Raw genomic sequence first — 1,153,433 nt, forward strand, 5'->3', positions numbered from 1 at the left:
GTTGTAGTTCCATGTTTTGCATTTTTACGGAGCGTGCTGCTAGTTCCAGAAGGGATGGCGGTTGCAAAGTGATGTCTCTCACAAACTGCACTACAAGAGGGTTATCCCTCAGGCTTAGCTATAAACATAAACAAAAAATGATAATAAATCAAAGGTTGTTATAATAAAATTTAGTCATTTTATAGGTTCGTTCACCCAGTCAATCGAATTGTACATTATCAAGCAGAATATTTTGCGCACATTATCTCTGTTTCAACTCAGTGGAATATTTCATTTACATATATTTCAAACTTTAAGATTCATCATTAAATGAGTCATTACCGGATATGTCGTTAATACAAAGTATAGATTTTTTTCTTTAACTTCTAATTGTACCGAATCATTGTATTGTTAATATTTGCGTTCTCTTGTTGATATGGGCTACTTTCATTTAAACAGTGTATTTCTTTTAAGTAAAGTGTTATTTAACCGCTGTAAAGATAACATCACTATATGTTCTGTATTAGAATAGTATAAAGAGAAATAAGCTCAATGTTGACATTTTAAAGCCTTTTTTATAACGCATGTGCCTCGTGTACTATAAACTATGTATTTTATTTAAATATGTTTATTAATCACATTAGTTTCCACGAGGAATTCACATCATCATTTTAACATAAATGACTTAGATGAGTTAAGTCCCTATAGCTTCATTTATACGTAAGACAAACAATCTAATAAAATTTTGAATGCTACATTATTGAAAAGCTCCAGTGCAACTACTCAGCGAACACAAACTTGATCTGATGAAACTTTGATGCTTCAAATACATTATCATCACGTTACGTGCTGTCACAGTGAGAAATGTGTAGTCGTTTTTCTTGGTAGGTATTTACAATGTTACCAGACTGATGCTACCATCCCGTAGCACATTTTGAACCTTTAAACAAACATTGTCAGTTAGCAAAATCTGCCGAAATCGCCAGAACAACAATGAAGTCACCTCATGCGTATCGCGCAACATCATGAACCGCACTAGTCAGTGAATGTTTATTTCTATTTTCTGCAGGCCTATACATTTTCGAATCATGTCAAAATTGTGTGTCCCTTGTTTTTAGTGGTTTCCTCTGGATTTTCTATTAAATTATTATCTATGTCTGGTGTTTACGTCTATAATATATGGTCTGCTGGTTGGGTTCAAACTGTTAAGATTATTTTAAATTAGCATAAATATTAATTCAAAATACTAATACATTAGAGTTGGCACTCTTCATCATTGAATTTATAGAGATAGTGATCATTCAAAATATATTGCGGAATCACGAAACCATAGTCTAAATTTGTCGCCGTGCCAGCATGTGACGTGATCATAATGTAATTGCAGCATAAGAGTTCATGTTATATTATGGAGTCAGGTCATATCTAAGTACGAATTGAAGACATTCTTACCTCTGTTAGGCATTTCAATGTGATAATTTCTGTAGGCAGTGTTCGGAGTCTGTTTTTATGGAGGCGTAACGATTTCAAATGATTCAACTTTCCAATACTGGCCGGCAGCTGTTCGATTAAATTCTCACTCAAGACCAGCATCTGAAGACTCTTTAACAGGCCGACCGAGTCGGGTATGTCCACAATTTTGTTTCCGCCCAGTACCAATATCTGTAGGCTGAAATAAAAAAGGAAAATCTTAATGGTTATACCGCAAAAAAAATTGTCCTTTCCCATGTGACAGTGGAGAATACATTCTTCAAGTATGTATATGTTACGCCGAATGTGCGAAATTGACTATTACATGAAATGGGCAAAATTTTGCCTAAATCATGAAAAATGCAAGCCCGTTGTCTTATCCATGAATTAGGCAAAATATCTGCCGAGGGCGTGAATTCGGCAGTAATTTTTCTGCCTAGTTCATGCATTGGGCAAATTAGATAGTAGCACTACGGTGGTGTTTTTTGCAACTAAACCAATGTGTCAAATGCTCATGCATTGGTCAAAATAGATGGTCGCGCTCCGGTGGTGTTTTTTGTAACTAATCAAACTAACCAAATGTGTCAAACGTCATTGATTATATAAAAATATACCAATCAATAACTACAATGACGTTCATATCCATTTACTATGCCCAAAAAAAATCTAGAACTATAATATGATAACGGAAGAATTTTATTAAAAGGTATTTTCGTGATTTGATTCGTGCTTGGGTATCAATCGTGCAATGGTCGAATGTATGTTTGTGATAGTTTGTTGACACTTGTTAGCTAACCTAAAAATGGACATTCAGTTGAATTCAGAATTACAAAACCTAACCTAACCTAATAATAATAATATTATATTATGTCCAATTATAACTAATAAAACCATCCGTATTAAATTTACTTTATACCCTGGCGAATTCACGCACTCAGCAGATAATATACCTAATTCATGAATAAGGCAACGGGCTTGACTATTACATGAATTGGCCAAAATTTTGCCCATTTCATGTAATAGAATTTCGCACATTCGGCGTAACATATATAAGAAAATAAAGCCCGAAAGTATTTATTACTATGGCAATAATAACTATTATTCTTTATAATAAATAATAGCGGAAAGCATTAAATGCAAGTTTTTTTTCTCTATTATATAGGCAGAGTGGTTAGTGTTTATCTGAGAGCAAATGTCAGGCATTATCAGTATGTAATTAATACATCAGGCATTAATGGGTACTTTATTGAACAAAGAGAAATTTGGATAGACGACTGCAATCCAATGTCCAAACTGATAATATACAATAAGCCCAGACATCTCTTATAGATATAAAACAAGAACAGACTGTATACCATTCGTTTCATAAAGACTTATTCTGCCTGAATATTGGCAAAAATTGAAACATCATATCCAACTCAAGATAGAGCATAGAACTTGCATACTGCGCAGTGGGGAGGTAGCTCCGCTGACTGAAGAAACGAGGATTAGTTATTGATAGGTGTAGTAAAATCAATATTATTTACTTATAAATACAGAAGTGTTCTGTGGCAATATTTGCATAATATCTAGTCAATACTGATATACGTCATAATACGATCGTTTGAAACTCGACACAAGTCCACACCTGGAAACATTTCTATCAAATCAAATGTTTGTGTGCTTTAATCAAAACAGCATTCGACAAATATTACTTCCGACGAAACAGTAAAATGTTCCCACCAAATATGGCTACACTCGTTTGTTTGTCAGAATATTTGCCGATGTTTCCCTTCGCGGCGAAATACAAAAATATGTGGTCATTTGTATATTTTTTTACTTGCTTTTGTGGCTTGTAATAAGTACAATGAGTAAATAAATATAATGTGATTCTAAATTAATAAAAATAATCATCTGGACAAAAAAAATATTTTGTAAAATACAAAAATATAAGTAGTATCGATTCATTCACACGCCGCTTATAATAAACGTTTCTGTTACAAAATTGGCAATCTAGTTATAGCTGATTAGCTCAACCTGTTGGGTCCATACCCAGCGGCGGCTCCTCTAATACCATGCAAGTGCTACGCACTGCCTGCATTTTTGAAGACATCACTCAATTTTTCATTGTTATTCATACGTGTATCACTCACTTCGCGAAGTAGAACATGTAGCAATATTATGAACAATATTCCGTTCATGAGCGCAAAACGCTTGCGATCCAAATAGATTTTCAGTTTGCACAGGATTACAATGAGGTCATTGTATACTACTTAAATGGTAGTCGAATGTTCCTGTAATGGCGTTTTGTCTAGAATTTTTTACACACTTTTAGATCGGCGCACGAAACGGACTCTAGAAACAAAAACGCCAGTTTCTGTTTTATAACAATGTAGGGGAGTTGATTTTTATAAATTTTTCAGTTAACATACTTAATGAAACGCCAACATTTTACGAAAATACAAACTGCCGCGTTTATTTCTAAACCACTCAAATACATTCAAAATAATAAAAAAACAAATCAGCGGTTATTTATTTGGCTAATGCATTGTTCGCTCAGAGCATAAAGCCATAAACTGTGACATTTATATTTCTTTATTGATATTAAATCATTCTAGCTGTTCAAAAACTTTTTTGAGAAATAGTATAAATAAACAAAGACATTTAATTTACCTTCTGAGAAATCGGTAAGAGAACACGGCAGCCTTTGGTGATTGAGGTAATCATGAAAAGACGCTTTACAACCTTACGTGGCTAGGACACGTGCTCCGGATGCCGCCAAAGAGTGTGACACGCCGTAGCCTTATGGCACAGCCTCAAGGGTTCCGTCGCCATGGCCGGCCCTCCCTCACCCTGCAGCGGTGCCACAAAAGCGACCTACGTGCTGCAGGTCTGACATGGCGGGAGGCGCAAGAGTTGGCGATGGACCAAGAAAAGTGGCGCGAACTTGTGCTTGCCCTATGCCCCAATGCTGGGTCGTGACAGGGTGAAAGAAGAAGATCTTCTCTTTATAGAAGGTAAACCATTGCGCACTACCAGAAAATGCTAGGCTGATACCACCGGCCGCCACTGTCCATACCCTGCATCCACATTATACGTCAAATTATTGATGGAAGATACTAGATGAATTTTACCAGGATGAGATGCGATCTAGTTAACTAGGGCCTGATTGTGATCCCTACTCTATTATGGTAGGTGTGAAATAACTTAATAAATGAAATAATACTATAAGATGGTTTAAAAAGAATTTAGTGGTTATGGATGTGAACCATAATATTATGTAGTCTCAGCAGTGGCGAAGTGTGAAGGTAGGCTGTTAAGATTCACCATAAATAGTGCACATTAAACTTTGTTAGTCATACGCATTTGTTTTTATTGAACTAAGACTACAATTTACAGATGGTATTGGTTAGTTTTTAAAAATCAAATTAACCCTGCCCAAACCAAACCGTAATATTTTTGGTATATTTTGGGCGATACGATGAAATTGTGCACACTTTTTCATTCATACTTATTTGTTTTCATTGGATTAAGAATACATATTAAAATCATTAAGCCCTGCCTAACCAAACTCTAATAGATAAAAAATACCATTCTATCTATAAAATATTCAAAGTTATGTATGATTAAATTGCATAATTTTAGATATTTTATAGATAGATGAGTATTTTATTACAATTATCTATTATGGCTTGGTTTTCGCAGGGTTTAATTGAATTTTAAAAACTAACCAAAACCATCTGTAGATTGTAGTCTTATTTCAATGAAAACATATACATATGTCTGACAAAGTTTAGTGTGCACTATTTATGGCAGATCTTAACAGCCTACCTCCACCCTTCACCACTGAGTCTCAGGTTTAGGTATAGGTCTCTATTCAAAGGATGCGTCATTCTACTACAGCATTCACCAGTTCAAGTCCAATAATAAAAGTAGCAGAAGAAAACATTACATTTTGTGATTTAAAAACCACCATGATCAGTATAAGTGCTGCTCCACTGAATTAGTTCCAAATACCAGATGACAAAATGGTGGCCAAACTCTGGTAGAGGATGGCACAAGAAGAAGAGGGTTATTTCGATAAATTGACATTTGTTTTTTATTTATTCCAAACATAATAGAGATCATATTTATGGAAAATGTTATCAACACGAAATGTATTTATTTTTATTAGGTATCTTTATAATATAAAAACATAAAAATCTTAGAAATACGATTTAACTTGATGTACATTGTAAATAAATGAGTTCACTTATCGCGATAATGGAAAAAAATACCTAGAATATCCCTATTGAGTAAACAGGTCAAAACAATAAAGTGACTCGTTGATTCTACAAAACAGAACCATTAAATTTGTGTTGCACAATTTATATTAATGTCAATAGCATGGACATAAACAAGGATGATTCGATCAGTTGACGTTGGTACAAATTTAATAGCTATTTACTGAAAATTATTCTTATGATGTCTACACTGTAATCGAAACAGATGACTGATGAGTGCATGGTATGTTGGAAATATCGCAACATCTTTGTTTACAAGGGTGATGTAAGTAAATACAACTGGTAATGACATTCTGAAATATTAAATATCATCCATTTTTTTTCTTTGTATGACTGCAGCCATTGAGTTACCATATAATAGTATATACATATAGGCTTTAGCTGAATTCGCATAGGTTTGACGCGCATATAATTTCAGACACTTCATAAAGGTAATTCACTACTTAATACTTCATCTGAGACGTTCATGGGTCGACGTATTGGTATTAGGTGTTGTGCAGCCAATATAGGTGAGCCGGAACTGAATGTGGACTCTACGATATTTCTGTTTGTGAGTGTGTCTATATGAGCGCAGTAAAAAGTTTCAAACCTCATTGACTACAGCAACGTAAATTGATGGTTTCACATAATGCTTTGGAAGTATTCAAGTTTATATTTCCTATGAAATTATAATATAAATTATATTGATTTCCACTTTACAATCAAATTAATTTACATTTCCTGATGACTGATAAGAGTCCTGGGCTCTTTCAACTGATTGCTTAAAGCACTATTTCATTATGAAACTCTTTGTTTACAGAATATACGCAAAGAGCCTTGATATTGTTACTTGTACTCATTGCTCGAGTAACAGGTCACTACTCTGTGTCAAACACAAGAGAATATTAAAGATATACTTGTGATTGAGCAAAGTGTCTTTCAATATACGTTTAAATCAGGGTAACAAAGGGTTCTGTTAAACTGAATCGTGAGGGCATTTCTTGCCTGTTAAGTCAGGCATTTTAATTAATAATCCATACTAATTTCAAACACAAATAGTACCAGGTAGATAGATAGCTCCAGAAAGTGTAATTTTTGATTTAACGTTGTGAACGTTTTTATAATCAAAAATTTTTAATAATAAGAAATATGTAATAAATGTATACTTCATGTTAAGTATTTATTATGAGGTGAAAGGCCAACATTTGCAAAATGTTGGAATAAATTATCTAGGTTCGTGTAGGTCCGTCTGTGAGAATGACTTGCATTATCTCGGTTTGGTGATCAGAATAATTCTCTGTAATTTATTTCTTATTGACATAACATTCTGACCTTGATAAGATGAAATTGCTTTTTTTTTCATTTTAAATGCAATAAAACGTTTTTTTTTTGTTTATACACTTTTATGACACGTGATATTTTTATTTTAACTGAAGTGGCATGCGCTCGATTCATATTTTATAGATAAAGAGTAAACTCTAAGGTCATGGATTCGTTCTTGATGTATTTACATACACCTTCGAACTGAGGACACTATATAGATTACAATTTCGGCATCATTTACAGTACCATGCCCAAATTTTTCTATCGCTTCCTTATGAGTACTTATATCAATGCCTCTGTGACGAATATAACTATTCAACACGGATTTCAAAAGCGGTTTTCCCAGTAAAGCCCATACCAGTGGTCGTCAATACCGCCCGGATAAATCCGCCTAGACAAAACCGCCCGCAAAAAATACAAAAATATATAAAACAAGTGTTTTTTTTGCGAATTGCGTATCGATAGAAATTTACATACACACGATAATCGGTATAATTTGAGATTTAATCCGTTGCAGCTGTTAGTAGAGTAATAACTTAAAATCATCAGCTTTTAACACTTAGTTAATGCCTTTGTACTGTAGTATTTCTAATTTAGAATATTTAAGAAGGTTAGCACCATTGATATACTACTAGATGAGGAGTTCCCATACAAGTGTCATTTTAAAAATGTACCACAAAAGATATTATGAATATCGTCTTATAATATTTCCTTGTAGGTATAATGCGTTAAGACCGTTAATATGGATTCCCGAATTTCACCCGTATTGCCCTGGCTGTAAAACTAAATTTGCGTTCTTGGAATAGTGAACCTAAGGGTACTGCAACTCAAAGCAGACAGAGCAAGTCGTCATGCGCCGACTATTAGTTAGAGTAAGATGCAAGCTAGATCGGGCTTACTCAGTAAGTTTTAACATTGGCCGAGTCGCTGAAAATCGGGCGTCATTTTAAGAAGCATATGATTCATCCAGTAGTATATCAATGGTTAGCACACAATATTAAAATTGAATTTAAAAAAAAAAATTTATATCTTTACTCGTATGTTTTTTTTATTTGTGTATGCAAAAAAATATAATATTATGTAAAAATAAAAATTGTCTCTTTCTAAATACAAATTCTAAATTGTATTGGCAGCAATCAGTGACGTCCCGTGGGGGTAGGCAGATTGAGCGTCGCTTGGGGACGGCAGTTACCCGAAGGGCGGCAAATCGAGGAGAATCATTATTTATACATAGAAATAGCTACCTAAACTTAGTAATAACGGAAATATATTTCCATTAAGGTGATGTCTCTAGGTAAAGTTGTTATCGAAAAATAGCTAGAAAAGTTTATTAATCGGTAAATATATATTCAAAAGTAATGAGAAAAATAAAATAAAAAATTAAGATGTATCGTGGAGTTCTATATACCAAAAATACGTGTCAAATTCGGTACATTTCTATCGGGTGGTAAGAATGAATGACATAAGATTTATTATCAAAATTACGATAAAAATGTACGTAAATCTATTACCTAGGGAAACGCTAAACGTTAATTGGAATTTATTATATCCTTATATCTTTTTTTTCAAATTTAAAAAACATCGATTTAGAGGTTAGAAAGCATGCAATTAAAATCGAAACATCTCGGTTCAGACTTAATTTATCGCAAAAAACGATTAGCGTTTCTATTAAAAATATTATTTAACAATTTTTAGGCTAGTTATTTAAATTTAATCTTGTATTTTTGTATATTAACGAATCGATTGTAAATAAAATGAATATTTGACAAGACTTTATCGACATATGCTGCTAACGCGGAAATAAATCGAACTATTTTTGAAACAGTACTTGCATAGATTAAAAAATACATACACACACACATACATTGAAAATAAAGGTTCGCCAGGTACGAAGACAAAAACTGTGTTAATTCTGCTGTCAATAATTTTTGTTTGCGATATTGGAGCATATGTCAATGGACTACATATATCAACCTCCACTTTCTGAAATAGTGTTGTGTAATTATTTCAGATATTTATTACTGTTTTGACGTACCTACCTTTTATAAAGCGATTTTAAAATAAATATAGTTTCATAATAATATAAAGAAAGCATACGAGCGAAAATGCCTAAGATACTTCTGACACACATCAAATTTAATCTTTGTCTAGTAACTGTACAATTTATCCATATTTATGTTAAGTGTTTAAAATGTTATAAGTAAAAAAAAATCGTCTATTCACGTGGTAGTCGCGAAAATTATGAACAATATACAATGTTAAAAATAATAAGAATTGTTAAAATTTCTAGTCACAATATTATTCAAAGACAAATTAACCCGATCAAAACAGCCTCGACAAACTTCCACTTCACTAACTTTTGTTCTATATGTTTATCCTGGATACAGCGGCAAACACATTTTGAAAATAGCCGATATACTGGATTATTTGTTAGTTTGGGTTAGTTTAAGTTAGATTAGGTAATCCTAACAAATAATCCAGTATATAGGCTATTTTCAAAATGTCTTTGCCGCTGTATCCAGGATAACCGACTTGTACCCTAATTTTAATTACATACATACTATTGTACTATATTTGGGCCATCAAACGTTCATTCCTGTCTACGGCCTTAAAATTATTATCTACGTGCCTATATAACTGTGTGCCGTCCTGTCAAAAAGTGGAGGTTGATAATTTAGTATGTAGAAAATAGAAGTTATTATTAGTCTCCATAAAATATAGGGTAAACAATTCAGTGAATGAACACATAAGAGGTGAATTTGAAAATAAATTAAATTAAAAACGATTAAATGAACTAAGAAAATTATTACAATAGGTAGGTACAATAAATTGTGTATAACCGTGGTATTACTAATTTTATGCCGTGATGCTTTGATAGTTGAACTTTTCATAATATTTGGATCACTATTTAGTTGCTCATTTATCTGCTACATCATAAAGTCGTAAATATTGTTTTTTTATGAAGCAATCATAAATACAAAAAATTAGGATCTACTTTTCAATCATAGTAGATACCTAGGAATATGGTATAGGTGTTGATAATTTTTAATTATTTATTCGAGATCTTCAGGGAATTACAAAAGTCCACACCTAGAAACCACTGGGCCAATAAGGTTTCTTTTTATATCTCCAAATCCATTTCACTTACACATTTATAGGTAAAATAAATAAAACTATCTTTTATTTTATCTTGCACTGTTCTTTAAAATCGACATTAGATTTTTTCAAAGAAATAACGTTCTGTCTTTTTCTTAGAATATTATGTAATCAGTGGTGCACTTACTTCAAATTCTAAATTTTTTTCTTACGTTTTACAATTTTTTTTTTAATTTGTCACTTATTTTGTCCTTGGGTTTGCTTATCAAGATTTGTTCGCATGTTTATTTACGTTTTTTCTTACCTCCAACTTCTTTTTTATTCAATTCGTTGCGTGTCTTACTTTATTCTTATCTCAGATATAGTTAGTTAGTTAATACAAACCGTCCACTCTGTGGAGGCCCATATGAACCCATTAGGATCGGACATGGTTGAAACGAAATGAATTGGGATGTCTATATAATATCGACATTGTCATAATTATAACTACAGTCGAACTCGGTTATTACAATCTCGGACATAGCGAGATCTCGGATGTAATGAGGAAACAGTCGTTGACATTTGGTATATGATTTTCTCCGTACATTTTTATTCACTGTTATAACGAGATACTTATCGGATATACCGAGCTAAAATACTGGTAATGTGTTGATCGTTTAAAGACATTTCGACCCTAAGCAATAAAATCCGATCGGACAGGATGCCGCCGGGGACAGATTACGTTTATGACACTAGTTAAGTGTCTAATTGTTGTTTTCGCCGACAATAAAAATACCTATTCTCTGATATAACGAGTACCGCTTATAACGAGCACATTCAGCCGGTCCAACCTTCCTAGTAATAACCAAGTACAACTGTATATTCCTTATTTTGTTTAATAATAATTCGAATGGCATTTGTTTTGCTATTCATTTCATATCATTCTTTTATTCCACCTCTAGTAGAAATTCGATGTAATTGTCAATTGTACAAGATTAAACTCAATCTTATAAACATTTGTACTTAAATGTTCATTTACTACTATAAATGAATTTTACTGTAGAAAAATATTTATATTAATTCGTATTGACAACGTAAAAAAATCTGGTTCATTGACTGGACAGGATACCCTTGTATTGCCACTGTAAAAAAAACTACGGTAAACAAAATGTAAAAATCATAAACACTTTAAATCAAATCAAATAGATATGTTAGAATTGTAAATATTTTATGGGGAAAATATTAATTGTAAATATTTTTACATAGGTAAGTAAATATATAATAAATTTAAATGCATTTTTATCAAGCTTATGATTTTTAATATGTGGCGACACACAATATTTTATTTTATATTTTATTGCCATCTGGTTGCGATCGACGAAAGTTTTTAGTAACACATTTTTAGAAATTCATGGTAGATGCCTGTAGATGCCTTTAGATGGCGTTGAAGTCACATGTGATCGTAAATTGAGGCAAAGAATTCGCCTTAAAAAATTCAGCTCACTGGTTGGAAACAAAATGTACTAATTATTACCATAAAAGATTTAAAAGGACTTTATTTTTTTTGTCGAGTTCGCTATGTTCTTGTTTACTTCCTTTGTCCTTGGACGTCACGTCCTTAGTGAACAGCAATGACACGTGTAGATTTGCAAATAATATTTGAATTGTAGGTAGGTACATACTTACATTAATTTAAAATTTATCCAAATATGTTTGCTGGTTACTCCTTTTGGAAGTTGTCAGGCGTATTTTTAAATGTACCTATCTGAAATCGTAGATACGCAATGTTGTCTATTGAAGCAGAAATGGCATTTAAATTAGATTTAGTGGTATTGTTAGTAATGTATCCATACAACACATTTCTTAGATATTGAAGTCATGAAAGGATGATAAAAAGTACTGTAAGTATAAAAAAATGTGGCAGCATTTTGGTAATGCCTAGGGGCGGCATTTTGTCTAGGGACGTCACTGGCAGCAATGTCTGGGTGGCAATGCCTGGGTGGTAATGTCCGGGCGGTTTTGGTTCGTGCTGTTTTGTCGGGACCCCATTAGAAACGGACTTCTGTATTCGAATAAGATATATCAAGAAATGAGGACTTCATTTATACGTAAGTTGTTGGTTAAAATGTGAGACATTATAAGGAGACTGAAATCAAATTAAAGTTTTCTAGTTGAGTTATGGGAAATGGTGGAAGGGGGGTCGAGCGAGACAAGCCCATATAACGATATGTACCAATATAAAAAAAATTGTTAAGTGACGAACGAATTTATTTATAATGTACTCTCACAGAGTTTTCCCGTAAGTAGAGACTACATATACTAGATTTACAATGTCTGTGGAAACTTTTACTTACAAAGATGAAATAACAATATAATATGGTCCATGAAATAGATACCTACAGTTTCTTTGAGCTAAAACAAATTTCATTGTGAAACACCCATGAAAACTTGAAAATACAATGGATAATATTAGGTTACGTTACATTGTACGTCAGTTTTGGTTTCCTTAACAACACAATGTATTGTCTGTTTTATAAATAAGCCCTCTTGTGTAAATATAAGTGGTTTCAAAAATTCAATACAAAACATGTTTCATTACTGACAGTCTCGTGTGGATCTTGCGATTTTTTAATGAGAAATGAATGTTAGCCGTCATGTTGTTAGCATTCAGCATATTAGATTGGTTACTATCTGTCTAAATACAAAGAAGAAAACAACATGTGAATTTACCAGAGGCGGGATTCAAACCCATCACCCATAACTTCAAAAGAGAAGATTCAGTGACTATTTCAAAGCTGTGTTTGTGTTCAATACAAACTAAACTAAAAACCACAAAACCATTTCTTTTATTCAACAAATAATTCACAAGATTTGAGAATGTAACATTCCACAGTGGCGAAGGGTGGAGGTAGGCTGTTAAGATCCGCCATAAACAGTGCACATTAAACTTTTTCAGACATACATATTTGTTTTCATTGCAATAAGACTACAATTTACAGATAGTGTTAGTTAGTTTTTAAAATTCAATTAAACCCTGAGAAACCAAGCCATAATAGATAATAGTCAAAAAATACATGTCTATCTATAAAATATCTAAAATTATGCAATTAAATCATACATAACTTTGAATATTTTATAAATAGAATAATATTTTTTATTTATTATAGTTTGGTTTAGGCAGGGCTTAATGAATTAAAAAAAATAACCAACAATATGTGTAATATGTATTTTTAATCCAATGAAAACAAATAACTATGAATGAAAAAGTGTGCACAATTTTGTCGTATTGCCCAAATTAGACCAAAACTATTATGGTTTCGTTTAGGCTGGCTTTAATTGATTTTTAAAAACTAACTAACACCATCTGTAAATTGTAGTCTTAGTTCAATAAAATCAAATAAATATGACTAAAAAAGTTTAGTGTGCACTATTTATAGCGAATCTTAACAGCCTACCTCCACCCTTCGCCACTGACATTCCATATAGTGAACATACATAACTTGTGAACACCCTTAATATATATCGACTAGAAAAATGACATTTGAAAAAAATACAATGTTCGACAGGATTTGAACCCGTATATCCACTGGTATAGCGCCAATATGCTTTAACCAATTAAGCTATGTATCTAGCTATTATATAAGCTATATAGAAATACAATAAATGCATACAATGAGCTTGTATGACTACAGACTTATTTTAATTTCAATGTCGAAATGGATTCATAAAAAGTTAGATAATGCAAATAAATTAATAGATTATAAATGGACCAAGTTTTGTTCATACTTTCACGACGTGTTCAGGACATGATAGATATCGTATGTTTTGTCAGTATCTTAATCATTGACAAGATAAGATACTAAATATTCACTTGCTGTATGGCCTGGAGTTCAGTTTGCCACAATCATTCAAATTAAATCCTACTTAATTACGACAATTTTAACTAGTAGTTCTTACATGAAATGTTCATCAAATTACGTTATAAATTTTTTTTTCTCATGGGTATATGCATGAGATGTTTTCAAATTATGTCTTATATGTTGAATAAAAGAAACAGTTAATTAAACACGTATTATATATACCTACTTAAAAAAGAGCTCGCCCTATACAGTAAGACCTCGAGTTTAATTCGAATTGATTTAAAAAAAAGTATTTTGTGTCATTCTACGATTAGAACAATTTTATAATTATTGATAAAGGTCGAATCATGGACCATGTAAAAAAATCAGTACCAATGCAATCTATGATAATTACCAAGAAAAGAAGAATATTACCTAATAGAAGAAATGGAAAAATATTTGTTATATAGATAGAAGATAATAAAATGCAGCAACAACAAATTGCAATAAGCCTTATGTTCATACAGGAGAAAGCCATAAATCTTTTTGAACAAGTCTATAAATGATGATAGTGTTGATACTCAGACATTCATTGTAAGCTGATTCGAAAATTAAAAGGCCGTAATAAACTACACAACATCGTAACAGGTGAGGCTGCCAGTGCAGATAGAGAGGGAGCTACGAATTTCATTAAGTCTAGCAAAAACCATAAAAAACGGGGATTAGAGGATTATTTTCTTAAATGTATGTGGGTACTATTTTATTTTCACCTATCCTTCGAAACTAATAAATATTATTTAAACAAAAAAAAAATCCGTAATGTAATCACGAAATTCGAGGACCTACTGTATTGCAATAAGGGTGATTGTTACAAATTATTGTCAGATGTCTTTTCTGGAAAAACTAAAAAATTTTCTGTTCTCTTCTGTTGGTGTACCCTGTAGATATGTCAAAGAGTTACTTTGGCAGTTTTGACAAAATAAAAATGAAACATTGGCATTGGACCATTCCAGAAAAATTAAATTATTCCGAATGAAAAAAATATTGTAAATACTTATAACTTATGAATAACTGTTTTTAAAAATGTGCTACAAATTTATACAGAAAGATCAGTTCATATCTTCATAAGAGTCCTAAACATTGAAATGCAGATTTTTAAATATAACTGTCATCGTATAACGTTAGAAGGATTCAATTAACTCACCCTATCAGTTTCCATATATCTTTGGGGACATTTGTAATTTTGTTAGATCCTAAGTACAAATATTTTATAGAAGTCATATCGAGTAACTGTTCCGGGAAAGATGTCAGTCTGTTGCCGCTCAAATTTAATTCTTTCAGCGTTCCCAAGTTGTCATAGAACGACTTGGGAAGGGATTCATTTGTCAGGTAATTGTGCTTCGCCGTGAGGGAGGCCAGCGGGCATGTATTGAAAATATCCGGCAGAGTCTTCAATCCATTACTGCTCACGTCCAAAACTTTTAAATTAGAAAATCGCAATATATTGTCAGGAATCGTTGTCATTCTATTGCCAGTCAGCAGGATTATTTCATATTGGTCGGAAGTTTTCTTTTCTCCATCCGCCCATTCGGCCAATGAATTGTTAATTGCGGATAAACCCAGCATCCGTCCGGATAAATTTAATGTTTTCTGCTCCCTGGAATCACTGTCGCAACTGTCCGAAGTATAGCACTCCATGTTTGATTGAATCTGTATCACTTGTCACTTTTAAATTTAAAGATATACTCGAAACAGAGTTTCAGCGGTTTCCAGTAGAATATTGCTAACTGAACAGACGGCTACACATCCTCGCGATACGCTTTAAAAAGAATCAGCTTGTCTAAAAGTCTAAAAACTGATAAGAGACGGCCGTCGAGTCGTAGGCCAAGCGACAAATGCGATAAGTGGCACAGCCGCACTGGGTGTATACAAAGAGATTTGCAGTCTGCGAGTCTGGCTTGAAGCGACAACGAACGGATGAGCGTCCACACCAGTCAACGACTCAATTGCCCACTTGATTTATATCGACTACTATTACTACTGCCACTACAGATACGCGCAATAAGATATTCTATATTTCCAACATACATAATCTCTTTCCAAATAATTGTATTCAATGTCAGAAGTCAGAACACCAGATGTGAGTGACAGTTCTGTTCAGTGTTGCCATATTTTGAAAGTGGAATTATAGTACAGAGACTCCAAAATTATAGTGTTTGGGGATAAAATATAGTACGCGTTGTCATCTGTTGAAAATGAAAATTTTCCCAATTTTTCATAGTCGGCTCGTTATTTTTTAGGAGAAATATTTCGCCGCGGGCCGCATGTTCCCTATTTTTCATGGTCGGCGTGTTTTTTTTAGGAAAAATATTTCGTCGCGGGCCGCAGGTTCCCAATTTTTCATAGTCGGCTTGTTTTTTTAGGAAAAATATTTCGCCGCGGGCCGCAGATTTCCAAATTTTCGAAGACCACTCGATTGCGAAATGGCAAATGCAAAATTATGGTACTTTTATATTAAATAATAGTATGATTTTCAAAATTATAGTATTTAGGGCGTCCTATACCTATTTTATATCGTACATAGTACGCGGACCAAAATTATAGTACAAATACTATAATTATAGTACGGTTGGCAACACTGGTTCTGTTCATAGTCATAGATAATATTCTGTTCAGTGTTGCTATCTTTTCAAAGTGGAATTATAGTACAGAGCCTCCAAAATTATAGTATTTGGGGAAAAAGTATAGTACGCGTTGACATCCTGTTAAAAATGTGTAGGTTTTTTGTTTCTCTTGAAAAAATAACGGAGAATTTGAGACACACCGAGACCCCTTTTTATTTACGTACCTCTTCCGACCAAAAATTCTTAGTGAAGAATTCAAGAAATTTCATTTCAAACCAAAGTCAAGGGATTTTTTTACGTTTTTCGAGCATTTGTTCCCCAAATCTTCTCATATTGCGAGATTATAGTACTTTGGACCAATTTATCGAACGGAAATATATCGAAATTTTAGTATTTTTTACATATTTTTTCCGATATTCAAAATTATAGTATTTTGGGCGTACTATACCTGTTTTATATCGTACATAGTACGCGGACCAAAACTATAGTACAAATACTATAAGTATAGTACGGTTGGCAACACTGATTCTGTTCTGCGCGTGCCGGTATTGCCAACCTTCATTTGTATATAGTACAAAATTATAGAAAAATAATAAAATATTTTATTCGATACTGAATCATGAAGTTCTGGTTTCAACAGAATTTAAGGTCTTTCTGCTTATGAATTTCTTTTCATCTACTTGAAAAAGTAATCTTTCGTTTTTTTCTATTATTTACATTACAGAATAGTAAATCTCAAAACTATAGTACAAATTAAAATTAATTATTTTGCAATGTTGGCGTCACTGACAGCGGTCCATGACATGTGAATAATGTGAATAAGAAAATAGCAATAAAGGCGGCGATTTTCAGAATTATTATCTCTATCTGTCATTACTTACTACTAAGTATATTATAAAAAAAACAATTATTTGATGGTCACATAACGAACGAAATCATCACGAAAATTATTATGGTTCACTAGTTCTTCTGTCATCTGAAGAATATTATTATCTTTCCTTTTATCATTTATTGGAAAAGAAAATAATGAGACCAAGGTCTAATTAATATTATTGTACAAAAAACATAAATAGGCTTGCTAAGCCTCTGAATTTCTTATCTTGTATGTTGATGATTTTAGTAAGATTAGAATAATAAATAAAGAAATGGCCTAGACTGAAGATTAAAAAAGCCTATTTCAATTATTCATTTATAACATGAACTAGATAAAGTTTAATAATCTCTTCTGCAAATAATTTTGTTTATCTAATATTTATATAAGTAGGTATGTAACAACAGCTACCCTAGAGAGCAAAGACCAATAAACTATTGTTATGTCCACAAAGATCTTCTAAAGAATCCAAAGCTACTGACACTGTTTATCAATGATCTTAACACATTAACAACCTACAATGAAAATTATGTAATAGGTATTAAGTATGCCAAATACCAATAATGTTTGATGAAAATCGGTAAATTTCGATCTCCAAATAAATTCAATTTTTAATCTACTACTTAACTACTGATTAATCTCTCAAACACAATTATTGTTGAAATATATTATATAAGTAATAAAATAAAAAACACCATTTCACTACTATAGAATGTCATTCAATTTTTTGATCTCTTGAAGTCTGACGGATGAAAATATGTATGAATGAGTGAACAACTCGTAAGTAAATAATAAAACTAATTTTTAAAACGATTGGAAAAAATATCGTGGATTTGTATTTTTAAACCACCTGTTTATAAATCTTTAAAGTGAAAATCGCATACCGATCAAATTTTTTGTATGACAGGGTTGCACGTGTCTAGAGTTGGGTTTCGAAAATTTACCGACGGGAATTCTCGAGAAATTTTCGAGATTTTAAATCCCGAATCTCGAGAATTGATATTTTTAACATTTCGGGAAATCCCGGATCCCGAGAATCTTTTCTCAAGATTCGGGATTTCTTTATTATCAAATATTAATTGAAAAAAAACGATTTTATTATATGAAAAAAGTACCTACACAGAAAACATAAAACGTTCAAAGACTGATCGGGGCATTTTACACAATTAAGCCAACTTCAACTCAAAATGAGCACAATTTTTCAACATCAGGGAATTTTGTGTCTCAAAAACGTAGGCGATTGACAATCTGTTTGAATTATCTTTGTTTTCCTACTTCTATTATTTGGTCTTCTTACATAAATAATTTTTTTTTTTTTTTTTGGAATTTGTCTGTTTTTACACTGATTTTGGGATTTTTTTAAATTTCCCGAAATCTCAAGAATTCTTTTCTGGAAATCCCGAATCTCGAGAATTCAAAATTTCATCATTTTGGGAAATCCCGAATCTCGAGAAATACCCAACTCTACACGTCGTGTCTAAGCACGACAATGTGGTATGTAACATTGTAATGCTTATCTACTATAGTAGCACAACACATTGTCGTAGTATATAATATAGCGTTAATTTTGTTCAAATTCAAAACTGTATATTATAGGTATAAATAAACTATAATGCTTTACATTCCACAAATATTTTTTTGGTTGATAGCTATTTCGGTTTTTATACCATCAAGATTTAATTGTGGAATATAATCAATTCGTGAAATGAAAATTTACCAATAAAATGTTAATTCAATTTACTTTTTTTCCATAAAAATAATATATTACTTACATAAAATAGGGCTGATACGAGTAATTCTTCATCAGGATCTCAAGATGACTCTTGGTATTTAATTACCAAGATAATGAAGACAAGAACATCAATTTATTTCCATGGGTTACAACACGTATTGCAAAACCTTAATAATCATTTTTGTTGAAATCCAGGAGTTATAATAATTTTTAATTTAAATAATCAACTTCATTGATTATCAAGAGTGTAATCCTTTTCAAATTTAATCAATGCCAGAAAGGTCACCAATTTTCGTCTGCTCGCTACAAATAACTACTGTTAGTAGCACCAAGCAAGCAGTTTACCATATTTTCTTTTTTTTAGAATTACCAATAACCATATCCTTTCTTTTTCGTACAAGGTGGTTGTTAGTAATTTTGGACATCACAAACACCCAGGCTTTGAGAAAAAACATATAAATATTGTGTCCTCACCGGATCGAACCCAGAACTCTCGGGTGAAAGCTCATAACTGTTTGCCGCATTATATTCATAATACACATTATCTTCCTGCATATTCACTGTGATGCATATCTTTGACCGACAGAATAAAATACTTTACTCTAAAATTAATTGTGTGGTCGCGATCGCTGACATAGTTTAGTTTAGATTGTGCCTGTTGATCCGCTTCGTCTGGCATGGCGTCTCGTCCAATTTTTCATGTTTCCTGTCCAAACTATAGAGCCTCACTTACAATGTGGTACATCTATAACACGTACTGACCAGCGGCGAACGGTGTAGGTAGGCTGAATAGATCTGACATGGATAGTGCACACGAAACTATGTCAGTCATACTTATTTGTTTTCAATGAACTAAAATTATTACAAATTGTAGACGGTATTGGTTAGTTTTTAAAATTCAATTAAGCCCCGTCTATACCGAATCATAATAGTATAGGTAGGCTGTGGAGATCCGACAAAAACAATGCACACTTTGTTAGTCATACATATTTGTTTTAATTCAACTAAGAATACAGATTGGAATGGTTTTTTAAAATTCGATTTAACCTTGCCTAACCAAAATAGAAAAAAAATATTCTTATATCCATAAAATATTTAAAATTATGTATAATTAAACTCCATAATTTTACATATTTTATAGATAGGAGAATATTTATCTAATATCTATTATGGTTTGCTATAGGCAGGGTTTAATTGAATATTAAAAAGCACTTAATTAATACCATCGGCAGTTTGTATTCTTTGTTAAATGAAAACAAATAAGTGTGCACTATTTATGTCCGATCTCAACAGCCTACCTACACACTTCATCACTGGCACCTGCTACCTACTTGATAAGTACAGAATTTTAATGAAAGAGTTATTCCAACATTTAATGGCGAATTTCAATGTCAAATGAAAAATAAACTTCTATATTGATTTCTAAAGTAACATGCCGATTGTCAATTTACATTTTAAATGAATGGTGAAGTGAATATTTGCATAGGATTTATATTGTTTGTTAATATACTGCCATTTATCATATTAATATTTAGCAAGTTTATCTAGTAAAACACTTTTTAAGAGAAATAGTTAGCCATTCATCCAATTTGGCTGGAATCTTGGAAATAGAGTACTAAAAAGGTGTACTGTGATCTCAGAGCAATACTGAGATAGGGTATTGTTCGGGTATATGAAACCGTTTTCTTTGCGTATGATGCACAACAGAACCTCAATAGCATTATTAATAACTTACCTATGAAACATTATACCATCATCTTGCTTCTCAAAGTGGATACCAAATTGAATACAACACAGTTAAGTCATTGGACGCTGAAGACGGACCTAGCGCGTAACGATCAAGGTAATTAGCATGTTATTTAAATGTGATAATTAAAAAGTAATTATTTACTCAGCAGTCAATGTGTTAAACATCTTTTCCACTAGCCAATTAACTAAAAATATTAACCAGTAATTTTATCTTTTGCATAAAAAAAACTATATATTTCAGCAACACATTACTTTCGCGGAAGGCAGTGACATTGAGCTACTTTACAAGCTGCTAGTCGGCGAGTCATCTAGTGTGATTGTGATGTTGACACATAAAACTTTCCACTCGCTCAGAAGCCAACAAGCTAGCGAGTTGAAATCATATGTTGTTTCTTTACTTTACGGTGAATGTAAATAAGTTCATTGGGATTTATGCCAGACCCCAATATTGAAAGGGTACATAGGATATTATACTTCATGTATCTTAAAACGGCATTTTTGGTACTATTTGACAGGACGTATTGAGTAGTTCATTTTTTTACCGGTAGGTTCGCCACTATCGCTATACGGCGCAGACGCAGATTGGCCCACGCCAGCGAGTAGCGAGTAAAGTAGTCTGGCTTTCAACTTTTCTCGGTAGATTATTTACAATCTGCTTCGTTACCTAGTTCGATGACACTGGGCGAATTTACAAGCAGACTGTAAATTCACCGGCGTGTAGTTTGTAAAGTAGCTCAATGTCATTGATGCTTTAGAAAAAGTATGCAATTTGCAGTTGTAGCAGTTTTGCATTGGATTGAGCAGCTTTTTCTGATTAATTGCCAGTGGTAGTTAATTCACAATGAGGGTCGTAAAAAGTTCTTCGTACTCTCCTGGAAACACTTTGAAGTGCTTTTCTTGTTACGGATACAGGTTCAGGTGTGTCCAGTTTGTAAAGGTGACTTAGACATTTTGGATGCACATGACGAGTGGTGGGGCAACATAAGTAAAGATATAATATAATATGCTTCCTATTGTTAATTTATAATTTATTTCTCATAAAAAAACTTCAAAGATAAATTATAATACATTTGCATAAAATTGTTGCTAAGTAAGTGATACAAAATAAAACCAAATGTGGGTATAATTTATTTTTTATTTGACACAAGTCTTGTAATTATCCCATCGCATAATAATCAATAAAACATATTATCATTTACTTACAAACTATCTAAGTCCTACAGTTATAATTTTCATTTCAATTTTTAATTTCAAGTCGCTATGATAGAATATTGATAAATCAGGCGGTATTTTTTTATTTCACTTACATTAAATCACCCAACCACAATGGAGACTCACTTTCACATCGACAGAAATTAAAGTAAATTAAACGACATTCAATTAACATTACAATATAATATTATGTATATCAATTACTGTCGTGATACAAAATGTCTATTCATTTATCAATACATCACACAAATGTATTGCACATTGAGAAAATTATCTTCGATACATCAGAGAATATTGAATATTATTTTATAGATTAAACCGCGGTTAGTTAGTGCAGTAGTATGGTGACTTCAAGCCGGTAAATTAAACCACTTTACAACGTTTCAGTGAGTCAATTTAGTAGAAGTGCACACGCACACGGTTGCACGCTATAAAGATTTGGATACAATCTAAAGAAAGAATTTAACGTTGTATACTGTAATTCAGTCAATAAAAACATTCCATGCAGGTACACATCTAAAAAAAATGTTAATTTCTACTCCACAAGTATTTAATTTATTATAGATAGCTAATATTTTCCCCAAATCTTAGTATATATATTTCGGAGACTATTATAATATACATTTTCAACAAACATTGCGACTATCTGATTTATGTCATTACATTATTAGGATGAAAATTAACATTAACTGGCTGGAGTCCTTAAAATTGCAATTAGGTAAATTTAATTGAAAACTTCTAAATTATTACTCTTTTTAGAAGCGGAGCGGTTATATTTCAAAGAAACCTTCCAACATAAAAAAGATGCCATTAAAAAGGTATACCGATAATACGAATGACATTTATAGTTCAATTATTGTACTACTACAATATTCAAATATAGGTACATATTTCAATAAGGAATCGTTTCTCACCGTTCTACTATCCAAATTATGCCATATTCTATCGAGAAATACAAATCTTGGTTCATTTTTCAATTGCTAGATAGAGAGAATAGATAACGATAATTTATATTTATTAATTATTTTTGAATATATATACATCGGCTAGTAAACACTGAATGTGCGCTGGAGTGTATATTTTTTGTGAATGTAAATCTTAAAAACTCTAGCATAGATTAATCCTTTAATTGTATTATAAACTCTTTGATAATACAAAAATCAAATAAAAGTTTCAAATTACTATCGAGAATTATTGACGCTAAAATGAAAGTGTCATGTACGATGCTTCCGATATTGAGATCAAATTTTTCAAGCCATACAATCTAAGGTAAACAAATCAAAGTGATTAAATGTCAACATAAAAATCATACATTTACTATATTCAAAGTACGACACTTTATCACGGGAACCCACAGATTTAAAATGAAAACTGACGAATGAGAATGTTAGGTTAGGTTGGGTTGACATCTTACAAAATGCATTTTTAAATATAGAAAGCGCTGAAGCCGTATTTACGCAATCGATTTTGACATTAGGCTTACCGACCAAATAATCATAAGCCAAATCAGGTCCCTTACATTGAATATACATACATAGTGGGTATCGCCGCATCACCGTGCCTTTATACATAAATTACTTGAAAATCAATAACGCTAATAGCAATCCTCACATCAATGTGTATTTTATTTCTGAATGTCTATCTTTATTTTTAGTAGTATGATTAGAGTACAACATATTTAAAATTGTAGAGATTTTTCTCTATTAGAGAGCTCGCACACACAGGCTCAATGCAACCGTCGACACAATTATATCCATGTAAAATGTTTGCCATCAAAGTGTCACTATAATTTGGCTTCTATGAAAAAAATTGCACTCCACCAGAAACATGAAGGACTGCGCAGTGGCGCGTGTGTTTTTCTTCTTATACCACCATTGCTGAAATTCTTTCAACTGTCATACATACTTTTACTATGCATTACATACACTCTTTGATATCTGAAAATTAGTTGGTATGTTTCATCTGTCATAACTTGATGGATAAAAGATATAACAAGTACCCATATACAAGAGAATATACGCCTGTGCAAATGTGGATTTGTAACGTAAAAAGTAATTCATGCTGTTATTCTTAATGACAGAAGAAAAGGAAATATTATTTTCAGTTTTATAGAAATTGTCAAGCAATGAATGGTTGGACTATTATACTTCTGTTTATTATGATTAATGTGAATGCAGATGGTACTAATTTCTCATCTGAGGACAATTCGTTAATAGCGTTTGATAAATGATATGTTGCAATTGTTTTGGAATATTGCATGTAGGATCACCATCAATTGATTGTAGGGGATTTTATTGGAATCCTGACCGAGCATTGCATTGATCCTCCGTGTGCAAATCATCTTAGAATTAATGTGTTCAATCAACGCCCAAGGTAATAAGCGGAAATGTTTCTAGTGATATTCATTTTTAAAATGCCACATTAAAAATAGCTACATTACGTGTGGTGCTTAACTTTGCTCATTTCAATTGTTTTAATTCGAAATTCTTGTAAAATTATCAAGTGGATTTATTATAAGGATTATGTGCTTTAATCTGGACTCGCTAGGATGTCACAAGCAAATTTAACATTATATTTTTCATTAGATATTAATGAATAGGAGAGGATTTATTTATTACTGGATGAAGTAGTCACGTATGTGTTAATGGTAAATTTGGCAAAACATGAATACAAATACGTTTAAGAAAAAGATAGACCCACAGATATATGACGTACTGCGCTCGCAACGATGAATAATTTATTTTAACAATATCGCCTACATGTTTATTACGTTTAGCAATATTTTCAACTGATTGGATAAGGCAATAAAAGGCGATTATAAAGAATTTTTGATTTTTTTTAATAAAAATTCAAGGGAGGGATCAATGACTGTGCATTCATTCGGCTTTCAAGAAAGAAAAAAACATTTATCAGGATGGATACAAGTCAATAGCTACCTGACGAGATTAAATCTAAAGTAATCTTCGAAATCATTTAATTTACAGATCCACACACAAATTTAATGGAACGATTTCAATAGTCATTCAATATATTAAGCGAATATATATATTAATTTTTTTATCAATAAGAATATTAAAATTTTAACACGTAACAGAATAATATTCATTCAAATATGAAATGGTTTTCAAACATGTGGAAGTCAACGGCGATGAAGGAATCGGGTTTAATTAATTAAGCATTCACTACAGATGCGGTACAGTGTGTTTTATTGATATAATTTGATATCTCTTTCAATGACATTGACAAATAAATAATCCACAGATAATTTCATCAGACATATTTTTATGATAGGCTATAGAAAAAAATCTAACTACCAATAATTAATAGTGAAACTAAAATTATGCTGAAGGAGAAAATACCACATTATTTTTATACCATTAGCGGTAGATCAGTATTATTATTATATATATAGATAATTATATTAAACACAAAATTTCATTTACAATATTTATACAGTATTTTATTTTTCATTTCAGAAATGATACTGTCCTTTCTAGTATGTACATTCTAGCTAATCGATTTGTAACACAAAAAAAAACATAGTTTTCAGTTACACACCCATTAGCCTAAAAACTAACTGATATTATATAGTATTTAATTAAAGTGATTACGATGTAAATTATATTAAACAAAACTGTACAGTTTGCGATTACTAATAAGACAATATGTTTTTGGCAATCGATTTATTCATTCAATGTTTTTTCCAACAGAATAATGCCGTTTAAGCCCGATCCGTAGGCGGGTCGGTTCCTTCATTCGATTTACGTCATTTTAACGTTGAATAAAAACAACAGAAAAAGAACATCCGTACACAAATAAAATAACCTAGAAACCGCAAAATCTATTTCATATATTGACGATACGGAATAGAATAGAAAAACATATTTTGAGAAGAGTTCAATCAATATTTTTCCATAAGTTTTATTATTAGGTGATTCTCCTTTACCCGAATAAAGTTATGATTTATTCTTAATTTAATATTTTTCCCACTATTATTTCCAAACTAAAATGCACATCGAAATGAGTCTTTTAAAAGAGAATTAATTGGTGTTTTTTTTTTCTATCTCCTTCACTGCCTACTTAAGAATTGTCAAAAGTTTTACGAATACGATATATAAATAGCTTAGTGCGATAAAAATTAACGAATCCATGTGGAACATTTAGACTAAGTACTTACAGTCAAAATAAACATCACCTTGATTGTTTGTATGTATATTTTTTTTTTTTTTGTATGACATAAATGATGTGTGAAGCAATAACTATTTCAATAATTGATGATCATTTTTTTTATCACACGCACGCACACTTCTATAGGTATGAAAATAAGAAGGCCAAATTTAATTATAGTTCTATCATTAAGAATATTAGTGTGCATACTAAAGATTTCTTTGAATTTCGATTCAAACTAGAGTAAGATGCCAGACTCCCGTCGACAATAAATACACGCGCATTGAAATAGAATTAGAAGTGAATTCCAATGATTGTGGTATTACGATGAAACAAATTGCAGTCGTCGACTAAGTTTATTTTCATCCGGTGTTCTAGAAATATGTCTGTCGTCCAATTAACGATAACTATAAACATTTAATTTTCTTTATGTGATAATTATATTTATTTACAAAACACACAAGAGGATGGCATCGAAGCTGGGATGTCATATTACACTATAATAACATTATGTTAACCGAATATAAAACACTATGTAAAAAGCTATCAATTTATCACTGATGTGATAAAAATTAATCACAAAACTTGCTCTCACCCGGCCGGTGAGAAATATAAATTTTGCAAAAATCAAAATTATGTAATATTTAATGTATTGCCAGGCGTTTGTCATAATAAAAAGAGGGAAATTTTAGAACATGTTATATTGTATTGTATTAAACAATATTATAATAATATCTACAGAAGGTAAACAATGATTTATGTTATAATTTGTTGTCTTACATTCATAAGAATATATGAAAGAAATCAGTCATGTAAATAAAAGAAATTGTATTTTTCACTGAGAAATGGTTAAGTTAATTGATAATTTATAGCGTTGAATGTCTCACTGCCTTCGCCTTGTATCTGAAGTTTTGTCGCGTGGAGTAATCGTTAATAATTCAATTGTACAAACTGTACACGTTTAAATTTTACAATGCAGCGCTAAAAGACTAAGTGTATATATGTACAATTAGTATCCTCCACATTGAGGATACGGATTTTGAGGCGATCAATTTATCGGAAGCGTCGGAAGTCAGCAAAGAAAATCAAACGGTCCGATCCGCAGGGGTAAGTGTGCTGAAAATTTAAATGTATTTTAACTGTCCGATATTATAATAAATCAATTATTCGAAACAGTATGCGAGTAGAAAAATTAGGAATCGGGCTAACGGCTAATGGTCACTTGAAAAGTATACGTCAGCCAATAAAAAAACCGTTATTTTTATTTTATAATCATTTTATTATAATATTATGTATTTACACTTACAAGCCGGCACACTTATTCCTGCTACCGTTTTCAATACATTACTTCCGACGACAACTATTGAAAATTACAAATACTAACAACAATTAATATTTATCTAAGTGCTCTCAATGCGTTTTATAATATTATATTAATAATAAAAACGGTCGACTTTCATAATAGATATTAATTCATATTTAAACTTAAATAATTTACAATAAAAACACAAGGGGGCCCTGAAAGAAAACCAAATCTGTCTCTTCACATTCCAGCGTTCGACTGACACAACCAAAGTACAATTTAAATAAACATTATATAAACAATAGTGGTCGATTGCAAACAGCTCCGTTCTGTCTCGACGAATGAACAGTTACATGGATAAACACTATCAATCACACGGTAGAGTATCGAGTATCACGGATATTTTTCCCAACGGCGGTGGCATAAAAAGCAGAAGTCTGCGAGATAATCTGTCGCGTACCTAATACTAACATATCCCGGTTACCTGTCACACCAAAGTATCTTAGAACCGCATGATATTCATTTAAGAGTTGTCTCACATGAAAAGGATAGAATAAGCCAATTGAGTACTCATGCAATTTTATATTAAATTTATGTAATAGTGAATCAAGGACTTTTCTGTAATAATTAATGCAGGTCAGGTATAGAGATTATAGATTCAAACCGAAATCTTAGAAGTTAGAGGATATCATATTATAGTTTTTTTTTTATCATAAGCATTACAAGCCGAGATGGTAACGTTGCAGCCGATCACCGACGAGCTGTTTCAAAGTTTAAAAAAAAATATTACATCTAAACGTAGAAAAGTTCTATTCATATTATAATATGGGCTAGCGGACAAAGCACTTCCACAGTGGGAATTTAGGGAAACTTTTCTGAATATCTGAAGGATCGTGTCGATTAAACATTCATAATTTTTTCTTTATGTAGTCTTCCAATACGCGGCGTCGGTCCCGAACGTTGCGTCTGAGCTCATCCGAGGTCCAATTATCGAACAATCGCCATTACCCTTTCTCCCATGTTCTAACCTACTTACATAAATACACTATTTGTCGGAGTAGAAACGAATTAAGACACGGAAAGTGTTTAAATGAACGTTAGGTTGCAATTGAGGCATTTTATTACGATAGCGTACCACGAGGCGATGTGAATAACAAAGTTTCAACTAGTCGAGGACATATTTCATTTTTATAATACTATTGAATTTTTCTTACGATTATAAAATCAATTTATATTTTAACATATTTTAGGATGAGTCCTTTTGAAGACTATTTATTATTTTCAAATTTCAATAAGAGGAGAATAGGTTTGAATGTTTTCTAATACTTTTATTATGTAAGAGAAATTTTGGGAAAAATTATCAATACAATATAGATACAAAGGATATTTTAAACCGGCACTACCGATTCGGTATTCGGTGTCTTGTCAAAGATACAAACTGTAAAACTTGTCTTTAACAGGATAATAAGAAAAGGTTACATTACATTATCATTCGCAATACATTAAACTGCAAGTCAATTTGCTTCCCGTATCAAATGAAGAAAGTCAGATAGATTTAAATATAAATACTAGTTTCACAGTTACCGCATACTGCTTGATAATATATTATTTATAATGTAATACAACAAAATCGTAACGTTCTCGATGGTCGATTGAGCTTCGACCTTCACATATTGAAAATGAGAACTTGTCCGATAAATATTAAAATATTTGCGGTTATATTGCCTTAAAATTTAGTGCGCAGAATATGTACATTAGGTAAATTAACAAGCGTACAGTATGTCGTGAAAACAAAAGGCCAACAAATAAACGACAATAAAGATGACACAAAACTCGCTTATTTTTACAATATTACAGTATTATATGATATGAAAGCGACATCAGATCAATGACTTTTCGGTATATGATGCGGAATCCATCAAATAAATTCTAGTACACTTTTGTAATACATCAATTCTCTGCACATAAACTGTTTAACGTACATTCTATATTTTGATATTTTTTTTACTAGCACACCCAACTATGAGAAAGCTTGTAGAATATAAAACGATACGTCCTCGAGACGCGCGCGCGGTTTGAAAAACAGAAAGAAAAACCCGGGCGGGTCCGACTCGCACGCGGGATGTGGGTTTTTTTTCTACCGCGCAATATCAAACTTGCAAAATTCAACGAGAGCTATTTATAGTGAGTCATTAAAAACTTCATTTACGAAACACAGTATTTATCGACTCTTGAATATATTATGAAACAAAAGAAAATATATAATCAATTTTCCTATTCGTCACGGATGACTGATCACCGATTCCTCCGCAAAAGCGAGGACGCTCACTTAAATGTTTGCGGTTCAAATATCCGATTCCTCCTCTGGCCGCATTTCATACGCCTGCGATCCCTTCCCATCCATTGTCTGCTATTTGTCTCCGCCTCTTCCTTCTCGGACCGATCGGCCACATTTCTTGTAATAAGTCCCATGAAGAATTTAATCCCACGTGCATCATGCAATATTGCTTGTCAATCGAATTCTGTTATTCGGCATCACAAAAATTGTCCATCAGTGCACTTAATTGCACTCCCCAAGGCACCCTATGTATTAGTGAGCGTTAGCTGTGGCCGTTGACAATCGAATTGTAGTTCATATTGGATAATTCACTGTCAACGTCATGTCAAAATAAACAATAACGCACGTTATTTACAGCCACTTTGAGAAAACAACGTCGGCCAGATCGAGTGCTTTTTACATCATTGGTAGGTGCTCATCTTTTATACTTCGGTAAGTGTTTAAACATTGACAGTCGTTCATAAGCCTGGTGACTATTTAAATCTTCAATCGGCCGGCGTAAGAATTTAAATTAACTTCATTCGCAGAATGTTCACTTTATTGGCATGTACATGCGATTTACCGATAACCGTTTGAACAATATGTAATTGTTTCGGGAATTGGAATTGTCAACTGACCAAATGCAATTTAATTTCTTTCTGCGGCTGAATATCAACCGGCGTAAATCACTCACGGAGTCTTCTCACTCGTCAGATTGAGCCATACCGGTGATCGGAGACACGCTGATCGTGTTGTAATTCATCATGAGACAAATACAGAGCGGCACCTGCCCTTCACCCCGTCGAAGGCTGTCATAGAGCTGGCGGGGTGGGGAGCGACTCAGTGGACGAGAGGCGGGGAGCAGGATGGTGCGGGCGTGTCAGGGGGAAGCGTTTATGTGGCGGGGTGGGCGTGAGGGGGAGTGATGGGTCGGGTGTCAGCCTGGGAAGCGGACGCGGGGGGCGCCGGGTTGGCGGGGGCGGCAGGCGTCGCTGAATCTGCAGCGGGAGCGGCGGTCGGCGTGGCACTGGCCGCACTCCCCGCATCGGAAGCCCCCGCTCCGGTCGCCGCTGCGCCCGTTCCCGTTCCTCCGGTTCCCGCACTGCCTCCGCTCACCCAAGTGGGGATCAGCACCGACTTCAAAGTCTTGTCCGCTGACAGCTCTGCAAAAGGGAAATAAAACAACATATTAGAATAGAGTGACAAAAGTTTACAGTTAGTCCAGTCAATGAGTGCTCAAAGGATGGGTGTAGAGTGCATGGAATATGCAAGAATTTTTGACTTTAGGACTTTGTTAGGAGTAGTTAGTAAGTCATCATCAGCCTGAATCTATCCACTGCTGGATGAAGGCCTCTTCAAGTAGCTTCCGCTTGTCTCGGTCCTGTGCGTTGGGTTGCCACGTACTTCTGCTGAACTTTATCATTTCATCGATCCAGCGGGCTCTAAGTCTACCTTGCGGACGTTTTGTACCTTTTGGATACCACTGGATGACTAAATTTGTCCAACGATTGTCTCTTCTTCGAGCTATGTGTCCAGCCCATCTCCATTTGAGGCTTTTGATGAACCCTATCACATCGCAAACCCTTGTCTGCTTCCTTATCCACTCATTCCTCTTTTGTCCTTTTGTATTGAACATTTCTTGATGGAATCGAACGCCTTCTCATAGTCTATAAAACCCATGCATAGTGGCAGTTTGTATTCCTGACACCGCTCTATGAATTCTTTGACGACTTGGATATGGTCTATAGTGCTGTATCCTCTAAATCCGGCTTGTTCTCGTCTAGTACATTTTGCAGAGAGAATTTTTGTGAACGTCTTGTAGAGAATAGGGAGTAGACTTATTGGACGATAATTTGCTAGGTCTTCTCAGTCACCTTTTTTGTAAAGAATGACAATGCTGGCATTTTTCCATGCTTCTGGGACATCCTCTTGGCATATGCATGCTGTGAACAATTGTGCAAGCACTTCGTTTGCATCCTTTCCCGCTTTTTTGAGGATATCTATCGTTAGACCGTCTTCCCTCGGGGCTTTGCCACTTTGCATGTAATTTAAAGCATGAGTTACTTCCCAGAATGTGATTTCGGGACTATGGTCTTCCGCATTTCCATTTCTCTGAAGATCTAAGTTTATAGTCGTATTGTCAGTGTCATCACTGCAGAGATCGCTGTAGAACTCTTCAACTCGGCTTAACAAATGTTCCCAATTTCTGATGATAGAGCCATCTTTTGCTTTTAGTGCTGTGATTTGCCGTTTTCATATCGACAAGCATTGCTTGTTCTTGTTCAAACTTCTCCCTGCTTTCACAATTGCTTGTACGAGGTTTACATTGAATTTACGAAGGTATTCTCTGATCTTTCTTCGGAGGGTTTTGCAAAGTGATGAAAACTCCATATCGTTTTGCGCCTGTCTATCGCTCTTGGTTTTCCTTCTCTGCTCCATAAGATTCAATGTTGCCTTCGAAAGCTTGGTGGGAGGTGTGACTTCCGAGCTTTTTACGCCTGTTTTTTCTGCACATTGTAGAATGATATTCGTTATATCCTCTGGGTTGAGTAGGGAAACAGTTTCGTTCTCATCTAAGAAAGCCGATAGTGCATTCTTGAGTTCATCTTGGAAGTCATATAAGTATTGTTCTTCGAGTATATGCGAGCATTTGACTTCTTCTGTAGTTTGGATCTTTCTGATTTGACGTTCAATCTTATCTTACATCTCACCGTCCGGTGATCACTGCCGGTGTTAAACCTATTGATCAACTTATAGTTTAAAAATGTATATTTTCTGTCAGTGAGGATATAGTCAATAAGAATGACAATGAACCGGCAAAGAGAGGGATGTCCAGCAATCCAATAGGGTAGTAGAAGAAGAGGCAGGCCAAAGATTCGCTGGTTGGATGGAGCTGCCAGTGACTGCCGTATTCTGGGGGTACCGAATTGGAAAGTGGCCACACCGGACACGGGACAGGTGTGGGGAGTTGTTGGAGGAGGCCCACACAGGGTTGTCGCGCGTCCTAATGATGATGAGGATGTAGTCGATTTCACTGGTCCTTCCTGACGGGCTTCTCCACGTCCATTTATGTGTAGGTTTTTGCTTAGAAAATGAATTCATGATGTGAAGATTGTTGGTTTAAGCAAACACCACAAGCATGTCCCCTGTACCATCCCTTGAGCCATGTCCGAAATGTCCGATCGCTACGTCATCTCTTTGGTATGATCCAATACGTGCATTGAAATCTCCCATTGTGATGTTGAAGTGGCATTAACTTTTATTTTTCAAAGTTTTTATTTCCTCGTATAACTCTTCCACTTCTTCATCAGGATAGCTCTGTGTCGGAGCATATACTTGCAAAATCTGAATCCGGTACCTAGCATTGATTTTAATTATCACACTTGCGACCCTGTCAAAAATACAGTTGAATTCGACTATTCAGTCTTTCCAGGTTTTGTTAACAATAAATCCTACACCGCTCGTGCGTCCTTTAGCCGTTCCTTTGTAACACAGCACATGTCCGCTCTGTAAAGTGATGATACCCTCACCTATACGTCTTACTTCACTGAGTCCGACAACATCCCAGTGGATATTCGTGAGCTCGTCTTGTGTCTCTACAAGTTTGGAATCGCTGGACAATATTCTCGCATTATACGTAGCAACGTCATCTCTTGGCAGCCTTTTCCGGGTCTCCGGGGATTGTTAGCACCCTTTGCCTTCTTTCGCTGATCGCTGCCGTGAGAATGAAGGCCCGGTTTTTGAAGTTTTCATTTCATGAAGGTTTCGGACATAACTCACCACGCTTTTCAATAATGTATATCTCGGAAACCGTTGGGAATTCGACAAATATGTATATAGCAACAATTTTATAGGAAATTTAATTAGCTTTCATTTTTATTTGAAACATTTTTTTTCCACATGCACCGTTTCCGAGATATAAGCGAAAAACCAAAAAATGGAACTTAAGCTCACCTCCCAGGGGCGTTGGACTTTTAGTATGTTTACCTACTAACTACTCTTGAAGTCAAAAATTCTCGCATATTCCATGCACTCTACAATATATTCATTGACTGGACTAAATGCAGAAAGCAAGAATTCAAAATTGCTTGTAGATGTCATTTAGCAGATTATATGCTATACACAATACTATTTTCAAAAGTATCGGCCTACTTCTTTCAGTCTTAGGAGTTTTATCGAGAGGAGTTATTGAATCCAAGTATATGCAGTAAAACTGATAATTACACCTGATTCTCTAGACTCCACCTACTCGCACAGGGGGTCCACATATGCACTGCAGAATCTTTCTTATTCACAGTACATGCTCATACCGCGATTCTGTCTGATGGATACAACTATATACAATAATATAAATGTGCAGTAGTTCACCTTGCTCGGTGAAATTGAATAGCGGTGGCATGGTGGCCCCATTGGGCAGGCGTACGCCTTGCACGCGCAAGTCTCCGAAGAACTGGTGAGCGCAGGCGGTGAGGGGGGAGGCGCGCGCCTTCGGAGTATACTCCAGCAGCTGCGTTATGAGGCCCAACGCATCCGTTGGCGTGCTTGTCCTGAACACCTGCAACACATACAAGCACGACAACACATTAAGTGATGAGAAATCAGGACACGGCTAAATTAAGTGGATATCATTGTATACATTGAATCGGACTATGTTCAACGCCAGAACATGATCGTGTCACTCCAGATTCCAGACTCAAATCCCAGTGTAACCCGATCCTTCATTCACAATGCATAAATTTCACGATCTCTTGATTTTGAGGCAATTTTGCATTGGCAATACTGAAGACAATCAGGATGAAACTCAACAGAAGTTTGATAATATCTTATATGAACTACATCGACAGCACCACACGTTTAAAGATGGAGAAACATTTATACTATATTCAAATAATGAATGTGATACCATGTTTACACGTACATGGATTTACTGCTGACAGTAGGTATTATTGTGACCATAACAAAAAAATGCATGTGTAAACACATAATTATTATCATGAAAATTTCTAGATTGCATGCATGGATTTAAAAAAATGACAACTTCGCGTCTCGCTTACTCACGAAGAATGGGATTGGCGAGATAGTCAGCACTTTTACATGTAAACAGTTATCGCGATAGTTTAAAACACACTTGTTTTAAGTTGTTAAATTTTGTAGAAGAAAAGTTTTGTTTCACAAAATGGCAAAGAAATTAGTAAGTATATTATAGAAATTTGTACACATTTACAAGGTGAATTAACGTCATGTGGAAAACTGCATTAAAAAATAGACGGAGCTCGTACAAAATCATTGGAAAGATGCACAGGATATAAAAACTACATAAACTGAGGCATACAGTAAAACCTTGTTAATACGAATTCCATGGGACCGAAAATCGAAAAAAAAATCGAATTCCGAAATGTATGGGGGAAAAATATTAAAATTATGATTTTTTTTTTTTTTGATTTTCATTAATTTCGTTTCTGATCACCGAAAAAATGTCAGGATTATTTTTATTACCATCATAAAATAAGTAATTTTTGATGTTTTAAGAAAAGTCTGTCACAGTTTTCAATGACTGGCTCATCAAATAGTTTACTTTATTACGATTTATTGAATATTTTTATATGCCAGGGACTCTAAAACCATTTCGAATTACGAAATTCGAATAAAAGGTATGGTTTTATATGAAAATAATGTTCAAGGGACGTTTTTATCGGGAAAATTTCGGATTGCGGCGAATTTCGAATTATCAGTGTTCTTACTAACGAGGTTTTACTGTATAAGAATAAATCTTGGGAAATATTATATTATAAAAGAAATAAAAAACATTTTCCATTCATTTTCATATGCATAGTTATTGCGGAGTATGATTGTTTAAATCTCTGTGAACAATCATTATTTTTCTGTAGTGTATTTAAATATTTGATAAGATTAGAGTTGAAACTTCAAAGCTCAGTCAATATTTCGGTCGGCATCTTATTGATGGAAGAAGTTTTCAATCGACAGATGAGTGTACAATGTTGTATTGGAAATAGATGGCCATATAGCGTTGAGATCAAATTTATCTCTACATAAAACATTTAAAAAATAAGACAAAACGAGAAAATAGGCAGGTAAAGCGTCAATTACATTGAGCTTCTTTACGAGCTGTTGGCGAAATTAAAAGCGGGCGATTCAGCTACTGCGATTTGATGATTACACACAAAACTTTCCATTCGCTGAGAAGCCACAAGCCAGCGACTATTTTGACAGAGCGTAGTTCGTTTTTTTACCAGGAGGTTGCTACTGCGCTCTACTATGCAGACGCAGTAGGCCCACACGCCGGCGTGTAGCGTGTAAAGTTGACCGGCTTTCAAGTTTTCTCGGTAGAGTGTTTACAACCTGCTTATTAGCTTGTGGGTTTGATTACACTGGGCGACTTTACAGGCAGATTGTAAATTCGCCAATAAACAGCTAGTAAAGAAGCTCAATGTAATTGACGCTTAAGTAAATTAAAAATACAATCATATCGTATATATTTATATAAAATTCTTAATGATTCAAAAGTAAGTAAACAAGCAGGTGCTCATAAGTATCAACTCATACATATCACAATTCAGATAATAATGACAGCATTGTTATCAGATATTTGATACACATCAATATCAAATTAATGTTCTTACTGAATCTGCTTCATGAACAATGTATAATTTTTTATGTCAATGCTATATGGCCATTTCTTCCCGGTATGACAGCGCACGGTGAGCTGCGATATGTACAATTTTCATGTAATGTACACAATACAAAAGAATATGTATTCAAATTGTATAACCTCCAGATAGCTAATATACCTCTCCAAACATTGATTTTTAAATAGAAATCGATCTTATTAATCATATGATTTTCGAAAAATATAAGGTGCCCTGTATTAGAAGCATAGCTACGTCTTCCATTGAGTAATCAGTAATTCAGTGTATACCTAATTCAATATATTGCGATTGAGCTCTTGAAATTTTCATCAAATAAATGTCTGATAAAATTTAAATTTTATAGGAGATAAAAATTTGCTTTATAAGCACAAAAATTAAGGTAAACGTTTAATTTCTCTTTGACGTTTAATTTAATTAACTTGATTATCCTAAATACAGTTATAGTACAATTTAATCCTAAAGATGTGTAGATGCAATTTCTTTTAGTACATGTGAATTACACAGGACAAATTTAATTATTGTTATGGTTTATATTTCTGATGTCTTTTAAATCAAGTCTACTGTATCGATTTATCTCGTTCGGCGCTGCTCTGACCATACGAATTATTTTCTGTCAAAACTATCAAACTTCGCACTAAGGCAATATGTTTTTAGCGAGTGTCTCGACATCATTCACTGTTTGTAATAGCTGACATTATGATGAAGTAGAATGGAGTTATTATGATCTTATTTAAATGAGAAATGTTACATGAGAAGTTTCTATAATTAATTCATTACCTATATTTTAATTTTGGTAGTAGTTCTGTATACCCCCAAACAATGCCGTCTAATATAAAGGAATATCATAAAAAAGAAGCACAAAATTGTCACATTAGAGTTTTCAACAGATACAGAGAAACCTCGATTTTACTTTTTTGAAGGTACTAAGAAAAAAAAAACATACACAAAAGGAAAATTGTAAATTGGGAGTATTGAAAAAAAACTTGGTATTGAGCAATGCATACATACATGCCTCTGGAATTAATAATTGATTGACATGCATTGAATTGGACGTGTTCAAATAAATCGGATTATTAATTTTGACACCTTCATAATTTTGAATGAACTTTGAATATTTCAAAAATAAATTGCAAGAAATAAAGACGTAAAACCGGGAATTAAATGTACTCAAATAAAACAGCAAATAAAATTGCGAGAAGACATGAATTTCAGGCATGTAATGTGAATTTAAGGCAGCTTCACTAGCAGATGTCACCAATGAGTTGAATAGAGAGAGAGAGATTTTGAGTACACCTCCAATAGTGCTTAATTCAAAACTCTCACCATTTAATTTTTATCAAAGTAAGTTGAAAATTTATCAAACAGATAGTATTCAGATATATCGCTAGATTTGTTAAAAGTCTTAGATGAAAAATATTCATTAACTTTCGCACTATAAACAACATATCAATGTTACATTTCATATAACAGAGACGAAAAGTATAGTTGGTCAGTTTGATTATGTCAATATATAGGGCAACAAGTACAATTCAGGCCGTAATATACAAATAGAAATTGAATACTGGATGAAATTTGAATTTAGATTGCAACTGATAAAACTTTTGTACTACTCTATATGCAGAACCAAGGGTTTAAATAAATAAACGATTTATATGGAGTACAATTATTATTAGAACACGACTAGAAATTTATCAACCTGTAGATTGAAATAATTGATTGAATAAACTCATTGAAAGCAGAGCTTATCAAGTGGATGCTATTTACATATTAGGAGACTTTTAGTAATGATAATTAGAGCAATGACACCATGACACTGTGACACTCGTGAAAATCAACACATCCGCATTCAATAAGACACACTACGAAGCATTAATCTAATGAATATTAAGTCAAGCGCGTGATATATGACATTACAACCGCAACAAAATACCTTACGTAATCGACAGATATACAATTGAGTCTCTATTTTGATAATATCACTGCAGTCATCTTAAAAATTGCAAAACACTTTTATCCATATGCGTAGAATATAAACGTTTTGTTAAATCAATATATTGACAAAAGCCATGCATATACCGAAATAGAATGACAGCTGAGAAAATTTATATTAACAAAATCATTCCTGTTCAAAATTACTGCTATTTTTAAACTGATTACCTGATTATTAAAATATTTTTTAATTGACATAAATTATAAAAGTAAGAAAATTGTACATACAATATAAATAATTATAAATGAACGAATAAACTTTAAATAATCCAATAGTTGCTTTATTAATGGTTATTTGAATAATTGAAGCATTGATACAGTAAACCTAGTGTGTTCTCATTTTTATTCACATGGCAATGAATTACGAAATATACTAATAAGACAGTGTTTGTTTACATAAAATAATATGTCAAACATGCGGACAGTGTAAATAATATAATACTATGTACTACTAATAATGGATACTTAAAATAATAAGCAGCACTCATTTTCCATTAAACACTGAAATCTATATAGTACCCAAACATTAGCTATATAACGTTTAGTGATATTCTATCCATCTCGACCGTGTATATTAATTGGAAAGGAGTAAAGATTAAAGAAAACATTTAAATTCACCTTGATTGTAGAGGTTATAAGTATTCAATGAAATGGTATTAATTTGTTTTGAAAATTAAATAAGCGAACAAATTGCAGCTTTGGAGAATGCATCAACAACTTTTTTACACTTGACATCTTGAATTGATTACATGTTTTGATAATTGCGTCGTAATTGGATGGGCTGGGCTTTCTATCAACTTTAAAATTACAACCATGCAAATAGTCGAAGGACAGTATCGCTTGAAGACCATGATTACACTGGATTCGCCATATTGTTTGTGTTATATTACACAAAAGATATTGGGGTAATATTTTACCATCCAAAAAAAGCCACGCCTACAGCAGTAAGTACGAGGATAATGAATTCTTCCCGGAGACGGGAAATATTCATTCGGCGCAGTCACAATAAAACAGCAGGCCACAAATATCAAAATCTCATCCACACCACGTTATGTACAGTGTACAAACCAAATAGCAAAATAACTGTATTGTTACGCGACACGATGTGGGTGTATTATTATATTATGGAATCGAAGCGATGAGATGGCATGAGTGAAGACTGCTCGGGTTGGTTAGGCGGTTGTTGAAAGGCTTCGAGAATCCTTTGGGAGGACTTACTCGGATGGCCGGACGCTCGGTGGGACCGAATGGCTGACTCATTCTCTGCAGCGACAACTGTGAAGCACACACACACGCTTACATATTGTCCACTCGCTCACAAGTACATTTCACAGCATACCGTAAGCACGCCGGTGACTTATGAACAATTCCTGTACTGACAACTTTTTTAAATTGTCAAAAATTACCGACTTAATTCAATATCGTGATCGAAAACTCAAGATAAGCCAAGATTTTTACCAATAGCACATTTGACGCGTCAAACGTTCTATGACCTGATGAGCTGAGAAAATACCGGCTCCTGGTAATTCATTGCGTACTGTACAACCAAACAAGTTTATTCAATGTCATTAATCTCAGTTCCATTAATCCAGAACCGTTAGATATGTTGCAATGTCAAATTATCTGTGAATTTACGCAATGAAGTAAATGCTCAGTGTGGACTTTATCAAAATCAGATCGGTCTCAATCACAGTCCGCGGCTGTCATCCAGTTCGACTTGTTTGACCAAAATCTCAATTCCCATTGAGACACTCTTTGTCGGGTGTGGTTTTGTGAAACTATTCGACAGTACCGAGTGTGATGCTTGTCACTTTACTATATGAATAAATGTATGCTTTATTGTATTAATGGCTATTGGCTTCATAAGGCTCAAAGAAAATGCACATGTAGCCATTCTTCACAGAAGTTTTTAATGGTAAGACATAACACTCATAAATGAATTAAAAATTTACACACTACACATAAATTAATATTAACAATTATTACACTAGGAACATATCAAAGCATTACAAATTACACCTTTCACTGTCAAAGGTAGAATTATGCATTAAAACTGTTAAGGTATTAATAATGTAAAGAATATAAATTTATTTTTGCATCATTATGTTTACAATTAATACCCTGACGAACCAAAACAAGTACCTGCATACTTGCTAGTTTCAGTGATACACCTTTGGTTGTTTGGTTGTCGATTCCTGATGATGCGAACTGTTAAAACCTCGATCATAATATTGGTTAAAGTCCGGAAAAGAATATAGGTAAATTATTAGAATGTGACTGCCTTTGTTCAAGTAAGGTAAAAATATTCATTGTGCACCAAAGGTTAGCCAGTAAGTAAAAGTGTCTCAAAAGAAAAATATGCATAAAGTTAAATACAGTTGATGTTGACAATAATTATTGCATTCCATGTAAAAAATATTTCACTGGACTAATGCAAAATTTGACTTGTCACAGTATAAGGCTATTCAATTTGTTCAGATGCTGATAAGTTGAAAACACATAGATTTGTTAGTCAAAGCTGACCATGCAATATTTATTTCTACCAAAAGCAATCAAGATTGCATAAGACAGCAAAAACCAGATATGATATTATAACACTATAAAACAATGGTTATTTTGAAATTGTTAATTAATCAATAATAAGATGTATAAGTATTTATTGAAGTTATACTTCTTTTGGGACGTAGTGAAATTGAGAAACCATTATGGAAGTGGAAATGACGTCGCCGCATATGGTTCACCTCGTCATTAATAACTTCATTCCGTTTTTCTATTGAAAATAATACCATATTTAAAATTTCTCTTTCCCATTGTTTATGTAAATTATTTTGTAATTGTTAAACGATAACAAAAATATGAAAACTATAAAAAATAAATTCAATAACTATAAAAACACAATTAATATAATTTAATGTCTCTGCAATTAGCGAATAAGTGATTTTTAGAACCCGATATGGTAACACTGGGGTCCAGTCCGCCATTAATTTTTTTTTACTAAACGTCGTAAACGTCAGATGATCTTTACAATTTTCAGAGATGCCATCATCATAGGAAATAGATTAGAAATAATATTACATAATATATAGAATAATTAAAACTAATATTACCATTTTCAAATAATTTATAATAATTTTATTTAACAATACAACAATAACTGTGTATACATTAAGGCCATGCATTAGTTGAGGCACGGTCTAAAAAGATCGTTGCTAGGCGATGTGCGGATTGCGGGTCGCGGGTGAAAATGACGCCTGTCAAACGAAATATTATTTCTCATATAAATCCAACATACGTCCATTTTATGTTCTGTTTATTATTCTATTAGTATCAATAATAATATATTCATTGACATGTTTGCTTTTTAAAGTAAATGGGTAAAGTTTTTAGTCATCTTTACACGATTTTAGAATTAATTGGCCCGTCGCCATCACGCAGCAAAGTGAAGTGCGTCCGACTCCACGTTCTCTCAATGAATGCGAAGCAAGTACAAATTTTCGTCGCGCGTACAGTTGAACATTATTTGGCGTTTCACTGATGCGTCACCTTAAATACACATCATTCTAATTTGATTATGCTTTTCAATCAAAACTTTATTGATTGTATTAAATATCTTTTATCATATTTTCTACTCACGTTTCTTTGTTTTGTTACACCAAAGAAGTAAGTTCACACACCAATTTTTTTTTTTTTTTATAGTTTATCTTATCATTGTTCTGAAATGACAAAATGTATGGAAGTTAATAAAATTCTATGATTAGGTGGCATTCATGCCTGCAAGCGACTGGTGGGGTCGAAAATTCTAGGCCGAAGAAGTAAACTTCTAATTTATAAAACGATTATAAGGCCAGTGGTCACTTATGGCTGTGAGACTTGGTGCCTAACTCAAAACGAGGAAAACAAATTAGCTGTCTTCGAGCGCAAAATACTCCGCAAAATCTTTGGACCCACGTTGGAAAATGGGAAATACAGAATTAAAATGAACCACGAGTTGGAAGAGCTGATTGAACAGCAAACAATCATAAGATACTGTAAGTCCCAAAGACTACGATGGGCGGGACATGTGGAGAGAATGCCTGAAGTTAGAGCGCCAAGGATCATGACGAAGTGGCTACTCCAACGGAAGAGACCCAGAGGCCGTCCAAGAAGGAGATGGGCTGACGCCGTAGAAGTGAACTGGCTTCATATAGGAAGACCCGGTAACTGGAGAAGTGTGGCGAGAGGACCGGAGTGAGTGGAGAGCGGTTGTGGAGGAGGCCAAATCCCACCCTGGGATGTAGCGCCGTGGAAGAAGAAGAAGATTAGGTGGCATTCAGTCATATTATGATATGATTGATGCATAATATTTAAATGGAAACCTCAGGAATGGTAAAAATCATAGGGTTTCGAGACCTTCAGAAAGATATATACATATTATAATCTTGAATGGTTACTAAATATTCATTCAAATACAAACTAATTTCAGTTATCAAAAGTTTTTTAAAAGCCGTATGATACAAAAAATCTAAATCTCGAAAATACATAAGTAATTATTAAACTTTTGATTCGATTGACTTAAGAAATGAAATCAAAATCACAAGATACATTACTAATAATAATTGTAATCTTTACTAATTTCTCTGCCGAGAATTATTGCGTAGTCACAAAATGGGAGGATGCTAGCCAAAGAATCAACACGATGTTATTGTGCTAATTTTTTGTTCGTTTGATATATAAAATATTATTAAAAAACTATGCTCGTTCTTGAAAAAGAAATAATTAAGATCAATGTTTTATCTAAAACATAATGATTTCCTAAACGCTGGCGTTCTACAGATGATTTCGTAACTAGTGGACAGCCTTAATAAAACAGTAAAACCTCGAAGCCACTGACTAATCCGCCATGAGGGGATGGCTGTTAAAGCTAAAAGTTCATTATGTAACAAAATACGTTTCTCAAGTAAGCATGTTAAAAAATTGACAAATTAGTTATTTCATAACCAGCACATTATTATCATGAATGTAATTTCATTGTGCTGTATGAAGTGTAATGAATGAAACCGTGGGTCAGGGGGAAAGATTTGTATGTGAAAGAATGAGAGTGGTTGTAGTCCTGCCGATCATCGCTAAAGGCGCTTTTAAACCATCAGCTTTGCTGTCCAATCAGTCTCCGTTTCAGTCGAGCTGTCAGTTAAACTGACATGTAAATGCAAAACTGAAGCAGCCGACTGAAACCAAAACGGAGACGAGATAGGATGGATTTTCCGTCAGTTATCGTAAACGTTTTTAGAGTTCAGTTAAATAGACGTGTAAATTACTATGTTGCCATATTTTTCATACTACTTCTAATTTGGAATGAATTATTATTATTTCTTCAAATATAGGGTGCTGCATTCCAACCAACATGTTTAGAAAGTTACTATAAAAATAATATTAATTTTTAGTGGTTAAAAAATATGTAAATATATTTATCGCCATTTCCCAATTGAACGGTCAACTGAGACTGATCGGATAACTAAACTGATTGTCTAAATACACCGCTGTTTCAAAACTGAACGGACCAAAACGGAAACCTCGAACAGACAACAGAACTGACGTTAAGACATATAAAGGTAAGGCTATACATAGTTGACCTGTTTTTAATTAGATGTATTTATCTAAACAAAAAAATCCTATTTACGCATCCGAACATTAGCCAGCCGGCAAGCATTAAAACTGCTGCAGAAAGTCACGCCACACGACAACAGAACCAATTACCGCAAGCAATGGTGTTTCATCACATACTAATCATGCACCGAAGATTGTTTACGAGCGGAATACAGACAGGAAATTTAATCCGATAAATCGATGTCCGTAAAATCAATCAACAATAAATTGACTAAAGAATGGTATTATAGTAATTTGTCTTATGTATATAGTAATATGTAATTCACAATGGTTCCGATGTAATCTATTGTGAAAATCTTTTTGGTAAAAATTGCAATGATAATATAAAAAAAAGAAGCCCTGCCCAATTGTTAATTGTAAGTCAACGTACTAGCAACTAAAAGGGGTTAAACACTTCATTCATGTGAAGGCTTAAGTATCCCACACACCCATAGGTGAGGCGGGTAGCGTACTGACCTTGTACCACGGATGACTTTTGATCTGAGGAAAGGTGTACTCCGTGTAGTTAGGATTCATCTGGCGGATCTGCTCCCGCGTGGGCGTGCCCAGCACTTTGATGATCTCCACAAGCTGGTCCACCCCCGAGTCGCCGGGGAAGATGGGCTGACCTAACAGTAGCTCCGCCATTACACAGCCCGCACTCCACACATCTGGAATTGTAACAAAAAAATCCACATTCACTAACTGTTATCATTCGGTTAGGAATTATAATTTTTTACCACATATGGTAAAGATCATAATCTGGAAATATCCTGCGATGAGCATTTATAAAAGTAGTCAGTTCAACTCTCAAGCCATGCTGACTCTCATCTGGGGGCCAAACTGATTAAAGTTTTGCTATTGCGTGATATTCGGTAATGAAGTGTATGCAAAACGGTACGGGTAGCGATTTGAAATGAAAATGAAACTATGGTAAGTATTGTTCCTGAAGTCTAAAGCAAGATAAATTTCAATGTGTCAGTACTGACTCCGTGTCATATTCTGGTACCTGTACATCTATTATGGTTTGGTAAGGCAGGGCTTAATTGAATATTAAAAACTAACTAACACCATTTGCGATATGTACCTATTTTCTTAGTTCAATTGAAAACAAACGAGTGTGACTGGACGATGTGTAGTGGGCATCATTAATGTCCAATATTCACAGCCTACCTAAACTCTTTGCCACTGGTTTGGAAACATTCTATTCTACTGTCAGGCTACAAAAACCAACATGTGTTGGGTAATCGCTCCGTGTCAGGTGACTAACACTCTCATAGCACTATTATGCTATAGAATTCACTGTATAAGTGTGTAAATCGGTAGCAAGTGACGGAAGGCATAACCTTAGGATCCATCAGCAATTCCGACTAAACAATAAGCACTCCATTATGAAAATTAGTCCTACACCATCGGTCCACAATCTGTACAAAAATTCATTTGAAATCTCACCGATCTTGGTTGTGTAATCAATAGCTCCGAAGATGAGTTCGGGCGCTCGGTAATATCGTGAACAAATGTATGATACGTTGGGCTCTCCCCGCACCAGGTGCTTGGCCGAGCCAAAGTCACACAGCTTCAACACGCCCGTCCCCATGTTCAGTAGGAGGTTCTGTGGTTTGATATCCCGGTGGCAGATTCCCAACGAGTGGATATAAGCCAAACTGCGGAAGAGCTGGTACATGTACACCTGGAATTGAACACAGACACATGTTGCAATTATTACAAAAATTCATCTATAGCTCAAAATTGATTAATTTTTCAAAAAAATTGTAAAGTTGCCGTTCTGCAGAATCAATATTATCTGCATAATTTACAGATGCATAAAAGCTTTCAAAGCTATTTCAGTATTTACACTATTGTCAAAACTAATGTGATGTACGATTTGTCATCGTATAAGTATCAATTTGACGGAGGTAAATTATTTTATAAAAATCTAAATGTGAACTCTCAACAGATTTTTTTTTATGAAAAATGGATATCAGTTACTTGCTGAACCTATTGGGTCCAACACACACATTGTAAAACAACATGTGAATTTCGATTCATGCGGGATTCAAACCCAGGACCTACGACATTATAAGCCTGACGCGTAGCTTGCTCGACCATTGTGGGTGTTGTCTGTTAATAAACCTCCTCGTAAGGCTGCAGACACAGTCACGGCATTGCAGTTGATGTGCGTCGACGCAGATCTTATTTGATTCCAATTACATCCGATTAGAATCACCAATTAGATAAAACAAATTCAACTGGTGATTCTAATCGGATGCAATTGGAATCAAATAAGACCTGCGTCGACACACGTCTACTGCAATGCCGTGTGTCTTTATGTAGCCTAAGGCGGCCCAGATCCACATAGGATTGTAGAGCCAACTATAATTTTTTTTAAATGTGTAGGTACTCAAAAATAGCATAACAATAGATTGTTCTATTTAAAAATAGACAATACATTAAATATTTTTACTTTTCTTGGTAACATTTAACTCTAGCAGTCGCATTAACTATTGCAGCATAATTTAATAAATGTAATAAAGGATTTGTGACACAATTTTTTCAGATGAGGATCGAGAAATCCTCATTGTTATGTCGACTGATTTAAAGGTAACTTTTATGCAGGGGTGGAAAATGGCAGGAAATAGCTACCTGAGACACCGACATTCTCAATTCAAATGCACAGAATTGTAATTAGAAAAATTAGCATACAAAATAAGTTTTATTGCCAAAGACCTCCATGTGTTAGGTTGATATTCTACCTATTAGACAGTAACATAACTGGCAAATTTAATAATAAATGCTATGGCTTGTAATGGGAGCTTTAATTATTGTCACCTACAGGCAATATGTCACAGCTGCGATTTCACATAGAATAAAGGACGAAGCATTTTGAATAAATAAATATTATATTATTACATACCTTAATGAACATGATTGGTATATTAAGTTCTTTCTTAGCATAATATCTGGCCATTCTGTAGACTGTTTCAGGCATATATTCGAGCACCAAATTGAGATACACTTCATCTTTCTGAAATATTTAAACATTTGCATAGGTTGAGTCAACACGGAAGAGAGACATCAGGATAATTCACAGCACATCCATTACTACAGGCAAGGCAGTTCAAACAAACATTAGGCCATTTATTTACATTTCAATCAATATTTAGTTCAAACAGACAATTAAATTAGATAGAATATAAATTAATATTGAAAGAGTTTAAATTTAAACATGAAACAACTATTTTGAATTCAAATTAAACACTTATAAAAAAAGTAAAATCAGTTACTCACTACTTTACGACATTTCGCTGGCTATCGTACCAACAAAAACTATTATTTTATTTTTATTTTAATACAACAACAAATAACCTATTCTGCCTGATTAAAATCTTACGTAAGTAGTCAATTCTGACATATATAATAATATAATAAATAACAAAAACATATGAATATACTTGTAATTGTTGAATATTTCATTAATTATTGTGAACTTATGGTCTTATGATGACATGCTGTAACTGGAATAAATGATCCTACATGATCATGACATTAAATTAATTTCATTAAACAAATCAGTCTTTTAAAATTCCAAACAAAATTAATTAGCAAGGATTAAAAAAAATCATGAGTGCATGCTGGGCACGCACAGTAGAAATGAAACTTCTTTAAAATAGTTAGTAAATAGATGAACAATTGGTTTCCCTCATTTTGATATAAAATAAAACAAAAGACACCTATATTTACATTTATTGACTTATTTCCATGTCATCTCATAAAAAAGTATAATATTATATAGGTACTTAACACATTTACCTATCTGTAATATTAATACAATCGATCGAGGGCACTTGATGGAATTTGAATTTAAATTCAAATAGATTTAAGTTTTGTACTCAAATGGAATAGTACAAAACTTAAATACATGTATCTGGGTATTATTATTGTTAAGGTTCATATCCGGGATGACTTCTAGGTATTTATAATTTTTAACGTAATTGGTATTTTTATTCATTATAAAATACTCAATAACTAACTACCCGACAGCGTGTACGCTATGTGAATGAAAAGGTGTTAGATTAGTTTTCAAGTCAATCGCGATGCTTTTTCGTCACACCGTTGGCAGTATTCACTATACTGGCAATTTTCGTGTACCGCATAAAAATTTTTTCACTTAAAAAGAATATTGAATTGACGTATCAGTTATCAGTTGTCACGTAAGACCATAAATAAGTTTTGTGTTCCCAAAAACAAAATGAATGAATGTTTATACATGAAATATAGCTGCAATCTGATCGGTGCAGCGATGCCTAATTTTAAAGTGGATTGACACAACTGCAGGAGTAAGTTTATCGGAGTCTAAAGACTGGTATACAGATCACATGATTGCCATGCAGCTATGTGAGGAAATGCTCTGTAAAAACTTCGGTAAGTCGAGTGTATCGGGTGTAACCATCACCTTATAAGGCTACAGACACACGGCATTGCAGTAGACGTGCGTCGAGGCAGGGTCTTACTTTATTCCAATTGCATCCGATTAGAATCACCAGTTAGATTTGTTTTATCACCAATAGGATTTGTTTTATTCATTTGGTGTATCTAATCGGATGCAATTGGAATCAAACAAGATTGTCGATTGCAATGCTATATATAAGATATTGTCATTTATTTGGCAAAATCATCTGTCATTGTTTTGTTGATATACATGTAGAAGAGTAGAACCTGTGAAGATAACTCACGATTGAACTTCACTGTCAATATTTGTCAATTTCAGTAGAAAAAAAACATCAAGAATGATACCCATTTTAATCTTGGTGGACATAAAAATAATAGAAACAGCTGATATTGGGAGACTAATAACCCAAGAAATCATACCACCAAAGTTATTGCATGGTGTGGCATTTTTGCAAAAAGGGTGTACGGCCAATATTTAATTGAGAACTGACAGTGTTCAATGTTTGGAAACACAAGATTAAAAACTTTTTCGTACCCGAAATGGCACTGTACTACACGCAACTAGGGCAACCAATGGTTGAAAGATTGAAAATTTGAATTTGAAAATGGAAGGTATTGAAAGAATTTTAATTTGATGATTTGGCAAGCCCGATACTGAAGACTTTATAAGCTGACACGTTCACTTGACCATCGCAGCCGTGGGATGTCCACATGGCTGATAATATTTTTTTTGGAAATTGTGTTTTTTGTTATTCTCATAATTAATTGTGCACCCAAGGCCCACTTATAGTCAGGCCGTGATGCGAAAATTTGAACTTTGATGTTATTGCTCATACTTCGAATGCAATATGCTAAACTGTTTGTAGAAAATGATGATTATTGCATGTTGAAAATCTGCATCTATTGCAAACAGGTTACAGCAATTAATTCAAAGTAAATCAATAACTAGCAATAGCATCGTAATTCGCAATTTAGTGGCACGGCCTGAATATAGTTGGCATTGAGGTGCACCGAATCAGATGATGACATCTGTACTTACAAATAAATTTATCTGCATGCAAATTGTATACCAGCAGTATGAATTCCGACAAGCTACAACCATGTAAATGCTATAAAAATTCACGATGAATTAAGTGTTGGGGAGTGTTATATTAAAGTCAATTTGTAAATTGGAAAAAATCAGGTAAAAAAGTTGAATACAGGAAAAAGCATTGGATTTAACAATTTATATCGTGGGGGTGATCATGCCTAAAGCCTTAAAATATTATATTATCACACGGGAATATTATATGTTATCTACGGGTATCCAATCATTCTTATTTATTTTACACGGGAGCCATGTAGCGCATCATCGTAATGAGTGACCCAATGATAGAAATCCAGATATTATACCAATATTGCCATAACTAAATAGTTACAAGAGATATCAATAACGATAGCATCACATCATTCAGGTATACAGAAATAATACTCATCAACGAAATGAAAATGATTATCAAATTGTTAAAGTCAAATTGCTTAAATACTTTACAATATGGAATAACTCGCCACAAAAATGTTTACAACAAAATTTATTTTACAATCAATACTAGATGAACATTTTGTGCATAGGGATGAAACATGATGATGTTTTGAATTTATCTTGGAGTGAGTCTCAACTCAAAGAAATCAATAACTACATGCATTGCACTGAATATGGGAGGTCTTTATGAGCTGCAAACATCTTCAATTACGCAAAAGAGTGAATAAATATTGAGACAGTAGAAAGATATTTGCCGCAATAAAGAATGCCTCTTAACCAAATCAAAGCAAACAGTAAGTATAAAATCCGTCCCGATTGAGTTGAAACCACCCGATGACCTTTCATGAAAAATATATGTCAAAATAAGGGTCAATTCAATTCATTTTGAGGTCTACTCGTAATGTACGATTTGCGGCAATGGGTCAACTCATATTGAGGTCTCCAGACTACCTGCATGGCTCCCATGAACACAGTCATATCCATCGGCACGTCTCTCTTTAATCCAAAATACGTCCAAACAAAAACATATTAACATACCCATGGACACTTTACTTATTTCTATAGAAAATTGAATAAAACACAATGTGCAATATCTGCGACTAATTCTGTGGCCTCAAGGAGACAGGTCAAAAACGACAAATCAAGATGTATCATTATGACATTTTAAAAAAGTATTAGGGAGATAAGTCACCGAAGAAAAGTTTTTACTAAGATGTAGAAAAATACTGATTCTGACACATCCCTGTTCCTGATAAACATGACACAGAAGTTAGCATAATACAACTCGATTTCACGTTTTGTCGACTTTTCCTCGAATCGACAGAATTATCTTCTATTATATCACTATAAGAAATTATAATATAACATGGAAATATTATTTACGAATCTTTAAAAAAATAGCTTTAAAATTAAAACCAACAAACTGGTTTACAACAATATGAAAAGGGGTTTTAATTAGAATACACAATTAATGTCAAATGTTCCATATAATTGAATATTCTTTCCAAATCCATGGAATACAGTGACAATTGTAAAATTATTAATGGTGCAGTTGGAAAACATACTTAATTACTTTGTTAAAAATGAAAAAAAAAACACCTGTAATATATTATGATGGGGTAAATATTTCCAACATTATTAATAAAAATTCTAAAGGATTGTATTCCAATTGGTATCTATAGGGGGGTGGGGGGGTTAACATTAACCGAACATAAATTTATTTTTATTTTTCTAGGTATCATCATATTAAGGCTATACTTCAGCTGAGGCATGGTCTAAAAAGATCGTGACTACGTGATGCGCAGATTGTGCAAAGGACGCGTGACGAACAAAACATAATTTGTCATAAAAATTCAACATGCGTCCATTTCATGTTATGTTTATTGTTTTATTAGTAATAATAATAATATTATATTCATTGACATGTTTTCTTTTTTGAGGAAATGTGTAAAGTTTTTTAGTCATCTTTACACAATGTAAGAATATATTCCTCCGACGCCATCACAAAACAAATTGACGTGCTCACAGCTCGACTATCGCTCTCCAATTGGCAACGAGTGCAAAATTTAGTCCCACCTATTGTTGAAAATTATTTGCCGTTTCACTGCTGTATGCTCTTAAGTTAAGTAATATTATACTTGCAGATTCTTTTGAAGTTATATTAAATGTACACAAGTGAAACGATATAAAAATAAACCTATCATGCTTTTGAATTGCAAATTTTTGACAGCAATGAATGAATCGATGAAAATGAATTTAGTGTAAACTTAATTATAAGAAAAAGAAGTGTTGTAAACGTACCGTTTCACCACTACAGTAGTAGAAATATTTCAATTTGACAATATTACAATGTTCCAGCCGACGCATTATTTGAAGTTCCCGATTCTGAAAGTAAACATCAAATCATTCATTTTAACATTTGAACTCGTATTCGATACCTTAATTAGTAAAAACTATGAGATGCAGTTAAATCAGTATTTTATTCTAGTATAATCACAAAGAAATCCACAGCGAACGCTTCACAAAAGAAAATATAGGACAGCATTCTAAAATTTCATACAAATAAGTTGTAGTGGATTCATTTTTTCATTCTAATTCCATGGTGTACTACTGGGTCATTTTAATGCCACACAAAGTGATGGTGGTAATTGAAATGAGAGGATACTGGTTCCAGATCACAACACTGTGTTATCACCACTTTTTCCCACTTTCAGTGGGTTTTTTTATGTTTTATAAAATTTACGTAGGTACTTAACTATGAATTAAGTCAAAAATCTTTTCTAACTAAATTTTATTTAAACATACCACAAAATAATATGGGATCCTTTAACATTCACATTTTGCCGTTTTTTAAATTGTCAGTTTATCTTTGACTCTCAATATGGCTGCAGAACGTGAACATAAATGACAGATGATTGTTGAAGCATCGGCTCAATTACAATTTGGTCATGACCCACGGCAATGGGAGGAGCAAGAAACTCCCATAAAAAAAAATGAGATTACCTTAAATCGCTTGTCCTGTAGGACCCTTTTGATGGCGATGAGCTCGCCCGTGTCGCAGAGGTTGGCCTGGTAGACCACGCCGAAGCTGCCATTGCCGATGAGGTTCTCTGCCGTGTAGCTAATCTCCTGTGGACGGTCGGCTCCTTGGCCGGGGGTCGCCACCACTGTCACCACTTCCGTCTCCCCGCCATCCTTGCCTGCAACGCCAATAAAGGAAATATTTTTAATGACGATGACCACAATCACTGTAATTTATTTATTTCAAGTACAATTTCGAAATGGGAAAACAAAAAACGTCGACATTAACATTAGTGCTACCTCTCTGGATGTATCCGTTTGAATTTCGGGGTTTTAAGATTCAGTCTGTGAGCTCCACAGCTCTGGATGGATTAATTGTTTGACCAGGTTTGCCGTTTTTTCGTTTTCGTATTCTAATATATACACCCTTTTTTCCGTATTCTATAAAACCTTTTATGAAAAAAAAACCTGGTAAAATGTGACAACAAAAATACGCGATTTACGAAAAAAAGCATGATTTTAGAAAAGCTTAACTCATATAACTCATATAGGTCGAAAGCTGTTTTTTAGGGGGTCGGCAACTAGTAGGCAAAAACTGAAAAACAATCGATATCCATCAATGTTTTTTAATCATTCTCGATGTTTGAAATATAATAAGACTGCCGAATGATATGGGCCTTCCTTGGACAGAATTTCATTACGAAAATGTAATGTTTGATAATTTAAAAGTAAAAGTAAATTCAATGAAAAAAAAGTGTGATAATTGATAATCCACTGCATTAAAAATGCCCTGTTCTGTAAATTTGTCGCAGGTTAATAATTGGCAATTATAAAAGGAAGCCGCGACTCCAAAAGGGTTGGGTTTTCACCGAATATATGCGCATCTAACTAACTGGACAATATCTTTTAAATGTTTGCGATAATAGCAAAATTATTGTATTGCAATAAATAATAAAAGCGTATACAAATTTGCTTGCTCCAGTTCACAAGCTGATGAAAAATAAATAAATCCAGTATGAAAGAGCAAATCGGTTTATCGACATGTTTCAGTTGATTTGTATTGCGACAATAATGATAAAATAATACAGCGATCGAATCGGGAGGAAGCCAAACGGGTGCATGGCTTCGGGGCTCGCATAATGAATAAATCGCATTAGATCTGCACGCGGGCCGACGGAGCTGATAGTCAAGGTCGAGAGCGATATGCCTACCTACCGCGAAAACAATAATTAATTAGCAATTCCAATTTACATCGATCGGTGGGTAATTGACAATAAACACTCGCAGAGTTTGCACCGCCCGTAATCATGCTCTCAAGATATTTGCAATAACTTGGCAAAGCAGCTGGATTTTTCCGGATTCGTGTTTACACGACCACAGAGCGCAAACTAGATAATTTTGGATGAAAAACTATGTAACAGTATCCATAATTAGCACTTGACCGTCACGCTTGGAGTCTTTTATTTAAAGAGGCAGGGACCGTCCCTAGGTTCGTGGAGCCAATCACTGCATTAACCTATCATCAAAATAAGGGCATCACGAGAAAGGGGACACCGCAGAAATTGAGTAATTTTTCATTTGCTTTGCTAAAACCAAATTATGGTTGAGAGCCAGTACATTTGTGACTTTATGACGCATTCTTATCATATCAGGTAGAAAGTGGTGTACAAAAGAAAAATTAATGGGAACTTCCAAAATCTTTGTCGTGTATACAACAATGTAAAGATAGCAATGTATATATTATCATATTATATGAGTATATGACCGACTATGAACTATTATTTGTAATACGCGGACATGGTTCTGAGAAAACATTGTTAAAGAAATGGTGTTGTCGGTTTCATCGAATTGGAGTAAGTACTAAGTACTAAAACTAAATGTATGTAAATGTTTCCATATAAGGCTATACTTCAAGTTGAGGCATGGTCTAAAAAGATCGTGGCTGGGCGATGCGCGGATTGTGCAAATGACGCGTGCCGAACGAAATATAACTTGTCATAAAAATCCAACATGCGTCTATTTAATGTTATATTACTAATAATAATAGTATATTCATTGACTTGTTTTCTTTTTTAAGTACATACGTAAAGTTTTTTATTCATCTTTACACGATTTAAGAATATTTTCATCCGACGCCATGACAAAACAAATCGACGTGCGGACACCTCAACTATCTGTCTCCGATTGGCGACTAGTGAGAAATTTCGTCGCACTTACAGTTGAAAATTATTTGCCGTTTCACTGAAGTACGCTCAATAAACAAATAAATATTGAATACAGAAAAACCTTTTTTTTTACCCTATGTAAGTTTTGTTTCATTTCGAAAAAATACATTTTACGATTTTTTTTATTAGATAGAGGCACCAAAATTTCAAATGCTTAGGGCTCCTTAGCTAACATGAAGGAGCATTCCATTAATTAAATCAACACCCAGCTTTCTTTTTTGGCATGCGCTTAGGTAAGTCGTACTGTTCATAATTCAATTCTGCTGTTTAATGAGAGCATTCTTTGTCGCTAAGTTATGTTTTTCGTCTCAATACTTATTTAAAATTGATTATGAAACGACCATAGTTTCAAATGTAATTAATACCTACTTATTAAAAATGTAAAATTTAAAATTACTGCTTATACAAATTTCATAAAATCTCATATGATATCGTGAATGTACTGGGTTAATGCAATAATCATCAGATCTATAGCTTCTAAGCAGTTTCAAGTCATTTGGCCACAAAAATACTACGTTGTTGTTTATAATAAATTTCCAGTTGTCAGTAAGCAGTAGCACACTCAGATACGAAATCAAGGCGGGTGATATTCCAGAGTAATAAATAAAAGAACCACCGAATGTTCTCTTACAAACAAACCGGAGCGAAACTGTTTGTAGGCAAGTGAACTATAATATTCTGTGCGAGTGAAGTATGGCGACATTTAAATATTTTAGCATGAAATTTGATTATTCATGAGCGCGAGTTGTCGGCATTGTCGGAGCGGGCGCTCCGCGACTGTTCCGGGCCACATTACCGCACAAAACGTATACACTTTTCGCTCCGAAAGAAAAGCTTACAACTTGTCATTTGAATAAATTGTATAAATAGCGAGAAGCAAGTGAAACAAATTATTTTCTTAGTGAATATATTTTAATAGATTATTAATTATGATATCACGAAAAGCATTCCCAGGAGAGCCCCTATTATTTTATTATCGCAAATAATGAATTCAATGGATGGCACTGCTGACTGACAAAGGACAACAGCACGTTGACTGGATGATTTTTTATTACTTAAAATGATGTATCTTAGACTTAGAAACCGAGATATTAGCAATAAGGCTATGTTTCGAGATGGACGCCGGAAGAGGTGGTTCATACCAAAAAGTTAAACGTGGAAGATATTGGTGATTTTGTCTAGTATTCACATTTTCATGTTAAGCTGCCTAACTATTCGGATATGATAAATAAGAATGATTCGAAATATCAAAGAAAGTTAGTAGTAATAATTTCATTATTTGGTACCAATGTACCTAAATAATACACCCGAATAAATCAAATGTACACATCTGACTGAAATGTGGTGATTCTAGTAAAGAATAGTGATCCATATTGGAATGCAACAAATAAGAGGGAATACACAATTAATGTGGGCTGGCTTACCATTCAGTGTGTGGTATTATATCAGGCTACGGATGTACTACAGCCCCCAAATTGTGCATTCCCTCTTATTTGTTGCATTCAAATATGGATCACCACTACTAGATTTTCATTTCCTAAAATCACCACATTTTAGTCAGAGCTGTACATTTGATTTATTCGGGTGTATTATTTAGGTACATTGGTACGATTTAGAGATTTAGACTGTGCAGAGTGTGGAAAAATATGAGATAAACTTTAACACGTTACAGAATAGGTAAGTGTATGTTATTTTAATAGTCACGTAAATGCAACGTGTGTTCAATATTGAGGGCAGTTGGGACGCTTTGCTATAGGTACTTGGGTGTCACGGAATGAATGTCATACAGTACCCTGTTTCTAAACCTTGGTCAATGACGATAGCTTTTACATTTATATTTTATTAATCTGTTCTGTGACAAACAGGAATGTTATATGACTGTATTTTTTCTTGATACATGTAGAAAACGATCCAATATGACAGTGAAAGAAAACAAGAATAATATTATGAAAATATTTGTCATAAAATCGTCGCGACGCGCCGGTAACTGACGACAAAAGTGCCAATGAAAGCTTTCGAGCGGAATTTAAGCTTTCGCGTTCTGCCAGCAGTATACGACCGGGCGATAAAGCTCTCTAATCTGGCCGTACAGCACGAAATCACTTTCTAACGCGGCTAAGTTATTCCGATCGGAGTGCGCGAAAGAACCGGTGCAAGCGAACGGGAATGAGTCAGAGAGCGGGCCGGCGAAACGACCTTGGTCGCGTGCCACGACCATGCGGGTGGGTGGATTCGCGCTATCTCACTGGGCGAATGACCTTTCTGCCCCAGCCCCAAGGGGGTGATATCGCGGCCCTACATTCATTATTACAGGGCTTCGGATTAATTTTGGTCGGTAGGTACGCAAAACGCAAACACACATAAAACGGCGCTATAAATTTTAATATTCCTGTGGGAGATGTCATTTTCACGTGTTCGTGTCATAAAGGATTCAATACAATCGTAACTTTTTTAAAATTTATTGACCAAGATTTGACAGTATTTACAGCGATGTGGTTGTTGGAATACGATGTCAATTCAAACTTACATTGAGTTATAATGATTTAGCTATTTATGTTGACAACTGTTTCGGGATATGAACCCATCTTCAGAGCGACACTGATTTCCTAAACTTAAAAGTAAATTATTGTAGCGAACAAGACATGACAGGAAGAGAGCGTGCATTTTTTAAATATACGTTTTCGCTCACCGGTGGCGTAGTTGCATATTTTTTATTGGTTGCAAAATATTGATTAATTCAATAGGTAGCTCAAAATAATGAATACGGAACACCAACGTAATAGTGTAGATATATTAGCAGCGATGTTGTCAATCGTAATAATTGCATTAGGTATCTGAAGTGCCGTCACCTGAGTGGCAATAATGGCAATTTATAATATAAAATATGTTCGCAAAATGCGAGAAGGCGTGAAAATTGCATCTGCCTTGCTTTTTGATAAGTATGGTTTGGCAAGACGGCCGGGACTCCGGGACTCATCGTCAAATCGGAACGTATGGTAAGCCTACTTTGAACGATCACAGAGCCCCGCACTAAAACCACATCGACTTATACGATCAAGATTAGCGGAATTACGTGGCAGGGATTATCTAGGGAACGAGTAGAGTGGAAAGAGCTTGGGGAGGCTTTCATCCAGCAGGTATTGACTCGGACCGATGATGATAGCGATACTAAATAATAAACCATAATTGCGAATGATTGAAGCAAAGCAAAAATTGACAGCAATAATGACGAACGACCAATTCGGCCCGCTAGTAGTTTATATTATATTTAGCAGCTGGCCAGCAAAATTCATAAAGCTGGGCCGCAAAATACGGTAATACACGGTAAACGAAGGGTAAAAACAATAAGTGCCGCCCGATTCGGTACTGCTCGGGTGGAAAAATCGACCCCGCGCTATTATGTCGCGTTATTTTATTACGGGGGCAGAGGGAGTTTTCCAAAGCGCGCGACAACGGCAGGCCAATCGCTGCTTGTCGTCAGGGTAATTTCACGCTTCTGTTCATACATTTTGCTCGCGGCGAGCCAGAAGAAAATGCCCCGCGATAGATATTATGTCAAATCACAGCATAATCGATATTACAGCGTAGCGAGAAAATAATAAATACTTGAGGAGCTGAATACCGAACGAATATAAGTAAGTACACCGGTGACCAAGATGAGTAAATTTGAAAGCTAAAATTGCGATTGTAAATTTTACATACATAAACTGACTGTTTTCAAGATCATGAGGTTGAACTTGTTCTGTTTCGTTTTTACTATTACAAGAAATAATTTGATATTTCTTTATGTTTATTAATGCTTTTAGTAATTGATTTGAGTTAGCAGTTTCTTAATTTACATTAATTTTGCAAAATATTTTTAGTGTTTGGAATAGAATAACATTTTATACTGAGCGGAGTAGCCCATGAAATGTTATCCAACGTTAGGAATAATATCTTTATAGGTAACGTCTTTAACTAATCAGTAACAGTACCTACTTAAAAATAGATTTGCATTGATGACATGGTTTCTGATTTTCAGTGTTATTTAACGTGATTACTGATTGATTACTAACCGAAGCTGTAGGAAAAATTAATTGAGTTTGTAAGGTATAATACTATGAATAGTAATATGTAGGTATATTCAATTGGCCAATACAGAATACTTGTAATCTCCTCCACTATTTGGACATTGATGTTACATTCGTAACTACCGAATCGATTTTATTTCGATAAACTAGAAGACAACATATTGTCACCCTATCACTAATTTGTTGTAAGAGAAAAAAGATTGCTTTGAATAGCCATCGCCATCGACCATCAGTTACCAGTGCAGTCACAATTATTAATTGTGTACCTAGTAGGTATTATTCTCTCTTCAAAAGACATCGGTCATATTTTATCAGCATTTATTCTACTCTGCCGCATATCAAATCAATTAATTTCACATCCTAAATTAACGAACCAAAAAGTGAAATACTATTCTTCATGCCTATTCTCAAAATCATTGATAACTACAAAGTGTCAGCTGGCTTAATAAAGCCTAATGCACACTAATATGTAAGTATGCAACGTCTTATTGACAAGTGATCAGGTGATCATAACATAACTAGGGGAGACAACAAAGTAGTTACGTTGGCGTTCCATAACTTACTAATGCGAGAAATTATGAGCATTAGCAAGTTATTTTTAACCGAGGCAGTTATTTCACCGTTCCGCCCGATACTGGTATGATACATGCCCGGGTGTTAACTCCTTGCGTGCACATTACGGCGACAAAAACTTTATAAAACTGACGATGAGAACAACGAACATTGCAATTATTACTTCGATAAACTTGGACTAGATTTCGTGTAATAGGTAATAGTTTCGGATAAAACATGTGTTTGGGGGCAGTGACCTCATGAATATATTATTTCAAAGTATGCGGTGAACACTAAAACTGCATACGATAGGTATAATTAATAATAACACATATTAGCTAATACGCATAATATGATTAACAATGTGTATGTGAAAACAAAAAATCGATTAGTTGTGAAGACCTTAATCGGAATTCAGTGGGCCAATTCGATGCATGAATAATATAATACACCAGCGATACATAATAGTTACCTACGTTTAGGTACTGTGATGAGAAATGATAGAAACGTGGAATATATTTACATTGTGAGTTATTGGAGAATGGCAGTATGTACCTAGTTCTAGTTAGTCTAGTAGAATCAATAATGTTAAATCTGATCATACAAATCCAAAGAGATTCTATTTTAACATAGGGAGTTCTTTTTCGTAGTGCAGTACTGACACTGACGATTCCAGAATTAACATGCTGTGGTTGAAATGGTAGCTGTACCAAAATATTAGGTAAGTAGTATAATTGCGTCTAGTTATAGTGCTGACATTTTGTCTAACTAAAAGATACATAGGTACGCACTGTTTGTTTAAATTGTCTTTCTAAATAATGAGTGTGTTGTATAAAAAATCTTTAATTTACTTGGAACACGCATATAACGCAAGTCAGCCGTGGAAAATACATTTCAGAACATCCAGTGTGAATATGAATCAGCAATTTCGAATAGACTTGAATATTATGATTGAACCTTAGTTTAGTAGATATATTTTTCAGCTTCGTTTTAAAATTATGATCAATTTGGTAAAAATGAAAATGCCTATTTGACACTTAAACTAAATAAATGAAATTAAATTCAAATTTAAAATAAAGGTGAATTTATAACGGATGTCAAGTCAACACTTGTCACCTCGCAGTCCGAAAACGTACATAGCCGATCAAATGGTGCGATCGCATGCAATATTGATTTAGTACGAGTTAAAAGAAAAAAGGCGGAAAAATCTAAAATAACCCACACCGCTTGATTGGTAATAATTAGAAAAATAGTCTCTCCATTATTTGTGCTTGTACTTTTCAACATGTGACTTGACAACCTACGTCAATGTCAAATATTGGATTTGCAATTATTACTGCCTTGTATAGCAAGCGCAACACTGTAATATTTACTGTTATCTTTTACACATGTAATATTATATACACACAGAATTGATTAAGAGCGTACTTCAGTAAAACGGCAAACAATTTTCAACAGTAGGTGCGACGAAATTTCTCACTAGTCGCCAATCGGAGACCGACAGCGAGGTGTCCCGCACGTCGATTTGTTTTGTCATGGCGTCGGATGAAAATATTGTTAAATCGTGTAAAGATGACTAAAAAACTTTACGTATGTACGTGTACGTACAAAAGAAAACATGTCAATGAATATACTATTCTTATTAGTAATATAACAATAAACATAACATTAAATGGACGCATGTTGGATTCTTATGAGAAATTATATTTCGTTCGGCACGCGTCATTCGCACAATCCGCGCATCGCCTAGCCACGATCTTTTTAGAGTTTTAGACCATGACTCAACTGAAGTATAGCCTTAACGTTATTCACAGATCAAAGCTGGACTTAAGTGCATTTGACCGCCTGAACTGAATAATGTCTTCAAAAGTCATCTCCCATTGTGAACTTAAGTTCAATGTTCAACGAACTTCCCATAATCACATACACATACAAAACAAGGTCTCTCATTAAAAAATCGGTTGAAAAAATTAAGAGTAGCATGATTGCATGCTGGGAATAACGCTTGAGAAAAAAAAACATCTGAAGAAAGGAACGGTTATTCGACGTAATTGTTCTTTAGGATCGACGAGATAGTTTTGTTTTTGAGAATTACGTCGCAACGAAACAAACAAGAGCGAGAGTAATTGAATCAGCTTGGGGAGGTTTTCGTCCAGCAGTCACACCAGGAATTTAATACACACGTATAAAACATAAATACGTTATTAATCACAAAATATATAAGTACTACATAATAATTATTATGCAACAGTGAAATTCAGTGTTTGGCGTTCTAAAAATGAACTATGTATTTATTTTCTTCATTGAAAGTAAGATAACTCGACCGTTGATTATATTATTAACTCACATATGGCACGTTTGATTCTGCGACACAGCCGCGCCAGGGCAGGGCCATGCCTCGGTCGCTGCCCCGTAGCGCAGCTGCCCTTAGCGGCCGCCAGGACCATCCCACGTCCCCACTAACTTTAATTGGCAATTCTCGCAGTGCAAGAACAATGTTACACTAACTGCACTTCGTTTAAATCTAAAAACTTACACTGAGACTAGTTAATAGTCGATATGCGAAACACTAATCTAACTTATAACATTCACTTCCTAGTCGGGGAGACAGCATCCAACTTTAGTACAAGATTTGATCGTAATATGATGACCGTGATAGATGATTAATATACCATAATATATTTTAATATCTAGATATTATTATGATTACATTTGGGACGATAAATACAATCAAAGTCACCGCGAAATATCATAATTTAATCGTTCTGGTGTACAAAGTTTTTTTTGCGTTTACACTGATTAACACTGTTTTCTTGCTCTAACTCTAGACTTCGTAGTTTTTATGCAATATACAAGGTGTACATGCTACTTATTATTGCAAACAAACAAAAACGTTGTAATATGAGAAAACACCACACTAAGTAAAATGAAAAATGAGGTGTCTTTAACGTATCTAGTACAAAGACTACGTGCAGATAAGCAATACATTTTAGAGGTCAAATAAACAGAAAGAATACTTTGTTATATCACAAAGAAGAATATTAAAATAACACTGCATAGAACTGACACAAGCTATCGGCAAGGGTACGCCAAATGTACTACAGACTTATGGCCGACTGATATTATCCTGCTGAGGAAGTTTCAATACTGTCATACGTTCGACGAATTTAAACGTACTAAACGACAATAAATACTCAGAATGTGAGAAGATAATATAAAATTACGGTTGTGGTTATACACAAAAGGACTGACAAACGTTTAGTGGCCAACGTGCGTCCGGTAAAATACCTATAAACCCGACAGACATATTACGCTTTAATAATTCCGACAACTACTGAGGAAATTTACTCAGTAATAATAGCCATAACGATTTAACGATATAAGAGCTATTAGGAATTTTAGAAAATTCTGACCGATCGGAACGTTATTAATAGCCCAAGTGACAATAACTGTTACATTGCAATTACACGTAAAATAAAATGAATACTTGCTACAAAATAAGTACTGCCCACATCTATATAACTACTACCTACCTGCACTTTAATTGTCTTTTGTATTTATAATGATTATAATATATACCTGAGTAGATTTTGCACTTAAATAATGAGATAACATTGAAATAATATAAACGAACATATTATAATGTATTACAAGGAATTGTAATGCGAACCATAAATGTACATAAATGCATGAGAAGGCCATGACATAAGTCGCTCAAAGTTAATGAATTATTGAGAACAGTGCTGGTAAAGCTAGCATCTAATATATGTATTACTTCCACGTGTTACGTTTCTCGAAAAATGTGATAAATATAATTAACTATTAATAACAGGGACCATATTAAATTTTAGGAGTATGGAGTACTACAATAATCTTAGCGAGTCTCCTACAGTTAACATCATTAATCGAGCGTAAATATCTAGGCCTGCAGTGGTGACAGTGACGTCCCGTCGGGGTAGGCAGTTCGTGCGTTGCTTAGGGGCGGCACGACTCGGTGTTATTATGTTATTTTAGTGTAATGTTACTATTTTCTGCAAAAAGAACATGGCACGTTCTGCGATCTGTGACATCGCCTTCACAAATCCATTGTAGAACATGTTTTATTAAGAGTGTGTGATTTATGCAGGGCATAGAAAAAACATTAAAACACGATAACCAATTATTTCCCGGATCATTACATTTAATTTACGTCGAATTGGGCAATAACTACTGTAAAATTATTGTAATGTACGTACTGTAAAATTATTACCGTTTTAATCTGAAAAAAGTGAATCATATTTTTATCGTTGTCCAATACGCAAAAAGCGCTATTCATCAGTAATCTTTTAACACATTGCCCCGGCATTAATTTTACTGAACAGCGAATAAATGCAAAGCTACATTTTTGAAATGTGGTTTTATAAATATTTAATATATTTACGCGTACATTTTGATTATGTATAATATTTTATTAATAGAGTCGCGTCAGTGTCAAAAAGGAAAAAAATAAACACGAATGATGATCGTCATCACCTTAATTAATATTCCTATCGTATCTCATAGCGAAGATGGTGACGCTATACCTTTTCCGTTTAAAAACATTTTTTAATACCTAACAAGCCACACAACAATCTTCAATACCGGTTTTCGTTTGTGAATGAACATCAGAACATCATACCGTCGATTTGAAATAACAAAAAATAAACACCAAATAAATAGAGTATGAAGTGAACTAACTACTCGCACTTTTAGATTCATTCAATGCATAATAATATTATGTAGGCATTGAGTACCAAGTTTGAATTTTGATTTGATTCTCAGTGGATGTAGAAACATTACACAAAGTATCGCCTCGATAAATAATAATATATATTTTAAGAATGTGTTTACAAATAACTCAAAGTTCAGAAAAAAGTTTGCTCTATTTTGAGATGTCTGTATTTGAATCACAAGTGGCATGCCAAAATACAGGTACACATTTCATATGCAGCTAAAAATAAATACTTAAACACCGAGAATAAAATTAGTTCTACTGATTATAACTTGCACGAAATTACACTAAATGCATATTAATTTGTATTAATTATTGCTTGTTATTTACAGTAGACGAGTAAACTATTAGAGTTTAAGATAAATTGCTGAAAGTAGGAAACCCTAAAAAATCATCATTGAAAACAGAATAAAGCACGACTTATTAAAATTAATTATAATTGACGTATCGACGAATGCCATAGTAACACGAAAACACCAAAAATAATATCGTACAATTATTATTACCACTTATAAAAACACCTATAATGTAATTAATTAGAATTATTTATTTTAACACAATCATTGCACCACTAAATAACAAAAAGACAGTGTCAAACACTAGCGAAACAATAAATAATTGACAAGTCAAATAACGATTTTTTTTTTAATATTTTTAATTCGCACTTTGTTATATTGAATCAACAGCCGATATTCTGTGTTTCGCGTCACGTCGACGAGATGCGTTCTCGCATCGTGTAGTCCGGTTTTCCACTGAATTGCGAAATACTAATACGAGCGCCGGTGCCCGCTGGTGAGTGGCTTATCATCCGTCATGTTTCGGGTTCCGAACCGGGGGCGTCGAATCGCAGCGCCGCGGCGCCGAACCCGCACCGCGCACACACAAAACAGCTGATTGACGCTAATTCGCAATGTGACTGCTTAAATGGTACGCCCAATATGTACTAACAGTGCACGAAGAGACGGTATGACTTGAGCAGGAGTTTAAGATGATTTAATTGTCCGCTCGAAATGTATTAAAGATGGATATTATATTTGACACGCGAAACACAAAATAATAAAATATGATGCAAAAAACTTCATTTTGGTTAAAGTAAAAATACACTAGTAGCATCTTCATTTCAATATACTTACATAATATCGCAGTAAGTATGCAATTACTTGCATTCCACATTCCAGAAAAGCAATGTGATATTTGTTCATTTTATTTGATTTGATATATTTATTTATTTATTTATTTATAAAAAAGAGTATTACGGCATTACAGCTTTTGGCCAATGCGCCATAATACATAATACATACAAATATATAAAAATATCTTAATTACAAATAACAACTAATATGACAAGAAAGAGGAAAAGACAGCATGTGTAAATATTAAAGAAATATGATAATATATACAATTATAAATGTATCCTATTTAAAACGTCTACAAACATTATATAATTAATAAAAAACAAATCAACCTTTATGGTGCCATCAAATAAGCTAATTGCACGATACACAGCATCATGAAACATAACATCTGTCCTGCGACGAGGTATCTTGAAGACCGTGGAGCTGCGAGTGATATTGGTGGGAACATGAAAATTAATATTTGCCAGTATATGCGGATTGTAAATGAACCCACGAAGAAGTAAAAAGAAATGCTTTAAAATATTCAAGTGACAATAAAATGATTTAATATTATAACCAAATAAAATTAGTCAACGGTAGGGTATTGTGAACTACATTACAATTTTTTCCATAACCACAATTAATACACATAGGCAAGTATTAAAAAAAATGTGGAAATGTTTTACTTTCTTTATATTCTAAACAATCATAATTACAGATTTGTCCACACAATAAATTGTCGGCATAATAGTCTAACAAAATATTTTGTTAGAGCACCAGAAAAAAAATCATCGCGAGTTGGAAGCATGGGGAAAATATATTTATCTGCGGGATTTTAATTTGATGAGTTGGGCACGAATAAAAGGTGAGCATTCAAATTTATGAGCCCAGTATTTCTTTTACGAAATATTGAACTGTCACTTAGCATGCGGCGAAGAAGACACGATGCCATGATATACCTACACAATTCTGTTTAGATATTTTAACCGAAGGGTAAATTTCAATACCATCTCGTTTTAATCTGTGTCAAAATATTGTATGACCGGGAGGCCCACGGTTTTCATGAACGCACAAACGACAGATTATTTGTGACTGAGAAAATATAGGATTTAGCTTCTTACCTTGATGTACATTGTACATGATATAAAATTAATAATACAAGACAGCGTATGTAACACAAATCGATTACATACCTAACTTCACAACGCAATTTTGCTACCCTCGCTTTATAATGTATGAAAGACAGAAAAATCACAATTCTTTTTTGAAATGCACCGACTTGATTTCGGGTTTATGATAAGTTTACTCAAAAGATCTAAGCTTACAAAATACACACCTGACGTGTGTTGTTACTAACTTCACAACGCAATTTTGCTACCCTCGCTTTATAATGTATGAAAGACAGAAAAATCACAATTCTTTTTTGAAATGCACCGACGACTTGATTTCGGGTTTATGATAAGTTTACTCAAAAGATCTAAGCTTACAAAATACACACCTGGCGTATGTTGTTAAATCTAGCACTTTCCAAAACCGCAAGCAGCTTCAAATTTTTTATAAAAAGCTGGAATATTAGACTGGATTTACTTGAAATTCAACATTTTGGCCCTTTGTACCATCTTAACAATAACATAAATATAAATCTGTTACCTAAGTGATGTGAATGATTTTTTAATTAATTGCAATTAAGTCTTCTTTATCTCTGTTCGCATGAAAACAATTATACAATTTTGATTTTTTTAAAATGCAGGTTTCTATATTTTATTAACACCCACGGTGGCCGCGCGGCTTAAGCGTTGGACGTGGGTCCCAGGTTTGAATCCTGGGTCTGGCAAGTACACATATTTTTTTTCATGTTGTGTGTCAGGGTATGGACCTAATAGGTTGAGCAAGTAGCTGACATCCATTTCAGGTAAAAAAAACAAGATCTGTTAATACAGAACTCCAGCGATTTCCAAACTGGGAGGCGCGGAGTGTTGCAAAGGGAGGCGCGTAAAGTTTAACACAATTGAATACGTGTATTAATTAAGGCGCTAAGTACCAAAAAAATTAAAACTGACATTTTTATAGAAAAATGTTCTACATACCAACGCCAATAACTTCAACTATAGTCTAAGTGCCTCAAGCAAGTCAAAAAAATACAGCAAAATAATTAAACCTGTCGACGTTGTAAGTCCGTTGGCGTGTTTTATTTATAATGGTGTAAGTAGCACTGCAGTGGTCAACGGCATTCAATATAAAATAGCTGACGATGGTGTGTTGACACTTGCGAGTTCTTAATACCTAAAATTATAGAAGCTGCCGTGATTGCTTCACACTGTAAAACTTCATTTTTCAAAGGGTCTGTTTCATGAAATTTTACTGCAATGACTCGGTATTTTGTAACTACAGGCAATACTACTTTTTGGTACTTAGAGCCTTATTTAATACACGTATTCAATTAATGTAGCCACAGGTTTGCAGTTTGAAAATGCATAGTTTATAAAACGGGCGCTAGTTATAAACTACTTATATAAAAAAACAATCCTATAAAAGGTTGTTTGCAAACCTGTCTGAAGATATGGAGACTAATTTTATAATATAATTTTATATTAGTAAAAAAAATCGCTACTTTGTTTCAGGACTATTAGATAGTTTAAATATGTGGTTGTGCGTTGCAATTTGATGTGTTACCTATATGATGATTGCTATACTTAAATTATAACTCCCGTGTATAATTTAGGAAACACTACTTTAGAGCACCACTGTCCTTAACCACAGCGATAAGTAGGTGGGCCCGCCAAAGATCCTGGTCTGGGGGCCGCTTCAGGCCGCCCATGATAGAATCCATTTGTCAATGAACGATGATGAATTTGGATTGACTACTATTGAAAAGGAAAAATTGGTAGAATTATCATGCGATAATTCATTGAAACAAAAAACCGTAGTTAATTTTGGTTGAATCAAAGTGAAGAAGAATATAATACTTTGTCAAGAAAAGCAATGCAAGTTGTAAGAAAGTACCTTTTTATATATTTTTTTCATTTTTGTATTAGTACATTTTTAACTATATAAAAAAGATGTCTATTATTTAATGAAATAAAGGGTGGGGCGCCAAGATTAGATTTTTTTTTAAAGGGAGGCGTAGTAACATAACGTTTGGAAACCACTGCTCTACTCTGTGGAGGCTCATATGATCCTATTAGGATCGGACATGGTCGAAAAGAATATTTTATTTTCTCATCATCTTTTTTTCCTACACAACAGTTTATTTTCTTACCCATCTGTTATATTTTTTCCGTAGCTGCTAACAAGTAATGATTGTAATGTGTGTATCATGATTAGCAATGTCATTTTAAATTACTGTTACTGAATATTCGCAAGCATAATAATTTATTGTCAAGTGCGTACTGTCCTTATCGGTTAAGATTAGTTTTACTTTAACATGAAGACTACAGCACTGCTACCTCAACAACAGATTATATTTTGTACATAGTGTGCAACATTTTCTAAATATATAAATTTAGTATTACTGGAAAGTATACGCATATGGTAAGGTTACATGTACAACGTCTAATGACTTGAAGATAATATGCAACTGATCCGTTAACCATGAGCGAGTCGAACCTTATTTTTAATCTCAATGGTACGCGCCAAGGCGAACTGGTCAATATCCCATAATAATATTTGCCAGTGTACATGTAAGTAAAATAAAAACACATCAATCATTACGTATTAACTAATTACTGATGTGCAAGGAGAGACATACATCATCATTATCAGTAATATAAAATCATCTCCAGAGAGATACGACGCGATACTTTAGTTTAGACCAGGGGGAAGGTAAACTTTTTGGATGGAGGGCCAAATTCAAGAATTCAAAATGAGCGGCGAGCCGCAAGTAAAATACCATTTTTAGATATACACTATTTATTATCACGAAAAATAAACATTACAATTTTTTTTTTTTAAATTCAGATGTTAATAAATTTAGTAGTTGATATTCTCAAAACTGCTTGTAAATGGGCATCGGAGATATTTGATCGTAAAGAATTTTTTATTGAGGTTCATGATCGAAAATGTTTGTTCACATATTATATAGGTTGATCAAAAAATAACGAACATTTTTCTTGCATAATCTTTAAGTTGGTCGAATTTGTCTGAATTAAGGGCATTGTAAAATTTGGAGATTTCTTCACGACGACGCAATTCTCTTAAATCAGTGTCACAATGCAAATCAATAATCTCAAGTTGTAGCTCTGTAGTTAAAAGTATTTAAATGTGTCACGATGTTCAACGTAGAAAATAGTGGTTACATAGTGTGAGACGAGACGCAAGGAAGACGTACTGAGATAATACATTTACGAAACAACAAATTCTTCAAATTTTAATCTATTGCAATATTTAAAAAAAATATATAAAAAAGTTATTCGTAATCAGAAGTGCAATTAACGCTTTCGCTGCTGAAGAGATAATGAGATTTTAATTGCCCCCTTTAAAATGCACGTTAATTACATCGATCGGCCGCCTGGTCATTACGCGCCGTGTGCGTCTTCCGCGTCCAAAGTATTAATGATGGCGAGCCGCAAAAAAATACCCGGTGGGTCGGGCCGCAGTTTGCCCCCCCCCTGGTTTAGAGAATTAGTATTAATTTTAAGTACATACGTATCTATGTTGGTATTATTTTGTAACACGAAATAGAGGAAGATCTATTGCTTCCTATGAATATGTTTACTATGAGTAAGATAATACATGTTTGTAAGCGTTTATACCTACGACCATGAGGTATAAAGAGAGTCTTTAATGATTTCAGATAACGACACAATGTTTAATTAATTCGTAATATACCTTATGTAACAATTACAGACATGGTGCGACAGCCGACATAACGATCGACTAAAAACTATTATTTTTTTGTCTGAACGTTATATTATTATTTATTGATTATTATATTGACCCCACGATGGCCGCGCGGCTTAAGCGTTGGACTATAGCGTCGTGGGTCCCAGGTTCGAATCCTGGGTCTGACAAGTACACATATTGTTTTTCAATTTGTGTATGAGTCCGAGTATGGACCTAATAGGTTGAGCAAATGGCTGACATCCATTTCTCGTAAAAACAAAAATCTGTTAATACAAACCCCCACTCTGTGGAGGCCCATATGATCATACTAGGATCGGACAGGGTCGCATTATTATATTAGAAAAAATACCAAATGGCAGTGCCATCTGTCAACATTCTTGTCGATGCGTTCAATGTGGATGTGTGTGTGCTGTGCTGTGTGTTTTATGGTGGCGTTAAATTGTACTTAATTGATTTAAATTATGCACTTTGCCAATTGGCACATAGTAATATAGTTAGTTGCTCGCTGTTTATACAGGTATCAAATCTACAAATGGAATAGTACAATACATAAATCAATCATTATAATTTAAATTCCACCAATTCCCCAGTCGAGAGTATTCATTTTATTATGGCTTTGTTAAAACGACCTAAATAATGCAATAATCGAATCATTAATAAGGTTGCGATACTTATCCAGTACCTAACTACCTAAAATGCTGAGGATCTACTAACTACTTATTCATATACCAAAATAGTATAATGCGATAGAACTACCATAAACAATAAAGTTTACAAGATTGCCCAGCATGTGGGCATACTACATAATACCTTAATTAACATCTTGATTACTTACATATTGTAAACAGATTGAAGTAATGAGTGCATTATGCATAGAAATTATTGACAAGCAACGATTAAAATACACAATAAAACCGTCGTCAACAATATTTAAATAGTACCGTTTATGGGAAATTACATCGTTATTAATGACCATTCATTTTACTTTGCATAATATCAATAATATAAAATTAACATTAAATAAACTTGGATAGTCATCTGTGTCTGATGGAAATTGAATGTATTCTTTTGCATTTATAAATATAGTATTAGACCCTTTATATCGCATGCTAATAATGATTAATCCTATTATGAATTTATATAACGTATATCGCTTAGTATTCACCACAGGTATTAATAAGTACGAGTAACACTGTGAAGTCGAAAAAAACTACCTACGTAATAATATGCGAAAGGGATGCCTGATAAAATTACCAAGTTACAAGTGAGAGAATTTATAATGGAAAATTATAATGAGTGAGAAGCTATTTGCTATTATTTATATTTTCATTTATTTCAAACAAATTTGACATGAAATTGCAAACAATACGAAAGATTGAACGTCCAAGCGGGCCAAGCCAAGTAGGTACCTACATCGTGTAATAATCAGATATTATTACATCCTATTTTGGATTTCTTATACATCCGCCAAATAGGTACTATTTTTGTTAAGAGCGTATTTCAGTGAAACGGCAAATAATTTTCAACAGTAGGTGCGACGAAATTTCTCACTCGTCGCTTGGACTCGCCAATCGGAGACTGATAGTCGAAGTGTGCGCACGTCGATTTGTTTTGTCATGGCGTCGGATGAAAATATTCTTAAATCGTGTAAAGATGACTAAAAAACTTTACGTATGTACTTAAAAAAGAAAACATGTCAATGAATATACTATTATTATTAGTAATATAACAATAAACATAACATTAAATGAACGCATGTTGGATTTTTATGAGAAATTATATTTCGTTCGGCACGCGTCATTTGCACAATCCGCGCATCGCCTAGCCACGATCTTTTTAGAACATGCCTCAACTGAAATATAGCCTTAACGCCAGCGATGTGCGGTCGGAAAATGAAACGCCAATGAAACGCCATGGTAAGTGAGTGTACATTTCGACAGAAACCCATGTGATTAGTAAAAAGAGAGGCCCGTTGCTTGTAAAGGTAGGTACGATACTAGATTGGCGCTAAAGCAAACATAAATAGCGTGCAATAGCGCCGGAAAATTAATGGTTTAGTTACGGGTTCGGCGAATCCGACATGGGCATCAACAAACACATAATTAAGTACCTATTCAACGACGTTGAAGAAAACCTCTGCCAAGCGGAGCCTAAATATACGACAGTGAAGCTTAAAAAATACTCAGGTTTGAATAACCTACACGATTCCGCATTGAGGATTCATAATATTAAGTACGAAACTTTGCAACTATTAAAGGCTGCATTTGTCAAAAACCGACAGTATTTAAACACGGTCTAAGATTCATTCAAATAGGTAACAATAGTTGACGAATCCGTTTAGTTTTAATTTTAAATTGCATAATATGCAATGCAGCGATGATGAATACAAATGCGAAACGGGCTATCTTAAAATGATTGTTTAAGAGATTAAACGTCAAATGTAATTAAATTATATTTAGATGAACAATCACAATTATGTCAAACGCGAACGTAAACCAAATCGACTACAATAAAAACATTCCAGCAACACAATCGCGTGTTTCAATATTTAAAAATTATAATCCTACATCATCTTATAGTGAACCGTTTGACACCAGCTATTCTTACTTTCGTTTAGAGATACATTATAAAATTATTTCCGAACACATAGAATGTTATAAAATTATTAATGCTATTAAAAGTTATTTTATATATTATATTCAATTTTATGGCTGGAAAGGACCATACTTTCGACAATGATTATTTAATGCGGCTTAGTAATCCGTTGTAAAGGGAAACGGCCAGGCGGTTTATCTCCGCGATGAATCTAATATAAACGAATAAAAATTAACATTCACCAGTCATTCCGTGATGGTCAGCGATAAAGGACGAGGAAAGCATGAAAAAATGCTACTCGACCGCGAGAATTTTTTCAAATAAATTTCCAGCGATAAATATTCCTCGGAGAATGCTTGAAAATTCGTCTCGCCAATATTTTATTCCTCCGTGACAACTGATTAATGGAGCTGAGATTAATAATAAAAAAGACCCACGTGGATATGTACCAAGTTGAGTTTCAAAGTTAAATATGCAATAATTGCCAATATTCTACATTATTCTTTTCAACATTCTATAAATTAGGAGTTATAATGATCCAGTATTACCAGGGAACACAAAATTAATGGGAACTGGCTTAGAAAGCATAGTATGGTATAACAGGGTAGGAATCTAGAGTTAAAAGAAAAAAGAAGAACTTAAACACGTGTTAAAGAATATGTTATTTTCCAAGACCCACTATATTTAGACCGTTCCACGAAACTGAATTTCGATCGTAGTACAAGTTATTAGTTATACTTCGAATGTAATATGGAAAACCTCGTATATACCTATGGGATATGGTATGCCTCCACCAAGGGCATGCACACATATGTTTGTTCTTTCCTAATTTTTAATGGCGATTTCAGATAACCGGTTTGGCACCTGACCGCTACACCAGTTGAGTTTTGAAATAGTGGATTCGCTGTAAAACTCTATGAGCATGGACTTGTTACCAGACTTACATATTGTCCATGTGGCGGAAAACTACAGCATCCATACCACATCTTCTGGGAATGTCCGAAAAGGTGCTCCGAAAGGGAAGATAAGTCGGTCCAACCAGCTGTTGGGCCCATCAAGCCGTCCGTCCTAGTAGTCACACATGCCAATTTTGTTTAAAACGTTTGCGGCGTCTTATTGGGAAGATCACTTTACATGTACGGGCCCAAAGGGTTCAACGAATGTCTACAAATTCAACGGAATGTCCCCTGTCCCGGAATTTTGAGGACACGGCCATCGTGATGCTTGCAAAAATGTAAGGTTAGTGAACGAAATGTACGACCTGGAAAATTATAAAAAGAAAGATAAATTATTATACGGACGGGAAAAGGATGACAGGAACAGGTCAAAAAAAAAAAAAAAAACTCTACATACCTGGATTGTGATACATAAAAGTTATTATCTATTTAAGACGGCTGGCATGTTTATTGTTACACGCATATAAGAAAGCCATATAATAAGGTATTTTATTTTATTCATTACTTTGGAGTGACGAAAACACAATTTGTTCAAACAATGTGTTATTGTAGGGATTCAATGTGAGTAAGTAGACGTGGAACACCGACATGATTAAAATAAACCACACAAAATCACCGGTTTCGAGTGTGGCTTTTGTATATTATTTTTTCTCGGCATCTTCTAAGCCGCGCCGCGTATAAAAAGCTTTCTTATACAAAAGAAGAAAAAGCTCGAAAGCTTTGGCGAAACGAAAATAGAAAAGGAAATGTTTTGCCATAAAGTATGTTTAATGATTCGGATTTTTTTCTATTTATTTATCTTGGATGGCGGAGAGAGGAGCACAAGCCACGAGCAAAGTTACTTCTTATCATTTTGCAAAACGTGGGGTTAGAATGGCGCTTATGAGAAAAAGCATAACACCGAAAAAACAAACCTGAAAATACAAGTATCGCTGTAAGCATTCAATTTCACCATAATATATTATTATATAGCCGGCAGTCTTTGTGGTTGTTCTATGAATTCGCGGTTTATAATCTAACAAACTGAACGATCATATAGAATATTTAATAATATTACTGTATTGATTAATAAATACCTACATAGTTAAGTTGTCTACAATAATTTTAAACACAGCATTGTTATAATAATTTGAACACAGTAATGCGTTTATTTTTAGGGACACTGATACAATCTGAAACACATTTTCCAACGTATTGTTGAGAATAATATGTACAATTTTATCAATATTAGCACAACATGCAGATGTATATTTCCCATTCTTATCGTATGGCGGCAGCGTTTAAAATACAACGCAGAAACAATACCACATACACGAATATACAAACAAAATGTCTAATGACTGTCAATTTTAATTTTGTTTCTATAATAAGTTTTATGTAAATATATAGTCCTGCCAATACTGACAGATTTGAGTCTCTTCGGATCCATTATTGATGGCATTAATTTAATGATTACAACTGGAAAGTAACATAGTTAACTATTACATATAATTAAACAAAAAATAATTAAAATGGCATATTCCTATATTATAATAAATTAATAATACTTAATATAATATTCTGAAAGGATATTAATTTAATCATTCATTTGAATATTTCATGTCATCGTCAACAATAATCCTTGTTTTAATTAAATTGGTTTAATTTGAGTCGATAGCCATTTCGGTTATTACAGCATTTCAACAAGCTTATTCATCCGTGATCATGTACATTCACAGTGGAGCAGGGCTCGAAATGGAACGGAACGCACCGGAGCGCCGTTCCGGCTCGTGAAATTTGTAAAATTATCGCTCCGTCTCGTGGAAAAAATATGTTGACCATCTGAGCTAGATAGGCCATAGAATAGAAAATCTGACACACTTATTTTTATAAAATACACATACGATTTGATGACTATGTAAATATCTTCAGAAAATTTGTCGAGCGCTCCGGTTCGTAAACTTTTCCATTTCGAGCGCTGCAGTGGAGGTAGTGGCAAACCGTATGCCAAGAAAACCGTTGGTTTTATCAATGTGGTGTGTCATCCAGAACGAGGTCTGAACGGCTTGGAGGAGTCGCTAACAAACACTTCCGACAAACAGAATAATAAGCAATTGACGTTATGAACATTTATATGTACATATATTATGTGGATATATCAGGGTACAATTTTTAAATATTTCAGTTACAATAATTGTGAGGTGGCTTACTTACTTGCAAAGTCGATAAAATAATCCAGAAAAAGAGCTTACTAGCAGTTAGTTAGTCAAGTGGGCCAAAAAACATTAGTAATGAATAGTAGGTATATTGTACGAGAATAATCGATGATGATACCTTAATACTCTTTTAATGTCGCTTGCGTGCTGCAATATTATTATCGAAATATTATTCAAAGTAAATTATGCCACTTGAACTTAGTAAGTAGATATAACGTAGGTCAATGAGTAGGACAATAATAGTAGAAAGAAACTGCACTGTGCATGCTGAGAATTAATTAATGGCATAATTACATTGAGCAGACACTAAGAGCATCTAATAGCAGGGATATTAATAAATGGTTTATATTGTTGCGCTATTGAATACTTAAGGGTGACGAAATTTTAGTGGGTAACAGATTCTCGCTGTATAAGGACGGAGCCATCCGTATCACACAGATAAAAATGGTTAAAACGGTAGATATAATATTACGTACAATGAAAATTTTAGATAGTATATTAATTATATTATCAGAATATATTATGTACATATAACAATATTATCAGTTAGCACATGCGGCTATTACATTATAATGTTTATCTATGCTTGTAGCATAATATTTGTTTGTTCAGATAAGGTGACTTCGTGACAACTGAAAAACTTTGTTACAATTACCCGGTTAGATTGAAAGTAAAAAAAACTATTGTACATTTCCAGGAACTATAAGAAGATTATACAATACTTATTATCTACCTTAATTTTATTAATGTTCGGATAAGTAAAGGTGTATTTTCGATAGCATAAAATACAAAATTGTTATAATATATTGTAATCTAAAGCTCAGTACTTGACCGGAGTCTACGCTGTCAAAAGATTCTCGACGAGGAAGATATCTTTAATTGATTGTCACATTAGTACGGCCAACAGGTGTTGATAAGAAACATCTGTGCCAAATTTGCGCGTTAATACCTACTTATTGCAGCAATATGTGCGAAAGAATATTTTAAAATATATTATTGGATTTAGTTATTTCATAACTACAACACTGACTTATTTTAGCAGTGGCTTTTACTATTTACAGCGGAAAGCTTTTTAACAACAATAAAGTAAACGCTTAGCTTTGCAGTCGTATACACGTTGTTTTTTTTTGGTAGATAATCGTGTAACCGATGATGAGATCGACATAACAGATAACACGTCCGCAAGAATAGGCAGACAGACGTTCGAAGAGATGGTTAAATATATCCGTGCAGTTCACGAACCACATGGCCCGACGCACCAATGAAAAACATCAACATACCAGTCCTCGCGGCCAAGAATCGAATCCTCGCGAACCTCAGCGACCGCTTATAGCGAGGCACCGTGACCAGAAAGAGGTGGATGATGTACTCCGACATAAGCAATCCGCAAAGAGACGGAACTTGCCTCAACATGGCACAAGCGCTGCGGTTAAAACAGCGGATATCACAACACTTCGAGTGTACGACACAACTTGAAACATGCATCGCAAATCAAGTCAAATTGCCGACATCTTGGAATAATAACATTAACATCCGGAATTCTATCGGTTATCTGCATACAATGAGTAGAATTCGACACATTCTTACTAACTATTGTAGCACAAATAAAATCTATTGACAATAGATAATAATTTATAACTGAATGAATTGGTTACATATTTCTTGTGATCATAGAGCAATGCATTTAAATTTGATATTAAAGCAATCAATAAGCTACCGAGATCAAAGATTAAAACTTAGAGGTACATTAATACATAGTGCCAACTATAAATACAAAAATACACTGGTGTTTTGTCTACAATAATGCGAAAGTTGTAATGGCCACAAAGAATAATCAGCTGATCAAACCGACAGCGAAATCCGCCAGTGATCTTTTATGTTATGTGCAACCGAACAACATTGCTCTATTTGATTCCAACCACTACACTATAACTCGTTTTTTGGCTCTAACCAAAAAAAATACCGGTCCGGAATAATTAAATTACATCACTCGCACCGCACGTATGTAAATTGTAAACACGTTGAATTTACGTACATTATTCGTCCGAGAATAGAACAAGGTATAGTGGGATCGCGGCATCAACACAAAATGGAGCCGGATTGATACGACTTATACGAGTCTCCATCGAACCACGGTGCAACCGATTGATAAGTGTAATATTGGTGATGATCAGACAATGAAAGAAATCGGGTCTGGCTTCGGTAAGCGGTGCGCGCGGTAAACTGGCGGCGATTTGTAAGCCGCTGTCGTGAATGCCTGATTCCCCGCTCGATGCCTGGCTTGCCTTACAATTTTATTTATCAGCGGTTTGGCGGAAACTGTTTCTTCTTATCGCATACAATAAATATGAAATGGTGAGTAATCGCCCGACATCGCGGACTGTGGATCGAAAACAATTAATTTGTAACTGTTTTTTATGTCTGTTATATTATTTATTATTCTGAAATAGTTTGACTACCTACAGCAAGAGAGAGAATTAATTAAATGTGTGCATTTCTGAAACGTTTTTAGTAAGGCTGATTTAATAGTAAGCCAGAGTAAAATATTTTGTTTGTAAATTGGCGGACTGTGATTAAAATATCCGCAATCTTTGTTGTCAGTGTTGTCACTAATGATATGCGCGCTTGATATGTTTGCCGTTGTTAATCTAAATATCTTGTGTGAATACGTGATTAATTTCGATTCATATTTTGCCATTTAAAGTTAAAACTACACGGATTCGACAACATCACAAATTGGATACAATGTTAACAATTGATTGAAATTACTGTCGAAAATGTCAAAGTTTGCGACATTAAATCCGCAAGTTAAACAGTAGCCATGAAATGAAGCCTACTTTTGCAGATTCATTTTAAGATATATTTAGACTATGTATAATTTTATAAGACGCTGCCCAATAACAATAACCGGTTTTGCTTCTTAGTTGCCGAATGAAGTCTGCACCACTAGTCTAGAATAGGTACGACACTCCCGCTGTGTGACATTGTACAATAATGTCTTATGACATTGAGCGTGTTTTATTTTTAATTCTGTGTTTGTTTGTGCAAAAGATATCACAACTTATTTTACAAATATATTTGATTTCATTGTATTTTGGTTTTGGACTATAATTATTTACATTACGAAATGCCTGAAAGGTTATCGCTACGATACTCGTCTACTTTGGTGATGGAGACTGATGGTACTCGTAAATCTGCTCACAAAGAGTAGGAGTAGCCCAACGTGGCATGGAACGATGCAATATATCGCTCGCAACGCGGAAGTACCACAGGATAATATTGTATAAGAAATGAACGAGAGTAGGTACGCTATTTGATAGGTGTCACTAAACTGCTGAAATGGCAACGTGCTGGAATGTCCACAAGGCCAGTCTAAAAGAGGCTGACTGTAAGAATTGCGGGCACAATATGTAACAGCGAAAATCCAATGACAAAGATAAGTGGAAGAAAGTGAGGGATGTTGTATCCACAATTAGTGTAACTTTGTAAATACAAATCTATAATAGCTGTCTATATTTTGTTATCTGTCATATAAAATAACACACCAAACTGATTATCTAATTCATCTTTTGACAGAATTATTAGATAGATTTAAAATTGTTTGATAATGAAGTGCAACCCTAGGACGAAAATGTGGACATATTTATTAACATAAAACACGGCGCAGAGCGAACGAAGCCGGACCGGACCGTAGAAAATTAATTATATGGAATAAGTATTATACCTATATTGTAATTAAAATTTAATCGTTGACAATCTGACAAAAAATGCTCTGAAATTCGAATCCAGAAAAATCCAGACATCATATTTTACGGTCGACTCGATAAAATAACTTAATTTATTATATTAATTGAACAATGGAACTGGATGGCAGAACTAAATTAGAATGGTTTTGAAACAGTGTTTTTTTGTTAATTCTGCGATATGTGAGTTATTGACATGCATACAGGTGTTTCGTGTTATCGTCGGAACGGTATACTATCCCAAAGACAACCAAAGTCCATGCCTAAGTAGTTATGATATAATGTGAATGTGTAACACTATAACGTGTTAATATTTGGCGTTCCTTCTCATCACAACAGTGGCGTAGTCTACAAATATTTAATTAATTTCTAAAATCATCTATTATATTACGATATGGTTTTAAAAGCTGCCGAAGAATAAAATACAAAACATGCCAATGGCAGGAGCCATTTAATTTGTAATAGTTTCAGAAACAATGTGTTGACGACACACTGGAGACAAATGCGACGCAGGTATTATGGTAATAAATTGGAGATAACATAATCAAATGATAATTCGTTATCAGCGGCGGAACGCGACAAGAATAAAGTCTGGACTGAACGATTGACCAATAATGAGGCGGCAATGTCCTCGATGGTAAATTACAATACTCCAGAGCGAGCGTTATAATTTCATGGAATCAATTTGCCTGCACATGGACCGGCGGATAGTTAGGTACTTCAAAGTCAATCAAAAATACGATGCGGGATTTTATTAAGTATATTACCGTAATAATTTCGTAGAAATGTTAATAGAAATTATTACGTACCAGCTATGTACTATCAACTTCTTCTCTCTCCGATCAATGCATGTTGTAGCCCGTAACCTATTTTTGAGCGATTGGTAAACAACCTACTCTCGCAAAGACCGCTAAAATACTAGTGGCGTTCGGTACATAGGTATACACGCTTTACATAAGTAGCATCCTCAGAAATATTTGATAAATTACAACTAATATTGTGTATTTATTGCGCAATCGTGTGGTAAAATTTACCTAATTACCTAACATATCTACCACTTCGCAATACTACTACATAGTGAGGGCCTCCGACTTCCTGACTAGCTCAGGCACTTGGAAGTGGAGGTTCATTAATGTGGAAGAACAGGCAGGAACCTCATGGACGTGGAGTAACCAAGAAGTCACGGGGCACAAAGTCAATTAAACACCAGATGAAATCTTCAGAACTCGTATTTTATTGTTATTAGAATAAGTTTGGCCTTATGGCATTCCTTCATCAAGGATTATAGTCCAAAGGTATCATTCACATTGGTATCGAAAGTCCCAAAGTTTATAATAATTAAAAGAAACTCGATTTATTGTTATTATCCATACACCACAATTAGTAAAAAAAAAAAAGTCAAATCAATTAATATTCGAAGTTCACAGTTCGAAGTCTCAATAAACAAGAGTCAACTAATATCCGAAGTCACAAAAATAACCACATTTATAACTGATTAATTAAAAATTAATTCGAATATTATTATTTAATTATTTTAAAATTAACTTGATTATTATTAACTAATTATTTAACATTAACTCGTCCCGGGACAACAAGCCGTTGCAGAAGCGACTCCCGGAACCCACAAGTGACAAAACAGACTGCCTTTGGATTTAATAATCTTGCCTTTTTATCCGTTAGGGGTGGTTGTATTTCTTACAAATTCACACCGATCACCGATACCGCCATATGCTACACATTTATATAAGGTTGACGGATGTCAGACTATCAACCAAACATATAGCGATATCGATGTACATAATATGATTAATATTAATATTACTTTAATTACATTAATTCCTTAATTATCTTAATTATTTTAACTACTACATATTACTAACGCCAGTCCATACGTCCTACTTTATTATTTCTCTAACCCATTGCATATTACATTAAATTTACCTATTATATTACAATTTACATTACATATTATCTTACATCCAAATCATATTTTATATCTAATTTAATTTAATTACCCTTTACCTAAGCATATTATATTTGATCAAAATTTTAACCCTATTACCTTATTACCTATATGTACATGGTCTGCGACCGACTTATCTCCTCCACAGTTCACCTTGCGGAGTGCTAACACTCGACAAGGCAAACCGTGGGACTTCTACATATGTTAATTTTTGTTCAGCTTTGTCGAGGGTCGTGATTATTCCACCGGTGGCACATTGACTACCAGGGTCAGACCGAGCGGCTGGGAGGCACTACTCCTTATGGGTGCGCCCCCCACAGGGGCAGAAAATTCAGTGTGCGACAATAGCATAGTACTTGTTCGACATTGTCGTCATGATTCAATTAGTTACAATAACCTTAAGGTTATACCTCAGTTGAGGCACGGTCAAAAAAGATCGTGGCTAGGCGATGCGCGGATTACGGGTCGCGGGTGCAAATGACGCTTGTCAAATGAAATATAATTTGTCATATAAATCCAACATGTGTCCATTTAATGTTCTGTTTATTGTTCTATCAGTAACAATAATAATATATTCCTTGACATGTTTTCTTTTTAAAGTAAATGGGTAACGCTTTTAGTCATCTTTACACGATTTAAGAATTAATACGCCCGTCGCCATCACGAAACAAATTGACGTGTTCCCAGCTCCACGTTCTCTCTCCGAATGGCAGCGAATCCAAATTTCGTCGCGCCTATAGTTGAAATTTATTTTCCGTTTCACTGATGTATCACCTTAAGTCATGACACCTGGAGACCGTGGAGACTCAAAGCAGCAACGGTATACTGAGCATCGAGAACATAATATGCTTGCGGCGGATGCTGGTGTGCGGTGCTGTAACTTTATAATAACAAAGAGATTATAATACCGACCAAGCAGCATCTCATTACGCTGATAGTGAAAAGGCGATGTTGGACCTGGCTAGGTCACGTGCTGCGGATGCCTCGAGAGAATTTAAACCTGGCTTGCCTGCTCTTCAAGTTAACGGATTTTGGCGTCCTGGAAGGCCGCTAAATACCACCCACAGTAGTGTATGCTGCAGAGCTACGAGATACTAGTATGATCTGGGAGGATACAAGACTGGCGAACGACAGGAATTCTTGGAAGCGCCGTGTCGGTTTGGTGTACATGGCGGACAAGGTCGAAGAAGTAGATAGCAGTGGCGTGACTTTTGGAAAGAGGTAAGCTGTGGAGATCAGAGAAAAAGAGCACACTTGTCAGGTAACTTACGGGAAATAAGAAGATAATACTTACGATATTACTACTGATGAATAGGTGCACACTAATGACAACGACACACTGGTCATAGGTTTCACCGCTGAATTTGTCAAATTATTTAAATCACTTATGGCAGTAGAATTCCACGCATACTTTCTTTACCAAACAATACGCATCGCCAACAAAAAAGTTTGTTTAATGTATAACTGCCAGTTAAAAACAAATATTTATCATTTATAAATTGTTGTGAAAATGTCTAATATAAGTTTTTTTGCTGTATTCAAATCTAAATGAACCCTTGGAAGGTCAAGCTTTGATAATTTTTAAATGCAATCGTTCGCACATTTTCTACCGGGACACTACACAATTTAATAAATACTTATATATTTAAAGCACTGGCGAATGATTTCGGTACAATATGAGATAATTTATCCACATTCACAGTAACACAATGAATTTTGTATTATAAAATAAACCTTTACCACCGCTTTGAAATGTCAAAATGACATAAACTGTGAATAGCATGTTATGTTTGTCTATGACTGAAGTAACCTAAATAATAATCGCGAATTAATACAATATTTATTTTTAATAACAATTTATAATTTATATGTGATCGAACACAATAGTTATTATTTTTTTTAATCATCCTTATTATTTATTATTTGCTTTTAAAGATAAGCAGAGACAATAAACAAATCAACATTTCGAATAAGCTTGTCTGTTAACGCTTCCGAGTCTAGAACAAAAACGCAGAGACATGCATGAAGTTGGCAACCGAATTGCGGTAGAAAATTCGGCTTGGATTATCGTTGAAATAATTCTAAAAATAGCACTCACGTTGGACGTTCCGTCATTTATTTTTGATTCGAAACATGACTAAATTAAAAGCTCTACTTATAAATAACGACGATAGATGGCAATCAATATTTTTATTATAACCTACAATGTCCTACAATATAGATATTTATTTATATAAATTAAATACTTGAAAATAGAAGGTAAGCTTTAAATAATCGCTTAGTATGGAGCCTTCGCCACTGGTAGATAGTATGGAGAAAATTGTAGGTAAGAATATACTAATTATATACATAGTTTTAAAACAGAATTTCTACAAGCAGAAGTCACCGCACGTTATTGTAATATAATCTCCACTTCATCGTAAAATTTATGATTGATACATCGCAAATCACGTAATTAGGTAGGATATTATCCATGTTTAGTAATTATGTGAAAGCTATAATTTTGTTACCACGCTGGTCTATTTGCAGTAAGTTTTGTAATGACCGTAAGATCTTAAATTCATATTATTATAAGCGATGTGCTTGTGGATAAGTATTGTCTCGAAAAGTCTATAAAATGGAAATTAACAATATGTACCTTTAAAGTTTGAAATGAAGACGTAGGTATTATGAAATATTAGAATTAGATACATACAAAATAGTGACATAGTACGTAGAAATACAAACATAAGCGTCGAGAGACACCCCTATGTTATGAAAACTAAAAGTTTATACGCGAAGTGTGTCAATCAGTGATAATTAGACAAATTTACAAACGCTTGTATTGACAGTCAAGTGGGTAAATCAACATGTTGCCGTCTATAAACAACTTATCGAAAATAAATATTCTAGCCCCTTTGCCGCAAAGTGTACTTCAGTCAAATTATTAATAAGTAGGAAAGCTTCGATAAAAGCTCTCTGTGATTTTCGTAAGATTGCTTTTGACTAAAAGGGAGGAAACAATTTCAAGAATATGCCATATTAATTACACAGTAAAAAGCTTGAAATTTTGACATATAAGTCGAATCATTATTTTTTTATCGAATTTTCAATATTTAAAAGGACTAGTAGAGGTACCTGAATACCAATGTTGTTGGTTAGTATCGTGATATAATATTATTGTCTTCTTCTTTATGTGCTGTCTTATATCTAAGGTTGGCGGCAACCAAATTTAAGTACACAGCACTATTGCAGTACCAATATTAGCCATTATTCGGGTATCTAGCGTTGAGTGTATAGTGTGCAATGACATTCACAAGTGACGGTTAACCTGTAAATCTGACAGCTATTAAAGTTTAACCAGACATTAAAAACATACACATATCACCATGTTCGATCCTAAAATGATAATATGGGCCTCCACGGTATGAATGTTGTATTAACAGATTTCTGTTTTCCGAGAGATGATCGAACGTTTTTCTAAGCCCAGTTTTCCATCGTCAGATAGTGAAAGGGGAGAAAGGATGGTTGTCCTGGCTGAAAAATGACGCCATGTCATTCGCCCTATGTTAAATTACTATGCGCAGGTGAGTAAATAGAGAAATGTCACTATTAAGAAAGGACATATTCTTAGGTTTTAGTAAATTGTACCTAGGTACATAGGTGCACAAAATAGCATCATCATTGATGGATGACATGGCATTTTGTGAACAACTAAGTCATCTGGCGCAACCTTCGCTGACCTCTAAAATATACCCATACAAATTTACACACCAAGATTGTAAATCTAAGTATTTTAAAAGCCACGATATCGCAATATAATTATTTATATTTCAAGATGGCCGCTATAACATTCAAGACGGCTGCCGAAGGGGATGTTAAATATAAATAAATGAAACAATGAGTGTAACCATAAGTAGATAGTATGTGGAAACAATTTGGTGCTTTTGTCCAGTGTGTCCACATTTTCATGCCAAGCCTCGTCTGTTATAAGTTTATAACAATACGTAGGTACCTACGCTAAAAAATCAAATCGCTACTCTTGTATGCCTCCTTATCCGCTGGTCTATTTTGTGGTCTTTCCGCGCCATGCCCAACATTCACCTTTACACGTCACACTGTGTTACTCGTAATAGTTGGATTTCTCTTACAGAGTTATACGTCTCACATACACACATGTGAATAGGTAGCACATACTGGTTTTATTATTTATTAGATACACTTTGCGCTTTTACTTTTGAAAATACTATTCAGGCCCAAATGTGCTCCATGCCAGTTTAGTTCTGAGAGCAATCGCGACATAGATAATATCTTCATCATAATCTATTATTACACACATATTATGTAATGAATACCTGGCTAAAATGGGATAGGTACTTACACAATGGAATGTACATCTATCTACTTGGCTAGATCTTCATCAAAATGTGACATAAACGTAGCGGGCGGATTTGCAGTTGGGGCGGCACGTCAGTGTATGGTGCACGCACGTGCTGGGTTGGGCGCGGGCGGGGGCCGAACGGAGGGCGCAGGATCGATAGCCCGCCCCGCCCCGCGCCGACGTCACCACTCGGCCGGCCGGCAAACGCCGCTCGACGTCAAGCCATCTCGACAGTTTCGTTCCGTTTCTGACGTTCAGACTGCTGCTGTCTGTCATTGACTGCACCGCACAAGAAAGCATTCAAAATGATGAAGATTCATTTTAAACCCTTATCTTAAAATTATCACTGTGAAATAAGATGGTTTTTCACGTACTTCCTGAAGTCTGTGAAATTAAGTCAATCTGTTTTTTTTAATCAAACTAATCATCATTCATTTTGGTGCGGTTCGCGTCTTATCGCGACCACGGTTATGCAAAACCACAATAATAATTATCTATATTTCCGTATTTATTCAGGTTTAATACTTACATGATAAAGGGAATTAATAAATTTAATTTAGCAAGGGACAATATATATATATAAATAAGTAGGTAAGTATCTAGTTTGTCGAATGGCTTCATTTTCCTAGAATACCCAAGTGTTTTTTTTCCGACCACGTCCGATCCTAATAGGATCATATGGGCCTCCACAGAGTAGAGGTTTGTATTAACAGATTTGTTTTTTACGACAAATGTATGTCAGCCACTTGCTCAACCTATTAGGTCCATACCCTGACTCACACACAAATTGAATAACAATATGTGCACTTTTCCAGACCCAGGATTCGAACCTGAGACCCACGGCGTGATAATCCAACGCTTAAGCCGCGCGGCCACCGTGGGTGTTTTTATTTAGGCCGACTAATAACCTAGTAAGTTTCTTGGTAAGTTGAGCTTTATGCAGCGATGTGTGTACCTACTTACCGATAAATTCAATTAAAATACTCGGTAGGTACCTACCTGTCCACAGAAAAGATAATTTAATATTTATATTTCTATTAATATTTCTGAGTTCCTGTCAGTGGTGTTCTGTCAACAGATGGGAAGGTTAGGGAGAAGATTTGTAATGGATACGTAACAATTAATAAAATTCTACAAATTGACAGAAACGAAATTTGTAAAAAAAGGAATATAGGTAACAATTTATTAATAAACTTTTATAAAATGATATCCTACATCACAGAACAGATTAATAAGATAGAAATGTGAAAGCACGTCGCCAGAGCACGATTTTGAAGCCAGCTTTAGTTTATGACTTATAACATGCTTATAACAATGTAAAATAACAGGTCTTGGTATAACACATTAACTAATAGGTGAGCGTTTTGTTTACGTGACTGCAGACGTAACTATTGAAAATAACATATTATTCTTTAACACTATAACACGTGTTTTAAGTATATCCCATATTTCTCCAAATTCGAGAAATGTACCGTTTTACATCCACACCCAGAAGGTGACCACCCAATTCTTTTATTAGTGTAATACCCGGGTAACTGTTATTTTTATAATCATACTGTGATTAATACGAGGGTGGGTCAATAATTCCTTAGAAAAAAGCATTAAAACAGTTTTTATTTTTGTATTTTTTTTTTATTTCTCAACATAATCTCCTTGGAGCTCAATACACTTGGTTAGACGTTTCTCAATTTTTTTTAAACCGACAGAAAAATAAGTTTTCGGAAGGTCCTCAAAATAAGCATTTGTCCGATCGATGACTTCTTCATTTGAAAAAAAAACGTTGTCCACTTAGCCATTTTTTTAAGTTTGGGAAAAGGGAAAAGTCACTGGGGGCTAAATCTGGCGAATACGGTGGGTGGTCGACCAATTCGAACTTCAATTCTTCAATTTTAGCCATTGATCGTAAACATGTGTGAACACGGGCATTGTCCTGATGAAAGAGGATTTTTTTCCTGTTTAAATGAGGCCGTTTTTCTTCAATTTTGTTTTTTAGCTGGTCCAATAAAGATGCATAATAATCCACTGTTATTGTTTTTCCTTTTTCCAAATAGTCAACGAAAATAATTCCACGTGCATCCCAAAATACAGTAGCCATAACCTTACCAGCTGATTTTACGGTTTTCGCCTTCTTTGGGCATGGTTCGCCTTTCGCAATCCACTGCTTTGACTGTTCTTTCGTCTCGGGAGTATAGTGGTGTATCCATGTTTCATCTATAGTCACAAAGCGACGAAAAAATTCATCCGGATTGCGTTGCATGAGCGACAACAGGGCTTTAGAGGCCACCACCCTATTGCGTTTATTGTCGACTGTGAGCAAACGCGGCACCCATCTTGCAGAAATTTTTTTCATGCCCAATTTGTCATGTAAAATAGAAATGACGCTACCTTTTGAGATCCCTGTAACCTCAATTATCTCACTCAACTTTAATCTCCGGTCACTTAACACCATATCGTGGATTTTATTGATCATTTCTGGTGTAGTCACCTCTACAAGACATCCTGAGCGTGGTTCATCCTTTGTTGATGTACGACCACGTTTAAATTCATTTAACCAGTTATAAATAGTTGCAAGTGAAGGAGCAGATATGCCGTGAACTAAATCCAACTCATTTTTTATTTCCTTTGCTGTTAACCCTTTTATATTAAAATGTTTAATAACAGCTCTAAACTCAATTTTCTCCATTTTCCATTTTTCGATTTTCCACAAGCAAATTTTTTTTTTAAATGTACGAGAAACACACAACAACCCGACCAATCTGATTGAAACTTCGCAGCATACCGAATCGGTAGTGCCGCTGCATGAAAACAAACCGCTTACAGTACTAGTCGCGCCACCTGTCGGCTTTTCTAAGGACTTATTGACCCACCCTCGTATAAAATGCAATAATCTAAAAAAATAATACCTATTGTAACATAGAAAAAGTAATTTACTAAACTAAGAAAAACAGGTAGCTCAAAATTTATGGTGTAAAGGTAGACTTGAAAGTAAAAAAAATCATAAACACGTCATAAATATTGATATTGTTGGTAGATTAGTAAAGTCCGTACGGGGTTTGATACGAATATAAAGGGAAAACTTTCATTTCCTATATGACTTCTCTACAATTAAAATAACATTTGTCAGGAAGAAAAATAACCGATTGCTTTTTTAATACAATAATTATTTTACTGCTTACTGTTGGCGAGTGTGGTGACCGTGTCAATTATTTTAACGTCAGCTGTTTTAGATGTTGAAGAATTATTTCACAGATGTCTCTGCAATACTATGTAATATAAAATACTCATTTTATTCTGGGTTCAAGAACAATAATTGACTGGAATACAATTATATTATTTTAGTTACAGGTACATTTTATTGTTTACTTTGCTGCATTATTCAGGAAAGAATTAAAATAAACATCCAGTGATGTACCTAACTCATTTAATCGGCTATAAACTCAAACTATTGTAGTGCAATGAATGATTATTATTATTTTGTCTTCAATATCAGTCATGAGATTTTAGTTAGCCTGTGAAACTATCATACACAGTAAATAAATGGTCCCATTACGATAAGGGAAGCCATGACTCACTATTGAAACCACAAAGATGTGAGACAACATAAAAAAAAAATCATATTATTGTTGTTTATCAATGGATTATTAGCAGTTTAATAAAATCAACTCAATTACGCCACCCAAAAATAATATATGGATATTTTTGATCTCCAACTAGGCGATACAGGCTTGTTGCTAAGCAAACCACACCGTCGCCTCCTGGCCCAAAAACGTCCATTTAAATTTATATATGGAAATTAATTTAAAAATTAAATTAGAGAGCAATAATCATTAGCCGTAGGTACCGACAGTTCTTTGTGCTGAGAATAAAAACGTTTAAAAAATAATTATTACTACACTACTTACCATTATTAATAATTCTTTGCTCATCATTATGCATGATGTAATTGAGAAGGGAGCTGGGCCAGCACCTGTCCTCGGTCTGACATTCGCACTGGGTCATCGGAAGAAAATCCTTCTTTACCGAGACAGTAAAGTGTTAATTATTAATATTCACAATGATAAATTGAGATTCGCACACTATGTTTAGTCCGATCGATTTGACGCACTGCTCGATTCAACTGTCATTAGAGGACTGCAGTAGTGGCGGCATCTGGCGACAACTCCGGGAAACAAAATTATTATATCGCTGAATGCGAGATCTACTAAAATAGTTGCAGTATATTATTTTATAATTGAATTCCGAGAATGTTATATTATTTATTATTCTGTGCAACGTATGCATTTCAATAATATTTTAGATTTTCACGTAAAACAAAACGTGACGATTGTGGGAATATCATGCATCTATTTTAAAATACTCATAAATCCATAATTTTATATTTTGTTGTAAGTGTTAAAGTAAACGATGTTTTTGTGTTCAAAGTTCCAAGCGTGTTCATTTATTTTTTCCATCATATTATATTTTTAAATCAGAGCAATTTATCTATTTTTATTACCAATAAATCCTTAATTTCAATACATAATATATAATCAAAATAAGATACATATTATGTATTACATATTGGCATTTACTTGTATAATCTTAATTATTAATCGGCTTCTCCTAGTCATTGATTTATTAAAATTGTGTATGTTTATGGTATATTTTGGAAGTTATATGAAATTACACAGAATAAGTGTGCTTTTATGTGGAATCGGTTTATTTATCAACTCTTGTCAACAGTAATTCATCGAAGGGTAAATGAAAATATAAGTGATTTTATGGCATGTGTATATTATCGATTAAAGTTTGTTCTTAAATCGATTGAATTCCTATTATCAATCCAGCAACATACGACTCTTAGATAACTATCAGATTCAAAGAGTTTTTAATACGTCACACTGCAATGGCATAATAGGTAGGTATGCATTTGGAAACTGGACTATTACCAATTATTGTAGATAACCGCCTTGTACCTTATACGGAATTTCCCCGAGTGATATTTGTGTTATTTTGAATCAAGAGAAATAACGGAAATGTGTTACCTTGATAACTAATTAGAATAGCCCTGCAGTAGCAGATTGATCCATGGTGATAATGATGTAACAAACTATAATAGAATTAGGCTTCAAGTAACGAATCAGTACGGTTGTTATTGATATAGGCTGGACGAAAAGACCTTGTTTTAATACGTCTATAACCTACTAGTGGGGCAATCTATCCCGCATAAGCGAAGCAAGCACCTGGCAGCCTCGCCAGCGATGTACCGGCTAATGCGATTTCAAAGGGAACAAATTGATTAATTCACTTACGGGGCCGTTTGGATTCAAACGGAATGATTTAACGTATTTAGGATTCGAGCAGTCATGTTACTAAATAATTCTAACGAGACGTGGCACGTCGTGAATGACGTCAAGCCCCACGCAGGGTTCACGGGGACCTTAGAAGCTTCAATAGTAGGCATATCTTCACACATCGTTAACTAGTTTGTTATCTCTCTTTAAATGAGTATTCAGTCATTTATCGGTGACCGGTGTATAAGCACCCAACCACATAATTATGGTCGAAAATATAAATAATCTAAATCTAAATGAAGGTATCTTCGAGAATCAGTACTCTCGGTCATATCGATCCTACGCCTGAAAAATGCCTCTTCAGACGAAAGCGTTTAAACAGTATAATTCAGTCAGTGGCAAATGGTACACGGAAAATTAAGCGTAGAAGAAAAACTAATTTTTTTTAATTCCAGACATTTTTCCATTTCTTTGTTTAGTGTAGGCATGGTTAATGTATTATTCACTATGGACAAAAACTCACCGGTACCTATAACTCATTCAGTTGACTGTATTAAAGGACGGAATACGGCGGTGCAAACGTAGGTAGGGACTCAGTGATGCCAACCGTACTATAATTATAGTACAATACTGTAATTTTAATTCCGCGAAAAATGTAAAATACTATAATCAGCATAGAAATAGATGGCAACACTGCAGGGACTATAAAAATACAAAATATTATGTGATTTCTTAACCTAGATCATTTATAATATAAAGAATCATGTATTGGTTTATTCATACGATTTTTGTTATAAAAACAATTGTCTCGAAATCTTGCACCTGTTTGCGTTTCACTCGTACCTACACTTCTCTAATATGTATTTTTGGTTAATTTTGTATTTATATCAGTAGTCAAAACTAAGAACACAATAGTGTTTTGTAATGTCACTTTCACATAATATCTGGAATATATTCCTTCAGCAGCTAATACGTTAACCGTGAGACAGAGATTGATGCTTGCAGTTCACATTACTAAATGCTTGTTCCTGTTACGAATCCGAAATGTCCAAGAAGAATATCTTAAAATAATTATTGTTGATTCAATGAGATTTTAAGGGAGCATGTGATTTAAGATTCATGCACCACGTAGGACGTAGGTAATGACTAAAAACGTTGTTGTCGAAAAAAGGAAGAAGAAATAACTAACATGAGATATTCGCGATGAAAGTTATTGGATAAGCCGCCAGAAGAAAAAATATCACTATGTTAAATAAAAAACTTCCATGCACAACAAAAGTAAACGGAAAATATCGATAATTTCCTTGTCGAATTGTTAAGATAGTACAGTGGTGCCCAACATTTAGTCTATCTCGAGCAAATTAAAAAAATAAAAATTTTGGGCGAACCACACATACGCGATGACCTTTTTTTGAAAAAATCAGCACAATAGGTAAAAGAAAACACAATAATATTACACCACCACTGCTTATTATCTACGGGTTTTTATGCATAGCGAGTATATGTGCAATCTTAAATGAAGCAATAATTGTAGAAGCTCTTGATTTAGTTACGGACTTAGTAAATATAGATTGTTGGGCAATTAATGTGGCTTTCAATTCTTTCACTTTAGATTTTCTTAAACTGCTGTTAATAGGATATTCAGTACCATGCCCGGACGGCCAATTTTTTTTATTAACCGTTGTAAAATGTCGTTCTACGCTGCACTATTTTCCAATAGCAACTGTTGAAGCGCAAATCAAACTAATGCATTTGTTCTTAAAATAGGTATATAAAAAAATATTTCTCTTCTCAATTTTCTTAAAAATTGTAAGTGTATGTCCGCTTTCTCTCTTTCTCTGGCTCATATTCAGACATAATTATGGGGTTAACTATATGATACATATAATTGTCAAACTGACACTTGTGCCAGAACGCGCTTCGTCTGGCCCATATACTAATATATCTACTATTACGAGGTGTTTCCACAATGAGTAGCAATCTTGCCGATTTTTGACATACTCGTACACTGTGCGCTTAATACATAATCTGAATACGCGAGCCACATTAAAACGGTACGCGAGAAACACGTTGCCCGCGAGCTACGAGTTTGGCACCGCTGCCATAGTACATAACTACTAGAATATATTTACTTATCTATTAAGAATAGGTACTGTGAAGTAATAAACATACAACTGATCATGGCAGATTGACAGATTGACACATGAAGCAAAAATGCGAAACAGTGGATAGAAAGAATCCCGGGGCAATTAGATTTCGGCTTTACTGATCACGGAATAATAATATATTCGCAGAAATAAGGGCGGACAGCGTGAAGAAGGACGCAGAGTGTGGAAATATACAAAAAAGTTTACCAACAAAAGTATGAATATGTAACGCGAAATTACTTGCAGTTAATTTAAACGGAAGTCCTAGTAGTTTCCTTTCCGGCTACACTTTCATATACTTCCAGAGAAACCTAAGTTAGAATAGTTAAAACAAATTTATTTGAATGAATAAAAATACCAAGATTATTTTTAACTAAAAATTAATCTGGAATGCGAAATTACTGTGAGCGAAATGAATCAACAACAATATTAACAAACCATTATTTTTTGTTCAACGAATAAACCATTATTTTTTGTTCAACGAATAATTCACAAGATTTGAGAATTATTGAACGTACCTACGTGCTCATCTCACCCACGGGCACCTTAATTTAATGCAATGTAAATTCAGTCAAAGCACATTAGAGTGCATGGCGACCTTAGTCTTGGGTAACTGCTCCCGAGACATTCCCAGTCATAAAAATAAAAAATGATGCTTCACACCAGACGTATGATTCCGTGATACGCCCGATTAAGACCGGGTATGGTGCGGGCTTCAATGAACATATTACATACTTTGGTAACTAAGTACCTACTAGAAAAAATGTTATTAAGACAATTTGTGAAACGCTTCAAAAGAGTAAAAACTTCTAGTTAAATTCATCATTATTAGATACGACGTACATGGCGCAGTTGGTAGAGCACATTGACGCAAATCCAGTGGACGCGGATTCGAGTCCCGCTGGGCGTCGTATATTTTTCAATTTTCTTTTATAGTAGTTGTATATTACTCTGAGGTGTTTTCAAATTATGTATGTTCAATAACAATAGTAACATTATTTCAGCCTAAACTAACAGGGTTCCAGAGGAGAACGTTCCCTTCAACATTTTTGGTTGTGTTATTATTTAGTGCGGAGGTGTGTGCAGGAGTGCATCTTCGAAAGGCTCGCTATAATGAAATCGTGACTGCCGCATTACAGTGCCGGGGTACGAGCACAAACACATCCATCATTATTTGCATGAGCGGCTATCGGAAGCGACTGACAGCGAGCGGCAAGCGATGCACGGAATGGCAATACGCTAACAAAATGGCGATAATTAATGTCAACCTTCGACCGAAAATGGACAAACATGCGATAGTCCGCGCGACAACAATGACAGTTGAATCTATTTTGAGGCATCTTCGCGGGACGAAGGCGATCGATCAAGGATAAGACGTTTCTACGCAATATCCGGTAAGCGATTATCGAAAACTATTAGCTACGATAAGGTGCGAAATGTAGGTGAACATTCAGTATTTATTTACATTAACTGGAATCGTGAAAACGTCGATACTCCTTTAAAAGGATGGGGAGTAAAAATAAATAAAATTTTTGACCATGTCTAATCCTAATAATATCATATGGATCTCGCCTCTACGGAGTGGAGGTTTGTATTAACAGATTGTCGTTTTTACAAGAAATGAATGTTAGCAACTTGCTCAACGTTTTAGGTTCATACTCTGACCCATGGGCCCCACATCGTGAATTGGGCCTATATTATCTGGTCGACTCGCCTCGCCGGGCCCTGAGTCCGGGTCCACAGGCTAGAGCCCTGTCAGCCCCCCCCCCTTTGCGGTGGCCATGCTCTGACCCAAGACACAGATTAAAAAAACAATGTGTATTTTCCAGATCCAGGATTCGAACTTGGGAACCTCGACATTATAAACCGTCGCGTAAGCCGCTCGACAATCGTGGTACAAAACTTAAATCTATAAGAATCTACATAAATGCGTAACGATTAGGTGGGTACTTAGGAGTACAATCATTTAAATGATTAAACACGAAGTTACGGAAAACAGTGTAGTGTGAGCCCCGAAAATGAGAAAATTATCAATGTAATTATTATGCACTTTAGGCGCATTGAAAGTGATCGTGTTTGAAAGTTTTAAAAGCAAAGTACCTATATTTAGGTACGTGTGTTAAAGCAGATTAAGCCAGATAAGGCTGCGATGATATGTTTATAATCTTGCATGATAGTGTTATATACATGAACATATAGTGCAAAACTGCAAATAAAATAATTGTGCTTATACCGCAGGCGGCGACGTGTAGTCTAAGGAAATCTCCGGCGCATGCGCTGAAATTAGGATCAAGCGCTGTCTGCAGCCGAGTCGGAAAATTACCACAGTTTTCACCGAGCAGTCGAAACGTAGGTAAGACTAGCCAACAAACCGACTCGCTGTGTCACAGTGCCCGAGTCCGCTCGGCACAGCACGTCGATCGCAAATCCAAAATATGACGCAGAGTGCGGCCCGCTCGGAAAATGGATTATTTCTCATCTCCGCTTGCCTGGCTGGCAGCTGGCTGCTGCGAGCGCGTTTTCAATTATACCGCATTGGATAATAAGGCGATCAATATTCTATTTCGGTCACAACAAAAGGGTGGAAGTCCGAGAATGTACTCTCAGCGACAGATTAAAACGCCGGTTTTTTTTAGTGTCGATCGAAAGATTTTAAACAATCAACTACCTGTACATGTGTTTTGTTAGTTTACATGTGATAACGCTTGAATTAAACCTGTCCATCAAAGTAGGTCAAATCTTCTACTGTAATAATATCACCAATTGCATTTTTATGAGGTATGCATTCAGTCGTCTTGGTCAGATTTTCTGTGCACTACGATGGATGAAAAATACATTTACCTTACAATAGAGCAGTGGCGAAGGGTGGAGGTAGGCTGTTAAGATCCGCCATAAACAGTGCACATTAAACTTTTTCAGACATAGATATTTGTTTTCGTTGAAATAAGACTACAATTTACAGATAATGTTGGTTAGTTTTTAAAATTCAATTAAACCCTGAGAAACCAAGCCATAATAGATAATAGTCAAAAAATACATGTATATCTATAAAATATCTAAAATTATGCAATTAAATCATACATAACTTTGAATATTTTATAAATAGAATAATATTTTATATATATTATAGTTTGGTGTAGGCAGGGCTTAATGAATTTAAAAAAAATAACCAAGAATATGTGCAATATGTATTTTTAATCCGACAAAAACAAATAACTATGAATGAAAAAGTGTGCACAATTTTGTCGTATTGCCCAAATTAGACTAAAACTATTATGGTTTCGTTTAGGCAGGGTTTAGTTGATTTTTAAAAACTAACTAACACCATCTGTAAATTGTAGTCTTAGTTCAATAAAAACGAATACATATGACTAAAAAAGTTTAGTGAGCACTATTTATAGCGAATCTTAACAGCCTACCTCCACCCTTCGCCACTGCAATAGAGCTTAATTTGTACTGATAACACTGAAGTTTTTTTTTAATAATTTATTGGGACAGGCATTGGCTTAATAAATTAAACGCGACAGGCGATCATTTCGGGAAACTGACCCACCGTCGTCTGGCTTGTTGTAATTTGTAATGCCCACAATCACCATAACAGTATACACGTACTATTATATATTTTTCTTTTTCTGTTTCCTATAGCGATGTATTAATTATTGCATGTTATTTATTACTATCTCTATTAGCTCTCGGATCTGTGTGGAAATCATCGACTATATTATTATTATGTAAGATGTTCGACGGTGGATTACTAGTAGAGGGCCTGTCTGAAACCGTGGATGCAGCTACGGATTTCGCGTTTACCAAAAAATACACGCTGTTCTTTCAATGTCTGTTTGATTCAGGGCGAGTGAATGATCAACCACTATCATTCGTAAATAGTCTGTTAATATAACTTCCGTTAAATTTAGGAGCGAACACGTAAAGGTAATTTACTCTATCTAATAATCAAATCAAAATGCCCTCTATCCGGACAGGTATCGTTCGCTTCACATGATATTATCAACTGAGTTGAGAAGAATGACTGTTTTATTTTCTCTATTACACTGTTCTGCTAACAATAATTCAAAGACAACTCCATTAAAGTTATCACTATCAGTCACCATAATGTAATTCGTTTCATAAGTACATAGCTTAAATTTGACAAGTCTACAAATTATGTCGTAAAAATATTGAATGGATACCTACATGGTATTTTTATAACAGCTGTGTTCGGGAAAATCCAACGCGTGAGCTAAAAACTGTACATAATAATTAAACGTCGGTCAACTAAGCTACTTTAGAAACGAATTACATTATGGTGATCACTGATCACAGTATAATATATGGAGATAGGTAATTGTGGATTGAAATAAAATAAACCCTTGTACAGGGGCTATTCATTATTGTAAAAATCGTCTAGAGCGACCGGTAACACGTGTAATTTAGTATTTAATTAATTCTGTATAATTTTCACTCTCGTTCAGTAACGATCGCGAAGTCCTCGGGTCAGCTGACGGTGGATAAAAATACAAGATATTCGAGCGGTGGCGAAAAACTCGCGTGAGCCGTTCGCTCCGAAAGTAGCATAAATCGTTATTCGCCCTCCCACCCGCTGTGCCGCGCCGTGCCTTCTGTCCCACGATGCTTTTCCAAATAAATTGTGCTGTTTTTCGCGTCACTTACCTTTCCAGATTGCTATCTTCCAGCGATTTGTCAGCATTTACATTTATTTTTTTACAACACAAACGATACATGATAAAATATACGTTGCTTTTAATTTTCTTAGGGTTAGATATATATACCGGAAAAACCATACGCCTAATAAATAACTATGTCACTTTAATTAAATGATGTAAGCTGTTTATAATTAATTAAAATATAATTCAATATGTAGCACCTATTCTATAGTATATAGTTCAACAGTCTGCTATTACAGTTGCATTGTCAAAATATACATACGGACAAATTTTAAAGTCAAAGCTATCGATGAGGCCGTGACCGAGTGAAGGAATTTACTAAAAAAACCAATAGCATCCACCGCAAGGCTTACAGAGTATCGATCCTCAGTGACGACGAGAAAAACAAGACATAATAATTAAATGCAAAATTCAAAAATAATAAATCAATTCAATTAACATAGCTTTCAAAACAAACATTGGTGTCAACGTGGTTAAGTACCTATTTAAATTTGTATAAACTATGACGATTTATTAGAAATCTATTATTAGTGGAAAATACAAAATATATCTACAATAATTCTTCGATCACAAAATTCTTCGCCGCATAATATATTCAAAAAATATATAATTTCACAATTTTATTAATTATTATTAAGGCGGATTGTTCTACATTTCGTCAAAGCTGTTTCGACTAAAAATCAACAAAATTCATAACACATTTTGAAAATCCTCAGTTTTACTTCAGGTTTAGAATTAGGATCGAGTGGTAAACGATAATTCATTACCAGAAATTGATTAGCTGTTTGTTTGAGAAAATGATAATTATGAGAAGCCGCAAATTGACTTCGCCTTGAACCAAAATCGCAGACACGTGTTAGTTGTTTCTCTGTTCCTTCCCTGGGATTTATATTCGCAAACACCATTACTGTTTTTCGGGTAACTTCTACACTGGCTCACAATACCAACTATATATTCCGTAATAATAATGTTAAGAAGAAGAGAAGGTCACACAGGGCACGAGGAAAGGAAGATTAAATAGTCACTTATCACCTGAGAATAATTATTGCAGATAACGCTAGCCGAGTGAGCTCTCCCCTCGCGGCGCATCGTTTGAATTCTCTGATTAAATAGAAAAAAATATTGTATACTGTACGTTGTCTGCCTTGATCTTTACGCTCGAATAAGACCTAGTGTGGTGCGGGGGGTTGGTTTGTAGGGGTCTATGTTTGTCTTGTCTTGATTTTTAAAATATAATTATATCGTCCTTAAGCCAAGTTGTTGTTTATTAGACGCCACCCCTAGCATTACTCTTGAATATCAAAAGACAAGCTAAAATCTGCTACTTTTCTGTTGCTCAATTTTCGCTGACTTCCCCGATAAAAAGTGATTGGTGACAATACATTCTATTAAAATTTAAGGACGGTCCGATACTCCAAACATGGTTCGTCACAAAACTTTTTTTTTTTTTAATATTAGGTATCTATCAAACATCTCGAAAAAAGTGATGTCATCAATCTACTTTTTGAGGTAGTGTAACTTAAAGTACTTAATAATATTACATAACATCTTAATGTCCTTATACGTTGGTGTTTTTAGAAGCGCCACAAATGCGGTTTCGAAAAGCGGCGCCACTGTTCGTTAAGTATGCATGCGCCACATCAAAATATATGTAAATATTAAATGGCGCTTCTAAATACGCCAATGTGCAAGGGACGTAATCATAGAGATATTTAATAAAAAGAGGGGCAAAGAATCGGCTTTCTCATACAACTGAATGAAGCAGGCCAACAATAGCCGAAAACTTACGAGAAATAGCGTCGCGATAAAAAAAAATGCAGGGCATCACAGATGATTTACTTTGGTCATTATAACGTACCCATATTATAATATTATGTTAACGTGGAAATTTTGCCGCAACTTGATTATCAGCCCGCCTCACCATACTTTTTCACCATACTAGTCTGCTTCACCATACTTTCATATAATATGCCGCCCCTAGGATGTAATGTTCTGTAGGTAGTCAGTCGACGTCAAAATCTCGAAACAATCTATCATTCGAATAGCGAGTCGAGTATCCACCGTACTCCATTGGGTCACAGGTCAAGCACACGATTAGATAATACAAGATTGTACGGAAGTTATTTCACAGACCGAGGAACCTAATCGATCGATACCTCGCTGACTTAACGTGAATAAGGAAGAGAAATGTGATGCGCTTTTAGCAGCTACAATATAAGAGATACATTGAATAAAACTAAATCGTAATAATAATAAGTCTCGAAGAAAATATTTTTTGCAAGTGTGACAGAAAGGGTTTCACGAAAGAAACGAAGATACCGCCATGTCGACGTAATAAGAATATCTTAGATAATTATTGTTATATAATATAGATCAATTTCATACATGCTAGAATGTTACATTTATATAATATACTAGTGGGGTTAATGTTTAAGTTCCATCATCTCAAAAAATACATCGATGACTAATGGTTTTTTTTATTATTTATCTAGAAAACGCCCCCGTGGAATCTATAAGTGAAGGTTTCAGATCGATAGGATGATATGATAGGATTAATAATAAAGTTATTTTATTTTTAATGAAATGTATTGTCAAAGAATTAGCAGCTAAGTAACGTCTCTGTGTGTACGGGAAGTAGACGAAAATTGATCATGACAGAAACTTGAGAGAACAACGTTAGATATTTTAGGTTATCTTTTTTATAATATAGAGTAGATCCTGTATTGTAGTAGCAATAACTAATTCTACATTAAATTCAATACATAATAGCATAGCTAAATATGTCGTTTACAACTTATTGATCATTATGTTACCGCAAATTCACAATATTTATATAAGGTAATGTACTACAGATGTATTTGCGAGTAATCTGTGATACACACCATCAAAGGTGTCATAAATCTCGATAGTGCATTAGCAATCTGCCGATTGGAAAACATCGATAACCAAGAGTGACACCATGCAAATGACGACGAACACCATGTACAACACTTTTATGACATATAACAGTGGTTGGCAACCATACTAACAGAACATGCGGCCCCCTATTTAGAATTTTGTAAACGAATAAAATGATTGAAGAAAATCTGTATGATTTTATATGCAGCTAATTTCTGCTACATTTGGATGGCAAATGATATTATTATATAGTACGTTTTAAAACCCTTTCAATTCAGACATGGAATACTTACGAACCAACTACATTGTATAAGATAATAATTTGCGAATAAGTCAAAGATGTTGAAAAAACTCTACTTATATAGAGCTATAAATAAGCACACTGGACAACAGTAAAGTTGACACTATATTCTCGTATAAAGTATGTAAATATTCCCGTTTGCTTATTACACTATTGGTGAGTGGATGTGTCTGCTCCACGTGGAGCGGAAATTTATACCTGATATTATACAAGTATTAACTTATTTATACTAGACTAGAGGTATATCATTCTATATTCTATCTAAATCACCATAGGCGATTCGTATGTGTATTGGAATTGTTATCTGCGATACCACTACAACTGTACGCCGATCTCGCCGTACCCATGGTGCCACTATAGAATGCTTTACCTATGTTAGGTTTATAATTTATAAAACCAAAAGATTTCGGTTTCATATCGTCGATTCGGAGCACAAGAGTGATGTCAATTTCCACGCCTAAGGCATAATGATATAAACATGACCAATCGGGGACGCATATCATAGAATATAAATGTTGTCTGTAATCGTTATAGTATGCACCGCTTATTATACTTCTTTTAGCCATCAATAATGATGGTAATAATTAGTAAGTGAATTCACACTAAAAACGAACGCATGACACTAAATTGGGCACAATCAGTTTTGTGGTAAAAAAATTACGATATTAGTATTTTAAATGGTGATTAAATAATGCAGTTTGATAGTAAAAAGAGCTTATCAGCTGACCGGTGCTAAAACAACTCTTATCGTGAATTGCAATCGAGGCAGATTTGCCAAGCTCGCAATGTGGAGCATATTATAAGTATTATGACACGTATGTGAAGTAACAATGCACATAGTAACAGAAAATTACAATTAGATATTTCGTGACAACATGCAAAAAATAGAGTGGAAATAATATTTTTTTTAACTTTTATTAAACATAATATAATGCGAAAAAACACACATACATAAACTGAAAAGATCCTCGTCCATTTTAATTACAGGTGCATGCATGTTTTACACAGTGAAAATTAATACATATTTACACTAAAACTTAATATAGGGCATAGGTACTGTTGTATAACACCATCTACTTTATTACACACTGTGTTCTGTTGTCTCAAAATCTCAAAAACTTGGGATTGAAAATGTTAGAATTCCAAGATTCCAGGATTACCTTAATATATTATTGATTTAGAAAAAATACAAATTTTCATCAAATAAAGCGTCTTAAATAATGAAGTTTAAAGAAAATGGTTAGTTTATAAATTAAAAAAAAAAACATTTAAATCACCGAAACTGGCCGTTCAGTTAATCTTTCTTCTACCTTGCAACAATAAGTATTGTAAAATCGTAATTAAAAATAGCCTTGAATGAACCTTTGATAGTAAAACGTTGGGACTTCTATGGTGTACCTATAATTAATTCACAACCAACCATATGTCATTGGTTTTGTTTTATTTACTCGAAGTGATTGAAAGGGTCATTGAGGGATCTCACGCATGGGAGGATCAGACTCATGAATAAATGTTATTATGCGGGCATGCGAGAGGGCCCGACCTACCCCAACGTCCGATGGAATACCACCCTACCAACTTATACACATATAATATTTCTCATGGAGGAAAAAAATAATTGATTATTGGAAGGGCGGGGTCGCGCTGTGTGGAGTCGATTTTCAGCACGTGACTACGTTTTACAGCGCAGTGTCGAATGTCAGGTGAACTTCACTATTGCGCGAACTCTATTTTTATCACACTAAATTATGGAGTTATCTTCAGTGAATGTATGTCTTTTGTATAATCTTAATTGAGGTCTCGGACACGATTTCCTATTGTTCTGATTTGAAAGATAGAAACGACCTTTACCTGTGTACGTATTCTAAAAATTTTCGGGTATAATGCTTGTCGTGGAGTGGAGAGCATGAGAAATTGGTGGTTTTAGGTAGCTATCATATAAGGCGAAGTAGAAGAGCGTCTGCTGGAGCGACTAAATTGATAGAGCAAGAGAGAGAAGAGAAAAACGGTTTTGTGAAATTCGCAATTCTTACCGGATTTCAGGAAGCTCAGAAAGGTTATTATTCAACTGCAATTAAAATTAACGATAGAACCAAAAAAAGTCTGAATAATAGGACCATTATAAGGGACACCGGCTAAAAGCCATCTCATTTAAGTAAAGTAAGGGATAATTTTCAAATAAATATAGATATATATGTACGTACACTCGGTTAGATATAAAATAACGACATTAAGAATGTTCTGCTCCAATGAAAAAGGAATTAAGAAAGTCCATTAGTGAAGGCCGTTAAACAAATAAAAAGAAAATCCCATATTAGCCTAATTTGTTCAGAAAACTCGACTTCAACCGTCGTTGGGGGAAAATTCTGACAAAAGTTATAAACCCTTATAAAGTCCTTTTTAATATGCAGAATTACTGGACTTTTTATACCTGCGTAGGTAGTTATAGTTATATGGTCGTATCCAGACGGAACATCGTGACACTTTCAGAGCACAAACTGACACAACAGCGCTTTCGAGAGGATCAATAATTTTGTAAGTATCCTTCATTATCAGCGATCGAAAAATAAATAAAAAGAATTATTGTCATAGGCAATAAATGTCGTACCGGTTCAACCCAGGTGCTACGTTATAAAATCTAAACTGAAGCATTAAACCGAGACTTCAAATGTATCTTGTGCAAAACACTAATAGAACCAGTTGTTGTGTATGGCTCGGAAAACTGGTGCATAACCCAAAACAAGGAAATAGTGCTGGGCTCATTTGAGCGGAGCGTTCTGCGCGCTATCTTCGAATCCATCGATAACACAAGCAATCGTGTGGAAACGGAGATACAGCAAGCTGTACGGTTCGACGAAATTGACATTGACGCCGGGAGGCGATCGAAAACCTGATCGACACCGTACAAGATGGAACGATAGTGCGGGTTGGGAACTCTAACACCTAAACAGCCGCAGAATGAGAAGTTGCATTAAAACAAAGAATCTACGACCGTTGTGTTTGAGCGTTCCCTCTAGCATCCCTTCCATTATCATGTCCGTATTTACGATTTCCTTTCCTTTCCGCAAACTCATAACATCCAATTTTGCTGTATCATATTATCAACTTCATTCTTGTTACTAAACGTTAGCTGTAGGTAACCAACATAAAAGGTGAGTTATCTTATATGTTACCAGGGTTACCTATAAATATACTAAAGAGTATTCATTAAAATTCTCTGTACAGTGATATAAATGGGTTTATTTATGTAGGAGGGTGTGTTTCGACTTTAATTTAAACCATGTTATATTTTCCTTTTTACACGAGATTTAGGAGATAGATGTTGATGGAAGTAACAAAATCATTCAAGTTAATGTAATAATAATTGACAATAGGCCATAGGCACTTTTGTCATTATAAGATATAAAACACATGAGATTTAGGCATTTATTATGTTAATTGGAATCAATAGGTTAGGTACCTACGTATAAAATGTTCCCATTCCTTCGCAAATGATATCGATTCTAAATTCAATCATATTATATAATATCCTCATAAAACTTTAAATCCTATCAAAACTTAGAGGGATGCGGTGTTGGACAGAACAGGATGGAGGAGTTGTAGCACCAGGAAAAAAAAAGAAAAGAAGGTGCATGGCTATTTATGAAATTAATCCTGTAATACAATATAGTAATACCATAGTGGAACTAAAATAAATGATGTGATATTATTTCGATCTGTACGTTTGGAGATCTCAGCCATCATAAATTATGTGTAGAGAACTATTAAGAAAATCTGATAGGGAAATTTAGTCTCCAATTTTGTGATTCGTTTTGAGATTTGGAATTACAATTTATGTGCATATCGCGTGTGCTTGTGTGGACTAAAAAATGTTCATTCTAGGTTTCACGTGTCTTTGAACAGAATTGACGATTGCTTGCAGGACCTTTGATAGCATGATCAGTCTTACTTGGCATACTCCTCTGTATATTTAAATAATCGATGGAAATAATTATTTATTTAACTTAAACGTAGTTAGATAGAATGATTATTCAATGTATTGTTTTAATTCAAGCTTTTCCAATAACATTGGTTTACCATTATGGGACGGTCGTGGGGTTGGGATAAATTCAAAACTAGTCAAGTTGGACGTCAATAGGGTCTAATCGGGCCAGTCTTTTTGTGCGCTATCCGATTACAGCGTTTTGGAAGGCCGTCAAACAAATACCATCCACGGAAGACGTAAGAAGGCTGGCAGGGATTCTTGGAAGCGCCGCATGCCATCCATTTGCTCCACGTAAGTGGCGATATTGACATAGAATAAGCAATTAAAAGCAGATGATTGCATTACTTTAAACGCGCCTTGACGAAATATAGTCAGTAGAATAAGGATATTCGGACTGGCGAAGGGTTTAGTTGCAACAAATTTCCTATTGATGTACATATTTGCTAGACTAAGAAACAAAGTATCAGTAGGCGTGTCCAAACCACAATATCATCAATGTTATTAATTTATCATACAGACGTGACAAAGTAAAATTAAACTGACCTCTGCGAATGGTTCAGAAATACTCTGCATGTAACAAATTGTATGGAGTATGGGCGATAATAATTTCATAGCACGTGACACTATCTCCTGTACTCAGGTCGGGTACGTTCGCCCCGACGAGTCTTATCTCGACTGCGAACCATTATTGATTACGAAGCGAACTAGAATAGCTTCTAGCTGCTCTCGTACGAGTGACGAGAAACGTCAGAACAGTCACTGAGAGTCCACCCTGAATTTCACGAGACAATAGACTTCGCAAACGTCACTTTGCCATGGTTATGATTAGACTGAGTACCTAGTTGATAAGAACAGCATTGCACCAGCAAAAGTGAGTATAACCATTTTTCTTAAAGACGGTGAAGATTTTTTGTCCACCGGATATGAAAGTGAAGCAGAAAAAAATACACTCTGGTATCAGTCAATTCAATAGATTTTATTGTTAAAATCATAGACACTGGCTAATCCGTATGGTCAGTAGTGTGCAGGTACTTTGTTTAAATTTTGCATGATATAACGTGTCGTGCTGTGCGTTGATGAGTGAAAATGTGACACGGGTCATCAGATTCAGCAGAATGTGTGAAGATATTGCCAAGATATTTTGAGAATATTTAGATGAGCATCACTATCCTAAATAATATGTCAAGCCCGTATATCGTTTGTATAGAAAGTGAAAACTACAATAAAACGGATATTTATAAACAAGTGCATTTCAATCTGCTAACTTACAAAATAACAATACGCAATACGGTGAAAAGATCTTTAAAAATTAATCCCATACACCAATGAGACTTAAGGTCAAGCTTTGGTCTCCTTTAAGACTTTCTAGAGATCCGATCCGATATCTACACCCCTTCTTCTTCCAATCGCTCATATTATTATACATCATAACATATTTAATTCTTGGAAATCGTATTGATTTTTGTGGAATTATTTCAGGGAGAAATAAGTAACAATGATCTACCTATTACTATCTTATCACATCACGTATGTTGATAACGACTGTGCTCCTTCGTTAACGATAACGATATAAAATTTTATATATATACAAACAACGCCAATTTCTTTACAATTAAACAGAAGTAATACAATAATTACCGTTAAATAAAATCTATACCAGTAATGCTACTTATCTAACAACGCGTCACACATATATTGACAGGTTATACTACTCTATAGATAAATATAATTAATCACAGATAAGAGATCGTGTAGAATGGAGATAGGACAACAAAGATCGCATTGAAGGGACAAGGTGACAATGGTAAATTCAAACATCCAGGGAAGTTAGTATTTATATGGTTTTATATATTTTATTGATGTACCTACATCATGTTTGACGAACGAATTCGCAACAGAAAAAGTACTCAAGTCATTTGTTTAGATCTTTTATATACCTAATCGAAGAAAAACAATAACGTGTAACTTCGTTGTGATTGCACGAGGTGTGGATCACGTACACACAATGGTAATGTAATAAACCAATAAATCAGAAAAACGCTAATGACTGACCCGCCATCACAAGGAATCCACGCGACGTCACGTACGTCACAAATAACATGGCGCCTTTTATTTGCCAAATTAGAACTCGACTAATGAGCGAAAAGGGTCGCGGCCGTGTTGCGAAGAGAGAAAAGGAAAATGCACGAAAGAAAAGAAAAGCTGACCGGCCGCAAACCAAGAGGCGAATTTTTCACATTTCAACTTTATGTACTTATTACAAAGCACTCCGAAAAACTTTTAATTGGCTACAAAGGTTTATACAATGTATGCAAATTATAGTAGGTATAGTCTTGCGAAAGGTATTCATCAAGAATGCGGTAATTACATCACGCATAATGCAGACTCCCATCACCGAAATTGAAAATACGACGTTGGTTCCCCGCTTGGTCATCCACTTTGAATGGCTCAAGAGTAACCAATAATCCATTGGTACATACACATAAAAGTGCCAAGAAGACGTATAAACGTTTACGTTTACAGCATCAAGAATTACTAATAAGAATAAGTTTCTTGTCACCAGTATTTCGCTCGTATTATTATGTTGTTTCATCTATAGTCTATACCAGGGATGGCGAACCTATGACACACGAGATGATTTTGCATGGCACGCGAATATTTCAGTTTGAAAAGAAAAGAAATTACTATTTTATATATTACTTATACCTATTTTAAAAAATATATATATTAAAAAGTTTTACAAATAAATATATACGTACTGAAGTATGTACCTACTTACTTATATGATATTAAAAAATAATAACGACATAGCCATGCGTATTTTCTTCGGTTTTTCATATTAGGTTTACGAATCGATGTGCAAACGGAAACGATGAAATTCATGCATAAATGACAAATCACATTGTATAAAAAATAACAGGCAAATCCTATTCAAGATAATCATTACGTTTAATGTAAATATATATAGGTCGGTCCCTAGGATCAGGGAATTAAAAATAAAAATATTCAATCAACAAACCCTATGGAATTAATTATCGGCAGTCATTCAAATATAATAAAATAACTGCTTGTTATTTTGACTCAAACATAATCTCTAAAAATGGAAATCCGTTCAGTAATGGAGAATATAATATGAAAGAAGAGTGGTTCAAATGTTTCCACGATCTCTTTGAGGATCTTGAAAACAAGACAAAAATAACTTTTTTAATGGAATTCTTAAAAACTATTTTTTCGCCATGAAAAACTGCTTGGCACATCAGACAGTCGAAAAATATTATTTGGGAGATTTTGGCACGCGTTCGTAAAAAGGTTCACCATCCCTGGTCTATACTCTATAGTCTATCTATATAACCTGCAGCAGTACTAATCCATACATAGGTGACAGGCATACAGAAAAAATACTGTAAAAATCAACGTCAACAATAAATTGATACGTTGGAAAAATAGTTCAGTTTCACACAAGCATGTATCGTAATACTGTCGATCAGCAACCATTTTTGGTGATATTAATGAAAAAGTGAAGAATGTTTTTTATATTGGAATATTTAGTATATATACTGTATATATAGTACTATTTTAATAAGCGGATGAGTAGGTAGGTAACGCAGAAAATGCCTTTATGTCAGAGAATAGAGAATGCCTTAGGGAAAATAGTCTGAAAATCGATTGGAATTTTCTGATGAGGCAGGATAAAGTTTGCGGATGTTTCGCACGTAAGTGCGTGAGATGAAGCAAAAGAAAAATTGTAGATTTAGACAGTAGTGTCGGAAACATAACGACCACAATCTAACGCGATGCTTCGAAATGAATCTGTTTGGCATTCCTTATTCGCTATTTAGAGTAAAATCAACAGATAGGTAAAAGGGGTTGCAATCCCATTTGTACTGAGATGGAGTGATTTATATAGCTCTTCAACTGAACCTGGTCGCTATCCTGAGAAGAGAAGAGATCCGGATGGCGATGACGTGCACTTTTCAAATGGGGCGACATCGTCAAGAAAGCGAAAGCATCACTCCAGATGGGAAAAGGTGGTTGGCAACGCATGTAATAGCCGTTATCACCATTCTCATTGAACGAAGAAATCTTTACAGTCTTTAGCGAGACCACAAGGGAAGCTACATGGCTGCAGGTCTCAGAGGCACGGGAAATTGCACAATATAAAGGGGAAATGGCGTGACTGTGCGTGCCCTATGTTCCCCGAGGAGTGTGATACGGCGGAGAAGTAATAGTAGACCTTTACATGGAACTAATTTTGCTATTGTGTGTGTTAAGCCTTTAATGACCATTCTAGAATGTTTTTGGCGTGATTGAATTGGTAGTGCGGCCCTCGTAGTCCAGTCCATAAGGCACTGGGTTCTGATCCGGGGACTCTACGTTTGATTACCGGCGAGGTCACAATACAGTTATAAGAATTGTACATATAGAAAATTTAATGCGTTTTTATTTCAGTATGGCCATAGCAAATATGTAAAAAAATTGTAGACAGTGTAACTTCGTTAACAAATGAATTAGCAATGCGAAATGATTCGCACCTGATCCAAAGTAATGTTGGTTTCAGATATTTAAAATTGATTTCATAAAAGTCTATCTTCAGCGTCTGACAGGTAGCTAGGTAATACACGTACAAAAAAGTGAATAACTGAAAGGCCAAGATTATAATCAAAACATTGATCGAGTTTTCGAAGAGTTTCATTTCAAAGAATAACCATTTTATGGCCTCTATAATTCGCTTTCCAGTTCGACTCGATCCATTCGAAACGTTTGTTGTATCGGTCGATTACAATAATAATCCCATTTAAGTCATTCGATATCATCCCCACGGCGAAACGGTTCGGTTACTGGCTGGCATCACGCTACGCCGACGCTCTGGCGGTCGGTTTTAAACCGGTCGCAGATAATGACGGCTGAAAAGAAAATCGTCGACGGCGAAACCCGCTTTAATATTTCACAGTTGGGCCGAAGTCAGACTGACGTCATGAAAATTTAACCGGGGTATTTTCGGGCAGCGTGTACACTTTCAGCAAATATTGACTAATTTCAAGAGCGCGTAATTATTATTGTATGACGTACATTTTTTGATGATACGACGTTAGGTGACCCTATGCACGCATGGGTTGTTTTATATAAAAAAAAACTAACTTTAGCCGGGGTAGAAGATTTACGTCAAAGTAACCATGTCAGTGCTGTATCTTCTACGCAGTCCAACCACTGAAGTTTATTTTTAGTCTATGGAACAAGAAACTCTCGAGTGGTTGTTTATATTTTCTCCTTGAGACATGGCCTGCCCAATGGAGTCGCCCCTAGATTCACGTCCGTATGACCACTTACTTATTAAAAATACATCATTTTGAAAAGCCTAAGAAACATATTATAAAATATGTTAAATAGAGTGGGATTCGAACACACACTTTACTTGGCAGGCAGGTGCCCTTAACCAATGAAGTTAGACTCAAATGTCCTCTATAACTACGCTGTCCGAAGTTTCAAAATCCGAAGAAGTTGATGTCATCTCCGCAATTCAAATTAAAATATTACTGTGTTTTGAAATAGCGTACTATTTTTTTAATGTCACAGTCGACCGGGGTAAATTTATTGTTAAATGAATGTCTCCCGTAGCTCCTTTAACTCACAACGGTCTACATTTGTGTAACTAAATAAGGCAACATGATGTTTACATATTTTGATTTTAATGTTTTCTATTAAATATAGTATGTACCTAAAGTCCTGCATAATTGCCATAATGTAACGTCGAAATAGGTAGGTACATGGTAAATTCATCGAATGCAATTATTACTACAGGCTATACACGAGTATCGTATAGTACTGTGTAATATTACTAATATAGCATACGTTAGTTATCGGAAGCCTTTGTTCTAATAGAGAACGTAACTACAGATATGAACATGTGTGGTTAATTTTATTTACAAAAAGCACACGCCACTCATGTTTAATTAGATACTCTGTGGGCGATTTTTTGCAACCATCCAAACTAAAATACCGAGACTACCCGATGATAGTGGTTGAAAAACTGATTAATACAAAGGGCAAACACCAATGATGTTACTGACCAAAGCTTAAAATAAAAACTTAATGTTTGCCCTGAAACACATTTCACGGGTCGTGCACCCTGGGATTGGATTAGAGCGCCGGGCGGACAAACGTCGGAAGCTCTCCGCTGCATGTTTAAAGGCACGGGGCGCAAGTGAAGTCAAATTGCTGTTGCTATGCAAGTTGCCGGCGGGAGCTTTCGCCCGACAAAGCTCGCCGAACGGCGGATATTGACGCAGAAGCTACTTGGCTGCGAACAGACAAAGCGATCGTATTCGCTGATGCCACAGTTATTAACTGTTTGGCATCAAATTTAAACGAAATGTATTTGGTACAAAATTATAGTATGTAGATGTTTGCACAACGTCGTTCTTTAAAAGGTCCCCATTTTCAAAGCAAAGTCGACATACCTACTACCAGATTTATTTAGATAATAATGAGTTCTTATCGTCGATATACTATAGAGCTTTATACGAGTGTAAATAGCTACTACGCATGGAAAATTAATAGTCAAGTAAATCCTGTATAACGTAAATGTACTGTACTTTAACGGTCTAATCTTTTATTCTAAATAACGGCTTGTCCTACATCTACAATTACTTTTGTAGACAGGCAAAAGTATGTTATATTATATAGATTAAATAGTTTAAATATAAATAACCTACAAAGAAAATATTGATCAGAAGGACAGGAAAGCTAGATATAAATTATAAAAACCATTTTCATCACAAAGATTACTATATCACTTACTTACATAAATGAATAAAGAAACCAAAACGTAGACTAAATTACAACATATCTACTGTATACCACAACACATGAGGTAAAATAAAACGATAGGTGAATTGATTTATGGAATGAAAACTGATCAACATAAATCAGGCAATGATATAAAATATATTGTAAATACAAGACCCAATGAACAGCGAGGCAGGTAGAATCGCTCCATAGATCCGCAGTGGGCCAATGCAATGCGCAAACACCTTTTCAATTACCGCAAAACAGACGTGCCTGGTGGACAACAAATTCAGTTGTCTCCAAGGGGTGCTCTTCTCGCCGCAGTCGGGGCATGAATATTTGAGGAAGTATTGTTCCCCGGCCTCCGGTCACGTGCCCTCTCATACGTCACACGAGGCGAGTGGGGGCCAGGGGGTCGCAGCGCTAAAATACTAACAAGGGCGCACTTCGGTTGGTTACCCCGTCGAATTAATTCAACGGGCAATGTCGAAATGTCAAGTGAGCATCGATCGATTCGTGCCGAGAGTTACTGGGTCCGTTTAACGTTTTGCACAGGGTTATTGGGTAGATGTAATGGATAAAGTTTGTACCATGAAAATTTACTTACTCTGTCGTAGTATTAATTACTGGCGCATTATATCTTAATCATTACAAAGTTATCACGAAACCTATTACTTCGACAATGTACTTATAAGTTAGAGAATTTAAATCGGCTTAGAAGTTGTTTTTTGTCATAGTAATATTTTTTTTGGAACTAGGGCATGGATGTTGATATGGTTAACATGTTTATAAAGTTAAGATTCATCTACTTTCTACTCCTACTGTAGATATTCGAGCACATATTTAGAATTACCGGAGTTCGGCACTCCGGTATTTCTTCAAACAGTTCTAATCAATATTACGTTCATACAATAATGTTGAATCACGCGAATATGGACAATTGTGTGGTTGTTATTAACATGGGACACAAATTGAGAACTACAACACGTGGGCGTGAAAATGTGAAAAAAAGCAGTCCAATACTGAAGTGATTATGGGAAAAATTATAGTATGAAACACTGACCACATGGCTAACTTCTGACTGACTTCGTTTTAAAATTCTTTTAAATATTATAATCAATCAACGACCCGGGACTTTTTTGGTTAACACTCACTACACATACGCCTGTAGCTATCTAAATGCAACAAAAATATTTTGAATGTGAAATGAAATCGCTATAGTGATCAAAAATATGTTCATAAATAGTCTGTTTAGAGTTTAGAGTTATAAAACACGCGCACATGCGCATGTGACGAAGACAAATTGCGACACGGTACGCCAAAATTTCGGTATCGATATTATAAAGTGATGCAATATGTTAATAATAGTAAGTTTTTTTGGGACCGCAGCCAGCGCATCTATGATGAGCTTTCCGCCATTATTGGACGCGAGAAATTAAATGTACCCTGTCGCGAGCGGGCGCTGTATAACGGTGTGGTGTACCGGGTTATGGATCTATACATAAAAGTCAAAATATGTTTGTTTGATATGTATCATTTTCCTACTTGGCCTCAACTAATACTACATAAGATAAACAATACACAGTTATACTTAGGTACCTACTCGCAGGTGTTATATTATTATGGAGGTGACTGTAGATGTATCACACTATCGTCCAATTTAGTTAGTTTATAAATAAAAAAATATATCTAAGACTTATTTTTGAAGTGATCGAACGATTGAAAATATATATTTAATAATCGAGCAAGACGCGCTACTTTATCTGACATTTAGTATGTCTAAATTCAATATAATATCGTAACAGAAACACAAGACAGTAATAAAAAAAATATTGTCGAATTGTAAAAAATCTAATTGAGAAATTGAAAATTCTGTCAATGATATTATAATATAACTAATGTTATAAAGGTTAGTCTACCTACGCAAAACATTACATAACTACTATGTAGCCAATTGCTATGGTCATTTTATCTTCCAGTGATATTTCGCACGAGTGAAATCAATGACTATCCGGAGATAGATCGCTGTCAATATAGTAAACGGTGAACAGATAGCTATATATTTAATTACCGCAGAAAGCGTCACGGCAGGGGTGTATTAAGACGTATAAGGTCACATCGGCAGGCGGCGTCGAACGAGAGCGGGCAGTTAGTTTTGCGCGGTCTGAGGGCGTGAGACGGTCAGGCGGCGCCGCACCAACCCCTTTCGACCCCGTTGTACTGACCCACATTGCGAGCAATGCGTCTCTGTGCCACCCTACACCCCACTGTCCCGCTTTTTAAAACATCCACTGTGAATGGGATGAGAGACTGATTACAACATGGGGAATGTGTATGTAAGTGAGATTATGGAAATTACAATTCTGAGACAGGAATTAAATTTTATACGACACGATACTGAATTAACATATAAAATGAAATGCAAATAGTAAGAAATAATTTACTGTTCGTCGAGTCTCCATCGTTCTGACTGCATGATTTTTTATGAGCAGAACAAATTTGTAAGTTAAATTGTGTACTACCTATTTAATAAACGTATACATAAGACGTTACTTATTATCATCTAGTTATATTAAGTTTTATTTGAAGAACTATACAAAAAAAGACCATTCATTATATCACAGTGAAAATTACACGTGAAAACTCCCATGTAATTAGACTATCTAAATCCGGTCAAAATGAAGTGTTAAACTTGGCTACCTTTTACGGTATATTTTATATTATACATTGAAAAACGACAATGTACAGCAGCCTGGCGGATAATAATACTATGACACTTGCAAAACCTGTGCTCACATACGCCTCGGACACCTGAACATTAACATCTGCAAAATGAAGGGTCCCTAAACATTTTTGAAAAAAAGACCTTTGTCGCATTTATGGGCCAACCAGTGACGGCAACTGTAACTTCTGAGGAAGATGAAATGTCAACGGTATGTATGTTGTATGAAGATTGCAGCGCAGTTCAATCGACTTTGAATGAAAGACTGCTCTGGCTGGGGCCATGTGAACGACAATGAACCGGAAAATAGAGTATCGTCATAGCAAGGATGTAGAAAACGAAGCTTACCAAAAAATCCCTGGCTAGATGGACTGTTGACTGCTAGATGGACTTAACTGGAAAACGACACTATGAGTATGGATATGTGAAGAGTTGTTGGAAAAAGCCAAAGTCCACCCAGGATTATCGCAGTATTGATTATGATAATAATAATTCTAAAATATACCCTAATGCATTACGTTACATTACATATTACTACACCTGAAACACATTTAGAATAAACGATAAATTATTGTACAAGATAACACATAATACATTGTAATAATTGGAAAAACATGGCGGATGTTATATTGCAATATGTAGTGATAGTAATTAACCCGGCATATGGAAGATAATGCAATCGCAGCGGCATTATGGCTGGTGTTCTGAATTACACACGTGCAATTAACCGCAGGTTGGCTCAGAGCGACTGTTGGTTTATGGGAGATGCGGTTAGATGCGGTAATAATTATGCACAAGTTGCAACCCCCATCGCGTTGGGAGTGTTGAGAGGTAGATAATAATATTATAGCATACCTTATATGGCAAGTGAACACATTATTACATACTACATAATATTATTTTTTACACACTTCGAGACGCATTTAGTCAAAGCTGTAATGTCACAATATTGTCACAAGTTTCAATTATTAAATCGTTATTTTATGACAATACTTACTCCTCTGGATAATCTAAATTCCAGACTTGCAGCTTTTTACAACTGAATCCCAACATGCAGTGGGCAGCACTGATTTCTCAAGCGTCAGCTAGGTCCCGAGTTAAGAAATCAGTAGCTATGGTGGTAACTGGTAAATAAAAGGTGTTAAAAAAACCTTTATCTATCCATAGGATTGGATGGATAGTGCATAATTTTATTCGACTTCAATTTGACATTACACCCATCTCTTATATACCGTATCAAAGTAGACATTTGAATATAAAACTAAGCTATACCTGTATAAAGATACTTCCCTGTCAATTTTATGTAGGCAGCTGAAATCAATATATTGCCCGTTGTTTAATATAAATGAATAATTACATAAATGTCGTGAACAAAGCAACATACTTTAAACCAGAACACGAGCCGCCATTTTATTTTCAGCGCTACCAATTTTATTCAAGAAGAAAATAGTGAACTTGTTACTAATGCAAAAATTCGATTCGAAAATCGAACTGTCGTCAGAACTAAAAATACGCAATGCGTATGTGTACAAGGACAAGTCTACTTCTATCTTGGAGTATATTTTTTGTGGTAATCACCTCTAAACAGATGTAGCCCTACGTTGCAGAATGCAATGTGTATTCCCTAGAAAATCTTAATGCAATGACTGTTTATTTATTAATCTAGAATTATCATGATGGTCAGGCATTATGGTGACGAAGAGGAAGACGTCTACAAATACATACAGTTAACATAACAATAAAAATAAAGTAAATTTACACTTGATTCTGATCTAACGTTAATGGTATTCCTAATGGGTCTTGTGAAGGTACCTCTTTTACCAGGCCCTAATAAAAGCGGTCTCAATTATAATTTTCATTCCGGTATAAAAACATTAAGCTAGCTGCTAGAAAATGTTTTCCATTGTGTGGGAAGGAAAATGTTTTAGTCATTATTGTTTTAACGCCAGCTCGTTTCCTCCAGAGACTCGAACAAGGTTGTATTTACAAGTAGGTAATGAGAATATAGTACGCAGGTAAAATGAAAAGGTATCTGATGTGTTTAGATACACAATTATGAGTAGCGACGATGTACAATATGACGAGTTTTTCTCTATATTACGATTAAAACCATATATTCAAAAAGTCATTCAAAGTAAGACTGTATCCTTCATTCTATTCCCGTAGTTTACTTTGTAAATGCTTATCTATCAGCAAAAATTACGACATAATATTCGCAGACACGATGTACCTAGTTGGGTAGTTTATTGAAAATCGATACGTAATATAGGGTTAACAAATTAGTACTATAGATTTTTAAAACGTCATAGCAGCAATTATTTCTGATTCCCACAAAAATTGAGATTTGTGTTCAGTATTGTTTGGCACACTGGACACACTGTTCTACAGCGTAAGTAGACAAAATTGTTAAAAAATATTATAACAATAATGACTATTCGAGCTACGTTTCGGGCATTGCGTGAAATTTATCGTCAATATAATCGACTTACCGAGCTTACTATTCGTAATTTAATAGGAAAATTCGAGTCAAATGTAAGTAATAATTGTGATGTTAAGAATCAAACCAGCCAAAATCGTAAACGTACTGCTGAAAATATGGATGTTGTGAATGAAAGTGTGGATGAAAATCGAGAACCATCAATTACCTACACGTCGTTGTCAAGAACTTGCTTATGGCACTACATGGAATATTCTTCATAAAGAATTGCATTTGAAGGCGTATAAAAGACAGTTGACACAAGAACTTAAATCGAATAACCATTTGGTGCGTGGAAAATTAGTGGGCTTTAGGGACACTCATTTCATGAAAAAATCATCTTCAGCGATGAAGTTCATTTTTGGTTAAATGGCTCCGTAAATAAGCACAATTGTCGCATTTGGAGTAATGAAACACCTTAACATCCATTAAAATTAACAGTTTGGCGTGGTTTATGTTCTGGAGGTGTAATTGGACGGCACCTTTTTGAAAACGAAATTGGCAATGCAGTTACTGTCGATGAAGATCGCTACAGAAATACGACTACTTATTTTTTCTGGCAGGAATTAGATGATTTTGATAATATGGACAATATATTGTGGTTCCAAAACAAGACGGTGCAACATGCCACACAGCTCGTGACATAATCAACTTATTGAGATAAAAGATAAAAATAATTATCTCTTATTTGATAACTCTTTATTTGGATTCAATTATTGGAAACATTATGTAAATATTCACAATCAACTTTAAGGCCAACATAGTTAAAAGCGATACGAAGGAATATATATAGAGATTATCAGATTAAATTATATAGATTTTTCGATTTAATTAATATAAAAATATTATGCTGCCTGGTTTGTAAGAATATACATAGGTACGTCTTCAAGGTATTTAAACTGACGAAAAGAACAAACTAATATTGATTTATTAATAAATATAAATATTTATTACATAGTTGCTCACGTACTTATTTCTTTATCTCTGACTGCAACAACGGTGCACGATATTCAATTGTGAGTATTGCACTGTGCTATTTTTTTTTTAAATTTATTATTAAATGAGAGTATTTTTCGATAACAGTCGCCGACGCGAGACCAATACATGATACATAATAATCGCAATAATTAATGTAATTAATGCTGCGATATGTAGAACATTGGTTGTTACAAAGTATATTATTAACATTTTATTTAGAAAAGACCCCCCCCCTTACCATATTTTACAAAAAAATAACTAGGTACTCAAAGTCATTCATACAACAACAAAATATTGTGGCATTATATTGTAGATGTAGATATATATATATATATATATATATATATATATATATATATATATAAGTATGTCTAAGGGCAGTTGGTGAATCAAACCGTCCACAAATTACCGGAGTTACCTGATCATTTCGACTTATTGGCTCATTTGTCACTTACTTGATCATTGTCAGGTATAGATTTATATGCAGTTGTGACCAGCTCGACGAGCTGGTACCGTAGGTACCTATAACTCAATTTGATAAGGTAAGTGATAATTTCGAAGGCAGTAAATAGGCTCCCATATACTTTTTTATCCCTGAATATAGAACGTGACTTCGTTGATTATTTCCGTTCATTATTAATCGCCTTTAGCTGATCAGAGAGTGCGACGTTGCCACTGCAAAGGAAGAGGTGATAGGAAGGTGAGACGAGGGAGGTGAGGGAACGGTGCGTGAAATTTTATAATTTCAATGATATGCGAAAATATCCTTTGCGTAAACTGCATAAGAAATATTTTTTACTGTAGGTACAGGTGCTGGAGACGGGTCCATTGTTTACACCTGAATAAAGTGACACCATTATCAAGACTATTCAGATAGGCCGTTTGCCTTTGCTTAAATACTATACGTATAGGTAGATGAAGACAGAATACATTTTCTTATTCGTTGAAACAATATTATGACTTTGTATACTTATTATTAATTGTAATATTATAAATACTTTGAAAACCCTAAGTGGGTTTTTAATGGATATCAAAATACTTTTAGTATTTTGATACTTTTTTGTTTAGTATTTGGACTAGAAGTCATTTCAAGCAACGTTTCGATTCTGAATTGTTGTCTTTCACGATATTGAGAGTATCCACCGCTCCGGAACTTGCCGCAAGTATACTATACTATAATATTTTATAGTAATTAAACGTAAAATAACACATATGAATCAAATAAAATTGACTTAGCACGCCGCGTTCGAACACGCGATCTCCGGATTCGTAGACGAGAATCTTAACCGTTCGTCCACGGAGGTCGTCAAATGATTTGAATAGCAAAAAAAGTGCGTAATAATTGTATAGACTACATTTTAGTAGATATGTGCTTAACTATAAGCATACTATTAAAGTTGAAATAAATGGCACGACCTACCAGATGTTTTATTTTTTGCTTGCTTGTATTGATCCAATATGAATACATAAATAAACTCAATGAATAAACATCTTTGAATTATTTCTTTTATTCAATGAATAATTCACAAGATTTTGAGAATGTAACATTCCATATATTGAACATACATAACTTGAAAACACCTCAGATATATACCCACCAGAAAAAATCATATTTGAAAACAAATACGAAACTCGACGAGATTTGAACCCGTATAACCATTGGTTAATGGATTTAATGCAACTTGGCGCGACATGGAAATTTCGAAAATTATTTCCGACGAAAATAATTACATATATGTAATCAAAATAATACCAATCACTTTACTTACACACACGCATCACCAAAAAGGTATTTTGTTTTTCACTTGAAAAAACAAAAATTTTACAGTTCGTCCACTATTGAAAAATTATGTGAAAAATGTTTTGTTTTGGTACCTGTAAATTTGACTGTATTTAGGGTTTTTAAGAAATTTTGGCTCTCATGTTTTTTCAAATATTGCATATTGGTTAAAATAACAAAAAATATAACTATTGATAAATAATATTATAATTTCTTGTTTTTTAATGATTTGGGTTCTGTAGGTAGATACATAAGCTAGATAACATTAAGATCTTCGTTGTTTTTTAGGTTTGCATTTATCAACAAAATAATAGTACAAAACAGGCATAATCTTCACTGTCTGGAAAGCCCACGAAAATACTCTTGGTATTCCTCTGGTATGTATTTAGCGTTGTCACTAAATCACGATATTTTAATTTAGAAATATGATTTCTTTGGATTCTTAATTATTATAGGTATATCTGGAACAATAACAGGAATTCTTTCTATATTTCGTCGTTAACCAACTACCATAAAATCATTTTCTTCAAATGATGTTTATATAAAAAGAGTCTCTCAAAATCATCTCTTCAAACGTGAAACCACGCCATATTGTATATGGGAACTATTTTACCACACAATGTTTTTTTGTAATATAAATTAAATGGTGCGTTGGGTTATCATATTTAGATGCGAATGATTTAAAAACCTGAAACGTCATTGATACAATGAATTTCCGCATTCTTTGACAAAATTACACCAGTCATTGAATGTGAAAATTCTCATCGTAGACAGTTTTTTTTTTTTTGCTTTATTATGCTTTGGCCATGGTCCCCACATCCCGAACCGGGGCCCCATGCCAGGATGTTTGGCGTGCCCCTTTACCTATCACTGAGGTTAAGGGCAGTATGATGTTCTACAGTAGTATTCCCCATATTATCCCCAAATAATATTCCGTAGAATCCCTGGGTTTGGCGAGGTAAAATGAATGGTATTCTGTGTATTTTTTGTAATTTTCAAATAAATCCACTTGAATTATTGAGTTGTTGGCTTATTATGAACCATTGATCGCGACCCCCTTTCATGGTAACATAGTAACATGCGACCCTTCTACGTATTGGATAAATAGCCATTTATATTAGTCAGGAAACACACTACAGATAACTATAAAATAAAATTCCAAATGTGAATTATCATCAAATTTAGATAATTTATTATATCACATAAAATTGCATCACATACATACAAATATTATAAAATCTTGGGTCAAGTTGACGCTAAGGTACAGATTTGGATTTCGCGTTATACACATTTTTATTTATCTAAAAAATCAAAAAAATGAATTATTCAAAATCATTTGAATTTGTGCTGCACAAGAGAAAAACCAATAATCATAGGGTGAAAAACATAACCATAAAATAAAAATTAATAATAAGATGGTATCATTTCACAAATTCAAATTGTATGGTTATTTTATTAATATGTACCTTTTAGGTGGAGAATTTATATTAATAAGTTATAAAATAGTTGGGGTGCATCGAAAAGATTAACAGTAGGCATAATAACAGAATGATTTAAAAAACGCCAAATATAAAATTTAATACAGTTCTAAAATCTAAAAAGTTTTTATGAATAAACACGGCATAAAATGAGAATCTCGTAAAATGAGTAATTTTTCAATTATTAGTAAACAAAAAAAGGTAGCCATTGTTTAGTGGAAAAAAAATAAGCCCAAGCAGTACAGTGGTCATAATGCTATGTTTGTTTTTACATGCACTTCACAAGATAATTTTATTCATACAAAATATTATTTAGTAGTATGGGTGCCACTGGCACTGGAGACAAATTTATAATTGCCGAAAAACTAATTAGATTTATTACAGTTCACACCTTCATCTGTCTTCTCCAATAGTATGTACATATCCCTGGTGTGGACGAATTATTTTTTTGCATGTACCTACTTACCTTAATAATTAAGGTACACCACACCGTACACCACACATGTAAATCATTCATTTAGGTACAATACCTATCGTCTTAATCATTTCTAAATACTTTTATTCATGATTTTATCAAGATACCGACTAAACAGATATTTTTCTTATCGATAGTCAAATTTCATTTTTCAAAGCAACAAACTCATTCCAAAATAATATATCAACTTGATTTTTTTTGTAATTGTCAAAATACAATATAATGTTAGTACACAAAATTTTATTTTATTTATTTTTCTAATATTATTATCTTGTAATTTACATTCAAATATAAAATGGTCTTAAAAACTCTCATCATAACAATACAACAGCTGTAAACATTAGTTGAACTAAGCTAGCTCTCAGTTCTGTGTGTTCTGAATTCAAGATAATTTGGCAACGTTGCATGAACGAACAAGTGTGTTGATCAAAATGATCAATGTAGAGACATTAAAAATAGATGATATTTTTTTGGGTATAAACATAATATTTATAGTTAAGTGATAGCTGACCATGTTTTAAATATAACGAAAAAGACAGCAAGTTGCTACCTCATCCATGTCATTATATATGACATGTGAAATAGTGATCGACGAAGGTCGTCTATTCACACATGAGCCGCTAAATGTGGTCGGATATAAATATATATATATATACTATATAGGGTATCAGGGGTGATATTAATTTACAGTTAAATTATTAAAGAAATCATATCGATAACCTTCCACCACATCTAACAATTGAAATTACATCACTACAGCCATATTATAGGCGCAGTATTAATTTATTGTAGCTTATTCACATATATCAATAAAACCTAATTTTATGAATAAAATCATTTTATTTAAGTGACGGAAATAGGCTAATAACATATTATGGAAATAGATATTTGCTATACCTATGTAGGTACATATTTACATATTCTCCATACGTTGTTGTGATCGCTACATTCCTCATATAGAAGTAAAATATACATATTTTAAAAATATCTACTTTCCACATAAGTCCCGCATTAGTTATAAATGTACTTATGTAGCAAGTTTAAGAAATATATTATTTCAAATAACTGATTCTGAAGAGCATCCTCCATCTCAAAAGTCACCGCATGCAACCGGCAGATATTTCAAGATATTTTCATATTTATTTTAAAAGAATGGCATTTTTCAGAAGCTGCAAAATACTGCTGAAATAATAATACTATTAATCTTTGCGGCCATATTGAAGAAAGCTTCATGAGCGTGTTATTACAAAAAGGAAAATTATTATATTAGTTGGTTATATTATGAATGACTTCATTAGTTATTTTATGAGGTGGCGACGACGAAATGAAAAAAATAGATCGTAAATATTATTTTCTAATATTAGGTTCAGAATAAAACTATTTCGATTAGAATTCAAATGAAACACCGGCAAGAACTCATTCGAAATAGTGTACATATTTAAAATGATGAATGTCTTATATTTCGCATTTTCAATAAAACGAGATTGATAGCTGTTGGAAACGCAAAGTCGCAATAAAATCGGTTAACTATTTTGTACAAAGTTAGGGAACATTTTTATGGAATTAACAAAAAAAATGCCTGTCCTAATATTTCAAGCAGCAATCGTGCGTACACAATTAACAATGATTATCGGTTTAAATTGATATTTAAATTATTATTTTTAGAAACTAGATTTAAATATAAAATTCTTTAAAATACATAGCCATGTCGATAGATGTGTATTCAAGTCTCATGCCAAGATTTTTCTAATAGGAATACTTTTTAGGTTTTTGCAGGTAACGGGTAATATTAAAACAAGATTTCTGGATTCTTACCAGATACAAGTAGAGAAAAAAACCCTCCAGAAATTATAAGCATTGTTATTTGAGTATTTTTACATTGGAAGATGACATGAATATTGTGTTAAAACGACAATCGACGTATAGTTTTAGTTATCAGGTAGCACCGAGACCCGAAATTGCGAGTTCCAATGGTAGTCCTAGTGATTGCCCAACTTCGAATGCACCTTGCCGACCAATTCGCGGTAAATGAAGATTTTTGATTGCATATTTCGTCCATATTAATTAACGTAAAAATCCAAATCAAATCCAAACAATCAAATACAAAAAGTTTGACAATGTTGCATTCGAAGTAGTTATATGCAATAACTAGCACTACAATCGAAATTCAGTTACTATACATGGCAACAGGCAGCAATATTGACGTGTTAAAATCAGTGATCATATTTAATATATGACAATATAGGTAAATCAATTCATTCTCGGATAAACGACATTAAATATTATACAACCATTTACAGTTTTCAGGGCAGGTTTCGGTAGGTGTATTTAATTTGATCATGGTTGCAGATAAAATACCACCAGAACTACGAATTTGAGAACGAAACACACCCGTATAATTTAATAACGGAGGTTTGATCTTGCACAGGAAACATCAATAGACCGATTACACCAACATGGACATGCTTTGAAAGATATGTATGATACAATAATATTACGAAAATATAACACATATGGGGTGACAACCAATACAATGATAATGCTATGATTTGTTTCACAGTAAACAGATATAAACGAAAGGTCCATACTGTACGCCATAAGATGAATTGTGTACACGTGAATGGGACAGATTGCAGAAACTTACTAATGGACGGATTTAGTACGTACAAATACGACTATCATCGATTATTACACTTTGACAAATTTTATATTGTAACGTAATATTTTAGTTATATATGTGTCTGTTAATTTAATTTTAAACTATTTAGTTAAATTTGATACATCATTATAATTAAATGAAAGTAAACGTCTAAAATACAATAAACCCGCCACCAAAATGAAAAAAGCTTTCGAATACCAATTAACAAGTAAAACCACTTTATGAACAAGTCACAAAGGCATATGCCTTGTCAATTTTAATTGGAAACAAGTTTATTAATTTCAGTTAGTAGATAAAGATTAATAAGTGTTATATACCGAGAAAGATATTACTAATTCTTGATGACAACAAGTAAACAATAATAAAACTCGTATAGATAGTTAAAACAAATAGGCCTTTTTACATTAGTTCGTCATGAAGTTAGATGATATGGGGTGGAGTGTAGAGGCACTTGACTGAAACGCCCGTAACCCACCCCACAGAAAACTTTAAGATACGCCATAACAAAGAAGCTTAGATGGTTTATCTATAGCAATATTTCAACATCCTTTATTACTTATTTGAACTAAAATTGTCTACTAAATATAATATTCTAGTAGAGGTTAAAATTATACGCGAATCTACAAGACTTCAAAGTACATCTTCTGATTTCACAACATACAGATAAAGATTTACTTTGAATTAAGTAGGTAGGTAGACGAATCTCGGTATATGTACATTAGTATATTATTAACTACATCAAGAAAGTTTACCTATATGAAATAGTGATGAGATAGAGACAATACATGGAGTCGACAGACAGATACAGAGAAAATATGATGATGAGAGTAATGGTGATGAGCTGATTGATAATAGTGGCAAGTGGTAGTAGGAGAATAGCGAATACAAAAAGTGGCGTACGAACCAAACGACTGTCGCAGGGAGCGCCCGCCAGAGGGTCGCGAGCCGGACACGGCACCACCAGAAATAAAAAACAGACTAGTCAGTAAATCTCCCCTGGTACATGATACATACAATATTTTGGAAAAAAATAATATAATAATTAAGTACATACATTTGTGTTAACAATATGATAAAATACAATAATTATGAGATAGGTACACATAATGGAAGACATAATTCACATACGTCTGGATCTCACCATAAAAAATCAGGGATGAGTATCTAACATGATAATATATTATTCTTTTCTTAACAATGCGTAGTTAATTATTACAAGTAATTAATAAGTAAGTAATACAAAATAAACAACTGAATTTAAATGTATTATAATAATTCGTAGGCAGTATTGGTCAAAATTGGACAGACTGTATTACTTAGGTAGAGCCTACTAGGAGCTAAGTAACACACACGGCGCTGCAAGTTACCGCGTTTAGGTCAGTTTGATTGTGGTATCTGGCATACCAAATCGACCTAGTATCTGCGTCAGCTTGCAGAGCGGTGTATCTTAGCCCTTAGAGATCATCTATAAAATATAAACAAACATACGTTAGCCCAATCGTAACTCGATATAGGAACAATCGATTTTCAATGAATCATGTTCCACGTATTAGGTTTTAAGGTTATCACCATATGTTTTTCTTTCTTCTTTTCTCGATGTTTTCATTTTCAATAGATATGAGAGATCCCGAAACATCGAGAAATGAAGGAGAATAATTAACACACGGTGTTAAGCACAAAAACCCAAATCGATAACAACCGTGATACTCTCAACAATATTATATTGTAATCATGCTTAACATCGATTCCAAATATATGCCGATCTTGTAGCAAAAACCTAGTGAAGAGTATACCAAACCTACATACAATTATTGATACTGATGACAAAATATAAATGGGGTGAAAATATATATGTACTATAGTTAGTTCCCTGTCTGTTAATAAGTAAACAGACAACATTTAAATAACCTTAAGAAACTATAGTTTTAACTCACAGGTAAATGTCGTCGACTGAAACATAATTTACAAAAGCCAACCACATGTTTATGTGCCTACTCAGTCAGGCACATCAATAATCGTAGATGATTTATTTTTGTATTATTTAGAGCTGTCTAATTTACTACAATTATGGAGTCAATCAAATAATAAACAACTTCATTTTAATAATGGTATATCATTACGTAAACAATGACGATTATCCATTAATTACAGGTGTGGGTTGGTTGAATTCAAAAGTTCGTTGTACACACATAGTTCGGTGTTTAGATACTGCTTATTCAAATACGGGATAACATAAAAAATACTACAGGTAGATTTACTTATGAGTGGTCTTCAATATTTATGTAATTTATTAAGGTGATGCATCAGTGAAACGCCAAATAATTTCCAACTGTAGGCGCGACGAAATTTTGGACTCGCTGCCATTCACTGAGAGAATCTCGAGTCAGAAGCACGTCACTTTACTGCGTGATGGCGACGGGTCAATTAATTCTAAAATCGTGTAAAGATGACTAAAAACGTTACCCATTTACTTTAAAAAGAAAACATGTCAATGAATATATTATTATTGTTACTAATAGAACAATAAACAGAACATAAAATGAACGTATGTTGGAATTATATGAAAAATAATATTTCGTTTGACAGGTGTCATTTGCACCCGCGACCCGCAGTCCGCGCATCGCCTAGCAACGATCTTTTTAGACCGTGCCTCAACTAATGCATGGCCTTAATACAGAGATGGCTGTACTGAACAAAGCTTGAGAGTGCCCTCTTAATCCATTGCACGGATGCAAAGAAATAATCAAACGGTATGGAGAGTCCCAAAAGCGAAGAGGAAATAATTTTGTGTGTTACATTATTCATGCATCTTAAATAATTGAAGAAACAATCTTCGCGCCATGGCCTTAGGCAATTTCTCTTCATAAGCAACTGTATAAAATTCATAATATTACGTTGTTTTTGGGTCACCTGTACGAAAAAAAATAATACAGAATATTAAAATAATGTAATCGGCAACCTTTTGTAATATAAGAAATGTAATGAGAAGACTAGATGCAAACGTGTATACATTACGTAGTTATTTATACTGCAGTTATGGTTTCCAATCACTGCCGCATTGAATTTGTTCGACGTACCTACATATTAACATAAACTACTACGATTATAATGTAATATGAACGTTGACATCGTCGCATAACGTTTCACTTAAACCAGTCAAATTTTAGGGTTAGTTTATTAAACAGTTTAAAATTACATTGCGTGCGTCGAGATTCGCGTGAGAACTTGGGTGATAAATCATCACACACTACACGCTGCGATTCGCAACTAACGAAATGGTAACATCACAAAAAGTCACATGCGATGACATCTTAGGTGTTCGGGTAAATAGTATAACTATGTCTCAACTTAAGACGAGAGCAATTTTTAATGTTAAAACAAGCAACATTTGAGTGTCCCTGTTGAGTACAATTTGTAAATCCATAATAAAATAACATCCATCCATAGCTGATATATTATTATCTACATAAAACACTATTCCCAACTTATTTAGTAAATTGCTATTATTTGAACCGGTCCGTGTCTCTCTGCCATTCAATAAGCTCACGAAAACGCGCTGGTATGAGAGGCATTACACCGGTGCATTCCTCTAGTGATAAATATATTTTGGTAATGCGATTTTGTGTTGATTGCTGTGGTTTGGTTTCTGTGGATATTTATTATAATATTTTGTCTACGTCCTGCCGCCCAAAGGAGTTAAGGCTATGCCTCAGTTGAGGCACGGTCTAAAAAGATCGTGGCTAGGCGATGCGCGGATTGCGGGTCGCGGGTGCAAATGACGCATGCCAAACGAAATATAATTTGTCTGTGTGTTTTTAGTCATCTTTACACGATTTAAGAATTAATACCCCCGTCGCCATCACGAAACAAATTGACGTGTTCCCAGCTCGACGTTCTCTCTCCGAATGGCAGCGAGTCCAAAATTTCGTCGCGCCTATAGTTAAAAATTATTTGCGTTTCACTGATGTTTAATGAATAAATTCGAATAGGTAAAGAATCTAAGTCTAAATTGCCATGCCTAAAAACATGTAATTAGCTATATTTTCTTTATGCGGTGTTTCAAATTAACCTTAATTTACGTACTTTTGTCCAGAGTGTTAGCATAAAATCATCACGGTTGTTAAAGTTCACTTTCGACAAAAATCGACGTATGCAGTTTTACCATAGAAACTTACCCAAAACATTATTTATATCTACTTCATATAAAAGAAAATGTAATGTTGAATGTAAATAGATATAGGAAAAGTGGATAGCGAGGAACGAGTTGTTTTTTTAACGGAAGTAAGAAAAGCGCTGCAAGGTATTTCATTGGCTGCACTATGATAATAAAAAACGGGAGATTCAATTTGGGTGCGAGGCTACGACGATTACTAGTCTATTTTACAGAAAACAAACCCCTACCTACAAAAAATTAAATACACTTACTTCTAAACTTTCGACGGTACGATGCTTTGGAATAATGTTAATAATTTTACGTATTTTCATTATTTTTATGTCGCGTTGTGGACGTGTTAGATTTGTAATGTTCCCTATTTGGAATAGCAGGGAACCTGGGCTAACTGATGCAAATACAAAAAAAAGTCCGTTTTGCAGTAGATTTTGGTAAATGACTTATGGCGGGTGAGACAATAAAACGCAGTTAACACAAATACTCCGGAATGTCCACAAACATTACCAATATTGGATGCACGTTCCGTTTATGTGCCTAATTTAATACTTACATATATAAATATTGTAAATAATTCTTTAACGCGTGTTTAAGTTTATCCTGTTTATCCGCACTCATAAAATCGTAGCTTCTTACAGCCACGCCCAGAAGGTAACCCACTTTCCTTATTTTTGTGTACCCTACATTTAACGAAAGACAGCAATAATCACTGTTATCCAGTGGCGAAGGTTTCATAGTAGGCGATTATTTAAAGCCTACCTTCTAAGAAAAATAGATCTTCAAGTAAATAATTTAATTTAAAAAAAATACACAGAAAAATCCATCCAATTGAGAGTCATCTATCGTCAGAATTTAGAAGTTTTATTTTATTTGGTAAGGTTTATAACCATATAACCATAACTAGCGCCGCCTGGATTCAACTACATATATTATTAATTAATTAGATCCATTTCACGATTCGTTTTGTATGACTTCAGTCTCGTTGCGCCGATCACTATCTGGCTTTTTATTCCGAAATCATAAGTTGTTTAGTTAGCGCTTACATCCGCTAGGGCACAATTTAAAATAATTATTAATAAGATAATTTAAAAAATAATTTCTATGGGATTCAATCACATATATTGATTGTTGTTAAAAATATAAAATAATTTATCTCGCGATTTTTATTTATCAGTTAAGTATTTATACCAAAGTGTGTGTTTTAAATATAGAAGTATTTTAAAATGTTTAGTTTTACGGGATAAATTATAAATTGTTATGGTACATATTATACACAACAACGGATATTTCAAAGATGATAGGTAATATATTTTGAGCGTACGTTACGTTTATAAATGCTTAGGAAAATACATAATTCAAACTAATTGCTTATTTATAAACTAACTATATCAAACTAATTGAGTTTTTGAACTTTCATCGATTTAGTGTAACTATTCATCAGTAGTAATATTGGGTTATCTTCTTATTTCCCGTAAATATATCTGACAAGTGTGGTTACTCCACAGCCTACCTTTTTCCAAAAGTCACCCTTCGCCACTGCTGTTACCGCATGAAGCAATGCCCATCATTACAATAGGTGATTTGTTAACTATTTAAAAACCATGGTAAACCCAGATATTATCTATATCGGCAGGGTCAACCCTATGTTCACCAAATGTGTCAATTAATGAACTCAGTTAGTCAACTTTTGGCAATCAAACGGCTATCGGATTCGGTGCACTGTTTTGTTTTGATTGAGACTTGAGAGCAATTCAGAATAGTCGTATCTTCAATTAAAGTATATTTCATGCCAAATAATATAGAATATTATTTCCTTTGAATGAATCGTTTCCAAGAATCATATTTTTCAATAAATCACAATTCCGCATGTCAATTAATTATGACATTTGTTTCAGATTTTTAAATGATAATATGCCACATGGATGTTATGCGACATTATGATTAATGAACGGACGGTAGCAGATTTTCAGACCAGTTGTTTAATTTTCTGCTCGTAGCGTCGTCTCCGGATGCAAAATGGCGAAAGAATAAAATTGCTCTGCAAAATAATGCGAGAAGCGAGCCTGGCAACAAGCGGTCGATGCAGCCGGGACGCGTGCCGACGGAATAGTCACAATGCAATACACGTGCGACTATCCTATCCGCGAAGCACCGAATTAAACATGCCGTGTTCCACACTAATTAAATTACAGTAGTATTTAACGAATCAACCTCAGTTTTCTCGTAGGTAGTACTTTTGTGAAGATTGCATATTATTATATTATAATTTGCTAACTAGGAGTTCTCCCGCTGTGTTACCATTAAAACTGTTGTTAGGTAGGTAGTGTCACACTAGAGCTTATCGTACCTTATGGTAAACGGCAAAAAAAATCGACATGATTTCGATTCGAGATGGTTGAGTGATTACGTTTATTTCAATATCTACTAAATTAATTTACTCATTTGACAAAACACATATTTTATATGACAATTATACATGGTTATGGAATTGATTTTTAACTTATTGAAAGAGGCTCGACATTTATTAGAAGACGCTTTCTTGTTCCGAAAAAACAAGCCATGGGAAGTTATATTTTGAATCGGGCGCTCGCTAGCTAGCTCGTTTGAAGGAGAATTGATCCCTTCTGACGTATTAGAATACGAGAGCGTCTTGCTAAAAGGCACGAATTTCAAGCAAACATCAAACTGGCGATCCTTTGATCAAATTAATCACAATTAAAATAATACATCGGTTCACTCGTCATACCGATGTATTATTACGATGGTAACAGTAGGTACTACCTACTACCACCTGTCACTAAATGACTGAAAAGTACAATATTATATGGTTGCTCATGTCATACAAGTTTATTTATGTAATTTTACTTGTATACTTAAAAAACAATCGCGTTAAAAATGTGCGGATATAATGCTTTGCCTCTGATATTTTAAGAGTAAAAGTCCCGATAAGTAGAAACAATATAGCTACCGTTCAAAAATAAATTAAAAAACGGAACAGTTATATAAAATATAACGATAATATATTACGATAAATACTTGTACCTAAGATATAAAAACTAAATTCCTGCTTTTCTTTCACCGATATTTCATATTTCAACGGAGAATTTATATATTAACATCTCTGTAGCTAAAAGAAAGATTACCATAAAATTGTTACACACTAAGTAGGTAGTTAATTTTTCAACAATCATAAATTCTGTTTTATTTATTAATACGTTTATTACAAAGTTTTCTCTTAACGAATCAATCTCGCGTTTATCGCAGTAATTTTATCACGTTTAAATACTATGAGATAGACGTTCTCGCGCTGTCTTGCCATCAAAACTTCTAACGGAGGAACTAATTTATTTTACGAGTTACCTAACTTGCATCCTTTCGAGATGAGATTTTACTCAAATTAAGTAGACAGCAAGTATAATGATTTGGAAACTCCTTCGTCAACAATGGCGCACGAGTTAACCGGGATACGTTCGGGTTTCGCGGCGGCGAACGCCAGGGGCGACCAATTAGCAATTTTCATTCCCGAGTGAAAAATTTAAAAGAAAAACAAGAAAAGCGGGCGACGGAGTTCCCCGCCGCATGGCACGTGTCGAGTGGAGGACTCCGTCAACTCCGTTTCGCTCGCGCTGCCAGATACACACTCCGGCTAAATAATAATAATAATAATAATGACTCAGATTATTCATTATACACCAAACGTGTATATCTTTCTGAGATATTAAGTGAATTAAATATAAATAGAGAAAGGGGAGTGTTGATAATAATTTACATACCATCAATAATGATGAATCGCAGTATCGGATGAAAATACTTTTTATTTCGACGGACGCTTCTACTTCTTATGGTGCCATCCTCTAACGGAGATCGGACACCATTAGGGTAATCTTTGCTCTTATCATCTGCTACCCGGATCAGTTCGATAGAACTGCACACGTACTGATTACGGAGGTTCACTGCGACGTCATCCTCTGCTACGTTTACACTTATTGAACTATCCTTGGTTAATAAGTAAGGGAATGCTGTACTTTTGCAGTGTTGCCAATTGCCATTCACAAAAACATGCCAGATGGGGTAAAAATAAGCTATATGGCAGAATGAAACGCCAGATTTTCAAGAAAATTCAAAAAAAGCATGTTGACATCATTTTATAAAAAAAAATCCAATAAAAAGAATTTATTGATTCACAAATAATAAATAAGTCATAAAGCTCCTAAAATAATCAAGGTACGAAATTTGGTAGTGGACATAAACCAGAATATGTGTAATACGAGGGTGGGTCAATAAGTCCTTAGAAAAGCCGACAGGTGGCGCGACTAGTACTGTAAGCGGTTTGTTTTCATGCAGCGGCACTACCAATTTAGTATGCTGCGAAGTTTCAATCAGATTGGTCGGGTTGTTGTGTGTTTCTCGTACATTTAAAAAAAAAATGTGGAAAATGGAAAAATGGAAAATTGAGTTTAGAGCTGTTATTAAACATTTTAATATAAAAGGGTTAACAGCAAAGGAAATAAAAAATGAGTTGGATTTAGTTCACGGCATATCTGCTCCTTCACTTGCAACTATTTATAACTGGTTAAATGAATTTAAACGTGGTCGTACATCAACAAAGGATGAACCACGCTCAGGACGTCCTGTAGAGGTGACTACACCAGAAATGATCAATAAAATCCACGATATGGTGTTAAGTGACCGAAGATTAAAGTTGAGTGAGATAATTGAGGTTAAAGGGATCTCAAAAGGTAGCGTCATTTCTATTTTACATGACAAATTGGGCATGAAAAATATTTCTGCAAGATGGGTGCCGCGTTTGCTCACAGTCGACAATAAACGCAATAGGGTGGTGGCCTCTAAAGCCCTGTTGTCGCTCATGCAACGCAATCCGGATGAATTTTTTCGTCGCTTTCTGACTGTAGATGAAACATGGATACACCACTATACTCCCGAGACGAAAGAACAGTCAAAGCAGTGAATTGCGAAGGCAAACCATGTCCAAAGAAGGCGAAAATCAGCTGGTAAGGTTATGGCTACTGTATTTTGGGATGCACGTGAAATTATTTTCGTTGACTATTTGGAAAAAGGAAAAACAATAACAGGGGATTATTATGCATCTTTATTGGACCAGCTAAAAAACAAAATTGAAGAAAAACGGCCTCATTTAAACAGGAAAAAAATCCTCTTTCATCAGGACAATGCCCGTGTTCACACATGTTTACGATCAATGGCTAAAATTGAAGAATTGAAGTTCGAATTGGTCGACCACCCACCGTATTCGCCAGATTTAGCCCCCAGTGACTTTTTCCTTTTCCCAAACTTAAAAAAATGGCTAAGTGGACAACGTTTTTTTTCAAATGAAGAAGTCATCGATCGGACAAATGCTTATTTTGAGGACCTTCCGAAAACTTATTTTTCTGACGGTTTAAAAAAAATTGAGAAACGTCTAACCAAGTGTATTGAGCTCCAAGGAGATTATGTTGAGAAATAAAAAAAAATACAAAAATAAAAACTGTTTTAATGCTTTTTTCTAAGGAATTATTGACCCACCCTCGTATTAACACTAAACACACATATTCTACGCATGATATTTGTGAAAACTTTACAGATATAAGAGTATTTTTTTTATATATTTTAAATAAAAAAATATCACGACTAACTAGATATTTCAATAAGTAGTTAAATCTGATTTAGAGATAGTTTTTTTTACTATTTATATGAAACTAACAAACCTGATTATTTTTTATTTATAATAAACCATCATAATACATACAACAGTCATAACCATACAAACTAATGTGATAGATATTACATAAACAATATAACAGCGAAATTATCAGTACGTTTAATAAAACATAGAACGAGTTATAATCGAATATAAGAAGAATTCAAAACGAGATTATTTTACTGACTGTCAACATTTCCAATTTCCGCGATACGACTTCGGAAGACCTCGAGAAAATTAACTGAAATGATTTTTCTCCCGGAAAAATATACTTCTTTCTAGGTGGAAATGTAAATAGGTACTGATTTCGGTAATTAATTTACTTATAAATGCCGTGTTTCCGGGAAATCTAATTGTGTTTGTTTAGTTACGACGTGAAATTGATTTAAAGTTAAAAATCTAGAAGCCCTCCTGTAAAACTTATAATACGAATAACATCGCGAAAAAGCATATTTTAATTATACGAAAACTGAGAAATACATGGAATTGATCCGTGCAATGTGGTAATAATACAATTCTGTAATATTTAAAAAAATGTGTAACTATGGCTTGCCTATTCAACAACGGACTATGCAATATTTTACTTGGTGTTTTTCTTAAGATTTTGTAAATAAATTATTTAACTTGAGCGATTAAAAATTTGTCACCGCCAAAGAAGTAATAATACATTAAAGAAAATTTGTGAAAATGTTTAGGGCTAAATTTGAATTTTTGTTGAGCAATGTGAGATTTAACAGGCTTTACCCAAAAATAATATATTAAGTAAGTAATATGAATGCCATTAATAATTTATTTCTAACACCACCCTTCCTTCGGTCGAAAATTTTTCGATAATAAATCATTTTCGATGTGTTTCGTAATAATAATTGTAATTAAAAAGGTGAATAATTATATTTAAAAAACTTGGACCCAAAATAACCAAAAACATTCATAATATTAAAGGCTTCATTAATTTAAGCTTATTTTTTTATGGCGCGTATTGAGAAATAAAATTGAAAAGTACAAAAATATTGCTATTTTGAAATTCAACCAATGGTTGTTTGGTTTGTTCAAATTATTAATTGAATTGGTGTGTATATGCGATAAAGCTTGATAATGAAGTTATTTAAAACAACGTTTTTGTGGATTCTACAATTTAAGAATTATCGTGTTCGATATTTAGGGCAATAAACACATAGTCCGAAGATAACAATTACATGAAAAGTATTTCATTTAAATTTGAGACATTTTTCCAGAAATTCAAAGATTTTTTATTTGATGTTTGTACACCTAGTTGTTAACCATTTGAGAAGAATGTCCTCAAAGCAGGATTTAATGCCATTAACCAAAGACGATTATTCTCACTCAAAAGTAAAAAGACAAATCTAATTTAGAATTATTCGGACATTGACCAAATTTTTTAAAAGTCCCATTTGAGAGTGGTAAAATAAATCTGCGTCACTAAAAATAACATATTTTCTCTTGGATTGAAAGTATACTCGAATGCGACGACTGCATCGTTTGTATTTGGTGCCAAAATTTAAATAAAAAAGGAAACGTCAATAAATATCTAGAATCTAGAAGAAGACTATATATTTATTATTCAAAAGAATGTTTCAATATTAATTTCTGTTTGAATGACTAATATACGAGAACAACCGTAGGAAGATTGGATTTTAAATTTGGGTTTTTGACCCGATCACTGTACTTTTGTTCATCTCAAAAATGCTTGTATACAACAAAGTTTTGCATGGCGGTTTCACATATGATAGGTTATCTGTATGAGGCGTCCCCTACTCCTGGTAATCCGCTACGGGTCTCGGCGCAGGCAACGCGCATATTAATTATAAGTCATACTAAGTTGTCTTTAATTATATTAAGGGTAAGATGAGGCATGGTCTAAAAAGATCGTGGCTAGGCGATGCGCGGATTGTGCAAATGACGCGTGCCGAACGAAATATAATTTGTCATATAAATCCAACATGCGTCCATTTAATGTTCTATTAGTAACAATAATAATATATTCATTGACATGTTTTCTTTTTCAAGTAAATGGGTAACGTATTTTAGTCATCTTTACAAGATTTAAGAATTAATACCCCCCTCGCCATCACGAAACAAATTGACGTGTTCACAACTCGACTTTCTAATTCGATAATTAAATAGTAATTAACTGGTCAGCAGTGAATGAGAATTTTATATATATAATCAACCCAAATAATAAGAAGACAGACATCTGCACGTATTTCACTGGTGATCTATCAAATAAATCACACCTGTATTATAAACGATCTAACAATACACATTGATCATATTTTCCGAGCACACTAATGATAATCGACGGCAGTGTGGAAAAAAGCCAGCGAGACTTCCAGTCCGGAGACCAGAGACTGATGAAACCAAATAAAGAACAACAAATAAGTCACATAAATATTCACACTAACATGATGCATACAAAACTTAATGGCGTATGCCGTATGTATGGTGATCAGGACTCTAGAACATCAATGGGTTTCCAATCATACAAGCATAAGTACTTCTAGCAAGAGATTCACAAGTCAATATACGAGCATTGAAAAGCCCACGTTCACCGGCTAATAAAGCCAAGTCATTAAACGCAAATTTGAGTCACAGATAGCGATGACTTCGCTTATTAAAGTCCTAAGAAAATCGTCACTGAGATCATTGAATAGTCACAGTATTGGATTTATGCCAGAGATACCAATTGGCCAGTGTCATGAATCCTTTTGAGTTTTGGTGGTTTGAAAGACCAAAGAACATTATAATTTATAACATGAGTAGGTACCATAATAATATATTATATTTGGGAAATGAATCAATAATAATTGAAATAACGTTTGCAATACTGAGTACATGTAACCGATTAAAAGTGAAATACCATGTTGGCGCACGCTCATAATGCTTAGTCTATAATGTAGAATTGGTAAGCAACTCAGGACAAGTACATATTCAGATGACAGGAGTAAAATGAATATCAAATTTTCATTAAGTAAACAGAACTGGTATAAGTACATTTCATACATTAGGTATCATGACTTACCACTAGGTAAACGTTGAACACCTTGAAAAGAGTTTAACTTTATTCAAGTAATAGGTATCTAACGAATTTGGTAGGTACCTATCTTAAATCAAACTACCTAAAAGAAATGTACTATTATACCAGTGACAGTAGTATCTGAAATTTACCATCTTCAATCCCTTACAATTGGATAGGTTTCAACACGGTACTTATGTCGATTTAAATACTAAGCATAACTAAGTACATATATGTTACCCATATTACAAAAAAACAAACAAATAAACCGTGAAATATAATATTTTCATTCAAATAATAGAAGTAGAAATATTTTGCTCACCGATTCACACCCACCGCATTTTCATTCATAAAACCTCGCGATCAATTTCTTTTATAAAATGAATTTCGCTAAATACTCCGGTACGTACTTATATACAGATAGTAAAATGCGAAGAGACCACCACAATGAAAAATGCCTTCGTCATTATCTCTTTGTTTTCGTATTACGTATAGTCGTATAATTCCGGGAATCAATATTGGTCGTAAGGTCAAATATTAGCAAAATACTACGCAAGATAAACCATAATAGGTCAATACTAAAGCATACATTGAACCTAGATAAATTAATTAGAATTAGTGTCAACAAAAACATTCTGAAATAATATGCTGATCTATATAACTTGTGTTTTTATTAATAATTACTGCTTAAACTTCCCATAGTAACTTGAAAGTATTTAAAGAAAAAATGTGTAGTCAATCTGGTCCAATAAACGTGACGGAATTATATTGATAATAAGATTAATAAGTAATGACTGCTGATATTATTTGGCAACACTGGACGCTTGTATAATAGATATACAAATCGGGTAATTAGTAAGACGACAATTAGGTACATCTATTAAGTTTAGTATAACATTGTCTAACACACTTCAAGGATAAATACTTAGATAGTTCAGCGTGAACTTGTTGCGAATTACTGCATAGAAGTTGAAATTATAGCCATTAATTGTTAAATTAATAAAGCATTTAGCTATTAACTGTGAGACTGGCTGACCATTTTGTATTGTTTCAATCTAAACAAATATTTTTCAATTAATACTCTACGACCTACGTCTACGTCTTGTACTCTACATCGGGTCTTGGGATTCAAACTCTGTTAATAATATTCATGATATTTTTTGTTCATTGTTGTCAAAACCGCATGACCGAGTATTGCGTGACAGATGATTTGGCCATGACCTAGCTTCCTTTTTGCACGGGTCGCGTCTCCATCCCTCTCTGATTTCAGAGACATGCAAGAGTAATCGCCGTGGAACTCTTGATTACTTTGGTCCATTAATCGGGTGGAAGTTTTCTCATCCTTTTTAACCTTAGACCTGATAAAATACCACATCTTTTTCTACGTATGAGAAGTTATAGTTAATCTTGGATATATAGTAAAGATTTCCAACGTCTCTATTCGATTACAAGTTGGAAATTGTCTCAGTTGTCGTTTTCTTACATTACATTTTTTCCTACACGACCATATCTACAGTATTAACATTTTTTATTAGTTAAGCTTAAATTATGGCACTTGATAAAATCCAAGTGTACGAAACGTGTGTAGTAGACTATTTTTTATATCTGGCAAATTACCAATTTGCGATAAATACATTGTATAAAGAATACGGGCACAACAATGTACATACAGTATCTAAAGATATGCAATTGACGGTGGTAGGAGTATGAGAAAACATTTCAAAGAGTATCATGAATTTGTTATGTCTGTAATCGAATGCGGAAGTTATCCGGAAACAGTTTATTTTCTTCACCTCTACTAAGACCGTGCGGCTCCGGAAAATGAGTGAAATAGAAATACAATGATTGAACGAAATCGTGATTAAATGTTATAAGAAAGGCGTCGTCGGCTAATCAATAAAGATGTGCGAGGCATCAAACCAATGGCACTCACGTATCATCTTTGTCTTGGTCGGCTGCGGAAAGACGACGCGCGCGATGAGGTCGCAGGTCCTGCGCGCGGACACCAGGCAGGACGCGTAGTGCGGCCACTCGCGCTGCGACGTCACCAGGCTCGCCCGCGGCCACATCACATGCATGAAGAGCTCCAGCGAGATCTCGGCGAGGGGCAGCGCGATGGGGCACATGGTGCGGCGAGCTTTCGCACGCCCCGTCTTGCCAGTAAGTAGTTCCCGTGCCAAAACGATCCAATATTATAAAGTTGTCATTATTTTTTAAAAGCTATTTGGCAATCTTGTTTGAACAAAAAAAATGTTTACGTGTGTAAGTACGTGGGTAGCGTAGCCGGCAAAGTGTCCCAACCTTGTTCGCACCACGGCACACTATTCATATCATAAAACCTTCGCGACAGACTGAAGAATATTTATGTAGGGAGTGGGGGGGGGAGGGTGTTGTAACGATACGTTTCGTTACTTCATATCTTTCCAATAAATATAATAATTTAATGTGATTTTTTGTAAAACACTTAAGATTATTTTGCGGTACAACAGTATGCCACGGCACACCAGTTGGGAAGCTCTGACGTAGCTGGTACAACTGCAGAAACTCGCGGAAGATTCAACAAAAATACTTCTATGCCAAGTGTGTATATACCTACTATATGTTACAAATGTTACACTATTAGGTATTATAGTTCGTAACGTTTATACTCGGTCATTTTGGGATGAGAAAGTACACTAGTTACGTAAGTAATAATTATGATAGAATCAAACAAAAATATGTTTTATCTAAAATAGATACGAACATCACTGTATTATTCAAATACGGCCGGAAACAAGACACTGAGATTTCACAGCTGTCAACATAGATCTTTATAGAACACTATCTACAAATCAATTTGATTCCACTGAAAACACTTGCACAAACTAATAAATAACACTGTTGACGCACATAAATTCCGAATGATTAGATAGGTACACACGTCAGTGGTCTATGATGTAAGATTTGCGCAAGTACCGCAGAGTTTGGTTAAGTATTAGGTCGTTCAACGGCGCATCGGTGGCATGGTTGAAGAGCTTGTCTGATGCTGCAGACCGCAGGAGGGAATATTATGCACGCGGCGTCGTCGGTCTGGCAAAACGACTGGCCGGCTGACAAGAGCGCGGCGGAGACGAACGGTCGACCTCGCCACAGATAAATTCGCTCGTCGCTGATAGCAAACGCGATTCACGGTCGCAGCTGTGGTGGAGAAAAAATAAACGGAGAACAACCGACTGTCAAATCGCTTGGCTAATGAATTCGTGAATGCATTTGTGGGAGTGAGCGCTCAAAACAAAGTCCGAAATGATCAAAGCATTGCTTAGATACATGCCGAAGTATAATGACGGCCAGGGACGGATTAATTGGCCCGGAACACCGGGAGAAATAATTACCGTATTGCATCGATTATAAGATACAATGTTTTTTACTTTCGCATTTTGGTGTCTCTGAATTCGGTTTTTGCGCCTTATAATAAATTGGTGGCGTCTTGCAAATGTTGTCGAATTGCATTGCGAAATGCATTGACTTATTGATGATTTATTTAGAACATACTGGGGAAGTATGTTACGTTCGAAATGACTGAGAGGATTGGAATCAACTTGGAGAGACCTTCATCGTCGCGAAGAACGCATGTACAATGCACATACATATCTTTATTTTAATTTTAAATTCGATGAATCTAAAGTGATTGAAATAAACAAAAATATTACAAAGGATGTAATCAAATAATTAAACAACTACATCAAGAAGAATTTGGTGAACTAAACTTTGATGATAAATTAATGAATTTGGGATGATTGTCTAAAAAGTCACGGGTCGATTTCAGATCAATCCGCCCCTGCCGACGATAGTATATTTTGATTCAATCATTATACCGAAAATAACAATAATGATACAGGTGCATTTAAAGACGTGGCTGATTAATTCATTTTGTCTGTATTGGTGTATTTAAAACCAAACTACTCACACACACACCGAGTGAAATATAATAATTATTGAATGATGACGTATTAATTATTATCAATGATTCCATCATAATTACCTGATTGCATAGAAGTCATCAACAAATAAACGGTAGACAATTAAGTAAGTACTCTGAGATGCCCCAAACATTCGAAGATCGGAAATAATTTCTCTTTTTGAATAAGTTAGTATGTGCCCAATAAGAAAATTATATAATATTCCTATACGATTAATATTTTCGTTGGTGCGGTATGGATGCACCGAAGGAGAAATCTCCTATCGCATACAACGGGTCATCAAACTGCTATAAATTATCTTAGGTATAGTATTAAAAAAACATTCTACCGAAACAAATTGGCGACATCTGTATTTCGTTACGAGAGGCAAAGATAATAAAATTAGACATGCGCCGCGAAGCGTAATAATATATAGTAATATTAATATCATATCGCTTTCAAACCAAGAGTTGCAAAGGTATGAAATGAAATATCGACATCTTTCGACAATTAGTGCGGTTTACCAATCATTATTGGTTATTAACTTATTATACATTAATTCTAGACACACCTCATCCCATTGAACTATCGTTGAGTGAGCAAGTGAACGGTAACAGTTACATAATATAAGATATGTTTATAATTTAGAACAGCCTCGAAATACAGCTACATCAATTCAAAAAAATATTTTAAAAAACTTGCGACCTAATAGGATTTTAACCCACATCCATCGCAATCCGGGCGAAATACTCTCACACGGAATGCAATGATTGTGGGTCCAAATTTTTTTCTAGAATATATTATTATATCTTAAGTAAATGTTTCTGACATCGTTCAAATTAGTTTTTATTATTATTGAACGAAGAAAGTTAAGTTCTTAAATCTAGAGTACTGATAAGTATCATATATCATAATTATTCGGCGCTTCGCATTAGAAAAAAGAAAGTGCCTGTCCCGCTTGGTTGGATGAATTCAATTATAAGTAGGTAAGAGCTCGCGTCCATTACGACGGCCAGTCGCAGCAACACGTCGCAATAGTGTGTATATTGTATAGTTATGAAGAAAAAAGAGGCGGGATAAAGCAGGGATAAGCCGGCTCTCACATCAAAACTCGCCTCGCCTGCAACCGCAGATTGGTCGAATTCGACTTTTTAGTTTGAAATAAACATCTACTGTTGCAATCGACAAGTGACGCAAACACCTACGAATTAGCCATTCCTATACCGGCTCGCCGATCACTGCATCCAAATATTTATACGTTTCGAAGGTAACGTGCGACTGTCGGTAGGTAGATGTGCGCGGTCTTCATATGCAACACCGGATCGACGTTCTTGGAAGATTTGATTTATGGCGCCCTGAGCCGGTGAAGAGGCGATCACTGTGCATCGAAAACGTCGGGTAGTTAGCCGATCCATCAGCTGTTGCAACGTGTTGGAGTGGCTTGCCGTCGTAGTGGGCGCAAGCTTTAAAACGAATCTGTTGTAACTCTACTGTCGATTGTAGTTTGAATCAGTTTTAAAGTATTTTATGAAAGTCTTGAAATGGAAAAAGCTCGTGCCATCTGAAGTGTACATATGAACAATAATAATGAGAAACAACACAAAGATCCATCTATTAATTAAATGACACTATCGTGAGACAGTTAAGTAATAGGTATTCCCTGTCTTAAGTAAGTATTTATCAGTAGGTAATGTTTCTTAGTTCTGATTAGTCGATAGATAATTAAATTAAATAAAACAAACAGAAAAAAAAACTTGATAAGTTTAAAAACATACATTTCTTTAAAAACCAGTATTTGCCGGTTTTACAGTTGGCGAAAAACATATTATTTAGACACACGCACTTGATAATGAGAAAATTTTACGCAACAAAATAAGAGTTTAATGTTTATGTAACCAAAATAAATGAATGAAACATTTCCCGAGTTATCAATGAATGACCAAATCAGATTGATCTCAATAAACTCCTAATCCGTAATGCAGCAATGGGACATCTCATTAGTTACTCAGCTTGGTTATTAATATCTGTGCCAGTCATTGATATACTACTAGATGAGCAGTTCCCATACAAGTGTCATTTTAAAAATGTACCACAAAAGATATTACGAATATCGTCTTATAATATTTCCTTGTAGGTATAATGCGTTAAGACCGTTAACATGGATTCCCGAATTTCACCCGTATTGCCCTGGCTGTAAAACTAAATTTGCGTTCTTGGAATAGTGAAACTAAGTGAAGCAAGTCGTCATGCGCTGACTATTAGTTAGAGTAAGATGCAAGCTAGATCGGGCTTACTCAGTAAGTTTTAAAAAAGACCGAGTCGGTGAAAATCGGGCGTCATTTTAAGAAGCATATGATTCATCCAGTAGTATATCAATGGTGCCAGTAGAAACGGCGGACCAGAGATGAATCTCCACAAAGAAGAGCATGTTTCAGTAATCAATCTTTTCACAAGTTCACGTCATGCTCTACGCAAGTCTGGTAGGTATAAGTCACCATTCGTGCGAACGAAGTGAACTGCTTGATTTATTAAAAAAAAAACCCTTATAAAATTATACAGGTACGCAGTTTGTTCTGTTCTAATTATAATCCATAATTACAAAACATGCGAATAATGAAAACATATAATATTGACATACATTCAATTACTTGGCAGTATGGTTCAGTGGCATCGTGGTATGTATTGTGTGCTTTGCAACATAGTGTTGCACAAATAAGACGTATCAATACGTATTCTGTATGCCTTGTTTGCAATAATATGTAAACAAGTACAACCGCCCATATGATTGATTAGGCAAGTAGATATTCCGTCAAAGCGAATCAATGAGAGATTCCATTGCAAACTAACAAATAGAATTCGGTGCACAAACGCAGTGATAGTTTCATAGTCAGCAAGTACCTACCTAGATTGTTAATTTTAATATACTTAATTGATTATCAATAATTTATCAATGCCTTACATTATTACAAACCATAAATTTACCGAACGTTTGCTAGATAACCATGTTTAATTTAATGTAAAACTACTAGTAGGTGCTCTTTTAACACTACACCAGGCCACGAGACCCAATGACATTTTTGTAAATGTTTCAGTGAAATACTCAGGGCGATTATACAATATTATTGTGACAAAGTCGGAACCCCGGTATGAGAAACTAGTGTATTGCGCAATCATCTACGAGGGTCGTTCAGGCTGACTATACGATATACTTACCCTTACCTATAACAAATCTGTTGATGGTGATATGACATTGTTTTACTGATAAAATATGGAATAAACGCATAGTAGATAATCAATATTTTAATTGAATTGATTACATAAACGTGCTAAACAATACGTACCTACATTTATTTCGGATTCAACAAAATTTAATGTACATTTCGTTATTTCATTTTTGACCATCCCTTCACAACTATATAATTCATTACATGCTATTCTTTATTAAATAAATATTAATAGTATTTATATTCCCTGTTGAATTTATTCATATTATTAACCTAAATATTTTTCCAATTCGTAAATTTTATTATGCGTAAGTACTGAAATTTTAAGCCGATGTAATAAAATTAATTTTATTGCACAAAACTAATTCGCTTTTAAAACACATACAGTATGCTTATTAAGAGGAAACTCGAATGAAACACAGCACATCGCAGCCCGCAGGGTTTTGATGCACTATTTTTCTTAACAAATACCTTATGAATAAAACAAAGATATAATATGTGCTTATTGTATTAGTTTCTATACTTAACCTGTGTCCTATATCATAATAAAAGGTAGCTTTCGTGCTTCGATTCACTTAAAAATTAGAAAGTATTATTGCAATTCACAAGACTATTCATCAGTTGGCTGTCAATCCGCATCAAAAACGAAAATGTATTTGAGAAACTATGTTGCTATATCGGACCATACGTTTTGGTGGTACCTGGATTGCAGATCCTTTCGCAACCAGCCTTAAAAGACGACTCGTGAGATATAGTGATACCTATCTTCAAACTGCACTGATATAAATATGAATGATCACATGTCATCATAACTCATATAACGTTTAAATCATGATTTAAGATTGAAAACGAACGTTGAAAATGTTTAAAATAATCGCTCTGGCACGGCGGACCGCGCGAGCAATCAATGAACTAATTTGCATGGGAAATCTTCTTTGAGTGCGCGGTGGGCGATAATATAGGCGTCGTCACGAGCCATGCGTCGGATGTCACACAAGGAAGCGGAGCGCCAGGCGCCGGCGCCATTTTCCGAATAAGTAACGAGGGGCGGATTAAGGAATTTAAATATCGAACAGAGAAAACGCCGAGATTAAGCATATTGCTTGCTTGCTAAGCATAATTGGCCGATGTTTCAAAGACGTGGGGGTAGGTATATAATAAGTACTCAGAATTGAAGAACATCATTAATAATTATACTAGCTAGTTTCCACGTCACAATTACAGTATAAACACGCTATTGTTCGACAAGAATAACATACCTATATCTAGATATTAACTGCTTAAGGGTTAATTTTAATTAAAAATTAAAAACTTAAGCTAGTAAATGAGATACGTATGTAGACAGTAAATTCAAATATTCACTTCAGATCTACTTATAGAAACTAATACAATTACGGCAAACGTGGCACGAGTCTACGGACGTACCGTGTGTCGGACGATATTGAAATAGGTACATATTATGTGGCAATATTTCATTACCGTAAAGAATTATTAATGTCTGTAGGGCACACGGGTACACACTAACAGTCTTAGATGATACGAAAAATCGTAGATATATTACTTCTTTATCGTGGATAAATATGGTACTTAATAAATAATAATTAATACTTAATTAAAAATAGTCATATTTACGTAAAAAAAAAAATGCGACAGATTTGACGACAATAATGTTCGGCCAAAAGAGTCGAAGCTGCGGTTAGGACTCTCCGGGATGGAGGAAGATCTGGAGGACACCCACGAAAGGGCGTATAGTCAAGAATGATGAATAATGACTAGCACATGCCACAAAGTAATACAGTATACCTTGACCGATTAACGTATTTGCTTCCTTTGATAGATAGTGATAGTAGTTACTAATTACCAACAGGTATATTAAACATTTATTTATAAGCACTTTATAGCTTTTAACTGATTCGCATAAGGAATGAAAAATTACCAGAAATACAACGGTGCAAGTATTGTTTATACTTTATATCGTCGTTGGGGTATTGTTCATTCACGAGAAGTTGCCGCGGACAATTGGCAATAATTGAAAGACCGTGACATTGAATAATGACAAGACAGACCGAGAGAGGTTGGCTGGGCGCTCACGTCATTGTCAAGTACAGCGTCGGGTACGGAGGTCGGAAGGGTGGGTAAAGTGAGTGCCCACCTAACGAAACTCGCACGAAATTTTTATTACGTAACCAGTCGTGACATTGAAATGTCACCACTGCGGACCAGACTTACCTGTAGTGAGAATATGCATTGTAATAAATACCTGTTAAATTAGACAATAGGCAGGGCCGTGAGTCGCCGATTGCCATGGGGCGGTTTAGCATTTATAGGCGGGCTTAATATAATTAAATTGAATATATAAATACTTCAGACATAACAAAGCGATTGAAAAATTTCTCCCCGCTTCTAGGGGGATACAATATTGACAATGTTGCCGAAGTGTACAATAATATTATCGTTTTCCATTACTAGGTCCAGCCTAGAACAATATTTTGCAACGAAGACTTAGGTCCGGGCACTCGATGGAGGGCGATCAGGGGCTACGTTATAGTTCTACGTAGTCGAAGCCTGGACGTTGAAGGAACGGACAATAAGACTGGAGGCTTTCAAGATGTGGCTGTATCGGCATACCATAAAGATATTCTGGGTTGAACACATTACTTGAATATTATTATATTATACACATTGCAATACCTGGGTTGAACTTATAGCTATCAAGCGGACGAAAGCTGCATACTTCGACCATATTTTCCGCAATGATTTACTCAAACTAATAACGCAGGAAAATGTAGATAGATGGCAGCAGTAAGTAGGTAGAAAGAGATTCTTTTTTACTACGCAATCTCTGTAAGTGGTTCAATGTCGAGTCATTCGGGGATCTGCTACGTCTGGCGCAGGATAGGGATGTGTACTGCAAATTGGTCGCCAACCGTTCATAGAAGACGGTACCAAAAGAAGAAGAAAAACCATCTATCATACCGGGTAGGTACGTTAAAAATCACGATCAATAATATTAATAATTGTTTTTAAGCAAAATGACATGGAGTAATATATTTTATTTGTATTATGACAGGTAATTTATGAATCCTACCACCGGTGATACCGGTCTCGATTCAAAGTTGTTTATATTTTATAGTTATTTATACCATCAAAGAAATTTAGACACAGATATTCTGGGCTAATCAAGGACAACATTAACTATATGAAAAGAGCCAATGTTGAGCTCTACGGATTATACCAAGATCCTAGTGCAGTTAACTTATGCGAGATTGGGAGACTGCGCTGACTAGGCTATGTGAGTTTAGAGACTTAAGAGGACTGAGAGACTGAATTTGACGCCCCATAATAATATTAGCAGTTTATATTTTGTGTACAAATAGATTCGTCTATGTTTGGGTGGTTATGTAATAAGCCTATTTTGATGTTAGTTGCAGGGATTTTGTTATTCCTTGGTCAATATTTTAAACCTACTCAATTTGTGAGAAATACTACGCATTTTTTTTTCAAAGTTTGGTAGAATTTAAATTTAATAATTATTGTATGACCGGTTTGAACTGTTTTGAGTCCCTCTTTTAAATCTTCGATTGCGTAATTTGCGTCAAAGAAAACCAACGCTAATGCACCGTATGAGAGTTGAGCAATTCAAAAAGGTGCAAGAGAAGAGTCACGACACAAATTAACGGAACTGCCTGTCGATTGTCAAGTATACAATTATTTCAAATACCAATAACTTACTAGAGAATAATGATTTTAGGTCTGCAAGGTAGTATGTATATTATGTATTTGATTTACACAATTTAAGTGTCTACATAGTACGTCAATACTCGTAAATATTTAATAGGTGTAAATTATGTTATCGATTAATTAATTGACACCGTTCTAACTAACTCTGATTTACCCACCTGCGGAATTTTCTAGTTACCCATCAAAGGGTTTTAAACAAACTTTACCAGTGACAATATGTGTAGGTATGCTAATCAATTATTAACCTGGGTGCATACATCATACTCCTACATACAGCGCCCGTAAACTCCAGTATGTTTAATATATTATTACGTACATATTATTACTACTACCTGCGGTGTGGGTAGGAATTTAGGTGAGATGAAGATAATAAGGTCACCAGCTCACGTAAAGTAAACACGATTTTCCGGAACAATGTATATTTTAGTTACTATGCAAGTTGTTAGTATAGATAACAAACGCGGTTAATGACAACCTGGCAACAGAATTCATTACATAGTTACATTGAGTTGATGTCTTGGCACAAAACAGGTCGAGTGGTGCGTGATTATTTCGGATTGCGTATCGAATGCAACTTATTTAATATTATATTTTGTAATTGATTTTACAAATTATGAACCCATTTTTAATACGAATGCGACACTTAAGGCTATACTTCAGCTAGGGCACGGTCTAAAACGATCGTGACTACGCGACGCGAAGATTGTGCAAACGACGCGTGCAGAACCAAACATAATATGTCAAAAAAATTCAAAATGCGTCCATTTAATGTTCTATTAGTAAAAATAATAATATATTCATTGACATGTTTTCTTTTTCAAGTAAATATGTAACGTTTTTAGTCATCTTTACACAATTTAAGATTTAATACCCACCCCCGTCGCCATCATGAAACAAATTGACGTGTTCACAGCTCGACTTTCGCTCTCCGATTGCCAGCGAGTCCAAAATTTCATCGCGCCTATAGTTGAAAATTATTTACCGTTTCACTGAAGTATGCTTTAATGGTTAATTGAACGCTTCGTGACTGCTGTACCTATAGTAAAGTTAATTAGTACATAGTTGTGGTTGTATCGCCACCCCATTGCTAACTCATCATAAGTGAAAAATTACTTGAATTACAAACATTTTATATATTATAAATGTGTGTAGTTTAGTTGTGTTTAGTAAAAATTTCTATGTTTACATTTCAATCAAAAATCTATTAAGTTGCATCTTATGATAAACTAGAGCTGAACTGACAGTAATTGATAAATGGGTTGGGAAATATACACGTATTATTTTTTATTTAAATGATAGGACTTAGTTGACGACGTTGAGTTATTACTTAAACCATTTAAGCATAAATGTCGAAAATATAATCAAATATTATTGATTATGTATGATGTTGCAAGCTGTAACAAAAGTATTCGCCTGCGGTACTAATCCCTGTCAAAAAAAAATTAAACTGTCCCCCTATAATTTACCTACTTACCTATATAACGATTCATGATAAAATTGTCACGATATGACCGTTTCTGTAATCAGTAAAATAGTTATAAAAAGAGGCATATATTTTCATATACATAATATAGCACTAAAAGAAAGTGGTGCATTTGTACTTATATCATTAATTAATATAAATAGCGAAATCAATATTACGGCGCACTGCAAGTGTTTATAGATAGACGGCATATATTTTCATATACATAATATAGCACTAAAAGGAAGTGGTGCATATGTACTTATATCATTAATTAATATAAATAGCGAAATCAATATTACGGCGCACAGTAAGTGTTTATAGATAGACCACTGAAGCAATTGGTCATATCGAGTACTTGAGGTAAACGAACTAATTTAATAGATCGTTAACGAATTTTGTAATTAACCTTTGCCGATCTAAATTCCAGGAAGTGATTCGAAACAACAACAGCTGTCTGAGTCCGGAAGACGTCGTGATAGTATTCCATTATTTAGGCTGAAGGTGGATGGATATAACTAGCGATCCAATGTCACGATGGCCGGCGAAATGGAGCCATGGCATCGCATGAACTGGGATGGCGCCTGCGAGACAGTTCGACGGCCCGCGGCACTTGCACGTTCGGAAATCAGCAACCGGTTTTCAATAACACAGCGCCAGATTAATGATGTTAGAGTGGACGGCTAGGCCAGATATAGCTGGTCGCACTCGCAGACAAGCGTGAATCGACGTCTCCTTTTTATTTGTCATCATTTGCTACATTGAAATTTTACAAATAAGTACATACGAACTAAAATAAAAATGAGAAATAATATTTTGCAATCAATAATTCTTTTTCTTCTCTTTCGACCATGTCCGATCCTAATAGGATCATATTATGGGCCTCCACAGAGTGGAGGTTTGTATTGACAGATTTTTTTACGAGTAATGGATGTCAGCCACTTCCTCAAACTATTAGGTCCATACTCTGACTCATACAGAAATTGAAAAACAATATGTGTTCTTGTCAGACCCAGGTTTCGAACCTGAGACCTACGATGCAATAGGCCGACGCTTAAGCCGCGCGGCCATCAATAATACCTAATCAATGTCAATTCAGTGAGTATTTAACATGACTGTGTTCGCTGTAAACAACACCATGGTCGACGAGATCCACTCATATACCAAGTATTACTGCTTACATTACAATGATTTAGATTTTAGAAGAAATCCCACCCCATTCATAAAAAAATAGGGATACAGCGACACAGAAAAAAGCTGCGACTTACAGATGTATTTATTTGAGTGAAGTAAAGATTTCCGTCGCATTCGACCATTACTCATCCCGCAGCGGGGCTACAATCACGATCTACGCTTTGCGGGGTTGGCTGGGTAAGATAAACGGGACGCGGCGATGGACCGAGTGAACCTTGAGAACCACTACCACTACTAATGGACTGAAAACGTTTAGTTTTATAATATTAATCATTCTTAGGTGTGAAGTAATAAATTAATATGAGAAAACATTCTACAACTATGCCATTCCTCCACACACTGCATGATTTTATTAGGTGACCTTTCGTGGATACGATACTCCATAAAATAAAATATAAAAATCCGTGAGAAATCCCTGTGATATACAGCCTATTCCGTCATTTTTATGCGGTGAGTAACTTAATATTCACCGAAGTAGATTGAACGCATGCGGGCGTTTGCGCGGAACCAATCATCGCATTCGAGAGAATCATTTCAGGTGACAGCAAACATTTTTTTTCATTTAGACACCATCGGCAGGTAGGTACCCTCTTGCATGGCAGCGACACCGAAACGTGCACGAAAAAAAACATAGATCGCGGTATAAAAAAAAACTGGCGTATAAAGTCAAAATGTTTCTCAAAATTAATGCTAAAACGACCAATAGAATTAATGTGATTTTCGTAAGTTGCGTGAATGTAGTCGGCCAAAACTCAAAAATTAAGGAAACGTGTTAGTTTTATCAGATGCTGAAAAGTTAAATGTACACATGCACTCAAATAGATACCTACTATGTATATTTTTTCGCTATTGAGATAGCACATGCACAACCTAATGCGATTCCCAATAGTAAAAGAATAGAAGAAATTTTACAAAACACTTAATTTCCAAGATACACCGAGATGCAAACACATATATAAGCATTAACTTGTATCTGTGTTAGATATTGTCACATTTGGTTATAATCGGATAGTATAATATTTCCATTTGTGATAAGACTCTCATCGTTTTGCCTTCAACGGATTCTTCAATTTTTTGGTCTTATAGCCAACAGAATAGACGACAACCTGGAAAAACTGGTGATATTGTACCAGGTGATTAATGCCGAGAGTGGTGGAGCCAAAGCGTGGATAAGGCTGTCAGACGGCCAAATTATCCAGGTCACGATCCTCAGTCATGAGGTGTCGACGAAGAAGACAACAATATTTTCATTATTATTGCAGATATCGAGAAACAGATAACGAATTGATAAGATAGAAAGGCGAAAGCCAGTTACTATAGATCAAGACTTTGGCGGCAGTTTTGGTTAATGACTTAATGAGAGCCAAGCCATTAAACGCAAAAAATACAAAACTCCCTGAATCTCCTCAAACTTTACCAATATTGAATGCGCGTTGTTTACGTGACAAACTTTGATGCATAATATGATGTGGATGTAAATATTGAAGAAAATAACATTATTTAGCATAATATAATATTCAAGTTTATCTGATATTTCTCCACATTCCTACAACTATTTCTAGAAGATAAATCATTTCCCATTAGTTTTGTGTTTCTTGCCGGTAAAGCTTCTGTGTTTTTCTGAGCGACCGATCTGTCGGCCGCCATCAAATCAGAAAAAGCGTCGGTATAATTATTTACAATACACCCTACGAAGTTAGCGATCATTGATTGTACAATCAATCCATGAATGCGACGGCGAAACGAGACCTCTGAGTCCAGATGAATGGTGAAGAACAATGAATTCATAACAAGAGGATAATACGAAGTATGTAGTTATTTCCCTGACAATATTTGCTAAGAAAAGTGAACTCGTCTATTGATTCACTCAATAACGTCTAAAAAGAGACCGTTATTTCAAAACAACGTCGGTTTTCAGAGTTCAGTTACGTTCACGTAGAGTTCGGTTACAGTAAACAGATTTCTTTTGCAAATGCACTAAGTATCCAAAAATATATTTACTTACCTAATTGCAATATTTTGTATCACAAACATTATTCAGTTGAACGATGAAGCACGTTTTTGATTTTCATTGATGATTAACGACTATGTAGACATGTAATTATGCTGATTATTGGGAGAAATCAATGCCAAATCTCAGATAAGCACGTAGTATAGGGGTGTGACATCACTGCGAGTAGATAAGTACGATGCAATGCAGCACTTTCAAATAAAAGTAAAACAAAAAATTATTAGGTTACACCGTGAGAAATTAAACGCAAATATTAGTAAAAAGGTTTCTAATTTTCACAAATACGTATGCAACTATAACTACGTCATCTTCCATGTACCTACCTACTACGAAAAACACATTCATTATTTGCACATTAATCAAAATTATTAATATTCATTGGCCTTATAAGGTTAATGAGGTAATGCAATTTGCACCTGCAAAACAAAATTATAGAATAACACGCATATTTTCCACATGGGACGAATGCAATCAATTTTAAAAACGGTGAAAATAGTTTTAGGGAAACAGAATCAATCTATTTTACTAAGGCCTTCCACTAGATATTTTTCCAACAAATAGCATTACATACTATTATTCAATATTAGTAATACTGTAGTACCCAAGTGTAAAAGCGATCAGAAACTGCAATAATTATTCGAAGTACTGTGGCATCAGAAAATATCGAAGGAATATCATCAGTTCGTATTTACCGAATTTGAGTTAGAGGTTTAGGTATGATAATCGATAATACTGGTCCTACTTGGAACAGTTTGGTGGACCTGAACTCTTTCTCTTCTACGTATACTCCTGAACTTTTTGGATAATACAGCTATTTATAGAATGCTGTAGTTTTGTCCTACAATGTTGCCAAAATACTGTAGTTTTCAAGTTTTTATACTACGCAGGATGTATCGGTCCATTCATTCGAGAATACGTCTATACGGCTACATATCTATGTAATATTAATATTTCAGCATATATAATAGATATTGCTGTGTGGATTCGTGGAATAAACACGAGACTACTTAGTTAGTGGTACCGCATTGATAACGACCACAACCAACAATCACAAATCCATCTCTTTGTTATCTTATAGTTGCATCTAATGTGTGTAAGTATCCATTGTTTTCAAATAGGCCAACAACTAATTAGTAAAGAAAATAAGTAAAACTCGAGGGCTTTTGCGCAATTATACTAGATTACGTAGATAACATAGAAAATCTACCTACAGGCAGAAGCTAAGTACTCGTCTGTGAAACTAACAGTAACTAAGTACGGGTGCCGTTCTCATATGTGAATCAACCTACCGACAAGACCGGTTTGGTTTATTTATAATAGACACTTCACTCTTGTATGGATGTCAGTTATTCGAGCGCCTTATTAAAAGCTATCATCATCATCAGCCTGAATCTATCCACTGCTGGATGAAGGCCTCTTCAAGTTGCTTCCACTTCTCTCGGTCCTGTGCATTGCGTTGCCACGTACTTCCGCAGAACTTTATCATTTCATCGATCCAGCGGCCTCTAGGTCTACCTTGTGGACGTTTTGTACTTCTTGGATACCACTGGATGACTAGATTTGTCCAACGATTGTCTCTTCTTCGAGCTATGTGTCCAGCCCATCTCCATTTAAGGCTTTTAATAAACTCTATTACATCGCAAACCCTTGTCTGCTTCCTTATCCACTCATTCCTCTTTTTGTCCTTTCGCGTTATGCCCAGCATGCACCTCTCCATACCACGTTGTGCTACTCTAAGTTTCTGGATCTCTCTTTTACTTAGGGTCCATGTTTCACACGCATATGTCATCACGGGAAGCACACACTGGTTGAACACTTTGCGCTTTAGGCACAGTGGAAGGTCACTTTTGAAGACATTATTCAGGCGGCCAAAAGCACTCCAGCCTAGCTTTACTCTGCGAACAATTTCATCAAATATACATCCATCTATAGATACTTGTTGTCCCAGATAGATGTAGCTTTTCACCTGTTCGAGCTGAGTGCCATTGATGAGGATCTCTTTTTGGCCTGCAAAGCAGTTGAACATGACTTTCGTCTTTGTTACATTTATTTTCAAACCTACTTTGTTGCTTACTTCAGCGAGTTCCTGCATTCTGCTTTGGAGGTCTTCTGAGTCTTGCGAGAAAATTACTATGTCATCGGCAAAGCGCAGATGACTCAGGTATTCTCCATTTATGGGGATCCCTTTGTCATTCCAGTCAAGTTGCCTGAATAAGTCTTCAAGGGTAGCTGTAAATAGTTTAGGTGAGATTGTATCACCTTGTCGGACTCCTTTGCTGATAGGAAATCTGCGCGATGGTTTATGGAGATTTACAGATGCTGTTGCGCTACTGTATATATTATTGAAAATATTTATATAGCGTCCAGGGATTCCTTGTTTTCTGAGTGCGTCGAGTATTGAACATTTCTTTATCGAATCAAACGCCTTCTCATAGTCTATAAAACCCATGCATAGTGGCAGTTTGTATTCCTGGTACCGCTCTATGATTTCTCTGACGACTTGGATATGGTCCATAGTGCTGTATCCTCCTCTAAATCCGGCTTGTTCTCTCGGTTGGTTCTCGTCTAGTACATTTTGCAGACGGTTTGAGAGAATTTTTGTGAACGTCTTGTAGAGAATAGGGAGTAGACTTATTGGACGATAATTTGCTAGGTCTTCTCTGTCACCTTTTTTGTGAAGAATGACAATGCTGGCATTTTTCCATACCTCTGGGACATCCTCTTTGCATATGCAGGCTGTGAACAATTGTGCAAGTACTTCATTTGCATCCTTTCCTGCTTTTTTGAGGATATCTATCGTTAAACCGTCTTCCCCGGGGGCTTTCCCACTTTTCATGTAATTTAAATATCTACTTTAAAATTTAATTTGAATACTTTAGCACCTACTTCATTATCGTGAACCCAACTAGCTATATTTAAATTATTAACTCAGTATAATGGCTACTCTGTCGCGTCGCGTGCTACTATGAAGTGGTTGTATGAAATTAAGTATTTGCATTGATTAGTCATTCTCTGAAACTGTTACCATGGTACTACGGTAATAGTAAAAGTAAACAGTTTTCTCTATTTACCTGAGACAGTGAATCATTGCATTGTTTGATATGTATGCACTACTCATAAGTGCATACAAAGTATTAGTAATGCTACTTACTGCACCATTGTTCAGTCGGGTCTACTTTGTCGCTTTGTCAATCGCCAGGTGAGAACGCACCTGTGACAGGACAAGTGCTCAGCTGCAAATGTGACTCTCTGTCTAGTAAAAAGCGAAATTTCGCACGCCGAGATAGGTACCTTTGTTCTACTTCTAATAACAATCCAATCTCGGTGACGACTCTCATACACATTTTCCTATATTTCATTTAGCTGGTTAGCGATGCCACAGTATATAATTAATTTTAATTTAGTGATAAAATGCTTTCACATATTATATATTTTGTATAATTAATGCTTCATTCAGACTATCATAAGTCAAGCAGTATAAATAAGATTAAATATGTAGTCAGTAAATATACTTGTGTTACACGAAATAGTTATCGACTAGACAGCGAATCAATTTATGTGTTGGCCTCTCGATAATATGCTTTAAAAGCATACTGCAGTTTTTTGGACATATTCGGTGCGGACCAGATAATCTGGAAAGACTCGTGGTTTTATGTATCCTCCAGGGAAATCGAGGCAGAGGAAGAACGTCGGTTGGCTCAATTGAAGAAGCCTACCGGGGGTGGTCTTCACCCTGCCCTGAGAAGCAGAGAACCACGAGGGGCGGAGAGTCTTGGTCGCGCAGAAAATGACTGTATTTCAGATTAGTCACGATCAAGTACAATACAAGTATTGCACAATGGAATTTTATCAGGCAAATTGAATGCTGACGTAGTTTATAAAACTCAGCTGCTCAACAATTTCTTATTAAACTAAGAATTTTACCTTATTAATAAAAAAAATAATCAATTAACGACAAATGAAAAATGCTATAAACTTATACTAAAGTATTGCCTGCTTACATACATAATTGCACCCAACAGTGATGCGGTGGGCATATTTATACTATCCTCATCTGTAAATTTAACACATAGGTAGAAATGATGCGTGTGCTGTATGGAATGTATCTATGTCTAAAAGCTTGTAAGCAGGTAATTATAGATTAAATGAGTAAACATGTTTATTGAGATTTTTTTAGCAATTTTAAATTCTTCTTGGAAACCATTTTGTCATTAACGATACATAATAATATAATGACCAAATTTGGTGAATAAGCATTATTGATCATATAAAATAAGTAATCATTTATTATTATTAAACTAAGTACCTATATTGTACTATTTGTGCTGAGGATTACACGAAACAAAGTGAGTTAGTAGTTTTAACTACGTACCTAAATAAATATCAGCACATATTTATTTACGCGTGAAACAGGATTCAGCCATGTATTTAACTGCTTTTTATGAAAAGTTAATAGCATTTTCAATCTCACGGAAATGGTCTACGTATAGTGTCATCATTATTATTATATCAATACATATGTTGGTCTGACTAATTTTATTATTGTCCTTCAAAAAATAATAATCATTAATACATATATTTTTTTTCTTCGAATAGTAATGCATCATTTTAGAACTCTTGATCTCAATTTAAAAAAAAACTAACCAACACGATCTGCAATTTATATTTTTATTTCAATGAAAACAAATAAGCCTGTGTGACAAAGCTTAGTTCTGTGTGCACTATTTATGTCGACACTGGAATTTGCTTTACTATATTATTGAAGTACCTATTCGATTTATACAACATGGTCATCGATGCAAGTCGGCACCTCAATCGTATTGTTGTTTGTTGTTTACTTGGTGTCAATCCTTGGAGGAAGGCCACTTCAAAACTAGAACAAATCGATTGCGGAGAAATTAAATTTATACGTAAGTATACAAGAATACTAGAAAATTACTATCTACTTCGATTAGGCATTGTGAATACATACTACAATGCCTAATCGGCGAAATCTTTACGCGTGTAGCCTTGTAAACCGGCTGATCTACTACCACTGACTTTGCAGTAAGTAGGTATTACACATAATTCACGAGAAATTGTATCGATCGCGGCAATACAAAACGAACAGTAGGTAGGTAGGTAGGTACGTAGGCAGGTATATAATGTTATACGAGCAGAAAAAATCCAGATGAACTTGGCCAAATCCCACCGATTTGAATACACAATAACAAGGCTGAATTAAAACACCGCCTTATTATAAACAATATTGTGTCCTTACATACATAATAATATGCATGCGGTATTTATGACAATTAAAAATGGCTAAAACATTCTTGTATCTTTTTAAAAATTGAAAATACATTCAATAGAGCGTGGGATGACAAATACAAATATTCTACCTATCGTCGAAATCGATCAATCATCATTTACAATAGAAATGACAAGTTCTCGATTAAATACGACGCGGCAACGTTGCATAATCAACGATGTCAATGATAATTGATAAATTAATACAAATAGTAGGGGGTGTTGTTAATTTATACATCTTTGTCGTGACGTGGAAAAGCTAAACTCTCGGACTATGCACTTCTTGGTAGTGTTTATCAGATTTTAGGTTCCACATCTCAACCAGTCATGTATGTACAGCTGTGGTGGTAGTCTTGATATGTGTGTCCCTTGATAACTATGTGGACAGTTGGGAGGAGCAGCATGTTGATGGGTAATGGTGATTATTTATGTGCCGTTGGTAACGCCAATTAGGGGGAGGCGTGTTCAACCAAATTGATTCCGATTATTTTTAATGACACTTTTTTACATTAATTGTCTTAACATATTTTTTACATTATACTGTGTTCAAGTACCTTTCAGTTTAAATGAAATGGTTTGCATATTTTTTTATATAACCGAGTCGCCAAGCAAGAATAAGAGCCTATTTTTTTAATCCACACTGCAGTTGCAATGTTTTACGTTGGACTTGGCATCCGAGATAGGATTAAAAGCATTTCCAGCGTTTTCTTGGCACACCAGTTAATCGGGTGGCCACGGTCGACCCGGAAACGGAAAATCCGCAGACTCGGATCCTCGCTAGTCGTGATATTGCTCTAATTTCAGCAATGTAAGATAGTCGGCATTCGAGTCGGTCTAATATTTTGGTAAGCCGCACAGAGAAACCTAATGTAGAATCAATACTATTCTTCAATTAATTATGTAGGCACCTACAAATTAGTTATTACATTTCCAAATAACAAATTGGTATATTTCTCAGAAAAGATAAAAGGAGCGACGATTTGTATTTTTAGATTTAATTGATCAGTGGCGTGCGGTCCATATATTATGCTGTGTATGCGGAGCGAACCAATCGATCGAGTGCCTTGTAACACCCGTAAGACTTTCACAAAGAGCCCCGCTCGTAGACTTCTATCTGGATATGCTCAGTCAATTTTTATTTGTTTATATGCGTTATCTTCTTTGACCTGTTCTGCTAACGTGTCCACGTATTTTGCATGTCGTCTTGTCGTAATTCTAAAGCCGGGTACTCATGTATTTTGCTTGTCGTCTTGTCGTAATTCTAAAGCCGGGTACTCATAAGCGAGCCGTAATTGTGACCGTTGCATATACAATAACTAGTGTGAACGCCAAATCATTAGTTCAAAAGCCTAATAAATAATTAGTTCGCAACTAGAGTTGGTTACAGTATAGATTAGACAACGTATGCAGTTACGACTCACTGATGAGTACCCGGCTTAAGACTTCAATGGCAGTTCTAGGGGATTCAGAAATAATGGGAACTGAAATATCTAACGGGTGTGGAGAAACAGGCAACCGATCTCGACTGTAGAAGATGGTATAAACTTAAAACACGACGTGTCAAGAATGCGCTTGTATTTCGTTCTGACAACTGCTCTCAGTTTATGCACTGACGCTCATTCAATATTGGTGTATTTGAAGTTTGCAACATACACTATTGCACGTCTATTTATAATGTGTGGCTCATTTTCGTAGGACACTTAGGCATTCAAAACTCTGCGTCAACATGTAGTTGTAGTGTATTGGGGTATAGCCTATCGGAATTTTATTTATTAATCTGTTCTGTGGGCAGTTCTAAGGATTACTAACTAATTTATGTATATTACGTCGCTTAATCTGTTAATCAAATATACCTACTCAATTCCTTCCAAAGTTACGTGCATACGTATCTTCAAAAGTACGTACGCATGCGAAATGTGGCACGACATACTTACAGAAAAATCAAGAGCAATACCTACATCGATAACAGTTTGGCAGCGAACGAAGGAATATAATATTATGTATTTCAAAATTTCCCGAAGAAAATTGTGTTTTCCTTTTTGCAATTTCATTCCCATTTTCATGCTAGACGACGCAAATTATTAGATTTACTTTTTTTACATTTTCATATGGTTACGTACTACTTCTTCACGCGTCTTTTAAAATAGAGGGGGGGGGGGGCAGGAAATTGAATGAATATGAATCGATTACTCGCTTAATAGCGAGGAAGACATATTTGCAGAACGGGGAATAATATACATACTCTCCCAACAGTCTCGAGTTAGAAAGCTTTATAAGCGCGTTACTTAGGTATACATGTTACTTTGAAGACAAACACAGTTAAGGTAACATAATATCTATTAGAAATCATAATCAACAAGAAATTATGATTACCCTATTTTAAATGTTGCTTGATCTTAAAGAATCATCTTAGAAATGCTCTCTTTATTATTTATAATCTAGAAAATTTTCCGCATCTGGAAATTCTATACTTAATATCAAACCAAATTCTGGAGTTTACTTAAATATTTATTTCATTAATGAGTCTCGTTTCTACATGCTTACATACTTAATTCAAATTAATATTGATGACAGGCATCCATCCATCCACTCATCACCTGCGGAGTTATAGCCCTGAGCACTATAAGTATTACCTGAGCACGGTAATAAATGTTCATTCCCACTAGTATTAAATTATTGTCCAACGCAGCGTTTCCCATTTTATGGTTCAAAGAAATATTTCAGTGAGCCATGAAAATACGATGTTAATTAATAGGTACTTACTTACGTTTGCGTAACTTAACTTTAGTACGCCATAATAATTAATAATATATTGTTTTGGATAGTTATCTAGTCCTGGAATTATCAGCGAGTATTTTGTTCTTTCTGAATGGAGGGAAGGGAAGTGACACTCGGAAACACTTTCGCAGCCTAGGTCTGTCAGCTTCATACGATTTCGATCAAATTCTCTGGGAGTGTCCCTGTGTGCCGCATGAAAGAGAAAAGCTACTCACGCCTGTCCGAACGTCAGTATTAGTAAATTGTGGCATCACATTCCAAAAAATAAAATCACCAGCCTAACTAAATCGGCTATTTACGATCAGGATCTTGGTAAGTTCTTCATGAGACGACCCAGCAAAACTTTGAAAGGCGCTTCTCCTTCGACCTAACGAGTGGTGTAAAGCCTTGTAGAGATCAAGAATACCTATCTGTATAATAATATGAACAATGTTTCCCATCCACGGCGGAAAACAAGAATACACGGTCATTTGTATAAGAACATGTTCAATGTTCACCGAACCGATGTATCTTGATCTGGACCTAGGCAAAGGAGTATAACCCGCAATAGCTGACAACAACACAAAAAATAAGCTATTTATTGGAAACCTGACGTCGCGTAATCCAGTATCCATACTTACTTTACTTAACAGAATAATCACAAAACAAACGGTTTCTACGATAAAATTTACTTATCAACTAAACATTCCAGGCTGTAACCATGTGCAGTTTGAGAGCCGCTGGTCTAAAATCACAAGGTACTGTTGTAAAAATGTAGGTTATTTTAATGTTTGCAATCCATGTGTAAATTCAATACATATTACGTTCATATTAATTAAAGATTAATCTATTCTGTGTATACCCATTAAAAATGACATTTGAATATTTGAGAAAACCTGTAATGCTTAATCAGTACATAACTAAAGATAATTAATTGTTTTTATCTGCGGTTTTATCAGTATGACAATCTTGACAGTTCTGTGATATTCGTTACGTTACATAATTCCAAACTACCTATCTATCTATGCACGTACGTCAAAAACATATGAGCTGTTTCATACTCCAGTACTTACAAAAACGTAACAATTCTATACGTTCTATAGTCCAAAAAATCAACGTTCTTACGTAGCAAAACGTACTCAATAGAAACAACGAGAATATTATTTATATCTATTTAAATAACTCACTAATTAAATTACAAGACGACAATTAAATTTGTTTTATTTCACTTCCTGATTAGCGTTTTCGACGAAAAGTATTGTGCAAATCAAGGAAAACAAAAAAATAAAATTATGGAATAATCAAGGTATTGCCAATGTGTGATTATCAATGCATTTTTCGTAATAAAGAGATTAATGTATAAAAAAATGTATAAATAGATACCTATTGTATATTATTATGGATGGCTTGATTACGAAATCGATGATCAAGTTTAATTAAATTTGACGTTTGGTTGACACACGTATTACCAACGTAAGAATTCTAATAATTACATAGCCGTTTCTCGATTTTTATAATAAGTACTAATAGGATTCGTAAATTGTACGATTTATAATGCACGATACATATAAAATAATAATAAAAATATTATAGACAAATTAATCAGTAATGTAAAATATATTGTAATTTCTATTTTACACTAGAATTATTACTAAAACGGAAGAGCTGGTCGCAACGATGTAAAAACTGACATTCATCAGATTGTGTTCGATAAATCTGATACTGTCAACTAAATTTTAAGTAGATATTATTTAAATGTATATTAATTTCTCTGGAAGTGACAATTATTGTGTAATTTGTCACTGATAATGAAAATTAGAGTTTTCAATCGTGGAAAAGTCATGATGTACTAACTAGGGAGAGGCAATCTATACCAGTGGGTTTAACGATGGCGGCTTGCGATCGAAGCTCGTATTATCTCGTTATGATCGTCAAAGGGCTACATATTTATTGAAATTAACAATCAGACAGAATAATGTGTGTGTCGATTTCAAATTGACAATTCTTTGAGGCAGTTTTCAAAGGCGCAAATGTTCGACTGGAAGTAATCGCGAAAGAATTTTGGGAAGATAAGACTTTTTTGTGATTTTACCATTTTATTAGTTCCTATTATATCAACTATTGCGTCAAATATGAAGGCAGTTTCGCTGATTTACGAAAGGACAAGACGAAAAGACTTCTTTGTCAAGTTGTGGCACCCCGCGGCCATGTTTAAAATATATGAGCTCCGATACGTCACAGCCGTAGAAATCACGATGGCCGACAAAAGGTAGGCTAAGTAAGATACTTACTGCTGATTTTCAGCCCTCCTACGGGCGGATTCGGGGGCTGTTTGCTGCCTTCAGCAAACGACGTGGTCCTAGGTCGTCCACTCATTCTTGTCGGCGTGAAAATAAAACCCAAACGTTCACGAACCTCATAGATCTTTCACATTTCTTGTTACCACCCTTGCACTTGCACTGAACTTCCGCACTATAGTGAGTTAAAAATCGTTATTTTCGCGGTGAAATATCAAGAGAAAATACGCCTACGACTAAGTATACAAACAACACTATACGCGCAAACGTGCCAAAGGTTTTAAAAAACCATTTATTCAACTTGATAAACGTTTTACATCATATTTTAGGGAACGACAGAATCCTCACGAACAATTTTTTAGATGCTTCAGACATTGACCCATTCGGACGTGTTCGGCTCTGGCTCTATCGCACGACAGAAGCCGAAGTTGACGTCACGTGTTCAATTTCAAGGAATCTCTTCTGCTAGCGACATCTAGTACCTAAATTTATATTAAATTTTCGAAAAGAAGTTTCCTACTTATCTGAATTTTGTGCAATAGGCAGTAGGATGAGGTAAATAAAAATATAATAAATAATTATGGTATGTGCATAATATTACGTCTTGTTAAAAAAAATACATAATCAGCAAACACTGTCACAGTGTTCACCCATATCTTACTGTGTATTCAAGGCTCGAAATGAACCGGAGCGCCGTTCCAGTTCGTGAAATCAGAAAAATAATTGCTCCTTCTCGTGGAAAAAATAATTTGACCGTCTAAACTAGATAGGTCATATATAGCAAAAATATCTAACACACTTATATTTATTGAATACACATAAAATTTGATAACGATATTAATATCTTTCGAATTTCGAGCGCTCCGGTTCGTAAACTTTTCCATTTCAAGCGCTGTGTTGGAATGGAACTAAATTCACTATTATTTGTGGTCACTTTTTAGTTTCAATATTGGTAATATGTATCGGTACATAGAATGATAATAATATTCTTCCTCTTCTAAATTTGTCTCACATTAGGTACTGAGAGATATAGAGAGCATATTATTTTCTTGGTTAAGGTAATACCTATGCTATTTGTCATTCTTTTTCTCTTCAACGAATTATCGGTAATTTTATTTAATGTTCTGAGAAGTCAATTATGAAAAGTAAAACTAATGTCTGAGTTTCTTTTTAGGGTTTTCATTATTTCATTTTTTTTTCTTTTCAGAATGAGATAGGTGTTTCTTTTATGTCACCATGTAAATCAGTGTCTGCCAAATTGTGTGTCGCGAAAGAAGTCTATGAATTCTTCCCAGGCGCTGACGCTTCTTGTGTCGTGTTGCGAGTGCAGAAGACAGTATAAAACCTCTCTGCATATTTTTATAAATATTCTCCATTGCTTGGTTATCAAATGTGGGTCATCAGTTCTTTTGCTAGATACAACAGTCCACATCTGACAAATGGACTTAAAAAACGGTCCTATGGATTTATCCTTATTTTCTGAGTTAGAATTGTCAGCATTTTGGATTCCGGATTGGAGTCAATATCCTCGATTAGCTACCATAGCCATTAAATCACTGTTACCATTTGGATTGTCGTATTTTTTCTCAGTGCTCGTTAATAAAAATAAAATAAATAAACCGAGATGGTCAACTAGGAGTAGTGTGTTTGTTTTTTGACATAAATTCTTTCTCAAAATCAATTGCATCCATCCCACTAATAAAATTATTATCTATATTGCGTTAGAATGTATTGTATGTTGATAAGCGGCTCTCGTGGTGCAGTGCGTAAGGCACTAGCCTTTCATACAAGAGCTCCGGGTTCAATTCCCAGTGAGGTCACAATATATTTATGTGATTTTTCTCAAAGCCTAGGTGTTTGCGATTGTTTCACTTCTATTACTAATTACACTACTGTTTCACTACATTGCTGTCATTGGGGCTCTTGGCCTATTGTAGTGTTATAAAAAAAAAAAAATATTGCAATGAAACAAATTCCCTTTCCCCAGTGCGCCGTTAGGTAAAAAAGTATGGCAGACACTAAATTGTAAATTATGATTATTTTGTATCAATCAACAACACATATTTTCTACATTGTTCATTCACTGTAGACAGTCAGGTAGTGAGGTGTGTATCAGAAAGAAATAACAAATTTGAAATAATACAATCTGTACATGGGAGTTAGTCCAAAACGAATATTTACGAATAATTTAAGATTTTTTAGGGGGTTGTGGTTTAGGTTTATGGTTTTAGGAGCAACAGGTTGTCAGTAACAGTATTAGCTTAAAAAATAAGACTTCCTTCCTTGACCTGTCATACGTAAAAATACAGCTTGAACTCAGTGATATGGAAAATTCTTTTCTTTGGATTGTTATTCAAAAGTGTCGTGTGTGTTATGGTAAATAAAAAATAGTTTTCTTAGCTCACATTTATTTGTAGAAGACAGATAAACCATGGGTTATGTATTTTAGATAGAGCGCACACACATTTCTAATGACAATGGGGTGACAGACAGCAAGGCACCTAACGACAAGGCTTAGTAATTTGTCAAGCCAAAATATATACAAAAAAGCAGAATTTTCAAGATGGCTGACCACACAACAGCTGTGATTCTTCATAAAACACTAAAATTTATAAAACAGAATCCGTGTGGTGTGCAGAGAGTCACAAGAATACATTTCTACAATCTATTACATGTTAAAATACTTGAAAGAGAAAAATTTATGATTTTATAACCATTTTTAACTGTCAGTTGATTTAATTTTGATTGAGTTTTGTTAATATAGTCAATTTTAATTGATTACTCTGTAAGGAAGGTAGATAATAACAAGAGAGTAAATTTTATTGATTCGTAGAACAACTCATTCCCAATTCAAGGCAGGCTGTCATTAATTTGTTTTTAATGAATCAGTATTCACAGCACGTAAATATTTATTTTGGCAGGCTGTGTGATCATTAATAAACATCACCGATCATATTATGAGATGTTATGTGTAGAATATGTGTTGAAAACTTCCATATAATGGTATCGGATAGAATCACGACTGCTGTATAGTCATAGTCAATCTGAGACAGCAAAATGATAATGTTAATTCATTTACATTAATGCGTAATACCCCACCCAAATGGATTTCATCGGGTTATTTTTACTCAATTTATATTTATAAGATATTTTTCATAATCAAACACTTCATAATATTGTCTAATAGATATTTTGTACTCTGGTTCAGCAATGAATCTCGTCATACATGTTTATTTAAAAATTAAATTAAGCCTGCAGTGTCGGTATACACGCCATAAGGAATCAACGTTTACCATAATACGATTTATCGTACCCTATTCCAGGTAATCTTTACAAATGTAATGTCAATGTTGACAATATTTATTTGGGTTGCCAAGCCAAATATGGCAGAGATTTGTGCCGTACATTTGGAGGGATGCTGAGACGTCCAAATATTATTATGTTGTCTAATCATAAAAAAAATACTTTTCTATGAGGATTTTATCTCTATGTAGCGACATCTAGTAACAGAATTATTAACATGCAATTGAATACAATTTACTGAAGAAATCTGTTGTCCTACAATACCTTTAGCTAATAATAAAATAAATGAAGATATTCTTTGCAAAAAAAGTGAAACGGTGGAAACTTTACTCCTATTGTGGATCCACTTATTACACATTATAAAATATAGATAAGCACGATTTCAAGTTACACAAATATCAATGTATTTTGTATATAATAAAAAAAATCATTGAAACTAATTTATTCAAAATAATCCCCTACACCTTTGAGAGAACTATAATTATTATCACTACATAATAATAACCGATATATTCAGCGAATACTGATTTTATAATGGTTATTAAAATTATTGTAACTTCATCTTTGATTTTTAAAAATGTGTTTTTGTCCTTATTGTTTTTAGATAAGCATTGATCAAAAACACCTTTCAACAAATTTTCAGCACTTTACTTGTTTCATAATTCTGTCGTAAGATGTCCCTGGTAGCATAACACTCCACATTAAGTTGGTATATTAGCAGGAAGTCACTAATGTTTATTTTAATCCATTGGGTTATTAAACAAAATTAAACAATTTATTACTGAAACTGTTCTAATTAATTAATTACGACCTCACTACATATCAATGTTTTAAATTTGATACTGCGGTTTCAATGTTATAGGTATTTCCAAAAAAACTTTTCGTTTAGTCTTTTTAATTTCCTAATTTCCTCATTTCTAAACTGTCTCATTTAACTTCCACGAGTGATTTTATTATTTTCCTATATTATGTATCATATGATTCATTGCTGAAAAAATTATTTTCATTTTAACAACATTCAATGTTAAGATATTTGTCAACGAAGAGCAGCGTTTCCCAAATTATGGTATGCAGCCCAGAGCCGATGATCCTGATAAATAAATAACAATCTTCAAATATTTTGATAATCCTGCAGAGAAATGATTTTATATTAGATAATAAACTTTGTAAGAAGAAATATTGTAAGAAATTGGCAGGTTAAGTATCATTTTTAATTTATTATAGCGGTGTCCGCAGCCTTGTAAAGTTTGGGAAACGCCGAGTAGAGGTGAAAGTAAAATAAAACGAATATAAAATTTTAAATAAAAACACATATATTATTTATGGATATTAAATTAAGGCAACATAACTACAAGAAAATATAACATAAATAAATAAAATTAAAACATTTTTTATGACTTGGATGAAAAGTACTGACTATTTTATATTTATATGTCGAAGCGTTGGACTAATGTTGAAAACAATAAATGTATGTAATATAAAAAGATACAGTAAATCGTAGGGATAAAAGAAACATGCCTATAAGCGAGGGTAGCATACTTAACCTTATTTTCATCGTAATTTATATAAAGAGAGTACACCGCAAGTCAAATCGCGGTGTGTTTTTTTTTTGTCATTTTTACCGTTCACATTTTAGTGAAATGCAATAATTACACAATATAATATTAGATATTACTTATATATGACAGTAGAAACTGGCCAGTTAGGTATTTTTAAATTAATAATCTCTGTTAACATAATTTTAACATGACGTCATTATGTTAACAAAGAATATGATAATTATAATTTTTCATACATGATAATTTGTAAAAACCTCATTTGGTCATAGGCTTTGTACAATATTAATTTGTCAATTAGGGCCAGTGGCACAATAGGGAAGATTGTGTTAACGTAACCACAAAGTATTAATAAAAAAATAAACATAACATTAGTGGTAATGAGGTACCTAAATGAACCTTAATAAATTGATATGTTTTAACGCTGCTATGAAGACAGAAATAGGCCTCAATTAATAAACAAAATTAATATCAATTAACTTTTAATAAATCGATAGGTTAGAACACAGATATTGTATTGCACAGTTTTTATAATGAAATTAATTGTAATCCGGTATTATTTGCACGAGCAATACTTGTCCATATGGCAAAAATAAGCTGCGCTCGCGCCATTTCAACTTAAACCATGTATTTCGAATATTATACACCCGTCTACGTTATATACATTTTACTGTATAAATAGGTATTATTCATTCAAATGATATCATATAATATAATGACATCGTCTTATTCGTTACCTAATATTTTCAATCGATTCGAATTTTTTAAATTTGATTTTTTTTAAACATACAACATCTGTAAATTAACCATCGAAATATTATTTTTATTGTTAATAAAATTTAGGTGATTGATATAAAATATAATATTGGGGAAATGCTGCCTGTGTTGCAATGGAATCACAATGTATAAAAATATTGAACAGTCATTAAATGCCGATGCCTGATTTTTGTAGTAACTAAAATAAATTTGATTTATTCAAAAGATAATTCTTATAATTCAACATTATATTGGAGAGAATAATATGATTTTATCTGAATGGTTATTAATTTTTTTCTGGAGAAATGTGAAAAAAAAATTAAGTTCACTGAATGCATAGGAAGTGTATTTAATTTTTTTTTACATACTGTTCATGTCTCAATAGCAATTTTAAAACAATTTAAAAAATAACATCAAAAACATAATGTTTTTAATGCTGTATACAAAATTCAAGCCATACAATTATTAATTATACGGTTACTATACATTTAATACTTGACATCACCGCAAGAAAGTAATATATTTTGAATAAATAGAATTACATCCGATACCTACCAAAAATAATCAATCAAAGAAAAATTTGTAATATCATTGTGAGAATAGGTTGACAGATTACACACCTACAAAATTTGAAAATGGAATAAATTATATTGAGTTGGTACCACTGCTATAGTCACAACCACCATTTTAAATCACCTGTCAACAACTCGCGAGCCTAATACTATAAGGTTCTAAGTGTTCGTCTTTGAGAAAACAAACTCAACAATGAAGTAGTATTAATTTTAAGCTGCCTCATTGTTACTTTTGTTTCGTCAAGGACAAACACTTAGAACCTTTTAGTTCTCCACTCGCGAACTGTATACAGGCTGAAATGTTTTATTAATAGATGTAAAAAACCACCAATAGGTATTGTATCTGTGATCACACCACTTCCAGATAATTCTTTGACTTTGAAAGTAATATTCAAACATAAATTCATTTCAATGCTTGTTTTCTTAATATTATGATATACATATATTTTTTTATTTGTATGCAAGGATTATAAAATTATTTATTCAAAATATAACTAACAGCAGTAATGCAAAGGTCATATGTTGGGTACGATTTGACCACTTAACGCATAGATCGATCAAGCAATACTTTACAATTACGAATTTTGAGAGAATGAGAGAAGTAAATTTTAAAATTAAATAAGGAAAATTATTATTCAATGCTTATTGCAGATGGTTAAAAATTTCAGTAACGCACCGGTTGATTATGTATTTTATAAAATACGCAACTTTAAAGCTAAATTATTTCAATAATCGAGATAATTTACTTGATAGAATTTCAGTTTACAGTGGAGTAGTTTTAGAATTAACTACCAATATAAAATTATTGTACAATTTAAGTTTAAAGTAGATAGTTATTTTGGTTGTCACAACATCATCAAGATTATCTTCTTAAGAGTGGCGTGAAAACCGAAATAACTATCGAAGAAAAAAATCGTAATTTATTAAATCAACTGGTGTTTATTTTGTAAAAATTCACTATGATGATTTTTAAACAAAGTTTTTGTAATGTAAATACCATAAAATTAACAGAAACGTTGATTCAAAAGTATTATAGTTGTTAAAAGACTAATTATGGGTCATCCATATATGACGTCACACCGCAAGGAGAAGGTGTCTAACATAATATTATAATAATTCATGACAATGGCTATGGGGGGGTGGGTGTTGTCAAAAATGTGACATTGCAAAATTTACAAAATTTTACCATTGAAACTTGAGAATATTTATTATTATGTGATAATCATTAATGGACGACCCCTTATCTTAGTTTCGCGAAAGTAATGCCTGATCCATAAACGCATAATGCAGTAAAATTCACAATAAGAGAATTGACAAAAAAACTATGTCCGTAAAAGCACCTGTTTCTGTGCTCTCTCACAAAGAACGCCTCGAAGAGTGCCATTAATTACACTCGGTAATACAGTATTATGTTGCTAATATTTGTTGCTCCCTCATAACTGATAAATTCTCTCACAGATGTCAGTAACAGTAAAGAATATCCGCTCCTAATGCGGCATAAGCTAATTGAGAGTCAAATCTTAATTTTTTTTTGCTTATTCATATGAGGATGTACTAACTAGTCACACATTTCCCTAAACATTTTTTTATCAATAAGATAAGTAAATATCATGGTATAATATGTATACTTCTTCAAATATATAATATGATAGCATACAATTTAATAGTAATAATATATCTCTGTTCTAACTCTAAGTTTCAATAAAATAATATGTTACAGATGATCCCTCATGTTTAGTATTCTCTTACAAATCGTTTAAATAAAAATATTCATTCTTCACATCGATTTCAATGTGAGAAAAATTGGTAAACCGTGAATTGTTATTTCTTCTCTAATAGTTTTTATATTTCAATTCCACAATCGAATAACAGATGACGTAACATTTTTTGTGCTAGATATTCTCATGGTGCAACACAAAACCAGGCAGCTGAAAACACCACACATATAGCCTCGGAATAGTAAATCATTTCATCTATAAAACACTGAAAAAAATAGGCATTACAAAAATGTACTGAAAAGTAGCTTTATTTAATGTATCGTTTTCTACTGTAATCGATATGTTACAAAATTGTTTGTGGTCATTATTAACATGATTAAAATAATAATAATAATAAAAAAACAACATGCATTTCTTTGAAGAATAATATTTGTACCTGAGCATGTTCAATTTCGCCAACTCACTGACTCAAGATTTGAGGAGATGAGGAATTGTACTGATATTTTTTTATCTGGAGTAGTCTCATATGAATGTAATGTAAGGAAAAAACAATAATTTCAGATTTTATTGATGCATTTAGACAATTCACTTTATTTGTAGTAATTAAATTAAATTCATAAAAAAATAAAACAGAATACCTAATCAGTTATCTGTGACAAAATAAATAATATGTGAAGCTCTTTGGTCTCCGACTTTTAAAGTATTCACGATGTTCAATAGTACCGCCACAAGTAATCGGCTGGGTGTATAATTTGGACATTAGATAAAAAAAAAAACACTCATAAGAATGTCTTTTATTCAGAATGATATTAATATTTCAAATCAATTAACATTGAAGTACAAGATATTATGTGTTTAGACATATAATGCAATACTTTGCAAGTTGAGAAATTAAAATTATTAAAATCATTATGTAATCGTAAAAATTATCAGTCTCAATATATAGTATATTGTGTAAATTCAAATATCAAAATAATAGGGTAACTGAAATAAAATATTTAAATAAAAGATTTCTATGAAAACGTGAGTGGACATACTATATTATGTATGTACCCTCTAATATATGCAATATCATTATAAATAAATATTACCATTATAATTGGGTGTTTAAAAAGAGAAAAGAGAATTTGTATCAAAATATCAAAAAAGTTAATAAACAGCCAATAGGTATGGATACGATTTTTACTGGATGGGATGACATTGTATGAATTGCATAAATGGATAAAGCGAAAAATAAAATATTTTTTTGTTTTCTGTAAAATGATAGTTATCAATACACTCAGGTAAAAAATTATTTTTCAAAAAGATATTCTTTATAATATTGTTATAATCAATGAAATAAAAAAAAATGTCAGTCTATTACTGCAACAAATATACAGTTAATAATTTCAAACAGTTTTTTTTCAGCAGATAAAGAAATAAATACTTTCAATTAACCGAACCATGATTCAACGATAAAGATTTGTACAATTTTACCAAAAATGGCTCATAAAAAGTGTAGAACGGAAAATCAATAGTATTGGCAGGCACTTGTGTTCCGAATTCATTTTCATCAGCAAAAATTAGTTTCTTTTACATCGGCGTAAAATAGTTTTATTTCACGACGTGTGAAATCATTATTGTCCTGCTAAAACATATTAATTCGATATATACAAATAAATTAAATGACGCAAGTTTCGTGATACCTGTTTTGCGATCGAAGATACGTTACCGATAACGGGAAAAGTGCAAAAGTAAACAACCGAAAATTCAATTTACAAATAAAAATCTTTAAAAACATCAACAAAGTGATAAATACTTGACAGTTCATTTCATACACGCGTCGGTGTAATAATAATTTCGAGACTTAGTCAACAAACCGGTGGCAATAAATTTTGACCGCTAATTATTTCCATATAATATAGAACATTCAGAGTTTACCAATAAAACATCAATAACTACAAAACTAAAATCACATATTATAATATATAAATACATAAGCAATATTGTTATGATAAACGAAACATAAATGATAGACGTTTCATATGTATAAAATGTAAAAACCGCAAACTGTGTCAACTTTGCACCAATTGCGCCAACTTCGCCCCAAATTATTATATTGGTTACCGAGAAACAAATTTGAATTCTGGAATATTGACAAGCATGACAACTTGTTAGTGTCGGTTGTGTAATTTATAATTTAGAATTCTGGTTATTTTATGTGATAGTGCCCCATGTTGTGATTCTTCTTGGTATTTATGAGATTTGCAGTTTTTTTTAATTGCATCAATACAGTTTATTAAGCTTTTTTAGAATTGATTTTTAAAGTGATGCATTATTTCCAATTTGGCAGTGAGGGCCGATGACAGTTGTAGCAGTCATGGAACAGTCTGTGATTCAAATAAATGTATTGACCCCATCGGAAATCAAAACCGAAACCCCGGGATAAGAAGCCAATGCCTTCCATATTGGTTAAGAAAGGTTTATGATAATCAATAAAAATCTAGATTTATGATTTTTACAAGATGGAAGGATAATATTTCAGTTTTTTGTAGGTGCAAAGTTGACACTGTAGATGCAAAGTTGAGCCTGCTGGTGCAAAGTTCACTCACTTTGCGGTAATGCGGTTGTATATAATATAGAAGGAACAAAATATAACTTATCATTATTTTAAAAATACTCTTCGATGAGTGATCAGGTAGGAAAAAACGACGCTGGCAAAGAATTTTAACCTTAATAATAACTAATAATAAAAACATTTACATTAAACAGTGCAATGGTTGTCTTATAATGAGAGTTGTGCATTAAATAAACAATCTAGTTTAGTTCCCTCACCCGGTTTACGACATTCAAACGATAAATACCATTTTCCGTCTTAAAAAAACGCCTGCCACATTTGTACAAAATAAACAACAATTATCCACGTCGACAGTCCGTTTCGGCCGGCGACAAATTAATGAAAACGGAGGCCGCGTCGAGCGCCATTATCTTTCCTCAAACCCACGATTATAAACCCACATTGCCGAGAGATATATTCAGATATACCTCAACTAAATACTACAGACAAAAACACCCGATGGAACTATTCCATCGGAATTATATTATATGTTTGCAAACTTACAAATTAATGTCATATCTCAATATTACACATAACAATATATCAGAATTGTGAAAAAAATTCACAGACATCTTTGAAAGTCATCATAGTAATCATAATATATGATATTCTTCTTCCTCATCTTCGTGAGAGATTTATAAATAGTATACGCAATACTCAATTCTGCCAGCTTAAATTAGGACAAACACTGTATTGTTTATTTGTGAGTTGTTTAAAGAGGCGGCGCCTTCATTATCTTCTTTCTGTAGTCGTAGACCCGGCGACAGAAGAGAATCGAGTCGGGCGAGGTGTGCGGAGGAATCTTGCCGTCCATGGTGATGGTGGCCGAGGTCATCTCGCTGGGCGGCATGCTCGGGACCACGCTCGGGGGGCATTTGATCTTCTCTTCGGCCATTTTCAATTCTTTCCGGTATCTATAAACAACAAAAAACAATACATACAACTTACTTCTCTGACCATCTCTATTATGCATTCACCTACCGCTCCCGCTATCATAGCAGCCGAGTTTTCAGACATGTGCCACTTTGGCATAATATACAACAAATCCAACATGTGATTTTTGCTTTAAATAATATAAATCCACGATCGAAAGTTCTGACCGAGCTCATACAAGTTGGGGGGAAACTGTTAACTTGGATTTAAAGACCTTGGGGATCCTAAACTGGAGGGAAGCAGCTTTGGACAGACTTATGTTGGATCAGTCGACCATTACGACTTGGTATCTATCTACAAGGGAAAATTTGTCAAGCTTTCAACAAGTTTACAGCTTTTTACAGCGAGCGAGGCCTTTTCGCACCGAGGATTGACCGTAATATATTAAATCAAAACACACTCTAGCGCAGTGTTTTTCAACTGGTGGTCCGTGGACTGGCGCCGGTCTGCGAAAACTTTCACGATGCTTTCAAGCGACTATACCGCTACACGATTCGGGAAATTCCTACTAGATAAAATGCTGGCCGCTGGATTAGCGCTGCCATGTCTACTTCTACATATTTATCCAATGTTTGCCGGGCCACGGGTATTAAAAGGTTGAAGAACACAACTCTAGTGCACACCAAGCAAGGTTTCAAGGCATAACGGGTGTGGAGACTTGGCGGGTGGAGGGAAAAGCAAGACCTACATAGTTGTAGCGCCAGGAAAAAGAAGAATCGAGAGAGTTGACAAAAACAACAGAATTTTGTTTTTTGTCATCCTCGTGAGAAATGATATTGAATAATATGATATTGTCAGTTAAATGTGATAATCTTTTCTTATCCCAGGCTTTGACATCGTAATAATATTTAATTGTACATACCGACAGTATTCATTGAAGGTGAGAACGTAGCACTTGTCTTCGATGCACGCTACGCTGTTGGCATCTCGGTGTCTCGAAGCAAACACTTCGTCTTTGGAATCGCCGGCCTGTCGACCAATCTCCGTGTGCTCCGGCCGATAGTACCATAGTAACGATACCATCATTTCACCTGAAATTACATAAAGTATTTACATTTTAAATGCGATAAAAATGCGCTGGCAATGGGTGGCTCTCTAGTGATAACTATTTCTTGACTTAGTGATGTTGTGTTGACGACTGTGGTTTTGTTTCTGTGGATATTTCTTAATTGTCATCTATGTACACCCGCTGCCATATAAGTGAAAGCATGAATGATAAGTTTGTCAAAAAATAACAAATATAATTGATTTTATGGTGTCATTAGATACACGTAAATATTATCAGGTGGCAGTACCACCTATGAACAGTCTTATGGCTGTATTAGTATTATCCCTTATTTGTCTGTAAGCTGCTGCATCAGCCTGGTGGAGTCTTTGTAGAGTCTCCTGAGCACGCCACCGTTGAACTCATTCATTGGTCAAGAGGTGCTTAGCTGATTTTCTTCCTCATCCATAATCTAATTGTGTATTTTGCCTAAGGTTACAGAAGGTTAAAAGCACCCCATCTCTATTAAGATTAAATCTCTTGGATAACACACAAATTTCACGTCACTCTAATTATTCGATATGTTATTACTGCACTGTAAGCATCTGTCAAACTATTATGAGAGGGTCATTTGTTTTCTTTCATAACTCGATTAAAATAAACGATTTCTCGGATTTTTTCAATTTAGATGTTGTGTATGTTTAATACGTTTTTTCGCTGTCTTGTTCACTCTTACACATTTTTTCTCTCAAGCGTTACAGATAATTGAATACAATAGTACAACAAAGAATAGTAGAATAATAAATGAGAAAATAATAATGACAATATTTGAACATGTTCAGTAAATCAATACCAATAATCATTATTAAATTAGGTTGCTATTAATATAATACCAACATTTTAAACATGTCCATGGAATGTAATCAAATCGCACCGTGAGTGTAAAACCAAGGCATCTGCAAATTTTTCGATTTCGAGATTAAATGCAAAACAACTGCAAAAGTCGTGAACTTGATAATGTAAAAGTGAAGTAACTGAAAGAACATGCAATATAATGTAGATATTAACCAAATATTATGGTTTTTTTTAGAAACTCTATTTCTCCTAACAAAACGAAGACTTCAAACCCTAATATATCCAAATTATGACTTTTGCAGATGCCTTGGTTTTACACTCACGGTGCGAAATGTTAGGACTAAAATGCATATAACTTTTCATTTGAATCCCTTTTCAGTCGAAAATAGATATATCCGTGTATGGCGTGAATAATAGTCTGAAAACATCAATTGTCAGGGCAACTGTTTGTACGTTTGGCTTTCTGTGGTAAATCAGGAATGTTATTAAATTTTAGTTTGAAGAGACATTTTACTAAAATTTAAAAACATCCAAAAACATATAATCTGATTCACCACCACAGAAAGCGTGAAAGTGTACAAATAATTGCCCTGAGAATTTATGTTTTTAGACTTATCAACATATTCACGCTATACACGGATATTACGATGATGTGAAAACTGTGACTAATGCATTTTAAATTATGTATACGTCACTTATATTGATTTAATCCTTGGCTGTTGAATTAGCACTTATCATGTAAGTAAATGTTTACTCGATTAATAAAAAGAATAATTAATCCATATAATTAAAAAAACTTCTTTTATTTTTACTGACAATCGTATTTAATTCATGGCTCTCTCAAGAACAAGTAACTATATATTTTAAATGTGAAGCTATCATTCATAAACAATTTTGGTAGTCTTGCCAATTGAAGTACAAAATTTACAACATCGAAGAATTGATGATACTGTTTGGTTATACGGAATACTGCGGAAAACACATTTTGAAGATAGCCGATAAACTGGATTATTTGTTAGGTTAACCTAACCTAACCCAACCTAACCTAAACTAACCCAAACTATCAAATAATCCAGTATATCGGGCATTTTCAAAATGTGTTTTCCGCTGTATTCCGTATAACCGAACAGTACCGAATTGATTTTAAGAGGTGATGGTAAGTATTGTCTACAACGTGACGTGCGCAAATACCATTTAAACTTTTTTTTAGAAAATCAGTAGCCTGTATCTCTGTTCAAACATTTGTGCTCAACATTTTTTACTCGCAAGCCCCCCATTTCTTCCTATACAGTAGTATGCGGTTTTAATTTTTATATTGTCTACGGTCACTATCGTCAACATGGTTCTCTTCACTTGGTCTCATAAGGAATTATTGAGTAATGTTCACAATGTGCTACGTCTATAACCTTCTTATTGATTAATAAGTTATGTTTATTAATAATTACGAATGTAATTTAATCACCATCGTTGGGATTCTCCCAAAGTTGTGCAACCCTCGCTACATAAGGCGCTTCATTTCTGCGCGTTCCTGCCCTTAGGAGAACGCAATCTCCTCGTCTCACCGCGTCACCGGCTGAGTCGTGTCGCATTCCAGGATAGCACCGCCCGTAGAACCCAGAATCTTCATTCTATAATAAGGAAAAATAATCATGTTAATTTTAAAGGTTTTTCCTACTAAATTATTTCTTTATTACTATTATTTTAACGAGTGTTTGAATTCATTTGAAATAGGAACAGACTCCCTACTTGGCGATTATTTGGATTTAATCCAGTGTTTCCCAACCGCCAGTCAGCAGAAAATTTTGGCGGTCTGCAAATAATAATTGTCTCGCATTTTAAAATACATAATATGCCAAAAATTACAAGTAAATCCTCATCCAAAAAATAATCTCTTCATGGAAGACGTCAGGCTATGCGGAATTGATAGTCAAGAATAAGGAAAACTAATCGTGTTGTCTTTTGATGCCATTATAGTATCCTGACATAAAATACAAACATTTTTATTTACAAATACATTTAATTATTATCGTCCATATTTTTGATTATATCACTTTTTAGACTATATCAATAAAATAAATGAAAGAGAAAAACCAAATGGATGTCAATGCATCGTTTCGTCTCTCCGAAACAACACTGAAGCCATGGTTATCAACTATTCTGATTATTTCAATTATTTCATGATAAATTTTTTGTCTTCTCAATCAGACTATTATGTATGTAGGTATATCTGTTATAATATAAGATTCAAAAACTAATACTAAATAAAATACTATATTAATAATAGTTTTTCTGCGTTAAATGTCCACGAAATATTTCTCCAATTTTTACTGGTCCACTGGGGTAAAAATGTTGGGGAACACTGATTTAGAGCCTACCTAAGTAATTGTAAATTAAAATTATATTATATTCAGTAACCAACTAACAAAAACATCAATACGTAAATATGTAATATAATGAAGAGTTCGCTCAATATTCTTCAGGTAAATATTGTTCCAGAGATATTTCTGGACTGAAAACTCTGGTGGCCTCCCGTTACTTTTGTGTTACGGGGTACGTCCAATTAGGACTGAGATTCGGTATGAAATAGAATGGATTGTGATTTAATGAATTAATATCTCGCGCCAAAGAGTTGAAGCGGGATAATGATGTGAAAATAAAATTTATACTTACGTTGATGACAACTTTCCCCTGTTGAGGTTCACCTTCCCACGACCACCCATTACTCCATCTTGGACTGCTGAGCGATCTTCTGGTGGAGAGAGCTACACATGTATCAATGAGGGGCAGCGGTTCGATGGTCTCTGTTGATTTTGATTTTCTCTTAGCGGCCCCCCCTTTGGTGTTGACTCCCGTCTGGCTCTTCCCCGTCTTCTTCAGTTTGAGGTTTTCAGATTTAATCAGCTTAGCGCGAGAGTCTTTGGTATCGGGGACCGGTTGATTCTTTCCTTTGCACGGTCCGTCTTTTATCTGCGCCTTTTCTAATTTCTTCCCAGCCGCCGGCGATTTGGATTTGGTGCGGGTCTGTTTATCGGTGGACAGCTTTCGTTTGGTCGGGGCACTCGTATTGTTTGTCTCGATTACTTTTTTCACGACATTATTATTTATGTTCAAGACGGTTCTACTTTTCACTGCACTCGTTTCACTGCTGGTCCCGCCGGCACTGCACTTCTTAGCTGTTTTTGGTGAGCATAAGCTTGGCTTGGTCGTCGGCCTGGCGGTTGACGAAATATCCGAAACTCCATCTGCATTGTTTTTCACGACACTTTCGATTACGCGATCAATATTGTTCTTCAGCATCAACTTATCTAGAAGTATAGCACTTTTGTTTTTGGGTAGTGGTGACAGGACATTTTTCTTGCAGGTGTCTTGAATCTTTTCCACGATAACGTCATCCTCGCACAGCCTGGAAAGCTGTTTTTTATCAGCAGACTTGAGAAGGGTGTTGTTAAACTTCTTTCTTTTATTAACAGGCGCTTCAGGGAGGGTGGGGCTGGAACTTTTTCTTTTGTTACCAGCCTTCTTCAGTTGTGATTTATCGCTCTCTATTAAAGTCATCCCTTTGGTAGGTTTATTTTTTATGGTATTCAATTGTCTTTTACCATTATTCAGTTTAAAAACTTTATCATTTTTCTTTATAAGATCTTTATAACTTCCGGTGACAGGACTTTTCTTCTGATGTTGATTATTGAGGGTCACCTTTTGTCTCTTTTGGAGTTTGACATGTTCGCCGATTCCGTTGGCAGCTAAATTATCATCGATATCTAAATCCAGGTCAATCTCTAACTTTGGCTGGGAACACCTTCTCTTGGTGCCGGTTTTGCATTTGATATCGCTAGATTTCTTCAAGCTATCGGTACTCGGTAGATTCCTTTCCACATTTTGTTCTTTCAGAGCCGGCGAGTCGACTGGGAGTGAAGAATGCTTTCTACTTAAAATGCTACTCGGTGACACTACATTTTCCTTCTTGGGTTGAACAATGAGGTCAACCGTTACAGGAGTTTCATGGTTCCGGGTGATGGGGCAGTCTTTTTCGCTTTTACTATCCGCACAGTTCTCTTCTGATGATGATAGATCGATGGGAGCCAGCTTTGAGTCGGGAGAATCTATGAGAATAACGTCATCGCCGCTGTCTGCTTCGCTCTTCACCTCGTCGGAGAGGACTTTATCGGAGGCGCTTTCGGTGTCGATCCGGAGGGGGGCCATAGAATCGGGAGAGCTGACTTCCGCGGGGAGGGTTCTCGGTTGGCACATGAGCAAGGTGGTGTGTCCCGCCGAGTCTTCGGCGCCGATGGATTTTCTCGCCATCGCTTTACCAAGGCGGGCTCTTCGCTGCGGCGGTTGACAGGTCGCCTGCGGAGGGTCGGGAGGCTGGGGAACACTGGCGCCAGCGGAACCTCTCGCGGGAGACGGTGGTCCGACGGGTTCAGGCAGGCGGGGCATGACGCTGAGGGAGGGGTTGACGGCGACAGCACAGCATCCACTCCTACCCTCTGCCGCCTCCTGTCTTCCTCTACCGCTGGCTTCAGGGAAGTACTCCCGCTTGGGCGATCGTCCGCCGTCTGTGGTCTGGCATGCCCCGCTCCTCAGTTCGGGGCCATTATTCTTGGCGTTGCACTCGTTCTTGAGCACCCTGTTGAGCAGGGGCGGATCCTTGTGGGTGACGTGGGGGATCTTCGCTTTCCGCTTGTCGTCGGCGAACGCCGGGACGGCAGGAAGAGAGGCTCGGCCGCCCCCCGGAGGGCTACAGTTGGAAGGACCGCCACCGGCCGGGGGGTTACCAGTAGCGGGCCCAGTAAGGACGTTTTTTGGAAACGCTTGCGGGCAAGGGCATCCTTGTTGGTAGGCTGGATCTGGAATTGAACACAGTACATCAACAACCAAATAAATAAAATTAATTGGTTATCTTTATGATATTATTAAAATTGCATTTTGTTTTTGTTTAAATTAAATATGTATTGACAAGGGTAAGGGTGTACAGACCTATATAGCCAATGGGTGGTCTCGGAGGTGCCGGTAGATGGGGGTGCTGATAGCAAGGTGCGCAATACTGCGAGGCGTATGCGTCAGCACCTGCCGGAGAGACCTAATCACAACAAAAAGATCAACCATTAAATAAATTGAACTAAAATTATATTAAAAAACAATTTTATTTTGCGAATGTTGTGCCTAGATGTTGTAACAGTAACATGAGAACTGAGTATCGTGAAGGCAAAATATTGAGGAGGCTGAGTGATATCAACAGGAGAAAAGCAATGGCATTTTATTCGATGTCGAAACTACAATCAATTTGGAAAAGCAAAAATACATAGGTATGTCTCTGAGAAGATAACATGGTAATCTCGTTATGTTGAGCCAGGTCTTCAAGGATTTTTGGGTCTCCATATCCAAGTAAGAAGCAGACATGGTTGTAGAAGAAAAATGTCTAAAACTAGAATAAGAATGTATTGTTGAGAGTGAGAAGTTTGAGGAGTGGTAACTTGCCTGGTTGTCAGGCGGTGGCGGAGGTCTGTAGGAATTGGGCGGCCTGTGCGCGGGCGGCGGCCTATAACAGGGCTGCTGAGGCGAGGGGCGCGAGCCACTGCCGGCGTAGCAAGACTCTCCGACGCCAGCTCCAGTGACGACACCACCTACGTACTGCCCGGCGGTGCCAACCCCGTACTGCAGGTGAGCGGGGTGTGGGTGCGCGTGGGCATGCGGCGCTCCGAAGCCTGACGTGTAGTGCATCACCTGGGGAAAAAATACATAGTACATTTATATGAGGATATTGTCAGGAAAATCTGGTCCTGGTAATATATAATTTAAACAGTAATGTATAATGAATCAATATCTCTATCTCAACGTTTCTATACCTATCGCAGCGTGACGTGATGGTAATGTGTTCAGGCCATGAGGGTTAGATGTAGATGCAAAGACTTACTTATTTGCATAAAGTATTTTTAGGCCTTACGTGACCTACACCGTGTTAGTGTGAGGCCTCAGTGCCAGCGTTCGGCGCAGCGTTGAGCGTTTTGCACAACTCAAACGTATAACCGTGTGTGAAAATGTTCGTAGACAATGTCTTTTTTTGGTTATACATTTATACGGTTATACGTTTGAGTTGCGCAAAACGTTCAACGCTGCGCCGAACGCTGCCACTCAGGACGTACACTTAGGCATAAAGCCCCACAAGAAAGCGCTCGGTGCGCTCACTACTGAGTAGGCCCCCTCCCACCCGCGAATTACCCTTCACCTATGTAATAAGAGGCTCAAGCAGCACAAAATAATTATTATTATCAGCGTCTCTCATAACAAAGCAATAAAAATATTATTAAATTTCTCGGGGCTTGTAATTAAAATCGGACACGCAATAACTAAACAAAGAGTTCGCTGTTCTTAAATAATGGCTTCTCGCCCGTCGCATCGACGACGCTTCGAGGAGCGTGATTTTGCTCGCCGTTTTCAATGAATGGACTACGTTGTATTTTCGTTAATTCGTATCGCCGAGAAGCCAAAAAACGATGACTCATGGGGCAGGCGGGCATAATGCGGCGTCAAATCCAGTGTGCGCTGGCGTATTTGATTACGTTGTATTTTCGTTGATTTACGCGCCACTTGTGAAATTTTGCGCGAGAGCCCCGCCCCACTCGCTCCGTTAAGTGGGTTTTACGCCTTAGACTCTCCGCACATTACGACGCGACGGCTGGATAGCACATACAGAGCTTTGGAGCAGACCCTTTTTTGAGTTGCTCCGCTCCAGGTCCGCTCCGGGACCTAATACTTGCTCCAGCTCCGTTCCAGGTTCTGCTCCGCCCCGGGTAAAAAGTTTTAATAAATATTATATGTATAAAAATGTTAAAAAAATAAAAAACAAGTAGTTTTAAAATAATCGTCATCTTCATTATTAATTATATTAAACAAAACCGACAGCAAGTCGTCTCTCATTATTTGCCTCTTCTGTCAAAAAAGTGAGGTTATTTATCACTCGGCAGTGTTGCCATATTTCAAATAAGTCCAATGTTGCAAATTGTCAAAACTATTTGCATTGGATTTTAGGACGAAAAAGAAATAAAAAAAAAAACATCCGGAGCAGTGGAGCACTATAATTTTTCGGTGCACCGGCTCCGGGTAAAATCCCATTGCCCCATTGCTCCGTGCTCCTGTTCCAAGTTCCGCTCCAACTCTCTGTTAACAGAGACAACAGGAAGACGCAGGTTACAACTAAATTCCATGATTTTTACACTAATCTCTAAAATACTATATTGTTTCAAAATAGGTCACGTGAAACATTTTTCACTCTTTCAAGCTCTTTTGCGAATTCTCGAGGAGCCTTAGGGTTTCGCGGAATCCGTTTGGGAATCACTGTCTTAAATACTTCACGAAATAGATTAATACTATCGCAGTTAGTCAGGCCAGGCTAAAATGAGTACATAGACTGTATTGATAAAAAAAATAGAAACGAAATATTAAAATAACATTTCCCATTGTGAATAATAAGCATCTACTTACCGACAAGGAAAACCAAAACATGAGAAAAGAATAATATAACGAGCCTTCAGATTTTTCTGAAAATGCTATAAGCTGTGAAGTTGGCGCTTATTCCATTTTCCCTGTGGGGGAGATAATATCATACAACTATTTCTCCCGAGTCGCTGGAATCCAATTTCACGTTTCGCATACAGTATTAACAACATTAAAATTAGCCCGAGGGACTTATTATTTTGGAAAAAAAACATGCCGAAATTTGTGTATATAGGAATAAAAAACAAACATTTTATTTTAAGAAATAATAGAGATTTTCTTTCTTTTATTTCAGATGGGTTTTTAAGGGATTATTTGTTTTTATTACGCCAATGACGGAAACGGTGTTTTTGAGATTATTGTCAAGTACCCTTATATGTAGATACATAATTTAAAATGGATATTGTATGACAGCTGTCAATTATTATTATTGTGATTCAGAAAACGTCAAATCTTTTAAATTTAAAGGATGCTTAAGAAACAGAAAATCACAGCAGGTAGGTACTAACTTACCTGGGACTTAACTGGGAGGATGTATTACACCTCCCATATTCTGCAGATATCTGTACTTTGGATTATTATTCATGTAGGTCTATCTATAAAATACAAATTTAAAAGTAATCAATTGAACAATATGGCAGATTAAAAATCATGGCTCCCATATCCTGAAGCGGGTCCCCAGACTAGGATAGTTGGCGGACCCCCTACCTATCACTAAGGTTAAATGCAGTGTAGTATATCTATAGTAGCGTTTTCCAAATGTTGTTTGAGGTTACGGGTATTCAGTTTATTTTAGCGATGTTTTGTGTCTATGAATACATCCACTTGAATTATGGTGTTGTCGAGTATAGACATGATAATAAAAAAAATCGGTGCGTGTACTTATTTTGACTATGTGACCAAGCCGCACGTTTAGGCCTACAAAACTTTATTCCGGCTCCCCCCATTGAAGACGGGAAGTCCAGGAGTATGTCAGAAGTTATAATTCTATGGCGTAACAAAACAAAAACAAAAATTGTGATAACCTAGATTCTTCGACTAGCTCTTAATTATCTTGTTAAATTACACATTCAAGAAAAGGGCCGCTTATTGGAGCGTTGTTGGTTTATTTCTATACACTTTAACTTATATTACTAAATTATATAATTATTTCTCGTTGTTTTTATTTATCAAGTAACTGTCACTCTGGCGTTTAATCGTTTGTTTACGTAAGGAATTGCAAATGACCGACAATAATAAATTCGTTGCCTAGGCAGTGGAACAATTCTACTATCAAACTTGCGTTTGTATAGGTACAGCTGACTGATTCGCAGCTAACTTCATAATGTCGCGAACTTTCGTAACGGTGTGCACGCGCAGCTCTCAATTTCACTCTTTACCAAACGCCCCAAAGAAGTATATCTTCAAAAATTGCATCGCACAACCATTACTCTCGAAGTAAAATAGCAGCGCAGGCGACTTATTAGAGTAAATTTGTGATGTTTATCTCACTTATCTGGTCGACCCGTCACGCCGCCCCCTAATTTAGTATTTTAATTAGAAACTAGTCATATTTTATAAAAAGGGAATCGCAACGCTGCAAGAGAGATTATAAAATAGTTGTCAATAATGATAGAAAACATATTTTTGATAAATAAATTTGTATTCCGATATAGTATAAAATAACGCATTTGTTTACATAAACATAAACTATAAACACATGTTATTAACTTTATGCGACGCTTTACAAATTAACAGGGTTTTAACAAAGTGGACTATAATAATAGTCCACTTTGTTAGTTTTGCAGCAGAAGTAAATCTTAGATACAAGACGGATGGTGATTCATTTTATTAGAATTTCTTCGGTCAGAAACTCAGAGGTACGTAGAAATTAGGCAAGTTAGTAGACAGATTTAGTCTTTAATGTCAAGGCAGGCTAATTCGGTTCGAGCATGTGGGGCTTCTAAGACGAAAATTATTATGCAAAGATGTGCCAAGTGGCCCCTATCATTTGACTTTATTACGATGTAAAATATGTTTGCCACAACATAATCATATCCACATCATAATAATGATTCATTTTAGGTCCAAAATACTGTAAATACGGTATTCCAATGATGAATTTGGATCATCCGTAATGCGCGACCAGTTCACAATTCACGAAACGAGATTTAGTGCATTAAATCTAAACTAAACGTACTTTATTTTACACGTTATTTTACGTCACTTTCATGGTTATATGTAAATTGTACGTAAAACATTTCACCGTAGCATCTTTCTACCGGAAAGAGATGAGTGTATACCTCACGGTCGGTCTACAATTTTATTAAATTCAATATGATCATTAATTCAATTTTCGTAGGCGATTTTGGCAAATTCATGAATTTTACAGTAATGTTTTTGAACTTTAATATAAAGTTGTCGTTCAAACCAGGGAACACAAAAAAAGTGGTAAGCGCGTTGCCTTCTGGGTGTAATGGTAAAAATGTGCAATTCTCGAGTATGAATAAATATATTATAAATCTGGAAACACAAAATGAATAGGAATTGGCTTACCCTACGTAGCGTGGCATCAGTTTTGAAGCAGGGTCCGCTTTATTATTTTGACCCTAAAACCAAGGTACACAAAGCGAGCCGACTGTCCGAAAATATTGAATGCGTGTTAAACTTTAATGCATATTATGAGAGACAGACGTACATAACTATAAAAACTAAAATAACATAATATACATACTATACGTGTTTAAGTAAGTCTATCCCATATTTTCTCATTAATGTTGTTATTAATTTAATTTATTTATTTTAACCATGTCCGATCCTAAGAAAGATCATAATATCGGCCTCCACAAAGTGGAGGTTGTATTAACGGTTTTTTTTTTACTAGAGATGGATGTTAGCTACTTGTTCAACCTATCAGGTCCATGCTCTGGGTTCAAACACATATTGAAAAACAATATGTGGACATGAAAACGGGACCCATGGCGATATAGACCTGACGCGTAACCCTCTGTCATCGTGGGCGTAATCATGTGACCTGGGATAAACTATTTGCGTTAAAATCACAATATGCGTTAAAAGTTTGTCATGTAAACGTAGCGCTCATTTTATATTGGTAGGTATCTAATATTTGAAGATATTCGGGAATTATTTCTTGGACTAGCTTTTATAATACGACATGTTATCGTTCGGCTGGCTATCGTCCAGGTTAGGTAGAGTCAAATAAATCGATACGTATATCATTGATTATTAGTTAACTAATAACTAATGGTTATAAGTTAGATGAGACAATTAAATTAGAGTTGATTAATGTAATGTAATGATAGATAGAAACAGTATATTGTTCGAGGTAAAATAAAATGTATGTAGGTATATTGTCATAAATTATGTTACCTGTTGTGGTTGCGGGGGGTACTGGTATCGTCCGAAGTGCGGCGATTGTTCCTGCGGCGCTGGCGCTGGCGCCGCCCCCGACTCTTTGAAGCCCCCGTGGAGGGGCCCCGCCGAGATCAGCGGGCCCGCTGGCTGGTAGTAACCTGCGAAGAAAGAGAAGATATATTTAGAAACAGAGTATTATAACAGATGCGTATGTAATCGTCGGCTTAACTAGAAAACTGCTTATCTACAGTTTAGCAAAATGTTCAGGAGAGCATAAAAACTGAATAAAATCAGTTGTAACCAATATCATGTTGTGAATTTTACATATGTTACGTAAATAATAATTTTTGTTGATTTGGCATTCAAATATTAAGAAAAATTTTAACCTGTCTCCCAAAAAACACAAAAAATGCAGATACGTATTATTCTCTTTTCCTTACCAACATAAAATTTGGAGATACGCAGTTTGCGTAACTTATTTTAAGTATGCAAATTTAGTGTGAGGATACTAATACTAATATCACACCCACGGTGGCCGCGCGGCATAAGCTTTGGACTATCATGCCGTGGGTCCCAGGTTCGAATCCTGGGTCTGGCAAGTACACATATTGTTTTTCAATATGTGTGTGAGTCAGGGTATGGACCTAATAGGTTGAGCAAGTGGCTGACATCCATTTCTCGTAAAAACAAAATCTGTTAATTCAAACCTCTACTCTGTGGAGGCCCATATGATCCTATTAGGATCGGACATGGTCGGAAAAAAAAAAAAAAAATACTAATATTACCCAATTATCAACACACAATGAATGTAACAGCATGATATAACAAGCTGAAAGAAGTACCTACATAGCAAGCTTTTCTCCTACCAAGTATAATCATAGGAAAATAAGTTTGAACTATTAACTTATGGAAGAATAATATTTTATTAAAATGTTAACATATAAAATTTTTACAAAAATAGTTTCTTGCACACTCTGACATATCTATTTCTGCATTTTAAGGATAGCACAGTGGAAGTTGATCTTCTTGATGCTTTTTTCGTACTGGTTTTTCTATTTGTTGCATTAACTGTTACAATCGTATTAACCAACACTTTCTTTTCTGCCCAAGATAACTTCCAAAAAATCATTAAACATAACTCTCCTCTCTTCTGATATCGACTGATATTTTATAACAGAGCGATCTTTCTTTGAGGAACTGCAATTAAACCTTTCTTTCAGTGTTCTTTTCTCTTTGCCGATGCCATACTTCCATTTTCCATTTATTTTCTTTTTTCCTTTGTAAGATTCACCCTTTTCTCTCTTTTTTGCGATTGCCCATTGGTTTTTATCCATCTGACCCGTTTGAGATCTTCGTTTATCAACTGTGTTATCTTCAGTTGACAGACTAGCATTAATCTGTACCTCCTTTTTTGTATGTATTCCTTCCACCTGCTCTGCAAAGACTAACACATCGTCTAGCGAATTGTTATTCGAATCCATTTGGATGTAGTTTTGAGTCTCCACTTGCTCAATCAAACAATGAGTTGTCTCTAAAATGTTATTTGACTCCATTTGGATATAGTTTTGAGTCTCCGCTTGCGCAAACAATGAGTTGTCTTTTCTTCATAACCATTTTCCACCTGTGCTACCGAAATGCAAATTTCACCTAATTCAAGATTGTTTGAATCAATAATTGTATTTACAGTCCTTGTCTCCACTGGCTCAATTTTCTTTGTGAGACTACCATCATCATTGACGACGTAATTTTTAAGGGCATTCATAATTTTATGGGCTCTTAACGACGACATGGTTGATTTCTGTAACATAAAAATTCAATGTGTCACTAACCCCTTCCGTGAATTTTAATAAAACAAGTAAATAACCATAATAATATTTATTATCAAACTGTAAATTATTTTCTATACTTTTGTAGTGTCAGTAATTAAGTTTTAGTACAAGAAATGGGATCAACAAAAATAATAATATCATATTAATCGTATTACAAACGCCCGCAAACTGCGTATCTACTGACACACTCTTATGAGAAAAGTAGGTATCTACCACAGTGAATTTAAAGTTCATTTTAAACATGTAAACAGCACTTTTTCATATAAACTTAATATTTAATGATATTATAATGACATAACATACCTCGAATAATGTGAAGATTCGTTTAAAAACACCAAATTTGAGCAATTGAACTAGTCTGAACAGGAACGTTGCTCGCTGCTCGCCAAACTTAGAGCGAATGAAAGCAGATACGCACTTTTCTTGTCACTAATATGATGTTAGAAGTTACGCATTTTTCTAAAGCGAAGATTGTGCAAATGCCATATTTTTTTTAATTATACGTAGTTTGCAGTTCGATGACGTATAAAATTCTCTACAAAATGGCGTTCTCAACTTTTTTTCGACCAAATACGTAGATAAGCAGTTTTCTAGTTAAGCCGACGTAATGTTATGTCTACATACACACGCACAAATAGGTGAAGCTAGAGAAATCGATAATGGATATAGGTCATTGGAACGATTAAAAGGATAGTGACGTCAATTAAGTAGAGTCAAGGGCTTTTTTTACTTCTGAGGCAGAAATGCTACATAATGAATCTACAATGAGAAGTGTAATTCAGTCTAGCTCATAATTCAGAGAAAGATAGAAGGCAGCAGAGGCGTAAGCAGGAGATTATTTTGGCTACACAACTCAGTAAGTGATTCGAGGTCGAAGGCGTTGGTGGATCTGATATTGTCCACGAATAGGGGGGAAAAATAGACTGACGCTCATTGGTATAGTGTACACTCAATTTTTTCTTTTATATTATGTAAATTTTAATTAAAAATTACAATGCTCACGAAAACATCTCACAATTGTTTTACAATTTATCCATTCAAGTCCTTGCTTGAATGAATTAGCAATAAAATGTAAAATAAAAAAATCATGGAACGGTGTAAAATAACAATTAATAGCGTGTCTTAAGTTGACCACGTGTCACGGCTTGACTACACCTGACGTCGCGTGTCGGACTGCGAACGTGCGTGCTTGGACGCCTCGCTCGTCACCTTTTTCTGCGCCAATCAACTCCCATTGTAATTGATTCGAAATCATTTTTTTATACATATCTTATTAATGTCGACACACCAAGACGCGTCTTTCAATTATTTTGACTTGGCGAAAGATATGTTGTTTTGTTATGATGATATCATGATGTCAATTGCGTAACCATCATCATCGTAGTGGATTCTTGCCTTCTCAAATCGTCTCCCCCGGTATATCTTCCTCCAATCCGTGATTCCAATCGCTCGTACATTCTGGACTAATCAACCAGCGCAATGTGGGTCTCCCAACACTCACTACTCCTCCCAGATGGATTCGCATAAAAATCAGATCCATTCATTGAATATAACCAGCCTATTTATACCCTATAACACCCACGATAGCCGCGAGCTTTAAGCGTCGGCCTATAGCGTCGTGAGACCCAGGTTCGAATCCGGGGTCTGGCGAATACACACTATTATTTTTCAATTTGCGCTTGAGTCAGGGTATGGACCTAATAGGTTGAGCAAATGGCTGACATCCATTTCTCGTAAAAACAAAATCTGTTTATACAAACCTCCACTCTGTAGAGGCCCATATTATGATCTTATTAGGATCGAACATGGTCGGAAAAAAAAATTATCGAGAAAATTTCATGATTTTGATTACGCTGGGTGCCCCAAATTTGTTAGACTTCGCTTTCGCGGTTGTGACGTATGCACCGCACTCTATTCATTCATTATTAGCTCAAAATATTCACTCAGAAATAATGATATACTCGTTCAAATATATATTACATATATATTCTTTTTAGCATTACAACAAGTCATGAGAGCAAATGGCAGTAGCGTAGTGAAACGGTAGTATGGTTTGAGAAAATCATATAAATTGTGACCACATTGGGAATCAAATCCGAAGCCCTAAACTCTTCCCGCACACGCGTTGCGCAAACACAATATTGAAGGTAAGGTGCATTGGGGTAATTCCGACAGAAATTTCTATGAGATGACTAGAGGTTATATATTTCGGTAAATTATTCAAAGTGTTTTATATAAACTGCCATTATTGTTTTACCTCTGTGTACTTAAAGAAAAGATGTATGATAAATATATATTAGATTCTTGAATATTCAAAGTGTTTTATATAAACTGCCATTATTGTTTTACCTCTGTGTACTTAAAGAAAAGATGTATGATAAATATATATTAGATTCTTGAATATATAGTCGGTTTCTTTAAATTGAGAATTTGAAATATTGAGTCATTTTTTTTTGGCATTGGGGAAATTACGAACTATCTTGGGGTAATTCCGAAATTATTCAAAAGTTGATTTTATTGCACTTTGACCGAAGGTTTACCTTTCTTTTTCGACCGTAATTACTCCTAACACAAAATATCATCAATTTTGTTAATAGTATCCATAATCCTTAACTTTTGATACTATTAGTTCGGAATTACCCCAAAAAAAGATAGTGGTTCTCAACATTTCAGTTAAGAACTTAGGATTTAAGGGATTGTGGAACGGGATGGAGTAGAGCAGGTTTATTCCCGGTTGTTACTACCAGTTTTGTTCCCACCGGTGACAAATAATGAGAAAAAATATCCCAATATGACACAAGTACCTACCACCTTAAATCAATAAAATAAAGACGAGGAAAATCAAAGAAAGTGATAATTTTTATAATGATAATTTGACTACCTTGATAGAACAATATTTTTTAAAAAGATATCTTTTGTTTACTTACTGCTTTTTGCATAGCAAAATAAACTTTCTTCATACCCATACAATTAAATTAGTCAACATTAAAAATATTAAATCAAAGTCGGAACTTGTCTTTTTAATCATTTTCATCTACTTTTATGTCATAAACTTATAATTTATTCCTTCTAGCAAACTTAAAACTAAAATGGGGGCTACACTGTTCAAAAATATAACAGAATTGCTTAAGACATGGTCTGAAAGCCTCACATATACATAATAATGATCTATTAGTTTGGTACGCAATCAGTCAAAATAAATTCTATCTTTATCATTACATAAGTAATATTCTTTTTCATCAGCACTTTTTTTGTATATCTATCCTCTTCACTATTAATGACTCTGGAACGTTGTCACTATCTTTTCTTTTGATCGTAATAAAGGTTAGCTGCTGCTGTGGTCTCAATAGTTTTTTAAGAAGCTGATAGAGAAGTATGTTTCCTCATGTTTTATTATTTCTTCTTTGAACCCAATATAGTACCTCCATTTTTTCTGATTGAATATCTGACAAGCACTGAGTCATTTAATTTGTAATTTTCCTTCTTGGCAGGGTCCTTTTCTTGAGTTTTGTATACTATATCTTTATTTTTCAGTTTTAGTAGCAGTTGTTCATCTTTGTCTTTTTCTTTTGAGTCTTCTCTAGTTGTCATATTTTTTCCTTTTATAAAAACATCAACGTTGTCTTTGTCATCTCTTTCAATGTGTCTTTTCTCTTCGTTTCTTTGTCTGTTTTATTCGTTTGATTTTCTTTACCTTTACTTTTTTTGCGAACACCTTTACTCTTAGTACAGAGAGAATTTGAATCGTTGTTGGTGAGTATCTTTTCGTCAGTTAAACTTTCACCGTTTTTCACATCTTTTGTTTTTTTTTTGTGACCTTGGTTCTTCCTTGTATATTTTTCTATCATCTTCAGAGTATTCATCCATCAATTCTTCAAAATCAAGATTATCTATAATATCAGCATTGCTATATTCGCTCATGATGTCGGATACACTAGTTATGCTGTTAAGTGGAGGCTGGAGTTACCGCACTTACCCAAGATTATAATAGGGCGTGCGATAGCTTCTTATTAGGACGACGCTAAATTTACTTACTTTAATATTAATTTAATTAAGTATATTATGTACATCTAAATAAGATATAATTTTAGTTTCTTTACAGATTGAGAATCACTGCCAATTACTATGAAAAAGTAAAGTGGGCTATTGCGGAATGAATATATATCGGAATAACCCCAAAGGGGTATTTCCGAAAAAAAATTAAAAACACAGCTAGGACGTTGTGTTCTCTAACTAATTCGTAAAAAACGATAATCTATCGTAAAAGCAATCATTTATTCAAATAACTTACCAGAATCCCGAGATATGTAAGTTGGGGTAATTACGAATCAGCAAAAATGGCGCGAAAAACACTTCTCCGAAAAAACTTGATGGTATGCACGCATTGTTGACACTAGCGACTAGCGACGACTTACGAGGCGATCACAATGAACATGGCTTCTAGACTAAATGTTGCCAACAGGAAAATATCGCTTCGATTGGTAGAATTTTTGAACTTTCGGAATATACCCATATTCGGAATTACCCCAATGCACCTTATACCATTTTTGTAGTTTCTACTGTGGCGATAAATTATTCACCAAAACAATGTTCATCCTGAATCAACCCCCCCCCCCCCCCCAAACAGATTCCACACCTCTTGCGATTCCTCCCCGTATTCGTCCGGAGCCAAAGAGTGGTTTGTTAGTAGGTATGTACACTATGTTTTTCATCAAAGATATCAGAAAAATACCAACAACTACCAAAGTACCGGGAAAATACGACGTCAACCTGATTATGCAAATGGAAAAATAAAATTCTAATTATAAAATCAAATATCAAAAAATTCTCATTGCTGGTTATAGCGGTAATTTCAAATTCATACACATTTATTTATAAAAAACATTTATAGCGTCTATTTTTAAACAGCGTTCCATAATAACTACAGCGGAGGTTGGCTATAATTAGCAGCATCCCGATGCCCGAATGCTGTGTTCACAAAAGGTATTTAAATTTTCCGAGACACATTTGAATAACAACCATTTTAAACAAACAATATTTTAATTAAAAGTTCTTTTTATATACGACTGCGATTTTTTAAAAAGTTAAAAGTTTTTGATATAGACAAATAAAAAAAATACCGAGTGCGAAATTCATGAAAAAAAAAAAGATAATGGTATATTTAGATCCGATGCTTTTTCTAAAATTGGACTTATATCAGGGTTCACAAACCTTTTTACGTACGCGTGCCAAAATTTACCAAATAATATTTTTCGGCTGTCTGACGTGCCAAGCAGTTTTTCATGACGAAAAAAAGTTTAAAAATTGCAATTGAATACCTACTTGATATTCTATCTTTCGTCGTATTTCTAGCTGAATCCATATCTTTTATTCTTTGAATATTTTTTTTTACTTGTTTTCAAGTTTCTCAAAGAGATCGTGGAAGCATTTAAACCACTCTTCTTTCATATTATATTCTCCATCGCTGAACGGTTTTCCATTTTTAGAGAGTATGTTTGAGGCAAAATAACAAACAGTGAATATATTTGAATGACTGCCGATAATCAATTTATGTAACTAATGGTTATTCTTGAAAATGTGACAAATACAATGCGATTTGTCGTTTATGCATGAATTTCGTCGTTTCCGTTTGGACATCGATTGGTAAATACAATATGAAAAACCGAAGAAAATACGTATGGCTATGTCGTCATTATTTTTTTGAATATTATATTATTTGTAAAATATGCTTATAAAAAAAACACTTTAAATATATATAAAATAGTAATTTCTTTTCTCTTCAAAATGGAACCAAAGATGATTATATTTCGAAATCTTGAATGTATTATGTATTGAATTTATTCTACTGTAGTAAACATGACGGTGTTTAAATTACGAGGTTCGGCTTGTTTAGGTGGTTTGATACTTGAATTAAAAAAAAAAACAGTATTTATTTTTTGTAGAATGTTATAACTTGTGACATGAAGTCACCCGACGACATGACGTATTGTGAGGTAAGCTCAATACGCGCACCGAGGCGAGCCGCCCAAGCACACGGCTCACTGTAGATATTATTATGCTGAAACACCTATTTGTGTATGGGGACAATTAATAACGCCGGTATTTGAGTAGCGATAATTTCTCGAATGCTATTATCACTCCGGTAGCACGTCACAATGATGTCATATGACGTCATGTCGACTGGGCGACTTTAACTCGCAAGTTATAACATAATACCGGGTCCACACTGGCAATATGTCGCCGGCAACCTCGTTAAATTTTACGATAATTATCATACTTATCGTAAAATTTAACGAGGTTGCCGGCGACATGTTGCCAGTGTGGACCCGGCATAAGGCCCCAGTTCCGTCTGTCACTTGCTTCGTCCAAGATATTCGTAATTGCATACATCCATCGATAATAATAAAAATATAGCTAGGTAATTGAAGTAAATTCGCGGCAAATATTAGGTAATAAAATAATTGCTTTTTATTCACTTCTAAATTATTGTACTCATAATTAATTCGTTTCCCAAGGACAATTCTCCAGGCATGGCAACGGAATGACAGGCGTCTGCAGATAAATCTCCGAGTTTTCCCGCCAATTTCTTTTTCCCGCGCGCGTCTAAGAGATTTTTTGCTGTAGCAATATTTATGGTTTCTTTCGCACACTGTTCGCCGACAATTCGCCTCGTAATATTATGATAAGAGTTTATTTTCGTCAACGAAACAAATAAAAGCAAGATGAGAGGCTAAGATTGACAGAGAAAAAATTTCGGTGAATATCACGTATCACAATAACAAAGAAGGTTATATCATGTTTTAACACAATTTGCAAGGAATAGTTTAAACTTACAGAATGAGGTTCTTAATAAAATCTATCATTTTATATACTTATATTTATATCGCACTAAAAAATTAATGCCACGATGGCGGAGCGGTAACATATCAGTTCACAATATTGTGTGTCCCGGTTCAAAAGTCCAGGGTCTTCCAAAATCCACAAGTTGTTTGTTTATGTGTTTGAAAGCAACTTCTATGTTGAGCAAATGGCAAACATCGTTTATCGTAAAACAAAAATCTGTTAATACAACATCCACTCCGATCAGGTCCATGTGTATATTGTAATAATATGAACATGGTGTAATGTAAAACAATGCAAAACTACGTTTTTAAATTTATTTTAAAATAAAGTAATGGACTGAAAAAATATAATAAGAATGTTAATCTGTTAAAAAAAAGTCTTCGTGATGCGGCCCAGATGATGGTTTGGTTTACGCAGGGGTTAATTGAATTTTAAAAACCAGCGAACACTATCTGCAATTTGTAGTCTTACTTCAATGAAAACAAATATGTTTGACTGGCAAAGTTTAGTGTGCACTATTTATGTTGAATCTTAACAGTCTACCTCCACCCTTCGCCACTGGAATGTAGTGTTGTCTACATAGATATCAATAATAGTCAGTAATGCCAAGATCGTTCAAATACGTATTTTTATGAACGTACTTAGTTGAAAATCAAACTAATACTTACCTATATTGAAATAAGGGCGATTATTAAAAACAACGGTGCCTTTGACGTATTCTGATAACGTGTCCACTTTAATATTGAGATTTTATACAGGAGCGTAATAAAATGTCCCGGTGCAAATCAATGGTCAATGTACATTCGACCGCACCTCATGCTGCTGATTAGAGAAAATGTTAGTGCTTCTAATAACGACGGCTTATTCAAATGCATACCTATCCTACGAGCTACGTAGTTTTTTTACAATCAATACCAACTATATTGTGCGTTGACTAACAACGACCGTTCATAGTAAAACTTTGACTTCATATAAGAAAGGAAATGACATTTTGTCGTACCTAAACATTTTCTTCAGCTAGAACTAGATATAACTTAGGTCCTCTTTTATCAGGAAATTTTAGCTGTGACGTATGGTTGAAACTGGTTTTCACTACATTATCGTTGTCGATTAAAAGTAAAAAAAAATACATATCTACTTATTGACGGAGAATTGTACGAGTGAATATAAATGGCGAGTCCGCCAAGTGGAAGCTTGTAAAGCAGAGAAGAAAGTGACACCCATTTGTTCAGTGTAAACGAAAATGGTTTTCCTATAAAGGAGTAGCGGCAGAGAATACGATCCTAGTATCGAGCTCACAGGAAATGGGAAACCTTTATTTACCCAGGCATAGCGTATATTAAATAAAACAGCTCCATTATTCGACGAAAAAACTATCATAGAAAAATTGACATGTCGCCGCAAAGGTGACATCTTCCTTTTTTAAATGCAAATAACATTCCGTCAGTAGAGTTTGCGATGACAGTGATCTCGTTCTTTCTTCGAAATACGAATATTTAAGGCGCTTGAATTCTATTTATAAGTAGGTAGGTATACCTATATCATATTAAATTTGATAATATTATAAGATTCGAATAAAAATAAAAACCTCCAACGAACAAACATACAATTTTATTATTACATCACCATGTCCAATACTAAGAGGATCATCCCACACCACAGAGTACATTTTTTACGAGAAATTGATGTTAGCCACTTGCTCAATCTATTAGGTCTACACTCTGACACCAAAGACACATTCTAAAGTTGCCAGGCCCTGGATTTGAACCCCGAACCAACGACATTACAAACCGACAAGTAACCACTCGGCCATCGTGGGCCAATATTACTATTATTATCTCAACAATTAATAATACTGCATTGACAGCATTTATTGATATGCCATGTACCTAACTGACTACATGTAGTTGTAGAGTAAGTGCCTAAATAGTATGCCAAGTATGCAAACGGTAGATAAATAATGCTCACAATGAAAACGTCCGGTTTTGATTGCAATTGATTATCAAAAACAGATCTGAGAATGTAACATTCTTTATATTGATAATTTTGAAAACATCTCAGATGTTATTAATGCAATTTAATAAGCATTTCTTGTAATATCTGATAGTTATTTTCGTCGTAATTAAATAGGATGCCCGGTAAATGATAAGCACATTAGCGCGAATCCAGTGGTTATAAGTTCAAGTCTCGTCGGTCGCATTTAAACAAAATTCTAGCAAGTAAATGTTTTCAAATTATCAATATAAAGAATGTTACATTCTCAAATCCTTGAATAAAAGAAATTGTTTATAAATTCACATGTTGTTTTTCAATGTATGTTTGGATCTATAGCATGAACCTAAGAAGTGGATCATTTATTTATCGTAAAAAACACTGGAAACCTCTTTCGGGAGAAGAGCCAGCTAAACAAAGAAAATCTAAATAATTTGACGATTTAAAATGAAACTACTGATCGGTTTTATAAAGAGCAATAATCATTTGCCACAAAAGATAAATGTACTTACATTATTATTATTACGTTAACAAATTGTTATTGTAATATAACTACATAATATACAATAATAAAATTATTAACAGCAGTAAGTACCTATATCTCAACATTCGAATTCAAATGTCGTTTATTTGTAACGTAAGTATAATAGCAAAAATAAAAAGTCTTCTGATGGAGGTATTTTTTGTTGGTCGTTGCCTCTATGGTCGATTTCCCGCGGAAAGCGCATCGCGTCGCAGCGCCGCCCGCGGGAAAAAAGTGCACTCGTGTCGCGCGCCAAACGGAAGTGGCGGAAGTTGGCGGGAAGTATTTACTCGGCGGGCCTTCACGATTTTTTTTCTCTTTGCTCACACAGTCTGTTCGTTTTTAATCAAATTGTCAACGCAAAGTTCATTCCGCTGAATTTTGCGTATATATTTACATACAAATATTTACGTACGTAAGTACTTACCATAATAAGCAGCCCGTTTGCCTTATTTAATAATGAACGTATCTACTTACTACTTATTCATTAAATCCATTCATTGAACACTGTTTATGACTACTCTACATGATAATACGAAAAACATAGATATACATCGAATATTCATGACCTCCAGAGATTCTGACATGGTTAACCAAATATATACCTACGTAGTTATATTTTAGCCGTATTGATTCATATTGCATCACACACCGCATTAGTGAGAGAAAGGGCAGATGCGGATCTCCGTGCTTAAACGAGGGTCCGTAGGGCTTCTGCGGGGGGCCACGAAATGTTTTAGTAGAAGCACAAACATATTTATTTATGGTTTTACAATTTATATAGGTATATATTTAAAGTTGTGTGTTTATACCTACATCACGTCGTTGGTGTTTTGTAAAAAGGGCGAATTAACCAAAATGCCATTTTACAGGAGGATTTTTAGCTTTTTACATTTATTTATTAATTACCTGTGGATGTCTAACAAGTTAATAATAAAGCTTAGAAAGAATACTGTTTTTATAATATAATATTTTAAAAGGCCTAATACGAGTATGTCACATTCGCTTTTTAATCGTAAAACTAAGTGGATATTCGCCCTTACGATTATCGTTTTTAGGTACTTTCCTGTGGAGATACCAATTCACCATTTTAAGTACCTAGTGAGGTACATATTGTTTTTTCATTAAAACCTCGATTTCGCCAAAATGGTACAAAACACCGACGACATTATACAACAATTTTATAAAAATATTTATATTGACTGAAAAAATTAGCCACTATGCATGCGGATTAAGTATGCGTTATCATTTCGACTTGGACGATTGTAGAATGCAGAAGGAATTCAGCGGATTATTAGATATTTTCAGATTTCGGGGGTCGTCGTAAAAAAAAGTGTTGGAAGCACTGCGTTTAAACTGAGACGTAGTTTCCCCTTACCATCACGCAGTAGGCTCTTTATACAGTGGGATAACAGTCTAACGATGAGTGCAATGAATGACGAAAAGAAGACCAAACGACGAGTGGGAAATTGAGTACCTAATTGAAGAAATTGATTATGCAAGACAAGGGTTTGTTCAAATTAATGACATTGAGAGAGTGTGGTAGATCACTGCCAGATTTGATACTGTATAATGAATATATTATCATAGTTTAGTTGAAGTTGGATACGCCAGGCCTGAAGCAATAAATGCACGGATTATTACAAAAAGTAACATCACAGTTTAAAATTTAAAAACCGAACACAGCATAATAAAGTCAATGAGTTATCACGACGATATTTTTATAATCATACCAACATAATAATAATATAAAAAACATGCTCATAAAAACGCAGTATAACGGTATGTAAAACCGCCGATACCGTTCGGTTGGAGCGGGAAGTGATCGAGCACAGTTGGGAGTGCATTTGCGAACTCGCGATAAAATTCTGCAACTTCCTGTTCATTAAATTGCACACCGGTGTATGTAGTACATACCTACTCCGTGAGAAGAATCAATTTAAAAAATAGAATGGATTTTATTAAACTGTAAGACTATACATAAATAATTACAAGATAAAAAGAACTTTTTATAAGATACGCTTTTAAATTTTCTGTTGAATCATAATATAAACTTGACTCGACAAGCTTAAACGATCAAAAAAATTTGTACTTGATAGAAATACTGAATTAATATAGAATACTGAAATGTCATTTTGACATTTCATATTGATTTCCATAGTAACGCACGCAGATATTCATAATTTAGTTGCTAGGACCCCAGACCCTAGCAACTAATAATAGTGTTACTTTTTACGGATTTCTTCCGAAATAACTTTTCATACAAAACAGAATTAACTGAAAATGAATTCAATTCTACTTAAAGATGGCTAAAAGTATTAAAAGAATGCATCGGCATTGTGTTCTGATATATTCTAAAAGTTTCAAATGTCTAGCTAGTCGTGAAGTTAGTTAAAAATCGATTGCAAGATTGGTACTGGATAAACAACCACCGGTCAAACAAGAATACGACCTAGTAAAAACGATGTAAAATACACCAACCAACGAGACAACATTATTAACTAACTACATACATAAATGTGCCTTTCTCAGCAGGGGCCTTATGTTAGAACTTGCGACTCCCAGTCGCCCGGTCGACATGACGTCATATGACATCATTGTGACGTACTACCGGAGTGATAATAGCATTCGAGAAATTAACGCTGCTCAAACACTGGCGTTATCCATTGTCCCCATACACAAATAGGTAGGTGTTTCAGCATGTTTGAGCCGTGTGCGTTGGGCGGCTTGCCTCGACCGTGTATTGGCTTACGTCACAATTACGTCATGTCGTCGGGTGACTTAATGTCACAAGTTAGAACATAAGGCCCCAGGTAGGAGATAATAAAATTATTTCATTTTATCTTTACTTTATCCACTTGCAAAGGTGTGGGTCACGGGTTCGAATATCTCTTCTGGATCAAATCCATTTATTATTTGAGGAAATGTCAAATTCTTCTGGCATTACCGGGCACGACGAAATCACGAGTGAATGAACGGTGTCATTTGAAAGTAATGATACCAACACCTAACTGAGTCGCCTGCCTACCCATCTGAATCGGGTGCATGGAGTTAGGTCCTGGGAGTTGAGGGAATAGATAACCACCGTTCTTGTAAAATATAAATATTATGTAGGTAGGTACCTATAACTATATTGTTTTCCTTAAAAAAAATAGTCTGCCAACGACAAATTTAAGTTCATTGATAGATTCTTAAGAGTTAGAATGTGGGCAGTTGAAAATAAAATAACCATTTGGTGAGACGAGTATTTAAATAATATGATAAGTAATAGAGGAATTAGGTGTGTTTGATTACAACGGCATTTTAGGTTTACCAGAAAAATCTAACAGAAAACCGTTAATTTATAATAAAATAGGAGAGTCTATCATAGACCTTCTTTAGCTAATTTCACATAGATTTGATGCATACACATTTTATGACAGCTTTAAAAGTATTCGGAGTCGTTCATTAGTCAGCTATTAATCGGTATGCAGCAAATGAGGTATCGACTGATTAGTATGGAGTGGTTTTCAGCCAATGAAATTATATATCGGGTTTGCCCAAACTAATGGTGGGTAATATACGATTCACGTTGATAAGAACGTCTCCATTGCGAAAAAATAAAACCTCATTGCAGAAGACACTTCTACAGCCACGAATTAAGTAAAACACATTTTTATACATCTACTATATTTAATACAATAGAATAGATCATCGTTTACTATAAAGAACTGACCTGGCCGTCAGAACAATAATCACTCGCATGTTCAATAAAAAAGTTGTACTACTTAACGGCCCACATGCTCGTCGTAGGTCAAAATTGAGTTTTTATTGTATTTTCAAATCATGATCCTGGACACTCCTTAAACGTTGTAGATAATCTATTTATATAATTTTGAAGCCTTATTAACCTTTATTTTTATTTTAAACATTTGATGACTGCATAAAGTATTTTTGTTACATAAAATAGTATTCTTTTCAACCTCTCGCTCTAATGTTTTAGAATATAGTCATATTTCGGTACATGAATGTGCAGTGGTGTTAAGATTTTTTACATTTATTAATTTTTAATCGCATTTATAAAACCATTAGTATAATTTATGACGAGATAATTTTAGTAAAATATTTACGATAAAAAATTATATTGATAATCTCTGTGATCCCAAAATTGACAAGAATTAGGCATTTTATTATTCAAAAAATCGGCAAGATTAACACATTTGACGATGATTCTAAAGATACTTATTGTGAGCGATGTCTTTGACCATTCAAGTGTGATAAACATCTTATGAATAATGATTGTTTTATAATAATTATTGACCTAAGAATAAGGTAGTGTTTTTTTGAAATAGGCTATTTCTTTTGTCATTCCCCAGTGGTTAAGCTACAACATACGGCCGTAGCCATAAATTGACAAACTATAATTGAAGTAGGGAGTAAAATGATATTGACGCGCGTGTTTGAACATGTCCCGTTTAAAAAAAAATCGGTTAGTTATGCAGTCATTAAATGTTTCAAATAAATATAAAGGATAATAAGGCTTCAAAATTATAAAAATAGATTATCTACAACGTTTAAGGAGTGTCCAGGATCATGGTTTGAAAATACAATAAAAACTCAATTTTGACCTACGACGAACATGTCCCCCCTTAATATGTGTGTAAAAAATACATTTAAATATGGAATAAAGAAACAATGAAACCGTTTTAATGTTTTTCAAACATTCAAATTAAGAACAAATTCTGCCATAGACAATAATAATAAAATAATAGAAGGTAGGAATAACGATCCCGATTCACGGACACCTGTTGGACAAAGGGATGAACCGAACAGTAATGGCAGTCCGCTAACTGAGTGTTCATATCCAATAATGCGAACACAAGCTCGCCTGCTTCCGTATGGTAATTCAGAACATAAAGGAAGATATACAACCTCGTTAAGAAGCGAAAACAAGGTGGCTGCCATGTTGGGGTTTAATATTTATCTAGTTTGTTCGGTTCGTTCGGAAAGGTTTCAGATCAAATTTCATAATTCTTGAAACACAATTGTACCACAGTAGAACTTCGATTATGATTATACAGATCGAACCAGTCGTCATACAAAAATATATAAAAAGATCTTAATAATATGGGTATTTCGAACAAATTGAGTATAAAATAGGTATTATTCAAAAGCATATAACAACATCCATGCAACAAACATCAAAGGGGTTCATAACATAATCACCCAAATAGATAAAACACTAATATAATTATATGTTATTAGTTATCATTATCATATTTAGCAATAATTGGGTAGGGAAGAGGTACCTACAATGTTATTTTTAGGTAGATACCTACGTTGGTAGATCGAATTTATGGTTTTTCTTTTATTGTTTATCATGCGGGGTGTCACAATCAGTCAGTGCCTCGGGTCCCAAAACCCGTTGATGTTTTCGAGCGATAGGTCTTGTTTAGACGGGCGTAGTGCTAATCATTAGTAGTTAGGTACGAACTACTCGCACTAATACATATCGCCATGTGTAATAAGTATCTAATGAAAGAGGATATTTAAAATAAAAATGTTGTATCAACTTTTAAAATAGCCGTAAGGTTAGGTAATGATTGTTTTGCATTTTGTTTTATTGAATAAAATCTTTTAATTGCACAAAGGAAAATAATACCAACATATTTTTTAATTAGAACATAACGAGCGTTCGAAGTATAAATTCAGTAGATAAATATTACGGTAAGTAGGTATATAATTTTTTTCCATTATAACTAAACTAAAATAATGTTATTGTTGGCTATGATATCGCAAACAAGCGAGATAGCCATACAATGTAATACAAGGCCGGCTGGGTTGAAGCGAGACGGCATCGAAAGCGCGGGTTAACTTGGACGAGGTCGCCGCGACTGAATTTCGAAAACTGTTCCACTTTTAAAATTTAATTTCCTTACCAAAAAGGCTATTTGAGTCAAATAAAAACGTATGTCAGTATATTTGATTCGGTAGGTTTTCCAATCCGTCAAAAGATGGCTAAGTTTTGTCTGTTTGCCTAAAATAAAAACGAATACATGGACTTTACTACTACATACCTATTACCTACCTATCTTACAATAAAGCTTGGATGCTTAACGAAAGGGACCCAAAGGAATGAATAATTTATTGACGGATCCGATAATAATAAAATTGTTCAAATAACCGAATGAATAAACATTAAACCAGGTCAATCATCCCCAAAGAAAGTGGAATGGCATGAATAATCGATACATAACCTTATTATCCGTATAAATTATCAAACAAAAGATTCAGGGACCTCATTTTTAATGAAATTAGCACACTTTTTGGTGGCATTTAATGTTTTTTTTGTGAATTTAGAAACAATGCCATATTGAAGTTACATTATGACCGCACACAAGGAGTTTCGAGTCACGACTATTTAGGTGAATGGAATATAAGTTCTTCATCATCTCTTGACTGAGGATCGTGACCCTGTTGATTTGGCTGTCTCAACGGGTTGTCCCCACCCCTCTCTGCATTCTACGACGCAAGGCCTGTGGCCACTGGAATAACCGTGAAATTCATAAATCGGTGCAACTATCTGGAGTAGCCAATGTTTGCTACAATATTCCGATGGGGCATACCTACATAAAAGACAAGACATCGCGGACGACACAAACAGACACTAACGGAAAAATATGTGAATTTAGCTAACAGCCTATCTGATATGGTAAATCAATGGTAGGTAGGTACCTACTGTTTTCAGTCAGTTGTCAAGGTGTCCCAAAAATTGCAGTAATATTTTAGACTAGATTAAAATCTCATCCAAGTAATGAATGAAAAATATCTAAATCATTGTTATTATTATGAACTTTATGACTATAATTTAAGAAAATGCGTGATGTAAAATGAATGGAAAAAAAATGCCTAAAGTTCCCATATAAAGTTGATACCTAATCCCATCCATCATCATTATTAGCACTCTGTACCTAGGTGACTGCACTAATTGCACTAATTAACTGCAAATAATTAATAATTAGATAATTTAGAAAAATGTTTTATGGCGTTTAATCGCATATTTATTAATAAATACCTATACCTAGATTTTTTTTAAAAATACAAATGAATTTTATCTAATAATTTTTGATGTGTATAAATGTTTTGAAAAATACGTAATTTAAACTCATCGCTCAAGTTTATGTCGTCAGTGAGTTTTTGAAGTTTCATTGTATATCAGACTATATCAGTGTGCTCTTTTTCTCGGATCTCCACAGCCTAACTCTTTCCAAAAGTCACCTTTCGCCATTGGTAGGTAGGTACATACCTTGTACGGAACCTAGATACGTATTGTTAATTCACACACATTTTTTATAATTTAGTTAGGTAATTCGAATGCAATTTTTTCAGTTGATGTGTTGAGTTTTATCATTTATTGACAACAATAATAGTATGTTTTGTTTTCGGGAAGGTGTGTCGGCTGCATTAGGGTTTACAAGTATCATATACATAGGTAAATTATCGAACAAGTAGGTGATACATGATCTAGGTATGCACCAAACTAATCGACCCATTGTGTGGAAAATAAAAGAACTCAGTATTTAAATGGAGTCTCAAGAGAGCAGTTTAAATATGGCGATTGTAAGACGTATAATATCTACTTTATTGTTACTCGTATTATAAAATCGTGATACGCAGCAGGATCGAGATATTAGACAGTGCGTATGGCGGCGGATGATATCTTTGAGGAGTGGAACCGGTACCGATCAGCTGTCACGATCTCGGCGGACGACCAGCGAAATATGAACGCTTTACGAGTTTATGATTTTCGTATCGACATAAGGAGTGAGAAACTGTTCATGGATTGTGATAGGTATCTATATTTATCCAAACTAGTTTCAGCACATGTTTCGGAAGTAGGAATGAGAATTAAGCAACCTCTCTCTTCCTGTTTTGTTATTAATTAGATAGGTACTCAGGTAATTTAAAAATCTCACGTATTGACTAAAACTAAGCTAAACACGTCAGTTGTTACGAAATACGTTGAATAAAATCCAGCGGCTATTTTGTTTGACGCAAATAATGCAATCGATTCATCAATATATTTAAAAGGGGGCTCGAAACAGTTCAAACGAGTCATTGCGTTGGTACTCTACGACAGTGCTTCTTAATCTTTTTCGTACCACGCCCCCCCGATATAAAAAAAATCCAAGGCTTCCCGCCCCAAAATGCCTGTTATTGGGACTATCACTAAGTATTATTCTTTCATTTATATCGCATATTGTACCAACTTATTCTTCTGTCCTCATCCTGTTGGTTGAAATAAATAAAAAAGAATGTCTTCTAAAACCTTACAATATCTTTATTTAGGTACTTTGCAAAATGATTCAATTATTTTAATAAACTAGGAAAACGCATATTATGCAATATAACAAGCAACTCTATTTTTATTTGTTTTGTTTATCCATCATGCCAACGTTTAACTTAAACATGTTTTTTTTATTTATTGTAACTACGCAGAAGAAACCCGTGCACATTCCAGGCTTAAAATTTTGACAATGTAAAATTATAAAAGTAATATTATAATACATTTCAAGTTACAGTCGTGATAGTCATTGAACAGAGAAAAATGTAGGTAGGTATATGATAATAATATTCTCCATATGTGTATGGCATTAACATAATGTTACGATAATGCAACATCAATAGGCAGTGTTATTGTGTCGAAATGACGAATATAACCAAACAAAGATAGAAAAAAGTGTGTGTAACGTAACTACTTACTACGCCAAGATGGTAAAAAAAATCATCTGATTGATATTAATGTTTAACGTCTCATAAATACAGCTTTTAGAGTTGCCATACAATTACTATCAGACACGACTATGTGGCGAAAGAATGGTTATCCACCTGCCTTGTAAATTTTTACATCACCTTATCTGATATAAATACAAATAATTTTATTGCTTGAATCGTTGCGGTGAGAAAAAATATGATTTTAACAGGCGCTACACGATCTTGCCTATTGAAATATGAACGGGTTCAAAATAATTAAAACTCTTGTCATAAACAGAAGGATTTAAGAAATCGGCGTTGTTGTTTTTATAATTAATAAGCTGCTACGTTTAAATTTAAGTGTTTATGCAAGATTAATTAATATAATCTTTAAAAAATTAAATCATAAATAAATTAGAAATACATTTTACACTTATTCGATAGGCCCATTTAATCTATCAAACAGTGGCGAGTGGTAGAGGTAGGCTGTTAATATTCGATATTCTCGTAAATAGTGCACACTAAACTTTGTAAGTCATACTTTTTGTTTTCATTTAACTAAGAATACAATTTGTAGACGGTGCTAGTGAGTTTTTATTCAATTAAACCCTGCCTAATCAAACTATAATGGTTTAAGTTTGCTATTAGCGATCCGACAAAAATTGTGCACATTGCTTCAGTTTTGCGTAATTGTTTTAGTTGAATTAAGAATACATGTTACAGAATGGTGTTGAACTTAATAACCTAACCTAACCAAACTATAGTCGATAAAAATATTCTTCTATCCAAAAAATATCAAGTATGCTTTAATTCAGGGGTTCACAAAGTGTGTCCCGCGAAATTTATGTGAAATCTGTATTATTTTTGATTCTTCATATCGAATATTAAAAATTACATTTAACATATTAAATAATATCCTCTGGCGAGAATGAGGGCTTTCACATGAGGTAGGTACAAATATAGTAGAGCATGTTTGTCAAATAGCTTGTTTATTTGGAAGTACATACATATACTTATTTGAAAAAAACATTTTCAACAATGAATATTAATAAATCAAACTTAAGATCAAAATTAACAGGGAACCATATCGGATCTGTTTTGCGTATTCACACCACAAAATTTGAGCCTAGATTGCAGGATTTAGTTTACAAACAAACAATAAAATTGCATAAATCACGTGGTGATAAAATTTAAATATCTATTATTTTTATTATTATTATTAAGAGTATCTACTTAATAATAATGTGTAGGTATTAAGTTAAAAATATAATTTTACACAATGAAATATTTTAACATTTTTTGCCCTGTTTTTCAAAAACAGAAAATATGTACAAAAAGGCGGCCCGACAAATATTTTTGATTTCAAAATTGTCCCTTTGACGAAAAAGTTTACACCCCTGATTTAATGCATCGGCCATCACCGATAAAAAATATTCGTTTATCTTGTTTGTCTTATTATGGCTTGGATAAGGCACGGTTTAATTGAATTTTATAAACTAACAAACACTTTTTTAAATACCTACCTATTATTGTAGCTTAGTTCAATGAAAACGAATAGGTAGATACTAATGGATTTTAGGTTTGTACTACTTATTCCATTTGAGTCGATAGTACAAAATATAGTAGAAAATTTAAATCCATTACAATTTAAATTCAAATTCCATTAAGTACCTTCGGTCGATAGTATTAATATGAAAACAAATACGTTTGACTGACAAAGTTTATTGTTCACTATTTATGTCAGATCTTAACAGCCCACCTCTATCCTTCGCCAGTAATAGCAAGGTACAATACAACAGACAAAATGAATTATAAAGTAGTTTGGTTACCTAATTAATATTCTGTAGGTACAGATTAGATATTTTTAATCTCAAATACAATTTTGAACAAATGGGAAAAAAACGCGCAGGAAACGAAAATTTAAAAACACAGCTTGTGAAGACTTTGAAGTAATATATAAGCAGCCAAGATCTCTCGAAGAACGCATCATCGTTGAAAAATATCGTCATCAAATATAGGATATTTTAACCAAAAGACCCGTTGCGTCGATGAAATTACAGAATAGATAAATAAATATACTTAAATCTTATTCCATGCCAGTCGCCATAGATAGACCAAAAATTGCTTTATGACTTAATGGCGGGTAGGCCATTAAACCATATAAATACAAAGCCTCCGGAATGTCCTCAAATGTTAACAATATTGAATGTGAGCTTCGTTACGTGACAAACTTTAATGTATAATATGCATACGGGTGTAGGTAGGTATCTATTTAAAGTAACATATTCTTTGTCTAAGTTTATCCCATATTTCTCCACACTCGATAATTAAGCCTTGTTTCAGCTTCACGAAGAAGCAACTAATTTCCCATTATGTTGTGTTCCCTGGATGAGATAATCAATCAAATTTAGTCGAGTAAGTTGCCACGAAAGAGGCCTCCATCAAGTACAACGTATTGCCAGTGGCTGAGATTATGATGATTATATTAAACACATTATGGTAGCGAAAATTTAACCAACGAAAGGAAGATATAGATAAGAAAGATATATAGATAAAGGAACTGAAATACCTAACGGGTGTGGAGTAACAGGCAACCGATATTGAGTGTGGAAGAATATGGGATAATTTTAAACACGTGTAAATAATACGCTTGCTCTTCATTCTGACAACTGCTCTCGGTTTATGCACTGACGCCAATTCAATATTGATGTATTTGAAGGTTGCGACACACACTATTGCACGTATATAATGTGTGGTTCATTTTTCGTAGGACGCTCACACATTCAAAACCCTGCGTCAAAACGTAGTATATTGGGGTACAGCGTATCGGAATTCTATTTATTGATCTGTTCTGTGGGAGTAAGGGATAGAACCTAGCTGAAATAGATTAATTAAATAGAGGACAAATGCATTTTGTAAACGATTTACTCAGTACCTACGGTCTGAATAACTTCAATAACTTTTTTCTATTTAGATTCAAATCGAACAAAACTATCTACCATAAATCCCACGCTTTTGAGCTTGAATACTTCATTCTATTCTGTCTAAATTATTGAAGTCTCTCGTATTAGCAATGAAATATGGCCTTTGTTTGTTTGAAACTCGATGCTAGGTATTCGGGCGGGCGTGCTGTGCCGCAGATAGCGGCCGTAACACAATCGTCCGCTGCGAATGGCAGGTAGGAAAAGTCGTGACATTACAATATTAGGTTAAACTATCGCGGATGTACCAATGCATGATGTTACTGAGCTTGCAATAAATTATAACTACAGAAGAAATGCACATCTTCTCCACAAAATATATGACGGCTAATGAGCGTGTGAACATAACATGACTTTTCTAATTATGAAGCATTAATAATAGAGATTCTAGATTACAATAACGGTAAATATAGTGGTCAGCCCTCACTCTGAAACGATGTTTTGAATGCGATTAACCGTAGCAGGACGGACAATTGACTCTTATAGTAATATAGTAACTTCACTTTTGGTAGTATGAATCGAGTTTAATGCCCGTTTGAACAACTTTTAAAGCTCTACAACCTTTATTAGTCATTTTCTACATTATTAACTTCGCCTCAAAGTTTTAAACACATTTGTTAACTGCATTCTGACTAATTACTACAACGACAAGAAATTATGTCCATTTGACACGTGACCCAAGTGTCCTCAGTACCAACACTTCTTGTGTGACATTTTCAGTTGCAAGTCACCCTATCTCTATCAGAATGTTTTCCAATATTTTTAATGAGTTAATTAAATTTAATTATCTAACTACCTATCAGGTAGGTACATTAATTAATATTAAATTATTCTTTTTAGGTATGTTAATTATATAGCAGCCACAGCGGTTTTCACGTAACTATGAAAATGTGAGTTAACTTCTTTTGGAACTAAGTACTGTCACCAGACAAAAAAAAGAAAAGACCCCGGCGCGACAGTTTCAAATTCTAGATCAGCAATTTAACAAAAAAATATATCCGACTTCCCTGTAGAATGTTTAGAACCTCTGACTTACACGAAAATATTACAAATAACATTTCGTAAACGGTCATTCACAAAGATGCATTTTTATTACCCGGCTCGAGGGTAGAAGCGGCCCGTAGCGGCCCGTCCGAAATGTTTGTCCCGTTAGTCGGTGACCTGCCCTTTCTCTTCCCCTCCGTAGGATGGACCCCGCCAAAAATTAAAAGATGATTTTTGAAATAAGGACAGTCCGGACCAACCTACCAAAGCGATAACATGAAATAAGTTTCACGCCGGAGGGGCGTGCTCCCGCGCAATTAATGACGCTCCCGGCCCATTTTTAAATCGATCGTTAATAACCCGTAATCGTTGTAATACCAATCGGTGACTCGCGCAAAAACCCAACGAAAGTTAATCAATTCCCTAGTGAGCGAAGAAGTGAATCAGTGCTTAGTGCGCGGGATAATAATGATAAACCGACCCCTAATATAAAGACAGTGCGGTAACTAATTTAAGACCTCTTTAGATGTAAAAATGATGTAATATTATCAATGATTGCCTATGCCCTAGCTTAAATAAATGTAGTTCCACGTGGGACTGTCAAATTAAAGACGTGTTTTATCTTGAATTATGGATCCTGATGTCCACACATGACCTGCAACCCGAAGTGATACCGGATCAGGACATCTACCCAGAAGACATGTGAGTTCTTCTTCTTTTCCCCCCGGTATCAGTACATATATGACACAATTGATACACAAAGATTTTAAAAGAAGCGCATTTAGCCGAGCATACATATGACGTGTCACGTAAGGATTTTGTTGGTGTTTCCATGTGATCCACGGAGAAGTTCACTTTTCACCTCCACGACTTAATCGATGCTCGTGCAGGTTTTGATGCAATCATGGCGAATTCAGATTTTCGTAGATATGGGGTGAGCTCATCAAAAATCTCAGTTATACCATCCGTCAAATTTAATGACATCCTGTAACAAATGAAAATAATTTTCCATTGCGTTCATTGCGATTGAGTTGAAAGATTCGTATCCGGCGCGCAGAAAAGCGAATGGGTGTCACAACAAACAAAGTGCCCTCAATTTCGCTTCGATTTATCGCGCGCTCGACACATCAAAGCGGGCGAACGCGTTTATTCCGCGAACTTAGCGCGCGCTAATAATAGCATTCCGATGATCCAAATTGAGTTTTCTCGATTTGAACGTATGGTAGACGACCGTTCGGTTTGAGCGGATCGATACTTCCACCCCCTCGCTTGATATTATGCTCCCCGGATACAAAGGCTGCGAGTGAAATGTGTGTCATATTATTTTCTACGGTCGATTCACCAGTACAAGTTCTGTGTGCCTGATACATTCTATTTGTAGAAGCGTGCGGCAAGGTGAAAATGAACGCAATAAAGCAAACATACATCCCGATAATTTGCATTCGTAATCAGGTTGTACCTACTTAAATATTCAATGACATTGTCGAATAAAAAAAATCGTCGAATAAAAATTATAAAATATCAGGGACTACCCTTCATCCAAAGTTGGATAGTACACATCAATCAATTTATGCAATTGAGTGAGTCGATTGTTTGGGCCGTGCATCAGTTGAAATACGACCTTACGGTGGAGCGAGTTCAAAAGATTTTTTGAGACTTTACTTGAGGTTGTATGGATACCTACTATCCGTGGCGCTATCAAACAGGCTTCCTCTTAGGTATGTTTACATACCAAAATTTAAAATCACTAGAAGATATTTATATTTGGCCACGTATATTTTTCGACTTATACGCGGTGTAAATGAGAACTCTGCCATTCTTGGTAGTATCGAGTTGTGTATCCCTGATAACAATACCTATTATAAATCGGGAGCATCCTATCATCTATTTCTTTGTTTTTTATACTGGTTTGATAGTAGGTATTTCCTTGTTTTTAAATGTCATGTTGTGAACGTCTGAAATTTATAATTGGTAAAGTTCACTAAATGCAAAATAAATAAATTAGAATACCCATCAGCCAACATTTTTTTTAAAATTGGTGGTATGTACAACGAGAATTTTCGTAGAACCAAACTGGAAAGGAAAGAAGGAATTTGGGCGAATAAATAGTATCTTCAGAAGTGACCTTCCATTACATCTTAAGCGTAGTGTTGACCAATATGTGCTGCCTGTGCTCATATATGAATTTGCGAAATTTGAATATGCATTTGAAACATGGACTGCTAATCATGCATGTTGGGTATAACGCGAAAATACCACAAATAATAAACACATGACAAGAACACGCGATGTGATAGAGGTCGCCGAGTTGTCGGCATTTGCCGGCGAGTGAACTATCGCTGGACAAATGCAAACGTACAGTGGTATTCAAAGGCACTAAACGACCATAGGAACTCATTAAAATCCGCTGGATAAATGAACGAATAGATAACTGGTAGAAAAGAAGAATATCTAAGGATTGAGAAGTGTGGAAGGACCAGTTGATCAGCGCCGGGTTATGATAATGCTGACATCATGGCCCCCACAAGGGGGGGGGGGGTGATAGGACTCTAGCCTGGGGGCCAGGGCTTAGAAAGGGCCCGGCGTGGCAAGTTGACCAGTTAATTGAGAAAAACGCATACCACAAATTTGCTTTTATAGTAAAAGAGTCGCCTGCGGCGCTATTTTCTAGAATGTTTATTAACATTTAAAAATATAATACTGCGATATGATATGGTGATTGATATAATTAAATGCTAATTCACGCGTAAAATTTTATTTTATAATTATTTTAAGTGTGTTTGTTTCCTGATTTCGACTTACAAAATGGCTTTTTATCCAATATGGCGAAGGGTTCCATGCTACGTGGGTACCACAAAAGGAAGTCACGATCAGTGCTTCATAATATGCCGAGTGCTGACAACCCAATAAATGAACTGGATTTATTTAAAAATCGCTAAAAATACACGGAATACCCATAACCCTGGGGTTCCATGGAAACCACTTGGGGAATACTAATGTAGAAAATCACACTGCCCGATAGGTAGGGGCCGCCATAGATCCTGGCCTGGGGGCCCGCTTCAGGATGTGGGGGCCATGGCTGACATAAATAACCTTTTAAAGTAGGTAGATTTATAAATGGGGAGAAGTACCTACTATGCAAGTCGCATATAATAAATAAATTCATATTGTTTACAATATTCAATTATTTTTACTTTATACTGTCTCACGTCTTATTGCCCTAATCGTCTACAATGATAGCCAACTTCGAGCTTTTGAAATGGCGATAGCTTTAAGCTTCTTCCGTGACTGAAAATGAAAACAAAGCTCGTAAAAACTGTGTTGCACGTATTCAACCTTCAACTACTTTACTATTTACGTTTGCGTGTTGGTCCGTTCGTTGTTTGTAACGGCCATTATATCAATTTTTCATGCGTTTTTTTATATTATGATTATTCAATTAGTGCTAGTGGCCTACATATTGTTATTTCAATTTTTGATTTTTTGGAATCATTACTCACTCGTGGTTTTACGCAGTAAGTATATTCGTTATGACATAAGTTTTATATACGTTCCACTTTCTAATTAATAAATTAATTTTAACCTATCCTTATATGGTAACGAGTATCCCAAGGCCGATTATATTCAGGACGTACTGCTGAATTGAGAATTACAGTTAGGCCCGTTTCAGACGGAACACCGGTGTCGCGCTCGATATAATATAGGAGGCCTTTGTATTCGAATAAAGGGGCCTTTGTATTATGTTTATGAACGCCTCAGACCAAATGAGTCAACGCGTGTACGGTACACTTTTTCGTCGGCCGCTACATTCTCAAGCCGCCGATACACTTGTATTTATTAGCGCAGCCAGTTTTATGTTCTAATTTATAACGCGAAATTGAGCGTTGACTCATTAGCTCTGGGGCGTTCATAAACATAATACAAAGACCTCATATATTATATCGAGCGCGACACGGTGCCCCGTCTGAAACGGGCCTTATTGATTATCTTTGAATGCAACGCGGTAACGGCAAACGAGCCCGGAAGAAATAAGCTTTTTAATTTCTGTATTGATGTAACAAAAAGAATCAAAATAATAATCGTTGACATATAAAATGATTCATGCGTCACACATCCATTGATTGCAGTAATTTAAGTTAGGATAATTATAATAAAATCTTAATTCTGTAGCATCATATGCTCATACAGTTCGATGCGATATTTCTTCCACGAGAAAACTACAAACGTTGCGGCATAGTCGATATTTATAGAAATCGCAGTTTGGAGAAAAAGTCACCAATCACACAAACCACCATCGCCCTTGCACAACAAGAATCGTCTAGGGTTTTTGCAAGACGGCTTCATAAATAGGCCCTCACTGAATCCAAATCAGCAATACTCGCTGCAGGTAGACGAATTGTTTTCAATATAGCATTTTTCTCAGCCGTCACAATTTTCTATTGACTTGGCATCGGGAAGAGTAGTTTGCCGAAGTTATTACAGAAACCTTGATAGTAAACGCGAAGTATCCATCAAGTCATCTATAAAAAAAGCCTGTTCACAATAAATAAAGATCTTCGAATACATATTTCGTTCAAATTATTACAATTTATTTCAATATGCAACATTATGCATAATTTTCTACAAACAATAATTTACCACATTGTATTTGAAGTATGAGCAACAATTAGCACTACCATCTAAGTTTACAGTTTTGTGTCATGGCCTGACTTACTGGATTATATCACTATCATTATTATGCTGAATATACGTTAAAATGAAATTTTATTATTTGCATTCGCCTCAATCCTGAAAAACAAAAAAAGGTCAACTTCATATTATACAAGGATAATGGATTACGTGGACTTAACAATGGGGTACGTATTGGAAACGACTTAAATGAAGATGAATGCGATGTTAAGGGAGGCAATGATCCACGTAGGGTTGTAGAGGCCATAGGAAGACGAAAATACTAAAAAATATCATGTGAATGTTTATGACATTTTGGCAACAAGAGAGATATTAAAATATGCGGCTTATCATTCAAGGGACGATTTCCAGGTAGTGAAACCCTGGCAGAAGATACCCGGAATCTGGTTTTAGCTAAGTACTCCAGCCCTGTTAAAAATAGCAACATACTCGTACATACAGGATAATGGCCACTTCAATCATACGGCACGGTGAGAAGGTGAAAAACCCGGTTCCCAGTCCCAAAAACAATTTTTCCTATCACAACATTAAATAAAATTGGCGGCAACATTACGTATTGATAGCTGCCTTATTGTGTTGGTGTTTTTTTTTAAACCATAATAAAACACTAACCAAATTATATGGATAAAAAAAACTAAAAGCTCCATATAAAATAAGTTTTTTTTGTTCTCCCGAACAGTTACAATTTTTCAAATAGGACATATTATGAGAATGCCCACGATATAGTTCTATAATGTACTGTATCCATCAGCAGCGAAGACTACATACCATGCAATTATTTAATAAAAATATTTTTTCATCACCGAGAAGTCCAAACATAAATACAATTATGTTTGCTAACAGGTGTAGCCGTATGATGCTGAAATTAAGCACTCTTTTATCAAGTTGTCTGAGATATGAGGTGTCATCTACCGGTATATTTTCAAAGTAGATCGTCAAATTGTATAAAACGCAAGTTATGAATTCCAGTCATTAAAATTCAAAGACTTTATAATTTAATGAAAAAAAATATCTAACGCCATCGGCTATATGTTTAATAATATCTAAGGTAATCTATAATATCACATATAGATAAGACGTGATAAGATAAGTAGACGTAAGTAGATAGTTCATATTCATTCAAACATAAACTAAACATCTTCAGCGACTTATCTTCGACCCTGACCTGGCGCAAGTTTCCTCTCGACGAGATGAAAGCACTTCAACTTGTTGGCTACAAACACTCCACAACGAAAACACAAAGAGTAGGTAAGTAGGCACGAGTCCAGTGGCAAGTACAATGGACATGAACGAAGGGGCATAGTGATGACGTCATTCGAAGAATTATTCTTAATTCATATACTTAATGTTATTTTAATTCTTAATACAGCGTCAATAAAGATATCTGCTTGAAATATTTTCCTGTTTCACTAATCTGTTTATATCGAAGGCAGAATATATTCAGGCTTTGGCACTGAATTGCGAATTACAATGGTAGTGCCTAGCTATTGATTATCTTCGAATTCATTGCGGTAGTCTGTTCGCAATAAATAAAGATTTTCGATTGGATATTTCGTTATCATAATCTAAAAGCAGTTTACCATATTGCATTCAAAGTATGAGTAAATAACTAGCCCTACCATCGAAGTTTACAGTGTCGTATCACGGCCATAGAGCTTGGTTTATATCGAAGTAGGGAATGTTTATTTTATCCTTCTAATTTTAACATTAATAACGGGCATAAGGCCAATGAGAGTAGTGTAGTAGTGCAGTGAATCCATCACATAAACAACAAGGCTATGAGGATATTATATAAAAATGTACTGTGACCTCACTAGCAATCGAACCCCAGTTAACAACGCACTGACGTACCTACTCACTAGTCACTGGGCTACGGGGGCCGACTATTATTAGGTGTAATAATATTGTCATATAAACAAAAGCTTTAATCTTTCATGAAATGTTAAAAATCAGTGAATATATCCAACTCCGCAAGCAGCTTGATTGCGACATTTTATATTAAAAAAAAAGGCTGGTGTTACAAGCAACAAATTTCACCCGAAATGCGGCACAGGTATTATAATACCAATATGTCGCACTTCGTCATTCATTTTGGCTAGCCGCGTGACGTCACCATCCCGGCGTAGCATCGCCTATGCCTATATTACCTATGCCTACTTTCAATGTGCGACTAGGCTTAGTGGTGCGGTGCACACATAACCCATTTAAGTATTTGGTTTTTTGGGTTGTCACCATGAATTCCTTCTTCGTCCTCCAAGTAGATGTCATTGTAGTGATTATGGTAAAATACATTAGATTGTATGCTTTTAACTTTTTGAAGATGTAGTTGTTTTTTTTTTTAAATTTATTTATAGTTTCATTAACTCTTATTATAGATAATGGATGCACATAACTTATTAATGATCGGCTCCAGTCTCATTTGATTAAAGTTACATAAATAACTACGTGTCCGGAAAATTTTACGTATGCAGTTCGCCGTATCACACTCCACCGTGAAATGTTGTATAGGAAATATATGGCCGTATATTAAATACCGTCCAACTTCTTTGGGTCGTATAGTACTGATATAAAATAATTCATGTCTAAATCAAACACGGTTCTTGTCGATTTACACTTTATAGGAAGCCAGCAGCAAATAAATTTTGAAAATAGCCGATATACTGGATTATCTGTTAGGTTAGGTTTCCATTTTTGAATTTTGCCAAAATCAGATATGAAAAGAATTAATGTTCATATTGAATCTAATAAAATTGGATACCGTATAGTATACGATCATCTCTTTCCGATAAAAAAGTTCACGGCGAGTGCTACGGTGAAATGTTTTACGTATCTACAATTTACATGTAACCAGTTAACACCTTTCCAAAATCATAAAGTGATTTACTCAATCATAATATTATGTTAAACACTTCTAGTGCATACAAATATTATGTTGTAAATGTTGGAAGCAGGTAATTTCACTATATAAATATTTTTGTGTAATTCAGTAGCATCCTTTTGGACAAAATTTATTTCGCTTTCAATGTCGTAGTTTAAGCGACATTCCGTATCGTTATTGAGCGCATTTTAACAACATGCTAATGAGGCTATTTTAAAAATTGTAATAAAACAGAAGATAGTTGATAACACGATTCTCCATTTGCGATCCCATTAAATCTGAATATTAATGTTCAATCTGACTTCTGTAATCATTCTGCATTTCTCAATAATGTATAGTAGGTAGAAACCAGTATAATTAATTACTCCTTGTGGAGTCACTAATTCCCCAGATATAACTAAATTTCAATTCAAGCTAATAGTTATATCTTATAATAGGGGTGGGATGAGAACCGATTGAGAAAACAAAACAGATGTTCGATTCGGAAGACGGTCGATTCAGTGGTGCATGAGGCAGCACATCACTGTCGAATGCACTCGTAATTTGTACAAATAATGAATAGGTGTCTATCTACAGTGCAACGGGTAAACCGAGCTATATTGCAGTAAGTAAGCAGATAAATATTTTAGTCGATAAAAGTCGCCACGAATATCTATTTACATTGAGAACTAATTAAATTAATTAAGTCGTATGAAATATTTGAAGAATTTCTTGATTCTGTTGAATATTATTGGTAGAAAACCAGAGTTTAAAAAAATCGATAATATTCAGAAATTCACTATTTGCAGCGATAATACAATATGTCTTGATAATTTCATGGAGACAGAATTAATACGAATAATGAAAATTGTATGTATGCAGTTCCCGTATAGCATTGATATATTAAATTCATGTCTAAATAAAACACTTAAAAATACGTAGGCAATAAGACAGAAGAAAACACGAAGGTAAATAATAAATTAGATATACATACAATCATATTGTAAGTATATATTTATACAAATGATAATAATGGCAGCAAAATTATCAGATATTTGATATAAATCAATATCAAATTGAGGTCCTTATTGAATCTAATAAAATAATAAATAAAACAACACGACATTTTTTGATCTGCGTCTTCAATCTCTTTCCGGTACGACAGCTTAAGGTGAACTGTGATACGGTGAAATGTACTTCGTACAGTTTACATGTAACCGGGTCGCAGAAACGAATTAAATGGATTAATACGTTTCTGCGACCCGAGTTACGCTTTTAGTTACCTTTACCGATTCAGGTGTTATGTAGATATTTTTACCTACAATATACATGAAACCTGAAAATGTTGGAAAGTTAAACTCAGGTCTCGAGAATCGATAAATGTGGAAGTGTGTAAGATTAAACTAAATGGCATATATGGTAGAGCGGGCGCCTTTATATAAATAAAATGCAGCGGGTTGCGGGTTCGAACTGCCAGGTCAAAAATGATCAAGTGCAAGAAACTAATGGGTTGGGCGAATGGTTAACAACTATTGTAATTGTGATACACGTCTGTTGGTATAAGTTCCACTATGAGGAGACCTACATGCACTGCTCAATAGGGAGTATCTGAATCAAAATATTAATGTCAAATCGAGCTTCAATATTGGGACCATACCTAATTAAGATTCGATATAAAAAAAAATCTCAAGTTATATCCATTTACATTTTTTTTTATAAAAATCGATGATTTTTAATATAAATATAAAAAAATATTAAAACTATGAATTGGTCAAAAATCCCTTCATTACAATATAAAAAACATAATAGGTATACCTACTAAATTTTAATAATAAATATGACCGTAAAATAATAGATAATATGTAAATAATACGATGGGACCCTTCAACAAATTCACATTTTGTAACATTTTTTTAAAATTGTAAGTTTATATTTCACTTAAAATAAAAAATATTTATCTTTTTAATGTTTTCAGATACATATATACAGTTGAAATTGTAATATATAAAAAAAAATCTGACGCTAGATGCCTCTGGTAGGTAAAGACTTCGCCAGGTGAAATCGTTTGCCAAAAACTTACATACAATAATTATTTAAAAAAACGACAAAAAGGTATGTTCATCATCATCACTAGGCCGGATCGATCCACTGGTGGATGAGTTTCCTTCACTCTCACCACGTACCTACTTACATTCATCGAACTTTACGAGTTCGTCTATCCAGCGGGTTTTAGGACATACCCGTAGGCGTTTAATGCCCTTGTGTACCATTATATGACAACATTAATTTTGTCCAACAGGTGACCACTCGCCGAGCGATATATACAGTCCATTGCTATTTTAGCTGCTTAACAACCTCTATCACATCGTATATCTACTATTAAGATTGAAACTATTTTTTTTACACATCTATGGGTACACTTGTGCATTATTTGTAATTGTAGTATTATGTAAGTACATACATTGAATCGCATTAAAATAAGGTTCTAATAGTTCGAATGTTAATGCAAATCAAAAGATTTTATATTAAAACAACTTATATCCAAAAAGATTAAAGATATCGTTGATAACTGACCCAAGGAATTATAGAGGTGAAATTGTTAAGTATCTTACTAAATCAAACTGTGAAAGTTGGTCGGCAGGTTTCGCAAAAAAAAGAACTCTGAACTGGGTAGATAGGTAGGTATATACTTATTACTTGCGAGTATGCCGGGACGGTCAATGATTAAAAAACTTCAACCGAGGAATGGGGAGAGAAGTACAAACAAGTGAGCACGGTTACGAACGATTAATTTAACTTAACCATTGGAGAACCAATGGTTTATTTATTATTTTATATAAATGTAATATGGTATACATTTGATGCTGACATCCGCGATGAACGATTTGTAAAGTAACTGTTTATGAAGTCATGGGTGTGTGGGAAATTTATTCAAATGTTGTTTTTCAATGTGTATTGTTAATATAGCACATGGACGTCATCAGTTGGACTAACACCCGTTTAACATGAATGAAAATCTGCTGAGAAACCTCTTCGGGAGGCGGCCAAGATCCTGTTTTGTAATATAACTGTGTAGGTAATTGTTATTTTCTTCTAATATTTCAGTGAATAAGTTATAGTTTAGGCATAAAATGTTGCGTTAAATCGAAATAATGTCAATATTACTAAACTAAAAGACAATGACAGTTGAACTTTTAATTAGTCATGTGGTTATTTTACAATTATGGAAGAAATGAAAATATAAATATTTTTTATTATACATTATTTATATTTTCATTTCTTGTAAAATGGAATTCTACCAAGTAAATGCTAACTCAATTAATTTACAATTATGACTTATTGATAATTTTTAACAAAACCGCACAATATTAGTTGAATAATTATAAATGAGCAGTTCATATAAACTTTGGTTACCTACTTTATGAGTAATTAACAGGATTAACTGAATAAATTGACGCATTGCAGATACAGTACCAATTACTTGTCTTAATCATTTAAAAAAAAATATAGCAATAAAATTATTAATAGAAAATTAAAAATGCCGGCGCTTTGTATATCTATATTTTAGATATCACAAAGAAAAAATTATAATAAAATACATATCTAATACTGGTAATCCTTCGTATCTGTGATGTTCTAAATATTTCAAATGCTTGCAAGCTTAGATTATAGAAAAATCTTGTAAGACTTTTTTGTTAGAAGAATCTTAAGTTACGAACGACGCGCTCAACGCGCAGTTTTTTCCACACACCACGTGTGTTGACATTTTGTCGCCATTATCTAAATAGTTAATAGAATATAATAGAATAATAGGGTCGTATGCATGAGATTCCCAAATACTTTATAGGCTAAATACTGCTCATTTGTATACATGAATGCAAATGTAATCCATTGGTTAGCGACGTCACGATGTGACGTCATACTGTGTCATGGCGTCCATATAATGGCAAACTTATAAAATTTCATTCCCCGATCATTAATTTTAAATTTTGAAATTGTAAATGTGTCTGAAAGTGTGCGAACGGTACCATATAAATTTAATAATTATAAATGAATAATTATTATGAACTTTAAATAATTTATCAGTTATTTAATCATATTTATTTTATAATTCTACCGTACGAAAGGATAAAGTATTCCCAGTAAACATTTCCATTTGGTGGCAATACATACAGTTATATTATGACTAACTTCACTTCAATCACTTCTATTATGAGATGTCAAAACGGAATAAGAATAAATGAATAAACAGCACGACTAGGAACAGTTCGCAAATGTTTTACAGAGTCTACAAAATGAACGACTACAATCAAACGTGTTCTAATGAATGTATTATTAAAATGACATTTGAAAGTGACATAATATATAAAGCAGCCATTTTGAATGACGTGTGACGTCAGATTGCTTACGTCACAAACAGTGATATACGCTAAATGGTGGAAAAAATGTTAAATAGCTTATAAAGAATTTCGGAATCTCATACATACGGCCCATAGAATGTTAACTAAATTTAGTAAATGTCCGGGAACCTACGATGACTGAGAAAACAATAGGCGAATTTCAAATAGCCGAGAGACTCTTGTCACAGGAACACAATATGAAACTACATGCAGTCGTAACAACTTATACTCCACGTGATGTTTAATTTAATTTGTTTCCAGAAACAAAGTAGATAAGATTACTTGAACCAGATGAAAGCAACGAAGGGTTAAAAGTTTTAAGTAGATGTCTCCTGCAGCAAACTCACCGTTTGAAATATTGCCTTACGAGTTTTTAGCACCGGGATTTAGTTAAACTCTTGCGTTAGGACTATTCCACAATGTAATTCAGTTATTTTAATAATAATTTGAAACCTCCCAGTACTGTTTATGAAAAAAATACAGACATAAAAGCCTTATTATTATATTATTAAGTAGCACATTAATTGGCTGCTATACCTATTTAATATTACCAATGTATACGTCAAGCACTGATAAAAACTCTTGGCTCAAATGAATTTAAAAAAACTAACCAACACCATCTGTAAATTGTAGACTTAGTTCAATAAAAATAAATACGTATGACTGACAAAGTTTGTTTTGCAATATTTATGTCGGATCTTAACATCCTACCTCCACTCTTCGTCACTGATAAAGAACATCGCAATGCAATAAATTCTAAGTTATATTAACAATCAAAGCATTTACAATGTTCTACTGTCCTAAATAATTAATATGAAGACAGTGGGCCACAACAAATAATGTGACAAGATATGTATCACTGCCCCAACGGATTCATCAACTGTATAGCCGCCATACTCCATAAAACTTATAATAAAATAATTATATGTATCCACATGGTGTGTCGATTTTACAAAACTGTGTTTTTTTACTTAGGAATTATGTAATATCACTATATTGTGAAAGGCTCTCGTGGTGCAGTGCGTAAGGCGCTGGCCTTTCATCCGCGAATACAATATAATATGTGATTTTCTTAAAGCCTGGGTGTTTGTGATTTATCAATTATATTACTAAATACACTACTGCCATTGAGCCTCTAGGACTGTTGCAGTGAGTAGTGAAATATGTTTTTATATATATTTTAAATTATTGTCAAAAAAGAGAACATTTCAAACCATACTGATAGTGGATATGCGTCGATTCTTGCAATATGGCGGAGAAACATCCTTATACTTATAACAGTATAATATGACGAAATGCAACGGTTGTATTACCTGAAACAAAGGGAAATAAATAAATTAGACAGATAAATAAAAACAAAACAAATTAATTGTAGGTACAAGTTGGTAGTTTATTTATATAATAATAGATTTAATAAAAAGTAGAAATTGATATTAGTTTCCAAATTGTTTACTTTTATCTCGGCATTATCCGACTTAATTAGTTTGTCTTAAAAAGCTAATTACATTTCCCTCCGGAGAGAGAGAGAGATTAGCAAAGTAAACATGCAGCTACAAAATGAAAATTATGTATGCATAGCGGAACATAGACGCTTCATACAAAGAGAAAGCTGACTGGGTAGCAGTTTTAAGTAGACACCTATGTTTTACTGAAACAATACTTACTATAATCATTATAGTAAGTGAAGTCATGATACTTGCAAATTAGATCAAGGCAAAAGGCAATGATCTCGCATCAGTGGCGAAGGGTGCATGTAGGCTGTTAAGATCCTACATAAATAGTGCACATTAAACTTTGTCAGTCAAACATATTTGTTTTAATTGAACTAAGACTACAATGTGTAGATAGTGTTTGTTAGTTTTAAAATTTCTATTAAATCCTGCCTTATCCCAGCCATAGTAGATAATAGTAAAAAAATAATCGCTTATCTATAAAATGTCTAAAATTATGCCATTAAGCCATACATAATTTTATAAAAATATTTTTTATCGATTATAGTTTTGTTTAGGCAGGGTTTAGTGAATTAAAAAAAAAAACTAACCAACACCATCTTTAACATGCATACTTAATTCAACGAAAACCAATAAAAAACTGATTTTGTGTGCACTATTTTTGTCGGATTGCTCATAGTATACCAAAACTATTATGGTTTGGTGAGGCAGGGTTTAATTGAATTTAAAAAAAAAACTCACCAGCACCACTACCACCTGCATATTGTATTATTAGTTCAATGAAAACATACTTATACGTATGTCTGACAAAGTTTAATTTGCACTATTTATGTCGAATCTTAACAGCCTACCTCCACCCCTCGTCGCGTCTCATATCTTCAATCTATAAAAAAAAACCCACAAAAATAACTGATCTATATATTACTAAAATTTCGTATGGTGCGGATATAATTCGAAACAATCTTTATAAAATTTCTAATGTTAAACAGGGCTGGCCGTGTCCAGTGCATGCCAGAAACACGGGTTATAAAAATCGTCCTCATCATTAGGTACTTCAGGTAACCATCGGAAGCCACGGGGGTAAATAACGACGCAAGAGTTTTTCTCGGCGTCGCATGTGGTAGAAGAGAGCAGGGCTTGAGTTGAGCTGTATCGAAATTGGAAGAAAAATACTGGCTGGCGGTTAATATGCTAAAGCTAAACGCTAAAGTAAGAATTTATTTTTAGACGAAAAATGTAAACACTCTTCGAATCAGGTTATAAAGAGATAATAATTGACGAATATCAACAAAAACGTTTATTCTTCGTTACAAATGACTGTTAAAATAATTTATTTGACTATTTAACCGATGAACTTAAAAGCGAGCAAGATATAAAAATACTTAATTGTTTTATTACTGCTGACGGCTCTAACCGCACGTTCAGTCAAAAAGCGTTAGAATAAAGAAGCAAAAAGTATTTTAAAAAAATAACAAAAACGTTCACGGGAAGAATGCGTAACAGGTAGATACCCCGCGGGAGATATTCATTGTCGAGACGAGGGTTCCCCGAATCCCCAGACGGCGGCGGTCCACAAATAGACGTCGCGATCTGCGGAAATAGAGGCGAGCGTCGCGGCGCTCTGACAGCTGACGGCTGACAGTCGTCGACGCGCGGATGGCGACGCCGACGCTAAGAGAAACGTCTTAATGTGTGTAGATACCCACCACCTACTCTACTACTCACCACTACCTTTTTATAATTCTGTTTTAAACATCATAAACCACGATCTCGCTACATATCCAAATTACGATCCCTTCTGTCTCATCCACAATAAAAAAAACATTTTCCATGATTACGTTACACGTTCGTATACAAAAGAAACTAGTGTCGCAGGCGAATTTTTATCAACATACGTTCCTAATGCAATCAATATTTCATAATATTTTATCCAGATATCCGCCACATTCCCAGGGACCTAATTGCTCGGTGACTCTGTCCCTAGCTTATCGTGGCGTGGCGGGTCGGCCAGTTAAGTGAGAAAAAGACCACTAATATACTTAAGTGGTAAAAAAAAGTCGCCTGCGGCTCTATTTTCCTTCTTGATTTTTGACATTTAAAAATATATGACTGCGATATAATTTGATGTGATGTGATGTTTGATATAGTTAAATTATAATTCGCGTGTAAATTATTTCAAGCGTGCTTCCTTGTAAAATGGCTTTTTATCCAATATGGCAAAGGGTTAATAGGTTTGGGGGTCCGCTTCGGGATGTAGGGGCCATGGGTACGCCTGTCGTCTTATTAAACCTACTTTGCGAGACATTCTGAGTCCACGTCTTGACCACGCTTATGGTCTCGTGATTTTGTTTGAACATGTCGACGTACGCACTAAAAGAACAGACAATCACCCATTCCGTGGTGGCGTCTCCTGTGTTTCATTCTAGTGTGCGGAGTCATCGGTGTACCCCAGGGGCCTTATGTTAGAACTTGCGAGTTGTAGTCGCCCGGTCGACATGACGTCATATGACATCATTGTGACGTACTACCGGAGTGATAATAGCATTCGAGAAAATAACGCTACTAAAATAGTGGCGTTATCATTGTCCCCATACACAAATAGGTTTTTCAGCATAATAATATATATGGTGAGCAGTGTATGCTGGGCGGCTTGCCTCGAGCGTGTATTGGCTTACGTCACAATTACGTCATGTCGTCGGGTGACTTTATATCACCAGTTAGAACATAGGGCTGCAGTTCCTCATAATTATAGTTTGTTCTGATAGCTTAGGTTGTTTTGGTTTACCATGTAGCCCTGCAGAGGCAAAAAGCATAAAGATAAAAGTATGTTAGAATTTTCCAGAAATTAAACTTTATGTTTAGTATAACCAAGTTAGCTCATTTTACCCTACACATAAAATTAATATACATAGTCGGTATATTAGTACTTACTAAATAAAATAGTCTAATAACTGACTCCCCGCCGTAATCAGCAGCGACATTATTTAATATTTCGAAAAATACATAATTACAGAAAATTTCGTAACAGCAATAGACAAAAAGGCGAAGCGATAGAATGCTAAATATTCCATAATCACTTAGGGATTGAACTGACTAATCGTTTCTCTCGCATTTTTACATCCAATATACTGGTTTTCGATTGTTGCTAAGTTAAAAACAATAGCGACATAATTTTCTTTATTCACGTGAAGGAGAAGGCTGGAGTGCGCTTCAGCCCCACCAGAACATTCACTATAGATAATTGGTGGCTATGCAGTTAAATGTGATGAAGCGACGATGTCATGCAACGGTACTTGCAGAAGATTGCCGTCATAAAACTCGATCGGCAATATTGTTAATAAAAATAACGAGCGAGTAAAGTGAAATATTATCGTCAAGTGTGTAAACGCATGCGTTTATTTTGCAGTGTCGCACAAATCATAGCCACTGACAAAGTCTGCGGGGCTTGGATAATTCAACGATGCTACACATGACAGTGAGTGGGTGAGCAAGCCGTGTTAATCTTTCCTTTAGCACGTTTTGTTTGACAGACGAGACCGAGTGCGATATAAAAAAAACATCGCAACTTGCGAGTGTAATCGTCCTGACAACGAGCCTGACAATTATTATTATTATCCTTGCGTTGGAGTTCACTCTTTCAATTAGCATTATTTGAACAGTTGTTAGCAACAGTTAATTCTTGAAATAAAAAAAAAAAAAACTTACGAGAAAAATAAAATACTATGCTGTATAATGAATGGTATAGTGTATATTGATGACTGATGCTCCATAACATTTATATTTGCTTTTCCGAAGGTAGTATGTGTGTGGTTTTTTTTTTTTAAAGAAAACGATTTAGTTTTGTTGGTAAACTTTTTATTTAGATGTTTGCGGAAAAGTTTAATTTATAAATTTGGATTCGTAGATGAAATTAAAATTAAAAAAAAATATACTGTGTTAGATCGCGAGGTAAAAGATAGATCATTTTGAAAGACGTCAGTGGTAAGCAAAGAGGTATCGACGGGCAGTGTTACGGCGACTTGAACAGGTGACTGACGTATTTTCTACAATACTTTGACGAACAATGAAATATTTTTTCATTACACAAAATATTGTAAAGTTAAACAATAATATTCATTACTAACATGCTGAAATTTACTATACTTACGTTAAACATTTCAGGAACTTATATATTCTAACGTATGTACTCAATATTTCAGTAATTTTGGTTAGAAAATATACCAAACGGTCCAAAGTTGTCTAAGAGGGAATAAAAACAAACTAGCTATATTTTATAGATAACATCCAGATAATTTAATAAATATTAGAACCGGTTTCAGCTGATTAAAAGGACACTGTCAATTGACGCCTTACGATCATCACTGTAAGGCAATTGTATTGGTTATGGACTGATATTATTTTTTTTAATTAATTGTGGTGCCTTTCACGTAGTAGAATAACCATTAAAATGGCGTTTACATTTATGAATCAATTAACAACGAAAAATCGTCTCAAAACCCCATCATGAAATATTTAATTTTGTGCTATTTACTCGAATGGGATTACACCAAAAAAATTTAGTAAGTAATATTTCAGTGAGTGAATGATTGTGTTTTGTTTAAAAACTTCAAATCATTGTAAATGTCCGTAAGGATACATTATTCAGATTCGTATTAAGGGGGACATGCTCAGCGTAGGTCAAAATGGAGCTTTTGTTATATTTTCAAAGCATGATCCTGGACATACTTTAAACGTTATAGATAATCTATTTATGTAATTTTGAAGCCTTACTATCCTTTATATTTATTTTAAACATTTGATGACTGCATAAAGTATTTTTATTACATAACATAGTATTCTTTTAAACCTCTCGCTCTAATGTTTTAGAATATAATCATAATTCAGTACATAAATGTGCAGTGGTGTTAAGATTTTTTACATTTATTAATTTTTAAACGCATTTATAAAACCATCAGTATAATTTATATCGACATGATTATAGTGAAATATTTACGATAAAAAATTATATTGATAAGCTCTGTGATCCCAAATTTGACAAGAATTGGGTATTTTATTATTCAAAAAATGGGAAAGATTAACACATTTGAAGATAATTCTAAAGATACTCATTATAAGCTATGTCTTTGACCATTCAAGTGTGATAAACATCCTACGAATAATGATTGCTTTATAATAATTATTGACCTAAGAATAATGTAGTGTTTTTTTGGTATTCCCCAGTGGTTAAGCTACAACATACGACCGTAGCCATAAATTGTCAAACTATTATTGAAGTAGGGAGTAAAATGATGTTAACGCGCGTGTTTGAACATGTACCGTTTTAAAAAAAAATCGGTTGGGTAAATAGTATATTAAAAATTATAAAATATAGTAATATCTAAATGGTTGCTATCGACTGATTAAATTACGTACATATTATTATACTGCTCGATTAATCGGCCAGTTTGCGGCGACGTTGGCGGGAAATAAAAAAATGGAAAATGGCGCGTCGATTCGCTCGCCGGCGCGTGCGCAGAATAATCTCCCGCGCATTTTACGAGCATGTCGTCGAAATCAGAAAGCCAATCGGCCAGTGGATAACATAACCATAACCATGCATGAACAGTGGTCTGATAATAATATTATTACAATCACCTGCACACTTTGACATTTATAGCAGCTTAGAAATTCTAATATACTTAGAGATAAAGAAATACGAACCACGTAGAATTGCATACCAAACCTGATTGACACAAGCCTTTCATTCGAAAACTATATACTAAATAATAGAAAAGTAGAAGTCAAGTTTGATTTGAGACATTGTTATTTTAATGCGAATAGGTAGGTACTTATATCCTGCGTCCTTATTCCACAAGCGACCACGTAGTCCAATACATAAGGCACTGGCGGCTTTTCATCCTATGGGGTTAAAAAGAAAAAAGTAACATTCATGCAGGTAGGTAATTAATAAAAATTGAAGTGTTACATTCTGGTTTTTCAGTATCACAATGCGCATATCCTGTCTATACCGATGTACATACATATAGGTAGTTACGATTACGATAAATGACAATGTAAGTTCAGATCATATTAAGGCTATACTTCAGCTGAGGCATGGTCTAAAAAGATCGTGACTAGGCGATGCGCGGATTGTGCAAATGACGCGAGCCGAACGAAATATAATTTGTCATAAAGATTCAACATGCGTCCTTTCAGTGTTATGTTTATTATTATATTCGTAATAATAATAGTATATTCATTGACATGTTTTCTTTTTCAAGTACATGCGGAACGTTATTTAGTCATCTTTACACGATTTAAGAATATATTCCTCCGACGCCACCACAAAACAAATTGACGTGCGAACAAGTCGACTATCGCTCTCCGACTGGCAACGCGGCCGAAATTACGAGCCACATACTGTTGAAAATTATTTGCCGTTTCACTTATGTACGCTCTTAAGCTTTTATACAAATTGCACATTGTGTTTTGTATTCAGCCGTGGATGGAAAACATGTGCAAATGCACTAACAAACAGGCATTTCAACAGCGATCAGACGTCATTATGGATATCTATATACTTTTTATATATCTGCGTTAGCGGTCCGCACATAGAGGTATGAGAACGTTTCTCCTATTCTGAGTGGTCCGCAGGTGTAAAAAGGTTGAGAAACACTAAACTACATTTAATTTATTTAATCGTAGAAAGTTTACAAGCAACTGTATACTTTTGATAGCGGGCAGGTGAATATTGGTCTGTACTATTGGATACAGTTTATTCGCCTGAGGCACTTCAAACGTTTTTAGAGGGCTTATACGTAAACCATTTTTTTGCGTGCAATGAAGTTTTACATTGTCTTGTAATAAACAAATAATAACAATGACTAATTACATAATGAAACTCCACAATAAAATTATATTATTATCACACCCCTCAAACGTGCAAAAATATTCAGGTAATTAATCACTTGTATGACAGACTTACTACAATGCACGATTTATTTGAATTTAGAATAAAAGAGATAACACAATGTTTACTATCCGGCAATATCAGAATTAGCACGTATCAGTGTAGCAGACATGTGGATTGCTTTATTTATTCAGCGTTATGTTGTTATGAATGAATTTTCACTGGCCGGATGTGGCGGAAAACACGGCTGGCGACAATTGCCGCAAGTTGAGTGCGGCGAGCATACATTTATAATAAAACCGCGTTTCGCTAAAAAATATACAGGACAGTACCTTTTTAATAATATACTCCTCCCCTTTAATAAATTAGATACGACGAACTACAAGAGTTGCATGCATTATTGCAGGCAGTCGCAGTGTGAAGGTAGGTCACCTTACCGTAAGAGTACGTAGAGCCCGGTCAGACAAGGGCCCCAAAAGGTAGGTCCAATAGTAAATAAAATTTCTGATTTATAATATTTCACTGTTCATTAAAGAAAAATCACACGGAATTAGAAAGACTGTGGGGGGGCTTGCATGCTTATTGCATACATGCCTAATATTTCTAGTTGGGCCACTGGCTAGCTGATTCCAGTGATGATGGGTTGCCAAAGGTTAGTAACGAATCCAAGCAATATACGACACACTCACGGGTTGAGTCAGTTGAGTGGTTGAAACCGTACATGTGGGTCTATTCTATACACAAGGCGGCTATCGAGGGTAGTTAATCATGTATTGAGGCGGTTAATTGTTAAAATAAGTTACCCGTCTGAACTGTCAAAAACCACAACAGCACCTCTCTTGGCTGTGTTAACTTTCAGAGCGAGATAGACAGTTTTGACAGTTTAGACCAGGGGGGGGCAAACTTTTTGTATGAAGGGCCAAATTCAAGAATTCAAAATGAGCGGCGGGCCGCAAGTAAAATACCATTTTTAGATATACACTATTTATTATCACGAAAAATAAACATTACAAAAAAAATAACGAGAAGAATGAAACTGTTGTACATTTTTTTAAATTCAGGTGTTAATTTTGCAGTTGATATTCTCAAAACTGCTTGTAAGTGGGCATCGGAGATATTTGATCGTTAAGATTTTTTATTGAGGTTCATGATCGAAAATGTTTGTTCACATGTATAGGTTGATCCAAAAATAACGAACATTTTTCTTGCATAATCTTTAAGTTGGTCGAATTTGTCTGAATTAAGGGCATTGTAAAATTTGGAGATTTCTTCACGACGATGCAATTCTCTTAAATCAGTGTCACACTGCAGATAAATAATTTCAAGTTGTAGCTCTGTCGGTACACTATCAATATCTATTGAAAATGGATCGCGTACTATTGCTAAATAAATTTTAATCTGTGTCAATATTTTTTTTTAATTATAAAAAAGTTATTCGTAATCAGAAGTAGGTACAATTAATGATGGCGGGCCGCAAAAAAATACCCGGCGGGCCACATGCGGCCCGCGGGCCGCAGTTTGCCCCCCTCTGGTTTAGACGGATAACTTATTGTAATAGTTATAATATGTAAATTAATACATAAATATGATAAACTACCGTCGATAGCCGCTTTGTGTATAGAATATACCCACTGAAATGAATACTTAGAGTGCTATCTGTGGTAACGTCTAGCCGTCGTAATGCGCAAAGAGCCTTAAGCGTGGCTGATGAATATCTTATGCTCGACTGTCCAGGTGACATTCCTTCAACTACTCACCACGCCATCTATACTGACGTGATATTAACGATAGCGTCTTTCAATCTTGCTCTGGCAAAGGTCTTGTCAACGCCTTGGTTATGAATAGCATGCAATAGTGAGAAATATGTATTTCTAGTTTAGAGCTAGGTATTTGTGGAAGGTGGATCACGGAGATTTATATTTTAGTGGGAAACATGGATTATTAGAATAACATCACAGCTGGTGCCAATCACGTTGAAGCGTTATTTACAAACCAAATGGTTATTTTATGTATTCCGTATAGTTCCATATTGTACCGACTTAAAATTATGCAAAACCACTGAATCTATAGCGGTTTCTGATGACTTAACTAAAAGATGAGTGAACAAATACAATTTAATAAAAGACACTACCGGCTAAACGAGTGAGCTAGGCCAAGATACTAAATACCTCTGCATACAATATAGGAGTATATTATAAACCTAGATAAGTCATCTAAATTGTGGCTATTATACTAGCAAGTTGGCTAGTATTTTATATTGGTAATACATAAACGTAGGTAGGGTTTTCATCCAACAGTGGATCAACCCCGGTTAATGATGATATAAATATATTATACATAGACATTGTAGAAACTAGGTGTTTTAAATCAAAAGTTTTCGGAGTCAAAGTCCGATAGTTTGGGGCGTAGATCCATAAGCAAAAAAAATACAAACACAACAGGTTGTTTTGTCAAATTTTCTTACTGTTGTAAATAAAGTTTTTTTTATCTACTCACCTCTTTCCGAATGATAGATCTGATAGGCGAAAGTCGTTAAAAACCGCGCCGATGGAAATAGTTTGCGGTGGCAGAAAAAATAATATTATTGCAGCGCGTGGCTCAGGCTAATTTCGTACGGATGACCTCTGCGACTGTCCAAAACTGTGATTAATTACGGCATAAATCAATCAGATGTTTACAAAATTAGTTAGAAAATCAACAATAACTATGTAATTGTTTTTTAAGAAATTAGTCGAGCAAAGACTGACGAGTGAGTGTTATAAATCTATCCTAGCCAGGCAGATATGAGTGAAGGTATGAGAAAATAGACATCTTACTTAAAAACTGGCATGTATCTATAATATTGCCCTCGTAAAAGAAGACAGCAGCCTTCGGTGATTGATGTAATCACGAAGAGACGCTTTACGTGGCTGGGACATGTGTTCCGGATGCCGCCAAAGAGTGCGACACTTCGTACCCTTGTGGCACAGCATCAACGGTTCCGTCGCCGTGGCCTGTCCTCTCTCGCCCTGCAGCGGTGCTACAAGAGCTAACTACGTGCTGCAGGTTTGACATGGCGGGAGGCGCAAGAGTTGGCGATGGACCGAGGGAAGTGGCGCGAACTTGTGTTTGCCGTATAACCCAATGCTGGGTCGTGACAGGGATTATTATAATTTGCATCGCACGTGTACTGAATTCGAAACAGACGTCTTGAGGAGTAATATTTATTTTGTAAATAGTCCCGTGATGTGTAATAATGTAGTTATGTTCAGCTACGAATTTCAAAGTAAATAAAAAAACAAATAGCTTAACAATAATTAAATATGACTCTAATATAGAAGGTATAAAAAACAAGACGATTACCGCTTTTATTTTTTCAATATTTCGACGCAAACTTTTGGTTTTATTTTTGCATTGGGTTATAAAAATAAATAACGCATGTTAATTGGAAAAATGATCAACTATACATATAGGTATAAACATAATTTATTTTTAGAAATAATCTTACTCAACCTATTGGTCTGTTCATATATTAATGTTTGTTATCTCTCGTGGACCCTCTTATAAATATTAAATGGTCATATTTTAGATGAATCTTGAAATATTTATTAGGTGGAGCAAAAAACGCGAATAAGTTTAGTCTACTGCGCAGCGTTCCAATTTTGAAAATAATCTTTATGGTTAAACAATCGGCGACAGATTTAAAAAACAAATGCGAATTCTTTTACTGTCATTCGTTACACACTGAAAAATGTGTGGTGATAAAGTTATCAATTTAAGTGTTAATTCAATTATTGATGTATTTTAAAAAATCTGATTGATGTTGCACTTCTTTCTAGCTATAATATTAATTATTAATGTCTGATTTTATCAATAATGAATACATTTATGTATTCGTATTCCTGTATAATCTAAAAACTAGTGTCGCCTAATTGCATATTATTATTTTTAGAAAGATGTCCTAAATACTGCCCTGAAGAATAAACAGACGGCCACAATAAAACAACATACTCTCCGTTTTACTGTCATTCCAAGAGTATGTATAAATGAAGTCCACAGCGACGACTCGTCCCAATCAAAGGGCTGGCAATTGAATGCTGTCGGCGGCTTAAAAAATGTTAAATGCCGCATCTTGTGTGGCCCTCCTAATGTCCCCTTCGTTCATTCGTCTTGGTGGATGAGTCCTGCCTGAGACCCGCGTAATCTACTTGAAGTTTCTTTATTTTTAGGGACGAACAGTTGTATGTGACACGAAGCAATGCAACGAATGTGTGAAAGGTATTTAATGCTTAGATAATAATATAATTGTGAGAATTGTATCGTGGCTGAGAATCAAAATTTCTGTAAAAATCGGCGTTATTCAAATACACCAGTGACAAAGATAAGAAGTAAACGACTGCACCCGCGGTGGACTCAATCATGTGGCTGGCGAAAATTGTGTCTATGTGAAAATTTCAATGTGTGTTTGATTCAGTGCGATTACCCAATTCTTAACTCGAAGGCTAACAACTTCAAGACGTTCAATATATGATATTTAAGATTCATTCAGCCCCTTTAAACTTTAAAAATAATCAAAGTTCATTGCGCATATTGTTTTCTCAAGGTACAGAATTGACCTGCCATTGGTGGTGCCAATTTGGGAGGGCAATAACTCTGTTCTACCAAATGGCTGCGGATGTTGATATATTCCACCTACGTGAGGATGAGTATAAGGGGGCGTTGTTTTATAAATTCTTAAAATATGGTCTACTTAGCTCATTCGGTGTACTTCCATGTATTTACTTAATAATTGTTGTATTTACTCTTTATACTATTTTTTGCTTTTTACACAGTTTTAATACTATTTCTTTGTTTTTAAATGTCATTTAAACGTCTTAAATAAATTTGGTTCTTGTCCGTTTACAGGAAGTAAGCGGCAAACAAATTTTGAAAATAGCCGATATACTAGATTAGTTCTTAAGTTAGGTTTTCATTATTGAATTCATGAATTTTGCCAAAATCGGCTATGAAGGTTAGCGCGGTTCCCGCCTGGCTTCCTGTAAACCGACTTGTACCGTAAATTTATAATTTGTAAAGTTCACTATACTTATGTAAATAAATAAGTTTGAATTTGAATATTATTGTGTAAGTAGGAGGTAAGTACATTTTGAGGTATAATTTAATTTTTATTTTGACTAAGTGCTGCCATTTTATCTATGCAAAGTATTTTTCGCGTATTTTGTGTAAGATTATAGAATGTATAACTTACTATTTCACATGTTTCACTGAATCAAAATTATAGTATTGTACCATAGTTTAACTTTAACAGAATGCATTGTAACGTCATTCACAACTGTGTATGTATGTATAGTAAACCGGTAAAGTCCGGGTACACAGGAAATGGGTGAAAAATTAGTTGACAGTTTAAACACAGATATTTACATAATATAGGTGTATTAGTCCATAAAATACCACTTATAGCTCAACGTAAAGAATATATTATTATCTAAATAAGCTACAGTCTGTCGATCATAGAAAGTGAGATATATTAGGCACCACGTGGACGTGTCTTTTATGACGTCATAAAAAGGTGTTCATGCAGAGCGCACGCTCCCGATCGGAATTTAAATTGACGACAAACATAATAAATCAAAGAATTTGTCAAAAGTAAGATGGTCCGCGATATTTCGGACCATAGAATCTTGTAGTCGTAAAAACAGTCGATATGGCTGCAATAAAATAATACTTCAAGCGAGAGAATGTCAAATCATGCGTAGGTATCAGGAGCGGATCTGACTGGTGGGCCACTAAGAGAAATCCCGTTTAAAATAAGCATGTAAGTACCTACGCTAATGTTACAGTTAGGAACAGCAAAATAATAAAAAAAACTAGCATATCTATCTATTTGAAGTGTAGGAAATATATATATGTAAGTATTTGTTTTGCAAAAGAATAAGTTAATTATAATTTCTTGATCAGATACGTAGATCATTGAGTCATGTACTGTTCGATCCTTATGGCCCTCCACAGAGTGGAGGTTGTATTACAAGATTTTGTTTTTACGAGAAATGGATGTTGGCTACTTGCTCAACCTACTAGAACTAGGTCCATACTCTGACTCAAACACAAATTGAAAAACATTATGTGTATTCGCCAGAACAAGGATTCGAACCTGCGACCCACGACGGTTATATAGAGGCAGCATATTATGGAAAATCTTCTACCTGCAAACGCGATTGTTACTTGAATATTAATTCAATAAATAGGTAGGTACATCAGAATATTAAAGACAATAGCCATGCAGAAATAATAAAGTAGGTACAGATGGTTTTGAAAACTTATACAATTTGATGCTACCCACATATACCTAGGTAGAAAGGGGGCGGCAATTTGAGTCTGTTTACGGACGGCACTTTGTTTAGATATGTCACTGCTAACTAATTAAAATGTATTATATGTAATTTACCCTTCTGGATCTTTAAAATGTGATCTCTCCAGATTTCCCCGAAATTTATAAATTATTTCAAGAGTTCCCTACCTACTAAACAAGAGATTTAGTAAAATATTTCAATGGTTCCTCAAACAAACACTGAGATCCAAAATTTTTAATTTTACTATTTGAATATGCGACGAACGTGACTAAATGAATAAATTCAGGACATTTACTACTAATTTAAACTTAGGAATATATGTGACGCTAAAAAACAAACGTAGCCATCTCCATCACAAGTGAAACTGAGTAAATCAACTTTTTTGTTTTTGTGGTTAATTTGAACCCGTAAGTTAATAATTTCCTAATTTATGATTATATTTTATTTAAAAGATACGATTTAAACAATGCTCAATAATCGCGAATCTTTAACAAACAAGATATTTACGATTTTATGTTGGAGATGGCTATGTTTGTTTTGTATCATCTGGATTTGACCAGGAGATGGACAGTTTTGTTTTGTATTCGATTGGTTTGTTTTGTATTCTAACCAACAGGGTTGTGTTAAAATGGGTGCCGGACGAAATCCCGAATGCTGAAATCCCGAATGCCGACATCCCGAAAGCCGAAATCCCGAAAGCCAAAATCCCGAATGGCCGGAATCCCGAAGGCCGAAATCCCGAAAAATAAAAAAATATAAACAGTATTAATTTTCAACCAGCGGTTCCCCAATAGGCGGCGCTTTTTCTTGGGTGTGTAATTTAACAAGATAATTAAAATAGTTATACAAAAACTGTTATTAATTATGGAATGAAGCAACAAAATAATTTTCAACCAGCGGCACCCCAAAAGGCGGCGCTTTTTCTCGATTGTATATTTTATCTAGATAATTAAAATAGTAGTATTGAAACTATTATTAATTATGGAATGAAGCAAAAAAATAATTTTCAACCAGCGGTACCCCAATAGGCGGCGCTTTTTCTTGAATGTGTAATTTAACAAGATAATTAAAATAGTTATATTAAAATCTATTCATAATTATGGAATCAAGCAACAAAATAATTTTCAACCAGCGGCACCCCAAAAGGCGGCGCTTTTTCTCGATTGTATAATTTATCTTGATAATTAAAATAGTAGTATTAAAAACTATTATTAATTATGGAATGAAGCAAAAAAATAATTTTCAACCAGCGGTACCCCAAAAGGGGACGCTTTTTCTCGATTGTATAATTTAACAAGATAATCAAAATAGTTATATAAAAACTATTATTAATTATGAAATAATGCAAAAAAATAATTTTCAACCAGCGATACCCCAATAGGCGGTTCTTTTTCTAGAGCGTGTAATTAAACAAGATAATTATTTTCTTACTTCATTCCATAATTAATAATTGTTCTTATATAACTATTTTAATTATCTTGTTTAATTATACAATCGAGGAAAAGCGCCGCCTATTGGGGTGCAGCTGGTTGAAAATTATTTTGTTGCTTCATTTCATAATTAATAACAGTTTTTATATAAGTATTTTAATTATCTTGTTAAATTACTTACTCAAGAAAAAGCGCCGCCTATTGGGGTACCGGTTGAAAATTATTTTCTTGCTTCATTTCATAATTAATAATAGTTTTTAATACTACTATTTTAATTATCTAGTTAAAATATACAATCGAGAAAAAGCGCCGCCTTTTGGGGTGCCGCTGGTTGAAAATTATTTTGTTACTTTATTCCATAATTAATAATAGTTTTAAATACTACTTACTATTTTAATTATCTAGTTAAAATATACAATCGAGAAAAAGCGCCGCCTTTTGGGGTGCCGCTGGTTGAAAATTATTTTGTTGCATCATTCCATAATTAATAATAGTTTTTATATAACTATTCTAATTATCTTGTTAAATTACACACTCTAGAAAACGCGCCGCCTATTGGGGTGCCGCTGGTTGAAAATTATTTTCTTGCTTCATTTTATAATTAATAATAGTTTTTATATAACTATTTTAATTATCTTGTTAAATTATACAATCGAGGAAAAGCGCCGCCTATTGGGGTGCCGCTGGTTGAAAATTATTACTGTTTATATTTTTTTTATTTTTCGGGATTTCGGCCTTCGGGATTTCTTCCGGCACCCGAAAAAAACAACAATATAAATGTATAACTTATTTCATATTTTTTACAACTACCACTTAATAATTTGAAAATTATAATTGGGTTTATGAATTTATTTTGAGTTTTATGATATTAGAATTAAATAGGTAACTAAGCAAACATAACAATATTTTTGAATAAAAATATATAAAAAAATATAGATGACTGAACCAGTTTACACGATATTATGCAGCTTTAAAACTGAACTTAAAATATGAACAGCCAAGGCACAGCCCTGAGGTTCTATGATGCTAACTGTCGTAAAACGTTTGAAAATCAAAATTTACTTACCATTTTTCAGTCTTCTTTGAACGTTTAATGGTATAATTTGATCTGGTAAACTTTCGTGCATTCTATGGAGACACTATTTCAAACTTTATTTGGATTATTTTCCATTCTTTGACAATTATTTCGCTTAAAAACTTGAAGAGCACATCTTAATACAGAGAAAACTTTTTGCTGATGGGAACCATATTGATAAAATGCCACGACATGATTGGCCATTCTGAAAAAGTGCTACGTCGTGATTGGCTAAGACGAATGTGACCACGTTTGATATAAAAAGTCAATGGAGATGACTAAGTTTGAAAAAAATCACAACTTTTATTTTGATTTTTTAAGCAGAAAATAAGGAGATAGACATGTCTGAAGTGAATATTATTATATAAAACAACACAAGCAGTCATACCAACCAAAAATCTCAAAAAAGTCAGTGACTGGAGATGGCCACGTTTGTTTTTTAACGTCACATATATATGTAGGTATATATATATATGTATATATTATATATACCTACTTACTAAACACTGAGATCCAAAATTTTTAATTTTACTATTTGAATATGCGACGAACGTGACTAAATGAATAAATTCAGGACATTTACTACTAATTTAAACTTAGGAATATATATATGTAGGTATATATATATATGTATATATTATATATACCTACTTACTAAGAGAGTAAACAGATCGAATGGTCGATTTTAATAGACAATCAAAACGGAAATATTTATGTTTACTACTGTATATTATAGGTATACAGTGAGTTAGTGAAGACATTAAAACTACAGCGGAATGCGTGTAAGTAAATGAATATAATTATCTAAGGTCGCAGTGAAAACATTAAATTGTTTTTAAATTTTAAAAAAGTAGAAAAATTATGATATATTTAACCTATTAAATAATATAACATTCTAAATTATAATGCAAAGCGATTTGGAACGATCGATATTTATTGTATCGATGCAGTAGGTGCAGAAGTCCAAATTAATCTATAAAATAATCTTTAATGGTAAAACAATTGCGCTGCAGTCGAATTTTTCAATATCCGCGAAACAAGTTCATGAGACAAATTGATTTTTCATGAAAATATATTGTACTTTATGACTCAGTTCATTTTTTGAAGACTGGACTTTTGCCGCCCCGTAAATCATGCCGCCCTGTGTTACATGCATTTCTTGCATCATGCTATTCAATGAATGACATAGAGTGGTGGTTTACAAACATTTTCTTTTCACGACGCCCTTAAAGAATAAAGATACTTTTATAGGGCTTAAAAATCTGTCATTCAATAAAATTAGACAGTTTAGCACTTTCAGCGCTGTTTCTACCGTAAATTAATAAAATTTAATAGTTGTGTACCCACCAATATAGCCAGATTTTGATTTGTGTCACTGTACACGATATAACACCATGGTTACATACACAAACAAGGCATAGGTATCAATTTTGTACAGTGTACACGACAGCCACCGTACGCCACTGGTCTGTAATTACACATTAACTACACTCAATATTTTTAATATTTGTCTTCATTCCCGCAGTTCACATCTCAATGCTAACGATATTAGTAATTAACATTTAGATTTCATCAATGATCCATTTCCCTCCTCGTGATATAGCCCGCCCATTGCCATTTCAAATACCGACATATTTCACAAAGCTTAATCATAAAACGTAGATATACGTATCTACTACTTACTTAATCCGTGGAGAAAAATGCCGAATTTTAAATTAGAACACACAAATGACATGTAATTAAGAATAATATATTAAAATATTTTACTTTTTTTACACCTAAGTACTTATAAATAAGCATATAAAAAACTTTGCGGATGGTTTGAAGTAGGTTTTCAAAATCTTCTAATTAATAATCCGGGAGAATTTTTATATAATAATCTATTATCATCCAGAGAGTTTTGAATGAATAAATTGAATGGATTAAGATATTTTTTGTTTGTTTATTGTTAAGTATAAAATTGTGGTAGAGCACTTGTGAAAAACGTTATGATTGATTTGTCTTATAAATGTCTGGAGCGGCCGTCATCTTGGATTCAAGATGTCACATAGGCAATCTGCCACGATGCCAAGCAAACCACCCGTTAAGTCCAATGCTGACTATATTCAGGTCGTGGCACTGAATTACAAGTAACGGTGGTAGTAGCTAGCGGTAACCTGTTCAAATATGTGCATTGTTTCCTACAAACAGTCAACAGCATAGTGAATTCGAAATATGAGCAATAACTGACACCACCATTGAAATATACAGTTTTGTGTCACGGCCTGACTATAGTCAATAGTGGATCTTGTCCACATCTCACCACGCGGCCTCATTCACTTATAATACATACTACATTATCTGTTGAGAATGGCTTCTGCCACGAGCCTGAATCGTCGAAGGAAATTGAATTCGAATAATAAATAATGTAAACTTTACTGCAGCAAAAATTCAAATTCCAAATTGGGTAGAAAAAGTAATTTGAACAAAGAAACTTTGTATAGGTAAGTGGTTTTTTTTATGTAGATTTCAGTTGGGCCTAAGTAGGAAAAGGAAATCAAACACACATATTATTATGACTTATATTATAAATAAATCTACGAAAGCAAAAGTGAAATAAGTTTTAATAATTGATAAAATGTGTTGAATATGCCAACTTAACCATAGTGCATAAAATGCGTGATGGAGAAAGAGTAGGTACATTTTAGAAATACAAAAAAAAATTTGATTCAATTCGAATACATACACAAAACGGACTGACATACCTATAACATTCAGTTCAATAGGTATCGTTCTTATCAATGCAATGCCGTTATCAATAAGCTATCTGTAAATTTGAACGCATACTTTCATATTGTTATCTGTTTATTCCCGATAAAACTAAGAAATCCCATATCTTAAGCTGACGACAAAAACTACGAAACATCACTCTTTTTGTACTCAACTTCTTAAAAATAGTGTATTATGGCAATTTTATCGTGGCTGGAAAGATGCGCAATCTTCGGTAGTTATTGTTCATGTTCATGACTGAGGATTGTGACCCAGACAATTTGGCCATCAGACAGTATCTACGGCTATACTCTACCTCTCTCGGCATTCAATGTGAAACCTGTGGCTCTTTTGATTTGGCGTACTTCTTTATCGCCCCCCATCTTCCAAACCAACATTTTTTGGCGACTGTCGTGGTGCAGTGCGAAAGGCGCTGGCCTTCCGCCCGGGAGCTCCTGGTTCGATCAAGATGAAGACACAATACACTTATGTGATTATCTCAAAGCCTGGATGATTGTGATTGTTCAAATTACTAATAACAGCCTTGCCCGAAAAAGCGTTTTCCGTGTTATAATTTTCTCTGCGGGTTGTATGACCAAAAGTCTAAAGGATCCGTTGAAGGCAAATCGGATCATATGGGCCTCCACAGAGTAAAGGTTTGCATTAACAAATTTTATTTTTACGAGAAATGGATGTCAGCCACTTGCTCAACCTATTAGGTACATACCCTGACTCACACATTAATTGCATTGAATAACAATATGTGTACTTGCCAGACCCAGGATTTGAACCTGGGACCCACGGCGTAATAGTCCAACGCTTAAGCCGCGCGGCCACCGTGGGTGTTCCTTGATTATGAATTAATAATCCGTACGTTTGGTTATCCACGAGATTCTCAACATTCGCCTCTCGGCACTACATTTTAAAAGCGTCTAACAAATCGGAAGGCAAGATCTATTAGGTATATCTTGTGTGTATATCTATCAGTATAGGTACCTATATTATTTTAAGACGATACCTATCTGCCGGTTTAATAATATCTAATAGTACATTACTTCGCTTATAGAATTTGTGGAATCGAATCATAATAATTTAAATAAACAGCCGGGAAATATTAAAATAAACACTTCACATAAATTAAACCAAATAATAATATCCGCCACTGAAAATATGCATCAGAGTCAGACAATACGTGAACGTACATAGTGTCTGAAGATGTGACAAAAAAACCAGTGATGAAGGGTAGAAGTAGGCTGTTAAGATCAGACATAAATAGTGCACACTAAACATAGTCAGTCATACTTATTTGTTTTCATTGGACTAATAATACAAATTGCAGATAGTGCTGGTTAGTTTTTAAAAATCAGTGAAACCCTGCATAAACCAAACCATAATAGTTTTGGTGTGCTATGGGCCATCCGACAAAAATAGAGTAGGTACACTTTTTTAGCCATATTTATTTGTTTTCGTTAAATTAAAAGACATATTACAGATGGTGATGGTCAGTGTTTTTAAAATCTATAAAATGGCCTACGCCGACATAACCGACAAAAAATATTCTTCCACCTACAAAATTTGTATGGTTTAAAGGCATAAATTTAGATATTTAATAGATAAACAAATATGTACTTTTTAACAATTATCTGTACATAACAATGACATATTAAATGGACAACTCATTTCATACCCGGCGCGCACGAGAAATTGTGCATGAAAGTCATTCACAGATGTATAGGTAGATGTCACGTGACCATATGACGTTCCGTTTCCATTATGCGATACAAGCTTCGAGAATTTATAGTAATATCACCTTTATTGTAATGGCGTATTAGTGTCATGACTCATTGCGTTAGAAACAGATTCTCGGTTACTTACGACTTCTCGGAGATTAGACGCAAGTGAGCCCAGCGCATCACAGGCGACTGTCCAATGGTTTCTGTCATTCAATTGCATTGAATAAACATTATCTTAAAATGGCATTTTATAAATAATAAATAATACTAACACATGAAAAGTGATATCCCATCTTTCTTGGAGTGTTTAGTAGATTTTTTTTACAATTTTTAACTAGGCACATTGGCATTTTGTAACACAATAATAACGGTGGAGTCGAAACCCGGCAGTCAGAAATTTTGTATGGGCAGACCCAGCGGTGTCGCCAGACCGCTTGCAAGCAGAATGTTCATTTGAGCGTAGGACACCGATATTAAAATATGAATTTCGCCATCCGGCAGACCCGACACAAAGTGAGTGTCATTTTATTTTCTAGATATTAGTACATAATGGCTTGGTTACGCAGGGTTTAACTGAATTATAAAAAACTAACCAACACTATCTGCAATTTGTAGTCTTAGTTCAATGAAAACAAATACGCATGACTGGCAAAGTTTATTGTGCACTATTTATGTCGGATCTTAACAGCCTACTTCCACCCTTCGCTACTGATACCTACTGCTACTGATAGAATAATAGTATTGATACCACAAATGTTGAAAAAAATCTTCTATAGAGAATTTAAATTGAAGCAAAAAAGGCTTTATTTAAAAAGGATTAATTTAGGCTACAAGTGACTTTGAATTACAGATTCATTTGCATTGGCGTATAAAAAGATAATCCACCACGATGAGTAGATAAGCAGCCAATAATACTACACTTCGACATTATTATTTAGTTGAAAAATCCTCTAAAATTTGTGAAAAACGTATATAACTGAATATAAATAATTACAAGACTTTTTATATACCACGTTTTTAAATTGTCTGTTGAATCATATAAATTTGACAATTCTAGGTATTAATAAACACTTTTTTTTGTACTTCACACAAATACTGAATAAATATAGAATACTGAAATGTCATTTTGACATTTCATATTGATTTCCATAGTAACGCACGTATATATTAATAATTTAGTTGCTAGGACTGGACACACAAGAAAAAATGTGTACTGGACAAACGAGAATACGAGCTAATAAAAACGTGGTAAAAATGACAGTCATTACGTGAGTAAGACAATCGTAATGGCGATTGAGTGATATTAATATGTGTGAAGTTTACCGACTTAACTTATGCATCATGCGTTTGCCACATAATTTTAAATGTCCTATGAGAAAAAATAACGAAAGTGCTCCGTATACTCATAGTCCAAATTCTTTCATTGAGACTATAGGTTTCCCATGTATTAAAATGCCACAGAATCGATTTGTTTCTTAACGAGAAAAAATATAACACGGTTGCACAATGCTACAATATTAATAAAAATATGAGTTATTCCTCGTGATCTTGTTATTAAATTGTGCCTAATGCGCCGTATATTCGAAGGCTCGGGGCGTCGCAACAAGTTAGGCAGTCCCATTCGCCGCTGAACGACATTTATCATTTTATCAATATCATAATATCAGCAGCGCAAAACGTGATCCTTGGATATGTAAATAGTAATGAATCGATTGGTCGATTGCCCAACGCGCCGAACACATTCGTTTCAAAATGCTCCGCAAGTCGCGAGGGACACGTCTGTAAGTTTTCAGACGGGAATTTATGAACGAGCTTTATATTTTATCTACAGCTAAGGCACAGCATAGACATTCTATTCATTTATACGTTTGTGTAGGTAAGACTATCTACTGAATAAGTCAATGTTTTCATTATTAATATTATACTCTCTGGATATTTCGCGGTCTTAGAATTCTGAAACACTCGAATAGATTGCGACAGTTTTTTGGGTTAGTAAAAAATGTCGCAATACAGCTTAAGTCAATAAAATATTTGATACAGTAAAATAATAAGCAAAAAATAAGAATTTATTTATTGAATAAAAAAAAATGAAATTGGAAACAATTATAAATAGTCTAATGAGATATTAGTCATTTGATTTTGTGCATTCATTAAAATGAAGCTTACACTATGTCAGACAAAACATATTTTCTCGACTACCTCGTTTTAGCACTGACATAACAATAACAAGAAAAAATATAACACGTTAATAATTATTATAAAAGGTAATAATCTTCGCTAAATATGTACACTATGGCCATCCTCCCACGGCGCAACTGAAATCTGATGGAACTGGTTTACGAAGGAACTCATAAACTGACCAATGTGATGCTTCGCACACGGCGCTACTGAAACCCAGTTGAAATAATAATCACATAACCTCAAACTGTCAAACTCAACTATCAACCGTGTTGTACAAAAACTGACAACACGCGCGCTGCAGTGTTTATATAAGGTTATTTTGATTTTCCAATTAACATTTAACCAATTTTGGTAAGAAAATATGATTTTTCACCGAAATCTAATGATGTTGGTACCACTGTTTTACGGTGACTGGAAACTTCAAAGACCGAGCGACTAGCATGTCGCATCTCTTCGCGACCGTTTTGAAGCTGAGAGATTCCAGTCTCGCCGTCAGCGAGCCGCCATTGAAATACATTAGCTAGATACTGGCTGGAATTTTAGTTTCAGTTCCGACGGACATACGTTGCGCCGTGGGAGGATGGCCTATATATTACTTCGGAATCTTTAGCTGAACCGAGACAATCCCGTTCAAATCGGGACGTTTATGGTAGGTACCTAATCCAAAATATACCGATTTTTAGAGATATCTAGTAATACTCTGAAAATGTCAAAATAAGCAAACGTAAATAGTGCTCTAAGCCGGCTTGCACATCTAAATTAGTCTCGTCTGCAACATGTCGAATACGTCGATGTGACATCATCGTTATTCACAAAACACACGTTGCTAAATGGAGCCCCGCACATTGGTGGAATGTGACATTTTAGTTTGAAAAACGCATCTAGTGTTGCATGCGATTCACGCTGCGAGTCAAAATCGCTAGTGTTGCGGTCACGCGTGTGCACAGGCTACGAGTCGGTCATTAGTCAGAGTATATTTTGACGTTTCGAGAGGTTACACACTACTGTCGCTAGGCCATAAGGAACGTGATTGCCATTGCTGAAAATTCTCGCCGTAAATACGTCCTAGGAGTTTTCCTGGACATTGCAGGTGCGTTTGATAGTGCGTCTTGGCCTCTTATACTTCGAAAGCTCCGGCTGAAGAGACTACCAGGAAATTTGTTCGCGTCAATTCAAAGTTATTTCACCAATAGATCGATCGAGTTTCGAGTTGGTTCAACCACAATAAAGAGGAACACCAGCATGGGATGTCCCCAGGGCTCAGTCCTCGGGCCCCTTCTCTGGAACGTACTCTTCGACGATCTCCTTAGAATTCCGCTTCCAACCGACTGTACTGTCATTGCCTACGCAGACGATGCGCTGCTGCTGGTCGAGGCCGACAGCAGGGCGAAGATTGAGAGCACCGTTGGCGAAGCTTTAGCATCAATTGAGGCTTGGGGTAGATTAACTAGACTATCATTCGCACCTTCCAAGACAGAAGCCATTGTCCTTAAAGGACCGAGACGACTTAGCTGTTCGAGACTACCCACAGTCCGATTCGGTGACACGAGAGTGAAAGTGTCGAAGATCGTCACCTATCTAGGCGTCAAAATGGACACAATGTTAAATTTCCTACACCATGCCGAAACCCAAGTCCACAAGGCTGGGGTGGCCTTCCAGAGGATCGGCCGCATGGCTGGTGAAGGATGGGGCTTAAAAGTAAGGGCGCTCAAGATCGCCTACGGCGCCATTTTTATGGGAATCGCGGCTTATGCCGCCAGTGCTTGGTGCCCGCGCATTCCCAAAAGTGTCAAACTTAGAATCTCTCTTTTAAGAGGACAGCGCATCGCGCTTCTGTCCATTACCAAAGCCTACCGTACTACCTCAACTGACGCGCTCCCGGTCCTGGCCGGCATTCTCCCACTTGACCTGCATATTCAGGTCAGCGGCGCTTCAATATTGCTCCTCAAGGGCGAGGAGGCCGACGTTGGTGATTTTCACCTCGTCCCTCCCCCTCGGCTAGCTGGCGAAGGAGTAGCATTATTGAGGCGCAGAATTAGACTCATGTCGCTCAACGCGGCCATTACGACCTGGCAGCGAAAGTGGGACGAATCGACCAAGGGCCGGCACACATATACGTTTTTTCCAAACATACAGTGGCGAATGGAGATAACCAAATATCTGACTCCAGACCATTACACCAGTCAATTTGTGACTGGTCATGGTGGATTCGCTGGCAAGCTCTTCGAGCTTGGACTTGTAAGCCGTCCGACATGTCCATGCGGAGGGGAAATACAGGATGCCAACCACATCCTATGGGAGTGTCTGAGTATGTGCTCCGAACGGGAGGAAATGCTCAGGTCGGTCCAACCAGCTGTTGGACCCATCAGCCCGTCCGACCTGGTTGCTACTAAGGCCAATTATCTTGCTTTCAAAAAATTTGCGGCGTCTTACTACGGGCGTGAAGATCTCTTCACATAAATTTTGCTGCCTGTATGATTAGCTTCGTTCTTTAATTTAATAAACAAGTAGGTTCATTTTCTTTTTAGTAATTTCCATGTGCTTTTTCTCTCCCTGGCACTTTGCATTAGAGTAAACTCAGTAAACTCAGTCAGAGCTCACTTTGAGCGTAGCAATCTAAGTCTTGGGCATCTTCTCCCAGGACACTCCCAGGCCAATTCTTAGATGCTTCACATCACCAATTGATGGGTCCCGTGATACTCTCGATTAAGACCGAGGGTGGTACGGGGCGGGTTTGGTGGAGGGACTTTAACTTCAATGTCGCTAGGCGCATATGTGCGCGATTCAATGTGAGACATCGGAACGACGTTCCTAGAAGGTTTGATTTATGGCTGTGCCGCAGACGATATCGAGTTTAGATATGCGAGTCGGCTAGATAACGTATATTAAAATCTCATTTCTCTTATACTACAAATATGCATTTTATTAGTGTTTTAGTATCACACGCAGAATGAAAACCAAAGTAAATTTTAGTACTTATATATAATATATATATTTATATTGAATGTGACAATGTACAAGTTTGTGGATTGGTGACAATTTTGTACTCAATCACATTTATCGACCCGGGTCGCTTTCGGTTTAGACACTCTTGTATTTAACTATGGTAAATATACGAAAACCGGATCGCTAAAAACCGATTCCTATGAACTGTACAAAACTTTCATGGATGAGAATTTATATTCCACCGAGTAGGTATACACTATACAGATACACGGTCGATAGTAGTGTTTCGATAAAAGTTTTGAATGAAATATATTTTCCATAACAGGTCATTCATAACACAATATTGACAATAAAACACAAATTTTCATTTGCCATTTCTCTGAAGATGTTGCTCAGACACAAACAAAAACAGTTCGTAGAAAATTTAAAAGAACACACGAAAAAATGATTTTCGATGCTTGCAAACAAAAAAAATATTATTAATATTTCTGTTGACTGTCAGGTCGCGCCTCTCCTTTAAAGGCATTGCCAGCGTGGGAATCGAACCGCTCGCCTCTCAATAGAAAGTGTTATTTAACTTTTACGCCGCGGAGCAGATATCCCTCCACTCGCTCACTTACTTTTGCGCTAACGAGAAAGTTTAACAGTCGAGAGGTCTACTTATGAGCCAACCAGAAAGGCAAAGTGGAGGATTTTCATTACGATTCATGGAAGCTGGTTTTAATACCAGTAGTGAATATGAGATAGCTTACAAATGAAATGATTGGTTGAAATGAGCAATGCTACATTTTATTACGCTCAACTAAGAGAAACAATTTCAAAAACTGGTAGCAAGAATATAAACACTGAAACGATGTCAATATGGCATTGTTTTTTTATTAATTACCACGGTGGCCGCGCGGCATAAGCGTTGGACTACAAAGCCGTGGGTCCCAGGTTCGAATCCTGGGTCTGGCAAGTACAAAAATTGTTTTTCAATTTGTGTGTGTCAGGGTATGGACCTAATAGGTTGAGCAAGTGGCTGACATCCATTTCTCGTAAAAAACAAAATCTGTCAATACAAACCTCCACTCTGTGGAGGCCCATATGATCCTATCAGGATCGGACATGGTCGGAAAAAAAAAAAAAAAAAAAATATAAGTACCAACATTCGAAATGAACTCACTTAGTTTTAGTAAATCACCAAATAAAAGTATCAAGTACCTACCAACTAAATAAAATACTGTCGGATAAGGCGGCTCTCGTGGTGCAGTGGGTAAAGCGGTGGCCTTCCACCCGAGAGCTCTGGGTTCGATTCCCCGTCATGACAAAAACATTTATGTGTTTTTCTCAAAGCCTGGGTGTTTTTGATTGTTCAAAATTACTAACAACCACCTTGTACGAAAAAGCAAGGACATGGTTATTAATAATTCTAAAAAAAAAATCTGTCGGGTTGATGGTTTTTTAAAAGTCATGATAATAATCCTATACGGTGTTTAAATATATGAATAAAAAACTTCAAGTAAAAAACGCAATTTGTTATCATTTCCGAAAAGGACTGACTAATCATTTCTTTCACATTTTTACGCGTTATGCCCTAATTATGTTCTCAACTTTATCCCATATCAAAAATAATGGATCTTGTCTGTTTAGCGGAAGCCAGCGGCAAACAAATTTTGAAAATATCTGGATTATTTGTTAGGTTAGGTTGTTAGGTTATTCTTGAGTTTTGCCGAAATCGGTTATGAAAATAAAATTGCCGTTGTTCCCGTTCTTCCAGTAAACAGACTTGTACCAAAATAATAAATGTATATTCAAGTGATTCAAAATTATTATTGTGTAGGTATAACTGAAGAAATATTAGAGCGTGCCACGGCTTGGAAAAAAATCCCGGGTCAACGACCCGGGAGCTGTCCGGCAAAACTACACCACTAAAAATATCGCAGCAATATTCTGGACATATTCTAGATTTGGGGCTAAATTTGTGGAAGTTAATGTTATAGTGTTGTTAAACGAAATTCTTACAAGTAATATTGATCTTAATTATAATAATAACTAATTTTTTCTTCTTCTTTTCTTTGGCGGAAAAACATAAAAAACAATATTGCGTTTTAGTAGGTACCTACTTCACACTTTTTATAACATTTTCAAAATTGAACGTGTCCTTAAAAACTTACTTTTATGAATGTATTACGTATTAGGTAAACAGCGAATTTCTTGAAAAAAGTAAATTATAGTAACCCATGTTGGCATAGGATTCGACTATGCGCTGAGCGTGTTTTATGACACAATGCGTCAAGCAGGATAATTCGCAACAGCCCAACTCTACTCCATGAGCCACAATGATACAGCAATCAATCATACAGGTGTATCAACGCAGATTTTAGGCTGTGTCGCCTGTGACGTGCTACCAGTCAGAAGCGGGTGTGACGTAGGCGATGCGAAAAGCCGCACGGAAAATGTGATTAGAACAGTGTTTCACAAAACAATAGCAGTTAGATATATTTTTTTTAAATATTTCTTACGCAAAACAGCAGGGGTTAAGTTTGATATACGTAACTCCTTTATAGGTACACATCCAGACACACCGGAAGACCCGACGTATTATTGAAAATTGTTTTAAATTTATATTTAGTATAATTAATCACGATCACTCATTCAAAGGATTAATGATTCATCGAAACAAAAACGTAGAGAGGTATGTAAGTAGGTACATCATGGCCCCCACAAGGGTGGGGGGGGGGGGGCGCTGACAGGGCTCTAGCCTAGGAGCCCGGCGTGGCAGGTTGACCAGATAAGTGAGATAAACACACATCATAAATTAGCTTTAATCGTAAAAAAAGCTACTATATTTATCATAGTTACATTTCAAATTATATGATTGTGCGAAATAATTTTTGATTATTGTGTATCAACACACAATTCGACAACTCCATAATTAAATTAGATGTATTAAAAATCGTTAATAATTCACGGTATACCTAAGTACCCTTAATTTAAACTAAAGCACACTTTGAAACACGTTAATGTAGTGTTTCGCACTGCCTTTATTATCCTTAGTGGTAGGGAGGGGGTCCGCCAAAGATCCTAGCCTGAGGGCCCGCTTCAGGATGTGGGGGCCATGAAGTACATAAGTACTTTATAAAATACTAATTTAGATAAAGAGAATGAGTATTTCGGTCCGGCGATTAAAAATTACCCACCTTTGAGTGAATTATCATTTAAATATGGTAATGTCATATAATATTAAAAATAAACAAAAATAAGATCATGTTCATGACATCTATGATAACGTCCCGTCCTCTTGGAAATCCTGAAGACTTTAGTAGATCTGATCTTAACAGAATGCTATAGTGATGGTATAAAGAATAAGTATATACTACTTTAACTACGGCCGAAAAAAGTTTGCGAAATGCTGAATCAGAACGACACCCGCGTCGCGACGGCGTACGCGCGGCGCCGAGTCCGGGACGCCGGCGCCGACACGTGGCGACGCGTGTAATTCGGAGTACGGTGACGAATAATTCGCACCTCGAGATGACAGGCACACAGATAGACGCGCGTTAAATTGACACTGCAAAATCCACTCGGCGGCGACGGTTGCTCTTGTCCGACGGTGAAATTTAATGAAGGCACCCACCCAAAAGCCGACAGGCATACTAAACGGGCAATTAATGAACTGAAATAATATGCATAGTAAATGCATTTCAAATTATAATATGAGGGTGCATGTTTGAAAATAGATCGTTCTATTTTTCACTAGACCATACTTAATAATATGATATAGGAAAGTATATAGAAAAAAGTCAAATATACAAGTGACTGACTAATATGTTGTATATAAACCTTAGACTATAGATACATCATATAAACAGTAATACGCTAAAACGAATAGAATGTCGAGATACAAAGTAAAGTCAAAAAGCATGAATAAATAAAAAAATAATGACAGCTGCTAAAATCTTAATTGGCGAAGTAACCGTTATGTAAATTGTTTGATAAATTCAAAGTATTGAGACACACCGCCTGTTTATTGATTTCAAGGCTGCTGATGACTAAAAAAACATAAGTAAGCTATACCCATGGAGCCATGGAAGAGTTGGGGGTTCCTCTAACTAAAACAATAATAGGTAGGTACAACTCACCATGAAAAATATAGAATTTCGAGTGAAAGTACAGTCTGACCTGTTCGAGCCACTACAAGCTGTAAATGGTCTACGACAGGATGATGCCCTGGCATGTATATTAATTAATATCGCCCGGGAGAAGGCTGTACGCGATTCAAAATTGGAGACAAATGGAAATATATTTTGTAAACTAGTATAAATTATTGCCTATGCGGATGGCATACACATAATTGCAAGCTCCAGATATGCGCCAGTAGAAGCTGTCACTGCTCTGGAGGAATCCGCAAAAAAACATGGGTTTGAAGATCAATGAGACAAAAACCGAGTAGGTATATGCCCACATTGATCAACCAAATACATTATCTCTCAGTATGTCGATAGTTTTGTTTACCTCTTGTTCCCTGGAAACCAACAAGAATGTCCAGAGTGAGGAAATAAAACGGAATTATATTATTATCAACACGAAAGGGTGCCACTTTCGTATATAAAACCACGTATCTCTGACTTTTAAAACTACAAGATTTTTGGGCGTAAGAGAAGGATTGGCCAAAACAGAAAACAGCTGTGATTGTTTTCTGTGTAAAGTTAAACGTTCAAGATTTTTTTAAGTCTGATTGATAGCTTCATAGTATGTAAAACAATGTGATTATTTATTGATGTGCGATTGATTTTCCACAATATAAAACTATTTTTAGTTATGAGATTTGGATCGAATTGCACGTGCAGTCAATTGTAACTATTTGTTTAATAATTATACGGTGAAGGCCAATCCAACCGCAGGTATAACAGTGTCATATATATTGCATGCACCACGATGCAGTCAAGGCGGCGTGAATTTCAAAGAAGCAATGAATAATTAAATGCATTCTTAATGCATCGGCGCTAAGAGGCGGCGCTTCGCTGCAGTATAATACCTGTGCAACTCCATACATAAGTTTAATGCAACTCGGGTATTGGGTCAAGTCACTTGGTCGTTGGATATAATACGATTCGCAACGGCGAGTTTCCTTAAAAAATGCATGACATGTTAGAAAGTGTTCTTCAAGAATGCCCTTAATCATATTTTTATAATCATACAGTTTGCAAGTATTATTAGACAAAATTTAAAAGCGACATGTAACTAAAATTCAATACATAATGCAGTTGAGTATTCAGTGGCGTGGGGTGGAGGTGGGCTGTTAATATTGGATATAAATAGGGCACACTAAACTTTTGTCAGTCATACTTATTTGTTTTCATTGAACTAAGAATACTATTTGCAGATGATGCTAATTTGTTTTTAAAATTCAATTAAACCCTGCCACAATAGTTTAGGTATGCTATGGGCGATCTGATAAAAACATTGCACAGTTTTTCTAACATATCAAATTTAGGTAAGTATTTGTTTTCGTTGAATTAAGAATTACATATTAAAGATGGTGTTGATAAGTTATTTTTAACTTCATTAAGCCCTATCTTAACCCAATCATAATCGATAAAAAATATTCTTCCATTTATACCTATGTCTATTATCTACTATGGCTAGGTAGGTTTAGAAAGGGTTTAGTTGAATTTTAAAAACTAATAAAAACTATCTACACATTGTCTTAGATCAACGAAAAAAACAGGTACGTTTGACTGACAAAGTTTAGTGTGCACTATTTATGTCGGATATTAACACCCTAACACCACCCTTTGCCACTGGGGTATATTCTAGTGTAATACACCCTCGTGCATGAGAAAAAAACGAATAAACCAGTTTGTCAAGTTAATAATACTTCAAATCGAATTCGAATCAATTGCATCATCTGCGTCAAAGAAAATCGCTGCTGTATATGTCGGTACCTACAATTTATTATTCATATTATTTCACATGGAGATCAAAAAGAACACCAAACAGAAACATATATGGACGAAATATAATCAGGCTACGAACGGGTAAAGGTCATCTAGCAGGATCAAGTTTTGCAAGACTTTTACGAAACAAAATTAGCAGCTAAAACAACTTCGTAATTTATTATTTAAATCCGATTTTCGTCAATCTTTGTCTTCCCTTTCGAGCGAAAGTAATTCAGAAACTTTTGCAATTCTCTAATGTTCTTTCGATCGCCAGATAGACAAAATCTTTTCAGGTGAGTTAGTTGATGCTTTCTACACCACAAATTAGTAGATATACGCGATAAATTAGGTTAAAAGAAAATATTTGATACCTGCTGATTATTGATAATAAACTCGCCACGACGACGGATTTAAATTTTAAGAAAATGACAGAAGGTATAAATAATAGTATGTTTGTTACCAAAAGAGACATGCGCGGAAATAGCATTATACCTACCAAGGCCCAAAAAACATGTTTATAATACTCGAATATAGGTAGGTACATAACAAACATATTTGTATTAAATATATATAATTTTGAAAAACACTTTCTGAGAGAATATATTATAACCAATAGAAAAAATCTTTTTTGAAAAAAAGTAAGCCAACCCGACGGGGAATCGAACTCCGTATCTCCCAGGTCTACGCCCTGATCCGTGCATTACCACTATGCTACGATATGACAAACTAATTGCGACAAATTTTAACTATTGGTCAATTTTAATACCTACTCATCAGTGCTCTTCCAAATCAAGCTACTTTGGCAATCGAAAAATCGATAAACCTGGGAGATACGGAGTTCGATTCCCCGTCGGGTTGGCTTACTTTTTTTCAAGAGATTTTTTCTATTGGTTATAATATATTCTCTCATAAAGTGTTTTTCAAAATTATATATGTTCAATAATCAGAATGATATATTCTTAAATCTTGTGAATTATTCGTTGAATAAAAGAAATAGTTCATTATATTTGTATTAATTTAAATATTAATGGACATCATTATTATGTCTTATATTTATAAGAGGTTCAACGGTTAATTCATGATAAATGATATTATACCTATCGCAATCGCCACAAATATGTTTTAAAATATGTATCTTTATATCTAATATATTTTTTTATATATTTTATATTTAATAGAAATTAAATGCATGGTCATCTTGCGGATTCGAGAATTTATTCGAGACAGTCTGTAACTGTAGCTTACCCGAATATCGCAAACGCCACAAAACTAGTTTTCTGACATCTCGACGAAAGAACGAAAGATATAGAAACGCACGACAATGCATATTATAAAAGTAGATTTTTAACACGATTCGAGTAGATATATCTATCTCTGAAAATGTCAGTTTGTTTAAAAATATGCTCACTTTCAGGTACTCAGAAATAATGGGAACTGAAATGCCTAACGGGTGAGAAGCAGGCAACCGATCTCGAGCACCTAAGGAAGAATACGGGATAAATTTAAACATGTGTCAAGAATACGTTATACGTCTAATACTGACAACTGCTCTCGGTTTATGCATTGACGCTCATTTAATATTGGTGTATTACACACACTATTGCACGTATATAATGCGTGGTTCATTTTCGTAGGACACTCACACATTCAAACAACTGCGTCAAAATTTACTGTATTGGAATTCAATTTATTATCTGTTCTGGTGCTCACTTCAAACGGAAGATCTTTCCTACGCGAATAGGTACAAACTATATAATTTAAATTATTAAAACATTATGGTTATTGCGCGAGGGATGGTTTCCAATCCTGGGTGTCGTAATAAATTTGAATTTACATGCGCCTGCCAATCACCTACGTGGTCGCAGCCATGATTTATTCTGGATCGGAACCGTTTCCTCGTGTCAAGCCTATCAGGCACCATTAGCGAGGGGTGCAAGATTAGTAAATGCGCTCCCTAAAGACATAGACATTTTCAGTTGTACTTTGCATTTTGTTTTTAAAACTTTATTTTTCTGTGTAAAATTGTATGTTTTTTGTTTACAAAATTCTATAATTCTGTATTATATTGTACTTAAGTATGTTTTGATTTAATTTGTTTTTCTGTTATTATTATTATGTTCTATATTGTAATATATGTTATAATGTAAATCTCATGTTGTGTACCTACGTCTTGAATTTAGATTTGTTATGTCCACAATGTTTTATATTGTTAAATATATAAATAATAAATATTAGATAGTAGGTAGGTAGGTACTGTGTATATTTGAAAATTTCTCACGTACCTACTTACTTAAATTGAAATTGTTCGCGTTGCATTTTAAGAAAAGGCAAACAATACCCAATGGCAGAAGAAAAAGAAAGTAAACTCAATCGAATTGAAATCGGATTATTAACCAATTCAAAAAGTCTTCACAAATTCCATACAATAACGGAGCTAAGTTGGCATTCTTTAGCCGTTTAACGAATAACGAATCGATTACCGCGGGCAAACATTGAATAGGTACGAACTGCGGACGCCGCCACGCGAATCAAATGGAAACTTTGCCAAGAATTTGACCTAAACGGAGCGGGGGAGGGGCGAACCCGTAATCTCGGCAGGGGTTATGGAATTATCCAGACTTACAGCAATAGGGGATTTTATAATAATTGATGTATTAACCTAACTATATTATTTATATTATATAGTAGGTACTAGAAGGAATGTGCAGTTATGGTTCCAGCCACAGAACAGATAATAAATAGAATACCGATAGGCTATATTCAATACGCCGCATTATGATGCAGGGTTTGGAATGTGTGAGTGTCTTACGAAAATGAAACACGCATTATGCACGTGCAATAGTGTGTAATACATCAACATTAAAGGAGCGTAAATGCATAAACCGAAAGCAGTTTTCAGTATTCGACGCAAAACGTATTCTTGACACGTGTGTAGGTTTAACCCGGATTCTTCCTTACTCGAGTCGGTTACCTGCTATCGCCTTACCCGTTATGTATTTTAGTTCCCATTATTTCTGAGTTCTCCCTGACTGACCCATTTGACGTAATAAAAGATAAACAAAATATTGAGCTGAATGTCCGAACCAAGAAGTATAAAATGGGAGAAAATCAAATATACAGCATTGTCATCAGACAGGGTTCGATCCACCTATAACGATATTCATATACCTACTTAATCTGTCTAGCGTTCGTTGACAGAACAAAAAAGTAATTCGCGTGATAATGCTGTTGTAGCTTGTGTATAAATTTTGCAACTAAACAATTCGTCATAGTCATTAGGTTGATACTGAACAAATAGGTATAACTTACAAAACAATTTCAAAAGGCTATTCTTTCCTATTCTATTTCTATTCGATCCTCGTTATCAAAAGCTCGCTTGCATCCAATGAATATTAAAGAACACTCGAGGGGTATAGGCTGAAGGAGCTTACAATGTCAAAACTTTTAGCTTTCACGAAAAGTTCCGCAAAGGTAGAATGCGCTTCGCTTGTCGCTTTGGTGGATACGAAGGAAGTTGATATATGTACAACTACGAGGTGTTTCGCATTGATTTTTTACTCGAAGCTTTACTGCATAACTTAGTAACATAACGTAGTTAGAAGTTCCTCCTAAAAATATTCCTGCACGGAGTGACAATTTATTTTTCTAAATATTGATGCAATTACATGAATACCATACATTCTTAAGTAGTAGGTAAGCAAGAATTATTCTAACCTTATTTACAAGATGAAATGATCAAAAAAAGGAAATTATCATCGCTTATGATGCACTGCTGGACGGCCTCCCTCGCTCCTTAAACTATTCTCGGTCCCTCCTTTTTTCACGTATATTCCGTATATTAAAAAATATCCGACGCGGACCGGACAACCTGGAGAGACTGGTGGTTTTGGGTGGCCTCCAGGGAAGCAGAGGAAGAGAGTCTGCGCGCTGGAGCGACCAAGTGAAAGAGTTGACGTGGGGTACCATTCATTCTGCCATGCGAGAAGCGGAAGATCAAGAAGGATGGCAAAATTAAAAAGTGGTCACGATCCTCAGCCATGAGTATACGACGAAGAAGAAGAGATATTCACAGAAATTTATGAGTTCGTCGATCCAACGATTCTGTGGAAGTTTATGATGTGTCTGCATTTATTCGGCGGGTGAAGGGTAACCTAGAGGGCGCTGTATCGATGATATAGTAAAATTCTGCGGAAGTACGTGGCAACACAAAGTACGATACACAGAAGAATGATTATTGTTATAATATCACTAGTAGGTATCTTTAGAAAAATCATGTAAATGTCATATATCAATACTGAAATTTCAATAAATATGTCAACAGGCCTGTTTTGAAAGCTCGTTTCAAAGTAAAAGACGGCAAAAAATTAACCAAAAGAAAATATTGATTGTAGGATATGAAAAATATCGAATAGGTAGGTACTATAAAATTACTTGCCACTCAAATTACAAAAATAGAAATAAATGCCATAAAACATATTTCGATAAGACATTTTTTCAAAGATCGTTCATAGTTTAAAACCGGAAAAATGTATGCGCATGCGTTAAGGAGGCAGGAATTCTGACGGGGTTTATATTTTAGTTAGTGACTGTAGTGGGACCGGCCCCCAATTAATGCATTATTTACGGAAATCAATAATAAAAAAACAAGCTTGCGCTATGGTTCAAGGCTGGAAGGATCGAAATATTATATAGCAAAGTAAATTCGAGAAGCAGTAAGCCATTAAAAAAATATTAGTTCTTATAACATTATAAAAACGTATTTCATATAATATATCTAAATGATATATGTATTTATTATTATATAATATAATTGATTTTATTAGATAGTGTTAAAAAATTTGGTGTTGAAAAAAATAACAATCTGACGTATTATTTTATTATAGGTACAGAAGAAAATATCTATCGCAGGCAAGTATTACGACCAATTGAGACGAGGGTTACCATTTTAAATTGACGGTAAATCGTGCGTGAAAACAAAACAGATTCTCTCAGCTTCACAATTCATAGAAAAAAGGAAAACTCCCACTGATGTAGCCGAAGAAAAAAATATTTACTTATTCAAGAATTTATATTCTAAAGTTTATTATTATTACACGATATGAAAAGCGAATTTGTTTCTGTAAATAAAGTGATCTTCCAGGAACTTAAAGATATTCAAAAACAGTATAGAACTATTCATACAGGACACACGGAAAAAGACGAATGGATCGTAGTGTCAACCATAAGCAACTGGCGTTGTTTTATGGTGGTAAATTCCTGAATTGAATCGGCGAAATACTGACAGCAATGTTTTATAACCTCGTTATTAAATCAGACAATTTGAGCCTCTGCCAAACTCGTATGATACAACAAACATTGACATAATAGTAATTAGACATGAATAAACAACAGCGACGTGAGGTAACTTCTGCTGTAGGGACGCTGATGAAAAATACACATAATAGGTACCTATACTTTGCTACATTATTAGCTAGGTACTTAAGGTTTTGAAACTAATTGAATCTTGGCGGGCAACCGATGAAAATATTATCCTTCATCAGAATGGGTAAAAAAATTGAAGAATAAAAAAAACTACAGTAGAATCTCGCTTATTAAGACCTCGATTATCCGGATTTTAAGTATAAGAAACATATACAATTTAAAATATATAATTAATAAAATAACGTTATTCTGGAAGTAAATAGGCCAGTGTTTTTCTCTCTCGATTAGTCCGGTATTCATGTACATGTATTCCGGATGCCGCCAAAGAGTGCGGCACTTCGTACCCTTGTGACACAGCCTCAAGGGTTCCGTCGCCGTGGCCGCCCTCCCTCACCCTGCAGCGATGCTACAAAAGCGACCTACGTGCTGCAGGTCTGACATGGCGGGAGGCGCAGGAGTTGGCGATGGACCGAGGGAAGTGGCGCCAACTTGTGCTTGCCCTATGCCCCAATGTTGGGACGTGACAGGGTGAAAGAAAGAAGAAGAAAAGTCCGGTTAATTTTTTACTGAATTACTATTTTACAACCTGATCTATTTCCGTTTTTCATTTTTCATTTTTTGTAAAGTTTCCTCCTAGCCAGTCAACGGTATCAACCTTCCGCGTACCTAAAACCGCAATTATTCAATTGCACACGATAATAAACACATACATTAGCGGTGGTACAGTTTACGTATACAACCAAGTATCATGCATGCGTAAAAGCTTTCTACAATCAAAGCGCTTAAATTATAATAAGCGAAGCCGTGCATTTGGCTGAATAACTTTCATAGTTACTTAAAAGGTAAGAATTTATTACACCAAAGGAGAGAGGGATCAAAAGTCACGCAATTCAATTTGCTGCGTACAGTAAGCGGTGCCATTAAAGGCGGTTGCAGTGGTTTAAATCAGTGTTTCTCAACCGCCAGTCAATAGTTGTCGCCCATTTAAAAAATCCAAGCAAATCATCATTCAAAATAATTAAATATACAATTATTATTTTTTGTCTAAATACTAAAAAAATTGTTGCATTTAAAAAGAATCTGGGGTACAGTTCGGTTATGAGGAATACAGCGGCAAACATATTTTGGAAATACCCGATATACTGGATTATTTGTTAGGTTAACCCAGTGGTCGGCAAACCGCGGCTCGCGAGCCACACGTGGCTCTTTGGCCCCTTGAGTGTGGCTCTACCACAAATGACCACGTATGGACTAAAACAGTGAAAGATAAATCAGTCAAAATGTCATCGATTATAACCAATCAGCATATCGTAGATAAAATTGTGTCAATTTCAACAGATAGGGCGAAAAGTATGACCGGTGTAGGAAAAGGGTTTATTACTATTTGAAAGAAAAAAATAAGCATATTGCATCATTCGTCAAAAAGCGCTTTGTGCGCAGACATTTCCAAAAGAAATTTGCAAAGTTAGCTCTTAATTATCGCACAATTTTTTTTAGTTAGTTTAGTACGCAGATCTTCTGGTGCATAACAGGGTACGTTGGTTATCAAGAGAAAAATGTTTTAAAACGTTTCGCTTCCTTATTAACAGAAATTAAAGCATTTCTCCTTGAGAAGGGTGTTTGTTCACTATCCAGAAATATGGTAACGGACAATCAGTTGATCCAAAAATTCGATGTCATGGGAGACGTTACGTCTTATCTAAATTAGCTTAATCGTAAACTGCAGGGGGAAAGAAACACACTTTTTCGATGTCAGAAGAAGTTATTTCATTAGAAAACAAAATATTCCTGTTTGCTTAAGATTTAGAAAGATAATCTTTGATTCATTCAAAGCCTGCTGAAACATCGCTACGAAAATAATTCTGATTTTGACATTTGCTATTTCAAAACAACAATTTTAAATATGAGGGAAGCTTTCCTCAACAGGTTCCAGGAATTCAGAAACAGCAAAGCGACGTTAGTCTTTGTTAAAAAAAACCTCTTAATGCTACGGTAACAGAATTAATTTTTTCTCCCTTTAATGTTGATATTGGCAACTTTGAAATTTTGAAATGCAACTGCTGAATTTAAAAAATGAAGAATTATGGAGCTCTACATTTCAACGTCTCTGTGCTGATATAGACATATTGGAGAAAAACAAATATGAATATGGTTCATAGCACAAGTAGTCTTCTTTGAAAGACCTGGAGAAGGAAGACGTGATGATTTTTAACACCTGGAATAGTATTCTTGACTCATAATATGTTATATTGAAAAAACTAGCGTTTGCTGTTCTTTCCCTTTCCGGTTCTACATATCCGTGCGAACAATCTTTTGCAAGCATGAACCTTATCAAGAGTAAGGTCGTCTTATTGATTAAACCTGGAATCGTGCCTAAAATTAAAAACAACAACATACAATCCTGACTTACCCAAACTTTTCAAGGAGATGGAAGGCAATTGTTAATTTAAAGAGAATTTATGACTTATATTTTTATCAATAAATAAGATCATTATTAAGTAAGACATCAATTTTTTTTCAGTGTACCTACCTATAGTTTAATTAAGACTTAAAACTTTAATTAAAGTTTATTAAGTTAATAATCAGTGTACCTTCATCTATAGTTTCAGTTGAAGAAATTTGGCTCTTCAAAGAAATCGCAATCGTTGTAGGTACTGTTGATATTTGGCTCTCTTGACTAATGAGTTTGCCGACCACTGGGTTAACCTAACCAAACTTAACCTAACCCAATCTAACCCAAACTAACAAATAATCCAGTATATCTCGAATTTTCAAAATGAATTTTCCGCTGTATTCCTCATAACCGAACTGTACCGAATCTGGCTCTTTGGGGTAGTCGGGTACAAGAGGAAGAAACTACAGAATCATTAAACAATTTTGAATTCCCGCTGACATCACTGGGAAGTTACTACGTGTTAGTTCAAAATCTTTAATCGCTATTATCCTGGAAAGAGAAACTTCGTAAAGGTAAACTGTGGATTAATAATTCTTTCATGGAAGACGTCGTTACACGTGAACTTAGGTAAAACTCAAAGAAACAATCGGTTTTTTTATTATTATCAGACCAAGTTTGTGATGTGTGTTTATTTCACTTATTTGGTCGGTGACTGTGAGGCCGGGTTCCCTTATGAAGGATATAGCCTTATTGTAGCACCCCCTTGTGAGGGCCATGACTTATATAATATTATTACTTTTTTATCCAACATAAATAAAGTTACCACGTACATAGTTACTGTAAATGCCAACTTATATATCTGATAATTAAATCATCGATAACATGGAAAATCGGTGAATAGGTAAAAACTACATTAAATATGTATGTAGGCATATAATTGTCTAATAAAATACCAATGCGAAACGTAAATTAAAATTGACTTCAATATGTACAATGTATTCAAGCAGGTGGGTAGGTATATATTATCACGTTTTTCATAGCTCGTATTCTTGTTTGTCCGGTGGTTGTTTATGCAGTATAAATCTTGCAATCGATTTTTAACTAACTTCCCGACTAGCTAGACATTTGAAACTTTTATAATATATCAGAACACGATGCCAATGCATTCTTTTAATACTTTTAGCTATCTTTAAGTAGAATTGAATTAGTTTTCAGTTAATTCTGTTTTGTATGAAAAGTTGTTTCGGAAGAAATCCGTAATCCAATCCACTATTATCGGTTGCTAAGGGGGTGGTCCTAGCAACTAAATTATTAATATATACGTGCGTTACTATAGAAATCAAAATGACATTTCAGTATTCTATATTTTTTTGTTGCAAAATAGCAAAAAAACGATTTGTTGACAATTGCCTCATTTGTCTTAAATTATTAATACTTACAAAGAATTGTCAAGTTTATATGATTCAACAGAAAATTTAAAAACGTGGTATATAAAAAGTTCTTTTTATCTTGTAATTATTTTGATTTAAAAATAAGCCATAGTAAAAAAACATTATTATGATCCACGGAGCTAATGTTATGTTCGTAAAGTGAAGCAACTATTAGTAGGTACAGTGCCTGGTTCATATAATATATTGTTATACCTACCTACGACCGCTTTCTCAATTGAATTAAAATCGCATTTGTAAGTGAGCTCATACAGAATAATATAATCCAATCAAGTAATAAATATTACGTAAAACGAGAGATAGGTACACAAAAAAAACAGACAGGGTTTTGACATCTTTTCCCAAAATAAATAAGTATCTATCTAAGTATATTATATTCTTGTGAATAGTATAAATAGGTACCTATGTATTTTTACAACGTTTTCCTTAGCTCGTATTTTATTTGTCCGGTACAAATCTTGCAATCGATTTTAACTAACTTCCCGACTAGCTAGACATTTGAAACTTTTAGAATATATCAGAACACGACGCCTATGCATTCTTTTAATACGTTTAGCCATCTTTAAATAGAATTGAACTCATTTCGAGTTAATTCTGGTTTGTATGAAAAGTTATTTCGACACCATTATTGGTTGCTAGGTTCTGGGGTCTTAACAACTAAATTATTAATATATACGTGCGTTACTATGGAAATCAATATGACATGTCAAGTACAATTTATTTGATTGCTTAAGCTAGTCAAGTTTATATGGTTCAACAGAATTTATAAATGTTGTATATAAAAAGTTCTTTTTATCTTGTAATTATTTCTTTTGAGTTTTTAAGCCTCGTGACAGACGAAAGATGGTATAAATATAAACAATCATCGTAAGTTTTATTATATTGAAAGTAATAATGTTAAAGACACACGTATTTAATTATTTTGTTTTACTCAGTCGCTGAGATATTATCAATTGCAGTATCACCGTAGGTACTTTCTTCTCCACCGCGGAATGAATGCGTAATCACGCAGTCAAAACAAGTCTGCCGAAGAACCAGCAAGCCGCACTGTACAATTTTTATCATTTGTAAGAAGGATCAATACCTTTAAAAGTAGTAAAATAATATTAAAATAAACTCTATGCTTGTATGTACTTGGAAAAGAAATCATTTAACAAAATAATAGTAGTTACAAGACAAAAAGAACTTTTTATAATATTAATACTTTCGACCGAAGGTACTTGATGGAATTTGAATTTAAATTCTAATGGATTCAAGCTCTGTACTATTCCATTTAAGTCGTTTTTTGCGACTCGGGTTTCGCCTTTCGGCATCTTCAGGCGTCGTGTACACTCACCAAAGGCAAACACACACTGACAACGAACACCCTTAACTCTACCTTATATAGTAAAACAATACAATAAAGTAGGTAAAAACTCCATTACCTACCTATTTAGTCAGAAATTACAACAAAAAGTACAATAAACAAATTATGAATAGCTGAAGTGTCAGTAAAAAACCCAATTAGTAAAAACCCTATCTTATTAATAACAATACACTGGACAGCATATTATTATAATAAATCGTCAAACCTAATAATAGGTCAAAATTCTTTATAACAATAAAAAATACTACACTCAAGAGGTGTAAATCGTTTATTGTACTTTTTGTTGTAATTTCTGACTAAATAGGTAGGTAATGGAGTTTTTACCTACTTTATTGTATTGTTTTACTATATAAGGTAGAGTTAAGGGTGTTCGTTGTCAGTGTGTGTTTGCCTTTGGTGAGTGTACACGACGCCTGAAGATGCCGAAAGGCGAAACCCGGGTCGCAAAAAACGACTTAAATGGAATAGTACAGAGCTTGAATCCATTAGAATTTAGAACTTTTTATATACAACGTTTTTAAATTTTCTGTTGAATTATTATGCTCAATATGCTCAAACTTGTACTTGATAAGAAGTAAATAAAAAACAAACAAAAATATAGAATACTGAAATGTCATTTTCACATTTCATTTTGATTTCCATAGTAACGCACGTATATATTAATAATTTAGTTACTGGGACCACCGCCTTAGCAACCAATAATAGTCTTTTATTACTTTTTACGGATTTTTTTGAAATAACTTTCCATACAAAACAGAATTAACTGAAAATGAATTCAATTCTGCTTAAATATGGCTAAAAGTATTAAAAGAATGCATTGGCATCGTGTTCTGATATATTCTAAAAGTTTCAAATGTCTAGCTAGTCGGAAAGTTAATTAAAAATCGATTGCAAGATTTGTACCGGACAAATAAGAATACGAGCTAATAAAAACGTTGTAAAAAAAACATTAGTTTAAATTTAGTATGTCTATGTACCTACATACGTAGTAACAAACCGCCTTTTGCCTCTGGACGAATATGGGGAGTAATCGCAGGCGGGGTGGAATATTTTTGTTGCTTTACGATGAACACTGTGTAAATATAACACAGTATAAATTATAAAGATGAGTGTAATATACCTATTATGTTAGATTACACAGCGCGTGTGTTAGGAAAGGTAAGAAAAGAAGACAGAGCTGAATTCAGAACACCATTGAAAGTTCAAATGAAATTAACGTTAGCCAGATGGGTGTCGTCATAAAAAGAGAGTGTTAGTATGTACCTACAACGAAAATAATTAATTGAAACATCGTCATAGTATTACGGATTATTTCGCGATGAATGGACAACCTTAACAAGAAATTATCACCAATACATTTTGCTATTGCAATTGAATTGGTAAAGTGCATTCACTCACTTGAAACTGTTGTCGGTTGTTCCCAGTGGCAATAATAAACTCCCCCTAGAAAGACAAGACATCCCCTGGCGCTCTGTGGGGCGGTTAATTTTCTATAACGCGGCATTTATCGCCGGCGGAGCGGTCCGATCCCAGTGGACCTCGCCCCCGCTAAAACTCGGTCGCAAGCTATTTTTATTTCTCACAACACTTTTCTCAATCCAGGAAATGGTCAGAGGGAGAGATCTCACTTACACAACTACTATGCGTCCAATGACGTGTTATCTCAAATTTACTTAACATAGGCAATAACCGTGTATGATGATGAATCAAACTATTTTATCTTGATGAGAGGCAGATTCGAGTCCCGTTCAGTATCTACCTATACCTACCTAAGTATAATATTATGATTTGTCAATTAATTTTAAACATGAGATAGGTAGCAGATTAAATTAGTACTTAAAGAATTATATAACTTGAAAACACCAAGGCGGCTCTCGTGGTGCAGTGGATAAGGCACTGGCCTTCCTACCGAGAGTTCTGGGTTCGATCCCGGTGAGGACATAATATTTATGTGCTTTTCTCAAAGCCTGGGTGTTTGTGATTGTCCAAAATTGCTAACAACCACCTTGTACGAAAAAGCAAGGACATGGTTATTAATAATTCTAAAAAAAAAACAACTTGAAAACACATCAAAACACCCACTAGAAAAAATCATATTTGAAAAAAATACGATGCTCGACGGGGTATGGACCCGTCAATGACATTATTAATGGACGAAGAAACTCAATACAGTAGCTAGCAAGTAAATTCGCGTATTCGCATGTACAGGTAGACGTCACGCAATTTCCATTATGCGATATCACGCATCGGGAATTTATAGCAATATGACCTTTATTGTAATGGCGTTATAGCAGTGTTTCTATTGTCAATGTTCATTTGAGCGAACCCGTTTGAACCGAACCATTCGGCAGACCCAACGAAAAGCATCAGAAATTTATAGCAATATCACCTTTATTGTAATGGCGTTAGAACAGATTATGCCATTCGGCAGACCCGACAATAGAGTGAAGCATCAGAAATTTATAGCAATATCACCTTTATTGTAATGGCGTTAGAACAGATTATGCCATTCGGCAGACCCGACAATAGAGTGAGTGTCATTTTTTTCCAGATGATTCGTCCATATTAATGTCATTGGGACCCGTATATCCACTGGTATCGCGACAATTTGCTTTAACCAATTAAACTACGAGCCTCATACCTAATTGCGATAATTTAAACTAGCAGGTCCTAGATGAAATGCTTATCAAATTGCGTTATTATTGAGCATCAGTCATCACGTTATATAGGTATGTTCAATATATGGAATGTTACATTCTCAAATCTTATAAATTATTCGTTGAATAAAAGAATAGTTTATTAAAAAAATACTTATAGGTTTGTCATTATTAGTAAAATAGTAGGTATAGAAGAGTTGTAGGTTCCTATGTAGTAGTGTTGTTACATAAGTACCTACTCTTTATAATTAGTATGAAATATCTAATTAATAATTACGATAAATCAATTAGCGTTCATAATTATTGGTAGACTGATAACTAAGTATAGTTTATACCCGATAAAATTCACATAGAAATATCAACGACATCCCTAACCTACTTAGGTATATGGGTAGGTTCATTATGTATCACCTAATAAGCTAAATCAATACAAAAATAATCGATTTTATTTCACTTCCTGGAACAGACCATAAAAAAGCTCTGTGACGGAAGAGATCGGAGGCGGGGTTAAGTTGGCAGACTGCCGTCAAATCGAACGGCGGGGTTAATTCGCACGGCGTTCTCGATTCGCTTTCCGCCGGCTGGGTTACGCTGTACAAAAGTGTACAACGAAGATGGGAAAATGTAAAGCACTAAGAGCGGGTTATGCTGGATACCAGCTTAACCCCGCGGAATGAAGTATTTCAGTTGGGTGCTTATTATTCATTAATAATTTTCTACATATTTTTGGGATTCTGTATTTTTTACGCCGTGACCGACAGATGTGACAACCTTAATTTAATGTCAAGAATGTCACAATAGCATATTGTAATCGCAACTTAATACAACAACTTCAAATAGTTTTATTTAAGTTGGTAAAGGCTTGATTACATTGAGCTACTTTACAAACTGCTTGTCGGCGAGTTTAAAAGCGGGCGAGTCATCTAGTGCGATTGTGATGATGACACACAAAACTTTACACTCGCTCAGAAGTCAACAAGCTAGCAAGTTGAACTGTCATTTTAGGTACTATTTTGACAGGACGTAATGAGTAGTTCGTTTTTTTACCGGGAGATCGCCACTATCGCTCTACTGCGCAGATGTATATCGGCCCACACGCCTGCGTGTAGCGTAGCGTGTAAAGTAGCCCGGCTTTCAACTTTTCTCAGTAGATTGTTTACAATCTTCTTGTTAGCTAGTTCGATCATGACACTGAGCGAGTTTACAAGCAGATTGTAAATTCGCTGGCAAGTAGCTTGAAAAGTAGCTCAATGTCATCGACACATAAGGCAATCAATGTCTTCGAAATGTGGTATTGATGCCCGTGTCCGGAAACTTGTACGTATGCAGTTCGCCGTATCACACTTCACCGTGAAATATATGGCCGTATATAAAAGACCGTCCAACCTCTTTTGAGTCGTATAGTACTGACATAAAATGCATGTCTAAATAAAACACGGTTCTTGTCGGTTTACTTTACAGGCAGCCAGCAGCAAACAAATTTTGAAAATAGCCGATATACCTACCTACCGGATTAGGTATTTGGTAGTTTAGTTTAGGTTAGGTTAGGTTAGGTTTGCCAAAAACAGCTAAGAAAATTGAATCCTAATGTTCATATTGAATCTAATAAAATTGGAGACCTTATAGTGTATGAGCATCTCTTTCCGATAAGAAAGCTTACGGCGAACTGTGCCACGGTGAAATGTTTTACGTACAATTTACATGTACCTAACCATTTACGCCGAATGCTTCGTATTTCTTGCATAGTGCACGTGACGAACTGGTCAATTATCACGAAACCTACTAGGCATACAGGAACGGCTGTCGACAATGTGTCTTGAGACGCATTCTTCAGTTTTTCGGACATACTGTTTACCAGAGACAGAATCATGAGTGACTGGTGGATTTAAGTCGCTTCAGAGGTATATCATCGGCGCAGTAGATCGACCAACTCAAGGACCTTATTGGGAGCAGTCTTCGCTCTGCCATGAGAAGTAGGTGACCGTGAGGAGTGAAGAGTCTTGATCACCATTCAAGGTAGTCACGTTCCTCAGTCATAAGAGAATTACCAAGCACAACAAGAAGTTGGTGGAGTCTGTATTCTATAAGCTGGCGTTCACGTCGTTTGCGGGCGGAAAGCATTGTGCCATCGCGTTCGACTGTTGCGAGTTTTCAATGGGAAAGAACGAGAGGGAATGCTGAAGCGGAGGGGGGGGGGGGAACCGCACGCCAGCTTATAGAAGACAGATTCTAGTATTGTCCAATTGAATAATTAGTAAGTACCTACTACAAGCCAGTTAACAGGAAGCCAGGCGCGAACCGCGGTAATTTTCAAAGTAGATTTTGAAAAAATTTATGAATTTAAGAATGAACAACCTAACATAATCATAAGCTAACAAATAATCCAGTATATCGGCTATTTTCAAAATTTGTTTACCGCTGACTACCTATAAATATAGCGACAAGAACCGAATAATACTTACCTATAATGGAGATGACGGATGACTAGGTAAGCTGTATTAGTGAATCGATGGGTATGGGTAGGTTTTGCGTACTGCAGTAATTTTGGGGATCTCGTATGTATATAGTTGTGATGATTCGATGGCCTCTGTCCAGGGAACTCAGAAATAATGGGAACTGAAATACACAACGGGTAAGGCGATAGCAGGTAACCGACCCGAGTAAGGAAGAATCCGGGTTAAACTTACACTCGTGTCTAGAATACGTTTTACGTCGAATACTGAAAACTGCTCTCGGTTTATGCATGTACGCTCATTTAATGTTGGTGTATTACACACACTATTGCACGTGCATAATGCGTGCTTCATTTTCGTAGGACACTCATACATTCAAAAGTCTGCTTCACCATGCGGCGTATTGAATATAGCCTATTGGTATTCTATTTTTGATCTGTGCTGTGCTTCTGTCATTGACTAGGTACCTGCTGCTATACAAGCGAATGAGTTTTTTTGTATCCCATGCGTAGTATTCTTGGATCAAAGCAATGCATTACATGTAATAATAATTTAACTGAGTAATAAATTCAATACTTACCCATTTTGACAGAAAAAGCGAACGGATAAAAATGAATATCATAATACCTATGCAAACATTGTTTAGCAAGTTCATGTAGTTAGATCTGAGTTTTGTCCTTACCTGAAACAAAGAGAGAAAATAACATTAGATATATTGTATTACATAGGTGTCTACCATGATATTGGTAGATAATAAATCAATTTGGTTCCTCCTAAGACGATAGTAATGTGGCGTGGTGGCCAGTGGCGAGGGGTGGAGGTAGGCTGTTAAGATTCGAAATAAATAGCGTAGCTAGGTACACTAAGCTTTGTCAGTCATACTTAGGTATGTATTTGTTTTCATTCAAATAAGAATACATAAGAATACTACATAAGAATATAGGATGGAAAGTCTTGGCCGCTCAAAGGATAGCGAAATTCAAATGTGGTCACGATACTCAGACATGAGTGCACGACCAAGAAGAAGAATACAATTTGCATTTGGTGTTGGTGAGTTTTTAAAATTCAATTGATCCCTGCTTAAACCAAACTGTAATTGTTTAGGTATGCTATGGGCGATCCGACAAAAAAGTGCACACTTTTTCAGTCATACCAATTTGTTTCCGTTGAATTAAACATACCTACATATTATTATTTAAGGTTAGGAAGCAGACAGGAGTACGCGATGTAATAGACATTGCCAAACAGCTGAAATGGAGATGGGCGGGGCACATTGCTCGCCGAAAGGACGGTCGCTGGACAAATGCCGTCATCGAGTGGTACCCAAGGGGCATGAAACGACCACAGGGTCGCCCTAAAAGCCGCTGGATTGACGAACTGGTAAAGGTCGACACAGGACCGAGAGAGTTGGAAGAAGCTTGGGGAGGCCTTCATCCAGCAGTGGATTGACAACGGCTGATGATGATGACATATTAGATATTATAAATAGACGGTGTTAGTTAATTTTTTTAAATTCATTTAACCCGAACCAAACCATAATCGATAAAAATATAAATATTCTTGTCTATAAATTTTCTAAAATTATATATGGTTTAATGGCATAATTTTAGATATTTTATAGATAAACGATTATTTTTTTTACTATTATCTACTATGGCTTGGATAAAGCAGGTTTAATTGAATTTTAAAACCAAATAAACACATAAAATATTAACTGAAACATAACAATATTATATTTAATCATCTGTGTAACTATAACATTATGTGACATCACATAACGGGAAAATCTAAACTAAAAATATTTAATATCCATTGATAATGTTTTAAATAACCACAAACATCCCTGATGTAAGATAAACAGTTGAATTCAAAACAAGTAAATATTTATGCGAAAATACCAAACCGATAACAAAACCTTATCTAAGGAGAAAAAAATTCAAGCGAAATGTGTTGATAGCTTTATTCTAGTGATAACATTCTTCGCGTTTCTAAATTCAATGGAATTCTCAGAGTTCAATTTTGCTCGTTTTTATTCGATGTCGTTGGTATCTCCGTACTGATCTACAATATGTCTGTGTTCGCTAAACGCCTATCTGGAGAATTAGATGTGCTGATCGAACATAGTCAAATTTTGACCAGATCAAAGCTGATGCATCATCGACTAAAGCAGTGCTCCGCAACCGGTGTGCCGCGGTGCAATAGCCAAATTTGCGTACATGGCTGGTAATATCTTTGAGCACCTGCATGAACTTAATAAAACAATGCAAGGTCAGGATGTAAATATATCGACGAGCTCTGATAAATTAGAATAATTCAAAAATAAACTCGAACTTTGGTAGGAGTTAAGACAAGGATCTCTACAAATGTTCCAAAGGAACTACCAGACCACCATTGAAGACAACCAAACAATTTTGGATCCGTCTCAAAAACATTTCACTTTGCAGCAAAAGAAATTTTATCAGTTTTCATACAATCAATGCTACTGGATACGAAACCATTGTGCAACCAATACCGAAAATTCTATAGAAGCGCTTTTCCTATAAATTCGAGAGGAATTTGTTGAATTGATAAATGATGGAACGCTAAAACTGAACTTCGCCGATGTTCCATTGGCTATTTTCTGGATTTCGGTTAATAAAAAATATCCTCGGATTTCCGACAAGGCTATTACAGTTCAGCTCCCATTTTCGACTCAAAAAAAGTCGCCTGCGGCGCTATTTTCCAACGCTAGTATAAATTTTTTAAAACATCTAATTGTAGGATACAATTTATTATTATTGTGTCAATACTCGACAAATAATTATTCCTAACCCGACAACTACCTATAATTATATGAATATAATATACGAAAAATCGCTAATCATAAAATCAATACCATTAATTTTACCTGGAACACAGTTTTAAAAATGCTATTTTAAAGTATCACGCTGTATTTAACCTTAGCGATAGGTAGAGGGCCCCGCCAAAGTTCTTGGCCTAGGGTCCCCTTTCAGGAAGTGGGGTCCATGTTTTGGGGTATACATTGTTTTACGTGTGGTGTGCCGCGGAATTCTGGGAAGACCTTTGGTGTGCCGTAGGAGGGAAAAGGTTGCGGAGCACTGGACTAAAGAACGAGTTCAATTAGTTAAAATCGCTTGGGGTAATTAAGTAAGTAGAATTGCATTAAGGTTGCATGGTTTTCAAATTTGATTATTAGGTAACATACTTATTACATTAGTCTTGCCACTGATATATTATGTAGGTAAGTAGGTATGCGAATATATTTATTTTACATTTAGCGGAAAATGATAAATTCAAGACGTTCACAAGAAAGACATGGAAAAACACAAAGAAAAAAAGCATTTGGGCTTTAAAAAAAATGACATTTCGTATACTTAAATCGATAGCTTTAATCCCCATCAGTAATATCAGAGCACGTATTAATAAGATATCACAGTCAGTCATCGTCGTCAATAAAGACTTTGACGGTAGTTTTGGTTTATAAGTGGCAAGCAATTAAACGCAAGAAATACAGAACTGCCTGAATGTCATCAAATATTACCAACATTGAATCCGCGTTGCATGGCTAACTACCTATGTGGCATTATGAATTATGATGCTTAAGTAAATATTAAAAACATATTCTTTAATAAGTGTTTAAGTTTATCCAATAATTTTCCACACTCGAGAATCGTGCCTTCTTACATCATCGTCAGAAGGTAACGCATTTGATGGGTTGCCTTCTGGGTGAGTCTTCAAGGTTTAAAACTCGAGTGTGGAGAAATATGGAATAAACTTAAACGTGTGATAAAGAATATGTTATTTTCAATAGTTAAGTCTGTGTACTAATGTAGATACTAATGGGAGTTTGTGACTTGTGACATGACGCGTATTAAATATTGGTAATGTTTGAGAATATCCAGGCAGGTTGTATGTACCTACCTACTGACCGTAAACCAAAAATGGCTTCTTCAAAGTCTACGTTGCAAAAAGACTAGCCTTTACACTAATGTTATATTATTAATAGGTACTATCGACCGAAGATACTTGATGGAATTTGAATTTAAATTCTAATGGATTTAAGTTTTGTACTATTCTATTTGAGAAGTTTTTTGCGACCTGGGTTTAAATAATTACAAGATAAAAAGAACTTTTTATATACTTTCCACGTTTTTAAATTTTCTGTTGAATCATATAAACTTGACAAGTATTAATAAAAACTTTTTATTGTACTTGATAGAAATACTGAATAAATATTATAGAATACAGAAATGTCATTTTGACAATTCATATTGATTTCCATAGTAACGCACGTATATATTAATAATTTAATTGCTAGGACCCCCATAGCAACCAATAATAGTGAGTAGTAAATATTACTTTTAACGAATTTTTTCCGAAACATACAAAACAGAATTAACTTTAAGAAAATGAATTCAATTCTACTTAAAGATGGCCAAAAGTATTAAAAATGCATTCCCGTCGTGTTCTGATATATTCTAAAAGTTTCAAATGTCTAGCTAGTCGGGAAGTTAGTTAAAAATCATGGACAAACAAAAATAGGAGCTAATAAAAACATGGTAAAATAGTTGAATAGTGGAAAAAAATGAAATAATACAAAACTTAAATCCATTAGAATTTTATATTATATATTATTACTAGCTGACCCGGCAAACGTTGTTCTGCCCTAGTGAATATTTTGGTTGTTAAATAAAAAATAACGAATGTATCGTAAGTGTGTGGGGATGGGATCTATGACAGAAAGAGGAATAGAGCGCTGTAGACGATGACCGCCGATAAAAACAAAAAAACATCAACCATTCATTTTCTCAATTCAAAATGAGTAATGATGTTCATAATGAATGAATTACCTGTGACAGGATCTCGTTATTTAATGTTTATGCAATATCCGTCTTGTCCCTTCCAGAAAATTAGCGGATATTGGAGAGCGTCGTATGAACGGTGTGTGTCAGCGATGAATTCCAGATTATTGTTTCTTCTTCGAATCACGATTTCTCGCGTCGATGTGCGGTCGCCAACCATGATTCCAGCAATGTCGTCAACAACAGGCACATTGAATCGACGCACGTGCTCTCCAGCTAGTGTTTTATCAGGATTGATGACAATAGCGTGATTGTCACTTTGCAATTCGTGCACGTGTGCTTTGAAGAATTTCAATAATTCATTGTGCTCATTCAACAGGGCGTCCAGTTCGCCGACGATGCGCCTGGCATTAGGCCTCAATAATTGAGGCTATTGTAGCCGCAATGTGCATCCACATGATTGATGTCCTTACCGCCCATGAAGTAGATTTGTAAAAATTTATGTGGTTCGTTTGGCATTGGCAGCAATGAGCCTACTTTGTGGTATACTAGGCCTTTGATTTTGAACGTAGAATGGAATTGTTGACCATTTGCCGCAGTATTGTGAACTATTTCTGTTGCTAAAAACGAAGTGATTTGGAAGCATGAATTGAATGTGCGAATGGACTTCAGGAACAGGTTTGAATCTGAAACCGTGCCGATGAGCAAGCCGTTCAATGGTTCTGGTGGTATCTCAATTTCTGGTTTGCACTTCACATCCCGGCTGACTCTTGTTTGAATTTGAGCGCATAACAATGGGGACATTCTTTGTCCATAGCACCAATCAGCACTTTCGGATGAGCGGAATATTCAATATCTGGCTCGTACTCGAATGCGAGACGAAGGAACGAAGCGGATATAAATGTTCGATGTACTTGTTGGCGTTGTCGGTCATTTGCTCTGCGTGTGTTAACTACGAACTGGCGCGCTTGGCTCCGTTCCAATTGTCGTTGTTGATTTCGTTCAGCTCGTGCCTCTTGTGATTTCGTTCAGCATGTGCCTCTTGTGATTGAGATGCACGCAATTGCGACATGCTTACACGCACATTTTTGTTATCTTGTTGGATTTGTTCGTCTGTTCTTTCTGCTCTACTATTTCGCATGTTTGTTGCTTTATTCGTTCGACGGCCCAAATGGCCTCCCTTGCGTCTTGCTGGCATTGTGACTTTGATACACGCACATAAAAATAGATAAATTAAAATAAATCGTACAAAATTTTGCACGCACTGCGTTGTGATATGCCGAATGAAATGTCAAAATGACGCGACGCTTCTCTTGAATTCTTCTCGGACGTAGCGCCATCTGTCATTCAACAACATAAATAATTTCGTTCTGTTTGAAATACGAACGACGGTTAAATTTGTTCATACAAAAATAATATAATCGCGATTAAAAAATGGGAGGGTGGGGGGAGGAGGGTGAAAATTTGGAGTTATAGGTATTTTTTATGCCAAATAATAAAAAAATTGTCAAAAATAAAAGAATTTTTTTCTGGATAGAGATACCCTAATCACCTAGCGGTATGAAATATACTTGTTGACCTATTCTCATACCTAACAGATATACATAAAAAAAATCATAAAAATCGGTCGAGCCATTTCGGAGGAGTTTGACCACAAACATCGTGACACGAGATTTTTATATAAGATAGAGATTATCTCTCCTGTGGGTAAGATTATAGTTTTATAGCAGGAACTGGATACCTAAGTAGGTATCTATTATAAGTATAAGTAAAAAACAAAACAAAAAGAAACTTTGTATTAAAACAAATAAGACAAACACGTTATATTATGAGCCTGTTGATAGACAAGTAGGTACTTCATATAAGAAAAAAACTCTGCAGAAGAATCAAATATACGGGTACCAAAGTCCGTTGCGAACTTGTTTTCGTCCGTTGTGAAAACTTCGCAGAATACCTACGTCGGGAGCGAGCTTGAATAATAATTAGCATAAAATGGTTTGGTTATCTAATAATGCCTTCTTGTTTACCTGATATTTTGTGCATGCTGTCCGCGAATTAATGCAAATCGCCATTTCGATAACAATTTGCATTCCGCACATCGCGGCAACAAATAATTAATCCTTGGCCTTTGATCACAACTATACGGCTTGATTTACAAAACCGTTTTCACTCATTAATAAAATTTGGCACTTTCTTTTATACACATTGTCTTATTATAATAATTATTTTGTTTCATTTTAATTACATAACTTTGTTTGTAGACCGTAAAGCACTTTCATTTATGAACAATATACCTAATATACTTATAATAAAATAATTACAAGATAAAAATAACTTTTTATATACCACGTTTTTAAATTTTCTGTTGAATCATATAAACTTGACAATTCTATGTATAAATAATTTAAGACAATTAATAAGGCAATTGTCAACAAATCATTTTTTTGGTATTTTGCAACAAATATGGACTACTGAAATGTCATTTTGATTTCCATAGTAACGCACGTATATATTAATAATTTAGTTGCTAGGACCACCCACTTAGCAACCAATAATAGTGGATTGGATGACGGATTTCTTCCGAAATAACTTTTCATACAAAACAGAATTAACTGAAAATTAATTCAATTCCACTTAAAGATGGCTAAAAGTATTAAAATAATGCATTGGCATCGTGTTCTGATATATTCTAAAAGTTTCAAATGTCTAGTTAGTCGGGAAGTTAGTTAAAAATCGATTGCAAGATTTGTACTGGATAAACAACCACCAGACAAAGAAGAATACGAGCTAAGAAAAACGTAGTAATGAACACTATTGTAAGCAGGTAAGATACTTCGGGAGAGTAACAAGAGATAGCGGAAAAGAGACCGAGCGAGACAAACCGGTACGACGGATGCTATGTAAACATTGTCGGCGATAGCGACCTATACCTACAATACGTCTCTATATTCACTTAGAATTTTCGTTAATGAACGATATCTGAAATTATCAGTTTGTAAATAGATTAGAATTCGGTGTTTCTCAACTGGTGGTCCGTGAATTCAGCGTCCAAATGCCTATGCTGAAAACTCCAATAAAATCTTCAAAACCCATGAACCTGCAACTGTTTGTGAATTGTGTTTTTGTTCTTTAAATAGATTCATGGTTTTACGTGATGAAATCAACCGCGATCAGACAACATTAAATGTCACGATACCTATCTATAAATATTATTTTTTATTTCTGTTAGCGGTCCTCAAAACGTTTCTCCGATTTTCAGTGGCCCGCAGGTGTAAAAAGGTTGAGAACTGTTAAGATAATTCGTGAGGGCACAAGAAAAAATGAATGAGTCAATCCAGTACGACAGAATCTACGTAAACACTATCGGCGATAGTGAACATAATATAAATACTATCTGACTAGGCAACTTTCATTAAATGCATTGTAAGTAAAGTTCGATAGTTCGGACAGGAAACGAAAAATATCGGTAGGGGGCCGATAACAACCCGATATGAATGAAGATATGTAAACACTGCCGGCAATAGCGTCCACGTGTAATATATCTACAAATATTGAACATTAATTTATGTAAACAGATACCTACCTAGTAGGTAGGTCCCTACTTTTGTGATAGGTATTTAAACAATACATTTCTATCTATAGGTATCTATAGACCTATAGGGCACAAAATATTCTTTAACAGATTAAAAAGAAAATGAAAAATTAAGATTAATGATCTCGACATTCATTCTCTCTATAAAAAACTAATTAGAAAACCAGTCTACTATATAGATTCTGGCAAGAATTAGGTATGTTCCTACTAATTTAAGTTATATTTTTCTTATATTATTTGGGTCAAGGAAAATTGACAATTAGTTACACCAGATTTTTACACAGTTCCTTTAAGTATACTTCACGGTTATTGAATTAAGGAAAACAATAATATAATGAAAAACTCCACTCGTGTAACCGGGAATACAAAAAAAAAAATGGAAATGGGTTGCCTACTGGGCATTCAACATTGGTGATATTTGAGGACACTATGCACGTTTTGTGTTTCTTGTGTTTCACTGACACTCAAATATTTTTTTTTAATTACTAATTATGAAGTACCTAATGTTTTTTAATAAGCCTTTGAATATATTAGCGCGTCCAAATATCCTTGTAGTTAATTGTCCGGCATCGTTTACGGGTATTTTGGTATTGAAATTATTCCTGCGCATCTATTCTATACACAAGACTGCTATCTGCCGCTATCGAGTGTAGTTTTTCTATTTTTGTATTGAAGTATTATAATTTTTACAATAAGTTGGTTGTAATTTTTAGAATAAGTGCTGTTTTAACAGCGTCTCTCTTGGTTGTGCTAACTTTTAGAGCGAGATAAGTCAGTTTAGACGGCTAACTTATTGTAACAATTATAATACCTCAATACAAACATATGATAAACTACCCTCGATAACCGCCGATAGCAGTCTTGAGTATATAATAGATGCGCTTGTCTTATTTCAGACTGTTTTATTTGAATTAAAAACTACAGAGAAGTAAGCATTTAGACTGGGATATGGTCATAAATCAAATCTGGGCTCAATGTTTCAACTCACTTCCGAGCGCACATACTAGAGCTAGACCGTAACGGACAGTGACGTCACGCAACTATACGAAACGAATGAAAATGCAGATCTGCACTCGCCGATGCGACATTTGCGTCTTTTTTGCAACAAGCAATGTTTTATTCAACCAAAAATGTGCGGAAATACATTAACCTGATAACTCGTCAAAGCATGTACATATGTCGCGTCAGGCCATGGACGAGTTAACTCGGTAAAGTGACTAAAATACTGAAGTTGTGACGATCCTGTTTGTGTATATATTCTAAACAATATTCATCATTTTAGTGTGAAAATATTCACGATAAACTCGAGAAACATGTTGATATTTCTATGCATATTTCATAATTTTTAAGGGATTTATTTTATTCCAAAAATAGCTGGCCTACAAGTTTAGTAGTGTCCACCTAGTAAAAATTGGCTGGCAGTGATAAGGTTTACATGTGTGTTGTGAATGACAACAAAATCACATCGATAAATTCGACGTGTTGCAGTCGGGACGAGTTTATATGTGGGACCAGGCCAAAGTATGGATAACGACAATTTAATAGGTAGGTAACACCCAGCAATTAAAATTCAGTTGATAAGACAAACCTACTGATACACATACCGTATGTTTCTATGGAGATACGATAACCGATAAGCCTTATCACAGTAACACTGTGATACTTTATTTAAAATTTGTTTCGCGGTTATTTTCTAAAAAAATTAATTCTTTTTCATAGCGCCGTACCGGATACCAACAAGGTCCTTTCAATAATGCACTTTCGTTGCTTTTTTTTAACTTTAGATACAAATAGAATCCAAACAACAACGGGCTTTGGTATTGCCAATTTATTAATATACTTAGAGAAAAATAACAGAACAATAAAACGGATCCCAATAAGGATAAAACTAGGTAACATTTATAAAAGAAAAAAGACAACTGTTATGAATCAAAGGGAGAGAGATACTAGGCGCAAACTGTATTGTCGTCGGTTTGCAGCGATTAAAACAGATTTGAATGTCCAAGTGGAACATATTTGCCAGTACAGAGACGCCAGGACAACTGGACATTTGGGCGCCGCACATATCTAGAGAAAAATACGCATGATTTGAACCAGCAAGTACCTATAATATATATTATCTACCTGTAATAAAGCGAGGTTTAGGGGCAGGGAACTCAGAAATAATGGGAACTGAAATAACTAACGGGTAAGGCGATAGCAGGTAACCGACTCGAGTAAGGAAGAATCCGGGTTAAACGTACACACGTGTCAAGAATACATTATACGTCGAATACTGAAAACTGCTCTCGTTTATGCATTTACGCTCATTTAATGTTGGTGTATTACACACACTATTGCACGTGCATAATGTGTGCTTCATTTTCGTAGAACACTCACACATTCAAAACCCTGCATCAAGATGCGGCGTATTGAATAATTATAGCCTATCCGTATTATATTTATTATCTGTTCTGTGTTTAGGGGGGTTGCAGAAATTTATGGTGTGCTTTCAAATGCAGTTTCTGAGTGAGACTGTAGTAAGGTTTAATTCTTGACTAGATAAATTTGAACACGTGTTAAAAATACGACTGTACCACAATAGGTAGGTAACAAAATTTGTCACTTAAACGAAACGCAAATACAATAATCGTAATATTTGGACGGGTTTTATATTTCTCGTGCCCTGACCGTCATTTCAGTAGTAAACCGAAAAAAACTTTTAAACTATTAGTAATTTTTCACGCATTTGGTTATCTGTAGTGACGCCTAGGTGTCCGTCGCCTAGTCGGCGGCACCGTATCGTCTCATTCTCAATTTGTTTGTTGTGCACGATTCATAAGAATCGTTGCAGGGATCTACTAAGCTTTTGGTAGCAGAAGATACCAAAAGACTATTCACCAATCAACCAGCACTGATCCTACTAATCAGAAAACAATATGTTATAATACACGGAATACAATAACATACAATGCTGCGTGTTAATCATTGATTGTTTAACGTAGTTATTGATTTAGTTGTTTTAAGTAAACAATTAATTATGTTATTATTTGAAAGAAAACATTGAAAAGTATACAATGATGCTTAGATACTAAACACCGAATATGCGTAGTAAGGAACTAACGTATCGGATGTAATAATAATTAATGCAAGTCGCATAACACTATGAATCCGGCATTCGCGGATAAACACTTCACAAAATGCGCAGTTTAAAATAAAGAAGAAAACAAACTTCACAATGACCATAGACACCGAGATAAAAATTGCGCGCGAAATCGCCGCAGTGCTACCACGTGCAACGCGTTCCGAATTCAAAATGGAACTAACGAATGAATAAATAGCACGAACGGCTTCGCGTCCCGGTCGTGGAATAATCGGAAAAATATATAAAAAATGCCGGCCACATCGATAAGTAGAAGAGTGTATCGCTCGGTTGGGGCGGGTGATGGTGTAAGATTCCAGATATTCTTATTATTATTATCATGGCCGAGACAGGGAAATCTGAGGGACTTGCGACGCACGTAGGCGATAGTCGGCCTTTTATTATTATCTACGGCAGAGATTGCCAAAATGTGCCAAGTCGTAAACGTACTATACCGCTATGAGACTGGTGATTTTTTCGACGTGATGTTCCTCGCAACTATGCACAATTTGACTATTATCATGGCATTACAACCCTTAGCAAGTCTGGCCTACTACAAAAACTTTACTACTCTTCGGTGATCCAGCGTTTTACCGAGCATTTTTAAATCTCATGTGGCGCAGCAGTCACATTTCTCTTGCCCTAATGGGATGCGTACATAGCTCGTTAACTCTCAAGGTATTTGCCGCACATTAAGCTAAACTGCTAAATAAACAGATGGATTGTTTCTATACAAAAATGTTACAAAATAGATTCTGAGAATATGTACTTAATAGATGCATGTATAACACGTCATAACACATCATCGTGACATTTTTTCATAACGGTTATTCGCCGCACTACTATAGGCAATAAAAATGATAATAAGTATACATATTATTATGTATACGAGAACTTGCCTCGTTTTAATAATCGATCTATGCTCCGCACCTACCTATAATTCTTGTATTTAGCTAACCTCGCATAGGTTTGACGCGTATATGCGTCATTTTTGACATCTAACTTAAACAATCGATAGTTGAAATTATTTAAAATCACAACGATGGGTCCTCACCTCAATCGAGTAGTCGATACTAATACCCTATTTACGCGTGCATGGATTTACTGCTGACAGTGATTAATTCAGAAACTTCGGAACTTTATTGATTCATGCATGCAATTTTGCCAACTGCAGGACAATACACTTTCTTGTTATGGCCGGGATATATTTACGCACTATTGCTGGCAGTAAATCCATGCACGTGTACGGGCGCTATAATGGCGATTTGACCCTGACTTTCGAGTTTATCAGTTATATATGTCGATTTAATAATCCCCTAGTCTGTCCACCAAAGTCAGTAGCTAAACTGTAGGCACATTATTGAACACACTGCGATGGGTTGTCACATTATAGGTTTTATCCAGTCCTGCGTGCTGGGCATAATACATTCATATTCTTCAAACCTCACAAATCTAAAGCACGTCTATTCACTCTTTTCACCTTACCGATGTAACGATTGACGAAGCAATATGGTCGAATGTGTGTTGCGCGGTGTATAGAGCGATGAAAGATGCTACGACGTGTGGTTCGCCATGGGCGTACAGCGTAGGCGCGTTCGGCGGAGCGTTGACCGGCGCGCGCAACTCAAACGTATAACCCTGTGTGAAAATGTTCGTAGACAATGTCTTTTTTTTTGATACGTTAACATGGTTATACGTTTGCGCCTACGCTGGATGGGGCATTAGTTTCACATATGAACCGCTGTGTGAGAAAAGTGGATTTTTAGAGAAGTTGCAGTAATGCCACTGTTTTCGACAAATGTATTGGCTATGAAGCAAGAGCGGAATATCATCGCTTGTAGATACATTATTAAATAATTGTGATGACCTCCCCTACCTTGTAGCTTTTCCTACTGGATAGGTACATTGCTGTGTAAATTATCAGACTGACAAACAGACATGTTGTAAGATGCATTCACATTATGTGATAGCGATAGATAGATATACTATTCATCAATCGTTCTCTCAATAGATGTGGTTAGTGGTTGTTGGTAATCCGCACAAGGATACATCATGCCGATCTAAATGGGCTCGCGGAAACGGAAAGCTTTGCAAGCGCAGGTTAGCACGAGACACATCGCGTAACCCTGAACTCGCGCGGCGGCCATTTTTGTTTATTGAAATGAGAACGCCGACGCCGCGCGGGAAATCGGTGACATTGACACTACTCCAACTGCGTTAAAAAATACATTTCATTACTTTATTCCGCATCGAAGGACTTTGCTGCACTCAAAATATACAGGAATACGATTAATGAAAGAAATATGCATTTCGCTTTGTGAAGACAATGTCAGTAAGACTTCCGCAAATAATATAACGATAGGATACTCGTTCATGTATAATGTTAATATCAGTAAGCACATCACTATTTTTATTAGGAGGTTATCCTTATAAATATGATATATTTTATATAAGTTTTCAAGAAAATCTCCCTGGTTAACAAAATTTCAATTCAATTCAATTTAAATTTATTTATTTTACATATTGTGGTCATCACAAATTTTAAGTTTAAGACGTTCACAACGTGACATTTAGAAACAAAGAAATATTATTAAAACAGTATTAGGTACATAAAAAAAGAGATAGATCAGTATTAACTTATTCTACAGAAGAAATGTGTAAATACAAATAAAAATATATAAATAAAGTATATACCTATGTACAAGGAAGTACACCGGATGAGTTAAGCAGACCCTATTTTAAGAATTTATAAAACAACATCCACCGACACTCACCCTCACGTAGATGGAATATATCAACATCCGAAGCGATTTGGTTGAACAGAGTTATTGCCCTCCCAATTGGCATCACCAATGGCAGGTTAGTTCTGCTCCTCGGGAGAACAAACAAATGATGCTCCCGATTTCTAAGATAGTTAAATGTAAAATCATAGTAAAAAATAATGGCTATACCTACTTAAACGTGTGTAATTTTATTACATACATATTTACATTTAATATTTACATTACAATAATCTACTTATAAAAAAGTGACAATTAAGATTTAAAAATGCATTACACTCTATATGTAGGTACTTACCTACTAGGCATGTCCAACACGTCGATCGAAGGATGGATTTTCTTCTAGAATTATGTATCTATTAATAACCATGTCCTTGCTTTTACGTACAAGGCGGTTTTTAGTAATTTTGAACAATCACAAACACCCAGGCTTCGAGAAAAACACATAAAAATTGTGTCCTTACCGGGAATCGAACCCAGAACTCTCGGGTGGAAGGCCAGCACCTTACGCATTGCACACCACGAGAGACGCCTAAGGATGTATATTGGTCGTGAAAATAGTGAAAAACTGTGCATATTCAGTTAATACCTATAATATGATTTGATGAGATTTTGAAGGGAAAGCTTGATTAATTCCCATTTTTATTTCCATAACCAACATACACGGAAGTCGTTTTCGATTTAACCATGAAAAAATTCGCGTGACATTGTCGTAGATTTTACTTAATTTGTGTTGCATCAATCACTGCATGATAACCACTTGAGTGAGAGAAAGAGAAGATGTGAATCCCCGCGCTTTCTCCTTATATATTTGGTATTTGCACAGTAGGCGAATAGTTTGACGATGAGTGCCCAAAAGAAGACAAAAACTCACGACAAATGGGATACTGAGGATTTTTTTGTGGCGGTGAAGTGTTATAGGTAATGAAACCTCAGTGACTTCAGCCAGATATAATACATTTTGTCCAAGGCCCAAGCTGAAGTATGAGAATGGGAGAGTGTGATTGGATCACTGCCAGTTTTCATACTCAATAGTTGGACATGCCGGCTCTGTACCTACCCGCCAAGAGTAAATTACTCCACATGGGGTGGGTAAACATAAAAAATTGGAGGGCAATGAAAGCCTAAAAAAATAATTATACAGATATAGTATAAACTAATAAACAGGAGGCACTGAGGCTTCCCTCAAGGCCTATGTCACCTGTGATGATACTGTGTGGAGGATTCATCTAGGGAGAGGAAGCAGGGAACCTGAATCTTGAAGATACTCATATTGTAGGGAGGAGGGAAACCGATGGCTCTTGCAAACGATGTTCCTGTGGGTTTTCTTATAGATAACATGCTTTTATGTATATTCAGGAAGCCTTTCAACGAGTATCTGCCTTCAATGCCTGATTTAAAAGGAGTTGGATAATTATTTTTAACACCAACTTGATAAGACAAACGTCGGAGATCCATTTTTGTCAGGCCATAGAATTTCTTTTCTATTATAAGGATGTAGTCTACCAGTTGTTTTTCGTATTATTCACTAAAAACTGGTTTCCGTCCTATTTTCTTTAAGTTAAATTAAAGTAAAAGGTTCCACATCTTTTTCAGATACGAGTCGAAACAACGTAGTGCGTGCGACTTTGTAGTATTTGGCTGCCTTTAAATATCGCATCTTTACAGCTTAACAGCAGTAATAGCTTCAGCCCTGTTTTCCGAATCCCACTTCTTCCTTTTCTTCTACAAATTTTCTGATGACATCTCTGTTAAATGAAATGCGACTAAGTAATTAAAAAAAAGGAATATAATTTGGAATAGTATTCCAAATTTGCATCATCCTCTGTATTCCGAAATAGCAACATTTATCCCATTAGATCATGTTCACACATCACATGTCAACGTGATACTAAATGCAAAAATAGAAGCAAACTATAAAAATATAACACTTTTTAATGTGCTTTCATATTATGTAGAATGAAAAACATTGTAGGTAATATAAGGCGATAACATCGGATTACAAACTTACCGAAAAAGTTTCGACTGGAGCGACTTCTCAAAACACGTCAGCATTCATCCAAAAACACAGGAAATCTGCTATGTCGACCGAATTCAGGGCTTACAGTAATGGCGTACGATACTTATAAATATTGCCAGTAAATCTCGCTGTCATAGCAAGAAATACGGTGGTAATCCGAATTGCCAACAGTATTCCGAATATGCTTCCTTTCCTCTACCTACCTATGACTGAAAAGGTGGAAACTACTTAGGTATGTCGGATCGCCTATAAGCATACCTGAACTATTATAGTTTGGTTTACACAGGGTTTAATTGAATTAGTTCAATGAAAACAAATAAGTATGACTGACAAAGTTTAGTGTGCACTATTTATGTCCCATATTAACAGCCTACTTCCACCCCTCGCCAGTGCTATATATGTAGGTAAAATAGAGTCAGACTCTTCTGACAGTGCAAGCGACTCATTTAAGTGTTGGTATCGCTACTTTCAAATGACACTAACACCGTTGCAAAATGATTTCGTCGTGGCCACAATGCCACAAGCGTCCTTCCTCTACCCATTTATGACGTATCCATAAATTACTAATATTATCAATCAGATCCAACTGCATAATTTTCAGAGAAATACGATCAGTCGTAAACATTATTAAATTTCAAGGAAGACAGAGTCGTAAAACGCGATATCTAAAGGTCAAGCCTGCTCCCAAATAATTAAAATGCACGCGAATGCAAAACGCGATTTTATGGCGGACACACAATATAATATAATAAATTATTAATGTTACCAACATAACAAATTAAAAATACCTACCAACTCATTATCAATATTAATAATGCGGATATCGCAGTTAAGTCGAAAAAACTAGGTAGGTGTGTAGGTATGAGCAATTTTCGACAAATGATAATAATTTAACATGCTGAAAATCTGCTGTGTCTTTGTATCAATAAGGGGCTTTCCCACGAAATTTAGACCAGTTCTCACTTGACTCTTCTTGTTTTTTTTGGGTCTGATGTTGTAGGTAGGTACCTAATGCCGTGTCCACACTGGTACCAAGTTGCTGGCAACCTAGTTAGATTTTACGATAATTATCGTAAAATTTAAGAGGTTGCCAGCAACTTGTTGCCAGTGTGGACACGGCATAATATATGCTTAAGTGGCTGTATGAACCAGCTTCTGTTTGCCAAGAAGACACATAACCCAACGTTGTAAGCTAGCGTAGATAATGCGGAAAATTCATAAATTCAATGTAGGGTCAAAAGGCAGGTTCTTTCTATATCTATATGATCTTCAAGCATCTATTCCACCTTTTACACCGTATGGCGTAGATATATAGGTAAGTACATAATATTCTAAACGTATGTATCCATGAAAATGTGGTTTTTGGACTCCACAAAAATTTAATAAAATCTTGTAAACGCGTCGATTGAAAGGATTTCATCCCATTCATACAAACGGTTTACACCCAAAAAAAAATTGAGCTTTTCAAAGAAAAGCCTCAAATTATGGATTGTTTTCACACATACCTAAGTAGGTAAGTATATAGGTAAATGGCCTGTCAATATGATTTAACGTATATATATATAGAGTGTAGGTATGTATCAATAATAATAGCCGAAAAAATGTCTATTATTGAGGTTAACCATTTCTACAATAGAAACTACGATAGCCGACGTGACTATGAAATCGTGAGTGCATCCCGCGGTTGCATAAAAAAAATGCACATTGCCTAGTACCTAAGTAGGTACAAGAGTCGATAGGTTTTTACAATAAAACCTTTTAAAAAGGCAAATATAAATAAGATTTGATAGGGTAGATACACAAGTACATGTACATACGAGTGATTGCTTACTTGTGAACATCTAAGCTCCGTACCTGAGAGCCAGTGTCCTGTATGACCAAAGAGAACACTTTTGGAAAAACGCAATTTAACATTTTCAAGCAGTCTCCAGACTTTTTGGTTATAGTATTTAGTGTGTTATGAAATAAATACGCAATATGAATTGGCTCTGAAATATATGATAAGGGTAGGTACATAATAATTAATTGTACTAAATTCATTTTCTGCAAAATTGTAAATTTATTGGCTCTGATATATCAATGGGTTCAAAGTTGAATGATGCGAATCCGTAGAATATAATCTGCACGTTTGCATTTTTCATTACGACATTTCAATGTAAATAATACTTATAAGTAAATAAGTATAAACAAGATATAAATAATTAATCGCAATTAATATTTTATTATACTTACCTATCCATTTAAAAACCTGTTTTTACAACCACTCTGTAGTATTAACGGCATGTTAATTTTCCTGCAATAAAAGCATCTAAGTAGCAAGTAATTAATACGCGTTATATTTCATTAATTAAAACATTAAGATTTTAATTGGCCGGTTAAGATTTCATCAATAAAATTGAGAATCAAACAAACACATCACGCAATTCTTTCTTATGGTGGTAAATGCAAAAAAAACCTCTTAAAATACGAACCGAACACACACCGGCAAAAAAGTAAGCTGTCCATCCGCCTTAAAATGCAAAAAAAGAATAAAATCGCGAAGTTCACTACGATCACTTCGGTGCGATTCGTCAATGTCAAAGTGAGGTGATTTTCCAGGAGTGTCATGTTATATTATGCTGAATTATTGAAATACTTGTTATTGTAAAGACGTGGTGTCGTTTTATTATGCCAATTTGGCAAATAATATTTTATCTATTTGAACCTAAGTGTGTTTGTATGATGAAATAAACTAAAAGTCAAATATAACGAAATTGAACGCATTTGAAGTATGATGCTCAGAATATTATATTGAGAATACAAACGTTTTATATTTATCTAGACATAACATAAATTTAGCATTCTTTATTCGTCGAGTACCTAGTAACAGAAAGCTTTGACTTAGCTACCTTAGGTAGTGTATTATTGACATTTCAACGTCACTGTTATCACTATCAGGAATACGAATATTTAATCTAATTATGTTTAGAAATTTCGCGGTAGGTTTCTCTGTTTCAAATAAAATCATAAAAAATGTCTGATATCGGTTTGCGTTGGTATATTAGACAAGTACCTATTTTATGTATCTAAGTAATAGTACACAGAGGTCTATGCAAGGTATTTAATTAAAAATCAAGAAAGTAAAATGGTATCTCATTAGATGTGTTCGGAATTGCGTGATAGTAGGACGCGCGGTAAACAACCTGACGGACAAAAAAGGCGGGCCAATTTTGGCGCGCACGACCGCCATTGGATCGGTATTATGATTATTGCGTCACCACCGCCGCCGAAGCGACCTTTCTGGTATCATCGACCCCGAGGCGCGTTCAACTCGACAAATAATATAATGTAATAATGGATAACATAAAGAAATCTAGCTGACCAACAGAGCAATAAAATTTTGTCTATGTATGGCTACGGGGTTGCTGTATTGGCGAAATAAAAATCAGCAATTTTCAAAAATGGAACGATTCGAAATTGCTAGAGTTTTTGTTTTCTATTCTGTTTTGCGTAGTAGATGACTACCTAATTAAATGAAGTACTGCGAAATAATTTTCATACACGGAAATAATTGTATGGGTTACAAGAAGTGGGGTAGTGGGCTGCAGCGTGTCAGGTCGGCGACCCGAGACTTTCCCGAAAAATGCTCATTAACATTATTATTATTATATTATATAAAAAAACATGTCGTTGTTACTTATTTAAAACCTATTTACCTATAACTTATTTATAAAAATGAAAAACAACCGATTAGTAAGTTCAATTGAAATTCAAGTGAAAATGTATTAGATAGGTACCAGTTTTTATTAATGTAGTAAAATTAGATATTTAGAATCCTTTCAGTCAACGTTGTTTGTCTACTTGATAATCGTGTCATTGACGTTACCATTTTTTCGGTAGATACCTTATTTGCCAAAAAAAATGCTTTAGAAAAAGTGGTGGAGGGGAATTACTGAGTTTTTAAAAACAACGACACATGCGGTTATTTTATTTAGCACGACACAGCTGTTTATAAGAGTTATCCTAAGTATGAAGGGTGTCAAGTGCTAATATGTAGGTATTTGGAATCATTCAGTGAGTTATTAAAAATACAATAATGGGTAAGGGAACAAACTAGGTATTGACCATTATACAAAATGTAAGGATCGTAAAGTGGAGATGTGCAGGACAACAAATCATTACTGGAAATATCTCATCCTCAAGAGTAGGGAATCCAATCCCGAGCCAAAATTCTGATCCCGGGATTGGCATTTTTTTCCACTGTTAATATAATTTTTTTATATTTACAAATAACATTGATAAAATTGGTCAAAAATAAATCTAGTATAATTTATACTATTTAATACATATATAGGTATGTGAATTTAATATGAGATTGCTGTTTCTAGAGTAAAGCAAATCATGGTGTACTTATGGCCTTTCCGCTTCATAAATCTAATTAGTCAGCCAAATATGAAACTGCCGTAAAACGTATGAGATCATGGTGGAATTACTTTGTTAATCGTGCGAAGCATTGTTTTTTTCCAATGTGAAAAAATAAAATGAATCAGCAACTTACACTTAGACAAAAAAATCAATCCCGAAAGTTTCGGGATTATGTTTATCAATCCCGGGATTCATAGGTATCGAAAATAGCTCGGGATCCCGGGATTGGAATCCCTACTCAAGAGATATTAAATATCAAAAGGGCGACGAAGAAAGCGAGCGGCGCAGTGGATGAAGAATGGAAATTAACAATGAGAGCCTATTTAAAACCCCTGTAAGCACTCGGTCCCTGAGTCGCCCCAGGTGTGCGGATAACGTGAAAAGTCTGAGTGTGACAGACTGAAGATAGCAATGCGTGGATGACGGTCTGGAGTCGGCCGTGGACCTGAATGTTCGGTAGCGCCAGCTTAAGTAAGTCAATAAATAAGGCCTATATTAAACGTAGACTACACTGCTGACATTGTGATGGTAGCGTCTCTCGTAGTATCTACTACTGAATTGCGAGTGAAGGGCCATCAAAGGCCAGTAGGTCGAAATAGATCATTAAAAACCACACGAAAACAATGAACTATACAGTTCCAGAAACTATACAAAATTCTCAAAAAATATACCTACGAAGTAATGGAAAACGTGTAAAACACATTCATTACTAACGACAATGTGAACAATTCAGCACGTAAAAACGTATTGTAGGAAATACGCAATGTGACATTAACATTAATCATATCTTCCTGTAAGCTATAAATAGGTACCAAATCATAATATTCAGCCTGGATGGCCTATTTCATATTGGAAGAAGGCTTCTATAAGCCGATTCTAATCCTTTCTGTAACATCTTTGCAAAATGCAGCTATCTATGCTGCAGAACAACTATCTCGTCGATCTAGCGGCCTCAATGTGTATGTATGCACTTTTCGGATGATGTTGGGTCCCTCATATTTTTTTTAAACTCATTTAGAATGAATTTATAGCGAGATAGGTATAAACAAAGAGTTTTTAACAAGGTCTAAACCTAAACAAAACTGGCATAATATATGAGTGCGATAAATAAAGTGGTCAGAAGCTCTTGTAAGAAAAATATAGGTGTGCGTTTATAGCAAGATGGGATAAACTATAACGTAAGCGTAGAACACTTTATCGGTATTTGGCTTATATTTCCTCTATAAATACCCACAGAAATACCAATCATCTTAAATTGTGCCAGCATCCAATATCAAATGTAGAAAAATATAATTGGTGATATTAGAATTGAGCAGATATGTAGAAATGTTAGGACAATTTATGAATTCTAGAAACTTTCACAGAAACGTTTTGGAAATATGGTAGTTTTGTTTTTAAAAAAATCAATATTTCTGGAAAAACAGCGAAATGACCACACGTGGCTCGCGATCCGCTTTTTGCCTATGCATGGCTATCCTACGTCGCTTTATATATCTATATGTGTCGCTAGATTTCAAAATCAGCCAAGTTCATAATATATGAAAAGGAGAAAAATAGCTTTTTGTTTTCTCAAATACACAGTCACAAGGGTGAAAGTTTATATTATTTCGAGTATAGCAGGGCTCGAAATGGACCGGAACACATCGGAGCGCCGTTCCGTTTCGTGAAATCGGTAAAATTATCGCCGTCTCGTGGAAAAAATTTGTTGAACGTCTGAACTAGATAAGCCATTTAACACACTTATTTTTATAAAATACGCATAAAGTTTGATAACTTCCTTCCGGTTCGTAATCTTTTCCATTTCGAGCGCTGGAGTATAGAATATTTAAAATGAATAAATTCCACATATTGATAATGCAAATATGTTAGAAAACAGTAGTAAAAAAATACCTAAAGGTGGACTTGGCTGATTTTGAAATGTAGCGACACATAGGTATATATTACGTATAGATTAACAACGCATCAGTGTATACTATACTAAGTTAATAACGCATAAAAAACCTAATTGGGTATTCCCACTGCATACAACTATTAAAAAAGCTAACAGGCACTATATTTGTTATTTACCGACTTAGATAGATATCTGTCTATATTTAAAGTAATGTCAAAAGTGACGGCAAGTTGCATTCCAAAGATATCGAAATGGCTGTAAAATAAAACTAATGGGTGGGTTTTCCAAACATGTTTATAAAAAAATGTTGTAAATTCTATTACCATAATAGATATGACATATCAATTACTTGTGTTCATATCTTTTTACGACAGTAGCTATATAGTAACGTAGATCTCTACCTAACTAGTAGCGAAAACTTAAACACTTGCCGATTATTTAATGTCACACTTGATTTAAAAAATATATAGGTAGGTATATGAGTTTTTGTAAGACTCCCTATAGTTTATTTGGTTACGTATTCTTTACGACTTACACGGAGTGTAAATAACAACCTGACACTGTTTTGCTACTAATGACTTGTATATTAGGTACTGGTCTTAGCCGGCTTTAACATCTATACTCGCCTCGTCTGCCGCACAACCATAAATCAAACCTTCCAAGAACGTCGATCCGGTGTCGCATATGATATCTATCTAACTAGCGCACATCTATCTAACTAGCGACAGTCGCACGTAACCTTCGAAACGTATATATATATATTTGGATGCGGCGATCGGCGAGCCAGTATAGGAATGACCAATTCGAAGGTGTTTGTATGCATCCTGGTGTCTTCGACTCGCCGCCCGAGAAGCGTGCAACTTGTCGATTGCAACAATATATGTTTTTTTTTCAAACTAAAAATTTCACCGGACAGGCGTACCGGACCGAAAAAGTGTACCGGACACGCGTTGACTCATTAGCTCTGGGGCATTCATAAACATAATACAAAGGCCCCTTTATTCGAATACAAAGGCCTCCTATACTATATCGAGCGCGACACCGGTGTCCCGTCTGAAACGGGCCTTAGGTACTGACTACCTACCAACCAAAGATAAAGTCTACTCAAAATCTGATAGAAACTCGATAAACCTGATGCTAAGGAGACTGTGGTTAATAGGTACTGTTACCCACTTAATCGGATTATGCTGATAATAACATAATCCCTACTATCCGGTAAACCGGGTAAACTGATAATATTGTTTTCAACAAAATATGACGCACAAAATAACTTGTTCACGCACCCTTGAAAACAAAGCGAGTGAGGTCTATCTACTTTTAATTATGTTAATTATACATATTCCTAAGTTATAGGTAGGTCTTACTTCAAAAATTCAAAATATAGAGTTAATCGCTGTCATTAGAAAAAACTTCTTAATCCTTGGATGCAAAGATTTTTCTGCATTAAAAAAATCAAATAAAAACCCGGTAGGTATACCAAGGTACCTACCTATTAAAGTCGGAAAATGATTAGATGGAATACCTACGCAGCGAAGAGCGGCGAACAAAGAAATATCTCGGCCGTGGAAAGGGCGAAAATCCAAACAATGACTGGCTAAAAATAGTTTACTTCTGATGAGCAGGTAAAGTGGAGTGATGGTACTGTGTGGGAAGTAGGTACATACAGATTGCGGCAGGGTATCTTTTTCAAATTATCATTGAAATATTCAGGACTTTTTTTCACAATATACCTACTTACGTATCTATCTACCTTTATATTATTATTCTTGGCTAAGAACCTACATCGTATCAGGAGATGACAGTGCCTACCTACTTACCAGTCACGATGGGTGGAGGTAGGCTTTTTATCCGCCATAAATAGTGCACATTAAACTTTTTTAGTCATACGTATTTGTTTTTATTGAATTAGGACTACAATTTACAGATGGTATTGGTTAGAAAAAAACAATTAAACCTTGCCTAAACCGAACCATTTGGTATATTTTTGGCGATATGACAAAATTGTGCACACTTTTTCCTTCATACTTAAGTATTTGTTTTCGTTGGATTGAGAATATATACCTATTACACATATTGTTGCTTCATTTTTTTAAATTCATTAAGCCCTCCCTGCCTAACCAAACTATAATAGATGAAAAATATTATTTTATCTATAACATATCCAAAGTTATGTATGATTTAATTGCATAATTTTAGATATTTTATAGACAGACGAGTATTTTTTGACTATTCTATATTATGGTATGGTTTTCGCAGGGTTTCATTGATTTTTAAAAACTTAACACCATTTGTAAATTGTAGTCTTAGTCCAATGAAAACAAATACGGACGACTCACAAAGTTTAGCGTGCACTGTTTATGGCTGATCTTAACAGCCTACCTCCACCCTTCGCCACTGCTACTTACACCATGCATTACATTACTTACTGCTTACACTACTTACACCATGCGATGCATTATTTCGGTTAGAATAATCATTTGAATCAAAGAATCCAAGTTTAATTTGAAGTATTGTACAAAATATAACGCCAAAATATGGAGCGAAATATTAAAAAAAAATCAATATAAATGCATGGGTTTTCAGTTTCGACTGTAAACCAATAATATTAATAGTATATGATAGAGACTTTAGAAAAGTTCCGTACTTTACCATATACCTAATCGCACAGTAAATTACCTATAAAATATAAATGCATAGCACTTTATTGATTGTAATCCGGGGATGCTCGGCCAGGGGGACTGCAGTATAAAAATTATTGCAGTAGGTGCAGAGGTAATAGGGAACCACTTCCAATGGTTAAATCCGTTTTTTTCCGACATTTTTGTGGGTTAGGCCACTTCTGCTCTGACCGCCTTAATTAAAAAATAGGTAGGAACCTAGTGGGGGGGAAAGTTGAATCAATTATATTTTTAATAAAATCATTAAAACATGTTTTCGAACATAATATGCCGCTCGGATGTCTTGCACACCTAATACCCCCCCGGCGTGTCCCTAAATGCTCTCATCTACAGCATCTATTGGCCACATGCCTCTGTTACATGACAGGCGCGCACACAAAAACAAAGTATTGGGGGAGGTTAATTTTCATAATAATTTATTGATTCTATAAAGTGGTGTGAAGGGGCGGGATTAACAAAATGTAGCAGGTGCCACTGACTTCCGAATTTACCCAACGGATTTCCGCACTTTTCAGGGTAAACACCTCATATCCAGACACTTCGAACTTTCAGCCTAGCGTTGGACACTGGCCAGCAACTGTAACTACGGGTGCATCCACAAAAGATTATGGAATGCGCGTGACCTAACGGATATCATAATTAGAATTGTTAATGACCATTTGTAACCCCCAATACATACTTGAACACCCTTAGTTATAGCTGTAGGCCATGTGTTTATTGCTAGACTCAAAGTACGGAGAATGTAAAATCTAGAAAAGTCAGGTACATATTCTGACGTTAAAACGACGAGAAACTATAATTATAATTTGTAGGTAGAGTAAATGTGAATATCAGGGGCACTGGCTACATTTTCTTAAGGCTTATACTTCAGCTGAGGCATGGTCTAAAAAGATCGTGACTAGGCAATGCGCGGATTATGCAAATGACGCGAGCCGAACGAAATATAATTTGTCATAAAAATTCAACATGCGTCCTTTTAATGTTATGTTTATTATTATATTCGTAATAATACTAGTATATTCATTGACATGTTTTCTTTTTCAAGTACATACGGAACGTTTTTCAGTCATCTTTACACGATTTTAGAATATATTCCTCCGACGCCATCACAAAACAAATTGACGAGCGAACAGGTCGACTAACGCTCTCCGACTGGCAAGGCGGCCGAAATTACGTCCCACATACTGTTGAAAATTATTTGCAGTTTCACTTATGTACGCTCTTAAGTTCGCCCCATCCTTAAAAAAAAATCAATGACAAATATTATGGATATTTTTTACAATAAGTTTTGACCACCCCAAACATTATTTTTACGTATAGATGTATTTTCGCCTGGATTGGGCACCTATTAGCAAATACGGTACCTATGTGACTATCTAAATAATAAACTATGAGGTAGGTTGTAACACTCTCTATTTATGACGTCACCCACCTAGGCGCTACCTGTCTGCGTGTGGTCATAAAAAATAGTTCACCACGCATTTGATTGCCGTTATCCTGATGGATTCACAGTGTTTTAGTATGTAGTATCCCCCTTTCAGCCCATATACAATATCAGTGTCAGTAAATCGGTTTGCCAAAACAGTGTTCATCCTGAACAAACCCCCCAACCAAAAATATTCCATCCCTCTCACCTGCGATTCCTATCCGTATCCCTCCGGAGCCGAAAGAGCGGTTTGTTAGTAGGCAGGTGTAAGCAATTTTTTTTGAATTCGCATTTCGCACGTTTGTTTAAGTATTAATTAGGTATACAACATAATACACAACTATTATGTTAATTTCTGCAAGATCATTGCGCAAAGTGTGTGAAACGAAAATATCAACGCATTCTTGAATACGATTATGCAAATCACAGGGGTGGCGGCAGGCGGCCCCGAAACAGACGAATTAATTACGAAAGTTTGTCGCAACCGAGGGATGATGAATAAATAAATTTCAAAGCCTACTCTTACATTAGTTGCGCATATGGCAGAAAACACGCAGGAGAAAGTTGATGAATAATAATATGTAGGCATAAAAGACAGCTTTAATTGAAGTAATTATGATATTATGATGACGACTCCTCCAACTGGCCAATTCACATATTGTTTTATCAATATGTTCTTGGATCCAGAGCATGGATCGAATAGGTTGAGAGAATTATTAACAAATCACAGGAAGGCAGTCGCGATGCACATTCTAGACTAGATACATAAGTCTGTTATTAAAATTTAATTTTTGTATTAGTATTTATGACAAATCTTTCTATTAAGCAGAAGGTTGGAGCGGACCCTTTTTTGAGTTGCTCCGCTCCAGCTCCGCTTCGGGACCTAATAGGTGCTCCAGCTACGCCCAGAAATGTCTACATCAAAGTAGGTCAGTATTAAGTAATGTACAGAGACTAGATATATGATAAACATGAGGTACTAAGTATACCTACCTACATGAAAATAGCCAGAAGATGTCGAAAGGCGAAACCACTGATCAGTATGGAATGATAGATAGTTCATAAAAAAATCATAGTTCTGACATCTGAAGATAACCTGCAAGATCACCCTTATTGCAAGGCATGTCAAGTTCTTTAAAACTATAAGTATAGGTGGGTACCTACCATTTGTATTTTTACAATTTTTTTTTTTACAATCAGCTGTATGCAGCGTTAGAATAGGACAATAATGCTACATGTACCCATGCGCATCGCACGGTCACTCGCAGTGTGCTTTGTCGCTTAGAAGCTACTCATTTTATCTACACGGAATATATATCGTTGCTATCCGAGCAGGATATCAAGTACACATCTATGCGTTAAAACCTAGGGGCGGCAGGTTATATGAAAGTATGGTGAAGCAGGCAAGTATGGTGAAAAAGTATGGTGAGGCAGGCTGGTAATCAATTTGCGGCAAAATTTCCACGTTAACATTATATCATATGGGTACGTTATAATGACCAAAGTAAATCCTCCATGATGCCCTGCATTTTTTTATTGCGTCGCTATTTCGTCGGAAAGTGGTCGGCTATTGTTGGCCTGCTTCATTCAGTTGTATGAGAAAGCCGATTTCTTGCCCCTCTTTTTATTTAATACCTCTATGGTTAAAACCATGCAAGGCACTGGGTGCGAACTATATTAACAATATCATTTTACATGGGTCCTCGCTGAGCAGTGATTACTACTGCTAAAGAACAGTGATCCTTCAGATCAATCGTGATATGCGCGATTAAGACCGGGTGTATTGCGTGGCGACTGTGGTTTGGTGGGGCTACCTATTAACTTCAATGTACATGTGCTGTAACTGTCCATTTACATATGTACTTATAAGTATAATATTTTTGTTGTAATAGTTAAACGTTTGAACGAAAACATTCTATGAGAAAATAGTTACAGAAGTAAGTTGGCAACAAGAGCCGAGAGCTTATTCACGTGCCCGTGACCCGGAACACCGCTTCGCGAGCGCTGTCTGTCTGCTTTACTGTTATTCGGACATTCGAATCACTTCTTTTGCGGAGGCATCTCGTCGAATTATTACATGCCAAACAATGCGTAAATTGTGTGGTATATTAAGAGCCAGTGACGGAGTTGATGTGAACCCACTTCCGGTTTATTTGTACTTTCTAACTACTCTACTTGATGCTAAGTCAAAAAAAATTGTGCCGGCTGAGAAAAATGGCTTATAGAAAACAATTCGTCTACCCGTATCGGGTATTGCTAATTTGAATTCGGCCCATGAAACTACCTTGCAAAAAACTCTGGAAAATTCTTTGTAGCACAATGCAGTGGTGATTCTGATGAATATTTCGTCGTATCCATTGGGAACAGAGAACTTAGATTATTATAGTCGCGTTTTTTTTCCGTTGAAAAGGAAATGTCGCATAGGAATGATATTCTGAGCATACCTACTTATCCTAACTTAATATGACTGCAATCGCTGGATATGAAAACCGTAAATCATTGTTGTTACATAATATTATTATATTGATTTCTTTATTACATCAATACTGAAATTAAAAAGCGGATCTCTTCCGGCCTCGCATGCCATGATCACCAAGAAGTCACGATAGTAAATGCGAGGTATCCATAAAGGCGTTTAGAAAAACAACCCACTTCCGGTAATACTGTGGCCTTAACAAATCAATAAATTATGCTGGTAATCAACAAGCTGGTCTATATAATAAGGATACGCACCCATAACTAATCAATTGCTACACGCATAATATGAGTATTTTTTATTATTATCTACTATTTAACTTATACCTTGGTCACACAACATTAGTTGCCTTCTGGTCGAGATTGGAATAAGGTTTAAATCTCGACACGTCTTGAAGAATATGTTATTAAATAGTTACGAAGTTTGTCACGTAAACAAAACGCGCATTTAATATTGGTAATATTTGAGGACACTCCATGCACTCTTTCTTTTGTTTAAACTTTAAACACCAGCCCATGTAGCTCAATGACAGTAGTGTAATTAGTAATAGAAGTGAACCTCACCATGACCTTTTACCATTTCTTTTGTAAATGTTCAATTCGGTGAAATTGAACGTCGCCGAAATTTCCATCCATTTAATGTTTGAGGGAATCTTCCACAGATCTAAATAAATTAATGGTGGATGTAGTCATACTCCCCAGTCAAGTTGCTTTATTTTAATATTTTAATGCATAGGTCTCACATTATCATGCGGAAGTAGGTACCTATGATGACACAATTTCTGCTGACTTGAATTATATCTTTCCAATTGCACGAAGATGTCTATCGACAAAGTGGCACTACATATTTTAAACTAAAACGAATTTACTTATAAAGAAAGTATTACAACATATTGAGTAGGTACCCACCCTTAATTACCTAATCTAATACATAGATACTATCGAAATGGGGATGTTCTTACTCATGTCAACGGTATTTATATCTCAAAAATAAAATAATAGTATTAACTAATAGCATATATTTAATTAATCACTGAGGCTTTGTGCCTTCCTATCGGATAGGGAAAATACATACAATAAATGAATAAAAGATAAGATAAATGTCAATTTCAACGACAAAATTATAATATTTACTATTTTAATCGGTGTTAAATATTGATAACTATATACACAAACAAGTTAGTTTTGGATGAAGTGTGAATTAAACATTCTAACATCTACGCCACTGCTCCTAACGCAGTGATCCGAATATAGATTTCAAATAAATTGCTCGTTTTTAGCTCATAATATACAAAATAGAGATTTTAGATTACTTTACTATGTAGGTACATACAAAAAATAACAGTTCTTTATTTTTGCCCAGAATTAGCAATTTGAATGAAATTACCTGTATGATGACACCAAGAGGAGCCTCTCATAAGTATGTGGGTATCATGAGATGTTTAAAAAAGCCTATCTACTATTATTTATCAGTTAATTTCAGTTTTGAAAATATCTGTACCTCAATGCCTAAGTGTCTTCAAGCTCAATTTTGGACTATCATCTTTTTTTTTGGATTTTCAACTTCGGATGTTGTACCTTAAGTATTAAAGGTATCTGGTATCTGTCAGGCCCAATTTGAGTATATTCTAAACATTCATTCGAAATTTAAAAAATAATAAAGCCGTCCTAAGTACATTGACAATTATTGTGAATCACAAATGCTACGTTCGACCCCCGCTCGCCTGTCGACCCTTCCTCAGAAGCCTGTCAGCGTGGAATGCCTGCGCGGGCTATAGAGGTGAATACATAGGGCGCAAATCTTTACACATCTTAAAGTGCAGCTTTCTCGAAAATTTTCTTTTGAACTTAAAATCGTCTAGCTTTCAGTACAGGTAGTTAGGTGCAATTATAAGATTTTTACAAAATTGCATCAGTCGTATTTTAGGGGGGTGTATATTATATAATATATTTTCCAATTACGCAATTGAAGTATAAATAATAATATTATTAAAATTAAATAATATTTGAGCCTAACCTACGATGTCAAAATGGGCGACCAAGTTTGAACAAGAAAAACGTTGGTAGATAGGTACATATAGGTAATATTTTTTTTATTATAACACCTTAATTGAAATGCGAAAGAACATGTCACGTGTATTTACAACTTATAGGTATCTACCTATACTTATATTTTCTACAATATTAGATAAGTATATATTTGATGTTTTTTTTAAGAAAAATTTTCTTTACACTACGACAACACTTTTACAGCGTCGTGTCTTGTAAACTTATAAAGAACAGGATTAGAGATGAATTTAATATTTAAAACGGTCAATAAATAACACCAACATAATATTTGTTATCCGATAGAATTTGCTTTATATGTATATGTTACACCGAATGTGCGAAATTGGCTATTACATGAAATGGGCAAAATTTTGGCTAATTCATGTAATAGTCAAGCCTGTTGCCTTATTCATGAATAAGGTAAATTTTCTGCTGAGTACATGAATTCGCCAGGGTATGGAATTCTTGAACTGTCAACATGACAAAAGAAAAAGTAAATTTAATACGGATGGTTTTATTAGTTATAATTGGACATAATATAATATTATTATTATTAGGTTAGATTAGGTTTTGTAATTCTGAATTAAATTATTCAACTGAATGTCCATTTTGAGGTTAGCTATCAAGTGTCAACAAACTATCACAAACATTCAATCGACCATTGCACGATTGATACCCACGAATCAAATCGCGAAAATACTTTTCAATAAAATTCTTCCGTTATCATATTATAGTTCTAAATTTTTTTTGCGCATAGTAAATGGATATGAACGTCATTGTAGTTATTGATTGGTATATTTTTATATTATAATCAATGACATTTGACACATTTGTTTAGTTTGATTAGTTGCAAAAAACACCACCGGAGCGCGATCATCTATTTTGACCACAGATAATAATTATAATATGTACATTTTGACCAATGCATGAGCATTTGATACATTTAGTTTAGTTGCAAAAAACACCACCGTAGTGCTACTATCTAATTTGTCCAATACATGAACTGGCAGAAAAATTACTGCCGAATTAACGCACTCTCCAGATATTTTGTCTAATTCATGAATAAGGCAACGGGCTTGCATTTTTCATGATTTAGGCAAAATTTTGCCCATTTCATGTAATATTCAATTTCGCACATTCGGCGTAACATATCGACCCTTAATCGGCAGAACAACGTAAGCGACAATTTATAAATTTTACAGGAGAAGGTTTTTTTAAAATTATTTCCGTAATTAGTTCCAAAAATGAATTCTGTTAATGTGGTTAATAATAGTTGGTTACTGTCTATACGGAAATTATAAAACAATTGCATTAGTGCTTTTAGTTTTCGAGATAGTGGCGGTAACGCTGTTTTGCTTATGTCTATGACACGATATTTTTCCAGGCATGTCGCTTACGCTAATTGGCGTAGTTGTTTTTATTTAAATAAATTTCATGCTAATTATCATGACAGGCCATTAATAATTAAGTATTAAAATAGATAACATAAGTACCCATTTATTTTACGAAAGGGGGGGGGTTGTTAAATAAATTAAAAATATTTTGACTTTTTAAATTAATATTTTTGCTTGTAGATACTTCAAAATGAAATAGGTACGTATCTACTCGTACATAATTCAATATGGGGACCTACTAATTATGATAAAATAAAATTGTAAGTACTCAGTTTAACAAAAAAAATATTGTCCCACATTTTTAAGCAGTAATCGCTGTATTATCCTCATTCAAATCTTTCTGATCGGATTCCGGTAAAGTATCTTCCACTGATAATCCATGTGGCAGTTTCATAAACTCATCCGTCATCTCTGAGGGATATTACATTTAACACAGAGACTTTTAAGATCGTTATACTCGATCTCCGATATTGGTGATTTAGCACTATACAGGAAGGGTGGCTGCGCTTAAAGCATCACAGCACTTGATCGGGATCTGATGACATTTTCTAGGTCTAACAGTTTAGTCCTACTGTCACCAGAGTAGGAACAATATTTGCTTTTAGTATAGTTTTTTTAAATTATGCCTTCCGTAATTCACCAAATTTAATTTTGAACTTTGAAGGAATGCAAGTAGCAGCGAAAGATTTCCAGTCATGGAATTCTGCATATGACATGATGACCTAGCGTTGGAAATGATGGTGGGTCATTGTGATAGTGCCCAAACTACTCTGAATATAAATGACTCAATTGTCGCATAAATGGAATCGACCGGCATCGTAGTACAACCAGTGGGTCTATTCTATACTTACCGACCGCTAAAGTGATAGATATTATCAAACTTGGGGTAGATTTGTATAAAAGTATTAGTACTTATTGCAACAATTACAACAACGTATTGTAATTGTTGCAATAAGTGCTGTATTTTAACAGCAGCAAGAGAGGTACCGTTAAAATGTAGCGCTTATTGCAACAATTACAATCAACGTATTGTAATTGTTACAATAAGTGCTAATTCTATGATACAAACCTACCCTATGCTTGATAATATTTATCACTTTATCACTTTAGCGGTCGATACATACAGAATAGACCCACTGGTAATATAATATGTATTGCTATAACGGTAAGGGGACATTTCTAAGTATCCGTTTCAATTAGCCGAAGTCTCTCGTCACCAGACATATTTGTTACTTTCTCGCAAAAAGAACACTATTATCTTTTTTGGTAGATGAAAACCCAAGTTGAACTTACTGTCTATTAAATACGTTTCTGAAAACATTCCGAATTACGACATTAGTGGATTCATTCAAAGAATCCAAATTTTAAATATAAATTTTATATACATTTTTAACATTTCAAAAATCTACAGGAATATAGGTACTATTCTTCGTAGATTATTCCGACAGTAGTGAGATGGAACGGCGGGTAATTATTGTTTAATAAACTCTATTGCCAGGTTTATTTTATCTCAGCCAGTTTTACTGGACGGCGCGAGCTTTCCTCCCAAATCGGTTTTCGCACAACTCACTACCAGACGGACCACCGAATAAACCGTACCGTAGCTTACACTATCAAATAACGTCGGTTACGTTGTTTTGCTCTACTTTATAATGCGATACAAGTTAAAACGCTAAAAGGCACAGACCCTAAAAAAATGTCACGCGAATGAGATCGGGCTGTAATATTTTTGTCACTTACGTGCTAGGTGATATTGAACAGTTCTCCGTTTAAAACGCAATTTACCAAAAAGTGTCGCTTACGTTGTTCTGCCGATTAAGGGTCGATATATATGCAGTCTGGCTACCCATTGGCCGATATAAATAGTCAGTATCTATTATCAGTTATTTTAATTAAATTTTATCGTATTTAATCTTTTAGTAAACTATTATTTTTGAGCCGTTCTACACAAAGCCGTCTTATAAATTTGTACTGTGTCTACCTAAGTAAGTTGTCAAACCGACATTTGCAAAAATAATGATTGTAGGTACAAACTCGACAATTATTTTACAATTCAAAATTATTTACAGCGTTCTAATTGTGCACCACATTAAATATATTGTCTTCACTCGAATCAGCTCCCGTTTTATATGACCAGACATTTTAAAGTTTTTACAAGTCATAAAATAATAAAAAAAATCAATTGTGCGTATAATCAATAAATAAAACGGCTATCGTTTGTCGAACAGGCCAATAAAACGAAACGACTGCAACGCAGAGTTATGGCCATCATCATCCATATTCATGAGAAGATTATCGCGGCTCGCGGCCCACCGGTTGTCATTATTTGTTATATTATAGCTCTAGGTAGATAGTGTTGAATGAATAGATAATATTATAAGTAAATTTGATGTTGTTGACGGAATCTTTTATGGAGGCGGGCGCCACTCCAGCATTCCATCCCATATCCAGGTGGAGCATATCTCTGCACCCTATGTATGTAAGAGATGCTCAAAAGAACATAATATGTAAGTACATAAGTATTTAAGTATATTATTTTTTGACGATTGATTGGTATATAGTGGGTGGGAATTGTGCTGTTCTCCGAAGGTTTAGAAGTAACCAGCCATTAGTAATGCCAGAATTGGGATGGCAGTAAGAACTGTGTTCAATCAAATCGCTTCGGATATTGATATAATATTCCACTTGCGTGAGCTGGGTTTAAGTGGACATTGTTTTATATATTTTTTAAATAGGGTCTAGTTATGTACTTTGCTCATCCGGTGAAATTTCATACATGTAGTAATTATTTGAACCGAGACTCTCCAAATCAAAAAATCACTACTACACCAAATAGACCAAGGTGTACCTACCTACGTTGATTTATTATAAATATTTTAATTATTCGTTTAAATATAATATACGTTGACAAATTTATATGAAAAGCTGGTGAAACTCTAGTAACATAGCTATAATACTGGAGAGAAGTGAAGTACCTACCTATTCCTGTTTTATGTATGACATTTAATCAAAACAAATAAAATTGGCATAAATAAAAATAACATCTGTACTAACCTATAGCAAATTATTCCATGTAAAGAAAAAAAAGAAAAAAATGGTTACGATGTTTTGCTGGGATAATCTGCGCATATTGTTTTTGTTCGCAATAATAATAATATCATCATCACGAGCCGTGAAAACGTGACACGGCCGGGTTACGCTGTACGGAACGGCGGAGGCAGGGTTGCGCTGCATGCGGCGACCGAGGCGGGGCTACGCTGGTTTATAAATAGCCGAGGCCGGATTGCGCTGGAGAAAATGTTCCGTGTGGTCGGAAAACGCGCAGTTTCACCGGGCGCCCATCGCATGCCTATGCAGATTGTTGGTAGGTAATCAATTACGGTGTTATTTGCGCATAAGTTTAAAATCAGCGTTGGTATTGGCGGAAGGATGTATGTAGCGATTAATCGTAAAATTAACCTTGAATATTGTGTTCGAATGTTAACAGATATAACCCTATAAAATATCATTTTAATTTTCAAATTGTGCCTAATTTTATTTCCTCCAACCACTCGCCGTGTTTTTGATACATTATATTCTTTTCAAACAATGACATTATTAATGGACGACGCACTCAATACAGTAGCTAGCAAGCAAAATCGCGCATTCGCATGTATAGGTAGACGTCACGCAATTTCATTATGCGATATCACGCATCGGGAGTTTATAGCAATATGACCTTTATTGTAATGGCGTTCGAGCAGTGTTTCTAATGTCAATATTCATTTGAGCGAACCCGTTCGAGCCGAACCATTCGGCAGACCCAACAAAAAGCATCAGGAATTTATAGCAATATCACCTTTATTGTAATGGCGTTACAACAGATTATGCCATTCGGCAGACCCGACAATAAAGTGAGTGTCATTTTCTTTTCCGGATGATTCGTCCATATTAATGTCATTGTTTTCAAACAACACAAAAGGCCATGCGGCCTAATGAAATTAGTATAGTGAAGCAAAAGTGCATTTTGTACCTAGTAGAAGAGAAACAATAATAATTACAAGATAAAAAGAACTTTTTATATACAACGTTTTTAAATTTTCTGTTGAATTATTATGCTCAAACTTGTACTTGATATGAAGTAAATAAAAAACAAACAAATATAAAATACTGAAATGTCATTTTGACATTTCATTTTGATTTCCATAGTAACGCATTTATATATTAATAATTTAGTTGCTAGGACCACCTCCTTAGCAACCAATAATAGTCTTACGTTTTACGGATTTTTCTGAAATATCTTTCCATACAAAACAGCATTAACTGAAAATGAATTCAACTCTGCTTAAAGATGGCTAAAAGTTTCAAATGTCTAGCTAGTCGGTCGTTAAAAATCGATTGCAAGATTTGTACTGGACAATCAACCAAGGGACAAATAAGAATACGAGCTGATAAAAACGTTGTAAAAAACGCCCAGGCTTTGAGAAAGTCACATAAATATATTGTGAGATCACCGAGAATTGAACTAGCCCCTCGTCCCGGCGCCGGGTGAAAGGCCCAGCGCCTTACGCACTGGACGACGCGGACAACCTTCCACACCCTTTATGCCAGCGTACATCGTGGCAAAAATAACGTTAATACAATTAAAAATGAATAATCTAGACGAGTGAAAATCTATGTAGGCAAAAAAAAATACTTTTTTTTTTATTATAATCAGGAAATAAAATTCTACATGACAATTAGGTATCATTAACGTAGATACCAGTATAAATTATTATTTTACACCAAATTGTATAGCACCACATATTTAAAAAATGTTAATGTATGTGAAGTAAAATAGCACCACAGGCGACTTTTTAAAGCAAATTTATGATGTGTTAATGTCACTAAGCTAGTCGACGCACCACGTCGGACCTCGCTTTCAGCCATGCCCAGGGCCCCGATTTCCTAACTATCGACTCGTGTGGCACCAGACGACATGACGTAATTGTGACGTCAGCTAATACATGCTCGAGGCATGCCGGCCGCGCGCAGTGCTCACCGTAGATAATTATTACGATGAAACACCTATATGTGTATGGTGACAATGAATAGCGCCGCTGTCTGAGTAGCGTGATTTTCTCGAGTGCTATTATCACTCCGGTAGTACGTCACAATGATGTCATATGACGTCATGTCGACCGGGAAACTTGCACTCGCAAGTTCTAACATAGGGCCCCAGGACGTACACTAAGTTGTGCTTCTGATGATGACGATGATATATACCTACCTAATATGATTGGCACAAAAAGGTAACTAACTACATATCTGTATGTAAATATATATTAATTATTAATCCGTTTAAAACGTTTATTTAAAACTTCCAACCGCGGAAGACGACAGAGCTTTTTATTATATTAAAGTTTAAAACAATAACAATCAGCAGGCACGCTTTGTCGTTCTGTTTTAAATTAAATTTAAAATGAATAATATTGAGTTAGCGACGCCGAGCGGCTGTTATAATTACTACAATCGGGCGACGGATTTCATAATAATTAATTTAATAAACAGTCATACGCCTCCTCGTGTGCGGCCGCCGTATTAAACGGTCTACCACCGTTCTACGCTGGAATCAGCCATATTAGTTGGCCGCCCGTGTATTTACATATTTTAACACTATGCCGGAGGAAAGCTAGACATAACTTTTCGACAAAGAAATGGAATGATACGGGTTCGAGTCTCGCTTAGTAAGTTAGTATTTGGGCATTTTCGCCAAAGTTTGTACATTGCGTTTTTGGCATGTCCCATGACTTTGATTGATTTTTTCATAGTTATTATATTATAAAATGTTGGAAAGTTATGTACTTTTAACATGCAAATTTATTAATTTACTCTATTCAATCAGTTAAATACAACTATCTGACCTGTATATATTTTTAATTGATTATTTAGATCGAAAGGTAGTGCGTTTTTACCATGTCCCACCCATAAATTCAAATAAACAAAGTCTAATTTCGTCATTAATTTTGAGTGTGTAAAATTAAATTCGTAGTGTTTTCAACAGCTTACATTATATATTTTTGGAAAATATATAGTTTTTTCGTAAATTTGTACCAATATTGAAAAAAAATCACGTTTAAAGTGTGTCCCAGGATATTTGAAAAAGTGGAACTCCACATTCCGTTACCACGATTTTAGCATGAAGGCGAAAAATTTTCACTATAAATATGTTTTTTTTTAATGTAGCAACATTTTTGTATAACACTGATCGCCATGTACACTTTAAATTGTTGGTGTGTGTCGGTATCGCTATCGGAACAGGTTGCTTTCTGGGTTGGTCATTTAAGAAGTTCCACTACTGTTACCACGATTTATAAGGTAAGAAAACACATATTTCTATTTCACATACTACACATATTGAGCTTATCTTTCATACTACAGATATAATAAAACATATCGCAGGTTTAACAATAAAACTAAGCTAAATTTTGGCTTCAAACACTTCTGAAACAGAATCCGTTACTTCCATTCCGAAACTATATTGGTGGTAACGTATATGTGGAATGTAAAAGTAACGAAATGGCATGCATAAAGTTGGGTTTACAGTGTGTGTTTAGTTCTTCATAGATTATAAAAATTTTATTTTGTCTGTTCGTATGAAAAACAAAAATATTTTCATTAAAAAATATAGAAAATAACCTGACTATAATATAATAATATAATAAAGATTAAAAAAGTATGTGATATATCTGAATACGCAAAAATAGCGCACATAAAAGTATGGAGATAAAAAAAAACAACAGAAGGAAAAGAAAAAACACCAGACTGAAATAATTGCGAGACAGGCACTGGCTCTGTCATACTCTTTCTGTTATACGCCACCAAAATTTTAAAACTTCTCCATACATTTTAGGCATAGAAATTTATAAAAATGTATGAAAAAGTATTTTTTTGTCACGTTTAACAGAAATGTGTACTCGATTAGATTTAATACCTAGAACTGTAGGTATTCACGAAATGTCAGAAAAGTACGTCTTGATTACAATCAACCTGTATAGCTACATTTTATGTTGATGAATACAATTAAATTTCAAGACAACATACAGTCGAACTTGGTTATTACGAGGAAGATGGGACCGACTGAATTTGCTTGTTATAAGCGTTACTCGTTATATCAGAGAATAGGTATTTTTAAATGAGCATGTCACATTACACAAAAAGTCGAAAATAAAAAATTTGGAAACCATCGTAAAAATCCCCGAAACGAGCATGGCATTCATAAACTACAAAAGAAGTTGTTTATTGTAATTAACGCTGGTAGGTACCTACGGACTTCACAAACCTTGGATTTTTCAACCATATGCGTGGATACTTTTTTATTATTGTCGGTGAAACACCAATAAGGTAGGTACTTAGACACTTTACTAGTGTCATAAACGTAATCCGACCCCGGCGGCATCCTGTCCAATCGGATTTTATTGCTTAGGGTCGAAATGTTTTAAAACGGTCGACACATTAACAGTATTTTAGCTCGGTATATCCGATAAGTTGCTCGTTATAACAGTGAAAAAATTAAATGTATGGCGAAAATCATAAACCAATTGTCAACAAATGTTTCGTTATTACATCCGAGATCTCGCTATGTCCGAGATCGTAATAACCGAGTTTGACTATAATTATTTTCGTAAAAGTTATATACTCCGTGCCGCGCTAGGAACTCGCGTCTGAATCCCTTGCTGATTTTTTTTTCATATATTGTTAATTTGCTTAAAAATATTTTTTATCTGAGTTACAAATAATATAAATGCCAAATAAAGTTATGGTAATGTATAGTGTGTCAAAATTATTACCTACCTTATTTTACAAGTATTGTGAAATTTATTATAAAATATATCTATTTTAGTGATTAAGTTTGATTTGTTTTGTTATTTTGACGCACGTTGAATATTTATCTGTCTATCAAAAAATTCAAATAAATTTCATAAAACAAAAATTTGTTTTTATGGTAACATGTAACTTAAGCTTTACAAATTACACTCCGTTACCATTTCGTTCCATTCCGAAAATGTCCCCAAAAAAGTTGAACGTTAACTATTTTTCATTTGATTATTAAATAACGAAACTTATTTATTTTTCCAATAAAATTTAGTAAAAGTGATTATTGTCTTTAAAAAAATAGCAGAACGAACATTGATTGGTTTTTTCAAATACTAAAGGAAAAATGCTCTGCCATTATAGACATAGGGTAACGGAGGGGAACGAAATGTGCCCAAGAATTAAAATTCAATAATATTTTTTGACTATTTGTAGTTTTATTTTGAAGTGTATGGTTTTTTTAATCTAATAGAGCTCTTTTAAGTGATAAAAAGTGTTTCATTCATGTTTTAAAAGCTAAGTTTCGTAGTCACGGAACGGAAACTTATTATGCCCAATTTCATAATAAAAATGATATAAATATTGTATTAATCAATATTTTGCTGAAAAATTGCTATCACCAATTCAGTAATAGAACAAGGAATCTGCTAGCTATATAAAAATGGTTAATTTGAGTGAAAAAATAATATTACCCAAATTTCAAACATGTACAAACTTTGGCGAAAATGCCCATTTATCAATTTCGAAAATATAATTTTAATAAGCAAGTATATCTCTGAGGTATTCCAAATTATGTAACATTTGTTTCACGATAACAAAAATGAATTATACAATTTGGTCATCAATTAATAAAGATTTATTAATACTCAAGTAGCATTTAATGTATTCGTAAGATTGGTGGCGACCAGTGGATGTATCGGTATCCGATCCGATATACGCAAATAGTGCACACTAAACTTTGTTAGTCAAGCGTATTTGTTTTCATTGAACTAAAACTACAACGACGCCTGAAGATGCCGAAAGGCGAAACCCGGGTCGCGAGAAACGACTTAAATGGAATAGTACAGAGCTTGAATCCATTAGAATTTAAAACTACAACGTGTAGATACCGTTTGTTAAGTTTATAAATTCAATTAAACCCTGCATTATTCAAGTCATAGACAGTATATAATAGTAAAAAATATTCGTTTATCTATAAAATATCTAAAATTACGTCATTAAAACATACTTCCATAATTTTAGATAGTTTATAGATAGAAGAGTATCTTTATCGATTATGGTCTGATATACGCAGGGCTAAATGATTTTTTTTAAAACTAACCAACATAATCTGTATTCTTAATTCAACGACAAAATAAGAAGGTACCTAGGCCTGAAAAAGTGTGCATTATTTTTGTCGGATCGCCCGTTGCATACTTATGGTAAAATAACAGGGACATTTTCATATTTTAAGATTTGCAAGATGGCTGTTCTAATTACATAATTATTTTCTAGGAATTACGGGATCGGAAACTTTTTAAAACTTTATTTTATCATCTACATTCACTTAGTCATAATAAAAAACTGTATTGAAACATGATTTACAAATTAAATTGTGGAAAAATACTAAAAGGGCCCAAGGATCGCAGAACGAGCGTAGGATCCCTAAATTCCAGGATTGCAACACCCACAGTAGGAAGGTATGGTCAGAAATATATAATTAACTAATCAAAATTGAAACAGTTACCTAAAATACAGTTAATTTACCCATTTACGCCGAGAGAACCGAATAAGAGAAGTGTTGTTGTCTATTATGGTAGGCCGTGGGATAAAGGTGGCGGAGACGTTTAGATAAGGCAGGATGGCGGTGCGACGGACTCACGTCTCCCTATTAGTCCCATTAAAAGGGCATTAATCAACTGGGCCGCCACGGTCCGCCACTGTGTTAATGTTACCCCGTTTACGCTGGGTGAATTATAAACAAAATGAAAACTAAAAATATTTTTTAAAAATGTATTAAATACAAATAATAACAAACGGAACGAGTAGATTAATGACAGTTACGACACGGCATTGTAATATACAATTTTAATAAAAAAGTGTTTTAATGTTGATGATTAATTTCTATTAGGTACAACAACATTATGTTCTCTATAAGTACCTATTGTGTTTTTTTACAAATAACTAGGGACAAGATACGAAGGGAAAATTATCCCAACTAAGATCATCAGGCTTATTAAATAGTGTCAGAATTAAGAAACTCACGTGGCATCCGTTAAAATAGTCAAGTACCTATACCGCACACAGATTTCAAGCAAATAATATTTGCTATTCATGTACCACGTATTATAATAGTGTTCTTCATTTACTCATAGGCAAGATAAAATGTTCCTGAATTTCGATTGAAATACAATACAATTCAGCCACGATGTAGTGGCATCGCTAGTCACTAAACGGCCGCCTAACGTTAAGCGGTAGTTAATGCTACTTATGTACTTAAGTGTAATTAAGCATTTGGCTCAAGACCCAAAGGAAAGACAATCATCACTACGTCATGTATGATTATTGATTAGACAACACGGAAAAAGCATCCAAAGCATAGTAGGTACCTTATGCCGAGTCCACATTGGCAACATGTCACGCGACAACCTCGTTAAATTTTACGATAATTATCATAATTGCTTAAGAAATTTTACGATAATTATCATACTTATCGTAAAATTTAACGACGTTGCCGCGCGACATATTGCCAATGTGGACCCGGCATTAGATAGACCATAGGGAATATCAACAAGGTTTCTATTTACTTTGTGGTTTAGTCGTTAGAGCCTTCAGTCTGGAAAACCCAAAGACATATTGTGATCGAATTTCACTTTGAGTTCTTCTTTAGAATTAATTTAAGTGTTGTTGTTATGATATATGGATTTTAAAAATACACAAACTAATATATATGTAGGTACCATTGATGTCGATGTTGTAAACGTCATTAAGTACCTAGGTAACGTTATACATAGGTACACATGACAGGTGAGTAATAAAAATTATTAAATTTATTACTATGTTGTAAAATGAGGTTTTAGTTGCATACATCCCTTTTGATTGGCACGTTCAACAGTTAAATATTCAAATAGCTCAAATCTTGTTGACAAAGCTATATATAGAAAGGCCTGGCAATCATGACTCGGCATTTTTCCACCAATCAGTTTAGTAGAAGACGAAAACACTTACGCGACGATTATAATACGATTCAACAATAATTATTTTACATTACATAAACAGTTTACCATTGTGGGTTTAAAATATATATAAGTAATATAGTTCAATGTACATTAACGGCGGTGGTCCAATAATATATGTACCTACTTATGACAATAAGACAAGTATCTCCCCTGCACAACATTAATTATAACAATCATATTTTTACACTCAATAATGATTCTTAAGACGATACTTCAGTGAAACGGCAAATAATTTTCAACTATAGGCGCGACGAAATTTTGGACTCGCTGGCATTCGAAGAGCGAACGTCGAGGTCGAGGTGTGAATACGTCAATTTGTTTCGTGATGGCGACGGGGGTATTAATTCTTAAATCGTGTAAAGATGAGTAAAAACGTTACCCATTTACTTGAAAAAGAAAACATGTGAATGAATATATTATTATTGTTACTAATAGAACAATAAACATAACATTAAATGTACGCATGTTGGATTTATATGACAAATTATATTTCGTTCGGCATTTGCACCCGCGACCCGCGCATCGCCTAGCCACGATCTTTTTAGACCATGCCTCAACTGAGGTACAGCCTTAATAGAACAATAATTATTCATTTACCTTATTATTTTAATATTGGCCTCAAGTGCCATACGTCGAATACTGACAACAGCTCTTCGGTTTATGCAACATGACGCTCGTTTAATATTGGTGTATTGAAGATTGCAACACACACGATTGCAACACACACTATTGCACGTCTATAATGCGTGGTTTAGTTTCGTAGGACACCCACACGATTTAGCCTGTGGGAATTCTATTTATTAAGGCTATTTCTCAGTTGAGGCATGGTCTAAAAAGATCGTGGCTAGGCGATGCGCGGATTATGCAAATGACGCGTGCCGAACGAAATATAATTTGTCATATAAATCCAACATGCGTCCATTTAATGTTCTGTTTATTGTTCAATTAGTAACAATAATAATATATTCATTGACATGTTTTCTTTTTCAAGTTAAGGGGGGACATGCTCGTCGAAGGTCAAAATTGAGTTTTTATTGTATTTTCAAACCATGATCCTGGACACGGTTTAAACGTTGTAGATAATCTATTTATATAATTTTGAAGCCTTATTATCCTTTATAGTTATTTTAAACATTTGATGACTGCATGAAGTATTTTTGTTACATAAAATAGTATTCTTTTAAACCTCTCGCTCTAATGTTTTAGAATATAGTCATATTTCGGTACATAACTGTGCAGTGGTGTTAAGATTTTTTACATTTATTAATTTTTAAACGCATTTATAAAACCATTAGCATAATTTATTACGAAATAATTTTTGTAAAATATTCACGATAAAAAATTATATTGATAATCTCTGTGATCCCAAATTTGACAAGAATTAGACATTTTATTATTCAAAAAATCAGCAATATTAACACATTTGAAGATGATTCTAAAGATACTTATTATAAGCTATGTCTTTGACGATTCAAGTGTGATGAACATCTTATGAATAATGATTGCTTTATAATAATTATTGACCTAAGAATGAGGTAGTGTTTTTTTGAAATACGCCATTTCTTTTGTCATTCCCTAGTAGTTAAGCTACAACATACGGCCGTAGCCATAAATTGACAAACTTTAATTAAAGTAGGGAGTAAAATTATGTTAACGCGCGTGTTTGAACATGTACCTAACTGAATTTTTTTAAATTTTTTTTTTAAACGGTACATGTTCAAACAAGCGCGTTAATATCATTTTACTCCCTACTTCAATTATAGTTTGTCAATTTATGGCTACGGCCGTATGTTGTAGCTTAACCACTGGGGAATGACAAAAGAAATGGCGTATTTCAAAAAAACACTACCTTATTCTTAGGTCAATAATCATTATAAAGCAATCATTATTCATAAGATGTTTATCACACTTGAATGGTCAAAGACATAGCTTATAAAAAATATCTTTAGAATCATCTTCAAATGTGTTAATCTTGCCGATTTTTTGAATAATAAAATGCCTAATTCTTGTCAAATTTGGGATCACAGAGATTATCAATATAATTTTTTATCGTGAATATTTTACAAAAATTATCTCGTAATAAATTATGCTAATGGTTTTATAAATGCGTTTAAAAATTAATAAATGTAAAAAATCTTAACACCACTGCACAGTTATGTACCGAAATATGACTATATTCTAAAACATTAGAGCGAGAGGTTTAAAAGAATACTATTTTATGTAACAAAAATACTTCATGCAGTCATCAAATGTTTAAAATAACTATAAAGGATAATAAAGCTTCAAAATTATATAAATAGATTATCTACAACGTTTAAGGAGTGTCCAGGATCATGGTTTGAAAATACAATAAAAACTCAATTTTGACCTTCGACGAGCATGTCCCCCCTTAATGGGTATCGTTTTTTAGTCATATTTACACGATTCAAGAATTCATACTCCCGTCGCCATCACGAAACAAATTGACGTATTCACAGCTCGACGTTTGCTCTCCGATTGCCAGCGAGTCCTAAATTTCGTCGCACCGATAGTTGAAAATTATTTGCCGTTTCACTGAAGCACCGTCTTAATCTGAATTAATCGTTACAGAACTGATGACTACAGCAATCTTGTAGGTAGCATCCCTAGCTCGCTTAGGTAAACACATGATCCTAAAATGTCAATGCAGAAGCCACAATGAAGATATAAATTTAGAGATAAATAAACCTGAGCTGAGACTGGATTATGTAAGATTTTTTATTAGTTTGCTCGGAAAGCTGAACATATTTTATATGAGGTATATAAACCTACGGGTTAATAAACGGATAACTAGACATCACTCAAAACATGTGGAAGATTATTTACTATTTCATAAGCTATGGCGATTTTATTTTCTACTATCATCAGATGAATAAATAATTTTCAAACCATGTTGAAGGTAGTGGTTTCAGTATCTTCGTCCATTATAATAGCACCTTTCTACTTAATTGACGATTTTATTACCTGAAACAAAGAGAAATAAATACGTTAGACAGATGAAAACAACATTAGAAAGTAATATATACCCACAATAAGTCGTTTACCAATTATAGATTTAATTAAAAGTGGAGTTGCTATTGGTTTGTTTATTTTTATCTCAGCATTATTCAAGTTGATTAGTTTGTCTACAAGATAATTACATTTTCACATTACAACCAATTGCCGCCAAAAAATCTTAATTTTAGTAGGTGCCTTCACACGGAGGTCTGTGATAATAATTTATGCTCCCTAATAGCGGAAACGACAATTTATATAGCTGTACTCCTTTCACAAAACAATTAACCTTAATTTCACATTAGGTGACAAGGAGAAAAATGGCGGTAAAGTTTTACACATAAACATACTTTTACAGATACAATAATGATGGGAGACAGCGAAATTTTATGTGGGAAAGGAAAGTGGACATAGTCTAAAATCACGATATTTCTTCATTGAGCTTCGGACGACATAGATTTATATGATTCTGTGAGAAATGTATTAAGAGGCCATTCATTTCTATATTATCTATATTTCATATACTTACTAGATAATTTTGTTATATGGGTATTTAAATTAAATATGATTTAACGGCGTGGCAAAAAACTTTTATAAAATAAACTATTTTCTCATTATTTACTTGAAGGTTGATAATCAAGAGCCTTCAACTGCAATTTTCCGATCTGTTACGATAATTTGCCGGTAGATGATATAATTTTACGTACGTACGAATTATTACAGCCTTTGAACGCATGCGTATTGGTGGTAAATATACGGCGCAGCGCATATATATGTAGATATAGGTATTGCGACGAATATTACATATAGGAAAAGGTGGTATCTTGGCCCCCTGCTACTAAATTGGCCCCCCTAAGATTTTCGTATTTCTGATAATGCCAGCTAGCGGCGTATCATGACAAATCGTTCTCCTATGTACCACGAGTCTAGGGAATCACGATTACTCCGCGTGTAGCATACGCGTCGTCAGTGTCGGGCATTATTGTCACAAAGTGTGAAGTGAAAGTTTATCGTCCTGCACAAAAAAATATTTTCTCAGAACTTTTTAGGATTCAGAGACTTTTGAAGTGATTTGTTTACATCGAAGGAATGTGAAATCAATATTTTCAAGTAAGTTCGCTCAGTGTTCAATATTTTAAATTATAATTCAAAAAATACCGTGATAGTGTTTGTTGATATATTGGACCCCCATGGTGGTATGTAATTTGGCACCGGGGGCCATATTACAACCATTTTACCTCGAGTAAAAACTATTATTTTTATAGTTTTACAGGCATGCCGCGAATGAATCTTTCTCCGAGAAACAAGCATAAACTAAAATTATGGAGCGAGGAGAATATGATGGGCTACAAAAAAGCGGTGAAGGAGTTTGGAGTACCAAGAACGATATTGCCGAGCTATTTGGTAAAGCATATATTCAATGTCAAACAGCAAGCATAGCTGTTAATGGATTCAAGGTATCTGGTATATATCCATTCGACAGAGATATATTTAATAATGCTGATTTGATCGCAGCAGAGCATGAAGCTACTGAACCTACAGTATCTGAATCCATCTCAACTCCGAATGTTCTTGATCAGCCAAATTCCGTCAATGACTGCAAAACCCCTTCGCTCTCTACAGTTATCTGAGAGCCCTCTTGTACTGCTTGAAAATATTGTGCCAGTTCTACAGCCTAAAAAGCAGAGTTCAAACACGTGACGTAAGACATCGTCGGCTGCTCTCGTGACCGGAATCGCCGTACAAAGCTGGCTTAGAAGATTCTATGAAGAAAGCTGAACTTAAGCAATCAGTAATGGAAGAAGCTGGGCCTAGTCATGGGAGGGTTAACCGAGGCCGTGGTGGTGGTCGTGGTTATGCTAGAGGCAGGGGAGCTAACAATATAGCAAAACGGCGTCGCATGCGTTCTGACTCAGAAACAACTGAAGAATCTGAGCCTCCGAGCTCTGCCTCGGATATATCCGATATGGAAACTCCTGGTGCGCCTCTTGAAGATGCAGATGCGATATGCATGTTTTGCAGGGAACCTTATTCCATGGACCAACATGGTGAAATTTGGATTCAATGTTTTATTTGTCACGTATAGGCATACAGAGAATGCACATCGTGCGAAAAAAATGAATATGTGTGATTTTTGATTAAATACCTAATTAAAAATGCGAAGATTGCAAATTGTTTGAGCGATTCTGTAATATTTAATGCTTAGTTACTAGTCTATGTCATCGACAAAAATATCTTGTAAATTTCGATGGGGGCCATATTACCCTCACATTTTTCAAAAATAGGAAAACTTGGTTTTTTAGAAATACGTGTTTAATATAATTCAATTGTTTTATTTTTGGTTCCACGTTTTAGCAGACACAAACCTAATAGTCTATCTTCACTTTAAGCAAAAATTTAGAGCAGTTAGAATAAAAACTCATATTTTATGAAGAAAAAACAAAGTGGGGGGCCACAATAAAACCTCTTCATCTAATATTACTGTTACCGTTCTAAATTTTATTTAGGTAGGCTACTAAAAATACATGGTTTTTTAATCGGAGTTTAGCAGTATTGTAAAATTATAGAAAACAAATCATTTCCCAACGCCAAACTCTATTTTGACAAAGGTATGTATGAGTTATTTGTATTAATTTTGTAAGGGCCATTATACTCGTTTGTATCCATAGTTATATACCCATATTTACATTCATATTATTAATGAAAAAATTCGCCGAATTCACGTGACTTGACAAAACGTACAGTAAGTAAACATACGCGAAATGTCAGAGTTGAATGTAGTAGTTTTGAATACGCGGCAGTGATGCCAACCGTACTATAGTTATAGTACAATACTATAATTTTGATTTCGCGAAAAATGTAAAATACTATAATTTTACGACAATTATACCAAAATACTATAATTTTAAAGGATTCAAGACGAAAAATGTTCCTGTACTATATATTTTTTAGAAATACTATAATCTTTACGCCATTGTACTATAATCAGCATAGAAAAATATGGCAACACTGATACGCGGTGAAAGTCCAATTCGCACTAAACGTGTGACGTAACAACGTGTCTGCCCAAAACGACAATGATGTACCTACATGCCTACATTTGCACGACGGGTGAGGTGCTTTCATTTATTCAATACTGAGTGAAAGAAGGCTGTTCCTGCGAGTGCCTCGTCTAGACTGCGAACCGGCGAGCAATGGTTACGCAAGACTTGGAACCTTTCACCGTACCACGAATGCAGCGGCAATCTATTAAAAATGCGGAGACAAGGCTCGCTATCATTTGTCACAACGGAATAACTGCAGGTAAACGCTTTCGACCATAAAGCACCTTGTTGGTTATCTCATGTTGCAATTAATTTCGATATTTAAATACTTCTGTACGGTAAATAAGTTAAAACATGGAAACTAAAGTTATGAACAATGCAAGCAGGGGATAGCTACAGGCAGAGTTGGGTATTTCCCGAGAAAATCTCAATCTCAAGATTCGGGATTTCCCGAAAAGAATTCTCGAGATATCGGGAAATTAAAAAAAACCTCCAAAAATCCGAAAATCAGTGTAAAAACAGACAACTTTTTTATTTAAGTAAGAAGACAAACAAAAAAGAAGTAGGAAAACAAAAATAGTTCAAACCATTACTTATTAATATAGAATTTAAAAAAAACACAGACTGTCAATCGTTGCGTCTAACACTCGCGTACGCTTTTGAGACACAAAATTCCCTGATGTTGCAAAATTTTCGCTCATTTTGAGTCGACGTTTTCTTAATTGTGTTAAATGCCCCGATCAGTCTTTGAACGTTTTGTGTTTCTGACCACTTTTTTCATATAGAAAATCGTTTTTTCAATTAATATTTGATAATCCCGTATCCCGAGAAAAGATTCTCGAGATTCAGAATGGAAAATCTCGAAAATTTCTCGAGAATTCCCGAAAACCAACTCTAGCTACAGGTATATGGTTGGGATCTTAAACGACTGGTGTACTGCAAGGGGATAGAAGACGACACCACAAGAAGATAACAATTGACTATAGAATTGAGGTAACAGATAAATTCAATATATAGCATCTTACGGTAAAGTGTGATACGACCGACTGCATACGTACGATTTTCTGGACTGAGGATTGATCAATTGAATATCGCGAGGAGTATTGAGTAGGTATATATTGTAATGAATACCTACAGAATGAAAGATCAGAAAGTGGGTGCATAATTTTATACATACGGTAGTTTTTGCCAGCGGTGACACACCTGTGAGAACATAGATCACCACCAAGTGATGCTAGAATGAGACTGGTTACAAATATCAAGAGTTATAGCTGAGAACGGTAAAGACCAATGGTGTATACATCGTAGGCAGACTTGTTCAGAATGAAGCCATGAAGCCGAACAGGTATCGGCTCAATGACGATACAATTTCGAGTGTTGAGTAGATATTAAATTGACACGTAAACAGGACAGGTCCGAGTTGTCTTTGATTTAATATACCAGTGCGATAGGCTGCTTGCTACCTACAGCTGTTGCTGTCCCATGATTTCGAATTAGCTGACCCGGTGTACGACGGCAGATAGGTCTGCTTTCCCGGAATTGGAAAGCCACGGTCTGAAAATATTGATATGAGTAGGTCATCATCATCAGCCGGGGTCGATAATAATGATGCCGAACGCTTTGGCAGTTCTATGGAAACGTCTGGTAGCCGCACCAAATTTTACTTTGTTGTGATTGAAAAAAATAAAGCTAAATTTTATTTACTAAAAAAATGTAAGTATCAATTTATTTATAGACAAGTCCATTTAATAAAAGATATTTGAACATTTTAGTACATATCTATCTATTTATTTAAAAATAATGAAAATGGAGATTCCTGAATACTCCTTTTGACCAATGCGAGCCGCATGGCTGCTTCTAAGTTTACATCTGTCAACTGGTTTCGATATTTGTTTTTTTATGAAGTACATTACACTGAATGATCTTTCACAGTATACAGTAGTAGGAAAAATCGACTATATTAATAAAGCAATTGTTGCCAATTCTTTGAATTGACTGTATAACTTCGACCAAAATTTTTCAACCGTTGTATTATTAAAATAACGCATATTTAACGTTAGCCCAGTTAATGGGTAAATACTGAAAATGATGTTGGTGGCCGCAGCAAAATCATCTGATGGCCGCACATGAGAACCACCGATGTACATACATCTAAAGAATTTTTTGAGATCGTCGATTCAGCGGGTTTTATGCCTGCCTGTGTATAAGGCATATGTATATTAGCCTATAACTAAGTCGGTAGTTATTTAACATATTAATTAACCGATACAATAAAATAAAAGAGACAAACCCAAATAATAAACAAGGCAATAAATAAGCTTTGCAATTATTTAACTTGTTGACATCTCAGAGACACACAATCAAGATAATTCAGTCAACAAAATATCACGCGACATTTCCAATTGACACATTTTGCGGCAAAATGGCGAACGCAATAATGAAATAATGTCTTGAAACACTTGTCACTTTCATTCTAGTAAGACAACACGGTCTAACGTCTAACTTATCTAACCACTTTAATCTCTCCATCTCTCTCTAAAGCTAAGTCGGATTAGAAATTGTTACCAAATTGTATCTGAGTAAAATTGCATGTGACAGATTTAGGTTGACAGTAGGTATTACGCAATAATTACACACACATAAGGGCGTATTCAAATTAGCGGGTTACACTTGCTTACAAATTATAGGTAATATTTTTTCTATTAGGTATTTACGTAAGTAGATAATAATATGCAAACCTATTGACATAGGTTTAGACTAGGGCAGGGAGAGGCAAACTGCGGCATGTGGCCCGCCATCATTAATTGTACTTCTGATTACGAATAACTTTTTTATAATTTTTTAAAAAATATTGACAATATATTAAAATTTGTTTAGCAATAGTACGCGATCCATTTTAAATAGATATCGATAGTGTACCGACAGAGCTACAACTTGAGATTATTGATCTGCAAAGTGACACTAATTTAAGAGAATTGCATCGTCGTGAAGAAATCTCCAAATTTTACAATGCCCTAAATTCAGACAAATTCGACCAACTTAAAGATTTTGCAAGAAAAATGTTCGTTATTTTTGGATTAACCCATATATGTGAAAAAACATTTTCGATCATGAACCTCAATAAAAATTCTTTACGATCAAATATCTTCGATGCCCATTTATAGGCAGTTTTGAGAATATCAACTACAAAATTAACACCTGAATTTAAAAAAATGTACAACAGTTTCATTCTTCTCATTAATTTTTTTGTAATGTTTATTTTTCGCATTGATATACTACTAGATGAGGAGTTACCATACAAGTGTCATTTTAAAAATGTACCACAAAAGATATTACGAATATCGTCTTATAATATTTCCTTGTAGGTATAATGCGTTAAGACCGTTGACATGGATTACCGAATTTCACCCGTATTGCCCTGGCTGTAAAACTGAATTTGCGTTCTTGGAATAGTGAACCTAAGGGTCTGCAACCCAAAGCAGACAGAGCAAGTCGTCATGCGCTGACTATTAGTTAGAGTAAGATGCAAGCTAGATCGGGCATACTCATAATAAACAGTAAGTTTTAACATTGGCCGGTCGCTGAAAATCGGGCGTCATTTTAAGAAGCATATGATTCATCCAGTAGTATATCAATGATTTTTCGTGATAATAAATAGTGTATATCTAAAAATGGTATTTTACTTGCGGCCCCCCGCTCATTTTGAATTCTTGAATTTGGCCCTCCATCCAAAAAGTTTGCCCCCCCTGGACTAGAGAATATAAAAATAATTGGGAGTGGGTTGCCTCTAGGTGAGAAATGAGAATGTAGTTTTTATCACGTTTTATCGAGTGTAGAAACCTAATACGGGGTAAACTTAAACTGTTATTTTCAATAGTTACGTCTGAATCATAATATGGATTGATTAACGTGCTTTCAATATTGGAAAATATTTGAGGAAACTCATTCAGCTTTGCTTCTTGAGATTTATGGCCTGACCATCATGAAGTAATACATTAAATACGGCTTCAAAACCTTGGTCCGTTGCGGCTGGTTTTCACGTTTTTATCTTCTGTCCTGTGGTTTATAGGGATTGCAATACCGAATGAAATAACCAATACCGGTATTCGTAAAATAATTTAAAAACAAAACAGCGGCATTGCTGGTCACAAAGAACGATGAAGAGCCACGGAAGTAAACCAGACATCACGTAAACTGACAAAAAATTACAGTCCTGTTAAGCTTTTTATGTTAATTAATACATTTTGTTTCCACTGTCAGTACCAAATATATCGGTATTGTTTGATTATTAAAACCGGTATTTCGGTATCAAAAATAATTTAGACACATTTTAACTCTATTTATTAGTATGTAGGTATAGATTATCAGCTATTAAATTGCAGGAAAACTGTATAATTACCTAGGTACTTCAGAAATGTTAAGGCTATACCTCAGTTGAGGCATGGTCTAAAAAGATCGTGGCTAGGCGATGCGCGGATTCTTGGTGCAAATGATGCATGCGGAACGAAATATGATTTGTCATATAAATCCAACATGCGTCCATTTAATGTTCAGTTTATTGTTCTATTAGTAACAATAATAATATATTCATTGATATGTTTTCTTTTTCAAGTAAATGAGTAACGTTTTTAGTCATCTTTATACGATTTAAGAATTAATACCCCCGTCGCCATCACGAATCAAATTGACGTATTCACACCTCGACGTACGCTCTCCGAATGCCAGCGAGTCCAAAATTTCGTCGCGCCTATAGTTGAAAATTATTTGCCGTTTCACTGATGAATCGTCTTAAGTAGGTTACTATAGGACTATAGGTTAATATTAATAGGTATAGATGTCATTGCCTTTAAAAAAATTAAGAACTTGCAGTGTGGTGTGGTACATGGCGCCACGAAAATATTATCGAATAGCTCGGTATTAAATAATAACGCAATACATAATAGTGAAGTAATTACGGTACTTTAATCCTCAGGTTCAACATTTTATAGTTACGAGAGACTGACAGACGATACAAAGTAATGAACTCGTATACAATGTACACGTCTACACAAATAAAGCAGACAATCATACAAAATGAAAATACTAACACAATAATGAACAGCGTGGAATCAGATATTAGAAGATCCATCTAATATATAAAAAATAATATTTGTTTGTGGGTTTGTTTGTTTGTTTGTTCGTTTTGAATGCACTGCCATACCGTTCATCCGATTGCGATAAAACTTTGTCAACTTATTGCTTGCACTTTCGCGAAGAGTATAGGCTATACTAATATATAAAAATGAATGTCTGTCTGTCTGTATGTCTGTCTGTCCCGTATGCGTTCCTATACCATTCATCCGATTGCGATGAAATTTTGGTAAGTGGTTGTATGCATACCCATGAAGGTTTCTGAATTAGAAATATCATCATCTTCTTCTTCTTCTTCATTCTATTTTCTTTTATTCGTATGGTTCCTATACCATTCATCCGATTGCGATGAAACTTTCGTCAGTGGTTGTGCCAACACCCGCAAAGGTTTCTGAATTAGTACGACCATCTTCTTCTTCTATTCTATATTCTTCTATTTGTATGAGTTCCTATTCCATTCATCCGATTGCGATGAAACCTTTATCAGTTTTTGTGGTAACACCCGTAAAGGTTTCTGAATTAGTACAACCATCTTCTTCTTCTTCTTCTTCTTCATTATTTCTTCTTTTATTCGTATGGTCCATATATCATTCATCCGATTGCGATGAAACTTTCGTCAGTAATTGTGACAACACCCGCGAAGGTTTCTGAATTAGTACAACCATCTTCTTCTTATATTCTATCTTCTTCTATTCGTATGCGTTCCTATACCATTCATCTGATTGCAATGAAATTTTGATCAAGTGTTGTGCTCACGCCCGCAAAGGTTAATGAATTGATAAAACTATTTTCTTCATCTTTTTCTTCAATTCTATCTTCTTCTATTCGTGTGCGTTCTTATACTATTCATCCGATTGCGATGACATTTTGACCAGTTGTTGTGCGCACGCCCGCAAAGGTTTTTGAATTAGTACAACCATCTTCTTCTTCTTCTATTCGTATGCGTTCCTATACCATTCATCCGATTGCAATGAAATTTTGATCAAGTATTGTGCTCACGCCCGCCAAGGTTTCTGAATTGAGGCAATCATTTCTTCTTCTTTTTCATCTATTTTATCTTCTTCTATTCGTATGCGTTCTTATACCATTCATCTGATTGCGATGAAATTTTTGTAAGTTGTTGTGCGCACACCTGCAAAGGTTTCTAAATTAGTATTATATAAAATACAAAGTTCGTTTAATCCAATTTTGGTTTGTTAGTGCATATTAATAACATTAATAACGTTTGCGTATTTTGGATTCGATTTTAATTTAGTGTTCTTTTGTTTGACCTTTACTCCTATTAGAATTATTTTCATATTGATATATTGTATTACACAGATATTTTAATATTAAAAAAATAATTACCTCTTATTATTTTTTAAATATCTAAGATAAATATAACCACGAAGCGACCCTGTGCGAAGCCGGGTACTTCAGCTAGTTATGAATAAAATAAAATAGTTCGGGTGTTGACGATTGAAGGAACTATGCAATCTTAGAAAATCGATTTCAAAGTTTTATTTTTAACATTCGGTAAATGAGATCTTGTTATCAAATTACTAAGTATTACATGAAATTAAATTAATAGTGGTTTCAGGAGGAAAAGTCAGGCTAAAACATTTAAATTAAATAAGACGTTGCTATGGAATTAATAAATGGTCGTGGGAAATACCCACATAACCAGTGACGTCCCGTGGGGGTAGGCAGATTGAGCGACGCTTGGGGGGCGGCAGTTATTCGAAGGGCTTCGAAGGAGATTCGTTAGGTATATGTAAAAATAGCTACCTAAGCTTAGTATAACGAAAATATCTTTCCATTAAACTAACCAGCTCACTGGTTGGAAACAAAATGTATTAATTAACATAAAAGATTTAACAAGACTGTAACTTTTTTGTCGGGTCCGCGATGTCTAGTTTACTTCCGTTGTCATTGGACGTCACATCTTTGATGACCAGCAATGACACGTGCAGATTTGCGAATTATAGGTAGGTACATAGGTACTTACCTGAAGTTATCAGAATATGAAATCGTGGATTCACAATATTGTCATTGTCTATTGAAGCAGAGATGGATACAATTAGATTTAGTGGTAATTATATTTTGTTAGTAATGTATCCATACAACACATTTCTTAGATATTGGAGTCATGAAAAGATAATAAGAGATACTGGGGTAAAATTTTGGCCCTGCCTAGGGGCGGCATTTTATCTAGGAACGTCACTGCACCTAACATATTGATAAGATATAAATGTAAAAAACATCACCATGGATCAAGGTTTTGAAGCAGGGTACTTTATGATGGCCAGGTTTATAAAACCTGAATATAACAAAGCGCACTGACTGCCCTCAAAAATTGAACGCATGTTACATTTAGGTACGTGACAAACTTAAATGCATGTCATGATACAGAAGTAACTATTGAAATAACAAATTCTTTAAGACGTGTTTAAGTTAATCCTATATTTTTCCACACTCGAAATCCGAAGCCTTTTATACTAATACACCCAATAGGGTAAGCCAGTTTGTATTAATTTCGTGTTCCCTGGAAATACCTATAAAAATCGACAAAAGCCGATTGCCAAAAATAAACGAAATTTGTTGACCCGGTTAAAGATGTAGATACCTACTATTAATAAAATTCATCGTAATAAGATAGGACGCACATGGCTCAGTTGGTAAACCAAATTAGCGCGAATACATAAGTTGCGGGTACGGGAGAGTCCCACTGTGCATCGTATTTTTTTCAAATGATGTAGGTATGTTGAATATCGAATTTATATATCGCTAATAAAGTTTTGTTCTCTTTCCGGCCATCGGCGCTCTCACGATGTTTGAATCTATGCTCTTCCAATCATGGCGACTCGCTCGCACACACGCGTTGAGTGGTAATTTTTGGAAGCGTGTAATTTAGTGCGAGCGAGTGCGCAGACGCGTCATAATAATATCGTGACGGGAAATGGTATCAAAAAATGTAATTCGGCAATTATTACGAAACGCTCGGTGAGATTTTTTTTGTTATTTACAAATGTATTTGTACCGGACGGGCGGAACGAATCCATCAAAGCATTTTTTTGAATATGTACATTCTATATAGTGAGTTAATTGTTGGGCCTACACTGAAAGAAGCCAGGACGATACCACCAGTGTGTAAAAGTAAATCATTGGCACCATATCAATATCTTAGTTTTATAGGGAAACAACTCAAAATACCTTGTTTTAAGATACTGGCGTTTCAAAAAATTGTACAAATTCTCATTTCAATGTTAAAGACATGGTTTTTGAAGTAGTAAATGTGTTTATTTTATATGTAGTTCAAATGAACTTAGCAATGCACAATGAAATTTTACAGATTGACGACATTCCCGTTTATATTTGAATTATTGAAATCCCAAACCAATAATATTTTTGATTGAATTATAAATAAAAGAATTTTAACGTTGGGAATGGCAATGTTAACTCAAAACCTTCAAATTTTGAGATGTTTTCCTATATAATTAGGGTATCTTAGGGTACCTATAATGTTTAACCCGAAGGCTGCCATAGTCAACTTCGAATGCAATGCGGTAATGTTTTCGTAATATTTCCAATTGCATATTTCCTTAATATTAATTAATAAATTAACGTACCAATTGCCATTTTTTTTAAATATAAAATAATCACCACTATCTACAAACAGCTTACCACATTGCATTCGAAGTATAAGCACTAGCACTATGATCATAATTCAGAGCTTCGCCCCGTGGCCTAAACAGAGTATGCCTTGGTTTTACCCATATTTACCTACTTCAGAAGACAGTATTAGAATAGTCCCACATTTCGACGGCTAGGCGCACCTGTGTAATATCTCCATGTCCGATCCGACCCTGAAATGTACCTACTCTACGTACTATACGTCTAGTTTTCAATAAACATAATCCAACATTCTTAAATTTTCAGTAAGTACTTAGTACCTAGATACCTAAATAAAAAAAAAATATAATATGGATGTCGTGACTCAAACTTCCTGAAGTCAACTACATATTAATAATATATAATTAACTATTTATTTTATTCAACGAATAATTCACAAGATTTAAGAATGTACCATTCTGATTATTGAACATACATAATTTTGAAAAACACTTTCTGAGAAAATATATTATAACCAATAGAAAAAATCTTTTTTGAAAAAAGTAAGCCACCCCGGCAGGAAATCGGACACTGCATCTCCTGGGTTTACGCCCCTTCCGTTGCATTTACCTTTATTCTACAAGGCGACGTACTAATTGCGACAATTTTTAACTATTGGCCTTTTTAATACCTACTCATCAGCGTTCTTCTAAATCAAGCTACTTTGGCAATCGGTTTTTGTTTTATTAAATCAAAGTAGATACCTATTACTTATATTACTAAGGTATTAAAAAGGCCAATAGTTAAAATTTGTCGCAATTTTCTATTGGTTATATTATATTTTCTCAGAAAGTGTTTTTAAAAATTATGTATATTAATATGTTTGTAGGCATACGTAATTTTCACAATTTAGAGATTTTGAAGTGTAGTTAGGTATTAGAAATTTCACCCATAAATGACACATGGATCGATAGCTAAATAGATACGAGCACTCACTCGGTCAGCGAAAGATGTGACTTCGTATCCCACTATGTATGTTTCTTTGTTTGACAAAAACATAAATTTTCAATAAAAATAAATAATTAATAAAAGAAAACTCTGATGTATGTATGACTAGGAATAATATATACTGGTTGGTACAAATCTGTTTCGTCAGTCAATGAATGTTAGATGGGAAATGAGAATAAAAGAAACGGGAAAGTTCCTACGCACTGAAATTAGGTGGACATTGAGGACAAAAAACAGATGGAGCAGGCGCAACTAAATCTACTTAGAAGTATTGGAAGTTATTCGTTTAAATAAACCCGCGTGGGATGATCTCGGTATCGATGTCATGAATTATTTGGATAAATTTCAAGTTTTACTTGCCATACTATCGCGTGATTAAGCTTAGTGCCTATACATAGAAAAGCATTCTTCTAGCAACATGACATTTTTAATTACCTACCAGTGAAATTAGTAAACACATGTGTCACAATATTATGTTTTATGACTAGACTTCTTCACGGGAGTTATGTACGCCTGACGAGACATTATTAAAACACCCATAAATGAGTCATCACATCTTTGAACGCGTTAACTCTCTTCCTATAGGATTCTCAACACGGTATAGGAACATAATCAGCGTTCCATAGACCGATTCCAATCCGATCAGCCTGGAGAGAAGAGTGATTTCTGACTATATCAAAGGGAGTAGATTGCGAGGGTGTGCGCCTTCTAGATGGAGTGACATCATCGACTTAATTAACAATAGATACCTAACTGTAGCAGTAAGGACACCGCCGACTAACTGTCAGCACAACAGGACGACGGACATCTGGGCGCCGCAAAAACGGTAAGTTTAACAAACAGGTAAATATAATGAGTAGATATAGAATAAATGTATTGAAACGAGTTTTACGGTTGTCAATTAGAAAGATTCATGTCTATGGTGCGTTTTCACATTCTAATTTTATACTGAAATGAAGCTATGCTTGTCAATAACGGTGGTAGAGTAAATGTGAATATCAGGGGCACTGGCTACATTTTCTTAAGGCTTATACTTCAGTTGAGGTATGGTCCAAAAAGTCGTGACTAGACGATGGGCGGATTGTGCAAATGACGTGAGCCGAACGAAATATAATTTGTCACAAAAATTCAACACGAGTCCATTTAATGTTATGTTTATTGGTATATTACTAATATTAATAGTATGTTCATTGACATGTTATATTTTTCAAGTACATACGTAAAGTTTTTTAGTCATCTTTACACGATTTAAGATTATATTCATCCGACGACATGACAAAACAAATCGACGTGCGCACACCTCTACCGTCGGACTCCGATTGGCGACGAGCGCAAAGTTCGTCGCACCTACTGTTGAAAATTATTTGCCGTTTCACTGAAGTACGCTCTTAAGATTATATACACAATGAGGTCACCAAATGACAACTACAGTATCTCCCCATACAGAAAGTTCGTCCAAGAAAGGCTGATCGATTCATAAAGTAAAGCAATCATAAATGACAATATTTTAAGGAAATGACGAATTAAGTATGTAGAATTGTTGATAAAATTGCTACTAGTCCCCGAAATGAAAATTCTCCGGGCATCATTATTGTGAAATATAATAATCATTAAGATTAAAGCATTGTCGAAAATAAAAAACTTTCAAAAATGTGAAGTTTTAGTTAAGGCTATACCTCAGTTGAGGGATGGTCTAAAAAGATCGTGGCTAGGCAATGCGCGGATTGCGGGTCGCGGGTGCAAATGACGCATGCCGAACGAAATATAGTTTATCATATACCTAAATCCAACATGCGTCCTTTTAATGTTATGTTTGTTGTTCTATTAATAACAATAATAATATATTCATTGGCATGTTTTCTTTTTCAAGAAAATGGGTAAGTTTTTAGTCATCTTTACACGATTTAAGAATTAATTCCCCCGTCACCATCACGAAACAAATTGACGTGTTCCCAGCTCGACGTTCTCTCTCCGAATGCCAGCGAGTCCAAAATTTCGTCGCGCATATTGTTGAAAATTATTTGCAGTTTCACTGATGTATCGTCTTATTACCGCGTACAGCGAAATAAGGAAACAAAAATAGAGGGAGCATTGGTCGTTACATAATTTGGTTTCATATGAACGTTTTCGTCTAATACCTTCGCCCATGATACTTTGTTCTACCTTTGATGGATACAAAAATAATAAAAAAAAAAAAACTAGAAAGAATACAGTGATCCACGGGCGATAGTATCTCGTTACGATAATATCGTAATACGCAAATAGTGGCGCGGCGCTATCCCGCGTACGTATTTTAGCGTTTTTTTTCGACACGTAAACTCGCGAGAGGCGGTGCCTCGGTTATGCACGCTATATTACCGCGCCGGCTCTCCCCAAAAAACCGACAACACAACACTACCACTGACGTGCACAGACCCATCAATAATTAGACTGCCAATATTGCAATAATTATCAATTTGAGGCACGTTAGAACATACACTTAGCTAAAATCAATAAAAATGTGATATAAATATGCCATGCCGTATTCCGAGAGTAAATTAAACTATAAACTGTCAGGAGTGATGTTATTCAACACAGGTCCTGACAACCGCGCTAATAAGTCAGCAAGATAAAAGCCAATAATTACAACTTGAGATGCAGCGATTTAGAAAACTAATACTAACACTGCGACACTAACGTCACTGCGCCACGCGGCAAGTCAGAGTTGTCATATTACACGCCCGCTACCTCTTAAATGTCATTGATTACGTAAAACATTTTTAACAAGTTGCAAAGGCAATATACGATTGTACAATGTAAAATATAATATACTTATTATAAACGCCATATATAACGAAATATATCGCACACATAATTCCAGTTCTTTTTTGAGTTAAACAATTTATGTTAAAAGTAAAAGTGGTATCCGTGTTATTTCAGATCAAGAAACTAGCTGGAATAGCGCCGCCCTGCCGATGGGGTAAATGTGAAAATTTTCGGGTAGCTAAGGCATAAATAAAATACGGAATAATCGTACGACATTAAAAATATTGAGGGTGTTAAGAGCGTATTTCAGTGAAACGGCAAATAATTTTCAACAGTAGGTGCGACGAAATTTCTCACTAGTCGCCAATCGGAGACTGACAGTCGAGGTGTCCGCACATCGATTTGTTTTGTCATGGCGTCGGATGAAAATATTCTTAAATCGTGTAAAGATGACTAAAAAACTTTGCATATGTACTTAAAAAAGAAAACATGTCAATGAATATACTAGTATTATTAGTAATATAACAATAAACATAAAATTAAATGGACGCATGTTGGATTTTTATGATAAATTATATTTCGTTCGGCACACGTCATTTGCACAATCCGCGCATCGCCTAGCCACGATCTTTTTATTAGACCATCCCTCAACTGAAGTATAGCTTTAAAACGACAAAGATGCTGTAGCTTTTTGCAACAACCTACGTTTGTGAAGACTGATTTTCAACCTAATTAGTAGTGTACAGAAATCTCTTGGAACAAAAAGACAGCGTACATGTTGCTCCGAATCTTGATATCAATGTTCATAAATAATGAAACTAAGTACATTATTTTTTTTATCTGTTTTTTAAATTCTTTTAATTAATATGGTGTGTGCGCTTTTTTATTACAAGATGTTAAGTTTTTAAAGATTTTTTATTAAAGCTTGAACTTAGAAAACTTTATAATTCATTATAAGACTAGTTAGTTGTCTTGTTTTTGTTTACTTTGAAGTTAAGGTAGGAGGGGTTTAAAAGTTTAATACATAGAAACATTCACCGACCCCTGATCTAGACATATCGACAAAGTTCACGAAGAAACCTCAGTAGAGATTCGGCCTCCGGAGGAAACGGGTGGTTTACGTCAATAGAGATGCAGGGTGAGTACATGAGGTAAGTACTTGTATGTATAATAAACAACTCGGCAGTATTGTTACTTGCAAAACGTTGGATAATTGAGTGTGCAGTCCTTGTAGAAAATACGTAGCTAGGTTGCGCTTTTGATTTAGGGGTCCAAGCTTCTAGTAACTTGGGTAAAAAACAAATATTGTTTTAAAAAAAAGTATACATGTGAATCTGTAGCTATAAGAATGTATTTAATTGATACGATTGTAGTTCAATTTAACTGTTCCGGGTAACAGACGATAAACTGAAAATGGTCTCAATAGCAAAATACCTCCGATATGAGATGGTACACGAAAGAAAATGATTGTATAATTAAGCCCCCTGATCTTGAATATAATATAGTCATTTTTATGATGACTTAACCTTAAACCGATCGACGTGAAGGTAGGCAGCTAATCACAGGTAGGTACTTGTCAGTCAGTAACGTCCCTAGCCAAAATGCCGGCCCTGGGCAGCGCCAAAATGTCGCCCCATTTTTGTATACAGTATTTTGTATCATATGCACGGTGTCATTTCTCATCACCATGGACGTGGAAGGGGAATGGAAGTAAAATAGACATCGCGAACTCGACAAAAAAATACAGTCCTGTTAAACCTTTTATGTTAATTAATACATTTTTTTTCCAACCAGTGAGATGAATTTTGTAATGTAAAGATATTGTCGTTATTATATATATATAATATTATAGCCTTTGAACGCATATACAAAATACGATACAGAGCATCTGTAGTTAGATATATTGCGGGTTATTTATTACCTATCAATGCCTCTGATAGCCTGTTACTGATAATATAAAAATATTTTTTAATAAAGTAGGCTTTAATTTTAGGCATTTTGTGCTAAAAACGCAACTGGCGCGTTTGAAGTAGTTGGCCATTAGATATAATTAACATGATATTTAAATGTTGTAATTAAAAAGTAATTAACTAGTCATCAGTGAATGTATTAATCGCCTATTAAGGAGTCTTCGCCACTGTTGTTAATCACTTCCTCTGCAAGGTGTTCATGTCAAACAGATAAATGTAAAAAAATGTAGTCAATGTCATATATACATCCGGGCTTACTTCATTCGCGTTCGCAATATGAATCCAAAAATATCTACCTGATACAATAAATAAAGATATTACACGAACGTAGCGATTTATTTTCAATCTCCTCTCAGTCAAATCACCTGCCCACTCCACTGCACGCAACCACGGCTGTTTATTTTACACTCGAGAGGTTCCCCTTCGCTCGGTCGGTTTCGTGAAGCGAACTCGTATATTAAAAAGAAGATGTTCCCGAAATACACATCTCCAGCATGCCATTTCGACTTATTAACGAGGGGCAGGCAGCACCACTACTTACTTCATACCAGCTATTCTGCCGCCTTGTCAGTTTGATCGCTGATAACACACGGTCTCACGTTGAAATAAACCAAATTGTATTTATTCTTCAAAACAAATAAATGTCTACATTTTTTTCGTCTGCCAATATTATCCTAGTGAAACCTTGTAAAACCGGGTATTTTCCCTTCAGTTTCATGGCTAAAATATGCTTTTGGCGGACACTAGAAGTACGATAAGACACGAAACGTCACCAGTGACGTCCCTAGGTAAAATGCCTGTAGTGCACTGTACTGTACAGTGTTTGTACAACCTCAGGTGCAGTATAAACAACACCTCGGTACACTGGTATCATGCACTTACGTTACGTTTGGTTACGGTTACAGGGTTACCGCGGTAAGCTCGGTCGCAGTAGCGTAAGCGTAAACAATTATTCAAACACCACCGACGTTCAAGCGTGGTTATTGTTTGACACACACCGGCGGTAACATATTTTAAATATAAGCTACTCGATTCTCAAAAAGGGAGTGTTCGATAAAGCATAATAGTATACTTATACAGTTAAAGAAAGTACGTAGGCACATAATTGAACACTAAAATACTTAAATATCACTTTCGATTAAATAATAACTACGTAGACTGAAATATACATTTAAAATTAGCGAAATAGAGAGATATTTAATATGCTACATATAAATCGAGCTTCAACATTAAACCATACTGAAATTAGATTCAGTATAAATAAAAAGGATTTCAAGTGACCACTACTTCTTCTTATTGTGCCATCACCTAGCGGAGGTCGGCCACCATCAAGGCGATCTTATCTTTGTCGTCTGCTACCCGGAACAGTTCAGTGGAGCTGCACTCGTACCAATCACGGAGGTTCTTAAGCCACGAAATGCGGCGCCGTCCTCTGCTACGCTTCCCATTGATCTTTCCTTGAATGACAAGTTGAGGAATGCTGTATTTAATACTATATACAACTACACATTTAAAATTTTAGAAAAAAATCGATGTTTTTCTAACTAACTATGAATTAGGTAGGTACATGTTCAAAAATATTTTTCCTGTAAGTATCTAGGTATAATACAAAACTTAACAAACCAATTTTTAATGGTAAACATCATAAAATAATATTATGTAATAATAAGTTGGGATCCACGAAGAAAATAACGAAATTTTGAAAAAACGTCAGAAACATACATATTGGAAAAACTCAAAAAAAAAAGGTTTGACCGAATGTTCGAACTCATTTCTTTCACTTTCTGGATCCTTCAACGAATTCATATTTTATAAAGCTTTTATTTGTACATTTATATTTAAATGTACATAGATTAAAACATTTAAATTATGATTGTTGTTTCAAATTGCAAGCTTTGTAATTTTGCCTAGGCTGACCATTTGCCGTAAACAGGGTTCATATTGCAGCGTTACGTAAGAAAAACCAAAATGGTTTTAACGTATAAAAAAAATTATTCATGAATTTCCAAATAATCTATTTTTCATCATTGGATTCAATAAGATACATGTGTTAAATGCTAAAAAACACACCTACAAAAAATGACAAAATCTCTAAGGGCGGCGTTCGAATCTAATGGACCCCACGAAACATCAAAAGATGACAACAAATTCTGCTATTTGAAAACTTTTTATCTAGCAAATTTACCCAACATCTTACGAAATGGACTCTTTTTATTCGCTTTTGTGTGTTATGGGAGCATCCCGTGTCATATCTGACCAGGTTGACTTAATTTCAAGGTTGCCCATTGAGATTGCATCCATTATTTTCAGGATGTTGGATGACCGGACTCTCTACTCTATTTCCAAAGTGAATAGTATATGGAGTAATGTGATAAAGGGAGACAAAGTTCTCAGAACCAGACTTCGCAAGCACGTCAAGATTGCGAGGAACGATCCGCTGATAGCTCGGATTGTAAAGAAATCTGATGATACAGCAAATAAACGTCAATTTAAGAAGACACTTGGTGTGAAAACTTTTGATGCTACCAAAGGTTTCCATGTACAGGAATCCACCGCTCGGAGAACAGCTAAGCGAACGAGAACGGATGACCATGTATTTGCTCCGAAAAGAAAATTAATTAGGTTTTAGTTATATGTATATTGTTACTAAATTTTGTTTTGTTGCATGTAATTGTTTTTTATTGTTCTTAAATAAAAAAATTGTCTCGTATACTTTTGGTTTTTACTTTACTCGTTACTGCATATATATATTTTTTCGTAAATTGCCGTTGCATATGTATGGATTTTCTTGAATTTATTAAAAGTTAAAAAAATCAATACTTTAAAAGCATAGTACTGATTTGTATAGGTAAATCATTCTACAGTGGCACCATAGGCGATTCGCGCGTGTGTTGAATTGTTTGCGACAATGCCTGTTTCAATGCTAGCAAACAATACCACTACAACTGCAAGCCGCATTTGCCGTACCCATGGTGCCACTGTAAAACGATTTCCCTATAATAGAGGAAAATACAAGAAAAAGTGTAGATGAGAATGAGTGATAAATACATTCAGTCGGAATTCAGAACAGTTTCGAAAATGGGGGTTTAAATTGATGTCTGAATTTGGTGGATGATGCAACTATCAACGCTTGATCTCCAACGTACGGTACATAATTTTTGTCAATTGTAATTAATATAATTTCTCGTAAATTAATTAAAATATTACCCAAAGGTATGCAATTAGTAATCCTACCCTGAAGTAAATACATGCTCACGTATTTAGAGAACAACATACGCACACATGCTCGTTCAATCACAAACATGTACCACAGTACGTGTGTAAAGTTTAATCATCTCCGGAATAAACACCTATTGTATTCCGTAAAGGAAGTTTACCAAAAGAAAAATGAACACAAAAAAATAATCCAAGCTGAATGAATAGAATGGTGCGCGTCTTTTCATATGGAAATTAGAAAGTGAATGGGTAACAGGAGCACAGAGGGGTAAACTGGGTACATTCACAAATATTACGAATCATTCAATAACGGATCACTAAACTTAACGCTGAGTCATGTAGTGGGATTCTGTATGAATGTGCACCGAACGTTGCTTCCCTGACATTATTATGTTGCCCTGATACTTTTCTGAGATTATACAAGAAATGGCGTCCTCTAAAAACATAATATTTCCAATTAAGTACTAATTCATTCCACCACAGATTGATAAGGCACAGGTGTAGTAGTAAATAAAATAGTGTTAGTTCGGAGTTTTTAAACATTCTAATCCACATTATGTTTTAATATTTTGACGGAGGCGGCTCTCGTAAGGCACTGGCCTTCCACCCGAGAGTTCTGGATTCGATCCCGGTGAGGACACAATATTTATGTGTTTTTCTCAAAGCCTGGATGTTTATGATTGTTCAAAATTACTAACAACCACCTTGTACGAAAAAGCAAAGACATGGTTATTGATATATTTTGACGGATACGTACCGAAACAGCAATGAAAACGATCGAAGCAACGGGATACTACCAATATATTTCCCCAAAATCATTTAGAAATTGAGCTGACTAATCACTTTATTCGCATTTTTTCGCCCAGTTTATTGGATCATGATTGTTTTCAAGTTAAATACAGTACCTATAACAGCGAAATAATATTCTTTATTCAACGTTGAAAAACAGACCACGAGGTTACAAATTACAAAACTGACACAATTACAGAAACACACAGGTTTAAAAAAAATACATATATACGAATACAATCTATATACATGAATCAATGTTGGAACCCCTGGGGATATTATAACATATCACTTAATTCGTAAAACCGTGATCTGTCGTTGATTATCACAGATAACATGTCTTACTTCATTCCAATCTAACTATGGTATGCTAACAATTATTGTAGTTATCGGTGTTATTTTACAGCAATAAAAAACGGAAATGTGTTACCGTGTTAACTATTAAAATTGTAGAATAAGCCCGCTAGTGTGAGAAGTGATAGTGAATCTCACTTCGAAGATCCCAAGACTCTAGACTAGTGAATGGCGTGCACTAGCATGTGTAATGGTATGTGGTTTCGATGTTCGAATATCGAACCCTCACCAAGGTCGACTATAATCAGGCCGTGACACAACACTTTAAACTTCGGTAGTAGTGATAGTTATTGCTCATACTTCGAATGCAATATGGTAAACTCTTTGTATACTACGATGAAAACAAGTAAGTACGACTGACATAGTATCCATTATTTTTGTCGGTTATCCACTGCCTACCTTCGCCATTACGGTTTGATTTAAGCAGGCTTCAATTAAAATTTAAAAAATAACCAAAACAAACAAGTATATTTGACAAATTTTAGTGTGCACTATTTATGTCAGATCTCTACAGTGTACATTCACCCTTCGCCACGGTGTAATGTAATATAATTTGTGTGCGGGGTATATAGAATATTGTACATATTATTGGTTTCAACTAAGCTTTAATTTTAGAACACTAGGAGGCCATTCATGGACTGAAACCGTATGCGGTTTAGATCCGTGTGCCATGACTTATGATTTTTGTTCATGAAAATATATTTTCACTAAATTTGTAAGTGTACGTGTATGGTATAAACGGATACGATCATATGCTTATAATATAGTTTTTGAAAATATATGTGCAAGAACAGAAAAGATAAACTTAGTATGGCACACGGCTCTAAGCCGCATACGTTTTCAGTCCATGGATGGCCTATAGATTTGAGCTAGGGGCGGCAGGTTATATGAAAGTATGGTGAAGCAGGCTAGTATTGCGAAAAAGTATGGTGGGGCGCGCTGGTAATCAATTTGTGGCAAAATTTGAACGTTAACATTATATTATATGGGTACGTTATAATGACCAAAGTAAATCCTCTGTGATGCCCTGATTTTTTTTATCGCGTCCCTATTTCTCGTAAGTTATCGGCTATTGTTGGCCTGCTTCATTCAGTTGTATGAGAAAGCCGATTCCTTGCCCCTCTTTTAATTTAATACCTCTATGGGTTTGAGTTATCGGCAGTTCGTATTGGGCATAGGCTATCACAACATTCAGTCAATCTCATTTTTATCTTTCAATGCTACTTAGCGATAATAACAATATGATAAATATTTAATACACATAATAAACATATCTTCAATGTATCAAGGTTGAAGGTCAACACTCTTGTTGAAACTTGGTGAATGAGCAATCTTCAAAAATGTTTATCGATGACTCAAGATACGAATGCATAATAAATTATTATTCTCTGATTCACTCTAATTCAAGGAAATGCAAATGTCTGCAAAAATTTTGTTACCAAGTACCTATATTATTATTTTAAAATTAAAACAGCGATTTCATAATTTTATTTTTTACGTGTCCTTGATACGAATTATACTCCAGGGGGGGTGCAAACTTTTTGGCTGGAGGGCCAAATTCAAGAATTCAAAATGAGCGGGCGGGCCGCAAGTAAAATACCATTTTTAGATATACACTATTTATTATCACGAAAAATAAACATTACAAAAAAAAATAACGAGCAGAATGAAACTGTTGTACATTTTTTAACATTTTTTTTTAATTCTGGTGTTAATTTTGTAGTTGATATTCTCAAAACTGCTTGTAAATAGGCATCGGAGATATTTGATCGTACGGAACAGCATTCCCAATTCGTTATCCAAGGAAATATTAACGGATAACGTAGTAGAATACGACACCACATTTCGTAGCTTAAAAACCTCCGCGATTGGTAAGGGTGCAGCTCTTGTCAAAGCATGTCTGGACACAGTCGCCAAAAGTATATATATGTAAAGAGTTATCAAATAATATATACATATATAATTTTAATTTAACTCTCAATAAGTTGATTGCGTTACGAGCTGTATGGCATGTTGCACCATCTTGTTGGAACCACATAGCATCCAGATCAAAATCATCTAATTCAAGCCAGAAAAGAATTGTGGATGTAAAGGTGTTTCAAAAATAGCATGTGGGTTTTCGCTAAATGCGACAATAATTGTGATTATTTACGAACACATTAGCCAAAAAATGAGCTTAATCGCTGAAAATATTTTTTTCGTGAAATAATGCGTTTATTTCAAGTTGCTCTAATAAAACTCAATCAGCAAAATTTCAACGCACCAAATGATCATTGGGTTTAAGTTTTGCGTTAACTGTATTTTATAAGTTTTCAAATGCAAATCTTTATGAAGAATATTCCATGTAGTGCCATAAAAAAGTCCGAGTTCTTAAGAGCGACGTGTAATTTAAATTTAATTGATTGTTCTGGATTTTTATCCACACTTTGATTCACAACATCGATATTTTCAGCAGTAGGTACGCTTAAGTTTTTGACTGGTTGGATTCTTAACATTACAAGTATTACCATTTACCAATTAAATTACGAATAATAAATTCTGTAGGTCGATTATTTTGACCATAAATTTCATGTAATGCCCGAAACGTATCTCAAATATATTCATTATTGTTGAACTACGTTTCAACAATTTGTATACGCTGTACAACTGTACCTTTTCCATGATGATTTTCCAAACAATACTGAACATAAATTTATCAATTTCGGTGGACATCAGAAACACTCACTTTATAACCCTTTCTATATACCTATTGTGTATTGCAATGTGCATGCGTATAATTAATTTCAATTTTCGATCAAAACCAACTGTCAATAACCTAACCCTACATTAACATAACACAGTCCATCCAATAAAAAGCGACAGGCAATAAAGTGCCTAATTTACGTCCTCAAAATCTATTAATGAAGTTTCCTCAAGTTAATGCGGAATAGATGCTGCGTACATAAATCAATTTTACTGCCTTCAAGAGAAAACACATAGCCGTGAAAAGTATGCACGGATCAATGTTCGAAGCCGGCCATTATTCTTGGACGATAGAATAACACCTTAATCCAGGCAATAAAGGAAGAAAAAGAGAGAATTTATTACGGGCTTAGCACAGTTTTTACAGAAGTTGTTTAGCTAACTTTTTGATATAAAAAAGGAAGTGTGAAAAAAACTCGTTTGGCAGAATGATTGGTTGACTGCAAATTGGCTCGACTTTTTTGATCCAAACACTTGTTTACTCGTGATTCGAATTGAGAACAGATTCAACTGAAAAGTCCATACGTATCTAAATATGTAATAAATATCATAATGAGGGTTACAATCATCTCGTAATCGAGCTTAGCCACTTGGTCCTTAAATTCCCGGTATAATCCAGAGATTAGTTGTTGACTTTATGTAGGTATAAAATATAAACTTTCGTGAACCTAAAAAATATGACTTGGAGAATGTGCGCTTCTAAATAAAATATTAACGTTAATTTTTTGTACTTGAAAATTTCACGGGATGCTTGTACTAATTAAAGAGGTTAAATTAGTTTCATATATTTTGATCATTTAAGGATTGTTTTATGACTTTTCAGAAGCTCCAATCAAGCATAGTAACCAAGTAGGAGCGTATTAGTTATTATCCAGGGATTACACGATTTGCAACTCTAATGCCGGGTCCACACTGGCAACATGTCACCGGCAACCTCGTTAAATTTTACGATAAGTATGATAATTATCGTAAAATTTAACGAAGTTGCCGGCGACATGTTGCCAGTGTGGACCCGGCATTATATATCTTCCTCCATCAGAATAAAAAAATGTATATTTGATCTATTGCAAGGACGCAGTGCGATTGGCGAATAGCTAAAAACTATTCCTCATACAAAAGTAATGCCTATCTACTGTGCTAATGATCGAACATGATGATTTACTTTTTTGGTAAGTTGGTACAATTTATTATGTAAAAAATATGGAATATGCTCTTATTTAATAATTCAGGAATCCGGGACCAGGACCGGGATTGTGAATAATAACATTTAAATCCTGAAGTTGTAAATTCTGTCCCGGAATTTATTTATACAAGAACATATTTATAATGTTTTCGCGAGGTATGAAGGACTTAGGACGATGGAGTAGATATGTGAGTTTGATGAATATCTACGTAAGACCTATAATTGGCCTATTGGAAACAACACGTCACCATCCTCTGTGGGATTACGTAAATTAAAAAAAAAAAGTTAATTAATCATAAGCTAGATAATATTAGTGTGTTAAAATGGTCGCCAAAAAAATTACATTAATTTTAATGAAAAGATAATAATATTTTTTACTGCAATATATCAACTAAGTATATTATTTTATTTAATATTTGTGTATAGATTCGCTACCAAACGCAGATTGCGTGCGTTTAATTCACCCCTCCAGTAAGGGAGAATAAATTGACGAGCAATCACAATAGTCATTGAAATGGAATAATGCAGTCATTACAAGCAAAACCCACCCCAATGCAGATAGCATTTAGGGATGTATTTGTGACCTTGGAACGGTGACTACTGTTGCATAGAATAGGGTGGCGATAAGTTGCATGCAACACAGCACAAAAAACATGTTAATTATTTTTTAGTTGCACGACCCATCCAATATTTATAGAAATATCTTGGACCCGTAGTAGCTGCAATAAATTGCGTATATTTGAATCTATTGAAAACACACAGGACGTTGAGAGCATGATTATCAACAAATAATCTATTAACATCAAATTTTTCACATTTTGGATGTTTATGTGACCCACCTGAAAGTAGAATTTGTATGTCAGAAAGTTCTATACAGAGGTTTTTTTACACCATTCGAATTAGACGGTCTATAAATTAGTAGATAGATATTTATGGAAATAAAGGACACTTGGGTACATTAGTAAAATTTAAAGGAATTGCGTAATTACATAAATAACATACTATTGTATTTTTTAGAACAAATTTGGAATCTATAAGTTGAATATTTTTGTATTCTTTCGTAATTATTAAGAGATAAACACAGATGAAAGCAACGGAAAAATGAACTCTAACTGCACTGTAATGAGGGTCAATTTGCAAACTGCGTTAATTTGTATACAATATAATTGTTTTTTTTATCTCCCCAACGCGTCTATATCCCAACTCCTGGCGTTTATAAATACATATTATTGTATGTACCTATTTATTTGAAGGTGAACTACATTGCAATAATGGTGATGATTCTTACAGATTTTGGTCATGTGCCTATAATTTGAACGGTTCATTCTATAGATAGAGTGTAGATATCAATGTCATTGGTAGATATATAAATTTACCAGGCTATACGTATATACACGTAGGTAATTCATTAGCTTTACCGGCGCCAAGAAGGCAGTCATTCAGTTAATATATAAGAAACAAACACTAGGCGGGCAACAGTTAAATCCGTAACTTCCTACTGTAAATGTTTCATAAACGAGAATTGTGTGTTTATCGGTTTAATCGTTTTTATTAGGTACTTATTCACAGCCAATGCAGGTAAATAATTGTTCGCATTGTTCGGAGTTAGTACTAGAGCTGCGGTCAACGTAATCTGATTTAAAAGATAAGAAATTAATTCCAGCCCAACGATTATATGCGACTGTCAATAGGACAACTTTATATTAACAATTAACTAACTTTCTATGCATTCTCTGATAAATAGATTTATCTTTACTCGGTATTGAAATGATAATTGGAGTGGTAATTTTATAAAATTTATCTATCCAAACAATTTGCAGAAGATAGGGAAAACTGAGGACGGTTGATCCAGATTGTCACAGTACCAATTACGGAGTGATCACGATCATGTCATGATGATTACGACGAGAAAAAAGAGAATTATGGATAGGTATAAAAAAATTGTTTCAACATTCACAAAATTTATTACTTAATTATTTATTGATATATAATTTTACTCATAAATAATACTTACAAAAATATAGCTTCAAATCTTCATACACAATCTTTACAATGAAAAATAAATACACACTCCAATATAAAGTTTAATTAATATAAACTAACAATGTAGAATGTTAGTCTCCAGAAATCTGTTTATAAACATATATATTTATTATGACACAATATTGGTTATGTTTACAACACGGGCTCTTTACCTGGTTGCATTGAACGACTAAAAATACACTGTGACCAGTTTTCCCAAACGCGCCAAAAGCAGTATAACTTCATTCAAAAAATCATTCCAATCGGCAGATACCCCTAGCATGAAAGTGATGATAAAAAAGTACGTTTAGTGATTTATTATACGAAAAATGATCAGGAGAAACGATCATTACGATTGCTTTAATTATTACATTCTACATTCGTGTGTTTGTCTAAGTGACGGTTTATCATTTCGTTATAGTGGGACAACTTTAATTGTATTTTAAAAATCAATATCACGTAGTTCAATGTTCTATTAACAATGTGATATGATATAGGTATACCTACCTACCAGGCATGTCCAATTTCAAGTAGGCCGTGATCCACCGCACTTTGTCATTCTCCAACTTGAACAAACGGGTTATCGATACCTATTTGGCTGACACTCATTTTTTGGGCACTCATTACACTCATCGTAAAATTTTTCACCCAATGTGAAAAGAGCCTACTGCGCGACGGTAAGAAGAAACCCACAGTTTAAAGCGCGGGGATACACACCATCTCTTTCTTTCACTCCTGCGGCAGTCTGTGAGCGATGAAATTCGAATCAAGTGATACGACGAGGTCACGCGGGCTTCTGCATGATTAATATGAAATTAAATTTTCACGACTCAATTTATATGGTACGTTCATCCAAAATTCATCCCGCGATCGGCTCGTTTATCTTTTAACAAGTTTTCAAGCAATACAGGTAGTATACAATAGCATGTATCTCTTACTCAATTTGACGAAAAACGTATTAATTTCAACAGGCGGTAGACGTGTACCAGTAACATCGAATTAAAAGACCATTAAGTGTAACATTGTCCGCAATTAATGTAGGTACACAAGATTGGGACGGATATACAGCAGGACCTGTGCGGAGTCAATACCCTACAAGGCTGACCACTATTAAAATCTCCACGGGCCAATCACACCCGATTACACCTCGAGACGTGTCAGAACGCTAAAATCAATTTGAGATAGGCGTACGTAAGTACGCGGTACAAAGTGTAATTATTGATACCGCCAATATTGTATGCTTCTTATGTCAAACAAGACTATTGTAATTGAGAACGTATTGTGTTAAATAATGAGATTTAGTAACTACAATATAGGCGGCTCTCGTGGTGCAGTGGGTAAGGAGCTCGCCTTCCACCCGAGAGTTCCTGGGTTCGATTCCCGGTCATGACAAAAACATTTATGTGTTTTTTTCAAAGCCTGGGTGTTTGTGATTGTTCAAAATTACTAACAACCACCTTGTACGAAAAAGCAAGGACATGGTTATTAATAATTCAAAAAAAAAAAAAAAAAATATTAATTCTATACACTATACAGGCACCTCTGTGAAAGAATGATTACTGTGGGGTAGTAGCCAAGACCCACTGTCATGGCCCCCACATCCTAACGCGGGCCCCTGGGCTAGGATGTTTGGCGGCCCCCCTACCTATCACTAAGCAGTGTGACGCGCTACATTAACGTTCTCCATGGTGTACACGGTAAAATTAAGGTGTATTTTTAGCGATTTTTTGTATTTTTAATATGTACATCCATTTGAATTATGGAGTTGTCACGTATCGGCACACAGTTAAAAATTGCATCGTACAATCAAATATTTGAATTATTAATAATTATTATTGAAGTAAAATAGCGGCGCAGGTGACTTTTTTTACTATTAGAGCAAATTTGTGGTCTGTGTTTATCTCACTCATCAGGTCGACTCACGTCGGGCCCTTCCTGAGCCCGGGCCCCTAGGCTAGAGCCCTGTTAGCCCCCCCTCCCCTTGTGGGGGCCATGCCCACTGTAGTCGAGCCGTGACACTAAAATGTAAACTTCGATCGTAGGTATTGCTAGTCATTGGTCATACCTATTTTGAATGCAATAATGGTGAATAGTTTGTAGAAAGTGATAATTGTTGAATATTTAAAATAAATAATAATAATTTTAACGATGTCTAGCACTATCATCGTAATTCGCAATTCAGTACCACGGACTGTATATTGTCGGCCTCGGTAGTATAATCGATATCAAAATAGTATGTTAACTTGTACGTCTGTATCATATTATGAATTAAAGTTCGTCATGTAAGCGAAACGCGCATTCAATATTAGTAGTATTTGAAGACACTCAGGGGGCTTCGTATTTGTGTTTTATGGTCTGACTGCCGGTAACTGGCTACACAGCCTTGGCTTATGTGCGACTGACTTGAGACACACTCACATCCACCCCGCCTCATACCATACCCAGTCTTAATCGAGCATATCACGGACCATCAGTATTTTCTTATGACTGGGAATGTTGAGCACAAACCTAAGACATAGGTCGTAATGCAGTGAAGTCTTATTATACATAAACATAGCATACGTTCGATAGTTTTGACAGAATATAAATCATAGTTGAAGTGTAACCGAGAGATAGAAAGCAATGCGATAAATATACTTGATGTAATCAACCGCAACAATTATCAAATTCGACCTGTGTGCGTACTAAAATAAATCGCATCTGCGCATGTTCAAGCTTAAATTGTACCAGTATAATAATTCTGCCCACATACGGAAAAAGGCGGCTATTCGACAAAAATCACAAATTGAGTTAGTGTACAGATAATGCTCTACGTGCAATTCTGAACCATTCGACATAAAGTCAAAAGCGGTGTAAAATTTATTTCAGTATAATAATCGACACATTGTTTTTCGTTTTTTTTTCACAAAAACGGTAGTTATTTAAACAAAAAGACACTAGAGTTTCATAAGTAAAAACACAGCATCGATTGAAAACGTACTAGTTTTTGCTTATACCATATATCAAATGATTCATCCACATTATTTAAAAAAATATATAATTATGTCATTATCTCAAAATGTGACTTTGGCAAAAAGCTGCCTTTTTGCTTATGGGGGCAGAATTTATGTCAAACGTTTTAAAAATATCATAGGCAATAATAGCAGAGCCTCTTTAATAAATGAATATTACATTCTCAGTTAAAAACATAATATAAGACAGCATACATATATTATAACAGCAGAACAAAAAAACACAACAGGTACGTACAGGTAGGTATAAGAAACAGAAATAAAACAAAAAAATTAAAACACTATCTACAGATAGAGAACGTTAGCGATTTCTTATTAGATAAGGCAACGAATTTATTTTAATAACAAAGCAACAAGCCACTTTTGACAGGTGAAAAATTACGACGTGAGATAGAATTAAATTAGTGCATTAATGCTGTGTACAAACATAGCGTTAATTTATTTTTCAATACGTTATGAATATATTTTAATTCATTACGTACATAGATGGGGCGTTACCGGCCTATCGAGACGTTGAATCTAGGCATCGGCGGTTAGTGGTAATTCTAGGACTTATTTAAATATTGTTGTCATAATTCGATAAACTCGTTTGAGGATTAAAAATAAGTCTTACGAATTCAATAATGATGCTGAGGTTATCAAATGAGACGTGTCAGACTATTTTTAATGTCGAAAGAAATCGGAGAATTTAATTAGTTGATATAATACAGACTCTTAAGAGTGGGTATAACAGGACCCAGTGTGATTCATATTTCATTCGAAGAGAGTCCACAGAGCGAGTAGCACGTCATTTTAAATGAAATTTACAACAAAATCCCTGGTCATCGAAGATTTTATTTTAAAAACTTAATAATAATAATTGTCGCTAGAGCAATTCTTTGCAATGATTTATTAGGTGCCGTGAACGCTCTTGCCAGCCGGCGTAATGTAAAACAATGTGAAAAATAATAACAGTATATGGGGTGCCTATACGATAATATTTATTTTTAGGCGTTATAAATTATTTCGTGCATTGGCTTTACTCAACCAACAAAATACAATAATGGTACCTACCTATTGTTTCACTAGTACATATTATATTATAAAAGTAATTGCGTTACTAGTTTGTAAAAGTGTCTCTAAACTCGGGTACATCACTAGATATATTGTACGTTTTTTTTAAATATGCATTAGAATTAAACAATACTTAGCTATTTTTTTTTAAATAATTATGTAGGTCTTACACATTAAAAATAAAAACTATTCATTAATTATGTTTTTTGGATAGCACATGAAATAAAAATGTAGGTAGATAATGTGTTTCAAAATCCTTTGTATGTTTAGTTCTCGTACAATTTCAGGTTAAAAAGTTATTAATCTATTTCTAAGTTTCTAAACTACTAAACTAAACTCTAAGTTTAAAAACGTCACAATATCCACCATATTGGTTGTAATACTTCCCACCAAAAAGCTGATTAACATATTGAATTTAATAACATTTAAGTATATTAAAAGAAATTATTTTTTGGTCACCCCATACTCACTAAGCTGAAGTGAGTTTGTTTGTTTTAAATTTAATTTATTGACCATTACTTTTGACCCACGTATCGGCGGCGACTTTTTAATATTACTAGTAGACCAGCTATATCGGACCACATATAAAAATATCATATTTTCAATGCTCAAGGGCATTTCTGTAGAGCGTCCCCTTAAACTCAGAAATTGTCCTTAATGGTATTATAATTTACGTAGATACTCGTACTTTATTGAAATATAGTAAAACAGATAACTCTTAATATTCCAAATCTTTTTTCGTGTCATATTTGTTTTCGGACGTGGGTGATGAGTACAGCCAAGGAATGGAGTGCTGAGCTCAAACCTGTCTTTGAGGTTCTTGATCCAGGACCTCGCTGAACGGGAATCTTCCTTTCAATGATAATATGCAGAAATTGATTTCTTTCAGGATGCCGCACGGTGTCGCCAAAGAGTGCCAACTTTCTCATCCTCGACATTTCTAACTTTGTCTTTATAATAAATAATATGTACATCCACACTTCAACTTTTCTGAGTGTGATTTTCACTATCCTAAATATTATGTAATTAAATACGGTTATTTTCATTTTAACGGTGTTTATAACTAATAGACGAAGACTGCGTTCGATAGCCTAGGTAGAGTATAATGTTTTATAAATTGAGTCGTATAGTATCAAAAGTAGAACTGTCGCAAATTTTAACTAAGAATGCCAAATTATTCTTCTGACCATAATGTACGACTAGCAATATAATATTCGAATCAAAATCATATCTGTGTGGTATAAAATTGTGATGGAAAATAGGGCTGGGTATCAGAATTAGAACTGTTCAATACTTTGGAAACAAAAGTAGAACTGTTGAATTTGAATTGAATTTCTAATTTCTAAATGTAGAAACATATGTCATGCTATTATGACACTAAAAAAACCCAACAAAACGTTTTTCGTCATTTTCTCGAAATGATGAATAACGCACAGATCTACTTTTGATACAATACGACTCAATTAAAACTTTGCACTTGTTTTGCACTTTTTATTACACTGATACGCCTCTTTGCCTAATTTTATTACCTCGTATAAAATTAGATCAAATGATATTCATTTATGTACATAGTAATAAATAAATAAATAGATAATAAGTACATCTTAGAGCCGGGGTGCAAAGTTATGAGGCGTATAACAGTGACGTTTTTATCAGAGCGTTCGAGCGGACCCTTTTTTGAGTTGCTCCGCTCCGGGACCTAATACTTGCTCCGGCTCCGCTCCAGGGTCTGCTCTGCTCCGAGTAAAAAGTTTTAATAAGTATTATATGTATACAAATGTTTAAAAAAAAAAGTAGTTTTAAAATAATCGTTATCTTCATTATTAATCCTATTACACAAAATTACCATCAGCAAATCGTCTCTAGAAGAAAAATAATTAATCGAGTTAACTAATGAGATATAAGTCTTTAATAATACTCTTACAAGGTACCTGTGTTTGCCTTTGGTGAGTGTATACGACGCCTGAAGATGCCGAAAGGCGAAACCCGGGTCGCAAAAAACGACTTAAATGGAATAGTACGGAGCTTGAATCCATTAGAATTTAAATTTAAATTCCATCAAGTACCTTCGGTCGAAAGTATTAATACAATTTACATTATTGAATGACTTGTTGGAGTGGTGGATAAACGTTATAAAAACGGGTAGACCAAAATTTGTTGGGAAGCTCTACTAAACGAATTATATTAAATTGTAATACATGCCATGACCACTGTTGGGAATTCAATCGAAAAGGTTCAGTCGCGTTATGTGGGGTGTACGCCCAAAGCGGAAGGAAGTTTAAATACCTATTATGATTATCAAATAAATAAATACCGCACGACATGGGCAGAGAATGAGTGATGTGTTTATATATCCTACAATAAAATAATCTGGGACAATCAAAATAATGAAATTGGAGACGAAGCCGGGTGTATTAAAGGCCTGTTTCTTCTCATTGTAGTGAATGGTGGACAAAACGAGGGCACTGTTAGATAAAGCAAAGCCTGGGTTAATCTCAGAATCGTGCCAATCGCCGTGAAAGCCTTACATTACAAGCAACTCTTAGAATCTCTTTGATGGAAAACATTAAGCTAATCTGAATTCGCTGTTTCTGAGTTAACGGTGAATTCCTTTATTGGAGCGTGCGGTTAAGAGAGAAAGGTGTCTCTTGAAAGATAGCTTCAAGATGTGGCTCGTGATTGTTTCGTCAAAAGTTTCTTCACAGATTATGGCATTGTTTAGTAATTATTTTAGTCTAACTGTTTATAATCTTAATCGTTTTCAATTTTTATTTGAAGCATTTGTCGATTTTATTAACGGTGAAATATGACCAAAAAACTAAAAATTGTCCTCCATGTTTCAAGATGGCGGCCGTAGCATAACATAATATTATACATAGTTTCCCCTTTAGAGAAACTATTTTCAGGAAAAACCCTAATATGACTGACTATTTACTGGTAGGATATCTGGGTGAGTTGGGGATTTTTCAACCACTGAGATATAATTAAAGAGATATCCTTCTGGACACAAAATAGCAAATAACTAGGAGATTTATGGCGCATTATTTGGCAGCAGCGAGTAACTACTACCTACTTATCGCGAGAAACGACAAAATTTTTCAGGAAATAAAGAGATGAGCAGCGACCATTTTCTTTAACACAGGTAAGGCAATCAATTCGTCAAACGATTTCAAAAGGGGCCCCGAAACAGTTCAGGCAAGTCATGAAAATATACCAGAATAATTGTAACTATACTTAGGTACTACCCACCTAATTTATTTTTAAGGTTCATTCCAGAACCTATTTAAGAAATATTTTTTAAAACTTTTCGAGTAGGTAGTTTGACATTTATGAAAAAGAAATGCAACAAGATAAAATTTGATACAAATAAAAAATGCTTTGAATGGTTTTTATTTTATTTCCATAATGGGGGAGGGCAAAATCTGTCAATACGTCGGGTAACAGCGTTCCTGAACCCATTAATCTTATATATTATATATAAGTAATTATATTAAGCTTTGTGATTCTAAGCAGTTCCGTGTAGAATATTACTCACTCATGTATACTTTGGCGCAGTGGGAAAATAGGTTGATATCCACTGCGAGAATACGCTCGATAACTGGTTCTGCACATCGTAACGACGTAACGTAAGTCAGTCGGTCGCCATACGCGAATTTAGCGATACCCACCAGACCGAACAGATTCTCACAAAGAAAATATCATTTCGCAAGCTGTTACATACTGGCCCTGTAACGTAACTCACTTATATAACAGGAGGTGGATTTTCAGATCTCGCATCCGAAATAAGTCGACTAGACGGGAAAAGGCAACCAGTAGGTACTGCTTTCAGTAAACGCACGGAGAAAAAAATTAGCTTCCACCTGATGAATATCTTATCTTTATAAACAGAGCATAAATATATGACAGATAAACTATGTAAAATGGTTACTAAAACGAATGATAAAATTAGTTGCTTAGTCATTATAAGTACTTATTAACTATTATCACCTGTGTACCGTCAAATTAATATGTTAATAAATGAGCATACATTTGGAGATAACGTCAGAAAAGGAATTTGTTATAAATTGATGAATTCGACAGTATTTAGATGCACAATCACGTAAAATCTTGGCTTACTGAAAAAAAACTCATCAATTAATAGCTCTATTTAGGCTACAGAAAATATCTACCATTGTTTGTGGAGTGAAATATGTATAACTCCAGATAATTAAAAGGCGCGTAAATTAGCGCATGGTGGCAAAATGACATGACATTGATCGTAGTGCTAATTATTTATTGTTTATACTTAAAATCCAATACAGCGAACTGGTTGGTTGTAAGAAATGATAATTATTTCATATTGAAATATAATAACACAAAAACATAAATTAATCTGAACAAATCATTCAATTGAAAATCTAGATATGGTATAAGATAAGCAATAATTAGCACAACGATCGAAATTCAAAACTTTGTGCCTAGGTCAGACTATAGATTACAATGCTGTGGGTCGCAGGTTAGAATCCCGCGCCTGGCACATGTTTTCATATGAATGTTGGATCCAAACCATCGACGTCATAGGTAAAGCAATGGTCAATAAATATTTACCGTGAAAAAAGTATGCTACGAACTGCCTTCCTAGTATGCTATATTATACAAGTAGCTAGTATTCTAGTGCAATTATTAACTGTTATATTCTGAAATTGTGGTAATTAGACACATGACTAAATTTAATGCTAACTCAAAATTCATATTTTCTTCTTTTGGTGTCGGTAATTGATCCATAACGGTCATTTATGTGAACTGTCACCATTTTACAAGGTGTAATATGGTCATTAGGTGAAGTGTGAAAATTTTGCCCCAGCAACGGCAAAGGATTATCTTAAACGAGTCTGTTAAATAAAAAGATCGACCTAAGCACATAATAAAAAAAGCATCAAGTCGCCGAGAGTTAAAAGTCGCAATTTTTTGCAATCCTGCCGGACCGGTTCGGTTGAGCTTGATTTTAGCCACTGTGATACGTATTTTTTATTTATGACATTGTGGAGAATACGGATTTTTTTATTGACGACCAATTCAATAGAGCGTGGAAGATACATTATTCAGGTCTCTTCACGTCAAATTGTGTGCGAAATTTTCAATTCAAACGACTGACTGCACACTGCACTCTAAATTGTGACGTTCCCACGGTATTATATTAGTGTAATTGTAAATCTGTCGATTTTTTCGAAATTATAATATAAGATGACGCCTGCAGGATTGATAGAAGTGTTAACCCGGGTTATCTCCTACAGTGCGACTTTTATATCAAGTCCTAACTAAAACCCTCTCCATTGTTTACTTTCCCGCTGCTACATTCCCAGCGCCCATACAAATTGTGTGTTCGATATCGCGTGGAATTTTATTAACTTATTATTACTTATTGATGAAGGGCATTATTTCGAATGACTAGCTATTATGAGGAGGAGAAACAAAAAAGAAAGCTTTAAATTTCTCTCAATACCGCTTAGGGCCCACATCCGCCACTTAGATCAAAATGTAGGTTTAATGGTATTTTCAAAGCATAAGCCTGGACATTCCTTCAACGTCCTGTAGATAATCTATTTATATAATTGTGAAGCCTTATTTTTTATTATATATACTATATTTTAAACATTTAATGACTGCATAAAGTATTTTTATTACGTAAAATAGTATTCTTTTAAACCTCTCGATCTAATGTTTTAGAATATTTTCATATTTCAGTACATCCATGTGCAGTGGTGATAAGATTTTTTTGATTTATTAATTTTTAAACGCATTTATAAAACCATTAGTGAAATTGTTGTTAACCTCATATAGTGAAATATTTACGATAAAAAAATATGTTTATAATCTCTGTGATCCCAAATTTGGCAAGAATTAGGCATTTTATTATTTAAAAAATGGGCACGATTAACACATTTGAAGATAATTCTAAAGATACTGATTATAACCTATGTCTTTGACCATTCATATGTGATAAAACATCCTACGAATAATGATTGTTTTATAATAATTATTGACCTAAGAATAAGGTAGTATTTTTTGAAATCCTACGCCATTTCTATTGGCATTTCCCAGTGGTTACGCTACAAGCTACAACATACGGCCGTAGCCATAAATTGACAAACGTTAACTGAAGTAGGGAGTAAGACCACGTTAAGGCGCGTGTTTAAACATGTACCGAACCGAAAAAAACGTTTTTTTACTGATGAAGGGCCACAATTCAGTAATTGAAAATGAGCGGCGGGCCGCAAATACCATTTTTGTGTGTACCTACACTATTTATTATCATGGATTAAAATATTACAAAAAAAAAACAATCTAATGAGAGGAATGGAACTAACTGTTTCACGTCTTTTAACATTTTTTTTAAATTCAGGTGTTAATTAGAGCAACATGTCACTCATTCGAGTATCCAACGTGTGCGCGTAGCCTTATACTATTCTCTGGCCGAGTCTTAATCGAGCTTTAATCTTAAATTTATTGTTGCTTCGAATATTTATTTGTTATCATAGACTGTAGCTATTCCGCCGAAAAGATAATATATATTTAATGTGATATTATATATTACGTAGATACTTAAACTCACGCTCAACATGTTTTGATATCTAGCTATGTTGAGATGGTTTTTGATAATAATCATTTACATGACTTAGCATTAATTAACATTTTGTTTTATTTACGTATATTTTCATATGAATTTAACTGTATTATTACGGCACGTATTTTGTAACGAAACAAAATTAATATGCGTTGTATAAACAATTATTTAAAAGGTTATAATCATGAATTACGAGGAAATTCATTGAAAAGCGATGTTTCTTTTTTCGAATTCCAAACGTTTGTATATAAATAGACACCTACTCTTTTTAAAGAGATTACAATATTGTGCATTTACCAAAAGCCTAGTCCAGACCTAAAACATTTTTATATATATATTATTCCAACGTTTTCCAGCCGCATCTAAAAGAAATCTAAGTTCACTTAAAACGTACAGACGCGCACACAGAAATATATTATGGGGGTTGGGTCCATGACAGGTAACTCAGAAATAATGGGAACTGAAATACCTAACGGGTAAGGAATAGCAGGTATCCGATCTCTAGTAAGGAATAAGCCGTGATAAACTTAAACATGTCTCAAGAATACGCCATACGTCGAATACTGACGACTGCTCTCGGTTTATACATTGACGATCATTTAAAATTTGTGTAAAACACACACTATTGCACGTGGATAATGCGTGTTTCATTTTCATAGGACACTCACACATTGAAAACCTTGCATCAAAATGTAGTGTATTGAATATTGCCTATCGGAATTATATTTATTTTCTGTTCTGTGGTCCATGACGAAGAAATATCCATGCGGCGGGATTAATAAAATCTACCAGGTGCCACGAAATTCTGCATTTGCCCCACCTACTACTGTTTCCGTATACATTCTCCATACCCATACATTCCGCACGTTGAGTATGGCTACGATCACCTGGTCTGCACCTATAACTACATGTGCTCATTTATGAGTTACTGTGTCCTGTCGCATACACAAGTGGTTATCGAATATGTGCGCTTAACGGTCAAAATTATTTGGATCGTCAATGTCCGTTTGTGTCGTCCGCGCTGTCTTGTCTTTTAGAGCTACCGCGTCAGAGTATTAAAGCAAAAATTGCATGATTCAGATGGCTGCACCAATACATGAGTTCCGATGGTTTTCCACTAACACGAAAACTACTCAAATGGCATAGTAGTATCTACAAATCATTTTATAATTTAAGATCAATTATGTTAAGGAACCAATGTAATTATAAGGAATTCAGATTATGTCGTGGAAGTTATCCCCCCCCCCGCACTGCGGGGTCTTGCGCAGTTTAGCTCCGCATCTGGCTCCATTGTGTTGGATAAAAAATATAACAGAAAAAAAGAGAGACATTACTGATATTGAAAGTAAAATCAGAGTCAATATTTATTATATCATTCTGTCATGGAAAAGTAAAATTCAACAAGACAAAGCCATTATTTAGGAAGTTTTTTTCCACAATATGGGATGTAATGTGGATCGTTGCTTTGTTTCATGGAATGGAGAAAAATTTCGGCTCCACAGCACAATACAACACACAGAACGATATAAGATTTGGGGCTCGAAAGACGATATCACGTTGTTGTTTCAATAAGAGGAGAGTCATACTTTAAGTTTATATACTAGTATAAACTAATGACACGAGACTAAAATGGACGTATGATATTATGCCATTTTTATATTATGTGTTCTATTGTTTGAATGTTACTTTCTATTGATTTGTTACATGACTTAATAGAAAGGAAATCTATACATTTCATAATAATAATTTCACCAACACAACTATACATATTTAAGAACATGGGTCGTTGAAAAATAGGCCCAGTCTCATGAAATAAAAACTAGAATTGATATCGCAAGAGGGCTTTTCTCAAAATGAGACGCATCATTAGCAATCGAGACCTTATAACCTAGGTCTCAGACTACATATTATATTACTATGTTGTTATTATGTTATTACTATCGTATGGGAGGTATGTACGCTAAAACAGGATATATCACGAAAAGTTGAGGCTTTCGAGGTGTGGCCAAGTGACAAATAATAATGTTGACGTCCTAAATTTAATGGGAAACTAGGAGTAGTATTAAAACCATAAAACTATAGTAATCCTGTTTTTGGCAATTTACATACTGTTTGGATCAAAGTTGAGCGATTAGATACACAAAAATATTAGGAAGTGCGTTACTTTCTTAGTGTGGTAGTAACAAGGTTTTCGGAATGTGAAGAAATATTATGGGATAAACTTAAAACACGTGTAAAGGAATATAGTATTTGAAGAGATGCGTCTGTCTGCATTAAAGTTTGTAATATAACCGAAACGCGCTTTGAATATTCTTAATATTTAATGATATTCCGAAGGTTTTGCTATTCAAAAATGTTATTAATTAATTTATTTAAGAATACAAAACATTTTGGACATAACAAATCTACATTCAAGACGTACACAACATGAGATTTACATTATAACAAATATTACAATACTAACAGAAAAAAATTAAATAAAAACATAGATACTTATTAAGGACAATAATTTAATACAGAAAAATAAAATTTTGAAACCAAAAACATACAATTTTGTACAGTTAATACTTTGGACGCGGAAGACGCACACGGCGCGTAATGACCAGGCGGCCGATCGATGTAATTAACGTGCATTTTAAAGGGGGCAATTAAAATCTCATTATCTCTTCAGCAGCGAACGCGTTAAATAAAGTTTCAAAAACAAAATGCAAAGTACATCATTGAAAATGTCAATGTCTTTAGGGAGCGCATTTACTATTCTAGCACCTCTCGCTAATGGTGCCTGATGGGCTTGACACGAGGAAACGGTTCCGATCCAGAATAAATCATGGCTGCGACCACGTAGGTAATTGACAGGCGCATGTAAATTCAAATTCATTAAGACACCATGATTGGAAACAATCCCTCGCGCTAACAAGCAAAAGTGTTTCAAGAGCAGAAGAGGCCGACGAGATTCAAGAGAATGAATAGTAAGCATGCCTTGTAGAAAGGCAGTCGGAAAATAATCATTATGACCTGACCTGATGAATCATGTTAACTCTACGGAATTGGTTCTTTCTTATAGGGTGATATCGTACACGTAAAAAGTGTACGGTTACAGCTTCCGTTGACTTTATCTAAATGTCTTACATCAACAGTTTTTTTGTCATTTATTTGATTGTACAATCAAAATAGTTTGAATTAATAAACAAGTATTGTAAAAACACAGCTCTACATTAGTAATGCTCATCTCTTGTCAAAATAACCGCAGACACCCATCGCAACACGTGCGTGTCTAGACACAGCGGTGACGTCATCAGAATTTTCCTCCCAAGGCCACCGTCGAGGAAATAATTTCCGGGTGTGGAAGGGGTGGAATTTATTGCTCTGCCGGATAAAAGATTGAATCACTTTTGGGGTGACTGGCTGGCTGGCTACTAATTAAATATTCCGCGCACATTGCCTCTCTCTCCGAAAACGTTTGGAGATCACTGTTTAGGAAATATTTTTTCTATTCAATAAAGGGTTTATTTAATATTGGATTTCTAAATAATGGATAGGGTCATGATTGAATCACTGTACGAAAGAATATTTTATTATTGTCTGAGAAGAAAATCATAAGAAAATTGATCATTTTGTAATCTTGGTACTCCAGCTTGAGACTACAATAAACTTAGCAAGTTATAGCCCGACCTAAAGGGTTAATAGTTTTCAGAGTCATAATAAATCATTGACTTACTAATGCACACGGACTGTGAAGAATAAAATGACCCTGGAAAAAGATAGATATATACTATTGATACAAATTTCACTCTTACGAAAACCGATTGAGACATTATGGACAGTGAAATAACAGATGGATATGACAGAAAAACTAACTATACAATAGTTTCCCCCCACCAAATTCTATCGGGCGTATACCGTGACGTAACGAACGATACGCGCGCATTAAAATTGTGCTGTGAGTTTCTCAGGAAGAATAGTGTATAGGATTTCCATTCTGAATATTACTAACATAATATATGATAAGTGGGTAATCTACCCTCTCGCTGTATGATGCTCCTATATGAGGTAAGAAAAGAGCTTTCGTGTAACCCTAAAAAAATTACGGGTTTATTAGTTGGCCCTTTTATGCAGAGGTTGAACTAAGACAACCGTGCGTAAAATAACATAGCCATTTTACAGTATATGCGCAAAGTTAGTTGGTGTTGTCGTTGGAAGCATTACTCATTTCATATGATATAATGAAGCAGACAGTTCTGAGATCTCAAGGACAAATAGCATTAAACTACATGCAAGAAAAAACTTTGGATTACCTAGCTTTTCTTTGCACGTGTTAATAGAAAGTTCTATAGACTTGGATACAATATATATGAATCGTTAACTCAATACTGCTCTATTTATCCTTTCAAATGTCTTTAGGTTATTTTTTTTTTCTTAAGAAGGTATGCTTTATAAGCCTAATATAGAGTCTTAGCTACTGATTGGGAGATGTAGGTACCTATTGCGATATCATCGGTAACATTTGATATAAGACGGCATCAAAAGAAGAAAATTAGTATGTATAGTTATATAAAATTCATCATACGGTTGCGCAATGCATACATAACATGATTGCATAGTAATTTATCGAATATTTCTGGGGATACTCATTTATACCATCTACGCCTCACACTTTTAGAATGACGCGGTGACAAATGTTAATATTCTCAAAAAATGGGGAATTAGCGAGAAGATCTATGGCTTATGGAGTATCAAAACAAGAAAACTACAGTACGGCATTCCCTAATTTGTAATCTAAGGAAATCAGTGGAAAACGTAGCAAAGGATGACTGAAATAGCATTTAGTGGCTTAGGAACCAAGTTAACATCATCGAAATGCTGTGGGTAGCAGATCGCTCTGATGTGGCCGACCTTTGTTAGGCGATGGCACGATAAGAAAAAGTTTGGTAGCATGTGAAATACTATTAGGTAAGTATAGGTAGGTAAAGTAGCGAATAATAATATTTATTCAAATAGAGATGTAAAAGTTTACTTGTAACTTTCCGACATGAAATATATTTAATACAATTTTGCATGTTTTACACATAACAAATATGTTTAACGTAAGTAAGTTGCGAAGAATGCAAAGTTACTTCCACCAAAGTAGCGAGCAATCTTTCAAAGTTGTTGAAAAGCACTGACTGACTTGAAAAGTTAAATAAAGTGGAGTACCTACCTAAATAGTATACTCTCACATACAGATACAATGCAATAAAGACCGTCAAGGGAGTGCAATACCGGTATTAGTAATTATTTAATCCTGTATTTATTTTATTCATAGGTGTAAAAAACAATCGATAATATAACATTAGTATAAGTTGTCCCCTGTTATTAATTATATTCAATTACTTATACGTCATAATATATGCTTTTATTAGCAAAAATAATTCAAGATTACATACATTAGATCATAGTTTCTTAACCGGTGGTCCGCGAATATTTTTGGGTGGGCCGCAAAAATTTTCTGCAGTTCAAAAATAGTTACCTAGAAACCCAACATTTGATGTGGGGTTGTATTATATTTTGACAACTGTTTCAAAAATAGTGTAAATATAAATATTTATTATTTTATTCCAATGTTGATGGTCTGCAAAACATTTTTTGATTTTTTTGTGGTCCGCGGATGTAAAAAGGTTAATGAACATTGCATTAGATTACACACGGCATCAAAACAGGTGTCACATCTGTTGCCAACCGTACTAAGTGTCATAATTAAGAACAATGTAATATTTTCCCCAACAATTTACATAATTCGGATGATAAGTGGGACCATACGACTAAACTAAAATTCCATGTCAAAATCTGAGAGTTAGTTTTAGACGACTGAAAAATAATATAATGTAGTTACGACCTAAATCCAGGACTCAGAATGAAAATGGCAAGATGCTGGCTTCTCGGTCCTACTTATACGGAGTGGACATACAGAAAACTAGAAGTTTTTGAAATGCTGGAGTACACCCGCATGCCCCATATCAGTTGTAAAGACTATGAAATGAATGTCTTGGATGAAAAAGACCAAAGAAATGATCAGATAAGTAAAAACTAGAACGTTTGCATACTTTGGCTACATGTGGCATCCGTATCCTGAGGGACAAAGACCACCAAACGCGGCGGATCGAGGCGCTCACTAGGCAGTAGGCCTGTGAAGCGTGAATACAACTGAAATGACACTCCTTCCACCCGCGCATTACCCTTCACCTATGTAATAAGGAGCGCAAGAAGCACAAAATAATTATTAATATCAGCGCCTCTCATCGCATATCCAGCAACTAAACAATGACTTTGTTGTTATTAAAAGAATGCCAAGGCAATCTATCGACAACGCTTCCAGAAGCGGATAAATAAAAAAGCACGCGCCCTTGTCGCCGCTTTGACATATTTGAATATGTAGTATTTTCGTTAATTCGTCCCGCTGAGACGCCAAACAACGCGTCCGCATATCCACATATATGCTTTGAATGATGGGACAGGAGGGCGCAGCGCTTCGTCAAAACCAGTGTACTTTGCCGTATTTGATTACGTTGTATTTTCGATGATTCATCGCGCCATTTGTGAAATTTTGCGCGAGCACCCCACTCGCTGCGTTATGTGGGTTTCACGCCTGAGAGTTCCACTGCTGAATCACATTGTCCTGGCTTAAAAATCTTGGAGACTCATTAAAGCTCAGTAGTTCATTCTTGTTTAGAGAATCAACATAAATAGAGAAAAGACAACCAAAATCATTGCCAACGTCCGATGACGGATATGGCACGGAAAGAAGAACTTACATTACAGATTTAGAATTAGCGATGAATTAGCAATAACTTTGCATTGCGAACTGTATGGTGGTAGTTCCGAATTTGATAGCGGCTATCAATGTCATTAAGTGAACTCAAAATTAATCTTCCGGTATAGGCAGTACAACAGTGACAAATGGATCAAAATGGAGTCATTTGAGATTTGGGTATCTTAAAATATCTTAAATGTATCTTGAAATATCGCGGCTACACTTAGGTATTACACACTGTAAAGAGCGAAAAGCTTGAGTATTATGAACACGTGGTGCACGAAGCATCCGTGACCAGAGTTGCACATGATTGCACACGTTGCACATGCGAAGAATCAGTTAAAACGAGGAAGTCACAATTCGACCTACATTTACAAAAAATCAAGAATAATTATGAAAAAATACGGTACTATTACCGGTTTTCCGTAATATAAATACCGGCATTGGAGTCCCTAATAGCTACTTAGCTTCTGTATACTGTGTGAACTGACGCTTAACAAGTAACTACTTGTCTTGTGTTGAAGGGGGACCAGCCGACAAACGTTTTAACGATAAGGTTCAGTACATCTCTAGTTATTCCGACTCTTTTATAAATTTAATTGATATTTTTTTAGATAGTGGATACGTATCTTCTTATACTAAGGACTCTGAACTGAAACGGTAGCATCTTTGAGGTAGTGTTTTTTTTATTACTTAATTGTATTCTATGAGTAACTTGGAAACTTCGACGTCGTGGTGTAGAAGGCACTATAAAATAGAGGAATTAGCGTCAAATTGTTTATCAAGAAATGCTTACGTTGTGATTACTTTGCATTTAACATATAAAATGAACTTAATTTATAGTATTTATACGATAGTTGATTCGTCGTCTATGACTACAACAGACATGGCCAGGTAAGCATATCAACAATACATAGGTAGTTAGTTATAGATAAAGAATTTTCATTGAACAGTTTGCGAAGTGATATTTAATCGAGTAGGTATTCAACAAAAGGTTATATTATGCCCAATTATAGTATTATACAGTAGTCATTTTTGGTGACTTAGTAAAAATGGTTAATATTAATTTTATGAATTTTATGTAGGTAATAGATTATTTAAATTTATCAATATTTTTTCATTATTGTCGTGCAGGGATAATTTTTCATTGCTTTTTTCTACTATGTAGTACTATTATATACGCCAGTATGTAACTTTACATTTTTTGCCGGTGGTTCACGTTGACGCCTATGCTCCGACGGGTGTCGCAGCCAGAAGGAGCTTGTACGATTCCATATCCAATTAAAAATAATGCAACAATTGATGTATTATAATATATAATTAAGTACTGAATTTCACTACCCATAACATTTTTTACGACTCAAGATATTCCAATTTTTATGTAAGTACATTATTTCTACTGAAAACTGGATAGCCTAATAATTAACGTTGACAACACTGTTTTGAAATAATAGGAAAATATTGCAAAGTATGAAAAATTAAGATACAAAATTAGTAACAAGATTCACGCCGCAACACATACTTGGCAGCTAGTACGTCATTAAATTTATTTATTAGTTGTATGTATAGGTAAAGTATATGTAGGTACATACCTATGTATGCTATCATTGTAAATATCTTGAAATGAATTAGCAATAGGAATGCGTCGCATCTTCTACAGTCATGGACCGCACGCCACAGGTACTGCCCAGCTACAGTGTTTTTGGTTTTAGTGAAATGATAACCCTAGTTTTAAACTATATTTTCTCTTATAGTACGTAAACTTATTGGATTGTTTTGACATAATCTCTAAATAAACAGTGTCTATTTTGAGATTATGTCAAAAGAATTCAATAAGAGAAAGGTTAAGTAGTTTAAAACTTGAGTTCTCATTTCACTAAAACCAAAAACACCATCTTTTTAGTTAGCAGGGCAGTAGGTTCATTATATAAAAAAAAAAAATATTCACAGAAACATTTTTTTTCCCGACCATGTCCGATCCTAATAAGATCATATGAGCCTCCACAGCATGGAGGTTTGTATTAATAGATTTTTGTTTTTACGAGAAATGGATTTTGAAATGCAATTTCTCAACCTATTAGGTCCATTCTCTGACTCACACACAAATTGAAAAACAATATGTGTACTTGCCAGAAACAGGATTCGAACCTGGGACCCACGACGCTATAGTCCGACGGTTAAGCCGCGCGGCCGTCGTGGAAACATAGAATATTATATTACGTAATAATAATAATAATATTCTGTTATATTCATAAAAGCTTTATAATAATTTTAAAATTTAATCATTTAGATTTTTGATGTAATTTATAAGTTTATTTTTATTTATAAAATACCTGTGTCCAACAAGAAACTCGTTTTCCTGTAAGTATGCATAATACTACAGATAATATTTGCAAAAAATGCACGTGGGTGATTGAATATTGCTAGATCAATGCATTTATTCATACTAAATAAGCAAATAAAAATGCAACGCTATGTCCGTTATTGACATTGTATGGCGTACAGGCAGGTTGTAAAACATTACGAGAATATTACAGGTATATTATAATCGTGTAGGTGTATTTATTTGCTTATCTTAATCGTGCAGCTGTAAAACACATTTAATGGATCGATTCTTTGTTGCAATCAATTTTATTATTATGGAATAATATAAAATTTTATATGCCAAAGATATTGTTGTGCGATTAGTTGTTTTAATTTATTCGATCGCATATATTAATAATATCTACATATGAAATGATTCAGTTTTATAACCTCATTCGCATAATATTGATATTACGCTCGAAGATGCGGACGAAATTCACACAATATTGTTGATATAACATCGTTTTGAAATACATACATTAGAAAAAGGTTTAGATGTTTAGATAATAATTAGGCCAAATGGAAATCAAACTTTAATCACTTTTGTTGATTGTCTAACACTTTCTCTTCGATTTATACATACCTGTGATATATTTAGATTGATTAACACTTTGCGGCGTCATACTTTCAACCTGAAGATCTCTTTACATAGATTGTTCAGCAGTTTTATAATAGCTTTTGTATTTACCATTTTTTTTAAGTTTGCCTCGATGTATTTCTATCTCCCATGGGCAATGACATTATTAATGGACAACGCACTCAATACAGTAGCTAGCAAGTAAATTCGCGCATGGCGATATTCGCACATGTATAGGTAGACGTCACGCAATTTCCATTATGCGATATCACGCATCGGGAATTTATAGCAATATCACCTTTATTGTAATGGCGTTAGAACAGTGTTTCTAGTTGCTGTTTTGCTCAAAAAAGGATTTTCCGTATACCCGGTGATCTGGTACCTACATATAAACGATACTACCTACACAACGTTTTCTTCTTCTTCTAACAATGATCATATCGATCTGAAATGTTCACTAATAGACTCCTCTTGGACAGTTATATAGGTATACAAAAGCATTGATAAATATTATGTAGGGAAAAAATAAACATAAAGAATTCATGGAACTTAAAACATTGCATTAGTGCGGTGCGCGTCGTCGTTTTGCGTGTGTAATGAAATATTAAAAAATACAAATTAATTACTTAATATTTTTTATTTACTTAATTACTAATTTCATACATCTATACCCCACCCCGTCACTGTCAAAGTTAAGTACAAAATAATAAGTACTTAATTATTTTTTATTCAAAGATTTAAAAATGAAAACCTCTTGTGTTGATTTGAATGGCATAATATAAAATCTACGAAAAAAAACAATATAACAGACATTCTTATTTTTTTGGCTCTTTAAAAAAATGTACAAAATATATTATGATAATTTGTTAATACAAAAGATTTAAATATTGACAACGCAATGCTAATTCGACATTTTAACGTATGTGCGTGGATTAGAGGTCATGCTGTAAAATGTAATGTGAACAACTTTTTATAGGCAGGTAGGTACACTGCGTGTCTTGTGATATGCCCATACAATTTATCAACGGTTGCCTATAAGATAGGTAGATCGCGTAATGATTTTGACTCGATGGTCGGTGAATTTTTGAAAGAGATTATATTTGAATGAACAACTTATGTACTTACTGTCGTTTTGTAACACTAATAAAAATTGGATAGAATGGTTTTAAAGGGGGGATTTGCTTTTGCAAACTGCTTTACTGAGACACTATAGAAATTATAAAATTGTTTATATTTTATAATAATATGTTTAAAGAACGCATATGCGGAAAATGGTTTCCGAGTATTTAGAACGTGTCTTATAGAATCGACCGGAAGGTCGGTACCAGTGTTGCCATGTCTACTGAAATTTCAGTAGATCTACTGATATTTTTTGCCAATATACTAAATTTTTGATTTTTTTTCGAAATTCAAGAAATCTACTGATATTTGTGTTTCTCCATAATTGAAAGTTTACTGATGATTATTTTAATAATAAACTTGAAATGATTTACGCACGATCTTTTTTAATGTGTTACACTTCTAAATTGACGAAGAAAGCTTTGTAACTCTACCCAAGAGCGCCATTTTACCCATTAATATCATCATTGTTTACAATAAATTAATATTATTAGTTATTTTTATCTTTTTCCCTAGATTTTCCAAAATCTACTGATATTTTATGAAATCTACTGAATTTTTTGTCAAAATCTACTGAAATTTAAAATTTTGACTTGGCAACACTGGTCGGTACTGATTTTAAACCATTTGTTCCTATGGGGGAATGAACTCTGTGCATCCGGGGTCGTAACCCAAATGCGTCATGAATTGACTTTACGAGCGAGAGCGGCTGGATGCGTACATACGGTTGCTTGTCATAAAAATGGATGTCAGTAGGTATATAACATAATATGTATTCAAATTTACATTACTAAGTCATGAAAAGACAATCTAATATACATACCCCATAATACAATCTATCCTGTGTACCACTCCTGGTCATATTCTGATGAATCACAAGTTTTTTAGGCCTGAGGTTGTTTCGAGAGCAGTCATCTAAGACTGAGGTCACCACGCAATCAAGTCAATGGGCCAGGGTGTATGAAATATGATGCTGTGTGGTGAATGCTGTGATAGAGCTTACCTGGAAAGAAAAGAAAACAATATTTTAGTATATTTAGTAGGTACTTAAAGTCCGGTGCAAATGTCGATTTTAAAACGAGGTATTTTTTACTATGCCATTTGCACGGATTGGCACAGTCATAGGACGAACTGTCCATTATGAAAAATAATATAATAGTAGCACCATGTAGGGCCGTCCCAAATGTGGTTGCCGGTTGTCGGTCGGATGGGTGCCAACCTAAAATTGACATATCCCTCCCTTCTCCAAACATAAAAATATATTTTTAATAGATTGAAGAAATAAAAATAGTAGAAATCATTATTTTATTCTGGTCGAAATATTTATAATATGATAAATTTTGTTATCATGTTTGATTACGGTGTTAAATAATAAAATTAATGAAAATGCCATTTTTGTTATCTATAAACCAATTCATTATAATAATGCCCCTCACGTGTTGTAGCGTAATGACATTGACTCGGTTAATGTCCTGGATATGTACAATTAGGTACATTATGCCGAATGTTTTATGTTTATTATGGGAAGACACTAAACCCTTCTATGAAAACTGCGAGAGAATACTTCTCAGTATAATTTTATATAAGTATATTATGTGATGCATGCTATAGTCATAGATCGAGGGAGATCTTGAAATCATACATAAGATTATTGTGTGCATAATATGTTGATATATATCATGCGCTAATTCTTTCATTTTCCGCCCTTTGATAAATGTCACCCTACGGTAGGACATACCACACGTAACTACTTCATACATTTCAACATTAGATTTAGTTTACGTAATTGAATTGAACATATTACCTATATTTTAATACCGAATATTAGGTACCTATGTATTGTAAAGTGTATTTTCTGTGAATATTGCCGCTCGAGTGCGTTGCATCCTCAACACCCACGTTTGGCGCGTCTCTGGGACCATGTATTGATTCTCACAATTTGATTAAACTCTTTGGTATTTCGGAAGTAAGTAGAAGAATTACACTATAATCCCAATAAGCTGTTATTTATGTAGGCCCAGTTTTAGGGCAATTGATTCGATTGGGCCTCGAACTTGCCAAGATAAAAACAAAACAAAAGATTGTCTTTTTTAAATGACGTTAATTAATTATTATAATTAAAAAATTGGCCCCATTATTCAAGAATATCTTCGACGTATTTCTAATGAAAATATAGTGGTCTACTACTTCGGAAAATAGATTCAAAATGAGTTCATCGGTATCTTGGGAGATGTTGCACAAAACAATATAGTTAGGCGATTAAAGCAGCTTAGAAATTTTGCTTCTATTCATGAATGTAGGTACCTGCCTACACCTGGAATCAACCACTAAGTATGAGAACCCCCCCGCAATTATGTAGCCGTATATAGGTTTTTGAAGGAAACATCCGTAATGCGTCATTCGGTATGAATCATGGTAAAAATATAAATAATAATATGTTCGCATACGCCAGTATTATATTATTATGAGCCCTCACAGGATTTTATATCTAAATATATAACTTTGATTTGTCTACTCAAGGACATACGGATTATTTCCATATGATAATGATAATCAGAAGAATTTTCCGAGTTGTTTTCTTCTGGGTATGCTATCAGGTATCACTGTAGAGTGTAGATTCATAATCAGGACATTTGGGTGACACGGGAAGAACTAAATCAAAATTGGAAAAATTATAAAAAAACGCCCGCGATGGACGAGTGGTTGATAAAGTCTAAAGATCTCGATTTCGAATTCCGGGTCAGGAAAATACACAATTTGTTTTTCGATGTCTACCTACCCGAAAGCATAGATACCAAAAGTGGCCAACACCAATTTCTTGTTAAAAAAATCTGTGCGTAGAAATGGTTCTAGTTTCGGCACACAGACATTTTGTAGAACGTATGTGAAATCGACTAAAAATGACCATATTTTTATTACACCTTTCCCTCGTTAGGTTAAGTTAGGGTTAGATAATCTACGTAAATAAATACTTCAAGGCTCAAACAATATTGCGATCCGTACAACCAATAGAAAACTTAGAAGGATCATTGGTATTTAGTTAAATTTGGGATGTAAATAAAGAAAATTATGGAATTCGATTTGCATCTTATTTGTTATTTGGCAGACACGTACCTACTGATCAAATAATAAAATATTCCTATTGTGAAATAAATTCATATCTAATATACATATATACATAAACTGATTTATTATAATATTATTATTAAGTAGGTAGGTTTAAATAAATATCTATGTCCAAAATCAGTTGGGCAAACAACCAACATAAAGAAAGTGTGACACGATTCTCAGAGTATGCCAAAATCTCTACATGGGATTCGTCTATTTCAACAAATAATGGTAATATTTATCTTAATTTAATTCCATTGTCGAAATTTACCTAGCAATAACAAAACAACGCCATGATTCCAATGTCAAAGAGCCGTCATCGCAGTATTTTAATAATAATAATGAAATGGGGCCACCAGAATTCTCTGTGAGAGAATTAGTTAACCTTTAAAAGGCGAAGGATTTTTAATAAGGCTGTTAAAAATAAACTGGCCCGGCCAAAGGACACCGTTCATATTTGAAATGCTAAGTCCACCGTATTAATTTTGACCTTGTCAAATACGCTATTTTTGATAATGTCATACGGTATTACACAACAATACTATAGAATGATACGGAATTATAGATTTATCTGCGTAAGTCGACATTAAATCCCGAAATCAGCGACAGGCAGTAGCCGTAAATAATGAAAATTCATCGTTTTAACCAGTGTTTATTCAGTAGTAACCAAAAGTTTGCCGAACCATTTGGATTAACTTAATAATACACACCATCCAGAGTTGCTATTTTAGCTCGACTTGTCTTCTTGATTTATTTTAAATGGTTTCATTCAGGAGTACCCTGCCTTTTTCCGTATATTTTTTTTCGACCATGTCCGATCCTAATAAGATCATATTATGGAGCGCCACTGAGTGGAGGTTTGAATTAACAAATTTTTGTTTTTACGAGAAATTGATGTCACCCACTTGCTCAACCTATTAGGTCCATAGGCTGACTCATACACAAATTGAAACACAATATGTGTACTTGCCAGGCTCAGGGATCGAACCTGGGACCGATGACGCTATTATAGCTATAATAGGTCGTAATTAGTAATAGGTAGTTAAGTCGCGCGTCCATCGTTGGCGTATATTTACTACCTGATATATTATGTACGAGTACTGAAGGCGACACGATTTAAGTTGCCTATATTGGCCTCCTAAAGATAGGCATGTATTTCATGGACTTAGCCCGTTTCAGACGGGACACCGGTGTCGCGCTCGTATATAATAAGGAGGCCTTTGTATTCGAATAAATAGGCCTTTGTATTATGTTTATGAACGCCCCAGAGCTAATGAGTCAACACGCGTCCGGTACACTTTTCCGTCGGCCGCTACAAGCGGAAAGCTAGAACCTATTCCAATTGTCAGAATGCGTTTCGCATATTATGTATACGAAAAGTCTATGGGATCCTGCACTATATATTATATCAAGCACGACACCGGTGACCCGTCTGAAACGGGCATTACGCTACTAAGTATGGTTTGCATCGCGCTCTTAATTTATAGTTACAATATACGGCCGCTCGTTATTCTGTGTTATTGCTATGTGTAAAGGATTTACCACCGTCATTCGTAGCAGAACGGTTGGGGGTGGGCCTTGACCTCCCCAAGTAGTCTTCTATATCCTCCGATCCGGGATTCCAATCGCTCATGCATCCAGGGCCACGTCTCCCAACTACCGCAATTTGAGTGTCCCAATACTCCTCCCACCTCAGATGATTTTACAACAAAAACTTTCCACTTGGTGGGAATTCCAAATATTATTCCGACCATGTCCGATCCTGATAGGATAATATGGGCCTCCACAGAGTGGAGGTTTGTATTGACAGATTTTGTTTTTTACGAGAAATGGATGTCAGCCACTTGCTCAACCTATTAGGTCCATACCCTGACACACACAAATTGAAAAACAATTTTTGTACTTGCCAGACCCAGGATTCGAACCTGGACGAAATACTTATCAATCTCAGGATATTTCGTTCAAAAATCAAATGCCATTTTTCTTGATGATTCAACATTAAGATCTATATTATGTTAGGACAGGCTTCAATAGTGTTTAATATATCTGGATGTTTGCTTCCGAGGTAGCACTTTGGATTTAAGACATTTCCAGATTCAAAAGTAACACTCATTAGTTGTCTGTTTTCGGCTTCCGATTTCCGTTTCCTATCCCATATCGTTGATATTTGTGAAAATGGAATTCAGACAACGGCTACTTAGGGTGAAAAAAACATAGATATTTATTTTTAGCGATTTTGAGTTACGTAATATTAGACATAGACTACCTAGCATAATATAACGTTAAGTGTTAAGAGAGATATATCAAAAAAAACTAGCAGATAGAAGTTAGTGATGTTGTTGAATTGTGCGAATATATATATTCCCCCTTTACAAATTAAATATATGTCCACAAATAATATGCTATTAAGTAATAGATAGATGGAAGCAATGATGAAGTGTCTGCGTAAATAGGTCATGGTCTGCAGCAAAAATGGGTCGGCGCGACATTACGACTCGCGGTGCAGCGCTTCGACTACTGACGGCCGTGATAGATACATACCGCATTATGAAATTAAACTTGTTGGGTACATACCTACCTACCTGTGTAGTATTAACTTGTTTGATTCCATTTCCCCCTGTGTATTTACCTGTGTTTTGTTACACTTTGTTAAAAGGTAACATGAGTGAAACACAAGAAAGAATCGCAAGGATTCGTTACAATATTTTTCATAACAAATATGTCATGAATAAATCAAAATAATATTATGGATCCTTTTGAAAGATACAACAGCTGTTCTTTCGAATGAAATTGCGTATAACGAATCTTATTTCTATTTTTTTTAATTAGTCGAAATTTCATTTTATTGATTTCAAAATCAAATTTATAAATAATGCATTTATTTTTGTAATAGAAATGTGATTTTGAAATAAATAAAATTTCATGGATTAATCATGCGTTTACGTGGTAGAAGTTTTTTTGTTTTATGAGTTATTTATGATCGACTGCTGTTTTGAGCTACGATCCCATCTTTGGAAGGTCGATTATGATACAAATGTAGGTAATTAGGTATATGAAAAATAAAGAACTCAGGACTAGAACATTATTATTGTAATACATAAGAAGCACAATATAATATATAATATAGTCCAAATTTAACAAAAAACATTTCTATGTGTAACTTCATACAATATGTAATTGAAACACAACTTTCAAAACCCACCAAAAGCATAATGAGGTAAATTTTGACTAATTTTAGAATCCAATTGGGATTAAAATAATACAAATAAATTTCGATATGTTAAATTTTATTTTGCTAATACCTAATAAGGGATTACGCGCTACTAAACACTTAGATAATATACACGTTAAAACCAATCATTTTTGAAAAATGTTGTTTCCCACATAATATTGAATTGTGGACATATCGGTTATTGAAAATAGACACGCCAAATACAGGCAGACAAATAAATACACAGAATAATGATACCAGAAAATCGGTTCATAATATGTTACTTATATCAAACGTCGAAACAGGCACGTAAATAATTATATTATTATAATTGAATGACTACTACAAAAGCTAAATAAATAATTACCGATTTAAATACCGCGAAAACAAATTAATTAGCGAGGCTATTCTACCTATCAAGGATTATCGTTGAAATTATTACATACGCATATGTATATGAAAATTTTGATACATAGCCAGCTTCCGGAGATAATCCGGAAAAAAATAATCCGAGATAATCGCACGCAACATAATATTCAAAATATTATACGTTGGTTCATGGTTGGCGTAGTTACCTATTCAGTGTAATAGTTAATAGTAATGAATGATATTCCTGAGTAGTACCTACTAGGATGATTGGCGAGTGATGGTGACAACGTGATCGTCCATAAAGTATGCCCTTGGTTCTCGATTTGTCATCTCGCGATCTGCCGGAAGTCGACCACCAACCTTCGCGTTCCGTTCGTAGAATCAGTCGCGGACTAATGAATTATTTACGGAGATTGCAATCTCTCCATTTCCTATCATGGCTTAAATTTAATTAGTAAGCAATGAGCATCTCTATACATACGGCATGCTAACTAATAAACGCGCCAGGATAAATATGATAGATTGTATGAATACAAAGCCAAAGGTGTGAATCGTATACGAAAGGTTGAAGGGACTAAATGTGGTTATTTATAATTAATGCATTTTGGAAAACCCAAGTGATGCTTCTAGAGAAGACAGAGATAAGACCCATTTGAAATGTCGTATTGGAGACGGGTTCGGACGTCTCGTAGATGATCAAACGAATCGATGATTCCATTATCAGTAAACTCCAGGTTTAAAACTGTTCGGCGGACTCTCTATTTTTGGTCAGTTGCAATAAATAGGTCTCCAGATAGACGAACCGAACCAATAATGCTACGGTTTTTCCATTGATAAGACCCTGCGTGCCGTCTATAAAGTCGAGAAAGGTGGAGACAAACTGTGGATAAGGCTAACAGATGGCAAACACATCACGATCAGAGGACGATCGAACGAATAAAAAGTTATGCAAATGCAAAGAGTGCACTGGGTCGGCCATAGGTGAATCATTCAAACCATAGGTACGGCAAAAAAGCGATGTTCATTTATAGTGGTATTGTTTGCTAGCATTGAAAAAAATACTGTAGCAAAGAATTCCAATTCGTTGAGAATCGCCGATGGTGCCACTGTAGAATGATTTACCTCTAAATATAATATTGAATGAAGTATCAGAAAGGTGAACTATGTACCAACGCATCACCTGAGGGAAAAGGAATACTTGGACAGCCGAGGCGGAGATTATTGGGCTACTGCGCTACATGTGCTTTGAAAATGGCATTTCTAAAGAGAGGCATCTGTGACAGCTTCGAGAGACTGGTCATGAGTGTAACAATAGTGGGGCTGGATCGATTAAATCATCAATTCGACAGAATCTTCATTAGTGTTCACAATACGTCCAGTTTCATTCAGAGATAAGTGGAGGATAACCATTTGCATAATAGGAACTGCTGACGAAGATCATGATACTCAGCAAAGATGCATTGACTGCAAAAACGGTAGAAGAATATTCAGAGAATGTTATGTAACTAGGGTATTTTATTAATTCTAAATTGTATACATTATACCTACAGTTACAGCTAGGGAATCCAATCCCGAGTCAAAATTCTGATCCCGGGATTTCGGGATTACAATTTGACAATCTGGTCCCGGGATTGGCATTTTTTTCCATTGTTAATATAAAATTTTTATATTTACAAATAACATTGATAAATTCGGTCAAAAATAAATCTAGTATAATTTATACTATTTAAGACATTTATTGTTAATCTTGTATACGTTCAATCTTGGAAATACACAGTTTAATGGAGTAAATAATATTGTAATATCAATAATAATGTGAATTTAATATGAAATTGCTGTTTCTGATAGTAAAGACACAATGAATGGATTAGCGAGATTTAAAATAGTAAAGCAAATAATCATGGCGTACTTATGGCCTTTACGCTTCATAAATCTAATTAGCCAGCCAAATATGAAACTGCCGTAAAACGTATGATATCATGGCGGAATTACTTTGTTAAAAGTGCGAAGCATTGTTTTTTTCCAATCTTTCTCATTTTTAATAATTTATGTGAAAAAATAAAATGAATCGGCAACCTACACATGGGTATAAATCAAACTTCATTCAAACTCAGTATATTTCTAATGTAGTTATTTTTTATTAAAAGTATTTTTTCTGTTATATTTTCGCTTTTATTTTATTTTCCATAAAAATTGATAAAAAAATCAATCCCGAAATCCCGGGATTATGTTTATTAATCCCGGGATTCATAGGTATCGAAAATAGCTCGGGATCCCGGGATTGGTATCCCTAGTTACAGCTATACTTAAACAATAGGAATGCATTAATTTTGACGACTTCTGAGAATTTTCGAAATAGACTGGAGCGTGTCAATAATTTGTCACATCTCACTGGCAAAACAATATTCGTTTAGAAGCAACCAATATTATGAGTTATGCAAAATAAACAGCGATTGCGTTAACTAATGGACCAAGAATACTTAGAAACAACACTATTGAAAGATTTTCTGTTATTGATTTGAGGAAGTCTAGAGAGCGATGGACTTACTTAATAATATAGTTCGAAACTATTAATTGGGAAACCACATGATAAAAATCAGGGTTACCTATTTTGTTGATCAGTACGAATAGTAGGTATGTTGTTGCGAAAGGGTAAATATTGGTTGCTAGGATTTCCCTGTAACCTGTAAACATTTGTCCGCAAAAATATTTCTAACCTCCGCACATAGAAATATTGTAGAATGTGGTATTCATGCATCCTCAAAATTCCTTAGATTGACAGGATGACAAAATGTTGACGCTCTTAAGAGCATATTTCAGTGAAACGGCAATAATTTTCAACTATAGGTGCGACGAAGTTTCGGACTCGCTGCAAACGGAGAGCGTAGCGAGTTGTAAACACGTCAATTTGTTTTGTGATGGCGTCGGGGGAATTAATTCTTAAATCGTGTAAAGATGACTAAAAAACGTTACCCATTTACTTGATAAAGAAAACATGTCAAGGAATATATTATTATTATTACTAAACGAACAATAATCATACCATTAAATGGACGCATGTTGAATTTTTATGACAAATTATGTTTTGTTCTGCACGCGTCGTCTGCACAATCTTCGTCGCGTAGTCACGATAGTTTTAGACCGTGCCCCAGCTGGAGTATAGCCTTAAACGAATAGGAAAACATCGATCAATCGATGCATAGAACTAATAGAAACAAGAACTACACTACTTTGCACTATACTTACTACATTAACAGAAACTACAGTACTTCGGCCACATTATGAGAGGACAAAAGACAAAAATACAACCTTCCCCAAATCGTTATCCAAGGTAATGGTAAACTCACATTGTAGAATTTAATACAAAGATTGTCTGTTTGAAATATCTTATGTGATAGTAGATAGTCCACCTTTAAAGCTCTATTAAGATTCATAAACTGTACTGCCTGAGTGCCAGAATAGAGGTATTAAACATGTCAATAGTCACATGAAAATGTGTAAGGTCCATCTAAGTTAGTCCGTGATGGGCTTGGGAAAGAGCACATAAATATTACACAGTTACGCACCATAATCAAACCAAATAAATCTAATATCAAAAGCGCCTTCACGTGTTTCCCTGGTCACCCACCTACAAGAAATCCCATAAATGCATGGAAACGTTTGATTATACTCGTATAGTCAGGATAAAAGACAGTATCATTATCTACAGAAGTAGTTTGAATTATTAATGTTAAGATTAACTAAATCGAGTTATTCTAATAATAATCAAGAGGTAACTATTCTCTTTATTTCTCGAGGCGAGAATAATTGTCAACCACAACCTTTTAACATAACTAAAATACATTGAAGTCGTGATTAAGTATAGACAAATCAGTAAGTACACAAATGCTTCAGGTGTAATACGAAAGTTGAAGTAGATAGACATTTATGTTATCAATGTGAATACTGGTAGATGATTAAATTTATATCGAAGGAATATTTTCTACGGTATGTATAAGCGCTCAGTGCGCAAATCCAGTTATCTGATGCAAAAAAAAACTTCATCCGCGTGGATATAGTTATCAAATGTCAGTGGGTGCTTTGGTTGAAAAATATCAAAAGAGAAAATTCAATAGACGTTTGGTTATTTATTTCGAGAAAGCAAGAATGGATAGATCGCACGGCCGAAGTCAATACGTCAATACGATGGCCAAGTTGAGAAAATTGACTTCAAAGTTAAAAATGCGATTATAAATTCTAGAGAACTGTATTCAACCCTCTGTAGATCCTCAAATTAATGATCATTGTATTACTATTATTATTCAACAAAAAATATTGACACTATGTTTATTGATGTTTTGGTTTTTCGATGTTTTCATACAAAGCAATTACATGTTTGAATACCGATTCATTGATATTAAATAAAAAAAAATAGGTAGTACCTATAAAACATATATGTTACTAATTATTATACCTACTCATTGAGTCATTAACACCTCGACTGAATTGAATATAGGTTCAGCATTTTAATAAATGTATAAAAATATGACGTCGATCTACTTTCCGAGATAACGATAGGTAAATATTTCCCTGCGTCGCTTTTACGTATGTGTCGAGTAATAAATGCTTCGTAAACTTGTCACGAAATCTACACCCAATTCCGGCTATATTCAGACCGTGGCACTAATTGCGATTTAAGATGGTAGTGCTAGTTATTGATTATGAAGATATTATGAAGTTTATTTTTTTTAACCATGTCCCTTCCTAATAAGATAATATGGGCATCCACAGGGTGGAGGTTTGTATTAACAGGTTTTAACGAGATATGGATGTTATTACTCACTTGTTCAACCTATTGGTCTATAACTCTATAATCTGGGTTCAAACATAAATTGAAAAACAATATGTGTGTATTTGCCAGACGCAGGATTTGATTCTGGGACCCACGACATTATAAGCTGCTCGGCCATCGTGGTCGTACACATTTTCATATTGCATTTGAAATATGAGCAATAACTAGCACTGCCAGTTAGTCCACACCTCATCGGTTACATGTAAATTGTACGTAAAACATTTCACCGTGGCGCAGTTCGCCGTGAGCTATCTTATCGGAAAGAGATGACCGTATACTATACGGTCTCCAATTTTATTGGGTTAAATATGTATTGTTGTTTTTATTTAATAAAACGCATTTTTTTGTAGTACTTATCCCACTTTTAATCAATAGATTAGGACCGGTTTCGTCCGCAATCTATTGATTAAAAGTGGAATAAGTACTACAAAAAAATGCGTTTTATTAAATAAAAACAACAATACAATGCAGTTCCACCATGAATTGACAGTTAACAAAATAAAAGAAAGGGTTAAATATGAACATTAATTCAATTTTCATAGCTGATTTGGCAAAATTCATGAATTCAAGAATGAAAACCTAACATAACCTAACAAATAATCAAGTAGTATATCGGGTATTTTCAAAATTTGTTTGCTGCTGGTTTCCTGTAAAGTGTAAATTGACAAGAACCGTGTTTTATTTAGACATGAATTTTATGTCAGTACAAAACGACCCAAAGAGGTTGGACGGTCTTTAATATACGGCCATATACTTCCGATACAACATTTCACGGTGAAGTGTGATACGGCGTACTGCATACATACACGTTTCCGGAGACGCACCTCACCACGCAGCCTCATGTGGGCATTCTCACTTACAGTAGACACATAATCATTTAAGAATGACTTCTGCAACGATCCTAAAACTTCGAGGAAAGAAGGACGAAGAACACACAGTGATAACCCAAAAACGATAAAGTTTCAAGGAATAAATACGAATGTAATCAGGTATGTACTGAATATAGAAACAAGTACACGGAAGACAAAGAGACGTTTACCACTACGGAAAACCACAATCCGCAGAGAAGAGAGCGCGCGTATAATACCCATTGTCAAATATAAAATTACCGAAAAGCGAGCGTTTAAATTGAGCATCGCCGCGAAAAGGTACGCCGGCTGAATAAATAAACGTATCAGGTGCTTTCAAAGAATTGATTTATATTTATTATCTCTGGTAAACGTCTGCGCCCCTGCTTTGAATTCGTAAGGCGCGGAGCTTTTTGCTCGCACTGTATTATAATAAGTGTACCACGTTTGATCTTAGAGATAGACTCTAGTTTAGATAAATAGCTACATCAATAATTTTGTGAGCAAATTTCTGTTTTGTATGCAAGGTGTTCGGTGCGTTATTTCATTTTGGCGAAAGTGAACGAATGTAGTCAAATTAATCGGTTCTATAAGCAGGTAACAAATTCGAGACAAATATTCTTGAAAAAGCTCTACCGTCCTAGACAGGGCAAACACTATTCATAATATAATTCATACGTTGTTACGACATAAAGTTTTTTTACTAGTGTACATTATCAACGTTCCCTACAACGTGTGCGCGCGCATAATATCATTATCCGTGTCCAGAAAAATGTATCACAGTTCACCACGAGATGTTGTATCGGAAACCGATGGCCTTAAAGCATTGATATCAAAATATTAATGTCTAATTCAAATACCACGTAATAAAAACGACCGAAATAGAAAGTCGCATGAAAATATGGGTAAATTATAAATACAATCATATCGTATAATATCTATACAAAATTCTGAATGAATTAAAAGTAGGGTAGCAAGTAGGTGGTCGTAAGTATCAAATTCATGTTCACAACGAATCTAATAAAATTGGAAAATAACTGTATGAAATGCTCCACGAACGCGTCATTTTTAAAACTTAATGCTACACGGCCATCTTTCCGGTACGCTGGTTCACCGTGAACTGTGATACGCCGAAATGTAATGCGTTCAATTTATATGTAACCATCATGATCTACTGGTAAATTTGGCAACATTGGGTTCCATGTTGTTTTGATAGCTCATTATACAATATAAAATAGAAGACGACAAGTAATTAAACAACAACATGATTAATTTCTTTTATGGTATTAACTGTCAATTCATGGTAAAAATACATTATATTGCAATTTAATAAAAGTTTAAAATTGCGTTCTATTTAAATTAATAAAACAAAATCATTTGTTGTAAAACACGAAAAATAGAAATAAAAGACTGAAAACATAAACGTACAATCCAAAACACAACTATTTCCTATTTTAAGTAAACTTACGCAGTAAAAAGTCTCATGTGTTTTACACAAGAATGATCTTGTGTAAAAGAAATGTCATAAGATATTTTATAGTAATAATACCGGCCTAAGTCAAAAATCTCCATTGATAAACGTGTGTGAAAATATGTAGCTTATTTCTTGCATAGACATCATATTTCACCGAAAAATATACGAATGAAATAAAATGATATCAATGAACACACGAACGTAGTATATCGTAAAACAATTTGAATAAAGCCAGACGAATAAATCTCCATAGGAAAGCGCCACTATGACAGCGTTTCTATTATTCATGCGTAGACGAATGTTCCCTCGATCGTTGTGTATCAAAACAAACATCGAATACGAAAATTCTTACAAGTTTTCGCTGGAAAACATTTCATCAAACTTGAGTTATGAATACATACATATGCAGATAGAACAATTGCTCTTAAAACGACGTATACTATTGCCAGACGAAGTTTAAAAGCGACTTTCAACCGGTGGAGGGTTAAAGAAGGTGGAAGCCCGAAGCAATGTCTGATTGTGAACCCCCAACATAAACAAAATAAAATCCATAAATCACATCTATTAATTAAATAACATTATCTGTTCTGACCAGTGGTATCAACTGCAATTCATAAAAATATGCCAGATAGGGTAAGAACATAGAGCTCGTGGGCAGAAAATAATGCTAGATTTGTTTAAAAATTAAAAAAAGTGTCTATAAAACTATAAACAAACATTTTAGTAAAATTGTCAAAACTATTAACTTTAAAATTAATTTCTTTTATTCAACGAATGAGACACAAGATTTGAGAATGTAACATTATTATATTGAACATACATATTTCGAAAACACTTCATGTAGGTATACCCACTAGAAAAAAAAAACTTAAAAAAAATACGATACCCGACGGGTCTTGAATCTGTAAGCACTGGATTCGCGCCAATATGTTTTCCAATTAAGCTACGGGCATACTACTTAATTACAACTATTTTAAGTAGTACCTAGTTATTACCTACATGACATGCTTGTAACACAATTTGATAATAAACAAAAACAAATTTTCATCAATGCGATGACGCATTTATTATTGATTTATTTTAATAAAGCGCAAATTTTTAGTTGAAAATGTCCCTCTGAGGCGGACGAAACCGGTCCAGATTTATTTATTAAAAGTGGAATAGGTACTAAAAAAAATTGCGTTTTATTAATTAAATCAATAATACAATGCATTTCCACCATGAACCACCCAGAAAACAAATGACGCATTTATTATTGTTTTCCTTCCATGTAAAATGTATCTTAATCTTCTCTCTTCTTGGTCGTGCACTCATGGCTGAGGATCGTGACCACATTTAAATTTCGCCATCCTTTGAGCGACCAAGACTTTCCATCCTTCTCGATCTTCCGCTTCTCTCAGGGCAGAATGGATGGTGCCCCCAGTTAGCTCTTTCACTTGGTCGCTCCATCGCGCAGACGCTCTTCCTCTGCTTCGCCTTCCCTGGAGGCTACCCAAAACTACCAGTCTCTACAGGTTGTCCGGTTCGCGCATGACAATATGTCCAAAAAACTGCAGAATTCTTCTCAGACATATCGTCGAGAGCCGTTCCTTTATCTTCAGTCTCTGGATGATTGACTGGTTCGTCCTGTGCTCCGTCCAAGAAATGCGAAGCATTCGGCGCCAACACCACATCTCAAAGGCATCAATTGCCTTTCGTTCTCTTGTCTGCAGGGTCCACGACTCGACTAAGTATAGAAATATCGAGAACACTAATGTTTGCACAAGCATCATTTTTGTGGCAATCGAAATTCCCCGATCCTCCCATATAGTGGTAAGGCGTGTCATCGCATTTTTTGCTTAATCTTCATTTAACATTATTAATTTATTCTAAGATAACAATAGTTTTATTTTTCTTTTGGAAGGACATTGTACGATGAACCTGTTTGGAAATCTGGGCCGCCCCCAGAATATAACGAACTTCGACGCATCCTATGGTGTTGGAACACCGATCTCACAATTAAAATTGCTCAACACAACTAAACATAAAGAAGGCATGCAATATTATCATCACATTCATCTGATTAATAAGCAAAATAACGAGGTTAAAAAAAATGTACCCACTGCCGAGCGATCATCAGTGCCGATACCTGTCCGACGAACCGCGATTCTGTCAGTTGATAAGCAATCAAATTTTATAGTTTGCTTGTATTACTTATATTCATTTATAACTAGGGATCACGGTTCAAAATTCGGTTACATAAAAGACCGAATAACCGTTAAAATTGATATTTTAAAAATCCTGTGACGAATAGAGACATCACTGACGATAGGGAGACATCAGATTATTCGAAGACGTATCCGTAGTATATTATTGGTATAATTAACGATGTCAGAGTGAGGAAACAATGCATAAGTACCTTATATTGCCTAGATTTAATTAAAAAATGACAGTTTAACATTTTGACAAATTGACATTGATGTAATAACCGAAGAAACAATCATTATTTATGACATAATAAGTATACTGATTTTCAACCGTTTTATAGGCAGGTTATATAGGATTAAATAACAGATTAACAAAGCAATAGGATTAATACATAATCGCAAATCTAGTAGCGCCTGTACCTATAATATGTGCATACTGCATGGATTTACTGTTTAGTGCTGATTGTCACGCTAATCTCATTTGCAAGTGTCAGTGAGACGCGATGGTTGTTGTTGCGTGGATGTTTTGTGCGCTATGCGGTGTAATTCATATTTTTTCCGACATGTTCGCCAATATCGTTCTACAATCTGCATATTGTACACGCGCACATGTCGCGCAAGTTGCAAATACCGCGTGAAAATTCTGAAGTCGATAAACCTTTTTGAACCATGCGTCAGTGTTGCAACTTTCACGACAATACGTACCTACTGCCACCAGTAAAACTACGCAAGTGTAAATCGGTTATTATAATATATATGAATAGGCTGTTAAACACGTTTCTACGTACCTAGATAATAAGTAATATACCATATTGTGTAGGAATTTCACACATTATATTATTTTATACATATTTCTTGACTGAATAATAATCTATTCATGATATTTTAATGTATTAATTTGGTATATAAACGCAAAGTTCACTTATTCGCTTCATAATTGGCCACGATTGAGATTATGCTCCCCCTAAGCAACGCACGACTTTACCACTTGCAAGATACGTCACTGGCAATATGAATTAGTAGCTAAATAGGTAATAATTAATAAATATTTTTGAAAACATAACAATTAAAACTCAAGCAAATAACTATCAATATTCATTATTATTAATAATTGTACCTTTTTCGTAGACTTCCAAAGACTTCTCACGGAATCCTTGGCTCACGGAAACCGGTTGGGAATCACAGGACCAAATTCACAATAATTTAATATTTATATTAGCATTAAAATATTTTATATTATAATATTTTTCTTGCGATAGTTTTGTTCGGGTGTGGAGAAAATTAGAGATGTAGTCTAACAATTCATTCCGACCATGTCTGATCCTAATAGGATCATAATATAGGCCTCCACAGAATAGAGGTTTGTATTAGGTAACAGATTTTGTTTTTACGAGCAATGGATGTCAGCCACTTTAGCACACACAAAATGAAAAACAATATGTGTACTTGCCAGACCCAGGATTCGAACCTGGGACGCACGGCGTGATAGTCCAACGCTTAAGCCGCGCGGCCACAATGGGTGTCAGTCTAACAAAATGACTAATAAATTTACATATCAATGTATTGGACTGGTACACGATGTTTCCCATTTGAATCTCATAACATAACAAATTGGGATACATAAACCGCACGCAAGTATTTGGGTATGTACTCAAAAACCGGTACTGTAATCCCTGTTTATAGCAAATGGGAATTATACTGTGCGAATGTAGTCTGTAAGATAAGTTAAAAAAAATCGCTCACTGACACAAAGGGGACAGAGAGATAGCTGTCAAGACTTCAGAGTTAATTTTAATTATCTCTTATGAGGTCAATTTAAATCGAAATATAAAATAGCGCGGTCGAAATTCTCACGGCCTCGTATATATATGATATTACTACACTTTGTGTACAGGCAACGGTTGTGATTTTAACAGTTACTCCGGTGTCAATGCACTGGGTAGGTGTTTGCACCATTAACGCAAAAATGTTATCATTTTATGGCTATGTATAGTGGCTACTAATGGTAGAATAATTGTATATTATGCATATTCTTTACAATTTACTATAAATAGTTGTGCTACATTAGGTCGAAATATAACTTACATCACTAGACTTCTTCAAAAAAAAAAAAAAAATACCCCCCTGTCTAAATTAAGTTATCATAATCGATCATAAGTTAAGCATAATATGGGCCTCGATGGAGGTTGTACATATCAATAGATTTTTTTGCGAGAAATTGATGTCAGCCATTTTTCTTAACCTAAAATGTCTGGTCCAAACACATGAATTTGCCAGATCACGAGACCCACGAAACGTTACTGCTTGTGCATTCACACCACATTTCAGATGGAGCATATAGATATCATGCGGCGCTCTTCAACAATCACTGTCGCTTGCCAGTATTGCGTATTGGACGCTGAGTTTCGGTTGACCTGAACAACATGCAGGCCGGGTTAAAACTCTTTTGAGGTACCTATGCATAGCATGTAGTCGACGGGCTTCGTAGTCCAGGGGCCCTATGTTAGAACTTGCGAGTGCCAGCTGCCCGGTCGACATGACGTCATATGACATCATTGTGACGTACTACCGGAGTGATAATAGCATTCGAGAAAATAACGCTACTCAGACAGCGGCGCTATTCATTGTCACCATACACATATAGGTGTTTCATCATAATAATATATACGGTGAGCACTGTGCGCTGGGCGGCATGCCTCGAGCGTGTATTGGCTGACGTCACAATTACGTCATGTCGTCTGGTGTCACACGAGTCGATAGTGAGGAAATCGCGGTGCAGTGCGTAAGACGTCGGTCTTTCATCCGGGGGCCTCGAGTTCGATTCGGTGATGTCACAATATCTTTATGTGATTTACTCAACGCTGCGGGGTTTGTAAGTATTTCTCTTATATTACTAAATAGACTACTGTTTCACTACAATAATTAATACTGGCATTGGGCCACATGGCCTATTGTAGTATTATAAATAATATATTATAAAAATATATTATTCTATTATAAAAACGTTGTTTATTCACTACCAATGATAAGAGACTGCACCATGCATGGTTAATCAGTTAGAGAAAGCACACTTGTTAGATGTATTTACGGGAAATAAGAAGATAATCCGACATAACTACTGATGAATAGGTAGGTACACAAAAACCGATGAAATTTCAAAAGCTTACTGATGGTATAAAATTAAGTAATTAATTTGAATTATGTATTTTCTTAAATATAAACGCTAAATATTGAAAATATCCGTTGTTGTGAATGTGTTCCATAACAATATATAATTTAACCCGTAAACCAGACATTTTAAAATACTTATATATTTAAAACACAGACTTAAATACAATATCAGATTTACTACATAATTACTTACATAAATAAATACTTACATAATTGGCTGAATAAATTGTCTTAGTCTAATAAACTGACAAATAAAAATCACGAGATAAATTATTTATTATTTTTAACAACAATTAATATTTATATGTCATTGAATCCCATAGATTTTTTTTTTTTTAATTATCTTATAAATTATTTTGAATAAATGTGCACTTACGTAATTATGTATGCGTAAGCGCTCCTTAAATAGCTTACCAATTTATATGGGCCGCCGCAGACGTCTTGAAATTATGAGAAACAAACTTCATATAAAAAAAGTTTTCGATTCACGCGAACGTAATCCATACAATATGTGAAGCGAAACGAGATGACGCTTATTTTTTTAAACCTTCGAGACATGCCATAAATGGTGCTTATTGAAATAGTGTATAAAAATTATACGACAAATTTCGTTGGGCATATTGAATACATTATTATGTGATTATATTATTTAATATGTCAATATAAAATTAAAAAATATTTTTCTTAAGAAGGTAGGCTTTAAATAATCGCCTAGTATGGAGTCTTCGCCACTGCTGCATACCCAGTATAATATGTCCTGCATATACGATTGTTCTGAAGCTTCGCAAGGTGCCTGATTCGCTATCTTAAAGCAGCACCGTCAAAATGCAATCATCGTGTCGGGCAGTGGAGGGAATAGAAAATTTCATGTAAAAAGAGAGCAACGTATATCAATATAGGTACCCTTGAACAGTAAACGGCAACAAAGAATCTGAATTTTAACAAGGCTTGCTTCCATACTGCAAGTTTATACTGTAAATAATTTAATATAATAAATGTGGCTAAAATACAATAGCGATCATGCAATTTTTAATTAGTCGAACTTACAAGAGACGGAAATATCAAAAGTGCCATAGTGTAATAAAAGCAGTCCACGCTGCAAGTGTCAGCAATTCGAAGGAGGTGAACTGAGAGCACTGCGCGGTCATAACAAAGATCTTATTGGTGTGTTTGTTTGTCTATAAACAAAGTGGGTTAAACGGCTACAAGACGCGGAGAAGTGATAGGTAGCAGTGGCGTAACGCGCGATTAACTGGGCTAAAGGTAAATATTATCATTCTGGTGATTTGGACACGGCAAATTAAATAAATATATACAGGAAGAGTATTATATGATTTAGATCAGTGATGCACAAACCACGGCCCAATATGGCATGTGTTCCGGTCCAAAATAATAAGTATTTACTCACCAAATTTTTCATTGAATACGACAAAATAATTGTAATTTCCTATACACTAAGTTCTATCTTGCAAATACATACGTACGTAATGCAGAGTGGACAATAATTGGAGTAGCTGATATGTAACTATTAAATTGAAAATAAAATAACGTATGTTTTACCCACGTGCGGCCGATGCAAAATTATAAAATGGATAAATTGGCCTTCCATTAAAATATATTGTGCTCCACTGTTTTAGATACTCTATATTTTAGATTGTAATGTAGACAGTACGGTGGCGGGTTAAAGTACGTGGAGGTCTGAGGTACTTGAGCCCCCCTCACGATAAAATAAAATAAAAACCATAAATTCTAACCAATGTAATGTAATGTATGTACAATCTCTTTCTTTCTAAATCATTCTGTACCTAAAAATAATTATTATTGAAATCATTGAGTCATGGACACATAATAAATAATGTAAGTGTTTTAATAGTGATCAAATTGTTGTCAGTGTGTATTTTTCATCGACGAGTGCACATAGTGCCTGAAGATGCCTAAAGGCGAAACCCGGGTCGTCTTACATCAAGTACCTACCCTCGGTCGATAGTATTAATTTTCAAACAGTAATACCGTGCAGTTACGGGAATCCGAAAGAATTCGAAAAAATGTGTGCTTTTATTATGCGTGGCATATTTTTGCTTTCTTCAAATATACTGATGACATGATTTCGGGGTTATGTCACGTAAGTATATCAAAATATCCTATATTATATCAGTGAGCTGTAAAAATAGGATTGATTACGTATATCCTCTGAAAATATTAACATTTGTATTGGGGTGACAATGAAAAACAATATTTTTATGTAGGTATGCAAAATCCATATAAGTATCTAATGATATTATGTGGTGTTTAGTATTTTCAGTATCGATGTACAAAGTTCGTATACAAAAATGTGCTAATGGAATCGCGACCGTATTGAAGTAAAAAGAGGGAATATTATGTACAAGAATATTATTACTTCTCTTTTTCACCGCAGTGAAAAATATAATCTTATTATAATATACAAAAGCACGCCACTGGGAGATAAGTCGGCGTACGTAACTCGGAGAAAGAAGAAATAAGCGGGTCACAGTCACTCACAAAAGAGTAAAAGAGACTCGCCACTCGGAACGCGTGTTAACTTTCTACGACACGATTGTGGATTGTTGTAGGTGTGCGACGTACTTTACTTCCTATTTGTAATATGCCGCGACCTCACCTGTTTCCGAAAATCACATTCAAATCTACACATATATTCGAGGACATTAGATTGAAATTCAAAGCGCCTCGATATTAATCACGTATAAATACCAATAGTTATGTTAATGATAATTTAATTTATTATCATATGAAGAAGCATGGACCGAATGGAAGCAATGCATTGTATGGACAGCATAGCTTGAATCGTGTGGTAGTATCAATGAAAAATAAACATATTTTATCTAAAACGCGAGGAGAAAACAAAAGTCGAGAAAGTTAAGATGAGCAGACATCGCTTAAAAATGCTGGGCACATCTTACACAAGTGCTTTAGTTATTTAAATACCTTAGGGGCGTCCAAGTGAATCGATGAGATAATCAAGTTTAGCGTAGCTGCATGGCATCGAAAGACCAAACAACCGAGAATTGTTGATACAGCAAGGAGACGCTTACATCAACCGGCAATAGTATTAAGAGAGAGAAAAAATATGTGAATCCTGGCGCTTTAAACAGAGACGTAGTTTTTCCTTACCGTCACGTAGTATGCTCCTTAGAAAGTATGATAATAGTTTGACAATGAGTGTACAAAACGAGACATTATTTATTACACATTCATTTTCAGAACGAATGGGAAATTGAGTATATCTTTGTAATGGTGAAAGATGGTTAGTGTTGTTGTTTAACTATCTTCTGCCAAATAAAATGAATTTGTTCAAGTTGGAGAATGGCAATAGAATAGAGTCGTAAAACACTGAGAGATTTGATAATGGATAATAAATAGATCACAGCCCACTCTAAGCTAGATTTGTCAGATATATAACAATACTTTCTCCGATATAATACAAATACCCTACCTACCTGTCGTTACCTAATTTCAGTCAATGCGTTATCGATATCTTTTCGATATTATATCCTACTGAAACTGATATCTATAGCTTTTTAGTATGTCACCTTTATAAGACATACCCACCTGATAACCGAGTAGCGCAGTAACACGCTAGGAGCTTTTATAAGCCCCCCGTGCGACGATGCAACATTTTTACGACGCCTTTATCGTTTTATTTGTAATGGGGGCTGTAAAAATGTAACCTGTTGTTTCAAATAAAAATTCAGTGGTTGCGGCCGAAATATCGACGGATTGATTACCGATAATGATTCCATCCGGGGGTGAGACATGTTTAATATAGATCATGGGTGGCCAACCTTTTCAGCAGCCGGGCCAAATTCTAAAAATGAGATTTCCTACCGGGCCGCACAACTGATTTTTTTTATTACACTAAACAAAAAAGAAATATAATATATTATATATTAATAAAATAAAATAAAACAAAAATGAGAATCAAATATATTTATTAGATTAGACTTTTTTAAATAATAAAAATTAAACAAAATAAGTAATATAAAAATAATAAATTTTAGTGATAAGTTTGATTTTGTGTGGCAGAACTAAGTGCATCAATATCGATACCGGGTGAGGTTGTTCCTCCACGCAAACAGTTTTCCAAATGCACATCAGTGATTCGTGTTCTCACTCGGGATCTGATATGCTTCATCAGGCTAAAAAGCTTTTCACACGTGTAAGTGTTTCCAAATAGCGAAGTCATTATTAGAGCATGTTTGTAAAATGCAGGATATTTCTCCTTGTCCAAATATGTTTTGTAAAACTCTTCCAAACCAACCTGATGGAATTTCTCCTTTAACTGTTCATCGCAACATTTTTCACAATGTTCCATTTGTAAATTTCCCGGTAATAAATTCATTTCTAGGGAGAATGGCGTTGCAAATGCAGCAAAAACCACACCGTGCTTTTTAAAATCTTGATCCAATATCGAATCTCAATTTACGAAATTAGCACATCTAGCGGGAGCATTTAATATTATTTTTATTTTCTCACTGCTCCACGGGCCACAAGTTGACACCCAGCGTGCCGCATCTGGCCCGCGGGCCGCGGGTTGGCCACCCATGATATAGATGAATGAAAATAAGTGACTGGTTTATGTGTGGATTATGTAGTTACTTAATAATATCAAAATATTATTAATATAATTATTGTTACTAGCGATAAGTAGGTACACCTAGGCAAATTTAATATTCACAATGAAGAATTATACGATTTCATTTGAATGACATATAAATAACCCATATGTACTTATACTATTTATATCTATAGACATTGGATCCAGACGAGTGCCATTGATGAGACGGCCTTTGGTTTAGTAAAACAGTTTATCATTACTTTTGTATTCGAGCAGGCGCGCACAAAAGCAAACAGATAGATAGGTACTAATTATTTAGATGAAATGAATATCACTGAAGATAGTTACCTGGATAATTTGGCTGTCAAGTATCTAGACGGGTTGGCCAAACCCATATCGGCATTCTACGACACGCAAGGCATAAATTGGTGCAACGTTTGCTTGACAAAAAAGCGCGGACGGTGCAGATGGACACTAACCACTTGTGAATGCGACAGCTTGTAATATATGTCTGGATATGGGAAATGTACCCGAAAAGTGAAGGGGTTCTCGGTTGATGTGAAGATTAGCCATAATTAGTAGGCGGGGAAATGTGGTAGCCAGTGGTATATGCTAGATTTTGTTAATCCCGCCACCTCCCGCCGCCAAACTAATACATAATAAAATAAATTATGGATATTGTTCCAAATGGACCCCCTTCCAAACAATTTGTCTGTGTATTCGAGACATTTATCTTTAAACCTACTTTGCGTCTTTCATTTACAATTACTTACATGCTCCCGCATCCTGTTATGAATTTATACATATTATAATAATTAGGGCCCGGATTTATATGCCAGTGCATGCTTTGTTAGGGTGTATGCACAGCTATGAGAGTTGCACAGGAATCTGTTTTGAAAGACACAGAATCCAAAAATAAAATTTACTGTACATATAAATGCATATTTTAGAGCTTTTGAATTTATAATTTTAGTTTTTTTAAATTATTTTTTCGAAATATAACTAAGTTAGAAAAGTGTATAGTTTAGATGCACTTGAATTTTAATGCCATCTCCAAGCTGTGGACATTGAGGGGTCGTTTTCCGCATATAAACAAAATACTGTTGGATACCTATGCGGAAAAATTTAACGCCAGAGCATAATATTGAAAAAAAAATATTTTTTTTCGGGCAAAAAACAGAAAATAGTATTTAGGAATAGTTAATTGTGTCGTTTGGTTTACATTGCATTTATTATTAAATTATTTGTACTTGTGAAAAAACTATTTTGAAAACTATAATTGATTAACTTTATATTCATTGTGTTTTTTTGTTCTGCTATCGTATTATGTTGAAAAATTAGATTCTATTAACTAGTTATTCGATTTTTTTGTCATTATTTTTGGGTAAAGTAGGTAGGTACGAGTACCTTTACAATTTTTTTCCCACGAAAAATGTCAATTTTTTAAAGCATATAATCATGTTTTTTGTTGCATATCCGCTCCCTGATAATAATATACACTGCAAAGAAAGTTCATGGGACACCGCAATATGAAAATCAATAGCTTCTTCCGAAAACATACTCCTCATCAAAAATAGGAATGCAGGTTGATTTCAGTTTTGCTAACACTGTCGTCTGATGAATAGTATAACGTAATCACAAAAATCTATTTTAATAAAGGTAAGTATGTACGGTAAGTATTCTGCCATACCTACTTATTTTAGAATTTTAGATGACGCATGTATTTTCGAAACTGCATAATTAGCATTTAAATCTTAAAACTCGTGGCTCGACCGAAGACGAGCTGAATGGCTACATTTTTCGTTTGACATATGATAGTAAGGTGTCAAATTTTATAGAATAAATAATTCTATTATTACACATTTCTTGTTTGCCAAATTAGCAAAATATAAATTCGAAGGCCACACACACATGCAATAATAATATGATTCATGCGTAACCCAGCCATCTACCAATTATTCAGTGTTGCCACATTTTTGTACGTTGACAAAACCCCAGGAGTAAAAAATAGTATTTATAAACATTTTAAATATCAATAATTCTGTCTTAATTAGCGTACAACACACAAAATCAATTAATAAGATAAAAATGCGAAAGCATATACAATCGGAATTGACGCCGGACAGAACTTGAACCAGCATCCATCGAATTCCGGCCAATGTGCTTTACCGATCAAGCTACCTGTGCCTACTTAATTACGACGAAATTTTGATAATTGATTTGAAATGTTTGAATCGAGGTAAGTATCAATAATACGTAGATTTAATAGGTACACAAGAACAATAATACCTTGATTGAAACAAAAAAACGTGTTTATGAATTATGTATACTTAATTACTTATATAAATATATTTCGAATCGAGTAGGTACGCTCTACTCTACTTGTAGTTGATACGTAATTACGTACCTTCAGTGGAAAAACACTTCCACCAAATGATTACGCGTAGTTATTCCCTGATAATCCATTCGACGCGTCCATCTAAATTCAGTCGGTATCAATCGCTCCAGCCACGTGGCTTAGCGGTTAAAACAATTAGCCTGAACGTGACTGTCCCGAGGTCACGTCCGCGCCGCGGCTCTATCCCGTTGGTGGGACTGTGCTGTGCAGCGCTTCGTCCGGGAATAGGGTTGCTTCCTCACCGTGATAGTGGCAATATTTCATTCAATACGCATAACTATTATTGTTTGTATCTACATCCAACGCGGAAATAACCCTGTCGCGTATATACAAGAACGTAGGTAAACCGCAGGAATTCGATATTCATCCGTCTACATTGGGAGATGATATTAGTATTCTTGAATTTTCTTGGTCGTACCCTCATGGCTGAGAATTGTGACAACTTGAAATTCCCTCATCGTCGAAGTGACCAAGACTTTCTACCCCTCTCCATACACTGGTTCTCTTGGGGCAGGGTGGAATCTGCCCCCAGTACACTCCTTTACTCGGTCGCTCTAGCACACTGACGCTCTTCCTGGGTTTTGTATTTGCTGGATGCTATATTAAGGCTATACCTCAGTTAAGGCACGGTCTAAAAAGATCGTGGCTAGGCGATGCGCAGATTGCAGGTCGCGGGTGCAAATGACGCATGCCGACCGAAATATAATTTGTCATATAAATTCAACATGCGTCCATTTAATGTTCTGTGTATTGTTTATTAGTAACAATAATAATATATTCATTGACATGTTTTCTTTTTCAAGTAAATGGGTAACGTTTTTAGTCATCTTTACACGATTTAACAATTAATACCCCCGTCGCCATCACGAAACAAATTGACGTATTGACACCTCGACGTTCGCTCTCAGACTGCCAGCGAGTCCAAAATTTCGTCGCGCCTATAGTTGAAAATTATTTGCCGTTTCACTGAAGTATCGCCTAAGTATCTATCATTTTAACTTTTAAATAGTAATCCGAGATTATTTACATAAAACTCGTCAAATAATTAAAAAATAGGGCACCGTACAATTTTGAAAATACTTTTATTAATTATTAAATACGTATTGTGAATCTTGTTCATGCACAAATAAGTGTGTGGTTATGCGGAAACTGCTCCTAAGTCATTTATAAACTTATTGTTCACTCCATTAATTCTCAACTCAACAGGTCAATAAAATTACGATTATCAAGAGTGTACTTTACTTATTTTCTCTATCATATTTGTCAGTTATGGGAGGTTGAAGTGGTGGTTCCAAGTATTATTGGTTAATATTGTTATGCCACAACCCTACTTGGACGGGAATGTGCATCGCATTCCTGTTCTTTCGATGAGCACTGCTTCAATTCCGGTGCGTTGAGTTATGCGGAGATAGTACCCACTTACTTTACCAACATATACGTAAGCAGACAGGCAAGCATCTCCTGTGAATCTCACAGAGAACGCCGATGATAAGCTTTTCATTAGGTAGTTGAGTTTGCGCAGGTGAGAATGTATACAGCGCATAGATTGGCCGATCAGTTGCGAAACAAATTGTTCAAATGTCATATAGATTATAGATTGCAAATTGCGGTACCTAATTTATTTAAAATCGATATGTTGACAATATTATGACAGTGTCATTTGTTTTCTTTCACAACCCGGATAAAATAAACGATTCACCCGATTTTTTAAATTTTCAATTTACGTTTATATGCGTATGTTCAATACGTACGTCTTTTCTCTGTCTTATATGTTTTCTCTCGTGATTTATAGATAAGTAGTTCAATTATAATGTAATTTAAAATTACAAAAAAATTCACAGGCACCTATGTCGTACATTCATAATAAATTATGATCCATTTAATCATCAGGCGTCAAGTAGAACGAAAGTAAAGAAATACTTGACGCTTTAATTATCGTAGAGATCCAATACCGTCAGAATTATCAGGGATCCCTTACGCCCGTATAGACGGGACACCGGTGTCGCGCTCGTATATAATAAGAGGACTTTGTATTCGAATAAAGGGGCCTTTGTATTATGTTAATGAACATCCCAGAGCTAATGAGTCAATTCGTGTCCGGTACACTTTTCCGTCGGCTGCTACATTCTCAAGCCGCCGATACACTTGTTTTTATTACCGAAGGTAGTTGTATGTTCTAATTTCGCGAAACTATGCGTTGACTCATTAGCTCTGGGGCGGTCATAAACATAATACAAAGGCCGTGTATTCGAATACAAAGGCCTCCTATATTATATCGAGCGCGACACCGGTGTCCCGTCTGAAACGGGCCTTACTTGTACTTCACAGGTTCTTTAATAATTTGTTATTAATCAATTAACATGGAGGTTTAACGATAGGCAATTAACATTGAAAGGAAATGCGAATTAATTTAACTCAAATCTGAAACACGTTTCGTAACACAAACTGCGTCATATCAACAAAACATACGCCCGTTGGAGATTAGATAAACCGAAATATTATCAGGAGACTGTTTCATTAAATATTTCTAGTATTTCGCATATTCTCCTCCAGCGGTATTGTTGTAAATAAATAAATAAAAAAATCCGGATGTTGATTAATTATACAATTTTAGGTCCTGCCGCCCTGCCCTCCAGGTAATACTAAAATTTTGTATTTTAATTTGAAGTCAGTATATCAGTGTAATATGGGTGTAAATAACCAAATAATTACAAGATATAAAGAACTTTTTATATACAACGTTTTTAAATTTTCTGTTGAATCATATAAACTTGACTTGACTAGCTTAAACGATCAAAAAAATTGTATTTGATAGAAATAATACTGAAATGTCATTTTGACACTCATATTGATTTCCATAGTAACGCACGTATATATTAATAATTTAGTTGTTAGGACCTAGCAACCAATAATAGTGGATTGGATTACGGACTTCTTCCAAAATAACTTTTCATACAAAACAGAATTAACTGAAAATGAATTCAATTCTCATTAAAGATGGCTAAAAGTATTAAAAAATGCATTGGCATCGTGTTCTGATATATTCTAAAAGTTTTAAATGTCGGGAAGTTAGTTAAAAATCGATTGCAAGATTTGTACCGGACAAATAAGAATACGAACTAATAAAAACGTTGTAATTTGATGAAGCGCTTCAAATGAAATACTACAAATTTTCTCACCAATACTTAGGCAACATGGAATTGGACAGTGTAATCTCATCTTTCACATTTTTACGTTCAGTTTTCTGAGTATGAATATAAAAATAGCAACGACGAAAGTATCTAAATTCACGTGAATGGATATATTATTGTATAACATAAAAAATTGAATAAGTACACCGGTCAAGAAAAAAACTATCAGATCGCCCCGGCTCCACTACAACACGGACTGTAGCTTTATAGGTAAGTTAAGTAATATTATAGTAATACCGTATAGGTAGGTACATCCACTTCAGAATGTGTGGATGGATAACGCTAGCAACAGAATCGTTACGTGAAACGGTCTCTACTAACTGGTCACTGGAATTAATTCAGAGAGTTGACGAGCGTTAAAAGGTCAGAAGACAAGGACGCTCAAGCGAGTGATAGAATTGAGATCGAATCCCGCCTTCGACACAAGAAATTGATCTGATTAAATATCGTAGAATTTACAAAAAAAACTCTCAAAAGCATTAAATAGTAACGTAGAGTGACTAATTTTGATGCCCCCCCCCCCCTACGACAAAAATATCAATAGAATTTTAATTTTTCAAATAAATTTACACATTCAAACGATTTATTATATTTCCAAATAAATTCATAGACTATACTATAAAAGATCTACACAATATTCACAATTTCTAACTTAATTCGCAATCTCTAAGCAGCGCGTGACATACTTACCCCGCATTGTTTATTGTTACTAAAGCGTCAATTACATTGAGCTTCTTTACGAGCTGTTTGTTGGTGAATTTATAATCTGCCTGTAAAGTCGCCCAGTGTAATCATCGAAATGTTAGCTTGTTCGATGATCACATTGGGCGACTTTACAGGCAGATTATAAATTCGCCAACAAACAGCTCGTAAAGAAGCTCAATGTAATTGACGCATAACTCAGGCACCATTAGCGAGGGGTGCAACATTAGTAAATGCGCTCCCTAAAGAAATATACATTTTGGTACTGTTCGGTTAAAGCGGATACAGCGGAAAACGCATTTTGAAAATAGCCGATAAACTGGATTATTTGTTAGTTTGGGTTAGTTTTGTTTTTGAAACTATATTTTTCTGTATAAAATTGTGTTTTTTTATTTTCAAAAATTATATTTGTCTGTATTAAATTGTACTTAAGTATGTTTTGATTTTATTTCATTTTTTTGTTATTATTATTATTATTATATATTTTTTTCTATATTCTCTTCTTCTCTCTTGTGAGGGAAATGTTTGACTTCTAATGTAAATCTCATGTTGTGTACGTCTTGAATTTAGATTTGTTATGTCCACAATGTTTTGTATTCTTAAATAAATAAACTGTGAAATGTAAATCGATATTTTTAAATCATGAGAAATAAGGATATTTAATTTACATTTAATTAAAATGCGAGCGATTCATAATAATTGCGTTAGTTCAATAATATACCATTACTTGATATGTATTGTTTTGAACCCTTTGTGTTGAAAAACACGTTTTTAATTATTTTTCATAATAAAATATGTACACGCTATCAATAATGATTCGGTTGCGTATCTCGATCGATGGGATATCGTGTGACCAATCAAATGTCGACGGACACCGCGGCACAGGGGACAAAAACACGTGTGGTAATCAGTTCATAACCGGTTTGGTTTGCAAATAAATTGAATAACAGCCAACAAACGGCATAAGAAATATTATTACGTGACGTTAATTTGGCTTCGTAACTTTTTTCGGCACTTCGAGTCGCGTTCAGAAGTCAGACTTGTCGAAAATTTGAAATCAAGAAGATTTAGTACTTGTAGTTCATATTATCCAAAGAATATGGACTCTTGTTAGAAAGAGTCATGTAGGTACATTACATATTATGAATTTTGAAGGTAGTTGAGTAATCATCGAATCAAATTATTGTAAGTAGCCTTCTCTTTTTCCCCCTAGATGTCTTCGTGGATACCTGGCATTTACTATCAAGATTTCTTTAAGGACACAAGCTTGATGCTATGTCACAGGACAAATTGTACCAGCAGATAAAAGTGCCTTATTAAAAAAAAATCAGTGTGTTTACTTATGTACGCGCGTTAGAAGTTATACTTCTTTGGCGTAACAAAACAAAAACAAAACGTGTGATTACCTAGATTCTTCGACTAGCTCTTAATTATCTTGTTAAATTACACACTCAAGAAAGGTTTTTTTTTTAAATAAGTATATCTATTCAGTAGTTTTCTATAAAATATAACGGAAGGCTGAAGAGATACTGTCACTGTTGAATTAAATATTCAATTTGACAAAACACTAAGGGCCCATGGCATAGTCATACGTATTGTACATAAATACGTGGGCTTATGCGTTAGGTACCTACTTGGAATGGGGACGCGTCTAAATAACATTCCATAGTAATTCCCATTCCAAGCAATGGTGAACGCAGTCCACGTATACAAGTATGACTATGACTATGCATACGGTCCTAATCTAACAACAATGTACGGGTCTTATTTTTTTAATTTTATTTATTAAGGAAAACAAAACCGTTACATTGATTATAAATAATGCCTATAAAAATAGATTAGAGAAAAGATATTTCAACCAGCAAAGTTTCCATAATTATACGATATCGTATAAATTATAATATAAGTAGTTAAGCCTAATAAGATAGAAAGTGAGAAAATACGAAAAACATACATTATAAAGATATTACACAAAAAAATGAGAAAGAATATTGAAAATTATAGACAAAAAAGGAACATTTAAAAAAAATATAGGTACCTAGGTAGACATTAAGTACATAATTATATTATGTGTGTTATTATTGAAATTTATACATAATATGAGTACATATTCTAAGATAGAACAGAAATAATTACAAGATAAAAATAACTTTTTATATAGAACGTTTTTAAATTTTCTGTTGAATCATATAAACTTGACTTGACTAGCTTAAACGATCAAAAAAGCTTGTAGTTGATAGAAATAATACTGAAGTGTCATTTTGACATTCATATTGATTTCCATAGTAACGCACATATATATTAATAATTTAGTTGCTAGGACCCCAGACCCCTAGCAACCAATAATAGTGGATTGGATTACGGATTTCTTCCAAAATAACTTTTCATACAAAACAGAATTAACTGAAAATGAATTCAATTCTCATTAAAGATGGCTAAAAGTATTAAAAAATGCATTGGCATCGGTGTTCTGATATATTCTAAAAGTTTCAAATGTCTACACTCTAGCTAGTCGGGAAGTTAGTTAAAAATCGATTGCAAGATTTGTACCGGATAAACAACCACAGGACAAATAAGAATACGACCTAATAAAAACGTTGTAAAATAGAATATGAAAGATTATACACAATTTTGAAGAATGAAACAGGTGAATTATTGAAAGGATCAACGGCGCGAGAAATACATATTGTAATTTAAACAAGAGGGCGGAATAAAGGAGTTCTGTGCATAATTAGAATCACTACGACTGACATGGTATAAAGATAAACTATAAAGCACGGTTTCGCGTAAATCTTGATGGACAATGGAAACCCACCCTTTCGAGTAGGTTTCGCGAGTCAACAAAACCATTGATAATTTTGAAAAGAAAATACTGATTGATGACATAGGAGTCCTAAAACGTTTTCTTAACAATTTGATCCTATTACCCAACTACTTATGCATATTACGACAGATTTTACTAAGAGAGAAGAACGTTTTTCACCAGAAAACAATAATTCTCATGTAAAATCCCTGGCTTATTACAAGAAAATTGACGATTTGCCAAAGTCTTTCGTCGAAAAGCATCGCCATTTTACACGCTCGCTAACCATAATACTGCAATAAAAATTCCTAGACTGCGCATATTCGTATATGCTTACACACACATTGCTGGAAAACATTATTTGATGTCGGTGCCAATTTTATTCACTCGAATAAGCTCAATATACACAAAAAAGTTTAAATAAAAGTTGTATCCGTACTGTGATGGCAACTACACGAACAGACATATTTTTTTTTTAAATAGAACTATCTAAATTCTAAAACAGACGATTTTAGAAAGACATATTCAACGTATACCTATTTGAAAATGGAACGTTTTACTTAGGTAGGTACATCCGGTATATTTGAAAATGGAACGTTCTTACTTACGGTAGTAATCCGAGTCAATCTTTTCGTAACACGAAGTCGAACGAATGCTTACCTAAAAACAGAAACAAAAACAATTAGTAGGTACAAAGGTAAATTTTATTAAAAAATGAAAATGCAAAAATAAAACACTGATATTTGAATTTGTCAATATTGAATAATGAGTAAATAGGTAGGTAGGTTGTTAGCATTGATGAATATTCGTGTAAGACATACATACTTACTAATACTATAAATTATACGTATGCATATTATTTCTTTTCATACTCGTAGTTGGTGGTATAATGGCTTAATATACCTAAATTATTATATAGGTATACTTATATATACGAGCTGAAAAGCCCAAGCGAGGACATACGTCGTACGCAGACAATCTAAATAAATACTAATTTGTTAGGTACATGAATGTACCTACATCAATTATTGAATCAACCGTCAAATCGATGACATTTTCACCTTCCAATATATTTTTTGTCCAACTAATTCCACCGGATTCCGGCGTCCTGGAAGGCCGCTAAATACTATCTATAGATAGAGTGTATACGGCGGAGCTACGGAATGATGGTTTGATCTGTAATAAAGCAAGAAGACGGCGAGGGGCAGGGATTCTTGGAGGTGCCGCGTGGTGTCCATATGCTCCGACTAATGCTTCAAATACACTCTATGACGATCGGTCATATATATGTCGAAAAACCCGTTTCTTATGTTGGCGTCCTGTGTCACAGGGTGTCACAGAGTGTATATATATAGGATATCATAGCTGTCATACAATATGTATGTATACTATGTCGGAATGGCATACATTTGATCATAGACAGTAAAACGCCCTTAGCATATATGTGCCCGATCGTCATATAGTCTATTTGAACCTTACGGGGCGGATATGGCCGAAGAAGAAGAATTCTTCAATGCATAATGCATTTTCAATACGAATGGCAGCTAAACTATATTCATTCGTTTTGTAAATCTGTCACCGAGATCTAACTATAAATAATGTAGGTAACTAGCTATCGCGCGCAGGAAAACTTCATACTTAGCCGTATTTTTCATATGTAGTAATAATACAGGGAAATGTAGAGGGCAGCAAAAGCGTAGGTATAAGAAGATTCTCTTGTCAATGTCTCAAAGTTTATAGTGTTGGGTAGAAAGCCAAAATTACAGACGCGGCAAAATTGCATTCCTGCGATCATGGCAAATGAAGCAGGAAGATGTGCACTTTTTAATTTCTGCGTTGGTGTAATAAAAATAATCGAAATAATTAACGATGGGAAAAAATATTGCCTTCAGATCCAGCTATTGCAGCCATATAAGCTAGGATAATAGTAACATATTACGCTCAGAAGTTTAGTCTCTATGTGACATTTGTTTTACGGGAAAACTGTTCACATTTTCCAATGGATACGACAAAATATTCACCAAAGCTACCTTGCGTTAAAAAAAAATCTAGGGTTTTTCAAAGTCGGTTTCACTGACCTTGGCCGAATTCATATCAGGAATACTAAACTAACGCCGACACATTTTTCTTTAGAATTACCACCTATATTTTAAAGAAGCCTTGATAGTAAATGCAGGGTATACCTACATATAAAAAAATAACTAGAAAAAAAAGAAAAGTACATACTTTGTGGATTTCAAAATTGGAACCTTATACGCACGCGTGCGCTTTCTCATAAAAATATTAGGTCTGCAATCGTGTAATGATAAACTCTCATTGATGAAGTATATAAGTACACTTAAAATGATATAACACTATCATATTATGCTACTTTATCGTATGATAAATTATTCTATTCAGATTATGTACGTGATAGGGATGCCCAGATAACATGAATGGACTATCATTCTAGCACAAAAGAGCGCGGGTTAAGCTGGTTTTTATTGAAACCTTTTTACTGTGGGTTAAGCTGGTTGAGAGGGCTAGTCGTAAAATCGCTGTAACGATGTGGGTTTTCTTCCAGAGCTGTGATCAGTTTCTGACGTCTCGTGGATTTGCGTCGAATGCCTATTTTTACGGCGAGGGAATGGGACGACTGGCCTCCGGACAATTGGACGCCGCACTGTCGTAGACACGTGTAGACGAGGTATTTCAATGAGTTTCTATCTACTACTTAGTAGTTTGAATTCATTTTACTCTTAACATAATGTATTCTTTATCGCGGATTGAAAATTACCATGCCTAAGGCTTTATATTAAATAAAAAACTCTTTTTTCGTTGGAATTTAAACATATGCACGATTAAATCATTGTTTACGTCTGCATATTTACATTCTCAACAACTCTATTAAATCATAATATAATCATTTAAATATAAAAAATAATATTGAATAATAAGTACATATAAGTACCTAACGTCTATTTATTTTCGAATTCCGTGGCGTCCAGTTGTCCGGTGCCAAATCGTCCTAGACCCTTACGGCGAAAAAACATTTTAATTAAGGACCTCATTGGATTTGCAGTAAAAGGTCGATCATTTTACAACGTATGTTACGTCAGTGACCAATTATTATCGTCATCTTTATAGAATATATAATAATGGTTTGGCAATGATACCTCATAGTCACCTCACACTCCGAATGTGTGCGCAAAACTAAACTGTGCACGTGACTAGCTAAGCCTGCGCGCCCATTAAAAATTAAAACCGTCTGTGGTTTCGTTTTTATTTTATATATGCCAGTTATATTTAGTTGGCTTTTACATTTCCTACGGCAAAAGAGTCATCACTCATCAGTCAAGCGCGGGGTTGAAAGCAGCGTTCTGTGGTTCATGTCGGCGCAGACGAAAATACAAAACATACTACCACAAACTTCACAATTTTCTATCGCACGTATGATATAGATTCAAACAATCATTTTATACTCGAGTTAAATTAGTAGTAAGTACACATATTTTTTTAAATTTTTATTACAAATAATTTTTTTTTTGCAGTAGGTATTAGAATATTGAAGTCGACGTGCTCTTGTACTCAAATATGAGATAAACATAAACGTGTGTTAAAGAAAATGTTATGTTTAACATTTACGTTTGCATCATAATATGCATTATGAGTATTGTGACGTAAACGAAATGACGCAGCGAGTGCGGCGCTCGCGCAAAATTTCTACAAGTGGCGCGTAAATCAACGAAAATACAACGTAATCAAATACGCCAGCGCCCACTGGATTTGACGACGCATTTTACGCGCGCGCCGCATGAATCATCGTTTTTTCGCGAATCACCGCTTCTCGGCGATACGAATGAAAGAAAATACAATGGAGTCCATTCATTGAACACAGCGAGCAAAAACACGCTGCGCGAGGCCTCGTCGATCGACGGGCGAAAAGCAATTATTTAATTACAGAGAAGTCATTGTTTTATTTTATTGCGTGTTCAGTTTATCGCTGGTTGAATAATGTCGTCGTAAATTTTAATTACAAGCCCCGAAATAATATAATATTTTTATTGCTTTGTTATGAGAGGCGCTGTAATAATATTTATTTTGTGCTGCTTGGGCCGCTTATAACATAGGTGAAGGGTAATGCGCGGGAAGAGGCGTGTGATTATGGTTATGAATAAACACTGCATTCGCCGACTTCGCGCGCCCGACGCGTTCTGTGGGCACCATCGCTAATGTTGATAATATTTGAGGATACTGACACATATTAAGTAACAGTATTGGTCTATTTTGACTTTTATTAGTTTACTCTATGATGCCATCGTTCCGTTTTCCGATTAAACCACCACAGCTCCTGGGTGCAAATATTGAGTTAAAGTAAATGGGGCAAAAATGTCTTACAACTGCAACATTGTTCTAAATAATTTACGACGAAGTAATTAATACCCAGTACTAATTGTTCCGAGAAATGCAATGGGTATGCTAAAAGCAATATGGATGGTCGAACAAAGAGGCATATATTGTTAATAATAATTATTACACATCCTGGTAGAATGTGCAGCTAACAAAATCACCTTATTTAAATATATTTGAGAGAAAACGTATGAACAATTCTAAATTTGAAAAAAATAGGATTCGTTTATTTTAAGCGGGTCTTGAAAGAAAACAAATGATACTCTCATAACAATTGTTTGACAGATGCTTAGTGCGGTAATAGCATATTGAAAAGTATTAAATGACATTACAATTAATTTGTGTGATAGATTGGTGGTGTCAGATAAGAAACATCTCTGAAAATGTCAATTTCTAAAAGAATATAGGTACCTACTCTATTTTACTTGCATACGTGTTAAAAGAATGTGTTTTATATCCAATAGTTACGTCTGTATTGTGCATTAAAGTTGGACACGTAAACAAAATGCGCATCCAATGTTGGTTATATTTGAGGACACTCAGCGGGCTTTTTGTTCATTGCCTTTTATGGCCTGACTGCTTTTCATTGATAAACAAAATCCGGCATCCAAGTCTTGGTCTATGACGTGGCGACTGGCTTTACATTTGGGTATGTATTATTAATCTCTTTTGTGGACTACCTAGCAGTGGTGAAGGGTGGAGGTAGGCTGTTAAGATCCGATATAAATAGTGCTCACTAAACTTTCTCAGTCAAACGTATTTGCTTTCATTGAAATAAGACTATAATGTGTAGATAGTGTTTGTTAGTTTTTAAAATGCAATCATACCCTGCCTAATGCAAGCCATAGTGGACAATAGTAAAAAAATATTCATTTATCTATAAAATATCTAAGTATTGCCATTAAACCATACAATCATTTTAGATATTTTATGGATAGAATAATACTTTTTATCTATTATGGTTTGATGAAGGGCTAAATATATTTTGAAAAAAATAACCAACACCATCTGTAATATTGTGTATTCTTAATTCAACGAAAACAAATAAGTATGAATGAAAAAGTGTGCACTATTTTTATCGGATCACACATACCTACCTAAACGATTATGGTATGGTTTAGAGAGGGTTTAATTGAATTTTAAAAACCAACCGGCAACTTGTATTTGTAGTTCAATGAAAACAAATAAGTATGACGGATTGAAAGTTTAGTGTGCACTATTTATGTTGAATCTTAACAGCCTACCTCCGCCCTTCGCCACTGCTACATTGGTACATTATATTATAAGATTTTTTAGAGTTTTAGCGTGCCTACCTGGTGGTAAATTATCACTAATCAAAAGTAGTTTAAAAATGAGTAGTGTAGAATTAGAATTACTAACAATACTTCAGTTATCAAAATGTTAAGCCTAAGTTCTCATATACTCACCGTTTCTGAGAACAAAATATTTGAAGAGAACGTACTGAAATCATTCATTTTCAAGCAATTTGTTTGTAGTCGAATGAAAGGGATGTTAAAAATGTGACGTGAATTAGGCATAGGCGCAGTGTTGTCATCTTTTTCTATGCTGATTGTAGTACAAAGGCGTAAAAAATATATAGTACAGGAATATTTTTCATCTTGAATCTTTAAAAATTATAGTATTTTGGTATAGTTGGCGTAAAATTATAGTATTTTACATTTTTCGCAGAATTAAAATTATAGTATTGTACTATAATTATAGTACGGTTGGCATCACTGCATGGGCGTTTAAAAAATCTGACAATGTGTGATAATGAAGGGCGGGGGTGGATGTCAAAAAATACCGAAAATTATGTGACGTCGTTTTATGGTTTACGATGTGGTGTTATAAAACTTATAACAATAATTCTTAGAGATAAATTTATCCATTTGAGCCAATCCTGGGCAGTGAATTATTAATGTCCTATCTGAAGAGACATTAGTGGAATCCGAAATGAGAGTGGCTTTTAACCAAAATGGCCGCACGCGTCTCTCTTTTGTTTTAATCCAAAGTTTCCTTTAATGGCTAAACGTAACAACTACTAAAACCGACACACACACAAAATAAACTACACTTCGCTCCACGGAATGTTTCCAGTCACAATTCGTATCCATTCCTATCTAAAAGTAGGAATATCTCCAATGCAAGCAAACACATAAAATACGCTATCGTTTAACAAAATTACCTAGCTACATATGATGCGGGTAACAATTGTATTACTGCCATTTCATTCAATTCACCATGCAAAAGCCTGAGGAAATGATATACCGCGTAAGTCGCTAGTTTCCCATGAATAAGTTAAAAAAAAAACAAAAACCATAGGTGTCTGTCTACCTGATTTAATTACTTAGGTACTGCTAATTCATGGTGTACTGTAATTAATAAGGTACATGTTAAATTAAATAAAGAAAAACGTAGATACTATTATAGAAGACGAGTAAGCAATCCACATACTGTTTAAACGATTAGAACCGCTTTCATCCGCTCAGAAGAATATTGTCAATAAATATACTCAGTTGACAATAGTTGAATGGTATTTGTCATCATTATCTGTGGCATTACAACCCTTGGTGGGTCTTGGTCTCTTTCAAAAACTTCCTCTATCCTGGACAATCCAGCGCCGCCACTCTCCGGTTGCTTTGACCAAGCATTCTTAAATCTCATGTGGCGCAGTCCTGTCATCTCAATTTCGGCCGTCCAGGTTTTTTTGCCCTCGGGAATTGCGTACATACCCGCGTACAGCTACTCATTATACCTTGACTTCTAAATGGCATTTTCTTGAACAGCCCCAAAGATTCATCTCAAAACTTTTCTCACAGATATGGTACGAGTATTTGTAGTAATATTAAATTCAGGTGATTCAATATATACATAATATATCTACTGTAGACTACAGTGGACAGAGCATAATATGTAGCGTGTTTTCGAAATGGTAAAAATATCACATATACAGTATACCCTCGTTTTTACGTGCCCGGAATTCACGTTTTCCAGGCAATTGCGTGTATTTTTTTCAGTCCCGATGTATTTCAGTACATTTAATATCCGCATTTACGTTTTTCTTTCCCGCGATTTACGTCAGAAATATTCAAAATATGCGAGTTACGCGCACTTGACAATGATTGGGTTGTGACATTCGAACGATTTTTCAATAAAAATTTTAATTGAATGTTGTTTTTTAATAGAACGTTATTTTTTTAGAAACATAAAATTTAAATGTTCTTTTTTTCAATACCCCCCTTTTACATTTTCCCTCCAATTAGGTTTTTTTTTCTTCAGTCCCTTAAAAAACGTAAAATAGGGGTTATACTGTATCTATAATTGTTCAATTTGCAACTAACTTTAAGTTGCTTATATCACCGACCAGAGATGAAATAGATTAAAGGCATCACCGATCACTATTTCATAACAAAAAAACTGTGTAATTCAGCAGAATACGTTGGGCGCATACCTAACTATTCCTCATAAATAAGTCCTTTTTTGTGGAGTATGCTCCTTTTAATGACAAAGAAAATGAACATTTATTTACCTTGGTGAAATATTTTTTTAACATCGATTGGTGAGCAAGTTACTGAAATGCTTCAATGAATGGTCTCTACGTAACCATTATAAAGCGTTCGTTTTTGAAGAGCTGGGTAATCCTTCACCTCGTCGGATGGAGAAATTTCGACGTCTGATAAGTACGATACAGAGAGAGAGCTCAGGTCGAATTAATAAACACGACTTTTCACGTTGTTCAGAGGTGTACGAATGAACTTTGGCTAAAGTGAGTTAGGTAGTTAATTTTGGCAATATGTTTGTTTTGTAGGTACATCAATGATACCGAACTTTGCCCCTCAGGGCAGAGGACTCAATTGGGGGCGCTTAAAGGCAATGGAGCGGGGGGAGAGGGTGGTAGAAGATTTGCCAGGCCACTAAAACAACAGATATATTTTGACAGTTTTTGAGCAGGTATCTTAAGATAGATAAGATTTTCTTCTTTGACGTTGTTTTGTTAATCATAGGTTCTTAGGAGGGTAGGTGCTGAGTAATAAGTACTTAAGGCTATACTTCAGTTAAGGCATGGTCTAAAAAGATCGTGACTAGGCGATGTGCGGATTGTGAAAATGACGCGTGCCAAACGAAATATAATTTGTCATAAAAATCCAAAATGCGTCCATTTAATGTTATATTACTAATAATAATAGTATATTCATTGACATGTTTTCTATTTTAAGTAGATACAAACGTAAAGTTTTTAGTCATCTTTACACGATTTAAGAATATTTTCATCCGACGCCATGACAAAACAAATCGACGTGTGCACACTTCTACTGTCGGTCTCCGATTGGCGAGTCCAGGCGACGAGTGAGAAATTTCGTCGCACCTACTTTTGAAAATTATTTGCCGTTTCACTGAAGTACGCTCTTAATTTCCGCCTAAAGTTAGGCATTTAGTGACTAGCGATACCTCTAACTAGTGGCAAACTTAAGTAACAAATGTCAAAATATACAAGTTAGTACTTACCTATAATAATTTATCGTACACACATTCAGGCAAACATAGTTTTATATTCAGTTCATGGTTCAGGTTCTTCATCTTACGTGTACGAGTGTTTAGAAATACAACGAAATAGTTTGCCAGTTAAACCAATGACGCGACTCTCTATTATACTATTTCGTTGAACAACCATGTCTAATTCAAATAGCATATGAGTTACGCCTTCAATCGATCTATGCTCGATATACCTTCGATATATTTGCCACTGCTTAAATAGCAGCGTCATATTGTATGTTAGTTAGGTTTATTTAACGCCATCTGGACAGTAAGTCGGTAATTTGTTGCATATTGTTTAATGATTGTTTATCAAGTGTGGGTATCTTCCTCCTTGCCGGAACGCCCCTGGAAGAGATGGGCTAACCTTTTAACGTGTGGGTGACCTTGCGGAGGGTATTTCGGGGCCCCGTCCACCGCACGACTTCATTAAACGGGACTCGCCCGTAAAAGTTTGGCAGTATAAATTTTATTGGGCCGGAACATAAAGTTGGCGGCAGGAGCGGAAAAAGACTCGTGAAATAAGGGATGAAAGCCAGCTAACGGGATCAATCTCAACTAGCTATTAATTCGGGCAAGAAAAAAATGCCAGCAGTGGCGTCGGAATTTTCAATATTTATTAGAGATTTAGCTATATTTTTAACATACCAGCATTCTCTCTACCACCCGACACGTCTCCACATCGAATGAGATGTTGTGCCCGGGGCATCCTAGTAAGAAATTACCATGGCCTTGATTGTGAATGGTTTGAACTAAAGCGTGTTGGATCAGTTTTTATGCATTATGCCCAATATGCGCCTTTCCATTCAACACTACCGATATATTGAGGGCTCTATATTTTGCATGCATACGTGAGTATTGACGATTGAGTGAGGTGCTGGAAGCACATACCTACTGGTTGAACACTTTTTAAGACACAGTGAAAGGTCGCATTTGAAAATGATATCTACTCATGCATGAAAAAACCTCGATATTAACTTGGTTCTTCCAACAAATTTGTTTTAAACATTCCTCGATCTATGGATACTTGATACTATCGATCTATTCTGTCCGAATTGGGCAGAAAAGCGTCTATGTGATGATTTGTGACCAAAGGGATTAGGTGGGGGGGGGGGGGGAGAAAATGTGATAACGCAAAACAAACAAAATATATATAAGTACATGTCCTTACTTATGTTTCTCTGAGAATAAAATATGCCGTAATACTAATACACTTAAATCAATCATTTGTAACTAATGACAGGGGGAGATCACGGATGTGATGTAATTTAAACAGGAAGAAAAAAAATGTTCTTTCTGGTCACTCTTTTACACTTGTATATTTTATTTACTGAGACACTCCTTGCTTTCCGTACAAATGTAGCGTACGCCACTGGCATTATCGTTAAGTATAATTTTAATGTGATTGAGCTGGCCCAGTTAATTCACTGGAGGAAAAGATTTACGTTGGCATCATTCAAAACGTGAGGAATCAAAAAGAAACTCCGCTATAGTGATGTGTCTCCGCTGTTAATATTTGAGTCTTTCCAAATTAACGATTGACGTAACTAACCAAACATCAAGGGCGCGAAACCGTAATCAAAGGCCGTAAATTAAAATAGAATATTATCAAAGGTCATTTGGGGGCTTTTAAACACAATTTTCCTGAAGGTTTTCCGAATTCTATAAATAGATGAAGAGGGTCGGAAAAACGTGATTTCGTCCAATTTTCATCCGCGCTGAAAAACATGAACGAAGTTAAAATACCTCGTATTTTTTTCAATATTAATTAAGTGATCAATACCTATACAACATGGTATTTGTGCTTCAATTCACTACGATATTAGTAATATAGGTACATATTATTTTACATTTTCCAAAAAAATAAGCTTAAAATACGCACGGATCTTCTGCGTAGTTTCAAATTTGCACATGTCAAATTTAATATTATCTATCTTTTCCCACAGTGTATATGGCGGAACTACGGGATGCTGACATGATCTGGGGTGATGAGAGAAGACTGGCGAGTGACAGGGATACCCGGAGAAGCGAATATGGTAAAAAAAGAAGAAGATCTTTTCACAGAGACTGGCCTTTCGTTGGGATTAATTACTGAGTGGGTATGTAGGTCTTTGCTCACGACCTATAGTTTAATTTACTTACCATTTTACGGTAGATTAACAATTAATATATTCAATTCCACAGATTCGTTTTGTAGTCGATAGTTATTACGGCTTTCACATAATTATCAAATATCATCATGGATGGTTTTGAAACAATTATTTATATTGACAACTTTTTCGGGTTATAAACCCATCTTCGGAACGGTCAACTATAATTACCTACAAATCGTAAAGATTCAAACATGAAACTTGTATGCTCATAAAGTCATAATAGAAAGAGATGTTGTATTATGTTAACATCCGCTTTCTTTCTCGTTCACAACAGTAGTGTAGTCTTTAACTATTTATTTTATTATTTTTTATTACTATTTATTATAGATATCTACTAGAAAGATATATTTCTGCTGACTTAAATATCTGTAAGGATAAAAACAGTTTTAAGACAGGACTATAAAACAGGTTAACATCAATCTACATTTTACATTACTAGAGTAATCTGTAGACTTTTTGCATTGTATTTATTTATGTCAATTCATCGGACATCCAACAAAATTTATAAATGATTATAATACATCATATTATTATAATGAAAGCCAACTGCCAGCAAAATATTTAAATAAATAAAAAAAGATTAAAAAAAAAAAAAAATGACCAATGTTAATAATAAATATAGGTACCTATATAGCGTATTGGGCTGAAAGCTTCGAAATAGAGCTTCCTACACTCGCCCTACTATGTGTCCTTAATTGTTTTTTTTTTACCTTTACGACTTGATGAAGGCCTCCCCTAGCTCAATCGTTCAAGTTCTCACTTTATGAGTTCGTCTATCCAGCAGGTTTTAGAGCGTCCCTGTGGGCATTTACCCCTTGGGTACCACTGTCTGACCAGCCCTTCTCTCCTTAATATATAAAAAAAGTATTACTTATTATACTTATTGTCAGTAAGCTTTTAATGATATATTGATTTCGTATGCGTATAATCACTACCCAAGTAGGTGAAATGTCTACCTACCCATTTTGTGGGTTACAAATTATTTACCTCACTTCACAGGTAATCTAACAATTTAATATCACTATCATTTACGAATATTATTTGTACCTTTGTTAAATATCTATAAATGTAGGTCCATAAGTCATATCAGTTCCAGTTAATAATTATTATCATTAACGGTATGAGAATACGTCTGTAGATTCGTAGTTAGGTGAGTAATTACCTCGACGATTAATCACCTGTGTCAGATCGGCGTTCTGGAAAGCAGGTACGCGGTAATATCCACAGCACACCTTTTCCTCCGATCATTATTACACTGTCAATCGTAATTCTTTCCAATATCCAATTATCTAATAAACTACGCTTTGAATTTAATGCGATAATCATGTTTTGTGCACGATTTGCATAATACTTCTTAAAGGCTATATGTATATACCTGTAGGTACCTAGTAGGCACTGTCTACTTATATACATACTACAGTAGATAATACCGTAACGTATCAGTGACAAAGCCAACAAGAAATGAACATTGCACACTTGCTAACGTGACTTATGGAACACAATAGAAGAATATATCCCAATGTCCTCTTATAAAGTTGGTTCCCAATCGCAGCATGATGTGTTTACTATTTACAAAAATCTCTGGGGTAGGTATGTAAAAGTATTAATTCCATAATTCCAAAATAAAATGGGAAAATGTCTTCTAAAATCTACCAATAAATCTTTTTTATACTTTACAAAATGTTCCCCATTATTTTAAGGAACCACTACATTATAATATGAATTTACTTAATTAAAGAATATTTTTTCACTGCGCAATGCTAATGACATTAACTATTTTTAATGGTTTTGTTTATCCGTAGATTTCGAAAAAATGTTTTAAAATTTTTGGACCAATTAATAATTCGGGTTCTAATTTTTGAGATAGAAATCCAGCTATCAATCCAGAGCAGCTTTTGATATTTTTGAACGACTATATGTATCTACTTATAGCAACGCTATGAATGTAGTGTATGCATAAGCGTGAAGTGCACATGCACCGTGACTGCGTTGAAATATGCATCAATCAGTCTTGATTAGCGCAGGTGATACAAGCTGAACGGTCATGCGAGTAATCTCAGTCATGCCCAGTCATTCAGTCGCAGAATCACAGGTGAGTTAACTACGTAATACTCCTAACTACAGAGCATCTAAACATTTTAATTGAGAGTAAATAATAATTTCAATACACTATCATGAGTATAATCAGTAAATTCTAGAACGTTTTTCCTCCTATTTGTTTGGTGCAAGCAGCAAGCTTCCTCTACTGTAGTAATAAGTCATAGAATGCTGTGTTTTAAGTGAAACTTTTTTGCGGACGTTTTCGATAGGAAAATTATAACAGAAATGCATCTAGGCGCATAAAAGTTAAAGCAAAGTCTCGAATTTGATTAATGGATTTTTTTCGATAGTTCAAAAAATAAAAAAAGCTTTATGTTTATACAATAAAGGGAGGGCGAGAAACGGAAAGATTGAAAACCACTGTATTAGAGAGTGGAACTGAACATAATATAATATATTATGTCTCTCTGGCAGCGTCTAGGAGCATGCGTAAAATTACGATGCATTAATTATGACCCGTTTTATGAGTTAAACATAATACCTATATATTATAAAAATCAAACATTTTAGACACGTCAATACCTCTAGTGTTTATGGTAAAATAATAATGTGAAATTTTCATATTATGAAGACCCCAACCTTTTATTGAGAGAGGTACCTATATTTTAAATTTAAACTCAATTCTAACGTAAATATTTCAACAGCAAGATCAAACATTACTATCAATGGTGTATTTAAACGGGTAACCTAACCGGACCAAACGGAACATGGTATAACAGAACATGAATGAACAGAACGGTGGCAAAACAGGACATGACAATTCCGGGACAGGGGAAAATCGAATTCGTATTTACATAGCCTCAAATTATGGAAAAGGTTAGCATCAGAGTGTCTCCCTCCCTGGAGACAATCTCGAGAATTAAGGTGAAATGTGGAATCTCTGATGAACAATCCTGGAAGCGAGGCGAAATGAACAGCATAACGAAAATGCAACTTCAACGAGTTCCTAGAAGCTGAGTTAAACGGTGTTACTTTTGACAACTATATAATATATATTATGTAGATGCTGAGTACTGCAATAATAGATGTCGCTATTCCACCAACATGGTCAAGCCATGTTGACATTAAAGCATATTATTTCGATTCAATAAAGGTACACGTTACCATACAGAATTTTGAAAATTCCCTTACGACATGAAGCATGAAAAACAACAATCATTATCTATTTCACTTTGACCGTTTTACAAACATGCCTGTGTAACATTTAAAAAATATAATATTCCGAGTTGTTGTTAATACTAGGCACATATATCAATTTCGATTGACAAAAAACAAAGAATGTTGGATCCCAAAGATCCCAATTTCATAGACCCGAAACTAAGACGAAGAAAACTAATTTAAAATATGAAGAAATCATGGCATGGTTCATAAATGAATGAACTTTTGAAAACTTTTTGTGAAGAAGAATTGTCTTCGAAAAACGGTAGCTTATTAAAATACTTGAAATTCGCAAATCATTTCGAAAGCGTGCGCAGATTAAGAGACCCTGAAATTAGCTCCCGAGTATATTTGCAGCCGACCGGACAGGTGAGACGGCACGTCGACTGCCTCAGGTATGCAAGGCTACCGAGGATTCGATTCGGAAGAGGAGAATGCGCAGGTTAAATCAGGTGCGTTAATTGGCTAACTGAATGCCTGCCGATAACTGAGCGCAAGCGAGGTATACAGACATCGTGATATTCAATAATTGAAGATAACTCATAAATCGTTTGCAGGACGAAAACTGAAGTAGGTAGGTATATTCTTTCATTACTATTTGTACTTTTTTCCAGCTCAATATATTATTTACCATAATATACTTATATAATGGTCAAACTGGTCAAGAAATATGAAGGGAGGCAAGCAAGTAAGCACATAAATCATTGTAATAATAATAAGTATTCCAAAGAACGACGCAGGCATTCTTTTTGTAAAAATCATCATATTAACTAAATTAAAAAAGATACCGAATCTCTGAGATTACCAATATTGGTAGTGTTATAAAATAAATATTTGATAATTTTAAAATTTGGCCATGTTATGAGCTGTTTCAAGCTATAAACAATCATCACAACGTTCATTCGACTTGAAATTTTCTCGACCAAAACAGTAAATTAACATGCACTCAAGCTAATAAAATCGTTATAAAATATTAAACCTACCAAATGCAAAATGTTCATACGGCTATCTTGTAAATAACGGATCGACATAATAATTATAGTCAAAACACTCACTAACTAATCTGGTTGGCAGATAGATACTTGTACAAATGAATATAATACAAAGTCATTTTTTAGATAAACAATCACGTACAAATAATTGTAAGAAAGTGGTAACTAAATCAAGACGTCCTACTTAGTTTTTCATCCACGATCGCCGAGCGGCTTATGCGTCCTGGGTCTGACAAATACCTACACATAATATTGTTTTTCAATTTATGATTTATTATGGACCTAATAAGTAGGTTGAGTAAGTGGCTAACATCCATTTCATTTAAAACAAAAATATTTTAATACAATCCTCCACTCCGAGTAGGTAGGCCCACATCGAACATGGTAAAAAATTAATACGTCATCAACAGGCCTCCATTTTCTTATGTATTATACATAAAATATTAATTTATCTATAGGTACCAATTAAAAATGCAACCATACAAAAAAAGTTCGGTTCCCTAACTAAAAAAATAGTACCTATAAAAAAAATCAGGTTTAAACTCTATGGGTAAATGTGTTGTTTTTGCAATAAAACGACAATATTTTAAGTACCTACTAGAATTATCCCATTTCCGTTGTGACAGAGATAACTTACGTGTTATTATGTTTAATGATAATTACTAAGTTCCTATCAAATAATATTTACAATATTTATGTTAGGTATACCTATTAGCAACTACGCTATAAACACAAATTTTATTGCCAATCAGAAATCGATAATAGCCTACGTACCTACACATCGATATAATCTACGTTTTACTTTGGTATATTATTAGGTATTATGTATATTGGAATAATAAAGTAATTATCGGGCATCAAAGTAAATAAAGCGACGCCTCTAAGCGAGTTATCAGCGAGACCGGCGTCGGGACGCCTTATCGACCCAAAAGACGGTCAAACTAAAGCCTATATACGAGAGGGCATGTTTACCCACCTACTTGTTGTCCGTAAGGGCGGTTATATCGAAAACGCATTGCCGTATGAGGTAAATGATTATTTTGTTTTGTGCCATGACGTATACAATCCAGTGTTGTGTTTAAAGTCACTTGCTGATATTGAATGCATCTTCTTTCTTTTATAACCAATGTTATTCATTCAAATGGCGTTTGCGTAGTATAAATCTATTGTAATGGTTTTGAAACAAAGTTATTATTGATAATTCTACTGTAACCGACTCATTCACGTTGGCAGCTGTTTCGGGCTATTATATTCTAAGAATCTTCTGAACGATCGATTATAACAGTGCTTCGCAAACTCATAGGTCGCGGGGACATCTGCGGGGGACCGCAAAATGTTTCAGTAGTAGTAGTACAAATATTTATTTATGAATATCTATTGTTCACAATTATATGTCATATATTATTATGTATTTATATTTAAAACAGCATTTTCGTCATTACGTATAATAAAAATAAGCACAGATCATGCCTTTCAACGAAGACTTTGGAGGATTCCCTGCGAATTACCATTTGTAACATTGAAAGCGATATTGATTTATTTTTGACAGATTTTGGGCGTGTATGAAAAAGTTTGAGAAGCACTGGACCATAACATCAATGTTAGTGGCGAATACTCATAATTAGGCGAAAGTAAACCTTAATGAAAAGTAAAATGTACAGCAGCGCTATAATCTACTTAATTATAAAAAATGACAAATTGTCATTTTTTTTAAAGTTCAGCTTATTTTAGGTAACGCTAATGCGATCACTCTCATTTCAGTGTTATCTACAAAGCGCAAAACACATTCCTTATTCCTTTCCAATATCTAGGTTTCTAAGTTAAATTTTCGTCCTGTGTCCATCGAGTATTCGATAATCACTGACATTGTGTAATCGATATGCTCTCTCGTGTACACTCACACTTTTGTTAGTGTTCGTAACATTTGATTGATGTATCAATTCTGAGATTACATCATCTGATACACGCCCGCCGACTCCAAAGGCTGAAGTCTTTTATTAGTTTTAAAATATCCCTGACCTGCGACGATGTTTCAAAGTCTTAAAGAATTTATAGAAACACTAACTTAAATTTTTAGTTCACTTTCAAAATGCTGGAAAGAGGGGAAGATATATACTTAATACAAGTACATACACTGCACGCACCTGCGCACTCACAAAAAAATAGCCAATTAACTCATTTAGGTACAGCGTGGTCTGTCTGGACTGAATGCTTTTTGTTTTACAAAACAAAACAGTTTTCTCTCAGAACAACTTAACCAGTTACCAGCGTTACAATTAAAAATCCAACTCTATTTAACGGAGTTATTCCAGTGGCTATCAGATAACTTTAATAAAGTTATTGAATATCGTTGTTGTCGTTGCAGCATCAATAAACACACCCAATACCTATATATGCGCAGTTAAAATTCAATTCCACGTTGTGAAAATATTTATTTAACAATAATTCATATCTAAGTGTACGTCCTGAGTGGCAGCGTTCGGCGCAGCGTTGAGCGTTTTGCGCAACTCCAACATATAACCGTGTGTGAAAATATTCGTAGACAATGTCTTTTTTGGTTATAGATTAATACGGTTATACGTTTGAGTTGCACAAAACGCTCAACGCTGCGCCGAACGCTGGCACTGACGCCTCACACTTACTTACACTTCTGGATGATTTTCTGGCAACCTGTCTTTTATTTTCACTTAGGATAAAGCTCCTAATTGCAACCCAAAATACATGACGTTATTCGTGACGAATGCAATAGATGGCAGAGTTCTCCTGCTAATAATATATATATAATGGATCTTGGCATTACGTTTGACAGACTAGATTAAACTGGCGTTAGTTTAGTGGCCATATTGTAGCCAGTTTTTCCAAATTTTGGACTTCGTCTCGCGTACTTCCTGAGTCTTTTTGGGTGTTAAGGTTTTAAAAAGTTCTTTCAATTCCTTACTTCGAAGCAGGTTTGAGAGTGGGTATATTGTTTTGCATCAGTTGATGTACGGGGGCTTATGGTAAAAGGGGCTCAATAAGTTACACTATCTATTGCTTTATCCGACCTTAGAAATAGAAAACACCAGTTGTTTATTCTCATTAAGAGAAAAAACTTGCCATCGGGAATGCCAATTGGGAATCATTACCAATATCTATGATTCTGAGGCTTTTCCATGTTATTAATTTGTTAAGTAGATTATTTCACTACACAGTACATGATTGGTAAAGCTTATAATTATATTAAGATATATGTATGAAAAGGAATCCTTACTTGAAACGGTCTACACTACCTGTTAACTGCTACTGATAATTAAAAGGTACGCGCACAAATAAAGCGACGGAGACTGCACTGGGATGAAAAAAGCGAAACAAATCGCGATTTCGCCGTGCTAATTGACAAAATAACTCGTTTAGTTTGTATTTTTTTTACTCCACCTGCACGATGGTTAGTTAGGTAGTTAGCGTTTAAGGTTATTTAGATCGCGCCGGATATAATTGAAACAAATGAACCAAAACGGTAGCGATGTGACGGTTTAATAATTCCAAGACGATAACTACCTACATAGTTACGTTATAATTAGTTTACAGTATATAATATACTTATATTATTTTTAAAACAACAACAGGCCATGCAGCAAAATGACAGTAATTTAGTTAGTATCCCAGTCACTAGGACTAGGTAGTACCTACATACGTATCAAAACTTTGAAATTTGCGGGGGAATTTTTATGTATTTTGAGGTGCTCTTGAACAACGTGCTTGTGCAACGGCTTGAACATTAAGCCACGTATGGAAGATGAGTAGACAATAGAATCTGCTTCTGCTGCACTGAATCACTTCATGAATGAAATAGTCAGGTTATTGTTTATATCGATGTTTATATTGTATCCTTCCTATTTAGGTATTAGGTACCTACTAACAAACCGCACACTGTGTCCGAGCAAATACGGGGTGAGGGTATCGCGGAGAGACTATGTAAAATGTTTCTAGTGAATGATGGATTGTCAGGATTAACACTGAGCGGGAAAGAGTATTAAGTTAAAAATCGCGTTTTATTATTTCAACCGGGGGTCGGTACCGGATCTTAAGCTCTTTGTATGATATCGAATTTTAAGACCAAACACATTTTTTTAAACGTAAGACATCTGCGTGACGTCACAAGTAATTGATTTTAGTAGGTACCTAAAAATCTATGTATTCTGTGAGTAGGCTTAGGCTACAGTAGAAGATATAGGTGAATCAGTATACAGTGGTTCCATGGGCGTTTCACGGGTGTATTGTTTCAATGCTAGCAAACAATACACAACTGACTACTAGACTAGAAGCACGTTTATAAACAAACAAACTAAATAATTATCTTCCTAGTAGCTAATCGTTTTTTAGAAATGTACATTATTTATATTTAACTTAGCATAATAACGACAAGCAACGATTTAAATTCAATCCTTCATTAGGGGGTATATGAAATAATTAACAAATCCCAGCAGAACATTACAAGGCTGACCCAGGCGCCTACTTAGCGCAATCACAAATCATTTGCATAGATTTCAAAGGACATTATCCTTGGCGGGTAATAATTACGAGCGTCCCAATTTGCAATCCGACAAAGGTTAGATGTTTACACCGGGGGAGCAGCTAGCGCCCGAAGTGTAGTGGTGAAAATTTGCGGCGCCGAATCGTAAACAAGCGAATTAATTACGCCGTGACCGTCTGCGGGAAATTGGATTTATGTCGCCATGTTAACCGGGCCCTTCCTCTACCGGCCGGCTTTCGACGGACTGGTAATGTTTCGTGAAATATATCTATTTACCACCTCGCGGCTATGCGAGCCTGCTATCTTGTCAAAAGCGGAGAGCGCAGGGAGTTCCATCGCCACACGGGGTGTGAACCTTTAATAATTAAGCACAAGATAATTGCTTAAGAGTCAAGAGATCGAATTGCGATAGAATTGATGCTAGGATATCAGTTAAGTGTTTAGTGACTAAGCTGTGTCTTACCTGGCATATCCACCACAATAAAATATGTCTATATATTTGGCTTAAGGCTATAACTTCAGTTGAGGCATGGTTTAAAATGATCGTGACTACGCGAAGCGAAGATTGTGCAAATGACGCGTGCAGAACAATACATAATTTGTCATAAAAAGTCAACAGGCGTCCATTTAATGTTATGTTTATTGTTCTATTACTAATAATAATAATAATATATTCATTGACATGTTTTCTTTTTCAATTAAATGGGTAACGTTTTTTAGTCATCTTTACAAGATTTAGGAATTAATCCCCCCATCGCTATCACTAAACAAATTGACGTGTTCACAGCTCGACTTTCGCTCTCCGATTGCCAGCCAGTCCGAAATTTCGTCGCACATATAGAGGAAGGGTGCCTATTATGAGATGGGTGCCTAATATGAGATATAGCAATAACTCAGCAACAGGACGATAATAAAATATGGTGATGGTGTCACATGGTAGCGAGGAGTAATAGCTCCAAACGACTGTCGGTGCGCAGGGTGCAGCGCCTGTCTTTGGTGATGTATGTGTGTTTTCGTCGATCACTCGTCCAAGAAATTTTGCCGCATGCTACTTTTGATGATCGTAGAACATCTCTAAGGTATCGTACAATGTTTATTTCTTAATTAAACACGTAGTTTGATAGTTTAATTTATATTTGAGTATCTCCTGTATCATTATCGACTCTAGAAGAAGAATAGTTAATTTTATTATGTCAAATTTTGAATGTGCCTAAAATGAGATACTTGAGTGTGCCCAATATGAGATATCTCATATTAGGGACACATTTTACTTTGAAACCATATCAACGTTTATAACGTGTGTATGTTTTATATTATATTGTCCATAGATGCCTCCGTCAAAAAAGAAAAGCTGGGACCCCGGGTCTATGTTTCAAGCTATGAATGCCGTTTCCAAGAAAGAAATGGGCTATCTGAAAGCTGCCAAACAGTTCGGAGTACCAAAAGGCACAATGAAACGTTATGTCAAAGATGATCGAGACCCAGTAAGCGAACAAAATCAAAATACAACAAGAAAAGACGGCTGAGGAAAAAAAAACTAGAATGGAAAAAGCGATGGGAAAGAAAAATTAGATATAAATTAAAAGAAAGAAGAAGGAGGAATCTGAGTCGTCGTCAAGCGAAGGTGGAGAAAAGATGATAGTGCTGATGACGACGATGAAAAAAATAATGCGATGTGTATTTATTTACTGTAGTTGGAATTTTATGGAAGATACAAGAGTAGAAAAATGGACGCAGGTGTTTGAAATGGAGTCACGAAGATTGTGGTAATTTAACAGCAGGAGATGTTTTTATTTGTGTATTTTGTTATGATAATATTTGAATAAAAGGTGGATATGGATTAAATGAGACCATGTGAAATGTAAACAAATATATAATTATTCATATCAATTACAGCTATTGTTTTTTTTTCATAATGTTCCCAATATGAGATAGTCTCATATTAGGAACAGTGACTATCTCAAATTAGGAACACTTTTTGGAGAACAGCTAATTTGACATTTTTCACTAAAATGTGAATCTAAAATAAACTGGCTGAAAGAAAAATCTCATGACTGCAAATTTATTAGTAAACAGTATGTTTGATGTATTTATAATAATAGATACCCTGCAATGCGTTTATTTTAGATTTGAGAATGTCTCAAAAAAAAGTATCTCATAATAGGCACCCTTCCTCTAGTTGAAAATTATTTGCCGTTTCACTGAAGTACCGTCTTAATAATTAAGCACACGATAATTGCGTAAGAGTCAAGAGACCGAACTGCGATATAATTGATGCAAGGATCTCAGTTAAGTGTTCAGTGACTAAGCTGTGTACTACCTGGCTTATCCACCACTATCAAATATATCTATATATTTGGCTTAAATTATCTGTAACGCATGAGAGAAAACATATGAAAATGTGTAAGAGACAGCGAGACTGGGAGAACGTATATTAAACTTACATCTATAAAATAAAATTCTAAATTTGAAAAACCAGAGGAATCGTTTATTTTAATCGGTTCGTGAAAGAAAAGTTTGTAGCAGTTTTTACAGATGCTTACATTGCTGTAATATCATATCGAAAATTTAGTGTATTATCGAAGAGATTTAAGGGTAGCAGTAGGGTGCAGTAGCCCACCCTTAAGCAAGACACACAATCAATGAAAAAAATATAAACATTATAGATGATGAAGAATCATTAGCTAAGCGTCGCCGTTTAACAAATGAACAAGCCTGATGCAGCAGCTCACAGACATATAATTGAGTCTGAAACACCAGAACAGGTAGCTGGTAGATAGTAAGACAGAATATACTTACACGTAAACGTATTACAAATGGGAGACAAGGAGAAGATGAAAGAGAATGTTGATTGGTGTTACTTCCGCCTGGTAATATTTGCTAGTAGGTACGCAAATACTTAAGTCAATAAGTATATGTAAATCATTATGTAGCGGCACCATCATAAGCGATTCACAGTTGTATTTGTATTGCTTGCTAGCATTGAAACCGGCATTGTAGCAAATGATGCGAATACATACACCTGCTAATCGCACACGGGTCCACCTGTAAAATGATTTACCTATACCTAGGTATTCACCACATTACAGATTAGAGAACAGAATAAAATACAATAATTTTGTATTTTATGAAATACCTACTAATTAATTACTAACGCTGATACTTAAATTGGGTAGCTAGGTACCTATTCTATATAGTTATCTAATCATGTTAAAGTAAACACACATTTTGTTATTATTGACTTGGGCTAAACAAGAACAATAAGTAGGTACCTACTACTTACAATTACATCCTACATTACATTTGGTTTATGTATCTTAATAATAATAAATTATAGATATATAGGTATGTTAGAAGCAGTAGCGTGCGGTCCACAGATGCAGTAGATTCGGAGCATTCCCAGAAATTATCGATCAAGTACTGTGGTTTTGTAATCAGATGATTAATTTCTCCTAAGGGTTAGGTACTTATATGCCTACTATCAAAATTACATAAATAATATACTAATAAGTAATTAAATTTTTGTGATAAAATAAATAACCTATTAATACAACAAAGAAAATAAGGCAGGCTTCAAATGACGTATTGATAATAATACTACTTCTATTTCATCAGTCGCCCAACGCGATCAAATTATTTACAAACTCTAATATAAAGTGTTTATTCAACAGCATCCCTGCATGTAAGAGTCACCGCACGCCATTGGTAGGTAGGTACGTATCGTATTTAGGTATCGAGCTAATTCATACTTAATCAGTTTATTTTGTAAACATATTGACATTTCAGTTTAAAGTATTAATGTAAACAGAGAATAAAAAAATAAGATCGGTGGAAAAGGTTAAAAAACAACACAATGTATTATTTTAGTTTACTGAAAAGATAATAATATCATGTATGTACCTATTAGGTACCTACATACTGCGTAGACCAGGGTTAGCGAACCTTTTTATGTGCGCGTGCCAAAATTTCCCAAATAATATTTTTCGACTGTGCCAAGCAGTTTTTCACGGCGAAAAAAAAGTTTTTTAAAGTTTTCTAAAAAAACAGTTTTTAAGAATTCTATTTAAAAAGTTAAAAAATTACAATTGAGTTATATTCTATCTTTCATCGTATTTCTAGCTGAATCCATAATTTTTATTCTTTGAATATTTTTTTCCTTGTTTTCATGTTTCTCAAAGAGATCGTGGAAGCATTTAAACCACTCTTATTTCATATTATATTCTCCATCACTGAACGGTTTTCCATTTTTAGAGATTATGTTTGAGGCGAAATAAAAAACAGTTACTATATTTGAATGACTGTCGATAATTAATTTATGTAAGTAATGATTATTCTTGAAAAGGATTTGCCTGTTATTTTGTATACAATGCGATTTGTCGTTTATGCATGAATTCCGTCGTTTCCGTTTGCGCATCGATTGATAAACATAATATGAAAAACCGATGAAAATACGCGTTATTTTTTAATATTACTTATATAATATTATATTATTAAATTTGTAAAAAATCTGTATAAAAAACACTTTAAATTTAAATAGTAGCAATTTCTTTTCTCTTCAAAATGAAATATTCGCGTGCCATAGTTTCGCCATCCCTGGCGTAGGCCGTAGAGGTGTTTATTATTTCTCTCAGTCGTTGCGGTTGCGAGTTTTGCCTTCGTATTGGAGTAAAGCGCTCGGCGCGTCGTTTCAAAGGCACGCAAAAGTGCGGGTTAATTCGGACGTAAATAGTAAAATCTGTTTTCAAAGTTTTCACTTTGTTTTGAGATAGGAGGAGCTCGTTCAATTGAGTTAGCTGTCCGCGGGAGCAAGAACAATATTTGTTTTTGAAATGTTCCGTTTATCCAACACTAGAGCGTGCGATAGGTAGGTACCTACTTTCATTTTTCGTGACGTAAAACTATTTAATTTAGGTGGGCGCGTTAAAAATAAATAAATATGAAAATACCTACAACGTTCTTAAAAATGTGAAAATATACATATCACCATCATCTGGGGTTGATCCACGAGTGGGTGAAGGCCTCCCTAGCTCCATCCACTTTTTTCGGTACCTAATTCTTGGCTAATCATACTTAATTAGTGAAGAGGCCAATAGGTATCGGTTACTTAGATTCCGTCGCCTACAGTATGCGTACAAAATAATAATATGTCATATATATAGGGTATCGTTCGGCGAGTAGACAACCGCTGGACAGATGCCCTCTTACAGTGGATACATAAGAGCCGATCTACGACATGATAAAGGCCTTCTCTAGCTCTCGGTGTCGTAGTTTCCCTGCCACGTGAATCAACCAAACTTTATGAGTTCTCATATACAGAGAGTTTTAGAACGTCGTTTAGTGTCCCTTGGGTACCACTGTATGACGGTATTTGTATAATAGTGGTTATCCACTCGCCGAGCGACATTCCAGTCCATTGCCATTTCATCTGCTTAGCGACCTCTATCAGATCGCGTACTCTTGTCTGTCTTAATATAAGTATAGAATACTTATATTACATTTTAAGAAATTAAATCGCATAAATATAAATTAACTTCAAGGTAAAATAGAAATACGCTAATAATTGACAAAAATATAACATAAATAAAAATTAACAGCGATATCTCAAGAAACGAGCGGGGTCCGGGATTGCAAACCCTAAAAACAACATCCACACATTGAAACTAAGTGTGGGAATTAAGTAAGTAGATATATTGGTACGATAGACAAAAAATATCGACATTGGTACCCACCCTTTTTATATGAGGGACGTTTACTGTATCCTAGCAATGCGGGCGGCCGGTGTGGGTTGAAAATTAATATATTATTTTAAGTGGAATAAATTTATACCAGCATTCAATAGTAAATGAGTATTTATTTATTATTGGTATCTCCTGATGATTATTTGTTAATAAAGCTTGGTTGTTTTTTATTTAACGTCAATTATTCATAGACTAGACTCTAGAGCAGTGTTTACCAACCTTATTTGTGCCATGCCCCACTTCAACGCTTCAAAAGTCTCCATGCCAAAATTTCATAGTTAACTAAAAAAAATCTGAAAAAAATTAATTGCTTCAAATAAAAAATGCACATAGGCAACACTATTATTAATTTAAATTTCGTAAGTAAGTACCTACCTATGTATATTATATTAGATGTACCTACAACTTGGAAGAAAATTAGTGCGATCCTTGTGCTTGATGTGAGCTGGAAAGAGTTTTTATGTGAGGTACCAATTTGGTCAATTTTAATCTTAAATCTCCACAATTTGTGATATCAAAACGATTTTTTTTTTCAGTAACAAATCATTTACAGCGAGCGCCGCATTCAACTAAATATTATGATGGGAATAGCAATAGTAATTTTCTTGAAAAGTCAGGTTGCAATATCAAAAAAATATTTTTAAAAATACGTTTTTTAACAAAAAAAATGTACCAAATATTAATGATTTGCACATTGCCCCCCAAAACATCGAAATTGCCCCCCGCCCGTTGGGAAACACTGCTCTAGAGTCTAGACTTTAGACGAAAGCCAGTGATACCGAGAAGTAGATATTAAACGATCACATGGTTGCCCCTGGTTACAATAATATAAGTATTTATAATGACAGCTGTAAGCTGAAAAGTATTAAAAACGAATCACATTATACCTATCTAGTTATTGCACGGAGGCCATGTTCGTCGCCATGCTGGATATCTCGTCCTATGGACTTCCGTCAACGTTTTAAGAGTCCTTTTGGAATCCAGTACATAACCACGGGCCAAGAACATATACCTAAGTAACACCTAACTTTCCTACATTAGGTATATTGAAATAATTTTAAATGTATGACAGCCAATTCGGTGTTGGTATAAAATGGGGTGATATATTTTCGGTTGATCCCAGGGAACATGTAATTACTAGGAACTAGCTTAGCAGTAGTAGTTTCGAAGGAGGGACCACTTAATTATTTTAGGCCATAAAACCGCTTTTGCCGAAACTTTAATGCATATTATAAAACAGACTGAACGATTAAAAATAAAATATTCTTAAAACGTGTTTAAGTTTATCTCATAATTTTCCACATCCGCGATGTGTACCCTGTTATAATACCACACCCGATGGAATAAGCAATTTCCCATTAATTGTGTGTAACCTGGTGGCTCTTTTCCTAAACGTTGGTAATGGGCGTGGTAATGAAGAACCTATGCCAAGTTGCCTATGAAAACGTTGCTTGCACAATCAACTATGGTGATGGAGCATCAGCAAATCTCATCTCACTTTGCACGCATTCTGACTTATGAAGTTAACAGCGAATAAATACCATAGGTAATCAATGAAACATGATCTGTATTTCGGTAACATCTCACCAGACATAAATATCAGACCGAGTCTTGATCAAAATTTGAAATAGTCTATAATAGAAACTGGTGCGGTGATAATAAAAAATAATTGAATAACGTCCATCATTTGTTTTCAATCAAAAAGTTCGATCGTTAAAGATTCAATAAACATCGATAGACCATTCCGGTAAACTAAGCCACGGAGCAAATCGAATAGTAGGTAACTACATAGGTATACCTAAGTATCTCGAACGAAATAATAATGCCCACAACGAACGATCCACAAATTAACGAGTCGTTACCGTTATAATGTCTTCCATTACATTTAATTCAGACATTTCCTTTGTTCTCGGATTGGGTTTATAGATTTTTTTTACACACACGCTCTGTTGGGTAATAATTATTATTGTATTGGATTTAATAGAGAATAAAAAGAACCGTAGCTTATGGTACATATTCATGCAACAACGTATTAATTACCAGCGTTGCCAATTTAGCGTTTTTCTTGTAAGATTTCCATTTTTCAATAGGCATATGGCTTGTGGCGTTTTTACTAGCATTTTTGATCCTCCAACAGCTTTAAATGTGCTGCAAATACGCTAGATATTTAGTTTATTTATTTTCATGCGCACCAAGTTTCTGCCTCGAAAATACATATTTAATGCAGGTAGATACGTATTTTAGTGGCGTGAGAAATAAAACACCATGATCAAACACTTTGAAACAATATGAGCAATCATGGCCTTATAGTAAAATGGTATCATATAATAAATGTGTGCTTATGTATGTGATATCAGTTTGACGATTATCGGAATGAAGGAAAGGTATTGATTTCGTTCTTGGTAGAATAAGTAAATTTACTTGCAATTTTATTTTCAGACAATCTAGCGTTTCTTCCTGCCAAATAGCTCGTTTTCGTACCCCGTCTGGCATGTTTTTGTCAACGATAGTTGGCAACACTGCTAGTTACATCATAGATAACTCAATACAAAGGTAAGTAGGTAATCGCACTCGATTTCTTGATCTCAATATTCTGATTTTGATTATGTCACCAACTAAAAAAGTGTAGGTACACGATTTGAAGAAAGTAGTAAGTTAAAGCTCAGAAAAATCCCAGCCACCTACTTATCTTTTAATTACCTATTAATTATCACATTTAAATAACACGTTAATTATATCTAATGGCCGACGACTCCAAACGCGCCTGTCGCGGTGTTAGCACTTAATGAGTTTTAAGGTATCGTATATAAACTAAGTCATCAACCAAACCAAACTACTTACTAAATGTGAGTTTTTTAGTAGGTAGGTACCTACGTATGTTTCTTTTGTATATATATATTATTCATAATATTATGTGGAAATCTGCAGCATTTTCAAGAATTGCAAGCGAAAGCACTTCAGAATTAAATCATCAGTCAAAAGAGTTTACTTACTAAATTGTAAAAATACACATTTCAGGATTTCGGAACCTTCGCCATTTTCATTGGTAAGTCAAAGCACATCAGAAGAAGACAAAATTATCGAAAATAAACTAAATCGTTAACCAAAAGAGACTAATAATTATTAAACATGTGATATATTTGGTATTTTCTGTTATATAATATAACTATGTCGGTCACACATATTCATCCATTGTGGCATATGGCTCAGAATGTTGGGCACAAGAATTTTCGGATTCATAGAAGTAAAAGGCTTCTGATGAACGATGTAGGTATAACTCGGAGGTCTATCGCAGTGTTGCCATACATGCTGATTATAGTACAAAGGCGTAAAAATTATAGTATTTCTAAAAAATATATAGTACAGGAACATTTTTCGTCTTGAATGCTTTAAAATTATAGTATTTTGGTATATTTGGCGTAAAATTATAGTATTTTACATTTTTCGCGAAGTCAAAATTATAGTATTGTACTATAATTATAGTACGGTTGGCATCACTGGTCTATCGCCTGTTTGCAGAGCTAGGAATAACGTAATTTGTTGAGATGGGACGCTTACGATGGGCGGGTTATGTTTAGTCCCGTAAACAATACTAATCCTATAATCATGTGATTCCAATCCCCACTACCTAGGTACGAGTACATTCAAATAGTCCAGTTTTAAACGCGAATATTACGGTCGAACACTGATATATACTAATTTACTTCGGATATATAAAAGGGGTCACGTCTTTACATAAATGATGTCCGATTCTGCAAACCGGCCCATTGAAATAAGCCAGTTTACAATAATATACTTACAAGGTACCTATAATATTGTATGTGAGTTTCTATGTAGGAGTTGTTCTGTAAAATCAATGTGTTTGATTAACCTGATAGAAAATACGTATCAGTCGTATCACCGTTATAAATTATACTTATAGACATTGCGTACTCTCGATATGCCTAATTTCAGGACAAACAAAGCATTTTGCATTATTTGCGGTAATATTATTATAAAAAAACCGTTAATTGAAAGTTGTGTAGCATGTTGTTGTTTAGGACGATTCAATCCGATGAAATTCGAAAATAAATAGACGTTCGTGAATATTATAGATAGGTACCTACTTTAAATATATACATTTAAATGTATTTAATAATACTTTAATTAATACTTAGTGAGAATTTAAAAATGCACACGTAAATCATTATTTTATTGTGCATATGCAGAAGTTCCACCGAGAAGAGAGTTCATTTATTCTTATATAAAGCCTCAGGCATCAATAATATTCTCAATTTGCAATAAAAAACATTATGTTAAGAACAACATGAATTTAAACTACTAAGTAGTAGATAGAAATTGATTAAAGTTCCTCGTCTACTTTCTGTATAAAATCGTAACGAACGTATATTTATTTCATTCGGTAGTGCGGCGCCCAATTGTCCTGGCGCCCAGTTGTCCCGTTCCCATATTGGTACTATTTGTTCAGAGTAAAAGTTCCTATAGGTTCCATATTTATATAACGTGTGACTAAGTCAATCAGATTTTCATTAAATACTTTGATAGGTACATGGTTTAAATTTAAAAGTAAAACATAGCGCGTTTGTTACGGTTAATTACTTATACTGAAACCGAGTAACACAATTTTATTTAACACTAATTTTATTGTACTCGTATTATGCACGGTTTCGACATTTTTGTTTGTTTGTTTGTTCCTTATAAAATAATAAAAACCGCTCACTATAGTACAGAGTTAGCTGCAGGTAGTAGGTACGGGGATTCAGGATATAAATTCCACTTCATGAAATAAGTACACATATACTCTATTTATCTGAAATATACCTATATGTAGGTATGTATCCACAGGATTGTTATTAATATTCATCTCCCTGTACTTAAAACCTATGCCAATAATCCTAGTACAAAAACGCGTAAACCTTCTTCGACATTGTGGTAGGTCTGGTCTATATAATAATGCTTCGATTGAAATATAAATGATGATTGGCAAAGTAATTTGGATTTATTTTGTCAATGGAGAGCTTTCAGTGAGATTGCCAGACGTCAGAGAATATTAGGAAAAAGTTATTTGTATTTTATATCAAGTCTTTTATATCGAGTCCAAATGATTTGGCAGCTATCAATAAAATTGAAGATTGCTACTGTGCCGTTCAGGAAAAAAATGAAGTTAATTGCTACGTTAAGTGTCTTCATAAAGGTGTTGTCATAATATATTAGAGTTAAGTCCTTACTCGGGCTTGAATAGTCTAATAGAATCTGGAAAATAACTCATTCTTCGTTAAAAGAATAATAGACTGTTAAAAAAATATTTTTTTTTTGTTTTTTAATAATTAAAAGACATTTCTACGCCATCTTCTCCGTTTTCATTTTCATTGTCGACCACTGAAATAACGATAATTCTCTGAAGATGTTTCGTCACTCATATATAGATACGTACTGTATTTATCAATATTTTACGAGCAAAAATCAGTACAAAACTTTATTGGCTACACACCAATTAATTAATCTATACCTCATTGGGTCCGTACCGCCTAATACAAATAAGCCGATCATTGAACGGCCTTACGAATAGCGGTGTAGTGAAGTTAGAGCTTTGACCAGCCCCTGACACAGAAGTATAGATAGACCATTGATATAGTATATCAATGAGATAGACAAACATAATATCGTTGTTATTAATAACCAATTGTCGAATTGAGAAAAATTTTACATGTTTACCCTTCCCCTAGGCGTAAATGCAACATAAGCGATTATTCACTCTCTAATTTGTAAATTATTATGGAAAGATTTACTGCCTTTTATACTTGGCACTGTAAAATTTAATCTTTTGAATCAATTTTATCGTCTTTTACTCTATTAGGTACGTATCAAATTGGTCGAAAATTTGATGTTATTTAAGAAAGATGGGATTAATTAAGATTTAAAATGACACAGCTGCTTACGAAATAATTAAAAACTGTGCAGGATACGCGTCGAACCTAAGCAAATTTAGCTAAAAGACCGTCCTGTATGGTCAGTCGATGGGACTACTAGGATATTTAGATTGAGTTGGATGCGTAAGTACCTACCTGACTTCTGTCAAATCAACAATTATTGTCGTAGTACTAACAACTCCCAAACCCGCCAACATTGCTTTATAGAAAATGGGAAGAATTATAATGATAAACAATGAAAATTGTGGATAAATCCTTACAACTTCGGATGAAAGTGCGTTGCAGAACAGTGGTTCCCAACTGACTATACCGACATGTATGGAAAATATATAAGTAAATACATTATATTGTCAATAAGAATGGTCGATAGTTACCTAATTTGAAGAAGTACGCCGAAAGCAGTAACGTATCATTGTTCATCCACAGATTGGCCGGCAGGGGAGCCGGGCTGGGGTGCGCGGGCTGCGGCCGGGGCCTGCTCCCCATGAGACCCGCGATGCTGAAGTCCGCCGCGTGGGTGCACCGCCTCTGCGAGTAGTACTGGCAGAGCCGGCACTCTTCCTCCTTCATTTTTGTGGGCGCCTGATACTTTCTAGCGCACTGAGAACACGTGTCACTTGACACTACGGGGTCGCAGGTTAAACAGGAGACTCGCTATCTCCTCACATCTTATGCTACCCCAGTAGATATGCAATTAAAACACACATTATGCGGGTCTTAAAAGCAACTTTGACTAACTTATCGAAAAATTGTTTTTTTTTATCACAAACCACGGACACGTTTTGTTTATCTTGACATTTTGGTTAAAAGAATTAATTGATAAGGAGCTTTCCGCGTATTTTTACGGTATCTTACCTTATCACAATTTGCACTGTGTTTAGGTACGTATAATAGACGCTACGTTATCGAATTCTTCAATATTTTCGCATAATATTCTTACAGCGTTTTATGTAAAACGATATACAAAAAAACACTTTTTTTTTCTCACCACAAAGTTGAACGCGTTTTATACGTAACCAAAAAACGGCTGGAAGTTTAATTGAATTTACGTGATTTCTTTGCGTAAGAGAGCCAACAATAAAGTGCCCACGATACGTCGTTAAATTATTAAAATGAGTTTTGAACTTTCGGCTGGTTTCTTTTGTTTTGGATTCCTCCGGTGTCGCAAGCGTCTGGCAAAAGTTTAAATCAACTCCGAGCCAGCAGTCCGGCGAAAATCGCTTTAACGAGACCAAATTAAGTCGAATTGAAAGCTCTTCGTCTGTATATACTTTCTCTGGCTTCTCGTCTCGGAAGTTTGCAAGGGCGTCTCGGTTTCCAGCAACTCTTTGTACTTTTTTTTTTATTACATCTCATAACATAACTCTCAGAAATTTCCACTCAGATATCTCTCCTGTGTGATGAGATTTCAGAAAACTCTAGTAAGGCAAATCACTATTGGATATTTATAGAAATATCATTCCGAGTTCGTGAGCGTTATTTTTACATCAGTAGTTTGACAAACGTGGTCATTAATATGATCAAGTATAAAAAATATCTTCCCTGACGTAAATATTCTGTATTTTCTTTACTGTTTTGTATGGTGCTTTTATATCAAAATATATTATATGTCTCACTTTTATTATCTTGTGAATTTCATCATCAAACACATCAATAACAATCCTTTATGTTTGTCTATGTTCCATGTATAAATACTTTTTTCATAAAATATCTCTCTTTCATAAGAATGTGAATATTTTTTTCTTTATATAAGTAGTAATAAATTCTGTGGGCACAAAGAGGGTGAAATGATTACAGGGATCACAGTTAAATATCACAGCAAAACTCCAATCGCCTTCAGAGCAACAATTCAATAGAACCTTTCCTCCCAAGAAGTTCACAGTCTTTCTCTTACTTACAACAAACAAAACAATACTACGAATGATTCAATTAGATTGAATTGGACTGGCGCAGAGATGATAATGAAACTGCCTTCACTACAGTACGTAATAATCTCACGAGTGTTTTGTATTCGTCGTCTGTTATTTTTAGACGAGTTTCATCTTATCGATTCTGTATCCACCACAATCGATCGGGTCTTTTTTAAACGCAGTCAAGTACAACTTTTCGAGTCTCCGCGGTCATTCGCGAAGGGAGTTAAACCGTTCCAGATATTACGAAGATCGGCGTAGATTTCTGCGTGTTTCGGTTCTCTTTTTGCTGGAGTGTCAGCGAGAGGTTCGGCTTATCGAGGTGGTTACCCGAGGGCAAGGCAGGCGGGCCGTCGTTGTCAAACGGTACCGTACGGCGCGTGACCCAGATCTCCCGCGAGGAGATTGCCCGTCCGATCAAAGAAGCAAATAGGCACGCACCCGCGGCGTGCTATCTCGAAGCCAAATGATTACCCCGCGACTCTCACCTCGGACTGCAGCGGAGAATAATTACTGCTCTACGTCTGCCAAAATTACATTCGCCCGGAGTTAGATTATAGGCTACCTGGTATTTGGCGACGGAGATTAAGTAAACCACCAAATGTTGACAGGGTATCGAATTTTGGAGATAATACACAGAAGAATATGATTAATTTGTATACGAAAACTATAAGAAGATATAATGAATTTCTGACTGACGATTAACGAACTTTAAAAGGTTTTAAATAAATGCTTTCAAAACAATCCAGTAACCTCACAACGACAGATTATGTTGGGTCAATCAAAACAAATGTCAACAACACACTGATTTGACACGCAATGTTATTTTTTTTTATATGGCAGAGATGCTGTATATGAATAGTTATACTTATTAATGTAAAATTACGTTATTTTTTCGGAGTCTGGTTTGGACCGGCCGGCCTTCGATGGGCGGCCTCGCGTTCAAAGCCGGCGTCTCGGATTCGACGACCGGCGAAGGCTATTAACGCGGTTGTCTCTGCAGCCAATTACCTATTCTATGGACACTTTTAACACGGCACCCGCGAATTCGATGACACGAAAGCGCGCAACCGGCAAACCCTTGATTGCGACGCGGCGCGGGAACGACACTTCGGCAACAGGTGGAATCTTCGGATGCTATCGAGTCCTCAGATTTTTCCGATTGTGGATTGTTGCTAAGATGGTCCACTGACTTTGATCGTTTGTGTGCGATCCGATCGTTGGAAATGACACCCGATGATTTGCAGTGCCTACTGTGGGGCTTGCACACTTTCAGAGACCAAGGCCTACCCAGGGTTTGTGGCTTTTGAAACTGAATTCCTTGGATCCTATTTCGGATCTCCAGGAGTATTGGCATTTTCGAACGGAAGCCTGACGAGGTCACCCACTCCTACAGACCCTCAATAAAATTAAAATACACCATGGTCGATTAAAACTGTCACTGATTTTTGGTTTTATTCTTGACAGACACGTGAATCTATTATTCCTTTTTGGCAAAAATATTCACAAAATCAACTGTACTTCAATTTGCACTGTCAAAACATTTTTTTAATAAAATTCACGCAACGCAATAATCAATCACTAAACTGTTATAAAAATAATTAAAGATGTTTTCAAATTTGTATCGAACGCGTTGTCGATGGTCTTACAAATTCAAACAGTCCGCGACGCGATAATTGATATATCCGTCACCACTTCGTATAAATTTATTTATTCACTGTTATAGAAGGACCTCACGAAATAAATAACAACAACGTATGCGTAAAACAAACACAACGTAAACACGACACTACCGCCTCAAACGTCACCTCGCGACTGATTCGAGCGGCGTAAATGAAAATTGTAAAACGACGTACGTGCCTCGTAGAACACCAATACAGACAACAGACCCAATACGCATTCAGAAACCGAACACACCAACACATGCTAATAGCGTGCACAGCAAAAGTTCACAGCCGTAATAGAGCTACGTGCACTTACTAACACAATCAAATTTACGTGCCTTTTTCTAGAAGGGGTAGATACGTAATGCAGCACACAATCAAATTTCAATATCGAACACACTCAAACCGGCGACTCTCTCTCAAGCGACAGATGGTTGAAATTGTATCAGTGTTGGTGTGTTTTCGAATATAGTATTATTGTAGCGTCAGCTGTGTCGAGTACACCAATACACATACAAAGGACAACAGTAGCTTTGGAGCGGCGAACTTGGACGATTCAACTTTTTACGCAGACCAAGGTGCTTCGTCTCTCTTTAGCGTTGATAATTGATATACTGATCTTAATGAGAGTGAATGAAAAGGCAGTACTGTATAGTCTCTTTTTGAATAAGATTATTATCTCCGATCAGCGGTCTTGAAACTGTGGAACAAGTATCCCTGGGGGGACGAAGATTACTAAGGGGGTACCGTGATAAAATAAACATATTATGATTACATAGTGTGGGAAGATACCGACGGTGTAATTTCATATTATCAATACAATATACATATGTGTACTAAATTATGCTAGAAACGTGGGTTGTTGAATGCTTGTGCTGGTATTCGAATAAAAGAAACAAAACGATATACTTAATTGACATTTTTATAGATAATGTAAATGTATTATGACTATAACAATATTATGAAACAATGGAATTTGTTCGATTGTTTTAAATTATAACCCATACGGTAGAACTAAAAAATATTACCATGTAATTATCAGAATCTTGATTCGAATGAGATTCTGGAATATTCGAGAATTTTTTCCGATGGGCACAATAAAGGCGACTTACAATAAAATTATTTTAGTGGTATTTTTTTGCTAGCAATGATACAGGCATGACAGCAAATAATCCCAATATACCCGCGAATCGTCAATGGTGAAAGACGTGAGTTTAAGTAAGTACCACTGTTTTTCTAGGTGTTTTTTTCTAATATGTATGTTTTTGAGGTATTTTAAAATTGGTTTTTTAGCATATTAAATGTTCCGAAATAGGTTTCGTAGTCTGTATACAATGTTCATAATATGTTAACGAACCGACGTATCTTGGTATGAACCAGACATACTGGTGTCTACATTTATATCGCCAGATATTTATTATAAAAATACATATTGTGATATGTAGGCACTGACTTAAAATAAACTGTCATATGCGTTTGACCTATTCTGAGAAACGTCCACATATTATGATTTTGAAATACTTCAAATATTTTTTTTCAGTTATTAGTATTAAATATGTAAGTATCTAAAATTAAAAACATTACGCAGAGGAAAGACAAAATCACCTTGTAACGGTGTTAGTGAAAGTAACGATAATAAACCTGAATGAGTCGCTTACAATGCCACAAGAATCTGATACCATTTTACCTACATACATGAATTGTAGAACTGTCGCAGATAATAAATACCCAATATGAATAATTAAAAGAATCACAGATGCTCATGTTAATTATAATTTCTACAAGAGCTGTGTTTCCTATTAAATTTATGTCTACCTATTATTTACACAAACTAGTCGAAGCGACTTCTCAGTTACGCGGCTAACCGATTCACATTTCGTTCTTGACGGAGAAAGAAGCTTCGAGAAAGGATACTAGAGCGAGATAAAAGATAATAAATAATAGGTAATAATTTAATAAAATATTAATAATATGTTTAATGTAAAATAATAATAAAAAAGAAGGGGAGCGGATGTGTGTCAATGTCAAATTATAAAATGGGGGAGACGGTCTGGCAAGGTTTCTCACATTCTGATTATATTATATTATTCATTATGACGTTATGAGATTACAATTATTTGATGCATTATTTGGACAACAAAATGTACTTATAATATTTAATATGGTGAATAAGTGAAAAACTCACTTTATAAATTTTAAAGACATAATGATTTTATTAATGTAGGTAAGAGAAATCTAAAAAATACAAGTGGCCCAACGTGGCATAGAAATATGCATGTTGGGTATAACGCGACTTTTTTTACCACAAAAGAAGCCAATGGGCTGGACATGTCGCTCGGAGAGCGGATAACCGCTGGACAAATACAACCATACAGTGGTACCCAAGGGGTACTAAAAGACCAGAGGGACTAAAACCCGTTAGATAGACGATCTCATAATGTTTGGAGTGTGTAGATCGAGAGGAAGCCGAGGAAAATGGTGTTGCCTTCGCCAACTTCTGGAGCGACACAATGTAGCTATTGAACACCCGACACGACGAAGAATCTATCTCGGTTATAGCTAAATCACTCAACAGTAGCACCATATGTGATTCACAACTTGTACCTATTGGTAATGATAACTAGTATTGTTGATTGTATGCAACAATTCAAATACACGTGCGAATTTTCCACTATTGTAGGTAACTATTTCTACCCATTATTTTTTTACATGTTACGAATCAATGCAAAATAAGTTTAATTCAGTAGGTAATTCGACAAATGAATATCGAATCTCAAATTAAGGGCTCGTGTTTTTAAAATTCGTACAAAATATCGTTCGACGAAATGGTAGTCGAAGAAAATGTTTTTCGGTATCAATGCTTTTCTGCCATCTGCAATGGGTAGAAATATTTTCGGCCATGATGTATTCGTACAATTTACCGGAAACGATTTATTTCTTTCTCGTCTCGTCGTCGACATAAAAAATCCCTAATAGGCATATATTATATTTGTCTGTGGTATTTAAAATTATCAAGGTTTTACTGGCAATTACAATCATTAAAAAGTCGATCAGGGAAAAACAATAAAATTGCTCATATAGGTACCTACTTATATATTTATTTACTAAGCTGTCCTTACAATGGGTAGGTATTCAAAATATAAAGTACGTGCGTAGGAATGTACCTATTACAAAATAATAACGCGCAATAGGTAGTAGGTACAATGTAAAAATAATATTATTCCATACAAAACACCTTTCCGTGGACCTACCTGGGGAACTAAACAAAAAAAACCGTAATATATTACTATTATTATTTTTCGACGCCACGAAAAAACACTCACACTTTCTTGAACAAAAAAGAAGCCACGATACGGGGGTGGAAGTTTCCAGAGCGCCAGAGGGGGACGGCTATACAAAATAGACGGGAAGTGACGTCACGTGACATCTCCCGCGACCGGAAGGTTACGGAGAAACCCCGCGGGCCGGAAGCCGAGCCTCGACCCTTCGTATTAGCAGTTTTATAGACCGGCCGATGTGCGACGACGATTTTGGTTGACAGAGAAGATCAGAGAGCCGATCAAACATTATCTACCAGAGTCTATAATTTGTTGTAAAATGTAAATAGCTTATTATAATATATAACTAAAATAAATTTAGTTTGTGTTGCTTCTACCATGATTAGTAAAATATTATGCTTTTCGGTACCGTGGCATGACCAAGAAGCATGGCGTTTTAAGAAAAATAAAAATAGTAGGTATTTAGGTTATTGTGTTCAGCATTGGTTTAAATTCTTTGATATTTAGTAGTATTTCTGTACAGAAAAACTCCAACTCTTACGATCAAAAAATATTGAAGAATCCCTTTTTGGAATGCTAATAGACAAATAGAGCTTTTATGGAATATGTAAAAAGGTTAATAAGGCTAATGTTTATATTATTAGCTGTACCTATATCATTTCGTATTGTCAATTTAATTGAAGAATAAAGCAATGATAATAATATTATTTATCAGAATTGGGTCGAAATAAAAAAAACCCTTAAATTAAGTGTTACAAGCTCAAAAGAAATCATTAAGTATATTTATATGAAAAATAACAAAAGACGGCAATACCTGCGCATAGATACATAATATGTAACAAAAGCATGACGTCAACAACTCAGTCGGCCACGTCTTATTTTGTTTATACAAACTATGCTGCTGACGCAGAATATTATTTTTTTCTATAGTTACTACCCGTAATAATAGTTCAATATCTTTAGTTTTTACCGATTGTTCTATCTATCATATTCTTCCTGTTAAGATATCTTTACAAATGTTAAAAAATAGTTTTCTTGATATTAAATCTACGTAGCCAAACGGTCCTGTAAGAGAACGAACTGATGCATCAGCTCAAGCTAGTATATAAAAAAAATGGTACAAATCTTGCAGAGATAGTAAAACATCCTTGGGAATTAAGTCTGCAATGAACCCAAACGTCTAGAGCAGTGTTTTTCAACCAGTTTAGTAAAGTGGTACAAAATCAAGTGCATATTCGATAATTAAATGGTAATCAAAACAACTGTGAAAATCTCAAGAAATATGAGAGTAAAACATAACACACAGTAGGAATGGAAATCGCTACGATATACCAACATGCCTATAAATATAAAAGCTTGGCAATTGAGCTTTCGCTCCCCTTGTATAATAAACACTGTCCTTGAAACGTTGTCGAGGTGGAATCTCCCTAGGCCTTGATGATGTTTCAATTGAAACATATTATTTATTATGTGGGTTGATTTTTATTCATATTGTAAATTAATCAATACAAAACAGATACCCGTATTTACTGACGTATGAAATCAATCAAGACACTTAATATGAGTCATAGTTAATAATAGTTCAATAATTTGTTCCTTATTAAAACAAATAATTTGAATATGTGATTCTTTTCAACCTTTTGGGGGCTTCACATCCACGCAGGACGTGGTCGACTTTTTGAACGTCTGACGTCTACCACCCCTGTAGTTCTCAACCATTGAAGCCTTATGCCGGGTCCACACTGGCAACATGTCGCGCGACAACCTCGTTAAACTTTACGATAATTATCATAATTGCTTAAGAAATTTTACGATAATTATCATACTTATCGTAAAATTTAACGAGGTTGTCGCGCGACATGTTGCTAGTATGGACCAGGCATTACAGTGATACATAAGAGTCGATTTACTGCAGGATAAAGGCCTCTTCTAGCTCTCGGTGTCTAGTTTCCCTGCCACGTGCATCAACCAAACTTTATGAGTTCTCATATACAGAGAGTTGCACATGTTGCCAGTGTGGACCCGGCATTACGATTGCTTTCACGACGTTCTCAACGTTAGCTTAATGCTTAATTGAAACTAACACTACCTGCAATTTGTAGTCTTGGTTCAATGAAAACAAATAAGTACCTACGTATGACTGTAGGTACTACGTATGAATGAAAATGTTGTGTGAACTATTTATGTCGTACATTTTTGGCGTAAATAAGTGAAACGGCAAATAATTTTCAACAGTATGTGAACTATTTATGTCGTACATTTTTGGCGTAAATAAGTGAAACGGCAAATAATTTTCAACAGTATGTGAACTATTTATGTCGTACATTTTTGGCGTAAATAAGTGAAACGGCAAATAATTTTCAACAGTATGTGGAACGAAATTTCGCATGCGTTGCCGGTCGGAGAGCGATAGTCGACCTGTTCGCACGTCAATTTGTTTTGTGATGGCGTCGGAGGAATATATTCTTAAGTCGTGTAAAGATGACTAAAAAACGTTCCGCATGTACTTACTTGAAAAAGAAAACATGTAAATGAATATACTTACTATTATTATTACGAATATAATAATAAACATAACATTAAAAGGACGCTGAATGTTGAATTTTTTATGACAAATTATATTTCGTTCGGCTAGCGTAATTTGCACAATCCGCGCATCGCCTAGTCACGATCTTTTTATACCATGCCTCAGCTGAAGTATAGCCTTAACAGCTTGACCCCCCCCCCCCCGACTTTCACCAATGAATGTGTATCTACTTCTTCGTGGTGCCATCTTCTATTGGAGGTCGGCCACGACCTTTGCAACGTCTACCATACTAATGTTCAAATCGTAGTCGCATGCGTAAGGTAAACGTTTTATAATCGTTTAATACTGAGTCTCCATCCTGAACATAATCAAATTAATCAATTAGTTCTAGAGCTGAACTGTTACTTATTTCATAGGTATTTTCCATACAAGTTTCATCGCCAAGACTTCAAAACAAACTAAAATGTACCTACGCGTTCAGGTAAGTACCTACATATTATGGGAAGTAAATACGTCAGCATAATAAATAAAAACAACAACATAATGGTTGGCTGATTAGTTTTAGTCATAAAATAAATATGCTAAATTGTCCTAACTCAGAGTCTGTTGTAAACAAATGCGTCATTTTTCGCTGTTGTCAACAAACAGTATAATATGGAAGTGGAATTTTCCACGAATCGAATAGAAAATAACTGGGCAGATATAATAATGTCAATACTTGGAAGCCGAACACTGTTCTTATGAAGAGGGTGGTAAGTAGAGTTCGTTTGTTGGTAAACAAAGTTAAAGGCAAAAACTTCGTAGAAAACGTACCTATAGGTACTAGAAAATTAAGGTTTTTTTCATAAGACTTATTATTGTTGTACCATCTATCAGAGGCTAATATCAGGGCGATCTACATTAATTTATAATCCATTACACGAAACAGTCCTGCAAATGTATAGGTAAATCGTTTTACAGCGGCACCATGGGTACGGCAAATACGGCTTGCTGTTGTAGTGGTTATTGTTTGCTAGCATTGGAACAGGGATTGTCGCAAGCTATTCAATACACCCGCGAATCGCCTATGGTGCCACTGTAGAATGATTTACCTATACCACTTACGAAGATTCTTAGGTATAAACAGATTGATAACACATCAAATACTTGAACCATCAGAACATTCAATAATAAAAAACTGTAAAAGTGTGCAAAAGTTATTGTGTGAATAACCTGTCATTTGTATTTTGTAGCGCCTTTCCAAATCACTTAAAACTTAGATACGTGAGATCACGTGACTCGAAAATGTGTAAATTTAAAAAAAGTTATATCGCACGCACACGTGAGGCGACTTTAATGTGGTTTTAGTACATTTAAATACGTACAATAATTTATTCACTTTTGCCAGTGGCGTGTGTTCACGTGACGTGATAATGGTTTGTTTCTGTAATGTTGCTGTTAAATATACTGCCCCCTATAAAAAAAAGCATCCGCTATTTCTTGAAAAAGTCCAAAATCATTGTCTGGTGTTTTTTTAAGATTCCATCCATTTTTTTACAGATTTCTGTGTGACTTATTTTTAATCTACTTATATTTTTTAGTGAACGGTATAATATAATATTATTAAGTAGAGCATCAGTAAGAGTAGCCTAGAAAATTAAATTAAAAGAACTATTGTTGTGCTAGGCAACAAAACGTCTAACGAAGGTGCTACGTTCCAAGTTCCAAGGTATTGAACGTGAACCAACAATACCAGTTGTTGTCATGTATGACTGGGGCATGACCAAAGGCGTGGAAAGAGTGTTGGGCTCATTTGAAGGGGAATGCTATGTGGTATCTTCGAATCCACCGACACACAGTTGGGGTAGAGACAAAGATACGAGCTGTACACTGTCACGCACGTCGTGCAGTCCATCAAATTGGGCCGCTTTATATGGCTGGGCCATGCATGACATCCAGGAAGCCCGAAGGAAAACGAAGACCTGCCCGACCTCGTACAGCATAGAGGGATATTGTCGAATAGGATTTAAAGACCTTGGCAGACATATAGTTGTAACGACAGGAGGAAGATGATATTATCGAGGTAAGATTTAGAAGGTCCGAAAGGGCTACAATGTTATGCATCTACTCGTCTACCAAAACCATCATCATTATCATCAGGGGCGCGACAACCCGGTGTGGGTCTTGGCCTCCTCCAACAACTCCCTCCACCTGTCCCTATCCAGTGTGGCCGCTTTCCAATTCGGTACACCTAGAACACGGCAGTCACTGGCAGCTCCATCCAACCAGCGAATCTTTGGCCTGCCTCCATTGGATTGCCGGACATCATTAGTAGCATTATTGAGGCGCAGAATTAGACTCATGTCGCTCAATGCGGCCATTAAGACCTGGCAGCGAAAGTGGGACGAATCGACCAAGGGCCGGCACACATATATGTTTTTTCCAGACATACAGTGGCGAATGGAGATAACCAAATATCTGACTCCAGACCATTACACCAGTCAATTTGTGACTGGTCATGGTGGATTCGCTGGCAAGCTCTTCGAGCTTGGACTTGCAAGCCGTCCGACATATCCATGCGGAGGGGAAATACAGGATGCCAACCACATCCTATGGGAGTGTCTGAGTATGTGCTCCGAACGGGAGGAAATGCTCAGGTCGGTCCAACCAGCTGTTGGACCCATCGACCCGTCCGACCTGGTTGCTACTAAGGCCAATTATCTTGCTTTCAAAAAATTTGCGGCGTCTTACTACGGGCGTGAAGATCTCTTCACATAAATTTTGCTGCCTGTATGATTAGCTTCGTTCTTTAATTTAATAAACAAGTAGCTTCATTTTCTTTTTAGTAATTTCCATGTGCTTTTTCTCTCCCTGGCACTTTGCATTAGAGTAAACTGAGTAAACTCATTCAGAGCTCACTTTGAGCGTAGCAATCTAAGTCTTGGGTATCTTCTCCCAGGACACTCCCAGGCCAATTCTTAGATGGTTCACATCACCAATTGACGGGTCCCGTGATACTCTCGATTAAGACCGAGGGTGGTACGGGGCGGGTTTGGTGGAGGGACTTTAACTTCAATGCCGAACATGACTCTCTTTGCCGGTTCATTGTCATCGTCTGCCAAAACCTCTAATATGATAATAAACAACCGTGAAAGTCTCAAATATTTTAGGTTTATAATTAATTACATGTCTGAGACCTTAGTAGCGTAAAATCATTGATTTATCTATAAAATGCACAACACCGTAATAAGTAAGATGATATTCAATTATTTCGTTCAGACAATGTTGTGTCTGGATCTTAATTTGTAGAGAAATTCATTACACAATAATTAATGACCGAGAGATAAACATAGTTGCATCAGCAAACTGTATGCATTGTAATTCGCGAACTGTTGCGTAATTCGATCGACAGAATAATAAAATGCAACCATCTGTACAAGTTTACTCAATCAAAATATCAGTGAGTATTCATTTCTAATGACATTATCAATGTCTTTGTATTAAGTTCATATTATATAGTGGCGTGCGGCGACACAAGGATGCTTTTTAAAAATACATATTTACCTAAAATTTGCTATTTATCTACTTAAGATTTTATAAGTAATTTGATCATAGTGAGCATCTGATTAAATACCTAGTATGGTGTGATATATTACAGAGTAATTAATAGCTCTGCAATATTTTAAACGCATTTGCATAATATTCAATCAATCAACAAAATATTCGAAACCGCACCATTCGAAATAGTATAAGTTTGTACCATAAAGTTGTGCAATAAATGCTTACCTAATATTATTGATAGAAATTTATCGAATATTTCTGGGGATGCTCAGCACCTACACCTACAGCAGTGGTTTCCAAACTTCATGTTACTACGCCTCCCTTTTAAAAAAATCTAATCTTGGCGCCTCCCTACTTTATTTCATTAAATAATAGACACCTTTTAAATAGTAGACAATGTAGGTGTGAAAGGTAATTCCTACTAATACAAAAATGAAAAAAAAAATTAACAAGGTTTTACTACTTATATTATTTTCATTTCTAAATTAATTTGTTTTTCATGCGATGAATGTACTACACACACAACAGCACAATCAATTTCAATAGTAGTCAATCCAAATTTATCATCGATCAATGACAAATGGATTTTATCATGGGCCCCACATCCTGAAGCGGGCCCCACGCCAGGATCTTTGGCGGGCCCACCTACCTATCGCTGAGGTTAAGGGCAGTGTGGTGCTCTAAAGTAGTGTTTCCTAAATTATACACGGGAGTTATCATTTGAGTACCTATAGCAATCATCATATAGATGTCACATCAAATTACAACGCACAACTACATATTAAAATTTTTATAGTCTTGAAACAAAGTAGCGCAGGCGATTTTTTAACTATTAGAGTAAATTTGTGATGTCCGTTATGCCCGGGCCCCCAGGCTTTTTATAAACTATGCATTTGCAAACTGCAAACCTGTGGCTACATTTGTGTTAAACTTTTCGCGCCTCCCTTTGCAACACGCCGCGCCTCCAGTTTATATATATATATATATATACACAGACACACACACTGTAGGTCAGCGATTTCCAAACTGGAGGCGTCCATATATATATATATATATGGACCGCACGCCACCGGTATCTACGTATTATTTTTTTAAACTATATAAGTAGATATCTAACCGCAATATGCATTGCACCCTTGTTTATGGAGTCAGGTGTGAAAGAGTTTATAAATTGATAGTTCTCACGGTATCTACACCTTGCGCGCATACGTTAAACTCTGAAGACACCAAAAATACCACGTAAATCAAAATCGTTGTAGTCTATAAATTAATCTTCCGTACCCATTCAAGCGCGACGGGTAGAGGTATCACAATCTACAGGGACATTGTTGTACGCTAAAATTGCTTCGCATCTGTATTGGTGTTATTTGTGTGTATGCATTAAGGGCTGTAATAAAGCCCTACTTAGAACCGCCTGCAATTATTACATTTTTAAGAGACAAACAAAAAACAGGGACCTTTTCGAGTCCTAAAAAGAGGGTAGTTAAAAAAAAAAAATAATATTGATGATTTTGATAAATCTGTAATTCGACGGTGTATTCACGACTTTCATAAAAAACCATAAAAATGTTGCAACACAGAAAAACATTCATGCGGTGTTGAAAGAAGATATTAAATTCTTTATTTCTTCTTTTTATTTTTTATTATTTCTTTATCTATATTTCTTATTTATTTTCTTTCTCTAATCTTTAATTGTTTAGTTCTCTGTAAAGTTATAACTAATCTGTTAAATAACGATAATGAGATCGTCAAGGCTGATTCATAAATTCCAAAGCGTTGTATATTCCCAATCCCAATTAAATAAACAATAATACACGATGTTTTCATTCAATTCTAACTATCACTATAAGTAAATAATATATAGGTAACTAACTACGATCTAATGTACGCATTTTTATTCCATATTTTATTAAAACAATAAGTCATAAAAATATGCTTATTTACCGTAATACTTCATGCACACCCTGTGTCAATACTCCCAAAGAACACCAACACAAATGGAAATCGTTTTTAGCGTACAACAATGTCTCTGTAGATTGCGATACCTCTACCTGCCTATTCCTCGACGCAGTAACCTTACAATACAACTAAATTTACACAAAGCTCTATTTAGTTTAGTTGATTTGCGAAGTTTATATTAATACGTAAAACTAGTAGGCAATTGCATCAGTCAACAGCAGCGTTGCCAATTTAGAGTTTGCCCTGATATAGCATTTTTAAATAGCAATGGGAGAATAGCTTGCATAATTCGCATGGTTACGTGTTAGTTGTACGTATGCAGTTCATCGTGGGACACTTATTGTACTGAAACTTACGTACGTGAAACATGAGTTCGTATAACATTTTATCAGATGACGAGTTCTTCGTTGAATATTTCACCGTGGAATACATTTGTACGTATCTTACAAAATGCGGCGATAGTTTGCAAATAGTACTGTTCCAATTAGATTAACCCTAACCTAACCTAACCTAGTAAAGTCATCTCCACATCTTGTAGCATACGTACAAATGTATTCCACGTACAATGTTCAACTAAGAACTCGTCATTTGATTAAATGTTACACGAACTCATGTTTCACGTACTGCGGCGCACGAATAAGTGTCCCACGGTGAACTGTTTACGTACAAATACCGAATACGAATTCGCATCAGGTGTACCGTACCCATGGCGTTAAATCTAGCATTTTTTAGCCACCACACACAGTTTAAAACTTTTCATTAACAAGCTAGAATATAACACCAGATTTGCTTGAAAATCAACATGCTAGGTCGGCGGCTCTCGTTTACGTAAGGCGCTGGCCTTCCATCCGGGAGCTCCGGGTTCGATCCCCGTGATGACACAATAGAATTATGTGATTTTATCAAAGCCTGGGTGTTTGTGATTGTTCAAATTACTAACAACCGCCTTATACAAAAAAACAAGGGCGTGGTTAATAAAAATATTAAAAAAATATCTTACCAATAAAATAAATCGTAACTGCATTAAATCATAGTTGTGAAATAGTAAATTCTTCTACAATCTTTGTTCTGGTAGTAAACAATGTATTCATAAGTCATAATTATTGAAGTAAGTACTTACTTACTTATGACTTATTACAACATTTTTATTAGCTCATATTCTTGTTTGTTCCGGTGGTTGTTTATCCAGTACAAATCTTGCAATCGATTTTTAACTAACTTCCCGACTAACTAGACAATTGAAACTTTTAGAATATATCAGAACACGATGCCAATTCATTTTCAGTTAATTCTATTTTGTATGGAAAGTTATTTCGGAGGAAATCCGTAAAAAGTAAAACACTATTATTGGCTGCTAGGGGTCTGGGGTCCTAGCAACTAAATTATTAATATATACGTGGGTTACTATGGAAATCGATATGAAATGTCAAAATGACATTTCAGTATTATTTCTATCAAGTACAAATTATTTTGATAGTTTAAGCTAGTCAAGTCAAGTTTATATGATTCGACAGAAAATTTAAAAACATTGTATATAAAAAGTTCTTTTTATCTTGTAATTATTTTTATTGAAATTCTGTTATCTAGATATTTTTTGAAGTTATAGGTACTTCTTTTGGGACGTAGTGAAATTGAGAAACCGTTACGGAAGTGGAAATGACGTCAGCCGCGTAATCAAGGTATACCTACTGACATGACCCGGCTCACGGCTAGCTCATTAATGCTACCGGGCCGTCACTGAGGAGACTAGTGATGAACTAGGAGAGGTGGATCTCCTTTGTAGTATCACAACTTTTGAATTCCCGAATAAAACTCTCAGCTGGTGTGGTGCCGAATTTATTCGGGTTCTAGAGTTCACGGTCACACAATAAGGTTAACTGTCATTGTTCCCGTAATTAAATCTCATTAAAGTACCAGCAAACTATTTATTTGTTCACTATAGGATCTCTGTGAAATCTTTCACAAGTTCCCAAAAAGTCACACCTAATTCAGAGAATGTATACGCAGATATTCTTTGGATATTTTTAATTCATGAAATATTTTCTCATAAGAAAGAAAATATAAATTATTCTTTGGTCACACAGTATTAGGTTTATAAAAGAATAGAATTATTTTATTGTTGTTTATAAAGTTTATTTATGTTCACAGTGTATTTACAAATATTTATTTGTGTTTACAGACTTGTTTACAAAAGGTTTGCTTAATGTTTACAAATTTATTTACTAAAATTTGTTTTTATGTTTATGAATTTGTTTACTAAAATTTATTTTATGATTATGTTTACTTAATAAAGTTTCAAAAATTTATTTTATAATCCCGAAAAGATTTGTAAAATTTATTATTACAGACTGAGTTTATTAATTTGTTTTTATAAAACAAATCCGATCGCGTAATTTATCCCGATTACGTCACCTCGTAGGATGAGTAATGAAAAATAAAATTACTCCGCGTGTACGTCACTACCGGCAGATACGTGCTATTCGCGCTGCGTTTTAGCGACCGACGTCACTACCGACAGATACGTGTTATTCGCGTTACGTTTTGCCCGTCGAAGGGGGACTTACTGGTACGTAGGAATCGCGAATGTACTGAGAACCATGTCTCACAAGCTTGCAGTGAGGACTGCTGCTTGCTGAAGATCGCTGGTGAAGAGTGTAGAAACTAATGATTTTACGGGAAAAGTGGTCGCCTTTTATACCCTTCGGATAGAGGTTTAACAGGAAACAGTCCGTAAGGGATAGCAGATCTATATCTTTCTCTCACGGGATGAATTTACGTATATCTCCCGTTCCTGGCAACTTTCTAATAGAGATATCTTCTAATTTAGTCGGGTTAAATTTACTCTACTTTATTTTCGCAAAATTAAGACTTAATAGGGGTGTTTCAAGCACCCTCTAGAACATGTCCCTTAAATGCGCAGTTAGGATGACGTAAGCAAAATAGTTGATTTTATATGATTTTTCGTGTTCAAACGAAGGGGAAAGTTTCTAGCTTTCCATCGAGGTATCGGAATAAGTATTCGGGTACTAAATAAGGGAATGGCAGTCTTTAAATTTAAAATGTCAAAACGAAAGGTTGACACCCACGTACTAGTCCTTTCCACCACTCTTGGCCTTTTTAGGCCAATAGAATTTTACTAAGTTTTAATAAAACTGTTTGGAGCCGCAGAAACTTTCTCATTCGATATTTACTTTTCGGACGAATATTATTACGAGAAAATACTATAATATTATACTTAACATTTCAACTTAAATATATAAATGCTTAATCCTAACAAGATGTTATACACGAACAGTTACTAACTTATTTAATCTTGCATAGTGACTTTTATATAGTAATATGGATGTAACCTTGAATCTATTTTTACCTCGCGAGCCAGCACAGCTGGGCCGTAAATTCTAGTCGGACAGAATTCAGTTAAAGTTCAAGGTCACGCGCCAATTTGTATTTTTAGTTGCAGTATTTAATTCTTTTATTTACCCAAGATGCGATTAAGATTTATTATTATTTATGGGTAGAAACCCATCTATGCCAGAATCTTAAGTTTTTCCAATTGTTACTTTTACAATATTCGTTATAGTCAGTAAGTTATAGCATTAACAAAATCTATAATTATAATTACGCGTCTATAAATATAGGTACGCGTTTACAGTATTTTTATAACAGTGGTTAGCTTCTATCTTGTATTGATAAAATTAGTATTAAAATTCTTTATTCACAATTATACAGTATATAAATTTATAAATATTCAATTTTCATACACTTCCATTATTGCTATAAAAGTTATTGAAGCATGTACTTGCTAAATTTTACGTAAACAATCTCTTCCATAACTTATTTTCTAAGTTTAATGGAGATTTCCCGGAAATTTATATTAAAAAATACATCGCGCTGATATTTCACGACGTGACATTTCGAGGTCTGTGGTCACAGCGTTCCAATTACACTGGAGCACTCTTGATTTTCGGAGGCGAAAATTTTTTACGTAAAATTTTATTACATTTACAAAGAAAAGGTTAACAACATACATTTTACTTCCTAATACTAAACGATTACGCTAGTGGTTACCTGTTCATGGTCTTTTTGACCATTTCATTCTTGATTCTTCCATAGTTTAGAACCATGGGACTTATATATCCTGTCTGAACCGTGTCGTGAGGTTGTCGCATGGCTATTGAGAAGTAGAATTGACTACAAGGCTAGATTTGTATAGTTATGTCGTTAAACCATACTCTGCCACAAACACTAACTGAAGGTCGGCGTTTTTGTTCGTGTCACTACCAACGTGCATTTGCGAATTAATATGCTGTCCTGTCATGGCGGTCGCATAGACCCGGGAAGTATGCAAGGTGAAGCCCAACAGCCTAGCTTAGCTGTAGCGCCTTTTTATAATTAATTGATAGCCGCGTGGCTAACTAAACGTCGGTTTTCCGTCAAATTTTGAAAATCGCCGATATACTGGATTATTTGTTAGGTTAGGTTAAGTTAGTTTAGATTAGGTTAGCTTTTCATTCTTGAATTCAAATAATGATAACGTTATTATCAGATATATGAAACCAATCAATATCAAATTAATGTTCATATTTAATCTAATAAAATTGGAACATCATTGTCTGCAATTCTCCACGAACAACGTGTAATTTTTTCATCTCGGTGCTATAGAGATGGCCGTATAGTGTACGGTAATCTCTTTCCGATAAGAAAGCTCACGGCGAACTGTGCTACGGTGAAATGTAATACGTACAATTTACATGTAACCGTTTTGCATAACATATTATACACAACACTGAAACTCGCTGATGACAATTAATATTGTGCTTCGATTGATTCGACAGGACTTGTCTGCGGCCAGTGTTGCCAAGTCAAAAATTAAAATTTCAGTAGATTTTGACAAAAAATTCACTAGATTTCATAAAATATCAGTAGATTTTGGAAAATTCTAGTATATTAGATATAATTTAAAACTAATAAGGATAAAAATAACTAATAATATTAATTTATTGTAAACAATGATGATATTAATGGGTAAAATGGCGCTCTTGGGTAGAGTTACAATGCTTTCTTCGTCAATTTAGAAGTGTAACACATTAAAATATATCGTGCGTAAATCATTTCAAGTTTATGATTAAAATAATCATCAGTAAACTTACAATTATGGAGAAACACAAATATCAGTAGATTTCTTGAATTTCGAAAAAAAATCAAAAATTCAGTATATTGTCAAAAAATATCAGTAGATCTACTGAAGTTTCAGTAGATATGGCAACACTGTCTGCGGCCTTTACCGTCGCACAGTGAGACTTACGGGGCGTTTTACGTGGGCAAAGTCGCGCGAAACTCAAACGTATAACCGTGTGTGAAAATGTTCGTAAACAGTTTTTTTTTGGTTGTACGTTTATACGGTTATACATTTGAGTTGCGCGTGCCGCTCATCGCGTCGCCGACGTCACTCACGTAAGACGAGCCGTTAGGCTTCGGCCACATAGGTAGGTGCTTCGTTAGTGCTTCGCTAGGTGCTATGCTTGTCTACTAAAAACACTACTGCCCCATTGCACGCTACGTGCTTAGGTACAAATTCATTTGACATTTGGAAGCGCTCAAGTCAACAACGATATATCACTCTAAAAACTAACCGGAAAGCAGAGAATTTAAGTTAAAAATTTCGAAAGTCTCAAATTCGAACTTGTTGGGTGCATAATGTCAATTCATCCCATGCGTCATTATTCATAACCTCAAAACATACGGTGTTTGACGTTTGTCATACTGAAGAAACATCCGCCGTCTTGCAAAATCACTGGGTGACACAATAAAAATAACCAACACGTTTGTTCGCCGGGAGACTCACGAGGTGACTAATAATCACGTAGCGAGGCGCGAAGTGTGCAGTGTGGCCATTGCGATAGTATAGTGTGCGTCCGTTCGCTAGGATATGTCACCTACCACGCAGCCACCAAGCAAGGCATCTGCCTATGTGGCCTTAGTCTTAGTGATGGCATTTACCGATTTGCGTTATATAACTAGGAAAACTATAGCCAAATATTAATATTGTAGCGATATAGTCGCGAGCGAGTCGATTACGCCGATTACGGCACAGAAGCCGTCGTATAAATCAGTCCAGAGAGTAATTTTATACGCCAACGGAGAAGACAGCTGTCCATATTGAATGTAGGAAAACGAATGACGCTGTCGACTTGTCAGCGCAATAAATAAACACAGATAAGTCACTGAGAATGAATTTATTACAATTCAACAAAAAATCAATAAGACCCAGAAAGATTAGTGTTGGCACAGCCTACATATTACGGTGGTGTACACAGAGAATCTATAGTCTATCTCTATACGTACACCATTAATTAAATGAATATTTGTCGTCTTCCAAGTCGGGTCTTTACAACTGGGTGTCGCTCCAGAAGTTGGTAATGGCAAATTGTCCTCGGCTTGAAGGATCTGCATAACATTGTTGTTGTTGAGATAAGAGGTTACATTTTAACGGGCAACATGAAAACTGGTGCATTACATCTAGGGATTGCAATACCGAATGAAAAATTCAATACCGGTTTTTCGGTATTTATTATTGAATACCGGTTTCAATACCGGTTTTTTCTTAAACATTAAAAAAACAGAAGTAGGTGCTTATCAATAAATATAGCTAATAAAATATTTTTAAAATATTATTTTATAGCGAAAACCTACATCGCTACATTTATTATGTTGACATTTAAAAATATGTATCGATCATAATTGTATAACTAGTGATTTTTTTACAAATAATTTGAATATATTGACAATTATAACTAAAGCCCTCAAAAGTTCATTCAGTGCAAATAAGTCCGGCTGCAGGAAAAGCTTCTTAAATTCAACGCTTGTACAGTCATCAATAATTATTATAGAATAATTGAACACTTTTGTCACGGATGTTTTCTATTTCGAAATAATATTATGATAATTCATCGCGACAATACCTATAAATATATTTGATGAAATTTTTTTTATTATTTAATCACCTCTGTTGGATTCACTACATAACTTATAGGTAATTTATTTTTAAAAACTTAAACCAGTGTGCTTCTTAAGAGAACCAGTAATAAAAATTATCACAAATTATATATGTACCTATTTGGGTAATGTTTTAAGTAACCCCATTTTCACCTGCCATGTACCTACATGCAGCCGCGATTTGTGCACGGCCGCCTTCCATAACGTTATGAACGTATCAGAATAAAAAGCTTTTAGTGCCACACTTCCTTGTCCCGAAATAAGGTTGCACGGGATTGATGCAGCAACAATGCACCTTGGTGGTTAAAAAATAAAAATGAAGTATCCTCTGTACCCGTGTACTGAAACTTTGTCGAAACAGGGGAGTTAGGAGTTTGAATTGATGAATCTAAAGAGGGATCGGAATTATTAGGTTCTCCATACGACGCAGCAAACTTTTCAAAAGCCTCAAAGTGGGCCTTGGTTGATATCATGTCAATAGAATCGACCTTCAACCAATGTTCCCTCTAATTTTTCTATTGTGTGTGCGGATCATCAACGCATCTGAGCAGTGGCGTAACAACTAGGGTTGGTGTCACCCGGTGCGAGGTGAAGTAATTTTTGACTTTTTTAAAAGATAGTAGATACAACCTCCACTCAATCCACTTCTTTCCAGATGTTAATAAAATTCTTCATGCATATTTGCTGCGGAGCATATAATGCTTTTTTACAATATTTTTGTGTGAGGACTGTGCGGGGGATGAAAACATGTGTGCGGACACATTTTGGCAGGTGTGCGCGCGCACACGCGCACACTTTACAGGGAACATTGCCTTCAACCGGACCAAATACTAAAAGTTTTTCTAGACTGTATTTATTTAAGTATATAAAGTTTCTCTAGACTGTATTTATTTAAGTATATAGGTACCTAATAGTGAACTTTGCATATTACAACATGACATGAAAATCGTTTCGAATATCACATTTCTACTGACGTCATGTTTTTAAAAAACTATAATGATGTTAAATAAATAAATATTATGACGCGCAATGGCTAAATACTTCTCAAACTACTGTCCCAATAAACGTGTCGACGCATCTGTATAACCTACATCTCACATGACACTGACGCCGTCAAAGAATTGTCAACAGATTGAAAAACGCGACCTTGATGATTTTACCGAATGAAATAACGTCAATAAAAAAAAAATCAATCAATATTATTCGACGCCAATGGTATTTATGAATAAATCAAATAAAATTATGTCACAGTTGCTGATGGGTGGTTGCCTACGAGCCTATCAGGTATATAATATAATAAAAAGGGTTAGGCTTCGGCCACATAGACAGGTGCCTTGCTTGGTGGCTACGTGCTAGGTGACATATCGTCGCTATAGGATTGGTTTGTCGAATATCCGTTTTTGTCGAAATCGACCTTTCAATGCAAAATGATTTTTTGTATCTAAATAGACCAGAACTATCCTTTTCTTTACTTTGCTTTGTAATGAAAACAGCATTCATATGCTGTAAAAACAACAATTTAAATACCTCCATGTATTTAAATATAGGATGATGATATTTGTTTTTCGTCTCCTGAACATTTGACATTTGGTCTATTCGACAAACCAATCTACAGCGACGATATCCTAGTGAACGAACGCACACAACTCTATCGCAATGGCCACCATCTTCTAAATATGTTTTGTTTATTGATTGAATGATGGTGGTTTACAAAATATTAACGTAAGCGTCTCACAGATTTAATTACGTAAATACTGTAATAATTCATCAACTAATTGGCTACTTATTACTATGTAGGTAATAGGGATTGCAATACCGGTACCTATTTCAAAATCGATATTCAAGTATTTATCGATACAAAAATACCGGTTTTAAATATTAAAAATATTTGTATTTTTTGTATTAACAAACCAGACACGTTTACCTTTTTGAAAACGAATTTAATGATTTTTATCGTCAATATTTTCTAATACATAGCCTATTAAATTAAGTGTAGAAGATCTTTGCTGCCAAAACACAATTTTAAGTGCAGATGCTACTCTACACTTTTTATTTACGGAGTCGGCAGACCAAAACACACAATTAATTAATTGATTGAAGAATTAATGACACAAGAGAGGTGGATTGACATTTCACATATCTTAATATACTAACACAGCTGAAAAAATGTACCTTCATAAATATTTAATCCAACCACGAAATCAAATTCAAGGTATTTGTTAAAACCCGCAGTTATATCAATTTTTTATATATATACACATTTTTAACGGTCAGAATATTATCTAAGATCTAAGTCGTTAGATACATTAAATTTGATATAATTATGTAATGAGCTTTTTATAATTATATTTATCGATAGATACTTCATTATTTACGAATACCGGCATTAATACCGGTATCCAATAACAACTACCGAAATACCGGTATTGATATTTTCATTCGGTATTGCAATCACAGATAAATACAATTTCGTAATCATCTTTACTCGAGAAAGTACATATAGATTACAATATTCGCACTTGTATATAGCTATAGCGTATTAATATATAGGTAGTACTTTGCGTGTGTAACCTAACCATGTCATCAGTTAAATTTCAATGAGAATTTCCAAAAAGAAATATTTTTCGATTCCCGAAAGAGCCTCATCATAAAACGACGAGATCTTTCCGTAAGATTAATTGGTTCAAGGGAAGGACTGATCTTCTTGCTTCCTCAATGAGAAAATCCAAATTGAAAAATTGTTATTATTACACGGAACGAGGCGGTTGATTTCTATACTAATTATCAAATCAACGGAGTAAAAATAAGTATAACGTTAAATCAAAAATGTAACATTTAATCATTGATATAGGTACGTATAATAGATAGTTATAGATAACTCCTCAAATATCCTACTCAGTTTGTATGAAGATAAGTAAACTAGTTGTCCCTTTTGGCCCTTTATTGATACACTTTCACAATATGTTTGCGTACCATGTCTAGAGAAGAGGTTTTCTTCACACCATTGTATCTACGACTTAATGTCACAAACGTATAAAAGTATAAAATACATCGCACTTTTATGATACATATAATATGTTAAACGCGAAATATTGTGATTGTTAATAAAGTGATTCACTTGTATTTGAACATACGCGTAGGAACAAATATTAATCAACACAGAGCAGGTCAATTAAATAAGATATACACGCAAAAGCCAGTCGCCAAGTACCAATGCTATACCAGTTTCGTTTTACGATTTATTGAAGGAAGACCATAAAACGCAACTAATAAAAAACCCATCTGAATGTTTTGAATGCGAATTAACATAAGTAGCTCTGAAATAATAATTTTTAAAAATATGAATCATGGCGAAAAAGGTCCTGACGGGAGTCCGGGTCGTATACGGAAAATATTTACTCAGATGTATGGATAAGCCTACCGCTTACAATCACATCTTCGTGGATAAGAAAGTTTATCTTTTTAGTTGTTCACTCGTGGCTGTGTATCCTAACCACCTTGGGACATCTTTTGAGCACTTTCCACCCCTTTCGATCTTCTCGGGCTAGAGTGAAGACTGCCTACAGTCAGCTCCTTCACTTGGTTGCTCCAGAACGCGGACGCGCTTCCTCTGCTTCAACGCAAAACCACACGTCTCTCCAGGTTATCCGGTCCGCACCGAACAGTATGTTAAAAAAAACTGCAGAATGTGTCTCAAACATGTTAATATGAAAGACATACAGATAAGAAAGTGGACAACTAATAAAATATGACACATACTTAAGTACGCAAAACACGTATTGTAAAAATAAAACAATTATATAGTGTGGCAATCGTATAATTAAGTACATAAGTTGCAAACCTAACCAAGCCCACTATCTTAGTATTACATGCATGGCCCCCACATCCTGAAGCGGGCCACCAGGTTAATACGTTGGCAGGCCCCCCTACCTATCGTTAAGGATAAAGGCAGTGTGACGCACTATATTAGCGTTTTCCAAATGGTGTTCGCCGTAAAATTAATGTGTATATTTAGTGTTTTTGTATATTTTAATACATCCGTTTGAATTATGGGGTTGTTGAGTAACGATACAGAATTACAAATTGTATTGTACAACTACATTGTTTCAAGGCTCGAAATGGAACGGAACGCACCGGAGCGCCTTTTGGGCTCGTGAAATTTGTAAAATTATCGCTCCGTCTCGTGGAAAAAATATGTTGACCATCTGAGCTAGATAGGCCATAGAATAGAAAATCTGACACATTTATTTTTATAAAATACTAGCTGAAGTACCCGGCTTCGCACAGGGTCGCTTCGTGGTTATATTTATCTTAGATATTTGAAAAATAATAATAGGTAATTATTTTTTTAATATTAAAATATCTTTGTAATACAATATGGCAATATGAAAATAATTCTAATAGGAGTAAAGGTCAAACATAAGAACACTAAATTAAAATCGAATCCAAAATATGAAAACGTTATTAATGTTATTAATATGTAGTAAAAAAAAAATCAAAATTGGATGGAACAAACAAACAACAAACTTTGTATTTTATATAATAATAATTTAGACACCTTCGCAGGTGTGCGCACAACAACTGACAAAAGTTTCATCGCAATCGGATGAATGGTATAGGAACGCATACGAATAGTAGAAGAAGATGATTTTCTAAATCAGAAATCTTCGTGGGCACGCGCATGACAACTCACCAAAGTTTCATTGCATTCGGATTAATGGTATAGGAACGCATACGAATAGAAGAAGAAGAAGATGGTTGTACTAATTCAAAAACCTTCGCGGGCAAGGGCACAACACTTGATCAAAATGTCATTGCAATCGGATGAATGGTATAGGAACGCATACGAATAGAAGTAGAAGATGATTTTCTAATTCAGAAATCTTCGTGGGCATGCGCACGACAACTCACCAAAGTTTCATTGAAATCGGATGAATGGTGTAGGTAGGCATTCGAATAGAAGAAGAAGATGATGGTTGTACTAATTCAGAAACCTTTGCAGGCGTGCGCACGACAACTCACCAAAGTTCCGGATGGATCCAAAAAAACGGATGAATGGTATAGGAACGCATACGAATAGAAGAAGAAGAAGAAGGCAGTTGTACTAATTCAAAAACCTTTGCGGGCTTGCGCACAACAACTGGTCAAAATTTTATCGCAATTAGATGAATGGTATAAGAACGCATACGAATAGAAGAAAAAGAAGAAGAAAATGGTTGTATCAATTCAGAAACCTTTGCGGGCGTGAACACAACACTTAGTCAAATTTTCATTGCAATCGGATGAATGGTATAGGAACGCATACGAATAGAAGATAGAATAGAAGAAGAAGATGGTTGTACTAATTCAGAAACCTTCGCGGGTGTTGACACAATTACTGACGAAAATTTTATTGCAATCGGATGAATGGAATAGAAACGCATACGAATAGAAGAAGAAGAAGAAGAAGATAATTGTACTAATTCAAAAACCATTGCGGGTGTTACCACAACAACTGACGAAGGTTTCATCGCAATCGGATGAATGGTATAGGGACCATACGAATAAAAGAAGATAGAATGAAGAAGAAGAAAAAGAAGAAGAAGAAGATGGTTGTACTAATTCAGAAACCTTCGCGGGTGTTGGCACAATTACTGACGAAAATTTTATTGCAATCGGATGAATGGAATAGGAACGCATACGAATAGAAGAATATAGAATAGAAGAAGAAGAAGAAGATGGTTGTACTAATTCAAAAACCATTGAGGGTGTTACCACAACAACTGACGAAGGTTTCATTGCAATCGGATGAATGGTATAGGGACCATACGAATAAAAGAAGATAGAATGAAGAAGAAGAAGATGATGATTTTTCTAATTTAGAAACCTTTATGGGTGTACATACAACCACTTACCAAAATTTCATTGCAATCGGATGAATGGTATAGGAACCATACGAATAAAAGAAAATATAATGAAGAAGAAGAAGAAGATGATGATTTTTCTAATTCAGAAACCTTCATGGGTGTGCATGCAACCACTTACCAAAATTTCATTGCAATCGGATGAATGGTATAGGAACGCATACGGGACAGACACACAGACAGACAGACATTCATTTTTATATATTAGTATAGCCTATACTCTTCCCGCAAGTGCAAGCAATAAGTTTACAAAGTTTTATTGCAATCGGATGAACGGTATGGCTGCGCATTAAATACGAACAAACAAACACACAAATATTAATTTTTATATATTAGATACATACGATTTGATGACTATGTAAATATCTTCATAAAATTTGTCGAGCGCTCCGGTTCGTAAACTTTTCCATTTCGACCGCTGCATTGTTTTAAATAACATTATTGAAGGAAAATAGCGCCGCAGGCTACTTTATCTACTGTTAGAGCCAATTTGTGATGTGTGTTTATCTCACTTATCTGGTCAAATCACCACGCCGGGCCCCTCCTGAGCCCGGGCGCCCAGGCTAGAGCCCTGTCAGTTGTGGGGGCCATAATTACAAGTATAATATCCAAGTTGTTGAGAAGACACTGAGATATTGAGAACTGCATAGCCAGTATTGAAAAATGCGATCTCGAATAAATATAGGGGAAGCTGGGGAAAAATTGAAAAGCCGTGAAATTAGGTAAATAACAACCGGATTTTCCAATGACGCCCGGGTTAAGAGAGTGTGGGGCGAAAAGAGTCAAGTGCTTTTATTTCCCGTCTTCAGTTCGGCGGAATTAACTTGTTGAGTTTGTGCGAAATTTATGCGACGTAAGGCCGAATCAGCGGAAAGAATAACAACGGACTTAATAGGACGGGGAAAATGGTAATTAATCAGAATACGGATCGAAAGAACGCTTGCCCGCGGTTGTGTTTTGTTAAAATTTATGATAGAAATGAAAATTTAGCCCGCTTTACTCCTATTCGAAACCTGTTGATTCGAAATGTTTTTTTTTGTTGAGTTGAAAATGTCCCTCTGAGGCGGACGAAACCGGTCCTAATTTATTGATTAAAAGTGGAATAAGTACTACAAAAAAAAATGCGTTTTATTAAATTAAAACAACAATACAATGCAGTTCCACCATGAATTGACAGTTAACAAAATAAAAGAAATTGCTAGGTATTTATTAAAAAAATAATTATAAAATTGCATTATCTTTTGTCCAATTAATGAAGCCTTCACTTCATGGACATGGTTTAATCAACTTTAATTATTAGCGTAAAACGGCAATCTATGACATAGATTTTCGGCCTTTTTAATGCCATGCCCTAGGATATTAATTTTTATCGATCATCACTCCCACTGAAAAAAAATTACAATCAAAGTAGAAACGATTTTTTTAAGTTTTTCTTCTTTAAAAAAAATACCACTGCCATATACCCACATCCTGTCAAAAAGACCAGAATCCAAGTCGGAAATACTTAATTTTTACACATGCTACTGCGAATTTTCTGAATTTCCTTTTTCGTTTCCAACTATCAAACTTGTAATAGGTAACTACGTAGGTATTTTAAAAGAAAATATACCTATAGGTATACGTAGCATATGAGCGTGAATAACTTTTAACAGAAAACAAGACAACGAAAGCGGCGTCGATCGAGAAAAAGCGATTCAAGCAGACTCGATATAAATGCAGTCGAGAATTAATAACAACCGTAAAAATAATCACATTCAACATGCCTAATTTTGCTGCACACTGGAAGAAATCGAATTTACGCATGTTTAAGATAAGATTGTTCCATACAGAATTGATGACATATCACAGATATAACCAGAATTCAAAGTGAGTTATACCTACACGATGAGCAGTTGTATAATATAAGTATAAAAGAAATAATTTAACATTTAATCAACGACACATAAAAGGTAAGATATTTTAATCATCTCACTCGATTAAAGGACCTTTCTTCAAACTAGCTTCACCATTTATACGTTCCTATTGTCTAAACACCAAACAATAGGTCAAACGGACACAATTGAAACACTCGACAGTACCAACCTATAATCGCGAGGCGTGTATGGAATATAAACTATGTATTGAATATGATAGCAAAATAGGTGAAGCGGTCGTATACATTATACAGGATGGGTACGTATATACTTGAAAGAGTTTTAAAGTTTTGATATTCAATGTAATAGGTATACTGAGAACTGACTATGGCAGGTTTAGGAAGTTGTGGGCCCGAGGCATTGGCTGATTTTGAGGCCCTCCACGATAAAAAATACAATTAAAAACCAACCGATTACCAACTACAAGTGTATCTACATTATACTAAGTAAATAAAGCACTTGGTAGCCCAAGGACTAAAGAAGAATACATCAACTTCTGCGAACTATTTGTTAGGTAAAAATCATATTTTTGACATTGAAAAGGGAGAAAATAATACGGATGATCATATAAATTATTTTATAAGACAATATTAGAATTATAAAACATATACTTATAGGTACTTAAGTATATTATATGTAGATAATATAATATAAACTTAGCATATAAGTAAGTAGGTACGTAGGTTTAACCAATATGCAGTCGTATAACCTGACATTTTGGCGCCGCGATTGATGCATTTACTGATTATCGACTATTCCTTAGAGCTCGTCCAGAATCCAGATGACGCGTGTCTCGCCGCGATACGTCGCGAGTGCGTCTGGACAACTCAATGAGGTAACCTGTACCTGGAATGCGGGCGAGTCAAATTGCGCCATCTGGAGAAGGCCTTAACATTGTTTAATCGTATATTTAGTGACATACATTGATATACTACTAGATGAGCAGTTCCCATACAAGTGTCATTTTAAAAATGTACCACAAAAGATATTACGAATATCGTCTTATAATATTTCCTTGTAGGTATAATGCGTTAAGACCGTTAACATTGATTCCCGAATTTCACCCGTATTGCCCTGGCTGTAAAACTAAATTTGCGTTCTTGGAATAGTGAACCTAAGGGTGGCTGCAACGCAAAACAGACAGAGCAAGTCGTCATGCGCTGACTATTAGTTAGGGTAAGATGCAAGCTAGATCGGGCTTACTCAGTAAGTTTTAACAAAGGCCGAGTCGCTGAAAATCGGGCGTCATTTTAAAAAGCATATGATTCATCCAGTAGTATATCAATGGTGACATATCTCATTTTGCTACTTCTATAAAATCACAACACACCTAGTTCCACTGTTTACGAGTCATGACAATTTAATGCGCTTACATAATGTATTAATAGTAAGTAATTATTTATTGTAGGTATCAACTACGGGTTTTTACAAACATTACAAATGATACAAAATTTGTTTTTCTACTTAATCCTTTAATTAGTAGGTAGGTAATAAGGCTATAATATTGTAGTAATGTATTATATGAGCGAAAATTAACTGTATTCATTGTCAGTGTGCTTTTTACCATCGGTGAGTACACATACGCATAGTGTCTGAAGATCCTGAAAGGCGAAACCCGGGTCTCAAATACAGAAGTTAAATAAACTACACATAAAATCAAGCACCTACCCTCGGTCGATAGTACTATTTTTTTTTAAAATATCAATTTATTTCTTTGATATAATCATGTCATGTAGGTAGATATGTACCAAACTAAATATAATCATTATTGAAGACGACAGTAATGACGTATGATACTCGTAATATTAGTAGTTTACAGTTTTACTGATGGGCATGTACATATAAATACTTATTATCATCATAAATAGGCGCAGTTATGTAGAAATTCAAATAGAGAACAATATTGACAGTTTTCGTAGAAATTTGCAACAGCAACAAGTAATCTTAACAATTATGCATGTAGGTATGTATTGACAATATAAATGTATGATATCTACAAAAACAACATCTGTCTCGGTGCATTGATGTCTAGAAATATTGCGCTATCAGTCATGTTATCAACGTGTAAGTAGTGTTTGATGGCACATATCATTTCGTAAATATGAATGACTGAAAAATAAAATTTGAACAAGTTTTTTCATAATAATATAGAAGATAGAATTTATGGGTAAATAATCGAATGTTAACACTGATGTGTTATATTGATGATTATCATGTCATGGAGAGAAGCGTTTAATGTGATATAGGACAACATTACTGAAGAGCAATTTGCAGTTGAGAACGTCGAGGACTTGAAATGTCCTCTGGTATTGGGGAAGACGGAAGAGATCGGTAAAATCATGAGACCAATGGTTAAGGAAACAGACAAGAGTACGCGATGAAATGATAATGGGCTGGACATGTCCGCTCGGCGAGTGCATAACCGCTGGACAAATGCCCTCATATGGTGGTAACCAAGGGGCACTAAACGCCCACAGGGACACCGTAAAACCCGCTTGATAGACGAGCTCCTAAAATTCGGTGGCAGCAAATAACTAGGGACCAATAAGAGCGGAGAGATCTAGGGTAAGTCTTCATCTAGCAATGGATCGAGCGCAGCTGATGATGATGACGTAATCACGACGAAATTAACGAATAGTTATGCGTCTGCCGTGTTTATTTGATAATAGCTGGGACGTAGATGGTTTAACTGGTGAAACACATTGGCCGTAATCTATTGGATGCGGGCTCGAGCCCCACGTTCCGTATTACGTAATAAATATAACATTAAATAATTACAAGATAAAAGAACTTTTTATAAACAACGTTTTTAAATTTTCTGTTGAATCATATAAACTTGACGTGACTAGCTTAAACGATCAAAAAAATTTGTAGTTGATATAAATAATACTGAAATGTCAAAATGACATGTCATATTGATTCCCATAGTAACGCACGTATATATAATAATTTAGTTGCTAGGACCCCAGACACCTAGCAACCAATAATAGTGGATTGGATTACGGATTTCTTCCGAAATAACTTTTCATACAAAACAGAATTAACTGAAAATGAATTCAATTCTACTTAAAGATGGCTAAAAGTATTTAAAAAAAAAAATGCATTGGCATCGTGTTCTGATATATTCTAAAAGTTTCAAATGTCTAGCTAGTCGAGAAGTTCGTTAAAAATCGATTGCAAGAATTTTACTGGATAAACAACCACCGGACAAATAAGAATACGATCTAATAAAAACGTTGTAATAAAAAATATAACATTAAATAAAACGTACATTATTGATACTCGTACTCGATAAAGCTCACAATGTGATTGAAACACGTGTCGTATACCTACTACAAATAATATGTGGTAAACTCCTGCCATAAGTTCGTTTTTTAAACTGCGTAAATTTAATACTGCTGTAATACATTTGAATCAAATAAATAATATGCCAGGACATTTGATAACAATAGCTTTATTCTATTTATGCATTAAATACTTTGTTCAGACAATATTATCTCCAGAGATAACGTTGGATACGTCACCCGCGAGACATACTGCAGGCCTGATAGCTTCGCCGTGTTTAGACGCGTGGGTGGAATCGATAACACCTTATGCAGTCAAACGTTAATAAACACGAAGTAAGATCAAGTTATCTTCAAGAATAGTAAGTTAATAATCGGTGATTTGAGAATTATAATACATAACTTACAAAACGCTGAGAAAATTTTTACAGTATAATTTACAATCGTATATTAATTAACAGATTTTTTCTATTGGTTAATATATTTTCTCAGAAAGTGTTTTTCAAAATTATGTATGTTCAATAATTAGAATGGTACATTCTTAAATCTTGTGAATTATTCGTTGAATAAAAGAAATAGTTAATTATAAATTATTAGCAAGTTCAAGTAAGTTACATGAGTGGGTATTAAAAGTGGCCAATAGTTAAAATTTGCCGCAATTAGTATGTCACTGCGTAGCATAGAGGTAATGCGCGGATGGGACGTAAACCCGGGAGATGCAGGGTTCGATTCCCTGCCGAGATGGCTTACTTTTTTCAATTTCTTTTATTTTGTTAACTGTCAATTCATGGTGGAACTGCACTGTATTGTTGATGAAAATGTCCCTCTGAGGCGGACGAAACCGGTCCTAATCTCTTGATTAAAAGTGGAATAAGTACTACATAAAAATTGCGTTTTATTAAATAAAAACAACAATTACTTGTTTCAAAAAGATTTTTTCTATTGGTTATAATATATTTTCTCAGAAAGTGTTTTTAAAAATTATGTATGTAGGTACGTAAGTATATGTTTCAGTGATTATGTTATGGGAGCTTAATTGCAGGAACTTTGTTATGTCTTGGGTAATATTTGATGTATACTAAATTTATGTGAGAAATACGCATTTTTAAAAGATTTTTGTATTATTTAATAATTTTATTGTATAATTGATCTGTTGTTTCTTCTGAGTAATCGATTAAGCCATGTACCTACTTAAAAAATATCACTGAGTAACAATACAATTCTACATTTTCCAAAACATGAATAATTAAATGCGCACAAATCTTGTGCACAATTCCAATTTCAAAAACATTGTATTGAAGTTAAGTGATGACATGACAAAATTAACAAATGTGTCATTTTCATTGCGATTAAAAATATAGTTATAACATAACATTATGGTGATGATATCTTAAAGAATAGAGAACATTTTGCAAAGTGAAAAACATTAACTTTTGGAATGTTTTAGATTACTATTTTAAAAGACATTCTAACCATTTGGATGACATCATGAATTATTAATCGTGAAAATAATACTTTCACATTTATGTAAGTACGAAACATTTTTTCTTTTCAGTAGTAAACAAATAATAATTATAGGATTGAGGTTATATTTTATAAGGGGACTTTCGACAATATTTTTCTGTTATTTGACATGTTTTATTGGAATTATAGGTGACAGGTACAAGTTCCTAATAGCTAACCAACATGAAGTAAGATATTTTTTCGTACATCGTTGGATGTGCTTACCTTACCATCCGGTTAGGTATAATTCAAAACGAAAATAAATCAATAACTAACCAATATAATATAGTACATATTAGTTAATTTTACATATTCCGGTTGTCACTCACCACCGGAATCACTAAGTGAAACGAAGGTTCCGAGACGCCGGCCGGACTTATTTATTTTTCTCCCAGAAAGTTCACAGTTTAATCGAGAGGCCGGGTTAAGCTGGATAAGCCGAGTTTATCCCAAAATACTTTGATGGGAGTTCTCGGATAGTATTATTAATTTTGAAATCGAAATACTAAGTTAACTATTACGTTACTTATCATAGAACTTATAAAGTACCTATATTATAACGAACGCGGAAAGGAAAAAAGGCGTAATCCACACAAGTTAAATTAGACAGGAGGCAGGAAAACGTTGTTGTAATGGTTTTCAGTCAAAGTAATACAAAATAGACATAATCTTGAAGTGAATGATAATTAAAAAAAAGGTTTTTTTTATTATTGAGTTAATTTAAAAAAAACCAACATTGGTTAAGTCTTTTATCGCACGTAGCTAAATTTAGATAATAAATCGGCATTTGCAGCTTACACCTTTTAGATACAACGTGTATTTGTATTTAGTCATGTACAACGGTATTATGCAATAAAACCTATTTTGAAAAAAAACCGAGGTACTTACGCCCTTTTTCCTTTCTAAATTCGATATATTCGATTATATGGAAATTTGTTATTACTTGCGTATTAGGACCGAGCAAGATGGTGATCGATGCATTTTTTTTTTCTGAAATGGCCAAACGACATGGTGCTTACCTGTAAATAAAAGAAAAAACAAATATTAGTATTAACACATTGGCGTAAATGAATTTAAAAAGAACTGAATAAACTAAACTGTCCATAAAGCTTGAATTCCAGCATCGGTCTAATCAGACATGTCCAACTTCAAGTTGCCTGTAATCTACTTAGGTAGGTACTATCCAGTATCAAAACAGACTATCACATTCTTCATTTGTCATTTTTAAACTTTAAGGGAGGGCATGCTCAGCGTAGGTCAAAATGGAGCTTTTGTTCTATTTTCAAAGCATGATCCTGGACATACCTTAAACGTTATAGGTTATCTATTTATATAATTTTTAAGCCTTATTATCCCTTATATTTATTTTAAACGTTCGATGACTGCATAAAGTATTTTTATTACATTAAATAGTATTCGTTTCAGTAATGCCAACCGTACTATAATTATAGTACGATACTATAATTTTAATTCTGCGAAAAATGTAAAGTACTATAATTTTACACCAAATATACCAAAATACTATAATTTTAAAGGATTTAAGACGAAAAATGTTCCTGTACTATATATTTTTCAGAAATACTATAATTTTTACGCCTTTGTACTACAATCAGCATAGAAAACGATGGCAACACTGATTCTTTTAAACCTCTCGCTCTAATGTTTTAGAATATAGTCATATTTCAGTACATAAATGTGCAGTGGTGTTAAGATTTTTTACATTTATAATTTTTAAACGCATTTATAAAACCATCAGTATAATTTATATCGACATTATTATAGTGAAATATTTACGATAAAAATTATATTGATAATCTCTGTGATCCCAAATTTGACAAGAATTAGGCATTTTATTATTCAAAAAAATTAACACATTTGAAGATAATTCAAAGATACTCATTATAAGCTATGTCTTTCACCATTCAAGTGTTGATAAACATCCTACGAATAAAGATTGCTTTATAATAATTATTGACCTAAGAATAAGGTAGTGTTTTTTTGAAAGACGCCATTTCTTTTGGCATTCCCCAGTGGTTAAGCTACAACATACGGCCGTAGCCATAAATTGACAAACTATAATAGGGAGTAAAATGATGTTATAAATAAACTGTAGGGAGTAAAATGATGTTAACGCGCGTGTTTAAACATGTACCTAACCGAATTTACATGTTCAAACATTTTTTGAATAATAAAATGCCTAATTCTTATCAAATTTGGGATCACAGAGATTATCAATATAATTTTTTATCGTAAATATTTCACTATAATAATGTCGATATAAATTATACTGATGGTTTTATAAATGCGTTTAAAAATTAATAAAAGTAAAAAATCTTAACACCACTGCACATTTATGTACTGAAATAAGACTATATTCTAAAACATTAGAGCGAGAGGTTTAAAAGAATACTATTTCATGTAATAAAAATACTTTATGTAGTCATCAATATTTAAAATAAATATAAAGGATAATAAGGCTTCAAAATTATATAAATAGATTATCTACAACGTTTAAGGTATGTCCAGGATCATGCTTTGAAAATAGAAAAAAAAGCTCCATTTTGACGCACGTTGAGCACGTCCGCCCTTAAGCAAACATTATTGTATTTGGCTTTAGATTTAAACAGTTTAACCATACAAAAATATACTTCGTCGTGAAAATGGGAAGTTATTGCACTTATCGTCAAACTATTCTCCCACTATGAAACAGTAGCGAAGGGCAGAGGTAGAGACTGTTAAGATCCGACATAAATATTGCATACTAAACTTTGTCAGTCAAATGTATTTGTTTTCATTGGACGAATACTATTATGTGTAATGTGTACTGTAGATAGTGTTTGTTAGTTTTAAAGCTCAATTAAGCCCCGCCTAATTCAAGACATAGTAGATAATGATAAAAAAAAATATTTGTTTACTTATAAAATATCTAAAATTATGTATTGTTTAATGGCACAATAATATTTTTATCGATTATGGTTTGAGTAGGCAAATGGATTTAAAAAAAAATAACCAACACCATCTGTAATAATATGTAGGTAGGTAGGTACTTATTATTAATCCAACGAAAATCCATAAATATGACTGAAAAAGTGTGCACTATCGTCAGATATTAAACTGTTATGATTTGGTTAAGGCATGGTTTAATTGAATTTTAAAAACTAACCAGCACCATCGGCAAATTGTATTCTTAGTTCAATGAAAACAAAATATGTGTGACTGACATAGTTTAGAGTGCACTATTTATGTCGAATCTTAACAGCCTACCTCCACCCCTCGCCACTGCTAAGCAAAGAGTTTACTGTGCGACGGTAAGAAGAAACTCGCTCATACGGATTCACATTTTATATTTCTCTCACTCCTGCGTCAGGTGGTGGGTGATGCAATACGAATCAATTGACTTGACGAGGTGGCGTGGGCGTCCTCATGACTGATTGTATACGCCTTTCACATTTTCATGACTCAATAATTGTTATGTTGCAATTGACCAAAATTCATTCCGTGATCGACGTGTTGGACATTTTTTGGCAAGCTTTAGATGACATGCAACACCGACAATATTTATTAAGTAAAAAAGAAAACATGTAAGTATGTAATAATTGGTGATAGGAGTAATTGTATTGTATTGTTTTATTTTCGTCATTGATAAATTCGAATAGGTTGCCTAATATATGATTATGAAGTCATATACATAATTGATATCGGTTTTACAATATTTTGTACAAAAACTATCGATTCTTATTGGTAAAGTTATTCTGACGGGAAAGGACGTAGGTACACTAGTATTGAAATAATGAATATTTTAATGTCTTTTGTATTATTGATTGCGTAACAAAAATTGTAAAAGAAGTCTATTATAAATAAATAATACCTACTGGTAGTGAAAAGAAATGAAGGAAAAAAAATGGAACAGCTGTCTCCACTTAGTGGAACAATGGGGCGCGTGTGTGGACCTTCAGTTTTTTTATATTTAATTTTTCCACAACGCTAATTCTCATCGTGGACAGGTGGTACGCGGATGGAGTTAGGGAATAAACAATTCGAGGGTTAATAAGTCACAGAATATTGATTGACGATTTTATGATATAGATACAACACTACAAGAAAGTGGCTGAAAATACTGACTAGTTAATTTAACTAACCCTACTTATTCATTTATTCACATTATACAAATGACTTTAATTGATTAAGCACACACAGATTACCAGCAATACGATATTATGATCGGGGCATCTCAATTACCACGAAAAAGATACTTGTTAAAACACAGGCCTGAAAAAATAACCTGATTCTAAGTATCTCCATAAATAAATAATAAAAAAAAAACAGAATGATCATTGATCAATATTCCCCCAAGAGTCAAGATATCGCTAAGGTAATATTTCATAAATTATGGCAGGTATGTACCTACCTACCTAGTATACATAATAAATAATGGTTTGACTAGTAGATACAAATGTAATTATCTAGCATTGATAAAATTTAATGTATATTATCTGTACCTATACAATACAACATGCGGATTGACATCACACCGGAGTATCGTGGGAGGACTTGCACCGCAAAACGGGCAGGTGCATTTTTCGGGCGGATGCAATAAAAATGCAGGTAACTGCATAATAAGTATGCACTCTGCGGTTCCTGTTATATAATAATATATACCTACATACAAACGACTTCGATTCAAATGCATAAAAACAGATAGAGGTTTTCAGACGAGGTGCATTGTGTTTAAATGGGTTATATAAATGTAGAGTGATTTGTTTGTGTAAGGATTTACAATGTTGAACCTAATCCTGAGATCGGGATTGGAAACACTAATCGTCGTGAATCCCTGGATTGGACCGCTAATGAAAGACTTGTCCTGGTTTACATTCCCTAAGTAGGTTTTAATCAAATGTTATTCTAGTTTTTTTTTTTTTTAATATAATATGAACCCGCTATTGATCCCAAATAAAAAAATAAAAAAAGCTTTTCTTATATTATAATATTGATATTTACGAATGCCTGCAAGATTTATATCTTTCATAATATTTTTCGGCCCTCGTAGTCCAGTGTGTAAGGCACTGGCCTTTCATCCGGGGGCTCCAGGTTCGATCTGGAGGGTCGTGATTTTTTCAAAACCTGGGTGTTTGATTATTTCACGTCTACTATTAGCTGCATTACTGTTTCATGACACTACGTGGACCTCATGGCCTGCTTTTTATATTATATATTTTCGAATTTTCCAGCCCAACGTGTGATTATATTTGTTATTGCACAATATTAATTTGTTAATCAATATGAAATTTATGTCATAGATAATTAAGTGTATGTGAAAATTACACAAAGATTATTTGGCGCTTTTCTAGCTAAATGAAATTACACGATATCCCTAATCAAACCACAAATCGTACGCGAGCCACTGGTAGAAAACACTGATCTAATTTATTATTTCCCCATATAGGTATATAGCAACTGCATTTTCCAATTTTAACCAGCAAATAAACCATTTTTTATTCAACGAATAATTCACAAGAATAAGGAATGTTTACTGATCAGTGATCACTGATCAGTAATCACACACAATATTCGGTAACACCTCAGAGTTAGTCACCTGCACCCTACCTTAATAGACAAATTTAACTAATACTCATGCAACTGAAGCGCTTTACAAAATTCTCTAATATTGGCGACTAGCTTTTGTGATTTGAATCAAAATAGGTACCTAATACTATTAGGTACGTCAGGATCTTTCCAAAGTTTAGTCTTAATGTGAGTAGGAAGGTACTTGCATTTGCTAATAATTTAATAAACTATTTTTTTTATTCAATAAATAATTCACAAGATTTAAGAATGTAATATTCTTTATTGAACACATATTATTAGAAAATAGGCACATACCTCAGAAACATGCCTACCTATTAGAAAATATGGCAACGGGCGGCAGTCGAACTCGCATCCATCGGATTTCGGCCTATGTGGTTCCCAATTATGTAGGATCTATGATTCAATTAAATAAACTATTGTATCAGACTTGCTAATTTCTAATTCTAACTATTAGGAATTAATTGATACCTACCTTAATTATTTATTATACTAAAACTGATAGCCAGCGTTATAATTATAACGCAATTCGATAAACATTTCTTGTAACAACCACTAGTTAAAATCGTTGTAATTTAATAAGATGCCCGTAGGTTGATTGGAAAAGCATACTGGCGCGAATTCAGCAGGTACAGGTTGAAGCCCCGTCGGGTGTCGTATTTTTTTTTTACAAAAATGATTTTTGTCTAGTTTCAAATGATGTATAAGTTATTCAATTAAATTTTAAGCGTGTTAACTCACAAAAACGTCAATCTGTTTTCAAAAGCCAAGCGCGCTGTGAATAATGCCATCGCAATCTGCACTCGTAAAAGCTTCGTTTGGTATTCACGAGTAGCTTTATTGGATGCATCTGAGGAAAACAGGCGATAAAAGCTGCAGTTGAGATTAAACTCGTAAGCAGTGATCTTCAAAATTTTACTTCCATGTACGATCGAATTATAGTGTTATAAAATCGCCACGTATGATCGCTTCAGTAAGTCATAAACATTATAGGTTGCAATAAATGTACGAAAGTAACAAAAGTTTAGTTGTCTTCTTTTATTGTGGCATCCCATATTGGAAATCTGCCATCATCGATGAGATCTTCACTGTATTACGATACCATAATTCAATAATAAAACAACTTCAATGCCTTGATTTATAAGGGAAATGTGTTTTTATTTATTTAGTATGTACCTAAGTACCTAAGCTAAATGAATTTAGCAATACCACAATGAAATTTTACAGCATAATCCAGAATCAAACCAGACATTTCGTTAAATATGTAATTGAGCGCATCTATTCTATACACAAGGCTAGTGTCGGCGGCTATCGAGGGTAGTTTGTCATATTTATGTATTGAGGTGGTTAATTGTTACAATCAATTACCCGTCTCAAAAAGTGCTATGTTTTAAGGGCGATGCTTATACGATGGCGATGCTACGGCCGTATGTTGTAGCTTAACCACTGGGGAATGACAAAAGAAATGGCGTATTTCAAAAAAACACTACCTTATTCTTAGGTCAATAATTATTATAAAGCAATCATTATTCATAAGATGTTTATCACACTTGAATGGTCAAAAACATAGCTTATAATAAGTATCTTTAGAATCATCTTCAAATGTGTTAATCTTGCCGATTTTTTGAATAATAAAATGCCTAATTCTTGTCAAATTTGGGATCACAGAGATTATCAATATAATTTTTTATCGTGAATATTTTACAAAAATTATCTCGTAATAAATTACACTAATGGTTTTATAAATGCGTTTAAAAATTAATAAATGTAAAAAATCTTAACACCACTGCACAGTTATGTACCGAAATATGACTATATTCTAAAACATTAGAGCGAGAGGTTTAAAAGAATACTATTTTATGTAACAAAAATACTTTATGCAGTCATCAAATGTTTAAAATAACTATAAAGGATAATAAGGCTTCAAAATTATATAAATAGATTATCTACAACGTTTAAGGAGTGTCCAGGATCATGGTTTTAAAATACAATAAAAACTCAATTTTGACCTTCGACGAGCATGTCCCCCCTTAACGTGCGTGTTTGAACATGTACCGAACCGGAAAAAAATCGTTTTACAGCCTACCTTTCGCCACTGAAACATACGTATGTTTTACATTGAATAAACTCCTCACGTGAGTCACGTGTAAGGAATAACGAGTTAATATGGTTTAAATGTTTAAAAAGACACAGTGATAATTATTATAAAAGTATAATCGATTGATCGTATGGACTTTACTAGTTTCGGCATATTTCGAAGTTATTATTTTGTCTAGTCAATTTATGGGTAAATTTAATAAAAATATTTTTTTAAATGTTAATCCTCAGTCATCTATAATGAATAACAACAACACAAAGTGTTTCAAACGCCTTACTTAAACATGTTTTTTTTATTAAATTAAACCCTTTTGAATTTTTCATAATAATCAGAAAGCAAAACCGTGAAAAGATTTCAATTTTGTATGAAATACACTGGCACTAATTGAATTTACTCGAAAAACATGGCGTCAGGAACGATATCGTGCCTTACAACATAAACAGTATATAATATATACATACGATATATTTATATATTTAGCAAAAGGTCAAATTTATTGTTCTCGACTGCCTTGTATGGAAAATACAAAATTCGTATATTTACCAAATGGGTAGGTTTTAGTTATAACGTATGTAGGTACTGTGCCAACAGTTAAAATGCAGCTAGTTATTTTAATATAAGAAATCAGAGGTTCATTTTGTCATATGCATCAACTTGGGTCGTGGCCTCCTCCAACAGCTCCCTCCATCTGTCCCTATCCAGTGTGGCCGCTTTCCAATTCGGTACCCCCAGAATACGGCAGTCACTGGCAGCTCCATCCAACCAGCGAATCTTTGGCCTGCCTCTTCTTTTACGCCCGATTGGATTGCTGGACATCACTCTCTTTGCCGGTTCATTGTCATTCATACGCTGTACATGACCTAGCCAACGCAGTCTACCAATCTTAATTGATTGAACTGCGCTGCAATCTTCCTACAGCCTGTAGAGGTCAGCATTATATCTTCTCCTCCAATTGGTGCTATCCCTGATCGGTCCATATATACGGCGGAGAATTTTTCTTTCAGAAATGTTCAGGGCTCGTTCATTTCGCAGAGTTAATGTCCAAGTTTCCTGGGTTGAGCACTGGCTTTACAAGTGTCTTGTAAAGAGTGATTTTAATTCGGCGAGATTTTTTTGTCATATGCGGCAACGAAAAATTCATAAAATGATAAATAAGATTTGAAAGTAGGTTTAAACTATTAAAAGAAATGAAAATATAATTAATATTAAATTCTACAGTCTTTTTAGAAGGTTTATCGATAGGTATTTCGGTTGTAACACCAATATCAAGACTATTCAGATAGGCCGTTTGCCTTTGCTTAAATACCATACGCATATACCTATAGAGACAGAATACATTTTCTTATTCGTTCAAACAATATTATGATTTTGAATACCTATTATTAATTGTAATATTATTAATACTTTGAAAACCCTAAGTGGGTTTTTAATGGATATCAAAATTTACAAAATTTATCGAAAGTACAGTATTCGAGTGCTTTGGTTATTTCTTGACATTAAGCGATAGTGCTCATAGAACGCGTCGAGCGGGCGAAGTCGGCGTATGAAGCGTTTATTCATAACCATAATCACACGTCTCTTCCCGCGCATTACCCTTCACCTATGTAATAAGCGGCCCATGCAGCACAAAATAATTATTTTTACAGCGTCTCTCATAACAAAGCAATAAAAATATTATATTATTTCGGGGCTTGTAATTAATATTTACGACGACATTATTCAACCAGCGAAATATAGGACACGGAACAAAGAGTTCCCTGTTATTAAATAATTGCTTTTCGCCCGTCGATCGACGACGCTTCGAGCAGCGTAATTTTGGTAGCCGTGTTCAATGAATGGACTTCTTTGTATTTTCATTAAATCGTATCGCCGAGAAGCGAAAAACGGTGACTCATGCGGCAGGCGGGGCGCAAGGCATCGTCAAGTCCAGTGGGCGCTGGCGTATTTGATTACGTTGTATTTTTGATGATTTACGCGCCACTTGTAGAAATTTTGCGCGAGCGCCGCACTCGCTGCGTCAATGGGCTTTATGCCTAAGAATCAATTAAAATATTTTTAGTATAATTTTGTTAATCATGTGCTTAAATTATATTTAATAGTGGCGACGAATGCATTACCAAATTTTCATTAATTATGCGATTACTTTTGGATAATTCGGGATTAATTTCCAACTGATCGAGTAAATTTAATTTTAGACCTTTGTTACATAATAATGCTGGCGTTATTTTGTCACTGATGGAATGCGAATTCGATATCAAATTTTTAGCGAACTATTTATTTCTTTTAAAATGGAATTCTACCAAGTAAATGCTAACTCAATTAATTAAACTATTAAATTATTGCATGTTTATTACTAAATTAATTAATCAAAAGTACAAAACAGTGAGTGACGTTCCGTGGTGGTAAGAAGATCGTGCATTGCTTATGGAGATAGATAAAGGGAGAAAAGAAAATAATACAATTTTTTTACGGTAGCTCTATTTCGTATAAATGAAGATTTTTCGCCTGCGACACCAACAAATGTTACTTGCCTCAATATTAAGTAGATATTATGCATATCATACGACGTATTAATTGCTATTGTATTTGAGTAGGTCAAAAGAAAAAAGTTTTCTATCACTGACACATTGAGTTATGTGCATACAAATAATGCCGGTTTTATTATATTAATAGTGTATTCAGCTACTCTGTCCATTGTTTAAATTAAAAATAATAAAGACATTTGGTCTAATTTTAACATTTTAAACGGTGATTGTTACTACTAGTGCATTTCAAAAATGGAGGGAAGCTTTTTTGGTTTTTACGTACCTACTCATTTGATCGTCCACGATAGATAATAGAAAAAAAATCCAGCACACTTTTTTTCGGAAAATTATCGAGCGCTCCGGTTCGTAAAATTTTCTATTTCGTGCGCTGGATTTTATTATCAAGAATCATTTGACGGACCGAGTTTTATCATTACCGATGTTTCTGTTTTTGGTAGGCTTTGCCGTTGTGTCATACAATGTAAGTACAAAATATGCAATAACATTCACAATACGGCCGACCCGAATTTGCCGCGGCGTACGACGCCAGGAAGTGACGTCAGAGCCAGTGACGTCACCGCACTGCAGCGCTCGTCGCTCTGGGGGAGGTCGGGAGGCGAGGAGTCGAGGGAGACTGTCAGTGGGGGGAGCGTGGGCGGAATTCAATTGGAGAGAGTATTCAGTGTGGAGACGAGGCGGTGATTTGGAATTAAGCACGGAGGAAGGTATTCTATGAAACAACACAAAGGAAAATGTTCGGAAAAGGCAAGGTAAGGGTGGTCCCCCGGGACAGGTAGGAAGTCAATCATTTGCAATATTTCTGGTATGGCTTTATATTGAAATTATAAATATAGCCGTTGTTGACTTTGGGGTCCAAAGGAAACACCTTATAAACCACTGACATTTTCCGATAATTATGTGAATCGACTAGTGCAGCGATGGTAAACCTATGACATGCGTGCCACAATATGTAACAAGCACTCGCCGAATTCCTACTTTATACATATTTTGTTCAATCACCAGTAAATTAATAATTTTGGGAGGCCATGCCTTCTACTTGTAAATGCACTAATATCGCACTGTGTGGTTTTTCCCAGATTGTGTAATATACATATATACATATATATATATATATCGTCGTTACAATAGATTTTCATAAATAATTGCTTTAAACTAGTCAAATTATATTCTGATTGTATTATTGCAAACATTGCATTTAGAATTATTGTTTTAAAATTTTTATGTTAAGTATTATAACGATGTCATTAATATCAGTTATTTGATTATGTATGAATACTTACGAGCACCTATTTGATAACCCATATACTTTTGAATCATTCAGAATTGTTTATAAATATAGATACCTACCTACACGATATGATTGTATGTGTTTCTAAGTAACTTATACCTAGGTACCCATTTTCTTGTCTTTTTGTTGTATTTCGGTGGTTTTTATTACGTACCCAGTGACGTCCCTAGACAGAATTCCGCCCTATGGCAGTGCCAAAATGCCGCCACATTTTTTTTATGAAGTACTTTATACGAGTAGCATCCTTTCATGACTCCAATGTCTAAGAAATGTGTTGTATGGATACATTACTAACAATATATATACCAATAAATCTAATTTAAATGCCATCTCTGCTTCAATAGATAATATCGCGAGTCTATGGTTTCAGATAGGTAGATTTAAAAATACACTTAACAACTTCCAAAAATCGTGAGTGACTGACAAACATATTTGGATACATTTTAAATTAGGTATGCACGAATCATTGTTGTTCACCAAGAATGTGACGTTCAAGGACAACTGAAGTAAACTAAACATCGCGAACCCGACAAGAAAATCCTTTTAAAACTTTTTTAGTACATAATTAATACATTTTGTTTCCAACCAGTGAGCTGAATTTTTTAATGGAAAGATATTTCTGTTATTATAAAGTTTGGGTAGCTATTTCTATATATATCTAATGATTCTTCTCGATTTCCCGCCCTTTGGGTAACTGCCGCCCCAAGCGACGCCCAATCTGCCTACCCCCACGGGACGTCACTGTACGTACCTATTTCTTAAGTGTTTGACAGCCATCTATTATTAATACAACAGCTCATGGTGAACTGTAATACGGCCAACTGCACATTTGTTCATTAAAATATTAGTTACGATTAAAGACAGACAAATAATTTAATTGTATTTAAAGATGGCGCTAGTTTGTAATTTCATTATTTAGGAGTAATGAATGAGTAATGAATAAATGTCGGTATTGTTTTTAGGGAATACTAACATTTAAATTATTTTTACGAGTAAATGATAAATGATATATTAATATCGTCACCATTGGGAGAAGCATCCGGAAGCAGTGGTGTCTAAAGTAAATAATTGGTGTTGAAACGAATGCTCAAAAAAGGCGTCTGTGTAATATCGTTTTTATAACACGTAACAAAATAACTCCCATAAAAATCCAGTTAAAAAAATTGCAAGAGTCAAGACAATTTGTTCATCACAAAAAGACCCGAAAGAGAAAGTCTATGAAAGATAATACTCAAGAATTACGCATTCATATTTTCGCAAACTCCTCATTTTCAGATTATCAAAAAAAAAAAAAGAAGAAAAAATGAATAATCGATGGATAAAAGAGGCAGTTATTTCAAAAGTAAAGTCACCCAATATATTTTCAATTTGCACCAGATAGGCGCCTCCATCAACGGGGGAGTGAGAGAAAAAATTCTGACCAGGGTTGGCACATACCACCTAAATTTTAATATTACGTACTTAGGTATACTTTGCAGAAATATGTAATTACTTAGGTACCGGTAGTAAAATCGTATAAATAAAAAATATTTTGTTTGATCCAGGGTAAGGATCGAGTAATAGAGTAGTAAGAAAATAAATTGCTAAATTAAACGATGTATCTGTGGCAGTGGAAAAAGTTCTACTGGTTTATTTTTAGACCCCTCACCCACTACGATGGCTAGTCGGTGCGATATGTATAGCTTATGCTCACCCACCAGCCGTTGTGGCGTGTCTCACTGACTAGCCATCGTAGTGGGCGAAGACTCTGCAAAAGCATGTTTAATTGAAATAATAAATAATACATAATTATGTGCACAATCACACGTTGTAAATCGTACTTATTAATAAATCCTGATTATGGTTATATTTGAACTATAAGACAACATTCATACAGTGTTTTCTGTTCGCAGCTGTACGAAATGGGCATTCGTTCGCTCCATCTACGGACGTATTATATGGATGAACTATGTTTATAAGTTTTAATCTGTTAGAATAATTCCATTTATTCTAAATAAACAGAGATACATACAGATGAAAGTGACTAAAAAGTTAATACTACAAACTGTGTTACTCTGTAAAAATACGTACGTCAATTTTATTATTATTTAATAGTGATTTTTACAGATATTTGCCAGATCTGCCAGAGTAAGTGTATGTCAAAATATTTGATAGAATGGTGTGTATACAGTATTCGGTAGACTGTAGAGTGTCATATCAATGACTCCATGAAATTATTTAACTCCTCGTTACAGTATGGCCAAGGTTATGTTTGTGGGGCTGTTTGAAGAATTTAGTACTCGAAAATAGTTAAAGCTTTCAGCCAAGAGCCAAGTATAAATAAGTGTTAGAAATACATCTGAACCCGGGAGGTAATTGAGAAATTCTCGATATATGCTTTTACCAAAAACACGATTTTCAAACAGGAGGGACCAAAAATAATATATTGTAATGATATGCCATATTTTGATACATGACCCAGATCCGACAAATACTGACCTACGGATAGGAGTGTTGGACTCTCACCAACGCTGATTTGGAATCTTCGATAGGAAGGTGCTGCGTAGGATAGGTATATGGGCAATAATACAATGAGAATATTGTCGTATTGAGTATAACCTGTTAAACATGGTAGACTCCAATCTGCGAATCCAGGGTACCAGAACAGACGGTCGGAGATCAATTGGTGGTTGGACTGTGTCAACGAATATGATAGAACGTCCAGCGCAAACACCTGGAGGACACTGGTCCAGGATAAGGGGAGATGAAAGAAGCTTTTGGAGGAGGTTAGGACCCGCTCTGGGACCATATTTGATGAATAGTGCCATATTTTGGTAAGATTAAAATATTTTAAATATATTTTTTTTTTGCTGGCAGCCCTGCACTTCGTCACGGCAGCCGTAACAATTAACCAGCGAGTCTGTCACATCTCATTTGCAATTCAAATGTGATACTTTCTAAGCATCATCAACCTACTTGACACGCGACAATCACCTTTCAGCGCACGCTTCGAAGGCCTTAATTCGCGTGACAATCCGCGGATAGTATGCGTTAAAAAGCACGACAATGTGACACCGAAAAATAGTCGCTGTGGATATCTGTCACGAGGGAGTGATTCGCGTGGCGATGGGAGTGCGTTTTCAGTAAAAATAGACGGGGATTGAGGAAACGACCTGTGTCAAAGCGTGTAAACAGATATTAGCAGAAAATTAGATGGTTAGTCACATGGGTAAATAAACGGAGATAATGTAAAATGCGACGCCGGCATTTAACGGGTTCAAAAATACAAAGAAAAGTGAGATGATCTTGATTAGGTAGTGTAGTACCTATTTCAATCTTTTACAACATTTTTTTAAAATTAATTAACACTATATTGAATCATAAACAGAAAATATGTTTTGTTTTAAGAGAAGGTCAGTGCGCAAAAGCTCGAATCGATATAAATTATTTTTAAAAAAGAAGATGTGTCACCCAGTGGCATGTGGTGACTTTTGTTTGTAGGGATGCATAGGTAAAATAAATATACTTACACAACTTCCAAAATATTATCTACACAGGGTTGATAACCAACTAATTGTGTAATGGCGAGAAACAGATGAAGCAGTGTGGTGTTGCGGTCATGTAGAACTGCGATATTTAAAACATATTTACGTAGCATACACAATAATATATAGAAAGTGAACAATAACAACAAACAGCGAAAGTCTCATGTAATATACATATTTGCACAATAAATACGTAATAACTTTAGGGATGCTCACCATCTACAGCATCTATAGATCGCACGCCACTGCTTGCTAACAACATAATATGTATTTCAAATGTTATTAGATAATATTATGTTAAATCAACTGACGCTTAATTTACCCCATTACAATGACTATGGACCGATCAAATTAATATATAGTTAATTAAAAACTAGAAAAAATATCAGGTAGCAGTACCACATGTCAACATTCTAGGATCTGGCTTAGCCGCTTAGTTTCGAAATAAAAATTATTTCGATTAAAGTGACATTTAGAGATTTAAGAGATAAATAATATTTTTCAAAGACGTGTTTCCGACCCGACAGAATAAATACTTTTTCATACATTTCGGTAAATCTATCAGGAATTAATTGTAATGTCGTTTAATACTTTTTATATACCTACGCGATATGCTAGTACTAGACTGTAATCATTTGTCAAATTACTACTATATAACTCACGACCCTTTCTTTATTTGTTTGTCAGTTTATTTTTAAAATTAAGAATTTGCGTAACGTGTACCTATGTTTTCTTTCATAGCCCTATAATAATACATCTTCTCCCTGTCTCGTTCTCTCCTACACATTTACAAAAGTTTTCTCTCATGCGTTACAGATAGACATGACAAAACTCGGGAGAATATAACATTATATCGTCTGTAATTTTCTACGTATCCCAAAAAACACAACTTTTCAGGAGAGGCAAATAACAACTTTATTCTCTCAGTTTTTAATTTAGAAATAAATTTTCTTCTATGAAATATCCATTTCGTCTAGTTACACATATTTTCATGAAAAATGTTATGTTTCTTCAATTTATTGCACTATACTTTCGACCGATCAGTCATATTGTCGAAGATACGAGAATGCGTTGCAACTTTACTGTGAATATTATTGCAGCAAACACGTATCTTGACTTACGAGAAAGTATTTCAGTATAATAATCTGTCGGAGTTCAGTATTTTGTATACTTACAAACACGTAACTCAAGATACGAGTTTATAATATTTATGAAAGATTGAAATATTGATATGAACGACAGAAAGAAAGTTTGTAGAAAATTAACGACGATATAGCAGTGTTGAATAGTGGATTTATACTGTTAAGATTCGTTATAAATAGTGCACACTAAACTTTGTCCTTCTTTAATATATTTATTATATATTATATAGATATCACTATCGACGAATAGATAGAAAATTAATACATAGGATCGACTGATAAATAGGTATGTGTGGATTAACATACGTTATTTCAGTTAATCAATATGTATTGCCACACAACATTTAAAACAGATTAATAATAATCATTCACATCACAGTTTTCAGAGTGGGATAAATAATATTATGAAGTCGTTCGCAGTTTGCGGAAAAAAAACCCAACACGAACTGGGTAAACATTTCAAATGTTTTTCCTGTGACGTAACGCCGCAGATTGTAAAATTGCATTCATTATTCATCGTTAGTTGGCCGGGTGACATCGCTAATAAAAAGCTGCATTAATCTATATTGCGCGTTTTCCGTTCGGCCTGCGAATAAATACAGGGTGGCGCATACGTCATATTGAAAGATGCCAGGGAACACAGAAATAAGTGGTGTTATAGTAACAAGGTTAATTCTCGAGTGTGTATAAATATGGGATAAACTTAAACACGTGTTAAAGAATACATTACTTTCTAAAGTTATGTCTGAGCGCACTCAATATTGGTAATATTTAAGAACATTCCGGAGGCTTTGTTCTTCAAGCATTTTATAAGCCTGACCGTCATAAATAAAATTCGGCTTCATCACCAAATTTGTCATTGAAATCTAATTTCCTATACTTTTACCAATTTCTATCGTGCAAATACATATATATTATGTAGGTACGTAATGCAGAGTGGAGAGTGCTTGGAGTAGTTGATATTTATTATGTAACTATTAAAATTAAAATAATAAAAAGTATGTCTTGTCTAGTATAATATATCTTTATTTTTCAACACTCTTTATCCACTACCCTATTGCTAAATTAATATTTCTTTCAAATAAATTGTGGACCACTGATCTACGGCGATTGGCTTTGCATTTTCATCTTAATAATCAGTTCTGTGGAAGATACTGCAATTTTAAAGAATTCGGACTCTAAATAGAAGAATTATATTGTTCGCCCATGATGACCACACGTCGCAGCAACTTTCCCCCATCAGTAAACTGTCCTCTGAATTTCTCAGGATCATTGCATTCGATCCTCATGCACGCCTGTCCACCTTTCCGCCGTAGCGATTGTAGGGGACACACGGTTGAGTGTCCGATGCGCGGCCAAACAGCCGTATCTCGAATTTTTTTTTTTTTTAAAGCAGCTCGATTTCCAATCGTAAGATTATACGTGTGATTGTGTTGGAAACAAGTTCATTATTTTTTTCTTCTATCGGCCGCCTCACAATTAAAATAGCGGCTCGCGTTCTGATTTGATGTATGTTGCTTTGTAACATAACATACGTGCGACGGCTGGGAGCGACTTTTTATATGGGTTATTTCATTAAAAAACTATATAGAAAGACATATTGAGACGTTCACAACATGACATTTAGAATGAAAACAACATGTAAATCAAGTTAGTAGAAAAACAAGCCAAAAATAATCTCATAGCAAAAAAAAATAAAAATAACAATGAACGATAATTTTGTAAACAAAAATAATTCAAAAAAACAATAAAGTAGAATTATAAAGACAAAATATAATATAATGTATCACTAAAATTGTCTACGTCTCTTTCTAGGGAGTGCATCGACCAACCAAGCAACCCTCGCTATTGGTGCTTGATGAGCCTGACACGAGGAAACAGTTTTCATCCAAAAAACGTCATGGATGCAACGACGCATGTGGGTGTATATCACTGGCGCACCCAGGATTTAATATTGGGGGGGGGGGCACAAGGAGGATAATGTAAATTAGTCCCATATGATCTTTTTCTTCTTCACAGCCTAATTTCTCGTTTATCGGCCTTTTGTCTATTGCACTCGGTGTACCTACACCATGGTCCCCACATCCTGAAACGGGCCCTCAGGATAGAGTATTTGGCGGACCCTCTACATACCACGAAGATTAAAGGCAGTGTGAAACACTACATTAACATTTTTCAAAAATTGTGTTTTAGTTCAAAATAAGGGTACTCATACAGTGAATTATTGGCGATTGTTAATACATCTACTTTAATAATGGAGCTGTCGAGTATCGACACATAATATCTAATCAAAAAATATATTGCACAATCATATAATTGAAAATGTTCATGGCCATGAAGTATAATAGCGCCGCAGGCGACTTTTTTACTATTAAAGCTAATGTATGATGTGTGTTTATCTCACTTATCTGGTCAACCCGACACGCCGGGCCCCCCACAGCCTGGGCCCCCAGAATAGAGCCCTGTCAGCCCTCCCCAGCCATTACCTACACCACTCCGGAATTAGGGTGGACACCGAGAATTTTCTTACAGTTCCATTAGGGATTGGGTTTCTAAAAAAAACTGACATTAGTGTTACGAAATTTTTGTGTTAGAAATTAAAATCTAAGATTTTTTTCTAAAAAGGGTGCTGGAGAATTACAAATCATTTTTTGCCGTGTTTTTATTTGTCTAAGCCCAAAAGTATAGTTTATCGGCTTTCAATTTCAATGTTTAAAATCATTCTGATAATTTTGGGGGGTGCCAGGGCCCCTTGCCCCCCCCCTGGGTGCGCCACTGGTGTATATAACTTAAAATTTTCCAGAATATTAGGATTGGTAACTATACCAACCATAGCAGTGAAATAAGAGCAGAAGTGACCTACGAAAACCTACGATTTTATAGCCCTTACCTTTAAATATTCGACAATAGGATTCATTCCTTTCACAAAATTACTACTTAAGTAGGTAAGTATACCGTTTTCATCTATAGATACTATATTCAGATTATTTTTCAAGGAAACCAAAAAAACAACTACCAACGATTGAAGAGCAACATGAAAGTAATTATCATAAAGTGTCAAAGCTTTCAAAGAGAGAAAGTCCAGAGCGGTGAGCTTCGGCGGTAGAAAATATTCTTTCTACGGGTCCATTCCGAGAAGCCTGCGTGACAAATTACACAGCGCAACTATTTTTAATTACTCTTCAATAAAATAGCATCAACGCGCGGGCGAGCCTAGGGTTGGGTTGGGGAGACGCCCCTCAAGTGGGGTTTCCTGCTATCGCGGCGGATTGAATAACCAAAGCGAAACCACCGCCCACGGGAGAAACATTATAAAACTGACTCTGAATTCTATAGAGAAAGTTTCGCGATACAGCAAAGTGAAAATATCAGGCTACAAAATTTCGCAAGGGTGAATTATTAGTCAGTACTCGCGAGGTACAGTCCCAAATCGCAACATTATTATCTCTTATATTAAGACAACATATGAGGTGACGTAACTCTTGACTACGGTTTCTTTTAAATTCCTAATTGTGTTCATTCATTCCACGTGTGAAATCCAAAATGTACATCTTTGTCTTACGCATCTATATTTTTTAAATTCCCAGTGAGAATTATAATAAGTATTGTTGATAAAAAATTACCTATGGTATTATTTACAACCATCCTACCTTTTTTATTGATTGTGCGACATCTGAATATTTCTTATCAGATTGCATGCGGGACACTAATAATAACAACACTAATAATAACAACACGAATAATAACAAATGTAACCCAATTTAAAGTATTTCAGCTCAAAGTTAGATTACACAAATGGCTCGAATATGCGAAAAACTATTTATTATATTATAATAAATATGTAGTATTTTGTTTTGGAATTGTTCGTAGTTTCAATTACATTTTTATTCGGTATTACGCACAACTAAATACTAATTTTAGTTTTAATACGGATACATATTTATTAATAAACGCGGAACTGTTGTTATGGTTATTTATTCATTTGAAAGGATTTTAGTTGTAGTTTATTCGTTTAACCACCGGCGCACCGTTTATTGTTATTCTACGATATATAATTATGTATTTGATGTTACTTAGTTTTACATCACTTTCGAATGGACACGTCAGTTTATGTTAACTGTCTTGTGTCAAGTGCTTCATTATCGACTGAGACAGTTAGTTCTCTTTGTATGTCGATAGATGTAACATGTAACTATAGTTTATTAGTTTTCAAATCATATTATACATATTATAACAAGACACACTAGTCTGAAGACGAATACAAAAAAAATATATAACATACAAATTCTAGTGTTAATTATAATAATCAGCAAGCGATCGTTAAATATTTTTGTAATATTTTATAGATCTTCTGGGAATTTTAATAAAGCAATATTATTATATTTAAACAGTGCAAAATCTGCTGTTACATCTTTACTAGAATAATTGATAGTCGTATCTTCAGTGTTGTTTCAGAGAGACAAAGCGCTGTATTGATATCAATTCGGATTCATTGTTTCGTTTGTTATTAATTATTATTGACACATCTGACATGAATATGTAGTCAAAAATATGGAAAATAATTTAATGGGTTGGTAACTTGGAGATCGATATTATTCTTCTTATTAACATGGACGACAATTTTTGAACGAGCAGTAAAATTCTGCGGACCGGCGGTTAGAAAATACTGGTCTAAACTGGATAATATTCAAAACTAGTCTTCTGGATCTTTCAAGTGACTTATTTGCTATCAAACATTGAACCGATTTTAAAGTGATAATAAATGATTTTTTTTTAATTGACCGCCGAAACAAAACGGATGTTGCACTTACGACGATTCGTTCGCGGAGTTTAAATTCCCACTTGAAACTTGTTTGCGCACAAAAGCCTTGCGACGGGAAATACGATAGCGACAAGCAAGCGCGAAATTTATTATATTCATATTCTAAGAAATGGATAAAAATATCCTGTTGATGGGGGAAAATTCATCGTAATTAATATCGTAAATACACCACAAATAGACGGCGTTGACGGACAAGTACGAAAATGTATAATTAACTATTGAGAAAGAATATTGTAGGTAACAAACATGTTTTGATACAATATCATTGGTTCGGCGAAAAACTTTATTGTTATGATAAAAAAAGCGAAATAAATATTTCCAGATATAAGGTAAAAGAAAGTACATAATCTTGAGATTACGTAAAACGTATTGCAATCAATGCGATGAAAAACTGTTATAATGTAAGTATATTATGTCAGTGGCGAAGTGTGAAGGCGGGTTATTAAGATACGACATAAATAATTACAAGATAAAAATAACTTTTTATATACCACGTTTTTAAATTTTCTGTTGAATCATATAAACTTGACTTGACTAGCTTAAACGATAAAAAAAATTTTGTACTTGATAGAAATAATACTGAAATATCATATCGATTTCCATAGTAACGCACGTATATATTAATAATTTAGTAGCTAGGACCCCAGACCCCTAGCAACCAATAATAGTGTCGAAATAACTTTTCATACAAAACAGAATTAACTGAAAATGAATTCAATTCTACTTAAAGATGGCTAAAAGTATTAAAAAAATGCACTGGCATCGTGTTCTGATATATTCTAAAAGTTTCAAATGTCTAGCTAGTCGGAAGTTAGTTAAACATCGATTGCAAGATTTGTACCGGACAAATAAGAATACGAGCTAAGAAAAACGCTGTAAAATAGTGCACACTAAGCTTTTTCAGTCAAACGCATTTACTTTCAGGTAATTAAGACTACAAATTACAGATAGTGTTGTTTAGTTTTTTAAATTCAATTAAAGCCTGCGTAAACCAAGCCGTAATAGATTAAATATAATTTTAGATATTTAATAAGAGATATTTGGTTAAAGTAGGATTTAATGAATTTTAAAAACTAACTAATACCACCTGTAATATTTATTGTTGAATGAAAACAAATAAATGTGAATAATTTTTGTCGGATCGCTCATGGCATACCTAAACTATTATGGTTTGGTTTAGGCAGGGTTTAATTGAATTTTAAAAACTAACCAGCACCATCCGTAATTTATATTATTAGTTAAATGAAAACAAATAACTATGACTGACAAAGTTTAGTATGCACTATTTATGTCGGATCTTAACAGTCTACTTCCCACCCCTCACCCAGTGATACCCATAATTTTTTCTTGACGTATTTTGTTAAATCTTACGAAACCGCTACGTTACTGATCAAAATACACAAAGTGTCACCTCTTACTTAATAAATTAAGCAATTGATATCTAGTAATTACTAGGGAACGGATTTATATGCAACAAAAAACATGATTATATGCATGCACGTATGCACTTAAAATCAATAAAATATGCACTAAAACCGAAGAAATATGCAGTTAAAAATTGTGGGAAAAAATTGTTAATACCCACTTTACCCAATATTACTGACAAAAAATCGAATAACTAGTTAATGATTTCTCAACATAATACGATATCAGAACAGAAAAACACAAACAATGAATATAAAGTTAATCAATTACAATTATCAAAATAGTTTTTTCACAAGTAAAGATAATTGAATAATAAATGCAAAGTAAACCAAACATAACTTAAAAAACAAAAATGACACACTTAACTATTCCTAAATAAGTACTATTTTCTGTTTATTGCCCGAAAAAACAATTAAAATATTTTTTTCAATATTATGCTCTGGCATTAAATTTTTGCGCATATGTATCTGTCAGTATTTTGTGTATATATTATGCGGAAAACGACCTCTGAACGTCCACATAAGTGATTGGGCAAACTTTAAATAAAAGTGCCCGAGTTGACTTCACTTTTTCTGATAAATCCACAGCTCGGAGATGGCATTAAACATGCAAGTAAGTGCATCTAAACTATCTACCTTCCTAACTTAGTTATATTTCGATAAAATAATTAAAAAAAAACTAAAATTATAAATTCAAAAGCTCTAAAATATGCATTTATTTATGACATATGCACTGATGTCTCAAATATGGTCTAACGTCTCAAATATGCATTTATATGAACAATAAAAATTTATTTTTGGATTCTGTGTCTTTCAAAACAGATTTCTGTGCAACTCTCATAGCTGTGCATACACCCTAGCAAAACATGCACTAGCATATAAATCCGGGCCCTAGTAATTACATAAATACGAGGCAAAATAATTGTGACCAATACCAACGGCCTTAGTCTACCACAAAAAGTTTTATTAGTCGTACCCTTAGACTATAGATACATCTAGACGCCACCCGTTGCATTGCTAAATGAAGCCGCGTGCCTTGCGTTTGGTTTGTGGGCGAGCGAACGCGTTCGTCTACAAATGTTCGAGACCATAGACCATTTCGCTAGTGCTCGCCCAAAGTGCTCGCACTAGACGCTCAGAATTAAAATATAATTTTCTATTTTTTTACGTTATATAGTATTTTTAAGCGGTCAAAATGCAACCATTAGGTAAAGATATCCATAATTTAAGTTATTTTAAAGAAACACTAGGTCACTGATATAAAAATTTATAATAAAATACAAATAAATTATCACGAACATGTATTTACTTACCTATGAAACGTAATACCATCTTCTTGCTTATCAGTACGGCTACCACATTTTAAGACAACACACAGAACCATCTTTTCTACTTAATTAACTAAAAATATTTACCATTGACTTTATGTTTAACACAAAAAATATAAATTTTAGCCACTCAAGCTTGCAAGTTATCGACGCTATGTGAAGCGTTTCGCCCCGATTTGATGGCGATAGTTTTGGAAACTAGCTCACAGATATGTAGACCTTTTTGTCTTACTCTAGTGCGTGTCGCAGAGATTGTAAGGGTGCCGAATACTTTCTCACTCGCACTCATGCATCGTTTTTGTTCAGGCCTTAGATACATCGTCGTACCTATTACTGTCTTAATTTTGTGCTCTGTTACAATGTGCTACCCAGAAGCGACTCATGGGAAATTTTACTGTTTTTATTGAATAAAAATAAGCACATTAATGCTTTGCTATATATACATGTAACGTTAATGTGCATATTTTAAAAGCTTTTACATAAATAAAATGAGCAGTGCGTAGTAGGCTGTGACATTCAATAATGACAATTTAACTGATACCTACCTAATTTTGTATTCCTTCATTCATTTGTTGCTACTACAATGTCCTGCCACGTAAAACCTAATAATTATCTAATAATTAGCCTCTATTAAAGCCCCATTTGGGCCTCGCGTCTAAATTATGTTATAGTACAATGGTGGCGAACCTTTGGCACGTGAGACGATTTTCCATGACACGCGAATGTTATATTTTGAAGAGAAAAGAAATACCTACAATAATAATAAATGACATATCGCATTGTATAAAAAATAGCAGGCAAATACTCCTCAAGAATAAGCATTGCGTTTAATGTAAATATATAATTTTATTGCATAGGTCGGTCCTTATGATTAATGCGTTATATATCATATTATCGCACTAACCTCATCAGGCGGCGCGAGAAGCTCTGAGTTTGATCGATTTACAATGGTTCAGACCACTCTAGCGAGAGAATTTCTTATCCGATCGGACCAATTCTGCTGGCAATTTTTGCCTATGGCATATAAAACCGAAATAAGTATTTCAGTAACAAACAATTTTATTTCTACCCACAAAAATGGATGTGCCAAATAAGAAAAAAAAAACTTAGCTGTGCTAGTAATAGTAATTTTGGCAGAGAGTTTCAAAATTGGTGTAAGTATGGCGTGATTAAAAGTGAAACCTATATATTGTGTGCTAAAATATCATCATTTTTAATACAATTCTTAGAAACCATTTTTCTTCCCCATGAAAAACTACTCGACACGTCAGACAGTCGAAAAATAATGTTTGTAAATTTTTGGCACGTGTGCGTAAAAAGGTTCGCCAACACTGTATAGTACCTATATCTAACGATAAATTATTCTCGTTGTACTGATAAAATTCTCAGATTACATGACGCAGTAAACTTCGCGCCATGTCATCGTGACTGCTATTTCGCAGTGCGGCTCCATAACTTGGTTTTCAGAGGAAGAGAGTACGCGGTGACTTGCTACTTGGGACTGCTATATCTGCGCGATAATCGCTGCAACGCGGAGCAATATGTCTCTGAGACACCCACACTTGAGAAATGATTTAACTCTATACAATGTCACACAGGTTTGACTGAACAGAACTGACCTATATTATATTATGTACATGCTTGAAAAGTAACGTTTTCATTAAAATAACATATTATTGTGTAGATGCTGATTATAGAGAGTAGAGGTATTGAGGACGATTTAATGTTAACATATTATATTGATATGCAATCAATAAATTCAATCTTTTAATTTCAAGATATAAGAGATAACGAATTTCAGTGGTGTGGACTGCGCAAGGTCGGTGGTTCAAAGCAGTTCTTATCAATCATTTGGACTCACGTGTATAAAGATAATAATATTGTCAGTTATTTTGTAAAATGGAAAAATCCAGAACCAGTAAGGGAGCATAAAAATGGGAGAGAATAGATTAGTCAGTTCAATTCCGAATTCAGTTAAATTTTGTGTATCAATAAACGTTGTCAACGCAGTTACGAAAATTTGTGTAGGTACGTATCCATTGAAATATTTTTTAAATGATTTGGATTTTTATCAGCTACCGGGTACCATTTTATTTACCACTACACTATTGATATAATATTAAATGATTCCGCAATCCAGAATAAAACAGAAACGTGTGATAAACATAAGTTTAATGAAACTGAGGAAAATAAGGTTGCGTAGGTTAGTGTCCGGATTTCCTCAGTACACCCTACCCATCCGAACAATCATAAATTACAGTCCACTTAAATCGTCACCATTATGTGTATGTCCAATTATGAATGCTGCATTAACTACATATTGTGTATCAACCATTACACCCTCACAGGCACCGCCTCAAAGGTTTAGTCGCCGTGGCCGGCCGTCCCTCACCCTGCAGCTTTCCTACAAAAGCGACCTGCGTGCTGCAGGTCTGGCATGGCGGGAGGCGCAGGAGTTGGTGATGGACCGAGGGAAGTAGCGCGAACTTGTGCTTGGCCTATGCCCCATGCTAGATCGTGACAGGATGTAAGAAGAAGATTAAACATTAAAATAATAAAACAAAATGTAAATGATTAAATTTAGTAAGATACTTACGGTTAGGGGTGAGTGGCACTCGTACTGAAGATAAGAACCAGACGAGTTACTTAGTAAAAAAAATAATCCGAACCAAATATCAACACGATGACAAGTGACTATTTTATAAATTCCCAGAAAACGCAGCGACTGGGTCAGTAGATAAGGAGGGGCAACCGGAACTAATCGATATCGATACAAGTAACCGAGCGTGGAAACGCTATTACGAACGAGTTATAATATAAACGCCAAGCCGTTGAAAATCGATAAAAACTGTTCAGGGTTTGTTTAAAAGAGATCACGCAGTAATGTTTAAGATTGTACTTACTACATAAAAAAATATTAAACTGCGAGAGATATTCTAACTAGATTAGTTAGAATTAAACTACATATTATTATATTTCACAGAAAACTGGTATTCCGTGCCGTATTACAAATATGTTTTACATTTGTTAGGAAATATGTTGCCTAAGTACGTTTTAAATATCAGATAAATTCAACTTTCATTATATACCTATTTAATTATCAAAATTAGCTGCTTTCGGTAAAATCAGATTAAGTAAACCTAAGTCAATTTATTCACCACATATGTATATTAATTTTTTTCTATGACACGCTTCGCTCACGCAGTAAGTTTTTTCAATTATAAAAACGTGTGAGCATACCGACTAAAACACTGCACGATGGCAGTGATTTTCGAGCACTCGATGGACCCACATTTCACTTTGAGACCAAGACATTGGGAAAGAATAAGGGATATTTTTCAGGATCGGTAAACGACGCTATCGAAATCCGTAGACACGATAGGCCACGTTTAAAAAAGCTTCCGGCACTTTCAGCAAATTCAATAGTATCTCTGGTCGTCACAACGGACACTGAGCAAAACGGATCACTTTGTACACCTTACAGCACTTTACACACTTATTTCTTGAGAATGACCTCTGCAACGATCCCGAAATGTAGGGAAAATGAGGATGAACACGTGGTGGCAACCCAAGAATATATTATGATAGAAATTTATGTTTTTTTATGGTACGGTATGTTATTTTTGACAACACAAAATATTTTAATTTTTGCAATCCTTATTTGGACAGCTGGTTGAATAGATTAATACATTGTACGTCCTGCATTTCTTCAGCTATTCTATAAATAAACGCTGTTACAGATAACACACGTTTTTATCACAAAATCATCACTTCATTACAATGAAATCGCGTAAAAACTGTCCATAACACAGAAAAGTTAAAAAAAAAAACTTCTGAACAAAATGTATATTGGTTGTATAATTTTGTTAGTATTGATTGAACGAGATCAATTTAATATTTACCACTGATAATGAATTAACTTATGATCCAGATTATACATTATTAATTAAATACTACGTGTAGACTAGAATAATCGTCAACAAAGAAAACTGTTACCAACTATTAGATTATAATGTCAAACGGTTTGTTTTTGTATTTATATACTGAAAAGAGAATTTTTAAAATGTATTTCACATAATATGTAGGATTAGGTAGCGTAATATAGGGTTATTCAGACTATGTGTACTATGGAAATGTTTGTTATTAATTAATGTATTTTTTATTATGGGTTGATTGTAAGATGGTTTTATTGGTAGTATATACTTTCCACAGTTATTGTAAATAATAATTATTATCAGTGCACATCACAAAATATTGATATTGCATTTTCTTTCAAAGTGCTTTCTCTCTATCACTTAGGTACACATTGAGATATGTTCATATGACAGTTCTGAGAGGTTTTTAGGTACATTACATTAATCGAGCACTGTACTACGTTTACAATTGATTAAATTTAAAAAATAAATGTTACTAAGTTTAATTTAAACATGTCAGGGAGTAACTGTTGTGAATTTTAAAAACATGGAGAGAGGCCCCTTTATGTTTACCTACTCATATGCGGATATGCCCATTTGACGGTACCTACATAGGTAGTGTTAAATATATTGATAAAGATGATACAAATCTTCGAAGTGTTTTAAACATTAAAAGAAATTTAATTAATAACATAATGTCACACTGTATCTACCTACAACTAATCGATCAAACACTATGAGAAATTAATTATATTTAAATACAACGGTAGGTACTATTTTAACACAATACTTTTAAAACTTTAAAACGTCAATATCGACAGTCGACACTCTCATTAAAAAAAATTGCGCGAAAAAAATATGTATTATTTACGACGACAACTTTAGTGATAAACCTACGTCAAACAATACAATATACTGCAACCATTCGCGGCTCGTAGGCTCGATTTATACTTACTAAACTGTATTTGGTTTTTCCTTTAGTTTTTCCACCCACGCACGAAAATTCCCCCCCGAAGCCTGTCCCGGGAAATTCGCGAGGAACAGGACCGAGCGTCGCGACGCCGGAAAATGTATATTCCGAAATCGCTCTGACAAATTGCGCCGTTTCTACATGACTAGGGGATTTTATTTAAATCCGCGACGAGTTATTATATTCATAGCGCACGGATGATAAGTATTTCGGGTGAGTTATATTACTTATATTATTACACCATACGTGTTGCTGACTTGCTTAACTGATCAACATTTATTATCAAATACCTACATATGTTTTGATGACTTCTTTATACCTACTTCGTATCATTTTATAATAGGAATTGGTGATAATCTAAATCAGACATGTACAAGTGGTCGACAGTGAAAACTTGAGTTGCGAAATCGTAAAAAGCGTGAATGTGTAGGTAGGTACACTCAATTGTAACTAATAAAACATGATTTCATTGAGATTTTTAAGGAGAAGCATTCACCGTTACTATTTATATTTCCCTAACCAGCCTGCATGGAAGTTGTTTTCAAATTAAGAACGAGGAACCCCTCGTAAACTGGTCGTATCACTTAAATCGTACTTTATCAAGTCCTGCGATAGGAGTGTGTGTGAGAGGGAATATGGGAATACCCGAGCTTTAAACTGAGGCGTATACCTACCACTTACCGTTACACAGTAGGCTCTTTACACAGAACGAGAATAAATTGACGGTGAATGATAGATTACAATAGTAAACAACTTTTCGATAAGTAATTATATTATTAGGATATACCTAACGTAAAAATGTAAATATGGATTAGGAACTGTCCAGAAAGATGTAGTGACGCATGTGAACAAAATAATGAAACTCAGATAAATAATATAATATGTATTTGTTAGGGGCACGCCAAGCGGGGGTGCTATGAGTACAAAAGAAGTCCTAAGAACCAATCACTAGAAAATGAACTTTAAGTCATTTAAGTTAGGTACAATATTTCAAGAATAAGCAATTTGTCTGAGAACTTACCAAGATGACGCGTTTTGACTTTCAAGGTACTGGTGACCTCAATGAGCCGTCCACGTGGACCCGTGGCTTGTCATCTCTCGCACGCACACGTAATATCATTAAAGATTACTTTATAAATTATTTAATATGTAAAATATGACATAATTTTATTATGAATATTTTCATGACAATAAAATATTTTTTCAACTTTTTTTTAACTTTGCCATATATGTACCTACACTAAAAAAATATTTTTGATTTGGGGGGTGGCAATTTTGGACATCTCAGTTAAACTATATAAACTAAATTAACCGTTATATAAGGTTCCATGTAATTAAGTATTCATAACAATAAATTCAGTCAACGTTCTTATATACGTATTGTCATATTAAATCATGTAGCAGCAATCTTATTCTTTGGATTAATGTCAAAACATCTTGAGGAAAGCTTGGCTAAGGATTCAAGCTACTTCCAGCACCTTTTTATTCATGGCATACTTTTAAGCATACTTACATGAAAAGTATAAAAATAAATACTAGGTAGGCAATTCCTTTGCCTGAGACATTGTTGACTTTAGGGATGCCTCTTCTCGGAGGTAAAGTCTTGGCTATATTCCAACTGAAATGTGTCATTAACTAGATACATAGACCAACCAGACTTATGTGAATATAAAAACTGTCGACATAGTTATTTCGATGGGCGTCCCTGCGATTTTGGGACGCCGAAATGAGAGTAAAGGGCCACACTTTGAAATGAAACGAGTAGTCAGCGTCTGAAAAGCCCCTTGTGACATCACAGACTGACGTCAAGTGGACGCCGTGAGGCGACGCTCCTACAGCTATCACGATTAGTGGCGTCTTGCAAGTCAAAGTATTTCGTTCAAAAGACATTGTGTAAGAAACAAAACGTTATATTATTCAGTTATATTAGTCGACAGTAATTAATAACTAGAATTTAAAAAAATAATAAGACTGTTTTTACACAATAGTTTATCGTAAATCTACAAAATCTACATAGCATCTATATATTTTCAAAATTTACGCACGTAATATTACAAAATTCAATTTAGTGAGATTTTTGTTGTTTCTCTGATGCCAATTTACGTTTTGCCGTTTATAAGAGAATTATACACATGGTTCAGAAAAACCATGGCCCTTCAGGGGGGCAGCGTACCAGATCAGCCAGCTAAATGAAATGAACAAAGAAAAGGTGGCTTCATAAAATATTGACTTTTATTTTCTCTAATTATGTTTACACTTTTCTTACATATTTGTCCCATGAACGGAAAAAAAATTTACCTGCGGCGCTATTTTCTTTTACGTGAGCATGTTACGTATCTTTTAATATGTCATTATTATGTGTCGATAATTAACTACTTTTAATATGTTTTAATTCAAATGAAAAACAATATTATGTAGTAAATATTCTAGTCAAATTTAATTCAGCAATTCGCTTCAGAGGGATATCGTCACTAGTATAGAATAATACAGATATTTATACAAACATATTTTAAAGGCCCACTTCAGTATGTAGAGGCCATGGTCAAACCATTACGAAGGTAATATTATTTGTCATTGTCGAAAATAGTTGTTCGCAGTCATATTATGTTTCTTTTTGCGTGAGAGATCGACCAACCAAGTGAGATAAACACACATCACAAACATGCACTAATAGTAAAAAAAGGCGCTGTTTCACTTCAAGCATACTAACATTTAATAATATGTAAGTAAAGTAAGCAAGTATAATTTTTGATTATTGTCGATATTTGACATGTCTTTTTTTATTTGATTATTGTACAGGCAGAGGACCATCTTTTGATGAAGGATATTGTTTTTAATTGACCGGCTGACAAGTATTGTCAGTTTAATGACAGTTGCCAAAATTGGCAGAACGGTTAGCTGCGCTAATAAATAACCTAAAAAATAAACTAAGTGTTCCGTTAAAATTTCCGGGTTTGCAAAGTGTTCCATTGCATAAAAAGTTTGGGAAACCCTGGGCTACGCAACCTCTTTACTCTGCCCAATTTTTTCGGCTCCTCGGTATAAACCATAATTACGCGAATGTTAGTCCCTCCGTAAGTAGCTCAATGTCCAAGGTGTTGGCGATCTAAAATGACCGGCACATGCTAGGGGAGTGTATTGCAAGTTGGTCGCTAAGTTTCCACAGAAAACGGCACCAAAAGAAGAAGAAACCTTTGCATACAAACTCGAATTTTGTCCGCGTGTAGTTGAAAATCGTTATAATAGATTTCGTCAAACTTTATCGTAGGTTCGCTATCACTGGTGTTCATGACGTTGGACGATAACTTAATTAATATTTTACTATACTTACCTATATATCGTTATCACAAGTTGATAAAAGTCAATAGACAAGCCGATTGAATGAAGACTCTTACCTGTAACAAAGAAGACAAAATCTAATTAATATAGGAATATAAATTATGAGAAAAATGCATTTTATCCAGTAACATTGAAAATAGTGGTGAATGGCCTTTTAAAAACTAACACATGCAACTGCAATTCGTATTAGGTATTCGTTAAATGAAAACAAATACCTACGTATGACTGACAAACTAAAGTGTACATTATTTATGTCAAAGAAACCGCTGGTTTTAATAGAAACAACAGAAGTTTGTTTTCTTTCGTTATTTTCATTTTATTGTTACCGGGTACCATCCCCGTGCGCCCCTAAAGTAGAGCCGCCACTGATTTCAGTTATATATATTTAGAAGGCAGTGAAAGTTTAACGTTTTTTGATATGGTAAACACCTCGTACCCATAAAGCCACCACTTGGTAAGCACTAAATCAACCAATAAGGAAGGCACGGTCGCTTTAAATTCGTTTCATATGAATAAATCCGGATATAGTGGCAGCACGTGAAGCATAAGAAATAGTTCTCGAACTGTATAGCCCGCAGTGATTCTTAGTGTATGTTTGTCCTGGCTATGAATCGGATATAAAGATGTTTGATGGGTGTTATGCAAAGTTTACGTTTGCTATCAGGCGAAAGGGGAAGACGGTCAAATGCGCATTTCCTTTTAGCCGGTTGTAAATATGTATTCAGTTGACCCTTTTGCTATCGCCCACCCCCGATACTCTTGTAACCCTGCCGACAATTCGTCACCTTTCTGACAAAAAAATCAATCCTCTCGAGATTAGAGCGTTAACAAAACTCAAAAATAAAACACACGTGAAAATACTTCGAAATGAGCGTTGTCACTTTTTACTCAGAAATTATTCTCATTTGTCTATGATATAATAATTATAGACTCAGTATAATACCTGCCTACTAGAAGATTTGTCAGCCATGACAATGAAAAAAAAGGACTACCAGCAAGGCTATTCTAACTAGTTAACACGTTTACGTTACAAGATAACATGGATAACAGGGCAATTCCGTATACAAGGTGGTTATCTACAATAATTGGTAACACAGTGTTATTTAAGTTGGTACGCAATTCGTAGCGCTAGTGTCGGAAAATAGTATTCACTCACGCCTGATATGTTCATATCCCGGGATAATTAACTGCTGGAATACGACATATCACATTTATCACTTTTTTTGTTGATTTTGGAGTTAAGTTATACCTATGTAAGAATAGCTCTGCAAACATGTCCAACTTCAAGTGGGCTGTGATTTACTCTTCAGTATCACAACTGGGGCCTCATGTTATAACTTGCGAATTGAAGTCGCCCGGTCGACATGACGTCATATGACATCATTGTGACGTACTACCGGAGTAATAATAGCATTCGAGAAATTAACGCTACTCAAATACTGGCATTATCCATTGTCCTCATACACAAATAGGTGTTACAGCATAATAATATCTATGGTGAGCCGTGTGCGTTGGGCGGCTTGCCTCGAGCGTGTATTGGCTTACGTCACAATTGCGTCATGTCGTCGGGTGACTTCATATCACAAGTTATAATATAGGGCTGCTGGCAGTGATCTATGTAACCTTTTTGTGCAGACACGAAATACTAAAATGATTCTTTTCTTGCGCATGTCTTTAGAAAAATGTATTTTCTTGGAGTTAACATCTCAATTTGAATGAGATAGTTTACTCAGTGAGTAGTTTTCATTTAGTATAGTGATTGAAATTTGTGCAAAATGTCCAAATCGGAATGGAAATATGCTGTCAAAATAACAAAAAACTGTATAATTATCAAAGAAATTAATTTCTCAGTAGGTACAAATTAATGTATTCCGACGACGAATTTTTAGTATATAATTTATACAATTTCGCTATTTATCATACTGGATATCCCTTAATCTTACAGCCACAAATAATATGGTTTAACCCTTCGGTGCCTGGCTTAGCTTTTCGGCTATTTCAAGCCTACAGTAAACACACAAAGGCAAAGTAATTAATTAAGTGGCATATAAGCAGTGTTTTTATTACGCAGGGTTAATATATAATAAACCACGAAAATAAAAACGTTTTACGGAAATATAAATAGGGGAGGAATTACTACGAAGGTGTATAATTGTTTATAATGCTTTTGTCCGTAATATATAAGTTATTGTCACTGAATGTTAATTAAAATCTATTGGATACAGAGTAGAGATGACGAGATGAATTTATTATGAAAGTTGTCTATTACCAGATTATTCGGAAATAAATAAGTGGAAAGACTAAAAATTAAATAAAATAAAACATACTAATAATACGTAGTATTTATTCCGTGTAATTGAACGTAGTTATGCAGAATGCAGCCAGTCTACAATAATGTCGAGCTGAGATAATGACACTTTAGCAACAACATGATATTAAAAATGTATGTAAAATTGTAAATAGTATTTTATTTCAAGAATATTTTTTTGCGGCTTTGGCTATTTTTCGCAGAACGTAGAGAAAACCTTCTCGCATTTGATCTATATCATATCTCATTTTTTCATTTTTTGTGGACTGGCTACTTTCTGGATAGCGATGTCCAATTCAGGAATAATCAGACCCTGTTTCGTCTACATCAGTAGGACATTATCAACTGATAATATACAATATTATAGCTATTTATACGACTAACTACCTAATAATAAAGACAATAACTTTAAAAAATTAAAAAAAAATATTATGTAGGTTTTCATTGAAATGTTGTTTTATTTTTTATTTTTACTTTTATTAATGAATATTAATTATTGCCTTCTATATTCATGATGGTTGACTGAATTCCACAGAGCATCCATGATTAAATATTAAGGCGTATGGGTTTATTCGCAAGAATCAAATTTGACGTAAGCGCCATAAAAAATAACAATACTCGAAGCGCATAACAAAGTAAAAAAACAAAAATCGCTTCGCTCGACATCTCGCGTAGTAGATACGAAATCAGAGGTTTTAAAAGTGTTGAATTAATAATATTTTTTTCCTAACAAATTTTATAAACATTTTTGTAGTCGGTAGAATAAATTATAAGAATAAAAATAGTAGACCTCTAAATAAGAACCTCATATTATTGATATGCTGAATTTGTGAAGTGACACCTTTTCTTGAACCTATCATATTGTAGGTTCAAATTCAGTGCAAATATTTAAAAAAAAAATCTAATACTAAAAAACACGAAAGAGTAAACAAATATAATTTTATTCATTTTCATAAGCTAACATTACAAATTATAAGTTTAAAACATTCACAAGATGGCATGAAAGATTTCTGTTATTATTGCGTTTTGATTAAATTATAAAAAAAATTACTCATAAAAGAAAGCAATTCAATGAATATTTGTCGAGGAACGTTTTTTTTTTAAATTTAGTACACAACAATTATGATTTAAGAAACAATTATTATAAAAGCGTGTATTTGACGGCAGTACGTTTTGGTCGCCGCGGAGGATTTCGGAACATTAGTGTATAGAAAATTAATAATTGGTTCCTTAATTAGTGTATAGGTTTAACGGTATGCAATGTATTAGAATAACTATTATAAATTGTTTTTTTTATAATTTTATTTTCTTTTCTATTGATAGCTATTAATTGATAATTGATATTATTATATTGATAGATATTAATTGTTAACTTGATAATTATTATATTGAGGGTTTCTTATATCCATCGACCGTGTTAGTCTAGGATCAACGAGTTCAGGCTATACACAATTCATATAAATCTTGTCACTTGTGATGTGAAGAGTAATATTGTTTTTATTATTCAATGAAATAGGTTCTTACCTCAATATATGTTTTACTTGAGTTAAATAATTACTAATAAATGCCTAAGGTGATTCCATTCAATTCAACTCGGCATTAAATATATTAAATTCTAAAAGTTTTGTACTATTTCATTTGAATCGTTTTATGCGATCCTGGTTTCGCCATTTGACATCGTCAGGATGCGCACTCATCAAATATACACTGACAACGAAAGCAACTAATTCTCACTTAACAATAAATTAATACAATAAAGTAAGGTAAAAACTTTATCACCTACCTATTAAGTCAAAGTGCACAATGAAAAATTTAACAAACAATTAATTATGAATAGTTGAATTGTGGCAGTATGAAAAAAAAAGATTTTACCACAAACCATCTGAAAAATACATACATCATAAAACATATACGTGATTTTGTGCCCCAAAACACTTATTTTATTATTATTTTGACGATTAGGAAAATTATGACACATGTTTCAGTGGCCATTACTATGACAGCATTCGAAAACGTATTTTACTTTAAATTTTCTACAAATTTACTATTTGTGACATAAACCACTTAAGATCGATAATAAATAGACCTTGAAAAATAATATTATTTTGTTTCTATTGATAATGCCAATAAACATACTCCTGGATACGTCCCTTTGAAAATAACAAAACATGGCGACCCAGGTACATACAAACTGTATTAAGTACATGCAAAGTTTTTCAAATCGCTTAAAGCCCAACCAAGTAGGTATTTATCAAAATAATTAAAGTCCACCTATATTTTATCTAAACTGCTCAAGTCCAAAATATTTTTTTTTATAAATGTTGCACCGAACGAATACCTTTAGGACTTCTTTGTAGCCATCGTGGTTATAAGATTCAATTATCTTACAATATCTCACATGCTGCAACCATTTGTATTACAAGATAATAAATAATATAATACAACTACATTTTTCTCAGTTTGATATTCACTGGTATTTTATGATGTTTGATTTGTCAACACAAATTATAACACCTGGTCTACGTCATGTGGTCTTGCCAATTTGATTGTTACTGCAATGCGAGTAAAGGTCATTTTTCTATGAGTTAAAATACTGTTCGCGACGGATAAAATTTTGGAAAAAAAAGACGTCATCACCCGTTGAAATTCAGAAGCCTACTAAGGTTAGAAATGAGAAATTAGAAAAACTATATGGATTAATCGATCAAATGGTCTCTTTTTGTTAATTTTGCAAAATAATTATATTTCTAAATTGTCTGAAAATAGGATAAATACATGAAAACGTACGACGTGTTTTGGTAATATAGCGTCACTAATTGTACCGAATTTATAGGGTTTTATTTATTTTTTCATTGTTAATTATTATTTATAGTATTACTTGAATGTTATATTATAATAAAAAAATATTTTTATTGTGCAGTATATATTATTTTGTGAGAAAAAATCATTCAAAATTGGCTGATGTAGGTATACTCAAACTAAAATGGCTTTAAAATATTTATTTTTCTGATATTAAAAAAAGTACGTGGGTTAATCAATCAAATGTATTATTTTACCCATTTCTTTCATACAATATATACCTGCAAAACTATTATTAAGTTCAAAAATTCACTGTGGCGTGACAGTCGTTTTGGCCAATTTCGAAAACAGGACCGACTATTTGTCATTTATTTTAAAAAGTAAAGCGAATCAGAAAATTTTAATGACACAAAAAGTTTTATTTGAATATTAATTATTAAATTTTAAATAAATAAAGTGTTTATTATGAGTCAATTCGCGTTAAACGTCCTTGCCATTTCCACGATTCTGAGAAGACAGGAAAAAACGGGTCCAATGGCTTTAATGAAAATTAATGAATAAAATATGTATGCAGTATAATTGCCCAATATGATTACTAATGTAATATTTACTGAAAAGCGAGGAAAATTTTATTTATTTATTCTTGAATGCAGAAGCATATGACAGAATAAAATTGAGACATCAATCTGATGGTGGCCTAGAATCATTTAGACATGGGGATGACTATGGCAGTGGCGAAGATTCCATACTAGGCGATTATTTAAAGCCTACCTTCTTAAGAAAAATATTTTTTAATTGCATATTGACATATTTATATACTTAATCACTTCATTATTTTATGTTATATAAAAATAATTTATTTTGCCAACGAGAGATGTCGTATATGTAGGAATGTATTACAGTATTCCACAGTTTACAAAACAACTGCACAGGTATTAAAAAAATATACCACAGCGCGCCGTAAATAAATAATAAACGCCGTGACGTCTCGACGTAAATAAATCTCCGGTTATGTGTGAAATAATTCTGAATTTTTTTCGTATGGACTTTACGTCTCGTAACCTCAGCAAGTCTGCTGATTTGTACGAAATAAGGTAAGCTCCTATCGCAGAGCCTAAAACATTCGCGCATAATAATGTTGTCACGACTGCGCACTTTGTTCAAAATTTTTAATAACTAGATAATTAAAAAAATAATTTCAACGGCGTTTAATCGAATATTAATAAATAAGTAAGTATAGATTGTTTTTATTAATAAAAATAAATTTTATCTAATAATTTTTGATGGGTATACATGTTTTGAAAAATACGTAATTTAAGCACATCGCTCATTTTTATGTCGTCAATGAGTTTTTGAAGTTTCATTGAATTAGTGTGTCGTTGTAATTTACTAGTGTGTACCTATTCATTAGTAGTAAATATCGTACTATTCTCGTAAATATAATACCTGACAAGTGTGCTCTTTTTATCAGATCTCCACAGCCTACCTTTTTCCAAAAGTCACCCTTCGCCACTGGACTATGATAAATAATAGTTGTTACTAAGGTCGTCAATAACTTAGGTAACAAAGTAACGCAAAACTGTCGCATGAATACATGCATAAAGCAATCCAGTCCTTTTAAAACTCGCTAAATAAGTTAGCTGAATGCGTGTAGTCCGGTGGAATCCCCTTTTAGCGGGTCGTAACATTCGTTCTCACTTGACCCAAAGCGCGCACACTTTCACCCGCGCCACCAGTTTAAAGAATAAATAACACGCGAAGGGCTGAGATTAGCAGTGTTTAACAATTCGACTACAGACAATATGAAAAAAGTAGTTAGAAACTAATAGGCATTTTGCGTTATCTGACTCTAAATAGCGGCCGACATAAATCTAACGCACCTTCTTCCCATGACAAGAGGATATCGCCCATATTATGTCGGTAATCAATCTTAACGGGTCTATCACATATTCCACAATACTCACCAATATAGGTACAGAGGCCTTATGTTAGAACTTGCGAGTCGCCCGGTCGACATGACGTCATATGACATCATTGTGTCGTACTACCGGAGTGATAATAGCATTCGAGAAAATAAGGCTACTAAAATAGTGGCGTTATCCATTGTCCCCATACACAAATAGGTGTTTCAGCATAATAATATCTATGGTGAGCCGTGTGCGTTGGACGGTTTGCCTCGAGCGTGTATTGGCTGACGTCACAATTACGTCATGTCATCGGGTGACTTCATATCACTAGTTAGAACATAGGGCTGCAGAGCCTGTGCTACCTACGCTTAATTTGGTCTGTTCATCAAGAATAGGTTCCATGACAAAACAGAACAGTGACAAAACAGAACAACGAAAAATATAACTATGACCTTTCAGGAAAAATATAAATTTAATGTTGAAATTGTCCTATCTCTATTATGTTGATAGATTTTTAATAGCACAGATTTTCAATACGCCATAATAAATCAAATTATATACCTAATTTCTGCATTTATAATCGCTAGAAAGCCTCAAATAAACGGGACTTTACTCGGTGTTGCCGGCAAGCTTAGGATATCTCATCTTAATCAATATAATATGTGCAAAATGATTGGGTGACTAGTACAACAAAATAATGACCTAACCTAAGCTAAATAGATTCCACAAAAATTAATGTTTCACCCTGGCTATTCTGTCTTGTCACTGGTCTGTTTTGTCATGTTCTGTTTTGTCATTTTCTGTTTTGTCATGTTCTGTTTTGTCACTGTTCTGTTTTTACCTACTTTGCAAAGGTTTGTACCTACTTGCATTCTTATGATAACATGCCAGGCATTTTGAGTCAATACTTTAGGTATAGGTACATTTTTAAGTAGTACGTACTTGCAGTTGTTTTTCCGGTGAATTTTTGTAGCAATATATTCGTAAGTAGGAAATAAGTGGCTTCACAAACATATCCAATAATATTCATACTGGCAATACTTCACATTGAGGTAACTAGGAACAGCGCGAGTGTTTGAGCATCTACACCAGATCGCTTCACCGAAGTACCTACTTCCTTTGCGGCCTCCGAGATACTTTTGCAACTACTGTGCGAAAACATCTTCTTGGCTACGCTTCTAGGCGCTGCTGTTTACTAAATGAGAGGAGCTTGTTAGTTTACAATGGAAGTGCGGATAAAAATGGGCAGAGCATGTTAGTTCACAGCTTTAACACGTAGCCAAGAAGATGTTTTCGCACTATAGTTACAAATTCTCATGCGTCCGATTAATAAATATATTAAATTTAACCAAATTGTTGTTAACTTGAATTGGAATAATACATAGTGTAAATGCAAAGCCTGTGTCTTGATAGGATATCTAAATATCAGGTAGTCTTTAATTTTAACTTTCAATAAGTTAATTGTGTCACGAGCCGTAAGGCATATTGCATCTTCTTGTTGGAACCGCAGATCAAAATCATATAATTCATGCCGAAAAAAATCAGCAAATATGTTTCTGTAGCGTTCTCCATTGACTTCTTCATCTTATTGTGCCATCCCCTAGCGAAGGTCGGCCACCATCAAGGCGATCGTATCTTTGTCTTCTGCTACCCGGCTCGCCCGGCGTTCGATGGAGCTGCACTCGTACCAATCACGGAGGTTCTTAAGACACGAAATGCGGCGCCGTCCTCTGCTTCGCTTACCGTTGATCTTTCCTTGAATGACAAGTTGGGGAATGCTGTACATTTGTCCTCTCATAATGTGGCCGAGGTACTGTAGTTTCCTGGTTTTGATACTACGTAGAACTTCTCGGTCCTTCCTCATTCGATTGAGAACTTCAAAATTTGTCACCCGGTCAGTCCAAGGAATTTTGAGGATGCGTCTATACAGCCACATCTCGAAAGCTTCAAGTCTCCGTGACATCTCTTGGTTGAGCCTTGATTTAGTCTCCATTGACAGTAACTGCATTTTTCAAAAAAAAATGTCCTATACTATTCTAAGCTATAAACCAGACCAAACTTTCAAGAATAGCATGTTAGTTTCATTACTGCAAATGCGACAATTGTGTTTATTTACGAAGCCATTTAACCAAAAATGATATTCATCGCTGAAGATATTTTTTCATGAAATACTGGTTCTGTTTCAAGGGGCTCTGAAACCCAATCAGCAAAATTTCGACGCACCAAATGGTCATTCTGTTTAAGTTCTTGTGTTGTCTGTATTTTATATGCCTTTAAATGCAATTCTTTATGTTAACTTATTGTAACAATTAACCGCCTTAATACATAGATTTCTTTACTTGAGGTTGTATGGATACTATCCGTGGCTTTATCCAACTGACTTTTAGGCATACTTACATACTGCAGTCTGCAATTTAGAAGACATCTTTATTTAGCTACGTATTTTTTTCGACTTATACGAGGTATAAATGAGAACTCTGCCATTCTGGGCAGTGTTGACCTGTGTCCCCCTGATAACTATCTTAGAAATAGAGACCATCAGTTGTTTATTCTCCCAAGGTGCAGAACCAACCTGCCACTGGTAATGCCAATATGGAGGGCGATAACTATGTTCAACGAAATTGCTTCGGGTGTTGATATATTCCACCTACGTGAGGATGAGTATGACGTTGTTTTATAAGTTCTTAAAATAGGGTCAGCTTAACTCATCCGGTGTACTTCCTTGAACCTATCTAATTTATATTTTTTGTATTTACACATTTCTACTGTTTAATAACTTAACACTGATTTATCTCTTTTTTATGTAATACTGTTTTATATTTCTTTGTTTCTAAATGTCTTGTTGTGAACGTCTTAAACTTATAATTTGTAATGTCCACAATATGTTAAAAATAAATAAATTGAAATTGAAAAAAAAATTAAATAGATATGATAAACAACCCTCGATAGCAGCCTTGTGTCTAAAATAGATGCGCTGGTATCGGTATTGTATCGAAAGAAAGTATCAATGCCAAAGTATCAGCGTATCGGTCAAAACGTCTCGTAACTTTTTTAACGTCCCTAGATACGGATACGAAAACCAAAGATATTTCCGAACTATGGACAGCTTAGCCGTCGATAAACTGTCAATAAAAATTCCACGCTCAGTCAGTATTACAGCTGCTTGGAGGCGAATTATCGGGATTTACCGGATTTCCATTATAATACGGGCTAGTGGCGGTAGTTGCGGGGAGACCCGGTCCATACTTAGATCGGTAATGTCGGTTTCCGGGGGCAAATAAACTATCACGCCGGAAGCGATTCTGTCCGGTAGGTTTCCAAATTCGCTCTTCTTTCGTGCCGAGAATGAAATGACGGCTTCAAGGGTTCTATTAACATATTTCAAATCGTATAATCTTTTTTAAAGAAAGTGGGATTATGTGGTTTTGATTAATAGTGTAATAAAATCAATAACTTGGATTAAAATTGGATAACAACTGTTATTATGTGGGTATATATATACACAGACAAAATATTTTGGGGTGGTCAGAAAACCCGATACCCCCTCCGTGTGCATGCCTGGATATGGGTACTTTTAATGATCCTGCTATTTAACATAAAGGTATGTAAGTACTACGTTCAATTAGGTACCAACATATTTTGCATTTTTAGAAGTTACTTATCATGAAAGACAGTTTGAAATTAAGTAAAAAAAACGACCTCTGGTCTAAATTAATGATTAAGTTAGATATAAGCGATTTCGCATTGCAGACTTATTTAAAAAGAACTTTGTTAACACTTATATTATGAAATTCCACTATAATTTCAGATTCAACTAATTAGTTAATTAAATACATGATTCTATACTTATTCATATATTCATAAGATTGGATAGTGTATTATTAAATTCGACTACAATTTGACATTTCACGCATCTCACGTATTGCTGTCTTAAAGCAATAATTGATCCTGTTGGTTGATCTAAATAAAAAAGCAGACATTTGAATATACAATTTAACCATAAATAGGTACCTACCAACTTGTTGAAAGATATTTTACTCGTTCATTGTATGTGGACAGCCGTAGCATTGTTCGTTATTTTAAAGATGGATAATTACGTAAACACCGAGAAATGAGTAGGAAGGTAGTGTAAAAAAGCAACATACAACTTCAAATCAGAATTCGAGCGGCCATTTTGTTTTTGGGGCTGCCAATAGAAGAAAAAAAAATATTACCGATACAATCAAGCACACGTAGAATCAATTAATTCAAAAATCGAACAGTCTTCAAAATTCCTAATACGGAATACCTACGTGTAATCTTATTTTATTTTGAGTAGGTAGATACAAAATAATTGAAATCTATATAATTTGTTTTAAAGATACAAAACAAAGAAACAAGCATAACTTAAGTAAACATGAAAACACTAAATGTTATAGGAAAATTCTACATACTCGCAGACAGGGCAGAATTCTCTCGGGCGAAGAAAATTTCAAGTTTACAGACAGTTGCCAAACAACAAAAAACGCTGTCTTCAATGCTATAAACCTAAATAGAAAAGTTGCCCGTTACAGCGGCGGAGTTCAAATTTCCACAAATACGATGACAGGTATATGGAGTTTTATAGAAAGCTTACATCGAACGTGAATAGGCGAAAATTTAACGGGGAAATCCCATCGCTCGTCGTCGGTTTTCCCGAAAAGGTTGCGCGGGAAAATACGGGAAGTAACGATCGGCACTGTGCACACAGGGTGAGTCAGGGTTTACTGTATCAAAATAATGAACTTATGGTATGGGTAAATGGGACTAACGAAGGACTACTGAGTGTGATTCCAGTAGCTCATACATTAACGTAGTGTACTTCCTGTTGAAGGTAGGTAAACTGTCGTAGATAACTTAAAAAAGACATATTCACAGTAGGTGCAATTTTAATTTTAATCTTCAATAGCTTACTGAATAGAAATATTATATGTTACATCAATAGATATTACACGAAAGATGACAACAGGCATTACAATTTAATAGATATTAAAAAAATAATACCCAACCGCGAACGAATTCGGGCTAGAAAAATTTTCTATCACGATTAAACGCTTTCTCGGTATCGGCTCGGCGTGCCGAAATAAACGTATATTTTCACAATAATTACATCATTGTATGGATCGGAGGACCCAGTTCTCAGGTCACGTGACAGTATGACACTGGTTAACATTGTGTGTTTTTTTATAATATGTGTATGTGTTGTTTGCGTGTCGATTTGTCATAGGAGATAAACTTAAAAACTTTCTTTACTGTTTCTCCTCCTCCTCACAATAGAAATGCTCTTCATCTGGTTCTGCAAAGTTTTAAGCATTTTAATGTTAAGAAAACTCCATGCGATATCGAACGCACTCTGAATTATTATTGGTGTGGCGTATGTAGTAGCAGGGAATGTAAATTCGGGGCGGGTTTTAGTTGATTGGTAAAGACTTGATATAAAACTTTCATTCTACTTTGTGAAACGATGCATGATGTGATAAATAATATATACTGATACATATGTGACGTCAGTATCAATATATATAAATAATATTTGAATTATTGAAGTGCGCGACGTAATGTATGGTAATTGACGATTAGTATATGCTAAACGTGATTAAATCCGTCTTTAATAATATATAAGTACCTAGTTGTTTTTTTTTATTGATATTGGTAGATAGACTATGTCTAATTTAGTGCGGGAAGAAGGAAATAAGAGGAAACAGTTAGAAATAAATATTTAAATGAATTACGATGGGAAACATAATATTACATTAGTTACATTTTTATAATTCAAATGAAACTTTTTACCGGGACCTCTCATTGATTGCCTAGAAAATAAGTTAGTAAGTAGGTAAGGTACTGACTCATTTAAATTGCATTGTATAATCATTCGCAAGGTCCGAAAAGCAGTTCCACATCACTTTTGTCTTTGAGACATTTATCTTTAGGCCGACCGTTTGACTGACATCCGCGAGTTCTTGCATTCTACCTTGGAGGTCCTTCGGGTCTTGTGAGAATATAACAATAACATCTGCAAAGCGCAGGTGACTGAGGTGCTCTCCATTAATTGGAACACCTTTTTCCTCCCAATCAAGTTTCCTGAATAAGTCCTCAAGAGTAGCGGTGAACAGTTTAGGTGAAATGGTATCACCTTGCCGGACACCTTTGTTGATGGGGAATTTACACGGCCGTTTGTGGAGTTTTACGCATGCTGTGGCATTACTGTATATACCAACTCGAGCAAGTCAGCAGTTACGTCTATCTCGGACAGCAGGTGCCCATAGACGGAAGCATGCACGATGAAATTGCTCGCAGAACAAAGCTGGGATGGAGTGATTTCGGACGTCTGAATAGTATCTTCAAGAATGACCTACCATTATGTCTTAAGCGTAGGGTGTTCAACCAATGTGTGCTGCCCATGCTCACGTATGGCTGCGAGACGTGGACCATCAACACGAGAGATGTCCAAAGGCTAAGAGTCGCACAGCGAGGCATGGAGAGGTGTATGTTGGGCATCACGCGAAAGGACCGTAAGAAAAACGAATGGGTTAGGAAGCAGACAGGAGTACGCGATGTAATAGACGTTGCCAAACAGCTGAAATGGAGATGGGCGGGGCACATTGCTCGCCGAAAGGATGGCCGCTGGACAAATGCCGTCATCTAATGGTACCCAAGGGGCACGAAACGGCCTCAGGGAGGCCCTAAAACCCGCTGGATTGACGAACTGATAAAGTTCGGCGGAAATACGTGGCAGCGAACGACACAGGACAGAGAGTTGGAAGAAGCTTGGGGAGGCCTTCATCCAGCAGTGGAGTGACCCCAGCTAATGATGATGAATCCATATTTTCATTGATAATAATATTATAAGAATGTCCACAATAAAATGTTGGTGCTTGTTAAACCTTACTGTATGAACGAAGCACATGTATATTAAATAATTGTTTTGAATAACCACCACGTATACATTGAAAAGGTAGTATTTTTGAACACATCTCCCCATTCCCTCGATACAAGTTCCGACGTCTATGGCGCTATTTCCTTTTTTTTGTACAGTCAAGTAGAAGGGTAGTAGATAGATACAGCGTAGAAGGTAAAATTTAGTACAGGTAAAAAAAATAAACTAAATTTGAAATGAAGCAGATATCGCGGCGTTGGTTTTTTATTTATAATTTATTTTTAAGGCTGCATGCGTGGCGGGTTATAGCGAAATGTTTATGAGAAAGATGGTTTATATGAAAGTGAAAATAATGTAACGAAAATTAAAAAAAAAAAGTAATCGAAGTTTGTAAATAAAATTGAAATTTATCTGGTGTAACTATGAAAGAATGGTAAATTCGCGTAGGCAGTCGAAAAAATGTAATAAGCCTACTATTTTCCTCACATTAAGAAAATATACTTACAGTTTTTTTAAGGGTAGGAACTATTGACGCACAGTTATAATATAAACTCTTCAATTCAAATACTTAAATCTTTCTTAATTGCTCATAAACAACTAGTGATGCTTCACAACTAAACGTAGGGCCTCATAATTCGTCGGTTGGACAAGAGACAAGAGAAGCGCAGTAAGTCTGCATACCTCAGTCATATTATTCGCAATTAGAAGTATGATTTACTCTCCAACTGATAATGCAGAGAAAGATAGAAGGCAGCATACGCGTGTAAAAGAAAATTGTTTTGGCTACGCAACCTGGCAAAGTGGCAGGATAGTTTAGGCCCCGACAGTTTTGTTATTTACAATTTTTTAATATAGCTTACTCGGCGATATCATTTTTTGGTAACTGACTAACTGGTAACAAGACCGGTCATAAAAAATACTGATGCTTCACACCAAATCTCATGATACACCCGATTAAGACAGGGTTTGGTGCGAGGTGGCTGTAGTTTAATTGTTAACTTCAATTTCCCAGGATAGGGAAGTGTACTGCAAGTTGGTGGCCAGGCCAACCTTCGACAGAAGACGACATCAAAATAAGAGACTTATAATATTGTTAACGTAACTACTCTGCAAAAACATACTTGTAATTTCGTCACAGAATAATTTAATAATCTTGTTGACGCACTAGCTACAGTGGTTCTATTCTATACTTATCGACCGCTAAACTGATAAAGTAATAAATATTATCACACTTAGGGTAGGTTTGTATCAAAGTATTCGCACTTATTGTAACGATTACAATAAGATGTATGTAATTCTTTCAATAAGTGCTATATTTTAACAGCAGCAAGAGAGGTGCTGTTAAAATATAGCATTTATTGCAACAATTACAAACATCTTATTGTATTTGTTACAATAGGTGCTAATACTTTGATACAAACCTACCCTAAATTTCATAATATTTATTTATATATTATATTTATATTTTATTTATTCCTTATTTATATTTATATTATATTTATTTAATGTTATCTACTCTTACGAGACTTAACACATAAAACGTTAAATACATCTCTATTAAATATTGATGTTGAATATTTCTCCTCAACAAATTAATCTAGGACAATAATATATGAAGATTTCATGTTGCGTTGAAGTCATCGCGGTAGATTTCATAATTAATTATAACTCCGCACCCATGCCGCTTTGGAGTAACTAAAACAATTAATCTCTCTAATTGACTTCTTGATCTTCTCAACACATTACAGCCGTCACCTTTTGTTTTTATTCCGTTGTAATGAAAAGTGAAAATATTATTAATTGCAGGGATTAAAGGGGTTAGCTTTAAATATACAAATCATGCAAATTACGTTTGAGAAGACAAACACATTTTTTTTTAAATTTATCATTGAATTATTAATTGATAATATATTATGTACAGATTCAGTGGAACCTAAGGGATACTAAACGCCCACAGGGACACCCTAAAACCTACTGGATAGACGAACTCATAAATTTCATTGGATGTACGTGGCAGCAAAGAACTAGGGAGCTATGGGGAGGCCTTCAGGCTATACTTCAGTTGAGGCATGGTCTAAAAAAAAGATCGTTGCTAGGTGATGCGCGGATTATGCAAATGACGCGTGCCGAACGAAATATAATTTGTCATAAAAATCCAACATGCGTCCATTTAATGTTATGTTTATTGTTATATTACTAATAATAATATTATCTATATTCATTGACATGTTTTCTTTTTTTAAGTACATACGTAAAGTTTTTTAGTCATCCTTACACGATTTAAGAATATTTTCATTCGACGCCATGACAAAAAAAATCGACGTGCGCACACTTCGACTATCAGTCTCCGATTGGCGAGTAGGGAAATTTCGTCGCACCTACTGTTGAAAATTATTTGCCGTTTCACTGAAGTACGCTCTTCATGCAGCAATATAACGACCCCAGTTGATGACGATGATGACATTATTAACACATTTTTTGGTCAACGAATAATTCACAAGTTTTGATAATGTAGCATTCTTTGTTGAATATACTTCACAATAATTTTGATACAAACCATAAAAGCCGATTGCCACTATTAACGCAATTTGATATCATTTTCATTTTCATATATTAATTACTAAGTAATTAATTTCGTCGTGGCTAAATTGGTAAATCACATTAGCCGTCCCCTCCGGCATCGTATTCCATTCAAAGATATTTTTAGTGGGTAGGTAGGTACGTTTCTGTTATGTATGATTAAATTGATCTGATTTTTAATTGTTTTTAATCCAGTACACACTTGGATAATCGGAGTGTATTACGCATTTGATAAAACCGAAATTTAGCGGAGTTGACAAATTTTGTTAGTTCATAATATGAAGAAACAAAATAAAATCAGAAGTAGGTATGTTTTTTTACGTTTTATTTTCAAAACATCTAATAAAGGGCGCATATTATAAGAAAATATTCTTCAGTTCGAACCTGTCTAATCTTAAATATGGTGACGTACTATTTATTATAAATATTGCAGAGCATTTTGCTTGTAGAATAACACCTATACTTAATTTACTTAGATTTGAAACGTTTAATTAGTTTAAAAAGCCTCTAAAGAAAATGGATATATATAATCTAGAAATATGTGTTATTAAATTTAATAGTAGATTATCAAAATCTTTCAACCAAAATGTAATTCAGTGAATAGAGTGCTTAAGCTTATTGAAGATAACATTACTTACCGTGTAGTGAAAAGAGATTAGATGAGCACCAATATAAAACTATCAATATTGTGATATAGGTATATTATCCGGAGTTTAAAAGAGTTTTTAAACCCAGACGTCGGCCGCCTTAAGCCAAAAATGTTAACAACAAAATATTTCAATAATCTTTCAACAAGTTTAGAAAATACTAATAAAAATTAAATTTCAAAACAGGCAAACATTATATCGAGCACGTATGAACGGTATCTGTTTTTGATTCTAGACTCCTTGTAAAGAAATGGCGTTCGAGTGATCCGATCCTACACCCCCCCAACCCTCCACGATAATCTGTGTCCTCTTTGACCTTGGCATAGGGGAGACGGGAGCAGTGTGAGTAATGGGGGAGTTTTGATAAAGTCGACACCAGTTTTCGCCGTTTTCACGACTGACCACTACATGTTAATTTATAATGAAGTTATATAAAAAAATGTGATATTAAGGTAGGTATATTAAAATGGGAAAGGTAAATTCGCATGTCAGTTCTTATTGTGGTATTTTAATAATCATTTTAAAATTGGGATGTAATACTATTTACTAACCAAAGGTATCTAATAATATTTTTGGTATATAAATTTAATATAAATTTGGTTCTGTCGTGGAATTCTAACCCACGATATTTGTTTGTCGCCAAGAATTTGCAAACCACGCAACAATGTATTAAAAAGTGGCAAATGTCATTGAATGGCATTCGATTTGCATATTTTGATGCAAATTGGGATTTTTAGTGTGTCGACATATTATATATTATGAAATTTTAATCAAATTCCTTAATTTTATCATGGTTTTATATTAACATGGGTAATTTATAAATGATTTAACATATGTCGCGTGCTGTGACTTTCACTTCTAGAGATGCTGTGAAAAATACATAGGCGCATACTTACTATTTGCTATATTATTGTCCATAATACTTAGGGATCTGTAACTAATTAAATCTTGACGGACGCCGAATGAAGTATTGCGGTGTGTGGATGGTGTTGCAGCCTTTTAAATCTGATATATATATAACATATCCATTGGCGAGGGTTGAAGGCGACTGTTAAGATTCGACATAAATTGTGCAAACTAAACCTTGTCAGTTTAACTTATTTGTTTTCATTGAACTAAGAATACAATTTGCAGATGGTGCTAGTTAGTTTTTAAAATTCAATTAAGCTCTGCATAAATCAATCGCATGTAGGTACATCATCTATGGAGACACCACCGTAGTTACTCATTGTGATATTGACGAATATGAATTAGCTATATGCCATTACAAAACAATAATTACCTATTGTGTTATAACGTTTTATAAGTAACCACTTTTGCTTCAACACGTTTTAAGTCAACAGATCGGAGTGTCTCCTTCACAATTCTGAGCCTGAGTTTAGAGCCAGTTGAACTCTTTCGTTACAATACTTAATAACATGATCATGTAATCCATTACTGCAGAAGGCAAGTATACTGAATAAACAAAACCATTTTTTGATACCATAACAAGAGTTCCAACCTGAACAAAAACGATTCATGAGTGCGAGTGAGAAAGTATTCGGCACCCTTATAATCTCTGCGACACGCGCTAGAGTAAGATAAAAGGTCTACATATTTTTAAGTTGGTTTCCAAAAATATCGCCGGCAAATAGTGCTGAATCGCTTCACGTAGCGTGTTGTTCGTGTTGCTAAATTTGCTATTTTTTGTGTTAAACATAAAGTCAGTGGTAAATATTTTTAGTTAATTAAGTAGGAAAGGTGGTTCTGCTTGTTGTATTAAAATATGGTAGCCGTACTGATAAACAAGAAGATGGTATTACGTTTCATAGGTAGGTTTATACATGTTCGTGACAATTTATTTGTATATTATTATTTATTTTAATATCAGTGACCTAGTGTTTCTTTAAAATAACTTAAATTATGGATATATTTACCTAATTGGTTGCATTTTGACCGCTTAAAAATACTATACAACGTAAAGAAACAGAAAATTATATTTTAATTCTGAGCGTCTAGTGCGAGCACTAGCGAAATGGTCTATGGTATCGAACATTTATAGGCGAATGCGTTCGCTCGCCCACAAACCAAACGCACGGCACGTAGCTTCATTTAGCAATGCAACGGGTGGCGTCTATATTATGTATCTATAGTCTATGGTTCCAACACTTTTTAACTCAATTATCAACACAGTGATACATTTAAGAGCAAGGCCAACTATATTCATACATTGGTAATGAATTGCGAATTACGATGGTACATAGTGTTAGTTATTGATTATCTTTGGAGGCAATGATACTTGTTCGCAATAAATGAAGATTTTCGATAGCATATTTATTTCAATATATTTATTGAACAGTTTATCGTATCGCATTTGAAGAATGTCTCAGATGAATCTTAGGGGTACCTCCTACATTGGTACGACCGCGTTACAAGCACTCGAGTTCGTCAGCGGACATGGCAGCTCTTGGTAATTGAGGTAATCACAAGAAGCGTCACGTGGTAGGAACATAGTGTTTCGGATACTGCCAAACAGTGCGGCACTCCGTACCCTTGTGTCGACAACTTCAAAGGTTTCGTCGTCGTGACCGACCCTCCCTCACCAGTGCTACAAAAGCGATCTAAGCGCTACATGCCTCAAAAGACGGGAGACGCGAGACATGGCGATTTACTGAGGGAAATGACGCGTCCTTATATTTATCCTATGCCCTAACATTGGGGCGTGAGCGGGCGATGTATAAAAATATTAGTGGCGGAGCAGACTGAGAGAAACCGTATGACGCGAGCACGGCGCATGGGGCCCTAAACGACACGACACAGCATAGTGTACAAATCAAGTGATCTTTAGCCCTCTTGCGCATCGCACGGCCACTCGTAGTGTGATTTAGCCCTTAGAAGTACGAGCAATTAATACTTTCGTGTCACGGTCTGATCATGCAAGAGATAGCTAACACTGTTAAAAATATTTTTTTTTTCGAATTAAAAATTATAAAAAAGGTGACCAAAATTAATTGATTAATAAAATCGTAAATATTATGTACGCAATTTATTTTATTGACGTATTGTGATAAATTATTTGTACACAAATTGAATGTAGGTACTAAATTTATTATTCATGAATAGTTAGGTAGGCGTACGGCACGATATATATATATATATATACTTTTGGACAACTTGTTCGGGAGTTCAGGGGGCAAAGGGTTCAAATCTCAGATAAGGGGAAACCGGGCGGTATGGGCGACGGTGGCCAGACGACGTGCCTTATCGATGGAAGCGCATATTATGTTGCCCCCATTCACCCGCCGGCCGAGTCCCACGATGGGAATTGATTATAACGGTGAAATGTGTATTAAAAAATATGAGTGTTTGCAGATCGTTTTAAGGGTTCGCAGGTCGGCGTGGAAGGAAAATAAATTGACTTACGCAATATTATAGTGGGTTAATTCTTATAATACAGGCATGTTCAACTTAAAGTAGGCTGTGATCCGCTATTAAATTTGGCTGAGGACACTGAGGCTTGCTGAGGACAAATTGCTTTCACCATTACAAAGAAATACTCAATTCGTAGTGATAATTATATGTTGTCGTCTTCTGTTGCGCACTCATTGTCAAACTATTCACCTGCTGTGTTTAAAGCGCAGGGATTCACATATTTTCTATCTCCTACTCCTGTGGCTGGCCGTGAGTGATGCAATACGAATTAAGTGCTACGACGAAATTACGTCGACTTCCTTTTGATTAATTTGAAAACGACTTAAGGAAATAACAATAGGAAAGGTTAATAAACTCCCATCAAAATTATAATGAAATCGTATTCTATTACAACAGAATGTAAGTAGGTACACGCTTTCCAAATTTTCAAGTCTCAATTCCTATTGCGTGTGGTGCGACCGACGCGTTGGGCATTCCTAATTATAATATACATACATCGGTTTATAAATTTGTTTTTTTAAGTTGTTCTTCTTCGTTCACCCTGTCACGACCCAGCATTGGGGCATAGGGTAAGCAAAAGTTCGCGCCACTTCCTTCGATCCATCGCCAACTCTTGCGCCTCCCGCCATTCCAGACGACGTTAAATACATATATCAATATTTGTAAGATACGAGTTTTAGTGTTTTAACATCATCAGTCAGAATCTATACACTGCCGGATGAGGACCTCTCTAACTTTAACTATATCATCAATCGTCGGACGTTTTCATCTGGATGACTATATTTCGTGGTAGATATTTGTCCGGGTCATTTTCAATTGAAGTTTTTAGTGAAATCCATGACATTGAATATCTACCCTTGTTGTTGTGTTATCCAACCATTACGTCCTTTCGCTTTATGTCCTGCATGCACCCTTCCATAGCACGGTGTTTTAACGTTGACTTGGGGTAATTCATAATTAATTAAAGAAATATATGAAGTAATAGTGAGCCTTATCAAATATGCGTAGGTAACAATAATATCATGTATTGTTTTTTATAATACATATTATAATAATTATTGAGAATGCTATTCGGTTAGATAAATAACTATGAAGTGTGGGAAAGGGCTGATTAAAATTCCAAGTAATAATTTGAGTAGAAAAGGGTGACAATTTTGAATTGGACAATAATGAGGAGTGGGGACTGTGGGGAGCAATTAGAATTTAAAACTAACGTATTATTTATTTCTAAGAATTCTAGACCACAAGAATTAAAACTTAGCACCCAGTTTAAAATTCCTAGAAATTAATTAAAATTGAATATAAAAAAGCTTTGATTATGATTTTGTTATACGGCGATATTCACGACGCGAAATAATAATTAGATGATTGTTATCTAATAAAAAACGAATTAAATTAAATCGACTTACTAGCAAATTAAGTATTTTTTTCAAGACTATGACGTAATATTTAAAAACGTAGCATTGTTCATTAAAAAGAAATCAATTGAAAAGCCTCTGAAACATACATACTTATTAGAAAAAAGTGAATTTGAACACGCAGTTTAAAATTCAAATATGCAAGCTATTGACGGAATTTTAAAGCACTTCAGACAGCATAGTTACTAGTATTTCTTTTATTATGTTAACTGTCAATTCATGGCGGCAATGCATTTTATTATTAATTTAATTTAATAAAACGCTAAATTGTCCTTGTCTGAGGCGGACGAAACTGGTCCAGATTTATTTATTAAAAGTGGAAATAGTACGTAGGTAGGTACTATAAAAATTTTGCGTTTTATCAAATTAAATTAATAATACTAGTACTTCAGTCGGTGGTTAGGGGTCATCCATATGTCACACACCGCAAGATTGTATGCGTTTTTTTGATTTCTCCTCCCTTCTCGTGACAATTTTTATGCCCCCTTAAAACTAGATTTGTTGAAAATGAGCAATATGTGATTCTATGAATAATTAGTATATTTTGTGACGTCACGTTTTCAGCGTAAGACCCTTTGCGAAAGACCGTCACATTATAATATCAATTTGGTTTTTTGTAGTATTTTTAATATGTCAAAGATATTTCGCATATTAAATTTGTACCCACACAGTAAAGTTCTCCTCGCATAAAAATGCGTTGTAACGATTCGTCATTTTTTTAAATGTATTATTTTGAATTCTAAATATTTTAGAAAGTCCATGCTGTTATTTTTCCTTTTTACAGACGAATAAACAAAAAAATGTTCACAACAAGTACACATTGAAATGTTAAAACGCTAACCGCAACAATGTCTGCGAATGCAAGTCTGTTTTCATAACAAGACAGCCAACTTTAAAATGAAATACTAGAACAATATAGGTAGGTGTGTGCAGGGGCAAAGGATGACTTTTAGAATTAGGTAGGCAATAGGGGTCATAGTGCATAGATGGTAACAAACGTCCCTTTGACTCCTGACGAATGCGGGTAGGAATTGAAGGAGGGGGCAGGTTGTTTCAGAATGAAAATTATGAATTTATTGACACAGTAAAAAATTCCAAAGATATTATAAAATATTGTGTTTGCACAACGTGTGTGCGGGGAAGAGTTTTGGAGTACATATTTAGGCGCGTCTAACTGCATCGACATGGAAGTCGGTATAGGCCAAAGTTCGCAAAGTCGCGCATCAGAACAATGAAATAGTCATAAGATAATACATTTATTCTTATTTCTCTTATTATACAGTATAGTGTATACCTACAGGAGAGGAGTACGTTTAAAAGCGCGTGTAGATCAGGCGGCTGAACACTTTGAAATGGGGAGAAATATAACTATACCCATTAATTCATAGTTACACTTAAATTGATGATATAAGGCGATGGCGAAGGGTGGAGGTAGGCTGATAAGATTCTGTAAAAATAGTAACTACACAATAAACTATATCAGTCAAACGTATTTATTTTCATAGAACTAAGACATCAATTAGAATAATAGTGTTTGTTAGTTTTAAAAAATCAATTAAACCTGCCTAATCCAAGTCATAGTACATAATAGTAAACAAATATTCGTTTATCTATAAAATATTTTTATCGATTATAGTTTGGTTTAGGCAGGGCGTAATGAATTTTAAAAAACTAACCTACCTACACCATCTATGATTAGTATTATTAATTCAACGAAAATAAATTAGTATGACTGGAAAAGTATGCTTTATTTTTGTCGGATCGCCCATAGCATATCTAAACTATTAAGGTTTGGTTTATGCAGTTTAATTGAATTTTAAAAACTAACCAGCACCATCTGAGAATTGTATTCTCAGTTTAATGAAAACAAATAAGTAACTAAGTTCAGTGTGCATTATTTATGTTGAATCTTAACAGCCTAGGGGTGGACCTCGATACTTTTATAAGGAGACATATAATTTCCAGTATCTTTCGAGATATGTATTAAATTACGTTTGTTCAGTGAGCGTTATACATAATATTACTTACAAACATAGTAACTACCTATATTGAATCGCATAAATATGCAGGTAGGAAGATATAGATATATGGTATGCTATCCATATCAGAAAACAAGTAAAAAACAGTCTCGAAACAAAAATTGTTCTATAAAATAGATAGGTCCTAGCGTTGAACGTTGCGGTACACCACACATCATTTTACCCATAGTATTCGTAAAGAATGAATCGAACGAAATACTCATCCCATAAAAAAATAATTAATAACACATTATACTATTGATAACTAATTGGGAAGTAATTATCTAGGAAATAAAGTCTATAGACACCCTAGGTTCAAACAGAATAACAAGACTTGAAGTCATTCATCCAATCCTCTTTTTGTACGGTTTCGAAATAACACGGTTTCAAAAAAATAGCGATTATTTTCTATTTACACTGATTTTTTTGCTTTAAAACGGTTTAAAAAAAACTAAAAAGAATAAAAATACGTATGTATGTACATATTTATCAAAAAATTGTGTTGCAATGGACCGCACACCACTGGTAGGTACATACATATGTTGTCACCGGATGCTGCTCAGATATACATACGTAGATACATGGCGCCACTAGTCAGTCACTTCGGGTTCAATACGAGAGACGCGGCGCGGCGGTGCTTCGGCGTCAGCGTCATTAAATATTTCCAGCAATGAATGATTTTTCGCCAGGGAAAAACAGCAGTAAACGGGCACGTTTATTGTCAAGTAGCGACACTGAATGAATATATTTCTCTATGCTAAAATTAATTTAAATCGAAAACTATGTATTTTTTATGTATACATAATAAATAAATTCGATTTATTTAAGTTCAAGAATTTCGTATTTTAGAGTTGATTTTAAGTAATGGAAGCTATTTTCCATTTTTGTATGGGCACCTTATCTTTTTTACACGGTTTTGTTTTGCACGGTAGTTTTTTGAACGTATCCCCCGTGTAAAAAGAGGATCGGGTGTCCGTATGAGACAGATGGGTAATGCAAATATAGGCGAAACTACTAGGCATGAAACAGTCATATTTAAAGACACGAGTATTACAATAAATATTATATAGTAAGATTAGGAAGACATGATCATATCTTTTACAATTAAGTACACAGTGAATCAATGTGAGTGGCAAATTAAATAAGTAGGAAATAAACTTACAACAGCTTTCCTAATTAAATAATATCCATTCCGCATTTAGTGTAGCGGGTCAACTTCAAACTCGGCTACGCGAAGCACCCGCATTATACCTACCTGTCTACCTGTGGAAAGCGGTTTGCTTATTTAATTACATTCAGTTAACCCATCAACTGCTAGCTGCTATAGGTATGTGTATAATTTCTTCAAAATATTTTAGATGGAGTAAGGTGTACTGCTCTACACCCACGATGGCCGCGCGGCTTAAGCGTTGGCCTTTGGCGTCGTGGGTCCCAGGTTTGAATCCTGGGTCTGGCAAGAACACATATTATTTTTCAATTTGTGTATGATCCAGAGTATGGACCTAATAGGTTGAGCAAGTGGCTGACATCCATTTCTCGTAAAAACAAAATATGTTAAATCAAAACCTTCACTTATTGGAGGCCCGTATGATCCTATTAGGATCGGACATGGTCGGAAAAAAGGTGTACTGGAATCATTATACAAAGGATTGCAATACCGGTATTTAAAAACCGGTTTTCCAATATTTTTTGATACCGAAATACCGGTTTTAAAAATCAGATAATACCGATATATTCGGTATTGAAAGTGGAAAAAATGTATTAATTTACGTTAAAAAAGTTTAACTAGACAGTTTTTTGTCGGGTTAGGCGATTTCTGATTTACTTCTGTTGCCCTTCAACGCCCTTAGAGACCAGTAATGGCACGTGCTATAGAATATTAATATTATAAAGGGATTTAAGTATATTTATTGATAGATACTTCTGTTTTTTTTCATATATTTCACGAATAACGGTATTAATAGTGATTTCCTATTTTTATGAATATTGCAGAAATCATATAATAAACAAGGAAATGGCAATGAATTTTGAAAACCATACCATAATAAAATTATGGTATAATTTTCGTTCCACGTAATGTGAAATAAGAATTCAATACGAAAAATATCCATATTTTTTTTTCATAGCCCACAGGGAGGACGACAACCATGAAAAACGCACAGTTTCAGTCAGGTCGAAAAGGTCTTCGAATGCTAGAAAGAGATCTCTTCGAATAAAAAAGAACCATGTGTGCTGCTGAATGTCGATAGAGGTGAAGACAAGCCGTCGAGAAGACTGGTGCCAATTCATCTGGACCACAATCCTCAGCCACACTTCTAAGATTTTTTTCCATGCAAAAGTTTCCAACCGACGCAATTTTACCGTACTGAAGTGATATCAATTTTTTGGTTTGTCTAAAAAGACTAAACAATGATTTTGAGTATACCCACCAAAATTCTCAACATATTTCTTAGTTTACCATTACTCTCCTGTAGCGTTGGTATCTTCTGTCGCGGTATATCCAATAATTTGGCGAAATCAAGGCAGCTCTCGTGGTGCAGTGCGTAAGGCGTTTGCCTTCCACCTGAAAGTTCTGGGGTCGATCCCGGGCAGGACACAATATTTATGTGTTTTTCTCAAAGCCTAGGTGTTTGTGATTGTTCAAAAATTACTAACAACCACCTTATACGAAAAAGTAAGATTAAATTTATCTTCGCAAAAATTGTGAATAATTCTGCATTTATTTCTAGTAGCTACCAAATTTACACAAATATGAGTTTATGATGTACAGCTACACAGACAATAAAAAAAATAGAGGGCACGAAGGGTCCTGACAAAGAAGAAAGCTATAGGTAACCAAAAAGATATATTTATTAATTATTAAAAGTTTAGTGTTCCAGAAATAATGTTGATTTTCGTGTATGGTAGGTACCTACTACAGGCAATCTACGGGTTAACACAGCCGAATGAGGGAGAACTACAGATCCATTACCCCAGTCCATGGAACAATTTTCCGACATTTGGAATATGAACTTCAGAGTCAAGTATACATAGCAATTAAATTTATAGCCCGACAAGATCGAGTGCGCAGACCGCGTATAAATTATGTTGGTATAAAATACTATAAAATTAGGTACGTATGAAGTGCTTAATCGCTGATCATATACCCCAGGTACGTTGGTTTTGTTATGTTTCGCATACTGTATTGTTACAACTCGTGTCCGGAAACATGTACGTATGCAGTTCGCCGTATTTTTTTTTTTTTTTTTTTTTTAATAATAACCATACCCTTGCTTTTTCGTACAAGGTGGTTGGGTGGGTTAGTTGCATTGATGTGGGGCTAATTAGGTGCCTCCATTTATATCTTTAATTTTCTTTATGGCCAGGATTAAATATTTTGTGTAGTGTTCTTGTGTTGTTCTATTGCTTAGTGCTTCGTGAGGCTTTTGGAGGTCAATTTCGTGATTATGTTGTCTACATCGAGTCCTGAGAGTCCATCGCTCCCTTTCTAGTATAGGGCAGTCGTTGATGACACGCCACACAGTTTGAGATGTGTTGCCGTCACATGGACAACAGTCGTCATCCCTCAATTTAAATCTTTTTAGATAAGCTCGCACCGATCCGTGGCCTGTTAGTATCTGTGTGAGTTCGTGTGATATTTTTAAGTTCCTGGCAAGAGTGATGGCACAGTTTATGTTTGGAATAAATTTCTGCGTTATTGATCCTGTGGCGGATGTTGTGTATCTGTGGTTCCATAGCTCTATGGTATCTTCGTTTAGTTTTTGTTTTGCGTAACTCAGAGGGAAGTGTGTATAGGTTAAAGGTCTTTTGTCTGTTGTGGCTTGTTTAGCGTATTTATCAGCTTCCTCGTTTTCGGCTATCCCTGTGTGACTTCTTATCCAGTTCGCCGTATCACACTTCACCGTGAAATATTTTTTCGGAAATATATGGCCGTACCTATATTAAAGACCGTCCAACCTCTTTGCGTCGTATAGTACTGACATAAAATCCATGTCTAAATAAAACACGGTTCTTGTCGGTTTACACTTTACAGGAAGCCAGCAGCAAAGAAATTTTGAAAATAGCCGATGTACTGGATTATTTGTTAGGTTAGGTTAGGTTAGGTTTTCATTCAAAATTGAATTAATGTTCATATTGCATAGTATACGGTCATTTCTTTCCGATAAGAAAGCTCACGGCGAACTGTGCGACGGTGTAATGTTTTACGTGCAATTTACATGTAACCGTTGCGACTGGGGGTTGGGAAGTTGACGGCGGAGAGAATTTGCTTTTCAAAAAGGACGATACAGCATATCGTCGCCCCAAAAGCAAAAGGGCACTTGTGCATAAATTGAGTTTTGAGAAAAACGCATTTTAATTGTTTTTGGAGTGAAAAAAAATCGTGGAGAAGTTATTAGGTACTTAATATTTTGAAATGAAATTTGGAACACATGTGACATAATTACTCAAGATTGAAATGCAATTTTTATTTTTTTATAATTTGTCAATTTTTGATTTTTAATAGGTTAAGTCACATGTTACCTTATGCATTTATTAATAGCTTTATCTTCATCTTTTGATTTGGAGTGTCCACTTTACGCTTATTGTGATCTTCCAAAATATTTATTTGGGCCTCTTTGTCCGCTGCCAACATGTTTTTAAATTTTTCACAAATTTCACAAGTGCCCTTTTTCTGCAACGAAATTTTTTTTTTGTACAAAGGCCTTTACTCACTTTTAAATAATTACACTTGTTACCTTTTTCCTATACATTAAAAATCAGTTTTTCAAATACACAACCCTTATTTTCTTTGCTCAATTGTGAATTCATGGGTTTTGCTTCATAAATGCCGTTTTGCCCATAATGTAGAGAAAAAAAATACGAAGAAAACTGCATTCATAACTCAAAACCGTCAAAATTGCACATGTGCCCGTTTGATTTTGGGGCGACGATATTATACAATTAACAATACGTATTAATAATGTTAATTTACTTATGCACGCTTTCATAAAAATTTTGAAGAGCTTTGGATCCAACGCATCTAAAAACGTGACCCACCTGAATCTTCGCGCAACCAAGACATTGACTAAATTAGGCTTAAATTGTTCATAGAGCTCAGCATTCATACGGATGCGCTATATTTGGTTTTCATTAATCGGTACTAAGTAGTCTTCAAAGAATTTTGGTTTGGAATACCTACTCGGATGGACTAATCTTGTTTCTCCGTTAGGCTAATGGTTTCACACCCATACAGAGCGATTAGTTTACGGTGACGTCGTATACTCAGAATTTTGTCGTTTTGGGTGGTAGCTTGGAATTGAAAAACACAATTCAGTACGAAGAACGATGCATTTTCTATATTCAGTCTGCTGACGAGTTCAAGGTTCATATCGTTCATTTGGGATATGTTGGTTCACATGTACATACTTAAATAATTACAAGATAAAAATAACTTTTTATATACAACGTTTTAAAATTTTTTGTTTAATTCTTATGCTCAATATGCTCAAACTTGTACTTGATATAAAGTAAATAAAAAACAAACAAATATAGAATACTGAAATGTCATTTTGACATTTCATTTTGATTTCCATAGTAACGCACGTATATATTAATAATTTAGTTGCTAAAACCACCCCCTTAGCAACCAATAATAGTCTTTTACTTTTTACAGATTTTTCTGAAATAACTTTCCATACACAACAGAATTAACTGAAAATGAATTCAATTCTGCTTAAAGATGGCTAAAAGTATGCATTGGCATCGTGTTCTGATATATTCTAAAAGTTTCAAATGTCTAGCTAGTCGGGAAGTTAGTTAAAAATCGATTGCAAGATTTGTACTGGACAAACAAGAATACGAGCCAATAAAAACGTTATAAAAATAGCGGTGCTTTCGAATTTCGAGGTACCAACTAAAATGTTTCCTGTGTAGTCTTATAAATCTAGAATCAACACAACGAAAAAACGTCTTATATTATTGTTGAAAATGTTAGAGGAAACCCGTCGTGGTTAAGGTAGAAATTATAAAAATGAGGAAAAGTCGAAGATTTACTTTTAAAAAAACATGGTGGCTAACGATTTAACAACTCAGTTATTATTAGTCTTGTAATTGTTAAAAATAATTGAAAACACTATTAATAAATATGATAGGTACCTACATAATATTATTAATAAGATTATATCAACTAACAATACAATAAATACACAAATGAACTCATTGGAAAACTCTAATTAATCAGATTATACGTCATATTTAATTGACTTGTCGACAGGATGCTGCAGTCTCGCTTTTCCAGACTCTACAGTTCCGCAGCCAATTAATGAGAAGTGATTTAAATGGAGAATTTTCCACTTCAGCAGAGTTACCAATAAAGTTATATAGATTTTATATAAGGAAAACCGAGGGCCGATAAAGATTATCGAACAGTGGTATACGTTATTGAGAAATATGTATCATCCACGTTACGGAAGACTGCGGGACATCTGACGTTCAAGTAAAGTAGGTATTATTACAAAAACAATAATGCATCGTCAAGGCATGTTAGGTGATATAGCTGGTATTGTGTTCGGGGAGCATTTGACCAGAACAGCTTGGTTAATTTTTAATTTTATATTTCGCGGTTCAGAGACATGTGAGGATCGACAAAAAACCAACAGACGTCTTCCTCATCGCAGAGAGAAGCAGTTCTACCAAGTACATGAGAACATTTTTTTCGGTATTCGACGGCGAATAACGAGCCCGTAATATTACTATCTGACCAAAACTAAACTATTATATAGATTTAATTTGAAAATTTAATCCAATTTATTGTTTGGAGGCGTGGGGAAATATTCAAACATCATCCTACACCAATGTCATTTATTAACTTTAATATCATATTATAATAATTACAAGATAAAAAGAACTTTTTATATACCACGTTTTTAAATTTTCTGTTGAATCATATTATAAACTTGACAGTTCTATGTATTAATAAATATAGAATACAGAATTGTCTTTTGCTTTGATTTGAAGCAAAAGATGGTTCTATCGTCAGAAATTGGGAACACTTGTTAAGCCGAGTTGAAGAGTTCTACAGCGATCTCTACAGTGATGACACTGACAATACGACTATAGACTTAGATCTTCAGAGAAATGGAAATTCGGAAGACCATACTCCCGAAATTACATCCTGGGAAGTAACCCATGCTTTAAATTACATGAAAAGTGGGAAAGCCCCCGGGGAAGACGGTTTAACGATAGATATCCTCAAAAAAGCAGGAAAGGATGCAAATGAAGTACTTGCACAATTGTTCACAGCCTGCATATGCAAAGAGGATGTCCCAGAGGTATGGAAAAATGCCAGCATTGTCATTCTTCACAAAAAAGGTGACAGAGAAGACCTAGCAAATTATCGTCCAATAAGTCTACTCCCTATTCTCTACAAGACGTTCACAAAAATTCTCTCAAACCGTCTGCAAAATGTACTAGACGAGAACCAACCGAGAGAACAAGCCGGATTTAGAGGAGGATACAGCACTATGGACCATATCCAAGTCGTCAGAGAAATCATAGAGCGGTACCAGGAATACAAACTGCCACTATGCATGGGTTTTATAGACTATGAGAAGGCGTTTGATTCGATAAAGAAATGTTCAATACTCGACGCACTCAGAAAACAAGGAATCCCTGGACGCTATATAAATATTTTCAATAATATATACAGTAGCGCAACAGCATCTGTAAATCTCCATAAACCATCGCGCAGATTTCCTATCAGCAAAGGAGTCCGACAAGGTGATACAATCTCACCTAAACTATTTACAGCTACCCTTGAAGACTTATTCAGGCAACTTGACTGGAATGACAAAGGGATCCCCATAAATGGAGAATACCTGAGTCATCTGCGCTTTGCCGATGACATAGTAATTTTCTCGCAAGACTCAGAAGACCTCCAAAGCAGAATGCAGGAACTCGCTGAAGTAAGCAACAAAGTAGGTTTGAAAATAAATGTAACAAAGACGAAAGTCATGTTCAACTGCTTTGCAGGCCAAAAAGAGATCCTCATCAATGGCACTCAGCTCGAACAGGTGAAAAGCTACATCTATCTGGGACAACAAGTATCTATATATGGATGTATATTTGATGAAATTGTTCGCAGAGTAAAGCTAGGCTGGAGTGCTTTTGGCCGCCTGAATAATGTCTTCAAAAGTGACCTTCCACTGTGCCTAAAGCGCAAAGTGTTCAACCAGTGTGTGCTTCCCGTGATGACATATGCGTGTGAAACATGGACCCTAAGTAAAAGAGAGATCCAGAAACTTAGAGTAGCACAACGTGGTATGGAGAGGTGCATGCTGGGCATAACGCGAAAGGACAAAAAGAGGAATGAGTGGATAAGGAAGCAGACAAGGGTTTGCGATGTAATAGAGTTTATTAAAAGCCTTAAATGGAGATGGGCTGGACACATAGCTCGAAGAAGAGACAATCGTTGGACAAATCTAGTCATCCAGTGGTATCCAAGAAGTACAAAACGTCCACAAGGTAGACCTAGAGGCCGCTGGATCGATGAAATGATAAAGTTCTGCGGAAGTACGTGGCAACGCAATGCACAGGACCGAGAGAAGTGGAAGCAACTTGAAGAGGCCTTCATCCAGCAGTGGATAGATTCAGGCTGATGATGATGATGACAGAATTGTAATTTTGACATTTCATATTGATTTCCACAATAACGCACGTGTGTATTAATAATTTAGTTACTAGGACCCACTTAGCAACCAATAATAGTGAGTACTAGTAAATAATATTACTTTTAACGAATTTTTTTCGAAACATACAAAACAGAATTAACTGAAAATTAATTCAATTCTGCTTAAAGATGGCCAAAAGTATTAAAAAATGCATTCCCGTCGTGTTCTGATATATTCTAAAAGTTTCAAATGTCTATGTAGTCGGGAAGTTAGTTAAAAATCTTGGACAAACAAGAAAAAATCTGTACGGGACAAACAAGAATACGAGCTAATAAAAACATGGTAAAATACGTTTGTACTTGTAACATCGTTAACTTATTATCATTTACCACTCCTCCTTGACATGAAATCGCAACTTTCTCTCGCCAATTTTTATTTCAATTTATATATTTTTTAACATATTGTGGACATTACAAATTATAAGTTTAAGACGTTCAAAACATGACATTTAGAAACAAAGATATATAAATATAACAGTATTACATAAAAAAGAGATAGATCAGTAGATAAATTAGATAGGTACAAGGAAGTACACCGGATGAGTTAAGCAGACCCTATTTTAAGAGGTAGGTAATCGTGTATGATGTATGTACCTGTATACATCGTTATGCCATACCTACTTAGAAATAACAATAAATATATTTTTTTCAACGTATTTATCGCCATGCTTGTAAGAGGTAGGTAATCGTGTATGATGTATGTACCTGTATACATCGTTATGCCATACCTACTTAGAAATAACAATAAATATATTTTTTTCAACGTATTTATCGCCATGCTTGTAGTAATTATAGATATTTTAATAAATTGTTTAATTGTAAAAGTCTTCCATTTAAAATTATGTTGATATAGTAGATACAATATACTTTGTCTTATTTAAATTTTTAAAACAAAGACTTTTCAATAAAAAACGTCAATTAGCATGGTTAAACGGTTAAAGTGAATTCTTTTATGGTGGTAACTGCAATTCTTGGTGGAATTAAGTAAAATTAAACACAATGTGTAGTAGGTACTAATTCCACTTATTTTAATATTAGCCAGGACCGGTTTTGTCCGACTCAAAGACACATTGTCAACTTGTAAAGAATAGTAAAGAATAATAATTAAGTTAAATTCTAAGAAATTTTCTTTTAAAAAATAAATCAATTAAATGTCCATATCTTATAAAAAAAACACTACTATAATCACATTTAGGTACTTGAGATGGATAATGTGAATTATGTAAGTATTTATATTGAAACTAACAAAACATATGTTTTTTATTTTAATTAATGGCTGATGTGATTGTAGATTCTAGAAACACTGTAGGTACATACTACCACCATTTTCTAAGGTTTTTCCAACAATGTTTCTGTAGCTGACAAAAATGTCAAAGGTATCTACAAATTGTCATGTTCTTATTACACTGTTACCTAATCAGCTCATAATGTAAAATAACAAGGACGTAACTGCGATCTAGTATTTATATTTTCTACGTATGGTGGATCTACTTTTCAATTTACACATACATGGGCATTTTCGCCAAAGTTTGTACATGTTTGAAATTTGGGTAATATTATTTTTTCACTCAAATTAACCATTTTTATATAGCTAGCAGATTCCTTGTTCTATTGCTGAATTGGTGATAGCAATTTTTCAGCAAAATATTGATTAATACAATATTTATATCATTTTTATTATGAAATTGGGCATAATAAGTTTCCGTTCCGTGACTACGAAACTTAGCTTTTAAAACATGAATGAAACACTTTTTATCACTTAAAAGAGCTCTATTAGATTAAAAAAACCATACACTTCAAAATAAAACTACAAATAGTCAAAAAATATTATTGAATTTTAATTCTTGGGCACATTTCGTTCCCCTCCGTTACCCTATGTCTATAATGGCAGAGCATTTTTCCTTTAGTATTTGAAAAAACCAATCAATGTTCGTTCTGCTATTTTTTTAAAGACAATAATCACTTTTACTAAATTTTATTGGAAAAATAAATAAGTTTCGTTATTTAATAATCAAATGAAAAATAGTTAACGTTCAACTTTTTTGGGGACATTTTCGGAATGGAACGAAATGGTAACGGAGTGTAATTTGTAAAGCTTAAGTTACATGTTACCATAAAAACAAATTTTTGTTTTATGAAATTTATTTGAATTTTTTGATAGACAGATAAATATTCAACGTGCGTCAAAATAACAAAACAAATCAAACTTAATCACTAAAATAGACATATTTTATAATAAATTTCACAATACTTGTAAAATAAGGTAGGTAATAATTTTGACACACTATACATTACCATAACTTTATTTGGCATTTATATTATTTGTAACTCAGATAAAAAATATTTTTAAGCAAATTAACAATATATGAAAAAAAAAATCAGCAAGGGATTCAGACGCGAGTTCCTAGCGCGGCACGGAGTATATAACTTTTACGAAAATAATTATAGTCAAACTCGGTTATTACGATCTCTGACATAGCGAGATCTCGGATGTAATAACGAAACATTTGTTGACAATTGGTTTATGATTTTCGCCATACATTTAATTCTTTCACTGTTATAACGAGCAACTTATCGGATATACCGAGCTAAAATACTGTTAATGTGTCGACCGTTTTAAAACATTTCGACCCTAAGCAATAAAATCCGATTGGACAGGATGCCGCCGGGGTCGGATTACGTTTATGACACTAGTAAAGTGTCTAAGTACCTACCTTATTGGTGTTTCACCGACAATAATAAAAAAGTATCCACGCATATGGTTGAAAAATCCAAGGTTTGTGAAGTCCGTAGGTACCTACCAGCGTTAATTACAATAAACAACTTCTTTTGTAGTTTATGAATGCCATGCTCGTTTCGGGGATTTTTACGATGGTTTCCAAATTTTTTATTTTCGGCTTTTTGTGTAATGTGACATGCTCATTTAAAAATACCTATTCTCTGATATAACGAGTAACGCTTATAACAAGCAAATTCAGTCGGTCCCATCTTCCTCGTAATAACCAAGTTCGACTTTATGTTGTCTTGAAATTTAATTGTATTCATCAACATAAAATGTAGCTATACAGGTTGATTGTAATCAAGACGTACTTTTCTGACATTTCGTGAATACCTACAGTTCTAGGTATTAAATCTAATCGAGTACACATTTCTGTTAAACGTGACAAAAAAATACTTTTTCATACATTTTTATAAATTTCTATGCCTAAAATGTATGGAGAAGTTTTAAAATTTTGGTGGCGTATAACAGAAAGAGTATGACAGAGCCAGTGCCTGTCTCGCAATTATTTCAGTCTGGTGTTTTTTCTTTTCCTTCTGTTGTTTTTTTTTATCTCCATACTTTTATGTGCGCTATTTTTGCGTATTCAGACATATCACATACTTTTTTAATCTTTATTATATTATTATATTATAGTCAGGTTATTTTTTATATTTTTTAATGAAAATATTTTTGTTTTTCATACGAACAGACAAAATAATTTTTTTTATAATCTATGAAGAACTAAACACACACTGTAAACCCAACTTTATGCATGCCATTTCGTTACTTTTACATTCCACATATACGTTACCACCAATATAGTTTCGGAGTGGAAGTAACGGATTCTGTTTCAGAAGTGTTTGAAGCCAAAATTTAGCTTAGTTTTATTGTTAAACCTGCGATATGTTTTATTATATCTGTAGTATGAAAGATAAGCTCCATATGTGTAGTATGTGAAATAGAAATATGTGTTTTCTTACCTTATAAATCGTGGTAACAGTAGTGGAACTTCTTAAATGACCAACCCAGAAAGCAACCTGTTCCGATAGCGATACCGACACACACCAACAATTTAAAGTGTACATGGCGATCAGTGTTATACAAAAATGTTGCTACATTAAAAAAAAACATATTTATAGTGAAAATTTTTCGCCTTCATGCTAAAATCGTGGTAACGGAATGTGGAGTTCCACTTTTTCAAATATCCTGGGACACACTTTAAACGTGATTTTTTTTCAATATTGGTACAAATTTACGAAAAAACTATATATTTTCCAAAAATATATAATGTAAGCTGTTGAAAACACTACGAATTTAATTTTACACACTCAAAATTAATGACGAAATCAGACTTTGTTTATTTGAATTTATGGGTGGGACATGGTAAAAACGCACTACCTTTCGATCTAAATAATCAATTAAAAATATATACAGGTCAGATAGTTGTATTTAACTGATTGAATAGAGTAAATTAATAAATTTGCATGTTAAAAGTACATAACTTTCCAACATTTTATAATATAATAACTATGAAAAAATCAATCAAAGTCATGGGACATGCCAAAAACGCAATGTACAAACTTTGGCGAAAATGCCCACATACATGCACACGGCATTAATTTAACCATCCGCTGCGCAATAAGCCTGACGGGGTGACCTTGAACTGAAGGGGTGAGGGTGACGCCAGATGATACGTCCGTCCTTTTCCAGCTACAGGTATATGAAAATGCACTCACACAAAGCGATGATCCCATGTTTTGTCTCCTTCGACTGCACACGATTGGTATCGCACCAGAACGAGACGGTGCGAAGTGCATACGGTAGCTGGTACGCGTCAGGGATTATTCGCGTGTAGCTTGCGGATTTCACGAGACCAGTGAATGTAATCAAAAGCAGAAATGTGCGAAGAAAATGGCATAATGATTGCTTGGTTGGATAATAATCATAATTACAAAGCTTTCAAAGCTTGTGGTCAAATAAATAATATGCTTTTACGGATAGAAAAAAATCAAACGTATGTAGGTACCTACATAACATCATTATACATATAAGTAATGAATAAATAATTTAATCTAAATGTGACTGACAATATTGTAGTCATAATATAATAAATAGTCCTGGGGCATATTTACTACCCCGTGGGATTTTGAATGAAGAATTTGAATGGCTACCTGAAACACATTCGTTGTGTACTCTACAACCATTTGCAACACACCAGGGTATTTTATTTGAAATATTTGCAGATCGCCTGTGTGACGTCGTGGATCCAAGATGGCGGCTGCTCCGTGCATTTATAAAAACAATCAAGCACAACCCCTTTCCCAAGATTTAAAGGGGGCGTCGAAACAGTAAATATTATACAATACTACTAAATATTACGAGCCCTGTATGAAGTAATCGCTGTCATCTTCAATAATAATTGGATAGGGAAGAGATACCGAGAAACAGAAAGAGATACGTGAGATACTAACGTTGTTAGTTGAAAATTAAAGGTATTTCTAATAATTACAAGATAAAAAGAACTTTTAATATACCACGTTTTTAAATATTCTGTTGAATCATATAAACTTGACAATTCTCTATTAAGGGGGGACATGCTCGTCGAAGGTCAAAATTGAGTTTTTATTGTATTTTCAAACCACGATCCTGGACACTCCTTAAACGTTGTAGATAATCTATTTATATAATTTTGAAGCCTTATTATCCTTTATAGTTATTTTAAACATTTGATGACTGCATAAAGTATTTTTGTTACATAAAATAGTATTCTTTTAAACCTCTCGCTCTAATGTTTTGGAATATAGTCATATTTCGGTACATAACTGTACAGTGGTGTTAAGATTTTTTACATTTATTAATTTTTAGACGCATTTATAAAACCATTGGTATAATTTATTACGAGATAATTTTTGTAAAATATTCACGATAAAAAATTATATTGATAATCTATGTGATCCCAAATTTGACAAGAATTAGGCATTTTATTATTCAAAAAATCGGCAAGATTAACACATTTGAAGATGATTCTAAAGATACTTATTATAAGCTATGTCTTTGACCATTCAAGTGTGATAAACATCATACGAATTATGATTGCTTTATAATAATTATTGACCTAAGAATAAGGTAGTGTTTTTTTGAAATACGCCATTTCTTTTGGCATTCCCCAGTGTTTATGCTACAACATACGGCCGTAGCCATAAATTGACAAACTATAATTGAAGTAGGGAGTAAAATGATATTGACGCACGTGTTTGAACATGTACCGTTTAAAAAAAAATAAAAAAAAATTCGGTTAGGTACATGTTCAAATACGCGCGTTAACATAATTTTACTCCCTAGTTTAATTATAGTTTGTCAATTTATGGCTACGGCCGTATGTTGTAGCTTAACCACTGGGGAATGCCAAAAGAAATGGCGTATTTCAAAAAAACACTACCTTATTCTTAGGTCAATAATTATTATAAAGCAATCATTATTCATAAGATGTTTATCACACTTGAATGGTCGAAGACATAGCTTATAATAAGTATCTTTAGAATCATCTTCAAATGTGTTGATCTTGCCGATTTTTTGAATAATAAAATGCCTAATTCTTGTCAAATTTGGGATCACAGAGATTATCAATATAATTATTTATCGTGAATATTTTACAAAAATTATCTCGTAATAAATTATACCAATGGTTTTATAAATGCGTCTAAAAATTAATAAATGTAAAAAATCTTAACACCACTGTACAGTTATGTACCGAAATATGACTATATTCCAAAACATTAGAGCGAGAGGTTTAAAAGAATACTATTTTATGTAACAAAAATACTTTATGCAGTCATCAAATGTTTAAAATAACTATAAAGGATAATAAGGCTTCAATATTATATAAATAGATTATCTACAACGTTTAAGGAGTGTCCAGGATCATGGTTTGAAAATACAATAAAAACTCAATTTTGACCTTCGACGAGCATGTCCCCCCTTAAGGGGGAAGGTGTTCCATGTCAGCTATTTTCTGGTATTTTCAGAGGTTAAGCCTGAATAGTACGTAAGATTTGTAGAAAAACTATTTATATCATTATGAAGCTTATTCATCGTCAAATATTTATGTAAAACATTTGATAACTACATAAAGTATTTTTATGACGTAAAATAATATTCTTTGAAACCGTGAAACGTGATAATTGAGAACGAAGCCATATTTTTGTGACATTAATAGGCTGTGATGATGACAAATTTTTCCCTTAATTATTATCTCAAACGATTTATTATAGATAGTTGTAATGTTATAAAACATAATGTAGTAAAATATATTCAGTATAATTATAATATTTGCAGTTTCTATTGGTTCTAAATCTAATGGAAGCGAGTGGACATTTTGTTATTTAAATATGCTACAATTATAGACATACGAAATAATATAAAGCTACGTATCAGAAGGTTTATCATTAATCATTGAATAAATGATGAAATATCTTGTTAGTTATAAATTTATAATACTAAATAGAGACCTTTTTAAAACAACTGTTTCCACGAAATATTCGACCATCTTGATATCCGCCAGACCCACCTGCGAATTGGTGTATGATGTATGGAATCTTTAGCTGGTATTATTTTAACTTTATATGACCAAAAAAATACGCCAACACACAAGTATTGTACAAAAATATGTTTATAAAAGTGAATGCTACAAATTGAACACAAAAATAGGCGAAACAAACACAAATTCGAACATATTATTCAAAAGGAAAACATATTTTGACATTTGAGGACAAAACAAAAAAAAATCTGAAGAAATTTGTATTTGCGTCAATTCTACGTTATGTCATACTAAATCATACATTATAATTTTTAACACTGTTGCAATCTATTTTGCCTAATATTGCAACATAGCAATCAGTTTTCTGTCCCTTTCTATAACTATCTCCCTCTACATTCAAAATAATTATGATTGTAGTAGGTATGTATTTTATAAATTGTGATAGATTTTATTTTATTTCAGTGACATATATCGGGTCGTCCAGTATTGCCATATCTACTAAAATATTATTGAATTGATATTTTAGTAAATAAGAGAATGAAGTTTTTCACCATTTGTATCTACTATTAGTTTTACTATTTTTATTTAATAAATAATACACATGAGGTTTTACGAATTTCACATTTGTTATTAAACATACTTACATAATTTAGAACACCCCAAACACATCGCGAAGTAAAAATATCTATATTTTTTACTTAGCCAAAATTATGAATCAACATAGGTTAGGTACCTACTGATGTTTATATTACAGAAAATTTAACTTTTACTAAATTATGAATTTGCGAGATTATAATAATACAGATGATTTTAAAGAATACTTTCATCAAATAACATAATAATGGATGCCTGTACTTACATAATATTTTCCAATGTAATTTTTTTTTTAAAAACTAACTTTAATTTCGAAAGTTTAGCCTGGCAATACTATGAACGTCATTTATTTCAGCGGGAATGCGAAATTTTCATCCTCGGTTTTTGACATAGGTACCTAACAATATTATCACAATTATTTATATCGATTGTACTTACAAAAAATGCCACGAACTCACTATCCGATGGCTGGAAGTTCCAAAAAAAGACGTAGGAGAAAAGATGGAAATATTAATACATTAAAAACACAAAGGTTTGAAATTATTATTTTATAATTTGACATAATTATACATAGTTGAAAAAACCACATTTCACAGAAAATTTTGGTTCACAATATTTATTTATCTTGCAAAAGGAAGTTTTGCGTATTACTTATTAATACACACAATTAAGTATAATGATCATTTGTACTTATATTATTTTTATATTATGTTTGTGCCATGTCTTATTCGAAATTAGTGTGTCTGTGACAAAAATTATAATCTGGTACAATAATTAATAGCAGCTATACATTTTGTTTTCTGTTAACTATCTACTAAACTAATATTTTTGAATGTATTATAGTATTGATATATTGCCGAAGACTATGCCTGAGCATGGAAATCCTCAAAGCATACTACCTGAACCAGAATTTCATCCCACATTTGAACACGAACACGAAGAATTTATTATAGAAAATGAAATTGAAGATTCAAGCCCTAAATTCCGTGTAGAAGGCCGTAGAATTATAGACTTTTCATATTTTTTCCAACAACTTCAATTAATTAGCCACCATGATTCTCCATTTAATTGTAATTTATCACATTTAGAAATTTTTGGGGAAAATCGGGATAACTTTAGTAGTACATTTTTTATTCAATGTAAACTTTGTGGTAAAAAATTAAAATTATATACCACTGAAATGAACAAAAACAAAATGAATCTGTGTGACGCATTTGTATCCAGTATAATCAGTATCGGCAGTGGATTTTCAAATCTGGAAGAAATGTGTTCAGCAATTGACGTACCATCGATTACAGCAAGAACATACAGAAAGAGTCAACAGAAGGTGTACGAGTGGTTTGAAGAAACCAAAAATAAGAGTATGGAAAACGCTGCGAAAGAAGAGCGACAACTTGCAATCGAAAATGGTGACGTCGATTCTTCTGGTATTCCCATGATATCAGTTGTTGCAGACGGCTGTTGGTCGAAACGTTCATACAGATGCAATTATTCCGCAGCATCTGGCGCTGCCACGATCATTGGTCAAAGAACCGGAAAGATTTTGTACATGTCAGTGAAAAATAAATATTGCGATTTGTGCGCCAAAGCTAAAAATAAAAATATCCCTGCTCAACAACATAAATGCTTTTTAAATTATACCGGTCCGTCAGGTGGAATGGAATCTACAGCAATATTAGAAGGCTTTAAAGAATCTATTAATACACATGGATTGATTTATTCAAAATTGATTGCTGATGGAGATTCCAGCACATACAAAAAAATTCTTGATTGTCACCCTTATCCGAATGTAACTGTCGAGAAAGTTGAATGTAAAAACCATTTAATTAGAAATTATTGTGGCAAAATAGAGGCATTAACCAAAGACACAAGATATCCCTTGAATGTAAGAAAAATCATTGCGTCAAGAAAAAGACGTCTGCGGAAAGCCGTCATAGGTGCAATCAAGTATAGAAAACTACAAGATAGTACTTTCGAAGAAAAGGTTATCGCTCTGAAAAAAGATTTATTTAATGGACCGCACCATGTTTTTGGAGACCATACTTCTTGTCTACCATATTTTTGTACAAATGAACCAAATACAGAGGACATGCTTGATGTAAATTATGTACCAGCATTAAAAGAATGCAGTCTATTTTCTCAATTAATGATATATAATTCTCGTTTGGTGCTAAATTCAAAAAGTTTAATTTATAATTTTTCTACTAATATTTCAGAATCTTTTAATAACATGATTGCAAAATTTGTAGGCGGCAAGAGAATTAACTACTCTCAAAGACAATCGTACATGGGACGATGTGCAGCGGCGGTAATCGCATTTAATACAAATAAGTTACATTGCACAATTCAAAAACAAGTTTATAAAAATAGCCCAAAAGCCTTCATAAATCGCTTAGAATCAAGAAGGTTGAAAATAAATAAAAAAAAAATAGGAAAATCTTGGCGAAAACCAATACATACTGTTCCTTTATCTAATCCAGATTATGGAGAGAGTTGCCAAAAACCTGATATGGACAAAAATCAATATCAATTGTTAAAAGAAACTTTTTTGAAAAAACTCAAACTGACAAACTATGAGAGGAGGGATATAGAAAGACGCACCGTATTACAATCTGAATGTGCAGAATGGCTAGAAAGGCGACGAAACCTTCTTACTGCCTCTGTTTTTGGTAAGGTGTGTAAGCGGCGAGAAAATACAAAATTTGGGCCTTTAGTAAAACGTTTATTATATAGCCAATCATTAGCCAACGTGAAAGCGGTAAAATATGGTAAAGAAAATGAATCAATAGCTTTACAACAGCTTAGTGTACAAGAACGGATTAAGATTGAGAGATGTGGATTGTTTATCGATGATGTGTATGATTTTATCGGTGCAACGCCAGATGGCATCAGCGATGATGATACAATTATTGAAATAAAATGTCCTTTCTCAGCTGCTGGAATAAGTGCAGATGAAGCTATTGTACAGAAAAAAATTAAATTTTGGAAAGTAGATAAAGACAGGAATATGGTAATAGATAAAAATCACGATTGGTACTTCCAGATTCAGGGGCAGCTTCATATTACTAAGAAAGATGTCTGTTTATTTGGAGTTTGGACGGGACATAATTTTCCTGTTAAAATAGAATTAATCAAAAAAGACGAGACATTTTGGATTGAAAAGATTGAAAAAAAGATATATCACTTTTATATGAATTGTCTACTGCCAGAAATAGTAGATCCCAGAACCAGTAGATCTATGAATATTAGAGAACCAGAAAGGCTGAATTTCTAAATTTTTATTTTAAATTTTATTATGCTTAATATATTTTCAACAAGTCTATATTACATCACTATTTTATAGTTCATCAAGATATATCTAATTTACTAATATAGTTTACTGTTACGAGACACCCAGAACGAGTGTAATTTTATGAAATTCAAAATAATATGTATACTTACATCTAAATAATGATACCTGCAGATCTTGCTGGCGATTCCACTGCGCCATATTTTGTATAAGCATTCGTCTCTGCAGCCGTGAGTTTTGGTTCCGTGTAAAAAGTACATTTTGTTCTCAAGGTCAAAAACCAAATTGGTTGTGCCAATGGCTTATAACCATTCCTCATAAATGATTATAACTGATATCACCTCATAACTGATCAGTGCCACGCACGAGTTAACTCGCGGGATCTTTTAAACGTCATAACTTCTGAATGAACTGTTTGTGTATATTTTCTTAACAATATTTATCATTTTAGTGTGAAAATATTCACGTTAAACATGTTGATTTGGTAAATTTTCACAAATATTTATCATTCTATTCTTATTTCATATTTTTTAAGGGATTCATTTTATTCCAAAAATAACTGACCTACAAGTACCCACCTGGTAAAAATTGAATTTGGATTGGATGGAATTTCCTAGTAGATGTTCCAACTAAACAACATGACGCTTTCTATATATTATTTACTGTTAGTTTTGAAATTATTGTATTTGAAATAAATAATGTATCAATAATAAACATAGAAATCAATAGATATATAAAATAGATATCACAGTTTAAAAATCAGAAAGATCAATGCATATTACCATTGTTTATGTTACAATATAAAACAACATTTATCATTGAACGTAGGTACCAAGAAAAATAGACTTCATTAAAATGTGTCAATATAGTATATACCCGATATAATTATATAAATTATTATATTGTTAATTACTCTGTGGGGTCCATATATACTGCTTCAATTGTAATTTAATTTTACAGTATAATTATTTATGTTAAGTACTTGATTTACTTATTATATGTACAAATGTAATATACTTACCTACTTATTAGGATATATCTTGGTGAATTTTAAAATAAGAGGAAATTAAATGGAGGTCATCGTGTCTAACTAGATGTCTAACTAGACGTTGTTAAGTCTTATATAAATATTTATACATTATTAAATTGTTTTTCTGTTTTTTATTGATGTAAAGACATGGCATGTATTCAAAGTAATAACAAATTAGCTGTGTACTATTTATTTAACTTATATTAAAACCCCAAGATTGATTTCGTCTTACGACATATTTTATTCTTCTAAGTTTTACTATGACATTGTAATATGAACCATGGATATAGTATAGTACTTAAAAAAATCAAAACTGGTAATATATTATTTCAATATTTAATAGTCAATTTTCATTTGAAGTCAGCATTTAATTACTGGTATAACACATAATTATTAACTGATATCTACAACTTCAGATGGACAAATTAATTGATATATCATATTATCAGTTTTCATTTCCTTTCAACAATGTATTCATTCTAGCAGCTATTTTAAATATCTTACTAGTTTTTATGTCATGGCACCTTACAAAGGCTCCGAGCAACCGTATACTGAGCTTCGAGAACAGATGTTTACGACGGATACTGGGTGTGCGGTAATTTTAGAAGTAACGGGAGATAAAAGAACGCACCAAATAGCCTCGCATCACGTTGAGAGTGAATACGCAACTTTGTACCTGGCCCGGCCACGTGCTGCGAGTGCCTGAAGAGAATCCCAATCTGGTTTGCCTGTTCTTCAAGCCAACCGGATTCCGGCGTCCTGGATGGCCGCTAAATACTATCTATATAGCATATCTGGCGGAGTTACGGGCTGCTAGTATGACCTGGAACGATGCAAAAAAACTAGAGTGACAGAGATTCTTGGAGGCGCCGCATTGTATCCATATGCTGCAACTAAGATGCAGATATAGCCGAAGAGAAGAATTAATATACAGCATCTAGAAAACTTAAAGTCTTTGAAATGGTGTTAGAAAGACAATGTTTCTAATATCAAAGTGATATTGAGGATGAAAAAGAAAAGACTTGGAGAGTAAGCTCTACCAAATGACATACCTGATATGATACAAGTAACTGATATGCAAAATTATATTATATTTTAGAATATTATGAATCAATTTAGCAACTTTTATATCATTATCGATAATAAATTTAGTGCAAAAATGTAATTATAAAATTGTTTTATTTTTTAAATATGTATGCGAGATAGATATAGCTATAGGTTACAAACATTAGTCACTTTATATTTACCTTTTGTAATTGTACTATTAAATCTATAAAATGGGTATATATGCTTGATGGTCTACGTCATAAATAATATTATATGAATCACGCCATGTTCGGATCGTACGCCGAAAGTCGGATTTATTTCATTATTAATTAAAAGATTTATTTCATTCCATCTTATTCATATGAAACCGTCGACAAGCAAAGATCTCGGTAGACATTTTCTCCATCTGCAAAAAACATAACATATGAACTGTTAATAGTGTGATTTTTAATCTTTTATAGTGTGCGACTGTTTGAAGAATGGTAATTAAAACGGATTAGTGATAATACAAAGCATCAAAAAAGATTGATTAACTAAAATAAAGTAATCAGGTAGGTAACATGTTTAATAACAACTAGAACGCCTTAGATTATATCAAACAAATAAATATGAAATCACAGGCATTCTCGCAATAACCTCTAAACTAACCTCAAAAAAAGTAGTCGGAATTATGAAACATTGAAAGTATGTGTAGACTAAGAAAACAATAAATTAACACTTGAATAATATATGCAAAACACACAGAATACTACTACAGTAATAAATAACATAATATTGTACTTACAGATAGTGTTTCTTATTCCTGATATAAAACACAATTCCTTCGTTAGGTATCTTGCAATTTGCTATCAACATAATCTGACAGCAGAGAGTTTTTTCTATTAGTCTATGGCCAAAAATACGGATTTACTTGGCCGGCTAAAAAAAAGATTTTAATATAGCAAGAACATTTTGAATATGCGACAAATAAATAAAAGTATATATAATATAGTTGTTAAAAAAATCTGTGTACATTATAAAATATATTTAATATTATAAATACATATATTTTTTAAATTCATGTTATAATTTGTAAACGACGAAGCACGTCAGCTAATACGCATAGTAAATGTTTAAACTTTGGTAATCAAATTCGAATGTGACAGAAAGAGAAAGAAAAACTTTTTAATCATATTAGCATGCGTAAAAGAGATGTAACATAATATCACTTTCACTTTAAAAATCATACCTAGTATTCAATGTCATAGTTCAACTTTAAATGAAAAAACAGAAACTCTAGGTAAGCATGTGTGCCCTTAATAAAAACTTTTTATTGTACTTGATAGAAATACTGAATAAATATTATAGAATACAGAAATGTCATTTTGACATTTCATATTGATTTCCATAGTAACGCACATACGTGTATATAATTTAGTTGCTAGGACCTACTTAGCAACCAATAATAGTTAGTAGTAAATATTACTTTTAACGATTTTTTTCCGAAACATACAAAACAGAATTAACTGAAAATGAATTCAATTCTGCTTAAAGATGGCCAAAAGTATTAAAATAATGCATTGTCGCCGTGTTCTGATATATTCTAAAAGTTTCAAATGTCTAGCTAGTCGGGAAGTTAGTTAAAAATCTTGGAAAAACGAGAAAAAATCTGTACCGGACAAACAAGAATACAAGCTAATAAAAACGTGGTAAAAATCGGTCATTGTCTCGGCTTTTCAAGTTCTCGCACCTTTTAGGAAGTAGGTATTTGCCGTTTTGTGAAATCTAAAACCCAAACAATATTGCTATATTAATTATGTTACAGCCGATAGTTTAATTTTACCCAAGTGGTAAGCTCTCTTTAAACCCCCAGGTTTCTGCATGAAAGTTATAGGCCCGGCCCATCAAACCGCAATTAGTAACCTTATTTAAAACTTTCAAAAGTTGATGACAAATGAAACTTATTTAAAAAGCGTCGCACAAGTTTTCGTTCAGTAAAGTAATATTACCTCCAAAAGATGTTGACTGTTTCTCTAATAAGTATAGACAAGTGTATACATAATGTAAGTATTAACCGAAAACTGCACAAGAGCCTCGTATCTAGATTCTAGAACGCCAACTGACAAGGTTTGAAAGAAAACAAACGAGCCCGAGATACCTTTTTAACATCACAAACTATGTGGAAAAGTCTATCCAAGCATATACGGAACATATTTAAATTCTTGTAAATTATTAGAAAATATATAATATGCTGGCTATATAATTTAGGAATATAGGTAACAAAAAAGATTGTCTAAAGTCCCCTTATAAAGTTGTTACATAATCCTATCATATTTTTTTTATCACTACCAAGGAAAATGTCTGGCTTATGCTGAAGTTTTATTTCAACAAATGAATAAGTAGTGAAGTCATCCAAATGACAAGAAACCTTCAAATAAATCTTTTTCATGCTTTTCAAAATGTTTCCCATTATACTAATAAATTACCACGATGATTCACGTATAATTTAATGAATAACTATTTTTTCAGTGCGTAAAGCGAATGACAGCAACGTTATTATTATTTGTTTTGTTCATCTGTCATTGACAAAATAATAATTTTAAAATTAAGCAGAAGACCTGTGCGCATTTCCGGTTTATTTTGTCGGAGAATGTAAAATTATATATGAGATTTGTCATACTTTCCTATTCAGCGTTTGCAAGATTATTACGAGTGCTAAGTAAAAAGGGAATCAAACTATTTCATAGGTCACGAACAAAGACTTGCCCCCTCAGTAATTAATTCCAACGAGAGGTCAGTCTTTATGAAAAGGTGGGTAATATTAAATTTGACACTTTTATCTTTCTCTCGCAAATGCACATTGACTTGTGCTGAAAGGGATGGAGTTAAGTAACGTGACGCTGTTAAATGGAGGAATGAGGTGAGTCGTTCTCAACATAAGGTATTCGAACCAATAATAATTTAAAAATGTCAATTATCTACTTTTTACTACAAAGCTCTGTTAAACGTTTTCTTTTTTATATATTACGTATTAACAGGTGCAATTAAAGACGACTGTCGTATTTTATTCCAGTCCGCAATAAAGTAACTTATAAAATCAGTCAGCGATGAGGCTCGAATCATGGACCTGGTACAATGACATGTTGTTGTTTTAATGTGTCTTTGTATTCAGAGCATTCACAACAATTTTAAATATCAACTACTTGTTTTTAATAATAAAATGAAACTCCTCCTCGCAAGATTCCTGATTGTAAATTTAATAATAATGATGACATCGCATGTAGACTATCCGACTATCCGCACAGTTTAACATTAATTAATAAAGAGGCATCCACTAAATTAATGCCTCTTTGGTGATTATTCCAAAACCAACTTCTGGGAGCTAGGGCGATTCGGCGGCGGGACAACATGGTGCCACGCAATCGAATCAAATTCGAAAATAAATAGACTTTCGTCAATAATTATAAGTAGGTACATTTAAAATACATATTTAATATTAATGTTCATATTTAAATTATTATTTAATACTAATACTAAAATTTCAATCTACACACGTAAATAATGATTTAATTCTGCATAATATGTTCAAGTTCCAACGAGAAGAAAGTTCTTTTATTTTTATATAAAGCCTCAGGAATGATAATTCTCAATCCGCAATAAAAAAACATTATGTAGAGAGCAACATGAATAAAACTACTAAGTAGTAGTTAGAAACTTATTAAAATTCCTCGTCTACTTTCTGTATAAAATCGTAACAAACGTCTATCTATTTCATTCAACAGTGCGGCGCCCGATTGTCCTGGCGTCCAGTTGTCCCATTCCCTCTGCGAGTCTCATAACTAGGAGTTAGCTTCAATTAAGTTGTAATATTTGTAACTAATTACCTACTGGAGAAAGACCTGGCGAAAATTCAAAAAGGCTGTAGGTACCAGACCGTGTGATGTTACGGCGAACTCAATTTTAACTTCGGTTCTTATTTCCGTGTCGGCTACATTCTAAATAAATCTGTACTGTACGTGTATTCTTGATACTAAAAAAAATAACGTTATCCGCACAAGTTGGTCCCCGTCTTACAGCCTTATCGGTAAAATTCTACATTTACATAATGGTTATTATGTATAATTATTAAGCTTCTATGGGCTAGGCTTAGTTGTAATTGTTTGCTTAAACTTTTAAAAGGTTTACGGTAGCTGCTTTCACGAGTTGGAATGGGCTGAAAACACACATTCTAATCGCGAGTGCGCTGAAAAGCTTTTGCAGAGGTACTTAGAGAGGGTTTATTACGTTCATATGAATGTGAAAGGTTAATAGAAGAAAGAAAAGAGGTGTAGAATTATTTAATTTTTAATTTTCACTGCACAATATATAAAATGTTTTACCGCAGTGTTAAAAATGACCCTTACAATTTATTGCAAGATGAAGGAGAATGGGTATGATAACACCGCTAGCTTAGTGCAGAACAAGTATAAGTACAGTTTAACGCAAAAATAAATCTAGTATGACGACGAAACCTTGAATAAATTAGTCCAAATCTCAGAGCAATAATACCTAAAGATAAAAGGTATCGTTCGGTTGTGTGAAGCCGGTTTCTTTACGGATGACGCACCTATGAAAAACGTGATGCTTCTCAGTACGACTACAAAATATAAACACAAAGCAATTAACCATCTTTTCTAATTAACTTTGTATTTCGCACAAAAAACAATATATATCAGTAAAACGTACTCCTGGTTTTGACCTAACCACATCAGTCAAACCAATATTATTTATCGGCATCATGTCGAGCTTCACTAAGTCGTCTATTCATAATAATATTATGTCTTATATCTTATTCTAACGTATATTGCAGAGATTATACGCGTACCTATTGCTTTTCGCTCTCACGTATATATTTTAGTTTATGTTCAGGCCTTGTCAAAACACTGGGTAGAAAGATCGTATCTGAAATCGAAAATTTTCTTTAATAAAATCGATTCCGTACTTTCTCTTCTTTTGTCGTGCCCGTGGGAGTGATGCGCCTAAGCTCTTCTCAGATTCCGTACTGATGGACAATAACTAAGTGAAGGTTTAACAGTTGAGATTGATCTGAATTCAAATGAATATTAAATGTATTATTCATATAGATAACATTGCAACATGTAATAAATAAAATCAATCTAAATCCTGTTTTATTTATTATCATTGTCAAGATATGACACAATTAAATAATGTGTAATAAAATAAATGTAGGCATACAATCACGATAGATATCCAAATACGTACACAAAGTTAAAATTAACGCAATATATATAAAAAAAATACTATACACATGGCCGCCCTACAACATACTGAATAATAAAGGCGACATAATTAATTTTTACGACTTTACGTATCTACGTCATTTTCATTTGTATTTGAAACTATATCTATTTATAGTTACCCAATTACATTATCCTTCTAAGGTGAATGCGTCGTTTATAAATAAATAAAGGAAATTAATGCGTCTCAACTAGTAACATATTTTGCGTAACCGGACAAAACAGAACATGGAGAAACAGAACGGTGACAAAACAGAACAGTGACAATATAACAGAACAGTCAGTGGAAAAATAAAAAATATTTTTTGTCGAATTTATTTATTAATTAAATATTTACTTATAAAACTTAAGTATAGAAAAGAAACATATATAAATATTTAATATAATTATATAATCACCGCATTATGGCCATTCGGCGCAAAAAAACTTAATTTATCTGCATGATTTTGATAATCATGCACAACTCCACAAAATTATTAAACTCATTATTTCCTTGTACCTAGTCACCATTTTCTTTTCGTAATTTACTTGCGCTTTTCTCACCCTTGGACTTTGCATTAAAGTAAACTCATTAAACTCAGTCAGAGCTCACTTTGAGCGTAGCAACCTAAGTCTCGGGCATCTTCTCCCTGCACACTCCCAGTCAAATTGTTTCAGATGCTTCACATCACCAATTGTAGGGTCCCGCGATACACTCGATTAAGACCGAGTGTGGTGCGGGGCGGGTTTCGGTGTAGGGCACTTAGCTTCAATGTAACTAGTCACCTAAGCATTTTGAACATATTATAAGATGAGATATACCTAGCTTGCCAGGAACACCGAGTTGAGTCCCGTTTAATCGAGGCTTTCCACGATTAGAAATGCATAAATTATATAATTTGATTTTTATGGCGTATTGAAAACGTGTGTTATTTAATATATATACAAGATGTCGACTCTGTTCTGGCAGAACACACTAACTGGAGAATACTAGTTTTGAGTAATATGACTTTGAAGTTGTTAAAATGTTTGAAATGGCCTATAATGTGAGTTTATTAAGTAATCGTAAAAAAGATGACTTATTAAAGACGGTTTATTTATTAAGAAGGTTTCCAGGCGGTAAAGTTTGAAATAAGGAACATTTTGGTAAAACTAACTCAAATGTCATTTTTTCGAATATGTGCCTTCTGCCAGAACAGTGACGATATACAGATATGACAATTTCAATATTATATGTTATATTTTTCCTGAAACGTCATAGTCAAGTTTATCGGTGTTGTGTTTTGTCGCTGTTTTGTTTCTGCATGTTTCTTTTGTTCATGTTTTGTTTATTCATGGAGCCACTTATTTGATAGCGCCATAAAAGTTGGTTGAAAAGGTTAAACTTATATTTGTTATTATTTATTTTAATATTTACATACGACCTTACTTCCTGTTCTTCTTTCGTGTCTTATATTGGTCGTTATTATTAATTAAGTATTTTTATTAATTTAACGACTATTTAGAATTTAATGTTGCTTTGTATTGCATTTTATTATGTATTGTGGCACATTGGCAAATAGCTGTGATGCCACAATAGTCTTTTCAGATAAATAAATATAAAATAAGTATTTTTAATTTTTTTGACTTGAATGAAAAAGTTACATGTTCAGCTTACGCCACTTATACTCCCCGTGTCCGGAAACATCACTTACTTTCGTATCAAAAATTACAGTTCGGTAAACTGCTAGATAAAGAAAGTGTCGTTCGGTCTCAACGATATCCTGACATCTGGTATTGGTACAAGTGTTCACGGTCACAATGTATTCGTAAAACTTTTTTCGTCCAATTTACTCCTGGGTCCAAATGTTTAACCGACTTTAAAATACAGGATAACCGCTCGAGTGGTACATTTAAGTAATGGTAATTATTCATTGCATTACCGCAATTGGATTGAATTGCAAAAGTAATAGCGGATGTGGCGATTTTTCGACGAAGATTGCGGTAATTACACACCAACCCACGTAGGTAAGTACCTCCTACTTATGCAACGTGCATATATTTTCTCACATACCCTTACACATTCGCTCAGGCAAAACGCTAAACTAATAAAGCAGGTTTGATGAGAATACAGGACAAAGAATGAGAAGTCCACGCCCGATGTAACGTCTTCTTCAAATACTGCGACTATTATCGCACAAGCATTTTCGTGCGATAATATTCACTGTGTGTGAAACAAGGATAAAACTGAATGCATATAAAGGTTTGTATTATAATCATTTCATTGATCTGACAGGAATATTTGTTTCGATAATTCTATATTTAAAATTTGCCTTTATTTTTCTGAAACGTTTACCTCCTTCGTACGTTTGTCTGCCGGATATATGTTCACTTTTATACGCCTGACAAGAAGATTCAAAGCTAATCGATTTAAATGAAAATTAAGAAAACCCTCTCTTATTGGTTGTTCCCTCGTGCCTGAGGATCGTGACGTCTCTGAAGTGCAGTCATCTTCTGAGAGACTCTCCACCTCTCACGGTCCAAGAAAACTACATCAACCTTAATAAAATAAGTTATTCACATGTTTTACAATGATCGTGAAATATCGCATTCGTCCTAATATTATAGTAGGTATGCACTATGATTTATTCAATGAATTTGCCACGTCTTCGTTGAGCTGTCACAACCATGGCCCCCACATCCTGAAGCGGGCCCCCAGACCAGGATCTTTGGCGGCCCCCCCTACCTATCGCTAAGGATAAAGGCAGTGTGACGCTCTACAGTAACTTTTTCCAAAATGAAGTACGCGGTAAAATTTATATGTAGGTATATTATTTAGTGTTTTTTTTGTATATTTTAAAACATACATCCATTTGAATTATAGAGTTGTCGAGTATTGATACACAATTAAAAATTATTGTACAACCACATAATATTAAATAATAATATTTTTGAAGGAAAATTGCGCCTAGTGAAGCAAATTTGTGATGTCACTTATTTGATTGACCTGCCTCGCCGGGCGCCTTCTGTGCCCGGGTCCCCAGACTAGGACCCTGTTAGCCCCCCCCCCCCCTTGTGGGGGCCATCCATGGTCACAACATTACAATTTTATTTTACACGAGACAAAAAACTGCTTATCTGAATAACCTGACATGTCTAAATAACGGGTAGTTGGAAGGAGGCTCGTCATAATAAAAAATAATGTACCTATGATGTTTGTAACAATGTGAAATTTAATATAATTAAGTTAATTAGGTTCCGGACATTTCCCAATTTCCTTTTTATTTTCAGTTCAAAAACATTTGTACACGAACAATGTTTTCCATCTACGGGCAAATACAACGCAAAATATAAACGTTTGTATCATAACATTTTAGATGTATGTAAACAGTTTTTACACAATTCATACATCTATTGTTGATATCTCAGAATAGTAGAGCCATCTAAAGGGTTACAGAATGTTGAAATAATGAGGAAAAACGCCTGTATGCAAAGATTGGTTGATCAAAGATTATTAATCTCAATTCAAAACCAGATGAAATCTCGACGACGTAAGCTTTACTTTAAAAATACAAATAATCACGGGTTAATCTAAAGGTAAAAAGATCTAGAATTTATTATTGAATTTTAAATAATATATTAACCATTAAAAGTCTATACTTTAAGTAATACCTACTTTAACTACTTACCCACTTCAAAGGAAACAAAATAATACCATTTGTACAGAAATAATTTTCTTGGACCGAGTACATACGGTTCTATTGAATTATTTAGAATGGATCAGCCTTAAGGCGTGGAAAAAACATCATTAACGGAAACAATATTTAATAACGTTTTTGAAAATAAATTAATGTTTTAAATTATACGGTTTCCAACATAGTAGATATTACTCTTGAATAATCTCCGTGGTGGGGGAGAAAGATCATCACGTTTCTTTCTAAGAGTTTTTTTTGTAGTCTTGCTAATGATGTTGCAACAAACATAGTTAGATATAAATTAATAAAACAAATTGAAGAATTTAATATAATGTTTATTATAAAATGGAAATAACTGATTAAAAAATTGTACCTAGGTACATTATTAGATATTATCTTTTTCGCAAATGCGAATAACTTATCGAAAAAACCGCATTCATTATTTATTTTTCTTGAAGGTGGAAAAGATTGTTTTGAAATAGAGGTAGGTACCTATCTAAAAAGGGTTTTAAGGACATGAAAATATATCAACTTGTATTATAAGGAAGAATTTTTTGCGTACTATATTTTCCTTTCAAATACTTTACAAATAAAAGATGACAACATTGTTACATATAGAAAAGATTTTCGCTTTGGAGTTTGGTATCAGCGAGTGATTCATGGAATTATATACAATTCAATGATCAGGGTTTTCAATCTTCCGTCACATTTCAACAAATCCTTATGCTTATACCCACGCACGCTGTAGTCCTCAGACGAATCCAAGATTGCTTGCTTCACTGCGAAAGGAAAGTCTTCACCTAATATAAAATATAAGTCTGACAAATCAAAAAAAAAAACATCTTAGGTATTGACTAGGGTGAGCCTAAATAATGACGTATTGACGTCAGAATGCGATTTCAAAATGATTCAATGAAGAAAAAGTCTAGAATAAAAAAGAGGTTCTATCTTTACATTTCGAGATCGAGAGAAATGTCTGTCAGACACCCGGTCGCCGGAGATTCAATTTTTCACTTCCAATAATATTAATATTTAACTAAGTTTCATTTTTTTTTGATAATGGATTGTAACATTTTTTCATAGAAATACTATATTGACCCATATATTCTATATTTGAATTGGTTTCATTAAAAATACATCACACGATAGCCACAGTAAGTACCTATTGTTTATTGCAATAATCATAGTGCGGAGTGTCTAGGTATCGGTGTGCGCGGATTCCAACGTGGAAGCAACAAGGCGCGGTAAGGTAGTAAAGCGGTGCTTAGTGGACTTTCCAAACTCCACAGTGAGTTTCATCCGAACGTCGTACGCAGGAATCACACAAATATGTAGAAGGTGACAATATCCGAGAAATATGGGATAAACATAAACACATACTAAAGAATACAATATTTTTAATATGCATGTCTGTATCACAGCATTAAAGATTGCCACGTATAGATACAAATATTGGTAATATTTGAGGACATTCCGGAGGCTTTGAATTTCTTGCGTCCAATGGTCTGAACGTTATTAAATCATAAATCATATAACAATACTGACTTCAGTCTTGGTCTATGGCGACAGGCTCCCACATTTCTCTGGGCGTACCCTTATACATAGTGGTTATTATGCCGCATATGTTGTATACAGCAGAGCTACGGGATGCTAACATGGCCTGGGTAGACGGAACCTACAAAATGCTATGAGCTCCAATGACTATAATCACTACATAATAGTGATGAAACATAACAGGCTTAGAGAATCACAGTGTATGTAACCTCAGCTTAAATGAATCCTGGAACCCCCGTATGAGAAGTGCCTTACGCACTGGACTACGATGGCCGCATAATAATCACCATGTACCTAATACTGATCAAGAAAATTTTATTGGTAAAATAGTATTATTTTTGAAATTTATAATAATATTTAGTCGCAATAATATGTACTTGAAGCAATGACATATTAAATGGACAACTCACTTCATACCGGCGCGCACGAGAAATTGTGCATGAAAGTCATTCACAGATGTATAGGTAGATGTCACGTGACCATATGACGTATCCGTTTCCATTATGCGATACAAGCTTCGAGAATTTATAGTAATATAACCTTTATTGTAATGGCGTATTAGTGTCATGACTCATTGCGTTAGAAACAGATTCTCGGAGATTAGACGCAAGTGAGCCCAGCGCATCACAGGCGACTGTCCAATGGTTTCTGTCATTCAATTGCATTGAATAAACATTATCTTAAAATGGCATTTTATAAATAATAAATAATACTAACACATGAAAAGTGATATCCCATCTTTCTTGGAGTGTTTAGTAGATTTTTTTTACAATTTTTAACTAGGCACATTGGCATTTTGTAACACAATAATAACGGTGGAGTCGAAACCTGACAGTCAGAAATTTTGTATGGGCAGACCCAGCGGTGTCGCCAGACCGCTTGCAAGCAGAATGTTCATTTGAGCGTAGGATACCGATATTAAAATATGAATTTCGCCATCCGGCAGACCCGACACAAAGTGAGTGTCATTTTATTTTCTAGATGCTTTGTCCATATTAATGTCATTGACTTGAAGGCTGAAAGTTAAAAATAGGATTGCTTTCAAATAACTTTATTAAACACGCCGACAGAATAATAATATAGGTACAAAGTGGTTTCTATATTTAGAGAAGAACACCCACATAATATTCCAGGACCTTTTCTTATATCAGTGGATAATAAATATGTAGGTAAACATAATACCTAACTACAGGTTTATTTAAATGAATTTGAAACAAATACTTGCCTGAGGAAATAAATACTCACTTGGTAAAATACTATGTAGCCACGACCTAAATTTGGGACTCGGGTTAGGATTTAGAATGGTTAGGTGATATTATCTATGTCTTTGCAGTCCTGTTTATATATGGAATGGAGGCTTGGACAGGGCTCTGTGTCAGCTGGAAAGACAATGTTGCAAATGTCAAGATAATGCCGAGAATGCAAGAGACCAAACAAAAAATCAAAGAAATAAAAACAAGAATGTTGGCATACTTGGCCACATCATACGGTATCTCGAGAGATATCAACTTCAGTATCTTCGGTAACCGAATAACAACGTGCTCTCTCAAGAACCTTGGCGACTGGTTTGACCTCGGCACTCCATACATATTAGGGCACCTAATCGATACCTTTATTTAAAATACAAAAATCGATTCAACACTAACGCAAATTGATACGCATTTCATGTAAGAACTACTGGTTAAATTCGTCGCAATTAAGTGGTATGCCAGAAGCCTAATTGGCAAAGAAAAATGGCGCGAAACCAGTGGTTACAGGTTCAAATCCCGTCGAGCAACGTTTTTTAAAAAATCGAGTAGGTATTCTGAGGTGTTTTAAAATGGGTTATATTTATACGTTTATTACAGTGCGATAATCCTTACTGGGTTATTATTTTGAGCCTACCTTAATAAAAATTACAACACCCACGATGGCATAGCGGTAACGTATCAGCTTATAATGCTGAGGGTTCCGGGTTCGAATCCCGGTCTGGAAAATTTACTCAAATGACTTGTGTTTGGACCCAGAGTATGGACCTACTAGGTTGAGTAAGTGGCTAACATCCATTTCTCGTAAAAACAGAATCTGTTAACACAACCTTCACTATAGAGTCCCATATGATCCACTTATGATCGACCATAGTGAATATATTTTTATTATCAGTAACATTACCTACAACAGAGGCATACACCTATAAAAAATACACCAAATTAATGTAATAGTAGTTGCAAGTTGCAATATAAAATATATCTACATAAAGATCCGCTTCGTCGTACATTTACGATCAATACTGTTCAAATGCTGTAATAATCCGTATGCGTCATGTTTTTTTGCAGAATATCATGACATCTACCGCACCACACCCAGTCTTAATCAGGCGTATCATAAGGCCCTACGTTGGAATGAGAAGCATGACCAGGAAAATCGACTGGATCGATGAACTCGTTAATTTCGACAAATCTACGTGGCAGCGAAGAACTGGGGACCGAGAATAGTAAAGGCACCCAGAGGAGGATTTCATGCAGCAGTAGATAGACAACGGTTGATGATGATATAACTATTGTCTATCGTGGCGATTTTTCAAGTAAATTTCAGCACATTTAATTCAACAGATAATATGATATTTTTACCGGTGATCAAAACAGATAGTCATGTTTATTAAGTTTTAAAATATATCTACCTATAAACATATTTAAAAACTCTCCCCTATCTAATAAAGAGAATATCGCAGAACAGAACCCCTATGCGTCAATTTAAGAGGTATTTATTGGCTTTAAATAGGTCACCCTCGGGGCACGGTTTCAATCCCCCCCCATAAAGGGAGAACATGACAAAAAGGGAGGGTGATTATTATCTGCAGTAGCATATTATGTTTTATCAAAAATATAAAACCGATTAAGCCATTATTTAGTTCATGTATGAATTTAATAAATTACGATTATATTTTAATTGTACGATTGTGCATTTCCGATAGAACTTCTGCGTGGACATAATGATATTTATAGGGAAAAGTTTGAATTAAAAATCGAATAGAAAAAACATAAGGAAATCATTATCAAACCAGATTTGCGCAGATAGTGATAATTATTTAACACGTCAAAAGCGAAAACCGCACGTTGAACGCCTTTTATGGACATATATATATATATATCTGCCCGCAAACAAATATATGTACATGGTATACAAACTTGTATACAAACAGTTGTGTAACTTTTTTATTTCAATGCTCCGACAAACAACGTCTGGTCACGTTTACAGGTTTGTATTCTTTCATCGTATAGTGATGTTTTAAATAAAGCACCGATTTTTTTACAATGTGGATTGTCTAAACTATATTTAATTCTATAGCAAAGTTTGCAGATGTGGACAAGCTCGAGTATCAAGCAAATGTTTGTGTATGTGCATTTGTGTATCAGCAAAAGTCTATACATAATTATTGTACTTTTTGCTTTTGTGTTATGTATACACTAAAGCAGTTGTGATTTAGAGCTTGTCCGGATGACGCATGAGTCACCGCGACAAGCCGCGTGTAGATGTGGACAGCTCAATGAGGTCACATGTACCTCGACCGCGCTCGAGAAGTTACACGCGAGTCAAATTGCGCCATCTGGACAAGGCCTTAGACATAGTGGCCGCCACATCAAGACACTATACGTAATGTAACATGAAAACAAGGTGTCCATCATACCAGAGTATTTATGTTTCTTTTAAGACGATAGATCAGTGAAACGGCAAATAATTTTCAACTATAGGCGCGATGAAATTTTGAACGTCGAGGTGTGAATACATCAATTGGTTTCGTGATGGCCACGGGGGTATTAATTCTTAAATTGTGTAAAGATGACTAAAAACGTTACCCATTTACTTGAAAAAGAAAACATGTCAATGAATATATTATTATTGTTACTAATATAACAATAAACAGAGCATTAAATGGACGCATGTTGGATTTATATGAAAAATTATATTTCGTTCGGCATGCGTCATTTGCACCCGCGACCCGCAATCCGCGCATCGCCTAGCTACGATATTTTTAGACCATGCCTCAACCGAGGAATAGGTATAGCCTTAAATAAATAATGTCAAATTTAAATCTTTGTTTTTATTCAGTAAATAATATTATGATGACCCTCGAAACATATTTATAATTGAATTTGTCTAGTTATTTAATTGAAAAAATAATCAGCTATCTTATTAATATTGACAAATTATTCTTTCGCGATACACTGAGGGTGTCACGATCTCAATTTGTAAAACGCTGGTTTAGCTAAAATAAAAAAGGTGAATACGCTAATGTAAAGTGTTCTACCTACACGAGAGAGAGAGAAATTGTGAACATCCCTTATATACAGAGTTATACACCTAGAAGGCCCGGGGGTATTTTTAATGAGAAATTATAATAAAATTACCATGATTCTCAGTTGGCCCATCCAATTTTACCCGGGGGAGATTTTTCAATTAATATTAATCTCGCTAATTAAATATTTATCGACTTACAGAATAATCCGGACCGGAAAAATATTAACATGTTTAAATCCTCATTACCGATGACTAACTTCCTGCAAAATCGGACTCATTAATAATTACTTGCGCAATAATGTTGTTCATACTCACATGTTGCGCAATCTTGTTTAATCATTTGGTATGGAGATGGGAAAACTGGTCGATTTTGAAGTCTAAGTATACTTACTACCAGTATAAAAAAATACTTAGCATATAACTTAGTATCGATAAATAAATAGTATTGAACCTTGTTCCAAAATACTTACTAGTATTTGGAATACTATATAGAGCGTTTGGCGTGCGTATGCGACAAAAGTTTCATACTCAACTGAAACTAAAACCAACTCCTTATTGGTATTTGAAATACGTATCGGCTCAGGGAACTCAGACTGTGTATCGGCTTCAATTGAATCGCTAAAAATACGCTGAGCTCCGCTTGTCGAAAAGTCCCATTTATTATAAAATTTTAAACACATTTTAAATTTATGAGTTGTTTTTCTGTTAGGTTACAATATTCTTGTTAACAAAAATGAATAACAGTGATTTTTTTTTTTAAATTTTAAACATGTTTTGAGCGGTCATATAACAAGCCTAAGCATGTGCGTCATCTCACCACTATGCTGCGACACAAAAATTATGACCTATTATTCATGAAATCGAACGCAATAGACTAATAATAAATTAAAATATACCTATATTCAAGTGCCATCTCGTGCGCGCGCATTTAATGTTAATAGTGTTAAAAGTCTACCAATTGGCGAGTGCACAGAATAGCGACTCGCGATGATATCATCACAAGTTTTATGGAATAAGTTTATTGGGCCACACATACTGAGTATGGGTAGTTTCATCCGAAACTTGAGTACACAAACTGGTGACAGTATTTTCAACTCACCTCTAATTTGGTAGATATGACTAGTGTTATATATTGTCAATCAAGCGTTCGTTGAAATGTATTGCAGTTTGTGGAATAGCGACCAATTTGTAAACATTAGAGCAGGGGTAGTCAACCTAATCCCTACCAGCCACTAGTGGACGTTCCAGCTATCATGGTGGGCGGTAGGGGTTTTAAAAACATTTTCATTATGCCAACGTATTATGTCATTATTTATTGACAAACTTCGTTATAATCTATTGAAGAGAGAATTTCACCACTTTCCTGAACAATCATCTATAAAAGATGATGATGTAACTCCAGAGGATATTGACAGATTCAGTAGCCACCTCAACGAGCTTAAATTGGACATGGAAAACGATTTGAAGATATTTTGAAATTGAAGGTGTATGACTGGATGAAAAGTCTTTTTACCGCAAATATTAAAGAGGCTGATGCCAAGAAGAACTGTTAGAAATTAGATATGATGATGAAAGTAAACATAAATTAGATAGTGGTGGATATGAAAACTAATGGCAAAATAAAAAAAAATGCCTGTCGTATATCCAAATATGTGGAAAATGATATTCAGTTTGTTGACAACTTTCCCTACCTCATATCTTGTGGAATCAGGCTTTAGTGCTGTTAATCATATTATGACTTTATGGCTTTAACTTGCTGTAACTCTGCTTTATAAATTTTATAAAGAAAAGTTACTTCCCTACATTATAAATCACCATTACTGTGGAACCGGTGGGCGGTTAGAAAATTTAACAACTAACGGAGATAAAAAAGTGGGCGATGGGTATAAAAAGGTTGACTACCCATGCATTAGAATAGTAAAGCACACCGTAACACAAGTCTTTCAACTACCATTAACCTTACTTTATTATAGGTAGATTCGATTCTTTATAATTACTCGTCTTGTGTGTCTACTTGTCAGTTCGCACTGTAACAAAGGTGTAATTTTCCCCCGGAATTCACTATCTGTCCGGCGTCCAGTATTAATTCTCGTCGTCCAGTTTTCCGATTCTCTAACGAACCGAGGGACAATAATAATAATTACTGGCTGTATTCAATTAAATTTCCTTCTGGTATCAATATATTTCACTTATGAGAAAGTGAGTTTAGATTCTCATGGTTAATAATTGTGTCGTGAATCAGCATTTTAGGATCTATGCACGTTCATATATAATACAGTTTCTCGATACAATTAATAATGAACTAGGTGTATCTGTATGCAAGAGGTAAACTACGTTAAATTACAATAAAAAAAATGAGTTATTATTATCAACAGGTTAAAATTTATTTTTTCGTTCTTTATAACATGAATAATATCAGTAACCCAAATTGTCTTTAATAACAAATATTTTTTTATGGATTTAATATTGTTAATGATTGTCTGTTAATTAATAATTATACGTATTGTTTGTACCCTGGGTTTAGAGAAATTTTAACCCTGGGGATCGTCTGTTTTGAATACGGTGGCTGAGATCGGTCATCACTTGACTGATAAAACAGGTGAGTGCCGTTCAACTGAGGCATAATATCCAAAGAGGTAACGCAGTCGCCGTTTTATGTGCTCTTTAGGTATCCAGAGGACTGGATATTTTATACACTTGGAGAAACCTAGTATATCAATACATTTATGATTATTATTTTATTGGTTTATATATAATAATAATATGTAGATACTTGTATCAATTTTACACCTTTTGTCACTTATTTTATTTAACTCTTTATTATTATTGTTCCTTTATATAATTTGTTAAGTACTTCTCTATATGATTCTCAATGTAATATTGTAACTGTGTGTTTGCAATAAGATAGAAATAATGTTACCATATAAAACCCGTTTTGGATATTAAACAAAACTAAATACTAATTCGCCACTACTGTATAGTTGTCAAAGCGGCTTTACCATAATTTACCTCTCACATATCTACAGATATTCTGTCAGTTATTGAGGGAATGGGACGACTGGCCTCCGGACAATTGGACGCCGCACTGTCGTAGACACGTGCAGACGAGGTATTTTAATCAGTTTCTATCTACTACTTAGTAGTGTGAATTCATTTTACTCTTAACATAATGTATTCTTTATCGCGGATTGAGAATTACCATGCTTTATATAAAATAAAAAAACTCTTTTTTCGTTGGAACTTAAACATATGCACGATTAAATCATTGTTTACATCTGCATATTTACATTCTTACCAACTAATAAATCATAATATAATCATTGAAATATAAATAATAATATTGAATATTTTTTTTAAAGTACCTATAAGTACCTAACGTCTATTTATTTTCGAATTCCGTGGCGTCCAGTTGTCCGGTGTCAAATCGTCCTAGATCCGTTATTGACCATATAAATATATATAGTGTCTAAAGATGCCAAAAGGTGAAAAACGGGTGACCAAAAACGATTCAAATGAAATAGCACAAAACTAAAATCAATTATAATTAATTTGGAAATCATATAGAAAAAAATCGTAGATAATACGATACTTACCTTTCAGACGACTGTTTACTTTTTTGCATATTAAGTCAGGTCAAATAAACACTCACCTGAAACAAAAGAGGGATTACATTAATTAAAAAATATTAATATTATAATAGTAGTGAACAAATATTTTCTACCTACGATTATGGAAAGATAGGGGTAGTTTATATAAAACATATACAAGTATATAGTATTTGTCATTAAACACACATTATAGTCGAAAATAACAAAGATCGACAAATTAAGAAAATATGAATTTGACACTATAATAATAATTATTCCAAAAACTTTATTAATCTCACTTGGGATTTGACGATTGTTATTTTGCCTAACCAACATATTTTTTTAAAGTACAAACAAAGTATAAAGTACCCAACACATTGGCATACTACATCGCCTTTCTTTGACACGAGAGCGATGATAGTGACCCTTGTCACAATATTAAGCGTAAAAAAATAGATTGAATATTATTATATCTGTATGCTTTGTCTGTTTAAATTTTATTGCAGACCATTTTAAAGCTTATAAGCAAGATGAAGATTGTTGTCAAATTTTGAAAATTATTTTCATTCCAGTTTTGGACATGATGACATGGATGACAAAACGCCTACCGGAAAATCTCGATATGACGATTTCACTTTTAAATTCTTTACCAATTTATTGACCTAAGCGCCACTTTTTTTAAACGTACGTGCTTCTGATTGAATTGAGCATACTTTAATAAAACGAATTGACACGTTACTTATTATATTCACACGATGGTGCACGTCTAAGGGTGGTGGAGGGATAACTTACAAGTATTGCAAAAAGGGTACATATTAATTAAGGTCCTGAGGATCGAACGAAAACAACTGCAATGGTGATCAAGATGAATAAATCAATTACAAATTTAAATAACACGTTGCATAACCTGTTCATCAATATTCTGTTAATGAGGTCTCATTATAAAATGATTTTTTTCTCTTTGTGTTTATTAATAGATACGTACTCTTAGTATTTCAAGGAGACATCAAAATAAAACATTCAAATTATACATCGTCGCTATTAAAATAATTATATTTTATACAACAGGCATGTCCAACGCGTCGATCGCATCATAGGAATTGAGTTGTGAAAATGTAAAAATCGTGTATATTCAGTTGTAATATAATGTCATTGAATTTCTGAAAGGAAAGCATTAACCATTTTTATTTCATCACCCACTGCCTGCCGCATGAGTGAAAGAAATAGGAGATGTGAATCCTCATGCTTTAAACTGAGGCGTAGTTCCCGTCACGCAGTACGCTCTTTAAATAATATGATAATAAATTGACGATGAGGAAATGAATGACCAAAAGAAGACAAATGAGAAATTGAGTAAGTATATCTTTATGACGGAGGAAGACAAATTGAATATTGTTTGATTTGTAATACTTCAGTAGCATAATAATATATCCTATAGGTGTATGCCAAATATAATACTGTTTTTCAAGTTGAATATAACAATTGGAGGTATGTTAGATCATTGTTTACTTGAAGTTTGGCATGTCTGTTATATCTACACAAAGTCGATTGGGAATACCCACTCTAATTTTAGAATAAAATGCTTATATCTTTTTATATAAAGCTGTTACGTGTTTAAATCCTGTTTTACATATACATATGTAGGAGGACTGTTTCTAATACTTAATTATTATATTATTACAGTATTTTCTTTTATAGACGCCGACGCATAAGTATTATGGTATGTACTTCTTTCAATTATTTATTATATAATTCGCATCTTTACGAAGTCTTAAGGGGGGACATGCTCGTCGAAGGTCAAAATTGAGTTTTTATTGTATTTTCAAACCATGATCCTGGACACTCCTTAAACGTTGTAGATAATCTATTTATATAATTTTGAAGCCTTATTATCCTTTATAGTTATTTTAAACATTTGATGACTGCATAAAGTATTTTTGTTACATAAAATAGTATTCTTTTAAACCTCTCGCTCTAATGTTTTAGAATATAGTCATATTTCCGTACATAACTGTGCAGTGGTGTTAAGATTTTTTACATTTATTAATTTTTAAACGCATTTATAAAACCATTAGTATAATTTATTACGAGATAATTTTTGTAAAATATTCACGATAAAATATTATATTGATAATATCTGTGATCCCAAATTTGACAAGAATTAGGCATTTTATTATTCAAAAAATCGGCAAGATTTACACATTTGAAGATGATTCTAAAGATACTTATTAAAAGCTATGTTTTTGACCATTCAAGTGTGATAAACATCTTATGAATAATGATTGCTTTATAATAATTATTGACCTAAGAATAAGGTAGTGTTTTTTTGAAATACGCCATTTCTTTTGTCATTCCCCAGTGGTTAAGCTACAACATACGGCCGTAGCCATAAATTGACAAACTATAATTGAAGTAGGGAGTAAAATGATATTGACGCGCGTGTTTGAACATGTACCGTTTAAAAAAATAAAAAATAAATCGGTTAGTTATTTATTTTTTTAATAAAAAACAGACGAAATAATGACAGTATTTTCTCTTAAAATGGAAACTTCTAGCTAGATTCCAGTAGTAATGAATTTAAACTATTTAAAGGAACACTGTCTGGTAGACAAGGAAAACATACTTGACTGAAACATGAACATGGTATCAAAACAAAAGCACGATTACATAGTTAAGTAAATGTTATTGTGTAGTAAATATCTCGTTACGCCTATCGGTGGACACGCAACGAACGTAATATGAGGATTATTAATCTATTAGAAGCTTTCAAAGCTCTTTTGTATGCTTTTTGATTGTAATCAAAGCTATTTTTACTCACGGGAGCTTTTCCGCGCCCACGTAAACCTCTATCTATTTCGTAAATGGCCACTGCGTTGAGAAATACATAACAGTAAAGTTACGCGTGTTTATATTTTAAGGGTCTAGAATCATTTTTCGGCCACAACTCTCCATGGGCGACAATTCTTCACTCCACGTATTGAAAAAAATCATCTTGAAAATATGCCAGTAGTAGAACATTCTAGGTACTACATATACATATAAATGTATAAAAACGGAAAATATGCAATATGGTGTTTGAAATAAAAAGTATATTGACAAAACTAAGCGTAACAGGATTGAGCAAATAACATACAATAAACATCATTGTATCAATTAATATCTACTAAATTGCCCCCCTCCCATTCTCGGATATTAGGCCGGAACCGGCTTCTGGTAGTTTTATAGTTTTGATTTGGAATAAATTTTGTAATAATGTATCTACCTATTTTATGTTTCTATACTAATCTGATCAACTTTAAGAATTAACTACCTGTTCAATCGAATGTTAGCGTACAAAAATTCTGAGAAGGTCACACGGCACCACAGCTATCGATGGCTTCAGTTAAAAAATAAACTGGAGGGAATGATTTAGGAGGGATGAGAATTTACAATGTACTAAGATGCAATCATCATTTTAAATAATAATATCTATCCGAATTAACTTGCGGATTATTGGATCTCTCCCCAGTAATCACTACACACAATCGGAGGTCACTTCTGAATATATTATTCATATGGTCAAAATTACATACCTCCAGAAGCAATTTTTTGTGACGCCGATGACGTCCTCGATTCATCAGAAGATCTAAAAGACGGCCTCGAAATAGTTCAAAATCGGTCATACCATTAATAAATTATACCAAAATCTCAACTAAACCTAAAGCATAACCAAAACCCTGCAATTAACACCAACAATGTCCATTACATAACCACTGAGATAGATACATACACCAAAAATAAACTACTTAATATTATACTGTCATCCACAACAACTATTTTTAGTAAAAGCATGTTATTATGGTTATATTTTTTGTATCGTGTGGAGCACAAATCAGTTGGTGTGTCGAGCATCTAAAACTTGTCAATATTCAACCCAGCTTTGTTCTGCATAAAATTAATTAAACATATATATTCGTACATAGAGACTTATTGCCATACACCATATCTATTATAGACCATCAACATCGAAAACTTCATTAAATTCGAACAGAATTGTTAAAAAATTGTGTTTTCCAGAGCGGATTATTAAATGCGGCAATACAATCTGCTAACGTATGATTTATATTCAAATGCGCCAACTCAGGCAATGCGAGTTAATATACATGTGGTACTTGCCTACCTAACTAAAATAGCGAAGGCTGATCTCTCGAAAGGGTATTAAGAATTCAAGCAAATCACAATAAATTTATGGAAAAATTATATGATTGCATGCTGTTTTTGTAAAGAAGACTTCATTCATACTGTAATATATTATGAGTTAATTAAACGTGTTATAGGTATCTAATTTGAAATACCTACATATTGCATTGACATTTGGAAAAGTATAGAGTCATACACACTGGGGTGGTTCGGGTCCGTCTTGGTCAACGGAATATTACTTATTATTCTTTTTCTTCTTCAGAACCCTCATGACTGACGACCGTGACCCGGTTGATTTGGTTGTAGAACAGTCTTCTCAATGACACGGAGATTTGTGACCATTGAAAGGTGTGTTGTTTTTTGTTGAAACGACCTGGGACAACCACTGATTCGGCATGTCTAAACGACAAAACCGACCAGGCGACACAAACGGATACTTAGGATCCTAATAATTATATCCGTCAGTGCGGAGTGTGTGGGTATTGGGAATTTGCACGGAAAAGTAGGAGGATCTATGAGATAAATACGGAAGTAGGTACCTAAGTGGCACCTAGCAAGATTTTGTTAAAAACAATAATTTAATTGAAATATACCCCTCCCATGCCATTTTTCTGAGTGCGCGCCTGCATACAGTAGCTACCAACATTAAAAACAACTATAAACTATGGCTTGTTTATTATTTTATTTAGTAAATAATATTTGATTTGGAGATGTCAAGGAGAATTGTGCCTGTATAGACAGACGCATCCTCAAAATTCCCTTGACTGACCGGGTGATAAATAATGCTGAGGTTCTCAATAGAATGAAAAAGGACAGAGAAATTCTGCGTAGTATCAAAACCAAAAAACTACAGCATGTTGACCAGATTATGAGAGGACAAAAGTACATAATTTCCCAACTTGTCATACAAGGAAAGATCAACGGAAAGCGTAGCAGAGGATGACGCCGCATTTCGTGACTTAGAACCTACGAATACAGCTCCGCCGAGCTGTTCCGGGTAGCAGATGATAAAGTAGAGATCGCCCTGACGGTGGCCGACGTCCGTTAGGGGATGGCACGATAATAATAAAATAATTAAATGGCCATGCCCAATTCGTCTAGGTATAAGTAATATTTATGCAAAACGAAGGTTTCCCTTTGAAAATATGGGACAGTGTAGCACCCCCAGGCTGATTAATTTTAGTGCCTTATGGGCGGGGTGACAATATGCAGGTGCATATATTATGGAGCACGATTGGAGTTTATAGATTAGTAAAAAATAAAATTGATTTTAGGATGCCTAGGGGTCAATGGATAATAAATTTTAACGTAGGTACGTATGGTTCGAGTACAATAATTTATGAAATTTTAATTCCACGCCGATTTCTCAACACATGAACAGAGTTCACTCCACAAGGGCCGTCTTATAGTCTGTTCAGTTCGCAGTGACACATTATCCGGAATAATAAACAAGAGTTGGAGTGTGGTATGCTTGCGAAATTCGGATTCGCTGTTTTGAATTCGTAATATTTCACACACACACACCTGTTACGAGAGCTTTTTTCGCCGAAACGAAGCTTCCGAACTAAACTTTGGTAATAGTGTTTTGTTATGGCACAAAAAGCGCTTTTAACCGTAGCATTACGAAATTACGATAATGTCCCGCGTAAATACTGTGGCAAATCGAACCCATAGTTTTAAAGTGCAGTTTTCGATGGAATAAATTTGTTTCAAAGTATTATTGTATACATTATCCAATATTTCGTTTGTTTCTGGAGCAAAATAAAAAAAATACTCTTATATGATGTTAGAGCAGTGGTTTTCAACAGGGTTTCATTCGCAGTACAATGTATAAGTCGGTAGAAACGATACATTTGGGGTTAGATAGGTAAATCGATTATTCAGATAATTATGTTTCCGTGTTAAATAACTAATAATTCCTTTATTAAAACGGTGTGCAAAAATGATAACTATTAAATTTAATGCTACATCAATATTTTCTATTCAAATATCAATACATACCTACTTATATAAACTAGTGTGAGGTCAATAAACTATTTTTTTATTCAACGAATAATAATTCATAAGATTTGAATATATATCATTCTTTATTGAACATACATAATGTGAAAACACCTCATATATTATAAGTAACTAAGTAATTGTTACGCCTAATTGATAAAGCATATTGGCGCTAACCCGTGGACGCGGATTCGAATGCCGTTTTCAAATTATGTATGTTTTATCGGCATCGGGTTGTTAAAGGGTATAACTTACAAAGAAAATAACACAACACTTCCAGTTCTTATTTTTTACATTTCGAGCCAATATAATATAGTTTGTATATTTAGTAGTTATATATATCCAGATATATATAGGACCTTCTTCTCAGAGCGAGACATGGGATGGAAATTAGGTACATCTTGAGATGCTGCTATTATGAAAAACCATACTAACATTGCGACAACAATGTCACCGCGCAGCACCGTCAAGCCAAAGTTGGCGTATTACATGACCGATGGCTATGAAATATTTTCAACAAATTGCATAGGGAATGTACCTTTGTACGATGTTGAATATACAATATAATATTAAAAACGCCATATAAAAATTTGCCGAGATATAGCGCATCCACGATTAATTTTTTTTTAGGTTAAACAAAAGTCAAATTGACATGAATGCGAAGCGGATCTGCAGCGGATATCAAATGGGTATTAACTCACAATTTAGTTTAGATAACCCACCTGTATACAGAATTAACTTGAGTGATATCCTTAATATTTCAGATCTAGTTAGAATAGACCTGCTGGAGAACACTTCGGACAGCTATTCAAGTAGCTAAATCAAGGACACTACCAGACAAACCCGAAAGTACGACGGGCCTGCCTGTAGGGCTTGTGCACTTTGCACTGATCGTGGAAATGAGTCCAACAATAGTTCCCATAACATTGGAAGAATCATAGAATGGAATAAAAAAAAAAATACCACGTAACCCGTTACAAACAAGATACGTTAATGAAAGACTCACACAATAAGTATTAAGCTATTATTTCCTCAACTCTGCAGTTTAAACCCCTTGTATGTATACAGTCCCCATTCTACGGCAATCATTCGTCAGCGGTGCGACGTGCGAATAACTTCCGGGGGTGTCCCCACGATATAATATTGCTTGCTATTGTTAACCGGTTATGGTTATTTATTGCAAACCGGACAGGAAAAAAAACGGCACGCAAGTACTGACAACAGGTAATAAGCATTAATATTGTATTATTATGATTGAACATACATAATTCTGAAAAACTCTTTCTGAGAAAATATATTAAAATCAATAGAAAAAATCTTTTTGAAAAAAGTAAGCCACCCCGGCAGGGAATCGAACCCTGTATCATCTCCTGGGTTTACGCCCCGTCCATCGCATTTACCTCTTTACTACGCAGTGACATACTAATTGCGACAAATTTTCAAAAATCATAGACATTTTCAATGATGTACTTTGCATTTTATTTTTGAAACTGTATTTTTCTGTATAAAATTGTATATTTTTCGTTCTCAAAAATTATATTTTTCTGTATTAAATTGTACTTAAGTATGTTTTGATTATTTTTTTTTGTTATTATTATTGTTATTATATATATATTTCTTTTTCTTTATTCTCTTCTCTCTTGTGAGGGTAATGTTTGACTTATAATGTAAATGTTGTGTACGTCTTGAATTTAGATTTGTTATGTCCACAATGTTTTGTATTCTTAAATAAATAAATAAATTTTAACTATTGGCCTTTTTAATACCTACTCATCAGCGTTCTTGAAAATTTATTTTCAAAATTATGTATGTTCAATAATCAGAATGGTACATTCTTAAATCTTGTGAATTATTCGTTGAATAAAAGAAATATTTAATTATATATTATGATTGAGTTTTTGTGATTATAAATGAGGAATGACCTGGTCAACATTTAATTAATCTTTGTTATTTTTAACAAAATTAGCTAATTTTATAAACGTAAAATCTAAGGGTTTTAACTGTTATAGGCCAGATGCAAAAAGTTGGTCGGAATCAGGGAACACAATGGGAATTGGCGTAGGTACCCTACTGGGTGTGTTATAACAGGATATCGTAAGTGTGGAAAAATATGGAATAGACTTAATCACGTGATAAAGAATATGTTATTTCAATAATGTCTATAATAATAATATGCATTAAAATTTGTTACGTAAATATAACGTGTATTTAATATTTAAAGGCGGCCGGCGCGCTTTGTTATACATACTTGGGTTTTAGAGTGGGCAAGCTAAATTGTATTAACTTATTAGTATTTAACCGTAAATTATGCTATTATACTTTTATGAAATATTAAATTATCTACAAAATATTCTCAAATATGATTCCGTACCGGACATTATTATCAATTTGGTAGAAAACGGTAAAATGATGTAAATAATTATAAAAATTGAATTTAATCTTATTTCGACCTAAAAAATATACCTACACATATTTACCATACAGAATCCAAAGCTACGAGAATATAATACGAGTTACCATGGTGAAAAAAGATCCAAAACAGGCAACAATAGACACATAATTTTCAAAAACTGCCGTAAAAGCCGTACAAGTGAACACACGAAAATAACATCTAAATTACCTGACACAAAGGCGATTTTTCGTGCTACAATGGCAGCGCTTAAAAAAAGTTCTCACGGGTGTTTTTTCGGTCCATTTAAACGAGAAAGGGAGCACGTTACAGAAGAGAAGAAAAGTCTCGACCCTCGCGGCATACGGTTTTCGGTAGTTAATCAAGAGAAAATTAAAAAGCCATAAGATATAAAGTACCGTAGCACAATCCGGGCTTAATTACGACCTTATGGCAGCTGTTGTTTACCGGACGTGCTAATATGATTTTAAATATTTTCATTTCGCCTGGGATATAATATTCTTTACAAATATGGCGGTAAATATTATAACTGGTGTGTGTTTTTATGTTTCGTATCGCATTGGATCCTTCGAAGAACAATTTCGAAGATTCTCTAGATTTCTTGGATGTCAAGAACACATTACCACTAGTAATAATGACAGTTGTACCACGTAGTCAAGTTGAAAAAAATATGTAGTCAAATAAAAAAAAACAAATGTACTTCAACCGATACAGGACCCAAACGCTTTGATTATATACGACATGTACCTATATGCAGCAGTGGCGAAGGGTGGAGGTAGGCTGTTAAGGTCCGCACATAAATAGTGCACACTAAACTTTGCCAGTCATACGTATTTGTTTTCATTGAAATACGATTACAATAATTTACAGATTGTGTTGGTTAGTTTTTAAAATTCAATTATACCCTGCGAAAACCAAGCCATTATAGACAACAGTCAAAAATACTCGTCTATCTATAGAATATCTAAAATTATGCAATTAAATCATACATAACTTTGAATATTTTATAGATAGAATAATATTTTTTTTATCTATTACTTATATCTACATATGTAGTTTGGTTTAGCAATACCTATGTATTCTTAATCCAACGAAAACAAATAATAACACGATAAAAGAAAGAGAAAAGCATTTAGGTATACTACAATATTTTAAATATACCCACTTACACTAATATTTTTGAACAGTTTGTATACAATGTTCGTCTGTTTACAGACAGGTGTATCTTGTTCTGGACTAGATATAGGTAAGATTACACGTGAGTGAAATTACTCACACGTGTACAACACTTTAACATCAATTATTTATAATATGAAACATACCTACATACTAATTTGAAAACATCTCATGTATTTACCTATACCTATATCAAAAGATTTTTTCTAGTGGGTATATACATGAAATGTTTTCAAATTATGTATCTTCAATATATAGAATGTTACAATCTCAAATCTTGTGAATTATTCGTTGAATAAAAGAAATAGTTTATTAAATTATTATATCAGTTAGGTAAATAAACAAGATGATAATAATATAATAATATGTAGGTATATAAACATGACAATATCTGATATAGGCACGTGTAGTAAATAAGCATTATCATTATTTGTATCAAATCGCTTAGTTATGTCGCCATTTTGTTGCCAAAAAGAGCGCGAAACAGTTTTGTTTGAATGGTCGGAAGATAATCGTTTACCGCGGCGTTATCGCGCTTTTCCACGAATCGCGAACGAAGATAAACCAGAAGCCAAATGCGAGAGACTCGATTACACCATTTTATTTACATGCAATAAATACTTAGATAATAAATAAATATGTAACTTAACTATATTTTGTATATTTTACGTAAAAAACTTGGAAATTTGGATAATTTAAAAAAGACTATAATAATAGTCCAGTGGCGGCTGGTCTAACATCATACACGTGCACTGCACTCACTGCTTGCATTTTTAAAAACATTGCTCAAAATCGTGGAATATTTTTCTTTTTAGGTTTTCAATATTTATCACTCACTACTAACCATCACGCCAATATTGAATTTACAGTCACTATTCACTGCATACATAATCTGAGCGAAAATTGACGGCGCGTCTACAGTATATTGTTTATCTTGAGATGGGGGGAGATTGTGGTTCGAGTCCGGACCCCTCCTTCAGAACAAAAAAAAAATACAAAATATTTAGATGAATGTTACGGAATATTACGAGCTCTTCTTTTCTTCGTCAGGACCTCATCGATCGTGAGCCAGATTGTTTCGCTGTCGATGGATGGTACATAATTGATGAATTGGTGCAACCATTTGTGGTATCCAATGTTTCCTTTAATATTTTCACGCGGTATGTCGAAAAGACAAGACAGCGCAGATGACACAATAGGATACTAATGATCTTTACAAGTTAAGTGTGACAGTTCGGCCACGCGCATTGATAAACACTTGTGGTCGCAATAACACGTAGGTGGGCACCCGTAGTTGGAGTAAAGGTGGAGTGTCCGGGTATGAATAATCTGTATTCGAGGGTCCGCGGTTGAAGCGATGAGAAGCAATACATGGTAGATGGGGCAAATGCGGAAGACTTTTATGTCTTCTCCCGCCATTATAAATATGTTTTACGTAATGAACCCCTCCCCCATTTTAGAGCGACGAAATTTTGGACTCGCTGGCAATCGGAGAGCGAAAGTCGAGCTGTGAACACGTCAATTTGTTTCGTGATGCCGACGCTGGTATTAATTCTTAAATCTTGCAAAGATGACTAAAAAACGTTACACATTTACTTGAAAAAGAAAACATGTCAATGAATATATTATTATTGTTACTAATAGAACAATAAACAGAACATTAAATGGACGCATGTTGGATTTATATGACAAATTATATTTCGTTCGGCACGCGTCATTTGGACAATCCGCGCATCGCCTAGACGATCTTTTTAGACCATGCCTCAACTGAGGTATAGCCTTAAATTAAATCATTATAAAACTTTGGAAACCGTGTTAATCCTTTTTGTTATGCGTATAGGTACCTACTGTAGAATATCGATCGCCGACCAAACATGATAATATTGATAATATAGTATTTTTTTTTAGAATTATTAATAACCATGTCCTTGCTTTTTCGTACAAGGTGGTTGTTAGTAATATTTGAACAATCACAAACACCCAGGCTTTGAGAAAAACACATAAATGTTTTTGTCATGACCGGGAATCGAACCCAGAACTCTCGGGTGGAAGGCCAGCGCCTTACCCACTGCACCACGAGAGCCGCCGATAATATAGTATTACGAGAACAGAGTAATTACAATACATGTATGATATACATTTATTGTAATTAATATTATTAAGAGAGTGATTAAGGAAATTATGATAATATATATAATCAAAAATAACCACAATCACATATTTAATTGTTTTCCGTGTTGTTATAATACATAAAAAAAACAGACAAATTTTTAAATTCCGGCGCATTCTTACCTAACTAATAATTGCCTTCGTGTTTTCCTTGTCTATGGTCAGAAAACATTGAATGTTTATGAACATTTCCAAGGACATATCCGATAGGTATGACGTAAATGAAATTGCTTCAAACTATATGGTATCGATTGCACTCAGACGCAGCGTGAATATTTTATCATGCTGACGTAAATAAAGTTTAACTATTTTTCCAAGAATTTATTATCAGACCTACGATGATAGATATATAATTTTCAATGCATTTATGTACATAATATAATTATAAGTATATTAGAGTAAGTAGGTGTGTATGTAAAAATACATGCTTCAAGAAAAATAATGAATGCATTGAGACAAAGTATGAAATCTAGAAAAATAAGGTAAAGTTTTTCTAACTAACTTCTTAACTAGGTCCCTACGCAAAATAATGGTGAATATTTGCGGACAACATTTTTGTACAAAATTGACTTCTCAGATGAATTTATAATCTACACATAAGAAATTTCAAAAAAATAGGGGGAACGCTGCTTGCCATAATCTTGTACCACCGACAAAAAATGACAACCCCTAAAGATCTACATAATTCCATGGAACCCGAAAGAGACCAGATGAGCATCGTTTTCAACGCAACCATCCGTTTTTTATCATCCGAGTACACAAACAACAGACAACGCGGTTCGTCCTATACCAAACCAGGATAGAGAGATACCTAAAGCTCCCCCACCCCCATTCGGAGGTGATACCTGTGAGTAGATTTCTTTATATTGAACTTTTTAGGGGTGGGTGAAGTCTTGTGCTTAAATTGCATATAATCATCTATTGTTGACTCTGGATCTCTCTGATGCCTCCATATACCAATATAAGAATTTAAAAGCAAATGCATGTAGGTACCTACATAATATTATTCAGTGATATTTTGGCCTTTGAACATTTTCAGGAATCGTCAGGGGCTTACTGTGATAATCTTCTCCAAATTCATCAAAAATGTCGCTAAAATCTTGAGACTTCTACGAAGATTTTTCTAGATTTTATAGTCGGTTGTTCACCTTTATTCTTTCTGCAAGACAGTGGGAATATAAATGAGTTGGTGGAACAATGGAAATCAATGCAGTGTTGGATTGAGATCCGAAGAGCACACGGTTCATTTCATATTGTGCCGCCCACGCTACCACCCTTAAGGGCGTTTGGAAGTGACCTTTACGCCCCCGCGACAGTCCCGCAGAGGGAAGTTTCAGTGGGGTGCCAAGACTCTTGGATACATTGAGGATCATATTTCTCGTAATGAAAACATCGGGGGACGCTGAATACGCGATTTAAACAATGTGACGTCAACTGTATCTTTGTGTGAATAAAACGACAGGTTGTAATGAATAACATGAAAATATTTTTTCTACCATATTGTTACTTTGTTTTTGCAAATACAATACGTACAAATGTTTAATTAATAGAAAATCGACGGTTTCTGACAACAAACAAAACATTTTGAATGACAGGTACCAAAACTGTATCTAACATAACAACGTTGCTTCCCACAATCAAAATATCTCTAAATTTCTAAGACATGTTTTATTTTTATTAACAATAGAAAAAGGATGAAAACTGCAGAATAAAAATTTGAATAGTTATAAACTAATATAAACTCTAAATAATTAAATAGATAGTTGCTTTGTTAGTGGGTAACAGTGGATAAAGTGTCTAGTATTTTAACAATATATGCGTGGACCAGAACCAGCTTGTCCAACCCACAATAATTATTCAGTTATAGATTCATTGAAAAAAAAACTCAGTAATGTTTCTTCGATGTGTTATGTTTTGTATTCACTATTATCTGTTGAAAAATCTTCATTTGTTTCTTCCATCATATTTTCACGAATGTCCGACTTGTCCGCCATTTTACAACGTTTTTCTTAGCTCGTATTCATATTTTTCCGGTGGTTCTTTGTCCGGTATAAATCTTGCAATCGATTTTTAACTAACTTCCCGAATATATCAGAACACGATGCCAATGCATTTTTTTTAATACTTTTAGCCATCTTAAGTAGAATTGAATTCATTTTCAGTTAATTCTGTTTTGTATGAAAAGTTATTTCGACACCATTATTGGTTGCTAGGAGTCTGGGGTCCTAGCAACTAAATTAATAATATATACGTGCGTTACTATGGAAATCAATATGAATGTCAAAATGACATTTCAGTATTATTTCTATCAAGTACAATTTTTTTTGATCGTTTAAGCTAGTCAAGTCAAGTTTATGTGATTCAACAGAAAATTTAAAAACGTTGTATATAAAAAGTTCTTTTTATCTTGTAATTATTTATGTTTAATAGGCAAATATGGCAGTGATAATGAATTATTTTATGTGATTGCAAGTAATAATTACTGTACATGGATGGTAGTGTCGTCAGACGACAATTTTTAGTGATAGTCATAGTTGAACCTGAAAAAAAAATTTAATAGCGATGAGATGCCTAACTAAGTTTTTTCGTTTTTGTGGGTTGGACAAGTCTGGTTCTGATCCACACATAACTGAATTACAAGTATTAGGTATTACACTAGTTAGTTGATGCATGCTTTCAATATTATACATGTCAAGCTTGTTTCCATCGTTTGAATAATGTAATAAAACTTATTAAATACAGCTAGTCTTTCGTGTTGCCATAAACAAGTCATCATCATTTAAAACTATATTTACCTGATTTCTGTTGAGAATATGTATATTTTTACAAGACAGTTGTCATTCTATATTATTTATTCACCTATTTATTATTCACCTATTTATCGTTACGCGTTTTATTTCGAATTAATCCGAAAATCGGCTGACGTATTAGCTGATTTAATTATGATATACTTGCTACTCTGCATAAGGCACTTACTTATAGTGCATCGTTTAGTTCCCAATGAATACGACAAAATATTCATCAGAATCACCTCCGCCTTGCGCTACTAAGAATTTTCCAGGGTTTTTGCAAGGCGGTTTCATAGGCCCTGGCCGAATTCAAATTAGCAATACCCGATGCGGGTAGAAGAACAGTTTTCAATAAGGCATATTCTCTCAGCCGGCACAATTTTCATTTGACTAGCATCAAGTAGAGTAGTTTGCGTGCCAAAGTCCTTAAGAAACCTCGATAGTAAATGCGAGGTATCCATAAAGGCATCTAGAAAAAAAAAATGATGTAAGTAGTAATACCTCAAAAAGGACTCAGGTGTGGGCTGGTGGAATCCTTCATTGAGCATTATTTATGTTTGGGAAGTGGAGACATCATAGCGGGCACGATTAGTTATAACACAGAAATTTAATTTATAATTCCGCGCAGAATTACGATTTATTTACAATAAAGCATGATGTTTTTAAATTTGTGGTTAGATTACTGATTTCGAATTTGAAACGTTTTCGTGCTAGGGGTTTCGTTTGGTCATAGTAGGTACTCAGTAATCCCACAATTGCGCGATATAAATTATAATAAATGTATTATTGACCACCAGACAGAATAATAATATAGACCCCATAGGGGTAGACCATGGTTTTGAAGCTGGGTTCGGTTTATTACTTACCGAGGATCTTGCACAAGTATCCTCATATATTACCCATATTAAATGCACGTTTCGTTTACGTGACAAACTTCAGTGCATCTTCTGTAACACGTAGTTTATCTGATTTTTTCCACATTCGACTAGATTTAAGCGCATTTCACTAAGAAAGCAACCCACTTCAAATAATTTTTATGTTCCTTGTTGACAACCCATTGATTTGATTCAGTTGAGATTAAAAGGCTTTAAGAGTTGACACAGTACTTACATAGTATGCATGGCATGGGTACGTAATGTTGCTTACTTTACAACAGAAAGCCACCGATTGAATTTTTAATTAAAATCACCACTATCTAAAAAAAATACGAAAGAAACTGTCAAATGTTTGCGTATCTAGTAGTAAAATCATGTTACAATTATTTACTATCTTTACTTAGATACCTACTTCTCGGCGACATCACTGTTGTATCAGTATTCAGTAGGTACTACCTACCAGTGGCGAAGGGTGGAGGTAGGCTGTTAAGATCCGCCATAAATAGTGCACATTAAACTTTTTCAGACATACGTATATGTTTTCATTGAAATAAGACTACAATTTACAGAAAGTGTTGGTTAGTTTTTAAAATTCAATTAAACCCTGAGAAACCAAGCCATAATAGATAATAGTCAAAAAATACATGTCTATCTATAAAATATTTAAAATTATGCAATTAAATCATACATAACTTTGAATATTTTATAGATAGAATAATATTTTTTATTTATTATAGTTTGGTTCAGGCAGGGCTTAATGAATTAAAAAAATGAACCAACAATATGTATAATATGTATCTTTAATCCAACGAAAACAAATAACTATGAATGAAAAAGTGTGCACAATTTTGTCGTATCGCCCAAATTAGGCCAAAACTATTATGGTTTCGTTTAGGCAGGGTTTAATTGATTTTTAAAAACTAACTAACACCATCTGTAAATTGTAGTCTTAGTTCAATAAAAACAAATACATATGACTAACAAAGTTTAGTGTGCACTATTTATAGCGAATCTTAACAGCCTACCTCCACCCTTCGCCACTGCTACCTACTATTCCCATTTAACAAATAAAGAACTTTTAAAATTATTAAAATATATTACAATATACCTACGTACTGTCGTGTAAAAGAGAGACGAGCGGTAGTTATAATGTATATTTTTCTTAAATTTGTAAGACTTCGGCACACCACTGGGAGGGTGCCTATAATCAAATATTAAACGTGGTGTCGCAACTCAGCCACATCCCACCACTGCGCTAAGAAAATTTGCGACATGTGATTGCTGACCACGCTAACGGGACCTTATACAATGATGAATAATTAAATTTATAATGGCAATGATAATAAGTCAACTCTCTGTTGCGTTACTTATACAAAGCATACAACTAATAAAGGTAAGTATGTGAAATACGCTTGAAAATAAATTTGACGTATTATGGCAAGATGCATAGAATAGCCACGTCGCCTCTGGTGATCAAAAATTGTTGATATTACTAAAATTATGACTCTCCGTAAATTATAAAAAAATTTAAAGTATGAAAACAGCACCATATAGATACATAAAATAGGTAATACAAACTTTAAATACATATATTATTAATATTATGTTTTATCAGTGTGTTAATAGAATAAATACACGCACCGCGGGTAAAATATGCCTACATTTAAAGAATACTACGTCATTTGATGCGGGTCTAGGACGATTTGGCGCCGGGACAACTGGACGCCACGGAATTCGAAAATAAGTAGACGTTAGTTACTTATAGGTACTTTATTTTTTTTTAAATATTATTATTTATATTTAAATGATTATATTATGATTTAATAGTTGGTGAGAATGGCGTAAATAATGATTTAATCGTGCATATGTTTAAGTTCCAACGAAAAAAGAGTTTTTTTATTTTATATAAAGCCTTAGGCATGGTAATTCTCAATCCGCAATAAAGAATACATTATGTTAAGAGTAAAACGAATTAAAACTACTAAGTAGTAGATAGAAACTGATTAAAATACCTCGTCTACGTTCTGAATACGTGTCTACGACAGTGCGGCGTCCAATTGTCCGGAGTCCAGTTGTCCCATTCCCTTTGATGCATGCGTATAAATATTATCCTGGTTTCAATCATTTTTACGATAATAGGCTTGTGTTTGCGTAGAAAATCGGTACTCTATACGATTTTGCTATGTCGGAAACAAGTAAACAACATTAGACCTAAGTATTATTTACTTGACAACTGTCATAATTAATGCGCCCGACTATCGGCTGACTAACGTGTAAGCTTAGTATTACTATGCATTTGGCCCTTAGGTCCGTCTCTAATTAATATTGTAGTTAGTAATCTAAGAAAAATGTGACTAAAACATAACGGGAATACCTACGGGTTGCGCAGAAAACAGAGGATAGGTGAATTTCTTTACGGAGTGATCGCGTGGAAACAGAAACAGAATCCTGAATGGCATACGCCCTACATCATGCATATGCTCAAGCAAAGGCGCTTTTTTACAATGTCGCCCGTCTATACATAATATGTTGACGGCGTCTTTACTACGTTATTGTTTTCACATGAATTATCCCAAAAGGGTGTATTATTTGATAACAATTTATTTTTAATATTAGAGACCGCAAAATAACATGATATAACCTATGTGATCATAATACACACACTGAATGTTTACACAATATACCTAGTCGTGGGAATAGTAAGTAATTGAACTATTATTTAGAAAAACAAAAAAAACACTTTCAAAGTACACGTGCATGACCGATTGATTTAAAAAAATATATGTTTATTAAAATGCGTCGCAACTATAGACGATCGATTTGTGACGACTCCGATGCGGCTTCACAGTCATGGTGAATGATATGGCGTAAAACACCGCTCACACGGCATAAGTTATCGAACGAACGGCGGTAAACAGGTCCGGATGTTAATAAAAACATTTTGCGAGATGAATATAAAATGCCTGCGAAGTCGACTTGACAAGGGACCGTATGGGGAGTTAATAAATTTAATGCCCAACAGCTTTCCTAGGGCGCAAATAAAAATATGGATGGGTCCTTTTTATGCGAGAAACATATTTTAAGTATTCATATAAAAAAGAAGACGAAAAAGCCGAGTCATTAATCACATGTACAAATATAATAGTATACTTAGTTAACAAGGAAAAACAGACATATACGTAACGTAAAATGTTATAATACAAGTCATTTTATAGATAAGTAACTGTAAAAAGTATTTTTTTATATATATAACGCCGAATGTGCAAAATTGACTATTACATGAAATGGGCAAAATTTGGGTAACTCATGTAATAGTCTAGATTCTAGACCGTTGCCTTATTCATGAATTAGGTAAATTATCTGCCGAGTGCGTGAATTCGCCAGGGTATGGAATTCTTAAACTGTGAACATGACAGTAGAATAGTTTAGTTTAGAATAGTTTTATTAGTTATAATTGGACATAATATAATATTATTATTATTAGGTTAGGTTAGGTTTTGTAATTCTGAATTCACCTGAATGTCCATTTTGAGGTTAGCTAACAAGTGTCAGCAAACTATCAAATCATACTATCGCAAACAAACAATCGACCATTGCACGATTGATACCAAAGCACGATCAAAACGCGCTCGTACCTTATAATAAAATTCTTCCGTTATCACATTATAGTTCTAGATTTTTTTGGGCATAGTAAATGGATATGAACGTCTTTGTAGTTATTGATTGGTATATTTTTATATAATCAATGACATTTGACACATTTGGTTAGTTTGATTAGTTGCAAAAAACACCACCGCAGCGCTACTATCTGATTTGCCCAATGCATGAACTAGGCAGAAAAAGTACTGCCAAATTCACGCACTCGGCAGATATTTTGCCTAATTCATGAATAAGGCAACGGGCTTGCATTTTTCATGATTTAGGCAAAATTTTGCCCATTTCATGTAATAGTCAATTTCGCACATTCGGCGTAACATATATAAAAAATTACAGTGGCGAAGGGTGGATGTAGGCTGTTAACATCCGACATTAATAGTGCACATAAAACTTTGTCAGTCGAACGTATTTTTTTCATTGAACTAAAACTACAATGAGTAGATGGGGTTTGTTAGTTTTTCAAACCATAATCGATAAAAAATATTCGTTTATCTATAAAATATCTAAAATTATGCCATTGAACCATACATAATATTAGATATTTTATAAATAAAATAATATTTTTTATCGATTATGGTTTGGTTGTTGCAAGAATTTTAAAAAACTAATCAATAACATCTGTAATAGGTATATAATAGGGTTAACAAATTAGTACCTACTATAGATTTTTAAACGTAATAGCAACACTTTTTTTCTGATTGGTTAACAAAATAGACATTAAATTTGTGTTCAGTATTATTTGGAAAATCATCATGGAAAGATACACAGTTTTACAAAGCATACAAATTGTAAAAAAACTATACAACAATACTGAATCTTCACGTAATGCCCGGAAAGTGTTCGGAAATCAGTCAAAAACGTAAACGTACTGATGAAAACATCGATGTTGTGAATCAATGAAAGTTTGGATGAAAATCCAGGACACATGCAGATTTGCATTGAAAAATACGATTAACACAAGAACTTAAACCGAATGACCATTATTGGTAATAGGATAATCACAAGGTTTAACATGGCATATTCTAAGCCTAAATTATGATAATAACATGCATTTTATGTCCCTATCGAAACGGTTGAGTTTTAGGTTAACACCTTCTAGTTTCGAGTCGAGAACGAGATGTTACATTTAATGCTGGCACACACTGACTGTAGTTTGCGGTCTTCTTAACCGCAAAATCTAACTACAGTTTACAGATTTAGTGACCTCCCATTCTACACCCCTTAGCCACGCCGCAAATCATAGCATTACAGCAGCCCTACACCCCTGCCTCAGGGCGTGATGTGATAACATATGGACGACCACATTGTTGCCGTTTATAATAGGTAATTATTACACATTGTAGATACCTACAAAACCGATTATTAAGATTGAAATGTAATAGACAGTCGCCGTAGATAAAGACTTTGAAGGCAGTTTTTTTTTTAATTAACGACTGTTAGAAAATTAAACGCAAGATATACCAAGCTCCACGAATGTTCTTAAAAGCCTTAAATTCAAATTTTATTTATTTTTACATAAAGTGAACATTACAAATTATTAATTTAAGACGTTCACAACATGGCATTTAGAAACAAAGAAATATTATTAAAACAGTAAGTATTACATAAAAAAGAGATAGATCAGTATTAAGTTATTAAATAGTTGAAAACTGTAAATACAAAAAATATGAATTAGATAAGTGCAAGGAAGTACACCGGATGAGTTAAGCAGACCCTTTTTTAAGAATTTATAAAACAACGTCCACCTATACTCATACTCACGTAGGTGGAATATATCAATATCCGAAGCGATTTTATTAAAAATGGTTATTGCCCTCCCAATTGGCATCACTAATGGCAGGTTAGTTCTGCATCTTGGAAGAACAAACAACGGATGCCATCGATTCCTAAGGTAATTATCAGAGACACACAAGCCAACACCACCATAATGCATATATCAATAATGGGTGCGTAAATATTATAAATAACGTATTTTTTAACACTGGTTTAAGTTTACTCTGGTACTTACCCAATATTATACACATATTAATTGGCACTTTATTGAATAAACAAATACTCGTATACCTTAATGGACATTGAATAACATCATAATGAGTGAAAAATTGCGGCCAATGAAACGCAAATGTCAAGGAGCAAAGATTTTCACAGAACCTGAGCAAAAGTTGGGAGAGAGATGTTTAAAACGGGAAAGCGTGGGTTACGCTGGAATTTTACGGACAGCTTAACCCACGCTCAGCGCTTCGCATTTTCCAGAAGCCCCAGCTGCAGTAAAGTTTTAAGATTAAATATTATGTAATACACGTCATTACGTATAATATATACCTAAGTTATAATCGTCAATCGACTAGCGACAGCCCACGATTTTGTCCACATGAAGTACTTGTCTAACAAAATACACTTAAATATATATAAGTGGTTGTACAGAATATGGAAATTGATTTTTTTAAATAAATAACAGATAAAAGTTGGATACAAGCATGCGCCCCTCTAAAGTACAGCGTACCTCACCACTCCGTCGTTGCTACCTGATCACTTTACCTACGTGATGAATTGTTGCAAATTAATGTGTTATTTCAATCTTAACTTTGGAACTTCTACTGAATTGGCACCAACAATGTACATAATATGTAATCCTGTGTAAGTTTAATCAATATTGATCCAGTAGTTTTTGAGTTATAACGGAACGGACCGGACGGGGTTTTAGCCGCTGGAAAGAGTTTCATACCAATATGTCACGAAGAAGAATTTGACAATAATAATAATATTTACCCTAGACACAAAACGATGGATTGTAATTTTTTTTTGAATTTCAAATAAATTTAAATATAATCTTATCGGAAATTGTGCTTAGATTTCTCATAACAGTGTTACAAATAACGACAAGTTGCAATATGTTCGAGTTCGGTCACGTGTTAATTATGCTGCATGCAATGTCAATGACGAACCATTTAGTTATTTGCCAATCAAATGATGTCCCCGATGCGATGCACCAACCTACGTCAATAGAAATATAACCGATCATTGTAAACACGAAGACACACTGGTATAGGTAAATCATTCTACAGTGGCGCCGTAGACGATTCGCGCGTGTATTGAATTGCTTGCGACAATGCCTGTTTCAATGCTAGCAAACAATACCACTACAACTGCAAGCCGCATTTGCCGTACCCATGGTGCCACTGTAAAACGATTTACCTATATACATAGTCATACTAATATCTACTTTTAAAAAAATCATTATTTTATTTGATATGACGTTTCCTACTGCTTTTCCAGTGAAAAAATACACTGCTTGCATTTCAGAAGTGTTTGCATGTTTGCAAAGTGTTTTAATTTAATAAATACGTATGTAAATAATTAAACAGAAAAATATTTTTTATTTAAAGCCGAAGATAATTGATAACTTAAATTATCCCATTTTATGGACATGCTTATTATTTATATTTTCAGTAGTGTATTGAAAATATTACAGACTAATTCATGGTTTTAATGTTTTAATGTAACCCCCACATGGGGGTTGAAGGGGCTCTAGCATGGGTTCCCGGGCTCAGGAGAGGACTGGCGTGGCGAGTCGACCAGATACGAGAGATACATGCACATCACAAATTTGCTCTAACAGTAAAAAAAAAGTCGCCTGGGCGATATTTTCCTTAAAAATTGTTAATATTATAAAATATGTTGTGCGATGCAATTTTTAATTGTATGTTGATACTCAACAACTCCACCAATGAATGTATTAAAAAATACATCTTAATTTTACCGCGTTCACCATTCTGAAAACACTACTGTATAGTGTCACACTGCCTTTACTTTTAGCGATAGGTAAGGGGGGTCCGCTTCAGAATGTAGGGACCATGATGCACACATTGACGTCCCGTGGGGGCAGTCAGGTTATGCGTTGCTTAGGGGCGACACATTATGAAGGGCGACGAATATTATAACTTTTGAGTACAGCGGTGGTTTTCCATTAAGAGCATACTTCAGTAAAACGGCAAATAATTTTCAACTACAGATGCGACGAAATTTTATGTTTGATACCTACCTAAAAGTAGGTAGGTATCAAACGAATTTTCACGGATGAAGGGAACGGCGTTCTAATTATTCTGCTTCGGGGCGGGCACTTTTCCTAGGGACGTCACTGCATGTAAAGCAATTTTTTTTATGTCCTATTCACGTTGTGTGCGGCAGTATTCTAAAGTTGTAATCAAATTGTAGCCTACTGTCACGCTGTCGCGGCGACAAATTTAGTCTATGGTTTCGTCATTTTTGCAGAATATTTTGAACGATCAGCATCTCTGTAAATTCACTGAAGAATGACACTGACGAAGAGTGCTAACTATAATGTATTAGTAATTTGAATTATTATTAAGTAGGTATTCATGTTAATTTCAATTAATTTTTAAAACACAGTTTCAACGTGTGCGTACGTTAAAATTACTTACGACATGACATCCATAGATAATATTTTGAACAAAACCCAACCTGCAGACCATAGAATAGACAACATTCTCATATAAAAAACATAGTGCCAACATCTAAAAACAAAAAAAACGTGATTTTGACATGAGTCGAAAAAGTGTAGGCATGTAGAAGATGATAATAACGTTAATTGAGTCATGCAGGTGTCGATGCACTGCAGTTCAACGTGGGGTGACCTCATTGTTGTTCTGGTGATTTCGCCAGATTTTGCTAGCTGACAATGTTCGTCAAAATGGGCTACGGGATGGGAGCATCAGTCTGATAACATTTTAAACACCAAGAAACACGACATTACACACTTTTTCTCGTAGCGGCAGCTTACTGTGAATCACGTGATAGTCGACGACATGCACCATAATATAATTCGCGCTTAAGTTAGTATGTGTTTTGTGAATGTCAATAAAATCACTTCGACAAATTCGAGTTGAGATGAGTTTGTATGTGCCCCCGGCTAATACTTTTCAACTTGGTTGGGGCCCGCTGCAGGTTTCGTGCAGTTATATATACCTATTAATATAATCGTATAATATGCGAACATACTTTGTATAGGCGGGCAGACAATGAATGCAGTTTGTTGTGGTTTCGACGTTATATTTTTATGCTCGAATGAATACCCATCGATGCATTTTAATCTACCTACACAAATACTGAGTACCTAATAAAAATGACAGGTGTTGGACGATACAGCGATCGAGAGTTAAGATAAAAATTTAATATGCAAGCCAATTTTAATGCTGTATTCAGCACAGAGGGATATATCAGATGTAGATAGGTATTTTTACACATAATCTAATTTCATTCCTGAAGAATTACTGCAAAGTACAAGAGTAGTAGAATATAATTCTACCCTAGAATAAATTACATTAATTCCATATTTGATGGATGAAAGTTACGGAAGAAAATACATCAGAAAACGTAGTTATTAATGAAAATAATTACAAGATAAAAAGAACTTTTTATATACCACGTTTTTTAAATTTTCTGTTGAATCATATAAACTTGACAATTCTATATATTAATAATTTTGGACAAATAAGGCAAAAATAAGTCAACAAATCATTTATTTTGCTATTTTGCAACAAACAAACAAATATAGAATACTGAAATATCATTTTGATTTCCATAGTAACGCACGTATATATTAATAATTTATTTGCTAGGATCACCCCCTTAGCAACCAATTATTATTGATTTACGGAATTATTATGGATTACGGATTTCTTCCGAAATAACTTTTCATACAAAACAGAATTAACTGAAAATGAATTAAATTCTACTTAAAGATGGCTAAAAGTATTAAAAGAATGCATTGGCATCGTGTTCTGATAATATATTCTAAATGTTTCAAATATCTAGCTAGTCGGCAAGTTAGTTAAACATCGATTGCAAGATTTGTAAGGGATAAACAACCACCGGACAAACAAGAATACGAGTTAAGAAAAACGTGGTAATAAAACACAATTAAGAAGTATCGTAGGTTACATATAGTAGCTTCTTCATAACTTTGCACTTCCGGCTCTAAGATGAAACAATGTAATATATTCTAAAAATATTATTTTACATATAATATAAATAACAAATAATATATCTACCTATTTATTTTCTTATTACTGCATTAATAATGCGAGTTTTTATGCGAGGTAATTAGGCAAAGAGGCGAATTAGTGTAGTAAAAGGTGCAAACAAGTGCAAAGTTATAAAACGTATACCCTACCTTCTTATTCACTGCGTCCAACGCCCAATAGGTGTCTATTAGATATAGGTACATAGCATGTTATTTAAATGTGGTAATTAAATATTAATTAAAAGGTCCGCAGCGAATTAATAACAATCAGGACCAATATAACATTGTCAATGAATATTTATTTTAATTAAATTATAACACAATATGTAGTAGAAGTGGCGAAGGGTGGGGGTAGGATGTTTATATCCGACATAAATAGCGCTCACCAAATTTACACAGTCATACTTATTTTTTTTTCATTGAACTAAGACTACACAACGCAGAGAGTGTTGGTTAGTTTTTAAAACAACAACAATAACGACAATACTTGACGTATATGTATGACGATATTGCTCGCAGAACCACAAGCAGTGCCACTGTGCATTAATAGTATCTTTAAAGTAACCTTCCATTGTGTATTAAGCGTCGTTTTCAACCATTGTATAATATCAGTGCTCACGCATGCGTGTGAATCAATGACTCTTAGCGTAAGAGAAATTTAAAAAATAAAAGTAGCACAATGTGGCATGGAAAGGTGCACGTTGGGCATAACGCGGAAAGACCACAAAAGAAACCAATTGATAAGGAAGCAGATGCGATGGATACATGGCGTCATACAGTGGTACTCAAGGGGCACTAAACGATCACAGAGACGTTCTGAAATCCGAACAGATAGACTAAGGGCCGTTTCAGACGGAATACCGGTGTCGCGCTCGTATATAATAAGGAGGCTTTTGTATTCGAATAAAGGGAGCTTTTATATTATGTTAATGTACGCCCGAGAGATAATGAGTCAACGCGTGTCCCAGTACACTTTTCCGTCGGCCGCTACATTCCCAAGCAGCCGAGACACTTGTTTTTATTACCGCAGCCAGTTTTATGTTTAATTTATAACGCGAAATTATGCGTTGACTCATTAGCTCTGGGGCGTTCATAAACATAATACAAAGGCCTCTTTATTCGAATACAAAGGCCTCCTATATTATATCGAGCGCGACACCGATGTCCCGTCTGAAACGAGCCTAACATATAAAGTTAAGTTGATGTACGTGGAAATAAAAAAACTAGCGACCGAGAAGAGCGGAGGGAGCTAAGGGAGCCCGGCTGAAGATGATGATGATTGTAATATTACAAAAAAAACAAACAACCTCGTAACCTTTTAACCTCATTTTCACAGAAGGGCGAATTAACGCTATTAATTTTTTTTTTCCGCGACGGAAAAGAAAAACTTCCAGAGCCTACGCCAACTTGTGTTCAAGAAAGATTCACACAATAAAAGTGTAACCTCTTTTTGACAATGTGACACTAGGTGGGTATATTGTACCTAATAGTGCTACCGCTACAAGGGGGGACGAGTTAGGCTGTAAATGTCAGAGGTGAAGTGGGTCCGCCGAGAATCTGGGGGTAGGAGAATTTGAAGAGGCCTTGAAAGGGGGTGAACTATACTCGCAAGGAAATCGACGGAGAAGATTTTTTTTTTGAAAACTGTGGGCACAATGGGAAAGTTAATGGTGGTATGGATATTTATGTAAAATAGGGGGTGTAAATATATATAGTCGTGTATCCTTGGTTTAGGAAGGGTTTAATTGAATTTTTAAAACTAACACCATCTGCAATTTGTATTATTCTCACTAGTACAAGTATAACTCACGGCTTACCTCCACCCTTCGCCACTACCTCATATGGATCATTTTCTACAGTGGATGGAATAATTGATATTGCAGATAAGATTATCGAGAAACAGAAATGTCGTAAGACTCAATCTCATATTGTCAATAATTTGGTGTGAAGTCATACACGCGCTTAGGTCAACAATGTAAAATTGAAGTGTCTGTCTCTGGCAGTTATTCCCAATCTGCACCTCTATGTTAGAACTTGCGAGTGCAAGCTTCCCGGTTGACATGACGTCATATGACATCATTGTGACGTACTACCGGAGTGATAATAGCACTCGAGAAAATAACGCTACTCAGACAGCGGCGCTATTCATTGTCACCATACACATATAGGTGTTTCATCGTAATAATATCTACCCTGAGCACTGCGCGCTGGGCGGCATGCCTCAGCGTGTATTGGCTGACGTCACAATTACGTCATGTCGTCTGGTGCCACACGAGTGCTGGTCCGCGGAATCATGGGGCTCCGCGAGAATTCGGAAAAGCTCACCGAAATGGTGGGTACCTACATCATGAAATCTTTTTTGTAAAAGGCCGAAAGTAAGGTTTAACTTGTCAAGTATTTAAACAAATGGAGTGCATATTTGGAAAGATGTGCTTCTTTAGCTATTGTTGATATATGTAGGTACCTGTACCTACATACTAAGTATTGTTTACTAACCCTACTGGCAGTGACACATCGTGCAGGCAGAAGGGTTTTGCGTTGCTTGCGGCAAGACGGAATACTACAACTTTTGATGGTAGATTATATTGTGAAGAATACAAAATTTTAATTTAAAGTCGAGTTCAAGTATCAATACAGGCGCCCGTTTATGGGGAGATTAGCCGATGGCCGTCAGTGTCAGTCGACCATTAGGTGTCAAAGTAATGGCTATCTCGATCGTGCCTATCTCGAATTGATTTTCAAAATGTAATTCACCGATTTTACTGATTTAACAAAAAATGTATTCGCAGTGTTTAATGTTTAATACACAGTATAAATTCATTTATTTCGATAACAACGCGGTAAATTCCGTTTTTGAATACACCTAAACACCCAAAACATACACTCCTCATAGATCACCTGTAAGGTTACAGCAGGGGGGGGCAAACTGCGGCCCGCCGGGTATTTTTTTGTGGCCCACCATCATTAATTGTACTTCTTATTACGAATAATTTTTTTATAATTTTTTAAAAAATATTGACAATAGATTAAAATTTGAAGAATTTGTTGTTTCCTAAATGTATTATCTCAGTACGTCTTCCTTGCGTCTCGTCTCATACTATGTAACCACTATTTTCTACGTTGAACATCGATTTCAATAGATATTGACAGTGTGCCGACAGAGCTACAACTTGAGATTATTGATCTGCAGTGTGACACTGATTTAAGAGAATTGCATCGTCGTGAAGAAATCTCCAAATTTTACAATGCCCTTAATTCAGACAAATTCGACCAACTTAAAGATTATGCAAGAAAAATGTTCGTTATTTTTGGATCAACCTATATGTGAACAATCATTTTTGATCATGAACCTCAATAAAAATTCTTTACGTTCAAATATCTCCGATGCCCATTTACAAGCAGTTTGAGAAGATCAACTACAAAATTAACACCTGAATTTAAAAAAAAATGTTAAAAAATGTACAACAGTTTCATTTTTCTCTTTATTTTTTTTGTAATGTTTATTTTTCGTGATAATAAATAGTGTATATCTAAAAATGGCATTTTACTTGCGGCCCGCCGCTCATTTTGAATTCTTGAATTTGGCCCTCCAGCCAAAAAGTTTGCCCCCCCCCTGGGTTACAGTATATATTATTTTTATTTCAATGTTTTCATTGTTTTACTTATATTCCTTTACATTATTCGTGTCGTGTAATGTGAACGTCTTAAGCGTGTAACTGGAAATGTGCACGCATGTAAATAAATATGTGAATTCAGTTGGATTGACTAGATTATCACTTTCATGGAAAAGTGTTAGTTCACGTGACAGCAAATGTACAAGCCGAGCGAATATAGAAGCGACGATGCGAATTGAATTCATTGTAAAGGGAAGATAAAGTAAGTATTGATAAATGATAAGATGTTATGACGGAGACAAACTGACACGGAAAATTCAAACAGTTGGAAATATTAGAATAACAATCGTATATTAATTTTATTGTTTTTAATACTTAGTAAATATGAAGATTGCTTACATTCAATATGTATTTTTCTGTTGTTATGTTTCACAGATTTATATTATACCATTTGAGTCATTTTCAGTGTGTATTTTCCATTGGTGAGTGAACAAGCGCATAAGTAGTGCATAATGAATGAATATGCGGAAGGGCGGAAACCTGGATCGCAAAATTAATTAGAATTTAAATTAAAATTCCATCAAGTACCTACGATACAAAATTCAAAGATTTTTTCAACGTTAGAAGTGATACAATTTGTAGATAGATGTTACCTAATAACGACGGCGTAAAAAAAGGTTTCTCTCCGCGGAATTTATAAAAAAGCCGTCATCCTGGATGTTTGAATTTTCATTTATTACTGTGTGTTATTATTGTGCATTACCACTTCAATCAGTGACGTCCCGTGTGGATAGGCAGGTCATGCATTGGTTATGGGCGGCATACTATAAAGGGCAGCGAATGAAGGAACTAATACGAATATTAGAATTTTTGAGAGCAGTGGCAGTTTTCCATTAAATATACGATGCACTCACTAACATAAGTAGTGTTGTATTGAAATACCTATTGTAATGGCGGTTTATCACACAGACAAACTGCCTCCGAACTGTCAGCGTGTAGGTTCGGTGGAAGTGGTCTAATTCTCAGTATTTGTCTTATTACCAAAAGAATTTTTAGACAGTTTGACACTAAAAATGAAAGGGATCGGCATTATAAGACTGCTTAAGGGCGGCAGTTTGCTAGGCACGTCACTGACTTTAATTCTCAGACGGTTCTAGAGACGAATTCTAGAGAATAGCGCACATTTCCGGGTACATTCCCCATACTCAGAGTTTAGCTATAAACATCTTACCAGCAGGTATCTATAATTATTAAGGTTATTCACCTACGAGCTATTGCGAGCTGTCATAATCATAGATTACAGTCATAAGCATTAGAATCTTTAGCGCCCGTTTGTGTCGTCCGCGCTGCATAGTCTTTTAGACAAGCAAACATTGAATGCCCCAGATAATTGCACCAATTCATGATTGCCACGGTTCTTTAAGTGGCCACAGGCCTTACGTGTAGAGTTGGGTTTCGGGAATTTCGCGACGGGAATTCTCGAGAAATTTTCGAGATTCTCCATCCCGAATCTCGAGAATAGAATTTTTTAACATTTCGGGAAATCCCGGATCTCGATCCGGATTCGGGATTTCTTTGTTATCAAATATTAATTGAAAAAAAACGATTTTTTTATATGAAAAAAGTGGACAGACAATACAAAACTTTCAAAGACTGATCGGGGCATTTAACACAATTAAGCCAACGTCGACTGAAAATGAGCGCAATTTTTCAACATCAGGGAATTTTGTGTCTCAAAAGCGTACGCGATTGTCAGACGCAGCCCTTGAAGGTCTGAGTTTTTTAAAATTCTATTTTAATAAGTAATTTTTTGAATTATTTTTGTTTTCCTACTTCCGTTTTGTTTGTCTTCATACTTAAATAAAAAAAATCATATTTTTTTGGAATTTGTCCTGTTTTTACACAGATTTTAGGATTTTTACAGTTTTTTTTTAATTTTCTCGATATCTCTTTTCTGGAAATCCCGAATCTCGAGATTAAGATTTTCTCGGGAAATACCCAACTCTACGTACGTGTCGTAGAATGCTTACTGGAGTGTATCGAATCCGTTGAGAAGGTTGTTTGACAGTCAAATCATCCGGGGGGTCAAGATCCTCAGTAATGAGGTCCTGACGAAGAAGAAGACAAACGACACGAACCCCCCTCTCTTGTGTGCGCGCCAGGAAGCCAACATTGTTCGTGTTAATTGTGATATACGGCCAGTAGTGCTCGAAAAAATGACCCAAAATTTGACTCCAGAAAGCGCTTCGCAGAGAACAGCCGCAGTGGCTATAATATGCTCGAAATCATTTAAAAATGTCAAGTATTTTTTTTTACAATTTTAAGTTGAAGTTCTATCGGGCTTTATAAAAACACCTATATAACTTGAAAACGATTATCATATGAAACGTGTGATAGTTAAAATCACGAGGAATAAATTAAATTAAATTTATCACGTAGCCCTCACGTTTGCCGATTGCAGTATGCACCACGCTGCTCGTTAGTTAGCGAGTGTTTACTGGCGAATGTGTTGATCACATTTTCTAAGAACGTGAGCTCGTTCGATTAATCCCGCCAAGCGCGAAGGACAATCAATAGCATTATCGGAGCTGACATAACGACGACGTCATATTCTGCAAGGTGCAAGGAGCAGAATTAACGATCCTGTCTTGGTTGTCAACCCTGGAAAATGATACTGAAACGGTTAAAAGTTCGATAAAATAAACCCCACAAGTCACAAGCATACAATAACAATATTAACGATGGAAAAAAATGGTACGGTGTTTATTTCAATACCAGAATAAAAGACTAGGTGGCAGTGCGACTAGAGTTGGGTTTCGGGAATTTCCCGACGGGAATTCTCGAGAAATTTTCGAGATCTTCCATCCCGAAACTCGAGAATTGAAATTTTTAACATTTCGGGAAATCCTGGATCTCGAGAATCTTTTCTCGGGATTTGGGATTTCTTTATTATCAAATTTAATTGAATGAACGATTTTCTATATGAAAAAAGTCGACAGAAAACACAAAACGCTCAAAGACTGATCTGGGCATTTAACACAATTAAGCCAACGTCGACTCAAAATGAGCGCAATTTTTGCAACATCATCAACAGTCTCAAAAGCGTACGCGATTGTCTGTGATTTTTGAAATTCCATTTAAAGTAATGTTTTGAATTATTTTTGTTTTCTTACTTCAATTTTGTCTGTCTTCTTACATAGATTAAAAAAACTCAATTTTTTTTTGAATTTGTCTGTTTTTATACTTATTTTAGGATTTTTACATGTTTTTTTAAATTTCCCGATATCTCGAGAATTCCCGAGAATTCTTTTCTGGAAATCCCGAATCTGGAGATTGAGATTTTCTCGGGAAATACCCAACTCTAAGTGCGATGATTCTTCTCGATGCGCTCAATTAAACTATCCGTTTTCTCTCTGTCTCTCACACACATTTATAGACATATGTTTCCTCTCACATTACACCTCTTTTAATATATTTTACTCTCTCTATCTCTCACGCATAGTTTCGCTTCGTACCTAAGTATATTATTTTTTTTCTCTCTATGCGCCACATATAGCAGACAGATAAACAAGATAATGTTAACAAGTATGTTCAGTGAAAACAATATCAAGAGATGGGGAGAGTTTAAAATTGGTACACCCTCCTTCCTTTTCAAAGATTGAGCCACCACCCGCTTAATGATTCACATATCACAATTCGCTCACTAAACATCAGTGCAGTCTTCCCAGATCATGGAAAAATAGTTTTCATGGATTTTTGTAGTAGACAGTTGGAAAAAGGAAATTTCATCCTCAAATTAACAATTTATCCAAAAACCTAACTTCCTTAAGTCGTCTTCGCGTTGTCTTCCAATCTCAAGCCATGAGACCCATTGACCAAATTGAAGTAAGAGTGAGTGACACATGCTTTAATAGAATTACATAGTTCAGATGTATTGTAACCACACTAATAATCAAGCCCGGATCCCCCGGTTTGTACCTAAAGCACATTTTTATGATAAAAATAATCATTAAGAAGTTTTAAACGAAAATAAAGTTTTAAAGCAGTTTAAGCATGTCTATATTTGAATTAAAAAGAAATAGTTTTCTTTTTAATCTATTTATCTAGGTACATACGTATTGATTCTTTAAAACATCTTAAAATTTTATTTCCATTCAAATTACTTATATTATATTTCGTATTCTATCGTTGTATGCCTTAGTAAAGTAAAGTAAAGCTTGATGATTTGCTACTTTTTCCCCTGCTGGCTGAATATGTAATACCCGCACCACTGGCTGTGAGAGCGAGGTTTTGCGACAACTTACTTTACTGATATCTCTGTTGGTGACAAGATAATAACAATCACATTGAAGCATATTAGTTGGCTGTCAAGCTGCAGTCAATTTAATCAGGTTAGTCATGAAATGACGCACTTGCAAAATCCGAAGCGTCAGAGGAAATAGTTTGCATCGTTGGTCTGGTGTCGTACAGTGGGGAGAGGAGACGGTCGAAGCAGTGGGGCAGGGAGTTACGGCGCATGCTTCGGTTAACTTGTTTTAGAGACTTTTTTTCTCAGGGATGAAAAAAAAACCGATTGAAAAGTTTATGGAGAATAATATTAATAAGACTAATGCAGATAAGACAAGTAAATGAGTGTAACATCACTGGTCTCTGCCACGGATAAAACACGAATACGACATACAGTATAGGTCAGTAATGGCGAACCTTTTTAGGTACGCGTGCCAAGCAGTTTTTTTTTTTGGCGAAAATTTTTTTTTAAGTTTTATAAAAAAAATAGTTAATAATTCTAATAAAAACGTTTAAACAATACAATTGAGTTATTGCTATTCTATCTTTCACCGTATTTCTAGCCGAAGGCATATCTTTTATTCGTTGAATATTTTTTTCCTTGTTTTCAAATTACTCAAAGTGATCATGGAAGCATTTAAACGACTCTTCTTTGTGTTATATTCTCCATCACTGAACGGTTTTCCATTTTTAGAGATGATGTTTGAGGTAAAATAACAAGCAGTTATTATATTTCAATGACTGCGGATAATTGATTTCATAAGGTTTGTTGATTGTATATTTTTATGTTTAATTAATTCCCTGATCCTAAGGACCTATGCAATCGTATGATTACATTAAACGTTATGATTTGCCTGTAATTTTTTTATAAAATGCGATTTGTCATTATTTATGCATGAATTTCATTGTTTCCGTTTGCGCATCGATTGGTACCTAAACATATTATGACAAACCGAAGAAAATACGCATGGCTATGTCATCATTATTTTTTTTAATATTATAAGTTAGTTTAGTACGTACTTAAGTACTTATAGATTTATTTGTAAAACTTTTTATAAAAAAGATATTTTTTTAAATGTAATATATTATAAAATAGTAATTTTTCTTTTCTCTTCAAAATGAAACATTTGCGTGCAATGCAAAATCATCTCGCGTGCCATAGGTTCGCCATCCCTGGTATAGGTACACCGATAGCGGGGAGCTAGGAAATGCTCCACTTCTTGGGGGAATTAGAAGAACAGTCCTACTGGATACATATAACATCAGCCGGATATTCATGATGCAAGAAGTACTTGGCAACAGCCCGAAATTATTGCAATACATACTACAATTTTGAAGAAAAAATGAAATTCCAGGATGATAATTAAATAATAATAAACAATTATTAATAGTACTTCATTTCATCATACAATGAGCTTGGGCGCCAAACCAAATCTGCCTCCCCCGCATTATAAAAATTTTGTTCTAATGGAAATATACATACCTACAAGAAATGAAAATAATTGAAATCGTTATTTTATTGTCTTCAAATTATTTATACTTACTATAAATAACAAAATGATCTTAATATTTTTACTACAATATTTAATAATTTCAATGAAAATTGCGTTTCTTGGCTATATAAAATTACATTGTTGGCTATTATGATAAGATTATTTAATTAAATACTTAATATACTTTTAAATATATTTTTATACAACTGTGATGCATGTCATTAGTCATAGATCGGAGATCTTGCTTATTATTATGGACCTATGTTTGATGCAATAGTTTAGCTTTTTTGAGTCACGTTTAACTTTAAAGCTATACTTCAGCTGGGGCACTGTCTAAATCTAAAACGATCGTGACTACGCGACGCGTGCAGAACAAAACATAATTTATCATAAAAATTCAACATGCGTCCATTTAATGTCATGTTTATTGTTCTATTAGTAATAATAATAATATATTCATTGTCATGTTTTCTTTTTCAAGTAAATGGGTAACGTTTTTTAGTCATCTTTACACGATTTAAAAATTAATTCCCCCGTCGCCATCACAAAAGAAATTGACGTGTTCACAGCTCGACTTTGCTAGCGAGTCCGAAATTTCGTCGCACCTATAGTTGAAAATTATTTGCCGTTTCACTGAAGTATGCTCTTAATGTTTTTTTATAAAAATCTTACATTTTTTGGATAAGTAAATAAATATATATATATATCAGTAGCGAAGGGTGGAGGTAGGCTGTTAAGATCCGCCATAAACAGTGCACATTTAACTTTTTCAGACATACATATTTGTTTTCATTGAAATAAGACTACAATTACAGATAGTGTTGGTTAGTTTTTAAAATTCAGCTAAACCCTGAGAAACCAAGCCATAATAGATAATAGTCAAAAAATACATGTCTATCTATAAAATATCTAAAATTATGCAATTAAATCATACATAACTTTGCATATTTTATAAATAAAATACTTAATATTTTTTATTTATTATAGTTTGGTTTAGTCAAGGCTTAATGAATTTAAAAAAATAACCAACAATATTTGTAATATGTATTTTTAATCCAACAAAAAACAAATAACTATGAATGAAAAAGTGTGCATAATTTTGTCGTATTGCCCAAATTAGACCAAAACTATTATGGTTTCGTTTAGGCATGGCTTAATTGATTTTTAAAAACTAACTAACACCATCTGTAAATTGTAGCTTAGTTCAATAAAAACAAATACATACGACTAAAAAAGTTTAGTGTGCATTATTTATAGCAAATCTTAACAGCCTACCTTCACCCTTCGCCACTGATATATATACATTATATTATATTAAGTATATTATTATACGTATGATGGAACTATGTGGTAACATGCGATTCTCCGTGCATTGCATATTACCTCAAATTGATTCCATGTTGTCAAAGGTTGCCGTTTGACCTACAGATCCAACGAGAATCAGTTTAAGTCAGGCATCGCAGTCTGACAGTGGTACATAATTGAGCAACACCCAAGAGACCAATAGTAAACCCCTGAAACAGAGTTTGACTGCGGATGCTAGATGACGTGATTGTGAAAATCAATTTATCTCTAAATATGTAGGTATCAGTGGTCGCCAACGTGTGTAAAACGCCATGAAACCGTGATCATTTTCCACACATCAGAAAATGTACGTATCTAACCAAACCATACAATTCGTATTGTTAGCACCTCGTTGCGTTCTAGCGCGCCCCGGGGGAAAATTGCTCCCACTTTCGAAATCACTGCATTAGCTGAACTATCACAATAACAGTAAGTAGGTTCATAATACGTACGGAATAATAAATTACAAAACGACAAAACTTGTTTTAAAAATGCCAATGCATAAACGATTATTTTTCTATGCCTACCAATAATTTACTTACTTCCAGCTGGCGCTACAGACCATTCAGGTCCATGGCCAACTGCACAACCGTCCTCCAGGAATTTATATCCCGAAATCTCCCTCTCTCCAGTCAACCACACTCAGCCTCTCTGCGTCCTCCACGTTATTCACCCATCTCTTCTAAGGGCGGCCGAGTGCCTATTGGGATTCATTCATAAACTTTATGGAGAACTCCAAATTCATTGTATCTAATGACATGACCCTCAAGACATTGACCAATTTAACCTGACTAAAATCTTTCAGAAATCGACATCATGTATAGTAAACAAACAGTAAAGTTCATATAAATCCCTGTAGATATAATGGAAATATTTAGGAACAATGACAAATATTCATATATCTTTGCACCAATTTATTTTGTAAGTATTCCAACAGTAGCAGCGACGTGTGATTTCGTGGAGTATTGTTTTAATTAAAATGCACATTTTTAATGATGTGGAGTACTTACCCAAATTATATTTATTTCGATAGCAATGTATGCAGATGTGGGCATGTAATGAGTTTTAAACAATTAATATTTGCGCACGTACATTTGTGTTGCGATAAAAGGTGTCAAACAATTGTATACCTACTTAATTTATTTGCGGGAAGGTGTAATGTCGGTTTGTACTGGGTTTTAGCATCAGTCAGCCGAGGTCGAAACTTAAAGACAAGATTGAATGGAGTTAAATAACGTAAGAGGTTGTAGAATGTAGATTAATGAAATTGTTTAAAATATAAAATGTAAATAAAAATCTAAAATCAACCCCTACCCCCGTTGTTCCAATTTATATATTGAAAAACATTTTTTTTAACAGCAAAAGATGTTCATGAAGGATTTTAAAAATAATGCGAGAAACGATACATGAAAAGGGAATTGGAGTAAGACTTGAGATTCAAATCTAAAATTAGATCTTACAAGATAAGAAATCTTGAAACATGACGAAACGGGGAAAAGATAGATAAGTACCTACTTACTTTACAGCATTATATAAGTGAAATTCATAATAATATCACGTAAGTATACGTAAATAAAATCAAGTAATCGTATATAAAATGTAAAAAGCGTGTAGGTACATTCTGTACGTTGTGATTTTGAAGGGAAGCATTAATGATTCCTATTTTTATTTCCCAGTTTACGTGAATGTAGTTTTCAAATTAACCACGATGAAACCCGTGTGACGTCGTCGCATCACTTGATTCATATTGCAATACTCACGGCATGCCGTAGTAGTGAGAGAAAGAGAAGGGGTGAATCCCCGCGCTTTGGACTGAGGTGTAGTTTCCCCTTACCATCGTGCAGTAGACTCTTTCCACAGTTGGAGAATAGTTTGGCGACGGGTGCAATGTGCAACATAAGTATAATCCGTGTATTTCATGTTAAGCTTTACCGGTTAAACGACCGTTTCCAACACTATTTATTCATGCAGAAATGTAGTTGAATATTTCGTCAATATTGGCAACCATATTTTTTAGTTCGTAAATGAAACATTTGCCAGTATTGCCTCAAACGTAGTACACAGGTTCTCCCCCCTTCCCCTTCAAAGGAGGAGGAGGGTTCTCGGGTCCGGATTACCACAGAAACGGAAAAAATACAAATTATTGAGGTGAATGGAATATTTATTTACCGCGATGATATTAAAAGAAATGTTTTCTTTAAATATTTGCATGCGGTATGCCTATGCGGGACAGTAGGGTGCGGATGATACAAACGAACACTAACAGTCATTATAATTAAGATTGTTCAGCCATGGGGGGCACGATGAAAGCGAGTAGGCGGGGTAAGCGCGAAAGTCAGTGACACCAGATAATTAGGCTTTTCAAACATCGTAGCGAGTCAAATCCGGCCAAAATTAAAATAATTTAAACGCCCTTCGTCAGCCAGTAAAAAATCAATACTAAATTGTTATTTTTCGAAATGGACAATGGAAACCATTTTATGTGTAGGCGCCTGGTAGTTCGACTCATGTGTTGTATTAGATGAGTAGACTGCTGAATGCCATCAACATCAAATTGTTGTTTGCGATCGCTATCATATAATTAAATTAGATATCATATTTTGCCCAAATAGGTATATTTAGCTTATCGTCCTATCAATCAAGGTCAAGATTTCCGGAAAACCAGGCCTTGGCATAAGAAGAACGTCCTGGCTAAGAACTGAAAGATGCAGACTGGTGTAATCACACACTTCTTCACTGTTCACAGGGAAAAGATTGCCAGAAATAATCGGGGAAGTCCATTATAAAACAAGAAGTAGAAGGTCGTTCGCTACCAATTGATTTAAAGGTCCAAGGATCGGAATATAATATTTGGTGTTTCCATTGATGACAAATAAAATATCACCAAGGCACCAACATCGCGTTCACTTCAGGAATATTAGTTTTTTGTATCCCCCTATAAGTCAAGGTCAGTGTGTCGTTCTAAGTTTTAAACAACCGGTTAGCAGGTTAAAATAACCTCGGCGGCATGATAGAAAACGGACAAAAAAGTAGAAAAAATAATGTAAATTACAATTAATATGGGGTACTCAAGGAAAAATAATAGAATACAAATTTATTATTTTTTTACCTACCTATATTGCGCAACATCTCAAATGATAATGTTGGTAATCCTTTTTTTGGTGCATCAGCTGATAATCAAAATACTGTTAAATTGGCAAAACTGCATAGGAACATCGTTTTGCGGACACAATACGCATCACATTGCACTGAAACAATATTATTTTTTAAATTTAGAACACTCACTATTTATCAATCAATAAAGTGGTGCAATATGCACAGAAAATTCCAAATACACAAACACTGCAATGTATTTTGATTTTTTAATTTATCATAAAACCTCCTTCGAACGCGTATAGAGAATAGAGATTGAGGTTATGTTCACAGTATTCCCGCTGTAAAATCGCTAGGTATGCCGGTTGTTAAAAACACTGCAATATTACGTCGTAGTTACAAAATGTTAGAATATTATTATGATTCATCGCAACGATTATGACTATCATTGTCAAAGTTTATGTTTTATTGTGAAATTAAACTAATATGTCAGAGTTAGCGGACAGGAAATACAATAATAAAAACAATAACATCGAAGATGGCGGCGTGACACTGGTAGGAAAATACGCACTTGTATTTTTCTTTCTGTTGCGCAGTTTGTAAACAGACGCAAACAGATGGAAATGACAGACAGAATCACAACGAATGTTCCCAAAATTACACAAAAAATAAACAAATTAAGTTTTTGTTATTGTTTTGCTATGGTGACACTAAATAATGTTTTCACGTTTTTTTTAGATATTTTTACTCATCAAATTTACGCGTTGTTTTGTAATTATCGGCGTTGTATTGAAAAGTAATGTAATTTTCGGCCAATGGAAAATTCCTCTAAAGCGCAGTTCGCGACAGAGCGCTGAAACCGAATGGGGCGCTAGCTGATAGTTCTGGTGGAGTGTACGCCGGTCGACGCGGCTCAGACGTATGTCCTAGGCGCGGCCGGCCGGTGGCGCGGGAGACGTAGGTCCGAGCTCACTTCGCGTGGTTGAATAAAGAGCGGGAGAACGGTCACGTACGACGCGATATACGGGATGTTTTTGCCGCCAAAAATAAGCGAGCGAATATAATAATATAGTGAGGAGCCGCGGACCGTTTATACTGTGAGGAGCTAATTAATGCAGGTAACATGCTCCACAAATTGGGTAGCGGCCGTTTTGATGACGAAGTAATAATAATGGCGGACGAGTTAATTCCGCGGGAAAGTTTGCAAAGATGTCTTCTCGGGGAATGCATATAAATACGTTCACATAATTGCTATTGTTTGACACACGCGAGACTATGAAGCTGCAGTATCAAGGACATTTATTGTGTGATAAAGTCATAGTAAACTGCGAGCAATGCAATAAAGTGCAATTGGGAAAACCGGAGGTCAAAAGGTCAAGGCTTTGTTGGGCTATATTTTCTATTCGGATTCTCAGTGCATAAACTAAATGTATCGAACCGAATAGCAGTCATGGTTGAGATTTGAAAGTGCAGTCAAAATCAGTATTTTATTGATTTACTTACCATATCGTGTAGACTTTCAGTCAAATTCGCATAACTTTCATGCATACATAATTCTAACAGTTCGTAAGGCAATCAGGGTTGTTCATTGGTCATCATATTGGTAGTAGGTGGTATGCAGCCAATGAAGTCGCTTAATTAGTATGGAACTGTTTTCAACCAGGCGCACACGCAATACGGGGGGGGGGGGGGGGGGTTCGGGTCCGGATAAAGACGTATCTGCACAAGTAATAGGGATTGAAATCCGGGACCGGATTTTCTACAACGGGATTGGTGATATCATTTTTTATTCAGTGGTTGTACCGAAATAATATACGGATAACAGTGGGGATACTGAAAGATAAACATAAGTAGTAGGTAGGTACATAATGTGAATAATAACAAACATTGAAGTTAATATCTCACCACATCCCCCCCGCACCACACCCGGCCTTAAACGGGCGTAGCACGGAACCCTACGGTTGGATGTGAAGCATCATTTTTTATGACTGGGAATGTCTCAGGAGTAATTACCCAAGACTAAGGTCACCATGCACGCAAATGTGCTTTGACTGAATTTACATGACTTTAAGTAGAGGTACACATGGGAGAGATTGGCACGTAAAGGCAATATTAAAATTATAGTAAATTAAAGCTAATACAAAACTGCAGACATTCTAATTGAAGAGATCTTCACGTTGGCAGTATCTATAGCCTGGTCGCCACAAAGGCCAATTTTATTGCATTAAAAAATTTGCGGCGTCACACTACCATTAATAACCAACAGCATAAATAAGTCTCAGGCAATAATATATAAGTAACATTTAAAGAAATGTATAGTTATCTATTAAAACGCATATATATACCGCAAGCCATTGATATTTATATGGTACCTAATATAAAATCTGTAGGTGAGTATAGCATTTTTCACTTTTAGGGTCATTGTTATGATACAGTAGGGAAGCGATTTTATAATAAAAACAATTAGCATACCCGAATCGCAAGAAAAGAAAAGTTCGTACAATATTAGTTGTGGCATCCGGGTGATTTCGGGAATAGAGGAGCGTTCGGCCACCAATCGCCGATTTTATAAAAGCCATTAAAGGGTTATGATACATTATAGTGCGGGTAAGTGAGACAAACTGCCGAAAAGTATTTATAAGGGTCTTGGATTAGTGCTACTACCTCAATAATAAAAAAAAGAGTTGGTGACCTGTTGACAAGATAACATTGCATATGCTAGGAAATATTATGACCGTCATCGGTTCATCGATCAAGTCATCGGTTAAATTCCAGGAAACCTCTTGAAGATAACATTGTGAGAGTATGGACTTGCACATGTGCATATTGTATGCATATTAATATTATTATTCTACGACAGGGATGGCGAACATATGGCACGCGAGATGATTTTGGATGGCACGCTAATCTTTTATTTTCAAGAGAAAAAAATACCTATAATTTAAAAAAATATTTTTTTACAAAAAAGTTTTACAAATAAATATACTTAAGTAGGTATATAGTTTTAAATGATAATGACGACATAGCCATGCGTGTTGTCATCGGTGTTTTTAATATTATTAAAAAATAATATATAACCAGTAATATTTACCAATCGATGCGCAAACAGAAACGACGAAACTTTTGCATAAATGACAGATCGCATTGTATATAAAACAGAAGGTATGTACTATTCAAGAATAAGCATTACGTTTAATGTCAATATATAATTGGATAGGTTTGTCCTTAGGCTTTATGCAGCACGCATAATATTATCGCTTGACCTCATCAGGCGGCGGAGAAAACCGCACCGCGAAGCTCTGATTTTGATCGAACCACTGTAACGGGAGAATGCCTCATGCTGATCGGAGTAATTATGGTGCCAATTTGTGCGTACAAAACCGATCTAAGTAATACAGTAACAAACAATTTCATTGCTACCCACAAAAATGGTTGTACCAAATAAGAAACAAAAACATGCTGGAGCTAGTACTTCAGTTATGGGGAATATATAAAATAAGCGTGCTTTAAATGCTCCCACGAAAAATGAAAATTTTGAAAACAAGGGAAAAAATATTCGAAGAATAAAAGGTATGCTTTCGGCTAGAAACACGTTGGAAGATGGAATCTCGAGAACTCAATTGTATTTTTTAAACTTTTTAATTCTTTCCACGTGGACGGGACACCTGTTATGCCCTCATTAATTGGCCTTAAATGCTCCGCGGTCAACAAGTTTTAATGGAATTTTTAAAAACTACTTTTTCATTTTTTTCTCATAAAAAAAACTGCTAGGCAGTCGGCACGCCGGACTATCGAAAAATAATATTTCGGAAATTTTGGCACGCTTACGTAAAAAGGTTCGCCATCCCTGTTCTACGGTATATTCAATTTAATCCAAAGGTCGCGGTGGCTGTGCTCGGAGTTACAGCAGTTGGGTTTGTCGTAAAACTATGTCTGATTGGAGTTGGATAGAGTGATCGGAGTAGTGAATGAAACTTCCTACAAATGATTGTTAATAAAGTCATTTAATTAATTTGGAGCTGTAATGCTCGATGGCCTTATATTGTAATAGCTTATATTGCAAGGAAAATCCTATTTCTTTCTTGGTCTATAAAGTTTATAACGTTTTACAGCAGTGAGTGGCACCTTTTTAAATTCCTTAGAGTCAGCTATTTTCTGTGTGAAGCGTTTTTGCATTATTTCTTGTATAATAATTAATTAAATAATCGTACATACGATTAGAGTTCGTTCTGACGAATCGTTTGACACATCACTTGTTTTGGTGTGATTGTACGATGGTTGTTGGGCAACTTTCGACTAGAAATGCGTCATTCATGTACATCTGAATTGAAACATGTGAGTCAGAGACTACCCAGTGCTGCCATCTTTTCAAAGTGGAATTATAGTACAGAGCCTCCAAAATTATTATTTATTAAATTATTATTTGGGAAAGTATTTGGGGGAAAAATATAGTAGGCGTTGTCATCTGTTGAAAATGTTTCCCAGGAAAAAATAACAGAGAATTTGAGAAACTTTATTTTGGTACCTCTTCCTACCAAAAATGCTTACCGAAGAATTCAAGAAATTTCATTTTTAACCACAGTCAAGGGATTTTTTTACGTTTTTCGAACCATTTTTTGAACAAGTTCTCCAAATCTTCTTATATTGCGAAATTATAGTACTTCGCACCAATTTATCAAACGGAAATATCGAAATTTTAGTACTTTTTACACATTTTTTCCGATATTCCAAATTATAGTATTTTGGGCATACTATACCCGTTTTATATCGTACATAGTACGCGGACCCAAATTATAGTACAAATACTATAATTATAGTACGGTTGGCAACACTGAGATTACCCGTGAAATAGTCGTACACCAGATTTTACACGCATGCGTTATGATGACTGATTCAGATATCTTGGCTAAGAACGTATTCATCCAGCCAACGTCTTTCGTAAATGCTCTGGAAATAGGAGCGAGTCTTAGAGTACATCGTCAACGTTGTAAAGCCATGAGCGAGTCAAACGGTAACCAGTGATTGCTCTGAAGACAGAAGCAAGCCGAGCGTTCTCTGTGAATACGTTTGATGAGAACTTTTGTTATTCAAGTTTCAAAAGATATAGATGTGTCAGTAAGACGATAAATATGATGTAATTAGGTGCGCACTGACTGAGCGAGCAGCCTCGCCTGGACGCGAGGCAGCTTCGCCATAGATAATAAATATACGTAAAAGCCTCGCGAGGCAAAATTCTCAGTCAGTCAGTACGCGACTCGCCCGAGCATTGCCGCGACCGATCCAATCGTTGTCAGTTTATTGATCAGGGAACTCAGAAATAATGGGAACTGAAATACATAATGGGTAAGGCGATAGCAGGTAACCGACTCGAGTAAGGAAGAATCCGGATTAAACTTACACACGTGTCAAGAATACGTTTTACGTCGAATACTGAAAACTGCTCTCGGTTTATGCATTTACGCTCATTTAATGTTGGTGTATTACACACACTATTGCACGTGCATAATGCGTGCTTCATTTTCGTAGGACACTCACACATTAAAAACCCTGCATCAATATGCGGCGTATTGAATATAGCCTATCGGCATTCTCTTTATTATCTGTTATGTGTTATCGATGCTCAAGAGTGCTGCGCGCGGCTACCTCGCGTAACGTTAATTTTGTTGCGAGTTGGCCCGGCCATTTGGTTTCAAATTTAAATGATTCGTTTCACATGATTACTCTCTACATTTGTGGCTTCAATTTCTAAGCATGACCCCCCCCCCCCCACAACAATTTCAGCATCAAAACAATCATATGTTATCTACAAAACGACACCTCACGTATTGCAATATCTTAAAAAGTTTTGAAAATATCAGCGTTTTAAAGTACTTCTCATTTCGTGATGTGGCCTCACCGGTCATGACACCCCATACGCACCGCAAAGACGTAATAATTTATTCGTAAAAAATAATAAACTTTGTAAGCATGGAGATAGCTTTATAATATTTATCACTGTCTTATGTAAATATAAGCTGGAACAAGTTGAGTTTGCGAGGCAGACCTTTTATGAACAAGTACAGTAGGTAATAGACGAATAAGTAAGTACATACCCACTGAGACGGTACAAGAGCTTTACCATACAACTAGGAAAACCTGCCCAAAACACATTGCATTATTAACTAGAGAAAACAAGTTACCTCAATCTAAAATAGACTTAACATAAGGTTGAGATTTGAAAAGAGAATATTCTTCAAACGATTATTCCAGAATCCAGATTGCTTTTTTGACGAACTGGAAAATTCTAAGTTTTTTTTCAACTTTCTAGAAGATTAAAATGTGCAAATTACTTTTTAGATAAATTCCAAGAAATCTATGTAGGTACTTAATATCTTTCTATAATATATGAAAGTTGAATAGAAAACCAAAGAAAATGCTAGAATATTAGCTAGAAAATTCTCTTTACGGAATATTCTATCGTGGTTATCCAGGCGCGCACACTAGGTGGCGGACCCCCCCCCCAGGAACGAAAAAAATACAGATTAATAAGGTAAATGGAATATTATGGCTTCTTTGGACTGTGGACTCCTCATGACTGTGGATCGTAAGTTTTAGGCCGGGAATGCCCTAGGAGAAGATACCCAAGACTAAGGTTGCTACGCTCAAAGTGAGCTCTGACTGAGTTTAAAGTTACATTCTAATGCAAAGTGCCGGGGAGAGAAGAGCACAGGGAAATTATGAAAATAAAAATGATTCTAGTGTATATAAAACACGGGCCACGTGATACGCTCGATTAAGACCGGGTGTTGTGCGTGGCGGGTTTTGGTTTGGAGGGATTCACTTCAATGTGGATCGTAACCTAACTGATTTAGCTGTCGAACAGCCTTCTTAGCGAGTTGGCCCCAATCCTCTCGGCATTCTACGACTATGGTTACTGGAAGACCCATGGGAGTCATCAATCATGGTGCAACCATCTATAAATCACATAAATATATTGTAACTTCAATGGGAATTGAACCCAGAGGTCTTGGATGAACGTACTATGAGGGCCGTCTGAGATGCAAGAAGACTGGCGACAAGAATTATTGGAGGCGATGTGTGGTGGTCGACGAAGAGAAAGATTATGAAAGGAGAACAGTGAAACAAACCAAAAATATACGATGTTAAAACCTTAATATATTGATTTAACTTGCTTGAAATAAAATGTTTTTGCGCGGCTGCAGCCATCTAAAAATACTTACCGAGACATTAAAATGAATAGGACATGGCTAAATACGATAAATAATTCATTAAGTCACCTTCACATGGTGCGAACGATTAAAAAAAACAAACCACAAAAAGTCAGTTGATCGATATAAGAATGAAGACAAACCAACATTTCAATTTCACGAGTACTGCCACTCGATTCAAATCGCAGTGCGAGGGAGATTTATTTTCAAATATCAGACGCCAATAAAACACGATATGGCCTGAGTTTGTCAGGAGAAGTGGAGAAAAAGCGACGACGTAATATGATGACATATTCAAAGGATTTCCATTCCTTTGCGAAGGAAGGCCTCGCATCGGATTGGGCGGGGTGAAAGTTGGGGAACATATTTCGAGAATATTTTATGAAAGGTCCACACGGACGACACGTTTGTATATTAGGCACGCGACGAGTTATTCCGCGTTGTTCAGCCGCCCTATAATATGTTTTGAATGTCAATTTGACAAGAGCCATCTACATTCTATACCTAAAACGTTCTTTTTGTAATATATTGAGTAGGTGCATAACAAATTATTAATTCCAGACGTTCCAAACATGACATTTTGAATGCGACGAACAGGTAAATCAAGTTAGTATAAAAACAACCCGATGAAATAATAAACGACAATTTTCTAAACAAAAATAGTTCAAGAGAAAAAAAAAACAATAAAGTAGAATTTTAAAAACAAAATATTATTAAATAGCGCATCAATAAAAATGTCTACGTCTCTATGGAGTGCATTGACCAGCCGCAGGGCCTTCGCTATTGGTGCCTAATAATAATAAGCGTAACACGAGTTAACAGTTTTCATCAAAAAGAGGTCATGGATGCGACGATGCATGTGGGTTGCATATAAATTCAAATATTCCAGAATATCAGGATTAAAAACTATACCACGTTATAGCAGGGAAATGGTGACATACTAGCTTCAGAGAACGAAATGCGAGCATGCATTGAAAAAGCTAGTGGAAAAACACTCGTTTGAAAATTATCGAAATGAAAATAGTTATACATTGAAATAAAGATGTCGAAGAAATTTCTTCTGGAGACGCTCTCAAATAAACTTATAGGAAAACTAATAAGTAATCCAGATAATGAACCCATATTCGAGAGTAATAGAGTACCGTATGTACCTATACGAAAAACATTTGGATTCTTGGCATAGCTTTTCTCATGATGAATCCTAGAAGCTTGCTTGCACGCAGAGCTGTAGAAGTGATGTGTGAGTGAAAAGATAATCGTGAGTCAAACAATATGCCAGGTTCTTTGATATTAGTAAACTGTTTGACGTAATATAGTTGTTTATAATTGGAGATTTTGACTTAGAAAACTAATACAGACACATTTGTCGGTATTAAATTCGAGTTTATTTTTTGTTCGACCAAATTTCAATTGAATTGAGATTATTTTTCAATGTGACAATTCAGCTCGTATGTATGTTTGCTTCAAGACAGCATAGCCGACACAAACGATCCCAATAATTATGACCACGCGCATTCGATAACCACTAATAGATACAATATGTTACAACAACTCAAATAATGTGAGTTGTAGTTGCAGCCGAGTCATCATCATTATACTCAAAGTACGGGGGGTGTCTTAGTATAGGGAATTCAACCCAGAAAAGTGCGGGTCGGTCTGTAATAGAATTTGTTTGCCAGAGTAATTATTCATATACTTATGTATTTACAATATATTGGTTCATATACTCAGTGCAATATTTCATTACATTAGACGTTTAATTTATCAAATTTATCCAGCAAGTATCTGAAGACAGGATGAGATACTTATTTCATACCTACATATATAAATGCCTGGTTACGTTGGTTACAGATAACCCCATTCAAAGCAACACCGATTATATTATTATCAGTATCCATCAATCGACCGATTTCGAGTGGCTATATATAATCCTGGCTTTTCCGTGGTCACTTCAACGGGTAGACGGTTCGTAGAGAATTCACTCAAAACATTTTTGTTATTTGTGTCATGTACAAGGTACCTACACCTACGATATAACATATCTTCACACTTAAAATATAAGGAATCCCTAATTTTGATCACTAATATACAGTGAAGTCCCTAGATAAAATGCCGCCCCTAGGGAGCGCCTAAATGCCACCCCATTTTGTATACAGTATTTTTATCATCCTTTCATGAGTCCAATATCTAACAAAATATCAGATTGTAATTATTTGCAAATCTGCACGTGTCATTTCTGGTCGCCAAGGACGTCGAAAGGCAACGGAAGTAAACTGGATATCGCGAATCCTACAAATTCAGTGAGCTAAATTTTTTAATGGAAAGATATTTTCGTTATTACTAAGTTTAAGTACCTATCCATTTCTATATATTCCAAATGATTCTCCTCGATTTTCTGCCCTTTGAGTAACTGCCGCCCCCACGGGACGTCACTGCTAATATAAACACTTGCCATAATATTGAAACTGATACACGAAATAGTGAAAGCTCGTTCTTGATGGAATCTTTGGTACATTCAATTTGATAAGGGTAAATATATTTATATACCTAACAAAAACTTATACAATTTGTTAAATTCATGCTACTATCTAGATATGTATGGCGAATATCTTTTTTTATAAAATTGTCAAATCGGGGAAGGCGGAAAGCTTAAAAAAGGGCTTCAATGGATGGATCTTTAAGAAAATTGGTAGAAACCAAGGTATCTAAACCTTTTGCACCGTTTGCGTTGTAGGAAGAACGGTGTCAGCTTCTCGTGGCGACTCATGTATGGCTTGATGTCGTTACTTTCAAATGACACTAATACCGCTCCAAACTCACAAATAATCTGTTCTGAATCTGATTCAAAGAATAATTCCTCTACTATTGCTTGTTTATAAAATATTTTTTGCTAACCTAAGTTAATGAATTTTGTAGTTTAAAAGCGTGTAGCCAAGGCATAAAGCCCACCAAAAAAGCGCTCGGTGCGCTCACTACTGAGTAGGCCCCCTCCCACCCGCGCATTACCCTTCACCTATGTAATAAGGGGCCCAAGCCGCCCAAGAAGCACAAAATAATTATTATTTCAGCGTCTCTCATAACAAAGCAATAAAAATATTATATTATTTCTCGGGGCTTGTAATTAATATTCACGATGACATCATTCTACCAGCGAAATATTGGACACGCAGAAAACTAAACAATGGGTTCACTGTTATTAAATAATGGCTTCTCGCCCGTCTATCGACGACGCTTCAAGGAGAGTGATTTTGCTTGCCGTGTTCAATGAATGGACTACGTTGTATTTTCGTTAATTCGTATCGCTGAGAAGCCAAAAAACGATGAATTATGGGGCACGCGGGCACAATGCGTCGTCAAATCCAGTGTGCGCTGGCGTATTTGATTACGTTGTATTTTCGATGATTCACATAGAATATGCGCGAGCGCCCCGCAAGTCCGCTTTAGTGGACTTTATGCCTTAAGAGCATACATAAGTGAAACGGCAAATAATTTTCATCAGTAAGTGGAACGAAATTTCGCAGTCGTCGCCAATTGGAAACTGACAATCGAGTTGTGAGCACGTCAATTTGTTTTGTGATGGCGTCGGAGGAATATATTCTTAAATCGTGTAAAGATGACTAAAAAACGTTCCGCATGTACTTGAAAAAGAAAACATGTCAATGAATATAATATTATTATTATTACGAATATAATAATAAACATAACATTAAAATGACGCATTTTGAATTTTTATGACAAATTATATTTCGTTCGGCTAGCGTCATTTGCACAATCTGCGCATCGCCTACTCACTATCTTTTTAGACCATGCCTCAGCAGAAGTATAGCCTTAAAACGACACTGGTTTCTTTTATGTTGTATTATTATTTATTATCTAGAGCAGGGGTTGGCGACCTTTTCATACACGAAAACTGCATTATGTTAATATTTATAGCATACAAAGCTCGTATTCAAGAAACTTTAATTAAATTTAAGAAAAAATCAATTATTTTGTAAAACACTAATTACCTACCACCAATTCATTTAAAAGACTGCTGCCAGAAATTTCCACCCTTGGCCTAGACTAGAGTATTTGCATACCTTTGGAAAACAACATGATGTTGAATCATAGTGGATATTTTTTCGTAATTTAGAGATCGACTTTTACTTAAAATAGCGAATTCTAATTAATATATAGGTAAATCATTCTACAGTGACACCATGGGCGATTCGCAGGTGTATTGCTACAATGGCTCTATATGCTAGCAAGCAACACTAATACAACTGCAAATCGGTTGTTGTCGTGCCACCGTAGAATAATTTACCTATGCCAGTACATAATATGAGAGGGGAAGGGTTGTGTGTTTGTGATAGATATTCATTCGTATTTTTCAAGAAAAGATCGAAAGTGGAAAGTGATATTGTTTTATATTTACTCGATAATGAATTATTAATTTTCATTTAAAAATTAACTAGACAAAAAGGCAGACTTTGAGAAACAATGGAATGCGAGTTAATACCATCCGAGAGCTTTAGTTATTGACAGAGACAACTGCGGAGCATTTTAGTACGAAAAATTCCCACACGATTGAATCGCCTATACGTTTTTATTGACACGGAAATCGGAACTGTGTTGGCAGGAGAAAAGAAAAAATGTATATATCAACACATGTGTTGGCCGATACTTTTGTACGATGCGAGTATCGTTACTTTGTCACCGGACTCTAGGGGCGGCCTAAACAAAGCTCTCCACCTGGGGCCGGATGCATAGATGCAGTTGTTAAATTAACCTAATTACGCTTGCCATAGATACTTGCTCGACAATCATTAAAATTCTAATTTCCGAATGTATTTATAGGTAAATCAATCATGGGTACGGCAAAACTGATTCGCAGTCCCATTGGTATTGAGAAGCAGATGGCTGAGTTGGCATTCCACACTACCTAATAGTTCTCTCCAAACCAACCCGCCCCGCACCACACTCGGTCTTAATCGAGCGTATCATGAGGCCATACGATTGATGTGAAGTATCAGCAGTTGTTTACGCCTGGGAATGTCTCAGGAGCAGACTGAGGTGGCCACGCACTCAAGTGTGCTTTGACTGAGTTTACAGACTTTCTAAAGTGCAAATGGGAGAGGGGCACGGAGAATTAACAAAAATAAATGATTAATTTACGTATTATAATATGTAAAAACAAAGCTAAAACAATACAGACATACTAAATTATGTGAAGAGATCTTCACGTCCGCAAATTTTTAAAAAGCATTATAGCTGGCCTCTGTGGCGACCAGGTCGGACGGCCCGATTGGACCAACTGGCATCTCTTCCCTTTCGGAGCACATTCTCAGACATTTCCAGATTATGTGTTTAGCATCCTGTAGTTCTACACCACATGGACATGTTGGTCGGGTGACAAGTCCAAACTCAAAGAGCTGCCAGCGAATCCACCGTGCCCAGTCAAGAATTGACTGGTATGATGGTCAGGAGACAAACTGGTAATCTCCAATCGCCATTGGACATTAGGAAGGAACAAATATGTGTGTCTGCCCTTGGTGGAAGCATCCACTTTCGCCGCCAGGTCTTCGACGCCACATCCAGCGTCATGACGTATTGTCCGCTTCCTCAGTGATACTTTTCAGCATCAAGGTTTGGAGGCGGAGTAGGGTGAAAGTCACCAACAACGGCCCTCTCGGCTCCTTAAAGGAGCATCGTGGATGGGCCGCGTACCTATATGTGCAGGTCAAGAGGAAGGATCCCGACCAGGACAGAGAACGCGTCCGTGGATGTTGTACGGTAGGCCTTAGTGAATACCACACTACTGATATGATGAGATTAAGAATTACATGTAAATTGTACCTACATATGCAGTTCGCCATACCACTGGTATGTCGGACGGCCGTATAGTATTGAGATCAATGAATGAGGCGTTGTTCGTTGAGTATTCATTGCAAACAGTAAATTTTCCAATTTTATTAGATTCAATAACAACTGACTAATTGGCCATTTGTTTTTTTTTTCAATATTTACGAAGAAAACATACTTCCCAAATATTTTGATTTTTTTGATCAAATTCTTTAGGAGCAATGAATTTATTTACATTAAAAATACAATAAATCAATTAAATTAATAATATTCCAAAGTCAAAATAAGAAAATATTGATACGGTAGACAAAAAAACAAGAGAAAAGGACAGCGATATAGTTTTCCTTGCAGAATGGATCGCATGCAATATACGTGTCTCACTCCGGCTTCAAGATGTTCCGCTCTACATTTCTGCGGCCCATGCATCCCAAACAAAAGCATAGAGCGGCAGGAAGTGACGAGAATAAAACAAAAACGTCGTAAGTACAAAGAGATCATGAAAGCAAAATGGAATTTAATTTGAAAAGCTTCAAGGGGGAGTTTAGTATCATTCCGTAATAATTTATGGCAGGGTTAGTGGTGGATTTACGGCTCTGATACGCGAAAATAGGTTTTATGAGAAGATAATAATAAGAACGCTTTTCGCAGCGTGGAAATTTGAAAAGACTGCATTTAACACGTAAGTACGCCAGTCAACAAGACGGAAAATGGCAGTTTACAGGTCACAGGGAAAGCAGAATGGCGGGAAAAAATTCCGCGTTGATAATAATTTTGTGTGGACGCCGCCATCTTTCATTTAGTACAAATTTCGTACACAAAACGAAAAATTTATAATTCGTAATTATATTGTTAGTCAGCGCTATTTCGCATGTTAGCCAACAATATACCAATACTATTAGGAAATAAACTGTTTACAATGTATTTATTATGACCAGGCAGGCGGTGATTAGAATATTATTATTACATATTTCAATGTCAAACAAATATTTACGATACGATTATTGATATAGTTTCACATTTCAAGGTGTTAGAATAATAATGCATAATAATATTATGTCAGTCATTCAAATCCGTGAAAGCTTTCTAAAAATGTAAGTACACATTTTAAAATTAGGCATGTTAAAAATCGACCTTTACGTCATGCAACTGCATATATTTTCCGGACAATCTTATTGATCTGTCAAAAAATCATTACGTAGTCGCTTACAACTATTAACAATTACAAGATAAAAAGAAATTTTTATATACAATGTTTTTAAATTTTCTGCTGAAACTTGACTTGACTAGCTTAAACGATCAAAAATATTTGTACTTGATAGAAATAATACTGAAATGTCATATTGATTTTAATAGTAACGCACGTATATATTAATATTAATAATTTAGTTACTAGGACCCACTTAGCAACCAATAATAGTTATACTTTTTACGGATTTCTTCCGAAATAACTTTTCATACAAAATATAATTAACTGAAAATGAAATCGGTTATACTTAAAGATGGCTAAAAGTATTAAAAAATGCATTGGCATCGTGTTCTGATATATTCTAAAAGTTTCAAATGTCTAGCTAGTCGGGAAGTTAGTTAAAAATAGATTGCAAGATTTGTACCGGATAAATAAGAATACGAGCTAAGAAAAACGTTGTAAAATACTTCATACTTTCAAACTATTCCACTAAAATGAATATCTGTATGTTACAGTAGCGGTCAAGTGGTGGTCAACTTAAAAAAAAAACATATTTCCTCAACAATTACTACGCACGTATTAACCTTTTCCACTCGAAATTTTTTTTATAGGTACATACCACCCACTCGAGACTTTTTTCCGTACAAAGCATAATTTCAATATAAAACATTTAATTCGTGAAAAAAATGTAAAAAAAAATTTTTTATTTTTATTCTGTAAAATAGATTTATAATGAATATACTGTACTTATTTTTAGTTTATTTATAATTCTTCATTGTGTGGTATTTCACAAAACAATCTCCAATATGTAATCCTGGCTTATCACAGAATCGTAATGAAATAGCGGTATGTAGAGAAGTGGCTATAAAGTGTAAATCGTCCATACGTATAGTTATGACTGTAAATATGATACAAATGAATTGCCTTCAAATACACTTGTAATATAAGCGGCTGTCACGTAAATTTCCTAAATTAGTTTCGGGCTCATAACAACTCATTCCCAGTGCGGTACACATTATCAAAAGATTTCTCAAAAAATAATAAATCGATACGTAATAATTTTCATTTGACTCATTAGAGTATTTCACATTATATAGGTTCCGAATCGGCATAATATACTAGTAAGTATTGTCATCAAAAACAGTCTATTCAAATATAAAACTGTAAACTATACGAGACGCCCCTGCGCAAGCGAGAACCAATAAAAAAATATAAACACACTTCAAAATCATGCGTGACAAACACTTCACTCAAGTCTGGGAACATTCAATAAATAAAATTTATGTGACAAAAAAACATTGCTTGCAAGCGACGACCTACGAATAAAAAAAGAGAAGATTCCGATAAAAATACTATGTTGAAATTACGCACGCAGTTTTCTTTTGCCGACTTCTTTCTCAGATAAATGTAATAACCTATTATTATTCATTCTAACTTGATTGAAATCGCATTATAAAAATTTCTGAAAATATTACAAAAAATGATTTCATAGGCGTGCCGCCGCTACGGCGGCACTCGAGTAATACGGGAAACTTGTAATGCCGCCGATATGGCGGCACTCGAGTGTTAAGGGTTAAAGTGATGTAGGTACATAATTTAATAATACTGCACTGTTAAAATATATTATCTGTACCTATGCTTAAGTATGCTTCCGTACAATGGCAATAAAATTATTGTTTCCTTCGCAAATTTAAAATTTCGAATTCTTGATTTCATCACTTCAATACGATTTGATTGGAAGTAGTCACTATCATCATTTACGTATTGTCTAATAATTTACCATTGACAATGAGAGCAGGTAACGTGAGATAACATCGTATTGATGTCGACATTTTGAATTAGCTGTCAGTCATAGATTTACCATTGACTCTTATGTTTTCGATCAGAATTAATCTAAAATCACATTTTCAATGGATTGTATTTTTATAATTAAGTACTATTATTAAAGTACAAATCTAAAGCACGATTTACGTAGGTAGATTTCAATTCACTTATTTTAGGAATCTATGCAGGGCGCCAGTTGAAAAGCCTGCAGAAGAAGACATTCCTGTTGGTTTATATGTTTATAATAATATTATTATCTCTTACCTGGTGGAGATCGATCCGGATCGGAGTGATGATGTGGAGGCGCACTAAAAGCGCTGGAACAACCGGCTCGTCGGCCCAAGCTTCCACCTCCCATTGGGCCACGAGATTCGACAGGACCTAGGAATAAAAAAATCAAATCAATTATTATTGGATAACATTGGTTTATTATCCCTGTTCAACAGGCGGCAATTAAAAAAAAATCAACATTTCGTCAATCGCTACGTTATGAAGGATCAGGAACTAATGCTTTGAAAAAACGTAGATAGGTACATGTCCCAAAACATTCAATTTTTGTACCCACAGCTTTATCCTATGTACATGCCCACCGCGAGTGCAATAAATCGGGCTATGATTCGTAAGTAGTTATCAATGCGTAACAAACAGAGTACATCGGTTGCGCAACATTGCCTGATACTTCTGGAAAATTGTATTACGCATGCGAATTTTAACAAATTATTGACTTTACGAACTTATGCGAACTAGAGAATCGACTGTTTAATCTGCAAAACCGGCTAACTCCATTTCGGTATATTGTTCAGGAAGGAGAAAAAACTTAATAATTTAACTATCGAGTGGAATTTAACAATTACAAAAATACACTTGGATTTTTTTTACAAATAACCTGCACTATCAATTATTAATACACTATTTAAGCTTCCTTTTTATATATAAAGAAAATTTATATAAAGAGCAGAGACGTTCCATTTACGATATTGAAAATTTGATACCTGTGTGAAAAACGATAACGCATTTATTTATTGGTTTAGTTTAGAAGTTTGAAATTTTGTGTGAGCATAAAAACATGCTTTATAACAAAATGCCATCAAAATCTCATTTTTGGTCAAAAGTGCAGTTAGCTGGTTTGCAAATAAAGCAGTCGATATGCAATTCCATTGGCTAATCGCATTATTGTAAATATCAAGGCCTACTTGGTAGGTAAATATTTACCTACTGTCAGGTGGCAATACCACCTGTCATCTTTATCATATGTCACCCCTCTCTCGCACGTTTAGATACAGTTTTACAAGTTTAAGATGTGATATATGACTCCCACTCGGTCCAAGAATTGTGTAAAATATGTTTGAAAAAAATAGAATAAAAGATAGAATAAATTGAACTACAAGAAGTAGGTAGTTATTATTATTCTTCAATGACCTTTCACCAAGGATTGACGGTAAACAACTGTAAATAATTTATACAAAATTGTATTATAAACGCAATCGACATAGAGCTTAAAATGCTTCCCGAGGAAAACGCGCTAATTTAGTTAGAAAACTGTTGTGAATTATTCATCTCGAAAGCGGCGGAAAGCGTCCGGACAAAGAATAAAATATATTGTATCTTCCGGCCCTGTATAAATAACAGATTAAACAAGAGGCGCGGCGTTATCCCGGGGTGGCACTGCACAGCGGTGACAGGTCCCGTAATGAGCCCTCAGGAAATTTCTAGAGCCCTACAACGGGGAATTTTAATAGAGGTCCTGGACTGCATATTTTCGTAGGGACTGTTTCCACGTGAAGCAACAGTTACTACAAAAAAGCTATTTTAAATCCTGTTGCTTAACTATGACCCTGTGAGTAATAGTATGGCTTCGGCGCTATGATCACAAAGCAGCATAAGGTGATAATATTATAATATTCCATATTAGGTAGGTATATACCTACCTATATTGTTTAGTTTAAGTTATTTTTTTTAATTCAACCAAGTATATAGCTAGTGATGTATACGGACCGTGACAGACATGTTCAAACTTTTGATTGTAAATTAATTGAAGGCAGTTTTGTGCTTTTAAACAAAATGACAATATTTATTTTGGTATCTATACTTCACTGTGAAATAAACATAATATTATATATATATAGACGCATATAACAATATTATTAAATTATTTTTGAAATCTAGATCCTAGACTGAACAATAGGTAAGTATACAAAATTTCAATTTGGAACAGCCTTAGATATACATACCTATTAAGTATTAAGTATTTGAAGTATCAAAATTATTGAAAACGTGTACCGGCGGTCGAGCGCTTTGCAAATTAAGCTACCAGCTCGAGTACATACTATCAATCAATTTCAATTTCTAACAAAATATGCACTTAAGTTATTCTTAAATTCCGTCAATAATGACAATCAACACTTTATAATTTTTAAAACCAAAAAGCGACGAAAATGACAATAGTTATAACTTAAAATTTTATGAAAATCTGACGCCATCAATGACTCAAAGTCAGTTCAATGTTATTGCAGCTATCAACTGATAAACGAACTTGTAAAATGACTAGATACGAACAACCTCAGAAATATATCAATTAAAAAATAGTGGTAGAGTAGGATTCTAACGCGAATCCATTGAATTCCAGCAAATGCATATAAATTATGTATGTACACAAATGCTGTATTATTAATTCTTCGCTCTATATGCTATATGATATATGCCTTCCTTGGTGATTTTGGGATGAAACATAATTACACAACATAGGTAATAAAAATAAACCATCCAGCATGAATCTAGTTCCCCGAAATATTCGATCACCTATGGCTGTCAGGGTGCAAATAGAATATTATTTTCTTCGCGAATGACACTTACCTAAATAAAAATAAAAACAGAAAATAAATATTTTTGTGAAGACGTTGTACGAAAAACAACTTTTTTGAGATTTGAGTACAATCAACTCAATCTACGTTTATCAGACATACCAATCGTCCAACGGTCGGATAAAGGTGAAATATACGAATTGTCGTTTTGATCCACAACCACTGAGTTTGACAAGCGTACGAGGAGAAAAGAAAGTAGGTACTCATCTTAACTACAAGAGCAGCATTTGACTTTAATTCATACCACATGACAGTGTAATAAGATAGAATGTGAAAGCCAGTCGCCATGAGATAATAATAGGTACCTACACCGTTTACATGTGCATCAATTTACTGCTGACAGTACGAATTATCGCGGCCATAACAATTAAATGTACCTACGTGTAAACACGTATTATCGTGCAAGTTGCAAGATTGCATGCAAGGATCAAAAAAGTTCAAAAGCTTCTAAAATTTCACGCCACAATTGGACTGTGCGATATCTGTGCCTGCGCAGTAGAACGATAGTGGGGACCTGCCGGAAAAAACGAACTCACCACACAGAGACGTCTTGCTTACTCTTTAAGGCTATATACTTCAGTTGAGGCATGATCTAAAAAGATCGTGACTAGGCGATGCGCGGATTGTGCAATCGACGCGAGCCGAACGAAATATAATCTGTCATTAAAATTCAACATGCGTCCTTTAATGTTATGTTATTGTTATATTAGTAACAATAATAGTATATTCATTGACATGTTTTCTTTTTTAGATTGGTAACGTTTTTTAGTCATCTTTATACGATTTAAGAATATATTCCTCCGACGCCATCACAAAACAAAATGTCGTGCTCACACCTCGACTGTTCGTCTCCGATTGGCGACGAGTGAAAAATTTCGTCCCACCTACTGTTGAAAATTATTTGCCGTTTCACTTATGATCTTAAGAATGAGATTGGCGAGGCAGTCAGCACTTTTTCGTGTCAACAATAATTATAATCGAGTGTATACACGTGCATTTTGTTGTTATGGCCGCGATAATTCGTACTGCCAGCAGTAAATTCGTGCACGCGTAAACGGGGTATAAGGCTTTGAAGCGGGGTTCGGTTTATTACTTTATTACGGTCAGGCCATAAGTTACGACGTTGCTACGGATAAGTCGAAATAGTTTCTGAGTTTCAACCCAACCTGTCTTTTTTTCAAGCGAATGAGATTCCTGCAACGTGGATATTCGTTAAACACCATTTAAGCACGTGGTGTATATATATGACGGATATGCTGGGAACTGCGAGTGAGTGAAAGAGCTGTGATCGTCAGAGATTCTTGGACGTTTCGCGTTGTGCATAATATGCTCAACCTAAAGAACGTATACAGAAATAAATACATAATAATTACCTGGATGCATATGTGGAGGAGCCACCCCTCCTGGTGGATGCATGGAAGAGAGGGCTCCCAGAGGAGTATACGAAGGACCGGCTGTGCCAGCAGGTAGCTCCTGAAAGAAATAAAATATTATAATTACAAACACGTAGTACGAGCTTTTTTAATACAACTCAAACAATTGAATCAATAACCTAATTACTAATGCATTTACATAATATGGTAATAGACATGAGTATGTGTCGTGATAGCCTGTAACTCTACCCGAATTAAACGAATTATTTCACAACTGGTGACAGTGGCGCACCCAGGGCGGGGGGGCAAGGGGCCCTGGCACCGCCAAACATGAAAATTATCAGAATGATTTTAAACATTAAAATTGAAAGCCAATAAACTATACCTTGCTTAGTCAAATAAAAACACGGCAAAAAATGATTTGTAATAATTTTCCAGCAATTAAACGAACTATTTCACAACTGGTGACAGTGGCGCACCCAGGGGGGGGGGGCTGAGATTTTGAAGTAGAAGCAGTAACTATTTCTATTTTTATTTCCTTATCCAGATCACGTGAAGTAATTTTCAAATATTTCAATATTCATGACATATTACAGGAGTGAGAGAACATGTGCATTTCCGTGCTTTTAACTAACGTAGATCCCTCTTACAGTCGCGCAATCTGATCTTTAATTAGAATAGTTTGACGATGAGTGCAACGCGTGTCAAATAGAACACCAAAACTTATAATTTTCACGACGAATGGAAAATTAAGTATTTCTTTGTGACGATGAAAGAAAATTATTAACTGTTGTTTAATTTGTAACGCCTAGTGTCAGCTAAACATAATACGTTTTTTAGGTTAAGCGTCAATTATATTGAGCTTCTTTACGAGCTGTTTGTTGGCGAATTTAAAAGCGGGCGATTCAGCTACTGCGATTTGATGATTACACACAAAACTTTCCATTCGCTGAGAAGCCACAAGCCAGCGACTATTTTGACAGAACGTAGTTCGTTTTTTTACCGGGAGGTTGCTACTGCGCTCTACTGCGCAGACGCAGTAGGCCCACACGCTGGCGTGTAGCGTGTAAAGTTGACCGGCTTTCAACTTTTCTCGGTAGAGTGTTTACAACCTGCTTGTTAGCTTGTTCGATGATTACACTGGGCGAGTTTACAGGCATATTATAAATTCGCCAACAAACAGCTCGTAAAGAAGCTCAATTTAATTGAGGCTTTAAAGAATAACAATGGAAGAGTTTCGCAGATCACTGCCAGGTTTGATACCTAGTATTTTAGTATAGTTATAGTCTTAGTATAGTTATTTAATACCTCTATGTTTGATACCGTAGGTAGAAGTAGATTGCAGCCTATCGATTAACTGTTACGACACCAGATTTCCGCTAGTTAGATTAATGTTTGGTGTATAATTATTATTATTATTATTATTACTGCCTATGAATATATAATAATATAATATATTTATTTAATTGAAACCATTAGGTATATAGAAAAAAAAATTAAGAATACACAGTGCAGCCCAGAAACCAAATACCTACAATATTGTCATATAATAATAATAATACGATGTTTCCGGAAGTCAAACGTGATAATGATATCACATTCTAAAGATTTTCCGAAATTTCCCTCTGCGGAAAATGCGGGATCAAACGGGGTCGAGAGTCCGAAGCGAGGCGATACGGATAGAGCCTCTCACTTTATTGCATGGCGAAAGTTTCCCGGAAGTTTTGACATTTCGACGGATAAACTTGCCCGATTGGTATGGCACGGATTTCGGAAAAGTCCCGACGGTTGGTGCTTAGAAGCGACCGAGATAAAATCTCAATTTATCATTTTTGAAAGAATACTTTCACTAATGATAATTTACACACTGACGAGTATATTAAGCATATTTTCATCGTCTTTTGATTGCCGTATATACAGGCGCGCACACATGGAGTGTGGGTTTGCGTCCGCACTCCTCCCAGCCCAGCAACGCAAAAATAAAAATTATTTTGGTAAATCGAATATTACTTCTTCTTAGTTTTCACCAGGACCTCATGACTGAGGATCGTGACCCAGATTTGGCTGTCGAACAGCCTATGAATGGGTTGGCCCCACTATCAGCATTCTACGGCACGCAAGTCGTGTGGCTACTGGAAGACCCGTGGCACTCATAAATTTGTGTGACTATCTTGGACATCCAATTTTGTTTTAATATTTCGATGCGGCATGTCAATAAGACGAGACAGCTCGGACGACACAAACGGACACTAACGGTCTTTTTAATTGTGACCATTAAGTCGCACGCGTTCAATAACCACTTGTGGATACGACAGCTCGCAATAACTCGTCAGTGTGAAATGCCTGAGTATGGAGAATGTACCCGAAAAATGCGGTATTTCGCAATCGAAGTAACGAGAAGCTATAAGTGGCGGGGTAACTGCGGAAGTCAGTGACACCTTCTAGATTTTGATATCCCCGCCTCTCTGGTCGCTTTCAAAATTAATAAAGACATATTATGGATGTATTTTCAAAATGGACCACTCATACTATTTTTCTGTGTGCGCGCCTGGAATCACGATTGAGTATTAAATTAAAGCAATAGACGTATTAGCCAATATTTTTTTTAAATTTTGATTTTTACAAAGGGGTTGAAAAAAAATATACTTACGTAGGGACCACCTCGTTTTCTTCATAGAAACCTAACGAAAGAAATGACCCTTGAGAAACGTCAGATTATTTCTCATAATTTTCAAAAAAAGAAAAACAGCTGTGTCCATAATATGGAATTATGAGTCGGTATTGGAAAAACAAATTATTTACAGCTATATACGCAAACTTGTAACCGTAGGGTAGCTGAGATTGATTTAAAACACATAAAGAAATAGACAACAATTGATAAACACTTCCAAACAACCATAAAGATTCTTTGAAAACCGATTTTTAATTCATATTTTAACATACAATTGTACTGATTTTACTGCATATTGAAATTTGCTCTCCAGGTCCTATCTCGGTAAAGCCGTCAATGTGTGATATTAAAAAGACACAGGTCATAATTTATCATCATAATGGTTTTCTCTATGAGTCACACGTCGTGTAGTTAAAAGGTGTTTACGTAATAAATTTAGGTGCGTACAGTTGTCATCAGAGAATAAGGTTAATTACGTAAATTATGTAATCCATAAACAATTTATTTCTGAGAGCCCTATGCACAATCGTCTGTCATAATTACAACAAAATTACAACAAAACACTATCCAGAAAGCCTTTCATAGTTATGATCGAGTTGTCTATGGTCCACCAAATCTGCAATAGCTTCGTTCTGTTTTTCTATTGAAAATATTACCATATATAAAAATTCTCTTTTTCATAATTTAGGTAAATTATTTTGTAATTGTTAAACGATGACAAAAATATGAAAAATATACAAAATAAATTCAATAACTATAACTATAAATACACAATTAATATTTAATAAAAATGATTAAATATCTCCGCAATTAGTGAATAATATAAGTTATTTTTTGACCATGTTTTTCCCGATACGGTAACACTTGCCGTTGAAATGTCAGATTTTGTCATTTACAATTATTACAAATATATGCCATGATATGAATAATTATATAGAGTGATTAAAACTAATATTATCATGTTGGTGTGTAGGTAACTAAGTACTTATATATTTCAACTACCTATCTATTGGTTTATTATTACATAAATATCTCAATCTGAATAAGAAAAGTTAATTCATAATTCATTGACACTGACATTTCAATTCGATAATCGGTTTTACTAAATTAAGACACGTACAGAATCAAGAAAGTAAAGGAAAATATGTCGTATTAAATGTCACGGATATTTAATAGTTGTTCAATACCCATATTGAGATCAATTGTTAAATGAATTTGAGTGTATTGGCCGTTTTAAAGACACGTCAATTTATTTTGACAGCAGCTGTCAGTGGTAAATGGCAATACGGAAGGGGGGCAAGGGGGCGAGTTCATAACAAAAGTAGTCTATGGTTAAGGATTCCTTATCTCTATAATCTATAGTTAACAGATGGATTTCGGCTACTTACAATTTTTACTGTTATTTTATGGTAAGTACGAATTGAGCATCGCGCTCTTAGATAATGGGTTTTTAAACAATAAACCATGCTCAAGTTAAATAATTTCCGGATAAATAGGGAAATGGCGAGTACATTTCCATACGTCAGGAAGAGGGTAAATTTATATTTAATTGCATTTCCAACATTTTATTTCAATAAGTAAGGATTTAGTCAACTTATTCATCTGTTCACGAAATGTTTGTCACTGACAAGATAGCAACAATACATCAAAAATTGCTAATTTGCATCAGACTTAATAAATTAAACATCATTAAATAACTACGCATTTAGTTCATAAGAAATAATATGTTATAATTATTTACCTATAAGTACATTTTCTTAAAATAAGCGGTGTATTTCTTAGTGTTTAGGTGTTGCCACCCAACTAACTATTGGGTATTACAAAAAATAAAGACTCACAAAGGGGCCACAGACTAAAAATTGTTGATGAACTGCACTGGTTTAATGTATGACTCAAATAATTAAATAATTAATACGTAGCTCACCCTTGTTTATTTGAAACATATTTGATTTAATAAGTAATATACAAAATGTTTAATAATATAGCATATTTTATGTTTATAATATAGTGATCTAACCGTTTCGTTACACACCCTAGTGTACCTACCGTTAATTCCGACGTAACTGATAACTGAGGATATATGTATTAAAATTCTGTTAATATAAAGATACCATCTGTGCAAGGTAGGTAATTCATATTACATTACTAATTACGTACATAGATGGTGTCAGGATTGGTAATAACTGGGCAAGTAGTTAAGGTGAATACTCCACTTACCAGAGGCACCTAGAGGAAAAATAGGAAGCTTGCAATTTGAGATTTTTTTTTAATATACATTTTAAAGTGTTCTAATTAATAAAAAGAAAAATATGTTTTTAGTTATTGACAAAGATAAACTTACAATTTAAAAAAAAAAAAAAACGTTATAAAATGTGAATTCGTTGAACTCATTATTCCATACTAATTTTATGGTCATGCTTATTATTAAAATTTGGTTTAAAGATTTCTCTAATGTACAGAAACGTTTTTTTATCAAATCTAATTTTGGTTTTCTCACAATATTGATTCTCTATAAACAAAACTGACCATAAGTCCCGAAGAAATCATTCGGCACGGGTATAATTTCCGCAATATGCGTTAGGTTAGAGCAAGATAGAAGACATAAGAATTAACAACTTGGAGAAGCTAGATATTAAGTCGTTAAATATTGGTTGAACTGATGTGCTTACGGCAAAACCGGGAGTACGCGTAGGTGTAATGTATAGTTTTTTTGTGCGAAATACAAAATGATTAATAATATTATTAGTTAATTTAGTATAAAAGATTATAGTTAGCTTACTATGTTGTGTTTAAATGTAGTAGCCGTACTGAGAAGCAAGATACTGGTATAACGTTTCATAAATAATTTAATAAAAATAAAATAAACTTTCTACTTGGCGTAATACGGTAAGAAAACGGCTTCATATTGCCGGACAATATCCTCTCTCCTTTCGTATTATTGCTCGGAGACCTACACGCGTTTTACATAATTAAGAGTCAATTCCTATGAACATATTATAGCGCGGAGGTGCAGCGAAAATCCATCCCGCGATCGACGCATTGGGCATGTTTGGTCTATAACAGCGGTTCTCATGTGCGGACCTGGTGGCAGCATGCGGCCACCAGCGATTTACAGAATAATATTTCAAAAAAATATTTATAAAATTATGAAATTGGTTGAATAAATACACATGACTTGTCTTAAATTCCTTTCTACGCTCAAATTATCCATAACCTGTTTTTATGAGATCATGTGTGAAATAGTCCGTTTCTGAGATTAAAGTCAATTCAAAGAATTGGCAACAATTGCTTTATTAATATTGTCGATTTTCCTACTACTGTATACTGTGAAAGATCATTCAAGGTAATGCACTTCATAAAAAACAAATATTGCAGCCAGTTGACAGATATAAACTTAGAAGCAACCATGCGGCTCGCATTGGAAAAAAGGACTATGGAGGAATTTCCATTTGAATTATTTTTAAATAAATAGATATGTACCTACTAAAATGTTCAAATGTCTTTTATTAAATGGACTTGTCTATTAATAAATTGATCCATTTTCTTAGTATGTAAATAAAATTTAGCTTTAATTTTTCCAATCACAACAAAAAGGAAACTTGGTGCAGCCACCAGACGTTTCCATAGAACTCTCAATGTTAATTGTGCCGGCCACAGTTAATTTCTCTTGAGAGCAACTGGTGTATAACCTACACTGTACTTAGTACTTCTCAACCTTTTTACACCTGCGGATCACTGAAAATAGGAGAAAGGTTTTGTAGACCGATAACGCAAAAGTAAAAATATTATTTATATAGTAACGTATAATAACGTCCGATCAGGGTTAATTGCATCATGGAAAACCATTAATATATGTGTATTAGTATTTTAAGAACAAAAATACAATGCATAAACACAGGTGCACGGGTTTGAAGATTTTATTGGAATTTTTAGCATAGGCATTTGGACTCCGAAAATTCGCAGACCACCAGAAAATCTCTGCGGACTACCGGTTGAGAAACACTGCTCTACAGCATCTCATTTGCACACATTGTGTTGTAGTCTAATAAGCAGGCGTGCACACAAGGAGGGAGGGTTCGGATCCAGACCCCCCAGGAATAGAAAAAATACAAATTATTTAAGTTAATGGAATATTACTTCTTCTTTGTCTAAGCCAGGATCTCATGATTGAGGATCGTGATGCGGATGAATTAACTGTCGAACACTCTTCTCAACGGATTAACCCCACTCATCTCGGCATTATATTACACGCACGGCATGTGGCCACTCAAGGCACTCATAAATTGGTGCGACTATCTGGGCCATCCAAAGTCTGCTTTAATATACCGATTTAGCATGTCTAAAAAAAAGACAACGCGGGCACCACAAACGGATACCAAAGATAATGATTATGACCGTTAAGCCACGCCTATTCGATGACCACTTTCGGATGCGACAGTGTGTGGTTGTACCTACAGGCCAGGTGTTTTTCACAAGTGTCTGGGTATAGGGAATGTACGTGCAAATGTGTGTTATTACGCGGTCAGGGTAAATGTGGAAATCAATGGCACCTGCTAGATTTTGATGAAAAATATTATGGCTATTTTTCAAAATGGACGCTCCGAAACCATTTTCCTGTGTGCGCACCTGCTAATAAGTATTCCACTATATGATAAAATTTAGGACGTTCAGAACCATTCACACCAAGCTGTGACTGTATTTTTCGCTCACAAAGCATTTTCCATTGGGCGTAACATAAACTTAGGTATGTAGGTCATGGCCCCTACAAGGGCGGAGGGGGCGTGGCGGATCGACCAGCTAAGACAGATAAACATACATACCAAATTTGCTTTTAATAGTAAAAAAAATCTTCAACATTATTGCAACATTATTGAGATTTAAAAATATGTGGTTGTACGATGCAATTGAAATGATAATAAATTCATGAGTAGAATTTGGGAAACGCCAATGTAGAGCATCACACTGGCCATAAACCTTGGCGATATGTAGGGGCTTCAGGATGTGGGGGCCATAATATGGGTACTAACTTCGTATATTATATTTGGATTGAATCCTCAAATACGATTAACTCAAAACTTATAATTTGCAGTAAGCAAATAATATTATGAATAATATTATTTAGATAGATTGGAAAACGGCGATCGGTTTTTGTTTATCGATAGCATTGAAATTCTCCAGATTTGTGGCTTGGGATATTATTAGAATTTCTATAGATAATGAAGAAATTAGGATTTCCATCACGCCGCCCGCCGACTGGCAAAATGTTGTTTCGGAAAACTGTATTATTAATGTCGATCGTGACTCGCTAATTATACCCCGCGCGGAATGTCAATTGATTTAGCGCTCACTGCGCGGGTAAAAATAACCATAAACAAACACAAGGACATCGCGTTACGTTTATAAACATAAAACATAAAAAAAAAACACTGTTTTAAAATATAAGGCTTTTCTTATTTGACAAGAAAGGCGTTTCGACATAAAATTCAATATTCAAAATTTTACTAATCTAATGTCGCCTTCTGACGTGGCGATTTTTGTCGTTCAACTGTCTGTTGAATGCTGAACAAGAAATCGAATAGAATGTTCCCACGTATCGATTTGCGTTGAACCGATGATCGTAATCAAAGTTAAACAAACCGTGTCCGGAAAAGTATACGTATGTAGTTCGCCGTGTGACAGTTCACTTTGGGCTGTTGTATCGGAAACAAAAAGCCGGTCATATAGCATTAATTATAATTTATTATTTTTTTAATATATTTATTAATTATTATTAATTCTTTGACACGTATTTGATAGATTAAAATACGTGTCAAAAAAATACGTAATAAAACCCACCGGAATACAAGATAAAATAATATGTAAGTAAGGAAATTAGAAATAAGGACAAGTAGAATTCTGAATGATCCAAAAGTAGGTTAGCAAGTAGGTACTAATAATTAACAAGTCATACCTAATAATGACAGCATAAGTATCGGATATTTGATACCAATCAATGTCAAATTATTATTCTTATTGAATCTAATAAATGTGTAACATTGCTGTCTGCAAACAAGCGTGGCATGTATCTACATGATTTTGTAACATATAACTTACTTCACTGTGAAATGACCCACTATTTTTTTATCCCAGTGCTATACGGCCTATACGGCCATTTCTTTCCGATACAGCGAACTGTATAAAAACATACAACCGAAAGAAACAAATTCGGCGTTCCAATGCGTGTTGTTATAATCTCGGTTACTCTAGGCAACTTATGAAGACTCCAACTCCATTCAATTCAACTGACAAGAATCAACTTTGTTAAAATATGGTTCCCACTTATCAATTAACTTTCAATTGACATTCAACATACACTTGAACGACAAAAATCGCCATGTATGAACGTGACATACGTCAGGGATAGAGAACCTATGATAATCATTTATTATGCGCGTTATAAATGGAAACTCTGCCATTCTTGGTTTGGTAGTATCAACTTGCGGGTCCCTGATAATTATCTTAGACATTGGGGCATCTGTTGTTTGTTCTCCCAAGGTGCAGAACTAACCTGCCATAGGTAATAACAACATCGGTGTTTAATCGAATCGCTTGGAATATTGATATATTCCATTTACATGAGGTGAGTATCGGTGGAAGTTATTTTAAAATTTCTAAGATAGGGGACTGTACTTCCGTGTACTTTTTTTTACTAATATTAACCTATATTTTTATTTAAATATTGATAACACTGATATTTATTTGTTATTTATGTCATGTCGTGAACGCGAATTTGTAATTTGTCATGTTCATTATAGTATGTAAAATAAACGAATTTTAATTTAGTGATACGCGTTCTTGTGGGACACGAGAGCAAAGTTTGAATTGTGTATGTAAAACAGACGAGTAGGTTTAAAAATATTTATATAGGACTTGTGACAATTATTTTCGTGGATGAATTCATCCACGAATTATATGAAATGGCCTTGGTAATAATGAAATGACTGACAATAATTATTATTTTTGTGTTTTGTTTAATTTTAGGAATTTTATCGTAAGTAGGTACTTAATAGTATCTTAAACAGTGTCCTCTCATTGTGTTTTAAGCGTTACGTGTTCAACCAATGTCTGCTACCAACGCTCACGTATGCATGTGAAACATGGACTCGTAATGTAAGAGAAATCCAAAAATTACGAGTAACGTGGCATGGAAATGTGCATGTTTTGCATAACGCGTAAAGATCACAAAATAATCCAAATGATAAGGAAGCAGACAAGAGTATGCGATGTGATATAGGTCGCTAAGCAGATGGAATGGTAATGGACTGGACACGTCGCTCTGCGAGTCGAAACCCGCCGGACAAATCCTGTCATACAGTGGTACCCAAGGGGCACTAAACTCCCACAGGAACGCCCTAAACCCGCTAGATAGACGAACTCATAAAGTTCGGTGGATGTGCGTGACAGCGAAGAACTATGGACCGAGAAGAGTGATTGTTCACAACATAAGAGAATGTGAATGTTTTCCCAACAAAATCTACAGATTATCTAGGATCTTCGGTCCTTATAAAAAACCATTTTCCTGTGGGCGCACCTGCTCATAAGCATTCCCCAAGATGATAAAATTTAGAACGTTCAGAACCATCCACAGCAAGTAAAGTAAACACATACATTAATATTGTATGTAATAACATATTGATAATCTCGTGCAAAATTCTAGCTTTTCCATGGAAAATTTGTAGCCGTTTGCGGTATTTCACAAACATATTCAAAAATGGCAAGAAAGACCTGGCAAGAAAAACGCTACGTTGGCAATGCTGGGTACATCAAACTACACCGAGATGTAGCACCATTTCTAGGTATGTGTCTGAAGTTTTTCAAAATGGTGTAGATATTTTCATTAGGCAATCATCTATCTGCATAACTCTATAAATTACCGCACCGTTGTAAATCACAATAATTTATAATAAGTTATTAAATTAATGCATCTATCTCAACACAGATGGGGATTTTGCAGATAATTTACCTTGTTGACGTCAACAGATTAGCCTTAGGGATTTCCCTAACGAACGTAAGGGGCTGTAGACCAATTTTCTCGGCGAAAATCTTTAAGACGCCTTAAAGGTAGGTATATCGCAGCCTTAATATTTGGAAAAATGCGCTTTTCCGTGCATTCAATTTTCCACAAACATTCACCTTCCTCGCCAGTCCCGCCTCTTGAAAATTATACGACCCTAATTCTCACGAAATAATTATTTAAACGAACCATAATATCTGAATAATAATTATCTACTTGATACTCGTAAATTATTTACATACTGTAGTATGATATTATATCATTTAATAAAAACAAATATTAATAATATAAAATGCTAATGCTTAAACGAGTACAACTGACATACATTTAAAAACGAATTAGGGGCAGTTTTTACATCACCATTATAGTATATGGTAGTGGTGGCGAATCTATGGCACGCGAATGTTTTATTTTGAAGAGAAAAAATATACCTGTAGGTAATAATAATGAACGACAGATCGCATTGTATAATTTTTTTTTCGACCATGTCCGATCCTAATAGGATCGTATGGGCCTTTACATAGTAGGGGTTTACATTAACAGATTTTGTTTTTTACGAGAAATGGATGTCAGCCACTTGCTCAACCCATTAGGTCCATATCCTGACAGAATTGAAAAACAATGTATACTTGCCAGACCCGGGATTTGAACCCGGGACCCACGGCGTGATAGTCCAACGCTTAAGCCACGCGGCCACCGTGGGTGTATAAAAAATAGCTGGCAAATACTATTCAAGAATAAGCATTACGTTTAATGTAAATATATAATTGTATATGTCGGTTCTTAGCCGGCTCGCACATCACAACTCGCCTTGTGTGCCTGACGGTCATAAATATCAAAACCTCGGAGACTGCCGGCGAATGTTGCATGATCACAACCTCGCACATCTGCCAAGCGCTGCTAGCTCTAGCTCTGCCAAACGCGGCGACAGTCTGGAGAGAAATGACCGATTATGCAGCTGTGTGCATGCGCGGAGTCGATATTGGCCGGACATCGACATGCAGGCTTTGGCCAATGCAACTAGACGAATGTCGCAGGGTCGCAGAGTTGCAGTTGCACCGGCCAATCTGCGAAGCTCCATTTGATAACGTTTGTTTCTTGGTTTACGATGACGTCACATCGACGAATTCGTCGAAAGACGCATGCGGCTAGTTCTGATGTGCGAGCCCACTTAAGCTTTATGCGTCACTTACAATATTATCGCACTAACCTCATCAGGCGGCGGGAGAAGCCGCGCCGTGAACCTCTACTTTTGATCGCTTTACTATGCTTGAGACCATTGTAGCGAGAGACTGCCCCATCTGATCAGAGCAATTCTGGTGTCAATTTATGCGTAAAGAACCAAACTAAGTAATACAGTAACAAACAATTTCAATTTTACCCACAAAAATAGCTGTACCAAATAAGGAACAAAAACTTGCCGGAGCGTGTAGTAGTAATTCTGGCAGACAAATTGGTGGACCAAAATGTATGGCGTAATTAAAAAGTAATAAACCCATACGTATGCTACGTTCTGTGAATGATATCTATACATCATAGTTTTTTTTTTAAATAGAATTCTTAAAAACTATTTTTTTCTCCATGAAAAACTACTCGGCACGTCACAGTCGAAAAATAATATTTGGAAAATTTTGGCACGCGTATGTAAGAGGGTTGGCCAACCCTGGTATATGGCATATTATACCAGCCTACCGACTGCGAGAAACTGAATTCTAACATGTACTTGAACAAGCAGTGATGCCAACCGTACTATAATTATAGTACAATATTATAATTTTAATTCCGCGAAAAATGTAAAATACTATAATTCTACGCAATATACCAAAATACTATAATTTTAAAGGATTCAAGACGAAAAATGTTCCTCTACTATTTATTTTTCAGAAATACTATAATTTGTATGCCCTTGTCCTATAATCAGCATAGAAAAAGATGGCAACACTGATATGCAATGACGTCCATAAGCAAAGTACCCCGTTTAGACAGACTTTCCGCGTCCTTTCGTTTTTAGTTTCTAAAAATCTGCAAATTCGTTATGTAGGTACCTACTTACTTACTTACTATCTTATTACTTTATTTTCAACTATTTTAAACAGACAAATACTTACACCAAAACTCTTTAATTTAACATAAACATCGTCCACTGAGAATTAGAATCCACGAAACCTACCCACAAAAAGCAGTGCTTGTAGGTATATCGGAGTACATAATATAATATATTAAACTTCGTCAATGTGAAGCGGTCGTCTTTGTAATTAAACGAGGTGTCATATTACTAACACGACTTAGTCTGCGCGCCCATTACCGCCGCCTGTCGTTGAGTTTTTCTACGAAGGAAGGGTTGACAGGCGAGCGGGAGTCGCGCGCAGCGTTTTGTGGTTCATGTTACACATTTATGATAGATGGTATTGGGGTTGTTGTCAAATTTATTCATGACTTCTGAATAATATTATTTTATTATTCAATACTGAATGAACCTACTGTCCGAAAACAAGATCTCGTCGATAACCGGAAATCACTGTAGTCGCATATAGAAGACTTATCAGTGACGTACATGTCATGGCTGACATGGTTGATATATTCCATCTACGTGAGGATGAGTATAGGTGGACGTTATTTTATAAATTATTAAAATAGGGTCTGCTTAACTCATCCGGTGTACTTCCTTGTTCCTATATATTTTTTTTTGTATTTACACATTTATACTGTAGAATAACTTAATACTGATCTATCTCTTTTATTATGTACCTAATATTGTTTTAATAATATTTCGTTGTTTCTAAATGTCATGTTGTGAACGTCTGAAACTTATAATTTGTAATGTCCACAATATATAAAATAAATGAATTGAATGGCGGCAACGCGTGTTTAAATAATGTATCGGCTCTCATTTTAGATGCGACCCCTTTTCTTCTTCGCAATAAACCAAAAGTTTACTAATATTAATTTTGACATCACTCCTGATCGTTTTATATACTTATATATATATTTATTGTAAAAAGCATCAAATTACGTAAATTGATAGATCCATACACCACGGAAACGTAAAATGTAATGATAACTTCAGGGGCGTTCCTCATTTGAAACGGAAGCGCAATTAATTAACTGCAAAGGAGGGGCTTGTTAGATCATATTTTTAACAGGTGGAAAATAAGTTCTTGTTTGACAATACACAAGATTTAAGAATGTTAAATTCTTCTTTTTGAAAACATATTTTAAAAAAATACAAGGTTTAAAGAATGTTAGATTCTTTATTATGGAAAAATAATACAAGAATCTATGACATTTTTCTTTTAATATCAAATAAAGTACAGCCTTTAAAAGATTTTTTGTCTTCACCTCGTGTACCTTACTTTTGTGTTGCCAGCCTAATGAAACCTTCGCCCCATTAGGAAAATTACATAACAATTTTGAAGGCAAACAAAAATAAGAATTGTATTAGGGTCACATGAATTCGCAGCGGTAACAAATTGCATGACAGCGTTGCCCTGTAATTTCGTTGTGTCGAATAAGTGCAATGCATACATTGTTTGGATTACCGTGGAAAACTTCTGCTATCCTGTTATTATTTCGATTATACCCTCCCCCTATTCAAAGTAAAAATGCAACGACACTTGAATAATTTCATAGAGACGAGAATATCGTGGAAAAATAATATTTTATTTATGCAACTAATATGATTAACTTGTTTATGTAATATTTTCACGGAAAGCTTTCACATAACGAGAGAAACGATTCATATTAGCAAACTGAATACTTGGTTATTTATGACTGGCAATGAAACATATATATTATTTTTGTAGTGAAACTATTATAAAGTGTAAGTTCGTTACATGGAAATCGAAATGAAACGAAAGCTAAAAACAAGCTCCTTGCTACGGCAAAAACAGCAAGTTGCGCTATCTGCGTCACAGTTGCACTGTTAATCAGTCGAATGAGTGGCTAACGTCTGCATCACGGATTGCGAACCAATGACCCATCAGTATGATACGGTTCGAATGAGGTGAAAATATATATATCAACAAATATGGGAGTACGTAAATATCATTATGGCGAGGGATAGCATGTTACTTGGATACCACAAAAGGGAGTAGCGGTCAGTGCTTCATATTATGATGCTAGTGCCGATAACTCAATAACTTGAGTGGATTTATTTGAATAATGCTCCGCGGTACGCATTTGGGAAACACTGCCCTTAAGGCGAAGTCTTCAATGAGCCTTTTTTAAAGAGGCACCTAGCGGAAAAATACGAAGCTTGCAATTTGAGATATTTTTTTGATAATTTACAATTTCAACTGTATTAATGAATAAATATGTATCTGAAAACATCAAAAAGAAAAATATTTTTTATTTTAAGTCAAAGATAAACTTACAATTCTGAAAAATGTAATAAAATGTGAATTTGTTAAATCGGACCGCACCCTATTATTACATATATTTTATGGTCATATTTATTATTAAAATTTAATTTATTAAATTTTCTAAGCATCACCTAAGAGATTTTTGACTAATTCATAGTTTTAATATTTTTTATATCTATTTTAAAAAACATCGATTTTTATAAAACATATAAATGTGTATAACTTGAAATCCTTTTTATTTATATCAAATCAAGCTTCAATATTAGGACAATACATAAATAAAATTTGATCGTGTGATGCAAATTTGGTTATTAGGTATATGTCGATGTTCGATAATTTCATAATTCAAGTGAATTTATTCAAACACACGAAAAATCGCTAAAAATACACTGAATACCCTTAATTTTACCTGGAACATCATTTGGTAAACAGTTCTGTAGAGCGTCACATTGCCTTTAACCCTAGCGATATGTATGGAGGGCCGCCAAAGATCCTGTCCTGGAGGTCCGCTTCAGGATGTGGAGATCATGGGGGACCATGACTATCACAATACTTCGATAAAAACACGAGCTCCGTCGCCAAACCACAAGACGTGTCGCATTTTAGTGACTCGCTTCACAGCGCATATTTATATAGAACACTTAGTTGAAATTAAACTTTCCTTGCCCTTAAGAAGAAATCGGGCGAATAGCTTAGCTATACGATACTATAGCTAATACGACATAGATAATTGCAATTCGTGTGACGACTTAACTGTAAATGGAGTCTGCCAATCTCTACGTTCGATTTAACAAATTTCTAAGTCAATATTTAAATCCGTTTTCCAGTAAAGTTACTTACATAATAAAGGTTAAATTGAACATAATATTATTACGGAATAATCTTCCAATGAAGCTTTCATATTTGATTCCAAGAATCGATCAGACGGATACGATGGTCCATCGCCAGTAATAAAACGTGAGCGCAAAGTGTTCTCGGTAAAGCGTCGATCAACTCCTCTGTCTGCGTCATACAATAAGCTATTGCGAGTCGAGCTTTATGATAAATTATTATGAGGCTCACGTTAATATTTAATCAGTTATATTATTGGACAATGTAATAAAGAAAATTGTTCGAGTTTAGTTGACATTCTTTTGTAAAATGCTATTTAATAAAATATGTAATAGTCAGCAGGGACCTTATGTTAGAACTTGCGAGTCCCAGTCGCCTGGTCGACATGACGTCATATGACATCATTGTGACGTACTACCGGAGTGATAATAGCATTCGAGAAATTAACGCTGCTCAAACACTGGCGTTATCCATTGTCCCCGTACACAAATAGGTGTTCCAGCATGTTTGAGCTGTGTGCGTTGGGCGGCTTGCCTCGACCGTGTATTGGCTTACGTCACAATTACGTCATGTCGTCGGGTGACTTAATGTCACAAGTTAGAACATAAGGCCCCAGACTTATGACTTGGTAGCTTGAGTCATCATAACTAAAAAATGAATAAATTGAATTGAATTGAATAACTCACATTTTGCAATCTTGTAATTTTCGAGTTAAATATACGAAGTGATTTTAAAGGCATTGATTCATATAAAAAATAGTTGGCTATCAAAAATCACTTTAAACCATGTGAAAATCGTCGACAAAGTTGACTGTTGGTATCATAACTCTCATTTTCCAATGAATAATAACCTAACCTAACCAAACGGTGAGCTTTATTTATCATAGTGTGCTGTGTATCTGCAGCCTTATGAGTATTATATATATTTTTAAAAACAATATAAATCCACTCACTTATTAATATTCAATGGAGTTCAATACTTTTCTTCTAATTACAAAAAACAGTTCTCAGGTGGTTTTTTGCGAATATCTCAAAATTCGATTTTTGGAATATGTTAGTTATGACATTATTACTACACACCATTATCATCTTTAATCAAGTATTTGACGTTATTAATTTTGATTCATTGATATAATTGAAAAATGTATTATTTCAATTTATTTACTTAACAACATTTATATTTGTACAAAAGATTTGATGTCCTCTTAGGGAGATACGAGTTTGCAGTTCTGTGATGAGTGTGATTTTCAGGAGGATATTGCACACATAGTGATACAATGTCCTAAATTTAAGCGACACAGAGTAGAACTGTGACTAATACTAAGATGGTTAACTTTTGTTTAAATAATATAATTGCATTTCTGTCGTTATATTAACCTTGACTTTACGATGCTAATAAATTCCGTCCGTTCCGGTGATGTCACGTTGGGCTACCGTATGAGATTGACAATATTACAGTAGGTAAAAGATAAATGAATCATTTGGCTATATAAATAGGTCTAATAAGGTTTCATTATCATTATTTTATATTTGTTTCATCTATAAAATTATCAAAAAAGCATCAAAACTTAATTACTTACAATTATACGAGTATTTCTATACATTATTACAGCCAACAAGTCATACTATCTATACGCCTTATTTTCATATCTCTTTCTCATAATTAAGTATGTCGCTCTTTGTCGCATACTATACTTTTAGATAATATATCTCTTTTGCTCATAATGGAATGCGATGCTCTGTATGCAATATGCATTTATAATTTCATGACAAGTAAATGTAATCTGACGAATATCCTGTCAATTATTGTATTTAATGGATAATGCTATCGGTTTTTAAAATAATAATATTTTAATTAGATATAATATTATTAATGATTCTCGGAATAGCCGAAATATCAAGATAAAGAAATATTAACTAAAATATTTGCAGTTTAATGGGCTGGGTAACCTTAAGTGACTTTACAGTAACGAGAGTGTTAAATGTATCATACATGTATGGTTGAACTAGCAACTTAATTATTTACTACATGTTTAAAGCTGCATACATTTGGTGCTTCGTTAAAACGAAACCAGCAATGCAGACTTAATGAATTTAAAATATTATACCTACATATTACTAATAAAATATGATCTGGTAAAACGAAAAAAAATACCTACTTAAAATGTGGTGGAAAGAAGATAAAACCAAGCTTTCGTTAAACTTATTTAGGCGAACCATTATTTTCAACAATGAACATAATAAAATCGAAATACAGATCTATTAATTAAAATGTAATTTTTTTAAATTTATTTTTTAATAATAAACAACAGATACTTAGTTACAAATTTCTATTTCGCTGCCTGAAAGCAACAGTGTTATAAGTCAAAAATACTAATTTCGAGTTGATTGAACTTTAATATTTGAGTCATACAAATGAAATAGGTAACTATGTTTTTATATTGTTTTTTTCTGCGGTTTATAATATATTATGATAATGGTAGGATTTTTTTTGTATTCCATTATTAACAGGGAGTTATTTAAGTTATCCCACTGTTACTTTGAAGTTTCAGGACAATTAATAAAGGCAAAGACAATTAATAAATAATAAAGGACGACAAATAATAAACGCAACAGCGGCATTTTTTTTATTATATTTCAGCAATCAGCGACTTTTTAATTTTATCTCACTGTTGCTTTCAGGTAGCGAATTATAAAGTGTCATTGAATAGGAATTGTTAAAAAAAAATAGAAATTATATTTATTTGTCAAATTATACTTAAGCATATGTAATACATATTCTCTGTATAACAATAAGTTACGTAAGTTTCATTGGGGAAAAAAATTACCCGCCATTCCATTTTTGCTTGCTCCTGATGAAAATAAGGTAGATATATCAATGCAGTGAACAAATGAAATAAAATTAAGTTTAATTTATAAGCGCACTGTTGAACATCACTGACTTAGAGTGATTTTACGACCCTCAATAACGAAGACGTTTATAGCTTAATAGGAAATGGAAGAGTAATAATTTGCAATAATACAGCTCGATACAAGGGCAAGTTAAGATGGAACGATTAACCAACATTATGCATTCCAGATTGCTTATTTCTTAGACGTGCAAATAGCCGGGATTATAAAACATTATTATTTATTAATTCGGGGCCCGCCCGAATGGGATCTTTACCCCTAAAACCCCCATTTATGGCCGCTTAGGAAGACATTATCCGCCATACAAAAGGGGCTGCGCGTAAGGCTCGCTTATGGGGGTAGTTTTCAAGTCACCTCAGAAGAAACGCGAACCCCTTCAAATCATGGATAGGCCTCTCATATTCCAAATACTCCGGCTATAAATAATTGGGTGGACTTATTATGTAAAAGGTAAGCGAACACCATTTGGAAAATTTAATACGCACATAAGTTTTCCCTCACGCTTGAAATTTGTGGAAATGTAACAGACGAAAAATATCCGGTATGTTGGTAAGTAGGTACGTGATGTTGAAAGAATATATTATTAAACACTTAAGAGAATATAATATTTTATAATTATTATTAATTAATATCAATATGTAAACGTATAAACAGTAGTGGCGAGGGGCGACTTTGGAAAGAGGAAGGCTGTGGAGAAAGCACACTTGTTAGATATACCTAAGGACCCACATGCACCACGTAGGTCAAAATGAAGATTTTATGGTATTTTCAGAGCATAAGCCTGGACATTTCTTAACTTAAACGTTGTAGATAATCTATTTATATAATTTTGTAGCTTTATTATCCTTTATATTTATTTTAAACATTTTGATGACTGCATAAAGTATTTTTTTTACATAAAATAGTATTCTTCTCGATCTAATGTTTTGAAATATAATCACATTTCAGTACATCGATGTGCGGTGGTGTTTAGATTTATTAATTTTTAAACGCATTTATAAAACCATTAGTAAAATTGTTGTTAACATTATATAGTGAAACATTTACGATAAAAAATATATTCAATCTCTGTGATCCCAAATTTGACAAGAATTAGGCATTTTGTTATTCAAAAAAATGGGTACAATTAACACATTTGAAGATAATTCTAAAGATACTGATTATAAGCTATGTTTTTGACCATTCACATGTGATAAACATTCTACGAATAATGATTGTTTTATAATAATGATTGACCTAAGAATAAGGTAGTATTTTTTTGAAATACGCAATTTCTTTTGCTGGAATGAAATGGCAATAGATATTGTTTACCTATTATAATGTGGTTGGTTTAGGCAGGGCTTAATGAATTTAAAAAAAAATGAACCAACAATATGATGTGTAATATGTGCTTATTCTTAATCCAACGAAAACCAATAAGTATGAATGAAAAAGTGTGCACAAATTTGTCGTATCGCCCAATGTATACAAAAACTATCATGGTTTGTAATCCATTTACAAAAACTAACTAACACCATCTGTAAACTGTAGTCTTAGTTCAATAAAAACAAATACGTATAACTAACAAAGTTTGCACTATTAATGACGGATCTTAACAGCCTACTTCCACCCTTCACTACTGCCTGATCGTCATTAAGTCACAAACAGAACCAGGCTTTAAAATCGTGGTCTACGCCTTGCATTTCCATCTATTCACTTGATACTTATATGGATAAAACATAATATATTTGCTAATAATAAAGGGGTTTCTACGAATGTTTTATATAATAGTAATAATATAATTACAAGATAAAAAGATTTTTTTTATATACAACGTTTTTAAATTTTCTGTTGAATCATGTAAACTTGAATTGACTAGCTTAAACGATCAAAAAAAATTGTACCTACTAGATAGAAATAATACTGAAATGTCACTTTGACATGTCATATTGATTTCCATAGTAACGCACGTATATAATATTAATAATTAAGTTGCTAGGACCCCATACCTAGCAACCAATAATAGTGGATTGGATTACGGATTTCTTCCGAAATAACTTTTCATACAAAACAGAATTGACTGAAAATGAATTTAATTCTACTTAAAGATGGCTAAAAGTATTAAAAAATGCATTGGCATCGTGTTCTGATATTCTAAAAGTTTCAAATGTCTAGACTCTAGCTAGTCGGGAAGTTAGTTAAGGTGATTCATCAGTGAAACGGCAAATAATTTTCAACCATAGGCGCGACGAAATTTTGCACTCGCTCACATTCAGAGAGAGAATGTAGAGCTGGAAATACGTCATTTTGCTTCGTGATGGCGACGGCCGTAATAATTCTTAAATCGTGTAAAGATGACTTAAAACGTTACCCATTTACTTTAAAAAGAAAACATGCCAATGAATATATTATTATTGTTACTGATAAAACAATAAACAGAACATTAAATGGACACATGTTGGGTTTATAAGACAAATTATATTTGGTTTGACATGCCTCATTTGCACCCGCGACCCGCAATCCGCGCATCGCCTAGCGACGATCTTTTTAGACCGTGTCTCAACTGAGGTATGGCCTTAATAATCGATTGCAAGATTTGTACCGGGCAAACAACCACCGGACAAATAAGAATACGAGATAATAAAAACGTTGTAAAATAAAAATTAATGAAACACTAATAAATTAAGATATTAAATTGAACAAATTTATTATTCGCCAGATCAGTGTCGAAGCTCCGTCACGCGTGTAGTAATTGGAGTTGACAATATTAATTGCCCCACGGAGCCGGACGGTTCGGGTCCAGAGGGCCGATCGCTATATTTTCGCATCGCTCTGATTGAAAAACCAGTTCGGGCAAACCGGTTCGCCCGTGACCGACGGCATGTAAAATTATTGTCAATGAGGAGTAAGTTAGTGACCAGAGTGAGCTGCTGACATTAATTATCGAAGAAGACGTAATCTTAGTCACATAAGATGTAGTGTAATAAACCAATAAGGTTACATTGTCGTTCTATTTTGTAAACCTCGTATGTCCAAAACATTTTTTTAGGAGACAGCAAAAACCGATTAAATTTCATGTTCAATGTGATTTTAAAATAAACAAATAAATAAAACTTACTAAAAATCGTATTTACTTACGAGGTTTGCGTTTTTTTCTGTTGTATGGACATGACTTACGAGTAGGGATTCCAATCCCGTGATCCCGAACTATTTTCGATACCTATAAATCCCGAGATTGATAAACATAATTCCGAAACTTTCTGGATTGGTTTTTTTTAATCAATTTTTGTGGAAAATAAAATAAAAAGGAAAATATAACAGAAAAAATACTTTTAATAACAAATAACTACATTATAAATAAACTGAGTTTGAATGAAGTTTGATTTATTACCCACGTGTAAGTTGCCAATTCATTTTATTTTTTCACATAAATTAATAAAAATGAGAAAGATTGGAGAAAAAAATGATTCGCACTTTTAACAAAGTAATTCCATCATGATCTCATACGGCAATTTCATATTTGGCTGACTGATTAGATTTATGAAGCGGAAAGGCCATACACCATTTTTTACTTTAATATTTTAAATCTCGCGAACCCATTCATTAAGTCTTTACTATCAGAAACAGCAATATCATATAATATATGTAAGCACTAAACACAATATTGATTTTACGAAATTTTATAAATGAAAATAGTTGAACATAAATTAAACATTCCACATAATATGTACGATGCAGGTTAATGTAAAAAGGTTTCCGGAAAGTGAATTTGAGAAATAGAATAAATAAATCAAAAAACATTAAGTTAAACGTTTCAGCCATTTACACCTAAGCTGTCTTCTTTTTATTTTAAATTGTATTTTATTTGTTATCTTTTCATAAATAAATAAAACTGTTTGACTTTCAAATTTATTATTTATATTAAGTACAATATTATTTCCTCCGTTAAACCTATCCATTTCCAAGATCGAACGTACCACAATATGACCAAAAAATGTTTTAAATAGTATAAATTTAATATTACTAGATTTATTTTTGACGGATTTTATCAATGTTATTTGTATATATAAAAATTTTATATCAACTATGGAAAAAAATGCCAATCCCGGGATTGTCAAATTGTAATCCCGAAATCCCGGGATCCAATTTTGGCTCGGGATTGAATTCCCTACTTACGAGGTATGTCATTTTACAAAATGGGCCATTATTAAATGGCATAATATGACTAAATAACCTTTCATAAAAATATTTCTTCAAGAATCAATTGCAAATAAGTACACATTCTAATTCAAACTAATTATACAAAATTCGTACAAAAAATAGCCGTTCGGCGAAATGCTTGTCGAAGAAACAAATGTTTTCGGCCATATTATTATTCTACATGGGCAAACGATTTTTGTGCAATTTACTATATATACGGTGTAGTCAAATGTGTTAAAGAAAAACGTTATCGAGTGGAGATGTGGCGGTTATATTATTATAGTTCACGATTTTCATAAATGACATAGGTAGCATTGGTAATTAAAAATGCTATGTTTTTGTTGTTTGCTGACGACTTGAAACTCTTCATGGAAGTTGTCACCTTGGACGATTGTCGTCAACTCCATCTTGATATAGATAATATATTAGATTGGGGTAGGCGTAACAAACTGGACTTCAATATAGATAAATGCAATGTTTTATCGTTTACTAAAGCCTCACGAGTATTGTCTTTCCAGTACTCGATGCATGGCAGAGTTCTCTCGCGAATATCATCTGTAAGAGATCTTGGAATTACGTTTGACGGTAAACTGACGTTTAGTGGTCATATAGATACCATTTGTAAAAAGGCGCTAAAGATGTTGGGCGTTGTCTTGCGTACTTCCCGGGTCTTTTCGGATGTTACGGTACTAAAAATTCTCTATAAATCCTTAGTTAGAAGCAGACTTGAGAGTGGGTCTGTCGTTTGGGCCCCGCATCAGTTGAAGTACGGCCTTATGGTGGAGAGAGTCCAAAAGAAATTTTTAAGACTCCTTTACTTTCGGCTGTATGGATATTATCCGTGGCTCTATCCGACTGATTTTCTCTTAGGGATGCTTACATACTGTAGCTTAAAATTTAGAAGGGATCTTTATTTAGCTACATATTTTTTCAGACTTATATGCGGCGTAAATGTGAACTCTGCCATTCTTGGTGGTGTTGGCTAGTGTGTCTCTGATAATTACCTTAGGAATCGAGGGCATCCGTTGTTTGTTCTCCCACGGTGCAGAACTAACCTGCCATTAGCAATGTCAATTGGGAGGGCAATAACCATGTTTAATGAAATCGCTTCGGATATTGATATATTCCACTTACGTGAGGGTGAATTTAGGTGGACGTTATTTTTTAAATTCTTAAAATAGGGTCTGCTTAACTCATCCAGTGTACTTCTTTGTACCTATATACTTAATATTTTTTGTATTTACACATTTATACTGTAGAATAACTTAATACTGATCTATCTCTTGTGTTATGTACATAAAACTGTTTTAATAATATTTCTTTGTTTCTAAATGTCATGTTGTGAACGTCTTAAACTTATAATTTGTAATGTCCACAATATGTAAAAATAAATAAATTGAAATTGAAATAAATTGAAATTGAAATTATATGATAAGCATTGACTTACTAATGGACGCAGAATTTGAAAAATAAAAGGGTCCTCATAAAGTATAAATATAAATGATCCTGGACATGATGGGTCAACTCATACATGTTTCATTATTTCGTAAACAAATAAATACATATAAATTAACTATACATACACTGTAATAAGAGTCATTATTGTACGTTTGTGATATTTTCTTTGGCCTACTATAGTTATACCAATATCATCTTTGATATTGTTGGGCAGCACAACTGACATACTGGGAACCAGATGACAGAATAACTATTGACCAACGACGTACAAAAGATGGATGGACAACGTGGAGCTATTAACTATGTGTATCCAAGTATTCGTAGGTGTATTTTTAAATAACATTTAACAAAGGTACCTAGATTAAAATATAAATAAAATATTATTATTTACCTTTTCAGCAGCAGCCGTAGCAGTGGTCTGGGTGTGGCTCGTAGCAGATATGAAATACTGCATTCCAGAGACAGTGCAGTACCCCTCCCGGTGAGTGGAGTAAACGCCAGTAATCGTAACGTCAGCCTCCTGATTGACTACCACCTTCGCCTTATTCGCAGCCTTTGCCTCAACGGCTCTAAGGGCCAGTTCTTTTTTGGCCGAAGCGTCCCCCCGATCGCTGCCAACGGGGGGCTTGTAATTTTTTGAAGACGACTCATCTTGCTCGCTAGAATCTGACGTTGTCTCATCCCTGCTGGACTTGGGAGACCTTTTTTCGTAGCTGGCTGCCAATATGGCTGTAGCGTTTAAGCTGGCCATACGTTTCTTGACCACCATATCACGTAAATCCATGACAACTTCTGTACGGTTCCGTCTCTTTTTGACAGCACTGGGTTCCTTTGGAGGTTTCACTACATCACTTTTGGGTTCACTTTTAACATGAACTTTTGGCTTTGGGACAATTTTCTTCTTTTCAACGTAAACTCTCTTATGCTCTGCTTCACTATCTTCACTTGAAGATATCTTCATCTCCCAATACTTTCCAGATCCCCTGCTTCCCGGTTGGCATCTCAATGTCCTAGGAACTGGTGGACTTGATTCATCTTCTGAGCTAGTCATCTCCAGTTTAATCTTCCTTTCATACTCGGACTCAGAAGATGCGGAGTCTCTCTTCTCAGTTTTGATGTATTTTTTCTTCACAGTATCTTTCCATTTTGGAGGTCCTCTGTCAACTGTTCTCATTAGTCCTAGTTCTAGATGTGTTCTGCTCTCATTTTCGTACATACATTGGACTTTAGCGAGAGCATTTAGTGATGCCTCTCGATGCCGTTTTGGCCCAGTCCAAAATCCTAACAACTTCTTTCTTCGTTTACTGTCGTCCGTAGGTATTGTTATGAATTTATTTACCGGCTTAGTCGACGTAGACGGCAGATTTGTTTTCTTATCACTTGGAGAAGAGTTTCTCTTTTTGTCATCAGGTTTTACAGCAGGAAAAGAGAACTTTATTTCTTCATCACTGTCAATCTTCACTTCTTCCACTGATTCGCAAGGATTTGATTCTACGGATGATTTTTTAATCGAGTCATCGGATTCTTTGGTAGTTTTAGACGTATTTGGTGAGTCAACATTACTCTTACCTTTAGAAAGTTTATCGCGCACTGGAGAAGAATTTTTACTTTTACTTTGCTTTTGAAGCTTTGGTATAACCTTTTCTTCTGTATTTAATGGACTACTTTTGGATGAAGCATTAAAACTTTCGTCTAGTTCATCTTTGATTTTCAATAATTGCGTGGCGAGTTCATCGCTAATTTGATCCTTTTCGTCTAATTTCTTCTTTGGTATAGTTTTACTCATCTTCTTATTTTTCAATATTGCACTTTTATCTTCTACACTAATCTTGCTTTTAGCTTTATTAACGCTATCGTTAGAATCCGAACTACTTTCTTTAGGAAAGCTGTACGTTATTATTTCTGCTTCATCAATGTCTTTATCGTCAGCAATTGTAGATTTTACACTAGCTGTCATCTTTTTATTAAGTTGCTTCTTCACACTAAAGATTTTTTTCTTTATTATAGGACGTCCTCCGGGTAAAATGTTTTTCGACCCCTTTGATATAAGTTTAGCTCGGTTGACAGAGAATTTCTTATTTGTTTTCACAGTGACGCTGTTTTTTGGTTTGCCCGGAATCTTAGATATGTCGGATTCTTTGGGCGTTGGATTGATTACGATGATCGCAGATGATACATCTGGCTGGACGACCATTATGTTTTTAGAATTACCAGCACTCGAAGTGACTTTATCATCTTCTATTTTTTTCACTGACTTCAATGTTTTCACATCTTTCTCAACTAACGCCTTCTTCGGTTCATCAGATTGCTTAGAAGAAACGCAAGGCATCTTCTTCTTTTCCAATTCAACTTTACTTTTATCGGCAATTGTTAAGTCCTTATCTGGAACACCCTTGTCGTCGATACTTTTTGACGGTGACGTGGCCAACTTTCGTTTTTCAGTTTCAACTTTCGCCTTTTCTATTACAGTGCCTTTGACCCTCGCTATAGGTTTGACTTTGCCGACGAGTTTTTTTCTCCCTAACGGAGATACAAGTCTACTGTCTAAAAAGGAGGATTTCATAGAAATTCCCATATCTTTAGCCTCATCGGATTTCTTGAGATTCTCTACAAAATTACTTGGTTTGATTTTCGTATCGTTAACATCAGTCTTTAATGAAATTTTGTCGTTGACAGCTTTTATACCTGTATCCTTAAGTTGCTTCTGAGGCTGGACAGATTTTGTTACATCCACCCTGGCTTTTTTAGTGACAGTCGTTTTAGTAGTCGCAGATAGTGGAGCTGAGACATCCTCTGAAGATAATTTTGACAGACGTTGTACCTCTGTTGATTTAGGATCATCGTCTGTTGAACTATCACTCCCAGAAGTTGGCATTAGTGGTGCAGAAGAACTTCTCAGAACTCCGGCACGCTTTTTCTTTTCAGGTGATCTAGATCTATCAGATTTCAAATTCTTTCCTTGGCCAGACGTGTCAGTTGACTCGCTCGATTTTTTGGACGAAATCGATTTATTGGCGGCACTTGGCTCTTTTGCGACTACTTTCTCCGGGTGGATAAATTTGGATGTAGGAGAAACAGATGATTTAGTAAGAGAAGGCTTTTTATCTTTTTCAACGTTGCTCACTTTGGTCAAGGCATTTTTCTGGTCGGTATTGACAGTCTTAGCTTTTAAATTTGAGCCCTTTTTAAGAAGGACGCCCTTTATTTTCTTAATAGTATGTACATCTTGAGATTTCTCCGACAACTTTTTAATAACCTTTTTCGGCGTCGTCAGCTTTGTTTTAATAGGTGTAGATTTTTTAATCGGTTTCCGTTCAGCCGGAGTATCTTTCTTTGGTAACGTCGTCACTTCTGTAGATTTGGTAAGGCTTTTAGAAGAACATGGTGGTTTTGAAATGATTTTACTTTCTACTTTTACCACCCTTTTCATGACAGCCTTGACTGCTGTTATTTCACCCGTTGGCGATCTCCTGACCACTTTCTTGATGAGTATTTTGCGCTTTTTCGCCGCGGACGTTTCTGCCTTTCGTTTCCCTAACCCCTTAGGACCGGCGGGGGCTCCTCGGCGGCTCTGCCGCGTAAGGACGTGCCCCGCCTGGGGCCCCATTCTTCTCTTCACGACCTGCTACTTCATAAACCGACGTTTCGATGTGAAGCGCATCGAAAAACACTGCAACAAAAAATACAAACAAATTATTACACGCAATAGGTAAGAATATAACATGGAAACAAATATTATTGAGCCATAATCAATGTGCAGTTGAACAGAATTAAACATACAATTTATATTTTAAAAAGGATAACCAAGATAATGATTTGTGACAGCTTTTACAACTTTTAACACAGTAATGAATTGAGTCAACATATTTTATTTGCTGGATGACCAGGTCAAAAAAATAGGGTCGTAATATTTGACTATAAATAATTGACCCTATAATGAAGCACGCGCCTAAAAGGGTTTATAAAGAAACACCTGTCCGAGGAAGGGCTTTTTAAAGATATACCTGTTATTTTTGTTTTTACGGGTTGTAATTTGATAAATATGCAGTCATTATTTTAAATAAGTATAAATGGTCAGTGCATCTTTCTTTGCAGACATTTTTCTGAATATTTTTCTCTGGCGGAGCATTATCGCATAATATGTAGTGGCAAAATATAGGTATTTTGATCTCTTACAGTCTCTTGTTAATAAATAATAACAATAAAGGTATATTAACAGAGTTTTTCGAGGACTGGTTAGCCATTCGGCCAACGCATTAAGTTCTTACTCCGGACCACACACACATCGAAAAAACAACGTATAATTCATGCCAGTCGCGGGATCACTGTGGGATAAATTGCACGTTAATTCTTAAAAAAACGTTTAATAACTCCTGCTGGGAATCGAACCACGGGCTCTCTGTTATTGCCAGTGCCGTCCCTCCTAAGAAAAGTGCCGCCATTAGACAGACTTAGAACGACATCCCGTTTCATTTTAAGTCTCAAATTTCATGCAAAATTATTAAGTACAGTATATATGCTTCATAACGTTGCACTCCGGTTCTAGGATGAAAATTATGTAATATAATCTGAAAATATACATTTATACATATATTATCTATTTATTTATTACTACATAGGTATATCACTACAATTAGTGAATATCATTAAAATTTAATCTAATTTTATCCGAGGTAATCAGGCAAATAGGCGTATCCGTATAATAATAAAAAGTGCAAAGTTATAAAATGTATACTATACATACCTACGTCCTGTATTATCTTAAACACTTAGGCCGATAAATGCAACAAAAAATGACATACCTACATATATCCACGAGGATTTAGCATTTCTACGAAACCTTATTTCAAACACCGATTATTTTAAGTACCTACATGTAGGACTACGGCGCTAACAAGTTTGGAGGCTCCCTTACGATTTTTTTTAAACCAAGATCTCTGTAATTCCAACGAAGCGACCGCTTCATGGAAAACAATCAATGCTTTCAATAGTTCGTTCTATCGTATGCCGCTCCTAAGCAGCGCATGACGTCACTAATTATTGCTATGCACTTACGTCAGTCGATGTGGAAGGTAAGTTACTCGCAGTGATCCTACTCGTAAATATATTAGTAGAAAACTAAGCGAAATAATAGAAAAATCTATACGTCTATGTACATAGCACGTATGGTGTTCACAAAATAATATGAATTCATGTTATTATTATGAGCGGCTGTTATTATGAGATATTACAATATCTGGATGGCGAACAAGCATATGGACGCTAGTTTTGGAGGGAAATTCTGGCGGGAACATGCTATGCGCCTGCGCACTGGGTAAACAAAAAATCAATCGGCGCGTTATACTTAACTTTGATAGTACACAGGCCCGTGTCTTTGATTACTTAATAGGCAATGTAGCGGGAAATATTCTGCATTGCATCTTGAGGAAAGTCCCTCGGATATAAACGTTCGATACGGACAGTCAGCTTCGATACTATTCGATACTATATCTGACCATAACGACAATAACGATGTTAGAAAAATCTGAACATATCCTATTGTATAGATACATTATTTAAAATTAAAAATATATGCTTAGATACTAAAATAACTTTGGTATTGGTATACGACGAATTGATTACAAAATATTATGTAAGTATACATATTGTATGACGTTCACACCCGTCAGAAGTAGATAAAACTTAGTAATGACAGTGGATGTAAAAATTAACTACCTATTTGAAAGTTGTTTGAAATATTTGCGTTCTGCATTCGAAAAAGAAATCAATAACATAATCAATAACCTATTGAATTATTATAGGGATATCATCATTTATGGCAATAAAACTAGAGGTGAGTTGGAAATACTGTCACCAGTTTGTGTACTCAAGTTTCGGATGAAACTACCCATACTCAGTGTGTGTGGCCCAGTAAACTTATTCCAAAAAACTTGCGATGATATCATCGCGAGTCGCCGTTCTGTGCACTCGCCAGTTGGTAAACTTTCAACAATATTGGCATTAAATACGCGCGAACGATATAGCACTCGAATATAGGTATATTTTAATTTAATAGTCTATCGCGTTCGAATGTATGAATAATGGGTCATAAATTATGTGTCGCAGCACAGTGGTGAGATGACGCACAGGCTTACGCTTGTTATATGACCGCTCAAAACATGTTTAAAATTTTAAAAAAATCACTGTTATTCATTTTTGTTAACAAGAATATTGTAACCTAACAGAAAAAACAACTCTTAAATTTTAAATGTGTTTAAAATTTTATAAAAAATGGGACTATTCGACAAGCAGAGCTCAGCGTATTTTTAGCGATTCTATTGAAGCCGATACACAGTCTGAGTTCTCTGAGCCGATACGTATTTCAAATACTAATATGGAGTTGGTTTTAGTTTCATTTGAGTATTAAACTTTTGTCTCATACGCACGCCAAACGCTCTATATAGTATTCCAAATACCTACTAGTAAGTATTTTGAAACAAGTTTCTATACTAAGTATTTTTATAAACTTGTAGTAAGTATACTTACTCTTCAAAATCGACCAGTTTCCCATCTCTAACTACAACTCTTGGCTCCTTTAAAAACTTCCACCATCCTGGTCGATCAAGTGCCGAATATCTCCAGTTGCTTTGACCGAATATTCTCAAATCTCCTGTCGCGCAGTCCAGCAATCTCAATTTCGGCCGTTCAGGTCTTCTCTTTCGTTTTGTACATATACCGTTTTACTGGTAAATCATCCGGCATTCTATGCACGTGGCCGATCCAGCGCAGTCTCTACCTTTTCATATGCCACGTGATATTTTCGCTCCTAAAAAGTGTGTACAGCTCCTCATTATACCCTTACCTCTAAATGCCACTTTCTTGAATAGCAAGTATTATTCTCAAAACTCTCCTCTTAAAGATAACCATATTTCACTCATACTGTTTGCCGAATGTTCAGCATTCTGATACATACGTTAATACTGGGTCCAGGAAAGTTTTTTATAAAGGTGTTTTGGTTTTCCTTGTTTTTAGAGGCCTTTGGAGACTAAAATAGCACCCGTTGGCGAGAGTGATCTGGCGATTTATTTTGTCGCTCGTGTTATTAGTGTTTGTGACAAAGTACCCTAGATAAACAAATGAATCCAAAGTTTCAAAACCATCGCCGCCAATGATAAGGTTGTTATTGTAGCGATATACATAAGTAAATATTTAAGTTTTTTGCCATATTTCTCCACATTCGAGAATAATAACTTTTTACAACCACACCCAGAAGGTACCAATCATCTTCCCATTATTATGTTCCCTGATGGATTTATTATTGATTAATCAAAAAACCTTTAAACAGCAGCAGTTGCCGTCAGCTGAATCTTCTACAACCCCAAATCTTTCCCTATTTATTGCATACAGATTACAGAATAAGAAACGACGTCTTCGAAACGAAAGCTTCCGAATCTGAATGCAGTACTAATATCTCATCAATAAAAAGAGTAAAACAACCAAAATAAAATTGAACACGCATGAGTGATAAAAAACAAAGTAAACCGAATTGAGGTTTTATAGACCGCACCTGCCGTATGTCTGTTGCAATCTTAACGGATTCAGATAAATAAAAACCCAACACTCAGTGGCGGCTCTAGCTCTTTCTACATGGTGGGGTCAGATATTACGAACCATTACATTATAGGGATAAAACAGCGCTTTCAAAACAACAAAAATAACCTAATAATAATTATTAGTAGACGCACAATATACATTTATTATATTATCATTGATAATATAGCAATCCTATAGGACTCCGTGATTCAACATTGACACAAGCGGTGTGACTTAATTTAATACTTCTATGGGTGTGACAGTATGTTCACGAATTATGAATACTCACACCAGTCACACCATGTCTCCTCTAAGTGTTTTTTTTTTTAAATACCCATCGTTTTATCAACTATTGAAATTAATCCCTCCAAACCAAAACCCGCCACGCACCACACCCGGTCTTAATCGAGCGTATCACGTGGCCCTACATTCGCGATGTGAAGCATCTAGTTCAGTTTTAGGCCGGGAATGCCACAGGAGAAGATAGCCAGGACTAAGGTTGCTACGCTCAAAGTGAGCTCTGACTGAGTTTAAACTTACTTTCTAATGCAAAGTGCCGGGGAGAGAAGAGCACAGGGAAATTATAAAAATAAAAATGATTCTAGTGTATATAATATAACAAAAATAATGAAGCTAATCATACGGACAGCAAAAATTATGTGAAGAGATCTTCACGCCCGCAGTAAGGCGCCGCAAATTTTTTAAATGCAAGATAATTGGCCTTAGTAGCAACCAAGCCCAACAGCTGGTTGGACCGACCTGAGCAACTCCTCCCGTTCGGAGCACATTCTAAGACATTCCCAGAGGATGTGGTTGGCATCCTGAATTTCCCCTCCGCATGGACATGTCGGACGGCTTACAAGTCCAAGGTCAAAGAGCTTGTCAGCGAACCCACCATGTCCAGTCACAAATTGACCGGTGTGATGGTCAGGAGTCAGGTGGTTATCTCCAATCGCCATTTAATATTTGAAAAAAAAACATATATGTGTGCCGACCCTTTTATATTATATACACGCCCGGCGTTTTATCAACAGAACTAGTTACTCAAACTAAACGCTCACAAGGCTGTAAAACTGAATCTACGTATATCATAGTGCACAATACATTCAAATATTAATGCTGCAGATTCATATGGGCCGTTGACTGCGTTAGTAGGACGCAATGAAAAGAATGTTTTCTTTTGTCATTTTTATTCAATTGTTAACGGGCATCATCCCCTTCAACCCCTATCACAGAACAAATTAATAAATAGAAATTTAAAAGCCATTGCCGTGGACCAATATTTTGAAGCAGGGTATTTTATAGCGGTCAAGCCGTAAAACCCAAATATAACAAAGCATGCCGACGGCACTCCATTTGGAAGCACGTTATATTTACGTAACAAACTTCAATGCATATGATTACGATACAGACTTAACTATTCGTAGCACCACAAGATATCGTACGCTGATACAGCCACGTTCTCTGTACGTCCAGGCTTCAACTCCGTAGAACAGTAAGGACATGATATAGCACCCGATCACCCTCCATCGAGTGGTCAGAGCTCTCTGGATTGCAGGTGAGAAGTTTCATTTTTTCAAAAGTGCTTCATGCCATCTCAATCCTGATCTTAATATAACGGTCTGGATTCCAGTCTTCACATAAACGACAGCCTAGGACAGGGTTGGCGAACCTTTTTACGTACGCGTCCCAAAATTTCCCAAATATTATTTTTCGACTGTCTGGACGTGCCGAGCAGTTTTTCATGGCGAAAAAAATAGTTTTTACGAATTTTATTAAAAAATGATGATGTTCTAGATATCACTCGCACACAGCATACATATAGGTAGGTTTATTACTTTTTTAATTAAGCCATACATTTCGGTCCACCAATTTATTTTGAAACTGTCTGCCAGAATTACTACTACAAGCTACACCAAGTTTTTGTTTGTTATTGTACTAAGTTCTTAGTTTGGTTCTGTACGCACAAATTGACAGAATTGCTCCGATCAGATGAGGCATTCTCTCGCTACTTACAGTGGTCTCAAGCATTGTAAATCGATCAAAATCAGAAGTTCGCGGCGCGGCTTCTCCCGCCGCCTGGTGAGGTTAGTGCGATAATATTATAAGTGACGCATAAAATATAAGGACTAAGCTATGCAATTATATTTTTACGTTTACATTAAACGTAATGCTTAATCTTGACAAGTATTTATCTGCTATTGTTTATACAATGCGATCTGGCATTTATTATTATCATAAATATATTTTTTTCTCTTCAAAATAAAACATTCGCGTGCCATGTAAAATCATCTCGCGTGCTACTAGTGCCACGCGTGCCATAGGTTCGCCACCACTAGGACCTAGGTATCTAAAAAGTTCCACTCTCTTTACAGGCTTGCCCTCGATGTGGCGGACATATTCTCAAACATACAATAAGCCTATCCGGATTTTTTTATTAAACACAATTTGAAATTCCGTTTCTGACTATGTATGACGTATGTATACGGTATAGTATCTATACCTAAACATATTTAACGTTTTTGTCTCTGTGTAAATATAACTGTTACAAAACAGTTTATGTATACTGTGTACCTATAGGATTACACACCCTGTATATTACAACAAAAGATAAATTAATCCGATAACAACCCCGGAAAGTTAAAATGGTCTTACTGTATCAACAGGAATTAGCTCGATATGAGATAATATAAAATGTACACGCGAAACTTTACTTTGGCCTGTTTGTTGGCCACAAGTTTTTCCTTCACGACCTACAACGTCACCACTCTTTCTTTAGGAGTATATCGTGGCATAACGACATTGAAGTTAATGACCCAACCAAACCACACCCGGTCTTAATCGGGCGTATCACTGGACCATACGTTTAGATGTGAAGCATCATTTTTATGCAGGATCAGTTACCCAAGACTGCGATCACAATGCACTTAAATGTGTTTTGAATAGAGCACGTAGAGGCAAAATTAATAATTGTAATAAGTACCAAATACCTATAACCTATAATATAAAATATACCAATAACCAGTTAATACAAAACTGCCGAACAAACCAAGTAAAGAGATCTTCACGTTGGCAATATGACGCCGGAAATTTTCTAAATGCAACAAAACTGTTCTTTGTGGCGACCAACTCGGACGGTTTGGTGGGCCGAACAGCTAGTTGAACTGACTTGAGCAGCTCTTCCATTTCAGTACACATTTTAGACATTCACATAGGATGTGGTTTGCATCCTGTATTTCTCTATATTAGTTATACCACAAGTGCGGAGCGCTTTTCGGTTTGTGCGAGATACAGTTTTCCCATCCATACACACGGGCTTCCCGATACAAACCGGTTTGCGTAGGTGGGCTTGTGGTAAAGTATGAGCGTCTAGTTTTAGAGCGGGGCTTTAGTTTAAATACTATGGAGTTTTATTGAATTGTTATTAGCTGCCTACTTGCAAAACAAATAAAACAAAAAAACTACACATAGTATGGCAACACCTTGCGCGATGAATTTTTTTAACAAAAAAAAAAGAAAAAACTTATCCAAACCTTATCAAATTGAATGGTCTACATTTAAAAAGGACGGGGGAATAATGCATCCGTTATTATTAAATTTATCAATGGTATACGATGATTTCGGTAGAAAGCAGAATGAAAACACCTGTTAGGTAAATTAAATAAATTAGAATTGGAAGGAGGTGATTAATTACCTTTAAAAGGCTGTCACTTTTCGTAATCATTTGACACAGTCTAAAAAGGTGGCACAGGTAAGTAATAAAAACCATCACTACGAATGACGAAAGACACTCCTAATCAAAACCCATTATCTATCACTACATACTAATAAAATTGAACTGGCTGTCTACAATTTCGAAACAGATGCCCTTCGATAACGGTTTTGAGAATTTATAATATTTATATAATACAGCACACTATAGTTTTTTTTTTTAATATTGATCGTTTGCTTATTCTGTTATAGCTAAAATACTGGACTAAATTAGCTTATAGACTAGCTTATTGCAGTAGAGTAGTTTAATCTCGGTATCTCAAAAGATTCCGAAATTAAAAATTAGCGAAGAAAACGATTTTGCAAACATTAATCAGTGGTCAGATAGCAATAGTAGAATGGTGAGGTGAGGTGCGGGTAGTTTCGGGCGCCTACATCCAAATGTTATCATTCGCGCGGAATCAGTCAAAGCTTATAATAAAATAGAATCGCGAATAATTAAAGTGGTCAAATAGCAGCGGGTTAGTGGTAGTCGCGCACGTCTAAATCGAATCATGTTCTATCTTATTGACGTAAAAAATAAAGAAAATCTGACTACTAACTATTTCTTCATTCTGTAGGTATATTAGTCTATCTATTTTACGCGGACGACGACACGAGCTGTTGATAGTTATTAAACAAGTTAATAAAGAATTGTGAATTTGAATATTAACTGTGTATGAAATCTTTGACAATTTTCCAGCAGACGCTAGCTAAACATTTGTTCACCAATACAAAAACTTGGACTCTGCGGCGAAATCTGTGCTAATAGAATATGTATTATCAATTATTGAAGACGATCTGCATAGTTATGGATTTGAAAAGCCAGATTGCAGCATTAAAAGCATGTACTAACTGAACAAGTACCTACCTACCTATAAAAACATAAATCTTACTGGCAAGTTACTTACTTACTAGTTAATTACTTTCAGTCCATAAGTCATACCAGCAACATATAAATACATTCTTTTATAATGTTATAAATTCAGGCCGTTTTCGAGGAATCAGAATTTGTCCTAATAACTCATGAATAAACTCAATTAATATAAGCTACCTTTTAATATAAATCTTGCCTTGTTTCTGTGACCTCCAACCCCTCGATTGCATCCAACCATTGTGGTGTCATCCGACAACTTAAAGGAAATCATGACAAATGGTTCGTAGGGTGTCGCATCGGTGGATAGAATCTTTGCAAATGCCGGAAAGACCTTGCAGTTATGGTGTGGCCAACAGCTGGTGTCTTATAAGTATATAGCTACGACGATGTAATTAAGTTGTTTGACTATTGGTGGATGGTTTCGTTATATTATATTAGTTCCAAATGTCTTGACAGATTGAAGCAACGTACAGTCCTTAACTAAGTATTGGCCATTGTCAGCCATTCGCTCCACCCATATTCAATGAGTGTCTGGAATGGAATGGGAGAATGTCACAGAAACCCTCGTTAAGATCAATGATATGTACACAGCCTACTGTGAACAATATACGCAATAACATTTACAATAAATCTAAAGTGTAGTCAAGTACTAATTATACGTAAGACAATATTACGTAATATTTTAACCCATTATTCTGGATAAACTTAATTAATTCAAATACTGTGGTTTCCAAGCTGTGGAGATGTGACCTTCGGGGGTAGGGCACTGCATGAAAATAATAAAAGAAGTCGATATTCATATTAGCATTTTAAAGTGTTCATAGTAGGTAATAGCGGGTGGTATGGATCGCAAAATTAAATAAATAACTGAAAGTATTTAAGAAATAAAAAAAACACAGTGTAAATGAGACATCTATTATTATTTAATGTTGACCATTTATATTTCTTGCTGTTATGAAAGTCTAGAACGATAACTAGTTATTACTACTAATTATCACTAGTTTTCGGACATACAAAAACTGTATTATTTTTTTTGCCAATTGAACAAAACTCTACTTCTGCGCCCCCATCCCTTGCTATCCCATCTTAAGTATAATATCTTACAAATAAATTAAATGTAACATAAAATATTAATAAATATTAAAGCGATGACCGAATTTCGAACACTTATTCATTTTTACAACGTTTTTATTAGTTCGTATTCTTGTTTGTCCAGTACAAATCTTGCAATCGATTTTTAACTAACTTCTTAACTAACTAGACGTTTGAAACTTTTAGAGTATATCAGAACACGATGCCAATGCATTCTTTTAATGCTTTTAGCCATCTTTAAGCAGAATTGAATTCATTTTCAGTTAATTCGGTTTTGTATGGAAAGTTATTTCAGAAAAATCCGTAAAAAGTAAATGACTATTATTGGTTGCTAAGGGGGTGGTCCTAGAAACTAAATTATTAATATATACGTGCGTTACTTTGGAAATCAAAATGAAATGTCATAATGACATTTCAGTATTCTATATTGCGTTGTTTTTTATTTACTTCATATCAAGTACAAGTTTGAGCATAATAATTCAACAGAAAATTTAAAAACGTTGTATATAAAAAGTTCTTTTTATCTTGTAATTATTTAATTGTAATTTATGCAAAATAATAAATCCTTCAATATTTGTCATTTTGAAAACAATGTTGATAATAATTGAGTATAACTGAAAAGATTGACTTTTAAGAAATCTAGCATTTTTCTGACAGGTAAAGTACCTTATTGTCTTATTCAATGTGACATCTGTTTGTGAATACAAAATTTACAACACTAAGTGCATATAACACCACTTGACTGTCCCCGTCTACATGGATATACTCTAATGACGTCGCTGTAATCGTGATCTGTAAAACTCTGACTAACCTGATGTCATTAAAGTCATCAAAACCTAACCCCTTCAATGGACTGGTCACATGACACGCATGCATGATCTAGGATCGATGAAGCTATTTGCGTTTAGTGAACCAGTGTGGGAAGACCACAAAGTTCAGTGGCCAGATGGTATCTAGAATGACTTGAGTGACTTGCGATCGGTGGCATAGATAGACCAAGAAAAAATTAAGGAGCTACTGGAAGCGGACAAGGTCGCACCGATATAAAAAAATATATAAAATTGAGTACATCAATTGAATAAAAAAAATCCGTATAGGTAAACACTTTGTTAATTATTATATTATGGTAATTCAAATGAAGGAAACCACACAATAAGCTGAAAATTATTGCGTTGATCTAGATATTGTCCAATTACTTTGTCATTTTGGACAGAACAAACACGCTGACATACCTTCAGATTTATTTTATGGATCATGGCCCCCACATCTTAAAGCAGGCCCTCAGGCCAGGATCTTTGGCGGGCCCCCATATCCATCGATAGGGTTAAATGTAGTGGGACGCTCAACAGAATAGTTTTCTAAATGTTGTTTCACGTAAGATCGGTGTTCGGGTATTTTTAACGATTTTTTCGTATTGTTGAATAAATACACATGAATTACGAAGTCACATTACACGACTAGATATTTTAAAATGTTAATATTCTCTAAGTAAAATAGCGCAGCAGGCGAATTTTTTTCCCATTGGAGCAAATTTGTGATGTGTGTTTATCTCACTTATCAGGTCGACCCATCACCCCGGGACCCCTAGAACCCGACCCCCAGGCTAGAGCCCTGTCAGTCCCGTGGGGGCCATGGTATGGATACATCAACATTTTTTACATGAGATGGCATGTCTAAAAACATTAAATCGAGCATAGTTAATTATTTAAAATTAAATGTAGGATTTTTTACTTAATTGATTAAACAAGAGTCGAATGGTTTGGGAAACGCTGGCGCAACGACGTAGGTGCGAGCAAAATGGGGAGGGGGATTAAGCAAAAGCTTAGAGGATTATGTTAAACATTCGCGCACTGATAAATTACCGTAGCATTTTCCGGCTGTACATTTGACAGAGAGGGCCTATACGTATTGATTTCCGAAAATAAGGTTACATACTTTACTACAGTGGGCTGCCCCTTCGCAGAATCTCCGACATAAAGCAAACATCGTAAAGTGTACAGGGATTTCAATTTTATATCACCGTAAAGTGTATTGAATGCAAACATTATTGTTTTTTAGTGCGAACGAGTTGATTATTTAGAGCACGTATTGGAATATCATAAAAATAGAAAACGACTAACGTTTAAATAAAGCGATCAACGATGGACATTAAAGACGACGGATAATGAAGTCGAGCTTTTCAGTATTATAGCACTCACAAGATTACAGTATGAAAGTTAAATAAACTAAGTACATAATTAATTTAATAAACTATTCTTTTTATTGAACATACATAATTTCTGCACAGTGATCGAGTAGATATGTTTTGTTCTCTTGCCTCTTTCAAATTAAGTTACACCAAAATCAACGACTAATAAAATTGTACCTGGACGACCTTTTATTGTATTTTTTTACGTTTTTATTAGGTCGTATTCTTATTTGTCCGGTACAAATCTTGCAATCGATTTTTAACTAACTTCCCGACTAGCTAGACATTTGAAACTTTTAGAATCTATCAGAACACGATGCCAATGCATTTTTTAATACTTTTAGCCATCTTTAAGTAGAATTGAATTCATTTTCAGTTAATTCTGTTATGTATGAAAAGTTATTTCGGAAGAAATCCGTAATCCAATCAACTATTATTGGTTGCTAGGGGTCTGGGGTCCAAGCAACTAAATTATTAATATATACGTGCGTTACTATGGAAATCAATATGAATGTCAAAATGACATTTCAGTATTATTTCTATCAAGTACAAATTTTTTGCTAGTCAAGTCAAGTTTATATGATTCCAGAAAATTTAAAAACGTTGTATATAAAAAGTTCTTTTTATCATCTAATTATCTTTTCTTATATTGCCTGTCTTATATATGTATATAAGTTTTTTATATTTTTCTGTTTTTTCTCTATTTTTCTTATGATTATTACTAATGTCTTTTATTTTTTAACGATTTTCAATAACTCTCCTGTCATATTCATTACAGCTGTACCTAATATTTGATCTAATTTAATTTGATTTATTAAGCTTTTTGTGTCCGCCTGTTATTGGTACCGGGATAATCACATACTTATTATTAATTAATTATATATTATTATAATTATACTTATCCTCTGTGATTGATCCTGTTGGCTGACCTAAGACCTAAATAAATAAATAAAAAAACACCTCAGATATAATAAGTAAGCACCTACCAGAAAAAAATATCTTACGAAGCCCAACGAGACTCGAACCGGTACCCATTGGATTCTTGCCAATATTTTTTACCAATTGAGCAACGTGTGTCCTATATAATTACGATGAAATTAACTGGTAGTTTTTACATCTTGGAACGCTTAACAAATTGCATTCATTTCTGGCAATCGGCTTTTTGTGTTTTAAATTAATTAGGTACCTTCATTACTAAATGTATTAATTTGTGAGAAATACGTACTTTTTATATTTAGGTGTAGGTAATTTAATTATTATTTGATTGGTTTGAACTGTTTCGATGCCACCTTTTTAAATATTCTAACGAATCGATTGCGTCATGTGCGCCAAAGAAAATCGCCACTGGTACAAGTTATTGATTATCTTCGAATGAAATGCGGTAACCCGTTCGTAGTAAATGAAGATTTAAATTACATAATATGTCGTTCAATTTATTTAATTGACGTAGGTATAACCATTTATTTCAACAAGAAACACTCATTATTTTCTACAAACAGTTTACCATATTACGGTTTAATCAAGGCCTGAACAAAAACGAACCATAAGTACGAGTGAGTAAGCATTCGACACGCTTATATCTCCGCTCTATGCGTTAGAGGAAGATAGAATTTCTACGGCTGAATTAAATATTTTTTTGTAAACGTAGTCGGTAAAAATGGATTTGCTGATTACATTCATTTAAAAACTGCGAACACGTGTTGCTGAAATTTATTGTTTTTGTTTTAAATACAAAGTTAGTGGTACTTAATTACTTTTAGTTATTTTAGTAGAACATATGGTTAACTATGTTGAGTTTAAATTTGGAAGCCGTACTGATAAGCAACACTATCGTATACCGTTTCATAGTTAAGTTTATAATAATACGTAAGAAACACGGCTTCATTTTGCCGAAAAATAGGCGCTCTCTGGTATATCATTGCTCTAAGGGTTTAATACTAGTTTACCAACGAATGGAACTGTAATTAATAGTGTATATTATACATACGATGGAGAAGTGCTTAGAGAAGTAGAATGAAGAAAAATACTTCGAAACTTATAAGCTCATGTGTACTCGTTTAATCCTAAGTTACCTAAGTACCTACCTCAAATATAAATTTAATTATAATCCCACTACGTTATGTTGTGTTAGGTTTTCTCAACGTCTTTGCTACCAAACCTTAATTACTATACCACCAAAATTTGAACGTCTAATAAAATATCAGTCTGCTTTGACGGATTTTTTACGTGCCGAAACATCTTCTTTTGTGTCCCCGCATCCGCCGACGAAAGGTGATACAGACCGTGAAGATGAAGCAGATGGTCCGATCGAGGGGTAATCAAATACTCCAGCTTACCTGGGATGGCCCGTGCCTCTTCAGGTAAAAAATGGGATAAATGGGGTGAAAATTTATGATAGTACAATGTTCCGGAATTTATATGCGGAGGTGTTATTACACGGAATGACGTGTCATCTGCGGATTAGACGCGATGCGCAGAGGAAGCCGATATTACAATTATTGATCACTTTAATAGTGTTAACTGTTCGTTGAAAGATGTTGTATAAACTAGTATTTCATTACAGTGACCAAATAATGTACCTACTTCATTTTTTGCTAAATTTTCCACAAACTAATTTATGAACGTTACATATGAGTGAAAGTAAATGATTTTTCGTAATTTTTGGCAATTAAATTATTATGATTTATCAGGACAAAATTAAATATTTGTTCTAGTCAAAGTTAACGTTAAATAACCAAGTACCAAGTGTACGTATATGGTGGATTAAATTCGCAACAGTGAGATTTGTACTTTACCCCCAACCACGCGTATTTAGTCTATAAATAACTAGACTAGACTATGTAATAAATGAGAGCAGTAATTCCCAACCATCGTTCCGCGAGAATTTGCAAAAGTTTGCGATGAAATGATTCCTCGCTACGTTTTTTTTTTATTTAAGTGAAAAATATCGATCTCTCCACCTCACCTTTCAATAAAATAATGAAGCCTTTAACGAGTCATTTTTCGCTATATTATAATAATTTATATTCGAAACAAAAAACATTTAACACATCAACACAAAATTATTTAAACCTATTATTTATCACATTATTTTTAACAGTATTATAAATGAGATTCATCTACTTTTTTGCACTTTTTCTACAATGATGATACGCCTCTTTGCCTGATTACCTCACATAAAATTAGATCAAATGATATTCATTCATTAATCATCAGCTGAATGCAGAACTATTCTAACTTACATTTGAAATTTTTGAGGAGAGAGTTTTTTGAAACAACTTACTGACATTATTTATTAGTCTTATGGATAAATGTATGCATCATATTTTAGTAGGATTATTGATGAAAAAAATGGTGCATACACTTGTCTACATAAATAATAAATAACTGAAGTAGGCTGTTTCAAAAACTCGTCTGCAAAATATTTCAAATGTGAGTTAGAATAGTTCTGCATTCAGCTGACGACTTGTATTAATATATGTAATAATAAATAAATAAATAGATAATATATGTAAAACAATATATTTCATCATTTTCATCCTAGAGCAGGAGTGCAAAGTTATGAATAAACATGTAACTTTTCGAAATACCTACACACGAAACACAGAGAATTTGAACTAAAATTAATACCTAACCTAACTTATTGTCATTGTGAAAAAGGCTTTATAGTCCGAATCAACTTTCAACACAAAAGATTATAATATCGTCAAATTAACAAACAAAAATGTTTTAAAATCATAATATATTTTACTAATTATAAATATTCTTGACGAGATTGCTCGCAAAACCAAACTGGCACGGATTGCATTTGGGCGCCTGAATAGTATCTTCAAAGTGACAGCCCGTGTCTGAAGGGTAGTGTTCAAACAATGTGTGCTACCAACGTTCACGCATATGATACATGGAATATCCCGTAAATATCAGAAACGAAACCAATGGATAAGGAAGCAGATAAGAATACGCGACGTGATAGAGGTCGCTGAAGAGCATACATAAGTGAAACGGCAAATAATTTTCAACAGTAGGAGGGACGAAATCTTTCACTCGTCGCCAATCGCAGACCGACAGTCAAGGTGTAAGCACGTCAATTTGTTTTGTGATGGCATCGGAGGAATATATTCTTAAATCGTGTAAAGATGACTAAAAAACGTTACTCATTTACTTGAAAAAGAAAACATGTCAATGAATATACTATTATTATTACTAATATAACAATAACATAACATTAAATGGACGCATGTTGAATTTTTATGACAAATTATATTTCGTTCGGCTCGCGTCATTTGCACAATCCGCGCATCGCCTAGTCACGATCTTTTTAGACCATGCCTCAACTGAAGTATAGCCTAAATGGCAATGCGCCCGACATGTCGCTCGGCAAATTGATAACCGCTGGACAAATGCCATACATTGATACCCAAGGAGTACTAAATGTCAAAGGGACGCCGTAAAACCCGGTAGATAGACGAACTCATGTAGTTCGATGGATGTACGCGGCAGCAAAGGACCGAGAAGAGTGGAGGGGCTATTGGATATCTAGGGATCGACCTCGGTAGATGATTTTTTTTTTCAAATAATGTGTTGGAAAAATTAAGTGACTAGTAGAGATCAGCTGTTCGCTTTAATAATGATTAGAAAATACAACATTTCACTAAACGAGACAAATACTCATTTAACTCGTAAGACAGACGAAAATGAAAAAAAAAGAGTTCCGCCAAACAAAAAGGGTTGGTTATCACTGTATTAGAGCAACAATCTGTTGCACGGTAAATATTTATAGAAAATGTTGACTATACACCAGTTCGTTTTGAATGGTAATTATTACACACATGCGAAGTTATGTGAATAATACGTACAATTTTTAGTATTCGGTTTTCTGAGTAATTAGCAGTAGTTGATTATTTTGATATATCACTTACCTCCTTATAGGTATAACGGAAACGATTTGGAACGGAAATATTTTTTACTGCTAGTCATAGTTGGACATAATTAAGCTAAACTAAAGGATCGTCCGAATTATGGATCAACATAATTTAATCCCTTTTTTTAGATTCTTTTCGACGCAGATAACGCATCAGAAAATTTAGAAAGGAGGCCTCAAAACAATTTAAACCATTCAAATTAATCAAACGATAACTTAAAATTGAGTATGATATTGCCCAAAGTATAACAAAATCTCTTCATCATTTGTCAACAGAGCCAAATATCAACAGTACAACGATTGAGATTTCTTTTGAGAGCCAAATTTCTTAATCTTAAATTATATAATATGTAGGTACAATGTTTATTAACTTGATATCATACGTAATAATGATCTTATTTATTGATAACAATTAAATTGTAAGTACAGTATCCATAAAATTAAATCATGACAATGACTGACAAACACTCAATGTGAATAGTGGTCTTGCATCTCCTTGGATAGTTTGGGAAGTCAGGTTTGCATGTTGTTGTTTTTAATTTTGAGCACAATTCCAGGTTCTCGTCAATAAGACGACTTCTCAATTTACTCTTGATTTCTTCTTTTAGAAATCTCTTTACTAACCACAAAACTTGCAATAATAACATTGTTGGAAGATTGTCTTTAGTAATTAAATACAGAACTTGATTTTTCTTGACTCTTCTAAAGTTTCTCAACTGCTTTCTTCCTTGCATCGCCGACATGATATGTAGTGCTAAATGACGTGACAGGGCGTGTTTAGTTGTAAAGTGTCTTTCCAAATTTGACCTCTTGTTATGCGCCAATTTTTCCGAAAAATAATACAGGTCGGTAAGCCATTTAAGTTTGGAATAAACGCGAAAGTCTCGGTCCATTCACGGTTTTCATCTTCCATTTTACTTTGCTTCTTTTTTGTAGCCATGCTAAATATTGCTAAGGGCATTTGTGGAAGCGCCGCATGTGGCTCGCGATCCGCGGTTTGCCGATCACTGACCTAACCTAACCAATAATCCAATATATCGGATATTTTCAAAATTTTGTTTTTTCCGCTGGTTCCACAGACAAGAACCATAATTAATTTGGATTGTAAGATGTGATGTCTGTAGGTTTCAAAATCAGTCATCGCATCAGTAATACGCGTCCCTAACCAGCCACTGATTCCTGATATAAAATTACTAAGAAAACTATCGCATACTGTGGATCCGGTCGTGTGACACAGCCTGATAGTCCTCGCAATACGCAAACAAATTATCATACATGATTGATCGTCTATTAATACGCTATGTTATGTTATGAATTTATGATATCAAACATTATATTCTGTTCACCATGTCCATGATACTACACATGGGTTAATTAAATATGACGGATTGCAATTAAGTAGGCGTTTAATTTATGGTAATAGGTTTCTCCGACGCTGTGCGATTGATACATTATCAATCACGTTACATGGTGTGCGGCGCGTTTTAAATTAAGTGCACTACGTATATATTGACAAGCTTATTAAAAAAATCTTGGTTAAATAATGATAGATACTGAAGTGAAAGCGCGCACATAAGGACCCCCCTAGAAACGAAAAAAAATACAAAATATTTACGTAAATGGAATATTACTTCTTCGTCCGAACCTCGTGAGTGAAGATCGTGACACGGTTGATTTGGCTATCGAACGACCCAGTGGCGAAGTGTGGAGGTAGGCTGTTAATAACCGAAATAAAAAAGTGCACACTAAATCTTCATTCAGACGTAGGTATTTGTTTTTATTGAACTAAGATGACAAATTGCAGATAGTGTTATAGATAACAGTCAAAAAATATTCGTCTACCTATAAAATATCTAAAATTATGCCATTAAATCAAAAATCAAATCAAAATAATGAAAATAAATAAGTATGACTGAAAAAGTGTGCACTGTTTTTATCTGATGATCCATAGTATACCAAAACTTTTATGGTTTGGTTTATCCAGGGTTTAATTGATTTTTAAAAACTAACCAGCATCATCTGCAAATTTGTATTTTTAGTTCAATAAAAACTAATAAGTCCTTATCCCTAAAAAGTTGAGTGTGCACTATAATAGTAACAGCCAACCTCTAACTCTCACCACTAAAATGTGTTTACTTCTCCTCTCTCGACATTCGACGACAGGAAAGAACTGTGGCCACTGGGAGACCCATAAGTCTTCAAATGACTAATTTAATATTCCGAAGCGATGTGTAAAAGACAAGACAGCGCGAACGACACAACGGACAATTTACTTCCCTAATAATTATGACTGTTAGCCACGCGCGTTCAATAACCATTTATGGACGCGACAGGTCGCAATAACTTGCAGTTATACCTGCAGGCCAGGTATGTATTGCTTTAGGCAAAGTGCGGAGTGTCTGGCTATGGGGGTTGTGCCTGGAAAAGTGGGAAATTCCGAATTGAAGCGACAAGAATCTGAGTCTAGGAGTACACATGGAAGTCAGCGACATCAGATTTTGTTAACCCCGCCGCCTTAAAATCAATAAAAGGAAAATAAATAATTTCTATTAAACTAAATAATCGTGATCTCTCTTAGGATGTGTCTTGTATTCCGGTGGTTTTTATTACGTATTTTAAATGTTTTATTTAGACATAAACTTCATCTCAATTTCAATTATTGTCAATACAATATCTCACGGTGAACTATGACACGGCTCGGATTGACCAAGCAAGCGAATCATTGGTAATAATGTATTTATGTAAAAGTCTTGGAATTACCAATTTTGCACGTATTAATAATTAACCATGATGTGTCCGCGACTGCCGAATGGTAATGAATCCGTTTATGACGTCGGGTTCGAATTCCGGCTCTGACAAAATTCACATAGGTATAGTTTTTCAATATCTGTTTGGATTCAGAGCAAGGGTCTAATAGATTTAACAAATGGGTAACATAATATAAAGTATACTTACTACCAATATATAAAAATACTTAGTATATAATATACTTGTTCCAAAATACTGACTAGTATTTGGAATACTATAACTGATCGTTTGGCGTGCGTATGCGACAAAAGTTTCATACTCAACTGAAACTAAAACCAACTCCATATTATTAGTATTTTAAAATACGTATCGGCTCAGGGAACTCAAACTGTGTATCGGCTTCCCTTCCCATTTATTATATAATTTTAAACACATTTTAAATTTATGAGTTGTTTTTCTGTTAGGTTACAATATTATGGTTAACAAAAATGAATAACAGTGATTTTTTCAATGTTAAACATGTTTTTAGCGATATGTAACAAGCCTAGCCTGTGCGTCATCTCACCACTGTGCTGCGACACAAAATTTATGACCTATTATTATTCATACATTCGAACGCAATAGACTAATAAATTAAAATATACATATTATATTCAAGTGCTATTTCGTTCGTGCGCATTTAATGTCAATAGTGTTGAAAGTCTACAACTGGCGAGTGCACAGAACAGCGACTCGCGATGATAACATTACAAGTTTTTTGGAATAAGTTTATTGGGCCACAAATACTTAGTATGGGTAGTTTCATCCGAAACTTGAGTACACAAACTGGTGACAGTATTTCCAACTCACGTCTAGTAATATACCTATTATATTTCTCGTTAAAAAACTGTTGCAAGAAACATTTACGTGAAACGGTTCAGTCACATTAGATTGTAGAACCAATTTAAAAAAAAGCTAATATTTTCAATGAAGAATGTTGTATTTTTACATAATATAATAATATGTATATATATATATATAAATAAACTTCAAACGACAGTTGTAATACATTTAGAAATTCTGTATTTCCGCGTACGTATACCTACTTAAAGCGATCCAAAAACATATCCCAAAGTTTGACGTAATTTAAAGCAAGGATTAATATGCTTTGACAACCCGATCCATCAGGACCCCAAAAAATGACAGCAAAAAATGCGATACGACAAACAATGCTGGCCTACATAATACAGCGCGGGGAAGTAAATTTATTTTCTTTTACCAGTGAGGGGATGGACTTGTATGTTATCCGCAAAAAACTTCGTAAATACTGTGCAACGAAATCTCACGTTGGCTGTTTTGTGCGTTATTTATTCAGTTATCGCATAGCTTGATGGCCGACATTATTATGTTGATACCATTAATATTAGCATCGGCGATTTTATTTGACGAAGGGCCTCGAAACAGTTCAAACCAGTCACGTATTTATTTATTTATAAACCGTACATGCACTCCTGAATCGACATATATAAAATACATCAGTAAAACAGATGTTAAGGAATAATATTAAAAATACAATATTAAACATACATAAGTTGAAAACACCTCAGATATAATATACCCACCAGAAAAAATCATTTGAAAAAAATTCGATGCTCGACGGGATTTGAACCCGTATATCCACTGTTATCGCGCCAATATGATTTAACCAATTAAGCGATTAGTCAGTTTAATTTCTAAGTGATTACGAGAAAATGTATTCATCTTTAACATTCCGCCGCTTCGATTTGTTTGTCAATCGATAATCGTTGTCATTGGTACTACAAAATTTTCGGTACGTATTCGTCGAAACAGTGACGCCCCGTGGGTGTAGGCTGACCATGCTTTGCTTAGGGGCGGCAAACTAAAGAACGAATACGATCATTACAACCTTTTCCATGATGCGGAGATGCAGTCACTTCGTAAGAAAGCACCGGCGTCTTAGTTTTCAAAAAATCATAAGGGGACCCCCAAACTAGTCAGCGCTTTAGATACCCATGATATCCAATTTGAGACTAAAAATAACAGGGGACATTACTCCATGTCTTCATAAGAGTGGCACTTTTCCTATGGACGTCACTGCGTCGAAATAATAAAACATGTGTGTAGAAAAGTGGTGGGTGAAGGGAGGGGGGAAGTAGTACTACACTATTGCTAAGGACGTCACTGAATCGAGGCATATTGACAGGATAAAGATACCCATATTATCTTGTCGTGTACGTATTTCGAATTTTAATAAACTGCCACCAACCATTGTGATACAAAAGAATGATTTTAGATAGGTACTTATATTATGATGTGGCGGGTGGCTCGGTCCCATTTGTACCGCGGGCGCGCGTTTTCTGTTGTTTCTCGCGCTGGCAGATGGTCGAAGACGGCAGCTGCGCCCCGAAGACGTCCCGGGTGCGACTCCAAAACTCCTACAACAACCCCTATCGAAGAACTTCTTTACAAAGTAATAATAATATAATTACTCGCGCGGACCATCGACGTGTGACTGAATACAGACGTATTACTCAAAATTAAATTAAAAATACAGACTGTTTTAGAGACTCTTAAAACTAAACTGAAGCCAATAATATTGTTTTAAAATGAAAAATACATATGTCTTACTTATTATGTAACTAAGTAGTGGGTCTCAGGTTCGAATCGTGAATCTGGTAAAGTCATGTGTTATTTTTTAACGTGTGTTTGGAACCAGAACATGGGCCTAATATGCTGAGCAAGAGATTTTGCAACGAAATTATTGTAAAGCCAATAAACAATAGATAATAAAAGGGCCCGATTCGGCGTCTACTTATTATCAGGATGCAGTTAATGCAGGTTAAGGAATTACGCAGCGTCTAGCGGAGAACGGTGTTTATTAAAGAGACGGTAGAAATGAAATCGATTAGGCGACGACAAGTAACATGCCGACTCAACGCATGCAGTGTGCAAAACGTCTTCATATCTTGTTCGTCGATAGCCTTTCCTTTCACATGAATCTGTCTCCAGCGAATTATAACACAGTTACACAGAGCAACCTTCCCGGAACCGGTCAGCAACTTTGGTAAGTAAATGTTTACGATTCATTAATCGAAAATATTTAAAAGATTTTAATATTTAATATGGTTGCAGTTAACTGTGATTAGCCATGAAATGGGGGTTCTGGTTTGTTTTCGAAGGCGCCTAAATGAAGGTGAAAAATTGTAGGAAGGCTACGAAAGAATATAATCCTTATAGATAGAAGCTTGGCCATCGAAAAAAATGGAAATAGGTAACTCGCGTAATTGATGAAAGTAATTTTAACAATTTATTTAAGACATTATGTAGGTCTACTAATAATATCAACAAAGTCATATCTACATCTGTCTCGGCACAAAAAAGTAATTATTTTCTCGTGTTCATTATTCTAGATGGGTTTGCGTAAAAAGTGAAATTTCTTTCATATAAAAAGTAATTATGGAAGGTATAACTAATTTTATAATTTTATTGATCGCGGGAGATATAATTTCACAACGCATGCGAGATTTTTATCGTGTTACGGGAGTAACTAAGTACCTACATTATATGAAACAGAGTATGTAGGATTCGCGATGGATGAGTATCTTGTACATCAAACATTTTCCCGTTTATCTACTTTAGTAGACAGCAGCGCCTAGAAGCGTAGCCAAGAAGATGTTGTCGTACAATACTGACTTTCCATTATATTACCATGTCTGCGGAAATCCTAACTGCTATCTGTTGAACTATAAATTTCACGGTCTTTCAAGTAGGTATGTACCTATTTAGATTTATATATCTGTTACGCCGAATGTGCGAAATTGACTATTACATGAAATGGGCAAAATTTTGCCTAATTCATGTAATAGTCAAACCCGTTGCCTTATTCATGAATTAGGTAAATTTTCTGCCGAGTGCGTGAATTCGCCAGGGTATGGAATTCTTAAACAGTCAACATGACAGTAGAAAAAGTAAATTTAATACGGATGGTTTTATTAGTTATAATTGGACATAATATAATATTATTATTATTAGGTTAGGTTAGGTTTTGTAATTCTGAATTCAACTGAATGTCCATTTTGAGCTTAGCTAACAAGTGTCAACAAACTATCACAAACATACAATCGACCATTGCACGATTGATACCCAGCACGCATCAAATCGCGAAAATACCTTAATAAAAATTTTCCGTTATCATATTATAGTTCTAGATTATTTTGGGCATAGTACCTATATGGATATGAACGTCATTGTAGTTATTGATTGGTATATTTTTATATAATCAATGACGTTTGACACATTTGGTTAGTTTGATTAGTTACAAAAAACTCCACCGGAGCGCGAGCGACCATCTATTTTGACCAATGCATGAGCATTTTTGACACATTTGGTTTAATTGCAAAAAACACCACCGTAGCGCTACTATCTAATTTGCCCAATGCATGAACTAGGCAGAAAAATTACTGCCGAATTCACGCACTTGGCAGATATTTTACCTAATTCATGAATAAGGCAACGGGCTTTGCATTTTTCACGATTAAGGCAAAATTTTGCCCATTTCATGTAATAGTCAATTTCGCACATTCGGCGTAACATATATATATCTAAATCCCCCTTTACTAATTTCAAGAACTGAAGAAGAATGGGTTAATGAATAAATTGTTGTCATTCCTCTTATTTTCTTTATAACGTGATCATCGCCCTTTCAGTCATTTAAAAGCTCTATCCTTGGAATAATAGCAGCATTCATTCAGCTTCTGAATTTAGGCGTCCTCGATTCTGACAACCATTCTTCATAACATAACTATTTTTAACGTGGTTTGTCAATAGGTAGGCACAGCATTTGTGTTCTGGCTTCATGAAGGCGCCACGGGTCCGGACCCCTCCCCCCAGGAATAAAAAAAAAACAACATATTTGAGTGAATCAAATATTAGTTTTTCTTCTTCGTCGGGACGTCATGGCTGAGGATCGTTGCCCAAATGATTATTACCGTTGAGCAGCCTTAGCAGTATAGTTAGTAGGTTTAGGTACGTCCCTTTTTTAACTTTTATTTAACTGTGCTTTCAACCAAGCCTACATAAATATCAATATCTTATGATATTATTTCCTCTCGCAATCTAGTAGAGAGCCGTCTACATCTCAATTGTCGCCTGCGGCGCAATTTTATTCGGTGTCAATTAACATCCGTAGTCGTAGCTATAGGTGAGTTACTCAAATGGAATAATATAAAACTTAAATCCATTAGAATTTAAATTCAAATTCCATCAAGTCCTTCGGTCGACAGTATTAATATTAATATTATAGGTGAGATGTTAATAGCTAGACTCAAAGTGCGGCTATGGGAAATGTACAGGGTAGTCAGTGGCATCCTCTAGATTTTACACCCCCCCCCACTCATGAAGCCATAAAATTGTTATATGTATTTATTTTACGAAATAGAATTTGTTTGGTGTCAACTAACAGAATAATATAACGCAAGGTCGCAGCATAGGTGAGATTTAATTAATCGACTCAAAGTACGTATCTGGGCATGGGGAATATACCCAAAAGTCAGTGGCATCGTCTAGATTTTACTACACCGGCCGTAAAAGTGTTATATGTATTTTTTTCGAAATGGACCCACTTCTGTGCGTGCGCGCGCCTGGCTTCGTGAAATAATTGTCCGTATACCTTCTCCCACAATATAATCATAGTATAAATATACCTACTTGGCTCTGATTATTATCTTACCACCTTTCGTTAATTCAACTATATAATTGTGTAGTTAACTGGACGATACCTACTGCAAAAGCCGCCTGCACAAGGAAGCCGCCTTATAAGTATCAAACATAAAGATCATATCACTGCGAATTTTGTCGATAATATGTAGCCATTAAGTTCGTTAAATAACAAAGATCAATCAAGGCTTACTTACACCAAGAGCGCACTGATTTTAAGTTAGGTAGATCAACGTAGGCAGTAAAGGAGCATTATAAGAATTAATATCTGCCATAATGGTCTCTGTGTGCATCTCTTCAGATTATCAAGAAATACAAAAGTCCGCCTCGGGCGCGCATACAGAAAAATGGGTTGGGGTCCACTTGGAAAAAAATAATCAATGCAATAATTTATTTTTGATTTTTTTAAGGCGGTGGGTACTAAATCTTACAGTGTCACTTAACCTCATTGATGGCATCACCCCCTTCACCACATTATTCAATGCCCCCCAAGTAAAAACGAAATTACAAAATTACATTAGATATTGTTCATTATATCGGGGGTTAAGAAACGACATCTCATAAATGATAAAATAACAACTTTACACGAGAGGGAAAAAACTCGCCTGCACACTATGTGTTAGATATTACAAATCAATGTTTCTGTCATCAATATTGAATGTATATAATATGGACGCTAAACCAAGAGATATCACGGAAACTTGAAGCTTTCGAGATGTGGCTGTATAGACGCATCCTCAAAATTCCTTGGACTGACCGGGTGACAAATGTTGAAGTTCTCAATCGAATGGGGAAGGACCGAGAAGTTCTACGTAGTATCAAAACCAGGAAACTACAGTACCTCGGCCACATTTACGAGAGGACAAAAATACAGCATTCCCCAACTTGTCATTCAAGGAAAGAACAATGGGAAGCGTAGCAGAGGACGGCGTAGCAGAGGACGGCGCTGCATTTCGTGGCTTAAGAACCTCCGTGATTGATACGAGTGCAGCTCCACTGAACTGTTCCGGGTAGCAGACGACAAAGATAAGATCGCCTTGGTGAGGGCCGACCTCCGCTAGGGAGAATTAATGGGAACTGAAATACTTAACGGATGTGGAGTAACAGGCAACCGATCTCGAGTGTGGAAAAATATAGGATAAACTTAAACACGTGTCAAAAATACGTCATTCTAAGTATGTCCTTCGTTCCAACAACTGATCTCGGTTTACGCACTGACGCTCATACACTATTGGTGTATTTAAAGGTTGAAACATACACTATTGCACGTCTATAACGTGTTTCATGTTCGTAGGACACGCACACATTCAAAACCCTGCTTCAAAATCTAGTGTATTGGGGTATAGCCTATCTGAATTATATTTATTAATATTCTGTTCTGTGGTATATAATATTAGGATTACTTATATACATCTGACAGGTGGCTGGCGGCAAACAAAATGATGCATTTACGAGGTATCATTAATTAGTTGAATTTGAATAGTTCAGATAGTACTTTTTTATCGTGGAATACCTTCATAAATATATTGAAATCTATTTTTAAGACTTTATCCATAGGTAATTATAATAAAGAAATAAGTAGTTTTATATCATAGTACGTATTATAATAATATTATACGTACGTAGAACTAAATGCGCCAATTAGATTATGATCATAATACAAGTAGAATGAAATCTCGACCGGATTCCGATTGGATTCTCATTCGAGATGGCCGATGCTATTTTCGGCATGATTGTATTGTCTGAACGTCCACGCCATTCCTCGTCTAAATATAACCGGATAATGGTTTACGTTTATTAAATTTACGTAGGTAGGTACTTACAGTTAGAGATTTATGAAATTAATAAGTATTTCGCTAATACATTGTCATTATCAACTGTAGGAGCTCGGGATTCTACGTAGATTTTGCATTATGCATTTATAATCTATCTACTTAAGTCCATTAAGTATCTACTTATCAGTGGCGAAGGGTGACTTTTGGAAACAGGTAGGCTGTGGAGAAAGCACACTTGTTAGATGTATTTACGGGAAATAAGAAGATAATCCGACATAACTACTGATGAATAGGTAGGTACACAAAAACCGATGAAATTTCAAAAGCTCACTGATGGTATAAAATTAAGCAATTAATTTGAATTATGTATTTTCTTAAATATAAACGCAAGATACGCTCAAAATATATTGAAAATATTCGTTGTTGTGCAACTGTTCCATAACAATTTATAATTTAAACCGTAAACTAGATATTTTAAAATACTTCTATATTTAAAACACAGACTTAGATACAATAGCAGATTTCAACTGACATAATTGGCTGAATAAATTGTCTTCGTCTATGAATAAGCTAAGTTGACAAATAAAAATCACGAGATAAATTATTTATTATTTTTAACAACAATCAATATTTATATGTGATTGAATCCCATAGAAATTATTTTTTTAAATTATCTTATAAATTATTTTGAATAAATGTGCACTTACGTAAAATATAAGCGCTCCTTAAATAGCTTACCAATTTATATGGGCCGCCGCAGACGTCTTGAAATTATGAGAAACAAACTTCATACAAAAAAGTTTTCGATTCACGCGAACGTAATCCATACAATATGTCGCTTATTTTTTTAAACCTTCGAGACATGCCATAAATGGTGCTTATTGAAAAAAAGGAAAAGATCAAAAAATTATTATGACAATTATACGATAGATGACGTTGGGCATATTGAATATATTATTATGTGATTATATTATTTAATATGTCAATATAAAATTAAAAAATATTTTTCTTAAGAATGTAGGCTTTAAATAATCGCCTAGTATGGAGTCTTCGCCACTGCTACATATAGCAGTACAATGCCCTAAATATGTACGTTATAGAGTACAGCGGCGTATTACTGATATCTATGAGAATGTCGACGAATTGAAAGGTGCCCTGGCAGTGGGTAAGACGGAAGAGCTTGGCAAAATTGTAAAGTTCTTTAACAGAATAGGACTAGGAGTGAGGACCTGATCGGCGGATCCCTTTCTAGAAGAGAAGAGGCGAATCGCAGTCAAAAGCCTCGGTAAAATCACAAAAAAATGTTTGTAAAAATTACTTTTACAGCCCATTTTTTTGCGACAAATCAAGATAAAGTTTGCATATTTTGGATTCGATTTAAATTTGATGTTCTTTTGTTTGACTTAGCTGTCAGAATTATTTTCATTTTGACATGTATGCCTAGATACAGTTATTTTACTATTGAATAATGTAGTCATTATTGTATTGCTAAGTAAGATAAATGTATGTATATTGATCAATGGAACGACCTCGTGCGAAGCATATAATTTCCGATGCAGGAAGGCGTTGGATTATTGCTTTACATACGAAAACTACCATAGATATTTCACAGATTCAAGACGTTACAGATAATTAAATATACCTATGTACAGACAGTAACTACAGTGGGTACTACAGTCTCAGTAATCTGCCGCTCGATTATCCGACAACTACTATAATCCGTCGTTATTTTTACTAGTTGAAAGCACAAAATCAAGCTCTGTAATTCGCCGGTATTCGATTGTCAAATTCAGTAGTCCGCCGCTTACAAGTAGTATACAACGCAGATGAAACGGGTTTATTTTGTAAACTTCTTCGTAAAACGTACGTTCATCGCGAAGAAAGTAATGTACCAGGGAGGAAAGTGCCCAAGGACTGCATCACGATTATGCCGTGCTCCAATGCAACCGGGACACACAAATGAAGCTTTTGGTCAAAGGGAAAGCCAAAAATCTTAAGCCATTCAAGAATATCTGCCTCACTGAACAACTGGTTATGTCAAGTGATTTACTGTTTAATATTTAGTTAATAAATATGTATAATTTAGTAAATACTTAATTTCGATTATAAATAAAATCGTAATTTGTTAGTAGTTGAATAACAATAATCGAAAAATGTGGTATCGCATTGGACAAAAATAGTTTATATCGCAAAAAAAAATTCATTATAAAATTTCTGGTGCAGTTTGTCGTACTAATAATTATGGTTTTCAGCAACGATTGTTGTCCCTATCATGCTAGGACTGACCCATTACATTGAAACTTTTAGAGAGTGCTTTTTGGTATTTTATATACTACTATGATGCATTACATTTGTCATAGATCGGAGATTTAAAAATCGGAAATAAGAATACTTATATTATTTGTATTTAATTTGTATTTAAAAATATATATGTTCTATTATTCTTTGTGTTACCTCCCATCAACCCTTATCATTAATAGTAGCGCGACCATGTGCTTACCTTATTCTCCGATGAGTGCAACAGGGCGAAGAAAGTAAATGGGCAATACCGCCTTTCAGGGGTACGCAACATACGTACTTCATAATATAGTATTGCAAACACTACCTTCAGTTGATATAATTAAATTATGAACAGAATGGGAAAAATTCGGGTTTTACATACCTACTGTTAATTAATGTGTTAGGTATTTATTATATATGTATTCATATTTAGAAATTTTAAACCTAAACCATATACTTATTATTATTTGGACAAATATTTTAAAAAAATCTTTCTTTGGAAAGTTATGTATCTTTTATGCGATTGATTGAAAATACTATACCTAGTAGTTTGTAGCTTTTAACCTACTTTAAAATGAAATGCCAATGAATCTTTGTCGAAACACTAAAATAATGCTGATAAACTGTGAATTATTTGGATTTAGTACATAAATTTCAACTATTTATTTCCAGAATTCATATGGACACAAAGTGCTACGATTATAAACGGTCTAATATAAAACCACGCAAATTCAAAATAGTAACCAATTCTAAATCCAACACGAATCATAAAACTTTTTTGAAATAAGCTTAAATTTTGATCCGTGAATATAAGTGTAAATTAAACTTTTCAAATTTTAAATTTATAATAAAGTTTTATTAAAAAAGCTTTACTGAAAAAGAAAGCTTCTCAAAATAAACTAAAAGTCTAGCAAAACCAAAGTTTCCTTGACAACTTCCATCATTACGGCTTGCCATGGAAAAACTCGAGCATCTGACATTATTGGCGTAATAAAAAGTTAAAATAACTTCCCGATACCGTCTCAATACTTCGCAATCGCCTGAATAAAAAGGGTGAAAATAATGCCGGTCGGATGTAGAAAAACTTTCTTATTCTTGAGTTGTTGCATTATTATTTCGTGGGAGCGTGCAAACGAGGTCGAACAGCATTGCAATGGTAGACATTAGCACCAGCTTTTTGGTACCTGTAAGCCCGAAGCACTGACAGGTTTGAGAATATTGTACTTAAGGAATAAACCCAGTGACGTCCCTAGCCAAAATGCCGCCCCTAGGCAGCGCCAAAATGCCACCCCATTTTTTATACAGTATTTTTTATCATCCTTTCATGACTCCAATATCTAAGAAAAGTGTTGTATAGATACATTACTAACAAAATATATACCACTAAATCTAATTTAAATGCCATCTCTACTTCAATAGACAATATTGTGAGTCCACGGTTTACAGATACATTTAAATATACACCTGACAACTTTCGAAACTCGCGAGTGACTGGCAAAAATATTTGGATAAATTCATTAAGTAAGTACCTATGTACCTACCGATAATTCAAATATAATTCTCAAATCTGCACGTGTCATTGCTGGTCATCAAGGATGTGACGTCCAATAACAACGGAAGTAAACTAGACATCGCAAACCCGACAAAGAAACACTCCGGTTAAATATGTTATGTTAATTAATACATTTTGTTTCCAACCAGTGAGCTGATTTTTTATTGGAGAGATATTTCCGCGATTACTAAGTTTAGGTATCTATGTCTATATACACCTAATGATTCTTCTTGATTTGCCGCTAACTGCCGCCCTCAAGCGACGCTCAATCTGCTTACCCCCACGGGACGTCACTGAATAAACCACCCAGGCGCACACACAGGGATTCGGGTCCGTCACTTATTTCCCGAATAAACAGACTTGAAATTCGGCACACATGGACTAATGCAGTGACAATACAATACAACAAAATTAAGGGACGGTCCGGTACTACACACACGAGGTATATATAAACTGCTGTTTCTAAAAATCACTTTTTGTGTCATTGATCTAATCGATCTGAAACCTTCAATAATAGATTCCTCATGGACGGTCTCCAGATATAAATGTTAAAAATATGAGTGTTGTCTATTTACTTTTCAAGATCATTGATCTTAAATATTGCATTGTGTTTAGTGGGTGTGAGGAATGGTTGATCGGTCTCTGGGGGAAGTCGAAGGCAGCAATATGGGGCAGAACCCGATATATTGAATAAATTTACATGTGAAGATCGAACGCATAAAATTGTAATGCCACCAAGTCTTTGGAGGAACACCATTTAAAAACCGTGGATATGTTACAAATATAATATGACGTACTTAACGATATATTCATTCAAACAGTAGGCACAATATGTTTAAGTAACCCCAAACATATATTAAAAAATCTCTAAATATCACGAGCCTGACAAAACAGCTAGCCAGTGACGTACGAAACTGCTGAGGGGGTTGAGGTAAAAACTTCCGCTCGTAGATATTGCTTTCCTGAAAGTAGGCTTACTGGAGACACTTGAGAGCCAAGTGTTCGGCTCGGAGTCGGGTGCATCCTGTCGGGCATCCGATGGCGCATCAGCTGCGGGCAAAACTTTCGGCGTATCGGTGCAAAATAAGATTTTTCGCGGACGCCATTATGCATATTCAAAGTATGCATCTATAAACTGTATTGGAATAATACATGTACGATACGATAACTGCGTCTCCAAGAGTACCTAGCGAATAAAATCTCATTGGTTTTTACAAACTATTACATCAGCAATGGGTTGTACCTACACGTCGCTCGGCGCTATAATCCAGTGGTACTCAAGAGTAGGGAATCCAATCCCGAGCCAAAATTCTGTTCCCGGGATTTCGGGATTACAATTTGACAATCCCGGGATCCCGGGACTGGTCCCGGGATTGGCATTTTTTCCATTGTTAATATAAAATTTTTATATTTACAAATATCATTGATAAAATCGATCAAAAATAAATCTAGTATAATTTATACAATTTAAGACATTTATTGTTAATATTGTATACGTTCAATCTTGGAAATACACAAGTTTAACGGAGTAAATAATATTGTAATTTAAATAATAATATGAATTTAATAGGAGATTGCTGTTTCTGATAGTAAAGACCTAATGAATGGATTAGCGAGATTTAAAATATTAAAGCAAATAACCATGGCGTACGTATGGCCTTTCCGCTTCATAAATCTAATTAGTCAGACAAATATGAAACTGCCGTAAAACGTATGATATCATGGTAGAATTACTTTGTTAAAAGTGCAAAGCATTGTTTTTTCCAATCTTTCCATTTTTAATAATTCACGTGAAAAAATAAAATGAATCGGCAACCTACACATGGGTATAAATCAAATTTCATTCAAACTCCGTTTATTTATAATGTAGTTATTTTTTATTACAAGTATTTTTTCTGTTATATTTTCGCTTTTATTATATTTTCCATAAAAATTGATAAAAAAAATCAATCCCGAAATCCCGGGATTATGTTTATCAATCCCGGGATTCATAGGTATCGAAAATAGCTCGGGATCCCGGGATTGGAATCCCTACTCAAGAGGTGTTAAAAGGCTACACGTGATTATCATATTTTTTAATATAAAACCCTTCACGAGTCACGAGTAACATGGCCACGCCAAGGGTAGCTACCGCCCGGGCGCTAACACAAAATTGACATATTATTAGTATTATTATGTCGAGTGATTTCAAATTATCGATATGTATCATAGAAGGGGGGAGGGGGTATGTTTAAAAAAAACTATAGATAACATGCAGTTAATTGCACCACAAGCAATTCTTGTTACATGAGATATTACTTACAAACAAAAACATGTATCAAAAAACTGCAGGTATGTCTCACGCCACTTTTGCATAAAACCTAAATATTGATATTAATATGTATTAAGGGGGGACATACTCAGCGTACGTTCAAACACGTGTAAATCTTGCCCATTTTTTGAATAATAAAATGCCTAATTCTTGTCAAATTTGGGATCACAGAGATTATCAATATATTTTTTTATTGTAAATATTTCACTATAATAATGTCGACATAAATTTTACTAATGGTTTTATAAATTCTTTTAAAAATTAATAAATATAAAAAATCATAACACCACTTCACATGGACGTACTGAAATACGACTATATTCTAAAACATTAGAGCGATAGGTTTAAAAGAATACTATTTTATGTAATAAAAATACTTTATGCAGTCATCAAATGTTTAAAATAAATATAAAGGATAATAAGGCTTCAAAATTATGTAAATAGATTATCTACAACGTTTAAGGAATATCCAGGATCATGCTTTGAAAATAGCATAAAAGCTCCATTTAGACGGACGCTGAGCATGTGGGCCGTTAAGCATTTAATATATCTTCGCGTGAATTCTTCGAACCTACACATATAGGTACATCACATTTTCCAACTTAGATAAATTCATGTAATTGAATTTAATACTATTTTTTCGGATATTCTGAATCATGCCGCCGGATGCGTAACCCCGACACCTCCACTTGACGCACCCCTGAGGTATACATCCAGTAGTGGATAGATCCCACGTGATAATAATGAACATTATTTGTATTACAAGCGAGGAAACTATCATTACGTACAATTAGTACGTATGTATATATATAACTAGTGTGCCTATCATGAAAATCAATCCGAAAGGTAAATAGGCAAGGCTTATAGGTTATTAAGGCTGTGTGGGTGTTAGTATGTAGGTATGTTACCTATAATACTTATTTCGAGTTTTCTCTTCCATTCGTGTGACCTCATCACTTTCCCGCCACGTGGAGGGGCTGGGAACAGCTTTTCCGACCCCCCTTTGGCGGGCGCCCCTCCTTTTCGGTTGCCTAGCAACGTATAAAACCATTATTACGCCATAAGAGAATTTTATGTTCCGAAATATCAAAGGTTTTTTGTTGAAGCATACGAATGTGGTCCGCGTTCATTTCTAACGTAAACAATGGCATGTTAGGATATTTTGTCACATTACACATGTTTCTTTATGAGACCCACTTGTTGATTTAAATTCATATTATACGTAACTGATCGTCACTCAACTAGCATCTGATGAACGTATCGGTGAAATCACGATTGGGAGACAATCATGAAATATGACTTTAATAATTAATTATAATATACTTCTTCTGTCGAGTCCATGCGAGAGATGGGCCTTAACTTTTCAGGCCCAGGACATGACCAACGCCATGCCGCGTCATTACAGATACAGATGGACGCAGTAAGCGGACAGATAGTAAAAAACAAAGAAAAATATGCGGACATAACTTTTATTACAAATTAAACAGATTACATAACATTCAAAGAAAAAAAACCGGCACATGTTAAATGCAACAGTAGCCTGATGCGATTACGAGTGCAGCTCCACTGAACTGTTTCGGGTAGCAGACGACAAACCTAAGATCGCCTTGATGGTGGCCGACCTCCGCTAAGGGATGGCACAATAAAAAGAAGAAGCCTGATGCTGTGTACCTCCGCTACACGGAGGTACATTTAAACATGTATATGTATGAGGCAATTGAAGACACATATTATTCACATTCCAATGTACTTCTATGTAGCGGAGGTACTCAGCATTTACCCACTAATTTCACGACAATGGCGCTTGCTTAGCATGTGAGAGGTGCCGGGATCGATACCCTAAGCCTCCAAGGTACATTTTTAAATTTTTCTTAATACTACACATCCATGAAACCACCAAATTAAAAATCTACCAAAGAAAGAATAATGTAATTATTATTGCGTTTGGAAAATAAAATGTAATTAAAATTAATTTGTCTGTTAATTTTCTCTTTGTAAGACAATTGAGGCGAACAACATTAAAAAATAATAAAATAAAATATAAAAATATTTGTCAGCTGTGGGATTCGAATGTTAAGCGATCACCCATCCAACCAATATCATCGCGCAATGTTGCTTAACTTCAGTGATCGACGAGACCGTCTGAAAATTCTGCGTTAACATTGAACATAATTTTATTTTCAGTCACGCCGAGCGGTAAAACATATACATGTTAAAAATCAATTTCTTCAAAAAGACATTAGAAAACAAAATCACACAACTATAATAAGCCACAGTATAACCGACAAGTCATCAATTCACGTGACAGTCTCCGGTTTGATCTGGTGTATGGCTGAAACTTCGGGGAAGACAACCATGTTGCATGACTCCACGATGTGCTTCGTATTCTAAATCGCATCACACTCGCAAATTAGGGAATCTTTCAACATGCATTTAGCCATCATACAAGCGCACCTAGAATGCCCACACCGGATTATAGGCTATATTTGCGTGGAAGCCAGAAAGCTCCACAATTAGAAGGTCATTAGATTGTGGAAATCTGCGTTGGGCGAGGTGAGTAGCAGAGTTACTATTCTACCGTGAAATTTTAGGGCCACGACGGTGCAAATCAACGCAGACGGAGGCGCGTCAACTGAGGTCTTCATTGATTCCAAATGTGTCCAATATAAATGGAATCAAGTAAGATCTACATGGATGCCACGCTGTTTTCGACAATTTTCTGTGGCGTGTGCCTTGTCTGATACTTAACTATAATATACCACCTATTCCCATTACGTATTCACTGGTAGAGTTAGGAGCATAGTTAGTACTTGCCAAAGTACACTTCCGCTAACTATACCAATGAAAATAAAGCTTTAAGTACATTCATAACTTTTTCACACAAGTATGACTAAACACATCTAAACCTAAACCATTAGGAAAGTAACAATAAATTAAAATTATTTGTATACCGTTCAAACGGAAAAGGCCACGCATGATACCGTAAATAAAAATTTCTTGATCATTTTGGAGAATCTCAATAAATCAATAAACCAATCTCGAGACTCAAATACAAGTCGATAAATCGTAAACTAGTCGAAACTGATGCCATGAGCTAAGAAACATCCCTATCTATGACGATGACGTATTTAGAATTGTTTTACTTTGAATATAATATGTCTAATCGCATATAATTTCGATGTAATGAGATAAATATATCTTATCGCTCGGTCATTAATAATTTTCTGACGTCTTTCAGTTTTAAAAAAATCTATGTCTTGAGCAAGAAGTGTAAATGTTTAAATACGTTAGGAATTAATGAGTAGGTAGTAGGTTATGTGGTAAGGCGACTGCGGCCATGTTGTTTGAAACAGAACACCATCAAAATCCGCGTTTCCCGCCAAAACTTTCCACATACAAACTGGTTAACACATTCACAGCGAGGATATAATTTTCAACAATACTGAACAAATATATTTCCGGATCGAAGCACCATGTAAATTTGGCATATTATATATACAAATCTCATCTGGTGTCTCGCGCTTTTCTAACGCACTGAATTAAATTCGAAAGTGAGCATTATAGAAAAATTTGCATTTCAAAGGAAATTATGATGAATATAAATTGGAACAATGAAAAGCAATGGTCCTTTTTTACTAATAAGTGTTTGTCTATAACTTTGGCAGTGATATATACGCGCATGTATTGGCAAAATACTTAATTTGTGATGTCGGCTTTTATCCAGCAGGCGCGGAAGGTATCCTTAAAAAAAATGGCAGACCCCACGAAATTCTCAGGCGACTAGTTTCTTGTGTTTGTGAAATTTTATTTTATTTTAATTTAGCATTACCTATGAAAAATGAAACTCTCAATAAGTAGTAAGCAACTAAACTGGCCCTTCATCGGAAATTAGGCCGGATCAGGCTTCTGGTTACCTAATACTGATATTAAAATTTATTTTGCATTTTATATTTCTATTCAAATTTGATTAGTTCCAAAAATTGTAAAATGTAATCGACTATCTCTGCTCTGACCAAATGTTCTATTAGTGACTAGTGAGTCATTTCAGAGAAGGTCACACGGCGCCTCCGCCAGCAGCGACTTTATGCAAAAAAGAAAACTATCGATGTGTGGGGGGGGGGTAACGATTAAAGATCTTCAGTCATCGCTTACCTGAGAACAGCAGAATATGGAATAAAAAAGTTGATATGTGATTATCCAACAATTTGTTACAAACGAAATCCAGAGATACGGGGTCGTACGTGTTAAGCTGACATCCAACCGGCATTGGAACTAATCTCTGCATTTAAAACTTGGCAATGATGTACCCGCGCAACCAGCACATGCGACGACATGACACTTTCAACTTTTCATTGTGACACAAAACATTGTTTCGGGTTGTGTAGGTACAACAGCGTTAGTGTTAAAGCTTGTTTTACCAAAGATAAATTCACAACTACGAACAGGATAATCAATGGCGAATTTCCGCAACATACAAATAATATAGGTCTATTAGATATATACTTTTAAAGTTCTATTAATAATTGCATGGCCAGTTCTCACGCTAACCGTCGTGAGCTTTCGTAAATAACTATTAGGCGCAATATACTCTGAAATTAAACTCAACATCAACGTGGCCATAAATCATAACTGTCAGCAATGTTGCAAGTTTCTCCAGCGCACACAGCCGCGACCTCCTGTCAAAACGCATAAACGTAATTGTACATCTGACAAAGAAACAGTGATCTGTATTGGCGTTTAAGAAAATAAGGTAGGCGGATATATTGGGTGTATTAATAATTGTCAATTAGAAACATACAAATGTACGGTGTTCCAATTATTGGACGGATATTTAACAAGAAATATCATTTAATTATGATTACCGCCATTGGTAATTGTCATGTTCGCTCTCTCATGCTAATACACTGCGATTTTTATGCGTATTAGCTTAACATGTGATTGGCTAGTTGTAAAATAGTATGGACTCCATGCGTGGTAGCCGCGACATTTTGATATACAAACTTGTTGCATGCGACAGCAGATACATTTTTTCAACCAAAAATGCTGCATTCGCTATGTGTATAGCAGTGCATTAAGGCACACCTGTTTTATGAATACGAATAAAATTACATCGACAAACTCGACGTGATGCAGTCGAGACGAATTTGTATGTGCGACGCGGCTTATTGGCCATCCATGGACTGAAACCGTATGCGGTTTCGAACCGTATGCAATACTAAGCTTGTCTTTTCTGGTCATGGAAATATATTTCCACAAAGTATATTATAAGCATCTGATCGTATCCGCTTATACCATACACGTACACTTACAAATTTAGTGAAAATATATTTTCATGAACGAAAATCATAAGTTTAGTACGGCACACGGATCTAAACCGCATACGGTTTCAGTCCATGGATGGCATCTTAGTCACAATTCACACTGATATTCGACTCGAAACTAACATAATTCTTATTCGGAAATGTGAATATATGCATTCACTATCACAGGTGTGACTTCATCCATAATCAAAACACTTAAAACTAAACTGTCAAAAATTTCAATTTAGATAGACGTCAATTCCGCGATCTGACAGCCCATGAGAATCTGGAAAAAGATTTTGGCATCCATCATGAGATTTAAATGCTCTTTGATTATCCTCACGTCGTCAGTTTTATCAAAATCCAACGGATACGATGGGCCAGTCACGTGATACGTATAGATAAACATACACAGGCAAAATCCCTCACGTCACACGTGTAATGGACATAAGTTAAACGGGGTGTGGGAAAAACCATGACGTCGGTTCACAATAATTGACTGGAGAAGTAGAACGGGAGACTGGGCACAGTGGGGTAGTCTGCATGAGGCAGCCGAGGAAGTCCACCCCAGGCTGTAGCGCCAACGAAAAAGATGAAGGTGAACAACATTCGCAAAATATGTATAATAATAATTACTTTAATACTCTCACAAGACCCGAAAGACCTCCAAGGCAGAATGCAAGAACTCGCGGATGTCAGTCAAACGGTCGGTCTAAAGATAAATGTCTCAAAGACAAAAGTGATGAGGAACTGTTTTTCGGACCCTGCGATTACCTGTATTTCTGGCACCCAACTCGAGCAAGTCAGCAGCTACGTCTATCTCGGACAGCAGGTGTCCATAGACGGAAGCATGCACGATGAAATTGCTCGAATAACAAAGCTGGGATGGAGTGCTTTCGGACGTCTGAATAGTATCTTCAAGAGTGACCTACCATTATGTCTTAAGCGTAGGGTGTTCAACCAATGTGTGCTACCCGTGCTCACGTATGGCTGCGAGACGTGGACCCTCAACACGAGAGATGTCCAAAGGCTAAGAGTCACACAGCGAGGCATGGAGAGGTGCATGTTGGGCATCACGCGAAAGGACCGTAAGAGAAACGAATGGGTTAGGAAGCAGACAAGAGTACGCGATGTAATAGACGTTGCCAAACAGCTGAAATGGAGATGGGCAGGGCACATTGCTCGCCGAAAAGACGGCCGCTGGACAAATGCCGTCATCCAATGGTACCCAAGGGGTACGAAACGGCCACAGGGTCGCCTTAAAAGCCGCTGGATTGACGAACTGGTAAAGTTCGGCGGAAATACGTGGCAGCGAACGACACAGGACCGACAGAGTTGGAGAAAGCTTGGGGAGGCCTTCATCCAGCAGTGGATTGACCCCGGCTGATGATGATGACTTTAACACTCATACATTATGGTGATTGTGCGTTACCTGCCTACGCCATTTCATGCTATCATAATAATACAGTAATCTAATCAGTATTCAACTAAGTCGGACTAATAATGAATTTGCGGAGAATATCACTCACCAGATGCATTCACAGGTCAAACATACATATCGTAACATGTTATCTATGTTAATAATAGAGAACGTATTTACCTATTAGTAGTGATAAAATATTATGTGGAAACAGTGAAAAATGTAGATGTAGAAAGAATTTCACATGACGTAACGTTTTAGTAATTTAGTTGAATTCTGTATAGAATGAGAATTTCGCAGGTTTATATTGTGTTATGTTGACATTGATGCAATACGCCCGTATCTATTACGATTATAAATTTAGGAAAGCACGTCATTACTTAACGATTGAAATATATCTAAATCTTAATTTAACTTTAACAGTTTTACATGTTGGGTCAACAAGAAAGTAACAACACTTTTATTATAAATCTCCAACATAATATCACTTAACTCCAAAATCAATAAGACGTGATGGATATGCTATGTCGTATTCTGAGAGTTAATTATACCGGGATATGAACTGTCAGGCGTAACTGTTTTTAACACGGGCCGGACAGCCGCGTTACCTGCGTAGAGCGAGAAAGAGGATAACAATTACATCTTGAAATTTGGAAAATGAATACAAACATTACGACATCAGCATCTCGCCAAGTCGCTGTCCTATTACACACCCGCTAGATGTGGAATGTCATAGAAAACGCGAAATATTTTCAACAAATCGCAAAGGCATTGTAGGTACATTTGTACAATACAGAATATACAATGTAATATATATTTTAAACGCCATATATAATACAAAAATAAAACTAACTGATATATAGCGCATATATAAGTCTAGTTAATTTTTAGGGTAAACAAACGTCAGTATAAACGTTAGTATAAAAAATGTCAGGCGCTTTGTATACAGAATTAACCTGATCCATGTTATTTCGGACCAAGAAAAATATGTATCGGAAACGTGTTATCGTGTTAACAAGTTGGAATAATCCTGCTGTAGGCTAAAAGTATGGTATTATTTGTATGAAAAATTCAGAAAAAACGTGTTAAAGTCTATATTAATATCTATATATGACTATTATATGCCCGGTCGCACATAGGTACAGACACGCCTCGACTACAACCCGTCGAATTTGTCGATGTCATTTTGCTAACATTCACAAAACACATGTAACGTAATGTGCCTCTGCACACAGCGTCCACGCAATATTTTTAGTTGAAAAACGTCTATTGTTGCATGTAACACATATGGAAGCACGCAGTATGAATATTGCTTGTGTGCAGTTCAAAAACTCGCCGCTACCCAATCCACACCGCGTAGAGTCCATACAATTTTTCAGCGCCCCAGTCACTTTTCAACCTCGTACACACGATCGCTGCGCCACCCCGGGGACCTGTCGGTGTCAAATCACGAGAGAGAAAAAATTTCAAATGGCGACTGGCAAATGGAAATATAATGGTATTTTAGATTGCGAAATATCGACAATTGGGACACCGTGCATTCGTATATTTCTATTGACAAATAATATAGGTACCCAATATGTCCGTCTTTTTAATTTTCATAAACGCCGATACAGATCGTCGTTTCTTTGTCGCATGTAAAATGGCGTTTATCCGTTTTGACAGGAGAAAGCGTCGAATCGCTATCGGGGCTGTGTGTGCGGAGGTGTATATAACATTACAGGCAGTTTAGATTTATCGCCATGTTGGTGTCGAGTTGAATATCAGTGTGCATTGCGCCTAAAGAGAATAAGTATGTTTTCTTCTAATATAATGTCGAGATAAATTACTCACTAACAATTTGCAAGACGTGTACTTATAAACGTTTGACAGAATTTTATCTTCACTGTAGTATACCTACACCTACATACCAAGTCAAAGAGGGGCATTTTTATACTTACATATTAAGTATGTATGTATCAAACAAGAAAAAACAATATTAAAAGGTGACCATTTCATCTTTCAACAAGACGTCATCATGACGCATAAATCTGTGTTGTTGTTTCCATATTATTTTCCAAGTTAATGGCAACACTTGTTTTTTTACGACAGTGTAAACGAGCATTTACTAATTGAACTGGAGTAGTAAAATAAATGAGGGGTGTCAAATCAAAAACAACAAACGCAACTTTGACCAAAAGTAAACCATTGCATGTTTGATGCTTACAAAGTTGTTTACTCGATGGAGATATTTCTAGAATCTGTGTAAAGTCGCATGGCGTGCAAGACAAAAAGGGCTAACGACGTCAACTATTTCAAAACATCTACCAACCAATGCGAAATAGGTACTAAGTACCTATGTAGTTAAGTATTTTAAATTACAGAGTTCAGAAAGTATGCAGTTACTTTATTAATTCTGTCTTCTATAAAAAAAATAATAAAGAATGGAAAGACAATAAAAAATAATTTTATTTATGTAGTCGTAAATCAAACCTACTCCGAAAATAATTGTTAGTTTACAAGAGTCAGATGTTTAGTCATACTTATGTACAAAAGTTAGCTTAAACTCAAATGGCCGGAGTGCTGTGTGAAGGTCGAAAATGAAGAATTTGGGGTATCTTTGCGTGCTTAGCCTAGATAATCTGTAGACTTTGTAGGAAAAACATAATATGTCGTTATATAACCTTGTCTTTTTTCATCTTACAAATTAACATTAAATGACCACATAAAATATATTAATACCATAAAAGAGTATTGTTGTAAATGTCGTTGTGAGAATAAAGACATATCTGGTACACTGTGGTTATAGCACTTTTTCATATGATTATATTGCCAACACACACGTTATATCTTCAATTACTATCAAAGTTTATAAGATTATAATCAAATATATTCGATAAATTATTCAATTGAGTTTTTTTTAATTGTCTATTGACTAATTTTAGAAAAATTGCAACATTTTGCATACGGTATTTGCCTTGATTATCTACGCTAAGCCCGCAAAGATACACCAAATTCTTCATATTTGACCTTTACACAACACTTCGGCCTTCAAAGCTTTATTTTTATTGGTAACAGACTGCAAAAAAATAGTGGAACGCACACGAGACAATATTACTATGGATACGTGAGTATCAGTTTTTGTTTTTCCAAAGTGCAGAGCTAGCCTGCCATTGTTGAGGCCAATTGGGAGGGCAATAACTGTATGCAATCAACAAAATCCATTTGGATATTGATATATTTGTAGATTCTACTCGCGTAAGAATGATATTAGTTTAGCTCACTGGAGTTGTATGCCTTCCTTGTAGATACCGGTAGTCCCAGAAGTACCCGACCTGACGTATAGTTAGCAGTTGTTGTTTGAAAATAATGACCGTGATAGAAAGTACCAACCTTATTAAGCCTAAGTTTGAAGTTTAGCGACGCTACGTTGTGGTTGTTCAGTAATTATTTGTCAGGCATCAACAGTGAACGCTTTCAGTGAATTTGTAAACATGGGAAAAATTGGTCATAGTTATGTGATACAATACTTTCATTTGAAAGGCTTCAGTCCAACCAATATCAAAGTGGCGCTAGATTCTACTCGGGGGTGTCTGCTCCTGTGTTTACAACAGTAACATATTGGGTGGCTGAGTTTAAACGAGCTCGGATGAGCTGCCAAGACGAACATCGCAGTGGTCGACCAAATGAGGTGACCACGCCAGAAATGGTGACGAAAATCCACAAAATGGTATTGGATGAACGTCGACTGAAATTGCGCGAGCTAGTAGACATGGTAGGCATTTCAAGTGCTGCACATCACATATTGACTGAAAATTTGGACATGAGAAAGCTGTGCGCAATGTGGGTGCCGCGATTACTCACAATGGAACAAAAACAGCATCGTGAGAATGTTTCAATCGAGTGTTTGGCGAAGTTTCACAGCAATAAAGCAGAGTTTTTGCATCTATTCTTAAACATGGTTGAAACATGGGTTCATCACTTCACACCTGAGACGAAAAAACAGTCAAAACAATCGACTGAAAAGGGAGAATCGGCTCCAAAGAAGGCGAAGACAGTTCCATCTGCAAGCAAGGTCATGGCGTCAGTTTTTTGGGATGCCCGTGGGGTAATTTTCATTGATTATCTTCAGAAAGGAAAATCAATCAACGACGTGTAATATACAAACTTATTGCAGCGTTTGAGTGATGAGATCAAGAAAAAACAACTGCATTTGGCGAAAAAGAAAGTTTTGTTTCATCAGGACAGTTTATCAGTTCACACATCCGCTATCGCGATGGCGAAAATCGCGCGTTAAAGTTCGAATTGCTTCCTCACGCACCCTATTCGCCAGATTTAGCTCCCTTGGATTATTTTCTGTTTCCAAACTTGAAAAAATGGCTCGGTGATAAAAGATTTGCCAACAATGAAGAGGTGGAGTCTGCGGTTGATGGCTATTTTGAGGAGCTTGACGATTTTCACTATAAACAGGGTATCGAAGCTATTGAACATCTCTGGGAAAAGTGTATCGATCTAAAAGGAGACTACATAGAGAAATAAAAATATTTTTTTCCCAAATTTTTTTGTTTTTTCTTTGTTAGGTCGGGTACTTCTGGGACTACCCTCGTACCTACCGGTATATATTATGTAAGTTATATTATTCTGTATACTTATCTAATATTATTATTTCAAACTACGTTAAATATATTTATATAACTATTAAACTATTCATTATTTTAATTATATTTTTAGTTTCGCATTTAATTTCGCATAAGCCCGACGCACTGACTGATTTTGACCCCTCCTCCAATTAAAAATAACAATTTTTAATTTTCCAAATAAATCCATGTATTTATAATCAATTTATCATTTTAATATTGTATAAATTGTACAAACATGGTTTAATTTAATTGAAATAGTCTCCTCTCTTAAAATTCACAACACATAAGTGGGTTCCTAACTCTTAGGAGGCCTCCTTTTAATTTTTTTGATGGATTAGTGGCGTAATTTGCGTCATAAAAACGCGCCGCTGAGGCCTAATGTCACATTGTAAACGTCTTGTAGTAATGTTCGCGCAAATAAAAAAAATACACAGTGAAATATCTGCCGTGCCTGAAGATTCGATTCAGCAAACTTTGAAACATACAGTAGGATGTGCCTAGCTGTTTTCATGCAAGGCAAATTTACTAAAATGCAATTTCATTTACAAGCTGAGGAAAATGATCTTCCTGTAAGTATCCATTGAAGACTCAGTACAAAAAAATATAAAATTCCAATAATTCAAATAGCTATTATATTATAAAACGATAGTTCATGATTGAATAATAATCTCGGGGCAGTTTTCTTCTGAAAGCTTTCAATAACGTTCTACGCGTAACAATTTTCAATGCGCCACGTCAGCTGAATAAAGTACCTAGTGCACGTGTACGGGACTGCCTCCGATGGCCTTGGGCGGTACACGTGCACCCACCCTCAGTCCGTAATAATGCACACTAAAATCTATGCACATACACCCAAGTGTCAGATCAGATCGACGCAAGTGAATTGCATCACGTTATGCCACTACATTCGAGCCTGATACGCGAACGTCGGAAAATCGGTTTCATATTATGTTTATATAAATCGATTCTCGTAATATACAAGTGGATTTTCTCTGATATAAATGCATTACCTATTCAAATATGTAGTATATGAAAAGTACTTTGGTATCTATCACGAAAAATTATTTTATTTTGACCACATGCACCAAGCATTAGATAATTGATAAGCACTGCGTGTGAAAATACATACATATTATCAAAAAACAAGCTTTAATGTATTAATAAATTCTACAGTTAAAAATACTGTAACAGCAAAATTAATCCCAATTTTAAATATAAAATTTAACGATTCCTATGTTTTTGCTTCTCATTTGTCAAGACTTTCTTGCTGATTACGACACGTGATCTGGCGATTCATAGATTTTACCTTGATTAACAAAAGAGAATTGAATCCAGATTCACATGAGTACTAAGTGTACCGTTGTAAGTACTAAGTCCTGGGATTTTTATTTGAAGATGAATACTCAGATTATTCATATTATGATTAAAATTTCAGCCAAGCCAAATTTTTGAACGTCCAAATCAGAAAACGTTCACGATGCTTCAAAAAATCTTTGATTGCTTTCCAGTTTTAGAATGACTAATGTAATACGTTAACCTAACTAGCTTAAGTAATTAACCGAAGTACACGACTTTCCACGAAGTCGCTTCATTAAACAATACAATAATAATTACATTCTCCAATATTAAAATATCGGTATCAACATGTCAACATAAAAAAATGACAGCCAAGTCAAATAAAAGAACATGAAATTAAAATCGTATCCAAAATATCCAAACGTTAATAATTGAAATTGGGAGGAAAGGTAATTAATAGAGCCCGGATTTATATGCTAGTGCATGTTTTGTTAGGATGTATGCCTATGAGAGTTGCACAGAAATCCGTTTTGAAAGACGCAGAATCCAAAAATAAAATTTTATTGTGCATATAAATGCATATTTGAGACGTTAGAGCATATTTGAAACATTATTGCATATTTTAGAGCTTTTGCATTTATAATTTTAGTTTTTTTAAATTATTTTATCGAAATATTACTAAATTAGGTAGGTAAATAGTTTAGATGCACTTGTATTTTTAATGGCATCCCCGAGCTGTGGATTTATCACAAAAAGTGAAGTCAACTCGGGCGGGCACCTTTATTTAAATTTTGCGCAATCACCTCTGTCGACGTTGAGAGGTCGTTTTCCGCATATAAACAAAATACTGACAGATATGCGGAAAATTTTAGTGCCAGAGCACAATATTGTAACCTTTTTTCGGAGAAAAAAATATGTAGTATTTAGGAATAGTACCTACCTAGTTAAGTATGTTGTTTTTGTTTTTTAAAGTTGTGTATAGTATAGTATAGTTATTTGTGTGTGAGTCAGGGTATGGACCTAATAGGTTGAGCAAGTGGCTGACATCCATCTCTCGTAAAAAACAAAAATCTGTTAATACAAACCTCTACTCTGTGGAGGCCCATATGATCCTATTAGGATCGGACATGGTCGGAATAGTTTAGGTACATTGCATTCCTTATTCAATTATTTGTACTTGTTGTAATTGATTGACTTTATATTGATTATTTGTGTTTTTTGTTCTGGGATTATATTGATTGAGATTATTAATTTGTTATTCGATTTTTTGTCAGTAATATTGGGTGTAGTGGGTACCTATTTAAACTGCATATTTCTTTGGTTTTAGTGCATATTGTTATGATTTTATGTGCATATGTGCATGCATATAATCATGTTTTTTGTTGCATATAAATCCGCTCCCTAGTAATTAATAAACAAACTGCTAAGTATGTACAATAGCACCTACGATGGCCGCGCGGCTTAAGCGTCAGCCTTTAGCGTCCTGGGTCGCAGGTTCGAATCCCGGGTCTGGCAAATACACATATTGTTTTTCAATTAGTGTATGAGTTATGAGTTAGAGTATGGACCTAATAGGTTGAGCAAGTGGCTAACATCCATTTCACGTAAAAAAAAAACGAAATCTGTAAATACAAACCACCACTCTGTGGAGGCCCATATGATCTTACTAGAATCGGATATAGTCTATGGGATATTTTTATAATGCAGTCGACAGTTAGGTACAAGACAAGGTACAAGTAGGAAAATGAAATCAAACAAACATATTTTGACTCATCATGTCAAATTATCAATACGTCGTACTATCTATAAAATAAACTACATACCTACTTATATAAAATGGGCGTTTAGTGGAAACCCAATTTTTATTAGTATATATTTATCATTAAATTGTAGTTTCGGTTATATAACGATTTTTGAAAATTCATAGTTTCAACTTTTGTCATTAAATTAAAAAAAACATTAGATTTTTCTAAAAAATATAAATTTGTACAACTTTCTTTCTTTTTATATGGATTCAAGCTTTTGTAATGAGATAAAGGCTCATTTTTGGTACTTACTTAAATCGTTTTTTTTTAATTACAAGTTTATTGTTTTAAAAAAAAATTAGGCAGTTACTTACTACTCCAGGAATATTAGGTAAATTAACCGTTTTTTGCCTTCCCATAGTTTTGTTTATTTATCAACATCTTTGCACTTTAAAAAAATGTAGAACATAATATGTTAGGTACCTACTTATTGCCGTATTATTTGGGTCGGTTACGCAAACACCTTACTAGTTTGGCTAACTTCGGCCAGCTCGTAACCATTGGTGACCCCTTACCACCCCATCCAATAGTGGCACAATAATATTATAAACCACAATTTGTTTGTATAGGAAGCATAATGACGTCACGTTACGCGGGCCTTTGTGCTAAAAGCCGTAGATGGCGCTGTGGTGTTAATATAATCCCAGCAGCGCGTCGACAAACGATAACGTGACCAACTGCACGGAGGCCAACCCTATTGAATACATAATACCGATATATTGATAAATTGATAACTAAATAATAAAAATTAGGCCCTAACGCAGAGATGTCATCGTAAAATATTGGGAAGTGGGTTGCCTTCTGCGTGAGGCTGAAACAAGTTTTAATTCCTGAGTGTGGATAAACATGGGATAAACTTAAACACGTGTTAAAGAATACATTATTTTTAATAGTTACGTTGAAAAACCACAAAATTAATGGAAACTGACTTACCCCATGGCTCGAAATGAACCGGAGCCCACCGGAGCGCCGTTCCGATTCATACACCTTTCAAAATTATCATTCCGTCTCGTGGAAAAATAATTGGACCGTCTGAACTAGGCCATATAACAAAAAATCTAACACACTTATTTTTATAAAATATACTTAAAATTAGAAAACTGTGTTAATATTTTCGGAAAATTATTGAGCTCTCCGGTTCGTAAAATTTTCCATTTTGAGCGCTGGTTTACCCTATACGTTTTATAACTTTGCAATTCTTTTGTACTTTTTACTACACTGATACGCCTCTTTGCCTGATTACCTCTCATAAAATTAGATCAAATTGTATTCACTTGTATTTAATATATTATGACATTATGTAGTAATAAATAAATAAATAGATAATACCTATATGTAAAAAGAATATTTTTAGAATACATTATAAATATCATTTGGCATTATTATCAAGTGGCAACTCTATATTAGGCTACAGATCTTGAATGTGGGAAATATGGGAAAATTATTGAATATGATATTTTCTATAGTTAAGCCTGTATTATAGTACTTATACACTATACATTAAAGGTTGTCAAGTAAATAAAATGCGTTATCAATATTTGAGGATAGTCATCGCGCTTCAAGACTTTCGACCATGCCGACTGGCTTTTACAATTTTTATTAATCTGTTCTCTGATTACGTCTTACTGTTCCTTACTTAGCGCGTATTCTATATTGGTAATATTTGAGTACATTCAGGCGGGCTTGGTGTTTCTTACGTGTTATAGACCTGGATGTCATGAGTCTTAAAAAGTATTAATCCATGAAGGCTGGCTTTCATAGTTCTATATTATTAATCTGTGGTAAAACCATTGTGTTGATTCTCGGAAGTGGCTGAATTTCTCCGGCAAACTTTTTCGTAGCATTTTAGTACAGAAACACTACATCTGTTTATTTAACATTTAACTTTGTTTGACTCACGTTTATCATTTCGATCACACATCATTTCTACGGCATTGCGTACGAGCAAACTTCTAGGATTCGTCATGAGACAAGCCAAGTCATACAAGAATCCAACTGTTTTACGTACACTCTATGTGTCGTTAGTACGGACTACGGAGTATTCTTGAGAATGGCTCCATTATCTGGAGTCCTTATGAGGTTTTCTATGAGCTTGTTTTAGAGCATGTTCAGAAAAAAATTCTTCGTCATCTTTATTTTAAAGTTTTAAATTATTTTCCGACACCTTCTCAAACGAGTATTTTCCGACTAACTTTCTTCAAGGCATGCTCGCCTTTCATTCTTTTGAAGCTCGTAGGTCACTTCTGCTCTTAAAGCATTTTTCCCTGCTCTCACGTGGTATCGTTTTCAATCCCGATATTCTAGACAATTTGAATTTTTACGCACCCGTCAATTGGTGGTGGGGGGCATGTTACGAATTACATGCGTGGTCGCGGCAATGACCTATTTTGGGTGACAGCTGTTTCCTCATGTCAGGCTCACCAGGCACCAATAGCGAGGGCTGTGCGGCTGGTCAATGCACTCCAATGGTCATGTAGATATTTTTGGCGATCCATTATATATTCTGTTTTTTAAATTCAATTTTATTGTTTACTTTGATTTTTTTTGAATTACTGTTGTTTTTTTTCTCTAACTGATTACTTGTAATTTTTATTCTAAATGTCATGTTGTGAACGTCCTGAATTAATAATTTGTTATGTACTCAACGTGTCTTTTTCAAATAAATAAACTTAATCTGATGAGGATGCTTTGTGTTGTTCTCCGGAGTGATACGAAAAAAATCATAAGTTTTCATTTGACAAAACGTCTTTTCACTTTATCATTTTATATTTACACCACCGGCCAATCACCTTAATGGTTGTAAATTCGATTTCTAAAAAATACTTAAACAATTAATGTCGGCGAAATGTATAATTTTCTTTCTTACTAGATACTTAATGCGAATTCAGTTAGGTTACTGGTGGGCGCCATTTTTTAATTTTTAAAATTGCAACGACACACGCGACACTCTCTTTAGTCAGCATAATAATGATAACTCGATCACTTTATTTTATGTCGTTGCTGTTATTATTAAACGGCTGCGGTAGACTGAGTGACGTACTTGCGCATACGTCGGCCATAAAAATGTCACTATGCACTTTCCCTGGCATGTTTGGGTGTCGCCATCACAAAGGCGCAACGGCGCGACCCACATTTTGGGAAAAATGAAAATTATATTTGAGGTGTGTTTAACGGATTTAACCCGTGCGTTATTTATATTATATTAAAAGAAAATTAAATAATGTCGATAGAATAAAACCTGCTGTCGAGTCAAAAAAATCAAATTTCAAGAATAATTTGGAAATTTATATTTTATGTTTAGCGTGGCCAGTACTGAGGTAATTAATACTATCGATTGTGGCCGACTATATACATAACAGGCTAGGGCTGACAGGGCTCTAGGCTGGGGGTCGACCCCGTACACGTAAGTTAGTAAAATTAACACCTGCGGCGCTGTTTTCCTTCTTAATTATTAACATTAAAACATATGTGGCCGTGTGATGTAATTTGATGTAATTTGATGTAATATGATGATTGGTATAAATAATTAAATGATAATTCACGTGTAAAATTTTATTTTATAATTAATTTAAGTGTATTTTCTGACTTACAAAATGGCTTTTCATACAATATGGCGAAGAGTTGCATGTTACTTGGTTATCACAAAAAGAGGTCGCAATCAACAGTACTTCATAATATTATCTTGAGCGCCGACAACTTAATAAATCATCCGAATTTATTTAAAAATCGCTAAAAATACACGAAATACCATTAACTCTGGAGTTCCGTGTAAACCACTCGGGGAACACTACTGTAGAAAATCACACTGCTCTTAACCTTAGCGATAGGTAGGGAGGCCCGCCATAGATCCTGTCCTGGGAATCCGCTTCAAGATGTGAGGACCATGGCCCAGGGCACTGAATTGCGATTATTTTCGAATGCAGTGAAGTAACCTAATTGCAGTAAATGAAAATTTTCGATTGTACCTACCTATATTTCGTTCAAACCTATAAACGTATTGCCATTTATGTCAATGTGAAACAATTCTAATTTTCTACAACCAATTTACCATTGCACTCGAAGTATGGAGCAATAACTAGCACTTCGATCGAAATTTACAGTTTCGTGTCAGGGCCTGACTATATATAGGTATATATAGTCAACTGGGCCTTGAGAATTGCGATTGTGGATAGGTACTTGATAAAAATTGACTGATTTTTAAGAGTTTTTAGTGTCCCATTCATCTGTGTTGGTTTTAATTGGTTGGGAATGTCCTAAAATGTGTACGGAAAAGGAAGAGCTGCTCAAGTCGTTCAACCAGCTATTGGGCACATCGGACCGTCCGACCTGGTCGCCACAAAGGCGAATTTTGTTGCATTTAGAATATTTGCAGCGTCATATTACCAACGTAAAGAATTTTTCACTTATGTTGTTCGGCAGTTTTGTTCCTTACTACAATTTTTAATTTTGCCTCTGCGTGCTCCTTCCATGGGTACTCTTAACTTAAAGTCTTGTAAATTCAGTCAAAGTACATTTGAGTTCATGGCGACTTCAGTCTTGGGTAACTGCTCCTGACATTCCCAGTCATAAAATAAATGATGTTTCATATCCAAACATAGGTTCGCGTGATACAGAAGATTAAGAACGGGTGTGGTGCGGCACGGGTGTAGTTTGGTGAGGCCATTAACTTCAATGTGATACAACTGATGTACCTAAATTGTAAATTGTAGGTACTTATAGATATACCTATATATGGAAGGCCTTTCAGTGAAAATATGAGGCACCGGGCAATCTTTATATTCCACCCTCTTTCTGATTTGGCCATATATCCATATAGGTAAAATTACTGATGAAAATTGTATAAAATTTTCATAAATCAAAACAATACTTAAATTTCCATTAAGTACCCCCGATAAAAAAAACTATGTGGCTTACAGTTACGCCGAAAGGTCAAAAGTTGTAGACAATTGATATACCTAAATGTTTTATTTACAATTGATATTCTTAACAATGTTTCTAATGTGTCATTCGATCTATAATTTACCCATTTACACAGGCATGTCCAACGCGTCGATCGCACTATATACCCATAAGAATTGAGTAGGTACCTAGAGAAAATGTTAATTGACCATGTGGAAGACCGCCCGACTACGTAGTATCACTTGGTTCGTATTGCATCACTACCGCCCTACCGCAGGAGGGAGAGAAAGAGAATATCGGTGGTATAACATTGACAACACATATCTGACATTTAAGCGGATAGGGGGAATTAAAAAGTTACAAAAAATTGGGTACCTAATCAAATAAAATTATTTTTACACTAAGTATATTAAGTATTTTTGATTTTATTTAATAGATTTTGTATAACATTTTAAATCTCCTGTCAAAAATATTGAATGTCATATACGAGGTGTCAATGTTAGAAAATCGATATGTGAATCCCTCCGATTTAAACTGATTATATTATATTCCCTTACCGTCACGCAATAGGCTCTTTGTATGATTAATACAATGGTTACCCAAATGAAGGCAAAAACTTAACGTTTCATGACGAATGGGAAATTGGGTATATCATTGTAATGGTGAATGATAATAATTAGTGTTGTTTAAATTGTAACGCCTTACAGATAAACATAATAAGTATGTCGGAAATATAATGACAATGTGAGAGTGTGGATTTTATAGTTGATCGTAAACTGCTTGAAGTTGGATATGCATGTATTAAGTATTAACAGATCAAAAATATGTTTTTTAAATGCCAATCGAAAATCGCAACGATTTAAGGTCACAATGTAATTCTTTCTTGACAGCGAACTGAAAGTTTTAATGCATTTCACTTCAAATAAATAAGCGGGTTATCGCTTTGACGAATCCACTTTCTCTTAGCCGCACTGCAGTATTTCTTTTCTATTTGATATTAACCCCATTAACTTATTATCACGTGTTAACACGAGATATCATTCATTCAATTGATACTACAATAACTGAATCAACAGAACTGTTATCGTATTTTCCAATATCTATTTCACTATCTATAGCAAATCTTCGTAAACAAATTCAACGAAAGGTAAAGCACATTCTCCTGTACACATTAAAACGTACAATGCTCAAACAGTTAGGCTTCGGCCACATAGGCAGGTACTTCGCTAGTCCTGAGCTATATGCTATGCTTGTCTACTAAAAACACTACTGCCACATTGCAGGCTACGTGCTTAGGTACAAATTCATTTGACATTTGGGAGCGCTCAAGTCAACAACGATATGTCACTCTCAAAACTAATCAGAAAGCTACTTACTCCTCAGAGAATTTAAGTTTAAAATTTAGAAAGTCTCAAATTAGAACTTGTTGGATGCATTCATCTCATGCGTAATTATGCATAACCTCAAAATATACGGTGTTTGACGTTTGTCATACTGAAGAAACATCCGCCATCTTGCAAAATCCATAGACAATGTCAAAATCACTAGGTGACACAATAAAAATAACCAACACGTTTGTTCGCCGGGAGACTCATAATCACGTAGCGAGGCGCGAGGCGTGCAGTGTGGTCATTGCGATAGAATAGTGTGCGTTCGTTCACTAGGATATATCACCTAGCACGTAGCCACCAAGCAAGGCGCCTGCATATGTGGCCGAAGCCTTAGTATTATCACTAGAGGAAGTTTTATGTAACTTTGACCCCAGTGACTATTATTTTCACAGAAGAATATTAATCTAATAAGGAAGAAGGCATAGGTCAAAATTATTGCGAATAGGTACAGCTAAAGTTTACACTACTCACAACCACGGTATTGATAAGTTCTTACTAAGACGTTTTCGGCGAGCTTCTCATTCTTTGCGTCACGGTATATCCGCAGCGAAGGGTGACTTTTGGAAACAGGTAGGCTGTGGAGAAGCCCACTTGTTAGATGTATTTACGGGAAATAAGAAGATAATCTGACACAACTACTGATGAATAGGTAGGTACACAAAAACCGATGAAATTTAAATTTTAGGTATAAAATTAAGCAATTAATTTGAATTATGTATTTTCTTAAATATAAACGCAAGCTACGGTCAAAATATATTGAAAATATCCGTTGTTGTGAATCTGTTCCATAACAATTTATAATTTAACCCGTAAACTAGACATTTTAAAATACTTCTATATTTAAAACACATCAGATTTCAACTTACATAATTGGCTGAATACATTGTCTTAGTCTATGAATAAACTAACTGACAAATAAAAATCACGAGATAAATTATTTATTATTTTTAACAACAATCAATATTTATATGTGATTGAATCCCTAGAAATTATTTTTTTTTAAATTATCTTATAAATTATTTTGAATAAATGTGCACTTACGTAAAATGTAAGCGCTCCTTGAATAGCTTACCAATTTATCATAGACATCTTGAAATTATGAGAAACAAACTTCATATAAAAAAGTTTTCGATTCACGCGAACGTAATCCATACAATATTATGTGAAGCGAAATGAGATGTCGCTTATTTTTTTAAACCTTCGAGACATGCCATAAATGGTGCTTATTGAAATAGTGGAAAAGATCGTAAAATTATTATGACAATTATACGATAGATGTCGTTGGGCATATTGAATATATTATTATGTGATTATATTATTTAATATGTCAAAATAAAATTAAAAAATATTTTTCTTAAGAATGTAGGCTTTAAATAATCGCCTAGTATGGAGTCTTCGCCACTGCGATATATCCTGTAAAGGGGGTGAATAAATAGCGAGAGAAAGTAGATATCTGGTATTGTCCGTAATAGGGTGCGGGTAGGTATATACTGAAAAAAGTTATATACTCGTACGTTAAGAAAATTCGCTTGTAGATAATATAATAGTAATCAATTTACTCGCAGTCTGACAAAATGAGGGAAGTGGGGTTAAATCTGCAGCAAACAACGGAAAAGCGGGAGGAAAAATGTCTAAAATAAAAAAATATATACAAAGAATAAGCCATTAATTTTTCCTTCCCTGCGGGTTTCCCGTATGCAGGCCGAGTAATCTAATTTTCCGCTTTCTTCTTTAGTCTGGCAACACAATGGGTTTTCTTGAATAAAAAAATATGTCTATAGATTTATTTATCTACTTATTAATGGAAGAAGCATTCGTCACTGTCCGTTGAAGTTATTTCTTTTAATTGTAATCGTTTAGTTTTTCATGTTCCGGTTTACAATTTAAGGATTTACCTAAAAAATTCAAGAAAATGACTTATGTATCATGATTTTTTAAGTAAAACTTCTTTAACCGTGGTAGCGTAAAATTGCAAACCGAAAGAAAATAATGTAGGTATATATAAATTTTGAATATAGAACATTCGAAACAAGTGAAATGAATTCTCCTGTCAAATCAACGAATTGTATTCTTAGTCGAAAATAAATAAGTATTAGGTACTGCCAAAGTTTAGAGTGCAGCCTACCTCCACCCCTCGCCACTGCCCAATATACACGCCGATACGATCATCACACTGTACCTAGTGATTTCGATGAAAATAGTAGTTAAATTTAATATATTAAACAAACAGTTATAGAGGAAAAATTAATCTCATAACGTAAAAGTGAAGTGGTTATCGCCTTACTCGGAAAGCTCAAATTTTTCAAATTCAATATTGGATGTCGTGAGCTTGCACAATTTCCATCTTTAACGGAATTTAAGATAACACCTCGCACATATAGTTATCAGGCTATTTCTGTATAATTAATATTGCACCGGTTATTTAATTGGTAAAATAATATATCGGCTGGAAAACAATGGATACAGGATGAATCCTTGCCATGTACAAATACATATTTTTTTACAATTATGTATGTTTCAGATATCCGACATTATTAATTAATCTCGAATATTAATTGAATAAAAAATAGTTTAATTTAAAGACATTGCCGTTGTAGTATTCAATACAGAACCGTGTTTGGAATTTTAAAATCAGTGCTAATAAATATCCATTTAACAATAATAATTACAGTAAATTAATATTACCAATGTTATCATGGACTGTTGAAACATAAATTGGCAATTTAATAAAAAAATAAAGTCAACAGTAAACTAGATAATCGAATTTACAAGATATTATACTACTATAATATTACACGGAAGGTTGATTTCGAATTGCATTAAAACAAGCTGCAATAAATATTTGTTAATATAATAAGGTAGCTACTTGCAACATTTTCTATACGCATAGAAGGCTTCTTGAAGGTTTTTTTGTTTACAATGAGTACCTACCTACACAAGGTAACGCGTACACGATAACTACTTGTGGGTGTGATAGGTCGCAAAGACTTGTACGTCAATGATATTACTACTTAGTTGTTTATGTGAATGATTAATTTCGTCACCTGCGACAGCTGGTGTATAATATCAAATCCATTACTAGTTTTTAAGTGTAAACATACACATATTTTCCTTTCGATAATTCGTCAAATGATTATTTTCCGACTGCCTTTTTACAAGACATGCTTACCTTTCACTTTCTTGAATCTGGTAGGTCACTTCTACTTCTGCTCTTGAAACATTTTTGCCTGTTATCGCGAGGGATGGTATCCAATCCTGGTGTCCTAAAGAATTTGGCTTTTCATGCCCGTGGCGAAAATTACCTACGAGGTCGCAGCCATTCTGGACCGGCACCAATAGCGAGGGGTGCAAGACTAGGCAATGCGCTCCCTAAAGCGTAGACATTTTCAGTGACGTGCTATGCATTTTGTATTTATTTTTCTGTATAAAACTGTACTAACGTTTGTTTTTATTACTATTATATACATAGGTATATATTCTTATTCTATCTTGTGATGATAATATTTGTTATAATGTAAATCTCATGTTGTAAACGTCTTGAATGTATATTTGTTATGTACACAATATTTTGTTTTCTTAAATAAATAAATACATTATACTGACGCGCATTTTGGTGCTTTTGGGCAGTTTCCAGGTAAGGCGAAGGAGAGGAAGAGCGTCACAACTGAAATAGGTTTCTGGGGCAATCTTCATTCCGTCCTGAGATAGGCAGAATACCGGGAGGGGCGGAGAGTATTGGAACCTCAGAAGATTACTGAATTTCAAGGTGGTCATGCGGAATCGACCAAGAAGAAGATACATTATATTGCGGGTGTAGCGTTTAAATGTGACAAGTAGCTTTACATTGGTGAGACATGATACACCCCGTTATCTTTATAGTTTGACCAACTTGTGCGTTTTCCTTACCATATTTAGCATTTTTTATGAGACTGAGTTTGGAAAAATTGGTAAGTAGGTAACGTTTTTTGATATCGCAATTAGTTTTTATGTTTTCATAAAACGCTTTTAGTCAAAAGTTTAAAATGTTTTAGTGGATGTGTCTAAAAAAAGTTCCCGACTTTTAATGAAAGCAAGATTTTAAATTAAACGACAAGAAAGGCTATTTTACCACGTTTTTCTTAGCTCGTATTCTTGTTTGTCCGGCGGTTGTTTATCCAGTATAAGTCTTGCAATTGATTTTTAACTAACTTCTCCACTAGCTAGACATTTGAAACTTTTAGCCATCTTTAAGTAGAATTGAATTCATTTTCAGTTGTATGAAAAGTTATTTCGGAAGAAATCCGTAATCCAATCACTATTATTGGTTGCTTAGGGGGTGGTCCTAGCAACTAAATTATTAATATATACGTGCATTACTATGGAAATCAAAATGACATTTCAGTATTTTATATTTGTTCGTTTGTTTGTTGCAAAATAGCAAAAAAATGATTTGTTGACAATTGCCTTATTTGTCCTAAATTATTGATACATAGAATTGTCAAGTTTATATGATTCAACAGAAAATTTAAAAACGTGGTATTATAAAAAGTTTTTTTTATCTTGTAATTATTTATTATGAAGAAAGGAGGAGCTTAAGACCTATAAACAGGGTCTCGATATCGATCTCAATTAGCGATTTTTCCCGCCCAATCTGACATATTTTGTCATGTAAAACAGTTGGCAACACTACTCCCTTATTGCCAAAAATTGCCAGGTTCCTGAACTGAATGTAATAAGTTACTCCACCCAGGCTAGAGAGAGCCAAGCAGTGAATTCGGCGTTAGAATATTATTATGCAAACAATGAAGATTTGAAATTATATTCATTTTCCGGTCGGCCATTATGCAAAAACTTTTCTTATTATCGTAAACGTGAGTTATTTTGTAAATTTAACGCACAGCCACATTTCCGGAATTATTATTTTGGCGGTAAAAAGATGCCTTTTGGGATGTGGGAAAAAAATTACATACCTACATACATAATTCACATATTGTACGGTGGCAACTAAAATACTATTATATAAAAAAATATTAAGTGTATTGTAATGACACTAATGTACATATCGCATAGTTCTCTATGATAATAAAAACATAGAATTTAAGTGTATCTCTCTTGGTGATATATTATAATTTGATAATGCAATTGTCACAAGTTACAATGTTCACCTGTTACGATTGCATTGTTTGTCGAAAATCATCAGGCATCAGACTGCACAGGACACGGGTCACGTCCATCTTTTATGATAGCCAAGTAACACATTTGCATAAAAATACAATTTTAATCAGGTGAAGAAAAACCTATAAAAACAAGCATATTTTAAATCTCATTTTTATTCATTTTTTCGCACAGGATTTCCTTCTAAATTAGCAAACATTCTACATATGTATTATATTTGGTTTCACTTTACTCTTTTAACTGTAAAAAAAATACAGCTTATTCAGTCTCTTGAATGCTAGTTATTATTAGGGCCCGGATTTATATGCTAGTGCATGTTTTGTTGCACAGTATGCACAGCTATGAGAGTTGCACAGAAATCCGTTTTGAAAGACGCTGAATCCAAAAATAAATTTTTATTCTGCACATAAATGCATATTTGAGACGCTAGAGCATATTTGAGACATTAGAGCATATTTCATAAATAAATGCATATTTTAGGGCTTTTGCATTTATAATTTTAGTTTTTTTTAATTATTTTATCGAAATATTACTAAATTAGATAGGTAGATAGTTTAGATGCACTTGCATTTTTAATGGCATCCCCGAGCTGTGGATTTATCAGAAAAAGTAAAGTCAACTCGGGCACCTTTATTTAAATTTTGCCCAATCGCCTCTGTCGACGTTGAGAGGTCATTTTCCGCATATAAACAAAATACTGACAGGTATGCGGAAAATTTTAATGCCAGAGCACAATAGTACCTTTTTTTGGAGAAAAAAAACAGTAAATTAATATGTAGTGTTTAGGAATAGTACCTACCTAGTTAAGTGTGTCGTTTTTGTTTTTTAAAGTTGTGTATAGTTTACATTGCATTTCTTATTCAATTATTTGTACTTGTAAACAAACTATTTTTAAAATTGTAATTGATCAACTTTATATTGATTATTTGTATTTTTTGTTATTGATTTATATTGATTGAGATTATTAATTTGTTATTTGATTTTTTATCAGTAATATTGGGTGAAGTGGGTATTTACAATTTTTTTCCATAAAAATGTATATTTTGAACTGCAGATTTCTTTGGTTTTATTGCATATTTTAATGATTTTAAGTGCATATTTGCATGCATATAATCATGTTTTTTGTTGCATATAAATCCGCTCCCTAGTTATTATATATTCGATCAGTGACTGTTGTGGCTCCGTAGCGTGTAACGCTTATAAGTTTTGTGGAATCCCTGATCTGGCAACATCACAGTCATGTTGTTGTTTTTTCAATGTATGTTTTGAGCCAGATCATGGACCTAATAAGTGGCTAACTTCTCATAAAACAAAACTCTGTTACGAATTGTCTTCGTAGGGCGGTCAAGATCGACATCGGATTGTAGAGCCAATTAAAAATAAACTGCCGAGGATATATTACTGTAGTTTGACTTAATTATCAATGAATCGCGTAGTGTTGCCAATCGCATCTACTATAATTACAGTATTATTAAATTTATATTATAATTTTGTCTATTAGAAAAAAAAATCCCTTTCATCGATTTGATTCTTAAAGGAAGTGTTTCAATCGGCAGCTCGGAAAATCTAAAAAAAAAAGGTCTTTATTGTTACTCCGAAGAGAAAATTTCAATTGTCTTCACGGACCATAAGAAAGGACGCATAATAAATTAGTCGTTAAATTTGGCCTACGTCGAAAACATCGATGTCTCCGAAGATACTAGCATGTTTGGGAAACAATGGACTAAAGCATAACGCGAATTGTGTGGTCATCAAGATAATACATATTACACTTATTTTCATCTTCTAAAGGAGTGGTTCCCAACCAGGTTCTGTGGAACACTGGGCTACCGCTGACCAGTTCAGGTTCAGCAATTTTTAAACAATGTTCGAAAGCATCGTTTATTTAAATACGATGCCATAGTTTTACGTGGGAGGGGAATTTTTATAGAATCAATAAACAAATTGATAAAAATTGACGCATTCGGTTGTCAGTAATGATCGTCGCCGTCTACTACGCACTATTACTTTTGTTTGCTTTAAAGTATTTCCTGCTAACATTACAATTAGGTCACAGCACAGTATTGATTTACTGGAATTCAATTTTTTGATAAATGTGCTTTATTGACATGTCCGTAAGTTTTGAAGAATATGGAAATATGTTAATACCTAGGGGCGGCAGGTTATATGAAAGTATGGTGAAGCAGGCTGATATGGTGAAGAAGTATGGTGAGGTGGGCTGGTAATCAAGTTGCAGCAAAATTTCCACGTTAACATTATATTATATGGGTACGTTATAATGAACAAAGTAAATCCTACGTGATGCCCTGCATTTTTTTTATCGCGTTGCTATTTCTCGTAAGTTTTCGGATATTGTTGGCGTGCTTCATTCAGTTGTATGAGAAAGCCGATTACTTGCCCCTCTTTCTATGGTTAATACATATTGTGAAGGTACCTTTGAGATGGAAGCATTTTGTTTTGAACGCGTATACTTTACAAAGATTATCTTTGCATCCGTTTAAGATACTCATCTACTTACCCACACGAAAATAATACATAAATGTGATAGGAATGAATATCCATAATATAAAGTAATTAAGTACAATATTTGATAAAGGCATGTGACATGAATTCACCAGGCCCGAGATTCGAATCTAACACCAACGATACGTTACCGCTCAGCCATCAAGGCCGTAAAATTAGAGATTTAAATATCAATATTTTGTAGGTATTTCGAGAATGTTTTAGGACCTTTAGGTCATCACATCACTGTAGCCACATACAGTATCTACTAATGCTTTTTCGTACCCAAGATTTTACAAAATATTCCAACGGTTCTGCCAAACAAGAAAAGGTTGTGAATCACATGTCTAGCGACAATCGACAGATCGAAATACGAGCCATCTTGCAAAATATTTACAGTAACTACAGAGTTGGAAGTTAATCGCTTGCTTTGTTGCCACGTATATGTACCTACCTACCTCTTGCTCAATGCCACGGTATCATAAACTAATGTCTTTTTCGCTCTCAAATGATTGCAATTTCATATTATTGTTATTGTGGAGAGACACACGACATAATAATATCATCATGAACGATGACTTGATGATGCACGATGACACGACAGCGAGACGAATTTTATTTGCTTGGTCACTATAAACATCTGTCATATAGTTACAGTGTTGCCAACTGTCATTCACAAAAATATGCCATATCATCGAATAAATGTTAGATTTTCTCGAAATTATCAAAATGTCTACTAACTAAATGATGATTTATATTATATCCAGGGAACACAGAATTAATGGCAACTGAAATACCTAACGGATGTGGAGTAACAGGCAATCGATCTCGAATGTGGAAGAAAATGGGATAAACTTAAACGAGTGTCAAGAATACTTCATTCTAATCTTGACATTCGTTCTGACATCTGCTCTCGTTTTATGCACTGACCCTCATTAAATATTGGTGTATTTACTGTATTTGAGGGTTGCAACACACATTATTGCACGACTATAATGTGTTTCATTTGCGTAAGACACTCACACATTCAAAACCCTGCTTCAAAATGTTATGTATTGGGATATAGCCTATCTGAATTCTATTTATTAATCGTATCTTCAATCGTATGTACCTATCTATATTAAGTATATAAGGCCAAAATGTTCATTTCCAAGAGTAATATTCTAGCATTTTTATGAGAAGTTTTAAGCTGTTTTCGGAGTCGAAAAACACTAGATTTAACGCAATACGATGCCAATCTAGTCGGCTAAGTGAGAAATTCTAAAATAATACTTATAACTGGTGAGAAGCAAAGCTGTCATGATTTTTTCTGGGGACATCATCTAAAACAAAGCTCTCGTAATTGGTTCTGAATGGAATTTATAAAATTCGCGGGTTATTTTTTAGGAAGTGTTAAATAAAGCGACATTTCCATTGTAGTGAAGCTGGTTTGACGAGCCGGGACTTTTTTTCCAGGTCGGAGCGTTTGGAGCATGGCACGTTTTATTTTAAGTTATTGTAAATATTGGATCTTTAACACAATAATTTTAAGAAGTAGTTGATTAGGATTTTAAAAAAATAGCGACCCGGCAGTATTTTTATAATTATTCTTAAAAATAAGGCATAGGAAATCAAAAGCTTGGGTTACCCACGATTAGATGTAGATAGTATTTACAGTAGATGTGAATAAATTGAAAACGTATTGTATTAGTTTTTCTTTGTATATATTACCATTTTTATCTTCGCCTCTATGTAAAAATGCTTCTCTACTCGACATTTTATTATAGTATACGTATTAGTAGGCGTAGTCAAAGGATAGTTGAATATGAGACGACCTCAGTCTTGAGTAACTGCTTATGAGCCATTCAAACGCTTAAAAAAACTAATGCTGATTTTCATCATTCCATCCAAACGTAAGGCCTCGTGATACGCCCGATTAAGATCAGTGGTACGTCCCGCTCCTGGTTGGTTTGGAGAGGTCTACATAATATTTGTGTTGTAGATGGTTTTAAGTTACCTTCCAGGATACCACAGGAATCTGTTTGGCTTGAAGAAATGGCAGATCAGGTTGAGACGTACAGACTATGGCGAAAGTCTGCGTGAAACTCCCACACAAGATGTACCTATCTTCCGCAAAAAAATCTCGAAGCTCGACATACTACAGTTACGCGGAGGCTTCGCAAGGTGCCTTTACGGCTACGCGGTACCGTAAATCAAAACATTAGGAATGTAAGTGTTAAACAAGTAGTAGGAGTACGCCACTGAGGGGTACCAAAAATAAAGCAAGCTGATTTGGGGGTCCTGTAAATATGGTTGGTAAACTGACAGCAATCACAATAGCGTCAAATTCAACAATTTTCATTTTTTGATAAACAGAACAAGTCCAACGCGTCGATTTCACCAGAATAATTGAGTTGTTGAAATGTAAAAACCGTCTACATTCGGTAAGTTGTAATATAAGATGATTTCATTGAGATCTTGAAGGAAGGAAGAATTAACTATTCCGTTATTTATTTGATTAACCAGGTTATTTGAAAGTCTTCTCAAATTAACCTCGTATGACCTCGTTGTATTACTTATCTACTTAACATGTGAATCCCCGTGCCTTTAACTGAGGCGTAGTCTTCTTATAGTAGTATAGTGGACTGTAAAAATAACTAAAAAAAATCTCTCTGACATACGTAAATTGATATGCGAAATATGTCGCGTCTTTGTTGCGCGATCGGATAAATAGAACACCCATGTTGTATCCCTCTCATGCGCACTACACATCATGTTAACCCATTCACTGTACGTGCTGTACTATCTAAAGTTTCGTTATTTTTACAAATAAAAAACTATTTTAATAAAATAGCAATGAAACTCACGTAAAATACCGTGGTTTTATCGAAATAGATACCTACCAATCTATATTGGTACCTATTGAAAACGACACGTTCTTTAGCTATGAATACTGTTACTTATTATTGCATAGTATAAAGAATATAGTAGTATTGTTAGCTAAATATCATCGACAAGAATGTTGACAGGTGGCACTGCAACAACTCGCTATTTTTACAAATTTAAATATATTGTACATAATATAGAGCTAACTAAACTCTCATCGAATTCGGGCATTGCACGTATACGAATTGACACGAGTAGGCAGACGTTGTCGATAGAATTTATTAGACTCTTCGAGAATATTTTTCCAAAATTTTGAAACTATCATTTAAAATAGTTATTGAAATTCTCAAAAATTCATGAAATTTTTATCACGTTTCCGCTTTTCCAGGAAGGAAGAACCTTTCTCGAAAATTCTCGAGAAATCACAGGGTTCAACCGTGATGTGATCAGTAAATGGGTAGATAGGTACTATTTCATTTTGTTTATATACATTGGAATTACCAATTACGGTGATATCTGTAGATAACACATTTAATATTAATATTGTTAATGTGCAAGTATTTTTTAACATTTCCTTATTTTTACGGACAATTTAGGTCATAACAACAACATAACTTCACAGTGCGTCAGAATTAATGTAAATTATACACGTGCCCAATGTTTATACTAAAATCTTGAATTTAGGAAATTTACTGATAGATAATAGGTAATAACCTAATCAAAATAAAGGGATGAGAATCTTATTGGATTCTTTTAGTTGTGATTTGAAGACAGCCGTTATGTAAGTACAAATAAATTATACCCAAAGCATTTTATTCATCTGGGTATCCAACGTGCAGTAAATAAATCAAACTCCATAAAAAGGGTCAAATATTTCGTTATTGAAAAGGGTTCGGATGTTTTGTTACAAAGGGTGCGAGCGGGACAAATGTACGCTAGTATCAAATTGATAAGAATATCCACTGTTAACACGGGCCGTTGTCAACTTGTAGACATGTGATTTTAGACACCGATGTTTAAAATAATTCGGATAAATCCTTGGATGCATTTAAGCTAAATACATTAAATAGACATCGGGTGAAATTAGCTTCAATGATTTCCGCTGGTATTAGTCTAATTGAGATGATAAAAGAGGAAAATAATCGATTTTCTCGTCAAAAGCTCCACCAAAGTATCTCTCTTTTACAATAAAGAGAAACTAATATCTAAGACAATAAAATGTAATTAGAACAACAAAAGACGCATTGATTATGGCGCAAGTTTAATATTGTAGCGTTAATGTCAGTCAAATAGTAAATTAAAATATTTGTTTACCTTCATTTAGTTAGGAGACACTGTACACATTTTACATCTCTATGTCCTTGCAGGAAATCATAAACACGACACTTAGGAACATAATTTTCGAATAAAACTTTTGGCTGTGCCAGTATAACGATGTAACTGTTTTGTTTTTGTATTCGGATTGTCACAAACGCGTTATTTCAAGCGATGAAATATTAGGAACGCGGAATCGAAAAGAGATCGCGAAAACATCCCCGCCCTGAGCACTTGTCTAAAGTGACATCGGCCATTTTGGACATTGCCACAAGTGGCGGAACTACTGGCGCGATCTCTTGGAGAGCTTTTGTAATACAGCTTTAAACAGTAGATTTCTTCTGCGGCGTGCGTCCGAACTTAAAAACCATAGTTCAAGGAAGATTTAATATTGTAAAGGAAAAATTGAATACATTTTACGTAAAAAATATTGTTTTAATAATAATAAAATAATATGAAGATTAGTTGTGTATTTTAAATTTAATGTTGCCTATGAATAAATTAATTTGTGTTTTTAAAAATATCTACGTATCATTGACACTAGATGGCATTACTGTAAAAAATCTAGACGTTTTGAAATTCCAAATATTCGTAATGTTATGTAGAATGAAAATAATAAAATTATATTATTTAGATATTTAGGTCATTTAGGCAGAAAAATATTTTTAAGTCGATGCTTTAAAACAATAATAATTATCATAACGGCGTTACAACAGGAATGTCCGCATCTAATGATATTTTCCCTGCGGCACTATTTTCGGTTATAATGGTTATAATATGAACAACCTCTTCTGCTGAATGCGGGACTGCCAGCAGGTACTCGCCAAGTGGAGGTGTTTTTTTTTTTTTTTTTAGAATTATTAATAACCATGTCCTTGCTTTTTCGTACAAGGTGGTTGTTAGTAATTTTGAACAATCACAAACACCCAGGCTTTGAGAAAAATACATAAATGTTTTTTTGTCATGACCGGGAATCGAACCCAGGAACTCTCGGGTGGAAGGCGAGCGCCTTACCAACTGCACCACGAGAGCCGCCTAAGTGGAGGTGTTGGGTGCGAAGCGGCCGGGCGGCAGGATTCAGGGGGCGGCAAAATGCGCATAAAATACATTTTATAAACAGTAGGTACAATTCATTATTAAAAACATAATATCATATTCAATTTAGTGTTGAACTATAACTTACGTGTAGGTATTATAAGGGCTACACTTATAGGAACATAATAATAATCCTATTTATGAGTTCAAGATCTCCGATCTGTAACTAATGACATTTATTTATTTATTATAAAAAAGTACTATGGCATTTAATTACAAATAACAACCAATATAACAATAAAGTAGAAAGAAATTATGTTGTAAATATGTAAATATTAAAGTAAAACGATAAAAACAATTACAAATTTATCCTATTAAACACATCCACGAATATTATATAGTTTAAAAAAATCCATCTTTATAGTACCTACCATCAAACAGGTTAATCGCACGATACACAGCATCATGAAACATCACATCCGTCCTGCGCCGGGGTATCATGAAGACCTTATCTCAGTTACCCTAGCTAGGTATTCAATATCATAACAGATAATGTCTATGGGCACTATAAAGAGTGCCTAGAATGAGTGAATGGCAAATTTAAGTTTATTCAAAATAGACCATTGTGAAATAGCATCTAGACAGGGCTCGAAATGGACCGGAACGCACCGGAGCGCCGTTCCTGTTTGTGAAATCGGTAAAATTATCGCTCCGTCTCGTGGAATAAATAATTTGACCGTCTGAGCTGGATAGGCCATATAATAGAAAATCTAACTCACCTATTTTTATGAAAAAAAAACCACATAAACTTTGATAACTTGTGTAAATGTAAAAATCTCCAGAAAACTGTCGAGCACTCCAGTTCGTAAATTTTTCCATTTCGAGCGCTGCATCTAGATCAGACTGCATCATGCATCATGGCGCAACATGATAGGGTTTCAATAGTTCAGGTCATGAATCACAAATGTATAAAAATATACTAAAAGCATTCTCTCGAAGTCTTCATTTTAATAGGTATAAAAAATTGGCAAAGTGTAAATGTACGAGTACATATCAGTGGCGATGGGCGGAGATAAGCTGTGAAGATCCGACAGAAATAGTGCACACTAAACTTTTTTAGACATTTTTTTGTTTTCATTGAACTAAGAATATAAATTGAACATATTGTTGGTAAAGTTCAATTAACCCATGTCTAAACCAAAACATATATCATTAATAATCCATAAAACTGCATTGTTTAATCAAATTCTTCACCCTAAAATGATAGACAGACTACTACGGTTTCGTTTGTTTCTCGGGCGTAATATTTTTACTTTCAAATAATATGGAATCATTGGACTGTCAGAATAATAATTATCTATGAATTATTCATAGATAATGTAAACATTTAGGTAGGGATAGGAATTTTTTGTGACGTTTTGTATACTTATAGGTAATTAATTAACGATGTTTAGGTATATTTATTAATAATCAATTATATAATATATAAAATTGAAATAGCATTTATTCTTCTTTTATAATGTAATTATCTACATCTTGATACGCATGTTTTTGTCACTTCATCAAATTATTTTATTATATCCATATAAAATGCATTTGCCTATACATATGCAAATCGTGGTCAATTATACAGGCAATGAGTAAGTAGGTAGCTACTTACGAGTGCACACGTAATATGATTTTTTTAAACTACATTCTTCTTGACTTTCGTGTGAAGTCATTTTATATGAGTGTAATATTGTGTCATATGCTTTATAGGTTTGCCAACTATTTTTAAAACTATACCGGAATACCTAATCCATGTTACATAATATTATAAATAGTTTATTCTATTTTACGCTTTTGATGATAATAATTTTATTTTAACTATTTTGTAATATGCAATAATCTTAATGTACGAAAACATTATCCACGTGCCAATTAAATAACGTCAAACTGATCAAATATCCGTCCCAATGAAAAAACTATGACGCCATTTAAACTACCTACTACATAACGATCCCCAAGTCAATGGGTTTCATGATTATTAAATTAATTTCATAAGTTTAATAGAAAATCTACCTCTACTTAATTAGTACGCCATGCGACCTGAAAGGTCTAATAAGACAGCTGACTCTACTAGTTTGTTTTTTATAAATATCAAGACTTGACCAATTAATTAATGTTATTGTCCGTATGTCATCATAAAGACAATTTAAACGCCATTCGTTGAAATAAGTCATGTTTTAAGAAACAAATAGTAACTAATGATTAATTAATAACAATAAATGGCATTTAACCATAGATTGTCATTGGTCACACTTACACAATATACGGGAAATGACTCAAGAATTATTTTTTCAGCGACAAAATGACATTTGCTTCATACAAAGGCGTTGTGTTACGGATTGTTGATTTTTTGTTTTTCTATACTAAAATAATTTAATTGGCGAAAAGGAATGTTTAAAATATAAATTAACATTTTTTTGCACCATACGTAGGTACACTCACCTAATGAAAGTTCAGAAGCTTTACGATCTTGTCTGAGAAAAACCACAAAGCAAGACTAAAAATACTTAACCGTCAGTTCGATTCGGGTGTGGTATTTCATGATGCTTTCTATCGTGCGGTTAATCCATTTGATAACAGCATTGAGCTTGGTGTACTTTTTTTTTTTTTTTTTTTTAAATAATTGTATTTCCTATTTTCTATGTCACCCGCATATACCTAGTAACCACTGGTTTTTTACACCTCCAAAGTCTTTATTAGCCATTGCAATCTTTAAAAATGGCCTGGAGCAGGCATCTCTAATATCAAATAGGCTGTGATCTACTTCTTTTCAGTATCAACACTGTCGGTGATCTACCACGGTCACCTATTGTCATTCTTTAACTTATTACAACAAATTTATCACATTTGGCTAAGCTTACTGTAATTATTGTAAGTCATGTTATGGTTTCAAAAAAACCAACAAACCCAAAAATGGCAATTATTTATAACTTATTAATAAAGAAATTTTAGTCAAACTATTATTCTACTATGCAATGAGTCTATAGCTGTAGTTAGGGGGCTACGCATTAGGCCCGTTTCTAGGAGCCTTTCTATTATGTCTATGAACGCCCCAGAGCTAATGAGTCAACGCATAATTTCGCGTTATAAATTAGAACATAAAACTGGCTGCGGTAATAAAAACAAGTGTATCGGCGGCTTGAGAATGTAGCGGCCGACGGAAAAGTGTACCGGACACGCGTTGACTCATTAACTCTGGGCGTTCATAAATATAATACAAAGGCCCCTTTATTCGAATACAAAGGCTTCCAATATTATATCGAGCACGACACCGGTGTACCGTCTGAAACGGGCCTTAGTTTAAAGCGCGGGGATTCATTATCACGCCGGGTTATTCGTGGTAAATTTTTGAAAACGACTCTCATGTATTTTGTTGAGGAAGTAAAAATATGAATGGTGCTGGAATTAATGCTTTCATTTAGAAACCTCTATGAAATCACTATATTATAATTATTACGACTGAATCGACTGACACGCTTTGGACATTTTCACGATTTAATTCAAATGCGATCGGCCAACATCCATCGCGCAGTGGACATGAATGGCCTACAGTAATGTGAAAAAAGTAATTATCATTACATAACTATTGACTGGCACCTTACGCGGTAATATTAGATTGACATGGTGTTAATCGATCAATCAATCAATGTATTGTATGGAATTTAAAATGGCCGTTTTCTCGTATATCTAGTAAGTTACACCGGTACATGCGGACTTAATTAACATTTCCTTGTTATGTTATTTTACCACAAAAAATTGACGCCATCTTGATTTTGTGTTACAAGTTTCATAATATCTTTCAGATCGAATTCTTCTTTTGACGTTATTCAAACAATCGTAGCATTAGCCTGAAATTATTCGCCGTAAGTCCGTAATAATATTAAATTGCGTTTTCACGAAAGAGTTCTTATTTGGTATGGCTTTAATTACATATTTACGTTTGTCATAAAAATACTTCCCGTGTAAAAAATATTCCTTATGTATTACATTATAATACTTACTTTTCTACTATTTCCTTGGTATTCACTTTCCTTTCTAATACATCTACATATTTACATATAACAAATAAATTTTTAAATAAAAAAGAATGCATGTACCCACCTACGCCAATTAAAATACGTATTTTACCTTTCATAAATTAATTAAAAGTAATAATATGTGAATACATTATTTCGTAGTTTGTACTTATATACCGGCTAGTTAATAAAAATATATTTACACTCTCTTTGCATAATGTGAAGTGTAGAATAATCACATTAATTTCCGGAATAGTATCGCAACTAGTTTCAACTTTTTTGTTCATAATATGTTATTCTTCTTCCTATCGTGCCATCCCCTAACGGAGGTCGGCCACCATCAGGGCGATATTTTCTGTGCCGTCTGCTACCCGGGACAGTTCTACACTGGTACCGATTACGGAAGTTTTTAAGCCAGGAAATGCGGCGTCATTCTCAGCTACGTTTACTGTTGATCTCTCCTCGGTGTACTTTCCTCCTCTAATAATGTGGATGAAGTACTGTAGTTTTCTGGTTTGGTACTACACAGAACTCTTTCCTCCTTTTCTATTCGTTTGAGGATGTCACCCATCATTTTTCACCCTGTCAAACTGAATTTTGAGAGTGCATATAAACAGCTACATCACGAAATCCTCAACTCTACGTAAATGTCCTGGTTTAGCGTCATACCATATAAAATGATTGCTTAATTTCAGATCTAGGATAGGGTCTCGATTGTTTTAGATGTGTCTTATTTTGAGAACGGCACTCATTTCTATCTAAATTCTCGTTATTTCCTGAGACTGGAACCATTTCTCATTGATCCAAGTTCCTGAATATTTATAGTAGGTCATACGTTCAATCGGTTTGCTGTTAACCCCTAATTACATGGTGTTACCTTTGAGCAACGCAATATATTATTCGTTTATTTTTTTATTTGAATGAATTCATAATGTGATGACATTATTCACAGGTGCCACTTTTAATTTATAATAATATTAAACGTTAAATGTGATCGATTAAAAAGCAATAAGTATGTTAATTAAAGGTTGCCATAATGCATTTAAATGTTAATAACAAAACACTTTTGTTACTCTTCATTAAATCTAAGATTTAGGAGGTGAGCTAGTTTATCCGAGTTTTCCTGTCGAAGAAAAAAAAATTTTGCTTAACAATTTAGGCATGTAGGTACCTACCGCTAATTAAACACATTGATGTCTGAATTTCCTTATATTTTGTTCGACTCAAAATTTTGCGTACCTATTCCAAGTAATGTAGTGTAGGTATCTCAGATCCATGAAATGGATTTCTTTTCAGATCTCTAGTGTAAAGATTTGACTGGTGTGATGGTCAGGTGTCAAATATTTGGTTATCTCCAATCGCCATTTGATGTCTGGAAAAAACACATAAGTGTGCCGGCCCTTGGTGGGAATGGGACGATTTGGCACCGCGAACTGGCCTCCGCCGATTGGCCTCCGGTAATTGGCCGCCGGTACAATCGGACGCCGGCCCAATTGGACGCCGACCCAATTCGACGCCGACCCAGCTGGCCTCCGGGAGATTGGACGCCGCACAGTTGAATTAAATGCGCAAAGGAATAGACGTACGTTACGATTTGTTGGAGTAAATAAGCAAGTCAGTTTAATATGCTTCTATCTTCTCAGTAGATGTACCTTATATATTTCGCGCTTGACACATTTTTAATATATATTGAGAAAAATTATTATGCCTGATGATGTTTATTAAAAGAAAATAATTCTTCCCTCGCTAAAACTTAAAGATGTGCATAATCAATTAATTTATTGTCTATACATGGGTACTTATTTATATTTACAACAAATATTAAAAATAATGTTAGATGTTAGAATGAAAATTACATTATATTTCAGCGTTTTATCGACTTAATATTATAATAAAGCTTAAATATGTATATTATTATGCATAAATGCGTATTTTAAGATAGTATGAAATTACAAACAAAATATTAAGTAAGTTATCTGCTAAGTATAAATGTTTCAGTAGTTTGATTGATAAACTACTTAGGTACTGGATGCCGGATGAAATTCCGAAGGCTGAAATCCCGAATGCTGAAATCCCGAATGGCCGAAATCCCGAAAAATGAAAAAATACAAACATCAATAATTGCGCAATTTTTGCAAGAGAGACAAAAACCCATTTTTTGTGGAAATATAAAAAATGTAAAATACAAACATCAATAATTGCGCAATCGTGAGCGCAATTTTTGTAAGAGAGACAAATCCCATTTTTTCGGAAAATGGGTTTTCTGATTGCGCAATTTTTTTCAGGAGAGACCATTTTGTAGAACGAATGGATTTTGTGCATCTTACAAAAATTGCGCAATTCACGATTGCGCAATTATTAATATTTGTATTTTACATTTTTTTTATATTTCCACAAAAAATGGGTTTTTGTGTCTCTTGCAAAAATTGCGCAATTATTGATGTTTGTATTTTTTTTATTTTTCGGGATTTTGGCCTTCGGGGTTCCGGCCATTCGGGATTTCAGCGTTCGGAATTTCGATATTCGGGATTTCGGCTTTCGGGATTTAGGCTTTCGGGATTTCGGCCTTCGAGATTTCGTCCGGCACCCAGTACCTAAGTAGTTTATCAATCAAACTACTAAAACATTTATACTTAGCAGATAACTTACTTAATATTTTGTTTGTAATTTCATACTATCTTAAAATACGCATTTATGCATAATAATATACATGTTTAAGCTTTATTATAATATTAAGTCGATAAAACGCTGAAATATAATGTAATTTTCATTCTAACATCTAACATTATTTTTAATATTTGTTGTAAATATAAATAAGTACCCATGTACAGACAATAAATTAATTGATTATGCACATCTTTAAGTTTTAGCGAGGGAAGAATTATTTTCTTTTAATAAACATCATAAGGCATAATAATTTTTCTCAATCTATATTAAAAATGTGTCAAGCGCGAAATGTATAAGGTACGACTACTGAGAAGATAGAAGCATATTAAACTGACTTGCTTATTTACTCCAACAAATCGTAACCTACGTCTATTCCTTTGCGCATTTAATTCAACTGTGCGGCGTCCAATCTCCCGGAGGCCAGTTGGGTCGGCGTCCAATTGGGCCGGCGTCCGATTGTACCGGCGGCCAATTACCGGAGGCCAATCGGCGGAGGCCAGTTCGCGGTGCCAAATCGTCCTAGACCCGCCCTTGGTAGATTCATTCCACCGTCGCTAACCAAATATTTTACTCCTGACCATCACACCAGTCAATTTGTGACTGGCCACGGTGGGTTTCGTTGGCAAGCACTTCGAGCTTGGACTTGCAATCTTAGAATGTGCTCCGAACGGGAGGAGATTCTTAGGCTAATTCAACCAGTTGTTGGGCCCATCGGGCCACCCGACTTGGATGCTACTAAGGCCAATTATCTTGCATCTAAAAAAATTGCGGCCTCTTACTGCGGGAGTGAAGATCTCTTCACATAAATGTTTGCTGTCCGTATGATTAGCTTCATTTTCTTTGTTATATATACCTTAAATTCATTTTCTTTTTCGTAATTTCCATGTGCTTTTCTCTCCCTGGCACCTTGCATTAGAGTAAATTCTTTAAGGCTATACTTCAGCTGGGGCACGGTCTAAAACGATCGTGACTACGCGACGCAAAGATTGTGCAAATGACGCGTGCAGAACAAAACATAATTTGTCATAAAAAGTCAACATGCGTCCATTTTATGTTATGTTTATTGTTCTATTACTAATAATAATATATTCATTGACATATTTTCTTTTTCAAGTAAATGGGTAACGTTTTTTAGTAATCTTTACATGATTTAAGAATTGATTCCCCCGTCGCCATCACAAAACAAATTGACGTGTTCACAGCTCGACTTTCGCTCTCCGATTGCCAGCCAGTCCGAAATTTCGTCGCACCTATAGTTGAAAATTATTTGCCGTTTCACTGAAGTACCCGCCTAAAACTCAGTCAAAGCTCACTTTGAGCGTAACAACCTCAGTCTTGGGTATTTTCTCCCAGGGCATTCCCAGGCAAAATTGAAATATATGCTTCACATCGCCACTGTAGGTTCCCGTGACACGCTTGATTAAGACCGAGTGTGGTGCAAGGTGGGTTTTGGTTTGGAGGGATTAACTTCAATGTTCATGGATATCCGGAAATGGTTAATCCATTCAGAAACATGGGTTACATTAATGTAATAATGCAAAACAGTAACGCGCAACCTTTCATTTTACAAGGAAAAGACTTGTGGGCAGCGTTGCCAACTTAGCGTTTTTCTTGCCACAGCTAGCATTTTTCGATAGGCATCTATCTACCTTGCAAAAAATACATCTAGCTTATGGCATTTTTATTAGCGTTTGATGCCATCAACAACTTTAAATGTGCTGAAAATAAACTAGATATATTTTATTTTATTTATTCAGATAATTAATGAAGGTAGGGTCGGTAATTGAGAAATAAGACAATAGGGGTTTTCTTGGCGTTATAGTGATACAATGGTATCAGATATTCTAATTTGGAATGACGACTATCGAAGATTCCACTCTCTATTAGGTATTACCTAATTATTACTTATCGTAGGTTAGATTAATTAATTATTTTTCATCAATTTTGAAATAAGTCTCTGGGAAAATGTAGTGTGATGTTTTGGAATCTTTTTTCCAATAGGCCAAAAGGTATTGAAATTTTATTATCACAAAATCTAGCGTTTTTTCTTGCCGAATTACTTATTTTTGTACCCCGTCTGACATGTTTTTGTCAACGACAGTTGGCAACACTGCTTTTGGTGGGCTAATTTATGTATAAGTATATATTTTCATTATTCATATATTATAATTTATATTCATATATTATATAAATCGAAATCCCATGCATCCAGGGCATATACGTCAATAACCAACTGCCAAATTAACAATGTTGACAGCATGATATTAAGTTTTGATTGCTGCTTCGCTAACGTTTTGAAACATGAATTATTATCGATCCCGCATTCTTCAAATCAATTGATCAAATGAACGAATGCCTCACTTTACTCGATTTGATTCCGATTACCACAGTCAATCATCGATCATAAATGCCATACAGTGAAAGTTTAAAATAATCATCGGCCAGCATTTTGGTTAAATTATAGTTTACCGTTTTACATTGATACATACAAGAATATTTTACCGACTGAATCATCATTAGTTAACCGCTATTACAATCACATGATTACATAATTACATGACACTGTTTTGTTTATTGTACAATTTTGTTCTAACACTGTAAATTGTCTTCTTTTTTACTAAATGCCTTCACGGGTAGAGTTGGGTATTTCCCGAGAAAATCTCAATCTCGAGATTCGGGATTTCCCGAAATGATGAAGTTTTGAATTCTCGAGAGTCGGGAATTCCAGAAAAGAATTCTCGAGATTTCTCGAGATATCGGGTAATTTAAAAAAAAACCCTTAAAAATCCTAAAATCAGTGTAAAAACAGACAAATTCCAAAAAAATATGATTTTTTTATTGATGTAAGAAGACAAACAAAATAGAAGTAGGAAAACAAAAATAATTCAAAACATTACTTTCGCATTGCTATCGCTTTTGAGACACAAAATTCCCTGATGTTGCAAAAATTGCGCTCATTTTGAGTCGACGTTGGCTTAATTGTGTTAAATGCCCCGACCAGTCTTTTCCTATCTAGTTTTTTCATATAGAAAATCGTTTTTTTTTCAGTTAATATTTGATAATAAAGAAATCCCGAATCCCGAAAAAAGGTTCTCGAGATCCGGGATTTCCCGTAATGTTAAAAAATTCAGTTCGCGAGATTCGGGATTTAAAATCTCGAAAATTTCTCGGGAATTCCTCGCGGGAAATTCCCGAAACCCAACTCTATTCACAGGATTAAGTGTCTTGCACATAATCAGACACAGTACTGGCCCATATAAAAAAAATCGAATTTGAACCCTGGACTCATGGCATTGGAGATGGAGCTCTGCCACTAATCCACTGCAAGCATTCAATAAATTGATAGTTTTTTGTAAAAGTAAATAAAATATTATATTACATTAAAGTAATATATTATCTTCCACTGACAGTCGGAACATTTTAATTTTACAAAAAATACAATATTTTCTTGAATGACAATAATCATGATATAAAACTACGTTTATCCTGCGGGATGATTACTTCACAAAATTTGATGCTCAAACGATTAATTATTTACAAAACTTTTGTAAATAGTATTGGCTTAATCTCATCCCATTTTAAGGTACCTACTGTGACACCCCCGTATGGTCCCCATTTGGGGATGTCTTTGTGTATCTGGAGACGCCCGAATCGGTATCAAAGCCAACAAATAATAAAGCGCTGATTACGAAAATAAATAATGTTAAAAGTCGGCCGGCAACATTGTCTTTGACCGTTGGAGATATGCAACGTCGCCCAAGAAAAAAAAACCGTTGGGAATGATTTTACAAGATGGCGCGGAGATCGCGACAAGCAGCAAAATCGCGAACGCGTACATTTCGCCCTCCGTAGAATTATATTATTAAAAAATGTAACCATATAGTATAATAAACGTAAATAAACTCGCCGCTTCCATCACAATTCCGGTGCCTTAATTATCCACCTTCATCCCAAATACAGACGATAAAAAAGAAAACAAAACACAAAGTGACAGTTGAGAAATTTTTTCATACCAAAATGGAGGGAAGTGATACTACGTATTTATTTTGTTATGCAATAAAAATAGTTCGCGTTACTGATCAAACTGGGGGTTTGATGCTTTTGACAGATCGATTAAAAACAACTGTCAACTTATTAACTTTACAATAGTGTATTTATTGATAGAGATCTACATAATTATTTATTTGTAAATAACGAAGAAAGAATATTAAAACAAAATAATTTCTTTTTTTTATAATTTGACTGTAGAAAGCAAATGGGAGTCAACCAGTTTTTTCAAAGTTTCATTGGATAACAACATTAAACATGACTAAATAATACCAGTGGCGAAGGGTGGAGGTAGGCTGTTCAGATCTGACATAAATGTTTTCATTAAACTAAAACTACAATGTGTAAATAGTGTTTGTCAGTTTTTAAAATTCAATAATTAAACCCTGCCTAATCCAAGCCATAGTAGGTAATAGTCAAAAATAATATTCGTTTATCTATAAAATGTCTAAAATCATGCCATTAAAACATACATAATTTTAGATGTTTTATAGATAAAAAAATATTCTTAATCGATTATGATTTTAAAAGAGGACTTGATGAATTAAAAAAAAAATCAATTCCATTTGTAATATGTATTATTTATTCAACGAAAACAAATAACTATGACACAAAAAGAGTGCACAATTTTGTCGTATAGCCCATAGCATACATAAACTATTATAGTTTGGTTTAGGCAGGGTTTAATTAAATTTTGAAAAGTAACCATCACAGTCTGCCAATTGTATTCTTAGTTCAATGAATATAAATAAGTATTGATTGACAAAGTTTAATGCGTACTATTTATGTCGAATTTTAATAGCCTATCTTCACCCCTCGCCACTGCTAAATACACACTGTGTCCAAAGGATGTAAACTGCAAATGCCGAATTATTATCTAAATATATCTTACATAAGTGGGAAAAAAGACTTAACCATAATACCTCAATAATTAATATCAGATTGGGAAAATAAAACACGAAATTATTTATTATCATGCACTTAAAATAATATATTATGTACAAAATAGTATATTATCATAGAGGTATTAAATAAAAAGAGGGGCAAGTAATCGGCTTTCTCATACAACTGAATGAAGCAGGCCAACAATAGCCGATAACTTACGAAAAATAGCGACGCGATAAAAAAAAAATGCAGGGCATCATGGAGGATTTACTTTGGTCATTATAACGTACCCATATAATATAATGTTAACGTGGAAACTTTGCCGCAAATTGATTACCAGCCCGCCTTACCATACTTTTTCACCATACCAGCCTACTTCACCATACTTTCATATAACCTGCCGCCCCTAATATGTAATGAGAATTAAACCTAAATACGTCCATCGTCGTTGAGACCGATGTAATTTCTAATGACGCAGAATTCATCGTATAAAAAAATCCGTAAAACATTCTGTCATTGTAACGTTATCGAGAAGTAGATGAGTATTACGTAGACAGAGTTTAATTACACGTTCATACAAAAAAATAATTGCTTACATGCCATTCCATCATTATTCACGATTGCTCAACTTTAACCGATGATGCCTGCAAACAAATTTCTATCACGTAATTGGGGTTCAAATTATTATAAAACGTGCTCAAGCTTTTAAAATAAATTAAACTTTTTTCATGAAATATATTATTATTATAACAAACGTGTCATCAATATAAATAGTACCTACCATAGTTTACTGATGGATGAAGGCTGTCAATAAATCTTTTCATTATTTTCTCTCTCTCTAATATTTACCATGCGTCCATGAGTTAATGTTTACATTACTGTTATTTATTATGTTATTTGTTGGTTATTAATTTTTAATGCAATTTTAATTTAATTCACGTATTGACGCTTGTACGCAGTCTGGATGAACGAAAACAATTAGATACTAATTATTCTAAACCCGAATTAAAAACGAATGCATTGTACGAGAGCGCAGAACGTGTGCGTTAAACGCAAAAGTGAAATTCACACATTATTAAAGAAACAATATATCGTCACCTTATTTTACAAGAGAGCACTTTTAAATTTTTTGTCATTAAATTGAAAACTTCAAATATGAGAATATTGATTTAAATATGGGATAATGCATTTATTAGTTAAAAGCATTGTTTATGTAAAAAAAACATTGAAACTTATATTCTGTTTAGTGATGTTAACCGTACTATAATTATAGTACAATGCTATAATTTTGATTTCGCGAAAAATGTAAAATACTATAATTCTAATGAAAAATGTTCCTGTACTATATATTTTTCAGAAATACTATAATTTTTACGCCTTTGTACTATAATCAGCATAGAAAACTATGGCAACACTGATTCTGTTACATATTTCGTCAGATAACGTCAGTCATAACTTTGGTCCAAAATATTTTTAAGATTGAAGTTAAGCTTGGAATGATCTAAGCCTAAGCTGATAACCTTTTTCATGTTCATAATTATTTGAATACGTTCGCATGTTCTGGCTCCATATAGATAGAGAATTAAAAAAACAATTATTTGTGGTCAAATAGGTATAACAAACAATAGCCCGATGAAGGCACTAATTAAAAAAGAAAATGACGCTGGGATTGATTTTTTTTAACTTTGGGTGAACAATTCCTATTAACTACACTAGTAAATATCGACTTTACGTTACATAGAAAAATTAATTAATGACTATGTTTTCAATCAAATCAATAAATCGATAACATATAATCCATAATATTCATCAAAAGATAAAAAATATTCTTCTAAGTACATACCTACAAAATATCTAAAACTATGTATGATTTAATGGCATAATTTTAGACATATTTTATAAATAAACAAGTATTTTTTTACTATAATCTAACAATCGCTTGGTTTACGCAGGGTTTAATTAATTTTAAGAACTAACCAATACTATCTGCATGTCTGGGTTCAATGAAAATAAATATATTATATGACTGACAATGTGTACTATTAATTTATGTCGGATCTTTAAAGCCTACCAGGGAGTAGAGTTGGGTATTTCCCGAGAAAATCTCAATCTTAAGATTCGGGATTTCCCAAAATGATGAAATTATTATTTCTCGAGATTTGGGATTCCAGAAAAGAATTCTCGAGAATTCTCGAGATATCACAAATTCTAAAAAAAAGACAAATTCTATAAAAAATGATTTTTTTATTTAAGTAAGAAAACAAACAAATATAGAAGTAGGAAAACAAAAATAATTCAAAACATTACCTATTAAAATAGGATTTCAAAAAACACAGACTGTCAATGGCTGCATTTGACAATTGCGTACCTACCTACGGTTTTGAGACACAAAATTCCCTGATGTTGAAAAATTGCGCTCATTTTGAGTCGACGTTGGCTTAATTGTTTTGAACTAAAATCACACTATTGCACACTGGAACTTAAATTTTGTTAATTTATTTCAATTTAAAAAATAATCGTTTTTTCAATTAATGTTTGATAATAAAGACATCTCGTTTCCCGAAAAAAGATTCTCGAGATACGGGATTTCCCGAAATGTTAAAAATTTCAATTCTCGAGATGGAAAATCTCGAAAATTTCTCGAGAATTCCAGTCGGGAAATTCCCAAAACTACAAAACTTACAAAACAAAAACTTACATTTTTTATAGTTTTAATATAGTTATTAATTTTACTTCCACATCACATAGTGGCGGTGATTAATAATTACTTTTAAAAATAATATAATTTAAGTATATATATTGTACAAAACGTATAGGAAATAGATCTACAGAGAGAAAGTAATTTCATAGATTTACAATCCAAGTGAATCGAGCTAATATACTCATTAACTTTTCAATTATTTGTTTTATTTAATTCAAACATGAATAGCTTTTTTGACGAGTCTTCAATAGTAATTAATTTAGAACAAGGCTGCCTGCTCATTAATAACTGCTTGTATTTACCTGTTGACTGATCAGTGGCGTACCTACAAACTTAAACAGTTATTTAAAAAAAAAAAAAACTTTTATTTTGATAAATGTATTGTAGGAATTTAACTGATATCCGTTTTTTATGACGGCACTCATATGTTCGAGATTCAAACCCCGCTTTTTCTCGCTAAGCTGATTCGCCACACATTTTGGGTTTATGATGGCCCTGGATAAACGAAGTGCATTCCTTCCATATTGCCTTCATTCGGCAAGTTTAAGACGCGTCCAGTCCCACACACACGTTGTATAATAAGAGAAATAATGCATTGTTCCAATGCACGATATTTCAAATTTCGAATTGTGCTGTAAACCAATTTTGTAATTTCATCTGTGACAAATAAATCAGTTTAACCAAAACAGTGTTCATCCTGAAACAACCCACCCTCACCAAAAACATGATATCCCTTCTCTTCGCGATTTCCAACAGTATTCGTCCAGAGTAATAGGGGATATGTTAGTACTTATAGGTGGATGGTTATTTCATAGTTTATACTATTCAACTAAATGAACAACACACTAAAACCTAAACGGGCTTATCACAGGGTGCAGATAAGTGACAAGAGGTAATTGCTGCTTCATAGGCTTGTAATTGTATCGTGAGCAGTTAGTCAAGACAGGTCGCCATGAATTCAATAAATTGTGCTTTGACTGAGTTTTTTTCTTAAAATCGGCCGCGTATTATTGCCAACCCGTACTTATCCACCAGTCAGGTGTTTACATTTATATAGTTTTTGGTGACCATATTTTAACGCCACGCGTATAGATTGTAATGCCAAATCATACTTAGTTTATATTATTATACATCAGTGAAAAATGAAATCATATTCGTATTGGATTTTTTGTTGATATATAGATATATTTTTTAATTGTACAAATTTCATTGTGTTTTTTGTGAGAAATGATAAATATGGCACCAGTATAAGTTGTCTGCTGAGTGAAGGCGCCACATGACAACATTTGACATATAATACAATACTTTTTATACTGTGATGAGTTTAGTTCTAAATTCGAGCACCTGCCGATTTATGATGGTATATCTATAGTTTTTTTTTTGTGATTTAACCAATAACTTGATTTTAAAATTACTCACATCTTGCCTATCCAAGAAATGGTGACATATTTACACACCTAACACTTAACAAAATAAAATGCATTTTTCAGTTAAACTGCAAAATAAGAATATTTTTTAAAAATAATGTGTAATTGATCTCAAATTATGGACGCCAATGACATTTAATGTTGTTTTTATGATTTTTTTAAACATATTTAACTGAAGGCCGTTGACTGGTCGTAAGGGAATAAAATAATTATTACTTTGAGTTGGATTTATACTGCTTCAATTTATATTCAACCGCATTCCGGTTGCCATGATTAAAAAAACACAAAATAATGATCATGTATGTAATCAAAGAATATATCCCCTGAAAATAATAACAAAGTTGGCAGTAATGTTCAATGACATATTTTTATTAACCGAAGTTAATATAGTTGATCAAATAAAAAAACACTGTGGAACATAATATTATTTTAGCATCGGAACGCACCTACATACTACCCAAGGCCGACTATATAGACAAGCCAAGTTACAATGGTAGTGCTATTTATATTGATTACATCCTGAGGATGAATAGGGCTGATAATTTCAAACGCAAGTCAAAATGCTCTGAAGGGCATCGAGAATGGACCTTATTGGGATCATAAAAGGAATGCGGCCATGATTTGAGTTACCCCATCTCCATGTATATGCAGCCACAGTTTGTGCACGGCCGCCTTTCATGACGCTATAAACGTGACAGAATGAAAAGATTTTAGTCCACACTTCCTTGTCCCGAAACGATGCTGCACTGCAGTCGGGACTGTTGTAGCAACCATGCACCTTAGTGCTTAAAGAAAGAGTTTTAGAAAATAAAAAGAATCTTAACTTGCTCTGCCATCATTAATTTTTAATGAGATGAAAAGTGTCTTCTGTACCCGTGTACCTACTGAAACACTGCAGAAACAGAGGAGTCAGGAGTTAAAAGTCATGAATCTAAGGTAGGATCGGAATTATTCCATCCTCCATATGACGCATTAAATTTTTCAAATGCCTCAAAGTTGGCCTCGGTTGATATCAAGTCGGTGTGGCCAATCGGGCTCGTGTGTGGACGGACCCTGGCAAACAGCTCTGCTCGGTCGGATCCCATCAGCGGGCAGTCCCAGAGGACGTGTTCAGCGTCTGCATCTGCATTCCAGCCCATGTCCTGTCAAACGAAAACCGTGCAGCCTGGCTATGAAGTCACCATGGCCGGTTAGGAACTGGCTTACCCAGTGTGTTGGTCTTAGTTGTCTCATCTGAAGCCTGCAGGACATAATTGTGGAAAAAAAAACAGATACGTCTTTCATCAATTGGTGGATGCCGACCACCTCGACTGGTATGTATCGAGTGCTATCTTGTAGTCTAATGTGCTGATAGTATGCCTGTGAGGTACGTCAGGTATGCCAGCTTGGACATCACAGTTGCACTGGGAACACAGATTGAAGAGTGGTGCAAGAGTCCTGCTAACTTCAATGACTGCATAAGATTGTGCCGGTTGATAAAGATCAAGACACGACTGTAGCTGTAGCGTAGTTCTACAAAAAGCAAATTAATTCGACGATGATGGTATATAAAATCAGTCGATTAAGATGTTTTAAATACATACTACTAGATATAATTATTTCTTTTCCAGAAAGAAGATCTAGTATTAAGTGCTTATGTATTATTAACCTATTAGAGAATGGAACAATGGCGACCCAAGAACATCTCGCATGTCTTTAATGAAAGATTTTTCCCACGTTTAAGTTGGCAGCCTTGACACTCATTGAATCATCATCTTGTTTACTTATTTCTCGATAAAATTTCAATGCGTACCAAATACCATTTATATATTATACATGTTAGTATGTAATATATTAAGTAAATGATATATTGACACAGGGCTCGAAATGGACCGGAGCGCACCGGAGCACCGTTCCGGTTCATGAAGTCCACAAAATTATCGCTCCGTCTCGTGGAAAAATTAATTTAAATCATATAACAATAAATCTAACACACTTTTTTTATAATATATATATAAAAATAGATATGTACTTAACAATGTTGGTATTTTCGGAAAATTATTGAGCGCTACGGTTCGCAAAATTTCCCATTTCGAGCGCTGTATTGACACCTTCTTTATATTTTGATTTTATCAATCGGATAGTGTTGAAGTGTCCAACCGACAATTTTATTATTTTGAGGAAACTACACTTAGAAAATACAAGTGACATTATATTTTATTGAAAAAACAAAAGAGTTTCTAAAGACATTCGACATATTATACCTATTGTATCTAATTTTTAGTGTCCGTGAGTATAGTGGAAGCATTCGACATTTAAAAAAAATAATAAATTTAGCGTATTAACGACAAAATGCCTGAAATCTTTTTGCCCCGGCTAGCGATTGTGTTATGAAATTTCAAGAATTTCTTAAGATTTTTTGTATGATATTCTCGAGAACTAAGTAAAGAAATTTTCAATACACGTGTATAATATTTAATATCCAATCCGTTAGAGTGAGTCAGTTAGACCTTTAAAATAACCGTAGGTACTCTTAGATAACTCAAACAGAACAGTGAGTACCTAGGTACATACAATATATAAATGTCACCTTTTTTATGTCAAGAGAGTCTTTATAAATAAAAAAACCAATTCGAATTTAATTTATACAACATATAAATTATATTGTCATATTAACTGTAATAATATTAAAACAATTATTTTGATTTACACCTTTCGTACAAAATGTCTACCTGTTGTTTAATAACTGTACATAATATTTCTAAAGCACATTACGTTTGACCTAATAATCTTAATTGAATCGATTCTATTACAATCTCTACATCATAATGATTTTCTTGCGAATAAATTTACACCCACATACGTATATTTGGTTAATATTTTAATACAGGTGAACTGCCTACTGACTTTATCAAGTCTTTCAGTTGCAACACTGTGTGAAAAATGAAACATAGACTGAATACAAAAATTTGTAAAATAAACTTTAGCCCAAAATCGGAAACATATTAAAACCGCGATATGTGTGTCCTTTTTATTTAAAATGTGTAGTTTTAAAAATATTTCAATAGATTTAACTAGGTACTGAAACCATATTGTGAAGATTTAATCAATTTATCAGTCATATCGTCGAAACTGTCAGATCAAGTTTGGCACGTCTAAATATTGATAAAAAAGTCTTTCCACAAATTCTGTTCACATCCACGAAGTGATCGCACACAAGCAGGTATGTTAAGTAGTCATAGATGTTCAAGATATGATATCATGCAATAGCTTTGTAATAAAATGATAAACACATTAAGCAGAGTACCTATGTTTCTTGAAAAATTGGGAATTCTTTGGGCCAACTTCTAAGATGTTTTAATTTTCTTACCAGCCGTCATATTGTCTGAAAATTGGTTTTTCCCAAATATAATAGCTGATTAAAATAATATTTACTACTAATATGTGCCATGTATCCTTCAATTTTGCAGTTGAAATGCCTTGAAATTATATTCGATCAGGACGTATGTATACTGATTACATGAATGGAATGCTTCGGTAATGTATAAAAGCAATTAAAATGGTAAATTGAATGAGGAAGCGACTGAAATGTATAACATATCGCTAAGTATCATAAAATGGCTAAAAGGACTACATGTGAATAAACCTGGGCTACCTCCAATATGTATCCATGATGAGGAGATTATGTATATGGAGTGCTGTATAACTCTAAGCGAATACGGGCTTCATGTGGATCCATAGGAGTTTACAAGCGAAGACGTCGATATCAACAAGCGTCGGTACCGACTGGTGAGATAGAATTAAACAATGTTCGATATCAATCGCCCACCCACTTCACCCACTTCACACACTTAATCTACTTCATCCACTTGAACCACTTGACCCACTTGATCGACTTCATCCACTTGATCTACTTGAACCACTTTACCAACTTGATCAACTTCATCCACTAGAACCACTTCACCTACTTCACCAACTTCACTCACTTCATTCACTTGAACCACTTCACCCACTTCACCAACTTCGACCACTTTATCCAATTGATCCACTTCATCTACTCGAGCCACTTTCCCTACCTCACCCAGTTCATCCATTTGATCCATTGTTTTTGTGGTTAAATTCGGAAATTCTTTTCAAAATGTATGTACGATTCTTGGGTATGTGATAGTAACTCTGGGTCAACTTGAGCCCATCACTCAAACTCATTACATTACATAAAACAAAGTTACAAGCTTACTTTATAGTTTTCTTTGAGTAGAAAAATAGTTTGGGCCAAAGATACTCCATGCTTCGGTGTTTTAAAATGGGTGTTTATTTTTTATTTTGAAATTGGATATCATTATTGTATATAGGTCCTACCAATTATTCGTTTGTTTTTTTTTTAATTTTAGATATTGGACGCAGTAACGCGGAATGATTTTCTTCGATAGTGGATTAATAGACCGCAGCCGATGTCGAATTAAAGTGATATTAAACGAATTCTCAGGCGGACAAACACATTTTGAGTACCTGCTATTATTTGAAATTAAAACAATCTTCATTGAAATCATGAAATAATAATTCAATTCGATGTGCATGTTAACCACATGATGCGATTCTTTTTATTAACTATTATTTTACATCTTCCAATAAGTAAGCTTTACTTCATTATACATTTTTTTTCAAGCGTTTACTATTACGAAAACTACTCTACTTGATGTTAAGTCAAAGGAAAATTGTGATGACTGAGAAAAATGCCTTATTGAAAAGATTCCCACTATCCGCATCGGCTAGGTAATGTTGATTTTAATTCAGCCATGGGCTATGAAACCGCCTTTCAAAAACCCTGGATTTTTTTTTTGCAACGCAAGGCGGTGGTGATTCTGATGAATAATCTATCGTATTCATTGGAAAATGAGAACTATTTTTTCTTAACTGCGATTTATAGCCACATTGTTTGTAGTTTTCTCATGGAAGAAATGTCACATATGTACTGAACTTCTGAGCATATGATGCAGCAGAATTAAGATTTGAATATGCATATATATAATATTATATGAATGATAAATTGCTTTGCTGAACCAAAATCAGTCCTCGTCAATGTCACTCAAATTGGCAGGTCAGCAACGACGTCTATCTCAGACAACAGGTATCAATTATTGACGGTGGCATGTATGACAAGATTGCTCGCAGAACCAAACCGTAGCAGAGCTCACATTATGTGTGTCTAAAGTGTTCAAAAAATCTGTATTACCAGCGCTCACGTATGTGTGAAAAACAAAGACTCCCAATGTGAAAAAAATTGCGATTAACTCAACGTGGTATAGAAAGGTGCATGTTAGCTATAACGCGGAAAGATCACACACATGAATAAGGGAGCAGACAAGCATAGGTACGCGATGAGATAGAGGTCGCTAAATAGATGAAATGACAATGAGCTGGACATGTCGCTCGGCGAGTGCGTCAACCACTGGATAAATTCCATCATACAGTGGTGCTCGAGGGATACTAAACGTCCACAAGGATCCCTAAACCCCACTGGATAGACGAACTCATATTATTATTAGTTTTCGTTGAATTAAGAATACATACCGATACAGACGAAGAATACAGATGATGTTGGTTAGTTTTTTTATTCATTAAGCCCTATACTAAACCATATTCTATAAAAAAATCTTCTTTCTATAAAATATCTAAAATTATGTAGGTAGGTATGGTTTAATAGCATAATTTTAGATATTTTATACGTAAACGAATATTGTATACTTTGGCTTGGAATAGGCAGGGTTTAATTAAATTTTAAAAACTAACACTATCTACACATTGCTGTCTTAGTTCAATGAAAATAAATGCGTTTGACTGATGAAAGTTTAGTGTGCACTATTTATGTCGGGGGGGGCTGACAGGGCTCTACCCTAGGGGCCCGGGCTCAGAGGGGGCCCGGCGTGGTGGGTCGACCAGATAAATGAGGTACACAAATCTTAAATTTGCTTTAATAGTGAAAAAATTTGCCTGCGGCGCTATTTTATTTCAGCATCATTATCATTTTTAAATATATGATTGTGCGATGCAATTTTTTGTTGTCTTGTCTTGATCCCATAATTCTATGTGTTTTTTTTTTATTTGACCTCAAACACCATTTAGAAAACGCCACTGTAAAGCGTCAGAGTGCCTTTAATCTTGGCGATAGGTAGGGGGTCCGCCAAAGATCCTAACTTGGTAGCCCGCTTCAGGATATGGGGGCCATGCTTAACAGCCTACATCCACCCTTCGCCACTGGGGTAGAGAGTATACTTATATCCCAGGGGTATCAATAATAAAATAATTGTAAAAGAATTTAGAAACACGAAGCAGATGCCTCCGTGTAAATTAATTAACATGATCTAAAAACTCAACAAAGCAGGTATAGTGCAAACTTTTACAATTTACAGTATTTTTTAGGAAACATCCACAGCCAGTTTGTTCATTACTCGTGTCAAATCCAAATGCGAGGGAAAACGTGTTGAAAAAAACAAATCGGCAAGCGGTCAGTGTAGCTAACTGCCTTACCGACCCAGTTTAAAAGATCGCGACCAACTCGATTCCGCGTTCCGATAATGGCCGCGACAACTTTGTTTTGCGCTGCCCACAATATTGTCTCGTGTCTGTGACAAAACCACGAGTAAACATAACTCGCAGGAGGTCATATAACTGTGTACTTAACACACCTGATGATGACACACTGGGTATTTATGCCAGATGTATTTAGGTAAGTACTTACAATTGTATTTTATCAGTGGCCCAACCCGCGTAACCTACTCTAGAGATAAACTGTTCAGGTTTGCTCGACTTAACCCGAATATTTTCGATATAATATAATATTATTTAGGAGTAACCGGATAGGCGTAGTATAGGGTGGCAATTCTGCTTTGTGGAAATGGGAATGGGACGACTTGACTCCGGTAAATTGGACGCCGCACTGTCGTAGACACGTATACAGAACGTAGACGAGGTATTTTAATCAGTTTCTATCTACTACTTAGTAGTTTTAATTCATTTTACTCTTAACATAATGTATTCTTTATTGCGGATTGAGAATTATCATGCCTAAGGCTTTATATAAAATATAAAACTTTTTTTTCGTTGGCACTTAAACAAATGCACGATTAAATCATTATTTACGTCTGCATATTTATATTCTCACCAACTATTAAATCATTATATTATCATTTAAATATAAATAATAATATTAAATATTTTTTAAAGTACCTATAACTACATAACGTCTATTTATTTTCGAATTCCGTGGCGTCCAGTTGTCCCGGTGCCAAATCGTCCTAGACCCGTGGATACAGTGTAACTTAGTATGTAGTCGCTTGTTTCTTTGCGAGTTTGGGGGTTTCCCGATATTTTACAAAATACTTCAAGAGTTGTTAGAGTAGGTTGGGAATCATTGCGTAAACCGACAAGAACCGTGTTTTATTTAGACATGAATTTTATCATATATTTCCGGTACAAAAATAGCAATGACAACGACACATACGCACAAATTTCCAGACACGCTGACCACCACACTTCATAATATAGCGGAAGATTGTTAAAAATGTGCGGGGAGCTGTCCAAACACAACGTCTAGTGGTTTGTGAAGGCGAAAAAGATTGGTGACAACGATTTTTAAATTTGTTCATTGTTATTGTACCTACTCGTACATGTCACTGCTTTTTATCATTGTTATGACCTAACCGCTTACTTTGAGACATACAGTACATATTATTTGTTATGTTGGGTTAGGTAAGGTTATCATATTTTGTCAGAAATTCAGAACACTGAGCCAGTATTGAGTCGCACAAAGCTTCACCAGATGTAAAGCAACATCCTGTGCTTCCTTATTTGTCATTTCAGCTACAAAAAATCACTCTTGGCTTTAGCAGACCCTCTGGAGCAGTGTTCTTCAACCGGTGGTCCGCGGACCGCCGTCGGTCCGCAAGAATTTATTACCGGTCCGCAAAAGCTTTCGCCATATTATCAACCAACTATATAGCTACACGATTCGGGGAATTCGCACTAGACGAAATGCTGGGAGAATTTTTGAATGCTCCTGATATTAACCAGAAAGTCATATTCAAAATCATAAGCCAACATTTAAAAGCGTTAACTGAAAATTATAATAAATATTATTCTCTGAAAATTAAGACCTACGTAAAGGTGGACCTTTTACCTCTGGATTATTAATCCGTTCTTGGAAGATATTAAATCATGCACACTTGATCCTCGTGAGAAAGAAAAGCTGATCGAGCTATCTTCTGATGTCACTCTGGTGTCCAGACAAAAAATGTAATCATTGTCTTAATTTTGGATATCCCTTGATAAATAATATCCATCTCTGAGTTATAAAGATCAGATTACTGGTAATTTTTTCAACTTCTTATTTATGTGAAAAGAATTTTTCATCTATGTCAGTAATAAAAACAAAACAGAGAAATCGAATGAATGTTAATACAGCGCTTCATCTCTCAGAAACAATGCTGCAACCACTATATCAAATTTGCTTACAAACAAGCAGCAGCAGATGTGGCATTTACCAAAAGTTGGAATTTTAAAACATAAGATTTAAATAAAATTCTATCTATAATGGTTATTATTTCTGGCTGATACCGGTCCGTGAAATATTTCTCATATATTCACCGGGCCGCGGGTGTTAAAAGGTTGAAAAACACTGCTCTAGAGCAGTGTTTTCCAACCGCCAGTCTGCTAACAATTTTAATTTAACCGAGAAAGGTTTAGGACGATTTCAGGTGAGCGTGTTTACCTGTATAGTGTATTCCACTGTGGGTGTAAATAAGTAGGTACAGTACATACACATTTTATAAGTTTACTATAAGTGCAGCTTCTTCTGTTGTGTCCGTGCAAGAAATGAGCCTAGCTAGGCCCTAGTTATACTATTCCCATCTACACCTTGGCCACCGTGATGGACGCGGTATTAGCTTCGAATATATTATCATTGATCACTTCCGATATAAATAGTACACATTAAACTTTGTCAGTCTTACATACTTGTTTTCATTGAACTAAGACCAAAATATGCAGATAGTATTGGTTAATTTTTAAAATTAATTAAACCCTACGTAAACCAAGTCATTATTAGATAATAGTAAAAAAATAGTTATCTACCTATAAAATATCTAAAATTATGCACTTAAACCATACATATTTTTGATATTTTATAGATAGAAGATAACTTTTTATCTCGTGTGGTTAGGTTTAGGCAAGGCTTAATGAATTTTAAAAAACTAACCAACACCATTTGATAAAGCGTGCACTATTTTTACCCGATCGCCCATAGCATGTTTAAACTATTATGGTTGGTATAAGCAGGATTTAATGGATTTTTAAAAACTGACAAACACTATCTGCAAATTGTCTTCTTAGTTTAATGGAAACAAATACGTATGTCTGAAAAAGTTTAGTGTGCACTATTTATATCAGATCTTAACAGCCTACCTCCAATCTTCGCCACGAATTGATGGTGCAGATAGTAGTAGATAGACAACGAGAGGACATACCATCACATGTTCTGCAGTTTCATTGGCGCCACATTCACAATTTAAAAGATCATCGGATTATCCCGTTCTTCTTTTTGGTTCTAGTTAGGTACCCCGTTCGTTTTCATGCCTACATGTCCTGCATGTCACCAAGTGGCAGCTTCTTGTCGACCACCATTGAGAAGGCTGCAATAGTCGCATCTCTAGCTCCATCTCGTCATTCTTTCTTCAGTGCTTAAATCTAATTTAAACGTTCATTGTTTCTATAGAATAATTATTGCACTATGGAAACAATTGCCAAATTCATTGTTATAACAAAGAAAACTGTTTTAGTAAATAATTTATTATCCAATCAGAATGCAAATTATAGCGATACATATGATGCAATTGTTTAATAAGTATATAATTACTAGATTACCCAATATTAGTAAGCATGTAACTGGCCAACGAAATATTTAATTGACTAAACATAGTTTACATACATACCATTTCATATACAGCAACTTGCGCAATAAGATTGCTATGCTACGCGAGTGCAATAACCTAATGCTTATAATCCAAATATGGTCTAACTAAAACATTGCTCAAACATGGTTTCATTTCTAATCGTTATATGCCATAGCTGCAATGTAATTAGATAGTGTAATATATTATTGATAAATTACATACCTAGTGAATTTGTATTGTATTTCAACCCAAAAGGAAAAGTAAGCATGGAAAGAAGGAAAATATCATGCTCAAAATACCTGACGTCACAATATATTTTTAGGTATACTTACCAGTAGTTTTCTAAATGGTCAGCACTCAACATACATTAAGCCGCGTAGCCACTACGTTTGCGTAGAAGTAGCGTTCCGCGATCATTCCTAGTGGATAGGTACTTCGAGAGTGTATAGTTCGAAAATTGAAGCCTGTCTCTCAATAATGATCTATGTTACATTTGGGCATTTTGAGATAATCAAATAAAACTATTTTGTTGAGAAGAAATTATTTATAATTAAAAGGCTTCTCCTGAATTCCTTAATCGCTTATTTTAATTACTCTTCCAATTTTCCATGTGAATTTTTCTCTGTGAAGTCTTTTTACATCCGCAGGGTTAACAAAAACTCTAGTGGCATCTTCCATTTTGACAGATGCATAAGTCATTATTGTAGGGAGGCCAACATAACAAATCAAAACCAAGTGACTTAATGTTGCTAGATCAAAAAAATAAATATGCCAAAACAGAGGAAATGTGATGTAGATCATAGTTTCTTAACCGGTCGTCCGCAAAGATTTTTTGGGTGGGCCGCAAAAATTTTCTGCAGTTCAAAAATAGTTACCTAGAAACCCAACATTTGACGTGGGGTTATATTATATTTCGACAATTGTTTCAAAAATAGTGTAAATACCTATAAATATGTATTATTTTATTGCAATGTTGATGGTCCGCAAAACATTTTTTTTGTGGTCCGCGGATGTAAAAAAGTTAAGAAACATTGATGTAGATCATTGTTGCATAATTTCGTTCAAAACTGCCAAAATGTAACATAGATCATTATTGAGGGGTAGGCTTCAACTACAGAATGTGTTCCGAACACTGTCGGATTTTTCGCAAACACAAAAGCGAGTGGAGTGCGTTCATGGACGCCAGTAAACCAGGAGTGTAGTATTTACGTCGTGTTCGTGTAACAGACAGTGACAATTATTCGGAATGGAGTGGTCGGAAGATAAAAAATGTTTAACTCTCATCTAACTATATCGATACAATCCGGTATTGTGGTATCCTCAAGATGCTAATTGCTAAAGAACTTTATATTATCTTTTAAATCACAGATTTTCAGCCTTACAAACTTCAGGAACAAATTTGCTGATTGGTTGAAATTTTAAACAAATATTGTTTTGAGTGGTAAAACTATCACCGGTGGCTAAAAAATCTTTAGGTTAAAGCCAGCTTATCTTGAACCGAAGCCCGATATACCCTTTCGAAATTAAGTATCTTTTCTTTGGATTCATGGTCCTACCAAATTGAGCAAATGTTTAAATTTTGACGAAGACATTCGTATAAAATTTATGTGATTCCTACCTAATTCTTGAGGTTGTAGATCGAATATTAGAACATCTTTATCCCTGGTTTTGTAAAAATCGGCACGCTAAAAACAAGGCCTTTTTAATCTTTTATCAAATAATGAATGAATAAGAGAGCAGCACTTGCCACTAAACGGCGGAGCGACCCTGTTCGCAAATCACGTCTCTATTTGAGCGATTACAGGTTCGCGAACGTAGTGTATATGCGGTTTTAGCGATCGTGTTCTATAATTATAGTCTTAAACATATTATTATTCATATTTTTTTTACTAATGGCGATGATGCTATTAATAATATATTGCCACGATGATGAAATAGACACACCCACTTAGGAAAAATGTATTTTTTTTTATAAACAACCAATACAAGAGGTCTCCTTGAAACGTCAACATTGTTCAGTTTTATAATATTATTACTCCTGTCATATTTTCATTACATTTGTATTACACGTAGGTGTACGTACTTTTTGTGATTATTTTTGTATTAACATATCATGAGGAATCAAACCTAATGTAATGTCAATCATGCATCATTATCTGAAATTATCATACATTTATAACAACATAATAAATAAATGCAATGTTTATAGCACGGTTTGACCAGGCTGCTATAATTAGTCCAAAATTAGTAATTAACGATTTCATCTTATTAAAATATTTTATTGGATTCATTAATTCAGGTATTTAACATACATAACTTAACAGTATGACGTCTGTAACAAGAGTCTCATTATATTGGTTATATGCTCAATATACGTGATGGGTACTGAATATACATTAATTTGTTGTAAGTATGTGTGTATATTCACATGGACAAGGATTAGGTCTCGAACTTACACAAAACATCATAACTATCGACTCCATGATGCTGACATCACAATTATTTATATTATTACTTCCCACAACAATATGGGAACATAGTTAGTTCTTAAAATAACACAATAAATCTAGTCTATAAATCAGTACTTAATCTACAAGAGTACAAGGTATCCCTTATTTATTGATATACTGTTATATTAACAATATGAGATTGTGAGTGTGTATTTTTTACAATGTGTGTTTAAGCGTATGTATGTGTTGTTTGCGTGAAATGTACCAAATTAGTGGAAGCCTTTTTTTGATTGTGGTGGTGATGTTGGTGCAATAGCTGCATCTTCGTCAAACTGGTATTCAATTTTTACTACATACCTACAGACAGATGTTGTTAGAAAATTATATCTTTTTGTAGAATATGAAATAGTGAAGTTATTATTTAAATACGTTAATAAGCAATTAGAAGAAGGTAGGCTTTAAATAATCGACTAGTATGGAGTCTTCGCCACTGTCTGATAGTTCTAAATATATTGTATATTATGTTAATTTTACTTTTATTTGAAAAGTTTTTTTAAGATCTAAATGTTACAAATGAATAATTTTAAAGTGTTCATAAACCGTAGTAGCATTTTTTGAGACCAGTAAGAATATAATTGAAATAATAATGTAGTTAAATGGTGTTAAAGAAAATTTAACTGTATATTTTCAATATCAAAAAATGAGCAAAACCCTACAGTTTTGTAATGGTTTTCTAATAGTTTACTGTGTTCACGCACCGCAGAGATTAAAAAATTATCGTCTACGCATCGAATGTTCTATTAATGGACTAACCGTTTCTTATTATTTATTATTAATGTTAACAAGTGAAAAAACTGCAATATTGCTGTGCTTTTGTTATTAACAAATACTGTTATGTGCACTAAGTGAAGACATCCACCAGTAACTAATCGTATAAACACAGGGTGCACACAAAAACAATACAAGTTAATAATATCACTCTCTTGAATCTCGTCGGTCTCTTCTGCTCTCGAAACACTTTTGCCTGTTATCGCGAGGGATGTTTGCCAATCTTGGTGTCCTAATGAATTTTAATTTGAATGCGCCTGTCAATTACCTACATGGTCGCAGCCATGATTTATTCTGGATCGGAACCGTTTCCTCGTGTCAAGCCTATCAGGCACCATTAACGACGGGTGCAAAATTAGTAAATGCGCTCCGTAAAGACATATACATTTTCAATGATATACTTTGCATTTTCTTTTTGAAACTTTATTGTTCTGTATTAAATTGTACTTAAGTATGTTTTGATAATATTTTTTCTGTTATTATTATTATTATTTTCTATATTCTCTTCTTCTCTCTTGTGAGGGTAATATTTGTTATAATGTAAATCTCATGTTGTGTACGTCTTGAATTTAGATTTGTTATGTCCACAATGCTTTGTATTCTTAAATAAATAATATCACTAACTGAATTATTTGGTTTCGCTAGAAGTTGCTTGATATAAGAAGATTTTTAATTTAAGAGCCTAGCTCTGCGCTGTTCTTTAATGATGCCCTCATTAATGCTTTCTTAATAATCTTAAAGTGAAATGGAAAAGTACTATAAGTATAAAGTATTAAAATTTGCATAATATATTTTTTTCCATTATTCATCGACGTGTAACAAATTTAAAAGATTTTTATGAACTAGTTCGACGCCATTGCTCAGAAAATCCAACAAATTATATACTTTTGTATAAAAGCATGAACGATAGTTTAATAGGTAAGAATAATTATTTTTAAGATATTGAGCGGCTTCATAATTTATCGAGGAGCCATTAAATTCCAACATGGCGGAGAAAAAGTCATTTCTCTATAATTACAGTCTGATATTATTGATTTTTCAGTTTGGACACGCATTTTATGGCGTTGAATAGTAAGTTGAAATTATACCTAACATTTTTCGTTTGGAAGCCTATTAAATACCAATATGGTTGCCAAAAATTCAATTTTCTATTATTACCGTATGATTGATTGATTTTCAGTTAATACATGTACCAATACTAACTCAAAGTTTACGTTGATATGTTATATGGTTCCTATACACATTGTCTGGTATAATATTGAGTAGGGTAACTGAGATAAAAGATTTGGGTGTATTGTATTATGCAAAGTTCACTTTCAATCAGCATATTCTTGACATCAGTACTAGATCTAGCAAAATGCTTGGTTTTGTAATGAGGGTTTCAAAATCATTCGAAAACGTCCGAGTGCTACGTACATTATACGTATCATTTGTGTTGAGTATTCTTGAATATGCCAGCATTATTTGGAGTCCTAATAGGTCCATCCACACAATTAAGTTGGATCGAGTCCACAATAGTTTATTAGATTTCTCTACTTTCCTTATGATAATGACAATAAAATGAATTTCCCGACTCGTTTTCTTCTGGGTATGCTATCAATGCAATCCCTGTCTACCCGAAGAGTGATTGTTCTTTTAAAGCATTTCTTTTTACTTCTTCGTGGGTTCATTTACAATCCGTATATACTGGCAAATAAGTATTAATTTTCATGTTCCCACCAATATCACTCGTAGCTCCACGGTCTTCAAGATACCTCGTCGCAGGACAGATGTTATGTTTCATGATGCTGTGTATCGTGCAATTAGCTTATTTGATGGCACCATAAAGGTTGATTTGTTTTTTATTAACTATATGATGTTTGTGGACGTATTAAATAGGCTAAATTTATAATTGTATAAATTATCATATTTCATTAATATTTACACGTGCAGTCTTTTTATTGTTATTTGTAATTAATATATTTATATACATTGTATTTATTATGTATTATGGCGCAGTGGCCAATAGCTGTAATGCCGTAATACTGTTTTTATAAATAAATAAATAAATAAAAATAACTACTAATCCAATTACAGAATGTGGTGTGAATGTGTTCAGCGCTCGAAATGGAAAATTTTACGAACTGGAGGGCTAAATAATTTTCCAAAAATATTAACGTTTTTTGTAAGTATATTAAGTATATAAAAATAAGTGTGTTAGATTTTTTGTTATATTATGGCCTATCTAGCTCAGTTTGTCAAATTAATTTGTCCACGAGACGAAGCGATAATTTTGGGGATTTCATGAACCGAAACGGCGCTCCCGTCATTTTGAGCCCTGTGTGTTGCACGTTCGAAAATAATATTATTAAATTCAGCTTTGATTTCAAATAATTAACCGTTTTGAAGATGAAACCGCAATATTGTGCATAATATCGAATGATAAACCTACCTAAATATTACAATAAATCCTTGAAACCGTAAAAACCTGTCTCAGGTTTTTTTGTAAATACCGTGTCTATGGTCACTCATATAATAGTTCGCTGTGGTTCTTCAAATGAACGGTAAACTTTTATAACTACGGAATCGTTCTTCCATACGCACTAAAGCAATAATAATTATCGGTTCCTATTAATAATTATACAATAAGGCAATATGCACTGATATGGTAGTGAACAATTCTACTACAGGGCATGCGTGCTGTGAAAATCTTTCAATCATTTCCATGTTAGGTCTTTATAATCAAGCAATACAACATCAGCGCACCATCGGCATAACGTAGACGTCATGATAGAAGGAAAACTTCCTGGCTGATGGATCTCCATGCATGGTGGATCTGTACTTAAGACCACACGTTTGGGACGTCTTTGTTACAGAGGTTTTCATGTAATTTGCACGAAGGAAGATTAGCCGAAACAACTGCACGATTCACACGTGACAGAAAACTATACATGTTTTGGCACTTTGGCGAAGCAGTAATTTGTTCCTATTGACTAATAAAGGTAAATGTGCACTATTGATGGCGGATATTAACAGCCTACCTCCACCTTTCGCTACTGTTGTTTATAAATACTAGCTTTAAGCCTAGTACCGAATACTTGCCTAGAGCGTGGTTGTTCAATTCCGGGAAGGCAGGCGTGCTTGCTACCGTACGCCGCGTTCAGACAGATAGGTGTAATGTAAAATCAAACCGACTTCCATCCTTTTTTTCTTAACACATTGATGCCTGAGTCACTCAGATTGTGATTCTTGAAGTATTGTCGATACCTGTTCAGCTATATTGTAAATTTGTAAGCGACGATTATTGTATTATCATCATTGGACGCTTGGATCAAAAAAGTTCGGAAGCTTCTGAATTTTCACGTGACAGTTGTTGGGATTTGTTCGATATCTGCGCCTGCGCAGTAGAAAGGTAGTGGTAAACCTGCCGGGGAAAATTGAACTACACCACGCAGAGACTCATTTTGATGTTAACCGATTTTTACGACTATCAAAATTAATAGTACCATAAAATGACAACATCGCGTCTCGCTTACTTTTGAAGAATGAGATTGGCGAGACAGTCAACACTTTTTCATTATCGCGATAATTTAAAATACACATTATTGGTGCAACTAAACCCATGCACATGTACAGATGCTATAACGCATAATGATTTTCTAATAAATTAGGTATTATTATGATATGCAATCTTTTTTTCTTGTGAAGAATGTATTGGCAAATTTATTAGCATTTTGTGTAAATGATGAAATCATCTTATTTAGAGTTATTGCCAAATGTGGATGTTTTACGCGTTGATTGTTTAAACACCTTAATTAAGTAGGTATTCGTCGATATGTTTACACTTTTTACATATAACTAAGCAGACATTACACATTGTTTATGCATCGGATAAGTCGAAATTAATTGAGCGTTCAAGAGATCTCCGATTACAAGTGAAACTGTAGACTAAATTACCATAATGCATTCCTGGCAAGTTTCTACGATTATAATTAATCACATATATGAAACTTACAACTACCTAATAGTTAAATAGAGGAATTAACATTTCCGCTGCAAACTCGAGCATAATATGAAAATAAGTTATCTTAACAAACGTGTTTAAGAGAAATGGTTTTTAAGAGAAATCATTGCCATGGAACAAACAAATATTTTAAATATATTATTTTGAGAAGCCTCAGAAGCATACATCCCAGAAAAAAACGTTGGATCAAATGGGATTTAAACGCACATCTTCCAGACACATTATTTAGCTAAACGTAATATCGAGTCGTGGACCCTGAAGGCAATTGATGCCTTTGAGATGTGGTGTTGGCGCCGAACGCTTCGTATTTCTTGGATGGAGCATAGGACAAACCAGTCAATCATCCAGAGACTGAAGATAAAAGAACGGCTCTCGACAATATGTCTGAGAAGAATTCTGCAATTTTTTTGGCATATTGTCAGGCGCGGGCCGGACAACCTGGAGAGACTGATGGTTTTGGGTGGCCTCCAGGGAAGGCAAAGCAGAGGAAGAGCGTCTGCGCGCTGGAGTGACCAAATGAAAGAGCTGACTGGGGGCATTCTGCCCTGAGAGAAGCGGAAGATCGAGAAGGATTGCGAAATTCAAATGTCGTCACGATCCTCAGCCATGAGTGTACGATCAAGAAGGAGAATATTAGATAGGTACTTCTTCTTATTCTTTGTCAGGCCCCCCCATGACTTAAGATCCCAGGATAAGGACCCGAATAATTTGCGGCGTCTTATTGCGTGAAGATCTTTTCACATAATTTTGTTTGTCCATATTGTTTTAGCTTTATTTTTTGTATCTTTATCAATAAATTCATTTATTTCTGCTGTCTCCGTGTCTTTCTCTTCCATGGCATTTTTTATTAAATTACGTCTTTCAGTAAACTCAGTCAAATCTCACTTGAAACTGACTGGCTCTATTCTTCTCCATATTATATGAAAGGCAAACCCCGTGACACAACCCACAAACAGACACTAAGGATTCTAATAACTATGACCATTAAATCACGTGCATCCAATAAGCACTTTTGTATACGACAGCTCGCAATAACTCGTAGATGAACACCCATAGTTATACCTGCAGGCCAGGTGTTTATCGCTAGACTCAAAGTGCGGAAATTCTGGGTATAGGGAATGTGTCTGGAAAGCGCGATAGTAGGCGGAGTAACTGTGGAAGTCGCACCTGCTAGATTTTCACCAGCCCCATGGGTACCGCTTCCGCCGCCGTATAGATATTTTTTTCAAAATGGACCGTTCTTCTGTGTGCGCGTCTGACATATTCCAATCTGTCTATGTGTCATTCGAATTTTAATAATTACGTTATTCCAATGTCTTGCTGAATTTTTGCGATGACAATTATTTAATTCCAATCAAATTAAACAATTAGAATTCGTCAATTGATTCAATTAGGATTTTATTGAAATAGATTCGCTTTTAATAGTTTCTTTCTAATTGGTACTTTACGAGTATTTAATACAGATTGACCTCGAGAAAAAAAGTGTTTCCATATTATCTTCAATGGATGAACGCATAAAAAAATATTCATAAACAATTGCATCGTGCATATCTGCATCAGTAAAAACATGATAATTATTTAAAATGTTACTTATTAATATTAAAATAACCATTTATTTGTAGAAACTTTAACAGAAAAAAAACAATGGCTACTTACCACCTCACAGAAAGATTATTATAGAGAAAGTATTATCATTCGATTGCTTCTTCTTCTCTGCGCTCAAGGAATATAAAAAATTGATGACCATGTTTCAGTAGGTATATCTCCTAATCCTGTGCCTGCGTCATAAAAACATCGTCTTCCATACTGAGTGAATGTATGAGTTTGCAATATTGCCAACAAATCTAAATCCTGCCTTCAACAACATTTATTAAAAAACACCACCACGAAAATGAAAAAGGGTCAATCCAAAAAAGTGATTATGATTGATAGCCACCCTTGAATTGACAAATAGATATATTGCATTACATTACTATGCTAGATTCTAAGATGATCATAATATGGACCTCTACAGAGTGGAAGTTGTATTAACACATTCTTGTTTCACGTGAAATGTAAGTTAGCCACTTGCTCAACCAATTAGGTCCGTACTCAAGATCTAAACACAACATATGCATTTGCCAGAGTCTGGATTCGAACCCGAAACCACGATATTATAGGTCGACACGTTACCACTAGACCTTCGTATATATTTAGTATTTACAGTATATAGTAGGTATTATAAAAAAAATAAGTTAAACTAAAATTGAGAATCATTAATAAATGTGAACCAATGAATAATCTATCTGAAATATATTATAATCAAATACATGGAACTTGTTTTTTTGCTCATTTCAACGGTGCCTATTTACCATACTTACCTAATATTTTGTTGACATTTCTACTCAATTCGAAATTTAAAAAAAAGTTTTTTTCATTAAAACAAAGACCTTGGATTTTACTGAAAATATGTATAATTTTAAATAAACAGTCTTAATATTCGCCATAAAACCGTTTATATTATGATGAACATATTGATATTATAGTTTCAATGTGAATAGTTTTTTAATGAATAGGTATGTACTTACCTATTGATCAGTGGCGAAACCTGCCTGTTGAAGGTAGGTAAGCTGTGGTAGATAACTGAAAATTATAGGATAGCTTAATGGACGCCACAGGAAATCACTTTGCAATAGTGTTAGTGTCATTTTAAAGGAACGAAACCAACACATAAACGAGTCGCCTGCAATGCCAAAAAGATCTGACACCATTCTACTAAAATAGATACTTAAAAAAGTAATACCCAACCGCGAACTAGGGTTAGAAAATTCTTCTTTACGATATTTGGGTGTTTGACCATTTTGGCATATATATTATTTATAAAAATTACGTCGTTCTTAACAAAGGAGACACCGATAGGCTTAAATACACACAGCCTCGGGTCACGTGATAGTATGACACTGGTTTTGAAATTGTGTGTGTTATTACAATATGTGTATAATCGTATATATTATATTATTATTGTTTTGTATGGGTGAAATGTTAAAAATTACTTAAAGCCTTTTTTGATTGTTTTAGTGCTATACCTGGCAAGAAAATGATGAAAGTGATATTGTATTTACCTAAATATTTGGATTTTTTTGGTTCCTGGGGGGACTCGAACTTGTGTACTGCCTGTCTTACATTATATAATAATAAAGTTTCTCCGATTTTTGAATCGAAACTATTCTACAATTATTATTTATAACGCAGAACTAACCGTTTTAAACCGCGAAGTCAGTTGAATTTATAATTTCATTTTACGAATAAAAAATGACAGAAGCAAAAGTCACAATAATGTGGCAACATTATTCACAACCAGATTGCCACCGCATACTTAGATATATTATATTATTTTATTTTTTCATTCATAAAAAACGTCTTTTCTGAAGCAATATTTTCGATTCGAAGCCGTCGTCGTCGGTATTTTTCACTTTTACTAAAATCTGAATTGTAAATTAACTGACTGGCCACACTTTAGTATTACGAAGGCTATTCTATAAAGCAGGCATGTCCAACTTTAGGTCTATAATGTCAAAACTGGCAGTGATCTATCATTCTATCACCTCCCATTGCCATTATTCGGCTTAAAAAAACGTACCTATTATATTTGATAGACGCATCCTCAAAATTCCTTGGACTGACCGGGTGACAAATGTTGAAGTTCTCAATCGAATGGGGAAGGACCGAGAAGTTCTACGTAGTATCAAAACCAGGAAACTACAATACCTCGGCCACATTATGAGAGGACAAAAATACAGCATTCCCGAACTTGTCATTCAAGGAAAGATCAATGGGAAGCGTAGCAGAGGACGGCGCCGCATTTCATGGCTTAAGAACCTCCGTGATTGGTACGAGTGCAGCTCCACTGAACTGTTCCGGGTAGCAGACGACAAAGATAAGATCGCCTTGATGGTGGCCGACCTCCGCTAGGGGATGGCACAATAAGAAGAAGAATTATATTTGGTTGAAAACCATGGCCCCCACAAGGAAGGCTGACAGGGCTCTAGCCTGAGAGCTCAGTGTGGCGGGTCTATCACCTAAGTGAGATAAGCACACACCACAAATATTCTCTGATAACAACATAGAAACATATGTGGTCGTGAGATACCGTTCGATTTGATATTGTGATAATAGAATATTTTATAATTCTTTTTAATGACTAATAAAGACAGCTGTTTATCCAATGTGGTGAGGGGCGCATGTTACTTGACTACCACAAAGGGGAGTCGTGATCAGTACTACATATTATGTTGCCGAGTGCCGACAACTCAATAATCTAAGTGGATTTATTTAAAAATACAAAAAATACCCTCAGTTTTTACCTCGTGAAACCCTGGGGCATGACGGAATATCATTTGGAAAACGTTGTTGTAAATAATCACACTGTCCTTAACGTTAATGAAAGGAGGAGCATGCCAAAGATTCTGGCCTGGGGACCCGCTTCAAGATGTTGGGGTCATGCTGAGGTCACTGAGGCATTTCGATTTCACCATCATAAAGAAACATTCAATTTCCCATTCGTCGTGACAATGACAAGTTTTGACACTCATTGCACTCATCGTCAAACTATTCACCTACTACTATGCAAAGAGCCAACTGCGCGAAGGAGAAATTACGCCTCAGTATAAAGCGCGGGAATTCAAATCTGCGCTTTCTTTCACTCTTGTGGCAGACTGCAAGTGATGCAATACAAATTAAGTGATACGAAGAATTACGCGGGCTTCTTCATAGTTTAATTGTAAATGACTTTCAAGTATGCTGGTTAAAAAAATAATAATAGGAATGGTTAATTCTTCCTCTTCAAAATCTCAATGAAATGACATTATATTACAACTTATATTCAACACGTTTTTTATATTTTCATTAGTCAATTCCTATTTGCAATCAACAAACTAAAATCCATCACGCGATCGACGCGTTGGACATGCCCGCCATAAAATGAATACGTAGCCATGTCCAGTTGTGTATGTCTAATTATAATAAAAGCTGTATTCCAGGACTGGTTGTATTAATTATAATAATTAGTTTTAAAAAATAGGTATGGAAATGGATACAGATATAGATATTATATTTTTATACGGACATTATTTAAGTATTTCTAGTAGCCCAAAAAATAACTCGTTCTACAGGTATACTACTAATTAATACTACCGAGCACTATATTTTTTAATACACTTCGCAAAATGGCGGCCCATGGATCAATTACATCAGTGCTTCTCAACCGGTGTGGCGCGGCACACAATTGGTAAATTCTTTGTAAGATGTAAAAGTAATAAGTCTATTTGAGAAAAGACAATAATATCGATTCGCCTAGCATTTGTCACCACATAACTCTGCGACTTCTGTGAGTAATGTATCTCGTCGATTGTCATTACATAATATCACTTAACTTTGTAAATAAGTAGAAAAAGATACCTTGAGTACATAACAAATTATTAATTCAGGACGTTCACAACATGACATTTAGAAAAAAAATTACAAGTAATCAGTTAGAGAAAAAACAAGGTAGAGAAAAAAAAGCAAAAATAGTTTTATACAAAAGAATGAAAATAAAAAAATACAAATTAAACAATAAAATAGAATTTAAAAACAGAATATATATTATAGAAATATATAAAATATTAGGGAGTGCATTGACCAGCCGCACAGCACTCGATATCGGTGCCTGGTGAGCCTGACATGAGGAAACAACTTTCACCCAAAATAGGTCATGCATGTAATTGACGGGTGCGTAAAAATTAAAATTTTCTAGAATATCGGGATTGAAAACGATACTACGTGAGAGCAGGGAAAAATGCTTTAAGAGCAGAAGTGACTTACGAGTCTTTAACATACCTAAACTTTAAAATAAAAATGACGAAGAAACTTTTTCTGAACACGCTCTAAAGCAAGCTTATAGGAAACCTCATAAGGACTCCAGATAATGGAGCCATACTCAAGAATACTCCGTACTAACGACACAATATAGAGTGTACGTAAAACAGTTGGATTCTTGGACGACTTGGCTTGTCTCATGACGAATCCTAGAAGCTTGCTCGCACGCAATGACGTAGAAGTGATGTGTGAGCGAAATGATAAACGTGAGTCAAACAATATGCCAAGATCTTCAATTTCTGATTGACGCTTCAGTAATCTATTTGAAATATTGTAGTTGAATATAATTGGAGATCTTGATTTCGAAAAGCTAATACACACACATTTGTCAGTTATTAAATTCGAGTTTATTTTTTTTTCGCCCAAATTTCAATTGAATTGAGATTAAATAATTGTCCTTATGATAATAATTATCACCCGTATACACCATTACACTATTACTGTTATGGAACATGTATCTTTTCTTCTTTAGACCATGTCCTAACGTAATAAGATCATATTATGGGCTTCCACAGAGTGGAGGTTTGTATTAACAGATTTTGTTGTTACGAGAAATGGATGTTAGCCACTTGCTCAACCTATTAGGTCCATACTCCGACTCATACACAAATTGAAAAACAATATGTGTACTTGCCAGACCCAGGATTCGAACCTGGGACCCACGACCCTATGGGCCGATGCTTAAGCCGCGCGGCCATGGAACATGCATGTCGACGTATAATTTTGATACATAATATTTATTATATTATTGACAAAAAGCGAATGAACGCAATAATACCGGGATTGTAATAATGGCAGGGATTTTGAGATACACCGCGTAATGTGCATAATATGCAGGTCTGCTCTAAGGGACTCAGCTACTCCTGCGTGAAGCCCCAAAAAGCCCTTAGTCGGAATTGTTACTATGATATCCTGGATCAGCCTTTTCTGGTTTTCTAGCAAATTCCTTCACTTGAATGATCTACCTCCCATCAGCCTCATTTATACGACACACTGCCCAGAACAATTCATCTTACGAGGATTTCTAAGCCACGGCGAACAGTACAACCAAAGAATCGTAATACACGATGCAGACAGTAGTCACCTGTCCAAGACACTCTGAATAGTTGTCGCCAGCACCACATCTCTAAAACCTCGAGTATTTTCTTTTTCTTGGCCCGTAATGACAAGGATTCACAAGAAAATGTGAAACTCGAAGCACTGCATCAGCTATATCTTTTTGTTTCTTGGAATATTGCGATCTCTTCATATGGGTGTCAGTCGAGTCATAGAGAATTTCGCCAATATCGCACAACGCGAAAGTACCTACACATCATGTTTGATCCTACAAAGATCATATTATGCCAATAGATTCTTCCTGGTCAAAAAATAGCGATTTTTGTGCGTATTCGGAAACTTATATTAAGCCCTCTTGAATTCCATACCTCGCCAAGCCGCCTTATCTGACTTTCTCATTAACTCTTTACTGCATAAGTACAGCGGCGATGTTCTTTGACGCACATGACGTAACCGATTCGTCATAACATTTTAAAAAGGGCCCACGAAAACAGTTCATACTAGTCATAAAATTATTAGAATATACCCTAACTAATCTATAAAAGATGCGTAATTCTTGTAAACTGGTGTTTTTATTTTACTAATAATATCGATTTAGATGTCACAGAATGAACACTTAACTATCATTCAACAATATTAAAATCAGTGATGTCCTGTGAGAGTAGACAGATCATTCGTTGCTAAGAGACAGCAAATTAACGAAGAATTTTCAAATATTGGCGTGAAATTGATATTTTTATATTAAGGGGTCTCAAATTTAGTCAATGCGTCGAGCCTCTACGTCATTAAACGCGCCACTGCATAAGTGGTGTAATTTTATGTATGCTTCCAACAAGTTTCACTTAAAAAAAGAAGGTGGATAAATAACACGTAATATAAACGTAATATTACCATGAAATGCCATTGAATTTCTTACATAAATTATGTTGATTTATAATAATTAAAATAAGTCCTTGAGAAGCCACCTTATCAATATTTAAAAATATATTTAAACATATTATATTAAAAAAAAACGCATAAATTATCTCATTGGTTTTACGGTTGCTGCATTCAATTTGAATCAATTTTGCGGTTTCTTATAATATTCTTGTTTTAACGTTATCACAGCTCAATTTCTTGAATACCGTAAATAGTGTTATTTATAATGGGCGAAATAAAACCAGTTTTATGTATTGTACAACTAAGAAATAGACTCTTAAACCTGGCAATAACTAAGGTATGCGAGTTATCTGAAGCAGCTGGAAGCTATGCAGGTGAAGAGATTATAAATGTATGCAGATTATCACAGCATTGAAAGAATCCACCGCCGCATGTTATAGAATGAAATAGAAGACATGTTATGTATTGGCGAAAATGATATGGAAGGATTTTTTTAAAAATGGAATATTAAAATAATTTGGATGTAAGCATAGGTTAATAATAAATTATTGACGTTTAAAACGATAGTGATTTTTTTTAAATAAAAAGAACAAAATGTAATATACGGCTGTTCAATTTTCACCTGCCAGTTAAATACTAAGGTAGCGTTTTACTATATCGACTGTGGAAAGGCAAAAGGAATTAATCCACACTAATCAAATTGTATAGGAGGCACAAAAAACGTTTTGATAATTATTTTGGGCCAAAGTCTAAATATAAAATAGGCACAAACTTGAAGTGCACGATGATTAATAATTTGGTGTTTTTTTCCCCAATCTATAATTAAATAATGAAGTTATTGAAGAAAAGCTAATAAAAATGAGGGTTAAGTCATTTTAACTGACAAAAATTAGGTAGGTATTAACATATTTGGAGCTAGACACGTACATTTTACTTGCAATAGATTCACGAGATTATAAACAACACTATTACTAACTTATTGTAATATTTAAATGCTACTATACCATCACAAAACAATAAATTGTGTCATTCACTACCTACAAATAAAGTTTAATTGTATAGATTTGAACGCCTCCTTTATAATTAATTATTTTGAATAGGTACTTCAATTTGACAACCAGTGAAATGATTTATACTGGTGGGTTTTTATTTTTATCCATTCCAGAATATAATATAATATAATATATCTGAGACCAATATTTCGTACACCAGGCGCAACAAGAATAAACCTCAAGACTTCGTTTGGAAGTTACAGGGCCTAATTGTATCCAGAAAATATCTTCTTGTAAGCGCAAAATATAGTTATTTTTTTAAATTTTATATTTCTCACTGTCTGTTCGTTCCGTTATAACTACTGCATCAGATGGTTATGAAACTTCCACACTTATCGACTATACTGTGGAAAGTGCATACCAAAAGGTTCCTAAGTTTACAAAAATAATCCACTTTCAACAACTGATCGTAAGTAAATTAGTCAGATAGCAGCAGCGGAATGGTGAGATGAAGTAAGAGCAAGAGGGCGCGTGTTTAGTATAACCTGTGTAGACAGACTAATTTGAAGTTAATAATATAAGTTAATAAAAAAATGAAGTTAATGAAGTATGTATGTAAATTCATCATATTGCAGCGGTGGGATGCGGGTAGTGGAGGAGTGCGTCTAGAGCCAACCGTTGTTTATCTTATTGAATTGAATATGTATCAGTATATATTGCTTCATTCTATTTTTATATACTTAGGTATGTATTTTATCGCTAATTTTAAATAAAATTTAGTGTTTTTTAACTAATGGAAGTCCTTACTGTGAAAGTGGTTGTTATTAAGCTATGTAAATACCTACCTATGCATCTGGCTGAAAATCATCTAATAATTATTGCATAATGCAGTTGGTACATTGGCAGTTTATTATTGTTTCACTTCCTCGTTCCATGATCATAATTATAATAATTTATTAGATTATTCAAACAATTTCGAACCTCTCATCCCGACCGAGTGGACCGTTAGAATTCCATTATGACCAAATACCACCGGCGGACATTTCTCCAACGAACTAGCATACCAGTTGTAGGCTGTATACGTTTTATTTTGAATCCGCTCAAAGAAAAACATCACAGACCACGATGTAAACAGAAAATATTCAGTACGAAAGTAACATAGCGCGGGAACGGTCGTTTATCGTCATTGTGCGCATGCTCCGATCGGTTTTATTAAAAAATAGTGAAGTGTCACATCTTCGTGGTAAATTTCATAGAAATTATTTATAAAATAAATAATATCTTTTTAACCCTTTCTATGGAATCGATTTGAAAATAGAACGCGAGTTTTGTGTTTTCGCGATTTGCCTGAAAGGCGAAAATCGGTTGTAAAAATGTGAAAATTTATACCTATCATAAAAACGCGGTATTAATTTCGATTTGACACGCTTATTTAGAGAACTGTCAAAACATTTCAAATTTCGAATACTGACGACATAGACAAAAAGTGTGTTTCGTAGATGATGTAAAAAGTGCGAAAGTTATTGGAAGATTTTTCTTTATTAATAAAAAAAATATTGTGCTATTAAATATAATATAATAATCATTCTGCAATATATGTATTTTTTATGTGTGCATTATAATAAATTGAGTTTTGTGAAAGTTTTGTTTGTATTTGAATAAATACAGTATAATACAATAATATTATCTGTGGGTGTTTAAACTTGTACTGGAAAATTTTCTCTTTTGAATTTCAACTGCATAGTGTGTGTGGCTTGTCCATTGTATGTGACCACTATTTTGGAACTATCAATAGACGCACTTTCTTATTGGTAAGCCATTTTGAAACATTTTGATTTTACGACCGTTAATTGATTTTCATAGGCCGAATACTGGTTTTGATATGCAAGCCACTAGCTCAACAGATATAAATATTTCATTATTAATGACACACGTATTATTACGTTTACATACGTGAAACGAACTATTGATCTATTTTTTTTAGTTACGTCGGAAATAATATATTTTTTTGTTGTAGAATTTTATTTGTGCTTATCGAATAAAAATACGAAGCTTCTTTTTTTCGATTGATGTATCGAACAGTCTTTCTTTTCCACAAACTGGATGTTACCCATGTTATCTGGGTAAGGAAATCCTGTCACCCTATTAATTTGGAACGTCCATTTGGCGGGACCCTTCCGAAGTTCTCCCAAACATTATTCTTCTCCTTTTCGATTATTTCTTCTTGGCTGAAATTCATGACCACTTTAAAATGCAGCAATTTTCTGAGCGACTAAATCTCTCTACCCCTCGTCGCCCTCTGCTTCACTCATGGAAAAATGAAGACTATCCCCATCAAGCTCCTTCATTTGGTCGCGCCGGCGCTTTTCCTCTGTTTCGCCTTCCCTGGAGGCTACCCACAAGCACCAGTCTCTCCAGGTTATCTGGTCCGCACCTTACCGCTGCGGTCCCAGATCTTAAATGTTACCAAATATCATGAGCTAACTTATAATAGTAACATATTATATTTACATAAAACAGAACTAACGATCTCAAACAATAATTCAGTAAGTACTAGTTACTCGAACTTATCATATTACATTGTATTAGATATGATTATTAGTCGATATCAAATCTTTCAATCAAGCAGTTCACAAATATTTTCTCAATTGAATAATCGTTCTTCGCATATTATGTTTGTCCGCAATATACACAAAACCATCAAAATAATAAAGCCATACTATCATTTAATATTGAAACAATAAACAACCATTAAAACAGTTTTGTGTGTAATAATGATATATGTATCCATATAAAATCAGGGCTAGAAATGGAACGGAAATTTGTAAAATTATCGCTCCGTCTCGTGGAAAAAATATGTTGACCGTCTGAGCTAGATAGGCCATAGAATAGAAAATCTGACACACTTATTTTCATTAAATACACATACGATTTGATGACTATGTAAATATCTTCAGAAAATTTGTCGAGCGCTCCGGTTCGTAAGCTTTTCCATTTCGAGCGCTGTATAAAATTAAACTTAGTAGTTGGACATCAAACCAAATTAAAATACCAAACAACTACAAATGGTGATCCAGATGGAAAGTGATGACTAACTACACTATCACCTAGTATGCAGGTTGTTAAAAACTGTATATTGTAGTTGCGTAATTGTGTAAGTATGGGGTAGGGAAACCGTAAAAGGTTTGTCATTGAATTGAATCTCGCCGACAATCACCCATTTGTATTTTTGACCGTCCATTGTACTCGTAACATTCGCCCTATAAACTGAACAGTAGTATATATAATATACTGAACATCAGTGGCGCACCCAGGGGGGGGGGCAAGGGGCCCTGGCACCCCCCAAAAATGAAAATTATTAGAGTGATTTTAAACATTGAAATTGAAAGCCAATAAACTATACCTTTGGGCTTAGACAAATAAAAACACGGCAAAAAAATGATTTGTAATAATTCTCCAGCACCCTTTTTAGAAAAATTTCTAACACAAAAATTTCGAAACACTAATGTCAGGTTTTTTTAGAAACCCAATCCCTAATGGAACTGTCAAAAAATTCTCGGTGTCCACCCGAATTCCGGAGTGGTGTAGGTCATGGCTGGGCTTATAGGGCTCTAGTCTGGGGGCCCGGGCTGTGGGGGGCCCGGCGTGTCGGGTTGACCAGATAAGTGAGATAAATACACATCATAAATTAGCTTTAATAGTAAAAAAAAGTCGCCTGCGGCGCTATTATACTTCATACCCATGAACATTTTCAATTATTTATATAATTGTGCAAAATCGCCAATAATTCACTGTATAAGTACCCTTAATTTGAACTAAAACACAATTTGAAAAACGTTTATGTAGTTTTTCACACTGCCTTTAATCTTAGCGATAGGTAGGGGGCCCCCAAATATCCTAGCCTGAGGGTCCGCTTCTAGATGTGGGGACCATGGTGTGGGGACCATGGTGTAGGTACACCGAGTGCAATAGACAAAATACCGATAAACGAGAAATTAGGCTATGAAGAAGGAAAAGAGCCTATATGACTAATTTACATTCTCCTCCTTGGGCCCCCCCCAATATTAAATCCTGGGTGCGCCACTGCTGAACATATAGGTAGTAAATTAAAATTACATAGTAAGATTTAAATATCTATCTTGCATAAGCACGCATTTTGACTATTACACAATATTATAAAGATTAAAAATAGAGATGCCATATCATAATTTAATATTAACAACAATGACACTCCATACCTGAATAGTCATTGATGGCGTAGATAAAAATTATTAAGCACCTGCTCACTATAAATAGTATTGAAGAAAATTAAATATCACTATGATATTACAAAACGTAATTGTACAAAACTCATCAGAAATTATTCCAATCTATATTATTAATTAACTTCATATTTTATAGGCGTTTTCACCTTCTTTAAACACTTTTCCCAGTTCCAGTTGCTTTGGCCGAAATTATTTTACATTCATAGTTTGAAAACACAAAATCATTGAAAAAGATAATACGGCACCGGGTGGAACTCAGACCCGCATACTTGGATTAAAACTCTTGTGTCTTACCTAATTACGACGAAATCAAATAATAGTAGGTATATTCAAATAGTAATAGTAGAATATTCAGTTAGTAAGCACCTCAGAAACACACATACTTGAAAAAATCTTTAAAAAAGAAAATACGGCGCCGGGTAGGAGTCGAACCCGCATACCGTGGATTCAGGCCAACGTTCGAAATGACCGGAGCGCACCGGAACACAGCAACGAAGTCTTTTTCGTTAGACTTTCGCTTGAATATAGGAACTAGTATTTATATTCAAACGAATTGCTTATCAAATTGCGTTATTATTGGCAATCGGCTTTTTGTGGTTTGAATCAAAGTAAGTAGGTACCTAGTCAACGTCAGGATCTCGCCAAATGATTGTCTTAACGTACTTGCACTTGCTAATAATTTAATATAAGTACTATTTTTTTTGTTATTCAACAAATAGAGTTGAGAATATAACATTTAAACCCACCGTGTCACAGTCCACACATCTCAGTTTCGGCCGTTTTGTGCAGTTTCTCCATTTTCATATGCGACTATTGTTTCTTTATATTTTCTTATAAATGTTGTTTGACAAGATTTTTGGGTTTCCACCGTGTGTACTTCTTCCTTATTTACTCGACGTTTCCGGCTCATTACAGAGGCCATTATCAACAGATGATATGTTGATAATGGCCTCTTTTTGGATACACGGTGGAAACCCAAAAATCTACTACGATAAAAATAACCGTAAAAGCCTCAAACATTATATAGTCGTTTGACAAATTGTCGATACATTGACCTCTTTATTTTATCACACATAACTTTAATAGTAAAAGATTGAAGTGTTTTCATTAGAATTTTGGATTATCAGAGTTTACAGTTAATTTAATCAGTTACCTACATAAGTTGATTTTCTTTTTATCCATTCCTAAAAAAATCCTATAAAATATATTAAAAATCTTTTTTCGTCTATTGTCAAGTGTCTGTAACTATAAACATGATATGAAAATAAGACAATTAATAAAGGACCTCTGAAACGTCTAATTTGCAGACAAATTCTGAAATGAAAGTCTTTTTTTTTATATCAAACTGTAATAATATGCTTCATCGATTTTTGTAAACCACAGAAAGCATGAAAGTAATCAGCAGGTGACTTGTAGACACTGACTGACTTTGAGGCCCCCACGGTAAAAAAAAAACTATAAAATCCAACTACCAATGAACCTAGTTAAAATATCAACGTATCTCTTTCCTAGAATCACATCCTGTAAATATAAATAATTATTAAGTATTATTATAATTGACAGTGGTTTTAGTGCAAATACCTACGTATCTGATTGAGTGTTTATTTTATGTTATAGCACCATTTTGAAGTAAATTGCAGGGATTCGGTGATGCTTTGGGTAATATTCATGAAATATACGCATCTTTATGACGGATGTGGCCTCGAAGACCTGGCAGCAAAAATGGGAGGCCTCCACTAAGGGCAGACACACATGATAATATTATGTTCTTTCCAAAATGTTTTATGTTGATTGGAGATAACCGGTTTGACTCCTCATCACTACACCGGTCAATTCTTGACTGACCATAGTTGATTGGGTTCCAAGCTCTTTAACCTTGGACTTGTCACCCGACCAACAAGTCCATGTGGCTGAGAGGGTGCAAACTACATCCTCTGGAAAGATCCGAGAATGTGCTCCGAAAGGAAAGAATTGCTTATAAGTTGTTGGGCTCGTCGGGTCGTCCATCCTGGCCGCCGCAAAGGCTTATTTGTTGCGTTTAAAACTTTTGCCATGTTTTATTGCGGACGTAAAGATCTCTTCACATATTTTTGTATGTATTCATATTGTTTAAGCTTTGTTTTTTTGTACCATATATTTATTTATCAATTAGAATATTTTATTTATCTCACCGTGCTCTTCTCTCCCATAGGTACTTTTAATTAGAGAGTCTCTGTACATTCAGTCAAAGCACATTTGAGTGTGTAGTGACCTCAGTCTTAGGTATGTGCTCCTTTCACATTCCCAGGCGTAAAAAAAACTGCTGATCCTTCACATCCAAACATAGGGCCTCGTAATACGCTCGATTAACAGCGAGTGTGGTCCGGGCCAGGTTGGTTCAAAGGGGCTTTATTAATTATATGACTGGTTTGAACTGTTTCAAGGCCCCCTTGTAAATCTTCCGAATTAACTATTATCTTCGTCAAAGAAAATCACCACTCCATGAGATGCACAGGAAGAATATTATTTGGTAAGTACATGAACGATGTTTCTGTATTTTTTTTAACTGACTGCTGTACATTGTACGTCTAACAATATATTGTGGTAAGTAAATAATTTATACATTTTGTCGAAAAACTATGGTCTAATCTACTTAGTACATACCTAAAAATAATTCTTTTCTAAGATGAGTAGGTACCCATATTATATCTTAGGAATACATAAGTTGGACAGAACAGAATATAAATGTGTAATTAGGTAATAGGCTATTCTCAAACTAGTTTGTCATGTAAGAGGCGTTTTATAAATCGTGATAGAATTCAATTATAGCAGGTCATGAAAACAGATGACAGTTTAAAAACGTGACATGACTGACAACGCCAAATAAAACCGCCAAATATGTTAATATTATAATTTCATTGTCGTATGCTAAACTTTCTTTGGTATACTAGAATGATGCACATTGTGTTTTTCATTAATTTTCTCCATTTTGGTAGGTAGCTTTGAGTAGCCATAGGCCAGGAATGGCGAACCTATGGCACGCGAAATGATTTTGCATGGCACGCGAATGTTTTATTTTGAAGGAAAAAAATACATATAATAATAACAAAAAAGTTTTACAAATAAATATATAAGTATGTATATAATATTAAAACATAATGACAATATAGTCATTCGTATTTTCTTCGGTTTTTAATATTATTTTCACCAATATTATTTACCGATCGATGCGGAAACAGAAACGACAAAATTCATGCATAAATAACAGATCGCTTTGTAGTATAAAAAAAACAGGCAAATACTCTTCAAGAATAAGCATTACATTGTATTATATAGGTCGATCCTCACGCTTTATGCATCACATATAATATCATTGCACTAACCTCAACAGGCGGTGGGGAAGCGTGAACGAAGCGTGGTTAAAATTCTCCCACGACCAGGGAAAATAAAAAAAAATCAAAGAATAAAAGATACATAATATGCCTTCGGCTATAAACAGTGTGATAGAGCTTGTAATTTTTAAACTTTTTTAATAGGATTCTTAAAAACATTTTTTTCCTATGAAAAGTGCTCGGCACGTCAGACAGTCGAAAAATAATATTTGGGAAATTTCGGCACGCCTACGTAAAAAGGTTCGCCATCCCTGCCATAGGCCGATATTAGACTGTAAAAGATCTTTCACAAGGATGCTTTATAACATTTCAGTTATAAAAGACGTGAATAGAATTACACTGAATAAAATTTAAATATATAAAAGACAGTGTATATTTGTTTGATTTCCTTTTCCTATTTGGATCTGCATAATATAAAAAAATCAAAGTTTATTTGTTCAAATTAACTTTTATGTCAATTCCAAATTTGAATTTTCACGACAGATAAAGTTTACATACAGACCTACAAAATTATCTGTAGAATTACCCAAAATGGAACTACGAACTACCATAAGACGCCATTTTGAAAATTTTATTCGAATGTCTGATTTTGTCCAGTTCCTGTGACAGTGGCTCCCCCATCACATTCTTCAGAGATAAGTTTGTAGGTCTGTATCTATGTTAAATTCGATTTTAATTTCTTTTGTTTGACTTGACTGTCAGAATTATTTTCATCCTGGCATATAGATCTTTTAATATTGAATAAATTTATTTATTTTTACATATATTGAACTTTACAAATTAAAAATATAAGACGTTCACAACATGAGATTTAAAAAAAACAAAGAAATATATGCAGTATTAGTAAAACAGTATTAAGAGTAAGGAGTAAATAGGTACAAAAAATTTAATGTAGACCCTATTTTATAAATTTATAAAACAACGCCGACCTATACTCATCCTCACGTAGGTGGAATATATCAACATCCAATTCGAGATGGTTGAACAGAGTTATTGCCCTCCCAATTAGCATCACCAATGGCAGGTTAGTTCTGCACCTTGTGAGAACAAACAACTGATGCTGCCGATTTCTAATATAGGTATCACAGACACACAGGTCTAACATGTCTAACTAAATGTATATTGATCAATAAAGCGACCTCGTGCTTCAGCTAGTATTTTATAAAAGTCAAGTTTAAAAAATTGAAAACGAAGTGTAATTTCGGCTTTTCTGTTTATGTTTCCAATCTTTTATTTCTATTTTTGTAATCTGGGTGGTGATTATTTAATAGATTTTTATATGTTTCGTGTTTTACAATCAATAAACTTGTTGGCTAATTTTTTGCAGTCTTACATTTCGAGACGAGCTTTCACGAGATGAGCTGTCCCAGCCAGTCCAAAAATTTAACTCGATGTGCTTCACAGCAGCTTTTTGTACTCGAATCTCTTCTCACGCTTCCCTATGCATTTACCTCAACGTAAAAGCATTTGAATCTTTTGAAGTGTGCTGTAAGCCATTTAGATGTATTAATAATGCAAAAAGTTTTGAAAATTAATGGTAAGAATGATTATTCGGTCAAAAACAATGTTGACGAAACAATCGCGACGATAACAGGGCAATCATTTGACATTTATTTTAAAATGTTGTCATATAATTAAAAATATCCTTACTCAATAGGGAAAAAATACTGTATGTCATTGTATTATATTATATTTGTGTTTTTATCCAGGAAGTCGGGTATACTCTCACAATACTTCGATAACAACACAAGCGCTGCCGCCAATGTTCAAGTAAAACTTGTCGCATTCTAGTAATAATACATCTTTATACACTCAGCGTATTTTTTCTATTTGGTATTCTTATCCCTTGTTTTAAATTGTCGATGGTTATTGGTACCTTCATCACGACGAAGTACACACGTCAAATGACTATGCGACCTATGCGTCTCGCATTGAGTATTCGCCGATCAATTTCATGCAATCGAGGTTACACGTCCGAAGCAATTCTAACTTGTAACACCATTGTATCTTGAATTGCCATGCTTCCATGGCTGCGTAGCGTACCTAATACGCAAAGTGTTTGACTATAGTTGTTCTATCTGTGTATGTAGGTACATAATATTATAAAAAAATAATATATTTATTTTATAAATTACATGCTTCATATTTTCACCACTAGGTATCACTACTACCACAATCCACAGACAATAATAATTGAAAGGAGATAGAAAAGATCTTCATACAAGATTCAATGAGATTTTAATAAAATATGTAATACTATCGACAGAGGTTACTTGACGTAATTTGAATTTAAATTTTAATTGATTTTAGTTTTGTACTATTCCATTTGAATCAATATTTGCGACACGAGTTTCGTTTTTCGGCATATTCAGGCATTATCCATACTCGAAATGGCATATAAATATTTTATTATATTAATTTGTTTAATGAATGAGAAATAACTATAAAATCACGTGTCAATGTGCATTTGCCATTTGTGAGTGTTGAGTACACAGAAAAGTAGTTTGGGGGGGGCTCCATTTTGAAAAATTATCCTTATTATTTTTTTATCGATTTGGTGGTAGAAAGGGGCGAGGTTAAAAAATTACATGGTGTCACTGACCTGTACATTTATCCCTCTTACTGCTTATAGATTTCTGTCGCTTCAACTGCGGAATACCGCACTTTTCCATGTACATTATTCGTACCTACCCATACACTTCATACTTTTAGTCTAGCGATAAACATCAGGCCTGCACGTATAACTAAGGCCCTGTCGCATCTACAAGTGGCTATCGAATGCGTATTGCTTGATAGTCATAATTATTATGATCGTTGGTGTCAATTTGTTTTATCGGCGCTGTTTTGTCTTTTAGACAAGTTAGAATTATTAATAGGTATTAGTTGCACCAGTTCATGGGTGTCACGGGTCTTCGAGAGGTCCTTCCCCCTTGTGTGCTCGCCAAGCGCATGAAGATGCCGATAGGCGGAACCTGGCTCGCAAGAATGACTCAAATATAATTAATAGTACACAACTTAAACCAATTAAAATTGCAATGTGATTTTAGCTAGAATTAAAAACAGACGTCTATGTATTATTGACCAGTCGATTAATTTACATATCTAGTGAAACAATTTACCAAGTATATCTAGATGAAACTTCTTCAGTGAATGAATAATCCGCGAAAGCAAAATCCAAATTTAAAAAATCTTACATCAATTTTGAGAATAGTCCTCATTGAAACAAATCCTACAGTTATTGTGCAAGAAATATTTGAAATTTTGGATAAAATTTTAAACCAATCAAAATAATAATTCATAATAATTTCCTTGTTGTAGCAATACAATAAAATTAGTGTATAATGAAAATAAAATCTTGACAAACAATACCATATTATACAATGATTTCATATATTACGAATTACTTCAGTATTTATTGCGTTAGAGTTAGATGAACCTAAAATATTTGGATAGAAAATCTTGCTCAATAAAAAAATGCTCTGTAATGAAAACACTATGAAATGATAATAATTGTCTCATTTTCGAGTGAGTATAAAATTACGTCAATTTTTGGTTCTCAGATATGATGATAAATTATTATCTATGGCTTAATCTTAATCGATGTTCAAACTTCTGGTCTATGGTTGAAATATCCTAAATTATTCTACATTATTCTACAGAGACCGCATTGCTATTATTCAACAGTAGTTCTCAAAACATTCTGTATTCTTATACAATGTTTCTCAATCATTTCCCCGGCGGTAAACTTAACACACAATAATTTAACTATTCTGTTGTCGTATAATGAAGCGTTTCCCAAATATAACATAGCCACAGCCCAGTACTTATTATATTATATATTTTTTGTGTAGGTACTTGTCTGTAAAGCCCGAAGACAGACTACATTTAGGTCGTGGCACTGAATGGCGAATTACGGTGGTGTTGCTAGTTATTGATTATTTTAGAATGCAATGTGGTAATCTGTTTGCAATAAACAAAGATTTTCGATTGCAATATAACAAAACAATCATCTATTTCTACAATCTACCATATTGTATTCAAAATATGACCAATGACTAGCACTACCATCGTAGTTTACTAAATAATTACCGTGAGGCGCATCATATTTACAAATTAATTACATTACATAGGCATAGTGTAATATTGTACATAGGTAACACAAAAATCATAGTAAGTGGGTTGCCTTTTGGGTGACGGTGTAAGAAGGTTTAATTCTCGAGTATGGAGAAATATAGGATAAACTTGAACAAGTGATATTTTAAACAATTTGCTTTTGTGTAAGCAGGTGTCTCATCTATTCAAACGTGTGATATGTACCATAACAGCTAAAAAATGAATTAAATCGAAATATCGATAATTATAAATTAATTTACTGATCGGTAATGCAATTTGGTTAAAAAAAACGATAAACCGGTTTACCGAAAACAGGGAATGCATACTCTAATTTCAAATTATATGATACGAGTATGAAAATAGACGCACTATTTTAACTTAAAATAAATAAGATTTAGAAATAATTTTAAGAGATTATCTCGATTTAAATACAATAACATTTTTTTATTATTAGATTCTTTGATAGTAATCGAATCGTAAGCAGTTTTTGATTATTTATTAATGAGTTTTTGTCTTCAGTTATTGACCTCTACCACTAAACGGTAAATTAAATTATCTAACATCTCGATCTTGTATTGCAAAACAGTTTTTATAGCAAAGTGTTTAGGAATAATAGATATTATTAGATGAAATTATGTGCACAAGTAACTACATTGGCGTTCATAATATACTATATGGTAGGGTTATTGTACATTAGGTTTATTTAAAAAAAAATAGCCTTCATATTCGTTATTATATTATTAAAGTAGAATTGATGGTTTTCATTTATTTTTTATCGTAAGGAGCCCCAAAATTAGTATCATATCCAGCACATCCGGCATCTATCCCCCTACACCAGCCACTGTGTGTTTGTACTTATCCAGTTAAGTACCTACATATCTTTTCTAACCATTATTTTAAAGTGGAATTTGGTGAATAATTACTAATAAAAAATGTTGATAATCCGTCAAATTTTCTATAAATAACTATAGACACACAAGTTGACAACATCATAAAAACGAAACATAGGAATAAATAATTACGAGATAAAAAGAACTTTTTATATACCACGTTTTTAAATTTTCTGTTGAATCATATAAACTTGACAATTCTATGTATTAATAAATACTTTTTGTTGTTCTTGATAGAAATACTGAATAAATAAAGAATACTGAAATGTCATTTTTACATTTCATATTGATTTCCATAGTAACGCACGTATATATTAATAATTTAGTTGCTAGGACCCCCTTAGCAACCAATAATAGTGTTTTACTTTTTACGATTTTTTTCCGAAATAACTTTCCATACAAAACAGAATTAACAGAAAATGAATTCAATTCTGCTTAAAGATGGCTAAAAGTATTAAAAGAATGCATTGTAATTGTGTTCTGATATAAGAAAAGTTCCAAATGTCTATCTAGTCGGGAAGTTAGTTAAAAATCGATTATTGCAAGATTTGTATTGGAAAACAAGAAAAAAATTGTACTGGACACACAAGAAAAGATTTGTACTGGACAAACAAGAATACGAGCTAATAAAAACGTGGTAAAATCAAGATGATATTACTTTTTAATTACAACATTTAAATAGCATGCTAATTATATCGAATGGCCACCTAATCGTTACGCGCTGGAATAACCCATCAATACGTATTATTATGTTAAAATAAATTATGATATTTAATACAAAATATTTTATGATTTGTTATTTTTCTCCGTGATGGCCACATCGGCATATCTTTTAAATTGAGTATTTGAGATGGAATGTTTTTTTTAAATATACCTACAAATACACAGTACATATGGACAACAATAGATAACGTAAAAATGCCACAGGCCAGATTCGTTTTCTAGATCCCTATCGAAAAATCTTAGATCTGGCAAGAAAACCTCTGAATTGGCAACGCTGCTTAGCAACTCTTTTCAGCCATATTTTCATATATTTAGGCTCCGTCTTTATTAAAGAATAGTTTTCGTCAACATTTTTGATAACAGTCAAAAATTTACTATTTCTATTCATTATATACTGGCATTTTTTTTGGTAACGTCTCTGTTAAATTATTAAGTATGTAGGTGTTGATTGTCGAAAAAGCCCTTGACCGTATGCTAATGAGGAATCGGAACATCTTGGCCTTAGCTGGTACTCTTCACGACGATGAGAATCGCCGGATGTTGTCCGATTATTCAAAATGGATGCTACATCTTGCAGTATAATCAAATTCTCGTTATATTTTTTTGTAAAGGAACGAAAGATTTGCATTAATTAGAGTTGCATAATTTATAAGAACTTTATACCGTATTAATACATACATAATATATACTTAATTCGTCAGCGTGAGATAATAATATGCAATATTATGCATTTATTGTAATTCCCAATCAATCAGATCCGTTTGGTGTCTCGGTCGTATTTGATATATTCAGAATTGATTGAATATTAATGCGACAAGCTCACTTAATTTATTTTCTCGTCACTAAATCAATAAATTAAATGAAAGTTTTCATATATGAAAATGTCGTATTTTACGATGGATTGATTATTGTTTTATTTCTACATATTTGCAATTAAAATATAATATATTAACCATTATTTAACTTATTCTGTTAATGTAATAAATGTATTTAATACACAAAGATTTCTCTTAGGTTAGAAACTCAATTTGGATGTCTGGTAAATGTAGACAGAATTTTTTTTGAAAAGATTGCTTTCGCAATATAATTAATATGATAATATCGTAGATGTAATATGGTTTTGAAACAAAGTATATTTCCATCTTAAAACAGATGTCTTTTTCTTATATTTGTTAATAAAATATTTTCATTAATCGGAAAATGCCTTATGAATAAATTCATCATGATAGAAATCATGAAAAAGCGGAAGTATTTTATTGCTTAATAATGGCGTAAGTAAATGATACAATCCAGTGATTTGCTGACAAAAAGGCGTATGTAATAATACGTGTATTAATTAAAGCGCTAAGTACCAAAAACAAAAAAACTGACATTTTTATAGAAAAGTGTTCTACATACTAACGCCAATAACTTCAACTATGGTCTAAGTGCCTCAAGCAAGTCAAAAAAATACAGCAAAATATTTGAACCTGTCAACGTTGTAAGTCCGTTGGCCTGTTTTATTATAATAGTGTAGTACTACAGTGGTCAACCTCATTCAATATAAAATGGCTGACGATGGTGTGTTGATACTTGCGAGTTCTTAATACCTAAAATTATAGAAGCTGCCATGATTGCTTCACACTGTAAAACCACATTTTTCAAAAGATCTGCTTCATGAAATTTTACTGCAATGACTCGGTATTTTGTAACTACAGGCAATACTACTTTTTGGTACTTAGAGCCTTAATTAATACACGTATTCACTGTTGTCTATTGTTATAATTGAAAAAAATCATTCTAAATAAGTAATTTTCCACAAATAATTACATAAGTATATGTAGTACATCCTATAGTATTATAATATTTACAATTTTTATCAATAAATTCATAAAATATTCTAAAAATGACATTTCAATAAAAAAAATGTAAAACATCTTATTTTGCCTCTCCCCCAAAACTGTGTTCTTCGACTTACGCATCTTTTTCAGATTGACGACGACATACCATCTTTATTACATACCGTGTACGATTTTTTATGCGATCATAATATAATATGTTGTATTAAAATATTTTTGTTTTTTTTTGGTACAAGTCTGTTTACTGGAAGCAGCAGCAATTTTCATGGCCGATTTCGGCAAAATTCATGAATTCAATAATGATAACCTAACTTAACAAATAATCCAGTACCTATATCAGCTATTTTCAAATTTTTTTCGTCACTGGCTTCCACTAAATAGACAAGAACCGTTTTTTTATGAGAAATGAACGTTAACCACTTACTAAACCTATTAGGTCTATACTCTGGGTCCAAACATAAATTGAAAATCAACATGTTGCCTGACGCGTTACCACTTGACCGATCTTCGTGGGCGTTTTACGATAAATAACCGTACCTATATAATCTTAAGTTTGAATGCTATTTATATACTATTTGTCTCCGCGGTGGTGCAGTGATAGACTAAAAGTCGTGGGTGCTGGTTCCATTCACGCATATAGAAAAAAATCATGTGTGTTTAATCCGAACCAAGGATAGTCATTCAATAGTATATAGTTCTCCAGACCTATAATACATTATTTTGATTCGCTTAGGAGCGAAAATAGTAGTTTAATTTACTTTCATTATAATGAAATACTACATAATATTATGATTGTATTTTAATATTTTAATTAATTAAGATGCAATATTCACTGATTCATTTTTGTCGATTTACCATAGAAGGGCATTTAGATATTATTTAGATAATATTGTTTGGGCACCGCATTAGTTGAAGTATGGCCTTATGGTGGAGAGGGTTCAGAAGAAATTCTTGAGACTCCTTTACTTGAGGTTGTATGGATACTATCCGTGGCTTTATCCAACTGATTTTCTCTTAGGCATGCTTACATACTGCAGTCTGCAATTTAGAAGACATATTTATTTAGATACGTATTTTTTTCGACTTATACGAGGTATAAATGAGAACTCTACCATTCTGGCCAGTGTTGACCTGTGTGTTCCTGATAACTATCTTATAAATAGAGACCATCAGTTGTTTATTCTCCCAAGGTGCAGAATCAACCTGCCACTGACAATGCCAATTGGAAGGGCGATAACTATGTTCAACGAAATTGCTTCGGGTGTTGATATATATTTCACATACGTGAGAATGAGTATAGGTGGACGTTGTTTTATAAATTCTTAAAATAGGGTCTGCTCAACTCATCCGGTGTACTTCCTTGTACCTATCTAATTTATATTTTTTGTATTTACACATGTATACTGTTTAATAACATACTATATATCTCTATACTGATCTATCTCTTTTTTATGTAATACTGTTTTATATTTCTTTGTTTCTAAATATCATGTCGTGAACGTCTTAAACTTATAATTTGTAATGTCCACAATATGTTAAAAATAAATAAATTGAATTGAATTAAAAAATTTAAAATATACAATTAATACATGTTGTGTACATAATCAAGTGAATATTATAATAATGCAACCTTCAAGTGCAATTTAATGCGACTCCAAAAATGCATTCGATTTAATCACCGCATCTCAAAATGTATCGAATTATAATAAATTAAGTTGTTTACAAGTCGACCTTTTAATATCTGATTATCCTACTCATTTTTTTATCCATCATATTAATGACATTATAATATTTGACACATTTCTGTTTATAGATCGATTGTCACCACAAAAAACGTCATTACTAATTCAATTTATTACGTTTTGATACTGTAATTGAGTGATATTTATTATATTTATTCAAGGTTGCAAATCTATACCCACATACATAATAAGTTTTGCAGTATTATTATACGTCTGAATATATATTGAATTTGGCATATAAGTACACAAAAAAACTATAGTTAATTAATTCATTACGCATTGGTTTCAAATAGAAACTCATTTATCCAAAATCTAATTCAAATTACAGTTTACTTTCAATTTGCAAAAACCGTCTCAGATATTTTTAATAATAATAACCGATACATTTTAAAAATCAAATTAACATTTTTTACATAATGTTGTTTAATTAATTGTTATTTATATCGTAAAATTTGGGAAACTCCTTTAAAGTCATAAATTCGTAAAGATCATTGAAAAAGTGATAAAATATGCGTCTATTATTGCGAATTTGTCTATAAATAATATACTAAAAATACATATATGTAGTTATCTAGTATTTCCTGGTTACTTAAAAAACATAAATCATGGCTAAGTATATAAAAAACCAATTGTATACGTATTAAAAACAGATTACTTATTGGAATGAGAATAATTATCGAAAACTACTGTTTCTTTTGTAAATTTCTGAGGCCAGCGTGTCATCTCAGTATTAGTATCTACCTAATTATTTAAAATTATTGGCAAGTGCAACTACGTTATAAAAACTAAATATTTTAAGTGATCCGTGACGTCGGGTAGTAATTCACGCATTTAATTGATAACTACATTATTTTAATACACAAAAACCGATAGCTAACATTATTAACACAATTTGATAAGCATTCCAATGTAATAACTACTAGTTAAAATCGTCGTAATTAAGGAGCTTAATTGGAGATGCTGTCTGAACTGGTGCGAATCCAGCAGTTACATGTTCAAGCCCCGTCGGGTGTCTTTTTTTAATTCTAAAATGGATTTTTTTCTAGTGGGTATATGCATGAGAGGTTTTCAAAAATTATGTATGTTCACTTTCCATTTATTTTTAAATGTTTTCATAAATTATTTTCTCTTTTTCCCTTCATAAATGAATTCAGTATTCCGAATATATATATAAACCATTCTACATTCGCCGAACATGGCCGCAAATTTACAATCCTCAGCGGCTGAAGAACCCCTGGCGGATCCTAAGCTCCTCCACGTCAAAGCACCTGGAAAGTACAGGCATGAAAACACTCATGTAAAGCAGGCATGTTCAACTTTAAGTGGGCTGTAATCTACTATCCAGTATCAAAACTAACAATGATTTAATTTTCTTTAACTTGAATACACGTAGGTATTATATTTGGCTGAGTGCACGTTACAAATTAAACAATAACACATGTACTGTTCCATTTGAGTACTCAAATGGAATAGTACAAAACTTAAATCCATTAGAATTTAAATTCAAATTACATCTTTGTACCTTCGGTCGATAGTATTAATTAGTAATAATAACACATGTTTTTACCATCACAAAGAATAGTCAATTCTCGATTCGTCGTAAAATTGTAAGATTTAGGAAGTTATTTCGCCCATCGTCAAACTATTATTATACTTTACAAAGGGTCTGCTGCGTGATGGTAAGGGGGAAACTACGCCTCAGTTTGAAGCGTGGGAATTCATGTTTTCTCTTTTTTGATAGTATGCCAATCGAGTGATACGACGATTTGAAAACGACTTTCAAGTAAACTGGTCAAGAATATAAGTGCTTCATATTCCAAATCCCAATGAAATCATACTAGATATTATATTACAACTGAATGTAGACTACACACTTTTAAAATTTTCATCACTCAATTCCTATGGGCCGGGTCGGGTCTATGGTGCGATCGATCAAGATCCATCCTGCGATCAACGCGTTGAACATGCCTGATGTAAATAATATATATTATAAACTAATAAACTAATATTTATGAAACTATGTATATCCTAGGTTTTCCCTAATATATATAAGTATCTCCTCCAGCTCTATACACACTTCAAAAGTACCCAAAACAGCAACTGCATTACCCTTTCAGATTTATTTGCGTATCCGCTGTATCAAAGACTCAGTTGAACGATACTCACCTCTTTTATCAGTCAAGCGACATCCGATCTCAGTCACTGTCTTCAAAGCAGAGAGTCTCCAAGGTTCAAATGTATCGAAATCCAAGGGGCAGACGATAGGGATTTGGTGACAGATTTTTTGGCTTTGTTAGACTCAGCTGAAAGAGCTGCTGAATCTGACGATTGGACTGATTTATTCAAATTAAATTCATCAGGCCATTTGCCATCTTGTCGCCAGATATTATTTATAATATGACTATGCATCTGGCTCCAAAGATGTGAAGATATAAGTTTTATGCACCGCATTCGATATGGCATTTAAATTTTCGAATTTGCTCCAGGCATCCAAAGCAACCTTCATAGAATTATAATTATTTTTTTTAAAGATTCGTACTCATTGTTATACATTATACATATACATGTTATACATATAGAATGAAATAAATAAAAATAATAATAACGCCATTTACACGTACGTGTAAGGTAGATTCTAATGACTTGCCTTAAAGCAATGAATGTTCTAATTTTTTTCTAAATACGAATTATATTCAGTTAACTAGATTATTATTATTACAATCAGTAATATAGATTAGCAATATTAATAATTATTAATCTGTATTTAGTATTTAACAATCTTCCACCGATATAGAACTGTAGATGAAACTAGACTATGATAAAATACGTAAAATAAACCTTGAGACTATAATATACTTCAGTTGAGGCATGGTCTAAAAAGATCGTGCTTAAGGCGATGCGCGGATTGTGCAAATGACGCGTGCCGAACGAAATATAATTTGCCATAAAAATCCAACATGTGTCCATTTAATGTTATGTTTATTGTTATATTACTAATATTAATAGTACATTCATTGACTTGTTGTCTTTTTTAAGTACCATCCGTAAAGTTTTTTTAGTTATCTTTACACGATTTAAGAATATTTTCATCTGACGACATCGACGTGCGGACACCTCTACTGTCAGTCTCCGATTGGCGACTAGTGAGAAATTTAGACGGCACCTACTGTTGAAAATTATTTGTCGTTTCACTGCTTTTAACGTTAATCAGGGAACCCAAAAAAACGGGAACTGCGTTACCTAATGGGTGTGGAGAAATATGGCATAAACTTAAACACGAGTTAATTAATATAATGCTTTCAATACTTACAAATTTATTAAAATATGGATTAAAGTTTGTCGTATATAACGCGCAGTCAACATTGATAATATTTGAGGATTTCAAGAGGCATTATATTTCTTGCATTTATTGGCTGGCTATGTACCTACTAACATTTTTTTTTTTTGATAAAAGGAATTTTAAATTTTCAAATCTAGTGGGTACACTGACGTGCGGTCCATAGATGCTGTGGATGCGGCGGATTCATTCATTCATAAATATTAGCTCCCGGTACTACTCCCTATACGAGCAAATGTACTGTCGCGTGGGACATTCTATTTGTTATCATCGTTTTCATGCTTTTCAAACAGTTCTCCATTATTTTAATATACTATTTTAAACTTATAATTGGATTAGCAACAGCACCATTACATTCATTTGTTTCGATAATCTGTCAGTCAGATTTACTGTTCAGTAGAAATAATGTATTTCAAAATTAGAATATATGCATGCCTGATCTCAAAATATATCGAACACCAATGGTTCATATACTCGTTCTTACAATATTAGGTAATTACGTGTGTTTCTTCAGGGGTGTCAACCTGGTCCCTACCGCCCGCTAGTGGGCATTCCAGCTTTCATAGTGGGCTGTAGGGGTTTTAAAACCGCCTGAATATTTCCGAAAGAGGAGACATTTAACCACAGTAAGTTGTTTTATAAAGATATATTCTGCCAAACTTAGCGAAAGTCCGACATAAAGTTTTTGGTAAGTAATTATTATTATATGCTTTAGCTTGCTGTAACTTAACTAAAGGTACTTCCCTACTTTATAAATCACCATTACTGTGGAACCGATGGGCGGTTAGAAAATTTTACTACTAACAAATATACAAAAGTGGGCGGTAGGTATAAAAAGGTTGACTCCCCCTGCTATAGATACTCAACCAATTAACACCACGAAACGTATATTTTGTCATATCTTGTTAAGTAGGGCGATAACTTCATTGGGCTAGCTACGAGTATATTAGTTGAACTATGTTTACCTGCGAGAAAGCAATAAGAGCACTGTCAAGTTTTCAACATAGGTTAACTAAAAAATAAACATTGCGCCCAAAGCCAACGTACGGCTTGACACGAAACGCTTGGTTAAATATTTAATGGCAGAAGAAATGCACACTCTATTTTTGTATTACGAAATTTAAAACAAATAAATGTAATTAATAGAGTAAAATGGTATAACCGAAAAGGTGTGTTCTTATTTGGGTCTATCAATTTAAAACGAATAATTACAAGATAAAAAGAACTTTTCATATACAAAGTTTTTAAATTTTCTGTTGAAGCATATAAACTTGACTTGACTAGCTAGCTGAAACGATCAAAAAATTGTACTTGATAGAAATACTGAATAATGAAATGTCATTCCACATTGATTTCCATAGTAACGCTACATGCGTTACAATATTATTAATAATTTAGTTGGTAGGACCCCCTAGCAAACAATAATGATATCGAAATAAGACAGAATACAAAACAGAATTAACTAAAAATGAATTCAATTCTACTTAAAGATGGCTAAAAGTATTAAAAAATGCATTGGCATCGTATTCTGCTATATTCTAAAAGTTTCAAATATCTAGCTAGCCGGGAAGTTAGTTAAAAATCGATTGCAAGATTTGTACCGGACAAACAACCGCCGGACAAATAAGAATACGACCTAAGAAAAACGTTGTCAAATCTAATTTTAATGTATGTTACACGATTTTAATTTTAATGCATCGTACAGAAGCTTTATCAAAATTATTTTTTTACTCAGTGGTGTTTTAACCAGGACCCGCCGATTGCAATCGCATTTCACTTACATAATGCTATTCACTATACAGAACTTACTACTTACCGGCCTATTTTGTCACTGAGGTTCACAGGAATGTGTATTATTTTTAAGAAAAGCTATCTTTTCGAGTGGCATACTACATATTGTTACTTACTAATCCAGTGGCATAGCTCATTACCTGCTTCCAACGCAACTATTGCGTTGCCCATTAGATGGCCATTCGATATAATTAGCATATTATATAAATGTGGTAATTAATTAGTAATTAACAGTTCCGCACTGAATGAGTTACAATCGGAAGTCTATAAAATACCAAGGTGGCGGCCGAAATTCAATTTTCAATAATCGCCGCCTTATTTGATTTTATATATAGTATATATATAGTATATTTTATGATGATGAATACTAATTCGAAGTTAAACTAAAATTTTGCAATTAGAAGCCGATAAAATACCAAGATGGCGACCAAAAACACATTGTTAAACTAATAAATTCCTTAGTTAAGTAAATCGACTACACAGTTAAAATACGATTACAATTCCTTCGTAATATATTGTTTTTAACATTCTGTAAATGTGGCAATTGTTTCTAAATGATCGATTAATGATATTCTATATAATTTCCGTTTTCATTGGTTAGTCTTTTTAATGTTTAAATGGATGGGATTCATTGACATTTATCGTTATATTAGGATATATTATTTGAATCCCTTTTCACAGTGACGTCCCGTGGGGGTAGGCAGATCGAGCGTCGCTTGGGGGCGGCAGTTACTCGAAGGGCGGCAAATCGAGGAGAATCATTTGGTATAATATAGAAATAACCAAAACTTGGTAATAACGAATATATCTTTTCATAAGAAAACATTAGCTCACTAGTTGGAAACAAAATGTATTAATCATTACAAATGTTGCCAAGTTTTGTGAAGAGAAAAGCGACACGGATCGAACTTAATTCCTCAAGACGAAGAAAATTAATGTAAATATCACAAAAATGACATGTAAGAAACCACTAAGTTACCAGCGTCCAAAAAATCCCTACTTTTGAGGAAAATATATTTATAAATTTAATTTTGTAAATTTGAGTGGTGCCTACATATTTTGTTAGTAACTTAGACTATAGGTTAGTAACATATCTATACAACACCTTTCTTAGATTTTGGAGTCATGAAATGATCATAAAAAATACTGTATAAAAAATATGGCGGTATTTTGGCGCTGTCTACGGGCGGCATTTTGTCTAGGGACGTCACTGCCTTTTCACACCTAAATATAATATATATACGAGTATATATATATATATGCCACCTTGTACTCATATAAACGTTAGCTTCTTATTTATTTTCTTTAACCCTTACGCTGACTATCAAGTAGTGTTAAGCTTTTTTGATTTGTTAGTCTATAATATTAGTAGGTTTTTTCTTTTACTTGTAATTTTGTCAGTGTGTATATATTATAAGTATTATGTTAACAAATTAATTTATAACACACAAACTTTATGATATTATTTAGGGCACCAATTATTTCTCTTTAAAATCAAACTCTTTTTTATTACCTAAAAAAATAAGGTCAAATACGTCGGCACGTTATAATAGAAAGGAATACCTATGCATACATTGTAAGGCTATTAAAAAAATTGATATGCACCTCAATGAACATTGTCTATGGACAAAGGAATTTACAAAAAAAACATCACATAACTGAATCTTAAAAAATGCTGTTCGTGATTCCAATGGATTAATAAGAAACAACAACTGTATATATAATTGTACCTACTCTCGAGAGTGTGGCTTGTTGAACAAAGCGATTGCGTATTGTACAAAGGTACTGAGATCGAAATTGAATACAAGTTTTGAATACAAGAATTGTTAATAATAAAAGTCGACAATAATTATTTGCGTTGATTGACCAATGTGGAAATTGAATTCAAATCAAAAACTATTGAAATATTCATTCAATTTTTTGGACACCAGTTATTAATGTATTTATTTATTTATTTTAAAATACAAAACATTGTGGACATAACAAATCTAAATTCAAGACGTACACAACATGATATTGACATTATAACAATTATTACAATATAGAACATACTTAAGTACAATTTAACACGTAACATTAAATTTTGAAAACAAAAAACATACAATTTTACACAGAAAAATAAAGTTTCAAAAACAAAATACAAAGTACATCACTGAAAATGTCTATGTCTTTAGGGAGCGCATTTACTAATCTTGCACCCCTCGCTAATGGTGCCCCTTGATACATGGTGGTGTTATTTTACCTATTGTTGTAGTAGTAACTGTGTTTTATGATTGTTTCAGTAATGTTTGATACACAATGTATCAATTATATTATATTATATAGATAGATATCATATGAATCCTTTTATTTTCATGGATCTTCGTCATGGGTCTGAGGAAAGGATCAAAATAAAACGATAAACTAGGGGTTTATACAGTGGTCTCTTCTTCGAATTGACGGAATCAGCAATGCGAAATACTTAATATCTTTGTATTGGAGAGGAACAAAAATGGCCTCTTTTTTTCTCTTACTATAGGAAAAAATATAGAATAAAGAGGCTTTAAGAGCAATATTGCTCGTGATGTCGAAAATTCGGTGGGCCAGATCATTTGTTAAGACCTTTGATATTCTGCTGTCATGGTGAAGTAAAATTATTTCGACAATTTCAATACGTGGTCGTGGATGATTTCCCGTTCAAGTCTCTGTGAAGAGTGTCGTATCGAGATAGCAGAGTGAGCACGTAAAATGTTTTCTTTCAGAGACGTTCATGAAAGCCAACCCTACATTTATGTATGGATGGAGAATATGGGATACATAAAATCGTTTCTATCTAATTAATCCATTCTGACTTGCCACTATATTACTCATTTTCTAGTCTAGATTTTCACTTGAATTCTTTACCACTCATTGCTATGACTCCGCCAAATTATATTGTGTAGATACTCGCCTTTAATGGAGGAGATGAATCAAATCAAATTTCTTCGCAATTTAACACAAATAACGTAAAACCGGTAATAATTTTAACCCAAAGCGTTACGTGACGCAAACGTGCGGACAGAAGAATCTACGTGACGAATAAATGAAATATTATATTATTTTATTTCTCAATTAAAGTTTAATCCGCATGAACGATTTTTAGATATCCTTCTTATAACATCCAATGATGAATCGGTTGCCGATTCTAAGATAACGACTACGTATTGTCTGATAATTGGGTTATAATCACCTCCTGTCCAATGGCGGTTTTAGGGACGTGAAGACCCGCAGCACTGACTGACCTTGAGATCCCCTCGATAAAAAAAAACACTACAAAACACATTATTTAGTCAAAAATAATTATTGTTGAGGATGCCAGTGGTATAATTTTTGTGTTTGTGTTGTTTCTCGTCTTATGTTACGCTCGGGGTAATATCTTATACAACATTTAGATGGCTCGCACATCAGAACTCGCCGCATGCGTCTTACGATGAATTCGTCGATGTGACGTCATCGTAAACCAAGAAACAAACGTTATCAAATGGAGCTTCGCAGATTGGCCGATGCGACTGCGACTCTGCGACATGCGTCGAGTTGCATAGGCCAAAGCCTGCATGTCGATGTCCGGCCAATATCGACTCCGCGCATGCGCACAGCCGCACAATCGGCCATTTCTCTCCAGACTGTCGCCGCGTTCGGAGCAGCCGCGATGCGGCGAATGTCGATATCGCTAGGTAGATGTGCGAGGTTGTATTATGGAACACCGGCTGCCCGTTCTCGGAAGTTTTGATTTATGACGGTCAGGCACACGAGGCGAGTTGTGATGTGCGAGCCGGCTTATGAGAAATACGCATCTTTTCAAGATTTGGGTAGATACGACTGTTTTGAACTATTTATAGTTTTAAAATTTTCTGTTGAATCGATTGCGTTGTTTGCGTCAAAGAAAATTGCCCCTGCTCCTGTTTTTATGTCGTCATCCTATTGCGACGTTTAGAGGGTAGATATAACTTTGGTAGTTATCTTTATTTAATACCTCTATGGTCCCCACCAGTATGCATCGGTGAATAAACGGATGTATTATTATTAATGATTTCACCGATAACGTCACATAATCAAGGCTCGGTTAATTTTAGTTAAAATCTGATGCTGGGAGAGGCATCCCTTCAATTATTGTTGCCCAGATATCTAATTTAACCTTTTTGTGTCGCTCTAGCAGTCGAGCAGTCTATTTTATTCAGTCCGTGTTTATTGCAATATTTCAAGCCGTATTTCAAAATATAATTCCAGTTTTGCAAGTATCAAATATAACATTTTCATTGAATTTACGGACGAAAATTTAATAATAAAAAAAACTCCGGTGCAGTGGAGCAACACAAATTTTCGGTGCTCCGAGTAAAACCTCATTGCGCGACTGCTCCATGCTCCTGCTCCGAGTTACGCTCCAATGCTCTAGTTGTAATCATATATCGTGCTGTAAATAAAAGTATAAGCGCACCATCCTTGTAATGAGATACCACGTCCTGAGCTTTCTGTCGTTAATTTTGAACGTACGTATTCAGGTTAGATACACTACCTAATGGTAAGTATTATTATGAAACTAATATGCTTACATATTTTTCAATAGTTGGGATATCATCGCATTGCATCTTCATTTTATCCCGACGATTCGAGCTTATTGTCAGGGATGTAAGTAAAACCGGAAATAAGCAATCATTCCATGCTTTCGTATAGGAATATTGTTTGAAAGTGGCGACAGTTGGTATTTTTGTAATTTGTAATTCGTAATTCACTGATTCAATATAGAGTAGAGAATGGGTTGATTATTTTGGCTCCGTACATTTGGAGTATCTACGGTTTAATAATGTAAAGAGTTCACCAATATAAACAAATAAATGCATTCAATTAGATCGATAGAAATATGTATGCATGTCCTAAGCGTTGATCGCGACCGACCTGTTATTCGCGGGATGGATTTTACTCGATAGAACTATCTCCCCACATGTTTAAGCCGTGAAAATGATAAAAGTGTGTATATTCAGTTGGAATATAATATTATTATTTGCGATTTTGAAGAAGAAGGAAGCATTAACCATGACAAAGCCCGCGTGATGTGTACTGACTGCATCTCGTTGTATCGCATTGCTATTGAAACGTTTCAATTGGAGAATAATTAAAAAAACTATGATTGGCCAGCTCTGAGAAATGCATATTAGTTTATTAGATAATATAACTGTTAAAATATTCACGAGATCAAAATGTTAGGGTTGAGGGAAGGCATAACATTGATCTCGTTAAATACATCCAGCTCCAACTCTTTCGGGTAGTAACCCTCGTAAAGATATTGTCAAGGTGTAAAGTACTATCACACACTGAGAAAAAATAAGACAATAAATTCGTTCATCAGATATATCTATTTGTGCTTTAGCCCGGAAACCTCACTTTACACCACTCATTTTGTAGATATATAATTATTATAACTATCTTGAAAACATGTTTTTTTATTTTCAGTTGAGTCATTCGCGTAGTTTGCGGCGTTTTATAGTTTACTTTAATTCAGAGCAAGGTAATATTTTTTACTTGGTTGTATTGTTATTGAAGTAGGTAAGTATGATCTTTTTTAGATTAGTCTTCCGCTAAAAACATTTTGACTCACAACTCCTAGTACCTACCTATTACTTGGAAAATCCCTGATGTTTCATTTGAGCAAAAATTACATTTTATACATTAGATTTTTTAATTGAACAGATGTTTACAGTGTATGATAGTTATAGTATCGCATCGCTTTTATGACCAAGAACTGATTTTTAATTTATTCTAGTTATCCTAATTTGTAATTTGTAATTCATAATTCGAAATTCAATTTTTATAGACTATTCGTCCATTTAATTCTTTCACTATTTACTTTAAAAACATTATAGCTCTTAAATTGGATATTATCACGGTCATTTTTCCTGAATACCTCGAGAGGTAGAACCAGGAAACACAAAAAATAGGGAAACGGGTACCCCTGCATTACGAGTTTGATTAAATCAAAATTATCATTGCAGAAAATATGACCGATAGCTTGACAGTGACAGTAGCAATTATCTGTTCTTTTTTCTTAATGGCTGGTCTTAAAAAACCTCTACATTTGATAATGCGATACAGACACATCTCGAAAGCCTGCAGTCTTCTTTATTGTATGTTCCTGTAACATCTCATTTGACTCCGTAAACCAGTACGGGTATAATACCACTATGGCCACCACATCTTGAAGCGGCCCTCCAGGATAGGTTCTTTGACGCCCCCCCTACCTATCGCTAAAGATAAAAACAGTGTGACGCTCTTCAGTACCGATTGGTGTATGCGGTAAAATTAATGTGTATATTTAGTGTTTTTTGTATATTTTAACACATCCATTTGAATTATGGAGTTGTCGAGTTTCGATACAAAATTAAATTTTTACTATTAGATGGAATTTAAGATGTGTGTTTATATCATTTATCTGACCGACTCGCCTCGCCGGGCTTTTCCTGAGCCCGGGCCCCCAGGCTAGAGTTCTATCAGCCACCCTTTTGTGGGGGCCATGTGCAACACCCTCCACTGAATTCTCAGAGCTATCTATCGATTGCAGAATAGATATGCAGGCATTTAGCTCAACCAATTTGAAGCGTTATTACATGTAAAGAGTCACGGGACCTTATAATATAGATTAAATAGTTAACCATACTCCTATACCATTATTACTGGTTCATATGTTCGTCGCAGGATTTTCCTTTTTTCTCAAAGACATTATCCGGATTGGCATTAGCCATCTATATATATGGTCCAGGATTCACATCCATAAGATACTACTGTAAATAGTGGAGATGATTATTTTCTACATCAGTACATTAGCTTTTTCTGTGTATCTACATACCTCAATTTTATATTTGGTAGGTATTTTCTGTTTTTGATACTACTTACATTATTTTACACCACACATGTCATTCAAATATCAGTTTCTTAAGCAAGCCTTCATCGCATACATTGAGTTAATATTCTATCAATAGCTAACATCGTCAAAACGAAACTACAATGTCTTTCATCACGGCTATTCATTTCTCTTGAATACCAACTACCTATTAAGTACAATACCAGCGAGTAGCCCGGGGCGTCGACATAGATTCTATTTCCAGCGACGTCTTTTGACATCTACAATAATACACAAAACGTAACTGGTATCTATCTGGCGTCCATATGCATACTTAGAAATACAGTTTATATTACGCTAAAATGGTAACTGCATTTGATAATAATCCGGTATTTACAGTTTATGGCGTTTCCCGTAGTGGGTCCTTTCTATAATCTTATATCTAAGGGGTACTCAATATTTTAAGACCAGCGTTGAATATATTATCAGAATTATATTATTATTAAAATGGTAAATATTTACTATTCAAACTGTAAAAATAGACAGTCACAAAAGTTACGTTGCCAAGGAGTCACAGATAGGCTTTGTAAACGTGGCTCTATAGAAGTATCCTCAAAATTCATTTGAATGACAGGGTGACAATAAATAATCTTGACGTTCTCAAACGAAAAAAGACCGAGAAATTCTGCGTAGTATCAAAGCCAAAAAACTGCAGTACATATACGACGATCAACGGTAAATTTAATGTAGCAGAGGATGACGTCGCATTTCGAGGCTAAATAACCTCCGCGATTGGTAAGAGTGCAGCATTACCGTACTGTTCTATGCAGTAAATTGTAAAACAAAGATCACCTTGATGGTGGCCGACCGCACGAGAAGAAAAAGAATATGTGTGTTATATCTTTTAATTCAGTACTTCTAAATTTTTTCAATAGTACGCCTTTCATAAATTTTAAAGAAATTAATCATGGCTCTAGCTCTGGTACAAGGTCTAATGAATGCCACCTTAGACATAAGCTAAGTAGACTCACACATACAAACTTGTCACAACAGCAACTCGTCAATCATTTTATAAATGTTATTTAATTTAAATTCCTAAAACACAAGCAACTTAATGCACTGAGTTACACAGCGATACCTTAGTATTGTTGATGCGTAAGCGACACGACAAGATTGTCATCATCCATCATTATAGATTTTTGATTCATTCAGAATTGAAAATTAATGTCACAAATTTATATAATATTATTCGATATTAGGGAATTTTTCAATGAAAACGGACGTCAAAAATGTCGTAAATGTAACCATGCTTGAAATAACTCTTTATCTTAGAGCCAGTGTGCTCAGTACAGATTTTGCTTCTAAATTATCGTATCTTTCAGAGTCAATTCATTTTGTGAATACATTAATCACAAAACCCATTTTTTTATAACTTTAAAGTCATTAAAATTAATCTTTTTTTGTGTCATCCCCTATCGGAGTTTTACCATCATCGTTTTATCGTTTGCTGCCCTCGGATTAAAAAAAAATACGTTAAAGGCTTTAAAACTCTTAACTTGCGTTTTCCCGGAAGTGTTCTATTTATTTAGATAGACACACTGACTCTCAGGCAGAACTTATTTTTAACCTCGTTTTTATTAGCTCGAATTCTTGTTTGTCCGGTACAGATTTTTTCTTGTTTGTCCAGTACAAATTTTTTCTTATTTTTCCAAGATTTGTATTGGACGATTGAAGATTTTTAACTAACTTCCCGACTAGCTAGACATTTGAAACTTTTAGAATATATCAGAACACGACGACAATGCATTCTTTTAATACGTTTGGCCATCTTTAAGCAGAATTGAATTAATTTTCAGTTAATTCTGTTTTGTATGTTTCTGAAAAAATTCGTTAAAAGTAAACACTATTATTGGTTGCTAAGGGAGTCCTAGCAACTAAATTATTATTATATACGTGCGTTACTATGGAAATCAATATGAAATGTCAAAATGACATTTCAGTATTTTATATTCATTCAGTATTTCCATCAAGTACAACATAATTATTTATTAATACATAGAATTGTCAAGTTTATATGATTCAACTTTCAACTCAACTCAAATTTAAATACGTGGTATATAAAAAGTTCTTTTTACCTTGTAATTTTAAAATTTAGAATAATCGATTCGATGAACAAAAGTGTACACTTAGAAAGTACCTATTAACTTTCTGATTACTCAGCTAGACCAATAAGTATGTATAATGTTGGTTATTTAAAAAGTTTTATATTAACTGGCATTTTAAATACAAAAACCAGCGTTGGCAAAACTATATTCACTATACAAATATTATCGATTATATTGATATCAGGTTATGTTACGTAAAATTGTGCGTTTTTCTACGTTCAACGATTGCACAATTTTACGTCGTGTATACGGGCCGTATCCATTAGAGCAGATTTATTGCTCGTTTAAACTCTTTTTTCTATTTTCCAAACAGGTTTTTGATCGACGCATTTACTTGTGATAGAAAATTAAATACGTAACGCAATTTATTTTACTGCACGTTTAGAACATCACAGTAATTATTGTGTACACCTTTTAATCAGGATGGTCGGTTAATTCATTTTCCAATTTTTCGTGGGACCCATAGAAATTACTTGTAGGGGATAATGATATATTTTCTGTTGAGCCTATTAATTAGATAGATACATACCAAATACGTCGGCTATTTTATTAAATACACAGTTACAAAATTAAGGGCCGTATGTATGAGATTCCCAAATTCTTTATAAGCTATTTAACCGATTTTCCATCATATAGCGTATATCACTGTTTGTGACGTAAGCAATATGACGTCACACGCCATTCAAAATGGCTTACAAAGCGCAATATTTCTCATGAAGAGATAAGATGGATTTACGTAAGATTACGATAAAATATCTCCGATAAAATACCTACGACCGCAAAAATAGGTACCTACTGCTGTAACTGGCATTAAAATATGCAATTGGAAGCATTCTGTATTCTTCAAATTATTATGGTACCTACCTACCTAGTTAATTATTGTCAGATAACTGTAATAAACAAGGCACAACTCTCAAATACACTGGATACATCATTAGTGTCATACGGTGATTGGTATAAATGATAATATTATACAGAGATCATTACATATTATTATCTAAATCCATTTGCATTTCTGTCATTTATTCTTATTCTGTTTTGACATCTCATAATTGAAGTGAAGTTAGTCGTAATAATATGTATGTATTCAGTATTGCCACCAAATGGAAATGTTTACTGGCAATACTTTATCCTTTCGTACAGTAGAATTATAAAATAAATGTGATAAAATAACTGATAAATTATTTAAAGTTCATAATAATTGTTCATTTATAATTATTAAATTTATAATACGGTACTGTTCACACACTTTCAGACACATTTACAATTTCAAAATTTTGAATTATTGATCGGGAAATGAAATTTTATAAGATGCCATTATACGGACACCATTCCACATATTGACGTCACATTCGTGACGTCACTAAACAACGAATTACGTTACAAACGTGCAGTATATAGCCTATAAGGTTTTTGGGAATCTCATGCGTACGACTCTAAATTTAGTATCAGCGCTAGTGAGATTGTCAACACTGCGTGCTGGAATCGATTTATACCTTATATTGTCAAGAAAATTCCATCTTCCCAGATCTAACATTTTTATATATCCAAAATCTAGCTTGCCAAAAAAAATCATCTGTCGCATGGCGCTAAATCTAGTTTCGTCGATACCGTGAACATCATTTACAACAGATTTTCTTTAAAATTAACATGCTAATTAACTTGGTCAAGTTTTATACATCATTTTTCAGTTATATGACGTATTTATAAAGCTTTTTTCTTAGGAAAACAATGTATAATTAAGACTTATTTTTTATAAATGCATTTTTACAGTTGTCAATAATTATTATATAAGTCAGTAATCTGATCTTTTCCACTCATATTTTGCTGGGTGGATCGGAAGATTCCGCATATTGACGCACATTTTTTGCGCCAAACTTAGTTGGAATTAAAAATTCGATTATAATGCACTAATTTGTTGATCAAATAAAATCTCTTATAGCTAACAAATCTTTTGATTTAGAAGCAATGAATTAATTACCTATTTAAATTTGTTTTCTTTGACCGTAATGCAATAAATAATTTGTCATCACTTGTCACGAAAGTGTGAATCAACCACCTAAATGATAAATAATCAGTTACGGTGCTACTTTCGTTTCTCGGATAATAGAAAAGAAATAATATGAAGTAAATTAAAAAATAGAATGAAAGAATAAATTACAATCTTCCAAACAGACCGCAAGCAAATAAATTGAAAGTAATCGAGCGAATTTTCGATTAAATAACTTTTCACTAGGTAAGCATTCTATTTTTTAAGAATATATATCATTATCATAATCAGCCAGGGTCGATCCACTGGTAGATGAAGGCCTCCCCTAGCTCCCTCTACTCTTTTTAGTCCATAATTCCTTGCTGCCACATACATCCACCGAACTTTATGAGTTCGTCTATCCAGCGGCTTTTAGGGCGTGCTTTAGTGCCCCTTGGGTACCACTGCATGCCGGCATTTTGTCCAGCGGTGTATATTTATTTTGTTTTAGATACATTGAGTTTTTAAACACTGCACTGTTAGCTATTCATTCAAATATTAAGAAGAGTGCCTAAAGAATAATCCTTGGATGGACCTAAAAACTTACGAACAATACACAGCATAAGGGTTGCACACCCTAAGGGGCAAAACCAAGAATTTGTGTGAACACTGTACTGTTTAAGAAGTGTTTCTCAACCTTACGTGGCATATGGCCCCCTTACTGTGCCTTATAAAAACATGACATATGAAGTTCGTGTATTTATAATGTAGTAAATTGATATTTTCTTTATTTAATATTTTTATTTTTATCATCAAAAATAATTTATGAATGATACCAAGTCCTTATGATTTCGGTTCGTACCAGAAATCTGTTAAAAATAGAAATTACTTTTTTCTGTATAAATGTCATTTGATAGATCTGTTCATTTATAATTAATATTGGTATTATTCTCGTTTTATAAGTTTTAACATAGTGTACTTACTCTTATTAACCAATATTTGTATTTAAATATTGTTAATACTTATTTTGTGACGCGTTAAGGGCGGACGTGCTCAGCGTGGGTCAAAATGGACCTTTTTTCTATTTTCAAAGCATGATCCTGGACATACCTTAAACGTTGTAGATAATCTATTTATATAATTTTGAAGCCTTATTATCCGTTATATTTATTTTAAACATTTGATGACTGCATAAAGTATTTTTATTACATAAAATTGTATTCTTTTAAACCTCTCGCTCTGATGTTTTAGAATATAGTCATATTTCAGTTCATAAATGTGCAGTGGTGTTAAGATTTTTTACATTTATTAATTTTTAAACGCATTTATAAAACCATCAGTATAATTTATATCGACATTATTATAGTGAAATATTTACGATGAAAAATTATATTGATAATCTCTGTGATCCTAAATTTGACAAGGATTGGGCATTTTATTATTCAAAAAATGGGCAAGATTAACACATTTGAAGATAATTCTAAAGATACTCATTATAAGCTATGTATTTGACCATTCAAGTGTGATAAACATCCTACGAATAATGATTGCTTTATAATAATTATCGACCTAAGAATAAGGTAGTGTTTTTTTGAAATACGCCATTTCTTTTGGCATTCCCCAATGTCCCCCCTTAAATTTGTAATTTTGTTCATTATATTTGAAATTTGAAATTCTTAAATTTACAACATGGTATAATATACAACTATTATTCGAGTCGTAGAAGAAATACTTCGGTTATGTTATGAATAATACAAATTTTATTATTTAAAAAAATAACTTTGAAATAATATGATATAGGTATTAATTACATATGTGTTTCGCTGAAAATGTATGGATAGTATTGGATTACAAAAGCAACGTAATAAAATAACATTCGTTAATTGGAAGTTCTCTACGCTTTGAGAATACCAATTAACAATTCACCGATTAATTAGATCGCAAAATAAAAAAAACCAACCGTAAAAGCGACTCTAAAAAAGGAAAACGAAATCGTCCGTTCCTATTAGCGCCTCTCCAAGGACGTACATGACCAGAAGCGTACTTAGGCAATCTATTATAACCTATTCAAGACATAAATTTGTAATTAAAAAATACGAAATCGTTAATTCCTTATTCAATGAGTACAGTTTAGCAACATTTCTATAAAAAATGCATTTATATAGATGTATATCAACAATACTGTTTTAAGAAATGTATTGGAGTACATTTATGTCACTAAATTACATTGAGCTACTTTACGAGCTGCTTGTTAGCGAATTTACAATCTGCCTGTAAAGTCTCCCAGTGTCATCATTGAACAAGCTAACAAGCAGATTGTAAACAATCTACCGATAAAAGTTGAAAGCCGGTCAACTTTACACGCTACACGCCGGCGTGTGGGCCTACTGCGTCTGCGCAGTAGAGCGTAGTAGCAACCTCCCGGTAAAAAAACGAACTACGTTCTGTCAAAATAGTCGCTTGCTTGTGGCTTCTCAGCGAATGGAAAGTTTTCTGTGCCATCATCACACTCGCAGTAGCTGAATCACCCGCTTTTAAATTCGCCAACAAACAGCTCGTAAAGTAGCTCAATGTAATTGACGCTTTAGTTTAATGAAAGCAAATAGGTTAGTTATGACTGACAAAGTTTAGTGTGCACTATTTATGTCGGATCTAAACAGCCTAACTCTACCCTTCGCCACTGATAGGTACTTACCACCAGAACAGATTAATAAATATAATTCAGATAGGCTTTACTCCAATACACTACATTTTGAAGCAGGGTTTTGTGTCCCACAAATATGAAACACATATTATTGACGTGCAATAGTGTGTGTAATACACCAATATTAAATGAGGGTCAGTGCATACACTGAGAACAGTATTGTCAGTATTCGACGTATGAGGTATTCTATACGAGCATCTCCACACCCGTTAGGCATTTCAGCTCCCTGGTACTTACCTTGATACCTAGCCGACGTCAGAATCACTAAAAATTTTGGTTATTATACGTACTTGCACTTGCTAATAATTTTAAACACTATTTTTTATTCAAAGCATAATTGACAGTATTTTTTAGAATGTAACATTATTATTACATATGAAAACCTATCACAAATCTTTTTTCAAAGAAGTATGTTTATTGTGTGTTTTCAAATTATGTATATTATATTGAACTATGAGACACTGCGGTAAAATTGATTGTTAATTAATATAAAATTGTCATCAAATTCAAAACAATCTTGAATCGTGAGGAACTGATAAATAGAAAAATATAATATTGTACTTATGAACATTTTTTGTTCGATGTAATCCTAATACAGTACTGCACAAATCGTATATAAATAACTAATTATTAATTTAATAATATTGCACGTAGCTCTTCCGCCATGGCATCCACTCGGCCGAGTTGGAGTGAAAGTTACGAGTAGCTGACTTGCCTACTTACAAAACAACAATTCGTATATTGTAAGAATATGCCTGATGGTTTTAATACTGCCTCGATTACAATCATAACTCGTGTGCATGCCCAGTAGCAATGACATTCATTTATTTTATGAACCTAATTATTTTTAGTTAATTTAGTTTTCCTTCAACTTAATGCGGCACTGTTTAAATTGGACAATTTAATTTTAAACTGTTCATTATACATTTCAAATGGTAAAATTATATCCTCGTTATTTTGTACGAAGGCATTTTTTATAATTATATCCATTTAAGTGAGGTTACTTGTAATATTGTACGTATTACAGTACTTCATTCTATAATAGTGTACCGTGAGCTATCGTACTAGAAATAGCCGTATAGCATTGAGAAAATGACGCGTTGTTCTTGAATCATTACAGACAGCTCAGTAATCAGTGACGTCCCGTGGGGGTAGGCAGATTGAGCGTCGCTTGGGGGCGGCAGATACTCGAAGGGCGGCAAATCGAAGAGAATTATTTGGTATTATATAGAAATAGCTACCTAAATTAGTTATATTATAACCAGAGCGTTGGAGATGTTTTTTTCCGGATGTTTTTTTTATCCAGTGCTTACTAGAGTACATATTTTAGTATGATGTCACCACGCTTCGCGAGGAATTTTTGTTTTATTTTTGACTGCTCGGTTTCGTATACAAAATGCCTATAAAAAATATTTTTACTACTCTTGGCACGTAGACGCATTATGAATGATAAATGTAAAACACCAAAAATCCATAATAAATCAGTCATAATATAATAATATAATGTCATTTACTCAGATTAAAGAGTTGCTTTCATAACAGTGATATTATGTAGGTATACGCGCAAAAGCCGTCGCGCCATGGGTGGCGCCGAACAAGCGACCTAGATAGGTATTGAAACAAAATAATATTACCTATATAGATTTCAACGTTGGTGACGAAACAAGGAAAATTATGGTAGAGATTTATAGATAGGTACATACTTCCGTATTTTTTAATTTATCCAAATATTTTTGCCAGTCATTCCCGAGATTTAAAAGTTGCCGGATGTACCTATTGCAAAATAGATATTCATAATTATTATTAATCCATTGACATTTGACATAATCAATTAGTATTCGTATATATAATACTATTTATATTAAGTACCAGCTAATTGTATTAAAAATGTACACTAGTAGGTACCTACCTAGATTATATCGTATTTATCGTGCTGTGTCATTTTTTTGTAAACATATTTTGTGCTGATAATAGTGTGGATTTGGGTATTTTATTTCAATCATCAACGGTTGAGTGTTGAGACTATTAATTAATAGTGTATTTATGATCAAAAATAGGTTTATATTAAATAAATAATGAGGAAAATTATTGTGTTTACATATTGTAGGGTACAATAATAGCATAGAAAAAATGGTGTAATGCGTGCGTCTGCGTAGGTATTACTAAATGGTACAGACCAAACTTGGAGTCATAACTCACATATTGCAATTTTGTCGTTTTTTTAGTTAAATATGCCAAGTGATTCTAAATGAATTAATCTATATACCGAAAAATAGTTGAGTATTAAAAATCAATTTAAACCATGTGAAAATCGTTGAAAAAGTTCATTGTTGGTGTAATATGTCGCATATTTCAAAGAATGGAGTTTTGTCACTGACGCCTTCCTAACCAATCGGGGAGCTCTATTTCTCATAGTATGCTGTATGTCTGCAACGTTAGGAGTATTAGGTATATATATTTTAAAAAAAAAGTTATTCGACTCTCTCACTCATTAATATTCAAGGGAGTTCAATACTGTTCTTCTTATTGCAAAAAATAGTGCTCTGTTGGTTTTTAGCGATTATCTCAAAACTTGATTTTTGGAATATGTGAGTTATGATTCTAAGCGACTCAAATGTGTCAGACATATCAACCAAATGGCATCTCAGACTCTGGTGATTTGGGTAAGTGTTTAACTAATATTATATTTATTCGCTTATTTATTTATTAATATCTAAATTTAATGTTTTATGATTCAGCTTAGTGGTAGATATATTTTGTTAGTAATGTATCCATCCATACCATGCCCCCCACAAGGGGGGCTGACAGGGCTCTAGCCTGGGTCCCGGGCTCGATAAGTGAAATAAACACATATCACAAATTTGCTCTAATAGCAAAAAATTCGCCTGCGGCGCTATTTTCTTCAATAATATTAATATTTCAAATTATGTGGTTGTACAATACAATTTATAATTGTGTAGCGATACTCAAAAACTCCATAATTCAAATGGGTGTATTAAAATATACAAAAAAAAACACTAAATATACGCATCAGTTTTAACGCGTACACCATTTGGAAAACATTACTGTAGAGCGTCACACTGCCTTTATCCTAAGCGATAGGTAGGGGGGCTGCCAAAGATCCTTGCCTGGGGGCCCGCTTCAGGATGCGGGGGCCATGCTTCATACAACACATTTCTTAGATATTGGAGTAATGAAAGGATGATAAAAAAATGGGGCGGCATTTTGACGCTGCCTAGGGGCGGCATTTTGTCTAGGGACGTCACTGTCAGTAATGTTTCAATTTTATTAGGTTCAATCATCATCATCATCATCAGGGGCGCGACAACCCGGTGTGGGTCCTGGCCTCCTCCAACAGCTCCCTCCATCTGTCCCTATCCAGTGTGGCCGCTTTCCAATTTGGTACCCCCAGAATACGGCAGTCACTGGCAGCTCCATCCAACCAGCGAATCTTTGGCCTCCCTCTTCTTCTACGTCCTATTGGATTGCTGAACATCACTCTCTTTGCCGGTTCATTGTCATTCATACGGTGCACATGACCTAGCCATCGCAGTCTCCCAATCTTAATTGATTGAACTGCACTGCAATCTTCATACAGCCCGTAGAGCTCAGCATTATATCTTCTCCTCCAATTGGTGCCATCCCTGATCAGTCCATATATACGGCGGAGAATTTTTCTTTCAAAGATGTTCAGGGCTCGTTCATTTTGCACAGTTAATGTCCAGGTTTCCGATGCGTAGGTGAGCACTGGCTTTACAAGTGTCTTGTAAAGAGTGCTTTTAGTTCGATGAGATAGTAAGCGGGACTTAAAATGTCTTAACAGACCAAAGTAGCATTTATTAGGTTCAATAAGAACATTAATTTAATATTTATAGGTATCAAATATATCATAAAATGTTGTAATTATTATCAGATATTTGACCGGTATGACTTGATACGATCACCTACTTTTTAATCATTATGAATTATATTTTAATAAATATATTTATAATTTACTTAGGTACATATATATTTTTTCTGGCTTTCCCTTGTATTCCAGTGATTTTCTTTAAAGTTATTTTTTATTTAGACATGGATTTGATCTCAATCACATTTCAAACTCTTTTAAAATAACAAAAAGACTTCCTAAGATGACATCCAAAATAATTTATTTGTAGGTACTTATACAAAAAATCTGTAGCAAACCGGTGCATGGAGTGGCTAGTATATCGGTTTTATGATGAGTGCCTCTCTCCCATCAATATATTATTATTGTGTAAACTGTAAATTGTGACATGGCTCAAAAGTTTGAGTAAATAGTTAACAAACAACCGACCTTCGTAAAATACTATACGTTCATGTGTGTAGTTCTATATTACATCTAAGAGTGACAAGGATCGTCCATAAATGACGTTGCATGAATAAAAGAAACGAATAAAATAATGTTCAACCAATCCTTTCTCTAGACGTCTAATGTAAAAATATGGCAATGCACTTAATTAATTATCTACGCTTTGTTTAAAATAATAAATATCCTGAAACAGTCTGCCATTAATTTAATTAAAATGTTAAGTCATAGATGCAGGGAACAAATATGATCACAATTATTATTTGTCTAACGCAGTGGTTTTCAATTATTTCCGCGTCATGGCACTCTTCAGTTATAAATATTATTAAATTTCAACGATACCATGAACATTTTATATTTAATTATAAATTCGGTATTTAACGGTAACTATTTGATATTTGAATATGTTCCCATCGGAGCCACAAATCGAAAACTTTTTATCTTTTCTGACAGGTGTCGAACAATTATTGGTTGTTCGGGTTTGAAGTCATATCCGAATTTGACTCGATAATATCTGCAATGAGGGAAAAGCAGTTTGAATGTTATTTTCGTCTTAACAGAAAAATAGTTTCTGAATCATACGAATTTCTTCTTATGATCATGCACGACTTAACATTTCAAACAACCTGCTGATCTCTAGGATATCGCGACGCACACTTTGAATATCACTGGGGTAACATAAATGCTAGATGCAATCATATATCAATACATAATAACAATTATTATAGAAAAAGTAACAAGATTCGTTTGTTGAAAGGGAATGGACGTTGCTTTGTAGCATAATGGATAATGATGTGATTGCATTTGAACGTCTTACATCTCAATTGCTATTGTTCTTGCAATAATTATGGATTATTTATATCAAATTATACGTCATATAGTTTATTACATTTTGTTACCAACAAAGAAAAGTAAATGTGCGACATAATACTATTTACACGCTTCAAGATAAATAATAACTTCCTATCTGATCGGTATGATATTATATTATTGATACATACGAATTCAACTGTTTGGTGATAATTCCGAACATTAAAATTCCGTCCACGAAAATTCCGCATAATGTTTAAAAATCCAGCAACCAGTATTATAATGATACTTATATTGTTATATTTATATACTATTTTTTAATTAAAAATAATGTTTAACGTTGGATTTTTGAATATTGAATTTGTCTAAGAAGATTATACGATTTTAAAATTTTCTGTCCAGAATTTTTTGTGTGCAGAATATTCTGTATTTCTTCTTTCTTTAAAATGATTCTTTATAAAAATATATATGAATTGAATCATTAAATTGTTGTAAAACTCTTTATTACCAATTAAAACGGGTTTATTTGAATATAGTAATTATGGAAAAAAGTATGATGAATACAATATAACTACGTATTGAAGTATTTAACATTTATAATAAGTAATACAATATCTTTTGTGTCTCAATTTTATTAAGGCTATACTTCAGCTGAGGTACGGTCTAAAACGATCGTGACTACGCAACGCACAGATTGTGCAAACGACGCGTGCAGAACAAAACATAATTTGTCATAAAAGTTCAACATGCGTCCATTTAATGTTATTTTTATTGTTATTTAAGTAATACTAATAATATAATCATTGGCATGTTTTATTTTTCGACTAAATACGTGACATTTTTAGTCATCTTTACACGATTTAAGAATTAATTCCGCCGACGCCATCACAAAACAAATTGATGTACGAACAGGTCGACTATCGCTCTCCGACTGGCAACGCATGCAAAATTTTGTCCCACCTATTGTTGAGAATTATTTGCCGTTTCACTGAAGTATGCTCTTAATAGTTTGAAAAATAATATATATAATTTACACCATCTGAAACCAATTTATCTAAATATAAATAGTATGTAATGGAGAATACAATAATTATTAATGTAATAATTGTAATGATGAATCAAAACAGTTTAATACATGCATTTATAGATAAATTTGTCCTCTATTTCTACAGCAACCCAACGAATTATATACAATCTATAGATAGATTCTCGCACACTTCATCGCAAAAAACTTACCTCCAATAAAGTTTAAAAAAAAAAACACCTGTTCCTCCTTGACGAGTTTCTGAAGGTCAATTCGGCGGGCACTGTCACCTGCTCTACGCAGATCATACAGATTGCCTGAAAATCAAGTGGAATAATCCCTGGGGCATTGGTTAAATGTGTATTTTATTTATTCGACAAGCCTTGGTTGTCTTGATTATAAATTACCCTGATTGATCTAATTTTAAACGGTGTTTAGTATGTAGTCGATATAATGTGATTAGTTGAAATAATTTAACATTATTGTTTGTAGTGAATAACACGACATGTATATTCAGTTAATTGATAGGAGTTTTTGCTGCCATTTCTTATATTTGTTGCTTTCATTGCAACCAGTATAGATGTGTACCTACTTACAATAATAATTGAACTGCTTAATAATTAAATTAAATAATTAGATAAAGGCCCAAACGTCAAAAAATTTTGAATCAAAGTTTTACTCTAAAAACTAACTATAATAACTAACTATAAAGGCACAGGTCTAGTAGGCCATAACGTTTATACAGGTTATAATAATATATACCCTCGTATTCAAGTACTTAAGGCGCTGACCGTTCATCCGGGAGCTCCGGGTACGATTCCGAGTGAGGTAACAACTAACAATATATTTATGTGATTTTCTCAAAACCTGGGTGTTTCTGATTTTGTATCCTTTATTACTAACTACACCACTGTTTCACTATGCTACTGTAATTGGCCTATAGCCAGTTGTAATGTTAAAAGAATATATTAAAATAAATAAAGGCATATCTATGTCAGATTGTTTTCATAGCTGGATTTAACAGCAACGCGTAGGCTCTTTTTAATTTATGAATGGTGTAATGGGCTAAAACACTTTTACATCACTATACATGTGCTGTAAAATATCCTTTATCAGTATTGTCAAATGAGGGCAGGTCCTAGCCTCCTCCATTCTAGCCAGTGACCTATAGATGCCAGTCTAGTATCCAGGATGGCCATCAGCGGTTTGGCACTGTCAATTCTTCTGTTCATTGTTAAATTAGTGCATGTAATTACTATTCATGTCGAATATATTTAAAAATGATACCTAGTTATTTTTATTTAAATAGGTGTGTGTATTTTTTAAGCTTTTTCATCCACATAATAAATTTGAAACTTGGATCTCTATTAAATTTAATATATTAAAATGGCGACTAGTAATTAAAAAGCTGAGGATTAAATAAATCGATTTCAAAGTTAAATATACGATTGTAAATTTCAAATAGCTGTATTCTATATTCTGTAAATGAGGTGTTCATCATACTTTGTAGAATATGACGTAGTGAGAAACGCACAGAGGACGAGGAAGGTTTCGTTCTTTGCGAACCCACTAAATATAAAAAAGGACGTCATGTGTTTGGAATAATTGGTGTAAATGGCAGAAAATCCTTTGAAACATTCAGTAGAGGTCACAACAATAATGTTAAGATTGCTGTATATATGACTTTTAAAGAATGCAAAAACCAGAAATATTCTGAGTCACATTTAAAATACACTTATGACATTTCTTTAAATATATCAGTTTGGCTTATTCAAATTCGTAAATTGAAATACAAAATAAAAGATAAGACATTTGTATGTTGTCAAGGAATGGGAAATAAATAATAAACAACAGCGCGATGTTTGGATACGTATATTATTAAAAAATCAATCAATTTTATTTATTTATCAGGATATTATGATATTTTTGCGATGATTTGCCGTCTCCACTCCTTCACGTACATTCACACACCCAACCCCGCTTTCATCTATTAAGGCGTGTATGCACAAACAACAAAATATTAACCCAATCAAAAAAGATGGTATTGTACCTATAATAGTTTATAATACCATAAATTATGTAAATGGTTGTGAAGCTAATTGGTGGGTTTTCATAGATTTAATGAGCGAGACGAGTCGTGATGCCAATTGTATGATGTTGTCAACTCCAGTTAATATACTACTTAACTCTAAATACAACGGTGTGAATTTAAAAAAAATCATGATAATAATATTGGTACAATCTATAACGAAGAATGGCGAAGAAAATATAAACAAAACCACTGATTTCACTTGCGCACAATAATACAACATGGCGGACTGCTGCCATTGCTGTCAAAGTGACTGCCATGGCCCATGGATCAGTGTGCGCCGCTGGAATCGATAACCTTATTAAACATGTAGATTTCTCAGAACTTTTACTAATTCTAAAAACATAGTAGAGTAATCATACGCTTACGAAACAGGTACATCAGGGATTATGTACGACCCATACTTTAGATATAATGAACCTGAATTTTGATTGAACAACAAACTGTCATTATATTCTTGTTTATGCATATAATATTGATGTTATTTCCATGTAATGTAATTATTTTCATCTAGGGCAGGGTTGGCAAACTTATGGCATGCACGAAAATTTAACTGAAACGTAAACGATTTACAAATTCAATTTTTAATGCATAGTATTCCCGAACTCCTCGTTTATATTTCACCTTTCCATACACTTACATATTTTTAAGCTTAGAATAAATCGTTTTCAACGTGGCTAGTGGAATAAAAAATAACAAAAATTATTTGAGTCAAGCAGCAGAGACTTGATTGAGATTGAGGCAAGATTATCAGAGGCAATAAAGCAGTATGTATTTTGTATTCTAGAAGAGTTGTAAAAAGAATGCATTCAATCAACAAACCTAATGAAATTTATTGACAGTCATTCAAATGATATAACAGCTGCTTGTTTTTTGCCTGAAACACAATCGCTAAAAATGGAAAACAGCTCAGTGATGGGGAATAATATATGAAAGAAGTATAGTTTAAGTCTTAAAATGATCCCATGATCTCTTTGAAATATTTGAAAACAAGGAAAAAATACTCAAAAAATAAAAGATATGCCTTCGGCTAGAAATACGTACGTGAAAAGGGGCTCCAAGTATGATATATACCAGGGGGGCAAACTTTTCGGATGAAGGGCCAAAATTCAGGAATTCAAAATGAGCGGCGGGTCGCAAGTAAAATACCATTTATTACATGAAAAAATAAATATTACAAAAACAAAACAATCTAATGAGAGGAATGGAACAGTTTTACGCCTTTTAACATTTTTTTTAAAATTCAGGTGTTAATTTTGTAGTTGAGAAAGGCATTAAAAGATAAAAATGTGAAACTTTTTCAAAAATATAATATTGCTCGCGGGCCGCAGAAAAAGGATCAGTAGGACGAGTCAGACTCGGTAATATTTAGGATTCAATATATTCTCGAAGAAAACAGTATTTGCCAAGTTATCTCAGAATTACCCTTTTAACGTTGTAAGGATACTTACATCTGATTGTAATGTTGTTTACTTATCTCCCTTTTCCTTGAACAGGTTGTTCCAATCGCAGCACGCCTAAATAGTAACACAGCTTCAGTTGATTTCTTGTTGCATTCCGTGTGTAAAGTTATCTCTTTGTGATATTATATATTCACATACTTTTTAGTTTTATTACACGTGATGTAATATCAATATTATGCAGTTATCTCTGAAACAGCGTTATATGACAATGCCTCACATTATAGTGTAAGTCTGACCTTTCCGAAGTTATGACCACATCACCGGACAGCTCATAAGAATTAATATAAGGCGCACTGAATAAAATTGAAATGTTTAATAATAGATTCATTACATAACAAAATTATTCGCCACCTTCAATATTGTAAAAATAAACATAAAATAATAGAAGTTTAATAATCATTTATGCCAATCGGTGGCAAAAAATAGTAATGTCAAAATATTTTCCGTCAAAGTTTTTTTAACATCTCGCAACAAATACATAATTTTAAAAAACTTTATTAGTAAACATCATAGATAAAAGTATATCAAGTGCGATTCGTACACATTATATTCTTCCACTTCTCATGTGAGTCCTCTTTTCTTTTAAGCTATTGATCCGCCTCTGAAGCATGCGATGCAACCATGCAATAACTGCGTTAATACGGTATCAAACAGCTTTTGTTATTAATCAATGTAATTCATTATATTACTAACAATATTATAGATGGCATCATTGTGTTAACAAATGACGTATTTACATGAATGTCAGTTCTATGTGCCAAAAAGATAGACATACAAATACATACCTACAATCTTTATTAAATTAGTTTGTGCATTGACTTATAACACTCGCAATATAGTAATATACCTACCTGTCTTCAAAGCCATGGGTTGCGAGCTCGATTCCCGTATCAACTTCACCAATTGTTTTTATTTGTTTGTTTGAATCGAAAACTACGCACAATATTCTTCCACCACCTACTAAACCCTTATTACCTTGGCATAACAGTGTTCCATTGCGAACTCCTCAACTCCCCCTTTGCGAAGTATTATTACTTAAGTTGAGCCCAGATGTGGAGAGAATTTCCCTCTCGTCTTGCCGTTGATTTTTAGTTGCATCTATCTTTCTATAGTGTGGGACATTTGCCAGGATAACGACAGCGAGAGGGACCCCACGCATCAGGATATTTGCGAGGCTACTTTCTCCCATATTTTCAATGAGTACATAGCATAATTTTCATATTTTACTTCCCCATCTGACCACATTCTCTCGGAGGTATTTGAGATGCATCTGACAAGCATTTCCCTAAATTCCCTGTTACATAATCTTTATTCTATGATAGATACATATGATTCATTAACAAAAATCGTAACTATCTATCTAACAGCCAAAATTCACTACGCCTACATGTCACAGCATTTCCCGCTTTACCGACTGGCGATATTTAGCTGCGTTCGACCCTCCGCACACATATCGACCCTTCCACCTTAAGACCATAAGAAATGCAGGAATCGTAAGAAATCATTGCAATTTATGCTTTTGAATCTTTTTATTACATTTCTAAATCACTACGTAGGTGGAATTTTAATTTAAAAAGATAAATCATTAGATGCAGTAATGATTTAGAATTAAACAAAAACCTATGTGTATCCGTAAACACATAAATTTAATAGTACATTTTATTTGTAGAAGATTTTAATACGCACCTATAAATAAAAATAATAATTCATTGAATGCCAAACGCATAAAATCAACGATGTAAATTTGCATTTAACATCCTATATACAATACTAGTTTATTACGATGACCTTTCACTGTTTTCACATCAAGTTGTAGGCTTTTTGTGTTGTTAAGATAATATATATTATAAATTCAGATTGGTGAAATTTCATTTTGTATATTAATTCTTATTGACCATTCTAAATATCTATTACTAAGTAAAATATGATAGTATTATTATGTATTTTTGGGCTAATTATCTGAAGAATATGGCAACATTTTTTTTTCAAAACCTCGACATAAGTGCGGAATCATCGGGTTGGTTCCTTTATTTTGATATCAATGTTAACTTTATCTACTTATAGGATAACACGTGACATATACCACGTAAATTGACAAAGACCCTTAAAAATAATAAATCATTAACTCATCACATAAAATTGCGCCGCAGGCGACATTTTTTATCGAAAGTTAAATTAAAATAAAACAATTAAATGATGAAAAATAATTATACTTATGGCACAATATATGGTTATAATCTCAATGAAAAAATAATTTAAAGCACATATTATAATATATGTATATTACTAGGTATATATTTTGAACATGAAGAAAATGGTCACTTTGATCTTGTACTGTAATTTTGTAAATAAGGCATACATACAGACATTATTTTTTCTAAATTTTTATACAATACAATCATAACTAGGCTTTACCACGTATCGTATATAAAAGGGAAGTAACGAAAGGGCATTGTAATAATAATGATAATAATACTCGTATGTCTCTGATTTTTTTTAGAGAATCTCTTCTTATCTTTGCGCAACAAAACAATATTAATATGACATATTATAAACGACCAAATTCCTCGCACTTTTTTACTGATCGTAATACCTTCATAATTATTAACCTGCCGTCTTCATTGGTATGTACATACATTTTCAATCAGTTAAAGACAAGTTGGCCACCTTGCGAATGGCCGCTTATAGTCGATTACATTTAGTAACTTTTTCTCACCGAGCAAACTTGTTTAGCATGTGATGAACTTTCTCAATTGACGGCTGTTTCGTTTCAAAAGGCGCCTCGGACGACTCGTGCAGATACCGGTGCCGTAAACCTTTTGTGTACTTACTAAAGTATTTTCTACAGTAACGCAGTGATTCCCAATCATGTTGCTCTGCGACCAACGCCAGGGGTTCCGCGAGACTTTGATTATATTTTATATAACACTCGTCTAAAGAAACCGAATGCCGAAACGTATGCTTGTGGTCGATGTCTCGAACTAATAAAAACTCCTAAACAGTGGTGTGGTGGTACTAAACCGCCCCATTTCGATGACCCAAAACCTATTTTCCAAGGTGGAGGGTATCCCAGAACTCTTTTTAATACTTGTCATACAATATACTACGCTGAAATAAATTTTGAATCTCATTAAAACATAAAATAATGCCATTGTTTTGTTTTATTTGCGCTTTCAAGTTCTTGGTCATTTCCTCATAGCTGAGGATCATGAGTCATGACCACCCTGAAATTCAGTAATCTTCTGCACGGCCAAGACTCTCCATCACTCTCGGACCTCTGTATCTTTCAGGGTAGAAAAAAACATCTGCTAGTCGCGTTTAACAAATTTCACTCGACACGAGGCGCAGGTAGAATAGCAAAATATCGCATCGGCACACGTACAGAAGCTGCATTTTCATTCGTTTTGGCCAGCCACGTGATGTCATTCTCCCGGCATGGTCTCGCCTATGTGCGCAAAAGAGAGTTGCAACATTGCGGCGGCTTTGATTTGTGAGCATATTCCAATCGAGACAATTTTCTGCGACCGAGCCAATACGTAAGTTTTTATAAACACAAAAATGTAAGAAAAGCAATTCCTGAGACCAACCAAAAAATATAATGATTATCAAATTATTTACATTGTGCTGCGAAACATGCGTTGACACGTGACACTAGATTAAAAAAACTAAACTTCCAGTGTACATAATATTTTATTTACTCAACAATGATAGTTGTATACCACTGCTCGCGCGAAATTCCGGTGTACCAGCGATACGTGTTCGAGTCCCAAACTTAACGACGACTGACTTCAGTTGAAGAATTGACAGGTACTTCAATATAAAATATTTACCAACAGTCCGGCCATGCTTTTAATGTTTGGAATGATTGTTTCAATTCCGCGAATACGAACGTATGCCAAAAGTGTTATTCCACAAAATGATTTCATATCGACTCGCATTAAATTTCACTTTCTGTACAGGAACAAAACTGCATACGTAGCCGTGTGGACTGCACCAACAATGACAATTTTATAACTTGCAGTTAGTTGACTTTCAATTTACCGTGGTCGTGTTAACCGGGTAGTGGATTAATCGTGATCACTAAAAGCGGAAAACTTCATCGCGATTCGTAAGGTTAAATTCGCAGTGCACCTATAGTATGGTAGGAAAAACTTGTTATTTAAATATTTTTTTTATGATTGTGATCCTCCTGTTGTCTCGTACGGGATGTGGGAATATGGGGTGATCATGGCCCCTGCAAGGATGGGCTGAAAGGGCTCTAATCTGGGGGCTCGGCGTGGCGATTCGACCTGATAAGTGAGATAAACATACATTACAAAATGGGTAACTCTAAAAATTCTAATGGGTAAAAGGTCGCTATTTTATTTGAAGAGTATTAACATTTTAAAATACTAGTTCTGTGATGCAATTTTTAAATTCCATTGGATTTATTCAACAATACAAAAAAAAATGCTAAAAATACACCAAATACTTACCTCTAATTTTACCTGAAACACAAATTAGAAAATGCTTCTGTAGAGCGTCCCGCTGCCTTTAACCTTTGCGATGGGTAGAGGAGCCCGCCAAAGATCCTAGCCTTGGGTCCCGCTTCAGGATGTGGAGGCCAGGGGAATGACTATTACGTAAGAAATGTAGGAATGATGAATGATATCCAAACATCCAATAACTTCCCATTTTCTATAGACCGGAAGTAAACGGTAAGTCGAGAAACTGGTTGCGGACGGTGAAAACATTTCCCAGTGTCGACCATGATAGGAAAAGTATCACTACATTTTGATCGATATTTCGTATCGGTACTTACCTCTCGTTAGGTCAAGTTCTCGCGGCCAAAGCCCATTTGATACCGATTCTTCAAGTATGGATAATTTTCTTCCGTTATGACATCCCTAACCATGGCCACATTCGGGTGTAGTGCAGATTATGATAGTTATGGCATCCCTCGTGAGAAGTGCTAAGTGATACACTATTATTATTATATTTTTAAGGACGAATCGTTTCCTGTCGCCGTGCGTGTAATCTGTGAACGAACAACAAGTAAGTACAATAAAACGTGAAAAGAATAGTGTTATAATTGGTATTATTAATATTGTTTACCTATTGTAAATGAATTCAACACTACACAACATGTGTTTCGTCTATTATTCATGAAATAGAAATGTTTGATTTATGTGTTGCGTATGTATTCCCTGGGCGCCATTAAGGCTATACTTCAGTTGAGGCGTGGTCTAAAAAGATCGTGGCTAGGCGATGCGCGGATTGTGCAAATGACGTGTACCGAATGAAATATAATTTGTCATAAAAATCCAACATGCGTCCATTTAATGTTATGTTTATTGTTATATTACTAATAATAATAGTACATTCATTGACATGTTTTCTTTTTTAAGTACATACGTAAAGTTTTTTAGCCATCTTTACACGATGTAAGAATATATTCATCCGACGCCATGACAAAACAAATCGACGTGCGCACACCTCGACGGTCCGTCTCCGATTGGCAACTAGTGTGGAATTTCGTCGCACCAACTGTTGAAAGTTATTTGCCGTTTCACTGAAGTACGCTCTTAAGATATGACTGGCGCTTATGTATTATAATAATATACTTTATTACACAACTGGGTGATAAAATTACATATAATTGTTAAATTTCATAACTTCTGTACCATAGTGTACTTTATTACGTTATAAAATCGATACCAAATGGTTTATAACTTACGTATCAATAATTAAAATATCTTACATTGTCAACATGCATCATAATTATATGTTCAATAATAGTGTTAATAATTAAGTAATTATTGCAAATAATAACTACATTACAACAAATAAACATTTTTTTCTCACACCCTATGTGGTTACATATTATCTTACACACATACATCATAATATAATATTGTAACCTGATATATTCCCAATAAAAACAATAGAAGATTGACAAAAAATACAAATATGAACTAAATTCGGTGGGTATTTAATTTTCTGATTATTTTTCTGATGATTTCTGACTCAAATCGCATGAGTATGCAATATTTTTTGGTTAGAAATAATGATAGAGTTCAATATTACAAGGTCATCTTGACCTCCTAAAACTTTTTCCATCTTGAACGATCGAGCGTTGAAACTTTTCAGTTGCATCCATAAACTTTTCGTGGTGGAATCCAGAGGTATCTCAGTTTTGGCCATCTAGATCTTCTGTTGCCATCAGGCACGCGCTACGAACTTGGGGTTAAGAAAATCTAGCATATTATGCTACTGACTTCCACATTTACTCCGCATACTACTTATAGCTTACCATCGCTTAAATCTCGAAATAATACACTTTTCCCAGATACATTCCCCATACCCAGATACTCCGCACTTTAAATCTAGCAATAAAGACCTGGGCTGCAATTATAACTAAGGGTATAACATACGATTTATTGTAAGTTGTCGCATCCACAAGACGTAGTTATCGAATGCGCATGGCTTAACGGTCATAATTATTATTATTAAGATGATCAGTGTCCGTTTGTGCGTCCGCGTTGTCTTGTTTTTTAGACATGTCGCATCATCCGGGTTACGATCCTCAGTCATAAAGTCCTGACGAAGTAATATTCCATTTACCTAAAAAAAAATGTAATTTTTCCGCTTTTGGGGTGGGGGTCCAGACCCGAAACCCCCACGCTTGTGTGCACGTCTACCAACAGGTGATACGAGTACATAGCCCGTCTTGCTAGTACAAATAATCGTCATCTGAACCCGCCTGAATCCACACTCTGATAAGTTCAGGGCACCGTCCTAAACTGAACTTATTATATTGTAAATTGTCCTATTTTTTTAAATTCTACTGAATTATTACATTATCAAAAGAGTGCACAGTTTCAATGCTTTCACTATCACGAAAAATAGTTAGGTATATTGTTATGAAATGTATGTGCATAGTGCATACCTATCACTATTTAAAGCGATTCGGTATATTAATGAAATTTTTAAAAAATGCCGTGTAAGCAAACGGCGTTCGTTTTCAACAGACTGCCAATTAAAAATAAATAATGGCATTAAAATAACCATGATGACTAAGGTGTTGTATTAAATTTGATACTACAACACATGTGCACTGTAAAAATGTATCTATTTCCAAATACGTAGTCCACGTTCATACAAACTCTCAGTTTTAGCGAAATCGTTCACTTGGTGGTACTAACATTAAACCGTGTTGCTGCAGCGTCCTCTTAAAATATAAATAAACTTAATTCCATATAAAATAATTAAGGGGGACTCATATTTCTGAAAATACACTATTAAATTGATGGAATAAGATAAAACAATGAATTTATTAATGGAATAGGCATTTACGTCATGGAAATCCATTATAATAGTTTTAAAATAATGTTTTTGTTAGGCATGTAGTGCCAAATACAGGTTTTTGGTACTATGATTTTCTTTCTTTTTAACAGGTCTGGAGGCCCAATGACAGTAGTGTAATTTAATAGCAGTGAATGTAGTAATAGGAGTGAAAGAATCAGGCTTTGAGAAACTGCATAAATATATTGTGTCCTCACCGGGTGTCGAATCCGGAACTCCCAAATGAATGGCCAGCGCCTTACACACTGCACCACGAGAGCCGTATGCATGTAGCTATATTTTACCTATAAGCTACTGTTACTCACTGATTGGTGTGTATTGCGGTCGCCAACCTTGAACGATTTGTTCGATAGTTATTTCTGAAATATTATTTTTAGCGTTATATATTTTGATATTGTTCATACATATTAAGCATGAAATAATTACAAGATAAAAAGAACTTTTTATGTACTTACAACGTTTTTAAATTTTCTGTTGAATCATATAAACTTGACGTGACTAGTTTAAACGATCAAACAAATTTGTACTTGATAGAAATAATACTGAAATGTCATATTGATTTCCATAGTAACGCACGTATATATTAATAATTTAGTTGCTAGGACCCCAGACCCCTACCAACCAATAATGGTTTCGAAATAACTTTTCATACAAAACAGAATTAACTGAAAATTAATTCAATTCTACTTAAAGATGGCTAAAAGTATTAAAAATAATGCATTGGCATCGTGTTCTGATAAATTCTAAAAATTTCAAATGTCTATCTAGTCGGGAAGTTAGTTAAAAATCGATTGCAAGATTTGTACCGGACAAAGAACCACCGGACAAATAAGAATACGAGCTAAGAAAAACGTTGTAAAAAACAGAATATTCACTATGTGTTTTAAAGACACAAGCTTAGAAAATCTCGGCATCAAATTATTTTAATACATACAATTTAGCAACAGACTATTCTTGTAAATTGTTTTGTTAGTATCACAAAGTGAACGACATCATATACATCGAGACCAGTCTAGGTGGACTTCAATGGGCATTATTTCAAGTATTTTTTGTCTTATTACGACATGCCAATATTTACCAACGATAATGACATGTTATCTAATCTAAAATTATTAACTGACTCTAGAAAGTAGTATTGCTATGTTTTGGTTTGGTAAATAAAGTAAACTTGCAGGCCACGTTTGCTATTAAAAATTATACTACCACTTATCAATGCATCGTTAACGTAGATGGAGGTTGTTTATTTTACCTTTGTATCAGTGTCGATTTAATAGAAATGACAGATAACTACGCCCTATGGAGACCGCTATCTTAGATCAGTAAGTAATGTAATCATAGCCCCCACGTCCTGAAGCGGGCCCCTAGGCCAGGATCTTTGCCGCGCCCCCTTACCTATCGCTAGGGTTAAAGGTAGCGTGACGTTCTACACTACAGAAACGGTTTCCTCATGGTAATAATAACGTAATCCTGGTAAAATGAAGGGTATTCAGTGTATTCTTAGCGATTTTTTTGTACATGTTCAAAAACTCGCGTTAACATCATTTTACTCCCTACTTCAATTATAGTTTGTCAATTTATAGCTACGGCCGTATGTTGTAGCTTAACCACTGGGAAATGCCAAAAGAAATGGCGTATTTCAAAAAAACACTACCTTATTCTTAGGTCAATAATTATTATAAAGCAATCATTATTCGTAGAATGTTTATCACACTTGAATGGCCAAAGAGATAGCTTATAATCAGTATCTTTAGAATTATCTTCAAATGTGTTAATCTTGCCCATTTTTTGAATAATAAAATGCCTAATTCTTGTCAAATTTGGGATCACAGAGATTATCGATACAATTTTTATCGTAAATATTTCACTAATATAATGTCGACATAAATTATACTGATGGTTTTATAAATGCGTTTAAAAATTAATAAATGTAAAAAATCTTAACACCACTGCACATTTATGTACTGAAATATTACTATATTCTAAAACATTAGAGCGAGAGGTTTAAAATAATACTATTTTATGTAATAAAAATACTTTATGCAGTCATTAAATGTTTAAAATAAATATAAAGGATAATAATGCTTCAAAATTATATAAATATATTATCTACAACGTTTAAGGAATGTCCAGGATCATGCTTTGAAAATAGAACAAAAGCTGCATTTGACCTGCGCTGAGCATGTCCCCCCTTAATCGATACCATATTTCAATAGGGAAACAACTCAAAAAACTTTGTTCCAAGTTATTTGAATATTTTGTAGAATACACAATGAAAATTTACAGTTTAATAAGGAATTAATAATAATAATTCCAAATATGGATATTCGATTATGACACGCTGAAGAAATTGTTGCCTCTTTTTTACTGAATTATAAAGAGAAGATCTTTTTAGATCGAATGGCATTCATTATTAACTCAATCCTTGAAATTTTGAGTTGTTTCCTTATTGAAATGTGGTATCGAAATTTTATGCAACGCAAGCAAAGTTTACGGCGTTGTGTATAATATTGCGATTAAAACTGTCGATCTATGACAGACCTGTCCATCTTCAAGTTGGCTCTGATATAATACCTAGTATACTCTCTCATTGTCATTCTTCAACTGAAACAAACATATTTTTGAGGACACTGAGGCATTATAAATTAAACACCAACCCTTGTCACAACGCCAAACTATTCTCCTACTGTGCAAACAGCCTACTGCGCTACGGTAAAAGGAAACTACGCTTCAGTTTAAAGCGCGGGGATTCGTATCTTCTCTTTCTCTCACAATCTATGACAATTAATGCGAGGAAGGTCACGCGGACTTATTTATAGTTAATTTGAAAGTGACTTAATGGTTAAATAGTTAATGCGCGTCCTTCAAAATATTAATGAAATTATATTTTATTACTACAGAATGTACGTACCTACACGATTTTTATATTTTATTGACTCAATTCCCAGTTGCCCAAGCCGAGCACGGCGTGCTGAACATACCTAATCTATAAAACGTAAATATAGAAATAATATACTACTATTTATTTATATTAATACTATATTTTGACGTTAAATATGGGGTATTGATTGTAGGTTCCCCATCTCCACCCGTCATGTATGTACAGCCGTGGATATGCAGGGCCGTCTTCCATGACGCTTAAGATGTGTCTGAAAGAAAAGATTTTACGTGGTCACTCTGCTATCCCGATACGGAGCCGCACGGGACTGATGTAACAAGCATGCACCTTGGTGCTTGAAGAAATAATTTAGAGAGAATAGAAAAGAGTTGGACTGGCTTAGCTAGTCTCGGTGACATTAAGCATCCTCTGTGAAATAGATAAGTGGATATCTTCCATTACTTCAACAATATCACTGATGGGCGTCACGTACAATTATTGCACGCGCCGTCTGATTCACAAACTTTATTAGCTGGACTATTTTTCTCTTATTTTATGTATTGTATACTAATTATATTTTTTTCTTCTTTGTTACAGGTAAGTGGCATCATTCTGACCGATTATACTATTATGTTAATTTTTATCACAATGTGAAACCGATATATAAGTGGTAAGTACCTAATTACTTAATATTTAATTAAAAAGTTAATACCTTAATCCCTCCAAATTGCGATGTATGACTGATAAAGTATATCTTGGCTATGGAACCTCCGTAACTGGTCCAATTTCCAAGGCGTTGGTGATCTGATACCACCAGAAGGTTGAAGCGGTCACTTTTTGAGTTGCTCCACTCCAGCGTCGCTCGGGTAAAAAGTTATGTATGTACCTATACAAATATTTAAAAAAAGTTTTGAAATAGGGTTTATTATTCGTCCTTTTCATTATTAACTCTATTTACCTAACCGACAACAAATCGTCTTTAATTATCTGCCTCTTCTGTCAAAAATGTGAGGTTGTTTATCACTCGGCAATAATTCTAGTGTTGCAAAGTGTCAAATATAATATCTTCATTGGATTTTATGACGAAAATTTAATAATAAAAAAATATCCAGAGCAGTGGAGCACTACAAATTTTCAGAGCTCCGACTCCGCTCCTGTTCCGGGTAAAACCCCATTGCTCCACTGCTCCGTGGTTCTGCTCCGAGCTCCGCTCAAACGCTCTTTATACGACTTTTCCAGGGTAGAAAGATGTACACATGACACCAAGATTAATTGAAGATAACAGGGCTGCATAACGGGAGTTTTCTATTTATAATAATGCAACAACCGTATATTAAACGATGAAATAAATTATAAAACAAACAATGGATCATTAGTTTTTCTTCGGCAACAAATTCTCTGTGATCGACAAAACCCATTGGTCGACAATTCAAGGTTAGAAAAACGTCTGCGATCCTAATCATCGCATATTGTAAGACGTGAAATTTGCATTTTCAATGTTCTATGAATATATTGCCAGAATAAAGAGTGACACCCTGGAGGTCACAAACTTAAGTTCGAAAAAAAATTAACACACATTGTTCTCGTAATACACCTATTTACAAACGTATAATTGTACGTGTAGCCAACTCGGCTAAGTCCACAGCTTCATTGTGAGCAGAAACAAAACGAAATGAAAAAGACACGCGTTTTTGTCACGGTAAGTCATTGTAAAATCGGCGACAATTGAACGTAGCTAATGGACAGGCGTGTGACCTGAATGGCGAGTTATGCCTGCGGCAGTTACGAATCCCGCAGCTACGACTTCACTGACATAATGGCAAAACAGTAGAAACTCGATTATGCAGAGATAGACAAAAATCTAACGCAAGTAGTCCGGTTAAAAAAAAAAAACACAGATCAATCGAACAGAGAACATTCCAAGACGTTTTAGGAAGGCTTCGATGTGAATTCTGACTTCTAGTTCTAAATATTATTTTTAATATCGTTACAATATGTAGAAATATTATTATTTGAAGATATTGGTTACAAATTCAGTTAACTCCGCTTGCCCTTACTAGGTCGAAAATCGAGAATTAAGGGTGTAAACTTTAAAGTATACGCAGAACAACCCGTAAACTTTGTAGGAAAAATTTTATATTAATTAATTGGTGACAGAAAAATAACCCACTGGACAATAATCACACGTAGAATGGAAATAATTTAATATGAAAAAAAAATACATTATTTACAAATTAATTATTAAAAGTGATATAATATATCATCATCATCATCGGCTGGGGTCGATCCATTGTTGGATGACAGCTCTCTCCACTCTTCTTGGTCCCTAGTTATTTGCTTATAAAATATCATATTATTCCAAGATTATGTAATACAAATTCACTGCTGACCAGTTAATTACCACAACTCGGTCACTGATAAAGACACGCCTGGCGTGTAGCAATTAGCATGATAATTAAATGTGGTAATAAACTAATCAGCAGTGAAAGTATATGTATCTAATGGCAGCGGTCGAAATGGACAGGAACGCACCGGAGCGCCGTTGTGGTTCGTGGAATTCCAAAATATACCGTTCCGGCTCGTGGATTCATTTAAAATTGCGTTGCGGTTCGTTAGATTGAGATATTTATGTGTGAATGTATCTTTTAAAGTTTTTCTCAAAATTAAAAATTAACGAAGTTATGTCATGCCGGGCGTGCAAGGGTTAAAAATAAAATTTATGACATCCCTAAATTTCTTTCAATTTTCTTTTTTGTGTCGATACATCCGTGTCTAAATGCATTGTCTAAACACTCCAAATAATTGCATACTTACATAAAAAAGTAACTACAGCTGCAAGCTACAAAAGAATTGTGCCTTTGCTGACATTGTTTGAAAACCTTTTGTACTTAAATAACTTAAATTCAATAAAAAATAAAGTTGGCACCTACATATTTGTATAATAATTTCTAAAGTATGAAACATCTCAGTATAGTCTCGCTTTTACCTTTGACTGGTATGCATTGCGAATTTACTTACCTACTAATTTATTACTTATATTTTATTGTGAGTGATAAAACTTATTTATTTTCATCGCCATCTAATCGCCGTGTTAATTTTATACATCTATTTTTGCGGGCAAAATTTTCGGTGGTAAAATTAATATGATAAAGTTTGGTAATTTAAATCGTACAATTCCGCTAAAATCTACTTATTAGTGATAATCGCTTGTTTTTTAAAGCATTTTGTATTATTTAAATTTGTTCTCTTAAAATTTAGTTAAACATCTCAGCAGGCGATACCTTTCTATATATTACATATACCTAAGTATATTTTATTACTTATAACATATAATGCTGTTGACCAGTGGCCACAAGCAGAATTTTTTCGTTTTGAAAATGATAAATATGAGTGGATATTTATAAATTTTATGAAGGTTTAATTAAGTAGTACTTCGTGTAAATCTGCTAAAACATTAAGAATTCAATCCGATAAGCATTTAAGATCGATAATACAGTTGAAACAGGGTTTTCTGATTCAATGTCATTTCGACAATTGACTCGACGTGTTAACAAATATTTATGACGTGTCGTAAACCCTTATTTTTACAATGAATAATAAATGAATGCACCATTATGCCATTTTCCTACAAAAATGTTTTTGGTATGAAACTATTGAATAGCCTACCGTAATTAGTTTATTTTTAAGGGACGTTTCTATTGTGTTATAATTACATACGTTGTAACTTGCTACATTAAAAATAATAGAAATAATAGATACCTACTATGTAGAGAACTTTAAGTTAATTTTTGTTTGTAAATTTGTTTTAAAAAAAAGGAATATCCTCCAATAAAATTTTATTACTATCATAATAATAAATTATTGTTCTGTATTATCATTATTCATCACCGTGGCAATAATAATGACTATAATGAGACTAGGTAAGGACAAACATCACAAATTGAATCGTTTAGTTTAAAATACACTCACAAATTAGGTAGGTACGTGTTCAGTGCGGACAACAAATAATTTTAGATGGTAGTCATAGATTAAATAAATACGGTGGTAAGTTCTTTAATCTGAGGTGGTAAGTGTACGTATATTACAATAATGGTAACCAAAGCATCATCATTGTAACATATAGGTCATGGTCTCCACAACGAGGGGCTAAGAGGGCTCTAGCCTGGGAGCCCGTGCTCAGGAGGAGCCCGGCGAGGCGAATCGACCAGATAAGTGAGATAAAGACACATCACAAATTTGCTTTAATAGTAAAAAAAGAATTTTCTTACAATACTATTATTTATAGTTATGTGGTTATACGAAACAATTCTTAATTGTTTATCAATACTCGACATCTCCATAATTCGTATGGATGTTTTAAAATATACAATAAAACACTAAATATACAGATTATTGTTACCCCGTACATACTGCCTTTATTCTTAGCGATAAGAAGGGGGCCCCACCAAAGATCCTAGCCTGGGGGCCAGCTTCACGATGTGGGGCCTATGGTATGGGTATATACATACACTACAATATTAGTCCTTATAATGTTGAATATAGGTAGGTACCTACTGATTAATGACAATTTTATATTATTCTATAGGAATCGTATTTAGCAACTCGAGTTGCACCTTCCGTCATGTTTTATCTTATATAATTAATGATACTTCTTCTTCTACCCTGTCATGTCCTAATATTGGGGCATAGGGCAAGCATTGGCGCCACTTCCCTCGGTCCATCGCCATGCGCCTCCCGCCATGTCAGACCTGCAGCAAATAGGTCGCTTTTGTAGCACCGCTGTAGGGTGAGGGAGAGGCGGCCACGGCGATGGAACCATTGAGGCTGTGCCACAAGGGTACGAAGTGCCGCACTCTTTGGCGGCATCCGGAATACGTGTCCCAGCCACGTAAATCGTCTCTTCGTGATAACTTCAATCACCGCAGGCTGCTGTGCTCACGAACTCGGGTATTTGTAACGCGGTCGTACCAATGTACCCCTAAGATTCGGCGGAGACATCGATTCTCAAAGCTCAAAAGCCGATAATTAATGATACACCATTGGTAATTTAAAATGCTATAATTACGTAGTTTGGTGATGATGGCTTGAAGCTTTTCTTAGAAGTAGGTATGGCCTAATGGCCCTTATGGTGGAGAAGGTTCAAAAGAAATCTTTGAGGATCCTTTGTTTGAAGCTGTGTGGATGCCATCCATGGCTTTATCCGATTGATTTATCTTAAGAACGCTTACACAGTGTGTTCAACCAAATCGCTTCGGATATTGGTATATTCCTCCTGCGTGAGGACGAGTTTATGTGAACGATTTATAAATTCTTTGTTTTATAACTTCTTAAATAATTAAATGGCGTAGTTAGCTCTATCGGTGTACAGATATGTACTGTATAAATTTTGTATTTACTCGTCTCTGTATAGGTACTTACTATTTTTTCTAATAGTTGCTGCATCTATTTCTTTATTTTTAAACACTATTTTAATACTATTTCTTTGATTTTTTAAAAAATATTCTGTGCTCGTCTTGAATCTATAATCTGTAAAATTTGTTATATGTAAATTAATTTTTAATTTGAATCTTTATGGTAGGTATGTGGATATGTTGTTTTTTAAGTTTAATTAATTAACAAACTGAACTATCCCAAATGAGACAGTAATATAAGTTATAAGCAGTGACGAGTGGTGGTAGAAGTAACATGCCTGCTGATTATGGGTGGTAGATAAAGTAAGAGTAAAGAATAATACAATTCTTGACGGTATACTTTGTTGAGACGAGGTTCTTTCGCCTGCGGCGCTGACAATCCTTTGCAACCCACTTGCTCAATATACATCCACGTAAGAAGTTCAAAGTTTATTGTTGCATTTATACATCCAACGTACGTACGTATGTAAAGAAAAAAATTAAGCATACCGTTTTTTCGGAAAATTATAGAGCGTTCCTGTTCGTGAAATTTTCCATTTCGAGCACTGTCTAATGGCCACACGCCAGGCGTGTCTTTAGCGGTGTTAAAACTAAAATTAAAAATTTTACACTATACCGTTTTACATCTATACCACTAAGTATTTTCTGTCGACTGTTGAATGTCGAAATTTTCATTCTGTTTTTTGCCGAGCATAGGATAGATATAATAATTTTTGTCATCTAACAAAATTGGGTATGGAGTGGGCAAGCTAAACGTTATTACACTAATTATTTATAAATTGTGTTGTAATATATAAGTATATATTATTCCACATTTTTGTAATATTAACATTTAAATTTAAAATTTCCACTACCCAATTTTATTTTTCACTACAAAATCTCTCACCACTCCACGTTTTTGATCCCACAGGGAATAGTTCCGCCCAGCTAGTATTATATTATTTGAATAATGGAAAAATATGTTTTTCTAATTATAATTATTATTTAATAATATGTTTTTCAAATCTTTAGTATGTAAGATTTTATTTTTGTGAATATCTCGGAATAAAAGTTTAGGAGACGCCTCACATTGCAACTATTTATTATCCATACTGGTTGTTATATTACTCAATGTTGCCTAATTAGCATTTACTTACTGTGTTTTATAATCTTACTTTAAGCTTCAAACCCTCAGGGGAAAGTTCACGTCTTTGTTGGCTTGGTAGAAGGAGAACGGAATATCAAGTAAAATGGAAGAGTGCCTGAGGTCAACGTCCACTTCCAGGTGAAGCGCTACAAAATAAGAAGTAAAATTATTTCACTATTATAGCAATAATTACCGAAATTTCACGATTGTTTCATGATAAAAATATATCAAACTTAGAACATCAACATCACACCTTTTGGAAACTCATACAGACTCCTTACAAATCGCCTATCGCAATATTGTTACAAAAAAAACAAACCTATACGAGCGCTGAGAAAACATTTCGTATTCACAAAAAGCAAAAAAGTTACCATTGAAAATATATTTCAATCGACCCCACGCTGTTGTAAAAACTCTCTCAGGTCTATGAACCAACATAGTAAAATAATAATAGGTATAGTACATACTTATTTCGTCGAATATTAACTGTTGCGGTAACGCCAGATGTGATTTTAGCCATTTATATGCACATTGTTTTAATTATTTTTTAAAGATTGCATTATATACCTGGTATTATTTTGATTCACGAATAATATAAAAAGAATCATGAAAACAGTACTTATTATACTTTTTTAATTACACCTGATAAATTATATTCTATATTAACGGCCCACATGCTCAGCGTAGGTCAAAATGGAGCTTGTATGCTATTTTCAAAGCATGATCCTGGACATTCATTAAACGTTGTAGATAATATATTTATATAGTTTTAAAACCTTATTATCCTTTATATTTATTTTGAACATTTGATGACTGCATAAAGTATTTTTATTACATAAAAAAGTATTCTTTTAAACCTCTCGCTCTAATGTTTTAGAATATAGTCATATTTCGGTACATCCATGTGCAGTGGTGTTAATATTTTTTAGACTTATTAATTTTTAAACGCATTTACAAAAACATTAGTAAAATTAATGTTAACATTATATAGTGACATATTTACGATAAAAAATTTTATTTAATAATCTTTGTGATCCCAAATTTGACAAAAATTTTATTATTAAAAAATGGGCACGATTAACACATTTGAAGATAATTCTAAAGATACTGATTATAAGCTATGTCTTTGACAATTCAAATGTGATAAACATCCTACGAATAATGTTTGCTTTATAATAGTTATTGACCTAAGAATAAGGTAGTATTTTTTTGAAATACGCCATTTCTATTGGCATTTCCCAGTGGTTAAGCTACACATACGGCCGTAGCCATATATTGACAAACGATAAATGAAGTAGGGAGTAAGATCATGGTAACGCGCGTGTTTAATTTAATTTAAGTTAATAAGTTTAATTTAGTTTAGTTTAATAAGGATTTAAAACTATATAAATAGATTATCTACAACATTTAAGGAATGTCCAGGATCATGCTTTGAAAATAGCATAAAAGCTCAATTTTGACCTACGCACGTCCTCCCTTAATTGTAGTTTATCCAATTACAAAGTCCCTGTATAGGTCATAAGCCAAAAACGGATAGTTTTGAGACCGGCAACATTAAGGTCTATATTTCTTTAATTTTACAAGTTATAATATCATTCTCAGATAACACACAGACGTCTTGAATCTAACCAACGGTCCTAAAACTCGCACATATTGAGTAGATTACGAAAAATCCGTCCCGGTCAGTTATCTAACCGGTGTCCATTTAGCGACATGATAGCTGCCAGTTTTTCAACCACAGTGTTTTTAAGTTCTTGTTTTTCGAAAATTGTGACTTGTTTGTTGAAAACAAAGTAAGTACATTTACTGGCGTATGCATATAACAGCAAACTGCATTCAAGCTATTTACTGCAAATTTGCATGCATAAACCTAATTTGAATCTGTCAAATAGTGACGTCACGTCGCTGACGTAATACGCGTCATGCCGTGGCTAATGTTACCAACTTTTAAATTAAAATTTCCCGATAATTAATTTAAAATTTTGAAATTATGAATAGGTGTAAAAATGTGCAAACGGTACCATATAAATTTAATAATTATAAATGAATAATTATCATGAACTTTAAATAATTTATTTGTTATAAAATCATAATTATTTTATACTTCTTAATGCACAAAATGATAAAGTATACTCAGTAAATATACAGCTTCGCGGACTTATTGACAATATTACATACATCTCCATCGATCCACGATCTGTATACATTTTTAGCATCATCATGAATCCGATTATAGCACAACAGCACGTTTCAAGTCTCCTACTAGATGCTTGTTGTGACGAAGAACTCATTTTAGACGTATATTAAAGTGACACTGGCAGCTCGCGCAGATCGCCGCCATTTTAAGTTTGGTGCGCATTCCTGTACGCATCTTCGTGTCGTATGCATTTTTTATAGTTTTCTTATTTGGTCGATAATCCGCTTACTGCGTTGAATGCGGTTTAAAAGTGTATGAATACGGCAGTAATACTACATATATAAATATATAGTTTTTTATATTTCACCTATAAATTGTACCTATGTGTAATAATAAAATAATATCAAATTATCGAGTAGCATGTCTAGAATTTAACCTCAAATTCTATAATTTGGGCCCTTTTTGATTTACATAATATGGACACTAAAAATAATTTCTATACCATAATACCTACATCTAATTTCATATAACAATATAGTAAACTTTCACAATTACTAGTTATTTTTTGTGGATAATTATTCGCTATCGAGTTATTTGATGATATGTAGCATTCTTTGAAAACATGATTTCCATAAACATTACCGGTAAAAATAATTATTTTTGTTTACGTTCAAACTGTAATCATTTTTTGAAATACATATCTCAGAATGAGATAAAATAGTTAAGGAATGTTATATGTATAAGTAGACGCCTATATTGCAGAACATAATTTTTTTTTATTGTCTGAGGGTGGAAAATGGGAGAAGCGGAGGTTTTAGTGTGAAAGACTTGGAATACATGGGTGAAGACGCATTCCTGAGATTATTTGAAGGAATTACAGAATACCAAGCTATTTTGGATAATGAAAAAAAAACCTATTACACATCTTCACGTTAGAAACAAGATGGCTGACCAGCTAATAGGATCTTTTACTTCACGAAAAAGGGTTGACCGACCTCCATTTCCTGACGATATCAATTCAAATCATTATCCTGAAAAATGTACACTTCGTAGATGTGGTTATTGCAGCACTACGCTGAAAGTGGTATGAAACTCAGTACCAAATTGCAAAGTATCCCTTTGCACACCGTGTTTTATGCCGTACCAATTATCTGAACAAAATAAAAAGCCAATAAGTCCTTAGAAATGTTTATTATTTTGAGAAAATTCTACAAAATTAATAAAGTAATTATTATTGTAACAGAAATAAATAAAATTATATTTTTTTCCTAAAAAACCTGTCTTTTTATTATTAAAAAAAAATCCGAGAACAACTATTTTTTTTACCGGTCAGAAAACTGACCGCTGGGAAATCAATAATTACGAAAAAGCTATATATTTTTCAAAAAAAAAATATTTTTTCTGTTCATCAAAATGAATATAGAATACATAAAAAAATTAAGCACATATCTTTAAAAAAAAAGTTGTCCTATAAATGCTTATGTGGATACATTTATTGATTGTTAAACAGAACTGTTTTATATTTTGAGGATGTATATATTTAGATAGTTATATGTATAGTTATCTATGTGGAATTATTATTTAATAGTTTTACGTCATATACAAAGGGAGTATGCGAAGAAAGACTATTTAATTGCGAGGTTAATTTTCAACGCCTGATTGGAAGGTTTGATGTCGACTGATTAATAATGATATTCGAGTGATGAGTACTTGATAATTATCGTCTGAGGTCGTAAAGCGTCGATGACATTGAGCTACTTTACAAGCTGCTAGTCGGCGAGTTTAAAAGCGGGCGAGTAAACTAGTGCGATTGTGATGATGACACACAAAACTTTCCACTCGCTCAGAAGCCAACAAGCTAGCGAGTTGAAACCGTCATTTTTGGTACAATTTGACAGGACGTATTGAGTAGTTCGTTTTTTTACCGGCAGGTTTGCCACTATCGCGCAGATACAGATCGGCCCACACGACAGCGAGAAGCGAGTAAAGTAGCCCGGCCTTCAACCTTTCTCGGTAGATTGTTTACAATCTGCGTGTTAGCTAGTTCGATGATGACACTGGGCGAATTCACAAGTAGATTGTAAATTCGCTGGCTTGTAGCTTGTAAAGTAGCTCAATGTCATCGACGCTTTAGTCATAATTTATGTTGATAGATGTTACTATATAAAATAGAAGTGTGTATGTTGAAGTTCGTTTTTATTGAATTAAGACTACGATTTACAGATGGTTTTGATTAGTTTTAAAAAATAAATTAGCCCTGCCTAAACCAAACCATAATCTTTTTGGTATATTTATATTATATTATTCGATCAATAAAATATCCAAAGTTATGCATGATTTAAATGCATAATTTTAGATATTTTTTTATATATAGAGATACATTTTATATATAGACGAGTATTAATTGTTTGACTATTATCTATTAAAACTATCCAACACCATCTGTAAATTGTAGTTTTATTTCAACGAACACAAATACGTAAGTTTAATGTGCACCATTTATGATGGATCCAGCCTAACTCCACCCTTAGCCACTGCATGAAGATAATGAGTACTTGATTCACATAATATTGTGTTAATACACTGTACATATTTATTGATTTATGTATAGCAGATGTACCCACTAAGTATCCTTGCATTTGTCATTAATATTTACCATTCATGTAAATGGTGATTCCCTAATATTTAACAAAATTGTCTCAAGGGTTCCACAAAAAAGTTAAGAATCACTAGTCTCGATTTGGCTCAGTTGCTGACTTATTCAAGACTTACAATTTCCAAATACTGTGCCTTTACTAGGTGCCTAGTTCAGGTTAATGCCAGTCGAGTAATTATGTATGTAGCTTATAGGCATAGCCATTATTTTATACAAAAACTAAGAATTCCGGATGCGTCATTAATCATTAGTCATCAATTACAATGTAATGCCACGGATGTTAGGGTGATTAACCTAGTCGATGCACGGATTCACACCGGATCGATGCCTTCAAGTAGATATAATATTTTTTCTACAAAACATCGAAATCTATTCATGCCATCGCATACGTTTAAGATATAGTGCACTGAGTTTAGTAATAATTTTATAAGTAATTGAATTATTTACATAATGCAAATGAAACATGGGAGTGATTTACTTGTAATCTGTGTAGGAATAACATAATTGGACCAAATTATTAATTTACATATCAAGCTACATAATATTTTTAAATTACGATAATCAACTAATATTGTGGAGGTGGGCCAAGGCTTCATTTTGATTGTAGCGCCATCTCCTATTAACTAACGCCTTTAAATAAAATAATAAAAATTGTGGGATTTGCTTATGGATATGAGTGATCAGTGAACTTGTGATATTAGAATTATCTGTGGTTGATTAAAATAAATAAAGATGTAATTTTGTATTGTGTATGTGACACTGTGTATCTAATACGTGTGACATCTAACGAGGCATGCAATGGACTGAGTTAAGCGGGACACTACAAATTTTAAACATTCAAAAATATATATGTTTTAATTCAACGAATATTTTACACGATTTACAATGTTAAATTATTAAAATTATTAGCAATTACAAATACGTTAGACTATAATTTGGAAAGATTCTAACGCTGGCTAGAAATAAAGCTATTATTAGTACTTTGGTTCAAACCACAAAATCACGTCGTCAATATTAACGATTTTTTTAAACGCGTCAGTCGTATGAGAATTAGTTAATTTAGTTAATTTCGTATTAATTAAGTAGGATGTAGGTATGTGCAGGAATCCGATTTTAAGTTCCGTCCGGCATTATTTTTTCAAGATTTTGTTCAAATATGTATTTCCGGTACATGTTCAATAATACTTCTTTGAGAGTGTTTTGAATTTGGAACAAATAAGTTGATTGCATTCAAATTTTAAGATAATGTTACTTCAAAACTGATTGTTTAACTTTCGCGTAAACGTCCCGGTCCCTTGTTCTATAAAGTGTGATTCAACTATTGTGTTATATACCTAGGATAACATGAAAGTCAAAGCGAATAAACTTATCATGCATTGAATTCACATATAATTAATTTCCTTTTTAGGACTAAATAATACTATGTCCTATTAAAACACTTAAAGACTGCGGTGGATGAAACATAATGAAAATACTAGAACCATTCTAGCCGGGCGGGTACCCCAGTGGAAGTGATATAGAAGCAGATCACACAATAATTAGGTTGACTGTACGGGGAACTACAACAGAATGGAAAACTCTGCAAACTGGAGAAGAGACGTGGCGAGGGACAGAAACCAGTGGAGGATACTAACGTAGATAAAATGAACAATAATACTTCAACAACTTTCTTTGGAATTTTAAAGCAATTTTTAAGCGACGAAAAATATTTAAAACATCCATATATTTAACATTTATATTATTTGAAAACACCTCAGAAAAGTATATAACCTATACCACACTCGGGATTGGAACCCATGTGCTCTGACCACTGAACTATCCTATCTAATGTAGTCAGAGCACATGTGCGTGAATCTCAGGGGGCACTGGTTCGAATCCCACTGGGTGTCGTATTTTTTGCAAAAAGATTATTTTCTAGTAGTTATATATTTCTCTGAGATGTTTTCAAATTATGTACCTATGTAAAATCTTGTGAATTATTCGTTGAATAAAAACAAGAGTTTATCCATACTTTTGTATTATTATTTAGTCTAAACAGTTTTTACAATTGCTTCTGATGTGGCCTCCTGTAGAGATTTTTTTAACAAAAAAATATTTATAATATTATATAAATAAATATTCTTTTTTAGCACTACAACAGACGACTAGACCCGGTAACAGTAGTGTATGTAGTAATATAAGTAAAACAATCACAAACACCCAGGCTTTGAGAAAATCACATAAATAAATTGTTACCTCAACGGAATCGAACCTGTAGCCCCGGATGAAACACCCGTGCGTAAGGCTAAGTTATTCGCCATTAGATCCATGTTCTAGATTCAAACACGTATTACGTTGGTAATCGTTAGATACGTTTTTTTTTCATTATTATAAATTATTTTAGTAACACGAGCATAATAATATTTCATACGTTCAATTGACGTATTATTTTTTTACAATTAATGTGTGCCATGAAATTCTTCGTTGATCGCTCCAAGTCTCCGACCATCGTGTCAAAGAAACATACATCCGGTTTTGAGTAGTGGCGTACATTTTATATCATAATTTTATTATTGCGGTAGTAATCAGATTTAAATGCGAGATTTAAAAAACGCAGTGTTTTTCGCTTGAATGAAAGTAAAACTGCGATTTATTACGTATATGAAAATTAACATTGTACCTACTTCAATTGTTTTCCAAGATAATCCATTATACGCTTTATGAAATTATCATCATCATCGCCAGGGGCGCGATAACCCGGTGTGGGTCCTGGCCACCTCCAACAGCTCCTTTCACGTGTCCCTATCCAGTGTGGCCGCTTTCCAATTCGGTACCCCCAAAATACGGCAATCACTGGCAGCTCCATCCAACCAGCGAATATTTGGCCTGCCTATTCTTCTACGCCCTATTGGATTGCTGGACATCACTCTCTTTGCCGGTTCATTATATTATGAAATATGAATTTATGAATTATGAAATTATATACTTATAAAAATTGCATAGTTACCTGATTTAAAAAAAATAGGATTCTTTTAATCTGGAGTGATGCTCACAAAAAAAATAAGATAAACGGAATATTTAAAAACATCGGAGTGGAGATTATATTATAGACTTTTGTTTCTTTACGAGAAATGTTAGCCACTTGCTCAACCTATAAGACCAATACTTGTGGTCCTAACACACATTGAAAAACAACAAGTAATTTTTCCAGACCTGGGACCCATGCTACTATAGGCTCGATGCGTAACCTGTATGGGATACCTAGTATTATTAATCAACCACCACTAATAAACTGCCCTCTGACTCCAGATAAATACTGGAAGGAATCGAGGAAGAAAAGGGATGGAATAATTTTGGTGAATGAGGGTTGTTTCAGGATGAATAGGTACTGTGCTTATAAAACTGATTTATTGACAAAGTAGACATTACGAAGTCATGTATAATATTGTGTTCAAACATCGCGTGTGGGGAAAAAGTATTAGGTTAAGAACACATCGTCAGCTGAATGCAGAACTATTCTAACTCACATTTGAAATATTTTGCAGACGAGGTTTTTGAAACAGCCTAATTCAGTTATTAATTATTTATGCAGACAAGTGTATGCACCATTTTTTTCATCAATAACCCTACTAAAATATGATGCATACATTTATTTATCCATAAAAATAATATATAATTTCAGTAAGTTGTTTCAAAAAACTCTCTCTCCAAAAAAAAAAAAAAAAAAGACAGGCCATTCGTTGTTTAGGGGCGGCACATTATAAATGGCGGCAAATGAAGAAACGAATTCAAATATTAAAACCTTTGAGTTTATATTAATTTTATTGTAATATAAATTTTAACACATATTTTAATGGCGGTTTATCACACGGACAAATTATTCACAAGGATACCACCAAACCTGTCACCGCATACCTATTAAAACCACCACTGTTTGAGAGTAAACTCTCTAATTTTCAGTAGATAGTAATGTGTTTGTCAATTTAAAGATTTGTGGTATATTTGTCTCGTAACTAAATTTTAAACAAACTTAAAAATTAAGGGTATGGCATTCTAGGTCTGCTTAAGGGTGGCACTTTGTCTAGGGACGTCACTGAACTTATAATCCCTACTTTATTCATAACTAATTTTATTCACAATAGACACTGTCATCAATTTATAAATAATTTAATTAATTCATTCTTACTAAAAAAACTTTAAATAGCATTCGTACAAAATTATTTAACAAAACATCTAAAATATTCAGTACGTAGATACGCCACTTCTTTCGATCAAATTGACAATGTCCATACACGAGTGATGAATTTTTTTTTTCTAAATTCAATCAAAGATGAATAAAGAAGTACATACTTACATAGCCATACGTAGAGGCGACGATCTGATTATGTATTTTTAAAGTAACCGTATGACACAGGAGAAAGTTTGAATCAAGCGGCTTACCCATTATGTTTTATAAAGTATCCACTTTCCGACTTCAAAGTGGAAAATTGACTTGCAAACTATGTAAGGTGTATTAGCTTTTTATTTATTAACTCTCGTTGATTTCCTGCAAACACGAAATAAATATTAATATGTATTTCCAGCTTTCTTTTATTATTATATATTATAAGAATATTATTGAAGTGTTATAATATGACTGAAGAATGCTTTCATTAGGCTAAGATCTTTCAATATTACATTTTAAATACGTTTGATATGTCAAAATAGTGACAGCATAAGAAAAACAAACGATATACGAAAACAAAAAAAGTCAGATTTTAAAAACAGAACAGAAGAGCGTCATATTCTTCAGAGCAGTGTGACCACTAAGGTGTCATAGACTAAAGACTTTTTAAAACATAAAAAAATAAGCGGAAATCTTTAAAAGTAATATGCCTTTAATGTAAACCATTTCAGAGATACCTATAATATATAAATACATTTTTTTTACATCCTATCTTTCTATTATTTCAAATAACAGCTGAAATCTCTAATTTTCAGTATATTTTTTTAAATAAAAATATACATTATTTGATTTCAGCATACACAGAGTAAGCAAAACCGAGTCGTCGAGTCACAAAACCCGCTCTAGAGACTTTTTCTACTTCTACTAAAATCATAAAAAATGGTTTTCACTTCATATCTATTACGTCAATGTATTATAAATATGATTATATTTACTATCAAAATGATGTTGAAAATTCGCAAGGAAATGTCATGTAATTTATAATACAGAAGGTTTTTAAAATACCCTGAGCGGGTTTTGCGACGACGAATTATGTTAGGTACTTACATAGTGAAGTATGAATGAATCTTCAAGTCTTCCCTATACTTCGATCATTTAAGGTCCGATCCTAATTTTCCTGTCTGGTCTTTTGAAATGGAACATACGGTTATTGAATGTCTTTCCTTGTGTCTACTTGGTGCTTAAATATTAGATCGTGACAGTTAGTAGGTAGTATTTTTCTGCCCGATCAGCCCGACGACCTAGCAATAGATAAGAGTGCAGTTTGACAGACTAAGCCTCAAGAATTGAAGACAGAAGACACCCAACCATCCAAGAGGCTCAGCAGACTTAGAATACTCATATTAAGTCGTAGTGCCGATAAAGAAGGTGATTTCCAGAAGTAAAAATATTTAGAAAAACGATATGCGTTTGCCGAATATAATATTAGTGTTGTTTTATTTTTTTAACAATTTAATTACGTAATTATCGGTTGTTATAGTATCCTGATATTATATTAACATTGTAAATTTCCTTGATTTGATTTATTATGATACAAAAATCAACGATTTTTTACTTGTCATAAATCATCATTTTGAATTTGATTAATAGTGTTCATAGCGTTTAGTCCCACACTTCTTGAAGACGAGTTCTAAGTATTGTTTTTGTACATGAGAAAATTAGACTTTAATCAATTACGTACACATGTTTTAAAATTGCTATAAATTAATGTGGGATTCAGACTATTAAATGAGAATAGCAATATATGTAAAATCGCTATCAAGGCTCATTATCATATTCATTTTCATTGTAATGGCGGTTTTCTCTGTTTGTATATTTGAAGTTAGAATACTTTAAATTATACGTTTACAAAAACATAGAGTTATTAACTTTCCCGATATTAAAAGAAAACGTTTGGCCAGTTGTTGTATTAGGTTAGGTTTGGTTGGTTAGTTTGAAATTGACTGAAAGTATTACTACGTACCTCATATTGTGTTTGCAATGATGGAAGAACTCACCCTCGTGGTATGTTAACACCTAAAAACGATCACAAAAACAATACTCATATTTGACAAAGATGTGCATATTTACGTCGAGTTAGTTTAATCATATATCCGGCTATTTTCTGACATTTTCTTTGCCTATAATGGACAGTAGAACGTCAATTATGCTATAATTAACTTACCTATGAAACGTTATACTACGGTGCGCCTCTATATATGGACATCTACATCATGACGCTACGTATTGCAACGGTTTTAGTTCCAGAAACGACCGCGGTGACGTGTACGTCTCGATATAGAAGCCACACTCTATCATCTTGTTTCTCAGTATGTCTACCTCTACCACATTTATACACAATACAATATATATTCTACTAAATATACTTACAATATTTGCCACTAACTTTATATTTCACACAAAAACTATATAGCCATAGCGTTTGCCCTTAGCGCATCCGACAAATTAATATTTACCGGTTTCACGTTTTAAAACTCAACTTCTTTATTCATAATAATATTATTATTATGTCTTTAATCTTATTGCAGAGATTATAGTTAGTAGAACTTATGGTTAGTTTTTGTCCAGGCCTTTGCTTTAAAAATTCACTCAGGATATATCTATTTTTAAATAGGCCTTCATATTCTTATTCATCTTGTACACATCAGGCAGACTGTTAATGACTAATGTATTCATTAACTATATTTTTAAAGGTTGTGTGAATGGACGCTATCGCAGATTAAAGTTAAGATTAAAATAGCAGCAGGATTTTGTAATAAACCCTTATATTACCCATTACTGGATGTTATTGTAATAAATTAATTTCATGCATTTATAAAGATGCAGCTAAGTGTTTCTTTGTACATATAACATACTTTTACGTGTGGTTGGTACCCACGTAGAAATAATAAGGTTGCAAGTTCAAGAGACTGCCCACGTGTGTAAAGAAAATCTTCCAAATAGATCGCGTCAACTGCAAATTGTTATTGATAAATGATTCTGTGCATTCAACAACAACAAGACAGATTCCATATATGTGACATGACGCATACTTCCGAATACGTATACTTAAAAATTGACAAGCCATACTTATCTATTATTATTTTAATGAATGCTATTTTATGTGTAGGTATGTATAATTGAAGAAAAAAAAATATATTCGTACTTATATGAATATAATAAATTAGTATATAATATACCCTGACATTTACAAGTATTCAAATAATACTGTTTATTTTTAGAGACACTGTAGTATCGGGGCAGTAAAAAGTTGTATTTACATGACGTGAAAAACCGCTGTTATCTGACTACTGTAACTACTCGTCGTGAATCGTTGCAAGTGCGTTATCTTTATTCGATGTTCTTCCTTATTTTCGGAACCATTTGTAGTATAAAGCTCTACTAAATCGATTCCAACAAGTGCAAGTTACGTCAATTTTAATCCAGTAGTTTTCGTCTTATAACGGTATATATAGACAACATGTAATCTAATAACTATTCTCTGTACTTACGTATTATACCAATACATAGTCAAAACGCTGATCAAAATACGAATATTACGAATTCAATGAAATTCATCAAGTAGAGATTTAAACCAACCCAGACGCGAATATAACATATAACGAAAATATAACATATTTTAATAAAATGCGTAGATAGGTAATTAAGTTCATTGGCTTAAAATACAGGTCTTTAACATTTCTAAACACGTAAGATACGCATGTCTATCCGTAAGAATATGTATACTTGCATACATAACTAGTTAGTATGATTTCTCTTAATAAACTGGTAAATGGATTACCTACAATGTAACTGAATATTCATACTTATAGAAAAACTACTTGGAAATTACTATTTTCTATAGAATCTGTAATTACCTAACTGTAACGGACTGGCCTAACTAAGCTTGTCCAGTGTGAGTTGTACATTTGCAAATAATAACTTAGTAATTTTATTCTGGTATGCTAGCATGAATAATAATTACGTTTTCATAACCCTTACACGACTAACTTATACACAAAAATATTAAACAAATATATGTTATTATTTATTACATATTTATATTATATAATATTGTGTAAGTGGATAATCTACTAAATGTCAGATTGAAATCGTCTGTTAAATACAATTCAATATATTGATATAAATAGTTTAAATGCACATTGTTTAATAAAGACACTCAAATGGACATCTGATTAAACCGTTTATTTTCACTAAATTCTCTTGACAGATCAGATGACTATATATATATCTAATATAACTAAACCCTTATCTCAATGAAGGCTATACTTCAGCTGGGGCACGGTCTAAAACGATCGTTATTACGCGACGTGTAGATTGTGCAAGTGACGCGTGCAGAACAAAACATAATTTGTCATAAAAATTCAACAAGCGTCCATTTAATGTTATTTTTATTGTTCTATTAGTAATAATAATAATAATATATTCATTGACATATTCTCTTTTTCAAGTAAATATGTAACGTTTTTTAGTCATCTTTACACGATTGAAGAATTAATTCCCCGACGCCATCACAAAACAAATTGACGTGTTTACAGCTCGACTTTTGCTCTCCGATTGGTAGACAGTCCGAAATTTCGTCGCACCTATAGTTGAAAATTATTTGCCGTTTCACTGAAGTATGCTGTTAAGTAATGTGGTTAAAGTAATATTGTTTTATACGTATTATCTTTAACACCACAACGACAGTACTGTAAAGAAACAGTTATGTAGTAGGTTGGTTTTTGGGCAGGCTTTGTGAAAATCACATATGTGTCGCTTGACTTCAAAATCAGCCAAGTCCACCTTTAGGTATTTTTGATTTTTTTGTGAATTGCTGAAGAACTCCTGCTTTCTAACATTTCTGCATTATCGAAATGTGGAACTAATTAATTTTAAATATTCTATACTCGAAATAATATAAACTTACACCCTTGTGACTTGTACTTGAGAAAACAAAAAGCTGTTTTTCTCCTATGCATCTACTATGGACATGGCTGATTTTGAAATGTAGCAACACATATTATAATGTAAATAGAATGTGAAGTCACCGGGGTAGAGCCAGGAGCCTCCGGATGAAAGGTCAGCGCCTTATGGACTATGAATTCTTAATCTGTTCTTAATACGGATGATTTTATTAGTTATAATTGGACATAATATATTATTATTATTAGGTTAGGTTAGGTTAGGTTATGTTTTGTAATTCTGAATTCAACTGAATGTCCATTTTGAAGTTAGCTAACAAGTGTCAACAAACTATCAAATCATACTATCACAAACAAACAATCGACCATTGCAAGATTGATACCCAAGCACGAATCAAATCGCGAAAATGCCTCTTAATAAAATTCTTTCGTTATCATATTATAGTTCTAGATTTTTTTTGGGCATAGTAAATGGATATGAACGTCATTGTAGTTATTGATTGGTATATTTTTATATAATCAATGACATTTGACACATTTGGTTAGTTTGATTAGTTACAAAAAACACCACCGGAGCGCGGCCATCTATTTTGACCAATGCATGAGCATTTGACACATTTGGTTTATTTGCAAAAAACACCAACGTAGTGTTACTATCTAATTTGCCCAATGCATGAACTAGGCAGAAAAATTACTTCCGAATTCACGCACTTGGCAGATATTTTGCCTAATTCATGAATAAGGCAACGGGCTTGCATTTTTCATGATTTAGGCAAAATTTTGCACATTCAGCGTAACATATATAAACATGTAAGTATGTAGATGTAATGTAAATTGTTCAGGTAAACAACTGGTGAGTTTTCATAGAATATACTCTTAAGTAGTGTAGGATTGTAAGTTTTCTACTTTGAACGCAACTCGACCATTTTGTCTATTTACTGACCACACGGTTAACTTCTAACCTAACTAACTACGGTTTAAAAAAAATTAACACAACACAAGATATTTTTAATTACCAAGTTAATATTTTTTGACTTGTCTCAAATTTGGATTCTAGATAGAAGTTCGAGTCTTATAAGTGTTCCGTATTAGGAATTTTAAACACAGTTCGATTTTCGAATTAAACAATTTTCTATAGGTGGACACGTTCTTTATTTACTTCCTCTATTGCAGGGGTGGCCACACTTTTTTTTCTAGGATCGACTAGTTGATACAATTATTTATGGCGATCGACTGATGATATTCAGCTGTTCCCTTCATTGTTAAATACTGTTTTATTTCAGGTAAAATATTTTTTAATGTTTTCAAAAACTTCGCCCAGCAATTTTCCGATCCACTTTCTTCTAATAATTATGGTTCTTAATGATTGATGGAGCTCTTGTTATGGTTGGTAATCATGTTGGGTTTATTGCTTTACGTAAAAATGATGAAGCAATACCCACCTTTATCAGTTATCATTGCATTATACACCAGCGGGGCGTTATGTTCAAAAGTGTTAACCTGAATCACGTGATGGATGTTGCTTTTAAAATTGTGAATTCAATAATCCATGGTAAAGCTTTAGGCTGCGCGCACACGGCAAAGCGACTGCGCGCAGACGGCAAAGCGAAGTTTCGGATTCATCCGCCAAACGTCGTTTGCGTTTTGTTTCCGGGCCGATTGCGATTCAAATGCGTCAATATCTCGACGATGCTGTCCAAGAGAAAACACAGATTTCAAGGGGATTCATAAACGCCTTTTTTTTGAAACTGCACCCTGCTGCGAGAGTATTTATCTTTCATTACAGTGGCGTACAAGGGTAAATAAACAAATATAAAAATATCAGTACCTACCTACATACATATTGTATTGTACCTACCAGTGGCGAAGGGTGGAGGTAGGCTGTTGAGATCCGCCATAAATATTGCACACTAAACTTTGTCAGTTATACATACTTGTTTTCATTGAAATAAGACTACATTTTACAGATGGTGATGGTAAGTTTTTAAAATTCAATTAAACCCAGCGAAAACCAAGCCATAATAGGTAACAGTCAAAAAATACTCGTATATCTATAAAATATCTAAAATTATGCAATTAAATCATACATAAAATTGGATATTTTATAGATAGAATAATATTTTTTATCTATTATAGTTTGGTTTAGGCATAGCTTGATGAATTAAAAAAATGAACCAACAATATGTATAATACGTACTTATTCTTAATCTAACGAAAACAAATAAGTAAGAATGAAAAAATGTGCATAATTTTGTCATATCGCCTAAAATATACCAATACTATTATGGTTTGGTAAGACAGGGTTTAATTGATTTTTAAAATCCAACCAATACCATTTGTAAATTATATTATTTCAATAAAAACATAAGTATACATTTCACTGAAAAAGGTTATTGTGCACTATTTATGGCGGATCTTAACAGCCTACTTCCACCCTTCGCCACTGGTACCTATATTTATTTTCCCACTATTGCTTCTTTTGGAACTGGACTGTTTTATATCGAAAGCGTTTTGAAAATTACCTATTATTGAGCCTTTTATGTATCATTATAAGCTTTGTCTGATCAATACTATCGACCGAGGGTACTTGATGGAGTTTGAATTTAAATTCTAATTGATTTAAGTTTTGTACTATATTATTTATTAATACAATTATAAGTTAATACACGAAGAAAGGGTAAAAACCTTATTACCTAGATACCTACTAAGTAAAGGATTAAGTAGATATAAAAACATAATATTTTGAATAATTTGAATATTTGCAGTGTTTCTAAAAACATGTTGTAAATACTATTAATACATTCGGTAGGTAAGCAGTTTTACAAAATAAAATAAAAAGTTGTGACACAGCACAGCTATGAGAAGAAGTATATCACCAGAAGAAAGGCTCGCCATAACCATTATTATTTATTTTGTAGTATGTACTTATTTAATTAATTTTTTTATTAGTTGACACTTTTATCTTCTATAGATACAATAAAATGGAAACGGGTACTAATAATAATATATTGAAGTGAGAATAATGAATACCTACCTACTATTATTGATAGGTATGTGCCTGTGTACTTATATAGGTATATGTATATTTATATTAATTATTGTTTTTTTGTTATAATATATTAGTTGCGATTACTGACAATAAAATTTAGATAATTTATCTATTCAGCCGCTACAGTACCATATTAAATTACATATTTAAAAAAAGTTGGCAGTTATCAATTCAAAACACCTCATAAAAAATAGATTGAAATTTTAGTAGTTACACTAACACAAAATTACCTGATATAGTCTCATTAAAATAGCTATCTTTTTAATAATATTAAAATGTAGCTATTGAATTCTAAGCAATAGTATTCTATTGGAAATATGAACAGATTTTAAGGGGAGATATTTCAAATGTTTATTTATAATATGTTTTAAATGTTTATTTGATAAAAGATACAATAGGTATAATAATATATTACATTGTTCTAACAAATTATATACAAAAAAATCTATAAAATATTTTAATTAAATTATATTTGTTTTTCCCCATTGCATAAACGCCACTGTGAAATTCTTGATGACACTAATTAAGAAAGAAGGAGGATTTTTTCAAATTTTTCGGACTAAAGTAATAAATTATGTCGTACAATATGTGCCTTATTGTGTTCGGCCCCTTGTGACCCCTAAAGAATTTATTTATTGCACTATCCGAAGAATAAAAAAAAACCTTTTTTTTGTCTCAAGAGTCCAGTGGCGAACTAAGATAAATAAAATATAAAAAAATATAACATGTAAACAACACCTACATATTATTAAGTATTTCTTTTTTACCATTTTACGTAAATTTAATTTTTCCATTATTGCTTGATTTGGAAGAGAATTGTTTACGAGAAATGACATTTTAATACGCTTACCTACCGAATGTATTAATAGTATTTACAACAGGTTTTTTAGAAACACTGCAAATAATCAAATTATTCAAAATATTATGTTTTTATACGTAATCCTTTACTTAGTAGGTATGTAGGTAATAAGGTTTTTACCCTTTCTTCGTGTATTAAGTTATAATCTTTTTTTATTGTACCTATTAATAAGCAAGAATTTGATGTCAATGTGTATTTGCCATTGGCGAGTGCGCAAGATGCTGAAAGGCAAAAGCCTGGTCGCAAAAAATACCCAAATGGAATAGTACAAAACTTAAATTAATTAGAATTTAAATTCAAACTCCATCAAGTACTTATTATTAATTATTATTAATCAGACAAAGTTGATGATGATACATAAAAGGCTCAATAATAGGTAATTTTCAAAACGCTTTCGATATAAAACAGTCCAGTTCCAAAAGAAGCAATAGTGGGAAAATAAATAAAGGTACCAGTGGCGAAGGGTGGAAGTAGGCTGTTAAGATCCGCCATAAATAGTGCACAATAACCTTTTTCAGTGAAATGTATACTTATGTTTTTATTGAAATAATATAATTTACAAATGGTATTGGTTGGATTTTAAAAATCAATTAAACCCTGTCTTACCAAACCATAATAGTATTGGTATATTTTAGGCGATATGACAAAATTATGCACATTTTTTCATTCTTACTTATTTGTTTTCGTTAGATTAAGAATAAGTACGTATTACACATATTGTTGGTTCATTTTTTTAATTCATCAAGCTATGCCTAAACCAAACTATAATAGATAAAAAATATTATTCTATCTATAAAATATCCAATTTTATGTATGATTTAATTGCATAATTTTAGATATTTTATAGATATACGAGTATTTTTTGACTGTTACCTATTATGGCTTGGTTTTCGCTGGGTTTAATTGAATTTTAAAAACTTACCATCACCATCTGTAAAATGTAGTCTTATTTCAATGAAAACAAGTATGTATAACTGACAAAGTTTAGTGTGCAATATTTATGGCGGATCTCAACAGCCTACCTCCACCCTTCGCCACTGGTAGGTACAATACAATATGTATGTAGGTAGGTACTGATATTTTTATATTTATTTATTTACCCTTGTACGCCACTGTAATGAAAGATAAATACTCTCGCAGCAGGGTGCAGTTTCAAAAAAAAGGCGTTTATGAATCCCCTTGAAATCTGTGTTTTCTCTTGGACAGCATCGTCGAGATATTGACGCATTTGAATCGCAATCGGCCCGGAAACAAAACGCAAACGACGTTTGGCGGATGAATCCGAAACTTCGCTTTGCCGTCTGCGCGCAGTCGCTTTGCCGTGTGCGCGCAGCCTAAAGCTTTACCATGGATTATTGAATTCACAATTTTAAAAGCAACATCCATCACGTGATTCAGGTTTAACACTTTTGAACATAACGCCCCGCTGGTGTATAATGCAATGATAACTGATAAAGGTGGGTATTGCTTCATCATTTTTACGTAAAGCAATAAACCCAACATGATTTCCAACCATAACAAGAGCTCCATCAATCATTACCGATACTAATTTATGAATAGGAAATCGAGGAGGATTAATATACGACTTACGTAAAACTGTTAATAATTCTTCTGAAGCAGACATATCTTCAAAAACCAATCGAATAAAAACTCATAATACCTACCTATAATATATTATTATGTCCACGATCGACCAAAAATACCTTCGCGATCGACGCACTGGCCATCCATGCTCTATTGGCACCCCCAAAAAAAAACGGCTCGTGTTCTGATTTGAAGTCTGATGCTTTGTTTGCATAATCTACGTATACCTACATATTGTGATGTGTTACGTGATAATTTATTATTTTAAATGGTTAATACCATTAATAATAATGATCAGATTTGGCTACGCACATAATATTGACAATAAAATATCTTCCACTTTCTACTGATAGAACAATTTAATATTCAAATATCTGCTTTGGTACGGAAATATGTCTGATGTATAAAAATTCCATATTGAAGTCGAATTTAATCATATATTACCCAATCCTATGAATTTAAATAGTTAGTGTTTATTTTTTGGCAGCATCTGCTCATATAATTATCTAAGAAATTAGCTAATCAGGTGAATCTGAAATTACAGTTAAATTTAATAGTAGAATTATTCTGAATTCCTCTTCAGATGAACTTAAAATGCGAATTCACTTAATTAGTAGACCAGTTATGCCATTTTTATTCAATTTTATAAATAAATCTCTATGCCGTGCGGCCTAAGCGTCGGCCTATAGAGTCGTGGGTCCCTGGTTCGAATCCTAGGTCTGGCAAGTACACATATTGTTTTGTTGGTCCAGTGGGGTTCTTTTCGGGCATGATCAACTAAACTGTTCTTCTTATCAACTACGCCATTGTTTGAGATATTTTAAATTCCATCAAAAAATGGTTACCAATTTTGTAATTTAATTCAGGCCGCGGGTTAAGCGTTGGCCTATAGTGTCGTGGGTTCCAGGTTCGAATCCTGGGTCTGGCAATTACACATATTGTTTTTCAATTTGTGTATGAGTCAGAGTATGGACCTAATAGGTTGAGCAAGTGGCTGACATCCATTGCTCGTAAAAACAAAATCTGTTAATAAAAACCTCCATTCTGTGGAGGCCCATATGATCCTATTAGGATCGGACATGGTCGGAAATAGATGAACGCCTGTTTTACCTAACTATAATAAACTGTATTTGCTCATTTAAAAGGAGTGATACCTAGGTCTAATTGATATACACTCCAGATGTTTTTTTTTTAAATTTAGCAGTCTACGCCAGTGGTCTTCTTATTTTAAAAAAAATAAACCGATAAATTATTTTTAATGTTAAATGCAATTAATTCACACCATTTAAAATATCAATTACTGAACGTAATTAGTATTATTTAAATATTACGTGTAGTACTTGCGTGATCGCATTCTTCTGTCTATTTCTCAATGCGCGTGCTGGTGGGCATTGGAAAGTTAAGCCAAGATCCACCTATCCACTGCCTTGTAGGCAATTGAACTGTGACGGCATCGTGTCCGCCTGACATCGGCACTGATGTGCTCGAGACAGTGCAGAGTATTGAATCACGTGTACGTACTGGCATTTTTTTAAATGGCGTGTGTAAAACTAACAATAACAATCTACCTGGTAAATATAATTTTGAAAATCGGAAAAGTTTTATTACGTAAATCAGTAAAAAATATCCTCTACGTCTAAATCTCAAGAGAAAATTTTCAATTGGTAGCTAGGAAAAGCTTTAAAAAAGATCTCGAATCTGGTTTTCAGTTACGTTAAAATTATTCTAAGAATCAGGTATTTTTCTCTTATATAGCAACCTCACCTGCTTCAATATGTTTACGTTTAAATTGAGTCAAGTATTGCTTTAATCCTAATTCTTTCTGCGGCTTCAAACCTTGCACGTTGAGAGTAAAAGATTTTTGGAACTTAGCCCGTTTAAAAACTAAGCAACAGAATGATACGCTGAATAAATTATATTTTAATATACTAAATACCAGTGGTGGGGGGTGACTTTTTGAAAGAGGTAGACTGTGGAGATCTGAGAAAAAGAGCACACTGTTCAGGATTATTTATGGGAAATAAGAAGATAATACGACATTATTACTAACACTAATTCAATTAAATTTAATTTTTTTTTTAAATAGAGCGATGAGTTTAAATTACGTGTTTTCCTAAACATCTATACACATCAAGAATCATTACATAGACAAAGCTGCAGTAAACAATAATATTATGCGCGATCGGAGCCTACCATATTGCATACAATGCAATAGACAGACTGCGGCCACGTAATGTAGAGTCCAAAAAAAAAATATCAGCAATGCTCGACGAATCATCCGATACATATATATTATATTAAAGACAGATGTGCACGGAGGCACATTTTTTAAACCTTTGACAGATTGTTTTGTAATCTGTATATTTTTATAATATTTTTCTACGTATACGACAGATGTCGTTGGTAAATTAAAATATTTTTATAAAATATAAAATAATCAAGTGATGATAATATAAATACGTCAATGTGTAATTGGAAAATAGTTTTTTTAAGATCTTAGGCTTTAATTAAATAAACGCCAAGTACGCTTTTTTAGCCACTGCTAAATTCTCATAGATACAAATTCGCACGTAAAATAGTACTCAGTACCAATAATTCATAAGATATTTGCACAGGAAAAATATTACAAATTATTTTTAACGTGATAAAATGAAAATAAAACGCTTGTCGTCTAAATAATTTATATTGAAAGTTACTTATAAAGACATTTTTAATATCCGTGATATTTCACAGATTATTATAATTAAGTTTATTCTGTGATTTAATCGAAACTTATCGGTTATGTCAATATTTTTTACGACAAATTTTATTGGTAGGTAATATAAAATATGAAGACGTCTAGTTTTGAAGAAGCTGTTATAAAGTTGAATTGAAAATGATTACACGCACGTACTAATAGCTAATGAATCGTTAGCACTATATAAATTTTTGATTTTATCCAGTTACGTATAAATGGAAAACTTACGTACAGTAGATAGTATTGCATTAAGTAATCAAAATTATTATCTAAAAAAAAACAACTAAAATTTCTTTTTTTTTTTAACAAATTATACCTACCTTTTATGAACGGTGATTTCCGTAATTAACCCATCGGCCCAAGGCCTGAACAAAAACGATGCATGAGTGCGAGTGAGAAAGTATTCGGCACCCTTACAATCTCTGCGACACGCGCTAGAGTAAGATAAAAGGTCTACATATGTGTGAGCTAGTTTCCAAAAGTGTCGCCAGCATATCGTGGTGAAACGCTTCACATAGCGTCGATAACCTGCGAGCTCGTGTTGCTAAAATTGCTATTTTTTGTATTAAACATAAAGTCAGTGGTAAATATTTTTAGTTAATTAAGTAGAAAAGATGGTTTTGTGTGTTGTATTAAAATGTGGTAGCCGTACTGATAAGCAAGAAGATGGTATTACGTTTCATATGTAAGTTGATACATGTTCGTGATAATTTATTTGTATATTATTATATATTTTAATATCAGTGACCTAGTGTTTATTTAAAATAACTTAAATTATGGATATCTTTATATAATGGTTCCATTTTTACCGCTTAAAAATACTATATAACGTAAAAAAATAGAAAATTATATTTTAATTCTGAGCGTCTAGTGCGAGCACTATCGAAATGGTCTATGGTCTCGAACATTTGTAGACGAATGCGTTCGCTCGCCCACAAACCAAACGCAAGGCACGCGGCTTCATTTAGCAATGCAACGGGTGGCGTCTAGATGTATCTATAGTCTATGCATCGGCCTGTATAACTACGATATTGTATATGTTTATTTTTAAAATCATTCACGAACATAACACCCATTTTGGGTCATTTACAAACCTAGACATTGCACAGTGCACTAGAGAGGTAATAGACATTAAAAATCAAATACGTGTATTTAAAAAAATGTATTCCAAAATGCCTATCTTTAGTGTTGCTGCCAAAAGTTGGTAAGTCGATAATTTAGGTATTTAGAGTTATATGGTCAATAATATTTACATCAAGGTCATCCGATATTACAGAACATGCACATAAAGCACGAAGAAATTAGAATTGTGCCTGATTTTAGAAGACATTTCAAACATAAAAATTGCTATTGCTTCATAACATGATTTCGAGACTTACCAACTTTTGGCAGTAACCCCACGAAACTATAAAGCCCTGTAACACACATTTTAATCGGTGTTGATTCTACTAAAGCTACGAGGGTGGGTCAATAATTCCTTAGAAAAAAGCATTAAAACAGTTTTTATTTTTGTATTTTTTTTTTTATTTCTTAACATAATCTCCTTGGAGCTCAATACACTTGGTTAGACGTTTCTCAATTTTTTTTAAACCGTCAGAAAAATAAGTTTTCGGAAGGTCCTCAAAATAAGCATTTGTCCGATCGATGACTTCTTCATTTGAAAAAAAACGTTGTCCACTTAGCCATTTTTTTAAGTTTGGGAAAAGGAAAAAGTCACTGGGGGCTAAATCTGGCGAATACGGTGGGTGGTCGACCAATTCGAACTTCAATTCTTCAATTTTAGCCATTGATCGTAAACATGTGTGAACACGGGCATTGTCCTGATGAAAGAGGATTTTTTTCCAGTTTAAATGAGGCCATTTTTCTTCAATTTCGTTTTTTAGCTGGTCCAATAAAGATGCATAATAATCCCCTGTTATTGTTTTTCCTTTTTCCAAATAGTCAACGAAAATAATTTCACGTGCATCCCAAAATACAGTAGCCATAACCTTACCAGCTGATTTTGCGGTTTTCGCCTTCTTTGGACATGGTTTGTCTTCGCAATCCACTGCTTTGACTGTTCTTTCGTCTCGGGAGTATAGTGGTGTATCTATGTTTCATCTACAGTCACAAAGCGACGAAAAAATTCATCCGGATTGCGTTGCATGAGCGACAACAGGGCTTTAGAGGCCACCACCCTATTGCGTTTATTGTCGACTGTGAGCAAACGCGGCACCCATCTTGCAGACATATTTTTCATGCCCAATTTGTCATGTAAAATAGAAATGACGCTACCTTTTGAGATCCCTGTAACCTCAATTATCTCACTCAACTTTAATCTTCGGTCACTTAACACCATATCGTGGATTTTATTGATCATTTCTGGTGTAGTCACCTCTACAGGACGTCCTGAGCGTGGTTCATCCTTTGTTGATGTACGACCACGTTTAAATTCATTTAACCAGTTATAAATAGTTGCAAGTGAAGGAGCAGATATGCCGTGAACTAAATCCAACTCATTTTTTATTTCCTTTGCTGTTAACCCTTTTATATTAAAATGTTTAATAACAGCTCTAAACTCAATTTTCTCCATTTTCCATTTTTCCATTTTCCACAAGCAAAATTTTTTTTTAAATGTACGAAAAACACACAACAACCCGACCAATCTGATTGAAACTTCGCAGCATACTGAATCGGTAGTGCCGCTGCATGAAAACAAACCGCTTACAGTACTAGTCGCGCCACTTGTCGGCTTTTCTAAGGACTTATTGACCCACCCTCGTATAATAGAAAAATACCAGACGGTACGGTGCCAAAGACATTTTAATCAAATATGTACAGGAAGTAAAAAGAAGACAATACTATTGATACATTTTACTTTCACTCTGAATATGTGAATCGAAATGCGTCTTCTAACCTCCATACCTATTTTAATTTATTAAGTTTCTATTTATGTTAAACTTAACAAAAGTTATAACCTATGAAATTATCATGATATATACTTAAGCACACTGATTTTTTTTAAAAATTAAAACAACCCTCTTCTATTTTTACAGAAATCTTGCAGAGGATAAAGTGAGGAGCTTTCGTAAATAAGAGGTACGTAATTTATTTATATATATATTATTACACTGAACACAATGTTCGATCATAAGTGAATTATATGAGTATCCACAAAGTGGAGGTTATACATATTAACAGAGTTTTTTTTTACAACACAAAATGGATGTTAGCGACTAGCTCAACCTTCATAAGATCCATACTCCGGGTCCAAATATGCATTTAAAAACAACATACCCGGGATCCACGAGCTTACAATCCAATGCATTACCGCTCGACCATCGTGGTCGTGAATTTTTAATATTATTAACACTTTAAGTTAAGGGTGCTCAAGGGATATCACGCAGAGACAACATTTAAAATTGTAATACTAATAAGTAACAAAAGAAATCTTCAGTAGACAATCAGTAGACATCGAAATTTTTAAATGCAACAAAAAGTACAGTTTTGTTTTTCATATGTCCCGAAAGCTCTTCATCATCATCACTATAGCCCAAACTTGATCTCTGTACCTTGTGCCTAAATCCTAAAGATACCATTTCTCCATTTTTCACACTCCGTCTCAGTATCCCACAATCATAAATGTTTCTCTTACGGAATAATTAAAGCGGCCCAGTGGCGGATTTAAGGACTTGGATGCCCAAGGCACTGACTAACTTTGAGATAACGATAAACAATAAAATGAAATCCATAAATTTCAACTATTAACGTACATAACAATAAAATTTACATATTCCCTATCCAATGATATATGCAAATACGTATATGTTTGAGTGGTTCTGTTATAGACCCTTTTGATGTTAGTTGCAGGAATTTTGTTATGATTTTGGTAATATTTTATAAAATATTATTAAGTAATAAAAATGGCGTTTACCTGGTAAAACTCCATACTGCATTTTGAAACAAAGTAGAGCTTTAAATCTTCTGACGAACCTATTGCTTCAAAGAAAATTGCCCCTGAGATGGCGTTTCGCCTTTTGGATGATTGGTGAAAATATGGTGTCTTTCATCCTTGGCGTGCCTAATGAAATCGTCATACTTTCTCGTGCGAGATGGTAAATCTTGTACTTTACTTACCATTAGACATCTTCAAATACGTTTCCAAATACCTTTCTTAAATGTTACTTTCATAAACTTCATGTTAATCTATTTCCCGTTCATTTATCTTTTATCAATACAGTTATAAAGTAGGATAGAATGTGATTTTGCCACAAATACTGACTGTTATCTTGTTTAATTTCCTTATTTTATATTATTAAAAATACATTTATAACGACGCATTACATTTAAAAATAGAAATATAATACATTTTAATGATGCCAACTCTAGTTAGATTACTCACAATTTGTTTTATTTCTTAGAATTGTCTACCATTTCTGCACAAAATGTAAATATTCTTTTCTTCATTTATTGCTCCAGTTTCAGCAAGTATAACAATAATTATTACATTTTGATGTCTCAATAAAGTATTCCGGGGAAATAATATACCTTTCTAAAACATTGCATGTTTTTATTTTTATTTGTTTATCATAGTTTTTTATAATATGCCAAATTGATTATTACTGAGTGCTCTGTCTGCAAATTGCTATTTATCTATGGTCTATTTATTTTCAAATAGAACATATTGTTTGAAATATCAAGAGAACATTGAAAATAATAATATATTTTGTATTTTTACACATTGTTGCCAACGTAAATCAATAATAACTATTTATACCTACGTACTCGTATATACATATCGTTTGATTTTTTACAACTTTTCATTAGCTCGTATTCTTTTTTGTCCGGTACAAATCTTGCAATCGATTTTTAACTAACTTCCCGACTAGCTAGACATTTGAAACTTTTAGAATATATCAAAACACGATGCAAATGTATTCTTTTAATACTTTTAGCCATCTTTAAGTAGAATTGAATTCATTTTCAGTTAATTCTGTTTTGTATGAATAGTTATTTCGGAATAAATCCGTAATCCAATCCAATAGTATTAGTTGCTAGGAAATTATTAATATATACGTGCGTTACTATGGAAATCAATATGAGTGTCAAAATGACATTTCAGTATTATTTCTATCAAATATTTTTTTTTTGATCGTTTAAGCTAGTCAAGTCAAGTTTATATGATTCAACAGAAAATTTAAAAACGTTGTATATAAAAAGTTCTTTTTATATTGTAATTATTTGGATATTGTTGCCAACGTAAATCAATAATAACTGTATTATATACATGCATACAATATATCGTTTGAATTTTTTGGAATAATGTTTATTTTAATGATTTTCGCTTTTTAATAGAATTGCATGTTACCATAAATAACACAAATTGTATATAAAATCAACATGTATGATAAATAAAGTAAAAGTTAAGATTCTTGAAAATAATAATATCCATCATTTAATTAATATTTATGTTATGAATTAATTAAATTCGTTCTAAGATAAGACATTTACACAATTTTAAAAACCAAAGTGGAAGAAATGACATGAACAATTAGTATAATAATATGATAATTATTTGTTTTATTTATCGAAAATATGTAAATTCCCATTTCTAGTTCTAGGTGGTGGACATAAATCTCTACATTTTTAACCACGTAGTAATTTTTGTAGTGGACTGAATGCCCGGCTCAGTAACTAATTCAAAACCCGCGTCTGGATCAAATTTACAGATTTAGAAAAAATAGGTGCAAATCCCAAGAGGCACAGGTTCGAGGTTCTTTTTTGTGTTTTCAAATTATGTATGTTCAATAAAAGAATGTTGCATTCTTAAATTCTGTGAATTATTCGTTGAATAACAAAAGTCTATTAAATTATTAGCAAGTGCAAGTACGTTAAAACTAAAATTTTGAGAGATCCTGACACCGGTTAGTAATTGAGGTAATATTAATACTTTAATTTAAAATACAAAATCCGATTGCCAAAAAGTAACGCAATTTATAAAGCACTTCAGCGCAACTATTCTATACATAAGACTGTTATCTGCCGCTATTGGTGGCTGTCGAGGGTGGTTTATCATAGTTAAGCGTTGAGGTATTATAATTGTTACAATAAGTTGGCCGTCTAAACTGTCAAAACTGTCTATCTCGCTTTAAAAGTTAGCTGTTGTTAAAATATAGCACTTATTGTAACAATTATAATACTTCAATACATAAATATGATAAAATACCCTCGATAGCCGCCGATAACAGTATTGTGTATACTGTATAGAATAGATGCGCAGAGAGAATTGTAAAAAAAATCCACAAGTAAACTTCGTCGCAATTAGATAGAACACGTATAGTTTAGTGGTCAGTACACATAGTTGAGAACCCCAGAAAGCTCAGGTTTCAATTCTGTATGTCGTATTTTTCTAGTGTTCTCAAATTATGTATATAATATTATATTATGTACATACCTAGTATTATTTCTAATAATGTGTTCCTATAAATAAAACACTGCATAATCATAGATGCACTTATTCTAGTATTAAACCTTCCTGGTTGCATGCAGCATACATTAATTATCATTGCATTATAGGCGAGACGGTGTCGAGAAATCAGGCACGCGTGCCGAATTAATTAATTAATTATTGTACCATGTTATTTACGCCTGCATGCTTATAGAGATCTGCGAACTCTATTAGGTAAGAACATTGTGACCATTGTGTGTAATTCTTACTCAATTTTAGTATGTACATATTACCTCTTTTATAGTTTTAAATCCGTGTCCATCAAAATTACTCGATCTATCAGAGAATATAATTGTTGATAATGTACAGAAGTGCGTAAACGTAGAGCATTTACAGAGTGATTGCAGATATAATATAATCGGTACAATTATTTACTATATGGCAAGCAATTTTATCGTATATACTATATATTGTAAATAAGTACCTCTCATTCTCATTTATCGTTAAACGAGCATTCTATTATCGGCAAATCTAGACTGGCAATGAACTATAGTGCATTCGCCTTTAGGAATCGGATATCTAAATTCGACAAGCTGTCGCTACCTTAAGACATGTGTAACATTGAATTTACGTATTTTTGACGTGTGTTTTTTTTTGCGACCATGTCCGATTCTAATAGGATCATATGGGCCTCCACAGAGTAGAGGTTTGTATTAACAGATTTTGTTTTTTACGAGGAATGGATGTTAGCCACTTGCTTAACCTATTAGGTCCATACCCTGACAGACACAAATTGAAAAACAATGTGTATACTTTCCAGACCCAGGATTCGAACCTGGGACCCACGGCATGATAGTCCAACGCTTAAGTCGCGCGGCCACCATGGGTGTCAATGTGTGTAATATCCATAAATTGGTTCATTGCGTAGTTTAACTATGATGCGCGCGCACACAAAGGATTTTTGGTCCGGACCCCTGACCCAGCTCCAGGAACAAATTAAAACTACAAATTACGGCTAACGCGGCATGTCTAATAGGCAAGACAGCGCGAACGATACAAACGGACACAAAAGATCTTAATAATTATGATCGTTAGGCCACTTGTGGAAGCAACAGATCGCAATAACTATGTTCAACCAAATTACTTCGTGTGTTGATATATTCCACTTGCGTGAGGGTGACTTTAGATGGACGCTATTTTATACTCGGTATACTTCTTTGAACTTAATGTATAATTGTAGTTTCACTGCTTTTGTATGTTTATATTAAATGTTCTCTTTTTATATTTTCATTTTTATCGTTTTTATTACTTTTTTTCTTTATAATAATGTTTCATGTCATGTTGTGAACGTCTTAAACTTATAATTTGTAATGTCCACAATATGTTTAAAAAAAAAAAAAAAAAAAACTTGGTCGATGAATACCCATAGTTTTAACTGCAGGCCAGGTATTATTCATCGCTAGACTCAAATTGCGGGGTATCTGATTATGGGAAATGTACCTGGAGATGTGCGGGGGAGTCCGCGGTTGAATTTACGGGATCCTATACGCAGTGGGCGAGGTAAATAATTATGAAGGTGAGTGACACCTGTTAGATATTGTTAACTCCGCATCCTCATGCCGCCTTATATTAATAATAAATTGTTATGTATATATATTTTTTAATATAATTTGTTTATAGCATAAATTATAGAACATCATGTAACCCAACCAAAGATATAATAGGTAGATATGCTTGTAATCAAAATGAGAACAAATTGTTTTCTAGAACATCTTCATTATGTACCAATCACAACTAACCCAAGAATTGTTCAATCGATCTGTGAATGAATTCTTGAATTTTACGTTATTTAAAACTCATCAGGGGTTCATTAATGTGTAACTATAATCACAAAACTATGAAAATACGTCATTAATGTTATCATTGGCCATTACTCATTCTGAAGAGATTTGAACCAGAGTAGAAATGGGCCGAAGTACATTTTTTCAAATGAGTATGGTTAAATGCATACCTGCTGCGATTTTGGACAGATATGGCCACAATAAAATGGTTCCATACCATCCGTCCATTCATTACCCTGCAATTCTGTGAATAATCTTCTACTGAAAAAAATTAGGCTCGTCTTGAAAACCTCAACATAGCGCCGATTTTCTTTGACGCAGATGTCGCAATTAGAGTTGGGTATTTCCCGAGAAAATCTCAATCTCGATATTCGGGATTTCTCGAAATGATGAAATTTTGAATTCTCGATAGTCGGGATTTGAGAATTCTCGAGATATTTGGAAATTTAAAAAAAACCTGTAAAAAATCCTAAAATCAGTGTAAAAACAGATAAATTCCAAAAAATATGTTTTTTTTTTATTTATGTAAGAAGACCAACAAATAGAAGTAGGAAAACAAAAATAATTCAAAAAATTACTTATAAAATAGGCTTTCAAAAAACACAGACTGTCAAGCGCTGCGTCTGACAATCGCGTACATTTTTGAGACACAAAATTCCCTGATGTTGAAAAATTGCGCTCATTTTGAGTTGAAGTTGACTTAATTGTGTTAAATGCCCCGATCAGTCTCTGAACGTTTTATGTTTTCTGTGTACTTTTTTCAGGGAATGGGACGATTTGGCACCGCGAACTGGCCTCCGCCGATTGGCCTCCGGTAATTGGCCGCCGGTACAATCGGACGCCGACCCAATTGGCCTCCGGGACGATCGGACGCCGGTACAATCGGGCGCCGACCCAATTTGACACCGGCCCAACTGGCCTCCGGGAGATTGGACGCCGCACGGCTGAATAAAATGCGCAAAGGAAAAGACCTACGTAACGACTTGGTAGAGAAAGTAGACGCGACACTTTAATATGCTTCTATCTACTTAGTGGTTGTACCTAATATATTTTGCGCTTAACGTATTTTTATTATGATTAATAATTATAATTACTTATGCTTTATGCTGTTTATAAAAAGAAAAGAATTCTTTCCTCGTCAGAACTTGAAGATGTGCATAATTAAGTGGTTTATTGTGTTTACCTACCTATTCATATTTAAAAAAAAAACAAATATTAATAATGAATTGGTTGGTTAAAATAATATCTTTCGGCGTTTTTTCGATTTCATGTTATTATAATTGAACTTTATATGTGTACATAATCCGTAAATAAGTATTTTGAAGATTATGAAATTACAAACAATATAAGTAGGTAAACCACTTGAAAGGTACCCACATACCTAATTTATTAGCAAACTATACCGTATTCAGTACCTACTTTATTATATATTATGTTGACAAAGCGGATTTGTATGTAGGTGTATATTATTATTAATACACCATCGTTTGAAATAGGTAGTAGGTATCTTCGACTTAAAATTGCTTATTCCATTTTTATTACTAAACGTATTTTATAAAAAACGCGCTAAATCACATTAGATGATTTCAAGAAAAGTTGACTTAAAAAATTCAGCATGGTGCATAGGTAAATGAATATTTTTTCATAGTGTGGTTTATTTTTTTACATTATTTTAAAAATAACTGGAGTAGAGTGAAGTAGATATTAATTTTAGTCGAAATGTTCATATGTTAAAAATTTCACCTTTAATTTACATGTGTATTTCATCAATACATATTTTTGTTGAAAGATAGATAGTATAGCTAACATTAATACATTATTATAAACATTATTATAGACGCTATACTAAGAGATGTCACGGAGACTTGAAGCTTTCGAGATGTGGCTGTATAGACGCATCCTCAAAATTTCTTGGACTGACCGGGTGACAAATGTTGAAGTTCTTACTCGAATATGGAAGGACCACGAAGTTCTACGTAGTATCAAAACCAGGAAACTACAGTACCTCGGCTACATTATGAGAGGACAAAAGTACAGTATTCCCCAACTTGTCATTCAAGGAAAGATTAATGGTAAGCGTAGCAGAGGACGGCGCCGCATTTCGTGGCTTAAAAACCTCCGTGATTAGTACGAGTGCAGCTCCACTGAACTATTCCAGGTAGCAGACGACAAAGCTAATATTACCTTGATGGTGTTCGACCTCCGAGGGGATGGCTTAGTAAGAAGAAGAAGATAAATATTTATTTCTGAAGAAAATGTCACAAAAAATGAAAATGTAATAACGTCCAAATTCACTGTCAGAATATGAATACGTATACCTAATATAACAAAAATAGTATAAAGAATTGGAATAAGTAACAGGGTAAACTTAATAATTATATCCTCTTTGACAACAAAAGTCAATACCACCACCTGTCACCTGACCAAGGCTGTTTTTCAAGCCAACTCGATTTTATTTTATTTATTTTTTACGAGTTGTATTTTTTTGTGTAACTACGTCGAAATATATAATACCTATTATATAAATCACTAGGAAGCCGATGTTTGTGATAGGGAATTATTTTTAATTTACCTGTGGAAATACCTGGGTACGCGCTAAGGCCCCAGGTATTTAAAAATAATCTAATCTAACTACATCATTAGTCAGGGGTTAAAAATGATTGTTCATTTTCATGAGAATCATACAAAATATTATAATAGCGTTAAAATATTTTTAATTTGACAAGAATTTCGAAAAATGCCTAACTCATCGGCTAATAGTCTAAGAGCAGGGCCATCCAGTGGATTCGTCCAGATTCATTATACCTAGCCAAACAAAAATATCAGCAAAATATAATATAAAACACTGGAGTGATCCCGAAATCGATAATTCAATACCTACTTTGATTTAAAATATAAAAGCCGATTGCCAATAACGCGTCTGGGCGCGAATCCTGTTGGATGTCGTATTTTTTTAGTTAGGTTATACTGGGTAATTATTGAGTTTGGAAGAAAATAAATCATTAAATCGACATTAACTGATTATATTGCAGCGCGTATTTATAAATTAAATAATTATTAGCATAACACAAATTATGACTTAATATGTAGAAATGAACAGAATTTAATATGTATATTAAATATGTCGATGACCCAATCAGATGAACCTTTATAACTGCGACCGGTTTCGTCCACCCAGTGGCTAGTCTAGTCAGTACGATAAAAATTGCGTTTTATTAAATTAAATAAATAATACAATTCATTTCTACCATGAATTGACAGTTAACACAATAAAAGAAATATTATATTAAACAGAATTATAGGAGTGAACACAGTTTGAAAACCCCTTTTTTGGAGAAAAATAGGTTTAATAGTATTATCTCGATCAGGGTTGGCGAACCTTTTTACGTACGCCGGCCAAAATTTCCCTATTATAATTTTTCGACTGTCTGACACACCGAGCAGTTTTTCATGAGAAAAAGATGAAAACCAGTTTTTAAGAATGCTATTAAAAAAGTTTAAAGATTATAATTAAGTTCCCGAATTATATTTTCACCGTGTTTCTAGCCGAAAGCTAATCTTTTATTTGTTGAATAATTTTTTCCTTGTTTTCAAAATTTCAAGGAGATCGTGGAAGCATTTTAGCAACGCTTCTTTCATATTATTATAATATTCCCTATCACTAAGCGGTTTTCCGTTTTTAGCGATTATGTTTGAGGTAAAATAATAAGCAGCTGTTTATATTTGAATGACTGCCGATAAATTTCATCAAGTTGTCATCATTGTTGGTTGAATATTTTTATCTGTCATTTTTGCCTGACTTTTATCGATTGGTAAAAATAATATTAAACACCGAAGAAAACACGCATTGCTCTGTCGTTATCATTTTTTAATATTATATACTTACTTACTTATAGGAACATTAATTTATTTGCAAAACTTTCTTGTATATTATTAAATTATTGTAGGTTTTTTCTCTTTTTAAAATAAAACATTCGCGTGCCATGAAAAATTATCTCGCGTGACACTAGTGTCACAGGCTCGCCATCACTGATCTAGGTGCATTCTGTAGGGTTAATGCTTTTAACTTTTGCATTATCTACTTAGTAATAGTATTTTGAGATGTTTAAAAAATACCTAATGATTATTTACCTTTGTATACATAGACCATAATTTCGGAGTATATTTTCGGGGCAGATTTTCATAACAACTAAAAATCGTAAAATAAAAAAATGTATAATCCTCGTCATAGACATTTTCTTTGATCATTGTGGCAGTGTCAGTGTAATATTACTTAAGTATATAAATTTGTGACATTTATGATAAATTCACGATTGAATATAAATTCCATAACGTTATTCCTATTCTTCGGAAGCAGATTAATGCAACTCCATTTTTTTCAGAAATGAGTTTTTGACAGAATAATTAAGATGAAACCATTTTTAATAATTGATAAAAATGTCCTACAGTCAATCGTGGTGACTATCTAACTAAATGATTGCCAAGTTCTTGTCGGTTGACTTTGGGATCAAGACAATGTGTCGGAATGATGGGCTATTTAGAGGCAATATGATGCTAATTATTACTGCTTATTTTAATAATAATTTAGTTTATATTCTAAATTTAATTTAACGTTTAATTTTTTTAAAATATTCTAACAGTGCTTTAATGAATTAAATTTACCAAAAAGATGATCGCCTTTTGTTTATGTTTTTAGTTCTTATTAGTTATAGGCATTCATCAAAAATATAAATTGTTTTTTTCTCTAATCTAAATTGAGAATATGGCAGTTGCCGCCGTCAGCCTCTGAGGTATATATATTATTTATTTAGTAGATTCTAATGTAATGAACAAGGAAAGGCCTCAGAAATACAATCATTTAAAGGTGCTGATAACCGTATTTAAAAAATATACAGGATTATGGTTGTAGAAATCCAATTGCATATTATAATGGACTCTTTCACAACTACAAAATGTCTCAATACGTCCGATAGTTTTTGTATAACTCCAAGTAGGCCTATTACTTAATAACCTATATATTTATAAAGAATATAAATACATTACTTATGAGGTATTAGATACAATAAATAATATGAATTATATTATATAATTAATTGCCATACAAAACCAATGATTTAAGAATTCTATGCGTAAGTTAATTTGAAAACCTTTAACAATAAAACGGTACCTAATTGTCAATTTTTTTATAAATAAAACAATTTAAAAAAACTGTAGATATCCATTAACTAATTATTAGGTAGGTATGGATTTTTAACTTTACATCAAATAAAAACATGTTATTTGTAAAATTATGGATACCCCCAAACTGGGTAACCTATAATATGATAAGGTATAAAACGATTACTTGGGAGGATTGACTTATTCAGTATTCAAAATCGTGTTTAAATAACTAAAACTTCCAATAAAGTTACAAATTCGCTTTGTGAACATAATATATAATGTAATATGTAGGTACCTTTCAAGTAGTTTACTTACTTATATTGTTTGTAATTTCATAATCTTCAAAATACTTATTTACGGATTATGTACACATATATAGTTCAATTATAATAACATGAAATCGAAAAAACGCCGAAAGATATTATTTTAACCAACCAATTCATTATTAATATTTGTTTTTTTTTTAAATATGAATAGGTAGGTAAACACAATAAACCACTTAATTATGCACATCTTCAAGTTCTGACGAGGAAAGAATTCTTTTCTTTTTATAAACAGCATAAAGCATAAGTAATAATAATTATTAATCATAATAAAAATACGTTAAGCGCAAAATATATTAGGTACAACCACTAAGTAGATAGAAGCATATTAAAGTGTCGCGTCTACTTTCTCTACCAAGTCGTTACGTAGGTCTTTTCCTTTGCGCATTTTATTCAGCCGTGCGGCGTCCAATCTCCCGGAGGCCAGTTGGGCCGGTGTCAAATTGGGTCGGCGCCCGATTGTACCGGCGTCCGATCGTCCCGGAGGCCAATTGGGTCGGCGTCCGATTGTACCGGCGGCCAATTACCGGAGGCCAATCGGCGGAGGCCAGTTCGCGGTGCCAAATCGTCCTAGACCCCTTTTTTCATATAGAAAAATCGTTTTTTCAATTAATATTTGATAATAAAGAAATTCTGAATCTCGAGAGAAGATTCTCGGGATCCGGGATTTTTCGAAATGTTAAAATCTCAATTCTCGAGATTCGGGATTGAAAATCTCGAAAATGTCTCGAGAATTCCCGTCGGGAAACTCCCGAAACCCAACTCTAGTCGCAATCAATTCGTCAGATGATTTGAAAAGAGACATATTTCTCACTATTTACCAAAATCATAACTCCATGCAACTACCATCAAAAGAGCCAATAGAATAACCACTCAAACATATACTTGTACCTACATAAAAATAAGCAACTAATATCATTATGGGTCAACACTGTCTTCTTCAATAATTATTATTTATAGTTACAGGATCAAAGAGATACTTTGGAATTTCTTTAGGTGCCATGGTAGATGGGTTTCATGTTTTTTTTATCGCCTGGGGATTCAAAATCAATCAATGACTAGAGCCTCTGTATCCCTAAATCCGTAACTGAGTTTCCTGTCTTTTACCGTATAACCTACCGTGGCCAGTGGTGGATGTATTTTCATTCTTATATCTTCATTCTTGACAATGTTTATTCGGTATTCCTATCCAACCTTTTAGATACAGCCAAATTTTAATTAAACACCATAATATGGGATAGATAAAATACCATAATATGGTTACACGTGATTTGTATGATATCACTTGAATCATCAGCCCGATTCACAAATGACATATTCAAGCCGAATGGAATTTTCGTCGCTCAGCATTTTACCGAAGCACTAATTTATACGAATTTCAATAATACAATACGTATCATTTATTTTGTACGATATTTTTTTAAATAATGATGATTCGCTTATTAAAATCAATTCGAAATAACTCCACATCTATTTATTTTAATTCATTCAGGATAACAAAAAGATTAGTAAGTAAGTAAATATTCACTGACATTTTTACAATTTGAGAATGTATTCTTTTCTTTAAATGTGTATTGAAAATACATCATTTAAAAAAAAAACTTGGACTGAGTTGTAAATCTCTGTAAGTCTCATCATTTACTGTCTGGGTGAGAGCTATTATCTATTATCCATTATTGTAACATTAAGATAGCGCAGTTATTAGCAATAATTTGCATAAATAATAAACAAATTGATAGCATAATGCAAAACACCATTTACCCGGACAGTGAAAGATGTAGGTTCGTATGACACTAGTTCCAAACATTTTTTAATCAAATATCTATAATTCTGAGATTTATCGTGTTATAATCGAGTGGGTGATCATTATTTCATTTCTCAAAAAAAATATTTTATATATCAAATAAATGTTCGATACTTGTTTTTTAAATTTGTAAAAATTGCCGCTTTGGTAATGTGCTGGTCTTGCACAATGAATTCGGTTGAATATTATTCAGCCATTTGGGATTCGGCCTGATGGATTCGGTAAATTTCCCTTCAAACAGGAGTTTTCTTACAAATTACCGATCATGTAGGTAAACAATCATAACGTTTGGTTAACATCAAGGTCGAGTGTAAATCCGCTTATAGAATAATAGTATTGTAATAATATACATATTGCAATGGAACATTGACTTAGGCATATCAAGTTATACGACTGTAGGCACTGTGGAATATGTAGAATATTGTATGCCGGCTATATGATATGGTAGGTGACTTTGTACCGAGGAAACTTTCACATACATATATGATTATTATACCGGTGCCAATGGCCGGTTTGTTTATCAAAAGATTCATCTCACACGGGTACAACTGCAAATCAGATTTAAAAAATCTATTATACATAAGGAGAGATTAAAAATGCTCGGCTTTCACTGACCGTCCAAGGTCGTTTGAATATTACCTACTTATATTGTTTACATATTATCGTTTTAGCCACTTTCTATTCACTGCTGGATGAAAACTTCTCCATTCTGACTACACTTTTCTCAGTCATTTGTCTTTTATTGCAACATAGTGTTAATAAACTTGATCATTTAATTATTTTTAGGTACGGACGAGTGATGAGATTTATTCAGAAATAATCTGGTCTTAGACCAGTGTGACCTCCCTATCACTGATATAACTACTAACTGTAAAAAAAGCTTTATAAACAAACTTTTATGTATTTGTATAACATAAAATAGAATGTTTAGATTAAAAAACATATTATATTTTTTTATTATCGCTATATTATAAATAGCTATCGTAACGATGTGCCGTAAAAATAATGTAATATATTTATAATATAGTTGTTTATATATTTTGAAATATGACTCTTTTAGTTTCAATATAGTTATGTTAACTCTGAATTTCATAGTTCTGAGAAACACGAAAGGTTACTGTATAATCAACGTAACAAAAATCATGTAATGTTCTAATTGAAAGGTGGATCATTAACATCGTTTTAAAATATAAATATGTCATCAAATTCGGTATTTAAAACCCTCAAATTTGATCATCATTTTAACTGACTATTCGAATGTCACATTTGAATATAATGAGAAAACTTAGTTCATGTGAGAAATTACATAATCAGTATTGCCAACTGTCATTCACAAAAATATGCTATATGGGATAAGAAAATGTCAGATTTTTTCAAAATTGAAAAAGTGTCTAGAAACTAGCATTTCAAAAAAATGTGTCACAATTATAAACTACTAGACCAAATATCGAAAAATAATTTAGTATTTTATAACTAATAAAATATGTCATACAATTTTTAATGAATGCATGAAGAAATTTAGTCAACATTTTTTATGTAACATTTAGTGTAATAATGTATTATAAGATGTAGATATATATTTATATTTGTCTCGATTTATCTGTCTGCAGCTGCAACTACAAGACACACGTATACTCTATGTCTATACTGTCTATACGCATTGATCGATCAACAGAATATTGACAGGTGGCACTGCCATCTGGTATTTTTTTCCTAGTAATAAGTACGGAAGACCAGCATTTTCATTTTCAAACAAATCTGGTGTAATATTCTAGCCTTATTATGAGAAGTTTTAATCTGTTTGCGGTGTCGACAAACGCTAGATTGAACGCCATACGCCAGATAGAATTTTTGCTAGCTAGATGCATATTCAAAATGCTAAATCAGGCAAGAAAAACAAGAAGTTGGCAACGCTGGACATAATAATATCTTGATATTCTAATTAGTTAGAGTGGCATTAAAACCTTATACATTTAAACTCGGATTGAAAGCGAGATTTTTAAATTTGAATAGACTTTTGTGAACTTTCAGAGCTTTAAAGTTATACAAACTGACGTTACATACTGAATTCATGCTTAAGGGGGGACATGCTCGTCGAAGGTCAAAATTGAGTTTTTATTGTATTTTCAAACCATGATCCTGGACACTCCTTAAACGTTGTAGATAATCTCTTTATATAATTTTGAAGCCTTATTATCCTTTATAGTTATTTTAAACATTTGATGACTGCATAAAGTATTTTTGTTACATAAAATAGTATTCTTTTAAACCTCTCGCTCTAATGTTTTAGAATATAGTCATATTTCGGTACATAACTGTGCAGTGGTGTTAAGATTTTTTACATTTATTAATTTTTAAACGCATTTATAAAACCATTAGCATAATTTATTACGAGATAATTTTTGTAAAATATTCACGATAAAAAATTATATTGATAATCTCTGTGATCCCAAATTTGACAAGAATTAGGCATTTTATTATTCAAAAAATCGGCAAGATTAACACATTTCAAGATGATTCTAAAGATATTTATTATAAGCTATGTCTTTGACCATTCAAGTGTGATAAACATCTTATGAATAATGATTGCTTTATAATAATTATTGACCTAAGAATAAGGTAGTGTTTTTTTGAAATACGCCATTTCTTTTGTCAATCCCCAGTGGTTAAGCTACAACATACGGCCGTAGCCATAAATTGACACACTATAATTAAAGTAGGGAGTAAAATGATATTGACGCGCGTGTTTGAACATGTACTGTTTAAAAAAAAAGTAAAAAAAAATCGGTTAGGTACATGTTCAAACACGCGCGTTAACATAATTTTACTCCCTACTTTAATTATAGTTTGTCATTTTATGGCTACGGCCGTATGTTGTAGCTTAACCACTAGGGAATGACAAAAGAAATGGCGTATTTCAAAAAAACACTACCTTATTCTTAGGTCAATAATTATTATAAAGCAATCATTATTCATAAGATTTTTATCACACTTGAATGGTCAAAGACATAGCTTATAATAAGTATCTTTAGAATCATCTTCAAATGTGTTAATCTTGCCGATTTTTTGAATAATAAAATGCCTAATTCTTGTCAAATTTGGGATCACAGAGATTATCAATATAATTTTTTATCGTGAATATTTTACAAAAATTATCTCGTAATAAATTATGCTAATGGTTTTATAAATGCGTTTAAAAATTAATAAATGTAAAAAATCTTAACACCACTGCACAGTTCTGTACCGAAATATGACCATATTCTAAAACATTAGAGCGAGAGGTTTAAAAGAATACTATTTTATGTAACAAAAATACTTCATGCAGTCATCAAATGTTTAAAATAACTATAAAGGATAATAAGGCTTCAAAATTATTTAAATAGATTATCTACAACGTTTAAGGAGTGTCCAGGATCATGGTTTGAAAATACAATAAAAACTCAATTTTGACCTTCGACGAGCATGTCCCCCCATAATTGGAAACGAAATGATTCGTATAACTTTTAAATTACCTAATTATTGTTAAAATAACATGATTCAGGATGTTATTTTTCTATATAAATCTTAGCTGACTTAATATACACTTTCTTTCACTTCCTTATAAGAATAATGCGAATTTCATTAGAAATTACCATTATTCAAATGGACATGATAAATCTATTGAATATTATAATTAGTATGATTATTTTTTTATTATAATGAATATAATGAAACTAGCATTGCTATGGGCGGTAAGGCGTTTTGCTTATTTATTATCGGCTATTGTGTTATTTTTTTATTGTTCGGTAAGTAACAATTACTAATTATTTTATTAAAATGTATACTTTTTATAACACAGTAACATACGATATTTTGGATACGTAATGCGTTGTGAAAAATTACACCTCCTACGGCAAATACAACTTATTATTATGAAGGATTGCATCCGGGGAAAAGGTGAATATTATTGCTGAAGAATTAAACAGGCATCTTCAACTTCAAGTTGTGATCTACTATACAGCGTCAAAACCGGCAGTGATCTGCTACACCCTATCATTATCATTCTTCAACACAGACAAACTTTTGGCTGAGGGCACTAAGTCATTCAAAATTAAACAATAACACATTTCCTTTAATTTTAATTTTTATAATGTTTGAGACTTTCACGGTTGTTTTTAATGAGTAACGAGCCCAAAACGTCGAGGGAAGAAGGAAGAAGTACACGCGGTGGAAACCCGATAATCTATTGCGTTACAGAGAAATATTTACTCAATTTCCGATTTTTGGTAATTTTTTAGCCATTCGTTAAACTTTACTATCGTCCTACTGTTAAAATAGCCTATTGCGCGACGTTAACAAATAACTACGATAAATTTAAAGCGCTGAAATTTACATATACTCATTCTTTTACTCCCGCCGCAGGCTATGAGTGATGCAATACAAATTATACGATGAGCTCAAGTGAGGTTTCTCATGGTTAATTTGAAAACATCTTCCACGTAAAATGGTTGGTTAATGATTTCCCTCCAAAATCACAATCAAGTCATATTTTATTACACGCTTTTTAGATTTTCACCGTTCAATTCTTATAGGCCCAAATTGAGCGGTGCGATCGACCAAAATTCATTCCGTGATCGATTCCTTGGACATGCCTGGAGTAAAACCTCCAGAGTGGACATCGTTTTGATAATTCCCAATCGTGGTAGAGAAAATAGCACTTAAAGGTGAGGATGAAGAGAAGAAAAAGAAGAGGTTAAGCAATCGTATACACAACAAAAATCGAAAACACTTCATTTCATGTTTCAGCCAAACTTATCAATAAATGTGCTTTCAATACCATTCGACTATTCTATTCGTTTAATGTGTAATAAAGGACTTTAGAGTTTAGCAAAAAAATTGACTGTATCTATGAATACATAAAATATCAATTGAAACGAAAATTTAATAATTAGATATAATATAATCGGTACAATTATTTACTATATGGCAAGCAATTTTATCGTATATACTATGTATTGTGAATAAGTACCTCTCATTCTCATTTATCGTTAAACGAGCATTCTATTATCGGCAAATCTAGACAGGCAATGAACTATAGTGAATTCGCCTTTAGGAATTGGATATCTAAATTCGACAAAATGTACTATCCATAAATTAGTTCATTGCGTAGTTTAACTATGATGCGCGCACACACAAAGGATTTCTGGTCCGGAGCCCGACCCACCTCCGGGAACGAATTAAAACTACAAATTACGGCTAACGCGGCATGTATAAAAGGCAAGACAGCGCGAACGATACAAACGGACACAAACGATCTTAATAATTATGATCGTTAGGCCACTTGTGGAAGCAACAGATCGCAATAACTATGTTCAACCAAATTGCTTCGTGTGTTGATATATTCCACTTGAGTGAGGGTGAGTTTAGATGGACGCTATTTTATACTCGGTGTACTTCTTTGAACTTATATAGATGTATAATTGTAGTTTCACTGCTTTTGTATGTTTATATCATGTTCTCTTTTTATATTTTCATTTTTATCGTTTTTATTAGTTTTTTTCTTTACAATAATGTTTCTTTTTCATTTACAATCGGTCTATACATTTAGCTGTGTGTTATAATAATAAAAAAAACGTTTACTTAATTCCACAACGTTTCCTTACGAAGTGTTTAAATTAATATTGATACCTATAAATACGTATGGTCATTTATAACACAAAATGGACATAGCATGTTTTTTTAACGGATAATAAATCATTGACATCATGGTCGTATGCGGAAGGTAACGTAGGTATAATTTGCCCACTTTGAGGACATCCACATACCATCGCCATAAATAATACATACATTTTCCCATAGACAACATTTTTGTCTTGGCTCTTGTCTGTGAAACAAGTTTCTTCAAGTATCAAAAATAATCCGCACTTTGCAGTGGTACATACGAATTAAATTCATATGATAACAGTTTGAAGAATCTGAATCCAGCATTCCAATATTACCGGGATATATCAAGCCATTTATTCATCTCTCAGACCATTGTTAATTAATAAATCTCGTCGGACGCGTTCGACACGGCTGCCGTGTCCTCGTTAAACGGCCATTAGATGCAATTAGCATGTTATTTAAATGTTGTAATTAAAAAGTATGCGGTGATTGTCTTAAACCTATTTTTATAACCAGTAATTTAGCTACTTTTTAAATCATCTACTTGCAATGTCAATAGGATAAAATTAAAATAACTCTTAATTCATTCAAACACTACAGGTCTTTGAAATTACATCATTTAATTTACATCATTTAAAAACATTTCAGATAAATTATACAAGAAAAAATAGGAGACGAACCACTGGATTCGAGCCAATGTGTTTTACGATATTACGATGTAATTAACTAGCAGTTTTTATATCGCGAAGCGCTTTACAAATTACGTTAATTTTTGTCAGTCGACTTTTGTGGTTTTGAGTCAAAATATCAATTAGGTTATTTAATAACTAACCGGTGTCAGGATCTATCCAAATTTTAGTTATAACGTACTTGCACATGCTAATAATTTAATAAACTATTTTTTTATTCAACAAATAATTTACAATATTTGAGAATGTAGCATTCGTTTATTGAATTACTTACTAGATTTTTTTTATTGAACATACCTAATTTGAAAACATGTCATATATTATTTTTTTAATTGGCTCTCCAATCATGATAGTAATTATGTAGATCTTTTTTTTGTGATTTTACCGAGGCTTTGACTGCAACTCGCTGTCATATCGCCTCTTCTCTTCTAGAAGGGGATCCGTCGATCAGGTCCTCACTCCTATTCTGTTAAATAACTTTACAATTTTGCCTAGCTCTTCCGTCTTGCCAGGACACCCTTCAATTCGTTGACATTCTCATAGATATCCGCAATTCGCAGCTGTACTCTGTGAAGTTCATATTTAGGGCATTGTAGTTCTATATGTACAATGTCCTCCAAAACATGACATTCATCGCAGAGCTACGATTCGCTTCTTCCAATGAGGACATCAAATCTTTTATGTAGATCTTACCCTCGGCCTTCTCACAAAGAGGTTTTTAACACATTTTTGTTTTACGAGAAATTAATGTTTGTCATTTACTCTATCTATTAGGTCCGCACTCCGAGTCCAAACACACATTGAAAATCAACATGCGATTTTTTCCAGTTCCGAGATTCGAACCCGGTACCCACGACATTATAAACCTAACGCGTAGACACTCAGCCACCGTGGAGTTGTTTATAGCTCAGATATATATATCTACTATAATTATATAATAATATCTGAAGTGTTTTCAAATTATGTATGTTCGATAAATGAATGTTACATTCTCAAATCTTGTGAATTATTCGTTAAATAAAAAAAAGTTTAACAATTAAATATTTACCAAATGGTGTTAGATAGAGAACTAAGAAATGTGGTAGACTACAAACTTTACATAATAATTATTATTTTTAAATCAATCTCAATACAAAAATTTGATAAACATGGTTTTTATTTCATTATGCGTCAATTACATTGAGCTACTTTACGAGCTGTTTGTTGGCGAATTTAAAAGCGGGCGATTCAGCTACTGCGATTGCGATGATGACACACAAAACTTTCCATTCGCTGAGAATCCACAAGCTAGCGACTATTTTGACAGAACGTAGTTCGTTTTTTTACCGGAAGGTTGCTACTGCGCTCTACTGCGCAGACGCAGTAGGCCCACACGCCGGCGTGTAGCGTTTAAAGTTGACCGGCTTTCAACTTCTCTCGGTAGATTGTTTGCAATCTGCTTGTTAGCTTGTTCAATGATGACACTGGGCGACTTTACAGGCAGATTGTAAATTCGCCAACAAGTAGCTCAATGTAATTGACGCATTAGACATTTTTCTTGAATTCTCACACATTAACATTTATATTTTATATGGAGTATAAGACCCAATGATAGATACTAATGAATTTGGGCATTCCAATACAGGAAAATTGGTATATGTACTAATAAATAGTTAGGTATATATTTTGTATTAGGTAACTTGCGCCTCGTCAAAAATATGCCACTGTTAAACCATACATTATTTTTTGTCTGTCCAAGGGTATTTATACAACCCGCACCTGTAGATGCTGTATATTGCGGTTCACTGACTTTATGAAATACCTATGTATATGGGCATATGGTACAATCGACACGTTGGACATGCCAGATATACAATCTAGTATAGAGTAATCTATATTGCCCTCGGCGAATGACTGAAAAACGACAGTTAAAAAAATACAAAGTATTTTTCTCTTATTTTCTGCTTCGTAGATGGTGTATGTATGACATTACATTACTATATAATATTTCTACAATACGTATACCCTGTGTGGCTAACTAACAAGTATTATACAATTCATAAATTTTATTTACTCTCAGAACAGAGTACATGCCCTGCAGTGACGAAGGGTGAAGGTAGGCTGTTTAGATCTGACATAAATCAGTCAAAAACATTTTTTTATTGTACTAAGACTACAGTGTGTAGAAGTAGATAGTGTTTGTTTATTTTCAAAATTCAATTAAACCCTAGCTAATCCAAGCCATAGTAGATAATAGTCAAAAATATTCGTTTATCTATAAAATATCTAAAATTTTGCCATTAAAACAAACATAATTTTAGATATTTTATGGATAGAAGAATATTTTATATCGATTATGGTTTGGTTTAGACAGGGCTTAATGAATTTTAAAAACACTAACTAACACGGTGTTAATATAAAATATTCTTAATTCAACGAAAACAAATACGTATGACTGAAAAAGTGTGCACTATTTTTGTCGGATCGCTCATAGCACATCTAAACTATTATGTTTTGGTTTAGGCAGGGTTTAATTTAATTTTTAAAATTAACCAGCACCATCTGCAAATTGTATTATTAGTTCAATGAAAACAAATAAGTATGACTGACAAAGTTTAGTATGCAAGATTTATGTGTATGTGAATGTAAACAGCCTACATCCACCTTTCGCCACTGATGCCTGGCCTTACTAATAAAAAATCACTGTTCTACTTCGACGCCACTGAGAATCATAAATAATTACTGCTGGTGATTATAAATACAATATACAATATATATAGGCCTGGTAAGTGCGTATCTCAAGGAAATCGGGTTATCCGTTCGACCGCTCTTTAGTATTTCTTGCAAAGCCACAAGAATGAAAATGCCAAGAATGTCTTTTGATATCATCGAAACCAGATTTCGTATTGTAGTGAGTAGTCTCTTCTCTCCGCATCGAAGGTCGTAACGCTTCGCGGTGTCGTGGGATTATCGACTTGCAGGTTAAGTGGTCAAGCTGACAGGTGGCATACCGAAACGACGTTGAAATATTCTGAAGTCAAAACAAGATTAACGTTATTTGGTACTGTAATCATTTTTTTTAACAAGATTAATTTGTATCTATTAGAAACACCCATTTTTACGGAGAGTGATTATAACAGTTATTTCAAAATTCTTTATCGCACTAAAAAAGACAGCTTAAACGAGTAGCTTAAATTTCTGCAAATATATTAAAAATGTAAACATCATTCTAAATCACAATTACTATCGATTCCTCACGATTACATGAAAAGCAACCACCCTTTTTCCGTTATTACTTAGTATTATACCAACATGCTATGTCCAACAATTACATGTAAATCGTACGCATGTAGATCGCTGTATCACATTTCACTGTGCGCTGCTGTATCAGAAAAGATGGCCGTATACCTTTGAGATACAAAATGACGCATCGTTCGTGGATCATTTCACGAGTTCCCACTCGCTAACCCTCTTTTGAATCATTCAAAATTCTATAGACTTAAATAAATTCGATATGATAGTATTTCTAATTTACTATTATTAATACCTATTATTAATTACCTATTTTCTTCTGTGTTTCCCTTGTATTCCGGTGGTTTTATAACGTATTTTTTAGTGATTTATTTAAACATGAATTTAGTCTCAATGGCCATATATTTCTGATACAACAAATCACGTGAACTATGACACTGCGAACTGCATTTGTATTTGCAGTATTGACAATAAGTAATAAGCAGACAATAAGCAGTATTGACAGTCATGCTTTTAAAAATAATGTGGTCAAGAAATTTATATATTATGCTGGATACCAAATTATACTTACATAAAAAAATAGTATAACTTGCCACAAAATAAAAGGCCGAATTTCTTGTAAAGATTTTATCATTTACCTAACGTCTGTTTAAATAAATTAAAATGTAATTTCCTTGATACACAATATTGTTGAATTTATTTCTGATGAAGGTTTCTCTAGTTTTCTTTACAAAATCGCTAAACCAAATTCAAGTGTTACGTAAGTTATATGTACTTTTGTTTGTAAAATAAATTAAGCGTACCATTATCATTTGTGAGTTTGAATGAAAATGAGTGTTCCCAGGGGTCTTTTATGACATCACTTTCGTATGTTTAAGCTCCATGAAGGCTTTTTTAGCGTCATTGCTACATCCTACGATTGTTAATTGTTATTGGTCACATTGATTATTGATAAGCTTATCATTTTTTCCATACGAGGAAAAATTAACTAAAAAACTCAGAATTGAATTATTATTATATTATCTATAAAAGTCTATCAATGACGTACATAAGAATAACAAAAATGCACACAATTCTTATTATATGATGTAACCTCATCTATAAAATGTAATAATCATGGTTAGATACATATACTCTAGATTTATATTAAATAATTACAAGATAAAAAGAACTTTTTATATACCACGTTTTTAAATTTTCAATATTTTGCAACAAACAAACAAGTGTAGAATACTGAAATGTCATTTTGATTTCCATAGTAACGCACGTATATATTAATAATTTAGATGCTAGGACCACCCCCTTAGCAACCAATAATAGTGGATTGGATTACGGATTTCTTCCGAAATAACTTTTCATACAAAACAGAATTAACTGAAAATGAATTCAATTCTACTTAAAGATGGCTAAAAGTATTAAAAAAGGCATCGTGTTCTGATATATTCTAAAAGTTTTAAATGACTAGCTAGTCGGAAAGTTGGTTAAAAATCGATTGCAAGATTTGTACTGGAAAAATAACCACCGGACAAACAAGAGTACGAGCTGAGAAAAACGTGGTAAAAAATATAATATTATGTGGCATTTTAGGGTTCAAATTATCGATTTCTTGAATATGGATCAGAACAAAATGACAAACCGGCTGGGTTTTCGTGACCCATCGTTAAACGGGTACAATCTCAGTCAAATCGGGACGTATTAAAGTAAGCCTAATTATAACGTCTATATTATGTTTAAATAAGAAATTTCCGACAAAAAATGATTTAATCTCAAACCATTAATATAATGATTCCTTCAACACTTTCGTTCCTTAATCAAAAAAAAAACAATGCCGCCATTACAATGAAACGGCTATTATAGTTCAGTAAAAATTCAATTCCAAGAAATTTTTCAGCATGGGTTGTCAACCATTTATGTTGCATACAATTATTATTATACCAATCAATATAGACATCTGCTTATAAAATATATTATACTTAATAAATTATGTAAGTATATGAAATAATATCGTCAGGTGGACAATTAACACAAAAACCTATCTTAATAAAGTTGTTTCAATTACCATATTATATGATGGTATTTAGCTAAATTTGCATAGATTGAAGCGTACATAATTTCTGACAGTTCGTAAGGCAATCAGGGCCGTTCAATTTTCTGCCAATGATATTTTAATATACCTAATGCTATGATGCAGGTGAGCCCAAACGTGGACTTTGTACGGTTTTTGTTTTTAGGACGTTTCCGTGAAGACAGTGAATATGAAATATATAATATGTTTTAGGTACGAAGTACGAACGACTACATCCAACCATTGTCGATCTCGCGAGCATACTCAAGTGTCATATTGATATATACGTGAGTCGAAAAGCAGCCACCGGATATTAATGGAAATTAAACTGCTGGATAGAGGGGTGCGCGCACACAACAGATAATAAATAGAATACCGATAGGCTATATTCAATACGCCGCATGGTGAAGCAGGCTTTTGAATGTGTGAGTGTCCTACGAAAATGAAGCACGCATTATGCACGTGCAATAGTGTGTGTAATACATCAACATTAAATGAGCGTAAATGCATAAACCGAGAGCAGTTTTCAGTATTCGACGTAAAACGTATTCTAGACACGTGTGTAAGTTTAACCCGGATTCTTCCTTACTCGAGTCGGTTACCTGCTATCGCCTTACCCGTTGTGAATTTCAGTTCCCATTATTTCTGAGTTCCCTGGGTGCGCGCCTAAATCCAACCAATTTCTATCTCACTGATACGGGAAAAAAAAACAAATTGAGTCAGTACAATGTCTCCATTCTGATTCTGTATTTTACGCGGACGGAGTCGTGTGCAAATTCAGAATTGAATATAAAATTTCTTAAGCATACTATATCAAGATTACGTGTAAATTGTACGTTTGCAATTCGCCGTATTACAGTTCAACGTGATCTGTCGTACCGATAACATATGGTCGTATATCATTGAGATCAAAACAATTATAAGTTGTTCGTAGAGAATTTCATGACCACCTATTTCTAACCTACTTTTCAATCATTACGAATTTGATATGAATATAAAGGATATGATTGTATTTCTAATTTACTTGCCTACATATTTTCCTTGTATTCCGGTGGACATTAATTTGATCTCAATTCTATACGGTTATATAACTGCAAGGCGGCTCTCGTGGTGAAGTACGTAAGGCGCTGCCCTTCCACCCGAGAGATTCCCTGTGAGGGTATGTGTTTTTCTCAAAGCCTGGGTGTTTGTGATTATTCAAAATTACTAACAGCCACCTTGTACGAAAAAGCAAGGACATGGTTATTAATAATTTAAATATATATATATATATATTATATTATATTATATAACTGCATACGTACAAGTTTCCGGACACGGACATCAAATTGAATGTGAACTATTGTATTTTGAATTTTTGTTTATTTTTCCAATAGTTTGCCACGCCTGCCACGGAAGATACGATTAGCATTTGATAATTTTCCGACGAAAGTGAATGAAGATCGGTTTCGTTTTTTTTCCTCCTTCGTTGCCATTGTAGTCATAATCAAACTGTGGGACCTTAGAGTCAACAATCCCAGCTGGGAGACAGAACAAAACGCCAGCTAAATTCAGAGGGGAATTTTTCATATTATAATGCGACTTTTATTGTATTTTAAACGTGGGAAATGATTCGGAAATTCTCCCACAGACGTTTGCTCTGAAACAATTGAATGTCAATGTTAAACGCGTCGATTTAAACAAAAGCGCTCGAATTTAAATCACTTCATGATTAGCTTTTGTTTTCATTTTTTATAAAGAAATGTAAGAAGATTAGAATCATTTTTTTATGAATATAAAAACACGATCACGTAATTTCGCTAACTAAGTGATTTATAATTTGAAATATTTATAATAATTCTGAGCTAAATAATCGTATGCACTGCAGTTCATCAAAAGACATTCTTGGCATTTTCATTATTGTGGCTTTGCAAGAAATACTAAAGAGCGGTCTTACGGATAACCCGATTTTCTTGAGATACGCACTTACCAGGCCTATATATATATTGTATATTATATTTATAATCACCAGCAGCAATTATTTATGATTCTCAGTGGCGTAGAAGTAGAACAGTGATTTTTTATTAGTAAGGCCAGGCATCAGTGGCGAAAGTTGGAGGTAGGCTGTTAAGATTCGACATAAATATTGCATACTAAACTTTGTCAGCCATACTTATTTGTTTTCATTGAACTAAGAACACAATAATTTGCAGATGGTATTGGTTAGTTTTTGAAATTCAATTAACCCCCCTTCCAAACCAAACCATAATTTATGTATGCTATGGACGATCCGCCAAATATATTTCACACTTTTCAGTCATATTTATTTGTTCTCGTTGAATTAAGGATACAAGGTGGTGCTTAGTTTCATTAAGTGCTGCCTAAGGCAAACCATAATCGATAAAAAATATTCTTCTATCTATAAAATATCTAGAGTATGGTTTAATGGCATAATTTGATATATTTTATAGATAAACGAATATTTTTAACTAGTATCTACAATGATTTGATTGTGATGATTGATTGTTGACATGATTTAATTAAATTTAAAAAAATAACAAATACTATCTGCAATTACTAATATTAGTTCAATGAAAACAAATACGTTTGACTGAGAAAGTTTAGCTTGCACTATTTATGTCGGATCTTAATAGCCTACCTCCACCCTTCGCCAATGATGCACTGTGACTAGGAACTAGGGGGTGTCTTTTTATCTTTCATGATAATTGATGAGTCGTGTAAAAGCGTCATAATTAAAAAAAAAAAAAAAACAAATTAGTTCGAAGCAGTGTTTACATAAATAAATACAATATATATATTATTTTGATAAATAGTTATGATATATAAATAGTTTTGATAAATAGAAAATGTAACTTTTTAAAATATAATAAACGGCTTTACAATATTTATTTTTTTGACATATCGAGACGAATGTCTTGAAAAGTGTAGTTGTATAGAAAAGTAGATTATTATAACATGCTATATCTTTGAATATGTCAATTTATTTAGGATGTGCCAATGAACGAAAAGATTTCGCTGATGTAAATAAATATAAATCGAAGCAAAATTGTAAAATAATCAACCGAGTGGTGTTTACGTGAGAATTGCATATTTTATTCAATAATATGAGCGATTATTATCAAACAAGTTTAGGTACAATATTAAATTCCTTAACACTGTTATGATTTCTGCTGAAAAGTTTTGAATAAATTTACCATTGTTAACGTATTATCCGGAAATCAACGTCGATTTGTACCCACATTTTTACCTGCAAAACAGATTTTCATAACAAAACTTTATTCAGTAAATCAATGTCACTTTCCTTATACAAAAAACAATGCATTTCTGCGTAGACATAATTATTACAGAAAAAATGTCGATGAATCTATTAATTACACATTAATGTGTAATACGTTATAGGTAACATGAATTGAAAGAGATTTTCTTTTAATAGAAGCATCTTTTCCGAAGTCATTCCGGATACATATGATTTACTTTCACACTTCAGTATTCATTTAATAACATAATTACTCAATAATGTACAATTTCCTATCAGTGTTCGATGATTATCTTGTATTTTTTAATTGCCCCTACATGCACGTTACGTATAATGGAATCGATCCAAGTAATCGCAACTAGAATGTCACGGTGTACAATGCAATTTACAATTACCACTTTCGACGGAGAGGTATTAATTTATTATATTTTTAGAGAGTTACGATAAAACACAGGAATAGTGTAAAAGAATAAAACATAGTCTCAAATAAACTGACATAATAATGTCACAGAAGTAATGTCATGTCCTTTGCTTCATTACTGGCGGAAGTGATCACTAAAATTACAGGCTTTGCCAGCATTCTCTTTCTATCTAGAGCAGTGATTCCTAACCGGGTCCGTGGAACCCTATAACTTCGTGAGCTGTGCTAGGGGCTCAGCGAGAATCCGTAAAATCAAGCGGAAAAAGTTTTACAAAGTTTTTACAACAGGATAAACAGAAGGTTTAACGTGACCTATTCTAGATATCTACCTTAGATATTAATTATACCGTAGTTATTATTGAAGTAGTAAGCGTTTTACATAAAAGGTGCCTACATATATTTTGTAGCAATAAAGAATGAAGGGTTTCGTAATAGATATTTGAGTTTTTACCACGTGTTCTTCTTCCTTCTTTCCTCGATGTTTTGGGCTCGTTATAGAGGCTATTCTCAAGAGAATACAATTTATGAATATTTTAAAAACAGAGAGGTGATACATTTAAATATTAACATATATTTATATAATAATTATCGTCAGTGTTTTGTAAAAAGGGCGAATTAACCAAAATGCTACTTTACAGGAGGAGGATTTTTAACTTTTGACATTTATTTGTTTTTTACCTGTAGATGATTATAAATATCTAACAAGTTTATAATAAAGCTTAGAAAGAATACTGTCATTATAATAGGTATTATTATATAATATTTTAAAAGGTCTAATATGTCACATTTGCTTTTTATTTCGTAATTTTAATTAATTTAATTTTAGTCGATTATCGTTTTTAAGTACTTTCCCGTGGAGATAAAAATTCACCGTTTTTACACAACAAAGCTAGTGGGGTACATATTGTATTTTCATTAAAATCTCGATTTCGCCAAAATGGTTGATTCGCCCTTTTTACAAAACACCGACGATATATAGTAGACGTTGCCAAACAGCTGAAATGGAGATGGGCGGGGCACATTCCTCGCCGAAAGGACGGCCGCTGGACAAATGCCGTCATCCAGTGGTACCCAAGGGACACGAAACGGCCACAGGGTCGCCCTAAAAGCCGCTGGATTGGCGAACTGGTAAAGTTCGGCGGAAATGCGTGGCATCGATTGACACAGGACCGAGAGAGTTGGAAGAAGCTTGGGGAGGCCTTCGTCCAGCGGTGGATTGACCCCGGCTGATGATGATAAAATATGTAGGTATACGGGTTTTTATTCTTGGTACAGTGCGTTATTGTCCTGTTTATCATTTAAAGTTACGCCTATTATAATATAGTCTATCTGAAAGTATGCTTTGCAGGACGGTTCTAAAGGCTGTGCTCACATACGCCTGGGCATTAACTCTGCGAAATGAACAAGCCCAAAATATTGTTCAAATAAAATATCTTTATCATAATACTATTTATATGTCAATTGGGGACAGCTACATTTGAATCAGAATATACAATGAGCTCTCCAGCCTGAAGGGAGATCGTATTACAGTTCAATCAATAATTAAGATTAGGACTATTGGGAGGCTACGTTGGTTAGGTAATACGAATAACAATAGACCAGAAAAGATAGTAATGTCGAGCATCTACCAGGACACAAAAGAAGAAGTAAGACGTATTAAAAGTACCGCATTGTTAATAGAGAGAGTTTTTGAAGAAAGCCAGGATCCACTTGGCGTTGTCGTTATCCTCGTAATGATGACAAGGATTTTTTTACAATTCTGACTTCAGTATTTTTTAGATTTTCGAACTTTCTTATGAAACGAGCGCCTCCCGAGCTTCAAGGAAAACTACCACTAACTGCATCTCTCTAAACTCTTTTAACTTGCAGACTTCTTCTTCTTCGATGGCGCTGCAGCTCAAGTCGAGCCCTGGCCTCCTCCACCGCTGTCCTCCAGCCGGAACGGTCCTCCGCACGTCTTTTCCAGTTCCTTTTAGCATCTGGTTGGCATCTTTTGTAACATTATCACCCCATCGTGTGCGTGGCTTTCCCACTGGCCTTTTCCCTCCTGGGTTTCCTTCGAGGATCTTCTTCGGTATCCGTGACTCAGGAATGCGCTGGACATGGCCTGCCCAGTTTAGCCTCTGGAGTTTTATGAAGTTGGAGAGTTTTGAATCTTGGTATAAGCGGTATAGTTCCGTGTTGTACCTAATTCTCCACTCCCCACCATCATTCATGGGTCCGTATATCCGCCTAAGGATCTTTCTCTCAAAGCAATCCACCATTTCAGCTGCTTTCACATTTAGCGTCCACGACTAGCACCCGTATGCACATTAACTAACTTGCAGACATTTATGTTAATTATTACAACAAAAAATAATCCGTTAAGATTTTTTAATTTAGCTATTTTTAAAACTATTTAAAACACACATGCCAATATTTTTGCCAACGTACGAACTATTGATTTATTTTACTAGAAAGTTGTTCAACTCACCTACAGTAAAAACAAGTTTTTTAATAGACGAATTTAATGATGTCAAAATGATGATGCCATCTTATAAAATATGAGTTGTGAACGCAGTTATTAATTATGTTAACGTATTTACATATTGTATTATTTCACATAATTTATTATTCATTTTGTCACCTATGTATCAATTAACACAGTTTTCTTTGTGTGGTAGTAGCTATTCAACATACGTATTGTAAGAATTTGTTATAAATAACCGTAAACCGTCGTCAGGTGACCTGCACTTAGTTTTTAGTAGAACAAGTCGTGTTTAGCAGGTTTTTAAACAATTTTGTAATGCTCGTGCACGGCTTTGATTAAATAAAATACCATTAACCAGGGATGTCTCATAACTGTCCCGCCTGGTAAAAATTGTTATAAATATTGTCTACTTTTGCTTACAAGGTATACTTAATAGTTAATCACTATTTACGCTCCATGATGGAGCAAATCGACATGCACAGCGTTATAGTTACATCTATCAATATAAAATATAACTAACAATCTCAGATGAATCTCGAACTTATCATAATATTACATCGTATTCGATATAATGATTAGTTGATATCAAACTTTTTAATCGAGCAGTTCACAAATAATATTTCAATTGAAAAATCCTTCCTCACTTACTGTGTTTATCCGATAATGACGTAAAACTATTAAATACTGAATATACATCATCAAAACTGTAATGCAATGTACCTACAAGTGCATAGTACACTAAAAGAATCATAAAACAGTTGCGTGTTTATTAATCAAATAAAATGTATCCATATAAAATTATACTTAGTAATTGGACATCATACCAAATTGAAATACCAAACAACAACAAAATGGTGATTCGACGGAAAGTAGTGAACAACTACAGCATGAAGGAATCTTTGCGTTTTCAGCCATTTTCTCCATCTAAAAATCCATGAACTGTATCCACATAGGTACATATTTACATAATATAAATTTTTAAAAACCTATAATGTATTTTTTTAACCGGTCGCAGGCTTCAATCCAGCGACTAATTCTTCATGAATATATATTTAAATATGTTATTGTTTCCTCATTGCTGATGATCGCAATCTCTGTTCCTTTTCAAAATTTTGTGAACTGGCGATTTTTTCAGAAGGTCTTTAATATCTTCCAATACACATGTGGTTAGCATAATTTGGTCAGGCCAACCTGGAATAAATGTGACACTTACGACTTACTGACAAATATATATATACAAATATAACCTAAATGTTATTTTCTGTTGAGGACTAAACATAATATATTCGAGGAAGTTTGTTAGTATTTTCAAACGTCAGATACTTTATCAAGGATAAGCTAATTTTATTTTTATAATACAACCAGGGCTCTTTGTGGAATAATTCCAGTACAACTTGAAAACCCTTCCTTGGTTATTCCACGGTCAACGCACGTAACGATGTGTAGATGCAGTGGGTGGTCGTTAAAATGTATGTTTGTTTAAATGGGTCCAATTTAATGATATCATTTCATTCAATCTTTTGTCAATTTACTATAAACTTCAAGTAGGTACAAAATATTTCATTTAAAACACCCATATTTGAACTACTGTTTAATAAAATCATGTTTGAGAACGTCTATTGAAAAACGTTACGACATGACTTATTTTTTAAGTACTTATAAATCTATCTGTTCATTTTAATCACGGTTGCAACAGATATTTCATCAAAACAGAGAATCATAACAAGCGAATCCTATTAGTATTATCACTTTTCATTTCGAGATTTAGAGATAAAAACACTAATGATTTTTTTAAGTACCGGTTATATATATATTGTATACCGGTTATTTGTGGTCAGCCCTAATCTACAAGCGAGTCGTGATCGTCTCTCAATTAGTATTTTGTTTTTATTAGTTTCTTTCATTGAACTGTTCACGTACAGAATATTATTTAAGTTGCGTCAATGCCAATCAATATTGTTTTAATAAAATGCGCGTCGCCGGTCGATGGTTTACGACCTCGGCCCAGTAATAAGAATGTAAACAAATTAGTTTTTCATAGATTTTTATCACGCGGTGTCACACTAAATGTGATATTCCGTCATAGAGTGAAAATTTTGTTCATCTTCAAGAAGTTAAACATTTCTTTTTCAAAATATGTAGACAAAAAACGTCTGGGAAATAGTCATAAATCAAAACTTTGCGCGAAATTGAAACTTTCTTCTAAATTTGTCATATTATTATAATCCTACGGGTATGCTGGAGTGGGGTGTCTTCTTTTGCGCCAAAATGTCTTCTTTTGAAACCATATTTAGCTGATTCCAATCCCTCATTTAGCAAATTCACATTTTGCAGTTTGCGATTGGATCTAGAGTTTGTACCTGATAATTTGATGAGTGGCAAAAAAACATTTATCGTTTTAAAAACTTCTATTACGAAGCTTCTTTGGAAGACCGCACAGATCCACACTGAATTGTGGATCCGAAAGCCGAAGATGATGATGAAATGTGCTAGATAGTACCATTTTAGGCGAATGGGACAACTGGACGCCACACTGTCGTAGACACATAAACAGATCATAGACGATGAATTTTTATCAGTTTCTACCTACTACTTCGTGGTTTTATTTCATTTTACTCTTAAACATAATATTTTTTTATTGCGGATTGAGAATTACCATCCCTAGGCTTTATATAAAAATAAAAAAAAAAACTCTTTTTTCGTTGCAACTTAAACATACGGACGATTAAATCATTATTTAGGTGTGCATATTTAAATTCTCACGAACTACTAAATCATAATATAATAATTTAAACATAAATAATATCTAACGGTAAATATTTTTTTTAAGTACGTATAAGTAGGTACCTAACGTATATTTATTTTTTAATTGCGTGGCGTCCAGTTGTCCCGGCGTTAAACCGTCCTAGACCCCATTTTAGAAAGTATTTTGGTTACTCTACGTTTAGAGAGTGTAGTATTGGTTTCTAGGCCCAAGAAAAAAATTCAAGAGCTTTTTTTGTCTTTCCCTCCATTTTTTTATACATGAAAATTTTCTGTCCAAAATCTGCTTTTTAGCTCTTTCTGCTATTTTTTTTCTTCTAAAACCTTCAAAGGGTTCTAAGTTATTACACTTTCGTAACTTAGGTACATATTATCCCAAAAAGATCGTTATATTTACACGTATATCAAGAAAAAGTTAAAAAACCCTGCAATTGAACATAAATTATATCCCCCGTTGTCTCTTCCATTTCTTGGGCTGATAATTTTATTACACACCTGAATCTGAATTATCATGATTTGGATATACTAGAAAATAAATAATAATTTTACAGGGAGTTACCTGGATACAGTTTTCCCGCTAAATCACAACATGGTAAACTTGTCCTTAAGCGCACCACATTACGATGATATCAAAACTGCATTAAGTATCGTTTTCGAAAACAATTGAAGTCATAATTATCTGCATGTTCGTCACGTTTGAAATATGTCATTGTTCTCGTACGATTATTGAGATTTTTATGGATCGGTTTCGATCGATTATCATCGCAATTTGGATTGTGTTCTTCATGTATTGCCTAGGTACTTACCCCTGATACAATGAGAATTGCACGCTGATGATTGTGATTTGTAATAATTGTTATTGGCGATGAGGAAATTAGGACTTGTAGCGTTGGATTCAGAATAGAAAGTTGAGTTCGGTCTCTTAATCCATATTTTATTGTCATTATATATATATATATATATTATGTGACACCCACGGTGGCCGCGTGGGTTAAGCGTAGGACTATCACGCCGTGGGTCCCAGGCTCGAATTCTAGGTCTGGCAATTACACATATTGTTTTTCAATTTGTGTGAGGCAGGGTATGGATAAGGCAGGCCCATATGATGTATCTATAGTCTAAGCATATGATCCTGTTCGTAGGATCATAGGGTCGGGCATGGTCGGAACATATGAAAGAGAAAGGTTATGGCCAGGCCGCCTCCAAAATCAGACTGTTGAAGCGGACTACTTTTTGAGTTGCTTCGCTCCAGCTCCGCTCCAGGGTCTGCTCCGCTCCGGGTAATAAATAGGCATTTATTATATGTATACAAATGTTAAAACATAAAAAATAAATAGTTCAAAGTAAATTATTCGTCATTTTCATTATGTATAAAAAGTGAGGTTATTTATCACCTTTTCAGCCGTATTTCAAATAATTCCATTTTGCAAAAGTGTCAAATATAATATTGTCATTGGATGTAATAATAAAAAACATCCGGAGCTGTGGAGCACTATAAATTGTCGGTGCTCCTGCTCCAGCTAAAAACACATCTCTACTGCTCCGTGCTCTCGCTCTGTTCAAAATACATGGCAATTGTCGCATTTCCTGGCAATTGAATTACCTGTAATGTCGAGAGACCTTAAGCTCATGTTCCACTTCATCCAGCCACCAGAGTTATTTATCCTAAAGCGATTTACTATTAAGAGTAAAATTAATAACAATGAGTCATATTTATTTATAATCATTACAATCATGCGATTATTAAATTATACCAACATTTTAAATCATGCGTATTTCTCACAAATTGAGTATACAAATTAATTCTAATAGGTACGCAAAAAAATAAACCAATGATATTATTATGTGTCAGCACCATTAATATACTACTAGATGAGGAGTTCCCATACAAGTGTCATTTTAAAAATGTACCACAAAAGAAGATAATATTACGAATATCGTCTTAAAATATTTCCTTGTAGGTATAATGCATTAAGACCGTTAATATGGATTCCCGAATTTCACCCGTATTGCCCTGGCTGTAAAACTAAATTTGCGTTCTTGGAATAGTGACCCTAAGGGTCTGCAACCCAAAGCTTGCAAGCTACCAAAAATTCATGTCTGAGCGGACCGAGCAAGTCGTCATGCGCTGACTATTAATCAGAGTAAGATGCAAGCTCGATCGGGCTTACTCATAATTATTGCCAGGTCGTTTTCGAGACAAATATTAAGTGAGCTTATATCGAGTTAAGTCCGCTGATATTAAAACAGTAAGTTTTAACACTGGCCGAGTCGCTGAAAATCGGGCGTCATTTTAAGAAGCATATGATTCATCCAGTAGTATATCAATGGTCAGCACGATGGCAGTGCGGCTTAAGTGTCGGCCTATAGCGTCGTGGGTCCCAGGTTCGAATCCTGGGTCTGGCAAGTACACACATTGCTTTTCAATTTATGTATGAATGAGAACAAGAATAGATAATAATAGAATGATGGCATTATTTTTATTTTGTATTATCATAGTATGTTAATATAATGAATAAAGTCAGGCAGCCTTCATTATATAAACGTCAAATTTGTGTTGTTATGTCAAACGCATGACAGGACACGCTCGCGCGACCACACATGAAAGCTCAAGGTTAATTCGGATATTTTCGTACGTTCTCGGCAATTCTTCCAATTTGGTCACGATTCCAGGAAACGACTCTAAAGTAACTTTTTACGATCGGGGGTGATCGTGGCAGACAATCGGGCCAGACGGTTGGCATGAGAATCTATCTAGAGAGCTTTACATTTTTATATGTAAGTACATGAATATTTTAATGCACATTATTATGATACAGACATGACATGACTCATATTCTTTACCACGTGTTTAGGTTATTTCATATTTTACCCAAGAGGGTAAGCCAGTTCGCATTAATTTTGTCTTCCCTGCGCATCTATTCTATACACAAGGCTGTTTTCCGCCGCTACGGCAGCTATCTAGGGTAGGTTTGTATCGAAGTATTAGCACTTATTGTAACAATTACAATAAGTTAGTTGTAATTGTTACAATACGTGCTATGTTCTAACAGCACCTCTCTTGGCTATGCTAAATTTTAGAGCGAGATAGATAGATTTGACTGTTTAGATGGCTAACTTATTGTAATTGTTGCAATAAATGCTAATACTTCGATACAAACCTACCCTAAATAACTTCCGTAGCGGCCGAAAGCAGTCTTGTGTATAGAATAGATGCGCTGATTAATATAATACACACACAAATTTGCATCGATAGCTAGTCTTAATTTTATTTCGATTCTTGGATTATGTTAATAAAACTTCTCTAATACTCTCATACTGTATTAAGAAGACAATAAATTATTGTTTTTATATCTCTGTTAGTGGTTAGCTAGGAAAAATGCCTGCGGTCCGTTGCAATATTGCATAACGGTGATTTAACTCGCGGTTTTGAGGAGTAAAACAAAATTATGGTAGTTAAAATTATGCTTCAGCATAATAACAAAACTGCATCTTCCGGCATACGGAAATAATGTAATTTTCTTGACATTATATAAAATACCTATTAGCCGCTCAATATGTCGCATGATTTCTAAAAGCTAAAAAATGTCATAAAAAGAATCAATGAAAGGTGAGACATATTATATTGTAACAGGGAGATGAGTCGTAAACAATAGAATTTGTCTCCTTATCAATATAACTGAGGTACCTATTACAAATTCAGTAAATTCACCTCGGATAATGAAGTTAAGCAATTATTTGTCAGTTGGATCGAAATGTACGATTTTTCTCAACATAATGAATATAAATAGTAGGTAGTTTATCCGCTAAATTTCCAATATTGATCAGGACCGGTTTCGTCTGCTTTACATAAACATTTTCAATCGACAGGTAGGTAGTAACAAACCACCCTTGTGGCTCCGACCAAATTCGGTGAGTAATCGCGGGAGAGAGGGTGTGGAATGTTTTTGAACACTGATTATGGTAAACTGATTTATTACCACAGTATAAATTACAAAGATGTTACACAATTTTGTTTGAACAATGCGTATGCGGAAAAGAGTTCTGAGCATTTGAACGCGTCTAAATATTATTTCATTCCTTGCACAACGCGCGTGCATAGCAGTGGAATATTGACCAAAAACGCGTATTGATCTTGCGGTTAGAAGGTAAGATAAGGAATTAACTTTGTGTATCTGGGGTAAGCATCGTCAACCAAATGCGGGGTGAATTGGTTTTACAACAAGAGTGGGCTAGAAATGTCGATACGGTTGCCTGTCATAAAAGAGTGTCTGTAGGTAAAAAGAATACATTGATATATTTTACCGTCCATGACCTTTATTGATGTCATCAAAACAGGTGCATAACAATAAAATCTGTTTTTGTATACGATTAAAATATTTCCACAACATTAATGTCAAACGTTCAGTTAATGCCATATTAACACAATTTAGTTTTCAGGTTAGTAAGTGTTACAACTGACACAAACACTTTATCTATTAACTACATAAATAATAACAATTTTATTCAATGTTATTCAATTTTATTGTACAAAAGCCTTTGACAGACTTTACAGTTGCAATCACAGCCGTTTTACGCTGGAATGTCTTTATATTATCAAATAGTGCGACGATCTTGCAAAACGTATGTTTCGCATTTAGTTGGCCGCACGTTCTGTCGCAATCGGCCAATAACGAGCGGTAATTTGCGAGACTAATGAGGTGTGTGGTGGGCTTTACGAGCGTCTCGAATGCAGGTACCCTACGGAGTTCGTTTTACAGTCATTTAGTATGGATTCCACGAAAGGATTAAGTACGTATAAAACCTTAGTACCTAATGCCGGGTCCACACCGGCAACATGTCGCGCGACAGCGTCGTTAAATTTCACGATAATTATCATAATTGCTTAAGAAATTTTACGATAATTATCATACTTATCGTAAAATTTAACGAGGTTGTCGCACGACATGTTGCCAGTGTGGACCCGGCATTATGAAACAAATTTAAACTATTATAGCAGAAAATTCAAGTAGGTACCTACCTCCTTACCCATATGAATACTTACCATACCTATACATACCTACATAACCACAGAACAGATAATAAATAGAATACCGATAGGCAATATTCAATACGCTACTTGGTGAAGCAGGCTTTTGAATGTGTGAGTGTCCTACGAAAATGAAGCACGCATTATGCACGTGCAATAGTGTGTGTAGTACACCAACATTAAATGAGCGTAAATGCATAAACCGAGAGCAGTTATTAGTATTCGACGTAAAACGTATTCTTAACACTTGTGTAAGTTTAACCCAGATTCTTCCTTACTCGCGTCGGTTACCTGCTATCGCCTTACCCGTTGTGTATTTCAGTTCCCATTATTTCTGAGTTCCCTGTACATAACCATACCTTACCGTAGAAGTGGGCTGGGCTCCTTGCCTTGCCAGGCCTTGGAAAGCCTTCGAAGCTGAAAAGTAATGATTTTATTTATGCGACGATCGCACTCAATTCTATATTTTGTGCATTTTACTGTAAATTTTGATTGAAATATTGCAATGCGATCATTAAGTGCAACAATGAGTTAATCTTGCAAAAAATCATCATCATCATCGCCACTAAACCCAATGTGGATCTTGGCCGCCTCCAGAAAACGTCTCCACTCCTCTCTGTCTGCCGCAAACTCCCTCCACTCCCTTAGTCTCAGGGATGCTGTGTCTCTTTCTATACAGACCAGCCACCGCAGTCCAGGTCTCCCGACCCTCCTTTTCCCTTCTGGTCTGTTGAAGAGAAGCCTCTTTGGTGGTTGGTTGTCTTCCATCCTTGAGACATGGCCTGTCCAACAAAGTCGCCCACTTTCACGTGTGAGACTACAGGGGTATCTTCATACAACGAATATAATTCATGGTTGTACCTTCCTCGCCACATGCAAAAAAATAAAAATTGAAACCCCTTGAAAAAAATACGAACATTATTATCATATACAGAGGATAAGAGTATTTCTGCGAAACCTCCTTTTAAACAGCGGTGGTTTTAGGTTTGTGAAGCTGTGATGCACTGTCAAGTTTGGAGGCACTCTTATGATTTCTGTAAGCTAAGATATCGGTACTTTCTAACTTAGCGACCGCATTTTCCGCTGCGTAGAAAACCGTCACGTCACCGCTTTCAAAAGTTGTAATGATCGTACTCGTTCATTATTTTGCCGTCCCTAAACAATGCATAACTCACTGAACATTTCTCTCAGATATCCGTACGCATCAACACAATATCAGTATCCACAGATTGCAGCCGATTTTTTTACCATGTAGGACCAAGAATATCACATTATGGGCCTCCACCCACTGACGTATCGCGGGGGTAGGCAGCTCATGCGTTGCTTAGGGGCGGCAAATGAAGGAACGGACACAATCATTACAACTTTTCCACAAAGCGGAGATAATATCACTTCATTAGAAAGTACCTGCATCTTAGTTTTAAATAATATAAAGGGGCCTCCATACCAGTCATAGCTTTAGACCTCCGCGCACCTAAAACCACCACTGTTTGAAGGTAGATTTCTTATAAATTCTCTAATCCTCAATAGATGATATTTATGCTCCTGACAATTTATTTTGTATAAAATTTGAAACGGAAATGTGCATAAGGGCGGCTCTTTGCTTAGTGACGTCACTGCCTCCGCCAACGAGATTTGATTCCTATCCTATATGGTAAATCAATGACCTCCACGGAGTGGAGGATGTATTAAGAGGTTTTCCTTTTTTACGAGAAATGTTAGCCACTTGCTCAACCTATTAGGTCGATACACACAAATGAACATGTAACTTTTTGCCAAAACGGTGATTCGATCATGAGACCCACGTAGAGTTGGGTTTCAGGAATTTCCCGACGGGAATTCTCGAGAAATTTTCGAGATTCGAGAGAATCAATCCCGAATCTCGAAAATCTTTTCTCGTGATTCGGGATTTCTTTATTATCAAATATTAATTGAAAAAAGATTTTTCTATATGGAAAAAAGTGGACAGAAAATACAAAACGTTCAAAAGACTGGTCGGGGTATTTAATACAATTAAACGAAAGTCGACTCAAAATGAGCGCAATTTTTCAACATCAGGGAATTTTGTGTCTCAAAAGCGTACGCGATTGTCAGATGCAGCCATTAACAGTATGTGTTTTTTGAAATTCTATTTTAATAAGTTATGTTTTGATTATTTTTGTTTTCCTACTTCTATTCTGTTTGTCTTCTTACTTAAATAAAAAAAATCATATTTTTTTAGAATTTGTCTGTTTTTACACTGATTTTAAGATTTTTACAGGTTTGTTGTTAATTTTCTCGATATCTCGAGAATTCTTTTCTGGAAATTCCGAATCTCGAGAATTCAAAATTTCATCATTTCGGGATATCCCGAATCTCGAGATTTTCTCGGGAAATACCCAACTCTAGACCCACGGCATTATAAACTGGCGCAGTTACGGCATAATAATATTATAATTTACTAAAATGTTTGATCTTTTAATTTACATAGGAATGCCTTTTTGTGACCATGGTAAAGATTTAATTTGCACATCTTAAAAGCATTTCGCTCGCATTCTTTTATCACCTCGCTGTTGACAAATCTCTCGTGGCAAATAAAAACGAACAAAGCGCCCAAACATGGCCATATTAAATTTAACGAGTGTGTTCTGAAAGGCACTTTACGACGCCATCTTTAAAATGTAGCGCTGTCTCGGAAAATTAAAGCAATTATTATTTTATTTTACTGTACTGTCGCCAGTGTTAGTTAAACCCGCTGCAAGGAACTCGGCGGCCCCTCTGCAAATTTTAAAAACCACCCCCAACGATTCATTCCTATTTTGAAAAAAAAAATCCTTAAATTGTATTTCTTCAGATAAAGATTATAGTTAAATATGTGTAGTTGCAAACAAATTTAAGCATACGATTCGGTTTATTAATTTTAGTTGGTGCATATCAGCTATTTCGTTTTAAATTTTTATGGATTTTAGTATTATTTCTAACGAAATGATTTCTTTTTTTTTTACATTTGGTACATTTCTTTAAGTATAATATATAGTAGTAATCAGTGGCGAGGGGTGGAGGTGGGCTGTTAAGATCCGACATAAATAGTGCACACTAAACTTTGTCAGGCATATTTATTTATTCGTTTTCATTGAACTAATAAAATAATAAAATATCCAGATAGTGCTGGTTAGTTTTAAAAATTCAATTAAACCCTGTCTAATTCTAATTATAATAGTTTAATAATATACTATGGTCGAGCTGATAATAAAAATAGTGCACACTTTTTCAATCATACTTATTTGTTTTCTTTGGATTAAGAATACGTATTACAGAGATGGTGTTGGTTTTTTTTTTAAATTCATTAAACCCTGCCTAAATTAAACCATAATCGATAAAATAAATATTCTTCTATCGATAAAATATCTAAAATTATATATGTTTTAATGGCAAAATTTTAGATATTTTATGGATAGACGAATATTTTTTGACTATTATCTACAATGGCTTGAATTAGACATGGTTTAATTAAATTGTAAAAACTAACAAATACTATCTACAGATTATAGTCATAGTTCAATGAAAACAAATACGTTTGACTGACAAAGTTTAGCATGCACTATTTATGCCGGATCTTAATAGCCTACCTCCACCCTTCGCACGAATTTACAAATAACGTAGGCAGTGGGATATCATGGGGTTGGAAAAAACGTCGAGGGAGTGAGTTATTTCCTGTCCCAATTCTTGACTTCACTCCATCTGTATTATATTCTAATCTATGATTACTAAGTATAACTATTTACGTTACGACATTGTTTTTTTATCTGTTAATAATAATATTTTTTGAGACCAGCTGTTGACAATGCCGAAAATGCTAAAAATATAGTGAGGTATAGCTATTATTATAATACCGTTTTTTTAGCACGCTTCATAGCTCATCACTCGTGAATTAAAACGTATTATTAATGTTTACCTCACGAAGTTACATCACGCTTTGGTGCATTAGTTAGTGACATAATCGTGGAATTCAAAATTAAATTCCTATGTAATACACACAATTAAATCTATGACAATGTCAGGTAAGCCGCTGAAATCATTGTTTTAAAAAAGCATTCAAGACATAGCCAGTGGTCAGTCATTATCCAGTGGCTTCCCTAATTATGGACCCTATCTCATATTTTGATAAAATCTAGAAAAATAATGTATCTACCTATATAAAAAAGAGAAAGTAAGTATTAAAAAAATCAAATTAAACTAAAATAATTACAAGATAAAAAGAACTTTTTATAGACAACGTTTTTAAATTTTCTATTGAATCATATAAACTTGACTTGAGTAGCTTAAACGATCAAAATAAAATTGTACTTGATAGAAATAATACAGAAATGTCATATTGATTTCCATAGTAATGCACTTATATATTAATAATTTTGTTACTAGGGCCATTCACCAATAATGGTGTCGAAATAACTTTTCATACAAAACAGAATTAACTGAAAAGTGAAAATGAATTCAATTCTACTTAAATATGGCTAAAAGTAATAAAAAATGCATTGGCATCGTGTTCTGATATATTCTAAAAGTTTCAAATGTCTAGCTAGTCCGGAAGTTAGTTAAAAATCGATTGCAAGATTTGTACCGGACAAATAAAAATACGAGCTAAGAAAAACGTTGTAAAATCAAGACGTTCACAAAATGACGAACGAAATCACTAACATAGGTACTTACCTATTTATATTCCGATGTGACAATAAAATTAAAGAGTTGGACATCATCTCAGAACTGATTAATAAGTTGGTATATACCTCGGTATATTTCTTCATTTTGTACATAATATTATGGTTCAGTACTTTTTATTTCCGTAGTTCACGTGAACGAGTTTGCAGATTATCAGCCCTAGTATAAAATATGACCTTTCCTTCTCTCGCTGATACGACATAATCGCTATAAAACTAAACATTTTTTTTTTGATCGTCCTTGTATGGTTTTGTATTTATTTTATTATTAGGATCTACGCCGTTGTTTTAATGTGCCATGTACCTAAAGAACAATTGTCAATACATCCTGTCACGACATTTTTTTAACAATAGATACCTGAAGATTTTGTGTTAATTTTTGACAGATAATAACATTATTCGTTCCACGATAAACAATAATTTAACAATCTTCATTCACTTGTTTATTTCCATTTCAATGTGGACATAATGAAAATTTTAAATTATATATTTTGTCGTTCAACTGTCTCTTGAATATTGAATGGATTGTCATAATCAAGGTGGCGCCGAGTGAATTTGTTAGTCCATGCATAATTTCTAATATTTTAAGTGGAAATCTAAAGAAAATTTTGCTGAAAAGACAAAGAAAAACGACGCTTATAAACGAAAACAGTGTCAAATATCTGTAAGTCGAGACAAGTTATGCGAGTTATCATATGGTTACTTGCCTAGACCAGGGGTCGGCAAACTCTTGGACTAAAGGAGCCAAAAAATTCAATAGCCACAATTACATTTTATAATAATTGTTTATTTATTAAGTGAAAAAGATTTCCCGAATAAAACTAACGTACCTAAATATATGTTTTTATTGTTGAAATTATAAATATATTTTTTACGGAGCATGAATTACCTACAGTTTTCATGCATTGCTTAAAACTAATATGAATAATGACCTTTCTTGCATTTCTTTGGAGAGTCTCTGTATGTTTGGTAGTTTATGCAACTTGCAGTTTTTAATTTCAGGCGCGACTTCAAATTCTCATCGGTTATTTGCCTTCTCTTAATGCTATTTATATTGTTCGTGTTTGAAAATGACTGTTCACATACCTACACATTATGTAGACTCGAATATGAGATCGAAAGCTATTCCATGTATTAAAAATCGTAGTATCTACCTTATGTAGATCTTTTAGAGCGCTCCAACTGTGTTGTAAAATTAAATTGCATTTTTCTCTCTCCAAATCCTCAATTTTGGTAGCAAGACCTACAATTTGTGAAATCCACCAATAAAATTGTATTTCAAAAGTGCTGGTGTCAATATCAAATGGAGAAAAATTTAATCTGTCGACTTTTGCAATGGGCGGATTTAAAACAACAACAATCAATCATACCTTTTTGCATCAACCATCACGGAGGGAAAATTAGGCTCGTGATAATGTCATTATATAATATAATAAGTGTACAAATCAATGCCAAAAATTTAAATTGTGAATTTTGCAAAAGTTTTTGTAAAAATTCTGAATTATGAATTTGGCAAAGAGCCGCACCCCAATACCCAAAGAGCCGCATGCGGCTCGCGAGCTGCAGTTTGCCCTGGCCTAGACAATCAGTTGAATCGAATGATGATTCACTGTTGAATCGACTAACATTAGAGAGGTCTCAACTTCGTTCAATTCAATAATCAAGTTGATCAACTTTCTTAAACTGTGACAGAACAGATTACTAATATAGAAATTAATGTGAAAGCATGTCGGCATGGACCAAGATTTCGAAGCAAGGAACGCTTTATTAATTTAAGCCATAAAACCCAAGGGCCACAAAGCGCTCCGACTGTTCTAAAATATTCCATGCGCGTTTCATTTACCCGACAAACAGTCTTTAATTCAATGTCATGCTATGATACCAACCTTATTATTGAAAATAAGATATTATTTAACTCTTAACACGTGTTTAAGTGTATATTATTTTAATTATCCACATTTTGATATAGGTACTTATGTACGTAGCCCGTTATACCACACCCGGTAAGGTAATCCACAAGGAACACAAAATTAATGAGAACTGGCTTACCCTACGAGGCGTGGTAGCAGTTTTGAAGCAGTGTACGCCTTACAATTTTAGGACATTTTTGGTCATAAAACCAAGGGACACAAAACGAGCTGACTGTCATCAAATATTGAATGCGCGTTATGTTTACATGACAAACTTTAATGCGTATTATAAAACAAACGTGACTTAAAAATAACATATTCTTTAAAACGTGTTTAAGTTTATCCCAGATTTTTCTACACCCGAGACCGTGTCCGGAAACGTGTAGATACGTATGCAGTTTGCCATATCACACTTCACCGTGAAATGTTGTATCGGACATATATGGCCGTATATTAAAGACCATCCAACCTCTATAGTCGTACAGTACCGACGTAAAATTCATGTCTAAATAAAACACGGTTCTTATCGGTTTACATTCTACAGGAAGCCAGCAGCAAACAAACTTTGAAAATAGCCGATATACTGGATTATTTGTTAGGTTAGGTTAGGTTTTCATTCTTGAATTCATGAATTTTGTCAAAATCAGCTGCCTATAAAAAATGAATTAATGTTCATATTGAATCTAATAAAATTGGAGACCGTATAGTATAAAGTCATATTTTTTTCGATAAGAAAGCTCACGGCAAACTGTGCCACGGTGAAATGTTTTACGTACAATTTACATATTGTAACTACCCGAGACTGTACACTATTAATTATTCATTTTCTGTTTCCTGGGTTTGGTTGTTAGTACGTCACTGCTGGAGGATTATAATATTATGTATTTTTGCTTAATAAAGTACTTACTATCTATCGTATTATTATATTATTCTATTTATATTATGAGTACATGGAAAACAGAACAATAGACTCGTAATTTTTCAAAGTATAGTGTAGGTACAGCCAAAGTGGATAATTTTTTGTTTGTTATATTTTTGCTGTGAGACGGACCGTTTCAAAAAAAAAATTGCTCCAAGATGTTTTTTTTACACATCAAAGAATTTAAAATTGCTAGTTCAAGGTTAATTTGTTTTGACGAAAAAATACCGCACAGCAAATTATTATCATCATTGTTCACTTCTTTGCCTTCTTAAGACAACACCATTATCTTTGAACTTGACAGAGCGTGTGGAAGATTTGATGCTGATCGCGGACATATTTTTTTGTAAATATTAATTATTGCTCTTCAATTTTCGATTGTTGTTTATATTTATCTCGTAATATAAGAAATACAAATCCTCATCCGTAGGACTGGACGCCAGATAACGACGGAACAGGAGGACAACAGACGTCTGGGTACAATCTTAATACAATTTTCTGAATATCGATTCGTTTTTGCACAGTATTGTAATATGGTTGCACATCATTGACATGAATGTTTTCAATAACCATAAACCTCTCTTCATTATAATTAGATTACTTTATATTAGGGCTAAGACACACGATAACACAGACGCCCTTGCATCAAATCAAATCTTACTTGATTCCAAAAGTAAATTCCAATTTCATGATAAAGTTATACAAAACCCTCATCAGACCCATATTGACATATGGGTTGGAATGCTGGGCTTTATCAAAAAAAGATGAGAGGAAGCTGGATATCTTTGAATGAAAGATATTAAGAAGAGTCTTCGGAACTGTATGTGAGGAAGATGGCACGTGGCGAGGAAGGTACAACCATGAAATATATGCGTTGTATGAAGATCCACCTGCAGTCTCACACGTGAAAGTGGGGCGACTTCGTTGGACAGGCCATGGATGGAAGACACCCAACAACCAAAGAGGCTTATCTTCAACAGACCAGAAGGGAAAAGGAGGGTCGGGAGACCTAGACCGCGGTGGCTGGACTGTATAGAAAGAGACACAGCATCCCTGAGACTATGGCGGTGGAGGGAGCTTGCGGCAGAAAGAGGGGAGTGGTGACATTTCCTTGAGGCGGCCAAGACCCACATTGGGTTGTAGTGCCGATGATGATGATTCAAATTTCATACAATAATTCCAATTGAATTCATTTGAAATCAAGTAAGACATGATTTGACGCAACGGCATCTGCATTGTCGTGTGTCTTAGCCCTAGAGTTTAGATTAGTTGTTGGTCTAGTTTCTGGTTCAAACAGCGCTCGAAATGGAAAAGCTTACGAACCGGAGCGCTCGACAGTTTTCTGAAGAACAATACATAGATATCATAGTTAGAAGATATGGTTATCAATTTTATGTGTATTTCATAAAATAAGTGTGTTAGATTTTCTATTATGACCTATCTAGCTCAGACGGTCAAATTATTTTTTCCACGAGACGGAGCGGTAATTTTACCGAATTCACGAACAGGAACTGCGCTCCGGTGCGCTCCGGTCCATTTCGAGCCCTGGGTTCAAATCGTGTCGTAAATGTAATAATTCATTAATTCGGCTTAATATGTAGTTACGTTGTCCAGACGTCCGTCGTTCCGTTATCCAATTGGCCTGGCGTCCAGTCGGCATCACCGAATTTTCCTCGACCCCCATGGCTTATAGTAGACATAAATTAGCCTTCTTCTTTATCGTGTTGTTCGCTGTTGAGGATTGTGACTCATATTCAAAACACTTCTCCTTTACAGATCTTCAGCGATTTCTGCATTGAGCCATCAGAGAGGCGTGTATGATTTTTCACGTGGTACTTGTTAGAAACATCAAGTAGATGACCTGTCTCGATCTTAGACATTTCAAAAAGTAAATATTGTTAATTATTGTCGGCACATCTTCTAGCTACGAGATCGAAAAACTGTAGATAAATCTCCTGGACACATTATTTTTTGGAGAACCGAAACAGAACAGTTAAAAATAGTAACGGTTTCGAAACAAATGTATGTTAATTATACAATAGTTACTTGAACGTCTGATTCGAATTATAAATCCTCTGTCAGAATGTAGAATGCCATACCACCTGTCAATTAACAATAGTAATATTTCACATAGGGACACCCATAAAAACTTACGAACTTGTGATAATTTTTTCATGGTACTGTTCGGTTATCAGGAATACAGCGGAAAACACATTTTTAAAATACCCGATATACTGGATTATTTGTTAGTTTGGGTTTGGGTTTAGGTTAGGTTAGGTTGGGTTAGGTTAGGTTAGGTTGGGTTAGGTTAGGTTTGGTTAGGTTAACCTAACAAATAATCCAGTTTATCGGCTATTTTCAAAATGTATTTTCCGCTGTATTCCTGATAACCGAACAGTACCTTTTTCATCTGTCTACATTCCTAATATCAATAATGTAGCATAGGGCCAGTTCCCAATATATTAATAATTGTCTTACAGTTGTGTTTTTCTTTTTGTTACAGATCCAGAATAAACCCAGAAGTGTTCTATGTTCTAAGCGTGGATCTTCAAAATGGATGCGTCAACTGGACTGCTGCTGGCCCTGCAATTAGTGGCTTTGTGTTCAATAGCGGGAGCCCTGCTTCTGTATTTGTTATGTAAAGTGCGAGCCGGAGGGCCAGCTGGGGGCCCGCAGGGAGGATCGACTAAGTCTGTGTTAGTCACGTCGGCAGACACTGCTATGGGATTACAGGTGTGTATTAAATATGATTTATACTATTATAAACTATTCGCAATTAGATAGAGCACATGTGGCTTAATTGGTTAAGCACATTGGCCAGAATCCGATGGATGCAGGTTCTCGAGTATTGTATTGTATTGAGGCATGTCTCTGATGTGTTTTCAAATTATGTGTATTTAATACTATGTTTACTTTCTCGTGGTGCTGTCTTCTATCAATGGTTGGCAGTGACGTCCCTAGAAAAATGCCGCTCCATTTATTATACAGTATTTTTTATCATCAGTGCGCATATCGTTTCTGGTCACCAAGAACGTCGAAGAGCAAGGGAAGTAAACTAGACATCGCAAACCCGATAAAAAAAAATTCTCTTAAACCTTTCATGTTAATTAATATTTTTTTGTTTCCAACCAGTGATTAGAGTTTTTAATGGAAAGGTATTTTCGTTATTGCTAAGTTTAGGTAACTATTTCTGTATATAGATACCAAATGATTCTCCTCGATTTACCGCCCTTCAAGTAACTGCCGCCCCCAAGCGACGCTCAATCTGCCTACACCCACGGGACGTCACTGATGGTTGGCTACCAGATGGTAACGGTTGACACCTTCCAGCCTATAGTCCTACGTTTTATATTACTACATGATAAAATTGTTTGTGATTATAGTTAGAATCAGTGTACAGCATTAATTTATAATATAAATATATTATCATAGTGTTGTTTATGATTCCAAATCTCTTAAAAAAAAAATCTTTTTTATCAATCGTACCGAGCTCGACGATCCCCAGGGCATCTGCAAGTCGTAGGCTCAACTCTGTGATGCTTAAATTTTGAACATTACATCACTAGGCATGCAATGTCCTCCTGAACACCACTTTCATCGTAGAGCTGCGAATTGCTTCTCCCCAAACCTCTTGCCCATGATGTGACTCGATCTTAATCTCAATATCAGCATTTATTATCAATTTACAAATTTTCTCTTTTCATTTGGGTGATAAATAGGTCATTTATGTGGTGAATCGATAAACATATTAATGAATACGTGTATTAATTAAGGCGCTAAGTACCAAAATAATAAAAACTGAGATTAATATAGAAAAATGTTCTACATACCAACGCCAATAACTTCAACTATAGTCTAAGTGCCTCAAGCAAGTCAAAAAAATACAGCAAAATAATTAAACCTGTCGACGTTGTCCGTTGCCGTGTTTTATTTATAATGATGTAAGTAGCACTGCATTGGTCAACGGCATTCAATATAAAATAGCTGACGATGGTGTATTGACACTTGCGAGTTCTTAATACCTAAAATTATAGAAGCTGCCGTGATTGCTTCACACTGTAAAACTACATTTTTCAAAAGGTCTGCCTCATGAAATTTTACTGCAATGACTCGGTATTTTATAACTACAGGCAATTCTACTTTTTGGTACTTAGAGCCTTATTTAATACACGTATTCTTATTATAACGGTAACCAAATTTGAAGAATGTCTTAAACAAACAGTCGAACATGAAATGAAATGAAATGAAATACCACTTTCTTGATTTTATCACATTTTAATATCCCCATAATATTCAGATTCACGGGAGCTTTCCCTTGAATACCACATAGTTTACGAGTACATGAAATAAACATAGCATAAGATTTTGCATTTTAAAAACCAACTATTTTAACTATTCTATGAATTTTTCCACGACTTTGTACTAACATGTCAGTCAAAAAATCATTTTGAAGTAGTTACATATCTTACAATTTTTAGATACTTCATACTACTTCACAACAGTACTTACAGAACGCCCTCCATTATCCCGTTATTCAGTCATAACAATATTCAGTCATAACAATATTCAGTCATAACAATATTCTTAATTAAAAAAAATGTTTGTTTTTATGGATAATTTAAAAAAAAAAAAACTATCATATACCGCATATAGAAATAAAAATCTAAATATTGAAAAATCAGGACCAACTTTGTGACATATAATGCACGCATGATCGATGCAATGCAGGGCGGTAGGTAATTAAAACAATAGGAAACAGAGTAAATACGTTAATCATTTAAATTTACAGATTGCAATCCACCTTGCGGAAAAGGGCTATCGCGTTTTCGCGGGGATGCGTTCTGGCGGCGACTCCTTATCCGGCAGACTAGCAAGAGGTTGGGCTGAACGCCGTACAGCCTCCAGCTCTGTGGGGGAGGCTGCAGAGGAAGACCTCCACCCGCCCCCACTGCTGGTGCCCTTGGAGATGGACGTCACGCGCGAAGACGTCCTGCACGAGGCTGCCCAAGCGGTTACATCGCATCTGCCGTCTGGAGAAAATGGTAAGATTTATGATTTATTTGATCCCGATTTGTAAACATGATGTTTATTTTAAAGTAGATATTAAAAAAATGTATTCTCACCAAGGCCTGAACAAAAACGATGCATGAGTGCGAGTGAGAAAGTATTCGGCACCCTTACAATCTCTGCGACACGCGCTAGAGGAAGATAAAAGGTCTACATAATTATGAGCTAGTTTCCAAAAGTATCGCCGGCAAATCGGGGCGAAACGCTTCACATAGCGTCGATAACCTGAGAGCTCGTGTTGCTAAAATTGCTATTTTTGTGTTAAACATAAAGTCAGTGGTAAATATTTTTAGTTAATTAAGTAGAAAAGATAGTTCAGTATGTTGCCTTAAAATGTGGTAGCCGTACTGATAAGCAAGAAGATGGTATTACGTTTCATAGGTAAGTTGATACATGTTCGTGATAATTTATTTGTATATTATTATATATTTATATTTTAATATCAGTGACCTAGTGTTTCTTTAAAATAACTTAAATTATGGATATCTTTATCTAATGGTTGCATTTTGACCGCTTAAAAATACTATATAACGTAAAAAAAATACAAAATTATATTTTAATTCTAAGCGTCTAGTGCGAGCACTTTGGGTGAGCACTAGCAAAATGGTCTATGGTCTCGAACATTTGTAGACGAATGCGTTCGCTCGCCCACAAACCAAACGCAAGGCACGCGGCTTCATTTAGCAATGCAACGGGTGGCGTCTAGATGTATCTATAGTCTAAGATTCTCACAATATGTTATGAAGCATACTTATAGATGGACTGTAATTTCCACCGAATACAAAAATTTAACTACTTATCTAGTTTTTCGTGGAAGTTTCTAATGAGGGCTAGATTTATAATAATGTTAAAATTGCTATATTCTAAGGCCCCCAAATTGAGAACGATCCCGGGGCCCGAATAACAAATACAGAACACGATAAATGAATAAAATAATTTGTGATAACGGAAGTGAATCGAAAACTATATGATAAATTTCGGGTAGACACAAAGAGATTAGTCTTCAATCTCTTTGGGTAGAAACTATTTTAGTAACAATTAAAAGATGAACCACCGTCTACAATCCTACAAACTTATCTGAAAAACGGTCAAAAATGGAAGTACGAATTACCATATGAACGTCATATTGAAAACTTCAACAGTTTCGAGTGATTGGGTAGTTTTCGACGGTGGCTCCCCCATTAATTATTCAGATAAGTTTGTGGCACTGTATTGATTTTTTTAAAAGCAAGTAAAACAAATGTTTTAATGCTTGAGTTTTTTGAGGCCTCCAATATATATTAGCCCTGGGTCACTGCGTTACTTAATTTGGTCCTGTTTCTAACGATGAAGAGCAGCGTCGTTAGTCAAACATGACATTAGGTATAATTTTTCTTGCTGTGGTTTTGCTACCAAAAACTATAAGTAGGTAGACTCTGTATTAAATTGAAGGTCTGTCTTTATCAGTATGCAGGTAGGTACTTACCTAGATAATTTGATAACGCTTCGACACCTCTTATTATAGATATACGTAGTTATTCACCTAATCACTATGTAGGTAGCTACTTTTATGATCAAGATAATAACAATGTAATGATTTATAACACGCCATATTTAACTTATAATATATAAACATTTCACTTTCAATCTCATATTATTTGCTCTCCCAAAGTGCAGAACCAACATACCATTGGTAATGCCAATCGGGCGTGCAATGACTTTGTTCAGTCCATTGATATACTACAGTAGTATATCAATGGTTCAGTCAAATCGTTTCGGATATTGATATACCTATTCCACTTGCGTGTGGCTAAGCTAAGTGGAAATTAAATTATAAATCATTAAAATAGGGCCTACTTAGGTCTGTATACTTCGATGTACTCTTTTTTATCTTAACATGATCTCTTACATGTAGGTACTTAATTATTACATTTATTTTTCCCGTGTCAAGTTGTGAACGTCTTAAATTTATAATTTGTCAATGTTATGTAAAACTATTTTTAAAATAAATATACTTAGGTATTTGAATGTCGATGTTAAATGTCACATCGTGATTTATCCATAAGTATTATATACTTACTTATTATAATAAAATAACAATGTGCAAGATTGACTGTATTTTATGTAGGTATGTACCTACCTAACCAGATTAACGTGTTGCATATAATTACTTAGTTTTTTTTATTATATAAAACGAACCACATGTCGGAAACCCAATTTCTTCGTGTAGGTACAACGAATAATAAGTTGTTTTTTTTTAATAATTAATTGCTCACCCCCCTTATTTCGTCCTTCGCACACAGCACTGTACAAAAACAGGTTGCGTGTTGCGTAATCCTTTTGTACTTAAAATCTTTCCATGGCCACGTCGGCACTGCTGGTGTAGTGGTATCATGCAAGATTCCCATTCTTGCGACCCGGGTTCGATTCCCGGGCAGTGCACGTTATTTTTTTTAATTTGCAACCCTTTGTTGAGAAGATGTCTATAATAACGTTTTTATCCGAGGTTTATTATTTTCGGCCTATCGTTTATAAAATCATTCTATTATGTTGATCTTTGATTTGTTCAGTGGGTAAAAAAGGCTATATTATTATCATCCCCTATTTTAGTAACATTACGAGAATAATTTATTGTTCAAACAAGGAAATACTTTTTTTTGTATTTTTATTGAATTGTAATATGTCATCGGATATAGCTAATGAAACCGAAAAATGATTTTAATTGATATTTTCTGAACCTGTAGTCATTCACAACCCCTTTTATAAGTTTGTGACGGCAATAATTTGGCTCAAAAACCAGAGAATAAAATTAAACAATTAAAATGTTGAATATTGGTTTTAAATTATAAATTTTTCGCGAATGCTTCGTATTCCTCGGTAGTATAGTGGTAAGTATCCCCGCCTGTCACGCGGGAGACCGGGGTTCGATTCCCCGCCGGGGAGAATTTTTTGTTATTTTTCTAATTTTTTTTCTTGTTTTTGTTATTATTTACATATTTATATTATTATAAATAGGTACTATTTAATTAAATTTGTTGTTGGTTTGCAGGATTGTGGGCCGTTGTAAACACAGCTGGTGTAGTGCACGTGGGCAGACTACAGCAGCAAGATCCTGCGCAATGGGAAGCCATGCTCCGCACCAACGTTTTAGGAGTTCTGAAGACGGCAAGAACCTTCCTACCATTGCTCGCCAATGCCAAAGGACGATTTATCAATATCGGTGGGATGGTCATTTTATTTGTTTGTATTCCGACAAACTACAATACTTACTTATAATAGTTGAATAATTTCGGCATTTTCATTTACTATTCTAAAGTATTATTGCGAGCTGGAAATTATAAACATCAAATGCGAGTAAAAGTATGTAAGTAGTTAAATCTATCAGGTGCAGTAAATATGAACAAGCTAAAGTACAACTGGGTCTGGCAAGTACACATATTGTTTTTCAATTTATGTGTGTCAGGGTATGGACCTAATAGGTTGAGTAAGTGGCTGACATCCATTTCTCGTAAAAAAAAAAACAAAATCTGTTAATACAAACCTCTACTCTGTGGAGGCCTATTAGGAAGTAACGTTTTTTAATACTTAAACCTTAAAAAATAATATTATGGTGGGTGGTTAAGCGTGAGACCGTTTTTGGTGTTATATGGCTATTATTTTGAGCAACATTTCACACTCAATTTATGACAAAGATTTTGAAGTTAATTCTTGACTGTATGATCTGCGTCAAAAAAAATCAAGGCTGGTCACACTTCTTCCAAAATGTACTGAGCTTATATAGCACTCAAACTCTCATTCCTACATAGAGGTTATTAGTGGAACTAAGTAATTTCACTATAAGCACCATAATATATTATTATGATCATGGCATTTGCTAACATTGCGATGTTGGATGAGCTTTACTAAACGGATTAATGTACCTATACTAGAATTTCATTTATAGTGTGGAATAAAAATTAACAAATCATTTGATTCTCACTGTCAACTTGTATAATTTTCAAGTATAATAATATACTTAATATATATTTTTATATTATCCACTATTGTTTATGTATTTTTTAGGTTCCTCCAATGAACAAAGTGGCGAACAACAGGTGTGCTACGCTGCAACCCGTTGGGCAGTAGAAGGAGCCAGTCAAGCCCTAAGGCTGGAACTGAAGCCTTATGGAATCCACGTCGTGACGCTGCAGCCGGTCGGACTCTCTACGGAGACACTATTTTCAGCCCCCAAAGAGACGGGCACCAGGTCAAAAGAAATATTATCTGTTATTTAATTTTATTATTAATAATTATTGTTGATTTATTGGACTTACTGCCATCTATACAATAATTACAAAACTATCACTCAAAATTTTGAAATTATTTTTATGCAGTGTCATCTGTGAAATATATAATTTATTACAGATATTGAATGCTTTAATTATTTACCAAAAGATGGCACAACTACATTAAAAAAATTATAATTATTTTACTTAGGTACTTATTATTATTTATTTTTTAATATCATTAATTTTGTGAATTTAATTAATTGAATGATAACATTTTTTAGTTTCACAAAGTTTAGTGTAAAAGCGTTATTTTATATATTCAAATGTTTCTTTATTATCTACATTACAGACCCGATACACCCTCATCCACAACATCCTCGGAATGTTCTGTACCAATCTCAGACACCATGGAATACTCAACGAGCGTTCTGCATCCATCAGCTTTGAAGACCATCGACGAAGCCTTATCTATATCCAATCCGAACAATTCATATGAACTCAGCCACAAACCAGAATCATGGTTCAGGAGAATTCCTTCTTTGAGGTCATTGCAAAGCAACTAATATTGATTTAATAGAATTATTACATACATTTCATTTAAATAAGTTAAATGCATGTGCCTTACGATAAGAACACTATCAAAATAATTAGCCCAGTTATTTCATATACATACATACTGACAGAAGAAACACCTTAATGATTTTCACTAAATTTAATTTTTGACACTTGAATGACAAGATTTCATGAGCAAACTCCGCAGACTTGACGACTCACACCACAAATACAAAACAAAAAATATACTTTGAACAGTTTAGTATCTTCACTAAAAGTCTTCCTTCATAATTACTTACTTCAAATGTAAACACAAACTATTGAAGATCATGGTCGAACAAGTAACATATCTACTGTTTAATCTGCAAACCAGTTAACTGCACTTTAGACCAAACATGAGATTTTGATGCCATTTTGTTATTAAGCATGTTTTCTATGCTCACACAAACATTGAAACTCCTAAACCTATAAATAAATGCGATATCGATCTTCAAACAAAACAACCAACTGCAAGTGCCAAATTTTCCAATATCGTAAATTGAACAACTCCGCTCTTTATATAATTTTTTTTTATATATAAAAGGGAAGCTAAAATAATGTTAAAAACTTAAATTAAGAGTATTTTTAGAATTGTTAAATTCTGCTAGATAGTTAAATTATTATGTTTTTTCTCCTTCTTGAACAATTTGCTAAAATGGAGTTAGCCAGTTTGTAGATTAAGCAGTCGATATTGCTGATCGTATTTAATAGCATATTATTTTTGATTATTGTTTGTTAAAATAGTTAATAAATTCCGGTGACTCATTATAAAGTAAAAGCAAATGTCAAGCTGGGAGCATTGACAGAGCGCGCCGTGCTTGGCCACGAGTTTAACCTAACGCCTTGGAGCCAATCTGACACCCCAATCGTTTGAGTTGGATCACACTCAAATAGAAATGTTTCTATTTCACTTATGACTCCATGAAAATATTCAAAATGACATTTCTCAATCCGTGGTAGATGTTCAATAGGAATCAACAAGTCGGCGTGGCGTGTCTGCTCATGTAATTTAGGTAATCATAAAATGCTAGACTATTTATTATCTTTTAATAACATAATAAATTATTACAATCACAAAATATTATTAGTGAACTCAAACACCATGAAGGGTTTGCCGTATATTATTTGAAATTATTTAATACTATGTAGATAGATACACTGGATCATGTTCATTTTTAACAAATTTCATAGTAGAATGGTGTCAGATTCTTATGGCAGTGCAGACAACTCATTTAGGTGTTGGTATCGTTACTTAATGACACTAACACCGTTGCAAAGTGATTTTGTCGTGGTCGCAATGCCAGAAGAATCTGTCCTTCCTCTACCAGGTTCAGCTTTAACAAACGCATGGCTAATCATTATAGTATCTTTTCAGGGTGTTTAGAAAATATTTAAAAAGTATTTATACAACAATGGAGGCAATTAATAAATAAAAAAAAACATGTTTTAATATAACTGCTGAAATAAAATAATAAATTTCAATAAAAAAACATTGACATTTCAAGATGGTGCTACAAAAATACATAATATTGACTCGACAATGTTAACAATATCATTTTGTTTTGTTTAAGAAGACATTAATTATTAAATATTTTTATTCGGTTTGTTTACTTTACATTATTTTTTCACATTTTTTCGGCAATGGAAAAATATAAATATTAAGCAAAATGACATAATTAAATTATATATTCATGTGGTTTTTAACAATGAGTATTTATCAGGCGCGCACACAGAAAATTTGTTTGAGGGGGTCCATTTTGAAAAATTATCAAAAATTAACAAAACCTAGCAGGTGTCACTGACGTCCACATTTGCTCTGCCTACTACCCGGCGTACCGCACTTTTCCATATACATTCTTCATACCCAGATACTCCACACTTTGTGTCTAACAATAAAAAAAATATAAATAAGGGTGTCCCCCTACATGTTATTACGAGCTGTCGCATCCACAAGTGGCGATCGAATGGCTTAACAGTCATAATTATTAGGAACGTTTCCATTTGTGTCATCCACGCTGTCTTGTCTTTTAAACATGCGACATCGAAATATTAAAGCAAACATTAGATGTCCCAGATAGTTGTTCGGGGTCACTATCCCCAGAGTCACGTGGTCCTGACTAAGGAATAACATTCCATTTCCATTATTATTTTGACCCAAAAACCCCCTCTTGTGTGCGTGCCTACTATTTATTATAAAATAATACGTAATATTGGAGCTATTTTTTTTATAAAATAGTATGTTTTCTTGTCAATAATGTAGATGGTGGTTCGCCTCCTGACCATCTCTGAGATGTGACAACACTGACAGACTCCAATGTTCAACAGTGCACTATTATTAGTAGTATTATAATCCGTCTTTATGTATAAAAAAAATATGTATATGTAAATAATACTGGGGTCTATTTATATTTAACAGGGAGATATTTGTTTGTATTTGTTCATTATAAATTAAATTTAAAAATTGTAGTAAACAGAATAATCATTTTTTATAAAATTCAATTAAAATTTCTTCGGTAGAAGTAAAGCGGTCAATATATTATATATTGTTATGAAATAGGGGGTATCGGTACATGGTTAGTATGAAGGAATTATTTCCAAAATGTTGGCTATAATTTAAAAATTTTGGAGACATCGAATTTCTTATGCAATCTCAGTCGATCTGTCGATTCATATTTTTCATTTGGGGCTATTTTAAAAAGTGTGTCATAATTATTATTCAATTAAAAAAATAGAAAAATATAATAAAATTCGAAAAAAAATCTAAATATGAAAGTCGATTTGTTGTAAAGTTGATTTTTCTTATAAGAACTGCGTAATCACTTATTTGCCTTTTAATATAAAATATGAATAAAAAATGCTTTGTTTTTTGGCCATAATATTTAGATATGAAAAAATAAGAGGTGAAAGTCTGTCTTGTAATTCTTTTATTTCGATAATGATAACATTATAAAAATATATCTATACTTGTAAATACACCTGCTTTGTACATTTTCACAACAATCTGTTATATAAATCATTATAGAATTAAGTACCAACACGAAGCTATCGAATGAATATTAAATTTATACATCGATCATTATTGAACAATGAAAAAACATCGAAATATAAAATAAAAAACATTTGTTGTAAAAGACAAAAATAAGCAATGAAAAGTGATATAATTTTATTGAGCTTATATTGGTGCTACTGTAAAAATAAAATTATGTAATAATTTATTGCCATCAAAATTAATAACAACAATGAATTATTTTAATTGTCTATGAATTATAAAAATAATATAATATAAAAATTCTGTTTTTTGTTTTCAGAAAATATTGTGACAATTACTTTTATTTCATAATAATTTAAGGCAAAAGATTGATAATTAAAGTCATGTTGAGAGTAGAAAGTCTGGACCACATTATGAAAACAAGCATTGTATGAATAAAAGATTATTAGAAAAAAACCTTTTTATTAAAAATAATACAATTTTAAACAGCTAAAATTAAAGATCCGTATTCCTTTCAGATAATTTTTAACTGAGTGCCAGTTGTATACATATTAACAAAAAGAAAAAAAATTAAATGTTTCGCCAGATAAGTACCTGCGAGCCAATGTCTTTTTGGTCCCAAAAAGAACACTCTCGAACAAATGAATTTAAGATTTTTCAGCTGGTTGATGTCTTTGGACATTCAGCTTCTCATGAGACACATTGGCTCTGAAGTACAGAATGTATAATGTGGTCACTTTTGAAATCCATCCATTTAATATAACATTATTCTATAATGGTATAAAATCACTGCTGAATAATTTGCACATGATTATGTATCATTTGATCACATTTATTTTTTATTTTTTTGTAAACTAATACAATAATAAAAATGTTTGTATAAATTTTTAAAAACGTTTTTTATTATACACCCCTCATTATATACCTAGAAGCCCTAAAAAAATTACTGGCAAGTCTTGAAATAAGAATTGATGTTACCTCGTTTATCTGGTCAATTGTAAAGGTAGAAACAAAAAAAAAAATCTTTTCTGATGCCCATATGAAAATGACGCTTATGGTGAAATATAGATAATCAAGATTTCACTGTGTCTATTTTAGATCTACACTATCCTAGAAGAGGGCCATCCATAGACTGAAACCGCATGTGGTTTCACTTTATGGATGGCCTCCTATTCTAGGTTAATAATAATACTTAAACTCACGTCAAAAATACTTGAAAATAAAAAGTCAACCAATATAATGCCATTAGCATTCAGTTCATTGATTCATTCATTATGTAAAAAAATGCTTGCTATAAAATAGCAACTCACAGTTATTTAAGTTTCAATATTCTATTTCATACTTTCATACTTGCTGTATCAAAAGTAGACATACAAAATGAAGAAATAGGTATTGATTTTTTTATATCAATTAGACAACGATTGAATGTAAGTACATAGGTACCCCTCTACAAGCACCTCACCTCAGCACTCCACCGCTGCTATCTAACCACTTCACATAATTATTGTGATTCAATTTTATTATTATCATCTGAGATTAAACCCGCGCGATTGACAATGGTTGGATGAAGACGCGAGCCCCTCTATCCACACATCACCTCACCACTCTACTTCATCAACATATAAATATCAAGCGTAATGAAAAAACAGTACACAATATTTTTTAAAATACTAATACACTATGCCATCTGTCTCAAAAATATAGATCCATAATGCTTAATCAAATATACATAATTATTTAAGAATGGCTGTATTTAAGGGGGATGCTTATACTATCAGAGGCGAAAAGAGGCACCTAACGGAAAAATACGAAGGTTGCAATTTGAGATTTTTTTTGATAATTTACAATTTCAACTGTAGTAATTAATAAATATGTATCTGAAAACACTAAAAAGATTTTTTATTTTTTTTTAAATTTAAAGATAAACTGGCAATTGTAAAAAAATGTAATAAAATGTGAATTCGTTGCAGGGTCAAATCTTATTATTACATTATATTTTATGGCCATATTTATTATTAAAATTTAGTTTATTAAGTTTTAGATTTTATGTGGTGTAGATTTTTGACTAATTCATCGTTTTAATATTTTTTATATATATTTTAAAAAACATCGATTTTAAAAAAAATATAAATGTGTATAACTTGAAATCCTTTTTATTTATATCAAATTTTATTTTAGGCATGGTCACAATATTGAAGCTCGAGTTGATATAAATAAAAAGGATTTCAAGTAATACACATTTATATTTTTATATAAATCGATGTTTTTTAAAATATATATAAAAAATATTAAAACGATGAATTAGTCAAAAATCTACACCACATAAAATTTAAAACTTAATAAACTAAATTTAAATTATAATTATGACCATAAAATATAATGCAATAATAAGATTTGACCCTGCAAAGAATTCACATTTTATTACATTTTTTTACAATTGTAAGTTTATCTTTGAGTTTAAAAAAAAATAAAAAATCTTTTTAATGTTTTCGGATACATATTTATTAAATAATACAGTTGAAATTGTAAATTATCAAAAAAAAATCTCAAATTGCAAGCTTCGTATATTTCCGCTAGGTTCTCTGCTGGCATGCGTCTCCCCCTTAAGAAAGTGTAGACTTTCTTAGAGAGTGGATTAACTTGGCAATGAACACGATGCAGAGTTGCTAATTTCGCTTGACTTAATTAGGCATGTCTTGACCGTATTTTAAATGATCTAAGTTGCCGATATTGGCCTCTTAAAGATAGGCGCCTATATAACTCGTGAGTATGGTTCTACATCGCGATCTTAGTCTAGTGAAAATTTTACATCATAAATACATAACACTGTTTCGTAATAATGAAAGGTTTACGGAACAAGTGAATGCTTATACCAGGGGTTGGGAACCTGCAGGTTTAAGGCTCCATGTGGCCTTGTAGGTTATTAAATGTGGCCTTTTGAATGAATTCAAGTTTTGCCCACCCACTATTACAGCTGATATCTCACCACCCCCGATCTACTAGAATATTTGCTAACTTAATGCGGCCTTCCAACAAGAAGAGGTTTACTACCCCTGGCTTATACTTTCTTATCAGCTCGTTTTAATTATAAATTTAAAATCATGGATGAAAAATATATAATTCGTTTATTATAACAAGACTGTATGCTTGTCTCGTAATAATGTTATTTATTATAACGTACATATTTTTATTTCACGTTTAGGCTTGCAGGGTTCCACTTCATTGATGGAGTCCATGTAAGGCTGCCAGACGTCATGGTTTTGACTGCACACCGTTCCACCGCCTCTCAAAAACTGACGGCCCTGGAATAAAATAATGACACCTAGAAACACTACATTAAAGCCCAAATGCATAGTACTATAATTATATAGATTACATGTAAATTGTACATATTGCATGTAATTGTATGTAAATAGCACCGAGATGAAATAATTACGCGTTGTTCGTGATGCATTTTCATAGCCGATTTTGGCAAAATTCATGACCTTACCTTACCTAACCTAACAAATAATCCAATATATCGGCTATTTTCAAAATTTGTTTGCTGCTGGCTTCCTGTCAAGAACCATGTTTTATTTAGACATGAATTTTATCTCAGTACTACGGTCTTTAATATACGACCATATATTTCCGATACAACATTTCACGGTGAAGTGTGCTAAGGCGAACTGCATATGTACAAATTTCCGGACACGAGTAGTATGTATAGGTATAGTTATTGAAATAAGTCAACTGAAATTCAGGTGACAAATAAATAGAGCACAAAGGGTAGTGCCACTAGTGGGGAAAAATTGAAACAGACTGACAGCTGTCACATATTTTTTTACCAGAAATCAAATAAATACAATTTTTAATTTCATTTACTTGTTTCTGAAAAAGTAAAATTAATTTGAGTACCTATTATTTATGCAAACTTGAAAGCGGTATTTTAATTAGCCGTATTACACATCTCTTATTACTTAATTAATTAAATTAAAACACAAGTAGTAATTCCACTCTGTTTAATTTTAATCAGGAGCGATTTTGCCTGCTTCTTCATAATTAGTGTACTACATGGCTCAATAGGTTTAACACATTTTTCAAAAGATTTTTTTAGTAGTTATACATAATATGGTAGGGTTGCTGCCAAAAGTAGGTAAGTCACGTGGGACACACTTTGTGAATCCCTGGTTTAGACTATATCTAATGCAGTGCTTCCCAGCCTAATTTGCACCATAACATACTGGTTAGGAAGCTCTGACCTAGAGGGAGTCATGTGAACATTTTATATTACAATATTTGACAGCAATTCTAGTAACCGTAGAGCCAATAATATTCTAAATATAATGAACGTTCCAGTGGCAAAGGGTGGAGGTAGGCTGTTAATATCTGAGATAAATAGTACACACTATACTTTGTCAGTCAAATGTGTTTCTTTTCATTGAATTAATACTACAATGTGTAGATAATGTTTAAATTCAATTAAACCATGCCTAATCCAAGCCATAATAGATAATAGTAAAAAAAATCGTTTATCTACGACATATCTAAAATTATGGAATTAAACCATACATAATTTTAGATATTTTATAGATAGAAGAATTTTTTTGTTGATTATGGTTTGGTTTAAGCAAGGGTTATAAATTTAAAAAAAACTAACCAACACCATCTGTAATATGTATTCTTAATTCAATGAAAATAAATAATATGACTGAAAAAGTGTGCGCTATTTTGTCAGATCGCCCGTAGCATACCTAAACTATTATGGTTTGATTTAGGCAGACTTTAATTGAATTTTAAAAACTAACCAGAACCATCTGCAAATTGTATTCTTAGTTCAATGAAAACAAATAAATATCACTGACACTGTGCACTGTACCCCTCGCCAATGGAAGGTCCATTGTATAAATAATCTTTTTATAGAAGAGACTAACTTATCTGAAATTATTAATGATCGCCACCGAATCACGGGGTGGCCGGTGTAGTGCTACCGTGTGCTCTGCATACAATGCACACATAATGTCGCGGCATCCCTGTATAAAGTTACTTCCTACATACATTAGGCTTATAAAAATAGATTAAGCGTTCTTACATTTCTGTTGATATCTCCGATGCAAATCCAGTTATTTTTGTTAGTGACAGATCTGCACTCTGAAGGAATGGAGATAGCCCACTTGGAGTGATCAGCGTGAGACGAGAATGCAATATTCTTGTCGACAAATGCTACTTTCTTTATGTTGTGGACTCTGCAATGGGATAGGTATGTTATAAAAAAGTTAAAAATTAAATTCTACTTTATTTAAGCTTTGTACTATTCCATTTGAGTCGATTTTGCTACCATGGCATCTTTAGGTAATACGCGCACTCACCAATGGTAGTTACACACAACAAATACAGTTAATTCTCATTTATATAACAAATTAATACAATAAAAGAAGCAATATGAAAACCTTATTATGTACTAAGTCAAGGAGAAATTAATTATAATAAAAACTGATGGAGATATGAAATGTTGGTAAAAAAACCCATAGTAGATACATTACAATATAATACCCCGTTTACACATGAATGGATTTACTGCTAACAGTATGTATTGACAAGAAAAAATTCAGAAGCTTCTGAATTTTCATGCAATAATTGATATATGCATGACGGTGCGCATGCGCAGTAGAATGATAGTGGTAAACCTGCCGGAAGAAATGTGAACCACACCACACAGAACATTTTGATGTTTACCGGTTATCTATGAATCTGTCAAATAGCACCATACAATGACGACATCGCGTCTCGTTTACTCATAAAGAATGAGATTGGAGAGACAATCAGTACTTTTACGTATAAACATTTATTATTGCGATAGTTTAAAATAGACACTATCGGTGCCAGTAAATCCATGTACATTTACAGTCGTTATTAGATATACATTCATTAAACGCACTCATAAACAATGAAAGTAAGTATAAAATTAGTTAAGTAATAAGGATATTAAACATATCGACATAATAATTAAAAAACAAATATTTAATGTTAAGACATAATCCATAATCGGTAAAATGGGACAAAATGTCAGGCTTTAAGAAGATAATGCGATAGTGGAGAGGGGCGGAGAAAGGCTTGGTTTAGGCAGGGTTTAATTGAATTTTTAAAAACTAATAAACACTATCAACGCATTATACTATAACAAATACGTGTGACTTACAAAATTTAATGTGCACTATTTATGTCGGATCTTGACAGTCTACCTCCACCCTTCGCCACTGGTATGCGGTGATGTGAAAACTACTGCTAACTCATTTTTTTAATATTACATAAGCCTCTTGTACATGTTTAATCCTCAGTAGCAAAATTCAACCTTTCCGGAAAAAAAATATTATTGCAATAATGCTAGTTTTCTGCAGATTAATTCAAATGACATGCTATATAATTATGTATCTACATATCAGCCAAAAACCTTGATAATAGATTACACTAGGAATCTGTCATAGAATGGTGCCGTGCAGTAATTATCACATGGTCATGTTTAATTGTTATGTCAAAATGAAGCTACTTTTCCGGAGAGCTGTTCAATGTTGAGCTGTCGAGATTCCGCATTTACACATAAATGAATGGGCACATTCTGACGGAGACACAAAAATGTCGACAATAACTGTCAGCAGGTTATTGATCGGCGATATTAAATTATTTTAATATCCATTCCCATAGTATCAAAATATATGACTGCAATAATAAATTCCTAGTTACTCGGATGTCCATTGACGCAAATGCCATTTTAGTCGATCAATATAATTATTTACTAAGTTATAATGAAAAGAATATTATTTTGACTGTATAAATAGCTAATAATATTTCATGTGACTCAAATATAAGTTCCCGGGCTGTTAGAATCTCATTCTCCGTATAGTCCCGCACAACATCTCATTGTACGTACCGAGATGCGGACTTCGGACCCGTATCTTAAGTATTGTAACATAACTACTGTAACATAATATTGTACCAACCGTTACGCCCCTAATAAAACTCGCTCCTGCATCCATCTTCGACTTCTTCATCATCATCATCATCCTCCTCAAGACCATGACCTACGACATCTTGACGACTCCCACAGTGGTAACTTACATAGAACCCAACACATTCATTTATATGTAAATGCAGTATCTCGACACACTGGTGGCTGGACACAGGTGTTCTGTGTGATAACGGCTCTAAATATTGTTAAAAAATACGGATTGGAGTACCTCTTATTGAATGTTGAATATTCTGAGTTCACAGTCAATTGAATGAGTTGCACCGGTGGATTTTTACCAGAATACTGCAGCAAATATAGAGTAAACAAAGAGTTGCTATGAAAGTCTCACGTGTATTTGGAAGAGCAATTGGAGTCAAGGACCCCACGACCATTTATCCACGTTTCCGCGTACATGTCCGTCTTGAGAGTATCCGCCACGAGGCCGTAAAGACTTCCGTTGAAGTTCCCACTCTTCGCGTACGACATGTAAGTCATGCCACCTCTAGTTGTCATATTAATTATGTTGTACCTATAGAAATAATGAAAAATATTTTTCATTGATGGTTTTGTTATACATAAATCAAGCAACATTTTTCGTATACTGCAGAGGTAATCAAACTTTTTCGTCTCATGGTGCTTTTTGCGTATAAATATTTTTAACGGTGTCCTAAAAAAATATCAATTAGAACTGCAAGTTGCTGCATTTACGACGCATTAACATAGATACTAGGTTGGTTTGTCAAATGTGTGCTGCAATATCTATGCAAAGACCGACCTAGTATCCATGTTAACGTGACAAGTTGCACCTCCTTATGTCTTAGCCTTTAATGACTATTCTCCACATAGTTTCTCAATTCTTAAAATCAATCTGTCCTTAACTAGACTAAAAATACCGCATCATATAATTCTTGTTGGTGTTAAATTGTATGAAAAAAGATTTTAATACAATATTTGCAATACACACATGCAAAGATATTTTAATTATGATATGTACATAAACAGAGACCAATACAGAATAAGACGAGACAAAAACATTTTGAGTAAATGGAAGCATGGCAGTGTTTATTCAAAAACTACTATAAATAGTTTACCATGGCGGTTTCGATACCGTATCATTATTCACAACACGAACGATCTGCGAATATTTGGCCTCCCACTGTTTGGGTATGTGAGAGAAGTATATTTTGGGCTCGTTGAAGGTCATCTGCGTTCCGACATCTTGCAGCTGAGAGGACTTCAACGACAGACACAAGAAGCTCTGACCATATGGCAGACCATTGATGACATAAGCATAACCCGGTGAAAAAGAATTACCTGAAAATAAAATTAGTAATAATATTAATACTATCGACCGAGGGGTACTTGATGGAATTTAAAATCAGTGAACAATGGCTTCTGTTTACATAATAGATGTCAATCTGATGTTAACATTTTAAATGGTACTGTTCGGTTAAAGCGGATACAGCGGAAAACGCATTTTGAAAATAGCCGATAAACTGGATTATTTGTTAGTTTGGGTTAGGTTAGGTTGGGTTAGGTTAGGTTATGTTAGGTTTGGTTAGGTTAACCTAACAAATAATCCAGTTTATCGGCTATTTTCAAAATGCGTTTTCCGCTGTATCCGATTTAACCGAACAGTACCTTTTAAATATTATAATAAGACATTTATTAAATACTGTTAGCCTTTTGTGTTATCGGCATATATTATATAGAGGCGACCCTAAACTTTCGCACAATTTGCTATTTCATACATATCTTAAAAATTAAGATTTTTGTTGATAATTAAAAAACTGTGCATTTCCATGCAGTCGTTCCTTTCTCCTCCGCTTCCCGTCACCTTCTCAAATACGTAAAACGGTGGTATTCAAGGTTATAAAGAAAACACCTAATTACTAATACACCTCGTTAACTTTACTACACCTATTGATAAATAAATATTTTAATGTACACCTTTTGATGTTTCCCTCTATTTCCGAACATTCAACATTCAAACACATTTTCAGGAAACAATTACGTGCAAAAGTCGAAGGCCGCTTGTAATATTATATATCATCTATATAAGTTCAATACCGCGGAAGAACCAATTGTCAAAATGTTCAGGAGGGACAAAAAACCTTGCAATTTCGTCAATAAAAAACATAAAAAATAAATTTAAATGCAGTTTATTGTGTCTTCCTGTTTTATATTAGAAAACATATTTTTACCATCATATGTGTCTGTGGCCATATATTGCCGTAGGATTATTTTGTAAATCAATTGGACCTTACGCGGTATTGCCGCAACTCTGCGCTCATCCGCTGTATTGGATCTAGGGATATACGCGGTCTTGCTTGCTTCTTTAGTATGTATAATTCATGCGCGGTATTGATTTGAACCGAGTGCAAGTTGTCTATTGGCCAATTTAAAAATGTGAATGCACCAATCAATGCGGCTTGTGCCGTTTAAACGAGAGCACCAGAAATACGTATTTTGAACATATTGGCTCATACGCGGTATTGAACTTACATAGACGATATATTGTTATGTCTACTCCAAATTCAATAGTGAGTCAGATCTTATTGGTCAAACATTCGACTCTCGTCGACGACTGGAACAATCTGAATTGATTGTTTTCATTACACATTATCTACAGGCACATATTTGTAAATTGTCACTCTTTTACTGGACTCGAAAGAAGCAACTGACATTTTTTTTTCAAGGTTTTTCTAATGGATATGTTTCTAAGGTGTTTCTAAATTATATACAGGTAACCCCGCCCTGTTCATCGTGACCCCGGCAAGTGCAGATTCGTTATATCGCGATCTTTTTTGAAAACTGGAAATTGTGGAAAAGGGGAATTATCCACCAAAGTAAATTTGTAATGTGGATGAGACGGGACTCTATTGGAAACGAATGCCAACACGTACGTTTATTTCCATAGAGGAGAAGACTGCTTCTGGATTTAAAGCATCCAAGGATCATCTAACTCTTCTTCTCTCAACTCATTGATGAAACTGATGGGTTTGGTGGAAACAATTTAGCTTCTTTAGCAATTAAAGCTATCAGAAACATCGACAAAGTGTGGAATGAAGTCACCCAGTCGTGTATGAAGGGTGTTTGGAAAAGGTTGTTCACTGAATTGTTGAAGACCACTGTAATTTTGAAAATGATATTCAAAATATCATCGAAGAGATTAGTCTTAATGGCCATATCCGGAGGCATCGAAAGTGTATATGTAGATGATATTCAGACTTTGTTAAAATCACACGGCAAACCCTTAACTAATGAAGAGCTGCAGGAATTGGACTGCCATACGTGCCTAGAAAATGATGTCTCCGAAACTGTTCCCGTGCGAAAGTTAAGTGTTAAAACCATTGAAAAGGCCTTTTCTCTTCACAATCAATGCATGGAGTTGTTAGAAGAGAACGACAAAGATTACGAGCGAGTGAGTGGTGTAAAAGGTGGCTGTAATGCATTACTTGACAGTAATCGCGACCATGTCCAAAACGTATCCCCCGCGATGAACGGGGGATTACCTGCATAGTAATAAATGGTTTTAATGTTTTTTTTTTATTTAATTTAAATAATGAAAAAATTTTCTAAAAATGAGTTTTACTTTAAATCCTTATTTATTTATATTGAATCGAGTTTTGGTATGGTCACAATCTTATTTCATTTGCATTTTTTTTTTGACAATCAAAACTCAGTTTGTAGCGTTGTTACAATTTACATGATAATGAAATATAATCTCAGCCAAACATCAAGAGCAATTTACCAGGTGCAGGTGGAAATCTGGGTACAGAGTGCACAAGCCAAATAGCATCATCTTCGTCACCAAGTAGGACGCCTTTAGTGTGTCCTCCCCGAGGTTTTTTTGTCAGTTTACGTTTTTTCCATTTTTTACTGTTGCGTTCATCAGGATTTTGGTCACTGTATAGAACAGCAATATGGTCATCCGGCTTCTATAAATGACAATATAATTAAAATGGGGATGATTGATAAGTGTGAAAATTCATTGGGTTAAATAATTTTTATTATACTAATGAATTTAAGTTTTGTACATTAATTTGAATCGTTCTTTGCGACCCAGGTTTCACCGTTCAGCATTTTCAGACACTATGTGCACTCACCAAGAGGCAAATACACACTGACAATGATTACAGTTAATAATTAATACAATAAAGTAGGTAAAAACTGTATCACCTACCTATTAAGTTTAGTCAAGGATCACAATAAAAAATATAACAAACAAATTATGAATATTTGATATGCGTATAAATCGTCAAAACCTAATAAGAGATCATTAGTAATTATAATACACTCAAGAGGTGTAAAATCGTCCATTCTAGGAACAATGGTAACGTATTGGGAATTTAATAGCGTTAACTAATGAGATATTATATCAATGATTCAGTCTTTAAAAAGTTATTAGTTACACAATTAATATTGAATAATATTCTTACATGATACCTACCTACCTACTTTTTTTTTTGTTTTACAATATTTTTTAATCTAAATTAGAATTTAAATTCAAATTCCATCAAGTACCTTCGGTCGATAGTATTAATTGTTATTATATTATGTAACATTGTAACAGAACCAATGCCTCGATACTGCAGGATTTTGAAAAACCGTTTTATAGACTAATAAAACACTAATTTGTATGATTTTTTGTAGTGTAGTATATTTAAAATTAGACTACAGAATAAAAATGAACCACGAGTTGGAAGAGCTGATTGAACAGCAAACAATCATAAGATACTGTAAGTCCCAAAGACTATGATGGGCGGGACATTTGGAGAGAATGCCTGAAGTTAGAGCGCCAAGGATCATGACGAAGTGGCTACCCCAACGGAAGAGACCCAGAGGCCGTCCAAGAAGGAGATGGGCTGACGCCGTAGAAGTGGACTGGCTTCATATAGGAAGACCCGGTAACTGGAGAAGTGTGGCGAGAGACCGGAGTGAGTGGAGAGCGGTTGTGGAGGAGGCCAAATCCCACCCCGGGATGTAGCGCCGTGGAAGAAGAAGAAGTATATTTAAAATAGAAAACAAAAGGAAATTTACTCCTTTGACTATTAATAAATAATTTTAATATTAATAAACACTTTTACAGAACCTATTATAATGCATTAATATTTTTTGCATATTTTACTTCTAGTGTCTGGAACGAGCCGTGTTTGCAAATAATGGCTTCAATTGTTTCGGACAGTATTCCAGGTAAAAGAAATAGTTGATAATATTCCTTATCAATAGTATAACATGACATTATTTTCAATTAGGTATATTGTATTGTGTAATTATAATTTTTTTTCCAAGAAGTTTGCACGATAAGAATAATTGAAAAAATTACATTTCATAATGTTTAATAACTACCAGTCTTTATTTTTAAAAAATCAATGATTACTTATTGATAAAAAATATACCAATGTACACCATGTATATTTCTACATGAAACGGATTGAATTTAAGTTGAGAACATTGCAATTTGTATCCATTCAAGGGAAACTACTATTTTTGCTCCTAAACGTAGCGTATGACCCTACATTGAGTGTAGGCTATTGTTACAATGTGTTTTATGAGGAGTTGTTGATATTGACTGCTCCAAGCTAAAATGGCGTAAGTAATATATTGGTGATTTTGGGTTAAATATTAGGTTAGGTTAACAAAAAAAATATTTACAGACTGGCAACAGGGCGTTCTTCATAGATGATTGCAAACAGAGTTACGATTTTCCAATTCGGGTGTAAGCAATAACCTTACAGAAAGCCAATAAGAATTAACGTACCTACCACTAACGTAACGTACCAATATTAAAATGATTATAATAAACAAATAAAACATAACAGAAATACAAACAAAAACGTGAATAAAATAATGAAGAAAAAAAACAATTCGGTGTTTTCTTTATGAACTTTGTATTTTTTCTTGGACAGCCAAAAAGAATTAAGTGATTTAAAAATTCTAATTGCAAATAAATAAATAAATTAACACTACATACTCTAAAACAATATTACTCTACCATAAAATGAAGGAGAAAAAAATCAAATACTAAGAAAGTAGTTGCAAAGAAACGAAGTTGTTCTCATTAACATGAAATTTTTTCACTCTTTTTGCTCTCCTAAATAGTAGCGATTTATCACTAACGCCCTTTTGGCTTGGAACAGTCGATATTCATTCTTAATCCATGCCCATTCCTCAGTTAAAGCATATGGTGACTATGTTGCTCGCCTGTCTTCTAGCATGCTATAATGAAAAACCACAAAAGAAACTAATGAATAAGGTGGCAGCAGACAGCAGCAGACGGTAGCAGTATGCTTATGATGAAATGAGAATGGGCCGGACATGTCGCTTGGCGAGTGGACAACCACTGAACAAATGCAATCATATAGTGGTACAAAAGGGGCATTGAATAACCACAGGCACACCCTACAACCCGCTGTATTCAGTGAATGTACGTGGCATCGAAGAACTGGAGATAGATAAGAATGGAGGGTGATAGGGAAGGACTTCATCCACCAGTGGATCGACCCTTGCTGAAAGCGATGACTGATTACATTCAGTATTAAATAAATAATAAACTGATAGGTACATAGTGAATCAATTTTCTTACCATATGGCATAAATTATTAAATATAAGTGAATCATAATATTTTGAATCATAGTTATGTTATTTATAGCATAATATTAGGAAATTGTTAGGTATTTGAATATGATATCCTGTTGGATAATTTACAAAGAAAGGACAGTGCTGTTTAGTTTAATAATTTAATTATATATTAATAAAAGTTATTATTGAAATACTTAGTCTACAATATTTAAATTATGGAAAAATTTTCAATAAATAGTATAACAAAAAAATGCTTGATAGACATAAATCATGTCAACCACTGTGAAACACGAATTAACACATTATATTACTGATCAGGTTTCTGGATTTGGGTTCAACATAATATGGGGTGTGTTGATACGTCTACTGATGTCCAATTGGTTTAAATTGGTTTAGAAATGCTCTGTAATGCTTCAACGTAATGATATCGAATTTCCTGGTGATAAAATCTTTGTTTAATTACCGTGTAGTAAATAAATGGAACCTTTTTTTTGTACTTGCCTTGTCTAATTCAAATAAAAAAATATGATTACCCTAGTATCTTCCTATGATTGACAACTCAAACAAAATTGGGACTGCTATCACTAAAATTAGTGGTTTTAAGCGGATATTATGTGGTTTTATTATAAATCATGTATTTGTTCAATAAAAGAAAAATTGATGTAGTGTATTTACATAATTATTATTATTGAATAATCACACTTCACTATTTCGAGAAGACTATTACATAATATATTATATAAATTCTTTCCCGGCATGTTCTTTTATTCATTCCTGAATAATTCAACAACCATAATGCCAACAAATGAATGATAAATAATATCCAGGAATTAAAGCTTATTTTTTACACCATGTTCGATCCGAAGATCATATGGGCCTCCATAGAGTGGATAAAAGATTTTTGTTTTTACGATATATGGATTTTAGCCACTTACTCAACCAATTAGGTCCAAACACAATTGAAAAACAACATATTGTGAATTTGCCAGATTTGAGCCCAGGACCCATGACATTATAAGCCAACACGGTAACCGCTCGGCATATTGTACGTGATTAAATGTTTGCCCTGTAAATTTTCAATGAATTCACATTATCCAAGCCGTGTGTCTGTTTCAAGTGTTTTTTAAAGGATCTATTCTCTATTCTCTCAGTGTGTGTTAGAAATCAGAGCATGAACCTAATTGGTTGAGCAAGTGGCAAACATTCATTTCTCGTAGAAAAGAAATTTCTTTGGGAGGTACCAAGAGCCAATGAATTAAACATTCTCTATAACAGAGACCCCGAAATACTTTACCATGGAACCCAATACCCCATAATTTTATTTTATAATATCAGTATGTTATTCCTATGAAATGTTACCTCTTTCTTGTACAATGGAGATAATGTCAGTCCAGGCATTGACGATGTTTCATTCATTGACTTAGTGGAGAGAGTCCAACCAACTTTGACAGTCTCTGGCGTGATGTACATATATGCAAGGCCCAGTTTTATCAGTGGATTTTGGCTGAATTTGTTCCGGGGCAATTTATACATATAAAACCTGAAAATAGTATTATTCAATAGAGATAATTTTTATTTGAGCGAATAGAATGGGTAAAATGGGTAAAACAGTATAAGTTAGCAACAACATTCGTCAACGTGAAAATAGTTTTATTTTACTTGTACAGCTTAAAATTTACTGGTAACTTACAAACCCAAAGATAAAGCAAAAAAAATATATAAAATAATTAATGAAGCTCATTTTCGAAAAACATTGACTTATGTTGTTTTATCCAAACACTACAGTATTGTTTATCAGATGACATTATTTTTTTTAATAGTTGAAATATATTTGAATTCTTTTTGATTAATTCAAAAAGTAGACAAGTATTTTATTCTGCTTTGGGTTTTCCTAAGGGATTGTCCATAAATAAAGTCCTACAATTTTCGGTATTTTTATATTTTAGAATTCGCCCCCGTTCATTAAAAATAAATTCGTGGAAAATTGAAGCGCCTAGTTTCAAAAGCCTCTAAAACGGTTTTTGAATATTTTTGAGTTAGATACTTAATATGTATTTAAATGGATATTTTTGTTACCTATATGATGGCCAAAGATTAAACTTTAAAAAATGCCAAAAACCGTCAATACATAATTATGATCAAAAATTAGGGTAAATTTCAAAACCTGCTAAAATGGTTGGGTGTTCTTTTCAAATACCCCTAAAATGGAAGCCAAAATACTCTTTTGAATGTAACGAATTAAAAAATAAATACATACAGTTCACAGATTTAAAAGATATGGGTTTTTCTCATTTACTCAAAACTACCTAAAATCGTTTTTCTCATTTTTCTCAAAACTACCTATAATCGTTATAGGGGCTTTTGAAAGTAGGCACTTCAATTATCAATTTCAGAAAGTATAATATTATCTGAGAATTAATGTTTCATTCTTACCAAAAATTGAATTAAAATTATGTTGGTTTTGTCCCATTTTCTACAGTCCTCCACCATATCCCCTTTGTCACAAATCATCATATTACATCAGACCCCTTCCGACCACTTAGGGTGCAATGGCATATATGGATTACCCCTAATATACCTAATTATGGTGACACAAAACTCTTTTAACTGATAGTGATGCAGTCTGCGGCCCGCGAGTTGTATACCGCTGGCGTAGGATACGCATTTTAAAATAATGTTTTCTTTTGCTGGCTTCTGTACCATCACTTTAAAAACAGGTTTTAAGTACCTTCCTTCATGATTTCATAAATTGAATGACGTTATGGTATTAATAATAAGTGGGTCAAACAAAAAAATGCGTTATGTTATAACTGTTATAAGTTTCAAGTTATAAATCAATTTAGAGGATAATAAATAATAGCAAAACAATTTAACGAGACAAGGCTTACCAATCGATTGCATTATTATTCTCATCGCGGCACGTATATTCTTCACTATTGGAGTAAACACAAATAAATAATGTACACAACAAAGCTAGAGGAGTTATCGACAAGAACTTCATTTTGAAAATGACTTAATCGTCAACGCTGCGAAGGATTTATACGCCGAGGTAAAGTTTGTTGGCCTTTGTCGCGACTTTATTTCACGACATAAGTAGCAAATGCACTTGTACAAAGTGACTCATATAAAATAGAAGAAGTCTTAGGTCTACATATTTTTATTATTGATCGTTTTATCATTCAGCTATTTTGAAATAGTGATATATTATTTTATTGTTTGTACACTACATAGCATAACTGTGGCGCCTTTATTTTTAAAGTGACACTTGCAATTTGACAGATGGTGTTCATAGATAATATACTAATATAGAATAATATAATGTAGTACCAATAAAAAAACGGTACTGTACCATAAGCAATAATATGACTCATATCATGTATACTTGTTCTCTCAATATACCTACCTATCTTTGCAATATTGTAAAAAAATTAATATACCCACCTATAGTAGCGAAATTTCAAATTCTAGCCCTGCTTTCTCATAATATAAAATATGGTTAATTTACGAAATATTTTTAATCGCCTAATTTTGTGTCGGTACCTAATAAGTTGAATAAAATTGTTCAACTGTGTTAATGTGAAACACAAAAACAAATTTATCAGAAAAGTATAAGAAATTTTGAATTTTTATCATAATTAGATTTAAAGGAATGTAAATATCAAGGAGGTCCATTTTTCACAAGTTGGTGTGCACTTTTATTACAATATATTGTATTCTTCTGACTTTCTCATATCTCCAAATGTGCTTTCTAAAGGTAGGGTTGTATTAGGTAGATACCGTCAACAATGGAATGCTTCATTCAAGTTACTCTCAATGCATGTTTTCACAAGCTGTAATAAATGATGATATACCTACCTTGAAAAAGGGACGTCTACACCACCGCACTATGGCGTCTCGCTGAATATAGTTGTAAATATTATGTTTTTATCCTCCACTAATAATTGTTGGCGGCAGTGATGCCAACCGTACTATAATTGTAGTACAATACTATAATTTTAATTCTGCGAAAAATGTAAAATACTATAATTTTACGCCAAATATACCAAAATACGAGGGTGGGTCAATAATTCCTTAGAAAAAGGCATTAAAACAGTTTTTATTTTTGTATTTTTTTTTTATTTCTCAACATAATCTCCTTGGAGCTCAATACACTTGGTTAGACGTTTCTCAATTTTTTTTAAACCGTCAGAAAAATAAGTTTTCGGAAGGTCCTCAAAATAAGCATTTGTCCGATCGATGACTTCTTCATTTGAAAAAAAACGTTGTCCACTTAGCCATTTTTTTAAGTTTGGGAAAAGGAAAAAGTCACTGGGGGTAAATCTGGCGAATACGGTGGGTGGTCGACCAATTCGAACTTCAATTCTTCAATTTTAGCCATTGATCGTAAACATGTGTGAACACGGGCATTGTCCTGATGAAAGAGGATTTTTTTCCTGTTTAAATGAGGCCGTTTTTTAGCTGGTCCAATAAAGATGCATAATAATCCCCTGTTATTGTTTTTGCTTTTTCCAAATAGTCAACGAAAATAATTCCACGTGCATCCCAAAATACAGTAGCCATAACCTTACCAGCTGATTTTACGGTTTTCGCCTTCTTTGGATATGGTTCGCCTTTCGCAATCCACTGCTTTGACTGTTCTTTCGTCTCGGGAGTATAGTGGTGTATCCATGTTTCATCTACAGTCACAAAGCGATGAAAAAATTCATCCGGATTGCGTTGCATGAGCGACAACAGGGCTTTAGAGGCCACCACCCTATTGCGTTTATTGTCGACTGTGAGCAAACGCGGCACCCATCTTGCAGAAACTTTTTTCATGCCCAATTTGTCATGTAAAATAGAAATGACGCTACCTTTTGAGATCCCTGTAACCTCAATTATCTCACTCAACTTTAATCTTCGGTCACTTAACACCATATCGTGGATTTTATTGATCATTTCTGGTGTAGTCACCTCTACAGGACGTCCTGAGCGTGGTTCATCCTTTGTTGATGTACGACCACGTTTAAATTCATTTAACCAGTTATAAATAGTTGCAAGTGAAGGAGCAGATATGCCGTGAACTAAATCCAACTCATTTTTTATTTCCTTTGCTGTTAACCCTTTTATATTAAAATGTTTAATAACAGCTCTAAACTCAATTTTCTCCATTTTTGTAAACAAGCAAATTTTTTTTTAAATGTACGAAAATAAAAAACAACAACCCGACCAATCTGATTGAAACTTCGCAGCATACTGAATCGGTAGTGCCGCTGCATGAAAACAAACCGCTTACAGTACTAGTCGCGCCACCTGTCGGCTTTTCTAACGCGTTTGTACTATAATCAGCATAGAAAAAGATGGCAACACTGGTTGGCGGTCCCAGGAAAAAACATACTTTTTTTGTTTTCAAGAGCTATAGATTTTAATTCTTTTTTTGATTTGATAACCAATCGAATTCCATTGTTGGTGTACCGATTTTTGAAACAATGTTAGTATGAGAATTTTTCACAAGCCTCAATTTGATGCACAGCTAAATAAAGTCAGTTTAGATTTTCAACGAGGCGATATGTGACAGCAAGTCGCAGTCAAAGCCTCAGTAAAAAATATATTTAAAAGAAAAAAATGATTTTCAAAGGCTATTCTATAATTTACCAAAATTGTCAAAAAGTGGGCGCTTTCTACGGCTGTAAATAAACCATTTTATATTTATTTTCTGGTGTCAAAAAGGCAGCTATCCATGTGAAGATATTCATGAAAAGCATGTGTTAAAAAATCTATTGAAACTGTGAAAACACTTGGTTCAAAAAAAAAGTGATCAGAAAACAGAACTACTAAAGATCTACCATCGTAAGTTGGCAGCCGGTCGAATTTGAAACTAAAATTATCTATCGAGGATAAATTTGTTACAAATGCCATTTAATTTTACAACATGTTTCTCGAATTATGGATTGCATAATATTTGTACAGAAATCTACTACCAATAAAAAATTATAAATTACCATTTTTTTGTTAGTTATGGTAATATTCTCAATGTCATACTAGCGTCCTCGCTGAAATGCCAATTTATGATGGTAGATCTATAGTCATATTCACAAGCCACAATGGACCTGGTAAAGCATCAACCACGCAACAGCCTCCCAGTTTGGCCAGGTGTATGGCTGAACCTCCTCCAGGGAAGGCATACATGCTGCATGACTCCCCACTGTCATCCAAGTAGATCTGAAATACCGACATCTGATTCGGTTCAGACACATGCTATATTTGTGTGGAAGCCTAAAGCCAGAAAGGTTAAATTATTAAAACTATATAAAAAAATAAAAAAGACATGTAAAATTAGTAAAAATATATATTTTGTTGACAATAAAATAAAGATATTGTATGTAGTATGTATATAAACACGAACATTATGGCAGATACAGGCACCGGTAAAAAAAATAATAATTGGAAGACATTTCTTAAAATTATTAATTGTTTAGTTTACTGCATAGTTGGCATGGCAACAGCCGCCTTAGCATGACTAACATCACTCTCTCTCCACAATTGCGTGACAGTCTTTGTCTGAAGATAGAAATTGATTCCTTGCTTTCCATAGAAATGCGAATCACCCAAGAAACTACCCCTGGATCCGGTAAATGAGAACATTGGCAAGGGAACAGGAATTGGCACGTTAATTCCGACCTGTCCGACATCAATGTTCTGGACAAACTTTCTGGAGGTGGCTCCGTTTGTGGTGAAGATACATGTTCCGTTTCCGTAAGGGTTCTTGTTGATTAGGCTGATGGCTTGGTCGAGGGTGTCGGTAAACAGGCAAACCAAAACGGGCCCAAAGATTTCTTCTTTGTAGCATTTCATACTGGGGTCTACGTCGGTGATGATTGTTGGTCCGACGAAGTTTCCTTTTTCGAAGTTGGGTACTTTAATGTCACGACCATCCAAAACCACTTTGGCACCCTCATCAATACCTGCAATTAAATAATATTTAGAATATTACTATTTTTGTTATGGAAAACTTTTTTGAATTTGGTCAAACATAAAATTACTGATTTCGGGCAGGTAGATAGATATTAGAGTGTTGTATTCTGTTTGAATGCACTCATTTTACCTTGTATACAATTAAACGAAATACAATGCATACTTATATTTACTTGAATTATTTTTCAATATGCTTGACTGAATTGACATGGCCACATGCGTCTTTTGGTGGTGATAGCGATGCGCCACTTTTATTTAGGTAGGTAAATTTATCGACGACATCTTTGTATCTTGCCCTTGGATATAACAAAAGGAATTTTTATAATCTTTTAGTGTTACAGCACTTCACAACGTTTTTGTGTGATTGTATTGGTATCCATAGCAAAATTAATATCCTGTAGATTAATGCATTAAAAAAATTGTGGCTGTAAAATCATGTTCACAATTATTATTACCATCTTTGGTGGCCAACTGATGGATGATATATTGCATTCGTATGACCTATGAGATTTTATGATTGTATGACTTACAATAAAATTACCATCTTTGGTGGCCAGCAGATGTTATGTATATTACATTCGTATGACCTATGAGATTTTACGATTGTATGACTTGCAAATAATTTAACCATTGGTCCTAGTAGTTCCTTTTTTCAGCTTTGTTTCCATATATTTAGGCTCTGTTTTCCAGAGGTTTTCTTCAACTTTGAGGTAACTCCATATAGGTACCAAAATATAACACAAAGATACTTTTAGGTCTTCACAATTATATTCTTAGTTGTTCGTCACATACCTATTTTAATGTAACAAATTTTTAGTAACATTGAATTGATTTACAAACCTGACTGTACAAGACTAAGGATCCTTTCCTTGGATTGTGGTGAAATTACTGGACCCAGATCAGTTCCTGGCATGTGTCCGGCATTCACTTTTAAGGCTTTTGCTCTCTTGACTAAGTCTGGGATCCAATCTCTTGCCTCACCTAGTAATTAAAACATTGGACATTATATTGATGACATAAATACTAGTTGGCAAATTTTTATTATTATTCGATTAATGTAATAATACTTAAACATAGAAAATATTATTACACATATAATAGTGGAACTCCGGCCCCCATCAGAGGGCTTCATCCCCAACTGTTGACCTCCCTCGTTTAAGCCCCTTACATTGCTTCGTGTAAAATGACAACATGAACTAATGCAATATTTCGGTTCCATTATCTCGAAAAGTAGATTGACGACACCCATATTTTTTTACATTTCAATTTAGGTAGAAATTAGTCCTAAAGAAATTTATCAGTGAAGGTTTCAGACCGATAGGACCATTAAAGTTATTTTTATGAATGTTCTATCGAGACATCATGTTTCGTGTGTACTGAATTTCAACTGTCACTATATTATATTATGATAAATAAGCGAAAAGACTTTTGGAGCAGGACAGAAAAATGTTGCAGATTTTAGCTCATCTCCTTATTTTATTAAGTAGATATACATGTTATAATAATATGGTTCTACAATTCTGTATAGATTTTGGCTGTCTCACGATACTTATGAAAAAAACAATGTGTGAATTAGCCAGACACCGGAGGGGAACCTGCAACCCATAGTGTCAAAAGCAATCATTTTGCCACTCGGTCATGGCAGACATTTTATATTATTATATTACACAAAGTCAATTTATAGCAATTTTTTAAATAGTGAGAAAAAAGCATTGAACTTACCAACAAAGACTGCAGTGCTGAGAGCCATACATCTTTGTCCGGCTGCACCGAATGCAGCTCCAGTCAGTTGATTGAGGGTATTCTCCTTGTTGGCATCAGGCATTATGACTCCGTGATTCTTGGCTCCCATATTTGATTGCACTCGTTTTCCTGAAGCAAACAAATGTGAACAAAAACTATATAGTAGTAGTAATACTTGTAAGAAAATAAAACAATGATGAATTCATGTAAGTCGCTCTCCACCGACGAACAGCCATTTTTGATTGTGCTATTCCATAATTTGTGTGATGCTAGGCAGGTTGAGATTTTTGAGTCCAGATCCAGGAATGAATAAAGTGAAAATAATTTAGGTGAATGGAATATTGCTTCTTCTTTTTCTTCGTCATGACGTCATGCCTGAGGATGATTTGGTTATCGAATAGGCTTCTCAATAATTTGGCCCCCTCATCTCGGCAATCTACAACACGCAAAGTCTGTGTCAGTAGCAGTCCCTAGCACTTATGAATTGGTGCTACCATCTGAGGCATCCAATGTTTGCTTCAATATTTGCATGCGACATGTCTAAAAGACAATACACAAATAGACACTATCGATCCTAATAATTATGGACGTTATCACTTATGGACACGACAGTTCGCAGTAACTCATAGTTATAGCAGCAGGCCAGGTCTTCATTACTATAATGCTCATATTATGGAGTGTCTGGGTATGGGGAATGTTCCCAGAAAAGTGCAGTGATCTGCGATTGAAGCGATGAGAAGTTATAAGTAGCGGACAAGGTGAATACGGAAGTCAGTGGCACCTGTAAGATTTTATGAATTCTACACCCTCCAGCTGCCTTAAAAAATTTATAATAAATTATAATGGATATTTTTCCTAAATGGACCCCCCATAAAAATTTCTGTGTGGTGTCCGTGACATTGTTTTCCAAAGCCAGCCAAATCTTCCGAAGGGTTTCCGCTTGGATATCGCCAAGCTTGATCCAATTCCGCTGCTCAATTCGACAGATGCTGAGGAAACTCTCACTCACAGGCTAATTACTAAAGACTGACACTCTCTGCAGGTGGGAAAAAGTTCATATGTGTGCATGAAGGTATGCTGGACCTCCCCAATGGAGGAGACATCCATTTGTTTCTGCAGGAAAAACAAAGGTTGGATATTTTTTGAAAAGCCCTCCAATCTATATTTCTAATATTACAATAAGAACCTTTTTAGGACATAATCATGTTTTAATATTAATACAAATACAATTTGATTCCTATGCATTTTGATAAAATTCTGGATTACCGTTTTTGGAAGCTCTCTCGTAGATGTGTTTTCCTGCTTGATCTGAACCGACAAACGAAACGGCTTTGATGTCAGGATTATCACAGATGAAATTGACTGAGTCTTGTGCACCGTGGATAACCTGGTGGTAAATAATAATTCATTAATTCTACAAGTCGATTTTAATATTTTGGATGACTAATGTGCTGTTCAATTAGTTAACAGAGCTATGCTGGTACGATTTGATAAGTCACAAAAAGGCTAGCGAGGGCCGAAGATTCTTGGAAGTGTAAAAATATGATAGTCATAAATTATTAGCTACACTTATATTTATCCCATATCAACTAAACATTTAAACAATTTATAACATTCCATAAGATAAGTTATGCAACAAGTTAAGGTTATAAAAATCACAAGAGGAGTCAGGAAGAAGAATAACTTTGCGTACATCAGTTTGTTGGTCTGCAGCAGTGGTCTCCAAACTCAATAAGGATGTGAGCTACTTTCAGAAATTGAAATTGTCTGGTGAGCTACTTTTACAATTATTCCTTCTTTATAAATTTTTTCCATCGTCCTTTATCGTACCATACATAATATTATTATATTACATAAAATAAATTAAGACAACTGACTTCCAATAAAATGCGTACTTTAATTATTTATTTATTTATAAACAAAATAATAATTGAAAAATATCTTGAAATAAGTGTGAGCAAAAGTAAAAAGAATGGCATTCACTTTCCTCCACATTTTTTTCAAGTCTCGGTGAGAACCTTGTCACTCCCATCCGAATGCAATTATCAAGATGTACATCTGTGAGTCTATCCTACACGAGCTACTGAAAATACCGCCACGAGCTACCGTTTGACGATTTATTAATTAGCACACCAAAAATTGTATTTTTATATTATCAACAGATGTTCATCGAATAAATCAAAAATTTTTACACGAAAATCACGATTTTTTGAGTTAGGTTATGCATTCACCAATGCCTTCAATTGTGATTCTTTCATCAAATTGGCATACACAATGTAGTAATTATTACTGATGATTGTCTATTCCTACTAAATCATATTGATTTATTTATCTTATTTGTCCTCCGACAATTCTCATCGCTAGACAATTTTGTGGCCTATTCATACCTAGAATCCTGATCCTGTAGCTCCATTGAAGATATAGGTACTCGGCAGCCTTCCTTTATTTGCCTCAGGTTTGAAGAGTTAATATTCCATTACAGCGTATGCCACAGCAACATATTATATTTAACAATGGCGAGAAAGAAATGATACATTATAATGTAATAAATGAAAACGACGGCCGAGGTATTCTTACATTAACAACTCCCTTAGGTGCACCGGCCTCGTTGAGCATGTCCATCAAAATCATTGTTGCACCGGGATCCCGCTCTGACGGCTTAATGATACTCGTGTTTCCAGTTACCATCGCTACAGGGAACATCCACAGTGGGATCATGGCGGGGAAATTGAACGGGGTGATACCTGAAAGCAAAAATGTTAGGCACATAAATAAGAATTTTGACAGCGTTATTATATTTTTGATAATCAGATGATATCTGCAATATAACTCAAGATAGAGCTGTTTTGAAAACAGCAGTGAGTAGTAGAACACTAACGATATAAATTTAAAATGACACTTTGAGCTAGCAAGGACACAATCACTGGTAGTTGGTAATTGAGCATAGTATACTATTTCTAGTGTCTTAGGACTGGATCGATCCATCAAAGACAAATGTTTGTTAGTTTCTCCAAGTTTAATTTATTTTATAAACAAAATAAACGTCGATTATTGTCATATTTTACCACGTTTTTATTAGCTCGTATTCTTGTTTGTCCAGTACAAATTTTTTCTTGTTTGTCCAAGATGTGTATTGGACGATTGAAGATTTTTAAGTAACTTCCCGACTAGCTAGACATTTGTAACTTTTAGAATATATCAGAACACGATGACAATGCATTCTTTTAATACTTTTAGCCATCTTTAAGCAGAATTGAATTCATTTTCAGTTAATTCTGTTTTGTATGGAAAGTTATTTCGGAAAAAATTTGTGAAAAGTAAAACACTATTATTGGTTGCTAAGGGGGCCTTAGCAACTAAATTATTAATATATACGTGCGTTACTATGGAAATCAATATGAAATATCAAAATGACATTTCAGTATTCTATATTTATTCAGTATTTCTATCAAGTACAAAAAAAAGTATTTATTTAATACATAGAATTGTCAAGTTTATATGATTCAATAGAAAATTTAAAAACGTGGTATATAAAAAGTTCTTTTTATCTTGTAATTATTATCTACAAGCTTTATCCCATTTATCAATTTTATTTAAAGATGCATCAAAACTCATTAGTCAATATTTTAAGTGTAACCGTAATCATCAATCGTTTCTAGTCATCATCAGAGAATTGATCATTTACCTGCTGTCACACCCAGAGGAATCTTGTAGGAATGTGTGTCCATGTCTTTAGCGATGTTTTGCATTGACTCTCCCATCTGAAGAGATGTGACACTACAACAATGCTCAACAACCTCTGAAAGATAAAAGAAAACCATATTATTATAAAAACATCCTAATAATACCTATTACCTTCGCCCTTAAATATACTTCCAAACTACTGAAGTAAGGCTTCTGGATTGACAAATCGATTGACCGAATCAGCAGAATTACATGACAGCGAAAGCCAGGAGTAATGACTTTTTTTTTTAAATAAATAGGTTAGAATACTTACGAAGGCCCCTGAGTACGTCTCCTTCGGCGTCAATGAGAGTTTTGCCTTGTTCCTTTGTGATACTCTGCGCTAAAAGGCCCATGTTGTTTCTGATAATGTGTTGTAATCTGAAATTAAAATTATCAACAATTTAGTATTTAACTCAGTGATTCCTGGTAAGTGTTTTACAGAAACCTGGGGTTCCCGTGAACCCTGACAGGGGGTACTGCGAGAATTCTTCAAAAGCTTGTGAAAAATACAACTTGAAATCCTTTTGGTAATTATGTAAAAACAAGGTTTAACATCACCTATTTTTAAATACAGTAGCATTTTGATAATATTTATTACTCAAATACCTAGTGAGAGTTTAACTTAGGGGTGGAATTTTGAAGAAATGTAGGAATAGACAACAGGAATTTAGTTGTCAGTAATGAGCATTCCCACCTATTGCACTGTTTATAGGTGGACAAGTCGTACGTTACTTAGGGCAGCAGATTCTATTAATACAACTTTTGAGAGAAGATCCAAATGAAATGGATCGACCCCAGCTGATGATGATGAACCAGAAATGATAAAATGTAGCATGCACTGAACATAAAATTTTGGACTAAAAATTGTATGGGACAGCATTTTAATAACCTAGTTTAACCTATTCTATGCCTTCAGCGAGTTTTCTTGCTCTATGAAGCCGTGATTGACAGGCCGCACATACAAATTTTGCGAGTTATCTCATTCGACTTTAAGCTCAGATTACTAGCTACTGTCGATTGATTTGCATAATCTAAAAAATTAAACACACAGTGACATCTGTTTGAATAATTATAAAATACTAAACCACAAATTATCGGTATTACAGCGATTTTAGTAAGAGCTTTGCTCTATATTCAGCGTGTGTCATTAAAAACTGTGGCCTGTCAGATACTGCCATAGTAATATCGTGAGGCATAGAAAAGATTACAGGTGGCAGTTTGCCTATATACGAGGGTGGGTCAATAAGTCCTTAGAAAAGCCGACAGGTGGCGCGACTAGTACTGTAAGCGGTTTGTTTTCATGCAGCGGCACTACCGATTTAGTATGCTGCGAAGTTTCAATCAGATTGGTCGGGTTGTTGTTTTTTATTTTCGTACATTTAAAAAAAAAATTTGCTTGTTTACAAAAATGGAGAAAATTGAGTTTAGAGCTGTTATTAAACATTTTAATATAAAAGGGTTAACAGCAAAGGAAATAAAAAATGAGTTGGATTTAGTTCACGGCATATCTGCTCCTTCACTTGCAACTATTTATAACTGGTTAAATGAATTTAAACGTGGTCGTACATCAACAAAGGATGAACCACGCTCAGGACGTCCTGTAGAGGTGACTACACCAGAAATGATCAATAAAATCCACGATATGGTGTTAAGTGACCGAAGATTAAAGTTGAGTGAGATAATTGAGGTTACAGGGATCTCAAAAGGTAGCGTCATTTCTATTTTACATGACAAATTGGGCATGAAAAAAGTTTCTGCAAGATGGGTGCCGCGTTTGCTCACAGTCAACAATAAACGCAATAGGGTGGTGGCCTCTAAAGCCCTGTTGTCGCTCATGCAACGCAATCCGGATGAATTTTTTCGTCGCTTTGTGACTGTAGATGAAACATGGATACACCACTATACTCCCGAGACGAAAGAACAGTCAAAGCAGTGGTTTGCGAAAGGCGAACCATGTCCAAAGAAGGCGAAAACCGTAAAATCAGCTGGTAAGGTTATGGCTACTGTATTTTGGGATGCACGTGGAATTATTTTCGTTGACTATTTAGAAAAAGGAAAAACAATAACAGGGGATTATTACGCATCTTTATTGGACCAGCTAAAAAACGAAATTGAAGAAAAACGGCCTCATTTAAACAGGAAAAAAATCCTCTTTCATCAGGACAATGCCCGTGTTCACACATGTTTACGATCAATGGCTAAAATTGAAGAATTGAAGTTCGAATTGGTCGACCACCCACCGTATTCGCCAGATTTAGCCCCCAGTGACTTTTTCCTTTTCCCAAACTTAAAAAAATGGCTAAGTGGACAACGTTTTTTTTCAAATGAAGAAGTCATCGATCGGACAAATGCTTATTTTGAGGACCTTCCGAAAACTTATTTTTCTGACGGTTTAAAAAAAATTGAGAAACGTCTAACCAAGTGTATTGAGCTCCAAGGAGATTATGTTGAGAAATAAAAAAAAATACAAAAATAAAAACTGTTTTAATGCTTTTTTCTAAGGAATTATTGACCCACCCTCGTATGATATTATGAACCCTTATGGATAAGCCAAACAGAGGTTCCTTGAGATTTAAAAAAATCCTCCAACGGTTCCACCAAACAAAAATGGTTGAGAATCATTGATTTAACTTAAAGTAATGAATGTTAAAGCAAAGACAGTCCACATTCATCAACAGGTATTTTTTTTTACTGGCCTCCCTGGATATTATTGATTTAAAAGTGTTCTAAATTTAAACTTTCTACTTTATTAATGGAATCATTATTTTCTAGACCTGCGTTGAATGGCAAAAATTCGTCAAATTCTGTTATATACTGGGCAAACCCTGAACATTATTCTTTTGGTTAATTTATTATGTCACTTACTTTAGCATGACCTGTTGGCGTGTGAGGACTGAGGATTGACTCCACGATTTGAAAGCTGCTTTTGAAGAGTCTACGGCTGCTTGCATTTCTGATTGCGTACATTTTGGCACCCTGGAAAATTAAATAAACATGATTAATAAAGTGTCCGCGATGGATAAATCATCATCATCATCATCAGGGGCGCGACAACCCGGTGTGGGTCCTGGCCTCCTCCAACAGCTCCCTCCACCTGTCTCTATCCAGTGTGGCCGCTTTCCAATTTGATTTGAAATTCCGATGGATAAATGGTAATGTCAAAAAATTCACGTGATTAAACATTTATTGTGTGTTTGGATCCAGAGCATGGACCTAATGGGTTGAACAAGTGGCTACTGGGCGCCTTCTATATATTGACATCTACGGCATGGCACTATATGTGATGACAGTATTACGCGACACGCTTTTTTCATGCTGACGGTATTGCAACGATTTTAGTTCCAGTAAAGACCGTGCTGACATGTATGTCACGATATAGAAGCCGCAGTCTAACAACGATTTCTCGTAAAAAATAGGTTGAAAAATCAACTTTTTTATGAGAAATATAGCGAATTAAAAATAAGCATAAACAGAGTTTGGAATATACCTACAGAGAATCATATGAACATTATAATATGAATAATTAAAGAATGGTTTTAGTGTGGTGGAATTGGTAACTATAGAAAATATAATATCCTCGAAAATGACAATCTTTTTTGATGCTTTGCTCTGGTCAATTATGTTCGTTACTACTATTTGAAATGAGGCGTAGAGTTACAAAACCCGCTCTAGAGACTTTTTTGAGTTTTGAGTAAATGACGAAAAACTGTTTTGGGCATATCATGATGATTTAAGTGTAATTTTAGATAATATATTTCTTCCGTTACATACGGAAAAGTATAATAAAATGTCAAATCCAATGTATAAGCTGTATTTATTCAAATAAATGCATTTTAATTATCCCAAGAGCGGTCTTTGTCAGTCTCTACCTGACAGAGCGGCGTTCGACGCGGAATTTTTTAAAAAGAGCGGAGTTTGTCGCACAATGATACATTGTCGACAGGAGATGATAGTTTAGTAGCGGTCCGTATTTATTTTAATTATGTAATATATTTTCGAATTTAATTTGTCTAGAAAATATTTTGTAGCCATTCTTACCTAATGGTAGCTGTATATTTTTCGCATTGTATTTACATATTTAGCTGTTATATTGGTATGTAATATTTTTTTAAAATAGTGGTATTTACTTTTCTTGAAAATATTTTTTTTAGATTTAAAAAAAATAGTTATTTAGTTGAATATTGCCTACTTTTTACTATGTCAAATTGCCTTTGTGAAACTTTTTAATTTTAATATGTTAATGTCATGTACTTACTTTTATTCTATAATAAACAAAAAAAACCATTATCAAAAAATGTTACTTTTTCTGGAGACAATTAGTTATTACCTACATACCATGCAAATTATTTGTTTAATAGGTAACTAATCTTTTATCATTATATAAGTGCCCTAATAATTCTTAATAATTTTAATATTAATGACCATATTTTGAATCAGAAAGATATTTTTAAACCCTTAAAAGGTAATTATAAGATAATTTGAAATAACAATAACTATTTTTTTAATAATATCAAAAGCATAAATAAAAAAACCCAGCGGACTTAAGTACCGGCCTTTACCTAGCTAATTCCTGTATTACCTGTGTCCCCAAATTCCATGTCTGTGGGAAACCCACCATTAACTACCAACCTATTTATTAAATTTAAAAATAAAATGATAATATTTTTAAGCTATTTTATTCATAATCTACTTAGGTATATTAGATATTTTATATCTTTTAATTCAGAAACCAAATCCGATAAACAAAAGTCGCGAAGTATGAGCTTACTTATTTTCCCACATAAATATTTATTACCTATATTCTGTTGTTCCTGCTACTTTTTATATACAAATAATAGTAAACGTGGAATTTCTGAAATTTATTGCAAAAACGTATTATAAAAGTAACGGTATTTCTACAAGATAGCACAGCATTGTTAACTATGTGTCGTTATTACAACTAAGCTAATCTACAAATTAATAAACATATTTGAATTAAAATTCATTATCGTTCATATTAACGAATGATACAATTTTATGACGAAAAAAACTTGTCCCGTGGAGATAATGATAAGGAATGTAATTTTTAATCAAGGGAGATGAAAAAACTAACCTAACGTAACATAACCTACTAAATCTATCATTTGTATAGTACAAATTATCAAACAAAAAGCATTTCTCCGACAGAAAATAGTTTTCCTTTAATTATATTTTTGACACAAACCAAATAATGATAAAAACGTGTAAGAACCTTATGATATTTTATTATATCACACAGAATATTAAATATAAATGACAACAAAAAATATACGTAAAACTAGAAAATAATATGAGCCACCACTGGGTTATTCATGACAATACAGCAAAATATAGTCAATTTTTAAATACGTTTCTTGGCGTAACAGGCTACATTTCCAAGCAGCTGAATTTTTCAAACGCTTCCTTGATTGTTCTTGTTGAGATTCCGTCACACTAACTATTGAAACATTCATTATTAAAAGTAAAAAATAGTAAAATAATTGAAGCAAAATTATGACGCGCACGAGAAAACGGTTTGACGGTTTGTATGGAGATTAAAGGTTTCGTGAAGAGTCATTATTTAAATCGCGGCGTCTGATTGGCCGGTTACGCAGAGAGGGTTTTACCAGAACAAATTTATTTTAAGAGCGGGTTTAGTCAGTCTCCTCGATATTTATTTTGATTTTTTGAAGAAACAGAGAGGAATTTAAAACTCTCACCTAGAACAGAAGATAGGTCTTACGAAAGAGCTCCTGCGTACATTCATAACTATTTTTTTTGAAAAATCGCCCAGAGCGGATTTTGTAACTCTACGCCTCAAATGATCGTTCATATAAATAATGATATGAAATACTTTTTTTAGACTTAAAATACAAATGTAAGGTGTTTTATCTCAGTGTTTGGTAAATAAACCTCAAAACTTATTTAATTAGTAGTTAATTTAATCATTAGCCTTAGTGACTTACTTTCAAATTCCGTTATATTTAGGCTCCATCTATATAAAAAAAATCTTCAAAATCTGTGTACATAAGCTTCCGAATGTTGTTGTGTTGGGCAACACATTATTAGGTAAGTAGGTAATGAATTTATTTGATTAAAATTTACATAAAATTTAGTCTGTATCATCATACCTTGTGACAATTTCATTGGTCGCCGGATCGTGGAGATCTATCCATTCGGAGGTCTTTGACTCAACGAATTGCCCGTCGATGAACATCTTCGTCGTCGTCGGGGCTGAGCTGCCATATGATCTCCGCAAGACATTGGGAGCCTGGAATCAGAACAAGTAAAATCTCATTAAAGATACATTATTAAGGGAATCCTGGCTATGATATTTGTCTGGTCGGATGGACAGGTGTTCTTAACAAATTTTTTGAGACCAACAATTGGGTCAATTGACATGTTGATCGGTTCGTGAAATATTTTCAATAATACTTATTGAAATAACGACGTATGATGCGTTGCAAAAGTAAGTTTGGTGTTGTGACCCATACTAAAACTGTTACTTTACATAACAAATATAAAAAAAAAAATTTCAAGTTACAGACATTTTTATTTTTTAGAAAATTTATGGTTCTTAAATTATAAGTAAGTATGTAGCTATACAAAATACACTAAAACTATAAATTATTAACTATAATTAAACTACATTTTAATGATAAAAATAATCATAAAACACAAACACATTTTATAATGATTTAAAAAAATTTTAAGTTTATCTTTGAAATTTTTTGACACGTATTGGATCAATTAAAATACTTTACAATTTAATATAAAATATCGGAAAATAGTATTAAATTCTGCTACTACATAAGTTGGTAGTATTATGCTTCCCCTTAAGGTGACGCATCAGTGAAACGCCAAATAATTTTCAACTGTACGCGCGACGAAATTTTGTACTCGCTTCGCATTCATTGAGAGAACGTCGAGTCAGACATACGTCACTTTGCTGCGTGATGGCGACGGGCCAATTAATTCTAAAATCGTGTAAAGATGACTAAAAACGTTACCCATTTACTTTAAAAAGAAAACATGTCAATGAATATATTATTATTGTTACTAATAGAATAATAAACAGAACATAAAATGGACGTATGTTGGATTTATATGAGAAATAATATTTCGTTTGACAGGCGTCTTTTGCACCCGCGACCCGCAATCCGCACATCGCCTAGCAATGATCTTTTTAGAACGTGCCTCAACTAATGCATGGCCTTAATAATAAAATGTAATTTTCATATTTGAACATGCCTAAATTTCACTGCCAAAATATGATAAACAAACAGTTGTTATCTTTTCTATGATTATCATGTTAAAAATATTAACCAAAACATGGCGGATAGGTTTATTGGATTCCTAGATACCCACTATCACGTCCTGTCAAAGAATATGTTTGTATATTATATACACCAGTGACATCTGTCAGTGAGATATGTAACCACATATTTTAGAGTTATTGGACCATTCCATGATGATTATTTTACTGTTAATAATTTTAAATTGACAATAAGATAAAAGCACTGATTAATTTGCTTTTGAGTATAATAGATAATGTCAACATGAAAAACTTATCAACTTGACAAACAGATATAAACTTAATAATAATATTATTTGCAAACAATCATTAAAATTTATTGTATTGTTTCTAACTAATTAGTAGATATAATATATTATAACAGAGCAATTGTTAAAACATAAATCTATAATTTTAATTATTCTTATCATATCTCTTGACGTACATACGCATATTATATTAATTCATCTTAATTGATCGTACTAATTGTGTTTATAAATACATAAAACACACAAAATTACAAAAAGATTACACTACTATACAACAAGGTTTTTAAATTTTTTGTATCACAATCCTCTATCGTGATTTATGAAATGTTTTTACTGTGGTTAAATTGGTCGCCCACAATGGCCGAATGGTAAGGTGTCATCTTATAATGTCGGGTCTCCCTAGTTCTAACAAATTCACATGTTATTTTTCAATCTGTGAATGATTTCTTATAAATTAATACAACCTCCACTTTGTCAAGGCCCGTATAAACCCCTTAGGATCGAACATGGTGATGTAGTATAATCATGATCCCCACAATGAGGGTTTATTAGTATGTCTGAGAAAACAAATATTCCATCAAAATGGTATGATGGCCTCGAATATCATTATACTAGGCACATGGTTCTCACAAGGGAGGGCTGACAGGGCCCGGCGTGGTGGATGGACCAGTTAAGTGAGATAAATATATGTATTGGCAGCATAGTATTGTTTGTAAATAAACAAGATGGTGGTGTTTTGATTCTTGATTTAGTTACTTGCTTAGGTAACATATTTTTTCAATTTTATACGATTTTAAAAGTATTCTTAAGTAATGATGGTTCATTGTTATAAAAAAATTCTCTAATACCCCATTTACACATGTATAGATTTACTGTACACAGTAAGAAAATTTATGGGGAAACATGTATTATCCTGCAGTTGGCAAGATTGCGTGCATGAATCAAACAAGTTTGGATGCATCCGAATTGTGATGATTTTTTACGCGCAAGTAAGATCTGTGCCTGCGCAGTAGAATGACAATGGCAAACCTACCGGTAAAAAAACCAACTACTCATTTGAGGTTAACCAATTTTCAATACGTCCTGTCAAATAGTAGTATAAAATGACAACATCGCGTCTCGCTTACTCTTGAAGAATGAGATTGGAGAGACAGTCAGCACTTTTACGTGTAACTGTGAACAGTTATTGTCATGATAGTTTAAAATAAGCACTATTGTCGACAGTAATTCCATGCACGTGTACAGGCGCTATAATGCTTGTAAAACTAGTGTAAAGCATTTTTTTTCGGTGCAGCCCTGGCAAATAAATCTCAAAACCTACAAAATAACTTGCAGTTAACATAATCATTAGGTTCTTTACAAAATGGATGATATAAATTATACAGATTAGTCGATAGGTATTCTGGTTGTCACACAATCTCATCAACACTGCCAATTTTTTTATAATGACTGTTTGTAAAATGGACTTCTATTATGTATGGTAAGTCAATTAGTAAATTAGTTACCCTTATTTCAGTTTCATTTTCATAGAAAATTTTCAAGAAAGAAAGTTTCCTTAAATTCTTTGGTATTGCAACGTAATGTGATTGTATAATGAAATTTAACTGACTATTTATTGAGAAAACAATAATTGAATCTTTCAAAAGAAAAGATACCAATGAATAACTTGTTCTACTATAGAATATTCCGATATTATGCAACAACCGGTATTTCAATCATATTTAAATTTTCAGTTAAATGAGATTCAAAGAAAATTGGACAGCGTTGTCATAAAATATACGAAATAAAAAAAGAATCCATCGAGTTGAAATCTTTTTTTCATGACATCTAATGAAATATTTATAAATAAAAGAAAGAATCTATGCAATTGGAGCAAATTTCACAACAAAGTTTAGTAGCCATAGACAATGATAACAACAGCATTATTGTGAGGGGACACGTGACATGAATTGTTTTGACATGAACAAAATAAAAATACAATTCATATGTATGTATTAGATTACTTCACGTAGAATTAAAATACACAGAACTCAACAAATAAGTAGTTATGTTTGTCTTTTCACACATAGGACTTCAAGTCAAATTAAACAAAATAAAAGATTCCACCATATAGTAAATATATTTGGCTGACATGTTATAATTTAAAATATCTACTGTCTTCTAGAACAGCACCTTTATTACAATGTAACTGAAAAACGATTTTAGGTAGTTTTGAGAAAAAATCATATCTATTAAATCTGTGAACTTTATGGATTTATTTTGTAATTCGTTACATTCGAAAGAATATTTTGGCTTCCATTTTAGGGGTATTTGAAAAGCACACCCAACCATTTTAGCAGGTTTTGAAATTTACCCTAATTTTTGATCATACGTATTGACGGTTTTTGGAATTTTTTAAAGTTCAATCTTTGGCCATCATATAGGTCAGTGCTCCGCAACCTTTTCTCACCCATGGCACACCAAAGGTATTCCCAGAATTGCACGGCACACCACAGGTAAAACAATTTATACATCAAAACATGGACTCCACATGCTGAAGCGGGCCCCCTACCTATCGCTAAGGTTAAAGACAGTGTGATACTCTAAAGTAGGTAGTGATTTTCAAATGGTGTTCGAGGTAAAATTAATGGTATTCATTGTATGTTTACCTATTTTTTGTATTTATTACTACAAACACATATTTAAAAATATTAGTATCGGTGTAGTAATATAGCGCCGCAGGCGACTTTTTTTTAACCATTAGAGAAGATTTGTACTATCTCACTTATCTGGTTGATCTGCCACTGACTGCTTATCATTTTTAATTATAGCTTGAGTTGAAAAACGTTGCTCACATAGGTATATGTTGTATAAAATGGGAGCTGAACTGCGATAGCCTTGTCGGAAATCCGAGGATATTCTTTATTAACCGAAATCCAGAAAACAGCCAATGGAACATCGGCGAAATTCATTTTTAGCGTCACGTCGTTCCTCAATTCAACAAAATTTCTCACGAATATAATTGAATTTTTGGCATTGGTTGCAAAAGGGTTTAGAATCCAGTCGTATTGATTGTATGAAAGTAATGATGAAATTTCTTTTGCAGCAAAGTTATAAGTTTTTGGGCCGGACTCAAAATTCATTGCTTGTTTTCAATGGTAGTGAATTTATTTAAAATATCTATGGTAGTGAAGCATATCAATATATTTTCGTTCTGACCTTGCACTTTTTTATTAATTTCATTCAGGTGCTCAAATATATTATGTATGCAAATTTGGCCATTAAGTAAGTATTGTAAAATATACAAAATTATTTGCAGTTTTTGGCACACCGGTTGCGGAGCACTGATATAGGTAACAAAAATATCCATCTAAATACATATTATCTAACTCAAAAATTTTCAACAACCGTTTTAGGGGCGAAACTAGGCGCTTCAATTTACAGATGGTGTTGGTTAGTTTTTAAAATTCAACTAAACCCTGTGAAAACTAAGCCATAATAGATAATAGTCAAAAAATACTCATCTATCTACAAAATATCTAAAATGATGCAATTAAATCATACATAGCTTTTGATATATTATAGATAAGTACATATAATAATAGTTTGGTTAAGGCAGGGCTAATGAATTTTAAAAATGAACTAACAATATGTGTAATATGTATTCTTAATCCAACGAAAACAAATAATTATGAATGAAAAAGTGTGCACAATTTTGTCATATCGCCCAAAGTATACCAAAACTATTATGGTTTGGAATAGATAGGGTTTAATTGATTTTTCAAAACTAACCAACACTATCTGTAAATTGTAGACTTAGTTCAATAAAAACAAATACGTATGACTAACAAAGTTTAATGTGCACTATTTATGGCGGATCTTAACCTCCACCCTTCGCTACTGGTATAAGGTCGGAAATGCAAAATGGTAACTAAATTATAAACTAAAATTATTTGATTAAGTGAAAATAGCCAAAAACGCAGTTCCGACCTTTTACGTAGGAGGTGTCAATTTGTTTTCTATATTTTTACAATACTTAGGACAAGTTTTAAAGATTTATTAAAAACCTAATTGTATAAATAGCTGTTGGTAATTACCCCTTTGGATGCTACGCAACTTTATATTGTTGTTTTTGATAATGGCCAGAAATGCTAACAACGATCATCGTTATTCTTTTGATTCCTGAAATGTTAAGTTAATTTGGGAACATACTACTGCATATCTACTACATGAAACATTTTTTATCTATTTAGTTTTATTGTTGTGTAATATAACCCGATTGATAATGTTTTGTGAAAGGGTAGGTTTAGAAATTATAACTTTTGTATTTTTTTCATCGCATCAGCAAAAATGCTAATACTGAATTGAGACTATATATTGTATTTTAAAAGGACAGAATACGTCGTAAAAGGGAGATTGAGATAAGAGCATTGTTACACTGTGTATAGGCATGCAAACAAGGGTGGTTTTCGGGTCTGAGCCCCCGGAAGGAAAAAATAGAAATTATTTAGGTTTATCGAATATTACTTCTTCTTCTTCGACCGGACCTTATAACTGAGGATCGTGATCCGGATGATTTGGCTGTCGAACAGTCTTCTCAATAAGTTGACCCCTCTCCTCTGGATATTCTACAACGCACAACGCCTGTATCTGTGGAATCATTTAAGTCCAAGGCATCCAATCTTTGCTTTAAAATTTTGATGCGGCATGTCTAAAACACAAGACAGTGGATGGCACAAACGGACAATAACGATCCTAATAATTTTATTATGACCTTAGACCACATGCATTCGATAGTCATTTCTGGATGTGACAGGTCGCAATAACCAGTGGGTGAAAATGCATAGTTATAACTGCAAGCCAGGTATTCATCGCTAGACTCAAAGTGCGGAGTGTCTGGGTATGATGAATGCACCCGGAAAATTTCGTAGTGCAGCGAGAAGCTATATGTTGTAGGTGGCATAAATACGGAAGTCAGTGGCATCTGCTAGATTTTGTTACCCCGCTCCCTCCTACCGCCAAAAAAACAATAATAAATATTGATATATTTTCAGTATGGACCCCATACCACTTTTCTGTGTGCGCGCCTGACTGTGTACGCTACGGTTACTAAGAGTATATATTTTTTTAAATACACATAAAAGATAACATCGTGTCAAATTTGTGCAGGGGGCAAATTCATTTGAATGTCATGAAAGTTATTACAATATCCACACAGCTGTGACAGATATTTCAACGCAAAAATTACATCAATGTAAACAGAGAGAAATATCTCTCTACGTTGACTCGCAAAATGTATCTTGACGCAAGAATTACTTAACTCACTGTTGACTTTATTATTATCACCTTGGTGAAATTTGGCGGACATATTTGTACGAATATTGTAACAAAATATCAAAGGAAAACGACACATAGCTATCTTAGATTATGTATACTGATATTTGGAATGAAGATAATAATTAATGAAGTGTTTGAATTTTAAATTAACATATCTAAAGGTATGTAATTTACTCAATTTTGTGGGTGAAAAGAAACGGGAGACATTTATCTAAAATCACTACTTTTTAGGAAAGTCAAAATAAGATAGAGTTTTAAACAGCTTTATATTTGAACTCTTTATGTTTCTGTGTTGATTTTACTAATTCAGGAACATTAATTTGTCTAATTTCATTATGGTTAATTTGACGTAAGTATTCAACAAATTTTGGAGTTTTGATGACTTATCTTCCTTTTCCTTTAGCAATACGATTACAATAACTATTAGTTATGCAACTTAATAACAAATTTGAGGTAGAAGTAGACAAGCCGGACAAAAGCATAAAATTTTGTTCATATGCTACTTAGGAGCGTAGCTTTCAATTTTGATAGGAACCACCTCATCCAGCAGCCATCTTGGGATAAAACTATATATTATCAATGTCTCGGATCCTAACGCACTTAAGATGATAATTTTGGCGTACATATAAATATACATTTTTGCGGAGAGATTAATTTTAAAACTGTATAAATAAATGCATTTAATGGGATTTTAATCAGAAAATAGATTCATCATTAAAAATGTAAAAGAAACCAAAAATTGAAAAAGGAAAATAAAAAAACTTAAAAAATATTTGCTTCATGAATCAATAAGTACAATGGGACTGATATTCTGGCTGACACGTCATCACGGCCTGCTGGTGAACTAAAAATTTCTTTAACTCACTCACGTACATGTGTGCTGACAGAACTCTAGTCTGGGGGCGAAGCTTAGGAGGGGTCCGGCGTGGCGATTAAGAGAGATAAACACACCAGAATTTTTCTCTAATAGTAAAAAAAGTCGCCTGTGGCGCTATTGCACAAGTAGAATTTTATTTTATAATTATTTTTGATGTGTTTCCTGACTAATAAAAATGACTATTTATCCAATGTAGTGAAGGGTCGCATATTCCTTGGCTATCATAATAGGGGTCGCGATTAGTACTTCATAACATTATGATGCCGAGTGCCGACAATTCAAGTGGATTTATTTTAAAATACCAAAAATCGCTAAACATACACGGTACACACTTTATTTATACACGTAACCCTGGAGTTCCAGGTTGTCCAGTGTCCTGTTGGAGAATACCATTTGGTCACTATTGTAGAACATTACACGGCCCTTAACCTTAGCGATAGGTTGGGGTGCCCGCCAAACATCATGACCTAGGGGCCCGCTTCAGGTTATGGTGGCCATGTTCACGTATATAGCTATTTCCCACTCTGTGCTTACAGGATTTCTTACTACATACAGTGCTGTAAATTGTCAACCATAATATAGAAGCGAAATGAATGCCTGACATTGGTGTTGTGTTGATTGATTGTGGTTTCGATTCTATGGATATTTACGTTACAAGTCAAGTAAACTTTAACTGAAGAAAATGGAAATCGTCAGTTATTCAATAGAGTCTATTTCAATCGATATTTCCAACATGAAATGGAATTTTACCATGCCGATGGATTTACAGTTTAGTCCACAAAGATCTATCGTTCACACACGGTCACTTTAAATATTTTATGCATGATATTTATTCATAACCATTCACGAAAAAGAAATTTCTTCATTTGAAAGTCAGATTTGTGATTGATATTCAATAAACTGGAGAGTTCCTGTTGATATTAAATTTATGATTTGAATTAAAGGGAATATTCTTTACTTTAAATACGATATCAGATATTTTAACAAAATTTTCAAACTGTTGTGTAAAATATACTAATACTTCACTTTAAGGTTGAAATATGTTCCTGAAAGTCAGAGATGAAGTGAAATGCTGTATAACGAATCATTTGATATCATACAAATCCCTATAATTTCCATAGTATAGGTTCCAATTTTAACAAAAATTTCCATTTTTAATGACAATGTTATGGGTTGTATACATTTCATCCGGTTTCATAAAACATAGCGATCAATAATAACTTTTCAATATATTATGCGGCGAACAATTGATTGTAGATGAAGAATGTTTAGACAACGAACTGGATATCGTGAATTTTATAATGTTCCAAAGACTTTGCTAAGTGAACCCCAGAGAAGATGGACAATAGATCAGTGTCTAAGAGCTTAATATCGATAAAGCCGGGAGGTATGATGACGCATCAGGAGACCACGAATTTGCAGATTCTCTGTGTGTTTAACTTAACTGAGAACAACGTTGAAGATGGACAGGGCCCATACCTGGCTGTAGTGCCATATTATTTTTTTTTCTTTCTGTGCCATATCTGTTATTGCACGTTGGCAATAGTTATGGCTGTGTTTCGCTCATCTGTCACTGAACTCAAACCAGTGTATAAGATTCTTGAATTAAGATGTTCTTCTCCTCTCAGGGCCTTGCCGACTGGAAATCTTCCTTTGAATGTCTTTATTTTATTTTTTTATTTTATTTATTAAGGAAAACAAACAGTTACATATTGATTACAGAAATTTAAAATATAATAATAAAAAGTTATTGCAACCAGCAAAGTTTCCATATATACATTATAATATAGTTAAGCCTAACAAGATAGAGAGTACGAATAACATAAATATAAAGAAATTACATAAGAAGATTACATAAGAAGATTACATGAGAAAAATGAGGAAGAATAATGAATAATTAAATGATATACAAAAGATAAAAAAGATATATCTATTTATACAAAATTTTGGAGATAGCATGTTTAAATGAAACAGGTGAATTATTATAAGGATCAACGGTGGAGAAATACATATTATAATTTAAACAAGAGCGCCGAATAAAGGAGTTTTGTGCATAATTAGAACCGCTACGACTGATATGGTACAAAGTACTGATATGGTAAAAATGTCAATCGTATAAAGTGGCCAAAGTACGCATTTTCGACATTCGAAACTTATCCTGAACATATTTTGTATCTGTACACAGTACTGTGGAAGGTTTCAAAATTTCTTAGTGGCATTTCTGTGAGTATCCACGTCTCCGCTCCGTAAGTTTAGGTCATCGTCTATTGTTTGTAATACGATAAATAAGTAAAATTGAATTGAACTTCATCGAATTCCTGATTTGGAAAGCTGGGGAAAACCACTATATCTATTTCGGGAAATAGGTGACATATTTAAAATATTTAATTTACGATATAACGTATGTCGATTGGCAAACAATATTACGGCCGCATCGTGTCATATAAAGAGGAATATTTTACAATATTTTCAAATGCAAATGCGGCGAGATGTCGAATAAAATTTGAAAAAATTCTGAATGAGACGGGAGTGAAAAATTCTATTCAAACTTTCCATCATTAGAATATGACCGTTCGGAACAATGAATAATTCCTCAAGTTTCACCGGATGTTGTTCCGATATATTTTCTCCGCAGCCAGCGGACATATTCCGCGTTACATAAACTTGTTGCTATAGGCGACCATCTCTGACTACTACACACACCGCACGGAGAAGATTATACTAGTCTTAAGCTCACTTAACATAATGAACGAACCCACAGTTACGAGAAAAATGAGTTCGAAGTACGGCTCCCATTCGAAATATTTCTGCATAATACACCTTTTCTTAGATTTTTATTTATAAATATACTTAATATGACTGCTATTTTCTAATGATTTTGAAGAAAACCTTTTTCTGGATGGAGCCTAAATATATGAAAATGTGGCAAAAAGGGACTACCTCTACGACCACGACTAATTTTCATATAATTCACAAATTAATTCGTACATTTTTTTACATACAAAAATGGCACTTATGTCAAACAGGAATTCGCTTTAGTGGTTTTTATAAGGAAACTAAAGAAGGCTTTATCTGGAAGAAAATTCAACATCATTTCAGTATTTTGATTTCTTTAGGCAAGGTTTAATTGAATTTAAAAAACTAACTAATACCATCTGCACTTTGTATTTTTAGTTCAATGAAAACAAATAAATATGACCGACAAAGTTTAGCGTGCACTATTTATGTCTGATCTCCAAAGCCTACGTCCACCCTTCGCCACTGCTTCATAGGTACATTTTTAACAAATGTATGAATAAATATTATTTTTTTGAAATTTGTATAAAATTTTGGGTGGACGAATTCTTCACTTTAGACAATTAAAACTATGTGGCAGCGAGCAACTGGGGACCAAGATGAGAAGAGTTAGCGGAGGCCTTCATCCAGAAGAGGATCGACCCTGGTCGATGATGATTATAAATATAATAAAATACTATCTTCTTTCACCCTCTTTGTTAAATTGCCACAAATACATATGTATACATACATTCGCGTCACAACTATCTTGTAAATGTTAGACACTGCTATAACAAATTGAATGCAGTCGACAATTCAGAAAGCGGCAAGCAATTGTCAATGTCACTTACAGTCAATTAGGCTGATTGCATGGTCACAGTAAAGCAAGAAGCGTAGGTCAGTACTTTTATTTGGCTAAAAAAATTGTAGAAAGAGATATAACACCAGTTTCTTTGGCTCGAATATTTTACAAAATATTTGATGTAGGAGAATAGTTACATGTTCTGTAAGCGTCGAAGACCCGTATTGGCTTGTAGTATAATTTTTTTTTTTTTTTAATTATGACAACTTTTCTGGCCTTGATAATTAATTAGCAGTTAAATTACGATTCGGTGTTTATCATTGTACAAACAAAAAAAAAATACTAAAATAAAAGATGTGTCAAAAAGTAATCTTGGCATGTTACTTATTTATCATATTTTAGGTTTATGATTTTCTACAAGTAGGTATGTATATTTTTTAGTTTGATAATACATACTTAATTATAATATACAAATATAATTAAAATATAAATAATTAGGTACTAGTGTGTATAATGAAAAAAAAACTTCCTGTTGAACTAACATCACTTTACTTATTGGTAGCAAATAGTTAGGTAACCTACGTGTAATTTAAAGAACTTTTTATTGAAATCCTTTTCGCCTACATCTCTGCTATAGTTTTAAAGACATTCATTTATTTCACAGAATAAAAGCGTTTTTAAGAGGTAATTATGAATTCATTTAACCATAGACACATATAATATACCTACACCTATTTTGTTATTGTAATGTCAATAATAATATGGCTGTTGAATTTTTTAAATTTTAAAACTTGGTATTCAGATACCTACCTACCTTGACAATCTACATTTATAAAAAAGAAAGTTTAGATTGTAGACTTTTATGATGACGTACCTATATTAGATAATATTATCTTATTTTTCACACAACACATAGGTAAAATAGTATACAATTTTAACTTAATTTTATTACCTATATTATTCTGCCTACCACCACCAATAATAAAAATTAGTTCAAGAGTTCAACTTCATAAATTCGATCATAATAATTATATGACAGTAGGTAAGTTCGCAACAGCTGCTGTTCTCAAGTGTCAAAACCACGAAACGAATCGACTTTTGCAGGCTTAATTTCTTGTGACTTTTATTTACTTCAATGAAACATCTTGCGTATTGCGTTAGAGAATATTATTGTATTACAAAAATAACTTACTTCTGAACGAATGAGCCTTAAAAGTGAAGAAGCCATGGTGCCGATATCGCTTCGTGTTTGAGCAAATTGCGCTAATATACCTACAACTGAACTGTCAACTGATAACTGAATTAAATAATCGTCACGCTGTCGTTACGTATTCATATTATTGTTGTGGCATAAAATATCGTGTTGATTGCTTTCAAACGCGTTATCAATTCACTACAATACTACCGATGTCTTGTTTTTCGAATATATTATTGGAGGTTAGATTTTTAAATTAATTTCACATATACAATTTTTTGGTTTGTCTCTTTTTGACATGCTAACACAGAGAGAGCACACGATATCGCACGTAACACGTTGACAAACCTGACAATGTTCCATAATAAAATTGTTGACCTTGAATGTTTATTTGGCTTGATAAAGAATGCTGATTCAAAATAGGATCCTATAATAATTTATACTTATAGCTATAGGTATAGTAGGTACGCGTACCTCTTATTTCAAATTTTAAAATATTTTTATTCAAGATTTTGCGTATTGCGAATTCTTTGCCTTTACGTAATTCACTTCTGTATAGGTAACCAAAATCATCATCAGAGATTTACCGACGTTAGACGATGGCCTCCCCCATGGTACATTTATTTTCACTCCTCTCGGCTCTGGGATTTTTACCAGGGTTGGTCGGCGACTTCTGGCCTCCCGGGAAAGCGATATTTCGCTCCACACGAGCTAATTAATACTATTGACTCAATAGTGCAGGAATTGCGAACCTTTTTACGTACGCGTGCCAAAATTTCCCAAATATTATTTTTCGACTGTCTGACGTGCCGAGCAGTTTTTCATAGGGAAAAAAAATATATAATTAAGAATTCTGTTAAGAAAGTTGGAAAATAACAATTGAGTTCTTGAGATTCTATCTTTCGCCGTGTTTCTAGCCTTTTTATTCTTTGAATATTCTTTTCCATATTCAAAGAGATCGTGGAAGAATTAAACCATGCTTCCTTCATATTATATTCTTCCATTTTTAGCGATAATGTTTGAGGCAAATCAGCTGTTTGTATTTGAACGACTATCGATAAAGTTCATCAGGTTTGTTGATTGAATATTTACATTTTTAATTGCCTGATTAGTCTCAAGCACTGAAAATCTATCAAAATCAGAGGTTCACGAGACCGTTTCTCCCACCGCCTAATGAAGTCAGTGCGATACTATTATGTGTGACACATAAAGCCGAAGGACCGACCTATAAAATTATATATTTACATTAATTTTACAAACGTAATGTTTATTCTTGAAATTTGTAGTATCTGCATGCTATTTTTTATGCAATGCGATCTGTTATTTATGCATTCGTTGTTTCCGTTTGCGCATCGATAGGTAAATATTATTCATAAAAATAATATTAAAAACCGAATAAAATACGCATGGCTATGTCGTTAATATTTTTTAATTTATTTGTAAAACTCTTTTGTATTTTTTTTAATAGGTCATTTTTTTCTCACGTTGGCGTGCCATACAAAATCATCTCGCGTGCCATATGTTCGCCATCCCTGCAATAGTGTATAACTATAACTGTATACGTTCGTTTACAATAAAATTGATGAAATGAATTTCCTGTGAACATATTTTAAAATTCATTTGAAAATCAAAAATATGGCTTTGTTGGGTAACTTTCTAGTTCGCCACCATACGACACCAGCAGTCAGCAAGGCGCAGAGATGCGCTAATCGGAGGTGTTAAGGGTGCGAAACACGAGGGCGGCAGGATTCTGGGTCGGCAATAGTCCGAAAAAACATTTTTAATCATGTTATTAAAATATAATATATATTATGTTATTCAATTGCATAAAATGAGTTTTATGATGAAAAAATATCGCCATGTCGTTCAAAATTATTTTGTAAAGTGTGCTTTTGTGCTCCAACGAAACACATTTTATTATCATTATCGATTTAAGACGCTTTACATTATAATTCAGAATGTTATATTATTATTTAGTAGGTAAAATGTCATTTTTTTGTTATTTTGATTGATACGTTCGATGACAATAAAATAATTGTTCCAACTTTTTTTAAATATTTTTTGTTTGGAAAGCGGCTATTTTCGGCTTGCACCCGGGTGGCAGCAACTCTTGGTGCGCCCTGGCAAAGTGTGTCAAACTGGCAGCCTGAAAATCATTCGCATTACACACTATTATTACTTCGAAAACAACGTAAAAGTTATCCAATCAATCATAAAATATGTAAATGTTCGTGAAGAGTAAAGTTATGAGTGTTATGAGTGTTATGACCATTAGCAAATACGCCGTTTAGTATCTCAAACCGGTGTACGAAAACGACATTATAGGTATCTGAGCTATATTCTTTATAATTCATATTTTTTTAATTTTCATAACCTACTTTTCGATATAAGATATAGTTATAAAACTTTCCACAAAAAAGATAAAATCTCAACCTGAAAATGTGAGATTCGAGGTCCCCAGAACGCGAGGTCCAATCGTCCCCTAAGAACGGGCCTGATAATGGTATGCAACATCTCTCAAAACTGAGCTCCCTTCTTCCTACTATAAGGTCAAGACAACGTCGCATTTCACAACATATAAATAAATAATATTAATACTTAATTACATACAAGATAAAAAGAACAACGAGATACAACGTTTTTAAATTCTGTTGAACCATATAAACTTGACTTGACTAGCTTAAACGATCAAAAAAAATTGTACTCGACATGTCATATTGATTTCCATAGCAATGCACGTATATATTAATAATTTAGTTGCCAATAATGGTGTCAAAATAACTGTTCTGTAAAACAGAATTAACTGAAAATGAATTCAATTCTACTTAAAGATGGCTAAAAGTATTTTAAAAAAATGCATTGGCATCGTGTTCTGATATATTCTAAACGTTTCAAATGTCTAGCTAGTCGGGAAGTTAGTTAAAAATCGATTTCAAGATTTGTACCGGACAAATAAAAATACGAACTAAGAAAAACGTTGTAAGAATAAAAAGGTTGTCATTGATTTATTTATTTTAAACGGATTGCAAATTAGCTTCCATAGTAAACTCACTATTAATTCCATACAGTATGGCGTAATCAAAATACACAAATATGCCTACAGTTAATTAGTTAATACATACGTAAAATAAAATCGAAAAGAAAATGTATAATCAAATTTTCTTTATAATATGCACATAATATACCCGATCCGTAAAAATTCTACTGAAATATTATAATATACCTACCTACCGGGTTGAGACTATGGTAAGTTTGGGAAACGTGTATACAATACGATATTATAAAGGTGTAGAATTGCTATTTTGACAATGACAATCTGAATTTTACCGGAAACTGCATACATAAAAGACAGTCATATGGTGGTAAATGTAATGTATTTTATAATATGGTAAGAATTCTGGTTGTAAATATTACCATAATGCATATAAGTTTGTCGAAATAGTGCCCATCACGTACCAAAAGGGTCTTAGGTCACCTTAGTTGGATTAAAATTTGTTAAATAGCAGGGGCGGATTTACCGATACTTACAGGAGTACCTAGGGCTCCGACGGACACGAAGCTCCTGATTTAAAAAAATATATTAAGTACATTATACATATTTAATAACTAGAAAATATTTATTTTTCTCTAAATCATTTTAAATAAGTGCACGAATAATTCGACATAACAAAGATAATAGATTGGTAACTACCAGACATTCTCTGATAACATTTTTTTTTCAATATAAGTCTAGAAAGTATGTAGGTATATCATATCGGATTACAATAATAATGTTTTCTGTTTTAGATTATTAGATTTCATCATATTATTATTGTATTATTATGTAAATCAATTTATAAAATGCGGTTGAGTCATTCGTCATGACGTTTAAATTTTGTTTAAATTATAAATATATATTATTTTATATGGGGTGTCTCAATCGGTGCTATGGGCAGATTGGTTAAATCCGTCTCTGCTAAATATAATAATATTATTTTGGCTTTATTATACTTATAGTCACAAAGAGAAATATTAAAAAATATAGCATAGCACTCAAATCGACAAAATTTAACTAACAATATTATTTTAATGAAGTATTATAAAGATCGTGGCCCACTATAGCTTAGGGCAGCGATGGCTAACCTTTTTTAAAGCTAAAATGCCAAAAAATTAAAAAATATTTCAAAATGGATGGTGTGCCAGTGGCTATTGCGGACAAAAGTAGGTAAATAGGTTTTAGAAAGAACTTTATATTAATTTATATTATTAGTATTGCTGAGATAGTGCATTTACAGACATGTATATTTTTCACCTCTCCATAAGTTCAGTCAAAAATGTAAAGAAAACTAAATTTTAAAAACAATGTTTTTAATTGTATATTTTTATACAATGATATAATACAGCGGATTACAAATGACATTATTAATGGACGACGCACTCAATATAGTAGCTAGCAAGTAAATTCGCGCATTCGCATGTCTACCTAGACGTCACGCAATTTCCATTATGCGATATCATGCATCGGGAATTTATAGCAATATGACCTTGCAATGGCGTTCGAGCAGTGTTTCTAATGTCAATGTTCATTTGAGCGAACCCGTTCGAACCGAACCATTCGGCAGAGCCAACAAAAAGCATCAGGAATTTATAGCAATATCACCTTTATTGTAATGGCGTTAGAACAGATTATGCCATTCGGCAGACCCGACAATAAAGTGAGTGTCATTTTTTTTCCAGATGATTCGTCCATATTAATGTCATTGTTATAGGTACAAGCACCTTTAGATGAAAACATTACAATTATTAACATTCTAACTGGTAAAAATCCATTTAAAGGTTTTTACAAAATCTTCTTTTAAGTTTGATTTCATGCGATAGGTTTTTATTGTTATACGTGAATTATTATGTATGTAAATTGTTTCCACAATTGATTTCAAATGCTTAAATAAAAATTGAGAAAATTTGGCTCATATATTGGCCATCACTGAATAGTATTCCTTGCCTAAAAAATAACATTGAAGGTAGCATGACTGGTCGTAGTAATATTCTAATGATTTGTCATATTAGTAAGTATATTATTGTCTTAAATAATTCGTCTATTTAGTTCTGTACCTACTTATATACAGAAAGAGGAAGTAAAGAGTAGATTAGAATTGATTTTATATAGGTACAGATACCTAAATCTTTGGATTGCCAACAGAGTTTACTCACGTGCCACAGGTTTGCCAACGCTGGTCTAGGACCGAGGAAGAATAGGTAATTGCCCGTGCGGACTATGCTCCGGAATTTGCAGTTTTAAAAAAATAATAAGTAATTAAAAAAATTTGGAATCACTATAATTTTGATAGTATTATAAAAAACGTATTTCATGCAGATTCTAATCGGAAAATTTTTAGGTAGGTATTGCCTGGTATAGAAAAACTATAAAAATGTTCTCAAATCAAGGAAAATGTTCAATTAGTCGCTCCATTGCCGACTCAAGTAGAAAGCCGATACATTCACAACGACTGGACCTACTTTTTCCGCCCCTCCCGTTGTTGTCTATGTATGAACTGTCATTGCCTGTCATTGTTCTATAGAGTGCTCATACTGACGCGTCTGTCGTGTTCATACGGGGAATGGTTTGATTTGAATAGATAAATTACATGATAAATAATACACTAGCATTAACACATCTTCTACAAATGTAATGCATAGATCAATGCTACATATTTTTTGGAAATCGATATTACCACCGGTTTTTTTGTGTGAAAGACTAGTCTGACTTTGACATCTGATGAATAACAGGAATCATCGCCCCCACAAAGGGGGCTGACAGGGCTATAGCCTGGGGCCCCGGGCTCAAGAAGGGCCCGGCGTCACGAGTCGACCAGATAACTGAAATAAACACAGACCACAAATCTGCTCTGTGGGTCTATTCTATACTTATCGAACACTAAATTGATAAATATTATCAAACTTAGGGTAGGTTTGTATCAAAATATTAGCACTTATTGTAACAATTACACGAAGCCGGTTTTTATTGTTGCAATAAGTGCGATATTTTAACAGCAGCAAGATAGGTGCTGTTAAAATATAGCACTTATTGCAACAATAAAAACCGGCTTCGTGTAATTGTTACAATACGTGCTAATATTTTGATACAAACCTACCCTAAGTTTGATAATATTTTTCACTTTATCACTTTAGCGGTCGATAAGCATAGAATAGACCCACTGATATTAAAAAAGTCGCCTGCGGAGCTATTTTACGTCAATGTTATTTATAATTTCAAATATTTGGTTATATGTTGCAATTTTTAACTGTGTGCCGATACTCGACAACTCCATAAAAATACAAAGAAATCTCTAAAAATACACCTTAATTTTACCACGTACACCATTTGGAAAACTCTACTACAGTGCGTCACACGGGAATGGGACGACTGGCCTCCGGACAATTGGACGCCGCACTGTCGTAGACACGTGTAGACGAGGTATTTTAATCAGTTTCTATCTACTACTTAGTAGTTTGAATTCATTTTACTCTTAACGTAATGCATTCTTTATCGTGGATTGAGAATTACCATGCCTAAGGCTTTATATAAAATAAAAAAACTCTTTTTTCGTTGGAACTTAAACATATGCACGATTAAATCATTGTTTACGTCTGCATATTTACATTCTCACCAACTATTAAATCATAATACAATCATTGAAATATAAATAATAATATTGAATATATTTTTTTAAAGTACCTTTAAGTACCTAACGTCTATTTATTTTCGAATTCTGTGGCGTCCAGTTGTCCGGTGCCAAATCGTCCTAGACCCCGTCACACTGCCTTTACTCTTAGCGATAGCTAGGGGGGGCCGCCAAACATCCTAGCCTGGGGGCCCGCCTCGGGATGTGGGGCCATGACAGGAATCTATATTATTTATTAATAACACTGTTAGTTAATATATTTGATTTGAGAATTTTTTATAATTCAATTTGAAACGAGAAAGGGCGAATCAATATGTCAAGCAATCTGGGATCTGATCTGATCTGAAAAGTGGACCACTCGTTGCTTGTGCAAAAAGTTATGCTCAGGCGTCATTAATCTAAAGATGGCGGTCGTTGCTCACATCTTTAAAAAATGATTCATAGTTTTATTCGTCTAAGATACAATTCAAAAATGTGTTTACTATTCTTTTCCAGAAAATACGTTATAACGGTATAGTTAACCTTTTGTTTCGAGGGGCCCGAATAATAAATTCATGCTTGTGCCTATGGCCCCAATTCTTTTAATGATCGTATGTTTTATGTATTCAACACAAGATAGTTTTATTAGGTATGCTTGTAAGAAAATATAATATAATTATTATTGTATCATTCCCGGAAAAGGGAGAAACGTTTAAGGAAGTCTCCGTAACACCCAAAATGAATATTTCAAAGCCCTTATCGTATCATAATATTATTTCACAGAGTACCTACTCAATTTATAATTGTTTTATTAAAAAATGATCTGTAATAACAAAAATATCTACGTTTCCGATTATAAAATAAAATCACAATAATAAGGTAACGAAGATCGTCGATAGAGGGTACTGTTTAATATGAAAGAAATCATCGAATTTATTTACCATAATGTTATAAAATATAAAACAATAAATATTCATGTGTTTATATGCAGAGTGCGCTGTTATTGAACATCTTTTTTTTAAATAGTAATAGATAATAAAATATTTTATGTACTATTATAATCTGTAGGGACCCAAACGCAGACGGATGCAACGGAAAATAATATAGGTATGTAGGTACTTTTGACAAGAAGAATTCCTACCCATATGTAATGATTGACGTTATAACTCCTACAATAAATAAAAAATAATATATTTGACCAAATGAATACAAATCCATAAAATGTATAAAATATTTATTATAATCTGCATGTTGCAGATAAGTATTAAATTATTAAAGGAAAAAGTTTTTTCAAAATAGGTTTTATTGGATAATAACATTGAACACTATGTAAATACTAAATTCACTAAATTATACACGCTCAATGTTAGCTGCAAATGCCGAATTACTATATAAATTTAGCTAATATTAAAAAAATGGAAGTGAAGGCGAGAAAAAAAGACCATCGTTTTTATTGGTTTTTCTTTAATAATTATCTCAATAATTAGGATCATATTATTGGGAACATAAAACACGAAAATAACTATCCTCATGCACTAGAGTGTATGTATGCATATTGTATGTATATTGTACTATACCTATTAAGACTTCGACTGAAAACCATAAAAAACCACACTTCTGTAAAAAATGATTTGGGTGGGTCAAGTCATTCTTCCTTTTAATTATCTATCCATGTAAATACCTATATGCATTTCGATAAGAATTAAAATTTGCAAATTAACCAAAATACGTATACCTATATACCGACTGGCAACTTCTACCTCTATAATAAAATCCAGGGGCGTAACTTTTGACCGATGTACACCTCGTAAACACTATTTGTATGCCTATATCTAGGTAAAATAATATATTTAAATAGTTACCTACCTAGAATCAAGATCAGTGCCTCCAAACCATGGATCCTCGAAAAGGCTTGTGAAATAAAATAAAACTTGCCACTTTTTCCGTACCTATCTAAAACATTTATAACATAGATAGTAATAATTCAATAAAACCAATCAGAATAATGTGTAAAATGAAGATGTTTTCACTATTTTTTGATCACTGTCGAATATAATAATAATAGATTTTACAATATCTTCGAAAGTCCATAAATAACGTCACATAGTTTTCGATATTTTTTATCTTCTACCCACAGCATCCATAGTATATATTTTTATGTTTGAGAAGGTATTTCTTGCTTTCCCTTTATACACGTTTGGTTCACCAACCAAAGCCGAAGATAACCGAAGATTCAATTCAACAATTATTTTTTAAGACTATGCATACGAGCTCTACATCCTTTTTATGGTCCTATGAATAAACAGAACATGAAGAAACAGAACGGTGACAAAACAGAACACCGATAAACAGAATTGTGACATTTCAGGAACAAATATCACATTTAATAGGTGCTGAAATTGTCGTTTCTCTATATATTATTATGTTGTATATATTTTTAATTATGTAGGTTTTCAATACGCCGTAAAATATCACATTATTTAATTTCTGCATTCCTAATCTCAGAAAAGCCTCAATAAAATTAAACGGGACTCATCTCGGTATTGTCGGCAAGCTAGGTATTCAATCTAATATGTATGTCAAAAATGCTTGGGTGACTAGGTACAACGAAATAATGAGTTTTCATTTTAATAATTCTGAGGAGGCTTTTTTTATTTTATTTTATTTATTAAGGAAAACAAACAGTTACATATTGATTACAGAAATTTAAAATATAACAATAAAAAGTTATTGCAACCAGCAAAGTTTCCATATATACATTATAATATAGTTAAGCCTAACAAGATAGAGAGTACGAATAACATAAATATAAAGAAATTACATATAAGAAGATTACATGAGAAAAATGAGGAAGAATAATGAATAATTAAATGATATACAAAAGAAAAAAAGAAAAATAAAAAAGTAACATAAAAAATAAAAGAATATATATATATATATATATATGTATAAGTAAATACATTATACTTAGGTACCTATATCTATTTATACAAAATTTTGGAGATAGCATGTTTAAATGAAACAGGTGAATTATTAAAAGGATCAACGGGGGAGAAATACATATTATAATTTAAACAAGAGCGCCGAATAAAGGAGTTTTGTGCATAATTAGAACCGCTACGACTGATATGGTACAAAGTTTGGTTTCGCGTAAATCTTGATGGACAATGGAAACCCACCCTTTCGAGTAGGTTTGGCGAGTCAACAAAACCATTGATAATTTTAAAAAGAAAATATTATCAGATATCGAACGTCGACTTTCCAAAGATGGTACCATAAAAGTTGCAGCGGTCGAAGTAGAATTAGATAAATCATAACAGTAGGCTTTAAAATTAACGTGCTTGCGAAATCGCTTTTGCACCGCTTCGAGCCGATGTGTATGATTATCAAAATCAAGCTGATAAATTGAGGTTTTTACGCCGAATGGCCAATATGCAGTGATTATATAATATTTATATAATAAATAGATACGATAAAAATTAATGTTTTATTTTTCCACTGACTGTTCTGTTTTGTCCGGTTACCGTTTTTAGAACGTTTATGGAAGGTGGAATTCATCATAGCGAATTAATACGGTAGACATTATACCATAAATTTGAATATAAACAGTATTTGTATTTCGAATATAGTCGTAGAACAGACTACAGAGGGCGTTTGGTGCGAGTGCAATGGACACTCACCAAGAAGATTTAAAATACTTTATATGAAATACAATTCTTCCATATTATAATAATATATTACACATATAGGTATCTATATTATTATAGTTTGATGCATACAATAAAGTAGCAAGAATGTATCTACCGTGTATATATAAATAAACAATAGGCATACTATACATATACAACATACATACTGTCATAGTTAAATTAACAAACATTGAGTTAGGAAGGAATAATTTGTTAAATCACGCTCACGAGGACGATTGTCAAGTAGTCTGATCACAGAACAGAGTAATACATAGAATTCAGATAGGCTATACTCCAATAAACTACATTTTGACGCAGGCTTTTGAATGTGTGAGTGTCCTACGAAAGTGAACCACACATTATATACGTGTAATAGTGTGTTGCAACCTTCAAATACACCAATATTGAATGAGCGTCAGTGCATACACCGAGGGCAGTTGTCAGACCGAAGGACAAGCTTAGAATGACATATTCAGGTGTTTAAGTTTATCCCATATTCTTCCACACTCGAGATCGGTTGCCTGTTACTCCACACCCGTTAGGTATTTCAGTTCACATTATTTCTGAGTTAAGGAATAACGGGATCTGAAATACCTAACGGGTGTGGAGTAACAGGCAGCCAATCTCGAGTGTGGAAGAATATGGGATAAACTTAAACACATGAATACCTATGTTATTCTAAGCTTAGCATCAAGTAGAGTAGTTTTCGTGCCAAAAAGAAACTCCGTAGTAAATGCGAGGTATCCGTAAAGGCATCTAGAAAAAAAAAGCTTGTCCTTCAGTCTGACAAATGCTCTCGGTGTATGCACTGACGCTCATTCATTATTGGTGTATTTGAAGGTTGCAACACACTATTATTACACGTATACAATGTGTGGTACATTCTCACACATTCAAAACCCTGCGTCAAAAAGTAGTGAATTCTATCGGAATTCTATTTATTAATCTGTTATGTTGGTCGAGCACTGCGTTCGGTGGGTTATGTTGTGGGTGTAATGTATGAAACCTTTATTTTATTATTCTAATATCCCGTTTAAAGTAGAAAGCCATTTCTCATCTTTCGTGAACAAAAGTATGGCTATGTAGATTATTATTATTCTCGTACATAAATAAATTATGTAGGTAAGTACGAGTATACAAGATTATGGGTATTACAGATAGGTAGGTAGGTACGTCTCGTTCACTGTTTGTCGAGAAATGATTGCGTATCTCTGTTGACCTCATGGAAATGTCAAAGATGTAGTCGTTATGAACCAAGGCGGTAGGAGATAAGTGCCATTTTTCATACTAATATATTGTTATTATTTATCCCAGCTGCTCTCAAACAAACTGCAGGCTAATGACGTCATACTTGACAAACATCAATAGACAACGGCTTTTGGACATTTGACCCAGTCAATGTTGCCAACCGTACTATCCGTACTATAATTTTGGTCCGCGTACTAATAGTATGTACGATATTATAAAGGTATACTTAGTTACATCCGAAATACTAATTTTGAATATCGAAAAAAGCACTCAAATTTCAATATGTTCTTACTATAAATTGATGCAAAGTACTATAATGTCGTAATAGAAGAAAAATTGGCTAGCCAAGAAAAAGTTTCTCTGAAAAAAGTCATTGACTTTGATCTAAAATGATCTTGAATTCACCGTTGAGCATTTTGGTCAGAAGACGTACATACTTAAATAAAAAGGGGCATCTGAATTTCATAAATTCTTTGTTTTTTTATGAGAAACCAATAAATAATCTTTACATTGTCAACAGATAACAACGCGTAAGTAGTATAATTTTTGCCGAAATTACCGCGAAATTTAATTCGATGACAAAAAGATGGTAACACAGGACCCAATAGACACACAATCTTAAAAAGAGGTACTATTATAGTCGAGATGCATAAAACGTCTCTATTGGCTAATCTCACTAAACAGCAATTAGTTGTTATTCAGGTAAATAACGTTTAGTGTTTAGAGTATGCGCGACCCGTTGCATAGAATGGCACACGAAACAGATAATTATTTTCAATTATTAATCTGACAGCTGTTACAATATTTTAACCAGAAATGAAACAAATAGTTTTTGTTTCCAACAGATTATTTTGAGGTATCGATTATTTACCTAAGCAAACACGAAAGACTAGCAGCATTAAATACAGTGACGTCCCGTGATGGGAAGCAGGTCATGAGTTGCATAGGGGCGGCACATGGTAAATGGCGGCGAATAAAGACACGAACATAAATATTACAACTTTTGAAACCAATGGCGCATCATAAAAATCATATCAGCATAACAATAATGTTGTAGTGAGATACCCATTGTTAATACAAACGGTTAAATTTTCACAAGGGTGCCTCCAAACCTGTCAGCGTCACATATTACCGAGTACCCAATGTCACCACTGTTCGAGAATAGCTTTTTTTGAAATACTGTGTACGTTAATTTAAAATTTTTTAATATATTTTGTCTATCTGATATAGCTGAAAATAAATAATACTCCAGTCAAGTAGGTATCTATCTGAGGGCCCGGAGAGGCGAGTCGACCAAATAAGTGAGATAAACACACATCACAAATTTGCTTTGATAGTAAAAAAAAAGTTCAGTATTGTTATTATTTAAAATTATGTGGTTGTACGATACAATTTATAATTGTGTATCGATACTTGACAACCCCATAATTCAAATGGATGTATTAAAATATATTTAAAAAAAAAACACTAAATATACACATTAATTTTACCGCGTACACCATTTGGAAAACGCTACTGTAGAGTGTCATACTGCCTTTATCTTTGGCGATAGGTAGAGGGGCCCGCCAAACATCCTAGCCTGGGGGCCCGCTTCAGGATGTGGGGGCCATGACTACTACTGGCATTGGGCCTTGTTGCCTGTTGTAGTGTTAATTAAGAATACAATAATTATAAATTGAAAATGGGACGAAGTTGAGACGGGCAACACCAATATAAAACATTGACAATCGCTGGCTTTTGAAGTGTTGTTTACAGGCAATTCAAAAGAATCGGCATCCGTTTCAGATAGCGGCGTCATTTTACGCACGGTTTTTACTTTCATTTTCTCGCTGGAAAATAGAAACTTGACAACTCTTCATTATAATATTATTTCAATATCAACTAAACTATGCGAAATAAAAACAATAAGACGACAAGCTATACCATTGTCATTGTGTATACTATAATAAATAAGATTTATCATACATATTTTTTACCAAATCGAGATAAAATCAAATTAATAATGGAGGAAAAAATAAATAATCCTGTACTAAAATACATTAAGAGCGTACATAAGTGAAACGGCAAATAATTTTCAACACTCTGTGGAACGAAATTTTCGCCGCGTTGACATTCGGAGAGGGATAGTCGACATGTTCGCACGTCAATTTCTTTTGTGATGGAGTCGGATGAATATATTCTTAAATCGTGTAAAGATGACTAAAAAACGTTGCATGTACTTGAAAAAGAAAAGACGTCAATTAATATACTATTATTATTACGGATATAATAATAAACATAACATAAAAAGGACGCATGTTGAATTTTTATGACAAATAATCGTTCGTTCGGCTCGCGTCATTTACACCCGCGACCCGCAATCCGCGCATCGCCTAGTCACGATCTTTTTAGACCATGCCTCAGCTGAGGTATAGCCTTAATAATTATCAATTGATTTTTACCATGCTACTAGCTCTAAATAGTGAAAATCTACCAACCATAGTATACAGCGTAGGTTTTTACAAATTTACAATAATTTAATGGTTTCTAATTTTGTAAAAAAATAGATCTTTGTTTAAAATTTTATCTGAAAAAATGTCATTAATGTGAACTTTTATCGGGCCGTTCAAATCCAACATGATAATATTATTATTATCAACAGCATAGTGTAAACTGTAAGTAAACACTGTAAACGTAAACAACAATAAACTCGATTTCACTAAATTGTCGTTTCAATATTGTATCGTGATTTATTTCCATAACAGGCATAGGACCTTGGTGTCCTTGGTTGAATAAATCATATGGAAAACTTGGCTTCACAGTCACAGCAAATAGGTAATCCTTCATTAATCCCAAGCCCTGTAACAAATCCGGTCTTGTTTGTATTGTATCTCTGGGATGACTGTGTACACTGTACAGTGACATAGACGGTAGACAGGTCAGGCGTTGCATAGTGGCAGCACATATAAAGAACGGCGAATGAAGGAACCACAGAACAGATAATAAATAGAATTCCGATAGGCTATATACCAATACCAATACAATCGTAAGATACTGTAAGTCCCAAAGACTACGATGGGCGGGACATGTGGAGAGAATGCCTGAAGTTAGAGCGCCAAGGATCATGACGAAGTGGCTACCCCAACAGAAGAGACCAGAGGCCGTCCAAGAAGGATATGGGCAGACGCCGTAGAAGTGGACTGGCTTCATATAGGAAGACCCGGTAACTGGAGAAGTGTGGCGAGAGACCGGAGTGAGTGGAGAGCGGTTGTGGAGAAGGCCAAATCCCACCCCGGGATGTAGCCCCGTCGAAGAAGAAGAAGAAGATATACCAATACGGTAAGTAAATGCTGACGCAGGGTTTTGAATGTGTGAGTGTCCTACGAAAATAAATCACGCATTATATACGTGCAATAGTGTGTGTAATACACCAATATTAAATGAGCGTCAATGCATAAGCCTTGAGCAGTTGTCAGTATTCGACGTATGACGTATTCTTGACACCTGATTAAATTTATCCTGGATTCTTCCTTACTAGAGATCGGTACTATACCGATATTGGTGTATTTATAGTAACATCTATCGATATAAAATATAACTAACGATCTCAATCGATAATGCAGTAATCTTCACTTGTACTTATCATATTATAATGTATTAGATATACATAACAAGTAGTCGATATCAAACCTTTCAATCAAGCAGTTCGAAAATAATCTTTCAATTGAATAATCGTTACTTGCATAATGTGTATAAACTATCAAAATAATAAACCATGTACTTAATATTAAATAGATATGAAACACTAATCAACCATAAACAACAGTTCTATGTTTATTAAAAAATTATGTATCCGTATCAAAAAACTAAGTTTAGTAGTCCAACTAAATAAACTAAAAATGAAATGGGGTGTCATTCTAAGCCTGCATAAGGGCGGCACTCTGCCTAGGGACGTCACTGACTGGATACGATGAAAGTAAAGATATATGTCTAAGTTCGCTGCATGTGACATAAGGACAATAACATTTTGCGACTCAAAAACAAGATGTCAAACACATGCTTTTAAATTAATAATAAAGTTTTAATATGTTTCGTTTTATTAGCGGCACATCCGGGGCGGCATGTCTGCGATATTTAGGTGCTGACGAGATGACAGCGAAATGAAAATATGGATTGGGTTTTTGGTATATGTCTATAATACAATACCTACATGATATAATATACCTAGGTATTTCAATGTTGCAATCGTCAGCAACAATATCTGAATGCCTAACCTAACCAATTGACTACAAATACATAATTTCACAATACGGTTGGAGTGTCTCTTTAATAATTGTGATATATGTGTATAATAATGTGCCATTGTCATGAGTGTAGGCACTAGGTCGCGACGTCCCGTGGGGTAGGCAGGTCATGCGTTGCACAAGTTGGTAAACTCCACACATATTAAGATCGCTCAGTTTTCATTCCAATTTTCTTGCTCAAACAATGGCGGCATTTTTTTTTTGTTCATTTTGATTACTTACTCGAATGCAGTTAGTTATAAACTGTTATACACAAATTTTACAGGATTTTACAGAGAATTTTAGTACCTATTATTAACTGCTTGTCTACTCATCGTGACAGATTATCTTTTTATATGCCCCGTAAATTGGCAAAAAATATCATAGCAGTAGTGTGAAGATATCTGAAAAATAAGCTGTAATGCAAATCATTTGTGGTCCTTTTTTGCTTCAATTTCATACATTTAGGCTCCATCTCTATAGAAGAAGGTTTTTTCAATATTTTTGGCATAGGCACAATTGAATAAGTTAATATTATGTACATTGGTGGATTTTTCTTTTTATCCATTCCTGATTAGTGAATAGTGGTAAAAATATCCTGAAATTTAAGATAAACTGAGTGAAATACAAAAAGACCACGTCTGTAAACGTTGATATCAAATTTAAATATGTTTCGGACAGCCCACATAGTACTAATTTGCGCGCATTAATCAAAATAACATTACTCAAGACCACCCATCGGTACCTTAAATGAAACAGTAAAAAATTCCCTCTAAATGTGACACAAATACAAAAAATCTATGCAAGACAGTAAAGTTGTTATGCATTTTTAAACAGTTTTTGTATACAATAAAATTTGTTTACGGCGTGCATTTTTGAAGCAAGTATTAATAGACAATTTTGAAAAGTTTTTAAATAACAAATGAATGGTAACTATTTATTTCAAAGTATCGCTATAAGCCCGCCAGTTTTAATGTTGAATGTAAAATAATGGTACAGCAAGAAATAATATTCAAAAATCAGTAGTAAAAATAAATAATCATTATTTAAATGACATGGGCCAATAGATAAAATCAATATCCATTATTATTTTGATAGTATGAAAAGTAAAAAACATTCAATGGGGCGCACGGCATTTTAGGGTTACCATTATCGCATATAAAGTATATTAGTCTATGCATTCATCAATATCGGTAAGAACGAGTCCAATCTCTTTGGTACGAACAAACTATTTATGATTATATTATTATTAAAAAAAGATCAAATAAGAAGTCGCAGAGGTGCAGAAAAAAGAGCTAGATGGACATTTCACAGAATAAATGCAAATAACCTCAAAGATTAAATTAATAATTGATCAAAAATATAGGTTCTCTAGGTAGGTACTACAAATATTACAGAAATCATTTTTTTATTAACTATTATTGTCTAATTTTATAAAAAAAAATGAATCTCAGTTTGGGTACAACAATAATTAATAGTATGATATTAAATGTATCTCAATTAAAATTGTATGCTAAATTAATTAGTTAGGGTTCGTGGATTTTTTATATTTTACATGTTTTTTACTCATCACTACAAAAAAGGTTTTTTTCAACGTCTTTTAAAATTACTAATTTAAGTAAGTATCTTAATTATTTATATAATATGTATATTATTATTTTTACTATTAGTGTAAATGCCGAATCAGATAATAATTTAATATTGTTAATTTATTACAGTATGTAATGTAAACAAGACCGTGAAACGTATTGCCATTGGCGAGCCAAAAGTCCGAGGACAATTAATAAGTCGTCCGATTTGTCTATGCTCTGATACTGATCAACGAACGAATAAAAAAATCGAGCTGTCAAAAGTTGCGATTATCGGAATGTTTTCCGATAATCCTAAAATGTTGTGTTATTTACATGCAGACTTGCATAAAATAATATAACAGTAAAAAAACACAAATTTTATGTTTTCTTTTATGAATTTCATAAACGTTTTTAGTAATAGGTTGTACGTAATTGAAGGAAAAGATTTTTATGTTATCGTTTGACTGGGTGTGTATTCTAGATTATCATTTTCAATCATTCACATTGATCGACATCGGTCGTCTTTAGTAATAGGTTGTATGTAATTGATATATATTTGAAGGAAACGTCTTATTCTGTCATATTATGTTTGTTACCATTGATTATTATTGTGAATTTTTGAACACAAGAAATACATTTATTGTAAACAACTGAAGTCTGTCTTATTATTTAATTCTGATACTGAAAATAATATGTAATAAGCACTATACAAGTCTGAAGTATGTCTTGTTATTATTGCAAAGTTGAAAATGTATATAATAGACACTACAATTTATTTAACTCCGCAATGAAGTAGAGATTAAGGGTTTGAATCTCATAAGGTAAGGTTACATATATCTTGTGCGCTTAGATCAAGTGCCTAACAGCTACCTACAACTGATGGTTCGGAAGGTGCAGTTAAGTTAAGTTACAGCTGATAGTTAAAATGAAATAGTATCTTAAAGGCACTAGAAACTTGCTCAGCAGACTCGCATTGCATCATTGAGCCATTTTATAGATACACAAATGCTGCTACACTAAATGGGCGTAAGGGATGAAATAATAGAGAAATACCATCCTAATAGTACAATCTGTTCTGGAGAGCCAGATAGAAAGAACAATACTATCCTACTAAATTTAACATAATAAGGAAGCTACTAAATAAGTTATTTCTGTAAAAGAAAAAATCTGTCCAAAATAGATTTTATACTGACAAATTGATATTTATACTTACCATTAATTATTTAAATAATTCCCGGATTTTTTTTAAATAATTCCCTATCATAATTTAAATACTTCCATTGTTATATTATAATACTTACCAATAATCATTTTTACTTGCTGTTCATATTAAATAGTTCCAACCTTTTTAATAAAATACTTGCTCGATTTTTTATTAAAATACTTGCTATTAATGCATATATATACTTACCCAATAATTTGAAGTCTTTGTTTACTGACAGGTATATCTTGTTCTGGGCTAGGCATAATGATGATTGAGCGCCATGCGCCAAAACTCATATTTTTTTATTTTAACATGACAAGTAACTCTAACCACCTACATCAATATGTATAAAGAAACATATTGGTTATCAAAAGTCACTTTAAACATTTTCCTAATACCCATCACTATTGGGTGAATTCTTGCGCAGCTATTCTTCACAGTTAGTACCTTAGCACGTTAACATTGCCCTTATAGTTATAGTAGCTGACCTCAATTATGTCGAAAATTCAGGTTGGTAGACATGTCGGTCAAATTCGAGTATGTTCGTGCTGGCGTATCTACCCGAATACCAAAAAAAAATGTATTAAAACGTCAAATCCTACATAACCTACACTTTTATTAGTCATGTTATTGGGCTTGCAGCATGCAGTAAATCAAATATGTTATTACTAGCCACTCCATATTTGACAGCTCGCGATGAACTATAAATTAAGGCGTAATTAATTTTCAAAACACTCGTATCTTGCATCTCAATTTTCAATATGTAAAATTGACGTACCTACTCTATCTCGCTCTAAAAGTTAACACAGCCAAGAGAGGTGCTGTTAAAAGATACTACATGTTGACAGTTCAATTATTGTAATTATTAACTGCCTGAATACATAAAGTGATATTATATTTTTATGACATGTAGCTCTTTTTGTATGTTAAGTGATATGGTAGAATAGCCTGGCTGGTAGTGAGGTCTTTCTAACAAATTAGGCAACAGTACTTCTGATACTATTATGGCGGAAAGGGAATATTCAAGGAAGTTCAATAGTTTTTTGTAATCACAAAAATAGTGCTGTATTGTTTTATATATGCTTTATATTATATATAGTGCTGTATTGTTTTATATTTTTAGTTAATAGTGCGATTTTTTTTCAAAACGATCGTAGCTTTTGATTGTACTACTGATTTGTTCAACTATAATATTATGTTAATTTGGTTCAACAAGATAATAATTGGAATCAAAATACTCTAATAGTATAATAAATAAAGCTATAAACACACATAATTCAAAACAACACTTTGTTTATTATTAATATTATTACATAAACGTGTATAATAAATTAACTCAGGGATCGAAAGATCAGCTTATTGACGATAAGAATGATATTGATAAGGTATTTAACATTAAACTGGGTCAATCAATTCGCTACGGAATATTATGAAATATGAAAGACATATTTCAAATTTTACATAAATTTACTTTCTTTCTATATTACTATCTTCACTTGCGTGGTTGTGGCTAGCTCTGGATTTACAAGATGGATAAATACATCAGGATTCCCAGATTGGTAAGGGCCTCTGTATCTGAAAATAATTAATTGATACTCGATCGTTGAACAAAAATTATTGATTTTGACTAAAAGTGCAACAAACAATAATTATACCTATCAACAAATCAAAACAGTCACTTATTGGAGGGAAAGATAAAATGGATCTCAGTAAACAAACAGAACTTAGAAAAACGAATAATTACAAAATAAAAAGAACTTTTTATATACTTACAACGTTTTTAAATTTTCCGTTGAATCATATAAACTTAACTTGACTAGGTTAAACGATCAAAAAAAATGTACTTGATAGAAATAATACTGAAATGTCATTTTGACATGTCATATTGATTTACATAGTAACGCACGTATATATTATTAATTTAGTTGCTAGGACCATTCGCTTAGCAACCAATAATGGTGTCGAAATAACTTTTCATACAAAACAGAATTAACTGAAAATGAATTAAATTCTACTTAAAGATGGCTAAAAGTATTAAAAAATGCATTGGCATCGTTCTGATATATTCTAAAAGTTTCAAATGTCTAGCTAGTCGGGAAGTTAGTTAAAATCAATTTCAAGATTTGTACTGGATAAACAACCACCGGAAAAACAAGAATACGAGCTAAGAAAAACGTTGTAATAAAAAGGCTATATTCGATAATTTGCATGACAAATAATGTAGTGAAGTGAAAGAAAAAGTAATTACTGCGAATTCACGAGCAGACATAAACAACGACAGGTCATGTGATGATTTCAATATAAAATATAACATAAAGTCCGTAATAAGATAATTTAAAATGGTCATCTGTGCAAGTTAATGCAACTGTGCAACTTTTACAATGGCGAAACCGAACAAGGCGTCTGGAAGAATAAATAACAAATAAACATAGCTTCAGGTATTTTCAATATTAATATTGAATATTATCATCATTCGCGAAGAATCTCTCAGCATCTACATTATTGTATTGACATCCCTGTTATGTTGAGGAGGCACCTATTTTAGTAATGCTTCAACTAGGATTTAGTTGGTATTGGTAGGTAAGTCATCAATATATTATATTATGTATTTATTTCATCGTTGACGCATTGGATACTTTGCAAGCCCGTTTAATTCACTGTGTTATGCCATGACAGTGTTGTCAACCGTAATATAATTATAGTATTTGTACTATAATTTTCGTCTGCGTACTATGTACGATATAAAACTGGTACCTATAGTAGGTACGCCCTAAATACTATAATTTTGAAAATCATCATGAAAAAGGAATTTCAACATAACAAAATAAATGATTCCTCAGTCAACAATTTAATGAGAAGAATGAAACTGTTTTACATTTTTTTTAATGTCAAGTGTTAATTTTGTAGTTGAGATTCATACAACTGCTTGTAGTAAATTTAAATCGATGATGCTCGATCGTAAAGAGTTTTTGTTGATATTCATAAGTAAGTAATTGAAAATGTTTGTTCACATAATAACCAAATTTTTTCGAGCAGAATTTTTAAGTTGTTCGAATTTGTCCGAATTAAAAATGTTGTAAAATTTGCAGATTGCTCGACGGTGCAATTATTCATGTAAGTACTTATATTCATTTTTTTTAAGTTATACTTCTTTTAGCGCGTTTGGGAAATTAGATCAGAGTGTATTTTTGGCGTGTGACATGTAACACATAATTTATTTTTTCACACGAAAAAAAACGCACTCGATTGTATTCGAACCACCGATTGTTCGGTTATCAGCAGAACGCACCACCTTTACGCCACAATATAATACTGCAATCGTGACGATTATACAGTATAATATTATAGCTTTGAATTGTACCGTTGCCTAGGCAGCGAATTCATTATTGTCGGCCATTTGCAATTCCTTACGTAAACAAACGATTAAACGTCAGAGGTGTATATAAATAATTCAACGGCGTTCCAATAAGCGGTACTTTTTCTTGAGAGTGTAATTTAACAAGATAATTAAGAGCTAGTCAAAGAATCTAGTTTATCACAAGTTTTGTTTTCGGTTTGTTACGCCAAAGAAGTATAACTTCTAACGCCCGTACATAAGTACACACACCGTTTTTTTTTTAAAGTCGTTAAAGTGTTGAAAATAGTACCTAAACGTTTTTTCAGAAATACTATTAAAGCTCGCGGGCCCCACACAAATACTTGACGGGACGTAGTTGTGTATGTAATGTGCATTTGATCAAGTGCAATGAACCAATGGATTGGGCGAACACCAACAACTATTCCTCGCAAAAAAATCTATAACCTCCACTCTTTGGAGTCCGATATGTTCTGATTAGGATCGAACATGGTATTTTTTTTAATTATTTTATTTTATCAGAGTTGAAAACGTCTGCATGAAAGATTTAATTGCATTGCAAGCAGATGCATGTCCTTGAATGGGTACGCACCTAATAAATGCATTCATCGTTTTGCAACCGAGTGAAATTATTACTGCATTACAATAATTTAAAATAAATTACATTCTCAATAATTATTTTATTGACTGCGGATTTTAATGAATCATCTCGATATAGCTGTGTATCGAAAAATAATATCTTGTGTTATTATTAATAATTTATTGATTGATCAAATCGAAGCAATTTTACTTAGGAAATTATTTCCACATGTTAATATTTTATTGCGTCAATTAAAATAGTAAATCATTAAATTTGATAAATTATTTAAAATTTTCAAAATTTAATCTTTCACGGATAATCAATACAATTACGTAATAGACACATAATATTCACGTAATATTGTTTTCTCTATGTTATAAAATTTCCAATGAATGAGTAATGTAAAAATTATGCAAGTAATAGTCAAGAAATCGATTAAAAAAAACATATTTTAGTAATTAATAGATGCCCATAATTAATGTTGTTTCTCTTCTTTCTTCACCATTCGTTGCATATATCATAATATGTAATAGTAATTTCGGAGATTGTAAAATCAGTAGGTATCTGTGACTATCTAGAGGTCCTCATATTGTCACACGAGCAAGGAAAAAAGAGCTGCACTTTTTTAGGATAACACCGAACTTGGCATACGTCATGTCAACACGTATTGTCGATATTTAGAATTAATGGTAGCCACTTTAAATATTAGCAAGTTGGGTATCAAATTATACGTTTTCGGAGATGCTGAATTCAAAAAAATGCTTTAAAACGTTGTTGGACGTCCATATGACGAGATATCCAAGGTGGTGACAAAAAAAGTCGTCTGAAATATATAATGGGATGCAACAATTTAGGATATTTTTTGAATGATTAGATATCAAAAGTCCTATTGCGATAATGTCGACAAACCTCTACTGACAACACTATTAAAATATAATGTTTCCAGTTGTATTTTTTTATTATTTTATTATATAGGTACCTACCTAATCAGATTGTGAAAAATACAGAGAGTTGAAGCGGACCCTTTTTTTGAGTTGCTCCGGTCCTGTTAAAAAGCTTTAATTTGTATTATATTATATGTATACGAATGTTAAAAATATGTAGTTTTGAAGTAAGGTTTAATATTCGTACTTTTCATTATTAAACAAATATGGACAGCAAATCGTCTTTCATTATCTGCATCTTCTGTCAAAAAATTATCACTCGGCAGTGTTGTCGTATTTCAAATAATTCCAGTGTTTCAAAGTGTCAAATACAATAATATTATTATTGGATTATAGGATGAAAATTTAATAATAAAAAAAACGTCTGGAGCATTGGAGCGCTAGAAATTTTCGGTGCTCCGGGTAACCCCCCATTGCTCCACTGCTCCGTGCTCCTGCTCCGAGCTCCGCTCCAACGCTCTGGAAAAATACGCTTATTTTATGATTTCAGTTACTATCTAACAAAGCGACAACCTCATCTATTTCATGGAAAACCATCATTGTTTTCAATAAATATCGTATCTCAAAAAAATGATATGTATTTGTTAAATTCGTATAAATTACCACTTCAACAATGTGGCATTCCATGAAAATTCGTTTTGGCTTTAATACTATTCGAGCATTGATAAATCGGTTCGGTGAATGTCAATGCATAAACCGAGAGCAGTTTTCAGTATTCGACGTATGACGTTGACACGTGTTTAAATTTATCCCGTATTCTTCCTTACTCGAGATCAGTTTCCTGCTTCTCCTTACCCGTTAGGTATTTCTGTTCATATTATTTTTGAGTTCCCTGATATTTACCTTTCGATATCGTATCGGTTTAATAATATACTCAATAGATTTAAGTAGGTAGCTATCTTGCTTCACACGCTATTGAAACATGACAATAGCATGACGAAACGTAACTGTCTTTATTAATGCATGGATCGAGCAAGTGGGGCATCACAGTAAGAAGGAGAAGACTGTATTATTCATTAATAGTAACGATCTATCACCATCCAATTTAAAATTTACAATTTATTCAAGACAACGTGACCACAAACTGACAGCTGTGGCGAAGAAAATAGTGCAAAAGTTATTTGTTGATAAATATTCATTGACAAGCTTAAAATACACGAGAATTCTTGAGATGAGAGTGATCGACTGGAAAAGGAGATTGCGGAGGGATGGACATAGTGGAGAAGTCAGGGCTCAAAATGGCCGGAGCGCACCGGAGCGCCGTTCCTGTTTTCACGAAATCGGTAAAATTATCGCTCCGTCTCGTGGAGAAAATAATTTTACCGTCTGAGCTAGATAGATAATAGAAAATCAAACACACATATGAAATATGCATAAAATTTGATAACTATGTAAATATCTTCAGAAAACTTTCGAGCGCTCCGGTTCGTAAACTTTTCCATTTCGAGCGTTGGGAGAAGTCTGATTGAAGCGGTCAAGATCCAGCCAGGGTCTAGGACGATTCGGCGCGGGGACAACTGGGCGCCACGCAACCGAATTAAATTCGAATAATTACAAGATAAAAAGAACTTTTTATATACAACGTTTTTAAATTTTCTGTTGAATTATTATGCTCAATACGCTCAAACTTGTACTTGATATGAAGTAAATAAAAACAAACAAATATAGAATACTGAAATGTCATTTCGACATTTCATTTTGATTTCCATAGTAACGCACGTATATATTAATAATTTTGTTGCTAGGACCACCTCCTTAGTAACTAATATTAGTCTTTTTACGGATTTTTCTGAAATAACTTTCCATACAAAACAGAATTAACTGAAAATGAATTCAATTCTGCTTAAAGTTGGCTAAAAGTATTAAAAGAATGCATTGGCATCGTGTTCTGATATATTATAAAAGTTTCAAATGTCTAGCTAGTCGGGAAGTTAGTTAAAAATAGATTGCAAGATTTGTACTGGACAAACAACCACCGGACAAACAAGAATACGAGCTAATAAAAACGTTGTAAAAAATAAATAGACGTTCTTGAATTCTAGGTAAGTACTAATAATATATTTATTATTATATTATATGAAGACGCTCAGAGATGAGAGGGTTTCATCTATAATTTGAGGGAGGAGGGGGGATTATGTGGGAAAACCACATAACCAATAAAATATAATATATTACGAGCACAGAATACATAATAAATATGATTCCGATAGGCTATATTCAATACGCTACATTTTGATGCAGGGTTTAGTATGTGTGAGTGTCCTACGAAAATGAAACACGCATTATGCACGTGCAATAGTGTGTGTAATACACCAATATTAAATGAGCGTCAATGCATAAACCGAGAGCAGTTGTCAGTATTCGACGTATGACGTATTCTTGACATGTGTTTAAGTTTATCCTGGATTCTTCCTTACTAGAGATCGGTTACTTGCTACTCCTTACCCGTTAGGTATTTCAGTTACCATTATTTCTAAGTTCCCTGATTACGAGATAATACCTAATGTATTATAAATTATATGTAGTTATAATATATTAATTATATGTTATATATTATATTTTATTATCATTTTTAAGCTACTTGCGTTGTCGAAAAATGTTAGATTTAACGCCATACGCTAGATGCGTATTTTGAAAGCGAGATGTATATTATAAAAATGATAGATCTATCAATAAAAACGCTGACACGGGCTGTAGTGCCAGAGAATAAGAAGAAACATCGTCATAGAAGAGGAAGCTTTCTCAAAATATATAATTATTTTTTTGTTTTTTTTTATGGATTGAGAGAAATATTACAAGCGCAATCGCTATCGGCTTATTTTAAGAATGAAAAAAAAACTTCAATTAAAACCGTAAAATAATGACATTCTTCGATGTAATTAATATTCACATTACCAAGTGCACATTTATTTTCTACCTGATTAAAAAAAGTAACATGCATTAAGTAGATACATGGATTAGTTTTTTTTTTAAATCGATTTTTATTCTTTTGTTAATGCACAAAATCGTGTTTAATATGCAATATGTATTATACTGTACTCATTGCATATCTACAGCGATTGCCCTAATAAGCAAAACTAATTATCTGACTTTTGGACAAAAACTCGACTTAGATACTAATTGTGCGGAAATACTCACAAAGGCTTATAAATTATTTCCTCATACTTAGTTTAATTTAGCGTTTTTTTTTAACCCAGAATGTGTCTTTTTGCCAAGATAATTACCTGCCTGCACCGGCTGCACCTTCCAGGTATCATTAGGTGTAATTATATAATTAGTCATTATAACAGTTATTTATTTATGACTGCCAAATATTAATTAACTAGCTAAGGTTCTTTCTTTGTCTTTTTAAAAGTGATCGGTTTTCTGATTCTTAAATAATACCTTCTTATTATTAGTGAATCGAGGCCTTTTCGTACCAAAAACTTAAAAAAATAACAAAAATATTTATGTGTACCCTCATTATCCTTTTACTTATATACGTATATATCCTCAGCCGTGTGGGAACGAACAAACAGAGAGAGTTTTATAATAGGACAATTTCACTTTGAACTAAAACTCCCCGTACAATAACACCCCGCCCGATGACAATAATTATTAAACTGCCCTGCTAAGTAAAAAGACGATCTTTTTGGTTGTTGTGATATTGTTGTAGGCTAAAATAACCTAAGTTTAAACTACCCTTTCTTTTATATTATATAAAATTATTGGATTGTTTTTTATATAATATAGACTAAGTCGTCTATTCTATTCCCAGTATCTAGGTATTGTAGTATAACGAAAAGGAACCAGCGCGTCAATTATATACACAAGACTGCTTTCAGCCAATACGGCAGCTATATATGGTAAGTTTGTATCGAAGTATTAGCGCTTATTGTAACAATTACAATAAATTAGTTGTAATTGTTACAATAAGTGCTATGTTTTATAGTTGTCGTAGCGGCCGAAAGCAGTCTTGTATTATAGAATAAATGCGCAGATGAAGGAAAGTTTTATTTTTCTTTCATTCTCAACGCTTCATTTCAGGGCAGGGTTTGATTTCATCCACATGTTTCCCGCACTAACTCTTAGGCCCTCCTCCCACAGAGTAATTGAAAGAAAACTGAAGAATTGAAGACTGGAATCTCTGTTTCAAAGCAGTCGGGAAGAGACGCGACATGCTAGTCGCGCGGTCTCTCAAGTTTCCAGTCACCGTATAACAGTGGTACCAATTTCACTAGATTCGGTGAAAAATCATATTTTCTTACCAAAATTGGTAGCACTGCGTAACAAGCGTCATGCTATAAAAACCATAACAACCCAAGACGTCAAAATTACAAGATAAGCAAAATTGAAATAACCTAATTGTATTCGAGTAAACGCAGCAGCGTACGTGTTGTCGGTTTGTGTACAAAATAGCTGATGGTCTAGTTTGACAGTTTGAGGTTATGTGATTATTATTTCAAGCTGGTTTCAGTAGCGTCGTGTGCGAAGCATCACATTGATCAGTTTATGAGTTCCATCTCCAACTAATTCCGTCAGATTTCAGTTGCGCCGTGGGAGGAGGGCCTTATACTTGGTCAATATTATTCAGCTTTCAAGTCCTTCCATCCTGTTCCGGTCCTTCTACACATACACACCGTGTCAGGATCTTCAATCTACTGAATAAAGTTATATTCATACTCATCTTCATCTCTTTCTCAGTCATTCTGTACGTAAATAAACCTATTTGTGCTCACGATCTTAGGAGTAAGTTAGCAAAACACTCGCCGTTCAAATGGGCCATTAATCAAGATCCTGAGTATACTGTCTGCTGCCTGTTCGAGATAAATAGAGTAGTGAAGGCTATTAACTGTTAAGTACCTACCTATTTCAACACGTGCAAAAAACCAGCAAAATGATCGCGAACAAGTTAGTAATTCGCTCACAGCATTTTATTGCCAAATTTTCACACCTATAATGGTATAATAATATTATTTTAAACACATAGACCTCGATGCATGTAATGTAACGAGTTGTTATTATTGGTATCTGGCCGTGGAACGGTTCTTAACGAAATCTTAACAAAACATTTGTGCATTAAGTTTCACATGCTGTCACGGCGACAAATTTAGTCTATGGTTTCGTCATTCCGCATAATATTTTGAACGATCACTAACTCTATAAATTCAATGATGGAGAGTGCCAACCCAAATGTATTAGTATTTTGACTTATTATTCAGTATTTATGCTAATTTCAATTCATTATAATAGTTTCCACGTGTGCGTACGTTAAAATTACTTACGATTTTTTAATTTATTTTAAATAACAATGCCTTTGCTTTTTGTACAAGGTGGAAAAATTACGATATTGTATCCATAAATCCATAGATAATATTCTGAACAGAAACCAACCTGCAGATCATAGATAATAGACAACACTCTGAAAGAAAATACATAGTGCCAACCACTAAAAACAAAAAACACACGATTTTGACATGAGTCGAAATTGTATAGGCATGTAAAAAATGATAAAAAACGTTCATTTAGTCATGCGGGTGTCGATGCAGCGCGGTACGCGTGAAGTGACCTCATTCTTGTTCTGGTAATTTCGGTAGATTTTGCTAAATATGACTGAAAATGTTTGTGTAAGAAGGTTCAACATATGCTACGGGAAGGGAGCGTCAGTCTAATAACATTTTAAATACCAAGATAAGCTTACTGTGACAGGACATAACGTGATCATAATATATTTGAACCTTTAGGCTCAGTGACGCCTCGTGGGGGCGGGCACGTCATGCGTTGCATATGGGGTGGCACATTATAAAGGGCGGTGAATGAAAGAACGATTGCAAAAAATAGTAAAACTTTTGAGAGCAGCAGCATAGAGTAAACGTAAAGAACAATAAGCTCGCAGCCAACAGCTAATTTTACAATAATCCCTTAGTCCTGTGATAAATCCAGTCCCATTTATATTGTATATCTATTAGGACTGTGTACAGCCACATCCCGTGGAGGTAGACAGGTCAGGCGTTGCATAGGGGCAGCACAGTATAAAGAGCGGCGAATGAAGGAATTGTTACAAATATGACAATTTTGAGGCAGTACCTAGCGGTTTTCTAGAAAGTATCGACATCTTTGTTTTAAAATGAAGAACTGAAGGAACTGGTACAATTTTTTCGCAAGGGTGCCTCCACCTCGAGAGTGGGTTTCGTGGAAATTGATTGAAAAAAACATGGAAAACAATAGATGGTGTGTATGCCAATTTGATTTTTTTGTGTACTCATATTCGTCTGTTTAAGATAGCCAAATATAAATAATAAAATATGCAAGTAAAAATTTGCAGGGGATTTCATTCTAAGTAAAAATACGTTGTGAAAATTGCCATATTAATAAAAAAAAACTCTATCTTCCTAATCCTATGTATACTGGATCCGCAATGCGTTATAACTTATAATTAATTATTAATCTAACCTTTGATAAAGCAATTGTTAAATTATTGGCGTTTAACGGCTTGCTAAACCAAAACTGCCGTCAAAGTCTTTGTCTATGGCGAATGCTTTTCGAATTTCTTATTAACACCATATTGTGGTGATGAATAATTTTTAATCTGGACCACATCGTCTCGCACAGTTTTAAGTGTGATAGTAATATTTTAACTTGTCTTCTTCAGTCTTATCTTATTTTAAACACACCAGCAACCCTCGCCAAACCCATTTGGGAAACGCTGGGAAAACTTCAGACCAAAATATTATTTCTAGAACTTTGAACTAAGAGAACGCAAAAACAGATGCCTGACTAATCATTTTTATCATCATGTCGCAGTGTCTGTGTTCACTCGTCTGATACTTGCTAACATCAAGTTGGTATTGTACCATTTTGTAAGTATGTCTAGTATCACTCTCATATTATCATATATATTATTTTAGCAGTAATAGTAAACGTACTAGAGACAAAAATAAATATTTCATAAACAAATCTTTGCCAAAGTTGTATTTAGTGAGTATTGATTTACTTCATAAAAGCTAACTCAGCAACTATATCCGATCCCACCGGATAAAACGGCATGACCATGTGCCTACGGCATGCCTTCTTGGAATGGAGCTAGCTGACTCTCGGCAGGTAATCTTTAATCCTTACAGCGCTGACGGCACAGCTGTTGTGTTGGCATTACATGGCCATTAGATATAATTAGCATGTTATTTAAATGTGATAATTAAATAGTAATTAAATGTTCCGTGAATGAGTTAATACACACAAAGCACAAAATAAAAATTGATGATCTCTCTTGGCTCTGAGACTATTGAACGCCGGTTCCGGACTAATCCCCAAAGAGGGGGTCAATTTAGTGACTTTTAATACAAACAAGTTGGCGTGGAAGGACATTTATTATACTACCTTTTTACATTAGTTTCATTGATTATGAAATTGTATGATTAATTGATTCCATTAAAAAAATCTCATCAACGCCTTCTGCAGCCAAGAACTTGCCCATGCATTCATGTGCAAATTTAATAATCATGTTTTCACTATTTTACGTAAAATGTCATTACATTCTTTCGGGCGTATACCATAGCGTAACGAATAATAAGCACTCTTTAATATTGTGCAAGGAACGTCCCAGAAAACATTTCATACATGTCAAAAATAATTTTTGAACGACACTATTTTTATCTCAAGAGAATATATTTTAGATATAAAATGCACATATTATAAAGATACCACCGTTCGAAAACACATGTTTACGGCCAAATTTGTTTTTTTTTTTACATATAGCTTAAAGGCAATTATTTTAAACGAAGTAATGTTTGACACCATTTTATTAGAGATTCGCTATCACTGTCTTAAAGTGTAAAACAGAATAATGTCCATATGTGCAACGACATTATCCATGTTGCAATCATCGCGTGTTGATCTTTTCAATTAAGATGCTGTCCCTAGTTAGTCAATTCAGTCAATTCAGAGAGAAATTTCATTATAAATAAATACACCAGTAATTTTATAATCTATCACATTATGTATAATATTCAACGCTGTGTAAGCAATATGCTTGATATTAAATAATTGTAATTGTACAGAATACCTGGCAGCTATTATGCATTTCCTGAAACGTTCTCTTTTTGAATTCGTAATTTTTTGACAGTTCAAGAATAAATGAATCATTATTTATCTATGGTTTTTGTTGTTCATTTGATTTTGTTTATAAATAATTGACGTCATATTATTGAAAACTGCAAGGGATTTGAAATATAATTTTCATGCCACAATGAAGGACCCAGCTACGTTTAAATACAAATTAACAGAGACCGCGGAAGCCTAAAAACTTTCATAAATCCGCAAGTCACTGGATTTAACAGCAAGGTATAATGTTGCTAGAACTTGTAATAATACACTACCTTTATGGAAAATGAATTATATTATTATCCTTTGAAATTCGCGCCAATAATAAATAACGTTCGAATGCCATTCCTTTCGGAATTCGTATATTAATTATATTATTGTTATTCTACAGTTATTGGTTCGGCTATAATATGTATCTAATATATAAATAAAATTTGACGCAGATTATGCAATCGATTCATCAGAAGGTTTCAAATGGTGCCCCAAAATTGAACTCTTCCTCGAAAGAGTTTAAGCCAGTCAAAAATATACAAAAAATATTTAAAACCTTTCACAAATTCAGTGTAAAATGCTGCCCAAAGCGTAATAAAATAACTCCAAAGAGGGTATATACCACAGAATAGATTAATAAATAGAAATGTAAAAGCCATCACCATGGACCAAGGTCAGGCATTAAAACACAAGTACAACAAAATGTGCCGACTGCCATCAATATTGAATGCATAATATGCATATATAACAAACTTTAATGCACATTATTCGTATCTATTATAACCCTTACCTGTATATATTTATTATTTTGCCACACTCAACATTCGTTGCCTGTTATACCATACCCAATAGGGTAAGCCAGTTCCCATTAATTTTGTGTTCCCTGGTATCTAACCTACCACAAATTTTTATCACTATTTTTTAAGATTACATGTTATTTTCCAAATAAATTATATAAATTTTCATATCCGAATATTCGTGTAAATATGGTGTTTATTTTATTTCTTTTGTCATATGGGGGGGGCTCAAAATCAGTTCATCGGACACCTGCGTCCCTAAATCCGCCACTGAAATACAAACATATTACAGATTATTTAATTGATGTGCAGATGTGGTGTCGATATTATATAAATTCATAAAAACTAACTAAAAACTGGTATTCCGATCCGATTCGATCCGATTCCGGTTCCGATTTTCAATACGACCTGTCAGATAGTTGTATAAAATGACAACCTCGCGTCTCGCTTACTCTTGAAGAATGAGATTGGAGAACACAGTCAGCACTATTACGTGTAAACAATTATTGTCAAGACAGTTTAAAATAATCAGAATTGCCGACACCCATATTCGGTACCCATACTTACTAAATCTCACCGTGTGATGAAACACGTGTCGTAAAACATTTTCATATACCAAATTATAAACACATAATATGATGAATTACTGTGATTTAAATAAAGTTGTTTTAAATATTAGTACTTATGCAATATGCAAATGAAATAAGTTAATCGGTTGTAATAGAAATATTATTTTATATAATGTGCATAATCTTTTCCAGACAATATATGCACTATTATATAAAATATTCGCCTGCGGCATAATTGCACCACGTTTGCTTTCTCTTACTTGGCATGATTTTGATGCGTATTTTTTTTTATTAAATAACAGTCACAAAAATGTCTTTTGTCCATCGACTCTAAAATCCGATGTAGAACTAGACTGAGAGCATTTGCTCAACCTATTATTGGTCTATTATGTGTTCAACTAAGCCGCTTCGAGTGAGTTTTGGTGGAAGTTGTATTGTAAATTATTAAAATAGGGTCGCATAGCTCATTCAGTATACTTCCATGCATTTTTTTTATGATTTTTATATTTTCTCTTCTGATTAGGATGTATTTTGTATAAATACTATTAATTTCAGTACTGTGTTATGATGTGAAAGTCTTGAATTTATAATTTGTAAATTTCACTATTAAGTATAATAAATAAATTTGAATTTGAGCGTCGAAATACACAGGTCAATTTTGCCCGACGCAAGCTTCGTACTAGCAACTCACAACATTAGAAGCAGACATTCTACCACTGAGCCAACACGAGCACTACATTCTAAGCATTACATATGGATCTCAACTAAAACATTATTTTCGAACTTATGACTGATAGATTTTCAGGAAGCCGCTCTGCGTACTCCTCCACTGTGGGAATTGTTTTTAATAAAAGGATAATTAACTGTAATTGAAAAAATAGGCATGTGTGACCAAAAGTATAGTCCAATCATTCTACAGTGGCAGCATGGGCTATTCTCATATTGGTATCATTTGATGATATGTCTGTTTGAATGTAAGCAAATCAAACACTACGAAACAACTGCGAATCGCATTTACCGTACACAATATGGTGCCAAATGCCAATGTAAAATGATTTACCCACAGAACAGATAATAAATAGAATTCCGATAGGCCATATATCTACTAATACAGTAAATGTTGATGCAGGGTTTTGAATGTGTGAGTATCGTACGAAAATTAATCACGCATTATGGACGTGTAAAAGTGTGTGTAATACACCAATATTAAATTAACGATGCATAAACCGAGAGCAGTAGTCAGCGTGGCCCCACATCCTGAAGCGGGCCCCCAGGCAAGGATCTTTGACGGGCTCCCTACCTATCGCTAAAGATAAAGGCAGTGTGATGCTCTACAGTAGCGTTTTCCAAAGTAGTTTTTTGTTTATTTGAATTATGGAGTTGTCGTGTATCGGTACACAATTAAAAATTGTATCGTACAACCACATAATTTTAAATAATAATAATATTGAAGATAAATATTGTCGCAGGCGACTTTTTTTACTATTCAAGAGAATTTGTGATGTGTGTTTAAATCACTTATCTGGTCGATTCGCCACGCCGGGCCCTTCCTGAGTCCGGGCCCCTAGGCTAGAGCCCTGTCAGCCCCCCCTTTGTGGGGGCCATGGTTGTCAGTATTCGACGTATGACGTATTCTTGACACATGTTTAAATTTATCCAGTATTCTTCCTCCTCCTTACCCGTTAGGTATTTCAGTTCCCATTCTTTCTGAGTTCACTGGATATACCAGTAGATATGCGGTGCTTAAAAAACTGCGAGGAATGCTCTAAGTAAGTACCTAAGTCTTGAAGACAAGATAATTTCGCGAATGAATTGTAGCCTGCTTTCTCTGAATAAATAAATTCACTTTAAAGTGACAGATGAAAGCAATAAAAATGCTGCAATAATGATTATACGAACAATTGTAGAGTTTCCATTGTAGCGTTAATTTTTTTTACTGTATAATTGGAATGAATTCTTATTACAAGGTTTTCCTCAATATTTTATTTTTTAAACAATATGGATGAAATATGACGAAATCTTAATAATCATCGTTTTTCTTAGCTTTTTTTTTAAATTGGTGAATGAAATTTCATTTTTTTTTATTCTTCTGAAAACACTGCACTGATAATATGGCAGTGAAGTACACAAATCTATAAAACATCAAATTTTATTTATAGGCATATATTGCAAACTTCAATAAGACAAAAGGATATCCGTAAATTTAGCTCTTTTTACAAACATTCAGATCTTCACGATAATCTTCTCTCTCTTCTCGCCTTTTTCAACTTTTACTATCCTCTGCAAGTCCTGAGGTGGATGTTGTCAGGTTTTCAGTGAGTTTCTTCACTTCGTTACTCCACCTCATCGGTGTTCGTCAGCAAAACAAAATAATACCTAGGAACAAATTGATAACAGCAATGACAACGATTATAAATCGATGCTAAAGATCAACACATTTTACTATAATCGCTAAGGAATTGAACTGACTAATCACCTCTCCTTTAACGCCCATGATGACCGAGCAGCTTACACGTCGGCTTATAATTTCGTGGGTCCCAGGCTCGAATCCTGGGTCTAGTAAATTATACACATTTTGTTTTTCAAACTGTGTTTGGAGTCAGAGTATAAACCTAATAGGTTGAGCAAGTGGATAACATCCATTTCTCGTAAAAAACATCTGTTAATTTAAACCTCCACTCTGTGAAGGCCCATATTATGTTCCTATTAGGACCGCTCTTGTATTTTGCGCCCAGTGTACTAGTTATCAATGTTTCTAAGTTGAAAAAAATAGCTACTTAATTTTCTTAATTAACGTAATTCCAAACTATTGTAAGGAATATCGTGTATATCGGAAGTCGTGTAAAAAAATCCTGGGTCCCTCTGGCTTACTACAAACACCACTGGTGTTCATCCCGTTACCTTTTTAACCAGACATATTGCGCAAAACAATTAATATGTTGATGCTTTCTTGACCACGGTGAACAGAATGTCCGAAAAATCGTAAAACACGACACAGCACCTTGAAATAAGTGTTTTCAATTATTTTCGCATTGTGGTTTACGGAATATGTGGTGTTCTTCGCTGACTTTTATGTGATTATTAACAGTGATTTATGAAATATATCACTGTTTTAATGTGCAACATTGTATTTCTGTCATTAAATGTCGTACATATTTATTGTGTTATCATTAATTATCATTTAACAAGAAAGGCGTTCTATATTTTGTCCATATAAAACCCGATAAACTTTAACACGGGTGCAGTCATAAAAAGAAAGAAGTGAGATTGCTTTGTTGTTCTGATAAAATTAATGAGAATAACACAGAAGTGACTGTCTTGTCATAATAATTCATATTAATACATTTACTATCTGTGGAATTTGACCTGTGCATAAAATGATTTATTGGTAATTCGTTAGCTATTAATTTACCAAGCTGTTAATAAAATAACTAACTGCTTTTGCTATTATTATATTTATAAATGTTATTGTATTATCATGCGAAATGTCACTCTGCACTACTATTGCGCAGTACCTATCTATCTACAATTCTACAACTACATAGGACAGTTTGATAACCGACTAGTGAGTACCAATGTCTAATGATTAGTACTAAGCCCTTGTAAACAAGCCTTAAGACGTTGGTAAAGTACACTAGTTTAGTAGGTAGTAGGTACATATCTGCGTCGTCTAAAACAGTTAAAATCCATGATTATTTGCCAAATTACCTCATTACTTTTGGGCATTATAGATAAGTAGCGTAAATGAGATACCTATACGAAACGCGTATTCAATATTGTTAATATTTGAGGACATTCCAAAAGTTTTGTATTTTTGGGTTTTAAGTCATAAATCAAACCACAGTAGATTTCAAAAATCTAGCGCTCAAAATAGAAGGGATTACGAACCGGAGCGCTCAATATTTTTTTGAAAATATATGTAGGTATCTATTATATGGAAATATACCTGTCAAGGTCAGATGGAGTAACTGTCTTTTTACTTGTGGCATGCAAGATTAGGGCATAATGTTGTCGAATTAATTATATTACCTTTTAATAGTAAAATTCACTAAATGTAACGCAATATTTAATATTTCCACGAGACGGAACGATAATGACAGGGATTATACAAACAGTAGGTGGCTACGCTCCTGTGCGTTCCGGTTCATTTCGAGCGCTGCGAAAATCTGAAGAAATGTTTATAAAAAACCACAAAATCCGTATCAGTACAAAACGAAAACCTCATTAGTTTAAACTTTGCAAGTTTTAATAGATAAAGGGGTGTTTTAAACTTCAAACGATTCAAAAATTGTCGAAATATTCTAAAATATAGTTATATCGGACTGATGTTATCATATTATCATAGCATGCGCCAATAGGTAGATTGACAGCTGTTCCTCAAGTCGTCTACAGTCTACACACACCGTTTATTACCTAGTTGGTACAATACCTACTTAATAATATTTTTGTTTATATAACACTCGCAGTTTGTATTAGAATTTAGATCACCTTTGGCATTACGATAAAAATAGTAACTTTAAATAATAACTGGTTCATTAGATTATAACAAGTAGGAAGCGATGAATGTCGCATGAATATGCAAATTTATTATAGTCTCAATAATCAGATTGCTGAATTAATAGCCGACGGGAAAATGGCGGTACATATCAATAAAACTACTTTACGCTTTTAAATGTGACATACAATCCATTCCAATACAACGGCGTCTACCTCAGTAAATATTACCCACTAATTACCAGAATAGAGTGCACACTACCAAGTTTTGATTTTGTTTTATAGCAATTATTAATTTATATATTTTACATACGCACAATCACCCACCGTCCGAATACCGCGTCTGGAAATATTCAAATGACCTTGTGAGGCGTTACAAATTGAACGACAATACCTACATGTCTTTCGCAATCACAAATAAATAAATCGCGGCGATTGACATCTTCTCTTTCTCTCACTCTTGCGGTGGTGATTCAATACGAATCAAATGATACGATGTGGTCACGTGGGGTTCCTTATGGTTAATTTGAAAACTATTATCACGTAAGCTGGTTAAATTAACAATCTTTCAAACTGAATGTACCATAGTGGTCTGCGCGTTTAAAAAAGAACTTTTACGTCAATCACAGATGAAAATAGCGTTGCTGTCATTCTTGTTATGCACTGAAAAATAGTTATTAATTAATTAATAATTCGTGCGTGCGTTTTATATAATATTGTCGCGGTGCCTTAAAATTATGTACTTTGTACAATTTGAAAATCATGAAAGATATAGGTAATGATTTATTGGAAGATTTTAGAATACTCTTGGCCATCTCGGTGACTTAATTAATTATTAATTGTGAAAATAATACGTTTAAATACGACATTACAGACATTAATTCAGAGGTCAAAATGAACCGGAGCGCACCGGAGGGCTGTTCCGGTTCATGACATCCCAAAAAATAACGCTCCGTCTCGTGGAACAACACCTTGACCGTCTGAACTAAATAGGCTCTCACAAAAAATCTAACATTTATTTTTATTAAATACAGGGAAGTACGTACAATTGATAATTAGGTATGTTAATATTTTCGAAAAAATATTAAGCGCTCCGGTTCATAACATTTTCCATTTCGAGCGCTGCATTAATTAAAACATTCGTAAAAAAATGATGGGTTTAGGTAATGTATTAACTTCACAAGGGGCCTTTTGGCAAACCTGTTATACCTATATGTTATTTTACACGAGGAATATTCCTAATATATATATGCCAGCCATGGTCCCCACATAATGAAACGGGCCCCAAGGCTAGGATCTTTGTCGCCCCCCCCCCCTACCTATCAATGAGGTTAAAAACAGTGTAACGCTTTACAATAGCGTTTTCATAATGTTCACTGTAAATTTATGGATATTTAGTGTATTTTTAGTACTTTTAGTACGAGTATTGATACACAATTAAAAATGACATAGTATCACCACATACAATAAAATTAACTAATATTAACATCACTGAAGTGTAATAAGGCACAGTCGACTTTTTTTACTATTAGACCAAATTTGTGTTATGTGTTTATCTCACTTATCTGGACGACTCGCCACACCGGGTCCTCTATGAGTCCGGGCCCCCAGGCTATAGCCATGCCCCCCCCCTTGTGAGGGCCATGATGGCAGCGTAAAGTTCCTAATAATTAACCAGAATTTAGATATTTTTTCGTACATTCTTGGATGGGCCCCTTCAGCATATTAGGTACTTGGTCAATAATTTGATATTGGGTCTTTTGGAAGTATGTATGTATTGTATTTTTTTTTATATTAGGACATTAATGAAAAAAAAATGTCACCAGAATCAAGACCCCGTGGAGTACCTACATTCAATGAAATAAATAGTGCTGCCTAGAATAGATGAAGAATTCTTCCATTTAGGGATACATTTTCAAGTCGCGCGACTTCAAGAGAATGACTCGCGCTAAGATTTCATTTTGTTGCATTTTTTATTATTATTTAACTCCTTTCTCCCTGTCAATTTATAGCACCACTATATCAAGAATGCCACACGGTGTTACGTGTAAAATAGTGCAAACTCCATTTCAGGAGGCTCGCATACACTAAGCACCGAAACTTGATATTATCACCATTCGTCAAACAAAGTTTTATTAAATGTATTTGTACATTCAATGAGTAATTACAATGCATAATAATATATACTGAGGCTTTTTTTAATGTATGATAGGCGATAGCACATCCAACTTTGATACGCAAAATTTAAAGCACCGCTACTTATAGAAAATATACTTATTCATAATGTTTCATTATTACTAGCAATCCATAAGCAAAATGTAAATCTTTGTTTATCCTTCAACATGTAAGACGTCAATAAAACATTTCAAGAGTTCCTCCAACTACCGACGGATTTCTAGCAAGATTGTGAACCATTCGACTACGTAATACAATTTAATTTCATGATGCTGTTTGTGAACATTTGTGTCTGTGAGATTTTGTAAATATACCACCGCACACGTGAACCCTGATTAGAGTTGGGTTTCGGGAATTTCCCGACGGGAATTCTGGAGAAATTTTCAAGATTTTCCATCCCGAATCTCGAGAATTGAAATTCTTAACATTTCGGGAAATCCCGGATCTCGAGAATCTTTTCTCGGGATTCGGGATTTCTTTATTATCAAATATTAATTGAAATTACGATTTTCTATACGGAAAAAGTGGACAGAAAACACAAAATTCAAGGACTGATCGGGGCATTTAACACAATTAAGCCAACCTCGACTTAAAATGAGCACAATTTATGCAACATCAGGGAATTTCGTGTCTCAAAAGCGTACGCGATTGTCAGACACAGCAATAATTGACATTTTGTGTTTTTTGAAATTCTATTTCAATAAGTAATGTTTTGAATTATTTTTGTTTTCCTACTTCTATTTTGTTTGTCTTCTTACATAAATAATAATTTATCTGTTTTTACACTGATTTTAGGATTTTTACAGGTTTTTTTTAAATTACCCGACTTCTCGAGAATTCTTTTCTGGAAATCCCAAATCTCGAGGATTCAAAATTTCATCATTTCGGGAAATTTCGAATCTCGAGATTGAGATTTCCTCGGGAAATATCTAACTCTAATCCTGATGTCATAATATAAGTAAGTAAACTAAAAAAACAGTCTGTTAAAAAAATAACACTAATTTGTAGTTCCCATACTGATGAGTGTGTATTTTTTATCAGATCGCCATTACGTTCGTATCTGCAAATTATTTCATCGCAACTTGTGTTATCACTTGCGATATAAATGTGTGCGAGTCGTCTTATTACAGTCGGATGCAGTGAGCTGCAGTTACCAAAGAAGTGGTTCTTGCATTTATGGCGCTGTGTACAGTACCCGCATTGTATTGTGAGTCATCAAATAATGCAGAATCGCGACTCATGCCACATTCACTTTTCGTATTTTTCCTGCCGCGCCACAACAGCCAACTTGCAAATAACAAATTATAACAACCGCGCGCGCAATTAAACCTGAAACGAGTTAACCATTTGGTTGGCAATACTGCAAACTGCGTTAAGGTTCAAATAGACTATATGACGATCGGGCACATTATATTCTAAGAGCGTTTTAGTGTCTATGATCAAATCTATGCCATTCCGACATTTATACATACATATTGTATGACAACTATGACATCGTATTTACACTCTGTGACACCCTGTGACACAGGACGCCAACATAAGAAATGGGTTTTTCGACATATATATGACCGATCGTCATAGAGTGTATTTGAAGCATTACGATTAAAGTATTGTAATGCTCTGTTTCAATTCCAGAGTTGGTACATTCTGAATGTCAGACCCAGAATCCTAGGAGGATTATCGAGACAGGAAATTTTAACAGTATGTGTAATGTATACCATGTTCATACACTTCGTACATCAGTTTAAAAAAACGTAGTTATAGGAAATAATTTACATGAATCATACGCGGAGCTTAAAGGCGTAAGGACTCACCCGGAAAATGAAAGACACATAGTGCGAAGAGTTTACGGTGATGGGCGGCGGCTTAGAGAACTAGATTCCCTCCTCACGCGTTTCAGTATTCATTCCCCTCACCTTGAACGCATTTGACGTTTCTTATAAGTACGCGGTATCAGTCATTTAAACGTGTTATTAAATGCAAAAGTTCTGAAAAGTGACAGCAGGAAGTTTATAAGTCATCTTATCCCCTACTGTGAAGAAGAAAAACGACAAAATAACCTCATCCGGCTCCTCAACAACGTTATCGAAAGAGTTGCTGCGATGACAGCTATAAAACACACTTAAAAGTTTATGTTGCCATATAAAATTAATCCTTAGTTATTGGGAAAAAATGTACGTCATTATTTGAAATTTGCGACAATATATACCTATTTAAGGAAATGGGAAATAATATCTTCCAATCCTGGCAATACTCACAACACTTAGAAATTGAAAACCATAGATAAGATACGACACGAGCGCCGCCACCAGGCCTCACGTTAAACTTTTCGGTCTCTAGTCCCACTAAGTCCAATTTTTTTTCTAAAATTATTTCTAATTTGTAGGTTTCAAAATTATGTTTTATTTCCTATAAGTGTTTCTAAATGTACGTTACCTACCCTAAACGTTTCACAAAAAAATCAAGGATAAGTACACGATTTTTTTTTTCAGAATAAAAATCATATAAATACTTAGGTATGTATCTCTTAAAATTAACAGTAAATTTTCTACATACGTAAATCATAATAATCAGACAAAATTATTAAACAATAATCTAACTATTTTTTAAAAACATTTTTATCGTGATCATAAGAAAGGGATTGTTCTCTCTATTATTTGGTCATTTCAGGATGAAAGTTGTCTTTCACTATTTCCGCTTTCTACTCTTCAAATATCCCGTGATCTAGGAACATTGCACTGATTCTTGGAGAATAATTATTTACGATCTATATTTTATAACAGCATGGAGAGGGCGGAATCAAACAAAGGGGGTGCACTATTATCAGCTGCAGCCAATATTAAACTCCCATTCTCTCGATGTTGATTTCACCAAGCACGACGAACGTGGGTTCCTCCACGGGTGGAGGTAGGCTGTTAAGATCCGTTATAAATAGTGCACATTAAACTTTGTCAGTCATACGACTCATACGTATTTGTTTTCATTGAGATACGACTATAATTTATAGGTGGTGTTATAGTTATGTGGTGGTTATAGATATTAGTCAAAAAATACTTATCTATCTATAAAATATCTAAAACTTTGCAATTAAATTATACATAACTTTGGATATTTTATAGATAGAATAATATGTTTTATCTATTATAGTTTGGTTTAGGTAGAGTTTAATTAATTTATAAAAATTAACCAAAAATATGTGTAATATGTATTCTTAATCCAACGAAAACAAATAAGTATGAATGAAAAAGTGTGCACAATTTTGTCGTATCGCCATCGCCCTAAATATACACTGATTTTGAAATACTAACCAACACCATCTGTAAATAAATTTGTAGTATTAAAAACAAATAGGTACCTACGTATGACTAACAATGTTTAATGTGCACTATTTATGGCGGATCTTAACAGCCTAACTCCACCCTTCGCTAATGGAATCAAGGTACCTACATGATGTTTTCTGAATGGTGTATGTGGGATATAAAGGGTCGCTCGCATAAGACAGGTTAGGCAATATGAAAATTGCAAGGTTCGCGCGCACGTAAACAAACAAGACATAGGTAGAAGTCGACAAAGCACAGCAATGGTAGTTTAGAGTCGAGAAAAATAAAAACCATGAAACCGGTAGAGCAGATCGGCTGATACCTTACTGGGTTATTAGAGTCCTATAGTTCTATCCACAGATCTATAGATTGTTTAGGAAGAACGCTTCTAGAAAGACGGATACTTTGAGAATAGTAATATGTTTTTTTAAGAAATTATGATTATATACATTTATATTATAACATCTTATGTTGTTAAGATGTTATAATATAAAGATATAAGAAAGCAAACAAGGGCGTGAGATGTGATAGAGGTCACCAAATTGATGAAATGGCGGTGGGCTGGACACATCGCACGGCGAATGGACGGGCTTAACCACTGGGGAATGCCAAAAGAAATGGCGTATTTCAAAAAAACACTACCTTATTCTTAGGTCAATAATTATTATAAAGCAATCATTATTCGTAGGATGTTTATCACACTTGAATGGTCAAAGACATAACTTATAATGAGTATCTTTAGAATTATCTTCAAATGTGTTAATCTTGCCCATTTATTGAATAATAAATTCCCTAATTCTTGTCAAATTTGGGATCACAGAGATTATCAATATAATTTTTTATCGTAAATATTTCGCTATAATAATGTCGATATAAATTATACTACTTAATGGTTTTTAAATGCGTTTAAAAATTAATAAATGTAAAAAATCTTAACACCACTGCACATTTATGTACTGAAATGTGACTATATTCTCAAATATTAGAGCGAGAGGTTTAAAAGAATACTATTTTATGTAATAAAAATACTTTATGCAGTCATCAAATGTTTAAAATAAATATAAAGGATAATAAGGCTTCAAAATTATATGAATAGATTATCTACAACGTTTAAGGTATGTCCAGGATCATGCTTTGAAAATAGAACAAAAGCTCCATTTTGACCTACGCTGAGCATGTCCCTCCTTAAAGGCAGTCTGTCGCTGACAGCGGCGTTTTTTAAATGGTGTTCGAGGTCAAATAAAATTCAGTGTATTTTTACCGATTTTTTAACATATCGAATTATGGAGTTATCGAACATCAACAGACAATAACAAAAAATTGCATCGTACAACCATATATTTTAAAATGCTAATTAAACCCGAGGTAAAATAGAGCCACAGGCGACTTTTTTACCATTAAAACAAATTTAGCTAAGATGTGTGTTTACCTCATTTATCTGGTCGACCCACCACGCTGGGTCCCCCCTGAGCCCGGGCCCCTAGACTAGAGCCTTGACAGCCCCCCCTTGTGGGAGCCATGCCGTACATACAAACAAGTCGAATTTGAATATTAATTAGAGAAGAAATTTACAAAATACATGTGACTGAAGTAGGTATTGACGCACACAGCGTAAATGCTGTCGCTTGTTTATGTTGAACTGTTGATGTTGAGATGAACTTTCTTGTACACGGAACCTAAACGTATGAAAGTGATGCCAAAAAATGATCATTTATCCAAATGTCCGAACAACTCCCACCCATTCTGTGCGCACTTGTCTAGATATTATGAATGGTAAGTATGTAGCTTGGGAGCAACTTATTTTGAAGAAGCAAGAGAACAAAACACTTCCACTCTATATGATGATTAATAGTTATATGGTGGTTATGCCCTGCCCTACTGTCCGACAACAAGAAATCGGCGATAACAATAGTCGCATATAGAAGACTTCTCAGTGACGTGCATGTCATGAGAACGCTTGCTAGATGCGTGTTTAAATAATGTATCGGCTCTCCTTTTAGATCCGACACTTTTTCTTCTTCGCAATAAACCAAAAGTTTACTAATAATAATTCTAACAGCACTCCTGATCATTTTAGACATATTTTATTATAAAAACTTAAAATTACGTAAATTGATAGATCCGTACACTACGGGAGCGTAAAATGGATAATTGATAAATTTGTGGGCGTTCCTCATTTAAAAACGGAAGTACGAGTAGCTGCACTGGAAGGGATTGTTAGAGTTCACAGTTTTAACACGTGGACAAGAAGTCCTTGTTCGACAATACATGAATTATTTTCTATATTTATATCAAGCATATTTCTCAACCAGCCCAATTTTCCTTTGATTTAGCATCGAGTAGAATATTTTGCGTAGCAAAGTCCTTAATAAAACATTAATAGTAAATGCGAGATAGTACCTAGTTAGTACCTAATAGTAAAAAAAGTCGTTCTACAAGACAATAACAGTAGGTACCTGAGATCGCTGTTGTACCTATGTGTGAATGCCGTTGTGTGACCTTCTGAATACCCTATGAAAATCTATTATTTTAATTCTTGGTGTTATCGACTGAATACTGGTATAGCCGTTGTGACATTGATTACTATTCGCGATAAATACTATGTATATTTTAACAATGCAGTCAATTTCAACGCAATAATTAATGTTGGAAAATGGAAACTACATACCTAGTTAAATTTACGGTTTCGCTATCTTGTTTTAAGCCGGTAAATCTCTACAATTTTATAGGAAATTTAATGCTTAATCTTGCGTAAATTATCCGTTGCTGAATTGATTACGCGAAAAGGTAGAATTAAGTATCTATCTAGATTGTTATAAGTACGAAATTTTCAGAGGGTTGGAACAATGGTTAGATTGGACCCTCTTTTGAGTTGCTCGGCTACAGCTCTAGCTCCGCTACAGGATCTGCTCCGCTACAGGATCTGCTCCGCTCCGGGTGATATGTTTTAATGGAACGTATTATATACAATATACTTTTGTAAAGTTTCCGACAGAAAATCGTCTTTCATTATCACCTGCTTCTTCTGTCAAAAAAGTGAGGTTATATTTATCACTCGGCAGTGTCAAATATAAGATTTTCACTGTATTTTAGGACGAAAATTGAATAATAAAAAAAACATTCGGAGCAATGGAGCACTACAAATTGGTGCTCCGGCTGCGCTCCTACTCCGGGTAAAACTCCATTGCTCCACTGCTCCGTGCCCCTGCTCCGAGCTCCGCTCCAACGCTCTGGTGTTAACCGCAGTAAAAACCTGAACTGTTAGAGACCCGTTCAATAACCTTTATAAAAATTCCATTTCAGTGGGAACATTCGAACGTGGTTCAGTTTCAATCAGCGGGTTTCTTTGACGCAAATATTCCAATCTATCCGCCAGAAGATTTAAAAAAGGGCCTCGAAACACTTCAAATTAGTCGTTAAATTATTAAATTAGGGAGGAGTCCAATCTCTTTGAACCATACCCATTTCTAATAAAATGGGTTTAATATAAAGCATAAGCAATATCTCTGCAAGTAACATCAAACAGGCTTATAACGTTATAACATAACCACTCAAACAGATACGTAGTACCAATACAACAAATTAAAACATCAATATCATTATGCGTCATCGTTGTCATCTTCAGTGGTAATATTGGTAATTCGGTAGGTAAGATATTATATTGTTATTTTGGTAGTTGGAATAATTTAAGGTTTTTATTTTATTTTATATCATGGGGTCATCTGTCAGTTCTCGGGCTTCCAAGTCCTAAATCTACCACTGAGTACCGTCACATAAAAATATTGGAACCCAGTATTGGGGTTTCGTTTCGGTTCTTTACAAAAAATCAATATAATGCACTATTATAGGTATAGTATGGATATATCGTCGTTGTTTTGTAAAAAAGGCGAATCAACCAAAATGCTATTTTACAGGAGGGGGATTTTTAACTTTTGACATTTATTTGTTAACTATCTGTGGATGATTATAAATGTCTAAAAAGTTTATATTAAAGCTTAGAAAGAATATTGTCATTATAATAGGGATTATTATATAATATTTTAAAAGGCCTAATATGTCACATTCGCTTTTTATTCGTAATACTAAATGGATATTCGCCCTTACGTTTTTAAGTACTTTCATGTGGAGATACAAATTCGCCATTTTTACACAACAAAACTAGTGCGGGACATATTGTATTTTCATTATAATCTCGATTTCGTCAAAATGGTTGATTCGCCCTTTTTACAAAACACCGACGATATATATGGGTTCTTGCACTGGTTCAAATACCCACTAAAAACAACATAAGTATTTACATTTTACGCGATACACAGAATTAAAGGCCTGCATTATTATGTCCACAATTCTATCGTGAGCACTTGAAGTGTTTAGGCATCTATAATATGTATACTTTAGCAAAAATCTTATTATTTAGTTTAGTCAGTAGACGCTTCTCTTGTTAGGTAAAATTTACGAAACGTTTTGATCACGTTTCGAACCCATCACGAAGGATTCGAAGTGTAGTGTTTTAAATTAAGATATTCCAGTCATTGTAATGGTATTATTATTTTTAATGTTGGCAACACGTGTGTATTAAAAAAAACAGATCGTTTTCTTAAACCCTCGTAATACTGACAAGCATTTAAATTAAAATTGTGATACTATATGCTACCTATTAGGTTTCGTAAACCTTTTATCAAAAATAATAAGTTTCTATCAAGCGAATTAAAATAATATATACAAGACTGAAAAATCCGTGTCCATCAGATATCCATGCAGTTGGTAATTTAATAAAAAAAATAAAAGTATGCAAATGACTTAAAAATCTTGTAGGCACAAATAAGGTTACCACCAACCACATCACAGATTAATTTTGTGTTTCATAGTTACCATCAAACGTTCCGTCTAATAATTTGTCTACAGTGTGGATCATAAACTCATTTGAGCAATAAATTTAATACATATTAAAAATATATACTTACTTTAATACTCAAATATAAATATAGAATATTTAGCATATATCAATGATCGTGTCAAATTATTATGTTGGCGAAAGAAAGTGGCTAGATGACAATTTTGCCGGCTCACACATCAAAACTCTTCCGCCCAAGGCCTGAACAAAAACGATGCATGAGTGCGAGTGAGAAAGTATTCGGCACCCTTATAATCTCTGCGACACGCGCTAGAGTAAGATAAAAGGTCTACATATGTGTGAGTTAGTTTCTAAAAGTATCGCCGGCAAATCGTGGTGAATCGCTTCACGTAGCGTCGATAACCTGCAAGCTCGTGTTGCTAAAATTGATATTTTTTGTGTTAAACATAAAGTCAGTGGTAAATATTTTTAGTTAATTAAGTAGGAAAGATGGTTCTGTGTGTTGTATTAAAATATGGTAACCGTACTGATAAGCAAGAAGATGGTATTACGTTTCATAGGTAAGTTGATACATGTTCGTGAAAATTTATTTGTATATTCATATATATTTTAATATCAGTGACCTAGTGTTTCTTTAAAATAACTTAAATTATGGATATCTTTACCTAATGGTTGCATTTTGACCGCTTAAAAATACTATATAACGTAAAAAAATAGAAAATTATATTTTAATTCTGAGCGTCTAGTGCGAGCACTTTGGGCGAGCACTAGCGAAATGGTCTATGGTCTCGAACATTTGTAGACGAATGCGTTCGCTCGCCCACACACCAAATGCACGGCACGCAGCTTCATTTAGCAATGCAACGGGTGGCGTCTAGATGTATCTATAGTCTATGCTTCCGCCTGTAACGCGTCGAATACGTCGATGTGACGTCATCCTTATTCACAAAACACACGTTGCCAAATGGAGCTCCGCAGATTGGTCGAATACAACTTTTTAGTTTCAAAAAAACATCTACTGTTGCGATCGACAAGTTGCATGCTTCTCGAGCTGCGAGTCGAAGACGCCAGGACGCATACGACGACCTACGAATTGGTTATTCCTAGAAAGGCTCGCCGATCACCGCATCCAAATATCTAAACGTTTCGAAGGTTACTTGCGTCTGTCGCTAGGTAGATGTGCGCGGTCTTCATATGCAACAACGGATCGACGTTCTTGGAAGGTTTGATTAATAGCTGTGTAGCAGACGAGGTGAGCTTAGATGTGAGAGCCGGCTAAGTCTGCTTAAGGGTGGCACTTTGTTATGCCAGCATTTCGTAGCTATACCGAATACAACCTGTGAATGATAAAATAAAATGAATCGCTCTAGATATAGAGCCGAGCCACACCGGGCGACTGGTCTCTTCGGGCGATTTACTCGGGCGACTTGCCGGCGACCGAGAGGCAGCCAATAATAATAATAATGAATGTATACGCAATTATGCAAAAAATGCGGCGTGGCTGCCGGCGACTGGTCGCCTAGTGTGGCAGCGCTCAATACATAGCTATATGTTTTCATACATCGCTACTGATCGCCCGACTAGAGAGACCAGAGAGACCGGGAGACCAGACCGAGCGCACGAACGAGATTTTACTGATCGCGCGACTTTATTGCTTGCGCGATTACTGGGCGACCAGGTGCGGCATGCTCCATATAACTGCATGCATCGGTCTGGTCTCGGCGACTGGTCTGCCGACCAGAGTCGCCCGGTGTGGCTCGGCACATAGTCTACACATTTTAGGATTTCATATTCTTACATGAAACATATTTCTTCGTTAAATTAGGCACGAAAAAGTAAAGTTTAAATTCAAACAAAAAAAAAAGATTCACGATAAGTGCAATTAAATTACGCGCATACCACTGTCCCAAAAAGAAAACCTTGCAACCTGTTATTTTAATTTTTTATCATCAGCCTCGTTTAACTATTCACTCTTTGTTTTTTTTTCATGTTATATTTAATTTTGTTCGATTCAAACCAAACCGCAAAGCATGCGAGTTCGATAGCTGGTAGTAAACACTCAAACGATTTTTTTCGAATCGCAAAAAATATTACAGCAAACAAAAAACCATTCTTAGAATCCTAACACACAAAGCCGACTTATTCGTTCAAGGTTAGGTGGAAGAGGTATGGTGGTGCCGACGAGAATTTAAGGGTAAGAAAAATAATTGGATTGCGTTATGCTTCTACGTTCTAAGTTCTACTACGAATATTTCGAGATATTCAGCGCGGGCCACGAAGCTACAAATTTCGATTGTAATGTGAGTTATTACCATTGATATACTACTGGATGAATCATATGCTTCTTAAAATGACGCCCGATTTTCAGCGACTCGGCCTTTGTTAAAACTTACTGGGTAAGCCCGATCTAGCTTGCATCCTACTCTAACTAATAGTCAGCGCATGACGACTTGCTCTGTCTGCTTTGCGTTGCAGCCACCCTTAGGTTCACTATTCCAAGAACGCAAATTTAGTTTTACAGCCAGGGCAATACGGGTGAAATTCGGGAATCCATGTTATCGGTCTTAACGCATTATACCTACAAGGAAATATTATAAGACGATATTCATAATATCTTTTGTGGTACACTTTTAAAATGACACTTGTATGGGAACTGCTCATCTAGTAGTATATCAATGGTTATTACTTATTCTTCAAATGCAATATGGTTAATTGTTGTAAAATGGGAGAGGTGCATGCTGGGCACAACGCGAAAGGACAAAAAGAGGAATGAGTGGATAAGGAAGCAGACAAGGGCTTGCGATGTAATAGAGTTTATTAAAAGACTCAAATGGAAATGGGCTGGACACATAGCTCGAATAAGAGACAATCGCTGGATAAATCTAGTCATCCAGTGGTATCCAAGAAGTACAAAAGTCCGCGAGGTAGACCTAGAGACCTAGTTCTGCGGAAGTACGTGACAACGCAATTCACAGGACCGTGAGAAGTATAAGCAACTTGAAGAGGACTTCATCCAGCAGTGGATAGATTCTGATGATGATGGTAATAGGTATATTGTATATTAATTAATTTGAATGAAATATACAATCAAAAATCTTCGTTTCTTGCGAACATGTTACCGCATTGCATTGTCAATAACTAGCAATACCATAGTATAGTAACTCGCAATTCAGTGCCCCGGCCTGTTTATAATCGGCCTTGGTTATGCATTAGCTCAGTGGTCGACAACTGGCGAGCCGCTGTCCGTATGTAGCCAACATGTTCATTATTTTTTCGACCATGTCCTATCCTAATATGATCATATGGGCCTCCATAGAGGAGAGGTTTGAGTAGAGGTTATATTATTAGGGGTCGATGAATGGTTCACAGTTTTGGTATTACATGAAGAACTGTGGTTGAATTATTTCAATAACAAATTTTATAAGACTAACCAATTAATTTAGAATTTTTAAACTAGATATTTAATATATTTTCATAAAATAGCAGCGAAATAGGAATGTTGTAAGTATAATCTCAGAGTAATCATATATTAGAGAGCGGCTATTGTTCAGCAAAATGAAGCCTTGTTTCTTGCTATAATATCTACTCAGTAGAACCTCGATTTTATTATTATCAACTTAGCTATGAAACGTTATACCTACCATCATGTTGCTTTTCAATATGGCTACCAAATTTAAACACAAATAGTTTAACCATATGCAACACGTGCTCGCAGTTTTTAAATGAATGTAATCAGTCAAACCCATATTTACCGGCGACGTTCACAAAAAATATTTAATTCAGCCGTAGATATTCTATCTTACTCTAACGCTAACCTAGCGCATAGTGCGGAGATATAAGCGTGCCGAATGCGTACTCACTCGTTTTTGTTCAGACCTCGTATGTAATCCTTTTCTTCTTCTTCCACGGCGCTACATCCTGGGGTGGGATTTGGCTTCCTCCACAACCGCTCTCTACTCACTCCGGTCTCTCGCCACACTTCTCCAGTTACCGGATCTTCCTATATGAAGCCAGTCCACTTCTACGGCGTCAGCCCATCTCCTTCTTGGACGGCCTCTGGGTCTCTTCCGTTGGGGTAGTCACTTTGTCATGATCCTTGGCGTTCTAACTTCAGGCATTCTCTCCACATGTCCCGCCCATCGTAGTCTTTGGGACTTGCAGTATCTTTATCTTATGATTGTTCTTCTTATTTAGCTCTTCCAACTTAATAATCCTTTTAATCTAGATTAATTTAAACTAAAATGTTTAGTCTTCTTTGTATTAGAATCTTCTGCTGCTACACGACATCACTCCAGATGTTATGTAGAAACAAAACATAAGAAACAATGCGTTAATTTTTTATCTCAATACGTATACGGCCATCTCTTTGGCAAAAGGTAATACGTACAGCTTACAAAATGTAACCTCATAAATAAAGTATCTAAGTAATTTTATTTTTCTTTTAAGTAGGTACACGTGGAACTGATAGAACACCGATACTATTGTATAGTTCCGTTTTCAGTTTGGGGGTTTCATAATTTTATAATTTTGTAAAGAGTAGTTCGGATCTAAAATAATTGTGTGATTATCAGGGTTCTGAGGTTAGATAATAGATCTGATTTCTACTCACCGTTTGGATGCGGCTTGACTAGGTTCACCCATGAACTATCGCGGAGAGAGATATAAATTTAATTTTTACTGTCTCGATCTCTTCAGATGTTGCCAGTAATAATTGTGCCAACGTGAATTGTATTGTGAAGTCGTTATCATGATGATCATCCGCCAATTATTGTTCTTAGAATACCTTACCTATAGCAATGACTAACAAGTTTTTAGATTTAACAGATAATGCACATTGCGATATATTCATTGATTTTCTAATAATCTGGCTCTATCATAAAAATATACTTCTTCTTACACCATGTCCGCTCCTCATGCCGAATCAAAATAATCTTTCTGTCAACAAATTATACAGGTCTTTTATCTTACCTACGTGGAGACCAGGGGCGTAGGCAGGTGTGGAGGCTCCCTTGAGAAATGTTTGCATCTGCGGTAATATTATAAAGTATTGACATTATAATACAACCGTACCTGTAATTGTCTGTGAATGGAATATAATGAATAGATAAACAACCAAATACAATGAGCTATCACTATCGTGAATATTTAGATGAATGATCGCAAAAAATGTATATGTTTGCCCAGGCGCGCACGCAGAACAATTGGTTTGAAGGGGGTCCATTTTGAAAAATTATTCATAATATTTTTGTATTGATTTTAAGGCGGCGGGAGGGGGCGAGGTTAAGAGCGTACATAAGTGAAACGGCAAATAATTTTCAACTGTATGTGAAACGAAATTTCGGCCGCGTTGCCATTCGTAGAGCGATAGAGACCTGTTTGCACGTCAATTTGTTTTGTGATGGCGTCGAAGGAATATATTCTTAAATCGTGTAAAGATGACTAAAAAACGTTCGCATGTACTTGAAAAAGAAAACATGTCAATGAATATACTATTATTATTACGAATATAAGAATAAATATAACATAAAAAGGACGCATGTTGAATTTTTATGACAAATTATATTTCGTTCGGCTCGCGTCATTTGCACAATCCGCGCATCGCCTAGTCACGATCTTTTAGACCATGCCTCAGCTGAGGTATAGCCTTAACAAAATCCATGAGGGGCAACTGACTTCTACATTTATTCCACATACACCCTTGTCTAAATTAAAGTGAACAAGACAATTACTTTTCTTTAAAAATGTTTTTTTCCCATACAAAAAATACAATCGGTGACCAAATCAGAAGAATTAATATTTAATGTGTCCATTCTTGGCTTTCAGCACCATCTTAATGCGTTTTGGATTAGATTTTACCAAAGGTTTGCAGTTGTAATGGGTTTTCGCATTTTGGTACCCCACTTCAATCACCAACTCGATCTATTTGATGTTGGTTGTGCAATCCATATTACTGAGTCTCATATTGCAGATGGACCACAAATTCTCGATCAGATTGACGTCTGGTGAATAATTGCCAGGCCAATCCAAAATGGCTACATCATTGAGAGTGAAGCATTCTTTCACAATATTGGATGCATGGCAAGGTGCCAGGTCTTGTTTAAAAAAATCGGGTTTTCCAAAATTTATCCTTCAGAGTTCAGGGACCATTCGATCTTGCAAAACCTTTATGTATTTTTCGCTGTTCATTATCCATGTTACGTGTACTAATGATCCTGTACATTAATTATTATGGTTTGGTTAGACAATATTTAATTGAATTTTCAAAACTATCCAGCACCATCTGCAAATTGTATTCTTAGTTAAATGAAAACAAATAAGTTTTACTGACAAAGTTTAGTGTGCATTATGTATGTCGAATCTTAACAGCCTACCTCCACCCTTCGTGACTGCCATCTAGGTATACGTACCTAGTACAAATTTCACAATATAGAGCCAATTCAATTACGCTAGCTCTCAGGTCATTGTATATTTGGCCAGTGGCGCACCCAGGGGGGGGGCAAGGGGCCCTGGCACCCACCAAACAGAAAAATCATCATAATGATTTTAAACATTGAAATTGAAAGCCAATAAACTATACCTAATAAAAACACGGCAAAAAAATGATTTGTAATTCTCCAGCACCCTTTTTAGAAAAATTTCTTAGATTTTAATTTTTAACACAAAAATTTCGAAACACTAATGTCGGGTTTTTTTAGAAACCCAATCCCTAATGGAACTGTCAAAAAATTCTCGGTGTCCACCCGAATTCCGGAGTGGCGTAGGTCATGGCTGGAGAGGGCTGACAGGGCTCTAGCCTGGGGCCCGGACTGTGGGCCCGGCGTGTCGGGTTGACCAGATAAGTGAGATAACACACACATCATAAATAAGCTTTAATAGTAAAAAAAAGTCGACTGCAGCACTATTATACTTCATGGCCATGAACATTTTAAATTATGTAATTGTGCTATATTGTCTGATAATTATGTGTCGATACTCGACAGCTCCATTATTAAAGTAGGTGTATTAAAAATCGCAAATAATTCACTGTATAAGTACCCTTAATTTGAACTAAAACACAAGTTGAAAAACGTTAATTTAGTGTTTCACACTGCATTTAGTCTTAGCGGTAGGCAGGGGGCCCGCCAAATATCTTAGCCTGCGGGCCCGTTTCAGGATATGGGGGCCATGGTGTAGGTACACCGAGTGCAATAGACAAAAGACCGATAAACGAGAAATTAGGCTGTGTTGTGTTTAGTAGGTGTGTGCATAAGTTAAATGTAATAATACTTTTTTTTGTCCATTTTCAATTAATATTTTGGAACCTCAATATTAAAAAATCGACCATAAGCATTCGGCGACAAGAACGACTACACCAAAAAACAAAAGATTTTTTTTAAAGTGGAATTCGGCATAAATATTGTAGCTCTCTAGACCAAGCGGGTAGCACAGACGATATTATTTGAGTAATGTTATAGCATACTAGGCGCACATGTCCAGCATGGTCACTGTTAGTCACTTCCAATCCGCCAGTCGCTGATGACAGTCTCAACGATTACCGTCACTATGCCTCCATTTTAATAAAAACTAGGAGAAACTGTACAAATATGCCACCGTGTATTGTGAAAACATGTAAAAATAATTATATGAAGAAGAAAAAGTGCCTATGGGACTAATTTACAATCTCCTCCTTGGGCTCCCCCCAATATTAAATCCTGAGTGCGCCACTGTATTTGGCCATCTCAAATAATCCGTACCTTCTAATTTCTAATTTTAGTAACATATATATAACAATAATATATTTCAATCTAATGATCTCGACAATCAAATAAATTCTATTGATTTTGAATGCATAAATTTATGAATGGTAAGTTAACTACATATTGTACGAAGTTGTAAAAACTATTAATGATTTTAAAAAAAGGCTCTTGTTGTGTTATGTATGTAGTACCTGTGTACTTATTATGTACATTTAATTTAAATGCATGTTTTCAAACAGGTACGTGTTTTTTCTTTTACAAATAGGGTGACCAGTTAAAATTTTTAGTGGAATATAATAATCACAGAACAGATTAATAAATATAATTCAGATAGGTTATACCCCAAATACACTACATTTTGATGCAGGGTTTTAATTGTGTGAGTGTCCTACGAAAATAAACCAGAACATTATAGACGTGCAACACACACTATTGTGTTGCAACCTTCAAATACACCAATATTGAATGAGCGTCAGTGCATACACCGAGAGCAGTTGTCAGACGAAGGACAAGCGTATTCTATACACGTGTTTAAGTTTATCTCATATTCTTCCACACTCGAGATCGGTTTCCTATTACTCCACACCCGTTTGGAGTCAGTTCCCATTATTTATGATATCCCTGATAATAATCGATTTACTTATCTAATTTATAATATTCAAAATAGACCATAACAATATTATTATTATTCTATTACTCTGTGTGTAATAAGTATACAATTTGTGTAAATACTTAAATTCTTTTAAATCGAAGTAAACAAGCGCTCTCTCAAAATACAAAATCTCATGCGATCTTGATGTTATTCGGACATATCTTATGCAATGTTCCCTCTAAGGTGTGCGGGTGTGTGCGCGCACATCTACCAAAATGTGTCCGCACACACGTTTTCATCCCCCGCACAGTCCTCACATAAAAATATTGTAAAAGAAAGTTTCCTTTGCCAGATTTTAGTTTTGCTCGAATGCACGAAACCATCACATGCACAAACCTATACATACCACATAACACATGCACCTTAAAAATATAAGTTTTAATGAAAAAATTGTATGTGTGTGTTTGTGGAGGGGATAGCGGTGTAAATTTACCATACCGAGTGACGACCCGTCAATGATGGGTGACGCCAACCCTAGTTACGCCACTGCTCAGATGCGTTGATGATCCGCACACACACTATAAAAATGAGAGGGAACGTTGAATTCTTAGGCCCCCTCCCCGCACGCCTTGCACTTTCCTACAATCCATCCTATATCCCGTTGATAACTTTGAAGCTGTGAACATCCAACCTGATATCACTTGTTACTATCCGGTGTTTAGTAAAGTTGATGACTTATAGTTGTTAAAATTTACTACTAATTTGGTACAAAGAGATGATACCCCGTGAAGAAGCGGTTTTAAAGACGTATTATACGTCAAAAACTACAGTCCTCTCGATTAAGACCGGATTTTATAGTACGTGGTGGGTTGGGTGTAGTCTTGGGAAATCAGTCAATCAAATGCGAATGTACGTCTTCGCGTCAAATACATGTCATGTTTCGTTCTGATTGAACGGATCAGTCGAGTCATGAAGAACGCTTCAACTTTCTCCTGCCTTCACATCGTTCACGGGGTACTCTCCGATTCGCTCCTGTCTTCAAAGCATCCATTAATGACGTAAACTGGATGAAATCGTAGCTTTTTAGCCATTACATCATGGATCAGTCATGATGCTTGCACATAAAATTTGGTGAACGACTGTCTCATCGGTAGGCTATGACTCTAGTGTTTCAAGACAAACGTACATTAACCAACACCATATCAGGAAATTTATACGTAAACAGTTCACCGCAGAAATACGGTGACCCTACGTTCACAAAATTAACTTACTTATATAAACACGTATATTTATGGTATTTGATATACTATGACAGAGCCAACCACCCAAACAGACATATTGTGTTGTTAGGTTACATGTAAGTTATACGTATGCAGTTCATTGTGGGACACGTATTCGTGCGCCGCAGTACGTGAAACATGAGTTCGTGTAACATTTAATCAAATGACGAGTTCTTCGTTGAACATTTCACCGTGGAGTATATTTGTACGTATGCTACAACATGTGGCGAATTTTATGAGATGTCTTTACTGGGTTAGGTTAGGTTAGGGTTAATCTAATTGGAACAGTACTATTTGCAAACTATCGCCGCATTTTGTAAGATACGTGCAAATGTATTCCACGGTGAAATGTTCAACGAAGAACTCGTCATTTGATAAAATGTTATACGAACTTATGTTTCACGTACTGCGGTGCACGAATACGTGTCCCACAATGAACTGCATACGTATAACTTACATGTAACCGAACAACACAATATGTCTGTTTGGGTGGTTGGCTCTGTCATAGTATATCATATTGACATCGTACTGACCATAAATATACGTGTTTATATAAGTAAGTTAATTTTGTGAACGTAGGGTCACCGTATTTCTCGGAGAAGGAAGTAAAGCTCAGATCGAGAAATACAATTTTATCAGGCGCTTTATAGAGTTGAAGATTTTGATCTCGAATGTATCAAGGACTTACCTACCATTACATCATTCCGATGTTAGTTATTATAATTATTATTCAACTATAGTATATTATTATAGGCAAACCTCATTGACGTGAGCATATCTTTATTAATGTTATATGTTATATTCTGTCGGCGTGAAATACGGAAATAAAAATGAGGCAGATATACAGAATGAAGATACCCATAAAGCATAGACTAACGATTCAATTTTATTTGTTTCAAATCAACAGTGACGTTCCATGGGAGTAAGCAGGTCATGCCCTGCTTACGGGTGGCAAATTAATGAACGAATACGATCACTACAACTTTTGAAAGTAGTGGCAGTTTTCCATGAAGCGGAGATGTAGTCACGTTGTTAGAAAATACCGATATCTTATTTTTTTTTAATCATAATGGGGTCTCCAACACTAGTCAGCACTTTACACCTCCACGTACCTAAAATCACCGCTGTTTGAGAGTAGATTTTATAGAAATGCTCTAATGCTCAGTAGATGACATGCATGCGGTTAACAATTTTGCATACAATTTGAAAATAAAAATGAAAGGGGACGTCTGCATAAGGGTGGCACTTTACCTAGAGGTGTCAATGCAAATCAATACGATAGACAACGATTGGATCTAAACGCGCGTTGCTCAACGAAATCGTTCCATTCATATGAATATCCAATGAATTAATGAATATCTTTAGACTGATATGTGTATCACATTCGACTGAGCGATCGAGTGAGTAAGCGCGTACGATTATGGTTGGATGTGAGGGTGGAAGTAGTCCGCAGACAGTGCAATGTGTAGATAGCAGTTAAAACCTAAAAATTACAACATTTTAATAATTCAATATTTTTAATAATCAGCAAAACACTGCCGTGAGAACGGACATATGATCGCCTCCCGCCGGCTGAAGAAATGCTTACGTGCCGGGTGTCAGTTGTCGCATCACAGGAATGAACGAGTAAACAGTGCATTCCTGTCATTGTGTCGTGTGAAATCCATTGTTGGACTGATAACGTTTGTACCTTAATCAAATTTCGCAGACAAAATCCCAGGAATCTATCCGCAGTGTGGGAACAAAACAATAAATTTACCCACGCTGTGGATAGCATTTTCTTTATCTACTTTCAATATAAAAACAGACGTGGCAATCCAACAAGAAATCAGTCTCTTCAAATCGTCCAACGAGTAACACGCTTCTCGCTCCGGCGGAAAAGAATTACTTTTCGTTGGAGCGAGAACCCGCCGCGTTCAACTACAACGCCGTCTTTGCGTCAGTCACCGAGTTCGATCTCCACATCACTCCGTGACCTGTCAACGTCACGATGTACAGTACCAGGGCATCCGCTGCCACATCCAGCACCATGGAAGAGGACACCGCATCTGGGTACCAAACATCGACGATGACAGCGCACCAAGACTCACCAGTCGCATCACCGATTTCATCACCTTGGCCCGATGACAGCTGCCCATCAACGTCACAGGACAGTTCCGACAGCGGCCCCATCAGACTTGGAGCCCCGGAGAGTCCTGACTGCAGCATCATCAGACCCAGCTCGCCTGATGACTCCGACAACCCAACCTGGTCGTCATCAGGAGCTGTCAACTTCCACCAGGTGATAATCGCCAGGTTGGAACGACTGGTCGCCGGACTACGACGTGTAGCAGCACTAGACAACACACACCAAGCAGCCAAGGATCCACATCCTTGCGCCCGTCAGCCACGTTCATCCAGCCGCCAGCGCAGCCGAATCACCGGAGCCCTGTGGACTCCTCAGCAAATCAGGAGGAGGCAGTTCCGGTGCCGCCAGCAGCTGGACCAAACACCACCAGCGTCACGACGGAGAGCCCAAGGCAGCCCGCTTTGGCCACCGTCGCCCGCCGGTTGGTGTGCGCAGACGGGATGCTAACTTCGCCCAGGCAAGTTTAAGGTTTTTTCCTACACACGTACATACGCAATTAACATAGTACAAACCCACGCATTTAAATTCATTGGCAAACCTAGAATCCAACCCGACTTTCATCCCTAAGGCAATTTTACTCGAAGAAGCTATTCTAAACAATAGATAGTTTTCTGATGATGAGTAATTGGCTTAGGCGACTTTTGATATTTCCACAACCCTAGACTTCTCATTCAATCAAACATTTTTGCAAACCGCTCAGTAGTTCAATTTTTGTTCTTTCTTGAACTACCCCCACTGCTTTCTGTTATTCACATACAGAAGATATGTTCTAACAGAGCAGCCCTCTTGGCCCTGTGAAACTCACTCACAGCTAAGACGCTCTTTTCCTCACTTCTGCGGACATCGCAAGTTGGAAAACGCAAACGCAAAATGTTTTCATTGACTCCTCAAGTTTACCCGGATCCATATCAAATACAAGTCTCAACATTTATTCTACCAGCAATGTACATACCTACATTCATTTGCCCCAATTCATTAAAGTGCCATGTACATGTTCATTCAGTATACACAAAACGCAAAACAAGGAAAAACCTAAAGCAAACCGAAGCAAGTTTCAAATTTCAACTCAATACCACTTCAAGAAAACCAGCGTACATTCTCAAGGAAAATAAAACAATGGAACAGCCTGAGAAAAATCCTGACACCGTGAGAGATCGTGTTACCCGATACGGCAGACGTGTCCATTTTCCAGACCGTCTCTAGGTCAATAGGACAAATATCGGTTAACAACATCAGGCACGAGCCGAACAATGCAATCGGGGTCGTGTTTCAAAACAGCACGCGGAGTTTCCGATTTCAAAACAGCAACGTTAGCGATAGCAAGGACACACATCGACCTAGAATGTAGGTCAGTGGCGTACGCAATATTTAAAATGCAGGCATAAACAATTTATTCACAATAAATACGGATAACTCAACTGGATTATTCAGTATTTTACCATCATCATCACCAGGAGACACCAACATACGAAAATGGGTGCACAACAGACAAAGGAAGAGATCATCGTCGCACAGACTGCGTCGGGCGGAGCAATTGCCAACGACACGTCGACAGGCCAACTGTCATGGGCAACGCTTGCCTTGATTATCGTCATCATTGCCGCAGTTTCCAGCTACCTGCTATGGACAAATTGCAAAAAGCACATCACCAAGAGAGTCATCAAGGACATGAGAGCAGACGTCCCGGGATGCAGACCACCGCAGCATCCACCGAGACAGATCTGATTGGACCTTCAAGCGACCACCTCTACCTACTTTCATCGCGATCTGCGTGCCGCATATCGCTGGAAGGGGGGTATGAGGGTGGAAGTAGTCCGCAGACAGTGCAATGTGTAGATAGCAGTTAAAACCTAAAAATTACAACATTTTAATAATTCAATATTTTTAATAATCAGCAAAACACTGCCGTGAGAACGGACATATGATCGCCTCCCGCCGGCTGAAGAAATGCTTACGTGCCGGGTGTCAGTTGTCGCATCACAGGAATGAACGAGTAAACAGTGCATTCCTGTCATTGTGTCGTGTGAAATCCATTGTTGGACTGATAACGTTTGTACCTTAATCAAATTTCGCAGACAAAATCCCAGGAATCTATCCGCAGTGTGGGAACAAAACAATAAATTTACCCACGCTGTGGATAGCATTTTCTTTGTCTACTTTCAATATAAAAACAGACGTGGCAATCCAACAAGAAATCAGTACCTTAAATTCGCTCGTCTTAATAACACGCCGCTCGCTTCAACGTTAAAATAACTTTTATCACAAACACTATCGTCGTAATCTAATTTATAAACTTTGTATTATTCAAGCTGTAAATTATTGAATTTGTAATTTGTGTTAAGGGATAATAAATTTGGGGAATTACTTTTATACGCATCAAAACCTTCTGATTCTATTCATCACCTACCCCTCATCACACCATCCCTTGCCAAAGATGTAGGCGCGTGAACTACTACCCTAACCTTACATCACCACTCCAATACTGCTATCGGACTTAGACAGATAAAATTAGTTACTCCTGAACTTATGTACATCGTATATGACTATATGACATGCAGATCCTTATACATAATCATGATTAGATACATTGATTGACAATATAAGGTAGGCCTTTAGCTAAATTCAAGTAGATTTGTGATGGTACACAATTATTATTGACTGTCTGTAAAACATTCGGATCCGTTTATTAGTCGGGATATTGGAATAAAACGATATGCAGCCAATGAGGTGTCAACTGATTTATATGTAGCGGTTTTCAGCCACTGAGAACTGTATATTGCTATGATGCAGGTGAGCAGGGGCACACCAAGCGGGGATGTTAGGGGTTGAAAACACACAAGCAATAAATTCCGAAAAACATTTTTAATGATGTTACTAAAAATATATAATATTATGTTATTGAATTACATAAAGTGAACTTTATAACGAAAACAAATCGCCTGTCGCAATTTTCTTCCATGTCATTCAATACTATTTTATAAATTGTGCTTCCGTGCTTCATCGACACATATCTATCGATTTAAGACACTTTACATTATAATTCAGAATGTTAGGGGGCGGCAGCCGACCTTGATGCGTCCCTGCAAGTGAGCCCAAAGTGAAGGCAGACAATGTACGATGTTCGTTTGTAAGGATGTCTCCATTAATGCAACGACAAAAGTAGACCTCGTTGCATGTGCCCCACAAGGGAGGGCTGACATGGCTGAGGCCTGGGGGCCCGGGCTCAGGGGGGGCGGTGTTGCGGGTTGACCAAATAATCACAAATTTGCTCTAATAGTAAAAAAAGTCGACTGCTGCGTTATTTTCCTTCAAGACTATAATCATTTAAAATATGTTGTTATGTGATGCAATTTTTTGATTATTATATCAATACTCGACAACTCCATAATTTAAGTGGATTAATTAAATTTAAAAAATACTTAAAACCGCTAAAAAGAATTCCCTTAATTCCTCGAACATCATTTGGGAAACGCTACTATTTATAGAGCATCAAACTGCCTTTACCCTAAGCGATAGGTAAGGGGGCCCGGTTCATGATATGGGGCCCATGCTTCGTTGATTAGATACGATTATTTCTATCAATAATATTATTTTACATATTATTGAAGTTATACTTCTTTTGGCGCGTTTCGGAAATCAGATCAGAGTGTATTTTTGGCGAGTGACATGTTACACATAATTTATTTTTTCACACGAAAGAAAACGCACTCGATTGGATTCGAACCACCGATTGTTCGGTTATCAGCCGAACACACTACCTTTACGCCACAGTATGATACTGCAATCGTGACGTTTATACAGTATAATATTATCGTTTAGAATTGTTCCGTTGCGTAGGCAGCGAATTTATTATTGTCGGCCATTTGCAATTCCTTACGTAAACAAACGATTCAACGTCAGAGTGTCAGTGTGTAGTTTAAAAACAAAAACAACGAGAAACCATTATATAATTTAGTAATATAAGTTTAAGTGTATAGAAATAAACCAACGGCGTTCCAATAAGCGGTCCTTTTTCTTGAGTGTGTAATTTAACAAGATAATTAAGAGCTAGTCAAAGAATCCAGTTTATCACAAGTTTTGTTTTTGTTTTGTTACGCCAAAGAAGTATAACTTCTAACGCGCGTACATAAGTACACACACCGATTTTTTTATATCTCAAATCAACTATCAATACAGTATAATATAATGGTTCAAAAGGTATTGGATTACGACTAATTATTGTAGGCGTTACTATAAATTTAATATTCGTGATAAGAAGTAGAATAACAATACAGATCCATAGATCATGTCTGTGAGATAAAACTATGAAATAGTCAACAAATTCTAACTTGTCGAGACGAAACTACGTGAACGAAGGTTAGACATTCGAAGCCGACCTGTCGGAAAGTGATTGCTAATTAGAGGATTATTACACAATAACATAAAATACTACCAATGTACGTACAACTAATAATTCATAGCTGAAATTTTAAATATTATTTTTTTTAACGTAGTCGTAGTAGAATGTTCATAGTTAGATTTTATATTGTAATAAAATGTGTAGTAATAAAAACTTTTCTATGTTCACTCTAGTGGCAACATTGTTTGGTACACACTAAGCAGAGGTATTTAATATTTAATAGTCATCTAGCCTGCAAACACCGTATCTCGCGGACTTTGAAGTTTTCATAAAAAATGCTAGATTGACTTCACAAGTAGCCATGAGATTTTACGTACATTTAAAATTAAGATTAATTATTGAATGAAGCTTAATGAAATTAAATTATTAACTGCATCAAAAATCGTTACATATACATTGTACGTATTACATTTCACCGTAGCACAGTTTGCCGTGAACTTTTTATCGGAAAGAGATGACCGTACTATACGGTCAACTATATTTTCATAGCCGATTTTGGTAAAATTCATGAATTCAAGAATGAAAACCTAACGTAACCTAACTTAACCTAACCTCTCTCTCTCTCTTCTTGGTCGTACACACATGGCTGAAGTTCATGGCCACTTTTTAATTTTGCCATCCTTTGAACGACCAAGACTTTCCATTCTTCTCGATCTTCCGCTTCTCTCAAGGCAGAATGAATGGTGCCCCCAGTCAGCTCTTTCACTTGGTCGCTCCAGCGCGCAGATGCTCTTCCTCTGCTTCGCCTTCCGTGGAGACCACCCAAAACCACCAGTCTCTCCAGGTTGTCCGGTCCGCACCTAACCTAACCTATCAAATAATCCAGTATATCGCTATTTTCAAAATTTGTTTGCTGCTGGCTTCCTGGAAACCGACAAGAACTGTACGAACAAAAACAGACATGAATTGTATCTCAATAAAGACCCAACGAGGTTGGACGGATTTTAATACAAGACCATATATTTCCGATATGTATAACATTTCACGGTGAAGTGTGTTACGGCGAACTGCATACGTACAAATTTCCGGACACGCATGTGTCTACCTACAGCAGCTACGTGACATATTATGTCCACTAGTGATTCCATCTGAAGTCATCGGGAGTCTTAGGGCCGTTTCAGACGAGACACCGGTGTCGCGCTCGTAAATAATAAGGAGGCCTTTGTATTCGAATAAAAGGGCCTTTTTATTATGTTTATGAACGCCCTAGAAGAAAATGATTTGTAATTCTCCAGCACCCTTTTTAGAAAAATTTCTTAGATTTTAATTTTTAACACAAAAATTTCGAAACACTAATGTCGGGTTTTTTTAGAAACCCAATCCCTAATGGAACTGTCAAAAAATTCTCGGTGTCCACCCGAATTCCGGAGTGGCGTAGGTCATGGCTGGAGAGGGCTGACAGGGCTCTAGCCTGGGGCCCGGACTGTGGGCCCGGCGTGTCGGGTTGACCAGATAAGTGAGATAACACACACATCATAAATAAGCTTTAATAGTAAAAAAAAGTCGACTGCAGCACTATTATACTTCATGGCCATGAACATTTTAAATTATGTAATTGTGCTATATTGTCTGATAATTATGTGTCGATACTCGACAGCTCCATTATTAAAGTAGGTGTATTAAAAATCGCAAATAATTCACTGTATAAGTACCCTTAATTTGAACTAAAACACAAGTTGAAAAACGTTAATTTAGTGTTTCACACTGCATTTAGTCTTAGCGGTAGGCAGGGGGCCCGCCAAATATCTTAGCCTGCGGGCCCGTTTCAGGATATGGGGGCCATGGTGTAGGTACACCGAGTGCAATAGACAAAAGACCGATAAACGAGAAATTAGGCTGTGTTGTGTTTAGTAGGTGTGTGCATAAGTTAAATGTAATAATACTTTTTTTTGTCCATTTTCAATTAATATTTTGGAACCTCAATATTAAAAAATCGACCATAAGCATTCGGCGACAAGAACGACTACACCAAAAAACAAAAGATTTTTTTTAAAGTGGAATTCGGCATAAATATTGTAGCTCTCTAGACCAAGCGGGTAGCACAGACGATATTATTTGAGTAATGTTATAGCATACTAGGCGCACATGTCCAGCATGGTCACTGTTAGTCACTTCCAATCCGCCAGTCGCTGATGACAGTCTCAACGATTACCGTCACTATGCCTCCATTTTAATAAAAACTAGGAGAAACTGTACAAATATGCCACCGTGTATTGTGAAAACATGTAAAAATAATTATATGAAGAAGAAAAAGTGCCTATGGGACTAATTTACAATCTCCTCCTTGGGCTCCCCCCAATATTAAATCCTGAGTGCGCCACTGTATTTGGCCATCTCAAATAATCCGTACCTTCTAATTTCTAATTTTAGTAACATATATATAACAATAATATATTTCAATCTAATGATCTCGACAATCAAATAAATTCTATTGATTTTGAATGCATAAATTTATGAATGGTAAGTTAACTACATATTGTACGAAGTTGTAAAAACTATTAATGATTTTAAAAAAAGGCTCTTGTTGTGTTATGTATGTAGTACCTGTGTACTTATTATGTACATTTAATTTAAATGCATGTTTTCAAACAGGTACGTGTTTTTTCTTTTACAAATAGGGTGACCAGTTAAAATTTTTAGTGGAATATAATAATCACAGAACAGATTAATAAATATAATTCAGATAGGTTATACCCCAAATACACTACATTTTGATGCAGGGTTTTAATTGTGTGAGTGTCCTACGAAAATAAACCAGAACATTATAGACGTGCAACACACACTATTGTGTTGCAACCTTCAAATACACCAATATTGAATGAGCGTCAGTGCATACACCGAGAGCAGTTGTCAGACGAAGGACAAGCGTATTCTATACACGTGTTTAAGTTTATCTCATATTCTTCCACACTCGAGATCGGTTTCCTATTACTCCACACCCGTTTGGAGTCAGTTCCCATTATTTATGATATCCCTGATAATAATCGATTTACTTATCTAATTTATAATATTCAAAATAGACCATAACAATATTATTATTATTCTATTACTCTGTGTGTAATAAGTATACAATTTGTGTAAATACTTAAATTCTTTTAAATCGAAGTAAACAAGCGCTCTCTCAAAATACAAAATCTCATGCGATCTTGATGTTATTCGGACATATCTTATGCAATGTTCCCTCTAAGGTGTGCGGGTGTGTGCGCGCACATCTACCAAAATGTGTCCGCACACACGTTTTCATCCCCCGCACAGTCCTCACATAAAAATATTGTAAAAGAAAGTTTCCTTTGCCAGATTTTAGTTTTGCTCGAATGCACGAAACCATCACATGCACAAACCTATACATACCACATAACACATGCACCTTAAAAATATAAGTTTTAATGAAAAAATTGTATGTGTGTGTTTGTGGAGGGGATAGCGGTGTAAATTTACCATACCGAGTGACGACCCGTCAATGATGGGTGACGCCAACCCTAGTTACGCCACTGCTCAGATGCGTTGATGATCCGCACACACACTATAAAAATGAGAGGGAACGTTGAATTCTTAGGCCCCCTCCCCGCACGCCTTGCACTTTCCTACAATCCATCCTATATCCCGTTGATAACTTTGAAGCTGTGAACATCCAACCTGATATCACTTGTTACTATCCGGTGTTTAGTAAAGTTGATGACTTATAGTTGTTAAAATTTACTACTAATTTGGTACAAAGAGATGATACCCCGTGAAGAAGCGGTTTTAAAGACGTATTATACGTCAAAAACTACAGTCCTCTCGATTAAGACCGGATTTTATAGTACGTGGTGGGTTGGGTGTAGTCTTGGGAAATCAGTCAATCAAATGCGAATGTACGTCTTCGCGTCAAATACATGTCATGTTTCGTTCTGATTGAACGGATCAGTCGAGTCATGAAGAACGCTTCAACTTTCTCCTGCCTTCACATCGTTCACGGGGTACTCTCCGATTCGCTCCTGTCTTCAAAGCATCCATTAATGACGTAAACTGGATGAAATCGTAGCTTTTTAGCCATTACATCATGGATCAGTCATGATGCTTGCACATAAAATTTGGTGAACGACTGTCTCATCGGTAGGCTATGACTCTAGTGTTTCAAGACAAACGTACATTAACCAACACCATATCAGGAAATTTATACGTAAACAGTTCACCGCAGAAATACGGTGACCCTACGTTCACAAAATTAACTTACTTATATAAACACGTATATTTATGGTATTTGATATACTATGACAGAGCCAACCACCCAAACAGACATATTGTGTTGTTAGGTTACATGTAAGTTATACGTATGCAGTTCATTGTGGGACACGTATTCGTGCGCCGCAGTACGTGAAACATGAGTTCGTGTAACATTTAATCAAATGACGAGTTCTTCGTTGAACATTTCACCGTGGAGTATATTTGTACGTATGCTACAACATGTGGCGAATTTTATGAGATGTCTTTACTGGGTTAGGTTAGGTTAGGGTTAATCTAATTGGAACAGTACTATTTGCAAACTATCGCCGCATTTTGTAAGATACGTGCAAATGTATTCCACGGTGAAATGTTCAACGAAGAACTCGTCATTTGATAAAATGTTATACGAACTTATGTTTCACGTACTGCGGTGCACGAATACGTGTCCCACAATGAACTGCATACGTATAACTTACATGTAACCGAACAACACAATATGTCTGTTTGGGTGGTTGGCTCTGTCATAGTATATCATATTGACATCGTACTGACCATAAATATACGTGTTTATATAAGTAAGTTAATTTTGTGAACGTAGGGTCACCGTATTTCTCGGAGAAGGAAGTAAAGCTCAGATCGAGAAATACAATTTTATCAGGCGCTTTATAGAGTTGAAGATTTTGATCTCGAATGTATCAAGGACTTACCTACCATTACATCATTCCGATGTTAGTTATTATAATTATTATTCAACTATAGTATATTATTATAGGCAAACCTCATTGACGTGAGCATATCTTTATTAATGTTATATGTTATATTCTGTCGGCGTGAAATACGGAAATAAAAATGAGGCAGATATACAGAATGAAGATACCCATAAAGCATAGACTAACGATTCAATTTTATTTGTTTCAAATCAACAGTGACGTTCCATGGGAGTAAGCAGGTCATGCCCTGCTTACGGGTGGCAAATTAATGAACGAATACGATCACTACAACTTTTGAAAGTAGTGGCAGTTTTCCATGAAGCGGAGATGTAGTCACGTTGTTAGAAAATACCGATATCTTATTTTTTTTTAATCATAATGGGGTCTCCAACACTAGTCAGCACTTTACACCTCCACGTACCTAAAATCACCGCTGTTTGAGAGTAGATTTTATAGAAATGCTCTAATGCTCAGTAGATGACATGCATGCGGTTAACAATTTTGCATACAATTTGAAAATAAAAATGAAAGGGGACGTCTGCATAAGGGTGGCACTTTACCTAGAGGTGTCAATGCAAATCAATACGATAGACAACGATTGGATCTAAACGCGCGTTGCTCAACGAAATCGTTCCATTCATATGAATATCCAATGAATTAATGAATATCTTTAGACTGATATGTGTATCACATTCGACTGAGCGATCGAGTGAGTAAGCGCGTACGATTATGGTTGGATGTGAGGGTGGAAGTAGTCCGCAGACAGTGCAATGTGTAGATAGCAGTTAAAACCTAAAAATTACAACATTTTAATAATTCAATATTTTTAATAATCAGCAAAACACTGCCGTGAGAACGGACATATGATCGCCTCCCGCCGGCTGAAGAAATGCTTACGTGCCGGGTGTCAGTTGTCGCATCACAGGAATGAACGAGTAAACAGTGCATTCCTGTCATTGTGTCGTGTGAAATCCATTGTTGGACTGATAACGTTTGTACCTTAATCAAATTTCGCAGACAAAATCCCAGGAATCTATCCGCAGTGTGGGAACAAAACAATAAATTTACCCACGCTGTGGATAGCATTTTCTTTATCTACTTTCAATATAAAAACAGACGTGGCAATCCAACAAGAAATCAGTCTCTTCAAATCGTCCAACGAGTAACACGCTTCTCGCTCCGGCGGAAAAGAATTACTTTTCGTTGGAGCGAGAACCCGCCGCGTTCAACTACAACGCCGTCTTTGCGTCAGTCACCGAGTTCGATCTCCACATCACTCCGTGACCTGTCAACGTCACGATGTACAGTACCAGGGCATCCGCTGCCACATCCAGCACCATGGAAGAGGACACCGCATCTGGGTACCAAACATCGACGATGACAGCGCACCAAGACTCACCAGTCGCATCACCGATTTCATCACCTTGGCCCGATGACAGCTGCCCATCAACGTCACAGGACAGTTCCGACAGCGGCCCCATCAGACTTGGAGCCCCGGAGAGTCCTGACTGCAGCATCATCAGACCCAGCTCGCCTGATGACTCCGACAACCCAACCTGGTCGTCATCAGGAGCTGTCAACTTCCACCAGGTGATAATCGCCAGGTTGGAACGACTGGTCGCCGGACTACGACGTGTAGCAGCACTAGACAACACACACCAAGCAGCCAAGGATCCACATCCTTGCGCCCGTCAGCCACGTTCATCCAGCCGCCAGCGCAGCCGAATCACCGGAGCCCTGTGGACTCCTCAGCAAATCAGGAGGAGGCAGTTCCGGTGCCGCCAGCAGCTGGACCAAACACCACCAGCGTCACGACGGAGAGCCCAAGGCAGCCCGCTTTGGCCACCGTCGCCCGCCGGTTGGTGTGCGCAGACGGGATGCTAACTTCGCCCAGGCAAGTTTAAGGTTTTTTCCTACACACGTACATACGCAATTAACATAGTACAAACCCACGCATTTAAATTCATTGGCAAACCTAGAATCCAACCCGACTTTCATCCCTAAGGCAATTTTACTCGAAGAAGCTATTCTAAACAATAGATAGTTTTCTGATGATGAGTAATTGGCTTAGGCGACTTTTGATATTTCCACAACCCTAGACTTCTCATTCAATCAAACATTTTTGCAAACCGCTCAGTAGTTCAATTTTTGTTCTTTCTTGAACTACCCCCACTGCTTTCTGTTATTCACATACAGAAGATATGTTCTAACAGAGCAGCCCTCTTGGCCCTGTGAAACTCACTCACAGCTAAGACGCTCTTTTCCTCACTTCTGCGGACATCGCAAGTTGGAAAACGCAAACGCAAAATGTTTTCATTGACTCCTCAAGTTTACCCGGATCCATATCAAATACAAGTCTCAACATTTATTCTACCAGCAATGTACATACCTACATTCATTTGCCCCAATTCATTAAAGTGCCATGTACATGTTCATTCAGTATACACAAAACGCAAAACAAGGAAAAACCTAAAGCAAACCGAAGCAAGTTTCAAATTTCAACTCAATACCACTTCAAAAAAACCAGCGTACATTCTCAAGGAAAATAAAACAATGGAACAGCCTGAGAAAAATCCTGACACCGTGAGAGATCGTGTTACCCGATACGGCAGACGTGTCCATTTTCCAGACCGTCTCTAGGTCAATAGGACAAATATCGGTTAACAACATCAGGCACGAGCCGAACAATGCAATCGGGGTCGTGTTTCAAAACAGCACGCGGAGTTTCCGATTTCAAAACAGCAACGTTAGCGATAGCAAGGACACACATCGACCTAGAATGTAGGTCAGTGGCGTACGCAATATTTAAAATGCAGGCATAAACAATTTATTCACAATAAATACGGATAACTCAACTGGATTATTCAGTATTTTACCATCATCATCACCAGGAGACACCAACATACGAAAATGGGTGCACAACAGACAAAGGAAGAGATCATCGTCGCACAGACTGCGTCGGGCGGAGCAATTGCCAACGACACGTCGACAGGCCAACTGTCATGGGCAACGCTTGCCTTGATTATCGTCATCATTGCCGCAGTTTCCAGCTACCTGCTATGGACAAATTGCAAAAAGCACATCACCAAGAGAGTCATCAAGGACATGAGAGCAGACGTCCCGGGATGCAGACCACCGCAGCATCCACCGAGACAGATCTGATTGGACCTTCAAGCGACCACCTCTACCTACTTTCATCGCGATCTGCGTGCCGCATATCGCTGGAAGGGGGGTATGAGGGTGGAAGTAGTCCGCAGACAGTGCAATGTGTAGATAGCAGTTAAAACCTAAAAATTACAACATTTTAATAATTCAATATTTTTAATAATCAGCAAAACACTGCCGTGAGAACGGACATATGATCGCCTCCCGCCGGCTGAAGAAATGCTTACGTGCCGGGTGTCAGTTGTCGCATCACAGGAATGAACGAGTAAACAGTGCATTCCTGTCATTGTGTCGTGTGAAATCCATTGTTGGACTGATAACGTTTGTACCTTAATCAAATTTCGCAGACAAAATCCCAGGAATCTATCCGCAGTGTGGGAACAAAACAATAAATTTACCCACGCTGTGGATAGCATTTTCTTTGTCTACTTTCAATATAAAAACAGACGTGGCAATCCAACAAGAAATCAGTACCTTAAATTCGCTCGTCTTAATAACACGCCGCTCGCTTCAACGTTAAAATAACTTTTATCACAAACACTATCGTCGTAATCTAATTTATAAACTTTGTATTATTCAAGCTGTAAATTATTGAATTTGTAATTTGTGTTAAGGGATAATAAATTTGGGGAATTACTTTTATACGCATCAAAACCTTCTGATTCTATTCATCACCTACCCCTCATCACACCATCCCTTGCCAAAGATGTAGGCGCGTGAACTACTACCCTAACCTTACATCACCACTCCAATACTGCTATCGGACTTAGACAGATAAAATTAGTTACTCCTGAACTTATGTACATCGTATATGACTATATGACATGCAGATCCTTATACATAATCATGATTAGATACATTGATTGACAATATAAGGTAGGCCTTTAGCTAAATTCAAGTAGATTTGTGATGGTACACAATTATTATTGACTGTCTGTAAAACATTCGGATCCGTTTATTAGTCGGGATATTGGAATAAAACGATATGCAGCCAATGAGGTGTCAACTGATTTATATGTAGCGGTTTTCAGCCACTGAGAACTGTATATTGCTATGATGCAGGTGAGCAGGGGCACACCAAGCGGGGATGTTAGGGGTTGAAAACACACAAGCAATAAATTCCGAAAAACATTTTTAATGATGTTACTAAAAATATATAATATTATGTTATTGAATTACATAAAGTGAACTTTATAACGAAAACAAATCGCCTGTCGCAATTTTCTTCCATGTCATTCAATACTATTTTATAAATTGTGCTTCCGTGCTTCATCGACACATATCTATCGATTTAAGACACTTTACATTATAATTCAGAATGTTAGGGGGCGGCAGCCGACCTTGATGCGTCCCTGCAAGTGAGCCCAAAGTGAAGGCAGACAATGTACGATGTTCGTTTGTAAGGATGTCTCCATTAATGCAACGACAAAAGTAGACCTCGTTGCATGTGCCCCACAAGGGAGGGCTGACATGGCTGAGGCCTGGGGGCCCGGGCTCAGGGGGGGCGGTGTTGCGGGTTGACCAAATAATCACAAATTTGCTCTAATAGTAAAAAAAGTCGACTGCTGCGTTATTTTCCTTCAAGACTATAATCATTTAAAATATGTTGTTATGTGATGCAATTTTTTGATTATTATATCAATACTCGACAACTCCATAATTTAAGTGGATTAATTAAATTTAAAAAATACTTAAAACCGCTAAAAAGAATTCCCTTAATTCCTCGAACATCATTTGGGAAACGCTACTATTTATAGAGCATCAAACTGCCTTTACCCTAAGCGATAGGTAAGGGGGCCCGGTTCATGATATGGGGCCCATGCTTCGTTGATTAGATACGATTATTTCTATCAATAATATTATTTTACATATTATTGAAGTTATACTTCTTTTGGCGCGTTTCGGAAATCAGATCAGAGTGTATTTTTGGCGAGTGACATGTTACACATAATTTATTTTTTCACACGAAAGAAAACGCACTCGATTGGATTCGAACCACCGATTGTTCGGTTATCAGCCGAACACACTACCTTTACGCCACAGTATGATACTGCAATCGTGACGTTTATACAGTATAATATTATCGTTTAGAATTGTTCCGTTGCGTAGGCAGCGAATTTATTATTGTCGGCCATTTGCAATTCCTTACGTAAACAAACGATTCAACGTCAGAGTGTCAGTGTGTAGTTTAAAAACAAAAACAACGAGAAACCATTATATAATTTAGTAATATAAGTTTAAGTGTATAGAAATAAACCAACGGCGTTCCAATAAGCGGTCCTTTTTCTTGAGTGTGTAATTTAACAAGATAATTAAGAGCTAGTCAAAGAATCCAGTTTATCACAAGTTTTGTTTTTGTTTTGTTACGCCAAAGAAGTATAACTTCTAACGCGCGTACATAAGTACACACACCGATTTTTTTATATCTCAAATCAACTATCAATACAGTATAATATAATGGTTCAAAAGGTATTGGATTACGACTAATTATTGTAGGCGTTACTATAAATTTAATATTCGTGATAAGAAGTAGAATAACAATACAGATCCATAGATCATGTCTGTGAGATAAAACTATGAAATAGTCAACAAATTCTAACTTGTCGAGACGAAACTACGTGAACGAAGGTTAGACATTCGAAGCCGACCTGTCGGAAAGTGATTGCTAATTAGAGGATTATTACACAATAACATAAAATACTACCAATGTACGTACAACTAATAATTCATAGCTGAAATTTTAAATATTATTTTTTTTAACGTAGTCGTAGTAGAATGTTCATAGTTAGATTTTATATTGTAATAAAATGTGTAGTAATAAAAACTTTTCTATGTTCACTCTAGTGGCAACATTGTTTGGTACACACTAAGCAGAGGTATTTAATATTTAATAGTCATCTAGCCTGCAAACACCGTATCTCGCGGACTTTGAAGTTTTCATAAAAAATGCTAGATTGACTTCACAAGTAGCCATGAGATTTTACGTACATTTAAAATTAAGATTAATTATTGAATGAAGCTTAATGAAATTAAATTATTAACTGCATCAAAAATCGTTACATATACATTGTACGTATTACATTTCACCGTAGCACAGTTTGCCGTGAACTTTTTATCGGAAAGAGATGACCGTACTATACGGTCAACTATATTTTCATAGCCGATTTTGGTAAAATTCATGAATTCAAGAATGAAAACCTAACGTAACCTAACTTAACCTAACCTCTCTCTCTCTCTTCTTGGTCGTACACACATGGCTGAAGTTCATGGCCACTTTTTAATTTTGCCATCCTTTGAACGACCAAGACTTTCCATTCTTCTCGATCTTCCGCTTCTCTCAAGGCAGAATGAATGGTGCCCCCAGTCAGCTCTTTCACTTGGTCGCTCCAGCGCGCAGATGCTCTTCCTCTGCTTCGCCTTCCGTGGAGACCACCCAAAACCACCAGTCTCTCCAGGTTGTCCGGTCCGCACCTAACCTAACCTATCAAATAATCCAGTATATCGCTATTTTCAAAATTTGTTTGCTGCTGGCTTCCTGGAAACCGACAAGAACTGTACGAACAAAAACAGACATGAATTGTATCTCAATAAAGACCCAACGAGGTTGGACGGATTTTAATACAAGACCATATATTTCCGATATGTATAACATTTCACGGTGAAGTGTGTTACGGCGAACTGCATACGTACAAATTTCCGGACACGCATGTGTCTACCTACAGCAGCTACGTGACATATTATGTCCACTAGTGATTCCATCTGAAGTCATCGGGAGTCTTAGGGCCGTTTCAGACGAGACACCGGTGTCGCGCTCGTAAATAATAAGGAGGCCTTTGTATTCGAATAAAAGGGCCTTTTTATTATGTTTATGAACGCCCTAGAGCTAATGAGTCAACGCGTGTCCAGCACACTTTTCCGTCGGCCACTACATTCTCGAGCCGCCGATACACTTGTTTTTATTACCGCAACCAGTTTTATGTTCTAATTTATAAGGCGAAATTATGCGTTGACTCATTAACTATGGGGCGTTCATAAACATAATACAAAGGCCCCTTTATTCGAATACAGAGGCCTCGTATATTATATACGAGCGCGACACCGGTGTCCCGTCTGAAACGGCTCTTAGCTTCCTGGTGAATTCGTATGCATCTGTGCGAATTCCTTAAGGTTTATAATTAATTCTCCCTCGGTGGTCTTGAGCACACCAAACGCCTTTGACCTCTAACAGTGAAAGTTTAACAACCTCTCGCCTCCTGCATCCGTGTGACATGGTCGTGTTTTGTTTTTCTAGCTAATTAGCGGTGCTCAAAGCGGCGGCTCGCGATCTGCTAGAAATTCTACTGACTACACGAAAAAAAATGAGTTAGACACTAATTCATTTTATTAACAGATCAATAATAAAGTAACCAGAGTATGCAATAGCTGTGTCAGAAAGTATAACAAAGATATTTTTTAAATAATCGTATTTTTCACATTTTGAGTGTAAAAATAACCTAAGTATGAAAAATAAAGTGTTAAACAGTCAAAACAAAACTCGGTGGCATGAGGCAAATTTTTCACAAGGAGGCATCCAAACCTGTCAACGCCTCAAGTCTCCGTATGCCCAACCACGCCACTGTCTAGTTTTTTAAAAACAATTTAAGTATTTCATTCTAATCTCGTTATAAAATTACTGAGATTTATTATTTATTTTACATTAAATTTGGCCCTGACAATAATCTTTCGTGATTTGATAGGCAGTGAAAATATAATATGTATGTATAAATAACAAAATATTTGCATTAATGTAGGCAGTGGCGGCTGGTGGCTTTCAGGCAGCATTTGGTGGAGGTGCACGAAAAATTTTGATTAAAAAAATATCTATTTGGCTTAAATCGGTAAATCTCTATAAACTTTTCCATTTATATCTAGATTTTTTAATGATTCACACATATCATTAATTAAATCTTACATCTTAAATACTTTGCGATATGTGAATAAGTTGAGCAATGTTTACAAAATACAAGGAGTGCAGTGTACTAGTAGTCTTTTTTATAAGACTTAAGAGCAGCTGTCATTGATTGCAGGTCTCCTATTACACATTTTTAAGGTGGCATATATTTATAATATGTAATGTCATTCACAATGAATAATATAGAAATGTTTAGTGTTCTTTCACGAAGCTTTCTGGAAATAAGTTAATTTACTTAAAACGTAGATTTGCTAATTGATTAGTTACAAACATCTTTCAAGTGGACACGTTCTCAGAATAAATCATAGACGTGAACATGATTTTGCAATGTGTAACCTTATTGCAATCTAGGTAGAATTAATTTTCCAAATACGCAATACGTAGTTTGTATGTGATAATCTATCAGCGAAAACGTGTGGACACGTTATCAGATCAAGATAACAATGATGTAAAGATATAAACATACTGTATACTGAAAGTGTGGATATATAAATGGTTTAAGTCAAGGCCTGAACAAAAACGATGCAAAGTGCGAGTGAGAAAGTATTCGGCACCCTTATAATTTCTGCGACACGCGCTAGAGTAAGATAAAAGGTATACAGATGTGTGAGATGATTTGCTGTGGTGTCGCCGCCAAATCTTTGTTTGTTAAATATAAAGTCAGTGGTAAATATTTTTAGTTAATTACGTATAAAAGATGGTTCTGTGTGTTGTATTAAAATGTGGTAGCCGTACTGATAAGCTACAAGATGGTATTACGTTTCATAGGTAAGTTGATACATGTTAGTGATAATTTATTTGTATATTATTATATATTTTAATATCAGTGACCTAGTGTTTCTTTAAAATAATTTAAATTATGGATATCTTTACCTAATGGTTGCATTTTGACCACATAAAAATACTATATAACGTAAAAAAAGAAAATTATATTTTAATTCTGAGCGTCTAGTGCGAGCACTTTGGGCGAGCACTAGCGAAATGGTCTATGGCTCAAACATTAAATTTGTATACGAATGCGTTCGCTCGCCCACAAACCAAACGCACGGCACGCAGCTTCATTTAGCAATGCAATGGGTGGCGTTCTAGATGTATATATAGTCTAAGGTTTACGTAAAGTTTACGTCGTAAACGAACCCTAAAGATTCAGAAAACACACATCCATGTTCCAATATTCATGATAGAACGAGAAGGTGTGTTATATTATTATCTGCTACGAGTATCTTTCTTGTTCACAATTATTGTCTAATTTTTTTTATCCATTCTCATTATCGTTTATTATGTTAGGAAGATTTATTTATACAGACTTACAATTATATTTAAAAAAAAACATTTTAACGGAGTTTTGCAACATATTAATATAGTAAATCCATGTTCAAAAGTTACATGGATAATAAATATTGGGAGATCGCTGAAAACGTAGTTAAGCTAATTAGAAGGCTGTACTGGTTCGCGAGTTGACTTGCATACTTAAATGAGTTGCATACTTACTTATCATATTATGTTTTGTCGAGATGTCGTATTATACATACATAGGTCCACATCTGTGGCTTTGGACAATTAATAATACCTAATAGGTGGAATGTTATTAATTTCTAAATATGTTACAATTTTCTGAACTCTTCCGTCCAAACCATTAAAATAAAATAATTAATACTCACACCCTTTTTTGAGTTGCTCCGCTCCGGGATCTAATACTTTCTCCAGCTCTGATCCATGATCTGCTCTGCTCCGGGTAAAAAGTTTGTACAAATTTAATGTTAAATTTTTTAAATATTAAGTAGTTTTAAAATAAGATTTATTATTCGTCCTCTTCATTATCAGCAAATCGTCTTTCATTCTTCGCTCCAGTTCCGCTCCGGGACCTAATTCTTGCTCCAGCTCTGCTCCAGCTCTGCTCCAGGATCTGCTCCACCCTTACTTAAAAGTTTTAATATGTATTATTATGCACATAAATGTTAAAAAATGAGTAGTTTTAAAACAGAGTTATTCGTCATTTTCATTATTAAAAAAAGAGAGGTTATTTATCACTGGACAGTGTTGCCATTTTTCAAATAATTCCAGTGATCCAAAGTGTCAAATGTAATATTTTTAATGGATTTTAGGACGAAAATTAAATAATAATAAAAAAACATCCGAAGTAGTGGAGCACTACAAATTTTCGATACTCCGGCTCCGCTCCTGCTCCGGGTAAAACCCCATTGCTCCACAGCTCTATGCTCCTGCTCCGAGCTCAGCTACAACGCTCTGATAATTCTGATATTTATATCTCGTAAGTACCTACAGTATATCTCGTGTTACTAAGTAGAAAGCTCATCCAAGGATTTACATGAAAATATTTCAATTCTTGTTCATATTATTAGAACATTTATACTAGCATATGATTTAGAAAAATGCTTCATGTAAAATAACAGGAAAAGATTGCCTAAGCCCCATTTTTTATTACTGGCAAGGAAATTGTCTTGCAAAATGTTTTATTTTCACAATTAATAATCAATGAAGTCATCCAAAATATGGCAAGACTGTCTTCTAAAAGCTTCCAATAAAATATTCTTTACGGTATGCAAAATATTCCCCATTATTTTAAGGAATCGCCATAACATATAATTTAATTAATAACTATGGCAGTTACGCTATTTTCTTTCGTTTTGTTTATCTGTCGTGTCAACATTTTAGAAATTGGAACTGCAAAGAAGACCTGTGCGTATTTCAGGTTTAAAATTTTTGAACAATGTAAAATTTATAAATATAAGATATGTTTAACATTTAAAGTTCTAATTTTAAAATACATAATTTATTACATTACAACGGTACTTCAGTGAAACGGAAAATAATTTTCAACTATAGGTGCGACGAAGTTTCGGACTGGCTGGCAATCGGAGAGCGAAAGTCGAGCTGTGAACACGTCAATCTGTTTTGTGATGGCGACTTCTTCTTATTGTGCCATCCCCTAGCGGAGGTCGGCCACCATTAAGGCTATCTTATCTTTGTCGTCTGCTACCCGGAACAGTTCAGTGGAGCTGCACTCATATCAATCACGGAGGTTTTTAAGCCACGAAATGGGGCGCCGTCCTCGTAATGGCGACGGGGTAATTAATTGTTAAATCGTGTAAAGATGACTAAAAAACGTTACCCATTTACTTAAAGTAAAGAAAACAAGTCAATGAATATATTATTAGATATTATTAGTAATAGAACAATAAACATAACATTAAATGGACGCATGTTGACTTTTTATGACAATTTATGTTTTGTTCTGCACTCGTTATTTGCACAATCTTCGCGTCGCGTAGTCACGATCGTTTTAGACCGTGCCCCAGCTGAAGTATAGCCTTAATTAATGAAGTGCAGCTGTCATCGGTTACTATTTGAATTATACGTGCATATATTATAACAATTAATATAGGTAGTTGACAGTGCTTTCTCAAAATTATAGGGAACTGTTTGCAATTTATGACACGTTTCGTCCGCAAATGATGCGGTTTGTGATCATAATCAACACATATTTTTTTAACCGAAAATATATATAAAAATACATTATCTAGAACGCATCCGTGTGAAATGGGCAGGCTTAATTATTGTATTAACTTATTTATAAATTAGTTACATAAGATAAAAACATTCACTAGCATGTATTATTATAATTCGAAAAATAAAAGAATTTCAGGATCAAATATAAAGTTTGACACCGTGTCATATTTTGTTCCCATAGAGAGCAATACTGGGCAGCCTATATTTAATTATAAGAGATTAAAGTTTCAAACACCTTCGATTAAAAATAATAGTGTTACATCATTATTGATATATGTATTATAATACCTTGTTTCTCTTGGTCCCCGCCGAAGGGTGGATATCATGGCCCCCACAAGGGGGGGGGGGCTGACAGGGCTCTAGTTTGGGGGCCTGGTGAGATAAACAGTGATCACAAATTTTCTCTAATGGCAAAAAAGTCGCCTGCACAATTTTACTTAAAGAATATTATATAACATTATAAAATATGTGATTATATGATGCACATTTTGATTATTGTTTGTCGATATTCGAAAACTTCATAACTCAAGTGGATTTATTGAAAAATACATAATAGGTACAATCGTTAAAAATACACTGAATACCCTAAATTTTAACTGGAACACCATTTGAAAAACGTTTCTGTCAAGCGTCACAATGCTTCAACTATAGCAATAGGTAGGGGGGGCGATAAATATCCTGGCCTGGGGGCCCGCTTCAGGATGTGGGGGCCATGGTGGATATAATGTGATTATTATGAAGAAGATGGTTGTATTGTGACATCATAAAATAAACAACATATTATAAACAAGGAAGCTGAGTTAAAAATGTGGCATTATTATTCCAAAATATACAGTAAGATTGTGGGACGATTTGGGGAGGGAATGGTAAAATATCTAAAATCGTAAAACGTCATTTAAAAACGTCGTCTAAACTCACACTGTACTCCATCTTGGAGAGTAAACGAATATTAATATTTTATTTACATAAAATTTTGCTAGTATGCATGTACCTATCATTTCCATTTTTATATATTTCATTATTTTTTGATCATGAAAGATAACTCGAGAATTATGCTTATCAAACAACAATCTAATATTTCAACAATAAAGCAATTTTATAAACAAAATCGAAAATAACTTCCGACATTTTCGTTTGGTTGACCTTACAATTCCAAATTTAAAATATTATTTTGATACAATCTTTATCGCACTGACAATTAAAAGTTTTTTATAAGGAGGTTTTTAAAATGTTGTTTTAGGGAGTGACTCTAACCTTCATCGCTAGCCACTCTTCAATTCTCATCAATAAGTTATTAAATTTGTCAGTTTCGATAAAAAAAAAACAACCAGGACACCAATATGTTATCACAGAGTAATTACATAGATAAAATATATTAAATTATACATTATCAACACAGCTATAAACAATAAATTAAATAAATTATAAGAATCTCATTAAAAATAATATGAATTAATAATTGTTTATTGACAATTTAATTTTTATCTACTAATCTTCAAATAATGTGCTGTATCTACCAAATAATAATAACTGTAAGTAATTCTTTCTAGAAAAATATTCAGTTTTCATGTAAAGAACGCCCACTAAAATGCAACTTTGACGAAGCTCTACATTCTAAGGATAACGGTGGTGCCTTTGCAAAGTCCTGGTGCGACGTCCTGTACAATTACAGTGACGTTCCTAGGCAAAGTGCCGCCCTTAAACAGACTTAGAATGCCACCCCCTTCATTTTACCACGTTTTTCTTAGCTCGTATTCTTGTTTGTCCGGTGGTTGTTTATCCAGTACAAATCTTGCAATCGATTTTTAACTAAATTCCCGACTAGCTAGACATTTGAAACTTTTACAATATATCAGAACACGATGCCAATGCATTCTTTTAATACTTTTAGCCATCTTTAAGTAGAATTGAATTCATTTTTAGTTAATTTTGTTTTGTATGGAAAGTTATTTCAGAAAAATCCGTAAAAAGTAAAAGACTATTATTGGTTGCTAAGGGGGTGGTCCTAGCAACTAAATTATTAATATATACGTGCGTTACTATGGAAATGTCAAAATGACATTTCAGTATTCTACATTTGTTTGTTTGTTTGTTTTTTATTTACTTCATAAATCGAGTACAAGTTTGAGCATATTGAGCATAATAATTCAACAGAAAATTTAAAAACGTTTTTTAACGTTCTTAAAATTTGTAAGTATATAAAAAATTCTTTTTATCTTGTAATTATTTCATTTCAAATTATCTGAAAATTCGTTAGGTAGGTAGCTAATTACTAATTTCGTTAAGTATTTATTTTCGACTATCTTTTCTAAAAAAAATAATGATTTAGATACACACTATTTACTGAAAATTAAAGCATTTCTTTGAAACCTAGTCTCAAATAGTGGTGGTTTTAGGTACATGAAGGTCTGTAGCGCTGACAGGTTTGGAGGCAACATGAGGCCATGTGAAATTGTTGCATGTGCGATAAACCGCCATTGCAATACAACGATAGTTATGTTGTCAAGATTTTTATGATTTCGATACTTTCTTATGAAGTCACTGCATCATGCTTCATGAAAAACAGCCACTGCTCTCAAAAGTTGTAATATTTGTATAGGTACGTTCCTTCATTCACTACCCTTTATAATATGATGTCCCTATGTAATGCATGGTCTATACCCACAAGATGTCACTGATCTTATAGTATTTGAAAGCCTGAAACAAAAAAGAAAAGTATTTGAACATAGGTACATAATTTTGAAAACACTTCTGATAAAATGTAATATAACCAATGGAAAAGGTCTTTTTTGAAAAAAATACGACTCCCAGCAGGAATCGAACCTGCGTGTCTCAGGATTCGCGCCCACGCACTTCGACCACAATGCTATAGGTATCCTATCTAATGGCGACAAATTTTAACTAATGGCTCTTACCCAACTCTCTGAAGCGCTTTCCAAATTGAGTTAGGTACTATTGGCAATCGGCGTTTGTATTTTAAATCAAAGTAGGTAAGTTTAAATTAAAGTAATTATTACATTATTATTTTATTTATATAGGTACTAATCGTATTTTTTTTCAAAAATGATTTTTTCTATTGGTTATATATTTTCTCAAAAGTGTTTTCAAAATTATGTATGTTCAATAAAAAAAGAATGTTACATTCTTAAATCTTGTGAATTATTCGTTGCATAAAAAATATTTCGAAAAATAGTTAATGAATTCTTCTTCTTCGATGGTGTTAAGGCTAAATTATACGCGATGTCCTCTCCTTCGTTTTCTTCAGATGGACCTCATTTTACAACGTTTTTCTTAGCTCGTATTCTTATTTGTCCGGTGGTTCTTTGTCCGGTACAAATCTTGCAATTGATTTTTAACTAACTTCCCAACTAGCTAGACATTTTAAACTTTTAGAATACATCAGAACACGATGCCAACGCTTTTTTTTAATACTTTTAGCCATCTTTAACTAGAATTGAATTCATTTTGAGTTAATTCTGTTTTGTATGAAAATTTATTTCGACACCATTATTGGTTGCTAAGCGGATGGTCCTAGCAACTAAATTATTAATATATATGTGAGTTACTATGGAAATCAAAATTACATTTCAGTATTATTTCTATCAACTACAATTTTTTTTGATCGTTTAAGCTAGAAAGTCAAGTTTATATGATTCAACAGAAAATTTAAAAACGTTGTATATAAAAAGTTCTTTTTATCTTATAATTATTTTCTTTTAATATTATGTCATAATATTAATCTTATTCTAGTGGTGGTAGATTGCCAAGTTTTAAGAGGTTTCTCATTGGCGATCCCAGCACCTAAAGGGCACCAGTATTTTTACACCACTGTTTACGGGCGTGGAGCTATGGCGGTCGATTAAGGAAAAACCAAGATGGCAGATGGCAATGAAGAAGGCCATATGAGAATATCTTTTCAAATCGTCCTACTTTAGTACTGCCTCTGCATTCAAACCAGGATCTTAGTTATAACTAATGACTGCTATTTCTTGAAATTATTTCACCATTAAACTAAAACCCTTGAATGTCATGCTTAACTTAAAATGAGTCCTAAAAGAGTAGACCAGTTCACCCACATGTTCCCCTTTTGCACCACACGTTTACTTTGAAACTGAGATGTTCCACTTTCATTATTTCGAATGCATCTGCATTGTCTTATAATGCATATTATTATTACATATTATCATACTGGATATAAAATATTTTTATAACAAAAACAAATCTAAGTAGTTATAGAGGCAATCCATTCTAACCAATATTATGGTCCTCTCTCCTCTCGCTCTACTCTCTAACAATGCTGTCATTTTGGCGTTTACGTTTATAATAAAAGCTGTTCAATTCTATTTACTATTTTAAACAAACAAAAATAATATCTAAAATCTTCATTTTTTTATGTGCTCTTGACGCTGTCTAGTAACGAGCTAAAACTACCTATTATTGTTAAAAATGAGAAGTGCTTCAGTTGCCTGTGTATTAATTCCGATGCAATGAGCTAGGGCGCAGCTGGTTAAATTGGTAAAGTTAATTGGCCGTAATCTGGTGGATACAGGTTCGACTTTTGTCCGGCGCCATATTTTTTTCTAGATTTTTTATAAAATGTATGTTTTCGAGGTGTTTTCAAATTATGTATAATCTCTAATAATTTATTCAGTGTCATTTAAAGTAAAAAAAATATGAGAAAGCATTGTCTAGCGTGGCCACCACGCCGAAATGTATATATTTATATATGTTTTATTTTTTTTTAATTACGATATAACGTAATATGTTTTATGCGATACAACGTAATTTGTTTTATGAATCAAACAAACCAAGCGTCAATACGATCGAACTTGTAGTTGACTGGTTTAAAAAGGGGCAACAAAACAGTTCAAATCAGTTAGTATACCAAAATGTGGTATTTTAATGCGATGCGTCGGGCCAATACGTCACTAAAATGCCACACTGTATTTAAGTCCTTGTCCAGGTTGAACGATTTGACTCGTGCATAAAAACTCGCTCGCATTGCAGGTACATGCGACCTCATTGACCCGTCCACATGCACTCGCGACGTATAGACGTATCACGGCAAGACATATGCGTCATCTGGACAAACTCTAAGGCATAAAGCCCATTGACGCAGCGAGTGCGGCGCTCGCGCAAAATTTCTACAAGTGGCGCGTAAATCATCGAAAATACAACGTAATCAAATACGCCAGCGCCCACTGGATTTGGCGACGCATTGTACGCGCCCGCCGCATGAATCATCGTTTTTTCGCGAATCACCGCTTCTCGGCGATACGAATGAAAGAAAATACAATGGAGTCCATTCATTGAACACAGCGAGCAAAATCACGCTCTGGACGGCGTCGTCGATCGACGTTCGAAAAGTCATTATTTAATAACAGAGAACGCATTGTTTAATTTTATTGCATGTCCTTTATTTCGCTGGTTGAATAATGTCGTCGTAAATATTTATTACAAGCCCCGAAATAATATAATATTTTTATTGCTTTGTTATGAGAGACGCTGTAAAAATAATTGTTTTGTGCTGCTTGGGCCGCTTATTACATAGGTGAAGGGTAATGCGCAGCGAGAGACGTGTGATTATGGTTATGAATAAACACTTAATATACGCCGACTTCGCCCGCTCGACGCGTTCTGTGGGCACCATCGCTAAGGTTGACGATTGGTCATGGCGATCGCCGTGAGTCGCCAAATCTGCGAGGCCTTACTAGGCGCCGGGCATATACAATCGGGCGCGCGGGGTGCTCGCGCATTTTTGCAATCTAGGCGGTGCTGGATGGAGCTGTGGAGCCAACCTTAACTTACGCGGCATCGGTCTGGAATAAAGCAACTCACAGAAAGTCGATCCAAAAAAGACTGAATTCCGCGCAAAGACCTTTCGCAATATCAATTTGCAAGGGATATCGCACAATATCGCTAACGTCAGCACAAGCCCTGGCAGGAATAGCGCCAATAGATATAAAAATACAAGAACTTACAGGAATATACCAAGTTAAAACAAGCCACATACTTCCCCGACACTTACCTACAGATAGAACATACGAAAACAAAATACACTACACACAACTCCCACATCCTGGTAACAGACATCTAGAAAATATAGAACACATAGGAACAGTTGACGAAGACACTAAAACAAAATACCACATCACAGGATTGGAGATCTACACAGATGGCAGTCTAATCGATAACAAAGTAGGGGCAGCTTTTGTAGCCTACGAAAATGGAACATTAATAACACCCCGAAAATTTAAGCTGGAAAGCTACTGCACTGTTTTCCAAGCAGAAATATTTGCTATCAGAGAATCTCTCGAGTGGACACTCAAAAGATTAAAGTTCCACAGACACGATAATCCAGTCTGGTAGCTCTCCAAAACCCATCATCGACACACCCACTTGTAAGAGACATTTTAACACTGTCAACACAGCTTCGAATGATAGGAACAAACCCCAGATTCTTCTGGATAAGAAGTCACACAGGGATAGCCGAAAACGAGGAAGCTGATAAATACGCTAAACAAGCCACAACAGACAAAAGACCTTTAACCTATACACACTTCCCTCTGAGTTACGCAAAGCAAAAACTAAACGAAGATACCATAGAGCTATGGAACCACAGATACACAACATCCGCCACAGGATCAATAACGCAGAAATTTATTCCAAACATAAACTGTGCCATCACTCTTGCCAGGAACTTAAAAATATCACACGAACTCACACAGATACTAACAGGCCACGGATCGGTGCGAGCTTATCTAAAAAGATTTAAATTGAGGGATGACGACTGTTGTCCATGTGACGGCAACACATCTCAAACTGTGTGGCATGTCATCAACGACTGCCCTATACTAGAAAGGGAGCGATGGACTCTCAGGACTCGATGTAGACAACAAAATCACGAAATTGACCTCCAAAAGCCTCACGAAGCACTAAGCAATAGAACAACACAAGAACACTACACAAAATATTTAATCCTGGCCATAAAGAAAATTAAAGATATAAATGGAGGCACCTAATTAGCCCCACATCAATGCAACTAACCCACGCAACCACCTTGTACGAAAAAGCAAGGGTATGGTTATTATTAAAAAAAAAAAAAAATCTAGGCGGTGAATCACCAGGAATACAATAGAAGGTACACAGCATATGACGAACATAACGCCTTGCGCGCCTTATATTTCAACGCACACAGAATTGAGCGCGACGTCCTTTGACATCATAGTACGACAATAAAACGAAAATACCATGTATTCAAATACGTCAGGGCCCATTGGATGGGACCAGCGAAAGGGGCGCGACGGTCTCTAATTTACTCGGTGGCGGGACCGTTGTCGTACAGGCGCGCGCTTATTCCGCATACATATTATAATTTATTATACACCGTGCGCTTACATCGCTTATTGCAAATAATAACTTACTACGCTAGCACAATGACATCATTGTGAAAATGAATTTAGAGCCGACAAATAAATTATTAAATTTTATAGCTTTGCAAAGAAACACGAGGCGAAATGTGATCGGTGCCGCTTTTTACATAGGTGAGAGGTAATGCGCGGCAAGAGGCTTGTGATTATAGTTATGTATTTACGCTTCGCATGCCGACTGCGCCCCGCTCGCCCCGATCCGACACTTTTAGTGGGCTTTATGCCTAATGAGAGCTGTAGTCATCTAAATTGTGATCTGTCTTCGTAACTATCAGTAGCTTTGAAATGCTTCCATATTACATCTATTCAATAAAACGAGAAACAGTTTATTGCATTTCGATGGTTTATCGTGTATGTATATTTAAATTCCATACACGTCTTAAATAGAATGTGGACATTGTAATTTCCAATCCTGGCTCGATGCCTGTAAGTCGGAGTAAATAATTGTGAACTCACGAACGTGAACATTCAATACCTACTTTTACTTTTCAACTTTATGCAAATTTTTCGATTTGAAGGTAAACAGAGTCATGAACTTTATGAAATTACGACTTCAGATGCCAGAGACCTGAAATTGCATTGAATTTGCAATGCGAAATAGAGCTGGAGATAATAATTGCATTTTGATTTTTTCATTAACTTCAATTCAATGTAATTGTAATTATTATTATTTTTAAAGTACATTACTAAATTCTTACACAATGTGTAAGTAGGTATGAGTTCTTTATAATGATTTATATCTTTTTTATATCAAATTATTATTGATAATTCTTTATTAATAGTAAGGGTAATTTATGAGTTCCCTGTACGTCAATACATATAGCTCTTCTACATCCGATTACAGCGACTTCCTGTTATCGCCGATTTCTTGTTATCGGACAATATTTAATAATGGGAAATGAAACACCTAACGGGTAAGGAGAAGCAGGCAACCGATTTCGAGTAAGGAAGAATACGGGGCAAATTTAAACACGTGTCAAGAATACGTCATACGTCGAATACTGACAACTGCTCTCGGTTTATACATTGACGCTCATTTAATATTGGTGTATTACACATACTATTTCACGTCTGCAATGCGTGGTTCATTTTCGTAGGACACTCACACATTCAAAACACTGCGTCAAAATTGGCCATAGCCTGATTGGTAAATAGCCTATCGGAATTCTATTTATTATCTGTTCTGTGGTGACGTACCTGCCATGGCGGCATAGATGCTACTCCTTTTCTTCTTCGCAATAAACCAAAATTTTACTAATAATAATTCTAACATCACTCCTGATCGTTGTATACATAGTTTTATTATGAAAAGCATCAAATTGCGTAAATTGACAGATCCGTACACCACGGGAGCGTAAATTGAAATGATAAATATGGGGGCGTACCTCATTTGAAAACGAACGTGTGATTAGCTGCACTGGAGGTAATTGTTAGTTCACAGTTTTAACACGTGGACAAGAAGTTCTTGTTCTACAATAGTAGATTCCACGATGATACTTCAAACTGCAAATGTGGCTAAATAATTTTCCGAAAAAATTAACATAGGTATTTATCTCATTTTATAACAATAACTGTGTTAGATTTTTTTGTTAGGTATATAGACTACCTAACTCAGGCGGTGAAATTATTTTTCCGCTAGACGGAGCGATCTCGGAACTGGGGCGGATATTTGTGTTATTTTGGAGCAATACAAAAAGGGAACTCAGAAATAATGGGAACTGAAATACCTAACGGGTGTGGAGAAACAGGTAACCGATCTCGAGTGTGGAAGAATATGTGATAAACAAACACGTGTCAAGAATACGCGTTCGCATTCGTTTTGACAATTGTTCTTGTTTTATGCACTGACGCTTATTCAATATTGGTGTATAACACCGACTATTGCGCGTCTATAATGCGTGGTTCATTTTCGTAAGACTCTCACACATTCAAAACCCTGCGTCAAAATGTAGTGTATTGGGATATAGCCTATTGGAATTATATTTATTAATCTGCTCTGTATTACCATGCTAAGACGCTGCCTCAAACAAATTTAAAAAAGTGCCAGACAGTAAAAAAGATCAATTCCTGGGTATTTTCCATGACTTGATTATCAAATGTACGAATGGGTCATCAATCGTTTTGCGAGTTACGACGGTACACACCTGACATTAACAGCGGAAGAAAAATTAATAGACTTGACTAAACAGTCTCTGCACAAAGTTGCATTTTCTGAACTAGAGTTGTCAGCATCAATATCCTCGATTGACTACTAAAAGCATTAGTACATCTCTGTTACCGTTTGGATCGTCGTATCTTTGAGAATAAGGTTTCTCGGCTTGCCATGATAATAAAATTTAAAAAAAAAAACATGAATGGTTAGGCTAAGGCCACGTAGGCAGGTGCCTTGCTTGGTGGCTACGTGCTAGGTGACATATCCTAGCGAACGGACACACACTATACTATCGCAATGGCCACACTACACGCTCCGCGCCTCGCTACGTGATTATTAGTCACCTAGTGAGTCTTCCGGCGAACAAACGTGTTGGTTATTTTTATTGTGTCACCTAGTGATTTTGCAAGATGGCGGATGTTTCTTCAGTGTGACAAACGTCAAACATCGTATATTTTGAGGTTATGAATAATGACGCATGGGATGAATAATTGACATTATGCACCCAACAAGTTCGAATTTGAGACTCGAAATTTTTAACTTAAATTCTCTGTGAGAAGTAGCTTTCTGGTTTGTTTTGAGAGTGACATATCGTTGTTGACTTGAGCGCTCCCAAATTTAATGTCAAATGAATGTTTACCTAAGCACGTAGCATGCAATGTGGCAGTAGTGTTTTTAGTAGACAAGCACCTAGCGAAGCACTAGCGAAGCACCTACCTATGTGGCCGTAGCCTTACATTTGTAGATGAGGAGTTTGTTTATCTAATTTAGAGCCGCGTTTTGACATATTAATTCTTTCTCAAAATCAATTAAGTAATTAATTTTAATTTTATTAATCTGTTCTGTGAATACAAATATCGGAAACGTGTTAGGTACCGTGTTAACTATTTAGAATAGCTCTTCTGGAATATTTTTAAAAATCCAGTAAAGAACAACTGAAACACGTAGGTATGTACTTTTAGGATTTATTATGACAAACTCCTAGAATGTGATTAACAGAATAACAAGTGTTCGTTGAGGAGAGAAAGAATAATATTATATTATGTTCATACAAGTTAGCACTTGAAAAGCTCAAAACAACACATGTACAGCTGTCGGAGGTTTAATGAGTATTATGGAGATGAGATGTGTAAGTTCATCCATGTGGTAGTGTCTTGTGTTAGGTATGTTTATTATATTATTATAATATTATGTGATTCGAATGTTTTAACATGCTAATGACGTATGGCAAGTGTTTGCCAGACATCCGATGGCTGCGAGGCATCGCTGATAGGTTGCTTGACCCCTCATTTACCAGTAATTGTCATACATTTGTGATTCAACCCAATTCGCCGTTCCGCGTTTTCTTTTAATATCGATCAAACTTTATATCACTGGCAAAGGGTGGAGGTAGGCTGCTGAGATGTGACATAAATAATGCACACTAAACTTTGTCAGTCATACGTATTTGTGTTCATTACTTCACGTACTTCCTATCGATGAGGTTCACATAACAGAGTTTCGTAAAATAAAGTGTTACCTGTTTAAATCAACATTTTTTAGATATCATATAAGTACGTCATTGACTTACTGGTGGAAATCTGAAAGGGTATATTGTATGGTAAATAATGGTCAGACATTCAAAAAGACTTACACGTTAGTCGATTTTTTCATAAATTAGAGGAAGGGTAGGCTGTTAAGATCCGACATAAATAGTGCACACTAAACTTTGTCACTCAAACGTATTTCTTTTCATTAAACTGAGACTATAATGTGTAGATAGTGATGATTAGTTTTAAATATTCAATTAAACCCTGTTTAAACGAAAAAATAATAGATAATAGTCCCTCTCTTGGCCGTGCTAACTTTGAGAACGAGACAGAGTACGTCAATTATACATATTGAGCATTGAGAAGCACAACCGACTGTTTTGCTGCAATCGCAATGACATGACTAATAAAATTGTAGGTTATGTTGATATGTCTGACGTGTGTCATTACTACAATAGACTAGATGGCGCTGGTTCGGTTTTATCCGCTTGTGATCGGTCTTATCCGCTTGGGTTCGGCAACACGAACATATCAGAATTTGACCTACATGTCTACCAACCTATATTTTCGCCGTATTACGAATTATAAATAGCCGCCGATAACCATTTAGTGCAGGGATACCTCTGTCTGTACCTAGATCATGGCCCCGCCCCACCCACCCACTTTTATGTTTATATGCACAATTATGGACATGTCAAATATCGATAATAATCAAACATTGTAAGTATGGCAAAACCACATATTATTAAATGTTAGTAAACTTGAAGTGAAACAGCGCAGGCGACACTTTTTTACTATTAGTGCATATTTGTGATGTGTGTTTATCTCACTTGGCTGGTCGATCTCTCACGCCGGCCCAGGCCCCCAGGCTAGAGGCCTGTCAGCCCCCCCCCCCCCTTGTGGGAGCCATGACCTATCTAGATACTTGACTTCATAAACATCAGCGGAGATTGATCATCACTCGCTTTTCAATATGAAGTATTCTTTAATTATTTTAGCTTTACTTATTTTACTTCTACTTAGTAGAAGATCTTTAAATGTATTGCAGTGTATAAAACCTTTCCAAATGGTCGCGGAACACCTTTCCAGGTTCGGCGGAACATAGTTTGGGAAACCCTGGTTTAGTGTATGTATAAGATACTTTCCGTGTTAATTTGGAAACGTGCTAAAGCGTTAAGAATAGACCTATTGAAATGAACTTGTAAGGCCGAGGAAGGAAGTAAATATGAACACGCGCTGTCGACCCAAATATAATCCAATCAAAGACATATTTTTTGATATATAAATTAATCTAAACGTAGATGTATCGACAAATAATGGGTCATTTATCATAAGCAAGTCTCGTCTAAATCCTCCACATTGTCTGCTCGACGGATGGATGTTATACAAAAAGGGGGATTTAGTAAAGCTAGGCTCTGCCGTTAAATTAAAAAAGCTTTATTAATAAACAACAAAAACTATATTATATAACTTTAGATATATTGCAGTATCCAATTTTTTTTAAATTTGTATATATAATTACATTCAACATAGGTATACAATTTTCCAATTACGTCCACAGACAGGGAAACCCGCAGTAAGAGCAGTTACTCCGAGCCTCATTTCGACGCCAACACGATCACAGACTACAGTCAACGCTGACAACCACATGCTGCGCACTGCATTTATGGACATCTGAGTAGTGTGTAATTTTCAATTTCAATTTTTTCAATTTATTTATTTTACATATTGTGGACATTACAAATTATAAGTTTAAGACGTTCACAACATGACATGCAACAGTATCTATTATAAAGAAGAAAGAAAAAAGAAAAGTAATAAAAGGGATACAAATGAAAATATAAAAAGAGAACATAATATAAACATACAAACGCATAAACGTAATAAGCAGATGCAACTCGCTACGGAGTTCTGAATGTCGATCCGATCGAGACCTTAGGGCTTAGACTATGTACATTTTATAGTCGCGAATGAGCACCGCTCGTATCCCATCAACTACCTGGCTGCACCTCGTCATTTCCACCAATGACCTAAAACTCCTTGCATTGATTCTAGCAATTAATGCCTGGCTTTAACCATTGATAGGGTGCTCACCTAAGAGTCATCAGTGGTTATCATCGTCTTTTGATATTCATTTATTCTATTTGGCGTGTCATCATCAAAGACTTTAGACATTGCGATAAGATTTGACAAGCGTTTACGATCAAAACCGTTCTACAAAATGATAATATAAATTCAACTGATTTTATTTTGTCGACTGCTATTTCGGTTGTAACGCCATTATCAAGACTTTGACAAGTTAATGCTGACTCAATTATTTATACAGCATTGCTTTTCGTCTTCGTATTCCTATCTGACGAGGATTGTGACTTTTAGATGTCATCGTTAAATATCTCCAGCGATCTCTGCTGTCTGAATTTTCTTCTTTTGTTGCCGTCTTCTATCGAAAGTTGTCAACTAACTTGCAGTAGGTACACCTACCTATCCTGACCCAGTCGAATCAGATCCCCAACGCCTTGGGCATTTAACCCCTTACGGTGGTTGCTTAGCCGAAAGAATTCCCTTCTACCCACGCTTCTGAGACCCTTCTCTGCATTACATGTTGGGTTAAATCATACTGTCTTATCATTGCGGAAATCTTCGCTCGATAGTACCTATAAGCTCTCTTGTCTCATTGGGTCTTCTTAAAATGTAATGATTGGTAATGTGATTAGCCCAAGATATCAAGCAAGCTTCATATCTACTTATTTTCCATTATTTTAACGTCCAGACTTCGACTCCATAAACCATTTATGATGTAGCACTTAATCGTCCTCAATATCAAGTTTTACATAGTCGCACTATCAATTTGGTGAACTCATCTTTCACATTGACCCTTGATGTCTCCGCTGACGATGAGTTTTTTCAAATGATTGTGAACAAAATATAGTTGTTCTCTTTTCCGTTCATAGAATTGATAGTATGGATCTCCCCAACACCATAAATCACTCATAATATAAAAAAAAAGAAAGACGGGGGAGACGAGATTTTAGATCAGGTGAATTTTGGTAATTTTCTACAACTTTTTGGTACTTTTAAAAATGTTGACAGACCTGACTATTTTATAGGTACAGCATTCATATGTATAAAATAGTCCTTTCAGCCAGTGATGGCAAATAACAGCTTTCAGAGGGGGGCGGTCAGTGGCAGACTTCGGGGGAGGGTCGGGGTTCAAAGCTGTTTGCGATTCTGCGCACTAGAGATCCGTCTGCGACACGAACGCCACTACGTGCACTGAAAGATTATAGCGCGTTTAATTAACTATATGTAGGTATTTTTTTTTCATTTAGTTTTGTATTCTTCTGAGCGGTTTGTTTTTGATGTTCTTGTAGTTTTTTATGTTCTTTTGTTTTGAATGAAACGTTTCTTCGTGTTTTTTTTTAATTATTACTAACAAGTAACACAGCTAAACAAATTTGAGACCGAAAAAACATGAAAAGCAGCACTGTAATATCAATTAACCCCTCACTATCGGTGTCCTTCTCGAAGGACAAGAACGATTTTAGTAATGATATTAATTTAATATCCCGTATGATTAAGTATTCCCATTTTTTTCAATGTAATATTGGGAAATATTGTTTATTCATCGTAGAAACAATTTTATGTTGAAGTAACTAGGGCCGTTGTATCGAAAGAATGTGTTGATACACCGCCATCTTTAGATTAATAAAGCCTGAACATAACTTTTTGCACAAGCAACGAGTGGTCCACTTTTCAGCTGTCAAAATCAGATTCCATATTGCTTGACATATTGATTCGCCCTTTCTCGTTTCAAATTGAATTATAAAAAATTCTCACATCAAATATATTAATAATCAGTGTTATTTATAAATAATATACATTCCTGTTATTCATCAGCTGTCAAAGTCAGACTAGTCCTTCACACAAAAACCGGTGGTAATATCGATTTCCAAAAAATATATTATAGCATTGATCTATCCATTACATTTGTAAAAGGTGTATTAATGCTATTGTATTATTTATCATTTAACTCATCTATAAGTAAAAACGAGAGACGCGTCAGTATGAGCACTCTATAGACAATGACAGGCAATGACAGGTCATCCATAGACAACGGGAGGGGCGCAAAGGTAGGACCAGTCGTGAATGTATCGGCTTTCTCTTCAGTCGGCAATGATTGATACCAAAGTGTCGAACACCCCCACGACTAAATATATCTATCAAGTTTCGCTTTTTTAAAATTCGAACATGTCACGTACAATAAACAATACAAAAAAATCTACAATAGTTAGTTATGTTTTTATCAACCAGAATAATGTACCAATGGTAAATACTTTATGTTTGGTAAAATCAGTAGCAGATGGGTTGAAATCGTTGGAATACCTAGGTATGTACTTTTTTAAATTCTTCTAAAAGTGCCACCGAAAATCGGAGAACCCCGTGCCCATCACTGCCTTACTGGGTACCAAGTTTAAGGGGCAATTAACACTAAAATTATACTCGACAATGCCATAAATCAGGCATGTACAACTTCAATAAGGTTGTGATCCAGTTTCAAAACTGGTAGTGATATCCCACACTCTGATGATACTGAGGTGTTACAAATTTAACAATAATACTTTCATCATCACAAGGAAATATCTACTCAAGTTTTGGTATTCTTTGGGGAACTCACTGCATTGGGCAATCGTCATGAAACTGTGCAATGGGCCTACTGCGCGACGATAAGGTGAAACTATGGTAAATTTAAAGGGCTGGGATTTACATTTTCTCTTTTTCTCACTCCTGTTGCAGGCCGTCAGTGATTGATACGAGTGAGTGATGATGCTGGATAAAGAAATAAATATAGGAATGGTTATGTAATGTTTCTTTCTCAAAATAGTTTTTTTACATTATATTTATTTTATGGGCCGGGCCTGTGATACGATCGACCAAAGACATACTTGCCAGCTACTGCCAGCTATGTTGTTAGGCTCTCCCGTGACCTGCTGCCAAAATTTTATTGTATATCCGATGTAATGGAATGGCGGGATCAACTTCATTTAAACAACTTTTTATATTGAAACTGGCTTTACTAGAAGGTAATATAAGTATATAGATTATATATAATAGATTATGTTTTAGACAATAACAGTCTTATTTGACACAGTGGTTGAATGCACTCGATGCGTCGTTCTTTAGGGTTGAATTAAAACTGAATTCAAAAGCTATTTTGATTCTAATGGCATTCTCAGACGTTGATAAGAAAAGTAGATACCTCCAATCTCCGTCAGAAATAAGTTTGAAACAATTTGCGATGAAAATGCATTGCATTTCATACGTTTAGCTTAATAAGAACAAGGGTGCGATAAAACAAATCTTTATCAAATACATTCCCAGTCATTCATTATGCACGTTTATTAGTACTTGACACAGAACAGATAATAAATAGAATACCAATAGGCTATATTCAATACGCCGCATGGTGAAGCAGGCTTTTGAATGTGTGAGTGTCCTACGAAAATGAAGCACGCACTATGCACGTGCAATAGTGTGTGTAATACACCAACATTAAATGAGCGTAAATGCATAAACCGAGAGCAGTTTTTAGTATTCGACGTTAAACGTATTCTAGACACGTGTGTAGGTTTAACCCGGATTCATCCTTACTTGAGTCGGTTACCTGCTATCGCCTTACCCGTTGTGTATTTCAGTTCCCATTATTTCTGAGTTCCCTGGTACTTGATAAGAATACAAAGATTGGCTCAAAGCTGCGGAGCTATAACACTGACAAAAAACAGTATTAGCGGAAATATTAGGTTCATTATCAGATGATAATAATAGACAATTGCAGTGTTCCATTACTTAAACCTGAAATGACATTTCATTATCATCACCGCCATTGATCATCAATTTTGTTCTCTCAAGATCTGACAATGACAGGTCCTTCCTCATATCCTCCATCTTGCAAAATCACTAGGTAACACAATAATAAGGAAAAAGGCAGCTTTTCGACAAAAATCACAAATTGAGTTAGTGTACAGATGCTCTACGTGAAATTCTGAACCATTTGACATAAAGTCAAAAGCGGTATAAAATTTATTTCAGTATAATAATCGACATATTGTTTTTCGTTTTTTTTTCACAAAACGGTAGTTATTCTAAACAAAAAAACATTATAACCAGTTTCATAAGCAAAAACACAGCATCGATTGACAATATACTGGATTTTGCTTATACCATAATATATCAAATGATTCATCCACATTATTTAAAAATTTATTAAGAACAGTTGAAAAAACGTTAATGTCTCATTATCTGAAAATGTGACCTTGGCAAATAGCTACCTTTTTGCTTTTGGGGGCAGTATAGTGTGCGTCCGTTCGCTAGGATATGTCACCCATCACGTAGCCACCAAGCAAGGCACCTACCTATGTGGCCTTAGCCTATACGTTTTTGAACTACACACAAGTAACATTCATGCTGTGCTTCAAAAAATGTTGCATTCATGCTGCATGAGTATGACAAATTCAACGTATCGCAGTCGGACGAGTTTGTAAATGTTGTGTGCGATCCGGTTAAACATGACACGTTCACCTCGGTTACCAATAAGTGATGTTTTCCATGCAATTTGCGCAAAATATTAATATTGTTTGACATGCTCTTATCTCCTGCGATTTATTCTCTGTTTATTTACTATATCGGAATTTACTTCCCATGGAAAGTGCATAACTTATAATTTCTACAGCTTTCATCTATCATATATAGATGTCACTATTCACTACATTAATATTATATTATTTTATTTTCGTATAGCCAAGAATTGCACCAATAATTAATATAAATTATATGTCACGATTTTTTGCTTCCTTATGGATCGATTAATTTTAGCAAGAACTGCAGTGCTTGATAATAGACAAATCAGGCAAATTATATAAATAAATCTTATCATTACCTCCACGAGTGGTCGAAGTAAACGTTTAAAATAACCATTTAAAACAAATTAAAATGCGAAGAATATAATATGAGAGAAGATATTACTTGGTGCCAGTGGCAAAGGGTGGAGGTAGGCTGTTAAGATCCGACATAAATAGTGCACACCATATTTTTTAATCAATTAAACCCTGCCTAAACCAAACCATAAGAGTTGAGGTATGCTATGGGCGATTCGACAAAAATAATGCACACTTATTTGTTTTTGTTGAATTAAGAATACAATTATAGATTGTATTGATAACTTTTTTTTAAATTCAGCGATAAAAAAATCTATAAAATATCTGAAATTATGTAAATATGGTTTAATGGCATAATTTTAGATATTTTATAGATAAACGAATATATTTTGACTATTGTCTACTATGGCTTGGATTAGGCAGGGTTTAATTGAATTTTAAAAACTAACAAACACTATCTAATGAACACAATTATTACGTTTGACTGACAAGTTTATTGTACATCATTTATGTCGGATCCTAACAGCCTAGCTCCACCCTTTGCCACTGGTTGAATCATTCATATGGACACCACGCGATGTCTTCAAGACTCCTTGTTGCTCACCAGTTTTCTTGCGTCATCCCAGGTCATGACACTGTTTATTGGTATTTACCAATCAGAAACGTAGCCCAGAGGCAGCTCGACCAAATTCATATTTAAGTTCTGCGTAAATGCGTGGCGATCATGGCCCCCACATCCAGAAGCGGGCCCCAAGGCTAGGATCTTTGTCGCCCCCCTACCTATCGCCAAAGTTAAAGGCAATGTAACGCTCTACAGTTGGCGTTCACGGTACAATTAAGGGTATTTAATATATTTTTAATACTTACATTCACTTGAATTATCGAGTTATGTAAGTAATGACACATTTAAAAATAAAATCGCACAATCACATATTTTAAAATATAACCATTATTAAAGGAAAATAGCGCCGCTGGCGACTTTTTTACTATTCGAGGAAATCTGTGATGTGTGTTTATCTCAATTATTTGGTCGACTCGCCACGCCGGGCCCCAGGCTAGAGCCCTGTCATCCCTCCCCCTTGTGGGACGACGCAACGGAGATAGCCGAAAATAATAGAATCAGCTTGGAGACGCCTTCATTCAGGAATGCATTGATATTAAGTACATTTTTAAACATTTGTTTGTATTATTCTTTACCACAGTTTACATTAAAAAAGGCTTTAGGTGACTCACTAATTTATTGAACTAAGGTTTAATTTTCAAGCGAAAATCAGCAAATCGAAAAATAAGACCCTTTTTGATGCATATTTTATGAGGAATTCTTGCGCATGCATTGCGTATTATAATCATTTTTATCATAGCGTGTTGCACAATTCGATGAGATGCGACAGATTCGACCGCTGGTTTCCGTAAACTGAAACCATAGATTTTTTTCATACCTATGACGGCAGCTGTCATCAGTGTGCAGACATCTCATCGTCGTTATTGCATAACATTGTGGTCTATTGCTTCTTTGTGAAGACATGTTTAGTCAGTTTCCGTCGGGTCGAAGACTGTCAACCTTTTTAAGACCTTATACATTTTGCACGTTTCTTTTAAACCAACTAACATTTTACGTGTATTGTTATATATTTCATTTACTAAGTTATTTGAAATCTATATTACAAACATCGCTAAAATAAAAATAAAAAATGCCAGATGCGAGAATCAATATTACTCGTAAATATTCAAGAATTTTCGATCACAATATTTATAATAATATGTGTGTTTTGACCCCCACAGCGGAACCATTGGTTGAGCTGAGTGACCATTCGCTAGATTGTCACAATATACAATTTACATTTTTCATGTCAACATAATATGCGGGGCGTTATAATACTAAGGACCGTGACCCGAAAGCGTCCTCCACGACTTGGCTCCAGCTTTTTTGGTATTCAACAGCACGTAGACGTAGAGCCTGTGTCAATGGACTCCCCTCTTGATTTTGATCCATCTACCCTAAGGGAACTATTCATAGTCCTCTCCTATATTTGAATTTACCGAATAACACAAGTTTTTCTAGGTAATCATCTTATCTGCAAAATTTTTGAAAGTCCGATGTGGACAAATGAATGTGGAATTTTCTGATGATGGATTCGTTTGTTTGTTTATTTGGACTCTTCTTCTGTATCTTCACCACTTCATTTCAAATGCGTCATGTCTTTGTTTTTCTATATCTATACTAATAAAAAATAACATTTTAGAACAGTTTTATGAGAAGTTTTTTCAATAAGTAAGAAATAAGACATTTTTATTGACTTGCCAACATTTTACACATATATTTCCAGAGCAGTACCATGTTCAAGCCACTCAAAGCGCCTTATTATCATTACGTCAGTCACAGAGAACAGATGTGGCATGTGTCTACCACGTTAATAAAAATGTTGTGTCAATTAATAAATAAAAATTCTAGTATCTATTTATGCTAAAATAAATTAGGTATGTCCCAATAGATATTAGATAGATACCTTAAAGTCCATAAATTAATAAAATATGTCGCAGTTGTGTTGTGTCACCCTTGTGTTGATGGTGTCGTAAAAATACAACGCGGATAGAAGAACGAATTTTCACTTTTGCTTTTACCCAATCCTACATTCGTCAAGTACCTATCTCGAGCATTACTAATATCAAAATAAATAATTATAGGTTACCTGGCCGTTTTTGAAACACCACGAGTACGGCCTATGTTATTATCAACTCAGGTGATGCTGACAATTTTATCCATTCCATCAATGTCTACATACATGGTATTTTCATCTTTGGCAGTGGCGGGTTTAGGTAATTAGAGGCTCGACGATCTGACAGATTTTGAGTGCCTTCACGATAAAAAAATAAATATTAGGTATATAAATAAAATACCAAAAATAACAATTATTTACTGACGACATAATAATATTGATTTTTTTGTAGACAAAGTACATACCTAGTTTACATGTTTGAGTCATCATATTATGGGCTGTTTTGTTAGTTGCAGCGATTTGGAAAATATTTTAAAATTGTGAGAAATACCTTAGGTATATTTTAAGATTTTGGGATAATTTAATAATTGTATGACTGGTTTCATTCTGGTCCCATTTTAAATCTTCTGGTGAAACATTCGCGTCATCTGCATTAAAGAAAATCACCGCTGGTGGCCAAGACCAAGAAAGTCAACGGTTTCTTACAACAGATAATAAATAGAATATAAAAATAATTGATTTGATATAAATAAAAAGGATTTCAAGTTATACACAGTTATATTTTTTATAAAAATCGATGTTTTTTAAAATAGATATAAAAAATATTAAAACTATGAATTAGTCAAAAATCGCTTAGGTGATGCTTAGAAAACTTAATAAACTAAATTTTAATAATAAATATGACCATAAAATATATGTAATAATAGGGTGGGGTCCGATAGAACAAATTCACATTTTATTACATTTTTTACAATTGTAAGTTTGTCTTTGACTTAAAATAAAAAATATTTTTATTTTTAATGTTTTCAGATACATATTTATTCATTAATACAGTTGAAATTGTAAATTATCAAAAAAATGTCTCAAATTGCAAGCTTCGTATTTTTCCGCTAGGTGCCTCTTTAAAAAAGGCTCAGTGAAGACTTCGCCTTATTGGCATTTTACCACGTTTTTATTAGCTCGTATTCTTGTTTGACCAGTACAAATTTTTTCTTGTTTGCCCAAGATTTGTATTGGACGATTGAAGGTTTTTAACTAACTTCCCGACTAGCTAGACATTTGAAACTTGTAGAATACTCATATCAGAACACGACGACAATGCATTATTTTAATACTTTTAGCCATCTTTAAGCAGAATTGAATTCATTTTCGGTTAATACTGTTTTATATGGAAAGTTATTTCGGAAAAAAATCGTAAAATGTAAAACACTATTATTGGTTGCTAAGGGGGTCATAGCAACTAAATTATTAATATATACGTGCGTTACTATCGAAATCAATAATATGAAATGTCAAAATGACATTTCAGTATTCTATATTTATTCAGTATTTCTATCAATTACAAAAAAAGTATTTATTAATACATAGAATTGTCAAGTTTATATGATTCAACAGAAAATTTAAAAATGTGGTATATAAAAAGTTCTTTTTATCTTGTAATTATTTTCTTGTGTATTCATTTATACTGCCCCCATAAGCAAAAACACAGCTAATGGGAAAAAATGAAAAATTAAAGCAAGTATGAGGTGACATACTAGATAAAATTCTGAACATAATTACATAAAAAAATAAACAGAAAATCATTTATTTTAATATACAAATCATCATAATGTGTTCATTACTTTTACAAAAATGTTAGGCTTTTCGAAGCAACAAAACAGTAAGTAATGATTCATAAGCAAAAACACAGCACGTCTATGGATTTGCTGCGTTTTTTGCTTAAAAACGCTGGCTTACTGTTTTTTTGTTTATGATTCTAGAATTTTTACACAAATATAATACAGCATGTAACTGGTAATAGTGAGATAACCTCAAATTAATCATTTACTAACTTCATATCGCCCTACCTTTTTAACGATATTTTAAGACTCAAGGGTGATAAAGTTCCAAATTGGGCTAAGAATCGTGAAAAAAAGATTCTCAATCTTGTTTTGGAGAGTATGCAATTGGATAAACTTGAAATGCTGCAAAATCCAATGAAATTATAATGACAAGTAAAATGTTAATATCCAGTTAATTACTTTTTAATTACACATTTAAATAACATGTTAATTATATCTAATGGCTAACTACTGAAAACGCGCCAGTCCCGTTGTTAACACTAAATGAGTTAATTTAAACTTAATCCATCATAAAACACAGTTCTAACTATCTGGTCTTATAAAATTAATGATATTTGTACTTATGTCTCTGAACATTTGATATTTAAAAATAATGCAAACGGAAATTCCTCAATATTTCCTTTTTCCAATGCGAGCCGCATGGCTGCTTCTAAGTTTACATCTGTCAACTGGCTTCGATATTTGCTTTTTATAGTGCATTACACTGAATAATCTTTCACAGTATACAGTAGTAGGAAAAATTGATAATATGAGTTAACTCATTTAGTGCTGACACTGCAACTGGCGCGTTGTCGCGACTGGCCAAAATATGTAATTGACATGATATTTAAATGTGGTAATTAAATATTAATTAACAGGTCAGCAGTGATTGTGTTAATAGAGTAATTGTTGCTAACTCTTTGAATTAACTTTATTCTTAGAAACGGATTATTCCACATATGATCTCATCAGAAAAACACATGCATAATTCAAAAATAAGGGAAAGTAATACCTACAAATAGGATGACGTTGTGGGAGTCTTCCCACCAAAACTGACGAATTTTTGTGTATTTAAAAATATATATTGTCATTCCAATATTATTTAATAAATAAAATACCATTACATTAAAAAATAAGTATTTAATTTTTCAAAAATATCCATTACAATTTAAATTATAAGCAAAAACACATATTTACTGTTTTTTGCCTTATGAAACTAACATTATTCCATTCAAAATCATAAATAAAAAGACAATAGTGAAGTTTTATAATCAATATTTTTGTAATTTTGCCATTTTTATGTAATCAAAATATCACTTTTTAAATAATCTATTATAAATCGAAACATTTATTAAAATTGATTAACTTTTAATGAAGCAGCCAATGAAAAACATGATAACCTCTCTTTTCTCAAAATTGACTTTTTCCCATTGCTGTGTTTTTGCTTATTATAGTAGGCAGTGACACCCTCCTGACTGCATAGAAAGCGTGTAATATCAACATCACGTTCATCGCAGACCTGCGAATCGTTTCTCCACATGAGGATATCAAAATGTTGACGAAAATACGAATTAATTAGTTAAATGGAATATTACTTCTTCATATTTTTCGTCAGGATCTCACGGAATGGATGATTTGGCTATCGAATAGTGTATGAACGGGTTGGGCCTACCCTTCCCACTCATTTAGGCATTCTACGACTCCCAAGACCCGTAGCATTCATAACTGTGTGCAATTATCTGGGGCATCCGATGTACATGTGTATTTAATATTCCGATGCGGTATGTCAAAAGACAAGACATCGCGGACGACTCAAACGGACATTAAGGATCCTAATAATTATGATCGTTAAACCACGCGGATTTGATAACCTCTTGTGTATGCGATAACATCTTACCCTCGCAACTAAACCGCCACAAGTCTAAAATTATGTGTTTTGAGTTAATTACTACGTTTCATTGTCTATCGTTCATAGTATATGTACCGAAAATTTCATATCTCTTAAGTCAGGGGTCGGCAAACTCTTGGACCAAAAGAGCCAAATATGAGTATCACAACGGTTAAAATTTTTTTCGAGAGCCATACCTACATATATTTTTACAAATATGATTTATTTCAGTGAATGTTATTGTTTATTTATCAAGTGAAGAAGAGTTTGCGAATAAAACTAACGCAGATATAAGTTTTTTTTATTGTTGAAATTATAAATATAATTTTTACAGAAAATGAATTACATACAATTAATACTCGTGTCAATATGAAATGAGGAAAAATTTAATTTGTCGATTTTTGCAATAGGGGGATTTAAAATGACAACAATCATACCTTTTTGTAAAAATTGTGAATTGGGAATTTGGCAAAGAGCCACACGCCAATACCCAAAGAGCCGCACGTGGCTCGCGAGCCGCGGTTTGCCGACCCCTGTCTTAAGTCATCAAATTCAAGTCAAAAGTTCATTCAATATCTAAATATAATATTTCAAAAACACAGTACAAAAATGCGAAAGGTAAAAACAAAGCTGATTTTCTCTGTTTGACGTTTATTGGATTGTGGCAGTTTAGTTGCGGGGGTGCGACATATGGGTGAACACCCTTCGTTATATCTGTAGGCGAGGTGTCTATCGCTATACCCAATGTTCGGAGTATTCTGAGTATGGGGAAGGTATCTGAAAAAATTCTGTATTCCTTGGTTGAAGTGACAGAAGCACCAGTTAGATTTTATTTTTCTGTGTACGTGCCTGATGCATTATGCTTCATCTGATGCGGAAATGGTTGAAAAAATCTTATCTCTGCATCTCAGACTTATTAATAGAAAACTTTGTTGCATAGGTCCTACTGCAAGCGTTATTTGCTCACGTATTAAAAAGGTATATTTCAAGATAGGTAGTTTTTGTTTGTTCTATGATTAATTTATTTACTATGATAGTGCACGGAGATAAAATATGATCTCCTGCAAAGTTCTATTCTCATATCTCTACTGGTTCTAATGCATTTCATGTTTATTTTCATTTCATTGTTTATTTTTATTTTTTCCGTTGACTTTGTCTGAAGATATCAGAAGGGTTGGATAGAAAAATAAACCATCTCGAGATATCACGCGGCGTCTTATTCTCACATTACTACGATCAAGTAAACTGTGTAATATAAGTATTTATTTGATAAATACTTATATTACACATGGATAAAATCGCTTTTGTACGTTTAGATAGTATTATTAAATCAGGGTCATCATACGACTATCGTTATTTTGTGACCTCCTCCATCCCCAACGTGACACTTCATCATAACCTATCCCCCTGTTTAAAGTACTTTAACGTACTTAAAGTAACTTATTTAAAGTACTTAAAATTAAAAAATAAATAAAATAAAAAACTCATTAAAATTAAATCAATCTAAGTATTTGTAATGTTATTAGTATAATATTCTCACGAAATATTTAATTCTCTTCTCTTTTCTACAACCCCCTCCCCTCCTAACCAGTTCATCAAAATCATCATATAGTTTAGTAGGCACTCTCTCTTTTAGGACGTTTATTGAAATTGTGCACTTGTGCGCGTGCACACATCCTTTTTAAAATTTAAGGGTACTCGCCATAATATATTAAAACGTGCATTAATTGTCCCACGCATCTCAATTGAGTTAAAAATCTGAATATTTTTTTGTTTTTTAAAATTGTAAGTTCCAATATAGCAACTAAGTGCCATCTGAAATTAGGCTTTTATCTCTGTTTTGCCTTTATTTTTCGGATAGCTATATCAAAGTTTTGTGCAATATATTGTGCCAATCGACCTAATTTGCAGAATATTCATGCGCTTCTAACTATTGCACAACATCTTTGCAGTTGATTGTAATATTGGAATATGAGAGCATCTCATTAAGTCTTTGTAACAATCATAAGCATCACTTTATTATTGGAAGGTAGGTAGATACTTTATATTATACTTGTGTATCTACTTGCTGGTGGTGCTAACTGTAACGTACATGTATGTATCTCTTCGTAAATTTATAATTTCATGAATCTAAGCGGCGCCGAATCGTCCTTGACCCCAAAGGAATTTGAGTTTGGCCACCTTTGACTACCATTGGCTCAAAAAAATACAAACTATACGCCTAAAACGTTGCATTAATCTCTTCCCATCCTTTGTTTTTTACCCCTTAGAAAGTCTCGCTCCCAAGGCCTTGTCCACATGGCGCGTATCTCACCTCGATTCGTCGCGAGTGCATGTGGACACATCAATGAGGCCACATGTACCTCGACCGCGCGCGACAGTCATCACGGCGCGAGTATATGTGGACGGTGGATGTATAAGTGAACAGTGGATTTCATAAGGCGGTCAACAAAACAGGCATGCTGACAATAATATTGTTTTTTTTTTTTACATTATTATTGAATCGTAATAACAATACTTGACTTATATAACTTTTATATTGCGATAGTCATCCTGTTATCGAAGTGACGTGATTATAAGATGTTATCCTCCCGCGTTGCGACGTTGCCGTTTCCACGGTACAATGTTATAAAGTTGCATACGCATCGATTAAATTTAATAAACGCACGACAGAATCTCATGCTGCAACGTCGCGTTTTGTACCACAAATCCAGTTTGGCAACTCGGTGAGTCCTACCTACCTACTACACACACACAGGCATACATTGTTTTTGTTTTTCATTTCGTAAATTAACTTGCAATAAAAAATAATGTAATGTAGTTACGTCTTTTGAAGATACCTACATTAACATTACTATTAAACTCATTTTGGATTAAATGGCTAGGTACCAGCTCCCAATAATAGCGTCCGGTGTCTTTTGAGATCGGGCATGCTGTTTTAAATCTTATGTTAAAATGATAAAGGAGATTTTGACATGTAACATTTTAATTTAAAAAAGAATTTAGTGTTGCTGTCATCAGTTCATACACGTTGACGTTCATGCCCCTCACATACTGATGCGGCCCTCAGACTAAAATCTTTGCCCCCCTACCTATCGCCAAGGTTAAAGGCGTTGTGACGCTCTACAGTAGCGTTTTCCAGATGGTGTTTAAAGTAAAATTAAGGGTATTCAGTGTATTATTAGCGATATTTTATATTTTGTAATACATCCATTTGAATTATGGAACTGTTGAGTATCGATACACAATAATCAAAAATTGCATCGCACAATCAAATACTCACTTATTTTTAAATATCAATTGCTACTAAGTAAGCCAAATAGCGCCGCAGGCCTGTTTTTTTACTATTAGAACAAATTTGTAATGTGTGTCTATCTCAATTATATAGTTTACCCATCACGCAGCCCCCAGGCTAGAGCCCTGTCAGCCCACCCATTGTGGGGTCTATATTGACGTTACAGTTTTAAAGTATTGGTAATCTATTTGCAAAAAGCAACTCCCAAACCATACCAGATTTTCTCGGATAAGGAGCAGTACCAAGCAGCTAGGTTGTTTTTCATTTTTTTCTTCTTTTGACCATGTCCGATCCTAATAGGATCATATGGACCTCCACAGAGTGGAGGATTGTATTAACAGGTTTTATTTTTACCAGAAATGGATGTCAGCCACTTGCTCAACCTATTAGGTCCATACTCTAACTCATACACAAATTGAAAAACAATATGCGTACTTGCCAGACCCAGGATTCGAACCTGGGACCCTCGACACTATAGACCGGTGCTTAAGCCACGCGGCCATCGTGGGTGTTCATTTTATTGCATTTTATTGTTTATTTATAATATCATATGAATAGTTTGGAATAATCAAGGCATGCGCCGTATCCACAGCATATATAAACCGTACGTCACTTGTACTTACCTAAGGTAACAAAACCAAAGTGGTGGATATAATACCATGAATCAAGATCTCGAAGTAGGACGTGGTCGTTTACAAAACACACTAACTTACGTTTCTCTCCACCACCAACCACGTTTCCACATCAATCACGTCAATGTTGTGTCCTAGTAGTAGAGCAGTTGGGTTGGGACTATTTTTGGTTCTGTTATTGTGAAAGGTTGGGTCGAAGGGGTTCTGTTCCGGTTCTTTAAAATGCAAAATACTTACCTTCTTGTAAGTTGTAACTAACTACCTTATATTGTGGATATTTAATTTTTATTTAAAAACCCAAAAAAGAGGTGTTTCCTGTTTTTTTTTATATTCTTACCGGGTGGACCATCATGGTCATCACCGCAGAACAGATTATTGAGATAGAAATGCATGGCCAGTTGCCGTAGACCAAGATTTTGAAGCCGGAACTTGTTTATGTTTATGACTAATAACAAGCACAAAAAGGTATAAATACAAACCCTCCAAAATGTCCTCAAATATTGAATTGAATGCACGTTTCGGTTACGTGAAAAACTTTCCTCGTTAATGCATACATACGTAAGTATTGAACTCTGATCGATTGTTCTAACAAATCTTTAAGTTTATCCCACATGTATACTCGAAAATTAAACCTTGTTTTTACCACACCCAGAAAATAACGTAGGTACATAGTTCACATTTTTGTGTTCCCTGGTAGATGTTGGATGTAGGCTGTGGAGATCTGACATAAATAGTGCACACCAAACTTTGTCATTCTTATTTGTTTTCATTGAATTAAGAATGCAAATTGCAGATGTTTTCTAAAATTAGATTAAAACCTGTCTAAACTAAATCATATTGGATAAAAATATTCTTCTATCTGTAAAATATCTTAGATTATCTATGATTTAAGGGGGGACATGCTCGTCGAAGGTCAAAATTGAGTTTTTATTGTATATTCAAACCATGATCCTGGACACTCCTTAAACGTTGTAGATGATCTATTTATATAATTTTGAAGCCTTATTATCCTTTATAGTTATTTTAAACATTTGATGACTGCATGAAGTATTTTTGTTACATAAAATAGTATTCTTTTAAATCTCTCGCTCTAATGTTTTAGAATATAGTCATATTTCGGTACATAACTGTGCAGTGGTGTTAAGATTTTTTACATTTATTAATTTTTAAACGCATTTATAAAACCATTAGCATAATTTATTATGAGATAATTTTTGTAAAATATTCACGATAAAAAATTATATTGATAATCTCTGTGATCCCAAATTTGACAAGAATTAGGCATTTTATTATTCAAAAAATCGGCAAGATTAACACATTTGAAGATGATTCTAAAGATATTTATTATAAGCTAAGTCTTTGACCATTCAAGTGTGATAAACATCTTATGAATAATGATTGCTTTATAATAATTATTGACCTAAGAATAAGGTAGTGTTTTTTTGAAATACGCCATTTCTTTTGTCATTCCCTAGTGGTTAAGCTACAACATACGGCCGTAGCCATAAAATGACAAACTATAATTGAAGTAGGGAGTAAAATGATATTGACGCGCGTGTTTGAACATGTACCGTTTAAAAAAAAATAAAAAAAAATTCGGTTAAGTACATGTTCAAACACGCGCGTTAACATAATTTTACTCCCTACTTTAATTATAGTTTGTCATGTTATGGCTACGGCCGTATGTTGTAGCTTAACCACTAGGGAATGACAAAAGAAATGGCGTATTTCAAAAAAACACTACCTTATTCTTAGGTCAATAATTATTATAAAGCAATCATTATTCATAAGATGTTTATCACACTTGAATGGTCAAAGACTTAGCTTATAATAAATATCTTTAGAATCATCTTCAAATGTGTTAATCTTGCCGATTTTTTGAATAATAAAATGCCTAATTCTTGTCAAATTTGGGATCACAGAGATTATCAAAATAATTTTTTATCGTGAATATTTTACAAAAATTATCTCGTAATAAATTATACTAATGGTTTTGTAAATGCGTTTAAAAATTAATAAATGTAAAAAATCTTAACACCACTGCACAGTTCTGTACCGAAATATGACTATATTCTAAAACATTAGGGCGAGAGGTTTAAAAGAATACTATTTTATGTAACAAAAATACTTCATGCAGTCATCAAATGTTTAAAATAACTATAAAGGATAATAAGGCTTCAAAATTATATAAATAGATTATCTACAACGTTTAAGGAGTGTCCAGGATCATGGTTTGAAAATACAATAAAAACTCAATTTTGACCTTCGACGAGCATGTCCCCCCTTAATGGCATTATGTATTTATTACCAGGGCTTTTTTTAACGAAAAATAGGTGCCGGAACTCACTTCTTGTCAAGTTTTTACTAAAGAAAAGTAGGTATATTCAGATACCATATTTTAAATGAAATTTAAAGCAGGTTTTCCTATGCCACGAAGCACATAAAAAATTAAACATTTTTTTAGACACGTCAAATCTAAAGTTAAACAAACAAATACAAATATAAAACTAAAATTGTAAAAAATAAAATTGTAAAAAAATCAAATTATATTTGAATAAAAGTTTATAGTGATTTCCAAAATTTTGTCCAATTCTCGTCTGGCAAATCGTTTCGATTAGTGTATAATATAGTCGAATGTCTTCCTCTGAGTAACCACCGATCAACGTATTTTGAAGGATCGAAAACTGTCAAAGGTGGTCCGTGTAATGACCAGCAATACGGCGAATCATTTTGAGTTCGGCCTTGTTCCTCAAGATCAGCTTGAGATGATTCAGGAACATCATTGTACTGATGTTTCCATATTTTCTGTCGTCGTTTCTATTATTGTTTTGGACTTTTTATTAGCGGGACCCGCGCTTGAGAAGTAACATGATTTTTTTTCCATTGGGTTAAACTTTTACACTAAAAAATAAAGCACATGTTATCAGTCGTTGCCCAAGAGTGACCAATGGGAACGTGGACGAGTCCACCTCTCGCAATATGTCACCACACGAAAGCGCCAATTTCGAATCCATCCCAATTTTATTATTTTAAAACCACCATATTTTATTATTTTAATAAGTAAGCGCGAACATTGTTTCGTCTAATTGGTTTTAAAACTTTAAAAATACCGTGAAAAAAGGTGCCGAAGCGCCGTTCCACCGCGTTACATGACAAAAAACCCTGATTATAACAAACAATTTTAAACGTCTGAATTTTTTGTCTACATACCTATTGACATGCGACGTATATTATGCTCCATCGAGTGTCATGCGTACAATGGGATGGGCTTGCACGATTCTATGTATATTATAGTCACCGAATAATTCAATAATTATTGATGTTTAATCGATAATATATTGTCGAATTGAATCAAGAAACAAAATAACTAAATGAATAGTTATAATTCATAATATGTATATTATTGCAGCATATTGGTAAAATGGGTTATAAACTAACCTCTGGGCTCCGAAGATTGGATAAATAAACAAACATGATCATTCATAAGAATATTTTTTTGTTTTATTCATAAGATGTTTATTATGAAGACAACTGTCTCGAAATCTTGCGTTTTTATGTTTCACTCTTATATAAGTAACAAGAAAATGACAACGATTCCATAATATTTAAGATTTTGTAGGTATTGTGTGTGACACATTTTTGTAAAATGTCAGGCAATGCGGTTAATGTACTTAATATTGTAATCAGCTGTGCTCACAAGTTTTAAACTCCATTGATTAATCGAATTCTTCACCTTAAACTGACAATTCAGCCATCATAATAAGACAGAATAAGAACTAGGTAGGTACATCGTTTGTTTTTCTTTCGTAAAATTTTGCTTTCAAATAAAGCCGCGTTGACACGGTCCAAGTACCATCCAAGTACACTTGGATCGAGTGCCATCCAAGTGACAGCTTCATACTATTTATTCCTATCCAAGTGCACTCGTATGAGACATCTTTATACTTATTATTCCTATCCAAGCTACTTGGACCGCGTCCTACTCATCCAAGTTAACTTGGATAGGAATAAATAGTATGGAGCTGTCACTTGGATGAGATATCTTCATACTAATTATTCCTATCCAAGTCTACTTGGATCGTACTTGGACCGTGTCAACGCGGCTTAAAGAATGGTTGGAGCTGTCAGAAAAATTCATAGATAATTTACAGCGATTGATTGTAAATGAAATCTAGGTGACGTGGTGTTAATTAATAATTATTAATACACAATATCATTTAATTAATAGTAATTTTATAAAATTTCAGGTCCGAACGCCTGCAGGAACGAAAAAAAAAACAATTATTAAGGCCAATGGAATATAACGACTTCTTCGTCAGGAGCTCATGACTGTGGTTCGTGTCGTGACCCGAGTGATTTAGTTGTTGGACAGCCTTCTCAATGCATCCCCAATCCTCTCGGCATTCTGCCAATGGAAAACCAGTGGCTAGGGACGTCATATCGAAAGAAAGTATCAATATTTCCTGGCGTCCCTACCCGTGGCACTCAAAAAGAACAAATAACGCGGATGGCACAAACGGACACTGACGATCCTAATAGTTATGACCGTTATTTGCCATGCGCATACGATAACTACTACTTGTGGATGCGACAGCTCGCCATAACTTATTAAGTAATTACTCACTAAATAAGTTATTGTAGTAAACGTTTAGTTATAGCTCTGCAGTCCAGGTGTTTATTGTTAGACTCAAATTGCGGATTGTCTGGATATGGGGGGAATGGGACAACTGGACGCCAGGACAATTTTTATCAGTTTCTATCTACTACTTAGTAATTTTAATTCATTTTACTCTTAACATAATGTTTTTTATTGTGGATTGAGAATTACCATGCCTAAAACTTTACATAAAAATAAAAAACTCTTTTTTCGTTGGAACTTTAAACATATGCATTATTAAATCATTATTTACGTATGCATATTTAAATTCTCACCAACTTTCATTATAATATAATAATTTACATATAAATAATAATATGAAATATTTTTTTTAAAAGTTCCTATAAGCACCTAACGTCTATTTATTTTCGAATTACGTGCCGTCCAGTTGTCCGGCGCCAAATCGTCCTAGACCTGATATGGGGATGTACACGAAAAATGATGAAATGACGAGAAGTTATAGGTAATCAGTGGCATCCAATGACATTATTAATGGACAAGGCACTCAGTACAGTTGTAGCTAGAAAGTAAATTCGACGAATCGCGACATTCACACATGTATAGGTAGACGTCACGTGACAAAATTTCGCAATTTCCATTATGCGATATCACACATCGGGAATTTATAGCAATGTCACCTTTATTGTAATGGCGTTAGAACAGATAAACAGATTATGCCATTCGGCTGACCCGACAAAAAAGTGAGGTCCATATCAATGTCATTGGTGACATCTACTAGATTTTATTAACCCCGTTTCCTCCTGCCGCCCTAAAATCGATAATAATAAGTAGATTATCGATATTTTTTTCGGATTGGATCCCCCGAAACCATTTTTTGTGTGTAGGTACGTCTGATTGTAATTTGATTTGAGCGATACATGACCAGGATTATACATTTTTTTACTCAATCAGACTCATTATGTTTGAATTTTAAATACGTATATTTTGCTGTGCAGGCTGGTTTATCTCGCAGTCTAAACCACAACTTCTGTTTTCTGATAACAGGCTTGTTTTTCTTCCGTTAACGAATGCCTACATCATTAAAAAATCACGATTATTAAAAAAATATATATTATTGTAAGAGCAGTGTTATAAAATGTATTGTTTTGTTAAATTATTATGTTATTAATAAGTTAAAGATTTTGTGATGAGCTTGAAAATGACGGATGATGCCTATAAAAATACCGTAAATCATTTGTGACGTCATTTATTTATTTATTAAATTTATTTAAAAACAAAAAATTGTGGACATGCAAATCGAAATGCAGGACGTTCACAACGTGACATTTAAATTGAAAAATAACTTACTTTACTAACTGTTTCTAATCAAACGAGTTAAATAAAAATACATCAAATATTATCTTCATAAGAGAGACGAAGAAAAAACAGAAATAATAAAATAAAATTTCAAAAACAAATTACATAGGTAGCTAGCTGATCACTACAAATGTATATGACTATGAATGTCAGTGGCGAAGGATGACTTTTTGAAAGAGGTAGACTGTGAAGATCAGAGAAAAATAACACACTTTTCAGATATAGGTAGTAGGTACATACGGGAAACAAGAAGATAATACGATATTACTACTAATGAATAGGCATGCACTAATGATAACGACACACTAATTCGATGAAATTTCAATAATTCGCTAACGACATAGAATTGAGCAATGAGTTTAAATTATATATTTCCATAAACATTTATACTAAGTATGAGATAAAATATTTTTTTATCTTAAAAAACAATCTAGGTTTACAAACCACTGTGGAGTCCTACTCCACTGTAAACCTACTTATATTTATATGTGATTGAATACCATAGAAATTATTTTTTTAAATTATTAATTATTTTGGACCATTGATATACTACTGGATGAATCATAATATGCTTCTTAAAATGACGCCCGATTTTCAGCGAGTCGGCCTTTGTTAAAACTTACTGAGTAAGCCCGGTCTAGCTTGCATCTTACTCTAACTAATAGTCAGCGCATGACGACTTGCTCTGTCTGTTTTGCGTTGCAGCCACCCACTATTCCAAGAACGCAAATTTAGTTTTACAGCCGGGGCAATACGGGTGAAATTCGGGAATCCATGTTAACGGTCTTAACGCATTATACCTACAAGGAAATATTATAAGACGATATTCGTTAGATCTTTTGTGGTACATTTTTAAAATGACACTTGTATAGGAACTGCTCATCTAGTAGTATATCAATGTTTTGGACAAAGCTGCAGCCATAGACAATAATAATTATACGCAAATATTACCCAAGGTGGCAGCGCGGCTTAAGCGTTGGACTATCACGCCGTGGGTCTCAGGTTAGAATCCTGGGTCTGGCAAGTACACATATTGTTTTTTCAATTTGTGTGTGAGTCAGGGTATGTGCCTAATAGGTTGAGCAAGTGGCTGACATCCATTTATCGTAAAAACAAAGTCTGTTAATACAAACCTCTCCTCTGTGGAGGCCCATATGATCCTAGTAGGATAGGACATGGTCGAAAAAAAAATTCGTTCACGCAATAAGCCCTATCGTTTTGCATACATTGAAATAGAGATGCAGAGGTCACGGAACATAAAGTCCATAAAAAAAACATCAGCATTCACGGCTAATAATCTGACAAATACGCTAACGACAGATGGCGCTCTGTGGCATATTTTTTAGATGGTACCTACTGTAATCTGTTACATAAATATACGACTGATGTTGTTAGAAAATTAAATTATTTTTGTAGAATATAAGTGATACGCAATTAAAAAATATGAAGGTAAGCTTTAAATAATCGCCTAGTATGGAGTATTTGCCAATGATGAATATGTATAATATATTTATGAAAGACCCATAAGTGAAGACGTAGAATGTCTGCATAATTATTATAGGGTACACGTACATCTGAGGATAGTTCTAGTAAGAATCATGATGATGCATTCATGAAGAAGTAGATTCTTTTATATAAGCCTGGCGAAGAATATCGAGCAGCGTCTCGTCCAGGCACGCAGTGATACAATAATATAATACAGAATGCGCCAAAAGAAAAGTGAAACCAAAAAACCGAGAGAACTGGTTTGACCGCCGCATCAGGTCTGTGCTAAGTGCCTGGCCACGACTCTTCGATGCAATGGTGTGTGAGGTGTGTGGACTCCACAGTGGTTTGTAAACTTCATTCGAATACCAACGTGGTTCATTTATTTCTGACACATACTGGTTAGTAACTAGATTATCATTAATTAATTATCGTTACGGATTTAGGGATTTGTCTTTCGTATATTTCTCGTGCGTTGGCAGCGCTTGACATTGAAAATTTTACGAATCGGAGTACCCACTCGACAATATTTCGAATTTTTCAAGTATCTTATATTTTATAACGTTTTTATTATGTCATATTCTTGTTTGTCCGGTGGTTGTTTATCCAGTACAAATCTTGCAATCGATTTTTAACTAACTTCCCGACTAGCTAGACATTTGAAACTTTTAGAATATACCAGAGCACGATGCCAATGCATTCTTTTAATACTTTTAGCCATCTTTAAGTAGAATTGAATTCATTTTCAGTTAATTCTGTTTTGTATGAAAAGTTATTGCGGAAGAAATCCGTAATCCAATCCACTATTATTGGTTGCTAGGGGTCTGGGGTCCTAGCAAAATGACATTTCAGTAGGTATTCTATGTTTATTCAGTATTTCTATCAAGTACATATTTTTTTGATCGTTTAAGCTAGTCAAGTCAAGTTTATATGATTCAACAGAAAATTTTAAAACGTTGTATATAAAAAGTTCTTTTTATCTTGTAATTATTTGTCATATAACTTTCCTTGAATGGAATTCAATAAAATTCTATAAACGTCTGACATGTTCCTGTTGAATATTGTGCAGGCAAAGCTTGTCAGCGCCGCATGTTAAAAAATATCGGTACTGTTCGGTTAAAGCGGATACAGCGGAAAACGCATTTTGAAAATAGCCGATAAACTGGATTATTTGTTAGGTTAACCTAACCAAACCTAACCTAACCTAACCTAACCTAACCTAACCCAACCTAACCTAACCTAAACTAACCCAAACTAACAAATAATCCAGTTTATCGGCTATTTTCAAAATGTGTTTTCCGCTGTATCCGCTTTAACCGAACAGTACCAAAATATCTATCATAAATATCATCTAACGGGCGGACATGGTTGGGGATTCCCCAGGAGAAGAGATATAACTAGGATAAAATAGTTTCGGTACAAGTTGGTTTACGGGAAGCCTTTCATCGCCGATTTTGGCAAAATCCATGAATTCAAGAATGAAAACATAACCTAACAAATAATCTAGTATATTGGCTATACCGACAAGAACCATAGTTTCTAATAATTACTGAGACTTTTTATTATTTCTTTGATGTTTGAGAACCATTCAAGATGGCCACGCCTCCACAAATTTACTATGTATAACAAGCAACATTTAAGAACGTCTTTTCGATATCGGCTACCTGCTTTTTTAACCTAGACGCTGATTAGTTCAATATAAATAATAGGTATAGCACTATCTACGAGAGTTGAAGTGGTGATTTACACGCCTATAAATCATCATTATCTGTTTTCGGTAAATTGTACGAAGACACTTCTACAAATAAATTATGGCCGAAAGCATTTTTGTACCCATTATAGATGGCAGAAGAGCATTGAGAACGAATGTCATTTATATCAAACAGCATTTCGTTGAGCTGTATTTTGTAAGAATTTTAAAAGCACGCGCCTAGAGCTTGTGATATCTCAACTATTTTCGATTTACTAAATTCGAGAATACCTTCATGATTTTTAAGAATTCGGGAATGGCTTATTAATTTCTCAAAATCGAGAATTCACGAGAAAATTGAACTAAAGAAAATTTTGTGTATAAAAATCGGTTCAGATTCGAAGTTGATATCTTGTTTTAGGAAATATTTCGTCCAGAATCCAGGTCAATGGCTTTTTAGGTACCTACTTACCCCGAATAAAATCCGGGATTCCGAGCAACGATGGACTTTTTTCTTTTTGTTGGCAACGCTGCTTACGATTTTTACATTTTTTTTTGAAAAATGAAAATCTCGAGAAACGAGAATTGACTTTTCTCACTATTTCTCGAGAATACTTCGAATGATAAGAATGATCGATCACAAACTCTGCACGCGCCATTTCTTTGATAAGTTTATTTCGAGGTAGCGGTGTTCTGAACGATCGTGAAATTCACAAGTATGTAGATACAAAGATTTAGCCCGGGCAATAAACAAAGTAAATTTGTTTATTGTTTATAGTAGGTAACTATGGAACTACCTAATGAGTACTATTTCCTGAAATGTATGTGTGAACCTGTGGGTTATAGCATGGCCCTCACAAGGGGGGGGGGGGGCTGACAGGGCTGTAGCCTAGGGTCCCGGGCTCGAGGGGGCCCGGCGTGGCGAGTCGACCAGATAATGAGATAAACACACATCATAAATTTGCTGAATGGTAAAAAAAAGTCGTCTGCGGCGCTATTTTACTTAGTTAAAAAATCACTAAAAATACACTGAATTTTATTTGACCTCGAACACCATTTTAAAAACGCCACTGTAGTGCGACATACTGCCTTTTACCTAAGCGATGGGTAGGGAGGCCCGCCAAAGATCCTGGCCTGGGGGACCACTTCAAGATGTGGGGGCCATCAGTTATAGATTCGAATTCCGTGTTCAGCATATTTACATAATATTATTGTTTTTTAATGCGTTTTTGGATCTAAACTATCTCTCGTAAAAAAACACTTATGTAAAGACACCTCAACTGGGGGGAGCCAAGGAAAAAAATATCTTCATAGTTCAACTTACGAATTGATGACTCTAAATGGGTGTGTTTTATTTTCAAGTTCGGTTACCAAAAGATGTTCGTCCTCACCAAATTGTATTTCGAAACAATTTGATACTCCTCTCAAGATCATTAGGATCATTCAATCGATTTTCGTGTCATAAGCAAGTGAATAACACTAAATTCATTTAATATAAAAGGTCGCCTTTAATTCTGTGCAGTTTAAATTAAATTAACTGATATTAAAATGGGTCTGTAAAACAGATAAAGACGGTTAAGTTAAAGTGATGCAAAAACATAATTTAACATGGCACACTCGTATTTATTACTAAATGTTCCTTTAACGTCTTTTATACGATAAAAAAAACTTCATTATAATAAATACTAATATACCTATTAGGGAATCAAACGTCAAACAATAAACAAAAATAAAAGTCCACTTTCTAAGAATCTGCGTTACCTACCTGAACTTTATAACTATTGCATGAATGACTAAAAAGTTCATCTTCCAAGAACTTAATATAGGTACTTACCTACAAAATATGGTAAGACTAACTCTATGGTTAAGTTAAGATATCTCTTAGGTATTCTAATTTAAGGAAGTGGATTTCTTGCATTCCATGATCGGGTAGTTTCAAAAATATGTAGGCAAGTACTTAACTATGGATCATCATCAGTCTTGGTTAAGATTCTGTCAAACTTTTTTACCTGACGCCACACTGGGGAAGAAGAATTTGTTTCGTAGCACACCAAATAAAAATCTCCCAAGAAATTGAATATGTTTACTTTATTATGAATAAAAAAAATACTAATATAATACATAAGTAACTAATCTTGAGAAAGAATTATGCCAAAACGCGGCTCTAAATTAGATAAACAATCACGTAACTCCTCATCTACCATTTGTAATCGTTCCTGTTTTTTTTAAGTTCATTGCCATGAGAGCTGAGAAACCTAATTATCAAAGATACGACGATCTAAGCTGTATCAGAGACTTAATGGCTTTGGTAGTCAATCGAGGATATTGACACCGAAAACTCTAGTTCAGAAAATGCAGTTTTAATAACAGAAATAGGCTGTTTTTACATGATTGAGGAAATACTATTTAGTCAAGACCTAAACCTGGGACTCAGAATGAGAATGGGTGGATGCTATGTCAATTCAGTCCTAATATATCCTTAAAACTACGAATGTGGTGCGAGGAAACTGCGGAACATTCGATGGTCAGTCCGCTCGTTGCAACCAGGTGCACCATCGATTATATATTTGAACCCAATGACGTTAAGTAGAGTCTAGGCACATCTCTCGCACGGACACGAAAGAAGAAGATTATGGAGATGTGGACACTTACAGAAACAACGCTCAGAAAACTTGAAGCTTTCGAAATGTGGGAGTATAAAAACATGCTCGTATCAGCTGGAAAGACAAAGTTACAAATGTCAAGGATGAAAAAGACCCAAGATTTAATCAGCGAAATAAAAACCAAAAATTACCCAAACATTTACCACATCATGCGGTATCCCGAGAGATAGTAACACCGGCATCTTATCTTTCAATGAAAAATCTCCGGTAAGCGATGTCCTGTAAGAATAAAAACGTATTCGCTCAAGGATCTCAGAGACTGTATTGAGTACAGCAATCCATCCCTATTTAGAAGAGCGGCAGACAGGGTTAAAATAGCTGGAATAATCGCCGTCGTCCAATACCCGACATGGTACAGCAACGAGAAAAAATGTTACTCTTTACATGGCATTTTTTTATTAGGCACATTTTAGTTAGTAATATATTTTGGGCGCCTGATCTGTCCAAGGCTCCCGTATAACTAATTTTCCATATCTCCATGACAGTCATGGATGAGGTTTAAAATCGCATTCCCATTGCCTACGGATATTCCCAGTGTAACGGCTGAAAAGCCATAATTTTACTGCAGCCACGACCCACAGCAACCAAGAATGTGACAAAGAAGAGACTAATTAATAAAAAATAGCTAACAACGCAAATATAATAATATATTGTCATGCCGAATCCGGTATAGTTTGTTATTTTACTATCGATTTCAAAAACACGTCAATATTTCTTAAAATCCAGATACGATATGACCTTAGGCTGGGTCTGGGCCATAAATTATCTTAATTGTGTGATTTTGATAATAACCGCAGAATGCCCAATGTTTTTTGCAAAACAAAATTTAAGATCCATTAATAACATACAGCCGCTCTTGGTCGATTTTTTTCCTGCGAACTGAGGCACGATTGAAACTCGTTTATACTGATGGCGTTTTATACAGGGAACCCATAAATTTTTATCGCCGTATAGGTAGGTAGGTACCTATCCGGAGGCGAGCAACAACAGAGCAACTTTTCGAGATGTTTTGTTTTTGTTTTGGTGGATTCTCGGTTTTTTGGATGGTTTGAAATTCGAAAGGAGAAACAAAAGACAACGTTTTACCATATTTCCATTTAATATGAGATGCGCAATTTCTTTTGCGATTCGTCTCCCTGAGAACATACTTGTTAGTGTACACGACAATATGTATTAACAATATTTAAATTTTAAAAAAATCAGAGTAAATAAGTGAAAAAATACTTGTAAGTAAGCACACCCAGTGAACTTAAAAATCCTTAAAAATCCACCAATCTTAAAAAAACAACATCCATATAAAGTCACGCTCACGCAAGTGGAATAAATTAATATTCAAAGCGATTTAGTTGAAAACAGTTCTTTTTTTCCCAATTGGCATTACCAATGATAGGTTCGTTCTGCACCTTTGGAGAAAAAAACAACGGATGCTCACGATTTCTAAGATAGACACACGGCAACGTAGACGCCGTTGCATCGACATTTAGAATCAAAATACGACTATTCTAATGGCATACAATAATTCCAATCGAATACATTTGGAATCAAGTAAGTAGATCTGCGTCAACGCAACAGAGCCTGCGTTGAGGTGTGTGTCTTGGCCCTTAGTCATAAAACATAGCTAAATATAGATCTAATAATATAAGCTTCAGACTATATTATGTAAGCTTAGTCCATACCTAAGATAACGTCAATCTATCACCGATAGTATGCATACAGCCTGAAATAAATGAGTTTCAAAAATAAACGGCTGCTTAACCTAGACGGAGAGTGTACGTATTGTTTTAATCTTCTTATTATTAGTGTGACATCCCTTAGCGGAGGTCGGCCACTTACCTTTGTCACCTGCTACCCGAAACAGCTCAATGGATCTGCACTCGTACCAATCACGGAGGCTCTTAAGCCACGAAATGCGGCGTCGTCATCTACGCTTACCGTTGATCTTTCCTTGGCTGACAAGTTGGGGAATGTTGTACTTTTTTCCTCTCATAATATGATACTAGGCAGAACTTCCGGTCCTTTCCCATTCGATTGAGAACTTTAAAATTGTCACGTCAGCCTTAGTAATTTTGAGGATGGGTTTATTTTACAACGTTTTTAATAGCTCGTATTCTTGTTTGTCGGGTGGTTGTTTGTCCAGTACAAATCTTGCAATCGATATTTAACCTTCCCGACTAGCTAGACATTTGAAACTTTTAGAATATACTCGTATCAGAACACGATAACAATGCATTCTTTTAATACTTTTAGCCATCTTTAAACAGAATTGAATTCATTTTCAGTTAATTCTGTTTTGTATGGAAAGTTATTTCAGAAAAATCCGTAAAAAAGTAAAAGACTAATATTGGTTGCTAAGGGGGTGATCCTAGCAACTAAATTATTAATATAATATACGTGCGTTACTATGGAAATCAAAATGAAATGTCAAAATGACATTTCAGTATTCTATATTTGTTTGTTTTTTATTTACTTCGTACAAGTTTGAGCATATTGAGCATAATAATTCAACAGAAAATTGAAAAACGTTGTATACAAAAAGTTCTTTTTATCTTGTAATTATTTATTATTGGTTTGAATAAACCATAAACACAATAATCAATTTACAATATGTATTATGTTTATAGTATCAAATAATAATATAAAAATGTCAGATTGTAGCAAACAGCAGATTGAATAACCGAAAATGGTAGGCGTATTTTTATCTGTAATGTGTTGTGTTTTAAATTATTTTAAAACATAACTACGTAATAATGATAATAATATGCAGTCCTAGTTATTAGGTTACTACATAAATTTTTAATCGTTAGTTAAGTGGACATTATAAAACAATATGGCGACCAGATTACTTCGACAAAAAAAAAGATTGCTTCTAATATTCATTGACCATTCCGCCCATAAAAATATCACTGGTAATATTAACATAATAATATTAATAATATCCCTATGTACATGCAAAAGAACGGTGATAGACCGAGATAAATGACAGGACTGAATTCAACAGTGTATGGAAGACGTCCAGTGGAATTTAAGGATGTGCGTCACGAAGTGACCCGGCGATGCAAACGTATGCGGTGTGAAAATATGAATCTTGATCTTGAAAAGATCTTGAAAAAGATCGTGACTAGGCGATGCGCGGATTGTGCAAATGACGCGAGCCGAACGAAATATAATTTATCATGAAAATTCAACACGCGTCCATTTAATGTTATGTTATTGTTATGTTAGTAATAATAATAGTATATTCATCGTCATGTTTTCTTTTTCAAGTAAATGGGTAACGTTTTTTAGTCATCTTTACACGATTTAAGAATATATTTCTCCGACGCCATCACAAAACAAGTTGACGTGCTTACACCTCGACTGTCGGTATCCGATTAAAATTAAGGGAAAAGAAAATCGTTTTTAAATTATAGTTTGTGTTTAAAATTACTATCCGGATCATGCAAAAATGTTGAAGAAGAAAGCGAGGCGATTGGAAGATTGGACAGACGTTTCGCGAAGTAATATTTTAATTGTAAATAGTCCCAGGCATATGCAATAATTTATCATTATGCATTAGTTTACCCATGCCCCCACATCCTGAAGCGGGCCCCCAGGCTAGGATCTCTGGCGGTCCCCCTTACCTATCGTGAGGGATAAAGGCTGTGTGACGCCCTATAGTAGCGTTTTCCAAATTGTGTACGCGGTAAAATTTATGTGTACATATAGGTATTTAGTGCCTTTTGTATATTTTAATACATCCACTTGAATTATGGAGCTATCAAGTATTGATACACAATTAAAAATTGCACCATACACCCACATAATTAAAAAATAAATAAAAATAAGGAAATCTGTGATGTGTGTTTATCTCACTTATCTGGTCGACTCGTCACGCCGGGCCCCTCCTGATCCCGGGCCCCAGGCTAGAGCCCTGTCAGCCCCTCCCTTGTGGGGGCCACGAGTTTACCTATTTGTTAATTATCAATGAAATATAAAATGCAACTATTAAATTTTGATTATAATTAGGTAAAAATTCTACCCATTTAGTATGTTTCTACTTTCCGACACCATAGATTATAATTATAATAATGTGTGTTTCGCAAAATATTACGAATAATACGTTGGTAGGAATTGATAGTAATATTAAGTGTAATTTACTTTTCATAATCATTATAATAATATGAAAGTGAAATATGTATTCACATGATTTATATTATTATATTACTACTTGCACAAGCACACATAATAACAAAGACAACGTGTGACAAAAATGTCTACTGTTTTGTTTGCTGAACCCATAATAATTATTTTTATTAATAAGTTTATTCCAGTTATGTTATAAGTTGTAATCAAGAAAAAACCTTATTCTTCCGGGTGTAGCCATCTGTGGTTTACTGTCAAAATTCCTGAAGAAAATTTCAGTTCACCATAAAAGTGTCATTTTTTATGAAACAAACAACGAATACCTTTCTGACTCTAGAATTTGAATGAAAATTAGTGGTCCAATGTCCATGTATCTATAGTCTAAGGGTCCAATGGTTATTTTTCAGGTTTAGTTTCATGCATTTAGACTTCATATCTATATAAGAAGGTTTTATTCAACATCGGTCATCATAACTCATAACTTATTACCCAGTCATTACGGTTTTACCGATTGTAGGTTTCATGATCAATTCGTATTCTGATGACGATTATTCTTCAATTGTTCCTGGACCCAAGATGATGAATCAATGGGAAATGGGGATATTGGGAATTCATTATTATTTGATCAGTTCGGCATCTGAATGTTCTTCCTCTTTTACGGCTTACGCTACCAATAACGTCCTGTCTCTGGAAGTTGGAGCCTCTGTGTTCAAGGAACAAGTATATAATATTATAATTTCGGAAAAACCATTTTTTGTGTTTTAAGATTATAACTTACAACCTATACTTACTTTTGATATGTAACATTGATAGGGCACCTGGGCGCTTGGCCCTTATCACTTTCGTCACAGGTTTTTATTTCTGGGGTATGGGTGGCGAATTTAAGCAACCTTGGAGAATTCGCGGCCGCCAGAGGCTGCTGTAATAGTGAGTGTTTGGTGATTGTATGTCACCCGGAACCGTCGATGTTCCGTTCTTCTTGCAACGGTTCAGGAGTGGTGCTGCATTTGTTGGAAGACTAGAGAAGACATAAAATACAAAATATACAAAGTATACAAACATACTGTCGTCGCCAAATCTATAATATCATCGTAGAAGTCCACCCCTCGTACAAAAACCCGAGAGAATGATGCTCTCAGTAAAATACGTATGGGTTCTCTGGCGATTAGATGGCTGACGTAGTTACTTCTAGACGTTAGGGGGCATAAGCCGCATAAGCAAGAGTACTTCCTCCGGCCTGCTAAACTCAGTTTGACAACATACACACTGTGGATGGCTATAATATGATCTGCTTAGAATCGAACATAGTTTAAAAAATGCAAAAATTAATCAATTACAATTATTTATTTACCTGAAAGAATAAGAATATTTTCCTAGCCTGTTTGAAAAGAAACATTCTCTCTTGCCGTATGACGTCGCAAATTTACTAGACGTGGATCGAGCAACCGATTGATTATCCCGGACGCTAACTTTCTGAAACATCCTACACCAAAGTACTAATGCAGGAAGGAAATGACTTTCTAATCAATGTTAAACATAGCCAAAGCCGGCAATTGTAATATCAAAAATAATTATATTATTACTGTATGATGTGATTGTGTTTGAACAGGCTCTTCTGTGTGTTGAACATCCTGCCTCGCTGCGGAAAATTTATATTTTTACGCATTGTTGTCGGATTTAACGATCATATTTGAAAAAATAATAACACGTCAGATCTGTTCAATCGTTACTTTATAAAATATTAACTAAAGAGGTAAGTACCTGTGTAATTTAGACATTATATTAATGAGGTTGTACCTATGTGTCAGGCAAGCAGTACGCACACAGAATAATGTTTTGGATTGAGGGGGGGGTTGGTATATTTTGAAGCAATATCCTTAAGCAATAATAATCCACAGGGACGACCTAAAACCAGCTGGATAGATGAACTCATAAAGTTCGGTGGATGTATGTCGCAGCAAAGAACCAGAGACCGATAAGAGTGAAGGGAGCTGCGAGACGCCTTTATCCAACAGTGGATCGCCCATCGTAAAAACACATCATTTTAAATAATAAAAACATTGAAGGAGAATAGTGCCGCAGGTGACTTATTTTTACAATTAGAGAGTGATGTGTATTTATATCACTTTATCTGGTCGACTCGCCACACCGGGCCCTTCCTGAGCCCGGGCCCCCAGGCTAGAGCCCTGTCAGCCCCCCTTTGTGGGGGCCATGTTCCCCATACCCAGACACTCAGCAGCAGTATAGAGAAGAAGACCTGGCATGCAGCCATAACTACGGGTGTACCAATTCACGAGTGCCACGGGTCTTCCATTGAAACAGGGCTTGCGTGTCGTAGAAAGCCGAGAGGAGAGGGGGTAATCCATTTTAAAGATATTAAACCGCTTCAAAATTTACCGTGGATACACTAAATTCCAAAATGGCAGGGAAAAAATATTTTATCAATAATTAAGTAGGTACCTACCATCTGATTTAAATTTTCGGTTTAGACATGTATGTTATGAGTTTGAATACTGATTCGAAGTTAAGACGATACATCAGTGAAACGGCAAATAATTTTCAACTATAGGTGCGATGAAATTTTGGACTCGCTGGCATTCTGAGAGCGAACGTCGAGGTGTAAATACGTCAATTTGTTTCGTGATGGCGACGGGGGTATTAATTCTTAAATCGTGTAAAGATGACTAAAAACGTTACCCATTTACTTTAAAAAGAAAACATGTCAATGAATATATTATTATTGTTACTAATAGAACATACGTTAAAGTGCCCACCACCACCCGTCGTATATGCACAGCCGTGGATATGCCCGGCCGCTTTCTATGACGCTTTAAACGTGTCTTAAACAGAACATTAAATGGATGCATGTTGGATTTATATGACAAATTATATTTCGGTCGGCATGCGTCATTTGCACCCGCGACCCGCAATCCGCGCATCGCCTAGCCACGATCTTTTTAGACCATGCCTCAACTGAGGTATATATAGTCTTAAACGAAATATTTTGCAATTGGAAGTAAATAAAATACCAAGGTGGTGACCAAAATATATTTTTTCGTTAAAATTACTGTCTGATTTAATTGTTAATGGTCTGCTTTCGATGAGATAGCTACGCCACTGATAGAACAGCGTCGTTGGTAAGGTTATGTTATTGATATTATATTCAATGCCATGGCTTGGAAATCTATACAGAAGGATTCGTAGGGTCAGTCTGAACCGCAGGGCGGCGAGCAGAGTTATGTGAAACAATTAGTGAGTGTGTGAGTAAACTGTTTGGTTGAGCACCTCCGGTTAAATACTGTAGTAACCATTTTCTTCACGTAAACGTACGTAACTAACATAGTCGCAAGATGATGATGGCTCGCAGTTGCGTAACGAAGGCAGGTGAGGCAACTCTCCCCAGAAAACTGTGTCACCCGTCCGCCTGCCTAGTGTAAAGATGCGAACCAGACTACAGTGGCGCACTGGTTGAATCATTCTCTAGAATCTACTATAAATTAATATGATCTAAACAATAGTAAGAAACTACTAACCAAGGTGTAGTGGCATCAGTGGCGAAGAGTGGAGGTAGGCTATTACGATCCGCCATACATAGTGCACACTAAACTTTGTCAGTCATACGTATTTGTTTTTATTGAACTAATACTACAATGTACAGATAGTTTTTGTTAGTTTTTAAAATTCAATTAAACACTGCGAAACCAAGCCATACTAGATAATAGTCAAAAAATACTCGTCTGTCTATAAAATATATATTAATATTCAATTAAATCATACATAACTTTGAATATTTTATAGACAGCATAATATTTATTATCTATTATAGTTTGGTTTTGGCAGGGCTTAATGAATTTAAAAAAATGAACCAGCAACATGTGTAATATGTATTCTTAATCCAACGAAAACAAATAAGTATGAATGAAAAAGTGTGCACAATTTTGTCCTATCGCCCAATGTATACCAAAACTATTATGGGTTGGTTTAGGCAGGGTTTAATTGATTTTTTCAAAACTAACCAACACCATCTGTAAATTGTAGTCATAGTTCAATAAAAACAAATACGTATAACTAACAAAATTTAATGTGCACTATATATGGCGGATCTTAACAGCCTATCTCCACCCTTCGTAACTGAGTGGTATAGTATAATAATGACTAGTGACGTCCCGTGTTGATAGACAGGTGGTGCATTGCTTAAAAGCCGCACATTATAAAAGACGGCAAATTAATGAACGAATACAAATATTACAAATTTTGAGAACAGCAGCATAGTGTAAACGTAAAGAACAACAACAATAATAGAAGCATAACCTATGGAATGTTTATATTCTAATACCCAATGGCGGTTTCACGCAAAAGCAACATTTTCACAGAGGGTTCTCTAAACCTCTACGTACCGAAAAAGACCCAACCCATGGGAAACAATGATTTAAATTTATTCGTCGGATTTTGAAAGTTTTCTGTCTGGAAAAAGACGTTTGAATGTACCTATTAAAAAATAATGAAGAGAAAAACCATATACTTTTTATTCCGCGAATACATTTAATTGAGAAACGCTGCTCTACATGACGTCGGGTAAAATAAATCAGCTTAAATGATGTGCCTAATAAAATAATAGTTGGATGGACAAATCAAAAGTCAATATTTTATAACGTTACCTTTGCTTCTGTTCACAACACTAACCACTGAGTGCTGCAATAAATATGACCATGGTGAATATGGATCCACAGTTATGAGATTCTAACTAAGTACTTAATTAGATGATTTTTATACTACATAAATTATACGTTTAAAAACATTTGGCACGTCACTGGCAGCAGCTGATGATGATGATGATGTGACGCAAGTCAATTGACAATTCAACAAAATGGCTGTGTTAAAATTTTTGCTTAATGTTTACGATATTGCTAAACTTTTCACTTTTCACAACCGTAAACATATTATAATATATGGACAGAAGTAGGAACCTTGGAATTCTAAAGAAGTTTGTCGGATACATTTATTATTTTGTATTTTATTACATGTGCTTAAAATGTCTCGTTAATTAATGTAAACTGTGTTATTATTTATTACCAAATAATTTTGACTCTAGATAGAAGTAGTATTATGATTGAAACACATTACGATCACGTCACGTTAGAGAACGTGCTGTAACTTTCAGAACATTCAATGATAAAAACTGACAACCTACAAAAACATGTCAATTAATTGTCATTTGTAACCCTCATCGAAACTACTAAAATCGAATATGTGTGATAGCACGTGACTCAACAAAGTGTAAATTTTTAGAACATAGAAATACATCCATCACGTGGCAGGTTGGTGGTGTGGCGTGATACTTACCTTACTTATTTTTACTTACCGCGAACTCACATGCGGTCACACGACGTGATCGTAATGTTTTTCTAGTTTTCGCTTCCGTATTAAAAATTTTGAAAGCAATTCGATTTTTGAATCGAACGATTGTATGTAGGTACGTGTGGTACTTTTGGTAGGTACCGTATTGGTAACGATTTCATTATTATTTGCGTCAATTGGCAGCCTCCAAAATAAAATGGCGACACGCGTTTCGGTTTGAAGTCTATTGCTTTGTTTATATAGCATTTACATGCATTTCTTGATGCTTTAGGTCACCATTAACCGTAAAATTAATAATGATCTGTGTATTGTGTTTGGCAATGTCAAATTGTCGAAACACTATCAAATTTTATGAATTTATGTTTGCAATGCTTATTTTGCCTATATAATATGTGGGATAATGTATGTAATTAACTATTTTGTTGAAAATAAAATTATAGTGGAATTTAATAGTAGAATTTTGAAGTTCTCTTCAAATGAACCTACCATACGAAGTCACTTGTAGCCAGTAACGTCCCGTATGTGTAGGCAGATTGAGCGTCGCTTAGGGGCGGCAGTTAGTCGAAGGGCGGCAAATCGAGGAGAATCATTTGCTATACTCATAATATAGAAATAGCTAAAAAAAAATTTTACATGTTGTACAATAATAACATAGTAAAAATGGTGTGAAAATAATAAATATGTGTATTGGCTAAATGGTACAAACCAAATGTGTTAGAAATATTAACCAAATAGGACCTCAGACTCATGATTTGGGCAAGTGTCTAACATAATTACAAGTCAGTATTTTCTTCATACAACAAATTTTTTAGATATTGGAGTCATGAAATGATGATTAAACATACTGTATAAAAATGGGACGGCATTTTGCAGCTGCCATGGGGCGGCATTTTATCTAGGGTCGTCACTGCTTGTAGCTAACTCAGTGAATAGACCAGAGATTCATTTTTTGCTTAAATTTTATACATTTAGGCACTATATAAATATAGAATTATTAATGAAGGTTTTTTTTTTAAATCTTTGGTTATTACCTAAGGCTACATAATTTTAATTTATGTACACGACTACATTATACGATTTTCGATTTTTTTTCATCAGATTTGCTTCTGGCATTTAAAGAGGTTCAAAGCCAATGTGCAAATTTAATGAATACGTAAATTTGAGAAGTAGAGAAATGTAAATAGTGGACATTGGTTGCAGTAAAGATTACTGCAATTCAAAATGGGGACGAGCCCATGAGGAGCGAACGGAAGCAGAAGATTTAAGACTGGGAGTGACAGTATTGATTTCTAGAAATGGTTTTGGAAATAGCGATGAAAGCAACAAGCTGTTTCATGATATTAGTAATTCAAATTACACGAAATCAAGCGATTGCTAATAAAAATGACACTTTGGGCCTGTTTTAACCACATAACAGATTGATAAGTTAAAATTCCGAAAGCCAGTCGCCGTGGCTTGACGTATTAACAGTAATCTTTATTTAGCTACGCATTTTTTTAGACTTATACGAGGTATAAATGAGAACTCCGCCATTCTGGGCAGTGTTGACCTGTGTGTCCCTGATAACTATCTTAAAAATAGAGACCATCAGTTTTCTTTTATTTTGTTAACTGTCAATTCATGGTGGAACTGCATTGTATTGTTGTTTTTATTTAATAAAACGCAATTTTTTTTATAGTACTTATTCCACTTTAATTAATATATTAGGACCGGTTTCGTCCGCCTCAGTGGGACATTTTCAACTGTTGAAAATGTCCCACTGAGGCGGACGAAACCGGTCCTAATATATTAATTAAAGTGGAATAAGTACTATAAAAAAATGCGTTTTATTAAATAAAAACAACAAGACCATCAGTTGTTTATTCTCCCAAGGTGCAGAACCAACCTGCCGCTGGTAATGCCAATTGGGAGGGCGACAACTATGTTCAACAAAATTGCTTCGGGTGTTGATATATTCCACCTACATGAGGTGAGTTTAGGTGGACGTTGTTTTATAAATTCTTAAAATAGGGTCTGCTTAACTCATCCGGTGTACTTCCCTATACCTATCTAATTTATCTACTGATCTATCTCTTTTTTTATGTAATACTGCTTTATATATATTTGTTTCTAAATGTCATGTTGTGAACGCCTTAAACTTATAATTTGTAATGTCCACAATATGTTAAAAAATAAATGAATTGAATTGAATAACGCCGCATTTTTTCTAAATGTAACAAAATTGGCCTCTGTGGCGACCAAGTTGGAGGGTCCGGTAGGCCCAACAGCTAAAAATATAAAAATGCACCTCCTCCACCCGCCGTGTCTGTACAGCCGTGGACTATGCACGGCCGCTACGTCGACTTCATAACATTTCACTCAGGCTCTAGGATGAAAATGACGTAATATATTCTAAAAATATTTTGTTTACATATATTATCTATTTATTTATATATTACTGCATATAAATACAAGTGAATATCTTTTTTTGATCTAATTTTATGCGAGGTAATCAGGCAAAGAGGCGTATCACTAGTAGTAAAAAGTGGAAAAAAGTGAAAAGTTATAAAACGTATACTTACCTCAACCTCATGCATACTTTACCAATGCTTCTTACTTCAGCATCGGTAGTACTGCCGTTGTACTGCCGTTGTACTGCGGTACCGCGGTACTACGGGCTTTGTAATGGGCGCATGCTCTTATTCAGCCTTCACTGTGGACATCAACGCATAATGAATATTAAAACAAAACAAATACATATTTATTATCTTTTACGGATTTTGATCAATTTAATACTGTATAATAAATAAGTATAGGTAATTTATTACAGATTTAATACGACGATCGTTGTACATAATATAATAATGTTATACAACGAGTTGTACATAAACAAGCAGGTAGTTAATTGACTAAAAAATGGCTGTGACGATTCAACATCACTCACGACGAGAAGGTATATTTAAAAAAAAAACTTTTTTTTTATTTATCATTCATTGCCAATCTATTGCCAGTTCGCATGCCTACGAATTCATTATTCATTTTTATTAATTTATTTATAATAATAATAATATTTCCAGTGTCAATAACCGGCCGACCTTATTGTTGAAATTGTAATGACAATTCATTTTGATGAAAATTTTTGAAGGTTTTATGGCACGGGTTCCCAACCTATGGGTCGCGACAGGTTTTCTGTGGGGTCACCAACTTAAACAGTTAACTAAAAAAATATATTCATATAATGCAATTTTTATTTTTAATGGTGTCTTGAAGTTTGAATAATCTCATATATTATTTTTAAATCAAAATAAGTGTTATCTAGGTACGCTATTCTGTCAGAGTTGGTTGAAACATGTGTTGAGAGTTTGGGAATAATGGTGAAATGCCCTTATTATTCACCGGTGTACCCTTGCCAGTTAGACTCTTCCACCCAGTGACGTCCCGTGGGGGTAGGCAGATTGAGCGTCGCTTGGGGGCGGCAGTTACCCGAAGGGCGGCAAATCGAGGAGAATCATTAGGTATATATAGAAATAGATACCTAAACAGCTTAGTAATAACAAAAATATCTTTCTATTAAAAATATCGGCTCACTGGTTGCCAACCAAAATGTATTAATTACTGTAAAAGGTTTAACAGGACTGTAATTTTTTGTCAGGTTCACGATGTCTATTTTACTTCCATTGTTCTTGGACGTCGCGTCCTTGGTGATCAGCAATGACATGTGGAGATTTGAGAATTACAATTGAATTATAGGTAGGTACATACTTACTTAATTTAAAATTTATCTAGATATTTTTAAGAGTCACTCGCGAGTTTTGAAAGTTGTCAGGTGTATTTTTAAATGTACTTATCTGAAACCGAGGACTCGCAATTTTGTCTATTGAAGCAGAGATGGCATTTAATTTAGATTTAGTGGTATACCTATATCTCTTTTCGTAATGTATCCATACAACACATTTATTAGATATTGGTGTCATGAAAGGATGATAAAAAATACGGTATAAGAATTGGGGCGGCATTTTGGCGCTGCCTAGGGGCGGCATTTTGTCTTGGGACGTCACTGCTTCCACCTCCTCTGCAAGAGGAACCTACTTGATTCGCTGATAAAAATCGTAAATTCTATCAAATCTGGAGCTCTTAACACCCATCTGTTTAAAGAACTGTGCAAAGACATGGATTCTGATCACGAGGTTCTTCTTTTCTACACTGCAGAACGCTGGTTGTCGAAAGGAAATGTTGTAAAAAATCGTGTCTTTGAATTGAAAGATGAAATCAAGTTGTTCCTGGAAATGCAAGGGAAACATGATATTTTGGTATACTTTAACGACTAAGCTTGGTTAAAAAGAGTAGCATATCTAGCTCTACTTTAGAACAGCAAAATAGGCTTAACCTGAAACTTCAGGGAAAGGAATATTATCGCATTTCACAATAATCTAGGGTCATTTTTATCCAAACTGCAAAACTGGCGAAGAAAAATAAATCTTGGAAACATTGCCATGTTTAAGAAACTCTACAGTATGGTAGATGAATCTGAAGGTGAAATAAATGAGAATTTGAAGGAGAAGATTACTGGGCATCTCGAATCCCTTGAAAACGAACTTCAGCGTTACTTCCCTGAGCTGAAAGAAGAAGAAACTACATTGACACGAAATCCATTCTCTGCTTCCCTTGATGTAGCCAGCATTCCTGATGAATTACAAGATGAATTCTTGGATTTGCGGAATAATTCCTCGGCACGTAACTTGTTTAATGAAAATTTGCTCACACAATTCTGGTGTAGTATGTATCATTCATACCCAAATGTGACGATGCTTGCCTTTCGAGTTTTAGTTCCATTTGTGTCTACATATCTCTGCGAGAGTGGATTTTCAACTCGTCTTCGCTTAAAAACAAAAGAAAGAAATAAATTAAATGTTGAGAATGACATGAGGTTGGCGTTAACAAAAACTCACCCGCGAATTTTGAGGTTGGTTAATAACATAAAATTTCGACCATCGCATTAAATTAATTATTAAACATAATTTAAAATAAAATTAAACTAAAAAACTATTTTCGTTGTTTTTTTAATTAAGTACCTTATTAAAAATGTCTTTTTCAACTGCATCGGGGTCGTGGGTCACATGGCTTTTATAAAAAGGGGTCGCCACCCGAAAAATGTTGGGAACCTGTGTTTTATGGTATGGTAGGCATGGTGTCTAGTCTATGTCACATTCACTTTTTGATAGTATACATACCTGACCGACTATTCATGTGGGTATTGCAGTGGCGAAGGGTGGAGGTGGCTGATCCGATATTTGACAGCCTTTGTCAGTCAAACGTATTTGTTTCATTGAACTATGACTACAGTTTGTAGATGGTGTTTATTAGTTTTTAAAATTCAATTTAACCCTGCCTGATTCAAGCTATTATAGTAGATAATAGTGCAAAAATATTCGTTTATCCATAAAATATCTAAAATTATGACATTACACCATACATAATTTGAGATATTTTTATAGATAGACGAATATTTTTTATCGATGATTGTTAATGAATTAAAAAAAACTAACCATCACTATCTGCAATTAGTCGAGTCAATGAGTGCTCAAAAGATGGGTGTAGAGTGCATGGAATATGTCACAATTTTTGACTTCAGGACTCTATTAGGAGTAGTTAGTAGGTAAACATACTAAAAGTCCCCGCCCCTAGGAGGTGAGCTAAAGGCGGGAGGGAGGTCGAAAGGCCCCATTTTTTGGTTTTTCACTTATATCTCGGAAACGGTGCATGTAAAAAAATATTCTAAACAAAAATGAAAGCTAATTAAATTTTCTATAAAATTGTTTCTAAACATATTTGTCGAATTCCCAACGGTTTCCGAGATATACGTTATTGAAAATCGATAATTTTCATTATCATTTTTTTCAAAAGTGCTTCTTACCATCTTAATCATGATCGTTATCCAGTGACGTCCCTAGGAAAAGTGTCACCCCCTTTAATTTTCACTCTCAATTTATATGCTAGATTATTAGGTCCATACCTACCCATTCATTATACTATCTTGAACTGACAATTAAAAAAATCTAGGTACATACCTACTACGAAGGATTACAGCATTTCTACGAAACCTACTCTGAAACAGATACTTACGTGAAGGTCTGGGGTACTGACAAGTTTGGAGGCCCCAATGTAATTTCTTTAAACTAATGTCGGTACACGCATCATCCGCTTAATGGAAAATCGTCACTGCTTTCAACAGTTGTAATGATAGGACGTAAGCACACATTCCTTAATTTGCCGTCCTTAAGCGACGCATGACCTGCTTGCCCTTACGGAACGTCACTGTGTTTATCTAATATTCTAGATTCCAATATAAACGAGCATAAAACATCGAAAGAAATATACTTACATAGTATGTATATAAATAGGCTCGAAGAAATCAGAATGTTGGTAATTTCTAAATTAAAAGAATTAATATTAAATTAATTGCTCATTAGATTAAAAGTATTAAAACGATTTTAGAATAATAATTATAGAGTATGGTTTCAATGCGCCGTTCGTTCTCTCCTATGCCAACCTAAACATTTACGTATCTGTTGCCATAGTTATCCAAATTGTAGTTTACAAACAATGAGCAACAAAAAATTGCGATAGCTTTTTTTTATCATATTATTGGAAAGCAAATATATTTTTTCACGGCGGCTGATTTTGAACTTAAAAAGTTGAATTCATGGCTAAAATGTTTCCGTTATCGTCGTGCGGCTTTTTGTTATTATTTTTAATCTTTTTTTGTGATTTATGATATCGTTTAAAAGTACTAATCATTTTAGGAAGTGCATTTCCTTCTGTCGTTGGCTATCTGTGTTATTTTGTGCCATGGCAATACTATCATAATAAAATAACACTAATTTATGGCAGTATTTTTACTGTTAGACACACTATATTTTAAAGTTTGAACTCAGTGATGACCAACCACTCTTTTCACAGGTTACATGCAATGTTCCCTGTAGGTGCGCGCGCACACTTACCAAAATTTGTCCGCACAATCCTCACACAAAAATATTGTAAAAAAAAATCCTTTGTCAAATTTTAGTATTGCTCAAATGCACGAAACCATCACATGCATAATAATTGTTCAACTCATTTCTCGGAAGGCGAAGGTCTTTATTATTATATAAAATCACTTAAATTAATAAATACCTTAAAAATATAAGTTTTATTGAAAAATTGTATGCGTGTGTTTGTGGGGGGGGGGGGTAAATTTACCACATCGGGTGACACCAACCCTAGTTACGCCACTGCTCAGGTGCGTTGAGGTGCTTCAGGTGAGTTGGCACACGCAATAGAAAAATTAGATGGAACGTTGGTTACATGTAAATTGTACTTACAATATTTCACCGTGGCGCAGTTCACCGTGAGCTTTCTTATCGGAAAGAGATGACCGTATACTATACCGTCTTCAATTTTATTAGATGCAATATGAAAATTAATTCAATTTTCATAGCTGATTTTGGCAAAATTCATTAATTCAAGAATAAAAACCTAACCTAACCTAACAGTATATCGGCTATTTTCAAAATTTGTTTGCTGCTGGCTTCTTGCAAAGTGTAAACCGGTAAGAACCGTGTTTTATTTAGACATGAATTTTATGTCAATACTATACGACCCAAAGAGGTTAGACGGTCTTTAATACACGGCCATATATATTTTCGATACAACATTTCACGGTAAACTGCATAAGTACAAGTCTCCGGACACGCTTTTTACGACGGTCAAATTAAAACCAAAAACTTTTTGGGGGCCGCAATTATATATTATGTATTTTTCGCCGAACTGATTATTTTACAATATAATAGAATCTTATTCATTCATCGACATTATAAAAATGTCCTTGCTGGGCCACGGGTTCAAATTCAAATTTATTTATTTACATACAGTGAACTTCTCAAATTATAAATTCAAGACGTTGACGACGTGTTATGCAAATTAGAAAAACAGTATAAAGAGTAAATAAAAGAATTATTAAAAACACTGAAGTAATACTTACGCCGAATGAAATAAGTGGACACTAATCACACACATAATAAAATAGGTAGGTCAATGGCGAAGGGTGGAAGTAGGCTGTTAAGATCCGACATAAATAGTGCACACTAAAATATTTCAGACATACTTATTTGTTTTCAATAAACTAAGAATACAAATTGTAGATTAAATGGTGCCGGTTAGTTTTTTTTAAATTCAATTGAACACTGCCTAAACCAAGTAATAATAGTGGATGTAGGCTGTGGAGATACTACAAAAATATTGTATACTTTGTAACTCATACTTATTGTTTTAATTGATTTAAGAATACAAATTACAGGAGGTATAAGTTCGTTTTTTAAGCTATCTCTGCCTAAACCAAACCATCATCATCATCATCATCATCAGCCTGAATCTATCCACTGCTGGATGAAGGCCTCTTCAAGCTGCTTCCACTTCTTTCGGTCCTGTGCATTGCGTTGCCACGTACTTCCGCAGAACTTTATCATTTCATCGATCCAGCGGCCTCTAGGTCTACCTTGTGGATGTTTTTTACTTCTTGGATACCACTGGATGACTAGATTTGTCCAACGATTGTCTCTTCTTCGAGCTATGTAACCAGCCCATCTCCATTTAAGGATTTTAATAAACTCTATTACATCGTATACCCTTGTCTGCTTCCTTGTCCACTCATTCCTCTCTTTGTCCTTTCGCGTTATGCCCAGCATGCGCCTCTCGATACCACGTTGTGTTACTCTAAGTTTCTGGATCTCTCTTTTAGTTAGAGTCCATGTTTCACACGTATATGTAATCACGGGAAGCACACACTGGTTGAACACTTTGCGCTTTAGGCACAGTGAAAGGTCACTTTTGAAGACATTATTCAGGCGGCCAAAATCACTCCAGCCAAGCTTTACTCTGCGAACAATTTCATCAAATATACAACCATCTATAGACACTTGTTGTCCCAGATAGATGTAACTTTTCACCTGTTCGAGCTGAGTGCCATTGATGAGGATCTCTTTTTGGCCCGCAAAGCTGTTGAACATGACTTTAGTGCATGATACCTTCCATAATACCATAATACATAAACCAAACCATAATAAATAAAAAATATTCTTTTATCTATAAAATATCTACAAATTATGCATGCTTTAATAATGACTTAGTTTACGAAGGGTTTAAATGAATTTTAAAAACTAACCAACACTGTTTGCAAATTGTACCTACTGTTGGTTAAATGAAAACAAACATACGTATCACTGACAAAGTTTAGTGTACACTATTTATGTCGGATCTTAACAGCTTACCTCCACCCGTCGCCACTAGTAGGTAAGTACCTAACAAATTTGCGTACAATTTGAAACTAATTAATGCGAAAGGGTATGGTACCTATTCTAAGTCTGTCTACGGGCGGCATTTATTTTGGAGATGTCATTCCGTATGATAAATCAAAATGGTGACAGCAGAAGAAAAACAAAATGATAAACGAAAACAGAAGAAAGCAGATTTGAAAACAAAAGAACGTCGTATCCTCCTGTTCTGAGCAAAGTGTCATAGACAATGAAATATTTTTTCACCAACTTATACTATAGTAAAGATAATGATAGTAGGAGTGTTGGCGTCGGATTAATTCTGATTTCTCAAATCGAATAAATTTGAAGATTTCTTGTTTGCATTCGGACAAACACATTAATGAGAATTCATTATGTTAATACACCCCAGATCGAGAATCAGATTCACTGTTTTTGAATGTTTGGCGTAGAATTAACCTGGAAACATAAGTTAATGTCACACGGACAAAATTAATAATAAAAATGTTGGGATATGTATGGGTGAAGGATCATTTATTTTGCAATCGCGTTAAGGCTATAACTTCAGTTGAGGCATGGTCTAAAGAGATCGTGTCTAGGCGATGCGAAGATTGTGCAAATGATGCGTGCCGAAGGAAATATAATTTGTCATAAAAATCCAAAATTCCGTCCATTTAATGTTATGTTTATTGTTATATTACTAATAATAATAGTATATTCATTGATATGTTTTCTTTTTTAAGTACATACGTAAAGTTTTTTAGTCATCTTTACACGATTTAAGAATATTTTCATCCGATGCCATGACAAAGCAAATCGATGTGCAGACACCTCGACTGTCGGTATCCGATTGGCGGCTTGTGAGAAATTTCGTCGCACCTACTGTTTAAAATTATTTGCCGTTTCACTGAAGTACGCTCTTAATAACAATTATATAAGGATTTATAACGTAATAGATTATAGGGTTTCCACCGCGTGTACTTCTTCCTTCTTTCCTAGACGTTACGGGCTCGTTCCAGAGGCCATTATCAAGAGATACCTATGTCGAGGAAAGAAGGAAGAAGTACACGCGGTGGAAACCCAAAAATCGGTACTGTTCGGTTATAACGGAGGCAGCGGAAAACGCATTTTGAAAATAGCCGATAAACTGGATTATTTGTTAGGTTAACCTAACCAAACCTAACCTAACCTAACCTAACCTAACCTAACCTAACCCAACCTAACCGAACCTAAACTAACCCAAACTAACAAATAATCCAGTTTATCGACTATTTTCAAAATGCGTTTTCCGCTGCCTCCGGTATAACCGAACAGTACCTACGTACTACGTACTACGAACAGTATTACGATAAAAAAAACAACCGTGAGAGTGAAAGCATTATATAAATGATTCCTAATCTATTGATTAAAAGTGGAATAAGTACTACAAAAAAATTGAGTTTTATTAAATAAAAACAACAATACAATGCAGTTCCACCATGAATTGACAGTTAACAAAATAAAAGACATTATATAAGGATTTATAAGCCAAGTAAATTTAATCAACGAAGAATATTGCATTTAATTATTGTTTATGCAGACGCGCACAAAAAAATATTATTGATTTTATGGAAGCGCGATGCGAGTAAAAAAATGTAGTCAGGGTACATTCACCATACCCAGACAAACACAGTGCTCGAAATGGAAAATTTCACGAACAGGAACGCTCGACAATTTTCCAAAAATGTGTGATATTAGATATAATAATATCTGTAATATAAAAATATCTTTTACTTTTACATGATGTACTTTTTTTATCATCATCTTCGCCCAATACGCTATCGGCTATAACAATTAGTGGTAACATACAAATATAGAGTCATTTTAGTTTACGAAATCGTTACAAATATAAATAACTAAACGTATATAAATCTAATTGGAGTGGGAAACATTATTAAAATACACGAAACAATAGACAAACTAATTACAATTTCCCGTTGGTTTCGTTAGTAGTTTGAATAAAAATATGCAACTAAGAGTGGATAGAAATATGAGTGAAGATACTTCGGTTTAAACAAAATACATGCCGCTTTTTTCAAAGCTCTGATTTTTCGTAAATTCGAAATATTTTGATTATGGTAAACTATTTTTTTATCAAATCAAAATCCATCGTATACGAAAAAGCAAGGGCATGGTTTTTAATAAATTAATTAAAAAAGTATGTAATACGCAAGATTTACAAATGTAGCATTATTTATTAAATATGAATCATTTTAAACAACCTCAGAAGTGTAGGTACATATTATTAGAAAAAAAATATTTACATCATGTGGACATGTAGGATAATTTATTCTAATAGGTTTCCAATGTTATAGAAATTGTTATATACAGGGAAATTTTTCATATATTTATCCTATTGGATTCTGATTGATTTATTTTAATATTTTTATTTCGTATTGTACCTTAAACAATACATTTTTTTTAACATGCATACGATGTTCACGAATATGTATCTATATTAATTATGGAATTATTTGATTTAAGTTATTAAATCTATTATAATATTAGTTTAACCATCAAAAATACAGTTCATTCAACCCGAAAAATATCCATATAAAATTAAAACAATAAAAATATATGATAGAAGATAAAAAACACAACTTAAAATTATTAAATTTGGAAAAATAAGGAGTCTAATTTTGTCGCTTCCTCTGATGAAAACGCTTATCATTGGCTGCATACAACTTAATATTGATAAACGACCAATGAACGACCTCGATTGCGTTATGAAATACAAAAACTATGAACGCGTCAAACCCATGTAAATTTCGCTAACATAATAATATGATAAATGGACAATTCGGCCAATTATGGTTGTCTCGATACAAAATTTAAAGTTTCATTACAAAAAACAATTGCCTACCACAGTGTTTCATTTAAAAATTTAAAAGTTCCAGTGTGCATTATAACTATTACGTTATTAACTCACTATATTTAGGCATGTAACTTAACCTTAACTGTATTAAAATAATATGTTTGAACTTGCAAAAAAGTAAGTGTCTCGTTTTATAAATCAATAATACAGTAAATCTACATTCCAATGTAAAATAGCTTCCAACATTTCCTTACAATCATAAAAACCTTTTTTTTCAAAATACATTATTGTCCCATACGACAATGCAATAAATCTTACTTACCCCAGTGCATTTCTTTGTATACAATTTTATTGTTTTATCACCATTGACGCAAAAGAGTAATATGTCTATTGGTGCATTCAAGGCCAAATTCGTTGAAAAAAGTATTGTCTTGAAAAAAGGTTATTTCTCAAATACGCTGTCTTACACTTACTCTATCACTATTTCAAAAAAACTTAAGTAAATTATGTACGGGTCATAGAAAATCCAGTGGTTCTAAACCAGTAAAATTATTTTTTAATAAAAAAAATATTTATGTTTTTGTACCTTTGTACATATCAATTCATTTTCGTAAATTTTAAATCTAACCCGGAACGTAATAATATTAAGTATGACGCTTGAGGATTTTACTAGACGACTCGCTGTCCGTCGGATATTTAACGAACCGGTACGCCATTTTCGAGGTTTTAACGAACAGGAACGCCATCCTTAAGAATCCCACGAACAGGAACGGCGCTCCGGGGCGTTCCGCTCCATTCCGAGCGCTGGACAAACAGATATAAGTACTGATGGTCACATACGATTTACTGCAAGCTATCACCGCTACGGGACCCAGAAAATGCGCGCGTGTGTGTATATCTTCAATGAGAAACTTAGTTTTTAATTTGATGTAAAAAAAATAGCTGTATGATCGTATATTTTGTAGTGTCAGTTGAGAATGTTCCATTGTAACATTAATTAATCTTTACAAACGATGTTTAACCGATAACCAAATGTCGTATATTATTTTTTTTGTTATATGAGTGATTTTGACTGCGAAATAATAAATGCTTATGCAATCAAAACTTCTCGTAAAATCAATGTCAATATATTTTTAAAATTCTTGTTTCTACGTTTTGTTTTAAATTTTGAGAAAATTTAGGATTTTAGGTACTTAGGTACTTTTTAACTCTGTCTAGGATTATTTAGAGATGTCCCTAGGCAAAGATCCGCCCTTGGCCTAATATGGCGGGACTGCTCCCCATTCGGAATTAGTTCACCAGAAAGACTAGCAACACCATCATGCAATCATACTAAACTTTTTAAAAATTATGTATCGCATCCCCACGTCATTAGTGAAAATCGAATTAGCAATTTTCAATATTCTTGTAATACGCGGATATTACATTATAATTTAAAAAGATAATATTAACTATCTTTAAAATCGATAAATTTAAATAAATTTAAATATTTAGAAATAAAGAAATTTTAATAACTTTTACTTTCGCGCATTTTATGCCCATTTAAAATCGAAACTTCTGCAATATGCAGTCATTATCGTATTATTAATATAATTCCAAAATTAATTCATTGGATTTTTGATACCCCAAACTAAAGGTTAAATAAATTAGAATATTAATTGCAGCTTTTACGAAAAAAAATAATGAATGTCAAAAGATTATGCGGAAATATTAATATATTAGAAAAATTAATATACTTATTTATAATGTCATTATCTTAATCTATAATGTTATGTGTAAGTTGATGATTTTATGTTTTAATTAAACACATAATGTAGTGAGTATATTACGATGACAGCTAAATATTATTGGTTTACAAACCGTACTAACTTCACATTAATAATTCTTCTCCTAGAAAATTCTTCACCGCATGTAAAAAAATATATTTGTTTGTTTAACTTATTTGTCCAACGCGGTTTAACGCGGCAAAAAAACAAAATAATATGTTCAAAATTTATTAAATATGTCTAAATTTATTTTAGGATATTTAATCCTGTTTCGCTATATACGAGGGTGGGTCAATAATTCCTTAGAAAAAAGCATTAAAACAGTTTTTATTTTTGTATTTTTTTTTTATTTCTCAACATAATCTCCTTGGAGCTCAATACACTTGGTTAGACGTTTCTCAATTTTTTTTAAACCGTCAGAAAAATAAGTTTTCGGAAGGTCCTCAAAATAAGCATTTGTCCGATCGATGACTTCTTCATTTGCAAAAAAACCTTGTCCACTTAGCCATTTTTTTAAGTTTGGGAAAAGGAAAAAGTCACTGGGGGCTAAATCTGGCGAATACGGTAGGTGGTCGACCAATTCGAACTTCGATTCTTCAATTTTAGCCATTGATCGTAAACATGTGTGAACACGGGCATTGTTCTGATGATAGAGGATTTTTTTCCTGTTTAAACGAGGCCATTTTTCTTCAATTTCGTTTTTTAGCTGGTCCAATAAAGATGCATAATAATCCCCTGTTATTGTTTTTCCTTTTTCCAAATAGTCAACGAAAATAATTTCACGTGCATCCCAAAATACAGTAGCCATAACCTTACCAGCTGATTTTACGGTTTTCGCCTTCTTTGGACATGGTTTGTCTTCGCAATCCACTGCTTTGACTGTTCTTTCGTCTCGGGAGTATAGTGGTGTATCCATGTTTCATCTACAGTCACAAAGCGACGAAAAAATTCATCCGGATTGCGTTGCATGAGCGACAACAGGGCTTTAGAGGCCACCACCCTATTGCGTTTATTGTCGACTGTGAGCAAACGCGGCACCCATCTTGCAGAAATATTTTTCATGCCCAATTTGTCATGTAAAATAGAAATGACGCTACCTTTTGAGATCCCTGTAACCTCAATTATCTCACTCAACTTTAATCTTCGGTCACTTAACACCATATCGTGGATTTTATTGATCATTTCTGGTGTAGTCACCTCTACAGGACGTCCTGAGCTTGGTTCATCCTTTGTTGATGTACGACCACGTTTAAATTCATTTAACCAGTTATAAATAGTTGCAAGTGAAGGAGCAGATATGCCGTGAACTAAATCCAACTCATTTTTTATTTCCTTTGCTGTTAACCCTTTTATATTAAAATGTTTAATAACAGCTCTTAACTCAATTTTCTCCATTTTTGTAAACAAGCAAATTTTTTTTTTAAATGTACGAAAAACACACAACAACCCGACCAATCTGATTGAAACTTCGCAGCATACTGAATCGGTAGTGCCGCTGTATGAAAACAAACCGCTTACAGTACTAGTCGCGCCACTTGTCGGCTTTTCTAAGGACTTATTGACCCACCCTCGTACCTACCAGAGTGCCACAGTGGCTAGGGGTGGAAGTAGGCCATTAAGATTCGACATAAATAGACTTTGTCAGTCATACTTATTTGTTTTCATTGAACTAAGAATACAATTTACAGAGTGTGCAGATAAGTTATTAAAATTCAATTAAACTCTGCCTAAACCTAACTATAATTAATAGTTTAGATATGCTATGTACGATCCGAAAAAATATTGTACACTTTTTCAGTTATACATATAATATGTTTTCGTTGAATTAAGAATACATATTACAGATTGTGTTGGTTAGTTTTTTAAACAAGGTTCTTCTATTTATAAAATATCAAAAATGATGAATGGTTTAATGAAATAATTTCAAATATTTTATAAACGAATATTTTTTTACTATTATCTACAATGACTTGGATTAGGCAGGGTTTAATTGAATTTTAAAATCTAACAAACACTGTCTACACAATGTAGTCTTAGGTCAATGAAACCAAAAACGTTTGACTCAGAAAGTTTTGTATGCACTGTTTATGTCGGGTCTTAACACCCTACCTCCACCCTTCGCCAATGCAGTACCTACAGACATATGAACGGACGCGCCAAGGGTGTCTGCCGCCCAGGTGCCATTCTAAAATTGCCACCATCTCCATTTCTCATTAATTTAACTTATTAATAATATTAAATTTTGTATTATAATGCAAAATGAGTTGAAATGATCGATATGACGTATCTATGGAGCACCGAAGCCCATTTTTTTAAATTATGTTTATAATATTAAAGAAAATTGCACCACAGGCGCCTTTTCCTTCCGTGAAACAAGACAGTGCATGAGATTTTGTATTATTGAAGTATTGCAGTTAGTTTTAGTGTTGTATTATATATGACGTTTATAATATACTTATATATTACATTACATTACCTTGTACAATGACGTAATCAATGACATTTTACCGCATCTCAATGTGTAATAGCAGCGCCATCTTTAGATTAATGAAGCCTGAGCATATCTTTTTACACAAGCAACGAGTGGTCCACTGTTCAGCTGTCAAAGTCAGATCCCAGATTGCTTGGCATATTGATTCGCCCTTTCTCGTTTCAAATTGTATTATAAAAAATTCTCAAATCAAATATATTAATAAACTATAAATAATATACATTCCTGTTATTCATCAGCTCTCAAAGTCAGACTAGTCCTTCACACAAAAACCGGTGGTTATATAGATTTCCATAAAATATGTAACATTGATCTACGCATTACATTTGTAGAAGGTGTGTTAATGCTAGTGTATTATTTATCATGTAACTTATCTATTCAAATCAAACCATTCCCTGTGTGAACACGACAGACGCGTCAGTATGAGCACACTATAGAAAAATGACAGGTCATCCTTAGACAACAATGGGAGGGGCGGAAAAAGTAGGACCAGTCGTTGTGAATGTATCGGCTTTCTACTTGAGTCGGCAATTTTAATAGTCGTTCTCTATCTGTCCTTAAACATGTAACGCGGCTGTCTGGACCTCCGTTGAAAACCGTTACGCCTGACAGTTCTCATCCCGAGATAATTAACTCTCAGAATACGACATAATATATTATTTATCACTTTATTTATTAATTTTGGAGTTAAGTGATAATGTTGGAATAGCCATACTGGACTATTTAGTTTACTTATTATGGATTGACGAAATTGTTAAAAATATTATGGTAATGCAATATTTTGTAATGCATTCTATCAAAATAATATAGACAATGAATGATAATTATTAAGTAACAATTTCGACCGTGATTATCAAAAAGTGCATCAGAGTAAATTGAAAACAATGTAAAGTTGTTGTGTCGAAATTTGATAACATTCCGATAAGAAACTGAGTTCTAGTACCGAGATGCAGATGGCTGATTGTTTAGTTCTGTTTGTTGTTTTATTGCCGGTGGGAAATTAAAGCACACAATGGAGGTTTAAATAATCGTATTATTTTATTTATCTTCGGTGCAATTAAGTAACGCGAAATCGGTACGAGGACTAGTTGAATAAAGAAAGGCGTCTATGCTAATAGTTAATTATAAAAATAAAATATATTATATGATATCAAAAATAGAATTAGTATTCGACACAAAAGGTGTATACTTTACTTTAAATCGGCTGTGATATACGACATCATCATTCTTCAACTAGAGCAAACGTATATTTGCCTGAGAACTCTGAGACCAGGGAACTCAGAATTAATGGGATCTGAAATACCTGACAAGTAAGGAGAAGCAGGCAACCGATCTCGAGTAAGGAAGAATACGGGATACATTTAAGCACGTGTCAACCTTCATACTACGTCGAATACTGAAAACTGCTCTCGGTTTATGCATTGACGGCATTGACTCCTAGGAACTCAGAAATAATGGGAACTGAAATACCTAACGAGTAAGGAGAAGCAGGCAACCGATCTCGAGTAAGGAAGAATACGGGATAAATTTAAACACGTGTCAAGAATACGTCATACGTCGAATAATGACCACTATTACTGCTCCCGGTTTATGCATTAACGATCATTTAATATTGGTATATTACACACACTATTGCACGTCTATAATGCGTGGTTCATTTTCGTAGTACACTGACACATTACAAAACCTGCATCAAAATTTACTGTATTGGTAAATCGGAATTCTATTTATTATCTATTCTGTGTCTGAGACGTTACGAATTAAACAACAACAAATATTGTCTTTCACACAAAGACAAATTGAAAAAACAATATGTAAATTTCCCAGACCCGAGATTCGTACCCGAGACCCACGATTTCATAAGTCGACACGTTACCGCTCAGCCATTGCAGGCCGATTATATGATGATGATTTAATAGTATGTAATTTTGGAATTAGTATTTTCCCATGGGAAATGATCTCATCCAATGTCTGGTTTATTTAAAATAATATGTAGATAGTAATATCTTTCAGCTATTTAATGAATTCAGCACACGCATTAAAATGCCGATAATTTGAATCGACATAATATTTAAATTTTACTGGGAATGTAGTTTGAAATAAAACATCAATGAATATAAAAGTATTTTTTATTTTTCTCAGTGTTATTAATTATTATTGTCATTCATCACCACATAGTCAGTTCACTGCTTAAACGCAGACCTCCCTAATTTATTTTCTTCAATAAAATATTGTAAATAACTATCTTGTATAACCAGCAAAGCCTAAAACATTACTTAACTCCAAAAGTCAATAATAAAGTGATAAATATGCTATGTCGTATTCAGGGAGTTAATTACGAGTACCTCGCAGTAAGTAAATTTGGTGCACCAAACTAACGCATAACCTGTCCACACACACGGAACGTCAATCCAGCCTAGTTTAATTTCTTGATCTTGAATCTATGTGAATTTATCCATATTACCTTCATGAAACTATTTAAATTATACGTGAAGTGATGTAGGTGCTGTCCAAAACATGTTATATATCGTGAGAGGAAGCATTGGAGATCACAAACTGGAGCGTTGAGTGACACACTGTGGCTGTTGAAGATTGAATTGAAGAGAGACTGTGATGCATGGCCCCCACATCCTGAAGCGGGCCCACCTACCTATCGCTAAAGTAAAAGACAATGTGACGATCTACAGTGCGTATTCTAAATAGTACTTGAGGTAAAATTTAGTTTTTTAGCGTTTTTTTTGTGTTCTTAATACACCTACTTGAATTATGAAAGTATCGATTATTGATAAACAATAATCAAAAATTGCATCGCAAAACCACATAATTTTAATTGTTATTGTGCTTTGAATGAAATAGCGCCGCAGACGACATTTTTTACTATTAGAGAAATTTTGTGATGTGTGTTCATCTCATTTGGCTGATCGATCCGCCAGGCCGGGCCCCCAGGCTAGAGCCCTGTCAGCCCCCCCTTGGGGACCATGTGTGATACCATACACATTGCCGACTGCACAACTGCCATCCAGTAATCTCTATCCGAGCTCTCTCTATTCGGTCACACTCAGCCTCCCTCTAGACGATATCCGCCCATCGTTCCGGGGCAGCCAAGTGGTTATTTCATCAACTTTATGGAAAGTTCTAGATCCATCGAATCTATCAACGTAACCGTCCCACCTGAGTATTCATTTCTAAATACATTGACTATATTGTGCTTAAATTGTTCGGAGAGCTCAGCATTAATACGGATTAGCGATTCCAATCCCGGGATCCCGAACTATTTTCGATACCTATGAATCCCGGGATTGGTAAACATAATCCCGAAACTTTCGGGATTGATTTCTTTTATCAATTTTTATGGTAAATAAAATAAAAACGAAAATATAACAGAAAATATACTTTTAATAACAAATAACTACATTAGAAATAAACTGAGTTTGAATGAAGTTTGATTTATTACCCATGTGTAAGTCACCAATTCATTTTATTTTTTCACATAAATTAATAAAAATGAGAAAGTTTGGAAAAAACAATGCTTCGCACTTTTAACACAGTATATACAGTAAATCGTTTAGATTTGTAAATAGTTTAACACACATTAAAAATTCCAAATAATATGTACGATGCAGGTAACGTCCGTAAAACGAATTTGAGATATAGAATAAATAAATCAAGAAACATTTAGTTAGACGTTTCAGCCATTTACATCTAAGCTGTCTTCTTTTTTTATAAAGTAAACCATTGCACACTACCAGAAAAGGGAATGGGACAACTGGACGCCAGGACAATTGGACTCAGCACTGCCGTAGACACGTATACAGAATGTAGACGAGGAACTTTATTCAGTTTCTATCAACTAATTAGTAATTTTAATTCATTTTACTCTTAACGTAATGTATTTTATTGCGGATTGAGAATTACCATGCCTAAGGCTTTGTATAAAATAAAAAACTTTTTTTTTCGTTGGAACTTAAACATATGCACGATTAAATCAATATTTAGGTCTGTATATTTGAATTCTCACCAACTATTAAATCATAATATAGGTACTCATTTAAATATAAATAATAATATTAGGTAAATATTTTTTTTAAAAGTACCTATAAGTACCTAACGTATATTTATTTTCAAATTGCGTGGCGTCCAGTTGTTCCGGCGCCAAATCGTCCTACACCCACTAGAAAATGCTATTCTGGAGATTACTTCGGGTATATTATTCAGAATAATGTTTTAATTACGTAGTTAAATCTTTATTTTTTTTCAAGACAATGTTATATTTTATTTTAATTGAAATTGTATTTTATTTGTTATCTAATATATTTTAAATAGGATAAATTTATAATTGTATATATTATCATATTTCTTTAATATTTACACCATGCTGTCTTTTCCACTTTCTTGTCATATTAGTTGTTATTTGTAATTAAGATATTTTTATATATTTGTATGTATTATGTATTATGGCGCATTGGCCAAAAGCTGTAATGCCGTAATACTCTTTTTTATAAATAAATAAAATAAATAAATAAATAAATAAATCTTTTCATAAATAAATAAAACTGTTTTACATTAACATAATTTTTTATATTACAATAAGTACTCTTTTAAACCTATGTATTTCCAAGATTGAACGTACACAATATTTAACAATAAATTTCTTAAATAGTACATAATCTAGATTTATTTTTGACCGATTTTATCAATGTTATTTGTAAGTATATATAAAAATTATATTAACTATGGAAAAAAATGCCAATCCCGGGATTGTCAAATTTTAATCCCGAAATCCCGGGATTGGATTCCCTAATACGGATACGTCACCTTTGGTTGTCTTTAACCGATCAAAAATAATTAACTATTACGCCATATTTAACAAGTCTACTCTTGAAATCGTTTCAAACATTTAACAGAGTGGCTCAGAAAATAAACATCACATAATATGCATCAGAGCATTGATGTCAAAAGAGAATAAAAAATATAATAATATATACACTGTTAAAAAATAATCACGTTTGGCTATCAAATATTTGCCGCGATCGCCGTGCGTGTTTTTTGTTAGTGGATCTCTATTAACCCTACCGATGCTATTCACGTTGCTTACATGAAAATTGGTATACTGACAGAAAGCATTAACTCATTAAAACAAGTTCTGAGATAATCGCAAAAAGGACTTTTTATAGATTTTTTTATGATTAAAAACATTTTTCTACATTATAAAGACTAACCTTTATGGCAAACACAATATACGACATGTTACAAGTCCTGTATGTTGTATACGCAGAACGCATTAGGTCAATATTATGGTTTTTATCAGAATATAAAAATAACAATATGATTTAATAATGTTTCTATTTTCTCTCCATTATATCCTATGCCTTTGTGCGTTTTACCAGGACGTAGAGCGTAAAATTGTATACATTTTGGCATTTAAAACAGAAAAACAGCAAAAACTGAAATAATGCCTTCTGTCAGTATACGCTCGATATTACATTTCGCCGTATTACAATTCACCGTGTGCTGTCTTACCGGGAAGAGATGGCGGTATATCATTAAGATTTTTAATAACGCATTATTCGTGGAGCATTACAAACAGTAATAATAATAAGAACATTACTTTGACATTGATTTACATCAAATATCTGTCTAAATACTCTAAATGATATAACACTGTCATTATTATCGAATATTTGGTAGGTATTGGTAAGTATGACTTCATACTTAAGAGCACCTATCGGAATTTTACATAAATTATACGATATGATTGTATTTTTAATTTCCTTACCTCCCTATTTTCTTCTGTCTTTCCTTGTATTCCAGTGTTTTGTTTATACTTACCATGAATTTGATCTAAATACTATACGGCTACCTATCTCACGGTGAATTACATACGTACAAATTTCCGGACATGATTGACGTTGTAATTACATGTAACGATTATAATATTATACTATATTAGTTATAGCCCACACTGGGATTGTCTGATAATGTAGTCCGAAAGGGAAAAGATGCTCAAGTCGGTCCAACCAGCTATTGGGCTCATCGGGCCAAGTATGAAGTAGGGAGTAAGATCATGTTAATGCGCGTGTTCGAACATATACCCAACCGAAAAAAAATATTTTTTAAAAAACGGTACATGATCTTACTCCCTACTTCATTTATCGTTTGTCAATTTATGGCTACGGCCGTATGTTGTAGCTTATCTACTGGGAAATGCCGATAGAAATGGCCTATTTCAAAAAAATACTACCTTATTCTTAGGTCAATAATTATTATTAAGCAAATATTATTCGTAGGATGTTTATCACATTTGAATGGTCAAAGACATAGCTTATAATCAGTATCTTTATAATTATCTTCAAATGTGTTAATCGTGCCCATTTTTGAATAATAAAATGCCTAATTCTTGTCAAATTTGGGATCAAAAAGATTATAAAATATAATTTTTATCGTAAATATGTCACTATATAATGTTAACATTAATTTTACTAATGGTTTTGTAAATGCGTTTAAAAATTAATAAATCTAAAAAATCTCAACAAGACTGCATATGGATGTACTGAAATATGACTATATTCTAAAACATTAGAGCGAGAGGTATAAAAGAATACTATTTTATGTAATAAAAATACTTTATGAAGTCATCAAATGTTTAAAATAAATATAAAGGATAATAAGGCTTGAAAATTATATAAATAGATTATCTACAACGTTTAAGGAATGTCCAGGGTTATGCTCTAAAAATACCACGAAAGCTCCATTTTGACCTACGCTTAGCATGATGTGGGCCGTTAACATCAGTAAGTTTGAGTATTCGCCAATGAATATTGATTTTTTCGCTGCGCATATAGAGACGTACTTACAAACAAAAATCGTACATTGCCCACATTCGGTTTGGGCAAACCCGATAGGTATAATGTCTCATTGGCTGAAAACCGCTCCATACTTATTCTTCTTTTTTCTTTCTTTTTACCATGTCCGATCCTAATAGGATCATAATATGACCATCCACAGAGTGTATTTGTTTTTTTACGAGAAATGGATGTCAGCCGCTTGCCCAACCTATCAGGTCCATACTCTGACTCAAAACACAAATTGAAAAACAATATGTGTATTTGCCAGACCCAGGATTCCAACCCACGACATTATAGGCCGACGCTTAAGCCGTCGGGACATCGTGGGCTCCATAATAATCAGTCGACACCTCATTCGTTGCTTATCATTTAATACCAATACGACACTGGTCATACTTATTTGTTTTTATTGAACTATGACTACAATTGAGAGATGGTGTTGGTTAGTTTTTAAAAATCAATCGAACCCTTCTAGTTTTGGTATACCTACTTTGGGCAATACGACAAAACTGTTGCACACTTTTTCATTCATACTTATTTGTTTTCGTTGGATTAAGAATACATATTACGTACGCATATTGTTGGTTTATTTTTTTAAATTCATTAAGCACTGCCTAAACCAAACTATAATAAATTAATCTATTTATAAAACATCCAAATTCATTTATGATTTAATTGCATAATTTTAGATATTTTATAGACGGAAAAGTATTCTATTATGACTTCGTTTCGCAGGGTTTAATTGAATTTTAAAAACTAACCAACACCATCTGTAAATTGTAGTCTTATTTCAATGAAAACAAATACGTATGACAGACAAAATTTACTGTGTTTGTAATGGATCTTGACAGCCTACCTCTACTCTTCGCCACTTGAATACGGCGACCAATGAATGGCTACGTATGCTTTACGAACTATCATAAAATGTGTATGCATCAAATGTTATGTTAGCTAAAGGCTTAAAACTAGGGATTCCAATCCCGGGATCTCGAGTTATTTTCGATACCTATGAATCCCGGGATTTTGGGATTGATTTTTTTATCAATTTTTATTGAAAATAAAATAAAAGCGAAAATATAACAGAAAAAATACTTTTAATAAAAAATAACTACATTAGAAATAAACTGAGTTTGAATGAAGTTTGATTTATACCCATGTGTAGGTTGCCGATTCATTTTATTTTTTCACGTAAATTATTAAAAATGGAAAGATTGGAAAAAAACAATGCTTCGCACTTTTAACAAAGTAATTCCACTATGATATCATACGTTTTACGGCAGTTTCATATTTGTCCGACTAATTAGATTTGTGAAGCGGAAAGGCCATAAGTACGCCATGATTATTCGCTTTAATATTTTAAATCTCGCTAATCCATTCATTAAGTCTTTACTATCAGAAACAGCAATCTCCTATTAAATTCACATTATTATTTAAATTACAATATTATTTACTCCGTTAAACTTGTGTATTTCCAAGATTGAACGTATACAATATTAACAATAAAACAAAATAAAATAAAAGCGAAAATATAACAGAAAAACACTTTCTGAGAGAGTATATAACCAATAGAAAAAATCTTTTTTGAAAAAAGTAAGCCACCCCGGCCGCGAATCGAACCCTGCATCTCCACGGGTTTACGCCCCATCCGTCGCATTTAACCAATATGCTACGGTGTGACATACTATATATTCTTAAATCTTGTGAATTATTCGTTGAATAAAAGAAATAGTTAATTAACAATAAATGTCTTAAATTGTATAAATTATACTAGATTTATTTTTGACCGATTTTATCAATGTTATTTGTAAATATAAAAATTTTATATTATCCCGGGATTGTCAAATTGTAATCCCGAAATCCCGGGATCAGAATTTTGGCTCGGGATTGGATTCCCTACTTATAACTATAATATGGTGAATCAATGGTATTCCTTATGTGGTTAAAATAAGCAGTCATTCGCACATGACTGGTTATATTTAATAAATCACTATGAGTTATTTTTTATCAATGCTAATGCCTCGGTTTTTTTCAAATCACGTTTCGGCCAAGGACAAAATCGGGTGATACTAAGCACTAACCACTACCGGGTCAAATTTGGATACGTAGGTACAATCAAAACGCCAACCGACTAGCTAACATCAACATATCGATCGAACACATTGCGCCATAGATTGTAACTCATAATTATTCAATTTGACATAAGCATTTCCTCTTGAGCCAGTAACCATTCATAGTGACATTTCATGCATGTACACACTACAAAAATATACGACACCCGACGGGACTTGAACCTGTATCCGCTGGATTCGCGCCAGTGTGCTTCCAATTAAGCTACGGGCATCCAGATCCTACTTTATTACGACGTTTTTAACTAGTAGATGTTACATGAAATACTTATTGAATTGCGTTATAATGTTGGCTATCGTTTTTGCTTTTTGTTGAAATGCTCTAATTCTCAATAGATGATGTTTATATGTCAATTTAACGATTTTTGGTATATTTGCCTGTTTAAAATCAATATCGGAAATTTCCGGGTACGGTATATATATTATACGGTAGGTATATATATGGCCGAAAATAAATATATAATAAAATAAATAAGTGGGTAGGCACCTAACGAATTTAATTTGAAAATCAACATGAATGGGTACGGTGTTCTAAGTCTGCTTGAGGGCGGCACCCACTGACCATTCATCCCACAAGCAAAAAAGTGGCAGACAAAAGACTCATACAGAGGATTGGAGCGGACCCTTTTTTGAGTTGCTCCGTTCCGGGACCTAATACTTGCTCCAGCTCCGCTCCAGGGTCTGCTCCGCTCGGGCAAAAAGTTTTAATACAAATGTTAGAAAATAAGTAGAACAAGGTTTATCATTCGTTATTTTCGTTATTAATTCTATTAAACAACGACAGCAAATCGTCTTCATTGGATTTTATGACGAAAATGTTATAATACAGCAATGCAGTACTACAAATTTTCGATGCTCCGGCTCCGCTCCCGCTCCGGGTAAAATCCCATTGCTCCACTGCTCTGTAATCCTGCTCCAAGCTCCGCTCCAACGCTCTGGTCACTCAAGAGCTCCCATTTATTAAGGCTGTAGATTCGAACGTATGGACTGTAAAAATATACAATATTATATGACTTCTTAATCTTGATTTTTCATCTACTAATTATAACACGATGGTTCGAATCCTGGGTCTAACAAATACACATATTGTTTTTCAATTTGTGTTTGAGTCAGGGTATGGACCTAATAGGTTGAGCAATAGTGGCTGACATCCATTTCTCGTAAAAACAAAATCTGTTAATACAAACTTCCACTCTGTGGAGCCCCATAATGGTGTTATTAGGATCGGACATGCTCGAAAAAATCGGTGTGTGTACTTATGTACGCGCGTTGAAGTTATACTTCTTTGGCGCAACAAAACAAAAACAAAACTTGTGACAACTTAGATTCTTCAACAAGCTCTTAATTATCTTGTTAAATTACACACTCAAGAAAAGGGCCGCTTATTGGAGAGCCGTTGGTTTATTTCTATATACTTTAACTTATATTACTAAATTATATAATTATTTATCGTTGTTTTTATTTTTAAAGTAACAACTGCCACTCTGACGTTTAATCGTTTGTTTACGTAAGGAATTGCAAATGGCCAACAATAATAAATTCGTTGCCTAGGCAACGGAACAATTCTACTAGCAAACTTGCGTTTGTATACAGCTGATTCGCAGCTAACTTCATACTGTCGCGCACTTTCGTAACGGTGTGCGCGCGCAGCTCTCAATTCCATCTGTACCAAACGCCCCAAAAGAAGTATAACTTCAAAAAAAGTAGTATTATATTCGTATTGTGAGTTTCCAGGCGTGCACACAAGTTTGTTATCTAGATTAGATCCAACACCACTGTAACTGAAAAAGTTTCACTTTATAGAATACAAATTGTAAGATATTAGGTAGGTATTGCATAATTGTGTCCGTGCTAAACTCGTGTATCTCGTTATAATATGTAGGTAGATACGTAATAACTTAGCGAATTGGATGTATTTTTCCATTTTTATTCTAAGTCAGATATTTTTGATTGCGTATTCAAAACGAAGGTTAGCAACATGTTCGAGTATGTAACGGCTTCGTGATTCAAATGAAGTTTCCTTGTTTATTGAATCAAGCAGTCTTGTCTATAGTTAGGTGCTTAATCAGATTTGATTAAAATGTATGTATGTATATACAATTTAATATTTCTGGTCGTTTGATGTATGCCAACATAACAACAATAGATTAATTTATAATTAAGTCGGACGCCTTTTCCATTAAAATTTGAATTTATTAGATTTTTTTAAAAATTTTTGTTTGTTGCTCAATATACCTACGTACATATATTGTAAATATAATATTATACCTAGTTACCATAAATATCAGGGGGCCTATTCTATACACAATGCGGTTATCGATGGTTATCGACGGTAGTTTGTAATATTTATGTATTGAGGTATTATAATTATTACAATAAGTTAACCGTCTAAACCAGGGGTTTACAAAGTATGTCCCGCGAGATTAATTGGTTATGTGACCTGGCATTCTTGGTTGATATTACTGGAATTCTCAATGAGTTGAATATACTACAAATCCAAGGTAATAATGCCTTATTGTGCCTTAATGTTTATTTCTGATCTCTTTAATTATGTCAAGGCTTCTGAGCGAAAGATTCGACTTGTTCAACAACAATTCGATGCTGGATTTTTTTGTCATTTGGAAGCATTTCAGACTGTTTTGAATGAATCTACCGAGGCTTCCAGTATTCTGCGATCAGAAAAATACTCCAGGATCATTCAATGTGTGTTAGATTAATTTTCTAAGCGCTTCTTGGAGTTTCCCTTTGACGAAAAAGTTTGTGAACCCCTGGTAAACTATTAAAACTGTCTATCTCGCTCTAAAAGTTAACACACCCAAGAAAGGGACTGTTAAAACAAAGCACTTTTGACAGTTTAGAGAAAGAATTAACCGCCTCAATACATTAACATCGATAACCGCCGAAACCCGTCTTGTGTATTAATAGCTTCGCAGAGAGCACAAAAATAATGGGAAGTGGGTTGCCTTCCGAGCTGCCGAGCAGAGAAAGCCCGGGGTGCTTTTACTCGACTGAGGAAATTACTATGTAGCCATGACACGACCTAACCCTGAAAATCAGAATGAGAATGGTTGGACGCACAGAACAGATAATAAATAGAATACCGATAGGCTATATGCAGTACGCCGCACGTTGAAGCAGGGTTTTTGAATGTGTGAGTGTCCTACGAAAATGAAGCACGCATTATGCACGTGCAATAGTGTGTGTAATACACCAACATTAAATGAGCGTAAATGCATAAACCGAGAGCAGTTTTCAGTATTCGACGTACAATGTACGTGACACGTGCCTAAGTTTAACTCGGATTCTTCTTTACTCGAGACGGTTACCTGCTATCGCCTTACCCGTTGGGTATTTCAGTTCCCATTATTTCTGAGTTCCCTGGTTGGACGCTATGTCAGTCGGTCCTATTTTAAATTTTAAGCTTTTGAAATGTGGGTATATAGGAGCATGCTCAGTATCAGCTGGAAAGACAGAGTTACAAATATCGAAGATAAAATAGAAATAGACCAAAGAAAGTTGGCATACTACGGCCACGTCTTATCATTGAAGGTACGATCTCCGGTAAGCGAGGTCTTGGTAGAAGAAGAACATCCTGGTTCAAGAACCTCAGAGACTAGTTTGAGCTCAGCACTCCATTCCTATTTAGGGCAGCGGTGGACGGGAAGAAAATAGCCGAAGTCATCGCCGATGTACGATAAGGAATATGACATGAAAAGAAGAGGGTTACCTTCTTTCTAGGTGAGGCTGTAACGAGATTTAATACTTGAATGGGGAGACATGGGATAAACTCAAAAATATGTTTAAGAATAATATGTTATTTTCAATATAGATATATGTACTATGTATATTAATTATGCATTAAATTTTCTCAGATAAACAAAAAACGCATTCAATATTGGCAATATTTGAGATAATTCAGGTGGATTTTTGTATTACTTACGTCTAATGGCTTGACTTTCATTGTAGAGTGTAGGACGAAGTAAGATTTTTCTTCTTGGTCCGATGCAACAGCCTTTTCCACTTATATCTTATTAATCTGTTCTGTCAAAATATAAGTTATATTTATTCAATTGATGGAAATTGAATTGTCGTCATTCAGTCAGGTTTTATCTTGTCGGCATCTTTGGGGTTTATACCTAACTGCTTATGATAAATTTATATTTTTTTTTAAGAGCCGATGATAATACATTTCAAATGTCAAAATAATGTAGGTTATTTGTTGCATAGCGACTGGAAAATATAACAAACTATAAAAAATATTCGGCTGTCAAGAGAACCAAAAAAGATTATATTTTCTATATTATATTATGCAACGTATCTAATGTCAATTAACTTTTAGCCAAGCCTTTGTTTACTCTTGATTCCTAGTATTTTTCAAAAATATTTTTTAATTAAGAATGTTAGCGAAAATTAGTTCCCTTTGTTTGAAAACAAAAGGATGTCCATCGTAAAAACAACGAAATGATTTTTAAAAATCCTGAAATAGTTCTTTCATTCGCCGCGGCGGTAAAACTACAAAATAAATTCTTCCGCAATCCAACTGACAACATGTCTAGCATGATTTGATATTTTTGTGTTATTACGTATACATTTTTACAGCGAAAACCTTCAAAAACATGTTAATTTACATAACATTCATTTGCTTTGGGAATAGTGATCCATAACCAGCGTGCCATGATTGCCCTAATCCAATATCATATCATTTTTTTCTCGTGTATCAAATCTTAGTGACATGAATACATTAAAAATAATTTAATAGCCTAATAATGTAGTGGTTATCAAACTTCCTGGTTTTACATTGATTATTTCAAGGCGCCCTAAAATATATGTTTTGAAAATTAAATTTGAGTTTTATACCTTCCCTAAGTTTCCGATTGCAAATTTCCCTTTTGCATCACATTCCAGACCTTCTATTTTAATTTTCTGAGTTTCCAATCGAATATGTCCCATGTAAGAGACGTGATACTCAATTCGCGGATTTTCTTTTGGTTCACAAATATCAAATAATATGGGATAACTAGAAAAAATAATTTTAAGGACACAGCACTAAAAAATAAAATCTGGATTAGATACAACGCCTCATGAGAGCAGGCAATGATGTCTCAGAGCAGATGTGACCTACGAGCTTCAAGAGATTATACATTGAAAAAAGGCAGTCGGAAAATAGTTGTTTGATGAATAATTATTATTGAAAGAAAAATAGTTATAGGTATGTGTTAAAATACAGACATCGATCATCGATTCTTTCCCATTCATTATTACATGACAACGCATGCAATTTTTTAGCTTCTTACTAATTAGTAGGTAACCCTTCGCGATCGAAATAACAGATATCAGTTATTAATGGCTACAAATGGAAATAAAAATACCTCTGTAAATCTGCAGACTTCAGCGATAATTATCATGCCTGATTTATCGATGCACGAGATGATTTACAATGGAAAATAGTTATGGGCTGTATATTATATAAAATAAATGTACTGCCAAAATTATAATTCGAAGATCGAGATAATATTTGCCTCTGATTGCGTTGAAAAATTAGCAATCAAAACGATCGCACAGCTGGTATTCCACAGGAATTTGGATCCAGGGCATAACTGTCATGTCTCTCTTCTCGCCCCATGTCTACCAACCCTGAAGGTGGGCTTTAAGATTAATATTATACAGTTAAGGAAGTTCAAGAACAATCAATGGAAGTAAGAGCATGAAGTTTCTAACTCTAAGTAGGCGTGTCTAATTAGTATTGTGGCCCAAAACACTTCAACTTTCAACACTTTCAACTGAAAGCAGAACTATACTAACTCACGTTTGAAATATTTTAGAAGGGAGTTCATTGAAACAACCTACTTAAATTATTTATTATTTGTATAGATAAATGTTTAGGCACAGTGGAAGGTCACTTTTGAAGACATTATTCAGGCGGACAAAAGCACTCTGCGAACAATTTCATCAAATATACATCCATCTATAGACATTTGTTATCCCAGATAGATGTAGCTTTTGACCTGTTCGAGCTGAGTGCCATTGATGAGGATCTATTTTTGGCCTGCAAAGCAGTTGAACATGACTTCACTCTTTGTTACATTTATTTTCAAACATACTTTGTTGCTTACTTCAGCGAGTTCCTGCATTCTTGGAGGTCTTCTGAGTCTTGCGAGAAAATTACTATGTCATCGGCAAAGCGCAGATGACTCTGGTATTCTCCATTTATGGGGATCCCTTTGTCATTCCGGTCAAGTTGCCTGAATGTCTTCAAGAGTAGCTGTAAATAGTTTAGATGAGATTGTATCACCTTGTCGGACTCCTTTGCTGATAAGCGCAAAGTGTTCAACTAGTTTGTGCTTCCCGTGATCACATATGCGTGTGAAACATGGACCCTAAGTAAAAGAGAGATCCAGAAACTTAGAGAGAGAGCACAACGTGGTACGGAGAGGTGCTCCGGATGCCGCCAGAGAGTGCGGTACTTCGTACTACTGTGGCACAGCCTCAAGGGCTTCGTCGCCGTGGCCGGCCCTCCCTCACCCTGCAGCAGTACTACAAAAGTGATCTACGCACTGCAGGTCTGATATGGCGGAAGGCGCAAGAGTTGACGATGGACCGAGGGAAATGGCGCGAACTTGTGCTCGCGCTACCCCCCAATGCTAGGTCGTGACAGGGTGAAAGAAGAATTAGAAGAAGATAGTTAGAAAAAAGTTTACCAGAGCTACATAATCGTGTAGCAAAATTTCATGGACATCTAATTCAACATTTCTTATTTTATCTACTTACTTATCAATCCTTTTCTATCATATTTAATTGAATCTACCGACATTTAAAATGTGGCCGGTTTAATCGTCTATTTTTTCTATACGGGGGTTAATATCCGAGGGGTTTTTGTCGAGGGGGGTAATTGTAATATTATCGCATTGACTACTTACACCGGGAAACGCAAGGTAGTTTACACGTATTATGAGTTGTGTTACAAAAATGTCTTTATTTCGACAGCTGTAATAGCATGGCAACTTTACACAATCGTAAAACAAAAATATTTAGTAAGTTATTCAAATTAACCATGCGATCTTTTGTCTATTAAATGGCACAATGTCAAAGATTTGGCCGTTCGCTATCCAAACAATGTCCACTTGACTGACGTTTCTCTCTCTCTTTAGTTTAATTTTATTTTTTCAAACAATTAATTCGCAAATATATTAATTGTGCTTATTCTCGAAAGAAGCCATTGTTGTCAAAGGTTTTGGGAAAATCAGTCTCGTTGTGTTAATGTTGCGACACGAATGTCCGTTATATCAAATGTTCTCAACATCACAGGACTGCGGCACCTACTACAATAAGCAATAGTACCGGTCAAAGTCCACTATAGTCACTATAACATGAAACGATAGTAGTGCTAATTATTGCTCATTCTTTGAATGCAATATGGAATCTTTGTAATATTTTCAGCCATTATTGAGATAGGTACTTACTTATAGTTAAAAAAAACTAAAAATTGTCCGCAATTTTCCAAGTTGGCGGCCTTCGCACAACACGTACGAGTAGAGTTGGGTATTTTCCGAGAAAATCTCAATCTCTAGATTCGGGATTTCCAGAAAAGAATTCTCGAGATATCGGTAAATAAAAAAAAAACCTGTAAAAATCCTAAAACCAGTGTAAAAACAGACAAATTCCAAAAATATATGATTTTTTTTATTTATATAAGAAGACAAACAAAAATGAAGTTGGAAAACAAAAATAATTCAAAACATTACTTATTAAAATTGAATTTCAAAAAACACAGACTGTCAATCGCTGCGTCTGACAATCGCGTACGCTTTTGAGACACAAAATTCCCTGATGTTTCAAAAATTGCGCTCATTTTGAGTCGACGTTGGCTTAATTGTGTTAAATGTCCCGATCAGTTTTTGAACGTTTTGTGTTTCTGTCTACTTTTTTTCATATAGGAAATCGTTTTTTCAATTAATATTTGATAATAAATAAATTCCGAATCCCGAGAAAAATATTCTCGAGATCCGGGATTTCCCGAAATGTTACATATTTAAATTCTCGAGATTCGGGATGGAAAATCTCGAAAATTTCTCGAGAATTCCCGTCGGGATTTTCCGAAACCCAACCTTACGTACGAGTGCTGATTTTCGGTTTGTTATTACTAGCTCTCCATTCCAGGTAAAACCCTGGCTGCTTTCCGGAATCTTTTTTTTCTAGTTGCCTTTATGGATACCTATCATTTACTATCGAGGTTTCTATAAGGACTTTGGCAGGCAAACTACTCTACTTGATGCTAGTCGAATGAAAATTGTACCGGCTGAGAAAGATGCCTTATTTAAAACCATTTGTCTACCCGCATCGGGTATTGCTAATTTGAATTCAGCCAGGGCCTATGAAACCACTTCCAGAAACTTCATGGGTGTTCATTAGTTATATGTCCAATATGAGCAGTAGTTCAGTATTTGTAACGCCCTCATTAGCACAATTATTGTTTTGATAACCCATGCGATTGCCAGTATTGTTCTATGCAACCACATTTCAAAACTTCTGGATGAATTATGGCATTTATCTCAAAGGGTCATGATTCGGTATCATAAAATGAATTTGAAATAGGTACCGCATAAGATATACTATGTATTAATTTGCCTTAATTTCATATTTAGCCGTGTACATGTAAAGAATTATATTGCCAAATATAAATATTATTCAACGAGTAATTTGTTATAACCGAGTTCCGTAGGGTTATTATCTAAAAATCCTACATAAAATAGCCATATCGGAAGACGGTGGAGGTTAAATTCTCGTTGAAAATAATTGTAATATTTGTTTTTTGTGTTGTCAAGTTACTAAATAAATATAAACTAAAAAATAATATATAATTTGGGTATATGTTTATTCGAGCCCCATGTTGGGCGCCACACGGTGACCGGGCCACGCGACCAACACAATGCTTTGCGTTCGTTTGTTTTCAAATCTTTTTGGGTCACACCGTGGATTCAAAATTCACTTATTTACTACTAGAATGTTGAATGTCAAATTTAAAAAAAAAGGACCACATGGCAACTATGATAATTCCGCGAAAATCTGCAAATGCAAAAGTAACGTATTAAATTATTTCATCACGTTTTTTTCAGTAGCCTTCCTAGCTATAAAAATGAATATTATAATAACCAAAACGAATCAGAAATACAGCATTGTTAGAAATGTGAAATAGTAATATTAGTCTAATTTTAGTTTAGCATTGTGCATATCATAATCATATACTTAGTTATTATCAAGAATTTAGTGCCATTATGCCAGACATTATACTGTGCTCGTTATATGAATAACTTAGGTACTTGACAATAGAATGATTATGTTATGTAAAAGGATTGCTACGATTCCATTTCTTCCGCTGTTTTTATATTAGTTAAATGTTAAAAAAACATCTCAAGAGAAGTGACCTACGAGATTCAAGATAGGTAGTGAAAAGCGTGTATGCCTTGCGGAAAGATAGTCGAAAAATAATCGTATGTCTAAAGTCTTAAAAAATAAAGACATCGAAGATTTTTTTTCTGGACGAGCTCTAAAATAAGCTTGTAAGCAGAGGTTGGAGCTGACCATTTTTTCAGTTGCACCGCTCCTGCTCCACTCCGGAACCTAATGCCGGGTCCACACCGGCAACATGTCGCCCGCAACCCCGTTAAATTTCACGATAATTATCATAATTGCTTAAGAAATTTTACGATAATCATCATACTTATCGTAAAATTTAACGCCGGCGACATGTTGCCAGTGTGGACCCGGCATAATACTTGCTCCATATCCGCTCCAGGGTCTGCACCGCCCCTGGTAATCTGTATTAGATGCACACAAATGTTAATAAATAAGCGGCTTTGAAATAAGGTTAATTATTCGTCCTATTAATAATTAATTCTATTAAACAAAATTACCGACAGCAAATCTGCCAAAAAAGCAAGGTTATTTATCAGTCGGCAGTGCTGCCGTATTTTAAATAATTTCAGTGTTGCAAAGTGTCAAATATAATATTATTTTCATTGGATTTTAGGTCGAAAATTTAATAATAATAAAAAAAAATCCGGAGCGGTGGAGCACTACAAATTTTTAGTGCTCCGGGTGAAACCCCATTGCTTCACTGCTCCGTGCTCCTGCTTCGAGCTCCGCTCCAACGCTCTGTTTGTCAGAGTCTTCATAAGGACTCCGGATAATAGACCCATATTCAAGAATACTAGAATGTACGTATGACATTTGAATTCTTGAATGATTTAGCAGGTTTATCTTGTCATAATGATGAATCCTTTTTTATGGAGAGACAAGGGTATGTGAGTGTGAGCTATTTTAGTTATTACATGCTACAGAGATGTAGGTACATAGTAATAAATAACTTTAATTTACTTTAAACTTGGTATTCCAGCTGAATATATTGTCTACAACTCTATAGTAAATTCTATCCTGTCGACAAACAGCTGATATTTTGACTATACTTATATAAAACTGTAATTCAATCTTCAACTACCCAGAAATATTGAGTATGATCCAATTTCGTGTCTCCAATAGACAGATGAAAAATTGTAACCGATGTAGGTATATGTGACACCCCCGTATGGTCCCCATTTGGGGATGTCTTTGTGTATCTGGAGACGCCCGAATCGGTATCAAAGCCAACAAATAATAAAGCGCTGATTACGAAAATTAAATAATAATAACAGAGCCGAGCCGGCAATGCCTTAGAGTAGATTATAATATGTTGAATGGCAACAATGCCATAATATAACCGTTGACGATTTGCAACTTCGCCTTCTTTCGCCAACGGCTCTCGTTGAAAAAAATCACAAGATGGCGCGGAGATCGCGACAAGCAGCAAAACCGCGAGCACGCCGATTTCGTACAGATAAAATAAAATATTCAAAATGTAACCGTATAGTATAATATTAACGTAAATAAACTCGTCGTCTTCCATCATAATTCCGGTGTGTCTTAATTATCCAACTTCCATCCCGAATCCAGACGAAAAAACCATACTAAAAACGAAAAGTGACAGTTGAGAAATTCTCTTACCAAAATGGAGGGAAGTGATATATACCGACTAATAAAATACTAATAATAAATTAATGTTTTTATTGAATTTAATAAAATTTATCTCAATACTATACGGCCATATATTTCCGGTAAGAGAACTCACAGTTAACTGTGCTACGGCGAAATTTATTACGTACAATTTAGATGTAATCCTACAACTTACCGCGTTTTCAATCGATCTATGCTAGTCCGAACATGTCTGTAGGTGTTAAACTAAATAAACCATTTGTTTTCGTTCTATAAAATTGTCAGATAATAATGATAAAACCTAATAGCAGCTTGCATGTGAAGTCGCATTACTCTATGGCCGCCTCTTCAATTGATTCCCGACCCCCATAATCATTAGTCCAGACAGAAATAAACAATAACAAATTGTCGACGCGAGTGACCACACAAAAAAACTATAAACGCTTGTTAACAATGTTGTGTGTGTGTTGCCGCTCTGCTCCTTGGACGCTCGCATGCAGTGCACGGTTATTAAGCGATCGTTCGTCACAGGGGCGTTTGGTCAAGAGGCGCTTTTTAAATTGACGAGGGGCGTATTCGGGAGTTCACCAAATGATTCGGCCCGGCCTTAACAACACGTACCTACAATTAATAGAGTTACAACTTATAAAATTCTAAAAAAAATAAGTAACAAAAAATATGTTGTTAATTACAGATTTAGACTTCTATAGTGGAACAATATTTAACCTTGAACATGAGCAAAAAAGGATTTCTTCTAGTGCGCATCAATTATGTACTTATGTTAAATGTGATTATTGTTAGAGTTGCAATTGACGGTCATTTATGTAAATTATACGTATGCAGTTGGCCGTATTCAATTTCAATTACAATTTCAATTTATTTTTAACATATTGTGGACATTACAAATTATAAGTTTAAGACGTTCACAACATGACATATAGAAACAAAGAAGTATACTTAAAACAGTAAGTGTTACATAAAAAAAGAGATAGATAGCATGTTATTAAACCGTAGAAATATGTACATAAAAAAATATTAATTAGATAGGTACAAGGAAGTACGCCGAATGAGTTAAGCACACCCTATTTTAAGAATTAAATTTAAGAAGTATCACATTTCACCGTGAGCTATATTGTATAAGAAATCGATGGCCGTAGGTATGGCCCCCACAAGGGGGGGGGCTGACAGGGCTCTAGCCTGGGGGCCTGGGCTCAGGAGAGGCCCGGCGAGGCGAGTCGACCAGATAACTGAGATTCACCAATTTGCTTTAATAGTAAAAAAGTGGCCTGCGGCGCTATTTACCTTTCAATAATATGTATTATTATTAAAATTGCCATATTTAATTGTGTATCAATCAATACTCGACAACTTCATAATCTTCTTCAAATGGATGTACATATTATATACAAAAAAACACTAAATATACACATTAATTTTACCGCATACACCACTTGGAAAACGCTACTGTAGAGCGTCACACTGCCTTTATCCTTAGCGATAGGTAGGGGGGCCCGCCGAAGATTCTAGCCTGGGGGCCCGTTTCAGGATGTGGGGGCCATGGCCGTAGGATTGAGATGAAATTTATCTCATAATAAAACACTTAAACTACCTACCGGAATACAAGAGAAAGACAAAAGAAAATTGGTAGGTTAGTAAATAAATTAGAAATACAATCATATCGTGTACAATATTTAACATTTTTAATGTTTCAAAAGTGGGTTAGTAAGTAGGTGCTCGTAAGTATCGAGATGTAGTTATCAAATATCTTATAATAATGACATCGTTATTATCAGATATGTGGTACCTAACAACCAATATCAAATTAATGATCTTATCGAATCTAATAAAATTTGCAATTCTCCACGTGCAATAGTGTGTATTTTTTGATCTCAACGACCATCTCTTTCTGATAAATTATGATTCGGTGAAATGTAATACATACGTACAATTCACACGTAGCCGCCTCGAGAGAATTTCAACTTAGTGTATATTCTTCTGACAAAGTTTAATGAGCACTATTTATGTCGGATCTTAACAGCCTATCTCCACCCTTCACCACTGCGATACCCACATATGATAGATAGATATTTTATAGATAGAAGAATATTTTTTATTGATTATGGTTTGGGTTGGGCAAGGCTTAGTGAATTAAAAAAAATTAACAATATTATGGTTGAAATTGCATGTAAAAAAATCCAAGCTTTGTGAAGTCAGTAGGTACCTACCAGCGCCAGCGGCTCAGCACTTCATTACAATAAACAACTTTTTTTGTAGTTTATGAATGACATTTCTTTTACCACGGGAAAAAATCGCAGTCCTCAGTTCCCAATGAATACGACAAAATATTCATCAGAATAACCACCGCCTTGCGCTACAAAGAATTTTCCAGGGTTTTTGTAAGGCGGTTTCATAGGCCCTGGCCGAATTCAAATAAGCAATACCCAATGCGGGTAGAAGAATAGTTTTCAATAAGGCATATTCTCTCAGCTGGCACAATTTTCATTTGACTAGCATCAAGTAGGGTAGTTTGCTTGCTAAAGTCCTTAAAGAAACCTCGATAGTAAATGCGAGGTATACATAAAGGCATCTAGAAGAAAAAAAATGCCATGCTTGTTTCGGGGATTTTTACGATGGTTTTCAGATTTTTTATATTCTATGCTTAAATAGAACGTGGCGCGAAAAATGTTATATAACGATATAACGACTAATGCTTATAACGAGCAAATTCAGTCAGTCCCATCTTCCTCGTAGTAACCAAGTTCGGCTGTAATTCGTTTTTCTCTATTTTACCACGTTTTTATTAGCTCGTATTCTTGTTAGTCCGGTACAGATTTTTTCTTGTGCAGTACAAATTTTTTCTTGTTTGTCCAAGATTTTTAAATAACTTCCCGACTTGCTAGACTGTTGAAACTTTTAGAATATATCAGAACACGACGACAATGCATTCTTTTAATATTTATGACCATCTTTAAGCAGAATTGAATTCATTTTCAGTTAATTCTGTTTTGTATGTTTCGGAAAAAAATCGTTGAAAGTAATATTTACTACTCACTATTATTGGTTGCCAAGCGTGTCTAGCAACAAAATTATTAATATATACGTGCGTTACTATGGAAATCAATATGAAATGTCAAAATGACATTTATGTATTCTATAATATGTACCTATTCAGTATTTTTCTATCAAGTACAAAAAAAGTATTTATTAATACACAGAATTGTCAAGTTTATATTATGATTCAACAGAAAATTTAAAAACGTGGTATATAAAAAGTTCTTTTTATCTCTTAATTATTTACATGTATTTATTTATAACTGTTTAATAAAATAAAATATAAAAAAACAATTTAATAAAACTTGTAGAATATTTTTATGCGTGTACCTACTCATATTATTATCATTCGAATAGCTTACTATGACATCAATCAAGTGACAAAAACCGCAAGTGTATTTATTAACCGCGGCGAAGAGAAAAAAGTGTGGTTTCTTAATAAAATGTCGTAGATATGAAATTAAACTGTCATTTTCTATTGTTTCACATGTAATTGTTATCATTGAAAGTGGTCATGATTGTGTGCGACTACATAGGTACTACTTAGCTATATGTTACCATATTATTATTATAAAACTATGTTCACACACTGAAAATACACCGTGCGGTTTTCAGTTGTTTCAATTTGTTTATTTTATACGGAAGAAAAGGTAACATGTCTTCAATGTGTCATAAAATCGAATAACCCGTTCTGAGATTAATTAGTAATTCCGTTATATAATCAAATTTATTGGTTAATTCCTTATTAAAATGTATAATTTCATTGTGCATTGATGAATTCCACTAAATTAGATATAAAAAAAACATACACTTTCAACGATATCTAGGCTTTAAAATTAAAATGAGAATTACTGCAAAAAATTCAAACGCCATTATCTTGGAACAAGGTTTTATGAGTGTTTCCCCTATTGAACTGGGGAGATAATTACAAGATAAAAAGAACTTTTTACATACAACGTTTTTAAATTTTCTGTTGAATTATTATGCTCAATATGCTCAAACTTGTACTTGATATGAAGTAAATAAAAAACAAACAAACAAACAAAATAAATAAATAAATAAATATAGAATACTGAAATGTCACTTTGACATTTCGTTTTGATTTCCATAGTAACGCACGTATATATTAATAATTTAGTTGCTAGGACCCACTTAGCAACCAATAATAGTTTTTTACTTTTTACGGATTTCTCTGAAATAACTTTCCATACAAAACAGATTTAACTGAAAATGAATTCAATTCTGCTTAAAGATGGCTAAAAGTATTAAAATAATGCATTGGCATCGTGTTCTGATAACATATTCTAAAAGTTTCTTAAGTTTAATAAAAACGTTGTAAAATACACAAATAGAAAAGACCTCCTCAGAAATGTAAATATTAAAAAAAAATCATGTAAACTTCGATGGTAATGCCAGTTATTGCTGATACTTCATATGCAACATGGTAAAATGTTTGTAGAAAATGATCAGAGACGCGCCAAAGAATGCTGCTATTTTGATTTCCATTATCAGTGCAGTTATAAACGGTATTACACATTTTTTACAGGATTTTTCAACTAAGTAACAATGCCGAAGTGTGTTATTATCAGCTGCTTATCTACTCGTCGTAGAGACTGTCTTTAAACAAGCAATGCAAATTGGCAATTATTAAAAATTGTCATACAAATAGTGTGATAATCTCTGCAAATGAACATGCAATGCGGAGTCGTTTGTAACAAATTTAAATTTTAGGCTAACAACAATGCTGTTTTTGACATTTTATACCCCGAGATAATTAACTTTTGTAATAGATCTGCTGGAACCCTACAAAATTCATCACACTATGTTCGTTGTTCGATACATGTGCAGTAACAGCACGCATTGTCGCGTAAAATAGCTATCGGTTGTTTGTACGGCAGTTATTTTTACCGAGATACGGCGTTTTTAATGCACCATAGACAATGAAACGTATTATTTATAATAGATAATAATACTTTTATGAATACGAGAGCTGTAGAGCAATGACTCTATGATTGCCGCTCGTTCAGTGATCTATGGTAGTTCAAACAATACCTACACACAATGATAACAGCTTTAAATGTTTAATAAATCGTTATTTTTGTTGTCATTGTTATAAAATACGATTGAATAATATGGAAAGTAATAATTTTATTGCCTCTTGCGAGAAAGTTTTCCATTATATAATAATTATTTATATCTAATAGCCATATTATATGATTTAAAAAATGGAAATAAAACTTCACTGACACTTCTGAGAGAACAACATAATATTTTTAATATTACACATATCGCTTAGATAATCTTTTACTTTTAATTTCTCTCCTTTTATCGGAGAATTAAAATTAAAATTCATTTATTTACATATAAGCAAGCGTTATAAGTTATAACCAATAGTGGCGAGTGTAGGCTGTTGATTCGACATAAATTTATAGTGCACACTTTTAAACATTGTCAGTAGGTACCTAATACTTATTTGTTTTTATTGAACTAGGAATGCAATTTGCAGATGTTGCTGGTTAGTTTTTAAAATTCCATTAAAACCTGCATCAACCAATTAACAAAACCATAATAGTTTAGGTATGCTATGGGCGAACCGACAAAATAGTGCAGTGGTGGCGAGCCTGTGGCACGCGAAATGATTTCGCATGGCACGCGAATATTTTATTTTGAAGAGAGAAAATAATACCTAAACTAATAATAATAAATGACATGATGAATGTATTGTATGAAAAATAGCAAGCAAATACTCTTCAAGAATAAGCACTACGTTTGATGTAAATATATATTTGCGTCGGTCGGTCTTTAGGCTTTATGCGTCACATATAATATATCGCACTAGCCTCATCAGGCGGCGGGGGAAAACTGCGCCGCGAACCTCTGATTGTGATCGATTTACAATGCTTGACACCACTCCAGAGAAAGAATGTCTCATATGATCGGAGCATTGTGCGTAAAGAACCATACTAAGTAATACAGTAATAAACAATTTTATACCCAAAAATGGCTGTACCTTGTACTTGTATTCTGGGAGACAGTTTCAAAATTGGGACCGAAATGTATGGCGTAATTGAAAAAAATGATATAGCTTTATGTGTGCTATGCTCTTTCGGTGGTATCTAGAATATTATCATTTAAATATAATCCTTGAAAACTATTTTTTACCCATGAAAAACTGCTTGGCACGTAAGACAATCGAAAAATAGCATTATGGAAATTTTGGCACGCGTATGTACAAAGGTTAGCTAACCCTGAAATAGTGCATACTTTTTCAGTCATACTTATTTGTTTTCGTTTAATTAAGAATACATATTATTACAGATGGTGTCGGTTAGCTTTTCAAAACCCATTAAGTCCTGCCTAAGCCAAACCACAATCGATAAAAAAATATTCTACATGATTTAATAATGGCATAGTTTTAGATAATTTATTCTTTTCTTCTTTTGACCATGTCCGATCCTAATTAGATCATATGGGCCTCCACAGAGTGGAGGTTTGTATTAACAGATTTTATTTTTTACGAGAAATGGATGTCAGCCACTTGCTCAACCTATTAGGTCCATACTCTGACTCATACACAGGTTGAAAAACAATTTGTGTACTTGCCAGACCCAGGATTTGAACCTGGGACCCTCCACACTATAGACCGGCCTTTAAGCCACGCGGCCATCGTGGGTGTCAATTTATAGATGGACGATTTTTTTTTCCTATCTCTTATGGCTTGGTTTACGCAAGGTTTAAATGATCTTTAAAAACTTTACTAACAAACACCATCTACCAGTGGCGAAGACTCCATACTAGGCGATTATTTAAAGCCTACCTTCTTAAGAAAAATATTTTTTAATTGCATATTGACTTATTTATACAATCACTTGATGATATATTCTATAAAATAATTTATTATGCCAACGAGAGATGCCGTATGTGTAGGAATGTATTACAGAGATAATTACAAAACAATCTGCAAAGGTTTTTAAAAATATACCACTGCGCGCCATCTGTCTTGACGTAAATAAAGGTCGGATTATGTTTCAAATAATTCTCAATTTTTTTCATATGGACTTTACGTCACGTAGCCCCGCCCAGTCTATCGAATTGTATGAACTAAGGTAAGCTCCGATCGCAGAGCTTAAAACTAAATAATTAATAATTAGATAATTAAAAAAAAAATTCTATGGTGTTATAGACTGTTTTTAAAAATAAAAAAAACTTTTATCTAATGATTTTTGATGTGTATAAATGTTTTGAAAAAATACCTACTTAATTTAAACTGATCGCTTATTTTTTATGTCGTCAGTGAAGTTTCATTAAATTAGTGTGTCGTTGTCATTAGTGTGTACCTATTCATTAGTAGTAATATCGTATTATATTCTTATTTCTCGTAAGTATACCTGACAAGTGTGTTATTTTTATCAGATCTCCACAGCCTACCTCTTTCCAAAACTCACCCTTCGCCACTGCCATCTACACAATATTGTAGTCTTAGTTCAATGAAAACAAATAGGTTTGACTGAGAAAGTTTAGTGTACTTTATTTATGTTGGATATTACCACCCATAGTAAGGCCGTGACACGAAACTGTAAATTTCGATCGTACTCGACTACAATATGATAAACTGTTTGTAGAAAATGGTGATTGTTTCATATTATTGAAATACATGGTTATACATACATATACAACACCTCAGATATACACCTACTAGAAAAAATACGACTCCCGACGGGACTTGAACATGTATTCACTGGATTCGCGCCAATGTGCTTCACCGTAAGCTACGGGCGTTCTATATAATTACGACGAAATTAACTAGCAGTTTTTTCATGATATTATGCTTGTCAAATTGCGGTAATGTGTTGGTTATAACGTAGTTTCACTTTCTAATAATTTAATAAACTATACCATAAACTTTTATTCAACGAATAATTCACAAGATTTTAGAATGTAACATTATTTATATGGTACATGCATAATTTTAAAAACTTCACTAGTTTCGCGCCAATGTGCTTTACCAATAATGTTAATTGATTTTGAACGAAATTTACAATCGAAAATATTCATTAATTAGGTACTGCACAAATTGTGGTAACAATTTAAAAGAAATATGCAATCGAAAATCTTCATTTATTGGGAACAGGTTACCACATTGCATTTGAAGATAATCAATAACTAGCACTACAATCGTAACATCGTAATTCGCATTTCAGTGACACGGTATGTATATATATGGCCTTGGAAGACGCTGTTCAAAACCTAAATAAAATAGGTAATGTTATGTTTCGAATTTACACAAAAATGTTAGTTGTTAAATTAAAAAAAATATATGTGACACATTATTTTCTATTAACATTTTTCTTCGATATTTAAACAATCTTCTCTATAAATCAAATAAATTTATTGTCAATGGCTGTCTGCGTTACTCTGTTTGTATTACACAACCCAACGTCTTGTTTACTCGAATGAGAGAATTTTTTAACAATCAGCTGATAACACAACATTACGTAAAACGGCTTATTTGTTGATGACTTTATGTAATCGACCACTGTAAGTATGCACATATACTAAATTAGGAATTCAATAATAAATATTAATTAATATGAATTGTGTTATGTTATAGGTACAGAATAAGAGTCGGCATCAAACGTTTAGTTCACGTTTGCTAGAAGAAAAAAAAACATTTTTTTTTAACATTTAATAGAATTGCTCAGAATAGAAAATAGTGCAAATCGATTTTTAATTCCATCCATATGTATTTGAATAACAAATAACAATGGTAAAATTAGCAACAATTAACGGTTTATGGTTATTGCAAAGACTCGTGTCGATGGTGTACTTTCACACTCCGAGATTGTGCAATAATAGTAGTTAGAAAAATGGATCAATATTCCACAAATTTTGCAATAATATTTAAACGAACTATTTATTGATTGGGATACCAACAGTGGAGCAATGGGTTTTACCTGGAGCAAGAGCACCGAAAATATGTAGTGCTCCATTGCTCCGTATGTTTTTTTTATTACTTATTACATTTTCGTCCTAAAATCCAAATTTGACACTGCAACACTGGAATCATTTGAAATACGGCGACACTGCCGAGTGATAAATAAACTCACTTTTTTTGACAGAAGAGGCAGATAATGGAAGACGATTTGCTGTATTTTTTTAATAGAATTAATAATGAAAATGACTAATAATATATATTATTTCAAAACTACTTGTTTCTTTAATTTTTTAACATTTGTAAACATTCTACTTATTGTGCCATCCCCTAGCGGAGGTCGGCCACCATCGAGGCGATCTTATCTTTGTCGTCTGCTACCCGGAACAGTTCAGTGGAGCTGCACTCGTACCAATCACGGAGGTTCTTAAGCCACGAAATGCGGCGCCATCCTCTGCTACGCTTCCCATTGATCTTTCCTTGAATGACAAGTTGGGGAATGCTGTATTTTTGTCCTCTCATATAATACTTATTAAAACTTTTTACCCATAGCAGAGCTGGAGCAAGTATCAGGTCCTGGAGCGAAGCAACTCAAAAAGGGGTCAGAAAAACAGAAAAGTTGAAAAATAATAAAACACTGGCAGATTTTAATTGTGTACTGCATCTTCCATGATGCTGATTTTTCAATTTAAATTTAGACCATAAGTTGAAGTATTAGAAAAACGTCATCCTCGATTATTCCCGAGAATTCTTCTATTACGAGTCACTAGCCTCAATCGACGCGTTGGACGTGCAGTAGATGTAGGTATCAATAAATTCGCCATATTAACAAAATGTCGAACACAGACGCGTTACATAATGATACGTTTACATTTGACACTTATATTGTCATATTTATGTATGACACCATATTCACCAAGTCTAAACAGTAATTATATTTGTACCAACTACTTATTTTGCGTGTGTCGACACTCACCTGTCACTTATTCTACTTACATACGCAAATGTAAACACCGCGTATTCGAAAATTCCGAACTTGCAGCGATATATCACCGAAGTTGGACCACCGTCTACTTTTATGTCAAGTACCTGACACACTATTCGTAGTTTGACAGGTAGTGAATTGCATAGGTATATTTCTAAAACAACGGACAATCAATTATCATAGGTACACGGTACACCATGAATGTATGCCCAACGTTTACGTTAATAAATGTACTGTAGCGATCTGTCAAAAATAGACAGTGAGAAATAAATCGAATGTGCCGTGTTCTATGGATTTTGTTCGAAAATAAAATATCGCTTGTTCTCGGCACATACGATTAATTCTGATGCACTCTGTGAAGAAAAAATGCGCTTCAAATGGTATTACCTAATTCATTTTGGCCCACACCTGCACTCGTATTACGATAATATTATATTGAATATGCAATGACGATCAAGTGCTAGATATCGCATTACTGTTAACCGTTTTTCTACACTTATGGCATTTCTGAATTGTGTGTCTTGTTTTTTGGCAAAAGGTCCAATCTTGCAAACTAAAGTTCACAAATTGAGTTGGATCTTCGATTTTAAACTCTGACATTAAACGGAAGGCACCTAGTTCTTCTCGTCGCTTAATCCATTCCCGCACCCATCTAGACCATTTTTTCCTCCTTTCTGTTGCCAAAAGACTTAAAATAATAACACTCGCTGCTTTCTATTTTAACATTCCCATATTGACAACTGACATAATGTTTTTGAGAAGTATACGAAATAAGTGTCCGAATAAGTTACAATACCATATGTAAACACCGCCTATATTTATTCCAAATGTTGCCATTGAATAAAGTGTAGAGACTTTATTTCAACGAGAAGTATACGAGAATTTTATGTCAGATCCATGCAGGTGTAAACAGTAAGTGAAATTTTATGTCAGACACATAAAATAAGTATAACGGTATAAGTGTCAGATGTAAACGTACCATAAGACGATACATACTCTCAATCGACTGTCAAAGATGTCGTTCCCGTATTGAAAACCCTAATATATTAGAATACAGATTTAATAAAACTTAATTTTTAAACTTATGGTATCTTCTGTCTATCACTGATATTATGGTCACTAACCGTGGAGATATAAATATTATGAACTCGGAGCCCTTTACACTAATAATTCTATTTTATCATATTTATTACGATATTACCAATCACTGTTTGCTGTAAAGTAGATATCATTAACAATTATTAATAAATAATAATATTTTAAATTAGATTGTGTTTAATGTCACCATTATGGTATGAATAATACAAATGTTGTTCAAATCGAGTTCAAACAAACGTTTATGTTAATTGTCTATTTATTATACGTAGTATTTATCGCATTAATTAATATTATTATAAACGTAAATATAGAAACATAAGATATTGGTATTTTTCCATTACCTTACTCATGGAATATAATATATGTATTAAATAGTGATCGATATATATATATATATGGTAATAACGACCACGGCATGGTCGATGAACATCGACATCGACGAATGTACGTGGTAACTTATAATTAGGCATCGAGAAATGTGGAAGGAGATAGGAGAGACCTCCCTGCTACATTGGATCAACACCGAGTCCAGTGACGTCCCTAGACAAAATGCCGCCAAATGTTAAAATGCTGCCACATTCTTTTATACAGTACTTTTTATCATCCTTTCATGACTCCAATATCTAAGAATAATGGGATACATTACCAATACCAAAAAGATATACAGTATAACCCTTATTTTACGTTTTTTAAGGGACTGGAAAAAAACCTAATTGAAGGGAAAATGTAAAAGGGGGGTATTGAAAAAAAGAACATTAAAATTTTATGTTTCTAAAAAAATAACATTTTATTAAAAAACAACATTCAATTTAAATTTTTATTGAAAAAATCATGTACATTATTATGTATATTAGTTTGTTGCATTTTTGTTTTTTTGTTATGTAATTAATTCTCTTTCAAGACTATATAAACATTTAAAAGTGTCATCATGGATGTCAGCAAAGTTTGTAAAGTAGGTTTTTAAACCCTCGGTGAACCTCATTGCTTCTTCATTTGTTGGAATATCAACCTCGTCTTCATCAGACAGTTCTTCAGAAGCGCGCGTAACTCGCATATTTTGAATATTTCCGACGTAAATCGCGGGAAAGAAAAACGTAAATGCGGGTATTAAATGTACTGAAATACATCGGGACCGAAAAAATTACACGCAATTGCCGGGAAAACGTGAATACCGGGCACGTAAAAACGAGGTTATACTGTATACCACTAAATCTAATTTTAATGCCATCTCTGCTTCAATAGACAATATTGCGAGTCTACGGTTTCAGATAGGTGCATTTAAAAATACACCTGACAACTTCCAAAACTCGCGAGTGACTGGCAAACATATTTGGATAAATTTTAAATTAGGTAACTAAGTACCTACCTACCTATAATTTTTCAAATATAATTCGCAAATCTCCAAGTATCATTGCTGTTTTTTTATGGTAGGTACCTAATTAATACATCTTGTTTCCTACCAGTGAGATGATTTTTTTAATGGAAAGATATTTCCGTTATTACTAAGTTTGGGTACTTATTTCTATATACCTAATGATTGTCCTCAATTTGCCGCCCTTTGGGTAACTGCCGCCCCCAAGCGATGCTCAATCTGCCTACCCCCACGGGACGTCACTGACACCGACTGATGGCGACGATGACTTGATAGTATTAATTATTTATTATCATAAGAAAAATGGAGATTTAAGTAAAAAAATTGAAATTGGGATATATTATTAGCAAGTGCATGTACGTTATAACTATTCTGAGAGAGGCGGCTCTCGTGGTGCAGTGCGTAAGGCGCTTGCCTTCCACCCGAGAGTTCCTGGGTTCCATTCCCGGTCAGGACACACAATATTTATGTGTTTTTCTCAAAGCCTGGGTGTTTGTGATTGTTCAAAATTACTAACAACCACCTTGTACGAAAAAGCAAGGATATGGTTAGAATTATTAATAATTCTATAAAAAAAAACTATCCCGAGAGATCCTTATACCGATTAGTAATTAAGGTAATATTAGGTAAAACTTTGATTTAAAATACAAAAACTGACTTCAAAAAATGTAGAAAGCAATTTAGAGAGTATTGTAAAAACTACTAGTCAAGACGCACACATCTTGTAGAGCACATGGGCGCGAATCCCAGGGGCACGGGTTCGACTCACGCTGAGCGTCGTATTTTTCTTTCAAAACATTTTTTTCTAGTGGTTATATATTTCTCTGAAGTGTTTTCAAATTATGTAGAACTTTTTAAATTATGTAAGTAAATCCTAACGATTTTTTTTACATTTAAAGACATTTTTTTATTATGTTGTGAGTATGAATACGTCAAATAGTTTAATAAAAAAATGCCGATATCGCAAATAAGCCCTACCTATAAATATAGATACCATGGTGAATTCTACTTTTTTAGAAAATCTGAAAATTATATGTTATAATCCTATTATTATAATGGAACTAATTGACAAAGTAATCAGAACAAACGTATTTTAATGGTTGGAGGTCGGAAAGCAGTGGCGAAAGGTGACTTTTGGAAAGAGGTAAGCTGTGGAGATCTGATAAAAAGAGCACACTTGTCAGGTATACTTACGAGAATAGTACGATATTTACTACTATAGAATAGGTACACACTAATAAATGACAACGACAAACTAATTCAACGAAACTTAAAAAACTCATTGACGATATAAAAATGAGCAATGTGTTTAAATGTCATTAGATAAAATTTATTTTTATTTTTAAAAACAATCTATACTTACTTATTTATTAATATTCGATTAAACGCCGTTGAAACTATTTTTTTAATTATCTAATTATTAATGATTTTGGACAAAGTGCGCAGTCGTGACAACAATATTATTATGCGCGAATGTTTTAGGCTCTGCGATAAGAGCTTACCTTATTTCGTACAAATCAGCAGACTTGCTGAGGTTACGAGACAAGTCCATACGAAAAAAAATTAGAATTATTTCACACATAATCGGATATTTATTTACATCGAGACGTCGTGGCGTTTATTATTTATTTACGGCGCGCTGTGGTATATTTTTTAATACATTTGCAGATTGTTTTGTAAACTGTGTAATACTGTAATAGATTCCTACATATACGACATCTCTCGTTGGCAAAATAAATTATTTTTATATAACATAAAATAATGAAGTGATGCAATTAAAAAACATTTTTATTAAGAAGGTAGGCTTTAAATAATCGCCTAGTATGGAGTCTTCGCCACTGTCGGAAAGAATAGGAAGTGGGGTTTTTAAAAGTATCTTCGAATCACTTATGGGGTCAATCAAATATTATTACAAATAAAAAAATAAAGAAAAATGCTTGTTGATTTTATTCAGTGTTGATTAGATTTTTCCAAGAACCAGATCCACATAATACAAAAAGGGTTCCAAATTTAAATATAATGGAATCAAATCCCTTTTATAAATAAATAGCGATTCCATAGGTCTGCCTAATAAAGGTAAAGTAGACAATATTTTCCTAGAATATGTAGTAAAGTATATTTTTTGGCCAACGGTCGGTAGATGTAAATATCCAGGAGCACAGTGAATCACACTGATCAGTAACGAGAAACCGCCATGATTTACCCTACAAAGAAATAAAACGGCTCAAATGGTCAATAATTTACCTTTTGATTAGCAAGAACGCACGCTGCCGATTACGCCATTCCGGGCATGAGGTGAGGGACATTTTTTATCAATATATTATTCAACATAATATACAGAAGATCCATAATAAATATTATATAAAATAAACTAGTATCGTAGACGCAAACCAATGCTTAAAAAAATCGAATAAAATGTTACTTTTAAAAAGGAATTGAAATTTTAGTAGAGTGCCTCATACCTATATGGGTCTTGAGTCTTGACCTCCTCCATACCCATGTTTTTAAAATTTAACTCGACACTATCCCTCCATCTTGTACGACATCGACTATGTTTTCGTATACCTTCAAGCTAACCGAATTTATTTGTCATGAATGACTCGTTTATCCTGTGTACATGACCCAGCCATCTAGGGCGACCCAAAACATACAGCTCGTAAAAAATGTAATCGGTCACCACTTACAACTGTGTGGCTACTAATCTATATTGTGTCCGATAATGAAGATAAATACATACTTCTCTCGCGTGTGCTCAACACAGACAAACACACACGCCTACAAGCTCATATTTTTGTTTTAATATAGATATGATTTATGGCTCGATTCATCTTAAGTTTCACATTAGCTAGTTAGTGCTAACGTTGCAAAATCGTGTTGATTTATTTTCTTATAATAATATGAAAATACAGCAAAAAAATGCATTAAAAAAAATTAACCACTAGAATCATTTCAAACCTCTCATTGTGTTGAAATTTAATATAATATTTTGTCAAATGACAAAAATATTTCACTATATTGTTTGTTCGTGGGAATTTTAAATTTAGAATAATAACATCTCTTGTCACTTTTCAATGGTAAAAAAACATATTACTTACTTTATTTCGTACACAATATGATTATTATTTTCGTGCGAGTGACGGAGAAAGGAGATAATGTTGGCTCGTTACTGTAGCAGGAAGTGAGCGCGCGAAATGGAAAGTTGAGAGAGTGAAAGAGAGATAGAAAGTCAAGCAGGGAGTCAATGGACCTTATACGACCGAAAACCCAATCCGACGAATTCTACAAAACTTTTTATTAATTGAAATCAAATTAACGGCTTATTTGGTGAAGTCTTCGATTAATATTACGAAGCTCTAGGTTTTATGTTAGGTATCTTATTTATAATTTGAATATGAATAAAAGAGTCTTCAATATCCTTGCACATGATAGCTAAATCGTTAGAGAGACCGTCTATGAAACCGTGGGTTGGACATAGAATGCATGTTGTCTTTACAATGTATGTTTGATCAATGGTTTAGGCGGATTTTTAAAAACCATTCTTCGTACAAATATTATAGCAAATTCGCATCCATGTCTTTACTTATAGTATTGTTGCCCTATTCTGTCAACGTGTCCGTTACCGCTTAAATAATGCTTAATACGCTACATTATTTACATATAATAAACATCGCAAATTAAATATTTTAAGCGTTCACGACATGACATGAAAAATAAGTGTTAACAATATTTAAATTAAAATACAGGGAAATACGAGTAAAAAATCAATTTTAAAAAATGCACCGAAGCACTCCTGGTGAATTAAGTAGACCCTATGTTAAAAACTCTTAACACAACGTCTACCTAAACTCATTCTCACGTAAGTGGAATATATCAGTATCCAAAGCGATTCGATTGAACGCAGTTATTGCTCTTCTAATTGGCATTACCAGTGGCAGGTTAGTGCTGCACATTTGGAGAACAAACAACGGATGCGTCCGATTCCTAGAATAACTGGACACACAAGCCAATACTACCAAGAATGGTAGAGTTATATATGTTGGAAGTATGTGGCTAAATATAAATCTCTCTTAAACTTTAAACTACAGTATGTAAGCATACCTAAATATTATATATGGTTGAAGAATGAACTCTACCGACAATGTAATAGATAATATATTATAAATTTAAGTTGTCTTTACAGCATTGCTGTAGTTATTCTATTAAAGTCGCACAAAAAATAATGAGACATTCAAATTTGATGTTAGCTATTGAAATTGCGATGTCCAAGAACGAACGCTGAGTCGTCTCACCAACAAATGATAGAATCGGCTTTACAATACTAAAAAAGACTCGTTTATACGCGGACATTTTCAATCTTCATTTATACGGTGTTGAAACATGGATTTTCGGAGAATCCGATATGAAGAGAATATATGCGTTCGAGATGTGATGCTGGCAGAGGATACTACGCCTTCTATGGATGACAAAGCGTACTAATGTCTTTATACTGGAAAAGCTTGGAATCACAGAATGTCTCTCTGCCAACTGTAAGAGACACGTTATCCAATTCTTCGGGCACATAGTAAGATGAGATCCGAGCAGCCTGGAGAGAAGATTGATCTCTGGTGACGTCGAAGGAGGGAGGTTGCGAGGGTAGACGTCATCAAGAAAGCGACTGAATTGACAATGACTGAAGGAAGAATATCAACGCAGGATCGCTCTGGATGGAAAGCAAGTTGGCAACGCCTCTAGTTTCAGTGATCACCAATCCTCATCAATGAGGCAAAGAATATGAAAGAAGATATTAATTGTATGTACGCGGTTGAAAAATGAACACTACAATAATATTCCACATTATAAATTCGCGTTCATATCTTTCATATTATATTCTGGTAATGTGTCATTAAAATGTTGATATGACAAGAACGTCTCCTGTATAAGTCAATGATTGATAATTTTCAATATGACATCTCTAATAATTGTAGGAAGAGATTTTTAATTGAAAAAGATATTACAACGCCCTGTTAACTCGTATGACCCCTTGAGGTCTGGTTCTAAATGCGATAAGAACCTCAACGGTCTTATCTTCGGTTCAATGACGTCAGTTACGAACGGGTCAAGAATACCCCTATTAGCTTTAGGCTAAGGCCACATAGGCAGGTGCCTTGCTTGGTGGCTACGTGCTAGGTGACATATCCTAGCGAACGGACGCACACTATACTATCGCAATGGCCACACTGCACGCTTCGTGCCTCGCTACGTGATTATTAGTCACCTCATGAGTCTCCCGTCAAACAAACGTGTTGGTTATTTTTAATGTGTCACCTAGTGATTTTGCAAGATGGCGGATGTTTTTTCAGTATGGCAAACGTCAAACACCGTATATTTTGAGGTTATGAATAATGACGCATGGGATGAATTGACATTATGCATCCAACAAGTTCGAATTTGAGTCTTTCGAAATTTTAAACTTAAATTCTCTGTGAGAAGTAGCTTTCTGGTTAGTTTTGAGAGTGACATATCGTTGTTGACTTGAGCGCTCCCAAATGTCAAATGAATTTGTACCTAAGCACGTAGCGTACAATGTGGAAGTAGTGTTTTTAGTTGACAAGCATAGCACCTAGCACAGCACCTACCTATGTGGCCAAAGCCTTGCTGTTTTAAAACCAACAGATTGTTTTGTATAAAAGGCCGTTAAACATTATTTTGAAATACCAATTTAAAATATATCAACCAAGGAACACAGAATTAATGAGAACAGTAATACCTAACGGGGTGTAGTACTTAACAGGCAACCGATATCGGGTGTGGAAGAATATGGATTAAACTAAAACATTGTCAAGGATACCTCATTCTAAGCTTGTTAACAAATACTAACAGGTGCCACGGACTTCCACATTTACCCGGCACACTACTTTAACCGTAGGCACTAGTAGTTTCCGGGTATGTTCACCATACCCAGACACTCCACACTTTGAGTCTTGGCGATGAACACCTGAGCTGTATATATTACTAAGGGTGCTCACCTACGAATTATTGCAAGCAGTCGCATCGACAATTGGTAATCGATTGCGAGTGGCTTAACGGTCACAATTATCAGATTCGTTGACCATAAGCCTTGCATTTCATAGAATGAAAAATGGGGATGACCCGTTGAGAAGACTGTTTGACAGTCAAATCATCCGGGTCACGATCTTCGGCCACGAGGTCCTGACTGAGAGGAAGACGATGCAATATTCTGTTCACCTACATATTTTGTATTTTTACCGTTTCTGGGGGGGATGTCCGGACACGAACCACCCCCCTCCCGCCCACGTTTACGCGCCTTGGTGCCTCTTGTGGACGTAGCATTCATTTTAATATTTCAGTGTCTAGAATACAACTTACTATTATGAAATAATTTAAGATAAATATCGATTTTTTTAAATACGAATATAAATGATGTTGTGACCCACTGTCATGTAGAATAGATATGAGTAGTGAATTGACAAAAATTGAATGTTTTAATGAAGAAAAAACGTTAATGTTATCAATAAGTAAATGGGCACGGGTATTCTTTTGATAACTTTTTGACAGATGATGATGACCTCCCAGATTGAATTAAAAATAACGAGAATAATGATGCACATAATATATAATATATTTTATACTACAGCTATTGGATGATTTCACAATTTCATGTAATTAATTTCAACTCAATGAAAATACGCAACACTGGACTGTCAATTTTTTAAATAAATAAAAACAAATAAGAATCTACCTATCTAACAATAATTGAGACATCATTTAGAATATTTAGATACAGGTGTAGGGCGTGTCAGGAAAATTTGACGTAATGCAGTTGGCCGTGAGTAGAGTTGGGTTTCGGGAATTCTCGAGAAATTTTCAATCCCTCGAGAATAGAAATTTTTAACATCTCGGGAAATCCCGGATCTCGGGATTCGGGATTTCTTTATTATCAAATATTAATTGAAAAAAAACGATTTTCTATATGAAAAAGTGGACAGAAAACACAAAACGTTTAAAGACTGATCGGCGCATTTAACAAAATTAAGCCAACGTCGACTCAAAATGAGCGCAATTTTTGCAACATCAGGGAATTTTGTATCTCAAAATCGTATGCTATTGTCAGATGCAGCGATTGACAGTCTGTGTTTTGAAATTCCATTTTAATAAGTAGGTAATGTTTTTAATTATTTTTGTTTTCCTACTTCTATTTTGTTTTTCTTACATAAATAAAAAAAAATCATATTTTTTGGAATTTGTCTGTTTTTACACTGATTTTAGGATTTTTAGAGGTTTTTTAAACCTCCCGATGTCTTGAGAATTCCCGAGAATTCTATTCTGGAAATCCCGAACCTCGAGAATTCAAAATTTCATCATTTCGGGAAATCCCGAATCTCGAGATTGAGATTATCTCGGGAAATACCCAACTCTAGCCGTGAGTTGCTGTATCGAAAACTGGTGCGGCATATCTAAAAGACTAGACAGCGTAGACAACACAAACGGACACTAATTTTATTTTAAATTTTAATGAATTATGACCGTTAGGCGACACACGTTCGATAACCACTTATGGATACTACAGATTACAATGACTCGTAAATAATCAGCCGTGATTATAGCAGCAGCTGTTTAATAGCTAGGCTCAAAATCGCAGTGTCTGGGTATGGGGAATGTACCCGGAAAAGTGCGGGGGTTCGCGGTTGAAGCTGCCAGAAGATATTAGTATGTTGTAAAATTCAGCATCCAAAAAAGCATATAATTTGACACCTGAATTTGGAAAACATGGCTGCAATTTTTAGGGTGAATAAATTACGGGTGGGTCCCTGTTCTGCGTTGACAATGGTATGGACATGATGTATGTCAAGGTGTTCTCCTCAAAAAGTACAATTTTCCCTTAAAAACGTTGCTTGCACCGTCAACTAATTGACTACATAACAGATTAATAAATATAATTCCGATAGGCTATATCCCAATACAGTACATTTTGACGGAGGGTTTTGACTGTGTGAGTGTCTTACGAAAATGAACCACGAATCATAGACGTGCAATACTGTGTATCATCATCATCAGCCGGGGTCAATCCACTGCTGGATTAAGGCCTCCCCAAGCTTTCTCCAACTCTCTCGGTCCTGTGTCGTTCGCTGCCACGTATTTCCGCCGAACTTTACCAGTTCGTCAATCCAGCGGCTTTTAGGGCGACCCTGTGGCCGTTTCGTGCCCCTTGGGTACCACTGGATGACGGCATTTGTCCAGCGGCCGTCCTTTTCAGCTGTTTGGCAACGTCTATTACATCGCGTACTCTTGTCTGCTTCCTAACGCATCCGTTTCTCTTACGGTCCATTCGCGTGATGCCCAACATACACCTCTCCATGCCTCGCTGTGTGACTCTTAGCCTTTGGACATCTCTCGTGTTGAGGGTCCACGTCTCGCATATTAAATGAGTGTCAATGCATAAACCGAGAGCAGTTGTCAGTATTCGACGTATGACGTATTCTTGACACATGTTTAAGTTTATCCCGTATTCTTCCACACTAGAGATCGGTTCCCTGCTTCTCCACATCCGTAAGTTATTTCAGTTCCCATTATTTCTGAGTTCCCTGTAATTGACTTATAAAATACATTGGGTAGGTACTGACTTCTTTATATCACGTTATGAACTTTACATTGGCCCCATTTCTATGAATAACCTTTAAGAAACGTAACCGATTCAAAATGTCATTACCCTTACAATAATAATTTAATTACAAATAAGTCAAATTACTTAACAACATATTTATAGATTTCTTAGACGTTATGACTTTTAGAATCCATTACTTTGATGTAAATTGTAAATCATCGCTAAAACTATAAAATAGTTTAACACAAGGTTTTTGTGTTAAAGACGCCATAAAATATGTATACAATAAAAATAATCGAAAAGAAACAATATAAACCAAGAATAAAATGCTAAATAAATTAAATAAAATATACAGTAGGTATGACAATAATAATACCACTGTACTGGTTCAAGTCATTTGGCAGTAAAAAACGTTTATAAGTAATACAAGTGATATTTACTTTACTTACACTTTTTGTGTATTATACTTTGCATAGATTTTTTGTCATTTATGTCACGAATGTCTCAGATATGAATTTATTATCATTTTATTACTTATTTATAGAGGCGCTTAACATAACATCATACAAAAGATACAAGAACCCTATAAATTCATAATAATCTATTCATTTCAATACGTATTGTACTAAAAAGCGTGGTTTAATTTGTAGAAATTGAGCGATAAAAATAATATCGTCACCTAAATGAACATTCCTTGTAAGTCCACTTTGCTCAAAAGTATCCAATGTTGTCTTAATTTCAATTTTCTATCGACCTGTCTATGCATGGTACAAACAAATATTTACTGAAGCAAAAACACGATATTAATTCCTTGTAACTTCAAAGTTGAAATTTGTTAGTTTTTAAACCTTGTAACTCCGATAATTCCATACAAAAAAGTCCAGGCGTGTTGTCTGAGGTGTCAAACTCTTTTATCTCAAATTTTTCTACTTTAAATAAAATGTATTCTTTAAACATTGTCAACAAGATAATTAATGAAAATTGTATTAAAATTAAAAAGTATCATTCTTACGAATCGAGTTTCGCCTTTTGACAACTTCATACTTTATACACACAATATGTTATGTCACTTGAGGGCGACATGATGCCAAAACACAAACCCAGATCGAAAATTAATTCATGTTTAATTTTGCATACAGGGATTTGTTGTAATGTTATAATAATTATACGTAACATACATAATTTTGAAAAACACTTTCTGAGAGAATATAATTATTATAACCAATAGAAAAAATCTTTTTTTGAAAAAAGTAAGCCACCCCGGCGGGGAATCGAACCCTGCATCTCCCGGGTTTACGCCCCATCCGCGCATTACCACTATGCTACGCAGTGACATACTAATAACAACAAATTTTAACTATTGGTCAATTTTAATACCTACTCATCAGCGCTCTTCCAAATCAATTAGATTTTTTCTATTGGTTATAACAATATATTCTCTCAGAAAGTGTTTTTCAAAATTATGTATGTTCAATAATTAGAATGATACATTCTTTAATCTTGTGAATTATTCATTGAATAAAAGAAATAGTGAATTATAAATTATATGTAAGACAACCAATTTCTCTCCATTCGTGGCATGTCAATACTACCGCAACAACGAAGAAAGTTTGTTTACACTAACTTTTATGTGGAATAGTTTTTAACGTATGTAACACCCACGATGGCCGCGCGGCTTAAGCGTTGGCCTTTGGCGTCGTGGATCCCAGGTTCGAATCCTGGGTCTGGCAAGTACACATATTGTTTTTCAATTTGTGTATGAGCCAGAGTATGGACCTACTAGGTTGAGCAAATGGCTGACATCCATTTCTCGTAAAAAAACAAAATCTGTTAATTCAAACCTTCAGTATGTGGAGGCCCATATGATCATATTAGGATCGGACATGGTCGGGGAAAAAAAAGTTTTTAACGTTTTTTTTAATTTACGTCACATTAGTTGAAAATGTACGATTTTAGTATGTTCTTTTAAAATGTCCTCACAGAATAAATATGTTATCATGTCAAACCCTTCCCCCCTTAGGGCGTGACGTCATATATGGAGGACCCCTAATTCGTATGTCAATTCTCACGATGTGTGCTAGTATATAATTAATGTAGTGAATTCAATTGAATGACAAGTTTTAAATATTTTTCAAAGCCATTGTGTTCATTTAGCGCTGGCCAGGAATGAAAATTTCTTAAGTCAACAATTTAATCAAAAGACAAAGTCGTTTTAAAATATTATTTTTTCATTCGCACTTGTTCAAATATGACAACGTACCTACTACGTACCTAGCAGTCTAAAATACACAACACAGCTTCGTAAACTTTTTTATATATCGGCACCTTCCTTTGTTTGGCAACCATACGGACTATTGTTTATATTTACTGGATAAACTGCAATGATTTTAACGTCCCCTATAATAAAAAAATACCCTTTAAATTTAAATCTTTCAGATAAATCCACCCATTCGAATGATTTATTATTTTTATTTTGTATAAATTACATAAACATGGCTTAATCGCATTTAATTAAATTTGTTCGCAAGACTTCTTTTTTACACATCACAATACATATTAAATACTAACAAACCTCTTTCTTGGCTTCAAACGAATACGGTGTATATCGTGGCAGAGAAGGGCTGTAATGTTTCGTAGATGGTCGATATGGTCAGGATGAACACCGATTATGCAAAACGGATTTATTAAGGGGGGACATGCTCGTCGAAGGTCAAAATTGAGTTTTTATTGTATATTCAAACCATGATCCTGGACACTCCTTAAACGTTGTAGATGATCTATTTATATAATTTTGAAGCCTTATTATCCTTTATAGTTATTTTAAACATTTTATGACTGCATGAAGTATTTTTGTTACATAAAATAGTGTTCTTTTAAACCTCTCGCTCTAATGTTTTAGAATATAGTCATATTTCGGTACATAACTGTGCAGTGGTGTTAAGATTTTTTACATTTATTAATTTTTAAACGCATTTATAAAACCATTAGCATAATTTATTACGAGATAATTTTTATAAAATATTCACGATACAAAATTATATTGATAATCTCTGTGATCCCAAATTTGACAAGAATTAGGCATTTTATTATTCAAAAAATCGGCAAGATTAACACATTTCAAGATGATTCTAAAGATATTTATCATAAGCTATGTCTTTGACCATTCAAGTGTGATAAACATCTTATGAATAATGATTGCTTTATAATAATTATTGACCTAAGAATAAGGTAGTGTTTTTTTGAAATACGCCATTTCTTTTGTCATTCCCCAGTGGTTAAGCTACAACATACGGCCGTAGCCATAAATTGACAAACTATAATTGAAGTAGGGAGTAAAATGATATTGACGCGCGTGTTTGAACATGTACCGTTTAAAAAAAAATTAAAAAAAAATCGGTTAGGTACATGTTCAAACACGCGCGTTAACATAATTTTACTCCCTACTTTAATTATAGTTTGTCGTTTTATGGCTACGGCCGTATGTTGTAGCTTAACCACTGGGGAATGACAAAAGAAATGGCGTATTTCAAAAAAACACTACCTTATTCTTAGGTCAATAATTATTATAAAGCAATCATTATTCATAAGATTTTTATCACACTTGAATGATCAAAGACATAGCTTATAATAAATATCTTTAGAATCATCTTCAAATGTGTTAATCTTGCCGATTTTTTGAATAATAAAATGCCTAATTCTTGTCAAATTTGGGATCACAGAGATTATCAAAATAATTTTTTATCGTGAATATTTTACAAAAATTATCTCGTAATAAATTATACTAATGGTTTTATAAATGCGTTTAAAAATTAATAAATGTAAAAAATCTTAACACCACTGCACAGTTCTGTACCGAAATATGACTATATTCTAAAACATTAGAGCGAGAGGTTTAAAAGAACACTATTTTATGTAACAAAAATACTTCATGCAGTCATCAAATGTTTAAAATAACTATAAAGGATAATAAGGCTTCAAAATTATATAAATAGATTATCTACAACGTTTAAGGAGTGTCCAGGATCATGGTTTGAAAATACAATAAAAACTCAATTTTGACCTTCGACGAGCATGTCCCCCCTTAAGACACATACAGTAAAAATTATAAGAAACCTCATTATAAAATTTATGTTTACACAACGCGTGTGCGGTGAGAAGTATTTACAAATTATTATTTCTCTCCTTGTACAACGCGTGAACAATATTTATTTTCCACAAGACCTTAAATAAAACATAATTACATAATTGGAAAATATCTCATGCATAATATACCTACCCACTAGAAAAAATCTTTTTTAGAAAAAAAAATACGACACCCTACGGAACTTGGACCTGTAACTGCTGGATTCGCGTCAGTGTATTTTACCACGTTTTTATTAGCTCGTATTCTTGTTTGGGAATGGGACGATTTGGCACCGCGAACTGGCCTCCGCCGATTGGCCTCCGGTAATTGGCCGCCGGTACAATCGGACGCCGGCCCAATTGGACGCCGGCCCAATTGGACGCCGACCCAATTCGACGCCGACCCAATTGGCCTCCGGGAGGATTGGACGCCGCACAGTTGAATTAAATGCGCAAAGGAATAGACGTACGTTACGATTTGTTGGAGTAAATAAGCAAGTCAGTATAGTATGCTTCTATCTTCTCAGTAGTTGTACCTTATACATTTCGCGTTTGACACATTTTTAATATAGATTAAGAATAATTATTATGAATTATGATGTTTATTAAAATAAAATAATTCTTGCCTCGCTAAAACTTAAAGATGTGCATAATCAATTAATTTATTGTCTATACATGGGTAATTATTTATATTTACAACAAATATTAAAAATAATGTTAGATGTTAGAATGAAAATTACATTATATTTCAGCGTTTTATCGACTTAATATTATAATAAAGCTTAAACATGTATATTATTATGCATAAATGCTTATTTTAAGATAGTATGAAATTACAAACAAAATATTAAGTAAGTTATCTGCTAAGTATAAATGTTTCAGTAGTTTGATTGATAAACTACTTAGGTACTGGGTGCCGGACGAAATCCCGAAGGCCGAAATCCCGAATGCTGAAATCCCGAATGGCCGAAATCCCGAAAAATAAAAAAATACAAACATCAATAAACATAAATATTGATGTTTGTAATTTACATTTTTTTTATATTTCCACAAAAAATGGGTTTTTGTGTCTCTTGCAAAAATTGCGCAATTATTGATGTTTGTATTTTTTTTAATTTTCGGGATTCCGGCCATTCGGGATTTCAGCGTTCGGGATTTCGGTATTCGGGATTTCGGCCTTTAGGATTTCGTCCGGCACCCAGTACCTAAGTAGTTTATCAATCAAACTACTGAAACATTTATACTTAGCAGATAACTTACTTAATATTTTGTTTGTAATTTCATACTATCTTAAAATACGCATTTATGCATAATAATATACATTTTTAAGCTTTATTATAATATTAAGTCGATAAAACGCTGAAATAAAATGTAATTTTCATTCTAACATTATTTTTAATATTTGTTGTAAATATAAATAAGTATCCATGAATAGACAATAAATTAATTGATTATGCACATCTTTAAGTTTTAGCGAGGCAAGAATTATTTTCTTTTAATAAACATCATAAGGCATAATAATTATTCTCAATCTATATTAAAAATGTGTCAAGCGCGAAATGTATAAGGTACAACTACTGAGAAGATAGAAGCATATTATACTGACTTGCTTATTTACTCCAACAAATCGTAACGTACGTCTATTCCTTTGCGCATTTAATTCAACTGTGCGGCGTCCAATCCTCCCGGAGGCCAATTGGGTCGGCGTCGAATTGGGTCGGCGTCCAATTGGGCCAGCGTCCGATTGTACCGGCGGCCAATTACCGGAGGCCAATCGGCGGAGGCCAGTTCGCGGTGCCAAATCGTCCTAGACCCTTCTTGTTTGTCCAGTACATTTTTTTTCTTGTGTATCCAGTCCTAGCAACTAAATTATTAATATATACGTGCGTTACTAAGGAAATCAATATGAAATGTCAAAATGACATCTCAGTATTCTATATTTATTCAGTATTTGCATCAAGTACAAAAAAAGTATTTATTAATACATAGATGTGCCAAGTTTATATGATTCAACAGAAAATTTAAAAACATGGTACTTGTATAAAAAGTTCTTTTTATCTTGTAATTATTTCCTATTAGGATACGGGCATCCTACTTAATTACGACGAATTTAACTAGAGGTTCTTAGATGAGATGTTTTCAAATTATGTATGTTTAACATATTATTATAGAATGTTACACTCTTAAATATTGTGAATTATTCGTTGAATAAAAAAGAAATAGTTTATTACCTTAAATAGAATCAACAAACCGATCTTAAATTCTCGACAATCAAATATTCCTTTATTCTCGAATCTGGAAAAAATCGATAAATGTAGAGAGTCAGAGAACCCTCCCTGGCAGAAGGAAAACGTGCAGGCTAATAAGTTGCAGTGATAATTTGAACTCAGTACGCATTTCTGTTCACCTCAAAATATTGTCGGAATAATCGCTGGGGTCTAGTTACGTATATCACCAATCGGAGAGATCATTTTAATGAAAAATTAGCGATAACCAGCGACTTCATCCACGTGGAATACGGAAATAAAACGTTAAGATATACAATGATTGGATCTACGCGCACCTCACCGTTTCGCCGATGATATCTTCCCACTTTACCTACTCGCGATTATATTTTATTTTTTGCTCCAACTAACGATCAACAATGAGTGGATGTAGGCGCGTTAATCTCTATACTCGCCCCACCTCACCATTCCACCACTGCATCTGTTCAATACTTATGCGTTATTTTACCACGTTTTTATTAGCTCGTATTCTTGTTTGTCCAGCACTAATTTTTTCTTGTGTGTCTAGTACATATTTTTTCTTGTTTGTCCATGATTAGTATTGGACGATTGAAGATTTTTAACTAACTTCCCGACTAGCTAGACATTTGAAACTTTTAGAATATATCAGAACACGACGACAATGCATTCTTTTAATACTTTTAGCCATCTTTAAGCAGAATTGAATTCATTTTCAGTTAATTCTGTTTTGTATGGAAAGTTATTATTGTTGGTAGCTAAGGGGGTCCTGGCAACTAAATTATTAATATATACGTGCGTTACTCTTCCTTCTTCTTCTTCCATGGCGCTACATCCCGGGGTGGGATTTGGCCTCCTCCACAACCGCTCTCCACTCACTCCGGTCTCTCGCCACACTTCTCCAGTTACCGCGTCTTCCTATATGAAACCAGTCCACTTCTACGGCGTCAACCCATCTCCTTCTTGGACGGCCTCTGGGTCTCTTCCGTTGGGGTAACCACTTCGTCATCATCCTTGGCGCTCTAACTTCAGGCATTCTCTCCACATGTCCCACCCATCGTAGTCTTTGGGACTTACAGTATCTTATGATGGTTTGTATTCAATCAGCTCTTCCAACTCGTGGTTCATTTTTATTCTATAGTTCCCATTTTCCAACGTGGGTCCAAAGATTTCAACACAGTGTCTTTGTACGTTGTCAGCTTTTGTATTGCATATGAGTCCACGTGACATGATAACAATCTGTTTCTCGCTTAAGTGTCCATATGGATATAATGGATATGGGGACTTCCAAAGCAGAATGCAGGAACTTTCTGAAGCAAGCAACAAAGTAGGTTTGAAAATAAATGTAAAAAAGACGAAAGTCATGTTCAACTACTTTGCGGGCCAAAAAGAGATCCTCAGCAATGGCACTAAGCAACAGGTGAAAAGCTACATCTATCTGGGACAACAAGTGTCTATAGATGGATGTATATTTGATGAAATTGTTCACAGAGTAAAGCTAGGCTGGAGTGCTTTTGGCCGCCTGAACAATGTCTTCAAAAGTGACCTTCCACTGTGCCTAAAGCGCAAAGTGTTCAACCAGTGTGTATGAAACATGGACACTAAGTAAAATAGAGATCCAGAAACTAAGAGTAGCACAGCGTGGTACGGAGAGGTGCATGCTGGGCATAACGCGAAAGGACAAAAAGAGGAATGAGAGAAAGGAAGCAGACAAGGGTTTGCGATGTAATAGAGTTTATTAAAAGCCTTAAATGGAGATGGGCTGGACACATAGTTCGAAGAAAAGACAATCGTTGGACAAATCTAGCCATCCAGTGGTACCTAAGAAGTACAAAACGTCCGCAAGGTAGACCTAGAGGTCGCTGGGTCGATGAAATGATACAGTTCTGCGGAAGTACGTGGCAACGCAGTGCACAGGACCGAGAGAAGTGGAAGCAGCTTGAAGAGGCCTTCATCCAACAGTGATGATGATGATAGATTTTTTAATAAATCTATCACTACAGTGCAGTTTACGAGACAATGCGATGTCTGTACATAACAATGCTGTTTACCAGCATTCGAATAAATTAGAGACCTGGATTAATTAATAGCTCACACTGTACCTTTTTTGTATTACAAAAAAAAGCAAATACCTTTTAAAATGTAGATTTATATGTTAGCTATTAATTCTAGAATTATTATTACTGTTTCATTGAACGGGCTAAAAATAATATGACTAGTCGCCTTTTACGTCGAGCTATATTTAGTTTTTTATAATGTTCTTTTTAACCTTAAAGCTATTTCCAATGTTGACACAACATTTGTTTAGTGCAGCATTTCTCAAGCGGTGTGTCGCGGCACACTTGTGTGTCGGTTGTAGTTGCTGGTTGTGTCGCGAAATGTCGATTTCGATGAATAATCATTAATCAGATACTGTGCACGTTAAGATAGAAACAGACTACCGTCGCGTCACGTCATGTTACGTGAGCACATAACCGAAAACTATACAATGTATTTTTATTTGGTATTTAATTGTATCAAAACTGAAATCGGCAACTTGAATCATGTCGCACCACAGCGTTGAATTGAATTTGATGTACATTTGGCAGGTAATTAACACAGTCTTCTTCTTCCACGGCGCTACATCCCGGGGTGGGATTTGGCCTCCTCCACAACCGCTCTCCACACACTCCGGTCTCTCGCCACACTTCTCCAGTTACCGGGTCTTCCTATATGAAGCCAGTCCACTTCTACCTATATCTCCTTCTTGGACGGCCTCTGGGTCTCTTCCGGTGGGGTAGCCACTTCGTCATGATCCATGGCGCTCTAACTTCAGGCATTCTCTCCACATGTCCCACCCATCGTAGTCTTTGGGACTTACAATATCTTACGATTGTTTGCTGTTCAATCAGCTCTTCCAACTCGTGGTTCATTTTTATTCTGTAGTTCCCATTTTCCAACGTGGGTCCAAAGATTTTAACACAGTGTCTCTGTACGTTGTCAGTTTTTGTATTGCATATGAGTCCACGTGACATGATAACAATCTATTTCTCGCTTAAGTGTCCATATGGATATAATGGATATGGGGTCTGATAATGTTACAATATGTTACGAAGGGGCTAGTGGACGGGGGAGGGGGGGGGGGATAAAAAATGTGAAGCCAACCTGGTTTAGACATGCAATCTAATTACGACTAAACTAACTAGTAGTTTTTACGTAGAATTATTATCAAATTGAGCTGATTTTGGCTATCGGTTTTTGTGTTTTTAAATCAAGCTATCAATTAAATAACCTAATAATTAGAAGGTGTCGTATTTTTCTAGTAGGTAGCTTTAACATATATATATACATATAAAAATATCTGAAGTTTTCAAATCTTGTATGTAATATATAAAGAATGTTACATTCTCAAATCTTGTGAATTATTCGTTGAATAAAAAAAATGTTTATTAAATTATTATTGAATATGATGACACATGGTTGCCGAAATATTTTTGGACTCAATTTTTGAGAAATAGGAGGGTACGCAACTTTTTAAGATTTTGGTAGAATTTTATGATTAATTATAATAATTATATGAATGATTTGAACTATTTCGAAACTCCATTTTTTTACGAATCGATCATCTGCGTCAAAGAAAATCCCCGCTGATCCGGTGTGGCTATCCTCCATAAGAATTATTTTTATTCAAAATAAATGCATCCTATGTTACTTCTATGACAAAGACGTACTCATTATTAATGTTCTACAATCTACAGAAATAGTTGTTATAATATTAATATTATTCATTAATGATTCAGTTGGCATTTACTCAATAAAATGTCATCGCGATTCATTACACAATACATGACGAAGTAGGTTCGTATTCAATGATGGATAGTAACCAAATTGCGAGAATATACGCAAGACATAAAACAATACTAATTGTTGTCTATGGACGTTGGTTATAAAACAGCAAAGACAACATAAAATAAGACGAGAAAAACAAAGGGACATAAACGTTCTTTGCCCGATTCACACGTCCCCGATCCCCATTGACTATGTCATTAATTGTTCAGTTAACGTAGTTAAATAACATTTATATCTTGTCAGCTTTCGAATAATGTTAAAAATAGTATTATAAACTATTATAACTTATAACAGTGGCGAAGGATGATTGTTGGCTGTTCAAGGTAAGTAGGCTGTGGTAAGTAACTAAAAGAAAGTTCTCGAATACCCTTTTACTGTTTATTGTTTCATATTCAGTATTTTACTGTACAACAAATATTATATTTCGTCACTGTTCTGGCAGAAGACACTAATTCGAAAAAATGACATATTGTGTTAGTTATACCAAAATGTTCCTTATTTCAAACTTTACCGTCTGGAAACCTTCGTAATAAATAAACAGTCTTTATTTTAAAGTCATCCTTTTTACGATTACTTAATAAACTCACATGATAGACCATTTCAAACATTTTAACTACTTCAAAGTCAAATTACTCAAAACTAGTATTCTCCAGTTAGTGTGTTCTGTCAGAACAGAGACGATTTTATCTTTTTACAGTAGATATTTCACGAAAAAAAAACAACATGCACTAATATAGGTTTCTTTTAATGTTACTAACTTACTTTCTTTTAATGTTAACTTAAAACGTTTTTAAATTTTCTGTTGAATCATGTAAACTTCATTTGACTAGCTTAAACGATCAAAAAAAATGTACTGATAGAAATACTGAATGAACACAGAATACTGAAATGTCATTTTGACATTTCATATTGATTTCCAAGTAACGCACGTATATATTCATAATTTAGTTGCTTGGACCCCAGACCCCTAGCAACCAATAATAGTGTTTTACTTTTTACGGATTTCTTCCGAAATAACTTTTCATACAAAACAGAATTAACTGAAAATGAGTTCAATTCTACTTAAAGATGGCTAAAAGTATTAAAAAAATGCATTGGTATCGTGTTCGGATGTATTATGAAAGTTTCAAATATCTAGCTAGCTAGTCGGGAAGTTAGTTAAAAATCGATTGCAAGATTTGTATTGGATAAACAACCACCGGACAAACAAGAATACGACCTAATAAAAACGTTGTAAAATCGACTACCTATCTCGATAGTTCAGCGTTTTAACCATGAGACCATTTGGACCAAAATTGCATCGCTGTAAATATGTTAGGCTATTATACATGCAGCCTCAGTACACGCGATAATATGACATTGGTTTTGACATTGTATGTGTTTTTTTTAAATTCCAAATACGATATTGAAACCCGGGACCCGTGACTTCATTAGCGGAGACTCGTCCATCGGGAGTGCTTTTAACCTTCATAATTTGAATTAAAAATTCAGAGATGAGTTCAATCAAATCTACAATCATAAGTTTTTTTACAAATTATTATTGAAAAAAAAAACCTCACAAGGGTTTAAGCTACAACTGAACTTCAAAAATGTAATGTATAACGTGACGTCGACAAGTTGAATGTTGGTATTAAAATGTTTTATGGCCCCTGTAAACTCTTCTCCGTCTCATTCCTCTGTTTTGTAGTTTTCTTGCTTTGTGCGGTAGTTAGTGTCGACAACGTTAACCTGTATAAAATTAATTACGATCTTGTTGGGCACTATTAGAGCCTTTTAAATAATTAATATTTTGTTTGTTGGCATATTATGGTGAGTAGGGAATCCAATCCCGAGCCAAAATTCTGATCCCGGGATTTCGGGATAACAATTTGACAATCCCGGGATCGGCATTTTTTTCCATTGTTAATATAAAATTTTTATATTTACAAATAACATTGATAAAATAAATCTAGTATAATTTATACTATTTAATACATTTATTGTTAATATTGTATACGTTCAATCTTGGAAATACATAAGTTTAATGGAGTAAATAATATTGTATTATAAATAATAATGTGAATTTAATATGAGATTGCTGTTTCTGATAGTAAATGGGTTAGCGAGATTTAAAACAGTAAAGCAAATCATGGTGTACTTATGGCCTTTCCGCTTCATAAATCTAATTAGTCAGCCAAATATGAAACTGCCGTAAAACGTATGAGATCATGGTGGAATTACTTTGTTAATAGTGCGAAGCATTGTTTTTTTTCCAATCTTTCTCATTTTTATTAATTTATGTGAAAAAATAAAATGAATCGGCAACTTACACATGGGTATAAATCGAACTTCATTCAAACTCAATTTATTTCTAATGTAGTTATTTGTTATTAAAAGTATTTTTCTGATATATTTTCGTTTTAATTTTATTTTCCATACAAATTGATAAAAAAATCATTCCCGAAAGTTTCGGGATTATGTTTATCAATCCCGGGATTCATAGGTATCGAAAATATCTCGGGATCCCGGGATTGGAATCCCTAATGGTGAGTGATTCACTAGATATTACATCTATTTTAAATGGTGAGAGTGTTAGAATCGTCGATGATTTTAAGTCGGAGCCCATTTTGGGAGTTTTCAAGATTATCGATGAATATTTTTCTGATGGTAGTCTTTTACAGCGGTCGGCAACCTACTACCCGCGGGTAATTGAATTACCCACTAAAACATTTTGAGTTACCCGCCAAGAAAATATTATGATAATATCTTTTTTAAATTATTATTTTTCGGAATAAATAATCTGGAATTAGAATACATTGAATTCAAATGTTCAGTTATATGGACTAATAAATTTAAAGGTCTTCGCCAGCATCTTGAAAACACATAAAACGATCACATGAATGGAATATCATCATGCTCGGCGTCATTACCACAAAATTTTTCATGCTTAAAAAAATGCATTTGGTCTATAATCAGCATTTGGTTCAACAAATTCTTGTGAGCAAATATTTTCTCAAATGAAATGTATCCAGAATACTCTGCGAAATCGATTAACACCAGATAATCTGGATTCCTGTGGTCGATTTAAGACAACTACGTATTTGCCAAATAATGTTGAAAAACTTACAAAAAAAAATTCAAAACTAAGAAACCGCTAATAAAAATATTATAAGTATTAAGTACGTAAGTAGTTTTTATAAAATAAATTTGTATTTTTACATATGCAAATATACGTATTACGTCATATATTATATCTATTATATATACGTACTTACCTATAACTAAGTATTTTTTTATTTTATAAAAATACTTTTTTTAATATTAAAACCATTTTTACCCACTAACCAAATAATTTTTTCAAAACTGATTTTTTGTCTCTTAAAAGGTTGCCGTCCACTGAGATATTACATTTATTTTAAATGGTCATCATCATCATCAGCCGGGGTCAATCCACTGCTGGATGAAGGCCTCCCCAATCTTTCTCCAACTCTCTCGGTCCTGTGTCGTTCGCTGCCACGTATTTCCACCGAACTTTACCAGTTAGTCAATCCAGCGGCTTTTAGGGCGACCCTGTGGCCGTTTCGTAACCCTTGGGTACCATTGGATGACGGCAGTTGTCCAGCGGCCGTCCTTTCGGCGAGCAATGTGCCCCGCCCATCTCCATTTCAGCTGTTTGGCAACGTATATTACATCGCGTACTCTTGTCTGCTTCCTAACCCATTCGTTTCTCTTACGGTCCTTTCGCGTGATGCCCAACATGCACCTCCCCATGCCTCGCTGTGTGACTCTTAGCCTTTGGACATCTCTCGTGTTGAGGGTCCACGTCTCGCAGCCATACGTGAGCACGGGTAGCACACATTGGTTGAATACCCTACGCTTAAGACATAATGGTAGGTCACTCTTGAAGATACTATTCAGACGTCCGAAAGCACTCCATCCCAGCTTTGTTCTTCGAGCGATTTCATCGTGCATGCTTCCGTCTATGGACACCTGCTGTCCGAGATAGACGTAGCTGCTGACTTGCTCGAGTTGGGTGCCAGAAATACAGATAATCGCAGGGTCCGAAAAACAGTTCCTCATCACTTTTGTCTTTGAGACATTTATCTTTAGACCGACCGTTTGACTGACATCCGCGAGTTCTTGCATTCTACCTTGGAGGTCTTTCGGGTCTTGTGAGAGTATAAAAATATCATCTGCAAAGCGCAGGTGACTGAGCTGCTCTCGATTAATTGGAACACCCTTTTCCTCCCAATCAAGTTTCCTAAATAAGTCCTCAAGAGTAGCGGTGAATAGTTTAGGTGAAATGGTATCACCTTGCCGGACACCTTTGTTAATGGGGAATTTACACGACCGTTTGTGGAGTTTCACGCATGCTGTGGCATCACTGTATATACTGTTCAATATGTTTATGTAGCGTCTGGAAATTCCTTGGTTGCTAAGGGCGTCTATAATTGAGAATTTTTTGATGGAATCAAACGCCTTTTCATAGTCTATAAAACCAAGATATTAAATGGTGAGAGTGTAAAAATCGTAGATGGTTTTGAGTTGGAGCTCATTTTGGGAGTTTTAAAGATTATCGATGAATATTTTTGTGATGGTAGTCTTATTAAGTATTTACCTTTCATACGATGTATTGCTCACAGCTCTAGTCGAAGTAGACTCGGGCATTGCGAATAAACGAAGGTAACACGAAAGTTTGACGTCACAAGGGCCGATATAACCGACGCTATGTGCGCCGAAATGTAAAATCTCTAAACACTTTTCTTTCTTGGAATCCTCAAAAAACTGCGAAGTAAGTTACCTATTGTAAATATTGACGTTAAACTTACGCACTATCTAGTAAAGTACTAACTTAGTAAGTCAATATTTTATTTATATTGGTTGCATAACTAATAATAATTATTATTACTTACTTAGGGGAAATTTTATAATTTGCTAGCACAGTCAAATTTCTTGATAATACCAAATGTTTGCTTTACGGAGAACGTTTAATAAATAATAATTAATCAATGTCATACATTTCATAATGCTTACTCAATTGTTAAAACAAACAGGTTTATATATACGTACGCATTTGGTTGACGGAAACACCCGGTTTTATGTCAATACTTATTGATCTTCCAGCCAATTCTAAGCATAAATAATTATAATTACAGTGTAGACTTATGGGTGGGAAACCTTTTCATTTGGAAGGTTGTATTAAGTTCGATGTAACCCAATTAGACCGTATTTAAGATTCTTCAATTTTATTACATTATAAATTATTATTTGATTGGTTTGTAAAAACTAACTAAATGTTAAAAAAATGTGAAGAATCACCGCCATCTTTAGATTAATAAAGCCTGAGCATAACTTTTTGCACAAGCAATGAGTGGTCCACTTTTCAGCTGTCAAAATCAGATCCCAGATTGCTTGACATATTGATTCGCCCTTTCTTGTTTCAAATTGAATTATAAAAAAATCTCAAATCAAATATATTAACTATCAGTGGTATTAATAAATAATATACATTCCTGTTATTCATCAGCTGTCAAAGTCAGACTAGTCCTTCACACAAAAACCGGTGGTAATATCGATTTCCAAAAAATATGTAGCATTGATCTATGCATTACACTTTGTAGAAGGTGTGTTAATGCTAGTGTATTATTTATCATGTAACTTATCTATTCAAATCAAACCATTCCCTGTGTGAACACGACAGACGTGTAAGTATGAGCACTCTATAGAACAATGACAGGCAATGACAATTCATACATAGACAACAACGGGAGGGGCGGAAAAAGTAGGACCAGTCGTTGTGAATGTATCGGCTTTCTACTTGAGTCGGCAATGGAAGAATAAATAAATTTAATACCAATATAATCGGTGTTACAATCAATAATTACAGAAATTAATTTACTGCCTACGTGTCAGCAAATAATTTTTATAAGTTGATGACTCTGTTGAGATTTGTTTTTGAAGCAGAGAATTTAAATATTTGCTTCATTTTAAGATAAAAAAATAATGTTTAACAAAAATATAATATTAATACATACTTTTTTCTGCGAAATTTGGATTCATTCAAAAGTCGCACTCAATAGCATAAAATGCCAACGGACCTCCACCCCTGTTATAGATACTTGTGAAATCTCACGTTTATGTACACAATACAACGTTTACTATGTATTTATCAGTGGCGAAGGGTGGAGGTAGGCTGTTAAGATTCGCTATAAATAGTGCACACTAAACTTTTTTAGTCATATATATTTGTTTTTATTGAACTAAGACTACAATTTACAGATGGTGTTAGTTAGTTTTTAAAAATCAATTAAACCATGCCTAAACGAAACCA

General features: G+C 34.3%; 6 protein-coding genes, 3 long non-coding RNA genes and 2 other non-coding genes across 15 annotated transcripts in view; 4 read left to right on the forward strand and 7 right to left on the reverse strand.

The window, feature by feature from the left end:
* Positions 1-16,070, reverse strand: part of LOC147070857 (leucine-rich repeat-containing protein 58) — an 18,207-nt gene extending 2,137 nt beyond the window's left edge. The window contains exons 1-3 of the mRNA XM_085948965.1: positions 15,129-16,070; positions 1,429-1,645; positions 1-118 (exon numbers count right to left, since the gene is read on the reverse strand). The exon at positions 1-118 is cut by the window's left edge and continues 72 nt beyond it. Coding sequence (XP_085805091.1) covers positions 1-118; positions 1,429-1,645; positions 15,129-15,622 — 829 coding nt within the window. The 5' untranslated portion in view covers positions 15,623-16,070. The remainder of the gene's footprint in view (positions 119-1,428; positions 1,646-15,128) is intronic.
* Positions 16,071-28,291: 12,221 nt separating this feature from the next.
* On the reverse strand, positions 28,292-163,881 carry LOC147070858 (glycogen synthase kinase-3 beta-like). Of its 3 annotated transcripts, none has more exons than XM_085948961.1 (9): positions 163,499-163,881; positions 125,580-125,634; positions 52,652-52,848; positions 51,950-52,033; positions 47,093-47,203; positions 45,631-45,868; positions 44,656-44,849; positions 34,268-34,454; positions 28,292-31,062 (listed from the first exon to the last, which is right to left on the reverse strand). In XM_085948961.1, exons 1-9 carry the CDS (start codon positions 163,583-163,585, stop codon positions 30,794-30,796), a joined length of 1,422 nt encoding a protein of 473 aa, XP_085805087.1. In that variant the 5' UTR covers positions 163,586-163,881; the 3' UTR covers positions 28,292-30,793. The 3 variants fall into 3 exon arrangements, with proteins under 3 accessions (XP_085805087.1, XP_085805089.1, XP_085805088.1); XM_085948963.1 differs by lacking the exons at positions 125,580-125,634; positions 163,499-163,881 and adding exons at positions 61,864-62,040; positions 64,932-65,020; XM_085948962.1 differs by lacking the exons at positions 125,580-125,634; positions 163,499-163,881 and adding an exon at positions 77,250-78,224.
* Positions 163,882-172,664: 8,783 nt separating this feature from the next.
* Hers (Histone gene-specific Epigenetic Repressor in late S phase) lies at positions 172,665-716,537 on the reverse strand. The gene is made up of 11 exons (XM_085949050.1): positions 716,287-716,537; positions 647,332-650,610; positions 622,479-622,578; positions 618,509-618,625; positions 187,647-187,789; positions 182,262-182,507; positions 181,761-181,863; positions 179,451-181,630; positions 178,243-178,408; positions 175,803-175,971; positions 172,665-174,921 (listed from the first exon to the last, which is right to left on the reverse strand). Exons 2-11 carry the CDS (start codon positions 650,545-650,547, stop codon positions 174,720-174,722), a joined length of 6,642 nt encoding a protein of 2,213 aa, XP_085805176.1. The 5' UTR covers positions 650,548-650,610; positions 716,287-716,537; the 3' UTR covers positions 172,665-174,719.
* Positions 367,619-436,031, reverse strand: LOC147070860 (uncharacterized). 2 transcript variants are annotated; one of them, XR_015070905.1, is made up of 2 exons: positions 432,679-436,031; positions 367,619-368,915 (listed from the first exon to the last, which is right to left on the reverse strand). It is a non-coding gene; the product is annotated as an uncharacterized LOC147070860 (long non-coding RNA). The 2 variants fall into 2 exon arrangements; XR_015070906.1 differs by lacking the exon at positions 367,619-368,915 and adding an exon at positions 401,276-401,458.
* On the forward strand, positions 439,827-442,738 carry LOC147070861 (uncharacterized). The gene is made up of 3 exons (XR_015070909.1): positions 439,827-440,987; positions 441,259-441,328; positions 441,458-442,738. It is a non-coding gene; the product is annotated as an uncharacterized LOC147070861 (long non-coding RNA).
* LOC147070862 (uncharacterized) lies at positions 543,797-545,567 on the reverse strand. Its single transcript, XR_015070907.1, has 3 exons — positions 545,492-545,567; positions 544,908-545,113; positions 543,797-544,483 (listed from the first exon to the last, which is right to left on the reverse strand). It is a non-coding gene; the product is annotated as an uncharacterized LOC147070862 (long non-coding RNA).
* A 43,748-nt stretch (positions 716,538-760,285) lies between the features above and the next one.
* LOC147070863 (D-beta-hydroxybutyrate dehydrogenase, mitochondrial) lies at positions 760,286-905,140 on the forward strand. The gene is made up of 8 exons (XM_085948911.1): positions 760,286-760,952; positions 846,534-846,576; positions 894,650-894,879; positions 896,936-897,188; positions 900,242-900,412; positions 901,255-901,438; positions 901,810-902,004; positions 904,312-905,140. The coding sequence occupies exons 3-8, from the start codon at positions 894,700-894,702 to the stop codon at positions 904,328-904,330; spliced, it is 1,002 nt and encodes a 333-aa protein (XP_085805037.1). The 5' UTR covers positions 760,286-760,952; positions 846,534-846,576; positions 894,650-894,699; the 3' UTR covers positions 904,331-905,140.
* TRNAG-CCC (transfer RNA glycine (anticodon CCC)) lies at positions 899,564-899,634 on the forward strand. Its single transcript has one exon. It is a non-coding gene; the product is annotated as a tRNA-Gly (tRNA).
* On the forward strand, positions 900,064-900,135 carry TRNAD-GUC (transfer RNA aspartic acid (anticodon GUC)). Its single transcript has one exon. It is a non-coding gene; the product is annotated as a tRNA-Asp (tRNA).
* Positions 905,141-908,066: 2,926 nt separating the features above from the next.
* DNaseII (deoxyribonuclease II) lies at positions 908,067-921,880 on the reverse strand. The gene is made up of 7 exons (XM_085948909.1): positions 921,500-921,880; positions 919,971-920,151; positions 915,780-915,966; positions 913,117-913,339; positions 912,375-912,554; positions 910,112-910,265; positions 908,067-908,342 (listed from the first exon to the last, which is right to left on the reverse strand). The coding sequence occupies exons 1-7, from the start codon at positions 921,610-921,612 to the stop codon at positions 908,211-908,213; spliced, it is 1,170 nt and encodes a 389-aa protein (XP_085805035.1). The 5' UTR covers positions 921,613-921,880; the 3' UTR covers positions 908,067-908,210.
* A 3,038-nt stretch (positions 921,881-924,918) lies between these two features.
* Positions 924,919-949,660, reverse strand: LOC147070867 (putative methylmalonate-semialdehyde/malonate-semialdehyde dehydrogenase [acylating], mitochondrial). 2 transcript variants are annotated; one of them, XM_085948912.1, is made up of 10 exons: positions 949,554-949,660; positions 937,160-937,299; positions 933,897-934,007; positions 931,303-931,409; positions 930,991-931,104; positions 929,883-930,049; positions 928,572-928,692; positions 927,285-927,434; positions 926,403-926,543; positions 924,919-925,552 (listed from the first exon to the last, which is right to left on the reverse strand). In XM_085948912.1, the coding sequence occupies exons 1-10, from the start codon at positions 949,587-949,589 to the stop codon at positions 925,068-925,070; spliced, it is 1,572 nt and encodes a 523-aa protein (XP_085805038.1). In that variant the 5' UTR covers positions 949,590-949,660; the 3' UTR covers positions 924,919-925,067. The 2 variants fall into 2 exon arrangements, with proteins under 2 accessions (XP_085805038.1, XP_085805039.1); XM_085948913.1 differs by having other exon boundaries at positions 937,160-937,367; positions 949,269-949,660.
* Positions 949,661-1,153,433: the final 203,773 nt, after the last annotated feature.

This window comes from Rhyacophila brunnea, unplaced genomic scaffold, assembly GCF_057557595.1.
Source record: "Rhyacophila brunnea isolate RB1 unplaced genomic scaffold, BYU_Rbru_1.0 scaffold_21, whole genome shotgun sequence".
Classification (NCBI taxonomy): domain Eukaryota; kingdom Metazoa; phylum Arthropoda; class Insecta; order Trichoptera; family Rhyacophilidae; genus Rhyacophila; species Rhyacophila brunnea.

What these genes read in the sequence shown, in the direction of transcription:
- DNaseII (XM_085948909.1), bottom strand. Translation starts at nt 921,612, where the DNA reads ATGAAGTTCTTGTCGATAACTCCTCTAGCTTTGTTGTGTACATTATTT. An exon ending in ACGGTATCGAAACCGCCATG is followed by an intron (nt 912,555 to 913,116) that starts GTAAACTATTTA and finishes TTATTTCTATAG; the next exon opens with GTACAACATAATTAATATGA. An exon ending in TCGGAGATATCAACAGAAAT is followed by an intron (nt 908,343 to 910,111) that starts GTAAGAACGCTT and finishes ATTTTATTCCAG; the next exon opens with GGCCGTCAGTTTTTGAGAGG.
- Hers (XM_085949050.1), bottom strand. Translation starts at nt 650,547, where the DNA reads ATGGGGCCCCAGGCGGGGCACGTCCTTACGCGGCAGAGCCGCCGAGGA. An exon ending in ACCCCCCGCAACCACAACAG is followed by an intron (nt 182,508 to 187,646) that starts GTAACATAATTT and finishes TTTTTTCCCCAG; the next exon opens with GTGATGCACTACACGTCAGG. An exon ending in TTGGGAGAATCCCAACGATG is followed by an intron (nt 175,972 to 178,242) that starts GTGATTAAATTA and finishes ATGTAATTTCAG; the next exon opens with GTGAAATGATGGTATCGTTA.
- LOC147070867 (XM_085948912.1), bottom strand. Translation starts at nt 949,589, where the DNA reads ATGGCTTCTTCACTTTTAAGGCTCATTCGTTCAGAA. An exon ending in AGACGTACTCAGGGGCCTTC is followed by an intron (nt 931,105 to 931,302) that starts GTAAGTATTCTA and finishes TTTATCTTTCAG; the next exon opens with AGGTTGTTGAGCATTGTTGT. An exon ending in CACCTAAGGGAGTTGTTAAT is followed by an intron (nt 928,693 to 929,882) that starts GTAAGAATACCT and finishes ATTTACCACCAG; the next exon opens with GTTATCCACGGTGCACAAGA.
- LOC147070858 (XM_085948962.1), bottom strand. Translation starts at nt 77,454, where the DNA reads ATGCATGTTTCAAGTTGTGTCGTACACTCGAAGTGTTGTGATATCCGC. An exon ending in AAAGTCATCCGTGGTACAAG is followed by an intron (nt 34,455 to 44,655) that starts GTCAGTACGCTA and finishes TATGTGTTGCAG; the next exon opens with GTGTTCAGGACAAGCACGCC. An exon ending in ATTCAATTTCACCGAGCAAG is followed by an intron (nt 31,063 to 34,267) that starts GTGAACTACTGC and finishes TCCCTTTTGCAG; the next exon opens with AGCTGTCAGCGGACAAGACT.
- LOC147070863 (XM_085948911.1), top strand. Translation starts at nt 894,700, where the DNA reads ATGGATGCGTCAACTGGACTGCTGCTGGCCCTGCAATTAGTGGCTTTG. An exon ending in ACACTGCTATGGGATTACAG is followed by an intron (nt 894,880 to 896,935) that starts GTGTGTATTAAA and finishes TTAAATTTACAG; the next exon opens with ATTGCAATCCACCTTGCGGA. An exon ending in AGGACGATTTATCAATATCG is followed by an intron (nt 900,413 to 901,254) that starts GTGGGATGGTCA and finishes TGTATTTTTTAG; the next exon opens with GTTCCTCCAATGAACAAAGT.